The sequence below is a fragment of the Pinus tabuliformis genome, chromosome 8 (genome assembly GCF_031772625.1).
Source record: "Pinus tabuliformis cultivar Carrire ecotype Pingquan chromosome 8, CPIR1, whole genome shotgun sequence".
Lineage (NCBI taxonomy): Eukaryota > Viridiplantae > Streptophyta > Pinopsida > Pinales > Pinaceae > Pinus > Pinus tabuliformis.
The window spans coordinates 1,045,266,690-1,046,420,122 of record NC_142294.1 but is presented as its reverse complement, the minus strand read 5'-3'; the positions used below and the strand labels follow the sequence as shown (position 1 = coordinate 1,046,420,122).

Sequence of the window (1,153,433 nt, the reverse complement as noted above, 5' to 3'; positions counted from 1 at the left end):
CGGAAAGCATTCCAAACAACAGACAGTCGTGCGCAATTGTATAAAACAGCCTTCTAATAAAAATTCAGAACCATTGGTCGAGTTTCACAAAAAGAATATAGACTGAAGCACAATAGTGCTAACTTCAGCCTTTAAGTCTTATTACAAAATTTTACGACCCTTTCCAAAACAATGAAAGGGTCTATAAATACTATACTAATCTAAATATCTAAACAACTGAAAAGCTATTAAATTGGCATCAATAAATGTTTGTTCCATCTTTTTTGGCAATCTGGCAGTTGGCGGCAATGCTTCATTCGATGGGTTCTTTGCCTTTACTCCTTAGCTGACATATCGCCAGCATTGGCTCTACTTCTGGTGGAGTGTTGAGACGCGAAGTTAGCTGAGCATCATATGTAGCATCTTGAATGTCGAGGATCAGGTATCCGAGGGCATCTGTTAAACACTTGAGAGCAGACCTTTGAGTATGTGGCTTGATTAGAAAGAGCCAATATGCATCAGAGGTTAAAGTATTTACTCCGGTAATTAATTTCCTCTGTTCCTCCAAGTCAGGATAACTTGATTCTTCAAGCATACCTGCTGTTGTTATGCTTCCAGGTGTGCACTTGGAGATCATGTTCGCCAAATAAAGTGTATCATTGACTAGGTCGATCATATTGCTGGCAATTATTTTACACCTGGAAGCCGCCCTTTCTGCTTTCATTACCTGAGTGTTCCATTCCGTGAAGAGGATGTCTTTGTACGTTTCATGGATTCGGGACAAATTCGCCGCTTTCCCTTCGTCAGTATCTTGCCACTCAATATAATCGGATATGGCTTCTTCGGCCTGATCTAGCTCATTCCTGGCCTTCTCTATTTGCTCACACACTGTTGTAGATATTTCGCATAATTGCTCAGCCTTAGCAAGTTTTTGACATAAAAGTCTGATCTGAGACAGTAATGCGCCATTTATTTGAGTTGCCTCTGCTCTGAAGACTTTCACATTCTGTGTGCTCTTGATACCTTCGAGCTGTGTTGATAGTTGAGCTATTAGCTCATCTTTTGATTTCATCATCAGCTCATTTGATGCTTCCAACTGTGACAATGCCTCCGACAATTCTTTTGCCTTCTGAGTTTCACTTTGGTCTATCCTTTGTCTTTCAATTTGCAGTTGCTGGGTTAACAAATTGTTCTCTTGCTATTGAGCCAGCAACTGCTCTTCCACCTGTGCTGCTTTGTTTTTCGCCTCAATTACCTCCGCCTGTAATGCATATATTTCATGGTCCTTAGTCTTCAACAGAAGACTTACCTCTGATGCTTTGTCGATAGTTGCTGCAGAATAAGCTCCCGCAAATTGCGACAGCTTTGTTAGATCATCGGAGGGATCCAAATCCTCCTTCCAAACCATATTGCCCGTGACTGTTTGCTCAGGAAAGATAGAAGGTTGATCAAGCCTTCGTCTTTTCTTAGAGCGCTTGATAACGGCTCTATGCTTTGGGCTATAGAAAATATCCAGGGGAGGAATTTCTTCCACCTGGAGAACAATTTGATCGGAAGGGTCCTTATTGATAATCTCAACATCCTGTGAAATGGGTGGGCCGCTGGTTCCTCCTAGAACCTGAGAAGAAGTGATATCGGGCGCATCGCTTGTTTTAGAGGAGCCTGTGTCTTTGGAGCCTTCCTTACCACTGATAATGGAATCGAATTGATTCCATTGTTTAATCAAATCAGGATCAATGGAAGATTGCTTATGGGCTTTGCTCCGTTCTTTCTCTTGTTCTAACTTCTGCTGTTCTTCAAGTGATTTTCGCTGCTGCTCCTCTTGCGTTTTCCGCTGCTGCTCCTCCAATTCCTTTTTCTGCCTATCTGCTAGTTCTTTCTTTAATCTTTCTTCTTCCTTCTTCTTCCTCTGCTCTTCTTCCCTCTGTGTCTTTTGCTGCCTTTCTATCTGCTCCTTTTTCTGCCTCTCTGCTTGCTCTTTTTTCTGCTTCTCAGCCTGCAGCTTTTTCTGTCTTTCCTCCTGTTGTTTATCCTGTTCTTTAGTTGTAACAGGAGGTGAATGTATCTGTTGCCGACCAGGCTCGCTTGAGGAAGACGCTGGGGTTGTGGATAATAACTCTAGGGGCAGAGTTTGCAACCTCTGCTCCCTAAGTTTATTAAACTCAGTCAACGCCTCATCGTTGTATTTCATTATGGCAAGCTGTTTGACTTGGCTTATTGTCTCGGCACCTACGAACAAGTCATCAAATATATCCTCTTGATGATCAACTTTTGTTAATTTTGCTTGTTCTAGGGCAATGTAGGCAGTTTTCTTTGGATCATAGAGTCTGCTTGGGAGAGTGGCCAGGGATAAAGCTTGGATTTTTGCTGCTTCTTTTTCTGCGTGCTTGTAATTAAGCAGAGTAAAAACCCCAATTCTTAAAGGAAAAGAGGGCCAACCTTTCTTCTTCTCTTCTTTGAGAGTTTGTGTGACACTGTCGGCCATAATCTGGTAGCAGATTTCCCGGGCTAACAGCTTGTCTGGGATATACAAAGGGAGGACATGTGGCCTAGCCTTACTCCCAAAAACTCTGATATAGGAGAAATACTCTTCCCCAAACCAACTCGCTACGGCAGGTAAGTCAAAGGAGGCTTCATAAGAAATTCTGGAAATGGGTCTGTCAAAAATAGAATAGTAAATGGGCGCCATGAAACCATTACAAATTTGGTACAAGTGGTCCTTGTAAGAGGACTTCCACAATTTCTGATGGTATAAATGAATGGGTGTTGGATCCTGGGTGGTCCATCTCCAACCGAGGACAGGAAACTCAGAATTAAGACACAGGGTATCCATAATGTAAGCAGAATAATAGAATGGAGGGATTTTCCTTTCGGAGACTATAGTTTTGTTTCTGAATTCACGAACAGCTACGACCAATTTATCGGAAAGAATAGTGGCCCAGTCCATGATTATAGAATTGATAGCCGCTTCCATTAGGGGAACCATGTCAATATTGATATTAACAGAGTCCTGTAATCCCCACAATCTACACATCATAATCCCCGCATAGCAATAGGGAGAAGCCAAAGAAACATTGGAGTACTTACCCGAACTTTCATGCTTGTGCTTGGCTGGGTTCTGCCTCCAATCTCGGAGGGGTTCGGATGGTGATTCATTTTCTTTTGCGAATTTCTCCATGAAGGTTCTGTTGTAGACTAGCTCCGGTTCAGGCAGATGATACATTCGCCTCAGGTCATCAGGCTTGAATGACCCGAAAATCCTTCCGTCCCTTGTATGGAAAGTTCTATCAGTGATGGGGATTTCTTCGATTGCCCAGCGCACCACGTCTGTGTAAGGGAGAACCTGCTCTCTGGCCGCTATTCTGTGTAAAAAGGAGTCGGCCAAGTCTTTGAGCATTGCATCAGACTTCATTAATACATCTACACTAGCCGTTCTCACTGTCACTTTTGGTTGCTCGGCCTCCAACAGATTATATGTGCCTTGCCATGTGGTCCTATGAAGACCAGCGCACGTAGTGTCCGAGATTAAGCCTTTCTTTGAAATTGGAGCAGCTTGACCTGCAACAGATGTTGTAGTAGAACCAGAACTCCTCTTATTTTTCTTCCCCATCATGTTCAGGCTTTCTTCAACAAACGAACTCTACACAAGTGCGAGAGAAATCGTAACATGAGGAATAATGAAGACAAAGCATAATTGGAAAGGTATATATCACTTGAAGCGTGGCGCTATTAATCTTCAAAAAGTGGCTGCGGATCCAATCACTGGTAAGAGATTGCATATGCATTAATGGTGATTTTAAGGCTTGCTACCCATTAAATGACCATTTACGCTGTTATTCAGTTGAATGACCACCCAACGCGTGCAACAGATATGATATGCCTTAGACGCAAGTATTCGTTAATCGAAGGGGCAAGGTTATTAAATACGCATGCATTACCTTATCCCTGCATTTAACGGCATTTTGAAATCTGCGCCTTATCAACCGAATTTAAATATAACTTTAAAGCTTAAAACAATCACTTTTTGAAAATGCCGATTACCGATGAACAATGTCGCATCGCATGGGGGGAGAGTGTTACATTATCGTTTGAAAGTAGCCCTGGCGAACGCCGATTGCGATATCGCATTGGACTAGCATATGAACCCATTACCAGATGCAATTTAAGTGATTTGCCGAACTCCGATAGCGAATTCGCATCGCATCGGGGAAAGAGCTGGGCGCCTTATAAAAATGCATGGGATACCGCCGACGGCCGATAGCGATATCGCATCGGGTCGGGGTTTATAACTTAACGCGTTTTCTCATAAGAGGCAGTGCCGATAGCCGATCGCCGATATAACGTCGCATCGGGGTGTGAGATATGTGCTCTTTTTGTGTATGCCATGAATACCGCCGATTGCCGATAACGATATCGCATCGGCAAAGGCCAAAGTGCCGTTTAAGTGCGTCTCTCTTGTCATTGCGATATGCGATCTTGCGATCGCTTTATCGCAATAACAAAAGATTGTTTTATTTTGGTAACATTGTTATTCGAAAAAGGCTTCATTTTACATACTTATTTGATTATCATGGCTTTTTCGAACAAATTCATTAATACCAATTAATTTCTAAAAGGGACCCATTTCATACGTTGATTATTTGTAAATACAGATGATATGAAATGGGGGGTTGTTGTAGGGCACAACACCAGGGAATCCCGAGGCTAAACCACCTCACCCTCATCAATAGAAACCACTCTTATCTACAATCCACATCAGATCACTAGGCCAAAACAATAAACATGTAATAATAGGCTTTACCACGATCTCCACTAGATCCTTAGGCCAAAACAAGCATGGATGCCACCAGATTTCTCCACCTACATCGTGAGGAATTTTCCTATCTCCTAATCTCTAGGCTTTACTGCAATCCACACTAGATCACTAGGCCATAACCGAGACACTAGTCTCTGGGATTTACCACAATCCACACCGGATCACTAAGCCCTAATCGAGACTCCATTGTCCAGGATTTACCATATTTCCCATCCCGAGATTACTAGGCTTGATGGATAGCACCCACCTCTAGGATTTACCGTATATCTCGTCATTCACCGATCGATGATTCTTAGGCCCACCGAGGTAACACAAAATTTGGCTTACCGCAACCCTCAATCTGGTTCAGGGGTTACTAGGCCATGTGTTCTTGTATATAGAGATCCACCTCAATCAGCTTCGAATCCATCTGACAATTCAGACCAACCAAAACATGAGAAGCCCATCACACCATGGCTATCTAGAAATGGCAAGGCTAGGTTGAAAAACATTGTCACACCTTGAAAAATCCATACTAATGATAGAAAGAGAACCAAGAACACACATGCAACACCATGGATGCCAAATATAGCTAGGAAACCACACATGCAAATCAATACCTGCAAAGTATCCTTCTCTAGCTGCTTGATCCTGCTCTTCTTTGCTTGATCTCTGCTTCCTCTTTGCCTCCTTTGCCTCCTTTGTCTTTCTTGATCCAATGTTGAAACTCTCCAAGAAAACTCTAGGTGTCTACGAGTATGAGAGAGAGAGAAAATAATGAGAGAGCTCCCAAAACTGAACTGACAAAAGGTAACACTGACCAAGCCTAAACAAAAGTTTTCCAACCGATCCTCGGAAGCCTTTTTTATCAATGAGGCCTCTATTTTCTTCATTTTCCATTATTTTCCTTCAATTTCCTCCTCACATGCAACTTGTGACCTTTCACCTTCCTTTTCTCCTAATTTCCATTATTTTCATAAATAAATGTGCCAAAAATGCCATTTTTCCTTTCCAAAGCCTTTTCCATTGCCTTTGCCAATTTCCTTTAGCCATAATAACCGAAATGAACACCCACTAGGATTTTTTTCCCAACATTCAACTTGGAATACATGTCCCATGACCGTGGTCTTATATATTTTTACATGATTTTTTAACCAAGGTTGTTACAGAATCCTCCCCCTTGGGGAATGTCGTCCTTAATGTTCAATGACACCTATAAACCAACAAACAGCTGAAAACAAGACATACTGCCCATGGAGCTTTATAACAGAGCTCGTTGCAGTATTTACAATGACCACTGGTGAAACATGACAAACATACTATTTACTAGAGCTTTATAACATAGCTCATTGCGATATTTACAATAACAACCACATATACTTATGCACATTTGCTTCAACCAGCAAATAAGCATATTGTTTATGGAGCTTTATAAATTTAGCTCGATACAACATTTACAATAATACACACATATACACATATAAACATTTTCTCAACCAACAAATAAAAGGATATGATGCCTGCATCAACAACAAGGGAATCTAGATGTTTACACCTCCACCCTCAAAAGTAATTCCAGGATTCACTTCCTTCCCGGGAACTCTAGAATCCACTGTCAATGTCAAAGCTGGATCCAATGTCCAACGCTACAATCCTATGCCACTTATCCCCTTCAGTGAATAATTATCGACTCATTGTTCCAGGTCGCATTCCCAATGTACATTTGATTCCATATGGCAATGATAATGACCAAAAAAAATCCATCCCCTACCTTCCTTTCTTTGCTACATAGTCCCTCGGGAAATCCGATCATGGCTTTTTGTGCAGTCTCTCATCTTCCATGTTCCCCAACATCCCCTATCCTGGACGATCCACCCCTTGGCAATAATTCCTCACATCGGAACATCAACAACCAAGGCATATACCTGTCTCAAAACCATCATTCCAGTCATATCTTGCTCATGGAAATCAATGGACACTATTGGACACTAGTGTCCCACAATGGCCCTACTCTTGAAGTTCTTTACCAACATAATGCTACCTATTCCAATTTCTTTCATTGTTGCTGCTAATTCTTGCAGTCCGTTTCAACCACCCAACTCGGGCATTTCCCATGCTTTCATGTACCAAGCACATAACTGCAATTAGATTTAAAATAAATTCAAATCATACCTCATTGGTGGCCCTTCAATAAGGTATACTTGTAATTCTCTTTGCTTCATGTCACAACAAGTCAAACTAGCATCTTTGACAAAATCATCATGTATAAACATATCACATCAGGTTAGCTCAAAATGTAACCATCATAAATCACATGTAACCATCATAAACCATAATCATAGATCACATGTAATCATCATAGACTAGAATCATAAATCACATGCACAACAAAACTGAAATAAAATATTCATACATATCCTTTAATCAATCCTTAGCTTCTACCTTTGTCTTTGTTCTGTATGCACAACGGATCAGTTTCCGCGCCCGACAAACACCCAGTTCCTTCTCTTCAACCATTTACACATACACAGTGTAAATCACACACATATAACCACACACGACATACAACACCATGAAATACATGCACCTACACCTGACATACAAAACATACACCTACACCTAGTGTACAACACAACACAATACATACTCCTACATCTGGTGTGCACCAAAACACCAAACATACACCTACACCCGATGTACAACACAATACATATACATACACATAGTACAACACAATGAATACACATGTCATGATAGCACGACTACACAATGCACATAGATAGTAGCACATGCTCGCAACACAGCATGTATGACATGCACACAATACAACATATACACCAGTACTATATGTACAACATGTACGCAGTACCACCTTTACACTGCACCACCTGCACAACATGTGCACAACATCACATGTACACAACACCACCTGCACAATGCATACACAATGCCACATGTACACTGCACCACCTATACAACGTGTACACAATACCACATGTACACAGTACCACATGCACGACATGTACATGACACCACATGTACACAACATCACATGCACGACATGTACACAACACCCCCTACACATAGCACCACATGTACAACATGTACACAACACCACATGTACAATCATGCACACAACACCATATGTACATAGTACCACTTGTACAACATGCACACAACACCATATGTACATAGCACTGCATATACAACATGTACATAGCATCATATGTACACAACACTACATATCCAACATGCACACAACACCATATGCACACAATGTCACATATCCATCATGTGCACAGTACGATATGTACACAACACCGCATATCCAACATGTACATAACACCATCTATACCCAACACTGCATATGAAATATGCACACAACACCATAGGTACAATCACTGAATATAAAATATGCACAACAATAGCACTGCACATCCAAGACCACACTGCCTCTACCAAGCAACCTTGCTTCTAATGTCTCTCTACCATCCATGCTTATCCTAGCATGTCGTGGATCACGTTGTTTTCATTCCACTGATGTATCTCTCAGCATTATCTTGTCCATAACATACACATAGACATAGTATAATCACATAATATCAAATCATATCCACATGATACTGAACTCATTGATTTGTCAGGCTACACTTCCCACTTGATTCCCCATGAACCAGGAATATCTTCATGTCATTCACCTGCATAAGAAATCATTCCCCCATAAGAACGATTCTTGATGACCCTGTTTGACAATGATATGCATACATACATATACATATACATACAAACATCAACATAAAACAATCATGATTCTTGATGACCCTGTCATATAACAACATAAATATATGTATATAAACATTAGCATAAAGCAGTCATGATCATAACATTCTTACTAGATCTCAAGGTCAAGGTTAAGAGAACTTCCTTTATTCATGCACAACATTGAGAACAACAGTTCCCAAGATAGCCAAGGCATCTGAAACCTCAAATCCATTTACTTTACCCTTGTTGTTACCTTTCTCATGATTGTCCTATCATCGTCTATTATCCCAATGGACCAAACCAATCCAACTAGTTGTCATACACTTGCCTTCAATTGCCTTTATACATGCACTAAGATTAATTTGAGTCTTACACTCCCTACTGGATTTCATTCAAATCTCCCTGAGCTCCACTAACTTTCCTCTTTCCCAAACCAATTCCCAAGACTCAAAAAATAAAAAGCAAAACAATAAAAAAAACAAGAAGAAAACCATGAAAATCAATAACAATACGACACCACAAACAAAGCGGAAAGGCCTTGCACTAGACATAAAAAAGATGCAACCAAGTGCAATCAAATCACAAATATTGAAAGCGAAAAAGTAGAAACATACACCATGACTCCATCCCCATGGTTCCCAGTGCCTCCAAGTGAAAGCTCAACCAGAGCCTTCTTTAAGATTTCATGGCAATCTATTTTGCCATGCAATCCCTTGCATCATACTTCCATAAACACATAATTTTCAATGCATAAGTAAACATAACAACATACTAGTTACCTTACCTTGTTATACTAATGTCAAACATGTAACCCTGCAACTGCTCACGCATGTCATCCACATGTTCCAAATATCAAGAAAATCATATCTATCAATTTGAAATCAACCTTTACCAAGACTAACAATCGTGTCATACTCCATAGCCAACTCATAGTAATTAGACATAATGCTACAACTATCACCTATTACACTCAAGTACATGTCAGCTATCTCAACACATGTGTCAGTAAAACCATCTTAAACCAAGATCACTTGAACACATACTCATATCATGCATTCATCAAACATTCAACCAACTTGCAAACATATCATGGTAAATAAATCAACTAGAAGACATAATAGATACCAAACAGACAAACACCAAATAAACAACATAATCCAACTCATATCTTAATGTATCTCAGGGGAGGCTATCTTGTCTACACAATCAATCTAGTTAACACGATATAACTTCACAACACCTCTAATCAAACAAAAATAAGATCATGATATCCATAACATTAACTAACTAACACGTTCACATCATAAGCTCATAAACATATGTTGTTCATGCATAACAATCACATATATACGATCAATATAGATTAGTACAAAACAATGTCACAAATAAGTTGACTCATACCTGAATGTCATAACCCTAACCATCTTCATAGGCCAATCCAATTTAGCATGATACATATAACATGAATATATTAATTCTATAACCCTAATCATCAAGTTAACTAACATTTAATAACAATAAGTTAACATATAACATGCTCATCGACAACATATAACATAATCATCGAGCTAACTACAAATTAACATATAACATATTCATCAATGACATATAACATAATCATCAAGCTAACTAACATAAAACAACAACAACAATGCATACAACCACAGGTTACTATCGTTCATGACTATCTGACACGTGCATATGAATACACTAATCAACTAGCATCTATCATGTACGTAACAATAACATCAATAGAATTAAAGGCATACACATAACTGTAATGCATATAGAAATCCTTAACCTACATACCTGCATGCCCAACATACAAACATGTATGACGACATGCTCTTGCCTCGAGGTCCAATGTTGCAACTTCACTTTAATGGTCTGCATCTCCTACTCTATCTCAACCAACACATTAGCATCATAACATACTGATAGTATCATGATGACATAACTACATACAATGACCTCACAATGCATATCTAACCTATTATGCAAGCATAACCATAACCATAACAATGCATGCACAACATCCCATGGACATTGTCATGCATTCATGTCAAACACATCCTAACAACAACATCATCAACTCCTACATGGAAACACAATTGTAACAATGACCACCACCATGCATACACAACAAGCACATAGTCCACAAACATAAAGAACACATATGCAACCGACATGCATGCATGACAAACACATTTCACCCATCCAGTCCAAGAGTTGAACCATGCTTTGATACCACTCTGTGGTATCAGATAACACCCAAAGAGAACAGAAACTAGACATTCCCCAAAGTGCTCTGATACCACTCTGTAACACCCTCATGCCACATCTACCCAAGTAACCAGCCAACCGGGGTAACTATATGACAAGAGGCCACTATAATGGGATTCAACCTCCTAATTCACCTTAAGGAAGTTGAATTGATGGAAACACACCACACAAACCCTCCACATCATCATCATAACTCCCAAGAGCCATCCTAAACACTCAGGTAACCAGCCCTTGAGACCAACTAAAGTTTTAGTGCATCAAACCCTTGTACGCTCCCTTGATATGGAACAGGGTGTGTCTAGGAGGCTCCAAACACTCCCACATCAAGGGCAAAGGAGCATCTAGGGATTTTTTTCCCAAGTGCTATGCCCGCGACTCCGGGATTTGTGCCACTTTTTCAGGCCCAAAGCTCAAGTCACTGCCCAGAACTCCATGACAATTTCATAATTGAAATATAACAACATAATAATGATACAAATGCAACTATGTGAACAAGGACTTGACTGGACCCCTACTAAACATGACAAACATTTCGTCAAACAAGTTACAAATATGTAATGTACAGGTTTAAATAATAGATCTGACTATACGGGTCTCATACTTATCTGAGAATCGCTAAGAAGCATTGTTACCTTATATCATTAGTTGCATTATGATCTATTAGGTCATATATTCATTGTTCATTCATTTGCAAATCAAAACATTATGAGAGCCATACATCATCATTGTCATAATACATGTTATAACCAACATAATAACAACAGACATATCAAGGATTCGGTGATATGTCTGTTGTTATTATGTTGGTTATAACATGTATTATGACAATGATGATGTATGGCTCTCATAATAACAACAGACATATCCCCTCAGGATGATGGCCATTCATCCCTTCCTGCTCTGGCTCTCATTAACTCATGCATGCCTCCGGCTTCTCTTGCCATGAGTCCTCCTTCATTGTCCTGCCACTTGCTGGCATCATTCTGCCTGCTCTCCCGCTAGCTCCCCTGCCTTCCTCGCTGCCTTCCCTTCTTGGCTCCACCTGCCTTCTCTCGATGCTTGCTCCTTCCCTTCCCTGTCCTTCCACCTTCCCTTCCCACTGTCCTCTCCCTCCACTTCTCGAATTTATCCTTGTCCTTGCGCTCGTGTGGACGATGTCTGACATCTCCACTTCCCATCTCTTCTAGCCCACCTCCTTTGTGTTGCTACACCCCAATCGGTGGAAAACATCATCAATATTAATCGGAATAACATTAACTCATTTTAATTTAGAGTCAATCTTAACTGTGAATAATATCATAACATCGTATCTCACTCCAATTCCATATTAATACTACCGAAAAATTATAAAACAATGATGTACCATGCAAATTGTGTATTCACTAACCCTTTGACATTTTTAAACCATAACTAACTTTGTAATATTACATTCTATTTTTAACTCTAACTAATTTTGTGATATTATATCTTACCTAAATAGTAAAGTTTGATTGAGCTGATAGGCTCATTCTACAATCCAGTCTGAAAGTAATATGAAAGTAATATATAAGTATGTCTGTGTTCAATTTGGAGTTGACACATATCCCTCTTAAAACAAAAATAATATATTCATAGAAAAACAATAAAGAAATTTTTGTTTATATATGTTCAATTAGTTTTCCATATAACCTAATATAATTTCATGTAAAGTAATTAAAAATAACATAAAATGTGTAAGATGTTTAAACATTATACTTTTCAGAAATATTTTTTACTCGATATCAACTATATATATATCTTAAAAGAAAGTATTTTAATGTTGTATAAAATAAAATATCCTTTATTGGTTATGAATAAAATATTTTAATATGAATTAATATTGACTTATACTTAAAAATATATTAATAACAAAATAACCAATTTAATGTGCCGATAAGATGGCATTCAAAAATATAATTTAAACAATGAAAATTTACACATTGTTTTTTTCACTCTAAAATAAGCTTGTACCTAAAGAATTTGATCCCTCTCATCTCATGTTAGATCTGTGCTTAAGATGGATCTATGTTGATTATGTTATAAACCCAGTAGTCTATTTTCTATATGTTTTTGAGAGATATTAAAAATTGTTTTCAAATAACAAAAATAAACTAAAAACTCCAAAACTTATATTATTTATACCCCGTTATAAACAACCTGCTCCATAAATAGCCCATTAGTCCTCGTTGGGTGCCCTTAACGTGGCAGACACACCCTGTATCAAGACAATTTGTGCCATGACAGGTTTTGAATTCAATCATATTCTTGGGTTTACCTTTAGTTAGTATATTCGATTATTTCTTTATTGGTGTTGAAATTTCACCATTAAAATGTTGGAAAATGTAATTCCACTTGTCTCGGTTGTGGCTTTCTATGTAAAGAGACTGTTCCTATTCTATAGGAGTGGTTTCCTTAGTTTGGTGTGTGGTTGAGATATTGTCTCAACCAATAGATTGTGTGTCCAAGATAGTTTTCCTATCTTGAGACACTACTCCTGTATATATGTAATATCATATTTGATTAATGTAACATAGATTTCCCTCATGGAAATTTAACATGGTATCAGAGCCCCTGAGGGCCTGGCCCCTCCTAGGCTTGGCCTATCTTGGGCTGAGGAAACTTGGCCTGTCTTGGGTTGAGGAAAATAAAAGAGTGTATTGTATTGTTTTAATTTTTGAGTTTGTCCATCTCGATCGATGGAGTCCGTGTCAACGTTTCCACAACGAAGCTGCCTTGTTATTTCGGTTCTTTTTTCCATCGAACGTGAATTTCGTCTTCATCCCCATTCCAGAAGCTACGCTGGTTAACATGTCTCAAGAACCCCCTCCTAAAGCCTGTGCCATGGAAAATACCCTGAGAATGGAAATGGAACCCCTGACCTTTTCCCAGCAAGAATATGTTGATCTGGAATATTTTCTGGACGATGCCCTGTTCAGTTTCCCTTTCGAAGAAGAACAATGGGTCGGAAGCTTGTTAGACGAGGCATTCCAGGACGACATTTCGATCCCCTTTCGACGACTTCGGAAACGATTATGCACCCTCTCTCTCGGTGGCACAGTGGCGGTGTGGTGGATCCGTGTTGTGGAGGTTGTTGGGAGTCCAAGCGGTGGAGCAGTGGAGGTGGAGACTGTGAGGTTGCATCGAATCAATCACGTGCCAACCTGTTGGCAAATCTGTGGAGGCAGTTTGTTGGCATATAGTGCTGATGATTTGCGTTTTTTTTTAAACCGAGAAGCAACTGACCTATGCTGCATGCTGGTGAGGTGAAAAGTGTGTGCGACGTGAAGGTTCTGACGGGACATGAAGGTGTGGAGAATTGAAGAGATTTGGGCGTGAAGAATTGTACGCTGAATGAAGTGTGGAGCTGTCACATTGGCTATCGGTTTTGTACACCAGTTGTTTTCTCCAGCTACAAAGTAGTAATTTGTCTAGATTGTCGCTGAGGGAAAGATTCTGGGTTCGAGGTTCGAGCTGAGTCGAGGGTCATTTCTTGTGTTGTGAGCGTGTGGAAGCTCTATTGCCGGTTATAAGATTGCGGGATATCTCGGATACAGAGATCTGTAGTATCTTACCATGTTGGATTCGAGACCTATGTATGGCTCGCTGTGCTGGAGTGCGTCTGACATGAATTCTGTCTAGTGTGTGTGCATGTTGAGATGGAGAGAGTTATCGTGCAAGTTGATTGCGTGGAGCTAGGAAGATGTGCATGTTGCACAACTGAGTAGCCTGTTTGTGCCTGCGTCGATTCTTCAATACTGATGCATACAGTATTTTTTTTAATAAAATTGATGTTGTTCGTGGAGCATCGATTTTTCATGTTTATTAGTTAGATCTTGGAGCCACGGTGGTGTCTGGATCCTGAAGCGACAGTGGGAGGATTCAAAAACAATTATTATGGGCGATGAGCTGTGATTTTTGGAGTCGATGCTGTGTTCATTGCAGGTGCAGTTGTTAGGGCTATAGCACCAAATTCGTGCGTGCTCATTTTAGGTCGTGTAATAGTGGGTTTAGGTGTTGGAGCATTGATCATTGCCACATGGATGACATATGAGTGTGGCTCCTTCTAGCAGTGGTTGGAATCTAGACATAACACATGCCCAACCATAAGGAAAACGCCCCAAGAATTCTTGTTCATTGAAGTAATGGACTCTCTAAGCCCTAGGTAATCAATTCCTGGAGGGAAAGAGACATTTTAGCCTGGAGAATTTTGGCAATACCTGCTATTGTAATAGGATTCTTTAGAGTTGTCGTAACACAAAAGAAGCCTGTGTTTCTGCACAGAATTTGCGTGTCTATTGTCAATCCATGCCGAATTTTTATTGTTCTAGTTGAGTAATTTAAATGAGGAGATGAGGATGTGAGAAACCATGGCTTCTTTCAGATTGCAAGATCGTCTCTGGTTGCAGATTTCTGAAATAAGAATGGGGGCATTGGTGGGTGGAAACCATACAGCTGCAAGACTGTTCGGTGCAAAACCATTGATGCCAACGATTCGCTGGATTTTGCAAGTTAAAAAGCATTCTTGTGTGTATTAATATGTCATGTCATGGTATTTCATTGTTGCGTGTATTAATGTCATGGTATTTCGGGTTGTCATTGAAGTGATAATGGTCTGACCAACTATTGTCACAATTATGAGTGTGTGTTGGAACTAGTCATTCCAACAATACACAAATTTGCAGGAATTATTGATTACCAGATATGATGAAGACATGATACTGAAAATGGCAGCATCAGAGATTGGAGAATGATGGACAATCGAGTTTGTGTGAATTAGTGTGAGTTTGTGGAACAAATTCATGGTGTAGTATGAGTCACATATTGTAATTAGAAAAAATCTACATGTCATATACTCTTTTGTAATGGTTAGTTGTGGTCTTGAAATGTTTTATGTACCTGCTATAAGACCCAGAGAGGCATGCATACCCTTTGTTATGTGTTCCCTCTGTAAGAGAGTTTTAACACCCTGGAAGAGTGTGTCATGCGGGATGGATACACTTGGGTGGGCCATATTGGTTTTAGACTCCATGAGGTGAAATTTTATATTTAGGGGGAGTTCATCGAGAGGTTGGATGAACCATGTATGTGAAGGACTTCCTAGTAGACTGGCGGTTGCAGCGGTTGGGAACCCATGCATTCCGGTAGATGGTTGTTCCTTTATATGGACATCGACAATTGCATGAACAAGGTACAAGGTGTAATTATGAGACTGGACCAGATGTAGATCTTGCAGATTGATATCGAGACAAGTAGTCATTAAGGGGAGTGTTGAAAAATGTAATTCCACTTGTCTCATTTGTGGTTTTCTATGTAAAGAGTCTGTTCCTATTCTATAGGAGTGGTTTCCCTAGTTTGGTGTGTGGTTGAGATATTCTCTCAACCAACAGATTGTGTGTCCAAGATAGTTTTCCTATCTTGAAACAATACTCCTATATATATGTAATATCATATTTGATTGATGTAACATAGATTTCCCTCATGGAAATTTAACATAAAAATATTATTCAATTATTTGTTTCACTATCAAAAATAAGATTCAATCACTCTTACTGGCAAAATTGACATTGAATAGACAATGCCTTATCTATAAAGTGGAAGGTTCTGATTTCAGAACAAATTTATGTTATATTTTTATCTTCTCCCCTCTTTTCATTGTCTGTCTAAAAGGCCTGATTGCAGGCACAATTCTAGAGTTTCTGGCCTTGTGCTTTGAGATCTATCTTTGGAAGAATATATGTGGGTGCTCTTGAAATTTCAGGCCTGCTCCAAAGAATTTCAAGTATGCAGCCTTTTGAGTGTTACGCAAAGCAACTGATGTATTTTTACGCTAATAAGCATCTCTTTTTGAAAAAAGTCAATCCAACCTTTGTCTACCTTTTCATCCCCTCTGGTGACATATCCTTTTACTCATAATTTGATGAATGTTTCTTTAATTACGACGGAAACCCTACCCGAGGAAACAACTATTTTTGCTGGATATTGCGTGGGGACGGGAAGGAGTGCTTGAATGGGGTTTACTAATGGGTTTCGATAAACATATCACTACCTATGACCAGCTAATGGATAAATGTCTAAGTTAACTAGATCAATGGAATTATCAACGAGGACTAGATCAATAACAGGTTTTGGAGTTGCTACCTAAACCACTGCCTCTTTCAATTTGTCAACTGATACCACTAGTTAGTCAACAAAGTTAACTGAGTAAACTGGATCAGAACATCAATGTTGATCACAAAAATGGTGAGGGTCCTCCCTTTAGGATCTGAACCATGCTTCTCACAATTAGAATCAGAGTCAGAATTCTCACAATCAGACCTTCAATTGCACTGTGTAGATTCTTGAATCATGTATGCCCTCCCCCTTGTTGATTCAAGTTAGGTATCCCTAAACCAATTGGATTCATGAATCTTAGGAGGTATAACTATAGACCCGGGATTGCATGGCATAGCATGGTACAACCTTACCCTTTCCCCTTACTTCTATGTTTCCTTACTACTTGCGCACCTTAAGAGCTAGACATGTTAGCCTTATACCACTTGGATTAATGAATGCCCTTAGTTAGTCGGGTACTACTATTAACCCTTCTCTTATTAGGACGGACGAGATGATCCAACCTTACCCTTACTTAACTGCATGCTATCTACCTAGGAGTAGGGTGGAATTTGACGGGCAAATTGCTCGTCATGGGGTGATTTGTCCGTCAAATACAGTTTAAAAAATTATAAAACCGTCGAGATTTTGGCTTGAAACTATGAAAACAAGTCAAAAACTGTGAAAAATCTTAAATTTGATGTGCATGTATCTTTTGAAATTCCAACCTTGTTAATCTACCTGTCACTGTTTACTTACTGCCTTCACTCAACAACCTACAGAGTGCTACCGCTGGTACTATTCTTATGGTGGTTATATAGGGAAATATGCTACTGGAAGCTTTGTTGCACATGGATTTACCTCCTACCCCGCTCTATCTGGCTATGCTAACTATTTTTGTTTCTTTTCTTTGTCCCTATCTTTCCGCCTAGATATACAATTAGTGATGTTGGTGGTGCTCCTGTTTGGTCAACAAGAAAAACTAAAACTGCTACTGCTCAGTCCAAAATGTTTGTGATGCTCTCTAATGCCTGATCGATTCTCATTTCCATCAAATGACAAGAAAGGCAACGCCCCTGCTAGGAAGACTCTCTATTTGCGTGATTATGGCATAGAGCCCAAGAGTAATAAGCCCATAAAAGATGATGAGTAATCCTAATGGCACTGGATTTGAACTACCCTTTTATACTTTCAAGTGCTTTTTTTCGGGTAAAGATTTCAGTTTCTGAAGAATTTTTACGAGAAAAAATATACCAATATATACAATTAGTGTTTGTAGATGGTAAATACTTCCATCGGTATGTACCCAAAATAGCTTTGAGTATTCTTTTGTGACAGGTATTTGGCCGGTACCTCATTTGCGTCTCGCATTTTGCTTGTACAAAATATTACAAGGTTAAGTTCTATCCATTACCTCAATACACATGAGCATATGGAAATGTTATTATATCTGTTCAATACACACAAGCACATGTAAATGTTATTATATCTGTTTTCAATATCTATAAATGTTATTATATCTATTTTCAAATGTTATTATATCTATTTTTAATATTTATTTATTTAGATTGCTTACATTGGAAACAATAGATGATAGTTGCATGGAGGTTTTTGTGGATTTTACCAAAAAAATATATAATTATATTGTTAACTAATTATGTGGTTATATGATTGGTTGGTCATGCCTTTCAGTGTTAACAATCCACTGACTACTTTTTAAAGATAGATAATTAAATTTTCAATCTTATTACAATATATATTGTTGTAATTTTAATTTATTAATAAAAAATATTAGATCATTCTCTAACAAAAATAAAACAAAAATAAAAGGTTGCTAATGGAATACAAAATTTTTAGATTAAACTTTTCGATTAATAAAAAAATATTAGATCATTCTTCAACAAAAATAAAAGGTTGCTACTGAAATACAAGTTGAATTTATAAGCTTCAGCATTAAAAAATGGCATACCAACATATTTCTAAAACCATTTTAAAATTTCCAAATTAAATAAATCGAATCACCGAAACAAATGCAGTCCTAGTCAAAACAGGAGAGGGCAACAAAGCGTGCACCAACTAGGCAAGACGGGAGATGGCAATGAAGGCCTACACATGTGGGATGTGGGCGGTTGAATGTGTTGATCTATATGTACTACACAGGTGGGATGTGAGAGGTTGAGGTGGGATGCAAAAATGATTATTCCCCAAATGCACTCTACCATAATCACTAGGATTATATGAAAGAAAACTACCTTTACATGGGGTTACATGGTGAGATTCCTTAGATTCAAGGATCCAATCAAAGCTACTGCTAGATGTATATACACATGCATCCTCTACTGAAACAGTAAACAACACATCACCATCTGTGGCTACAACAGTAGTCTCACCTTCATTTGTGTGATTTGTATTAGATGGTGTTTGATCCTTTTGTCCTTTCTTCCAAAATTGACATTCTTTTTTCATGTGCCCGGGTTTGCCACAATGAAAGCAGATGATTTTGCCTCTTTTTGATTATGATCAGCCTCTCGATCTTGATCACCCTTGCCGGCCTCGATCCATTCTCCTACCACGATTAGCTAGAGCTAGAGCCTCTCCTCCCTGGTTTTCCGCAATTGACTTGCGTCGCAGCGCCTCATTCATTAAATTGTTGCTGACATCATCAAACTTTAGGGTCCCTGTGGTTGCTGAAGTGCTCATAGCTACAATTAAATTTTCCCAATTGTCTGGCATAGAACACATCAGCAATATGGCTCTAATTTCATCATCAAAAATGATTTTAATAGAGGCAAGTTGATTAGTAATAATATTAAATGCATTCAAGTGCTTAGCAACTGAAGCACCCTCATTCATTTTGAGATTATAAAGCTTCTTCATCAAGAACACTTTGTTTGATGCCGTGTTCTTCTCATATAAATCATGGAGCTTCTTCCATAATCTTGACACATTGAAATAAACATTTTTTGTTAAATATTAACGGATTGTTGCAATCGCGTTTCTATCTAGCTTATTCCACACTTCATTTTTCATTGATGAGGGTTTCTTTGTTGTGCCTTCAATCGGCAAATACTGATCCTTTAAAACCATTATATCCTCCATCTGTGATTTCCATAGGGAAAAATTAGCCCGGCTCAATTTCTTTCTCCATATCTGTAACTGTAGTCTCTATTTTCAATCAAATTCATGTCCCCAAACACAAAAAACTCCACTTAAAAATAAAACTTTAATCATTACTCTTTAAAATTTAGTAATAATGACCTTCCTCCTTTTAAAATACCCTTTTCAAAATTCCAACATATAATTATATATGTTTCATAATAAATATAAAAACATATATAATGTTTTAACCTTTTCACATTTTACACATACATATGTTGGTTTGAGAAAAAACTTGACGTATACGTGCAAGCTCAATGTAAAAAAAAACTTACGAACACCACGTTTCAACTCCAATCTCCACGGATCTCCACTTTTCAAACTCCAACAACACGTTTCAACATAGGTCCACAACCTTGTTTTTCTTGCAGGACTGTCTTTAGTTCCAGCCCTCCTCAGCTCCAGGGGTAAGAACCAACAAGCTCCAGGGGTAACAACCAACATTTTAACAAACGCTGCCAAAGCAAGGCCATGGCACTAAGCGGCTTGCACGGTGGATATTCGAACCTTGCTATGATACCAGTTGTTAGACCAGAACATAAATAACATACAGGCTGATTTATACTCAAAGACTTAGACCGCAATAGCAGAGAATAATTCACGGAGACAAACAAATGGAGAAACAACAAGATTCAATCAGAAACATCGGAATAGATAAAACAATCACTGGAGAACATAAATCACTTTGCATTACATAACAGGCTTGGGCCTTGGCTTGCTTTCCTTGGCCCGAGAAATTACAAATTTATAGAGGCTGAAGAAGGATCTAGAATCCTGTATGTGATTTAGATGGAGATCTGGAATGATCTAGAAACTAATGGCTCTGTAGAAGGATCTAAAATCCTGCGTGAATCAGCATAGATCCATTTAACAATGGATCTATTAAATTTGAATAGGATCAATTTTTTAACGTGGAAAATTCAAGAAAAAAATTTGTATTTTTATAGTTTTATCTTTTAAAGTGAGAGACAGATCTGAAATTAGGATAAATTATTGAAAAAAAAAAAAATCTTCTCCATAAAAATTGATTTATTTAACATCTGAAAGTTTGGGTTGTTTTTGGTTCACCATATGAGCTGAAGCTACTCTGTCAATCAGAAATCTCAGCAGATGAGCTAAAGCTTTGTTGTCAATCAGAAATCATAATAGCAGGGTGTTGAATTGCGGAGAAATCGCTGATAATTCGCCCTCAATCATGGATTTGGTCCATATGAACAATTACATCGAAGCTTGGTTGGCAAACAATGCAGGAAGAGCTAACAACATGTCTATGCAAATACAAAAAATTACAAATGAATATCTTGAAATCCTTATTGAGGCCAAGGTTTTACAAATAGCCATACCATACAATTTCTGCACAAGCTGCTTCTCTGATGGTATCATTAGTAACACTGATTGTGTTTTCATTGGCACCTTAATAAACGCTAAATGGGATGAATCCAACACATGCATGCAGGTCCTGATTTAATTGTAACTTTGAACGATATGTTAGACCGGCTAAGCAGCCATTGGTTTTAGTCGTTCACCACTTTGAAAAGTCTAAGGATTATAACACAAGGATTGATTACTAGATTTTGCAACTTATTCGGCTGCGAAGTATTGGGGCCAAGAGCTCACGTACTACAAGAACTGGTTCAAATGCTACCGGAATTGGTCGATTTAGAAATTTCCCTCGCTTTGGCCGCGGCAACCGGCTCTCGTGATGTGTTTAAATCATTCCCTCTTGGACAAAAAGGTAATTCCTCACGGTTTTTTTTGGGTGGAGAGGTTAATATTTTATGAGAGGATATGTAAATCTGTTCGGTTCAAAGACTCGGTATATGAGATGATGTGTAAATTTGTCTGGCAGTCCATTAAAGTGACACTTGTTTTTATAAAATAAAAATAATTGAATCTAGAGGTTCATTACACAATTCTACAACTTCTTATAATGAGATGTCTCTCTATTAAATTGACATTTGTTTTATAAAATAAAAATAAATTATGTTTTAAATATAAAAAAATAATGTGGGTTATAATAAGGAAAATGAATATGTTGTAAAGTACTTAGAAGTAAAAAAAAAATGTAAGTAAAATGTTTAAACCTTATACTTTTCAAAAAAATTTAAATAAACTATTTTTTCAAAATATTTCATATGTGGATATCAACTTTATATATCTCTATAAAAAAATTGTTAAAATAAAATATTTTAAAATTGTATACAATAAAATATTCAATTTGAGTTTTCAATAAAATATTTTAATATACCTATAATTCAAAATATATTAGTAAAATAAAAAAAAAACTATTTTAATTTGCTTTGATTTGTTATATAAAATATTTTAATGTCAGTTATGCATATATTATATATCATTCAAAAATATGTATATATCATGAAAAAAATAAGTTTTTATGGTTAAAATTTTTGTTTGGTCCTATATATACTTTATATAACATTCAAAAATATAATTTAATAATAAAATTTACATATTATATTTTATAATATTTAGACTTGAATAAATTTGATCTCTCCAAATTTATATTAAATTTGTACTTACAAATAGATCAATACTAATATAACCACATTGAAAACCCTAACCCAAATATGATGAGCCAGAATCGCAACAAAAACAAAAAATAAAAATAAAAAATATGGGTGCTTTAAAGGAGTTGTCTATAATGACTTTTTGGAGATTCCGGTGACGGAATGAAGAAATTGAGGTTAAATCTCGATTTGTTGCAGTTAAAATGGTTTTTTAACTGCATATTTGGATTCAGCACCCTCGAAAACCCCTGGGACGCTTTCATTGTGCAGAAACTAGTTATCAAACTTGCGATTCCAATAAATTCCTGCCGGATTTCGACCGAAAAAACCCGCCGAAAAAACTTTCAAAAAATCAGGTTATAGACAACTGCTGCTTTAAACAGTATTATAAACTTGTTTCCTTAGGTTTCAGTGATTGGATTATATATTGATGAAGCTGAGTTGAAAAGAAAGCCATAATTGCAAAAGCCACATGCTAAAGGTGTGATCCAATCGATAGACGTTATGAGTTGGAGGTGTGGTAAAGGTATGAAGGGAGCTCGTCCCCCCAAGTGGCGGAGAGGACAGTGTGTTCAAAGTAGACATTGAAATACGTCTCTTCTGCTGTACACACGTGTATTTTTTGTTGCAGAGGGAATGAAAGATGTGTTACAATTACAAACTCAACTCGGTTAATTTATGAAATTCTTTCAAAAAATTCTAATTTGATTGACTACTCGGATGCTTGATTATTCCAAAAACCCTTGTTTGTTTTTAATTGCAAAGGAAATGAAGGATGTGCTATTTATAAAATTCATTCAAATTTATAAATTTGAATTTCATTGATGACTCTATTGCTTGATTATTCCAAAGACTCCCGTGACGAGGGTTGTCATAGGTCATTTTGAACGTATTTTACGTTTAAAATTTTGTAATGAACGTTTTTTTATGATGGGTTTTGAAATGTACAGACCGTTTTTTTGACGGGTTAATTTTTTGGGAAAATGTTATTATTACTTTATTTTTAACAGCAAAAAGGCACTAACACTTTTCATATAGACGAATAAAAATTTATCAAGGTTCGTGCACCAACACGTTTCATATCGCTGATTCACAATTTCTCACATTTAGTGTGTTAGTTCGTTTGTCTTTTATTACAGGTAAGGATATTTTATTAGACAGTTTTCTATTTTATATATTTTAATTATGTAAGACATTAAACTGGAAAGGATGACCTCTTGTTACAAAGGAGCGTTGAGTGCCAGGGAGCCACTTAAGCACGACAAAGAAAGTAATGGCAGTTGTTCTCGCCTTTTACTACTTTGTGGCTTGTCTATTTGTTCATTTATGTGTATATATTGTACTTTGTTTTAAAAAAAAAAATTGGTATAAGATTATCTTATTATGTATTTATTTATATGTTTGAACAGTTTTCGTAGTTTAATAATATATATTTTTATGTCTTTGTTTTATTTATTTATTTGTTTTCTACAGTGTCCATAGTTTAATAATATATACATCTATGTGTATATCTTTTGGTATATGATTATTTTATTATGTATTTATCTATATAACTTATCTACATATTTGGACAGTTTTCATAGTTTAATAATATACATTTTTATGTTGTTGTTTTGTTTATCTACTTGTTTTTGACAGTTTTCATGGTTTAATAATATACATTTTTATGTTGTTGTTTTGTTTATCTACATGTTTTTGTCAGTTTTTATAGTTTAATAATATACATTTTTATGTTGTTTTGTTTATTTGAGATTATATATCTTTTTATGTTGTTGTTTTTGTTTATCTATATGTTTTTGTCAGTTTTTATAGTTTAATAATATACATTTTTATGTTGTTTTGTTTATTTGAGATTCTAGTGAGATTTTTATATTAGTTTAATAGGTTTTGGGAAGCTTTTAGGGCATAGATTGCACTGCAATATAATAGGGTGGAGTGTATAATGTGTAGGTCCATGTCTTCTATGCCTTTAACAACTATTGCATTAACAATGAGATGTTACATGGCACTTATGACTTCGGTTGGAGTGCAACTTTTGTTACATTTAATCCATGTAAGTATTTAATATATTTAAGTATTTTACCGTTTAAAAAATAGGTTTATTATTGTAAATGTTTTAAATATATTTAAATATCTTATTTTTAAGAATATGTTTATCACTATAAAAATATGTTTGTTATTTGCTATTAGTAATTTAGTATTGCAAGGATCTATTTTAAGTCTTGAGTTCTAGAAAAGCATTTTCCTCTGTGTTTGTTATTTGTTATTAGTAATTTAGTATTGCAAGGATCTATTTTAAGTCGTGAGTTCTAGAAAACCATTTTCTTCTTATGCAAACTCCGACAACTTATTTTTATAAGTTTCTTTATTTGTTATTAGTAATTTAGTATTGCAAGGATCTATTTTAAGTCATGAGTTCTAGAAAACCATTTTCTTCTTATGCAAACTCCGACAACTTATTTTTATAAGTTTCTTTTGAGTTTTGTTTTTCTCAAAAAGTCGTTTCCCTGCAAATTTCTCCCGAGTATTAACCAACATAACTTGCTTCCATGGACATATTTTTTAATTAACATTTATAATAAGTTATAATTTGAGAAATAATAGGAACAATGATCTATATAAATTCATCTAATCTCACTATTAATAAGTTTTAAGTTTAAAGAGTTATTAAGCTTCACTTTAGAGGGTTATTAAACCTAAAGTTTTGTGAGGCAATTCTAAAATCAATGCAAAGGAGAAAGAGAGATGCCATTAGTTTAACATTCTAAGTTGAAGAGTAAGAATTTTGCAAGTGAAATATTAACCATTGTTAAATTTTCATTTATTTTTTCAATTCTACAAAATCAACATTATATTTACATTTTCACAAATGTGGACTATAGCATGTGGTTTTTGCAATTATGGCTTTTGGAACAAGAACTTCTATTCCACTATCTTAATGCATGGATACAAGAGTACACCTAGGTACTTGTTCACTTGGAAACAAAGTCAAAATTCCTACAATTGAAATGCTTGCAAAATTGCTAAAAACTTGCCACCATCAATGAAGTAAACATATCTAAGACATGATGTCTATCAAGCATATTTTAAAATTTTGAGGATGTTGATGTCTATCAAGCATATTTTAAAATTTTGAGGATGGTTGTGAACCCAATCGCATAAAAACATGCTTAAAAATGGTATTTGATTATTTATGACTGACCACCTATAAGGTCCCAGAAAAAAAAAATTGTCATGTGAAAGATATACACAAGCCATATATTGTCTTGTTGTTTCTCACTAATAATAAGTAAAATAAATAGGGTGGATTATAGTTGAGTTGGTTATACATGTCTGATGGAGTAATTGTTTTTAATGTGTTGAGGATAGGTTACTGACCAACACTCATCTATGAAAACTTTATGAAATATTAAAACACTTTTAATACAATATGTTGGTTTTACTACAAACCCATACCCCACTTGATTTCATGTGATTATGATGGGGGAGAGGACGGGGAGCCTAGAGGATAGCCTCACATAAAATCTATAGTCTTTGAGATGGAAATTTATATTCACATTGGTGGAAAAAATCCATTTGTTTTCATTGAAATTGCAACATTTAAACAATCCAATCAAAACCCAAAGGGAAAATTGAAAACACTAAAATATGAGCACATTGATTATAATAATAGCAGGTCTGATGTGAGTGGAATAGATTTCCATATTTGCACATAATTGCAATATCTTGTGTTTTGGAGAAGAAATTATATCCTATCAAAAACTGAGTAAAACAAACTTTAGGGTTTAACAAGTCATTAGTTTGTTTTGGCCCGTGGTTTTTTTCTTATAATAAATATGTGAAAAAATTTAGCATAACTGCGTTTTTTTTTTCCCCCGGGAAAAAGTTGTAATTTCTATTAATATAAAGAAATTACATTTTGTAGATGCCAGATGCATATTCATATGGAGGCTAAGGTGCCTGACGAGTTCACAGTCTATAGTTCTAAAGGAATGTCTGGATGTCTCCACGCAGGGAGTCCACAACATCTGTACTAGTTGTAACTAGAAGATGATCAAATTTTTAAGTCCCGCTCTACGCATAGAGCAACAAAAAAAAACTGTACGTTACCAAAAAAAGGAGTTGTTACTCATGTCCAAACAGTGGATATATATACATGATAATACTCAAAACAGAGCTTGTTAATATGTGGGCCTTATAGCCCATTTTCTATAGGATCATCAAAAGGTCTATGATAATGCTGGTAGAAAGTTCCGTCTATCTCCTCCTGAATCAACCAGTCATTTCCTTGTTTGTGCGCTGCCTCTTTGGATAGATGATCTGCGTCTGAGTTTTGTTCCCTGTAGATGTGACGACAGACAAATGATTCAAAAGATGTAATCAGTCTTTTAGCTTCATCTAATATATGCCTCAATGAAAATGCATAGCAATGAGATGCATCATTCAGCCAGTTGCAAACAATTTTAGAATCTCCAAATAGTTGCAGGTGTCTGCACTGTTTTTGTAATGCAAAGTGAATGATATGTTTTGTTGTGCACAGTTCTGCAAAGTTATTGGTGCCTCTTCCTAGGTTAATTTGGATCTTGTAGCAGTGTGATTCATTGAGGTAGAGGATGGCGCCACCCCCACAGCCTGCATCCTGAGCAGAGCCATCAAAATATGCCCAGGGCTTAGATTTGTCTATGATTTCAGGACTGATGGTGCGTGGGGGGGCAATGGTTTCCACTTCGGGGAGCAATTCAAAATCGGCGATCGTGTGGTGTAAAATGGCAGGCCAATGGGGGGTCTTTAAATTGAAGATGGCCTGGTTACGCGCAATCCATAATGCCCAGCATACAAGCAGTGGCATATTAATGAATTTTCCTGAGTGATTCTGACACCAATTGTTCCAAGCTTCCATGAGATTGCGCCCTTGCCAGTTTTTTAAGATTGGATAGTGAGAGATGAGGGATTGCCAAAATTCCTTAGCTGTATTGCAATTTAAAAAGAGATGCTCTGTACTTTCTTCTTCCTTGCGGCATAAATGGCACCAGAAGGGACCATAAAATGATCTCTTCATTAGATTGGTCCCGGTAGGGATCTTGTCGAAGAGAATATTCCACATCAATAAGCGTGTGCGTGGTGCTTCCTTGAGCTTCCAGAGCGCTTTCCAGGTTGGGAGGATGTCCTGAGGCTTGAAGGATTCCATGAGCCTTATATAACCTTGTCTCGGGGAGTATACTCCATGTTTTGCAAAGGCCCAGATTATCTCATCCGGTCCTTCTGTGAGTCTGATATGTGCTTGGGTAAGGGCATCCGTGTAATCCTGCCATTCGTGATGCCACTGAACTGGTATCTCCAATGCTCGTGCTGATATCCATGCCTGCTGAAGAAAGGAAGAATTGTCGTTGTCGCCGATGTGCCTGATGTGGGTAATTCCTCTGCTGTGAAGATATCTTAAAAGGTCTGCAGATAATCTATGGGCATTGCCACAGCCGACCCAAGGGTCCAATCCAATTCGTACAGCATTACCTTCCTTGATGCGCCATGTAATTCCTTCACGCAGAAGTGGTAGTGAGCCGATAACCGCTTTCCAGATATTAGATATGTTATGTCTTGTTTCATGCTGCTGACGGAACCAGTCCATTAAATGTAATGGCTTGATGTATTTCACTTGAGCAACTCGGGTCCAGAGACTGTTTGTGGTGAGGAGTTGCCACCCGAGCTTGGCCGCTAATGCTCTGGAAAATAAATCAAGTCTCTTTATGCCCCAACCTCCCCAACTTTTGGGTTTTGCAATGGTGTCCCATTTAACCCAGGCAAATAGCTTCCCCGGTTGGTGTCCTTTCCAAAGAAATCTACAGCATATACTTTGTAATCTACTCAATATACCTTTAGGTATCTAGGCCAAGGTCATCCAGTAGACTGGAGTGGCTTCAATAACTGCCTTAATGAGAATCAATCTGCCTGCCCGAGAGAGATATTTGTGATACCATACCTGTAGTCTTTTTTCCACTTTCGCAATGAGCCAAGTCCAGTCAGCGATCCTGTAACCGAGTGGTTTTAGTCTAAATCCCAGGTATTTTATACCTTCTGTCAAGTTCAATGAGGTGAATGGGAAGCGCTGAGATGCAAAGGTGAACTCATGTTGCGTACATCCGACTGTAGTAATCGTGGATTTGTTGTCATTTATCATCATTCCTGTAGCTTGTTGAAAAAGAAGGATTAAGTTCTGAAGAGTAGTGGTGTCCCCAATACTGCCATTTAAGAATATCATAATATCATCAACAAATAATAGATGAGTGAGATAAAAAAATTCAGCGATTTTAATGCCAGTCAGTTGATTTCTATCTCGAGCAGATGTTATAATCCTACTTAATCCTTCCATAATAAGTAAGAATAGCAGGGGCGAGAGAGGGCATCCCTGTCTGAGGCCCCTCTCTGAAGTGAAAAAAGAAGTAGCTTCGCCATTGAGAAGCACACTGTAGGACACATCAGTGATACAACTCATTATCCATTTGATATAATCATAGGGAAACCCAAGATGAGTCAACAGAAGTCTGATGTAGAGCCAGTTTGTTCTATCGAATGCCTTGGATAGGTCCACCTTTAGAATCATTCCTTTCTGCTTTTTGAGCTGCATTGAATGCATGAGTTCTTGTGCTGTGGCAATTGCTTCGTGAATCTGTCTGTGATGAAGGAAGGCAAATTGTTCAGGAGATATATGACGTGAAAGAATAGGCTTCAGGCGGTTGGCTATGATCTTGGCAATGATCTTGTATAGGCAATTACAGAGGGATATGGGTCGGAAATCATTGAAAGAGGCAGGATTGTTCGATTTAGGGATAAGTGCAATGAAAGTGGATTTGATGGCAGAGGATATTCTGCCACTCCTTCTGCAGTTCTCCACAATCTTAAGAAGGTCATTCCCCAGGATTTCAAAAAAAGCAATGTAAAATTCGATGGTCCACCCATCTGGACCTGGGCTTTTATCTTTTTTAAACCATTTTATAGTTGCCTCCAATTCTTCCATAGTTACTTCCTTCAGTAGATCTTCCGAGTCTTCTTGTAGTACAAACCTGGGGAAATGTTCAGCCACCCTCATGATCTCCATGATGTTTACATCTCTAGGAGCTTTGTAAATGCCTCTGAAGTGCTCTGTTGCTAGCCTGGCCAGGTTCTTCTGAGATGAAACTGTCTGTCCCCGCTCATCCCGCAATTCCCAAATAGTATTGATAGTTTTGCGCCCATTGGCAAATTTATGATAAAACTTTGTGTTGTCATCTCCCTCGGTGAGCCAAATTGCCCTGCTCCTAAGTCTCCAACTTTCTTCTCTTTCCTTCAGAATATGTGAGCGCATCGCAATGAGGGAGGAGTATTGTTCTTTGCTCTCAGGAGTGGGGAAGGTCCCATCTGATGAGTCCTCATGCAATGCAACGACCCTTTCAGCCTCCCTCAGTGTATTGTCATCACGGATACGCTTCTGATGTGCCCAGTTCTTAGAGATCCTCTTAAGTTCAGATAATTTCCTGATGAAGCCTTCTGTATGACCCTCATTTTCCATAATAGGGTTGGTCTGCCAATAGTTAGTTACCAACTGTATGTATGAAGGGTCCTTTAACCAAGAGGAATTAAATTTGAAGGGGCTCTTGATCTTATGATTAATATCGATCATTTCCAAAAAGATAGGTCGATGGTCGGATATGCCACCAGTTCCAACCCATTGACGAATGTGGGGAAGTATGTTGTGAAGTGATTCCTTGATAAGGAACCTGTCAAGTCTTCTGGCCAAGCTTTGTTCTCCATTGCAGAAGGAATGTCCACCCACTGATGATCCTCCAGTAGATTGGAAATAGTGTCTGATAAGGAGTCTATCTGCGCCAAGTGCCCTCAAGATTCACAGTAACCCAATGAAAAGTTTAATTCGCCTCCTAGTATGATGTTATTTGCCTGTAGTAACTCAGATACCAATAAGGTCCTCCAATAATTGGCTTTGTCAGCACAAGGGCCATAGACATTTATGATGCGGATGTCCATCTCGATGGAATAAGCAAAAATGTCTAATCCAATGTATCCTCTGCCTCCCCATATATTCCTGATCTCCATAGCTTTGTTACTAATCCCAATAGTTAATCCTCCGGATTTCCCGGACGCATCCAGTGCATGAAAGGTCCAATTGGGCAGCCAGGAGTTGAGAGTAAGGATAGTGGATCAGCTAAACAGAGGGTTTCTTGAAGAAATATAATATCCGGCTGTGACAAGATGAGCAGTCTCCTGAGTGCTAGTTTATAGGCCAAACTAGCAAACCCCCTACAGTTATAGGAAATGATCTTCATGTAGGGTGAAAGAGGGGGCCATTCTTCGCTCTAAGGGCCCTGAAAATAGTTTACTGTCGCCCAAGGGCGACTTCTTCGTCAGCAGTGTGTCTTGCTTTAGTGATGCGAGAGGGTCGGCCTCGAGAGTTCTTATGAGCTACAGGGGTGGCTTCTGAGTCCAGACCAATGGCATCTACACCTCTATCCTTCGATCGGGATCGAAGAGAGTACCTGGGAGATGCCGGAGGGGAAGGGATGGGGAGAGTTGCGAGGGAGGATGATATCAGAGATGGCAGGCAAGGGGATGTCGCGGGAGAAGGGAGCGGGAGGGAGCAAATGAGGGAGGATGGAGGAGGTAGGCCTCGGGGTTTATTAAAAACCACAGAGGTCAAATGTGTCGATAATGGAGATGTGCAGATGATGTGATGAGATGCACTGCCAACATATATGTAAGATTCAGGAGGCAAAGGAGAGGGGGATGAAAACAACATACCCGTCGTCGCGACGTCCTCCTGTGCAGTCGCTGAGTGTACTGGAGCTGGCGATGGTGGAAGAGAAGCTGAGGTTTCTTTAGCAGCTTCAGCATTATCGGGTGGACCTTGGGGATCTCCATCGACATCAGCTTGCTCCTCTTGATTCTTCTCTGAATTCTGCCTGGGAGGATGGTCCAAGGGATGCTCGGACTCCCCTTCCTGAACATTTTCCCTTCTTTTCCGGAGGAGTGGACAATCCCTGTATAGATGTCCCACTTTGTGACATCTACGGCAACGATACGGGATACCTTCATAGTCGATAATTTGTTTGCGTTCCGTGTCTCTCCATTGAATGGTGATGAACTCTTGTAGACCTCCCCTGGTATCCAGATTGATAAGAATCCGGGCGTAAGACATCATGCCAGTGTGCTGGTAGGACTTATCATAGTCCATGTAGGAGCCAATCGCATTGCCAATCCGCCGGAAGATGTCTTCTGACTAGTACTGGAGTGGTAGGCCTGGGAGTCGAATCCAAACGGGCCCGATGCCAATCTGCTCTGTCTCTGGGTCGAATAAGGGAGTCCAACGCTTAAGGAGCACCGGAGCATGTTCAAAGTGCCAGTAAGAGGACAAGACCCAATTGGTATGATCAGCACGAGCGAACCTCAACGCGAACCATCCCCTCACGAATGTTTGCACGAAGGGGATGTCCACCAGATGTTGTCCCCAAACTTCAGTTGCCCAGGTCTTCAAACATGCTGCCGAGTAGTTCCGACCTCTGATGCGCCCAACCAGTACCCTGTCTGCAAATTCCATAGTCTCACCCCACTGAATGTCCTCCTCTAGCCTGAGAAAGATGTCGTCTGCCTTTGATTTGAAACACCTGTACTTCTTTTTAGGGCCCAGAGGGGGAGGTAGGTTATGTGGCCGGCCCAAGGGAGGGCCAGTAACAATCGGGGGGGAGGGTTTAGGTACGAGGAGGAATGGTTTTGGATGTCGTCGGTAACAGAAGAGGGACCAGAGAGCGGGGGAACAGTGGTGAAGCTTCCCGACGGAGGACCAAGTGACCCGGTGAAACCGGCCGTGGCAATGGGCAGCGAAGGGGGTAAAAACAGTCGGGAAAAGTTTTCCAGACGCCGAGGGATCAAAACCAGGGTTAGGGTTCAAACAGCCAGAAACGAAACCGAGGGTTGCTGGAGAGTGGAGGGGGGGGGGTTGAAAGCGCAGGCCAGGTAGGAGGTACATCCGGGAGGACCACAGGGTATGACCTCGACTGTTCCCCAAGCGAATACGAAGAGTAGTTTTCGGTGAGGCCAGAACTGTACATACCTTCTGATGTGGAGAAGGAGGAGCGCCAGATGGATACCCCCTCCAGCGGGTCTTCGAAATAATCAACAGCTTCGAGGTCCTCCATTACGCCAGCTGCTTCTCGGAACGACGGACACCTCAGATAGTAGTAAAAACCGGAGAAAATGACAGTGCTCAGGATAAACGGACCGAGCTGGGCAGGTAAGTAAAAAACCGTCGCGGGTTGTAACCGGGAGATGTGGCACAGAAACCCTTCCTTCTCTCGAAAGGTCAACCAGTTCGTAAGCGCTGGAGGTCTCAAAAAACTATAGAGGGTTCTGAAACCCTAACCCAAACCCTCACGCGCCTTCTCCCATCCGGTTTCCGCCATCTTCTCCCTTCACATAACTGCGTTATTGTAGGGTAATTTTTTAATTAAAATTTTATTGGTGAGAGATTAATTTATTATCAAAACATTGCAGTTGAAGGGAAAAATTTTAAACATAACGTTCTTTGAAGGGAAACATAAAGACCCAAAACGTCAAAAAAAAAAATTGTTTGACCGGTAAAGAAGAATCCAAATTCCAACCCTGCGCGCGTCTTCCCTATAGAGTTGCACACACAAGAGTTGTTTTTAGTGAGATTTTTTTTAGACTTTCCGGTGCCGGAAAATTTGAGGTGAAATCTTAATTTGTGTTATTTTAAACTGATTTTTTCACTCTATATAAACTCCAGGACACTTCAATTATGCAGAGATTACCCATCAAATTTATGATTTCAATAAATTCCTTCTAGATTTTAGAGAAATTAGATCAGAAAAACCCACCAAAAAAACTTCCAAACTATAAACAAGATAATTAAATTAAATAAAAAATAAAAAATGATACCGTAAATTAAATAAAGAATAAAAAGAATGACTGGATTTTAGAGAAATTAGATCAGAAAAACCCACCAAAAAAACTTAAAACTATAAACAAAATAATTAAATTAAATAAAAAATAAAAAATAATACCGTAAAAGAATAAGAACAATGACAAGGGTGCCTTAAAATACCTCTTTTCTTTCTTATTCTTCTTCCATCCTTTCACGCAGTTAGTCGAACTCGCTACCTCCGTTTTCCAGCGATATCAAACAACCATCAGAGTAGCCGAGTAGCCAGGACCCACCGCTGGTAGAGTTGCACACGAGAGCATGTAAAATTATCAATCCAAAAAAAAAATTAATACTGTATATGATGAAGGTTATATTTTAGTTAGTTTATTTAAAATAAATAAATTCTTGATCTTTTTCTCAAATTTAACACTGTAGATGATGAAGGTTATATTTTAGTTAGTTTATTTAAAATAGAAAATGGAAAACATAAATCAAAATGGAATATTATAAAATAGAAGGAAAAGATTTAAAAATTAAAATAAAATTAGTATATATAAATGATTAATAAAAGTAGATTAATATTAATAAAATTAGTATATATAAATGATTAATAAAAGTAGATTAATATTAATTTTTAGATAAATATTTTTTGATGTGATTTTTTCTCAAAAGTTTTTCTCTATAATTAATTTATGATATTGATTAAAGCAATTATTTCATGATATGTCTAAGATTGTCAAAATTTTAAAAAATCTATAAAATCAATTAAATATGAACTTTATTTTAAATTAATTAAATAATAATTTTATTTTAAATTATTAATTGTAAAAATAAGTAACATAGGAGTCAAAAAACATGTAACAATGTTGTTAATTATGGAGATTCATCCACTTTATCATGGAGCCTTAATCTATGAAGAGGTTTTGTTATGATATCATGGTCTTATACCATGGCTTACTAATACCACATGTCTAAAAAAATATAACTCAAGTTCATATGACATATGTTCAAATGATGTTTTTTAATTAATCAATCTAATTAAAAATGAAAAAGACATAACTAATTTTGAGATAAATCTCAACATTCGATTTATGACTACTAAGAATATTTTAAAATATTCCATGGAGGTTAAAACCCTACCATCCACATAATAATTACTCACAAATAAATAAATGATCAATGTAGCTATGTATCATATGTTTAAAAACCCTTAAAGAGATAAATAATCCATGGCCCTAGCCATATGACCACTTGAGGCAACACGTTAATGCAAAAGGTGAATAATTCACATATGAGCTTTTGATATTTGATTATTATCAAATAACCCTCCATGTTATTTAAATAGAGATTATGAAACAAATAGGTGTTAAATCATAGATTAATTTAGTTGTTAATGTGAAAAAAATAAAAATAAAACAAACACTCTCTATAACATAATCATGTGTTGGATTAGATATTACAATGCATACTAAAGAAACACATTTTACCTAATACATCTAATTAATAATAGGTTCTATAACCATAGTAGTTCCGTTATTGAATGAGGGGCAATTTTTCATGCTTCATACTCAAATGGAATGGATTGAACTCATCACAAACTCTATAATACTTCTTCTTCTGCTTGGAATTCCATCGATGTTCATAGCACACATGCATTGGGATATTCCCATGAAGATCAAGGTCAAAAAAGGAGTACTAGATTTCCTAAGAACATGTGTACACATGAAAACACTTGCATTATTACAAATAAATATGCAGTTTTGAGCTTGTAACCTCAATTTTCCCCAAACCACCGTGCAAGTTACCAGCTTAATGGTTCTTAGAATCCCATCCATACTCATATTACATTTTACTAGGAAAACAAACTAATGTAAGTTCATTGTTACCACATTGTTACCTAATACCATGTGTCATGTTTTTCCTATCATTGAGTAAATTAAGCGATTGAAAGGGAGTTTGAGGAGCCACTACAATCAAGTTTTATGAACCTGTTTTTTTTCATATTTCATTAAAAAAAATCATGAAAAAAAAAATGAATTTTCACCTCTTTAAATAAAATTTATTTGAAAAACATGGAGCCTACACATGGGAATCCAAACCCCACCATTTCTATAACAAGATAGATCAAACCTCCATCTAAAACATGTAAATGTAAACATTGAAATTGATGCAAGGTTGACATTATTAAGAATCCTTATCTCATTTCCGAACAAATTCTAGTTACCTTCATGGAAATTGATTGGTACTTATCTCCTATCTACATTTAGGCAAGACACCCCCACCCACATTTATGGTCATATTCATGAGTGGGGGAAATGCAAGCAGTTGATTAGGATCAAGATTCCTAATCAATTGCTAAAAAATGGGTTCACCAGATCCTTGTTACCTCAAATTTCCAAGGATGTCAAAATGGTCAAGGATTCTATTGAGCAATGAACTATTTTACATTCCCAACATCTTGACTTGATCTAATCATAGTCGGGTACATTGTATGAGATTATCCCAAATGCTTCTCGACCATTGACGGATCCACCTCATTAAAAGTCAAGGCCACATGCTAATGGGGTGATAGGTCCCATATCCATCATACATTGTGAGCCAACTAGCTACTCAATTTGGATACATTTTTTTGACATTTGAAGCCCCATGTACTGCACCCATCTCTCAACAAGACACATCTCTTGAACATAAAATTGAGGTACATTTGGTGCAATCTACACAATCAAAAAAATATCATCAACATAGTGGTAAAAAGAAGAAGAATAAACATAAAATCACTTCTAAAAATGCTCAAGAGACAGAACAAACCTAAGACAACATGGGTGGGGGTGCCAATGAAAAACAACACAAGTCAAAATTCTATTACAATATTTTCTGGGGAGGCCATCTTACTCAGGAACTCCCATGCATGGATGAGATTCATTATTTCTTTGCATAACAACACATTGGTCAACAACCTGACATTTTAACAAATATATTCCCCACCTAACACCAACAAAAACTTATTGTGAACTACCCCCCTCCTCCTCCTAGGGGCATGGTGGGGTAAAGTACCAAAGGAGGCCCATCACACATTCTTATGTGCAATGAGGTAGTAAAACCCTAAGAATAGTTCTTCCTCTAATGACTCAATCATGCACACTCCACCCAATGGGCATCTCTCAACAAATAAGGCTTTGGAGATAATGTTTCACCCACCTAAGGGTGTTCTCCATCAGTTGATACACAATATGAACATTAGTGTTGCCTAAAACTATAATATTTTTGATGATTTAGCCAAGGCACCATGTGCCATGTCTTCCTTGGATGTTTTGCAAAGCTACCTATGCAATGAAAATCCTTGTTGACTGCCTTCAAAGGGGTTGATCCCTTAGAGTCTAATATAATTACATTCGAAATTAATGCATTTTAGTATTGATTATCCCATTAGATTGCATTTTAGATCTTGGTTCACATCCTCAATAATGATATTTACCACACTTTCATGGATTAAGGATCCTCCACTTATATCATGGCTTAGCCATGATAAAAATCTATTGGTTCTCAAACACTTGTTTAGTCAATCACTACACTCTAAGCCTTTGATGGCCACACTTTTTTACCTAAGGGAGTTCTCCCAACGTTTTCCATCAAGCTTTGGGAAAAATCATCATCATTGATGTAGAGGTAGTCAATGCTCGCTTGAGTACAATTTTCTCCTTGGATGCAGTTGGTTCTATGCCATGACTATTATCATATCATTGGTATTTCACATTATTGATTTTCCTCATGAAGACAAGATATTTACGATCAATCATATTGTATATTGCATGATGAATAGGACAACCATTGTCGACATTATGGTGCCATTTGTTGGTGACCCACTTATTCAAATGTTGGTGTGGGTCTATTTAAAAACTCATCATTTATGGACATTTTTCTAATGTGTGAAAATTTCAACTACTGCAGCAACTGGAAATTATTCTTCTAACTATAAATTAATTAATAGTTTATTTGGCCACACAAACAACCAATAATTCACAACTACAATTTTCACCAAATTAAATTCTTCAGAAGACAAACTGGAAACTGAGAAAATACTAGCAGATGTCACACACAAAAATTTGACATTGTTATTTTTGGAAAACAGTCCCCGGAAAAAACCAACTTGGGAAAACCGGTGCAACAAATGAGGGTTTTTTTTATTAAGCAACAGTGAGAAATTCTGAGTACAATAAAATTTTCCAAACCGACGAATCTACCGAGGAGGAATATTGGCAAAAACTATCTGAGGGATTTTACCCTCTCTCCGAGCAATCCAGACACTTGATTGACTTTGAAAATATAGTCATCCAACCAGCTCTACGCAGACCCTGCATCGCCCTAGCGCAGTCTCTCAAATGATCTTCCTGAATAAACTACTAATCTAGTTGTCCTACCTACTCCTAACTAAGAAAATGCTTCTCCAACTCTCTGGAAAAATTTCCCAACCTATGGAACTGAAAACGTCTTCCTCTTCATCCGGATCAAATTTTCCTTTTTGAGGCTCTACGCTGCTGTTGTGTGGCCTCCTGGAGAAAATATCAACTTCCTCTTTGTAACTCTCTGGAACTAGAAAAATTCCTCTAGACTCAATGTCTTTGCCCCTCTCTGTCTTTGCTTCCCTTCTCTAGTTCGAACTCTTCTAGCAATTGTTGTTGCTCTCTGGAAAAATTGAATTGGCCAAGGAAATTGATCTCAAGTGTGTCTTCTCCATCTACTCATCAACCTCCTCTTATAATCTCTAGTTGTGACTCCAACAGCCAAGATTAAAACATAATCGATGGCTGAGATTAATTATGGATCGATCTGTGTGAGTTTCTAGATTATTCACGCCTTTCTCAATTAAAACTATTTAATTAACCCTTTTTCCTAAGTTTAGACTTAAGAAATATTTAAAAATATGCTAATAGTCCAATCGAGATACTTCTAGGTGGAATTTCTAGAAACCGTTTCTGGGTTATGGAGAACTCCTGTGTTTTATCCTCTCCACAAAGTTTTGAGACTAGAACACTGTCGATGCTACAAAAACTAACATAATACCCTTTCTTGATATGTATGCTACTAATATTTCTCCCATGCACATGATCTCTCCCATCACCAATGGACCACATTCATCAGTTGACCCCTCAATGGCCCCATCTCTTTTGGATGTAAAATCGTATGGAAATAAAATGCCACTTTCCTTAGTAAAGATCGCCTATATATGAAACAATCTAGCTATCATCTATTGACAATGATACGAGTGCGTCACAAGATTAAGAACTTGATGATTACCCTTTTCCTCTTTGGGATACTAATTGTCCATGTTTCTCTGACTTCACAATGGATATCATGGAGATCTTGTTTTTCCATGATTATCCTTGGGAAGAAATTCACCATCGATTGTAATTTTTTCCTAGGGTGGAACTATCAGATGACTCACAAATAATCCTAACCTCCTATGGCCTTGTTGAGTGGTCCTAGCTCCCCATCATGCTACATAATGTTCTCTTGGAGGGAAATCCAATGAATATTTTGAAAATCGTACCCATGAACATCACTATGTAACCATGTATCATGGAACACATCCTGATAGGTATGGATTGTAATCCCAAAGAAATTTAAATCTACACCACCCCATTCAAATATTTACGTGATTTGTTTTCTTATTCCTATGAAGAAATGCCAGTAATTGACCCTCGAATTGTATAACATGAGGTTAAGATGTCTGATGGAGCCAAACTAGTTCAAGAAAGTTTGAAGCAAATGAACCCTTGTAAGGTAGTTTATATGAAAACGAAGGTTTAAAAACCTTTAAAGATGGCTTTATCTATTTGGTGCCCTTGACAAAATGGGTACTAGCATTGTTTCAGGCATGAAAAAACATGGCACAATTAGAGTTTTTATTATTATAAATATTTCTATAAGGCATACCCTAAGGATAATTAGGTAACCCATTCATTGATCAAATCATTCATGAGTGTGGTGGGAGTGAAATATTGTCATTAGTGGATGGCTTATATTGCTATAATCAAATACAAATCAAACCAAAATATCAACATAAATCTACCTTTATCTTCCCTTGGGGTATGTTTTATTTTCATAAATTTCCTTTTGGTTTTAAAAATTATTGGAGCCACTTCCTAATGGACCATGCCTTGTAGATTTCATGACATCAAACATATAGTGGAGGTATATTTAGATGACCTTGTTGCTCTTTCACAACGATGCTAGGATCATCCTTACCATCTTTAGGTGATCTTTCTTCTATGATGATTCTGTAACATTTGTTTTAACTTGCTTAAGTGTGCCTTTTGCGTGTTGTGCAAGATGTTATTTGGATTCATTGTATCCAAGCATGGGATCATGGTTGATCCCATGAAGGTTGAGGAAATAATCAACTTTTTTCATCCTATACTCTCTTCCAACTTCAAAATTTGCAAGGGAAGGAAAACTTTTTGTGTAGATTCATTTCTAACTATGTTGACATAATGAAATGATTTATGTGGTTGGTAAAAAAATGTGTAACTTTCATGTGGTTGGTGGGCTCCAGTATTGTAGCAATAATGCTACAACTCCTGGAGCTTCCTATCTCTAATTTTATCAACCCAGTAGTTTGTACAAACTTGGAAGCGACGGTGCTGTATGCACAAGTACTAGCTCTTGTCGCAGCTGTCACTTGGTCAGCTGGCACAAGTCCGCTAGGGCTCAAGCCAACTTCTATATGTTCTCAGAAGAAGCTTTCTAAATGATGGACGAAGGCTATCTCAACGGAAAGTAATCTACTTTGAAAAAATGAACTGAAAGCCGACCAAGACATGGAAACCCTAGTAAACCCTAATCTGACTAGTTTAACCTCTATGATGCAATAGTGAGAGTGCCAATGTCTAAAAATGATGCCATTACTTCTAGTGATGTGAAATGCATGAACTCAAACTACTTCCATTAAAAAGAACATTGTTTTTGTATTTTTGCTTAAGTGGATGGAGTGATTATGATCGTGTTTCTTATTAGGGTTTGGCTGTGCAGAGGTGGTGCGAAGGGAGAGAAAGCTTGGGAAAGGTCAGGAGGGCTAGGAGAGGTCTCAGAGGGTCCCTAGCATCAGTCCACAGAAGTCTACAATGTTCAGGTGCTCGGCAACCAAGTTTGCAGGCTTCTACAGGATGTCTGCAGGGGATCCTACAGGAAACTAAGGAATTCTACAGGAAATCTGCTAACTTCTACAGGATGTTCGACCGTTGGAGTTTTGGGTGATGGTGAAGTGATGGAGCGGTATGGGTGGATAGGTAAGGTGGAGATGGAGCTTGTGATGGCTCAGGGGCAGAGGAATAAGATAGAGAGAGAGTGCACGGAGTTGGTTGGTGAATAGAAGGATGGCAGCAACGAAAGGTCAAAAATATGGAGCTACGTGGGCAATGGGAGAGTTGGAAGGTGAACGAGCTGAACAGAGGTCGAGTAGGTGGCTTGAGGCGAGGTTAGGAAGAAGAAGAAGGAAGTGGAATGATATTGAGCAGTGTAAATAAAACAAATTGCTTATGTCTTGCACCAAAAACGAGAATCCATTAACCTGTGCTACCTGTGCTATTAAACCAATGAACAGCAATGTAAATCATGAAGAAAAGTCGTGCATGGAATTGTAATGAAGAAGTATGGCTCAAGAGCAAAATGCATGGAAGGATCCACGATTAAAACGACTGTGTTGCAGCTTGCATAAAAGTGGAAAAAGACTGCGTTTTTTTTGGTGGTTGGTATAGACTGCACCCCAATCCCTAAACAGAGATGGCAGTGAAGGCACTAACAACCTTTTCTTGGAGCTCCAGTGAATTACAAACCTCCTATTCTGATCTAAGCAACTGAAAGTGATTTAACCATAAGCTAATCCTACTCAATCTTATTAAAGAAATCAAATCAGCAGACTATGTCCTTGAAATGCACATCAAAACAAAGAAACAAAGTGCTGGAAAGAAAGGCAATTAACACTACAAGAAGAGGAGATCTATTGCTCTCAAGTTGGGCCCTAACCTGAGAGCTATAGCTCCCTTAAAAGCTCAGAATTAGATCCAAATCTGCTTGCCTTTATTCATAATCAAAAGTCTAATGTCATGCCAAAACTGGCTTACAAAAACAAACACCGAGCTGTGCTCAGAAATTACAATATCAGTCCCAAAAGTTCAAAAAGCTCCAAACAAAGGCTACGGCCTTCATATTTATACACAATGAAGATCAAGATGGCTTCCTCCATTCGTGGAGCTCGGCTGTCCAACTGAAAGTCAAACTGCTGATCCTGTAGAACGTGTTGGCTGCCTTTAAGCTCGGTGGGGAGAGCTGTTGGAGCTCGAAGTTAAGGTGAAAATCACGAGGAAGGTCATCAAGACTGTGGACAACCTCCCTATGAACCCGCAATGTCACCTTTGCTGTCTCCTTGTCTCCATTTGCGTGGTCTTTTGCTCTCTTTAATGCCAAAAACCTGAAATCATCATGTATTAGCCACATAGATATAATGCCTGCCCTTCTTCCTACAAACAACATGAATATACTAAGAAATGAATGCATAAGTGATAAAAGATGAATGGTTGAGCAAGGTAAGTAGGCCAATATGAGCTCAAATTGTACCAAAAATTGGGGGTCATCATCACCCCCCAGCTAAAATATTTGCTCATCCTTGAGCAACTTTGCTCCGGCTCCTTGTCCTTGGCCGAGAACTAGAGCCCGGAGCATGCTCTTCCTTTCCCGTTCTTGGTGGCCCTGCCTCTTCTGCCCTTGGCGGTGACGAGGGTGGCGCTTCCTCCCCCTTTCCTGTTTCCTTGAGCCGGGCTTCGGAAGCCGATTGGCCTATCCTTCGTGTCCAGGAGGTTATTTTTGGGCTTCCCCTCTCGGGGGTAGCCGATGTTTTAGAGGGGGATCTTTTACTGGGTGAAGTAGGGACACCCCCTAAAATGGTTTGGCTGCTGGGTGGAGGCTGTGGCTTGCCCGTGTTTATTCTCTTACTTCTCCTGGCTTCAAAAGGTAGAGGGATCTCCCTCTCTCTCTTCTCCTTTGGCTTTGGAGGTGTGCTGAGGGCGGCCAGCGCAGCTGCTGCCTCCTTTTCGAGAATGCCAGCCTTCTCTTTCTTGCGTTTTGCTTTCTCAGGGCTCCCTGTAGAGGGCCCCTTCCTTTCTGATTCCGGGCTTCCTGTAGAAGGCCCTGCTTTACCCACTTTTGGGCCTTCTGTAGAAGACCCTTTCTTTACCAATTTTGGGCTTCCTGTAGAAGACCCTGTTTTAGGCACTCTCGGGCTTCCTGTAGAAGCCCCTGTTTTGGTAATTTTCGGGCTTCCTGTAGAAGCCTCTTTTTCAATGATTTTCGGGCTTCCTATAGGAGACCCTTTTACTGTTTTCGGGCTTCCTGTAGAAGCCTGTTTCTGCTTTCCTGTAGACACGGGTGTCACCACCTTTGCTTGCTTTGCTGCATGGGTTTTGCTTTTTGGTTTGGTTGCAGGTGCTGATGAGGTACTTGGGCTGATGTGGACCACCTCAGCTTTGTCCGTTATGCTCTTCAACCTCTTTTCTCTTGCTGACAAGATGGGTGTGTCACCTTTTTCCTTGTCATCCTTTTTCTCATGCTTCTTCTTTTGTTCTTTCTTCTGCACTGTGGTTGGGGTCTTCTGGCCTGTTTCTTTCTTTCCATCGGCCACTGCTTCTTTTTCCTCACTGCTGGAGGAACCCGTTTCTTCAATCAACATCCTTATGTCTCCATCTCTTGTCAAATTCCTGAGTGATTCCCATGAGAGGGGAGCCTTATATGAATGAAGCGCATCCTCCACAAGAAGTTTGATCAACCCATGGTGGGCTACCTGATCTGGTATGCCTTCTTTTAACTTTGTGGCACACTCAATTAGGGACTGTAGCAGGAAATAAGGAATGCTCAGTTTCTGTTCTACAGGAAGATCAACCCGGTGCCTCAATTCAGTGAGCAACCGAAAGTGATATGCGTACACGATGCTAAAACGGCCTTCACAGGTTATATACTTCATGATTTGCAGGCTGACCTCATTCCATGGTGGCAACAAGCTGGTTCTTCGCACCCCAATTTTGTCCTCCGAGAATTCCTCCTCAGGTGGAAAGAATTCTTTCTTGGCCTGCTGGCTCAACTTCCTTTCTTCCTTATCCCATGGCAAACCCATCGGAAGTCCAGTAATTCGACTGATATATTGCGGGGTGAGCTTGAGGCTTAGACCCCTGAATTTCACTGTGGCCAGTGTCTTGGATTTCGGCTTCAGAGCCTGCAAAAATTCTTCTGCCACTTCATCGTCGTAACCCTGCAATTTGTCACAAAAAGATATCCATTGAAACCGTGTGAAGAGCTCCACCACCTCCTGGTTTTCCCTTAATTTGGTTGAATCAGTGGGTTCTCGTCTAATAAACCCACCCCGCATGATAAAACAGTTTCCTTAACCAGAGGTGGTGATTGTGGAAGAAATTTGGTTTACTGAGACAGAGCGTAGAATGTCATGCACATAATCCACAAAACTTACCCCTGAGGAACTTAACACAGTTTAATTACTCGACATCGTGTAGAATGACAGTATAGGCACAGTAGACAACAATTTCACCGTTTTTCTATGACCAGACTGTGGACGACAATTCTGCCACCTTTAATAACCAGTTGCATGAAGAGTTCAGGGTTACCTTTTTAATTGGCCACCTTTTTACGTGAGGCACCCGCTTTCCTGTAGAAACTGCGTTCCTGTAGGATGACAGCGTTCCTGTAGAATGACAGCGTTCCTGTAGAATGCAGTGCGCGATTTTCGGGAAGGACTGCAGTCGGTCTGCGCCTTGGGTGTGCTTCACAATCGTTCTGATAGCCAAAGGCTCGGCGTATCGAACTACAGAAAGATCAGGATAGCCGCTCGAGTTCAAAACGGTGGTTGATAAATGCATGAGTGCAATCTAGCCGATTAGATTTTGAATTCGGCGGAATCCGTGGCGCAGGGGTGAGCTGTCCCCGCCGGACCGTTGGGTGACGTCATCCCATCATTCAACTGCGCGTTCACTTGCTGCCGCATCAATTCCTGCAGATCTGCCGCCGCCTCTTCTGTTAAACTCGTTTTTTTCGACGGGATTGCTCTCACGTGCGTGCTGCCCATTCTTTTTTGTCATGGCCGCCACCCACACATCCAACTAGACCATTAACTGGCCGACGTGGCCGGCCAAATGGCCATACGGCCGCTCAACCCATTCACCTCTACACTTAGCAATCAATCAAAGTAACATTCAGGCAATCTGATGGAAGGAAGGGTCGAGACACTTACCTGCGCGGCTGCACACGATGCTTCGGTTCTTTGGACGCTGATGAGTGGATTTACCTACTGCTGGCGAACTTACACAAGCCCGGAGGTACATGCTCACAAGCTGCCGACGATGGATGGGATGCTTTAGTTGCATGCGTCCACGTTCCATTGCATATGGCCTGTGTTGTGAATGGTATCCACTCTAGCAGGCTTAACTGTTACAGGACTCCCGCGGGATGTCTTGTAACAGTTCTCTCTCCTTGGGTGCATGCTGCACGACGAAGGGTGGCCTCACGAGCACGCTCCCGGAGCTTCTGGATGACTGGGATGAGTATGGTGTGAGATCTCTAGCGTTTTTTTTTCATTTACAATTTGTTTTTTTCTTGAGAACTCATCGATCTGCTTTGCTGGTGCAGGTAGCTTTGTTGCATGTCGACAAGGATGGTGGAACAAGATAACAACAATGTGAAAGGTTGACAACAGTGGCTTGCATGCGTCCAAACCGATCCTTGGCCGTTAGATCTCCTCATGAAATGAATTCTAGCCCGTTCTGAGCTTCTACAGGAAGTTTCCTGTAGAAATACAGAGCTTCCTGTAGAAAGGTTGCGTTCCTGTAGAGAGTCTGCACCGTGCTGTAGAAAATCTATATCTCCCTGTAGAAACTCTGCATCTTCCTGTAGAAGACTCAAGCTGTAATAAAATTGCACATACCTTGGAGAAAATGAGTATTCCTGGGGGAAGTGCTGGTGAGGTGTCCTGACTGCATGATGAGGACCCTTGGCTTTGAGTTGAGAGGCTTCCTCTCCTCCATAGAACACCTGCATGCTATTTTACATAATGAATCTGCTGACCTTGTTTTTTTCTTTTTTCTTTTTGTTTTTTTTTCTCTTTTTTCCTTTTTTTTTTTTTTGAAAGATAACAGGGGCGCCTCATTGAGGTTTTCACCCTTGCCATCTGCCTTAAGCGCCTCAAAGAGGTTTTCACTCAAGGATCTTTTTCCAATCTCTTTTTTTTTTGAAAGACAATAGGGGCGCCTCAATGAGGTTTTCACCCCTACCACCTGCCTTGGGCGCCTCAGAAAGGTTTTCACCCAAGGATCTTTATTATTATTTTTTTTTTTAGATTCTTCAGGGTATGCCCAAAGCAGAGGCAGAACCCTTCTCTATGACCAACACTGCCTTCTCCATAGTTTTGATGAACTCTTGTCTTGAGGGAGGCTTCCTGTAGATCTTCAATCGATGCCCATTGACAAGCATGGGGTTGGCTTCCTCATCAATGGTCCGAATAAGAACAGATCCATTGTCATGACATTTTTCCACTGAATATGGCCCTAGCCATCTGGTTCTCAGCTTCCCCTTGAAATCTTTGTATCTGGAGTCATACAACAAGGCCCAATCTCCCGGCTGAAATTGCTTGTCATGGAGATGCTGGTCATGCCACACCTTTCTCTGAAGTTGAACCACTTCTGAGTGAAGGAGGGCCTGCATTCGGTGCTCATCCAGTCCATTCAACTGCAATAGCCTTTCTTGTTGTGCATGGCTGAGATCTAGGTCCAGCTGAGCTGCCATCCTCAAAGTGTTGTATCCAAACTCAATGGACAACAAAGCTTTCTTCCCATAGACCAGCTCATAAGGTGTGAAGCCGGTGGTGGTCTTCCAAGTGGTGTTGTAAGCCCATGTGGCTTCAACCAGGCGATCTGCCCAGTGCTTTCTGCTGCTGCTCACCACCTTAGTCAAGATCCCTTCTAATGCTCTATTGGTGACTTCCACCTGCCCATTTGCTTGAGGGTGATAGGGGGTGGAAGTCCTATGCTTGATCTTGTGATGAGCTAGTAGATCTTCAACAAGGTTGGAGGTGAACTGGCTCCCTTGATCGGTGACCAGCTCTCTTGGATAACCAAACTTATAGAAGATGTTTTCTCTTAGGAACTCGGCCACCTTTTCTTCTGTTGCTGCTTTGATTGCTTTGGTCTTTGCCCACTTTGTCAGGTAGTCAGTGCACACAATGATGTAAGACCTTTGCCTCGAAGGGGGGTTGATTGGGCCCACAAAGTCCATACCCCACTTCTCAAATGGCTCAAGAGTCACCTGAGGTTGGAGAGGCATCTCATCCCTTTGGGTCGGTTTCCCCATTCTTTGGCATTGGTCACACTGGCTGACATATCTTCTGACATCTTGATGAAGTGTGGGCCAATAGTAGCCTACCTGCAGGATCTTGAAGGCAGTTCTCTTTGCTGCAAAATGTCCTCCACAAGGCCCATCATGACAGGTGAGGAGGATATCAAAGACTTCCTCCTCCCTTACACAACGCCTTAAGATCTAATCGGGGCCAAGCTTGAACAGATTGCCCCCGATCCAAGTAAATGAGGCACTTTTTCTGATGATTCTGCTCTTCTCTCTTGAAGATAGGTGCGGAGGGAACTGTGCTGAAACAAGGTAGTTTTCTATATCAGCAAACCATGGAGAGAGTACTGAAATAGCAAACAGATGTTCATCGGGCATCTGGTCATCCACTGTTCCATCCTCATCTGCAGAAAAATCCAATCTAGATAAAAAGTCAGCAACAACATTTTCTCTACCTGGTTTATCAACAATGGTCAAATCAAACTGCTGCAATAAAAGTAACCATCTAATAATACGAGCATTCACATCTGGTTTATTCATTAAATATCTAATTGCAGCATGGTCTGTATGTACAAAGGTTTGATAGCCAGTAATATAATTTCGGAACTTGTTCAGTGCATGAACCACAGCCAAGAATTCTTTCTTGGTTACAGTGTAATTCAGCTCAGCTTTGGACAAGTTTTTGCTAACAAAGTAAATGGCATATGGAAGTTTTTGCTCAACTTGTCCTAAAGCTGCACCTATGGCTTTGTTCGAGGCATCAGTGTGGATGTGGAAAGGTAGGGCCCAGTTCGGACCTCTCAGGATTGGGGCTGACACCAACTTGTCCTTCAATTCATTTAAAGCCCTCTGACAATCGTCAGTCCATTTAAACTCCACATCTTTTGCCAACAGGCCAAACAATGGCGAGGCTAGCTTGCTGAAGTCTTTAATGAATCTCCGGTAATATCCTGCCAATCCCAAGAAACTCCGTACATCCCTTACCTTTTGAGGAGGTGGAACCTTCTTGATGAGAGCAATTTTGTTAGGATCCACCTGTAACCCTTGGCAAGAAATGGTATGGCCTAGCACGGTCCCTTCAGTCATTAGGAATTCACATTTTTCAGGACTAAGGGACAAGTTCATCTCAATGCATTTGGTTAGGACTTTTCCCAGATTGGACAATGCTTCCTGGAAGTTGGCCCCATAAGGAGTAAAGTCATCCATGTAGATTTCCACTGCATCATGGACCAGCTCCGAGAAGATGCTTAAGACAGCTCTCTGGAAGGTAGCAGGAGCATTGCATAGCCCAAAGGGAAGGACTCGGTAGGCAAAGGTGCCCCAAGGACAAGTGAAGGTGGTCTTATCTTGGTCTTCCGGGCTGATTTGGATTTGGTTGTACCCGCTAAACCCATCCAGGAAAGAGAAGAACTTCTTTCCTGCCAGTCCATCCAACACTTGATCTATGAAAGGTAGAGGGAAATGGTCTTTCTTGGTAGCTTTGTTCAGTTCTCGGTAGTCCACACAGATTCTCCATTTCCCATTTTTCTTGGGAACCAACACCAGAGGGGACACCCATTCACTATCTGAGATGGGGTAGATGAATCCGGCATCCAACAGTTTTTGCAATTCTTCCTTGACAATGTCCTTAAGGTCTGGATTCATTCTCCTCTGGGGTTGCCTAACCGGCTTACAATCCTCTTTGATGTATATGTGATGGGTACAGACCGAAGGATGGACTCCTTTCATCTCCTTATAGCTCCAAGCAAAAGCATCTAGGTGACTGACCAACAGGATACACAGCTCCTTTTCCTGGGAAGGAGATAGGGAGGAGTTGATCTTTAACATTCTCTCAGGGCCAAACTCCACAGTCTTGACTCTGGGAGTGACAGGGTTGGTTGTACAAAGATCCACTAAGGTGCTAGCTTGGGCATCCTCCACCAATTTCTCTAAGGATAGTGCACTGGAAGGTGGATTCTGGATCAGGGTCTCGATCAAGTCATCCTCGGTTGGGGGGTCCCTTCTAGTGGCATCTAGGGTGCACAGAGGTGTTGAGTACACCTCGTCTTCCTCTCCTTCCTCTAACCAGAGTGGTAAGTCATGCTCTAAGGAGGGTTGGGCAGGAGGGTATAGGACTAGCTGTTTGGACATAGGACCATTTTTGATGGTCATATTTCCTGCACGGAAACTTATGTAGGCATCTGCAGTGGCTAACCAAGGCCTTCCCAAAATGAGAGGATATCCAGTAAGCTTTGCCTTGGGTTGCAGAACCAGGAAATCTGCAGGGTATTCCCAAGAGTCGATAGAGACCAAGACATCCTCCACAATCCCTTCGGGAGTCACAGTGGAGCGATCTGGTAATTGCAGTACTGTCGAGGTCTTCCTCAAGGAACCCTGAAGATTGAGTTTGAGCATGGTATCCCTGGTCATCACATTAATGGCAACCCCCAGATCAATCAAGGTGTGAGGTATGATGGTGCCATTGATGTGGACATCTACTACAGGACTTCCAGGATCTAGGTACTTTGGGCAGATGACTTGTCCTAACATAAGGTCAGACAGTTGTCCTATGACATTGATGGTTGAAGCATCTTTCTTCCGCTTGCCTGGGTGTTTGAAACACTTTTCCTTAACCAGATTGTTGTATATTAGCACATCCTTGATGGCTTGGAGAAGTGGTATTCTTACACACAACTGCTTGAGCTCACCCAGAAGCTCATCCTCCTCTGGGTTGGGTTGTGTGGTGGCTGTTAGTCTCTCAGGAAAGGGTGGAATAGCCTTTGGTTCACTTTCCTGTTTATCTTCCTCATCCTCTGGGGGAGGAGGTTGGTGATCTGGTAGAGTCTTTCCAGATCGAAGATTGATCTCCTGGATCTCCACATCATAGGTAGGGCATGAGGTTTCCCCAGTGTATACCTGTTGGGCCTGTCTATTGTTGGGGTTTGGGTTTGGTTGAGCAGGTATTTGAGGTTGCCTTGGAGGAGCAGGAGGTAATGGCTGAGGTTGAACTGGTGGTGGAGGCAAAATGGCGGGAGGAGTATTGTACTGGGGCCTCCACCCCGACTGAGGTGCATTCCACTGAGGCTGTGGCTAGGCATGTGAATGATATGGATGAGAAGTAGGTTGAGTAGGGTATTGAGGTGGATAAGACCATGGAGGAGGCATGGACCAGGAAGGATGAGCAGGGGGACCCCAGGAAGGCATAGGAGTCGATTGGTTGGGGCTGTAATAAGCTTGAGGTGCCCCTTGCATTCCCTGCTGATAAGGTCTAGATCCTTGTGGCCTCCTTTGGTTGAGGTAATAGAGAGGTTCAGTGGGAGCTTCTATCCCTTGGTACATGGCTTTAAACCCAGGTAAGGTTGGACACTGATTTGTGGGATGGTCCTCCTCACAAACGAAACATACTTCAACCGAATGCAATGGGCATTCGTTCTTAGGGTGTCTCCTTGTGCACCTAGGGCAGAAGACAGCCAAGGCTCTCTCAGATTCTTCTTTCTTCTACTGGATCCTGAATGTGTCCAGCTGCATGGCAATGGTCTGTCTCACCTCACTCTTAAGATCTTCTAATTGATTTGCAAGCTCATGTTTGGAGAAAGGGACACTAGTTGAGAGGAGGTTTCCTCTACCTCATTTCCGTGCTGCCCTGGAGTGGTTTCTAAACACAGTCTTGATGTCCTCATAAGGCAGTTGGTAAATGTCCCCCCCAGCTAACATGTGAAGGGTATCTAAGAGGTCTTCAGGGACTCCTCGGAGCAGGACCAACTTGAGGGATTCCGGGTCAAGTGTGCACCTGGCCCGCTTATAGCTAAGTTGGAACCTCTCCTCATAATCCTCTAAGGACTCATCATTTCCCATGGTCATCCGAAAGATTTCTCCCTTGGTTTCCTTGGGCCGACAGTAATCCCTGTACTTGGTATTGAAAGCTTGCTGCATCTGAGCCCAAGTGGTGATACTATTCGCAGGTAAGCCCATGAACCAGCGTAATGCTGCATCCTTAAGAGTTGAAGGGAAGAGTTTCAGCTTTTGCTCATCTTCAGTATAGTCATAGGTTCTACAAAGGACAACAAACTCAAACAGGAAGGTATCAGGATCTTCAGTAGTCAGTCCATGGAAGTGAGGTAAGGCGGAGGGGCTAATGTTCTTCATTTTCATCTCTCCATTGGTCTCTCGGATGGGGAAGGCACCTTCTATTCTCTCATCTTCTCTTCTATTGTCACCCATAGCTTTAGATGGAGTGGTCTCTAACTCTTCTTCTACTATAGGATCTTCGTATATCTCGGGATGTTCACCTATAGGTTTTTCTAGGTCACTGTCACCAAAGAAGAGAGAAGGGTGACTCAGTGATGTGGTGGGGGTGTTGGGTAGGAATTTGCCTGATTTATCTCGGTTTCTACGAGGCATGAAATGGAAAAGACTTTCTCTTTTTTTTTGATTGCTTTTGCTTTTTTTCTTTGGTACCTACAAAACTGAAACAGATTGATCTACAGCTAACTATAAAGATGCAGAATTAAATTGAAAGCAGGAAAGAACTAATCTACTTTGCTCAAATGAAATTGCAGGAATGGAAATGCTAGTCTATGCTTGCAGAATTGAAACACTAGTCTACGCTTGCAGAAATGAAATGCTAGTCTATGAAAGCAGGAAATGCTAATCTATGAAAGCAGGAAATGCTAATCTATGAAAGCAGGAAATGTCTATGCTACTTTTGCAGAATGGAAATGAAGTAAACTACTTAGCAGAAGGCAAGAGTAAGAAAATAGAAGAAAAGCAACAATTACTAATACTCTGACGCTTCCCCGGCAACGGCGCCAAAAAGATGGTGGGCTCCAGTATTGTAGCAATAATGCTACAACTCCTGGAGCTTCCTATCTCTAATTTTATCAACCCGGTAGTTCGTACAAACTTGGAAGCGACGGTGCTGTATGCACAAGTACTAGCTCTTGTCGCAGCTGTCACTTGGTCAGATGGCACAAGTCCGCTAGGGCTCAAGCCAACTTCTATATGTTCTCAGAAGAAGCTTTCTAAATGATGGACGAAGGCTATCTCAACGGAAAGTAATCTACTTTGCAAAAATGAACTGAAAGCCAACCAAGACATGGAAACCCTAGTAAACCCTAATCTGACTAGTTTAACCTCTATGATGCAATAGTGAGAGTGCCAATGTCTAAAAATGATGCCATTACTTCTAGTGATGTGAAATGCATGAACTCAAACTACTTCCATTAAAAAGAACATTGTTTTTGTATTTTTGCTTAAGTGGATGGAGTGATTATGATCGTGTTTCTTATTAGGGTTTGTTTGTGCAGAGGTGGTGCGAAGGGAGAGAAATCTTGGGAAAGGTCAGGAGGGCTAGGAGAGGTCCCAGAGGGTCCCTAGCATCAGTCCATAGAAGTCTACAACGTTCAGGTGCTCGGCAACCAAGTTTGCAGGCTTCTACAGGATGTCTGCAGGGGATCCTACAGGAAACTAAGGAATTCTACAGGAAATCTGCTAACTTCTACAGGATGCTCGACCGTGTGAGTTTTGGGTGATGGTGAAGTGATGGAGCGGTATGGGTGGATAGGTAAGGTGGAGATGGAGCTTGTGATGGCTCAGGGGCAGAGGAATAAGATAGAGAGAGAGTGCACAGAGTTGGTTGGTGAATAGAAGGATGGCAGCAACGAAAGGTCAAAAAGATGGAGCTGCGTGGGCAATGGGAGAGTTGGAAGGTCCCTAGCATCAGTCCACAGAAGTCTACAATGTTCAGGTGCTCGGCAACCAAGTTTGCAGGCTTCTACAGGATGTCTGCAGGGGATCCTACAGGAAACTAAGGAATTCTACAGGAAATCTGCTAACTTCTACAGGATGTTCGACCGTGGGAGTTTTGGGTGATGGTGAAGTGATGGAGCGGTATGGGTGGATAGGTAAGGTGGAGATGGAGCTTGTGATGGCTCAGGGGCAGAGGAATAAGATAGAGAGAGAGTGCACGGAGTTGGTTGGTGAATAGAAGGATGGCAGCAACGAAAGGTCAAAACGATGGAGCTACGTGGACAATGGGAGAGTTGGAAGGTGAACGAGCTGAACAGAGGTCGAGTAGGTGGCTTGAGGCGAGGTTAGGAAGAAGAAGAAGGAAGTGGAATGATATTGAGCAGTGTAAATAAAACAAATTGCTTATGTCTTGCACCAAAAACGAGAATCCATTAACCTATGCTACCTGTGCTATTAAACCAATGAACAACAATGTAAATCATGAAGAAAAGTCGTGCATGGAATTGTAATGAAGAAGTATGGCTCAAGAGCAAAATTCATGGAAGGATCCACGATTAAAACGATTGTGTTGCAGCTTGCATAAAAGTGGAAAAAGACTGCGTTTTTTTTGGTGGTTGGTATAAACTGCACCCCAATCCCTAAACAGAGATGGCAGTGAAGGTACTAACAACCTTTTCTTGGAGCTCCAGTGAATTACAAACCTCCTATTCTGATCTAAGCAACTGAGAGTGATTTAACCATAAGCTAATCCTACTCAATCTTATTAAAGAAATCAAATCAGCAGACTATGTCCTTGAAATGCACATCAAAACAAAGAAACAAAGTGCTGGAAAGAAAGGCAATTAACACTACAAGAAGAGGAGATCTATTGCTCTCAGGTTGGGCCCTAACCTGAGAGCTATAACTCCCTTAAAAGCTCAGAATTAGATCCAAATCTGCTTGCCTTTATTCATAATCAAAAGTCTAATGTCATGCCAAAACTAGCTTACAAAAACAAACACCGAGCTGTGCTCAGAAATTACAATATCAGTCCAAAAAGTTCAAAAAGCTCCAAACAAAGGCTACGGCCTTCATATTTATACAGAATGAAGATCAAGCTGGCTTCCTCCATTCATGGAGCTCGGCTGTCCAACTGAAAGTCAAATTGCTGTAAAACTGCTGATCCTGTAGAACGTGTTGGCTGCCTTTAAGCTCGGTGGGGAGAGCTGTTGGAGCTCGGAGTTAAGGTGAAAATCACGAGGAAGGTCATCAAGACTGTGGACAACCTCCCTATGAACCCGCAATGTCACCTTTGTTGTCTCCTTGTCTCCATTTGCGTGGTCTTTTGCTCTCTTTAATGCCAAAAACCTGAAATCATCATGTATTAGCCACATAGATATAATGCCTACCCTTCTTCCTACAAACAACACGAATATACTAAGAAATGAATGCATAAGTGATAAAAGATGAATGGTTGAGCAAGGTAAGTAGGCAAATATGAGCCCAAATTGTACCAAAAATTGGGGCTCATCAGTGGTATTACCAAGAATAGATATATTTCAATACTTTGAAGAAATCCGTGTTATCTACCCCACTATTTAGCCTTCTTCATTACACTCGAGACTTTTTACTATCTCTCGTAACCTCTAAACGAACCAATGGTATGGCTCTTGTCCATGAGGATGAAATGCACAATGAACACATCATCTAATACCTTAGCTAATCCCTCGAGTATCCCAACATCTAGTATTCACACATTGAGAAGTTGGATTTAGTAGATATTTCCATTATACGCTTACAACATTACACACTCATGAAAAAGCATCGTGATCATAGTCCAAACCCATGCAACGCATTCTTAGTCATCATATCTTTAAGATATATACTCAAAGTGGATTCTTATCCTACAAGAGTTTGATTTGGAGTAATCGATTTCCAAATTGAAGAAACATTTGGCCTTTTGTAGATAAAATGTAAAATCTTCCTTGAGCCTATAAAGGAACTAAGGTTGATGCTTCATTTCTTAATGAGTCCTTATTCCTCATTAGCTTATGTAACCCTTGGTATGGACATATTATAATATATCTCCAAGATCAATGTTTTCCATCTCAGATTTCTCATGATGACTACCGACATATACATCATTAGGCTACCCAATATGTTATTGTCAATGATACTCTTTATTTCCCTAGAGTTGATTTTATATTACATAAATGTTTTACTCATGAATAGGTTGAACAAGTGATAAATGATTGTAATGATGAACCATGCAGTGGTCATCTATCTAGGTTTTCCAAGCCCTAAGAAATCTTGTATGTTGGTTACTTTTGGTCATTGATCTTCAGCTCAGATTTGTAGTATGGGTTTCATCATCTCAGAGATGTAGAATCATATAATCATAGAACCACACTAGAACGGTAATTCACAACAACTGAAAATAGGTAATCACAACACCTGCCAATAAGGAGTTGCAACATCTAGCAACTAGAGCTGCAACACTTGTATCCTACTCTTATTTACAACGCTATCTCTTGAATTCTAGTGGTTACCATAGAAAGGTAATTACCTCATTCAACATATGAGGATAAGATTTAACATTGCATATCAATAGAATAATTGTACCTTAACCAAAAATAAATTAAAATAGGAAAAATAGTTATTGGATTGAGGTGAAAATGGGGGAAAAAATATGAAAAAAGGTCTTAGCCAAGTGCTAAAAAGATGTCAACTTGGGCGCCCATCATCAATTGCCCCAACTAAAACTGTTGCATGTCCCTATGCAAAATATTTAATATGAGTCTGAGTAATAGTATCATCCATTTAGGTTACTAATGTTGTCATACACATCCCTAACTCATGAGTATGGTAGTAGTCCTTCCTTTCCTCAACATCCATTTTGCAAGAAAGCGCTTATTTTTTGGTCATATTATAGTATTTTTGATGCTTGGTACAAGGTATCCAAGTCTACAGATAATGAAATTTGAGGCCAACTCAATGGTTTCCACAATTCTTCATGCACCTAATATATCATTCTACTCTCATGAGGGCCACTAAAAAATTGTCACAGTTGAAGGGGTCTCTTCTGCATATGTCCTTTATGTCTTGTCTCCATCATTCAACATACCCTTTCATAATTTTTTTTGTCATTAATTCAATATGTTCCTTACAATATTCAATGGAATATTTCTTATTTCAATCCATACATTATACATGTATAGGGGAGTTTACCCATATGTAATGAATCAGGAGGACATCTTGGGGTCTAACTAGGTTTTTCTTTATACAATGGAAACAATTAGTTATGGTTTATTTTTCAATGGTTTTCTAACTCAAAAATTTTTCTAGGGTTTACAAACCCTAGATGCCAAAGTCTTCAAGACCTATCAATTAAAATTGCAAGGTTTTACAACCACACTAAAGATTTAGTTGCAAAACCCTAGTTTCTTCAAGGTCTTCAATATATGTCATGTTAGAAATTGCAAATTATACAAGCATGTAAACCCTAGAAATGATTTCTTGAGATGAGGATCATTTCATTAAATGCCCTAAGCCAACTGAGTTTAGGCCTTCCTATTGTAGGGAACATTTCCCTAAAATATCTTTAGTGTGGGATCTCTTGGAATTTGCTCAATATCTATATAAATCCTTAACAATAAAAATTTCAAGGCACATAAAATATGGAAACCGCATTGAAATCTTCTAATAACACATTAATCTAGGAAAATATTGAATTACATGGAAAAAGGTGGGTTCAAACATAGTTTTATGTGCTTAAGAGTGGAGGCCCATCATAACCCCCCCACCCCCACCCTTATTGCAATAGTTTCTCTCCCTTGAGCAACTCATTCATCTTCTCTTCTTTGCTCTTGTTCATTCATTTCCCTGATGACCTACTTGATTTCCCAAGCTGAGTTGGTTTTGGTTACACATGTTGGGTAGAATCATGCATTCTCTTCTATATAATTCCACTCTTAGAACTCTTCTTCCTGGATTTGGTGTTCCTGGAGCCCTAATAGTAAAGGTGGATTGAACTTGAGCCTTATCCACTAAAATCCAAGTCTTTGGATGTTTCTCTTATACAAAGGGGTCCTTGATAGTGTTTCTTGCAATCAAACAAGACAATGATACTTGCTTATCTTCATGCTATGGGACAACCCTTACCACCTTCTTTGGAAATCATGTGGGCTTTCTTCCTCCAATAGTTTGAAAGTGTCCTCAAAATGGAGGATAGATTATACCTATCTCTTCTTCCAAATATCTTCTATTTTTGGGTCTTCTATAAGGATAACATGGTAAGTATTAAGGGGGATGGAAGTTCATGTCTAATCCATAGTGGTTCTTTTAGTTCCCCGTCTAATGTTCTATTTACTTCCTCTACCCTAATTTCTTCATGTCTCAGCCAAGATTCTAGTGCCAATAGATTTGAATCCCCTACATATGGATTGGGATCCCATATGGATATGTCATTGAGTACAAGGTTATGAATAGAGAACTCAACAATCTTAGCCTTATCTTCCATGGTGCATCCTAGATAAAAGTATATGAAATGTTTGGTTTCTTGTAGTTGCATTGTTCCCCTATGTGTGATTTTGTTAATTTAGAACCTACACCATTATTCCTTCAGGAGTAGTGAATAAGCCCTTAAAGGCTACCTATAGCTAACAACTTCTCAAGCGAGGTGTGCCATGGTTCCCAAGGATGTATCCTTTGTTGTAATTTGATCATTCTTTTCCTTCAACAACTCTTGTGCATGTGGCAATTGATTCCTTAGTTGTTAGTTTTCTCTTTCAAGTTTATTTATTCATTTAGCTTCATCTATCCTCAAGAAGGCCATTTCCTCCCTCATATTGTTTACTTCATATTCCATTTTTGCAATGTCAACCATCCCTATATCATGTGCTATCCTCCTCCATATGTGTCTTTCAACCTTAGCCTTTTCTACTTCAATCATAAAATGGGGAACCAAATTTGCAAGGAGAACCCTTCCTAATGTCCTTGTAGCAAGGGGGTTAGCCTTCAGTGGCAGAGAGAAGAAGGAAGGTGGCTTCCATGGGGCAAACTTCTTTGTAGCCTTCTTTTTCTCCTATAGCTCTATAGTTTTTTCTTGTAGGTGTAATGGTTTCCCTATTATCTCATGTAGTACTAACATATTTCCCTATTATGCCTCTGTTTCCCGTGCCTTTGGATCTCGTAGTGCTTGTATCTCCTCCTCCTATAACTCTTTCCCTTCATGACTAGGCATTTCTTCAATTGTGATGGGAGTAGCAGAGGATGGTTTAGGTTTCCCACTGAACCTGATTATGGTACTCTTTCTTCTTGTATAAACAATCTATTAGGCGGGCTACTCACCTTGGGCTTGGTAGGGGTACTTAGGCCTGCCAAGGTAGCTACAATTTATTTTTCTTCTTCTAGTGTCTGGTTTGAAGGGTTTAATACTTCCTTTCCTTTTCTCTTCTTGGCTATAATCTTATTTGGTTTACTTAGCTCTACTTAAAACTCTAAAAATTCCCGCCTATCCATGTATACAAGGTCAACCAAAGGAATTAGATGTTGTGGGTCCTCTAGTGCATCTGTGACAATTAATTTGACTAGACCATGATGAGCTAAATAGTTTTTTTACCCTTATTTACTTAAGCACTCATTTATTTAAGAGTCTGTAGAGAAAAATGGGATAATTAGTAGCTCAGAGACTATAGAGGAAAAATGGGATATTTAGTAGCTCAGAGACTAGAAGGTGGGCTTGGAACCTCAGCTGGTACAACAATCTGAACTGATAAGCATAAAATATGCTTAGTATTCCCTCATAGGATATATATTTAACGATGTGGTAATCCACTTCATCCCAAGGACAAGGAAGAATTTCTCTCTTTATCCCATTCTTGTCTTCATCGGGTTTCTCATTTGGCAAGAAGAATCCCCTCTTACTAGTGATGGATTCTTTCCTTTCCTCATTCCAATGTATCCCCTTAGGGAGAGATATTATTTTGCTTATGGAATACTCATTGATGTAAATCACTAACCCTTTGATTGTAGTAACAATTTCATGTCCTTCAGGATTTTGTAGGTTCATGGAAAAATCCATGGCTATGTCATCATCAAAACCTCTAAGCTTCTCAAAGAATCCTAGCCATTGAGAATTCTTAGGCATGGTGATAACTTCAGGGTAGTTGTTGATTCTAGTATCAATGCACTCTGTCCTATTGAAATTACACCCATTTTAGCTCACAAATATCTTTCAAGAAATTTTTGGAGTTCAATTTCATGGTCTTCTCTCAAAGACTTAGTCAAGCTATCAGTTCCTTCTGTGGGAAAAAAAAAATTGTTTTGTTTATGTTGTTATATGAGACAAAGTTTCCTATTGCAACACTTCTGTAGGGTGCTCTTTTTCTGAATGGGTAGGACCAACATAGATTTATCTTATCATTGTTATCATGCCAGACATTAAAACATGAAAAAAATTAGTGAACCCTTTCTTTCTTCTACATCATATATTAAACACAAAATTAATTCTAACGCCCTAGTTAAACTTAAAACAAAATTACACTAGCTTAAAAAAATTATGGTAGGAATCTCAAGGGACAATTTTGGGGAACCAACCTCTATAACATGTGCAGAGAGCTTTGCGAGCAAATATGGCAGTGAAATTGTGACCCTGCAACAAACCCCTATAGCGGTTGTGTTTTTTTTGTGTAAGCTTGGCAGTACTTTCTTTTCTATTAATTATATATAAGGCAGGTAACAAAAATATTTCTAGTGGCCTCAACCTGCCCGAAGGAAACCAGGTCTGTTGGCCACCGATCAACATCATATGTCGTCCAAAATTTAAACAGTTTAAGCATATCCATCCAAGATAAATAAGCTATTGTGTCTACTATATGTTTAAACATACTGCTATCAAAGTAAATGCTATCTGACCATATCATTGTAGCAAACAACAAAATTCCATCACTTCTTATCTTATCAGCATTCAGTCATCTCACGATTCTATGGGATTTGGGTCCGCACTCAACCCTGGCATTTCATTCTATAGCAGGCCTTTAATTTGTTTTTCCATTCATCCTAAGAATACATTCTAGTGGTACTATTTCACCTGTACAACCTAGATTTCCCTTTGAATATCTTTTAAGCTAGGCCCCTATTGCTAGGTTTGTGGCGGTTCCTCTAGATTCCTAGTTGTTTTCATTGCTCTTGCCAGTAGGTTCTTCATAACCCAGTAGAGTTGGATTGTCTGTTTGAATAGAATTTGCCTACTGCAGGTGTGTCCTGGGTTTATGAGCAAGGGTTCCCAATCCTCCACTGGTAGTGGTCTGTCACAACCTTGGCGTTTAATTCTGCCTCCCATGATGAAATTAGGGACTTGACCTGTGTTGGATTTCCCCCACTATATGCATGCATGAGGTTCTACATATTTTCCTCCCCTATTTTCCTGCCCCTCTTTCGCTAAGTCTTGTTGGTCGAGGCCACGGGCGTTTTCTTTTGACTGTCAGTGTGTTTATAGTTGCGGCGGCGCCCTCTTCTCCCCAACCCCGCTTCTGTCTTCACCATTTTTCCTTCGATCAAATCTCCTTCCAACCACGACCACTCCCAAATTATTTACTTGTCTCAGAGTAGGAGCGTCAGAGTTGAAGGGGGAAGAAGATTAGATAGACCTGTAAGAGTAGCGTAAGAAGAAAAATTAAAACCAAACCAAATGTCAGTGTTACCATCCGGTCATTCCCTGTGGAGAACAATTATTGAGACACATTTCCGGGTTTGAGGAGTGTAATTGGAATTGCCCCCAACCCCTTCATGAATTGCCTTCTTCCTCACTATACCCAAGCTTAGATGAATTTCTTCCCTCTAGCTCTCAGTTCTTCCCTTGGTCCAACCAACCCTCTGGCTTCTTGGTTTAAGCCTTGTCATAACCAGCTTGATAGACTCCCAGGTGTTGGAACACTCAAGTATTGGGATGCATGTGGCAAATCCAACTCTAACTGAATTGACATACTTGCCGAGTTTTGGTGACCTCGGCTCACCATTCATGCCCCTCTGGACCTTGATAAAATTCACTGATAGGATGGTAAAGGGCGTAGCCAGGCTTGATAGCATTCCCTCCCTCCGGCTTATCATTCTACCTTCGACCCTACTAGGTCTCTGGCTCCACGAAATCAACCATGTCGTTGCATAATTGACAGCTGCACTGGGGTCAGGGTACCTGAAATCCCCTTTAATGCCCATTGAACCAAAGGTTTTCCAGGATGTTGAATAATGGCTTGTAGGTCAAACACAGTTTTATAAGGCCCCGACACCCCATTCCTAGCCCACTGGACTAGGAGATCACTCGAAGACTAGACAAAACCAGACTGGACAGAGATGCAAATGGTTTGGACCCTAGACTCCCTTTTCTTTCCTCTCTAGCCCAGAATTTCTAGGCAATCGTAGGTACTCAGGGCTACCTCAGTCCCTCCCAGGTCCCAAACACCTTGTTTTGATGAATGCAGGAGAGAAATTTACAACCCGAGTGCCAAGAGCAGACCCTGAACCTCCATGCATGCCCCTTTTTTCCAACAAGTTATCATATAATATAGAAATTAAAATTCCGGACATCAATAACAAAGAATTGAAACAAATTCCACCAAAAACATGCAGAACCATCACCATTCTTTGCCAAGCCATCCTCCATTCTTGCAACATAGACTCCATATGTAGAACAAGGTGGGCCTGAAATTCATACCAGTTTCCCTCCAAAGCATTGGTGGCGTCTTCCTCCTAGTGGCGACAATCTATCCTTCCGTAAGCAAGTTCCACCCCCCTGCTACCAGTCTCGTCTCTCGCGGGCAAGTTTCTCCTCAAACCATGCATGCATACTCTAGCACCCCTCACCACCTTTTTTACTCATATATCACCTTGCATTACCATTTTCCTTCCCAAGGTAGCTACCACTTGTGGCTAGCCTCTCTAGGTTCTTAATGTCGCATGCGTGTGGGGTCCTTGGGTAGGCTGCCCACCAACCCTGTCCTCCTTCTTCTCACACATGTTGACAATCCGCCTGGGTATCTCCTATCCCGTCACAGCCCGATAGGGGGCCTTGAATTCCTTCCCTATATTTTTCCATAATCTCCCTAAGAGCTTCCATGCCTTCTACCTGGTTTGTCCTATTCCTGGAGATGTCCAGGTTCTTGCCTAGGTTGTCGCATCCCCAGTTTGCCAGGAAATCGACTGCAACATTCCCTGAGCGACGTACATGTTTGGGATAAGGTGTGCTATATCTTGAATGAGAACCCTTATTTCCTAAAGTAACATTTTTTTTCTCCAACACTTATTTTTTCCCAGTGTGTACCGTGTTGAAGCTTTTTAACAGTATCTATCACCAGGGTGGAGTCACCTTCCACCACCAGTTTCTGAAATCTTTCCCTTCTTGCAATTACTAATCCATATTTCATTGCATTGAATTATGCCTCATTTTTGCTCGTGATTCCATAGTCTGATGTGAACAACCAGACTACTCGACCTTGGTGATCTCTGAATATACCTCCAAATTTGGCTTCACTAGGATTTCCTTTAGAAAGGCTACTATGGATGTTTGTTGATAGTTAACTTTTAATATAAAGTTGTTTGAATGCACAAACATGAGTTATATAAAATTGCATTATAAAACATGGCCCACAATTTGCATAATGCATGCATGGTTTGATGCTTTTAATGGTTTTACATATTTTCATTTAGTTGGTACATTTTGCATTCAATCATTCCTATAATGTTAATAGATGATTCCTAGGTTTTGTTTAAAGTTGGTTTGTCTTGAGTTATTTAAAATGAATCTATTAAAAAGTTTCCAATTCGGATCGAAGACCTAGCTGCTGACCCAGAAGTGCGATCCTGGCCGCAGGCCAGTCTTGGCCCTCTAGGCTGCATCAGAGGACTTCTCAGGAGACCGTGCTCTGAGGAATTTGTCAAAAGACCTGCCAGCTTGAGAGAGCGGAGAGTTTGGGCTTCCGGGTGCATGCCTGCGCGGCCCCGCGGATGTAGAGTTTCACTAGCAGAGACTCTCCCATGGAATCCAGCGGGGGCTTTGCCCCTCCACTCAACCCGCCTCCGGAGATTTATGCATTCAAAGCATTGATTGCTGCAAGTTCGAAGCGCTCTCCCACGGCTAGTCAGCAGAAGTTTGTCAAGAAACTAGATTCAATCCCTATGGTTTCCCTTCCTGAAGAAGAAACATGCAAAGCTGCTTTGAATCTCACTGAGAGAGGGTTAATAGGCCAGTTTACGGGCCTCTGGCCATCCCCAAAGTCGGTAGAGGACTGGACTCAAAGAAACTGGTCTCCCTTGATTAAAGAGGGGGTCAAGAGCTATTTTGTGGGCAAAGGATTCTTCGTATTCGTCTTCGAAAACCCGGATGATAGAAGCCTCATCTTTAGAAATGGCCCTTATTTCATGGGACCACAAGGCCTGTACCTAAACAAATGGTCTCCCGACTTTGATCCCTCCCAGGACGTCCCCTCCGCTGTCCCGGTATGGGTGCGACTTCCCCATTTTCCCCTCCACTGCTGGAACCAAAAAACCTTCCAGATCATTGGTAACGCTCTCGGAAAATACATAGATCAAGCAGCAAGAAAAGATCAGTACTCATGTGCCCGAATCTGTGTAGAAGTTGACCTAGAAGAGGGTTTTCCTGAAGCAATTAAGCTCACTGTTGCTGGGTGGACACACGTCCAGGAACTGGATTATGAACAACTCCCTTTCAAATGCAGACACTGCCACGGTCACGGTCATTTTGCAAAGCACTGCAAGAAAAAGGCAGAGGAGCAAGCAGACAAAATAAACGAGGAACAATGGACAGTAGTCCAAAAAACTGCCCATCAAAAAAAGGGAAATGGCAAAGGGTACACCTCTGGAGCTCCAGGCAGTTCCAAGAACAATCAAGAAAAGGATTCAACCCCGAACGACTCAGAAAAAACTCAGATCAACCCAGCAGGCACGATTCAGGAAAATCAGGAACATATAGAAGTCCCTCCATCCAACAAAGAAGGGGAAGAAGCTATACAGGTTGAGGCCTCACAAGGTAGCCCCTCCAACCCATCTTATGCTGAAGTAACAAGGAAAAAACTAGTAGATAGTTCGGGTTCTTCAGAGGATGAAGCCTTCGAGCGACCCTCTAGAAGAGCAGGCAGGAAATCCCGCAAAGAATTAAGGGAAGAGGAGGCTGAGAGACTCAAAGTCCAAGGAAGCCAGTCCACCATAGAAATGTCCATTGGAAGAAACATCAGACCAAGGCCTTCAAAGGGAGGCCCTATTCCTCCTCTCAAGTAAATTATGAAGCTCACCTCTTGGAACTGCAGAGGATTGGGGAACGCCTCCAAAGCTGAAGTAGTCATGGATCTCCTAAAAATAGAACCCTCAGACATCCTCATGCTCCAAGAGATGAAGATAGAAGGCCGAGCGCTTCTAGACACCAACAAGTCAAAGTGGAAGAAAAGCACAGGCAAAGTAGTAAGTTCAAGGGGCTCTTCCGGAGGGCTAGCAACTCTTTGGACAGAAGATTTATTTTTGCTAAAAAAATCTCATGAAACCCAGCACTGGATCTTCACGGAGCTGACACATTGTGCAAGTAAGCTGACTATCTCTCTATTTAATCTTTATGTCCCTGTCACTTACTCTGAAAAACGAGAATGCTGGACCTCCCTCTCAGCATTTTTAGAACAGCATAATCCAAGTAATATTATCATAGCAGGTGATCTTAATATAGTCCTGAAATCAAAAGAGAAAAGGGGCGGCTCCAACAGCAGAGATCCTATGCTGGCCTTTGTGGAAGAACTCTCTCAGCAATGGGATCTATTAGACTTCATTCCCATACGCGGCCTTTACACTTGGTCCAATAACAGATCTGGGCCAGATCATATCTCTGCACGACTGGATCGATTTCTGGTCCAAGGCTCCCTTATGATGGATAAAAAGATAATCAAAACCAAAATTCTACCTAAGCTGACCTCTGACCACAAGCCGATCCAGCTTCTCCTTGAAGACGAAGAAGATCTAGGCCCTCTACCATTCCGCTTCAGCCCCTTATGGATTGAGAGAGAAGGCTTTATCGACACTGTAAAAGAAGCCTGGGCCAAATCATTCTCAGGGTCCTCAAGTTTTGTGTGGGAGCAAAAATTGAAGGCCACAAAACAAGCTCTGAAGGAGTGGATAAGGAAACCAGTCCCTACTCCAACCAGCATAAGGAAAGAAGCAGTGTATACTTTGGAGACCTTGCAAACTGAAATGGAAAGCAAAGAGATTACAGCGGATCTTTTGGAACAAGAAATAAAGGCCCAATGCTCTACATATCGATCCTTCCGAAAAGAAGAAGAATATTGGAGAATCAAATCTAGGAGTCTGTGGCTAAAAGTAGGGGGTCAGAACACCTCCTTCTTCCACAAAAAATATAGAGCTTGGCTGTCCAGGAACCACATCTCAAAAATACAGACAATAGAGGGCCATGTTAGCAAAGGCTTCTCCCAAGTCAAAGCTGTTGCGGACAACCACCTTGGAAATATTTTTAGTGAGGGAACTTAGGCCTCCGAGGGGGAAATAGTAGAATTCCTCTCGAACATTCCTCATCTAATCAGACCTGAAGGCAACACTGCTCTCACCAGCGAGGTAACAGAGGAGGAAATCATAAAATTTATCTGGTCCATGGAATCAGATAAGGCTCCGGGCCCAGATGGATTCACAATTCATTTCTATAAAGTCTGCTGGAACATCATCAAAGTAGATCTCCAAAAAATTATAAAGGGGTTCATGAGAAAAGCTAAGATTGGTGAAGGAACCAACTCCACTTACCTAGCATTAATCCCCAAAGATTCCAATCCAGAAAAATTTGTCAGATTCAGACCCATATCACTTTGTAATGCATCTTATAAAATACTGGCCAAACTGTTAGCAAACAGGATCAAGCCTCTGCTCAAGAGGCTGATCTCCAGTCCCCAAGGTGGCTTCGTGGAAGGCAGGCACATACTCGACAATGTCATTCAAGTCCAGGAGACAATCCACTCCAGTAAAAAGCGAAAAGAGAAAGGTATGTTGATTAAATTGGACATGGCGAATGCGTTTGATAGAGTTAATCGTTCTTTTCTCATCAAGGTTCTCCTCTCCTTCGGCTTCTCGCCCAATTTTTTCCAGCTTATAAATGCCTGCATCGATAACCCTTGGATCGCCCCCCTTGTCAATGGCTGTCCCTCTAATTTTTTCCAAGCATGGAGAGGCATCAGGTAGGGATGCCCTCTCTCCCCTTTCTAGTATATCTTAATGGCAGATACCCTTAGTAGAAAACTCACAGCTGAAAGAATTACTGGCTCTCTCCCTGGTCTCAAATCCTCCTCAGATGTCATTCCTCTGAATCATGCGCTCTTTGCAGATGACTCACTTCTCCTCGGAGGTGCATCCCCCAGAATTGCCAAAGTCTTTGATTCGGTCCTAAAAAGCTATTGCAGAGTCTCAGGTGCTCTTATCAATGAGAGAAAGAGTGAAATTTACAGTTGGAACACAGGTCAACAAGAGCTCATTAACATCTCGAACATTCTGGGGTTCAGAGGTCATGCTAGTTGGGAGCGGATTAAATATCTCGGCCTCCCTATCACAAATGGAGTCAATAGAAGGTCGCTCTAGTCAGATATCATTTGTAAAATCAAAACAAAAATAGCAGCATTGGGTGGCTACTGGTTAACCAAAGGAGGAAAAGTCATTTTAATCAAGTCTCAGTTGTTCGCGCTCCCAATCTACCAAGCCGCATTCTTATTGGCCCCCAGAAACGTCATGGAGCAGATATCTAAACTATTAAGGGACTTTTTATGGCAAGGAGGGAAAGGTAATGAAAGCAAGTTGCATTTAGCAAATTGGGACCTGGTTAGACGGCCGATTGCAGAGGGGGGTCTCCAAATTTGAGATCCCTCCCTTGTTAATCTGGCGTTGGGAGGAAAACTCCTCTAGAAAATGGCTCACGAGCCCAACCACCCGACCAGCAACACATTGCTGTCTAAATACGCCTGCAATTCGTCCTACAGAAACCTGCAATTTGATTCCTCTGTCAACAGTACGCATGTCTGGAAACTCTGTTGCAAAAGAAGCATTTTTTTTAATAAATCCCTGTACAGAGTGTCGGGCAATGGCAAGCGTATTAATTTGTGGCAGGACAGAATAATGGGGAGCGATCCGTTGGAGGGGAACGAGGACATTGCCGACATCAGAGAATGGCTGATACGCGCAGGCAAAAACAGTCTATATGACCTCTCGATTTGGGACTGCCGGGGAGAATGGGCCGGTTGGGATTTCAATGGCATCCCAGATTGGTTAACGCCCCAAAAAAATCTTCTTGTCAAATTGTTGGAAGGCTCCACTCCTGAAAACCGCCATATGAGAGACAGCTGGGCTTGGGGACTGTCAGGCACCTATACCGCAGCAGCAGGATACAAAGCTCTTCAGGACCCAAAGAACAGCAGTCACTCTCCGGCCTTCTGGAAGCTAGTCTGGGACAATCTAGCTCTCCCTAAAGTGAATTTCTTTTTCTGGATGCTGGTGCATAACAAACTTCTTACAGGAGACAATCTAGAGAAAAGGAATATTGCAGGGCCTCATAGGTGCGAGCTATGCAGAAGCAACCTTGAAACTGCCCAACACTTATTTCTGGAGTGCAATTTCGCTAAGGAAGTATGGGGGCTCACTCTTTTGGACCTGCAGATTCCAGCCTTCCCTCAGAGCACTGTTGCTGAACTGTTTGCCTCTTGGAGCAATATCTATCCTCATAGCATCCCCACCAAATCCTTCTGGCGTAAAATTTGGACAGCAATCCCCAAATTTGTTTGCTGGCAGCTATGGTTGGCTCGTAATGACCAAATCTTTAATGGAAATAGACACTCCCCTCTTCAGGTTGCAGTTAAAGCTAAAGCATTCCTCTTGGAAGCAGCCCAACAATAGTTCTTCAAAGAAGATCCTCTGCTCCTTCCTGAAGAAAGGAGATGGCTTTGCCCCCTTGAGCCTTCTCCTCGTAAGCTCCTCCTCACTCCTCAAACAGCAAATCCGGAATGGAGAATAAGAGATCCCGAGGAATTTTTCATAAACTGGTGGAGATCCAAAAAACTCACCACAATCTTCTTTGACGGGGCCTCCAAAGGAAACCCCGGGAACGCTGGTGCTGGAGGGGTCATTTACTCTTCGGATGGGATTTCAAGAGACTACTTCTACTGGGGTCTAGGCCAGAAAACCAACAACCAGGCAGAGATTTTCGGTCTCCTCAAAGCTTGTCTAATAGCAAGAGAAAAGGGGGTTAAAGACCTCCAAGTCTTTGGAGATTCAGAGATACTAATAAAAAAATTAAACACGGAGGACCTCTTCAACAATGCTAGTCTCAATAAAATTCTGGGCAGATTGAAAAGAGTCCTTCAAGATTTCACCTCCTACAAGTTCTACCACATTCTTAGAAATCTGAATGGCGAAGCGGACCAGATGGCGAACAAAGGATGCTCACTCATGAAAGGGCAGCTACTTATCAACGACGATAACTTCTTTCAAATTCCTTGAAAATGCTGTAACTCAAAAGCTGAATATGCTGGCTGTTTTCTTTGTAAATGGGGCTGCCTCGGCAAAGACCCCTCCTATCTTTTTCAAATAAATAAAATTCATAACCGTTACAGTTAAAAAAAAATGAATCTATTAAAATTGCAAATTACAAAATGTGACGTTTACATTTTGCATTTGAATGAATCTTATAATTCAGCGTAGATGTCTAAAACAATGATAACTTAAAATTTCATTATAAAATATGGTATGTACATTTTGCATTCATGTATAGAAAGGCTACTATAGATGTCGGTTGATAGTTGACTTTTATGGCCCATAATTTACATGATTCATGCATGGTTTGATGCTTTTAAAGGTTTTACATATTTGCATTTAGTTGGTACATTTTTCATTCAATCATTCCTATAATGTTAGTAGATGATTCCTAGTTTTGTTTAAAGTTGTTTTGTCTTGAGTTATTTAAAATGAATCTATTAAAATTGAAAATTACAAAATGTGAGGTCTACATTTTTTGTTTGAATGAATCTTATAATTCGGTGTAGATGTCTAAAACAATGATAACTTAAAATTGCATTATAAAATATGATATGTACATTTTGAATTCATGTATAGAAAGGCTACTATGGATATTGGTTGATAGTTAACTTTTAATATAAAGTTGTTTGAATGCACAAACATAAGTTAGATAAAATTTCATTATAAAACATGGCCCACAATTTGCATGATGCATGCATGGTTTGATGCTTTTAAAGGTTTTACATATAATTTAAGTTCATGAATATGTATAAATGAAAGTAAATTTGCATTTAGTTGGTACATTTTGCATTCAATCATTCCTATAATGTTAGTAAATGATTCTTAGTAAATGGCTCAACCAACCACAATCACAAATTAACAAAGCAGTAACAACGCTCAGCTCAACCAACCACAATCACAAATTAACAAAGCAATAATAGCGCAGTATACATAAAAAATTAACAAAGCAATAAATTCTCAATACAGGTATACATAACAGGCAGTATACATATAACTTTGTAACTCGATACAAGACCCAATGAGTATCACTTTCACATCATCACATTCTTAAGAATGTACAACTTAAGAGTGCATAAAAAGAAATGCTAACAATGTACAATTGAACTCTATGTTCTCAAAGATGAATCCAGGTAGAAGAAATTGTTGGGAAGTTCAATTAAAAAAATTCTAATGAAATGCCATCTTCAATTATTCGTTCATGGTCATCTTTTGACATTCTCCATTTTTTAACTTTTAGTTGTTTTTTTTATTAAACTTCTATCAACTTTATGTGCGCTGCACATACCAAGTGACTATATTGACAACTTATGACATCGTGTTGATAGTCTTAAACGTAAACATTACTCTCAGTTTTTTGAGTTTCTTGGAAAAAAGTAACATTTTAGTATAATAGACCCTCTTTCATATATAAAATCATTATCATCATAGTCTTCCAATAACTTCATCTTTTGTTTAGTGAACCATATCAAATAATACTTTGTTGTTAATGGGTGCAACTACAACAAAAACATCTCATGCACAATAAAAACAAGGGTAAATTCAGATCATAATTAACATGAAAATAACATTATAAATATGCACTTGATTTTATTATCTATTTCTAGATCTATGTATTTTAACTATTATCTAGATACTTATATGAATTGATTTTAAAAACATAAAACACACACACACACACACACACACACACACACACACACACACACACACACACGCACACACACACACACATATATATATATATATCCTTTGAAATCAATTGAAATGTTACCTTCTCTAACAAGATCAGAAACTCAATCTCCTTCAGATGATACTATAGTCTCCTCTAATTCCATCTCTTCGAAGATTGCATTTGACATTTTCCCCTTTGTATTTAATTATGTATGTTGCCAAGGTTTTACATACATATTATTTTCACAAACATCATTGGATTATGTGTCCTCTATAGAAACAATACAAAAACAAGAATATTTTCTTCTATCAAATGCAAGCTCATTTCAGTAATCCTTTGTTTTAAATGAATGCAATTTTTGAGTCCCTTTTACTGTTTTAGCTTCATATGTAATCGATATATCTACATCTTCGACTCCAATATGCAAAAAAAATCTATAGTAAATTCAAAAAGAATTTAAATATGTTATTTAAAATACAATTTATATATCAAAGATAATCATCCTCATATTGTTTAAACTATATAATTTGTAAGTGTTTAAAATTAGAAAATTAATAAAAATTATCATATATTAAAATATATACAAATGAATTTGTACATATGTACATACCTCCGTACCTCCCTTGATGGGTTAGTTTGATGGCTTAGTGCAGTATCACACCATTGAACAACTTGTTCAACTAAGACAAATTTGTTTGCAGAGTGGTCCATTTGATATCTTTGAAGTGGTCGTTTTATACATGCCCCTGCACCATCATGTTCTCATTTTCCATGACTAGTCTCAAAGAAATTCCAACAATGTTTAATGTGGATTTTCTTATGAAGATGACACAACCAAAAGAATGATCGTGAAGATTTGAATTGAATTGCGCATCCATCTGACCATATCCAATTTTCATTGAATTTTATTCCACGACCTTTCAATGAGTCATAAATCTTATCAAAACAATGTTGTACGAAATGTGTATCACGTGTACGATCATCGTTGATATAAAAGTGATATTCTTTAATAACATGTCGATTTTCACTAGTGCTTTCTATATCATCAACAATTTTTTCATCGCGTCTATATAGAATATGGACAAGCATAGAGACTTGGTCAGAATGATAATATTCACTATGTATTTCATTTTGCTCAAAAAATGTGTAATTCTCTACAAAATCAACTACTGAAAAAATGGTCCCTGGTGGAAAAATTTCACAGGATTTTTTGAATTGCAGGTCTATGTGAATGCTTGGTGTACTTATAAATTTTTGTCTCAAATTTCTTCAAAAACTCTATCACATGAATTTTTCGTTCTTGTAAGTAAATCCTTTTAGCACTTGTACTATTATTTGAACTAACCAATGTATGGATATATTCATATCTCTACCATTTCACTTTTAGGTTAGACAATGATTGATCATTTATATCAATAGAATATTTGTTCTGAAATAAAGTCAAATTTCCACAATGATCACATTTTTTACCACCAACACATTTCTTTTGGTAAAATAATTCTTGACTCTCTTACACATATAATTTCAAATATAAAATCGATAGTGGAAGGAGGAGGTGAATTTTCCAAAATGTTTTACCAAAATTAAGGAATGTGTCATAATATAATTTAAATTCCACATGATAATGACAACAAAAAGTGTCGCATACAATGATAGGTTTAACATACCACTGTTTTTGTTGCACAAAAGTACTGATTGAGACATTAATTCCACGATTCTCTTCTATGAACTTATTGAACAACTTTATTTGGCTGGTGTCCAAGATATGTTTTGCATGTTCTTCATACTGATTTCGTGTTATTCTTTGCCACATCACATCCCTTGCTTTTGGTGAAACACGTGAATTTTCCATCCAATATTCATATATTATTTTTTTAACATCCTCTCCAAGTCTATCATTGTATGGTTGCCTACGAATAACCGCCCAACAAGCGAGCTCATCATTTACATCTATTTGCAATTGAAATTTCCTATGTTTGTGCAATGTTTTTCGTGAGGTCCCTAATATTTTTGCCATAGATTTTACCAAACGGTTTTCTTTAGTACTTGATGAAACCACTACCATTTGTATTGCTCTATGTACAGCTACATCATTTTTATTTATAGATGTTCCATTTGTTTTTAGAGCACTATTTATATTTTGAATCACATTTTCCTTCACCTTTTTTTATCTTTCGTTGATTTTGAATACCCAATAGAGTTGTAGCATATTATAATTTCTTTCATGCTAAGAGACCTCTCAAAATTTGACCTTTAAACATCACACTTTCATCTTTGAAGAACTTAATAATGACCTTAACATGATATCGTATAACATGGTCAAATTTTTTTATCTCCATATATGTCAATGTCAACTTTTTTTAACATCTCATCATCGATATTGATTTCATCTGTACATATGAAAATTAAATGTAAATGGGTATAAATATTCATTAAATAATTAAATTAAAAAATAGAGTTTGAATGAAATTGAAATTAATAAATATGTATATTTTCAATAATACACATGACATATATATCACTAGTAGAAAATGAGAAATTAGTGACTAGGTGACTAAAAATGTTAGTCACCACAACTTTTCCAAGTGAAATACTACCAAAAATGAGAAAACTTAAGTGAACCAACTAAAAACGACTAACATAAATGACTAATTTAGTCCCAGGTTGAAATATACAACTAACTAATAAGTAATACAACTAAAAATCACTAACGTGAATGACTAATTTAGTCTAAGAACAAAAACACGACAACCTAACAAATACTACAATAATACGAATCAATCATTTATGTTAGTAATTTTAATATGAATCAATACCCTTATTTTATTTCCCCTAAAATTGTTACATGAGGAATAAGGTATGAAAAGTAAAGTTATTTTAACCATTATCCCAAGTTGGGCTTCCCTTCTTTCTCTCTGACCTTACCTCTATAACGAGGATCCTACCCTCTTTGGTCATTCACAATCATGTGGGTGCAATTCCTACCATAGAATGAAACATTTCAAGATTATATATATATATATATATATATATCTTAGGAATTATTGGGGTATTCAAACAATGACCTATGTACCTTTGGGGCCTTTCTTGGAGTTGAATTCTATGTTGGATTTAGCAAATTTCACTAGTACATATTGATGGAAAATATGACGTTGTACTGTGATAGTTTGGTCGTGTTATTGGATTTTACTTGCATTTTTTTTAAAGCGCCAACTTTCATCAAATATCCAACAGACACAATTATCATCAAATATTCTATAATATGTTAGTCGGATATTTGACACTAATTATATTCTGAAAACAATTAATGAATGTTTTCCTAATATCCCACAAACATTCACTTTTTGTTAGAAATACGACATTTAACCATATCAATTATCAAATAAACTTAACTTAATACATATAACACTTTATAAATCACTATTTTAAACATGAATTTAATTCATTTACATTTACAACACTACCCATTTTTTCTTTATTCTCATGTAATTTATGAGCTTAATGATCGAAATCTTTGAAGTCCGTGACAAACCCCAACAATCAAAGAGAAATAACTAGCTAGAAAAATGTTGTGAACCATCAGTAATGGGAACCATTGGCTCGACGTTGGAAAATGCGTCACGAAATTAGTTTCCATAGGGTGAACGCTAATTTTCCCTCAAAATTTTGGCAAAATCTACTACTCCAAAAGCTTCCTTCAGGTACGTGTGAAGTCGAATATTTTTACATTGGAGCCTTTAAATTATTGAACATTCGGAAGCCCAGTTGTGAATTTTAGTGGGGTTTCAATTTTTTTGTGTGATCAATCTAGGAAAAAACAAACCACTGAAAATTTCATACACCCAATGATGAAACAAGCCGCTTGTCAATTGCAGTAAACTTAAGGACACGAGCTCAGTAAATTCCATATTGTGATTAGGGTTTAAATTATATAGTTTTTGTGCTATTGACACTGAGTTTCAATTGGCACTCCATAATTGGAATATCAAACCCAATTCTTTGCTTGGATTTTCTTAGAAAAATTTGTCTTATATGAGAGGTATTCCTTGATCCCGATAGTACCCTGGTTGTGACTGAAAGAAATTGTTTGTACATTGTATGATATTCCAATAATATTAAACATTCTGAAATTTAATTATGTAAATGATTTATTAGCATGTTTACATCTATTGTCAATTTCTCCATGACTATAAAGTTGTCCTAATTATAGGCATACACCTGTTTGGCTACAATACGCTAGTTTCAGTCTTAAGTTTGTGTTTTCTTATCATGATGGTGTATTTTTCTATAGGCACAATTGAATGAATTTGATTCTCACCAATAAATTTCATGATACTTCATGCATGATGATTTGGTTAGTTTCATTTCAAGGCCTTAATTTAATCATTAATAGAATTTTGATATTGATATTTCCTACATTTTTACATTGAGAATGATACTTCTATTGACTGAAAATGTTGTCTATGTACACCATAAATATCTCTCCCTTCTTCTTTGATAGAGACAAAGAAAATCAAAAACTAATGCTAGGGGGAAACCTAGTATTTAATATTCTAAGCTAACAGTTTGTTGGGTCATAAAAACAAACAAAACTAGGCCAACATTGGCAGTCAAGAGAACAAAAATTGGAAAAGGGAGGTTTAGGCTGAGAGTCCAAATTCAAAAAAAACACTTCAAAATTAAATCCTTTGTTGATAGGAAATAGCCCTAAAATATCCATATAATTCAAATGATTTATGGCAACCTACGGTCTCTCCACATTTTGTGTCTGGCATCACACCTTGCCACAATAGATTTGAAAATATTCACCCCTAAACCTCTTTTTTCATATTTCCTCTCTAATTGGGAGAAATTGGCTATCCATTTTCTTCCTGACTATTGAGGGTGGGGTACTTTTCTGATGGAAGTGCAAGTATCTAACCCCCAATGCTTTTGAAATTATTTGCATGTGGACAGATATGAAGAATACACAAGTGAATCGTTGTTTTTTGAAATTAATGGATGAAATCTAACAATGAGGCCACATAAAGATCAGATCATGACTATGATTCTAGATGTAATAGAGGATCTCCACTCTCAATAGTTGTCATCTAGTGCAAAATGGTGATAGACCATTGTGTGGTAATTCCTAGATGTTTGAAAACTAATCTAAGTGGGAGTCTATGAGGGTTTTGGCTGAAGCATTAATTCAAGTCGTTGCAAACTGCTAAGTTGAAGAATGAAAAGAGATGTAGAGCCAATTCTTATTTCTGACAAATTATATAATGTGGGTCAACATGTATCTGTTAGAGAGATATTGATATAAAAGGGAATGGGCTAAGAAGGCCTTTTTGAGCTCCAAGGAAATTTTCCACAAATATTTGAATTATGATAACCATCTCCAATAGGAACAACACATCCCCAGATTTTGTACAATTTTCCAGTTATCTAAGGGCCCTTAAAGTTCTATAAAGGTGAGTAGCTGAGACAAAGGATATGTGTGGAGAACTTCTATATCCAATGTCTCCAACTACTCTTATAACTCTTCATTGCTATCTTGGCAAGTGTATATCGAGGTAATAGGTCAAAAACTTTCTGATGTAGTTTTGATATTAAAATTTTTGTCAATATTTTCTAATTTAAGGAACCCATACATCTGGTAATCATATAGATTGGTTAAAGGCCCTTTTTACTAAATTTATTAGTATCAAACCATGAATCCTTGACAAAACACTTATTTAAGTATGGGGGTTTTACGCAGTGCATTATATTAGATATCATTTTTTGGGATTCAACTGCGTTAAGTAAGATCATTCATGTATGACCATTTCCATGAGAGGTAGTGACTAATTTCTCATGATTTTTGAATAGTTCACTTAGCACTCATTGCATCGGGTGATGCTCACAGGGGTGAAGAAGTGGGATTGAAACTAGTGAAATGTGGAGAACGAATCACATAGCATCAATCATCACTTCCGGGGCTTGCACCCGGTAACCAGGACTTCCCAGGAGGTCACCCATCCCAGAACTCCTCTGGCTCAAGCGCGCTTAACTGTGGAGTTTTTCCCCACAATCAAGCCCACTTAGCTTGCTACCCCATTTGCAAAACCTTAGCAAGTATTGTGCCTCATGAACCATTCAAGTAGAGATCCCTTGACTCTTTTTGAATTTAAGTATGGGGGTTTTACGCAGTGCATTATATTAGATATCATTTTTTGGGATTCAACTACGTTAAGTAAGATCATTCATGTATGACCATTTCCATGAGAGGTAGTGACTAATTTCTCATGATTTTTGAATAGTTCACTTAGCACTCATTGCATCGGGTGATGCTCACAGGGGTGAAGAAGTGGGATTGAAACTAGTGAAATGTGGAGAACGAATCACATAGCATCAATCATCACTTCCGGGGCTTGCACCCGGTAACCAAGACTTCCCAGGAGGTCACCCATCCCAGAACTCCTCTGGCTCAAGCGCGCTTAACTGTGGAGTTTTTCCCCACAATCAAGCCCACTTAGCTTGCTACCCCATTTGCAAAACCTTAGCAAGTATTGTGCCTCATGAACCATTCAAGTAGAGATCCCTTGACTCTTTTTGAATTTAAGTATGGGGGTTTTACGCAGTGCATTATATTAGATATCATTTTTTGGGATTCAACTGCGTTAAGTAAGATCATTCATGTATGACCATTTCCATGAGAGGTAGTGACTAATTTCTCATGATTTTTGAATAGTTCACTTAGCACTCATTGCATCGGGTGATGCTCACAGGTGATGCTCACAGGGGTGAAGAAGTGGGATTGAAACTAGTGAAATGTGGAGAACAAATCACATAGCATCAATCATCACTTCCGGGGCTTGCACCCGGTAACCAGGACTTCCCAGGAGGTCACCCATCCCAGAACTCCTCTGGCTCAAGCGCGCTTAACTGTGGAGTTTTTCCCCACAATCAAGCCCACTTAGCTTGCTACCCCATTTGCAAAACCTTAGCAAGTATTGTGCCTCATGAACCATTCAAGTAGAGATCCCTTGACTCTTTTTGAATTTAAGTATGGGGGTTTTACGCAGTGCATTATATTAGATATCATTTTTTGGGATTCAACTGCGTTAAGTAAGATCATTCATGTATGACCATTTCCATGAGAGGTAGTGACTAATTTCTCATGATTTTTGAATAGTTCACTTAGCACTCATTGCATCGGGTGATGCTCACAGGTGATGCTCACAGGGGTGAAGAAGTGGGATTGAAACTAGTGAAATGTGGAGAACGAATCACATAGCATCAATCATCACTTCCGGGGCTTGCACCCGGTAACCAAGACTTCCCAGGAGGTCACCCATCCCAGAACTCCTCTGGCTCAAGCGCGCTTAACTGTGGAGTTTTTCCCCACAATCAAGCCCACTTAGCTTGCTACCCCATTTGCAAAACCTTAGCAAGTATTGTGCCTCATGAACCATTCAAGTAGAGATCCCTTGACTCTTTTTGAATTTAAGTATGGGGGTTTTACGCAGTGCATTATATTAGATATCATTTTTTGGGATTCAACTGCGTTAAGTAAGATCATTCATGTATGACCATTTCCATGAGAGGTAGTGACTAATTTCTCATGATTTTTGAATAGTTCACTTAGCACTCATTGCATCGGGTGATGCTCACAGGTGATGCTCACAGGGGTGAAGAAGTGGGATTGAAACTAGTGAAATGTGGAGAACGAATCACATAGCATCAATCATCACTTCCGGGGCTTGCACCCGGTAACCAGGACTTCCCAGGAGGTCACCCATCCCAGAACTCCTCTGGCTCAAGCGCGCTTAACTGTGGAGTTTTTCCCCACAATCAAGCCCACTTAGCTTGCTACCCGATTTGCAAAACCTTAGCAAGTATTGTGCCTCATGAACCATTCAAGTAGAGATCCCTTGACTCTTTTTGAATTTAAGTATGGGGGTTTTACGCAGTGCATTATATTAGATATTTTTTGGGATTCAACTGCGTTAAGTAAGATCATTCATGTATGACCATTTCTATGAGAGGTAGTGACTAATAAAAAAAAATGATGCACCATATAGACAACTTGTTTGCAAGATATCCTATGGTACACAACTTCCATCACAGAAGAAAGGTTTCCATTCATGTGACACATCTAGGGAGTGCCTTCAGCCATTTTAGGTTGTAGACGAATTTTTTAGATTTTGTTTCCCTAGATGGTCTTAACATTCTATATAGTAGAAAAGGATGCACCTTACTTGGCAACATTAGTGAAGCAAATTTCCTCATTCTTGCTAAGGTAACAAAAGTCCAATTTCAGTCTGGTAAGGCCCATTTTTCCCTCTCTAGATGTTGATAAGAACTTAGAAGGTTATGAAAAAATTTGTCAACAAACTATGTCTTTTGGAAGGGCATTGGAAAAAAGAATAAAGTGCAATGAACTTATCTTGATGAGCCACATATTGGTCATGCTCAAAGTGGCAACTCAACCATCAGTAGCCATCACCTATCATACTGGTGCCATAGGGCAACCTTTTCATAATGGATCTTAAAATACCAGAAGGGTTTAGAGGTGGATTTTAAGGATAAATTTAATTTTCCTAGAAAGGGATTTGTTTAGGATTTTCAAATACAATTGGACGTCATTTTAGGTCACTTCATTTGGGTAAGAGCTTAATATTTTTTGGATTACCAATTGATCATGATGTCAAGTAAATTGCATATTAAAACTTATTTTAAACTTTCAACAAGGCAGACCCAAAGAATTCTTAATTGGTTTTGTAGTATTCACAGGGAAGCCCATCTATTCTTGGAGTTTTACCATCAACCATGTTATTTAGGGTCATGTTAAATTCCTCTAGTGAGATGTTCAACTCACAAGCCTCTCTATCCAATTGAGAAAATTTGGAAGGGACAACTTGTAAACATTGAGTCAAGGCCTCTTCATTAGAATTCTCATTGAAGTGTTGGATGTGATATTAGTTTGTGGTAGGCTACAAGCTTTTGAAAAATCTCTTTATTCTTAATGAGCCTACCTTTCTTAGTCTGAATAGCTTTGATGTCTTCAAAATCCTAGTGTTGTTGAAGATCCTGAGAAAAAAGAGTTTGGTGCATTTATCCCTATCCCTGAGTCTTATGGAGTTCGACCCTGATTTGTACACCTTTGGCTTTTGTACCTTAGCATTTCTCAGGACATGCCTCGCTCATGGTGTTTGTTTTTCATTTCAAGATAAAATGGGTTTTCTTTCAAATCCAATCCAACTAAGGGTAGGTTTTCATCTTATTGCTTTCCTCAAAATTTCCTGATTTTGGCTATTGACCTCCACCTCCAGCCCCTCCCTCCCCTCTCACTCCATAGGATTGCTTGATATGGAAATTGGGTTTTCCCACCATACCATTTCTGGACCTGTTGGGCCTACTAACTTCCAGTGGGAGGATTGACATTATTTCATTTGATGATTCAAACATCTTATTATTCAACGACGTCTCTGACAAACACTTTTTCTCTACTCTTGGGGCATTAGACCTTTGGGGTGATGCTACATGCATCCCTTGAGTGGAACTCTTGGTTTTTTTATATTCAGGATTCTTAGGGACTTATATTTTTGTTGGAATATCATAGGGGTAACCCCTTCATTACTTATGTTGGGACCTAGTATTCTCATTATTATTATTCTTTTTCTTTTAAAATTCTCTCCAACCTCCATTGTGAGTGAGTGTTGAGGAGGGGTAGGGGTGTGGGTAGGCTTAGATTTTCCAAGGTTCGCTTTTAAGTAACAAATAATTCTTGATGTAAAAATTCCTATCATGGGGCTTAAAATAAACATTTGACATATTCAGATAGACAACTTTCTAAATCATAAACTTAGAGGCACAACTCAAAATTTCTTCTCTAAACTCTCTTGACAAGTCAATTTTAATGTAAGCCTTGACCATAGCCTAGTTCAATATGACTTGAAAACTTCAGAGAAAATAAGCTTACCCAACTATGTGGTCAATCATGGAAGGAAATTCCAAATGTGCATGGGAGTTTTTGGGAGCTCAATCTAGATAGGACCCATAAAGTATACACATAGTCAAAAGAAAAAATCAAGTTCCCAGTGTGCTAGCAAACCACTAGGCTACTACACAACCTATAGAACCAATGTTCTTGACATAATATGGTTGATTGATGATGAAGCCTTAATAAAGGGGAAGTACTTTCCAACAAATTGTTGTAGGTTCCAACCTTCCAATCATAGTCAAGTATGGCTAAAGGTAGGATCCCTCCAACAATATAAGCAATGAAAACAATATTTTTAGTATCACGTGTTACCTTCTCCTCTTCCTCTATTGTTCTACTTGGAAAATTAATTTCACTTGAATGATAATGGAACATTCAAAAGACAATATGATTTTACATTATGAAAAGACCTAAATGAGCTCAATGAAAATCAAGGGGTTGCAAATTAAATCGTATGAAGAAGTATTAGGCCCTTATTATGTCGTCAACGCATATTGAAGAAGTGTGTAGAGGTTGAGACTGGTTCTATGATAATATGTAGAATTCGTATATAACAAGGTATTTGGTAGTTCACTTTGTGGGCACCCATTTTGGGCAAGAAAATGTTTTAGGAATGCTAGACAAGATACCGGTGGACAGGTAAATAATTTTTTTATAATTGTAATGTCCATTGCATGATATCCTCTCTTTATTGTTTGATTGCATTTTGAATGTTTATTTTTATTTTTTTTGGTATTTTAACAATGAAATTGAAAATACTTGGTATCATGTCCATTTAAAAACAAACCAAATATTGAAGATGAAATTAGTATTACACTTCATTGATTGAAATCCTTTTAGTTGTTTTGTTTTTAGTTAGAAGAGTTTAATTTCATGTTGTTATTTGAGCACAGGTTGTTTATATACTTGACCAAGTTCATGTGTTAGATAATGAAATGTTGTTACAAATAAAATGACAAGGATTAGAATCAAACCTCATATTATTTGTTTTCACAAGTTATCTACAACCTAAGATTTTTAACATGTAACATAGTTGACATGATTATGCCTAAGCTTTCCTTGAAGGTTGAATATTAAGTTACTAACATGTTCTTTTCTATGGTGAAGTTTTATTTGATTTGTTTATATATGTCATTTGGCTACATAATGTCCATTATCACCCAACTAAAGAAAACTTGTTGGAGTTTGTTGCTTTTATGGGGAAAAATGGCTTTGACATTGTTGATGTTGAGGTATATGTCGTATAAATCCTTTATAGTCTACTTTAGTCTATTTTCTAGTGTTCATCGTCTAATTTCATGTCTTATACTATGCATTGTATCTTCTTTTGTTTTCAGAAAAGGAACTCAGTATTGATGGTAAGACACAGGAATTGAAGAAAGAGGAGAACAATAACATTGAGCAACAAATGCAAAAAGAGAGAGAGAATATATTCATTCTAGTGATATCCTTAGAGCCAATATCCCTCATAAGAAACACATATAAAGGCTGATGGTCAAGTCTTCAGAGTTGGTGAATTCACGTGCAATGCCTTGTTAACACAATGATAATGTTTTGAAGTGATGAAACAATATTTCATGTGTAAATTGTAGTCCAACTAATATTAAGTTGGAAACTCATATTGTAATACTTGACATTTCATATAATATAATTTTTTTGGTTGAAATTATTTATAGTTTCACTTGATAATATTGTTTAGTATTGTAATTAACATATGTAAGTTTGTGTTTTCATATTATATGAGTATGCAAATTTTATGAATTATTTTTAATTTAGTCGCAAAATCATACTAATTAATTTATGTTGATTGATAATCAGCACATAAAATTAATCTAAAACTATTAAATTAATATTTTATATTGATTAATTATGAACACCAGTAAAATAAATATACGACTAAATTAGTCGTTTATAAGGATTATTAATGAAAGTAAATGAAATGAATATAAACTACTAAATTAATTGTTTATATAATGAATATGAAACTACTAAGAAAAGATAAATGACTAGTGTAATTGATAAATTTATGATTACAAATGACGACTACATTTTGTAGCTATATGACTATTAGTAGCTAATTTACAGTATCTTACAACACGACAAAAATTTAGTCATATTTCTTTGGTCATTAATTGGTTTCAAGTGATGACTAAATTTTGCATGTATATGACTATTAGTAGCTAATTTAGAGTATCTTATAACATGACTAACATTTTAGCCATATTTCTTTTGGTCATTAATTGGTTTCCTAGAGTGATCATATAGTATTATATTGTATTGTATATTTGGTCATTAATTGTAACAATTAATGACTAAATCAATGACTAAATTAATGACCAAATTTATGACTAAATATACTAATAGAAAATAAAATTGAGACAACCAATTAATGACTAATCTAAAACCGACTAAAATTTGGTCGCATTATAAGATACTGTACATTAGCTGCTACTAGTCACCGACTGAAAAATGGTCTTTTATATGCAAATTTTAGTCCATTTTTAGTAACTAATTAGCCATTTTGTACTAGTGATATATACATACTTGATGGTGATTCAACTTCTTCACTTAATCTCTTTCAACATATTCAACAACATCATCAATCATTGGTTCATTATCTTTTTCACTTTGTCTTTCAAGATTTTCAATCTCATCATCAATGTTATGAGGAATGTCTGTTGGGTCCCTATAATACTAGTGATTACCACATTACTATTGTAGTTATACCCCTTATTAATATTTTTGTGCCCCTATTTCCCCCATATTGTTATTACTGTGCCCCATAGAATCCCTCTATTGTTATTTTTGTGGTGTTATATTATTATTGTTAGGTCGGCTGCATTATATTGTGACTCCTTAGACTCCTATATATAGAAAGAAGGTTTTGTCATTTGAATCATCCAAGAATTGTTAATTTATGTAATGTAAAGGAGGTTTCCCCCTCGAAGAGGCTGAATTCTAAGGTGTTGATCTATCTTTTCTATCTTTTCTTGAGCTAGTTTCATAACATTTGGTATCAAAGCTTTGGATTCTAGGGTTTCGCTGCTCCAAACAGGTCATCGTGGAATTTTCGCTATAACTTTTTTTCTGCGACATTTCAGAAGTTTCAAAAAAAACCCATTTGAGAAGAAATCGTGCTGAACCTCAGATCCAAATTTCAAAGCTTTTCACGCTATATTTTCGGAGATATGATCTGAGGAAGTTGGTCTTTTTGCAGACTCCTGAATTACATTACAAACAGGTGACTTGGGGAAAATCGTCATAACTTGCTTTCTGAGCATCGGATTGAAATTTCGTAAGAAGGTACAGAAAGAGGATGAACTATAGTTTTCTTTTATATATTTTTTAGAGTCAAAGGTCGAAACAGTGACACGTGGCACTTAATACAAGTTCACTCTACTGAACTAGTCTATAATCAGGTCACTGTGGGAGATTGTGCATAACTCTTTCTTAGAGAATCCAATTTGGATTAGACTAGTGGCATTAGAAAGAGGACACAGAAGGATACGACAGGTCACAATTTTAGAACAGGATGATTCGAAATTACAGAGATACATCAGATTCAATATCAGGCTTCTACAAAGTGAAAAAGGTGTGTAGTTTTTTTTTTTAATTTTTGCGTAAGCTTGGTTTGAAGGAATTGAAAGGGCATAGTAAAGCATTATTATTGGTAATTGATCCCTCAAGGAAAGAAAATGCAAACACCTAGTAAGCAACCTGAAAGCTCTAGCATGACTTATGAAGAAGAGGAAGAAATGCAACATGATATAGCAAAATTACGAGACCAAGTGCAACAAGCGTCACTTGCACAAAAAGGAACAGAATCTAAGATGGATGGTTTAAAGAAAGATGTAGAAGCTAAGATGGATGGTTTATAGAAAGGCGTAGAAGCTAAGATGGAAGATTTGAAGATATATTTGAAGACAGACATGGAAGAATTGAAGAAGTTGCTACAAGAAAGGGTCACTGATAGTGAAAGGGTCACTGATAGTGAAAGGGTAGTAAAGGAAACTCATGATGAGAACAAAAGAAATGTTAATCATGATTCCATAGACTCTAATGTTGGATCGAAAACCCACCATATTCCAAAAATCGATATGAGGAAGTTTGATGGCAAGGATCCCGCAACATGGATATTACAGATGGAGCAATTCTTCGATCTCAATAATGTGCAAAACACATAAAAGGTACTTATGGCAACTTTATATTTGGAACCAAATCAGTTTGTATGGTATCAATGGCTTTGATCTCGTAAAAAATTTATCACTTGGGCAATTTTTACGGAAGAATTGGTAGCACATTATGAGGATACAAAAAGCAACACTTTTTTTAGCCAATTGATAAGTCTCAAACAAAAGGGTTCAATAATGGAGCACATTGAGGAGTTCCAAAAATTGAACATAAGGGTAAAAGATATTCCAGAGGAGCATAGGATTGATGTGTTCATAGGGTCTTTAAAGGATAATATCCAACATGATGTTTGCCTTTGGGAACCTGATTCATTAGAGAAGGCATTCATGTTAGCAAGAAAAATGGAAAGCAAAATTATGGCAACCAGGAAGCATACCACTCACAACTATAAAGACGGAAGTGTTGTTGCCCCTAGTCTTCCACAACCTATAAGGTTGACACCACAACAATTGGGAGAAAAAAGAGCAAAAGGGCTTTGTTACAGTTGTGATAGCAAATACACTAAAGGTCATAACTTGTACTGAGAAGAAATTATTCTACATAGATTGGTAAGAGGAAGAAGAAAATGAGTAAGAAAGGTCAAAAGAAGAGGATATACTCTAGGAACAAAGCCTAGATGAAGAACAAATAAATCCGACCATATCTTGTAATGCATTGGCGAGAATTACCACTTTTCAGACCATCAAGATAGAAGGACAAATCAAGAAGAAAAAGGTAATAGTGTTGATTGATTCAGGAAGCACCCACAATTTTATTCATTGTAAGGTAGCAAAAGAATTGAATTGCTTCCTATATCCAACACCAGAGTGTAAAGTGATGATTGCAAATGGAGGAACAATAAATTGCTCTGGAAAGTGCCATAATATCAAGCTATCCATGGGAGAATATGTATTGACTAACCCAATGCTTTCCATTCCAATGGGAGGTGTTGATGTTGTACTAGGAGTCTAATGGCTACAATCCTTGGGTACAATAGCTTTTAATTTTCAAGAACTTTTCATCAAATTTTATATGGAAGGAAAGGAAGTTGAATTAAGGGGTATTGCAGGGAAACCGAGAAAGATAATTAGCTCTAATGGTATGACAAAGCTTCTAAAAAATTAGCAAAGAGGTGTAATTGCACAATTATGTTCTCTAGATGTTTCCACATTGGAATCATCTATTTCTCCAGATCTCCAAAAATTCCTGGACAATCATTCCAAGGTATTTGAGACTCCCAAAGGTCTCCCACCTATGCGTGATCATGATCATTCTATTCATCTGATTCCAGGAAGTGTTCCTCCAAACATCAGGCCGTATAGATATCCCTATGTCCAAAAGAGTGAAATTGAACGTATGGTTGCAGAAATGCTAGAGGCTGGTATAATTCAACCGAGTCAAAGTTCTTTCTCTGCTCCAGTAGTATTGGTGCAAAAGAAGGATGGATCATGGCGCATGTGTCCGGATTATAGGGAGCTCAACAAGCTCACTATTAAAGATAAGTTCCCCATTCCTGTCATTGATGAATTATTGGATGTATTGCATGGATCAATTTACTTCACCAAGTTGGATCTTCGTTCAGGATATCATCAAATCAGAATGAAGACTGAAGACATTCCGAAAACAGCATTTAGAACTCATGAGGGTCATTATGAATTTTTGGTCATGCCTTTTGGCCTTACCAATGCACCTTCAACATTTAAAGGTTTGATGAATTCAATTTTAAAACCATTCCTTAGAAAATTTGTGTTAGTATTTTTTGATGATATAATAATCTACAACAAGTCTTGGAAGGATCATGTTGAACATGTTGACAGGGTGCTACAACTATTGGAGGAGAAACAATTATATGCAAAAAGATCCAAATGTTTCTTTGGAGTCCAGGAGGTGGAATATCTGGGTCATATTGTATCTCATGAAGGAGTTAAGGTAGATCCCTAGCAAAATTAAAGCCATTAAGGAATGGAAAACCCCCACATCCATAAAGCATCTGCGAGGATTTCTCGGGTTGACAGGGTAATATCGCAAGTTTGTTAAGGATTATGGGAGAATAGTAGCACCTCTAACAACATTATTGAAGAAAGATGCATTTTCATGGACTTCGGAAGCAACAAAGGCCTTTGAACATCTTAAAGAGGCAATGTGCCAAGCACCGGTCTTAGCTACACCGGACTTCACAAAAACCTTTATAGTGGAATGTGATGCTTCAGGAAATGGAATTGGTGTTGTTCTAATGCAAGATGAAAGACCCATTGCTTTTGAAATCCGTCCAATCAAGGGAAAGTTTTTAAGCAAAGCTATTTATGAGAAGGAAATGTTGGCAATACTCCATGCACTTAAGAAATGGTGACCCTACCTAATGGGAAGACACTTCAAGGTAAAAATGGATCATGATAGCCTTAAATACTTTTTAGAACAAATATTATCCTCTGAAGAGCAACAAAAGTGGGTCACAAAGATGTTGGGTTATGACTTATAAATCATCTACAAAAAAGGGAAGCAAAATGTGGTGGCAAATGCACTCTCAAGAAAGGATGAGGATGTGGAAGCATTGTTGTGCGCCATTTCTATTATCCAACCAGATTGGATAAATGAAGCAAGGGAGCAATGGAAGAATGACGAAGAAGTGTGGGCACTTATTTGAAAGTTACAACAAGATTCCAATACGTCTGATACATTTAGCTAGCAAAATGATTCGTTATGGTACAAAGATCGCTTATACCTCTGTAAGAATTCCCAGCTAAAACAAAAGATTCTTATGGAATTGCACACTTCTCCCTTAGGAGGGCACTCGGGATTTCTAAAAACTTACCACAAGGTTAAGAAAGAATTTTTTTAGGATGGCCTTAAATCAGATATTCAAAAGTTTGTGGTGGAATGTTTGGTTTTCCAACAAAATAAAGTTGAAACAATTAAGACACCGGGTCTATTACAACCTTTATCCATTCCAAGCCAACGTTGGGAGGAGGTTTCAATGGATTTTATCACAGGTTTACCCAAGTCTGAGGGAAAGAGTGTCATCATGGTGGTAGTTGACAGACTTACCAAGTATGCACACTTTGTGCATTATCACATCCATTTAAAGCCAATATAGTTTCTACTGTATTTATGGAAACAATTCAAAAGCTACATGGAAACCCAAAGATTATTGTAAGTGATAGAGATCCAATTTTCACTGGAAATTTTTGGACAGAATTATTTTCTTGTCTTGGTACTCAGTTAGCTCATAGCTCATCTTATCATCCTCAATCTGATGGGCAAACTGAGATAGTAAACAAATGTTTGGAAGGATATCTTCGTTGCTTGTATCTGATAAACAGACACAATGGGTCAAATGGTTGCCTCTGGCTGAATGGTGGTATAACACGTCCTTCCATACAGCAACAAAAATGACCCCATTTATGGCACTTTATGGGTATCAACCACCATCCATCACATCATATTTAAGAGAAAATTCTAAGGTTCAGGCAGTGGAACATCACATTGAACATCAACAACAAGTCCTCCAACTCTTAAGGGATAACCTCGTGTTGGCACAAAATAGAATGAAACAACAGGCAGATCAACATCACAGTGAAAGAAGTTTTGATGTAGGTGATTGGGTATTCCTACGGCTACAACCATATAAGAAAATGTCCCTCAAGCACGCTAAGAAGGATAATAAATTATCACCAAAGTATTATGGTCTGTACAAGGTGTTGCAAAAGATTGGTACTATGGCATACAAATTGGAGCTTCATGCAGCTTCTCGGTTGCACCCAGTTTTCCATGTTTCATGTTTAAAGAAGGTTATAGGCGACAAGCTCCCAGTTCAAACAATATTTCCAGAACTTGACGAGGAAGGAAAAATTATATTGGAACCGGAAGCAGTCACGAAAACAAGAACTCAACAGCTACGAAATCGATCAATTTCAGAGTATCTTATCAAGTGGAAGAACTTATACGCCTGAAGATTCCACATGGGAGGATGAAAACTTTATGCAGAAGTATCCATAACTACTCAAGCGTTGAGGACAACACTTTTTTGAAGGAGGGGCTTGTTGGGTCCCTATAATACTAGTGATTACCCCATTACTATTGTAGTTATACCCCTTATTAATAATTTTGTGCCCCTATTGCCCCCATATTGTTATTACTGTGCCCCATAGAATCCCTCTATTGTTATTTTTGTGGCTTTATATTATTATTGTTAGGTCGGCTGGATTATATTGTGACTCCTTAGACTCCTATATATAGAAAGGAGGTTTTGTCATTTGAATCATCCAAGAATTGTTCATTTATGTAATATAAAGGAGGTTGCCCCCTCGAAGAAGCTGAATTCTAAGGCGTTGATCTATCTTTTCTATCTTTTCTTGAGCTGGTTTCATAACAATGTCTCTCTCTTTTTACATTGCAAAATATTTTTCAAATTAGTTCATCAAATAAAAATTTATAAATTTCACAATACATTAGTTAAAATTTAAATATTATTTATAATATTTACATTTGCATACCTGCTTCAACTTCTAATTAAGACTTATTTTCCCTTTCAAGATTTGTGTGCTCTTCCTTTTTTATTTTGTAATAGTTTCTCTTGTATTCTCTATGAGCCTCAATGTAGCTTGTTCGATCATATTTTCTCTTGCAATTTCTTTGATTTCCCATGATAATTCAATATATGTAGATTTTTAAAATCCAACACAAAAAAAAAGTCAATTTCAAAATCTTGCAAAAAAAACTCTTTCAAAATTTAGATAAAAAACTCACTGTAAAAATTCAGCACAAAAAACTTACTTTCAAAAAAACTCACTTTAAAAATTCAGCACAAAAATAATCATTTTAAAAATTGAGTCCAAAATAGTTACTTTTAAAAGTAAGCCCAAAAGAATTACTTTGAAAATGAAGCTAAAAATTTTCACTTTAAAAATTCAACCCAAAAGACTTACATTAAAAATTAAGCTAAAAAATCTCACTTTAAAAATTCAACCCAAAAGACTTATTTTAAAAATTAAGCTAAAAATTCTCACTTTAAAAATTCAGCCCAAACGACTTACTTTAAAAATTAAGCTAAAAAATATCACTTTAAACATTTAGCCCAAATGACTTACTTTAAAAATTAAGTCAAAAACAAATATTTTAAAAATTCAGCCGAGAAGATTTAGCTTAAAAGTTCACTCCAAATGAAGAAAGAGTGCGAAATAATGTTTCAGCCCCATTTATTTATATCGTTTGGGCGAAACATTTTTTTTCAGTCTATATCTATATATATATATATATATCTAGAGAGAGAGAGAGAGAGAGATGGATCTGTTTAGGGGGTTGAGATAGAGAGACAAATAAGGAGAGATGAAGGGAGGTATAGATATAGATGGCGGGGAGGAGAGGGAAGAAAAGAAAGATATAGAAAGGGACGGAGAGGTGGAGAGAGAGAGAATGGGGAGAGAGGGAGAGGGGGAGAGAGAAGGAGAGAGGGAGAAGATAAACATAGAATGGAAGGTGGAGTGAGAGGGAAGAAGAAAGAGACACACAAAGACAAATACAAACATAGAAGTTAGATCTAGAAAGTCATAAATATTTTGGTTTTTTGCTAAAATATATGTATTTATTTTAGTGTAGTTGTTTATTTCTAATTATATTTGATCACTTGCGTTAGATGCATTGATTTTAGTGTATATGTTGATTTCTAATCCTATTTAATACCTTACACTAGATGCATTGATTTCATTGTAAATGTTGATTTCTACTCCTATTTGATTTCTTGCACTAGATGCATTGGTTTCAATGTAGATATTGATTTCTAATCGTATTTGATCGCTTGCACTAGATGCATTGATTTTAGTGTAGATGTCAATTTCTAATCCTATTTAATACCTTATACTATATGAATTGATTTTAGTGTAGATGTTTATTTCTACTCCTATTTGATTGCTTGCATTGGATGCGTTGGTTTTAGTGTATATATTAATTTATAATCATATATGATCGATTGCACTAGATGCATTGATTTCGTTGTAGATGTTGATTTCTAGTCCTATTTAATACCTTACACTAGATGCATTGATTTCAGTGTAGATGTTGATTTCTACTCCTATTTGATTGCTTTCATTGTAGATATTGATTTCTAATCCTATTTGATTTCTTGCACTAGATGCATTGATTTTAGTGTAGATATTGATTTCTAATCCTATTTGATTGTTTGCACTAGATGCATTGATTTTAGTGTAGATGTTAATTTCTAATCCTATTTGATTGTTTGCACTAGATGCATTGATTTTAGTGTAGATGTTGATTTCTAATTTGATGCAACTAGATGTATGATGTACATTAATTTCAAAGGAATTGGATTAATAGTGTGCATTGATTTCATTGTAAGCACAACTCTGCACCCTCCATCTCTATATCTATCTCCTATTGTCTCTCCTTCTTTATCTCTCTATCTCACCCCCCAAACATACACACTCTCTCTCCATATCTACCTATCGCTCTCTCTCTCCCCCTCCCTTTTCCACTCCCTCCGTCTCTCTCTATAACACTTCTCTCTCCATATCTATATCTCTTCCTCCCCCCATGTCTTTTCCTCTCTCTTCTTCCCTCTCTCCCCCCTCCATCTATTGTTGGAATTGTTGTCATTGATGGAAAACGAACAACAGAGGCAAAGGCATAGCAACAAGGAGTAATGAAGGAGAAACATCAAGCATGCATGTTTACAATAAAGTAAAAGAAGCCGACGAAGACATATGTTGTGATAGATGCAAAGCATCAAACAAAGGAGAAACAAGCCACCTTGCACAAGGAGAAGCAAGCAAAGGAGAAACAAGCCAACTTGCACAAGGAGTAGCAAGCAAAGGAGCAGCACAAGAGCACCAGGCATGGGAGAAACACAAAGGAGTTGTGATATGATTGGATAATGTTGTAGAGATTGATATTGTTATCACTCAGGTTGTCCCTCGGGTTGTAAAAAGGGATACGGCCGAGGTAACCACAGACCAACTTTGGACTACAGGTTCTAGCCAACCTGCAATCAGAGAGGGCTCTCTCTTTCTGATTTAGATTTGTTGAAAATGATTTTAGGCTAGGTATTGGGTTTGAGGGGTTTTTGTTTTGGTTTTTGTGGGAAGATTGATGTCTTCAAGTAGAGGGGCTAAGCATAGTCTGATAAGTTTCAAACCATTGGGCATGGAGTCGACGAGGAAGATCGGTGGTGCGTTTTCTTGGTCACATGAGAGATATGTGGAGCAAGGTAGCTGCACATGAAACAATGTTTCAAGTTTAACGGATGGAATGAATGCTAAGGAATGAGAGGCAATCAAGAATCTCTCTTTCAGATTAACAGAGGGAAGTAACAGAGCTTTACCTAGGGGCAATAAAGAATCCCTAGATAATTGGCCAACATAGGGGAATTAGGGTAAATATGAGCCAGAAGGAATTCATATTCATTACCAATTCATTCAGATGAAAACATATAGAAACAGCAGAAATTGAGCATAGAGTGCTGTAAACAAATTCTAAGCTAATCTTTCTTTCTGCTATTCAGATAGTAATTAACAATAAAACATAGGTAATATGCACTTATTGTTCCAGGTTGCAGCACAAGAATTCCACATTTAGTCTCCAAAAATCTTTAAAAACACATCGCACCGTCATACTCCAACACTTCAGCAGTCTTTGATTATAGAAAAAATATCAGGTATACAGTGTGAGTCTCTAGTGAGAGTTATCAAACGACCAACCCTTGAAACAATACAGTGGGTCGTATATATAGAAAAAAAAAACTCTTCAAAACTGCTTATTTACAGTTTGACCTAAACAGGTCTGAAAGAAAGATGATTACTTTAACCTAATCCTATCAGAAATAAATGCGTGAAAATATCTCTGGCTGCGCTGAGGGCAGCCGTATCAAAACTGAGTAAATTATGTTGTCCTCGGTGGCTTGGTGCAATGTTTTCTGAAATAAATGAGCATGGGTTTCTGCTTCTTTGCTGTCTGGTGGCTTTGAATGCTTTAATTGTGATTTGAGGGAAAGGATGGGCTTACGCCTCTTGACTTGACTTTCTGGGAACTCATTAATGCTCAGGTGCTTTGAGCCCCTAAAAAATCTTGGCTGATACACTTTGGCTCTTATTCTTCCTCTGATACTCTTTGACAATAAACTGGGCTGCTGCTCTGATGTGTTGTGCGTTAAATCAACATTTAATGGCCACTGTTCGGCCCTTGGTTTCCTTCAAAACTGTCTTCTGCTCCTTTCTAAGTGCTTCGCGAAGAAAAACGGGTCATTCGGCGCCTTTCGGGCTTGCTGGGGGCTGCGTGATGAAAAGATTCCCCATTCTGGCCTAATTTATCCAGCGATGCGGCACAAATCGCGCATCAAAAACTGCCTCAGAAACTGATTCCGGGGCTCCAGAGTGCGATTTTCGCCCTTCGCGCCAAAATTGCTGATGACGTCAGCATGATGTCAGCATGGTGGGACCTTGTACGGCGGATGACGTGGCAGGATGACGTCAGCATGATGACGTCATCACGTACGGAGGTGATGTGGCAGTATGGCAGGGGACACGGTGGTAGGACACGTGGCAGGGTGACTCGGCGGTACAGTGGCAGGAGGCCACACAGGCGGATGACGTGTCATGGTGACTGGGCAGGGGGGTGACGCAAGCGGGTGACATCACTGGGCAGGAGGCGGTTTCCGGTTTTGGGGTGCACCGCCTTTGGACAGAGGTGGTTTTGGGGGAGGGGGCTCCGCCACAGCCCAGAAGGCGACGCGTGGCGGGAGTACGGCGGGAATACCGCCCATCTCCCGGACGCTAACCTTCGGGCGGCTTGGAGATGGGAAGGCCCGCCCACCGTAGATCTGTGGGGCGGGCGATCTGACGGCTGGCGGCGAAGGTGAGGCGGCGGAGGGATAAGGGGCGGGAATATACACGGAATATTCTGATTTTAATAATGCGCGGCGGTGGGTTAAAACTTAGGGAACGGCGGAGTTTGAGGGTTGTATGGGTTTAATGAGCGCGGATAAATGTTTTTATGAACAAAACTTAGGGTAAGGGAGCCAAAAGTGGGTTTTTTAAGGGTTTTAGGGCTAGGGGAGAGGTTGTTAGCATGACCAGGTGTCATCTAACTCCTGCTATGACACGGATGGGCTAAAAACAGCCCCTGATGGACCATTTTTTCCCTGACTTAGAAGAAATATGGCTATAGTGCCAGGGAGGGGATATTTAATATTTTTGGGATTTATATACATAGTTTTAGCAGGGGAAGGGGATACAGATTAGGGATTTAGATAATACAGTCAGCAGTTAATATGGAGATGACCAGAAAGCGCTAAGTTAAGGGTCCTTAGGCTAATTTTGGGGAAAAGAACTTGTAAAGAAATGAAATCCTTGAGCGAAGCAGACCTTCACCAAGGCAGCTGATATGGAGAATGATGGAACTAAGAGGAATCAAGCAGATCTTGACCTCTTTGGGGAAGTTAGTAAGTGACTTGGGAAATGAGAAGAAGGGGAAGTTAGTTATGTCTAGCTCGAGCTCCTCCAGATAAAAACCTGCCTGATAACTGTGATCTGAAAAGACAAAAACACTTTGTAACACAAAATTGATCATAAATCATCATTCTGCAACCTCACAGCTACCTACCCAGCCTACTTACCTAACATTTTTTCTTCTTTTGATTTGGGTGCACTTAGATTTGCAGACCCAGATTTACAATTTTTCTTTTGAATGTTTCCTATCTAGATCTACACTTATTTCTGCCAAGGGCCCAGATTAAGCAGTTGGGTCCCTTTGATTCTCTACCTATCTACAAATCTGCCAAGATTAAGCTGTTTGGACAGATACATTCTCTATATTCTAAAACAGGAAATTGAAACCTAGGGAGGCCAAGATTAAACTGTTTAGCCTTCCCTTAACTGAATGAACTCTTCAAAATGGAATGACTCATCAAAATTGGAATACAGCAGTGGCATTTGGACTAGCACACTTCATGGCATCTTGTGGAAATATGGAACACTGCAGCCTGCAAAGTACGACATATTTGGCATGTAAAAATGTCAATCATGAAAGATGAAACCCTGTTGCAACAGGAGGCTAACAGTGGCTCCACTTGGGGATGGCTTTTCCTTGTGAAAAGTCAAGAACAGCAGGTCAGACTGCCTTGATTTTCTATTTGTTGTTGTAGACTGGAAACATTTGTTCTGGCTGCTAAAAAATGTGAAACTTTGAAATCTGAACCATTCTCTCCTCAATTGAGTTACTGTGAACTGTACAACATCGCCTGCTTTCTTCTGCGTGCTTGATAATTATGTACAATGCTGCTGGAACATGCCTTTGACTGCAAATAGTTCTTTTCTACCATGAATTGCTTGTAATGTGACAATTTTCCTCTTGCTGTTTTGCTGAAATTGGTGTAGAGACAGAGCTTTTAGCACTGGAATACTTGCATTGGCTGTGTCTTCGCAAAATTTACTGTTGCTCCTTTAACAATAGGCCTGCTTATACGAAAATGAAAAATAAAGTGCTGATATATACAAATAAGATTGTACAAAAGATATATACAGGGCTGCATTGTTTCCTTTAAAAGGGATCATGGTAATGTTTCAGCATACGGCCATTGACAGGGCCTTCTTCAGCAGAACTATCCTCTACAAATTTGAGAAAATATGTGTTATTTCCCTGAACAACAGAAATAACGAACGACCCTTTCCATAAAAAATCAAACTTGGCATGTTTGCCCTTGTCTTCTCTTCTTGAGTCCCATCTTAGAACTTTGTCACCAACATTGAAATCCTCAGCCTTAGCTCTCTTATCAAACATCTTTTTGAGCTTTTCTTGCAAAATTTGAGCTCTGTCATAAACTTGTTCTCTGGTTTGCTGAAGATGAATGGTTTGATTAACTCTTCTCTGAATGTCATTTGGTTCAGCCTGAATCTCCTGTAACAGTTTGATAGTAGGAATGCCCAGGGATGAAGGAAATCTAGCCTCCATGCCATATACTAGCTCATAAGGGCTCATTCCAATGGATCTTTTGCTCGAGAGTCTGTCTGCCCATAGGGCATTCACCAGCTTTGTGTGCCAGTTCTTCTTGTTTTCTTCTAGCACCTTCTTTATGATGTTGATGAGGCTTTTTTTAGATGATTCGGCCAAGCCATTACCTTGAGGGTAATAAGCTGTAGAGTGGCCTAAGGTAATATCAAATCTGTGGCAGAAATTGATCATTTTTTTGGACTTAAAGGCAGCGGCATTGTCAGTGATGATTTTCTCAGGGAAGCCAAATCTGGAAAGGATATTGCACTCAAGGAATTGGATAATGATGGTGTCATTGGCTTGTATGCATGGAATGGCTTCAACCCACTTAGTGAAATAGTTGGTGGCTGTTAGGATCCATTTGTGCTGGCCTGAGGAAGAGGGATGGATTTCTCCAATGAAGTCAAGACCCCATTATTGAAAAGGTTTTTCAGTTGAGATGGGCTTCAGGGGCAGGGGTAACAGCTTTCTCTTGCCCTCAAAGATTTGGCATTCGTGACATGACATGGCAAACTTCTTTACATCTGCAAAAAGAAAGGGCCAATAGAAACCTGCCCTTAAAATTTTATCAGTGGTGGACTTCCAGTATAGATGTCCTCCACAGTCACCTGCATGGAATTCTTTCATGACATTGTTAGTTTCATTCATGGTTAAACAATTAAGCAATATACCTTCATGATTTCTCCAAAATAATGCACCATTTATAACACAAAACTTTAAAGCCTTCATTTTCAAAAATATTTTCTTGGTCCTGGACAATCCTGGGGGAGCACACAGGTTTAACAATACAAAGCATATATCAACGTACCATGGAGATTGTAAAAAGATTTCACTGATCTGTGGAGTCGCCAGCTCCGGTTCATTGTCCAGCTGGTTAATGTCTAGGGCTTGAAAGTTTGTTTCAGACATCAGTTTGGCTAAACCTTGTCCCTTTATCAGCTTGGTTGGTTTTATTTCAATGTCATATTCAAGGATGTTTGCAATCCACTTGCCTCTTTTGCCTTCTAATCCCTCTTGGGTCAATATGTCTTTTACAGCAGCGTGTGGGACATAGGCAATCACGTGTGAATATAAGATGTACACTCTGAAATCCTTGATGGCCTTAACCAGTGCGTAGGCCTGCTTTTCCATGATTGGGTATTTCAAAGGGGCGTCTCTTAGAGCTCGGCTGAAAAATGCAATTGGTTTTTCAGCTCCTTGTTCATCCTTTTGTAAAAGGACAGCTGCTATCGTGTGATCAGATGCAAATGAAAATATGATAAAATCTTTGTCAAACTGTGGGCTGGTGAGTACAGGGGTCTGGGTTAAGGCCGTTTTGATACTTTCAAATGCTTTCTTGGTTTCGAGAGACCATTTTATCTTGGCATCCTTTTTTAACATGTTGCTTAACAGTCTTATTAACTCAGCTAGATTTGGGATAAATCTTCTTAAGAAGTTGATTTTCCCAAGGAAAGCTTGCAGCTCTTTTATGTTTCTTGGATATGGGATTTGGAGGATGGCTTGGATTCTTTCAGGATCAATTCTAATGCCATCTTTTGATATGATGTGGCCAAGTAATTTGCCTTCTTCGAGGCCAAACAAAGACTTCTTGGGGTTCAAGGAAATGCCATATTTCCTACATGTCATAAAAATTTGCCTAAGATGCTTGAGGTGTTCTTCATCAGATTTTGAGAATGGGGTTAAGTCATCAAGGTAGACAACTAGGAAGTCATGTATTTCTTTGGCAAATGCAATATCCATTGCTCGTTGAAAGGTAGCACCAACATTTTTAAGTCCAAATGGCATCTTGACATACTTAAATGTTCCCCACGGTGTGGTAAAGGCAGTTTTGTCTTGGTCGTCCGGGTGAACAAGTATTTGATTGAAACCTGAAAAGCCATCTAGCAAAGAGATTCTAGATGACCCCACTACTCTTTGTAGGATGTGGTCCATTTTGGGCAAAGGATAGTGGTCCTTTAGGGAGACTTGGTTTAAATTTCTCAGATCTACACAAAGTCTGATTTCACCTGTCTTTTTTCTTGTAGGAACAAGATTGGACACCCATTCAGAAAATCTGATGGGTGCTATTATGCCTGCTTCAAACATCCTTTTTACTTCCTTCTCAATTGGGGGAAGAAGCATAGGGTTGATTCTTCTAAGTTTTTGCTTGAAGGGTTTCTGGTTGGGTTTCAATGGAATTGTGTGTTGGATCACCGAGGTGTCGTAGGATTTCAAATCCTCATAGCTCCAAGCAAATACATCTTGGAATTTTTTGAACAAATCAATATACTTGGGCTTTTGATCAGGTGGCACATTTTTGGACAATTTGATCATTTTGGGTTTCTCTTTTGTCCCTATGTTGTGTTCCTCTATATCAGTGTTTATGGGTTGCAATTTTGGCTTTCTGGGCACATCATTGGCGTCAAACATGTCTTCTAATGGGGTTAAGCCAGCAGGCAGAAAGTTATCCTTTAAGTCAATGATCTCTGCCTCTGTTTTGACTGTCTCTTCCAAGCGCATTTGTTTCAGCTGTTCAATGTTTTCGTTGTCAAAAATAGTTGGGTTCAGGATCTGTTTGGCTGTTGCAGCTGTTACATCTTGCTGATTTTCAGTTGTTTGGTGTTGGGAGTCGTTCATAGCATCCATGTCGATGTTAATATTTGAAAACTCATGCTCAAGGGTAAGAAAATTATTAATCTGGGCATCATTTTCGAATACTTGCCAATCTTTAACGTTATTTGGGACAGCGGGCCTATGTTTTATTTCAGCTGTGAAGTGATGGTTTGGGTCAAAAGGAAGCTTGCATGTACTAGCAAAGGTGGCTAGGCTGTGTGCATGAATGTTATGCTCTCTTGAAATCTTGGCCAGCTTGAATTCAGTGAATGCATTGAGTATATTAGTGGCAGCCGTCCTATAGGCTCTCATTCTATTGTCATTGGTAACAAAGTTACCTTTCATCTATTGTATGATTAAATCAGATTCACCCTAAATAGACACCTTTGCAGCTCCTAGAGCTTTGAGGATTTTAAGGCCTAACAGCAGAGCCTCATACTCTGCCATGTTGTTTGTGCATTTGAAATTCAGTCTATAGGCATGGCCTTGTGCATGATTATTATGCGTATTGTGAATCCAGACACCTGCCCCTGCTCCTAACTTGTTGACAGAGCCATCAAACTCTAAATACCATGTGATTTCTAGCTTGTGGTTAGTGCTAAGAGTTTCAGCTGTTTTAGGGTTGGGCAGATTTGCAATTTCTGTTTGGGGATGTTCTTCTAACATGCTGGTTGCGTTAACTGTTGTGACAGTTTCATGGGTATGTGCAACCGACTCTTCGTTGATGTGTGCTTGTTGCTCTAGAGCGAAGGGCTCATTATCAATTGGAGAATTTGTATCATCATTAAACAAAATAAAGGAATCCATATCAGAGTGGATTGAGTAAATGGGAAAATTTTCAGGCTTGCTCTCACTACTCACCACATATTTCATGAGCGTTTCTCTATACAGTCTCTTTGGTTGCCCAAAGACTGAAATGGTGGCATAGGAAAGGTCTAATTGAAGGGATCCTTGGAGCTTTGCTCCCCATGACCTTGACAGGAGCATACCGTATTTTGGTGGAATGTCAGCAACCACTACATCCATGAGGATGGTCTTATTTGGATATTGAACTAAGGAGACACACAAGTCTTTGATGAGGCCTAGACATTTCACTTGACTTGAGTCAAATGAGTATAAATCTTTGTAAGGTCTTGTAACATCAAGATTCAGTTTTTCCATAACTGCTTTGGGCATAAGATTGTGCGATGCCCCAGAATCGAACATAGCGTTGTGTAAGACTTTGTCATGTATGTGCAAGCTGATATAAAAGGGAGGGACAGGTCCATGTGTTGATTTCCCATTAACCTCTGGGCCAAACAACAGTTCTGGGGTGTCATCTAAAACATTTACATCATCCTTAACCTCTGGCATTTGAAGTGATCTTTGAATTTGTTGCCTATATACATCGTGTTTGGCAAGTTCTGAGAGGGGAATGGATATCTTCAACTTAGCTATTTCTGCCTCTAAATTAAATGGCTTTTCCAATGGAGTTTTGGTGTTGATAATGGCAGTTTTTTCTGTTTCATTTGAATTATGTGCAATTTTCTCTTGTTTATCAGCGTTATGAGGACTGATTGCTTGCGGTTTTTCAATTTCAGGAAAGTTTTTTGGAACACTGTTCGAGCTTTCTTTCGAGGAAGAAGGTGGCAAAGGCTGATCTTTGGAAGGCTGCAGGTCTGTTATGTCTTCTACAGTCACTTGATGTGGGTTTGGGAGAGGTATATCAGCTGGTTCTGTCATGACAGCCTTGCCTTTAATCTTGTTGGGTTGTTTGCCATCCTTTGTTTTGCTAGGTTCGGAAATATCAATGGTCCTAGTTCTCAGCTTATATTGTTTGTGTACTTCATACACAGCAGTATCGTAACCTTGTTTAAAATCAAAAGACTCACCAGACTTAGTCTGAAACTGATTACAGTCACGTTCGTTTTGGTCTTCTTGGCTCAGAAATGTTTTATGCTCACCCTTTAGATCCATCAGGTTCATGTGAGTGTCCTCTATGGGTTCACTAGAAGTAGATCCTTCAACATAGTTATCTTGAAAAGGGGGTCTTATATCATGGTCTTGGTTAGACCTACCAGCATTTGTGTTCTGTGTTTTCCTAAAATTTGGGTTCCTTATGGTATTAGACTGTTGTCCTTCCCATGATGCTTTTCTCTCAACATTTTCTACTCTCTCTCCCAGCCTTTGTAGGCCACTAATAATAGCATCAAGCTTTTGATCAAAGGCTGAGGGTTCTTCCTTAAAGGTGGTTCTTCTTTCCATTCTAGCTCTGTTTCTCTTGGCAATTAAGTTGGCTTCTACGCTGACAGCAACGTTTTGCATGTCTGCAAGGGTCTGAGGAGCTCTTTCTTTTAGCTGGTATGCCATATCCGGGTCGAATCCATCAGGAAATTTATACAAGGCCAGATCAGGGGGAGGCCTTAGGTTCTGTGGTATTGCGTTATATACATTATTGAATCTTGCACAGTACTCCAAAACAGTCTCTTGAGGACCTCTTTTAATTGTATCATATTCGGCTAGTATGTGCAAGGGGTCTTTCTTTTTCTCCCATCTGTTGGTAAAGGATTGGTAAAGCTCATCTGGGGTGGTTATGGAATTTGCAGCAAGTGATCTGAACCAAGTTCTTACATCACCTGTTAAACTTTGAACAAAAATTCTCATTCTCACGCTATCATCGTCTATCTCGTAGTTTTCAAAATAGTCTTGCATCTTTTTAGTGTGCTGAAGGGCAGTAAAAGGACCAGTACTATCAAAATATGTGATTTTAGATTGGTACTCTTGAGGTAAAGCCCCGGGATAAGTGGAACAACGGGGATAAATGGAACAACTGGGACGACAGGGATAACTGGGATAACAGGAACAGCAATAGCTGTGGTATTTGCAACGAATGGAGGTGTGGAAGGAGTGCTTTGAGATGTGGATGATGAACACGGGGAAACAGGGGTAGACCGGAATAAAACCTTGACAGGAGTTGGAACAGAGCTAGGGTAAGCTGTTTCAGGACTCAAATCAGCAAAATTTTCCTGTCTTTCTTGCTTCCTAAGGATTTTTGGGATTAAGTTCGGGTTCTCAAAAACAGCTGGAGGGTCTGGATCTGGATTTGACCTTGTGTATCGTGGATTTTTCTTAGGAGCCAGCTTCCGAATTTGTTTTTTGGTATTTTTCTGGGAATATTTTTGTAATTAGCAAGGAACTGATCAGATTTTTGGAATAACTGTGTATAGCTTAAAACTAGCATGAAGATTGACTGAAGCAGCTTTTATCTACTCCTGTAAATGTAAAACAAGAACAGTTTCAAAGGCTTCCTGGCTGACATTCAGGCTTCATCTGTAGTTTTAAGGGATATACAGCAATTAGAAAATCGATTTTTCCTGTGGATTTTTACAACCTTCTTCGTGAAATTAACCGAGGAAAGGTCCCCAGCGGAGTCGCCATTATGTTATCACTCAGGTTGTAAAAAGGGATACGACCGAGGTAACCACAGACCAACTTTGGACTACAGGTTCTAGCCAACCTGCAATCAGAGAGGGCTCTCTCTTTCTGATTTAGATTTGTTGAAAATGATTTTAGGCTAGGTATTGGGTTTGAGGGGTTTTTGTTTTGGTTTTGGTGGGAAGATTGATGTCTTCAAGTAGAGAGGCTAAGCATAGTCTGATAAGTTTCAAACCATTGGGCATGGAGTCGAGGAGGAAGATTGGTGGTGCGTTTTCTTGGTCACAGGAGAGATATGTGGAGCAAGGTAGCTGCACATGAAACAATGTTTCAGGTTTAAAGGATGGAATGAATGCTAAGGAATGAGAGGCAATCAAGAATCTCTCTTTCAGCTTAACAGAGGGAAGTAACAGAGCTTTACCTAGGGGCAATAAAGAATCCCTAGATAATTGGCCAACATAGGGGAATTAGGGTAAATATGAGCCAGAAGGAATTCATATTCATTACCAATTCATTCAGATGAAAACATATAGAAACAACAGAAATTGAGCATAGAGTGTTGTAAACAAATTCTAAGCTAATCTTTCTTTCTGCTACTCAGATAGTGGTTAACAATAAAACAGAGGTAAGATGCACTTATTGTTCTAGGTTGCAGCACAAGAATTCCACATTTAGTCTCCAAAAATCTTTAACAACACATCACACTGTCATACTCCAACTCTTTAGCAGTCTTTGATTATAGAAAAAATCTCAGGTATACAGTGCGAGTCTCTAGTGAGAGTTATCAATCGACCAACCCTTGAAACAATACAGTGGGTCGTATATATAGAAAAAAAAAAAAACTCTTCAAAACTGCTTATTTACAGTTTGACCTAAACAGGTCTGAAAGAAAGATGATTACTTTAACCTAATCCTATCAGAAATAAATGCGTGAAAATATCTCAGGCTGCACTGAGGGCAGCCGTATCAAAACTGAGTAAATTATGTTGTCCTCGGTGGCTTGGTGCAGTGTTTTCTGAAATAAATGAGCATGGGTTTCTGCTTCTTTGCTGTCCGGTGGCTTTGAATGCTTTAATTGTGATTTGAGGGCAAGGATGGGCTTACGCCTCTTGACTTGACTTTCTGGGAACTCATTAATGCTCAGGTGCTTTGAGCCCCTAAAAAATCTTGGCTGATACTCTTTGGCTCTTCTTCTTCCTCTGATACTCTTTGACAATAAACTGGGTTGTTGCTCTGATGTGCTGTGCATTAAATCAACATTTAATGGTCGTTGTTCGGCCCTCGGTTTCCTTCAAAACTGTCTTTTGCTCCTTTCTGAGTGCTTCGCGAAGAAAAACGGGTCATTCGGTGCCTTTCGGGCTTGCTGGGGGCTGCGTGATGAAAATATTCCCCATTCTGGCCTAATTTATCCAGCGATCAAAAACTGCCTCAGAAACTGATTCTGGGGCTCCAGAGTGCGATTTTCGTCCTTCACGCCAAAATCGCTGATGACGTCAGCATGGTGGGACCTTGTACGACAGATGACGTCAACATGATGATGTCATCACGTACGAAGGTGACGTGGCAATACGGCAGGGGACACGGTGGCAGGACACGTGGTAGGGTGACTCGGCGGTACAGTGGCAAGAGGCCACGCAGGCGGGTGACGTGTCATGGTGAGTGGGAGGGGGGTGACGCAAGCGGGTGACGTCACTGGGCAGGAGGCGGTTTCCGGTTTTGAGGGAGGGGGCTCCGCCATAGCCCAGAAGACAAAGCGTGGCGGGATTACGGCGGGAATACCGCCCATCTCTCGGACACTAACCTTCGGGCGGCTTGGAGATGGGAAGACCCGCCCACCGTAGATCTTTGGGGCGGGCGATCTGACGACTGGCGGCGAAGGTGAGGCGGCGGAGGGATAAGGTGCGGGAATATACACGGAATATTTCGATTTTAATAATGCGCGGTGGTGGGTTAAAACTTAGGGAACGGCGGAGTTTGAGGGTTGTATGGGTTTAATGAGCGCGGATAAATGTTTTTATGAACAAAACTTAGGGTAAGGGAGCCAAAAGTGGGTTTTTTAAGGGTTTTAGGGCTAGGGGAGATGTTGTTAGCATGACGAGGTGTCATCTAACTCCTGCTATGACACGGATAGGCTAAAAACAGCCCCTGATGGACCATTTTTTCCCTGACTTAGAAGAAATATGGCTATGGTGCCAGGGAGGGGATATTTAAGATTTTTGGGATTTATATACATATTTTTAGCAGGGGAAGGGGATACAGATTAGGGATTTAGATAATACAGTCAGCAGTTAATATGGAGATGACCAGAAAGCGTTAAGTTAAGGGTCCTTAGGCTAATTTTGGGGACAAGAACTTGTAAAGAAATGAAATCCTTGAGCGAAGCAGACCTTCACCAAGGCAGCGGATATGGAGAATGATGGAACTAAGAGGAATCAAGCAGATCTTGACCTCTTTGGGGAAGTTAGTAAGTGACTTGGGAAATGAGAAGAAGGGGAAGTTAGTTACGTCTACCTCGAGCTCCTCCAGATAAAAACCTGCCTGATAACTGTGATCTGAAAAGACAAAAACACTTTGTAACACAAAATTGATCATAAATCATCATTCTGCAACCTCACAGCTACCTACCTGGCCTACTTACCTAACATTTTTTCTTCTTTTGATTTGGGTGCACTTAGATTTGCAGACCCAGATTTACAATTTTTCTTTTGAATGTTTCCTATCTAGATCTACACTTATTTCTGCCAAGGGCCCAGATTAAGCAGTTGGATCCCTTTGATTCTCTACCTATCTACAAATCTGCCAAGATTAAGCTGTTTGGACAGATACATTCTCTATATTCTAAAACAGGAAATTGAAACCTATGGAGGCCAAGATTAAATTGTTTAGCCTTCCCTTAACTGAATGAACTCTTCAAAATGGAATGACTCATCAAAATTGGAATACAGTAGTGGCATTTGGACTAGCACACTTCATGGCATCTTGTGGAAATATGGAACACTGCAACCTGCAAAGTACGACATATTTGGCATGTAAAAATGTCAATCATGAAAGATGAAACCCTGTTGCAACAGGAGGCTAACAGATATATTGAAGAATTTTTTGTGATGTGAAATTATTTATTGAGTTGAATTGTTGTGATGCAAAGGAAAGTCTCCAAGGAAAAGGCAAAGATGTTGCAAAGATTGTTGTGATGCATTAATGATAAATATTCATATTTGATGTTGGCATTAGGTTGATGCATTTAATGATTACATGTCATTGAAATTAATATTGGATGGATTATTTATTTTTTTGTTCTAATATTCAAGATATCAAGAGTTTGGAAATCGATGAGTGGAAGGAAAAGATTCAATCCTATTCACTTCATATTCCTATGTGGGACACAAACAACCTGAAAACTATCTTTATAAAAGATGTGATTTTGGAAGGCATTTGGAGAGGTTAGAGAATGGGAAAATGTGAGGGAGTTGATTGAGCTATTATGCATTAGTTACCTAGCACTTATGAAGCTGATGTGAAGCAGACTTGAAGGGAAGAAGATGCAAAAATGAATATGGAGATATGCAAAATTTATGACCAGGTAAACTAGCACATTATTATTTCGTGTTTGTATGGGGATAGTAGTCTGCTTTCAAGTAGTGGCTTAATAAACATCAGGTTGGAGCCTATAGAAAACATATGTGAGTAGGATATTCCTTGCATTTGCAGCTTGGAGAAAATTGAGGTGGCAGCCTCTTGTAGGTTGGAGCCTACAAAAAATCAGGTGTAATAAGGAATAGGAGCTTTCCTTTGTATCAAAACAATAATAAGATCATGGTTTTCTCCCTTTATGGGTTTCCACATATATCGGGTGTCAATATGTGTTGTTATATGTTGATGTGATGTTTTTGGTTTGGTTATTACTTGTTGTTCATCTATTATATTTGTTGGTCATTATTTATTAAGATGCTCATGTAATGTTTGTAGGTTTGAACCCCATACATAAATTACTTGCATATGAATTCTAAAACACAGAAAATAAACAATGCGAGAGCATAAAACATAAAACACATATACACAAATATTTTCCCCTGGATCCCAAAACCGAGACTACCAGCTTGATTTTTTATTATATTCCTTTCAATGTTAGAATACATATTTATACATGCCAAAGCATCCAATACCATGGATCGAAAAACATTGCGTCCAAAACCATGGACCAAAAACCATTGGTAGGTTTTCCAAGCTAATATAGGGTCCAAAAAAATTTTCCTAGGGTGCTGCCCCGGACCCCGTAGAGGGGGGCTACCCACCCCCCTCAAACCCCTCGGACAGGGGGGGCTGCCGCCCACCCTGTGACCCCCCCTGCTACGCAATCGGCGCAACAAAGGGGGGGCTCTGCCCCCCCTCTAACCCCCCAGTTCACTACATAGGTTAGTTGTGGAAAGAATATAACACAACCCAACATTCTACCACTTGTTGTTTTCTTTCCACAGGGGGCCACAGGAGAGCTTAGTCATTTTTCCAACCCTGAAATGCCCATTGTTTCTCTACACTAGGAGAACTTCTCAAAGCTCACAGATTTTTTCAATGCATCTGCTGTATTCTTCAAAGTATCCACCTTTACTAGCAACACCTTTTTCTCTTCTATCATATCCCTCACAAAGTGATACTGAACAACAATGTGCTTTGTCTTTGAATGGTAAGCAAGGTTCTTTGCCAAGAAAATTGCACTTTGGCTATCACATTCTATCGTTATAGCTCCCTGTACTAACCCCATACTTGAACACAATCTTTGCAACCAAACTACTTCCTTGCTTGCATGAGTGGTTGTCATGTATTATGCCTCTATAGTTGATAGTGCCACTACAGATTGTTTCTTACTCATCCAACTGACTGCACCTCCAAATAGGTTAAACACATACCCACTTGTAGATCTTCTCTAATCCAAATCTCCAGCCCAGTCTGCATCAACAAAGCCACGGATGTCCAAAACTATGTCCAATCCTAGTCTTCCTTGGTAGCACAAACCATAATCACTAGTGCCACGCAAATACTTGAAAACCCGCTTCACTGTTGTCCAATGCTCCTTCCCTGGTTTTGACATAAACCTGCTCAATACTCCCACTGCACGTGAAATGTCTGGTCTAGTACAAACCATTGCATACATTAGGCTACCGACTGCACTTGCATATGGAACATGAGACATCTCCTCTTCCTCTTCTTGTGTCTTGGGACACTATTCAGCAGATAACTTTACACCTTCAGGAATAGGAACTTTCACTGGTTTACTATCCTGCATATTAAACCTCTACATTATTATCTTGACATACTTCCTCTGGTTTAACCAGAGCTTCCTCTTTGCCCGATCTCTTTTAATTTCCATGCCCAAAATATAGTTTGCAGCACCAAGATCTTTCATGTCGAATTTGGAGGACAACTGGGTCTTCAAATCCTCGATAATTTCTTTTTCATTTCCAACCAACAACATATCATCCACATACAAGACTAGATAAATAACACGGTCACCAATTAATTTAAAATACACATAGTGATCTACTTTGCTTCTTGTGAAGCCAAGTCCCCGTATAAATGTATCAAATTTCTGATACCACATCCTTGGTGACTGTTTTAACCCATACAGATACTTCTTTAACTTGCATACCAGTTATTTCTTACCCTTCACTGCAAAGCCTTCAGGTTGCTTCATGTAGATCTCCTCTTCCAGATCCCCGTGAAGAAATGTTGTCTTCACATCCATCTGTTCTACCTCAAAATCAAAAGCAGCAGCAATAGATAAAAGTAATCTAATAGAAGTTACCTTGGCAATAGGAGAAAAAATATCACCAAAATCAATTCTCGGCACCTGGGAATAACCTTTTGCTACCAACCGAGCTTTGTATTTCTCCACCTTTCCTTCTGCATTTGTCTTCTTCTTAAACACCCATTTGTTGCCAATGGGTTTCCTTCTAGCCGGCAACTTCACTAGATCCCAAGCCTCATTTTTGTGCAAAGATGCCATTTCATCGACCATGGCCTCTTTCCAGAGTTTTCCATCCTCTGAATCTACTGCTTCCTTCACAGTTCTGGGATCATCATCAGTAATAGATAAAACAAAATTTGAACAAAAAGCAGATGGACTATACCTTTCTTGCTGCCTTCTTTCTCGAATTGATCTTCTTACACCCGGAGTTGGTGGCTCTTCATATTCTGATTCCTCATCTGCTGTAGAGTCTAATTCTTCCTCCTTTAGCTAAAACTCTATCTTCTCAGGTTCCTTTGGTTGGACGTCATGTTTAATAACATATTTCACCTCTCTGAACACCACATCTCGGTTGTACACAACCTTCCTTGTTGCTAGGTTCCAAAGCTTATAACCCTTTAAACCATCCTCTTGTGGAGTCTTATCCTCCAACGTTGATGAAGGTGATCTGTTGACCAAGTAACATGATGTCTCCACCGCCTCTGCCCAGAATTCTTGTCCTAACCTGGCACCATTGAGCATGCTTCTTGCCCTTTCCATCAATGTCTTGTTCATTCTTTCTACAACTCCATTTTGCTGAGGTGTATATGGAGTAGTCTTCTACCGTGCTATACCACACTTCTTACAAAATTCTTCAAATTCCTTACTGCAAACTCTCCACCGTTATCTGTCCTCAACACCTTTATCTTCTTCTCTGTCCGGTTTTCCACCAGAGCCTTAAATTCTTTAAAGCTTTCAAAGGCTTCAGATTTCTTCTTAAGGAAATACATCCATGTATTCCTTGAGAAGTCATCTATAAATTATACATAATACACAAACTTACCCAGTGATGGAACCTTCACAGGTCCAAACACATCACTGTGCACAAGCTCTAATATCCATTTTTCCCTCTTACCACCAGAGGGGAAACTCACCCAATTCTACTTCCCATATACACAATTTTCATAGAAATAAAAATCAGAGCTATTACTCATACCTTCTACCATACCTTTACTATGAAGTATTCAAAGGCCCTTCTCTCCAATATATCCAAGCCTTTTATGCCATGGCATGGTCTTCTCTCCAGAGACCACTAGATTTTCTGCTCCACTTTCACGAACCACAGAACTGTTGCACCCATAAACAACAGTGCTGATCCAGATTTAAACAGGAACGCAAAAAATTATAGAGATAACCATAAACACAAAGATGCAGTGGAAATAATACTTCATTTCATTAATGTAAAATACTGAGATATGCTTAAAAACAAAAAATGGAAATAAACAGCTAGAGCGATGGTAGCTTATCTCTGAGAAGAGATGTGGTGGCTACATGCCTCTGAACTGTGTTACAATGAGGCTCAAAGGCCTATTTATTGTTGAGAAACAATGGAAAACCCTAAACATCCAAAAACCTAACCCTAGAAGTTGAAACGCCAAACTATGGGCCCCATTTGGGTAAATTGGTACATCAACTTCTCGGGATCGTAACTTTGGCATATGATCTCCATTTGACACGTAAAATATCTGGTTAGAAAGATCTATCTGAGAACTACAACTTTTGGAAGAGCAATATTGGTCCATGGACCCATGTTGCTCCCAGTTTTCCTAAAAATTGCCGTTTAGGGCCTCAAAACGACTCCGAAAGTTTAGGACCCGAAAAACTACTAAAAATAGTCATTGTGCTACAATTAAGGAAACTGAAAAGCTGAAAGAAACAATGGTGGGGGTCTAAGTGGACTTGGCCAGTGGACACCAATATCCACCTGGATCATTCCTCTCCCCTTAGGAAGCAATGGTCCCCATTGCGTTGAGTTCCTCTATGAGATGAGGAAACCTCTGCTGAACTTGGTCCCTGGTGAGCCACTTGCCCTGGTGAAGGAGTTGGCCTGCTTTGACAACTTGATACATTTGGATGCTCTACTGGCGAGTGTGCTTGATCTGTGTGTCCATGATCCGATCAGTTGCAGCTTTTTCCATGCAATCTGGATTTAACTCTGTGGGTGTGAGCTATTCTGCAATGTTGGATGTGTCTAGTAATGGTGCAAAGTATGGCCGAAGGTGGTCCACATTGAACACTGGGTGTAGGCCAAGGAATGGGGGAATGCTGAGCTCAAATGAATTATCTCCCACAACCTTGGTAATGGTGTAAGGACCATATCAGAGTGGTATGAGTTTCCGATAGGCTCCGATAAGGCATTCCTTTTGCAAATGCAACCTGACTTTGTCGCCCACCTGAAACTTGTGTGGCACCCAATGTTGATCATGTCGCTACTTGTACTTGGCATTTGATTTCTCCATAATGTCATGGACTTGCTAGGGAATATGTTAGATGTGCTCAATGAAGCTGTTTGCCTTATCTGTTTCGGACTGGACATGAGCCGAATCTGCGTGAGTAGCTGCAAATGGCATGGCCACATCAATGGGACATAGTGGCTGGAATCCCAAGCCCGCCTGAAAAGGGCTGTGGCCAGTGGAGCTGTTGAGAGTCCGGTTGTAGCTGTGCTAAACATAGGGGAGGCTCTCATCCCATGTACATGGATGCTTTGAGTTGTACTTGCGTAGAATGTGTACAATCATCCTGTTGACAACCTCTGTCTGGCCATCAGTTTTAGGATGGAAGGCTATGGACTTAGTGAGTTTGGGGTCCAGCATCGACCAGAGACTGGACCAAAATGTACTGAGGAACCTGCTATCCCGATTTGAGATGGTAGATTGTGGGATCCGAAAGTGCACCCTCACTCATTCAAAAAAGAGTTTAGCAGTGGCTTCTATTGTGATATTCTTCTTGTAGGCTGCCATAATGGCCATCTTCGAGAACCTGTCGACGACCACGAAAACATAGTCGTTTCCATGCTTAGTGGAATGAAGGCTTGATATGTAATCCATGGAGATGGATTCCCAAAGTCGACTAGGGGTAGGCAGAGGGGTATAGAGGTCTTGTTTCTTGACTATCGGTTTGGAAATGGCGCAAGCAGTGCATGATCTGATGTACTTCCCAAAATTCTATCAAAGATTCGGCGAGTAGAAATACTTCTGTAGTACTGCCACCGTTTTCTCGACCCCGAAATGCCCAACTGTAGTGTGGTTCCCAAATCATCTTGGCACGCACGCTTGAAGGAACACAAAGGTGACCTAGGTGGCATAACAGGGCATCCTGGAGGTGAAAATATGGAACATGTCGACCCTCCAAAAGTGTCTGGTATGTGTGGCCAAAGTGTGGGTCGCTTTTATAGAGAAGTGGCCAATCAGAAGTCTCGTGCCCACAAGAGTTGAGCACGGTAGTTAATGACATGATTGGTGGTCGAATGAGGCAATCTACAACATTATTGGTGCTGCCCCTCTTATACTTGATATTCAAATGGAACTGTTGCAGGTATGTGGACCACTTCTGATGGTGATCATTCTGTAATTTGCCTTGGGTCTGTATGAACTAGAGGGGTTAGTGGTCTGTGTGGATGACCATTTCCTTGCCCAAAATGTGATGTTTCCATTGTCGGTAGGCCTACACAATGGAATACATCTCTTTTTCATATGTGGGATACTTCCGGACTGTGTCTGAATGTGTCACACTGTGATATGCCAGTGGATGCCCATGTTGAGTAAGGATTGCCCCAATAGCATAGTCAGAGGCATCTGTCTTGACCTCAAATGGTTGTTGCAAGTCTGGCAATGCGAGCACTAGTGCCGAGTAGAGGCGGTCTTTCAACTCTATGAATGCCTTCTGTTGAGATTCAGACCAAAAGAATTTTTCTTTCACTCCTCCCTTGGTGACTTGACTCAAGGGCCAAGTGATATGAGAAAATCCCAACACGAACCTGCGGTAGAAGTTGGCAAGAGCTAGAAAGCTACGGAGCTCCATTAGAGTGGTTGGAGAGGGCCAATCCCGAATGACTTGGATCTTGGCTGGATCCACATGCACCCCCTGCTCATCAATAATGTATCCCAGATACTGAACCTCAGTCATGCCAAAAGTGTATTTCTCTGAATTGGCACATCACTTGTGTTGCCGTAGTGTTTGGAGAACCTGTCGGATGTGCTGGAGGTGCTCTTCCCAACTCTGGCTGAAGATCAGGATGTCATCCAAGTATACCACTACAAATGAGTTGGTGAATGACAGCAAGATGTCATCCATTAGCCTCATGAAGGTTGCAGGAGCATTCGTTAATCTGAAAGGCATAACCAACCATTCGAAAATGCCCTCCTTGGCTTTGAAGGCAGTCTTCCACACATCGACAGGTTCGATTGGTACCTGGTGATATCCTGACTTCAAATCGATCTTGCTGAAATATTTTCCCCCCTTCAGTTGCTCCAAGAGGTCATCGATCCGTGGAATCAAGTACTTATTACAGACAGTGATCTTGTTCAGTGCCTGATAGTCAATATAGAGCCTCCAAGTCCCATCCTTCTTCTATACCAACACGATCGGGCTCCCACAGGGCGATGAACTCGGATGGATGTGACCTTTCTATAGTAGCTCCCGAATCTGCCTCTTTATTTCATTGTTCTCCAGCACTGAGCGCCGATAGATTGGTCCATTAGGCAACAGCTCACCTAGGGTCAGATTGATGGAGTGCTTGACCTAACAGTGTAGAGGAACCCCTGCAGGGGATGTGAAGATGTCCTCATACTCCTCCACGACCTTGTCCATCTGTAGTTGTCGTGCGGAGGGGCCCTGTCTGGAGGCTGTGGCCACTATCTTCTTCTTTCCTTGAGGGTGTATCATCAGGAAAATAAATTTCCTAGTTTTGGAAATGAGCTTACTGCATTGTTTTGCAGCAACCAAAGAGATGGCGGTAGGTGGTGCTACCTCTGGTATCCAGTACAACTTATTTCCCAAAGTAATAATAACAGCATGGGGCCTTGATTCATACACAGCATGTCGCTTCCACAAGTATGGTTGTCCTAATAATACATCACAAAATTCAAGGGGAGCAATGTCATACAATACCTCATTCGTGAAGGGCTTGATGTTGTATGGAAGGCGACACTGCTGGCTCACGCGAAGATCTCGTCCTTGGTGAAGTCACCCAATGGTGTACGATTGTGGATGTGCTATGGTCCGTAAGCCCAACCACTTCACGACCTCTGTTGAAATGAGGTTCTTTTGGCTCCTTCTGTCGACAATGAACTATAGCGGGGATCCCTTTACCCACATCTGGGAGTGCAAGAGACGCTCCTCCTCCTCTAGATCTTCGGGTTCCTCCTTCTAGATCTTTGTGGTGGCAACGGTGGCATTGGGCTCTGCATCAATAATCTACTTCCCTTTTTCATTCCCCTTGTTAGGTTCTGACTCAAAGTCAGAACATGCATCTGATTCTAAAACCTTTAGCTCAGCCACCAATGACTGCTTGGCCTGACACTCACTTGTGTTGTGAGTGGAGCTCTTATGGAACTCACACCATTTTCCTGTGTCCTTTTTCGGCTTCGCGACACTATTCTTTGCTTGCAACTTTGGCGGGTTGTCTTGGGCCACCCTGCCTTGGCTTTGTCCTTTGTTTTGCGGTTTGAGGGCACCTTTCCCTTGCTTCAGATTTGTAGATCCAAAGTCTCGCTTCTTCTGTTTAAACTTTTGCTCGACCTTGACGGCATATCGATATGCCATGCCGAGCGAGGAGATGTTCAGGGATTCTATTTCTTCCTGGATGTACTTATGCAAGCAGCCGCGGTATTTGAGTATCAAATGCTACTCCGAATCCTTGATACCCAACTTTGTGCGAAAGGTATGGAAAATATTGGTAAACTTCGGCACGTCTTGGTCCCTTCCTTGCCGTAGCGTGGTCCACTTTATGTATTGATCCTCATAGCTTCTGACAAGGTAGTACTGCTCCTTGATGGCATCCCGGAATGAATTCCAGGTGGGTGCAGTTGAAAATAGTGAGCCGGTACTTTCATCCTTTTGCTCACAATAGGTTTCCCACCAGTCCTTGACGTTGGGGGCTACTTTGAGAAGAGCGAAAATAATCTTTTCCCGACTGGAAAAATCATGAACAGAAAAATAACCCTCTAGCATATTTAACCATTTATCAACGGCATTTGAGTCTATCTGACCCTCGAATATGGGGATTTCAAAATTAACTTGTACCTTAAACGATGTGGCATTTCCAAAGTAGCTGTGGGAAGCCAATGTGTCGCCCCTGGGTAGCCGCTGAAGGATCTGGGCAAAGTTGTCCATCATCGCGTTCCTTTGTCACTCGAGGGCTTCTTCGAGCAAGATTTTGATAGGATCTCCTACTCCCTTGTCTTTCTTTTCATCCACCATGGGAGGTCGTCTAGTTTTGCGAGGCTGGTCTTGCAAAGGTTCGACCAGTTCAAGCCCTAACTCCTTATATCCCGACCTCATTGGGGACATGCAAAGAAAAATAGAGAAAAAAGCAGACCGCTCTGATACCACTGATATGAATTTAAACAGGAATGCAACAAATTATAGAGATAACCGTAAACACAAAGATGCAGTGGAAATAATACTTCATTTCATTAATGTAACATACTGAGATATGCTTACAAACAGAAAATGGAAATAAACAGCTAGGGCGATGGTAGCTTATCTCTGAGAAGAGATGTGGTGGCTACATGCCTCTAAACTGTGTTACAATGAGGCTCGAAGGCCTATTTATTGTTGAGAAACAATGGAAAACCCTAAACATCCAAAAACCTAACCCTAGAAGATGAAACGCCAAATTGTGGGCCCCGTTTGGGTAAATTGGTACATCAACTTCTTGGGGTCGTAACTTTGGCATATGATCTCCGTTTGACGTGTACAATATCTCGTTAGAAAGATCTATCTGAGAACTACAACCTAGTTTTCCCAAAAAACTTCGTTTAGGGCCTCAAAACAGCTCTGCAAGTTTAGGACCTGAAAAACTGCTAAAAATAGTAACTGTGCTACAATTAAGGAAACTGAAAAGCTGAAAGAAACAATGGTGGGGGTCCAAGTGGACTTGGCAGGTGGCCACCAATATCCACCTGGATCAAATGCTACCTTACAGCTTGCACAGAGTTCCAGTCTGAACTCCCCGCATCAATACCAGTGCTCCTCGAACCATCTTGCAGGTATCCTTCTGGAACACTATTTTCACACCTGCATCATCCAGCTTTCTTACAGAAATCAAATTTCTCGCTAATGCAAGAATATGCAGAACACCCAGAAGTGTTCTAACCCTTCCACCTTGCAACTTCAACTTTACTTTTTTGCGACCAATGATTCTAGCCTTCCTATCATCCCCTAATAAGACATCACCACCATCGTATTTATCATACTTGCAGAACCACTCTCTATGGAGAGTGAAGTGAAAGGATGCACCTGAGTTAATCAACCATGCCTCATGATCTACATGTGTACTTGAAGAAGCCAAGTACACATCCCCACCTTCATCTGAGGTGGTTTTCGCCTCTGTGAAAGAAGCATCATCAGATCCCTTTCCTTTGTCAGGAGCTTTAGATTTACAGTCCCTTTTGTAGTGCCCTTCCTTTCCGCATTTCCAACACACCACCTTTACAGGTTTTCCTAGAGATTTAGATCTCCCACTCAATGACTTATTTTTGTTTCTGTTCTAGGACCATCTTCGTACAGACAAGGCATCATCATTCTGGCTCTCCATATTTTTCTGTCTCATATCCTTCGTCAGCAAGGATGAGACTATTTCATCAAACTTCAAGGGAGTTGCATTGCTACCTATTGCAATAACGAGACTATCCCACGAATATGGTAGAGAACACAACAAACTAATGCACTTATCTTCATCTGAAATTTTGATATCAACAGATAATAGCTGACTTACCACAGTATTAAATGCATTCATATGCTCTATCACCGAGTCTCCATTGTTCATCCTCAGGTTATACATCTTTTTCCATAGGAACAATTTATTCACTAGAGACATAGATTGGTACAAATTCCCTAACTTGTTCCACAAAGCCTTCACTGTAGCTTCCCCTGGTACATTCAGCAATACTGAATCTAAGACACACAATCGTATTGTGCTCTTTGCCTTCTGATCCAACTTCTTCCATTCTTCATCAGACACTCCCATTGGTTTAGTACCCAGATCTACTACGATCCACTGATCTTTATCCACCAATAGATCCTCCATATTGAGTTTCCATAACTCAAAACTCTAACCATTAAATTTATCTATCTCTATATTTCCACTGCTCGCGCAATCGGTGCAACAAAGGGGGGGTTCCGTCCCCCCTTTAACCCTCTGATTCACTACGTAGGTTAGTCGTGGAAAGAATATAACACAACCCAACAATGTTTCGGTTAATGTGATTAATGAAAATACTTTTAATGTCCATGAATATACTAAACCAATTCACACCACCCCCCCCCTCTTAGTTTAGTCAAGTTTTCATCAATTGGTATCAAAGTCGATTCCTTTTGTATAAGCCTAACAGCTTGAAGGTAGATTTGGTTGAGTCATGGACTATCAAATTTTACCTGTTTTGAGTGCAACAAACTTTCATAAATGGAGAGATAAGGTAAAATCTGATCTGATATCTTACAAACATGGTGTAATATGGAAACTAGTATGTGATGGCTACCGCAAAGATTCTCCCTCTTTGCAAGCACAACAGTGGAATGCTAAAGAAAAATGTGTCATGTATAACAATATTCATAATAAGGATCTTGAAACAATCATAGATCAAAATAAATATGGGATAGATTGCATCTCATGCATGGAGAGGCTAGCAACAACAATGCAGAGAAATAAAAGAGAAAGGGGAAGGAGAAAAAACCTTGTCAAAAGGAAAGTGTTCAGTTAAATGAAACCTATGCTTGTGTGAATGTACCTGACCCTCATGAAGAAAATACAGATGAAAATAAAGCTAGGCTTGACTTATCATTGGCTAGTATATAAAGATTGAAGAATGAGATCAAAGATTCGAAGAAACTGTTACATATATGTGATGAGAAAGAGCATGAGTATGAGCAATTTATCATCTTGAAAACACAACTTGAAGAACAAAGGAGACTAGAGGAGGTGATGAGAAATAAATTCAAGGAGAGATACCTACAGTGTAAAATATTAGAAGCTGAGGTTGATCCAGCGATAAGTAAGTTAGAAGAAAAGAATAGGTTGTGTAAGCAACTAGAATAGGACCTTGCCTCCATGAAGAACTCAGAAAAGAAAACCATTAAATATCATAATGAAGCAGCTCTAAAAGGACTTACAGAAGAAGATTCTAACAACAACATGTTTTGTAAAGAAAACAAAAATAAGCAGCAATATCAAAAACCAATGAATGAGATGAAAAGGGGTTCACTGCAAGAAGATCATTCTCCCTTGAAAATGAGTTTAACAAGTTTGGAATATCTCAAAGTAGATTCTTTGCTCCTAGTAAAACCTTTCATGTTTTTCTTGCCATAAACATGGACATGTGGAAGTAGTGTTAGGATATTCCGACACATAGGATATAGTTAAGTTCAACTTGGTCTAGTATAGAGTTAGGTTAGAGTTAGGTAAAGTGTGTTTCTTTACTGTTGTACATTTTGTAACTTACAATCCGACGGTCACGATATGTAGTGATCCGACGGTTCACTCTCACCTCGGTATTACCGACACTTGATCCGTGGCTTGACACCCGATTGGTCCATGAGTTCTATTTAAAGCGCATGGAGGGTCATTGTTCGGGTAATCCGTGCATGAGAGAAGCTTATGTAAATTTTCATTATTTGATTAATAAATTGCCTGTAGTACCCACGTTGGGACAGGCCGTGGACTGTTTCCCTCCTTGCACTCTGAGGGTTTTAACCACGTCAAAAATACTGGTGTATTGATTTGAGATCTGGTTGTGAGCGGTGTCCTTTTGGTATTCTTTCTGAGGAACTTACCCTGTAAATTCCTACATGGGATCAGAGCTATTTGAGGGCCGCGTCCGTTGGTGATCCAAATCTGAAGCCGGTAGAACTGCATGCGGCTGTCGTTTCCTAGATCTGCTGTTTCTGACTACTTTCGGGCCAAGAGGACTGCTCTGTTGCGTTCGGAGCATCTGTTCCAGTGAGGAACCCCTTTCGTTTCACGCGAAAAGGTTTCCGGTAGCCCTAGCTGCGTCATTTTTCAGATCGGGAGGTATACAGTTTTTTTTGCAGTTTACTGTTATTTTCTCTCTGCTTATTTCGGTCTCAGTTTATTTAGCCTTTTTTTTAACCGGATCTATACCTTTCATTCCTGCGTATGCTCTTTTCCCTGCGACTCTGTTCGATCTGGGCAAATCAGAAACAGAAAGGAAGGATTTTTCTCATGCGTATGCTCTTTTCCCTGCACCTTAGTGTGATCTCGGAAAATCAGAAACATTGAGAAAAATATTTAGTTTTTCGGCTAAAGCTAACTTTGAGGTTTTTTTTTAAATTTCTAGTTTTTTGGCTAAAGCTAACTTCGAGCCGCAAGGTTCATTTTTCTTTGCATATTCGTGTTGGGTTTTGTGTTTTGTGTTTTGTAGGGAAAAAGAGCTTTCTCAAGGCAAGCACGCAAACCAAGGCCCCCCCCCCCCCCTCTCTCTCTCTCTCTCTCTCTCTCTCTCTCAAATTTTTTGTATAGATCAATTGGTTCAAAGCTATTTTAAGAGAGTGGAGGTCTTGGGTTCAAGTCTCCATTTTGTGGGGGCGGATTTTTTTTCATTCCCGCACATTCGCGCACTTTGCCGGCAACGTCAACAATTTTTTTTCAAAAAGCCATAACTTCTTCATCCGGAAGCCTTTTTCAGAGCCGTTTTTTTTTAAACCGCCTATTTTTTCGAGATCTATCCATTGGAACACTTACTTTCAGCATCTTCAGCTTCAGTTTTTTTTTAAAATGGAAAGTCCATGCCAAGTCATTCTTGACAGCACTAACTACTTCCAATGGGTAGCCTACATGGAAGATTTACTTAGAAGTAAAGGTCTCTTCAGAATAGCCACAGACCAAGAGAAGAAACCAAAAGATGAAGACAAGGCGGCAAAATGGGAAAATAGACAAGATCAAGCACGTGGTTTGATAGGGATGTCTATTTCTCCTGATCTTAGATTCCACATTGCAGACCTTGAGACTCCTCATGAAGCATTAGAAAAACTCGCTAAAGTTTTTGGGATTAAAAATGAAATTAGAGCCCATCAACTTGAAAATGAGCTGCTTACTTTGGATCCTAATAATTTTTCTTGCATTGAAGATTTCTTGTCCAAATTCAAGACCCTTAGATATCTCTTGGAAGGTGTTAAAGTTAAGAAATAAGATGGTAACCTTATTTATTCCATCCTTACTAAGTTGGGACCAGCCTACTCTGTATTTGTTTCCACTTTCCATTCTACAAGGGAAGCTTTCATTTGTCAAGGACAAGACTACAAGGCCCCTTCCTTTGACTCCTTTTGTGATTCCTTAATAAGAGAACAAGAAAAACTCTTACACCTTGGTCTTCTTAATCTTGGAAACTCTTCCACGAAAGCGTTAGCCGCCCAGTAGCAACCAAATTCAAAAAATCCTAAGAAGTCATATCCTCAAAAGAATGGTCCTAAACCATCTCAGCCTCAAAATGAAAGATCATTTCAGCAAAATGATAAGACCAATAAAAGCAAATGGAAGAAGACTGATAGACATTGTAACTTTTGTAATCGAGATGGCCACTTAGAATCTAAATGCTTTAAGAAGATGGAAGCCTTGGAAGCCGCAATGAAGAAACATAACATCCATGTGGAGCCTACTTCAACTTCAACTTCCGGAATGGCACTTTCTGCATGTCATTGTCAATCATCTCAGTCTGGTTATGCATTAAATGTATCTTCTTCTTCTTCTCATTCTCATGAGTGGCTCATTGATTCTGGAGCCTCTTGTCACATGGCCAAAAACCAAGCCATGTTTTCTTCTTTAAATGATTGTAACACCAAAAATATATATATTGGTGATGATAGATCTCTTAATGTTGTAGGGACTGGAACTGTTCATCTAGACAATGGTCAGTTTAATGATGTATTATGTGTTCCAACCTTATCCTGCAACCTTTTATCTGTCTATCAGATAACTCATTCAGGTGAAGGTAAAATTGTTGAATTTTCACCTCATGATGTTGTAATCAAGGATCTAAAAGATCCTAAACAGATTCTAGCTACTGGTCTTGCTGATGATTCCAAAAGGTTGTATAAGTTTCACAACTTTGGGTCATCAAATCTTCCCTCAGTATTTGTTGCTCATAATGATGAAGTGAGCAAACTTTGGCATGAGCGATTTGGTCACTTAAACTATCGCTCCCTTCAGCATCTATGTAAAGAAAATATGGTAACAGGTCTTCCTATGGTATCTTGCAGAGATGGTGTTTGTTCCGGATGTGTACTCGGAAAACATCATCGGGACAGTTTTGACAAACGTGCCTCTTGGCACGCCTCAGCCCCTTTACAGCTTGTGCACAGTGATTTATGTGGTCCTCTTCCTGTTGCTTCATTCTCTGGCTGCAAGTACTTCTTAACTTTCATTGATGATTTCTCCAGACGCACTTGGGTATACTTCTTAAAACTCAAGAGCGAAGTATTTAACACTTTTTTGGCCTTCAAAGCCTTTGTTGAAAAACAATCTGGACATCAAATTCTTAAGCTAAGAACTGATAATGGTGGAGAATATGTTAAAAACACATTCATCAACTTTTGCACCGAAAATGGAATTCAAATGCAACATATTGTTCCATACACTCCACAACAAAATGGTGTAGCTGAAAGGAAAAATCGCACCTTAAAGGAAATGGCTAATTGTATGCTGCAATCTAAAGGACTCAGTCTTAGTTTTTGGGCCGAAGCAATTAATTGTGCAAATTATATAATCAATCGCACTCCTACTAAGGTTCTAGAGAATATAACTCCAGAAGAAGCTTGGAGTTCCATTAAACCAGATGTAAGTCACTTTCGTGTGTTTGGAAGTGAAGCATGGGCCCATATTCCAGATGAAAAGCATAAAGCTTATAGACTTATTCCATTTAAGTCCAAAAATGTTATCATTAGAAGAGATGTAAAATTTGATGAAAATAAATCGGCCTGCGAGCCTAGTCCGGCGGATGTGCCACCTCTTCCTATCTCTTCTACTTTTGAAAACATTTCTTCTTCAGATGATGAAAGCGAGGATGATAATCTTCCCCCACCTTCTCAGGATCCTCAACTTCCAAGATGGGTCTGTGCTACTCGGGATGTAGCAGGTGATCTTGCCGGTGATCCTACAGATCAGCGACGTACACGTTCTCAGTTTGAAAGAGCCTCTTCTTTACTGGCTCAAGCTCCAGTAAATCATGATCCTGACACTTTTGCAGAAGCTTCAGGCCATCCACATTGGGAAGCAGCTATGAATGAAGAATATCATTCATTGATGACAAATGATACATGGGATCTTGTTCCTCTACCAAAGGGACACAAACTTGTTAGATGTAAATGGGTTTACAGAACCAAGTATGGACCAGATGGGAAAGTTGATAAACATAAAGCTCGTCTCGTTGCTAAGGGATTTTCACAGGTTGAAGGCATTGACTACACTGAAACCTTCTCCCCTGTTGCCAAAATGAACTCTATCCGCCTTGTTCTTTCCCTTGCTGCCTCTTTAAAATGGGAAGTCCATCAGATGGATGTTAAATATGCCTTCTTGCATGGGGACTTGCAGGAATAAATCTATATGGAACAACCCATTGGCTTCATACAAACAGACTCCAACCTTGTTTTTCGACTTAAGAAATCCCTTTATGGCCTCAAGCAAGCTCCTCGGGCTTGGTATGCCAAAATGGATAGCTTTCTTTTAGAATCTGGCTTTTCTAGGTGTCATTCTGACAATACTGTCTACACCAAGAAAGTGGGCAACTCTCTTATCATACTTGTTCTTTATGTTGATGATCTTATTCTTACTGGTAGTGATCCCAACCTTATAAACCATGTGAAGTCCAGCCTTAAAAAGAAATTTGAAATGACAGACTTAGGACACTTACACTATTTTCTCGGTCTTCAAGTCTTGCAATCCCAAGAGGGTATTTTCCTTTCCCAGTCCAAGTATGCTTGTGATATTCTTCGTCATTTTCACATGGAAGACTGTAAGCCAGCCACTTCTCCCTTTCAGTTTGGAGTCAAACTTTTAGTCTCTTGTACTTCTCCTGAAGTTGATGCTACCTTATACCGTCAACTTGTCAGAAAACTCTTGTATTTAACCCATACTCGTCCTGATCTTTCCTTTGCTGTTGGCCTTGTTGCTCGTTTTATGAAAAACCCCCGTGAAAGTCATTGGAAAGCAGCTAAAAGAATACTTCGTTATGTTCGAGGTACAGTACAGTTTGGGATTCATTACAGTGCCAAAGCAGCTCCTCTGTTAGTTGGTTTCACTGATTCTGATTGGGCTGGTGACCCTGATGATCGGAAGTCTACTGCCGGTTATGTCTTCACTCTTGGTTCAGGACCTATTACATGGGCTTGTAAGAAACAGGCTGCCATTTCTCTTTCGTCAGCAGAAGCAGAGTATCGTGGTGCCGTGGAAGCTAGTAAGGAAGCCTTGTGGCTTCGTCAGATCCTATCAGAGTTTGGCTTTGAGCAGCAGCATCCAACCACACTTTGGTGTGATAATCAAAGTGCCATTCAGCTATGCAAAGATCCAGTCTAGCATCAGCGCAGCAAACACATTGAACTATACATGCACTTCATCAGAAAGCTCATTCATGACCATGTTCTTGAAGTGCAATATTGTCCAACAGATGATCAGGTTGCAGACATCTTCACAAAGGCTCTCACAGAGGCGAAGTTCACTAAACTTCGATATATGCTTGGAGTTCAGGAAGTTGTCACTAAGGGGGGATAGGCTCTAGTGCCTCCTTCCTTCTCCTATTGTGTCATATTTGTAAATCCTTCAATCCTATCCCAAGTTGTTCTTAAGGGGGGATGTTAGGATATTCCGACACATAGGATATAGTTAAGTTCAACTTGGTCTAGTATAGAGTTAGGTAAAGTGTGTTTCTTTACTGTTGTACATTTTGTAACTTACAATCCGACGGTCACGATATGTAGTGATCCGACGGTTCACTCTCACCTCGGTATTACCGACACTTGATCCGTGGCTTGACACCCGATTGGTCCATGAGTTCTATTTAAAGCGCATGGAGGGTCATTGTTCGGGTAATCCGTGCATGAGAGAAGCTTATGTAAATTTTCATTCTTTGATTAATAAATTGCCTGTAGTACCCACGTTGTGACAGGCCGTGGACTGTTTCCCTCCTTGCACTCTGAGGGTTTTAACCACGTCAAAAATACTGGTGTATTGATTTGAGATCTGGTTGTGAGCGGTGTCCTTTTGGTATTCTTTCTGAGGAACTTACCCTGTAAATTCCTACAAGTAGATTGTAAGAACAAGAAGATCAAGACTATTCAGAAAAACATGCGAAAAACAAGAAGGTACCATACATCAAGCAAAAAAAGGAGAACATCAGCAACTAGGTACATAAACTCTTTCTATGGTGCTTGTTATATGTGTCGTGAATTTGGACATAAAGCATTTGAATGCAAAGTGTATATGAAGAAAAACATGAACGCAAAAAGAAACACATCATTTTCTCTATTTCTAGGCCACACAAGATGTTTTGTGTGTAATGATATTGGCCACAAAGCCAATGATTGTAAGATGCCATATATTCTAAAGAGAACTAGATAGAAGATGGAAGCAACTTCAAGAAGAGAAAACTATGAAAGAAATGCAAATAAGAGAAAGAAGTCTGCGAAAGTGTGGATGAGGAAGAGAAAGGAACAACTTGTTACTTCAATGACACAATGAAGGCATCATGGTTTCAGGGGGAGCTTCTCTAGGAAGCAAGGCAGTCATCCAGTTAGTGCTAGACGAGTAGCAACATCCTAGGGGGAGAGAAACCCATAAAATGTCCTGAGGTGATAACAAATATGGTGAGATTAAAGTTGTGTATGAGATCATACTGGCATGGGGAACATGAGGAAAACAAAAACATATACAAATAAAGGCAAGAACTAAATAAATATCAATGAGAAATCCATCAGGAGAGTGGCAATATCATGAGGACAAACTTATTGTATTATGCATTTTAGATTTGCCTTGATTGGAAAGCTGGAAATAAAAGAGCAAGTTCTATTTGCATATTCTATTTTAACTTCAAGTGCCACTGGAAAGAGAAAAAGATGTTTCAATATTCTACTCTATCTGCAAAGAAAAAATGATGTTTCAAGATTCTAATATGTTTACATCTTCTTCTTCTGTAATTGTGGTATGTGTGGAGAAGAATAACCAATATATAGTTAAATAGGCATTGCATAACTTAGTTTTTGAGGGAGATGAATTGATGTTGGTCCACATGATGCATCCCATTATTGCCATCCCAACTCCCGTGGGAGGCATTCCAATTATACAGATAACAATGATATTGTGACTACTTATATGGAAAACGTTGCATCATAAACTCATAATCTTCTATTGCCTTTTGAGCAGATGTGTAATAGAAAAAATGTATAATCACAAAACATTGTGCTAGACGATAATGATGTATAAAAAGGAAATTGTGGAATATATCTCAACTTCCAAAATCAGAAAGCTCGTTGTGGGGTTTTCTAATAATATAGTATGGAAACTTAAAATCTAGGATATGCAAACAAGTATATTAAAGACAACTTCAAATTTTTGTGATGTATATATTATAGCAATGGCAAACTTGCTTCAATGCATCATAGCAATACGCCGACACACAATAGCGGCAGTTATAATTCAGAAATTTCTTTACCATCAATAAAAATGACAGGTGAGAGGGTTATAGAACATAATGAAATCAATATCACAGATAGGAATGACAACCATCATTTTGATCAAATCATAAGGGATTTTGAAACAACATATTGAACCAAATTCGCCATGGTCTTGGGGACATCGCAGACCGTTGTTGGGAGTTTGTTCAGATATTTCGGCTTCATGCTGATAAGAAAGAATGTCCATATGAAGGAAAAAATTATATGAAAATTCCAAGGATTTAGGTATTAATAACAGGAATCGTCGATGCAGTGTAATGAAGGTAGATGTGGCGTGAAGTTTCCAACGTTTCATGAGAGAAGAAGTACTGAAATTAATGCCATGGAAACAACAATAGAATGTCAGATGAAAAGAATGGACAAATTCGACAGAAACAAAGTATATTCAAATGGAAAAAAGAACATTTCAATGTGTTAATTATGGCTACGGTAAACAAACTCTTGCTTTTGTTGCATCCGGGTACACTGATATGGCTCCTCCGTCCAACTTATGTGATAGCATGCACATGGTTGTCCTGGGTGTGACCGTACCGACAACATGTTGATGCATAGTGTCTGCGCTGATCTCCAAGCATGTGTTGGTGGTTGTGTGCATCAACTTGTCAAAATACATGTTCAGCTCCAATTAGACTAGCTCCTTGTCTTTGCCTCGGTGAGTGTGCCAAATGGGTGGGATCGCATGCACACACACAATGACATGCATGCCGCTGAATTCCATTGCATGCGATCAATAGCACTGCTCTGTGCTAAATACTAGGATGGATTTATAACTTATACGAGCACAGTTTCATCTGTATGTGCATGTTGCACCCCTGTTGTACCTATTCCTGTTGCAACTCATTCTCTCGTCTATGTAGATCCTGTTCTTCCTTGAGTTGTTGCTTCAACACATGCAACTCCTTCTTTGTTTCATTCTCTACCTTCATGTGATATTCATGTCATGTCATCACCTCATAGCCTCAATCTCCAAAGTCACTTTCGTCTTGAGTGGATCTGCTTTGAACTTGCATCTTTTCTCTGCCTCTATGTCGTCAACAACCTTCCTCTTGCATTCATTGTGTGCAGGTGTGTTTCCTTCTATTGTTGCTAAAGGTGCTACTCGTTGTGATGTCGTTTCCATTCATCTTGCTATCCTTGTCCATGAACAACTTTATGTCTTCGTCGATAGGCAAGTTCATAGACACTTGATCGACTGCATCCCCAGTTCCACTCTTAACAGTGTTTTTGACTCTGCTCTCCTGGAAGTCATTGTAGTTGTGCTATTGAGAGATAGATGAACACCTATGATGCCTGGAGACATAGAAACACTCATGGAAAGAAATCTGTCAGTCGAAACCCAAAACAAAATTGAGGATTGACTTGCAACATACATGTGTGATTGAACGTGAAGGTTGCGCAATTTCTGTCCAAAGGTTGGGAGACTGACTGCCAAAACTATGCAAGGCATAGTCCGAGCTATCAGGAGGTTGACTAAATATTGGAAATTCACAATGTATAGTCTAGCTTGTCCTGTTGAGGATTGAAACTGCGCAATGCACAATTTCAGTCAATAGTGAGATGCAACCAAAAAACTGCATTGCATAGTTTCTGGGGCTAGCAGGACACTGCCTCCAAGAATTGTGTAATGCAAGTCTAGAGGTTAGTGTTGGGCTAGACTTGCACACTTTCTAGAGGGAAGGCAGAACCTTCGCTTCCGTAAATGTGCAGTGCTTGCCGGGAAAGGCACGATCTGGGCCAAGGAAGCCCAGGCCGGCCGACGGGCAACTAAAAACATGAGAAGTCTGAATGTGTGGTGAGATGAGTGCAAACAAGAGTGAATGATCATACATATAAACAAAAAGTGCAGGATTCAGAAAACGGGACATCATGCATGTGTGTGAACAGATTCGTCGCAATGGTGACCGTTCGTGCAAAACAGTGTTATGCATGCGAAAGCATTGAGATGCTAATGAAAATGACACCAAGCACTCACTAAAATCAAACAAACAGCACTCACACGAAGTGAAACATCAAAAGCGATAGAAACGTAATGCAAGACATGAAAGGCAGGCTTACCCAAAAACAATTGAGCTGAATGTGCTGACGACTCCTAGATGAAATGTGGGATGTCAGAGTTTCAAGGTCGATGTGAGGAATGAGCTCTGCAGCATTCGATTGATGAGCTTCAATAAAATCAAGGTTGTGACGCGCATGCCACAAATATAGGAAAAGCGACACTTGGTGGGAGGTTTCTAAAATGATCCTTGCATGTAACCTCCAGCCGTTAAAAATAGATCCCTGAATCAAGGGATGCCTTTGCATGTTGCTTGGGAGAAGAAGTCCATGCATGCAAATCAATTTTGCTCGGTCCTGGGTGGAACCGGTCAACCTAATGGTACATGCAATAGCCTACTCAACTGAGGGGAAAATACGTGCATTTCTGGGAGGGAGTTGGGCTGGCTGTTGTTATATGGAATTTGTATCTACGGATAAACACATTTTCCCTAAGTGGGTAGCTACACTTAGAACAACAAAAATAAAGTAGTTTAACCTTTTCCTATAGTAGATAGATGAGATGAAGGAACTTACTTGTAGTCTTTCGCTTCCTTGATCTCTTTTGAATTTCTCCTATCGCTTCCACCTAAACTGAATCCGCTCAATTGGTACCTATGTCAACAGAAACAGAAACAACAATGATCAAAGCATACATGATCTATATACTATAAACCAATGGAATCAAAAACATTGAAACACACAATCGTCATATATATGAACAAGAATATGAGAAAAGGAATAAAGAACTTTATTAATGTAGAAGGAAGATTTTCACCCAATACAGTTCGATCCCATGCCACTGATCCAACTTCAGTCCAACCCTCTTCACACCAAAAGCACACCAATCTAGTAGCATAACATTACTTGATATGAACTCAAATCTCAAACCAATAGTATTTCCTTACAATCTTCGGATTCTAGCCCCTTGATCACTATGATGAGTACTCATTTATAGGGAAATGGAGGTGGTTTTGTCATAAATTGGGTATTGAATGGCCTTCCAAAATTGGAGTTAGTTTCCATGGAGCAAGGGATGAGAGGATAGGAGGTTAATTTATCCATAGCCTAACCAATTTCAAGCTCATAAGATGAGATAAAAGATGGGATCCTTCTAGAATGATCTAGAATCAAGGAATATTCCCATAACCCTATGCAAGTTCCTCTCATTCTCACCCAACGCAGGTGTAAGTGGGCCTAAGTGCACTAAAGTGCAAGCCTGAATGGGCCTACCTGCATTGCAATGCAGTTACCCCTAACCAAGGTTACGCTAGTGTCCCAAGGAGGCATTTCAGCAAGGCTTCAGGCTAGGAAACTTTCATGGATGGAAGCATTCAATGTAATGACTTGTCTAGGGCATGTAACAACTGAATTAGATTTTGATGAGCCCTAATTGTATTGAGTTGAATGTCGAGAGTGATGTGCCCAAATAGATTTGTAACAGTTTCCCCCTAAAGCATGAAGTCGAAAATGATAATGTCGAGTGATATGCTTTACAATGTGACAGGGAGGATCTGAAGCGGATGTTGACCTGCATACATTACAATACATAATACCATGATAGCTTTGAATTTTTCATGAATTCTTGAGGGAAGGCATACCCATACTCAGCATATAAACTTTTCATTACATGTACATAAATCAGATAGTTGTCTACATATATAGACCCTTGATGGAATGACCATCTGTGTAAAGCCATCGTACAGATGATTTAGTACTCTCCTAAAATCGTAGCCTGGATGGATGAAACTAGTTCTGGGATCTTCTATCTCATCCAATCGTTCACTCAGGTACAAGTCTAACCATGTGAAAATGTGATCTGAAGTCGAACATGGGAAGACATCGTCTGATTACCAACCAATGATGTAAGTTGTTAACAAACGCGAGAGAGATCACTGATAATGATAATGATTCTCAAGGTACTACAGTACATTCTACATGGTGTGAATAGATGTTTTGATGTCAAACACCATACAAAGTATTTCGGTTGAAGGCCAATCATGTCAACCTGTCTCCAGAAGTGAGAAACTTTCCATTGATGTATGCAAGCCCCAAGGTACTGGAAGGGTGTTTCTAAGTCAACTTCCTGGATAATGTGCGGATGTCGACAAGAAGTGACTTGTCACAGGAGGGCCTTGATGTATCCGCCATCAATGACATGATACGAGTGTAATGATTTTGGAGATGGAATGTGACTAGCAACACAAGGTTCGGGAATGGCGGTCATGAAAATGAACGTTTATGAGTATTGCAAATGATGAAGTTTACTGAGTGACTTCTCTTGAACATGTTAGCGACACTGAATGAATTGGCAGAATTGACCCAAAACCAAAGTGATGGATGGTGTGATAGACCATAGGTATGATAACCATCAAGCAGATAACCCAACCCAAATAGTCACAAAGATGAAGTGGAAGTGTCATGTTCAAGAGTGACTTGCTTCCATAAAGTGATTTATCCCTTTTCCCATTTTCCCTAGTCATTGCTGACCAGTACCTCTTTATTTTTTAACAAGCTTGAGGAGGATAACATATGCTTGTAGTATAATTCCACCCTTCGGGTGAATCCATCACTATATGATGTTCCAATGAGTCTAGCGAAGGTGAAACTCAGTCTTGTCATGATGGACAAGTTTGTTGCTATTTGATGTTTTAACGAGTTTAACGACAATGAGAACTCAATCCTTTTCATGTTTAGAGAGTTTGAAAAGGGAAAAAAAGAAAACTCCACAAGTTCTTTTTCATAAATTTGTCTCTCAAGTCCGAAAATCTTAAAATAATACAAGAGACAACCTATTGACCATGTTCAATCAACGTATTCCTTTTTCGTAAGTAATCTATCTCTGTCCAGAAATGGATTAGACTTATACTGAGTAGATTTCGTTTCCAATCCATTTACGATATGAAGAGGAAAAGCGCTCGGAAATATTTTCATGTTTCAAGAGTCTAAAAAGAGCTTAAAGAGGACTCCACTTAGAGGAATGAGTGGTGTCTAGGATAGCAAATGGTTCCGATGATGTTGGAACTTCTAAAAACATGTTGATTTATGTGAAGAGGCTGGCTAATAAGACCACTCATTGCAATTGTTCCTCAAAAAGGTACCACCAAGTGAAAGCGTATGATCGGCCAAGCATATAATGACGATGGAAGGAGAAAAACCAAGTCTCATCTGATTGAAGAGGCTGATAGAATGGCAATCACGAGGGTTAAAATGGAGATGGCTTCATTTTTACACAAGCTTGAACCATAGGGAACTATGCTTGGATTCAGTTTCATGTTTACATAAGCTTGAAACGAAAAACTATGCTTGGATTCAGTTTCATTTTTACATAAGCTTGAAACGAAAAACTATGCTTGGATTGGTTTTCATGCCCCCAGCATGATGACTTGATTCTAGGTGCATGCCCCCCAAGCTTCATTACATTCACCTAAGTGGACTACTCATGGCTATCAGGTGGATGAAATGAAGTTTTATTTACGAGATCAAGAGAAAGACTCGACTGGGATTTTATGAGATCTAATCAAAGACTCAAACTGGAACTTTTCTCTAGGGGACCTTGTTTCATTTTTTAATGAGCTTGACATAAGACAAGGAACTCTGCTCAGATTCCTTGTTTCATTTTTAACGAGCTTGACACAAGACAAAGAACTATGCTCTGGCACTTGTTTCATTTTTTAATGAGGTTGACACAGTAAAAGAACTATCCTCATATTCCTTGTTTCATTTTTTAACTAGCTTGACACAAGACAAGGAACTATACTCATGTTTCCTTGATCACGACCCATAATAGGTCATGACTTCCAAGAGGTTCTCATCATATGGGAGAACAATTCTATGGAAGGGATACATAGCAAGGAATCCATTAGACAAATCTGGTTCCAATGCCCCCAGTACATAATGCACAATATCATGGACTTGATCCTCAATCGATGTAGGCATGGAACAATTGCCACATAATTGACCTGTGACAGGGAAGATACCATTGGGACAAAAGGACAATTTAGGGAAGATGGTTGACAGGAAGCCATATTTGGACCGAGAAATGAAGGATGATCAACGGTGACAATTATGCCTTCATGCGGGAAACACATCACTTGAAATATCATTGAAACAATAGCTCTCATGTCATAAACATATTCACGCCCAAGGAGTAAATTGTAATCTAAAGGGCCTCGGACTACCATCACATTGAGATAAACAATTTTTCCTCCCAAAGTAATAGGCAATTGAGGAACGATCCCTAATGGTTGACAACTTCCTCTATTAAAAGCCAACATATTTTGGGTAATAGGCACAAGTGGCAGCGAACCGAGAACTTTCCAAGCAGTGGAGGAAAGGATACTCACATATGCACCTTCATATATAATAGTGCCAGATACAATCATATTATAAACCTATACTATGATCTATAAAGGCACATAAGAAGGAAGACGACATCCTGCCAGTCGATTCCAATCAAATGAAGTGACCAGACTACTTGGAGGGGGTACTGTAAGAACGAGAGAATTACCCCCTTGAGTTACAAGAAAGGAAGGATTTTCCTCTTGTCTTGATGGAACAAGAGGTTTGCCTCCAAGCTCATTGGAATTTGAAGAAACGAAAAGAACTTGAGTGGTATCATACTCACTCTCTGTGGGAAAGGTACGATTAACTGAAGGTGAAATTGGGTCAATTGTTTCCTTGACCTATGATTGGTCAAGTATAGACTCATAGGATTCACATTCACGGAGAGTTGGTTTGACCGGTGGTTGATTTGGGTCAATCACTTAATCAACTAGTGAAGGATTAAGGGAGACTCTCCTATAACCAGATGGAAGTTGTTGCGGAGAAGCAGGATAGTTATTCAACACTTTTTGGGGTTCATCCAGATAGGGACAAAGGTGAATGGGGTGATTCCCTTTGCATAACCTACATGGAAACTTAACTTTACCCTTCTTTCCATGAAATTACTACCACCAGTTGATGGTGTGTCACCAGCATGATCTCCAGAAGTTTATGACACAGGATGATGTGAACGAGAAGACCATTCTTCTAAGATCTGAGGAATACCAGAACAATTTCGAAGAAGATGGCCTCCCGTACAAAGTTTCCAAGATTATTGAATTTTGTGAGGCTTATCATATGGTTTCTCATCAGAAGTTGCATTCGAAGCAATCGTTGCTTGGTTGCCCTCCTGCTAAATTTTCTTCTTCTTCTTCTTCTTCTTCTTCTTCTTATCCACCTGGTTACTAGTTTCAATACTTTCACCAGGCGAAAAGGAAGAAGGGGAGGAAGAAACAACTAACGAAGAAGGTAAAGAGTCAACTTTAGGATCAACTAGAGGTTGATTTTGACCAGGTGGAGTACTTGATTGTAGAGAAATCACGACATTTTGAACCGAGGAGGTTGAAAACAACCATACTGGAAAGTCAATGGTAAATCTCGAAAGGGATAATGTAGCCATATATGGAGCACCAATATTTCTGAAAGGAGGAAAAGGAGTAGGATTCCCATCAAAAGGAATTCCTTGATCGTTGGACTTCGGAGTTGTTGCCATATGTCTCAACCTAAGATAAACTGAGTGACGTGGAGGATGTTATCCACAGTCAATTAATTTTATTTTAATCAAAATAACATAATAAAACAACACTACAAGAAAAAAGTACATTGGTGAGGGGCAAAAAATGTCACCATAAGCTCATTGGTGACAGTCAAAAGAGCCTTCGTCACCAAAAACTGAACGTCACTAAAAGTGGCATCGCCAAAAGTATAGGTGTTGTAGTGACATTCAAAGTCCGTCACCAATAGTGATTTATAATGACAAATAGTGACCGTCACCATTTCATATGAGCAATGGTGATGGAACATAGCCTCCGTCACCAAAAATTGAACGTCACCAAAGGTGGCGTCGCCAAAAGTATAGGTGTTGTAGTGACATTCAAAGTCCGCCACCAATAATAATTTATAATGATAGACAGTGACCGTCACCATTTCATATGAGCAATGGTGATGGACCATAGCCTCTGTCACAAAAAACTGAACGTCACCAAAGGTGGCATCACCAAAAGTATAGGTGTTATCGTGACATTAAAGGTCCGTCACAAATATTGATTATAATGACGGATAGTGACCGTCACCATTTCATATGAACACCAACGATTTATTGTGATGGATATTTCATGGCCGTCACTATTGGTGCATATATATGGTGACGTTCGTTGACCCTCACCAAAAGCCACATTGCCATAAGTATAGGTGTTGTGGTGACATTCAAGGTCCATCACGAATAATGACTATAATGACGGACATTGACTGTCACCATTTCATATCAACAACAATGATTTATGGTTACAGACCTTTGAGGTTCGTCACTATTGATGCATATATATGGTGGCGTTCGTTAACCGTCACCATTTCATATTTTGGTGACGGTTGAAAAATGTCATCAAATCTCATTGGTGATGGTCAAAAGCTCATTCCATGTGTCATGTCAGGGCATGATGGAATCGAACCACCAACCTCCTGCTTGTAAAGCAGGTGCTTTTCCATTGAGCTAGCACCCTTTAAAGAATTAGACTTTCAAAATTAGACCTTGAAACTTCATAAATTGTAAATTCTATAACTTTCAATAAATTATACTAAACAAACAAAGCAACATCGAAGTTGCAGGTCCCTACCTAATGGTTATGGAAGTTATGAAAAGTGGGTGGAGGGAAAAATAATTATGTATAATAGAATCAATATGTTCAGTTGAATACTCAATTAGAAGTGAAAGTCTAAAGACATTTATAATCTATAAATGACCTATAACTAGAAAATGTACCAAATATTGCAAAGGAAATGTCATAAGTTGATAACATATGGAAGAAGAACATTGATGAAGATAGATGCAATATGTTATAGGTTGAGTGAAAGAAAAATCTCAATGTTGTTGTTTGGTGTTTAGATCTTTGAATGATATGTAAACTTCTGTGCAAATGTAACACGGATCTCCAGAAACCATGAACAACATATGATAACAAAAAAATTATGTCTATATATATATATATATATATATATATCCCCTTTACATAAACCAACATGGAATTTGGAATTTCACAAGTCCACACTCAAAACATGATAGCAACAAACAAATAAAAGAAATTGACTTGGACAGAAAGAAATAGCTTCACCTTCATTCTTGAGTTGCTTCTGTTTATTTGAATTTGACTCATGACATTCTTTATCTAACAAGGAATCAAAATCATCACTAGTATTAAATTCATCCAACACAGACTTTGGATATCCCACTAACATATGTGTTTTTGTTGCCATGCCTGAAAACCATGGAGTTTGATGTTGATAGTAGAATAAGATGTGTGCTTGTTGCTCCAAGAACACATTCCTTATTAACCATTGTTACCTGACAAAAAACAAAGAGACAAAACAATATCAGCATACAAAAAATCCCCTACCGAAATATAATCATAACTTAGCAAAGAAGTCTAAAAGGTGTTCTTAATTAATAAACTTTGTATTTGGAAACACTGTTTCTTTAGATTTAAAAAAGACTATGTTGTACAACACTTCTGTCTATTTATCCAGGCAAGTATATCATAGCATATGTCACACAGTAGCAATCTACAGTAAGTAAAGTAAAAAGACAAATTTGCTCAAGAAAATAGATTTAGAAAAGAGATTTGAAAACTATAAGTTTGTCATTAAAGCTTTACTTAATTTAACAACAAACTAGTTGGAGTTTGAAAATCAAAATCATTCATAGGAAATGAATAGGACAATAGCCAAAGTCATTATTCTTAGAAATAAAGCTAGAGTCACTATTTCCATTACAGATAACTGAAATTTTGGCAGTGGTCTAACAATTACAGCGTATTTTCTGGGAAGACTCGTCAATACCATCATTTTTTTTCCATGGTCTGTTGTGTCTCTAGATCCAGATCAGATAGCTTGCCATTCTCAAGTTCTACCTTTCAAGTATTGATTTCTGGCTCACCCTTTAAAACACAATTCTACCACTCCATTTTATTTTGTTTTGTCAAGAGAATTGGCAGGACCTTCCCATCCTCTGTTTTACATAATCAATAACCATCCATTAATGATATAAAGAATAACAGATACACAACAAAGGCCAAATATGTTCTTGTTGTATACCTATGTTCTAGGACTCATCTGGCCTTACTGGTGTAAAGAGCTCACCCTGAAAAAATAACATCCACGTGGAATTTAGAATTTTTTTTTAAATCAAGCTCCAAGTAAACCAATCAAAATATGAACATCCTTTTAGTCAATAAAATCTCTGACTTAAAATAACAGTGGCCTAGAATTGAATATTATATCATCCATGTCAAGTAACTAACATTGGGTGAGAAATACAATTCATGCATATTGGATTAGTGAAATAATTGATCTGGTAAAGCTAAAAAAACAGATGATTTAGAGCTAAGAAACGCAAATAAATGACTTAGAACTAAGACATGAGGTTGCCCTTTCAACCCTATCATTAAACAACTCTTCTTTATGTCACTTACCATTAAAAAAATAATTGATACCAAGTAGAAGTGGTATTGTAACATTAACCTCTGATAGTCTGTTTCCACGACTACTTCTCAAGATCCGCTCCATTACCAACATTTGGGGCTAGATAAGATACATGCAAAAACCATCAACATGAAAATCAAATCTACATCCTTGTAAAAAAATGGGAGGAAAAAAAATATCCACAAATTGAAACAGACTGTAGGATACCTCATTCCTGCAACATGATTATCTTGTCATGAACAATAAAAAAATAAATTAGGAGAAATGTAATTTTTGCCACATTTTGACAATGAAATCTTTTGCATATTCTATGAACAATTGATGAAAAAAGTTAGCTAAAGCTTGTCAGCATCAGGATTATAGTAAAACATAAAGGAACCGCTCCAACACATATATAATCCTAAACATAAGTATCTATACATATAAGTATTTATTGAGGACATTGTATTTTGTGAAAATATGGAAGTCAAATCTTTGAAATAACACAATTTATGGTACCACTACCTTATGAAGTCCATTCATTCGAGTATTTACGAAGTCCATTCAGGAATTTATTCAAAGTTCAAAGTTCAAACAATTAACATGTAGCCTAAAAAAACTCAGATTTGAAAAGGATATAACCCAAAGATGTAGAGTATATATCTCACATTTATATATCCTAATTTCCAGACATTGAAATGACACTTTTTAGCATACTATTGTGAATTCAGCCCAAAATGCTAGAAAAAAATATTGATGGTTATTTTGCTAATATAGAAGTTTTATACATGCATTTATTTAAACAACTAGCTTGCAATGTCAAACATATCTAAGGATGCACACAAGACGTTGCATCTTTAGCACTGGTGTGTGAACTTGAGACAACAAAGTCCAACATTAACAGTTTGCCTACAATATGCACTAGCATAATAGGTGAACAATAGTATTGCAGATATGTGTTATGAATATATGTATTGCAGGCCAATAAGAGTATGGTTGGAACAGTCATGTCCAACCCTTCCAATTTTGACTATAATTTTCACTGGTCTAATAGGTGAACAATAGAACTGTAAATGTGCATTCTCTATCACTTACCTAAATCCAACATCTTCAGCATAGAAATTTCAAAGAAGATGTCCAAAACTGGTAGGTAATTTTCAAAATGAAAGAGTTGGCTTGATTGTTTCTGGAGAAGACCCGATTCTTACATTGTTCAATGTAAATTCATGACACTTTTCCAAGCTTAGATGGAACAAAAAGGAACCAAGCTAGAAGGTTATTTAAAGAATCCTTACTTAACTAGGGTAAAATGTTAGCCTTTTTTGTCAAAAATCATAAATGTAAAAACTTTAAGAAATTCAGTGAAGAGACTGTAGAAATGTTCTTATCAAACCACTAACATAAACAAAGCTAAGAAATATTGCTTTGTAGAAGAGATATTCATGGTCAAATTAACAAGAAAGTGACCTTTTAGCATAGTTAATGCACTAGTGCTCATGTCGTAGTGTCCCAAGGCATGCTAGGGACTACAGGGAGTGCTCGTGTACATCTAGAGAAGAGGAGGGGAGAAATTGAGCTGTAGTTAGGAGGACTACAAGCAATGAGGGGCAGATATTTGAGGTACCCAACCTCTTGAATTATACCTTGCTACAGGAGCCTTGAAAAGAGAGTAGCAGGACTGGCGAATGTGGGTAGAGATAGATGCAGATGAAGCAGTAGAGAGTGCTACAGTGCAGGAGTCCCTGGGTAGCGCGAGGCTAATAGGTTGCAATAGTGTGAGCCCTAGTTGCAATCACAAAGGAGACCTAGCTGCAGTCATGAAGAGAGACCTAGATGTTGTCTTGAAGGAGCTCTAGCCACAGTCGAAAAGGAAGCCCTAGTTGCAGTAAAAGGCAGCCCTAATCGCAATCAAAAGGAAGCTTAGCCACAACAAGGGAGAGACCTAAGACGCAATTTGGAGAGAGGCCTAAGATGCAGTCAAGAGAGGCATAAAGATGCAGTCAAGAGAGGCGAAATACACAACAAAAGGAAGGCTCTTATCCACATCAAAGGAGGCCTTAATTCGTAGCAAGAGGGAGCCCTTATCAGCCATCAAGAAGAAGCATATAGCCGCAGTCAAGGAAGGTCTAAAGCAGCACTCAGAGAGGCCCTAGAAGCAGTCAAAGGGAAGCCCTAGCCACTGCAAGAAGGATCCATAAGACAGCAAGAAAGAAGCCCTAGAAGCAAAGTGGAAGCAGTATGTTTTGTTGTAGGTACAACGTGTGAAAGAGAGGTTGTTTTGAGTGTTGTTCTTGGGTGCTATTGTAGGGAGAAGGGCCGAAGTTTGAAGTTTAAGATCACAGCAAGAAGAGGCATTCAACATGGTTTAAATAGGGTTGTTCTGTAGCTATTCCAGGAACACTGAAGGGTTGAAAACAGGCCAAGTCTCTTGCTTGAAGCTTCAACTAAAGGATGAAACTCAACTAAAGGATGACTTAGCTTAATAAAGTTCATGATGGCCTTTTACAATCATATACTTATGAGCGAACCCAACTCTTATTATTGGGACTTATCCTAGTGTCCTGATAGGTGGGATATAGAGGACAAATATAATCTCCCTTTCTCCATTGCATTCCTCCCACCTTGAAAATCAAAAGGGGACATAATGAATTTCATATACACATACATAATAGATATATATTCCCAATCTCTTGCCATCTACTAGTTGCGCCTGCTTGAGCTAGGCTCAAGCAATTAGTCAATCTAGAGCATGCATATCCCTACTTATTCTCCACATGCATCTAGGTGGATCTCTCTATCCCTATAGTGCTAGTAAAAGGGTTTGGGTATGGTAAGGGTTGCTAGCTAGTTTTTTGAACCTTTGTATTTACATCTATTTTCGCCTGGCCTTACCCTACTCTCATCTCTATGTATTCTCAAATTAAACCAACTACACAATCGGAAACTTTGTTCTTGTGTGGTATCTCAGAATACTTTTCAAACATAAAATTACCACATATTGTCACAAGGAGACTAATCATGGTTTAACAGATCAAACATGACATCTTACATTAACAATTTCCTTTTACGTGATGTCAGTCTTCTACCCAAGCCTTGTAACCATGCCTAAATGGGTGTACTATGTGTCAGGGGGTTTGCACTGCCATTAAACTTAATTATAACTAATTATGAGAACAAGATAGCATTGTTTATACACCAGATTTCTTAAATTAAAGATTAGCTTCGTGTACGAATTACAGTGCACTGATAGAAACAAAGATAGTTTCCAACAAAAATCACCCAAAAAAGCAGGAAAAGTCATAGGAGACACTTCATCACCATCAGACCTCCACCACCATCATCACTTCCACATTCATCCTACTAGACCTCAAGAGTTGCAGGTACCACTCTGCCCCTATTTCTTGAAATCTCTCTAATAGGAGTCTCTGCAGCCTTCTGAGAACAAGGAATCATAAGTGGATTGGTTCTATGAGGCATCAACTCCTCACCACTTTCAACAGCTTCCATCATCAACTTCTAGTCTTTAAAATCAAACCAAAAAAATAAAAAATTAAATTAAATAAAATAAATTAAAAATAAACAAATAAATAAAAATAAAATAATAAATAATAAATAAAAACATAAAAAAATAATAAATAATAAATAATAAAAAAATAATAAAAATAAATAAATAAATAAAAATAAATAAATAAAATAAATAAATAAAATAAAATAAAATAATAAAATAATAAATAATAAATAAATAAATAAATAAATTAGATGTAAGAAGCTTCTCCAGATGCCATTTCTGTAGCTCTGGGATCATTCTTGGGGACAACAAAATGTTTTCCATTTTCATCGACATTTATTTCAACTCTACCATCCTTCACTAGAAATGATAACACAAAGATGTTTTCTACTGTCTGGGAAAATGATATTCTATTTAGAACCAGATTCTCTAATCTAGCTTGTTTCTTTTTTCGCAAAATTTTAAATATGCTTGCCATATTCTTGTATGTTTCTAATTTTTCATCTTCCAAGGACTCTTTCACTGCTTCAGGTTGAGTGCTTTCTGTGAGCTTAATATGTTTTCTCTGTACTATAGCTTTCCTTTGCTTGGGTTCATTATTCATTGGTCCATGCATAGTGCAAATTCCTGCCACATGATGGAAAATAGAAGTAGCTAAAAGCCCAATATTTCTCCATGATATTTGGGTTTGATCATCATTTCCCTCCAAAGACCTACTTCCATATGCCCGGTCACTATAGTTTCTTAGAATATCACTACTAATGAAATCAACTGGAGTATCACCATCATTGTTTTGTGATCTATTAACAGTAGCGAGGAGTGAGGATGTGAGATCAAAGAGTGTATCAACATCTGTAACTTGCTCGAGGTCTCTAAATAAAATTGTGCAAGCTTTCCACTTTGCTAATTATAGCCTCAAATTTGCCAGATTTTACTTTTAAAATATTTTCTCTCTCCTGAGCAATCAAAGTCTTGAGGGGATGATAAAGGTACCTTAATATACAGTGTTGCACCATACTCTGATTGTTACCACTGCATGCAGTAGCATCTTCTTTCTCTCTTGGGGGCTTACTATGTCCTTGTTGTGATCCTTTTACCCCATGAGAGGAATCTTCAAGTGTCTGACTCAATGTTTCTTCCTCTTTAAATCTAGCTTGGGTACCAAGCCTTCTACCCATCCTTTCTATCACCTTCTTTTGGAGTTGATAGAAATGAAAATATTCAACCAAATCTGGAAGGAAGGGCTTGAAATTGAGATTTTTGATTGAAGAACTGTCGTGAAATGGAAAGAGAGCAAGAAAAGATTTGCGTGTTGCATTGAAATGAGGGAGGGCAGGGAGTTGTGATTTCCACTACCCTGAGAAGTCTGCTTTCTAATAGAAGAGGGCTGAAGGCCCACTACAGTGGATATAAAGTCCCAAGACATATGCATTGTCGAATGAAATGCGTAGGTGTAGTGTGCCAATTAAGCATGAGGATTGGGAGAAGTGACACATGTGGGAGAGTGGCCATATTATTGAAGAATTGTTTACATTGAGGAAGGACACCATTTGAATATGGTAAGAATGTCAATTCTAATATGGAGAGTTTCCAACACCACTTTCTCATCTACATGAGGGAGTTTACAATTTGTATATCTTTGTCTCAGTCCCATGGTGAATATATTAGTGTGAGGATCCACTATTTCATGATCCATATGTTGGATGCTTTGCTGAACTTGAGCTTTATAAGGAAATCTCTTTAGATATCCAGAACATCTCAAAAATTTATTTGAACAATTATTGTCTTGCAATAATGTTTATTGATGATAAATTTCTTGGTAATGTACACATGCATAGAAGAGTGTGATTGATGGCATGGATACTCGGCCTTTCGGGTCGAAATGGCCACCACTAAAGATAATATTTGGAATATCCTTTGAGCCTTTCTTTGAGATGGCATCCAAGAAGTTGGAGTGAAGACATCAAGGAACTCTATATTTTGACATATTCCAGCTGAATCGCCAAACATGCAAGAGAAACTAAAACTAGGGGTTATATAAGTAATAGCCCTAGTGTATGGGAAATCCAGGCTTTTAGAGGAATATTTCTGCATTTAATAATTGGATGAGGATGAATATTTCTGTAACACTATGTGTTGTTATTGATATATTTGGACGTTTTGGGTGAACACTTGGCCCATCTTCAAGAACATCCAATAACGTTCGAGTCCAAGACAAATTTAAAGAGATCATTTATCAAATTAGTTGTCCAGCTATGAAATACAATCAAGTTCTGGAAGAGATACATTGTATTACTATCAAAGTAGATTGTGGACCATGTTAGAAAATGGATCAAAAAGGTTTTCAGAATGTCTGCGAAAAATTGACATTTAGCATTGTGTTAGCATTTTATTATCAACTTTCATGGAGGCAAAAATTGAAAAGAGAAACTTGCACATTAATGGTGGCCACTAGAATGAGAAACACAATGAGTTAGCAAAATGGAATCTGTTGCTATGATGACACATGGGAGGATACTTATTACTCTCAACATGGTTGTACATGAAAAATAGTTTTTGCCTTTGAGTATAGTTGATGTATCGTAATGTAGTGGTTGTTTCCGTGCTGCAATAAAACAAATATATACCATATCAATGTGAAAGAATAACACCAGTATATCTTTGAATGATATGGGCTATGTGTTGTTCTCAACAACTAGGAAAGTCTCTATCGGTCATAGTGTGATGAAGCGATGTGTTCGGGTTTCTGTGCCCGTGCTATCAAAGTATATCGATACAAGTGATGAAAAAGCCTATGTTCAATTCCCTGGAACATATATTATTTTCATTACTTGTCCTGGATAAATCCACGACCATAGTTGAGAAATGTAATCAAAAGAAAATAAATATGTAGTTTATTTAAAAAAATGTGGCATGAGCGAAAAACATATGCACCAAATTACAAAATGCGAAAGTCAAAGTTCAGTATAAAAGTTTTAAATTAAAAAAATTTCAAACAGTTGCCAAGAAGTTTAACGAATGAAACTGCCCGGCACTCATCCAATGGCCATTCGAGGAGGGTCAAAGCCATCCATCAATATGAAGAGATCTATAAATTCAAACAGGGACTTTGAAGAAGGGATCCCTGATTTTTCATACCCAAATGTTGCCTGATTATTTAGCAAGGTCTTGACGAGTTAGTGAGGGTTTCCCTTTTGTTTTTGTTTCAATCTATTTTCATGCTTAGATTTTTGCTAATATGATGTCATTAGTGGCCTTGATGTGATCCTTTTACCCCACAAGAGGAATCTTATAGTGTCTGACTCAATGTTTCTTCCTCTTAAACTCTATCTCAGGTACCAAGCTTTCTACCCATCCCTTCTATCACTTGCTTTTGGAGTTGAGAGCAATGCAGAAATTAAACCAAAGCTAGAAGGAAGGGCCTGAAATCTATGTTACTAGAAACTAGAAAGGGGAAACGACAATGATACGAGAAACGGAGTTTGGAGATTTCACATTCAAAAAACGAGAGAGAAAAACAAGACAAATATGAAACATACAACCAAGCATTTGTTTCACATTCAAGAAATGAGGATAGAGAAAAACAAGAAAAATATGAAACATAAAACCAAGCATTCATCATTAACATTCTCGAATACTATGGTTCATAGGTAGTTGCTCATAGGCTTTAGCTGCTCAGATTGGTCGTTCCTTAATACTTATAGTGATCAACAAAGCTTCCATTTCTCACATAAGCCATTCTTGAATACCCATGTTTGATCCTCTAGGTTGGCAAATACAATAGTGAAGAAACACTTGGCACCGAATTCAAGTTTGATTTAGCCTTTGCATTTTCTGGATGAGTACATGATCCCACATACATTGTATATATTCTTGGATGTGACATGAGTTGACCTTAAATTTGGGATCTATTGTATCATTTTCCACACAGTTATTGGGTTATTGTTTTCATGGTTGGGTAACAAGATGGTCGAGATTGAGTTGATCCCCATTGGATATAGAGGCAAAAATAGAGGGTTGTCTCGAACTATTGCCACTTGCAGAACCATAAATACTAAAACATGTGTTTGAAGACAAACTCTAAAGAGAAAACTTCCAAAAATTTATCTTTAATCCATTATAATAGAAAACTAATCTTTATAATAATAAAAATAATATATTTTAAAAGTATAGTTGAACTAGATATTAAATTGCTAGTTTGTGAGAAAAAAAATTAACTAAATTATTTAACTACTAATTTATAAAAATATATATATATAATATCTATACACATTACTAATTTATAAAAGAGATTTGATCCCTTAAGGGTGTTGGTATATCCAAAATTAAGATGGATCTAGTCTAGTATATATTATTTACCATAATTATTGTTAAAGTGTATAATGGCTATCTCATATTTGTATTTGCATTGATTAAATGATTATTATATGTAATCATGTTTTATATTAATTATTTGAATGCATCATATATATGGTTTTGTATAGTAAATTTATTTTTATGTTAAATTTTAATAGCTAAATTTAGATATTCTTTTTTGATATTAGTTATTTTTTTATTAATTTTCATTTTATTTTGTTGGATCCATTAAATTTTTTTATCTGAATCAATGTTTCCAATTAACAAGTGTGGTTGATCAATATAAATAAGTGAAATAAATTATTAAATTGTGATTTTTTTTTTAATTTCTACTTAGTTAAATATTATATATGAATATCACTTATAGTTATAACATACCAAACCATTCATTTTTAGTTGTTAAATATGATTATGTTAAAATAACTTAAAAAAAAATGTTATCACCCATGGTTAGAACTTACCAAACCATTTTTTAGTCCCTAGATTTGTTTATGTTAAAATAACTTTTGAAAAAATGTTATGGCCAATAGTTTTGTTATATTCCATGGTTTTGTACTTTATATTCATTTAATTTGCTAGTTTTTGCACATGGTTTTGTTAGATTCCATCGTTTTGTATTTAGTATTTATTTAATTTATTAGTTTTTTCTCATCAATTTTCTTTCATAAATTAAAACAAGTGAGAGAGACCTTGAAGTCTTAAAAAAGAAATGTCATAATCTAGGTATTTTATTCTGGGCCCCTCTTAATATATTTTTGGTTGTTAGATTTTTGTGCCAAGAGACCCTTTCCACTTGGGGAATATGTTATAATATTTGGACTTTTAACTGAGTCAAAATAAAACAAAATCAAATCAAATAAAAAAGTTTAAAAACATAAAATTCTCCAGTGCATAGTTTTTTCTTGCCCATGGTTTTTTCCCATGATACTCCTAACCCATGGTTTTTGTCCATGGTATTTTTCTGCAATGTAGCCTATTCAAAGGCTAATAACTAAAGCAACCTAGATCCATCCTAACTGTGGATCAAATCTCTTCACTTAAAGAGGTTTGTAGAGAGAGAGAGAGAGAGAGAGAGATAAATTAGTGAAGCTTGCCCATTAGGGGTGTTCTCACCTGTGCTATCAATAAGAAGGAGCCATTTCCCTGGTAGGCTAAGCCAGAAAGAGAGAAAGAGAATATGAAAAGGCTACGCACCTTGGTCTTGGTCCAGAGCGACTATGCTCCTGGTAAAGGGCGGTAGGCAAGCAGTAGTATTTGTTGTTCCTCTGCCAATCCTGCCTGGCCTGCGCCACCATCTATCTCTCTCTATCTCCTCATGGTAGAGGCTATGGGTAAAGGTTCTTAACCCAAAAAAAGTGCCTGGTAGCGTCGGTAAGGTTCTGTTACTTGAACTTATAGGTACAGGGCAAGGGCTTTCAATCCGGGACTGGCTCGGATGGTGATAGTACTGTTCCTACCCTTGAGACTTATATATCCTGTAGGAAATGGCCCCACTTCGGGATGGATAATAATAACATAGGTAGGGAACTGGTCTTTTTCCTGTTACCTTTTCCCCCATCCCTGTCGTCTTCACTTATTCAATTCCTGTTTGAGAGTCATCGTCTCGCCCAGATCCTACTTTGTTATTTTATAAATGAAGAGGAGTAATTTCTTGTAGTTGCACTCCTATTTGTTTTGTATTTAAAATTTATTAAATGATTGATTTCTATTTTGTATTTTGATTTTTGAGACTTGTTTATAATTTTACAATTATTTGTATCACTATTTTTACGTAATTATGAAACTTTCCATATTTATCATAGTTGAAATTATGATGTTGAAATTATGTTTGTATTGTAGACATATTAATCAGTAGCTTGTTGCTCGTAAGCTTTGTTATTGCAAATTACCTAACATAATCTCCCTTATCACCTATGAAAAAAGTATTTATAGGATAAAACTATTAATGGGATGGATAATAGATAATTATTATTTTTATATATTAAATTAATGCCTTTGGTTGATGATATTTAATATTATAGATAGTCTAATATTTGATAAAAGTTTTTATATGATGGTTTTATCAAAATCCTTTTCCAATTGAGAGGTTATAAGCCAGACCAATGGCAAAAAAAATATTGTGTCCCAATGTTTATATAAAATAATTAATTAAGTAGAAAACTTAACTAAATTATTTAACTACTAATATACATACATACATACATACATACATACATACATACATACATATATATATATATATATATATACATTACTAATTTATAAAAAATATATATAAAAAAACCTTATACATTCAAATTTATAATTTTATATAAAAATAGGCATTTTAAATATTAGATATAATCACTAAATCCACTTTTAAATAAAAGAAACACAAAAATAACAACAACAATAAAAATTTTAAAAACTTGACCATACACTGCTACACATCAATGGCTACAATTAAAAAAATAACATAACTTTAACTAATAAAATCCCTAAATAGTCAACGTTGTTAAAGATATATTAAGCACTATTGCAAGGTGTTGTCACTAGGGAGAACACCCAACCTATTTGCATCAAACCTGTTCCGTTAGCACCTAAGCTATATATGGTTATATATGGTTGACTTCTAACCATACACTATGAAAATGCCTTCAAAAACTATCCAAAAAACCAATGCTTTTCATGATTCATGTCGACGTCCAATCCGGAAGAAATCCATATTGCAAATGAACCAGATTAAAATTTTCCATAAAACAGTTTCAGGAAACAAACCATTTTTGGAAAACCCAGTTTCTTGCATTAAAAAACCATTTTTGGAAAACCCAGTTTCTTGCTTTAAAAAACAAAAACTACCGTATAAAACATTGTTTTGTGTACCGTTCCATTTTTATGCGGTTTTTTTTAGAAACGAAGACTTCGTTCTAGTTGAAATTGAGATTTTTGATTAAGAACTACCCTGAAATGGAAAGAAAGCAAGAAGATCTTTTCGTGCTTCATTGAAATGAGGGAGGGTAGAGAGTTACCCTGAGAAGTCTACGTTGTTGTTTTTTTTGCTGTTTTCCTGGTGTGGTATATTACCAAACTACTATTTTTGTAATTTATGGTGTGGTATACTACCAAACTACTATAAGAGTTCAACGTATATTTAATATAAATTTCATTACCAATATAGTAATTGTGGGGCTAATTCATTTGAAGCTAAATTCTTAAGAAACAAAACCCAAATAACCTAATTTCAGGTGAAAAAGTTGGTAGATTGTTTGAAGCAATTGAAATCGAGGAAGGAATTAAAGGAGAGAAAGGGTACCTGTGCAGGTATTTTCTTGGGCTCATGAAAGAAGACCAAGGCTTCTAATCCTTCCATCATGGTCCAAATTTTTCGAGCGAAAATAGATCCATGTTTTGTGAGCAAGCCATTGAAGAGATCCTCCTCAGTCTTATTTCTCAACACATCCAAATTCAACCATGAAACAATAACTGCCACCAAATTACTGCAACATTTCATGTGAAAATATAAAACAAATTTGCAAATTACTTCTAAGAATGGCCATCGATCTACATACCCTAAAAATTGATCCAATGAACTATACATGTTTCCATATAGCCACAGCCACAGATTAGATTGTACTGTGCCCATGGTCTTTCCTTTTTTTTCAACTAATCAACATACATTTCATGTGAAAATATAAAACAAATTTCCAAATCAATTCTAAGAATGGCTATCAATCTAGAGACCCTAAAGATTGATCCAGCTACTTGTACCTGTTTCCATACAGCCACAGATCTACTGTGCCCATGGTCTTTCCTTTTTTTTTTCAACTACTCAACATTCATTCGAATAGCCGCAGATCAGATTGTATTGTGCCCATGGTCTTTCCTTTTTTTTCAACTACTCAATATTCATTCGAATACACTAAGGCGGGGAAGAAAACTTGTTCTGACCTTTCTTTCTTTTTTTCAACTACTCAATATTCATTCGAATACACTAAGCCAGAGAATAAAACGCAACCTAATGATCTTTCTTCTTTTTTCAACTACTCAACATTCATTCGAATACACTAAGGCGGGGAAGAAAACGCCGCAAAATGGTCTTTCCTTTTTTTCAACTACTCTACATTCATTCGAATACACTAAGGCAAGAAAGAAAATGCGCAGAAATTAAATTTTTTATTTGGATGATCGTTAAAATTTTTAATTATAATTATTATTTTTTATAAATTTTAAAAACATTATATTTTATGAATATATCAAAATGTATGGAATGTATATTTTCTTATCTTATTGTATACTCATTTCAAAAAATTATATTTTTTATTTTTCAAAATTACAAAATAATTAACCATCTTGTAAGTTGTAATTTTAAACAAATTCAGATTTGGATTTTATATAATTAAACAAAAAAAACTATAACTATTTTTTATTAATGTTTAATTATCTAATACTAATATTAAAGGTTTCCATGTTATTTAAACAAATGAGATTTGGTTTTATAATTATTATGTCAAACTTTAAAGCTAAAAATTAACTTTTAACAATGCAATCTTTTATAACCAATTTGGATGTAGTTCGTTGTTATGGTAGTAAAAAATGAATCTCATGAGTCGATTTGGTTGTAGTTCATTGTGATGGTAGTAAAAAATGAATCACATGAGCCTGGTGCCACCCACACATTGGTATAGTTCCACCCAAGGAACCATTGATCTTTCTCCATGAATAGGTAATATTGTACCAAGAAGCACCATAATGTATGACATTTTTATTTCCCACAATTGAAAAAGCACCATAAATCCTTCTACATGAGCATTTTGCTTCCGTATTGTTGAAATAAACATGGCAAGACTTTCCTGTGGCAACAAGAATTTCCAAAACCCTCATCCCCCCTATCACAATATATCTTAGAATCCGTCATGTTGGAGTGTAGTATCCCTAGTAAGCATATAGGAGTGTAGGGGAACACAACCTCAAAGTCATTGGGAAGCCAAGGGGAAAGGTTTGTGCATCTAAGTGGGATACCTGGATTACATAGATGTGGTTTTATAAGCTTTTGCATTAATCAAATGCATATTTGAGGGGGAATTCAGCCATAAAAAAATGCTTGACTAAACTTTCATGCACAAGGGTTGATTCTACTTCAAATTTTGATACTGTGTGTTTACTCACTTTAATTTCATTACATATAACTAATAATTTGCAAGTCCTTGTCTCATTTGATCTCATTTTATTTCAATTATGAAGTGACTAAGCCTTGAACCTCAAATCCTCATAGATAAGATTTACAAAGTATGCATTGCCTCATTTCCTCTCATTTTACTTTAGTTAAATGGAGCAACTATGCCTTAGCCCCAAACCCACACAATTAAGCTTTGTACACTACAAAATCCTCTCTCTCCGTGGTATTGCACTTGGTTTAGATATACTCTTCTTAGAAGAGAAGCAATGTCTCACTAAATACCTTACATGTTAACTTATCATTTGATCCCATTACATTTTCCAAGAATTGAGGACATTAATAAAATTTCAAAATTCAATTTCACAATCATTTGATGTAATCACTATGTTCCATCAATTTTAGGTAAACTCTACAAATAAATGTAAGTAATTATTTTGATTTTTTTCATTGATTCTAAATTAGCAAGTGAGAAAACTGCAAATGCATCTTTATGTTTAAAGTACAATCATCCAAAAAACTCATCAAAGACTAAAGATAGGTTAAAACCTTTATGGAGTGAAAAATATTGTTGGTATCCTCCAGAATAACACTACTTTCAGAAGTTGGGTTCAGATTTTACCACAAATGCAAGAACCAAAGTGAGAAGCTCATTTTAAATTTTTTATAACATGATATATTATAAAAAAAATTGAAGAAGCACACAATACATAAAAGTTTTGTATCTAGTATCATTCTAGATATATAAAAGTACTCGTTAGGCTATCTATGACATGAGTAAGATTGCTACCCACCTACTTTCAAAATCATCATGGACATTTAAATAATAAAAAAGGAATTGATTAGGCTACGTATGACTAAATAAGATTTATTCCCCACCTTTCCAAACTATCATGTGCATTTAAGCTGTCATATTTTATCAACATCCTTTCTATGATGCAACACGTTACAACTTTCCATTATATTTATGCATTATATGAGTTGATGTACTTGTAAGGTGCGTAAATTCCAAAATAATTGTCCAAATACCCATGTTTCCACTAAATTAATTGTTTAAGAGACACATTCTATTGTAGGAAGCATGCATCAATCAAACACTGCTCTACTCATAGTTTACAAACCCAACCAATTTGTCATACACAAACACATTCAAGACTAATCCACAATAACAAACAATGCTCAAAACAATATTCTTCATCAAACATCTAACAATGCATAAACGATGAGGAGACAAGAGACACATAGAATATGCAATCAACCAGGGCCAAAACCTCTCCAACATCAGAGGAAACCCAAACGAGATCTTCTTCTTATATAGATTTCAATTGACGAATACCAAGACCATGGCTTAGACCCTTAACTCAATGACCTCTCCAAGACCAAGTCACAAGCCTCCTTGATTCAACTTCCTTATTTTTCCTTGAGTCAACGATGATCAGGGTTCTTCCTTCAACAACTTGACTATCCTTCAAATTCCAGTTCCATGGATCAGATCTGTAGTTCTTGGCCCTCTTGCATAAACCCTAGAATGTGTGGTTGACCAACCTTTTGAACCTTGATCTTCTTCATTTGGATGGTATGAACTCTTATTATAATTCGGCGTACCTTGATTCGACTTCTTGGACAACAACAAGATCTTCGACCTTTTCTGTAGTAGATAGTTCTTCCTTCCTTCGCACATGTGGATCTATTAGCCCTAAAACAACCCATGAACAACACCAAAATCTTCTCTCTTTGTTTCCTTCTCTTGGTTGGTTATCTTCACACTTCTTATTATAGACTTACTTAACCAAATTTGCTTGTCCAAAAATGGAGGATGAGTTGCCCTATATATAGTGTTGTGCATATCAAAAACACGTGCTAGGAAGGGCTAAGGAGTGCTAGGGGAACACAAGGGAGCAATAGGTGAAAATAATGCATGCAAAATAACAATTAAGATTTTGTGACAGGAAGTGTTAGTGAGTTCTAGGTGTGCTAAGGAGGGAGTGATAAGGTATGCTATGAAATGTTAAGGCATATTAGAAGCCAGGGAAACATGCCAAGATGTGGCAGGTGCTAGGGTGTTCCAGTGCATGCCACGGAGTGTTATGGAGGGCTAGGGAAACATAAGGGAGCACTAGTTTCAAATGCATGGAAATGAAAGACTAAGAGTGTGTGACAAGGAGTGTCAGCGAGTTCTAGGTATGTTAAGGAGGGGACGACAAGGTATGTTAGGTGGTGCCAAGAAATGCTAGAGTGTTAGGGCGACATGCCAGGGTATGCCAATGCATCTCAGGGTGTGCCAACACATGTTAGGGTGTGCCAATGCATGTCAGGGAGCATTAGGGATTGTGACATAAACCCAAAGGAAATCTAGTTCAAAATGCATGGAAATGAACGAATAAGAGTGTATGATAGGGAGTATCAGTGAATTCCAAGTGTGCTCAGGAGGGAGTGACAAATTTATATGCTAGGTAGTTCCAAGGCGTGCAAGAGTGCCATGACATGTCAAGGAGTGGTACGGTATAATAGGGAGTGCTAAAGCATGCCATGGCATGTAGGGAATGCCAACATGTGCCACATAGTGCCAAGGGATTGTTAGACATGCCAGGTGTTATGCCATGTCAAGATGTAAACTATGTTGCTTAGTTGTTTTATGGCAATGGTTAGACGTGAGCCTTAACTTGGTAACTTCTTAAGTGAGATGAGCTAAGATTGGGCATGAGTAGCCTAAGCTGAGTTATAGGGTATTCTTATGTGAACAAGGGATAGTATACTTGTAGTAACTATAACTTGGTCAAGATGTTGTAGTCGAGGTAGGACTTGGTTGGTTCCCAAGTCTTAAAACCAATAAGGGTAGTTATGAGGGCATGATAGCTAAGGAGTTCCAGGGCATGCCAAGGAATGAAAAGGCATGATAACACATGCTAGAAAATGTTAATGCATGTCGAAGAGTGTTGGGGAGTGTGAGGGCATCACAAGAGAGAACTAGGTCAAAGTGCATGGAAACAAACAAATAAGAGTGTCTTCCAAGTGTCCCAAGGACGAAGTGTATTAGGATAATTTCATAATAGGACTTGCAATAGGTAAGCCTACGATTATGATAAGGGGATGGAAAAAGCAATTTTAGACAAAGGGAGACTTTTGTCTAGGGACAACACTATTTTTTCAATGACTTGGTTGGGTTCCAAAGTCACAAAAAAAGTAAGGCTATCTATGAGGGCATGACAACTAGGGAGTGCCAAGGTGTACAAGGAATGCCAGGAAGTGATAACACATGCTAGAAAGTTCCAAGGCATGTTAGTCATTCCAATACATGCCAAGTGCTAAGGCATGCCAAGAGGTGTCAGGTGCTAGGGTGTGGCGCCAATGCATGCTAGGGAGTGCCAGGGAAACACAAGGGAGGACTAGTTTCAATTGCATGTAAATGAATGAATAAGAGTGTGTGATAGGGAGTGTTAGCAAGTTTTTGGTGTGCTAAGGAGGCATTGACAAGGTATGTTGGGTGGTGTCAGGGAAACACAAGGAAGGACTAGTTTTAATTGCATGGAAATGAATGAATAATAGTGTATGATAGGGAGTGTTAGCAAGTTCTGGGTGTGCTAAGGAGTCATCTCTGGACAAATTTTGGGATTTTTTGGAGAAAATTTTGTGTTTTGGTGTAGATTTGTAATTTTTTGGCAATTTTTTGTCTAGCGGCACAGTGAGCTCACGCTTTGCTTCTTCCTTAGGGCTCCAAATGATGTAAAATAAACATTTTTGGAAATCTTATGACCTCATCCCAAACCCCATTTGCCCACTTTCCTGCTTTGGGGAACAGGTTTTGAGAAATTTGCAAAGAAGAGGCCAAAAATCACCTTTTTGTCCCTCTCTTTCCATTTCGTTGCGCACCTGGAGACACTTTGGGAGAATGGCCATATCTCAGCCAAAAATTGGTCATTTTGAATGAAACAATACTCTAAGACATATACACTCTCCCAGATTTCCAGAAAAGGCTTCCGATCTGGATTTGGAATTTAGAAGGGCACACAAACATGGCCTCCAACAGTTTGTTGTACACCTAGAAATTTATGAGATTTTTGTAAAATTTTCACTATGTAACTTTTTGTAATTTGTAGTTTGACTCTGGTAAAAGTCAAAAGGGTGAAGTAGATGAATGTAAGGGGTAAATGTAAATGTAAATAATGGGTGTTAAGTATTTATAAGTTGTTTTGATGTAAATTTGACCTCATTTATGAGAGAGGTTGGAGTCAAAGTTAATTCTAGAAGTCGTTTTTAACTTCCCTAGACATTAGGGTTTGCTTAGAACACCTCATGGAACAGTTCCTAGAGTCATTGATTCAACCCCTAAGAGTGGGGAGATGTTTTTTTGGTCTTTATGTATCAATTTCTCAGTGATAGAACGGGTTGGATTTCAGAGGAGAGAACTATTGTAGCTTGTACTTGGACATTTTCTGGAAATCAAAGGACACAATTTGCAACTATTATCTAGGAATTCATGTGCAGTAAGTTTGTGATGTTATTTTTTCTCTATTATAGCTTTATATGAAAGATATTAATCTTCTCTTTCCATTCATCAATTATTCAATGGTTTTCCTTACATTTTATAAACAAAATTCTTTGCATAAAGCTCTATTTTGATGGAAAAATCATTATGTGTTACTTTATTTCTTGCTTAATGAATTCATGTTTCATGCTCATTAATACCTTTCGCTTCTTCTAAACACTACACGACACCAAAAAACCCTAAGATCCATTACAAAAGTAAAGCTACCTTTCTCCATTTTGTATTTTTTGTTGTAACCCTTTGATCCTCTAACCTAGCTACTTGGTTTTTCTCCCTTATCCAACAACAAAAACCTAAATTTTCCAAAACCCATTTGAACCTAGCCATCTAGCCTAAAATCCTTTACATTCCAATCATCTCTTTTTTGTGATTTCATAGAGAGAGCCCTCTCTGGTTTGGTAGGACTAGCTACCAAACTAAAATCTTGGTCTGTGATTACCTCCGTCGATCTCCTCATCAACCTGGGACATTGTGGAGGATAACAAAAGGCATGAAAACTATGGAGTGCGAAGGTGTTCTAGTGAATGTAATGTTCCCAAGTCATGGAAAAATATAATGCTAGTTGTAAGTTCATGACTGCCAAGGTGTGTTAGGGAATGCTAGGGCATGCTAACATGTTCCAGATAGTATGAAGACATGTCAAACAAGATAAGATGTGCCAAGTGCGAAGGCATGCCAAGATGTACAAGGGTGTGACAATGCATGCCAGGGACTGTCAAGGGAACAAAAGGGAGGAACAAGTTAAACTACAAGTAAATGAGCACATAATAGGGTTAATAAGTCATCAATTTACCTTTTCCATGAGGGTCATGCTAGGAAAACCAACACTAGGTGCCAAAAGGTGCCAAATGCCAAGTGTCAATGCATTTTAAGTGCCAAATCTTCCTTCGTTTCTTCTCATCTAGTTTCCAATAATTGATATCAAGTAACTTTAATATTAAACCATGCCAAATCATACCAAGTCATCTCAACGCATGCCAAACTTTTAGGGTCCAACCCTAACCCCCTTATTTATGTAATAGGATCGAGTCATAGTTATAGTTAAGTAAAGAGTCAATAAAGCCCATATTTATAATTGTAAGTGGTTAACCCACATTTACTGAAGGGACCACATTTAGTTGCAAATGGGCCATGGTATTAGATAGATGGTATTAATAAGAACCATGGTATTGCCCCGTGGTATTGCATGTATGAATCCTATATAGAGGATAGAGACTCCCCTCGAGGAGCATCATGTCTTATTTTGTAATTGAGATAAGCTCTATTGGAGGTTGCCTCCTCAAAGAGGCAAGTGAACATTGCTTTCTGAATAATAAAATACTTGTTGTTATTTCTAATTTTCCTATGTTCTAGGTATATTTCTTCACATATTTGGTATTCTGGTATCGTCTTGCAGGTTAAGAGCATAACAAGTGGTATCAGAGCGCTTTCCAGGGCTGGTGGGATCTCCAATTTTTAGCAAAAAAAAAAATTGGCTAGAGACATGTTCCGGCGTCTTTAAACCACGAGATCTTTCGTTGAGTGCATAAACCTGCGGATTTGGGGAGGCATGCACGCAGGAAATACAAGAGGTGGTCACGCTTGTTGGACTCCCTTGTAACCCTTGTGGGTACTCCTTCGAGTAGTAGCGCATTAGACAGAACCGTGCACGGACTATCTTCCAAGTACCCTCTGGGTATATTGGAAGCCCCCTAGCTCCCTTGAAACCTCGCCATAGATAAACTGTCGGCTGTCTTCCAGCTACAGTACACTGAGAACAGCACTTGGAGAGATTACTCACGCATATGATAGGGTAGTTGGGTTGTACGGCTAAGGGTACGGTTGATCCTCCTTGGTTAGTGCCCTAAAAAATTATGCCGAGTACTACTGTCAGACCCTTATGTATATTGCGATTTGTAGCACCTGACACTCCTAGAGACCATAGTTCCCTTCTCTATCTCTAGATCATGCATAATCTTTGCCAGATCATATCTCGCATAATCTTTGCCAGATCATATCTCGCATGTCGGGTTTTGTCACAACAGCAACAATCAATTCTATCGTTCAGATCTATCAGATCAGCCATTCAGATCTATCAGATCCATCAGATCCACAACAATAATCAGTTTCGTCGTTCAGATCTATTAGATCAGCCATTTAGATCTATCAGATCCATCAGATCCGCCATCCAAATCTAGCAGTTTGGGCTCTGTATCCATCGTAACGATCATATCTGCCATTCAGATTTGACTAATTGTGTGGGTTCCTATACCTGGGCATGATTTTCACAGGACTTTGGCCAGCATTGAAATTTCTGGGATTCGCCTACTGTAGTATTCCTAAGCAAGGAGTAAAACTCTATTCGGAGTATAAAAAAAAAAAAGTCTAAGACCCCCCAGGATGCTTATTGGAGACTTAGCCCATAAGAATCAGGTCGACGAGCTGAGCAAGGTGGTACCATTCAATTGTTAGTGCCAAAAATTTCGAGCGGTCCCAATTTTCAAGTACATCGGATCGGTGCATGGTACAAACTAGAGCTCAAGTTATGGCCAATGAGAGGATTAACAACCTTGAATCACAATTGAAAGATGTCATGTTGCAGCTAAAGAACTTAAATGAAACACTCTCAAAGGGCAAGGTGGAGGAACATGCGGAGGCATATATTGGAAATGAAAACATTGAGGGCGAGTCTAACCAGTCTCTTCACCTCTTTGGCACCCACCAACAATCCCATCTGCGACCACCCAAGTTGGACATGTATAAATTTGATGGCTCTTACCCAGCTGCATGGATAGCACAAATGGAGCAATATTTCACATTAAATTACATCATGGATGATGCAACTCAGCTTAGTGTGGGTATCATGTACTTGGACAATGAAAGATGGCAATGGTGGCAATGGCATCAACATTGCTATGGAAGGCCCTTGACTTGGAAGACATTCACAAAAGCTCTTACAGATCACCTTGACCATGAATCTAATTTTTTTGGTCGTCTCACTAAGCTCCGATAGACAGGAACAGTGAACGAATATATTACATCCTTTGAAGCCTTAGCTTTCCCCACTAGAGGTCTACACGATGAGTTCTACGTGGAATGTTTTGTCAGTGGTCTCAAAGAAGCCATACAAGCCCAGGTCTGACTGCACCACCCTAGCTCATGGCTGCATGCTTGCAGGATAGCTTGTGAAGTAGAATGTGCGTTAGCGTCCCAGTCCAATCGCCCAAATTTCATCACCAAGGGTCACCCCACACAGGCTCAAAGCACTACCCAAACACTCAAGGTTCAAAAGGTGTCACCAATAGAAATGGCGGAAAGAAGAAAGAAAGGATTGTGTTACTACTATGATGAGAAATACTCCCCCAGGAATAAATGCAAGGAGCCCAAACTCTTTCAAATTGATGCTACTAATCACAGTTCATCGGAGGAAGCCCCACCACTTGAGGAACTAGAGGAGGAAGAAGAGAATAACCAGCAGGACAATGTACCTAAAGAACCAGTTATCTCGCTACATGCTTTGGCGGGGATTTCTTCTCCCCAAACTCTCAAAATCGAAGGTTTTATTAAGCATCACCCAGCATTAGTCTTGGTTGATAGTGGTAGTACACATAATTTTATCCATCAAAGAGTCGCAGAAGCAGTGCATTGTTTTTTCCGAGCAGTTTTTAACTTTCAGGTCCAAATTGCTAATGGGGGGACTATGAAATGTGAAGGCCACTATGAAAATGTCAAACTTCAAATGGGGGATTATCAGTTAAAGACCCACGTGTTTTCCATACACATGGGAGGGTGCGACATTGTCCTAGGTGTTGAATGGCTTCGCACACTTGGCCCAATCACAATGGATTTCCAGGAGTTATACATGAGCCTTAAGCAGAACAACCACACACATACCCTCTTCGAACTCCTAGCGGGAGCTCCCTCTATCATCAGCTCACATCGGATGGAAAATTTGTTAAAAAAGAGCCACCATGGAGTTATAGCCCAATTTAATTCCATCCAGGCCTTCGAACCCAATTCTCTTCATATTCATCCTGAGATGCAACAGATCTTAAACAACCATCTTCCAGTCTTTAACAAGCCTCATGAGCTTCCACCCTCGAGAGGGGAAGATGATCATAGAATTACTTTGGTCCCAGGGGCCCAACCACCAAATTTGCACCCATATAGATATTTGTTCACCCAAAAGAATGAAATTGAAAAAATAATCAAGTAACTCTTGGAAGCAGGCGTCATTCGTCCCAGCATTAGTCCTTATTCATTTCCAGTGGTCATGGTGTTCAAGAAAGATGGGGAATGGCATATGTGTCCAGACTTCAGGGCCCTCAATAAGTTGATGGTCAAAGATAAATTTCCCATCCCGGTTGTCGATGATTTGCTGGATGAACTAAATGGGGCTAAATTCTTTACTAAGCTCGACCTTCACTCGGGCTATCACCAAATTTGCATGAAAGAAGTAGACATTCCAAAGACTGCTTTCCAAACTCATGAAGGCCATTATGAGTTCTTGGTCATGCCATTCGGTCTTTGTAATGCCCCATCCACTTTTTAGAGCCTTATGCACCACCTGCTCAAACCATATCTCAGAAAATTTGTCCTTATTTTCTTTGATGACATCGTCATCTACAGTCGCACCTAGGCCACACATCTTCAGCATGTAGATCTGCTCTTGCAACTGCTCTGCAAGCATAAATTATTTGTCAAGATGTCCAAGTTCTCTTTTGGCATGGAAGAAGTTGAGTATTTGGGCCACATTGTGGGGCGTGAAGGTGTTAGGGTGGACCCCAAAAAGATCCAGGCAATGCAGGATTGGCCTTAACCAAAGACCTTGAAGAGCTTGAGAGGATTTTTGGGTCTCACAGGCTACTGTCGCAAATTTATCCACAATTATGGTCGCGTTGCTAGGCCCCTCACTCAACTCCTCAAGAAAAATTCATTCCTCTGGAATGATGAAGCACAAAAATCCTTTACAGCTTTCAAACATGCCATGTGTTCCACTCCAGTCTTAGCACTACCTGACTTCACCAAATCTTTTGTGATTGAATGTGATGCTTCTGGTATAGGTATTGGGACAGTCTTAATCCAGGAAGGTTGACCCTTGGCCTTCACAAGCCAACAACTAAGTGGGAAGAATATGGGACAGTCTACCTATGAGAAAGAGATGATGACCATCTTACATGCAGTAGATACCTGGTGACCATACTTATTGGGGTGATGTTTCCAAATCCGCACAGACCATCAAATCCTTAAATATTTTTTGGAGCAACCCCTATCCTCACCACAACAAAATAAATGGCTCGCCAACATGCTGGGATATGATTATGAGATAATTTACAAGAAATGGCCCGAAAATATTGTAGCAGATGCGTTATCCTGCCAATTTGAGGAGGAAAGTACCCTTCTCGCAATTTCCCTTCCCATTCTAGAATGGATTGAAGAGACCCGCAAGGAATGGTTTTCACATCCCTGGCTCGCCCAACTCAAAAATCAATTGCAGGCGGATCCAAATTCCATAGCGGGCTACTTGTGGCAGGATGGGATTCTTTGCTACAAGGATAGAGCTGTAATATCACCAACATCCACCCTCAAAAGCTGCATTTTGGCGGAGTTGCACTCATCTCCCACTGCAGGACATTCAGGCTTTCAGAAGACGTATGCTCACACTCGAAGATCATTTTTTTGGACAGGCATGAAAAAGGTCATTCTTACTTTTGTAGCTGAATGCGATGTCTGTCAGTGCTACAAAGGAGAAACAGTCAAATCCCCAGGCACATTACAGCCATTTCCCATCCCGACCTAAATCTAGACGGAGGTTTCTATGGATTTCATTACGGGTCTTCCAAAGTCAGGAAATAAGTCAGTCATCATGGTGGTTGTGGACAGACTTTCTAAGTATGCTCATTTTTGTGCCCTACCCCACCCTTTTACACCAACTTTGGTCGCTCAATCTTTCATGGATCAGATCTTCAAATTGCATGGCATGCCCACTTCCATTGTGTCTGATCGTGACCCGATCTTCACTAGTAACTTTTGGCAGGAACTCTTCTGGTTACAAGGTACCCAACTACAACTCAGTACTTCCTATCATCCACAAAATGATGGTCAAACTAAAGCAGTCAAAAAATGTCTGGAGACCTACCTTAGGTGTTTCACTTCAGAAAAGAAACATCTTTGGGTACAGTGGTTACCTCTAGCCAAATGGTGGTATAACACTAACTATCATGCCACCACCAAAATGACTCCATATGAAGCAGTTTATGGTCAACTCCCTCCTTCCCCTACTTATATCAAGGGATGCTCGAAGGTATAAGTAGTGGATCAACTCCTATAGAACCGCACAACCATGCTGGCCCACCTTAGAGAGAATCTTCATCAAGCCCAAAACTGCATGAAGCAACAGGCAGATCAATATCGCTCAAAACGCCAATTTCAAGAAGGGGATTAGGTATTTTTGAGGCTGCAACCATATAAGCAAACATCACTCAAAGACAAGGGTTGTTATAAATTATCTCCAAAATTCTATGAACCATATCAAGTACTTCAACACATTGGAGAAGTCACCTACAAGCTAGCTTTGCCACCCACTGCAAAAATCCATCTAGTCTTCCATGTCTCATGCCTCAAGAAAGTGATTGGGAACCATTGCATAATTTAAACCATTCTACCTGAAGTGGATGAAGAAGGGTCAATCTGGCTCCAACCTGAACAGGTTCTTCACACACGAGAACAGCACCTGCGTGGCCGCACGATCAAGGAAGTCCTCGTCAAGTGGAAAGACACCTCCCCAGAAGATGCAACCTGGGAACCAGCCACTATCCTTCAGTAGTTTCCGCAGCTTCAGCCTTGAGGACAAGGCTATTCTTATGGGGGAGGGCATGTTAGGGTCCAACCCTAACCCCCTTATTTATGTAATAGGATCAAGTCATAGTTATAATTAAGTAAAGAGTCAATAAAGCCCATATTAATAATTGTAAGTGGTTAACCCGCATTTAATGAAGGGACCACAGTTAGTTGCAAATGGGCCATGCTATTAGATAGATGGTATTAATAAGAACCATGTTATTGCCCCATGGTATTGCATGTATGAATCCTATATAAAGGATAGAGACTCCCCTCGAGGAGCATCGTATCTTATTTTTTAATTGAGCTCAGCTCTATTGGAGGTTTCCCCCTCGAAGAGGCAAGTGAACATTGCTTTCTAAATAATAAAAGACTTCTTGTTATTTCTCATTGTTCTATGTTCTAGGTATATTTCTTCACATATTTGGTATTCTGGTATCGCCTTGTAGGTTAAGAGCATAACACAAACATGTTAATACTTGCCAAGTGCCAACATGTGCCAAGTGCTAATGTGCGTCAAGGAGTGTGATGTATGCTATGAAGTGGAAGAGCATATCAAAGAGTGCTAAGGTGTGCTAGAGAGTGCCAATGCATGTTGATGATTGTTAGGGAGTACTAGGACAATGCAAGGGAGCACTAGGTCAAAATGCATGGAAGTGAATGAATATAAAGGTGCATCAGGGAGTGTTAATGAGTGCTAGCCGTCATGCCAAGGAGGGAGTGACAAGGTATGCTAAGCATGGATAAGGCACGCCAAGTAATATCAGAGAATGTCAAGAAGTGCTAGAGTGTGCTAGGTATTTTTTAGGTGTGCTAGCATGTGCCAAATAGTGCCAAGGCATTCCAGGTGTTAAGACATGTTAGGATGTGCATGGTGCCATAGTATGCCAATATGTGTCAAGGAGTTTCAAGGCAACAAAAGGGATAAACAAGATAAAATGCAAGGAAATGAACACATAAGAGGGTTAATAAGTTGAGACTTTATCTTTTTCAAAAGGGGAATGCTAGGCACACTTATAATATGTTCCAATACATTCCAAGTGCCAATGTGTGCCAATTTCTAATGTTTTTCAATGCAATATTTTGCCAAGGTGTTCCAGGGCATGCCAACACATGATAGGGGAGTGCTATGCTATGCTAGGGCATGCCAACATGTGCTTGGGCATCCTACTCATGGCAAGATGTTCTAGGTACAAAGATGTTCTAAGACATGTGAGGTGCCAAGGAATGTTAGTGTATTGTTCCAAAGCATTTTAAGGTGTGACATGAGTGTTGAGGAGTGCTAGGTCTCTCTCATTAATAGAATTGATAGAGCTTGATTATGTATTAAATAATATAGTTCCTACACACACTAGTGGAACTTTATTTAAAGGAAATTTGCTAGATAATAAACCTAATAGAGATGAATCATGTGTTGACTCATAGGAAAACTATATTCTTATGACTTGAGGAAATGATACACACTAATTAATTCTTGACAAATTGACTGACTATTATAACCACTATGACCTTGGACACATAATAAAAAAGACTCCACAACAATGGTCTTAAATCGTTATCTTTTGACAAAAAATATAGTAACAAGTACATAGCTTCATCAAAAACTCATTGGAATGGTCAATGATGACGAACATTTTTTTACCATCACCAAAAGTAACAAAAAAGAGCATTGGTGAGGTTCAATAAAATATCATCACTAGAAGTGTCACCAAAAAGAGAATTAGTGATGGGCCTTTAACGACCCTCACCAAAAGTGTCATTGAAAATGGATTTGGTGACAAACCTTAAAGGACCATCACTATATACACTTACAACAACTATTTTTTAAAGACCGTCACCATATGCAACATTGGTGACGGACCTTAAAGGTCTGTCACAGGCATGAAGCGTCATAAAAAACTCACTGGAATGATCAATGATGATGAACATTTATTGACCATCACCACAAGTAACCAAAAACATCATTGGTGACGGTCAATAAAATATCATTACTAGAAGTGTCACCAAAGAGAGAATTAGTGATGGGCATTTAACGACCCTCACCAAAAGTGTCACCAAAGAGAGAATTAGATACGAGCCTTTAACGACCCTCACCAAAAGTGTCATTGAAAATGGCTTTGGTGACAAACCTTAAAGGACCATCACTATATACACTTACAACAACACTTTTTTAAAGACCGTCACCATATGTCACATTGGTGATGGACCTTAAAGGTCCATCACAGGCATGACCCTCACCAATGACCTTTTTTCTTGTAGTGCAAAAGAGGGATAATCTAGGAAAAATGATTACCAAGTAACAGTGAACTGCAATACACTGCCTCAATAAACCAAGGCCTTAATATACGTGCAGGTAATCTTCCCAAACATTGTTTTCGGTGTATCACAGTATACAAGGTGGCCGACTCAGTTACCTATGGATAGATAGCAACCTAATGTATTCCTCCTAAATATACTCGAATGTATGTGGAGGCCCAATTCGTGTTAGCATTGTCTAATGCGAAACTGCAAAGTGAGAGAATTCCTTTATACTTTTCGTACTATAACACCACCCTATATACCTGAAAGTATGTGGACGAGCTACGATATACTTACGTACGTGGAATAAGGTATCACACTTGGAATGTATCACAGACAATTAGCGATAGGTGCTATGTTTAACGATGTCGGAACATGTCTCTAGCCTAGAACTCTAAATATTATGTGTTAAGTTACAATGCTCCATTAGGTTAATTGAGATAACTTTTAAGTTGATCTTCTTAAGATTTTTCCTTTCAAGGTTCACCAAGTGATGTATGTTTGCAATTCCTAGAATGAAACTAACATGAGAAACATTTTTTCATTCAATTAACAATGAAAATCATAGCTAGTAAGGGATAGAGCAATCAGATCTTTGACAAAGAGCAAAGAGCACACCTAATGAAATTTCCCTAGCTATATCAATCAAGCATTCACAAACTACAATATGCACAATGCAAGTTTTTCTTTTCAGTCCCTTTAGTGTTTAGATGAACAAAAAGGAACTAGATGCACAAACGATCAATCAATGCTTTTCACAAGAAATGAAAACTTTACGACAATTTCTTTTTCAAAGAAATGAAGATTTTACGACATTTATTTTTCAAAAAAGTAAAGACTAATCAATGTAAGCTAACTTTGACAATGAAATTATAATGACAAAGAAATCTCTTAAGAAACACTAAACAATCAAGGTCAAAGTAGGGCTAGGAGAGGAAATGCAAATTGATTTCAGAGGCATAAAAAACTTTGATCTTTTAGCAAACAACATTAAAAGAAACTTTGGAAAAATCAAGCAAAAGATGGGTTTTTTAGCTTGAGAGGGACCAGCACAGGTCTATGTGGGAGACAGTGTGCTGCAGTGCACTATCTCTAAGCTAAGGGTGCACTGCAATGGACTATCCCCTGACCAAGGGTGCACTGGTACCAGCACATTCCTAGAATAGCATTATAGTGAAAATTTCGACCAAATAATCTTCAAAATGACTGAAAAGAGAACAATGAAGTCAAGTAAAGTCTGCTAAGGAAGGTTGGTAGGGAGGCTCCAAAATGAAGCTAAGGCCAAATTTTGGAGGGTAGTTATGGACGCTACAATAGTATGTTAATTGTGTGGATAGATGTGCTTATTTTTGGAATAAAGTTTTAAGAATCACTGAGAAGGCTCTAAACCCTCTCTATCTAACTACAATAGCACTTGTTATTCCATGGATTCATCAACCATTCATATATTCATCAAACACGTCAAGAGCCATAGATAATATGAATCGTATCACGAACAAATAACCAACATAGAAGCCATGGAAACTTAGCCATAATATCACCAACATAATCACTAAAAATTCTCATAGATCACAATAAGGAAAATTTCTCATATTAACATTTGAAAATTCCAACCAAGTCAAGGACTTCCACGTACCACCCGGCCATCGATTGGGCTGAACTAAATCTCTCTTTCAACGAATCATCCTCACGCCATATTCCAAGCATGAATGTGAGGTCCCATGGATAAACCAAGACAAAACCAAACCAAGGCTTCCAGATGCCAAACCACCTCAACCCTTATCAACAGTGATTTCATCTCCATTTTCGAACACCACTAACACCAAACAGATCGGTCTCTACCCAAGTTGTCTAGGGCTCTAGGAAATAGTAACTCACCCATAACCTTCTAGGGATCTAGAGAATTTGTCCAACCTAACCCCGGGGACTAGTAGCTCAACCTACCAAGGGCTCCAAAGCTTTTGTCCCAACCTAGGCTCCAAGACCAGTAACTCAACCCAAGTTGTTCCATGACTTCTAGAGCGTTTTTTCTAACCCACAACCATAGGAAATTATGAGCACCAACCAGAAAACAATCAAGTGGAAAAAACCACAACACCATGACTATCCAAGAAATGGAAAGGCAATGATAAAACCACTATCAATCCAGGGAAATATCCATGCCAATGATAGCACTTAACCAGACAACCACATGCATAGACCATGCATCCATTAATTAGCAAAGAAATCACACATGAAACCCGTTACCTACAAAGTCATCCAATTGTAGCTACTAATCCACCTGTTCCCTTACTCTTCTATGCTTTTATTTTCCTTATTTCTCCAAATCCAATGTATGCCAAAGTGATCCAACAATAATCCAAGAATATTATAAGTTTGCAAGAGTGAGATAATAGAAGAGATCTCCTTGAACTGGTCCTCATAAGCCTTTTTATCATTGAGGCCCTTATTTTCTTCATTTTTCTTCAATTTTACCTCAATTTCACTCTCATGCAAATATGTAACTCTACACCTTCCTTTTCTCCTATTTTCCTTTATTTCATAAATAAAATTCCAATTATTGCTACTTGCCTTTTCCAATGCCTTTGCCAATTTCCATAGCCATAAATACACAGAAAGTGAACCCCACTATAATATTTTCCCACCATTCAGCTTGGAATACATGTCCCATGACCTTGGTCTTATTTTTATTTACATGAAAAATCAACCAAGGGTTGTTACAAACCCCTCCCCCTTGTGGGAACACCATCCTTTGTGTTCTATGACACCTATGACCAACAAACCGCTGAAAATAAAACATACTTCCTATGGAGCTTTATAACCCAACTCGTTGCAATATTTACAATGACCACTGTTGAAAACATGACAATCATATAGTTTATTGGAGCTTTATAACACAAATCATTACAATATTTATTATAACAACCATATATATACTCACGCACATTTTCTTAAACAAACAAATAATCATACTACCTATGGAGCTTTATAACCACATCTCAATACGGTATTTACAATAATATACACATGTACATATGAAAATTTTCTCTAACTCGAAAATAAAGGGATATGGTGCCCACATCAGTCAACAAGGGAATACAGAGGCTCACACCTCCACCCTCAAAAGTAGTACCAAGATTCACGTCCTTCTCAGGAAGCCCAAAATCCATTTCCAAAGTCAAACCTACATCTAATGTCCAGTGCTATGATCCTTGCACTAATTTTTCTCTCAGTGAATAATTACCAACTCATTGTTCCAAGGCACACTCCCAATGTTCTTATGATTCCATTTAGCAATGCTAATGACCAAAAAAAAATCATTCCCCAACCTTTAGTTCTTTGCTACACAGTCCCTTGGGAAATACTGTCACCCCCTTTCATGCATTCATGCACCTTCCAAGTTCCACTGGTATCCCCTTCTCTTCTACATAGTCGCTCGCGTGATCCATCCCTTGGGAAGGTTTCCTCACATCAGAAGGTCCAAAAACCAAATATTTTCCCTACCTCAAAACCATCATACCAGTCATAGCATGCTCATGGAAATCAATGGAAATTATTGGGTATCAGTGTCCCACAATGGCCCTGCTCCTGAATGCTTTACCAACATATTATTACATGTTCCAATTCCTTTCACTATTGCTGCTAAGATCCTTGTAACCATATCCAATCACCCAAATCGGGCATTTCCCATGCTTTCATGTACCAAGCACATATTTTCCATTAGATTCAAAAGTAATTGAAATAAATTCAAATCATACCTCATTGGTAGCTCGTCAATAAGGTACACCTACAATTTTGTTTACTTCTTGTCACAACAAGTCAAACTAGCTCTTTGATCAAATCATTGTGTATAAACATATCACATTTGGTTAGCTCAGAACAAAACCATCATAAATCATAATCATAGATCACATGCATAATAAAAATGGAAATAAAATATTGATTCTTATCCTTCGAATAATTTTTTGTTTCTACCTTTGTTCTTTGTCCTTTCCATACACACACTGAATTGGTTACCAAACTCAAAAAGCACCCAGTTCCTTTTCATCTCTTCAATCACGTACACATACACACAATATACATCACAACACATACACCCACACATGGGGTACCACACAATACATACACCTACACCTAGTGTACAAAACAACACATACACCAACACCTGGTGTACAAAACAACACATACACCTACACCTGGTGTACAACACAATACATATATGTACACAAAGTACAACACTACACATGTCAAGATACAACGACTACAAAATGTACATAACACAGTACCGCATGTACACAACACAACATGTACAATATGTACACAATACCACATGTATAAAATGTACACAACACCACATGTACACAACACCACATGTACACAACACCACTTGGACAACATGTACACAACACCACCTACACAATGTGTACACAACATCACATATACACAGCACCACCTGCACAACATATACACAACACCACTTACACAACGTGTACACAACACCACATGCACACAACACCATATGTACACATCACCGCATATACAACATGTACAACATATATACAATAGTAGTACTACACATCTAGAGACCAAACTAACCTTACTAAGCAAACTTGCTTCTAGTGTCTTCCAACAGCCATGCTTGTCCCAGAATGTCGCAGATCACATTACTTTCATTCCGCTGATGTATCCTTCAACATTACCTGACATAGAATAAACATAGGCATATTACAAGCATATAATATCAATTCATATCCACATGATACTAACTTCATAAATCTGTCAGGGCTACTCTTCCCACTTGATTCCTCATAAAACCATGAACCTTTCCATGTCATTCACCTGCATAAGCAATCATCCCCCCACAAGAATGATCCCTGAAAACCCTGTCAGACAATTCCATACATATACATAGATACATATATAGATATAAGCATCATAATGATCACAAAATAATTACCAAATATCATAAGGTCAAGGTTAAGAGAACTTCCTTTATCTGTGTACAACATGCACAACATTGAGAACAATAGTTCCCAACATAGCCAAGGCATATGACGCCTCAAATCCATTTACTTTACCTTTCCTGTTACCTTTCTCATGACTATCCTGCCACCATCCATTTATCCCAATGGACCCAACCAATCTAACTGGTTGTCATATTCTTTCCTTCAGTTGCCCTTTACTCATGCATCGAGCTTCATCCGGGTTGTACATTACGTGTTGGGTTTCATTCATCTCTCCTCGAGATCCATTAACTTTCCTCTTTCCCCAGCTAATTCCCAAGACCCTCAAAACATAAAAGGCAAGAACAAGAAGCAAACAAGAATAAAACCATGAAAAACCAATAGAAATATGACACCACAAACAAAGTGGCATGACCATGCACCAAACATGAAAAAACTGCAAATCAAGCATAAACAAAGCACAAAATACTGAAAGCATAAAACTAACAACAAACATCATGACTCAACCACATGGGTTCTCAATGCTTCCAAGGGAAATATCAACCTAATCCTTCTTCAAGCTTTCATGGTAGTCTCTTTTTCCATGCAATCCCCTGTATCATACTGCCATAAACAAACAATTGTCAGTGCATAAATAAACATAACAATATATCAGTTACCTTACCTTATTCTACCCAACACGCTAACTTGTAACTAAACATGTACATATATAATCTCTTAAAGAAATCTAATTCATTGATGAATCCATACATACTAGAAACCAACTGTTAAACATATCAAATACATGTTCATAAAACTAACACATATCCACCTAATGTTAGATAAAATAAGGTTATGAAGACTTCTTGTATTCATGCAAAGCACTCATTCATTTGGAATTGCAGTTTCCAAACATAGCCAAAGGAATTCTCACCCAATTCCTTTCTTTTACCTTTTACCTTGCCGCAATTGTCTTATTAGGTGCTTTCACTTCACCCAGTTGTTAGGTATATAAACAAATTAATTGTTAGCTTGTCACATTAATACCAAGGATGTTGCCTTGTAAATATTCACACATGTCAGTCACATGTTCCAAAGATAAATACATCGGGTCTATTAATTTTATATCATCCTTTACCAAGACTAACAACCATGTCATAATACGCAATCAACTCAATCATAGTCATAATATTAAAACTAGCACCCACATGCACTTAAGTGCATATCAGCTGTCTCAGCACATATTGTGTTAGTACAACCATCTTAAAAAAAGACCATTCCTTCATACAATATTATAGACACATACTCATTTCACACAATTAATCAAACATGTAAATGTACCATGTTAGATAAACCAAATAGATGACATAATCAAACTCATAGCTCAATGTAACTTAGGGGAGAGTATCACATATGCACATGTCAGTCTATATTAGTACGACGCAATATTACAAATATCGACTCATACCTTAATATCATAATCATAACCTTCTGCACAAGCTAATTCAATTTAGCATGATACATAATAACATCAAGATCTTAACTGCAATGACCATAATCATCATGCATATGACCGCAATGCATATACAAAGTTATTATCATTCATGACTATTTGATGCATGTGCATATGACCACATTGATTAACTAGCATCTATCATGCATATAACCACAACAACAATAAACTTACAAGCATGTATATAACCATGGCGCATATAAAAACCATTAATCATCATACATGTATGCCCAACATATAAATATGTATGACGATCTGCTCTTACCCTGAGGTCCAATGTTGCAACCTTGCCTTGATAATCTACATCTCATGTTCCATGTCAGCGAACATATCAACATTATAACATACCAACAAAACCATGATGACACAAATTGCATAATGACCACCACGATGCATGTTTGACCTACCATGCATGCATAACGATATACATTTAGTTGGATGGGCTAAATGGGATAACCATAACCATATCCAATCCAAGTGTTTAAACTTGGAAGCTCTGATACCACCTTGTGGTATTAGATATCACCCAAAGAGAAAAAAACCCTCTCTGATACAACCCTATCACCACCCCCTCCCACATTTACCCAATTTCACCCATGGTAAACATGAGACGGAGAGTTACTATGACATGACCTAACCTCCCAGTTCTAGTTAAGGAAGTGGGGCCAACCAAACTGACACAATGACAACTCACAAACATCCCTCGAGACACTAGGTCACCTAGAAGTCAGCCCACAACCCCTGATGACAAAATCATGAGTTGAAATTAATATTTCACTGACCTAACCCCCAACCGCACCCACAACAATGCATGCATGTGGTTATGAGCCTCCAATTCTACTCACAAGCCTAGCTGCCAAAGGTTGTGACCTACAATATTTAGTTCATAGCATGTAGTCATGGGATTAATGCCACCTTTTTAGGCCAACCTCCATACCACTGCCCAAAACTTCCTGAAACTTTCTAGAAGCATAATTTATATGATGACAAAGCTAAAAATTCATACTTAGAGGTAGAAATTGACCTAACCAGGTGTAACCATGATAGTCAGTTTGTCAAACATATAATGAACATGTAAGTTGCAGGTCATGAATGCATATCTGATCATAAAATGATAGTCTTCACCTGAGAATCACCAAGAAGTCTCTAAAACCTCTCTAGTTAGTTGCAATAGAACTTGTTAGTCCATGCATCCATCAACCATTAATATATTCATCAAACACATCAATATCCATAGACAATATGCATCATATAACCAACATATAACTAAAAAATAACCAACATATAAGTCATGTAAACTTGGCCATAATATTGCCAACATAATCACTACAAATCATCATAGATCACAATAAGGAAAAAAAATTATATTAACATATGAATATGTCAACCAAGTCATGGACTTCCACATACCACCTAACCATATATTGGGCTGAACTAAATCTCTCTTTCAGGCAATCATCCTTGCACCATATTCCAAGCATGAATGAAAAATCCATTGGAATAAACTAGTACAAAACCAAACCAAGGCTTCTAGAGACAAAGACACCTCAACCCTCATCCACAGTGATCCCACCTCCACGGTCGGACATCACTAACACCAACCAAATTAGTCTCTACCCAAGCTATCCAAGACTCCAGGGACTAGTAACGCAACCCACCAACGACTCTAGAGTGTTGTCCCAACCTAGGCTCCAGGACTAGTAACTCAACCCAAGTTGTTTTAGGGCTTCCATATCGTTGTCCCAACCTAGGCTCTAGGACTAGTTACTCAACCCAAGTTGTTCTAGGGCTTCCAGAGTATTTGTTCCAAACCACATCCATAAGTAATTATGAGAACCAACTAGAAAACAATCAAATGGAAAAACCCACAACATCATGGTTATCCAGGAAATGGCAAGGCCAAGCTAAAACCAATGTCAATCCAGGAAAATCTCCATTCCAATGATAGCACATAACTAGAAAACCACATGCATATACCATGCATTGATAAATCAATAAGGAAACCACACTTGAAACTTGTTACCTAGAAATCCATCTGGTTGTAGTTGTTGATCCACCTGTTCCCTTACGCTTTCCTACTTTCCTGCTTTCCTTTTCCTTCTTTCTTCAAATCCAATGTATGCCAAAGTGCTCCAAGAATACTCCAAGAATACTCTAAGTGTGAAAGACTGAGAGAATAGAATATCTCTCCAACCAAAAACTATCAAAAGACCATGAACTGATCCTCATAAGCCTTTTTATCATTGAGGTCCTTATTGTATTCATTTTCCTTCAATTTCCATCTCATGCAAATATGTGACTCTTCACCTTCCTTTTCTCCTATTTTCCTTTATTTCATAAATAAATGCCAATTATTTCCACCTTGATTTTCCAGTGCCTTTGTCACTTTCCATGGCCATAAATAAATTGAAAGTGATCCCCCACTATAATATCTTCCCACTATTCAACTTGGAATATGTGTCCCATGACCTTGGTATTATTTTTATTTACACAGAAAATCAACTAGGGGTTGTTACATTGGCAGGGTTTCCCACTATCCCCTTTGCTATATATCATCATGGATGGAAGTCTGAGTAGGAACCTAGAACTTGCAAGGAAACAAGGGAAATTGGTTGGTCTAAGCATTGAGATAAATGTTAAAGGAGTGAACCATTCCCAATTCACATAATATTCCCTGTTGCTAGGGGGTGCTTAAAAAATTATAGCCTCTCACTTTAAAAAAATATTGACAACCTATTTTCATCTATCTAGAGGAATGGTAAAAAAAGATAAAAGCCATTTATATGGCTGGAACTACTCAGAAAACGCCTTGGTTGAGCTCTCAAGGATATTGAAATTTCCAACTGCTCAAGAATGGTTTTCATTTAATTCTTTAGGAAATCATGTCTCGCTTAAAAAAAGGATATAATCTTTGTGGGGAGGGGATGGTTAAATGTTGTTGGAAAGGTTGTAATAATTAAATTAGTGTTTTCAATGCTCCTAATCTATTTGGGATTAAGATTTCTTCCCAAAAGAGCATAATTGTTCAAATAAGTGATATATTGTGGTGATTTACGTGACAAGGAGGAAAGAAGAATGAAAGTAGCTTTCATTTAGTGAATTGGGCCAAAAGGAAACTGCCTAAACGATTTGGTGGTTTGGCTATTAAATACCTTGAGTTTATGAACCTTGCTTTGGGAGTAAATATTCTATGGCGCCTTCCTTCAGACTCTCAGGAATGGTGGAAAATATCCTTCCTTTGAAAATACTTTCATAAGAGTAGGCTAATCAGACCTGAACAAGAATCATGGCTAGATCATGGATCTAAAATATGGAATCTTTGTAAATCGGTAGCCAACATTATTATGGAGAATATTAGATGGTAAGTAGGTAATGGATCCTTCAGCATTACTAGCTAATGAAGATGTTGGAGTTCAGATACTTGCAAATTGGATGGAAGAAAAAGGATATTCCAAGTTTGTTGATATCACAACTTCGTATGAGAATGGTCATTAGATCAGATGGAATTTATCTGATTGTCCCTCAAACATGCAAATTCATTGGTCCTCATTATTAATGTCTCTCAAAGGATATGCTCTAATCGCCACTTATAAGTTGGACCATTGAATATGGGTTGGAAGTGAGAATAAATTTTACACTATTAAAGAGGGATACAAATTGGTAATTCATAACCTTCTGCATCCACCCTTGGAAGGTCTATGGGCGAGATTAAGAAAATGGATGTTTTACCCAAAGTAATTTTTTTTTGTTGGGAGCTAGTGCATGGAAAAAATTTGATAGCAGTGTACCTAAAAAGCAAATATTCAAAGGCCCCCTTGATGTGTCTTATGAAAAGTGGTCGAGGAAGACATCCCCCATGTTGTTTTCCAGTTCCCTTTCTCCATTGAATTCTAGAAAATTTTATTTCCAAATGACAACAATATTCAACACATTCCTGATAGTTGGCAAGAAATGTTTGATAATTGGAAACCCAAAATTTCGTAGTAGAGAGACTCAGACTCAGTTGCATTGAGAAGTTGGATGGTTCTTCCAAAATACTTGTGTTGGCTGATATGGATACCATGAAATCAAGTAATTTTACCATGAAATCATGTAATTTTCAAGAACATTAGTCCAAATCCAATTTCAACAGCCAACAAGGAATCTCAAGGCCATCATAGCTAGTTGTTACAACCCAACAGACTTGGATGATCTATTAGAGAGTAAAAAAGAATGGCTTTTCATGGGACCCAACTCAAAATAGGTTGTTAGCTTCACTTGTAAACATACTTCTAAGAAACCATATATTTTAAGAATGGATAGTGATGAGTGATAGGAATGGAGGATCAAAAAGGGATGCTACTCACTTTTATTCGACGGGGTTTTGAAAGGTAACCTTAGGGAGGCAAGAGTGGGAGGGGTTATCTACGACCTCGATGAAGTAAAGGAGACAAAGTTTGCTTGGAGTTGGGAATTTCAAGCAACAATCAGACTGAATTCTTGGTTCTATGGCAAGGGCTTGATCTAGTAACCTAAAGGAACATCTAGTGCTTAATGGTTTATGGTGATTGGATGATAGTCTTCCAACATATGTACAAGTTCAAAGAAAAACTTGAGAAAATCCTTTCTCCCATAATGCACAGAGTAGGATTGCTTCTGGAAATGTTCGATGTTATTTTTTTTTTTCATATCAAGTGTCATCACAATTTGGTGGTAAAAACCCTAACAAATCAGGGTTCATCTTTAGAACAAGGTGAGTATATGAAAGATGGTGGCATTCCAATCACAGAAAGTATCTCATGAACATCACACTCCAAATTTTTTAGAGAAAATCTGAGACAAGCTAACTTTTGTTTTTAGGAAGATGGAGTTACGAGGCAAAAATGTCAGAGAATATAGCAAAGGCTTAATGATTCTAATACAACTCTTCATGAATTGGTGGTTCCTTAACTTAAGAAAGAGATGATTTTGGACATCTCACGTAAGGGTTAAGGTGAGCCTAGATAAAAGGAGGGTGATGCATTACAAGATTAAATGTTGGATTGAGGGTAAGAATGATCACATTATACTAGATCAAATTCAATCTTGGGAATTAAATTTTCCTACAGTAGGTTATAGTAATCCTGACTTTGCAATGGACCATCTTTCCTAGCTATCACACAGGGAGAATCATTGCATTAAAGATCTCAGGCAAGCTAGTGGATGGAGTACAGGGGAAGTTTCGAGTTATAAATAGTGGGTGTGTGCCCCTCTCCTCTATGAATTGAAACTCTGAGTTTATCTCTATGTGAAAGAAAGGATTGTTTGTAGGCAGTACTCTATAATGGAGCAACATCTAAGCATTGATAAAGAGGAGATTGTTTATAAGCTCTCCCAATTGGTCACCAATATGGAGTTTCTTACCACTCTTACTCCTAGGAAAGGATACATGATTCTATTTGAATCAAGAGCACAGTTTGAATTGTTGAACCAGAGATTAAGTCTATTGTTGTCCAAGCTAGAGAAATTATAGTCAACCCACAACCTTCTACTAGAAAAGGTAAAATATGTGGAAATCTCGTCTGAATCAAAGGAAATTAGGCTTCTGAAAGAGGTTTTTGGAGAATATGCTAACAAGCAGAAAGCACCAACAACCTCGCAACTATAGGTATATTTAAGAGTGATTAGGGAGACTCCAAAGGTTGTTCCTCCTCATTTTGGTCATGGTAATCTAGGAAGTGAAGGCACCCCCACCCCGGGATAAATGTTGTTGGATAGTATTTTTATAGTTTTATCTCATGCTTTTCAAGTATGTAGAAATTTTAAGCATCTTTTGGAGGATCTATAAGATTAGTCAAATAAGCAATGTAGTTTGTAGATGTCAATCTAGAAGGAGTAGTTCTTTATGGAAATTTTGGAGATTCAAAGAAGAATAATATGTTTCAGATGTAAAAGCTTATGGTCTTGAAACTAGATTGAGTCAATAGAAAATACCCACCTCTTTTAAAAAAAAATTAATGCTTATAATCTTAGGGTTTATAATAATAATATTATGGTTTATTATATTAGGTTTTATAATGTTCGGGTTTTTCATTAGGGTTTAATATTGTGACATTGGAATTGTACAAAGATATATGCAACATCGCCTTGTGACAAACATTGTCTCAATGCAACAATTAATCAATCTGAAAATCATTGTCGCAATTTTACATTACATTGCAATTTATTCAACACCGCATTGTGACATTACAAACTTGAGGTTCAATATTAGTTTTTAAATAATTGGTTTTTAATATTAGGGTTTAATATTGGGTTTATAATTTATAATAGTGGATTTCAATATTAAAGTTTATAATATTAATCTTAGGGTTTATTATATTGGGTTTTATAATGTTAGGGTTTTCTACTGGGGTTTAATATTGTGATGTTGTAATGGTACGAAAATCTATCCACCATAATAATATATTAATCTACACATTGATATAACATTTATGACACATTAATAATATATTAGTCTACAGATTTATAAACTTTTAACTATAACTTAAAATATGTCAACTATGGTTGACTATTATTGACATGGTCAACTATAGTCAATATAGGCATCATAGTCAATAATAGGCAATGTGACTACCATGGTGAACTATAGAACGCAAGCTTTAGTTTTTAGGGAAAAAAATTGAAAGTTTATCCATTATTTTCCTCGATTTAATTAAGGTTTTAAATTTTAATATAACTCATTTTAATTTAATAATTATTAAATAAATGTTATAATTTAATTATTTAATTAATTTAATGTTATATATAATATTTTGATGTTGAAATTATTGATCAAAAATCTAATAATGAAGGAGATAGACTACTTATGGTTTCAAATCTCTTCAAACTAGAATTCTTATACAACTTCCAACAACTTGGCCACAAATGAATTGATAATAGTATGACAGACCTAGGGATTGCAATTGAGAGGCAGCCCTATTTGCACAGATTGAATTTGAATGTCAAGTCTCAGTCAACAGATGGCGTACACCCGACAACGGTTTTATGTTATATGGTGCACGCAGGTAGCCGCTTGGGTTTTATCAAAGAAAATAAGAAGGTGGAGGTTTTGCTTGCGGTAATAACCGTTATTATTTAGGGGATTTAGCAGGGTACCTAGTAAGTCAGTGACAGTTTCCTCAGCTACATTCATCCATAGTGAAAATGGTTAGCCCACGTGACTTAGTCGATTTGGAACCTGAGCCAGAAGATATCCTCTATATATGGGGGTTGGAGCCAACTCAACAAAATTTAGACAAAGTAATATTACCATCTCAATCTCCAGATGGAAACATGGGACTCTCGGGGATAGAGCGGAAACCTGATAGTGGTTTTGGGTTTTCGGAGGTGAGCATCACGTATTCCTCCATTGTAGCACTGTGGGATACTTACATAGTTTCGAAGGAGAATGAAGCAGTTTCATAGAAATCATCCGAGCTCTGTCCAAAATGGTCAACGGAATTTTTGGTAATCCAAAAAACCCCTGTAGAGTTTTCTAGGTCTATTGCATACATGGGTGGTATTGGGGATATAATGATTAACTACGAGCAATGGGTAAATGAGGGGCTCAAATCTTGTTTAATCCAAAATGTGCAAGCTAAAGACAAGGGCACAGCTCGGATACTTGAGAGAACCCTAGAACCCTCACAATAACTTTCTTGCTGAAGTGGGTCAGTGGAGGGGCCACGAAAAATCGTGTGTAGAAACTTGGAGCTACCTAAAAACCACTAGTTGAGGTAGAGAACGAACAAGGTTTTGCAAAGGCCCAAGGTTTTACTAGGGAAGGAAATGGCGAAGGGGTGGGTTTCGGTCTCTTGGAGGCGTCGATGGGGGATTCAACTTTTCAGGAAGGAACAGAGGGGCAGTATGTAGACGAAGGGTTTATTTTTTTACAAGAAGGAAGAACAAATGTTCTCCTCGGGCAGACTCTTGAAGTCTCAGAACTGTTTCCAAGGGAGAAGTTATAGTATGAAGCTATAGCTTAAAGGAGAGGACAATATGTGGGATTGAAAAGGAAGAAGGGGAAATGGAGAAGTTATAGTATGAAGCTATAGCTTAAAGGAGAGGACAATATGTGGGATTGAAAAGGAAGAAGGGGAAATGCATAAGAAAGAAGGATGGAAATTTGAACTAGGTCCTTGAGTTTGATATTCATATAAATGAGGCAATGGAAGCCTCAAACATAATTATTGTTAGAAGGGAGAAAGGTAGACATTATTTAGCCAACTATATCTTGGAATGGATCTCCAAGACGTAGAAGGAGGCACCTAAAAATTATTTGGAGGTAATCACCCTAGCACGAGGTTGGTTTATGGTTAAATTCAGTAAGAATGAAGCACTTGAATGGGTCCTTGAAAGGAACTGGTTTTTTTGGATCTCGCCGATATTTGATTCTCAAAGAGAAAATCTCGAGGAAATTACAATATGGGTTCAGCTTCCAGCCCTTCCCCCTCAACTATGGATGGAAACTGTTTTTAAGGAAATAGGGAACAAATTAAGGTTTTTATTTGAAGTTGATTTTCATTCAGAGAGACCAAGTGCAGGAATGTCGCCAGATTACTGGTAAAGCTTGATCCAAGGGAGGGTTTAGCAGAAAATAATAATAAGAATAAAATAAAAATAAATAAATAAAATAAAAATAAATTAATTAGTTTAAAAAAATAAAAAATAAAATAAAATAAAAATAAAAAAAATTCTCCACCTCCAAGGTTATACACACTCTCAGAACATAGATTATGAGGAATTTTTATTTCATTTCCATCGATGCCATAAACATGGACACTTGGCGATATAATTCCCACTGGGTTGTTAAAGGAGAATAAGGCAAAGGGGAGTTCTCGGAGATGATGAATCAGCGGCTACAAAGGAAGAAGATCAAATTCATAATAGTGATGTTGGGGATAGGGGCAATGCGGGCCTAGAACCAATGGAGGTTGAAGTAGTCACAATTCTAGATCAGGAATGTCATGAAACAGTGGAGGCTGAGATAGGACTAGTGGTTCGCGATGAGAGCCATGTTATTGATCCTCCTCCCCTATATGCAGGTACTCTTCCTCCTACCCTTTCCTTTGTGTCCACATATGTTCTTTCATTTCTTGATAATTATCTAGGGGTCCCTCCAATATTCTATATTATGATATGCCTCATGGTTTTAATTTATCTTGCGGGTTAGATAGTATAATAACTTCTATATCAACCCAAAACGTCCCTTTATCAGTCTCATATGATATGGATCCATTAATCTCATATGTTCCTCTCTCCCTAGTCCCTCATTACAAACTACACCCTCGAGACAAGAAGGAATCCATATCAGCCTCCTTAGGAGGTCTAGGTGCTATTCATGATCCATCAAATTATAGGAAGACCCATGGTAGGAAATCTAATATATCAAAGGCCTAATTAAAAGCAAAATTGGACATTGCAGATGGTAAACAAATTTCCTTGAAAGGGGAGCTTAGAGCGGCGCAATCCCCTATAGCGGTTACCCAATGATTGTGTTATCTTTCAATTGTAGAGGGTTTTCTAGCACCTGTAAGAAGTTAGCATTGAAAGACCTATTTAGAAATTCTTATCCTGATGTAATTATGCTCCAAGAAACTCTAGGCAATGGCGAGGTTGTCCTGGCATCCCTCAAAGTGTTGTTGCCAGGATGGTCTTTTGTGGTATCTGATGCAAAGGGAAGGTCTGGGGGTCTAGCCATGGGTTTTAAAAACAGCAACCTTCAGCTTATAAATTCCTAGAGCTCAGAAGTAGTTTTGGGAGCTGAATTTTATTTATCAAAGCTCTATACGGACCTAACTTTCACTAATATATATGGACTGTGCCATGACAGGGGGGTTTTCTGGAACTCTCTTTTATCAAATCCTTCATGAAAGTCCCAAATTTGGTTGTGGGAGGGGATTTTAATCTCTCTTTGGGAGTGTACAAAACCTGGGGAGCCCAAGCTCAAGTCAAACCCCTAGCAGACTTCTTTTGAAATAAATTGATGGAATGCGAACTTATAGATGTCAACCTTGTGAAAATCAAACCAACCTGGAGAAATAGACGGTCAGGTGAAGCCAGGGTGGAAAAAAGACTGGATCAGTTTCTATTAAATGAAGACCTTATTAACAATATTTCTCTTTTCAGACAGTGGGTTGGAATGGGGGGTGATTTAGATCATTTTCCCAATTTTATGGAATTGAAGGGAACTATTAGGAAGCTTGGATACCCATTCAAATTTAATCTAGCCTCACTCAAAGAAGCTATTTTCAATGAATTGGTAAAGGCAACATGGGTCCCTTTAATCCCTAGCTGAAATCAATCCTATGCGCACCAATTTATGGAAAATCTCAAAATAATGAAGCAGGATACCATTCTGTGGGCAAAGGAAAAAACGCTAAAGGAAGATGTTGAATTAAAAATAATTGAGGAATCACTTGACAAGTTGGAAGGCCCAGAAGGGGAGGGTTATGAGACTGAAGAAACAAAGGAAAGAATAAAGTGTTTGGAAATATCAAAGACAAAGATATTGAAAGACAAAGAATATCAATGGAGAGTTAAAACCAGACCCATTTGGCTAGCATTAGGAGACAGAAACTCAAAAAAAAATCAAAATTATGCTAGAGGAAGGAAAAACACAAACACAATCTGGGAAATGAAAAAAGAGGATGGAAGCATAGCAAAATCCCATCATGACCTTGCATCTCTCGGAAGAGATCATTTCAAATCATTGTTTCGAGAACCTAAGCAAGCTAAAATTGCAGAAGTCTTCCAGGTTGCCCAAGTTTTTTCGAGATATGAAGGGGAGGAAGAAAGTGAAAACATTTGGGCTCCTGTCACTAAACGAGAAGTTGAAGGAATTCTAAAATCTATGCAGAAAGATAAGATTTTTGGTTTGGATGGTTGGATGGTGGAATTCTTTCAATATTTGCTTGAGAGTCTGGGAGATGATCTCACTTGGATTGTGGAGGAATCCAGAGTAAAAGCCAGGTTTTTTACCCTTTTAACACTACCTTCCTGGCCCTAATTCCTAAAAATGACGACCCAAAATCCTTTGAGGATTTCAGACCAATCTCTCTTTGCAACTGTATATACAAAATAATTGCTAAGATCATAGTTGTTCGATTAAAACCACTACTCTTCAAAAATATTTCTAGAGAGAAATTTACCTTTATAGAAGGCAGACAAATCCATGAAGCTATAGGGGTAGCCCAGGAAACAATGCACAATATTAAGAAAATTAGGAGGAGAGGATTGATAGTCAAAATTGACTTATCAAAGGCTTATGACAAAATAAGTTGGATTTATCTTCATCTATTGCTGACTCACCTGGGTTTGAAATTGGGTTTATCAACTAGATTATGGGATGCATTACAAATGTCAGCTTTGTTGTCCTTATAAATGGAGCGACATACCCCTTTTTTCACAGTCAAAGGGGGCTCAGACAGGGATGCCCCTTATCACCTCTTCTTTTTCTCTTAGCGCTGAAGGTTTGAGCCAATTGATTCTCTCAACAACGTGTAGAGGAGAATTGAAAGGGATTGAAGTAGCCACAAACCTCTTTGTATCAAACTTGCTATTTGTTGAAAATATTCTTCTTTTTACTGATGGTTCGAGAGGTGATATGTAACATCTGAAAGCGTCACTAGACATGTTCCTAAAAGCTACAAGTATGTGCATAAATGAAAACAAATCATCCATTATTCATGAAGGTTTCTCTATGGATGATATTTGGAGGATTCATACTTATCTTCCCTTCAAGGCAAAGCCTATGAAGGATAGCTTCAAATACCTGGGTTTCCATCTCAAGCTAGACTCATATAAAAAACAGGACTGGATGTGGTTGGTGGCCAAAATTGAGAAGAGAATTAAACATTGGAGTTATAAATGGCTCTCGAGAGCTGGAAGACTGGTTCTGATAAAATTAATTCTAATTTCAATTCCAGTCTATTAACTTTCTCTAACTTGGGTTCCCAAAGGAATCCTTGGCCAAATCAGGAAAATATGTGGCCGGTTTTTATGGGCCGGTGCAAAGGAAGATTTTGTTTTGCCGTGGGTGGCTTGGGACAAGATTTCTCTCCCAAAAGTATGGGGAATAAAATATCTCCCTCTTTTCGCAAAATCCTTAGCTGCTAAATCGAGATGGCATATCTTATCAATGGAGAATCTGCGTAGGACAAATAAAAAATCCCAAAACGTATTGATCATCTGGAAAACTATGGTGGATTCCTTTGGGATTATAGAGAAGGTCTAGCATGGCACATTGGGAATGGAGAAAAGGCTATAACAGGGGTTGACCCGTGGGCAGGATGCAACGAAGACTATGTACCACCTAGAGACTTGTAATTTTTCTTAAAAACCAAGGGATCTGTTACTTAAATCAGGTGGAAAATGATGAAGTCTCCTCATGGTGGCATCAAGGCTAGTTATCGCCAAGGGACCTTCATTTAGACCCACATTGGGGTGTTTTGTGAGAGAACTACACCAAATTACTGCATCGTTCACAAGTTAGGATAAGGGACCGACCATATGAGCTCAGATGGGTTCATGCACCTTCAGGTAATTACTCTCCTAAATTTGGATACCTCTCCCAAATGAATAGGAGGATGTAGGGAGAACAGAATTGGTGGTGGAAATTAATCTAGAAACTAAAATGTCCTGCAAAGTCAAAATTGGTTTTCTGGTGCATCTTAAGAAACAAGGTGCCAACTTGGGACAACCTTCAAAAAAGGAACAAAAATGGTCCAGGATGGTGAATCCTATGCAAAATTTATGAAGAAACAGTAAACCACCTGTTCCTATGCTTCCCTTTCACATTAAATATTTGGGAGACTACACTAAGAACACTGGGAATTGGTCAAATCTGGAGAGGAGAAAACATAGTTGAATCTTGGCAAAACTGGTGGAACGCGGCACATGATGAAAAATTGAGAAATATTCCCCCAATAATAGCTTGGGGAAGTTGGATGGCTAGAAACAAATGTATCTTTCAGGATATTCACTTGTCCCCTTCAATTACCACTATATAATGTGCTGCTATCTACTCTCTACTTCCATCCCCATCAATCCCCACAACCCCTCAAATTATTAGGGAGGAACAAATAGATCCAATCATCCCATGGGCCTACTTCGATGGAGCCTCTAATGCTCAAAACAAATGTGGGGCAGGTTTGGTCATTCATTTCAATAGTAACATAAATCTAAAAGCTTTGGTTGGCCTTAGAAACGAATCAAACAACTATGCTGAACTTTTCTCTTTGAAACTATTATTGTGTTGGCTTCGAGAAATTGGGCTTCTTTCAGTACAAATTTTTGGTGACTCCTTAAATGTGATAAATTGGTTCAATGATCGTCAGAGATGTCAAAATCACACTTTGATTCCTCTCATTGATGATATTTTCCAATTAAAACAGGGATTTGACTTCATTTTTGTGTGCCACATATAGAGGAAATGAAACTCTGAGGCAAACATCCATTCTAAGGAGGGTATTCAATAGGATCTAGGCAGATGGCATATAAGAGAAACTGAAGAAGGAAGAGTTCAGGGAACATATCAACAACCTTTCAACAATTGATCCTTTTCAGTTTTGCATTACTCCTATCAGACTGCTTATATATATGTGTCTTTTTATAGGTTACTGAATACAGGCTTATCATGTTTTATCTATTATCTGTATTTTTACTTACTGTTGATACTATTATTTTATTTTTGGACATGGATATATCATGATACAAACTCTATTTTTTGAAAAAACACTTAAAATCTGGACTGTTTTCTCCATGTATAAGGGGAGGTCCATTTTTGTGTGGTTTTATGCAAATTTTTTAGTATGAATATGCTCAGGGATATGTTATTTTGACTACTCAACCACTCAATATCTATATTTTGGTTTACACTGAGTCAGAAATGCTCTCGAGCATCTACAAATGTAAATTTTTATGTCCTTAATAAAAAGTTTGATTTTTCTGCGAAAACAAAAAAAAATATTTTGATGAATTGAAATATTACTTGATACATTAAATATTAATCAATTAATTAATCAAGGATAATAGAAGATTTGTAGGGGATGTTGCATTATAGATCAGAAAAATGTTCTAGGCTCTGACGTGGCCGCAGGCGGGCAGGTGGCGCGTGCGCATCACTGCACCTGCACAGAGACAGAACATCAATATTAAACTCGGTAAATTCGGGCTCCCGCGATAGCTATTACCATCTCCTTTTGACCTGTTAGCATCTGTTTCCTGTGCCCACGGTCAACTATCTTTCTGGCGGTTTCCGTTAATGGACGAGATGAATATTAAAGAGGAGGCCCTTGATTATTCCTTGGATTTGTTCGAGGGACAAACCCTTTTTGGCAGTCGTAGCCGTAACCCTAACATTTACTGCTCTACTCCACCTTACCCAGGTTCATCGTTGATTGTCTCACTTCCGGGAACCTCCTCCTCACCGCTGTGTTTCGGATCTCTCTCATTGGAATCAATGGGCCTTGATTGTCCCCCGATTTCCCCCGGTACTCTCGATCTCCTTATCGCCATATCACCTCCTTCTCCTGCTTTCGACCCACTCCCTTCCCATAACCCTTCGCCCCCTCTATGTTCACCTCCTATGGTTTCCACAAACCCTAATATCCTCCCTTCGGGTTGTTTCGACTCTTCGGTCATCAATTCTAAAGCCGCGACTCCCCTAAAGGATGTGGGCTCGGATCTGTTGACAGAACACCCATCGGCGCCAAGAACAGGGAAGAGAAAGGTCAAGTGCGTGAAATCTTCAACAAAGGACCTTACCATTACATTTGGCAAAGACATCCCAATGGGTGAGGTGGTGGACAAGGCCAACAACGTTCTTGTTGGGCATGCGAGAGGAAGAGCTTACTCAGCAACCGGGCTCACAAATTGGGTAAAAGAGATCTGGGGAGGCATACTTCAGGAACTTCCATAGGTTCAGAGCTTGGCTAGAGGTTGGTTTACCCTACATTTTTATAAGGCAGACTACACTAATCTGATACTTGCGAAACACTGGCATATAGAGATGGCACCAGTCCTCCTCAAGCGATGGTCACCGCTTTTTGATCCGGAACGGGAGCAAATTGGAGCAGGACCTATCTGGGTGCAATTACAAGGCCTTCCTCTACAATTCTGGTCTAAAGTAGTGTTTATTAGGATTGGTAATGCCCTTGGGACTTATCTGGAATATCATAAGACCTATGTACAGAAAAAACCATGCGTTGGCTAGAATTCTAGTACACTTTGACACAAGGGAGGGTCTGGAAGAGAAGATTACCCTGAATTGGAGGCATTACACCAAAGTAAAGATTTTGGATTACGAGGTTGTTTCGTTTCGCTGTAGAAGTTGTCATAAGGTAGGGCACATATTCAAGGAATTCCCTCTGCTCACAAAACCAGCAGATCCCCTGGGCTCTCCATCGCCACAAAAAGGAAAATCTTCTATTTCGGCAACACGAATCAACATCCCGACTCCAAAACTATTCAACTTGGGTGAATCCTCAAAGGCTACGGAGGAGACCTTCAAGCCGCCCTCGCCCCCTCTGACTCAGGCAAGAGCTGCTGCTGCTGCAGAGATGGCACGAAAATCAGGTACTACTCCTCTCTTACCCCTTTCCTCACACTTATCTACATTGTCACATTCCATTGTTTCATCTTTGGATTTTACTTCACCTCTAGCACCTGCAATTACTTGCACGATATCCATCCCTCTGCCCATCATCGCTCCTTCCTCCCTTACTATCCATCCAACCCCATCCTCATCTGGGGTTTCGGCCATCTCCCACTCGGTATTGCCTCACTCTTACAATCTTCGCTCTCGGCACATACCGGGTCCTGACTCTCAATCTGGGCTAGGTCTAACCTACCCTGGACCCCCTGCACAATCTTCCCAAGGACATAAATCTTTCCTGACAAAGGCCATTCAGAAAGCCAGAGCCGAGGTTGCCTCTGGCAAGAAATCCACCATGGAAGGGGTTCTTAGAGCATTGCATACCCCTGGAGGGGTTCCACCATGAAATGCCTCTCCTTTAACTGCAGAGGTCTGGCTAGTACCTCCAAAAGACTAGCCATACGAAGGTTGATTGAAAATGAGCCGACTGATATCATAATGTTGTAGGAGACTTTGGGCAATGTTGTTTCTATTGAGCAAACCCTAACTACCATCATACCTGGGTGGCACTTCCATGCCCTAGATGCCATAGGTAGAGCTGGGGGTTTAGCCATTAGATATAATCCTCGATCCATCAATGTATCTGCCACCTGGGGAGGAGTGGGATTTATAGGAATGGATCTTTTCTCGGCTGAGCTTGGTGAGACCTTGAGAATCATCAATGTATATGGCCCTTGCCAGCGAAGAGAAGATTTCTGGCAGTTCTTTCTTCGATCAAACTCGACATCTATGGATCAAGTTATCATAGGGGGTGATCTAAATTTCTCCATAGGATATGGGGAATCCTAGGGATCTCAAGCCCAAGTTGACCCCACGTCTGATTTCTTTAAGGACATTCTGGACTAGCATCATCTTACAGATATCCCCATGAACAAGCCTATGCCCACGTGGAGGAACTGGAGAGTAGGGGAAGCAGCCCTGGCTAGAAGGCTCAACAGATTCCTGATTAAAATCCCCCTACTTCAAATATTGACCAAATACAGACAATGGGTGGGGTCAGGGGGAATATCCGATCATTCTCCTATTTACTTGGAGATTCTTGGACCTGATGCCAAGACAAAGGCCCCCTTCAAATTCAATCATGTCTGGCTTCAAGATGAGGGATATACATGTTTAGTCAAGGACTTTTGGACCACCCACCCTATAACAAATCACAGAACAGCGGCTGAAGGTTTCTGCCACAACCTATCTCAGCTTAAACAATTAACCATGGCTTGGGCAAAGGAGAAGAAGGCTAAGGATGAACAGTCGATTACAGCCATTGAAGCTGAGCTTAACAATTTGTTGGATGACAGAAATTTTGGCTTTACCTCAGCAAAAGAGAAAGCTAAGCTGATTGAGCTTGAGAAGTAGAAAGACAATATACTCAAGGAGAGGGAAGAATCATGGAGACTGAAAAGTAGGGCTATTTGGTTAAAGGTAGGAGATGAAAACACCAAATTTTACCAAAATTTTGCCAAGGGAAGGAAGACTGCAAACACTATATGGAAAATTCCCCTACCTGACGGAGGGCAAGTTGACAACTTCCAAAATCTCTCTAGATTGGGCACCTCCCACTTTCAGAATCAGTTTAGATCTCCCCAAAAAGCCAATCTAGTTGAAATCATACAAGTGGCTGGACTTTTCCCTAGATTTGTGGGGGAGGAAGCTGTGAATGAATTAAATTCTCCTATCACCCTAGAGGAACTTGAGGGGGTAACAATGTAAACTTTGAAACGAGAACTGATACTGTTACCCATTTCGTAGAGATAGCAAAAAAATGACCCGATTTTCAAAAGTGGTGATGCAGAATACACATGTTTTTTTAGAACATGGTTTTTGGAACTTTAATTTTTTTCATGTGCATTAAGTTTTAGAATGGTAGTGATTTTCATGCTGATTTTAAAAAGTGAGTATTCTGCATCACACCCTTTTTTTAAAAGACTTATTTTTTGACTTTAAATTTTCTAGTGTGTGAAATGTAAAAAATTATTTTCTAAATTTGATAGTTTTTGAAGTGGTCATTTTATTCATATTTTCTTGTTCTCTATCTTAATTTTTTTTTTTTTGTGGGGTTTTTATTGTTTTGCGTTTTTAAATTAGAAAGTCGATAGTTTGAATTTTAGATAATCTACATATTTATACATCCTTAATTAATTTTTCAATCCACATGAAATAATTGTTTCTAAAAAACAACATTTTTTAACAATGGACATAAAAATAACCATTTTTAACATAAATATAACAAAAAAACTAAACGTTTTGATAATTTTTTGCTAGAATTAACATGTCAAAATCACAATTTTTATACAAAAATATTAACTAAAAATGGTCAAATAATAGTTTTTTTTATGAATTTCATGTCAAAAAAATAATAATAACAACTTTTTTTTCAAAAAATAATAATTAACTTAAAAATCAATGCGAAAATCACAAATTACAAATATTGAACACATAACAACTTTAATTCATCGATTATTCTTTTCATGAAATGTCAAAGTCAAAACATTGCAAAGCTTGATTTCCAGGTATAACTTAAATTTAATCAACAATGTCACGTAATCCAAACTCTTCATCCTCTAGAGTTTCATCATTGTCATCTTCCACAATATTTTCTGCTTCCTTTTGCACAATTTCCTCTTCTAATGGGTCTTTGATGTCTGCAAATCTCCCAATATATGTCTTTCCAAACATTCCATGTAATGGTGGTTGGGGTTCCTTTGCCTTTTTTGCCACACGTGATTCACTAAAGTCCCCTTTCTTCAACCCAATTTCTTGCATTGCATCTGGAAGAAATTGAAGAGCATTAATTCTTTGCTGAATGAAATTGCATTGTAATAGATCTTTCTCAATTGCAATGCAATTTCTTCCTTTTTGAAGGCAACATGCTAGTGTTGTACCTAATTATCAAGCACAAAAAAATAATGAAGTAAAATAGTACAATGACATATTAATTAAAAAAAAGAACATATTGAAATTCAATTCCATGTGGCAAAACCTACCTGAGCCAGAAAATAAATCCAGAACCCAATCTCCTTCATTTGAACATATGCCTATAAGATAGTTAATCAATAATTGTGGTTTCTGATAAATGTTAACTCTCTCTCCTTTCGTTTCTTTGTCTTCATATGTTAGTTTTCTCACAACAGCATCATAAGTCAGTATTTGGCTATGACTCTTTCTGTCCACCCGATTAAAAATCATAGACATATGGCTATCATCTTTTGCCCAACTATCAATATGAATGAACTCACAGTCATTTATAAATTGTTGATCTTCATTGTTAAGAAGATTTGACTTTTGCCTGTAACATAAAATAGTAAAAGTTCAATTAACTTGTACATAAATGAATTTTTCAACATTAATCAGATATACCTTTAAACATCTTACCATGTAAGCTGCATCCTTGAATTTGTTTTCCCCTTGAAGCTTGACAATACCATTGCCAATTGTGTGTCTGAATGAAATGTCACAAATCTCCATAATGGTGATGATGTCACTTCCATAACTCCTGCCACCGCTTTATTAAAAGCTTGATAAGTATAAGGGTCACTATCATAGTAAATGTTTGGAATATTGAAACCATGGGGAATATCTGCAATAACCAGGGCATAATCCCTTTTTGGTACGAGTTTAGCAATGTCTTCACAGTCGCCTTGTATTACTTGATATTGAATAGTGTCTAGCCCATTCCAAATGAAATGATTAAGAGTTGGATCAAGTTCAACATTCTTAATACGTTGCTTTCTCAGTCTTTCAATCTTTATTTTTCAATAAAAGTCTTGAAACTGCCTGGTGCTCCATTATCTTCTTTCCTCATCTTTTACCAAACAAACAAATGTATGTGTAAGTTTTAAATTAAAAATAGTACACAGATGATTAAAACCGAATGTATAAATCAAGTTACCTTTTTAAATGCAAGATAAAAAGCTTTTAATGTTGATGTAGAACTTGAATCTAGATAGTTGCGTACAACATCATCCCAACTATCTTCATTCAACAATTTAACCATTTGTTCCTGAATTTTCATGTAAACTTTGTGACTGCATAGATAAAGTAAGAAAAAGCTAATATAATGATACGTATAACAAATACTACCAATAACAACATGTTTTATTTAAAAGATAACTATAATCCTGGAAATAAGTAAAAATAATTCAGCAAACTTACTTTGGAAATTTCACCTCTTTTGAACTTTTCCAATCTGAGATTAGCTTCTTATCACTTAAAGCACTTGAAATATTTGTAGGCATGAGCTCAGGTGGAGTTCGTTCACCAATGTTTTTTGAAGATACACCTTGAAGACTCTTTGGTCCAGAAAGATTCACAGAAATTTTCCTTGATGCCATTTTCCTAAAAAAAAACACATAAATTAGTAAATAAAAAAACATATTAACTTAAATTAATAACAAAAATATACCATAAATTTTTTATTTGTATAATCAGAATTGCCCAGCCACCTCTAACGGGCAGGCGGGTCGATGGGCGAGCGGGAGGTCAGGTGAGGGATAATGAGGCTAAGTGGACATTTAGGCAAGTATGGGCGAGCCCCTACCCACGCGCCCCCCACAACCCCCTAAGCTTCCCCCCCTCCCCGGCCCCCCCTCCCCTTCCCTCACCCTACCCCCTACCGTCCCCCCACACTCCCGCCCCATCCCCCCTCGCCCCCCGCCCCCAAAACCCCCTCGCCCCCCGCGCCCTAACCCCCGCCCCCCCCATCCCCCCAAACCCCCGCCCCCCCCCCCCCCCCCCCCCCCCCACCCCCCCAACCCCCCCCACCCCCCCCCCCCCCCCCCCGCCCCCCCCCCTCCCCACTGCACCCACCCCCCCCCACCCCTACCCCCCCCCCCCCCCCCACCCCTACCCCCATGCCCCACCCCCCCCCCCCCCCCCCCCACCCCCCCACCCCCCCCCCCTTCCCCTACCCCCCCCCCCCCCCCAACCCCCCCCCACCTTCTGCCCCTACCCACCCCCTACCCCCCCCCCCCCCCCCTACCCCCCCCCCCTACACCCTACCCGTGCCCTACCCCCCCTACTCTTACTCGCCCCCCCCTACACCCTACTCGTGCCCTACCCCCCCTACTCTTACCCCCCCCCCACCTACACCCTACCCGTGCCCTACCCCCCCCACCCCCTACACCCTACCCGCGCCCTACCCTTACCACCCAACCCCACTACCCCCCCCCCCCCCCACCCCCTACCCTTACCCCCTACCCGCGCCCTACCCTTACCACCCCACCCCACTACCCCCCCCACCCCACCCCCTACCCTTACCCCCTACCCGCGCCCTACCCTTAACACCCCACCCCACTACCCCCTCCCCCCATCCCCACCCCCTACCCGCGCCCTACCCTTACCACCCCACCCCCTAACCTTACCCCCCCCCCATCCCCCTACCCCCCATCCCCCTAGCCGCGCCCTACCCCCCCCATACCCCCTACCCCCCCACATTCCCCCCCGCCCCCTCCCCACCCCGCACACCCTCTGCCCCCTACCCGGTCCCCTCCCCCGCCCCCGCCCCCTACCCGGCCCCCTCCCCGGCCCCTCCGCCCACCCCTCCCCTGCCCACCCTGCCCACCCCTCCCCCTCCCCTTCCCCGGCCCCTCCACCCACCCCTCCCCCTCCCCACCCCGCACACCCCTCCCCCTCCCCTGCCCCCTCCCCGGCCCCTCCGCCCACCCCGCCCACCCCTCCCCCTCCGCCCACCCCGCCCCCTCCGCCCACCCCGCCCCCCCCAGCCCCCTCCGCCCGCGCAGCGCCACCCCCGGGCCGCCCCGCCGCCGGTCGGCGGCGGGGCGGCCCGGGGGTGGCGCTGCGCGGGCGGAGGGGGCCGGGGGGAGGGCGGGGAATCCAGATCATGAAAGCATAGACGCGTTGTGTCTACGGTCTAGTAATGCCGTGAGCTTATATCGACACTGGCCGTACATTTTTCTACCAATCCGATTAGTCTTCAGGTTGTAATGAACAAGGTGGAGAAAAGGGAAAGAATAATGTCGAATTTATGGAAGATTACCAGCTGCATTCAAAGAAGAGGAAGATAAATTGCATGCAGTAGGGAATCAATTCGTCCGTGGATGATAGCTCAGGCTGTCAGGGAGAGTCTTTGAACAAGATGCATAAGCTGGTGCCGACTCGGTGTGGAAAAAATAGTGGAAAGTCGATTTCGACATGAATGCCTCAAAGCTTTCTTCAGTTCTTGGACACCATAGTCCGTTACCCTCATTGATTCATCCTTACTCCTCAATTCGCTGATTTTCATGTCCCTCCACTTACATTCTTATAACAATCCGAAGAACCATTTTGACCCATGGCATGTGTCTACAATACAACCCAATTTACGAGAGATTTCGCACACAACAATTGCAGAGTACACGAGTTTAAGCAAATGCTTTCTGAGTTGAACCATTGGTGCATTGCCTTGCAGGAGGGAATTTGGGCATCATACCCCTGACTGGATCACCCATCTCGAGCATAGAACCGGCTATGGCTACAGATAGGGCTGCAGTGAAGTTGGGATCTGCCTTTATAGAAGCCAAATAATCCTGCATCATTGAAGAATAATTACCCCTTTCATTATGATCTGATACCTGGCCCATATCGCTAGACAATGGACTCGACTGTTGGAATCTGCCTGCTGTCAAATGCGGAGGCTGCAACTGTAAACTTGGTCTACTGGGGCGGTCGTCTGTGAGGTCGAGCGTGATTGTGGGAAACGTGCTGGAGGTCGATACTGTGGCAATGCAGGGTATAAATTGGTTGTCTGCAACTACATTTTCTGTATTCATCCCCTCACCAAAGAGCTGGTTGGACGAGCCAGCGTGCATAGCAGCCATAGCCAGAGGACTCACAGAATGAGTGTGTTCGCCTTCGTAGGTTGTTATTACAATGGTCGGATCTTGTGCACATCTCTGAACCTGCTCAAAATTTTTAAATTAGGAAACAGAAAGGCTAATTCTATGTATTTCAAAGTCCACGAGAGGAGGAGTAAGCGATTTATTTGGGAGAAAAGGAGGAGATTGTACCTGTTTTTTCACTGGGCAAGCGGGTGCCCAGGCACATTTGTAATAGGATCTTGGAAGTGGATTGTTTCTTGTCATCTTTTGCCCATACTTTCGCCACTGGCAGCCATCACTTCCCTGATTATAATAGATCAGATAAGTTTATTATATATGGTGGAAAGATAAAAAAGTCTTTATAAAATTAAAAATATTTAATGGATTTTGAGAATATTGAGGAGTATTTAGGAATTTGGAAATTTTTTTGCTGATATGGATTTTGAGAATATTTAGAAATATGAAATTGTAATAAAGAATGTCAAACAATTGACTTTATCAAATTTCAAAATATTTCTGAAATCCGCAATCCAATTAATTTGAACTTTGCCATAAAAATAAAATAGAAAATTAGATGATTACCGCAGATTTCTCGGATCTTGTCCGCTCTGCTACGATTCTCTTTTTCGCAGCTGCCCTCTGTTCGCTGAAGCCCTTGTTTGGGACCTGTAGCTTCTTGTTCGGCGACTGCCCGTGATGGCAAGGGCTCTCATCCATGGACGAAGTGATTCCATTGTCAGTCTGTTCCAACTGCATGTAATTTATCTTCCTCTTTTTTGAAGGCAGCTTCAGGGCGTCCATAAATTTGGCAATCTTCTCCTTTTCTTCACCTCGCTCGTTACAACTTGAAGACTGGTCAGATTGGAGGGAAACTTCCCGACCGAAGTCGACATTCATAGATCCCAGACACAATGGATTGAATATCTACAGAGTCAGAATATAGAAAGATTAAGAATTTAGAGAATCATCTAGACTGTGAACATTTGCGAAAGTCTATCTTCCTTGGATTTGAACTTGTAATTTTTTTAAGAGAAAAAACAAAATACATATTCAAACAACAATATAACATACCTCATTTTCATCAATGCACTTCGGTTGTTGCACCAGAGACGTGATATGCTTCTGCAAGTATTTACATTTACTATTCATACTCTTTAATACAGACTTCAATTTTTTATTCTCCTCATTAACCCGATTTATCTCTGCCACAACTAATGTCATCTGCAAGAAGCACAAGCCAATCCATAAGAACCAGATTTCAAATCAACACAAACAAACAAGCCATTGCTATAATATTTCAGATCAACAATCAGCCATGAAAACGCCTTCAAAGCTGCACCTGAATCTTTTGACTTTCCATCTCTTCAATGTTTACTTCTTCGCAGTCTGGAAAATAGGGAGCCGACCGCTGTTAGTGTTGGCGGCCTTCCGTGACTTATTTATAGGAATTAGGAAGAGGGAAGCAGTGCAGGGAGCGGAGTGGCCCCGGCCCCCGACTCCCAATGTTGTGACATAAAGAAAATGTTTCGAATTCCGCGCGACCGTGGAGACTCTGAACGCGTGCAATATCTCATCCAACCAAGAAATGTGATAGTGGACAGAAAGGCGTCCACGAGTTTGAATGATTCCTTACCGAAAGTTCCTTTCAAGCCGTTCGTTGGTGCCAGGTGGCATCACCACGAAAGCATCCATTCACAATGCACCGTTTCTGTGACGATAGCGCGCCTGTCATCATGAGATATATTCGTTTGGATTTTTTAAAAGAGTCCATGGTCGTCCTTGCCCGCACACAAGACCAGACTTGGTCAAGCCAGAGAGCTGACAAATACATCCTCCGAATCCGATCTCCTATCTTATCTTAAAAATAAATTGTTTGGACTGCTAGTACAGATTATTGGTGGAAATCCACACGTTTTAAATTAAATTGGCCAGAAAGTCAAGAGCTTGAGCTAATCACAAATTAGATCTATTGTTGTATATAGTCAATAAGAGGCATAGTTGTTTTGAAATTGTTTGAAATCCACTTGTGAATTGCAAATCAGATTTATTAAGAGTCAATAGGAGGTATATTCAGTGAAACTGTGGAATCCATTGTTTCCCAATGAAGCTTCACTTACCAGCTATAAAAATTGACCCCTTTCACAGGATATCACAGGTTTGAATTTTAATTATACAATATTTCAATAAAAATCTAATTAAATATAGTATACTATTTAAAAGTAAGTGTCATATGCATTGTTGTTAACACCATTATCAGTGTGTAGATATTATTTATGTGCAAGTTGCAATTTTATATAAATTTTAAGTCACGTGTTGTGTTTTTTTCAATTTTGCTGATACTATTTGCTTTTATGAGGATATTTATAACTAAGTGTTTTGTTTATGGTTACAAGCGTTTTTTCACTGACTTTAAAGAAGTGATGTGTTGTGGTATTTTACTCTCGTTGAGATCATTTGTTTTTACAAAGATATTTATGGCCCAGTCCTTTTTCAGGTTGTTGATAGGAAGGATAATTATGGTTAAGTATTTTGTTTACGTTAGAATTTAAAATATGAATGTGCCCAGGGTGTTGAATTTTATTTTCTAGAGAGAATGTTTATAGGAATAAAGAGTATTTGATGAAGTGTTTTTGTTAAAGTTTGAATTGAAAAGATGAGTTTAAAGGAGTTTTGAATGTAATTTTTTAAAGAAGAAGGTTAGGCATTTTCCGTGATTGGATTATACAAGAAATGAAATGAAAAATAGATTAGAAAATGCAGCACAGTGAGAGAAATATAATACAAAACATAGTAATATAGACAAATTTCATTTCTTCATAAAATAGTAGAATAATGTAGAACAAACACTAGCTTGGAATAGTTTTAGCTTATCTCTAAAAAAGAGAGATCTCAACTACATTCAAATCATCAAAAAGTTATTACAAGAAGTTCAAACAATGGCCTTTTAATGCAAAGAAAAAATCCTTAAGTTCCAAAACCCTAACCCTATGAGGCAATGCATTAAACACTTATAGACATAAATCAAACACTCTTATTAATCAAATTCCCAATGCTCTTGGGAAAAATATTTTTTGTTTACATCATGAAGGAATGATATATGTTCATTTACAAATGAGAGACCCCATATAAATTGTAACACCCCCATCTCGCATCTACCCAAGGAACTGCCCAACTAGGGTAGATATGTGACGAGGCCACTATAATGGGATTCAACCTCCTAAGTCACCTTAAGGAAGTGGAATTGACAGAAACACACCACACAAACCTTCCACATCAGCAACATAACTCCCAGGAGCCATCCCAACCACTTAGGTAACCAACCCCTGAGACCAACTGAAGTTTTAGTCCACCAAACCCCTGTATGCTCCCTTGATATGGATAAGGGTGCATCTGGGAGGCTCCAAAAGCTCCCACGGGCAAGGGAGATTCTAGGGACTTTTTTCCCCAATGCTATGCCTGCGATTCTGGGATTTGTGCCACTTTTTCAAGCCCAAATCCCAAGTCACTACTCAGAACTTAATGGCAAGTTCAGAAATGAAATTTCATACTGGAACAAAGATACATTTGCAAAAACATCAACAAGGACTAGAATGGACCCCTATTAGTCATGGTAGGCATTTCGTCAAACATGAAAGCTACAAGTCTTAACAACAAAATTGAGCATAGGGGTCTCATCCTTATCTGAGATTTAGTGTGACGCATTGTTTCCTTATCACATTAGTTGTGTTATCATCTATTAGGCCATAGATACATTATTCATTCATTTACAAGTAAAAACATGATGGGAGCCATACATCCCCACTGTCATAATACATATTCACAACCAGCATAATAACAACTAAAATACCAAGGAAAAAACAACCATATAATCCACACATGAACCAGTATAATACTTGTAATAGTCCTGGTGAAAATTCTGAAAAGGTTGTTACCAGAAGGAATAGTGTTGACATGGGAGTCTGCTGAAACCAGTCGTAGATCTAGAAGACTTTTGAAACCTGGAATGTTGGGCATGCATGTGGACTCAGATGGGGCACTAGTTGATGAAAGAGAAGAATATGGAACATCTTCGTCAGCATCCAGTCACTCATCTGAAGATGTGAATTGTGATGGTGTGCAAGAAAATATGAGTGATTTTGAATAATTGTTTAAGACAGATTATATAACTGATGTATGCATCATATCTTCAAATAAAATTAATGTTTTCCATATGTTGTTAAATGAGAAGTTATGAAGCATTTTTATGTTGTTGGATTATGTCTTAAGTATGATAAATTTTATTGTTTAAATATCTACAATGCAATATCAAATTAGAGATATAATGTCTATTTTATTCAGTATACAAATAAAGACTTTTGAATTCATTCAGTGATATAATTTGTTCATAATGTCATGGTTTTTTAATTTTATAGTTGAAAAAATTTCATTTTCTTTTGTATCTAGCATGTTGTGGTTGAAAACATGTTAAATTTATACTTAGGAAAGAAAAATGATATTCTACCAGAAACATTAATGTGTTTTTTCCTTAAAAATTAACTTTGTTTGAGACATAAAAAATTGGTTTTATTAGCATTTTTTAAAAAGTTTGAAAATTGACCCTAAAAAAAAATTCATTATTCCAGTATCATCACTTTCGTTTTGAAGCTATATTTTGCACAAAAATTTTGTAGTAAATTTCGTAATCACTGCCATTTTTAAAACACGTTCAAAATTGACACCTAAAAAAAAAAACATCGTTCCAGTATACACACTTTTCATTTTTAGCACTGTTTTTGATGTTTTTTTGGGGTTTTTTGGCCAGAGTTCCCGTTTTGAGTTTATAGTTCCCGTTTCAAAGTTTACATTGTTGGGTCTTAAAGTGGTTTAAAAAGGACAAAAGCCTGGGTCCAGATGGGTGGACAATCGAATTCTATTTGGCTTTTTATGATCTATTTTCCCTTGACCTACTATAGGTTCTGGAGGAATGCCGATCATCAAGTAGATTGTATAATGCTATCAACTCTACCTTTATCGCTCTCATCCCTAAAACTGATTCCCCTTCTTCATTTAATGATTTCCGGCCCATCTCCCTCTGCAACTGCCTTTATAATATCATTACCAAAATCATTGCTAATCATATCAGGCCTATCCTATCTCAACATATCCTCCCTGAACAATTTGCTTTTCTCGAAGATCGCCAGATACATGAAGCTATTGGTACTGCTCAAGAAGCCATTCATTCCATTCGTGTCCGAAGACTAAAAGGTATCATCCTCAAAATTGATCTGGCCAAGGCTTTTGATCGAGTGAGTTGGCTATATATTAAAATGCTTCTTATCCACCTGGGCTTCCCCCTCTTATTTACCACTTGGATAATGGCTTGCATATCAACCCCCACCTACAGTCTGCTCATTAATGGCTCTGCCTCTCCTTTCTTCCATGCTGAAAGAGGACTCAGGCAAGGTTGTCCACTCTCTCCTCTCCTCTTCCTGATTGTCATGGAATGCCTGAGCAGACTCATCTATCATGAAAAGCAGAATGGCAGATTGTCAGGTTTAAAGATTACTGATCAATGTTACCTGACTCATCTCCTGTTTGTGGATGATGTCCTCATCTTCTTGGATGGAAGTATTCGTGATTCGATCGCTCTTGATAAGATCCTTGCCACTTTTTTTAGAGCCACTGGTATGATGGCAAACCACACAAAATCCTCTATTTCTCAGGCATACACTTCTGCACAAGAGTCCAATTTTGCCTTGCATCGATTCCCTTATAACCCTCGACCACTTGACCAGGGCTTCAAATATTTGGGTTTCTGGATCAAGCCCTTGGGACATAAGATAGCGGATTGGACTTGGTTGATCACCAAATTTGAGAAGAGGATATCCCACTGGAGCCATCGCTTTTTATCCAGAGTAGGAAGGCTAGTGCTTATTAAATCTGTCCTGGAGGCTACCCTGGTTTTCTGGATGGCATTAGCTTGGATTCCTAGAGGTATTCTAGCTCGTCTCAAGCAAATATGCTGCAGATACCTTTGGAATGGAGGTCGAGACAAATGAGTCTTTGCGTGGATAAGTTGGGACAAAATTGCCCTGCCAAAAAAGTGGGAAGGATGGGTCCTTAAAGATCTACCATCCTTTGCACATTCTCTGGATACAAAAATGGGATGGACATTACTTACCAAGCATAATCTCTGGACATCCATCTCATACCACAAATACATTTGGCCCCTCCAAGTCATGGATTGGATTAGACTGCCTGGTTGGAACAGAATAGGCATATCATCGGTTTGGAAAGCTCTATTGTGCTCACTCCCCCTCATCCGCAGCCACCTTACTTGGAGAATCAATGCTGGAACTAGTGCTCGCATTGGGATGGACCCATGGACCGGAGGAGGGGGTAGATGTTTCCTCCCACGAGAGCTTATCTGATTACTTAACCAACAGAACATTAAGGTAATCGCCCATATTGCAGACCATGAGAATTCATCCATTCTTTCACAAGCTTGGAAATCGGTCACACAGCTTAATTTTCCTCCTCGCTGGCACCTCATTTGGGATGAATATACTAACGCATTGAGTGATCTTGCATCCGAATCAAGGAAGGCCTAGATGAGCTCATGTGGAGCAAGGCCGAATCTGGTTACTATTCTCTAAAGGAAGGCTACCTGTGTCTGATTCAAAAAAAACAACCAGAAATCATTCAGAGATGGTGGAAGCTCATTTGGCAATTAAAAACTCCAGCCCGGACCAGACTTTTTTCTGGTGTATCCTTCAGAATAAGGTTCCTACAGGGGACTCGCTTATGCACAGATCCTTGTATGGTCCCAATTGGTGCATTCTATGCAAACATAACTCTGAATCGACAGAACATCGGTTCCTCTCCTGCGTTACAACAAAACAAATATGGGATGACATGGCTGCAGAGATCAGGTTCACGGGAACATGGGAAGGTGACAACATTTTAGCAGCATGGAATGCCTGGAATAGAGCTCATGCAGGAACAAAGCTGTCGTGCCTTCCTCTGATCATATGTTGGGCTATATGGCCGGCTAGGAACAAGCTGACCTTTGACAATGGCACAATCTATTGGCAGTCCACTATTGCAAAAATCATTGCATCCTATCATGAACTACCTGAATATACTCCACCTCGGCCGCGCAGACCTACTGCCCCCGACCCTATAGACCACTCCTCTCCATGGGAATATTTTTTGATGGAGCTACTCAGTAACACGGATGTGGGGGGGGGGGGGGGGGGTTCATACTATACCTCTCAGATCAGCATTACTTCAAAGTCAAGGTGGGTCTAGGCGTAGGAATGAACAACTTTGTAGAACTTATTACTCTTTGTTATCTTTTGCATTTTGCTTTAAATCATGACTGCAGAGACATACAGATCTATGGTGACTCAAATAATACTATAAATTGCATCAACCAGAATACTAGATGGCATGCACATACACTCTTAAATATTCTAGATGAAGTAATGCATTTCAAATCTCAATTTAATTCCATTCTTGTTCGTCATATCTACAGGGAGCATAACCATAGTGCCGACGGATTATCCAAGGAAGCCACGCGCCTGCCAAGAGGATAGTGGATAATCCAAGAACAGAGGGGTACCTCACAGTACCAGTATTACCACGGGCCTTATATAGATCAAATCTACCATCAGGTGGATGGTCACTAAATTTTTGCAAAACTATCGGCCATATATGATGATGTAGATAACTTAGCTTTATTTATTAACAACACCCTGCGAGGTGTAAATATGTTTATATGAACACTATTACAGCATCATCCTGCGTGATAAATTTTTTATTGTTGACACAGCATCATCCTACGTGATGATTTTTTTATTTTTGACACAACCATTCACAGGAATGGATTTGTAGATATTTTGGACATACTGGCACAACTGCATATGCTGAATAGCATATACTATATGTAATTTTTCACCATATAATGAAAGATTACGATTTTTCCGGTGAAAAAAAATTAATATATTAATCAAAACATTAATTAATATATATATATATATATATATATATATATATTAATATATAATACTACTTAATACATAATCAACATCTTAATATTTAATATATTATTATTATTTAATTGTGACACACACACATATAACATTATTAATAAATTAATATAAAATTAACAAAATATCAAAATATTTAACTAAAAGTAATAAGAGCTTAATATAACATTAATGATACATTAATAATATATTAATCTACATATTTATAAAATTTTCGTTATAAACTAACCTATACATTAACAAATCTTAATTATGGTTGACTATTATTGACATGGTCAACTATTGTCAATATGGGCATCATAGTTAAGAATACGCAAAATGACTACCATGGTGAACCATAATTACCTTGAGAATCATGGTCTATCTATAAGTGACCTATAGTGAAGCATAGTGGATGGCCATGGTTGACCATAAAGGCTTATAATGGTTGCTTAGGGTTAACAATATTAATCCTGGGGTTTATATGTTATTAGTCATAGGTTTTATAATCCTAAGGTTTAACATATTAAACTTAGGGTTAATAATATTAAGGTTTATAATAATAATGTAACAATCAATCTAACAATCATTGTCGCAATGTTATATTACATTGCAATTTATTCAATGCCATATTGTGTCATTAGAAAATTCAGGTTCAATATTAGGGTTTTTGATATTGATTTTATAATATTATGGTTTAGTATTGGGTTTATAATTTATAATAGTGGGGTTTAATATTAAGGTTTATAATATTAATCTTAGGGTTTATTATATTGAGTTCTATAATGTTAAGATTTTATAATAGTGTTTAATGTTGTGACGTTGGAATGGTACAAAAATTTATTCATCGTTGCATTGTGACAAACATTATCAATATGACAATCATTATCGCAGTGTTACATTACAGTGTAATGTATTCAATGTTGCATTGTTACATTAAAAAATTGGGGTTTAATATTAGGTTTATAATATTAGTGATTTTTAATACTGGGTTTATAATATCAAGATTTAATATTGGGTTTATAATTTATAATATTAAGGTCTTTAATGTTAATCTTAGCATTTATAATATTAATCCTAGGATTTAATATTGGTCTTAGGGTTTATAATATTAATCAATTCGAAAACCATTGTCACACTGTTTATAATCCCTTAGGTTTATAATATTAATTAAAATATTAATATTTAATATATTATTAGTATTTAATTATGACATTAATATCATATATATATATATATATATATATATATGGATGGCATTATTAACATATTAATATAAAATTTAAAAAAAAAACTATATTTAAATAACATTAATAAGAGTTTAATATAACATTAGTGACACATTAATAATATATTAATCTACATATTTATAAAATTTTAACTATAAATTAATCTATAGATTAACACATGTTAATTATGGTTTTTATTGACGACATGGTCAATTATTGTCAATATGGGCATCATAGTCAACAATAGCCAAGATGACTACCATGGTGAACCATACTTACCTTGGGAATCATGGTCTATCTATAAGTGATCTATAGTGAAGCATAGTGGATGGCCATGGTTGACCATAAAGGCTTATAATGGATGCTTAGGGTTAACAATATTAATTCTCAGTTTATAAGTTATTAATTCTAGGTTTCATAATCCTAAGGTTTAACATATTAAACAGAACTCTGAATCGACAGAACATCTATTCCTCTCCTGCACTATAACAAAACAAATATGGAATGATGTGGCTGCAGAGATCAGGTTCACGGGAACATGGGAAGGTGACAACATTTTAGCAGCATGGGATGCCTGGAACAGATCTCATGCAGGAACAAACCTATCGTGCCTTCCTCTGATCATATGTTGGGTTATATGGCTGGCCAGGAACAAGCTGACCTTTGACAATGGCACAATCTGCTGGCAATCCACTATTGCCAAAATCATTGCATCCTATCATGAACTACCTGAATATACTCCATCTCGCCCGCGCAGACCTACTGCCCCTGACCCTATAGACCACTCCTCTCCATGGGAATATCTTTTGATGGAGCTTCTCAGTAACACAGATGTGGGGCGGGGGGCGGGGTTCATACTATACCTCTCAGATCAGCATTACTTCAAAGTCAAGGTGGGTCTAGGCGTAGGAATGAACAACTTTGCAAAACTTATTACTCTTTGTTATCTTATGCATTTTGCTTTAAATCATGACTGCAGAGACATACAGATCTATGGTGACTCAAATAATACTATAAATTGGATCAACCAGAATACTAGATGTCATGCACACACACTCTTAACTATTCTGGATGAAGTAATGCATTTCAAATCTCAATTTAATTCCATTCTTGTTCATCATATCTACAGGGAGCATAACCATAGTGCCAATGGATTATCCAAGGAAGCCACGTGCCTGCTAAGAGGACAGTGGATAATCCAAGAACAGAGGGGTACCTCGCAGTACCAGTATTACCACAGGCCTTATATAGATCAAATCTACCATCAGGTGGATGGTCACTAAATTTTTGCAGAACTATCGGCCATATATGATGATGTAGATAACTTAGTTTTATTTATGAACAGCACCCTGCGAGGTGTAAATATGTTTATATGAACACTATTACAGCATCATCCTGCGTGATGATTTTTTTATTTTTGACACAGCATCATCCTACGTGATGATTTTTTTATTTTTGACACAACCATTCACAGGAATGGATTTGTAGATATTTTGGACATACTTGCACCACTGCATATGCTGAATAGCATATACTATATGTAATTTTTCACCATATAATGAAATATTACGATTTTTCTGGTGAAAAAAAAAAAAATTAATATATTAATCAAAACATTAATGTATATATATATATATATATATATATATATATATATATATATATATATATAATTTATTTTTATTTTTTTTTCTAGTTAAGACTAACCTAAGTACCCACAGGGGATTTGAACCGGTGACCTATCGCAAGGAGTGCCTTAACAGCGCACCCATTCACCGTCAATCCAAAACCCTGTGGGCGATTTTATTAATATAATACTACTTACTTAATACATAATCAACATCTTAATATTTAATATATTATTATTTAATTGTGACACACACACATATAACATTATTAAAAAATTAATATAAAATTAACAAAATATCAAAATATTTAACTAAAAGTAATAAGAGCTTAATGTAACATTAATGATACATTAATAATATATTAATCTACATATTTATAAAATTTTAGTTATAAACTAACCTATACATTAACAAATCTTAATTATGGTTGACTATTATTGACATGGTCAACTATTGTCAATATGGGCATCATAGTTAAGAATACTCAAAATGACTACCATGGTGAACCATACTTACCTTGGGAATCATGGTCTATCTATAAGTGACCTATAGTGAAGCATAGTGGATGGCCATGGTTGACCATAAAGGCTTATAATGGATGCTTAGGGTTAACAATATTAATCCTGGAGTTTATATGTTATTAATCATAGGTTTTATAATCCTAAGGTTTAACATATTGAACTTAGGGTTTATAATAATAATGTAATAATCAATCTAATAGTCATTGTCGCAATATTATATTACATTGCAATTTATTCAATGCCATATTGTGTCATTAGAAAATTCAGGTTCAATATTAGGGTTTTTAATATTGATTTTATAATATTATGGTTTAGCATTGGGTTTATAATTTATAATAGTGGGGTTTAATATTAAGGTTTATAATATTAATCTTAGGGTTTATTATATTGAGTTCTATAATGTTAAGGTTTTATAATAGCGTTTAATGTTGTGACATTGGAATGGTACAAAAATTTATTCATCGTTGCATTGTGACAAACATTATCAATATGACAATCATTATCGCAGTGTTGCATTACAATGTAATGTATTCAATGTTGCATTGTTACATTAAAAAATTGGGGTTTAATATTAGGTTTATAATATTAGTGATTGTTAATACTGGGTTTATAATATCAAGATTTAATATTGGGTTTATAATTTATAATATTAAGGTCTTTAATATTAATCTCGGGATTTATAATATTAATCCTAGGATTTAATATTGATCTTAGGGTTTATAATATTAATCAATTCGACAATCATTGTCACACTGTTTATAATCCCTTAGGTTTATAATATTAATTAAAATATTAATATTTAATATATTATTAGTATTTAATTATGACATTAATATCATATTAAGATATATATATATATATAGCATTATTAACATATTAATATAAAATTAAAAAAAAACTATATTTAAATATTTAAATAACATTAATAAGAGTTTAATATAACATTAGTGACACATTAATAATATATTAATCTACATATTTATACAATTGTAACTATAAATTAATCTATAGATTAACACATGTTAATTATGGTTTTTTATTGACGACATGGTCAATTATTGCCAATATGGGCATCATAGTCAACAATAGCCAAGATGACTACCATGGTGAACCATACTTACCTTGGGAATCATGGTCTATCTATAAGTGACCTATAGTGAAGCATAGTGGATGGCCATGGTTGACCATAAAGGCTTATAATGGATGCTTATGGTTAACAATATTAATACTCAGTTGATAAGTTATTAATCCTAGGTTTCATAATCCTAAGGTTTAACATATTAAACTTAGGGTTTATAATATTAAGGTTTATAATAGTAATGTAACAATCAATCTAACAATTATTGTCGCAATGTTATATTACATTGCAATTGATTCAATGTCGTATTACATCATTAGATAATTGGGGTTCAATATTAGGGTTTTTAATATTGATTTTATAATATTAGGGTTTAGTATTGGGTTTAGAATTTATAATAGTGGGGCTTAATATTAAGGTTTATAATATTAATCTTAGAGTTTATTATATTGAGTTCTATAATGTTAAGGTTTTATAATAGTGTTTAATGTTGTGACATTGGAATGGTACAAAAATTTATTCATCGTTGCATTGTGACAAACATTATCGATATGATAATCAATCTGACAATCATTATCGCAGTGTTACATTACAATGTAATGTATTCAGTGTTACATTGTTACGTTAAAAAACTGGGATTTTATATTAGGTTTATAATATTAGTGATTTTTAATACTAGGTTTATAATTTCAAGGTTTAATATTGGGTTGATAATTTATAATATTAAAGTCTTTAATATTAATCTTAGGATTTATAATATTAATCTTAGGATTTAATATTGATCTTAGGGTTTATAACATTAATCAATCTGACAGCCCCAAGAGTTAGCTCAATCGGTCAAATCAAGTGCCTCACCAATGGGAGGTCACAGGGTCGAATCCCGAAAGCTCTTGGGGTTAGGTCAGTAAATAGGCCGAGGGGTGTTGATGCCTTCGGGTGCGTCCACTCAGTGTTGAACAACCCTGGATGTAGTGGCTACCCATTGACCCGAGTATCCGTGAACCAGAAAGTGAAAAAAAAACATTAATCAATCTGACAATCATTATCACAATGTTTATAATCCCTTAGGTTTATAAGATTAATTAAAATATTAATATTTAATATATTATTAATATTTAATTATGACATTAATATCATATTAAGCCATATATATAGCATTATTAACATATTAATATAAAATATATATATATATATATATATATTTAAATAACATTAATAAGAGTTTAATATAACATTAGTGACACATTAATAATATATTAATCTACATATTTATAAAATTTTAACTATAAATTAATCTATACATTAACACATGTTAATTATGGTTGTTTATTAATGACATGGTCAATTATTGCCAATATGGGCATCATAGTCAACAATAGCCAACATGACTACCATGGTGAACCATACTTACCTTGGGAATCATGGTCTATCTATAAGTGACCTATAGTGAAGCATAGTGGATGGCCATGGTTGACCATAAAGGTTTATAATGGATGCTTAGGGTTAACAATATTAATCCTCGGGTATATAAGTTATTAATCTGAGGTTTTATAATCCTAAGGTTTAACATATTAAACTTAGGGTTTATAATAATAATGTAACAATCAATCTAACAATCATTTTCACAATGTTATATTACATTGCAATTTATTCAACGTCATATTGCTTCATTAGAAAATTGGGGTTCAATATTAGGGTTTTTAATATTGATTTTATAATATTAGGGTTTACTATTGGGTTTATAATTTATAATAGTGGGGTTTAATATTAAGGTTTATAATATTAATTTTAGAGTTTATTACATTGAGTTCTATAATGTTAAGGTTTTATATTAGTGTTTAATGTTGTGACATTGGAATGGTACAAAAATTTATTCATCATTGCATTGTGACAAACATTATCAATATGATAATCACTCTGACAATCATTATTGTAGTGTTACATTACAATGTAATGTATTCAATGTTGCATTGTTACATTAAAAAACTGGGGTTTAATATTAGGTTTATAATATTAGTGATTTTTAATATTGGGCTTATAATTTATAATATTAAGGTATTTAATATTAATCTTAGGATTTATAATATTAATCCTAGGATTTAATATTGATCTTAGGGTTTATAATATTAATCAAGCTAACAATCATTGTCACAATGTTTATAATCCTTTAGGTTTATAAGATTAATTAAAATATTAATATTTAATATATTATTAATATTTAATTAGGACATTAATATCATATTAAGACATATATAAAGGACGCCAAGACGGAGAGAGCTCTGCGAGGAAAACCCTGCACCTAGGGTTTAGCACTGATCTGAACAGGTTCACCAACAGTTCTGGCAGCGCACAGAGACCGATTAGTTGATCTTCTTCTCAGAGGCCGTGTACTGGCCCGACAAATGGCAGACGGGGGGTCCACTGGGACCCCAACCTACAGGCACATAGTCATTCAGAAACACAAAGCACGTGAAGGTTTCAATATCTCTGGGTATGAAGCCTGAAAAGACAGCTCTGGGACAAGCAGCGGAAGAGCAACCCAGTGGCAGAAAGATCCAAATCACGGATCAGAGATGCCAGTAAAAGTCAGTGACAGACAGGAGAAGCAGGGGAACAAACCGAAAGTAGGCCAAAACAGCTCAGATCCAATAATCGCTCCGTCAGATGAAGAAAAGGAACATAGGGAGGGAAAACGCCCTATAGAAAATGAGGATAAAACGGAAGCTTCCAACCTCAGCCCCAAAAATACCCTGCAAGGAGTCTGCAAACCCAAAAAGAAGGAAGCCCTCCGTGTGGTCTTCTCAGATCCAGACATTCAGGCCTACAGAGACCACATGATGGAGCATGCAATCATATGTAAGTTTATGGGACTGTGGCCAACAGAAAGAGCTCTCTGCCAATGGATCAAGCAGCACTGGCGACCAAAAGGTGATGTCAAACTACATCTTGGAGCTAAAGGTTTTTTTACTGTTGTCTTTTCTGACCTAGAAGACAAAGATAGGGTCTTCGATGGAGGGCCTTACTTCCTTTCATCAGCAGGCCTCTACATGAGGCCATGGAAGGCGAACTTCGTGCCTGAAAAGGAAACCTTCACCCAAGTCCCTGTGTGGATCCGCCTCTTCTCATTACCTATCGATTACTGGGGCCTAGCGACCCTAAAGCTTATAGGAGACCGACTTGGCACCTTCATTAAAGCCTCGGAGGCAACGATGCAGAGGAAGTACACTTCCTGCGCCAGGATCTGCGTCAAAATGGATGTCTCAGGTGCCTTACATGAAGGATTGTGGCTAGAGTTCAGAGATGAAGATTACTTTCAAGCCATCGACTATGAACAGATCCCCTTCCGATGTAGGAAATGCCATGAACACGGTCACCTTGTCAGGGAATGCCCATTAAACAAACCAGTGGAAGATGCCAAGCTTGAGCAACCAGCCAAGAACCAAGAGGTTTTTAAAAAGCCAAAATCAAGACAAAGGGCCTACAGGAAAAGAATAAACAAAGCAGTGATAGATCCCAGCAAAACCCTCAACCCCTTCATCATTCTAGACTCAGAAGCAGACTCAGAAGGTAACAACAAAGAGACAAAGCTACCAGAAGCTCCTCAAAAAAATATGACAGACCACAGATCAACGGATGCAGAGGAAACCACTGAAAATACAGAAGTACAAACGCATGAAGTAGCAGATGAACGAGATGAAGACACAGACATGCTAACCAGCGATGGGGGAAGCGAAGATCTGGAACTCAATGAAGTTCTAGAAAAAGAAGGGGTAAATCTGCCAGACATGGAAAAGCACTGGAGAACACAAGGGCTGGAAAATATCCCAGAGGAAGAAATAAAGAAGATCAACGACCTCTTCATAGCAAGACAACAAGCGGAGCTAGATAAGCAAAAGAAAAGATTAGGAATCATGAAAGGCACAGGTAACCAATCTAAAAGCATTTTTCTTCATTCATTAGGATGGAAGCAAAACAAGAGAAGAGGCCGAAAGACAAATGGAGAGGTTCTTCATGATTTGGGTATCCTAATGATCAATTCAGGCAAAATGAAGGCTTTACACGCCTTCCCGTCCTACCAATAACCTCATCATTATTAGTGAAAATCATCTCCTGGAATACAAGAGGGCTCAACAGCCAAGTCAAACAAAGACTTCTCAAGAGGAAGATACAACAGGAAAAGCCAGACATTATGCTCATTCAGGAAACAAAGTGTGCCACTAATCAGCTGGAGAACATCACCAAAAAGCTAGGAAAAACTATCAAATATATAGACATAGCCAGTCAAGGATGGGAAGGAGGCATTGCAACCCTCTGGGACTCCAGAGTAATCGAAATCACCTCTATGGAAGCTACCAGATCATACATTGCCACAGAATTTCAATTAACAGGTAATTCTGAAACCTACCTCTGTATAAATGTCTATGGGCCACAGCGTTTAGAAGATAAAATTTCTTTCCTGAACTCGCTAATGAAGTTAAAGCTAAGATACCAACATTCAAAGATCATAATGGGAGGGGATTTCAACATGATTACCTCCCTCCTGGAAAAAAAAGGAGGCCTTAGGCGACTGAATAAAGACTCAGAACTCTTTGTTGACTTCATGGAATCCGCCCAACTGGTCGACATCCCCCCAAAAAATGGGCTCTACACTTGGAACAACCGAAGAGGAGGAGAAAATAGGATAGCCTCTCGCCTTGACCGTTTTTTGATCTCAGAAAACATCTTACTGGAAGGAACAACAGTTGACTCTGATATCCTCCCCAGTGGGGGATCAGACCACTGGCCCATCGCCCTGGAAGCTGCCTTTCTAGAGACCCCCAAAAACAGGCCTTTCAGATTTGAGAAATTCTGGCTAACTCACCCAAATTTTCCAGATCTGTTGAAAAAATGGTGGGAAGAGCCCAGGAATATAAGGGGGACCAAAATGTTTAAACTCCAGTCCAAACTAAAGCACATCAAACACAAAATCAAGGATTGGAATGCAACCGAGTTTGGTAATATTTTCCAGGAAAAGCACAATATAGAAGACCGACTAAGTCAAATTCATAAAGACTGGGCTTCGGGGATTAACAGGGAGGACTCAAATGAACAGGAAAAGATCCTAATGCAGAAATGGCAGCGAAGGAAGAAATCCTTTGGAAGCAAACATCTCGCATCCAATGGTTGAAGGAGGGAGAGCAAAACACAAAGTTCTTCCATAGATTGACAATGGATTATAGGGGGGCTAATAAAATCCTTAATCTTACCAATGCATCTGGAGAAGTTATTCAAAACCACAATGAGATCTCAACTTTGCTTACTAGTCACTTTAAGCAAATTGCCCAGGAATCTCAAGAAGATCGATCGGAAGCCAGAGAGGAAATAATATAGGCCATACCCCAAATCATTACTCCAGCACAAAATGCCTCTTTGTTAAGAAAGATCTCAATGGAGGAGGTGGAGGAGGCTGTTAAAGACATGCCAAATGATAAAGCACCAGGACCAGATGGTTTTACTATAAACTTCTACAAAGCTTGTTGGCAAACAGTCAAAACAGAGGTCTGGGAAGTAGTTGAAGATTCAAGACGATCTGGCTCAATTCTTAAAGCCCTAAACTCTACTTTCCTAACCCTAATCCCCAAAGAAGAGGAAGCCCGAACTCCGGAAAAGTTTCGCCCCATAGCTCTGTGCAACGTGATTTATAAAATCATCTCTAAGGTCATCGCTAACAGACTTAAACCAATCCTCCCTGACATCATCTCGGAGGAGCAATCAGGCTTCGTGGAAGGCAGACAAATTCTGGACAACATCCTCTTGGCTCAGGAGATGATACATACTTTGCAATCCAGAAAAATCCCTGGTATGATGATTCAGCTCGACCTTTCAAAAGCTTTCGACAAAGTGAATTGGAATTACCTGGAGGCCACCTTAAGTGCTTTTGGTTTCAACATTCGGTGGATCAAATGGATTCTCGCTCTTATCAAGTCAACAAATTTCTCTATTTTGGTTAATGGATCCCCCTCAGCCCCCTTCTCTCCTTCCCGCGGCATAAGGCAAGGAGACCCGCTGTCCCCCTTCCTTTTTGTGATCCTCATGGAAGGGCTTAGCAGATATATTCATAGAGCCAAAGCGGAAGGGAAAATTAATGGATTGCGCCCTTTCCCCTCCACCCCTGCAACTACTCACTAGCAGTTTGCCGATGATACTATGCTGCATGGCTCTCCAACTGTCAAAGATGCCAAGGCTTTCAAATCCATCTTATCTCTATTCAGCATGGCATCAGGTATGGACATAAACCACTCCAAATCGACTATTTTTTTCTTTAATACTCATGTTTCAATTCAGAACCATCTTACCAGCATCCTAGGCTTTCGAAAAGGTTCTCTACCCTCGAAGTACCTGGGAGCCCCGCTCACCACCAAGCCATGGCAAAAGTTTCATTGGGAAAGGCTCATAGCAAACATGGAAAAAAGATGCAAACATTGGACACACAGGGCTCTTAATTTTGCGGGATGCCTAGTTTTAACTAAAGCCATTCTGCAGGCCATCCCTCAGTATATGCTTTCTATCCTCCCAGCGCCTAAAGTCATACTGCAGAAAATCCGATCCATTCAAAGATCCTTTTTATGGAGTGGCAGCGCAGAGAAGAGGAAATGGGCTCTCGTGGCCTGGGATAAGGTCTGTAAATCGAAACTAGTTGGAGGTTTAAACCTAATTGACCCCGACATTAGCAACAAAACTGGTGGAGCGAAGCTGTGGTGGCGCTGGATGAAGGAGACCAACCTCCCCTGGGCCAGACACTGAAAGGAGAAATACACTCCTAACTGCAGAGACCAGGACCTCATAAGACTTCAGGAATTGCCAGAAGGTTCCCCAATTTGGAATTTGGCAAAAAAGAACAGAAATCTAATTCAAGAACACAATTTTTGGGAGATCCGTAATGGGAAATTTGCCCTCTTTTGGGAAGACTCCTGGCAACAGCACCCAAAGCTTGAAAACCCAAATCTTGAAGCGTACAAAATTAACTGTCAGAACAGGGGAAAGCACTCCGTTCATCAATACTGGAACCCCGATAGCCAGGACCAGGAATGGAGAGAATGGTCCCTCCCAGACGCAGAAAGCCCTAATGAAGAAAATAATAACCTTCAAAATCTGCTCCTAATCTTAAACAAACGAAAAATCAGAATAACCACAGATGAGGACAAGCTGAGATGGTCACCCTTAAAGAAGCCAGAAGGCAGATGGAATTCTCAGAGCAGGGGGAGGACGCATCATGGTTCAACAAGGTTTGGGATCCCCTCTTTTGGCCAAAAATTCAAACTTTTCTATGGCTTCTCATGCGGCGAAAGACCCTCACTTGGGAAAACCTGCAGAAAAAGGGCTTTGAAGGTCCTTCTTTTTGCCCTATGTGCAACCAAGCCGCAGAAACCATGAACCACTTATTCAATACCTGCGAGTGGGCAAACCACATTTGGCAAGAGATAAAAGCTATCATGCAGCAAAACAATAGAGACTTGGACTCCATCCATAACACCATTAACAATTGGCCAAGCAATTATTCAGAAAATCCTCAAATCAACAATATATGGAAAGTTCTACCAGGTTTTATTACTTGGACATTGTGGAAAGAAAGAAACAGAAGGATTTTTCAAAGCGAACACAGGAATATTGAACATTTGAGAATTACCTTATTTCAGAACATCCGCCAATTAATCCTGGTAAAAAGTAAAGCCGACCCAGCCAGCCGAATCTCGCCGGAGGACCAGAGAATCCTAAATGCCTTCAACATTTGCACCGACCAAAGTCTCGTCCCCCAGGCCAAACAACAGAACATCAACAATACACTAAAAGGATGGACTTGACCCCCTGAAGGTTTTCTGAAGTTAAATTTCGACGGGGCCTCGAAAGGAAACCCGGGCCCAGCTGGTATAGGAGGCATCATCCGAAACTAGTCAGGCGAAATTCTTCATATATACAACAAAGCGTTGGGTGAGGGTACCAATAACGAAATGGAATTCGCAGCAATGGAAAAGGGGTTAAAAATCCTCCATAGAAACCAAACAGAAAACGCAGTAATTGAGGGCGACTCTGAGATTGCCATAGCAGTGGCAAAGAAAATATACGGGGGCACTCCAATAAGCAAAGTAACTAAGCACTGGCGCTTGTCCATGGTCACAGACAGTATCGGGAAACTGCTTGGAGGAATGAAAGGCCTCATCTTCCAAGCGGTAAGGAGAAAGGCAAACTCGGTCGCCGACCACTTGGCTAACCACGGGATCGAACACCCAGCTGAAATGGTGGACAACTGTTGGCAGATGGTGGAAAATCATCATTTAAAAGACCGATGCTCTCAACTCGCTCGATTAGATTTAGCGGCTACGGAAAGGGCAGGTCAGCAATCCGATTAACAAACTTTCATAAGTATATGGATAGGCCGACGGGACTGGTGCCATCAACTCCTAACAACTACCGCAGGACAAGCCGGTTGAGGGCATTAATGAGCATAGCAGGTTACAGGGATTTGTACAGGTTCATGATCCAGGATGACATAGGCCGCCGCAGAAGCGCTGGACGGAGGGACACGTGGCACGCTCAAGACCGAGCAGGAGGTGGCGAAGGCAAACATTCCCAATCAATGAAAAGCCCCTCCAATTTTTCGCACAACTACATTTATGGTGATCAGACAGGCAATGAACACGCCGCGATCCACTCCCCTGCCCGAAACCTCCCCGCCAATTTCTATATAATTGCTCCTGCACTCTCTTGGAGCATCATGTTTTATGCGCTTAGGAAGCAGAGACTCCATCTTTGCATTAGTGTTCAGGAGAGTATCAGTCACGAAAGGTTTCTCATGGCGGGCGAGAGCAGCCGAAACCAGTCGGCAAACAGAGATTTGCAGACGGCCCGAGATTTGTTCGAGTGACGAACATCTCAGAGGAATAAGCGGAAAATCATAGATTTGGAGGCCTCTGCGCAGGAAGAGGAAGCCAAGCTCTCTGATCATCAACTCAGCCAAGAAGTCGACTGGTTGCATGACCCTGGAACGCCTAGCACTAGAGCAACCCAATTCGTCCGTACTCAGGCAGAATCATGGCGCATGAAGACCATCTTGGCAAAGGCAATGGACGTTCAGGGGGAACAGGCGGACCAGCTTCTCACGCTCCAGCAGTTTGTAGCCACGATGACGAAGGACCACATGGCAATGGTCGAGAGCAGCGAGTTTAAACTCTGCGTAATGCATGAGGAGATGGATTTAATTAGCAAAAAGCTCTCTGTTCTGATCAAACTCCTCCGGAAAGTTATTGAGCAGGACAGCAAGCCCGCTGATCCGCAGAAGGGAGGTCCGTCGTGCGTTCACCAGGCTAAGGCTTCCAGGCACAGTGAGGCGCATGCAGCCCCTCCCAACAACTATGATTAGTCTTCCATGTCCCTTTGTTGGACTCTGTTATATTTTTCTGTTACTGTTTTTCCAGCTCTGTGATAGTCAGTTTTTTGGCCCAAGTCACCCTGCGTGGTGTACTCCTCGGCAGCACTAGGTTCTATATGTCTACTATAGTTCTCTCTTCCTGTTTCACTCTGTTGCTATCGAGTAAGGCCTGCTATGCAGCCAGTAATCTGCTTCGACAGAAGTTTTGTACTATATGTTACACTTGTTAATACAAAAGCTTATTTACCAAAAAAAAAAAAAAGACATATATATAGCATTATTAACATATTAATATAAAATTTAAAAATATATATTTATATATTTATATAACATTAATAAGAGTTTAATATTACATTAATGACACATTAATAATATATTAATCTACATATTTATAAATTTTTAACTATAAATTAATCTATACATTAACACATGTTAATTATGATTGTTTATTGACGACATGGTCAATTATTGCCAATATGTTCATCATAGTCAACAATAGCCAACATGACTACCATGGTGAACCATACTTACCTTGGGAATCATGGTCTATCTATAAGTGACCTATAGTGAACCATAGTGGATGGTCATGGTTGACAATGGAGGCTTATAGTGGATGGCTAGGTTTAACAATATTAATCCTGGGGTTTATAATATTAATCCTAGGGTCTATAATCTTAGGGTTTAATATATTAAACTTAGGGTTTATAATAATAAGCTTAGGCTTTATTATATTGGGTTTTATAATGTTAGCATTTTGTATTAAGGTTTAATATTGTGACATTGGAATGATACAAAAATCTATCCAACATTGCATTGCGACAAACATTGTCTCAATTTAATAATTAATCTAACAATCATTGTTGCAATGTTATATTACATTTCAAACTATTCAATGTCACATTGCACCATTAAAAAAATTCGGTTTAATATTATGGTTTTTAATATTCATTTTATAATATTAGGGTTTGATATTGGGTTTACAATTTATAATAGTGGGGTTTAATATTAGGGTTTATAATATTAATCTTAGGGTTTATTGTATTGAGTTCTATAATGTTAGGGTTTTATATTAGGGCTTAATGTTGTGACTTTGTAATGGTACAAAATTTATCCATTGTCGCATTGTCACAATGTTACATTACATTGCAATGTATTCAACTGCACATTGCTACATTAAAGCTGGGGTTTAATAATAAGTTTTTAATATTAGGGATTTTTAGTATTAGGTTTATAATATCAAAAGTTAATATTGGGTTTATTATTGATAATATTAGGTTTTGTAATAAACATGATTCCTAAGAAGACAAGGATGGGGGAGAAAATGGCCGTTGCAATGATCAATGTCCAGGCAACCACTGTGTGCGTGATGGGAACGACTGGTTACGTGGGCTCCTGGTTAGTGAAGTGCTTACTCAACCAGGGTTACACCGTTCACGCTACAGCACGCGATCTAGAGAATGAGACGAAGGTGCACCATCTCCTGGACATCCCGGGCGCTGCAGAAAGGCTCAAGCTCTACCGAGCGGAACTATTGGAAGAAGGCAGTTTTAATGCCGCCATCACTAGCTGCGACGGTGTTTTTCATGTGGCGACTCCTACCGAGTCCGCACCCAAAGATCCAGAGCACCTTGTCTACGGAGTAGGGGAGGGTTTACATAAGAGGCCAAATGCCACAGCACCCATTTCCATTTTAGAAGGGGCGAAGGCTAGCCTTCTACAGCAATGCGCAGGAACACTAGCTTCTCGGGGATACAAGAGAGGAGAAATCGGGGTTTGCGAAGCTATCAGCGGTGGATTGGCAATCCCATTTTACGGATTTTCTACCTCCGCCCCTGGGAGAATGCTGCAAGGAGCCGGGGTGTTCACCTCTAGTGTGGGAAGGTATAAAAACCCCAGAGCCGCCATTGATCAATTAGATCGGGCTCTCAATAGACAGATCGGCCAAGATCTTGCAGGCCTGATACCCCGGATGGAAAATCACCATGGCAGATTTTCTCTCGGAAGCACAAGAGGCCCTGGCACTGTGTCTATGCACTTCTTTGACTCCTTTCAGATCCAAATTTCTCAGCCTATAGGCAAAACCATCCTGCAATGGGTCAGTTCTTCAGATCTGGTGATGGATCTCAAACTGGATCTAGAACGGGGATTGGGATCCCTTCAGGCCTTCAGAGACTTCTCTTTCAAGGTAAACAATTTGAAGACCTTCTTCCCCTCTCTTGTTACAGCATTACCAGGAACAGCTCTTTGGTGGTAACCCTTTGTCTCAGAGGAGGTGCAGCGGGACAGTCATCCTCTGCTCCTACCTTCTCATACAAAGATGCAGTACGCTCTAAGAACCCCAAACCCCCGGAGGCCCTTAAAACTAAGCCCTTTTTGGTTGATAAGATAGAAGAAGTTCCCTCTGTTGAAATCACCCATGAAGATCTTGCTACCCAACTTCAAGGATTTGCAGAAAGAGCCATCATTTGCAGATTTAACGGACTGTGGTCGCGATCTCAGGATCTCTATGCATGGATCCATGCAAACTAGACTCATCATTATAAGATCAGTTTCTGTTCAAAAGGTTACTTCATTGTTCTATTTGATAACAGTAAGCATTATGAAAAGGCTTTATAAGAAGACCCTTGGTTCATGGGAACTGCGGGGCTCTTCTTGACTCCTTGGTTCCCAGATTTTGATCCAGCAACTGCAATCATTACCAGGACACCTGTATGGATCAGGCTTCCAAACATACGTGCCCACTTATGGCATATTGTTGTCTATAGAGCTATAGGCAACACCTTAGGCAGTTTCATTATGGGAGATTTTTGGCGGGAAGCCAAAGGTCTCTACTCATATGCCAGAACATGTGTGGAGTTAGATTTGAGCAAAGGATTTCCAGACCAAATCAATCTCAAGATAAATGACTTTGTCTGGACCCAGACACTGGATTACGAAAATACTGCATTCTGTTGTCGCCATTGCCACCAATCGGGGCATTTGCAGAACACCTGCCCATCTCGCCCGGCAAAAAAGAATAAGGATAACCTCTCCAAGCCCAAGTCCAAATGATGGACTCCTTGCTCTCCACCTCCAGTCGTGGATTCTGATTCCTCCAGCTCTGAAGATGAAGGTAGCAATGCAGAATTGGATCATGCCCCTCATGCTGTGGTCCCTTCCACCGATGGTCCAGCGCAGTCCTCCGATATAGCCTTCGCTCAGAAACACGTCCATTTGACCTCCTCCTCTGATTCAGAAAAGGAGGGCTCCCCTATGGAGACCCCCAATCTTCAAGTGGTTATTGCTCATTCACCCCAGGATGGTTGGGTCGAAGTCAAAAAAAGGAAAAGGAAAAAGCTTCGTGTTGAGGCTTCTACTCATTCAGAGTAGAAGTCAGTCTTTTTGCTTCTAGCCATATGTTGTAGCTTCTTGCTTGTTTCACTTCTTCTTCAGAACCGAGGTTGATAGTCCTATCATTTCCGGTTGCCGGTTTTCTGTCTCTCTTGAACGTATCATCTTGTACTATATTTTTGATTAATAAAATTAGTCTAATTCAGGAAAAAAAACAAAACACATAAAAAAAAAAAAAAAAAAACAAAAAAACAAAACAAAACAAAACAAAAACAAACAAAACAAACAAACAAACAACAAAAAAAAAAAAAAAAAAAAAACAAACAAAACAAAAAATAAAAAAAATTAAAATTAAAATTAAAATAAAAAAAAAAATTAAAAATTAAAAATTAAAAAATAAAATAAAATTTAAATTTAAAAATTTAAAAAATAAATAAAAATAAAAAATAAAATAATAATAATAAAATAAATAAATAAAATTAAAAAAATATAATGTACAGCAAAATAAAATAAAATAAAATAATTAAAAATAAAAAAATAAATAAATAAATAAATAAAAATAAAAATAAAAATAAAATAAAATAAAATAAATAAATATAAAATAAAATAAAATAAAATAAAAAATAAAAATATTAGGGTTTATAATGTCAATCCTAGGGTTTAATACTAATCCTATGGTTTATAATATTAATCAATATGACAATCATTATTGCAATGTTTATAATCCCTTGAGTTTATAAAATTAATTAAAATACTAATATTTAATTATGATATATATATATATATATATATATATATATATATATATATATATATATATATAATTAATAAAATTATAAAATGTTTTTAATAATATTCATACGAGTTTAATATAACATTAATGACACATTAATAATATATCAATCTACACATTTATAAAATTTTGACTATAAATTAGTATATACATCCACACATGTTAACTATGGTTGACTATTGTTGACATGGTCAACTATTGTCAACATGGGCATCATAGTCAACAATATTCAACATGACTACCATGGTGAACCATACTTACCTTGGGAATCATTGTGTATCTATAAATGACCTATAATGAACAATAGTGGATGGTCGTGGTTAACCATGGAGCCTTATGGTGGATGGTTAGGGTTTATAAAATTAATCCTAGGGTTTATAAAATTAATTCTAGGGTTTATAGTCCTAGGGTTTAATTTATTAAACTTAGGGTTTATAATATTAAGGTTTATAATAATCATAGGGTTTATTATATTGGGTTTAATATTGAGACATTGGAGTGATACAATAATATATCCAACTTTGCATTGCAACAAACATGGTGGTAATGTGACAATCAATCTAACAATCATCGTCACAATGTTACATTTTATTGTAATTTATTCAAGGTCACATTGTGCCATTAAAAATTTGGGGTTTAACATTAGGGTTTATAATATTAGAGTTTTTAATATTCATTTTATAGTATTAGGGTTTAATATTGGGTTTATAATTTATAATAGCAGGGTTTAATATTAGGGTTTATAATATTAATCTTAGGGTTTATTATATTGGGTTTTATAATGTTAAGGTTTTATATTAGGGTTTAATGTTGTGATCTTGGACTGGTACAAAAAATTATCCATCATCGCATTATGGAAAACATTGTCTCAATACGACAATCAATCTGACATTCATTGTCACAATGTTACATTACATCGCAATTTATTTAACATCGCATTGTTACATTACAAAACTAGAGTTTAATATTAGGTTTATAATATTAGGAATTTTTAGTATTATGTTTATAGTATCTAGATTTAATATTTGGTTTATAATTTATAATATTAGGGTTTATAATATCAATATTATTAATCCTATGGTTTAATATATCCTATAATTTATATTATTAATCAATTTGACAATCATTGTCCCAATGTTTATAATCCCTTGGGTTTATAAGATTAATTAACATATTAATATTTAATTATGACATTAATATCATATTAATACATATATAACATTATTCACATATTAATATAAAATTATTTAAATATTTAAATAACATTAATAAGAGTTTAATATAGCATTAATGACACATTAATAATATATTTGTTAGGCCCCTATAATAATAGTGATTCCCCCATTACTATTGTCATTGTATCCCTTATTGTTATTATTATGCCCCTATTGTCCCCATATTGTTATTAGTATGCCCCATAGAAACCCACTATTGTTATTTTTGTGCCCTTATGTTATTACTGTTATGTCTGCTAGATTATATTGTGATCCCTTAGACTCCTATATATAGAAGGGAGGTTTAGTCATTTGTATCATCGAAGAATTGTTCATTTGTGTAATGTAAAGGAGGTTGCCCCCTCGAAGAGGGTGAATTCTAAGGCGTTGATCTATCATTTCTATCTTTTTGTGAGCTAGTTTCCTAACATTTGGTATCAGAGGTTTGGTTTCTAGGGTTTCGCTGCTCCAAACAGGGCATCATGGAATTTTTGCTATAAATTTTTTTCTGCGACATTTCAGAAGCTACGAAACAAACCCATTTGAGCTGAAATCATTTTGAACTTCGGGTCCGAATTTCAGAGCTTGTCTCGCTATATTTGTAGAGATATGATCTGAGGAAGTTAGGGTTTTTACAAACTCCCGAATTACATTCCAAATAGCTGACCCGGGGAAAATCGTCATAACTTTTGTTTTGAGCATCAGATTGAAATTTCGTAAGAAGTTTCAGAAACAAGACTGCCTTTAGTTTTCTGTGTATTAGTGTCAGGTACTAAGGTTGAGACAGTGACACGTGGCATGTCGTACGCGTTTTCTCTACTGAACTAGTCTATAATCAGGTCATTGTGGGAGATTTGGCATAACTCTTCCTTGGAGAATCCAATATTGATCAGACTTGTGGGGTTAGAAAGAGGACTCAAAGGGCCACCACAGGACGAGATTTCAGATATTCGAGATCTACAGTTATAGAGATACAACAGATTCAATATCGAGCTCTTACAAAGTGAAATAAAGGTGTGTAGTTTTCTTTAAATTTTGCATAAGATTGGTTTGAAAAATTAGTTTGAAGGAGTTAAAAGGGAATAGTGAAGAATTATTAGCATTAATTAATTCCCCAAGGAAAGAAAATGGAGACACCTAGTAAGCAAACTGAAAGTTCTAGCATGAATCGTGAAGAAGAGGAAGAAATGCAACATGATATATCAAAATTACAAGACCAAGTACAACAAATTTCACTCTCACTAAAGGTAAATGAAGCCAATATGAATGGTGTGGAAGCTAATATGAATGGCATCAAGTTAAGATGGATGGCGTGGAAGCTAATATGGATGGCGTGGAAGCTAAGATGGATGGCATGGAAGCTAAGATGAATGGCATGGACGTTAAGATGAATGGCATGGATGATAAGATGGAAGAATTGAAGATAAATTTGAATAAATTTCTACAAGAAATGGTCACTAATGGTGAAAGGGTGGTACTGGAAACTCATGATGAGAATAAAAGAAATGTTAATCATGATTTGATAGACTTTAATGTTGGATTGAAGACCCACCATGTTCCAAAAATCGATATGAGGAAGTTTGATGGCAAGGATCCCGGAACATGGATACTACAGAAGGAGCAATTTTTCGATCTCCATAATGTGCAATATGGCAACTTTATATTTAGAACCAAATCAGTTTCTATGGTATCAATGGCTTTGCTCTCATAAACAAATTTTCACTTGGGCAATTTTTACAGAAGAAATGATAGCACATTATGAGGATACAAAAAACAACACCTTTTTTAACCAAATGATAAATATCAAACAAAAGGGTTCAATGATGGAGCACATTGAGGACTTCCAAAAATTGAACATAAGGGTAAAAGATATTCCAGAGGAACATAGGATTGATGTGTTCATAGGGACTTTAAAGGATAATATCCAACATGAGTTTCGTCTTTGGGAACCTAATTCATTGGAGAAGGCATTCAAGTTAGCAAGAAAAATGGAAAGCAAAATTATGGCAACCAGGAAGCCTACCACTCACAACTATAAAGATGGAAGTGTTGTTGCCCCTATCCTTCAATAACCTACAAGGTTGACACCATAACAATTGGAAGAAAAAAGAGCAAAAGGGCTTTGTTACAGTTGTGATAGAAAATACACTAAAGGTCTTAAGTGTGCTGAGAAGAAATTATTCTACAGAGATTGTGAAGAGGAGGAAGAAAAGGAACAAGAAATGTCAAAAAAAGAGGATATACTCTAGGAACAAACCCTAGATAAAGAAGAAATGAATCTGACCATATCTTGTAATGCATTGGCTAGAATTACCACTCCTCAAACTATCAAGAAGAAAAGGTAATAGTGTTGATTGATTCGGGAAGTACCCATGATTTTATTCATTGTAAGATAGCAAAGGAATTGAATTGCTTCCTATATCCAGCACCAGAGTGTCATGTGATGGTTGCAAGTGGAGGAACCATAAATTGCTCTAGAAAGTGCCATAATATCAAGCTATCCATGGGAAAATATGTATTGAATAGCCCAATGCTTTCCATTCCAATGGGTGGTGTTGATGTTGTACTAGGAGTCCAATGGCTACAATCCTTGGGTATAATAGCTTTTAATTTTCAAGAAATTTTCATGAAATTTTGTGTGGAAGGAAAGGAAGTTAAATTAAGGGGTATTGCAGGGAAACTGAGAAAGATAATCAGCTCTAATGGTATGATAAAGCTTCTAAAGAAGGAACAACGAAGTGTAATTGCACAATTATGTTTGCTAAAGGTTCCCACATCGATATCATCTATTTCTCCAGATCTCCAAAAATTCTTGGACAATCATTCCAAGGTATTTGAGACTCCCAAAGGTCTCCCACCTATTCGTGATCATGATCATGTTATTCATTTGATTCGAGGAAGTGTTCCTCCAAACATCAGGTTGTACTAATATCCCTGTGCCCAAAGAGTGAAATTGAACATATGGTTGCAAAAATGCTAGAGGTTGGTATGATTCAACCTAGTCAAAGTTATTTCTCTACTCCAGTAGTACTGGTGCACAAGAAGGATGGATCATGGCACATGTGTCTAGATTATAGGGAGCTCAACAAGCTCACTATTAAAGATAAATTTCCCATTCCTGTCATTGATGAATTATTGGATGAATTGCATGGATCAATTTACTTCACCAAGTTGGATCTTCATTCAGGATATCATCAAATCATAATGAAGATTGAAGACATTCCGAAAACAACATTTAGAACTCATGAGGGTCATTATGAATTTTTGGTCATGCCTTTTGGCCTTACCAATGCACCTTCTACATTTCAAGGTTTGATGAATTCCATTTTCAAACCCTTCCTTAGAAAATGTGTATTAGTATTTTTTTATGATATACTAATCTACAAAAAGTCTTAGAAGGATCATGTTGAACATGTTGACAGGGTGCTCAAATTGGAGGAGAAACAATTATATGCAAAAGGCTCCAAATGTTTCTTTGGAGTACAAGAGATGGAATATCTAGGTCATTGAATCTCATGAAGGTGTTAAGGTAGACCCTAGAAAAATTAAAGCCATTAAGGAATGGAAAATCCCCACATCCATAAAGCATCTACGAGGATTTCTCAGGTTGACAAGGTATTATCGCAAGTTTGTTAAGAATTATGGGAGAATAGCAGCACCTTTAACAATATTATTGAAGAAATATGCATTTTCATGGACTCCATAAGCAACAAAGGCCTTCGAACATCTTAAAGAGGCAATGTGCCAAGCACCGGTCTTAGCTACGCCGAACTTCACAAAAACCTTTATTGTGGAATGTGATGCTTCAGGAAATGGAATTGGTGTTGTTTTAATGTAAGATGAAGGACCCATTTCTTTCGAAAGTCGTCCAATCAAGGGAAAGTATTTACACAAAGCTATTTATGAGAAGGAAATGTTGGCAATACTACATGCACTTAAGAAATGGCGACCCTACCTAATGGGAAGACACTTCAAGGTAAAAATGGATCATGATAGTATTAAATACTTTTTAGAACAAATATTATCCTCTGAAGAGCAACAAAAACGGGTCACAAAGATGTTGGGTTATGACTTTGAAATCATCTACAAAGAAGGGAAGAAAAATGTTGTGATATATGCACTCTTAAGAAAGGATGAGGATGTGGAAGATTGTTGTGCGCTATTTCTATTATCCAACCAGATTAGATAAACGAAGCAAGGGAGGAATGGAAGAATGAAGAAGAAGTGTGGGCACTCATTTGAAAGTTACAACAAGATCCCAGTACATCTTATACATTTAGCTGGAAAAAGGATTCGTTATGATACAAAGATCGCTTATACCTATGTAAGAATTCCCAACTCATACAAAATATTCTTATGGAATTGCACACTTCTCCCTTAGGAGGGCACTCAGGATTTTTAAAAACTTACCATAGGGTTAAGAAGGAATTTTTCTGGGATGGCCTTAAATCAGATATTCAAAAGTTTGTGGCATAATGTTTGGTTTTCCAACAAAATAAAGTTGAAACAATTAAGATCCCAGGTACATTACAACCTTTATCCATTCCAAGCCAACATTGGGAGGAGGTTTCAATGGATTTTATCACAGGTTTACCCAAGTTCAAAGGAAAGAGTGTCATCATGGTGGTAGTTGATAGACTTACCAAGTATGCATACTTTTGTGCATTATCACATCCATTTAAAGCCAGTACAATTTCTACTGCATTTATGGAAACAATTCAAAATCTACATGGAAACCCAAAGATTATTGTAAGCGAAAGAGATCCCATTTTCACTAGAAAATTTTTGGACAAAATTATTTTCTTGTCTTGGTACTCAGTTAGCTCATAGCTCATCTTATCATCCTCAATCTAATGGGCAAACTGAGATAGTAAACAAATGTTTGGAAGGATATCTTCTTTGCTTTGTATCTGATAAACAGACACAATGGGTCAAATGGTTTCCTCTGGTTGAATGGTGGTATAACACTTCCTTCCATACTATAGCAAAAATGACCCCATTTATGGCACTTTATGGATATCATGCACCATCCATCACATCATATTTAAGAGAAAATTCTAAGGTTCAAGAAATGGAACATCACATCTAGCATCAACAACAAGTTCTTCAACTCTTAAAGGATAACCTCATGTTGGTGCAGAATAGAATGAAACAACAAGTAGATCAACATTGCAGCAAAAGAAGTTTTGATGTAGGTGACTGGGTATTCCTACGGCTACAACCATATAAACAAATGTCCCTCAAGCAAGCTAAGAAGGATAATAAATTATCACCAAAGTATTATGGTCTGTACAAGGCGTTGCAAAAGATTGGTACTATGGCATACACATTGGAGCTTCCTGAAGCTTCCCGAGTGAACCCAATATTCCATGTTTCATGTTTAAAGAAGGTTATAGGTGACAAGCTCCCAGTTCAGACAATATTACTAGAACTTGATGAGGAAGGAAAAATCATATTAGAACCGGAAGTAGTCACATAAACAAGAACTCAACAACTACAAAATCGATCAATTTCATAGTATCTCCTCAAGTGGAAGAACCTATCCGCTGAAGATTCCAAAAGAATCCATAACTACTCAAGCGTTGAGGACAACTCTTTTCGGAAGGAGAGGGGCATGGTAGGCCCCTATAATACTAGTGATTCCCCCATTACTATTGTCATTGTATCCCTTATTGTTATTATTGTGCCCCTAGTGTCCCCATATTGTTATTAGTATGCCCCATAGAAATCCACTATTGTTATTTTTGTGCCCTTACATTATTACTATTATATCTGCTAGATTATATTGTGACCCCTTAGACTCCTATATATAGAAGGGAGGTTTAGTCATTTGTATCATCGAAGAAATGTTCATTTGTGTAATGTAAAGGAGGTTTTCCCCTCGAAGAGGGTGAATTCTAAGGCGTTGATCTATCTTCTCTATCTTTTTGTGAGCTGGTTTCCTAACAATATTAATCTACACATTTATAAAATTTTAACTATAAATTAATCTATACATTAACACATGTTAAATATGGTTGATTATTGTTGACATGGTCAACTATTGTCAACATAGGCATCATAGTCAACAATATTCATCATTACTACCATGGTGAACCATATTTACCTTGGGAATCATGGTCTATCTATAAGTGGCCTATAGTGAACCATAGTGGATAGCCATGTTTGACCATGGAGGCTTATAGTGGATGGTTAGGGTTAGCAATATTAATCCTAGGGTTTAATATATTAAACTTAGGGTTTGTAATATTAAGGCATATAATAATAATCTTAGGGTTTATTACATTGAGTTTTATAATGTTAGAGTTTTGTATTAGGGCTTAATATTGTGACATTGGAATGGTACAAATATCTATCCAACATTGAATCTAAAACAGTGTTACATTACATTGCAATTTATTTAATGTCACATTGCGTCATTAAAAAATTAGGGTTAAATAATAAGGTTTTTAATATTGATTTTATAATTTAGGGTTTAATATTGTGTTTATAATTTATAATAGCATGGTTTAATATTAAGGTTTATAATGTTAATATTAGGATTTATTATATTGAATTGTATAATGTTAGGGTTTTATAATAGGGTTTAATGTTGTGATATTGGAATGGTACAAAAAATTATACATCTTTGCATTGTGACAAAAATTGTCTCAATACGACAATCAATCTAACCATAATTGTTGCAATGTTACATTACAATTCAATTTATTCAACGTCAAATTGTTACATTACAAAATTAGGGTTTAATATTAGGTTTATAATATTAAAGATTTTTAGTATTGTGTTTATAATATCAAGGTTTAATATTGGATTTATAATTTATAATATTTGGGTTTATAATATTAAATATTATGGCTTATGATATTACTCCTAGGGTTTATAATATTAATTAGAATATTAATATTTAGTTATGACACTAATATAATATTAATACATACATACATACATATATATATATATATATATATATATAACATTATTAACATATTAATATAAAATTATTTAAATATTTAAATAACATTGATAAGAGGTTAATATAACATTAATGACACATTAATAATATATTAAACTTCACATCATAAAAATTAACTATACCTTAATCTATACATTAACACATGTTATCTATGGTTGACTATTGTTGACAATAGTCAACTATTGCCAACATGTGCATCACAGTCAACAATAGTCTAACATGACTACCATGGTCTAACATGACCAATAAAAAGATCTATTTGTAGCACCTCCTCTATCACCAGGAACCTATCTAATCTACTGGATATTTCGTGTCATTCTCCCTTTTTGTTGTTCCATGTGAAGGTACCATTGACAATAGGAATATCAAGAAGTTGTAGGTCTTCAATGGGTCCATTAAATGTTGTTGAGTCCGACTCAAGTTTGTTTGAACCCCCCTTATTTTCTCCTAATGACCTTGATATGTTTAAATATTCACCCACAATCCATAATATATGTGAAAGCCACCTTTTGATATAAAATGTTAGATATAAATTTGGACTTATCGACTCGTGTAGAAGGTCCGTAAATCATTGTTAACACTACCAGTTCACTTGTGCCTAAGTATGTGAACAGTCTTGTCAAAATTCGAGGGCTTGCCACCCATTCTTAAAAGATAATCTCTTTTAGATTACATACTACTTCCAAGCTTCCCATAGTCCTTTGCACATCTAATGCCATACATTGGCTTCCTTTCCAACAAAATTCCATTATTTTTCAAGTCTTCCCAAACCACTTTTGTTTCTTTCAAAATTAAAATTGTCGACTTCTCTTTCTGGATTTGTTCCTTGACATATTATTTCTTACCCTTGTTGTTAAGTCCCTGAATATTCCAAGTAAGGACCTTCATTGGGAATTTTTATGGATGATTGGATAGTAACATTCGAGTCCATTCCTTGGCCCAAGTTCATTAAATCTTCTCCCATCCCATTTAACACTCCTTTTTATTCTTCCTTCCCCATTTTTTTGCCTCTTTCATTATCTCCTTGACTAAGATATCCTTACTTTTCTCCATGAATTCTTCTATAGAGTGTATACCTAGGCCTTTTGACATTTGTCTTTTTCATTTATTTTTCCAGGAAAACAAAGCCTTGGCATAGGAATCACATTGAAACACCGTCAAGTTTCCTAGATCCTTTTCCACCCTCTCGTGAAGTAGGTTAACTAAGAAACTTTCCTCTTTTGACAAGGATTCGTAAGGTTTCCTAATCAGCTGAGCAACCTCCTCATTGTCTGGTAGGTCACTAACATCAATCTCCTCACAAGACTCCTCAGCACCCTTTGGAGTCTTCCACTTCATGGGTTGTTTGGTTTCTTGCTCCTTCCCATTGGAATATTTTTCCTTCATCTGTACATAAGTTAGTGATTCCTCCATTGTTTCTAGGGTTTCGAATCTTTTTTTACCTCCCGGTATCTAAGGAGTGGTTCTAGTATGTGGCTTGGAATTCCTACGACGAGTGGTAACTTTGGTAAAGCCTTCATTTTTAGTCGGAACAATACTAGCTAGTTATTTCCTGTGGTGAGGGCAATCTCGAAAAAGGTGGCCATGTTCATCGCATAGCTGATAGCGAACGGAGGCATGCTCATAATCAATTGGTTGAATCTGTATTTCCCCTTGATACTTTAGATTTATGGACTCTATAAACGGATGGGAAATGTTCATGTATATGCAAATACAAGCATAGGACATGTTCCTCCCTCTCTTGGTTTCCTCTGAGACTTTCACCAAACAACCCAAATGTTAGAAAATTATATATTACAAAGCAATGGAACACATAAAATATTGTAGAAATAAAAACACATCAAATGCATAAACAAGAGAGACATAAATATACGTGGTTCACCCAATTTGGGCTATGTCCACGGAGAAACAACTAGTCCTTCCTTGTGTATTACCCAGCAAAATGAAGAGATACAACCTATAGCAAATCTGTTGTAATTTACTCTTCGCTCTCACATAGTCTCCTCTCTACTTCTCGCTCAGAATAAATATATCCATAGCCGAATACAATTCCCTCATATATAGCGAGGTGTTCCCTTCTAGGGAAAAGAAACCCTAAATTAAACATAACTTCTACCGTCATATCATCCGCCTAATAAATGGCCCAAATTGACTATGAAATTACAATATTTTACAAGGCAATTTTACATCTATTTTTAGCTTCGGAGGAAATTTTACAGTCTTCCTGGGGTATACATCTGATTGAAACAAAGACCTCTGAATAAAGAAGATAATCAGGCTCCATACCCAACAATCTCCCACTTGGAGACTGATCATAGAAACTCCACTGCTGCTTCATTTGTTGGACAATGACTCCACTTTGGACCTGGTTGTTTCTCATCTTCATCATCATACTTGAAGACCAGTTAAAACCGATGAGAATCTCAGTTTCTCCTTGGTTACAACTTTTTTTAACATATCTATAGGATTCTGACTAGTGTGTATATTTTCCAGCTTCAAGTGTGCATCTTCCAACACTTACCATATGAAATGGTACTTGAGATGTATATGTTTAGTCTTGGAATGAAATGTTGAGTTCTTTGCAATATGAATGGCACTCTAGTTTTCACTGTATAACCTGCCCAACTCCTACTTCTTACCCAATTCATCTAGAAACCTTTGTAACCAAATAATTTCTTTACTAGCCTCTGTAGCAACAACATACTCTACTTCCGTTGTTAAAAGTGCAACGAAACTCTACAATTTTTCAATCCAACTGACAGTTGTTCCACCTATAGTGAATGCATAACCTGTGGTGCTCCTCTTATTATCTCTAACGCCTGCCATATCTGCATCAACATATCCCTATAGAGAAATGTTTGAACCGCCAAAGCATAATGTTTGATTTGTGGTACCTCTCAAATACCTGAGAATCCATTTCACTGCCATCCAATGTTCTTTTCCTGGATTTTTCATGTACTTGCTTACAACTCCCAATCCATGTGCAATATCAGGCCTTGTGTAGACCATTGCATACATTAACCTCCCAACTGCTAATGCATATGGAACTTTAGACATATAAGTCATCTCTTCCTGAGTCTTGGGACACATATCCTTACTTAGTTTGAAATGGCTAGCCAAAGTGTAGTAACTGGTTTTCGTTCTGCATATTAAATATTTCCAACACCTTTTGTATGTACTCACTCTAAGACAATGTTAATTTGAAATTTTTCATGTCTTTATTTATTCTCATACCAAGGATTTGTTTTGCAACACCCAAATTCTTCATTGCAAATGAATTTTCCAATTTTCCTTTGAGTGCATTTATTTCCTGTATGATAGACCCTGCAACAAGCATGTCATCTACATACAATAGCAATATAATATAGTTGTCATCATTTTTTCTTTTGAGATAAACATAATGATCAGAGCAACATCTAGCATAAACTTGTTCAGACATAAACATGTCAAATTTTAGATACCACTACCTTGGAGCTTGTTTTAAGCCATACAAGTTCTTCTTCAACCTGCGCACTAGTTTCTCCTTCCCTTTGAACTCATATCCTTATGGTTGTTGCATATAGATATCTTCCTCCAAATCCCCATGGAGAAATTCCGTATTTACATCAACTACTCAAGATGCAAATATTCTGCTACTACTAGACTTAAAATGGTTCTAATTGAAGTCATTTTAAAAACAGGAGAAAATATTTCAACAAAGTCTATACCTTTTTTGTGCAAACTCCTTCACCACAAGTCAAGCTTTATACCTTTTTGTCCCTCCATCTCCTTCCTTCAACCTATAAACCCATTTATTCTACAATATTGTTTTACCTACAGGAAACTTGACTAAGTCCCAAGTCTGGTTATGTATGAACGAGTCCAGCTCTTCATTCATGGCTAGCTCCCACTTCTTCCTAGTTTCTACCTGCATTGCTTCTTCATAACATTCTGGTTAACTAGAATCAGTGAAAAATACATAATATAATGAAGGAGAGTATTGTTCAGGGGGTCTACTTATCTTAATAGATCTTCTAGCACTACTTTCGGGTGTTTGAGGTGTCTGTTGTTGTTGTGGTTTTTGATGTTGTTGTTCTGGCTATTGATCATTATGATTTCAGGGAACCTTTACTTTTTTTGTGATCTCATCAAGCATTGTGTATTCTCTATTTCATTTTTCTTGTTTCCTTTTCTACACCTGATCCTTATACAAAACGTTTTCATTGAATATGACATCTTTTCTCCTAATGATTTTGTGATTTTCATAATAATATAAGCAAAAACCAAAATCATTAACACCATATCCATTAAAGGTACATTTGTTTGATTTTGCCTTAAGCTTTGTTCTATTTTCTTTATTAATTTGGATAAAGGCTTCACAACGAAAAGTATTTAAAAATTTATTTACCTTTTTACCTATCCATGCCTCCTCTAGAATACCACCATCCAAGAAACTTGAAGGCCCTTTTTTTATTAGATAAATAACAGTATCTATAGGATCTACCCAAAATTGTAAAGGCAATCATGCCTGCAACCTCATGCACCTTGCACGCTCCATGATTGTCTTGTTCATCTTTTCTGACACACCATTTTCTTGTGGTGTTTGATGAGCCCCAAAAATGGATAATTATTTGGGCTCATTCAACCTCCTAATTCAACTTAATCCACCATTCTCATTAGTTTATTGCATGTTTTTTATTATATTTATGCTAATAGAGTGAATTGGGTTAGTCATTATGCCAACAAGTCTAATGGGTGCTTTGTGTAGCCTTTTTGGTCAATTTGGAGACAAAATTGAAGGTTTTAATGAGCACTTGGCAGCCAAATTCGTGGGAGAACAAGGGAGAGGATTTGTAGGAAGGTGTCCCCTTCATTTATGGGCCCTTACCTCGAATTCTACACCATCAGCTCGGAGTTAAAGGGCCACCAAATCAATTAACACAAGGGCAGCCAAGCAAGTCAAGTAGGACTGTTGTTAGCTACAAGTTTTGGGCAGCCGAGTCCCTAAAGTTTAGGAGGACTGTTGGGGTCCTCAATTTGTATAAATAAGAAGGCTTAGGGCCTCATTTTGGTGAGCCAATGGTTAGTCATTTTGTAGGTAGAAGTTAGCTAGTCTGTAGTTCGATTTTTAGGCAGTAGATTAGCTTTGCTTTCAGCACATTTTCAAGTTTCCCTTGTGGACAGTTTTGATGTAACTCTTCTTTTCTTGCTCAATAAAGATGAATCCAGCTTTGCACCAGCTCTAAATCTCTCTTAGGAGGCTGTATCTCTTGGGGTTGGGCCCATCTCAAGCGCCCAATACCTCCTTTGTTTATCTTTATGTGTTTTTGCTGCATTCTTAGAATAAAATCTGCTATTTATATTTAAATCTTGCTTTGTTATTTAGATTTCTTTTGATGGTTAAAGTAGCTTCTCATGTTTAGAATAGATTGGTAGGATAATAACAAGAAAAAGGCTCCAAAAAAGGGTCAGCAAACACTTTTGGTTTCACCTCTTCCTTATTGGATCAGGGGCTGGAGTTGGAATAATCGTGTTGTCCCAAACAAAAACACTAGTTTGCTTTACCATGCAATCCTTAGTGTGTTGTTTTCATTTGCAGAGGTTGGTTACATGTTCAGATCTTTGAATGCTTCATTTCATAGTTAATATACATGGTTTCCTTGCAAATAAAGCTGTTGTCCATTCTCGTTTCTGTTAGCTAGATCATATTAGGGTAGCATAGCTAGATCTTTGTTTTCTTGCATGTCTTTGTTGGTTCAGTTGGAAACACAAATTGCAGAGCACCTGTACCACTTATCTATCTGCCCAGACTCCCTCAAACCCATCTTCTCCATCTCCTAACTTGGTTTCTTGCCTCACGTTGCCACATTGCCCTCATAACCCTACCTTTTGTGTAGCATTATTCCAGTCTTCTTAGAACAAGTCCAGCCATCTACACCTTCTCCTCAACTCCATCCTCCAAGTCTTGAACTCCCCTACACCCCTATTTCACCTCCATACTCATTCCTCCACCTTTTTTCCTCCATCCATGCTCCAAAATTCCATTTCTAAACATCCTGTAGAAAAATTACAGAACATCCTGTAGAACCCCTGCAGACTTCCTGTAGAAGCTCACGAATGAGGTTTCTTGATAGCCAAACTTTGTGAAACTCTCAGGAAGGGTGCTAGGGACCCCTTAGGACCTCTTCTAACCTTCCCAACCTCCTGCAAGCATTTTCTCCCACCGATCCACCTCTGCACAGTCAAAAGCCAGTTAAAAAGCACATGCATGATAATTCTAATAACTTATTCAAAAATACAAAAAGATGTTTTCTTCATATAGTGATAACTTAGACACATGCATTTACCTTCCTAGAAGTCAATGGAATTCCTTTCAGTAGCTTGCATCCTCTTCCTTGCATCAATAGGACTAGCTGGTAGAATTAGGGTTTGCTAGGGTTTGTGTTTCATTTTGGCTTTTAGTTTCTTTCTGCAAGTAGATTAGCTTCCTTTGAGTTAGCTTTCATCCATCAGTTAAAAAGCTTCTTCTAAGAGCTCATAGAAGTTGGCTTAAGCCCCTAGCGGACTTATGCCAGCTGACCAAGTGACAACTGCAGCAAGAGCTAGTACTTGTGCATATAGCATTGTCGCTTCCAAGTTTGTTACGAACTACCGGGTTGATAAAATTAAAGAAGGGAGTTCCAGGAGTTGCAGCATTATTGTCGCAATACTGGGGCCCACCAGTGTTCCTGGAACTATCTTCTCTCTATGAATTCCATATTCTTAATAGTACTTATCAAACTCTTCACTGCAATATTCACCTCCATTATCTGATCTCAAACACTTCAACCTTTTTCCTGTCTCATTCTCAACCAAATCTTTCCATTTCTTGAAAGTACTAAATACATTAGATTTATTCCGAATACAATAAATCTGATTTTTCCTAGTTTCATCATAAATAAAAGTAACATAATAGCGAGAGCCACCAAGATATGATACCTGAGCAGGTCCCCATACATCTGTATGCACAAGCTCTAATCTTTTGTTCTTCTTTTCTTTCCCAGCTCTGGGAAATCTAACTCCATTTTGTTTTCGATAAACACAATTCTCATAGAATTCCAAATCAACATGTTTCAAACCTGGAAACAGATTTCTTGAGTGAATAATGTGCATCCCCTTCTCAATCATGTTCCCAAGCCTATGATGACACAATGTTGTATATGCCTTTGTACATGTTAAAGCATTAACATAACTATAAATACCATTGCATAAATAAAATGCACCAACCTTTTCTCCTTTTGCTATTACCAGGGATCCTTTAGTGACCTTCCAGATTTTATCTGGAAAAGTAGTCACACAGCCTTCACCTCCCAACCACCGTGTTGAAATTATATTATTCTTCAGATTTCGAGCATGCCTTGCCTCCTTCAACAGCCATTAGTTTCCATTCTGCTTTTTCATGAAAACTTTACCCATTGCAATGATTTTACAAGGATGAACCTGTCCAAAATCTCCTTGAACATAATCATGAAAATGTTTCCTATAGGTGTGGCATGGAATGAGGCCCTTGAATCTACCACCCGGGCATCAATAATATTTTCTAATAAAATAATAAAAGTTTCTTGTAACACATCACCTGTCACATTCGCTTCATGATGGCATTGACAACATCATCAAACTTTAAAGTAATAGATCTAGAGACAAAGTTACAAATGGCCATAAATAAACCATTCCAACTTTTTGGCAATGAGAATAGAAATAAAAGAACCCTAACTTCATCATCAAAATTTACCCCTACAGAACATAACTAACTTGTAACCGTATTAAGTTCATTTAAATGATTAGGAATAGATCCACCTTCTGATATCTTCATATTAAATAAATGCTTCATAAGAAATACCTTATTTGAGGTCAAAGGTTTTTTATATAGTTTGGAAATTGTTGACATTAAACCCTTTGTTGTCATTTCCTTTAAAATATTAAAGGCTACTAACGCTACTAGGCACAATCGTATTGTTCTAAGTGCCTTTCTGTCAATAATATCCCATTCTGTGTCTAACATACTCCTCGGCTTCTTTGTCTTTCCACTCAATGGTAGGTACAGATCTTTCTGATACACCTAATATTCCATCTGCATCTTCCATAGCTAGTAGTTTTGATCGTTAAAATTTTCAACCCTAAACCTACCATCTTCCACCATTGCTCCCACTCGAACTAAGAACTGTTCTCTCCTGCAATGTTATCAACCAAATAGACCTTCGGCTCTGATACTAATTTTTAGAAAATTATATATTACAAAGCAATTGAACGCAAAATATTACATAAACACAAACAAAGAAAACACATAAAACAAGAGAGATACAGATATACATGGTTCACCCAATTTGGGCTATGTCCATAGAGAAACATCTAGTCCTTCCTTTTATATTATCCAATAAAATGAAGAGATACAACCTACATCATATCCGTTGTAATTTCCTCTTCACTCTCACATGGTCTCCTCTCTCTTTCTTACTCAGAATACACATATCCACAGCTGCAATACAATTCCCACATATATAGTGAGGGGTTGTCTTATACGTCAAAAAACCATAAATTAAACATAACTTCTACCATCATATCATCTGCCTAATGAACGACCTAGATTGACTACAAAATTATAATATTTTACAAGGAAATTTACATCTATTTTTAGCTTCCTCCCCCTCCCCCCCTATGTGGAGGGGTGTATAGTCTTCCTAGGGTATACATCTTGTTGAAACAAAGGCCTCTGAATAAAGAATACAATCAGGCTCCACACACAACACCAAAAAATTCCCAATGCCTTCCAGTATTTTTGGGATCCAAAAGTCCACTGGGAGTGAGTATAGTCTTATCCAGACTAGTGCAGAGATAAATTCCTCTTTATCAGGGTTAAAGAACTCCTCCTAGTGTTGTAGATACAGACCCACATTGTTATAAAAGTATGGTACCTCTTTGAAAACTCTCTCTTTATCTTCCAAATTTTAAAAAATAACAATAAAGAAACCTTTAGGGCCAGGGCGGAGATTAATTTATTACTTAGGCTACCATTTTAATGAGATCCAACATTGCAACTCTCTCTCTCTCTCTGAGGGGCATCCTCTAATAAATTTGCAAATGAATGCATGATCCTTAAGACGCTTCCGATGATCCTCCAAGGATGTTGGCGGAATTTCAAAAGTAGGGTTCTCTTGTGCTTTTTTAATGCATGTACCTTGAAGATTGGCTTGCCATTTTACCCTAAAATTATCATTTTCAGGGAATCATCTCCATTCCTCTCTCCCTTGGCCATTCCTATCGTAGATCTAGATACTATATTTATGAAGAAATAGGAGGAGGGGGGACTAATTCCCCTTTTCAAAATGCTCATAGGTTAGTACGAATTCAATTGTCGCGAGAGTAAGATTACCTGGTTTTTTGGTAATAATACACGATCGAATCTCAGTGCCTTCTTCGTCTTAATTCATCTCACTTCTGCCACATGCATGGTATGTCATCGTTTTATAATTTTACGGTAATATTAATGTGGAATTGGAGTGAGTTGGGATGATCTGATATTATTCACAATTAAGATTAGCCTTAACTTAAAATGAGTTAATGTTATTCAAATTAATGTTGATGATATTGGCAATGAAATGAAAGAAATATGATAATATCAAGGTTATACCTAAGATAACATTCATAAGGTAAAAAAACTTGTAGGTAATACCATAATTAAGCTATATATACATATTCAATAAATGTATACAAATATGATATGAGTAGAGTGTTTTTTGTGTTTTGCATTATAGATTAATCGAATTATGACGATAAAAAATAAATATTTGATTAAAAAGATAAATTGTGTTATTAAATATTTAATTTAATTTATTAAATATTTAATTTAATTTATTAAATATCTATCAAATTATTTTATTGAAAGGTATGTGTTGATAGTGCTGGACCCACCAACATGTCAGGGGATCTCCCCGGTAAGAAGTCCCAATTAGACCTCAGACCATTTGGTGTAGGAGTCCCAGCAGTGGGTCGTGCGGTAATGCCTTGACCGCGGTTTCGCACAGAGGCAAGTCAAATGTCCCTGTTGGTAGTAAGGGTGTGACATATGTAGTAAGTAAAGGAAGGTGCATGAACAGTTCTAACACACGAAGGGTGAGGTGAGTGTGCCCCTTGAAAACCTATGATAACAAGGAGTTAAGAAGGGAACACACAAGAAAAGATGCATCACAACATGGAAGGAAAGTCAACTAGCAATCCAAAGTGATGGTTAAACCAACAACACATTTTAGAAAGATACATACATACATATACATAAAGCTACACATGCATGCGTAAGAAAACAGAGACATATATCATTTAGAGTACTCAAGATAGTTGAAAGACAATACAACATATGCATGAAACGTGTTGGCTCTATTATATTAAGAAGTGTAAGTTCTAGTCATACTATACATCCATGTCCAACCACTAGTTCTGACAGTGGAATGTTATAGCCACAACCGCCTGCTCCTCCAAAGAGATATACTAGCTCTGCGCAGTGGAGAAGAAAAGGCGCGTTACAATATTGTCCAAGCTTTCTCTAAGATACTCCTATCGAAGCTTGGCTTACCAAAAGCCCATACAATGAGCTATGAGGGACTATTTATAGTAAAGGGTGGGGTGGCCCTTGACATTCCCCTTTGTGATCATTCATCTACCCTCATGACTCTTCATCTACTCTATGACTGTTACATCCATCTATTGACACTTGAACTTCTACTTGACAAGACATTACATACATTATGCACATGTACCCATGTGAGTCAAAATGGCTTGAGCAAGCCATGCAAGACATCACTAACACTTGGACCGTTGTGGTGAGACCAACTCTTTGACATCCTTGTGATGGTCAATGGTGGCGAACTGATGCCAGGCTTAGTGGTCCGTGATGGTGTCCGTGTGTTCAATGATGATATCTTGCTAAGACGAACTCTTACCTCCATTGCATTTGGGTACACTGATATGGCTTCTCCATCCAACTTTTCTGATAGCATGAGCATAGTTTTCCTAGGTGCCAATGGACCGGAAACATGTTGATGCATAGTGTCTACGCTAATCTCCAAGCATGTGTTGGTGGTTGTGTGCATCAACTTGTCAAAATACATGTTCAACTCCACTTGGACTTGCTTCTTGTCTACGCCTCGGTGAGTGTACCAAATGGGTGGGATCGCATGCGCACGCACAATGACATGCATGCTGATGAATTCCATTGCATTCAATCAACAACACTGCTCACCTTGTCTACTCCGTGCCAGCTGTTGGGATGGATCTCTAACTTGTACAGGCCAGTTTCGTCTGTCTATGCATGTTGCGCCCCCTGTTGTACATGTTCTTGTTGCAACTCATTCTCTCGTCTATGCAGCTCCTATTCTTCCTTAAGTAGCTTCTTCAGCACATGCAACTCCTTCTCTTTTATGTTCTCTACCTTCGCCTGATCTTCATGTCGTGTCGTCACCTCATATCCTCAATCTCCAAAGCTACTTTTGTCTTGAGTGGATCTGCTTTGAACTTGTAGCTTTGCTCTGCCTCTATGCCATCAACAATATTCCTCTTACATTTGTCGCGCATAGGTGTGCTGCCTTCTGTTGCTGCTGATGGTGCTGCTCGTTGCGATGTCATTGCCATTGATCTTGATATCCTTGTCCATGAACAACTTGATGAATAATTCCAACTCTTTGAATGGACCTTATTCTTGAAAGCAAGTCTAACACCTCTGGAATTGTTGTTAATTTCTTAGTTCGTCTTGGTTTCCACATTAGCTTGATTACAAGATGTAGTATATGCCAAGCTCTTGGTCGATTGACACACATTCCAAGCCAATTCAACACAGTTGTTTCGATTGGGGTTGAGGAGTATATTGCTTCACAAGAAGTATAATTGTCAAAGACTTAGTTTCATCTCTGGTGTTGCTCCACTGCCAGCAAACCTGGAGAGTACCTCGGCGGAGTCACACAGGAACACAAGCATCACTCTGCTTCCAGTGAGCCTAGTCAGTACCCCGGCTGAGTTACTTGCATCACCTCTCGGCATAGGAAGCCTTTCTCTTCTTTCGCCTTATTCATTTTCATTTTTTGAAATTTTTCACTTTTGATTTTTTCATTTTTCATTTTCACGACTGTGCATAGCACTTATTCATTTCGGAGGCAAAAGAGGGATCCCGACTTATTGAAAGTAGAAGAGGTTGTTCCTTCAGAGAATTAGTTTGTTATATACCTCTGACGTGCTTGTTAAGGTTTTCCCCCTCACCTTGCTTTACTTGACTGCGCTGACAAGAGTTAACCCAAAACAAACTAACTAGAGTAGGTGACACTTGTTAGCGCGCAAGCGTTGTGTTTTCACCAAGGTTCACTTCGAACAGTACATATTTTCCATTGATGTATCATGGACTGAAGGTAACAAACTCTTCATACAGACGTAGGATGACAGATAACCAAGTAGTGATAACTGCACAAGGCCTCTTGTACTTTACCTAGCTTGTTTTAAGAGTCATGAACGGTTTCATGGGAAACTAGCCTACGAACTAAAACAAGAAACAAAAAACAAAGAAAAGTAGAAGCAGAAATAAATTCGAAATCAAAGTGGGTAAGAAAACAAGAAGCAAACAAAAAATCAAAGCAAAGCAAGAAAGAAAACAAGCATGCAAGCAAACAAACTAAAAGCAAACACTACTCCTACACCTAGACTAACGGTGCATGGGCGTGATCACATGAAGTGATATTTCCAATGCAGCCACCAACACATTGGTTGACCCATGTTGGTGAAGGCTTAGTTCGCGAGCAACCCGGTTGTGCGAACCAGAAAACAAGAAAGATATGACAATGAAGACAAACACACTTCATGTTTCAAAGTGTCCACGGGACATAAGTGAGTGCAAGTGCATGACATGTGGTCCATGGACTTGTCACAGTATTGTGAGACACTACATACAGCTTCGAATCATACACATACTCTTTAATGTGACATGTAAGAAAATGAAAGAAACAAAGACAACTGGCGTCATGCATGTGTGGTTGCAATGTAAGATTCCTCTAATGCATGAGCAATGGGATCATGAATTTCGAGTGGAGGAAGCATGATTTGTGTGTGAGGTTGATCTTCAATGCATACAGATGAGTGATGAGGAGCCTTGGTTTATTGAACAATTTCCTGATCAGAAGTGAAATCAACCTCAGGTTAGCGAGGGCCTAACATAACCATCAGCTCAGGCTGAAGTGCCTCGACACTCTGGGGTGTTTCGACTTCATCGTCAGATAGATCATCATAAATAGGTGGCTTCAAAAAATCAATTGCGATGGAATCATGATCGTGATCGAATATGGGAGTAAATGGATCACAACCTCCACGATCAGGAAAATCAACGATTTCATCGGCATCCTCATGATCTGATAAATCAAATAGAGGGGTAAATGAGAAGCGAAAAAATTCATCCTCTATGTTTCCGGAAAAGGTAGATGAAAGGTCAAGTGGATTTTCCATGAATAGTTTATCCTCTTCATTGTCGGATGATGGACTAACATACGATGTGTCCTACGAGTGATCAATAATGAGTGCATCCATAGATGAAGATACACATGCGAAATCATGGATGGCAAGTTCACCAAAGATGTCAGGGAAGAATGGAGGAGGTTCAGACATAAGGGAGTCATCATTATTATAGACATTTTTGGCCACTGCAACCCCAATCATATATGTCGATAAACCAAGGGCTCTTTAACCCCTAAAAGTGTTTTTTCATACCCTAAAAGATCATAGTCAACTGATTATATCATTTCCCAAAAGTTCCACCTAAAAAACCACTCAAAACTGGCCAAAACTGGACCATACTGACTGCCCCTTGGTCAAGGTGCAATGCATACTGGCTGCTACACTAGCCAGGTGCGATGCATACTGAAGAGGCCTTCTGTAGGCTGCGATGAACGAGAATGGACAAATGGCTGAGACAGTTTGCTAATTGGATGCTCATGGAATCTTCTAAAAACTTCTCCTATGACACTTGCCTCTCTAAATTCGCCCAGGGATGAGTAAGAGATCAATGAAATCTCCAAGTGGAACCAAGAACTATCGATGGAATGACACTAATCAAAAACCCAGAGCTGACTCACACCCTTGTAAGACATCTATAAATGGATCCTTCATCTGAGAGATCTAGGGGCTGGAATTTTGTAATTTGTAAGGAAGTGTTGTTGGTTTATCTTTGAGAAGAGACATTGTATTGTTGGGTGATCTTGCTTTTCATGAGGTGAAGAGGGCTTCGATGCTAGGAGGATGATGCTGGATCAGATAGCTGGGTTGTAATTCTCCCCTCTATTTCTATTAATAAAGTTCTTTGAGTTTTCCTCCATACAATTGTGTATTTGTGAATACAAATATGTGGTCAATGTATTTCTAAGTCTGCATTGTTTATGATATTATAGATCAAGATGCTTTGATGGTGTTGTGTTACTCTGTTTCTACAGGTATTCTTTAAGCAGGGCAAGTAGGAGAGGAGTTGCAAGCTCTATCAAAGGAGAGAGGAATCAAGCAAGGAGTCAAGCGAAAGATCCAGGTTGGTCCCTTTGCTTCTCTCTTATCTATCACACATAAAGGAAATCGCAAAGTGCTTTGATTGTTTGTTTCTAAGATAGCTACCCGTCTTAGTGGGACTAGCGGATCGAAAAGACACTAATTTTCCCATAAACAAAATGGCGACTCCACTGGGGAGCGAATAGTTTGGTTGTTTTTTATTGTTGTTCACTTTATAAACTACAGACGGAGCCTGAAGTTAGCTAGATAGCCTTCGAACTGCTCTTGCTATGCAATTTCAAAGTAGATGAATGCTGCTTCAGTAAATCTCCGGGTTGGTTTATGAACTGAACATCTAACTTACAAGCATTCTAAACGCCCTTGTGGTAGCTCAATAACCTCCTAAGATCATACCCCTGTACTTTGTTTTTACTGTTCATAATAGCTCAGCCTAAATCCCTGAACTCAGCTGCAAATTTGGCAAAAAACCCAACTTAGTTTTGCTCCCTAGCCCATCGCACTGTCTGTAACTGGAAACCAATATGCATCGCACCTCCCGTGTGTAGTAGGTGAGATGCATCCCTATTTCTGAGAAGCACAGGTGCGATGACTGAGTAATACCATTTCTCTCTTTGAAATTTGGGTTTTTCTTCCTTGTTTTTAGCTCTGTTTGATTGTGTTGCTGCATATGATCAGTATCTCATTGTTGAAGCCTCCTTCCTTTACATTGTTCAGCCTCCATTGATTAGGATTTGTAAAAAATTTTATGTATTTTTCCATCATTTACAGTCCTTCTTTGTCGAAAGTAGCTTAATCGAACTGTCGTTTTTGATGCAAAAAGTGTCGTAACTGTCATTTTGAGTCAAAAAGAAGAGTGTCGTAAAGTATTCCTCCTCTAGATAGTCGATTGTAATTTTGTCATTGTATTTGATTTGAATTGTTAATATTTGAAGTATTGAAAGCAGTTTTCTATTCGAAATCGAAAAGTGTCGTTTTAGTCTTCCTTTCATTTTGGAAAGAGATTGTCGAAATGTCGCTTTGAAGAAAATATTTCAGATCTGTACTTAGTTTTCCTTTTTGGCATTCTCACATTAAGGAAACGAAAAACAAATACATGCATTTGCATTTGCATTTAGACTTTGTGCGAAAATGATTTAGGAAAAGTCCATTTAGTGTGTGCTCTTTGCTCTCGGTTGAAAGAATCGTAATCTTCTTTCCTCAGTAGCTAGGATTTTCATTGCTAAAAGAAATAAACAACTGTTTGTCATTTTAGATTTCATATTTAGGAATTTTACATCTACATCACGCGGTGAACCTTGAAAGACAAACTTCTAAACAAGATCAACTCTAAAATAAATCTCAATGAACATAAAAACACTTTGGAACCTAACGCAACACATCTAGAAGTCTAGGCTAGAGACGTGTTTCGGCGTCGTAAAACTTGGTAACTATCATTTTCATCAAAGGTTGGGTGTTTCCTCCTCTTTGATACGACAAGTGCTAGTACGGACTTGTGCTCCTTGAACCGTCGAGTATATATTGGGAGACCACAATAGGTTGATATCCTTTATCCATAGGAAGCCGTGTCTGCCACCTTATCGATCGCAATGCACTGAACACAGCATTCGGGAAGATTGACTGCCATACATAATTCCTTGGTAATTTCTCTTTAATTTACCACCAAGGTGTATATTACAGTTTTACGATTGGTTTGGTAATCCCTCTATCTAGATTTCCTGAGTAGTCACTTTTGTTCCTTTTCGGCTCCTTAAAAGAAAAGGTCCATCTAAGCACTTGTCACTTCAGGCTCATTAAAAATCGAAGGGGACTGGAGTCATCTTTAGCTTTTCCTCGACTCTTAAAAATTGAAAAATTAAAGTTGTGTCAAAGCGTCATAAAATTTATTTAATACGGAATAACATCCCTTTTCCTTCGTTGATCTTAGGTTCAGATAATGGAGTCCACCAATCAAGGGATCCCTCTTGGGGGGGATCCTAGTCCTTTCTCTTCTTGGGGAGATATCAGTGCTCCATATATGGCCACATTGTCCCTTCCATGAATCACAATTGGTCTGCCACTATGGCTATGCTCAACCTCTGTCATTCAAAACACCGTAATTCCTCAGCAATCAAATCAACAACCAGTTGATACCGAAAGTGACCCTTCACCTTCTACTTCGTTTGTTTCTCCTTCCCCATCTTCCTCTTCGCTTGGTGAAAATAGTGATGCTAGTAACCAAGTGGCTAAGAAGAAGAAGAAAGGGAAGGAGAAGAAGAAGAAGAAGTCAGTTAAGCAAGGGGGCAACAATGAATCATCTGGTGAAAATCCACACATTAAATCTCCTAAATATCCTTGTCTAATTTGCAAAGGAAACCATTTTCATCGAGATTGTCCTTGCATTCCGTGTATCTTGAGAGAATGGTCTCCCTGTTCGCACTACCCGGTGTCATCAACCTCTGTCGATCATGTTGACAACACACCGTCAACTAGTGAAAATGAAAGTCCTGGATAGGAAAGAAAGGTCAAAAATCCATGTCTATTATGTGAAGGAGACCATCACCTTCCCCGTTGTCCTTTTCTAGATGAGGCTAAGAGAATCTTTCATAATCGTCCTGCTTCATCGCAACGACTTCCACCTGGATACAAGAAACGCTTAACAAGTCCTTCGCTAGTTGAAAATACGGCTGACATGACTCAACCATCGGTCGAAACACCTATCGTTGAAAGTAAACCTTCTGAGTCCATACCAGACCAAAGTCAGCAGGTCGAGATGGCAGTTGACCCAGTCTTACCGTCAGAAGGTCCACCTTCTGATGATACGATTTTTAAAGAGAATGAGAACGACACCGTTCAAATTCTTTTTGTTAATACAGAGTCTGATGAACTTGGGGGCAATCCACCCATTCCTTTACAATAGGAGGAAAATTCCCCGGTTCAAGAGGTTCATCCAGCCATTTATCCGGTACCTCCTCCGAACAGTCTAGTCATTTCCTTCAATTGGAATCAACTAGCAAGACCCCGCCTTCCATCTAATGTACCATTCCGAATCATAGTACAAGTTTACAAAATGATCATGTCTGGCACTATCATAGATGAAGGGGCTTCAGTGAGTATCCTTTCCTCAACTGCTTTGAAATTGCTTGGTTCGCCATCGCTTGAGCCTATAACGCAAAATTTGTCAGGCTTTAACAAAGGAACCAGTCGACCATTAGGGATCCTTCCGAAGTTGCCGATAACTTTGAAAAGGAAAACCATTCACTTGAACATGATGGTAGTCCAAGGACCATTAGATTACAATCTACTTCTTGGACTTGACTATATATATAGCATGGAAGCTATTGTTTCCACACTCTTTCGAGTGATGTGTTTTCTGCATGAAGGCAAAGTGGTATAGCTTATTGACCAGCTTTCATTTCCTGGTTCAAACATAGCTACAAGTCAAGCATCATCCCTAAATGGTCTCTTTGCATCGAGAATGTCTCTTCAACCTTCATTCCATCCACCTGATTGCGACGAGTAGTCCGATGAATGTGACGAAGCTTAGGGGGCATGCACCCTGGTCCGCTACAGCAAACAAACCCAGCTGAAAAGATAGATTTCCTTGTCTGCCGCCCTATCGATCGCAATGCACTGAACACAGCATTCGGGAAGATTGACTGCCGCCCTATCGATCGCAATGCACTGAACACAGCATTCGGGAAGATTGACTGCCGCCCTATCGATCGCAATGCACTGAACACAGCATTCGGGAAGATTGACTGCCGTACCGTAAAAAGTATTCTGCAGTTTTGCGATTGGTTTGGTACTCACTCTACCTAGATCTCCAGAGCAGTCCCTTTCGTTCCTTTTCAGACTCCTTAACGGAAAAGGTCCATCTGAGCACTTGTCACTTCAGGCTCATTAAAAATCGAAGGAGACTAGAGTCATCTTTTGTTTTTTCTCGACTCTTAAAAAATGAAAAAACAAGTTGTGTCAAAGCGTCTAAAATTCATCTAATTCGGAAACATACCTTCCCTTTATTTTAGTTGATCGAGTAATCCACAATCGTGGAAGAAAGTCAATTGAAACCCCGTCGTTTGCGGAGGCTTACGAGTCAACCTTCTTTGTCTCCGGAATCGAAACCAGTACGGACAAAGTGAACTCGTTTAACCGGTTCCAAATCTCCTATCAAAGTTAGAACAAGTGTTCCAACGACATCAGAGACTCCGGTTACTCCAAACATTTCTGGAATCCCTGCCTCTACTGAAGAAGTTCAACAGCCACAGAAGGACAGTGATACTGATCCTAGTTTGAGAATAAACACTTTTGTTACCGGACCAGTTCCATCTACAACCGGTTCGGAGAGTCTTACTCTTCAAACATCTGTCGCTGCCGATTTCACACCTTCTTCGGCACCAGAAATATTTTGGGGACCTGACGGTCTTCCCCTTCCACCTGGTCTGATTGCAATAGAAGAAATTGTAGAAGATCCTCAAACAAGTACTCCAACGCACTTTGGAGTCGGGATCACTTTATATCCTTCTTCATCAGAAGTTAGTCTACCACCAGCGGAAGCTCCTGTAGAATCGCTAGGTAATCTTTTGGATAGACTACAAATGCCTGAAACAACCGTCAACATCTAGGACTGTGTCATCTGACACAGCGACGACAGAACTCCCTGCTATCACTCCTACAATGTTCGCCGACATACCATTTGTCCCGACTAGCTCTCAGCCGCTAGAAGGAACCCACTCAGGGGCTATTACGACAGTATGGTCCGTTCCTGTTTGTTCATCCGGAATAATATCCGGAAACTCTTATGTTGAGTCTCAACAAATTGATCTATTTGGAGGTCAATTTGGGCAGTCCGGTCCCCAAGGGCAAACAATTCCCTTGAGTTCCGGATTACCACCGTATGGGGGGCAGTATACGCTTTCATTATCCCCTCTGGGAGGATATCCATACAGGAGTTCACAACAACATTCAGGTTATACTGGAATTACCCCAAGTGGTTGGGTACCTATACTACCTCAACAACCAAGAGTTGTGTATTCGATGCAACAATGCGTACCTATGTCAAATATCCCGACTATGCCAGCTATTGTGACGGTGTCACAAGTTCAAACGCTGCCTGTTGTATGCCAACCTCAGGTTTCTCAGGTTGTAATGCAACAGCCCCTTGACCCTGCAACTCAACCACAATCGCCGATTAGTGGAGCGACACAGGTCCGGACGGGTACAATTACCCCTCACCTTGGTCAAACGGTTAGTATCGCGCAACAGCACATGGCTTCACAACCATGGCTGGTGCAATACCAACAACCCAATTCCAACAAGTATACCAAGGTTCTGAGTAGCAAATCTTTGCGAATAGTGGACAGCCGTACATTCAAAACGGTCAAAATCAACCATTTTACAATGGTCATGTCCACCAACCTTACCAAACATACCAGCATCAAATGCATTATGTTGGTATGCAAAGACCAACTGCTCAGGCAATCCCATCTTATCCTGGGTATGCTTCACCTAACCTGAATCAATAGTTACGCTTTGTGGCAACCTTAGAGTTACCTGATTTAAATCGGTTAACAAACGATCCAATTGCTTACGCCCCTTGGTGGCCAACGATTCCGCATAAACTTCCATCATATATTCCTAAATTTAATGGAAATCCGGGTGAAGATCCATCGAATCACGTGATGACATTTCATCTTTGGTGTTCATCAAACACCCTAAATGATGATTCGATAAGACTTCGCCTCTTTCAGAGGACGTTAACGGGTCCAGCGGCAAAATGGTACATTGAATTGCCTAGAGCTTTGTTCGAAAACTTCAGTACCTTAGCCACAACCTTTTTAACCCATTTTTAATTACCAATAAGGTACGAAACGGGAACAAAACTTCTTACCAACTTCAAACAAACAACGGCCACTCACATATCTGATCATATACATGAGTGGCGATGTCATCGTAGGATGGTAAAAACGTACGTCCCCGATCAGCTCTTAGCTGAATGGTTTATCAAGTCATTACTACCTTCCATCACGAAAGATGTGGCAAAAGGGGGAGTCGTAACAGAAGAGCAAGTTATCGCTCGTGCACAATATCTGGACTTGATCTACACTCAGTCCGGCACGCTCTACGACAAAATACCTGACGCCCCTAGACCGGAATTCTCAATTCCTCCTCCTCCTAAATCAAACAATGACTCTCATGCTGGCGATGGCGTGATTGGCACGACAGACACGAAATCGACAAAGGCTACATCCAAAAAGGCCCGTAATATTTCAGGTCAAAATTCAAAAGACGAACTTCTTGCTTCGGAAGTAAATGTCGTATCGACAGATAAAGGCAAAGAAACCAAACAACCAGGGAGCAAGAAGAAAGGCAAAGGGAAGAAGAAGAAAAAGGAGGAATCACCACCTGAAAAATCTTCTTCAAACCCTCCTGGAAATAGGAAACCAAAAACTCCTTGCTTTATATGTGATGAGGATCATTGGACCTCAGATTGTCCACACAGAGCTGAGCTTAAAAAATTCTTCAAGAATTCAAAAACCTCCGCGGTGTTAATTGATCCGTTTCCAAATCCAGGAACAAATCTGGTTGAAAGTGGAAATGCTTCCCCGTCTCAAGTGCTAATGTTGTCGGTTTCAAAATAGCAAAATGATGCTCTGATATCGACAAGGAACAAAGATTATGGGAATCCACAGCTGTCGAACAACAAGGATAAAGATCAACCGAGTAGTTCGACAACAACTTCGACAGAAGTTGTGCCACCCACCATTCCTGAATTAACGATAAAGCCGCCAAAGGGAGTAGTACACAAGTCGACATTTAATCCCCGTGCTAGAGTGGCACAGCATTATAACATAGTGGAAGATTTGGCCCAATCGCCATCCGCTATGTCGACTCTTGAAGTACTACAAAATTGCCCATCCCAAAGGCAGGCTTTATTATCAGCCATTGGTGGGATTGACCCAAAGGATTCCAATCTTGTATCCTTCGATCATAAAGGATACGATCATCAGTTACCAGCTCAACTAGCTTTCCTTGTTCAAGTGAAAGCCCTCAACAAAACTATTCATCGAACAATTATTGATGAGGGGGCATCTACTTGCATTATGTCGATGAGTTGCTGGAAAACTTTAGGATCTCCAACCTTGTCGCGATCTTCGACGACATTAAAAGCATTCGACGGAAGGACATATACCCCATATGGTATCCTAAATAACTTGAAAGTTGAACTAGGAGGGAAAACGGTAGAAATAGATGTTGAAGTCATCGATGGGAATCTTGATTACAACATCCTACTAGAAAGACCATGGATTTATGCCATGGCAGCTATTGTGTCGACCTATTTTAGAAAGATTGAATTTCCCTTTCAAGGAGGGATTACAATCGTCGATCAACAAAACTTCCTCCCCAATGGTTCTCAAGTTACTGGAAGCATTCCCATGATCCATGGAAGCCCCCATTCGCTTAAGAATATCGGAGTAGGCCTACTAAAATATCCTATACTAATGGGAACTTTCGCTCTTCCACCTCCAATCAATCTGGCGGAAGTAGCGTCGATAGGAACCTGCAAAATGATATCTTCTACAAAGATCTCAGAAAATGATATCGACATGGATCATGCAGTGGTTTTTCCCCCAAGCCCAACGGAAATATTATAGCAATCAATGTTCCTAGCATGGGAGGCAAACCCAAATCAACGCTCATTAAGCGTTTGGATAGATAGGTCTAGAGAATATGGTACTCCTTTAGATCCTTGGTCGCGAGTGCATGTCACCGACGAAGGAATTGTCCAATCAATGGTAATTGAAGGGGCACCATGGAATGATTCCCACCATTGTTCTCTTCTTCCGGATTGTGGATAAGATACTCAAAATGACCTTTATCATCCTTCAGTCTTTGATTTTCTGTCCAATACTGTAAATACGGTGGATTCTGAGCGAAACTTGTCCAACATTGAAGAGACTATAGCCATAAATATCTCGACCAAAATAGATGTTGTAGAGAATATTTATGTTGGCAAATGTTGTTCTCCTTTAGAACTGGAAATATATAACGCTCTTTTTCACGAATTCAGAGATGTTTTTGCTTGGTCATACAGTAAAATGCCAGGCATTGACTCAAGTATCGTTCGAAATTAAGATGTATCCAGATGTCAAACCAGTACGACAACGGCTAAGACAGGTGCACCCCAAGAAAGTCGATGCCATTAAAGCAGAAGTTGAAAAACTTCTCTATGCTGGTTTCGTCTACCCAGTTCCTCTAACCAGGTATCGAATATTGTCCCTGTTATGAAAAAACAAGGGACAAGGGACAATTAGAGTGTGCGTCGATTATAGGGATGTAAATCAAGCTTGTCCGAAAGAAAACTACCCTACACCCTTCATTGACCAGATAATTGATGAATGCGCCGGATGCGAAATCTTTTCATTCATGGATGGATTCTCCGGGTATAATCAAATAAATATCCGCCCACAGGACCAGTCAAAGACTGCATTTATTTGTCCGTGGGGCACATTCGCATATCGAAAATTACCCTTTGGTTTAAAGAACGCAGGGGCGACGTTTCAGAGGGAAATGAATTATGCCTTCCATGACATCAAAAACATCGTTCAACCATACCTCGACGACCTTCCGGCTCATTCACGAAAGCGGACTGATCATCCGCAGCATTTAAGAGCGATATTTCTACGTTGCCGACACTACAAGATACGACTCAATCCACACAAATGTGTATTTTGCGTCTGTTCTAGTCATTTACTTGGCTTTGTAGTCTCCAAGGATGGGATTCGTCTCGACCCATGTAAGGTCCAGGCAATCATAAATTTGCCTCCACCTTCGAATTTTCTTCAGATTCAGAAACTCTAAAGGAAAGCAAACTTTCTGAGGAGGTTCATTCCAAATTACGCCGAACTTGCTAAAGGTTATACACGTATTTTGAAAAAGGAGGTACCCTTTGTCTGGGATCAGGTTGCGCAAGCTTCCTTTGATGCTTTAAAAGATTCCCTAATGAAAGCATCATTAATGTACGCCCCTGATTATCAAAGAGATTTTAACCTGTATCTGGCTGCAGCAGATACGACCATCGCAATGGTTTTAGTTCAAGAAGTCGATGGAATTGAGCACCCTATATATTATTTAAGTAAAAACTTAAATGATACAGAAAGCAAATATTCTTACGTTGAAAAGCTAGCGCTTGCAACTGTTCAAGCGATACAAAGATTTCGACACTATGTCCTCTTTCGGAAAACTACCATTCTGTCAGATTGCAACCCCATGACTTATATATTGTCGCGACAGTTACTGGGGGGAAAATACTCAAAATGGATAGCAATCCTACAAGAGTTTGATCTGGAATTTGTAAAATCCAATTCAAAGAAAGCTCTAGTTTTCGCAGAATTATTGTGCGATCTCCCATCGTCGTCCAACGGTGAAACATCCGAAGAATCAATCGTGGATGAGAGTTTTTTTCTGATATCTACAAGCAATGAATGGTATGGAGATATAATCATTTATCTCCAAACCCAAAAATTTAGGCCAAACACCTCCCACACTGAGCAAAAACGTATTCGATACCAAGCAAAAGACTACATGATCGTCGGTGATACGCTTTACCGTCGTGGTATCGATACAATTCTCAGAAGGTGCCTCACCCATGAGGAGGCCGAAAAAGTCCTGAATGAGTGTCATTCAGGCGCGTGTGGGGGGAATCAATCTGGATAGGCTACAGCACAAAAAAAATTACGAGTAGGATACTTCTGGCCAACAATGTTCAAAGATTGCATAACCGCAGTCAGAAGTTGCCATGCTTGTCAAATTTTTGATAGCAAAACCAGAAGACCACCCGCACCTCTACAGCCAATAGTTGTTGTTGGGCCATTCGCCAAATGGGGCATCGATTTCATGACATGTAACCCCACCTCGACCGGGGGCCATGGGTATATCATAGTCGCAGTTGACTATTTTACCAAATGGGTCGAGGCGATGCCTACATTAGATAATACTGGTGAAACAGCTGCCCTCTTCTTTTTCAATCATGCAGTCGCCAGATTCGGCGTACCACAGGCTATAGTCACAGATCATGGATCGCATTCTCGCAATCACATGATGGTCGAATTAGCTGCCAAACTAGGGTTGTCTCACGACAGCTCTACTCCATATTATTCGCAAGCCAACGGACAAGTTGAAGCGATAAAAAAGGTCCTGAAACGCATGCTGCAAAGGATGATCGGAGTTCACAAAAGAAGATGGCACCTAATCCTGTACTCAGCTTTGTGGGCTTACCGAACATCGGTAAGGAATGCAACCGGGTTCACACCCTTCCAACTGGTACATGGCCTGGAAGCAGTCTTACCAATCCAGTGTAAAATCTCGTCTCTCAAACTCGCAATCGATCTCCTCCCCAGAACTTCAGAAGAAGAGGCTCGTTTCTTGGAATTAATCCAATTGGATGAAACCCGTCGTGACGCCGCCTTGGCTAACGAAGCCCATAAGAAACGAGTCAAGGCGCAGTTCGACAAAAGTGTCAAACCCCGTGTCTTCTCAGAAGGTGACTTGGTCTTGCTTTACGACCAAGAATCCGATAAATTGGGAGCAGGTAAATTTAAGTCTTTATGGATGGGCCCCTATATTGTTAAACGAGTGTTAGCAAAAGGAGCCTACGAGTTAATGGATTATGACGGAATTCCACTGGCGCAACCCCGTAATGGGTTGTACCTCAAGCGTTACTATGCGTAATGGTAACCAGTAGGCTTTTGTTATGTTTTTGTTTTCGCTAAAGTGTTTGTTTTGGTCAAGTAATCCACTTTTTACATTTATTGCAGATGTCAAACCTATTGGAGCCGTGTGTTGGATATGCCGACGGAGCAAGTTGTAGTTCGCGGAACCTATCCTCCGCAGCCTGGGCCATTTTTGATCCAAGCGGCGAGTTAGTAAGTTTCAGAGGTGTATGTATTGGTCGATCAACGAATAACATCGCTGAGTATAGCGCGTTGATAGAACTTCTCTCTGATGCCATCACTCATGGTATACGCCGACTAATTGTCAGGCTAGACTCACAACTCGTAATACTACAACTCAATGGTATATATTCCGTCTGAAACCCAGCTATTTATCGCATGTTCCTAAGGGTTAAGATTTTGGAAAGACAATTTGATCTTATTCAATATCAACATATTTCCATAAACTTAAACACATTAACTGACTCATTAGCAAACTATGTGTTAGATAGAAATTTGCAACATTTATAAAAAGAAACACATCATCAATGTTTCGCATGTGGATCATGTAGCTCAACCAAAATAAAACTCTGAAAATCAAAAATATATATAACTGTTTATGGTTTACACATAATGTTCTGTAACCAAGACAAAATCGGTCAAACGACCCAAAAACTCAAAATTCTAGGGGGCACCCTAGTCTAATGATGCTCGTGATAGCAAGTCACAGCCTGTGCGATCATGCGTAGGAGACGAGTCCATCGTCTAGGCACACCAGTAGTATGCCGCTGTAACCGCAAAGGTAGCTCGTCGGTCCTCACATCTGGAATACCGAGAGTGAGACCCTAAACCTGCTCCTGCAAAGCTGTGAGAGTCTCGGCCACATCGAGGTCATGAAGAATAGCCCTTCCAACGGCCTCTCTTGCTGGGGCAGCAGCTGGTACTCTCAGGCGAACTACTGGACGAACGGGACCAACATCTGCATGTACAAATGAGTTTGATTAAAGTATTGATAGAATAAAGCACAAGGACATTATAAACAAAAAACGATAAACAACAATATGGTCAAAGATTTTACCAATGGCACCCCACTGCTCGCCATCCGGCAGTACTAAATCTGGATCACCCCGGAAGTCCATGCCAGCGTATGGATACTCAGAATAAACCATCTCCTGACGATCAAACCACCTGAAGAAGGTATCAGAAAATGAAATCTGAGACTGGCCAGCATGCCTAGACATATGGTCAACCCATCTCTGCATACGTGGTTCAGTAGGAGAAGGTAAATCAAGTGCGATGTACTGCGGCTGCATCAGTGGTATCTTCTCCAAGGCAAAGGCGGTCAAAATAGAACCATACCCAAAGTTCTTCAACCTCTCGTTCTTTATCTTGGTCAACTGTTCTTTCATCACAAGAAGTATTGCGTCGCACCAGTTGAACACCTTCGGTTGGAGGCATTCCAAGGCATGTTGCATATAAGATCGATTGGATACATGAAGAGACACACTACCGGCCATCCTACCAAAAGTTAAACAGAATAGTCCTAAGGGACCTATCAGTGACATCACGGATGATGATCTTGTCATCTTTACTCGGCTAAGATCCTTCTCTGCAGTACCGACAGACATAATCTCTCACAGAATCGCCTCCTCGGGCCGAACCTGACAAAGAGATGGGGGCACCCTGACTCGACAAGCCAGTCAAGAAATAGATGTCTACTGCAGTCAAGGGGATAGATTTGCCCCCGATCTGGAAAACCTTATTGGTAGGATCCCAAGCATCGAGCAAATACTGCAGTAAGTTGATTTGTTGTCTCATGCTAGAAATGCGGAAGAACTTCAGCAAGCCACAATTCTGCAGCGCGTTTACTGTAACTGGATCATGTAGGGCTAGCAGGTCCTCTTCTTCGTGCTCACATTCTCGCCATGTAATGGTCATCTTACTCCAACTGAAAAATAAACAAGAGAGAAGTTAGGTCCTGATTTTGGTGAGAAACAGGGAAAAATTCCATCAAAAATTGTGCATCGAATTCCCTTTTTGCGCCCAATGCACCTGCAGCAGTGTTCTAGGTGCGTTGAATGTCAGATAGCCTTTAGACAAGCCAACATTCAGCGCAGGTTTCGATACACTGAAGGTGCGTTGATAGCAGAACGAGTTCCTTAAACCCCAGGGGCTCAGAAAAGCTAGGGATCAAGCTCAAAATGCAAAATGGAAACCATGAAATGAAAAAGCTCAGGTTTAGCTCCTACCTGGTCCAGACGGCGCCGAGAATCGTCCACAGAATCTCCCGAAATCAACTGATGAAAATCGTGAGGGAAAAGCACCTCCAAAGCTCCAACAAACCAAGTTCAAATTAAATGGTAAAATGAGAGGTAAAAAACAGTTTTTAATTACTTTTACGTAGTTCAAAGTAAAATATTAGCGTTTTAACTCGTTTTCAAGCAAATATTGTTCATTTCTGACTAGTTTGATGAAGCAGTTGAAAATACAGTACGATCTCTGAAAAGACAAAGCTATTTATGGTAAAATCAAAACAAGACCATCTAATCGAGCAGTGTTACCGCAAGGTTCAAGCTCGTTAAAAAATAAACCCGCACCAAGCAAATGTTTCCACCCGCGTTTAAGCTCGTTAAAAAATGAACTATTCCCCGGTAAATAACCACCGTGAATGTAGCACTTCAGCCATTAAAGCCTTGGTCGTGTTTGCACCGTCACCTCCACTTTTTCATTGGCCGATCATTCACCTCCATTTGATTGTTTACCCATTTTGAGGAACAGCTACGAAGAGTGATTTCACTAGCCATCCTTGTGACACTGCCGTGATTGGAAAATTCCAAACCTTACCTGGAATCAGTTGCTACCCGTTATATCACTCGTTCCTCAAAAGACGAGTCTCCTTTAAGCTCTTTTCAACTGACTCGTAAAATATGAAAAGATTGCCGAGCCATTGGCCTCTCCAACTCGTTAAAGGGACAGGAAGTGCTATCCCTCCTCTAGATTTTAATCTTTTGGACCTGAGGGATTATTACACAAAAAGATCGATCGCTTGTTTTGTTCGGCTCGTTAAAACTATCGAAAATTCATCCCTTCTGTATTGTTTTATACTTTTTCGGACTTAAGGGATTAGATGATGAAAAAAGAATTTTGGAGTTACCTTTACGTACCTTTTCAGACTCTCTAAAAATGAAAAGGACCGAGTTATCGTTGTCGTTAAACTCGTTAAAAAGATTAATAGCGGCAAACTTGTCTTTAGACGAGAACGAGTTTCACTATCGCTAGGCTCGTTAAAACATAGCGATGGGTTTGCCCGAAGGGAAAATTATAGAACAAGCATATGTTATCCTCCTCAAGCTTGACAAAAATAAAGAGGTACTGGTCAGCAATGACTGGGGAAAAATTGGGAAGAAAACTCAAAGAATCTTTGTTGGTAGCAAGTCGCTCTTGAACATGACACTTCCACTCCGTGTCCGAGTCGGGTTGGGTTGTTTCATTCACCGGTCACATCGCCATGGTCACACCATACCATCCACATTTGGGGTTAATTCTACCAATCCATCACATCAGTGTCGTCGACATGTTCAAGAGAAGTCATCCAGAGAAGCCACCTCTGTCCCACCCACTACCATACATTATACTCCATTCTTTCATGACTGCCACCCTAAACCGTATATCATCAGATCGTTTTCACCTCCATTAAAATCATTTGCTCCGTTCCGTGTCATTGATGTGGGATTCATTAAGGCCCTCCTGTGACGGATCACTTCTTGTCGACATCAGCTCATTATCCAAGAAGTTGGTCTAGGAACACCCCATTCAGTACTTTGAAGCTTGCATGCCTCAATGGCAAGTTTCTCACTTCCAGCGACAGGTTTACATCAATGACCTTCGAGCGAAATATTTTTGCGTGGTGTTCGACGCCAAGTCCTTTATTCACACCACGTGAATTATACTGTAGTACCTTGAGGATCATTATCATTATCGGTGATTCCTCTCGCGCTTGTTAACAATTTACATCATTGACTGGTAATCAAGCGATGTCTTTTCGTGTTCGAATTTAGGACATTTCTCACATGGATCGACTTGTACTTCGAGTGAAGATCGGACGAGATTGAAGACCTCAGATCTAGTTTCATCCATCCGGGCTGCGATATATATTTAGGGAAATAAAGACATTAAATGTACAAGCATTGCAGCACAGATAATCATCCTACCAAAAGGATGATGGCTCTATCAGAATCATCAGTCTACAATCAGACGATTGTATGTCCTATGTACATGAAAATGAATTTATAAAGTTGAGCATGGGAATGCCCGCCTCAGCTAGATCATGAAAAACAGTATGAAGATAATGTATTGTATTGTATCTTATTACAGGTCTCCTCCCAGCATTGAAAGAACTTCGGATCCTCATAATAAAGCATTTCACCCGATTAACGACCTCATACTTTAGGGGGCAACTGTTATAGACATTTTTGTGCCTTGCAACTCCAAGCATGAAATATCCATAAACCAAGGGCTCCTAAGTCCCTAAAAGTGTTGTTCCAACCCCTAAAGGAACAAGGTCAACAAATTACAGCTTCTCCCAGAAGTTCTCCACCAGAAACTGCTCAGAATAAGTCAAAACAGGATCATTTCAACTGCTCCACTGGCTAGGTGCATTGCATAGCACCTAAACACACTAGCTAGGTGTGTTGCATAGCACCTAAACACACTAGCTAGGTGCGTTGCAACGCACCTAAATGCACTATGAGGGTGCATTGGGCGAGAAATGACAAATGGCAGTGCCATTCCGCGAGGTGGAGAGACAATGGAAGCTTCCAGAATCTTCTCCTATGACACTTGCCACACTGAATTCGACCAAGGATGAGTAAGAGGCCTTCAGTCTCCAAGTGGAAGCAAGAACTGACAGAGAGAAGACACTAATCAAATCACAAGCTGACTCATCATCCTTGCATACATCTATATATGGATCCCTCGTCCCAGAGATCCAGGGGCAGGAATTTTGCACATTGTGAGGAATTGCTGTTGGTTTTGAAACAAATATCAGAGTATTGGGTGATTTATGCTTTGTTGGAGGTGAAGAGGGGCTTCTTTGCTGGGAGGTTGATGCTGGGTCAGGAATCATCGGTTGTAACTCCTCCTGGATCTTCTTGTTTATCAATAAAAACTATTTGAGTTTTTCCTCCATGCTTTTGTATCATTGATGCTTGTTACATTTGTATGGTTAACTTAAATATGATCCTAAGTTGTTTATGAATATAGATCCATGTCTTTGTATAGTTTTCTTCTTCTGTGATCTTACAGGTACTTGGTGAAGCTGGGCAAGTAAGGGAGCAGGTAGCTGGAAGCTGTCAGAGAAGAGAGGGATTGGATCAAAGGATTACCGCAAGACACAGGTTGGTTCTTTCTATTCCTCTTTGTCTATAGTTCATAAAGGAAATACAAAAGTAGTTTTTCTCTGTTTGTTTCTAAGGCAGCTGTCACACCTTAGTGGGATAGAGCAGTTCTAAATAGACACTTTTCCCGGTAACATTAAAGTAAGGGGAAGCGCCATCCCTCCTGTATATTTTAATATTTTGGGACCTGAGGGATTATCAAACAAAAATATCGAGTGATCCTCTTTTTTAGCTCGCTAAAGCGATCGAAAAGTCATCCCTTTCATATTATTTTATACTTTTTCGGACTTAAGGGGTTATGCTATGAAAAAGGAGTACTGGAGTTTCCTTTTCGTGCCTTTTCAAATTCTCTAAATATGAAAAGGACAGAGTTGTCTTTGTCATTAAACTCATTAAAACGATAGCGACAAACTTGTCCATCTAGACAAGAACGAGTTTCATTGTCACTGGGCTCGCTAAAACATAGCGACAGGTTTGCCCGAAGGGCAAATTATAGAACAAGCATATGTTATCCTCCTCAAGCTTGAAAAAAATAAAGAGGTACTGGTCAACAATGACTAGGGAAAAAGGAAAGAAAACTTGAAGAATTTTATTGGTAGCGGGTCGCTCTTGAACATGACACTTTCACTCCATCACCATGATTGAGTCGGGTTGCGTTATTCCATTCACCGGTCACATCACCATTGGTCCTCCGTACCATCCATCTTTTGGGGTTAACGCTACCAATCCATCTCAGTGTCACCGACATGTTCAAGAGAAGTCATTCAGAGAATTCACCATACAACTAAGGCCTCGTCCACTGCAATACCTTCACTCTCCATTTTTCATGGCCGACATTCCTGAACCTTGTATCATCAGATCATTTTCACCTCCAGAAAATCATTTGCTTCGTTTCGTGTCATAGATGTGGGATACATCAAGGCCCTCCTACGACAGGTCACTTCTTTTCAACATCAGCTCATTATCCAAGAAGTTGACTTAGAAACAACCCTTTCAGTACTTTGAAGCTTGCATGCCTCAATGGCAAGTTTCTCACTTCCGGCGACAGGTTTACATCAATGGCCTTTGACCGCAATATTTTTCGTGGTGTTCGACATCGACTCATATATTCACACCATGTGAATTGTACTGTAATACCTTGAGGGTCATTATCATTATCGGTGATTCCTCTCGCACCTATTAACAACTTAAATCATTGGCTAGTAATCAGGCGATGTCTTTCCATGTTCGACTTCAGAACATCTTTTCACATGGATCGACTTGTACATCAGGCGAAGATTGAACAAGTTTGAAGACCCCGGATCTAGTTTCATCCATCTGGGCTGCAATATATTTAGGAATATAAAGACATCAAATGTACACAGAAGTTGCATAGATGATCATCCAAGCTAATGGATGATGACTCTACATATAAAGAATCACCAGTCTGCAACAGCAAATGATTATCTGTCCTATGTACATGAAAATGAATTTATAAAGCTGAGCATGGAAATTCCCGACTCAGCTAGATCATGAAAATAATATGATGATGATGTCTTTTATTGTATTTTATATAGGTCATCTTCCAGTTCGAATACCTCAGATCCTCATGATAAAGCATTTCACTCGACATCAAAAGATTTACGACCTCATGCTTTAGGGGGAAACTGTTATAGACATATCTGGGCACTACAACCCCAATCATATATGTCGATAAACCAAGGGCTCTTTAACCCCTAAAAGTGTTGTTTCATACCCTAAAATATCATGGTCAACTGATTACATCATTTCCCAGAAGTTCCACCTGAAAAACCACTCAGAACTGGCCAAAACTGGACCATACTGACTACCCCTTGGTCAAGGTGTGATGCATACTGGCTGCTACACTAGCCAGGTGCGATGCCTACTGAAGAAGCCTTCTGTAGGGTGCAATGAGTGAGAATGGACAAATGGTTGAGATAGTTTGCTAAGTGGATGCTCATGGAATCTTCTAGAAACTTCTCCTATGACACTTGCCTCTCTAAATTCGCCCAGGGATGAGTAAGAGATCAATGAAATCTCCAAGTGGAACCAAGAACTATCAGTGGAATGACACTAATCAAAAACCCAAAGCTGACTCACACCCTTGCAAGACATCTATAAATGGATCCCTCATCTGAGAGATCTAGGGGCTGGAATTTTGTAATTTGTAAGGAAGTGTTGTTGGTTTATCTTTGAGAAGAGACATTGTATTTTTGGGTGATCTTGCTTTTCATGAGGTGAAGAGGGCTTCGATGCTGGGAGGATGATGCTGGATCAAACAGCTGGGTTGTAATTCTCCCCTCTATTCTTATTAATAAAGTTCTTTGAGTTTTCCTCCATATAATCGTGTATTTGTGAATCTTGTTATTTGTGAACACAATTGTATGGTCAATGTATTTCTGATTTTGCATTATTTATGATATTATAGATCAAGATGCTTTGATGGTGTTGTGTTACTCTGTTTCTACAGGTATTCTTTAAGCGAGACAAGTAGGAGAGGAGTTGCAAGCTCTATCAAAGGAGAGAGGAATCAAGCAAGGAGTCAAGTGGAATATCTAGGTTGGTGCCTTTTCTTCTCCCTTATCTATCATACATAAAGGAAATCACAAAGTGATTTGATTGTTTGTTTCTAAGATAGCTACCCGTCTTAGTGGGACTAGCAGATCGAAAAGACACTAGTTTTCCCAGAAACAATCATCTGCCAAATATTGATGCTCAAGCTCCCAGTCATACTCTTCATGAATGATAGCACATGTTGGTTGTGAAACACAAACTCTGTCGATGGATTGATCCTCGTTCACAATAAGTGTAGAGTCCATAATGGAAGAACACAAGGCAGCACCATCTAGAGGATCATCCGAGTACGAAGACGGAGGCTGTGGTACAAAATTCATATGACAACTCGACGGACTCACAGCCAATTCTGTGCAAAAATTAAGCGAAGTGATGTTGGGAGGATGTGACAGCTGAACAAATGTGTGAGCATGATCTCCCACATCACTCTGCAGTGGTGGAGTTGTTTGATGAGGGGATTATGGACAATCACTTATGACAATGGCTTTATCCGTCTGTGATTGCGCAGCTCCATCACTGAAGAATACTGAGCGAGGCTTAAGTTCAAACTTCTTCTTGGGATGGGAAAATTTCTTAAGGAAATACTCAAATCTATCCAAAAGATAGAAAAATGTCATCTGGCTCTTCAGATCTTGAAACTAAAAATCACATAAGTGCTACCAAAAATCCATAGGCGATACATGTGGAGCCTTCCATTGTTGTAACAATTTTTGTTCAAGATATTCTGAATCAAAATGATATAAAGTGTCTTAAATGAGATCACAAAAGTGCTCAAGTGAGTGCATGTTGTCAGTCGTAGTCTTCACAGCCACCGATGTGGAGATTCACGAAGTGTGTAAGCAAGCAGCAAACTGACCTGTTCATTAGAACATCCATCTTCCTCATGAAGCATGGCAAGGAAGTCATGTAAGAACTCAGGCCAGGCCACTTCACCTTCACCATCATACGTGTATGTGGAAAAGAGATCAAAAAACTCCCTTGTGATGGTAACATATTCGGCATGCAAAAAACATCATGGAGGGAGAAGATTGCAAGACTTCATGATAGACATGCAAAGGTTCAAATCAGGATGAGAGGACACAACTTGTCATCTGTCCTCATTCTAGCGCCATAAATGCTGACAGTATTGGACCCGCCAACGTTTCAAGGGATCTCCCCATTAAAGTCCCAATTAGACCTCAGATCGTTTGGTGTAGGAGTCCCAACAATGGGTCGTACAGTAATGCCTTGACCGCGGTTTCACACAGTGGCAAGTAAGATGTCCATGTTGGTAGAAAGGGTGTGATATATGCAGTAAGTCTAGGAAGGTGCTTAAGTGGATCTAACACACGGAGGGTGAGGTGAGTGCACCCCTTGGAAACCTGTGATAGCATGGATTTTAGAAGGGAACACATGAGAAAAGATGCATCAAAACATGGAAGGAAAGTTAGCTAGCAATCCAAAGTGATGGTTAAACCAATAGCACATTTCAGAATGATACATACATATACAGAAAGCTACACATGCATGCATAAGCAAGCAGATACATATATAATTTAGAGTACTCAAGATAGTTGAAATACAATACAACATATGCATGAAATGTGTTAGCTCTGTTATATTAAGAAGTGTAAGTTCTAGCCATACAATACATCCATGTCCAGCCACTAGTTCCGACAGCGGAATGTTACAGCCACAACTGCCTACTCCTCCAAAGAGATATACTAGCTCTGCATAATGGAGAAGCCAAGGTGGGTTACAATATTGTCCAAGCTTTCTCTAAGATACTCCTATCAAAGTTTGGCTGACCAAAAGCCCATACAATGAGTTACGAGGGAATATTTATAGTAAAGGGTGGGGTGGCCCTTGACATTCCCCTTTGTGACCGTTCATCTACCCTCATGACTCTTCATCTACTCTATGATTTTTACATCCATCTATTAACACTTGAGCTTCCACTTGACAAGATGTTACATACATTATGCACATGTACTCATGTGAGACTAAATGGCTTGAGAAAGTCATGCAAGACATCACTAACACTCTGACCGTTGTAATGAGACCAAATCTTTGACATCCTTATGATGGTGAATGGTGGAAAACTGATGCCAAGCTTGGCCATTCGTGATGGTGTCCATGCACTCAATGGTGACATCTTACTGAAATGAACTCTTGCCTCCATTGCATCCGGGTACACTAATATGGCTCCTCCATCCAAGTCATCTGATAACATGCGCATGGTTGTCCTAGGTGTGACTATAATGACAACATGTTGATGAATAGTTTCTGAGCTGATCTCCAAGCATGTGTTGGTGGTCGTGCACATCAACTTGTCAAAATACATGTTCATCTCCAGGTAGACTTGCTTCCTATATTTTCCTCGGTGAGTGTGCCAAATGGGTGGGATCCCATGCATGCGCACAATGACATGCATGTTGCTGAATTCCATTGCATGCAATCAACAACACTGCTCACCTTATCTTCTCCGTGCCAACTGCTGGGATGGATCTATAACTTGTATGGCTACAGTTTCATCTGTCTGTGCATGTTGCACCCCCTGCTATACCTATTCCTTCTGCAACTCATTCTCTCGTTTATGCAGCTCTTGTTCTTCCTTGAGTTGTTGCTTCAGCACATGCAACTCCTTCTCTGTTTCATTCTCTACCTTCGAGCGATCTTCATGTCGTGTCATCACCTCATAGCCTCAATCTCCAAAGCTTCTTTCATCTTGAGTGGATCTGCTTTGAACTTGCATCTTTGCTCTGCCTCTATGTCGTCAACAAACTTCCTCTTGCATTCATCATGCGCAGGTGTGTTGCCTTATGTTGTTGTTGATGGTGCTTCTCGTTGTGATGTCATTTCCATTGATCTTGATATCCTTTTCCATGAACAACTTGATGTCTTCGTGGATAGGCAAGTTCATAAACACTTGATCAACTGCATCCCCAGTTGCGCTCTTAACAGTGTCATTGACTCTGCTCTCCTGGAAGTCATTTTACTTGTGCTGCTGAGAGACAGACGAACACCTATGATGCCTGGAGACATATAAACACTCGTGGAAAGCAATATGTCAGTCGAAAACCAAAACAAAATTGAGGATTGACTTGCAACATACCTATGTGATTGAACGTGAAGGTTACGAAATTTTCGTTGAGAGGTAAGGAGACTGACTACCAAAACTGCGGAAGGCATAGTCTAAGCTGTCAAGAGGTTGACTGACTACTGGAAAAGCGCAATGCATAGTCTAGCCTGGCCTGTTGAGGACTGAAACTACGCAATGCGTAATTTCAGTCAACAGTGAGATGCAACCAACAAACTGCATTGCGTAGTTTCTAGGGCCAGCAGGACACTACCTCCAAGAATTGCGCAATGCAAGTCTGGAGGTCAGTGCTGGGCCAGACTTGCATACTTTCTGGAGGGAAGGCAGAGCCTTCTCTTTCGGAAATGTGCAGTGCTAGCCGGGCAAGGCACGGTCCGGCCCAAGGCAGCCCAGTATGGCCAACGGGCGACCGAAAACATGACAAGTCTAAATGCATGGTGACATGAGTGCAAACAAGAGTGAATGATCATACATGCAAACAACAAGTGCAGGATTCAGAAAATGGGAAAGCATGCATGTGTGTGAAGTGAGTCGCCGCAACGGTGATCGTCCGTGCAAAACAATGTCATGCATGCAACAGTATTGAGATGCTAACGAAAACTGAAACGGTGCTTCTACAATCTAACATACATCAAAACAACACCAAGCACTCACTAAAATCAAGCAGACAACACTCACACGAAGTGAAACACAAAAAATGACAGAAATGCAACGCAAGACATGAAAGGCGAGCTTACCCCATAACAGTTGAGCTGAATGTGCCGACGACTCCTAGATGAAATGTGGGATGGCAGAGTTCCAAGGTCGATGTGAGGAATGAGATCTGCAACATCTAATTGATGAGCTTCGATAAAATTGAGGTTGTGACGTGCATGCCACAAATCTAGGAAAATCAACACTTGGCGGGAGGTTTCTAAAATGATCCTTGCATGTAACCTCCAGCTGCTAAAAATAGATCCCTAAATCAAGGGATGCCTTTGCATGCTACCTTGGGAGAATCAGTCCATGCATGCAAATCAGTTTTGCTCAGTCCTAGGTGGAACCGGTCAACCCAATGGCACATGCAACAACCTATTCAGCTTAGGGAAAAATTTGTGCATTTCTGGGAGGGAGATGGGTTGGCTGCCCAGAAGGATTGCACAATTTCTGGGCTAAGTAGTCCTGCTGGGAGAGATTGTGCAATTTTTCCAGTGAAGGGTGACAGGCATATTTGCGCAATTCTGGAGCCCAACAGGCTGCCAGACAGGATTACGCAATTTCTGGAGGGAAGGTTGGTTCCCCTCTAGAATTGTGCAATTTCTTGAGGGAGTTGCTCAGCCTGCAACTGGACCAAGTCTGGAGAAATAACCTGTGAGGGGGATGCAACAAGATATCATGCATAGGCAGGTAGTCTGCTAGAAAATCACTGAAGCTTGTGTACTTGACAAGGCAAGGCATGCTGCTAAGGAAGGTTGGTAGGGAGGCTCCAAAGCGAAGCTAAGGCCAAATTTTGGAGGGTAGTTGTAGATGCTACAACAATATGTTAATTGTGTGGATAGATGTGCTTATTTTGGAATAAAGTTTTAAGAATTTTAATTCAAAGAGGGGAGTTATATAAATTAAATAGTTTAAATTATTTTATTGAGGGGTATGTTAATTATTTTGAAAGACATGTCTATTTTAGAATAAAACTTTGAGAATTTTAATTTAATTAGGGGATTCATATAAATTAAATGATTAGTAAATGTCAATAAGCATCAATCCATGATAAGCATCAAAACACTTAACCTTACAACGTTTCTTCCATAATGTGTTGGAGAACATCTCTCAACGCAAATATAGAATTAATATTGTATTATAATCTAAGTGAAGTTCACTTAATTTCATTCATGGGTGAATTCATTCAATGAGGTTTGCAACTCACAAGCCGAACACGAACAAGCCAAACATGAACAATAATAATTTCATGAAATTTGTCTAAAATTCTATTGAAATTAGTTTCAAGTTTGTTACGAAATCACAAGAAATTCAAAGACATTTGAAATAGAAAATTAAAAAACAATAAAACCTAAAAGTTAAATGTACTTGCTTTATAAAAAAATTCCAAGTTGCTTGCACTAATAGAATTTTGTCTTTGAATGTCAAACTTACAACAATGGAGATACCAATACAAGTAAAGTTAGCTTTTGGAGGATACTCAGAGTTGTGTTGTTGTTTTTTTTCTTTTTTAGGTAATGTGAGTCTTGACATGACTGGAATGCCTAACTTGTGGCTTGAGTAGTCACAACCCACAAGCATCTAAGCCATGAAAATCACTCCCAGATCGCAACCGTTATGGGCCACATCAACCTTTAGCATGGCTAGACTTTTGCCCACAGAGTTTCGAACTGGTGACTTTTTCACCATGAAATGCCTTAACAAAACACCCTGTCACCATCTATTCTAAGCCCTGTGGGTATTGAGAGTCATGTTATTAATTTACCCAGAACACCATTTTTTTTAATAATATTTTTCATTTCTATTTGTTTATTTTTATCTTCACAATTTTGATATGTTAATTCTTTTTATTTATACTAGACACTTAAATTATATAAATTTATATATTTATAAGTAGTTATAATAGAAGTGTAATATTCCAAAAAAAACTAAAAAAAAAAACCATTTTATCTTTAAATTTTGTCACATTTATTATTTTTTAATGCATATTTGTGTGATAATTTTTTATTTATACTTATATAATTTTAACCTATGAGGTGTTGACAGGTTGGCTTGCTTGGGATATAGTCCCCACCAAGTTATGAGTTCAAACCTCATGGAAAAGGGTTGAGGATAGAAGTCACTTTGGTGAAATATCACGAGGTATCCAAAAAGAAAAATCATAATAAGAAAGAAAACAACTTCAATATATATCTATATATATATATATAGATATAAACAATTATAATAGCAGTGTAATATTTCAATAAAAAATAAAATAAACATAAAAAATCAATAAAAACATTTTAATATTAAAATTTTGTTATCATTTAATTTTTTTAATGAGTGTTATATAATTTTTTATTTATATCATACACACTTATATTATATAAAAAGCTAAGAGAGATGAAATATCTTTAAGATATTTGATCCCTCTAGGAGCTTGGTAGATTTAGAGTTAAGATGGATCTAGGTTGGTTTAAATAATTTTATTGAGGGATATGTTAATTATGTGGATAAACATGTATATTTCAGAATAAAACTTTAATGTTCTAATTTAATTAGGGGAGCCATGCAAATTAAATGATTGGTAAATATCCATAGGCATCAATCCATGATAAGCATCAAATCTTACAAAATCTCTTCAACCCAATATGAGAGACGTTGTAATGTCATGTCTTGTTATGTTATGTTATCTAAACATTTTGACTTGGTCAAATTACATAAAAATAAATTTAAAATTAAAAAATTATTAATTAAAACATTTGACTCGATCGAATTACATAAGAATGAAAATAAAATATAAATCAAATGATTGGTAAATGTTGATAGGCATCAATCCCTATTAGGTTGGAGAGAACCTATACGCGCAAATATAGCATTAATATTGTATTATAATGTAAGTCACCAGTTTTGGCTAACAAAATTGATTAAATTCAATGTTCACATAATTTCATTCCTGGGTGAATTTATTTGATGAGGTTTGCAAATCTCAAGTCGAACATGAACAAGCCAAACACGAACACTAATAATTTCATAAAATTTGTCTAAAATTCTATTGAAATTCATTTCAATTTTGTTATGAAATCACAGGAAATTCAAAGATATTCTAAAAAAAAAAAAACATAAAAGCTAAGACATACTCGCTTAAAAAAATAATTCCAATTTTCCTACACTAATGGAATATTGTATTTGAATGTCAAATTTACAACGAGGGAGAAACGAATACGAGGTAAGTTAGCTTTGGTAGGATACTTTTTTTTTGTTAGGTAATGTGAGTCTTGAGATGGATGGCACTCCTAACTTGTGGCTTGAGTAGCCACAATCCACGGGCATCTAAGCTAGTGGAATGTTGTCTTTGAATGTCAAACTTATAACAAGGGAGTGACTAATATAGGTTAACTTAGATTTGGGAGGACATTGGGAGTCGTGTTATTTTTTTTGTTAGGCAATGCGAATTTTGAGATAATTGGCACTCCTAACCTGTGGCTTGAGTACCCGCGACCTAGGGGCTATTAAAATCACCTAGGGATCACACCCAACTTGGGACACGCCAACCCTTAGCACTTAGCATGGTTGGATTTTTTCCCACAAAGTTTCGAACCAGTGACCTTTTCACTGTTAGGTGCCTTAACAGAACACCCTCTCACCATCTATTCTATGCCCCGTGGGTACTAGGAGTCTTGTTGCTAATTTACATAGAACACCATATTTTTTAATTATATTTTTCCTTTCTATTTATGTATATTTTTCCACGTTAATTTTTTATATATACTATACACAATTAAATTATATAATTTTATATATTATTAAACAATTATAATATGGGTGTAGTATTTCAATAAAATATAAAAGCTAAATATATAAGAGAAACCTATGTAAATTAAAATAATATATCTATATTTATATTTTATTATCTCACACACGCACATATATAGTTCCTCTTTGACACTCTCATCACCCCTATTATTCTATATGGATATGAGGTTTACGGTTCCAGTATATCTATAAAATCGTGGAGGAAGATTGAGTTGATCCAAAAGAAATTTATAACCTATGTTCTCAATATTAAAGGAAATATTCCCTATCTCATCCTCTTGATTGAAGCTAGCCTTTCCCCCATTGAAAGAATGTCTATGTTTAGGTATCTGATGTGTAAGAAGAATTTTATGCCAAGAGGTTCCCCAAAATTGCTTCTAACTCTAGCCAGAACCCTCACCTTTGGCACAAGTGAGGATGGCACAACGATGCCCAATCATGGCTTGACCATTAGGGGATAAATGAGGAGATCATCTTGGAGAATAAGGATAATATTAAAAATACTATTACTTCCAAATCTAAGGATAAGTTGTGGGACAATAAGGAGCTAGAGGAAAAAAGGAAGCTAAGGTGTTATAAGGAAGTCATCAACCCCAATCTTGATAACTAGAATTATCTTTTTGTCTTGACTAATTCTAAGAAGAAAATGAACATTACGATGATAAGAACTAATTCTCATGAGCTATATAGTGAAACTGGTTGTTGGTTTATTCCCAAAACACCTTGGTATGAAAGAATCTATCACATTTGCAATACTAAGAGGGTTGAAGATGGAAATCACTTTCTCTTTGATTGCCCAAATCATACTCACATCTATTTTCGTTTACAAACATTTTCCACACTACCAACCTTCTTGACTCGTTAAGTCAACAAAACAATAGTGACTTAGGAACACTTCTTTCCCTTCTTTTCTATCATAGAGTTAAAATATTAAAGAGTCTCAATTAATCTCTTACTTTATTAAGATTTGATGGACCGCATTGAGCATAGTGGATGTTAATCATCATCATCATATGTATATATATACCAACACACCTTAAGTTAATTTTTAGAGGATGTTGGGAGTTGTGATGTTAATATACATGGAACAAGACTTCTTTTTTTAAAATAATATTTTTCATTTCTATTTTTTAATTTTTATCTTCACAATTTTGATGTGTTAATTTTTTATTTGTGCTAGAGACATATAAATTATAAAAATTTATATATTATAAAAATTTATATATTATAAAAATTTATAATAGGTGTAATATTTCAATAAATGTAAAAATTGAATATATAAAAGAAATGTATGTATGTTAAAAAAATATTTTAATATTTAAATTTTGTTTTCATTTATTATTTTTAAATATATATGTCCCTTGATCAGGGTGTTAATGTGGATGTAATGGGGGATTTGGAGGCATTTCCTGCCACCCCCAAGTACTTGATGAACATTAAAGGAGGGGGGACGTGCCTTGTCATCCCATGCATTTGCTTGCATCTCTCCCAATGGCAAATTAATTATATATTGGTTATGACAGGTTTAGGGCTAGTTCGTGGTGGATTGAGAGGATATGAGGGTAGTTCCTCAACCTCCTATTGCATGCTCTCTTATTAAGATATGTTCGTAAGAATCTTTGTGTGGAGTTTTGCATCTGGATTCAAGGCATTGAGAAGTGAATGTGTTGGACAGCGAGAGTGGTGGATGAAGCATAAGAGTCCCTTGGTCTCCCTAGTCCAAGCATGGTCACCTGGAATTTAGATTTTAGGTGGGTTGTCAAGGGTGTCAATTGTTCTTATTGTGCAAAGTCTCAAGTTATGTTTTCATTGTGTATGGTTACTTTCTTTCATGATATCATTGTGATTGGGTCAGAGGTGCTAGGTTTTAGGTTGTTATGTTTTAATTTCAAATTCCAGTATGTGGATAAATATCGAGGTGGCTTCTCAACCTATCTGTGGTTATTGATTCTTATAAGGTGGGATTTTTCTGGCCTAAATTATTGGGATGCTATTGCATGACATCTTTATCATGGTCATATTATCCTATGTGAGTTGAGTATTTTGGTTGGTTGTGTCCCATAGTTTTTCAGGTTATTTTGTTCCTTTTATGTCTGCTCTTTTGTTCAATGGTAAATGTGGGTGAGTTATTGGTCAAGGTTTGTGTGCCCTTTATCTCTATTATTGGGGCTTATGTAGAGTCTGAGGCTTGTGCTTGGAGATTCGGTGATGATATTGTGGGTTGTTACCTTGGTCTTCTAGAATTCTGGATGATTTTTTCTCTTATTTCTTTGCGGGAAGAGATCTACATAGTAGTTTCTCTAGGTGTTCCCCTTGGGTGTCAGTTATATTTTCGTGATAGAGAATGAGGTGTAGGCGTGGGGGAGGTGGTAGTGTCCTACAAGGTCATAGAGGTTTGAGACTTTTTTCTCATGATGCAGTTGCCACCTATTTCAATGTTGTTCCACCAGATAGAAGGAATGAAATTTGTAATCTTGAGAATCAAGTGGGAGTTAAAAGACAATCTCATTTATATTCTAATATCATGGACATGTCAGCATGGGTTATGCTGATGGTGTTTGATCCTACCAACATACATGGGATCTCCCTAATATGAAGTCCCAATTAGACCTTAAACAATTTGGTATAGGAACCCCATCTGGAAATGTGGTCGGACTGCCATGTACTTAAATATTTTCCTTGGCTATCGTAGTTAGCATAAGAGAGCAACACACATGTACTTTTGAATGAGTAAGTAATTATGCCTTATAATGTGTTCAATTGCAAAATGTATCTAGGTTCTTTCACCAGAAGGAAACAAAAGTGAGTCTTAAGAGAAAAGTAATATTATTATTCTAATGAAGACACATGCACATACATATGAAAGAAGCATTAACCATCAAGAAAAATAGTTCACATATACGTAATGATCATTAAAGAAATTACAACACATATTCAATACGATGAGCACCAAATCCCATGAAATAGTTCAATTTATTTAGTACATAAAAATGCCAACATATACCACAAACATACAAATAATAGTCTTAAAACATTCATGATATATGCATGAAAATGTGTTGGCTCGATGAGATTCAAATATTACGTGAAAGTTCTAAGATACATTGATACAATGAAACACCACTAGCTCCAATAGTGGAGCGTTAAGAAACTACTTGCTCTCCAAAAGAACTATCTTCATCTCTAATGCCTAGTTGGAAAAGCAAAGGTGAAAATTCCTTTCTTTGAGTAATGAGGCTTCTCTTATAACTAGAAGAAAGACCTATCATATCCCCATGACTCTTGAACTTCCCTCATGAATCTTAGACTTCTAATGTGACCTTTGGACTCCTATATGACTTTTGGACTTCAAAATTACTTTTGTACTTCTCCATGTGACTCTTTTGTCCATATGTGACTCTTGGACTTCCACATATTTACTTTTACAATTTTTGCCAAAATTACATCATCATGTGACCCCAACATGAGAAGTCATAGATATTGATGACTTGGAATCATAGTGAATTGTACATAGAGTTCTTTGAGAAGTGACGATACTGCCACTATGTCATCATATCTTTCACTATGGTTTCTTTCCACCCTCCAAAGGGTTTCTTAAGGTTATGGAGTCTTCATGATCCACGTTGATCCTCAGAATCCATTGTTCTTGCAATTGTTGCAACATGGTACCTTTGTGCCTTTTGCCTTCAAGGTGCTTCCTTGGGAATACTTTCTTGACATATCTTATTACACATATTTACCATGCTTTAATAAACACCTGTAGGTGTAGATCACTCATGCAAGAAAACATTAGCCCAAAAATATCCTACTCTATCATGCTTTATGAAAATTATCTATATGTAGATTAACAGTGTACAAGGGAAGAGAGAGAAGTGTTCTGGATGTAGGGTACACTTGCAAGATATAGGAGGGGATTCACTAATCACTGAGACTGCACAGTGTGTAGCTCTGGAGGAGAGCGAGGCATGATGGAGGGCACAGGGCACAATTCCAAGGGACAAGGCACCATGATTATTCACTAAGGATGTGATTTGCACTTGGAGGGAGAGACAAGGCCACAAGGAGGTCATAGGACATAGAAACAAGGCACGGAGGAGGCATCACTACCCACTAATAGTGCGAAGTGTGCTCAACTGGGAGATATAGGCAAGGGATAGCGAAGGGAACAGAGATAAGCAACAAGAAAGAGGGTCTAGTGAATGGGTATGTGTTACGCACTAGAGAGAATCCATATGGGCATATGGTGCAGTTAAAAATAACGAGGGTCTACACTAGGCGTTACAAGTGTGTTGTGCACGCTTCCTGGCCTAGAGGGAAGGCTTGCAAAGTCAAAAACTTGTCTAATTCCATAAGGGTGAAACCTTGAAAAACAAATTGAGTTAGGAGTAACATCAAGTGTGAAACATCTCAACTCGTAAATAAAACCTATATAGGACCCAAGACTGAGAAATATACATGAAAACCCCAGTTCACAAACACTCTCCAAGTGTAACAAACAAAGTATGTGTAGTTGTGACACATAAGTGTCACTTTATGGCTAGATGGTGTACTACGACTCCAAAGTGTGTTATTGTTGTTCATAGTGATGCGACGACACTTAGGAACGAAAAAGGACACTTGAAACATGTGTAAAAACATAAAACAACACTTAACGACCAAAAGAGACACTTCACATGATAGAAGGTAGGCTCCAAAATTCAAATATAGAAAAATTTTGGAGGGTTTTGAAGCAGCGACAACACTTGGCGACACATTGGGTGAACTTCAATTTCTCTGTCTAGGGATAGATTTCATTGAATATTTATCCCTTTAGGATGTGTCAATTCAATAAAGAGATTTCCATGGCTTCCCCACTTAACCCAGTTATTTATTTAGTACCCTCGTTTCCTTTCTTTGGTTAAAACACAATAATTTGTTGTCATTTCACAATATTTCAATCCAGGAGAGGGTAATATATACTTATGATTTAAAGATAATCAGAGTTATAATTTTAATCTACGGTGTTTCTCTTCTTCTAGCAGGCCTAGCCAGTACCCCGATGGAGTCACTACAAGAACACAAGCATTGCTTCTCTTATTTTGACCTTTATTTGTTTTATTTATAGAACTATGCTTAGGCACTTATTATTTCATAGGGGTGAAAGAGGGATCCCAACTTATTGAGAGCAGAATATTTTTTTTCCTTCAAATAAGGTCATATATATACCTTTAGTATTTATTTTCTCATTATTGATTTCCCCTTTCCCTTCTCTAATTGATTGGATTAGCATGTACAACGCTAAGTAATTTCAACACCAAGTTAAGGAATTGGGATGCTAGAATAGATATGGGTATCATGGTTCCACTCGAAGGTTCCCTCTTGAATGTATGGTATTATCCATCTGAACATTACTTGACTTAAGGCATTTCCCAACAAAGAAGGAGAAATAATACATAGCCAAGTGTTGTGGTTCTCCAAATCCCTATTTGTTTTTCCACATAGCCTTTTGAGCCATACATACACTTTCACAAGAGGTATTATTTATATACATTGACCAAAGAAAAGGAAAAATAATGAGACATGAAAAAAAAAACAATGTCAGACACATAAAGAAAATTGTACAAAGAGAGGGACACAACCCAAGGTTGCTACTGGCAGTAATGCTTAAGGTCTCGGCCGTTGACAGGAAGAGGAAGGTGGGAAGGTAAATTTTTTATGGAAGGATAACTTATTTTCCCTATACAAGGAAGTATGGATAGGTTTTAAGAGAGGTTTTAGGAGTGATATGGTCATTCCATAGTGCATTCACTAAAGTATTATGCCAGTTCTTTTGTTCATATAAAATTGTTCTCTTGATAATATAGATTAAGTTCTTATTGGTTGACTCAGCCAAATTGTTTCCCTGTGGGTAGTAGTTTGATGCATGCTTTAAAAAAATACCATATTCTAATGCAAACTCATAAATATTTTGTGAAGAAAAATAAGTTGCATTATCAAAGACAATCGACATAGAAATGTTGAACAACCTGGTTATAATTTTTTGTTGATAACTTTATGATCGTTAACTTGTCTCAATGGAACTGCTTCAATCCACCAAGTAAAAGAATTTGTTGTGGTTGAAATGTATTGGTTTATCTTTGATGGATGAGGAATTATTTTGCCAATAACATCTAATCCTCATTGTCAGAATGGATCCTCAACTGCCACGGGTAGCAACGGGGAATTTGACTTATGATCACAACCAACACACCTTTAACATACTAGGCACTTTCGAGCATAAGCATGAGCATCTTTAAATAATGTGGGCCAATAGTAACCAGCCCTCATCACCTTATGCGTAGTGGTATCACCCATGAAGTGTCCACCTATTGGTCCTTTATGAATATATCTTAACACCCTTTTTTAATCTGGAGGCTCGAAGCATCTAAGTAGGACACCATTATGGTTCTTTCAAATAAGCACACTAGGCACAAGTTGGTTAGATAAAACTTTATGATGAATTTCCCTCTTTTGTTTGTTCGAAAAATGATAAGGCAAGGTTCCATGCTCTAAGTATTATCATATGTCTAAATACCAAGATGTGGTTGTACTTGTGGGAGTAAATTTCTTAATATTATACATCTCCATTTATTGTTCCCACCCATAAGGATCTTCATCTGGTGAATCCATTGCTTTAGTTGTGAGTCAATAGAGACCATGGCCCTTGATGGTATGAATTGGCTTGAATTCAATATCATATTCTTGTAGGCACGTCATCTAGTTCACCCTCCTTTCACCCATCTCTTGTTGTATGAAAAATGTTCTAACAGCTAGATGAGGAATGTAGATAATTGGATGAGATTTTAGGAGGTAGGACCTAAAGTGTTTAACCACCTTGTAAACTGTGTATGTTTTTCTATCAATGGTAGGGTAATTCATTTCTGGTCCCTATAAGCCAACACTCATGAAAGATATAGGTCGTTCATTCCCTTGATTTTTCTCCTGTGATAATACGACGCAATATAGATTGCAGAAGCCTCTTATGTTAATACCCAGGGACCAGGTTGGAAACCCATGTAGAGTGTTGAACTTTAAAAATGATCTGAGCATCTAGCAGTTTCCTTAATTCCTTTTGGATCAGGGGCTCAAGCATTGGATGAACTTTTCTTAGCTTTTGTTGAAATGGTTTCATCCCTTCTTTAACAGGAATGACATGTTGAATGATATGTGTATCATATGTATTTAAATCATCATACATCTATGCAAATATATCCTGATATTGTTTGAAAGGGGGAATAAAATCATCTCATTCTTGAGGATAACAACATGTACCGAGGTTCACATACTTCGGATCTTCTTTGGTTCCTAGATTGGCTTTTTCATGTGAAAACGTTGAGCTTTGAGTCTTTGTGTTCACTAGTCCTTTGAAATGGTTTTGCATGTCATAAAGCTTCTTAAGAGACATTACACCTTTCAGCATTGGATCCCTTTCGATGCTTGAATTGCATCCTGTAAATCCTTTTCGTGCTCATCTTCTTCAATAGTCTCATCTTTAAACATATCCAAATTGGCCATGAAGTGCACTATCTACTGGTCATCGTTAAATATATGAAAATTAGTTACATTGTCGGCCACATATGGCTTATAAATAATTTCAATACAAAAACCATCATTTAATGGTGACATTCTAGCAACTACATTGGCTAATATAACTGTGGCATCATTACAAATCCTAGGAATAGAAATAATATTAAATGTTTTGAAGAATCAAATGAGTCACCATACCTCTTGTTGTAAATTTTTCAAACTAGGTGAAACACAGTGAATGGTATTTCGTACGTAACAGGCAATGATCTTTGAATCGCCTATTACCTTAAGTACCTATACCTTGAGGTCTATGGCTTTATTTAATCCCAATATGAGTGCTTCATATTCAAAAATGTTATTTATGAACTCAAACTCCAAGCATCATTCTAAAATATCCATTTTATTCCAAGGTGTGATAAGAATACAACCAACTTCGAAACTGTCCTGAGGCTTAGAACCATCAAATTATAAGGTCCAAATATTATTATCTATTGAGTTATTTCCTACACTAATATTATGTACATCTATATCACAAATTTCATTAGCACCAGTTGGAATGCAAGTAAAGAGACCCAACTATGTATCATATGGTATAGGTGAAGGTTGCGCTTGATAACACCTATGATCGACATATAGAAAAAAATTTCCAAAAATAATATCTACAAAGTCGACTACATCATTATGTACCTTGAATGGTGTCACAATATATTTCATGTATTATTCACTTTCCACTCAAATCTAATTTATTTTGTCCTTATAAGGAAGCCATAAATGTGTCCAATCCATTAAGAAATATCCTTGTAGTTTGATAGACTAGTCTCTACTCAAAAGTAAACCATATGCCTCTGGTATGTACAAATTTACAATATTAGTGCACTAGTGAAATCTATGGTTTGGTGAAAAACTTATGAAAACATTGTGAAGTTTACCAATTTTCCAAACCAATGATATGTCCAATGTATGATTCGACCATCGGTCTTTTCCCATTTAGCATTAATCTTCTTATAAATAGATCAAGAAATAAAATTTGCAGATGCATCGAAATCAACGAGACAATTATAGAGAGTATAATTAAAGATTTTAAATGTCAACATGAAAGAGGGGTAGAGAGTGTTAGCATTTAAACTAATAGCATTGACTATAGATTTGAGAATATTATGAGACTTACTAGACAAACTTGAGAAGCAAAGACTACATTACCTGACAGAGGATATGATGAAAATGATTTGATTAATAGTTCACTTTGTTTGGTTATCTTCACGAGCTCAAAGATTGAGATGTTAGCACAAGGTCTTTTCATATCCTCAATAATGTTGTAGTCAATATTTTCATTCTTAAGAAGATATGTTGAAGTATCGGGTGGTGTAGCTTTGTTTGGAACTTCAGGAGTGATGGAATTATTCTTATTGTTTTTGGAAGTGTTCTTGGAAGGAGGAGCACTTCCAGACTTATTCTGCAAACTCTGAGTAGGATTGGGAGGTGTTAAAATCCTTTTTAATAATTGTTTTTTAAACTCTTTCTCATAAATAAGTCCTTTTCTCCTCATATTATACCGGTCAGTTGTTTGTTGAGGAGAAGCCTCACTCGCTGGTGGTTGATCAACACTTTGTTTATCATTGTTACAAATGATGTTAAATGTAATAATTCAATGTCCAACACTTGAATTTTCCTTAGTCACGGTAAATTCATTTTATTCTTCAGTCTGCTCAGACTGTTCCTATGCTAAAACGTTATCTATAAAATTAGTCATCATAACATTCATGTTGCGGTTCCATTGTGGACATGTCTTCTCCAAATTCTTCTATTGATGGAAAGTGCAGAAGTTATCCATGCTCGAATTTTCAACATTAAACACAACATTGGAACCCTGGGCAGATTTAGTTGGTTGATTATTATTATTATTATTGAAGAAAGATAGCTTGAAAGACTTATTGTTTATGGTTTCCTCACTTGACCTTCTCTTAAGTTCATATACTATGATTAGTGAGAAGCTTCAAATATTTGGCCAAGATTTCCATATAGTAAAGATATTTCTCTTTGGATTTAGTAGAATAAGCTTGATTTTCTTCCCAGTGTATTTGGAGTCTTTAGAATTTTCATGATCATCAATGGCCCCAATAGAATGCAAGTCATTCTCAACAGCAATTGTTTCTGCAAAACTCAAAGTGAATGTATCCTTTGCAGCTCTTTTAACAAACACGAAAATATTTGTAGGAAAGGCAGTTGTATAATAATCTTTAGTGATTGAATCATGCAATTGAACATCGGCGGGGAACTTATTTAATAAACGGGTAAACCTTAGATTTAAATCCTTCACTTTTTCTTTGTCCCCCATCTTGAGGTTCCCAATTTATTTTAGCAACATGGAGGAAATTTTGTCATCTACAAATTTATTTAAAAAACAACTTCTTTAACTTCATCCAATTGAAAATTGAATTAGGTAGAAGATTGTGATACCACATTGGCACTCTACCTTCTATAGTGTACAGAAAAATTCTACAACAAACATCATCAAAACATACCTCAAGCATTCGCAAACGCATGTAGAAGTCATCGATATGGTCTTCAGCTTTGGTCTTCTTATCAAGATCAAAATTTGAAAGCAACTTTTCTAGATGTTTATGCATATGATTAATATTTCCTGGAAGAGCGAGAGGCCATTGGGCCATCCAATCCAATTGTTCATCAACCATGTCTTCTTCCTCCTCCTCTTCTCCCTCTGATTTTGAAGAGTCTTTCCCTTCACCATTTATTTCCTTGTTATAATCAATTTTTTCTTCTTATCCTAGTTGTTCTTCATCAAAAATTTGAAAACCCTCCCTGTCACCATCTAGATCCTCTTCAATATGTGGAATATCCCCTATTTGGTTTTATATTTTAGTAGAAACAACTAACTCCTCAAGGGTTTCAATGACAAAAACTTCCACCAAAGAAACCAATATGTTGTGACAAGTTGTTTCTTTCTTTATAAGCTTATGAGGAAGGATAACAGTGTCAGGAAGTAAACCAAGAGCTTTTGCAAACTGACAGGTAATAGGGCAAATTATTCGGAGTTGATCGTAAGTAAATTTAAAATCTTGTTCTGGACTTAGATGAGAGGACTCTCTTATCTCAAGAACGTGAGTTGGATTTGAACTCAGAATGTTACTACCTTGCACAAATGGTTGGTTGTTAAGATGTGGTGATTTTTCAACCATATAAAGGTTACCCTCCTTCTAGTGCTAGAATGTTGATGGTGCTAGATCCTGCCAACATACAAGGGGTCTCCCCGATATGACGACCCAATTATACCTCACATCATTTGGCACAGGAGCCCCATCTGGAAATGTGGCATGGCTTCCATGTACTTAAATATTTTCCTTGGATGCATTAGTTAGCATAAGAGAGAAATGCACATGTACTTTTGAATGAGCAAGTATGCCTTGTGAAGTGTTCAATTGTAAAATCTATCAAGGTTCTTTCACTGGAAGGAAACAAAAGTGAGCCTTCAAGAGAAAAGTAATAATACTATTCTAATGAATACACACGAACATACATATGAAAAAATCGTTAACCATCAAGCGAAATAGTTCACATAGACGTAATGATCATTAAAGAAAGTAAAACACATATTCAATAAGATGAGCACTAAAGTTAATTAAATAGATCAATTTATTTAGTACATAAGAACATCAACATATACCACAAACATCTAAAGAATAGTCTTAAAACATTAACGATATACGCATGAAAATGTGTTGGCTTAATGAGCTTCAAATATTACTTGAAAGTTCCTAGATATATTGATACAATGAAACACCACTAGCTCCAGTAGTGTAGCATTAAGACACTACTCACTCTCCAAAAGAACTATCTTCCTCTCTAATGCCTAGTTGGAAAAGCCAAGGTAAAAATTCCTTTCTTTAAGTAATGAGGATTCTTTTATAACAACAGGAATGACCTTTCATATCCCCATGACTCTTTAACTTTCCTCATGAATCTTAGATTTCTAATGTGACCTTTGGACTTCTATATGAATTGTGGACTTCCAAATGAATTTTGGACTTCTCCATGTGACTCTTTTGTCCATATGTCACTCTTGGACTTCCACATATTTACTTTTACAATATTTTCAAAAATTACATCATCGTGTGATGACAACATGACAAGTCATAGATATCAATAACTTGTATGTAGATTTCTTTGAGAAGTGACAACATTTCGACTATGTCTTCATATCTTGCATTGTGACTACTTTTCACCCTCCAAAGGATTTTTTAAGGCTATGGAGTCTTCATGAGTCACTTTGATCATCAGAATCCATTGTTTTTGCAATTGTCGCAACATGGTACCTTTGTGCCTTTTGTCTTCAAGATGCTTCCTTGGGCATCCTTTCTTAACAGATATCCTTACACATCTTTGCCATGCTTTATTGGACACCTGCAAGCGTAGATCACTTATGGAAAGAAAACAAAAAATATCCTACTCTATAATGCTTTATAAAAATTCTTTATTTGTGGTTTAACAATGGGAAAGGGAAGAGAGAGAGGCCTTTTGGAGGTATGGTGCACTTGCAAGAGATGGGAGGTGCTTCACTAATCATTGATACTTCACAGTGTGCATCTCTGGAGGAGAAGGAGGCATGATGGAGGGCACAGGGCACAGTTCCAAGGAACAAGGCAGCATGATTGTTCACTAAGGATGCGATGTGCACTAGGAGCGAAAACCAGGGCCACAAGGAGGGAATAGGGTGTGGAAACAAGGAACAAAGGAGGAAGTATTTCCCACCAAGAGTGCCCAATGTGCTCAACTGCGAGACAAAGGCAAGAGCTGGCACAAGGCATAAATATGAGCAATAAGAAAGAGGGTTTGTTGACTGGGAATACATTGTGTGTTGTAGAGAAGCCTTTTGGATGAAAATAAAAATTCAAACTAACAAGGAAGGTCTCTACTAAGCCTTAGAATTGTGTTGTGCACTCTTCCTAGCCTAGAGGGCAGGCTTGCAAATTCAGAAAATTGTCTAATTCCAAAGGGTTGAAACCTTGAAAAACACATTGAGTTAGGAGTAACATCATGTATGACACATCTCAACTTATCAGTAAAACTTAGACAAGACTGAAGGCTAAGAAATATACATAAAAACTCAAGTTCAAAAACACTCTCCAAGTGTAACAAACAAAGTATGTGTAGTTGTGACACATCAGTGTCGTTTTGTGGCTAGAAGGTGTACTATGACTCCAAAATCTGTTATTATTTTTCTTAGTGATGTGACGACACTTAGGAAGTAACACAGACACTTGAAACATGTCTAAAAAAACACACACGACAACTAAAAGAGACACTTAATATGATAGGAGGTATGCTCCAAAATTTGAATATAGCAAAATTTTAGAGGGTGTTGTAGCAATGGCAACAAGTTCTTGACCTTGGGCACACCAGGGGGAGGAAGAAGCAATACTTAAATTTCGTGGCTCTGCACTAGCAAATGAAGACCTTGTTGGGCCTGCTCTTAAAGGATAAGAAAATAGAGAAGTATATTGTCTTTGCCACCCTAGAAGACATTAGGAGGATGCTTAGAAACTGACATTTCTTCCTATATAGGATTGACTCCCACTAAGTGCATTTGGAAGGTCATATAGGGGTGAAATTGCGAAATTGGTAAACACTTATCGGTATGTGGAGAGAATTAAGGCTATGGTCAGAAAACTCTCGGCCAACAAAAAAAATCAAAATATTTTCTTGCCCGAGAGTTTGAAATTCTCTTGGCTGAAAGTTTTTGCAAAGTTAATCATCAGTTAGAAAACTCTTGGCTGAGAGTTCAAAAAAATTTTAAATGAGAGTTGAAAAAAAAAAAAAAAATCCCTTACATGAACTCTAGGATGAAAGCTTAGATTCTAACTAAATATCTCAGTCACGAGTTTTGGATTCTAATTTATTCTCTCGGAGGAAAGTTTGGTTGAAAACAATTTCTCGGGCATAAACTCTCGGCCGAGAGTTTAGATTCTATTATAAAACTCTCAGATGAGGGTTAAGATTCCATTTAAAGCTCTTTTCCAAGAGTTTATATTGTATTTAAAACTCTCAGTCGAAAGGTTGGAATGTATAAATAGGAAAAAGTGTCACGTTGGAAACCATTTTTGTTATCGCCCGTGAAAACATTACATTTGATTTCTCACCTCCGTGCGACCCGCAAAAACCTTACATTTGTTTTCTTAGCTTTGTGCGGCCCAAAAAAACCTTACATATACTTTCTCACCTTTGTACGGCCCGCGAAAAACTTACATCTACTTTCTCACCTCTATGCATCCTTCGAAAACCTTACTCTAAACGAAATCTTGAAGGGGGAAAATGCAAGGTGGTTGGAGTAAACCTAAGGCTGGATATTATTTTGAACCTAAGGCAAACTCAGGTATTCCATTAAACTTTTCTCTATTTAGTTTATTGCATATGTGCATTGAAGAGGTTTTCAATTGTATTTAATTAACTGTGTGTTGCAAAAAAAAAATTGTTAACATACTAAGAAACCCCATTAATAAAATCATGTAAATCTTATGCCTTAGCTAATACAAAATAACAATTTCTAAAAACAAAAAATAAGAAACAATATATGCACTAGGTGTGCATTTCATTACAAACTATGTACGCCAATCGATTTTGACCCATATGGGCCTAATTCAACCATAGATATGGAATGATGAAAAATCATTTCATTAGGATGATTCAATATTTGATTGGAATGTTTCAACTGTTGTCATTTGATACCTAGTAGGGGCAGAAATTGAATCATTAGTAGTGTTCTTTGTATGTGAAGAGTCAGTATAACCTCACAAATGGATAGTTCCTTACCTTCTAATATGAATGAAGGGTGTGGCATCCTGAAGCTCATCAACCAACAGCTAGCCCAACCCTGGAAAAGAGGTCGTTTCCAATTCTAGATATTTCATTAGTTTGAAGATGTTAGGCAAAATAAAAATAACCAGGAAAACCAAAACACCCATATCAAAATGCATGCACACACATCTCAGCATGTGATTCGAATGTAATTTTTTCAATCCTTTTGTTTATTTTCTTTGAAAAAGGGAGTAGAATGTTGAAAATAGCAACAAGAAATGATAAAAATAGAATCCAGAAATTCCAATTTTAATTTGTCCTTGAATTAAAATTGTGAATTAAAATCAAATTTTGTCTCACCAGCTGCTTGGAAATAATTAATTAATTCATTATGGATTAATTAGTTGGATAAATTCAAGTTAGAAGTCTTTCTGAAGTCATGCAACAGTTATCCCTTAAATTAAGGAGATTATCCCTCAATTAAGGAGATAAGATTGAGTTATATTTGAGTTGTAATTAGTTAACTCAGTTTACTGAGTTAAGTCCAGTTAAATTAGTTCCAAACTATTTGAGGAACTAATTGTGATTTATTAGTCAGTTGATGCATGCATGCACTCAACCAGTGTGCTCCAGATAACTGAAGATTCCCTCATCAGAAACTCATGCATGTCTATTTTGAGAAAGACCCAGTTGAGCTAAATGTCAAGGACAGTGTACTATCAGCTGCATTTTTTCTCCTGTAAAGGAAACTCATGCATGCAATCAAGGTAAGGTTCCTTGAGGATTGTGTGGTTCTGACAGTGTGTTAGAGCAATGTGTGAGAGTAGTGTTCCATTGGGTGAAGGAGAATCATCCTAGAGGAACTGCGCAAGGAAATAGGAGCTTGGAGGGCAGAGGAGAAGGCTTGTGAGAAGCTTTGATTGCTTGTGAGCATCCAGGAGGATTGTACTGAGAGCTGGCTAGCTATGAGAGCTAAGGCTTTGTATAATTCTGATGTATTTCCACCTTGTATGATAATACAGATAGTGGGGTTTTTAGCTGAGGCTTTCCCCTGAGTATTTTCTGTGTTTCATGTGCATTGATTCTTCTTCTTCTGGTTATATGTGTTCAACTTGATCTTGCTCAATCTTTAAGCTTCCGAAAATCAAATTGATAGTAGAAGTAGATTATAGTATTTTGCTTTGGTATATTGCATTATCGGGTTAATCTACAGTCAGATTTTCTACATGGTCTTAGAGCTATATTTGTAGAGAATTTGCAGAATTTCTACATGGTATCAGAGCTAAGTTTAACGGAGCTATGAACAGTATACAGAGAAGAGAATTCAAAGTTTGAAGGTCGGGGTTGCAGGTGCAAATCGAATTCTTATAATACTTCAAATTGAGATGGGACATTATGCGACTAATTGCCCATCGAAGAAGTCCAAGAAGGGATCCTCGGAAGGATCGGAAGGTCAGGCATTAGCCTCTTAGTTCGAAATGGACTTTACCCTCATCACATGCATGGTGTCATCGATGATGGGTTGTGTTTGGTATCTTGACAGTGGAGCCTCATTCTACATGACCGGCGATAAAATTTTATTCAGTACCTTGGAGGAGAAAGACCTCAAGATGCACATAGAGATGCGTGATGACGGAAAGTACAGTGTTTCAGGAGTGGGCACAGTTGCTTTTCAGAGGGAGCATGGAGCTCCTATCACCTTGACTAATGTGAAGTATGTGCCTGGACTGAATAAGAACTTGGTATTGGTCGCAATGTTGGAGGACAAAGGCTATGATGTTGTCTTCAGTAAAGGAAAGGTGTTCCTTAGGCACATCACCACGAGACATGTGAAACAAATTGGTTCACGAGTCAAGAACCTATATGCTCTTGAGGTTCAAGATGCATGCAAAGCCTTGAGGAGCATGGCAAATTTTAGAGACTTGGTGGTTGAGAGGGAGAGTAAATTACCTCTCAACATGCAATCCCATAAGAAGTCTTAGACAATTGTGGAGGAGCCACAATTGGAGAAGTGGGTAGAGGGATCACATGCAACCATACCTCCAGGTGTGAGTTGGTTCGATGTGAATTGATAGTCCCATGAAGGCTGAAATTCGGCAGGGTCCATTGAGAGGTTTTATGTCATGAATCATAACTTGCTACAGGGGCCCAAAGTACATAGTAGTGGTAGGAATCAGTGGGATTGATGCAGTCAGATATTGAAGAGTGTAGAGAAGGGTTGACAACAGTGCAGAAAGGCAGAGTCAACAAGAGTGCAAAGTTTTCAGTTGACAGAGGCAATAGCAGTCAGAATTTGATGACAGATGCATGATACTGATTCAGGTTGGATGTATTTTTTGTTTCTAGAGTTGTTGTAGCAACAACACTAGAGAGAATTATTGCATGCATAACATTCCAAACGTTCACGATCACGATCGAGTTGAATTCCTTTCTTGTTGAGAGGGAGTGTTGAAAATAGCAACAAGAAATGATAAAAATAGAATCCAGAAATTCCAATTTCAATTTGTCCTTGAATTAAAATTGTGAATTAAAATCGAATTTAATCTCACCAGCTGCTTGGAAATAATTAATTAATTCATTATGGATTAATTAGTTGGATAAATTCAAGTTAGAAATATTTCTGAGGTCATGCAACAGTTATCCCTTAAACTAAGAAGATTATCCCTTTATTAAGGAGATAAGATTGAGTTATATTTGAGTTGTAATTAGTTAACTCGGTTTACTTAGTTAAGTCCAATTAAATTAGTTCCAAACTATTTTAGGAACTAATTGTGAGTTATCAGTCAGTTGATGCATGCATGCACTCAACCAGTGTACTCCAGATCACATAAAATTTCCTCATCAGAAACTCATGCATGTCTATTCTGAGAAAGACCCAGTTGAGCTAAATGTCAAGGACAGTGTACTATCAGTTGCATGTTTTTTTCCTATAAAGGAAACTCATGCATGCATCAAGGTAAGGTTCCTTGAGGATTGCGCAGTCCTGACAGTGTGTTAGAGTAGTGTGTGAGACCAATGTTCCACTGGGTGAAGAAGAATCATCCCAGAGGAACTGCGCAAGGAAATAGGAGCTTGGAGGGTAGAGGAGAAGGCTTGTGAGAAGCTTTGATTACTTGTGAGCATCCAGGAGGATTGTACTGAGAGCTAAGGCTTTGTATAATTCTGATGTATTTCCACCTTGTATGATAATACAGATAGTGGGGTTTTTAGCAGAGGCTTTCCCCTGAGTATTTTATGTGTTTCATGTGCATTGATTCTTCTTCTTCTGGTTATATGTGTTCAACTCGATCTTGCTCAATCTTTAAGCTTCCGCAAAGCAAATTGATAGTAGAAGTAGATTATAGTATTTTTCTTTGGTATATTGCATTATCGGGTTAATCTACAGTCAGATTTTCTACATGGTCTTAGTGCTAGATTTGTAGAGAATTTGCATAATTTCTACATAAAATATGGAGTGGGAACTCACCACATAAGGAGATGGCCTTGCTTAGTGGTTGGAGACTTGAATCTACAACTTATTTTTTTTAGAAACATATAGCATTAAGAAGAGTAGGTCCTACACCTTTAGTATTCCCATGAACAAGTAAAAGGAACCCTTGCAGTGAATCATAAAAACCTTGAATATTCTTGGTCCTAGCTTTCGCTGTCAATTTTTTTCGACTCCAGTTGCAAACAACGTTATTTGAGAGAATACCAAAGACAATAGAATGACACTAACATATGAATATATACAATAATCTCTCATCAATTTGAAATAAGAGTGGAAAGAAAATACCCAGGCCAATATGAAGTCTCTATTTTGAATCCCCTCCTAATAAATATGTCACTTCCTTGGCAAGTGAGTCAACCTCCCTATTCTACACTAGTTTGTGCATGATATTGTAATAAGTTAGCAACAACCATGTTCAATTTGAAATTAATTTGTTACATTATATTATTGAGAAAGGAGTTTGAAGCATAAGTTATAAAAAGATTCATGTTTTGAATTCCATAAATTGTCAAGAGCTTGACCTTGTCAAGAATTACTTATGGCCTCTAGTGTTAATACTTGTAGTAATGTTGTAAAAAAACCTTTTGATTTGACCATATAATCAACACCCTCTATATCCTCAATGGATCCATGTTGCTTCTAGATGTCCCATCAAGAAAGAGAAGAGGGGTCTTCTTGTCTACTTTAATAGCTTGGTTAGCAAGAAAGGATATATATATATATATATATATATATATATATATATATATATTTTACTTAACAAGTCCTTGAAGTCCAAACTTAGTATAATCTCTTGATTGGAGTATCACCCTACCTCCTTAGATGTAAGAAGTTTAGACTTAATGACTTCAACGATCAAGGACAAATATTTGGAGACTAACCCATGACATCACTACCCTTGTCTTGAAGAGTGGAAAACTTTAAAAAGGTTTGCACCTCGAAAGATTTTATCCCTCTCGATGCAATTCCAACAAATATTTCTTAGATTTTGGATCAAATTTATGGACAAATATATCTAAAACATGGCCAAAGTGTAAAATAATGAAACTACTTGAAATATTATAACTATAAGAATTCATTTTCTTCAATTGTATTACGTAATATATACATTGTTAAATATATATCTACATATATATAGATATATATCTACATATATATATATATATATATATATATATATATATATATATATATATATATATATATATATATATAAAGAGAGAGAGAGAGAGAGAGAGAGAGAGAGATAAAGTTGACAATGAAATATTTTATTGATGGATCTCATTGTCCACATTAAAATGTTTTTTCGTTAGCAATATATTTTTAAATACACATCAATATTATTGAATGTTGCATATTGAAAGATCTTAGTTGTAACCCACATTTTTTTTAGTTATTAATTTTTTAAGGTGTAGTTTAACTAATAGTCCCTACTACCCTACAATTTGGTTACGTTATGTATCATTGACATATTACCATATCATTGTTTCTATATCCTAGAAATAACCATGTGAAGCACCAAAAATGTGAGGCCATCAAACATCAACCAAATCTTTGAAATGATGAAGGAATTGGTCATTGAATTCCATTGTTGATTTATGAGATGCACCATAACAATGAACTCAAACAAATCCACATTTACCTCTATCCATATAGGTATTTTTCTAAAACCAAGGCTTTGATAACACAACATAAAATTTCCAAGTCCAAGCTAGGTCATGTCATGATAAAAAAATTCTTTGATACCAACCCTTTTTTAGCATTGTTATTCTTTCGTATTAAATAATAAAATTCTTTAAATCCATTTAACTTTAATTATTTCCAAAAGTCAATCTTCAATATTACTATTAGTAACTAGTATACTTGGATATAGCAACAATGGCACCGATCAACCACTCCAATGACCCCTTGTCAGGAAGAGTTGTATCATGGTCCAATAGACATATTAGACAGCATTTTGAGGGGTTTGTTGGGCGTACTACAGGTACACATTGGATCGCTAGTAAACACATCCAATGCTACACTCTAAATTCAATGTTTAACATGTGAATAATCTCCTTTGACACATGTTTACTATTAAAAAATATCATTGTTGATAGGTGCACAAGTCTCGCTTAAGGTTGGCGGTAATGATTTGAGTACTTTTCCTTCAAGAAGAAACAAATTGTCTAATAGATTTGGTTCAAGTAAATCTGAATATAAATCTTGAAGTGAGATGTTTAATGCATGAAAATTTATTGCACATGTCTCATACTTGTGATTGACAATTTCATGTAAATTGTACAACCCTTGCATATAGATTTGTTGACAGGGCTACAAGAACAAGTAGGCATGATTTTGATGGGTCTACTTTGCATGGTATAGGTACATGTTTTATGGCTAGTTAACATGTTCAAGTCTAGAAAATATATAAATTTAACATTTAGCATGTGAATACTTTCTTCTTTGACACACATTTAATGTGAAAAGTTATTGTCATCCATAGGTGAATTCTCTCGTTGTGAGGATGGTCATGTTAATTCTCAACGAGTCGTTTAGGGGAATTCAGGAGAGGAGCATACTGAAATATTATTCAAGATATGTTTAATGTTAAAAGTTATCCCATCTCTCATACTTATGCACGATTGGAAATTTGATGTTTTGTACAAGGCATAATAGCTCTGAGTTTGTTTCCTCAGAAGGAGACAATCGTCCTTCGAACAACGGCTCAAAAATGAGAGAGTTCATGGACTAGGTAAACTTAAATGTAGGCATTTTTTGAATGCAAATTTTCTAAGTGAAATTAATTTATATTTAAATAATATGTGAACTTTTATCATGTTACAGGGTTTGATTGTGCTCTTGTGGGATGTCATCATGGTGGGAGAGGTCATAGGGCTCAATAGTATGCCACAATCAAAACTATGAACCTCTTTACCCCCATCCTCGAGATGTTCCTGAGGAGGTGCCTTGGGAAGACAACATCTCCACTCTTACTCTTGATGACTTCAAGGTGCATTCAACGAGATTGCAGAATGAGCTAGAAAATAGAAATCTCTCTAGCTCTACTAGAGATTGTCTCCAAATACTTTTGCACATTTTGGAGAATCTCATAGTGGTGTATCGTGGGGTTGGACTAATGATCAAGGTTTTTTATGACATGATACATAAGAGGAGAGCATCAGTTATGGGTAGACACTCCTTTAAATAAGTGAAAGAAAGGGTCACTAAAGAAATGGCCTTCTCATTGTTTGATTTGCAACCTGAAGATAAAAATAATTTAAAGGTTGCAAGATTTAATGACCCTAATATTGCACCTTTTCTTTATCAGAAGTTCCTATATGCATATTTCATGTTCCCCAATAATGATGAAGTGTCATAATATTTTTTGAGTATGGTGTACATCAAGTTTCAAGAGCACATGGATTCCAATTATTTAGATACGAGATATGTATTTTATGGAGCTACAAAAGGTCATACATATGAACGACCTGATGTTATGCAAGATTTTGCATTTAGGGCTCCAAAACCTCGTTTAACACCTACACCACCTAGAGTTCTTGCATTTCAAAATGAGTTATATGTTGCATCCATCATAGGAAATCAGGGAAGGGAAAATATTATAGAGGTTATTCAAGATGTTTTGCAAGAAATGTTAGTTGGCTTTGGCAAGAGGAAGTATTCAACGAGTGAGGAGAAAATTACAACATTTGTTAATGTTTTGGATGAGGTGATGAGAGAGATGGATCGATCAGATCTCGAGAGATAGGCATCATCTTGTAGGGATCATGTGGAGCGATCCTTAGCTCATTATAGTACAAGCCTTACCGAGGCATGTTCTAGGAATCTATGATTAATGAACTATAAAAACACACTTACAAGGTTTGTTGGAAATAATACTGAGAGGGGGGGTGAATCAGTATTATCAGATCAATCAAACTTTTCAATGCTCAGAAACATATACGCTACTTCAGTTAGGTGAACCAGCGTGTACACGCTACTATGACTAAACAAAACAGCGTATAAGAAGAAAACTCATAATTTAGTTAGCTTATTCTTCAGTTAAGTTCATCAGGACATTATTCACCACATTAATAGTAAACAGGTGCAGTATAACAGAATAGATCAAAAGCCACACACATGAACACCAAGATGTAAGGTGGAAACCCAATGTGGGTGAAAACCACCTGCTGCAAGTTGTCTCTATCTTTCTTTAATATGAAACTTCAGTTTACAATCTTTTGTACTGGTGCAGCCTTATACCAGTACGCAGGCTACAACCTGCAGAAGGCTACAACCTTCTCTCGTTCTCCAAACTTCCTTGGAAGGGAGCTCCAACCCCCTTTGCTCTTGTACTAGCCAAGATACTAGTACGTAGGTGCTGACCTACAATCTTCTTTCCTTCAGGTACCACCTTTCATACATTTTCAGACTGGATATTCCTGAAGCACAACATTACAATCTGTAGACCCCAATTCATTCAATTTTCACAACAGATCATTGAAGCATAAAACAACCAAACTTTGAATCACTGAACCACTGAGCCCTGTCAATCACCAGTTACCAGAACACAGAGCAGACTACAGAACTCTGCAATAACAGTCAGACCCCACTGTAAACCCAAAATCAAGCTTCAAAAGATATACGCTACTTCAATGAGCAAAACCCGCGTATACACGCGCTTTTGCCGAAGCCAACCTGCGTACAGATCTAAAAATAAATTTTCTCAATTTGCAGTTGTACCAGACATCAGTTAGACCCAGAACATAACATTGCGACAATATGCAGATCTAGAAATACGCATAATCACCCATATCATGATAGTGCATTTCAAACCATTAGATCCCGATCTATCCTTAGATCTAGTCTTCCATCAACCGATGTGATCTCTCCTTGGCTTAGATCAAGCAACCCAGCACCTGCATATCAGATCTCTTTCTCTCTTAGATATTCAAGCCTTGTCGAAAGATGTATTTGCCTAATGATCTTCTTCTCCTTATATAGCCTTAGGCCTTGCTCAATACCAAGAGCCAAAACCATAGTAACACAATACCATCAACTTCAAAAACTAGGGATCGACACGCCCGTCGAGACACAATGGTCCGAAATCATAGGCACAACTTCCAAGGACTAACCACCATGGACCAAAAGGTACTTTTCCACATACACGCGCTTTTTCTGAATCCAACTGGCGTGTACACGCGACTTGAGCTTAACGAACCTGCGTATATGAACTTCCTTGGCATGCTGTACTAAGATCTGTCTTCTGATTAAGTTGCCATCACCTGTACCAACCTCTGAACACCTGTACCAACCTCTGAGTGAGTTGCCATCAAGGACAACACTTGAATCATAATGCCAACAATCTCCCCCTTTGGACTTGATGGCAACCACCACACCAAGTCACTCTCCCCCTTTGACATCAAGGGCAAAGGGCTGTGCTCCCCCTAAGGACATGCTGATACCTCTGCTTGGCTGACTCATGCTCCCCCTGAAAGTAGGCCAGATCTGCAAAAGATGTTCTTCAAGAAGAACATGACTCTATACATCATAAAGGACCTTCCTATCACTTAGGACTCATACATACATCCATCTCTCAACTAAGTGAGAATATACAAAAATTGACTCATCCACCCAACCAAGTGGGTATACATCAAAATTTTACATATGACAACCAATCACATTGCATCAATCATCCCAGGCATAGTGGGGAAACCAACATAGGCCGTTACATGACCTTGACACCATAAAAGAGACATCGCAAGAGAGATACATGACATAGAGACAACAGATCTAGACCAAGACTTATGAAAGTCACCAGCAGCATATGATAAACATCTTTTTAGATCAGCAACCGGGATTTCTTTCTGAGCTCCTTTTCCTGAAATCAACAACCAAAACATCTGAATGCCAACAATGCTTTATGAGACTTTTAAGCTGCTCCCCCTGAACCTGTGCCTGCTGCACCCCCTGAAACCGTGCCTGAAGAATTCTGACATACCCATTGCTGTTCAGAACTCCAGAGTTTGCCCTTGCTGTTCAGAACTTCATATACGCGATTTCTCCTGCATGAAACAGCGTATGTACGCGGATATAATCCTGCAACAAGCGTACACCTTACACGCGACTTTCCCAGCATAAATCCGCGTGTATACGCGTATATACCTTACGTAACTTGCGTATACCAAATTTTCTGTAGAACAGACAAGCTTCAACAGCAGGATGAAGCATCAACTACTCCCAGCTTTTGTCTGAGATGTTCAAAAGTTTCCCTGGGCAGTGGTTTTGTGAGAATATCAGCAACTTGTTCCTTAGAAGGAACATACTCCAACTTGACCTTCTGCTCAAGCACTTGTTCCCGGAGAAAATGGTACTTGATTGGTATGTGCTTGGTCTTTGAGTGCATGACTGGATTCTTTGAAATGCTGATTGCACTAGTATTATCACATAAGATAGAAACTGGTGGAGTGCAAGTGATTTGAAAGTCCTGCAAGGTCTGCATCATCCAAAGAAGTTGTGTGCAACAAGATGCCGCAGCCACATATTCTGCTTCAGCTGTAGATAAGGCAATCGAACTCTGTTTCTTGTTGAACCAAGATACTAATCTGGAACCCATGAAGAAAGCACCACCACTTGTGCTTTTCCTATCATCCACACTTCCAGCCCAATCTGCATCTGTGTAAGCATGAAGAGTGAGATTTGTATTTCTAGGATACCATAAGCCATAGTTTTGGGTCCCTTGAAGATATTTGAAGATTCTTTTGACTGCCTGAAGATGAGTTTCCTTTGGGTTGGCTTGAAATCTTCCAACCATTCCTACAGCATGTGTAATATCTGGTCGAGTACCTGTCAAATAAAGCAAACTCCCAATCATGGATCTATAAGTGGGTTGGTGAACTGCTGCTGATTCATCATTAGCACTGAGGCTGCATCCTGTAACCATGGGTGTACAAACTGGCTTTGACTCTTCCATGCCATACTTCTTCAAGATCTGTTTGAGGTATTTGGTTTGAGACAAGAAGATACCTCCTTCATTTTGTTGGATTTGCAATCCAAGAAAATATGTCAATTCTCCAAGAAGTGACATTTCGAATTCTTTCTGCATAACCAAGGCAAAGTTTTGACTCATAGTCTCTTCATTGCTGCCAAAAATAATATCATCTACATAAACAACAAGAATTAGCAATTTGTTATTTTCAACTTTTATATAGAGATTGCTATCTGCTGATCCTTTTGAAAAGCCTTGTTGGTGAAGATATTTGTCCAACCGATAATACCAAGCCCTTGGAGCTTGTTTGAGTCCATAGAGTGCCTTTTTCAATCTGCATACAAGGTTTGGATCATTCCCAAGAATGAAGCCATCTGGCTGCTCAATATATACTTCTTCTTCTAAGTCTCCATTCAGGAAGGCTGATTTCACGTCCATTTGAAATACCTTGAAGTTTTGAAAGCTTGAGAGAGCAAGGAACATTCGGATGGCCTCTAGTCTTGCCACAGGAGCAAAGGTCTCTTCAAAATCTATTCCTTCTTGCTGTGCATACCCTTTACAAACAAGTCTGGCCTTGTTTCTAATTACTTCTCCATTTTCATTTAATTTATTCTTGAAGACCCATTTTGTTCCTATTACATTCTTATCTTTTGGTCTAGGAACTAATTCCCAAGTGTTGTTCTTTTCGATTTGCTCAAGTTCTTCATCCATTGCTTTGACCCAACATTCATCTTTGCATGCCTCTTTCACATTTTGTGGTTCAGTGGAGGAGAGTAGTGCCAAGTAGCTTGAAGCTTCTGCAAGTGTCCTTCTTGTTTGTACTCCTGCTTCTTTTTGCCCCACAATCTGAGTTTCTGGATGATTCTTTTGGACATATCTGGATGGAGTCTTCTCTTCTATTCTTGTCTGCTCCTCTGGTTCTTCTTGAGATTCTTCTTCTTCTTGAGGTTCTTCTTCTACATCATTTCGCCTTTGAGAGTAACCTTCATCTTCTTCAATGTCTTCATGATGAACTTGCCTAGGAATATATCCCTTCTCATCAACCACTATATCAATACTGTCAACAATTCTGCCAAGTCTTTTATTGTAGCACTTGTATGCTTTGCTATGTGGAGAATAACCAAGAAGAATGCCCTCATCTGCTCTAGGTTCAAGTTTGCCAAGTTGCTCATCAGTATTCTTAATATAACATTTGCTCCCAAAGATTTTGAAATGCTTCACGGAAGGAGTTTTACCACTCCAAAGCTCATGAGGTGTTTGAGTGCTGTTTACTCGGACATTTGTTTTGTTAAGAATAATAACAGCAGCATGTGCAGCTTCACCCCAGAAGGTTGCAGGAGTACCTGATTCATCGAGCATAGCACGAGCCATTTGTTGGATAGTTCTGTTCATTCTTTCCACAGCCCCATTTTGCTGAGGAGTTCTAGCTGTAGAGAATTCTCTTCTTATCCCATGTTCATCGCAGAAATCGAAAAATTCATTTGATGTGAACTCCCCACCTCTGTCAGATCTGAGGCACTTAATTTTGTGTCCTGATTCATTTTCAGCCAATGCTTTGAAGGATTTGAATTTTTCGAATGCTTCATCTTTGTGCTTCATAAGCCCTAACCAAACAAACCTTGAGAAATCATCAATGAATAATATCAGATATTCTTCTCCTCGAGGTGTCCTTTTCCTAAATGGACCACATACATCTGTATGGACTAGCTCAAGAGGCAAGCTAGCTGATCCTTCCTTCTCTGGAAAGTTAGTTCTGGTTTGCTTTCCAAACTGACAAGATTTGCATATGGTGTTGTCTGGAATTTTGATATCTGGAAGATCGCGAACTGCCTGATATTTGCATGCTTTCCTTATTTGTGAGAAGCTTAGATGTCCCAACCTTCGATGCCATAACCAGTGCTCTTCATCCTTGCTAAGATAGCATTGTTGTTGTCCTTCTTCAAATATGTACAGATTATTTGGAGTTCTTTTGCCTTTGAGAACTGTTTTACCTGTATCAAGATCACGAACAAGACATCCATTCGATCTGAAAATAACCTCGGTTTTTTGATCACACATCTGGCTGACACTTAGTAGATTATGCTTCAATCCATCAACATACAAAACATTTCCAGCCTTGACCTTTTCTTTCAAAGGAGCAATACCTTTTCCTTTTATAGTTGCAGGAGTATCATTTCCAAAAGATACTTTCTTTCCCTTTTCTAAAGTAGAATAAGATTCAAGTTTTTCTTTATCACCTGTCATATGTTTCGAACATCCACTGTCAATGTACCATAGATTTTCCTGTCCTTCTGCATAAAAAGCTATCCCACATCTTTCTGTCTGAGGTTCCTTTATTCTCCATTTTTTGGTGCTCGTGGCTTGTTCCTTTTTCTCCTGAAACCTGCTCCTGCATTCAGAGTCTTTATGACCAAAATTATTGCAAATAGAACATTCAACTTCATTTTCAAGAACCGAAAAGTTGTTATAGGTCCTCTTTGTAATCCCTGTCATACTTCTTTGTTTTTGAGCTTCCCTAGTCATGATTGTTTTATATGCAACACACTGAGCTGCTTTGTGACCAAAGTTATGGCAAGAAAAGCATTGTCCATTGAAGAAGCTTCTGCGGTTATTGAATCTACCAGCCAACTGATTGTAATTTCTATTTTCATCTATTCTTGAGCCAAACTGAGAGGATTTTACCTGTGGTTGGTTGTAGCTTTTGTTCACCCTTAAGAAGGATTGTCCCTGATAGTTTCTGTTTGTAATTCGTCCCTGCTTTACCTGATTATCTTCATTGTTCTTCTGCTCATTTCTTCTTGCTGCATCAAGATAACTTTTTGAGGTGGATGCTTGAGAGGTTTCTCCATTATAGCCCAAACCTGTCTTGTTTAGAGGAGACCGCTGCACATTGATAATCTCATCCAAAGTTTCAGATCCTTTGACAAACTTAAGATTAATAGTTTTTGTTTTCTCAATTTCTTTTCTGAGACCAACAATTTCACCTTCTAGTTTTTCAAGATGTTTTTCCTTTTCATCAATTTGAAATTGCAAAGTATCAATGATCACACTCTTTTCTTCTATGCATCTCTTGAGTCTAGTAATTTCATTATAGAGATTATCCACATCTACAACATCCTCATAATCATCATCTTCAAATGCCATTAACAGCTTATATTTATTACCTTGTTCATCTTCATCACTGTTTAATAAGCCATCACTATCTTCATGGGTGTAGTAGCTTTTCTTATTTGCACTTTGTTTCTTGTTCCATCTAGCAGGTTCTTTTCCTTTATCCTTATAAGGACATTTTGCAGCATAATGACCTACTCTTCCACAAGCAAAGCATTTGAAAGGTAGCTTACCTCTGAACCTTCCAGAACCCCTTTGAAGATTTCTGACAAAATTTGATTCTTCTTCCTCTTCTTCTAGAACATGGCTTGCTTCATAGTAATCTTCTTTTCCTGATGCCTTAAAAGCAGCTTCCCTTCTGTCAGATGGACCTCCCTTTCTCATTTCATAAGCAGTTAGAATTCCATGTAGCTGAGACATAGTGAGAACACGGAGATTTTCTTTTTCTTCTATTGCAGATACTTTAGATTCAAACTTGGGGGATAATGATCTTAGAATCTTTTGAACTACTATAGTCTCTTTTATTTCTTCACCCAAATTTTTCATGCAATTAACAATCTCATCTACCCGAAGAAAATAATTAGCCACACTTTCATCATTATACATCTTGAGAGTCTCATATTGAATCCTGAGAGTTTGAAGTTTAGCTTGCTTTACCTGTTCATCTCCTTCATAGCTAGTGATCATTTTGTCCCATATCTCTTTTGCTGATTTGAAGTGCATGACCTTCATGAATTCTGTTTGGGATATACTTCCTAATAGAGTACTGACTGCTTTTGCATTTGTTTCATACTGCTTTTTCTCAGCTGGATCTGTAGGAGTAGCTGAAGGAAAAGCATAGCCTGTTTCTACAATATTCCAAACTTCTGTACCAAGAGATTGAAGATATGCAGTAACTCTTACCTTCCAATAATTGAAATTTGTCCCATCAAAAATCGGTGGCCTGATTGATGCTTCTTTCTCGTAGTTGCTCATGATGAATGATCTACCTTCAAGCGATCAAGCTTCTCTGAAGGACCTGCTCTGATACCAATTGTTGGAAATAATACTGAGAGGGGGGGTGAATCAGTATTATCAGATCAATCAAACTTTTCAATGCTCAGAAACATATACGCTACTTCAGTTAGGTGAACCAGCGTGTACACGCTACTATGACTAAACAAAACAGCGTATAAGAAGAAAACTCATAATTTAGTTAGCTTATTCTTCAGTTAAGTTCATCAGGACATTATTCACCACATTAATAGTAAACAGGTGCAGTATAACAGAATAGATCAAAAGCCACACACATGAACACCAAGATGTAAGGTGGAAACCCAATGTGGGTGAAAACCACCTGCTGCAAGTTGTCTCTATCTTTCTTTAATATGAAACTTCAGTTTACAATCTTTTGTACTGGTGCAGCCTTATACCAGTACGCAGGCTACAACCTGCAGAAGGCTACAACCTTCTCTCGTTCTCCAAACTTCCTTGGAAGGGAGCTCCAACCCCCTTTGCTCTTGTACTAGCCAAGATACTAGTACGTAGGTGCTGACCTACAATCTTCTTTCCTTCAGGTACCACCTTTCATACATTTTCAGACTGGATATTCCTGAAGCACAACATTATAATCTGTAGACCCCAATTCATTCAATTTTCACAACAGATCATTGAAGCATAAAACAACCAAACTTTGAATCACTGAACCACTGAGCCCTGTCAATCACCAGTTACCAGAACACAGAGCAGACTACAGAACTCTGCAATAACAGTCAGACCCCACTGTAAACCCAAAATCAAGCTTCAAAAGATATACGCTACTTCAATGAGCAAAACCCGCGTATACACGCGCTTTTGCCGAAGCCAACCTGCGTACAGATCTAAAAATAAATTTTCTCAATTTGCAGCTGTACCAGACATCAGTTAGACCCAGAACATAACATTGCGACAATATGCAGATCTAGAAATACGCATAATCACCCATATCATGATAGTGCATTTCAAACCATTAGATCCCGATCTATCCTTAGATCTAGTCTTCCATCAACCGATGTGATCTCTCCTTGGCTTAGATCAAGCAACCCAGCACCTGCATATCAGATCTCTTTCTCTCTTAGATATTCAAGCCTTGTCGAAAGATGTATTTGCCTAATGATCTTCTTCTCCTTATATAGCCTTAGGCCTTGCTCAATACCAAGAGCCAAAACCATAGTAACACAATACCATCAACTTCAAAAACTAGGGATCGACACGCCCGTCGAGACACAATGGTCCGAAATCATAGGCACAACTTCCAAGGACTAACCACCATGGACCAAAAGGTACTTTTCCACATACACGCGCTTTTTCTGAATCCAACTGGCGTGTACACGTGACTTGAGCTTAACGAACCTGCGTATATGAACTTCCTTGGCATGCTGTACTAAGATCTGTCTTCTGATTAAGTTGCCATCACCTGTACCAACCTCTGAACACCTGTACCAACCTCTGAGTGAGTTGCCATCAAGGACAACACTTGAATCATAATGCCAACAAGGTTAGCTATAATGTATGTTACATATAAATTTATTATGTTGAACTGTATATACATTTTGTGTCCAAAAATCACTTATATATTTATTCGAGCTTATGTAGATTTTAACACTTTTGAATGAAAAAATACTTATATCAGTGGAATAATTGTCGCTTAATGTACTCATTGATGTATAGACACCTCGGGTATTACCATGTGTATATATTTTTTGCTTCAAATTGTGAATGAATTAAAGTCACGTAAATTTTATGGTGTTGCTCATACATTTTATGTTTACCTTTTAAGTTAGTGGCAAGAATGAAAGAATTGATAAGGAAACTGATCCCCAAGAAAATGTTATAGAATATTCACAATATGGTATTTTCATATCCTAGTAGCCTATTATCCATCCAGTTGTTTGGAAATACTTTTCTTAATATTGATTGCAAGCTCTAATTAATGGTGTGTTCTTTTAGAAATCCCATATATGACATGTTTGGTATCTATTAATTTCTTTTTATTCATTAAATTATGTTCTTGCTTTTTAATCGGGGTTCTCTCAAGGGATGTGCATGAGGAGTTCATGTCGTAAGTGTTTTTTATTTTTATTTGAAGGATAAAAAGTATAGTTTCCTATGTTGCATTAAATGATCCATTGATCTAGCTAGATCTCATAGATGCATGGTTGCAAGCCAGTTGTTCTATGACATTCATTTTATATTATATTACTACCATTAAAAAGTCATGTTTATGTTTAATACCCTTTTGGGGAGTTATATACCTTAGTATCATTTAGCACATTGTGGATTATGATTGCTTTTGGTATATTAATGTAAAATTTCATTACATCCTCCTTCGTTTGATGAAGAATCATTTGAAAATTTTGTGCAATCCCATATCTCCATTGGAAGAAAATGTGACACTCTCTAAGAGATAAATTAGCAATTCTTACCAAATGCATGAATTGGCATTGGCATTAGATGGAATGGATGCATGGTGTAGATTAAAACCATTGCCATATTTTTCCCACCTAGCTCTTAAATTTATATATTTTAGGTGGATTGGATTATTTTGTATTCTTTTGCTTGGAAGGAAGTTTTATATGTTCATAAACATATATTATTTTGTGGAAAAACTTAAAGGAGTAAAGGATAGCTCCCAAAATAAGATAGCATTTCTAGTTGTCCATATTCCCCATGATACTTTGTGTGGTAAGACTTTGTGATCACTTAGTGGATTATCTTTCATCCGCTATTTTGGCAGTTTATTAGAGATTTCCAATTTATGGGGTTACTCCAAAAGTGTTTTAATCTAACTAGCGATGATTGATGGACATATTGATGGCTCAGTTTGAGTGGATACCACTCACATAGAACTTACCTAGGAGGTTGTTATTTTATGTGTGATTGATCCATTGGTGCACACAATGGGGTAGTTGGTTTTGATTAGGAGAGGTAACTACCTAGGAGGATTATGTTAAGTACTTGGAAAGAGGATGGGGACATGTGATAAATACCTTGGAGGTTGGATACTTGACTCAAGGATGTTTGTGTTGAGGAGCATATTTTATGGAAGTTGGTTATGGATCTAGATACATATTTTGTGGAGAAGTATTGAAGTAAGTAACTACCTTAGCACATCTATTGAGTGTTGGGCATAAGAGGACATGTGGTACACAACTATAGGAGTAGAATATTACATGAGGACACTTACAGAATGGACCGCCATGTAAGATTTGTAGAGTTTTCTTGTAAGCCTTGTCATGTGAAGTGATGATGTACTTGGAGGTACACCTATATGATGCCAGTTTTGGATAGGATGGATTCCTAGCTTGAAAGAATTGGAGATTAGGTTTTGGTAGTTGGTGTAGTGCTAACTTGGCGTGGTTCATCACCAAGATAGGTTGAGCTTGAGTTACTCACAGTTAGTATTGGCTTGTAGAGGTCGTGATTGTTGTTGTGAAGCAAGATAAGGTAGTGCTAGGGTTCAAACATTGGAGAAGACATGAAGAAGAGAGATAATGTTTTTGGTGATATTGAATTCTTGTTCTTAGGTGATGCATGGAGGCCAGGGAAATGTCACATGAACATATGTCGATTGTGGATTATAGAATATTTCAAAAATTAAATTGGCACGAGCAAAGTCAAATGATTCACTTTTCTCATGCATGTTTGATTTCTAAAATATTCTTGAATATGCAATCGACATAGGGTGGTTAAAGACATATTGAGTGTTAAATTCATAGCCTAATTTTTTGAGTGGAGGAGTCTTGAGTTTGGTGTGATAAATTGCTTAGAATAATAGATGTGTATAGTAATCTTGATGTTCCGGGGAGTTCTTAGTGCTTTTGTTGAATACCTAGGGTTTGAGGATGCATACCCTAGGATGGATATAGAGGCTAGTGGTAGAGTTGTATTGTAAGCCTTGAAATTGTGTGATACACGTTAGTTCGAGTTTACAAACACTAAGAATATGAGTGGTAGTGTGGAGACCTTGCTTGGAGAACTTGGAGCTTGATGGACCTTGGTGAGATGCCTTGCTTGGGTAAGTCGTTGCCATGTGAAGTGGTGATGTACTTGGAGGTACACCTATATGATTCCAGCTTTGGCTGGGATGGATTCCTAGCTTGAAATTGTTGGAGGTTAGGGTTTGATAGTTGGTGTAATGTTAGCTTCATGTGGTTCCTTGCCAAGCTTGTTTTAGCTTGAGTTAGTCATAGTTTGTATTGGCTTGTATAGGGAGTAGTTTTTTTTGTGAAGAAAGATAAGGTAGAGCTAGGGTTCCAACATTGGAGAAGACACGAAGAAGAGAGATAGTTATTTGGGTAATATTGAATTCTTTTTCTTGGGTGATGCATGGAGGCCAGGGAAATGTCACCTGAGCATATGACGATTTTAGATTATAGAATATTTCATAAATTAAATGGGCATGAGAAAAGTCAAATAATTCACTTTTCTCTTGCCTGTTTGATTTCTAAAATATTCCTAAACATGCAATCGACATAGGGTGGTTAGATATGTCATTGAATATTAGATTCATAGCCTTAATTTTTGAGTGGAGGAGTCTTGAGTTTGGTGTGATAAATTGCTTGGAAAAAGACTTTTGTATAGTACTCTTGATGTTCCATGGAGTTTTGGTGCTTGTTTTGAAGACCTATGGTTTGAGGATGCAAACCCTAGGAAGAACATAAAGGCTAGTGGTAGAGTTTTCTTATAAGCCTTGAACTTGTGTGATGCAAGTTAGTTAGGGTTTACAAACACTAAGAAGATGAGTGGTAGTGTGGAGACATTGCTTGGAAAACTTGGAGCTTGATGGTTCTTTGTGAGATGCCTTGCTTGGGTAAGTGGTTGTCATGTGAAGCGATGATGTACTTGGAGGTACACCTATATGATGCCAACTTTGGCTAGGATGGATTCCTAGCTTGAAAGAGTTGGAGGTTAAGGTTTTATAGTTGGTGTAATGCTAGCTTGGTGTGGTTCGTCACCAAGCTAGGTTGAGATTGAGTTAATCACAAGTTGTAATGGCTTGTAGAAGTCGTGGCTATTATTGTGAAGCAAGATAAGGTAGTGCTAGGGTTCCAACATTGGAGAAGACATGAAGAAAAGAGATAGTTCTTTGGGTGATATTGCATTATTGTTCTTGGGTGATGCATGGAGGCCAGAGCAATGTAACCTGAACATATATCGATTGCAGATTCTAGAATATTTCAAAAATCAAATGGGTGTGAGAAAAATCAGATGATTGACTTTTCTCATGCTTGTTAAATTTCTAAAATATTATGGAATATCCAATCGGCATAGGGTGGTTAGATATGTCAGAGATTTATATTCATAGCCTTATTTTCTAAGTGGAGCATTCTTGATTTTGGTGTGATAACTTGCTTGGAAGAAGACTTGTATATAGTATTGTTTATGTTCCATGGATTTATTTGTATTTGTGTTGAAGACTAAGGCTTTGAGGATGCAAACCCTAGGATGGACATAGAGGCTAGTGGTAGAGTTTTCTTGTAAGCCTTGTGATGTGAAGTGATGATGTAATTGGAGGTACACCTATATGATTCCTAGATTAAAAGAGTTGGAGGTTAGGGTTTGATAGTTGGTGTAATGCTATCTTCATATGGTTCCCCTAATTACACTGAGAGAGTGTTGTGGAGTAGTCCTAGGTTGTGCTAAGTTAGTGGATTGTATGTGCCAGCTTATGAAAAGTTGTTGGTATTTTTTTTCACTTCATTCTTATGATAATATGGTTAATATATTGTTGGCCTAAATTTCTATACTTGTAAATCTGATTTATAGCTTATTTCTCATGATTATTTGAGTAGTTAGTAGTCTTTGTTTATCAAGCTAATTTGATATTAAAATACTCAGATTTACTTGGGTGGTGTTGATGGTGCTAAACCCGCCAACATTCAGGGGATCACCCCAGTATGAAGTCCCAACTAGAACTCACACTATTTGGTGTGGGAGTCCCATCCGGTATGATGTCCCGGTTGCCATTATTTTAAAGATTTACCTCAACTCTTACTTATCAACATAGGAGAGTGGCCTGCTTTGTCTTTTGAGAAGTGAGGTTTGCGTGCCTGGTGAGTGTAAGTGTCACTTGTGTCAATGGTTCTTTCACCGTAGAGGGAGAGGGTGGGAGTGAGTCCCAAGTCAGTTGGCAGAAGTCCCAACTCTGCTAGGAACACACAACACAATAGGACATGCCCATCTTCCAGCGGAATAGTCCACACGGATGCGGCAGTCACAACACATAAGGGAAGATACAAGTATAACACTCAACGGATTAGTACGCGCAAGTGCAACAGTTCTTATAGAAATTTTTATGTGAAAGGTCCGTCTAATGTCCTGGAGAGTATTCAACATTGGCGAGACAGCATTAACAACATATACAACACATTTTCATTAACATATGTGTATTACAACAAGTGAATTAGTTCAAGTGTTAAACACAGGTTAAAGCGACATGCATTACAAGTGTTAAAGATTAGTCTTACAACAGTTACAATACATGTGTGAAACCGTGATGCGGTGTTAGCAAGCTTCTAAATTAAGCAAAAGTTCCAAGACACATCATTACACCATACATCACTAACCCCGTGTGAGGAGCATTTAAGCCACTACTTACTACTCAAAGAAAAGATTACAGAATCTCAAGACTATGTGGGAGGAGCTGAGGTGAAAATTCCTTTGCATGTACAAATGAGGGGGTATTTATAGCCAAGGGTGAAACTGACCCTTGTGGTTGTTCGACTACCCTCATGATTGTTTGACTTCCATGACTTTTCAACTTTACAAGTGGGTCTCTTGGAATTCCACGTTACATTACATTGATTGATAGTATGGCCCACAGTAGAGATGTGGACGACATGACTCGACATGACAGTGTCAGTCCATTCGTGTTGCTATTGGTGTGCATGTCGATTTGCAGTGTTGTTGGGTAATGGATGTCCTCATGGTGTCTTATAGCTTCACCTCCACATGGAAAATTGCATGAAGTCATCAACGGTTATTGGTTCGCTTGGTGTTGCATTCACACATTGCTCCTTGCTTGTATGTTGGTAAGCTTGATAGGTTCATCCGTTCGCAAAAGGTGCATGTTCGTTCATCTATCCATCTGTGAACACATCTTGCATGTTTTCTCGTTCGTCCGTTCGTGAACACATCTTTTCATGAGCATCCGTTCATGAGTACATCTCTTTGCATGCATCGTTTGTTCATCCATTGGGAAACATGTCCTTCTACATGTCCTCCCTCCATTCATCCCATCCGTCGCCGCGCTATGTTTTTTTGTGTAGTTTTATATGCAGTCACTCATGATGAGATGACTTCAAATCCATAAAACTCCTAATTTACCATGATGCACGATCGGATGTAGGTGATGGGGAGAGGTGACAAAGGTTGCAAGGCAGGATGGAGGCTCTGGGAACTGCTAATGAAAACTATGCAGGAGTCATTGGGTGATGAAGATGGGCATTCCAGATTGACAGTGGCTGTCCGCGAGGTCTGGCTTAGCTGGAGGAAAAAATTGTGCAGTTTTTTGGAGGAACAGTCTGGTTTGCGGGAAGGTTGGGCAGGCAAAATCTGTACAATTTCTGGAACGAGCGGGCATCGGGAGTGTAGCAGCAAAAACTGTGCAATTCCTAGAGGGAACTGGCAGTCAGTTGTTGGGTCACTAGCAGCAAAAATTGCACAATTCCTTGAGGGAACTGGCAATCAGTTTTTGGGTCGCTGATAGCAAAAATTGTGCAATTCTTGGAGGGAACTAGCAGTTAGCTGTTGGGTCACTAGCAGCAAAAACTATGCAATTCCTGGGGGGAACTGGAAGTTAGCTGCTGGGAGCTACTAGCGGGAAAAACTGCGCTAATGCTGGGAGGTTGGCCTGCTGTTCACCTCTACGCAATTTCTAAGCTTAGCAGACTGTTAGGTAGCAAAGGACTTGCTCATGAAAACTGCGTAATCTTCTCAGTGGGCAGTCGGTCGATTGTTAGGAGGGTTGGCTACAAAAAATGCACAATTTTCTGAGAGAGATAAGGATGGGCACTAGGTGTATGTCTAGCCTATCTACACAATTTTTTGAGAGAGATAAGGATGGGCACTAGGTGTCTGTCTAGCCTATCTACACAATTTTCTTAGCCAGGGGAGCAGGCAAGGTCTGCAGCCTCTCTGCAATTTTTGAGGGGATTCAGTCCCGGGGTGGTTGCCAAGTCAAACTCTCTCGTTGACCAGCATGAAGTTTGATTGATTTGCTTGCAGATAGCGCAGCTTGATGTGGCTTTCTTCGTGCTTCTGCGTTGTTCTGGGTGACAGTCAATCGAGTTGATGGTGGGGTTATGGTTCAACTATCAGAGGGGAGTACGGTCATTAGAACTTCAGCAAAATGACTAAGTGTGTGAACGAGTGAAAGATGCATATGTGATCTTGCAAACACACACTTACATGACTTAATGACAAGACAACTCAAACCATCCAAACAAACATGCTCAACATGACTAACCGACGGTGTGAGCGACAAGCATGACACTTATGATTGATCATTGGTTGACCGTGATGATGCTCACGTGACAGTGTATGTGACTCGTGTGTGTGAGTGCGGCAAATGTTTTCATAGCGAACACAACATGTACACACGAAGCGAAGACCTTTAGCATGACTAGAACATGGTCGCAAGAATGACATTGACCTTAACATGCAAAAGCTTAGGTGAAATGATCAAGCAAGGTGGGTGCAAAGACTCATACGAGCTCACGAAGTGAACCCGAGTGTATGCAATCATCAAGTGAAACTCTCAAGGGAGGCTCTGAAATTGGGTGCAAGCCAAAATTTTGGAGGGTGGTTGTAGCCGCTACAATAGGTGGATTGACAAGTAAGGAGCAGCTAATAGGGAAGATTTTTAGTTCATACAATTATACAATAATAAGATTAAAATGATATTTATTTTGTACCTGGGGATGTTCCCTTGAGGAATTGGGAGTCATCTCTCAAGTTTGTATATCTTTTGGTTTGTTTCTTTTAGTTGTTTAGTTGATTGGTTGATGGATAAATGGTTTATATTTATTTGTAATTAATAAACCAAATTCAGTGTTAAGGTTGAATGTTTGTTAGGACATAGATATAAGAAACCCCAAGTAAGTAGGCTTGAAATCTATGTTGTGAAAAAGTTTTGAACATTCCTGAGAAGCACTCAACTCATGAAAATTCCCTTATTCCCAACCCATCTTCCAAACATATTTTGCAACATACCACTTTTCTTTTGAGATTGTATTTATATTGGTAGATTTATTGCATCATTTTTATATATTTATGAAATCAACAATGGGTGGATACTAGTACCCATATCTACATTATTGATATTTAAAGGAAATTTCCTAGTCCTCCCCCCTCCACCCCACCCAAATGGGAGAGCACAATGTTAGCTTTCAAAAATTTCTTGCTTATTTCAGCTAATTGATATATTGATAGAACACCTTATGTTGTTTAGGTACTCTTTAGATTCTCCTAGTCATATATTGTTGAATTAGGATATGAATGAGATTACTAGAGAGGATATTTACAAAAATATACTTAGGTCACTTGGGTCACTTCGCTTAGGGGTTTCAGACCCAAGAAGACCTTTTATGTACAACACTTCTTAGAGTTGAGAGATGGCTTGGTAATATGTCTTCCTTACATGTTTTGACATTGTAAAAGTTGAACACCAAATACCACAAGAGAAACAAATTATGCAAGAGTTTCCATAGACAAGGGCCAAGTATGGAGGAATACTTTTTATTTAGATGCTTTCATTACTATGAGATACGTAGTTAGTTCCATTTTTTATTTAAAAAATCTCACAACTCTCTCTCCACATTTTTTTATTACCTATACCAATGGTGCCTAGTGTTATACTTGGGAGATGGGCTTAAGCTTGTAGATCACATTATCTGGCCCTCCACTCAATTGATCACTACTCAATAGGTCATATATTTCTTCTTGGTGATCCATATGGATAGCGACACTAAGAGGCAAGTAAAATGTAACACCATTCCAACTCCCAAATTTAAGAGTCTCGAGATCAGTGCAATCCATGATGTTGGGACCCATATAGGGCTATTGTTCAAGGATTTAGGACAATTTACGCTTGAACTAACAGGCAACATTTCCCCTCCAAATTCCAAAAATTGGTAACCTCTTCTCCATATCTTGCCAACTATATAGGTATTGAATCAAACTCTCTAGGGGTTGTGCTTGCACTCTAGCATTATATTCATATTAGTTGTCTTATTCAGTATAGAGATTCTTTCCTTTTACCTCAGATGATAGGATAGCTTCACACTCAGTTTTATAGGTTTCCCCCTCTCTCCTTGTTCCAATGATAGGCACATGTATCATTGAGGTGTTTTCCCTTGCACTTGGCTCCATATAATTGTATTTCCCTTTGGAATTGTAATAGTTGCACAACAGAGACATTTTTGTTTATTATTGTTATAGGACTGGCATTCACACTTCCCATTTGTACAACCACTTATGTATTGAGAAGTCCTATAGAGACTTTGAAGTACTTTTGGTCATTTGTTGGAAATTAATAAACTCATTTTGTCTTATCTTTATCTAGACATAGTTTGTGAATTTTGAAGCATTTTGGTACTTGGTGTAGAAGAGGACAACTTCTTGAAGTTGAAATCAGTATTTGGTTTATGGACTAAGTTTCAACCAACATAGACTCTCTGGTTGAATATTTGGTGTTAGATTAGGTAGTTGGTGAGGTGTTTTACACTACATCAACCATGCTTGTTACATGTCCTATAGTGGACAATATTGCTCATTTTCTGATGGATTCAAAATCTGATTTTTGAAGTGCATTTAAGAGGCTAACTGCAAAGATCTTCAACATGTTTGGTTTAGATGAATTTCTATGAGTGTATGTTCAAGTGAGGCGGTTCCTGGATCCCTTCATTTCTGCATTAGATATGGTGATTAGATCTGAAATGAAGGATCATTCTCTATTTGATGAACCTTACACATGATGGGGGTTTATTTTGTTGCGGATTACTTTCGTCTTTTTTTTGTTGGTCATAATACCTTTCTATTGTATATAAGATCGTATTAGGCATATTTTTGGGTATAAGGCAACATAGTATTTACTTTTTTGTTTATGGATGTTAAGTACCTGCACCGCCTATGGTGTTTGTACTTAATGTATTAGCACGTGTAGAAAATGGGTCACATTAGTATCTGATTATGCTTAAGGGTATACGCATATTGATCTTTCATTATAAATATGATTCCAACATTTTTTCTCTCCTAGAGAAAAAAATTAAGTGTTTGTAGATTCTTATTCATGTTATTACTTTCCGGTCTTGTTGTGTTATTTGTTAAGTTGAGTTTTGTGACTATGAATAGTGGCACACACCTAGTGTCTTACCAAAGTGAATTTCTGCAGGAAAACTTGGTAAGTGATCATTACAAAGAATGAGGGACTCCATGATGTGGACTCGATACCAATCATTCCTCAAGTTCATTAGAGTGAAGTACTATTTCTCTGAAGTGTCAGAAATTCAAGGAGTTACAATCTGTTTTCAATAGAATTGAATAACATCTTTAAGTGATATTGGTCAGTATGAACCTAATTCCTTTTTATTTCTTACAAAACCATCCTATTAATTCTCCTACTTTGAAATTTCTTGTTATTACGTCAATCAACATTTCATTCTATCTACATGTTACAATTATGATGTTACATTCGTTCATCCTAATTGTATAATTGTGTTGCCTGGTACACAAATTTCCATTTTGGGAAATTGAACATAAAGTGGTTGGTTCTCTTCCTTAGTACAAAAACTGAAAATAACCACTTTTATCTCCCCTCAAATACTCAAAGATTTTTCATTTTCTTTTCTAGGAAAGGTAATCCCTTGCAATATTTAGCATGTATTTTTCATTACTAGGGACATTTTCCCATAACTAAACTAGAATAAAATCTAGAGGAAGAAGACCAATTTGACAGATTCTTTCTAACTACTTATAATACTGAACACACTAGTATGTTTTGAAGCTAGTCCCAAAATGCATGCCAACCCAACAAAAATTCTCAAGCATATCAAATGGATTATCTCCAATCTTACTTGAAATTTTTTATCATCGGAAATTTTTCAACCAATTGAGAATTTCTTCACAAAGGTCTATAGAACGATGGTGTTGAAGAGATTTCATGACTTTATTTTTTTTAATTAGATTATTTAACTCTGCAATTGCAGTTCCATTACCTTTAGACAAGGAACAGAGAATAAATCTTGCCTACAGATGAGCTAGTTTAAGACCTTGATGTATATTATTATCAAACAACTCAGATAATATTCCAGCAGCCACAAGCTATTGTTTGCAATAGGATGTTTGGAAAATACTTATAGTAACTTTAGGCACTATGTCACAAAAATGGTAGCAGGAAAGGAGGTCAATAATGCAAGCATGGTGATTTGTTCTAAGTGTGATAGAAATATATCTATCCATAGAATTGAAATTTTTAACCCACAACAATTTTCTTACCAACACATTAAAAATTGGGTTCTCTCTAAAAATTTTATTTTCTTCAATTGCTATGTGAAATCCATATCTAAACCATTATTCCAATAACAATGCAGGATTCTCATAGTGGATTATTCTAGCTATGTGAATCCATAGCTATAAATGATTCCAACTATGCTTTCAAGCTTTTTTGTTATCTACAGTTTAGAAAACTTTTTTTTCCATAGTAATATAGTTGCAAATCATGAATTAAAATTTAAAAAACCACAAATAATAATAATATGCTTTATTAAAGTAGTGGTTCAAACAATAGTCAACACTTTGATTTCATGAAATAGTGGTTCAAGATAGTTCCATTGTACAAGGACTAGTTTCTAAAATTTACTTGTAATAAATTTACTTGCAAATGCAAATTTGATCTAACTAGAATCCACATATTTCACTACTCTTTCATATCTTGAGTTGGCATTTAATTGTACTCATTCGCTTATATATTTTCCTGAATATGTTATTTTTTTGTATATGAGGATGTTTTTTAACACATTTGTATCCAATCTCTAGGGTTTTATTCTAGTTCTTGCTTCAAACAAAGTTGGTTATTGCCTTTAGTGGTGTTAATGATGTTGGATACCACCAACATGTAGGGGATATTCTCGATATGGCACCCCAATTAGAACTCACATTATTTGGTATAGGAGTCCCATCCCAAATATGACTTGACTACCATTTAATTAAAGATATGCCTTGGCTTTAACTGTTAGCATGAGAGAGAGGCACACATGTGCTTTTGAATGAGCAAGTGAACGTGCCTTATGAATGTTCGATTGCAGATGTATCAAGGTTCTTTTATTACAAGGGAGAGATAAATTAATCCCCTAAGAGAGAAGTAATATTACTACCCTAATGGAGATACACACAAATAAGAAAGGCTCGCCTAACATCAAGTGAAATAGTTCACATAGATGTGACGATCATTATAAACATTACAACACATTTCCAATAAGTTAAGCATCAAAGTCATTGAAATAGTTCAATTAATCTGGTATATGTGAAAATGAACATGAACCATAAAAATTCAAAGAGTAGTCTTAAAAAAATCCATAATCCATGTGTGAAAATTTTTTGGCCTGAAAGGCTTAAAGGATTAAGCGAAAGTTCCAAGACACATAAGTACAATGCACATCACTAACTCCAATAGTGAAGTGTTAGAGCCACTATATTCTCCCCAAAAGCACTAAATTTATCTCTCTAATGCCTTGTGGGAGAATCCAAGGTTGAAAGTCCTTTACATGAGTAATGAAGATCCTTTTATAACTTGAGGCATGACCTTTCACATCCCCGTGATTTTTTACTTTCTAAATCCTAATGACCTTTGGACTTCCAAATGACATTTGGAATTACATATGACTCTTGGTATTACATGTCTTTTGGAATTCCATGACTCTTTTGTCCATACATGATTATTGGACTTCCACTTATTTGTCTTTACAATGATTACATCATTACATCATAACTTCCACATCATCGTGTGATGAATATGTGACATGTCATTATCCTTGATGACTGGGACTAGTAATGACTAATGACATGGGTGTTCTTCAATGGTGACATGGTTTCCACTCGTGTCTTTGTTTTTCATGCAGCTTCTGATCATTGATGTCGTCATCCTCCAAAGGATCTTCAATCTAATGGACTCTTCGGGGTGCTTTTATCATCAATATTCCAATGTGTTCTTTATTCTTTGATGCTTCCTTTGTTTGCCTTCTTTGCCCAATCTTCTTCGTGTGTTCTTGTCATGTTGTTCCTGGAATGCTTGTATCTGCAATCACTCATGCCAAGAAACCATTGACCTAAAAATATCCATGCTAACATGCTTTATGCATATTTTTTGTTCATGCCTTATCAGTGCGCTTGAAAGGAAAAAAGATCTTATGGGCACAAGGGCGCACTTCGAATGGCTAAAGGACGAAGGCTTAAGGGATTCATCAGGTTCTCATGTGCTCAATGGAAAGAGGAAATTAGGGTAGAATGCATGGCGTAATTCCAAAGGATGAAGGAGAAGGGTTTGGGATTCCCAAGTGCATTGTGCGCTCAAGGGAGAGAAGGAGGGTGTAGGGCACACTCTTGAAAGTTGAAGGAGGAGCTTCATGCCTTCAGAGTACGCTCAAGCGCTCAAAGGGTTAAGAGGGCACATGGAACATCATGGAAGGCTAAAGGCTAGATCTTAATGATTTGTGGATGTGCTCATGTGCTCCAGGAAGGTTCATTCCTTCGATTCAAAGGAGTGTGCTCAAGGGAAGACTTGATTTTACAAGGGTGCAATTTGGAAAAAGGAAGGGGAAAGGGCTTAAGTAGTGTCCTTTGTGCTCTTGAAGGGTAGAGAGTTCACTTCCTAATAATGAATGATTCCCAATCAAGGCTTAAGAGTGCACTCATGCACTTATTGCCTCAATGGGTTCACTTTGCAACCAAAATTTGTCTAATTCTAGGAGATAGGGCAATTGGCGAACATGATGAGTTCTGACATAAAACCATGTGAAAGACATACCAACTCATCAAAAAACATAGATAATATTGAACAAGGATTATTATGCATCAAAATTCCATTTTACATACATTCCCCAAGTACAACAGATGAAGTGTGTGCGACTGCAACCAAAAAGCGTCATTTTTCAACAATAAAGATGTTACGACCATGAAACACACTAAAGATGTTCTAATAAATGTGATGACACTTGAGAACACTTAAGAACAACTGAAACATATAGAATGATATGAAATGACACTTGAATACCAAGGAGACACTAGATACGACATTAAAGTAGGCTCCAAAATTTGAATGTAGTGAAATCTTTGGAGGGTGTTGTAGCAACGAAAATACTTGGTGACACATTGGGCGAGCTTCAACTTATCTGTATAGGAATAGATTTTCGTTTTAAAGGGATATACCTTTAGGAGGTATTGATTCACCAATTATATTTCCTTGACTTCTCCCTTTTGACCTGATCATACAAATAGTACCTCATCTCTTTTAGCTTGGTTGAACACACAAAGGATATGCCATATCACAATTACTTCGATCTAGGAGAGGGTAATTTGTGCGGCGATTTTATGAAATTCAGAGTATGAGTTTTCATATTTTATGTTTCTCCATTACCAAAAGGCATGGAGAGTACCCTGGCAGTGTCAATTCAGGAGCACAAACATTGCTTCATTTCCAGTAGGCCTGGACACTACCTCGGCGAAGTCACTTGCTTCACCTCCCTGCGCAGGATGCCTTTCTCTTCTTTTACCCTTATTTATTATTTAATAGGAATATGCATCGGCACTTATTATTTTCAATAGATGAAAGATGGATCCCAACTTATTGAGAGTAGAGAAGGTTGCCCCTTCAGATAAATATTTTATAACCTATGATATAGGTTTTCTCACTTTAGGTTTTCCCCTTATCCTTTCTCTACTAGATTGGACAAGAATTAACACACAAGCATATTTATACCAAGTCGAGTAGTTTGGGTACTAGCACAGGTATAGGTCTATAGGTTCCCTCAAAGTTTTCCTTTTGGATGTATCATATTTTTCATCCGAACTTATCATAACCTATAACATTTCCCAGACAAAACATGAGAATAGACAGAAAGCCAAGCGTTGTGGTTGTCATGTTTCTCTTTCATTCCACCACATAGTCCTTTTGAGCCATATACTTTTACACAAGGTCTTATTTATGCATAATGGCTAACAAACATGACAAGACAAGACATTACTGACATAACACACATATGAACAACACATACGAAAAGGAAAATAAAAAGAACAAATTGTACAGGAAGCGTAGCTTGTAACTGCTCTTGGAAATAATGCTTCAAATCTCAGCCATTTAAGGGGAGGGCATCAATCCTCATGTCTAAGGATTTCACATTGAAGTTATTATGACTAAGATTATCTTCAATGGTGAAAGGGCCAATCCACATAGGTTGGAACTTCGTGTGTTTTCCTTTCCCACCATGGGGATTATCCCACTTCAATACTAGGTCACCCACATCGAAACTCTTTGCCCCTACGGAATTTTTATAGAACTAGTGCTTAACACGATTTTGGTGAACGACATATCTCTCTTTGGCTTTGAGACTTTCTTCTTCGATTTTGAGTAAAGTGTTTATCTTGCTCTGAACCAGAAGGCGAGGTCTACCTTGGGACTCTTGGGAGAGTTGCAAGGCTGGGAGATACAAGTTTAGGGGCAAGATAACTTATTTACCGTAAACCAAAAAGTACGATGAGGTCTTAAGAGAAGGCTTAGGGGATACACGGTCAGCCCATAATCCATTTTTCAAAGTGTTGTGCTAGTTCTTTTTCTTAAGAAGATGGTTTTCATGATTATGCGGATGAGATTTTTACTTGTTGATTCAGCCAAACCATTTCCCTGTAGATACTAATTAGATACAGGCTTTAATACAGTCCCATTTTATAATGTGAATTCATAAAGTTTAAATGATTAAAAATAAGTCACATTATCAAAGACAAGTAACACTAGAAGCTCAAACCTGGTTATAATATTCTACTGCAAGAAGTGGATGACTTCCTGGTCATTTACTTGTCTCAAGCGAACTGCTTCTAACCATGGAGTAAAATAATATGTTGTTGTTGAAATATATTGGTGTTTCTTTAACGAGTGCGGGAATATTTTTTCGATAACATCTAGGCCCCACTATTGGAAAGGTTCCTCAACTGCTACTGGTAGAAGTGGGGCGGTTGACCTCTGATCCCTATTGATTCATCTCTAACAACCTTAGCACTTGTGGACATAAGCCTGAGCTTCTTTGAACAAATTCAGTCAATAATAACTAGCCATCATGACTTTATGCGTTGTTATGTAGCCCACATAGTGGCCACCTATCGGCCCATCATGAAAATATCTAAGTACCTTCTTTATGTCATGTGACTCAAGGCATCTTAGTAGGACACAATTGTGGTACTTTCTGAAAATCACTCCACGAACAAGCTGATAAGATAGAGCTTTCAAGTGAATTTCCCTCTTTTGTTTATTCGATAAATGTGTGGGAAAGGTGTCGTGCTCTAGAAATTGTCATATATCGGAATACCATGGTGCTATAGACATGGACTGGGGAACATGTTCAGCATTATACACTTGCATTTCATGTTCCCAACTTGAAAGGCCTTGCTCAGGAGCATCTCTTGCTTTGGTTTCTAACTGACATAGGCCATGACCCTTTATGGTATGAACTGGTTTGAACTCCAAATCATATTCCTATGAGTAGGTCATCCAATTTTCCCTTTTCTCACCCAGTTCCTATTGTACAAAGAGTGTTCTTACCGTTGGATGAGGCATAAATATGATTGTGTGAACTTTTAAAAGAGAGGGCCAAAAATATTAACTACCTTGTATACAAATTATGCTTGTCTTTCAATGGCAGGATAATTTAATGTTGACCCTTGTAAGCCAACACTCATAAAAGAGATAGGTCACTCATTTCCTTTAGCATCCTTTGAGTCAATACGACAACAATAAACAAACCTAAAGCAAAGGTATAAAGTAGGAAATATTTGCCATAGTTAGGACTGAATAACACAAGTGCATCGACAATAGCCTACTTGATTTGAGCGAAAGCATCTTTTTCCCATTTTTCCCATTTGTAATTTGCATCTTTCTTAATCATCTCCCGTAGAGGTTTAACTATCTGGACATAATTACAGATGAATTTTCGCAAGAAATTGATCTTTCCTAAGAAATACTACATAGCCTTCTTATTCACTAGGAACGAGATTTGCGTAATAGCTTTGACCCTTTCAAGATCAACTTTAATTCTTCTCTTTGAGATTATGTACCCTAAATGAATCCCTTTTAACACACCAAAGATTCTTTTCTTAGGATTAAGAGAAATCCCATACTTGTGTCAACACTCAAATATTTGTTTTAGATGGCGTACATGATCTGATCTTCTATTAGAAAAAATAGTAATATCATCCAAATAAAAAACTATGTTCTAACCAGTAAGGCCATAGAAAGTGATTTTTGACACTCTCTGAAATGTAGCACCAGTGTCGATAAGCCCAAATGGCATTCTCTTGAAATAAAATGTTCCCCATTTGGTCCTAAAGGTAGTTTTCAATCAATCTCGTTCCGCCATTATCACCTTATTGTAACTGGAGAAACCATCTAGTAGCGACAACATCTTAGACCCAGTTACTGTTTGGAAAATTTGTTCCATGGATGGCACTAGGTAGTTATATTTATTAGATTCTCGGTTGATATTGTGGAGATATACACATAACCTTATATCACCAGACTTCTTTCTGACTGGGACCGAATTTGAAACCCAAGTGGAGTGTCTGACTTTAAAAATTATCTGAGCATCCAACAACTTCCTCAATTCCTTTTGGATGAGGGGCTCCAGTGTTGGATGAACCTTCCTTATTTTCTGCTAGAATGGTTTCAACCCTTCTTTTATGGGAATGACGTGTTGGATAATACGAGCATCATATGTCCTTAAATGATCGTATGTCCATGCAAACACATCACGGTACTATTTGAATAAGCGGATAAATGCTTGTCAATCTTGTGAAGAATAACTTGCACCGAGGTTCGTGTATTTTGGATCTTCTTGATTTCCTAGATTGACTTGTTCATATGATAGCTTTGAACTCTAAGTCTTTGTATTGATTGTTTCTCTAAATCAGTTTTGCAGGTCATATAATTTTTCTAAGAACACCCCACCTTTAGGAATAGTGTTTCTTTTCATTGCATTAGATGCCTCCTACAAATAATTATCATGCTCATCCTCTTCTATGATATCATCCTTGAATACATCCACATTAGCCATAAAATATAGTATCTGTTGGTCATCATTGAAAACATGAAATTTAGCGAAATTATCAGGTATAGATGGTTTATATATTATTTCAATAGAAAAACCATTTCTCAATGGTGACATCCTAGTGGTTACATTTGCAAATGCATTTGTTGCAACATTTCTAAGCCTAGGAACATAAATAATATTAAAAGATTTAAAACAATTAATTAAACATCATACCTCCTACTGGTATTTTTTATGATTCAGTGAAACACAATGGATAGTATCATGTACCTGACAAGTGATCACCTCTAAGTCACCATGTAACCACCTCTCCCAAATCTACCCAGTTTCACCATCCTTCTAGTGTAAACATGAGAGGAGGAGCTACTATGACATGACCCGACCTTCTAGGCCCCATTAAGCAAGTGGGGTTGACTATAGAAGACAAACTGACAACTAAACACATCCTACATGGGCTACAGGTCATTCAGAGGCTAAGTAACCACCCTAAGTGGCCAAAAACTGATCTAGACACCCTTTTCTCTGACCTGGGTCCCCAACCACTCCCACAACAAGGCTTCCATGTAGTTGGAAGCCTCCAACTGCATGCACAAGCCTACATATATGCAGATGCAACCTAAACTGTCTAGTTCAGAGTATGTGGTCCCAGATTTTGAGCCTAAATTCCATGTCAGCCTCCAGACCAATGCCCAAAACTCAGTGAGACTTTCTAGAATCAATAATGACATCAATAAAGTCATTCATACAAAATTTTATCAAGTACTTGACCTAAATAGGCCTAACCATGATAGTAATTTCATCAAACATGTTGAGGAAATGTAATCTATAGGTCATGAATGCATATCTGAACATAGGGATCTTATACTTATCTGAGAATTGTCAAGAAGGTCTAATTACCTCTCATAATACTTGCAATAACATCTATTAGCACATGCATTCATTAACCATTCATTAACAATTCAAAACCCATTAAGATCCATAGCCAATCTACATCATATAACTAGAAAATCAACAACATATACACCATGATAGAACAACCATCATAGCCACATAATAACAAGTACAATTACTCATTACTCATGAAAATACAAGAGGAAAGAGCTATTATTAACACATGCAAAATCAAACCAAGTCAAGGACTTCCACGTACCACCCAACCATAGATTGGGTTGAACCAAATCTCTCTTTCATCCAATCACCCTCACACCATATTCCAAGTGTGAATGTGGGATATCATGGAATAAACCAAACAAAACCAAACCAGGGCTTCCAGAGGCCAAACCACCTCAACCCTCAACCTGATTCCACCTCACGGTCGGACATCACTAACACCAACCAGATCAGTCTCTACCCAAGTTGTCCAAGGCTCCAGAGCATTTGTCCCAACCACAACTCCAGGAACTAATAACTCAACCCACAACCTTCCATGGCTCCAAAGCGTTTATCCAACCAAGACTTGAGGACTAGTAACTCAACCCACCAAGGGCTCTAGAATGTTTGTCCAACCGAGGCTCTAGGACTAGAAACTCAACACAAGTTGTTCCAAGGCTCCAAATCATTTGTTCCAACCAATAGCTCTAGGAACTAGTAACTCAACCCATAACCATAAGGAACTTGAGCACCAATCAGAAACAATAAATGGGAAAACCCACAACACCATGGATTTCCAATAAATGGCAAGGCTAGGAAAAACCACTGTCAATCCAGGAAATCCTCCATTCCAATGACAAATCATACCCAAATAACCACATGCATATACCAAACATGCCAAAACTAGCAACTAAATCATGCATGCAACTCCATACCTGCAAAGAAATCTTGTTGTAGTTGTTGATCCGATTGTTCCCTTTCTCTTTCCTACTTTCCTTTTCCTTCTTTCTCCAAATACAATGAAAACTAGAGTGCTCCAACAATGATCCAATATTTATCTAAGTGTGCAAGACTATGGAGAGAGAGGATAGAATGAGAGTGTCAAAGACTGAACTATCAAAATCTAACCAACCTAAATATCAACTGACAAAAATTCATGAAGTAATCCTCAAGTGTCATTTTATCATAGAGGCCTCTATTTTCTTTATTTTCCTTCATTTTTCCTCTAATTTTCCTTGCATGCAAATATGTGTCTCTTCACCTTCCTTTTCTCCTATTTTCCTTTATTTTCATAAATAAATTCCAATTAGTGTCTCTTTTCCTTTTCAATTCCTTTGCCAATTTCCATAGCCATTAATTAATCATTAGTGATCCCCATCACTGTTTTCCCAACATTTAGCTTGGAATACATGTCCTGTGACCTTGGTTATTATTTTTTTATTTATTTACATACGAAATCAACCATGGGCTGTTACAACCCCCTCCCCCTTGGGGGAACATTGTCCTCAATGTTCAATGAGACGTATAAACTAACAAAACACATGCTTCCTATGGATATTTGTAACACAACTCGTTACAGTATTTACATCATATCGTATTATTGAAGACATAACCAACATATCATGAACACCATACTAGTTATGGGAACTTTATAACACATCTCGATGTGGTATTTACATGCATATGCATATACATAGACATAACCAAAATACAACATCAAAACATAGATCAAAGCAAATTTTCTCACCCAGCGAATAGAGAAGGATACATAGCCCACATATGATCATCTATCTCCCATGTAGCTTCATCTGGCCCAAATTTCTTCCACTACACTTTAACTTGCTCGATTGCTCGATTCTAGAGTATGAGCATGTTTCCCTGCAAAATGCACTAAGGTTCCGGCTAGAATTCTCCTTCCAGATCCACTTGCAATACAAACTAGTCAATCACATGATCAACATCTTTCATATACTTCTTAAGCAATGACACATGGAAAACATCATGGACTTTCATTATCAGAGGCAGTGCAAGTCAGTAGGCCACTAATCAAATCCTCTCAAGAATCTTGAAAGGCCTGCAATACCAAGGTGTCAGCTTGGCACATGATCTAATCCTCTAAGAACTCTTCTTGGGATTGAAGCACAAGTACACATGTTCCCTAACATGAAACTCCTTAAATATCTTGTTTTGATCTGCACAACTCTTATGCGTGTCCTGTGCTACCTTTAGATTCTTCTTGATAACCTACATTTCTTGTTCCATCTCTGTCGACGTATCCTGATCCAAGTGGATATTGGTGGCCACCTTCCTATTCCACTTGGACCCCCACCATTTCTTTTCATTTTCCTTGATTTTAGTACAACTTACTATTTTTAGCATTTTTTCGGGTCCTAAACATCCAGAGCCATTTTGAGGGCCTAAAAGACGTTTTTTTGGGAAAATAGAGAGACTAGAAAAATGTCAAACTGATTTAATAGTGTTTTTACCCTCTTAGAGATCTTCAAAATGAGTTATTATGATAGTCAAACGGAGATCTTATGCCAAAGTTATGAACCCAAGAAGTCAACGTTCCAACTAACCCCCACGATGCCCACAATATTTTGGCACTTCATCTCCTAGGGTTAGGTTTTTGGATGTTTAAGGTTTCCCATTGTTTCTCATTGTTTCTCAATGATAAAAATACCATAGAGCCTCATTGTAACATAGTTCGGAGGCATGTATCTGCCACATCTCTTCTCAAAGATAACCTACGATCACCCATGATGGTTTATTTCCATTCTTCTTGTGATCATATTTCAGTTCTTTGATATTAATGAAATGAAGATTTATTTACGTTGCATCTCTGTGTTTATGTTTATATTTGTATTTTGTTGTGTTCTTGCATAATTTTGGATCATATCTGGTCCATTCAGTACCTTGTTCACTTGATCACTCCAACTGATAGGAGTATTACAACTCTACCCATTAAGTGCCTCAAATGGACTTATCTTCAAAGATTCATGATATCCATTGTTGTACGCAAACTCCACTAGTGGAAGGCACTCTTCCCACTTTTGTTGTTGATGCATAACATACATTCTTAACATGTCCTCAAGAATCTTGTTGAACCTCTCTATATGTCCATCTGACTACAGTTGATAAGTTGTGCTAAAGGCCAACTCTATACCTAAGCCTGTAAACAACTCTTTCCAAAACTTGGAAGTGAACTTGGCATCTTTGTCTGACGTGATCTTCCTAGGAATACCATGCAATATCACTATCTCCCTAATGAAGACCTGGGCTTCCTCACTAACTCAATAAGTAGACTTAACCGATATGAAGTGAGCTACCTCTGTCAACATGTCAACCACAAGCATGATGGAATCATGTTGTTTAGATATCCTTGAAAAACTTGTAATTAATTCGATAAAGATGACCTCCCATTTCCACTTTGGAATCGGAATCAGATGCAATAAACCACCTATATGCTTATACTCTTCTTTTACTTGTTGACAATCCAAACATCTCGCCACGAACTATGCCACCTCTTACTTCAAGTTCATCCAATGGTAGAACTTCTTAACTGCTTTCAATGTCTCCTAATATCTCGGGTGACCTAAATACAGCTTAACATCAAATTCCAACAAGATAAGTTTCTTGATCGCATTGTTGTTTAGCACATAATCTTGTCCCTAAATATTACCAAACGATTTGTCGTGAGATGATAATCCACATCCTATTCACTTGTACCCTATTGTTGTAACTTGTGCTTAATCTACTGGTACCTGTCATCCTACTGTACGGCCTACAAGATCTGATCCTGTAAATTTGTCCCATATAAACTCATAGTTGTTATGTGATTCACCTGTACTCTTCTGCTAAGAGCATCTGCAACTGTGTTCTCTTTACCCTTAATGTACATGATCTCGAATTCAAACTCATTAAGTGTAGCTAACTACCTAGCCTTCTTAGCATTTAGATTCTATTCGTCAAACAAGTATCTCAATCCACTGTGATCACTCATCAAGATGAACCTCCTACCAAGAAGATAGTGTCTCCACATCTTCAATGCATGAATGACCACTGCCAACTCAAGATCATGTGTCACATAGTTATGCTCTTGTTCATTCAGTTTCCTTAACTTGTAGCATACTATCTGTCCCTCCTACATCAAGACTCCTCCAATTCCTCTCTTACAAGCATCTGTATATACCACAAACTCTTTATTTGGATCCGTAATCTTTAGAACTGGATTGTTTGTAAGAAAATGCTTCAACTGCTCAAAACTAGTTGCACATTCGTTTGTCCATTCAAATTTCTTCCCTTTTCACTGCAAGGATGTAATATGATAGGAAATCATTAGAAGTTCTTGATTAACCACCTGTAATAACCTGTTAATCCCATTAATGATCTGACCTCATCCACATTCCTAGGAGTTTCCCACTCCATGATAGCTCTGATCTTTTATGGGTCCACTATTAGACCTTCCTTGGAAACCACATGTCCCAAGTAATGAACCGTTGAATGAAAGAAATTTTATTTTCTAAGTTTGGCATACAATTGTTTTTCTCTTAGCAACCTCAACATTGTTGCTAAGTATTTTGCATGATCTTCCTCGTTCTTAGAATATACCAATATGTCATCAATGAATACAATCACAAACTTTTCCAGGTAAGGATGCAACACATTATTCATCAAACAAGTGAAAGTAGTTGGAGCATTAGTCAAACCAAAAGGAACCACAACAAACTCATAATGCCCATACCTGGTCTGGAAAGAAGTCTTGTAGATGTCCTCTTCTTTGATGCGTACTTGATGATATCTTAATCTCAAATCAATCTTCGAGAACATTGTTTCTCCCTTCAACTGATCAAACAAGTCATCACTCCTTAGCAACATATACCTATTCTTAATTTTCACCTTGTTCAACAGCATGTAATCAATTCACAACCTAAGAGTACCATCCTTATTTTTCACAAACAACATTGGTGTACCCCAAGGTGAGACACTTGGCCTAATGTATCCCTTGTCAATAATTTCCTTCAACTGCAACTTCAATTCCACTAACTCTGGAGTACTCATCATGTATGGTGCCTTTGATCCTAGTGTTTCTTTAGTCATCAACTCAATAGAAAATTCCACTTCCCTATGAAGTGATAACTCTGAGATCTATGTTGGAAACACATCCTGAAATTGCTACAAAACCGGATACCTTTTCAAAACATCTACATCCTCAAAATCCTTACCTTTGTCACTGGAAATATGAACTACAAATAATACACACCCTTTCCTGCTATTGTGCTTGGCCTGCATAGTTGTAACCATTCTCACTTATGTACACGTCTTCTTACCCTGCAAGATTCTCTTCTCTCCACCATTATCCAAGCACTCAATAGCCTTATCATAGCAATCCACCTTAGTCCTATGAATGTACAACCAATGCTTACCCAACAACAAATTATGTGATCCCAACAAAAGAACATTGAGATGTGTTGATGTAGACATACCATTCAAATCAAATGCACAACCTCTTAGCCAATGATGAACTCTTTTCTTAGTGCCTATATCCAACTACACTAACCAAGACTTTGCATGCACGTCTTTATTCAAACCACACTTTTTCACCATGTAAGGACTGATATAACTATAGTTAGCTCTAGGTTCAATCAAAATATAAGTAACTTGATCACAGATCTTACCTTCCATCTCGATAATAGATGCATGATGATCAGCCTACCTATTATCCAACGATGCATAAATCTGAGGAATACTTTGTCCAACATCCCCAACTATTTGTGCCTCTGGATCACTATAAATCTATAGTCTACCACCCTAATGTTGTGGACAATCTCTCTTGTGATGATCCTTGCCATAAGTCCAACACTGTAAAGGTTTCCTTCCATCACCCTTGTTCTGATACTCAGACTAAAATCCCTATCCTTTGCCGATTGCGTTGAACTTCTTGTGTGGTGTTGCATTCTCCTTGTCATCTATATCTTGTGGTTTCCCTCTCTTCTTAACCCACTTTCCCTTATTCTTATCATCACCTTTCCAATCTTGCTTAGTCTCAAACCTGTGCTTTGATTTCGCATAGCTGTGTTTCAACTTTCTAACGGCTTCCTCTAGTGATCTAGGCTCATCAAACTCAATTTTTTCCTTGAATGATATCAGAAACCCACTAATGAATCTTTGAATCTTGGCTTTCTCCTCCTTAAGATAAGGCACATATCTCAAAAACTCCAAGAATATATTAGTATACTCCTCATCATTCATGCATCCCATCTTTAACTCATAAAATTCATTTTCCCTGTCATCATATTATCTTTTAGATAGATACTTCTTTCTTAAAAGTCTCTCAAACTCACTCTGAGTCAACTCCTCTTCCTGAAGGCCTCTAACATTCTTGAAATCTTCCCACCAAATGTTTGCATTTCCTTTAATACTGAAAGTAGTTATCCTCGCCTTCATATTATCTAAGTAGTCATGCAATATGAAGAACTTATTCATCCCAAGCAACCAAGCTTCTACATATTGTGACTTCTTCATTTCTCCATCAAATGTAGGAGGCTTTGCTTTCTTGAACTCCTCTGGAAAGTATTGGTTCTCACTCCTCCTATACGGATGGTGATGGTGGTGACGATGTTGTTTCTCTGATATAGAACTAGAATAAAATTCACAGCCATCCCTCCTGTCAGGTGTATCCAATAACCTACCATCTTTGATTGTATCATCCCTGTCAAACCTGTATCTCGACTGAGACCTACTGCCATATGCCCCATTGATCCTTTCCCCCTATCCATGACTGCTCCTAAGTGGTCCCTATCTCTGAAAATATGACAAACTCTGAAGGATGATTGCCTTAACCTGTTCTTGTTTCTCCTATGCCCTAGAAAGTCTTTCTTATGATTGAATTATTTTATCATTATCTTCCTTATAACTTCTGATCTCTACTTTCAAACTTTTCAATGTGTTTGTTATGTTAGGGGAGTACTCATCACCATGTTTCTCATTTTACCTGTAGGGAGAATCACATGAATTGTAGTCCACCATTTTTTTTATCATCTTCGATCTTATGCTTCTTGTAAGCATACGATGTGATATAAACCAAACATAAGCATAATCAACATACCTCAATGAAGTTCAGGGGAGGTTATCTCATCCGCAAGGTCAATCTAAATTAGTACAGCATATATATATATATATATATATATATATATATATATATATATATATATATATATAATGAAATCAACACGTCAATCATCTCAACATCGACATAATCAACCTCTACATGACAACAAAACTTACAACAATGAAAATCACAATGCATGCATAATGAACACATAGACAACTGAAATACATGCATGGAAAACACATTCCTCCCATCCAATACAAGTGTTGAACATGGGAGCTCTGATACCACCCTATAACAACCCCTCCCATATCTAGCCAGTTTCACGGACCTGCCAAGGTAAACATGAGAGGAGGATCTACTATGACATGACCCAACCTCCTAGGTCCCATTAAGGAAGTTGGGTCGAATACAGAAGACAAACTAAAAAATCAACACATCCTGAAGGGGCTACAAGTCACTCAAAGGCTAAGTAACCACCCCAGGTGGCCAAAACTTGAGCTGACACCCTTTTCTCTGATCTGCATCCCTAGCCACTCCCATAACAAGCCCTCCATGTGGTTGGAATCCTCCAACCGCATGCACGAGCTTGCATCCATTCTATTGCAACCTAAAATGTCTAGTTTAGAGCATGCAACTCTGAAGTCTAAGCCTAAATTCTAGGTTAGCCTCCAGACCAATGCCCAGAACTTAGTGAGACTTTCCAAAACCAATAATGACATCCATACAAAGCCATTCATATAAAATTTGATCAAGGAAATGACATAACTAGGCCTAACCATGACAGTAATTTTGTCAAACATGTTGACAAAATGTAATCTACAGGTCATGAATGCATATCTGAACATAAAAGTCTAATACTTATCTGAGAATCATCAAGAAGGTATAATTCCCTCTCATAATAGTTGCAATGAAATATATTAGCTCATGCATTCATTAACAATCCAAAACCCATCAATAACCATAACCAATATACATCATATAACCAGCATATAACCAATAAATTAAAAACATGTACACCATGATAAAACAACCATCATAGCCACATAATAACAAGTACAGTTACTCATGAAAATACAGAGGAAAAGAGATCTTATTAACATATGTAAAATCCAATCAATTCATGGACTTCCACATACCACTCGACCATAGATTAGGTTGAATGAAATCTCTCTTTTAGCCAATCACCCTCGCACCATATTCTAAGCATGAATGTGGGATCTCAAGGAATAAACCAAACCCGGGCTTCTAGAGGCCAACCCACCTCAACCCTCAACCAATGATTCCACCTCACGATCAAATATCACTAACACCAACTAGATCGGTCTCTACCCAATATGTCTAGGGATCTAAAGTGTTTGTCCCAACCATGACTCCAGGAACTAATAACTCAAACTATAGCCTTCTAGGGCTCTAGAGCATTTGTACAACCAAGGCTTCATGACTAGTAACTCAACCCACTAAGGGCTCCAAAGATTTTTTCCAACCAAGGCTCTAGGACTAGTAACTCAACCCAATTTGTTTCAAGGCTCCAGAGTGTTTGTTCCAACCAACGGCTCCAGGAACTAGTAACTCAACCCACAACCATAAGGAACCTGAGCACCAATCAGAAACAACAAGTTGAAAAACCTACAACACCATTGTTACACATTATTTTGTCATATCTCTTGTTCACTTCCCATACCATATCCCAAAGTGCCAAAAAACTGACTACTATGCAGCATATCCATCATGATATACAGACTAAAGCCTCCCTGTAGAATCAAAGGAAAATTTCCCTCTATCCATTCTGGAGAAGGTTGCTTAAAAACCTAATTTTTAGCATCAACGCGTTTTTCTCCATTGCATGCCCATGCTAATGGCAGGTTGCATAGTTATACACTCACACTTCCAACGCGGGTTTTCATTGGAAAACCCACGTTGAACCTCTTCTGGTGGGTTTTCCCAAACTGGAGGAGAAGCTTCGCTCACTAGAACCTTCAGGAACAGCGATTTGGATATTGGTTGTTATTAATATGGTCGAGATCTCTAATTTGGGCCTCTTGATCTTATCATCATGGGCATTCCCCTTAATATGTGGACCTTCCTCCCTCTTTTTTGGATCCCTAACTCCCATTCCCTTCCTATATATTCACTCCCTTCCATCCCCAAATGGTTAGTCATTGATTGTTGCATCCCTATGTTGATATTATGCTTACATGCTACCCATTCTAGATTGGAGAAGGAGTGCTTGAAGAGTCTTTGCTTGGACTTGGACATCCACCAAAAGGAGGTCTCCAACATCAAGGCATAGGTTGTATGCTTCCCTTTTTAGTTTCTTAATATATACATATGATGTTCACTTTCCGTAATTATGTAAATTTTTATGTTATTAGCTTAATGTTCCTTGATCTGTTAAGTAGTTTATGTTTGATGTATTCCATACATGCTCTCATATCTTGTATAGTGCTTTGATCTTCCTTGTAGGTACCCGGACATGAAGAATAACCAAGGAGCGAGGCCTGGATAGAAAGATTCAAAGCCATCTCTAAGGATCAAGTGATTAACATTAGAAGGAGGTAGGTTTATTCTCCTTTCTGCATTTTTCAAACATAATCTAGGAAAGTGTATGTTACATTTTTTAGTTTGTTGTGGAAGCTACATCCTTTTCATCCTCCTTTCTCAACTAATCTCTTGATCATTTTGACCAACCATCATGTTCTCATTCAATTTTGGTTTGTATAGGTCTGAACAATCACTGGTTTCTATCTTAGAGTGCTCAGTCTGGAAGTGTTTGTGACATTCTTTTTATTTTTTGCCTCATTCCTCGCCCACCTCACTTTTTGATCTGCAAGTCGTGCTGCCAGCACGCTTTTTATTATAACAGTCGCGTTGATCCCATGTTCAGCTCCAGTTTGGCCATAGCAGTTGCACTGATCCCTGAGCTTGGAAAAAACCTAGGGTTTCTCTGTCAAACCCAGTGTGTCTGAGCCCCTAAGGTCTTGTTTTTCCCTGCATGACTGGTTTTTGGTGATGTTTTGATTGATTACCTCATTTATTAGCAAATTACTATTTCTTTGAACTTTCAAGTGTTTTAGTGCAATTGGATTGATTTTAGGGTTTATAGGTCGTTTGATTGTCACTTGCCGCTTGTGAGTGTCTTTGGGTCTCTATTTTGTTGAATGTTTAGGTCTGTTCATCTGCTAAAATCACTTGGAACATTGACTTACATTGGTTTTGATTTGTCTTACGCAATTTTTTTTTCATGTGTCCTAGGTCATCATGCATTTGAAATCAATATTTTCCATTTATCAAAAATAGACTACATTGTTTGGCTTACAAACTAAAATGAGGAGATTTTCTTATCTATTCGAAAGAGAAAGTGAAAGACATTTTCATTAAGTACTTTGGAATTTGGTGTTGCTTTGAATCATGCCTTGTTTTCATTAGAAGTGCTTTGAATCGAAATCTTGATTTTTCCTTTAGTTGAAGCTTAGTTGCATGTGAGCATATGAAAATCAAAATAGAACACCATATAGGTAAAGTGCATCTTAATGAAGTGAAGGTCATTTTTTCTTTCAATAGATTGCATATTCATTAGTGAAAGTGAAGTTTGCATATTGTTTGATGCATTAATTGCTTGAACTTTCTTCCCTTGTTAATATAGAATTCATTGAAATGAAAGGTTTCCTTTTTCTCATATGGTTGCATTCTAGGATTCAGGTGACATCGTTTGAGCCCAAAATTGAAACCTAAGTCAAGAAAAACATTAAAATTTACTGAATTAACCTAAGGATCATTTGGAACTTAACACAAACATTTAGAGGTCTAGGCTAGAGACTTGTTCCGGCATCTATAAACCTAGCAGCTGTCGTTAACTACTTGCATTGTATCTCGGGGTTGATATCTTGTTCCAGTACAAAATTATATCGTAGGTTCTCCAATACCCTAGGGTATATCAGAGGCACTCTATTATGGAAAGTATATCAGAACACTCTCACCGAATGGTTATGCATTAGATAGTCCTAACACAGACTTGTGCTTCCCATACCATCGAGTATATATTGGGAAACCCCGCTAGGTTGCTATCCTTTAGCCACATGTAACCAAGTCATCTTCCTTATAAATGTGATACACCGAACACAACATTCGGGGAGATCGGTTGTCGTACATTAAGTCCTTGGTTTCGACTAAGGTGTATATAATGGTTCACTGAAACATGGTAAACCCTCTTGCCTAGTACACCCCTTTTTATTTATTTCTTGTTTTTAAGTTTTAAAATTTAACTGCCCACGATAATATGATTTATATATGTAGTTATCCTTGGCCTCATATTGCCTGGTTAATAGTAAATTTTAATTGTAGGCTCAAATTAACCACTCCTTATTGTTTTTGAGAAAAGGTCGTTGTGGTTGAACCACCGGGTTCACCTTACATTTCCCCTTCATCATCTCACACTAAAGGGTCATCACAAGGAGTTCATCCTGAGTTTTCACAGTCACTTGAAGCCCAAGGTCTTGAAATTGGAATTATCTCGAGTATTTAATCCCTTGCTTCTCGTCCTCCACCTTGAGACTCATCATCATCTCAGGAATCTGATCCAGAAACCCCCAAGGGTCCACAGAGGTTTATTTTATTCCTGTCGAATCCTCTTTATGATCCATTGGTTATATCTATTCAATGAGCTTATACTTCCTATGATAATCCTAGTGTACCTTTGGATTTGTCTCCACGACCATCTTGGATTCCTCCTCACCAACTCTTTCCACCCATGGCTTCAGAAGGTGAGTTTCTAGCCTCTTCTCAAGGTCCTCCAGAAGTCTCAGCTACTCATACTCCTGGTGTTGATAATGATTTTGAAAATGAATTTCCACTTGAAGGTTATCCATATGTGGGAAGTGTTGCACCTCCACCATCCCCTGAAAGTAGTGAGCCTTTGTTTCTAGCTAGTTATACATATTTGGCTCAATTGGTTTGAGGTACTCCAAGTGTGTCTTCACTTTATTACAATCCCATTTGGTCATCGGGTGCCATGCCTACTTCTGGTCCGTTTTTTCAAACGTGGCCTCTAAATTCCTATATCGTCTACAGTTTCATCGGTTCCTATACAACCGATAGTCGCGTTTGGGGAAATTAATGTCCCTATAAGTTCCTCAGGTCTTCCATTAAGTGGACAATATATGCCACCACCCATCCAACCACATGGGGAGAAAAAACCACCTCCACCTTATGTACCTCCTGTTTCAGGTGGCCTTATGTGAGTGCACCTCAAACTCACGCTACTGGAGGTAGTCAAAATGTTGGCAGTGTACTTTATCCTAGTGGATCATCAATTCCATCTAGATCAGGCCAGATCCCATATCAACAACCTCTTTCGGCTCAGATACCCTACAAGAAACTGTATCCTTTGTATGGCTCTCAACAACCTCAAAATCCACCCTTTACTCAGCAATCAGGTCCCAAAATGCAGCCTGGTTCAAATCCCTCATTTGGGGCATTTGGTCAAATTCAAACTGGAACTTATCAGTACCAACCTAGAACTCAGCAAATTCCACAAGGAACTTTCCAACAACTATAGCCTTATGTACAGAAACAACCTTTTGTACAACAAGGACCTTATGTGCAATAAGGGCCTTGCCAACAATCGTTGCAGCATCAAGGACGACCCTTACAGCAGCAAAACCAACCCTTATATAAACAAGGTCAACAGTTGCAACAGCAACCTTATAATCCATATGCCTCGTGAGCTATTTATCCACCTTATGGTTCTCAATGGTCTATGGTTGGTTAGTATCAACCTTACCCTGGTCAAAACCCACCTTTGTGGGGAGAGAATCTACCTTTGTATAGTCATAATACCCCTTAATGGGGGAAATATCAAGCTCCTTATGGTCAAAATCTGCCACTTTGGGGGAAGAATCCATACCAACAAGGATGGAATCCACAAGTTAGGCCTTATCAAAGGCCTCCCATGCCTTTCAACCCATAATTTCCATTTCTAGCAACATTGGAACTGCCAAATGTGTCAAGACTCACTAATGATCCAATACTTCATTCACCGTATTGGCCTCTGGTTCCCATGAAGATTCTTGGCGATTGTCTAAAATTCGAAGCAAAATCTGAGAAGACCCCCAGGCCCATGTTATAACTTACCATTTATGGTGTTCATCTAATTCCTGGGTTGATGATTTTGTTCGTCTACATCTTTTTCAACGCACCCTTATGGGTCCTGCCATGAAATGGTACATCGATTTTCCTTGAGGTGCTTATCAAGACTTCAATTCTTTAGCAATGGCCTTCCTTACTCACTTCTAGTTACTGATTCACTATGAAACTAGTACCCATCTTCTTATGTCTTTGAAACAAAACACTGCTACCCACATCTCTGATCATATCTATGAATGGAGACATCGGCGTCACCTTATCAAGTTTGATATACCTGATGAGTTGTTAATTGAATGGTTTACCAAATCATTCGTCAACAAAATTGTTGCAGACATAGCAATGGGAGGTTGTGTAACTGAAGATCAAGCCATTTCCTGTGCCCAATATTTAGATTTGGTGTATTCCCAATCTAGCACATTATATAACCTCTTGCCTGATGCTATGAGACCATCTATAGATATAACATCTTCTAAACCTTTGGATGTACCACCTGTCGATGGTATTATTGGATCAATGACTCAAAATTCTAGTAAAGCTTCTTCAAAGAAAAATTCTGTTTCAAATTCTTCATCCAATTCTCCTTCGAATCCCTCTCCAAATCTTGGTAAAACCTCTGATGTTAATGTCGTTGAGTCTACCACAGAAGACAAAGCCTCTAAAGGTAAAAAGAAGGGTAAAGGAAAAGAAAAATCTAATACCCCAAAGTAAGATCCTCCAAATTCATCTGCTAATGATGCACCTAAATGTAAGCCCAAAAATCCTTGCCTCATTTGTGAGTAAGATCACTATACTAAGGATTGTCCCTGTCGTGCGGAAGTTAGTCGCTTTTTAAGATGCACTCAAGGAACACCGACTATACTAAAAGAAACTTTACCATCTGTTGACAATGCTAGACCTACCAACATGTAAGGGGATCTCCTCGGTAAGAAGCCCCAATCAGACCTTAGACTGTTTGGTGTAGGAGTCCCAACAGTGGGTCGTACGGTAATGCCTTGACTGCAATTTCGCACAGAGGCAAGTAGGATGCCCCTGTTGGTAGCAAGGGTGTGACAGCTGCAGTAAGTAAAGGAAGGTGCATGAGAGGTTCTAACGCACTGAGGGTGAGGTGAGTGCACCCCTTGGAAACCTGTAATAGTACGTGGCTTGGAAGGGAACACACAAGTGAAGATGCATCATGAGTTGGAAAGCAAGTTAGTGAGCCATCCAAAGTGATGGTTAAACAAACAACACATCTCAAAAAGATTCATACATACTTATACATAATAGTCCATACATGCATGCATGAGCAAACAAATACATATATCATTTAGAGTAAACCAGATAGCATAAAATACAATACAACATATGCATGAAACATGATGGCTCTGTTATATTAATAAGTGTAAGTTCCAGTCATACAATACATCCATGTCTAACCACTAGTTCCAACAGCGAAACATTACAGCCACAACTGCTTGCTCCTCCAAAGACATATACTAGTTCTGCGCAGTGGAGAAGCCAAGGCTCGTTACAATATTTTGCAAGCTCTCTCCAAGATAGTCTTATTGGAAGCTTGGCTGACCAAAAGCCTTTACAATGGGTTATGAGGTTCTATTTATAGCAAAGGGTGGGGTGACCCTTTACATTCCCCTTTGGGACAGTTCATCTACCCTCATGACTCTTCATCTACTTTATGACTGTTATATCCAACTATCAACACTTGAACTTCCACTTGGCAAGACGTTACATTACAATGCACATGTTCCCATGTGAGACAAAATGGCTTGAGCAAGCCATGCAAGAAATCACTAACACTCAGTCTTTTGTGATGAGACCAACTCTTTTACATGCTTGTGATGGTGAAGGTGGTGAGCTGATGCTGAGCTTGGTCATCTGTGATGGTGTGCATGCGCTCCATGGTGACATCTTGTAGTGAACTCTTGCCTCCATTGCATCCCGGTGCATTGGTGTGGCTCCTCCATCCTACTTGTCTACTAGCATGCACATGGTCGTCTTGGGTGTGACCAAACTGGAAACACACTCATGCATAGTGTTCGCATAGATCTTCTAGTGTGTGCTAGTGGTCATGTGCATCAAGTGTCAACTGCATGTTCAGCTCCATTCAGACTTGCTTCTTGTCTTTTCCTCAGTGAGTGTGTCAAATGGGTTAGATCGCATGTGTGCGCACAATGACATGCATGTTGTTGAATTCCCTTGCATGTGATCAACAATATTGATCACCATGTCTGCTCCATTCCAGCTGTTGAGATGGATCTATAACTTGTACGGGCACAGTTTCATCCATGAGTGCATGTTGCGCCCCCTGATATACCTGTTCTTGTTGCAAATCATTCTCTCGTCTATACAGCTCTTGTTCTTCCTTGAGTTGCTACTTTAGCACATGCAAATCCTTGTTTTTCCTGTTCTCTCCCTTCGTGCATCGAGAGTCCAAAGTTGCATTCATCACATGCAGATCTGCTTGAGCTTGCAACTTTGTTTCGCCTCTGTCTTTTCAACAACCTTCCTCTTGCGTTCGCTGCATCCGGTATGCTACCTTTAGTTGTCGTTCATGGTGCTACTTGTTGTGATGTTGTTGCTGTCATATCTTGATGTCCTTGTCTACGAATAATTTGATATCTTCATGGGTAGGCAAGTTCATAGCCAATTGATCAACTACATCCCCAAGTGTGCTTTGAACGGTGTCTTCGACTCTGCTCTCCTGGAAACCATTGTACTTGTATTGCTGAGAGGAAGATGAACACCTATGATACCTAGAGACATGGCAACACTCATGGCAAGTAATTTGTCAGCTGAAAACCAAAATGAACTTGAGAACTGACTTGCAACATACCTGTGTAACTGATCATGAAGGTCACGCAATTTTTGTCGGGAGGTTGGGAGACTAACTACTAAAACTACGCAAGGCACAATCCAAGTTGTCAAGAGGCTGACTGACTACTGGAACTACACAATGCACAGTCCAACCTAGCCTGCTGAGGACTGAAACTGTGTAATGCGCAATTTCAATCACTAGTGACATGCAACCAGCAAACTACATTGCGCAGTTTTTTGGTCCAACAGGACACTGCCTCTAAGAATTGCACAATGCAAGCCTAGAGGTCAGTGCCTAGCTAGACTTGTGCAACTTCTAGAGGGAAGGAAAAGTCTTCACTTTCGGAAATGCGCAGTGCTAGCTGGGCAAGGCACGGTCCAGGCCAAGGCAGCCCAGTCCAGCTGACGGGTGATTGAAAAGACGAAAACACGAGAAGTGTGAAACCATGGTGAGATGAGTGCAAACGAGAGTGAATTATCATTCATGCAAACAGCAAGTGCAAGATTCGGAAAAAAATAAAGCCTACATGTGTGTGAAGCAAGTCCCTGTAATGGCAACCCTCCATGTAAAACAGTGTCATGCATGCGACAATAGTGAGATGTTAACGAAAAGTGAAATGGTGCTAGTACAAGCTAGTATGTATCAAAACGATAGCAAGCGCTCACTGAAATCAAGCAGACAACATTCATACGAAGCAAAACACAAAAAGTGCCAAAAATGTAGTGCGAGACATGAAAAGCGGGCTTACCCCAAAACAGTTGAGTTGAATGTGTCGACGACTCCTGGATGCAATGTGGGATGATAGCATTACAAGATCGATGTGAGGAATGAGCTTTGTAGTGTCTAGTTGATGAGTTTTGATAAAATTGAGGTTGCGACACGCATGCCATAAATCTAGGGAAAGTGGCACTTGGTGGGAGGTTTCTAAAATGATCCTTGCATGTAACCTCCAACTGCTAACAATAGATCCCTGAAACAAGGGATGCCTTTTCATGTTTCCTTGGGAGGAGTAGCCCATGCAAATCAGTTTTTCTCAGTCCCGGAGGGAACCGGTCAACTCAACTGCACATGCAACAGGCTGCTCAACGGGGAGGAAAAAAATGCACATTTATAGGAGGGAGTTGGGGGGCTACCCAGAGGGATTGCACAATTTCTGGGCAAAGCAACTAACTGTTGCCCAGGATATTGCAATTTCTGGGCTGAGCAGTCCTGCTGGGAGGAATTGTGCAATTTTTCCAGTGAACAGTGACAGGCAGATTTGCACAATTTTGGAGCCCATTAGGCTGCCATATAGAATTGCATAATTTCTGGAGGGAAGGATGGTTTCCCTCCAGAATTGTGCAATTTCTTGGTGGAGCTTCTCAGCCTGCATCTAGACCATGTTCGGTGAAACAGCCTGTGAGGGGGTGCAAAAAGCTTTGATGGAGAGGCTATCATTCTGCAAGAAAATCACTAAAGCTTGTATACTTGACAAGACAAGACATCTTGTTATGAAAGGTTAGTAGAGAGGCTCCAAAACAAAGCTAAGGAAAAATTTTGGAGGGTGGTTGTAGCTGCTACAACACTTGGCAACACACTGGTAGAACTCGAGCTCTCTGAATGGAACTTGTTCGTGAAAAGCAAGTCTAACACCTCCAAAAGTATTATTCAGTTCTCAATTCGTCTTGGTTTCCACACTGCTTGATTGTAAGATGTAGCATCTGCCAAGCCCTTGGTCAGCCAACACACATTCCAAGCCAAGCCAACACAGTTGTTTCGATTGGGGTTGAGGAGTATATGTTGCACAAGCAGTATAGTCGTCAGAGTCTTAGTTTCATCTCTGGTATTGCTCTGCTGCCAGCGGGCCTGGACAATACCCTAGTGGAGTCACGCAGGAACACAAGCATGGCTCCACTGCCAGCGAGCCTGGTCAATACCCTGGCAGAGTTACTTGCATCACCTCTCTGTGTAGGAATCCTTTCTCTTCTTTTGCCTTATTCATTTTTCATTTTTCTCGAAATTTTTTCACTTTTGCATTTTTTCATTTTTCATCTTCATAACTGTGCATAACACTTATTCATTTCAGAGGCAGAAGAGGGATCCAGACTTATTAAGAGTAGAAGAGGTTGTTCCTTCAGAGAAGTAGTTTATGTATACCCCTGACGTGCTTTTTAAGGTTTTCCCCCTCAACTTACTCTACTTGACTGAGCTGACAAGGATTAATCCAAAAACAACCGACTAGAGTAGGTGATACTAGTTAGCGCGTAAGCATTGTGTTTTCACCAAGGTTTTCTTTGAACAGTGCATATTTTCCATTGATGTATCATGGACTGAAGACAACAATTTCTTACATAAGGGAGCATACAACAGATAACCGAATGTTTATAGTTGTACAAGTTCCCTTGTACTTTACCCAGCTTGTTTCAAGCGTCGCACATGGTCCATGTGAAACTAACCTATGGACAATAACAAGAAAACAAACCAAAAATCAAAGCAAGAAGCAGAAGCAAATGCGGAAGCAAAGTGAGTAAGCAAACAAACAAACACACAAAGAAAGAAGCAAACACTACTCCTACTCCTAAGCTAACAATGCATGGGTCATCTCACGTGAAGTGATACTTCTAGTGCAGCCACTTACACATTGGTTGACCCATGTTGGTGAAGGCATGGTTTGCGAACATCATTGTTGTGCAAACTAGCAAGTATGAAAGATAAAACAATGAAGACAGACACACGTTGAGCTTACAAGCATCCATAGAACAAAAATGAGTGAAAGCGCATGACATGCACTCTGTGGACTTGCCATGGTGTTGTGCTACACTGTGTGCAAATGTTGAGTGTATGTATTCTCTTGACCGTGACATGCAAGTAAATGTGAGAAAGGTAGACCACTTACGTTGTGCATGTGTGCTTATTCTGTAAGATTCCTCCAACGCATGAGCGATGGGATCATGTAGTTTGAGTGGAGGAAGCGAAATCTAGGTGTTTGATTGATCTTCAATGCAAAGCAGAGAGTGATGAGAAGCCTTGAGTGTTTCAACAATTTCTTGACCGAAAGTGAAACCAACCTCAGGACAGCAAGAGCCTGACATAACCATCAGCTCGGGCTGAAGTGCCTCGACAGTCTGCGGCGTTTCAACTTCGTTAACAAATAGATCATCATAGACCAGTGTCTTAGAAAGATTAACAACGATTGAATCAACATCGTGATCAGATGAAGAAGTAGAGAGATCACGACAACCAAGATCATAAAATTCAGGATGTTTGTTGGAATCCTCATGATTTGATGAATCGATCAGAGGGGTAGATGAGAAGTAAATATGTTCACCCTCTATGTTTTTAGAAATGAAAGATGACAGATTGGACAATTTTCGAAGGAAGATGTGTCCTCTCTACATTGTGATGACAGACTGACATCCGATGTGTCCTATGAATGATTAGAAGTAGAAACATCTGGAAATGGGTTTTCAAAGGGGAAACCAGTGGTGGCAGAATCACAATGGATGTCAGGATAAAGCAGATGAGGCACAACTGGAAGGGAGTCATCCTTCACCGCAGGTTCTTCTTTAGATTCCCACACACACTCATCATGAATGATTGCACAGGTTGGCTACATAACACCAACTCTGTCGACAACCTGATCCTCGTTCACAGCAGGTGAGGAGTCCGGAATGGAAGAACACAAGACAGTACAATCTAAAGGATCAATAGAACAGGGGACAGAGGTTGAGAAAATGAATCCACTTGACAACTGACAAGCTTTCAAGCCAAATCTGCACAGATATCAAGAGAAGATGGGGTGGGAGGATGTGACAGTTCAACAGATGTGTGTGCATGATCTCCCACATCACTCTATGGTGGTGGAGTTGTTTGATGAGGTGAGGGCGGACAATCACTTGTGACAGCAACTATGCCTGCCTATGATTGTGCAGCTCCATCACCGAAGTGCATTGAGCGGGGTTCAGTTATGTGAAGCAGATACTCAAATCTTCCATAAATAAATTCCCAATCAATTTCATCTTTGGTAAATCAGTATGCAAGGTTACAAAAGCGTGAGTAAAACTGATCAACGGATTGATTGGGTTCTCTTCATAATTTCAGAATTTCTTGATCGAGTTCTTTATGGTTAAAGTGATTGAATGCATGGTCTATCTCTATGACTAGATGAGAAAGAGAATGAATAGATTTTTCGGGCAACATGGCACACTAGTGCATTGGCTTCCCTCGAAGCGTGTAGACGAACAACGCGTAGGTCATGTATTCTTCAAAGATTCCATGTCTTTTGAATGAGCCTACAACATCAACTACTTGCCTAACCAAGGCTACGTGGCCTCCACCATCATATGTTTTATGTGACATGTTATACAAGAGCTCTTCCGAGTTAATGAAGTCGTTTCCATAAGACATACACTCTGGAAGAGGAACTCGGTAGTTAGTCATGATAGATATGTAGAGATTCAAAACAGATGTGAGGACTCAGCTTGTCATCTAGCCATCCTCCTAGTGCCAAAATGTTGACGGTGTTGGACCCGCAAACATGTAAGGGGATGTCCCCGGTAAGAAGTCCCAATTAGGCCTTAGATTGTTTGGTGTAGGAGTCCCAACAGTGGGTCGTACATTAATGCCTTGATTGTGATTTCACACAGAGGCAAGTAAGATGTCCTTATTGGTAGAAAGGGTGTGACAGTTGCTGTAAGTCAAGGAAGGTGCATGAGAGGTTCTAACACACTTAGGGTGAGGTGAGTGCGCCCCTTGGAAACCTGTAATAGTACGCGGCTTGGAAGGGAACACACGAGCGAAGATGCATCGTAAGCTAGAAAGCAAGTTAGTGAGAAACCCAAAGTGATGGTTAAACCAACATCGCATTTCAGAAAGATTAATACATACTTATACATAATAGTCCATACATGCATGCATGAGTAAACAAATACATATATCATTTAGAGTAAACCAGATAGCATAGAATACAATACAACATATGCATTAAATGTGTTGGCTATGTTATATTAAGAAGTGTAAGTTCCAATCATACAATACATCCATGTCTAACCACTAGTTATCACAGCGGAATGTTACAGCCACAACTGATTGCTCCTCCAAAGAGATATACTAGCTCTGTGCAATGGAGAAGCCAAGGCTCATTACAATACTGTCTAAGCTTTGTCCAAGATAGTCTTATCGGAAGCTTAGCTAACCAAAAGCCTTTACAATGAGTTATGAGGTTCTATTTATAGCAAAGGGTGGGGTGACCCTTGACATACGCCTTTGTGATAGTTCATCTACCCTCATGACTCTTCATCTACTCTATGATTGTTACATCCAACTATCGACACTTGAACTTCTACTTGACAAGACATTACATTGCAATGCACATGTGCCCATGTGAGATAAAATGGCTTGAGCAAGCCATGCAAGACATCACTGACACTCGGTCCATTGTGATGAGACCAACTCTTTGACGTGCTTGTGATGGTGAAAGTGGTGATCTGATGTCGAGCTTGGTCATCCATGATGGTGTGCATGCGCTCCATGGTGACATCGTGCTGAAGCGAACTCTTGCCCCCATTGCATCCCGGTGCATTGTTGTGGCTCCTCCATCCAACTTGTCTGATAACATGTGCATGGTCTTCTTGGGTGCAACCGAACCGGCAACACACTCATGCATAGTTTTCGCGTCGATCTTCCAATGTGTGCTAGTGTTCATGTGCATCAACTGTCAACTTCATGTTCAGCTCCAGTCAGACTTGCTTCTTGTCTTTGCCTCGGTGAGTGTGCCAAATGGGTTAGATCGCATGTGTGCGCATAATGACATGCATGCTACTGAATTCCCTTGCATGCGATCAACAACACCACTCACCATGTCTGCTCCGTGCCAACTGCTGGGATGGATCTATAACTTGTATGGGCGCAGTTTCTTCCGTGAGTGCATGTTGTGCCCCCTGTTGTACCCGTTCCTACTACAACTCATTCTATCGCCTATGCAGCTCATGTTCTTCCTTGAGTTGTTGCTTTAGCACATGCAACTCCTTCTATGTTCTTTTCTCTGCCTTCGCGTGATATTCATGTCACGTCGTCACCTCATAGCTCGAGTCTCCAAAGTTGCTCTCATCACAAGTGGATATGCTTGAGCTTGCAACTTTTTTCTGCCTCTGTGTTTTCAACAACCTTCCTCTTGCGTTCGTTGCATCCAGTATGCTGCCTTCAGCTGCTATTCATGGTGCTGCTTGTTGCGATGTTGTTTCCATCATATCATGATGTCCTTGTCTATGAACAACTTGATGTCTTCGTGGGTAGGCAAGTTCATAGACAATTGATCGATTGCATCCCCAAGTGTGCCTTGAACGGTGTCTTCGAATCTGCTCTCCTAGAAACCATTGTACCTATACTACTGAGAGGCAGATGAACACCTGTGATACTTAGAGACATGGCAACACTCATGGCAAGAAATCTATCAATCAAAAACCAAAATTAACTTGAGAACTGACTTGCAACATACCTGTGTGACTGATCATGAAGATCGCGCAATTTCCACCGGAAGGTCGGGAAACTAATTGCCAAAACTGCGCAAGACACAATCCAGGTTGTCAGGAGGCTGATTAACTGTTGGAACTGTGCAATGCATAGTCCAACCTCGCTTGCTGAGGACTAAAATTGTGCAATGCACAATTTCATTCAGCAGTGACATCCAAGCAGCAAACTGCATTGCACGATTTCTAGGGCCAACAGGATACTACCTCCAAGAATTGTGTAATGTAAGCCTAAAGGTCAGTGTCTGGCTAGACTTGCACAATTTATGGAGGGAAGGCAGAGTCTTCGCTTCTGGAAATGCATAGTGCTAACCGGGCAAGTCACGGTCTGAGCCAAGGAAGCCCAGTCCGATCGACGAGTGACTGAAAACAAGAGAAGTGTGAAAGCATGGTGAGATGAGTGCAAATGAGATTGAATGGTCATTCATGTAGAAAAAAAGTGTAGGATTCGGAAAATGGGAAAGCATACATGTGTGTGAAGCGAGTCGTCGCAACGGTGACCCTCCATATAAAATAGCGTCATGCATGCAACAACGGTGAGATGTTAACGAAAACTGAAATGGTGCTAGTACAAGATAGTATGTATCAAAATGACAGCAAGCACTCACTAAAATCAAGCATACATCATTCATACGAAGCGAAACAAAAAAAAAAGCACCAGAAACGCAGCGCAAGACATGAAAAGCAGGCTTACCCCAAAACAGTTAAGCTGAATGTGCCGATGACTCCTAGATGCAATTTTGGATAACAGAGTTGCAAGATCAATGTGAGGAATGAGCTTTGCAGTGTCTGGTTGATGAGTTTTGATAAAATTGAGGTTGCGATGTGCATGCCACAAATCTAGGGAAAGCGACACTTGGTGGGAGGTTTTTGAAATGATCCTTGCATGTAACCTCCAACTGCTAAAAATAAATCCCTGAAACAAGGGATGCCTTTGCATGTTGCCTTGGGAGGAGCATCCCATGCATGCAAATCAGTTTTTCTCAGTCCCAAAGGGAACAAGTCAACTCAACTGCACATGCAACAGTCTGCTCAACTGGGAGGAAAAAAATGTGCATTTTTGGGAGGGAGATGGGCTAGCTTCCCAAAGGGATTGCGCAATTTCTGGGCAGAGCAGCTGACTATTGCCTAGGATTACACAATTTCTGGGCTAAGCAGTCTTACGGGGAGGAATTACGTAATTTTTCCAGTGAATAGTGGCATGCAGATTTGCGCAAATTTGGAGCCCAGTAGACTGCCAGACAGAATTGTGCAATTTCTAGAGGGAAGGATAGTTGTCGTCCATAATTGCGCAATTTCTTGGGGGAGGTTCTCAGCCTGCAGCTAGACAAAGTCTGGTAAAACAACCTGTGAGGGGGATGTGACACAGGGCTAACACCCCGCTATACCCACAGTATGCATATAGTATGCATATTCTCTTTCAACCAGGAATTCCTATGACCACCTTGGTCAAACCTTCATAAGCTAAGGTTAAGGTCCTTCATTTAATCTTCAAGCGGAAACATTTCATTAGACTTCCCATAGTCTAACCCTTCATTAGTCTCCCTATCGGAACTTTATAACTTAACTCTTCATTAAACTCAACCCAATCCTTAAGCCACACATATATAACCAAACCCACTCTATAACTATGGTTATTCACTTTTTCCTCGGTCTTCGCACATTACCCGATGTTTCCCTTTATCGCAATCACAATCTTTCTCCACAGTTAGAACATGCCTTCAGAACTCTTGACTGATGATATGCAACTGCCTTCCCCACTGTTGATTTCATTCACCAGATCAATGGTTGTCGCGATATCGCATCAATCCATCCTGTGCCTCCTTTGCCTCTCGCATGCGATATGCGATTACAACCAGACTTCAAATAGAATTAAACCGTGCCTATAACCTCTTTGGTTCTGCCTTTTCAATTCTTTTTATCGCGACCTTTCTCCACCATTGATCTTGTCCTCAATCCGACGGCTGATGTCTTTTCCCAATCACCAAACTAGCCTGATGCTTTGTGACCGTTGATCTAGATCCGCTTGATCTGATGGTCCAAAACGATGTCAGGTGGAACACTTACGCGAGGTTTAATGACTTTTCAGACTCGATGTGAATTATAAACCCCCAATCTATAAAAGTTCGGGTCCGATCTGGTCGTTAACGCTCGATCAACTTACGACTCGATATCCGTTGGATGATGAAGCCTTTAAATCCTACGATCCATATCGATTCCTGTCTTTCTCCTTTCGCCAATACTTAGATTGAATCTCTGCCTTACATTTCTTAGCTCTGCCTTATGACTTAATCCTGGTCACCCATCACGAACAAATCTCATCCATTGATCTTCTAGATCCAACAACTATTGTGCATCAACACTTCACTTCTTCGCTCTTCTCTTCACTTGGGTTTCTACGCCAGTTCTTTAATGTTTTCTATGGTTTTGGGTTTCTTCAGGGTCCTGTTCCTTCCATTGTTCTGTTGTGTGACTCCCTCCTGAGCTTAACTCTGTGAGTTTTTCACACAGCCTGTAAGAGCCCTACCCTAGGGTCTACTAACATATCTAATTTCTTCTGAAATTAAATGTGATAAGAGGCGATAACTTACCTACTTACACAACTTTTAAACAAATAAAATTTTATCATTTACATTATAATCAACATAAATTAAGGTGAATATTTCATTCTAATTAACTTTACAAGAGTATTCTATGGAGGAATACCTGTACCGGTGGTTGATGGAGATACCTTTGTCCTGCTGCTCCTGCTAAACGCTTCTCTTGACGGACCCAACCAGATTTACCTTCCAGCCAACTAGGAAATAATCCCTAGCCCAGGAAACCTCCACAGGTTTCCTAGCCCTCCGAGCCCAAGTCCAACCAGATGTAGTGTGTGTTTCCAAATGAAAGATCTAGACCAAGATAACAATACTTCCCTCATCTCAACAACCCAAGAAACCTCCACAGGTTCCTAAGGTATCCAAAAACACAACAAGTCCAAACAATCACAACCAACCCCACAATCCTAAGCAAGACCCAACATCCCCTTTTCTCCCTTCCCCCTTCCCTTTTATACCCTCCTTCCCTTCTCCATCTCAGCCACCTCTCATTAATATCATTAACTTCTCATCCATCCTTACAGTTGACTTCTCTTCTCCCAAGTAAGCTGGGAGTACATTTGAAAATGTGACATGAATATAAAATTGAGAATTTAATGGGAAAGGACCATGTCTTCTCCCAAGTAAATCTGAAAAGTACATTTGGGAAGGTGAGGTGAATTTATATATTGATAATTAAATGGAGAGGACTATGTCTTCTCCCAAGTAAATGTGAGGGTACATTGGGGAATGTGAGATGTAATTACATGGAGAGGACCATGTCTTCTCCTTAGTAAATGTGAGGGTACATTGTGGAATGTGAAATGAATATATATATTGATAATTAAATGGAGAGGACTATGTCTTCTCCCAAGTAAATGTGAGGGTACATTGGGGAATGTGAGATGTAATTACATGGAGAGGACCATGTCTTCTCCTTAGTAAATGTGAGGGTACATTGGGGAATGTGAAATGAATATATATATTGATAATGAGATGGAGAGGACTATGTCTTCTCCAAAGTAAATGTGAGGGTACATTGGGGAATGTGAGATGAATACATATATTTTTGAAATAATGGAAGGAGACCATATCCTACCTAATATTCAATTTGAGAAGGTAAGTGGGGAATTTGAATAATGGAAATCATGAATTTTATATGAGACCAATATTTTTCAATATTTTCAGATAATGTAAACATTAACAAAATTTGTAGGATAAGATTTAAGTGGGGCATTACATACACCCCTTCTTCAGAAAACTTCGTCCCGAAGTTAGAACGAAAAGATGCAAGGAGTTTGAAGCATAGAATCTTATAAGTCCCGAAGTTTGAAGCAATAAAATCTTATAAGTCCGACAATGACATTTCTTCCCATCAAGAGTCTCCAACTGATCTATATCCTCCTATCCACCCTGGCCTACTTCCGTTCCCACCCTATCCTTCCTCTGTTGCTTTATCAGTGGCAACGGCCATACTAACCACTGATAAAACTGACATGGTGGGAGCATCGAATACATCGACCTAACTTCCCCAGCAGGCAACTGGAAATCGTCATCACACGTCTAGGGGAGCGTGTCCACCACTGCCCTCCCACGATTCCAGGTTTTGGAGGATACACGGTGGGAAATGCCTCCACCCCTCCTACAGAACTAGGGTCAATACCCTAATACGGACCACACTACAGAGCTGGTTGGACTTGTCATCGAATAATCCAGTCAGGTCGTCTTGCCACCTGTCATTTGCATTTTACTCGTGTCATAAGAGTGCATATTAAGTAGATACCAAATGTAGTAAAATAATGTACATTATACCTTCCTCATGAGATGTCTTGTCCTTCCCTCAATGGAAGAGTAGATCTCAGCTATCATATAGTTCTTTTCCCCCTGCGGGTTAGCTCTCATTCATGCATTTATATAACAACAAGACATATAATCATCACATTATTTAGTCTAGTATCCATGTGTCAATCTGGGAATTCTCACTAAGTCATTCATTTAAATAAATCATATCCACTTGAGCTATATATGAACCAAAATAATTCTGATAAATTACGCACTAGATAATCCATCACTATGTGAGTCATACATGTAGTCCATACATCAACCATTTCTATCATCAATATCAAATCTATCAACTGACTCACAAAAGTAGTTTTATGTGTCAACTAAATGCATCAATATTACATGATGTTCATAAATAAATAACATGGAACTGCAAAATAGGACCTTAACATAGGTAGCTATCTAAGTCAAAGAGGCATCACATATGCTCAAAAAGTGAGGGGTAGTCATGATGCATACTCTCTGCATCCTCCCAGGTAGCGGATCCTGGGCTATACTTGTCCCACTGGACCTTAACTTGGTCCACCGTGCGACGTCTGAGCTGTCGAACCCTATGGTCCAATATGCGTAATGGTTCTACCATTACGGTTCCCATGTCTGAGACCTGCAAGTCCTATGAATCCAGTTTGTGAGATTCATCAGAAACATAATGTCATAAAACAGATACATGAAAAACATCATGATTTTTATGCAAATGGGGCGGTAGTACAAGACGATAGGCAACTGGTCCAATCTTCTCTTTGATCCTAAAAGGCCCTACGCACCGAGGTGACAATTTCGTCCCCTTCCCAAACCGGATGGTGCTTTTGTTGGGCCCGATACGAATAAAAACTTGGTCCCCTACTTCATAACTATGATCAATCCTATGTGAATCAGCATAACTCTTATGTCTATCTTGTGCTTCCTTTAACCTTTTCCAAACCTGCTTTACCTATTCCTCCATTTCTTGAACTAATTCCGGGCCAACTATCACTCGGTCCTCAAACTTTTCCCAACTCAACGACGTCCTACAAGGTCTTCCATATAGAGTTTGATAAGGAGGCATCCCGATTGAACTGTGATAACTGTTATTATAGGCAAACTCTACCAATGATAAGTACCTTTCCCACTGAGTCTGATTATCCATGACGTACATCCTAAGCATGTCCTCCAGAACCTGATTTACTCTTTCAGTCTGCCCATCTATTTCTGGATGATATGCAATGCTTAGGTTTAATTGAGTTCCTAGTGCTGACTGCAAACTTTTCCAAAACCTAGATGTAAATCGGGAGTCTCTATCAGAAATGATCTTTGTGGGCAATATGTGCAATCAGATAACTTCATTGACAAACACTCGTGCCACATCCGTAACATCGTAAGTGTCCCTTACTGGGATGAAATGGGCACTTTTTGTCAATTTATCAACTATAACCAATATAGCGTTGTGCCTCTGGGAAGTGAGTGGCAAACCCACCACAAAATCCATGGAAATTACTTCCCATTTAGATGTAGGGATGTCATGAGGTTGTAGGAGTCCTGTTGAATGCCGATGATCAGCCTTCACTCGCTGACATTCAAGACATTTGGCTACAAACTGGACTATGTCATGCTTCATGTCTGCCCAAAAGAAGAGTTTCCTTGCGTCTGCATACATCTTCTTTACCCCAGGATGTGCACAATAGAGTGCTCTATGAGACTCTCCGAGGATGGTTTCTCTTATACCCCCTTCCTTAAGTACATACATTCTCCCTTGGAATCTCAATAGCCCATCTGGTTCAAGGACATATCCTTCAAACTTTGGTTCTATCTGTTTCCCATTTTGGATAGCTTAGATGACTTTTAAATACCAACTATCTTCAAAGAGTTTCTCCAATATCCGCTCCCTTAAATTTACCTTTAAGGCTACTAGGGAGAAAGTTTGTGGCCTCCTGCTTAGTGCATCTGTCACTACATTCTCCTTTCCCTTGATGTATGAGATTTCAAAATCATACTCACTCATGAATTCGCTCCATCGCCTTTGTCTGGCATTCAAATCCCTTTGAGTGAAGAGATGCTTTGGGCTTTGATGATCTGTTCTTAACTCAAATATTCTCCCAATGAGGTAGTGCCTCCATAGCTTCAAGGCTAACATAACTACTGCCAATTCTAAGTCATGGGTAGCATATAACTCTTCATGCTTCTTTAATTTTCTAGAAGCGTAATATATTACTCCGCCTTCTTGCATCAATACTGCACCCAATCCTTGCGTCGAAGCATCAGTGCAGACAATGAATTATTTTCTCATATCTGGTACTTGAAGGATCGGTGCACTAGTTAGTAATCTCTTCAGCTCTGTGAATGCAGTGTCACATTCATTTGTCCATTCATACCTAACCCCCTTTCCCTGTAATGTGGTGATGGGTTTTGCAATCCTTGAAAACCCTTCCACAAACCTGCGATAATACCCAGCTAGCCCCATAAAACTACGTACCTCATGGGCATTTTTTGATACTGGCCAATCCATTATGGCCTTCACCTTTTCTGGGTCAACTGAAATCCCTTCTCCTGAAATGATGTGCCCAAGGTAATGGACTTTCTTCTGAAAGAAGGAACACTTTGACAATTTCCCATACAATTGATTTTCCCTTAAACAATTCAATACTACTCTTAGGTGCTTTTCATGCTCCTTTTCATTCTTGGAATATATAAGAATGTCATCAAGGAAGACTTGCATGAATTGGTCCAAATACTTCCTAAACAAACCATTCATGAGTCTTATGAATACTGCTGGTATTGGTTAAACTGAATGGAACAACTACTAACTCATAGTGCCCAAACCGAGTTCGAAATGCAGTTTTTGAGATGTCTTTCTCCTTTATCCTCAATTGGTGGTACCTAGATTGTAGATCGATTTTTGAGAAGACCCTTGCCCCCTTCATTTGATCAAATAAGTCATCTATTCGAGGTATTGGGTACCTATTCTTTATCGTGGCTCTGTTTAAGTCTCTATAATCTATGCATAGCCGCAAGGAACCATCCTTCTTCTTGACAAAAATTACTGGTGCACCCCAAGGGGAAATACGAGGTCTGATCAATCCCAAGTCTAAGAGCTCCTTTAACTGCATCTGTAACTCACAAAGCTTTGGAGTTGTCATCCTTTATGGTGTCTTAGATATTGGTTTTGCACCTGGTTTTAGGTCAATGGTGAAATCAAACCCTCTTATAGGAGGTAATCTAGGCAATTCCTCTGGAAAAACATCCTTGAATTTTGCCAAAACTAGATGTTGATCAAGGGAAGGTCCCTTCTGGTCATTTACAGTATTGACCAAATACAGTTTGCAACCTTGTCTGAGACAACGTTTTACCTTCATCATGGATATGAATCGTAGGGACACTCCCCTCTTGATTCCACAAATCTCAATTGGCCTATATTCATCATCTAAACAGATCACCTTCTTCTTGAAACAGTCTATCAAAGCTCGATGAGTTTCTAGCCAGTCCATTCCAACAATTATATCATACGTTCCCAATTCTGTGACGTATGCCTTCAACTTAGTCATACACACCACGAGGTTTACCTGACATTGGTCAACACTAGGCCCTACTGCTTGTTTTATTCCAGAAGCCATCTCAACTTGTTTAAAGTCATCGTGCTCATAGGCTGCCAACCCACATTTTTCTAATGCAACTGGTGAAATGAAACTATCTGTAGCAGCAGAGTCAAACAAAATTTTAAATTTTACTTTGTTTATCATACTTGAGGTTTCTACCATGGCAGACTGGTGTTCAACTTGCTGATTGTCAACTGCGGAATAGATTCGGTGGTGGCTACCTGCTCTACCCATTGGTTCTTTTCCCTCTCTTCTGTTGTTACTGGTTCGAAACTCCGGGCAGTCCCGCTGGTAATGAGGTCCTTCGTATTCCCAACAAGTGATGCGTGGTGGACCTTGAACCGAATGTTGTAGAGTTCTTTGGAAAGAGTTTCTTCCCCTGGAACCCCTGCCCCCACTTGTTGTTCCTCGCCTATGACTTTGATTTGTACGCGCACTTGAAGCTGTGGGTGAAGCTGCACTAGAAACCATTGAAATTCCTACTGTTGGTGTTCTAAGTATAACCTTGTTTCCATATGATGGTGACCTCCGACTTCCCCCCCTTGGGAAGGTACGAGGGGCCTTCCCCATAAACCCTGTTTGACGTGGAAAGATGGCTTTGCCTTCACCCTTTAAGTCTAGGTGTTCTTCGACATAACAAGTCTGTTCTACAGCTTTTGCAACTGAGGATGGTTTCCACATCTGCTCCATTGCCCTAATCTTAGGTCTCAATCCATACATAAATCGATCTGCTTGGCGCTGGTCAGTATCCATGTAGGAGACATACTTGACCAATTCCATAAATCGAATTTCATATTCTTCTACAGTACGGCCTCCCTGTATCAGGGCATGGAAGGCTCCTACCTATTGTTCTTCATAATACGCTGGCAGGTACTTCTTCTTGAACCTCTCCTCAAACAATTCCTAAGTAACTGTGTCTGGAGTGAGGTGTAGTTGACGCTCCAAGTTACTCCACCAATTCAGAGCACTATCTTTGAGTTGGAATATTGCTATTTTGGCTTTGGAAATGGAATTGTAATCCCTTAGTGCGAAACAGCTTCCCATCCCCTCTAACCAGGCTTATGCATGCTCACTAGCACGACCTCCTACAAATTCTAGGAGTTTAATCTTCTGGAGCTCCCTAGTAATGTCCTCAACTGGAGGTCTTCTATCATAATCTCGAGATCCCTCAGGGTTCCATAACCCTGATGAAGGGTGTTCCCCTTCCATTTCATTTGTTTGGCGCCCTCTTAAGGTTTCATTAATTGCTTCCAGGGAACGCAGGATGAGAGTCAATTCTGGTGAAGGTAATGGGTTATTTGAAGGAGGTCCTTGTGAAGACTCTCCAGGCCCTTGGTTCCTTCGCGTCCTCACCATTTTTATTTGTTCAAAATCTGCACGATATCTAAGACTTATTAGCACTATTCCTAGCATTTTCTTCCACACTCTAGAAAATCCATAGAGAACCCTAAGAAATAGATCAATTCAAGTTATGCCACTATGTATGTGATCATTGTATCTCACCTATGACGCACTATTTTCGAGCCAAAGCTTTTGATAAGAACAATGAACCATTTATACCACAATGTGACTTGTTGCCATGTATAACCTTGTTGCGTGAAGTTGTGGATGTTATGATCTAAGTTGTCCATAATATTTATCTAATATTTGATATACATCCCTTGTACATAAATGTTTTCTATGTTTCCTTTCCATTTTATCTTAATCGAGTTGATATAGGCTAATATGAACAAACACACAAACAACAAAAAAAACATGGGCATGACATTGCCGTTCTAATTTTTATATGATGTAAGGTTCGGTTCTACATAATGGCTTCATGAAAATCCTTATATTTAATAGCTCAAATTTTATTTTATTTTATTTATTCATTATTTCTTTATTTATTTATTTATTATTATTATTATTATTATATATATATATATATATATATATATATATATATAGCATGATTAACATTAATATTAAAGGAACATTACTTCCTATCTTAACGTCTAATAAATAATTAATGTTGATAATAATAATAAACAAAAAAAAAATATTACTTTGATATATCTATCTATCTATATATATATATATATATATATATTCTAGCTGAGTTTACAAAAAGAGGTGACAAAATTAAAACACTGAAGCAACAAATCGCCAAAATAAATATTTATAGCCTCTTATAAACACTCTTAAGCCCTTACTAAATTGGTCATGTGCCAGATAAAGCTTATAGGTATAAACTACTCATTTATCCTCATTGTGCCAAAATATAGCAAAATGCTAATTGATTTCTAACGCTACTCAATTATCTAAAAAAAAAAAATATTTAAAACATTAACAAATTTGGCATTGCTAAAATTCCCTTGATGCACGACCATGGGCTAAAAGATCACAACCTCTGCCAATGGAGTTCCTTTACAAGGCTCGTACATCTCAAATAGTTTTTGAAGCTCGATCAATTGCTAGAGGGAATACCTAACTTAATTAGAACCTATGGCTGAAGGTAATGGTGCAGTTTCTTGTTTTGAAAATGTTATCAATAGCAAAGGAGAGTATGATTTCCAGAATCATTCAAGCTCTCAATTTTCTTCATCTGCTAGTTTATCTCTTAGAAGCACAATTTCTCATGCAGCTCATAATAATAGATGGATTGTTAGGGATGCAATGTTGAACAAAGAATTGCTCCACAAATACCTTAATGATTTCTCCAACACTGACAATCAAAATGAGGCTTCTCAGAGTTCAACAAAATTCATGAACAGGTCTGTGGCTAATGCATTGTCAGTCCCTATCCCTTCAGTAAAAGTGTTATCAACATTGGATCATCAAACCAATCATATGAAGGTATGATATGAAACTCCTTTTACAAGTATAACAGAACCATCTTTCTAAACAAAGAACAACCACATGTCCACACAGATGCCAATTCCAAAACAATAACAATAATTGACATCATTTGTGAGCACTTACTGTGTGCCATCCTATACATCTTACACACTGAAACCAAGCATATCTGGTCACCATACTCAAGAACAGAAAGTGCATTGTTTTTCTTGGAAACAGCCCACATTTTAGAAAAAGATAAAATTACTCCCTAACAATTAGATAATCTAGGACACTGCCAATCAAACGAATAAGGTCGGGTATCAAATGTCACAGTTTAGGCAGGACTTGGATTTTAAGAATGGACATATAGATTAATTGGCTACTAAGCTTCATTGCCTAGGGTTAGAGTGTGAGAGATTGCAGGCCCAAATATCCAGCAATCATGTAACTGAGGCAGAGATAGAAAACAATCTTAGTACCCTGAAGGAAACAATGGAAATTCAATGCTCTAAAATGGAGGAATTAAAGGAGGAAAGAGCTACAATAACAGATAATATGCCAAGGATAACAAAGCTTCAGACATCCAATGATAGTCTGGATGAAAGGTTGAGAGAATATAAACTAAACTTAGAACGGTTGGAGGGAAAGTTGTTGGAACAGCAATGGCAACAAGAAACCGAATGTCAGTTTGTTAACCAAGTCTATGAAAAAAAATTGATTTGAAGATCTGCAACTTATTTCAGGCTTACGGTCCAAATTAGGAAAGAAGGATATGGAATTAGCTGTTTATTTAAAAACTGCTCTTGCATTAGGGACAACCCAGATCTTTTACTGAAGAAAATATTGTTGAATATGTTGCTTAAATCTAGAAGAGGCAGGTATTGTAATTGAGCAGAAACAAAAATATTTGAAGGTGCTGAGTTTATATATTTCCCGTGTTGATAACCCTCTAGCCTGTACACTTTCCCTAGGGTGTAGTTATGATATTGAACAGATTGAGCAGGTATTTTCCATAAGGTCCTGGAAATTCATACCTATTCTACCAGTCTCATTCTTTCGAGAGTTTGACAGTGGTATGATGCATGTAATGTTTGATGGGGTTGTACTAATATCATGAATATCTCCCCTTTCTGAAGAGGTCCAGTGAATTGATTAAGGTAGATTATAAGGGGGAGCGCTCAGCCTGTAGAAATGACATAGTGGCAGCAATTTCTTGTGGAGGCTCTAGTGAGCCTAGCAGAAGTGGCAAGATATGGCATCAAGGATGGATCAAGAAATATTAATGGACGATGCATATACGTGTGATTATATGGAACTAGTAGCATGTACTAGCACTTGACACTTTTCAACTCTGCCGCAGCTGGAGCAGAGCAACCTAAGAAAGCAAATTCCAGTCTTTCGACAGCTAGTTAGTGAGAACACATTATTTATGTAGCTTGTCTTTTGATATAACTTCTTTGTAATCTTGCTTCATGAAATGAAAAATAGGAAGTGATTGGAAGTTTGCCATGTAAACAAATAATGGAGGTGCTTCAGTATCTCGGGACAGATCCAAGCAATGCAACAAATGAACATAAGTAAGTTGCTATATTAAGATTCGTGTTATTCTCTGACCCTGTATTTTGTACAAGTGAACGGTTCCTATTTATGTATTGATTTTTAGGATTGTTGGCCCCTTTTTTTTCTACTTAATAATACTTGATCTCAAAATATATGGGTACAGGCACCTTTCGAAGTCATTTGGCATAAACACTCAAGGGCAGCTAGGTAATTGTATCAGGTTCCATCCAAGACCATCGAGCTTTAAGAAACTCTTGTACATATGTGACGGTGATCATAATGGAGTAATTCATTATGCTAGCACTTCATATGGTGAACACCCATGGATGAATCCTGTGCATTGAGGCTCAAAGAACTCCATGAGAAATTAATTGAGTAGATAAAACGTGTTGATGCAATGCAGTTTCATGAAGCTCCTCCTGCGTGTGTGGTAGGACTGAGAATGTCAAAGTTATGGGCCCATCTGATTGTTGGATTTATAGGGGTACTTAAACCCTTATTTCTGGAGCACGTTCCAAAAAGTTTGTGATCCCAGAGTGCAAATGGAGCACAACGATTCACTGCCCTACTCCCTTTTTTTTTCCAGCTAAGCAGAGCTGCTTAGGTTGGGGATAGCCCTAATGTCGAGAGGCCAGAAGTGTTACAAGAAAGGCCGGAAGGCTTTGAATCTCAAATTGGCTGCCTTCACAGGGTAGATTCTATGTTTGACTATATTAACTCCTTCATGGCTTGGACTGCTTCCGAAGTCTGTCTTGATGAAGGGCTAATCCCTATCGAAATTTGGAAATTCAACGCTTCAACTACAGCCTCATCAAGAGGGCCACAGGCATATGAACTGTCTAATAGATGATACTCGATCTTCTTCAGGGTGATATTCTTTATAGATGTTCCATATAATAAAACAGCCCGAAATTTGATGGATTCATCTCTAAAGGAGTGAGATTTGAGACTAGATCCTTTTAAGCAATAGTATGACACTACCATTTATCGAACTGTTGCAACAATGTTATCGAGCCACGCCAGAGAGTGAGTATCACAGTAAGTAACTTAGAGAATAAGTTTCATAAGGCATAGCATCAAAATCGAATTATGAACTGTAGAGTAAACCATCATATTGTTGTGCCTGAGACTATACCAATTACTGAGATATGGATGTCGAGAATATTTGTAAAGAGTAGAGATCAACCATCACATATTGTAGTGAAATAAATGTATATGACAGAGCCTAAGGCTATGCGCAGAAGATACTTATGTGAAGTGAGACTATAGCTCAAAAACTATAACACAAATACGGTATATCTTACACAGAGGACATGTTAATGTAATTTGGCTATAAAAAGGATGCAAAGACTTGACATTATGATCAGACCATACCAGAAGTGAGAGACTTTTCATCATGTAGAAGTCCATTATGGGGATCAGGAGCAGATATAAAGCATCCGAGAGAAGCAGAGTGTAGACATGATAGAATAGACCTATAGAGACAGCAAAGTAGAGTGGATTCCAGATTATGTTGCCATCATCTGAAGGGCTGGATCATGTTGAACCTCAAGACCTTTTCAAATCAACCTTCTAAAATATTTATGTATAAGGAGCCCAAGACTGTGATTTTCTGAACAATAAACTCGGCCTTGTGAGGGCTTATTGAATCAGCCCTTTGATCTTTTAGGTTAGGGTTTGTATGCCCCTCAAAGTCTTCGTTTTCCTTTAATAAGATCCAAGACTTTCCAGAATTTAACAAGGAGTTTAGTCTTTTATGGCATCCAGAGACTGTTGTATAGATGTATCACTGATAGCTAGCAATGATAAATTGGGTGTGTGAAATAAGTGCATGCGTAAGGACTTGATTAGATCAGCGTAAAAGTAAATGTGGCAATAAATCGAGAACTAAAATTGAGCATTAAAGCCATGCTGAGTTCATATTGTTGATCAAACTACTGAATACTCGTGTTCACCAGGGTCGCGTTGATTGAAAGCCAAGAGTGAAATCATGTCACTGTAGTAGCTATTAACTATGGTGAGTTGAACGAGGAATTGAATCGTAAAAGGCCAAATTGATTAGTTTTCGAAGGAGATCCCTGCGCTAAGTTTTTTTTTTCCTTTTTTTTTTGTAAGTCGTTTTGGGCAAGGCAACGTGAATTTCTCACAGCCATCATAACTTGTGTAGTCAAATTGATAGCACTATGTGTTGAAAACAAGGCCATGGTGGCGATGTTGATGGGTAAAGGTTGTTAACTACAACAACGTAACTGCTACAAGGTCAGAGATTCAAGCCCTACTTCTAGCGGTCTTTGGGGTTTAGTGGGCTTTGGGTCCAAATTTTGAACCAAAGCTCTGATACCAAGTGTAAGAGCCCTAACCTAGGGTCTACTAACAGATCTAATTTCTTCTGAAATTAAATGTGATAAGAGGCGATAACTTAACTACTTAAATGGCTTTTAAACAAATAAAATTTTATCATTTACATTATAATGAACATAAATTAAGGTGAATATTTCATTCTAATTAACTTTACAAGAGTAGTCTATGGAGGAATACCTGTACTGGTGGCTGATGGAGATACCTTTGTCCTGATGCTCCTGCTGAACGCTCCTCTTGATGGACCCAACCAGATTTACCTCCCGGCCAACTAGGAAATAATCCCTAGCCCAGGAAACCTTCACAGGTTCCCTAGCCCTCCGAGCCCAAGTCCAACCAGATGTAGTGTGTGTGTCCAAATGAAAGATCCAGACCAAGATAACAATACTTCCCTCCTCTCAACAACCCAAGAAACCTCCACAGGTTCCTAAGGTATCCAAAAACACAACAAGTCCAAACAATCACAACCAACCCCACAATCCTAAGCAAGAACCAACATCCTCTTTTCTCCCTTCCCCCTTCCCTTTGATACCCTCCTTCCCTTTTCCATCTCAAAAACCTCTCATTAATGTCATTACCTTCTCATCCATCCTTACAGTTGACTTCTCTTCTCCCAAGTAAGCTGGGAGTACATTTGGAAATGTGACATGAATATAAAATTGAGAATTTAATGGGAAAGGACCATGTCTTCTCCCAAGTAAATCTGAAAAGTACATTTGGGAAGGTGAGGTGAATGTATATATTGATAATTAAATGGAGAGGACTATGTCTTCTCCCAAGTAAATGTGAGGGTATATTGGGGAATGTGAGATGTAATTACATGGAGAGGACCATGTCTTCTCCTTAGCAAATGTGAGGGTTCATTGGGGAATGTGAAATGAATATATATATTGATAATTAAATGGAGAGGACTATGTCTTCTCCAAGTAAATGTGAGGGTACATTGGGGAATGTGAGATGTAATTACATGGAGAGGACCATGTCTTCTCCTTAGTAAATGTGAGGGTACATTGGGGAATGTGAAATGAATATATATATTGATAATGAGATGGAGAGGACTATGTCTTCTCCCAAGTAAATGTGAGGGTATATTGGGGAATGTGAGATGAATACATATATTTTTGAAATAATGGAAGGAGACCATATCCTACCTAATATTCAATTTGAGAAGCTAAGTGGGGAATTTGAATAATGGAAATCATGAATTTTATATTAGACCAATATTTTTCAATATTTTCAGATAATGTAAACATTAACAAAATTTGTAGGATAAGATTTAATCCTGTTCACCCATCACGAACAAATCTCATCCATTGATCTTCTAGATCCAACAGCTACTGTGCATCAACACTTCACTTCTTCGATCTTCTCTTCACTTGGGTTTCTACGCCAGTTATTTAATGTTTTCTATGGTTTTTGGTTTCTTCAGGGTCCTATTCCTTCTGCTGTTCTGTTGTGTGACTCCCTCCTGAGCTTAACTCTGTGAGTTTTTCACACAGCCACTCTAGAATCTTGACTGTGATCCTTCGAATGGATTCAAATGATCCATTAGGATTTTTCACATCATTCTTCTTCCTCTGTATCTCACCTCTGGTTCTGTTGAACTCCACCTACATATATATATGATACAAAATCTCTAATGCACACATAGATTACAATTAATCCATTCCAACACACACATAACTCAGAATTGAGTTGTTTGTATTGATAAACATGTATTTACATAGAGAATTCCTCCTCGACCTAATCTTCTATATCAGTGGCATTTCCCCTCCTCTTTCCCATAGGCTTACAGTCTGACTGACTGACTCACTAGCTACCCTCTAGCTACTGACTAACTACTGACTAACTAACTTGTTTTCGCCTTTTAGGCTTACCTTTATACAAAAATGTTTCGTTGAACTAATTCTAGCTCAAATCCTTAATTTGCTGAACTAACTCCTGAAATTCTTCTAAATCCACTTTTAACTCTTACTTATCCCTAAGAGTCCTCTCTAGTTCCTCGAATCATGAAACCACTTTCTAGTCCAAGACTTTCAATTGATTTCTAACTCTATCAACATCATTAATCACTCATGTTCTCCTTCATTCGAGAGCATTTACAAATATCCTCACACTTATCTAATTAACCACTCAAAACATTAATAATTACATACATAGGAATCCAACTTCCTTGAAAACACAAGACCCCCTATGTCTACTACAATACAATGATAGTTTCGAGCTAATGCTCCTGCATCAGGATGCAACAAGCTTTGATGGACAGGTTTTCATTCTGCAAGAAAATCACTAAAGCTTGTGTACTTGACAAGACAAGACATCCTATTGTGAAAGGTTGGTAGGGGGCTCCAAAACGAAGCTAAGGCAAAATCTTGGAGGATGGTTGTAGCCGCTACAACACCATCACATCAGATCCAATTGGTAGAAAAACTACAATCTTCTACATCTTCAGGTTCTCAACTTTACATGAGTGGAACAATACCTATTTTTGTTGCCACCTGGTCAAAAGACTATCAAACTCCTCCCAAAAAGACTATGGAGAAAGAAGTTATTGATACACCTTCTACTTCTACTCAACCCAGTTTCGTTCCTCTTCATATTGAGAGACCTAATAATGACTCTATTATCTTACCACCTCCAAAGAGTTTCCTTAGGAAATCATCTTACAATCTAAATGCTCGAGCATCCCAACATTACAATATTTTCAAAGATTTAGATCAACCACCTTTGGCGATGTTTGCCTTGGAAGTTATCCAAACTTTTCCAACGCAGTGGAAAGCAATACTATCCTCTATAGGAGGAATTGACCTTACAATTTCAAATTTGATTCTTTTGACCTAGAAAATCATGTTCCTCAGCTTCCCCATCAACTTGCATTTTTTATCGAAGTCATTATAAAAGGGACATCAAACTGTGATTGATGAGGGTGCTTCCACCTGCATCATGTTTGTTTCATGCTGGAAAGCTATAGGCTCTCCGCCTCTCAACTAGTCTTCGAACACCTTAGAAGCCTTTGATTGCAGAGGATCTCATCCTTACGGTATTCTCACGATTTTTCCCATCATGTTGGAAGGGAAAACTGTTGAATTACAAGTAGGAGTCATTGATACGAATTTGAATTATAACCTTCTACTTGGACGAATTTGGACTCATGGTATGTTTTGTGTGGTTTCTTCATTATTCTGTGTGCTCTATTTTCCTCATGAAGGGAAAATAATCACCATTGATCAGTTAACCTTTTTCTTTTCTGGTTCTTTGAATGGAAATGTCCCACATGTGGGAAATGCCGACGTTCCTTATGAGAGCGTTGGGGCATGTCTTTTTAAAGACTCTTCTCTTATGGGAATTTTTTCCCTCCATCATGTCACTTTTTTCAACATGATCTCTACTTCTTATGATCCTTGGATCGTTCCTTCTCCCGATCAAGTTGATTCTTTTGGCGATGTCATGTCGCTCAACCCAGCAGAACAAGCTTATCCGAATGTGGCATCAAAGGAAGGAATCTGAATTGACCCTGTCAAAGTTGAGGCTATTGTAAACTTACCCCCTTTGTCATCTTTACATGAGTTTTAGAGCTTGCAAGGGAAAGCTAATATCCTTCGTCGTTTTGTACCCAATTATGCTAAGCTTTCCAAGGGATTTACTCATATGCTGAAAAAGGGGATCCTGTTTATTTGGGATGAAATCGCTCAAAAATATTTTGATGCATTAAATAACACCCTCATTAGTGCTCCTTCGGTGCATCTTCCCGACTATCACCGTGATTACTTCTTGTACTTGGTCACAGCCGATAGTACTATTTACATTGTACTGGTGCAAGATGATGATGCTGGAAATGAACAAGTGATCTACTACTTAATTCGGAATCTTATGGATACTGAAACTCAATATGCCCATGTTGATAAACTTGCTTTAGCCATTGTTCACATTGTTCAACGCTTTCGACACTATATTATTTTGCGAAAAAACTACTGTGATTTCTTATTGTAACCCCATGACCTACATTCTGACTCGTTAGTTGCTGGGGGAAAATATTGTAAGTGGATTGTTATTCTTTAGGAATTTGATTTGGAGTTTGCTACAGCCAAATCACAGGTTTTCGTTGAATTGATTTGTGACCTTCCCTCCTCAACCACATCTACGGCTTTTGATGAGCTCATTCCTGATGAGACTCTCTTTCTCATCAACACTCTTGACCCATGGTACGGGGATATTATTTTCTATCTCCAGACCCAAACAATTCGACCATAATTGTCCCATTATGAACGTCATCGCATTCAACATCAGTCCCAACCATATCAGATCATTGGCGATACTTTGTACCGTGTTCGTGTCGATTCTATCCTTCGTAAATGTTTGACACTCGAAGAAGCTGAGAGAGTTCTCAATGACTGCCACTCTGGGGCTTATGGTGGTCACATGTCAAGGTACGCCACTACTCATAGAATCCTTCATGTCGGTTATTTCTGGCCTTCCATATTTAAAGATTGCATTTTAGCAGCCCAAAATTGTCATGCCTGTGATATTTACAACCATAAACAGTGCACCCCACCCGCACCCCTACACCTAGTTGTTACCGTCGGCCCCTTTGCTAAATGGGGTATTGATTTCATGACATTTAACCCTCGCTCAGTTGGGGGGCAAGGTTATATCATTGTCGTCATTGATTATTTCACTAAATGGGCTGAGGCGATGCCCACACATGATGTTGACGGTAAAACATCTACTCAAATGCTTTAAACCATGTCATAGCTCTATTTGGTGTCCCTTAAGCCATCATTACTAAGCATGGATCTCATTTCCGAAATTACATGATGGCAGAGCTTACTGCTTTGGGATTGTGTCACCACAACTCAACCCCTTATTATCCATAGGCTAATGGCCAAGTTGAAGCAGTCAATAAAGTATTAGTTACTATGCTTCAAAGCACCATTGGGATGCATAAATCAAATTGTCATCTTACGCTATTTTTGGCTCTTTGGGGTTACCGAACCGCAGCGAAGGCTGCCACTAGATTTACACCCTTTCAACTAGTGTATGGTCTGGAGGCAACGCTCCCAAGTGAGTGTGAAATTCCTTCATTGAAACTAGTCATCGAATTACTCCCTGATACCTCACCTGAAGAGGGACGTTTACTTTACCTCGGAAGGCTTGATGAAACTCACTGCTTCACAGCATTAGTAATTGAAGCCCTGAAGAAATGAGTTAGAGCTCAATATGATAGAATTGTTTCTCCCCACACTTTTTTTAGGGTGGCTTGGTCTTACTTTATGAACAAGCCAATGACAAATTGGGAGATGGGAAATTCAAACCAATGTGGCATGGGCCTTACATTGTCAAACAAGTTTTGCAAGAAGGTACCTATGAGTTAGTAGACTATGAAGGAAATTCTTTGGCTGAGCCCAAAAACAGGCTTTACCTGATGAATTATTATGTGTGATTATCCGTGTAAATACTTATGTACATTATTGTGTTTTCATTAGTGTGCAGTGTGGGTTTGGTGTGTTCGTTTGCTTTTTCAAACCTTTTACTCTACTTACCTCGTGCTCTACTTGGTTTTCAGATGTGATCCAACCATTACGTCAGTTTTGCTGATGGTGCTTTTCGTTCTACACAGAATATATCTTCCATTGCATGGGAAATCTATGACCCTAATGGTGAGTTAGTGAATTTATAAGGTATATGTTTATGTCGAACGACTAATAACATTATCGAATATAGCGTGGTCATCGAGCTTTTGTCAGAAGCTATTGCTCTTGGCATTAGAGAGTTAATTGTAAAATTTTATTCACAACTCATTGTGCTACATCTTAATGGACAATATTTAGTTAGAAACCATCAAATTTTGAGAATGTATTTGCGAGTTCGTTTATTGGAAAGAGAGTTTGATTTTATTACTTATCATCACATTCCAAGACGCATGAACACATTAACATATGCATTGGCTAAATATGTGTTAGATAAACATGGTAAATAGGAAAACATGTATATATATATATATATAGCGAGTGTTTGCAAAAGAGTTTGCTTCATCAAAATAACAAAAATTATGTTCCGAGAGACTTGACTTTATAAGCCTACAATAAGTGTAGAAAGTAAACTAGAAATTTGCTATTCGCCCACATGGTGCTCACGATAGTGCAAGACAGCCCTAATGACTCAGCCCAATAGTCAACACGGTCTAGTGGAAAACCCTACAATGTGCCTTTGGTAATGTAATGGAACCTCATCAATCGAGGTATACTCTGGAATCCCCCTAGTTAAAACTTCTAGGTTACACTCTACCTCGACGATAGGATATGCTCCCTCCACGTATAGAGGAGCCTCCTCAATCTGACGTGCCACTTACATGTCTATTGGAGAAACCCCTAGAGGTCTCTCTGGTCCAACATCTGCACAACATTATAAGTCAAATCTCAGTACACATATATAAAATATATATATATAAACTTCAAAAAACTTCAAAAATAGTTTTTACCTGAATCGGTCCACTGTGCCCCAAGAGGAAGTGGAAGATCTGGATCTCCTCGGAAATCTGTGCTTTCATATGCCCAATCATTAACCATGATTAGCTGTTGACGTAGCCATCCAAAAAATGTTAGAGGGAATGACATTTTTTGACTTCCCCCATGTCGCGGCATCAACTCTCCCCATCTGATTAATCGTGGATCCCTGGGCACTGGTGGATCCACTTCCAACCATTGATAGCATAACAATGATACACGTTCCAGGATGAACGTCACCAGAATAGATCTGAAACCAAATTGTTTCAAATTCCTTGACTTCCACTTCGTTAGTTGGCACTTCATGCACACTAACAAACCTTCGCACCAATTGAAAACCGTGGGATTTAGGCACTCGATCGCATACTGGAAATGAGACTTTATTGCCTCATGCAATGCCTACACCCTATATATTTGGGACATAGTGTGTAGGATGGTTCACAGTGGGAGATTGGTAATGGTCTTTATGTCAATTTTACCACTGTTAGTCTTCCTAGCCCCTGGACAATCCCTCGCAATGAGCATATCCATGCTCTCTCCTCTAGTGTGTGATTCCAAAAACGATATTACTGTCCCTTTCTGGACAACCCAGTGATGAAATAAATGTCGATGACCTCTATTTCAAGCTCTTGATCCTTGAACATTAACAGTTGGTGATCTACATCCCACCAACTGATTAATTGTTGCAATAACTCGAGTTGTGATGCGATTTCGAGAATCATGCAAAACTTGGGCAATCCACATGCTCGTAGAGAATCAATATAGTCTTGATCCTACATAGACTAATGGTCTTTGGCTTCATGACCCCTCTCTTTCCATTCAATCACCATTTTGGACTTGTTTTCCTACAAAAAATCAACAAACCAACATTTCATGAGCATGCATGGAGATAAAATCCAAGATCAAATATTTACATGGAAGATTTCACATTACATTTTTTACCTCATCGCCAGTGCATCAGTCTAGGAATTTTCTCGCGCTTCTAGTGCAAGGGCCTAACGGACCGTAGTGTGAGCAGCATGAGTCTGATAGGTGAAACCCACGCTGGTCACTCATGACGTAATTTTTTTGCAAATCTTCCTTACAGCCTACCCTATTGATGAAAATGCATAAAATGACTACCAAAATGAAGGGAAGGGATAGATCTCTTACTTGCAACAAGCGGTTTGACAAATGTTGTCCCGGATTGATCGTGCTCCTTACCTAAAAATTGAGGTAAAAAGAGGTAAAAATGCTTTCACAATTGCAAATTGGTAAAATGGTAAAAATAACTTACTTTTTTCCCTATTTAAAGTTTTTAAATAATATTTTCACCAAATTAGGGCATATTTCACTCATTTTTTAATATTTTTCCTTGAAATCGATAATGTGCATTTCTTTGTGCACCGACAGGTCATAAGATCTTGGTGACGATGATTTATCTTGATTGATTCAACGAGTTTTATTTTATCACTTTTTCAAACTCGTCAAAAATAAATGAAAATGTCACCCCCTGGAGTCATCTTTAAGCTCTTTTCTGACTCTCGAAATGAAAAGATTAGCGAGTACTTGTCATTTCAAACTTGTTAAAGTAAATGAAATGATGTCTACTCAGTATAATTTTAACCCTTTTCCGGACTGAGCTAGACTATTGTACGAAAAAGGAATACCTTAGTCGAACATAGCTAAGAGGTTCTCTTGAATATTGTTTTCTACCTTTTTGGGTTCAAGAGACAATTTACGAAAAGGGACATTTGGAGTTTTCTTTTTCGCTTCTTTTTCAAACTCTCTAAACATGAAAATATGTCAAGTTTCACCTCCATCGAACTCATAAAACTTAAACCACACAAAGCTTTTCACCATGACGAGACTGAGTTCCTCCTTCCCAAGGCTCATAAAACTTACTAGGATGGATTCATCTAAAGGGTGAACTTATATGGCAAGCATGTTATCCCTTTCAAGCTTGCGATAAAAAATATATGGGGTACTTGCCAAAAATGGTGGGGGAAAAGTGAAAGCATTCATCTCTTGTATTCTATAAAGGCAACATGTCACTCTTAAACATGGCACTCAATTTTTACTCGTTTCGATTTTGGGATATACTCACTTGGTCACTTGCCTTCCTGGGTTTGGGAATCCATTTTTCCTCTCATCTTATCATACAATTTTTTCAACATGGCCTCTGATCCTATGTTGAGTCAAATGCTACCAAACTTCAGAGTCGTGTTGCCAATATGTTCAAGAGAAGTCCTATCTGCTGTTCTTTATTGCCTATACATTGTCCGACTTTCTTCCGTAGACCTGGATCACACTTATCTACTCTACTACATCCTTTTGTTTCATGTCGATGATGTGGGATTCATTATGACCCTCCTTCAATGGATCACTTCATGTCGACTTCATCCCATTATCCAGAAATATGATCTAGAAACTTCCTTCCAATACCTTCGAGATTGCATGCCTCAAAGAAAAGTTCTCCACATTTGACGATAGGTTTACATCATTTACCTTTGATCGGATGGTTCCATGGATGTTCAAGTTCAACTTAATTATTCACATTTGTGGATTGTGTGGATTGTACCTTGAGAGTCATTGTCATTATTGGTGGTTTCTCTCGTGCTTGTTAATGGTTTACACCATTGACTGGTAATAAGATGGTTTCCTATCATGTTCGACCTCAACACATCTATTCGCATGATTAGAATTCGTACATTGATTGGGTCGATACAAGAGCGCAAGACCCTAGATTTTGTCTGATGAAGTCCAGGTTGCGTGGAGCTATGAGTCATTCATGATTGTGCACATGTTCCCTATGGAAAAATGGTTGTGACCATACCGTGGGTCCATATTCATGATCATTTTAATTCGTTTGGTTGCGACCATACCAAGTAGCTTTGTACATGATCCCTCCTATTCGAATGGTTGTGTTAATACCACAGATTCATGTATTATTAGATGCTTATTCATGTATCATTAGGCATGATCATCAGAGATGACAGATATGTATATGTACATGCTTGATTCACAGGTCTCCTGACGGTGTTGTTCTCGTCCTTGCACTGACTTGTAAAGCATCTCATCCATCACTCCTTCTTCTGCCTTCATGCTTTAGGGGGCATCTATTACACAGTATTTTGTCATATCTCATGTTCACTTCCCGTACCATATATAGAAGTTCTGAAGCATTGACTACTGTGCAGCATATCCATCATGATATACCGACCAAAGCCTCCCTAAAGAATCAAAGGAAAATTGCCCTAAATTCATTCTGGAGAAGGTTGCCTAAAAACCAAATTTTTGGCATCAACGTGTTTTGCTCCACTGCCTTCCCGTGTTGATGGTAGGTTTCTTAGTTATACACATGTGATGTCAGCATGGGTTTTCATAGGAAAACGCATGTTGAACCTCTTCTGGCAAGTTTTCCCAAACTCGAGGAGAAGCTTCACTCACTAGAACCTTCAGGAACAACGAGTTGGATATTTGTTGTTGTTGATATGGTCGAGCTCTCTCATTTGGGCCTCTTTATCTTATCATCATGGGATTTTACCTTGATATGTGGACCCTCCTCCCTATTTTTTGGATCCCTAACTCCCTCTCCCTTCCTATAAATTCACTCCCTTCCATCCCCAAATGGTTGGTCATTGATTGGTGCATCCCTATGTTGAGATTATGCTTACATGCTACCCATTCTAGATTGGATAAGGAGTGCTTGAAGATTCTTTTCTTGGACTTGGAAATACACCAAAAAGAGGTCTCCAACATCAAGGCATAGGTTGCATGCGTCCCTTTTTAGTTTGTTAATATATACATCTAATGTTCACTTTCCATAATTGTGTAAATGTTTATGTTATTAACTTAATGTTCCTTGATATGTTAAGTAGTTTATGTTTGATGTATGCCATACATACTCTTGTATCTTGTATAGTGTTTTGATCTTCCTTGCAAGTACCCAGACGTGAATAACAACTAAGGAACGAGGCCTAGAGTGAAAGATTCAAAGCCATCTCTAAGGATCGAGCGATTAGCATTAGAACAAGGTAGGTTTCTTCTCCTTTCTGCATTTGTCAATCATAAGCTAGAAAAGTGTATGTTAGATTATTTAGTTCGTTGATAGACCCACTCATTGGGCTAGAGAGATCGCCTCTGTCCATAGAGGGGATTTTCCTTCACAACAACCATGGCTATCCAGGAAATGTCAAGGCTAGGCAAAGCTAATGTGAATCCAGGAAATCCTCTATGCCAATGATAGATCATACCCAAATAACCACATGCATATAACATGCATGCAAAAAATATCAATGAAATCATACATACAACTCAATACCTGCAGAGCAATCCCAATGTAGTTGTCGATCTCGTTGTTCCCTTTCACTTTACCGCTTTCCCTTGCCTTCTTTCTCCAAATCCAACGAAAACTAGAGTGATCCAAGCATGCTCTAAGATTTCTCTAAGTGTGCAAGAGTATGAGAGAGAGAATAGAATGAGGGTGCTAAATACTGAACTGACAAAAGCTAACTAGCCAAAATATCAACTAACAAAAAGACATGAATGATCCTCATAAGAATTTTTATCCTTGAGACCTCTATTTTTTTCATTTTCCTTCATTTTTCCACTAATTTCCCATGCATTCAAATATGTGTCTCTTCACCTTTAGTTTCTCCTATTTTCATTTATTTTCAAAATACAATGCCAATTAATGCCTTTTTGCCTTTCCAATGCCTTTGAGAATTTCCATAGCCATTAATTAATCACTAGTGATCCCCATCATTGTGTTTTGCCCAACATTCATCTTGGAATATGTGTCTCGTGACCTTGGTTATTATTTTTTATTTATTTACATAAAAAATCGATCAGGGGTTGTTACACACCAATTACCTTAAGAAACTCTACCTTCATATCAATGGATTCCTTCAGTCCAAGTACGAGTGCTTCATATTTGGTAGTATTATTCGTACACTCAAACTCCAAATGGCATGAAAGGATATGATTCTTCTTGCATGGGTCTATAAGTTTGCAACCAACTCTAAAGCCATCCCGCGTCTTTGAATCATCAAAGTATAGAGTCCAAATATTATTAGCTACTAAGCCACTTCCTATAATATTATTACTATTAATATCTACATCTAGATTACAAGATTCATTTTCACCAGTTGGAGAACAAGGAAGGAGCTCCAACTATGTATCTAGTGGGATGGGTGATGGTTGTTCTTGATAACACCCACGATCAATTTCCAAGAAACAATTTCCAAATATTAAATCAGTGAAGGAAACACGCTCTTTGTGGACCTAAAGTGGTGTCACAGTGTATTTCATGTATGGCTCACTTTCCAATTGAATATAGTTATTCCTCCCCTTGTATGGAAGCCATAAATGTGACCAATATATAGCAAAAAACCCTTGTAGTTTTCTAGACCAATCTCTACTCAGGAGTACATCGTAGACTTCAAGGATGTCCACAATTATATTTATACATTGGTGAACTCGGTGATCAGATGATAATCAAATAAGAACATTCCTGAGTTCATTGATAGCTTGGAAAAGGGACCTGTCCAACTGAATGATTTGTGCATCAATTTTGTCCCATTTAGCATTTATTTTCTTGGCAACAAATAATGGCATTACATTCAAAGATGCACCGGAATCGACTAAACAATTATGGACATTTTAATTAAAATTTTGAAAGTTAATAAAAATGGGAGGTAAAGAGTATTAGCATCTAATGTTACAACATTAACTACATATTCAAGGGAACCATAAGACTTACCAGACACCTTCTGAGAGGTAGAAGCTTTGTCACCTGGAAAAGGTTGTGAAAAGGCTTGGACTAGTAGTTCACACTGGCCTGCTATATTTGTGAGCTCAAAGATGGAAATGTTAGCTCAACCTCTCTTCAACTCTTAAACTATGTTATAATCAATGGTCTCACCTTTAGTAGGTAGTGATGAAGTGTCTAGAGGAGTGGATATTTTTGACACTTCTGGAGTGATGGACTTGCTTTTGTTGTTGGGGAAAGTATTCTTAGAAGCAGTTGTATTTCCAGACTTACTTTGTGCATTCTGAGCAAGCTTGACCAGTGGTGAGATCCTTATTAGAAATTGCTCCTTCAACTTTTGTCGTGTCACCTCATGTTAAAAAATGGGCCCTTTTCTCCACAAATTATATCGACGACTTTACTTCTGAGGGGCTTCACTTTGTGGTGGTGCTCAACACTTTTATTGTCAACATTAAGAATACAATCAAAAGCATTCACTGTGTGTCCAATGTTTGTACTTTATTTAGCTGTTGTAGGTACTTTTGTTTCTTTTGTTTGTTCTTCTTGCTCATCTGGTAATAGGGAATCCACAATGTGTGTAGCCAGAGTGTTCATGTTGTGTTTCTACTGTGGGCATGTATTTTCTGAATGATATTCCTAGTGGAAAGAGAAATAGTTATCCATACCCATACTTTGCATATTTAACACAACATTTGAAATTTAGGCAAATTTAGTCAATTGATTATTGTTGTTGTTGTTGTTATTCCTTCGGATCGGCAAAGACTTGGTAGGCTTGTTACTGGTAGAAGTCTCTCTTGACCTTCTCTTTAGTTTTGGGATCTTAGTGGTAAGTGATTTTATTATCCTGGTCAAGCTATCAATATCTAACGAATCCTTTTCCTTAGCCTTACTTGAAGAAGGCTAAGACTTCCTTCCAGTCTCCTTGAGTCTTTTGATTCATAATCGTTATTAATAACTCTAATAACATGCAAATATTTCTTGACAGTGATTGCTTCTACAAAGTTTAGTGCCATTGTTTCCTTTGTGTCTCGTTTCATAGAAAGAGGAAATGTTGGTGGGCGAGGAAGTTGTATAATAATCAATAGTAATTGAATCATGTCTTTGAATTCATGGGGAAAACTTGTTCAATATGTGTTTGAACTTTTGAATAAAATATTTCACTTTCTCATTTTCCCCCATCTTATTGTTCCCAAGCTCTTTCAATAACATGGCGGGAGTCTTGTCATTAGAAAATTTCTCCAAAAATAAGTTCTTAAACTCCCTCGAAATGTGCACTGGATTGACAGAGAAACTATGGTACCATGTTTTTTCTCTACCTTCTAATGTAAAAGGAAAAAACCTACAAGAAATATCATTGTATCGTACCACCAACATCTGTAGATGCATGTAGAAATCATCGATATGATCTTATGCCTTTGGATTTTTACCTAAATCAAACTTTGATAACAACTTTTCCGAATGTATGGGCATCTTATGAAGGTTATCTAGAAGAGCGAGAGGCCCTTGGGCCATCTAATATAGGTCTTGTTCGGCGATGTATTCGTCTCTTGGTTCCTCCTTCTTTTCAGAATTTGAGGAACCTTCTCCTTCCATCGTCAAAAGTGTTGTCAGAAATAACAATGCCTTCCTTGTACCCTTCGTTAATGGGTGGAAGTGGCTCTTGTTGCACTATGTCTTCTAAGGACTTTTCTAACTCTTCAAGAGTGGAAAAAACCAAATCTTCCACTATCAAAACTAATACATTGGTACAAGTTGTTTCTTTCTTTTTAGGGTGATGCAGGAGATTGTACACAATAGGAAGTAGACTAATATATTTTTTGAACCGACGGGTTATAGGTCGAAGTTCCCAGAGTTTTTCAAAGGTAACCTCGTATGCCAACTGTAGACTAGGCTGAGAAGAGCCTCCTGCTTCGAGAATAGGAGTAAGAATAGTGCTCGGAATATTGCTACCTTATACATAAGATGAATGGTTAGGGTGTGTGGAGTTATCAGCCATAAAATAACTCGCTACCCTCCTTCTAGAGGTAGAATGTTGACGATGTTAGATACCGCCAACATTTAGGGGATCTCCCTGATATGAGGTCCCAATTAGACCTCACACCATTTGGTGTAGGATTCCCATCCAAAATATGACCCGACTATCCTTTACTTAAAGATATGCCTTGGATTTAATTGGTACCATGAGAGAGAAGCGCACATCTGATTTTGAATGAGCAAGCGAGTGTGCCTTTTGAATGTTCGATTACAGATGTATCAAGGTTTTGTTACTACACGGGGGAGATAAAGTGAGAGTCTAAGAGAGAAGTAATAGTATTACCCTAACGGAGATACATGCAAATAAGAAAGGATCACCTAAAATCAAGCGAAATAGTCCACATAGAAGTGATGATCGTTATAAACATTACAACACATTTCCAATAAGTTAAGCACCGAAGTCACTGAAATAGTTCAATTACTCTAGTACATGTGAAAGCGAACATGAATCATAAACATTCAAATATTAGTCTTAGAAACATCCAAAATCCATGTGTGAAAATGCGTTGGCCTAAAAGGCTTCAAGTATTAAGAAAAATTTCTAAGATACATAAGTACAATGAACATCACTAGCTCCAATAGTGGAGCATTAGAGCCACTACTTGCTCCCCAAAAGTACTAACTCTATCTCTCTAATGCCTTGTGGGAGAAGCCAAGGTTAAAAGTCCTTTACATGAGTAATGAGGATCCTTTTATAACTTGAGGTATGAGCTTTCACATCCCCATGACTCTTGACTTCCCAACTCCTATTGAACTTTGGACTTCCAAATGACTTTTGGAACTACATATGACTCTTGGTATTACATGTCTTTTGGACTTCCATGACTCTTTTGTCCATACATGAATCTTGGAATTCCACTTATTTGCCTTTACAATGATTACATCATTACATCATAACTTCCACATCATCATGTGATGAATATGTGACATGTCACTATCCTTGATGACTCGAACTAATAGTGATTGATGACATGGAATTTCTTCAATGATGACATGGTTGCTAATTGTGTCTTTGTTCTTCATGCATCTTCTGATCATTTATGTATTCACCCTCCAAAGGGTCTTTGAACTAATGGAGTATTCAAGGTTCTTTGATCATCAAGATTCCAATGTGTTCTTTGTTATTCAATGCTTCCTTTGTTTGCCTTCTTTGCCCAATCTTATTCATGTGTGCCTATCATGTTGTTCCTTGAATGCTTGTATATGTAATCACTCATGACAAGCAACCATGAACCTGAAAATATCCTATTTTAACATGCTTTATGTAGATTTTATGTTCATGCATTATCAATGCACCTGAAAGGAACAAGGAGCTTCTCGGCACACGGGCATACTTCGAAAGGCTAAAGGGTTGAAGGGCAGACGCTTCAGGGCTTTGACATGCACTCATGTGCTCAAGGGAAAGAGGCAATTGGGGTAGGGTGCATGGGGCAAGTCCGAAGGAAAAAGGAGAATGCTTCGGGCTTCTGAAGTGCGTTTTTAACTCAAGGGAGAGAATGAGGGCGCAAGGCACACTCTTGAAAGCTAAAGGAGAAGGATCCGTTCCTTTGGAATGCGCGCAAAGGGTTCAGGAGGGCACATGGAACAACTTTGAAGGATGAAGGATGAAGCTTCATGCCTTCAGAGTTTGCTCATGCACTCAAAGGGTTAATAGGGTACATCACACATTGTGGAAGGCTGAAGGGTAGAGCTTAAGGCCTTTAGGATGTGCTCTTGCATTCTAGGAGGGTGCATTCCTTTGAGTCAAAGGAGTGTGCTCAAGGGAAGACTTGATTTCATATGGGTGCAGTTCGGAACAAGGAAGAGGAAACAGCTTAAGGAGAGCACTTTTCACTCTTGGAGGGCACAGGGCACACTTTAGAACAACGAAATATTCTTTATCAAGGCTTAAGAGTGTGCTCATGTGCTTATTGCCTCAATGGGTTCACTTTGCAACCAAAATTTGTCTAAGTCTGGGATATATGGAAATGGGCGAACACGATGAGTTCTGACATAAAACCATGTGCAACACATACCCAATCATCGATAAATTTCAGACAAGCTTGAACAAGTATAAGTATGCATCAAAATGATAATTTACATACATTCCCCAAGTACAACAGATGAAGTATGTGCGACTGCTACCAAAAAGAGTCATTTTTCAACAACAAAGATGTTACAACCGTGAAACGCACTAAATATGTTCTAATCAACGCAACGACACTTGAGAACACTCAAGAACACTTGAAACATATATAATGACATGAAATGACACTTGACAACCAAGGGAACACTAGATACGATGGTAAAGTAGGCTCCAAAATTTGAATGTAGTGAAATTTTGGAGGGTGTTATAGCAGCAACAACAGGTGGTTACAATGGAATACATATGTCTTGGCCAAAAAAAAATTGAATTCATAACTACATCGGAATCCCCACTCCTTACATTATATTTTATTTCTTACTATTGTTTACCATGTAGCATGTACAGTACTAATATGTTTTTTTATATTTATATGCGAGCATCATATGCTTTTATGGTTTTTTATATTTGTATGCTGGTAGTAGCATTGTGTCTTGCACCTAACATTGATATGTTTGTTTTATATTCATATGCAGGCAACATATAATTTTATGATTAATCCATTATATATCTTGGCTTGGATGTATTAATTTGGGTACAAGGTACTATTATGTGCCTTAGGCATGAGGTGCCATTATTTTTTAGTTTTGGTCCCAAGGGTTCATTATATATGTTCAGTATCATGTGCTTCTGTTTTTTAAAGAACTGATGGTTGGACAGTTTTGACTTCATTTAGTTCTATCTTTGGGCATTCACTAACTTTGTTTATGGTTTTTTTTTGAATAATTTATTTGGTTTATTTTTTTGAATAATAGTGTATTGTATTGTACATTGGATATTTTTGTATTGAACATGATAATTAATGACTCAAATAGAAAAGTATTGGAAAATTTGACTTATTTTTTGTTTGTTCGTGCTATAACATGCTTATTTAGCCATTTTAATTTTTTTAAAGGTAGTATTATTTATGTTTAAATTAGTTAGAGTTAAGTTTGAATGGCAAAGAACAATTAGATTATAAATATGATTCCTAAAGTACGTTGGCCAATTTTATATAACTAAAAGCCATATAATTGTAATGAAAAAGTTGGAATTTTCTAATAATTCATTAAACCTAAAATATATAACAATATATATTACATAATAATAATATATAACATAACAATTTAACATAGTTCAATATAACATAACATAACAATAACATACCAAATAAGAAATATACAATATAATATATATAAAAATATAAATATATAACATAACAATAAAACATATATAACGTGACATAATAATAAAAATTATAAGAAATATATAACATTTAACAATAATATATAACAATAAGAAATAGCACAATGTAATATAAGAAATATAACAACATAAAAAGAAATATAACACAACATTTAACATCTAGTTCATATAATATATATAATAATTTAACAATATATATAACATAACAATAACAATATAACAAGAATTATAATCAACAAATTTTAATTAATCACATGTATATATAATGGAATTGAAACAAATAAATAAATAAAATAAAAATGTACAAGTCTTTGTTTCCTTAAATTCAAGATAACATGATACATAAGCTATAAGGTTAGGGTCCAATATTGTAACTATCTACGAAAAAATAACTACATTAAATATAATCTTATATGTTCTATTCACATGAAAACATGTGTTAGTGGCAAATTTTCGATAATGGTACCATGATCTTTTATTAATAATTTCCATTATCATAGCTTTTTTCTATTTTTCATTTTTTTCAACTGCAACCAAGTTGCTATGACCAAATAACTATATTGGGCACATATAACATCTAGTTGGTAGTCTTGAAAAATAATGTGGTCTTTACTTTTCTTCATTTCTTCAAATAAATGCCCCAATAACACAACTGAACTAATTATATATGTATAATTTGAAGGATCTTTATACTCTCGTACCAATGTGTTTTTCAACTTAGTGCATCGCAATAAATAATAATGTGGTTTCTCTGGTTTATCTTTTGGTGCAATAATAATAAATACATCACCTTCTATAACCATATCAGAAAGATGATCAGGATCCTTGTCAATCACATCCACTTATTGTCCATCTCCTCATCAGTAAACTTTGGAAGTGGGGGAAATTGTATTAGTTCTTCGTGTATCCTTGGTTTGACATATTTGTTATTGTGGTTTAAACACTCAATAGTGGAGTCCATATCAACAACACATGAAAGACATAAACAAGAGTACTTTCGTTTCTGAATCGAGAATATATTAATCATTTTCTCACTTCTAATGGAGTGAAAACCTCTTGTTCGATGGATTTGTTTACAATTATATGAAATTGATCTATTAACATCACCCAACAGAATATTCCAAAAGTACATGTGTGACAAAAAATCTCATGTAAGTGAAATTTAGTGATTTTTAAATATAACATTTCGATAGAAAAACACATGTACATATATTAGAACTATATATATACACTTACTTATGCACATGATCCATCCTTGGATTCGATACATGGCTTAAATTTTGATTGCACCAGTTAACAACATCATTTGAATCTACAAGTCGAGAAGCCTCTCGATTCAATTGATGCCTCCTAAGTGCACATTTTATGCATGCCCCAACACCATCATGCTCTCCTTTTCCATGCCCCATCTCAAATAAATTCCATGTATGACAAATGTCAGCTTTTCTATGAAGGTGAGAAAACCATAGGAATGACCATGATGATTTAAATTTACCAATACAACCATACGACCATACCCATTGTTCTTTAAAAGTGATTTATTGTTCCTTTAAATTCTTATAAATAATATCAAAACAATGTTGAAAAAAACATGTATCATGTGTATTATCATCACTAATGTATAAATGTAACTCTTTAATCACTTCATGATTATCTTCATTACTATCAGAACCATTGATACCAAGCTCTACATGCCTATACAAAATTTTCATGAGTATAGGGACCTAGTCTAAATTATAATATTCACTTTCTATTTCCATTTATGGAGCGAATGTGTAATTCTCAGCAAAATCAACAACCGACAATATTGTTCCCCTTGGGAACACATCACATGATTTTTTGAACTGTAAGTCCTACCATTTTTCTATATGAGAGTGTTTAATATATTTATATATTTTCTCCTTAAACATTTCCATAAAATGTGTCACAGAAATGTCGTCTTCAAGTAAAATAATATTTCTTGATGTTAATATTGAATCTGCAATGACAGTGTATGTAACATTTTCATATATTCTCCACTTCATAGTGACATTTGAAAATTGTGAATCATTCAGATCAATGGGATATTTAGCATCAAAAAGTGTCAAATGAGAACAATCTTTGCATTTTCTTCCACCAACACATTCTTTCTTATAAAATAATTGATCATTTTCTCGACCACATCATATATTAGATACAAGTTCACAAACCCCTGAAGGAGGGGGATCATTGGACCAATAATTTACACCAAATTTTAGAAATGCCTCATAATATAACTGGAATTCTACATGGTATCGACAACAACATGTGTCATGAACAGTCACATGCTTGGCATACCATGGTTTCAGCTTCACAAATGTGGTAATGGAAATATTCACATAAGCGTTACTCTCCATAAAATTATGAAATAACTCCACTTAACTGACCTATGTTATTTTTTTTGGATGACCTTCATAATGCCCTATAGATATATGATGTCACACAACGTCCTTTTCATTTGGTAACACATGAGAATTCAAATTCCAAAACTATTTCACCTTATATCTCACCTTATCTAGAAGTCTATCTTGATAGGATTTCCTACAGATATTAGACCAACATGATTGCTCATCATTCTCATGTGCTTGAATCTTAAATTTTTTATGCCTCCATAGACTTTTTCTTGATGTTTTGTATATTCGTGTTTCCATTGCCAACAACCGATGTGATGCAGTTCCTTTTCTGATAATACTTATTAATAACGCTCTACGGGAAGTTTTTCCATCTCGAGATCGATTTTTTGCGAGTGTTACAAGGATCGATGCCATATTTTTTTATACCAACTGATTTACCCACACCTCTTTGGTATCTCTAATGACTAGTAATTGAACTGCATCTCTTAGACATTTGTGTTTGAAAATTCTATGTAACATTTGAGCTTGTGTTATGATAGATTTCCTTCGAAAAAAATTGTGATCATGTCTTATTTACTTTATTTTGAATTCTTTGTTCATTCAGTGATGGCCCAATTTCTTACATTGTAGTTGGATCCATATTCTCCAGAAATTTTTCATCAAAGACAATGTTCTCATATCTTCCAATTAATTTTTGTGTTTTTCTAAATGTGGTAGGATCTTGTTGTGGGTTGGATGTTGTCCTTGTATATATATATATATATTTGTGTTTTGTAATTGACATGTATGTACATTGAACATTATTAAAATAGATCATAATGAGTACTTTGAAATATAAGTTAATCTAAATATTACAATCTATTCAAAATTTAAAACATTAATTGACTCACTAGTAGTATCGGTATTTTCATTGACAAGTGCATCGACATGTCTCATTTCCTCAGCGTTTCCATGTAAATCCACATTTCTTTAAAAATCTCTATTTTGTACCCTCACAAATTTTTCATTCTTTCTATTTTCCTTTAGTGTTCTCCTCTTTGCTTTTAGTTTCTCATTTTTTTTCCTTTAAATCAGTCCTAATGTGATCATACTTTCATTTACAATTCTTTTGATTTCCCATGTTCTTACATTTAGAAATCTAAAACCTAATTCCAAAACAACGCATGTCAATTCAAGCTTTTAATACTACAAATGATTCAAGATAAATTCAAATATCTCAAAGAGTATTTTTTTTATGGTGATTCATAATTTAATCTAAAATAAATTTCTATACATCTTCTCTTTTAGGAAAGAAAATATTCAAAATATATTTTTTCATAAAAAAATAATAAAACAAGTGTCTCTATCTCCCTTACATATATATTAAATATTTTTTCCCTTATCAAAAAGACAATATTTGTACCTTTACAAAACAAAAAACATTCAAAATATCCTTTTTCTATAAAAAAATTGCTTTTCAAAGGAAAAACTAACCATATTTCATTTTCATAGAAAAACAACAAAAAGACCTTTTTTCCTTGAATTGAGGCTTCTGTGATCCATATCAGGTTTATGAGAAATTCTTCGGCGTAAATCACAAGATAAATCATTTGTCGACGCGTTTCGAACCAACAAGTGTGGTTCATCGTCAGGACAAGTTGAAGAAACAAATCCAACTTAGCATGTTAAATAGTCTGAGCAGAGACTCCAACGGCTATCTTGACTAACGGCTAATTTTGACTTTAGGACCAGAGTCAAGATTTAATGGAAATTAGTGAAATTATGTGAAAAAAACCATCTATTTTCAATGAAAAAACAATCTCTTTTTTCCATGTCGAAAAAACAATGTTTATAGTACTTCAATAGAAATTTTCTCCAAAGATTAACTCGGTTTTTTTCTCCAAACATGAATTCGGTGAACTTGGTGTTTCGCACTTACACTTCATAATCTTCGTATTTTTCTCTCAATTGAAACTTTCGACCGATTATTTATACACCTCTCATAAGAAACTCGGTTTTTTTCTCCAAACATGAACTCGGTGAACTTGGTGTTTCGCACTTACACTTCATAATCTTCGTATTTTTCTCTCAATTGAAACTTTCGACCGATTATTTATACACCTCTCATAAGAAAGAATTGTACATTAAAAGGAACATCGATTGATAAAATAATCACGTCGGCCGATGGAAAGATTCTCCAATAAACTCTTGACCAAGAGTTTTCTCGGAGATCTCTCGGTCGAGAGCACTGGAAGAAATATTCTTTGTCCAAACCCTCAGTCGAAAGTATGTGTAGAGAAAATTTCTCTTTTAAAACTTTCGGTTGAGAGTTTTAAGAGTTTTTAAAGCATTAACCTTGTGTGGTTAGCACAAACCAGAGTTGCTAAAAACTCTCGATTAAGAGTTTTAATTTTGTCAGCACATATTTTTTCGCAACGCTTGGCTAAAAGATTTTCTCAGCTGAGAGTTTTTGGTCAACCAAAATTAGAAAAAATTATGTAATTTTCAGGAAAATAGCTATTTCATAGGAGTTGAATCCCTGTTAAATTTAGGAGTTAGTTGAAGCATTTGGTACAAATCGATTCGGCTCTGAATCTAGTTTTCAATGATATATTTTTTATTCATTTTCATGAAGAAATGATATTTATTAATAATTTTATCTAAATTATGTCACTGCATATTTGTAGGCTTCTGAAAATGATCTGAAATAAAAAATAAATAACTTCAAAATCGAAACACCAAACCATTTGAAAATTCACTCGATGCTTTCTCTGTGTGTCCTCTCCAAAATAGTAATTTCATCAGACTCATTAATGATCACGTTAAAAGTGTGTCCTCTCCAAAATAGTAATTTCATCAGACTCATTAATGATCACGTTAAAATGAAAATTGACAGATAACCAAAAGTGTTGAAAAATCACAAATTTTTTGTCTTACCCTATTCCATTAAATGATTAAACATAGTGATTGAAAGTGAAAATTCACCAAAGATGGTCTAGGTTTGGGTGCAAACTATGTAGATTGTGATGATATAATTTTTTTCACAAAATGAATTACAATCTCTACAAACCATTGTGGACACTGAAGTCACTCATTACTCTTGCCTAGAATTTTCATGTATATGCATTCAATATCCACCAAATTTCTTCAACTATACGCCCATAAAAAATTTGAAAAAAAAAAAAAAAATTGAGTATGAAGGCAACACAATTATCTAGAAATCTTGTTTTTATTGCAAAGCAAAATTCTCAAAAAAATATGAGTTTCTAGCAACTAAAGTTGAAAAATCATAAAATTTCACAATTTTGTATATAAAAAACAAGCTAAAAGCGTTCCGCAATTTTGCATTTTCACCCATAGCTTCCGAATCAAATAGTGGTGACCTAAAAAATCCTTTGGGCTCAAGTGGGAGGGCTCTAGCAACAATTTCCTCCTCTGAAAATGATCAATGAGTCAATGGGATGTTTTTATAGTTGGATGGCATACATGTTGGTCCTCGACCTTGTCAGTGGGGCTCTTGTTATTTTTGTTGGTCTTATTTCTTCATAGTTAAGTGTTGATTTTGACATTTTGGTCTTAGTCTTATTGTCCATGAGTCGGTTGTGTTGATTATGTATGGTTTATTATGTTGATATATTGTTTGGGCCTTATGCTATTTATAAGTCGGTTGCAGCTTTTATGTATGGTCAAAATTTTGTTGGAAATACTTGTCGGGTCTGGATTGTAAAGGGTATGGATAGAACCAGTGTCGACCTTGGTGTAAAATTAGGATTGGGTAGCGTTTGTTTTTGGGCATGTAAGGGGACTATTCTATTCTAGTCTCACCAGTCGCAGTGTGTTGAGAAAGGTCTGAATCCTCATTGAGCATTCTAGCAAATCTATGTATTTTTACCCTTTTTTATAATATAAAGCTTTAATTCACACACATATATATATGTGTGTGTTTTTTAAATTTTCATTTATACCATACACACTGCAATACTTCAATAAAATATAAAAAAACATATATATATATATAAAGAAATATATATATATATATATATATGTATATATATATATATATATGTATATATATATATATATATATATATATATACATATATATATATATACATATATATATATACATATATATATATATATACATATATATATATACATATATATATATATATATATATACATATATATATATATTTCTTTTAATATATATATACATACATATATATAAACAAATATATATGTTTTTTTTATATTTTATCGAAGTATTGCAGTGTATGGTATAAATGAAAATTTAACACAGACACACACATATATATATATATATATATATATATATATCATTTATTATTTTTAATATGTGTTAATTTCTTATCAATACAATATACTTAACTTATATAAATTTATATATTTACAAACAATTATAAATATTTCAATAAAATATGAAAGTTAAAATTTTGAAAAAAAACATGTGTATTGAAGAAATATTTTAATCTCTAAATTTTATTGTCATTTCGTAATATTGATTATATATATATATAATAAAAATATTCAATCTTTGTAATTTTATCGAGTCAGAATGTTTTAATTAATTTTTTTATTTTTATATAATTTGACCAAGTAAAATGTTTAGGTACTACAACATCTCTTTCATATTGGGATGGAGAGAGTCAGAGCCTCTAAGCGTAATTATAACAATTTAATAAAACATAAAAGTTAAATAAATAAAAGAAACACACACACGCATATATATAGGAATATAGATTTCCACAATTGTAATTCATGATGAGAAAGTAGTTTATGCAGAAAAATTATGTTACAAAGTATTGAAATGCCATTTCAAGTCAACACTTCACTTATCATCAGAGACATGAAGCAATATTAGCCCATAAGGAGTAGAATATGTGTTTGTTAAGGCACCTCGTGGTGTGAAGGTCACCAATTCCAAATTCAATGGGAAAAATCCAATCATACTAAGGGATATTGTGGCTCATGTCGATCCCTAGGTGCTTTTGACAGCGTAGATGGCCCTGGTTGCAGCTACTCAATCCACATGTTAAGAGTCTCAGTTATCTAGGACTCACATAAGCTACCAAACAAAAAAATATTAATATTAAAGTTAAGGTTAATATAAAGTAAATATTAATATTAATGTTAGGGAAGATTGAAAAAGAAGAAGAATGTTATTGGTAAAATGGAGTGGGTGATATAAATTTCACAACCGTGAAATTTAATCAATGGTGATGTCCATATTATTAGAATATTATTTAATTTTCAAGTAGTGAATTTATTTTAAAAATTAATCATTTATTTTAATTAATTCCTTTTAATTTTACCCAAACAATTGTGTGTAGTTTAATTAATAGATAGAAGGGATAAGACTTGTTTTAGTCAAATCTACCGAAAATTCTATAAAGATTTTTATGATTCATGATTTTAATTTGTTTAATTAGTTAAGTTTGACTACTTCAAGGGTTTTTTAGGGTCTCAAATCCATTAATGCATTTAAAGTGCATTTTGAATAACAAGAAATCACAATCTTGCTCGAAATTGTATTACTAAATTCCAACCAAGAAAACCATTTCATCTATTAATTAGACTACATCTATTTTGAAAATAAATTATTTAATTCACTCAAATAATTGTGTTTATAAAAATAGTTGAAAATCATTATCTTAAAATACGGTGTATGTGAATAAGTAGTTATGGTGTGTGTGAATATCTGGAACACATTTAATTCTACTTTATTAGATCTTACTTGCATAGATACATGTTAAGCCTGGATCTAACATGAGCCGAGAGGAAACTTATTTTAGAGTGCAAAAAACAATGTGTAATTTTTCACTGTTTAAACTGTATTCTTGAATACTATATGTTTTTAAATATACATCAATATAATTCATATTAAAATATTGTATTCATAACCTACATTGGATATTTTATTATATACAACGTTAAAATATTTTCTTTTAACATTTTTTCTATATATAGATATATATGAAGTTGATATTCACATAAGGTAGTTAACATAAATCTTCAAATAATTTATCTAAATAACGTGTTAAAATGTTTTTGAAAGTATAGGGTTTACACATCTTAGTCACATATTTGTTTACTTCTAATTACTTTACATGAAATTATATTAGATCATATGGGAAACTAATTAAACATGTATAGCATACTCTTTTTTCTATTTTATTTAGAGGATATTTTATTTTTATTTTAAGAGGGACACGTGTAAACTCCAAGTTGGCCACGGACATACATACACATCACCTTCACACTGGGCTATAGAATGAGCCTCTCGGCTCAAAAATAATCTAGGTTCAAGTGCAAACTGTGTAGATTGTGATGATATAACTTTTTTTTGCAAAATGAATTAACATCTCTACAAACCAATCTATCATGAAGAATGGAGTTTGGGAAATTGTCCCAAGACCAGATGACAAGTCAGTGGTAACCTCCAAATGGTTATATAAAATCAAGCACGCTTCCAATGGAAGCATTGACAAACTCAAGGCAAGATTCATGGCTTGAGGCTTCTCTCAGAAAGAAGGCATTGACTATGAAGAAACCTTTGCTCCCACAGCAAGGTACACCACAATCCAATCTCTGATATCTCTGGCAGCATCCATGAGATGGAAGGTACATCAAATGGATGTCAAAACAACATTTTTGAATGGCACCATAGATGAAGAAGTCTACATCGAACAACCATTAGGATATGAAGTAAAGGAAAGGAAGACTCATGTTTGCATATTAAAGAAGGCACTCTATGGCCTCAAGCAAGCTCCTAGGGCATGGTATGCCAAAATGGATGCATACTTGCAAAGATTGGGTTTCAAGAAAAGTACTACAGATCCAAACCTTTACATCAAAATAGAAAATGATGAACCTGTCATCATACTTCTATATGTAGACGATCTTCTAATCACTGGGATCGAAGAAAGAATTCAAGAATGTAAGAAATTACTGGCAGCAGAATTTGACATGAAGGATTTAGGACTCATGCACTATTATTTGGGTCTATAAGTTTGGCGAGAGACAAATGAAATCTACCTGGAACAAGGGAAGTATGTGATTGAATTACTAAAGAAATTTGATATGATGGAATGCAAACCCATGACTTCTCCGATGATCACAAACTTGAAGAAACTTTGAATCTAGACTACTAAATCCTACCAAGTATAGACAACTAGTAGGATCTCTGATGTATCTAGTAAATACTCAGCAAGATATATGTTTTGCAATAAACATTCTCAGCTAATTTCAAATAGAACCGATACATGACCATTGGATAGCGATAAAACACATATTAAGATATCTACAAGGAACCATCCACTATTGCCTGAAATATGAAAAGGGAAGAAGTGTAAATGTAGAAGGATTCACTGATTCTGACTAGGGAGGAAGCGAGAAGGATGGAAGAAGCACTACAGGAGGATGTTTTAACCTAGGATCCTCTATGGTCTCTTGGATGAGCAAAAAGAAAGAGACAGTGGCCTTAAGTAGTGTTGAAGTCGAGTACGTTGTAGCTTGTGAAGTAAGTAGGGAAGCAGTCTGGTTGAGAAAAATGCTATCTGATTTTTTTTGTAGGACCATTGGACCCTACTATCATACATTGTGATAATACCAGTTGTATAAGACTATTTAAGGACCCAGTATTTCATGGGAAAACGAAGCACATAAACAACAAATACCACTACATTCGAAAGTTGGTACAGGATGGTGTGTTGAAGCTGGAGTATATCCCCACCGATGATCAAACTGCAGACATTCTAACGAAGTCTCTACCCAATAAAAAGCTTATGTATTTCAAAAATAAGCTTGGCTTGGTTGACATATCTTCCCTAGTTGAGAGGGAGAGATAGACACATCATCCTTGTCTTCATTTTGAAGAAATGATGGAGGATTGAGCAGTCATCTGGCATCTAATACTCTTTGAAGATGTGTAGGGAATTCAAGATAAGAGTAAGCAAGAGGACCAATATTCTTTGAGGGCTGGGGACCCAAGATAAGAATAGTCCTAGAAGGTCATACTCAGTGAACACCCGGGTGGGTATGTACCTTGAGATACAATGATGAAGGTATCTATCATCATTGGTCTTGCCAAAATTATGCTCTAATTTATTAAGAGATAGAGCTGTGAGTCAAGGCCTTGCTATGTGACAATGTTGGTTATCATGATGTTATACAAATGGATTACTAGTCTGACTCTCTTTATGAGATCTCTTTAGTGATGAATAACCTTGCACCATTTAATGAATACCTCCCTAGTAAGAGGGAGTGTTGAAGAAAATGTAAATAGGTTTATTTTTCATTATGACTTGTAAATATAATATTATGTAAAGAAAAGAAACATTTATTATTCCTTGCATCATGGGTTTCATGAGCAAGATGTGTTTACCATAGGTCAAAGACATCTTCTTGATGTATTTAGGATTTTGTGTCTTAACATAAGTATTATTGAAGTCATGTCAAAGATCTACGCTTCAATAAACAAGTGTCACTATCCCTTGCAAGTCGTCTAAATGAAAACAATAATCTCCTTGATAAGTCGGCCCAGCTTATGGCTCACATGTCAACCTAATGTATGTCAACGTTGATCCATATATATAACGCATGAAGTGGCATCACAAAGATAGAACTTCGGATCATCTCTGAACAAGTAAGCGAAGAAGAACACAATGAACCACAGTGACATGCCCTCCTCTCAATGAAGCTTGAATACAGATCTGTCTCTCGGTGAAGCTCGAATATTGTTCTATCTCTTAGTGAAGCTCAGAACACAGTCTATCTATTGGAGAAGTCATATATCTCGCTATGAAGTATGTTTCTCGTTGAAGTTTGTCTCTCGGTGACACTCAGATGATCTATCTTCTCTTGGTATAAGATTGTCCTATCACTGCCAGTATAGCAGAGAACTCAAAGACTGTGTTATTCAAGATAAAAAGAAGAACTATGGTAGCCAAGAATTCATGGGCGTTGATAAGAAGGCGAATGTATAAGGAGGCCGAAGGTGAAGGAGTGCAGTGTCATAAAGACAAGAGACTGTGAAACGAAGACCGAATAGTGCAAGGGATAGTGACAAACATATTGAAGGTAATCTTTAGTCAAAGTTTTGTCAAGGGTCTTGGTATTCATCCACTAAACATCTATAAGAAGAGATTCAAGGGTTTTACTCTCAAGAGGAGAGGTTTTATCGTGGCTTGAAGCCAACATACTGTGTACTTATTCTACTATTGATTTTCTATTTTGATAATTGTTTGAAGAACACACTAACATAATGAAGATAAGCAGAGAAAGACAACACAAACGTTATCAATAAGTTTAAGAAGAATCACTAAGCCATGAATGGCCCTAGATTCTTCAATAGTATGCAAGGGGGTGGTAACCCCCCTGCATGGGGTTTGGGGAAGTGCCCCAAAAAAGGTTCTAGGAAGTGTTTTACGTCCAATTTTTGGTGGTTTTCGGCATGCAGTTTTCACTTTTATTGATTTTCAGGTGCATGGTGGTTTTGTCCATGGTTTTGTAGATCTAGTCAAATGAACTACAATTGTATTCTAATCCAAAGTTAGTGGATTGGGTATTCATGAATGCTACAACATATACATATTGTATTGTAACATTGAAAGGATAATATATTGAAAATTCTTATTACTTTTCCCAGTTTTGGCTTTCCAAAATAAAATCTCTGCGTTAATGTGTGTCTTTTCTATTTCATATTTTCAATTTTATTGAAGAATCTATTTGCAACGATTAATTGTATAGGGTTAAAACCTATAATAGGAATGTGATATAGAAACACTACCACCACTAAACCAAATTGTCACCACCAAATTGGTTTCTCAAAGAGGAATGGGTTTGTCAATGCTAAAGCACTACATAGAACATTATGGCATGGTTGCTACCAAGAATTTAATTAAATGACATTTGACAAGGTCATATCGAATATTTTTAATTTTGAGATATTACCAACAATATCCCAATGGTGAACATAATATGTCTTCAATATTAACAATTGAAAAAGATTATTAATGACTTCTTATATTAAATTTTAAATTATGTAATCATTTGGTCAAAAGGCAATAATAAAATTTCACATATATATATATATATATTAATTTTTTCTACATTTATATATACTAAAATAAATAAATAACTTTAGTTGAGTATACCACCAAAATTAATACCCAATCAATTATACATTAAATGTAATAATTCATAGCCTTTAGTTTTAATTATGAAAAAAGAAATCTTTGTACCATAGTTAAGAAAGCTTGAACCTATCTTAAATTAATTTGGTTTTTTCTTTGACCATGTTTCATATATCTACTCGGTACATTGGCCTTTTCTCATGGCAATTCTCACTTGTTAAGCCTTTATAGGTCTAGAAGTAAAGAAATCTAGGAATTGGGTGGTTCAAAGGAATAGTTTCTTATAAAGGCCTTTTTATTTTGCAACCCGATTGTGTGTATTTATGGCAACTCTATTTTCTTTGTTTTTGTTGCCTTTGTTAATGGGAGTGCTGCAATTGGGTATGACTATACTATGATTAAAGTTCCCGTTATCTTTGCTTTTATATATATTAACGTATGCATTGACTTTTGTATTTATGGCTACATTATTTTCTTTGTTTTTGTTGTCTTTATTGTTAATGAAAGTGTTGCAATTGCGTATGACTATTATATGATTGAAGTTGTTATTTTTTCTATTAAATTTCTCTTGCATTGGAAAGAAGGACAACTGGGAGTTTTTGCCGGTAGATCATTTGTTTTAATAAATGTTAATTTTGTTTGATATAAGTTTACAGTAATTTAACTTTTCTGTGCTCAACTAAATATAATATACTTAATACATCACCTCGCAGCTTTAACCGAGTCGAATATCTCGGTATTATCATGAATGTGAATGTGTAAAAATAATTTGTCGCGTGCAAAATTGGCATTGTGAATGTAAAAGTGCAAATAAATATAAACGTAAATTTGTTAATATATACATATATATTTTTTTTGGGTATAAACGTCAAAGTAAAATTATAAAAAATAACTTTAGAATATTGCCAAAATAAGACCCCAAATCTCTGATGAAATCCTCCAACAAAATCCCAAAGTTTTGTCACATTATTCGATGAATAGAATCTGAGCCTGCCTCGTTCAGCTCTGTGCAGGACGATAATGTTAGGAAGAAGACAGGTGGATTATTGGTTTATGTGAGGTGGAGACGAAGCAAAAATTTTCCTCTCTTTTGTATATTGTATTTTTAAAGCAAAAATTCATATGCCCATATTTAAATACCTTACATCTTCATTCTTCACCGCTTAAGCACATCAAGTTGACATTACCCAGAGCTATGATACTTCATATTACATGAAAAAGAACAACGATTTGGATGGCAAACTATTAATACAAATAGCACATGGATGGGCATAAATAAATTTCTTTGTAAAATGAGCCCAATTGAATAACTAACTATCGATATGTCTACGATTTATCTGATCGATCTGTGGCGTTGGTACTAGTTGAGATTAAGTATTCCCAGAATTTTTGTATAGAATTATGTTAAAATTTAAAAGAGCAATTCGCCATCCCATCCCATTATACGACAATATTAAATGACTCGAGTGAAAAACGGTCCACAACTAGTCTCGTCTTTGAAGCATAAAAGTGGTCACAACTACTTTTACCTTTGAGGCAGGAAACTCAATGTAGTTAATGTGCTATGTCTTGTATCTTCACATCGCTCTATAATGTTAATTCTAATCCAAAAGCTCTTTAAACCATCTAAATTGTTTCAAAAAATAAATATTCAAAGCTCTTTAAACAAGCTAAATTGTTTTAAAAAATAAATAGTCAATGTAGTTAATGTGCTATTATTTAGTATAATTAATATACTATGTCTTATATCTTCACATCGCTTTATCATATTTCTTAGAATTTTTTAATATTAATCCAAAAGCTCCTTAAACAAATTAAATTGTTTTAAAAAATAAATATTAGTCAATGTGCTGTCTTATATCTTCACATGGCCGTATCATGTTTGTTAGAATCTTTTAATATTAATCCAAAAACTCTTTAAACAAGCTAAATAAATAAATATTTAATGTAGTTAATGTGCTATGTCTTATATCTTCACATGGCTCTATCATGTTTCTTAGAATCTTTTAATACTAATTCAAAAACTCCTCAAACAAACTACACTGTTTTCACAAGTAAGAAGATTAAATATTTGGATCATTAAATTATTTTTCAAAAATAAAATTATTAAATATTTGTTTTCAAAATTAAAAATATTAAATATTTGAATCATTAAATATTTTTTATTAGCAATTTTTTTTAAACTAAATAAAAAATAAGCAACAACATTTAATAATTAGCCTTGAATTGTTTGTTGCGGTGGTGTGCAGGCTTGCAGAGCCTGAAGCTGTTGTTGCGTGCCATTGTTGTGAGGCATCGATAGCATTGTGTTGTGAGACGTGAGGCCACCGTCGTGGCTGTTGTAAGAGTTGTGAACATGCGGAATTGTTGAGCAGTTGTTAAGTGAAAGTTTTTTTTCTTTCAGAAATAAGTGAAAGTTGTAGAAGGGATAAGTGCCCAACAAGGCGTTGGAGGAGCTGTTGTAAAAATTTGTATTACAAAACCTTCGGTCTTGCCTGCGTGCTATCACCTACATCTGCATGTAAATTAAGGAGTTCAACATTGCTTTCACATGCATTTGCAAGTAAATTAAGGAGAAGTCCTGCCTTAATTCACCATTGCTTAATTATTTGTGAGCGTTTGTTTACCACATGGAATAGTCCACTCTCACTTACTTTTCAAAGTAATGAAACTGTGGTATAAAGTTCTTTGTGACCCAAAGTTTAATAAGCGTATTTATGGTAAAGGTGTTATAAAGATTGAATTTGTGGAAAAGAAATTTCACGTGGAGAGATAAGAGGAGAAATAAAGTTGTTTTAATGGTTGAAAGGAGTTTAAAAAAGAAAAAGAATTGTTAATTTATACGGTGTGTAAAATTAAATTTGTAGTTGTTATTGTGAGTTGTGTTTTTTTAAAGGAGAAATAAGGTTTTTAAAAGGATTATTAAATTAGTAATATAGATTTTAGAATTATGTAAAGGTGATTTTGGTGTAAAATTTATGAGAAGAAAATTCCATAAATGCTAATTTATTATTTTTTTTGTGAGATTACTTTTGGTCTCGGAAATTTGGATATTGTGAATTTGGTTGCATTTTGTTGATTGAAGAAATATTTTTGTCATCATGTCTAATTTGTTGGCTGATACTTATTTAAATGAATTTAAGAGGAAATTATGTGAATTGAAAATTCAAGTTGCTAATCATATTAGAGGGTTGTAATTTGTGGTCCATTGTGAGTGGGGATGAACCCAAACCCAGAGTTGTAGCGTTTGTTTCAAATTGGGAGAAATGGAAGACGAAAGCAAAGGTGTTGTGTATGTTCATAAAGGACAACATCATTCCTCACATCAGAGATTGCAAGACAGCGAAGGAAACATGGGATATGCTCAAGGGTTTGTATGAAACAACAAATACAAATAGGATCTTGTTTTTGAAGACTAAGCTTTTATCTCTAAAAATGGAAGCAAATGAAAATATAAGCAATTTTGTGTCTTGTGTCAAAGATTTGCGTGATAAGTTGGGAGATATTGGTGAAAAGGTGTCCAGTACTGACTTAGTCACCATCACATTAAAAAGAGGTTATCGGGGACTTGCATGCCAAGGCATCTAAGTAAATCAAGCAAATTTCCTTTATTTGCTCTGCAGCATTCTAAGATGATCCTTTAAATTCTGGACCTTCTTTTCAAATGCTCTTAGTTATGCATAGGTCTCATATTTTGTTGTTTTCAATGCTTTAAATTGTTGGAATAGCCCTTAATGTTCCCTTCGAAACACTACTTCTCCTTGATATCTTGTTATGGTTTGTTGTTGTTCCTCCATAGTTTTATGTATAATTCTAATGGAGGCTTTTACAATCAAGGGAGTATAGAAAGGCACCTCTTTCGTTTGTACCCCTCTGTCATAAAAAGTAAATGGAGGATTGGTCTAAATTCCTACTTCAACAAGGGTAGGAGGAATGTCCATCCCCTGTACCTCGGGGTCAGCCTGTGTTCCTTCTTCAGCAACAACAAGAACAAGGTCTATCTGAGTGTTGGCTTCATTAAGAACAGATATTTTTTCTTTTTTTTTAACAAGATCGATTAGATGATATATTAACAAAAAAGGTTGTAGAGCAAGCTCCAGTTACATTCAGCTATATTGCAATGGTAGACTAAGCAACGAGACGAGAGCGCAGTCCCTTCTCCTGTGCTTAGTTTCCAAACTTCATATATTCTTTTAATTATTTAGAATATGGTCGAATGTATTGACCTACTAAGAAAACAAATTTACATAACATAAATTCTCATTGGGTTTATGGCTTATTGACTGAGTGTTCTTGGGTTGCTTCAGTTCTGTTGTTGTTGTTGGCTGAGTTTTCTCCTTCATTGCTCGTAGTGTTGCTCCTGTAGTATTTTACTGCTTCCTGTAGATGCTTGCACTTGGTTTTCAAATCCTTTATCTCATGATGTTGTGCTACCATATTTTGCTTCTGAAAGTTGTACTCCATTCTCATCTCACTTCTTATATCTTTGAGAGACCACTGCAGCCAATGTATCATGACCTTGTTTCCTTTGCATGCTGGGCATGAGTCGTTATTGGCTGCCTTCTCAATGGGGTTAGACTCCATCTGACTGCTTTTTCCCCTTGCATTGTTGTAGCTACATGCGCTCCCTTGATCCATAGTTGCTCCGATTTGGTGGCCTCTGTTGTGAACTTTTTTTGTTGTTGTGGATGTTGCCTCTGAAATAGATAGTATAAGAGAGGGCCTGCGGATGTGAAGAGGGAAAAGTGAAATTCGAAACTCTGCGATAAGAGTTGGAAGAGGGGAGGTAATGACAGTAGGAGCAGAGAGCGAATGAGCCACGGACTTATGGGTAGAGCCACACATAAACGGAGGGCTGGGTAGTGAATTGGCTGCCAGCTGAAGCGCAGAAGCTGGAGGTCAATGTGCAGAGGGCGGAGAAGGATCGGCTGGAAGGAGAGAAGAGAGTTGAGCGAGCTTTTTAAACCACAGGGGAGCCTGCGTGAGGAAGTGGACTGCGCAGAGAGCTGATGCTCTTGCTGTCCCAAGAGTTGGGCTTCTAGAGTGAAGGCCTAGAGGTGCTATGGAGGGTCGATGGCCAGTCACGGGCCTTGAGCAAATACAAACTACACAATTGGCTGCCAGCTGAAGCACAGATGCTGGAGATCGATGTACAGAGGGCGGAGTTGAACCGGTTAGAAGGAGAGAAGAAAGTTGAGCATTAAACCACGTGGGAGCCTGCGTGAGGAAGTGGACTACGTAGAGAGCTGATGCTCTTGTTGTCCCAAGAGCTGGGCTTCCAGAGTGAAGGCCTGGAGGCGCTATGGAGGATCGATGGCCAGTCACAGGCCTTGAGAAAATACAAATTACACTGCAAATCGTAAATCGCTCCTCTATGCACTCTTTTTTAAGGCAGTGATGCTTCTGCGCTGCCAACTTACCTCCGAATCTATTGTTGAAACAATCTCCCCATGCGTTGAAGTTGTGAGCTGTTATTTGCGCGCTTTTTCCTTCTTTGGCCCACTTTCCTTCTGAGCGGTGCTTTGCTTGCTCATAATCCTTTTGAATTATATTGTTGTTTCTGACAATGATTATTTGTTTCTCCTTTTTTCCTCGCTTTTTCTTTTGCCTTTCCATGATTTTCTGAGATTTCTTTTGGCTGTATGTTTTTTTATTTTCTGAGTTTTTTGTTTTTTTATTTTTTCCATGATTTGTCTTGCTTTGTCCCTTTTTTCCCCAGTACATTAATCTTTTCAAATTCATTTTGATCTTATGGCACAGAGTGATGGTATTCCTCATTGTTTTCCCAGACTCTTCCTTCATTCATCTCCACTGCTTGATTTGCATGGAAATCTGCCTACTAATTGTGACTCCTCAGTATATGTTTAAAAGTTACACTACCAAAGACTTCTAAATTCCTTCTTATTTTTTTTATTATTCTACTCATAAACTTGTTGCTTGGACTTTTCGTTCGGGTCATTGCCTCAATTATGATGGTTGAATCTCCCAGGATTACTGGATTTTGGATTCCTCTTTTTTTATTATTTTTGTCCCCATGAACAAGCTATAAGCTTCAGCCTTATTATTTGAAATTTGTCCCAATCCCCATCCATATGTGACAATTTTTTTCCCACTTGGATCAAAAATTATCCCACCTGCTCCTGCCTTTCCAGGATTATTCTTGGAGGCTCCATCAAATTGAAAACAATATCTATTTTGCAGTCTTTTCCAACTTTCAATTTCTTCTTCAGTCATTCTCAATTTCCAGTTTTTCCCTGAGCTTTCTTTTCTCTGTCCCTTTTTACCATTGTTGTCTATTATGGCTTTGCTAAGCCATTCTCTTTCTTCTTGTTGAAGGATGCTATAATCTGTTGGGGCAGTTCCTTTTTCATTAAATATTTTTGAAGTTAATCCCCATGCTTTTGATAATGTTTTTCCAATTCTAGGATTTTGGTTTTTAAAGATGCACCTGTTCCGAGTCAACCAAATTTGCCAGCATAGGACTGTTGGAATGCATTTCCAGATTCTTATAATTGTGACTTTCTTCTTTGTTGCATATGGGTAGGTTTTCTCCAAAATTTTGAGGAATTCCGACAATGGTTTACCATAGTCTATATTTACTTCTAGTGGGCTCAAACGCTGCTCCCAGCATTCTCTTGAGAATTTACAGTCCTGAAATAAGTGTTGAATGGTTTCTTCTGTCTGCTGGCATAAAGGGAATCTTGATGGCCCATGGAATCCTCTTTTTTTAAGGTTTTCGCCAGTCAGGATCTTTCCTTTTAATAAGGTCCAAATGAAAAATTTTATCTTAGGCAAACTTTCCGATTTCCATGTTATTTTCCATGGTTCCCATTCTTGCTGATTGGTTTGATCTTGAAGAATTTTATATCCAGTTTTGACTGTATATTGCCCATTACTTGGGTCCCATAGGTAATTGTCTTCCTCGTCACAATGAATTGGTGCTGCCCCCTATAGATGATGCTTGAGTTTATTCCATTGTCCTTCCATGTTTGTTGGGATTGCTGGCCTTTTCCATTCCTTCTGATTCCAAGGGGAGATTGAATGTAAGGTATTAAAGTCTTTCCCTCTCATCCACTCTTGAATGCCATCCATTTCCGAGTGATCCTGTAATGGGTCTTTTCCCATGATTCTGTCTTCCCATATCGAGATTTTTTGTCCATTCCCAGGAGTTTTGGAAATGTGGCTGCCCGTTATTGGAATGACTCTTTTGACTAGCTTCCATACTTGGGTGCTTTGTCTTATTGGGATGTTCCCATTCAGCAGATTCTCCTTGGAACCATTTAGATATTTGTTTATGAGGGCTTTTTTCCACCAGCTCTCGTTACCTGTTATGAGTCTCCAGACAATTTTCATTCCCATGGTTGCATTCATGAGCCCAGGCAACCGAATGGACAAGCCTCCTTGTTCATATGGTAGCACTACTTGTTCCCACCTTACCAAACTAAACTTTTTGTTTTCCTGCTTCCCTCCCTGCCAGAGAAAACTTCTTAGAATTAATTCCATCTGCTTGTGGGCACTTGTTGGTGCCATGATTAGTGCATATTGATATATTGGTAATGCAGCAAGGAGAGCCTTAATTAATATCACCCTTCCAGCCATATTTAACCACATCATTCCCTAGTTCTTTATCCTGTCTTGCATTTTCCCAATTTGTTTTGTCCATATTTCTGCCTTCATGATCTCTTTTGATATTGGTAATCCTAGATAGAGAAAGTGATTCTAATTTTCCTGTGTTGGGATTTCCATGATTTGGGAAATTCTTTGCATAGTTCTTGGTAGAATGTTCCACCTATAGATCCTGCATTTTGTATTATTCAAAAGTCCACCTGAAACCTATAGAAATGCATCCATTATTTTTTTGAATCTTCTTGCTATTATTGTTGATGCTCCTCCCATCAACAATTTATCATCTGCAAACAAGGAGTGGTTTATGGTCTTTATTCCTTTTGCTATTCTCAGTCCTGTGATAGTTCTTTCTTTCCTCTGAGTTTCCAATGCTCTACTAAGAGTTTCTGCCATTATTATATAGAGAAATGGTGATAGAGGGCAGCCTTGCCTGAGGCCTCTTGTGCTTTGAAAAAATTCACTGGGTCTTCCATTGATGAGGGGGGCTATCCAGGGAGTGGATATGCATTCTTGTATCACTTCTATTATTTCTTTTGAGAAGCCCAGTTTCTGAAGTACAGCCAGTAGATATGAGTGGCTGACTCTATCGAAAGCATTTGCCATATCTAGTTTGATTATCATACCTTTTTCTTGCTTTAAGATACTGGAGTGGACAACTTCCTGAACTATGATGACATTGTCAATGATTTGTCTATTTGGGACAAACCCTCCTTGGTTTTCTGAGATGATTAAGTGCAGCACTTTCTTTATTCTATTTGCCACTATTTTTGTTATTATCTTGTAGGAGGAATTGCACAGAGAAATGGGCCGGAACCTATTGAAGGTGGATGGGTTTGCTTCCTTTGGAACCAAAGCAAGATAGGAAGATCTTGTGTGGCCTCCCATTTTTTTTTTTAAACATTCTTTGCCATTCTTAAGAAATCCTTTCTGATTGTATACCAATGATTTCTATAGAAGGCTATTGTGAATCTGTCTAGCCCAGGCGCTTTGTCAAGTTGCAGTCTCCAAATGGCTTCCACAATTTCTTCTTCTGTGAGGTCCATACACATGTCTTTGTTTTGTTCTTTTTTAATTTTCTTCTTTGTATGCTGCAAAATTTCTTCATATTCAGTTGTTTCCTCCGTTGCTGATAGTAAGTTTTTGAAGTGCTTGTGGGCTGCTTTTTTATTTCTTCTGCTCCTTTGATTTCTTGATTTTCCACTTGTATTTTTTCTATCTAGTTTCTAGCTCTTCTGACTTTCATACTGTTATGAAAAAAGGATGTATTCTTATCCCCTGCCTTGAGCCAAAGGATTCTAGATTTCAGTCTTGCCTCTTCCTCCTCTTCCTGTTTTCCATGTATATCTCCTAGAAAATTTCTTTCTCTTTAAGGTAGTCTTGCTTGCTTTCTTCTTTACTTTCTTTTTCAGCCTGCATGTTGTCGATTTTCTGTTGTAGCTCTTTTTTCTTTTCCTTTTTTTTATTTCATTTAGCCTTGCCCATTCCTCTAGCTTGGTTTTTACTTTTTTTAATTTTGTCTCCCATATGTACTGTGGTGAGCCTGATATTCTTAGCGCCCATGCTGTTTTAACTAATTCGCTGATTTTTGTGCTGCTATCCCAAATTGAGCTACACCTGAACGGGAGTGGACCTTGGTTTTCCATTTTTCCCATTGCTATTACAACCGGCTTATGATCAGAAGCTATGGTGTGAATGATTTTGGATTTGATAGAAATGTACAATGCTGCTATGTTGTCTTGGATCAGGATTCTGTCCAGTCTTTCTTTTATGTTACTTTTACCCACTCTCTTGTTGTTCCAGGTATATTTTCCATTGTTTGGAGGAATATCCAGAAGGCTATACTATTCCATTATTTCTTCTAAAGAGTTCTTGGATGGATCCGCTTGAAAGTTTCCTCCAAACTTTTCCTCTATACTTCTAACCAGATTTAAATCTCCTCCTAAAATTATTTTTCTAGCTTGTGTTTCTTGTAATACTTCCTTTATTGTTGCCCAACATTGTTCTTTCTCCTTATAGTGGTTGGGGGCATATATATTTATCACCCTGTATTTCTCTTCTGTGTTGATCCTCCTAAGATCCATTAAAATCCAGTGCTGCCCTGTTTTTCCCCATTAATTCCCACCTTCCTTTTTTCCAGATTGTGCATATGCCTCCTGATGCTCCAGTTGCCTGGATTGCTTCCCCTTCATATTGCCTAAACTTTTTTTTAAGATTTTTCGATTCTTGGTTGTTTACTTTTGTCTCCTGGATCATAAGGATATCTGGGTTCTCTTTTGTCAAAATGTCTCTTGTTGCATTTTCCTTAACAAGTGTGCCCATTCCTCTACAGTTCTAGGAGACTATTATCATTATTTACTTGTTGGGTGGTGCATGGCTCCTTTCCCCTTATGCTGGCTTTTCTCCATATTTCCTGTACTTTTCCCTAGATAAGTGTCCATGGGCTGTTGTGTTCCTAGGGCCATTTCTTTTGTTGTTGCTTCATCCCTTACTTCTTTATTTGTCTTTCTTCCAACTTTTTTTTGGTTTTCTGCATTTGGGAATGCTTCTTTAGCTTGTTTTCTGGTTAATATCCTGTCTACTGAGGGAGGGGGAGAGGTGAATTGAGTCTCTGGGGGAGAGGGGGGACCGCTGGGTGATTGGAGAGCGCGGGGTTCTAGATCTAGATCTAGATCTAGATTTGGCTCCAAGGGATGGGGGATCTGATGTGAGCAGAGGATCAAAGGGGTTTTGACTAGCTAAGTTTGCTTTTGGCGAGAGGGAGTGGGCTTCAGCAGATTGTGTGGGCTAAGAGGAGACTTGGATTGGTTGTTTGTTGGCTATCTTCTTTCGTTTGACTTTTTCCCATTTATTTTCCGGATCTTCAATCTTTTCACTTTCATTTTCTCTATTTTTTATACATCTATTTGCAAAATGACCGTATTCATGACATACCTTGCATTTGAAGGGGATTTGCTTATAGTCCAGTTGTTGTATGTGCGTCCACTGATCCACTTTTATTTTGATAGCTTCAGGAATACCTTTGCCTAGATCCACTTCCACGTAGATTCGGGCGCATGCATGCATGTTTTTTTTAGGCTCACATCTATTTATGTATTTCTCAACTGCGTTTCATATTGCTTTAACTGAATCATCTCCCCAACAGTGGAGAGGTAGATGCGGCAATCTTACCCATACTGGAACAACATTTGGGATGTCCATTTCTGGATCAAAGTCCAGTGTCCATCTGTTCAAGTACAATCCCCTTATATCCATAAAATATGGACCGTTCCTGAATATCAAATCGCGATCCTCTTTGCTTTCGAAGTGGAAGGTGTAGTAACCTCTACCATAGAATCTGATTGAGATCTTCCCAGATATTATTGCAGCCCAGTTTCTTTCTACCCACTTTTGCACAGCCTTGGGTAATGGCCACAACCCAATAAACTGCCCTACTAACCCCGTTCTGCCAGGGAGAGTGCTGCTTTTCTTGGGAGTGCTGGAGGGAGAGATATTTCTGGTATTTCTTCCATTATTTTAACAAACTTTGAAACTAATGATATGTTCTTTGCTGGACCCATTGCAGAGATGAGGGAACCAAAAGCTTTTTCTATTACTTCTGATTCTTGTTGGTGATCTGTGTGATGATGATCTTCCTCTTCCGATGGATCCATATTGCTCAAACCCCAGCAGCAGGAGGCCATTGAGGGCCAATATGATCTAGGGCAGTATCTGCCCACTGAAAACTGCAGCGGCGATCTCACCTTCCTCTTTCTGTCGTTCTGACCTCAGCAACAAGGGCCACTGAGGTACAAGGAATGTTGCTTCGCGCTGGGAGTTGCAGCAGCAGCTAGGGCTGCATGCTATCCTCAATTTCTCTCCTTGCCATCGCATGCAAATCCAGTGTAAGAAAAAATTCATTAAGAACAGATATAACATCAGTCTGGACTTCCATTTCTTGAGTTTCCTGCTTCTTTTTAGGCCTCTTCACATAATCTTTGTGAAACTGCTTGCTACCTTGTAACTAATTATTTAGTTGTTGTACTTTCCTTTACAATTTCTTATTTTCTCCTTTTAACTTATCAATTTCCTTCTACAGTTTTCCTTCCTTTATTTATCCCAGCTTTCGTACCTATGATCATCTGAATAGAACTGGTAACCAAGGTTGTTGGGGAGGAAACAACAACTACTATTTCAACTTCTTCAACATAGTTTCCTGAGTGGGTTTGGCTATTGGTAAGCTGTCAGCTTCCCTTGTTGTTATATCAATACCAGAATCCAGGAGGTATTGTTGTGGTAAAACACAACCCCCCCATTTTTATCTTATTTTTATGTATGCAAATAATGGGGACCCTCTCTACAAATTTTTGACTATGAATTTTTTTTTATTTTCATTTAAGATTGTCTTACAATTTCATCATTTTTTTTATTATTTTTGTCAAATTTCCATTTTGATTGTTTCATTGAATCTGATTTTTCACAAGCTTTCCAACGATACTTGTTTCGCTTCATTTGGTCAACCAGTTTCTAAATGGCGCTTAAATAAAATTGGATACTTTTCACTGCCTTGGCCTATTAAAATCTATAAATTATACATTACCTATCTTTCATAAATTTATTCATCTTTAAATAATTAATTTTCAAATTATAAATATAAAATTATTGTGTAAATAAATTTTTCTTTTAGATAGCCCATGCAAAAGTTTCAATTTCGAAACTTTTCCAATATAGTCACATCGCAAGATTTTCCAATACACTACTCAATCTCCGCGGATCCGATATAAGTATTAACCTTAACTTATTAATTTATCAGGTCCACTGATATCGCAAAGATTACAATGAGCATTTTAAAAAAAAATATGCGATGCGATGACATAATGGCATTTTCCATTTTTAATGGGCTTCGAATATTTGGTTTTCAAATATGTTGAAACAAGTTTAAAGAATAAGAAGTTAATATAGTTTAGTTTTGTAATATAAAAATATATATTATATTTATAATATTAATATAATAGGATAATATTTTAATTAATTAATAAATTCAATTTTGTTAGATTAATTAGTTTTTGTTTATAATTAATTTTGTAAATAATTAAATTAACATCATTATTAAAATTAATTAGTGTAATTAGATAAATAACTATAATCTAATTTAAAATTAGAATTTAATTAACAAATTCTGATTTTTGACCTAGGCAACATAATTTCCAGAATTCTGCTAGATTTGACTCATCAATTTTAAAAACTCATAGATTAAGTTTTAATTGACCAAATGAGGCCCAAGACAGCTCATTGCAAAGATAAAATCATGGAGAATATTTCTGAGTATGTTTTATTAACAGATTTGATCATTTATTGGGTCTAAAATCTAGCAGAAGATCAAGCTCCGAATTTTGAATAAAACTAATTTTCCTGAGTTTTATTTTCTACATTTTCATTTGCCCAAGCCTCTTTTGAATGCAAATCCATTTGTCAAAGATATCATTTTCCAATTAAATCATCACATGAATCAATAGAAGGCTTGGATTTCCTTTTCAATTATTTATTTAATTGAATTTGATTAAATTTGTTTTAATTACAGATTTGGCATTTTGATTTTATTTTTACATTTCAATTTTGTTTTGATTTGTTTTTACATGAAAACAGTTGAAAAGATGAGGAGAACAAGATCTCAATCAATGAGAATGCTTCAGCAATTGAAGAATGAAATTTTGAGCAGATCCCTTCTTCAACAAACTTTCTTATTAAGAATTCCTTTGCAAATATTATAAATAGCAGATTGCAAAATGTAATAAGGGCTTCTCTCCTCTACAATTCTGGAATTCAAAAAGCATTTCTGTAATAGGGATTTAGAGTTGTAGGTGGGAGGAGTAAAAATCTCAGATCTAGAGATTGTTGAGGTTTTTCTTTTACATTCCGAGTTATGTATAATAAACAGACTTTGCACTATTGTAGTTCTGGTTTTGAAAGCAAAAGCTCGGGCACTGTAAAACACTGTTGGAGACTGGAGTTAGAGAATGGATTCAATAAAATTGGTATTTCGAATACTATTATTTTAAATACTTGTTTCATTTTATGATGACAGGAATGTGTCATTTACTTTCATATTTGTGCACTTTGGTCAGTATGGGTAATTTGTCTCAATTTTATGTTATTATGTATCTCTACTCTTATGGATTAAATTCTGATTTATGAGTAATTATTTACTCAGAAATCTGTCTCATAAAATTGAATTGTTGAATAGTGATATGTTGTGAACTTCTTCCGCATATTATTATTTAATCATTCAAGTTACTGATTAAATGATCAATATCATTTTGTGAACTTCTACCTGAGTGTTGTTGATTGATTATTCTAGTTAAGAGGTCTCAATAGGATGTGTTTTGGTATTCATAATGTCAGTTAATTGAACTACTTCGTTAGCTTGATATTCATTAAAAGCCAGACATATTTAAATTCCGATACTTTGAATATCTTGCTCTTAATTGGGTTAGATCTATATTTGCCTAATTAAGATAGGATTAAGATAGTTCATTTTGCTTGCATCTTAGAATAAGTTTGCATATAGATTAATTCTACATTCTTTCAAGTCCTCTTACCAAAAGGGCAAACTTTAGTAGTGGATTGGCTAAGCCCCAAATCAGCTTAAGGATTACTTTCTTGCCCAGTCAGCAAGAGGGTTGATCTAATGTCTCTTCTACATTGGTGAATGAAAGTCATAATTTAAAGCCATTGGGGATTGAGAGAAGGTAACTAGACCTAGTTGAACCAATCAGAACCACCATTCTAAACGGAAATGGAACTGCTTTAAGGTCCAGACCGGGTGGTCATCCCCCATGTTGTTGCAGCGATTTTCGAGGCTTCAACATTTTGGCGCTAAAGGAGGGCCTGAAACTTGTTTTCTAAGTGGAGTCTTTGTAGTCTAACATCTTATTATTTATCACAATGGCTCCTCTTAAACTTCCAATTTGGAGTTGTATCCATGGTAAGAGAAATTCTTCTACTTTTAATCATGTCTTTCAATTTATTCAAAAAGTTTCAAATTGTGATTTTCAAGGAATTGATGAAGACATTTTATGCAGAATTTTTACTCTCACATTCGTGGAAAAAGCCAGAAACTAATGTCGAACGCTTCCAGTTGCCTCAATTCACAGCTGAGATCAATTTGCTACAATTTTCATTTGTAAATTTGATGGATATGATTGAACAGGTATGTGATGAAATTGAATATCTACAAAGGTTTGAAAATGAGTTTGTTAGTAATTTTAATATTCAATTTTGTTTGAATCATTTAAAATTTAAAGTCGAAGATAAACCTCCGGAAGAAGAATCACTAGATTAGTTTGAACATATTTTTTCTCTTCCTCCCATTCCCAGTCCATATGAAATTAGTTCAAGATTTGTTTCATCCCCTTCCAACATAAATGAGAATTCCAATATGGATGTGCAAATAAATTATGTTGAAAAGGTCTCACAAAGCTTGGAAAATATTTCTATCCAAATGAAAGAAGACAACAACAGCAATTTTGGAGAAAGAGCTGCCTTGAAATCTGAAAATTACTCTACATTGAATTCAGAAAATCAGATCACAAATCGACAAGTACAAGCAGCAATCAAGGTAACCAATAACACACAAAGTGCTATACAAATTTCTGAATTCTCTCATGATGAGAAAATGCCAAATTCAGAGCAACAAAGCAACCTTCTTCAAGAAAGCATTAGTACACAAAGGAATGATTTAGAATTTGAAATTTATAATGAACAGAATGCACAAGATTTCTCAAACAGAGAAACTTTTGAATTCATTATTTCTAATTCTCATTTTTCCCTTTATCCTGATATTTTTACTGATGGTAATTTCTCCTCTCTTGGTATTAATGATATTTCAGAAAATACAGAGGTTGATTAAAATGAAATGTCAATTAGTTTTTATCAAGACAGAGAAACAATAATTGATCATTCTTTTGGCATTAATAAATATGTACTTTATATTCCTTCTTGTTTTGATACATTGGATGAGATCGAAGAGAATTCTAATAAATATCGTGAAGTCATTATGATAATTACTATGACAATGAAAATGTTGATTTGTATTCTTCTGAAGTCAATCCTCATGAAAAAATTCAAAACACATATGAAGATGAGGAATGCTTTAATTCAAAAATTATTCCAACTAATCCTCATTCTCAAGCAGCAAATTATCTTCATGATTTCGACATCCAAGAAATCATTCCAATTTATGATTCATATCATGATCAAGCTCTCATTCCTATTCATGGTCATAATTCCCTTTCTAATTCACAATTTAGAATTGGCAATCATTCAAATCTCATTATTCTGGCCCATCCTTGTGAAAAAATAAATTATTTCAAAACAATCCCAATTGTGTTGTAACATTAGTTGTACCATTAGTGATTTTATTTTATTTTTGTTTCCTCACTTATTTTGTTTAAAATCATATTTAACTTCTGATTTTATTTTTCAAATTTTTGATACTTTACGCTGGCATATTGAACATTGCACTATCAAACACTCAATTGATGCATTGCCCTATTGGGAAATTGAAGTTTCATATTATAATCATGAACATCAAAAGCTATCAATATTCCAATTTCAATCGATGCTAATTTTTTATCAAAAGCTTCTACCTTCTCAAAGGCAGTATCAACAAGAGAGTGTATTTTTACAATCTGACCAACAATCTAATTCAATTAATAATCTTCCATTGTATCTAACAGATTTCCATCCATTTTTCATTAACTCATTTGAAAAATATTTGGAAAGTTTTCCTTCATGGAAGATTGTTGATAGTTTAACACTTACACATAACACAAACAATTTTTTTCAGGCCTGTGAATCTAAAAGCTCATATTTGCAATCTGACCTATTTTCTTCTCTTTTTAATCTCTTCCAATCATTAATGGAAATCCATTTAAATTTCTATGATCCAATTGAAATCCAATTGGAAAGGGCATTTCAAAAGAAGGAGATTTTAAATAAGTTGCTAACAATAACTGTACATTCTGCTTTCATATTTAGTTTTCTCAATTTAATTAGATTTGTATTTCTATTACTAATGTTTGAATTATACATATATGCAGGAATTAAAATGAGAGAGTGGTTACATTGGAAATATGACTATAACTATTCATTTTCATGTATATAGTTAGGATACGAGTAGAATTAATGTAGTTAATTTGCTTATATAGTTAATTTATTTTAAACAATTCTGCAGATAAAAATAAAGCAAGCAATCAACCCTTCTCATATCATATACGTTTTCAGAAAAATGTTTTCCTCTCATCAGAATTTTTTTGATTTTTGCTTCCCATCCTTAAATCAAAAATTTCCTACAGCAATACCTCTACCCATGACTACATCTATGCCTATTTCGAATAATGTCTTGACTAAATTTAATTGTGTATGCACTTGGCACACATCACCTCAAAGCAACTTTTCTCTATTTCGACATTTCCTTCTAAGATTTTCTTCTTAGATTGTTATGTTGAAAATTTCGATGATGCAAAAGCTTCTTGATATCATTGTCCCGTAAAATATATGATTGTCTAAGCTCGCAAGCTTAATGTCAATTCGATTATTATTAATCAGTCTTACCATTTGATGTAAACACATGAAGTTCATGTTATCTTCCTCAAAATTTGTTAAAATGACCTTAAGGGTGTCCATTTTGTTGTGTGCACACATTTGAATCTGTGTTGATATTCTTTCATAATCAGTGGCTTTATTCTATTCTGATCTTTAGTTTATTATTTGATGTTGTAATATGCACCATATTTATTTACTAAAGGCATTATTGAACAACCACCTTAACAATACAGACTTCAGTTTAGTTAATTCAGAATGAGAAAATGTGATAATTATTGTTGCATTTCAAAGGGGAGTATATTTTAATTTACATTTCTGGTGAATTCTATGAATTTCAGATTTCCTAAACATGAATAGCTAATTTTATTTAAGTTGATTGCACACTCTAGTTTAAAATAAATAATGAGATGATTTTGAACAAAATCCGAATTTTAAGAAATTCATGGAAGAAATTAAATATTTATGAGATAAAATTTACAGACAATTTTCTTCCAGGTATGCATTCATCAGTTCATTTTCATCTATTGTTGGTTTTTCCTTTTCCTTGGTTTATTTCTTATTCTTGTTCTATTTCATTTGTAAGTTTTCATTCATTTTCGAAACTGGAAGTAAGTAGAAAACCCATTTCAAATCCACAAAAGGTTTAAGGAAATTTTGTTTGTTGTTCATTAGAATTTGAGCATTCTTTAATTTTGCTTTCATTTATTAAAAAACCAAATAGGCCTTTAAAACATTATCGCAAAATTCATATCGGAATATTTCAACTTGACTTTCATATCACTGATACTACGATGAATATACCTTTGTGATATTCCCCTCCCGCTCATTTCATCAATTCTTTCCTTTCAATATTACATCGTCCATATCACAACTATTTGTATTACAATATTACATCGGAAGTGACTCTTAGCGTTTACTGATAAAAAATTGTTGATACAAGACCTTTGATGTTCTTTTACATGCCTCTCTCGCAAAATTCCACAATTATCATATCATATATCACATTTTGCATTTCGCATATCCCATAGTTGACTTTGTCAATATTGCTTGTTCACACAATTCGAGACCCGATATAAAATTTAAATCAAGTTCATTAAAAATATCATGTTCATTCAATCGCAATAATGGTAGGGGCATAAGCTTAAAAGTCCCGATGTTCCGGATCTGATACGATATTGAATTCACATAATACTTTTATCGGGTTCGTTCTTCGTTGCACAGAGGCGTATCAACAATGTTACATCATATACGTAAATTTGCTGATCGCCGATTTCTTTTGAGATCCAAATCGGTCCCACTAATTTGCCACGTCATCCATCGCATCCCCGCAGCTGCAGAATAATATCAACATTTCCGACATGACTATTTCCCAATGTCCCAATACGTTGATATCGCAATCGCTTCATCGTAATTTTTATTATATATGCTCATATCACAATTCTAAATCTGCAATGTACGATGTGTGATGTGGCTATTCCCCGATCCCCGATATAACGATTCTTCAATATTCCCATCGCATCACATATTTTCACATAGCATATGTCCATATCACAAATTTGCCACCGCAACAAATATATCGCATCACAAAACTAAAATGAAGCCTTACCTTAAGATTTTCCGATGCGATAAACTCTGATACATGCCCATTTTCCATTAACATTCAATCGTTATATCCCATATCGGTAAAGGTAAAAATCACGGATTGAAATTTAAGTATGGTGAAGAAACTTGCGATGTGAAACATCCATTGAGGCATTGCGTTGTATAAAATATTTTTAGGCAATATTAGGTAATCACTATGGTATTAAAGCAATTTATAGGAAATTTGCAACAAGGTTATATCATTTCGATTTCTCTTATATTTCTGTTTTAGATATTCTACTCCATATTTAAATATGAAATTTAAGGCCTTCCCATCTACACATATAAATTTCATTATCTTGGATTTGGTCTTGATCCTGGACAATTTATGGAAATGGAATTGATATAAAACTTATAATATTATGAGAACATTCATCGTTGTAAGAAGCATAATTTCATTCTCATTTCTGATGTATTTGTTTTACTTTCGATTCCCTTAACACAAACCATTATCTCCTTATAGTTTACTGCTTTGGTTTAAGTAAAACAAATAATTATTTTGGGTTATAAGATTACAGTTAGTTCAACATTTTCATGGTTTTGATTTTAATTAAAAGAAAAAGTTATCTAGCATTGGAAAAGATGATACCTCACAGGTAAGATTAAATGCAATTCTCCAATGGTAAGTTTCATATACCCACTTTCAATTATTTTCATTACTTTACTTTAGTTTCATTTTTGTTTTTAAATTTTGCTAATATAATAATCTATTTTGCAACTCTTCATAAAAAATAATAAAAAATAAAAAACTTTCAATCCTCCATTATATCAGAGTTTGAAGCCCTATACTCTTTTCCTGGTTTGCTTCCAAGAAACAGCGATAATCTTCGTCGAAACAGCAACACTAGGAAGTTTCTAAACCTGTAGTTTATTTCTTTAAGCATTTCTTTTATTAGAAAATGATTAAGATGATGCTTTGAAAGAAAAAATATTGACACCAGACATAAATTTTTTCATTGTGGCTGAATTTTATCATCGCTGCTATCTGAAGCCTAAAACGTTATAACCCTGCAAGGTAAAATTTATCTGAATCTTGACATAAGAAGGAATGGTTACATGATTATTTTCTTTTACTTCATTTTGTTGAGACATTGGTATAAACATTCTTGTTGGAGTTTATCTTTTAAAAATTTGAATTTTCTTTTCTGCTCTTACCTTTTTTATTGTTATTTTTGTTTGTTGATTTCATTTATCAATTCAGATTAAGAATTCTTTTCCTTTTATTTTTCAGTTTTAATTTTGGTGACTCTGTCATAACTTATACAAAAGGCATTTTTTGTTACTTAACAATGGTCGGCATACGCAGAAAAAGAATGTTAATAGTCTATTATTGGTTTTTTCTTAAATCTCTTAATAAATATTGTTTTTCTTATTATAAAGGTAGACATACTTAGGGAAGAGACTACAAAACAAGAGAAGTTGACAAGTATCATAAAATCTGAGAAATTTCTTTTTCATCAAAATTCTAATTATTTTGAAATTTCAATATTTTATTAAAATCTTTCAAAATTTTATTATCAATCAAGAAAAGTTATTTTTAATCAAGTAAAGACACTTACAGCGAAGCACCCTTAACTCTGAAATTGTCATTCTTAACTCTTAAGGAGTCAATAATTCTCCTTGTCCAAAAAAGTCTTGTTTTTCTAGAGTGTAATCCAAAAATATATTTAAACTTAAAAGATAAGAGGTCTCATCATGAGCTTGCTTACCATGATCATAGGGGAAAAATAAGCTGACATTACCAACACTGCTAAACAAACCAGGGTAATGGCTTATGATTGCAAACAATTGTAAGACAAGGGATCTTATCACGAGCCAGCTTGTTCAGTCCAATTATAACTAGTGAATGGCATTGTCAACTATCTGACTACCAAACTAGGACAATGACTTTTAAGAACTAAAAAATAAAAACAAATTCAAAGAAAATAAACATATATAAATGGATTTATCTCTAGGTCAATAATTTTTAATAGATGGGATTTTGAATCATTGATGAATGAAAGGTAACCCTGTCAAGACTATAGATGTTTGCTGGCAGCAATGGCTCTACCTGTGACAAATGAGTATATTTTAAAAGTTAAACTGTAAAGTGACCCCTGCTTTATCTCTACAACTAATTAAAGATTGATATAGAGTTATGAGATATTTTGATTTATGAGTAATTTTAAAAAAAAAACTACAATTAGATGATTCTTGTTTTTATTCAGATTAATGAACCTAGCCAAATATTTCAAAAATAATTTCTCTCTTCTTTAATTATTTTTACTTTAATTTTAGGAAAATCTCATTCATATAAAACAGAGATAACTGGTTCTTACCCCGTGTGTCGCCATTGTTGTGGTAAAACACAACCGCCCTCTCGCCCACCCCCCCTCCCCCCCTCCCGCCGGATTTTTATCATATTTTTATGTACTCAAATAATGGGGACCCTCTCTACAAATTTTTGGCTAGGAATTTTTTTTTATTTTCATTTAAGATTATCTTACGATTTCATCATTTTTTTTTGTCTGATTTCCATTTTGATTGTTTCATTGAATCCGATTTTTCACAATATTTCCAACGACACTTGTTTCGCTCTATTTGGTCAACCAGTTTGTAAATGGCGCCTAAATAAAATTGGATAATTTTCACTACCTTGGCCTATTAAAATGTATAAATTGTACATTACCTAAGTTTTATAAATTTATTCATCTTTAAATAATTAATTTTGAAATTGTAAATATAAAATTATTTTGTAAATAATTTTTTCTTTTTACATAGCCCCCGAGACCAAGCAGAAGTTTCGATTTCGAAACTTTTCCAATATAGTCACATCACAAGATTTTCCATTACACTACTCAATCTCTGGATCTGATATGAGTATTAACCTTAGCTTATTAATTTATCAGGTCCATCGATATCGCAAAGATTACAATGAACATTTAAAAAAAATATGTGATGTGACTCACCAATGCAATGCAATGACATAATGGCATTTTCCATTTTTAATGGGCTTCGAATATTTGGTTTTCAAATACGTTGAAACAAGTTTGGAGAATAAGAAGTTTTTTTTTTTGGTAGGTAAGCACCCACGGGGATTTCAACCGGTGACCTATCACAAGGAGTGCCTCAACAATGCACCCATTCACCATCAATCCAAAGCCCCGTGGGCAAGAATAAGAAATTAATATAGTTTAGTTTTGTAATATAAAAATATATATTATATTTATATTATAAATAAAATATTTATAATATTAATATAATATGATAATATTTTAATTAATTAATAAATTCAGTTTTTTTAGATTAATTAGTTTTGTCTATAATTAAATTAATATCGTTATTAAAATTAATTAGTATTAATTAAATAAATAACTATAATCTAATTTAAGATTAGAATTTAATTAACAAACCATGATTTTTGGCCTAGGCAACAGAATTTCCAGAATTCTGCCAGATTTGACTCATCAACTTTGAAGACTCATAGATTAAGTTTTACTTGACCAAATGAGGCCCAAGACGGCTCATTGCAAAAATAAAATCATGGAGAATATTTCTAATGATGTTTTATTAACAGATTTGATCATTTATTGGGTCTAAAATCTAGCAGAAGATCAAGCTCCGAATTTTGAATAAAACTAATTTTCCTGAGTTTTATTTTCTGCATTTTCATTTGCCCAAGCCTCTTCTAAATGAAAATCCATTCATCAATGATATCCTTGGCCAATTAAATCATCACAGGAATCAATAGAAAGCTTGGATTTCCTTTTCAATTATTTATTTAATTGAATTTGATTAGATTTGTTTTAATTCTAGATTTGGCATTTTGATTTTATTTTTACATTTTAATTTTGTTTTGATTTGTTTTTACAGGAAAACAGTTGAAAAAATGAGGAGAACAAGATCTCAATCAATGGGAATGCACCAGCAATTGAAGAATGAAATTTTGAGCATATGAAAATTGATTGAGCATATTTCTTCTTCAACAAACTTTCTTGTTAAGAATTTCTTTGCAAATATTATAAATAGCAGATTGCAAAATGTAATAAAGGCTTCTCTCCTTTTCAATTATGGAATTCTAAAATCACTTCTGTAATAGGGATTTAGAGTTGTAGGTGGGAGGAGTAAAAATCTCAGATCTAAAGATTGTTGAGGTTTTTCTTTTACATTCTTAGTCATGTATAATGAACAGAGTTTGCACTATTGTAGTTCTGGTTTTGAAAGCAGAATCTCAGGCACTGTAGAAAACTGTTGGAGACCGGAGCTAGAGAATGGATTCAATAAAATTGGTATTTCGAATACTATTATTTTAAATACTTGTTTCATTTTATGATGACAGGAATGTGTCAATTTACTTTCATATTTGTGCACTTTTGTCAGTATGGGTAATTTGTCTCAATTTTATGTTATTATGTATCTCTACTCTTATGGATTAAATTTTGATTTATGAGTAACTATTTACTCAGAAATCTATCTCATAAAACTGATTTGTTGAATAGTGATATGTTGTGAACTTCTTCCGCATATTATTATTTAATCTTTCAAGTTACTGATTAAATGATCTATATCATTTTGTGAACTTCATCCTGAGTGTTGTTGATTGATTATTTCAATTAAGGGGTATCAATAGGATGTGTTTTGGTATTCATAATGTCAGTTAATTGAACTACTTTGTTAGCTTGATATTCATTAAAACTCAGACATATTTAAATTCCAATACTTTGAATATCTTGCTCTTAATTCGGTTAGATCTATATCTGCCTAATTAAGATAGGATTAAGATAGTTCCTTTTGCTTTCATCTTAGAATAAGTTTTCATATAGATTAATTTCTACATTCTTTTAAGGCCTCTTCCCAAAGGGGTAAACTTTAGTAGTGGATTGGTTGAGGCCCAAATCAGCTTAAGGATTAATTTCTTGCCCGATCAGCAAGAGGGTTGATCTAATGTCTCTTCTCCATTGGTGAATGAAAGTCATATTTTAAAGCCATTGGGGATTGAGAGAAGGTAACTGGACCTAGTTGAACCAGTCGGAACCACCATTCCAAACAAAAAATGAGTTGCTTTAAGGTCCGGACCGGGTGGTCATCCCCCATGTTGTTGCAGTGATTTTCGAGGCTTCAACAAGTCCTTGGAAAAATTAATCCAAGTCTCAGCTAAAAATTCAATGGTAACATCTCGTTCTTCATCAATAAAATTTTCAAAAGACTTTCGAGTCGTTCCCTCTGGAGAGGAAGGCTCTAATAAATTAGCAACATAGTCTTTAAAACACCCTTGGGACAAAACAGCTTCAGGATCATTATCTGAATCCAGGATAATAGTGGCTACAAAATCAATAGGAGAGCTAACAACCGGCGAATTCGGTGAAGCCCCTTGGTCGAGAGGACTATCAGGATGGACTGCAAGTTCTTCTGTTGAAGTGGTCACATCTTTTCCAAAATTTGTAGTATCTAGTAAAATTTCTAGCCCTTCTAGTGCTTGGGCTATTGTTGTTTCTTGTTCCATCTGATCTGAAGTTGATACATCCTAAGCTCTTTTTTTTCTGTTAATTGTTCAAGAGAGTTCAAGGAACTCTGACCCTGCTTTAAACATTTAGCGGACATCCTCCTTTTCTTAGGCAGGGAAGCTAAAACTGATGCCATCCTTTTCTCCGCTCTGCTAAGTTTTTGAGGTTTCTCAATCTGTACAGTCTCTCATGAAATATTTTCTATCATGGGGGTTTCATTTAATTTTTCCTCATTGTCTCCCTCTAGATGCTTATCACTATCTAGAATGTCCCTAGATGTTCCAGCAATTGTTTCATTTTCCAAAGGAATGTCTTGATCATCATCAGGGTTTCTAAATAACCCTTCCCAAGTCTGTTGGACTTGGCTAAGACTTCTTATAACTAATAGCTTGATGAGTCCATGGTGACTTACAACTACAGCTTGGTCCTTGGACCTCCTTAATCTAGTAGCAGTCTCATGCAATACTAAATTAAGAAAATATGGGAGGTTCAGAGTTACCTTTTTCCCTAGGGATGCCATGAGTTTGAGATGATTCCACCTTACCATGACGTACCTTCCATCACAGGTGATGTACTGCTGTAAAATATTTGTTATCTCCTCCCACGGCTTGGGTAATGAGTTGGAGTTATACCCCTTACCCTTTCTGATCAATTCTTCGCCAGGATTTAAGAACATAAGAGTCGCATTCTAAAGAGAGGTGTGTATATAATACCGCTTTTCTCCTGCCATCGAAAACCTTGCCACTTTTTCTATTTCACTTTCATTTACTTGTACCTGTATATTTCTCACCATTGTCCAAACTCTTAGTGAATTCCAATGCTACCGCATTGTCGAACCCCTGTAATTGTTCAAAATATTCTATCCATCCAACTTGAATTAAGATGTTGTGTACCTATTCTGAGACCTGTAGTTGTGTGGGTTCATTTCATACTAAATTCCCACCCATTGTTAACTATTCAATAGGGCACAGTCTTGCAATTTGGAAACAACAAAATTCACAATGTAGAATGATAGTAAGCTTGTACAGAGTATAGTGGTTTTGATGACATGCAATGGTATTCAAAAATGAAAATAACAGTCATCTGTCAGTGCCAACTCCCCCCCCCCCTTCCCCCAATAAGAGTAAACGTATTTTACAGTTGTTAATCAAATTTTGACAAGATGGCATATTTGGCACGTTTGGAAGATAATGGTACATTAATGCAGTGCAATAAAGTGATTGTCAAAAGGATAAATAGAAATCGTGATATATCTATGGTGCATGAGGAAATGATTATAATTCGTGTGCGGTAATGATAGCGTGATTTATTAAAACCCACGGAGGATGCAGACAAAATAAAGGCATAGGGAAATGTATATGAAGGACTAGATGGATGGAAGTAATAGTTATATCAAGCATATCATTAGAGAAAAGAAAGGAGATTAATTTAGAATGTTGATTTTCCGGAAAAAGAATATTTCTAGTATGTAGAATTATAGTGAAATGCTCATAAAGAACCAAACATCACCACATTCTCGGAAGGTTTTAAGAATGTCCATAATAAATTTAACGATCGTTCTTGTTTTAATTTTGAAGGAACAAAAAGCCAAGCTATATTGTAATTCTTGGTTTTACTTCAATACCCATGCATGTCATATACTGCCAGCAGATATCCATAGCCTCTGTTAGCGCTCAAATTTGGCCTCAGGCTGAAGAAGGCAAAATCCAAGGCAACATCAAACCACTTAGCCTCGTAGCTAGCCCTACGAGGCAGGAGAGGGCTCTCTCCAGTCTATCTCAGCAAAAAGTTTTCAAAAGGGGCTGAGATGACTTTAAAAGAAACTGCTTTTAGGCTAGTAAATTGATAAAAAGGGGTTTTTAATAAATGATGGGGTTTTCCTGGGCTGCATGGGGCAAAGAAACAGTCTTGAACAGAGAAATATAATCAAGAACACAGATTATCTCCTTAGGCAAGGTAGGCAAGAAATTTTAACATCAAATTGAGATTAAATGGAATGGCAAGACTGCTGAGGAGCTGACAAGGGCATAGAAGATGAATCCTTTTCAAACAGAAGAAAACATTAAATATGAAAAAACTTAAAGGCAGAGCATATAAATTATGAATTCTACCTTAACACTTCATTTGTTCAAATGGAAACGATCATGAAATGACATGAACACATAACAGGTTACATATGAAACAAAAGAGGACACAAATGTTAAATCTCATACCACAGGAATCTCAGGGGTCAGAGCTGCGTTTTTTAATTAAAATCTTTGTCAAATTTGTACAATGAAACTTTGTTCTCTCTCCTCCACCAGCGCTCAGAACTCTCTCCCCTCACACTCTTACAAATGATTATTTTAATACATTAAATAAACTATTCTAGAAAAAACAACAGATCGACCCAACAATAAGGGCGTTGTTTCAACTGAAATTACAAAAAATTAGAAAGGAGTGTTACATCTATTCTAAAATAATACAGCGTCCCTCTAAAAATCCTCTGATGGCCGACAAACTGGAGCGCAGATCCTGTTGAATCATTAACTGAAGTCTTGAAATAGGAATCGAATCCTATGTCTTCTGCTGTTTTGGCTCCGTTTGAATAGCGCTCTGTTGTATGCCTTTGAACCCATGAATGAGAAAAAGGGCAACGGAACTGTTATTGGTATTTTAATACCAACCTGGCCTGCTTCAATCTCATGTTGAAATTTTCTTGCAGCTACACCTGATGTTGTGAATATAGAAGCCCCGTTGCCATATTGATTTTTGTTTACAATATCAATGGCCTCCTCCAAGCTCCCAGCCTCCATTGCTAACTCGGCTAGAAGCATTGCGGCTCTAGGATCTTTCTCTAAAGGCTTCAAGATATATGTGTTACTAGCTGTGACTCCCAATGGAAACATCCACAAAGGAATCATAGTCGGAAAGTTGAATGGGCATATCCCAGCACAAACACCTAGAGGTTGCCTGATATTGTACGTATCAATGCCAGATGATACATTCTCCACAAACTCTCCCATTTGTAAGCTTGGCATGTTGCACGAATGTTCTACAACCTCCAACCCACGGAAAACATCACCATGAGCATCACCTAGAGTCTTTCCTTGTTCTGTAGTTACACTCACTGCCAATTTTTCCCTATTCCTTCGAATGAGCTTTTGGAGCTTAAACATTATACGCTGACATGAAGTAACAGGGGTGTTGCTCCAGGCTGGAAAAGCTTGTTTTGCAGCATCTATTGCTGATTGAAATTCTTCACATGTGGTCAAGGGTAGCCTTGAGACAACATCCTGTGTTGCCGGATTGATAACATCAATCCATTCTTGTGCTTGAGAATCCAAAAACTCGCCTCCAATAAGAACTTTGACCTTTGGAGGAGTCTGAACATCTTGTGTTTTTGCAGAAGCAGCACAACCAACAGAAAATGGCAGTGTCTTCGACATTCCTCGAAAGCAGAGAGTCCTTGATGGCCAATGCACAAATTTTGCATTGAAGAGACCGTAGCGTTGTTTGCTGCTGCAAGAAAGCAAAGCGCGGATCGACATAATGGAATTTCCTACAGAATGCCCGCTAGCTTGAACTTTTACAGGAGGTTTTAAGCTTGTATATCATCTAGTTGCACAACTGTTGGTCATGTGGTAGAAGCTCTATGAGGGTCAATGGAGTTCACTATAGTGCTGGACAATAATATTAAATTGGGCTCTGATAAGGCCCCGCCTGCTCGTAACAAATCAAACCTGGCCGAATCAGGTAACCTCCAACTGCTCGTAAAAGGATATCGAGAAGTAGGATTGATGACCGGGATATACGTCAGCTCACTGGCAATAGCAGGTCATCCGAGTTACTCGTGCGATTTCGAGTTAGACCCGTGCTTATATTCTAAGCAGTTTCTCATAGGAGGGGTCTTCACTCCAATTTTTTAGATTTTCTGCGAATAATTCCAACATCTTTCACACTTGGAACCTTCTGCACGAGATACCCCAATCCATAAGTCACCCAATCCTGCTAGGTTCCAGTGAATGCAGCACCAGTGCTAGATACGTGGTCCATTGAAGGTAAAACCTCAACCTGAGAAGTTATGAAAATCCTATGCAACTTATCTGCATCATCCCCAGGCATAGACATCTGCTGGAATTTTCTGAGAAGATTTGGATCAGAACTATACAAGTAAACTTTTGCGTCCAAACTTGCACCGATTAGTTTTCCTGTTCTGGCCATCTCCAAGACTTTGTTCACTTCTATCCTCACCTCAAGAGCTTTTGTCTAAAATTCAACCTCCTCTTTTGCTAGAGAGAGCCAATCTTCATCTATTCTTGGCCATTGTGCCTCAAAAACAAACTCCGCTGGAGAGCCATCTTCCCTGCTATATGGAAATGGCAAGTGCTGCCATGAGTCCTCGGCCATGTGAGGTAGAATTGGAGCTATAGCCCGCACTATACAGAGTAGATGAGCTGCAAGAACAGTCTGACAAGTCCTCCTTGTTTGGCTATTTTTACCCCCAACATATAGTCGATCTTTAGCTACATCAATGTAGAAATTCGATAGGTCTACTATAGCAAAGCGCTGTATAATCTGGAAAATCTTATAGAACTGATAGCACTCAAAGCTCTCCTTGATATTTTTGATCACATTAGCTAGTTGAAAAAGAGCATGTTTGTCAATCAATGGGAGATCCTTATACATAATAGCACTCTCTGGTTTCCAGTCATGAAGATTTGAAAGAAGATATCTCAATGTTCCACGCAATTTTATGTATGTCTCAGACATTTGCTTGAGAATTTGTGCACCAATCATCACATCACTAGTATAATCAACACTTGAAACCCAAGGCCGTAACACATCTGCTCCATGTCCAGGTGCCTCCTTTTGATTTCTCTCACCCTCAATAACAGTCCATGAATCTATCACATTGCCAAGAGATTTACTCAATTATGACCCCTCTCATCCAAAACGAATCCATGTGTTAAAACACTCTTGTATGGTGCCCGTCCTGTAGTTGCAATTCTAGTTAACAAGGAGCTCCGAAACCAGCCTCTATGCTGATCACTTCCTTCAAGATATAAATCGGAAGGCCAAAACAGCCCCTCTCTTCCTTTCAGCAGACCAAGTAAAGAGCATGGGTTTTCATGATTAAGATTACTAGATACAAGTTGCACAACAGTCACTCTTCCTTTGCCACCTGGCAATTTAATTCTGACAGAGAAGACGGAGTCTAACAGCCTCGACATGGTTTCCTTTTTAACCCTTTGAGATGCCAGTGTCCCATTTACTAAAATATTTTCCGAGTTTTGTTGTTATATATGATTTTTTGAAGTATTTACAGAAGGCCATTATTCGGGTGTAGTGACCAGTTAAAAACAATGCCATTCACCAAAGCTAATGAGGAAAAAAAGTCGGCTCGTAATGAGACCTCTTGTCCTTCGACTTAAAATCCAAAGACCATTACCCTGGCTTGGTAACCAAAAGTGGCAATGTCACTCCACTAGACCCTATGATCATAGTAGGTCAGCCAGTGATGAGACCTCCTATCCTCTGTTAAATTATAGTTTTCATTAATCTTAATAGATTACTTAGTAAATGGGGTGGCATGTCAACTCCTTAAGAGTTAGGGATGGTGTAAGAAGTATTATAGTAATTACTTTTCTAGCTTGCTAATTTCGTCCTAAAAAAAAAACGGTCATTTATTGTTGGAAGATTAGAATTAAAAGATGTTTTGTAAGAAGTGATGAAAGGAATGCAGTATAAGCATTATTATAATTTTTCTACAATTGTAGAAAGGATTAAAAATTCACGGAAATTTTAAAATTCTGATAATTATTTCTTATAAAAAATTCTCTAATGATAGCCATAAAACAAATTGGTTTTCCATCATCATATAAGGAGAAAGCTAAAAATGTTCCTTGCCCTAAAGGAATAAAGATATAACTAAAAAAAGATGATAATCGCATGTTAAAGATCAACAACTATATTTAAAGGAAACAACAATGTGCCTAAAGAAACAATAGCATAATGAAGGAAAAAGCGGTTGTGACCAAGGGAACAAAAACTATGACTGAAGAAACAATGGCTATGACTAAGGAAACAACAACTGTAAATGAGGAAACAACGACTGTGACTAAGGAAACAACAACTGTGACTAAGGAAACAACCACTGTGGTAACAAAAAATTAGCGATGATGTGTATATATATATATATAAAACAAAAAATAAGAAATATTTACATTATGTACAAAATAAAGAAAATTTCTTCAAAAAGATTTACCTAGTTGTGGCCGCGGGGAAATTGCCCCGATCAGCTATAACCTACATATTACCATCATTATTGATTTCGTGAAGAAAATAATCTTTGGTAAGTGGTCGATGGTATAGACGAAGTCGGTGCCCATTGGCAAGGAACAAAATGTTGGCATTGTCAATTGTAGTAAGGCATATTATTCCATTGTCATAAAATTTGGTAATTTCGTAAGGGCCAAGCCACCTCATTTGAAGTTTACTTGGAAAATCTTGGAATCTCAAATCATATAGCAGCGCCTAGTCTCCTTTCTGGAAATTTTTCTTTTTAATCAACCTATCATGCCATTTAGCCCTCTATTGTTGAATTATGGCAGTACGTTGTAAAGCAAGAAGATGCATTTCATCTAATTTGTTGAGTTGTTGTAAGCGTTGTGTTTGTGCTTCTGTGAGGTCCAATCCAACTTCCTTGGCAATTTTGAGAGTCTTAACTTCGAATTCAATTGGAAAAATGGGTTCCTTACAAAAAATGAGTTGATAAGGTGAATAGCCAGTAGTATTGCGCCAAGTTGTCTGATAGGCCCATAAGGCCTCCAGGAGCTTGGCAGCCCAATCTTGATGATTTAGAGATATTGTTTTAGTTAAAATCGCCTCTAGGACTTTATTAGTGCTTTCCACTTGCCCATTTTCTTGTGGATGGTGAGAAGTGACCTTGTGTTTAACATGGTAATTTTGCAATGTGGTTGAAATTTTGTGAGCAGTGAACTGTGATCCCCCATCTGTTACAAGCTCTCGAGGTTGCTCATATCAAATAAATAGTTCGAACAGGAAATTAATGACTGCTTCTTTCGTGGCCCTTAGGAGTGTTATCGCTTCCACCCATTTAGTAACATAATATGTACATACCAGAATGTGTGATTTACGATTTGAAGGTTGGTTAAAGGGGCCTACAAAGTCCATTTCCCATCTTTCGAACGGTTCTAATACAATTTGCAATTGAAGGGGCATTTTGTCAAAATGAATGGGATGGCCCATCCTCTGACAGTTATCGCAACTCTGGAAATATTTCTTTACATCTTTAAATATTGTGGGCCAAAAATAACCCATCAGTAATACCTTGTGTCCAGTTATCCGATCAGCTAAGTCACCCTCACAGGGCTCATCATGACAGGCCTTGAGAATATCATAAATTTCATCTTCTCTGACACATCTTTGAATTTGAAGATCAACCTTGGTATGAAAATGGTAATCGTCCATCGACGAAAAGTGTGTGTTTCCCTAGATAATAAGCTTCTTTTCTCGACATGACAAATGTGATGGCAATTTTCCAGCTGCCAGATAATTTTCTACATCAGCATACCATGATGTTTTGAAAATTACAACAAACAAATATACATTCGGGAATTGATCTTCAACTGGGGAAGAATCAACTACAACTGGAATTATTGACAAAAAGTCTACGACAAGGTTTTCTTTTCATAGTCGATCTTTTATGGTAATGTCAAACTCCTACAACAAAAATAACCAGTGAGTTACTGTACCATTGATAACAGGTTGGTAACAGGTTTAGTAACTAAATAACGAATGGCAGAATGATCAGCGTACAGAAAAACTGGATATCCTGTTACATAATGGCAAAAGTTATTTGTGGCATAAATAACAATTATTTTTTTTTTGTCACAGTGTAATTCAATTCAGTCAGCATAAGGTTCTTGCTAATGTAATAAATGGCATAAGGATTTGTATCCTCTTCTTGTCTGAGGACTGCTCCTATCATCGTATCTGATGCATTTGAGGATATATGAAATGGTAGATTTCAATTTGGTCCTTGCAACATAGGATTTATTCAGACCATCCTCTTCATATTTGCAAAAGAAGTATCACATTTATCAGTCCATTCAAATTCCACATGTCCAATCAATACATGCAGAGGTGCTGCAATTTTTGAAAAAATTGATATAAAACGGCGATAATAACCAGCATAAAAAAGGAAACTATGTACCTTTGTCTGCTTTCAAGGAATAGAAAGTTTAAGAATTACCTCGATCTTAGCTGGATCTACCTGAATGCCTGTAGAAGAAATAAAATGTCCCAAAACTATGTCATTTGTCATCATCATGTGACATTTTTCATGACTGAGGCACAACCTGGTGGCTATACATCGTGCAAGAAATTTCTCAAGATTCTATAAATCTTGGTCAAATTCATCACCATAGAGGGTAAAATCATCCATATATAGTTCAAGTCCCTCACTAATCAAGTCAGGAAAAATACTAAGAATTGCCTTTGAAAAGTCATTGGTGCATTGCACAGCCCAAATGGTAAGACTCTATATGCAAATGTTCCCCATGGATAGGTGAACGTAGTTTTGTCTTGGTCTTCAAGGGCAATCTGTATTTGATTATATCCATTGAACCCATCTAAGAAAGAAAAATATTTCTTTCCAACAAGAGTGTCGAGGAATTGATCCATAAATGGAAGGGGAAAATGATCCTTCTACGTGGATTTATTTAATTCTCTATAGTCGACACAAATTCTCCATTTTCCATTCTTTTTGGGGACTACCACTAGTGGTGAAACCCATTGACTATCAGAAATAAGATATATAAAATTAACATCAAGAATTTTTTGAAGTTCTTGTTTTACTATATCTCTGAGGTGTGGATTTAGTCTTATTTGCGGTTGACGAATGGTACAAGCATCTTTCTCAATATAAATATGATGTGTACATAGTTGTGGATCGATGCCCTTCATATCTGAATATTCCCAAGAAAAATCTTGTTTGTATTTTTGAAGAATTTGGATTAGCCTTTCACGCTAGAGGTCATTAAGGTCGACATTAATGTTCAGGGTTTTTCTAAGCTCGATTTCAATAGGAATATTGTTGTGAACTATAGTCGTGGGTATGTGTTCAGCGTTCAAATTGTCTAATGGATCTCCTTAGGCTTCGTTATCAAGCACAACTTTCAGCATTTGACAGGTTGGGTTCCCAATAATAGAAGGTTGATTAATGAATCCATTAATTACATCATCCTCAGTTTGTTTTTTAAATATAAGGGCTTTATCAACAGTAAGAGGAGAGTGTAAATTTCCTTCTTGATATTCGGGTGGGGAACATCTAAAATCATCAGTTGATATGTTGGGTTTAGCGGGAGGGTATAAAATAAGATTCTTGATGGCTAGTCCTTTAGCAATAGTCATGCTTCCAGTTCGACACCCTATGTATGCATATGTAGTGGCAAGCCATGGTCTTCCTAATATCAAAGGGTGTCCTTTTAGTTTATTTCTAGGATTGATGACCAGAAAATATGTTGGATATTCCCAATAGTTTATAGAAACAATAATATCATCCCAATTTCCCTCTGGTTTTACAATAGATCTGTCAGCCAACTCCAACATAGTCAGAGTTGGTTTAAATCTAGTTATTCCAAGGATTCCACAACTTTTCAGTGTTATAATATTTATGGCTACTCCCAAGTCAACCAAAGTATATGGGAAACTATATCCTTGAATCTGGACAATAAAAACAGGGTTTCTAGGGTCGTCATATTTAATGGGTATATGTTTCCCCAGAATAAAATCATAGAGTTTCCCTAAAACATGAACTATAGGAGGGCCTGTTACACAGTACTTTGTCATATCTCCTGTTCACTTTCTGTACAATATCCTGAAGTGCCAAAACAATGACTATTGTGTAGCATATCCATCATGATATACAAACCAAAGCCTCCCTGAAGAATCAAAGGAAAACTACCCTGAATCCATTCTGGAGAAGGTTGCCTCAAAACCTAATTTTTGGCATCAGTGTGTTTTCCTCCACTGCCTGCCCATGTTGATGGCAAGTTGCTCAGTTATACACTCACGCTAAACCTCTTCTGGCAGGTTTTCCCAAACTGGAGGAGAAGCTTTGCTCACTAGAACCTTCGAGAACGAGTTAGATATTGGTTATTGTTGATATGGTCTAGCTCTCTCATTCGAGCCTCTTGATCTTATCATCACGAACTTTCCCCTTGAGATGTGGACCCTCCTCCCTATTTTGTGGATCCATAACTCCCTCTCCCTTCCTATAAATTCACTCCCTCCCATCCCCAAATGGTTTTTCATTGATTATTGCATCCCTATGCTGAGATTATGCTTACATGCTACCCATTCTAGATTGGAGAAGGAGTGCTTGAAGATTCTTTGCTTGGACTTGGACATCCACCAAAAGGATTTCTCCAACATCAAGGCATAGGTTGTATGATTCCCTTTTTAGTTTTTTAATATACACATATGACGTTCACTTTCCATAATTGTGTAAATGTTGATGCTACTAGCTTAATGTTCCTTGATTTATTAAGTAGTTTATGTTTGATGTATGCCATACATGCTCTCGTATCTTGTATAGTTCTTTGATCTTCCTTGCACATACCCAGATGTGAAGAAAAACTAAGGAGCGAGGGTTGGAGTGAAAGATTCAAATCCATCTCTAAGGATTGAGCGATTAGCATCAGAACGGGGTAGGTTTCTTCTCCTTTTTGCATTTGTCAAACATAATCTAGTAAAGTGTATGTTAGATTGTTTAGTTTGTTGCTAGACCCACTCATTAGGCTAGAGGGATCACCTATATCTGTAGAGGGGATTTTCCTTCACAACAAAATGGTGACTCCACTGGGGAAGCTATAGCCTTTTCATCCTCCTTTCTCAACTGATCTCTTGATCAGTTTGACCGACTATCATGTTATTAGTCAGTTTGGGTTTGTATAGGTCTTCATAATCATTGGTTTCTATCTTAGAGTGCTCAGCCTGGAAGTGTTTGTGAAATTCTTTTTAGTTTTTGCCTCATTCTTCGCCCAGCGTGCTTTTTGATCTGACAATCGCGTTGCTACCGCACTTTTTATTATAACAGCCGCATTGATCCCCTGTTCAGTGCCAGTTTGGCCATAACAACCACGCTTATCCCTGATATTGGAAAAAACCTAGGGTTTCTCTTTCAAACCCCAATTTGTCTGATCCCCTGAGGTCTTGTTTTGTCCTGCATGACTGGTTTTTGTTGATGTTTTGATTGATTACCTCATTTATTAGCAAATTATTACTTCTTTGAACTTTCAAGTGTTTGAGTGCAATTGGATTGATTTTAGGGTTTATATGTTGTTTGATTGTCACTTGCCGCTTGTGAGTGTCTTTGGGTCTTTGGATTGCTGAATGTTTAAGTTTGTTCAACTGATAAAATCACTTGAAACATTGACTTACATTGGTTTCGGTTTGTCTTGTGCAAAGTTGTTTTTCATGTGTCATGGGTCATCTTGCATTTGAAATCAATCTTTGTCATTTATCAAACATAGATTACATTGTTTGGCTTGCAAACTGAAATGAGTAGATTTGTTTATCTATTCAAAAGAGAAAGTGAAAGATATTTTCATTTAGTGCTTTGGAATTTGGTTTTGCTTTGATTGATGCCTTGTTTGCATTAGAAGTGCTTTGAATCAAAATCTTCATTTTTGCTTTAGTTGAAGCTTAGTTACATGTGAGCATCTGAAAATCAAAAGAGAACATAAATAGGTAAATTATTTGATGCATTCTCTTGTTTGATGCATTAATTGCTTGAACTTTCTTCCCTCATTAATATAGAATTCATTGAAATGAAAGGTTTCCTTTTTCTCATATAGTTTCATTCTAGGATTCACGTGACATCGTTTGAGTCCAAAATTGAAACCTAATTCAAGAAAAACATGAAAATTTACTGAATTAACATAAGGAGCATTTGAAACTTAACACAAACATTTAGAGGTCTAGGCTAGAGACGTGTTCCGGCATCTGTAAACCTAGTAGCGGTCATTAACTGCCTACATTGTATCCCGGGGCTGAAATCTCATTCCAGTACAGAAGTATATCAGATGTTCTCTAGTACTCTAGGGTATATTGGAGGCACTCTAGTATGGCAAGTATATCGGAACGCTCTCACCAAACGGTTATGCATTAGACAGTGCTAAAACGGACTTTTGCTCCCTATATCGTCGAGTATATATTGGTAGACCCCACTATCTTGCTATCCTTTAGCCACAGGTAATCGATTCAGCTGCCTCATAAACATGATATACTGAATACAACATTTGGGGAGATTGGCCAGCGTACGTTAAGTCCTTGGTTTCGGCTAAGGTGTATATAACAATTCACGTATACTTGGTAAACCCTCTTACCTAGTACACCCTTTTTGATTTATTTCTTGTTTTTAAGTTCTAAAATTTAACTTCCCACGATAACATGACTTACCTATGCAGTTATCCTTGGCCTCATATTTCCTGATTAATAGTAAATTTTAATTGTAGGCTCAAATCAACCACCCCTTATTGTTTTTGAGAAAAGGTCATCATGGCTGAACCACCGGGTTCACCTTACATTTCCCCTTCATCATCTGACACTGAAGGGTCATCACAAGGAGTTCATCCTGAGTTTTCACAGTCACTTGAAGCCCAAGGTCTTGAACTTGGAATTATCCCAAGTATTCAACCCCTTGCTTCTCGTCCTCCACCTCAAGACTCATCATCATCTTAGGAATCTGATCCAGAAACCCATGAGAGTCCACAGAGGTTTGGTTTATTCCCGTTGAATCCGCTTTTTGATCCATTGGTTATATCTCCTCAACGGCCTGATAGTCCCTGTTAGCCTCCTATACCAATAGGTTTCATTTTTCGTGATTAACAGTGGAAGTGCCAAATATGTTCATTCTTTCCATGCTGCAAAGATTCCATATTTCCTAGAAAAACACAGAAAATTTAAAAAATGAAAAGAGGGTATGCCCTAAAAGAATAATCAAAGGGAAAAAAGAAGAATGAATGGGCCAAAGAGAAAAATGAAGGAAATGAACCCCAATCAAAAGGCCAGGAAAGTGTGCTAGCTCAAATGCCACTACTATATTCCATTTTTGAAGAACTATTCCATTTTTTGAAGAGTTTTGCAGTTAAGGGAAGGCCAAACAGCTTAATCTTGGCTTCCCTAGGTTTAAATTGCTTGTTTTAGAGATAGAGAATAAAAATCTGTCCAAACTGTTTAATCTTGGCAGATTAGTAGATAGGTAGAGAATCAAGGGTGCTCAACAGCTTAATCTGAGCCCCAGGAAGAAATAAGGATAGATTTAGATAGGAGGATAGCCAAAAGAAAAGAAGAAAAGTTGGACTTGCTAGTTCAAGTGCACCCAAACAAAAAGAAGACAAAATGTTAGGCTAAGTAGGCTGGGTAGACAGTTTTGAGGTTGCAGAATGAAGATTTGTGATCAATTTTGTGTTTCAAAAGTGTTAAATCTACTTCAGATCACAAGTGCAAGGCAATTTTCCCTTAGAGCAGCTCAAGCGAGGCATGACTAACTTCCCCTTCATCCTTTACCCAAATCATTCACTAATTTCCCCCAAAGATATTAAGATCTCCTTAATATCACTAAATCATTCATCTCATTCCTTCTATAAGTCCTTTTTCCCTTCAAAAGCCTAAGTTTCTTATACTTAGCGCCTTCTTCTCAAAACTCATATTAACTTCTAACTTTAGTATATAAATCCCATGATTTCCCCCTCCCCTTATTAAAAATATGATAAAATCCCCCATATATACATATCCCCTCCTTTGGTTGAAATATAACCATAAATAATGCTTTGGGAATTACTAAGTTTACTTGAAACTTAGTAAGAGCCCTCTTCCTATACATTTGGATCCCTTCTGATGCATTAAAAACCCCTTCTCCAATTCAAAAAACCCTCCTCCGATCTCATTTATTTCCCTCCGACGCGATATCGCAAGTCGGAGGTCGCAAGTGTTCAGCCCATTTTGTTTGTTTCCCGATGAACCCTCTCCGATGTGATTGCTCAATCACATGTCGCAATGGTTATATGCCCATATTTCATGTTTCCGATCCATCCTTCGATGCGATATCGCTATCGCACCTGAAAGCGATATCGCTATCGCAAGCATTCCTATCGTAAGGCTCCCCTTTTCCATGTATCGCAAGCCTTTATCGCTATATCGCAATCATTTGCATATAGTGGTTCATGCCCCCTTGTTCCCCGCCGACGCGATATGCCAATTATGCGTCAGCCGTCTGATCCCCCTTCATCTAATGGCCCTAATATGTTCAATGCTACAGTGATCGCTCCCGCCCCCGCAAAGCTCAAATTTCCTGTGTAAAGTGTTTTTTGCCTTATAAAGGTAAAAAGGCTATTTTCCTCATATTTCTCAATCTGCGCCCGCGCGCGCTTCCAGTTCAAAGGAAGCTTAGTCATTTCTTCACCATTTTTTATCGCCTCGGCCCAAATTTGCTCCGGACAACGAGCACGGCCTCAGCACAAGCTACCAGTCCACAAATCCTCCTCTATTATGCAGTTTTTACTCCTTTTTTGATGGTATTTTGATCGGCCAGCGCCGATAGACCTTCTAAAGCCCGCAGAAAGCACCGCAGCCGTTCCTTTTTGCCATAAAGTGGTAGGCAAGGGCGATTTAGCAGAGTTAAAGTGTATCAGTGGGGCAAAAGAGTCCCGATTCAGCGAAAAGTGTATCAGAGCAGCCGAAAAGAGTATCAGTTAAAGAATATCAGTGGAGAATTAAAGCCACATCAAAGGAACATTAAAGAACATCCAACAAAGTCAAAGAGTATCAGTACAGAGTTAAAGGCTATTAAAAGCTAAATCTAATCAGGATCTATGAGCATTAAAGCCACCTAAGAGCAGCGGATTAGAGATCAAGAAGCAGTTATTACAGAATGAACAGCACAAGAGCCAAAAGGACGCATATTAACTCATGTTTCGATGGAGCTGCCTCCAGCGCAGCTCAAAATAGATATTTTTTCTTTACTTGCAGTAGAAGTTAGGTTAATCGCAGTTATTTCCTCAGATCTTTTATCAGATCTGTTTTGTAGATATTTTTCTTATAAATACCTCCCCAAACAATGTTTTAGGGGTTGGTTGGTTGGTTGATTAAGTCATTCTAGATTTGCGCTGTAAGCCTGGGAACTTTTATGATCAAAGATTGTTGGAATGTTTGCTTTTGAACTGGCTGGTTGTGGTTTTAATGGCTAAAGAGAAAAATATGGAATTCTCGTGCTTCCTCATGGTTCAATAAGTCTTTCTTACCTCTGTTTTCAGTTTCTATGTTTAGTATATCATCTATGTATCAAGATCTAGATTGCAGGAAAGAAGAATAGCTCAGATGTTACTTAGCTGTACTCTGTGCTCAATTTCTGTGATTTCTCTATGTTTTCTTCAGAATTAGTCATGAATATGTATACTTCATTGATCATGTTTACGCTAGTTCCCTCATTTCTGAATGTTGTTTAGGAACCCTTCATTGCTCCTAGATATTATTCATTCACTTTCCCTCTGTTAGCTGAATGAAAGATCCTTAATTGCCTTTCATTCCCTGACCTCCATTTCATCTTAATTCCAGCTTTGAAGATTGTTCCATGTTTAGCTATCCTGCTCTGTATTCCTCTCTTTACCAAAGAAAACACACCCGGTAGTTCATATTCATTGACTCCATGCCCAATGGTCTGAACTTCTCACGCTTTGCATGCCAACTCTGTTTGAAACATCATCCATCCCACCAAACTCAAACAAAACCCATATACATCATAACTAGCCTAAAATCATATCAAAACAAAGCTAAATTTTAAAGAGAGAGCCCTCTCTGATTGCAGGTAGGCTAGGACCTGCAATCCAAAGATTGGTTTGTGGTTACCTCGGTCGTATCCCTTAGGAGCCAAGGGACAACCTGAGTGATAACAGTCCTTACGATAATCTTGGTGTACCTTTGGATTTATCTCCATGACCATCTTGAATTCCTCCTTGCCAACTGTTTCAACCCATGGCTTTAGAAGGTGAGTTTCCAACCTCTTCTCAAGGTCCTCCAGAAGTCTCAACTACTCATACTCCTGGTGTTGATAATGATTCTGAATATGACTTTCCACCTTAAGGTTATCCATATGTGGGAAGTGTTGCACCTCCACCACCCCCTGAAAGCAGTGAGCCTTTGTTTCCAGCTGGTTATACATCTTTGGCTCAATTGGTTTCAGGTACTCCAAGTGTGTCTTCACTTTATCACAATCCCATTTGGTCATCGGGCGCCATGCCTACTTCTGGTCTGTTTGTTTCAAACGTTGCCTCTCCAATTCATGTATCGTCTGCAGTTTCATTAGTTCCTGTACAACCAACAATCACGTTTGGGGCAATTAATGTCCCTATAAGTTCCTAAGGTCCTCCATTAAGTGGACAATATGTGCCACCACCTATCCCACCGCATGGGGGAATTAACCACCTCCACCTTATGTACCTCCTATTTCGGGTGGACCATATGTGAGTGCACCTCAAATTCACGCTACCGGAGCTAGTCAAAATGTTGGAAGTGTACCTTATCCTGGTGGATCATCAATTCCATATGGATCAGACCAGATCCCATATCAACAGCCTCTTTCGACTCAGATACCCTACCAGCAATCGTACCCTCCGTATGGCTCTCAACAACCTCAAAATCCACCCTTTACTCAATAGGAAGGTCCCCAAATGTAGACTGGTTCAAATCCCTCATTTGGGGCATCTAGTCACATTCAAGTTGTAACTTATCAATACCAACCTGGAACTCAGCAAATTCCACAAGGAACTTTCCAACAACAACAGCCTTATGTACACCAACAACCTTTTGTAAAACAAGGACCTTATGTGCAACAAGGGCCTGACCAACAACTGATGCAACAACAAGGACAACCCTTGTAGCAGCAAAACCAACCGTTATATCAACAAGGTCAACCATTGCAGCCACAAGATCAAACCCTGCAGTAGCAAGGCCATCAATTTTACCACCAGGGTCAACAGTTGCAACAACAACCTTATAATCCATATGCATCACAAGTTGTTTATCCACCTTATGGTTCTCAATGGCCTATGGCTGGTAGTATCAACCTTATCCTGGTCAAAACCCACCTTTGTGGGGACATAATCCACCGTTATATGGTCAGAATATCTCTTAGTGGAGGCAATATCAAGCTCCTTATGGTCAAAATCCACCACTTTGGGGGCAGAACCCATACCAACAAGGATGGAATCCACAAGCTGGGCCTTATCAAACACCTCCCATGCCTTTCAGCCCGCAATTTCCATTTCTAACAATGTTTGAACTAGTAGATGTGTCAAGACTCACTAATGATCCAATACTTCATTCACCGTATTGGCCTCTAGTTCCCACTAAGATTCTTGGTGATTGTCCAAGATTCAAAGGAAAATTTGGAGAAGACCCCCAGGCCCACGTTATGACTTACCATTTATGGTATTCATTTAATTCCCGGGTTGATGATTCTATTCATCTACGTATGTTTCAGCGCACCCTTACGGATCTTGCCGCAAAATGGTACATCGAGTTGCCTCGAGGTGCTTATCAAGACTTCAATTCTTTGGCAATGGCATTCCTTACTCACTTCCAGTTACCGGTTCGCTATTAAACTGGTACCCATCTGCTTACACCTTTGAAACATAATATTGCTACCCACATCTCTGATCATATCCATGAATGGAGACATTGGCGTCGCCTTATCAAGTTTGATATACCTGATGAGTTGTTAACTTAATGGTTTACCAAATCATTCGTCAACAAAATTGTTGCAGACATATCAATGGGAGGTTGTGTAACCGAAGATCAAGCCATTGCCTGTGCCCAATATTTAGATTTGGTGTATTCCCAATCCGACACATTATATGATCTCTTGCCTGATGCTCTGAGACCATCTACAGATCCAGCATCTTCTAAACCTCTGGATGTACCACCTGTTGATGGTATTATTGGATCAGTGACTCAAACTTCCAGTAAAGCTTCTTCGAAGCAAAAATCCATTTCGAATTCTGAATCCAATTCTCCTTTGAATCCCTCTCCAAATCTTGGTAAAACCTTTGAGGTTATTTTTGTTCAATCTAACGTAGCAGACAAAGCCTCTAAAGGTAAAAATAAGGGTAAAGGAAAATCAAAATATGATACCACAAAACAAGATCCTCCAAAGTCATTTGTTGATGATCCATATAAACGTAAGCCCAAACATCCTTGCCTCATTTGTGAGGAAGATCACTATACTAAGGATTGTCTATGTCATGCGGAAGTTGGTCGCTTGTTAAAAGGTACTCAAGGGACACCGGATGTACAGAAAGAACCTTTCCCATCACAGTAGACCGAATCGGTAGAACAACCACAATCTTCTATATCTTCGGATTCTCAAGTTTACATCAGTGGAACAATACCTATTTCTGTTGCCACTTAGTCAAAGGACTATCAAACTCCTCCCAAACAAACTATGGAGAAAGAAGTTACTTATACGCCTTCTACTTCTACTCCAACCCGTTTTGGTCCTCTTCATATTGAGAGACCTAGTAATGACTCCGTTATCCGACCACCTCCCAAGGGTGTCCTTCGGAAATCATCTTACAATCTGAATGTGAGAGTTGCCCAGCGTTACAATATTGTCGAATATTTAGCTCAAGCACCTTCGATGATGTCTACCTTGGAAGTTCTCCAAACCTGTCCAACGCACCGGAAAGCATTACTATCCACAATAGGAGGAATTGACCCTACAGATTCAAATTTGATTACTTTTGACCTAGAAAATCATGTTCCTCGTCTTCCCCATCAACTTGTGTTTTTTATCCAAGTCATTATAAAAGGGAAGACGATTCATCAGACTGTGATTGATGGGGGTGCTTCCACCTGCATCATGTATGTTTCATGGTGGAAAGCTAAAGGCTATCCACCTCTTAACCAATATTCTAACACCTTAGAATCCTTTGATGGCAAAGGATCTCGTCCTTACGATATTCTCACGAGTTTGCCCATCACGTTGGAAGGGAAAACTTTCAAATTAGAAGTAGAATTCATTGATGTGAATTTGAATTATAACCTTCTACTTGGACGAAGTTGGACTCTTGTTATGTTTTGTGTAGTTACTTCTTTGTTTTGCATGCTTCGTTTTCCTCGTGAAGGGAAAATAGTCATTGTTGATCAATTAGCCTTTTTCTCTTCTGGTTCTTCGAATGGAAATGTCCCATATGCGGGAAATACCGACTTTCTTTATGAAAGCATTGGGGCGGGTCTTTTTAAAGACTCTTCTCTTATGGTAACTTTTTCCTCCCACCTCTTCATGTCGCTTTTGTCAACATGATCTCTACTTCTTACGATCCTTGGATCGTTCCTTCTCTCGATCAGGTTGATTCTTTTGGCGATGTCATGCCACTTAGCCTAGCAAAACAAGCTTATCAAGTTGTTGTTTTGGCTTTGACGGTCACTTCTGAAAGTCATACTACTCTTAGTACGCATCTAGACACGTATTCACATTCCCCTTGCCTTGGTTCTCGGGATTCTCCAGATCCCTTGAATGAGACATTTCCCACCGACAAAAGTATCACCGAGGTTATGTCTCTTGAGGAAATTCCCTGGAATGATGCTCATCATCGTTCCTCGTTTCTCCCGAGTCTTGGAGAGAATTCATCATGTCTAGATACCTTTGTTTCCTGTACATTCACCCATCCACTTTAAACACCCATTTTGGTGCATGAATTTTTCTCTAAGGGAAACATGGGGAACATTACTGCTACCATGCTTATCGACATTTTTGTTAAACCAGGAATTGTCAAGAACATCCACGTCGGAGTTTCTTGTTCTCCTGTTGAGATCAAGATTTATAGTGCCCTTTTTAAGGAATTTCATGATGTCTTTGCCTACTGATATGAAGAAATACCTGGCATAGATCCTAATATAGTTGTGCACTAAATTCCTACCTATCCAAATGTGAAATCTGTTCGTCAGCGACTTCGTCTAGTGCACCCTAGAAAGGTAGTCACTATAAAGGGAGAGGTTGAAAAACTTCTAAAGGAAGGTGTTTATCAATTTAATTCTCTTAAATTGTTACATAAATTATCGACCGGATTTGGTAAAATTGTGAAGTGCGAGTGCACTATATGTGCTAGAAGTCCTTTAATTATTAATTTGTATGATTGAGTTGTTGAAAATGATTTCTAAGGATGTTTTGTGTTCCTATTTTACTCTTTAAAGAAAATGAAATTAACAAATTCAATATCAATTACATTCATGTTCACTCCTCAAAAATGCTCTTTACACTTGTAAAATGAAACTAAAGCAAATTTACATTGTCTTATTGAATTAAGAAAAACTTAACTAATCTATTGCAACACAAATTTAATCTCTAAAAGTAGAAGTATTTATCTAATGTTTTAACGATCCTTTGCATAAAAACTAAAATGAAATTGACTTCTAGTTAAAATGAAAACCATACATATTCTCATTATCAATCACTCATGCTTTGAAATAAAATGTTTTTGAAGTGAAATGCTCTAAACAAAACTACAAAGGAATCACTCATGCTTTAAAATGAAATACTTTGAAATGAAATTGTAAAGAAATTTATGAAATGATTTTGAAATGAAAGTTGTAAATAAATCTATGAAAGGTGTCTATGCTACAATTATCATCATTAGTGAAATCTTGCTATTGTTATTTAATTAAAATCAATGCTGCAAAACGATTATAGAGCATGTAAATAACTTAAATAAATGATAATATACATATATATATATATATATATATATATATATATATATATCTGTGTGTGTGTGTGTGTGCAAAACCTTCACTGTTTGCAGGGGCCCTCCACAAACAGGCGGTCATGAAACTCTAATCACACAGTCAGCTATGCATCAAGCTTCATTCTTCATTAACAGGAAAAAGATTATAGCAACAGAGTTTTGAAACAATTTAGAAAAATAATCCCCTCCCTCTATTTCAATGGAGTGTTTACATAGGGGTTACAATGTAAATTCATGGAGATTCATATAGCTAAAGATCAGAACTGAATGGACACCTATTTTCCACGAATTTTCTAAATAAAAAATCGTTATGGCTTATTTGTTGATTGTGCATTAAATGACAATTTGAAAAATTGTAAATCCACGTAATCTGAAAAATGAGGCTCCAAAGATCTTCGAACATCTCTCAAATGGAAATGAATTTGAGAAAATAGTTTAGAAAGAACTAAATTGGGCCCATTCTGAACAAAACCCATGTTTTGTTTTTCCGAGATTCACTTTCATTTGCTTAGAAAACACGTTCGAAGTTGACTATTCAAAATTGTTGTGATTTTCCCTTGATCTTTGCCTGGAGGTCCACACGTGCAAGCTAGGTGGAATTTGACCAATACAAATCCATATTAGAGCTTCTAGAAATTAATTCCAAGTGTTGGATTTCATTCAGAGTGGTGCTACTACCTCAACCGTGGAGGTAGCTACGAAAACTTGGAAAATCTACAGCAACTTGAACTTTCTAAACTGTCATTAGTAAAACCATGCAAAATTCTTCTTAATTCATTAAAAATAATAGAAATAATAATAATAAACCATGTAAACATGTATGCAAAAATTTGGTGTGTTTCATGGAGGAATATGGTTAAAAATGCTAACAATGAATGAATGGAATGATGTAAAATGGATAGTTCAGTTAAAGGAATTATGACAATTTGGAGGCCCAACAACTGGTTTCATATACCCCATTCCATTGATAGATTGGGTTTCGAACATTATCCCTGTTACTAAAAAACAAGGGACTATCCGCATTTGTGTTGATTACCGTGATGTTAATTGGGCATGTCCCAAAGACAATTATCCAACTCCTTTTATCGATCAAATCATTGATGAGTGTGTCGGGAGTGAGATCTTTTCTTTTATGGATGGTTTTTCTCGTTACAACCAAATTAACATTCTTCCCGTCGATCAAACTAATACTACTTTTATTTGTCCATGGGGAACCTTTGCCTACAAGAAACTCCCTTTTGATCTGAAAAATGTTGGTGCTACCTTCCAACGAGCGATGTCTTATGCTTTTCTTGACATCAAAGAAATCATTCAATCGTATCTTGATGACTTACCAGCTCATTCTGCTAAGCGTCATGATCATCCTGACCACCTACGAGCGATTTTTCTTCATTGTAGACAGTACAATATTCGTTTAAATCTGCATAAGTGTGTCTTTTGCATTGGAGTTGGTCGTCTCCTAGGGTTTGTGGTATCAAAGGAAGACATTCGGATTGACCCCCTCAAATTTGAGGCCATTGTAAACTTACCGCCTATGTCATATTTACATCAATTATAGAGCTTGCAAGGGAAAGATAATTTCCTTCGTCGTTTTGTGCCTAATTATGCCAAGCTTTCCAAGGGATTTATTCGTCTGCTGAAAAAGGGGATCTCGTTTATTTGGGATGAAATCGCTCAAAAATATTTTGATGCATCATAGAACACCCTCATTAGTGCTTCTTTGTTGCATCCTCCTGACTATCACCACGATTACTTCTTGTACTTGGCTACAACCGATAGTACTATTGCCATGGTATTCGTGTAAGACGACGATGTTGGAAATGAACACATGATCTACTACTTAAGTCAGAATCTTATCGATATCAAAACTCGATATGCCCATGTCGAGAAACTTGCTTTAGCCATTGTTCACGTCGTTCAACATTTTTGACACTATATTCTTTTGCAAAAAACTATTGTGATTTCTGATTGCAACCCCATTACCTACATTATGACTCGTCAATTGCTGGGGGTCAACTATTCTAAGTGGATTGTTATCCTTCAGGAATTTGATTTGGAGTTTTTTACAACCAAATCAAATAAATTGTTGGCTTTCGCTAAATTGATTTGTGACATTCCTTCCGCAACCACATCTATGGCTTTTGATGAGATCATTCTTGACGAGACTCTCTTTTTCATCAACACTCTTGCCCATGGTATGGGGATATTATTGTCTATCTCCATATCCAAACTTTTCGATCACAGTTGTCCCATTCTGAACACCATCGCATTCGACATCAGTCCCAACCATATCGAATCATTGGTGATACTTTGTACCGTGTTGGTGTCGATTCTATCCTTCGTAGATGTTTAACACTCGAAGAAGCTAGGAGAGTTCTCAATGATTTCCACTCTAGGGCTTGTGGTGGTCACATGTCAGGGTATGTCACTGCTCATAAAATCCTTCATGTCAGTTATTTTTGGTCTTCCATATTTAAAGATTGCATTTTAGCAATCCAAAAATGTCACGCCTGCCAGATTTACAACCGTAAATAGCGTGCCCCACCCGCAACCCTACACCCAATTGTTACCATCGACCCCTTTGCTAAATGGGGTATTGATTTCATGACATGTAACCCTCGGCTGGGGGGGCATGGTTATATCATCGTCGTCATTGATTATTTCACTAAATGGGCTGAGGTGATGCCCAAACGCGACGTTGACGGTAAAATTGTTGCTCAATTTCTTTTCAACCATGTCATAGCTCGATTTAGTGTCCTTCAAGCCATCGTTACTGATCATGGATCTCATTTCTAAAATTACATGATGGTGGAGCTTACTACTCGGTTGGGTTTGCGTCATGACAAGTCAACCCCTTATTATCCACAGGCCAATGGCCAAGTTGAAGCAGTCAATAAAGTCTTCGTTACTATGCTTCAATGCACCATTGGGATACATAAATCAAATTGGCATCTTATGTTATTTTCGGCTCTTTGGGCTTACCGAACTGCAGCTAAGACTACCACTGGATTTACACCATTTCAACTTTTGTATGGTCTGGAGGCAACTCTTCCAATTGAGTGTGAAATTGTTTCATTGAAACTAGCCGTCGAATTACTCCCTTATACCTCACCTGAAGAGGAACGTTTACTTTACCTCGAAATGCTCGATGAAACTTGCCGCTTTTCAACATTAGTAATTGAAGCCCAGAAGAAATGAGTTAAAGCTAAATACGATAGAACTGTTTCTCCCAACACTTTTGTTGAGGGTTACTTGGCCTTACTTTACGATCAAGACAATGACAAATTGGAAGCTAGGAAATTCAAACCAATGTGGCATGGGCCTTACATTATCAAACAAATTTTACCAAAAGGTGCCTATAAGTTACTAAACTATGAAGGAAATTCTTTCGTTGAGCCTCGAAATGGGCTTTACCTAAAGAAGTATTATGCATGATTATATGTGTAAATACTTATGTACATTAGTGTGTTTTTATTAGTGTTCAGTGTGGTTTTGGTGTGTTAGCTTTCTTTTGCAAACCTTTTCCTTTGCTTACCTCATGCTCTACTTGGTTTGTAGATGTCATCCAACCATTACATTAGTTTTGATGATGGTGCTTGTCGTAGTACACATAATCTATCTTCCTTTGCATGGGAAATCTATAACCCTTGTGGTGAGTTAGTGAATGTACAAGGTATATGTTTAGGTCAGACGACTAATAACATTGTCGAATATAGTGCGGTCATCGAGCTTTTGTCAAGAGCTATTGCTCTTAGCATTAGAGATTTAATCGTAAAACTTGATTCACAACTCATTGTGCTACAACTTAATGGACAATATTCAATTAGAAACCCTCAAATTTTTAGAATGTATTTGTGAGTTCATTTATTAGAACGAGAGTTTGATTTTATTACTTATCATCACATTCCAAGACGCATCAACACATTAACAGATGCATTTGCTAACTATGTGTTAGATAGACATTTGTGAAACTTGTAAATTGTAAAGCATAACATATTATACATGGTAAATAGGAAAACATGTATATATATATATATATATATATATATATATATATATAGCTAGTGTTTGCAAAAGGAGTTTGCTTCATCAAAATAACAAAAATTGTGTTTCAAGACACATGGCTTTATAAGCCTACAATAAGTGCAGAAATTAAACTAGAAGTTAGTTATTCGTCCACATGATGCTCATGATAGAACGAGATAACCCTAATGACTCGGCCAAGCAATGAACGCAATCTGGTGGAAACCCCTATAGTGTGACTCTGGTAGCATAATGACACCTCAGCAATCGAGGCATACATTGGAATCCCTCTAGTTAAAACTTCTAGGTTACGCTCTACCTCGACAATAGGATCTTCTCCCTCCACGTATGGAGGAGCCTCCTCAATCTAATGTCCCACTTGCCTGGCTATTAGAGAAACCCCTGGAGGTCTTTCTGGTCCAACATCTGCATGACATTATAAGTCAAATCTCAGTACACACACACACATATATATAAACTTCAAAAAACTTCAAAAATAGTTTTTACTTTAATTGGTCCATTGTGCCCCTGGAGGAAGTGGAAGATTTGGATCTCCTTGGAAATTCATGCCTGCATACGCCCAATCATCGACCATGATTAGTTGTTGATGCAACCATCCAAAAAATGTTGGAGGGAATGATTGGTAAGGGTCTTTATGTTAATTTTACCATTGTTAGTCTTCTTAGCCCCTGGATAAAGCCTCGCAATGATCATATCTATTCTCTCTCCTCCAGTGTGTGATCCTGACAACTGTACCCGTTGTCCTTTTCTCGACAACCCAATGATGAATAAATGTTGGAAACCCCTATTTCAAGCTCTTGATCCCCGAACATGAAGATTTTGCGATCTACATCCCACCAACTGATTAAGTGTTGCAATAACTCGAGTTGTGATTTGATCCCAGGAATCATGAAGAACTTGAGAAATCCACATGATCATAGGGCATCATTACAGTCTTGATCCTGCATAGCCTAATGGTATTCAGTTCCATGACCCCTCTCTTTCCATTCAATCACCATTTTGGACTGGGTTTCCTGCAAAAAATCAACAAACCAACATTTTATGAGCATCAATGGAGAGAAAATCCAAGATCAACTATTTTACATGGAATATTTCACTTTAAATTTTTTACCTCGATGCCAATGTGTTTGTGTAGGAATTTTCTTGCGCTGCTAGCACGAGGGCCTAATTGACGTAGGGTGAGCAGCGCGAGTTTGATAGGTAAAACTAATGTTGACCACCCATGATGTAATTTTTTTGCAAATCTTCCTTACAACCTACCCTATGGATGAAAATACATAAAATGACTACCAAAATGAAGGGAAGGGACATATCTCTTACCTACAACAAGTGACTCGACAAATGGTGTCCCATATTAATTGTGCTCCTTGCCTGAAAATCGAGGTAAAATGAGGTAAAAATGCTCTCACAATTGGAAATTGGTAAAATGGTAAAAATAACTTACTTTTTGCCCTATTTATAGTTTTTAAATAATATTTTCACCAAATTAGGGCATATTTCACTCATTTTTTAATATTTTTCCTGCAATCGGTAATGTGCGTTTCTTTGTGCGATGACAGGTCATATGATCTTGGTGATGATGATTTATCTTGACTGATTCAATGAGTTTTATTTTATCAGTTTTTCAGACTCATAAAATATAAACGAAAAAGCAACCCCTTGGAGTCATCTTTAAGCTCTTTTCTGACTCTCGAAAAGTGAAAAGATGGTTGAGTACTTGTCGTTTCTAACTCGTTAAAGTAAATGAAATGACGTCTACTCAGTATAAGTTTAACCATTTTCCGGACTGAGCTAGACTATTGTACAAAAAAGGAATACCTTAGTCAAACATAGGTAATAGGTTCTCTTGAATATTGTTTTCTACCTTTTTGGGTTCAAGGGACGACTTATGAAAAGGGACCTTTGGAGTTTTCTTTTTCACTTCTTTTTCAAACTCTCTAAACATGAAAAGGATGTTGAGTTTCACCTCCGTTGGACTCATAAAACTTAAATTACGTAGGGCTTGTCACCACGACGAGACCGTGTTCCTCCTTCCTAGGGCTCATAAAACTTACTAGGATGGATTCATTCAAAGGGTGAACTTATATAGAAAGCATATGTTATCCCCTTCAATCTTGTGATAAAAAATATATGGTGTACTCGCTAGAAATAGTGGGAGGAAAAGTGAAAGCGTTCATCTCTTGTATTATATAAAGGCAACATGTCACTCTTGAACAAGGCACTCATCTATTACTCATGTCGGGTCTGGGATATCTTCACTTGGTCATTTGCCTTCATGGGTTTGGGAATCCATTTTTCCTCTCATCTGATCATACCATTTCATCATCATGACCTCTGATCCTATGTTGAGTCAAATGTTGCCAAACTCTAGAGTTGTGTCACTGATATGTTCAAGAGAAGTCTTATCTGCAGTTCTTTACTGCCTATACATTGTCTAACTTTTTGTCGTAGTCTTGGATCACACTTATCTACTCTACTATATCCTTTTGTTTCGTGTCGATGATGTGGGATTCATTATGGTCCTCCTTCAACAGATCACTTCCTTTCAACTTCAGCTCATTATCCAAGAAGATGATCTAGAAACTTCCTTCTAGTACCTTAGAGCTTGCATGCCTCAATGGAAATTTCTTCCCATTCAATGACAGGTTTACATCATTGACCTTCGATCGGATGGTTCCACGGGTGTTCGACTTTAGCTTCATTATTCACATTCCTGGATTGTGCTGATTGTACCTTGAGAGACATTATCATTATTGGTGGTTTCTCTAGTGCATGTTAACGGTTTACATCATTGACCAATAATCAGGTGGTTTTCTATCATGTTCGACTTTGACACATCTATTCACATGATTAGAATTCGTACATTGATCGGGTTGAGACAGGAGTGCAAGACCCTGGATTTTGTCTGATGAAGTCTAGGTTGCGTGGAGTTATGAGTCATTCATGATTGTACACATATTTCCTCTGGATGGATGGATGTGACCATACCGTGGGTCCATATTCATGATCCTTTTTATTCGGATGGTTGCGACCACACCGAGGATCTTTGCACATGACCCCTCCTATTTGGATGGTTGCGCCCATACTGGACATTCATGTATTATTAGATTCCTATTCATGTATCATTAGGCATGATCGTCAGAGATAACAAATATGTATATGTATATGTATATGCTTCATTTGCAGGTCTCCTGACGGTGTTGTTCTCATCCTTGCACTGACTTGTAAAGAATCTCAGTTATCACTCACTGTTTTGCCTTCATGCTTTAGGGGGCATTTGTTACACAATATTTTGTCATATCTCTTGTTCACTTTCTTTACCATATCTGTTACTACTTTGTAGCATATCCATCATGATATATAGACCAAAGTCTCCCTGAAGAATGAAAGGAAAACTTCCCTGAATCCATTCTGGAGAAGGTTGCCTAAAAACCAAATTTTTGGCATCAGCGTGTTTTACTCCACTACCTGCCCGTGCTGATGGCAGGTTTCTTAGTTATACACTCATGCTTCCAGCGCAGGTTTTCATAGGAAAACCCACGCTGAACCTCTTTTGGCAGGTTTTCCCAAACTAGAGGAGAAGCTTTGCTCACTAGAACCTTTGGGAACAACAAGTTGGAAATTGTTTGTTGTTGATATGGTCGAGTTCTCTCATTTGGACCTCTTGATATTATCATCATGGGATTTCCCCTTGAGATGTGTACCTTCCTCCCTATTTTTCGGATCCCTAACTCCCTCTCCCTTCCTATAAATTTACTCCCTTCCATCCCAAATGGTTGGTCATTGATTGTTGCATCCATATGCTGAGATTATGCTTACATGCTATCCATTCTCAATTGGAGAAGGAGTGCTTGAAGAAACTTTTCTTGGACTTGGACATCCACCAAAAGGAGGTATCCAACATCAAGGCATAGGTTGTATGCTTCCCTTTTTAGTTTCTTAATATATACATGTGATGTTCACTTTCCATAATTATGTAAATCTTTATGCTATTAGCTTAATGTTCCTTGATCTGTTAAGTAGTTTATGTTTGATGTATGCCATACATGATCTCGTATCTTGTATAGTACTTTGATATTCCTTGTAGGTACTCGGACATGAAGAAAACTAAGGAGTGAGGCCTAGAGAAAAATATTCAAATCCATCTCTAAGGATCGAGTGATTAGCATCAAAACGAGGTAGGTTTCTTCTCCTTTCTACATTTGTCAAACATAAGCTAGGAAAGTGTATGTTAGATTGTTTAGTTTGTTTCTAGATCCACTCATTGGACTAGAGGGATCACCTCTGTCCATAGAGGGGATTTGCCTTCACAACAGGGCCTTTCAGTTTCCTACCAAGCTTCTTAACACATAATTATTTAATGGTTTTAACATAAATCAGTATCTCTCTAATAGCCTGTAGGAGAGGAATTTTGATATATAAATTTTGTAGTTCCCCTAAGTGGTCAAAATTAGGATGTGCAAGTGATTTTACTATGGCAAATCTCTCAGGGAATGGGGAAGCAATGTCTATAATCTCAATAGGTTCTTGCTTTTCAGTTGGCTTGGTGGACGGCTCTGCTTTAGTGATGATTACAACAATATAAGATTGTTTTGTCAATGACTACTCCTTAGCGAATTTATCATTTTATTATTGCTCTTGAGTTTTTGACTAATCTTCTAGAAGGTGGTTCTTCTAGATCTCAGAAGTATCTCATTACATTCTAAAGAAGAAGGGGGATCCAAAATTTCCAGAATTTTGAAAAATTGCACAGGTCTATTATTTGGATTTGGATTTGGCTGTGTAGGTAACTGAGGTCAAAGTGGAGGTGGAGTGTTTGAAGGTAATTGAAGTGGAGATTGTGTTGGTGGTTGATTTTTTGGCTGAGGCATTTCCCCCATTGATTAATTAATTGGTCTAGTGGGGCATTGCCAATTCTGGGACCACATTGGCCCTTGAGTAGGTTGATTTGTCCATTGTGGAGGATACAAATTATTTGATGTATTTTTCCATGAAGTTGTGGAATATTGTTGATTCGTCCAAGAGGGACCAGGGAATGACTGATTTGTCTAGGGTGGTAAATTTTATGGTTTAGGCTGTCAGGTATTAGGAGAATGGTGCTAGCCTTGCCAATTTGATCTAGGAAATTGTTGCTAAGAAAATTGTCCAGAAATAGACATAGAAGGGTCCTACAACATACCTGATGGGCGATTATGCAATTGTCATCGTCGTGCCACAAAATACATTGGTTATGGCTCTTCTTCTGCTTCCTTAAATACATCCTTCAGCCCAAGAAGCAAAGGGAAACAATCAGTCGAATGATTTTTTGTGCAAATGGCACATGTCTCAACTGTGTCCAATGGGCATTCCTTGCGATCACGTTTCTTTCGACAACAGGGACAAAAAATAGCCAATACATGTTTTGTTTCATCCTGTTTATGTTTTACCTACAAAACATCAAACTGTGTTGTCAGGGTACTTAAAATATCAGTTTTAAATTCTTCTAAAAGATTACCAATTTTTGCTCGTGTAACTCCTCCGCCTGTGGTTCTGCTAGATCTACTGAGAGGATCATGAGTTGGTTCGTGTACTCCCTCGTGAACACCTGATACACAATTTTATGATGTCATCATATTCTTCTTTGGAAATGTCACCTTGCCCCATTAAATTAAGTGTTTCTATCCATTCATCTCTCATGCCCCTAATCAAAGTGATTTTCAATACATCCTTCGGTAGGGTAGTGTATGGTGATATTTACAAATTATATTGAATTCTTCAAAATTTTCATCTTCTTTTGACATCATTTTAAACATTTCTTCCCTTAAATCCCTAGATCGGAAATAGTCTTGATATTTAGCGAGGAATATTTCTTTCATTTGATCCCATGAAGTTATAGTACCATCCCCCAGTCCCATGAACCATTGTAATGTTTTTCCCTTTAAGATAGAAGGAAAAATTTTTAGTTTTTGAGGGTCGGTAGTATAATCATAACCTCGGCATAAAACATAAAACTCAAACAAAAATGCATTAGGATCTTTAGAAGCCATTCCATGGAAATTTGGAAGGTTCTGCAATGGGATAACCTTCATTGGTGCATTAGATTGCAGATCAACAATAGGATATTCTATGGTTGAAGTTTGTGTTCCCGCTGTTGCGTTTTCCATTTGGTTAAATATCTACCAGTAATCTTTAGGAATCCCATAATCAAGAGGTACTATCTGGAAAGTAATATGTTGACGAGGTTCCGGACCTTGACCAAGTTTCATGGAACTACTCATATTGGGAACTTTGATTTCTCTCCTTACAACAGGTGTTGTAGGGAATTCTGAATCAGAAGGTTGTGGGTATGGTTCACTCATCTCACCTCCACCCTCCCTCTTAAGTTACAAGAGTGACCCTCACTATTACTAGAAGGATTGAGATGCCTAACATATATGTCTTTGAAGCTCTGCTCATATCCTACAGTTTTATCATGAATCTTAACGTTAATTGTAGTATATGACCTTGCTACTCGAGGGGAAACAACAATAGAACCCTTCCCAAATAATGGTCGGGGACCTATCGACGCTTGAGACTCTGATTTGTGAATTATTTCATCTTTAAAGGTTTTTCTTCCAAGTCCAACTTGACCTTGGGTTTTGGTGGTTTTCAGGGTAGATTTCTGATCTATATCTACATTTTTCCTAGTCATATGCTTCTTTCTAGTCATACACACTAAACAATCTAAACATATCAGCTGAGGGTAGGCACTAGCACAAGATTTTTACTTAAGTGCATGCACAGGTTCTTACCTTCCGTCTTTAATACCCATTCCTTAAGGATACAACTAACACTCTTTTTGACAACCTTCCTGGCAACAATGCCAACTAATCTGCTACACATTAATCTATCAACCCGAGGTTTCATTTTTCTATTTCAAGGTTATCGGCACTGTTTGTGCAAGAGGAATGCAAATATGACTAGTTGCTATGGTCCTATGGAAAAGCAAGACTACAATATTAAAGGAATCAATTCAAGATGCAATCTCCAATTATCACAAACTATTAAAATTATTAACTTCTACATATCTCTGAAGGAAACAACAAAATAAAACATACTGAACAACAAGTTGTTTCTTAGGGAACAACTACTACAGAGTGAAAAGATAACACTACACAATCACGCTATCTAACAATGATTGATCAATTGAAATAACAATCTATGATAACCTATAGGAAATGAAAGAAAATAATATTGCTTTTAATGAATTAACCACAACAAATCTATTCTTATAACAATTCCAATAAACCTAATTCAAGACAAAGCATTTGATTTAACAAATCAACAACGAGAAATTAAAAACCATTGCATTGATGGAAATAGATAGAATAGAACAAATGTTAGTTTTAATGGTACAAAAGAAGACAATGTTGTTCCCAGGATCAGGCCCAAATCCAGAATCAAAATGCCTAGCGGGAAAATCAATACAGTAGACTAAGTCTGAATAATAAATACTTCCATTCAAATTGCAGAGAAACCAGTTACAAATATTCAAAAGTATGAATTTGTATCCAAAAATAATATTACAACTTGAACAACCTTTCGAGGTTCAACACCAATTTTTATATCATAATAAAAAAGGATAAAGACCAAAGAATCTATTTTTAATAATGAGTGATCCTAAGAATCTAAAGATTCTCAGGATTGCTCGTTTAAGTTACAATGATCTTAATGCATCTGAGAAGCCAGGTTGAGAAGTCATCCTCAACTAATTTGTTCCAAACAAGGTGTAACAGTTTGAGGCTTGCGTGGTATTCTCCGACCATTCCAGGAAACAACATCAAATATCAATGAGCCAATAGATTCCTGTCAATATTGAGGATCTGTTTTTTAGAAATAGTATTTTATTAATCAAATTCATTCATAAAATAGTAAAACAATAAATGTGTATAGAATAATACTAAAGTCCCTACTATACTCATGAACATAGCTTAATTTCACAAAAGACTTTAGAAACTGATATGAAAATTGAGAAATAAGGCAAGCAAAATATGACAAATATGAGGCCCAACAGTAGAGTTGCCCTCAACACTTAGCCATTTACGCCTTCCCTCTTGAGCTTCTCGTATATATTTACACATATATGTAGGCACATTTAGCACTTAGCCATTATAAGATACACCCCAAGCCTCTTGCATATGCTCAAACGCATGTGATAGTGGGGTGCCTTTGATGCTTAGAAAAAACTAGCTATCTCCTCTAAGTTCTCACATACCTACACATATTTCTTAAATACTTAGTCGATAGGCTATCCTCTTGAACTTGGTACACACACACGCGTGCACACACACACACACATATATATTAGTGGGACTGTGTTGAGGACTCTCGATGCTCAACCTAGGCCCATCTATCCTGAGCTTATAATACATATATGTATGTATGTATGTATGTATATATATTTAAACCACAAAGGCCCTTCCCTGTGACACTTAAACAACTTGGCTACCTCTCCTGAGCTTATATGGGATTCAACCCATCCCAACCAACACAACAATATATATATATATATATATATGAAATACATGCTTTTGGTAAACAAATTCCATAACGCAAGGCCTACCGGTGCAAATCCTTAAAACAAGAAACAATAAATTAAATAGAGATATGGCACATCCCTTATACCGAGGCAATTAGACCGAATTCAAGCTTAAATAGACACATATGTTAGCCATTTTTTATCAAGCCACACAAGGATTGAACCATTCTTCGTATTCATATTGGAAATAACATTCCTCAACATAGCACATGCAATCAATAATGCAATAAGCAGTCATATAACATTTATGTAAGGCTCACGTGCACATAGATTTAGATGAACATTTATCTTAAAAAAATAAGTATGGCAACTAAGATTGGGACTTCAACTCTCCATCCAACCTTAGATTGACTTGCAATGAAATATTTATCACATCGAATCACACTCGAGCCACATTTCAGAGATTGAGGAAGGGTACTCAAAGGAGTTCCTCACACAATAAACACCACTGGGAGTCCAAATATTTTCCCATCTCCTCTACTTAATGGACCTCTGATTCTTGTTGTACTTCAACCCCTTCCTCTCAAGCTTTTTTTTTTCTTGCTAGCTTCTTTTCCACCTTGAGAAGTACTCGGTATGTTTCTTCAACAATTTTTGGAGAAAACACACTTATTTCATCTTGAATTTCATATCTTCATCCATTAATATGCCTTGCTACCTTTTCAGGGTCTTCTTTTGCATGATCACCCCTTATCTTATAAAAATCTTATGTATATTCGATCCCAGATATTATTTTTTTCTTGCGATTTTGCATTTGTCAAAAACGGTTTAGCTAATAATCTCAAGGCATAAATTTACCTTTTAATTATGTCATCATTTGTTTCCATTTGGTAATCTTCTTCTTGCCCTTATTCTTCTGTTATGCTCTTGTCCCACCATAATGAGGCATGCCCTTTCTGCTAAATTTTCCTTACACCCTAGGTCTCGTCTATGGCTAGACTTAGCACACAAACACAATAGTAGTGTTCAACCAAAAAAAATTGCACAACAAAAATATAACAATGAAATCAATAAAGTACACAAGTTTTATGAGCCCATAACTCATTTCTCATTATCCTAATAATAAGAAAATGTTAGTGCTCTTGTACTAGGGATCATGGCCCTTCAGAAACTATGATACATGCTAGTATACATGGTATACAATAAAATACACAGTTTGTCCTTTGATTGATCTAGGAATTGAGATATGATCCTTTAGATATTCAATCTACCCAATAAAACAAAATACAATCAGCAAAATATAAACTCACCTACGCTGATCCCTTTAACCCATTGAACTCAATATTCCTTTGTCCTTGTTGTAGCCTAATTCCTTTTGTTGCTACATGACTCCTTTGTCACTGTTGGCCAACTCCTTTAGGTCATAATCAACTTGTTGCCCACCTGGTAGACTTCTTTGCTCAAATTCTCGGATCTGGGCTAGTCCCTTTAGCCCACATGCTACTAACTGTCCACAAAATACTCTTCCTTCATCTCTTTGTATTGTTGTTGATCTCAACCAACCTGATCCTTCCTCTTCTTAGACCACGACCATCACTCATTTACCTATGACTAGCCTTAATCCTTGTCCTAGGGGTCTTAACCCTACTGTAGCAATCTATGATCAATATTAGTTTGTCCTCCTTCAAATATGAGGCTCTATACATCCACTCTCCAATCTCTTCCTTCATATCTGAGGCTTTAGGCCTAATCTATATGTCTTTTTGCCACAAATCTAGGGTTCAGATTGTTTCCTGAACCCTAGTAGGCCCTGTAGTGTTAGCAACCCCCCTTCAGAAGTATATATTCCCTCTAAACATGATGTTCAAACCTCTATTATTGAACAAAATTCATCATTAACTACTTAGCAACCCTCTTTCTTGAACAACAACCCCTTTCTCTACTTCGTTGGCCTCTTCACAGGCCTCCAACACCTCACTAGTTTCTTCCCACTAGTCTGAGGCTTCTCTGCCTCTTCTACTCATCCATTGAGGCTTCTCGACCTCCTTGTTGTTATCTTGAGGCCTTCCTATAACTCGAACTAAGGCTTTCAACTTCATGTGATAGACTTATAAGGTTGCAACTTCTTTAACTCGGAACAAAACCTTTTTATTAGATAAAAACAACTTCATAGTTGGCCATCCAGTAGAAGGATACTTACAAATATACTAAGCCTTTTCTCATGCACAAAAAACTCGTCCTTTCATGCTGATCTACGACTTCCTTCTCTTGGCTTATTTTTCTCTAAAAATGAGTTGTTATGGTATGATACCTCTCCACGGTCTCCTCTATAAATAATTTTGTCTTAGGTTATTTAGGAAACCCTTAGCCCTTTATGGTTTTTCCCACTCAACCCCTTAGCAATAAATTAGAATAAAGAATTAATTATTTAGATCCCAAACCCACAACTTTGGATCCAAAACCCCAACTTTGGGTAAATTGCCCAACCAATTAACTTTTGGTGGGTTTTCACCAATCAAAAATACCTTCTGAGCTACCCAAATTCCAACACTTTAAGCCTAGTTATTGCATATTTTACCTTTTTCTCATTAGCTACATTCTCATGGTCAAAACATCCATCCATGGCCTAGACCCAATTGATCACCTCTTCAACATTTACATTGCCTCCATAAATAGGAACTTTCAATCTTGGTTTGGTGCTCGGTCCTGCAATTATCTTGATCATTTTTTCTTCCATAGTTTCTTCTTAAATATCAGTGTCTTCTTCTTTTGAGGACTCTTCTTGGTTTCTAATAATTGTCGTTGTCAATGCCTCTCCTTTATGCTATCTCCATTGAATATAATCTCATTCATATGCTTCTTAATTCTTTGTGTAATATTTGGTTGGCGTATGGTCTTCCTCTACCTATTCTCACTCCTTTAGCTTTATGCACCATATTTTGCACAACTTATCTTAGAACCAATTGGTTCTTGATAATATTTTTTTCTAGATCTAAAGTCTAAAGCCTTTATAGTTGTGAAAAAATTACAAAAAATACATTCAAGTGGAATTATGCACTTTTCCACAACAACTTAGATTGTATGCTTCAATGATCAATATGATGCTCAAACCTCTTAACTCAAACTATATGTTTTAATAATAAATACACAACATGACTTGTCAAACATGTCACTAACAAAATTTAGGCCACTTCAATATTGAAAATAAAGCATGTTACACTTATTGCACCATTTTACACCCCACATTTTTCTATGCAGGGTCCAAGCTATGACAACATCCATACACAATCCAAGCTTTAGGTTGAGCATACACACTTAGCTTTCATGTGTTTGCATCAATTTAAACTTCGATCATAGTATCCAACATCCAAAAATGTTGTTCTAGTGTCCAACAATACCGATCTTTTAATCTTTGTAGAAATTTCACCGTATATCACGTGATAATGCAATGTAACTAAAAAAAATACATGATCTACTTATATAAACAAACTTGCAGAAGTTTAATCGATTTTGAGCAAGATCAAATAGAACACATATAACAGATGAAGAAGAAATCAATCACACACGAACACAGAAGAATACTCTGGGGAAAGCCTCATCTAAAAACCCCGATCTCTGTATTATCATACAAGTGGAAATATCTCAAGATTACACAAAGCTTTAGCTCACAAGCTATCCATCTCTTAGTACAATCCCTCACTGTTGCTCACAGATAGAATAGACAACACATATGCCTTCCTTCAGTCCTCCAAGCCTCTTATTTCCTTGCGCAATTTCTCCTGGGTCCTCAAGCTGCCACCTATGTGTAATTACCTCACACACTACTCACCAACCTCTGAAATAAATGCGCAATCCTCAAGGAAAGAATTCCTTCTGCATGCAAGAGATATCCGCATGGGAATATTCCTACAATTGATAGTACATTGTCCCATCCTTTAATCTCAACTAGGTCTCGGTCTGAACTGACATGCATGAGTTATTTATGAGAGAATATTTATCTGAAGTACACTAGTTGCATGCATGCATGCATTGACTAACTAAACTCACAATCAGTTCCACAAACTGTTGGAACTAATCTAACTGGGCTTAACTCAATTAACTGAGCTAACTAATTACAACTCAAAGTACAACTCATCCTGATCTCCTTAATTAAGGGATAACTTCCTCAATCAAAGGGATAATTGTTGCATGTCTTCACATAGACTTCATGTTTGATTTTCTCCAACTAATTAACTCAAGATGAATTAATTAATTAATTTACAAACAACTGCTGAGATCAAATTTGAATTTTAATTCTCAATTTTAATTTAGGAACTAATTAAATTTGGAATGTATCCAAAAATTCTATCTATAGCAATGCAATTTTTAGCATTTCTTGTTGTTATTTTCAACACTCCCTCTCAACAAGAAAGGGATTATCTATCACCCCGATCCTGTCTCTATGAAACTCGAATTTGCATTTTGACAATGCCTTAGTCAAAATGTCTGCATCCTGCTCCTCAGTCGAAACATACTGCAACAACATGATCCTCTTCACCACACAGTCTCGAAGATAATGATACCAGATATTGATGTGCTTGGACTTGTCATGAAATACTGGATTCTCAGAGAGTTTGATACAACTATGATTATCGCAATAGATCATAGTTGGATCCATCCTCTGATCAAACAACCCAACTAGAATTTTCCGCATCCAAATGGCCTCACATGTTGCCTGGCTTGCAGCCATGTATTTAGCCTATGCTAAGCTAAGTGCACTGACCTTTGTTTCCTGTTGTACCAAGAAACTGCAGTTGAACCAAGGTTGAAAATTCCTCCTGAAGTGCTCTTCCGATTTGATGGACTCCCTGCCCAATCTACATCTGTGAAGCCCTGAAGTTTCACTCCCTCTATCCGTCTGTACCATAATCCATTCTGAGATGTGCCTCTGAGGTATCTCAGCTGTCAGGCCAGGCAGTAACTCCAATAGGCAGTAAAATTGGTTCCTCTTATTCCATCAGGCATGTTATTGTTATATACAAAAGGATGTGACAGTTCAGTTCATCTTCTGATGACTGTCCACATTCCTGATTAATTATTTACATGAATTCACCCAATTGTGAGGATTAGGTGTCAACATTCCCCCCCTTAATCTGAAGGGATGTTGGTGAGTCCAAGCATCATTCTGAATCTTTCAAGCTTTTCCCTTCCAAGAGCTTTGGTGAAGATGTCTGCAATTTGCTCATTTGTGGAACAATGACGGAGATGGATTGTTTTGGCCTCAACATGATGTCGGATCAGATGATATTTAGTATTAATGTGCTTTGTTCGATCATGGAATTTTGGGTTCTTGGCCAACTTTATTGCAGAGGTGTTGTCAATCATGAGTGGAGTTGATTGTACTTGTTTTACCTGCAAATCTTCAAGAATTTTCCTGAGCCACACAATTTCTTTTGTTGCTTCAGCTGCTGCCACGTATTCTGCTTCTGTTGTGGAATCTGCTGGAACTGATTGTTTGCATGATCTCCAGGAGACAGCTCCTGATCTAAGACTCATAGCATATCCTGAAGTAGATACCCCAGTTTCTTTGTCTCCATCGAAGTCTGAATCAGAGTATCCGATCAGGCTGAAGTCATCCACCTATGTGTACTTGATTCCAAAGTCTTGAGTTCCCTTCAAGTACTTTAGAACTCTTTTTGCAGCAGACCAATGTCCCTCACAAGGCTTTTGCATAAACCTGGAGAGGATTCCAACAACAAATGAAATGTCTGGTCTGGTAGTAATGAGGTAGTTGAGACTTCCTACAAGCTGTCTATACTTTGTTGCATCCTCAAATTCTTTTCCTTCAATAGATGTGAGCTTTAAGTTTTGTTCCATTGGAGTAGTAAGTGGATTGCACTCTGTCATGCCAAACCTGTTCAACAGATCTCCAATGTATTTCTTTTGAGAAAGAAATATGGACTTTGGATGTTGGGTTACTTCAATGCCAAGATAGTAATGAACATATCCCAAATCAGTCATTTCAAAACTTTTTCCCAATTCCTTCTTTATGGACGCAATGTAGCTTTCATTGTTCCCTATCATTAAAAGATCATCTACATATACCACAATATATACAACTGTTTTTCCAACTTTCTTGACAAATAAAGTTGCATCATCAAGATCAAAATGTTTGACATTGAATTTCAGAAGATGCTCAGTTAGTTTTTCATGCCAGGCTCGCGGTGCTTGTTTGAGGCCATACAAGGACTTCACAAGTTTGCATACTTTATGTTCATGTCCTTTCACAACAAAACCTTCAGGCTGGGACATAAAAACATTCTCTTTTAGATCTCCATTCAAGAAAGCAGTTCTTACATCCATTTGATGGACTTTCCAACCGTTCTGAGCTGCTAGTGCAAAGAGTGTTCGGATGGTGGCCCATTTTGTTGTGGGGGAAAAAGTTTCCTCATAATCGACCCCTTCCTTCTGTGCAAAACCTTTTGCCACAAGCCTAGCTTTGTGCTTGTCAAGTGAGCCATCAACTTTGTACTTGTTCTTGTAGACCCACTTGCAGCCAATTGGTTTGGTTCCAAGTGGAGGATCAACCAGCTTCCAAGTGTCGTTCTTTATGAGGGCATCATACTCCTTTTGCATTGCTTCTTTCCATTCATCATGAGAAGCAGCTTCTTTGAAGGAAGTTGGTTCAAAATCTGTAGACAAGTTCAATTCACAATCATAAGAAACATACATATCAACAGGTGAATTAGAGTCATCTACATCACCTCCATTTTGTCGGTTTGAATTTCTGGTTCCTGTTTTTCCAATTTCATCAGGATGAACACTTTCAAGTGTCTTTGTCAGCCACTTTGGGGGACCTTTCTGAGATGGTCCAGGCTGCTCTGTTGATTGAGTTGGGACTGAATCAAGATTGAGTCTCCCAATTCTATCAATTACATCACTTAAAGCATCATCCGTTGTTGGAGTTTCATTCGGGAGAGAGTGTTCTTCAGAAGAAGATTCCACGTGTTGATCTAGAATAGGAATCCCCCTTCAAGATGTGGAATTTGATTATCAAATTCTTGAAATGGTTTTGTTTTTGCGAATCTATCCAAGCGATCAAGTTGCCACTCAACAACATTGTCAGATTTGGATGATTCAAGAAAAATTACATCTCTAGATACAACAAACTTTTCATTTACTTCATCATAGAGGCGATATGCTTTGGAGGTATTTGAATACCCCAAGAAGATACACTTGTGACTTCTAGCACCAAGTTTGTTTCTATGTACCTTAGGTATCAAAGCATAACAAGTGGAACCAAAGACCCTGAGATGTTTTACCGAAGGAACATGTCCATACCACAATTCATAAGGAGTCTTGCTTCTTATAGCATTAGATGGACATCTATTCTTTATATATGCAACACATAGAACAGCATCAGCCAAAAACATTATATTTACATTTTTGAAGAAAAGCATGGATCGTACCATATTCAAGATTGTTCTATTCATTCTTTCAGCTACACCATTATGTTGGGGATTATAAGGCACAGTTGTTTGATGTTTGATCCCATGTTGGCGAAGATAGTTTTCAAATTCATTTGATGTATATTCTTTTCCATTATCAGTGCGAATAGACCCAATATGAGATTGTGCATCATTTTCAATCCATTTATGAAAATTCTTGAATGTTTGAAAAGCATCAGATTTGTTCTTCAATAAATAAACCCAACACATTCTGGTGTAGTCATCAATAAATGTCATGATATACTTATTTCCATTTGCAAAAGGAACATGCATTGGACCACATAAATCTGAATGAATGAGTTCAAGCTTCCTATGTGCTCTTGAATGTGAATCATGAAAAGACTGTTTGCTATGCTTTCCTAGAATGCAAGAATCACATTGCTTAAGTTTCCTAGGAATTGTAGGTAAACCAGCAACACCATTTTTCTTCAATAAGCGGAGACTGTCATAGTTTAAATGTCCAAATCTAGCGTGCCATAATAAACTTGATGGAAGTGTACCTTCTTCATGATGAGAAATATATGAGAAATGTTGTGCATGAGCAGAGGTTCCTTGCAGTTTGAGAAGCCTTTCTTCTTCTATTCCCCTCATGACAAGTGAGTGGTCAGATGCTTTTCTTACCTCAAGCTTGCCATCAAACATATGAATGTAGTGACCTTGCTGGTGGATGTGGACCAAGGACAGCAAGTTTCTCTTGCGTTGTGGGAGATATAGAACATGATCCAGAAGAAAGTCTGGAAGACCAGGCAGTTTAACCCTGATTGTGCCAAGCCCTGATGGCTTGATTTTTTATTGATCTGCAAAGTATACTACTCCATCAACATTGTCAGTAAAATCTTCAAAAAAATCTTTTCTATGAGTCATGTGACAGGTTGCTCTTGAATCAAGCAACCAATCATTTTTCTATGAAGCAAGTGAAGCATTAAACAAATCTTCATTTACTCCAATGTTACATTGTGCCTCAACATAGTGAGCGGATTCATGTGCTTTACCTTTGTCTGCATCATCAGTTTTACCTTTCTGTTGGTTTCTTTTCTGCTCAATTTTGTCCCATGGTAGCTTGCATGTAGAGGCATCATGTGATCCATTTCTTTTGCAGCGAATGCAATGCAGATCTGCCTTTTCACCTTGAGAATGTCTGCCCCCCCTGCCTCTGAAATATCTTCCTCTTCCTCTTCGTCCACCTCTTCCTCTTGTAGAATCTTGAGCAGGATGCTTTTCTTTGTGAGCAAGGCACACAGTCTCTTCATAAGACTCAGGCGTTGTCTTCTTTCCAAAAGCTTTCTCTCTTTCAGCAAACTTTTTCACAAGAGAGTCAAAGGTTATATCTTTGAGATTTCCATTTGCTTGCAAAGACTCAAGATAATTGGAGTAAGTAGGATAAAGTGCCTTGAGAAAAGCAATAAGAGGGATATCCAGCTCAACCTTAGTAGATTTGATATCATGCATTATAGAATTTACTTCAGATGCAAGAGCAAGAGGATCATTATTTTGCAGTTCAAGAGTGAAGAGTTTAATCATCAGCTGGACAACTTCAAGTGCAGAATGTGAGTCATAGAGTTCTTTCTGTTTTTGTAGAGCTTCAAAGGCAGTTGAATATGATGAAATATGGCGACTCACCTCTTCATTTACAAATGTGCGATTAATGCATAGGCTTTGCTGTTCTTGTTTTCCCAAATGACGAGCTCTTTGTCTGAGGTAGGCTGTACTGGGTCATTGTCTCCTTCTCCGACACACACTCCTTTCCACAACTCATTGAAGATGAGGGTGTGTTTTATCATCCGGGACCATTCAGGATAGTTCTCCTTGCCAGTGAGAACTATCCCTACCATGGAGATGATTGAATGCATTCTGTAAAAAAAAAACTTCTGCTGATAGAAAAATATTTCTGTTGTTAATGTATAAAATTGTACTTTTCGTGGAGCAAAAAATGCAGCTCTGGTGTAAAAAATTGTAAAAAAGGTTGCACTCTTATAGGACAAAGGTATTACCAATTCCTATATGGTGGAGATGATATCACTCGTGCAATGTACCAAATAATACAATGTTTAAACAATACATATGGCTGTGTTAATACATATGGTTGTCTTTCAAGACATATCTAACGCAGAGGTATCAACACCATTCAAAAGTACCATTCAAGGGAAGCGGCTTCAGTCTTCAAGCATCAGCAACACATGCATCAGCAGCAGCATACTATGTCATACTTCAACGCATCAGCAACACATCAAAACAATGCCCAATCTTTTCACACGCCCACAGTGGGCACCATCTTCGAACCTGGGACCTCTCAAAAGAATCCAATTACACTTACAAATACCAAATACATGTCAAATTTAATTTAAATCCCTCAAAAATTCAATAAATTCTCGTCCAGTCCCTAGGACCTAAATAAATTATTTTCACCCCAGCGGTATAAGAAACGATGCCCTCAGCAACTGATCGATCTTATAAAAATTGTTTCCGACAGCAGCATCCCCGAACACCCCCGAATTTCTCATAAATTTTCACAACTAAAGGCTGGCTAGTTCCAAGGAGAATCAGTGAACGCTAGTGGCTAAGTAGCAGCGAGCAGGTAGACCGGAAACGAAAATATTAAGGTATTACAACAGTAATCAACTTATGAAGTATGGCAGCGTGAAGCATACACAAGTATTTGTGGGAGCAGATTTATTAAAAACGCAGTGTAGTATTCAACGGGAGGCAATGCGTAGTTAGGAGAGGGCCGAGACGCTGAGGCTCCATATTGCAACTCAATCAACAAAGGTAATGTGAATTACAAGAGGTGGGACAATGTTGAGGTATGGAGACCGGAGCTCGTTTCCCGGCAGCTATTTTAACCAGAAACGTCCAACGTTCAAAACCTATGAAACGTTCATCGTTCAGACATATGATATCAATACCATATCAGAGCAGCGTTCAATGGAATGGTGCGACATATCAGAGCAGCGTTCAATGGAATGGTGCGACTGAAACAAGTCAGAACCAACGTTCAATTATAATGTCAAAACATTCACAAAAACAATTTAACGTACAACGCTAGTGATGGAGCAGGCTAGCAGCGTAAATCAGGACAGGACAGGACAACACTCAGGTCAGGACAGCGTTCAGGTGAACGTTTTATGACAGCGCTCAGACACAGTAGCAAAAGTGAATGGAGTTACAACTATTTTGAGAACTTGGCTCTGATACCATGTCAGGCCAGGCAGTAACTCCAATAGGCAGTAAAACTGATTCCTCTTATTCCGTCAGGCATGTTATTGTTATATACAAAAGGATGTGACAGTTTAGTTCATCTTCTGATGACTGTCCACATTCCTGATTAATTATTTACATGAATTCACCCAATCGTGAGGATTAGGTGTCAACATCAGCACATGCTTAGCTGCCTTCCAAAACAGCTTGGTAGGCTGAACCATAGCTTGACTCAGCTGGTTCACCGCAAAGCACAAATCAGGTCGTGTGTTCACTAAATACATCAATGAACCCACAAGATGCTGATACACAGTAGCAACGACTACCTCACCTGAAGTAGCATCCTCCTTCCTCTAGTTACCTGCTAGAGGAGTCTACATGGGTTTGCACTTCTCCATGTGGAATCTCCTGAGTATCTCATTGGCATACTTGTCTTGAGACACAAACAAGTCCCCATCCTTCTGCCACACTTCCATGCCTAGAAAGTAGTGCATGAGACCCATGTCTTTCATCTCGAACTCTCTTGCAAGGTCCTCCTTGCAAGACATGATCAACTGATCATCACTTGTCAATATCAGATCATCAACATAAAGAACAATGATCAACTGCTTACCTTCCACCATGATGTGGTATAAGTTCGCATCTATTTCACTCTTTGTGAAGCCCAACCCAGTGAAGTAGTTGTCGATCTTGGTGTACCAAGCACGAGGTGCTTACTTCAGCCCATACAAAGCTTTCTTGAGTCGGTATACATGCAACTCACGATCGAAGATCTCAATTCCTTCTGGTTGCTCTATGTACACCTCTTCCTCAATCTTGCCATTGAGGAATGCAGTCTTCACATCCATCTGATGGATCTTCCAACCCATCTGTGCTGATAGTGCCAACATCGATTTGATAGATGAGTACCTTGCTACAGGAGCAAAAGTATCATCATAGTCGATCCCCTCGGCTTGTGAGAAACCACGGGCAACAAACCTTGCCTTATGTTTCTCCACACTACCATCAGCTGCTTGCTTTACCTTGTAAAGCCAACGAGAACTCACCACTGATTTGTTCTTCGGTCTTGGAACAACATCCCAAACATTGTTCCAAACTATGGAGTCATACTCCTCCAACATAGCATCAACCCAAACTGGCTGCTGCACTGCTTCCTCGAAGGAAGATGGTTCAGTCTCTATAAATTCCCCAACAAGGGCCATGTAACCGGTGTACCGCTTAGGTGACCTCCATTGTCTGCGTGGAGAAGATGGATCTCCCACATTCTCTCTCGCATCCATCAACAATCTGCCAGCTTCCCTTGAGCATTTCTGCCCATCTCTGGAAGACTTTGCATGAGTGGATGTCTCCACTCCTGGATCCTTTGCATGTGGTTGCTCTGCATCAATCTGAGGCTCCTCCTCCTTAGGAACCAAAATTTCCTCCTCTGCATGCAACTTGAGCTCCCTCTCAAGGGAAACTCGCATGGTCTTCAACTCATCGAACTTAAGATCTCTGCGAACCACTGTTCTCTGACTAGTAGGCAAATACACCTGATAGTTGTGGGGAGTATCAGTGTACCCCATAAGTATCCCCAACTCTGCTGTTGGCTCTAGCTTCTTCTGAGCATCCTTGGTAAGATGGAAATAAACCGATGAGCCAAAGATCCTGAAGTGACTCACATCTGGTCTCTTCCTGAAGAAAGCCTCCTCTGGTGTCTTCATCCCAAGTATGCGATGCAGGCTTCTATTCTGCAAGTATACCACTGTATTGCATGCCTCAACTCACAAATGAAGTGGTAGGCCTTGGTCATGCAACATCGCCTGAGCTGCTCCCACAATCATTCTGTTCTTCCTCTCGGCCACCCCATTCTGCTGTGGGTTATGAGGTGCCGTCAACTCCCATTTAATTCCTTCTGCTGCACAGAAGTCCTTAAACTCTTGAGAGACATACTCTCCACCATTGTCGCTTCACAAGGCCCTGATTTTCTTTCCAGATTCTTTCTCAACCAAGGGTTTGAACTCACAAAACCTTGAGAAGGTTTGATCCTTCTTCTGCATGAAATAGATCCAACATCTATGAGAAAAATCATCAATAAAAATCACATAGTACCTTTGTTTAGCGGTGGAGGCTGTCGAGAATGGTCCACACACATCTATATGAACTCGCTCCAAGATTGCTTCAGCTCGACTGTCTCGATCATGAAAGGAAGATTTTGCATACTTACCCAAGGTACAACCTTTACATGTGTCCACTTGCTCAAGTTTACCCTTGGGAATTCTGGTAGAAATTTGTTGCATGATCTTCAAGGCCCCATGGTGTAAGTGGCTCAATCTTCTATGCCATAGCTCACCAATATCTTGGCTTTGCACCAACTCTACTTTGGAACTCAATGTAGCACAGTCATCTACCTCTAGCTTGTAGAGATTCTTTACTCAAATCCAAATTCTCTTGGTCTGACCCATGGCGATGTGTCTCAGGAATGCCTTTCCTTTACTGAAGACTACATCATAGCCTTTGTCTTCCAACATTGTGATGGATACCAGGTTCTTCTTCAGTCCAGGCACATACTTTACACCAGTCAGGGTGAGAGGAGCTCCATGTTCCCTCTGAAACACAATCGTGCCTTCACTTGAAACACGGTACTTTCCATGATTGCCCATCTCTATACGCATCTGGAGGTCATTCTCCTCCAAGGTACTGAATAAACTCTTGTCGCCGGTCATGTGGAATGAGGCTCCACTTTCCAGGTACCAAACACAACCCACCATCGATGAAACCATGCATGTGATGAGGGTAAAATCCAATTTGAACTGTGAGGCTAGTGCCTCACCATATGATCCTTTCGAGGGTCCCTTCTTGGATTTCTTCTGTGGACAATTTGTTGCATAATGGCCCACCTCATGACAATTGAAGCATCGCACTTTATATTTGTCAATCTTCTTCCCACCATGGGAAGAACTCAATTTGGAATGGGAAGCCTTCCCTTTCCCTTTCCTCGCCTTACTTGCTAAGGCTAGATTTTCTTGATCATCATGCTTTGATGAAGAACCATCTCTAGTGCTTCTCATGATCTCCTCCTGCATCAGATCCGACCACAGTCGTTCCCAATCTGGTAGTTTCTCTCTTCCATTCACTAAGTCTTGGTAGCTATGCCAGCTCTTAGGAAGACCGAGAAGAGCAAGACTCACCATGTCATCATCGACTATCGTGATTCCTACACTTCCAAGCTCATCTCTGCAGGTGGTGAGCTTGTTCAGATATGTAGAGATCGTGTCGCCTTTTTCACACTTGATTTTTCGAAGCTCTTCTTTTAGTGCCAGCTTCCTCTGATCATTGTTGTTCTGATATAGGTCCTTCAATGTCTTCCACATTGAAAATGGTGTCTCCTTGCCATGGAGACTCTAGACAATATGGTCTCGAACTCCCTCCAGAAGAATCCTCCTCACTCTTGCCACACATTTCTTCCATTCCGACAATTCTTGGGCATTAGCTGCTGCTCGCTTGGGGACTTCTTGATTAATGAAGTCCTTCAACCCGTTGTCCTCTAATACCGCTTTCATGCGATCCTTCCAAGCTATGTAATTAGAGCTGCCATCCAGGGCATACTCGAGTCTCAACACATTGGGCGCCATTGGTGAATTTTGAGATGTGATAAGAAATTGATTATTTATCTACAATCAAGAAATTCAAAACTTTGAACTTCTCCCTTCTTTGTATACTGTTCTCTGCTTTGATCACCTTTTCTCTGATACCATGTAGAATTTTCACCGTAGATCACCTGATAATGCAATGTAACTAAAGCAAAATACTTGATCTACTTCTACAAACAAACTTGCGGAAGCTTAATCGATTTTGAGCAAGATCAAATAGAACACATATAACAGATGAAGAAGAAATCAATCACACATGAACACAGAAGAATACTCTGGGGAAAGCCTCAGCTAAAAACCACAATCTTTGTATTATCATACAAGTGGAAATATCTCAGGATTACACAAATCTTTAGCTCATAAGCTATCCAGCTCTGAGTACAATCCCTCATTGTTGCTCATAGATAGAATAGACAACACATATGCCTTCCTTCAGTCCTCCAAGCCTCCTATTTCCTTGCGCAGTTTCTCCTGGGTCCTCAAGCTGCCACATATGTGTAATTACCTCACACACTACTCACCAACCTCTGAAATAACTACGCAATCCTCAAGGAAAAAATTCCTTCTGTATGCAAGAGATATCCTCATGGGAATATTCCTGCAACTGATAGTACACTGTCCCATCCTTTGATCTCAACTGGGTCTTTGTCTGAACTGACATGCATGAGTTATTTATGAGAGAATATTTAGTTATCTAAAGTACACTAGTTGCATGCATGCATGCATTGACTAACTGAACTCACAATTAGTTCCACAAACTGTTGGAACTAATCTAACTGGACTTAACTCAATTAACTGAGCTAACTAATTACAACTCAAAGTACAACTCATCTTGATCTCCTTAATTAAGGGATAACTTCCTCAATCAAAGGGATAACTGTTGCATGTCTTCACATAGACTTCATGTTTGATTTTCTCCAACTAATTAACTTAAGATGAATTAATTAATTATTTTACAAACAACTGCTGAGATCAAATTCAAATTTTAATTCTCAATTTTAATTTAGGGACTAATTAAAATTGGAATGTATCCTGAAATGCTATCTATAGCAATGCTATTTTTAGCATTTCTTGTTGCTATTTTCAACAATCTTAACATCTAGGTTGAAGTTTGTATTCATACATTCTTCAAATTGAAATTTGTAGTAGGGTTAATGCTAGAATACTAAACTCATTCTCATAGTAAAAGACATTTCCCTTAATTATAGTGCCCAATGCTTCAATGACTGGTTAGTAACTATTGTTGTGCAATCTAGAACTTTGTGTCAAGTTACAACTTCCACGTATTTTGTAGCATACACCATACACCACTCAAATTGCAATGTTCTTCAAGACTCCACACAATTTACACAATAACTCACATGATCTTCATCACTCTCCATAGCTTTGTGCTTTATCCTAAGCTCACCACAAACTCAATTCAACATCCTCAATCTCTGTTCAATTACAATAGATTCCGCACAAATTACACAAGTTTTCTACACAATAATAAGTCTTTTACAACTTAGCCATGCTGACAACAGATTGGCTCATCCATGCCATTGTATCCTCACAACTTTGTCCCACCATCCACACTCTCCTCCATGCAAGTCTTTCCACTTCAACGACATTGGTCCTCCATAAACAACACCATAATGTAGGTTCAAACACTCACAACACATATTTAACACTCACACAATAGGTTTCCAAGGACTCCATAATGCACAAAATTCTCATGCTCTTCACACAACAACACAACACAAACTCCACGCTCAGGAAAATTCATGGTACTTCAAAGATCTCATACGCTTCATAAATCCTCTCAGCTTAGGATATTATACTAAAAATGATGGCACATAAAACAAAACTTAGACAAAAATGACAAATAACTCACAACTTTATTTATTAATGAGGCTTGGGTCCTTTCTTGCCTACCCCACCATAGGCATTACATCCCTGTTTATTCTCAAGGAAGGAAAGATCTCTATATTCTAATAGATAATTCCTCTCTGACAAACTTGGAGGAAATTTGGAGGAATCTTCTCAAACTTTGGACCCTATTGATACTACATTCTAAACAACACAAACAATTTCAATTACATATTTTCTAGAATTTTACATAATCTTAGAATTTTTAAAAAATTCTTAGACTTAGGTAAAATTAAATACATACATCTATAAATAATGTCAAGATGCTCCTGCATCAATTAGTAAACATCAATTATGTAAACGCACAGAGTAAGACATACTTTAAATTTATATTATGTTGTTAACTATGTGACCCTATTGAGGTGTTAGTTGACATTCAACATATCCTTACCCCATTGGTAATGGAATAACACATCATTTTATGACTCCACCCCTGTGTTGATTGCCACTTAATGTCTTTAAGTTGTTTGGAAGCAGGCCTTTGTGGGACATTCTTAGGATTCCTCTAAGGCATCAATTGGCAGTTAATGCTCTTGTCTTATTTTGTGGTGGTTATGTAATATTCAACACATTATATAACATTACTATACATTACATTATTAATTTTGTACTTAAATGCCTTGGAAATCATTGGGCTAAATTTAACTCAACACAAATATTCATCGACACATAATTTCTGAAGGGGTTGACCTTGTGGTTTATTGATCACCAAAATACTTAACTTATTTATAGTGATCCCCTAGGTAAATGCACACATTGACTTGGATGGACAATATCCCATTTCTTGATTGCACATCAATCACAACAATGGAAATGAAGAAACCTCATCACCAATAAGTAATAAGTATGGGCACTTGCCTTCTCTCTTTCATTTTAGTATTTTGTATTTGTTGCTTAGCACACATATCTTTGGTAGATAATGTAACCAACTACAACATTGTCATATATGAGCTACTTGTGTCAAGTGAGTAAAGTTATCAACAATACTTGGACTTGTCACACAATATAATTGAACGAAATGACGATCCATACACATATGCAATGTAGGTGCACCTTCATACATATTGCATAACTTTGTGGAGGAGCTTTACTAGATCTTTTAAGGGCCATCATCACCTCATCTCACATTGTGCATTCTAGCCTTTCTAATTCTTAGTAGCCTTGGCTTAGGATGCTTGCTCAAGGGAGGCCAAATTTGTTATGGTTGATTGGAAGGACACCTAGAACCATTTACTAGCATTACTACCCACACTTGAAATCCCATTAATGCCACTTGGCCCCTAAATTAGGCCCTTATTAGATCTAGACTGCCCACCTTTGCCTCTAAATTATGGTCCTAATCAAGCTAATCTTGTATATATTTCATCCCCATTTCATTGCACCTTTGTAGAGTATGCAACTTTATCACCATTATGCACTAGAAAGCATGTTTAACAATTGGATTTAACAATCCTTGCGAGATTACATGCCCTTGAATATCAACTAAACTTTTTTCTTCTTCATTTTCACTTGCAAAAATTTTGATGATGAAGGAACCTTCCTTATGTTTGCATTATGCATCTTTTAGGTTATCCTTCTAATTTTGGGTTTGGTACATAGGTCATTCTCTTTACCTATCTTACATCATTCACAAAGGTTTGTGGAGAGGTTTTATTTGTACTATGTGGTTGAAGCTACTTGTGGGCTTTAATTCCACTAATGCATAGGGCTCTTTTGATCCATTCCTCCTGGACATAGACTCCTTAGTGCAAGTGAACAAATAATCATCATTCAAACTATTTCATATAAATATACATGATATTTGGCTCTTGATATGGTCAAAATAACACTAAATATTAAAATTAAATATATATTTTAAAATTCTAAAATGAAAATAAAAATTTATTATATAAAAAAATATTTATATTTTATATTTATTATTATTATTCTGCCATATAAATAATTCAGTGCATTGAATATATTAATCTATTTTCCCCTCTATTACAATAAAGTTTAACCTTACTACTTTTTATTTCTTAAAATTAACTTAAGGTTAATCTTATATGATACTTACCGTCCTCCCATAGAGTGGGTTACTTCCATATAGGGTAGGAATTTCAAATATGGAGAGTAAGAATTTCAAATATGAAGCACAAGTCAAATTTAAGAGTTTCTACGACTCTAATACCTATTTATTTTAACACAGAATATTGACAAGTGAGAACATTTTTTAATTTTTATTTTGGCTATATTTGACCGTCAATTTTAACGGAAAATGTTGACAGGGGAGAATTTTTTTTTGGCTATATTTAACGGAGAAAACCCGGATATCACTGTTCCATGTGAATCCTTCGTTTTATGGAATGGAAAACATTCGTAGATATGTGAGCCATTAAAAGTTTGGTCACTCGACGCTTCTTCACTTTTCACATACGGTTAGAATAAAATAAATACACGGTCGAATTATAGTATTTCAAGATGAAAGAAAAAGTGTATGGCAGCATTCGTTGGAAGTCAATGACAGCGTTGTTTAAGCAAAATCAAGATAGACGGCCATTTGCAAATATAAAATGCTCGAAGCCTTGTCTTTCACCAACAGATGACCATGCATTAATTGGCTTCATTCACACTGGTTTATATTCAATCGATTAAAAGGTAGTAGGTGGAAAATGCTGTCAGAAGGATAAATGTGTATATTGAGAACGGTGATGTGGTCCTAATACAGCGGAGGTAAAACGGAGACGTACCAGAAACGTGGTGGAAAATATCAATTTGGACACACAACCCCCGGTAGCCGCGGTACTCTATTAGATTCGATAATCCGGGAGAGTCGAAGGATCTTTCCAACATTGATTCCAACCATTCCAATTTCCGTTAACTTTCAAGGATCACTTGACGGAGTGGAGTAAAACAGAGCACTGCACGGTTCGCGGCTGTTGACTGGCAACTTCGCAGCAATTGCTGTGAGTCGTCAGCCATGCAAACTTCTCAAGACTAAAACGAAAGCTACCGTTTGCTGTAGACATGACAACCTCAACGTTATCACTTTCCTTCGCCCTTGCCTTTGGGTCGCCGTCTGATCAACCCCAAATTCAAGCTTCCGCCCAGGTTAATCTAAAGAGAATCGAAGGAACTTTCCTCTGCAATACTGACATCCAGAGCAATTTCCGACAGTTTTCAAGCTTCACTTGGTGGAGTGGAGTAGAACAGAACACTGCAGGGTTCGTGGCTGTTGAATGACAACATCGTAACAATTGCCGTGAGTTGTCAAACATGCGAACTTCTCAGAATTAAAGTGAAAGCTAGTGGTTGCTGTAGACATGTTCCTACACGCAAGAATGTGGTGGTTAGAGAACTAATAACTTCAACGTTAGCACTTGCCTTTCGGTCTCCGTCTGCTCAGCCCCAAATTCAAGCTTCCGCTCAGGTGCTTAGTTCAGCTCAGCTTATTTTCTTCTTTTGCACGCTGAATTTTTTTATTTTTGTTTTGTTTTCTGTATGCTTTTCGTAATCGCAATCTACTTCTAAAATGAATTGAAGCCTTTGCTATACTCGAAGCAAACATCTAATTATAATGTAATGATGTTTAAGCTTTTTTTCAATATTAAAAAGATCACACTGTTAACATGATAAGTCACACATTGTCTTAACCAAAGGGGTTAGACTACCTGGTTGTTGTCAATACTCCTGGCCATTAGGCTACTTGCATCTCCATAGGTGCTTAGGTTGAATCCCCGGGATGAGGTGCACCAATATTGACTTGTTTATTACAGATGGTATCCACAAATATGGGGAAACATCCCTTGAGTTTCCAGTGAGATTTTCTTTGGACAAAGAAAAAGTCTCAGAGTGTGGAAGCTAAAATGCTTCATTAATGTTAGATGATTTAGTAACAGTCCATTCCATATTCTAGAGTATTTCTTCCCATTAATGATTATTAACCTGAAACTGTAAAACTACTGCATACTGGTGAATATCACCCATAAACCTGTTGAATTTTCTAGCTATGGTTGGTCTTCATAATTAAGGTTTTTAACCTCTATATATATAGATTTCAAGCTGGCTTAAAAAGAGAAATTTTAATTTTAAAATTGAAATTTTTGGTACTAAAATGATCAAGTCGGTCCTCAAGAAAGAGACACCCATTCGGCCTCATCAAACATTATAAATAGACCACTTACTCTCCTCCTCTTGGCCATTCGGATCACTCACACATGATATCTTTTGTTTATCTAAGCGAGGGAGACACCAGACAAGGAAGCCGAAGTTGGCCAGACAGTCCAACATTTGACCGAGTTTCGTTTTCTCTCTGTTTGACCTCGCACGTGTCGAAGACAGGCCGAATTTCTTCTGGGAAAAATCACGGGGTAGCTGACTGAGTTTATGAGGTGAAGAAGAAGGCCGAAAGTTGGCCTAGCAGATCAGACTTGACTGAATCTTTAGGGCAGCAGTTTGACTTGGATAGAAGATAATTTGACCATGTTTGACTAGGCTTTGATTGCTGGTCTGTTTGACTTTATTTTTGACTGGAAAGATCAGTTGTATCTCTTGTTGAATTGAATAATTTCTTTAAGGAAAAGGTTGTTGGGATTTTCCCTAGAAGAGGGTTTTTTCCAATTCACTATGGTGCACTAGTTGAGCGACTTCTCTTGGGTACTCATGTGATGTGGATTAATCTCTTTATGTGGTTGGTTATGGTAAATCTTTGTGATGTGGATTAATCTCTTTATGTGGTTGGTTATGGTAAATCTTGGATGAATGCACGGTAATTTAAGTAGGTTTACTTCTTTTATCTTGGTTTCATGTTTTATTGGATGGATGAATCATGTATTAAGCACGTTATCATGGTATTTGTTTCATGATCCTTATTAAACTAACCCTTCTTCCAAAGTAGCATGTTAGCTCCTTCCCTCATTTTTGAAAATTGAGAACCTTGATCTCAAACCCTAGGGTAAGTATGTTTACTTGCCCTAGTTTTGCATGAATCTTGTTTCTACTCCAAGAAATCCTATATTAGTTTGTTTATAGACTTCGTTAGCCTTAGATTGAGAAGGCACCGACCCTCTCTTTGGTGGAAATCATATTTTATCATAAGAATCATTTTGTTTATTGTTCTAGGATAAATTAGGGTTTTATTAGAACATAATCTTATATTTTTAGCATTTATTGACTTGGATATTCTTTCCAAGGAAAAATCGTAATTTTATTCAACCTGTAAACAAGGAACAAAATTACATTCTATAGATGCCATTAGGTGTTTGATCATGTAAACCTTTCAATTGATGCACAATAAAAAAATAACTGTAAAAAAATACATAATTTTCTTGGGGGTTAAGTGTGATAATAATCACTTAACTTCCCCTTTTTGCTTTTCTTTTTTCTGAACTTTTTGCCAAACCCCATGATTGGTACCAACTGTTACTATTGCCAATTGATTTCCATTTTCCTTCATAGGGACTTCTTTGTCTAAATCCAAACTCTAAGATACATGGGTTCTCTTCATACCCCTTGTTCCCTTATCAGTGTGTGTATCATCTTTTTTGTTGCTTTGGTGCTTTGATTTCTACTAATTTTGTAGCCTTCTAAATATGGGTCACGATCTTTTACTGTTCCCCAACTCCTTCGTCTACTTGGCTGCCATATTGTGCTTGAGTATCCATATTTGGAGTATTTTTCATGGGCTCTTCTTCTTCATCCTTAGAATTGTCAGGTACCTGCCATGCCTTTGGCTTACAGGTCTGCCTCTTTTTCTTTTTTGGGATCTTTTTTGCCTGTTGGGCATGTGTTCTGCAGGTGTCTTGTTTGAAAGCAAATTTAGCATCTAAATGTCGTATTCTCATAATCGAGAACCTGGGTCAACTAAAAGTTTTCATGTTTTAAATGGATATGACCAGGTAAACCTTTACTAAGGTCTATCTCCACATAAGTTCTGGCAAATGTAAAGAGGCCTTTTTTTATTCTGTTAGTGTCCATTTTTTTTGAATTTTCCAAGGGCATTCCCAATTTCTTCCAGGACTTGGTGGTGTCAAAAAGGGAGAGGGAGATTTGGTAATTTCACCTAGACGAGCATTGTAGTGACTACCATGCTTGTAGCATCAAATTCTAGAAACCATGGGGTAATAAAGAGCCCAACGCTACCCCAAAACCATGGCCCATCATTTAGGACTTGCTCCCTAGCTCTTTGTGTCAAATTGAACTATGAAGAAACCCTTGGAACATAAGTAAAGTTCATAATTGGGTGTCCAAGAAGAATATACCCACTGATGTAGATCTTCAGTTCTTGGCCATAAGCCATTAAATTTTCATATTAATGGCATAGATTGTAGATTAGCAAAGGCGATTTTGCCTCTGGGAGTTTTACATCCATTGTTGGTGCTTTTTCCACTTGTTTGACTATGTAAGGTCTTGGCATATTTTGGATCTGGTCATCAAAAGCTACAACCTTCCCTTTCACTACATCCTTGATTGAGGCAAGTCCATGGGGGTTTCTGATACTCGAAGCTCCACACCTCAGCCTTAGATTTAATATTATGGTGGAGTTCCTTTCAATGCCATAAACTTTCATTTGAATGCAATCTTGCAATGATTTCCCCTCAAATATCAAACTTTGTAAGAGCACTAGTATACATAGTTTTATTTTGTGTAGCTTGGGAGGTACTCCAAGCCCTAGGGTTTAGGGTTTGGAGGACAAAGCGCCACAATGGAAACTTGTGGGCTTGGAACCCTTTTGGCACACATTGTGTTTTGGGTAGTAGGAGGATGTGATGGATGAGGATGAGTATGATAATGCTCGGAAAGACGATTCCAACGCATCGAAAATTGTTCGAATCCAAGTTGTCGTTAGAGAGATATGCATTTTTGAAGTTGACATAATTATTATTGGGTGTAAAGTAGGCTGACTTGAAGAATCCAATGGACATGTTGCTTCAAACATGAAGTTTTGGGAGCCCTTCTTTATGGTATATATAGAAGGTGATATGGAGTTATTTTGAGCATCCAATAAGTGCAACATAAAGGCAACGTTGGAGAGCTAAAGAACTTAGATAAGGGAGCAGATTAGCTTCTGTTTAACGAGGACAAAACAATGTGGATTTAGGGCTGGTTTGGGTGCTTCTTTGATTGCGTGGAGGGCTGTTACATACCTCAGGAAGGCCGAGTTGGCAAAGGACTAAACGCATGTGAAAGGAGGGTCTGTTGGGCAGCAACCGAGGCAAGGATTCTCTGTTTTGGAGATGGTTGTAGGTGACAGCTGAATTGTGGTAGGCCGCAGGCCTAACCACCTCAAAACAAGGACAACGTGAAGGGATTTTGGGGTAGACAACGAGGAGGGGAATTCTTCCTTGGTAGGGCCGCAGAAAATAAGGGTTGTTTGGTGCTTGGTTAGAGTTGTTTCAGTGTGCCCATGATGCCCTAACCAGTCACTGATATGACAACAATGTAACAGACTTGAAAATCACATTGTGCCTTGTGTTGGGTCTTGGTTTTGAGTCTTGACTAGTGTTTGGATCAGATTATAGTGCAGCTTGTTGGAGCCAATTGGAGGACATTCTGAGGTGGTGTAATGTCTTCCTAGGTGCAAATTCAGTAGTGAAGTATTGGGTGTCATAGAGCTGGTTGGAGGGTAGCATGTTGGCTACCCAAAGTAGCCCTAGACGAGCTATCTTGAAGGACGAAGAGCAACTGAAGGTTGGGTGAAGGATGGTGCTGAAGTGCAACACTTTGATGGACTAAAGTTGTTGCTAGCCTGGCAGATTGGAGCTCGGGAATTAGGCCTACCCAGAGAGCAGTTGATGAGCCCGTGTTCATTGTAGCAGACATGACTTGCAGCAGTGATAGGAGGCAGTCCTCTTGGAGTCTCGATGTGTAGATGCCTTAATGTATTAAGGCACTACTAGTGAGCAGTACGAGACTGAAGGACCAACAGGACAAGATACAACATAGAAGTTGCGCAACAAAGTTTGTCATTGTATCTTGTATACCATAAACTGTTGTATTATTCGGGAATTTGGTTTAATATAACGAAGATTGGGATTGTACAATATTGTACAATTTTGTTTAAAACTGTGTATATTGTGCATATGTGATTTACTGCTTTATATTTCCGCTATGCAAAGTAGTTTATGGTTGAGATTCTTGGTTTGGTAGCGTCAGTGATTTTAAGACTAACCTAGACCCAAGGTCGTGGAAATTCAACACATAGGTTATTTTGTATTGCATGCTTCAAGTTTTACACTAGATCCAAGCCTCAAACCCTTAAAATGACTAGTTTCTTGCTTAGGGTTTTAACAAAAATCTGAAAAACCTCATCCAGATCTAGTTTTTCATTCCGAGGTCTTTCTATTTGGGGAAGATCAAGTTGAATGCCCTTGAAATAATTTACATTCTCAAGATGAATGGCAGCACCCGGATGAGAACCATCAAAGAGCGGATCCCTAGTCGTCAGAATTGAGTCTTCCACAACTTCCATCAAACCATGTAGACTTGGATCATGAAATTTTATTGCTAGATCTACATCGAGCCAGACAGATCTAAGCTGTAGGGGTAGATGCTTGAGGTGGGAAGACTGCGTAGCCTTGTTTTCAATAGTGAGAACAAACCGCCATAGACTAAAAAGGGTGCAAGACAAGAGCCTAACACTCTGAGGAGGTTACCTAGCCTAGACAGAGACTTGTAAGTGTACACAGGCAAGAGATTGCTGTTCTAGAGGATGTGGGGATTTGTAAGGCCATCCTTGCTGGACCACCCTTGAAACCCAACGCCGTCATCCAAGATCCAGGTTAGAAAAAAATGTTGTTTGCCTTTTGTATTGTGGAGAAACCCATATCGTTTGAGATATACATAAAAGCTCAATCGCTTGCTCTTGAGAGACACTTGTGATCTGCAACAAAGATGACTCATAATCCCTCTTTGCTCATCATCTGAATGGATGCAGAGGATTACGCCTACGCATCACTTGTTGTCCAAAGGGATGCAAAGGACTGCACCTTCACTCCAACAAGAATCATTGAACCAATTTACATTCTTTGGATCGATGGCGGCGCCCCAGAAGGAACTAGAGAAAGCCCTAGAGCAGCTCACGATCTCCATTCTTCCAAAATTTTCATTTTTATTCAACCTATTGACTTGGATGTTAACAACCTAGGGTTAGGAATTGTTTTGGAAGCATTGGATGAGCAAAACCTACATTTTATGTGCAATTTCCAGCCATTAATTGGGGCTGAAGTCTAGGATTTTAAGTATTGTTATATGCCTTTTAATCCTAGAAATTTTGTTGTAATTTATTTTCTCATTTACTCATAATCTTAGTTGTTAATTTACATTTTCAATAATAGTCTCTTGGGCTAAATTTGCTGCTATCATAAGCTGCTATATTGTTGCATTTGCTGATTTTTCTTTGCTAGTTTATGGTAGTCGTATGTAATTTCTTCTTTGGTGTGTTTAGGAAACGCATTTGAGCCTCTAGATTGAGCCATAGTTACCTTTCAACCTAAATTTGGAAGTTACTCTCTTATCAACCTCAAACCCTAATTTCCTATCTTTATAATTGGTGGAAAATCATTGTAAAACCCTTAGGGGCACTTAGCTTAAGGTCCTTTAGTTATCTGATCCCTAAGATCTACTAGGGAAACCTCCCTTGTGTTGGATTGTGTCCATCACTAAAACAAGGGAGTGGTTACTAAGGTTACAATGGTGACATTTACATTGTTGCACTCTATCTATTGTTGATTTGGGGTAGCATTGGATGTGCTCTACCCATGAAAATTGGTGGAGAGGCTAAAGCGCGTGAGATCTCCAAGACCCATAAATGGTTTGGGGAAATTCTACCCGGTGAAGGAGATATTAAAATAATTAATATTTTTAATGTGTTACTAAGTCTAAACTTAGGAAAATAAAAATATTAATGCGTATTTATATAAAACTGGGTTAGAAAGTTCTAAATGACATGGATCAAGCCAAATCTAATCTTAGCCGTTGATTAGAGATGTAATCTTGGCTGTTGAAGACTCAACAAAAAAGTATAAGAGGAGGCTTGAGGGTCAGTTGGAGATACACTAGAGTGGTCAGTCAGTTCGATTTTCTAGAGCGGGGTTTGCTAAGAGAAATCGAACCAGTGATCAGTTGCAGTGAGGGACAGTGAGTGCAAGGCAGAGAGGCAGAGATAATGTCAGAAGACCAACTCAGAGGCAGAGAGGCAGACGCAGAGCCAGAGGGAGCCACGCAGAGGCCAACAGTGATTGTGCAGAGGCCAGAACGGGCTGCGTGGCTGGCGCAGAGGCTTCAAAAGTGACGCAGAGGGCCAGAGAGGTTGCGTAGAGCAAACTTTCGAATATTTGCTTCCGAAGAGAGGTATTACTACCAGATTTTTTTTTTTAATTTTTTTTAATTTTATTTTTTATTTTTTATTTATTATTTATTTATTTTTTTATCTCTGTCGGATGAGCTAGTTTGGTACCCAGTGTACTCAAGAAAAGTTGCTTAATAATAAAACCCTCAGAACTGCTACACCAATTTTCCCAAGTTGGGTTTTTCCGGGGACGATTGTCCAAAAATAACGGTGTACCTTGTGTGATTGTTCATTTCTTTCAGCTGTTGATCTGTAGATGGTTGAGACTGTATTGTGTTTATTTCAGTGTTTATATGGTTAAATAACTTGTTAGTAATTAAACAAGTAGGCAAAATAAACTAGAGAATACAGATAAAATTTCTAACGGGTAATACTTAGAAATTTCAACATGGTATCAGAGCGTTGCAGATCACAGGAGAGTTGAAGGCTCCAGTTGAATCAGAAGATTTGCAATAGAAATAACTGTCCCGAGTGACAGAAGTTGTTCCTAGGCAGAAAGCAGTAGAGAAGGGTTGATGCAAAGGGCCTACGTCATCAGTTCGAGCCAGAGAGAGGCCAACGCAGAGGCAGAAGAAGGCAGAAGAGGTTCATGAAGAGCCACACAGAGACCAAGAGGGTTAACGTAGTTGGCCAAGGGAGAAAATTAGCCTTCCCGGGATTGCCCAGAGCTTAGAGGCTCAGTTCTTCAGTTGCTGGGGTATAGGAAGCTGTGGGCAGATTGCAGAGAGTGAAGCTGGTGGGGTGCTGTTGCTGTTGAAGTAGAACAATATCTAACGGGACAGAACCAAGGTAGAGGGAGTTGCTACCTAGGCGGATTTCTAGCCAAGAAATCTAGATCAGTTTTGCAGGAGCATAGGAGATTGGAGAGGTGTGACTCGATCGTTGGCAAGCGATTTCCAAGAGGGAAATCGAGGCTCGGAGGGAGTCGAAGAGAACTTCCAAGAGGGAAGTAGAGACTTAGAGGAGTTGGAAAAAAGAGTAGAGAGATGGCCATGAATGGACTGAGGGATCAGGACAAGCTAGACGGGGAGTCCAATTTTGTCATCTGGAAGGCCAAGATCTTGTTCGTTCTAGATCAATGTTGCACGAAGCAGGGGCGAAGCGGAAGCGTTTTTTGGAAGCGGGGACGTGGAAGCGTCATTTTCGAAAAATCTAGGAAGCGGAGCGTCCGCGGAAGCGTCTGCTATATATATATATATTTATATTTTTTTGCATTTATACTCAAAACAAACATCCCAAATAGCAAATTAATTGTAGAAGACGTGAAAACATGCATATTTTTGCATAAATCAAGATAGATATAACATCCATTGTACATTAATGATTAATTATTCAAGCATCAACCATTTAGATGCATCAACCATCTAGAATCTAGATTCTTCTCCTCTTGTCTAGCCTTTGCCTCTACCTCGATTGTCTAAGGATATTAGTCAACATTGCCCAATTTTGATCAAACTACCTAAATCAAGACGTAAAATATGGTAGAAAAAGCTTAACATGCTTGATTGATGATTTTGACTTGATTGAAAGGTAATTTTTCGCCAAGGGCGTGCCGCGTGACAAAGGAGTTCAACAATTAACACCACCAACACTAGGGTACATATAGGGCTTGGTGCTCTTGATTAAATGCTAATCGCATACCTTCATACTTGATATAATCTAATGAAATGCCACAATCCCATTGATCCTGAATTCTTGAAAACTGTTAAGTCTGCTGAATTTTGAATAGGATATGAAATTCTATTTTCTCCATATGAAGTCCAATGAGGCTGGAACCACTCTCAAACATCCTGAGTCATTTCATGGTAATGTTAAAAATTTAATTAAAAGGATGAAAATGAAAAATAAAGGAGAATGTCACTTTTACTTTAAGAATTTAACATTACCACGAGGGAGCATCTGCTATATTTATATTTTTTTTGCCTTCATTTGTCACCCTAACCCAAGGTGGACCCACCCCCAACAAGTAAACTCATCTAAAATTAAAAAAAAATGAAAAAAAAAAACGATTTTCTAAACGCTTTTCCGCAAGCGTACGAGAAGCGTACGCTTCCTCCTCCGAAATGCCACGCTTCCGACGCCCGAAGCGTCGTATGAAGCGCGCTTCGGCGCTCCGGAAGCGACGCTTCCGAATTTCCAGGAAACGACAAAAAATTCGGAAGTGCGCTTCCGTATGGGACACGCTTCGAGGCTTGGAACCGTGGGGGGGGGGGCGCTTCGTGCAACATTGTTCTAGATAGACATCGCATCAAGGCCTTTGCTTTGAGAACCATGGCTATCCCAGTTGACCCAATTGACAATGAAAAGTATGAGGATGCGATGGCCAGGGCAAAAGGCATAATCCTTGATGGGGTCAAGGATTATGTGGTCCAACATATTGCCGAGAAGAATACGGCAAAGGAAATGTGGGACACCTTGACGACATTGTATCAGGGCACTTCCGTGTAGAGGAAGATGCTACTAGAGAATCAGTTGCAGTCGTATCAGATGCAGAAGGGGGAGCAGGTAGATCACTTCCTCAGCAGATTGAAGGAGATTTAGGACCAACTGACTTCCATAGGGGCCACGCCGGATCAAGAGTTAATGGTGAGGACCGCCCTGAACGCAGTCTCCAAGGAGTGGGAGACGTTTGTCCAAAGCATTTTGGGCAGAGAACATCTTCCAGATTGGGAAGAACTGTGGGCAGCTCTTCGCCAAGAAGAGATCAGACGGCTGACCAAGACGGGAAGTAGTAGCAAAGGAGCCCAAGTCAAGAAAGAGGAGGAAGAGGATGTAGCTCTGGCATCTGCGGGACAACAGGGGAAGAGGAAGAAAAAGGACCTCTCCAAGATAAAGTGCTTCAACTGTGGGGAACTGGGGCATTATGCAAACCAATGTCCGAGGAAGAAGAATAAGGGAGAGGTGTCTGACTCCAAGGCAGTGCCAACGAAGGCGGAAAAGGAGGTAGAGGATGATGACGATTGTGCCATGAGTGCTCATGTACCTCTAGAGAAGAGGTGGGGAGACATTGAGCTGTAGTCAGGAGGACTACAAGCGATGAGGGGCAGGATCCTTGAGGTACCCAAACTCTTGGATCATACCTGGCTACGGGAGCCCCGAAGTGAGAGTAGCAGGATGGCGGATGTCGGTAGAAGCGGATGTAGATGGAGCAGGCAGAGAGTGCTAGAGTGCAGTAGTCCTTGGCAGCGTAGAGAGGTTGCAGCGATGCTAGAGGCACATAGGAGGTTGCAGTAGTGTAGGATAGCATAAAGAGGTTTGCAGCAGTGCGAGAGGCACATAGTTGTTGTAGCAGCACAGAGGCAACAGAGGGAGCACAGGGTAGCGACAGAGAGAGCTTCAACATCGGGAGGGTTTCTAGCCTGACAAGGAAGTCAGTAGTTGGGTAGATTAGTTACTTACTTCTCAGTAACTGAGTTGCAGTGCAGTTGTAGTAGTGGTAGTGCTATGGGTAACACGATGCAGCATAATGAGAGAGAAGTGCAGTGCAAATGCAGTGTTGGGAGAAAGGACTAGCAACAACATGGATGTAGAGGGAGCTGCCATACAGATGTAGCAGTGGCAGTGATAGGGCCATGGGCAGGATGCAGTGATGCATAGGATGTTGGGCAGGAATGCCTAGCATCAGCACAGGTACTGGTGCCGTATAATCAGGGTGATGCTCAGTGGTGGAGTATTACTAAAGCACATTCCTTGCTAAGAGGGAGTGTTGATTTGGGGTAGTATCGGATGTGCTCTAGCCATGAAAATTGGTGGAGGGACTAAAGCACGTGAGATCTCCAAGACCCAGAAATGGTTTGGGGAAATTCTACCCGGTGAAGGAGATATTAAAATAATTAATATTTTTAATGGGTTCCTAAGTCTAAACTTAGGAAAATAAAAATATTAATGGGTATTAATATAAAACTGGGTTAGAAGGTTCTAAATGACATGGATCAAGCCAAATCTAATCTTAGCCGTTGATTAGAAATGTAATCTTGGCCGTTGAAGACTCAATAGAAAAAGTATAAGAGGAGGCTTGAGGGTCAGTTGGAGATACACCAGAGTGATCAGTCAGTTCAATTTTCTAGAGCGGGGTTTGCTAAGAGAAATCGAACTAGTGATCAGTTGCAGCGAGGGACAGTGAGTGCAAGGCAGAGAGGCAGAGATAGTGTTGGAAGACCAGCTCAGAGGCAGACGCAGAGCCAGATGGAGCCATGCAAAGGCCAGAAGGGCTTGCGTGACTAACGCAGAAGCTTCAAAAGTGATGCAGAGGGCCAGAGAGGCTACATGGAGCCTCAGAGGGTTGATGAAGAGGGTTTCAGGCTGACGCAGAGGCCAGGAGGGTTGACGCAGTGCTTCAGAGTGGGATGGAGAGGGTTTCGTGGAGTAGACTTTCCGAATATCTGCTTCTAAAGAGAGGTATTACTGCTAGATTTTTTTATCTTCGTCGGGTGAGCCGGTTTGGCACCTAGTGTACTCAAGAAAAGTTGCTTAATAATAAAACCTTTAGAACTGTTGCACTGGTTTTCCCAAGTTGTGTTTTTTCCGGGGACGATTGTCCAAAAATAATGGTGTCCCTTGTGTGTTTGTTCATTTCTTTTCGCTGTTGATCTGTAGATGGTTGAGACTATATTGTGTTTATTTCAGTGTTTATATGGTTAAATAACTTGTTAGTAATTGAACAAGTAGGCGAAATAAACCAGAGAATATAGATAAAATTTCTAACGGGTAATACTTAGAAATTTTAACATCCATGTCATCTAGTGAAACTTTGCATTAGGGTGCTAGATTTTGTTGTAATTAAGCACTTTTAATTAAAAAGTGCCCATCCTAGTGACCAACAATAATCAACCCAAAGAATGGATGTGGATAATAAGGGAAACATGGAATGTGGTAAGTATGGATTACCTTAGGCATGCCACTTCAATTAGTGCTCCTCTTGAAAGAAGGACCTCAAGGTAGGTCGCACTAGAGTAGGGGAAAAGGTTAACCTCCCAGGTGAAGCATGGAAACAAGGGTGCAATCAAGAGCTGCCAATATTCTAGCTCGACTTCTGATCCATATTAGTAATGCCCCAAAACATTAAATAAAAGCACATGATTACAAGAATGGTTGGTGTACCTCCCAACAAATGACCCACCTTCCCTTGAGAAGCATATTAGATGGGAGAGAGCATTGATTGCAGCATAAGTGGAGAGCTCCGATGTAAAGCTATCTGTGGGCCATCATAGGGCTATTGATTGGTTGGCTATCAAATGAGTAGAAATTTTTTCTCTTTTGGGTTCGCACTTTTGGTCGGTAACATCTAGCTCCAATTCGGGGACATGTGTTTAGTGTAGAGCACATGATCCAGGGTGCTGATTGTCACTCTTGTGATAGATGAGAATAATAATAAAAATAAAATGTTAGCTAAAATTAAAAGCATAGAATCTAACTATTATGCAAGGAAATCAATGTGTACATAATCAAAGAAGGATGCACAAACAAGAATGCAAGGGCCGAAGGTGGGCCGAAGGTTGGCCGAAGGCTCACTCACTGAGCCGAAGGCTCAATCACTTGACGAAGTGATTGAGCCTTCGGCTCAGTGAGTGAGCCTTCGGCCAACCTTCGGCCCACCTTCGGCCAACACAATACTACTCTAACTACCTACTACTACATGTATCAAGTTCCATTGAAAAGGGTGAGGTGCTTCCCATCCATTGGTGATGACAAGGGCACTCCATTAATATTAGCTATGTTGAAATAATTAACCCCTACCTTTCCATGGACCTTATATGAATAAGGATCATCATTAACAAGGAAAGATCCCAAACTAGGAAATCTTCTTCTTACCTCTTGATCCACTGTTTCTTCTTATTTTTATTTCTCTGTCTTTTTTCTTTGGAGTAAGGTAATTGGTTTACTCGACATGTGTTTCCTCCATCTTCTTGAGGATACTAGGCTCAAAGTACTTCCATGCCACTTGTAGGTTTAAAGGTTCAAGATTCTCTTCCTCCTTGCTATACTCTTCAGGTAAAATGGGAAAGGGGTCATCAGTTATTGACATCCTATCAACATTGAAGGCAAGGTTACTTTGTCCCATGATGTCTTCAACATGCTTAGCCATTTGTGGCTCTCTATACAAGACAAATGGTCTCCCATTTATTGTGGGTATGCTGGCATAAGATAGGTCTAGCTGCAAGTGCCCACAAAGATCCCAAACTTGGAAATCTTCTTCTTACTTCTTGATCCACTGTTTCTTCTTATTTTTATTTTTGTCTTTTTGCTTTGGAGTAAGGTAATTGGTTTACTCAACATATGTTTCCTCCAACTTCTTGAGGATACTAGGCTCAAAGTGCTTCCATGCCACTTATAGGTTTAAAGGCTCAAGATTCTCTTCCTCCTTGCTATACTCTTCAAGTAAAATGGGGAAGGGATCATCAGTTATTAATATCCTATCAACATTGAGGGCAAGGTTACTTTGTCACATCATGTCTTCAACATGCTTAGCCATTTGTGGCTCTCTATACAAGACAAATGGTCTCCCATCTATTGTGGGTATGCTCGCATAGGATAGGTCCAATTGCAAGTGCCCACAAACGGTAGCCTACCATTTTCTTGATAAGAGCATGCCTTAGGCATCAGGAACATCAATGACTACTATATCCATTAGTAGCTAAGGTAACTTTCATGTCTTTGATCAAACCATGGACAAGAATGGATTTCGCGTTGAAACCAAACACATTTCTATAAGGTCTAGTGATTTGCAAGTCTAACTAATTCATGACTCTTAAAGGCATCACATTTGCAGAGGCTCCAAAGTCAAGCATACAATTCTGTAATATCAAGTTATTAATCACTAATGATAACAATAAAGGTGTGTGTCCTCCATCCTTTCCATCATGATACATATTTTGTAATATCACATGAGGATCCTCAGATTCATTGTCAATGTTGATAATCTTTATAACTTGCCCTCTTAGGGATAGGCGTGTTTTCACTTTAGTCAAAACACTTCCCAAATCTACATCTAATGATACCCCATTGCTTGTGTTAGGAGGAGTAGTTTTGGGAATGTTCTTACTAGAGGGAAAAGGTGCCTTGGTCACATTCTTTCGGTAAGTAGAATTACTACTTGCCTTATGGTTTCTTGGCTCATTTCTTCTAGTATAATGCAATCCTTTGAACCTATCCGTAGCTTCAACAAAATTAATATGCTCATCACGTTCTTTAGCATATTCTTTGGTTATTTATTCATGTTCTTGTTGAGGAAGAGAAGAAATTTTACTAGGCAAGGTGGTAAAGGAATTGGAGTCATTTATCCAATTCAAATGCTTTGGGCTATTCTCCTCTTCAACTTGATTAGAAGGACACTCTTCTTTGGTATGTAAATCGTTACAATGTTGACACCAAGGAAAGCCCTCTTGATTTATCATATTAGTAGGGGCAAGGGTGTTACACATAGACTATTGAGAGGCACTCTTGCCACAATTTGGGTTTTGATTCCTTTTAAGGGCCCAATCATTGCTAAATTGAGGCTTAGGAAGATAAGTAAGATGAGGTCCTCTTTCTTTATCCAGTGTAGTCAACTTATTCATCATGTCCGTTTTCCTCTGCATCAACTTATTAGTGATCTTATCAAACTTTTGGGCAAAGGCTTGTATGGTGGGGTCAACTTGTGTAGATGGCTTAGCTTTGACCTCCACTTTGGCTCTAGGACAAGATAGCAAGTCAATCTTAGATGTGTTCAAATTACGTTCATTGGTTATAGCATAATCTTTGGCTTGCTCAAGGGTTGTAGGATTCTTGTCTTTCAAGGCATAGGAAATATGTCTAGGAAAGGCGTCAATGTACAATGCAAGGATAGTCTTATCAATAGGATTATAGAGCACAAACACTTTCTTGAGTAACTTATCAAACTTCTGAGTGAAACCCTTAACACTTTCATTTTGAGTTTTCTTAGCTTCCTGGAAGTTAGCTAGCAATTGCATACTTTCTTTAACAATTACCCATCCTTAGGGGGGATAAGAAGCCCATGCTTGGTGGGGAGATCATGGGGAAACATGCCCTCTTCTACAACAATTAGCCACGAGTTTCCTCTTTCTTGTTACTTCATCCTCTCGTTGTGAGGAATTGGGGCACATGGGAATTTGTATAGTTGAAGAAGAACAAGCTTGAGCAATCCAAGGCAGAGAGAATTGTGTATCTGCAGTGTATTCAAAACAGGCCAAGTCAAACAGGTAACTGGTCGAATCAGCTAGTTCATTAGCCATCATCATCAAATTGGCCAATAAACTCGGTTAATTGCTTGCAAGGCCTAGGATTTGCATCAAACTGGCCGGTTTATGATGGAATCGACCAATTTTCCCATAAATTGCCTGGTTTCATCATAAACCAACTAGTTCATTACCAGGGTGGCTATAGACCACATGCGCAACAGTTTTGGGCATGCATGAGTGGTTTTGAGGGAAACTAGGGGTTGTTTCCCTCCAAAAACAACCCCTCCAAGCCTTTAAAAGCATGCCTCCCCTCTCATTTGCCTCACTCATCTCAACCCTAACAATGTTGGCAATCAATGGTAATGTTAAATTCTTAAAGTAAAAGTGACATTTCCTTTACTTAAAAATTTAATATTACTATGAAATTACTCAGGATGTTTGAGAGTGGTTTTGACTTCATTGAATTTTATATGGAGTAACTAGAATTTTAGATCTCACTCAAAATCCAATGTACTTAATGGTTTTAAGGATTTCAAGATTTGGGAGATTGCAATGTTTCCGTTTGATTTTGTCATGTGTGAGAGTATGAGATTGGCATTTGATCAAGACCATGAAGCCCTTTGAGTACCTTGATGTTGGTGGCATTGATTGTTGAACTTTGTTGATGTTGGTGGTATTGATTGTTGAACTCCTCTACCGTGGCCTTAACAAAAATGTACCCTTCACTGAAAGGAAAATAATTGGTTAGGCATGTTAAGATTTTTCTACCATATTATAAGGTTGAGGAGATGAACCCTTCACTCAAACCAAAATCATTGGTTAGGCATGTTAAACTTTTTCAATTTCTGCCATATCATAAGGTTGAGCAATCGAAGTTTGAAGATTTTCAGCTAGATGATGTTTATGTAGCTCTTGCTGATGATACCATTTCTAGTGGTGCTGAATCAATGATGAGTTATGAGTGATCATGTTGGTCAGTGATTTGTAGTTTTGATTTCTAGTTTTACTGCTACTACTACTAGTATTGAGGTTGCAGAGGAGTCCGAGGAGAGTCCTCAGACTCTGAGCTAGATGATGTTTATGTAGGTCATGTTGATGATCCCATGTCTAGTAGTGGTGATGAGTTTGATCATGATGAGGAGTGATCATGTTGATCACTGATATGTAGACTTGTAGTAGGCCAGTGGCCCCATAGATTGTAGCATTGTTTTTGGATTGTAGAGGCCATTTAGAGCCTCATTTATTATGTATTTTGTTGCCGATATGTATTGCACTCGGTGCCATTTTGATATATTCACTTTTACATGGTATATTTTTTTTTCCATTGGAAAAATCGTAATCTTTCATTAACTTTGAAAAATTACATATTGTAGATGCATTATGCATATGATGTAAGTTCTTTTGCCACATGAGGGCACAGTTATATGTCTATTATGTCTGTTCAAAAGCAAAAATCATCACGCAGGATGTTCCTTGTTGATCTGTTATATATACATATTGCCACGCAGGGCTTCTGGTATGTAATACTATCATCTATGTACAAAATGTTCAAAAAATATCATTTTTCAGATCTGTATCTCATGGGTTGGCTGCCCTGTGATAGTGTGTATCTATGTACGGACGATGGTAGTAGTGGTATGCATTTGTTCCTCGCTGCTCCTGAATCATCCACTCTCCTCTGGGAAGTGCCGTGGCCTCCTTGGATAGTTGGTCGGCACTGCTGTTGTGTTCCCTGTAGATATGATTACAAGTGATGTCAATAAATTGTGCCTTCAGTATATTAATATCATCCAAGATGTTGCTGAGTGTGTGTGTGTGGCAAACAGTAATATTGTTGAACCAATCAATGACAATCTTCGAATTTCCATATATATGAATGTGCATGCAGTTGTGCCCCAATGCAAAATGCAAAAGATGACAGAGGGTGATAATCTCAGTGAAATTATTTGTGCCAGTTCCTAGCCCCATTTTTACTTTGAAGAAGTGATGTTCATTAATGTATAATAGAAAACCTCCCCCACAACCCTGCTGTTGGGCTACGCCATCGAAGAATGCCCATGGAGTGCTATGTTCTATTTGCGGAGGGTCACGCGGTCTTCTAGATCTAGGCTGCGGCGGCTCAGGCAGCTCATTATAGGCCGATATGATGAGGGCAGTTAGATGCGGCCAGTTCACAGGTTTATCTTCGAAGATCGTTCGATTTCGTGCCAGCCAGAGGTACCAGCAAATAATGATAGGCAGGCTTTGTAGCTTGGAGTTTTTGTGATTGTAAAACCAAGTTTCCCAGGTTCGAATTATATCATCTCCCTCCCATTTTCCTGTGTGTTGAATAGAGGATGATACAGATTGCCATAAAGACGTTAATGAAGAGCAGTTTATAAACAAATGGATGCTCGATTCGAAGGTACGTTTGCACAGGGTGCACCAGGTCGGTCCATAGACTACACGACGCATGAGATATTCCCCTGTAGGTACTACTCCCTTTAGGATACACCAAAAGAATAGTTTCTGCCTGGGGGGAGCGGTGAGCTTCCATATTGATTTCCACCAAAATGAAATTGTGTCCGGAACCTTGTGCGATATCAGAGTGAGATAGCCAGTCTTAGGTGTGTAAACTCCGTTCTCCGAGTGATACCAGATGAGCTCGTCTGGCCCTTGTTTGATCCTGATATGCGATTCTGATAATGCATTGATATATGCAGACCATTCCTGGTGCCAGAGAGGTGGGATATTGATCTGCAATGCAGATTTCCAACGCTGATCTAATATGGAAGAGTTTTGTGGATCAACAATGTCAGCCAGAACTTTAATCTCTTGTGAGTGAAGATGCTGGATGAGAGCTTCAGGTAGAATATGCCTACCGCCACTACCATTCCATGGGTCCATACTAATACGAGCCATTGATCCGTCATTGATTTTCCATACCAGGTTATCCCTGATAAGAGGCATATAGTTTAGAAGTGCTTTCCATACAAGTGATATACCAGTTTTTGGCCAGGTTGGTAGTCGGATCCATTCCAAGATGTGGAGAGGCCAGATATATTTGTGATATGTTATGCTGGTCCAGAGATTGTTGCCAGTGAGTAAGGTCCACCCCATTTTTGCCGCAAGGGCTTGAGCGAATGTAGGAAGGTCTTTTAGTCCCCATCCTCCCCATTTTTTTGGAGTTGCGATCTTCTTCCATCCAACCCAAGCATATATGCGCTTATCCTGATTCCCATTCCACAGGTACCTATTGCAAGTTTGCTGTAGTCTAGCCAGGATGCTTCGCGGAATCCAGGCTAGTGCCATCCAAAAGACCGGGGTAGCCTCCAGGACAGCTTTTACCAGTACAAGTCTACCTGCTCTAGAGAGATATCGATGGCTCCAGATATTGAGGCGTTTCTCCAATTTTGCGACTAGCCAGACCCAGTCAGTGATCTTTGAGCTGATAGGCTTGATCCAGAAACCCAAATATTTGAGGCCATGGTCTAAGGGATGGATGCTATAAGGAAACAGATGGCGGGCCAGATGGGATTCTTGGATAGAAGTTCTGGAAAGAATAATGGAGGATTTAGTATGGTTGGCAAGCATCCCTGTAGCAGAAGAGAAAAGAGTGATAATGTTCGAGAAGGAGCGGGAATCTCTGATGCTGCCATCAAGGAAGATCATGACGTCGTCCACAAAAAGAAGGTGGGTGAGAAAGCAATCATCGGATATCTTGAGGCCACTAAAATCCCCATTTCTCTTAGCAGAATCGATAAGTCGGCTCAGGCCATCCATGACAATCAGGAAAAGAAGGGGAGACAGAGGACAGCCCTGTCTAAGACCACGTTCAGAGTGAAAAAACTGGGATGCAGACCCATTTATCAGTACACTGAAAGTGGGAGTGGTGATACAGGCCATGATCCAAGTGATGAAGTTATTTGGGAAACCCAGATGGATGAGAAGCATCTTGAGGTAGAGCCAACTGACTCGGTCAAAAGCCTTGGCTAAATCAATCTTTAAGATAATGGCTTTGTGGTGCTTGGTCCAGATAGTGTGAAGGGCTTCTTGAGCCGCTCCAATGGCTTCATGAATCTGACGGTGTTCCAGGAATGCAAATTGATGTGGGGCAATATGACGAGACAGAATAGGACGGATGCGATTAGCTATGATTTTGGAGATGATCTTGTAGAGCACATTGCAAAGGGAGATGGGGCGATAATCGTCAAAAGAGGAAGGGGTATCAGATTTGGGGATCAGAGCTATGAAAGTTGTGTTGATGGCATTGTACAGTGACCCAGATACCCTGCATTCCTCCACTACCCTCAGTAAATCATTGCTGATTAGCTCATAGAAGGTAATGTAAAACTCGATGGTCCACCCGTCCGGCCCCGGGCTTCGATCCTTCTTGAACCATTTTATGGTGTTTTCAAGTTCCTCAGGTTTCACTGGATCAAAAAGATTCTCCGTGTTGAAATTTGGTACCGGAGGACAGGTGGTTCCCTTAGGCTTTGATCTTTGGCCTAGGGAAAAGTGTCCAAAAGAATTTAATTTTTCTTCTAAAGTGACTTTATAATTTTATAAAGTTAAATCTAATTTAAAAGTGACTTTAAGTGATAAAGTTACTAAGTCTAATTTTAAAGTGACTTTTGTAAAGTCAATGAAAAATTAGAAAGGAAAAGTACTTTGGAAATAAATGACTAAGTGGGTCTTTATTAAAGTGGGGTGAATTAAAAAATAAAAAGTGAGATTTAAATGAGCATTTAATCTCAGCCATTGATCCAAATCTATTTCAGCCATTGGATTTAGAGATCACCCAAAAGTCACTTGGGTCACCCAAAAGTCATTTGGAGTTATATTAAGGGAGGAAAAGGAGGAAAAGATCACATTCGATTCAATTCTTTCATGAGCAGATTGGGAGAAGGAGAGCAAGAGAGCAAGAGAGATTTTTGAGCAAGGAGGAGAAGGAGACAGCAGCTTGGCACACATTCCAAGGCAGCAGTTGAGCAGATTTGTACAGCTGATTCAGCACACAGTGAAAGGCAGATTTTGGCACTTTTTTCGAGGAGAGGTTTGCACAAAAATCGAGGAGCAGTTTGCTGGTTTTTCTGCACGCAAAACGAGGGCCATACAGCAGCATTTAATGCTGAAAGTGGGCACGAAAATCGAGGAGACCGTACAACATTTATTGCTGTCCTGTTTTCTGTAATTTCCAGTTTGCTGTGAAGCATGGGAAAAGAGATAAGTTGTAAATTTGCTTGCTGATTTTTTGCTGAAAATTTCTCACTGTAAAAGACAATATTTAGAAATAAAGAAGAGCTCTCAAACTGGTTTTCCCCAAGAGTTGTAGGGGGTTTTTCCAGGGTCACATTGACCAAAAATCTCAGTGTTTAAATGTGTTTTAATGGCTGTTTATTACTGCTGATTTTTATTTCTGCAATTTCCAGAATTTGTGTTTTCAGCAAATTTATTTTTTTCAGCTTGTTAAATGTATGGTTATGGGAAAGAGAATTTAACTATATGGGAGAAATAAGGAGAAACTGAAAACCGGGGTGGGAAATCAGAAATTTCTACATGGTATCAGAGCTTGAGTGCTGAAGGGCAGTTTGGGACAGCAAAAGGAAAAATTACAGTTGCTGATTTTTTACTCAGAAAATTCCAGCAAGCTGATTTTTTCATAAACAGCAGTTTTATCTTTACTACAGCAGTGCTATTTTTCAGTTTTAGGACAGCAGGATGTCATTGGGATTGAGGGTGGAGGATAGGCTGGATGGGCATATAAATTACAGCGTTTGGAAGGAGAGAATGCAGAGTATCTTTGAGGAGGCAGAAGTCTGGGATATCATGGTGCATACCACACAGAACCCTGTTGTTGTGCCTACTTATGCTACTCAGTTGACAGCTTATAATAAAAAGAACAACAAGGGTAAGAGGCTGATTCTAGACGGAATTAAAGACCATTGCATTCCTCATGTGAGAGGAAAGAGCAATGCCCATGAGATGTGGACAACATTGTCCAATCTCTACCAGAGTACCAATGAGAACCGGAAGATGGTCCTGAAGGAGAAGCTGAAGAACATTAAGATGGGTAATGATAGTGCAGCTAGATATCTCACAAAGATTACTAATGTGAGAGATGAGTTGGCAGCGATTGGAGAGGCCATTCCACCCACTGAGTTGGTGCGGATTGCAGTGAATGGCCTCCCCCGTTCATGGTTGAACTTTGCTGATGGGGTTTGTGCACGTGAGACCCTTCCCACATGGGAGAGGTTTTGGGATGATTGCATTCAGACAGAGATCAGGAAAGGTCAGCTTGGAGCAGCCAAGCCAGTTGAGCAGGATGAGGATGTAGCACTGGTGGCAGGAGGCAAGAAAGGCAAAGGAAAGAAGCAGGCTTCCACAAGCAGTGGTGGGGGGCAAAGGCAAAGGTAAAGGTAAACAGGGGAACACACAGAAGGACTATTCCAAGGTGAAGTGTTGGAATTGTCAAAAGATGGGACACTATGCATTTGTGTGTCTGGAGAAGAAGAAGAAGAAGGGGAAGAACCAGGACGTGGCAGCTTCAGCAGAGATTGAGGACTTTGCTGGTCGTTTTGACCGAGAGTTTGCGTTCACTACGTGTGAGTCCTCTAGTGCAGGATCACCTGCCACACAGGTTCAGAGGGAGCATGCTTTTCCCTCGATTAGCGGAGCATCTTAAGGTATCTGGTATGTGGACAGTGGGGCTTCAGATGAGAACCAAGGGTATGGGCACTACCCAGTCCGGCGATTTTCAGATGAGAACCAAGGTTATGGGCACGAGGACGCAGGTTGTAGTTGTGTTTTGGCCCCCGAGATGATGAGGGTGAGGATGATGGCGAGGGGTGCTTATGTAATGAGGGTGCGGAAGGAGCAAAAACCGGGGAGGAGGGCAAAGTGCAGAATGCAGCAGACATAGTGGGAGAATGCAAAGAGGAAACATGAGAGTAAATAGACAAAGGAGGGAAGAGTGATGTACCCGGAGCGGAGGCAGATGCTGTGGCTGCCCGAGATCTGGTAACTGGCGGAGATATAGTGCTGTGAGCTGCTCCAGGTGCCTGATGAGGAATGCTGATGGGGGTGCCCGATGCCGGAGTACGCTGAGCGACCGGAGATATAGTCCTCGAGGGTATGATTGATGGCACAGGGGATTCTTCTTGTTTCTTGTTGAGAGGGCAATCCTTGAAAATATGCCCCACCCTATGGCAGCGACGGCATCTGAATGGCACCCCTTCGTAGTCCAGAATCTGAACCCGTGTGTATCTGCCCCAGTGAAGAGTAATCTTTTCCTCCAAGCCTTCGCGTGTGTCCAGATGTACTAGGATGTGAGCAAGCGTTCTGTTCCTAGACTCCATGAAGGTGCGATCATGGTCGAGATATGATCCCAGGGCGTTCCCGATGCGAATGAAGGGGAAGCCCAGGCAGGCGAACCCACAGCGGCCCAGCCCCTATCTGTTCTCGCTCCGGATCGAAGAGGGGGCTCCATCTTTTTAGCAGCACCGACGCCATCTCAATGTGCCAGTACCTAGCTAATACCATGTCCGTATAATTCTCCTTAGCGAAATGTAGGGCGAACCAACCTCGGGGGAGGACTTGCACCTCAGGAAGATCTTTAAGGACCCCTCCCCAAATCTCCTTCACCCAAAGGGTGAGCCGGGTCGCCGAATATGCACGCCCTCGAACATGCCCTACGAGAATGGTGTTCGCCATTCTGGCTGCCTCCCCAATAGCCGATGTATCTCCGAACCGAATAGATATGTCCCTGGAGGTTGCTTTGACACACTTGGTTCTTTTCTTTCCCGAACGCGGTGCTGAAGGGTGATCCACTAATGGATCCGGGGAGCATTCCAGGGGAGTCGCTTTTGATGAGCTGACCCTGACTGCAGGGGTCTCAAAACATCCCGAGGGCGAGAGGAGGGAAGCAGAAGGCCCGGCCGCCGACGAAGAGGGGAGTCCAGAAGATGATGCAGCCAGGAACGAAGTGGACGGAGGATGCGGGTCAAAAGATGGCGACGGGGGGATGACAGTCGACAGGAAACGGAGAGTCCCCGGCGACAGAGGAGGGAGATCTAAGCCAGGGGGCTCGTGAGGGGAGGATCCGTCAGGCTGTCGAGTGGGGTGGGGATCCGGGAGAGTTACCACCGGAGAGGGATGCGGCGACGGAAGCGGTGAATGGCTAGCACCAGAAATGTTGATGGTGCTCGACCTGCCAACATGTCAAGGGGATCTCCTCGGTAAGAAGTCCCAATTAGACCTCAGACCGTTTGGTGTAGGAGTCCCAACAGTGGATCGTAAGGTAATGCCTTGACCGCGATGTCACACAGAGGCAAGTAAGATAACTCTGTTAGTAGCAAGGGTGTGACTGATGCAAAGAGTCAAGGAATGTGTATGAGAGGTTCCAACACTTCGAAGGGAGAGGAAGGTGAAGGTGAGTTCCAAGTTGAAAGGGATCAGTCCCAACTCAGCTAGGAACACACCACACAAAGGACATGCACAACTTTTGGCGGAGCAGTCCACTCGGATGCGGCAGTCACAACAACAAGGTAAGATAACACGAACAACACTCACGATCAGTTCGAGACGAGTGTGACGATTGATATAGCAAGGTTCATGAGAAAGGTATGTCTGATGTCCGGCAGAGCAGTCGACACGGACGGTGACAACATTAACAACATATGCAACACATTAACAAGAAGATTCATATAATTACATACAAATCAGTTCATATACAAGTACGTAAGTTAAACAACATATATCATTAAGGCAACAGGAACAGTCCAACTACAATAACAACATATGCTTGAAATGTGCTGGCTCTTATTATTAAAGAGTGTAAGTGACAATCATACAATACACCATGTAAACCCGCGAGCCCAATAGTGGAACGTTATAGCACATCTGCTTGCTCCTCCAAAGAGATGTACTAGTTCTGTGCAGTGGAGAAGCCAAGGCGCGTTACAATACTGTCCAAGCCTTCTTCAAGATAGTCTTAGTAGAAGCTTGGCTGACCAAAATCCCTTACAATGAGTTATGAGGGACTATTTATAGCAAAGGGTGGGGTGACCCTTGACATTCCCCTTTGTGACCGTTCAACTACCTTCATGAATCTTCACCTACTCTATCACTGTGACATTCACTCTTGACACTTGACTTACACTTGACATGACTCAACATTACAATGCACATGTACCCATGTGAACAACGGCTTGAACAAGCCAAACTAGACACCACTCTGACTTAGACAACTATAGAAGTCCAACTGCTCGACATCCTCATGCTGATCAACAGTAACATATTGGTGCCAAGATTGGTAGTCTCTGATAGTGTCCGTGTGTTCTACCGTGACATCCGTTTGGAACCTAAACTTTGCCTCCATGGCATCCGGGTACACTGCTCGGGCTCCTCTGTCCAACTCATCTGAGAAAATGCGCATCATTGTCCTCAATGTGGCTGGACTAGCAACAATGCATATTTGCACATGATGCCTACACTGATAGGCAAGTCTGGACTGGTGGCGATGCGCATTAACTCATTGAATTACGAGTCAAGCTCTTGTTGGACCTGCTTCTTGGTCTTCGCTTGGGTGAGAGTCCCAAGTGATGGAATCGCATGTGTGTGCACCACAACCTCCATGCTCTTGAATACTCGTGCATGGGAAGCCTGTATGCCAGTGATGAGTTGCGGTAGGTCCTCATAGTTCCGGATCTGACTTCGAATACATGCTTGCAGCTCAACCGCATTGGCCCTCATCATCTTGGGCAAATGAAGCGGGGCTCCCTTGTACTTCATCGTCCATGCCTGCATGTTGTCAACGACAGCATGTATGTTCTTCAAGATGCGAGCTCTTCTCACACATCGATGCTGCCATCTGTGAAGATGAACGACTGCTTGATGCACGGTACCGAACTTGGAGTACAATGCTCGCATGACTGTGTCCAAGGACAATACTTCATCTAGTATTGCCTTCTTCAGTTTAGCTCGGGCGGACATTGTCACCAAGTCTCCTCCTTGCTTGGCCACCTGTAGTTCCTTCGCCATTCGCTCATTCTCAACTATGAGGAAGCGAACATTGGAGCTAGTGGCTTCGGCATACACTCTAGTTGCATCGGCCAAAGCAGCTGGGTCCTTGTGCACATCGGTCACGATCACTTGTTCTTCAACTTGCGCAGGGGATGTTCGGTCCTTCGGAGTTGGTACTCTGTCAGGCTGCACAACTCTATGTTGAGATTCATCAAAGGAGCTGTTGCGCATCTCTGCTTCCAGCTAACCACCAAGGATCTTAGTGCCTCCTTGGTCATTCGAGACTTGCTCATCATCTGGATGCATTGAAGTGGGCGAGTCGACCTCTCTGTGGTGAGGCATGAGGTCGGTATCCTGTTCCAACTCCGGCTGCTCCATGTCTGCATCCAACTGTTCAAGAGCCTATTCTATCTCATGAGCAAATTCTTGCCCCTGCGAGGGTTCACCCTGTTCGCCTGATGCCAGCTGTTCAAAAGAATCAACTACTTGTACGGGCACTGCTTCGTCTGTCTGCACGTGATGCACCCCCTGCTGAATGCTGCTGCTGCGCTTCCTTCTCATGTTGTCCCCTTGCTGAATCCGTTGTTGCTGCGCTTCCTTCTCATGTTGGCGCAGCTCTTGTTCTTGTCGGAGTTGCTTCCTCAGCTCATGCAACTCCCTCTTTGCTTCTTCCATTCTCTTCTTATCCCTCTACCTTCGCGCGATTCGCTTGTCGCGCTGCTACCTCTTCTGTTGAATAGCCATAGCTGCTTGTTCTACAAGTGGATCTGCTCGAAACTTGCAGCTTTGTTCCTCCTCCACGTGGTCGACAATATTTCTCTTCCCTTTGTCGCGCACAGGTATGCTTGGCTCTGTTGTTGCTGCTGTTATCGTGATGCTGCTTCACGCTGCTATGCTAACCACTCTATGACGAAACCGCTCTGTTCATTGGGTCTGGACGAATTGAAGCAATACCTCCATGAGTCCTCCTCGGCCTAATGACATGCTCCATGGATGTAATTGAACTGAACTCTCATGTAGTGATCCTTTACAATGCAATGTGGGTCATACGGGTTGAAGCTTCGGAGGTCGAATGGGTACTTCTTCATCTGTTCATCTTCGACATCCGCTTGCTTGATGCTCCGGATATCGTATAACCCAATCTGCAACGGAAGAGTGGGCTAAGGTGCCTTCTTCTTCCGCTGCAGCCTAGCTGTTAATCTTGCTAAGATATGATACGCTACTTCCTGCATGACAAGCACGTCCAAAGCAAACTTTGGCAGAACATATGGAGGCTTCTCAGCACTGATGAACGTGTCGTCCAGTGAGGCATACCAATCCACAATGCCTAACAATGCCTTCATCGCTTCTTCTGACATGCAGGGTGGATCCTGTTCGAATATCAACCTGTACACTGGGGTGACAAGATGGTCAGACAGCCGTATGATCACTCCTCTGAAGCTGCACTCGGACAATAACTTGAAATATGTGCTCACAACAGTCTTCACCGGTGACCATGCCCACTCTAAGCCCGGGAACTTATGTCGGGCACAGACTGCATCTAGAATGTAGGTGGACATGTAAATCTTTGCATGCATGCCTTCGGGTGACTGTCGAGCCTTCGTGACTTGCTCCTTCAGCTGATGAGCCAGTATGCCAGACCAGTTGCATGGTCTTCCTTCTCTAGCCAGTTGGTCTAGCGCGACCACCCAACTCTGAGGGAAGGTTTCAGTGCTCGCTTGGCCACTCAGTTGACATGCGAATATGACCAAGTATTGCCTTCCTCAATATCTTCATCTTATAGATCCGATTAGGGGTCATCTTGAAACGAGCTGGCTCCTTTACCCAATCCTTCAGAATGTCTCTGGAGTGGCATCTGCTGTTGGGCAAGCTGAATGGAGGAGTCATGACAATCATGGGCTCGTTCATCTGATACATCTCATCGTAGTCTCGTGCCCAGAAGGTTGCAAGCTTCGTCCCACTGACACTGCTCAAGGTCATCATCTCGGGGTCAGTGTGAGAGATGATCTAGTGAATCATATCCGCACATGAGAATGCAGGGTATCTGCATGCAATCCGATACAAGCCGGACTTATGAATGTTCACGTACACCTGACGTACCTGCGAATGTTTCATTCACCTCTTGCCACTTCAGTTTGATGTCCTTGTCTAGATACAACTTCGTATCTTCATAGATCGACAGACCAGAGGACACCTGCTCAGCTGCTGCTCCAGCTGCCATACCATCAGTGTCCTGAGATCCTGTTCTCTTGGAAGCCATTGAGACAGACGAACACCTGAAAGATCTGGAAATAAGAAGCATGCATGGCAATAAATATGTCAGTGAAAACAAAGTAAATCTGGGGATGGACACAACACATACCTGGGAAACTGATGAGGAAGATTGCGCAAATTTCACTGGGACGCTGAGTGATTGGCTACTAGAACTGCGCAAAAGGCAGTCTGGACTGACTGGGAGGCTCGACTGGTTGCTGGATTTGTGAAATGCGCAATCCAGTTGGGCAGTTGGTTGCTGGGATTGCGCAATGCACGATTCCAGCTAGGAAAGACTGCTAGCCCAGGGACAGATTTGCACAAATTTTTGGGCCAAGCAGCCATTGGCCTCCAAAAATGCGCAATTCAGTCCAGGAGGCCAATGCTGGGCCAGAATGCACAAATCCAGGGAGGAAGGTGAGCCTTGCTTCCCCAGATTGCGCAATGCAGCCTTGGTGGGGGCCGAAGGTTGGCCTGACTCGCCGACGGGCAACTGAAAGCAAGTCAATGAAATGCATGGTGACATTAAGTGATAACAGAAGTGGTAAAAAGTACATGCAAAACATGAATAGAAGATTCAAAAAACAGATTGACATGCATGTGGGTGAAGCCGTTCGACAGTTGGGTGAACGTCCGTGCAAAACAGTTTCATGCATGTGACAACAGTGAGATACCAATGAAAATTGAAACAGAGTTAGGACAAGCTAGAATATATGTAAACGACAACGGACGTTCAAAGAAATCAAGCAAACAATACTCACACAAGCGAATACACAAAAAGCGACAGAAATGCTGAAAAAGACAAGTTGAGGCCACTTACCCATGAATAGCTGAGCTGGATGTGTTGAAGAGTCCTAGATGTGCTGTGGGATGTCAGAGCTCCAAGATTGATGTGAATGAATGAGCTCTAATGCATTGAATAAATAAGTTTGGTCTTATGACGCGCATGCCACAAATCTAGGAAAAAGCGACACTTGGAGGGAAACTTCTAAAATAACTTTGCATGTAACCCCCGGCTGCTAAAAATAGCTCCCTGAATCATGGGATGCCTTTTGCATGTTGTCTCTTGCTATTCTGGGAAGATCAAGTCATGCATGCATGCAAGTCAAGTTTCCTCGGTCCTGGGTGGAACTAGTCAACCGGACTGTCCATGCATGCCAGTGCTCAACTGCTTGGGAAAAATGTGCATTCTTGACTATAAGCTGGGCTGACTGCCCAAGGGGATTGTGCAATTTCTGGGCAGAGCAGCTGACTGCTTCCCAGATTTGCGCAAATTTTGGACTGAACAGCCTGTTGCTGGGAAAAATTGTGCAAATCTGGGTAGCAGAATCAAGACAAAGCTTGAGTACTTGACGAAGCAAGACAAAGTGCTGTGTAAGGTTGGTAAGGAGGCTCTAAAATAGGCTAAAACAAAATTTTGGAGGGTGGTTGTAGCCGCTACAATAGGACGGAAAAGTGCTCCACGAAATCTATATAAGGAAGGTAATTCTCCTCATTTCAACATCTTATCTTTTGACATATTGAACTCAACCTTAGTTGCTCGAGCTGCTTAGCCGAGTTACTATGTTGTTTAGCACACGAGTGTCTCGGAGTGGAGATCTCAACCTTTGCTTCGGTGGACTTCGATTGCCACCCTAGGAAGGCAATTTGTACTACCTTGGAGGAGAGCTGGTGGAGTTTCACAGTCATTTCATTCAGCATCTGTCTCAGCCAGTGCATGTTTCTAGAGGACGCAGAAGGGGAAACACGCAGGTGTTACTTATGGGTTCATCTGGGCAGCAACTGCCGGGGGAGTTTGGGCATTGAAGCTATAGTGGAGGATCAACCTTCCGGGAGAGTTTTGGAGCAGGAGGTCGCTGCATTGGAGCAGTTCGATTTACAATCACTTGGGCCTATGCAGAGAGCCGTCACTGGGCTCACGTGGGAGTTGGAGGAAGGAATTGTAGAGCTGGAGTTGGCCGGGAGAAGTAGCAAATCACTTGGAGGGCCATTGGAGGAGGATTGTTGGAGTTGGGAGAGAAGAGATTGATAGGATCAGTGACAACAACAAAATTCGAAATTGGAGGAGGGCCAAGCTGTGAAGGGTCAATTTTTGAAGGTTGGAACCAAGGGAAACCCTTTCTGGGTTTTTGGCAAGGATCACGCTCCTAATTTTATAGAACTTTTTGGGCAGATCTAAGGGGTCAAACAGGGGTCCCAACTCGGCCAACAGCTAGAGGAACTAAGGGGAATTTGGGCCAAAATTTCGAGGTCAACTTTTGGCCAATTCCTTCGTGGGTTATTCTAGATATTTGGTGGAGAGGTTGTGGTTAATTTTCCATAATTTTCTGAGCACGGGAAGTGGTGTTTCCAGTCATTTGAAGTCAGCAGAAAGGGTAGTTTTCTAGGCAGCGCAGTGCAGATTGGTGCAACAGTTGAGGCTGCGATCGATTCAACCATTTCTCACCTGGGTTTGGTCATGCTTGTCCATTGAGATAAGCCCAAGTGCACCAATTTATTATCTATTGTATTTTTCCCTCAAAGAAGTTATAAAATGGCTCAGTAGTTCATTATTTCCAGCATTTCCATGGGTGCTTAATATATATTTCGTTTTTATATTTGCTGAACAGATTGTTTGCTTAATATCACTTGTATTCCTACTTAAGAACATTATAATGGTATCAGAGCATGATCTTGGCCCAGCTGTGGTAAATTAGCCAGAAGATCATGGAACCTTTGGGTATGAATGCACAGTGACGAGTAAAACCAGAGACAAACCCATGGTTCAAAGGAAATCCAGTATGCAGAAATTCTGGGGTAGAATTCATTGGGACGATGAGAGGTTGGTCCAGTTGAGGAGGGTGACAGACCAAACCCATCCTCACCCTTACAATAGAGACGTTAGAGGTGAGTATGCCATGAGGGTGCAACCATCTACATTGTGTGGGGAAAGTCGACCAGATCAGGGCACCAAATCTCCTGAAAAGGAAGAGACAGGACATAGACGGTTAGAAGGTGAGAGCAGGGGACGCTTTTGCTGGTGGAGACTTGGCTTTAGATATTAGGAGCCTGAGGAGGAGGTTGAGCATGATGCTGAGAGCCCACAGGATGGTGAGGAGCACATTGATATACTCGGTGTGGAGTAGGAGTCATCTTTATTAGAGACCTCTTTGATAGCCCCAATTGACACCTTGGTGGAGAGTGTAAAAATTTCTGTTTTCCCACCCCGGTTTTCAGTTTCACCTTATTTCTCCCATGTAGTTAAATGCCCATTCCCATAACCATACATTTAACAGACTGAAAAAAATAAATATGGCTGAAAACACAAATTCTGGAAATTTTTCAGAATGCTGGAAATTGCAGAAATAAAAATCAGCAATTAAAAACAGCCATTAAAACACATTAAAACACTGATATTTTTGGTCAACTTGACCCTGGAAAAACCCCCTACAACTCTTGGGGAAAACCAGTTTGAGAGCTCTTCTTTATTTCTGAAAATTGCCTTTTTACAGTGAGAATTATTCAGCAAAAAATCAGCAAGCAAATTTACAACTTATCTCCTTTCAAGTGCCTCACAGCAATCTAGAAATTACAGCAAACAGGACAGCAATAAATGCTGCACGGCCTCCGTTTTGTGTGCAGAAAAATCAACAAACTGCTCCTCGATTTTTGTGCAAAAATCTGCCTTTCACTATGTGCTGAATCAGCTGTACAAATCTGCTCAACTGCTGCCTTGGAATGTGTGCCAAGCTGCTGTCTCCTTCTCCTCCCTGCTCAGAAATCTCTCTTGCTCTCTTGCTCTCCTTCTCCCAATCTGCTCATGAAAGAATGAATGACCTTTTCCTCCTTTAATATAACTCCAAGTGACTTTTGGGTGATCTCTAAATCCAATGGCTGAAATAGATTTAGATCAATGGTTGAGATTAAATGCTTATTTAAATCTCACTTTCTATTTTTTAATTCACCCCACTTTAATAAAGACCCACTTAGTCATTTATTTCCAAAGTCACTCTTCCTTTCTAATTTTTCATTGACTTTATAAAAGTCACTTTAAAATTAGACTTAATAACTTTATCACTTAAAGTCACTTTTAAATTAGATTTAACTTTATAAAATTACAAAGTCACTTTAGGAGAAAAATTAAATTCTTTTGGACACTTTTCCCTAGGCCAAAGATCAAAGCCTAAGGGAACCACCTGTCCTCCGGTACCAAATTTCAACACTCCCTCTTACCGAGGAAGGTGTTCCTCACCACACCCATCTTGTCTCTGAAGTAGACATGCTTGCCCCGTGGTAAGGCTTTGGTAAGGATATCTGCAACCTGCTCATCAGTGGAAATATACTCAAGCTTCACAGCTCCCTTCTGAACATAGTCTCTGATGAAATGATATCTGATCCCGATATGCTTTGACCTGTCATGAAATACTGGATTCTCCGTGAGTTTAATGCAACTCTGATTATCACAGTAAATCACTGAAGGTCTCAACGGCTGACCAAATAAGCCAAACAACATCTTGCGAAGCCAGATAGCCTCACAACTAGCTAGACTGGCTGCCATATACTCTGCTTCCGCTGAACTCAGTGCTACTGACTGCTGCTTCCGGCTGAACCATGACACTACTGCTGAACCCAACCCAAAACAACACCCTGAAGTGCTCTTCCTATCAGAAGCACAACCTGCCCAATCAGAATCAGTGTATCCTGCCAATCTCACTCCATCTCCCTGCCTGTAGTCCAAACCATAATCCACTGTCCCCTGCAAGTACCGCAAAATGTGTTTTGCAGCCACCCAGTGAACCTTCCTAGGCTCACACATAAATTGACTCATCGTGTTGACTGCAAAATAGATATCTGGTCTAGTGTTGACCAAATACATCAAGGAACCAATCAGCTGCCTGTACAATGTGGGATCCACCAACTCGGAATCCGAAGCATGAAGCTTCTTCCAGTTGGTGATCATCGGTGTCGACATGGGTCTACAATCCTCCATGTGGAATATGCTAAGGATGTCCACAATATACTTCCCCTGCCCCAGGAAGAAATGCCCCTCCTCCTGCCACACCTCCAAACCCAAAAAGTAATGCATCAAGCCGATGTCCTTCATCTCAAACTCCGCCGCAAGATCTCTCTTGCAGTGCTCTATGAGTTTCTCTGCACCTGTAATGATCAAGTCATCCACATACAACACCAGAATGAGAGGCTCCTCACCAATCACAATAAAGTAAAGGTTCGGATCTGCCTCACTCTTTGTGAAACCCATCCCCTGCAAGTATGCATCTATCCTGGAGTACCAAGCTCTGGGAGCTTGCTTCAGGCCATAAAGGGCCTTCTTCAATCTGCACACATGGGACTCCTTCCCATGCACCTCAAAACCCTGTGGCTGCTCAATGTACACATCCTCCTGTATGAAGCCATTGAGAAATGCGGTCTTCACATCCATCTGGTGGATCTTCCAACCCATCTCTGCTGCTATCGATATAATGGAGCGGATCGAAGTATATCGAGCCACGGGAGCGAAGGTCTCCTCATAATCAACTCCCTCTACCTGGGAGAACCCTCTAGCCACAAACCTCGCTTTGAATTTCTCAATGCTGCCATCTGCAGCATGCTTTACCTTGTAAAGCCATCTGGAAGTAACCACGGATTTGCCCTTAGGCCTCGGTACCACCTCCCAAACATCATTCTTCATGATAGAAGAATACTCCTCCTGCATGGCCTCTCTCCAGACCTGCTGGCTAGCTGCCTCCTCATAGCTAGAAGGCTCAGAGTCAAGGATGCTGGTAACCATCGCCATATAGCTACAGAACCTCTCAGGTGGTCTACTCTCTCTGACCGGCCTCTTCGGCTCAGCAACAGATGTGGCATCTCTCAAGGTGTCCTGAAGCCACTTGGGCTTCCTCTTCCCTGAGCATGCTTCTCCCATAGGAGAATGAAACTCCTCCTCCTCATCACCATCAGTAGCCTGAACTCCTGACTGTCTGTCTGCTGTCCTCCTGCCTGCACCTGAACTTGTAGAAGCTGAGGTACCGTGTGAACTGTCCATCAGTGGACTCCCTAGTGAACTGCTCTGTGAACTGCTCGGAGCACCACCCCTCTGGCTCGGCGAGCCACTGCTCACTGATGGACCTGACATTCTCATAGATGTACCTCCGGATCCTCCTGATCCCTGCCCACTGGATCCTTGCGACTGACTCAACTGCTGCTGAGGGTCTGGCTGATCCAGATACTCTAACTCCCGTGACCTCCTAAAGGCCCTGTCCTCCTCGAACTTCACATCCCGTCTGACAACAACTCTCCTCTGTGCAGGAATGTAAATCCGAAAGGCCTTTGAGGTCTCACTGTAGCCCACAAAGATACCCTTCTCTGCGGTGGGCTCTAGTTTGGTCCTCTCCTCCTTGGGTATATAGGAGTATGTAATGCATCCAAAGATATGAAGATGACCAAGATCAGGTTTCTTCCCAGAGAAAGCCTCCTCAGGAGTCATGTGCCCCAAGGCACGATGCAGACTCTTGTTCTGCAAGTAAACAGCTGTGTTGCAGGCCTCTGCCCACAAGAACAATGGCAACCCCTGATCATGTATCATGGCTTTGGCAGCCTCTATGACGGATCTGTTCTTCCTCTCCGCAACCCCGTTCTGCTGGGGGTTGTAAGGAACAGTGAGCTCCCTCCTAATGCCTGCCTCCGCACAATAGTCAACAAACTCTCCAAGGGTGTACTCTCCTCCATTGTCCGACCTCAAGGACTTGATCTTTCGACCTGTCTGAGTCTCCACAAGAGCTCTGAACTCCTGAAACCGCTTGAAGACCTCACTCTTGGTCTTCAAAAAATAAATCCAGGTCCTCCTGGAGTGATCATCAATGAATAAAACATAGTACTCATATCCACTCAAGGAAACATGAGACATCCGACCGCTCACATCGGAATGAATCAAATCAAGTATCCCCGTCGCTCTGCTGTCACTGCTGGGAAAAGGGGATTTGGCAAACTTGCCCATCGCACAACCTCTGCAAGTATCAAAGTGATCAGTACTGAAATCTGGCACACCTGTAGTGATCTCCCGCAATGTCCTCAAGGCTCCATGATACATATGTCCCATCCTGCGGTGCCAAATCTCACACAGCTCAGAACTGCTAGCTCTGCTGTCGGTACTACTGCTCAATGCCAAAAGGGGCTGAAATGCAAACTTGTACACCTTTGCATGGCGTACACCTATCACTCTAGCTGAATCAGCTGGAGCGCCCCTGGGATACATCAACACCTGTCCTCCCCTGAACAGTACCTCATATCCTCTGTCCTCCAAAGCTGAGACGGATATGAGGTTCTTCCTCATCCCTGGCACATAAAGAACCTCTGACACTTTCAAGGGAGGTTTGGACTCTCTCTGAAATGTCACTGTCCCCACCCCGACTACTCTAACAACTCTGTCATCACCGAGTACTACCTCAATATCAATACCACTCTCTGAAAGCTCTGAGAAGTACTCACGGACTCCTGTCATGTGACGTGAAGCCCCACTGTCCACATACCAGATACCTGTAGATGCTCCGCTAATCGAGGGAAAAGCATGCTCCCTCTGAACCTGTGTGGCAGGTGATCCTGCACTAGAGGACTCACATGTAGTGAACGCAAACTCTCGGTCAAAACGACCAGCAAAGTCCTCAATCTCTGCTGAAGCTGCCACGTCCTGGTTCTTCCCCTTCTTCTTTTTCTTCTCCCGACACACAACTGCATAGTGTCCCATCTTTTGACAATTCCAACACTTCACCTTGGAATAGTCCTTCTGTGTGTTCCCCTGTTTACCTTTACCTTTGCCTTTGCCCCCACCACTGCTTGTGGAAGCCTGCTTCTTCCCTTTGCCTTTCTTGCCTCCTGCCACCAGTGCTACATCCTCATCCTGCTCAACTGGCTTGGCTGCCCCAAGCTGACCTTTCCTGATCTCTGTCTGAATACAATCATCCCAAAACCTCTCCCATGTGGGAAGGGTCTCACGTGCACAAACTCCATCAGCAAAGTTCAACCATGAACGGGGGAGGCCATTCACTGCAATACGCACCAACTCAGTGGATGGAATGGCCTCTCCAATCGCTGCCAACTCATCTCTCACATTGGTAATCTTTGTGAGATATCCAGCTGCACTATCATTCCCCATCTTAATGTTCTTCAGCTTCTCCTTCAGGACCATCTTCCGGTTCTCATTGGTACTCTGGTAGAGATTGGACAATGCTGTCCACATCTCATGGGCATTGCTCTTTCCTCTCACATGAGGAATGCAATGGTCTTTGATTCCGTCTAGAATCAGCGTCTTACCCTTATTGTTCTTCTTTTTATACTCAGCCAACTGAGTAACATCAGTGGGCACAACAACAGGGTTCTGTGCGGTATGCACCATGATATCCCAGACTTCTGCCTCCTCAAAGATACTCTGCATTCTCTCCTTCCAAACGCTGTAATTTATATGCCCATCCAGCCTATCCTCCACCCTCAATCCCAATGACATCCTGCTGTCCTAAAACTGAAAAATAGCACTGCTGTAGTAAAGATAAAACTGCTGTTTATGAAAAAATCAGCTTGCTGGAATTTTCTGAGTGAAAAATCAGCAACTGTAATTTTTCCTTTTGCTGTCCCAAACTGCCCTTCAGCACTCAAGCTCTGATACCATGTAAAAATTTCTGTTTTCCCACCCCGGTTTTCAGTTTCACCTTATTTCTCCCATGTAGTTAAATGCCCATTCCCATAACCATACATTTAACAGACTGAAAAAAATAAATATGGCTGAAAACACAAATTCTGGAAATTTTTCAGAATGCTGGAAATTGCAGAAATAAAAATCAGCAATTAAAAACAGCCATTAAAACACATTAAAACACTGATATTTTTGGTCAACTTGACCCTGGAAAAACCCCCTACAACTCTTGGGGAAAACCAGTTTGAGAGCTCTTCTTTATTTTTGAAAATTGCCTTTTGACAGTGAGAATTATTCAACAAAAAATCAGCAAGCAAATTTACAACTTATCTCCTTTCAAGTGCCTCACAGCAATCTAGAAATTACAGCAAACAGGACAGCAATAAATGCTGCACGGCCTCCGTTTTGTGTGCAGAAAAATCAGCAAACTGCTCCTCGATTTTTGTGCAAAAATCTGCCTTTCACTATGTGTTGAATCAGCTGTACAAATCTGCTCAACTGCTGCCTTGGAATGTGTGCCAAGCTGCTGTCTCCTTCTCCTCCCTGCTCATAAATCTCTCTTGCTCTCCTTCTCCCAATCTGCTCATGAAAGAATGAATGACCTTTTCCTCTTTTAATATAACTCCAAGTGACTTTTGGATGATCCAAGTGACTTTTGGGTGATCTCTAAATCCAATGGCTGAAATAGATTTAGATCAATGGTTGAGATTAAATGCTTATTTAAATCTCACTTTCTATTTTTTAATTCACCCCACTTTAATAAAGACCCACTTAGTCATTTATTTCCAAAGTCACTTTTCCTTTCTAATTTTTCATTGACTTTATAAAAGTCACTTTAAAATTAGACTTAATAACTTTATCACTTAAAGTCACTTTTAAATTAGATTTAACTTTATAAAATTACAAAGTCACTTTAGGAGAAAAATTAAATTCTTTTGGACACTTTTCCCTAGGCCAAAGATCAAAGCCTAAGGGAACCACCTGTCCTCCGGTACCAAATTTCAACAGAGGACAGAGCCTACTCGCATAGAGCCATTTGTTGAGGGGGTGCCACCCATGGACGAGATGCCAACAGTTGCTGAGGTATCTGGAGCCGTGACCGAGTTTACAGGTGATAGATTCCCATGACAGTTCCATCAGTTTTAGGCTGACTTTCTAGCATTAAAAAGGAAGGCTGTGTTAGTGCAGGAGGCGATTCTGCAGCAAAACGAGGAGCTGGAGGGCATTAGAGCAGTTTGTGCAGAGTCCACAACCAAATTGACTCACATTGGTGAGCAGTTGGATTCCCTACTGGTGCAGCTAGAGTTGATCCGAATTGGATCCATGAAAATTATCAAAGTTCTATGACTGTATCAAATCAAGACAGACTTAAAAAACTTGTGAACAAAGAGCTATCAGGAAGACCTCTGGACAGTGGCAGTTTGTAGCTAGCAAGGAACGATGAGGACCTCGGTCAAAGTGCACTAACTGAGGCCCATGGAGACCGCGCAGGACGCAAACTAGCAGTTAGGAAGTCCGGATTGGAAAACGGAGGCCGTTTCTGATGCGCAATTTTGGCAAAACCTCTCGAGAAGGAAAAGCCTCGAGCGCTTGGTCGCATGAGAAGCCGGGAAATCGTAGGAAAAGCGCTAAAGCGGAAAGGCGGGTCCCGCGCTCCAAAACCGGCGGAATATCGGAGGCATTTTGGGCGGTAAGCGTATTTTGCAGGAGAGAGCGATTCCACACATTACACGACGCGTGTCCGGAGGATGAGAGAGAAAACCGCCTCTCATCACGGGCTAACATTCGAGCAAGTCAACCGCGCGATAAGAGCGAACACCATAGGATCTGGGGGCTCCAGATCTAACGGCGGATATTGCGCCCGATGAATGATCGGATCTGGAGGGAGAATTAAGCTTCGACATATAAAAGTCTAAAGTCCGATTTGACTGCTGAGTTGGCGGATGAATAATTACATAGCGTAACCGAAATACCGAACCATTTGAGGAAGAGCTGGTGTAGTTCGTGAGAGGACAAGTGGCCACTTCCCTGTGAGACGTTACACAGTGGCGATAACGCAGAGGTAGGGAATTCCAAGCGAACAACAGCAGGCGAACAGAAGGGGCGGGAGAGGAAGCGAACAGTCATGAGACGGATTGGCTTTAAGCCATGAACAGACAGAGAACAGAACAGAGCGAAGCGAAGATAGTGAGAAAGGAAGAAGGAGACAATGAAGCAAGAAGCAGAAAACAGAGAGCCAAGCTGACCTGCAGAGTAAGGCAGCATTGAGCAGACAAAAGGCTTGAGAGGTTCAAGCAATCCCTGAGAGGATATCTGTCGGGAACTGAGTACCAAATTGGACTCATCCCATTTAGACCAGTTGAGGTCGAGACTTGGTAAGGAAGAGTCTGTGCACTCTAGTGGCTTGGGGAATCCAAGAACCACCCTACTAAGCATTATCTGTTTCAAGAGACTCAAATTGAGCTCCTCATTGTAAAACTCTGCTTTAAAGACATAATAAGAAAAGGCCATCACTGAAAGTTGGACCGGAGACGTAGCCCTGGAGGATTGGGTGAACTCTTTATTAATTTGTTGTGTTTTGCATTTGCTTGCTGTGTTTCTCTTACTCTTTTCCATTTTCCAGTGTCTGTGTATTTTGCAGTCTGATCGATCTGTTGCCTAAGATAACATAGACACACACCAGCACATGAGTCTGTAATACTTTTATTCATTAATTAATTAACTGAGATCACTCACAAGTGATTTTCAGATCAAGTGGTACCAGAGCTCTAGGCTATTAAGGTTAGACAAGCTTGTGTTGGATTTAGCTGTTGAATGCTAACTAGATCAAAGCTCAAATTAGGAGAATGAGAGTTGGTCGAAACTAATCCTGAAATTGGGAGAGTCTATCCTCGGAATACAATGTCAGAGGAAGGTTCTATGGGGCCAGACCTTCAATTCATAGATAGTTTCCTAGCCATAAGGTCCATGGTAGAGGAAATGTATAGGGATTTTAGGAAACATAAAGATGAAGACTCATCAGGCTCCAAACAAGATAAAGGAGAAGAAGAGTCTTTCCTCCATGACCACTCAAAAGGCAAAGGGAAAGAAGAAAGCTTTCTCACACCTCCTAATAGCCCTGAACATAAAATGAAGGCATCTTTGATTAAACTAGATGTTAAATTTGATTTACCTATATATGATGGAGAGTTGAATGCAGAAAAGCTGGTCAATTGGATTAGACAAATTGATGTTTATTGCAGAGTGTAGAGTATCGATTCAGACAAGAGCAAGATTTAGCTGGAAAGCATACGCCTTGGAGGCACTGCGTTAGTTTGGTGGGAATGCAGGACCCAAGATGACATGAAAAGACATGGTAAGACTATTTCTGTCCGGAGTGTATTTGTTTCTGCAATCAAAAAGCAGTTCTATCCATTGGCCTACATGTAGCAAGCCATGATGAGCTGGCAAACTCTTCGACAGTTGAAAGGGCAAAGTGTACAAGGATACACCCAAGAATTTAAAAAGAGAGCATTGATTCTAGGAATCTCATTAGACTCACCTGAGACTATGTTGAAGTACATTGGTGGTCTACACAGCTACATGAGGCACACTATTCTCATGTTTAATCCCACTAGTATAGATGAGGTATCTGTACAAGCTACTCATCTAGAAGCTAGAGGAAAGAATGGAAGTCCAGAAGTTGGGGATCATCCCAACCCATTGCAAGCAAGAATAAGGAGAAAAGAAAGCAGAAATGGAAAGCAAGGAAGGCTAACACTGCACAGAAGAGCAAGTCTTCATGCACTCACTGTAAGAAGGATGGGCATGATGATGAGCATTGTTGTATTCCGCATCCAGAGCTGAGACCTAAGAAGTTCAAGGGCAAGAAGAAGAAGAAGACTGCTGCAGCTATTCAGAAAGATTTGGGGTCAGACTCGGGAGATGAAACAACTATTGCAGCCACAAGTATAAAAGGTAAGAATTCTGAAGCATCTACTAGTAATTCTGCACAATCTACTATTGATGAAGAAAATGAGAGAAAAAGACATGAGCTTTTCCATATTCGAGTTATTTCTAAACATCAAAAGATTAATACTTTAAAGAAGTTGGGATTGGTGACTACACCTCACAAGAAACCATACCCATTAGGATGGTTAAATGATAAAGCACAACAACAAGTGACTAGACAATGCAAACTCAAGTTTTCTTTTGGGTCAGCATTTGTAGATGAGGTTGAGTTAGACATAATTCCTTTGGATATATGTGGAATTGTTTTAGGAAGTCCTTACTTGTATGACAAAAAAACTATTTTCTATAGAGCTGAGAACAAGTATCTACTTGTTAAAAATGGAATCGAATACTTTGTAAGAGTTCATAAGCTTGAATAATTATACTCTCATAAACTCAGGGCAGTTGAAACAAATGATAAATTCCTGCAAACAATTCTTACTGATGGTTGTAAAGGAAAAGAAACCTGATAAAACCAATGTATTTGAGGGCTGTAATGCTAAACAACAAGCTGATTTAGAAAAGGTTGTTTCAGAGTATGATATTTTGTTTCAAGAACCTAAAGGTCTGCCACCCAAAAAGGAAATAGTGCATGATATTATTTTGCAGCAAGATGCTCCATTGCCTAACATTGGAATGTACAGGTTGTTCGCTTTAGAGAACGCATAAATCAAGAAGCAGGTGCAAGAGTTGCTTGAGAAAGGGTTCATCAGACCTAGCACATCACCATGTGGGTCACCAATCGTTTTGGTGAGAAAGAAAGATGGCTCGTGGAGAATGTGCATTGATTACCGAGCACTGAATAAGATAACAATAAAAAATTGTTATCCCCTTCCTTGCCAGATGATCTTTTAGATCAATTGAAAGAAGCTATTTATTTTTCCAAGTTAGATTTGCATAGTGGATACCATCAGGTCAGAGTTGCAAAACAAGATGCATGGAAGAATGCTTTCAAAACAAAGCAGAGATTGTATGAGTGGTTGGTTATGCCTTTTGGCTTAACTAATGCTCCTGCTACTTTCATGAGATTAATGAATGATGTACTCAGACCTTTTCGTGATGATTTTGTTATTGTGTATCTGGATGACATTCTGATATTTAGCAAAACGTGGGAAGAACACTTAAAGCATGTTAAGCAGACACTAGATGTTTTGAAAAGAGAAAAACTTTATGTTAAACTCTGAAAATGTGAATTTGGCAAAACATCTTTGGATTATTTGGTTCATATAGTAGGGGGTGGTGAATTGAAGATAGATCCCTCTAAGGTGGCAGTCATTGTAAACTGGCCTAAATCCAAATCTGCTATAGAAGTTAGAAACTTCTTAGGAGCAGAAAAATATTGGAGAAAGTTCATTTCTAACTTTTCCTTAATTGCAGCTCCCTTACATGCTTTAACAGGATTGAACAAGGTGTTTCAGTGGGGAGGCAAACAGCAGAAAGCCTTCGACACCTTGAAAGAAAAGATTAGTACAACACCTGTACTAACACTGCTTGATTTTCAAAGACCATTTGAGATCCAAACGGATGCCAGTGACTATGCCATGGGAGCAGTGTTGAGACAGCACGGTAAACCCATATGTTATCATTCTGAGACATTTAATTCTGCAGTAGTTAACTATACTACATATGATAAAGAATTTTATGCATTAGTACAGAGTGTGAAAAAGTGGAAACATTAATTAACGGGCAAAGAGAAAGTAATACATATTGATCATCAACCACTTCAATATCTACACTCCCAAATTAAGTTGCAGCAATCAAGACACTATAGATAGATGGGTTTTCTACAACAGTTTCATCTGGTCATCAGATATAAAAAGGGCATACACAATAAAGTTGCAGATGTGTTATCTAAACCCATTATAAATGCATCTACTACAATGTTTCACGAAGCGGGGACGCGGAAGCGTCATTTTCCAAAAATCTAGGAAGCGAAGCGTCTGCTATATATATATATTTATATTTTTTTGCATTTATACTCAAAACAAACATCCCCAATACCAAATTAATTGTAGAAGACATGAAAACATGCATATTTTTGCATAAATCAAGATAGATATGGCATCCATGATTCCATTGTAGTTACTAGTATGTACATCAACCATCTATATTCTAGCGATTACAAACATACATCAAATTTTTAAGCATATTCTCTTCTCCTCTCCTTTTCTCTCCTCTTCTGCTCTCCTCTCTTCTCTTCTCCAACTCTCATAAACTCAAAGTGAGCAAATGAGGAATGAATGGGGGCTTTATTCCCTTCATTCCTCACCCTAACCCAAGGTGGACCCACCTCCTTTATTTCAAGTCAGCTAAAATAAAAAAAAAATCGCATTTCTTCCCTTCGCGCGACGCTTTTCCAGAATCGTACGGAACCGTACGAGACGCGTATGCTTCGCCCTCCGAAGCGCCACGCTTCGTACGGCCGAAGTGCTGTACAAAGTGCGCTTCGGAGATTCGGAAGCGCGCTTCGGAGGAAAGCTTCAGAAATTTCTAGGAAGCGTCCAAAACAGGCGGAACCGCGCTTTCGAATTTTGGAGTCGCGCTTCCGGGGATGCTTCCTGTACGAATCTGTACGGGATGCGCTTCGGGCCTTAGCACCGGGGGGGCGGGGATGCTTCTTGCAACATTGATCTACTATACTCAAGCATAATTCTATGTTACATGAGAGCTACATTGAACAATATGCTCAAGATATAGACTTTAAAGATGTATATACAACTTTAAGTCAAGGCAAACGAATAGAAGAATTGGATTATCATGTAAAGGACCGACTCTTATACCATTGTGGGAAGTTATGCATTCCATAAATTGAAAGAGTAAAGATAATTCGAGAAGCACACACTTCTCTAATATCAGGTCACTTTGGGGTAAGTAAAACAGTTGCACAGCTGCAAAGATTTTGTTATTGGCAAAAAATGAACGAGACAGTTTCTAGATATGTAAGAGGGTGTACTATGTGTGCTAAAAGCAAGCTCAGCAATAGAAAACTAGGCTTGTACACTCCATTTTCTCACCCTTGAGAAAGTGTTTTCATGGATTTTGTTGGAGGACTGCCTAAATCTAGGAAAGGTCATGATTATCTATATGTTGTTGTGGATAGGTTCAGCAAAATGTGTATTTTGATACCTTGTAGTAAACAGATTACAACTGAACAAACTGCAAAACTATTCTTTCAACATGTATGGGTTCATTTTGGATTACCCACTTCTATTGTATCTGATCGAGACACCCGATTTGTGGGGAAATTTTGGTCAAGTCTGTGGGAACTGATGGACACCAAACTGAAGAAAAGCACATCTTTCCATCCAAAAACCGATGGCCAGACCGAAGTAGTCAACAGGATAGTGATTCAGTTGCTCAGGGGATATTGCAGCAAGCATCCTAAGCTTTGGGATGAACATTTATGTTATATGCAGCATGCTTACAACAGAGCAAAACATTCTTCTACATAGAGATCTCCTTTTGAGACCTGTTTTGGTTTCACACTAAGGTCTCCTTTGGATTTTGTCTTTGGTAAAGACACCACAGTTGAGGGACACAGTGATGTGGACAGGGCAACTAGGTTCATTGAACAGATCCAAGAGATCCACCAGGCAGTACAAGAACAGCAGGAAAAGAGCCAAGCCAAATGCAAGGCAAGGCATGACAAGCATTGGATGGAGCATAGTTTCCAAGTTGGTGACCAAGTCTGGCTGTATATCAGCAAGGACAGGATACAAGGTGAAGGTAAAAAGCTAAAGCCTATCAGGTATGTACCTTTTAGGATACTTGAGAAAATTGGTGAGAATGCTTTTCGCCTTGATCTACCAGGTTACATGCACATCTATTTAGTCGTAAATGCATATTGCTTGAGATTGTTTGAACCTTCACTAATTGAGGATTTTGAAGAGCAGAGTCAATTGCCTTCTATTGATGACCTCTTACCTGAATATCTTAACGAATTGCAGGAAGACATAGTTTTGGATAGGAAGGTGAGGAGGACGCGCAGGGGAGATGTTGAGTACCTCAGAGTTGGACTCAAAGGTTCAAAGCCGAGCAGTGCAAAATGGATAGAGATTGGACAAGTGAGACAATTGTACCCTCACTTAGTCGATGCTTGAAAACTAAATTTTGGTGGTCCAAAAGCTTTTTCAGTGGGAAGGCCATGATTCGAATTGGATCCATGAAAATTATCAAAGTTCTATGACTGTATCAAATCATGACAGACTTCAAAAACTTGTGAACAAAGAGCTATCAGGAAGACCTCTAGACAGTGGTAGTTTGTAGCCAGCAAGGAACGATTAGGACCTCGGTCAAAGCGCACTGACCGAGGCCCATGGAGACTGCGCAAGACGTAAACTAGCAGTTATGAAGTCCGGATCAGAATACGGAGGTCGTTTCTGATACGCGAATCACGCATCGCTGGGCAAAACCCCTCGAGAAGGAAAAGCCTTGAGTGCTCGGTTGCATGGGAAGCCGGGAAACCGTAGGAAAAGCGCTAAAGCGAAAGGGCGGGTCCCGCGCTCCAAAACCGGCGGAATATCAGAGGCATTTTGGGCGGTAAGCAGATTTGGCAGGAGAACAAGCGATTCCACACATTACACGACGTGTGTTCGGCGGATGAGAGAGAAAACCGCCTCTCATTGCGGGCTAACGTTCGAGCAAGTCAACCGCGCGATAAGAGCGAACACCGTAGGATCTGGGGGCTCCAGATCTAACGGTGGAGATTGCGCCCGATGAATGACCGGATCTGGAGGGAGAATTAAGCTGCGGCATATAAAAGTCTGAAGTCCGATTTGACCGCTGAGTTGGTGGATGAATCATTACACAGCATAACCAAAATATCGAACCGTTTGAGGAAGAGCTAGCGCAGTTCGTGAGAGGACAAGTGGCCACTTCCCTGTGAGACGTTACACAGTGGCGATGACGCAGAGGTAGGGAATTCCAAGCAAACAACAGCAGGCGAACCGAAGGGGCGAAAGAGGAAGCGAACAGTTTTGAGACGGATTGGCTTTAAGCCATGAACAAATAGAGAACAAAATAGAGCGAAGCAAAGATAGTGAGAAAGAAACAAGGAGACAGTGAAGCAAGAAGCAGAAAACAGAGAGCCAAGTTGACCTGTAGAGTAAGGCAGCGTTGAGCAGACAGAAGGCTTGAGAGGTTTGAGCAATCCCTGAGAGGATATCTGTCGAGAATTGAGTACCAAATTGGACTCATCCCATTTAGACCAGTTGAGGTCGAGACTTGGTAAGGAAGAGTCTGTGCACTCTAGTGGCTTGGGGAATCCAAGAACCACCCTACTAAGCATTATCTGTGTCAGGGGACTCAAATTGAGCTCCTTGTTGTAAAACTCTGCTTTAAAGACACAATAAGAAAAGGCCACCACTGAAAGCTGAACTGGAGATGTAGCCCAGGAGGATTAGGTGAACTCCTTATTAATTTGTTGTGTTTTGCATTTGCTTGCTGTGTTTCTCTTACTGTTTTCCATTTTCCAGTGTCTGTGTATTTTGCAATTTGATCGATCCGTTGCCTAAGATAACATATACACACACCAACACATGAGTCTGTAATACCTTCATTCATTAATTAATTAACTGAGATCACTCATGAGTGATTTTTAGATCAAAAGTGCACGTTGGAGCATGAGAGCAACCCTCTTCGGGCATACATAGATGGGGCTGGCAACACTGTTAGGTTACCTTGGCTCATTGGATAGAGGGAGACAAATCTACCTAGTCAGATTGTATGTATTGACCAGGATAGCGAGATGAGACTACTTGAGTTGCACAGGGTACAACACCCGCATGCTGGGGTTGTTCTATGCGCGGGAGGTTGTGCATTCGATCCCTCTCTTGGGGTTGGGTGGCGAGAGATTTTGAGTTGGTACCCGATGGAGTGGACTATGGAGATGGTAGTGGACCCAGGTGGAACTCAACAGGAGTTTCCAGGCATCGGGGATGCTGGAAGCCCCGACAGGCATTGGGATTCGGGAGGGACTACCTATCATTTCCCAGGTATACTGGTTGACTACAACCCAGAGGGTATAGTTGACCTAGGAGTCGAGTGTGGATCTCCGCTAGGAGAGTTTCGGTCAACACCAGTGGCCAACCAGTTTTTGGGTAGACTCCTTAGTTTGTCTTGGTATGAAAATTGTACACAGGGTCTCAGGATGATCAACATACTCTGACAGGAGTTTGTTGGAGGAGGTGGCATTGGCAGGCCACCAGACAGTGCCTTGTATGGAGTTGGGGATTCTTCGCATTTGTGTGAGACACAGAGGAGCAAAGCAGTGGTGGCATCACTGTTGACACTTGGGGAGGTTCACTTCTTGGATCCCTTAGGGAGGACTTGGAGGGGAGGTCCCCTCATCGGAGAGCATGGTGATGTGACTGTGGAGGTGATGATCTGGGTTGGATGCGGGCTGACGCATATGGACATAACTTTAGGCCATCTCATTCACTGATGGGTAGGAGCATCTAGCGTGGAGCAGTGGTCTGCAGATGGGCATGGAGACGTATGGGGGTGTGCTGTAGTATGTTGGACTGTGTTGTGGAGTGGGAGTGCCTCACATCGCATTGAGTACATGCGGGGAGTGACAGGTATAGTGACACAGGCGGGACACAAGACGGTACAGGATGGCATAGCCGTAGCTGAGGGTATCTAGCAGTGTACAGGGGTAGGCCATGGTGTACAGGGGTAGGCCGCAGTGTACAGTGGCATGTCCAGGAGTACTGGGATGATCGATGGTATGCAGGGATGTATAGTACTATGCAGCGAGGTCTTGGAGTGTTTCCTCCGGGGAGACCTTGGACGCAAACACCGGGCATACCTTTGGGCGTAGTTCACCTAGGATCGACAAGGACACACATGAGTGATACTTGATGGTATCCGCGGCGACTCACACGCTTGACCCTCTTCTACATCCCTCCTGGGTGTAGTCGATTTTGCTGTCAACTTTCTGCACTCTGGGCATGAGCAGCGGGGGACGAGGAGCTCATCCTATATATTTGAGTGACACTCAATGCAGTAGGGGGAGACTTTTCAGTAGTGGCATTGGATTGGTGCGTCAGTTGATAGCCACAGGTTGGGGAATGAGGTGATCATCTGCAGGGGTGGCATATCATTCATCATCGAGCCTACGTCTAGGGAGCTAGTCCTGAGGGAGACATGTGTCACTCTTTTCTCAAGGCATGTCGGGACCAAGCATGAGCAGAGGATAGCGGGTACGACTGAGGTAGTTTCCCAGTATGTGTCTGGGCTCCAGACCTTATATTGGCACATTATCGAGAGGACGGATGGCAGACCCAGGGGAGATGGTTGGCAGGGACAGGAGGGATCCACATATCTTGAGTCGATTATGAGTAATGCCCATCTTTTGGTTGCATTTAGGGGGTAGCTCTTTGGCACATGTGGCTTCCAGCGATCATTGGTACTACACAGTGGTAGGCACAGGGCAGATTAGCATGCATTAGATTAGGGCACGATATATGGAGCTTATATAGTGATCACATGCAGGGACTAGAGATGAGGGCCAAAGGGATTCCATCGGTTGACAGGGCTATGCCGCAATAGGTCTGGCTATGGGATGCAGGGATTCAATTGTTCGATAGATCACTCGTGATGAACGGAGTCGTGGTAGAGAGTGATATAGTTCGCTCTTGGGATGACACATGGGGGTTCGCAGAGGGTTTCATCATATGGGAAGGCAAACATTCTATGTTGCTGCATAGGTTCGGAGTTAGATTTGGATGGGTGGGCATTGGTGCTATGGAGATGCACGGGCAGGATGTCTCTCGCCTCTTTCAGTATTCCACCATCGAGTTCCAAGAGAGGAGGATACTGACTGCGCACGATGGGGAGTATGACATAGTCAGAGTAACGCAACGTCAGCATGGTGGCATCACTGTAGGACTAGCACGGAACTGGGGCATCACAGCTCTTCACAACTCAATAACCTTTAGAGACATGCCGACTACTGCAGGGGGAGATCATAGAGATCTTCCATTGGGCTTTAGCGAGTCATTGATGGAGTAGGGAACTTCTGGTACTCTCACCGGGCAGGATAGTGAGTGGAGCGAGGGGAGCTTCACGTTGGACATGATTGCCTGGGATCCTGGTATTGAAGGATTCTTTTATATCAGGACAGTGCAGAGGTCAGGCACGATCCAGTGGCACATCTAGGACCTTGGCACATTTTGCAATGACAATGGGGAGCAACAGTTAGAGAGGATGCTTGCTTTGGCATTGCTTGAGGACAAGCGGTTTTTGGTGCATTGGAGGAGCTTGCCGGATGAGGATGCTACTTGGGAGGGCAAGTGCATACTTGAGCATCCAACATTGAAGTTGCTTGGGGACAAGCAACGTTTGGGAGGGGAGGACTATAATGTCCCTTCCTAAATTATTTTGGAACAAGATTAATTTCTACATTTTGGGGCCGATTTTGGAGGTGATGGGGCCCATTCGATTTTATTAGAAGGCTAGAATTAGTAGAAGTTGCTTCGATTTGGTTAATTTGTACGTGGTGGCCACCCACACTAGGAGAATACACATTCTCTAGTTCAATTTGCATAAAGGGGAAATCGATGGTTAAGTGAGGGACCCACGATGGAGGGAAAATGGAGGGAAAAGTGCTCCACGAAATCTATACAAGGAAGGTAACTCTCCTCATTTCAGCATCTTATCTTTTGACATATTGAACTCAATCTTAGTTGCTCAAGCTGCTTAGCTAGGTTAATGTGTTATTTAGCACACGAGTGTCTCCGAGCGGAGATCTCAACCTTTTCTTCGGTGGACTTCGAGTGCCACCCTAGGAAGGCAATTTGTACTACCTTGGAGGAGAGCTGGTGGAGTTTCACAGTCATATCATTTAGCATTTGTCTCAGCCAGTGCATGTTTTTGGAGGACGTAGAAGGGGAAACACGCAGGTGTTGCTTATGGGTTCATTTGGGTAGCAACTGCCGGGGGAGTTTGGGCATTGAAGCTACAGTGGAGGATCAACCTTCCAGGACAGTTTTGGAGCAGGAGGTCATTGCATTGGAGCAATTCGATTTATAATCACCTGGGCTTGTGCATAGAGCCACCATTGGGCTCACGTGGGAGTCGAAGGAAGGAATTGTAGAGCTGGAGCTGGCCGGGAGATGTAGAAGATCACTTGGAGGGCCATTGGAGGAGGATTGTTGGAGCTGGGAGAGAAGAGATTGACAGGATCAGTGACAACAATAAAATTCGAAATTGGAGGAGGGCCAAGCTGTGAAGGGTCAATTTTTGAAGGTTGGAACCAAGGGAAACCCTTTCTGGGTTTTTAGCAAGGATCACACTCCTAATTTTATAGAATTTTCTGAGCAGATCTAAGGGGTCAAACAGGGGTCCCAACTTGGCCAGCAGCTAGAGGAGCTAAAGGGAATTTGGGCCAAAATTTCGAGGTCAACATTTGGCCAATTCCTTCGTGGGTTATTCTGGGTATTTGGTGGAGAGGTCATGGTTAATTTTCCATAATTTTCTTAGCACGGCAAGTGGTGTTTCCAGCCATTTGAAGTCAGCAGAAAGGGTAGTTTTCTAGGCAGCGTAGTGCAGATTGGTACAACAGTTGAGGCAACCATCGATTCAACCATTTCTCACCCGGGTTTGGTCATGCTTGTCCATTGAGACAAGCCCAGGTGCACCACTCTATTATCTATTGTATTTTTCCCTCAAAGAAGTAATAAAATGGCTCAACAGTTCATTATTTCTAGCATTTCCATGGGTGCTTAATATATATTTCGTTTTTATATTTGCTGAAAAGATTGTATGCTTAATATCACTTGTATTCCTACTTAGGAACATTACATATTTGCATACTTGTAGCTTACAGAATAAGTCCAAAAAGTTGTTAAACTTTTCAATTATCTTTTTAGTGACTGTTAGCCATCCAAGTGGGTAAACCCTAGGAGAAAGTTTCTCCTATTTGATCAACTTGCCAGCGAGTAGCCCTATGGATGATCCATAGATAGCGATGCCTCAAAGCTCTCCACATATTTTCGGTTTGTGTTTTCTTCCTCACCTATCATACTTCTTGAAGGAAGGTGTGTTAATTTTAGATAACAATGGTATGTTCTATGCTTGCAACAATTACTTCAATGCCCTTTTATTAGCCCAATGATAATTTCCACTTTAATTTCCAATAGAAATCACATTAACCATTGACATTGACAATAATTTTAGATAGAATATGAACAATAAAATGTAGAAGACAAGCAAAGACGAGAGAACACAAGAATTTGGCTCAAGCCAAGGAAAAACCCCAAGGTGTGTAAAATCCTTGATCAATTCTTCTTATTATAAATATCAAATGTTCAATAGAGAGAGAGTACAATAATACAAAGTCAAAGTCAAAATTGACTTGCCAATTTGATGATCCAATACCACTGTCCAAAACAACCTAGTCAAATCTGCAATTCTGACCTTAGTAAACAATAGTCAAATTCTGCCCTAACCAGAAAGTCAACAATAGTCAAAGTCTAGTCAAACTCTTCCAAAGTAGCTCGGTCAAAGGAGAGAGGAACTCGACCTCTCATGACAATCAAAAAACAACAAAAACATTCAACTTTGGAGTGATCAAACTTGGTCAAACAAAAGGTCAACCCTGCGATCAAACTGCCACCTTAGGCTTGTGGTCAACTTGCCCAAATTTTCTCAATTTTTGTGCCAATAAATGTGGTTTGGTCAAACAAAATTATTTCTCCAAAAATCATGCTCAAAACAGGTCAAAGGAGCCTTGGTCAATGTTGGTCAAATCTCGCTGAAACAGAAAGTCAATGCCCAGTCAAACTGTCCTCCAAAAACTCGCATGTGTGAAGAAGAAAGGCTGCCCTACAATCTGTACGATCCAATCAATGAAGGAGAGAGAAGAATATGTTGTGTGATGAATGTGCCAAATGAGGATGGAGGTCTCTTCTATTTATATGCATTGGAGGAGGGTCAATTTGTCCAACTTGACCCCAAGCTGACCTTGACAAATTGCATGTGTGGGCTTGACTTCAAAAACATATTTCTCCTTGTCCAAATTTAGTGATCTTTAGGTCGATTTTGGTCCTCTCGAAAAGAGGAATTCAATCCAATAATCATCTTCATCAAATGAGCTGCCCAAAGTGGAATTTGGCCCTAGTTGCACATTTTAACATTCCCTCTCAACTAGGGAAAATTTCGCCTGCCAATATCCGTCATCATGCCATTCAAATCATCATGTACTATCTTTGCAACTTGTAGGTCTCTGCTGAAGATTGATATAGATAATAAGAAGGATTGATCGAGAGTGAGTCACAAGACCTTATCACTCTCCACTGACAAAAGTTAGTCCACATAATCAGGGGTAGAACCCCAATCAGACTTGATCTTGAGCGATCAAGTTGTTGAACATCATGCATCCTAGACATAGGGAGTACGACAATACACAATGTGTCCATCTGTAGTGCTATGGTCCCTAACCACTTTTCCCAACTCATTGGCCAAATGAGAGGTACTTCCCAAGAGTCCCAGACTGCAAGGGTAGGATGTATGCTAGGGCATCCGCAGGAGAAGGTGAACCACTCATCCTGCTCATATGCCATAGGAGAAGGTGAACCACTCATCCTATGCATATATCATCAGCCATAGGGGAAGGTGAACCACTCACCCTATGCTCACATATATCACCATGGGGTATCACAAGGGAAGGTGAACCACTCACCCTGTACACAGTGTACCTATAGGGGAAGGTGAACCACTCACCCTATGGTCACACATAGCTCCAAGAAGTACCCCAGGCCCCCAGGAGCTCCCAGAGCTCAATGTCCAACTCAAGCAGGACCCTCATGGGAGGGTCCTTCCACGACTCCAAGTCTCTCTCAGAAGGCTAAGAACTTGACCTTCCCCAAGGGCTTCGTGAGGATGTTTGCAACCTATTCATCAGTCATGATGTGTTGGAGCCTTATTGCTCCTCGTTGTACCATATCCCAGATAAAGTGGTACCTGATATCAATATGCTTGGAGCAGTCGTGGAACACAAGATTCTCTGAAAGGCAAATCCCACTTGATTGTCGCAGTAGATAACGGTGGTATCCAGCACATGCTCAAATATCTCACTAAAGAGCTTCCTCAACCAAATTGCTTCACAACAGGCCATGCTAGCTGCAATATATTCGGCCTCAGCAGTGCTTAGTGCAACTAATTTATGCTTCCTGCTCATCCAAGAAATTGAAGCAGATCCCAAAGAGAAGCAACATCCAGATGTGCTCTTTCTATCCAGCACACTGCTAACCTAGTCAACATTAGAATATCCATGTAGCCTCAAATTCTCGGTAGTGTATCTTAGTCCATAGTTGGTAGTGCCACAAAGATATCTTAAGACCTCGAAACTTCATCTCTTTGGCAAATTTGAAGTACAAATTCCTATTGACCTAGTTGCTGCCCTTGGAGAGGCTAGCAAAGATCAATTAGGGCTCCTTGGCACACGAAAATTATCGATCTATGCGTATCTTGACTCCATTAAGCCCAAGCAATAAAGCATTGATCCTCGTATCCATTTGTTGGTCAAATTTCACTCTCCTTCACTTTTCCCCATTATAGGCCAACCCCAGAAAGTCTCCTAGGGCACCACACAAAACCTTTTGTATCCATCCAAACACCTTGAAAATTGGTCCACAACTGTGCTGGGTTTTTCTCAAGCGGTCGTCCAAATTTGAGCACAATCTGACAATGGTATCCCGAGATATCGCAAGCCCTAGCTCTAGGATCATTTCTCTCCCTAGGCTGATTTTGGGTTAGTGTCCTCACTTGGATCATTGCATTCAAATTTCAAAAGAAAATTAGTTCTTTGATCCTATTCTCTTTCCTAATTAGGTCAAGCCCCTCTTTGGTCGATCAACTCCATACCCTTGACCTAGTTTGGGTCCACCTGGGTTCTTTGTGGTCCCGCAACTTTATAACTCAAATTCCACAAGGACTACATATAATCCATTTCTCCATAGGGATCCTTAGGTCAAGGAATACGCTTGTCAAGGCATATCCTCCAACCCTAGGCCAAGGTATCCTCATAGCCGTTCTTAGAGAGCCCATCACCTTACTTCTCAAGCAAGTAAGCTATTTAATTGAGTCTCTCTTGTGAATAGGGTTTAGGAATCACTCCTTATCTGATCATTGATCCATTCATCATTGTGATTCCTCTTATACTGGGTCTCCTCCCATCGGTGAAAGTTCGTAACGAGCAGGGACCCCTAGCTAAGGTGACATTGGGCTATCGCTCCATTGTTGCACCTTGACCTAGTAGTTGCTGTATAGGATCCTCTCCTAGGACCCCTGCTATTGTGAGCAGTAACAAGCCAGTACCCCATTTTTATCTCTTGGTCTAGACTCTAGCCTTGTAGGGTGCCCCTCTCCAAGGCTTGCTAGATTTTGTGGTAACATGCCCTTTTGGGAAAATAATTCTTTAGTTGTCTAAGATTCACTCCTCCAACATATAGCAACTTGACCTCTCTAATTTAGCAGTTCGGCCCTCCCAATGGTCACAATCGACGCCTTTGAATTCATATAATTCAAACCTCTTAGAGAACCAGTTCAACTGCTACTAAAATTCCGCCCCTTTTAAATGACCAATTCAGCCTCCTCCTTGAACTAGACTGTGGCCTCCCTGGATCAGTAATTCAGCCTCCTCTTGAACTGGTAAATCGATCCCCTTAAAATAGTAAATTCAACTTTTTGTAGACAATCAATCTCTTGATTAGCTAGGGTGGTTGTGCAACTGTTGGAACCAATCCCCACCAACTAGGATATGTATTTCAACACTGAAACTAGGAATATTCGAGGGTTTCTCCTTCACACAGTAGCTACTTGAGCTCCTTGTCAATTCACAAATAAAATCTCACCCCTTTTCCTCAAGTTTCCTCTTCTAATATGACCTTTTCCCCTCCAAAATACCATGGTTGGCATAATAATACCATGGGTCACTTATATTTCTAAAGTGACTTTACGACCTTTTATTTAATTATTAAGATAATATCCAGTGTTGATAATATCGGTATCGGGAAAATATCGGCAAATATCGGCAAGCATAAAAAATGCATAATATATTCATTTTTTTTCTTCAGATTTTTAAACATATAAAGCAATAACAACATGAAATAAACACATTGGCACATAAATATGAAAAAAAAACTGATATATATGATGTCAAATAGAAATGATACATCAAAGGCGATACGAAATCCTGCTGATCCCTGATAATTGTCCATTCAAGGACTCAAATGTGGAGAACCAATACAAAATAACATCACATATATAAAAGTATCTCATCAGCATGAGTTATATGTAGCATAACAAATAAAACTAGCAGCTATCTATCTGAAATCACTGCCCTCTCCCCCTTTTACGGGAAAACATGATGGGCTGTTTGCCAGGCCTGCCCCTAGTAGTAGAAGGCCCTGACCCTACCTCTGCACCTAATGTCAAATAATGAGTGCTAGGTATGGGGCTATGCTCTCCTATATCTGTAGCAGATGGTGTTGATGTTGATGCTCCCGCAGTGTCCTCCTCCTGCTCCTGCTCCTCCTCTGAGTGTTGCTGCTCCTCCGACTCCGAGTCCTCCTCTTGCTGCCCCTGCTCTAATGGATCATCTGCCATTGGCTCTAACCATGAAGGTGACTCCTCCAAGATGGGCTCCTCAGACCCCACCCTCCGCGGAGACAATACATCAATATTGTCTAAGGAAATGGCATCTGGATCCATTGGTGATTCTATTTGCCTCACTCGAAGTCGGATGTTGTAATGCACATACACCAAATCGTTGAGGCATGCGAACTCCAACCTGTAAGAGTGTCAAAAAAAGTAATGAGTCTTGACTCTTGACTCTTGACACTTGAAGGTCATAAATTAAAAATAAAAAATTACAATAAGTGTAATTGCTCAACTGAAGGCTTGAGCTCAAAGTTATACCTGTTGCGCTTTTTGGCATGTATTTTCTCAAATACACTCCAATTGCGCTCATACCCTGAAGAGCTACATGTTTGACTCAAGATTCGTATGGCCAAATTCTGCAAATTTGGTGCCCTTGCACCATAGCTTCGCCACCAAATATCTACAACAAAATAATGAGATAAAAAATTCAAAAACTTAAAACATAATTAAACTTTCAAATAAAAGTTACATAATTGAATTTAAAAAAAATAGAATTATAAGTAAGAAAATTCTAAATTGAAAATTCTAATTTCTAATGAGTGATGACTTGTCACTTACGTGGCATGAAGAGGGTCCTTTCCGTAATAGCATCATCAAAGCCAAATAGGCGACACAATCCCGATAAGACTGTATCTCGCGATTGATTTTGCTACGAAGCTCAGGATCAGGTACCATCCTCTGAATACAGGAATGGAGCCCTTCTATCACCTCGCCATCAAAATCAAAGTTGCATTTGTATGAAAATGTGGGGTTGAGGAAGAGTGCTGCTGCATGAATGGGTCGATGAAGCATCCCTGTTCACCGACTATCAATCACATCCCATAACATCATCTGCCTATCAAGGCCAACAAAACCCTTGTCTGCATAATAGGAACGAATGGCCTCCTTGGCCCTATCCATGCCCTCATACAAATAAGCCATTGTAGGCTTCTCTCCATCCACCAATCTAAGAACCTTTACTATAGGTTCACTCACTGCACATGCTTCTTCTACTCCATGCCAAAATGTCTCAGAGTACACCATTTTTGCAATGGCTTTCCTATCATGTCTCCTGTTGTATCTATAATTACGCCAATCATCAGACACAAACATTTGCTTCAACTGGAACTGACATCGAAGCAAACACTGAAGAGTAATCAAGTTTGTGGCGAAACGTGTGATGGCAGGACGCCGCAACTCCTTGTTTCTAGTGAACCTCCTCATGAGGCTAAGAACAAAAGCATGGTTATAAATAAACTTGAGGATGCTCCTAGCCATATCAACCGCCTCCTTGATGAAGGAGAGTTTCCCCATATCCTCAAGCAACAAATTGAGACAATGTGCTGCACACGGAGTCCAGAACAATGTGGGATGCCTCTCCATAAGCATTTTGCCGGCAGATACATAATTAGCTGCATTGTCTGTTATGACTTGCACCACATTCTGCACACCAATCTCCTGAATGAACCCATCTAACAACTCACATATCGTTGCTGCATCTTTGATATGTTTTGATGCGTCTAACGATTTAATAAACATGGTACCTTTAGGACAATGTACCAAGAAATTTAGAAGGGTCCTACCCTTCCTATCTGTCCAACCATCAGACATCACTGTGCATCCAGTAACTTCCCATGTCTTTTTCAACTCTGCCAATCTAGAGTTGATGTCCTGCTTTTCTGCTTGAAGAATTGGCCCCCGCAACTCCCCATATGTGGCACTTTTGTACCCTGGCCCCACAACAACAATAGCATCACACATTGGCTGCCAAAATGGATTGGTTTTGGTGATGCTGAGAGGTAAGTCGCTCCAGAAAATACACCTCCCCATGACTCTATCTGCTTCTTGCTTCTCCTTCTTTTTAACAAGCGATTTTATGCCAGGTTGTGCTCCAGGTCTTGTTCGTGGAACAAAAAATGATGACCTCGCAGTCGCACTAGTAGTAGCAGGTGATGGTGTGCCAGCTGTGGAGCCCCTCCCACTAGGGCCACTACCCTCAACATCAAAATCAGGAGAAGATATCCCGAAATATCTACCTGCACGTTCAACTTTGTTTCTTTTTGCCTCTTCCTTCTTTCTGTCCTTTTCATCAATTGCCTCAAGAGCTTTTTGTATAAGCTCCGGACTAGAAACTGTACAAACCCCAACATCATGTCCACTGAGTCTAGCAAGATGGTATTTCAGTCGTGTAACCCCACCTGTCATCCTGGTCCCACACAATTTGCATGTAAGATATGCACGATTTGTCCCACCATTAGGGTTCCCATACTCCCAAAATGGGTCCAAGGCTTTTGGCATATTTGTATTTTGTAGTGGGCTAACTCAAACCTAGGGCACCAAAAAAAATTTGGAATTAGTAACTTAATAAGTAATACTAATAACCACATCATTTTACAAAACAGTTTTTTTGCTACATTATTTGCAAATTTGCAATTTTGCAATGTGAATTGAAAATTGAAAATTCATAAATTCATTTGAAATTTCATAAATTCATACATAGAATTTACTTTTAGAAATAGGCAAATGGTAAACCTACCTCACTGTTCAAAAATTTACGTTGCACAATAAGAAACTAATTTCTAAGGTGAAGAAATTTTATAGAGATGAACCCCTAATATATAATAAAATTAATAAATAGCCTCTGCAGCTATGAACTCAAAAAAAATGGAGTTTGCTCTCCAAATATGGAGAAAACTTGAAAACTTAAAAACTTAAAACCCTTGCATTTGCTCATGGGCATGAAAATCTTTTCAAATGGAAAAAAAAATCAAGCAAAATGATTGTAGGCAAATAGGCAAGCAAGAACAATCCTAAAACTAACAAAAAATTCATTAAAATAGGGGTTTATTTGAACATACCTGTTAATGGAAGAAATGAAATTGTCTCACTGTTCTTGAAGCTTAGATCAATGAAATCTTCGTTGTTGGTGGCAATAATAGCTATGGAATGCTCAAACCCTCCTTGGCAACAAGCACATAGCTCTCCCCTTCCTTCTCTAGCAATCAGAAATGAAAATGATTGAAAAAAAACCAAAATCGGACTTTTATAACCCGCGCGGAAATTTTTGACTGTCGTTGGGCGATATTTTGCTGAAATATCGCCATGTCGCGATATTTTCGGGAGCCAAAAATATCGCAATATTTTCTCGGCAATATTTCGGCTCGCCGAAAATATCGCGATATTTACGAATATCGCCGATATTTCGGCGATATTATCAAAACTGATAATATCTACTAATTAGCTTGTTGACCCCCTTTCTCTTGCTAATAACCTACGGGGATCATGGTAGGCTATGACTTCAATTCTCTCTGTTACTATGGATTGGAAAGGGACATTACAGTTCCGTAGCCCAGTTGATGATAATGATGACTTAAGACATTGTGGGATGGCTAGTACACACCTTTTTGATGATGACATCATGCCATAGAGTGATGACATATGAATTTTTGATGATGATGTATTGGTTGAGGAGTTGTGGTTTGGAGATGCACCCTTTTACATTGATGAGATGTCTTGAAGTGAGGAGCACTCTTGGACCTTTCTTGGCACCTTTGCTTGATGGAGATGCTTGGATAAAAGAGTCATTTATTTTGTTTTATCATTATGAAAAGCTATATTTGTGACCTATTAGCCTTGTTGAACACTTGAAGTCATATTTTATGGATTTTACTTCTAAATTATGCCTAATTCAACTTGGTTACCCTCATATAAATAGAGTGGAGTCGAATTAGAGGATTCATTGTCACACACACTGATTTCATTCTCTTGTAGAGTGCACACTAGTTTTCTCTCTTTCACTTGGACAAGAGGTTTAAGCATTATTGGTATGATAACAAAAGTTGTAATTGCGTGAATGACTTTGGAAGAAAAATAACAACATTGACAGAGACTTAACTATTGTTGCAGAATTGATGGTTGATTATTGAGACACTGACTCTAGAGTCTATGCTTTCTCTTTAAGACACAAATTTCCAATGCTCGATTTGGTTTGGAAACAAGATCTGGTAAAAGTTATGTGGAAAAATATGATACTTTGTTGATAACTCAATTGTAAGACAATGGAAAACAATATTTATTAGAAAGCTCAGTTTATAATTAAGCATAAAATAATACTCTTATGAATAGTATTGATGAATCGGTTTGAAATTCTTGTAATTGAAGAATTAACCAGAGAACTAACTGTTTCTGGACAACATTCTATGTTGTGCAGACTAATAGAAAATGTCTTTTGGATGAAATTCAAATGATCACTTAAAGTATAATATTTTATAAGCTGCAAACATTGTCGCTAACCTTACTTTTTGGTCATTACAAAATTTGAAGAAAGATCGGCCTTCTGGATCCTGAGGATAAGTCTGAAGCATTGTGAACAATCTGTTTCTGAATAGCACTCCATGTTGTGCAAACTAATAAAAAATGACTTCGAGATGAAATCCAAATGATAGAGGTCTCATAGATCACTCAATGGAGAATAATTTATAAGTTGCAAATGTTGATGCTAAGTGTACCATTTGGTCATTACAAAATTTGAAGAACGATTAGCTTTCTGGATTCTGTGGGTAGATCTGAAGTGCTGTGAACAAACTGTTTCTGAACAGCACTCTATGTTGTGCAGACTACTAAGAAATGACTTTTGGATGAGATCCAAATGTTATAACTCTCATAGATCACTGAAAGTAGACTATTTTATAAGCTGCAAATGTTGACACCAACCTTTCTTTTGGTCATATTACAAAATTTGAAGAAAGATTAGCTTTTTAGATGCTAAGGGTAGATCTGAAGCATTGTGGTAACTGAATTTTTTATGGATTACTAAAAACACTGACATTAGGACTATTAAATAGTGGTTAAACTGCCATCAATTTGAGTTGAGAAGTGAGTTTGTGTTTATACAAGTGAATATTGCTTCTGAATCCTGATGATTATCTCTAATCATGTTCTTTGCTTTGTGATTGCAGGTGGCTTCTCAGGTATTATTTAAAGATGGCAAGGGACAAAATAGATGAAGTGCCGATGTTGTTAGAGTCCCAGTCTCAGAGGTCGCAGGATTCCTCACTGCCAGAAGTGGAACTCCAATCATTTCCCATGGGCAGGAGTATGTCCATTTCCCTACCCATGAGAGAGGGTTTGAGGTCACATGAGAATGAAAGAAGAGATGTACCTTTTAGTGGTCCTCTTAGGAATGATGAAAGAAGACGTGCATTAATACCAATGAGTGGCCCCTTACAAAGTAATAGGCTAGTGAATATTGCAAGGGGTAGTGTGAGTGGGCCTTTAAGAACTGATAGAGAAGTTGAAGAGAGACTTGTAAATTCTCATGTCTCTGTTAGTGGGGGTGGAGGGGATCCTGGAGTGAATAATAACTATGGTGGAAAGCATGAACACTTACTTAAATCAGGGCCTTTAGGAAGGTGCAACGATCCATTCTGCACGACTTGTCCTTCATATTATGATTTCAGAGAAATACATACAAGAAACAGACAATTGCGACCAGTATTTGAATATCCGGTATTTTCTCATTACCTCACATTTAAGATTACTACATTTTTTTTTTCTCCCATGGAAACCTTTCAGGGAAACTCAATGGATACTTCTCCACAATTATGGATGGCATCCCTCATAAACTTGTTTGGAACTGAGTCCCCTGCTCCCATGGAACTAGCCAAATGCCCAACAGCATTGGCGACAACTGGTTGAGCTTACCCCATGGGTCAATTTAAGATTATTAGTTATTTGCTATGTGGCAATTTTTTATCTCAATTTGCAGCAAATATAGAAACAAATGCAAGCCAATCAAATTGTACTAAAAATCAATAGATCCAACATTATACGGATGCCATTTTCTTCCCATGGTGGTGTTTCATGTGAAATCTGATCTTCAAAAGGATGTGTCATACTGGTTTGTTAATTCCCTTCTTATTTTGTGGCAGTTAGGGACTTATTATGGGTTATTTACCTTTTTTGGTATTATATTTTAATGTTTTAGTTTTTTTCAAGTTCTGAATGGGCTATGCGCAAGAAAAACAGAGGGTTGGCTTCATTTATTCTTAAATTTAAAGACAGGATATTAGGAGTTATCAATTCCGAAAGTTCAATGCAATCATCATTTCACTTATTTTTAATGCTCTGGTGCATATCATGTACATCAAACAGAACCTTTTGCCATAATAGCTGGATAAGCGTTCAATGCATGTTCTGAATTTTAAAGTCTATTCTGAAACACGACACTTGACAGAGAGCTTTAAGATTTTGTTGTGAATGATATTGTGTTTGTTTTACGAGGAAAGGTTCAGGACATCTTAATTATGAAAATAGTAGAATACTGTTAATAAAGAGTGTTACTGCCCAAGGCTGCACCTTAAGTGGTAAAGCCCCCAAACTTAAATGCAGCCTTATGGGAACTAAGAGGGGTTGTTTATTGTCACCACAACAATGCTCTTTCTTACTTGGGCTGCTTTCCTTCGGCACAAGGGGGTGTCTCTAGAAAGGGTGTAAAATAGACCTTAGAATAATAAAACCAACATCTACAGCAGCTGTCCTTCAACTATTTGATAAAATACCTCAATTAAGACTCATTGAAACTAAATTAAAAAATCAGAAATTTTAAGAGAAAATTGAGTATATTTGAGTTGGGAATATTACATCTACATTGACACTTTGCAATCCTTTCCGATGTATCAAAAGAACCCGGTTTATGATTTCGAAGTCTTGGGTTCTTTCAAGAAGAACCAGGTTCTTCAGGGTTCTTGTCAGAGGTACCCGTTCCAGCACCCGGAACGTGGGGACGGGAACCCGGGACGGGTTCGAGAATCCCACCCCTAGGTTCGGGAACCCGTCCAACATAGCTTAGAAGTGAGTGGGATGATGGAGCAAGTATAATGCTAATCCAAAGGGTGATAGATTTAGGTGTATCAATAGATGAGTTTGAAATAAAATAGAGCAGATGTAATCAAGCCATATATTGGTGTGCTATGACTAGTCCAAGTAGATTTTAAGGTTATATGTGTTGGAAGATCAATGAAATTGTAGATTTTCCTTACTTGATAATTACTTGTGAGATTTGTTGGCCTTTTATTACTTTGGTATTTATTCTTCATCAATCAATTACTAAAACATAAAATGCATGAAGATCACAAGAACACAATGAACACAAGATATAGGCTCCAAGCCAGGGCAAAACCCCACAATTGGGGAAAACCCAACCAATCCTCTTCTTATAGAATCAAATCAAAGTGAGACCTCCAAGACCCAAAGACCAAGACCTCCAAGCACCAAGTCAACTCTCCAAAAGTCTTCCTCAAACAAGTCAAAGTTTAGCAAGTCAAAAGATTGTCAAACTCCACAAATTCTGCTTCAACTCAAAGTCTCGACCCTTTGCTTCAGGTCTGCAATTCATACCTACAATTCTCGGCCCTATAACTCGCACAAAATCCCTAGATCCTTCGCATGTGTGAGCAAAGCCGTAAAAAATTCGGATCTCCTTCTTCCTTGTCCTTCGCTCTTCTTTCTTCCTTTCTTGGTGCAGAGATCAAATGCTTGAATGAATTTCCCAAATAGGTTGAAGTCTCTTCCAATATATACCCTTCTCAAGGGGTCGAATAGGCCTCTCCTAGGCCGACTTTTTCTGGCAGGGTTGACTTGGTCTTGGGAGACAAAATTGACTTTCAAGTTTTAAAAAAATATTTTTTCTTTCTTGTTACAAAATGCCCAAATGGGTCTTTTACATATTACAAAGACTCTTTTGACTCATTAAACCCTAGGAACATGAAGAACCTGCTTGACCTAGATGACAAAACAATTTGAGCATGAAACCCATGCTTGAAAAATAATATTCTTTTTCTTCTTTTTGCTTTTGATACAAGTACAAAGATAACTATGAAGACTGAACCTAGTTACTTTTCCAACACTCCCTCTTAACTAGGGAGGTATTCATAATGACTCAACAGGTCTATCTCAAGTTGAAATATTCAGATAAGAAGGGATTTGGATTGATAAGCATCAACGATGATAGTATCATCATAGCCAACATTGTCACATTACCAAGGCCTTGACAGTATACTCTCTCTCTCCTCATGATCAGAGCATAATGCTGGGAGGCATTCCATGGGACACCACACTGCCTCTTCGAGGTACATACTCCACCTAGGATACCTGTAGTATGTCCTCCACCGGACCATTTCCCTCAAGGAAATGTCTGTCCACCAAACCATTCTTTAGGATTTCCATCCTAATCTATCACAATACATGACTCAAGAATGTTTGTCCAAGATGCTTATCTGATCCACCATTCTCCTTATCCATGTCCATGTACATGACTTAGGATATCAGTGCTAATCTGTCACAGTACCTGACACAAGGAGAACTTGTGTCCAACCTTACTCCCTCTCAACCTGAGAGGAGAAATCCATGCTCACTCCCTCTCAAAACAGGGAGAGTGCATCAACAAGCCTCAACTTGTGTCGGAAGTACTCATACTTCCCTTACATCAGCTACCTGTTATTGTTGTAGCTTCCTCAACCAACCCTATTATCACTGAGTTTGCTCATCTTGCAACTTCTTGAACCAGGGCTTCAAATCTACCTCCTAACAGATCATGATCCTACACTTGAGGTCTTCATCTACTGCATCTTGTACTGTGTCCAACACTACTTCCTGCACTGCACTGCTTCCTGCCTTGAAGATAGTCCATCACACAGTTCCTTCAACTGATTGATTATCACAGTACAAGGTTAGCCAATCTATTGTTCAGTCAACCTTGAACAACTTGGCTAACCTTTCCAATCAGTGTCTCTTAGTCAACGCAACTCCGTAGACTCAAATAATTCTGCCCTCTAACTGCTATTCTCATTTTTCCAAAATAGCCAACTCTCAAGGTCTTCAAGTAAACCTTCTTGTCAGTCCTAAAACTATCCTATTGTTGCTTCAAATTGACAATCCTTAGGTTACCAATCAAACTGCCTTTCAATAATGACTTAGGCTGCTTCAAGATAACCATCATAAGGTCTTCCAAGCACAACCCACTTGATAGTGAATGTTCATTGCTTCACTATCCTTAGGGTTTTCACAATTCTGGCCACACAAGTGAACCAACTCTTGCGAACTGTACAAAGAGCTTCTTCAATTCTACCCTCTAAACAGTCTCAGATCTGAGCCTGCAACATTTGGCCCTGTCTAGGGCTTCCTTGTACCTGCAAAACACAATAGAAAACCCTCACCAAAGGACCCTCTTCTTGCGTGGTTTCCACAGAGAGATGCGATCTTGTTTTGGCAAGCCTACTAGGCAAATTGGCCTCCAAAACAGGCCCTTCCTTCAATCTGCAATTACACAATTTTTGTTCCTTCTTGACTGTGAGAATCCTCCTTCTGCTTAGAACCAACCCTCTAGACTTCGGGAAAATGTCCTTCTGCTCATGCCTAGATCGGACTCCTATTTGCTGCCCATCTGTTCTCACTATAGTACATTCTCTAAGACTGAATATGACTCACTTGAAGATTCCCATTCCCTCAAAACAGTGTGGTCATACCTTTCTTCACTTAGGGTCTCGGCCTCCCATTCTATGCACTGTTCTTGAGTGATTTAACATAGAGTTTAGGATAGCCTTGTAAAGGAAACACACCATTTTAAGGAGCCCTAAACTAGGGCACATAAGTATAGTCACTTCACAGTCCTTCCAGGGCACTTTTCTTAGAATTATACTAGTTCCACACCCTCAGCACCTTATCTCCATGAGTCTCGGCCCAAAACACAACCCTTAAATCCTGTTACACAGACTTCATTTTCTGCCCAAACTTCAGTCACACTATAGGTCCGAACTTGGTCTGTAGCAGCCCTATTTTTGGGTGAACAAAGCCCTCAAACCGTCCTACTTATCTTGTTGTCCATAGGTCCGTACTTGGCCGTACAATCTGCTTATATTCCAAGTGATAAAGTCCTGAAATATCTTTCTTGTATGCCTTGGTTTTGTACCTAGAATAACCCTAGATTGCATCCTGTATACTTCACAGGATAGGGGTAAATGTGGCTTGTTCTCAACCCTGTAACGCCCTCACTTGCTTGCCCAAACCACAGAATAAACTCGGCTTCCAGAACTTGGACGAATCCTCCTTGAGCTTGGTCAAGACAACAAAAACACAACAAATTTTCTTCACTCCTGCGGCTTCTTGAGAACTCGTCACATTAGGCTAGAATAATCCTTGAGAATATGCAGTTGGTCATAGTTCTTCACAACAACTTCTCATTATAACTTCTTTTATGATTTGTTATAGCTCCATAGCAGAGATCTAGACTTCTTTTGATGAGTTTTAGATCTGTAGACATGCTTGAATCCTTCAATGCTGACTTCACTATAGTGTCCCTTAGATTCATGCACATGTTTCCATTGAGAGTGTGGAGTGTAGGAAATTATTATAGTGCAGGAACGTTTTCAGATCTTCCTTAGTAATTCTTCTTCACCGAGGTATTGTTCCTTACAATTGTCACCATAAGTTCTGTATAATGTTAAATAGACTTTGCATACCTTGGAGCTTTGAATATTGGTCTTCCATAATAGGCCTCGGTCTTATAGTAGCTTATTGTCATTTGAAATGGTGTATGGATCTTGGATTGCTGTAGTATAATGACCTTGCTTTACTTGGATGAACTCGGTCTATTTTTCAGAACTAATCAAGGGATTCGGCCCAGAATTACCAGCCAGAACAAATTCAAACATCTTTTTAAGGTGTCACACTTCTCCTTGGTTCAGACCATGTTTGAAGGAGAAGGCTCAGATTTGCATCAATTCACATCAGAAGAAAACTTGTATAGTTGTCATGCAAGGAAACTCGTCTTCATTTCGGATTACCTGTTATGCCCAGAATTCAAGAAATTTTTTGTATGTGCTAAAATCGGAGAGGGATGACTACAGAGGAAATTCAAAACTTTAGGATCTTTCTTGTATCATATTTGTTACTTCTTGCAGAGTTATGATCCTTCTTGTAGTAGTAACTAAAAGAGAGCTGTAGCCTTTCTTTCTTTCCAAAAATGCCAACAATTTGTGATCTTTTGGCCTCTTTCTACCAACTTAGCTTTGATACCATGTTGGAAAACCAATGAAATTGTAGATTCTCCTTATTTGATAATCACTTGTGAGATTTTCTGGGCTTTTATTACTTTATTATTTATTCTTCATCAAGCAATTACCAGAACCTAAAATGCATGAAGATCACAAGAACACAAAGAACACAAGATATAGGCTCCAAGCCAGGGCAAAGCCCCATAATTGGGGAAAACCCAAAAATTCTTCTTCTTATAGAATCAGATCAAAGTGAGACCTCCAAGACCCAATGACCAAGACCTGCTCCAAGCACCAAGTAAGCTCTCCAAAAGTCTTCCTCAAACAAGCAAAGTTTACCAAGTCAAAAGATGGGTAAACTCCACAAATTGTACTTCAATTCAAAGTCTCAAGTTTTAACCCTCTGCTTCAGGTCTGCAATTCGGACCTGCAATGTTCAGCCTTGCAACTCGCACAGAAACCCTAGATCCTTAACATGTGTGAGCATGTAATGTCCCAAATGCAGAAAATTTGGAACAGATAGTGATATACAAAAGCAAATACGATTCATACGCAGAAAAATTAAACAAACAACAAATGCTCAATACACAATAGAAATGTGAACCAGCTGAGCCATTTTATTAATGGAGTGGAGCAAGTACAATAGTGCGGAAAATGCACTTGGGCTTGCCTCAAGGGCAAGCTTGACAGAACTCAGGTGTCAAACAATAATCTCAATGCTGGAAAGAACTACTCCTCTAATGCTTTGCGTTGTCTCCCAGTAACTACAACTGCTGGCTGGAAAGGAGCTACAAGAAACCCCGCCTCTGGTGCTTAGAAAGTGATGAAACTTCAGCCACAAACTCCTTGGCCAAAACCCACAAAAACCTAGAAATGGTTTGGCCTAATTTTGACCTCCCAAAATCGACCCCCAAAGGCACTGTGCAATCCCCAATAATTCTACATTGTTTGCTGCAAAGATACGGCTAGAAACCCCACTTCCCATGCTCAGAAAATTCTAAAAATTTATATTTGGGATCCTTGTCAAAAACCCAGATAACCTAGAAATGGTTTGGCCAGATTTTGACCTCCCAAATTCGATCTCTTCTATGGCCCACGGCCTCCAAACAGCTCCAGAATTACGGCATGCAAGGAATGACCACAAACTCCTCCTCCAAGCTCTGAAATGGAAGCAAACACCACTCCAAATATCTCCTTTAAACTCCACGATAAAGCTCAGCCTCAAGGACTGATACTCTACCCACCAAATGAGCTCCCACACACTGCCTCTGCGCTAGCCTAGGTAGTGTGAAAGTCACACTGCCAAGCCAGAAGCTCAATCAACTCCCAAACTCTCCTAGATGCTGACAATCCTCCCTAGCCTCCTCTCCGGAAAATCCCACGTCAAATCTCCATTGCTAAATACCACCAATGAACTCGGCCTCCTCTCCACTATGTCCCCCGATAATACGCACGACCTGGAAGGGAATGCTATTGCTGAGGATCACAATGTGATCCTCCTCCTGAAGAAATGAAGAAAACCTCCTTAGGGTGGCACTCGAAGTCCCCCAAAGAAAGGGTGAGCTTTTCGCCTGAAGAACTCGTGCTAAACAGCCAGTGACTCGGCTAAGCAGCTCGAGCAATCAAATAGAAATCGATATACTCCAATAAGATGAATGAAATGAGGAGAGCTACTTCCCTTATATAGATTTTGTGGAGCACTTTCCCCTCCAATTTTACCTCCATCATGGCCCTCACTTAACCACCTACATGCAAAACTTAACCACCTTCATGCAAACCGAACCACCTTCATGCAAACCGAACTAGGAAGTGCGTCTTTCCCTAGTGAGGGTGGCTCCCATGTGTAATCTATTATTTAACCACAACAAAATAACTTCTCCTAAGTTTAATCTCCTAATAAAATCGAATGGGCCCCATCACCTCCAAAATCGGCCCCAAAATATAGAAATTAATCCTGTGCCAAAATAATTTAGGAAGGGACATTACATAGCAAACCAATCAAAAATTCAGATCTTCTTCTTCTTCCTTGTCCATCACTCTTCTTTCTTCCTTTTTTGGTGCAAAGATCGAATGCTTGAATGAATGTCCCAAATAGGTCGAAGTCTCTTCCAATATATACCCTTCTAAAGGGGTCAAATAGCCTTTTCTAGGCAGACTTTCTCTGATAGGGCCGACTTGGTCTTGGGAGACAAAATTGACTATTTTTTCTTTTTTGTTACAAAATGCCCAAATGGGTCTTTTACATATGACAAAGACTCTTTTGACTCATTAAACCCTAGGAGGATGAATAGCATGCTTGACCTAGATGACAACAATTTGAGCATGAAACCCATGCTTGAAAAATAATATTCTTTTTCTTCATTTTGCTTTTGATACTGGAACGAAGATAATTATGAAGATTGAACCTAGTTACATTTCCAACAATATGAAAGTGGGCGAGAGCCCTAACAACTCTTGTAAGTAGGCTTAGATTTTGAATATTTATCTCTTGCATGTCTAATGTATGTTGATTATAGTAATTGCACTTATGCTCTAATTTGTTGAATATCTATTGAATGCTAAATCTAGATGATCTTGCATGCATTACTCATACATAGCATGTGAATGAATGTCCTTAGTGGTGAACTCTTGGTAGCTTTCCCATGAAAAATCCTCTTTCCATTGAATAGGCAATTGTTGGAATTTTGGTAGCTAGGGCATCAAAATTTTGGCCTCCTTAAAAACTATTTGGCTAGTTTGAAACATCATTGACTCTATACATTCAAGGGATAAGGGACTGTTCCAATTGGTTGGTGATCATTTACCGTTCTTATCCATTTTCTCTCTCCTTTGAATTTCAGTCCCTTTAAGGCTAAGGTGATAAACTAGGGCTTGGCATGAATCCCTAAGCAAGGTGATTTTGAAGGATCGGAGAACCTAAACATCAAGAGGATAGTATTTTCCAACAAATCTATCCTTTTGGTGGACATCCACTTCAATTTCATCCATAAATTCTCTTGCCCTAGTTGTTTGGCCTGTTGCCACAAAGTCTAGTAGGGTGTTGAAAAATGTGTAACTAGGTTCGGTCTTCATAAATATGAAATGTACTTTTGATTTTTGTATATGTAAAATGAAAGAAAAATTATTATTGTTATTTTTGTAGCATGGGTTTTGTTACTGCTCAAACTAGCAGGGGACCTAAAGGGGATCCTTAAAGGGAAAATACTAGGCCAAGGGCAACAAATGGAGACTTAGCCCACCGTCACCTCACCTAAGGCTCCCTTCTATTTACGGACTTTCACCGATGGGAGACCCGGTATCTTATGGAGTCATTGATGAAGGATAAGTCAATGAAATGATGTGGAGTGACCCTAATAATCCCTTTCCTGGAAGAGTTAGAAGGATAAGGCTTGCTTGCTTTCTAAGAAAGGTACAATATCTTCTAGGGAAAGGGAGGGAGGATTTAAGGGTTAGCTTTATGGGATATGACTTATGAAGGAGCTTCCCAATCCCTAAAATTCTTATTATAATTGGTATCTGGGATGGTTCTTGAAGAATTATCTTTTCAAAGGAATGGGACCACACAGGACCAAGTAGACCCGGTCTAGGATAGGGGGAATGAGTATGGCAACCAATGATATTCTTACCATAGACAAGGTGGAAGAAATGATTAAAGAAAGAATATTCACTTGAAGGTGTTGTTTTGATCCTATGAGGTACTAGCCTTGGGGATGCTAAGGCAAGGCTTGATCTTGGAGCTAGCGCTTGGATTTTCTCCCAACTCCACTGTCGGAATGGCCTCAAAATTGGAGGAGACCTTGGGGAAAAACCAACGCAGCCTAGGAGATTGAACTTTTGGGAGGGCTAGCTTGTCGGGAAATTGATGCCCTATGTGCCCCAACTTGGCTAGACCGAAAGCAAGTGAAAGAATGTGATTTTTGGTGACCACCTTTGGTAGATCAGTGCCTTAGTCTTTGGGAGAATGGAGTCTATGATGAATATGAGTAGGATTTCTTGGTTCCTAGTCAAGGAGGCCTCAAGACCACTTCACTAGCCTTCTAGGTCAAGGAGAAGCAATCTTGCAGCATTTATACTTCGATGCACAAAAGGAATGGCTTATCAAGGTCAAATTCTTTGATAGAATTAGCCCTAGGAGATTTCGTTCATATTACATTGCCCATACATTGAGGGATGCTATAATAGAGACAAAATTCCACAATTTTAAGCAATAAATGCATGCAACAATTAGCCTTAGAACAACGAAAATCCCAGTCCAATGTATGTGACAAAGTAAAACAAGAATAACATTAAAAGCATGTACTTACATGTAGCAGAATATATCCAACCATTCACAATTGACAAGAGAGAAGCTCCAAGAGAAGATAGATCAATATCCACACATCAAAATTCATCCATAAAGCTCCAATTCATCCTCCAAGAAAAAGTGCGAAATTCTCAAGAGAGAGAAGAGATCCAATCCAAAGTGATGATGAGAAATGAACTCATCTCACTTGTATTTATACACAACTTAGGAGTTCGAATTAGCTTCCTTGGCCTATGTAAGCCCCAAAAATAAAATAATGTTCTAATAATTCAACTTTTGGTGACAAGCCCACCAAACAAGCTCATAAATGAAAAAGTAAGCCCCCCAAGAGGTCAAATAATAATCTATGGATGTCGTATGGCCCTCTAAGAGGCCTAATGAGGTCCACCGGTGCCACAATGAAGAGTATGACCCTCAAACGCAGTGGATAGGGGGTTGGGCCCTTGTAATACCCCGTGGTGCTCCAAATTACACGTGGGGGCACACAAGTGTCCTCATGGGTCTCCAAACAAATCGAAGATGCCTGTAGATCACCTGCAAGGGCTAGGATGATGGTGTAGGTGATGCCACATCATCGTGCAAGTCCTGGATCATCTGCCAAGTGTATGGTGCAAATTTGGGGCCAACTAGGCATGATGGATTAGGTGCATCTTCCTCGTCCAATAAGTGAACCACGAGCAATATCTGAATGACTGTGGGGATCCATGGAGTGCTTCTTGCTACTGTGGAGGTCCATGGCTCTCAACACACACCCTACATGTTCCAATGTATCCCTTTGGAGGATTAAGACCCCATACAGGGAGACCAAATCCAAGATGGAGACCATCTGCAATCTTGCATAAGATCCAATGTGTCCCCTAGCTTTCCTGTACAACAAGTCATTAGAGAAATCGAGTAAATGAGCTTACCAATCATGGACCACATGTGGGGACTTCATAATGGCCCGCCTTTCCATACTGGGCTTTGGGATGTGCCAATTTCTCCTAAACTCCAAATGGGGTTAACCAATAATCCTATTAGGTGGTTTATACTTCTAAAGGGGATAATATAGTCAAGGTACATCCTTCAAAAGGTGGTAGCATGTGACAAAAAGGTGAATGAAATAGCGGATGAGAAGGGGCAGCCCTGGGTCACATGCTGGGGTACAAGGGTAGCTAATAAGAGGGGAGACCACACTTTGGTTTATAATGTGTAGGAGGGAGCAATCGTGGTAAATAAGGTGCCTCGACCTTGATTTTTCCACCCTTCTTAGGTAACTTCTCAGGATGCGAGCACAACTAGAATGTATTTAAAAAAATACGCACCAAGAAGCGCAACAGGTTAAAACTTAAAATATTCCAAATTTCCAATTAATTTTTTGAATTCATTAAATAATATTTTTTTATAATTATTATTTTATGGCCCTTGTACAGGTTTGAATCCCAGCGACTTAATGACATGGTCTACGTCTACTACAATCTTTGATTGTGGGTGAGGCAACTTGAGAGGGCACTTGATATGGAGGCCATCTCATTGGATGGAAATGACACCACTGCTGCATGGAGGGTTGAGGTCAAGACGCCTCTCATGGAGTCTGCTGCTGATTAGTTAGAGCAGGAGGTAGTGGAGGGGGTAGAGGAGGAGGAGGAGCAACAGGAGGAGGAGGTGACACCACCTACCTAGGCTACCCCTGTCACCAGTAGAGGACGTGGTCTACCTCCTGTAGCTCCTAGTTCTTCAGCCTCTAGAGCACAATAGAGTCCATTGCCAACTCCACCGCCATCTACATCTAGAGGGAAAGCTATTGCATTTTGTCGCAAGAGGGGCAGAGGAAATTAGTAGTATTAGTTATTTGGTTTGTTTCATTGTATATGGCATTATGACTCATGATATGAGATACATTTTTATATTTTTTGTTGATATTTTGAGGCTGAGTTGGGACTCAAAACTTACTATTCAACACATGATTCACTGTTATGTGTGATGTAGCACTAGAAATGATATTACACTTCTTATATACTAGTTCTTTTATCATATTTATGTGTCAATGTATTTATTTTATGTTGTAGATGCTTTAGATATTAAAAAAATGAATATTTTTGTATTTTCCGATTTTTTTCCCGATTTTTCAGATATTTTTCCTCGCCGATTTAATCCTGATCGCGATGTTGGCAACATTGATCTAAACATCAAAATTCATTCATCCATCCAATTTCATCCTCCAAAAAGAACAACGAAAATCTCCCAAGAGGTAATGATCCAATCCAAGTGATGATGAAAGAATGAATCAACTCATCTATTTATAATTTTATACACTTCCTAATGAATTTGATTTCGCTGATTAGGCCTAATTAAGCCCCTAAAATAAAATATTGTGCATAATGACAATCTTTTGGTGACAAGCCCAATGACAATATTTTGGTGACAAGCCCACCAAACTAGCTCAATAACAAAAGAGTAAGCCTTTGAAGAGGGTTGAATGATCAATAACATGTGTCTTTTGGCCTTAAAGGAGGCCTAATGAAGTCCATAGGTACCATAATGTGAAATAGGACTCCAAAAGTAGTGGACAAGGGGTTGGCTGCTTGTTCTTCATGAAATAAACTTGTGGTGCTCCCAATGGATGTGGGGGCACACAAGTGTCCTCGTGGGTCCTCAAACCAATCGAAAATACCTGTAGACCATTTGCAAGGGCTAGGATGATGATATAAATGATTCCACATCATCATATGGATCCCGGACCATCTGCCAAGTTTATGGTGTAACAGTGGGGCTAGTTGGGCATGGTGAACCAGGTGCATCTTCCTTGTCCAATAGGTGAACCACAAGTAATCTCTGAATGACTCTGGGGATCCATGGAATGTTGTTTGCTGCTGTGGAGACCCATGGCTCTCTACACACACCCCACATGTGCCAATGTAGTCCTCTGGAGGGTCAGGATCCCGTATAGGGAGACCAAACCCAAGATGAAAACCATCTTCAATCCTGCATAAGATCCAATGCGTCCCATTTCCTTCCAGTATATCAAGTCATTAAATAAATCAAGTAAAACAGTTCACAAACCATGGCAAACAGGTGGGCACTTCATAATGGCATGCCTTTCCATAGTGGGCTTTGGCATGTGTTAATGTCTCCAAGCTCAAAGGGGGGTTAACCAAGCACCCTAATAGGTGGTTTCTGCTTCTAGAGGGGGTGGTATGTCCATGGTACATCCTTCAAATGGTGGAGGCATGTGATAAAGTGATGGAACGAATTGGGGGAAGAAGGGGAAATCCTAGGTCACATGCCATGGTGCAAGGGTAGCTAATAAAAGGGAAGTTCACACTTGGGTAAATGATGTGTAGGAGGGAGAAATCGTGGTAGATGAGTTACCTCAACTTTGATTTTTCCACCCTTCTTCATATGCCTTTTGCCTTTTATGATTTTTTTTTTAGTTAACTGCTCGGGGCTCAAGGGAATAAGAACATTCATTTCCTGAATGATAGAGGAGGCTCATCTAGGGTCTACAGGAAATAGGGTGATGGCCATGGAAGGGGGTAGAGCTCATGTATTGGCTTTTGCCCACGTGCTAAATGTGTTTGTCCTGGCCATCCTTTGCATTTAATGGTACAATTCCCCATTGAATGTGGCCAATTATGCTTTTTCCATTGTTTTTAGCTGCATCAACCTCCAGGCATTGATCCAGGCTCGACCCAAAGTGCGGGCAAAGGGGAAGGGGAGGTTGACCCTTTGTGGACCCATGTGGGAGGAACGAAGAATGGGATTATAACGCGCAGAAGGGGAGTGATATATGAGGATCGGGGAGTGGGACCACACAACCAAAATCAGGGTTTCCCATGTAGTACCATCCCTAAAGCCCAAAGTTCAGTAAAAAAGATCTCACGGGACTAGGGTCCAAGGTTAACATCCAAAAGAGACCTAGGGACAAGGGCATAGACCCGGTCCACTCTTTCCGCCGAATCGCCCCACTAATCCATACCCAAGAGTTTCCATGATAAGTAAACTAAAATACTTAATTACTAAATGACAAGGCATACCTTTAGGTTTGGAAGGCCCACCTTGAAACACTTGTAATCTTGGCTTGTTGCATATGTTATTCGTGTTGGCAAGAAGAACGAATTTTCCTAGGGGTAGGATGTGCGCCTTTCACCTTGAAACTCCAAATATTGCATATCGAAGTATAAAAGTCTAAAGTTGCTATGAAGCTGCATCGATAGAGAGCGTAGCTGCTTCTTTAGGCCTCCTTGAAGAGCGAAGTTCCTAAATCTTGATCATTTTGAGTCCAATCTTTCCAATAGCTAGACACTGGTCCTAGATCCTTGGTGATCACATCAACTTAACAAAATATCATTATTTCATCTCTTTTCTTCCTCTTTTATTTGTCTCTTAAGGATAAGGAGATTTTCTAGGGCTTGGTGCGAAATTTTAGGAAGGAGGAATTTGAAGATTCCGTCCAAACAAGTTTCTTCGTTTATGTCTCCTCTAGGCATCCTCCAGTTTTGTACGAATTCCGACGGTGGAATTTCAAATAAATTGATGCCCTAGCTATCACACCAAGAGGGAACCCTTGAAGCTTCCTTTTCTCTTAACTATAGGTGATCATTGGATGAGCCTTTACCACAATATATATGTGAACCCTTGGTCTCTTATAATATTTCTCTCAAGGGGTTTTTCGTGGAAAGTCACACTAGCTTCCCCCAGAGCTCACACTTTAATTGAATCTTTCCATTGAATGAACCATCTTTGCCTCACTTTGAACCCTAGTATAAACACATCAATCATAAGTGAGGGATTTTGGAAGTTTTTATCTTAGGCATTCATCATTTTGGAATATTCCTAAGCCCGAGGTCATCCTTCATAGGTCTTTCTTAGGGAGCCTTTCAACTTCTCTTTAAGTATTTGAACTATTATTTGAGCCCCCCCTTTGAATGGGCCTAAGAAATCATGTTATACCTTGCCATTGATCCTATCATTCAAGTGATTTTGTCCATATCGGGACTCCTCCCATCGGTCAAAGTCCATATAAAGCAGGGGACTTCGACTAAGGTGACAGTGGGTCCTTATCCCATTGTTGTCACTTGGTTTAGTAGTAGTCCCTTTGGAACACCTCGTAGGACCACTTCTAGATTGAGCAGTGATAGGGCACAAGATCTATGGTTTATGGCTTTATCATGGGAGGAAAAGCTCCTAGGAAAATGAAAAGGGTCAAAATGATTAACTTCCTTTGAGTTTTTGTGTGCGAAGACGCTCGAGAAGACCCTTAACACTTTGCCCTACATTGTTGACTTTTATGGGATGATGCACCTGGACCTTCATGCCCCCAACTGACTTAACACTGATTAGATGGAATTTTGGTAGGGCATCAAAATTTTGTCCTCCTTAGAAACTATTTGGCTAATTTGAAACATCATTGACTCCATACACCCAAGGGATAAGGGACTAGTCTAATTGGTTGGTGATCATTTACCTTTCTTATCCATTTTCTCTCTCCTTGGAATTTTGGCCACTTTAAGGCTATGGAGGTAAACTAGGGCTTGGTGTGAGTCCCTAGGCAAGGTGATATTCAGGGATTGGAGAGCCTAAACATTAAGAGGGTAGTATTTAACACCAAATCTATCATTTTGGTGGGCATCCACTTCAATTTCATCCACAAATTCTCTTGCCGTAATTGTTTTCCCTAAGAGGGATACCCTAGTTTTATTTTCCTTCAACTTGGGGGCTTCTTGAAGGTTTCATGAGCCTTGGCCTTGTTAGTTTACATTGTTGGAAACCTTTTCTCTTAGTGATCTTTGGATACTCCAACACAACAAATTACTCAAACACTAGGTCTTGTGCTTGTAGCCCTAGGTCTCTACATAAAAAGCGAATTGCCTCCCATAAGAGCTTTGAGTTTGAACCTTTGTTGTGTCTTTCTTATAGAAGGTCCAGTCAAGTCACCTAAGATCTTCTACCTAGAATATCATACATAGGTGATCTTTATCACATTCTGGGACTCCTATCGGTCAAAATCCATAAAAAGCAGGGGGGTTTGGCTGTGGTGATAGTGGGCCATTACCCCATTTATTGTCTCTTGGTCTAGTTTATGTCTTGTAGGGTTTCCCTTGGGAAAACCTGCAAGATTTTGTGGCAATAGGGGTCACCCATTTTGGTAGGTACATGGCTTGTGAGGTGATTTTGGCAATCTCTCTTAGTTCCAGTAGGGTCTCATTTGAGCTTTAGATCTCCATCTCAAAAACCGAGAGTTTGAGAGGTAATAATACTAACAAGAAATCCCATTTGCAGCACAGTTTAATTGATTTCCTTGGTAACAAGATTTTGGATTAAAAGCTTTTATATTGTGGATATGGAGTGTTCTGCTGCATCATGAATTATTTGATTGAGAGTTTTCTAGATTTTATTGTCTGTAAATCTCTGTTATTAATTCTCACCTTAAATTCAGAATCAGGAGAGACAATTCATGTTTAAGAGCTGATTTTGAAATTTTCTGACAGGTTCAGGGCACATTTTTTGGAGATGTACATCAGTCAATTAAAAATTTACTGTCTCAACTATGGGCATATGTTCCTGGAATTATGAGTCCTCATGCAAAGATTGTTCAACAATGGAACAAATTTTTTGTCATATCCTGCTTGGTCGCCATTTTTGTAGATCCATTATTTTTTTTCTTGTTGTCTGTGAAACAGGTACTCATATCTCTACATACGACTGAATGTATCTATTTTATTTCCCCTACGTTGAAAGGGGGGTTCATTTCAATAGTTCCATGACTATATTTGTTGTTATTGTGTATGGTCAAAAAGATGTCACTGGCAATTGATTTTCTTAAAGATCAGTCACTGTTTTAATCAATTTTCTGTCTTTCTATGACAAAAGCATAAATATTATTCACTTTCTATGACTCATGAAATGGCATATATTCGTTTATCTAGACCAATCCTCATAGCCTCCAGCGTAATGAAATCCTTGAACAATCATCTTATTTGAATAAAGCAATATTTATATTTCTGTATATAGCTAGCTCATTACAGAACTTAGATTCATTTATTTCTCAATATATTGATTATATTTGTAGGGGCATGGTATGTCATGATATGATAACGGATCATCGTTTCTATCTTTTCGTATATCTGAATAACCAGCTTCATATCAGTTAGTATATTAGTGTTTGGCGTCATGGTTATATTATTGATGTACTACATGAAATGAGGGAAGTAGTGACTTGAGATTATTACCATGGTGGGTGTCAAATTCAAATAGACTAATGATTCGTATTATTGGTAATTGTGGGAAATTAGATCCATGGCGCTGTGTCACACTTCAATAGCTTGAAATAAACATTGAATAATGGGTTTTGAAGTACAAACGGATTGACATTTGGCCTTGTGATCTCCATAATTTTTTTTCACCCCCCAAGGCAAAATGTTTATACTTGTTATTTCTTGTAATAAATCAAAGTATACATTCATTAAGCATCCAGGCTCAGTGTTCAAGGGTCAAACAGTCACCGCCCTATCAAAAAGATACTAATTATAGACTTCCAAAATCAGACTTTGATCATTCATATAAATTCCCCCAGAGTATCAAACAGAGTAGATAATCGAGATGTTGCACTATTCTAGTGTTTGCAGATTAAACAGAAAAAGACAAAGTCATAGAGATCAAACAGAAACTGCCAGCAAACTCAGAACACCATGGAAAAATTACAGATATTCCGTGGAGATTCAATTCTTATCAAGGGCAATAAGAGGAAGGATATGATTTGTATTGCTCTCGCTGATGAGACGTGTGAACTTGTGAAGAAACCATGATTAGGATGAACAAGATCATGCGTTCGAATCTGAGGGTTCGGCTTGATGATGTTGTTTCAGTGCGTCAGTGCCCCGATGTAAAGTACGGCAAGCGTGTGCATATCCTGCCTATTGATGATCCCATCGAGGGCTTTACTGGGAATCTGTTCAGTGCTTATTTAAAGCTCTATTTCATGGAGGCTTATATTACCATTGACCAGTTGCACGAACAAAAATTGTAAGTACACGATTGTATGACTCACTTCTCAAAAATAATTTAATTATATTAAGTGAAGAAGAATTAAATAAAAAAATTAAGGGAATAAGATTGATAAAATTTCAGTAATTATCATAAAATTACTTTATTAAATTATGAAGTTACTTTATTAATTAATTTTATAAAGTTATTTTATTAATATATAATTAAAATAATACTAAATAATAATAAAAATATATAAATAAGTAAAAAGTAAGAGTAGTGCGGTCTGCAAGGAAGAAGACTAACTCCGACATGCCAAAGTTAACCCATAAAAATAGATAAGCGATCTATGCAACTAGAGAGAATTTGTTCATTATGCTTTGAGGACAAAGCATTCCTTAGGAGGGCGACAATGTAACATGTAAAGACCAAACACAATTTAAACCACTAATTTCTACAGGATTTACCAATTACAATCTAGGCATAAATTATCAATTTAATTCACATATACATACCTGGTTTCCGAGTTTGACGTCGATTTTGTGCTGATGTAGCTCCAATTGCTCCCGATACCAAATGACCAAATCCTCCTATCCAAGTTGAGTACAACCTTGGTACCTAGATCCAAAATACTCCCAATTGGAGTATTTTGGCCCCTGTGCCCTGAGAGACCCTAGTCGCGAACACGACTGGGACAATGACAGGTTTTCTGTCTTTGTAGGGGATGGAGCGACAAAAGTATTGAGAATCCAAGATAAGGTCACGACAAGACGAGCCGTTTATCATTACAATAGGTGTCAAGTGGAAGTGCAGTGATGTATGCAGCTGAGGCATCCTAACAAACTGAGAGATTTGAACCTTGTTCCTACATGACCCGATCGATCTGATCGGGTACTAGCCATCTATTCTTTTCTTTGTTCAATTGTTTGACAACATGAAACTATGAAACCAAAAGCTCCGCCCTCCCTTTCTGTTGGATAGAAGGGCAGAGGAGTGTTCTCTACCTGGCCCTAATCCTTTTCAGAATTGGGCCTCACAATCATTAGCCAATATGCCTTTCTCGCATTTATGCCCTTCTTGGTTCATGGTTTGAAATTCTGGTGTCCCAGGCATAGAGGAACCACACCAACCCATCTCGAACTTGGTGGTTAAACTCGACTGCGGTGACGATACTGCAGGGGAAACCCTGCGGGAAAATAGCTCGGTGCCAGGATGATAAAAAGCTTAATGCCTCTTCTTCTCATTAGAAGGTTGTCTTCTTTGAAACCCATTTCTTACATATTTTCTTTCCCACTCCACACTTTACTTTTATTTGAAACACAATACCTGCACTCGCTCATAGCGATAAATTTGCTTCTGCATCCTCTTACCCCGAAGAGAGGAATCCCTTCCTTTTGGGAGGGACTCCTGGGAACGAATCCAGCGGAGACAGGGCCTGTAGCTTAGAGGATTAGAGCACGTGGCTACGAACCACAGTGTCGGGGGTTCGAGTCCCTTCTCGCCCACCCTGATTCCCAATTGGAGTATTTTGGCCCCCATGCCAAAAAACTTCAAGAATAATTGCTCAAATCTCAAGTTTTGATTCGAATATCCAGCTCTGAATCGAATCTCCAGTTCTGATTCAGATCTCCCGTTCTACTTCGAGTCTTTCTTACCCCCAAAATCCCTCCCCCTGTGGCTCTGCGTACTTGGGATAAATACCCTTCCTAGGTGGTCACCGCCGTCTTCCACCGCCCCTCATCAGATTTTTATTTGACAGTCATAGCTTTACGTGTAATCAGGAGGTGAGGATACATATGTTTATATAGCTATGTTTGTTATGTTTAAACTTAATAACTTTAACTTTTATTCTATAGTGATCAATATTTACATTAGAAGGTTTGGAATTGTAAATTTTATTTAAAAACCTTATAAGTACGAAGTATTTAATATGTATATTTCGAGTGTCGAATTTTTAGGTAATATCTCTCTTCTGAATAATTTAGGTATTTAGGCCCTTTTTATTTTAAACATTTTTCCTAATTATTTAATGAGTATACTAGTGCAAGGCATGCTATGTATGCATATGTAGCTATCATATGCATACATTGTATGCATGCTAATACTCTTTTGCTTATAGATCGAAATGGGTCATTACATACTTCCTTCCTTTAGAAAACTTCGTCCCGAAGTTAGGGTTTATATAATATATCGGTAATTTCTTTAGTGAATAGTGTGATCATGTAAGGATTGGATTTCAAGATTGAATTTTTGTTTGAACATATAAATTTTTATAAACTTAATTGTCATTCCTTGCCCCAGCTAGGCTCCCCAGCTATTCTAGAATCGTCCTATCCTTCCTAATCTCTTCTGCTCCCTTCTTATCCATCCTCTACTGGAGTATGCCATGGTGTCAGTTACACTGATCTAACCATTCATAGGTTCTTAAGGGTGTCAGCGTCGATTATATCGACTTAATTGCCCAGTAGGCATCTGGCAGTCATCATCACACATCTAGGGGAGCGTGATTCGCACAGTTCTCCCATGACTCCAGGTTTTGGAGGATAAACGGTGGACAATACCTCCACCCCTCCAAGTAGAACTAGGGTCAACACCTTATCATGGAATCTTATTGAGTCTCAATTATTCTTGGAGCTTTTGTCATCACGTGGTCATTTGGTAATGATGCTATCTGTAATGAACACGCTTGTCTATGCATTATAACATATGCATCAATATATTCAAAGCATTATGTATTTAAATATCCAGCGCATGTTATTAGCTTTCATATTAAAATGTAATCATTCTTTTATTTCTATCTCATCAATCATATCGGTATGCAGAATTGAAATAAAATTATAGCTCTCTCATCCATAACATAATTCATAATTTAAATTTCATCGCAAGGTTAATCAAATACTAAACTTCATATTGATATTCATAATTCAACAATATTAATTTAAATAACATATTTCATATTGGTATCCACGTACCAATAGAATTAAGCAAATAACATATATCTTGTTCCAGTGACATAAAATTCATTTTTTAACATGTGATCACCCCAAAATATTTACCAGTTACAATCTAAGCATAGATTATCAATTTAATTCACATATACATACCCGATTTCTGAGTTTGACGTCGATTCCATGCTGATGTAGCCCCATTTGCTCCCAATATCAAATGACCAAATCCTCCCAGCCAAGCTGAGCACAACCTTGGTACCCAGCTCCAAAATACTTTCCAATTGGAGTATTTTGGCCTCCGTGCCAAAAGACTTCAAGAATAATTGCTCAAATATCAAGTTTTGATTCGAATATCCAGCTTTGAATCGAATCTCCCGTTCTCTTTCCAGTGTTTCTTACCCCCAAAATCCCTCTCCCAGTGGCTCCGCATACTCGGGATAAACAACCTTCCAAGGCGGTCACCGCCCTCTTCCACCACCCCTCATCAAATTTTTGTTTGATAGTCATAGCTTTACGTATAATCCAGAGGTGAGGGTACATATGTTTATATAACTATGTTTGTTATTTAAACTTAATAACTTTAACTTTTATAAAATTTAATTATTATATATAACAAATGAATAGTTATATATATATATATATATATATATATATATCAAATGTTTGTTGTATTAATTTAGAAATTTTAACTTATATATATATATATATATATATATATATATATCAAATGTTTGTTGTATTAATTTAGAAATTTTAACTTATATATATATATATATTAACAATATTTAATTTAGAACTTTAATTCTATAGTGATCAATATTTACATTAGAAAGATTGGAATTGTAAATTTTATTTAACAACCTTATAAGTACGAAGTATTTAATATGTACATTTTGAGTGTCGAATTTTTAGGTAATATCTCTCTTTTGGATAATTTAGGTATTTAGCTCTTTTTCATTCATTTAGACATTTTTCCTAATTATTTAATAAGTATACTAGAGCAAGGCATTTGATGTATGCATATGTAGCTATCATATGCATACATTGTATGCATGCTAATACTCTTTTGCTTATAGATCGAAATGGGTCATTACATAACAAACAAAATAATAGTAAATTGCTCTGTTACATGGGAACCGCTCCCTAGAGGTGGGAAACCTGTTCCGTTGGTTCTCGGGCTCCCGGAAGCTTTGGAACTATATGGGAACATTCCCTTTTCAGTGGGAGCTGCAATGGGAGCTTGGGAAAGTTCCGAGAGCTTTAAAGACTGTTTTTTTTGGAGTTTCGACGTTCCTTGGGGTTGGGGAATACAAAGCCTGTAGACAAATATGTTGAACTGCCCACAAAACATGAGCCTTTGTTGAAACCTTTGCAGGAAGAAAGGCCAAAGACATCCTTAACACCGATATCCTTAATTGAGAAACTGGAACAATCTCTTGATCAGTTAAGGAAGTGTGTGGCACCTCAATGTAAGGGCGATATCTAGGATGTCATGCCGATGAGTATTTATTTTGTTGTTTATGTATATATATCACAGAAGATTGTGTGCATATTGTATGTGGCAGTCAATGCTTAACCATTAGAGTTGCGTTACTTTTTATTTCAAGAATAACTAGAGAAACATAGGTAAAATTGTTCCTTTGTATTTTCAAGTCATATTGTTTCAAAGACTGGTCATGTGTCAGAGAACTCATAATGAACTTGACATTTTAATATTTTATATATATAAAAGGGAGACTTAGGGAGAGGGACACCCAAAGAATATATTTATATATAAGAGAGATTATATATTTAAATTGATTTTAATATTTGAATATTTTGATTTAATATTAATTTTGGTTATTATATAAATTATATAATTAAAAATATATTTTTAATTTTTTTATTATATAATATTACTGCTCCCGATTAGCCGTTACCTGTAAATTTTTGGGAAACCTCTAGCTGTTCCCAACACCCGTACCCAAGTTCCCAACGTTCCCACGTTCCAGAAACTCATGCAACATAGGTAAATTGTAATAACCCCAATTTTGTTGTTTATGTATATATATCACAGAAGATTGTGTGCATATTGTATGTGGCAGTCAATGCTTAACCATTAGAGTTGCGTTACTTTTTATCTTAAGAATAACTAGAGAAACATAGGTAAAATTGTTCCTTTGTATTTTCAAGGCATATTGTTTCAAAGACTGGTCACGTGTCAGAGAACTCATAATGAACATGACATTTTAATATTTTATATATATAAAAGGGAGACTTAGGGAGAGGGACACCCAAAGAATATATTTATATATAAGAGAGATTATATATTTAAATTGATTTTAATATTTGAATATTTTGATTTAATATTAATTTTGGTTATTATATAAATTATATAATTAAAAATATATTTTTAATTTTTTTATTATATAATATTACTGCTCCCGATTAGTCGTTACCTGTAAATTTTGGGGAAACCTCTAGCTGTTCCCAACACCCGTACCCAAGTTCCCAACGTTCCCACGTTCCAGAAACTCATGCAACATAGGTAAATTGTAATATCCCCAATTTTGTGAGCATGAGAATTTGCCTAATTTTGTGATATTAAGTAAAGGGGGAAAATATTATTTTAGAGAAAGGTGGCAAGTATTATTTTATTGGAGATTGATGGCAAACTATTATTTTATTAAAATGGAGGCAAGAGTCACTTAATGGAAAATGGCCCCCACCAATAAAATAATAATTAAAAAAAGGAGTCTAGAAGCATGGGGAGAAATTATAAAAGGAGGATGGACTCATTTGCTAATCATCTTTTGACTATTACATTTCACCTTTCATTTTCTCTTGGCGCTGTTTAGCACAAGAAGAAAAGTGTTGTTTAGCACCAGGAATTCCAAGCGGAATTCCACCTCTACCTTTGGTGAACTTTGAGTGTCACCCTAGGGGAGTAAGGAGTCCATCTCAGGGCTTCTCTAGGAGCTACATTGCATACTATTTCTAGCTGGAGTGTGCTTCTCTTAGGGTGCAAAAGGAAATTCGAAGGGGTTGAGAGAAGCTAGTAGACAGTGGAGTTTTGGCCAGAGAATTTGCAGAGAATTATCCATAAGGAGGATGAGTTTTTCCTTAGGGATTTGTAGGGCCGAGAGTGCTGCATTTTGGAGGACCAAATTTATCTATTCCAGGGCCTGCGGAGGGTTTATTGGTAACTTTTGTGCACTTGTAGAGATTTATAATTTGGGGAGCATTCGAGCTTGGATCTGCTTGGTGATTGAGGGGAGAAATTTGTAGGAGTTGGGGAGGATTTCTTAGAGGGAGATTTGGGCCAAATTCAACAGTATCTGAAATGTAGGGCATTTTCTGGCCAAATTGAGCAATTGACACTTATTGGGGGTCACCTAGGGTCGTGGATTCAGCCCAAACCCTTTTTGGGTTTTTGTGGGTTTGGTGAGAGGAGGCTAGGATTAATTTTACAAAATTTTTTGAGCATTTCTGAGGGCATTTCGTAGTTCCATTTAGTAGTTAGCAACATAAATTGTTGGAGCGCGCAATTTACCCTAGGACCATTTCCACCACTTGGGTCCCTGAAATATTTCTGGGTTTTGTTGGAGTTGGTATGGAGAGCCTACATTTAATTTTGCAGAATTTTTGGAGTAGATTTGAGGGCCAAAATCTTAGTTCACCTACAACAACAGTGGCAATAATTTTCTGGGCTAGCGCAGAATCATGGTGGGGAGCTCATCTGACATTTGGGTAGCTTGATCATCACTTGGGTTTGGATTTGCTTGTTGTAGCAAGCCTAGGTTCCTCTTTCATACTCATTTGTACTCTATTTGCTCGGAAATAAATAAAATGGCTTAGAGTTTTGGTGCATTTCCTCTTATGTTGTGATTTCCTGCGTATGTGTTGAATTTCCTAGTTGTTGTCATAGTGCATGTTTCTGTTATTCACTTAATATTTCTGTTAGGAATATTAGAGTGATATTAGAGCCATAATCCTCGCTCAGCCTATGGGAAACCCTTCATTATATGACAAGACTAGAATAAAAAGAAATAAAAGAAAAACTTAGAAATCATGGGATCCAAAGAAAGGTTAAAATCAAACAACATGGCAGTAACCTTGAATAAGGTGATTAGGATGCAACAAATGATGATTGATGTGAGGAAGCCACTGATTCATACCACAATTGGGAATCAGGACCATTCTCAATTATACAACAAATCCACTATGCGCAAAATTATGGATAATGCATCAAGATGGCAAAACATGATTGCAATTGATGTGGAGTTATTGGCAGCAAATTGGAGGGCATACCAATCAGTGGGACATGGCATTCAGGCGTCCCTATATTTTTGGGAGTTTTGTGAACTAAGAGACATTCACAAATCAGTGGGAATTCAGTGGAATTATACAGGGATGATGAGGAGGATTAAGGTAGAAGATGAAGGACTAGTTGAAGGGGCCATTGTTTGCAAGGAGACAGTTGAGCATACACTCGTTGATGAGATGTCGTTCGTTGTTGAGGTATCCATTGATGAGGTATCCGAGGTTGTGACCGAGTACTCTGGTGATAGCAATGCACCATAGCTTGATGAGGTGTCGGGAGACATCTCCATTGTCGATGAGGACCCGATAGGTACAAAGGCATCCATATCTAAGCCAGAGTTACCGGACGACAATTGGGTCTGTGAGATATTTCTGGGTTTTTTTGGAGCTGGTGTGGAGAGCCTACATTTAATTTTGCAGAATTTTTGGAGTATATTTGAGGGCCAAAATCTCAATTCACCTACAAAAGTAGTGGCAATAATTTTTTGGGCTAGCGCAAAATCATGGTGGGGAGCTCATTTGACATTTGGGCAGCTTGATCATCATTTGTGTTTGGATTTGCTTGTTGTAGCACGCCCAGGTTCCTCTTTGATACCCATTTGTACTCTATTTTCTCATAAATAAATAAAATGGCTTGGAGTTTTGGTGCATTTCCTCTTGTGTTGTGATTTCCTGCGTATGTGTTGAATTTCCTAGTTGTTGTCATAGTGCATGTTTCTGTCATTCACCTAATATTTTTGTTAGGAATATTACAAAAATAATATATATGAAAAGGTTTAAAGGTGCGCCTTATCCACAAGACACGACTCTTCATATGAAAGGGCACCCCACCTAGTATTTATAATGGGGGCTCCTCATTTGTAACATCATCATTCTATCATTTTATAAATTATATATCTATCAAGACATTTCCTCTTCAATATCAAATTGAATACTATTTGTTTACTACATTTCTACTTACCCTGTAATTAGGAATATCTTTGGTAGTCCTCCCACCTCAACTATAATTGCTAGGCCATGGCTTAACATTGCATTCAATGCTTTGGAAGTGAGTGGTTTTCAGGGGGCTCCACACAAACTTCTTGAGAAGTATGAATAATGATTGCCCAAGTTCAATGCGTTGATGCAATCATGACTGAAAAGCAAATGGATGAGTTTTACTGGTGTGTAGGTGGAAGTCTGATCGAGGAAGATGATATTTTCATGATGTTGTTTGTTGTATCCTTAGAAGGAAATGCTAGATATTGGTACCTAGTTTTGCGAGCATGAAGCCTTAAAAATTGGGACCAGTTCCTTGAGGCATTGACCAAGAGACAAGCCATTGTGAAGGAGGGCATGCAACTCTTGGCTAGGTTCAAAGAAGCTAAGAAGACTGATAATGAAAGTGTCAAGGATTTCACTCAAAGGTTTGATAAATTACTCAAGGAGGTGCCTAAATCATATAAACCTACTAAGCAGACTATCCTTTCCTTCTATGTAGATACCTTTCTTGGACATATGTCTTATCCACTAAGATATCGAGACCCTTAAATCCTTGGGCAAGCCAAATCTTTTGCTATAACCATAGAATGTGACCTAACATCATCTAATATTGATTTTCTTTCATACCCCAGACCCAAAGTGGAGGTCAAGTCTAAGCCCACTATTCAGGTTGACCCTACTTTGCAAGCCTATTTGCATAAATTTAATAAAATTACTGATGATTTCATGCAAGGGAAAATGGCCATAACATGATGCTAGGATCCTCCACTTCTTACTCTAGTCAGATTTCTCTCCCATTTGGCATTCCTTCTTGAAGGAAGGTGGGTCATCCTTCGGTAGGCTCTCTAACCATTTTGTAGTCATGTTGTTAAAATTGGAAACTAGGGCCAAATTCCACCTTGGGATAACTCATATGATGGAGATGATTATTGCATTGGATTCCTCTTTTCTAGAGGTCCAATTTTGATATAAAGATCGTCTCACTCTGACAAGCAGAAGTGGAATTTTGAATTTATTCTCTCACATGCACAAATTGTCAAGGTCGACCTCAATCAAATGTAGGCTCAACAAGCCCATTGGATGTGTCTCCTCACCCTCAACGAATTGTATAAATAGGAGTGACCTCTCTCCTCATTTGGACATCACTTGCACACATCATTCTTCTCTCTCTTCTCTTGCTTGGTTCGTACAACTTGTGAAACCTCTTTCTCTCCCACATGTGGCACAGAAGGACAAAAATTTCAGGGACAAGTATAGGTCGAAATTTTAGAGAATAGACCAGTGTTGACCAACATTGACCACGGGCCATTTATGTTGAAGAATCTAGGGTTAATGTAGTTAATGAGATTCTTCTTAGCATGATAACTATTTGTGAGGTATTTTATCTTTAGCTTATTAGCGCAATCTTTTCTTGATATCATTAGTGTGTGTATTTCTTACTTCATCAAATAACTACCAAAAACAAAGAGACAAGAACACACGATGTAGGCTTTCTGCCAGGGCCAAAACCTCTCCCTCTTGGAGAGGAAAACCACCACAAAATTCTTCTTATAGAGATTCTAATCGATGAATACCAAGACCATGACCCTTGACCTACTATGCCACTCCAGGACCAAGACACCAATCCTCTCCTTTAACACTGCTGAGATCATCATCATTGTTGCACCATCATCGAGCTCTTCATCAACGAGATCTTCATAATATGATATGTATAGGAGAGTTGCATGTAGATCCACCGATATTATGACAGCCTCATCATACCTATGCCTTCATCGAGATCATAGCCTTTGTGACTATGTCTTCATCAAGAACAAGATCATGATTGCGCCTTAATGTATGTCGAGATAAAGTGAACCACTATGAGATCCTTCTATCATACTTATGCCGAGACTGTGTATGCTACTGTGGGATCCCTAAGATCCTTGTCATCACTGGTTATGCTGAGATTTTGTGACTGCGTTTTCTTCCTACACCGAGACCTTCATGATATTGTCTAGTATGCTGAGATAGATTGTTCCCTTCCTGCACCGAGACTCTTATCATTATACCTATGCCGAGACTGTAACCATTTTAGTGGAACCCATCCGAGATTACAATGATGATGTTCATTCGAAGTCTGATCCTTACTGTCATACGAAGAAACTCAGTTCTGTACCCATCCAAGATCATAGAAGAATCCGAGTTCCTGCACCTTCAAAGTTGCTGAGATGTCTGAAATTGTCTGACTGTAATTCTAAACTTTACACGCCTATTTATAGTGGTTTGACCTTGTATTTGAGCCAACATGACCAAGTGAATTGTTGCGTCTTTATTTCTGAGCCGACTTGACATCTATATATGCTTTGAGGCCGACATGATTGTCTTTCACATCGTTTTTCTGTTATACTTCTTGTGCTTGTCTTGGAGGGCTACTTGATATTTCTGTAGACTCATATTTTTCTCATGCTCAAGAAGAGCTTCTTAATACATGACATTGACTCTTTGAATTATCCTAAGGCTCTCAATGGGAGCCACTAATAATTAAATAAAATTCTTGGTCATGAAACCCAGGCAACAAGGTATAATAATAAATTCATTTTTCTTGTTTACAAAAATCGATCTCATCAAGACCGAACCTAGTTACACTTTCTTCAAAAGTTTGACTATCTTTGACTGCGCTTTTCTGGGCAAATTTCCAATTTCTTGAGGCCGCATTCTCTGGCATAGAAATTGAGGTATTTGAGGCAGTTTGATCTGTGTTGACCACAGGATTGTTTGACCACAACATTCGCTAAAGTTTGAACGAGTTTGACTAAGGCTAGGTGGACTATTTTGGGGTGACTTTGACCCTTCTTGAAGGCCGAATTGTACTGCTATTGACCGAGCTGCTTGGAGGAAGTTTTGTTGTTGATTTGACTAGCGTTGACTTTTTGGTTAGCGCTGCAGTTGATTGCTAATTTTGACAGGGCGGTTTTGACTGTGTATTGGGCATGTAAATTTGATCTATGTACTCTCTCCGCTGAACTATTGAATAATAATAAGAAGATTTGATCAAAGGATTTTCCGCACATTGGGGTTTTTCCCTGGCATCCGCCAAATCTTGTGTCCTCTTGTCTTGGCTTGTCTTCTGCACATGTTTTTATGTTCTATCTGCATTTATTGTCAATGTGATTAAGTTAATGTGATTGCTACTGAAAAGAATTGGAAATTGTCATTGGGCTGATAAGGAAAATTGAAGTAAATTGTGCTAAAGCATAGAACATACCATTGTTATCTAAAATTAACATGGTATTAGAGCTCAGGTGAAGACAAAGCCCAAGAAAGAGTGAGGAAAAAGCAATCACAGAGGAAAGCTATTGGAAAAGAACTTGGAACTAGTCCCAATGACGACTACATATTACTTCAAATATGAGGACAAGCTTAAGGACAAATCTGACTATCACGCATGGAAGATGTCTCTAGATTTGACTTTGGAATAAAATGATGCCATGGACTGTGTTAAAGGAAGAGTAGTGGAGCCTCCTTCAAATGCATCCGTAGTTGCACAAACAAAGTACAAGAAAGGTGAGGTTAAAGCTAAGAAAATTATTGTTGATTCTATTTACAAGCCTTTGGTTGCCTATATTTTTGATTTGGAAACATCTAAGGAGATGTATGACAACCTGGTTGGGATGTTCAAAGTAAATTATGCAAATCAAGTTTTCTTTCTCAAGAACAAGTTGAAAGACATCAAGTTGGATAGAGGAGAATCCATTCAATCCTACATCATGAGGATTACCAAAATCAAGACTGATCTCCCATCTACTGGATAAGTCATTGGTGATAGGGAGCTCACTCTTATTGCACTTGGAGGCCTTACAAGAGAATTGGATGTGTATAACACTACCATCCTCAACAATGACAGGATTATGGTTTAAACTTTTATTTTCATTATACAACGTTACAATTACATGTATGATTGTATCATGCTTTTCGTTTTAAATTTGTTTTAGTGACACGATTCATCGATTTATCTTTCATGATGTAAGTGTTATATAATGATAGACAATTAAATTATAAAATTTCAATGATATATTTATAAGTTTTTGGTATCTTACTATTTTTTTCGGGGTCCCTTGTGTTAAAGACCCGAACGTCCCCCCACGTTTCCTAAAAATTGGTGGGGAGCTTTTGCATAGGCCTCTCCCATGTTTCCCCGCTCCCTCTTCCCCATGTCCTAAAAGCTTGGTGGAACTATACATTTATACAATAACCCCGCAGGTTTGCGGAGTTTGAGGACTGAAGAAGAAAGAAGGAGAAAGGGCTGGAAGGCCCTGCTGACTTCTGAACTTGAAAAAAATTTGTTGTATACTCTGTTTCATGGGCACTTCAAAATAACTACCAAGTACAACTTAGTAGTCAACAACTGCTACTACTAATGCATCGACCTTCTCATTGAATTCTATGGCCTAAATTTCCAGAGTTAATGCATCAAACTCTTTAGTTGCATTGACCATGGCTTTTTTGTATCTTTCACACTGTCATTCTTACAATCATATTGTCCTTTCACTTGGTAAACAATAAGGTAAGAATCACCAATAATTTTCAAAATTCTAATACCCATTTCCTTATCCAAGTTCAAACCTAGTAATAAAGCTTCACATTTAATGATGTTGTTAGTAGCTTCAAATTCTAAGTGAAATGAGTAGCATAATAACTTACTCTTCAGTGGAGTAAAGACAATACCTGCACCATTACCTGTTTTGGAGCTGGAGCCATCAAAATTCATCATCCATAGGATATGAGTGTCTTCTTGAGGTGGCTCACAAGTGGCTTGAACAATGTATGAGCCAAAATCATCACCAAAGAAAATTATGTTTTTTTTTTTTTTTTTTTTTCTTCTGAGTTCCTTGGATTGTCAACATGGTTCTTTCTGCAAGGTTCCCTTTGAAGTGTCACATTCATCATCGCCAATTGGAATGGTGGTGTATGTCCAGTCCAATTGAATGCTTCCATCTACCTTTGTGGCCCATTTTACAGAAAGGAGCATGACCCAAGTTGGGGGAGCATGATGACCATAATGTCCTTCTTCGTGTACATGTTTGGGTGAGCTGCAATATGAACCTGTAAGCCCTTGATCAAACCAATAATCGAGATTTCACGGGAATCCAAAGTACATATGTTTCTATAAAGCCTAGATGTCCTTAGGCCCATCTTCTTCATGAATTCACGTGTCATAATATTTGTGTTGGCTCCATAATCCAACATGTAGTTGTGCAATATCCAATTTGCTACGATCAGCGAGATATAGCCGGGTTGATGTAACAGATTCTTTGCACCTTAGCTGATAGCTGTTTGTAAGACAATAGGGGCATCTTCCACTTCATCAACATTCATAACTGGAGATTTTGAACATATAACCTAAAGGCTTCTCCTAGCTCTCTTTTGTAGGTTGGGTTCCTCATCAATTCCTTAATAGGCATGGGAACGTTCGCACTATTGGAAGAAGTAAGAAGATGCTTCTTAAGAAGATGCTTCTTGAGTGGCGATTCATCTGTACTTTCCTTTTGAACTTCTTCAGATTGACGCTGGAACTGATGTTGATCCTGCTCTTTGGAAGGCTAAGATAATTCTTCCTGATCTTGATTAGGTGCTTTTCTTTTGCTATAAACCTTTCCCTTAAAGTGGTTTGCAGAATCCATGTGAGACATTTCCTCTTTTGAAGGCATTTCCCCGAAAATATTTGTGGCATGATCTACTTCTGCAACATTCATCTGCTCTTCTAGGAATAGATCAAAATTGTCAAATAGCATGTTGCATGTATTTGGCTGTCCTTGGATTTTTTTTCTGGATTCTTTCCCAAATGATTGCACAAGTCCTCTTTGAATGAAGCTATTGGCAAGCTTGTAGTGACCTCACCAAAATTTAAATCCCTAACTTCTAACAGGAATCTATTAATTAAATAACACAGATACATACCTGGCTTCCGCGTTTGAAGTTGATCCCAAACTGTCGTAGCTCCAAATTTGTTCCCATTACCAAAATGACCAAATCCTCCCTGCCAAACTGGGCACAATCTCGGTACCCAACTTCAAAATACTTCATTTCTAAATATTTTAGCTATGTCAACAATTTCATAGGTATCTCTTACAGGAATAAAATGGGCACTTTTCGTTAATTTATCCACCACAACCAGAATGGCATTATGCCTTTGTGGGGTAAGAGGTAGCCCGACAATAAAATCCATAGAAATCACCTCCCATTTGGTCATAGGAATGTCGTGAGGTTGCAGGAGACCTGCTAGGTGACAATGGTCAGCCTTCACTTGCTGACATTCAAGACATTTTGCAACGAATTGGACAATATCGTGCTTCATTCCTGCCCAAAAGAAGAGTTTCTTTGTATCAGCATACATTTTCTTTACATTAGGACGCGCACAATATAGTGCTCTGTGGGCTTCCTCAAGAATGGTGTTTTAGATATCTCCACTATCAGGAATATACATCCTGCCATGGAATCATAACAATCCATCATCCTCTAGTTCGTATCCCTCAAACTTAGGTTCTTTTGGACCCTCACTATCAAGCCCGGATCTCACTTTTAAATACCAATTGTCTTTCAAGAGATGTTCTAGTACTTGCTTCCTCAAGTCTACCTTGATAGGTATGAGGGAAAAGATCCTTGGTCTTCTACTTAGAGTATCTGCCACTACATTCTCCTTCCCTTTAATGTACGAAATTCCAAAGTCATACTCGCTTAAGAATTCACTCCATTTTCTTTGCCTAGCATTCAGGTCCCTTTGGGTAAACAAATATTACAGGCTTTGGTGGTCGCTTTTAAGCACAAAGCTTCTCCCTAAAAGATAGTGTCTCCATATCTTTAACGCTAATACTACAACAACCAATTCTAAATCATGTGTGGCGCAAAGTTCTTCATGAGGCTTCAATTTCCTGGAGGCATACGCTATTACGCCTCTATCTTGCATTAATATTGCACCTAATCCTTGCTTGGATGCATCAGGATTCAGTACATACAATAAGATCTTTGCCCATATCAGGGACTCGCAAGATTGGTGCACTAGTTAACATTTCTTTAAGTTCAGAGAGTGCTCTGTGACATTCCTCGGTCCACTCATACCTAACTCTTTTACGCTAGAGGGTTGTGATAGGCTTTGCAATTTTGGAGAATCCTTCTACAAAACTTCGATAGTAGCCGACTAAACCCATAAAGCTTCACACTTCATGCACATTCTTCGGTATTGGCAATTGCATGATTGCTTTTACCTTTTCAAAATCTACTGAGATCCCTTCACCAAATATAATATGACTTAGGTAATGAATCTTCTTTTGAAAGAAGAAACACTTGGATAACTTTCCATATAACTGGTGTTCCCTGAAGCAAGATAATACTATCCGCAAACATTCTAAGAAGACTTGTACAAAATGGTCAAGATATTTGTGGAAAACACTATTCATAAGATTCATGAATACCGTTGGTGCATTGGTCAACCCAAATGGCACCACCATGAACTCAAAGTGCTTGAAGTGAGTTCGGAATGCAGTCTTAGAGATATCACTTTCCTTAATTCTTAATTGATGATAACCTGATCGTAGATCGATTTTTGAAAAGACAAAAGCTCCTTTCATTTGGTCGAAGAGGTCATCAATTCGAGGCATTGGATATCGATTCTTTACTGTAGCTCGATTTAAGTCTCGATAGTCTATGCATAGCCGCAAGGAACCATCCTTCTTCTTGACAAAAATTACAGGTGCACCCAAGGCGAGGTACTAGGTCGGATATGTCCTATATCCAGTAGTTCTTTTAGCTAGATTCATAACTCTTGAAGTTTTGGAGCCGTCATTCTGTAGGGTGTTTTAGAAATTGGTTATGTACCAAGTTTAATTCTATTGTGAGATCAAGCTCCCTTTCAGGAGGTAATCTTGGTAGTTCTTTTGGAAAAATATCCGGAAATTCAGATAACAATGGATATTGCTCTAAGGATGATCCTTTCTCCTTGCTTACTTTCTGAACTGCATATACCTGACAACCTTTTCTTAAGCAATGCTTCATTTGCAGTGCTGAGATGAAGCGTAAAGATACCTTCTTCTTAATACCTTGGATTTGGATCATCTCTCCTTCGTCATTTATGCAGAGAATTCTTTTTCCGTAACAGTCTACCCAAGTTTGAGAGCTTCTAACCAATGCATTCCTATGATGATATCATAAGTCCCCAGGGCTGTGACATATACTTTTAACTTAGTCGAACAAACCCCTAGATCAATTTTGAATTCCTCAACACTTAATTCTATGGATTGAGGTTCCTGAAGCAATTTCTACTTGTCGGAAATTGTTTTTCTTGCGGGCTTCCAACCCACATTTATTTAATGCATATAAAGAAATGAAACTATTGGTAGCACCTATATCAAATAAGATTTTGAGTTTTATGTCGTTAATAGTTGTAATGATCCATCTTGAATTACATGCAAAATGGAATATTAGCATGCATATGATAGCTACATATACATGCACCGCATGTATTACATTAGTATGCATACTAATTAAATACCTAACTCAAAAGAAAATTTAAGTTATATTTCTAACTCTAAGTAAATTAATGAAATAACATAAATAAATTATATTTATAAAAAAATGTTTTTTTCACAGGTGGGAAAACCTATCATAATTCAGTTGTCAAACTAGCAGTGAGGACAACCATCTCTAGCTACTAACCATGAATGCAGGTTGATTCATCACTGTTATTCAAGGAAAACCACGCCACCTTGAATAACCCGCTGGTGGTCTGTAAGGGAACAGGCTTTCACTCCTGCTAGATGCCTCTGGGTCATTGCCCATTAACTTGTTTCCTTATGTCCGAGGAAGATGAGCTCTTAGCCAAGCAAACACAGTTTTAGGGCATACTGCAGGGCAATTTATAAATAGATGTTATAAAATCATAACTATAACTAAATTAATAAAGAAATATATTTAAATTATATTTTCAAACAAATACTAGAAATTTATAAGCATTATAAAGACATACAAATTAATAAAGTTATAAACAAATATTATATATTATTTTTGTTTTAAAACTTCAAAATATATAAAAAAACAACTTAGCCTCACAAACAAACTACATACGACTTTGCTGTCAACCTTGAGCACAGGTGGTACATGCATGCTGGAAACCGACTACCATTGTCCCTTATCCACTTATTAATTGAACAGAGAGGTAAGGCAGCCATCGTTTAGAGGAAAGACAGAAGATAAATTCTATATAAGAAAGCCAAAAGGGCAGAGGAAGGGGAGGAATATGCTAGAAGGGTGAAGAGCGGTTCGGAGGAAAATTCAATATTATAAAGAATATTATACATAATTTTTGTTTTAAAACTTCAAAATATATAAAAAACAACTTAGCCTCACAAACAAACTACGTACGACTCTGTTTTCAACCTTGAGCATAGGTGGCAGATGCATGCTGGAAGCCGACTACCCTTATCCCTTATCCACTTATTAATTGAATAGAGAGGCAAGGCAGCCATCGTTTAGAGGAAAGACAGAAGATAAATTCTATATAAGAAAGCCAAAAGGGAAGAGGAAGGGGAGGGATTTTCTAGAAGGGTGAAGAGCGGTTCGGAGGAAAATTCAATCAGAATTGGAGAATTAAGCCACTGTTCTCGAAACTTTTGGGCATGGGGGCCAGAGTGCTTTAATTTTGAAGTATTTTGGAGCTGGGTACCGAGATTGTGCCAATTTGGCAGGGAGGATTTGGTCATTTTGGTAACAAAAACAAATTTGGAGCTACGATAGTTCAGGATCGAATTCAAATGTAGAAGCCAAGTACGTATCTGTGTTATTTAATTATTAGATTCCTATTAGAATTTAGGGATTTAAATTTTTGTGAGGTCACTACAAAGCTGTGCAAAAATAATAATGTAATATCCCCAATTTTGATTTTAGGCATTAGAGAGGATTTTGGGAAGAGGAGGCAATTTTGGTGTTGGGACTTAGGAGGAAAAAGAGAAATTGCAACTCTAGTAGAACGTGGGGCCCACAAGAGAGAAATTTGGTCCAAGAAGGGAACTCATTCTCTTGGAGGAGAGAGACAAGAGGAGGTGCGAATTAGGAGAGAGAAAGAGTGGGGGCCACCAAGGGAGAAAAGGAGGCCAACAATTATAAATAAGGAGAAGAGGCCTTCATTTGCATCTTTTGGCAATTTAACTTCGGAACACAAGTTTTCTTGAGATGTTTAGCCAAGTCAACCTGTGCTGTTTAGCACGAGGGATTCCCAAGCGGGAATTCCACCTCTACCTTCGGTGAACTCCGAGTGTCACCCTAGGAGAGTAGAGAGAAGTCTATTTCAAGAGTTCTAAAGGAGCTGGATTGTAGATCATTTCCAATTGGTGCGTATTTTCCTTGGGTGTAGAAGTTGTTCGAGGCACCCCAATTGAGATCAACTACAAATTGCTAGAGTACCGGACGATTTGTAGGAGTTTTTCCCACACATTGCCAGAGATTTTGTAGTGAAGTTGTTGGGCTGTGAGGTAGGGATTTTGAGGAGCCATTTCACTCACTCTGAACATTGTGCGGGGGTTTCTGGCTTAGCCTGCGAAAGGGAAGAAGGGAGAAGAATTTGTGGAGAGATAGGGGCTGGAGATAGGAGGTATTTCTCAGTGGAGAATTAGCTGGAGTTGGGAGAAATTTCCCGTGGTAGATTTGCGGCATAGTTTAGTAATATCAAAACCGTGGGGCGTTTTTTGGCCAGATTGGGCAATTTGTACTTGTTGGGGGTCGTTAGGGGTCAATGGATTCAGCCCAAGCCCTTTCTAGGGTTTTGTGGGTTTGGTGAGAGGAGGGTAGGATTAATTTTGCAAAATTTTCTAAGCACTTCTGAGGGCAGAATTCCTAGTTCCATCCAGCAACCAACAACATGTCGGAGGGCTCAGTTCACCCCGAGACCATTTCCACCACTTGGGTTTGTGGGATATTTCTGAGTCTTGCCGGGTATCTAGTGAGGTGGCCACCATCAAAGTTTCAATTCATTTCGGGCACTCTTCATAGTAGTCCTCCAGTTTCCTTCCAGCAACAACGAGCAATTCTTCCTGGGCATGCACAATTCTTCCTGGGGAATCTTTCGAGCATTTGAGCATTCTAGTCACTCTTGCGTTCTTGCCATAGCTTGTAGTAGCAAGCCCAAGTTCCTCTGATCTAATTTATTGTACTCATATTTATCAAAATTAATACAATGACTTCGACTCTTTTTTCATATTTTCGTGTTCAAATGTGTATGGTTGTGCATTTCTGAATTTTGTAGCTAAGCTAGTTGATTGCTTCCGTTATCTACAATATTTTTTTTCCATTTGGAATGTTACAGTGTATCAGAGCATGATCTTGGCCAACTGTTGGGTAGCCAGCAAGATCATGGACGATTTGGGCATGTATGCATAGTGACAATTTAAATCATAGACAACCCGTGGTTCAATGGAGATTTAGTATGTAGGAATTCTGGGCTAGAATCCACTAGAACGATGAGAGGTCTTCCTAGTTGAGGAGGGTGATGGACCAGGTCCATCCTCATCCTTACAACAAAGACACTAGAGATGTGCAGGCCGTGGGGGTGTAACCATCTACACGATGTGGGGAAAGTCAACAAAATTAGGTGCCAGATATCAAAAGGAGCAGACAAGACAGGGACAGCTAGAGGGTAAGACTAGGGGGCGCTTTCGCTGGTGGAGACCTGGATTTAGATATCAGAACCCTGAGGAGGAGGTTGAGATTGATGCTGAGGGCACTTAGGGTTGCGAGGAACACGTAGATATACCCAGCGTGACAAAGGAGTCATGCTTGTTGGAGATTCCTTTGATAGCTCTTCCTGACACCTTGGGGGAAGAGTAGAGCATACACCCATAGGTCCATCCATTGATGAGGTGTCCACTATTGAGAAGGTGCCAACTATTGTTGAGTTATAATTGATGAGGTGTCCGGGGCAGTGTCTGAGTTTTTAGGTGATAGCAACGCACAACAGATTAATGAGGTGCCAGGAGGCACAAAGGTGTCCATCGTTGATGAGGTGCCATTAGTTGTTGAAGGATCCATTGATGAGGCATGTAGGTTCATGAACAAGTCCCAGGACAACAACCACCCTATAGCTGACTGTTGAGAATGCCTTGCATTTTGGGATGTCTATGGAGGAGCAGTTGGAGGCTCATGTTGATCCCATGATGAAGGAGGATACACTTCCATCCTTTGGGCCAACCATTGATGAGGGGCAACATAGAGAGCACATGTTGGGATTTCAACACAGTTTGCTTCAAAGGTACGCTGACGTGGCCTACAACATTGTTAGCCCACCCCTACGCATTGGATTGAGAGAGGTTGAGTTCTATAGATAGACCATAGGGGATGACTAGGTCAGCAGGATTGAGCGACATGAGCTGAGTATTACATTGCATCAGCATGGAGGTCTTGTTTCTTCCATCGGATATTGTGCCTTTGATCCCTCTTTTGGGATAGGATGGCGAGAGGTATTGAGTTGGTACCTAGTGGAGTAGTCTGGGTGTCTGGATCTATTCATGGCTAGGGGCATAGTCCAGCAGGGGCCATGGGTTACCAGAGGAGCCCGAGGGCCAGACTATTGTTGGGATCCAGGTGGGGTTCCTCGCCACAACACGGGTTTGGTTAATGGTGATATTGGCGGTGCGATGGATCCAGTGATCGAGCGCCAACACACTTTCAAACCTCCATCAACACTAGTGACAGGATGGTTTGACAGGGGAACAGACAGATCTCATGAATTATCTTAGCATATTGATCATGCGTGGGGGCATAGGGTGATTCGCCTACTCTGGCAAGAGTTTGTAGGAGGAGGTGGCATCGATAGGCCATCAGATAGGGATCATATGGGGATAATGCTCTCTCATTGATGTGTTGGGCACCAAAGCTATTGAGGTTTGACATCGTAGTGTTATTCTCGATTGCATGTGAGGAGTTGGGCCACTCAGGTGTACCTAGGAAGATGAGGAGGTGTAGATCACATCATGGTGGGTGTACTAGCAGAGTGGTGGATGCATGGGCACATATGGGATGCCCAAGGGTACATGGTGGCACGACATTGAGTGTTGCTATCCAGTGGTGCATGGAGTTTTTCCACAGAGTTCAGTGCTATGTAGAGGAGTGTAGGGGTACATATTTGTGTGCAATAGAGCACGATGATGCACATCAGGTTGTTGGAGTGTTGCAACCAGAGAGATCTCCTAACGGGGGCATCAGGCACACCATTGGGTTTGGCACACCCAGATTTGGAGAGCGAGCTGATGACAGGGCTAATCGTGAGCTTCCATTTATCACTCTCCAACATTGCACACTGACATAGGGGACTTGGATATTGCCTCTTGATGCTCCCATCACGAGCACTAGGAACCAAGAGGTTAATCTGAGATAGTTGAACAGGACACGGTGCATTGAGAGAGGATTTTTCGCTGTGGCATATGGTCAAGGCGTGAGTTGGTCGCTGTAGGCTTGGGGGTAGTCCGATCCTTTGCAGAGGTAGCACTTGCACCACCCTTGAGCCCACACTCAATGAGATGCATGACCCCATTTTGGTGAGACATTCTAAGGAGTCTTAGGAGCATCTACAATGGTTGGTGGACCTTACTTGCAAGCGGATGTTTAGACTCTAGGTAGTATTGGGGAGTGCTCGCTTTCAGGACGCAGGACGACATATCCCACTGCATGGTATGGCCGGCGTAGGGCAGTTCTGCATGCACCAGATTGATTCATGATGTATGGAGTCCATATATTGATTGCACGCAGAGACTTGAGACGTGGTATAAGTTGGTGCCAACACCTGTCAGGACTATGCCACAGTCGTTCTGGATGTGGGATCTAAGGATTTGGTTGGTTGATTGGACACTCTATTTCGTGTTGAGCCGAATCAGAATAGAGGATGACCCAACTCACACTTGGTTTGACATGCAGGGGTGCGTTGAGGCCTTTGTCGCATAACAAGGTTGGTTTTCCTTGTTGCTGCTGCGGATCAGGGTGAGTGTTGGATGAGTAGGCTGTGACATCGTGGAGATTCGTGGGATAGATGCGTTGGGGCTCTATAGATATTTTGCCATTAGTTCCGAAGAGAGGAGGATACAACTTGCGCATGATGGGAAGACCGTCAGGGTCAGAGTTGCGCAACGACAACATGGTGGCACCCTTTTTGGGATTCGGGCAACAAAGGACTTGGCAGTACAACCACCCTTAGGGATGAGCTGATTTCTACGGGGGCAGATCATTTAGATCTTTCATTAGGCTTTTATGACCCACTTATGGCATGGGGGACTTCATCAACATGGCAGGTTGGTAAGCAAGAGGATATTAGGGGAAGCCCATGTGGGAGAGACTTCATCCCCACAGGGATTGGGTTGTATCTTCAGGAGTTTACCCTTGGAGTGCAGGAGGTGGACTACTCGGTAGGGCAACTTCATGGGGAGTTGGACAAAGTCCTACATTATCATGATGCTCTACTTATTGATAGTTTGCAGATGGCTTCTCGTACATATACCTCGCTGGATAGTGAGCGGAGCAAGGGGTGCTGCACAGTGATCAGGATGGCTTGGGTTCCGGGTATTGATGGGTTCCTTCATGACCAGATAGTGTAGAGATTGGGGATGACTCAGTGGGACATTTGGGACCTTGGTATCACTGGTGGTGATAGTGGTGATTAGTAGTCAGAGGGGGCGCTTGTTCAGGAATTGCTTGAGAACAAGCAATTTTTGGCGGGAAGGACTATAATATCCCCCAATTTGATTTTACGCATTAGATACGATTTTTGGAATAGGAGGCAATTCCGACATTGGGACATAGGAGGAAAAGGGGAAATTGGAACTCTAATGGAATGTGGGGCCCACAAGAGAGAGAAATTTGGCCTAAGAAGGGAGCTCGCACTCTTGGAGGAGAGAGAAAAGAGGAGGGGGGTGAAAATTAGGAGAGAGAAAGAGTGGGGGCAACCAAGGGAGAAAAGGTGGCCAACAATTATAAATAAGGAGAAGAGGCCTTCATTTGCATCTTTTGACAATTTAACTTCTGAACACAAGTTTTCTTGAGCTATTTAGCCAAGTCAACTAATGTTGTTTCGCACGAGAGATTCCCAAGCGGGAATTCCACCTCTACCTTCGGTGAACTCTAAGTGTCACCCTAGGAGGGTAGAGAGAAGTCTATCTCAGGACTACTAAAGGAGCTACACTGCAGATCTTTTCTAGTTGGTGTGTATTTTCCTTGGTCGCAGAAGTTGTTCGAGGCACCCCAATTGAGATCAGCTATTGATTGCTAGAGTACTAGAGGATTTGCAAGAGTTTTTCCCACACATTATCAGAGATTTTCTAGTGAAATTGTTGGGCTGTGAAGCAGGGATTTTGAGGAGCCATTTCTCTCACTTTGAACATTGCGCAGGGGTTTCTAGCTTAGCCTGTGCAAGGGAAGAAGGGAGAAGAATGTGTGGAGAGATAAGGACTAGAGATAGGAGGTATTTCTCAGTGGAGAATTAACTGGAGCTGGGAGAAATTTCCTATGGTAGATTTGGGGCATAATTCAATAATATCAAAATTGTGGGGTGTTTTCTGCCCAACGTGGGCAATTTGCGTTTGTTGGGGGTCACTGGGGGTTGGTGGGTTTAGCCCAAACCCTTTCTGGGTTTTTGTTGGTTTGGAGAGAGGAGGTAGGATTAATTTTGCAAAATTTTCTGAGCACTTTTGAGGGAAGAATTTCTAGTTCCATCCAGCAGCCAACAACAAATATTGTTGTAAGGGGGCGCAATTCACCTAGGACCATTTCCACCACTTAGGTTCGTGAGATATTTCTGGGTCTGGCCGAGTATCTACTAAGGAGGCCACCATCAGAGTTTCAGTTCATTCTGGGCACTCTTCAGAGAAGTCCTCCAATTTCCTTCTAGCGGTAGTGAGCAATTCTTCTTGGGCATGCTCAATTCTTCCTGGGGAATCTTTCCAGCATTTGAGTATTGTAGTCACTCCTAGGTTCTTGCCATAACTTGTAGTAGTAAGCCCAGGTTCCTCTGATCTTATTTATTGTACTCATAGTTATCAAAATTAATAAAAAGACTTAGTGTTTTTGTTCATATTACCATGTTCAAATATGTATGGTTGTGCATTTCTAAAGTTTGTAGTTGAGCTAGTTCATTGCTTTTGTTATCTATGATATTTTTTTTCTATTTGGAATATTACAAATGAGGATATGGAAGGTTTGTGATATTTATTGGCTCAAAAGGGTTGGGTACTTTGTCACTCCTCAAAGGCTTCTTGAATTCATTCCTGGGAGGAAATCTGAAGTGATGTTGTTGCCGCTAAATAATCTCTATTTGAAGGATTCTCTCCTGTAAACATACTTGATTCTTTGTAATAGTCAAGTCTAGCTTTTTCAACTTGCTTACGAGGAAGAAGACTAGATGTGAGGAAGAAGAAGAACGTGGAGTCTCCTTGTGGGGATTTGCTTGACTTCAATCTTCTTGATTGGTCCAAGAAGATCCAGCTTCCCTGACATCATCCAAGTTTTGTCCATGTTAGTTTCTATTGCATCAAGCAGGTGTTCTAGTCTCAATTTTGGTCAAAGAGGCTAAGAAACACTAGATCTCCAAAACCCAGAAAAGGTTTGAGGAGAAAACATGTAGAGATAGCTCAATTAAGTTAATTGATCAATAATTAAATATTTCCTAAGTCTAACTTACGAAAAGTGATTAATTAATGACAATTAATTGAGAAAGGTGAGAATTCTCTAGAAACTCACACAAATCGAGTTTGAGATGATCTTAGCTGTTGATGAGGATCTAATCATTGCATTTAGTTCACCAACAAGAGATTATCAGAGCAACTCAATGGGTAGATGGAGAACACACTTGAGCGGTCGAGTTCCTTGGCAAAGATTGACCTACCTAGTTGTAGAGATTGAGCAAGGGAGAGAAGTTTGAGCTAGAAGGACGCAGAGACAGAGAGAGACCAAAGACAATGATTATGGAGGAGTTTCCAGTTCCAGAGAGTTAGTAACGAGAGGGCCGAACTTTCCTCAGTGAGGCTGTGTAGGGACTACTTAGGAAACTTCAGAGGAGGAGTTCGATTTGGATGAGGAGGTCGATTCAGTTGTCGGAGGATGGGATAATTTTCGAGAAGGTCGAAGAATCATTTCCAAAGGCAACAACAGGAAAGACGACTTGATCAGAGGCAGATTCAAACTGTGTATGTGAGGGTTTGCCCATGGGTTCTTGGAGGGCCAGTTTTTTGAAGTAGGTTGTGCTGGGATTGCTTGTGGAGAAGGGAAAAATTCCCTGGATAATTTTGGCCATATTATCGCTGAGGATAGTCAGTTTGGCATCCAGATTGTGTTCAAATTTTCACTGCTGCATAATAATAATAAAACCCTCATTTGCTGCACCGACTTTTCCACATTGGCTTTTTCCGGGGACTATTGTCCAAAAATAACGATGCCATTTTTATTTCATGTGTGCTATCATTTTCTCAGTTCCAGTTTTTATTTTCCGCAGCATAATTTATTTGTGGAAAATTGTAGTGTGATTTATTCGTTGTTTGCCATAGCAAATAAACTGCATAATTAATCAGTTAGGAGAATAAATTTCTAGTTGCTACAATTGAAGGAAATTTCACATGGTATTAGAGCAAGGTTTGACAGATCAATAGCTCAGTAGCGAAGAGGGAGAAAATTCGCAGTTTAGAGGGAGTCTGAGCGAATTTCTTGTAGTTATGCACAAAGGTCTAGCCAGGTAGTGTGAATTGCTGGGCCAAGGGTTCGATTTTTTAGTGTAGGTGGCAAAAAAGGTTGGAGTAGCCTGTAGTAGTTTCAGTAGGTAGTGGTATTGACATGTAGCAGTTCGTGTCAGTAGATCAAAGATTTTTGTTGGGCAAATTTGGGCATAGTGACTTTGCAACAGTTTTTGCAATAGCAGGTCAACGTTGATTGCAAGAAAGAAAAGAAAGCGCACACAGAGGAATTTCCCAGAGGGTTTCCAGATTCAGTTTTCTGGAGGAAATCTGTGATTTCTAGTTGTAGAAGGCAGAACTGCGCATTCCAAAAGGGAGTGCGAGCTGCAGAGCAGGAATAGGAGGAGATTACTGTTTTTTTTCCAGTTTTAAGTTTTGCAGAAATGGACTCAGTAGGGCTTTGTTGGTACCATCCTATGACCTCCTTTTTCCTCCTAAAACATATCATTTGCCTACTTCTTTCCATCATATATCTCTTAGATCCCTTGAAAATTGATTAGTTAATAGTCCTATAGTTATTAAAATGCATTGAAATTGATTTAGGAGTTTTATGTTAAAGAATTAGGGATTTTTGGTAAAATGGCTACAGGAAGTTCCAACATCCTGTAATTGGTTCATTGTTTGACATGTGGCATGACAGCTAGGCTAGAACGAAGGGTAGGGATGAAAAGTAGAATGTCCAAGCATGGACGAATACCTATCCTACAGCAGAATCGACCCTCCTACATGCGCGGTCAACAATGGTCAAAGTAGAGCATGTTGGCGACAAAGGCAACAACAGCAAAGCATTCTAAATTGATTTAGTTTTGTTCCTTTTTGAAATCAGTTTAGGATAGAAACATTTTAAAAATCTCGACATGATAAAAGCGGCAACAGCCATATCATGAATGTACATTCGTTTTCGAAATGTAAGGGTTGTAAAAACATATGTAAATACAGTCCTGTGTAATCAATGTTTTGGTGATCGTTGTATCATTTGAAACAGAGTTTGAACTTAATATCAAGAACACAGTTGCAGTTACGATCTTTGTCTTGTTGCGTTGATTTTGTAATCGGTTGAACACAGTCCAGTATACCTCTGGAACGCGGACGGGCCCTGCGTTAAACTGGTATACTGTTATTTCCTTTTCATTCGCAACTTAGGGTATTACATGACATGCACAGTAATTAGAATTGGTTGTTGATTTCAATAGAATGCATATGGTTTATGTTTATGATATCGCTTGAACAGTTCATCACCGGGATCGTGAATCGTATCCTGTAAGGGATTCGATCCTTTGTTGTCTTCTAAAGCAATGTTATGAACTCTGTTTTCATTTCAAAGTATGTTTATGATTTCCATATGTCTTTATCTTGCGTGAATATTAGTGAATGCTGAGTATTTGTTAAACAGGGGTTTCGTGCATGGTGTCTCTGTAAGGAGATTGAAATCTTGGTTTGAAGTGATACACAGTGTTTTAATTTGATAAATGAATTGAGTGACAGTGTGGTAATTAGGTAGATTAACTGAGTGACCTAAGTGTTTGGGTGATAGGTAACATACCTCAATCTTCCGTAAAGAAGTCCTGTGACCTACCATCGTAACCACTTAGCTAATAATCCTTTATGTCTATATACTTTAGACGCATGCCTCTAAGTCTACGCATCCTGGTCGATAATAAATATAGCCTAGTCTAGCACCCTAGATAGGACACTACATTTTGGCACCGTTGCCGGGGAGACGTACTTAAACGATTTAAAAAGAAAAAAATTCAATAAACAAAAACAAGCAAAAACACAGTTAGAAATCATGTTCATTTATGCCTAGATTTAGAGACAGTCAGGGTAGATTTGTAAAAACCCCCCACCATCTAAAAGCTAACCCATCATCATCAGGAGCAGACTCTTTAGGGAATACAACACCAGCTGAGGAAGTCATCCAAGCATTAGAAGAAAAACAAAAGTCAGGACAGAGACTTACTCTCATCGAAAGGCAAACTTTATTCACACATAAATCGCAGAAGAAGCACTTTCCTAGATCTTCCACACAAGGAGAAAGTAGCACAGTGACTGAACAATCTTTCTTTAATCTCCTCTTTCAAACAAGTGACACAGAGAGACCTATTAGAATGGCCGAGGAAGGAGCTGGATCAGTACCACATCAAGGACAGAGAGATGAAGAGGAGTCAACTTTTAAGTTTCCTATACATGAACCACAAGAAGATGATGAGATCAAAATGAAAAACATACCCCCATCCGTGCTACCAAACTTCTATGGTATGGCTTCGGAAGATCCAGACTCATTCTTGTTTGAGTTTGACATTGTATGTCGAACATATGGCTATACAGATGATGCCCATAGGCTTAGACTCTTCCCAGCGACATTAAAGGCATCAGCCTTAAGATGGTTCATGAGGCTTGGTGAGCATGCTATAGTTGATTGGGATGGCATGAGGAGAATAATTTCTAAGGAAATATCAGCCTTATTGTAGATCCAAAGATTCTAAAGATGATATCTTTAGAATGAGCCAGCAAGAGGATGAAACCTTTAGAGGAATACTTAGAACGGTTTGTCTACAACTTACAAAAATCCAAACACCGAACTATGCCTCTTGATCTGATCCGCACAATATTCTTGAAAGGTATCCGAGAGGAATACATGGATGATCTTAACTTGATGGGCAAAGATGACATTTCTGCCTTACCCTTTGAAGAAATCGCTGAGTTGTGCGAAAAGTATTCAAGGAGCAAAGCTAAAATGGGAAAAAGAACCCTGTCATCCAAAGTCACAAAATCTGCCTCCGCAAGTGTCACAAGGGCTGAAATAGGGAATCTGTTAGAAGAGTTTAAAACAGATCTGTTAAGCACCCTAGGGAACCAAATTGACACTTTAAAAGCTAAGAAGAAACAAGAAGATGAAGATCAGATAATGGCTATCTTCTGCCCAAAATGCCGGAAGAAACATGCATTAAAAGATTGCCCACTAGAAAACATCCAAGTTTGTGCTTTCTGTACTGAACATCATGATATGTTTAACTGTCCTAAAGTTAAGGTTTTGCAGAACTGTAATATGGCAGCCAATGCAGAGATGGAAAACGTGTATTACATGGGCACAAAAAGACCATGGCAGCCAAGGCCAGCACCTCAAGGTATGTTTCCAAATCAAAATTTGCAATTTCCTATAAATGATCAAATGTATGCACATAACTCATGGAATGTACCCATGCCATGGCAACACCAAAACCAACCACAACAACAATGGAGACCGTCTCAACAGTACTCTCAATCTTATCATACATATCCTCAATCATACCCACCATATTCACAACCATATCAACAATACCAACAGCCGTATTCATCACATTCTCAACCATATCAACAGTATCCTCAGCAAGTTGTTTATCAGCCTCAACCTACTCAATAAGCACTGCCTGCTCCTCCACCAATAAATCCACCACAACTGCAATTTCCAGCTAACTCACAACCTCCCAGACCCACTCAAATTCCTGCTCAAACTGTCCCAAATCCAAATAATAGAGCAGAGAGGCCAGCCTACAATGTAGAAGAGGGAACCTCATATTCCACACTACCCTTGCAAAATATCAACTTGAGGTCTGGTAGGGTACTCCACAAAGATTCTCCAATAACAGATAAGCAAGAAGAAAACACACAAAATGAAAATGAAGTGACAAATCAAAGAAAACCAAACGATGATACCAAAGATAAGCAGATGCAACCACTGCATCCACCTTTTCCAGACCGATTGGTCCAAATAAAACCTCCACTGTCTATACCACAGTTTGATGTCTTAGATGAACTCAAGAATGTCTACATAAAAATTCCACTGCTGCAAGCTATAAAAGACATTCCCATCTATACTAAAGCCATCAAAGACATATGCCTCAAGAAGCCTGCTAGAAAAAGGATTGATCCTCAAACCATTCATGTCATAGGACATTTAGCAGGCCTTATGACCAATACCATCTCCATGGAAAAGTATGTTGATCCTGGCATTCCCAAAGTGACCACTATCATTAACAACATACAAATTCCAAACACTTTGATAGATCTTGGGGCCGCAATCAATGTCATGACTCTTGAAACCATGAGAACACTCCATCTCATAAATTTGCAACATACAACGATTGTTCTAGAACTAGCTGATAAGTCTAAAGTGATTCCTGAAGGGATTTTGGAGGACATAATTGTCTCACTGGACTCTTGGGAGTATCCAGTGGATTTCTTAGTTCTTCAACCCAAATCCAATTTAGGAGGGCACCCTATCATCCTTGGTAGACCATGGTTAGTGACTGCTGATGCATTCATAGGATGTCGATCGGGCAACATGATCATTTCAAGAGGGACCGAAAGAAAACAACTCACTCTTTATCCATCGGCACAATCACCAGCAGTAACACACAATTTGTGGCTTGATGATAAATTCAATGATAAAGAAGAAGTACAATCTGTTTTTAGCATTGACCAAATCTATGATTTCCAAGAACAAGACAATAATCATTTGGTAGAATTATTCCTTTCTCAACCTGATATTTCCGAAAATTTGAGAAATGACCAATATCATGCCGTAGATGTACTTTTGGCCCAAAACTTTCAGGAAACATGCACCATTCAATCTTTGCAAACCACATTTCACGACATTTTTCCAGTTCAATCCATCACCAACACACAGAGTCAGATCATAGAGATTAGTCCAGGGAAAACTCTGAACATAGGCAATCACCTAGACTCATCTCAGCAAGAGAAATTGATTCGACTATTGAGAAAATACCAGAAAGCCTTTGCTTGGGACTACACCGATATGCATGGGATTCACCCCGACACATGCACTCACCATATTTATACGGATAGCACCATTAAACCAGTGAGGCAACCACAGAGAAGAATGAACCCCATGCTCCAAGATATTGTCAGAGAAGAATTGCAAAAACTTTTGAGAGTTAATTTTATATATCCTATTTCTGACAGTCAGTGGGTATCCCCATTGGTTATAGTGCCCAAGAAAAATGGTAAGTGGCGCATTTGTGTTGATTACAAACAGCTGAACAAAGCAACGCTCAAAGATTATTTTCCACTACCATTTATTGACCAAGTGTTAGACACCCTAGCTGGGAAATCATCATTTTCTTTTCTTGATGGTTTCAGTGGCTACAACCAGATCAGGATAGCCTCAGAAGACCAGGACAAAACCACATTCACCTGTCCTTGGGGCACTTATGCTTACAATGTTTTGCCATTTGGACTTTGCAACGCTCCAGCTACATTTCAGAGAGCTGTGTTAGCTATTTTCGCTGATTTAATTCATGATTGTGTTGAAGTTTACATGGATGATTTTTCAGTGTATGGCAATTCATTTGAACATGCATTAGAAAACCTTGAGAGAGTTTTGAAAAGATGTATTGAAGCTAATCTGTCCCTCAGCAATGAAAAGTGCTTTATGATGTTAAACGAAGGGATAGTATTAGGCCACTATATTTCTTTTCAAGGCATCAAAGTTGACCCAGCAAAGATCCAGATCATTGTTGATTTGCCAATTCCACAGAATCAAAGAGAGGTAAGAAGTTTCCTTGGGTATGCAAGCTATTACAGAAGGTTTATTGAACATTTTAGTAAAATAGCTTTACCTTTGTTTAAACTTCTAACCAAAGATGTACTTTTCAACTGGAATGAGAACTGCCAACAAGCATTCGAACTACTCAAAAAGAAGTTATCAACCGCACCAGTCTTGAGAGGGCCTAATTGGAGCCTACCATTTCATATCTTTACAGATGCATCTGACACTGCAGTGGGTGCCTCATTAGGCCAAAAAGAGGAATCTTGTAATTATACCATTTATTTCATTAGCAAAAATCTAACACCTGCAGAGTTAAACTACACAGTCACAGAAAAGGAAACACTTGCCATCATATATGCTGTGAATAAATTCCGACATTATATAACTGGTTATGAGGTCTTTGTACATACTGATCATTCTGCCATTAAACATTTAATGAATAAACCAATAACTAGTGGCAGAGTTACCAGATGGTTATTATTGTTACAGGAATTTAACATCACAGTGTTAGATAGACCAGGCAAAGAAAACCAAGTGGCAAATTTTCTTTTTAGACTGCAAAATCCAGGTGAGGTTGTTCCGGTTGAAGATTCTTTTCCAGATGAAAATTTATTTGCAATTTCCATAGTAAATCCTTGGTATGCTGATTTGGCCAATTATTTGTCTACAGGAAGGACACCTCCACACTTTACTGCAAAGGAAAAGAAGAGACTAGTCAAACAAAGTGCTAGATATTCATGGCTTAATGGTGATTTATTTTACACTGGTTATGATATGATCATTAGAAGATGTGTAAGAAATGATGAGATAATTGATATTTTAAAATCTTGCCATGATGAACCGTGTGGTGGGCATTTTGCAGTTAAGCGGACAGCATTCAAAGTTCTTACTCTTGGATACTACTGGCCATCCATTTTCAAGGATGCCAAGAAGTATGTGTAGAGTTGTGACAGCTGCCAAAGAATGGGCAGGCCAACAGCTACAGATGAGATGCCCCTTCAGCCCCAAGTTCACCTAGAGCCATTTGACAAATGGGCTCTAGACTTTATAGGACCCATTAACCCAACCTCCAATGGTAAGAAGTACATCTTAGTATGTACTGATTACGTCACAAAGTGGGCTGAAGCAAAAGCACTGGTTAGAGCCACCGAACACACAGTGGTAAATTTCCTTTTTGAAGAGATTTTTGTAAGGTATGGAGTACCAAGGGAAATAGTGACTGATCAAGGTACTCAATTCACCTCAAAGCTAGTGAAGGACATCACAGACAAATACCAAATCAAGCATAGGAAAAGTACCCCTTACCATCCACAGGCCAATGGGCAGGTGGAATCCACAAACAAAACTTTGGAAGGGATCATTACTAAAACTGTGGCAATGAACAGGAAGAATTGGGAAGAGAAGCTCAAAGATGCACTCTGGGCTTACAGAATTACGTGGAAGGATACTACAGGATTTACACCACATCAGTTGGTGTACGGCAAAGAGGTAATGCTTCCTATTGAGTTTCAAATACATACTTTTAAACTGGCTGCAGATTTGCAAATTGACTTGGACCGAGCACAACAAGAAAGAATTCAGCAGTTAAACCAGCTGGATGAAATGAGGCAGCAAGCAGAGGAAACCACAATCCTCATGCAAAAACAAAGGAAGCAGTGGCATGATGCACATATCAAGAAGAAGCAGTTCAAGGAAGGTGACTAGGCTTTACTTTTTGACTCTAAATTCAGAGATCATAAAGCCAAGTTTACCACCCATTGGATGGGCCCATACCAAATTATTCAGGCTTACGACAATGGTTCAGTCAAGCTCAAAACTATTGATGGAGAAGGTCATTCCTTTACTGTCAATGGTCATCGCCTGAAACTATACACTAAGCCCATCAGCAAGCAAGATTTTCTCCAAACAGTATCTCAACAAAGTGAGGTTGAGATACTGCAGCCCTCAGCTGCAGTATCCCTGCCTTAGTTCATTTCCTTTCAATTTAGAAATTCAAAAAGAAAATTGAAAAAAAAAAACACAAAACAAAAACTAAAAAAATATATAAAAAAAAAAATATAATAACAATGGGTTAGATGTGAAAACCAGCCTCTGGCACACTCTAACCCCGAATTCTTACTTGAAAACCAATTCGTTGGCGGGTAAGAATTCTCTTTCTTTTGTTCACTGTTTGATTTATCAACTGCATAATGACTTGAGGACAAGTCAAAACTTTAGTCAGGGAGAGAAGCATCAGCATTTTGTTCTCTTATCTCTCCATTGTAAATTCTTAAAGATTTCTTATCTCATCTCCTCACTGTACATCTTCAAAGCAGTTTGTTCCAGCATTCCAGATTTCAATAAATAAGTTGTTTTGTCATTGTTCTATCTCAGAGGGACCTGGTTATAAACATTATGCAGGGGGACCTGTTCTGTCCAGAAGACCATGCTACCAACACCAGCAGTAATGGGACCTGTTTAAGACACATAGAAGGGACCTGTTAAGAGATTGTTACTTCAGGGCTACTTCAACAAAGTTTCATCAAGTTTCTACAAGGATTCACAGGTTGCTGGGCACCAAGACTCCATCAAATACCCATGCTCAAGGAACCTGTATACATATAAGGAGCTGCATGAACATCTTCAAGATTTCAGAGGGACCTGTTGCATTCGAATCTATCTCAGGGAACCTGTTATGAACAGTAAAGAATAGTCAGAATGCCAATGCCAATGCCAATCCTACTCAGCATGCCAATGCAACAATAACCAACAAAAGTGTAAGATGTTCCTTATTCCTAACATTTAATTTCTTAGATTAATTTTTAATGTTAATTTTAATGACTGTGACTGTTATGATCGATTTCAAGGGCACTACATTTTCCATCATCCCTTATCTCACTGTTAATTCTTATCATCTGTCATACCCCAACCTATTTCATACTTCTAAATCCATTACCGCTTTTCATATCAACCTTGTTATGCCAATCGCACCCTACAGTCATACCAACATCTTCCATTTGGCCGAGTACCAATAGAAACAGGACACGTGGTGGATTGTGTTTTAAAAAAAAAAGGGAAGGAAACAAATGTTAAAGCGGGCCTATTCATTGTATTCCACACGGCCGAATTATGATTCCACCACCCGACGTGGCCAAATGATTCAGAGGACTCCCTGAAATCATACCCCAGTATTGCATATACGCTTCCAGCGCTCCTATGATGACATCTATACAAGCGGTACAACCATTCCTCTGTTCCAAAGGATGAATACGCTATGAAGTAAGTATAGTGGTTATTTCACCATCATTCTCAGTTATTTTACGCTAGCATTTGACTCCCGTGACTTCCACAGTAAGGATTGAAAGCAGTGAGCGCCACAAAGAGGGAAATATAACCATTTGGTTTCGACAAGGATTGAAAGCAGTGAGCGCCACAAGAGGGAAATATAACCATTCGGTTTCGACTCCCACCAAAGTCACAAGACAGTCGACCGACCGAGCATCATACTAGATATTAAGGGAGCGACACCACCAGGTAATAAATTGAAGTTTCTTTGTTGAAATTGCTAGAGCACGACCCTCTGCCAAAATGACCAATAGGGTCGAGCCGAGCATGTTCGACAGTTCTCAATATCATGAAGATTGCATTTCAATTCTCAGAGAGATACAGTGGTTACCCTTTTTAGAGAAATTTCATGGAAGTAATGAAGAGGTTACCAAACAATTTGCTTTCACATTCAATGGAGAGAAAGCCCTGATAGGTAACTTCTCATTCAGGGTTTCAGAGGACACCATAGCCCAGTCAATAGGGATTAGCCCAGAAGGGGAGAAGTACTTTAAAACAAAGCAATTTAAAGAGAAATCGTGGACTCAATTTATGTCTAGATCCAGAGTCTCATCAGTTAACTGGAAGAAAGGTGTTCCAAGGAGTTGGTTGATGCATCCCTGGGATGAGATGGTCTATATTCTCCAAAAATTCGTAACCTGCGAAGGTCGTTATAGTATTGTCTATCTATACCATATTAAGTTACTGCTACACTTGAAAAGGCAATGTGTTATCAGCCTACCATATTTTCTATTACAAAGCTTAACCAAGATGTCGAAGACCATCCAAAAGCAGAAGGGAAATGAGGACAAGAGCCTATATCACTTTGGCTTAATTAAAATTCTTATTGAGCATGAATTGCAGAAAAGAGGGAAACCGTGGAAGGAGTTCTTAGCTGCTAATCAAATTAAAGATGAGGAAGACAAAGAAGAACTGCAGGAGAACTCAGGTTTCATGAAGGATATCGATGAAGAGATCCCAGTATCCAAAGCCAGCAAGGTACCTCCACCTATGAGCAACATAAGGACTAGGAAAATGAGAAAAGAAGATGCTCAGAAGGCAGAGCAAGATAAAATTTTCACCACTTATTCAAGAAGAACAAGGAGAGCACCGAAAGCCCAGTTATAAGAAGACCAGCTTGAATCCAATGCACCCATACCGATGGATATGTAGTGACCACTCACCACCAGGACCAGGAGCTGATATAGAGGTTGAAAGCCATAACAGGCAGGAAAAAGGTTCACCACCTCCCATTAAGAAACAGAAGAAACTGGAGAAACAAATTGAGAAATTAAAGGAAGAACTCATGGAGGCTAATATGTTAGAAAAGGTTATCAAGAAAGAAAATGAGATGCTCCGAGCGCAGAGTAAAGAGACTCAACAGAAGAATGAAAAGTTAAGGGAGCGAATCAGTGAACTTGAGGCTGAGCAAACGGATATTTGTAAATGGGCCACCAAGTGGTACAACCAGAAGAAGACCCTCAAAGAAAAATACAAAAGATTAAAGCAGGAGCTCCATGGTCAGAAAGATGCCCAGGTGAAAAAGAATGTGGATACATTACTAAAGGCAACAGAGATACAGGCAGGGACAGAGTTCAAGGGAAGCACTTCGGGGTTAGCATGAGGACATGCTAATTCATTAAGTCGGGGAGAGATGTTGGTACCATCCTATGACCTCCTTTTTCCTCCTAAAACATATCATTTGCCTACTTCTTTCCATCATATATCTCTTAGATCCCTTGAAAATTGATTAGTTAATAGTCCTATAGTTATTAAAATGCATTGAAATTGATTTAGGAGTTTTATGTTAAAGAATTAGGGATTTTTGGTAAAATGGCTACAGGAAGTTCCAACATCCTGTAATTGGTTCATTGTTTGACATGTGGCATGACAGCTAGGCTAGAACGAAGGGTAGGGATGAAAAGTAGAATGTCCAAGCATGGACGAATACCTATCCTACAGCAGAATCGACCCTCCTACATGCGCGGTCAACAATGGTCAAAGTATAGCATGTTGGCGACAAAGGCAGCAACAACAAAGCATTCTAAATTGATTTAGTTTTGTTCCTTTTTGAAATCAGTTTAGGATAGAAACATTTTAAAAATCTCGACATGATAAAAGCGGCAACAGCCATATCATGAATGTACATTCGTTTTCGAAATGTAAGGGTTGTAAAAACATATATAAATACAGTCCTGTGTAATCAATGTTTTGGTGATCGTTGTATCATTTGAAACAGAGTTTGAACTTAATATCAAGAACACAGTTGCAGTTACGATCTTTGTCTTGTTGCGTTGATTTTGTAATCGGTTGAACACAGTCCAGTATACCTCTGGAACGCGGACGGGCCCTGCGTTAAACTGGTATACTGTTATTTCCTTTTCATTCGCAACTTAGGGTATCACGTGACATGCACAGTAATTAGAATTGGTCGTTGATTTCAATAGAATGCATATGGTTTATGTTTATGATATCGCTTGAACAGTTCATCACCGGGATCGTGAATCGTATCCTGTAAGGGATTCGATCCTTTGTTGTCTCCTAAAGCAATGTTATGAACTCTGTTTTCATTTCAAAGTATGTTTATGATTTCCATGTCTTTATCTTGCGTGAATATTAGTGAATGCTGAGTATTTGTTAAACAGGGGTTTCGTGCATGGTGTCTCTGTAAGGAGATTGAAATCTTGGTTTGAAGTGATACACAGCGTTTTAATTTGATAAATGAATTGAGTGACAGTGTGGTAATTAGGTAGATTAACTGAGTGACCTAAGTGTTTGGGTGATAGGTAACATACCTCAATCTTCCGTAAAGAAGTCCTGTGACCTACCATCGTAACCACTTAGCTAATAATCCTTTATGTCTATATACTTTAGACGCATGCCTCTAAGTCTACGCATCCTGGTCGATAATAAATATAGCCTAGTCTAGCACCCTAGATAGGACACTACAGGCTTCGAGATCAAGATAGGCTAGATGGAGCCTCCAATTATTGTATCTGTAAACTAGAATGTCTTTCCTGCTAGATGAGCATGGTCTGAAGATGTATGTAGAGAGAGTTGTAGCCATACCTACAAACTCGCAACAACTAGAGAACTACAATAAGGAGTTGGCCAAGGCAAACGTGTTGATCCTTGATGGTGTTCGGGATCACATTGTCTCACACATAGTGGCCAAGAATACGGCCAAAGAAATGTGTGATGCAGTGCCACATTTTCCAGGATCCTTTTGAGGATCGAAAGATGTTCTTGAAGCAGAAGTTGAGGACCACTAGGATGCATAAGGGTGAAGGGGTCACTCCTTATCTCACCACGATTCAGAGTGTCCGAGATGAGCTCGTCACAGTTGGAGAAGCACCTCAAGAGAGTGAGCCAGTGCGTACAACTCCCAATGGTTTCACCCAGAAGTAGGATACCTTCGTCCAAGGTATCACTGGATGAGATAATCTACTAGGTTGGGATTGATTGTGGGCTGATTTCAAACAGGAGAAAATGAGGCTTGCTTTGGTTGAGTGGTAGTAGTAGCAAAGGATCGAAGGGTGTGAAGGAAGAGGAGAATGTAGCCCTTGCATTAAAGGAGAAGGCAAAGAAAGGCCCTAGTCAGGGACAAGGCTCATAGGGAGGAGAAAAGAAGAAGAAAGATCTGTCGAAGATCAAGTGCTTCAGGTGTGGTGAGTTCGGTCACTACAATACCCAATATTTGAAGAGGAAGAAAGACAAAGAGGAGGAGCAGGAGAAGGCAACAACTTTGGCAGAGATTGATAATTTATCCAACAAGTTGAAGGGCAAATTCGCACTATATGTAGCTATACCTCCAATAGAGAAGTGGGGAGGCATTAAACTTTAGTCACTAGAGTTGCAGAGTTTTGGGCAGGGTCCGTAAAAGAGGAGCAACATTTGCAGTATACTCTTCCTATGAATCATTACCCTTGCTATAGGGGCCCACAATATTTAGTAGTAGTTAGATCAGTGTCAGCATGACACAGCCAGATCTTGAGGGATAGTTGCAATACTAGTTGCAGTCAGTTATTGAGGGGTGCAAAACCAGTCAGGGCACAGACAAACTCAGCAGAAAAAACAGAGACTAGTAGCAGTTAGAAACTCGAGAGACAGTTGCAGTACAAGGTGACGATTGATTCAAAGTTTTCAGATGCATTAGTTGCAACAACAACAACAACAACAACATGAGATCAGTTGTAGTGCAGAGCAGAGTTGGCAGCTGTGCAACAAACACAGTGTAGTGTCAGCAGGAACGCAAATGCAAGGTGGTTCAGCTATAGAGTGGCAGGTGAATCAGAGTTGCATTGTGGTTTGGTGGGCGGTGGCAGGTTGTCACAATTGCCAAACATCAACAATGTATGGGAGGATGTTATGAGATAGAGAGAACACCTTCCTTGCTAAGAGGAAGTGTTAGTTTTTGTAGCATCGGACATGTATTCTAGTCTCAACTTTGGTCAGAGAGGCTAAGAAACACTAGATCTCCAGAACCCAGAAAACGTTTTAGGAGAAAACACCTAGAGATAGCTCACATAAGTTAATTGATCAATAATTAAATATTTCCTAAGTCTAACTTAGGAAAGTGATTAATTAACAATAATTAATTGAGAAAGGTGAGAATTCTCTGTAAACTCACATGGATTGAGTTTGAGATGATCTTAGCCATTGATAAGGATCAAATCATGGTCGTTGGCTCACCAAAAAGAGATTATAAGAACAACTTGATGGGTAGATGGAGAACACACTTGAGAGGTCGAGTTCCTTAGCAGAGATCGAGCTACCCAGTTGCAAGCTTGGTCCATGATTTCTAGGATTTCGGTCCTAGGAATTAGCCTTTCTATCTTGACTTGAAGCCCACGAAATCTACTTTATTTCTCTTATGCCATCAAACCAAGCTCTGATACCATGTTGAGAAATCTAGGGCAACATAGATAGGGTTATATTAATTGATTTCTCTTATAACTTGATAGATGCTTGTGATATTCCTTTAGATTCTTTTATTCTTCTTGTTATTATTGTGTTCTATATCATCAAACAGATACCAAAACATGAAGATCACCAAAGGCAAATGTGTTGATTAGTGGTTGTCATTGATGTCAACCCAAGCAGCACCAGGGGCTACCCCGATCTTGCATGGGCATTTTGAATTGACAACTTAATCTATTCCGAGTCATGGATCTTCTATATGGATTCTACTCGTCGAGATGTTTCCGTTGATATATGGCACACCAAGTAATTCTTCACGGTTTGAGAGATATTCATGTTTGAAGTTAGTAACCCCAGTTAGTGGGCTAAAACCTTATGGGGTTGTGGCATGGCACTCATATTTGGTTGTGGTCATTGAATAGTCAATAATTAATAAAAAAAATTGCTCCTAAAATCCCTCCAATGTTCACTTGTTGAGGACCCTCTCAACTCAAGACATTCATATAAATAATGACCCTCATATACTCCTCTAGTAGGGATTTTGTGGCTTCAAACAGGTCATTGTGGAATTTTCGTTATAACTTTTTTTTTTGTTCTCTTTTGGTTTTTGCGAAGCTTTAGAAGCTGAAATTAAAACTCATTTGAGCCAAAATCTTGATGAACCTTGCGACCGAATTTCAGATCTTGGTTCGCTATATTTTCGAAGATATGATCCAAGGAGGTTAGGGTTTTTGCAGAATTCCAAATTCCATGTCAAACAAGTGACATTGGGAAAATCATCATAACTTTCTCTCTGAGCACTGGATTCAAATTTCATAAATAGTCATAGAAATAGGGCGGACTGTAGTTTGTTGAGTAGCGTTTTCAGGGCCGAAGATCGCAACAGTGACATGTGGCACTTCGTACAAGTTTTCTCTACTGAACCAGTCTATAATAAAGTCATCGTGGGAGATTGGGCATAACTCTTTCTTGAAGAATGCAATCTTGATTAGACCTATGGGGTTGGAAAGAGGACTCAGAGGGCTACCACAGGACGAAATTTCACACCCTGGAGATCCGAAATTACAGATACAACAGATTCAATATCGAGTTCCTAGAAGGCAAGAAAAAACATGCATTCAGGGATCACTGCAGTCAAGGGTAAGTCTCCTACAACAAGGTATGTATGATTAGTGTTTACATTTGAAATATGAGTATCATCTCTGGCATATGTTTTTGCAGGACAATGTAAGTACATACAGGGTCTTAATTATATCTCTATGTCTCTATATGTCACAGTTAGTTTTGATACGACATTTCGGATGTGCTATTCTTGATACTACACATTTGATGCTGCATATTCTTGATGCTACACCAAGTCTGCTAAATCTATATGATGTTGTAAGTTCATGTTACTTGTCTTGTCATAGTTGATAGAATGGTCTTCGTTGTTGTACTTAGAACTTGGTCAATCACATGTCTAGGGTCTATCATCAGTTTTGATTGTATATATCTTTAGGTCAGTTTTGTATATAGTCTTGCATAGAGTCCAGGCCTATATCGAGAGTGGGAGTCTTTGTCTACAAGTGTCCTTTAAACAGGAAACGGAGTCGCATATCAGCACATGGGAACAGATGGTCAAAGGAAAGGAGAAGGCCCCTCCGCTCATAGCGGTGGAGGCAGTAGTGCAGACAAAGCTCGTGGAGGAAAGAACCCGACGAGCAAGAGAATTAAATCTTAAGGGAAGAGGACTCCTTACACCTCCCCCCTCAGCGGACCCAATGGAACTGGGGAACAGGTTTCTATGCGACACTCTCGACATACCAGACATAACCTTGGACAAAACCTAGATAGGGCAGGACACTACCCTCTTCCTCAGGTTCCGTGATTCCTCGGATGGATTTCGGGTACTCTGAGCGAAGCGGAAGCTATTCTCTCTTCCAAATAAAGTGTTTTTGAATGAAGACCTCCCAAGAGCTCAAGTCGCTGAATTGAAACAAGCCAAGGAACAGGTTGCAGCAGCAAGAGAGGCAGGGAAATGGGCAACGATTAGAAACCTTCGGGCAGTTATTCAAAACACCTTCCCCCCAGGATGGGCTTCCCGTTCGGGTAGCTCCAAATGACGGGCCCAAGTGGAGAGGAGGCAGGGCACGGATCTCTCGGTTCACTGTTGGAATGGCAATGGCTCCTTCTGGTCTTCACTAGGCCTACTTTATGAAGCCCTTAGCTCAGCAGATATCCTCCTGGTTACCGAGACTCACGTGAGCCCAGTTCGACCTCTCCTCAACATTACAGGATACTAGTGGACCGCAGTTTGCAGACAGGAGAGACAGAGTTCAGGAGGTGTCAGGGGATCAGGGGGTGTTTCTTGCCTCATCCGTGATAGCCTCAGGAGCAGAGTATCAGTGGTCGTGACTGATGAGTATGCTAGATTCATGTGGATTCGGATCAGAGCCAGAACATCACCTCCGAGAAACATTTATGTCGCAGTTTGTTACTTCCCACCTCTCTCGTCTTCCTACGCTATTCACAATAGCTTAGACGGAGACCCTTTTACAGACCTGTACTCTGACATCACCAGGTTTTCGGCAATAGGGGACATCGTTCTCACGGGGGACTTCAATGCCCGGACCAAAGACCTCCAGACTCCTATGTACGACTGGATAGAGGATATATTTTGCACTCGGGGGATTGACCCGACCATGATCGGCATGCACTGAACCTCCGAGGATCACTTGGGACCCACCACAACCTATGGGAGATATCTGCTACAGTTGGGAGAATCTCATGAGCTAGTAATTCTGAATGGCCTACCATGTTTCCCATCATCACACTTCTTTACCTGTAGACCATTTGGAGGCAGGGCCAGTGTGGTTGACTATGCTATTGCAAACCCAAATCTCCTCCCTTACATCAAAACTTTCTCGATCACCCCCATCCCTCTCGCAGATCATGCACTTCTCTCACTTTCTCTGCAGTTTGACCTCCTGAATTCATTTCCTACTCTTCCCCGCAACCCTCCCAGGACCACCTTCCAATTTGAGGAGGGTGACCCTGATCTCTTCTCCTCTATCCTCAGACAGACACTCCCATCGGAGTCCTAATTCGACTCTCTCAGCTCCGCCAAGGACAAATACCAGTGCCTCTCATATGCAATCTGGGAAGCTGCGCTCCAATCCTTCCCCCATTCTACCCGTTCCGCCACCACCTCCCGCAAACAAGGAAATTGCCCTATGAATAAATGGTATGACCAGGAATGCAAGTCTATGCATTAGGACCTCCGACACACATTCCAGAACTCCTTACCAACATACCCAGACCTCTGTTCAGCCTACTGTCACCTCCTTCACCGTAAGAAGTGCCTTTTCATTGCCCATAGGAGACAGGTACTTTCTACTCTCCTCCTTCACTCCCCTAAAGATTTCTGGGGGACCATCCTTTCCCGGGCGCTCACCTACCCCAATCGACCTTGATCCTGCTTCAATGTTCTCCCACACCTCCCAACTGTATGACATTCCTAGGCAACTTTTGATTCAGGTTACTTCCCCCCCACCTCCTGCCACCTTTTCTCCGACAAAGATATTAGAGAGCTAAGTTGCACGAAACGGGTACGAGTTTCCGAAACGGGAAGCGATACGAAACGCGACCTCCCCAAATTTTGGAAACGGGGAAACGCGAATATATATATATATATGTGTGTGTGTGTGTGTGTGTGCAATCATAAAGCATAAATGATACATTATAATTTATTAAACTTAAACATTAAGATTTAATTTACATCACATTTACTCATGAATGATCACATAATGAAAATAAAAATATCGGAATATCCAAAAGCAACCTTTATTAGATATCCAAATCTCAAAACCAGCCTTTATTTATATTAATATATGAGGCTGCAAGTACAATAAAGACTATAAGGCTGCAAGAGAGAGATCCAAATCAGGATTTTCTGCATCCACATCCCATTCTTTAGAAGGACCACTGTTGTATTGGGAGTCTCCTCCTGCATAGTCGAACGACCTTAGTGCTCTTGATTAAATACACGTTTCATACCCTAGTACCCTACATAATTTTGATTATTGGGAGTTTCCCCTGCATAGAGGGCTTGGTTCTCTTGATTAAATAGAAGTTCCATACCCTAGTACATGATAAAATCCAATGGAAACATTGCAACCCCCTCAATCCTGAAATCCTGAAAAACAAAAAAGTCTGCTGGATTTTGAGTGAGATCTAAAATTCTACTTTCTCCATATGAAATCCAATGAGGGCGAAACCACTCTCAAACATCCTGAGTCATTTCATGGTAATGTTAAAAATTTAAGTAAAAGGATGAAAATGAAAAATAAAGGAGAATATCACTTTTACTTTAAGAATTTAACATTACCATGAACTGCATGTCAACACTAGGGCAAAAATTCACTTTTATAACTTTAGACACACATCTAGAAAATTAAAAAACAAATTTTGAAAAAACAAAAAATTAAAAGAAAACACAATTCAATTGGGAAACGCGCGCTGTACGGCCTGGAAACGCGTTTCCGGCCGTACGGCCATGTTTCTGTTTCGGGAAACGTGGCCGTAAAGCCGAAAACGCGTTTCCAGGCCGTACGGTACGTGGAAACGCGTTTCGTTTCGTTTCCTGGGAGGAAACGACCCCTAGGGCCACGTTTCCTGCAACTTAGTTAGAGAGGTAATATGGACAATGAATAGCAGTAGGGCAGCAGACGAAGAAGGCTTCCAAGCAGAGTTCTTCAAGCATGGACTTTGCCCACTAATAGGATATCTGGTGGACCTTTTCAACTAGGTAGTTTGGGATGGATTTCCAGATGGTTGGTCACATCACATTATCTACCCGATCCACAAGTCAGGGCCTACTTCCGACCCCAACAACTACAAGAAAATCATGGTTGGGCACACATTCTCCAAGCTATATACTACAACACTCCACAGGACACTCTCCCATTTCCTTGAGCAGAGACAACTCAGGGCCAAGGGCCAAGCAGGATTTTGCCCAGACCACCAGACGATCGACCACATCCTTACTCTTTGTGAGGTGATTGAGGAGGCTAGGCATCGATCCTCTAAAGTGTACTGCTGCTTTGTAGACTTCCAGAAAGCCTATGACTTAGTCCCGAGGGAAGATCTTTTCCAGAGGCTAAGAGAGATTGGCATTTCCTCGATTCTCTTGACAGCTATCATGCGCCTCTATGAGGCCATCCTTGGTCGTGTCCGCACAGTCGGAGGAATGTCGGATTTCATCCAAGGCACCATTGGAGTCAAGCAAGGATGCCCTCTTTCTCCTACTTTATTTGGGATATATTTCGATGAGCTTGAGTCCTTCCTCCGGGAGCATATCCAGGATACAGATGGGTGTCTTTTTCACCAGGTCCGGATTTCCATCCTCCTTTTTGCAGACGATATTGCCCTTATAGCCTCTTCCCAAGAAGGCCTTCAGAGACAACTGGATGCTCTCGTAGCTTTTTGTGACCAGAGGCATCTAACTGTGAATTTGGGTAAAACCAAAGGGATTATCTTCAATGGAGTCGAGAAAACCTTGGACTTCCACTTCCTATTTAGAGGAGAGGAGATCGAGATTGTCAGCACCTATACATATTTGGGAGTTAAATTTTCAGCGCCTCGCTTCAGCTTGCGGCCATCCCTTCAGCCTCAGATCAACAAATGGTATAGCTCCCTAGCCCTTCTGGAGAGGCAGTGATTCCGGCACTATTTCCAGGACATCTCGTCCAAAATGAGCATCATGGACACTTTGATTCGCTCCACAGCGCTTTACGGCTTAGAGATTTGGGGTCCCTCTCTCCTAGAGTCAGATTGGGCTTCAGCGGAGCAGGTCCAGACCCTCCTTTTGCGCCGTTTCATTAGGTGAAAGCAGACAGTTCCTCAGCACATCATTCTAGCAGAGTTCGGGTCTCAACCTTTCCGCCTAGAGGTGATATTCAGGTTAGTGTCGCTCTTGTGCAGGCTTCGAGGCCTGGCAGACGTGAGGAAGGGTCGTGACAGATACCACATATTGCTTCTTGGAGAACATCGCTTGTACGCAGACAGGCCGATCCAAATGTTGTTACACCAGTGTGACAGAGCTTGTGGAGACTTCAGGAATCCAAATTGACCATCTCCATCCTTTTCATTACTCTCTGAATGCTCCAGGCCACCTCCTTCCCAATCAGCAAGAGCTGAATAAAATCATTAAGGAGGATATCTACAGACGATACATTCAGACCTCATGGACCAACCCTCCCAATGGGTTGTGTCCAAAAATGGCCTTCTACGCAGAGCATTGCTTAGAGATCAGGGATGGGCTCATCATCAGACCCCAGTTACGTTCCAGCATTGGATGCATGCCCTTAGAATCCCCCTTGAGCAGCTCAGAGTTGGGTCTCACAGACTCTGGGTGGAGATAGATCACCACATCGATGGGGCAGATAGGATTTGCCAGCTCTGTTACTTACAGGAGATAGAGACAGAGACACACTTCATCTTCGGATGCCCTGCTTACTACGAGATTCAAGGTCGTTTCCATTGTCTCTTCAGGTCTTCTCAAACTTTGACTAGCTTCCTCAGATATGTTGATCCGAGATGCCTTGTGCTTTATCTCCAGGAGACCTTCAGATTTCGGGCCTGTTCTCTTCAACGCCCGACTAGATCAGACACCACGCAGAAGATCACGGACTTCTTTAGGGCGCTACCATCAGCGTGGGGCACCAAAAGAACCATTGACCGACCCACAAACACTGAGGCCAAATCAGTGTGGTCCCGGGGGGGCCGACCCACCAAACTGCACCAGCGCTCCAGGATTGGATCCACCCCTGGGAGGCACCCTAGAACCTCCAGGCGACAGCAGCGACAACCCAGTATGCCCATAGGACAACAGACTTTGACAAGCTTCTCTCAATTTTCTTCTCTTGGCCTCGGATGTTAGGAATAGGAACTGGATAGGGGACTCCTTCCCCCCCTTTTTCTTTCTTCTTCTTCTCCTTCTCTGCTTCATTGCAGTGCTTTGTTTCAAAGCGGAGAGCTTCTAGCTTCTACATTTACATTTACATGTGCTTTCTGCATTTTAAAAGAAATGTTAAAGGGGACTGTTTGGTCCACCAGCTTGGCATGATGTAATCTTTGCAACCAACAGTCCTGTTGACCTATTATGGTCATTTGTTGGACATTAATAAAATTATCTTATCTTATCTTATCTTATCTACCGCTGCAACAAGTCAACAACAAAAGAGACAAGCACGGTTTAGGTATGCATTGTAATTTTAATTTGTATTTATTCATTATTATGCACTTACATGTGTTTTGTAGGCAGAGGTAAGTTGAAGGGTACTTTGTTTTGTTTTGGGATTGGTTTCGCTAGACAAATTTTGCATGCAGGTAGAAGAAGATTCAAGTATAGCTTCAAGCAAGAATTCAAGAGTAGAAGTATCAAATCAAAGGAAGCATTGCAGTGGGACATCCTTTGAGACATGACAACCATCTGTACATTGTGAAGAAGTGTCAAGGCCAAGAGTCATGATTGTAAAGTTGTAAAAGATTCATTTGTAGAAGTGCCATCATTGGAAGAGTCATTATTGTAAAAGAGTCAATCTGCCTAGAGTCGAAAAGGCATTATTGGGAGGTATAGGAGTCTCTGTTGGGATGATGTCATGGTTGGGTTGCAGGTCATGGTATGATTGGGTGTTCGGTCAAAATCATTGTAAATCATATTGTATCGTGGATCGTTGTCCCTGGTACGGGAATCCACACTCTTGTCTCATTTTAGTCATTATAGGGTGGCAGGGAGTTGCTAGGCTGGTGCATGAAGTTGCCTACAGGTTGGAGCCTGTGAACAATTTAGGGTGGTAGGTTGGTCTAGGATGTTGGGGCATCCATTCAGTTGACCACTGAAGAAATCAAGGCGTTGGGGCATCCTTCCAGTGGGAGTTGGAGAAGAATTATTTTCTAGAATTCTAGGAAGTTGTTTCTTTCATTTTAGTTGGCGCTGAAGGTTAAACAATTTATTAGAAAAACGTTTGGTGGTTTTTGACCTGGAGGGGGTTTTCCATGTAAAATTCTTGTGTCTACTATGTTCTTTTATTTACTGTTATTACTGCATAAACATTAATAATAATTGAAGATTATTTAATGCTCTAAAAAGAAATAAAAGTGCTAATTGCTAAGGAAGACTGGTTGACCCCCCCTCTCAGTATTTCCAACAAAATGGACACCAGATGTAGGCACTCAGCCAGGGCAAAACCCCTATGAAGGGGAAAAAGCCAGTCAAACTCAACTCTTACTTTAGTAGATTCAAATCATGATGAGACAATCCAAGAATTTTGACCAAAACATTGACACCCTCCAATCCTTCAGGTCAGCTTCCCTTGTAGACAAATCAAACTGAAGTCAAATCTCCAAGTCAACAAAGATTAGTTCTTTTGCAATCCTAAGATTTTCGATCTTCACTGTAGCCTTGAAATTTTCAATTCTTTCTGCAATCTTGAAATTTTTGGTTTTCTTTGCAATCTTGAGATTTTTGGCTTCCCTTTAGATAGTAGTCTATTCTTCTTCATTGTACCTTCTTCTTCCTTTAAGATATCTTGCATCCTCTTCTTCATTGAGAAGTTGCAAGTCGAATTACTTGTCTTATGCTTCTCCAAACAAGGTCGAATGCTAGGGTATATATAGTGGTTTGTCACTGTACTATTAGGTCGACATGAACAGTAGATAGTTCGACTTATAGAAGATGGAGCTAGAGCCAACTTGAAGGATGGAGGTATGTTATATACTTTGACTCAAAAACATATTTTTCTTCTTTGACATAAGAAGCCCAAAAAGGGTCTTTTACATAACGATTTTGATTTGACTCAATATAAAAATCCTAGAGCACACAATGGGTGCTTTGACTTATTGACCAATGACCCAAGCATGAAACCCATGCTTTAATAAGTCATTTTTCTGTTACAATAAATTCCTTTTTCTTTCTTTTGACAAATACAATTATGAAGACTGACTCTAGTTACATTCTTCAACTGACACATGGGGGATCGTTGAGGCCTTCATTGTATGGTATTGTTCTCAAGATCGTGGTTAGCTTTGGATGGGTAGGCTTTGACATCGTGGAGATGCTTGGGTAGGATGTGTTTGGCCTGTTTTTGCTCAAACTAGCAGGCCTAGTATCTAGGCTAGAGCTAGAGGGCACAACAACAATATGGGACAAAGGCCCATTGTCACTACATCCTGTCCCCTTCTCTTCTTGGATTTTAACCGACGAGAGGAGTCCTGGTAACCCTCACCTTTGATTTGTGTGTTTATACTAGGGTTTGAAGTGAGGCAAGGATAACTCATTCAAAGGAAAGGCTCAATTGAGGCGTGAGCTTTGGGAGAAGCTAGAATGGCTTTCCATGAAAAGTCCCTTGGGAGAAAGACTATATTAGAGCTAGGGTTGGAGTATGTGATGGGATAGGAGTTCATCCAGGGTCAATATAGTCAAGAGAAAAGGTTTTGAACGATATGGTTCTAAGTTACAAACCTTCAAGAAATCCCAAAGTCAAAAGAAACTTCAAGGTTTCCCACTTGGTATGATGGCTAGGGCATCAATTATCTTGAGATTCTACTGTGAGAATTGCATGAAATTTGGAGGAGAGCTAGAGGAAACACCAACGTCAAAGTTCGTCCAATTGGGTTTTGCAAGGGCTCACTCCAAATGAATTTCGTACCAAGCCCTAGAGAGGCTACCTATCCTTGCAGGACGAGGAAAAAGAGAGAGAAGAAGGTGAAGAAAAAGAGATTTGTCAATGAGAAGGTGATCAACAAGGATTTCTAGACCAGTGCCTTCCTATTGGGAAAAATGGAGTCAAGAATTACTTAGATTTGATGATTTCTCTCTATCAAGGAGATCTATGCAACTTTGCTAGCCCTAAAGGAGGTAGCTACACAGCTACAATAGATATTTATACTTCGTTGACAATGATTGGTGGAGATTCAAGGCTGCAATATGCAAAACAAGCCTCTAGGAACATTCATTCACATTATCTATGAGTAATGCATGCAATAAATCCAATAATCTCAATGTTTTCATGAATTCACATTAAATTAGGGCACATTCAAGATCATGACATGATATTCCGTACATTAGACATGTAACAATGTAAAAATCTAGCATTAAAAGTCTCTTATAAGATAATGAGAATATATCCATCCATCAATACTGCAAAGAGAAGCTCCAAGACAGGATAACGAAATTTCCAATGGTCAAAGTGCATCCCAAACGTCCAAAATTCGTCCAAAATTGCAGGTCTGATTCTTCTACAAGAGAGATCCAAATCTAAGTGATGATGTCTAACACAAATGAGGCGTCTTATATATATATGAGGCTCCTCAAGTTCAAGCTGGTATAATTTGGCCTAATTAAACCCCTACTAATATTTTAATGTGCAAATAACATCCCTTTTGGTGACAAGCCCACCAAATAGCTCAATAGGTGAAAAACAAGCCATCCAAAGCTAGACAAAATGATAGAATAATGGTCAAGAGGGTTATTGGAAGGCCTAAATGAGTACTCAAAGTGCCATGATCAAGAGGAGGGCTCCAAAAATGATTATCAAGGGGGTGGCTCCTTGATTTCCAAGCAAAACATCTTTTGGTGTTCCCAAGTGGCCGTGGGGTACAATCAATGGCCTCATGGGTCTTCAATAGCTCAAATAAGTCGATGCTCGATTAGTAAGGGCTAGAAGATGATGCATGCCCTCATGTGTCTCTCCGGATGAGACAAATCCCCATCTGGGCCTAGGATATATTGGCAAGTGTTGGGTACAAATGTGGCCGACTGGACAACGTGGTCCAAGTGCATCATCATCTCTGTATAGTTGGGGCATGAACAAACAAAATGTGGTGCTGAAGAAGCCCATGTTATGGCAATTAATGCTTTGTTGTAGTGGAGGCCCATGGCTCTCAACGCTCAACCTAAAAGTGTCATTATGACCCTTTGGGGGTGGCTTGGGTCCCATATAGGGAGGCTGAGTCCAAGATGGAGACCCATCTATGATCTTGTATAAGATCCAATGCTTTTCCTCACCTTCTAGTACAATAATCCATTAGTGCAATTGAGTAAATAAGCTTATTAATTAGGGGCAAAAGTGGACACTTCATAGTGGCACGCCCTTCCAAATGGGCTTTAGAAAGTACATGTGTTACCTTGCTTGACAAGAGAGGTTAATAAATGACCCTATTAGATGGTTTCAAACCTCTAAGGGAGTGACAGGTCCATGGTACATCCATCAAATGGAAAGTGTCATAATGAAAAGTCATACCTTCGGGGTTGGAAGGCCCACCTTCAAACATATGATCATAATAGATGGGCGAAGGCACAAGATGGCTGGCTCAGGTGGCGGAGAATAGTGGCACCTCGAGCTATTTGGTGGTTGCAAGGGGTTGCTGGCTTCCTGCTGAAGACAAATCTAGGAGAAAATTTCTCTTATACAGGTCATCCACTTATGGTGGGTAACATGGCCTTTACAAATATTTCGCCATCAGGTTTCAGGAGAGGAGTATACGGTATGAGCATGATGGGCCATTAGTTATAGTCAGAGTGGCACAATGTCAACATGGTGGCATCCTTTTGAGATTTGCATGGGACCCCGTCATTATAGGGCTTGGCAGTTCAATTCATTTGAGGGATGAATTATCTTCTATAGGAGGATATCAGGCAACTCTTCCATTGGGTCTCAGTTTTACAGAGTGCATTTCACTCCCTAGTGACCTGTAAATGGCACGAGGCACTTCACCGGTATAACAGGATGATCAGCAGGAGGAGATCACATAGAGCTCAAGCGAGCGAGGATTCATCTCCATGGGAGTTGGATTGCATCTTTAGGAGTCTACTCTTGAAGTGCATGAGATTGGTTTCTCAGCAAGGCAACTTCTCGAGGAGTTGATTAGGGTTCCACATGATCATGGTGCTCTATTTACTAGCGATATGTAAAATGTTCCTAGTGATTATATCTTGTGGAGCAAGGAATGCTTCACATTGAGTAGGATGGCTCGAGACATTGGTGTCTATTAGTTTTTGATTATGGTGGTAGCATCAAACATGTTTTCTAGTCTCAGATGGTGCTAAGAGACTAAGGAAAACAATATCTCCAATACCCAGAAATGGTTTCACAAGATATGACTCTGAAACACCTTAAATAAATTAATTAACTGAGTTTTCTAGTCTCAGATGGTGCTAAGAGACTAAGGAAAACAATATCTCCAATACCCAGAAATGGTTTCACAAGATATGACTCTGAAACACCTTAAATAAATTAATTAACTGATAATTAAATTATTTCCTAATTTTAACTTAGGAAGGTTGGTTAATTAAAGTTAATTAATTAAGGATGTTCGAGATTTCTCTAGAGACTTCTATTGATGAAGTCTAATTGATCTTAGCCATTAATGGTGATTTCATCTTGGCCATTGAAGTCTCAACAAGAGATTATAAGAGTAGGTCGAAGGGATGAAGAGAGATACAATTGTTAGAGCATCAACTATCTAGGTAGATCGAGTTACCCAGTTCACAACTTCAGTGAGGCCACAGTTTGAGCCAGATGGAGAGCATCAAAGAGAGGGAGCAACAGAAGTTTAGAGAGAAGAATTCTAGAGAATTTGCCAACATTTTTCCAGTGCCGCAGAGGTAGGAAAAGGGAGGTCAAAATCTTCTGTAGAGAGAGTTGTCTGGGCAATGCGAGTTAGCTAGTCCAACAGAGTGAGTTGCCGGAAGGCAGAGCCAAAATTTTCTAGAGGCAGAGGGAGGCTAGATGGTGCAGTTGGAGGCAGTTCTAAGGCTGTGCATATTGCCTAGAGCCAGCGGTGCGAATTCTAAGAAGAGTGAGTTTGCGAGTGTGGGGTTCAAGCAGGCCAGTAGAGGCTGATTTGATTGTAGAGGGAGAAAATCTTCTCCAAATAAGTTTGCCAGTATAATTGTCGGAAGATTGCTAGTTGGGCATCAAGATTATTGTACTCTACAATTCGCTGCATAATAATACAATAAACCCTCATCTTGGGCACCGATTTTCCCTTTGGGGTTTTTCTGGGGACTTTTAGTCCAAAATAATTGTGTCTATTTTTATGTGTGTGCATTTATTTCTCAGTTTCTAAATTTAACTTCCGCAATATATTTTATTTGTGAAGAATGCATTAGTGAATTATTTGGATTTGCCGTAAACAAATAAATTGCTAATTAGTTAGGAAAATAATATCTAGTTGGTGCATTTCAGGAAAATTTCACAGTGTTGAAGGATTCCTTTATGACATGACAGTGCATGGATTTAGGGTGACTCAGTGGCACATTTGGGACCCTGGTATTGTTTGCAGTGATAGTTTGGTTTAGTAGAGAGAGAGAGAGCGCTTGTTCGAGCATTGCTTGAGGACAAGCAATTTTCGACGGGGAGGACTGTAATATTCCCAATTCTGAGCATGGTAATCACTAAGGAGTTTTACCCAATTTTGGTAATATTAATTAAAAGGGGTGAATATTATTTTTGGAGAAAGACAATCAATATTATCTTATTAAAAATAATGACAACAAATATTATTTATTGGAGAATGAAGACAAATTATTATTTTATTGGAGAATGGTGGCAAATTATTATTTATTAAAATGGCAGCAAAAATCCATTTAGTGGAAAGTGGCCCCAACTATAAAAATAATATTAGAAAGGTGAATCTAGAAGCTAGAGGAAGGCTCAATGAAGAAATATAAAAGGAGGGTGGACTCATTTGCAAAGCATTTTATTTCTCTCATATCTCATTGACATTGAAAAGAAACTCAAGCGAGTTTTAGACTTAAGGGTTTCAAGAAACTCTAGGTTGATTTCGGTGGACTTCGAGTGCCACCCTAGTTAGCTCTTGGGGAAGATCACTTCAGGTCTCCCATTTGTGTTTATCGTAGGGTCATATAATCTTCAAGAGGCCGAATCATTGCCACATCAATTCAACAGCTCCAATCTTGAGTGATTGCGGAAAAGACCATGGGTATTTCTATGATTTATTATAAATTTTATCATTTGTTTGCCTCTTTTGTACAAATCACCAATCCATTTGTATTGTTGGTTTTTGTTCTTAATAATATCATGCATCAAACGGTTCATTGCTCACCAGGGGTTGGGAAAATCATGGGTTCCTAAATGATAAAGGAGGCTCATCTAGGGCATGTAGGAACCAGGGTGATGGCCATAATGATGGGGTAGAGCTCATGTATTGGCTTTTTCCCACATGCTAAATGTGTTTGTTCTGGCCATCTTTTGCATTTTGTGGTACATTTTCCTGTTGAATGTGGCCAATTATGCTTTTACTTTTCTTTTTAGCTGCATCAACTTCTAGGGCATCATTTCAGGCCCGACCCAAGGTGTTGGCAAAGGGATGGGAGAGCTAGCCCTATGTGGACCCAATGGAGGAATGTGGACCCAAGTGGGAGAAATGATGAATGGGGTTATAATGAGTGGAAATAGGGCAGTATATGTGGATGAGGGAGCGAGACCATGCAACCAAAATCAAGGTTTCCCATGAAATACCATCCCTAAAGCCAGATGGCCAGTAAAAGGGATCCCACGAGACTAGAATCCAAGGTTAATATCCAAAAGGGGTCTAGGGGACAAGAGCACATACCTAGCCCATTCTTTTTGCCGAATCCCCCCATTAATCCATGCCCAAAAGTATCCATGATAAGCAAACTACAATACTCAATTGCCAAATGACAAGGCATACCTTTAGGTTAAGGAGGCCCACCTTCAAACATACAATAATGGCAGATGGGTGAGGGACTACATGTTAGGCTTAGGTGGTGGAGAAATGGCACAACGAGCTAGTTAGTGGTTGCAAGGGGCTGCTGGATGCTGACTGAGGATCATTTTGGAGAAAAGAATTCTCCTAGGGATATCACCCACAAAATGGTGGGTAATAGCCCAAAAATCCAACTATTGCTAAGTTACTCAGAGTATTTCTTAAGGTCTTCTCCCTATCATCCATAGTGATAAAACTCTACTTATGACAAATACATCAAGCTAGCAATGGTGTTAAATTATGGTATGTTATATGCTTAGAGCAGTTTACTTATTTTTCTTCTTTTTTGCCACAGATTAGCAATCACATATACATTAAGTAAAGTGCAGATAGAACATTAAATGATCAACAGAAAACAACCCAAGACAAGAGACACAGATGTGGCGGCTAGTCAGGGACAAACCCCAATGCGGGGAAACTCTTTGATCAAATCTTCTTTTATCTTCAATAGTTCAACAGAGAGAAATAGTACAAAATCTGAATTCTGTAATTTTATATCAGCAGCAGCAAACACTAGATCAGCAAAGTCAAACTTGGTCAAACTAGCTGAAATTGACCTCTAAAATATTTAGTCAATTTCCGGTCAACTTGTCCTCGAATAGCCTAAAGAAACAGCCCTTGAACAACCCCAAAAGTTCAGTCAATTTGCAAATTTTTGAAGTCAACTTGCAGCCCTAAACTAGGGCAGTCAACACCGGTCAAACTAGAGGTCAGATCACCTCGATTTTCAATACAAAAATTGCGGCCTGCCTAGGAGAGGCAACCACACCCAATCCACACTTCTGGAAGATCAATGCTTGGTCAACGCTGGTCAAAGAGATGACCTGCTGCCCTAGCGTTCTTCTTTCTGTGTCTTCCTTGCCCTAGGATGTCTTCCTTTCAGCCACATGTGTGAGAGAGAGAGACTCCTTTTATGCGTAGGAGAGAGAGAGAGAAGATGAGTGAATTGAATTGTCCAAATGAGGAGAATGCTCCTTGTATTTATATGCAAACGTTGAGGTTGAATCGACATGACTGTTGGGCTTCTGAGCCTGCATAAGTTTGCTGGCCGACCTTGACAATTTGTCCATAATCAAAATAAATTCATATCTCCATAAATACTTATCGGAATCGGATGATATTTAAATCAATCCTACACCTCTCGATGAGAGGAATTTAGGAAAAATATTAGAAGCCATAAATAAGGTGTTCCACATGGAGTTTGGCCCTAGTTTCCAATTTTAACACTCCCTCTCAACTAGGGAGAACTTTATCTGCAATCTGTCAGACTTTCGCTGCTATCCATCCATCAAATGCACTGTCCTGTATAGCTTGACCCCACTTTGAACTGCTCCTTTGTGTCGTGTCTTGTGTTTGCATGCATCCTCCTAAAAATATTGTACAGTTAAGGGACCTGGTGATTGGTTCTCATCATCTTCCTATGATGCAATCTGGTTTTCTGATTTGACATCGATGAGCTTCCCTTTTTTTAAGACTTCCTATATCTTTTATAATGTAGAATTAAATTGAGAAAATAACACAAATTACTTCTCGGATTATGCATTTTATTCTCCCATTAAACCCTGAAAAATGAACAAAAGTTTAGAGAAATGATTGTTTACAAACATGAAATGCTAACATTTGTATCATGAAAAAACGCTGGAACCCATGAGTTTTTGAAAACACGGTTATATTCTAGAATAAAATTAATTGTGGAAGTGTCTAATGCTTTATATTGTTGTTTTGTATTAATTATTTTGTATTATTTTGCTGCAAACAGGAAAACCTATGTATATTTTTTAATAAGACTCTGGCACTGGTGATTACAGTGGTAAGAAGTACGACAGATTTTGTCTATTTTCTCCACATGCTCCTTCAGGTAGGTCAACTCTAGAATGTCTTGACCGTGTTATTTTTCTCTTTGTAATTTGAAGCATAATTTATGTGATTATTAGTTATGTTTTGAATCTGGCTTCGTGGTTTACATCTAAAGTTAAATGTTTTTTAGACTATATAGGAATTAATGGTCAAGGTGAAGAAACAAAAGATATAGGCAAAAGTCACCAATACTTAGTGATTTTATCTGGAAGTAGTAGCAGCGATGGAGATATAGAAGTGTAGCTTTGTGCTTATTGCATGTCAGAGCAATGACTATGCTGTTCGAATGAGTATGAATCATGATAGGAAATCAACTTCAGAATACACATTCAGAATAAGGCCCACAGTGCTTTCTTTGATTAGCATGGAGCAACTGACAATAACATTGTTGTCCATTTAAGAAGAATATAATGCTTTAATGGATGAAACACATGAAGCAGTTTAGCTTCATAGAATGCTTGAAGACATGAATCTTTGATAGTCTGAAGTTCGAACCCGCACCACTAAATTGTGAAGAATTCAATTTTTTACACATGCAAAACATATACAACGTTCTTGTCACTATATTAGAATGAAGGTCAAGAACAAGGAGATTGAGTTGATTTACTAGTAGACAAGTAATGGAGCAGCAGATATATTCCATAAGCAATTAGGAGTGAAAATTTTAGAAAAATGTTGGTTGTAATAAACTTAAATATTTATGGGAGTGTTATTAACTAATGGTTGTTAAATTCTAGCCCTATAGATAATTGCATTTTCAAATTTTTTCAACATATAACATTCATCCCATAAGATAATTTCATTATTATTAGCAATTATGTAGTGAGAACAATAAACATCAACAATGCAGCAGAACTTTAAAGAACAATAGAAGAAAAACATGCACAATAGAAACACCAGGAGTTATGTCAGAGACCAGGGCAAAACCCCACAAGGGGGAAAACGCAACCGGATTCTTTTTCTATTAGATATTCATCAATTGTTCAGTTGAGATACAAAGTGCAATATCATGAGACATCATTACCAATTACATTAGACCACCTAGGGCCAATCCAAGTTAGTTCACAACTTTGTTTGTGAACTAAACAATTTTACCTCTGATAGTCAAACATGTCCAAGAGAGTTGGTATCATATCATTGTGTCAAATAGCATCATCCATGACACTTCAATAAGTGTCATTAATATCATCACTGTCATCATTACTATCTTGTTTATGTCTATCATGGTCTATAATGTCTCAAACAAAGGAAATTTGGAACAAGCCCATCAAATCAAATTATCTAGCACTTAACAAGAAATTGCCATGGAAACCCAAACACCAGAAATTTGACTGAAACCATAAACTCACAAATTGCATAAAATCTCATTAAAAATCACAACATGAGGAACAATGAGAAATGCAGCAACCAAAATCCAGCTTTATTATATATAGATAGATGCCAATACAATAGCTGGGAATGACTCTCCAGTCTCCAAACTGAAACAGAAAAACAATCACTACACCTGTGGATTCTGAATGAATCCACCAAGGGGAGATGGGTGCTCGTCCAATCTCTCTAAATCACCTGAGGGTTTTCATCTTGGGGCTACCAATGGAGTAGAGAACCACGTTCTCAACCTCTCATACAAGAAACAATATCAACTGCAAGATGTCCCAAATGATCTTCTCCTCCTCCTTTTATAGTACTGATGGATAGATCTCCAAGTCTCTAGAAGTATCTTATTTTATTATTTTATTATTATTCTAAAAGCTCCTCCATTGACTTTATCTTAAGTGACCCCCTTTTATTTTATTTTATTTTACTTAAGTCACTTTTGGCCCATTTCCTCTAATTAATTATTTTTCCTTAATTAACGTCATTTTTAACTAAGGAAAATGGTAAATCGCCCACCATACTCTCTTCGGCCACTGGAAGTCACTTCTCAGCATCCCATCTTGTAGATCTTCTCGTTTTGGTTCCAACGAGCTATTACATTGAGGTGTTCCATCAATTAATCTCCCTGGAATGCCACCTCGAGCATAATTAATTAAGTTATGCCGATAATAACCCCGTTTTACGGGAATTATCAGAAAGTCACGGAACCAAAAACAAGATGTGCGAAACTGCTCATAATGATGAATATGCCAAGCGAATGCCATCGGACCCCATAAAAACTCCTCAAAACTCCATCGGAACCCTTGATGACATAAACCTGCTCCACTGACCTAGCCATCCCCTGCCCTGGAAATCCACCCTGGTTGTACTATGAAGAAGCATAAAAATGGGGACATTACAGTCCTCCCACCCCAAGATTGCTTGCCCTTAAGAAATCCAAATCCGTGGGCCAATCTGGTGGCCCAACACAACTGAGACCCAATGCCCAGATCCCATACGAACCTCTGGTCCACGTCATGCCTCCAAGCTATCGAAACATGACTGGATCGTCCAATGCCTGGATCCCATGACCATCTCTGACTCAACCTACTACTAGTATCCACCTGGATCCCAGTGCCACCAAGAAAGAGCATCAATGTTCCATGACTTCTGCTGTGCTATAGCTCCCGCTGTGAATGTTGCCCCACCAACTGCGTACCAGCTCATCACCACTCTCCGATCCAATCTCAAGCATAGGCCAAGGTCATCCCCACTTTGCTGACATAGGGATAATGCTATGGAAACACTGGTGAACTGTCGGTCCACCTCCCATTGCTCACTGACACATATAGTAACCTCCTCATCTAAGTGCCCCAAGGGTGTCTGCTCATCCTCCATCCTAGGCTCAACATGAGCCACTAGTTGACTCTCCAAAAATGGCTCATCCCACACACTGTACATATCGTCCTCCTCATGTCCTTGCACCTTTGAGTGATCTTCATGCTGGGCCACCACCAATGGCTCATTTCTGAAATCCTCCTGAGTGTCTTCTCCTGGGCTTTCTTTATGCATGGAATCAAATTGTTGCTCACCATCCGCAATCATCAAACATAGAGGCAAAGGTAGGTTGCTATCACACAACTATTCATGCTCGTCAAAGGTGTTTTCATGCAAGTTAAAGCATGCTACATGCAACTCCTGCTCAAACATGGGCCCTTCATTTCTTCGTTGACTTGAGTTTTTTGTCATTCCTCGCTCTTCTTTAGTTTTTGCTTCTCTGTCAATTTTACATGTGTGATTTGGGGTCCATGCTCCTTGACATGTGAAGCAGATATGCCCTCTCCTCATTTGATTTCAGCTCAGCTTTGGGAGCTCTTGAGACTGCTTCTGCTTTGGTTCCTCATCCTTCCCAAATCTGAACCCTCCTAGAAATATTCTCATAAAATTTTTCCTAGCGATAGGGTCAGCACTAAGGGCTGCGAACTGCCTCAGTGACTCATTGATGAGCCAATAAATTTTAAAATTTCAAGCTCCCCTTACTGTTGTTGCAAAGTCCTAACAAAATAACCCAAATAATTAATTCGCATTGCCCAGAAATTATGTTGTTGTTGTTTAAGATGAACTGGTGTTTTTGCCCTCATTACTACAAAATTTTTGAAAATTTAACCTAAGGCTCCTCACACCAAACCCATAAAAACCCAGAAATGGTTTGACTTAAATCCAAGCCAAGATCAAGCTGACCAAGTGGTGTGAATTACCCAGTTCACCGATAAAACGAAATGATGAAGGAACACTGATTTAAAGCCCGCATACCACCCGGAAAATTCTGAAATTTTAACCACGAGCTCCTCTCATAAAAGTTAAAACCCAAAAAAACCCATAATTTTCTTGGGTAGATTCCAAAAGATACAGAAAGCCCCAATTTAGTACAAGTTTCCTACTCCGCCCAACTCTACACACTGCTCCAAATAAGATAAATTAATATCACAATGCTCCACCTCTTCAATCCATCCAATTCATTGAAAAATCATTCGTAACAACAATCTTGCAAAAAAATTAAAATTTTGCAACAAAGGATGAATTTGGCACTTCCAAAATAAACCCTCGAATACTTAAAACTGAAAAACCGAACCCGCGGGCTGAGCCAAGTTCGATGCTCTGATACCACCGTAATGCCTCAAATGAAGGAAATTTGGAACAAACTCTTCAAATCAAATTATCTAGCACTTAACAAGAAATTGCCATGGAAACCCAAACACTAGAAGTTTGACTGAAACCATAAACCCACAAATTGCATAAAATCTCTTTAAAAATCACAACATGAGGAACAATGAGAAATGCAGCAACCAAAATCCAACTTTATTATATATAGATAGATGCCAATACAATAGCTAGTAATGACCCTCCAATCTCCAAACTGAAACATAAAAACTTTCACTACCCCTGTGGATTTTGAATGAATCCACCAAGGGGAGATGGGTGCTCGCCCACTCTCTCTAAATCACCCAAGGGTTTTCGTCCTGGGGCTACCAATGGAGTAGAGAACCACGTTCTCAACCTCTCATACAAGAAACAATATCAACTCCAAGATGTCCCAAATGATCTTCTCCTCCTCCTTTTATAGAACTGATAGATAGATCTCCAAGCCTCTAGAAGCATCTTATTTTATTATTTTATTATTATTCTAGAAGCTCTTCCATTGATTTTATCTTAAGTGACCCCCTTTTATTTTATTTTATTTTACTTAAGTCACTTTTGGCCCATTTCCTCTAATTAATTATTTTTCTTTAATTAATGTCATTTTTAACTAAGGAAAATGGTAAATCGCCCACTATACTCTCTTCGGCCATTGGAAGTCACTTCTCAGCATCCCATCCTGTAGATCTTCTCGTTCTGGTTCCAACAAGTTATTACATTGAGGTGTTGCATCAATTATCCTCCCTGGAATGCCACCTCGAGCATAATTAATTAAGTTATGCAGATAATAACTCCGTTTTACGGGAATTATAAGAAAGTCACAGTACCAAAAACAAGATGTGCGGAATTGCTGACAATGATGAATATGCCAAGCGAATGCCATCGGACCCCATAAAAACTCCTCGAAACTCCATCAGAAACCTTGATGACTTAAACCTGCGCCACTGACCTGGCCATCCCTTGCCTTGGAAATCCACCCTAGTTGTACTATGAAGAAGCATAAAAATGGGGACATTACATGGCCCCAATCATCATTATCATAGGAGCACTATCATCTCTGTCATGGAAGCACTGTCATCTCTGTCATGGATTAAGTTCATTATTATCAAGAGAAAGTTACCACTGTCTTCAATGGTCATTGTCATGCAAACAAAGTCACTGCCATACAAGATCTCTGTCATGTCATTCATTCAAGGTCTCTTCCATACAACAAAGTAACTGACAAACATATAGATCATTGTCCGGTCATTTAAGTATTAAGGTTACTGTAGGTCACTGTCATGTTTAGGTCTATATCAAGGTCGCTGCCATATATGTATCAAGGTGAATGCCGAGTAGACGCTGAGTTCACTGCCATACCAAAGATGTAATGTTCCAAACTAGGAAAAAACAATGATATGCAAAGCAAAAACAAATACAACACCAGAAATTTCAAACATTCAGCGAACACCCATAAAAACTCTAGAAGTAAGAACCAACTAAGCCATTTTATTAATCAATTGGAGCAAGTACAATAGTGACAAAGCCCAGGTGATAAAACAATAAGCCCAAATGCTAAAAACAACTGCTTCAATAATGCTCTGCGCTGCCCAGAAATCTGTACTGTCTGTTGGAAAGGAACTGCTGGAAACCCCACCTCCGATGCTCAGAAAATTCTGCAAAATTAACCTCAAGCTCCTCAACCAAAACCCACCAAAACCTAGAAAGGGTTTGGCCTAGTTTTGACCCCCGAAATTTGGCCCCAAAATACCACGTCCTCCTCTAACTGCTGGAAAATACGGTATGCTTGTAGCTTACAAAAAAAGCCCCACAAATCACACCCAAAGGTGGAGATGCTCTCCTCCAAGATTCCCCTTATTTCTCCTGACAATCTTCAACTCCCCAACTCGTCCCTCAAGCTCCCATGTGTGCGCAGTGAGAGTCTTCTGCACAGACCCAGGTAGCTGCAAATCGTGCTGCACACTAGCAAAAATCTCCTGCTCTGAAACGCCTCCAAAATGTTGATACTCCACTAAAGCTCCAATGCCAAAATTCTCCTAGAAAATGCTACCCGAAAGACCCCTAAAACAACCTCTGCATGCTCCCTTCCTGCGTTGTCGAAAAGCACACACTAGCTGAGCAGAAGGCTAAAGGATAAGCTCTGAAATCCCTCCAACTCTCCTCCAAAGTGGTATAATTTGTCCTTCCTAGGGTGGCACTCGAAGTCCCCCGAAGAAAGGGTACGTTCTCCATTTGGAAAACTCGGTGGTAAACAAAGAGTGACCTGGCTAAGCAGCTCGAGCAACAAAAGTGAGTTCAATAGACAAAAGACCCTTTGTAAAGATGAGCTCCTCCTATTTATAATTTCGTGGGCCTTCCTCCCCATGTGGGCCCCTTCTCCTTGCTTTTCGATTTCCCCTCCAAGGCTATTCGAACTCCACACTTAGCCAAGTGCGTTTTTCCTATGTGGGTGGCCCCCACATTCCACTAACAAAATAATTTGGCCTTCTTTCTCCTTTACGTCATGCAAGGGATATTGCATAATCATATATTCCAAATAGTGATGATAATCATCCACATGAATGGGGATTAACTCTATTTATATGAGCCTCTTCTAATTTGAATTATCCTAAAAATGCCCCTAATATTATTCTAATGTGCAAAAATAGCATCTTTCATGACGAGCCCACCAAATAGCTCACAAACTAAAAGATAAGCCATCCAAAGCTAGCAAAAATGATGAAACAATGGTGTAAGAGGGCCATTGGAAGGCCTGAATGAGTCCTCAAAGTGCCATGATGAAGAAGATGGTTCCATGAATGATGATCAAAGGGGTGGCCCTTTGATTTCCAAGCAAAACATCTTGTGGTGCTCCCAAGTGGCTCTGGGGCACAAACAATGGTCTCATGGGTCTCCAAGTGGCTCATAATCAATTCAATTCTCTAGTATTGAGGGCTGGAAGATGACACATGCCTTCCCATGTCTCCCTGGGAAAGACAAAATCTCCTCTGGGCCTTGGATTGGCTGCCAAGTGTCGGGTGCAATGTGTAGTCAGTTGGGCAACGTGGTCCAAGTGCATCATCATCTCTATATGACTAGGGAATGAACAAACAATGTGGTGGTGTTGAAGAAGCCCATGGTGTGGCAATCAATGCTTTGCATGGTTGGAGACCCATAGCTCTCAACGCTCACCCTACAAGTGCCATTATAACCCTATGGAGGGCTTGGATGCCGTATAGGGAGACCAAGTCCAAGATGAAGACCCACCCGCAATCTTGTATAAGATCCGATGTGGCTCCTCACCTTCTAGTACAATAATTCATTAGTGCAATTGAGTAAATAAGCTTGCTAATGAAGGGCAAAAGTGGACACTTTATAGTGGCATTCGCTTCTAAATGGGCTTTGAACATGTACTAATGTTACCTTCCTTGACAAGAGAGGTTAATGAAGGACCCTATTCGGTGGTTTCAACCTCTAAGGGGATGACAAGTACCATATGGTACATCCATCAAATGACAGGTGTCATGTGGAATAGAGATGGAATGGAGTGGGGGCAAGAGGTGAGGCTCCAAGCCACATGCCATGGTACAGGGGTAGCTATGATGAAGGAGGCCCACACCTTGGGTGTATGAATGTAGGAGGGAGAAATCATGGTACATGAGTTACCCTGACCTTTGTTTTTCCACCCTTCATCATGTGCCTTTTGCCTTTTATTGATTTTTCTTCATTTTACTGCTTAGGGATCCAGGGGATGAGAGCATGATGTGTAAAATAAGAAAGTGAATACCCCCTTAAGGTGGGGTATTTTATCGCCCACCAGGAGTTGGGACAATCATAGGTTCCTTAATGATGCAAAGGTCACTAATAGAGACCCCATGAACCAGGGTTATGGCCATAGTAATAGGGATAGAGCTCATGTTTGGCTTTTGCCCAACTAAATTTTATTGCTCCGACCATCTTTTGCATTTTGTGGTACCTTTCCTATGGGATGTGGCCATATTATGCTTTTATCTTTCTTTTTAGCTACATCAACCTACGGGGCATCGTTCAAGGCCCGACCCAAGATGTGGACAAGGGGAAGGGGAGGCCAACACCTTGTGGACCCAATGAACAAATGTGGACTAAAATGGGGAAAATGTGAAAAGGGCTTGTAATGAGCAGAGGGGAGCGGGATACATATATGGTATCGGGAAGCAGGACCACACAGAGAAAATCGGGGTTTCGCATGTAGTGTTGCTCCTAAAGCTATTAGCCAGTAGGGGAGATCCCACGGGACTAGGATAGGAGATTAACCCCCAAGTTGAGGTAAGGGAACAAGAGTACAATCCAAACCTGTTCTTTTCGCCGAATTCCCCCACTAATCCATGCCTAAATGTACCTAGGAAAAGCAAGCATAAACATCGAATTACATAATGACAAATCATACCTTTGGGGTTGGATGGCCCACCTTCAAAAGTATGATCATAATAGATGAGCGAGGGCACACAATGAGTGGCTTGTTGATTTGGGTAAGCATCAGATGTGCTCTAGGCCTCAAAATTTGCAGGAAGGCTTAGACACATGCATTCTCCAATACCCGGAAATCGTTTTGGAAAATTCCACCCAGAGACAGTTTTATTAAAATAATTAATTATTCTTGATGGGACCCTAAGTTTAAACTTAGAAAATTAAAATAATTAATGGGTATTAATCTAAACTATGCGTGAAACTTCTAGAAGAAGGCAAAGTTCACGCCAAAATGATCTAAGCCATTGATTAGAAGTTAATCTGGGTCGTTGGTTGTCCAACAAAAAGATATAAGAAGAGGCTTGAGGGGCACTTGGAGAACACACTAGAGGCAGATACTAATTTTACTCAAGTAAGATCGATTTTCTCATTGGTCGAAGTTCTGCGAGAGAAAATCGGATCAAAGGGAGAGTTGTAGGTGAGAAAGGAAGGGAGGGCATCAACATATTTAGAGAGTGCAAGGCAACAATAAGCAGAGCAGGAACAGGGCCTACGCAGATGTTGATTTGGGGTAGCATCGGATGTGCTTTAGCCACGAAAATTGGTGGAGAGGCTAAAGTACATGAGATCTCCAAGACCCAGAAATGGTTTGGGCAGAATCTAAGTAGTTTGGGAGATATTAAAAATAATTAATATTTTTAATGGAGTTCCTAAGTCTAAACTTAGGAAAAATAAAATATTAATGTGAATTAATATAAAACTGGGTTAGAATGGTCCAAAAGTCATGGATACAGCCAAATCTAATCTCAGCCGTTGATTAGAGATTTAATCTCGACTGTTGATGGACTATTGATGGTGCTGGACCTGCCAACATGTCAAGGGGATCTCCCTGGTAAGAAGTCCCAATTAGACCTGAGACCGTTTGGTGTAGGAGTCCCAACAGTGGGTCGTAAAGTAATGCCTTGATTGTGATGTCGCATAGAGGCAAGTAAGATAACTCTGTTAGTAGGAAGGGTGTCACTGATGCAGAGAGTCAAGGAATGTGTACGAGAGGTTCCAACACTTCGAAGGGAGAGGAAGGTGAAGGTGAGTCCCAGGTTGAAAGGGATAAGTCCCAACTCGGTTAGGAACACACCACACTGAGGACATGCACAACTTCCGGCGGAGCAGTTCACTCGGATGCGGCAGTCACAACATACAAGGTAAGATAACACGAACAACACTCATGGATCAGTTCGAGGCGAGTGTGACAGTTGATATAGCAAGGTTCATGAGAAAGGTCTGTCTGATGTCTGACAGAGCAGTCAACACGGACGGTGACAACATTAACAACATATGCAACACGTCAACAACAAGATTCATATAATTTCATACAAATCAGTTCATATACATGTACGTAAGTTAAACAACATATATCATTAAGGCAACCAGAATAGTCCAACTACAATAACAACATATACATGAAAATGTGTTGGCTCTTATTATTGAAGAAGTACAAGTCACAATCATACAATACACCATGTAAACTTGCTAGCCCCAACAGTGGAACGTTACAGCCACATCCAATTGCTCCTCTAAAGAGATGTATTAGCTCCGTGCAGTGGAGAAGCCAAGGTGCCTTACAATACTATCCAAGCCTTTTTCAAGATAGTCTTAGTAGAAGATTGGCTGACCAAAAGCCCATACAATGAGTTATGAGGGACTATTTATAGCAAAGGGTGGGGTGACCCTTGACATTCCCCTTTGTGACAGTTCAACTACCCTCATGACTCTTCACCTACTCTATGACTGTTACATCCAACCATTGACACTTGAATTACACTTGACATGACTCAACATTACAATGCACATGTATTCATGTGAGACAACATGGCTTGAGCAAGCCTTGCAAGACATCACTGACACTCGGTCCGCTGTGGTGAGACCAACTCTTTGACATGCTTGTGATGGTGAAGTTGGTGAGCTGATGCCAAGCTTGGTCGTCCGTGATGGTGTGCATGTACCTCATGGTGACATCTTGCTGAAGCGAACTCTTGCCTCTGTTGCAACTGGTGCATTGGTTCGGCCTCTTCATCCAACTCGTCTGCTAACATGTGCATGGTCATCTTGGGTACGGTTGAACCGACAACACACTGATGCATAGAATCCGTGCTGATCTTCAAGTATGTGCTAATGGTCATGCGCATCAACTTGTCGAAGTGCATGTTTAGCCCCAGTTGGACTTGCTTGTTGTCTTCGCATTGGTGAGTGTGTTGAATGGGTTGGATTGCATGCATGCGCTCAACGACATGCATGCTGCTGGATCCTTTGCATGCAATCAACAACATTGCTCACCATGTTTGCTCTGTGTCAGTTGCTGGGATGGATCCTTAACTTGTACTGGCGCAGTTTCATCCATGAGTGCATGTTGGGCCCACTTCTGTTCCTGTTGCTGCTGCAACTCATTGCACTGTCTGTGCAACTTCATGTTCTTCCTGACTTGCTGCTTCAGCACATGCAACTCCTTCTTTGTTTCATCTTTTGCCTTCGCGCGATCTTCTTGTCGTGCTGTCACTTCATAGCCTGAGTCTCCAAAGTTTCTTTCATTATCAGTGAATCTGCTTGATCTTGCAACTTTGCTTCGCCTCTATGTTGTCAACAACCTTCCTCTTGCATTCACTACGTTCGCTTCATTCGCTGCATTCGGTATGCTGCCTTCAACTGTTGTTCATGACGCTGCTCGTTGTGATGTTGCTGCTTGATGTTCTTGTCCACGAACAACTTGATGTCTGTGTGAGTAGGCAAGCTCATAGACACTTGATCGACTGCATCCCCAAGCGTTTTTTGAATGGTGTCTTTGCCTCTGCTCTCCTAGAAGCCATTGTACCTGTACTGCTGAGAGGCAAATGAACACCTCCAATACCTGGAGACATTGCAACACTCATAGCAAGCAATCTGTCAGTCGAAAACTAGAATGAACATGAGAATTGACTTGCAACATACATGGGTGAATGATCATGAAGGTTACGCAATTTTGGTCGGGAGGTCAGGAGACCGACTGCCAAGACTGCACAAGGCACAGTCCGGGCTGCTGAGAGACTGACTGACTGCTGGAACTGTGCAATGCACAATCTAGTCTGGTTGCTGACTGTTGGGATTGCGCATTGCGCAATTCTAGCAGGGAAGGACTGCTGGGATTGCGCATTGCGCAATTCTAGCAGGGAAAGACTGCTGGCCCAGGGACAGATTTGTGCAATTTCTTGAGCCAAGCAGCCACTGTCCTCCAGAAATGCACAAAACAGTCTTGGAGGCCAGTGTTGGGCAAGAATGCGCAAATCTGGAGAGGAAGGTGAGCCTTCCTTCCCTAGATTGCGCAATGCAACCTTGGTGAAGGCAGAGCCCGGGCCAAGGTTGGCCCGACTCACTGACGGGCAATTGAAAGCAACTAAGACAGTAAATGCATGGCGACTCTAAGTGATAGTAGAAGTGATTGATAGTGCATGCAAAACATGAATGAAATATTCAGCAAACAGATCAACATGCATGTGGGTGAGGCAGTTTTCCGTTTGGGCGAACGTTCGTGCAAAACAGTTTCATGCATGCGACAACAGTGAGATAGCAATGGAAATTGAAACGGAGCTAGGACAAGCTAGAATACTGTAAACGACAATAGGTGTTCAAAGAAATCAAGCAAACAACACTCACACAAGCGAATACACAAAAAGCGAAAAAAATGCAGCACAAGGTATGGGAAGCAAGCTTACCCCAAAACAACTGAGCTGAATGTGCCGAATGCTCCTAGATGTGATGTGGGATGTCAGAGCTACAAGGTTGATGTAAGGAATGAGCTCTGCGGCATCTAGTTGATGAGTTTTGATAACATCGAGGTTGTGATGCGCATGCCACAAATCTAGGGGAAGCGACACTTGGAGGGAGGTTTCTGAATTATTCCTTGCATGTAGCCTCCAACTGCTAAACATAAATCCCTAAAACAAGGGATGCCTTTGCATGCTGCCTTGGGAGAAACAACCCATGCATGCAACTCTGTTTTGCTCAATCCCAGTGGGAACCGGTCAACTCAGCTACACATGCAAGAGATTGCTTGACTGCTGGAGAAAAATGTGCATTTCTGGCTAGGAGCTGGGCTGGCTACCCATGAGATTTGCGCAATTTATTTCTGGGTTGAGTAGCTGACTGCTGCCCAGGATTTGCGCAAATCCTGGGCCGAACAGTTTGCTGTTGGGAAAATTTGCCGCAAATCCTGTTGGGAGGGTTGGCTGGCAGGATTGCGCAATTTTGGAGCCCAGCAGGTTGTCAGAGAGGATTGCGCAATTTCTGGAGGGAAGGCTGGTTGCCTTCCAGAAATGCGCAATTTTCAATGGGACGCTGCTTAGCCTGCAATCGGACCAAGTCCGGGTAAGAAGCTTGTGAAGGGAAAAGATCAAACTGTGATCGACAGGCTACTTTTGAGCAAAAAAGACACTGAAGCTTGAGGACTTGATGAAGCAAGGAACGCTGCTGTGAAGGTTGGTAGGGAGGCTCCAAAACAGGCTAAGGCAAAATTTTGGAAGGTGGTTGTAGCCGCTACAACATGGACCAACGAGAAAAGTGTAAGAGGAGGCTTGAGGGTCAGTTGGAGAATACACCGAGAGAGATCAAGAACTCGATTTTCTAGGGTAGGGTTTGCCGAGGAAATTGAGAGAGTGATCTGAGTTGCAGTTGAGGGGTAGTGAATACATAGCAGAGAGGCAGAGATAGTACCGGGAGGATCAATGCAAAGGCCGGGAGAGGTTGACGCAGAGCCAGCTAGAGGCCATGTAGAGCCAGCCAGAGGCAGCCAGGAGCTGCACAGAGCCAGAGAGGGCCAGCGTGTGAGATGCAAAGGCTCCAGAGGCTGATGTAGAGCCCAAAGAGGCTGACGCTGGGCCAGAGAGGCTGACGTAGGGCCTAGAGGTAGAGCTGGGAGATTTTTCGTGGGACAGAGTGGGAGCTGGAGAGTCGGATAGGGCGACGTAGAGCAGCACAAGCTGCATTGTTGTTGTGGGATTGTTCATCCAGTGATTTAGCCGGAATTTTTGTCTTCGACTAAGAGGTACTACTGTCGAGGGCATTCTCTGTTGGGTGAGCCATTTCTGGCACCCAGGTTGTATTCTGAAACTGCATAATAATAAAACCCTCTGAATAACTTCACCGGTTTTCCCATATTGGGTTTTTCCAGGGACATTAGTCCAAAAACAACGGTGTCACTTGTGTGCTTGTTTACTTTCAGTTGATGATCTGTATGTGTTGATACTGTACTTGTATTTATTTTCACTATTTACATGGTAAATAACTTGTTAAGGAATTGAACAAGTAGGAAGAAATAAATTAGATAGTGCAGGAATAACTTCTAATGGGTTAAACTTAGAAATTCCAACATGGTATCAGAGGATGGTTGCAGATCACAGGACAATTGAAGGCATCAGTTGAGAAGAGCAGTAGCAACATAAACAACTGTCCCGAGTGACAGAAGTTGTTCATAGCAGAAAGCAACAAGAAAGGGGTGACACAGAGGGCCTTTGTCATCAGTTCAAGCTAGGAAGAGGATCAACGCTGAGGCAGAGAGGAGCAGACCTGACCTACGCAGTGCCCGATCATCTTTTCTAGTCAGGAAGGATCGATGCTGTGGCAAGGAGGTGTAGCTTTTGCTGGTGCCGGGATTGTGCAGAGCCTAGAGGCTCAAAACTTCAGATTGCTGAGACATAGGAGGCTGTGGGTAAGTTGCGGAGCAAAGCTAGTGGGGCACTGTGGTCAAAACAATACCTAACAGGGAAAGACCAAGGGGGAGGGAGTTGCTGCCGAGGATTTCTAGCCAAGGAATCTAGATCAGTAGTGCAGTTGCACAAACAATTAGAGTGGGGCATCTTGACATTGGCAGAGGGGTTTCTAGAAGGGAAATCGATGCTCAAAGGGAGTCAAACTGATAACTTCCAGATGGGATGTTGAGAGACTCAGCAGGAGTCGATCAGAGGACTTCCAGGAGGGAAGTAGAGAGACTCGGAAGAGTCAAAAGAGGAGTAGCGAAATGGTAGTGAATGGGCTGAGAGATCAGGATAGACTGGACGGAGCTTCCAACTTCGTAGTCTAGAAGGCCAGGATCTTGTCCATTCTAGACAGGTATCGCATCAAGCACTTCGCCTTGAAAACGATAGCGATCCTAGTTGACCCGGCTGAAAATGAGAAGTACGAGGAGGCAATGGCCAGGGCTAAGTGCATCATCCTTGATGGGGTCAAGGATCATGTGGTACCACATATTGTCGAGAACAATACGACAAATGAGATGTGGGATGCCCTGAAGAAGTTGTATCTACATACTTCCCAGCAGAGGAAGATGCTTCTAGAAAATTAGCTGTGGTCATACCAGATGCGGAGGGGAGAGCAGATAGATATCTTCCTTGGGCGATTGACGGAGATCTGGGACCAGCTGACTTCCATAGGGGCCATGCAAGATGAGGAAATGTTGGTGAGGACCGCACTGAATGCAATCTTAGAGGACTGGGAGGTATTTGTCCAGAGCTTACTGGGTAGGTCGAACCTTCCGAATTGGGAGGAATTGTGGGCAACTCTTCGTCAAGAAGAGATCAGACGACTGACCAAGGTGGGGAGTAGCGGTAAGGGGGTCAGAATCAAGGAGGAAGAGGAGGATGCTGCTCTAGCATCTGTGGGAAAGCAAGAAAAACAAAAGGAGGACCTCTGCAAGGTCAAATGCTTCCATTGTGGGGAATTGGGTCACTATGCGAGCCAGTGTCCAAGGAAGAAGCGCAAGGGAGAGGCTTTTGAGACCAAGGAAGCGCCAGCGAGGGCAGAGAAAGAAGTGGAGATAGATGATCACTGTGCCATGAGTTCTCATGCGCCACTTGAGAGGAAGTGGGGAGACATCACGCTGTAGTCAGACGGACTACAAATGATGAGGGGCAGGTTCCTCAAGGTGCTCAACCTCTTGAATTATACCTTGCTACGGGAGCCCTGAAAAGGAGTAGCAGGGCTGGTAGATGTCAGTAGAGACGAATGCGGATGGAGCGACAGAGGGTACTATAATGTAGGAGTCCCAGGACAGCGTGAGGCAGCAGTGCGAGATGCATGGAGTTGTTGCAAAAGCGCAGAGGTCAGTAGAGGGAGCACTTGTCAGGGACAGAGGGAGCTTCAGCATCAGGAGTGTTTCCAGCCTGGTAGAGATGTCAGAGTTGGGAGGATCAGTTACTTACTTCTCAGTAACTGAGTTGCAGTGCAGCAGTTAACAGTGGCAGTGCTATAGGCAGCATGATGCAACATGTTGAGAGGGGATGCAGTGTAGATGCAACAATCGCAGTGGCAGGGCCATGGGCAGCAGCATGGATGCAGGAGGAGCTGTCGTACGGATGTAGCAGTGGCAGTGGCAGGGCCATGGATAACAGTACATGATGCAGCAGTGCAGAAGATGTTGGGCGGGGAGGCCTAGCATCAGCACAGGGACTGATGCTGGATGATCATGATGATACTCAGTGAGGAGTATTACTAGAGCACAGTCCTCACTAAGAGGGAGTGTTGATTTTGGGTAGCATCGGATGTGCTCTAGTCACGAAAATTGGAAAGGCTAAAGTACATAAGATCTCTAAGACCCAGAAATGTTTTGGGTAGAATCTAACCAGTTTGGGAGATATTAAAACAATTAATATTTTTAATGGAGTTCCTAAGTCTAAACTTAGGGAAAATAAAATACTAATGGGAATTAATATAAAACTGGGTTAGAATGGTCCAAAAGTCACAGATCAAGCCAAATCTAATCTTAGTCATTGATTAGAGATTTAATCTCGACTGTTGATGGACCAATGAGAAAAGTATAAGAGGAGGCTTGAGGGTCAGTTGGAGAATACATCGAGAGAGATCAAGAACTCGATTTTCTGGGGCAGGGTTTGCTGAGGAAATTGAGAGAGTAATCTAAATTGTATCTGAGGGGAAATGAATACATAGCAGAGAGGTAGAGTTAGTAACAGGGGGATCAGTGCATAAGTCGCGAGAGGTTGACGCAGAGCCAGCTAGAGGCCATGCAGAGTCAACCAGAGGCCACGCAGAGTCAACCAGAGGCTACGTAGAGGCAGCCAAGAGCTGCATAGAGCCAGAGAGGGCCAGCGTGTGAAATGTAGAGGCTCCAAAGGCTGAAGTAGAGCCCAGAGAGGCTGACGTTGGACCAGAGAGGCTGACGCTGGGCAAAGAGGCTGACGTAGAGCCTAGAGAGGCTGACGTTGGGCCAGAGAGGCTGACGCTGGGCAAAGAAGCTGACGCAAGGAGATTTTTCGTGGGACAGACTGGGAGTTGGAGAGCCGGATAGGGTGACACAGTCCCTATCAGAGTGACGCAGAGCAACAGAAGCTGCATTGTTGCTGTGGGATTGTTCATTCGGTGATTTAGCTGGAATATCTGTCTCTGATTGAGAGGTACTACTGCCGAGGGCATTCTCTGTCGGGTGAGCCATTTCTGGCACCCAGTTTGTATTGTGAAACTGCATAATAATAAAACCCTCTAAATAGCTGCACTGGTCTTCCCACCTTGGTTTTTTCCAGGGACATTAGTCCAAAAACAACGGTGTCACTTGTGTGCTTGTTTACTTTTAGTTGATGATCTGTATGTGTTGATATTGTACTTGTATTTATTTTCAGTATTTACATGGTAAATAACCTGTTAAGGAATTGAACAAGTAGGAAAAAATAAATTATATTATACAGGAAGGACTTCTAACGGGTTAAACTTAGAAATTCCAAAAGCAGAAATAGGCAGTGCAGAGACAAAGCTATGCAAAGCCTGCGTGGGTAGCTTGACGCTGAGCCAGGGAGAGCAGTTTGATGCAAAGAGGATCTAAAGGATTCCGGGGAAGAAGATGTGCTTCTCGTAGGGTAGAACTTGGTCAAGAAGTGTCTGTAAAAATTTTCATTCCTATTTTGCTGGTTGTAATTTGTACATGAGAATTTGCTGAAGAATAATAAAACCCTCATCCACTGCACCGGTTTGCCCACATTGGGTTTTTCCAGGGACGATTGTCCAAAAATAACTGTCATTGTGATTGTATTTGTGCCAATATTTTTCCTTACATTTACTTTCTGCAATGCTTTAATTGTGAAGGTTGCAATAAAATATATTTCGATATTTGCATAAGAACACTATGAATAACTTATTTCTGAGATAATAAGTAGAAGAAATAATATTAATCACTGTAGTAGGATTTCTATTTAGAAATTTTGACATGTTGTCATAGCTAAAGGGAAGTAGAAGGAAGAAGTCGAAAGACCCAACGTTGAAAGGAGAAGGGAATTCGAAATTCCTACAGAGGCAGTAATTCGAATCTCCCACGGGGTTGCGCAGTTCAAGACAAGAAGATTGGATTTTGTGGGAAAACTCTCTCTAAGTGAGTCGACATAGAGGTAAGTCTTTCCAATTGAAATTTGTTAGTGGTAGAAGGAACAACGCAATAGAAAATTCAACAAGGAGGGTTGTCTCAGGTGGGACAATTTTTCCTGCAGCAGTTACTGGCAGTGTTGCAAGAAACGTCCCCCCCCCCTGGATCAAAACCCCAATCCACGATCCGTATGGGTGTGTGAGGGAAGTGCCGTATGAAATGCGTTTCGGAAAAACCGAAACATGTTTCGAGTTGATAAACACGCTTCCTGGAATTTTCGGAAGCATGTGATCGAAACGTGTTTTGGTTTTTTCGAAACGCACTTCATACGAAACGCGCTTCGGAGTACGAAACGCACTGATCGTGAGCGATTCTGTACAACTTCCTCCGTTTCTGCCGCGCGGCCAAAAAAGCATTGTTTTTGTTTTTTGTTTTTATTTTTTATTTTTTGGCATTTTGGTTTGTTGGGAGTGGGTCCACCTTGGGTTAGGGTGAGGAATGAAGGGATTTAACCCCCCATTCATCTCTCATTTTCTCACTTTGAGTTTATGAGAGTTGGAGAAGAGAAGAGAGGAGAGCTTGGAGGAGTGAAGGAGGAGGAGCTAGGAGGAGGAGGAGGAGCTTGGAGGACTTCCATCTACAAGAGCTAAAGAGGTAAGTGAAAACCCCAAACTCCCTTATTTTTTTGACATTTTTTTTGTATTTTTCTCCTCCCTCTCCTACTCTTTCCCATTGTTTCTACTTGCTCATTTAATTGCAGGTTGTCCACCACCTATATCTATATTCCAAGATTGTGTTCTTTTGGCTTCTATGTATCATTCCACTTTTGGTTTTAATGATGGCAAAGGGGAGTAGGAATAGAAGGGAAGAGGCACAAGAGGATAATGGTCCCAATATGAGTGATCCAATGTATGATGAGGAGGAAGGGTTTGAAGAGGAAGGGGATGAAGTTGAACCTGAAGGGCAAACTGAAACACTAGAGGGCAAAGCTGCATTAACACCCTTGTGGAACTATGTGACCAAACTTGAAGGGGAAAAGGGTAGTCGAAGCTACAAATTTTTGTGCCCTCATGGTTGTCATGGAGGAAAACCATTTAGTGGTTCATATACCCGTGTGAGGAGGCATCTTTGTGGGTTGATGGACAATGATGATAAAAAGGGTGCTATGGGGATACAAATTTGCCCAAACATTTCAGCTGAACAAAGAAGAAAATACATCCAAATAGAGGAGGCTGCACTGCAAAAAAGCAAGAAACAAAAAACTCATTATGAATCAAGTGCAACCTCTAGATTTGGTAGCTCATCTCCTCATGGTACTTTTGGCAGCTCTGGAGGTAAAAGAACAATAGGGGATTTCCTTAATATTGTTGGGAGGGATGATGTGGATGGAAAGATAGTCCGATTTCTTTGTGCTTGCGGTGTACCATTCAATGTGCTTCGCTCTCCCTATTGGCATGAAATGGTAAAGGCCATCAGTGAAGCCCCAAAAGGATACAAGTACCCCAACAATGAGAAAGCTAGAACAGTGTTATTAGAAAGAGAAAAAGCAAAGGTTCAAAGAGCTTTGTGATGTTTTACAAATGAGTGGGTAGATTGTGGGGTGTTCATTGTATCAGATGCGTGGACAAATATTAGAAACCAACATTTGATAAATGTTCTTCGTGTTTTTGCTAGTGGTGTAATATTTGTTACATGTCATGACCCCTCCTCCACCTGTGCATCTTCCCAAAACATTGCAGATCTCCTATTGCAATCAATCAAAGATGTTGGTCCGAATAATGTGGTTCAAGTGATCACAGATAATGCAGCAAATTGTAAGGCTGCAGGAAAAATTATTGAGTGTACTCATCCACACATCTTTTGGTCTGGGTGCCTGGTTCACACATTGAACCTTTTGATACATGATATGTGAAGCATAAAGAATGTGGGCGGATTAATGAGCTTTATAGGAGAGGGAAGCAACTCATTAAATTCATCACGCATACAAGGGTAAACTACTTCTATGGCACTTACTCCAAGTTGCAGTTGCTTAAACTTGCAAAGACAAGATTTGCCAGTTATTACCTCACCTTTAGGTGGCTAGTGAAGGTGAGACAAGCTTTAACTAATATGGTGTGTGCTGAAACACGGGTTGAAATTAACATTGATAGAGATGGTGCTAATGCAGCCAAGGACACTATTCTTGACATGTACTTTTGGTCACAGGTTAAATATGTTTTGCAATTCACCAAACCAATTTATTACATGATCAAGTTTGGAGATTCAGATCAACCAGTAATTGGGGAGGTGTATGAGCAAATGGATAGCATGTTGGGGCAGATTAAAGACATTGTTGAGCCTAGAGATATCACCTTGTACAATTATATTCATGCAGAGGTGGAAAACTGATGGGAAATGCTAAATGTTCCATTGCATGCTTTAGCATATGTTTTGACACCTAAATACCATCATCCATCATGGCTTTCAACACCAGCACCTGGGGGGGAAGCAGGAGAAAACCACACCAAGATCAAGAGGTTCACAAAAAATATATGATTGCATTGAGTAAATTAATCCCTGATGAGGAGGAGGCTACCATGGTACGGAGACAGTTGAGCAATTATACGCTTAACACTGGTCCATTTGGGAGCATGCATGCAATTAGAGATTGAGAAACTTTTTCTTCTCTTGAGTGGTGGAACATGCATGGAGGGGCTACTCCACTTCTACAGACTTTGGCATTGCGGGTGCTATCACAGATGGTAAACACTTCTTCTGCAGAGAGGTGTTGGAGCTCTTATTCTTTCATCCACAGTGTTAAAAGGAACAGATTGAGTTTAGACCGGGCAGAGAGCTTGGTTTATGTTCATTACAACTTGCGATTGTTGTCCCATTACTATAATGATGCAAAGACTAATAAAGACCTTACGATTTGGGACAGGAATCCAGAGGAGCCCAATTTGGAGGATGGAGTGTTGCGATTAGAGCAATTAGAGGATGCTCTTATCTAGGTATGTCCATTGTGGTATCAATTTTGCTCATAAAGCATTTCTCTAATTCATGTTTTGAATTTTTTTTGTTAACTAGTGTTTTTTTTTTTTGTATGAATTTTTTTGAGCGATTCCAGGATGATGATGATCGTGTTGAGATGCCACCCCCATCTGGTCCCTTGGTTCCTAGGTTCCATGGTTCAACACCAACAGCAAGGGGTTCGTCTTCATCAGTTTTAGTGCCACAACTTCCACAGGCACCATCTTCTTCATTGCCACCACGTGGAGGCCTGCTGCCACGTTCTCTTCGTGGTGGAAGGAGGAGATATTAGTAGATATATTCACAATTTACTACTTTTGTCAGATTAATCATTAGACTTGTAGGCTTGTGAATTTGAACCTTTTTGTCTTGGTGTTGACCAAGTGACCTATTTTGTAAACATTAATATTTGAATTTTGGACATGACAAACGCTGATAGTTGCTCACTTGCTAGATAAATCATAATATGCTCTATGTTTTATGTTTTATAATATGCTTAAATGTTTTATGTTTTATAATATGCTTAAAAATTTGATGTATGTTTATAATTGCTAGAATATAGATGGTTGATGTTCGAATAATTAATCATTGATGTACATACTAGTAACTACAATGGAATCATGGATGCCATATCTATTTTGATTTATGCAAAAATATGCATGTTTTCATGTCTTCTAGAACTAATTTGGTATTTGGGATGTTTGTTTTGAGAATAAATGCAAAAAAATATTATATATATATATATATAGCAGACGCTTCCGCAGATGCTTTGCTGCCTAGATTTTTGGAAAATGACACTTTTGCATCTCCGCTTCCCAAAAACGTCCCCGTTTCGTCCCCGCTTCGTGCAACATTGGTTACTGGGATAGGTTGGTGTTAGAAATTGGCACAATATGGATATTCAAAGTGTTTCAGATTTATCTACCCGATTAGATGAAGAATTCACATGCCTAGCAAATTCATCGTCAGCAAATGTTTGGTACATTGATAGTGGGGCTTCAGCTCATATGATTGGAGTACGAGAACATTTCTTGAGCTATCAAGATGAACAAATGGACTTCCAAATAACTATAGGAAATTGAACAAAATGTACTCCAGTAGGGAGAGGAACGATCACATTTCAGAAATAAGCACGGACCAACATCCGAGCCACCAATGTTCTACATTTGCTAGGATTAGGAATGAACTTTATTTCAGTGTCCCAGTTACAGGACAAGGGATATGATATATACTTCATGGGAAGGAAAGTATATGTCAAGCGTCCAAGCTGGAAGAAGAAAAGACAAATCGGGCTTCAAAGCAACAAGTTGTATAGGTTGCAACTTGAATCACCAATGGCACTAATAGGTAGTAACTTTAATGGTGAGAAGGAGCGAAATGAATTATGGCACAAGCGAATGGGGCATTTACACCATGGAGCACTGAGGATGCTCAAAGAGACTATTATAGAGGTACCAGTCCTTAGTAGTGAACATGATGGCTTATGCAGAGGATGTGTGCTAGGGAAGTACGCTAAAGGAACTTTTTCCAGAAGTAACAATAGAGAAGAATTTGTATTAGGATTAATACACTCAGATATCTACGGTCCTATTGTCCAAAAGAGCTCTTAGTGGTGGCAAATATTTCATCCCCTTTATCGATGATCACTCCAGAAAAACTTGGATCTATTTCTTAAAGAACAAGGATGATGTCTTTGATCGTTTCCGAGAGTTTAAAGCTCTTGTTGAAAATATGATAGGGAAAAAGATAAAGGATTTGCGTTCAAATAATGGTGGAGAATATACAGACAATGACTTCACAGATTTCTTTGCAAAGGAGGGCATCAAAAGAGAGTGGACAACTCCATATAATTCGGCGCAAAATGTAGCAGAACGGAAAAATAGAACTATTGTTGGGTAGCCAAAGCTATGTTGTATGATTAGGATCTACCTAGGTATTTATGGGTAGAATCTTGCAACACAACAGTATATATCCAGAATAGAACTCCTCAGAGAGCATTGGGGAAGAAAACACTTGAAGGAGTTTTCACAGGGAAGAGTTTGGAAGTCAGTCATCTTAGGATATTCAAAAGCATGGCTTATTTTCACATTCTAGATGAAAAGCGCAGTAAATTGGATCAGACTGCAGAAAAAGGGGTATCTTGTAGAACAACGAGACCTCAAAGGCATACAAAAGCTACATTCCTGGCAATAGGAAGATTGTAGTAAGATGGGATGCAAAGTCCATGGAGGACAGAGCTTTCAGGAAATCTTGTGAGATGCTTGCAGAAGATTAGTCAGGAGATGTTCCATTAGTCCAAGAGCAGCAGGGGCAGCAAGGAGGACAAGCATGAGGACATACACCTGGATCAAGTACAGTGACCAGTACCAGTATCTCCTCAGAAGGAGGAAATGCAGATGGTTCTCAACAAACGGAATGACAGGATCAGGTGGAGGAGTTGGTTGAACCTCCCACTACTAGTGGTAGAACCAGTAGAGAAGTACAACAGACACTGAGAGACGCAGAGGAGTTTGTTGGAGCTCTTAGAGCCAAGAAGAGGCAGCGTAGACAACCAGATAGACACCAGGCATTGGTATCTCAGGTTGAAGAATCTTCTAACTTTCAGGAATCTGTTCAACACCAAGTATGGGTGGATGCCATGTAGGAATAATACAAATCCATCATAATGAATGATGTCTGGGAAGTAGTACATAGACCAAAAGATAGATTAGTTGTAGGATCATGATGGATCTACAAGATCAAGTATGCTGCAGATGGCAGTATAGAGAAGTACAAGGCAAGGCTCGTGGCAAAGGGGTATGCTCAGAAAGAAGGAATAGACTATGAAGAGACCTTCGCCCTAGTTGCTCGATACACCTCTATCAGATCTGTTATATCCTTAACAGTGCAAATGGGATGGGAGATTCACTAGATGGATGTCAAGACAACATTCTTGAACGGAATGATAGAAGAGGATGTGTATATAGAACAACTCGAAGGCTTCGAAACTCATGAGAAGAGAACTCATGTATGTAGGTTGAAGAAGGCCCTGTACGGGCTCAAGCAGACACCCAGAGTATGGTACGGATGGATCAGTGTTACTTGGGAGCGGGAGCGGGAGCGGGGAGCGGGAGCGACCATTTTCAGAAGCTCCCGGTTTGGGAGCGAATCCCGGAGCGATTTTTTAAAAATATATATATATTTTTATATTTTTTAATTTTTGATACATATATGTCAACAAAAACATGTAGAATGATGAAATAGACATAAAAAACATAAAAAAACATAAATTGATCATTGAACCATATCACATCAATCATCTAGAAATTATAATCGTCATCAACCTTAGTAAAATAATAAATTAAAATAACATTCAATTCAATAACATTTATCATCATTGATCACCAAAGTAACAAGTTGTACTTGTAAGCCAAGTTTAACCATTACAAGAAGTAATATCGAAGATATTTCTAAGTCCTAACTTGTAACTGTTAACATGATATGAAATGTTAAAAATTTATAAAATGAAACATGAATAATGAGATGAAATGAAACAACTTTAGTCTTTCACAAAGCATCATATTCATAATTCACAATCATTACCAATGAGTTATAATTGCCAAGGCCCAACTTCAAACTTCAAATTTTCATTGTCACAGTGATATAATGTTTACAAAAAATATCATAATGTCATAATGATATGAAAGAGTCAAGAGTCAAGAGTCAAGGACTCAAAACTCAACACTGAACAGTTATGAAAACTAAAGTGACAAGTCTAATAGAAACTAAAAAAGACAAGTAAACTGTAAATCTACAAGTGGCCCTTGCCACGAGAGTCTCCAGGAGTATAAGTAGGTCTTGGCGGTCTTCTAGGAGTCTCCCGCCCAGACCGACGACCAGAACTAGAGCCTCCACGCGAGGGTGTCGATGGAGGTGGCGACAGCAATGGAACAAGACTCGGGCCCCGAGAACTGCTACTGGATGGTGGAGGTGGAGGTGGCATGGCTGCTGCAGCTGCTTCAGCTTCATCCCGTACAAGCTCATCTTCTAGTTCTTCCATATGTACAATGCCATCCTCTAAATTGTCGTCCTCAGGGTGATTGTCCCAAATTTTATATGTGGGATCTTCATTAGCCCGATCACAGTAATGGCTCAACAACCTCAAATTGTAGTGCACATAAACCAAGCTTTCTGCTCGGTTTTCGTTGAGCCTGTTTCTTTTCACATTATGTATATCACTGTAGGTGCTCCAACACCTCTCTGCAGAAGAAGAATTTACAACCTGTGCAAGAACTTTCAATGCCAATTTTCGCAAAAGTCCGTTGCCGCCATATGTTTCCCACCATGTGAGAGAATCAAATTTATCTTTGTCGTCCATTGCATGGAAGTTACCATACAAACCACTGCCAGTGAAGTATCTGCCTATTTCAAGGCGCACAGCTGCACATTCCTCCCTGTCAGGCACCAACTTTTCTAATGCATCCAGATATCCTTTAGTTACCTCTCGATCTAAATGGGGTTTGGTCCTAACACCACCCCCTGCTGCAGGTTTGCCCAACCAAGAATCTGAGTAGTATTTTGGCGTAAGGATATACGCCAAGCAATGTAGTGGAAGGTTAAGCTTTTTCCACCGTTCACACACACAATCGTGAATCAGATTGTACAAGTCGGGATCTCTGTTATTAACAATGTCTTTTATTTCCCCCAACATGGTATCCATTTGCTCATACACCTCGCCAATCACTGGTTTGTCTGTATCTGCAAACCGAATCATGTTATAAATTGGCTTGGTGAAATCCAATACCTGTCTCACAGCTGTCCAAAACTGCCCATCAAGAGCGGCCTCCTCCACCGTTTCAAAACCTGCAATGTCAGCTACATTTGTAGCCCTTTCCTTTAACACCTGCCAATTTGGACTTGATACCATGCTAGCTAAACCCTCTCTTACCTTCAAAAGGCGCCTGAAGGTGAGGTAATAGCTACCAAATCTAGTCCTCGCAATCTTCAGCAACTCCAATCTCGAGTGACTGCGGAAAAGGCCATGGGTATTGCTATGATTTGTAATAAATTTTATCATTTTTTTTCCTCTCTTGTACAAATCCCCAATCCATTGGTATTGTTCATTTTTGTTTTTGACAATATCATGCAACAGAAGGTTCAATGTGTGAACCAAACATCCAGACCAAAATATGTTCGGGTATCTATCCTCAATAATTGCTCCCGCTGCCTTACAATTAGGAGCATTATCAGTGATGACTTGGATGACATTGTATGGGCCAATACGCTCAATTGTTTCAAGCAATGTTGATAGCGGTCTTGAACTTGTCTGAGTAATCATGTGCAGCTAGAAAAATGGGACCACTTCGGGACACAGCAAGAACACTTATCAATGGCTTGCCTTTTACATTTGTCCATCCATCAGATACAATGGACACCCCATTGTCAGTCCAAGAACTTGTCATTTTATTCAAAGAATGTGATATTTTTGCTTTTTCATGATCAAGGCCAACTGTTCTTGCCTTGTCATACCCAGGGCTCTTGTATCCTTTAGGGGCATCATTTATGGCAGAAACCATTTCGTGCCAATAAGGTGAGCGTAGAACATTGAATGGTATCCCATTTGCATAGAGGAACCTGTAAATTTTTGAATCCACATCATTCCTACACCCCTCATCAAGGAAATCTGATATGGTTCTACGGCGTAAAGATGATGACCCTGAGCCTCCATGTCCATATCCACTGCCTTGGGAGGATGCTGAAGGAGTTCTTTGTGAGCTTGGTTCAAAGAAACCCCTTGATCTTTTTGCTTTGTATTGGGCGTCCTCCTCTTCCTTTATGTATTTGGCTCTATCAACTGTTGACACCGCGTCGCAAGTTCTGATTCCTATTTGTTTCTCTCCATCCCATGCCCTTTTCCCGCAAAGGTGTCTTCTCAAACGGGTGTATGAGCCTGTGAAATCACTGTTGCAATGGGGGCAATGAAATTTAGTGGTTCCACCCCCTCTCCCTGTTTCAGGCCTCTGAACATATTTCCACAATGGAGTTTGGTCTTGTTTAGTTTTTTGACCCTCATGTTCACCCTCCACATCCTCCTCACTGGGGTTTTCACCTATTTGACTTCCTCCGGCTTCTTCATCCACCTCTTCAGTTTCAGGCCCCCTCCGTTTCCTACTCTCCACCACCATAATAACCAGAAAGGGGACCAGGAAGAGGAAAATGCCAATAAAAATGCTCAGGTCCATCGTGTTTGATGTTTGTAGGGTTTGAGTCTTGAATCTGCAAATTAATTTAGTTTATTGGGATTAATTCATTTAATTTATTAATTTAATTTAAATTAATGATCTTTAAACTCAAACAGGTAAATGAAACTAACCAAATTAACTACCTAACCAGCTAAACTAACTAAATGATTAAGTTACTTACCTCTGCAAGCTTGCTCCTCGCTCCTTGGCACTTGCTCCTCGCTCCTCAGCTCTGGCTCCTTGCTCCTCAGCTCTTGCTCCTTGCTCCTTTGCTCTCAAACTCAACCTCAATCTCATTGAAATGATTTTGTTTTGGCCCATTGGGCTTATAAATCCAAAAAAATTAGTTTAATTTTTTGTTTTTTTCGGGTCCGCGGAATTTTTTTCCGCCGAATCGCTCCCGGAGCGTTTTTTAATGCCCGGGAGCGATCAGGGAGCGATCGCTCCCCGATCGCTCCCGGGCATTAAAAAGCGCTCCGGGAGCGCGGGAGCGATCGCTCCCTGAAGCGCTCCCTCACAGACCAGGGAGCGCAATTTTTTTTACGGGAGCGCGCTCCCGAAAATCGCTCCCGTCCGGGAGCGATTTGGGGAGCGCGCTCCCGACCCGCTCCCGAGCCGCTCCCGCCCGGAGCGCGCTTCGGGAGCGGGTTCGTAGGGGGGGGGGCCGCTCCCCCGCATCACTGGGATGGATTGATAGTTACTTGCAATAGTTGGGATTTGTTAAGAGTGATGTTGATCCCAATCTCTACTATTTGTTGGTAGAGAATGAGCCACTTATTCTGGTATTGTATGTAGATCACCTATTTCTAACTGGGTCATCCAGGCTCATCCAAGATTGCAAGAAGAATCTTGGAGCTAAATTCGATATAGACCTCGGATTGATGCATTATTTTCTGGGGTTGGAAGTTTGGCAAAAGAATGGGGAGATCTTCCTTGGATAAGGAAGGTATGCTACATAAATTCTGAAGAGATTCATAATGCAGGGGTGTCGACCCATGGCTACTCCCATGATCACCAACTGGAAGAAAATAGATGCATCAGAAGACAAGGAAGTAGATACCACCTTGTAAAAGCAACTCATTGGGTCGCGTATGTATCTGGTCAACACTGTTGATTTGGGGTAGCATCGGATGTGCTCTAGCCATGAAAATTGGTGGAGAGGCTAAAGCACATGAGATCTCCAAGACCCAGAAATGGTTTGGGCAGAATCTAATTGGTTTGGGAGATATTAAAATAATTAATATTTTTAATGGAATTCCTAAGTCTAAACTTAGGAAAAGTAAAATATTAATGGGTATTAATATAAAACTGGGTTAGAATGGTCCAAAAGTCATTGATCGAGCCAAATCTAATCTTAGCCGTTGATTAGAGATTTAATCTCGGCTGTTGATGGACCAACGAGAAAAGTATAAGAGGAGGCTTGAGGGTCAGTTGGAGAACACACCAAGAGAGATCAAGAACTCGATTTTCTGGGGCAGGGTTTTTTGAGGAAATTGAGTGAGTGATTAGAGTTGCAGCTGAGGGGCAGTGAATACATAGTAGAGAGGCAGAGTTAGTACCAGGAGGATCAGCGCAGAGCCGGGAAAGGGACGCAGAGCTAGCTAGAGGCCACGCAGAGGAAGCCAAGAGCTACGCAGAGCTAGAGAGGGCCAGCATGTGAGACGCGGAGAGTCTAGGGACTGGCGCAGTGGCTCCAGAAGCTGACGCAGAGCCCAGAGAGGCTGACGCTGGGCCAGAGAGGCTGACGCAAAGCCTAGAGGCAGTGCTGGGAGCATTTCGTGGGACAAACTGAGAGCTGGAGAGCCGGATAGGGTGATGCAGACCCTATCAGAGTGATGCAGAGCAGCAGACGTTGCATTGTTGCTGTGGTATCGTTTATCCAGTGATTTAGCCAGAATATCTGTATTTTGACTGATAGGTATTACTGTCGAGGGCATTCTCTATTGAGTGAGCCATTTCTGGGACCCATGTTGTATTCTGAAACTGCATAATAATAAAACCCTCTGAATAGCTGCACCGGTTTTCCCGCATTGGGTTTTTCCGGGGACATTAGTCCAAAAACAACGGTGTCACTTGTGTGCTTGTTTACTTTCAGTTGATGATTTGTATGTGTTGATACTGTATTTGTATTTATTTTCAGTATTTACATGGTAAATAACTTGTTAAGTAATTGAACAAGTAGGAAGAAATAAATCAGATAGTACAGGAAGAATTTCTAATGGGTTAAACTTAGAAATTCCAACATGGTATCAGAGCGTGGTTGCAGATCACAGGATAACTGAAGGCATCAACCGAGCAGAGCAGTAGCAACAGAAACAACTGTCCCGAGTGATAGAAGTTGTTCCTAGCAGAAAGCAGCAAGGAAGGGGTGACGCAGAGTGCCTGTGTCATCAGTTCAAGCCAGGAGGAGGATCAACGCAATGGCAGAAAGGAGAAGACCTGACCTACGCAGTGCCCAGTCATCTTTCTCAGTCTGGAAGGATTGACGTTGTGGCCAGGTGGTGCAGATTTTGCCAGTGCCGGGATTGCGCAGAGCCTGGAGGCTCAGTGCTTCAAGTCACTGAGGTATAGGGGCTGCAGATAATTTGCGGAGCGAAGCTGGTGGGGTACCGTGGGCAGAACAGTACCTAACAGGGCAAGACCAAGGAGGAGGGATTTTCTAGAAAGGAAATTGAGACTCAGAGGGAGTCGAACTGAGGACTTCCAAGAGGGAAGTAAAGAGACTTAGAGGAGTCGGAAGAAGAGCAGCAAGATGGCAGTGAATGGGCTGAGAGATCAGGATAGACTGGACGGAGCTTCCAACTTCGTAGTTTGGAAGGCGAGGATCTTGTCCATTCTATATAGGTATCACATTAAGCACTTCGCCTTGAAAACGATAGCGATCACAGTTGACCAAGCTGAAAATGAGAAGTATGAGGAGGCAATAGCTAGGGCAAAGTGCATCATTCTTGATGGGGTCAAGGATCATGTGGTGCCGCATATTGTCGAGAAGGACATGGCAAATGAGATGTGGGAGGCCCTAAAGAAATTGTACCAGCATACTTTCGTGCAGAGGGAGATGTTACTTGAAAATCGTCTGCGGTCATACTAGATGCAGAAGTGAGAGCAGGTAGATGTCTTCCTCGGTGGATTGAAGGAGATCCGTGATAAGCTAACTTCCATAGGGGCCACGTCGGATTAGGAATTGATGGTGAGGACTGCATTGAACGCAGTCTTAGAGGATTGGGAGGTATTTGTCCAGAGCATACTGGGCAGGTCGAGCCTTCGAGATGCTCTAGGCAGGTCGAGCCTTCGAGATTGGGAGGAACTGTGGGCGGATCTTCGTCAAGAAGATATCAGACGGGTGACCAAGGCGAGGAGTAGCAGAAAAGGGGTCAGAATTAAGGAAGAAGAAGTAGATGTGGCTCTTGCATCAGCGGGAACGCAGGAGAAGAGAAAGAAGGACCTCTCCAAGGTCAAATGCTTCGATTGTGGTGGACTCGGTCGCTATGCGAACCAGTGTCCAATGAAGAAGAGTAAGGAAGAGGCTTCTGAGACCAAGGCAGCGCTAGTGAGGGTGGAGAAAGAAGTCGAGGAGGATGACGACTGTGCCTGAATGCTCATGCGCCACTTGAGAGGAAGTGGGGAGACATCGAGATGTAGTCAGACGGACTACAGGCGATGAGGGGTAAGATCCTCGAGGTACCCAACCTCTTGGATTATACCTTGCTACGGGAGCCCTGAAGAGGAGTAGCAGAACTGACAAATGTCGGTAGAGACGGATGCGGATGAAGCGGCAAAGAGTGTTACAGTGCAGGAGTCACGGGACAACACAGAGGCTAGCAGGATGCAACAGTGCAAGAAGCAAGGGAGTATTGCACCAGTGTAGGATGGCACAAAGAGGTGTGCAATGGTGCGAGATGCATGGAGTTGTAGCAGTAGCACAGAGGTCAGTAGAGGGAGCACTTGTTAGCGCAAAGGGAGCTTCAGCATCGGGAGAGTCTCTAGCCTGACAGGGATGTCAGAGTTGGGTAGATCAATTACGCTTCTCAATAACTGGGTTACAGTGCAGCAGTTAGTAGTGAGTCGTGACAGTGCTATGGGCAGCACGATGCAACATGAGAAGGGGATGCAGTGCCGATGCAACAGTGGCAGTGGCAGGGCCATGGGCAACAACATAGATGCAGAGGGAGTTGTCTTACAGATGTAGCAGTGGCAGTGGCAGGGCCATGGGCAACAGTACAAGATGTAGTGCTGCAGAGGATGTTGGGCAGGGAGGGCTATCATCAACAGAGGGACCGATGCTGGATGATCAGGGTGATACTCAGTGAGGAGTATTACTAGATCACAGTCCTCACTAAGAGGGAGTGTTGATTTGGGGTAGCATCAAATGTGCTTTATCCACGAAAATTGGTGGAGGCTAAAGCACATGAGATCTCCAAGACCCAGAAGTGGTTTGGGCAGAATCTAACCGGTTTGTGAGATATTAAAATAATTAATATTTTTAATGGAGTTCCTAAGTCTAAACTTAGGAAAAATAAACTATTAATGGGTATTAATATAAAATTGGGTTAGAGTGTTTCAAAAGTCATGGATCAAGCCAAATCTAATCTTAGCCGTTGATTAGAGATTTAATCTCAGTTGTTGATGGACCAATGAGAAAAGCATAAGAGGAGGCTTGAGGGTCAGTTTGAGAACACACCAAGATAGATTAGGAACTCGATTTTTTGAGGCAAGGTTTGCTGAGGAAATTGAGTGAGTGATCAGAGTTGCAGCTGAGGGGCAGTGAATACATAGCAGAGGCAGAGTTGGTACCAGGAGGATTAATGCAGAGCCAGGAGAGGGGCGCAGAGGCAGCTAGAGGCCACGCAGAGGCAGCCAAGAGTTGCGCAGAGCCAGAGAGGGCCAGCGTGTGAGACGCAGAAGGTCTAGGGGTTGACATAGAGGCTCCAGAAGCTAATGCAGAGCCCAGAGAGGCTGACGCAGGGCCTAGAGGTAGCATTGGGCGCAATTCGTGGGACAGACTGAGCGCTGGAGAGCCGGATAGGGTGACGTAGTCCCTATCAGAGTGATGCAGAGCAACATAAGCTCCATTGTTGTTGTGGGATCATTCATCCGATGATTTAGCATGAATATCTCTTTCCGATTGAGAGGTGCTACTGCCGAGGGCATTCTCTGTTGGATGAGCCATTTCTGGGACCTAGGTTGTATTCTGAAACTGCATAATAATAAAACCCTCTAAATAGCTGCACTGGTTTTCCCGCATTGGGTTTTTCCGGGGACATTAGTCCAAAATAACGGTGTCACTTGTGTGCTTGTTTACTTTCAGTTGATGATCTATATGTGTTGATACTGTACTTGTATTTATTTTCAGTATTTACATGGTAAATAACTTGTTAAGTAATTGAACAAGTAGGAAGAAATAAATTAGATAGTACAGGAAGAATTTCTAACAGGTTAAACTTAGAAATTCTAACAAACACTAGGCCAGACATTTGTTTTACTGTTAACACTCTTAGTCAGTTTATGGTAGAACCAAAAAGGGTGCATTGGGCAGCAGCTAGACACATTCTTAGGTATGTACGCGGAACAATTAGATATGGGTTGAAGTACTCCTGAGGGAAGGACGTAAGTTTGAATGGGTTCACTGATGCAGATTGGACAGGTAATTCAGGAGACTGAAAAAGTACCTCAGGGTACTGCTTCAGTGTTGGATCAGGGATGATATCTTGGTGCAGCAACAAGCAAAAATCGGTATCTCTGAGCTCAGGTGAAGCATAATATATGGCAGCCAGCATAGCTACGTGCGAAGCCATATGGCTTAGAAAATTGCTTGTGAGCTTATTCAAAAAAAGGATGGAAGCGACCAAGGTTTACTGCGATAATCAGAGTTGTATCAAACTCTTTGAGAATCCAATATTTCATGATCGGTTGAAACATATATATATCCGTTGCCAGTTTATCGGAGACTGTGTTCAGCGTGGGTTAGTACAGCTACAATGTGTCCACACAGGAGAGCAGGTGGCTAATATACTCACAAAGGCTCTCGGAAGAGCTAATTTCACTCAGTTCAGAGATCAGATGGGTATGGTAGAAAATCCGTTTCAATAGCAACAGTAGTTTGCAGTGCAGGGACAGTTGGCAGTGCCAGTGCCAACAGCAACATAGATGCAAACATTCAGAGGGAGTTGAAGTACAGATGCAGTGTTGGCAATGGTAGTGTCAGCAGCAGTACAGTTACACCAGCAGCGCAGTAGTTGGTGGACATCATGTCAGTCATTAGCAGCGCAGAGGATGATGCTTCAGAGGCAGAGTAGTATGCAATAATAGTATATTTCTAGAGCTCATTCCTCGCTAAGAGGGATTGTTGATTTGGGGTATCATCAGATTTGCTCTAGGCCTCAAAATTTGTAGGAAGACTTAGACACATGCATTCTCCTATACCCATAAATCATTTTGGAAAATTCCAACCGCAGACAGTTTTATTAAAATAATTATTTTTAATGGGACCCTAAGTTTAAACTTAGAAAATTAAAATAATTAATTGGTATTAATCTAAACTATGGATGAAACTTCTAGAAGAAGGCAGAGATCAAGTCAAATGATCCTAACCATTGATTAGAATCTAGTCTGGGTCATTGATTGATCAACGAGAGGATTATAATAGGAGACTTGATAGGCACTTGGAGAACACGCTAGAGGCAGATACTCAGTTACCCGAGTAAGATCAATTTTCTCACTGATTGAAGTTCGGCAAGAGAAAATCGAATTAGAGGGAGATTTGCAGGTAAGAAAGGAAGAGAGGGTATTAGCATATTTAGAGAGTGCAAGGCAGCAATACGCAGAATATGAACAGGGTGACGCAGAAAGAGGCAACGTAGAGGTAGAGCGACGTAGAGTCTGCGTGGGCAGCTTGACGTTAAGCTAGGGAGAGCAGTTTGACGCAGAGAGGATCAGAAGGATTCCAGGGAAGAAGTGCTTCTCTTGGGGTAGAACTTGGTCAAGAAGTGTCTGTAAAATTTCTCATTGCTATTTTGCTGGTTGTAATTTCTACATGAGAATTTGCTGATGAATAATAAAACCCTCATTTGCTGCATCGGTTTTCCCACGTTGGGTTTTTCCGTGGATGATTGTCCAAAAATAATTGTGTCATTGTGATTGTATTTGTGCCAGTATTTTTCCTTACATTTACTTTTTGCAATGTTTTAATTGTGAAGGTTGCAATAGAATATATTCCGATATTTGCCATAAGAACACTGTGAATAACTTATTTATGAGATAATAAGTAGAAGAAATAATATTAATCATTGCAGTAGGTTTTCTATTTAGAAATTTTCACATGGCTCTGGTTGCAGAGAATAGTAGCACATCAAGCTATCAGGTGGCTACAAGGGGCTGCTGGCTGCTAGCCAAAGACAAATCTAGGAGAAAATTTCTCTTATAGGGGTCACCCATTGGTGGTGGGTAACAGGCTAACTGACAAGTTGTTGAAGTCTGCTTGGCTTGAGAAGTGCCCTTTGGAGGGCTAGTCATTGCACCTAGGAGACATATAAATAAGAGAGGAGGAGAACTCATTTGATGACACAACACATCACAAGTGCATCACATCAAAGGAGAAAGAAACCTGAGGTAGCCGCAGCCTTGAGAGCCCTAGCGGATGTGGAGAGAAGAAGGTTTTGGTGTCTTTTCTTGTGACTGGTCTAGGCTGAGTTGGGCAGATTGCAAGCCGAGCTTGAAATGCAGATTTTTGTGCATGTAATGGTGCTATTTTTGTGTACATGCTACTATTATTTCTCTGTGTTTTCATGAGGGTCGAGCCCTAGTTTGGGAGTAGATTTGAGGTAATATCACCTTGGAGCAAACTTGTGATTAAGGGTCAAAATACCTTGTGAGACAACGCAGGAGGAATGTTGGAAATACTGAGAGGGAGGGTGAATCAGTATTTCTTTTCAATTGTTATTTTTACCAGTTAAATCATTTATATTTAGAACACAAAATGAACAATAGGAATAAATGCTTTTATTAATATAATCTTTACAATAAATCAGGTACAATATATATAGGGCTCCAACCTTTGATGAAGACACCGATCTTCAATCTCACAGGCTCCAACCTGTTGCCAAGTACCAACTTGGCCTTTTGTGAGGCTCCAACCTCTAGGGCACCAACCCTATCTTCTCAAGGCACCAACCTTGTGTTTAGGAGCACCAACTCCAAGGACTCCAATCCTTCCAATTCTGAGGCAATAACCCCAAGGGCTCCATCCCTATCTTGTCAAGGCACCTACCTTGTTTGTTCGAGGCTCCAACCTTCAGGGCACCAACCCTCTGGGCTCCAACCCACTACTATATTTTGTCTAGATATGTTTGATGATAATTCTCTGTTCCCAAAATCTTCTTCACTAAATTATGTCAATCTACAGCTTCACTGCTACATCAATGACAACCTTGTCTTATAAAAGGTATCACCATTGCTCTTCATTATACCCAAGAAAAATCTCCAAGTCACATCATGGTCTTCAATAGTCTCCACACTACTTCAATGTGTCTACAATGAATTGCATTGAGCTCTGCACAAAAACAACTCTCTGTTTCAAGCCTCTATTCTCACTATCACGGTAAATGCTTCAGGAGTGACTTCTTTAGAGGAGTGACTATCGTGGTTTTATATTGTGTGTTCAATTAAAGACAACCCTGTTCATACTCAAATAATCTTCTTAGATCTGCAAAGCATCCTTTTGAACTATTATCTAAATCACCCAAACATAGGTTCGAGCTTTTCAATAAGTAACCCAGTCAACAGAATGTTCGACCTTCACCTTCCTTCTTCTTCCGCTGGACCTTTCAGCTTCCTTCTTCTTTCGCTAGACCTTTCGGCTTCCTTCTTTGTTTGTTCCACCATCGACTTCCACTTTTGTTCACTCGACCTTTAGCTTTCTTTCTATTGTTCCTTCGGTTTCCTCTGTCTCTTCAAGTTCACGAGTTGTGGACTTCTTTATGTTCTATTTTTGTGCCTGAGATAGATACTCAGAGTTTTACCAATGACCAAAGGACACGTCTATTGGAGGGAGGCCGACTTGTATATTAAAAATATATATTGGAGAGTCTTTTATCCATAGACTTGATTATTCACGGAAAACCATATAAGAGCTTCTATACCCACATGGAGGTCCCACATGCCATGTCATCACCTTTAATCCAATCACAACTTCATGAAAAATCAGAGTTATTCCTAAGACTCCTCAATATGCGATAAATACAAATCGGAAGTGTTTACATTGGTGGGTTTTAAACAAAGACCCGACCAATCACCAAGCAACGCTTTAACACAGAACCCACCAACGAACGTCGGTCCCACCTGAATGCACAAGACTGGACCCCAAATAAAATAAACCCATGTTCATAAACTTCTTGGGTCCACTCAGTCCCAAGTCTTATCAGATTAATTCTCCACTGTTGATCTCATCATTAATCCAATGGTTGTTGATCCACCCGATCAAGAAACCCAATTGCTGATCCTCCATCGTTTGATCAGGGCACGCTGGATCCAATGGTTCTCAATGATATCGACCGGGGAGCTTGCATGACTCTTAACCGCCTTAACGGAGTCGATAAGGATTATAAATCCTTGATCTATAAAAGTTCGGGTCCGTTTTGAGATTTAACGTCCGATCACTTTATGACCTGATATCCATTGGATATATGAGGTCATCAAATCTACGGCCTGCGGGTCTTCAACTAGCACATGGTTAAAACCAGGCCTAACCCATGCCGTTGACTGTGACGTAATGAGATCGACAGCTAGGATTTAGGGTGGGTTGAGATCGACGGCTAGGATTTAGGGCGAGCCTTCAGCAACGAACAAAACAGATGTAATGAGATCGACGGCTATGATTTAGCGCGGGCCTTCAGCCACGATCAAAACATCCGTACACTCCTACCCCCGCTCTTCCGATAGTTGTTGCTCTTGTGGCTTATCTTCCTGTGACCTCCTATAACTCTGTTTATGCTCCTCTGCTGTTTTCTTCCTATCGGTTCTTCTTGGGCATATATTACTTGCGATACCTCCGATATGTCTCCTTCGATGTTTTCTTCTTTACTCCTCTGTTATTGTTGTTGCTCTTTGTTTTCTTCTTTACTCCTTTGTTATCGCTGTTGCCCTGTTTTCTGCTTCTCTTGCTCCAATGACTTGCTTCTTTGATGGCTTTCGATAAACTCTTCATCTTACTCTTTGGCTTCACGATGGCTTCTCCTATTTGGCTTCTTGCTCCTGTTGCTTCACGAATCTACTACTTCTATTCTGTCTGTATATATATATTCAATCCACTTGGGTCCTCCATCTCATCATATCATCATATATCAAACTTTCATCACTATGAGCATTATGATCAATGGGCATCAATGGGCAATCATGTATCAAAGAATTTTCCATCACAAACACTGCTATATTGACATCAATGACAACCTAGATTAATAATCTCCCCTTTTGTCATTGATGGCAATATTCTTCTTTTCTCCCCCTTTGACATCAATGGCAAAGGAGTGCACAAGGACTCCCCTGTCGAACTGCTTCTATTCTTTATGAATAGTAGATCTTCATGGTTATGTTACTCCCCCTGTTGTGGTGCTCTTCTTTTTACTCAAGATAGAAGGATTACTGCCTCATCATCAGCTAGCACATTATCCCTTCTTTATGTCTCAAAAACAATTTTATCATGGCTTCAATAATGCTTAAAGATGCTCCATTTCAATGCTTCCAAATAGAATCCAAATAACCATATGCCAAATGTTTAAGTCCAAGTTTTTATGCTTCTGCAATCCGAATTTTGTTGTCTTCACAATCATAATTAAGGAGTCTTTATAGTCTGAATCAGGAGAAGACGCCACTGGAATTGCTATCTTTCTTTATATCCAAGTTCCTTTGTATCTTTGTGCTTCTCCTTAAGTTACTGAGCTATATTCGACTGCACAACATTCTCCTATCTATAGTCCTTTTGATGAGCCATATTTTCCTTGTGTTCTTGTAAAAGTCTATGCAAGTTATCTCCACTAGTAGATTTTGATATCCAATCTATGACTGTCTTTTAAATTATTTTTACTGATTGGCATCTTTTTGCAATGCTTCAGTTTTGTTAGATGTTGCCAACTGCTCTTGCTTGAAGCTTCATTCCCAGATGTGTTTGTTTGTTTGAAGGTTGCCTCTATTACTGTCCTTGATTTACCTGTTCTCACATTATATCCTTGAGTTGAGACATTCAACTTTTGTAATACCAACAACATAGTTATTTTCCCTATTTCTCTAGCATTGGATGGCCTTCTCTGCTGCTCCAATTTATCCTTAGTGATCAAGTGGAAAAACATCTTCAACAACAATCCAAAGAATGGTTACAAGATCATGTTCTTCAATGTAGTGCTCTTGAGAAATGATCTTTATCAAAGAATGATTGTTAATATAGCTCATCAAGGATTTCATAAGGACCCTTTCATGAATAGCTTCTGCAATAATGATCAAGAATCACAAGCTCCCCCTAACTGTATACATGGTCTCTTTTTGGCAGAATCCCATCATCAAACACTCGAAATATCAAGAATACCTTCATCAATTCAAAAACATGTGTTGTTGGCTGGAGAGTTCAGGGGATTTTCAGATTGTATTTGTTTTCTTCTCCATACTTGTGTAACTTTCTTTTCTGGCATGGTTCTAGCTTGTGTAGGAACCCAAGTCAAGTTACAATTACATGCCATATGACCAATGTTTTGACACTTGAAGCACTCTATGTTGTTCTTGAATAAGAATTCATGACTTCTTCTTGCAAAATTGCTTCTCGGAGATTGATGAGGACCATTAAATTTATCTTTGTGATATGCCCTACAATCTTTTGCCATGTGTCCAAAGTTTGTACAAGAATAACAATAACCAAGAAATAAACTTTGGTACCTGGGAGATGGAGATTTCCTTGATGTACTTCTGAAGCCTTTTTGCCTTGAGATCCTTTGATTATAACCATTTCTTCTTGCGTCCTTGAAATCATCTGCATTTCTTCTTAGAATAGGATTTCCTTCATTGTTCCCTTGACTCTTATCCTTGCCTTGGTGGATCTGGGAGCATCAACATTTCTTTCTGGCTTCCTCACACCCTTTTTTTTTAAAGTATGGTCACCCTTGCTTGAGGATTCACCTTCATAGCCAAGACGTGATTTATCAAATGGAGATCTTTGATCGCTGAGCATGTCATCCAAGGCTTGAGATCTCTTCAAGATTTTGTCCATCCCTTCAACCTTTTTCCTGAGGGAGACAATCTCTTCTTCCAATCTTTCACAATCATTATTCTTCTTAGCAAGTTGTTTCTCAGTTTCTTCCTTGATATGAGTAGCTTCATTTGCTTCTATTTTAAGGGAGATGATATCTGACTTCATTTTGAAGATTTCTTCATTTTCCTTTGCTAGACTGCTCTCCATTTCTTCTTGGATTCTTGTAGCTTTACATGTTTCGGCCCTGAGAAGGTTGATGTTAGATTTTAATTTGAAGATTTCTCCATCCTTTGCTTTTAGTTGACATATCATGGTGTTTCTCTCCTTTTCTGCTTCATCAACTTGTCCTTCTATGATTGCCAATGCTTCCATTGTCTTCTCAGCTCCTTGTGCTAACTTTCTTGCTTCTTGTAGTTGAGATTTGAGAGAGGAGACCTCTACCTTGTACTAACCAATCTCTTCTTCAAGTTTGTTCAAGCTCTTGTGCCTTTGTTCAAGTTGACTTGACAAGGTATCTTCCTGTTTCTTTGCTTTATCCAATTGATTTGTCATGGATATGACTTCTTCATGATGCTTTCTTTTGCTTTGATGAAATTCCTTCTTAAGCTTGGCAAGCTCTTCATCCCTTTCTTGTACTTGAAGCTTGACAAGGTCAACTTTCTTCCTTGTTTGGTCTTGGTCACCAGCTAGTGCTTTCTTATTAAGTTCCTCGTTTTTCTTTTTCAAATTGACAATCTCTTCCATGGCAACCTTCTACAAAGTCTTTTTCATTCTCTTCATTTTCTAGGTCTTCTTTAGCCTCGATGTCATCAATCTTATCTTCAGCTTCCTTGATAGGCTCTGGATTTTCTTCTTGTTTTCCATCATTTTCTTGACTAGAGATCATTGTCAATGCTCCTTTTGAGTGAAGATCATGAAGTTTGTCCCATATACCCTTCGCTGACGAACATTTTCCTAAATTGTTCTTTATAGAATCTGGTAGTCCATTCAAGATTTCCTTCATCGCTTTTGCATTGTACTCCTTGTATTCTCCATTCATCATGTTATTAGTAATTATTGATTCGTATACTTCCATGCCTTGAGTCTTTAAGAAATTCCTCATTCTTGCTTCCCATATATCAAAGTTTTCATTGAACCATGGAGCCTTCACAAATTGATTGACTTCTATTTCAGTGGTAGAGGGAGACACATCTTTAGGAGGATTGGAGACTTTCTTCCTTGGCTTTGCCATTTGTGTTCTAATGATCAACCTTCAAGCTGTTAGGCTTTGAGTGAAGGTACTAGCTCTGATACCAATTGTTGGAAATACTGGGGGGGGTGAACCAATATTTCTTTTCAATTGTTATTTTTACCAATTAAATCATTTATATTTAAAACACAAAATGAACAATAGGAATAAATGCTTTTATTAATATAATCTTTACAATAAATCAGGTACACTATATATAGGGCTCCAACCTTTGATGAAGACACCAATCTTCAATCTCACAGGATCCAACCTGTTGCCAAGTACCAACTTGGTCTTTTGTGAGGCTCCAACCTCTAGGGCACCAACCCTATCTTCTCAAGGCACCAACCTTGTGTTTAGGAGCACCAACTCCAAGGACTCCAATCCTTCCAATTCTGAGGTATCAACCCCAAGGGCTCCAACCCTATCTTGTCAAGGCGCCTACCTTGTTTGTTTGAGGCTCCAACCTTCAGGGCACCAACCCTCTGGGCTCCAACCCACTGCTATATTTTGTCTAGATATGTTTGATAGTAATTCTCTGCTCCCAAAATCTTCTTCACTGAATTCTGTCAATCTACAGCTTCACTACTACATCAATGACAACCTTGTCTCATAGAAGGTATCACCATTGCTCTTCATTATACCCAAGCAAAATCTCCAAGTCACATCATGATGACTAATACATCATGGTCTTCAATAGTCTCCACACAACTTCAATGTGTCTACAATGAATTGCACTGAGCTCTGCACAAAAACAACTCTCTGTTTCAAGCCTCTGTTCTCACTGTCATGGTAAATGCTTCAGGAGTGACTGCTTCAGGAGTAACTGCTTCAGGAGTGACTTCTTTAGAGGAGTGACTGTCGCGGTTTCATATTGTGTGTTCAATTAAAGACAACCCTGTTCATACTCAGATAATCTTCTTAGATCTGCAGAGCGTCCTTTTGAACTGTTATCTGAATCACCCAAACATAGGTCTGAGCTTTTCAATAAGTAACCCAGTCAACAAAATGTTCGACCTTCGCCTTCCTTCTTCTTCCGCTGGACCTTTTGGCTTCCTTCTTCTTCTGCTGGACCTTTCGGCTTCCTTCTTCGCTCGTTCCACCTTCGGCTTCCACTTTTGTTCGCTCGACCTTTGGCTTTCTTTCTATTGTTCCTTCGGCTTCCTCTGTCTCTTCAAGTTCACGAGTTGTGAACTTCTTTATGTTCTATTTTTGTGCTCGAGATAGATACTCAGAACTGAAGCGTTTTAACTCACTTTTATACGAGTTTCACCAATGACCAAAGGACACGTCTATTGGAGGGAGGCCAACTTGTATATTAAAAATATATATTGGAATCTTTTATCCATAGACTTGATTATTCACGGAAAACCATATAAGAGCTGCTATACCCACATGGAGGTCCCACATGCCACGTCATCACCTTTAATCCAATCGCAACTTCATGAAAAATCGGAGTTATTCCTAAGACTCCTCGATATGCGATAAATACAAATTGGAAGTGTTTACATTGGTGGGTTTTAAACAAAGACCCGACCAATCACCAACAGCGCTTTAACATAGAACCTGCCAACAAACGCTGGTCCCACCTGAATGCACAAGATCGGACCCCAAATAAAATAAACCCGTGTTCATAAACTTCTTGGGTCCACTGAATCCCAAGTCTTATCGGATTAATTCTCCACGTTGATCTCATCATTAATCCAATGGTTGTTGATCCACTCGATCAACAAACCAATTGCTGATCCTCCACCATTTGATCAGGGCGCACTGGATCTAATGGTTCTCAACAATATCGTCCAGGGAACTTGCGCGACGCTTAATCGCCTTTATGGAGCCGATAAGGATTATAAATCCTTGATCTATAAAAGTTCGGGTCCGTTTTGAGATTTAACGTCCGATCACTTTATGACCCGATATCCATTGGATATACGAGGTCATCAAATCTATGGCCTGCGGGTCTTCAACTAGCACACGGGTTAAAACCAGGCCTAACCCTCGCTGTTGACTGTGACGTAAGAGCGAAGGGTAGGATTTAGCGCGGGCTGAGATCGACTGCTAGGATTTAGCACGAGCCTTCAACCACGATCAAAACAGGCGTAATGAGATCGACGACTAGGATTTTGCGCGGGCTGAGATCGACGGCTAGGATTTAGCGCGGGTCTTCATCCACGATCAAAACATTCGTACACTCCTACTCTCGCTCTTTCGATAGCTGTTGCTCATTTGGCTTATCTTCCTATGACCTCCTATAACTTTTATGCTCCTCTGCTATTTTCTTCCTATCGGTTCTTCTTGGGCATATATTACATGCGATACTTCCGATATGGCTCCTCCGATGTTTTCTTCTTTACTCTGTTATTGCTGTTGCTCTTTGTTTTCTTCTTTACTCCTCTGTTATCGTTGTTGCTCTTTGTTTTCTTCTTTACCCCTTTGTTATCATTGTTGCTATGTTTTCTGCTTCTCTTGCTCCGATGACTTGCTTCTTTGATGGCTTTCGATAAACTCTTTATCTTACTCTTTGGCTTCACGATGGCTTCTCCTCTTTGGCTTCTTGCTCCTGTTGCTTCACGAATCTACTGCTTCTATTCTGTCTATATATATATACTCAATCCACTTGGGTCCTCCATCTCATCATATCATCATATATCACACTTTCATTACTATGAGCATTATGATCAATGAACATCAATGGGCAATCATGTATCAAAGAATTTTCCATCACAAACACTGCTATATTGACATCAATGACAACCTAGATTAACAAGGAAGGGCTTGTAAGTGGAGGTATAACACAAGATTTGTGAGGAGATTAGGCCACAGATTTAGGGCTGACATGGCTGTGTAGGAAGACCTAATCAGAGGGTAAAAAATCTCAAGTATATGTACCAGGGATGCGGGAGAGAGGCCCCCCCCTCGAATGCGCTCCCGAAGCACACTTCGAGCGGTAGAGAATCAGGAGCGTGCTCTTACAAAAAAATCGCTCCCTGGCTTTTTTGCAATTTTATTTTTCTCAAAGATGTTCCAAACGCAATTTTTTTCAATGAAATGAGAGCTTTTTGGTGGGGCAGCCTAATATTCAAGCCTATGGCCTTAGTATTGATATGCAATTCGTGGTAATGTTGAATTCTTAAAGTAAAAGTGACATTCTCCATTATTTTTCATTTTCATCCTTTTACTTAAATTTTTAACATTACCATGAAACGACTCATGATGTTTGAGAGTGGTTCCGACCTCATTGGATTTCATATGGAGAAAGTAGAATTTTAGATCTCATTCAAAATCCAGCAGAGTTATCAGCTTTTCAGGATTGGGGGGATTGCAATGTTTCCATTGGATTTGTCATGTACTAGGGTATGGAACTCCTATTTAATCAAGAGCACCAAGCCCTCTATGTACCTTTGTTAGTGACATTGGTTGTCGAACTCCTCTATCATGACGCTATAAAAATGTGCCCATCACTCAAACAAAATCATGACTTGACATGCTATGTTTTTCTATCTTATGGTTATACTTAGAGTGTGATATTAATGACAAAGATCCCAAGATAGGCAATGACGTTGATGATATGTTGGTATTTATTGTAACATGATTTTTTTGGATGCTAGAGGCCATTTATAGCCTATTTGTTGATGTATTTTCGTTTCAGAGATGGATTGCACCCGATGCTATTTTGGTTATGTGCACCGTTACGTGCTATATAATGAGAACTTATAATTTCCGGACATGTGGTTGACCGTTGATGAAAATTATAACTTCTAGATGTTTGATGTCATATGGTTTAATCCATGTTTTTATGCTTTTTATATCTAATTTATCATTCTACATGCTTTTGTTGACATATATGCATCAAAATATATAAAAATGTATATTATATAAAAATTCGCTCCCGACCCGAGAACTTTTGAAAATGTCGCTCCTCGTTCCCGCTTCCCACTTCTGCTCCTGCTCTCAAGTGGCCTTGATATGCATAGGCTGTGAAGTAGTTAAGGGTAGAAAATAAGACGTCCATGTTAAGTTTAGGTATGTTCTATGCTAGAGCAATTTATTTAATTTCTTTTCCATATTAGCAATCACATCAGGAGGCCATTTATAGCCTATTTGTTGATGTATTTTCGTTTCAGAGATGGATTGCACCCGATGCTATTTTGGTTATGTGCACCCTTACGTGCTATAAAATGAGAACTTATAATTTCTGGACATGTGGTTGACCGTTGATGAAAATTATAACTTCTCGATGTTTGATGTCATATGGTTTAATCCATGTTTTTATGCTTTTTATATATAATTTATCATTCTACATGCTTTTGTTGACATATATGCATCAAAATATATAAAAATGTATATTATATAAAAATTCGCTCCCGATTCACTCCCGACCCGAGAACTTTTGAAAATGTCGCTCCTCGTTCCCGCTTCCCACTTCTGCTCCTGCTCTCAAGTAGCCTTGATATGCATAGGCTGTGAAGTAGTTAAGGGTAGAAAATAAGACGTCCATGTTAAGTTTAGGTATGTTCTATGCTAGAGCAATTTATTTAATTTCTTTTCCATATTAGCAATCACATCAGCATAAAGTAAACTGCAGATAGAACATAAATATAAATCGCAGAAGACAAGCCAAGACAAGAGGACACAAGATGTGGCGCAAGCCAGGGACAAACCCCACAATGTGGGGAAACCCTTGATCAATTCTTCTTTTATGTTCTTCAAAGTTCAGCAGAGAAGGAGAGAGAGAGTACAATTACAACAGAAGTCAACGCTTGACTTATCTAGATCATTTCGTATAACGATGAGATCAGTTGAAGACATTCTGCTTCAACTGATTCTCAAGGTGACGGCTTCACCTATTGTAGTGCTGCATCTTGGTCCACTTGCTGCACCACTGCATATGCTGCACTAATCATGATTATCATCATGCTGCCCTTCATGTTCATTGATCATGCTGCTGTCCATGCTCTATGTCATCATGCACCTATGCTGCTCATCATGCTCATAACTCATGTTGTTGAGACTCTGTCCTTTCACTAGTCTGCCAGGGATCTCTTGGCCATCATCAAAACCTATTTCGGTATCAGAGTTATGACAGGAATTCTAACATAATCTTCGTTGAGCCGAGAGAATAGATCTTCCACAGATGTTCATTGTGTTAGGGCTGCTACAGGGATGCATCAATCAAGATCACCATCAAACCGAGACTGAGATTGTAGGATGCTAATATTATTCCTTTGAAAAGACTAGAGACATCTTTTATGCCATGGTTGTCCATCCATCCATGGTTCTTTCAATTCCATCTACACGAGATAAAGGTTGACTACACCTAATAATCATTCAAGGTGCACTCGATGCATTTAGACCCCAAGGTGCCCTAATACAATTACGAATCCGTTTCTTTTACATATGCAAGAATTCTAGAGAGAAGATGTAAGGGCTGTTCCTTCCTTGCGAATCCCTGCACCTGTACTAAAAGATTCAGAGATAAGAACCTGAGATCTATTCCTCCCTTTATGCGAGGTATGTCCCTCCTGTATAGCGTACACCTGCACCTAACATTCATGCGGAATTTCAGAGAGGAATGCAAGTTCTTCTTATCTTCTTTGACTGTGTAAACATGGCTCCTTTTACTGCGGATTGACCTGTGCATCAATTTGAACAGCGTATAATTATTTCCATGATCTGCATGTAAATATCTCCATGAAGTGTGTAAACAGCGTGTTAATATCTCCATGAACAGCGTGTTAATACTTCATGAACAGCATGTTAATACTTCTATGATCAGCGTGTTAATATCTGTGTAATCCACCTGCGTGTATTACTGTGTGTATTCCAACCATGAATGGCATATACCTGTACCCAAGATTCATGTGGATTCTGTTTCTTCTTTGACTGCGAGAACAACTGTGATTCTAATGCCTGCGGCTTCACTTCATGCTGCGGCCAACTGTGCTTCACGCGGCTACCATGACTGCGTCTTCATGCCTTAATACATGACTGTGACTTCATACCTTGACAGCAGTTTCATTTGTTGCGTGACATGTCTTCTTGCTGCGTATTAGGATATCTTGCTACGTTGTATCCTAGCCTGTGTATAGATGTTTCCATAGACACGAATTAGGGCATCACTTTGAGGGCAACACGTTGACTGTGATTAGGGCTTTATCTGCAGCTAGGGCTTCTTCTAGGCCAGCGTATTCTTTTTGGTTCTCTCCTTCTCCAAAAACCCAAGACGTGGAGAGGAGATCACCTCAAGAATGTGTGTCCAAATGACATCAAATCCTCATGTATTTATACTAAAAACATAGAGGTTTAATAGACATGTCGGTTGGGCTTCTAGAGCCTACATAAGAGCTGGTTGGCTTGATAATAATTACATAAACAAAATAAATTCATATGTCCATAAATACTTATCGGAATTGGATGATCTTTGGATCAATCCTACACCTCTCGACGAGAGGGATCCAACAAAAATATCCGCTGCCATAAATAAGCTGACCCACATGGAGTTTGGCCCTAGTTGCCAATTTAACAGTCCATAATAGAGGTATGTTTTTCTTTCCGTGTTTGATGTTTTGCAAGGTGGTGTAGGTCCTTGTTGGATAGATCTATAGCAGATTGTGTACATATTGGGGGGATGTTAGAAAGTTGCATAATGTTCCCTAAGTACAGTTCCTTGTGAAGAATAACAATGCTGTTAAGTGGGCTGGTTGGTTTGACTCTAGATCATTGACCTCAAGGGTGAAGGGTTGGTGATAAGAGGGCTGTCATTTGTGCCCTAGTTCATTGAGTTGTAGAGAGGTCATCTTCAGTGTTAAGAGGGCAGCCTCGAAAACCGTAAGTCTGATCATCTTTGGAGCAGCAGAGAGGCATAAGTGGGCAGTATTGTGAAGACCCTATGTACTGGTGTCCTTGAATGAAGGAGCAACTAGAGGGTAGATTATTTTGGGCCAAAGTTCAATGAGACAAAAGAAGCTGTGAGCATTGATAGTGGCAGATTGTTGATCTGCAGATTGGAAGGCAAAGGACCCACTAGACGTGTTCAAGGTATGTGGATTGAAAGGGTCCGTGGAGCACTACATCAGCAAGTAGGTCAAATGTACTTTGTTCAGGGAAGATTGGTCATCAAAGTTGTTGATACCAAGCCCTAGTTGTTGTCTTGTATCAGGGCTGATTGTAATGGCCATGATCCTTGGTATGGAAGCCCTAAGATTGTTGTATTAAAGATTTGTAATATAAAAAAGTAGGGCTGAATTTTTTTGTCTTGTGTACTAGTTGATTCGCTGCTATTGTTATTCTGTAACGACCTATCTGTAAAAGTAATATTAAATAAATTTTAGTAAATAAATCATATTAATCAATTAATAAAATAATAAAAATCAATTAATGATAAAGTATTTTAATATAAGTCTAACCCTTTATATTAAAATCAGACAAAAGGAAAGTTAATCAAAAATTAATATACCCCTTACAAAAAAAAAAATGCATATGACACGACATGGGAAGGGTGTCACGAGGAAATGAAGCGGTGAGAGCCAGAGGAAGGACGGCCACCACCAAGAAACAGTTTATAAACCAGAAAGAAGAGTTTGGGAAGGGGGATCGGAAAGAAGAAGGAAGAACGAAGGGGACACTGAAGAAGTAAACTTGAGTTACCTACGGAAGGAGAGCTGGTTGTTCTGAGGTTTCTGGGCACGGGGGAACAATTTGCTTAAACTGAGAAGCTTATTGGACTGATTAAGCGAGGTTCTGCTCAGTTTGGCTGAGTGTTTTCGGTCTTTTGGTAACTGAAGTAGGGGTAGTTTGAAACATCATCAACCGTAGGATTACAGGTAAGTACTCTCATTGGTTTTGTCAGTTTTGATTTTGTTAGTTAAATTTATAAAACTCAGGAATTTTTATCATAAGCTCATGATGTTTAATTTTAGAAGCCTTTACTGTTTCTGCAATGGCTGTAATATTATGTTATTTCATATTCTGTTCACAGGGAATAGTTGTTTAAATTATTTATAGTTCTTACATTTGGTAATCTTAATATCAGTCTTTACATATTCTGCTGTGCAAAGTAAAAGTGTTGTAGCATTTGAGTGTGTTTGTGATCATGATTTTATACTCAAACCAGATTTTTGAGTGCCGTGGAAAAATCAACAGAGCCCTAGCAGGATGAATGACATCCTTTAGCAAAGACTAGCCAAATATAGCAAACACAAGGCAAATATATGGCTTCATCATTGACATTGAGATGCTCCACATTTTCAGGCTAGTGACTGAGGTTGGCCACATTCGCAAAAACAATACTTCAAAAATCAACAATATCACAAATTCAAGCCCATTTGATATGGCACTTACACCATCATACAACAAATGGGTCCTACTTCCTTCAAGTTGGACCCTCCACCTCATCTAGGCATCCACGATGTGGTGAATATTAGCCAATTTGAAGCTTTATGAGTCACCTCACTTGGAGGAATATGTTCTAGTCACATATCCAGAGGAAAGAAAACCAGATTTTCAGCCTCCCCTTTCTTAACATTCTCTTGTTAATGTCCACTCCATACCCACTAAGAATCATCAAATCACTGCTTACATGGTGGCCCATAAAGGCACATTATCACTCAAGCTGGGTGGTTTTCCCAGTGAGTATTCAATCAGTGCTTTCTCCAGCTTCAACAAAATTCAGCAATGATTTTCTGTCAGTGGGGAGGAATTGGTGAGACCTAGTCTAGTGAACATGCATTATATTTGTACTTTTCTGGACTACATACTTCATCCTTATTATCTCTTATGGGTGACTTAGTGTCAATCGATCACTCTCCCACAATTTTGTACTCTATGTTGTAATAGAAATGGGAGTGCAGCATGTGTATGGTTCTGACAATTCCCATCTATTTGCATACTTGCCTTTGTTTATTCACTTGTATTTGAGTCTATTTTGATTGCTGGTATTGTGCTCATATCAGCTAAAGTGATGAACATAGCTTTTGAAGTCTTAGCTAGTGCTTTTTAAAATATGGATGAACTACTGTTATTCTTCCAGATAATTCTCATTTTGCGCATATACTACTTTTCTATCTAATTTGAAGAAACTGAGTATGTATCCATCTTCCTTGATATAGTCTGTTTTGAGGCATTATTTTTTGCTATATCTGAAAATGATCAAGGCATTGATGGTGAGATTTGTTTTTCATGCAGTTTAGGTTGGCATATGTTGCTCCTGAATCTCGAGTTGTTGGAGCTGGTGATTTGGTTGATGATCCAAGGGAGATAGCTCAACATTACATCTCTGGATATTTTCTACTTGATCTTTTTGTAGTTCTGCCTTTACCCCAGGTTGGCAATTGCTCACATTTCTGTATTATGTTCCTGGAAAAAGACTAACTGAGACTTTGAACTTTCTTGTTTGATGGCCTTGCTTATAATCCAGCTGAACTACAATGTTGGAAACAGGAAAATCATATGGAATCATCTCTAGACATGTTTTAGCATCCAACCCTTGCGTATGCTGTAGGCATATTTTGGCATGCAAAATGAATAGGAAGTTGTAATATGATCAAGTTCTGTTGCAGTTTATGCAATTTGGTCTAATTGAAATTGTAGGGATCCATATTGTCCTATCTTCTCATCTATGGAGAGTTTCATCTTTTATGCTGAGTAATATGGCTTAAAAGAAGAATGTATTTGAGCTGTTCTGGTTCACTACGTCTAAGCGTAGAAAGACATTATTCTCATGACCGCCAGGCATTTCCTTTGGGTTTTAACATTCAAATATAAAGCTGTCATTATTTATATTAATTTGTGTATTGTTGGTTTAATGTTCACGGTAAATTCAAAATTTCTGTGTGGTTTTGTAATGTCCCCTTTTTAGATATGTGCCAAAATTCACAAAATTATCGCTTACACATTCAAACACTTTAAATGCAATCAGGAAAAACATTTTTCTATAGGGACATTTCGTCAAACATGTTGTGTGCAAATTAAGTAGTAAACTTTTATATAGTAAAATGCACGAGCAAAGTCAAAATGAGCAGAAAATAATAACTCAGCCAACTCTTTATTTCTTTTAGTTATGGAATTACATGCCAATGCTTTTGATTGAGAACTTGTATATACTCTTGCAGAATGGCACGCTTGGCTGAATAATAATCTCCAACGTTGAACACTAATGAGAAACCTTGACGACTCCTTTTCTTTTTTTTGATATGAAGCACAATTGAGAAATCTGAAGTGATCCCTCCAAATGACTAGCTAGGGTGGATCATGCAACACCTAAACTAGTTTTATGTAAAGACCGAAAACAATTTTCTGATTTATATCATGAACCTGTAAACAAATTTCTTGAGATCTCACAAAATAAATTAACAGCACTGCTGAGGTACCTACCTGTGCCGCTGCAGTTGAATACGCTGTGCCTTTGTGGTTGAAGATGCCTCCGGCTGCGTTGCTACAGTTTTCAAAAGACCGAATGCACCTAGCCAAACTGAGCAGAACCTGGCTGCTCAATCTAGTAAGCTTATTAACAGAAGCCGACTGTTCCCCCGTGCCTAGAACCTTAGAACACTCAAGCTCTTCCTATGGATGATTTCCTTTTCCTTCAGAATTCTTCCCTCTGGTTTTTCTCCCCTTTTCAAATTCATTGCCCATGGTTTTATCCAGTTGTTTGGCGGTGGCCGCTCTTCCATCTGCGGCCCACTGCTCTGTTTGCTAGTGACACGCTCCCTGTCACGTATCAACCCCCTTATCTCTTTTAAAGGTCATGAATGTAGAAGTTTTATGTTTTGAAATCATATTATATTTTTTTATTAAAATATTCTTTAATATACACATTATATCGTATATATCACATTAAACATTATAAACATCATGATTTAATATATCACATTAAACATTATAAACATTATGATTTAATATAACATTATAACTTTATACTTAGAGCCCATTTTAATTAATTACTTATATATATTTTAAAAATTTATTTTATTAATTTATTAATATAATTTTTATCAATAATTTGGAATATATAATTTATATAGTCCTCTTTTAAGATCTACCCATACATTAAGCAATATTGATGAATGAGTAGAATCTTTATTCAAAGAAGTGTCATGGTATTTAGCACTTATAATCAATTTAGTATAAAATACTGGTGCGGTGTATGCGACACATGCATATGTAGATATCATATGCATGTACTGTATACCTGCTATTATTCTTGCGTTTTTTATATTTATAGATGGGTCGTTATATACACTCCCCCTTCAGAAAACTTTGTCTCGAAGTTAGAGTTTTTATCTTATCTGATTACTTATGATAGCACTTAGTACATTCTTCTTAGGTTTGTAAACCGAGGTTAAAATTATTATTTAATATAAGGAGACTATAAAATTGGTGTTTTGAATATTTTTAGGTTTATGATTTTAATGGTCATGCCTTGCCCTATCCAGGTCCCCAAAGCTATTCTAAAATCATCCTATCCTTCCTAATTTCTTCCGCTCTCATCCTATCCGTCCTCTACTGGAGTATGCCATGGCATCAGTTTTACTGACCTAACCATTCATAAACTCTAAGGTGACAACGTCAGTTATACCGACCTGATTCTCAATAGGCATCCGATAGTCATCATCACATGTTTAGGGGAGCGTGATTTGCATAGTCCTCCCATGACTCCAGGGTTCAGAGGATAACTAGTGGGCAACACCTCCACCCCTCCCAGTAGAATTAGGGTTAATACCCTATCATAGAATCTCTTCGAGCATTAATTGTTCTGAGGTTCTGTCATCACGTGGTCATTTTGGTAACTGTTTATTATTTGCAATCATACACTTATCCATGAATTTATAAAATGTGCATTAGCATATTCAAAATAACTTATGTATCATTCACATATGTCAACTACAGTATAACATATTTTGCCATATTCTATTCATGTCATTGAGTTTCATTTACAGTGTAATTATCCCTTGATTTCTATTCCATCGATCATACTGACATTTATAAATAAAACAGATTTATAATATCTTAATTCCTATCAGAAGTAAAATCATTTAATTGTCTTAAACTTTACTTTGACAACTATAATTTAGTAAGATCAATAACATATTTTGTTTTGGTATCCATGTACCAGCAGAATTTAAACATAGATTACGTCACAAAATTTCACGTTTATATATAATCATTCAAAATGGTTCTGAGTCTCTGATTTGCAGTGAAGTAAATATATACTAAACATAGTTTAAAGTTCAAAATTGACACAGATTTGGGTATCTTTGACATATGTCTTCTGTATCTTCCCAAGTAGCTGATCCAGGACTATACTTGTCCCATTGGACCTTAACTTGGTCTACCAGGTGATTCCTGAGTTGTGGAACCCTATGTTTCAGTACACGTAATGGTTCGGTCGATACGATTCCCTCGTCCGATACCTGCAATTTCTTCCATTGAAGGTTATGAGATTGATCAGCGATATAATGTCTTAATACAGATACATGAAATACATTATGAATTTTATGTAGGTGAGGTGGTAGGGCAAGACGATAGGCGACAGGTCCAACTCTTTCCAGGACTTTAAATGGTCCAATAAATCGGGGTGACAACTTTGTCCCTTTTCCAAATCAAATAGTATTTTTATTTGGTTTGATGCAGATGAAAACCTGATCCCCTACTTTATACTTTCTATCAGTTCTGTGAGCATCATCATAACTCTTTTGTATATCCTGTGCTTCCTTTAATCGTTGTCTAATTTGTTTTACCTACTCTTCCATTTCTTGGATTAATTTTGGTCCTATGATCACTCGATCTTCTAACCTGTCCCAACTTAACGGTGTTCTGCAAGATCTGCTGTATAATGCTTTAAATGGAGGCATTCCAATCAAACTGTGGTAACTGTTATTGTATGCGAATTTGACTAAGGGTAAGTACTTTTCCCAGTGTGATTGTCGATCCATAACATACATTCTCAACATATCTTCAAGTACTTGATTTACCCTTTCTGTTTGCCCATCAGTCTCAGGATGGTAAGCAATGCTTAAATTTAGTTGAGTTCCTAAGGCTAACTACATGCAAGTCCAGAATCTTGAAGTGAATCGCGAATCTCTAGCGGATATAATCTTCTTAGGTACTCCATGAAATCTGATAATTTCATTTATGAATACTCGAGCTACGTCAGCAACATCGTAAGTATCTCTTACGAGAATGAAATGGACGCTTTTTGTTAATTTATCCACTACTACCAGAATGGCATTGTGTCTTTGAGAAGTAAGAGGTAGCCCAGTGATAAAATCCATAGAAATAATCTCCCATTTGGTCATAGGAATGTCGTGAGGTTGCAAGAGACCTGCTGGATGACAATGATCTACTTTTACTTGTTGACATTCCAAACATTTTGCAACAAATTGGGCGATATCACATTTCATGCCTAACCAGAAGAAGAGTTTCTTAGTATTCGAATACATTTTCTTTACTCTAGGATGTGCACAATATACTGCTCTGTGGGCTTCCCTAAGGATAGTGTCTCGAAGATCCTTATTATCAGGAATATACATCCTTCCATGGAATCGTAAGATTCCATCATTTTTTAGTTCATATCCTTCAAATTTAGATTCTTTTGGCTTTTTACCCTCAAGACTAGATCTCACCTTTAAATACCAGCTATCTTTTATGAGATATTCCAATACTCGTTGTCTTAAGTCTACTTTAATAGGTATGAGAGAAAATATCCGAGGTCTTCTGCTTAAAGCATCTGCTACTACATTTTATTTTCCCTTAATGTATGATATTCCAAAGTCATATTCACTTAGGAATTCACTCCGTCGCCTTTGTTTGGCATTTAAATCTCTTTGGGTGAACAAATATTGTAGACTTTGATGGTCGCTTTTAAGTGTAAAACTTCGCCCTACTAGATAAAGTCTCCATATCTTTAAAGCTAGTACTACAGCAGCTAACTCTAAGTCGTGAGTGGCATAGAGTTCTTCATGAGGTTTTAACTTTTTGGAAGCATATGCTATCACTCCTCCATCCTGCATCAATACTGCACTCAGCCCTTGTTTGGATGCATCAGTACATACCGTAAAATCTTTGTCCATATTAGGGACTCTTAGGATTGGTGCACTGATGAGTAGTCTTTTGAGTTTAGAGAATGCTTTATTACATTCCTCAGTCCATTCATACTTAACACTTTTACGCTGAAGGGTTGTAATTGAATTTGCAATTTTGGAGAATCCCTCCACAAATCTTCGGTAGTAACTGGCTAAACCCATAAAGCTTCGTATTTCATGTGTGTTTTTCAGTATTGGCCATTCCATGGTTGCTTTTACCTTCTCAGGGTCTACTGAAATCCCTTCACTTGATATGATATGACCTAAGTAATGAATCTTTTCGTGAAAGAATGAACACTTGGATAATTTTCCATACAACTGATGTTTTCTAAGGCAGGACAATACTATCTGTAAATGATCTTCGTGCTCTTTCTTATTCTTGGAATAGATGAGAATATCATCTAAAAAGACTTGTACAAATTGATCAAGATATTCGCGGAAAACACTGTTCATAAGGTTCATGAATACTGCTGGTGCATTTGTTAATCCAAATGGTACCGCAGTAAATTCGTAATTGTCCAAAACGTGTCCGGAATGCAGTCTTAGAAATATCGTTTTCATAAATCCTTAGCTGATGATAGCCTGATCGAAGATCAATTTTTGAAAAGACAGCAACTCCTTTCATTTGATTGAAAAGATCACCGATTCGAGGCATAGGATATTGATTTTTTACTGTAGCTCGATTCAAGCCTCGATAATCTATGCATAATATTAAAGATCCATCTTTCTTCTTCACAAAAATTACAGGAGCGCCCCAAGGTGATAGACTGGGTCGAATATGTCCTATATTCAGTAGTTCTTTCAATTGAATTTGCAATTCTTGAAGTTCTGGAGCTGTCATTCTATAAGGTGTTTTAGAGATCGGTTGGGTACCAGGTTTTAATTCAATAGTGAGATCCAACTCTCTTATAGGCGGTAATCCTGGTAGTTCTTTTGGAAATACATCCGGAAATTCGGCTAACACCGGATATTGTTTTAAGGATGGTCCTTTTTTTTTTGCTTACTTCTTGAATTACATATGCCTGACAACCTTTCCTTAAACAACGCTTCATTTTCATTGCTGATATGTAGCGTAAAGATACTTTTCTCTTGATTCCTTGAATTTGGATTGTTGCTCCTTCATCATTTATACCTAGAATTCTTTTCCCATAATAGTCTACCCAAGCTTGATGAGCTTCTAGCCAATCCACACTTATGATAAGATCATAAGTTTCTAAGGTTGTGACATAAACTTTCAGTTTAGTCATACAGACCCCTAGGTCAATTTTGCATTGATCCACACTTAAGCCCACGGATTGGAGTTCTCCTGAGGCCATTTCCACCTGTTTGAAATCATTTTGTCTGCGAGCTGCCAACCCACATTTGTTTAATGCATATAACGAAATGAAACTATCTGTGGCACCAGTATCAAATAAGATTTTGAGTTTTATACGATTGATAATACTTGAAGATTCCACTACAGTGGATGGATGTGCTGCTTGGTTGTTGCTGACTACTGCATGAATTCTATGATTACCTTGATTATTTGATATTGGTTCCTTTCCAGTTCTATGCAATATAATTGATGAAGCTTCTGGACAATCACATTGAAAATGCGGTCCTCCACATCCCCAACAATTAAGTTGCGTTGATCTTCTTGAATTAGGACGTGAATTTCTAGATAAAGAGCTTCGTCCTCTCATGTTGATTCCCCTCGAATTTCTTCCTCTACTGGCAGTTCCTCGAGATGTCCATGGACTGGTGTTTGATGATTTCGCGACTATAGTGTTTATTGCCATGGGAGCTCTTGTTCCTACATTTCTTGGGGTAAATCTATAACCGTAAGGTGGCCTCGAGCTACCTCTGAAGAAATTTCGGGGAGTCTTTCCTGGAAATCCTGATTGTAAGGGTTCTGCTAGCCCTACATCTTTTTTGATTCCAAGGTGCTCTTCTGCATAACGACCACATTCTACCGCCTCAGCTACTGATGATGGTTTCCACATGCTCACGAAGGCTCTGATGCGAGGATTCAATCCAAATATGAAGCGTTCAGCTTGACGTTCATCAGAATCTAAGTTGTGAATGTATTTAACAAGCTCCATAAACCTTATCTCGTACTCTTCCACTGTTTTATTACCCTGTACTAAGGTATGGAAGGCTCTGGCTTGCTGTTGTTGAAAGTATGGAGGTAAATACTTTGCGCGGAATCTTTCCTCAAATAGTTCCCAAGGGACATTATCCAATGTAAGGTGCAGTTGCTTTTCCAGATTTCTCCACCAAATCAAGGCACTTTCCTTTAATTGAAATATAGCAATTTTTGTTTTTGCCGAAGAAGAATATTCTCTTAATCTAAAGCATCTGTTCATTCCTTCTAACCATGCCTCAGCACATTCACTTGCTAACCTCCTAAAAATTATGGGAGTTTAATTTTCTGAAGCTCCCTAGAAATATCTTCTTTTGATCTTTTGTGCTCAAAATTCTTTGGTTCTGCTGAACTGGTAGCTAAGGGTTGAAGTTCTTCTTTGGTCTTAGCCTTAGTTGATTCTTTTAATGTCTCCAATAAGGCTTCCAATGAGTTCATTATCACGGTCAACTCTGGTGCTGGAGCGATTGGTGTTGATAATGGTCTTGGTGGAGACGACGGTGATAGTGGTGGCGATGGGGATGATGATGGCGACGGTGGCGGCATTAATGACAGTGATGCTGCCCGATCACGTCGTCGTCGCTCATATGTCTTTACCATTGTAATGTTTCCTGTGTACATAATAAAATTCTATAAAAATTTGAGGTAGACATTCGAATTTAACATATAGTTTTCTTTTTGCAATTTCACATTCATAAACGGGTATAGTTTTTGTTGCTATTTTTATCTGCTAGGCAGATCTTACTGGTACCGAGGTCAAGGAGGGTGGTCTTGCGACCTCCTTGTCCTAATGCAAGGTATTCTATCCTAATATGAATTAATGCAGAAGGGTATGGTTATTAATGCCTAGGGTAGATCATCCAAAATTAATTACTAAGTAATTTTTTTTTTAAAGGTACACATAGTTACAATGTTGAATATATTACTTAAATGTCTACTACTGGAATATCAATTATAACATTTTTTTTTTAATTTTTAATTTTATTTTTAAATATAAGGGTCAAACTTGGTACCAATTTAAACAAAATATCATATTTATTTATCTAACATAGTACTTACATTATTTTTTTTAATAAATATAAGAGTCAAACTTGGTACCAATTTAAACAAAATATCATATTTATTTATCTAAAATAGTATTTACATTATTTTATACTTCTTATCAAATTTTGATTTATAATCAATTAAACGATATCATTTACGTTGAACTACAACAGATATAAAACAACGAATATTTAACATGGCGTCCATAGTTGATGGAGACCTGTTCTTTTGTTAAAATTGGCAACTAGGGCAAAACTTCATGTGGGTCATCTTATTCATGGTTGATAATATTTTTACTAGATTCCTCTCGTTAAGAGGTGTAGGATTGATATAAATATCATCCAATTCTGATAAGTATTCATGGAGATATGAATTTATTTTGATTTTGGAATTATTATCAAGCCGACCTACAACTCATGTAGGCTCAGAAGCCCAATAGTCGCATCTATTCAAACACTAACGTTCTGTATAAATACAGGAGGAATTTTCCTCATTTGGACTCACTCAACTCATCATATCTCTCTCTCTCTCTCTAATGCGCAGAAAAGAGTCTCTTCTCTACTGTGCAGAAAAGGGTCTCTCCCTCACACAGGTGAAGCCGGAAGCTATCGAAACTGAAGCCGCAACTGCAGAAGTAAAGTTTGACCTGCGTGGACTAGAAGATCTCCTCATATGAACTGCATTGTAGGTTCATCTGAACCTCCTCTGGAAGCCGCAACTTTTGGTGGTGGAATCAAGTCAATCTGATGGACGGTTTGCAAGATATTGACTGCCATAGTTTGAAGTCGGAAGCTGCTGAAACTGAAGCTGCAACTGCAGAAGTAAAGATTGACCTGCGTGGACTAGAAGATCTCCTCATCTGAACTACGATGTAGGTTCATCTGAACCTCCTCTGAAAGCCGCAACTTTTGGTGGTGGAATCAAGTCAATCCGACGGACAGTTTGCAAGATATCGACTGCCCTAGTTTGAAGCCAGAAGCTGCCGAAACTGAAGCTGCAACTGCAGAAGTAAAGATTGACCTGCGTGGACTAGAAGATCTCCTCATCTGAACTACGATGTAGGTTCATCTGAACCTCCTCTGAAAGCTGCAACTTTTGGTGGTGGAATCAAGCCGATCTGACGGTCGGTTTGTGAGATATCGTCTGCCCTAGTTTGATGATGAAGTCGCTAATGTTGATGCTGCTGATCCAGGGTTTGCTACTGCTGATATGAATCAGATTTATTGTACTATTTCTCTCTGCTGAATTATTGAAGATAAAAGAAGGTTTGATAAAAGGGTTTCCCCACACATTGTGGGGTTTGTTCCTAGCGAGCTGCCACATCTTGTGTCTCTTGTCTTGGCTTGCTTTCTGTCGATCGTTTAATGTTCTATCCGCACTTTACTTTATGTACATGTGATTGCTGATCTATGGAATATAATTAGGAAAATAAGTAAATTGTTATAAGCATAGAACATACCATAACTTAACATCTTTTCATTCGAATTCACCTTGATCATTGTTGCAGTCAATGAGACATATGATGCTCGAGACTAGGCTCACTAATACCACCGGTTGAAATGTGTAACATTATACGATGCTACGTGTCACATACTACATGGTATTACTCCATCCACATTCCGCGTAGCATCGACGCTCCACCAGACCGGGAAATTCAAACAACTGCTCCAATGCTCCGTGCGTTCCACTCACTATAATTGTATTCGGGTTATGGGAAATGAATTTAACTGTGCATTGTTAATAGTAAATACGCTTACTGATGCCACAATAGTCTCTGGCCCTCGATTGTGAATAAAACTGTCAATATATTATAAAACCATCGAGCATCCTTATGTCAATCACACGGAAGCTACAACGGTCTTCAGGCAGAGAGCCGAGATGGTACTCCCGCTGTTATCGCCGCAGTGTCGCTGACAAGCTAGCGATTGCTCGGGGTAGCTTAATTGGATTATAGCAGGCAGGAAAGATGGAATCTCATTAGACAGTTCTAGTCACAGCCACTGCGGGGGAAACTGGGTAGCAAACACGTTTTATCAATGGCTGTCAGTTCTGATGGCCATTATTTGGCAACTGGGGTTTAGATCGTTATGTTTATTTATGGGATACTCGAACATGTAAACATATTTAGGCTTTTCGGGGTCATAGAGGAGCCATGTCTTGTTTAGCTTTTCATCCAGGCACACAGCAACCTATATCAGGATCTTTTGATCGTACAATCAAGTTGTGGAGTGCAGAGGATAGAGCCTATATGGACACTCTTTACGGTCACCAAAGTGAAATCCTTGTAGTTGATTGTTTGAGACAAGAACAAGTTCTGTCTGTTGGACGCAATCACACTTTGCGACTATGGAAGGTCCCTGAGGAGACACAGTTGGTCTTCAGAGGGCATGCAGCATCTTTAGAATGTTGTTGTTTCATCAATAATGAAGACTTCCTCTCTGGCTCTGATGATGGAAGCATTGAGCTTTGGAATATGTTGAGATGGCCGAGTTGACAATTTGTTGTTCAGTTGGCAAAAATAGCAGGGAATAAGGTGGTTGCAACTTGTGGAGGAACACAAAAGGCGGCCCTTCTGAAGGACTTTGGTGTTGATAGGGTGATTTACAGAGGCGCCGACGCCATCAGAGCAGATGATTTATTCATTCCTTAATACGTATTTCTTGGTACGATATTGTTTTTAAACACATCGTCTTTATTATGTATGAAGATCTGGCAAATTTCTGGTTTTCAAATACAAATTTAAATGTACAAACTGTTAACAGCTGTAGGATTTCTTTTCTCAGTATGATGCAAAGCTGGAGTTTCTATACATGGATAACTGTTTGCACAATCATCATGATATACATGGAAAACTGTTTGCACATCATTCCACTTCGAGTATGCTATTGTGCTGCAACCATCAGTCTAAGCAATGAAACAATCCTCTGTTGTTCGGTCAACCTAGTCCAATGACAATCTAAAAGCTGACAGTGAGCCTGAACATCACTAGATTTTGAATTATGCAATGTTTTTTTTTTTTAAATTGTTAGTTTGCCAAGACAGTTTATACAGTGTTATACTTGCCAGATAGATAATTTTTGAGAAACTGTTCTTCAATTTTGATTCTGGACCTCCTAATGCTTTGTATTTTTAGAGGAATAACTTACTTTCTATAATTCGAATACAGGCAGGGTAGTGAAGAATTTATCGACAGTATTCATGTCAAAATTCAGGAAAACGCAGGTGGGTTTTAATAATTTGAGGTCGGAGGATTAAAGGCTCTGATACCAAATGTAAAGACCGAAAACAATTTCCTGATTTATATTATGAACCTGTAAACAAATTTCCTGAGATCTCACAAAATAAATTAACAGCACTGCTGAGGTACCTACCTGTGCCGCTGCGGTTGAATATGCTGTGCCTCTGCGGTTGAAGATGCCTCCGGCTGCGCTGCTACAGTTTCCAAAAGACCGAGTCCACCCAGCCAAACTAAGCAGAACCTAGCTGCTCAATCCAGTAAGTTTCTTAACAAAAGCCGACTGTTCCCTCGTGCCCAGAACCTCAGAACACTCAAGCTCTTCCTGTGGATGATTTCCTTCTCCTTCAAAATTCTTCCCTCTGGTTTTTCTCCCCTTTTCAAAATCACTGCCCGTGGTTTTATCCGGTTGTTTGGCGGTGGCCGCTCTTCCATCTGCAGCCCACCGCTCTATTTGCTAGTGACACGCTCCCTGTCACGTATTAGCACCCTTATCTCTTTTAAAGGTCACGGATGTATAAGTTTTATGTTTTGAAATCATATTATATTTTTTTATTAAAATATTCTTTAATATACACATTATATCGTATATATCACATTAAACATTATAAACATCATGATTTAATATATCACATTAAACATTATAAACATTATGATTTAATATAACATTATAACTTTATACTTAGAGCCCCTTTTAATTAATTACTTATATATATTTTAAAATTTTATTTTATTAGTTTATTAATATAATTTTTATCAATAATCTAGAATATATAATTTATATAGTCCTCTTTTAAGATTTACCCATACATTAAGCAATATTGATGAATGAGTAGAATCTCTATTCAAAGAAGTGTCATGGTATTTAGTACTTATAATCAATTTAGTATAAAATACTAGTGCGGTGTATGCGACACATGCATATGTAGCTATCATATGCATGTATTGTATACCTGCTATTATTCTTGCGTTTTTTATATTTATAGATGGGTCGTTACATTTTGATCCCTAGGGAGGATAGTTTCACCCCCAACGAAGATCTACACTTTCTTGTTGTAGCTATGGTTGGTCTTCATAATTATTATTTTAGTCATTGATGTATTTGTAAAGCATGTTCTTCATGCTATTGTCAAAAAAAAAAATATATATGACATGTTCTTCATGTCGACTTTAAAGAAGAAATTTGAATTTTGAAACTTTTGGTTTTGGCTCCACATGATGTCCAAGTCAGCCTGGCCCCAAGAAGGCATCATTTCAAATCCTCCAAGAAAACTATAAATAAGCATCAGTTAACCCTCCAAAGAGGCAGTTCGGATCACTCATCTCAAGCATATTTCTGCTCTTCTAAGTGAAGAAAGACAAGGAGAAGAAGGCCGAGGACAAGAAAAGAAGAAAACCAAGATTTCTCCAGCTATTTGACCTATCTCTCTCTCTCACACATGTGACTGTTTCTCTCTTATGCTGCTTGCATGCATGGACTATTCTAGGCCGAGTTTCTATGGGTGATTTCTATGGAGTAGTCTGAACTTTCCATAATAGAGACAGGCCAAAATTTGGACCTATTGCAGACCTTTGACCAAGCCTTCTAGCAGTTGTTTGAGGACGATTGACATGGCTTCTTGGTGAATAGTTCATCTTATCGTCTTGCTGGTCAGTTTTTCTGACTTTGATGTCTCTCTTGTTGAATTGATTCTCTAAGGAAATGATTGCTGGGTTTTTACCCAAAGTGGGTTTTTCCAGGGTAGATGATTGTGTTTCTTGATTGGCTGTCTCTTTATGATTCTTGAAGATCTTCTATGTAATTTCTTAATGATAAATGTGAATACAATTGAAATTAAATGAACATCATTAGAAGTATTTATTAGTTTAAGAAATCTACGAAAAATCAACATGGTATTAGAGCTATAGTGAAAGAGTAGCCCTATAGAAGAAGTCATCTCTGTTTCAAGTCATGATCTAGGGCTCAATCTGTCAACTAGCCTATTGTAACATTTTTGTTTTTGATAAGTTAGCCATTAGTTGAAAAAATCAAAATGCCATTGAAAAATGATAAGTTAGGATATGGACCAAAAACAAAATTGAAAATAAAAAATGTTAGGATTTATTATCATTTCAGGTCCATATCATAAAAATGATAGGGTAGTTGCTCTAAAAAAGGAAGGCAAATGATAAAATGTTAGATAAGCAATAAAAAGAAAAATATTTGCTTTAGAAAATAAAAATTAAGGTTGTTAGTTCAAACATGCCTTTGAAATTTGTTGTTTAGTTTAAATAATGCTTAAATTCCTTAATCGGGGTTTAATTATTGTGATAAACTTGATCACCTTGTTAATAGTCAATAACACATGATTTTGTCATATGGATGGAAGCGACAAAACGTCAAATCAGCGCCAAATAACCACCGAGCACTTTTCAATGGACACAATTCACTCTGCCCGGATCAACAGTAGAGGAAGCATTTCGACCCCCTTTCAACTGTTTCTTGTTAACGCGACCGGAGGGGTGGGGGGTGGGGGGGTGTGGGTCCGAAAAGTTGTTTTAATGGCCGCCTTTTTTTGCGACGCTTATCTCCCATAGCATTTCGGGCCCCCAAAGCCCAAAACCGTAAACCACCTCACCAGCCCCTTGAAATCCCGCTGACGGTTTCCTCCCTTCCAATGGTTGACCTCGCTCCTGCGCCATATCATCTGCCCATTATCCCCTTCTCCATACGGAAGCCGCCACGTCATAAATCCATTATCTCTCACCCACTCACAAGCCGCCACGTCACAAAGCCATTGTGCCATATGCTCCTATCCCGTTGCCAGCCTCATTTAACCATTTACCCTCCCGTTAGACATTAATCCTGCTCCTCTGTAATAAATTGCCTACGGTTAGATTTAAATGGTAAATTAAGCCCAATTTTACTTATAAATAGCCCATGGCTCTACTCTTTACCACTTTTCTACTTCCATCCAATCACCGAAATCTTTATTCGCTCTGTGTATATTTTCCCCTATCATCCATCTTTCAATTAAATCAGTTCCAAATCCCCCCCCCTCCCCCCTGCAGCAAGATGGCTCCCAAAGTTAAAACACAGAAAACTGTCGAAGAAGGGAATCCATCTACAGCCTTGCTTGACTTGGATCACCTTCCCCTTGTAGACTCCCTGTTCAAAGTCACAGACTGTGAATGCGAATTCGATTTCCACGAATTGCATTTGTGGCTAAAGCAGAAATATACTGATAAAGAAGATCCCATTCGTTTCTGGGAGACACTTTTGCCCTTGTTCTCCTTTCCCAAAACTCATCATTTCCCTGATTTGATCACTTGGTGTCAAGCCAGGTATGATCCTGTGCAAAGAACAATGATGACTCAGGATGGAAAAATCTTGATCACCATTACTGCTCAGAGTATAAACCAAATGCTAATGATACCTTCATCTGACTCCCTCAGCTATTTCTCACCAGCAGCTCTCATGGACCTTTACAATAAACTCACCTTCCCACAAAGAGCCCTTATCTTTGAACTTTTTCTGCTAGAAGATGCTGAATTACCCAAGAGAAACCCACCTTATTCATCTTCTATGTTCCCTGAAGCCACTAGACATATCATCTCCCTGCTATCATACCTCCTAGGCTATGAAAATGATCAACTTGTTGATGAATCCATCCTTGGATTCTTTTCCATTTTCAGTAAGGAATATCAACTTACTTTCATGTATAATTATAGCTAGTTCTTGGCTGATAATATACATGAACAATTTATGAATTTTACCACACAAGGAGTGTTCAGATATAGCTCAGTCATAATCCATTTGATTTTGTTTCAGCAGGGAGATTCATTGCACATTCAGCTTAACAGGCAAGATGAGCAAGGAGTGAATCAATCAGTGATTCACTGGATAGAGTTAGTTAAAGCAACATCATCAAAGTCTACATTCTCTTAGTTTATAGATTCTTTTGTACATCTAGTTCTTCAATTACTCAATAGCCAGGCAGAGCCCAGAATTGGAGAAGAAATTAAGAAAACATTGCACCTATCTGAACAGACCAAGATTGGTGACTGGTATTTGTACCAGAACTACACTGAAATTAGGATATATGGTAGTGAGTTAGCTCCTTACAAATTGCCTAAGCATGTGCCAATGAGGATATTCTCACTGGAATACAGCGGGCAAATGATAAATATTGATGAAGTCCATTTTGTCTCAAGAAAAAGTCATAGTTAAAACTCAAAGCCAAGGTAGGGACATTCATTTGTAATACTAGGTCTGTAGGTACAGAGGAAGACAAATTATTGAAGAGCATGAATCTCCAACCAAGCTTCACTTAGTCTTATGATCCTTTTGGGATCATTTCAGCCCTGAGAATTCAGTTGAAGGCAACACCTTACAACCATACTCCCAGGCTAGACTTGGAGAATTTTATGAACCACAAGTAGTGGTCTGAAGGAACTCTCTTAGAAGCAGATGAACAGGTTATAATAACTCCACAGGAAAATACTCCAGTCACTTAGAGTACTCAACAGAAAAGAGCCAGAGAGGAAACTTAGTTAGCCATAGAATCAATTAAAGAGTATTCTATACTACAAAAGAAATTGGACATTGGATTGTCACTATCATCAGGGAGCAAGCCACCAGAAATAATTGATCTTGGAGATTTAGAAGATATTTCATGAGCAAGGACCACTGATCCCAAACCTCCTTCTACTTCTTCAACTCCTTCTTCAGCTGAACCTATGGAGATTATTCAGTCAACTGAGATCAACTCAGTAGAAGATACTAATATCTTCTCAATATTTCTGGAAATTAAACAAAAGAATGAAAATCTTAAGTCACAAATGTATAGTCAGTTTTGGAAACAAACATCCACCTCTTAGCACAGACTTCTCTCTACCTTTGACAGTGAAAGAGGAAGAATGCAAATGGCATTTTTGCAAGCTCAAATTCCATTCCCAAATCCACAACAGATTACAAGAAGACCATATTTTCATTTGATGTAAACCAGATACATCCTATTGATCAAATGGATTTGCATAGGCAATCAGGTGAAATGTTATTTTCAACAATGACTACAACTGCCATGTCTCTTTCCAAGCTCAGAACTGCCTTGTCAAATGTGCAGTCACAACTTAAGATTGAAAAACTATCATCTTTAGCTAAAGATAACAAATTAAAGTCTTTAGAAGATATTATTGTTAAAATTGGATATGATCCCCAAGATTGTAAAGCAATTGAAGAAATACTCAAGAAGAAGAATATAGAGATAACAACTTTGAAGAAACAGTTGAAACTGCCTTCAACTAAGGATCCACAAACCAAAGAGATGGCAGAAAATGAACAACACAGGGAGGAGATGTTGAAGCTCATTATTGAGCAAAACATACAGATCAAGAAAATGGAAGAGCAAATAGAACAACTGCTCAAGGAAAAAGAGGCAGCACAGCTTGCTGTAACCTCAGTAACAGCAATTCCCATAGCAAGTACAGAGCCAAGCTCATCTCCTACTGACATTGCTTCATCTTCAACAACAGTTGAAACAACAAGGTTATCACAGGAGTTACAGGCACAAAAACAACAAAATGAAAAGTTACTCCAGAAGTTCCAAACCCTGGAGTCACAGAAGGTAAAGAATGATACCTTGTATGTAGAGGAAATGCAAAAGTCACACAGGTTAGAACTCAAGGTTAAACAATTAGAGAGTAAGACTCTAATGGCAGACACTTTGGCCCAGGCCAAAGAGGACATCTGGTTAGATATCAACCACTCCATAATAGAAGTATGGCCATCCATACAAATTATTTTTGAGCAGCAAGAATTGATTGCTAGATGTAGGACAAAGATAGATAATCAGAGGGCAGCATTGGGCACAAAACCCAAAGAAGCAGCAAGGATGATCAAAGTACTAAACTCTAAGACTAGGCAACAGTTACAAGAGATAAATATTCCAGATAGGACAACTACTATTTTGGAGATTAAGAAAGTCCTAATGAAGAATAATCTACTGACTCCGCTAAAAACAAAGTGTGAAGCTTTGAATATTGCAGTTAGAAGATTTCATTCTAAATTCAATATGTTGAATAAGAAAGGTTTACCAGAGTTAGTGTCATCAAATGATTAGCTAGTAAGATTGGATGATTACTGTGAAAGATTATATACTATTGCAACAAACAACTGTCAATTTGCAAGGATAAAAAGACAGATTACTGGCAAAGAGTTTTTGGAAGCTTTGAGCCCTGACCTCACAATCAAATATGAAGTTGGACATCTTTTTCTCACTAAACCCAATTTTGAAAGATATACCGAAGTTGATGAGATATTTAGAAGAATGGTAAATCTGGAGATACCAAGTGAGGAGAGGTGGGATCAATTGTGTGAAACAATTGATTAACTTTCCATCCCAACAAGAAGACAAGACAACAGTTTTGAAGGAACAGTCATCAACAACTTCCTACCTAATAGGGACACATCATTCAACAGTTTTCTTTTCCTATTTTCTTTCAGGCTATTTTTGTAATCAGTTTAGGATATTTTGTTTACTATCCAAACTAGTATAAATAACTCTCTTCTACGAGTTATTAAAGGTGGTACCTTTCCATAAGCAATTTTGTAAGCATTGATGTACGAGCTTTTTCTAGGTCACTAATAATAAAGAAAAGGATTCCTAATTTGATATCATACAGTCTCGTTTTCTTCTGTAAGTCTTTCACGTGTTCCATTCATTCTGTTAATTCTGCCTATGTTTAAGTTTTACAGAGATATCAAGTGAGAATAAATGTGTTACAATTATTCTTAAAATTCCTTCTGACGTTATTATTATAAAGAGATTGAGATATTGGACTGTTTGTCTGAAAGGCTCCCTCTAAATCATAAAATTGTCAATATCTTATGTAATTTTAAGCATATTTTTTTTTTAACTTTTGAACATTGGTTAGAGGTTTTCCCACTTATGATGATTTATCTTTCTATCTGAAATTTAAAGTAATCATATCTCCTTACTATTCTTTCTGCACATCTTATCAACTTAAATCACTGTGTGAAGTTAAATAGTAGCCCTTTGGTTATTTATTAGTACTATCTAAAAGGGTTAAATACATCATTCTTATAATTTGTTTTATGTATTGGTCCTCCATAAAAACCAAAACCCAAAACCCCAAAACAAATATCTTAGATGCTCTGGCATGATCAATTGACCATTATCATCTCAGAGGTACAACATCAATCTGGCGCTGTTGCTGGGGACTTGAATTTGATTAGTCTCCCTAGGACAACGATATAAATCCTATTCCTTTAAAGGTGACTAAAGGTCTAGATAGGTCAAAATTCTTCACTTGACGACTCCATTGTACCAAACTGGCACCTTTTGAGCACACTAGATCCCATTCTAAATCTGACACAGTTAGCCCTTTGCTAGATCCAGAAAAAACTTGTGAGAAGGGCCAATTCCAAAAGAAGACTTCATCCATCTTCTTCTTCTTTAGCCCTGCAGTCTGAAGATATATTATCATCAGATCCCTTTAGGAACATTCCATCCAATCCAGATTGGACACAATTATCACCTAGGGTTTTTGAACTTTTAGGTAAGGGAGTTGATTTTAAATCAACTTTCCTTATTCACTCACTTGAAACATATCAAGTACCCTCACTACCATTAGAATCACCTAAATCTGAGGTTGAATTGGATGTTCATTTACCTGAATTCAAACCTACAGACTTCATATCCCCCACTACTTATTCATTCCCTTCTACTTCTGAACAACCTGAAGGGACCTTCTCTGTATACTCAAACCCACTCTTTGAAACAAAAGAGGATATTCAGTCACAGGTTCAGAAGTTAGTTATTAGGACTCCCTTAAAGTCATTTAGGAGATCTCCTCCTTCTTCACCTCCACACAGATATACACCTTCTCTATCACCATCTTCCTCTTCTTTTTCATCATCTACTCAAACACCTCATACACCATCTTCTACTATGGCATTCCAACCCATTGTACAGGCTAGATATGCAGCTTTAGTTTTACCTCAAAACCTCGATGCATTCCCTCCTAGATATTTAAAACACCTTCCTAGGTATAATGGAGAAACTAGTTCCTCAGCTGAGGACCATCTTCAAGCATTTCTAGATTTTGCAGATAATATGAACATAGAACAAGAAAATGTTTATATGAGGTTGTTTGTCCAATCTCTTGAGGGAAATGTTAGAACCTGGTTTAGGCAGTTACCTGCAAATTCCATTAGGTCATGGGAGGAGTTAACAAATAAATTCAAAAACCATTGGGGGTGAAGAAAGACCCTCTTTACTTTTTGACTGAGTTTGAAGAACTAAAACGAAACTTTGGTGAACATGAAGCTGATTTTATTAAAAGGTTCAACAAACTTTACTATAAGATGCCTCCTGATTGCAAACCACTTGTAGCAGTAGCCATCTAGGTTTTCAAAAGCCTTTGAAGATGATTTTGTTGTAATGTTAAGAGAAAGAACTTCTAGGAATCTAGAAGACATGCAAACCAATGCTATAGAGGTGGAAGCAAAGAGGGCTGCCTCAGCGACCTTGAAAGCTAAAGAGGAAAAGGCCCCAAAAAAGCTTAAATCTAGTCAAGAGGCCTTGACTTCTTCAAAAACTTAACCGAAGATTCCAAAATTGATGAGATCACTTCACTTCATAGAAACCTATCCAATAGAATTTCCAAGATTGAAACTCAACCCATAACATTTCTACAGACGGTCACTCGACCCCAAAATCAAAATCAAGGTCAATACAAAAAGACTCCACTATTACAAATTCTTCAAAGGCCTAGAAATGATCAGCAGGTTCCAACTCCTTTGTTGATCAATGATCAACAACCTGATGACAATACCATGACTATCACTGAAGAAATTAACAATATGAATACCTCTTCTAGTCAGACCACTATTCTTCCTCTTTCACAGAATAAACAAATTCAAGAAGATCAGGAATCTCCATAGGTTTCCAAATTCCATAGGTTCTTTGAATTTCTAATTGCAGAGCTAAACAAAAGATATGATCTCAGACATAGACCTGGCCCCGGGAGACCTCTTAAGGAACCTCCAACAGTTGAACCTCATACCAAAGCTGTTGAAACTCAAACAACTACTATTCGACCATTAAATCAGTCAACTGACATAGCTCAAATTGATAAAACTGTCTTAACTACATTTAATGTTGAAAAGGAGTTAGAAAGAGTTAAAATCCCTGTACCACTTTCAAAACTTAAAAAAAAACCCTGGATATAAAAATCAAGTTTCCAAATGGATACAAAACACCTTTGTTGATGCTGAAAGCAATGTTATTAGCTAAGTCACTTGACACGGGGATGCGGGGTTCGTAGGATTCGGGATTCGTGGTGTCGGATTCAGACACGTTGATTCCCCGGAACAGGACACATAGGATTCGTTATATATATATATATATTAAAAATTAGATATTTCTTACACAAATTTTAATTAATGATACAAATTTATTGATTTCAAACATAGATCTTCATCTATAGCTATTAGTATGCATAGTACATACAAAATTCAAATAAATGTCAGTGGTACTAGTGACATAAATGATAAATCTATTAAAAATTTAAATCATGATTCATAATTCATAACTGAAAGACAACTTACAACTACAAGATAGTAAGATAAACACACTGACAACTGTAGTTTTCTCATTAAGTCATCAAATCAAAATGTGTTACATAGGTAGTGCTGGTGCAATACCAATGGCAAATAGAAATAGAAAATATAAAACAACTACAGGTATACAAGCCTCAAGGCATCAATCAACACCAGAATCAACATAACTGTCCTCATCATCATGGTCCCCACTGCTCTCCTCTGCATCCTCCTCCTCCCCTGTATACATAGTCGCCTCTGCATCTGTTGGTGTGGAGGTTGACCCCTCTAAGTCATCAAATCTAACAGGGTCTAGCATTGGATCATTGAGATCCATGTTGGCCAATGCCAACTCAACAGTGGTGTCCAGACCCATATCATCAGGAAAGACATCCCACATCTTTGTCTTTCCCCTCAACTACTCTTCCCTCTGCCTGTAAATAAGACGAAGGTTGGTGTGCACATACACCATTGTCTCTGCCCTGGACTGCTCAAGCCTGATCTTCTTTACACTGCAAATTCCCATATGTGCTCCAATTCCTCTCGCAACAAGAGGATGAAGTCACCTGAGAGAGGAGCCTCATGGCTAACTGCTGAAGAGGAGGGCTTGTTGCCCCATGATTTGCCCACCAAGAATAGGGCTTCTTAGCCCCCCTGTCTCTAATCACATCATAACCTCCAAATCGACCACTGCCAGTGGAAAACTCTGCAAAGGCATCCTCCACCTCAGCAAGCAATGCACTATCCTGATAAATCCGCCTGAATGCCTCTTTCCTCCCCTGTGAGATTTCACCATCCATGTGAGGAGGGAATCTGCGGGAAGGTCCACCATTCAACCACTCATGGTTGTAGTATTTGGGGTTCAATGAGTGAGCCAAACAATGTAAAGGTGTACAATTCTTGTCCCATCTGCTGACAAGAATATCATGTATGGTATCACAGAAGGCCTCTGGTGATGTCTCATACTCGGGGCACTCACTTTGTAGAATAATGCTCCTCACAGACTCAATCATGGAATCCCATCCCTCATAAACCTCTCCTAGGATGGGTTTGTTTGTATCTGCAACTCGAAGCAAAGAAATGATAGGGTCCATGATCCGAATAATTAGATCTACCCTCTCCCACCAAGCATCATCTAGCACTGTGTCCTTCACTCTTTTAGAGGCTACCTGATCTGTCTTTCTCCAAAAAGACCAAAACTCAGAAATAACCATGGACCCAAGAGCGGTCTTGACCTCCCTCAACCTCTTCAACATCATGAATGAAGATGCAAACCATGTATCAACAATCTTCAACAATGATAGATCGCTGTACTCCTTGTAGATAGTGAGGGCATTTGTATTATTTTGCACAAAGTTACGGATATGTCTTGCATCCTCAATAATGCTTCCAATCCAAAGCACATCAGAAGCAATGGATTTCAGTGCTAAGTTCAATGAATAGACAATGCAAGGTGTCCAAAACACTTGTGGATATTTAGCTTCCACAATCATGCCAGCAGCCTTGCAAACAGGTGCATTATCTGTAATGATTTGCACACAAGAATCAACACCTACATCTTCAATAACTTTAATAGCTAACTCACCCATAAATTGTGCATCCTTGTATTCGCCAAGTGTATCCACTGCTTTCATGAAAACAGGACCACTCAAGGAAGACACCATGAAGTTGATGATTGGGTGTCGTGCTGGATCTGTCCATTCATCAGAAACAATGGTAACCTCAGATGTTGGCCATGATGCTACAATAGGCTCAAGCATTTGTTGCACCTCTTTTTTTGCCTTCGTCAACAATGTGGTTCTCAGCTTCTCTGACCCAGGAGGCACATACCTGCTAGAGCCCCTTGAGTTAGAGCTCGGCACATCTCAATAAATAGAGGTGAACGTGCAACATTAAATGATATGAAGTTTTGATAGAAGAAGAAGGCAATGGTGAGATCAAGCTCTTCCCGTCTCTCTTTTTGGAAAATCTTGTCCATTGGACCAAGTGCTCTTCTTTTTGATGCTTGTCCCCCAGTAGAAGTAGAACTCTCAAATGGAAATTTGGTGGTGGTTTTCCTCAAAAATGGAAGGGGGTCTTCATTCTTGGGTTTTTTTTATTTTGAAGCCACATGTTCCATACCAACATTGGCCTCCTTTTCCAATTCTTTTCTCTTTTGTGAAGAAACAGCTCTACAAGCTCCAATCCCACAACCAGGTAAAGCCAACAAATGTGATTTCACACGGTAATATGTGCTTTTGAAAGAAATGTTACAAAAGTTGCATTTCCATTGCACATTTCCTCCTCCCTTTCCCTTGGTGTTTGGCCCATCCTCTCTTGTGACATATTTCCACAATGGATATTTATCATTGTCTTTAGGTCCTCTTCCCTCAACATTACTTGCAGCAGACTCTGATGATATTGGGGGAGGAGGGGCATTTCCACCCATGACATTCTTGCCCTTCCTTTGCCCCCTAACTGCTGCCTTTGATTGAGCCATGAATACTATAAAAGAAATGAGCAAAGCATGCACAAATTTGTAAATAAAAAATCATATACAAACTGCTGTAAGAAATGCAAAAAAATGGAGGTGAAATGCCAATCACATTTAACACACAAACTCACAAAACCCCCTATATTGGTCACCTTGCAATCATAAGCAATTGCTGTGAATAGAGATGGAACTATTTAGAACAAAATTACTCTCTTGCAGGGGTTATTTTAAACACGGGGAAATAATGGAAACAATTTACAAAAGATTCATACCACCATAGCAGTGGTTCTACTCACTCAGGACAGCAACAGCTGCCAGAAAAAGCATGGAAGAAAGACATACATGACAGGACTAGATATGGTTGACCATATCAAGAAAGCACAGTTGGATAATATTTGATAACTCAAACCACATATTCAGACCACCACAGCAGCAGTTATACTTGCTCGGGACAACCACAGCTCCACAAAAAGCACGGAAAAAAGACATACATGATGGGAGTAGATGTGATAAATTTTAATCAAGAAAACACAGTTGGACAGACATAGCTATAAAAGCAGTTAACATAGTCCACAACCTATATGAGAGAAACCAGATAGTGCCAAATACAGAACACAGTGAAATAGTGAGATCAGAAATGCACTTACCTGGTGGTCGATTCTCCTTGCTGAATGCTCTACTCCCTTAACTCCTTGCTGCAAACCCTTCTCCACTTGCCAACAACTCACAAAACACTTGCCAAATGAAAATATATGTGGATGTAATGAGCAAACAAGCCCTTTTCATACCCGCGCAGGTCGCTTTTTGGGCTTAGCAAGTCTTGGAAATAGGACACGATTCCCAAAATCATGGCACGCAGATGAAAATCGCGACACGCAGTTGGATTCGACATGTCGGAAAAGGACACGACGTGTCATTGGTTTTGGACACGAATTTGGACAGAATCGCGTCGGACACGCTGGATTCGGGATTTGTGGGGCCTATAGGACGAATCCGGTTATCTAGGTTATTAGCCTTCAGGATGAAAAACCAACATTTATCTTTGGTCCTAGCTCAGATATGATAGATGAAATAGTACCTCCTTTCTATGTGACAGTAAAGACAAATGACTCCACGTTATACAACTATATGCTCGATTCTGGAGCATCACATAATCTCATGCCAAAAACCATCACGGATCATTTAAATCTTGATATAACTAGATCCTATCATGATTTGTACACCTTTGATTCCAAGAGGGTACCTTGTCTATGATTGATTAAGGATTTAGTAGTCACTCTTGCCCAAATCCCAGTAAAAAGCATAGTATTAGATATAGTTGTCATTGATATCCCTCCCAAATTTGGAATGCTCCTTTCAAGGTCTTTCTATGCCAAATTAAGGGGATCTCTTCAAATGGACATGTCTTATGCCACTATTCCGGTTTATGGGGGAGAACAACTTAGGTTGTATAGAGAAGTTAGATTTGTGCACACTGTATGCAAAACAAATTAACCAAAGAACCACCCCATTTATGCTATTGATCAAGATTTTAGCTACTTTCAACTCTCTTCAAATCAAATACATGAATCTCAAGTAAAAATTGAAGATGTAGTTGAAAACCCTATATCAAATCAAACTGATGTGTGGAAGCTATTCTTTGATGGCTCTTGTACAAAGGATGGAGTAGGGGCTGGGGTAGTATTAATCTCACCAGAAAAAGAAAACATTACACAATCATGTAAACTTGATTTTGAAGTTACCAACAATGTAGCAGAATACGAGGCTTTCCTTCTAGGACTACAGTTAGCCAAGAGTTTAAAGGTACACAACCTAAGTGTTTTCACTGACTCCGAACTCATTGTGAGACAAGTTAGGAATCTTTGCCAAACAAAGCATCCTAGGCTTAGGTCTTATCAAAATGAGATTTGGGATTCCATTGAAAATTCCTTTAATGCCTTCAACATAACTTATGTCCCTAGAAATGAAAACATACATGCAGATTCTTTGGCTGTCTTTGCAAGCTCATTTAAAATTCCTGATCAAACACAAGTGTTATACCAAATCCAGGTCAAATACAGGCCATCTATACCAGATAACCAAAAGCATTGGCAGGTGTTTGAGGACGATGAACAACTCTCCTCAAAATTTTCAATAAAACTATAAACATGTTTGCAATGGTTCTGAACTAATATTAAGGATGGATAAGATTCTTTATACCTTTCAAAGAACATGGTATGAAAATATTTTAAACAGTAAATACAAGCAGGTGGCAAACTTTCATACCAAGATCGGGCTTCACCTCCTAGAGTGGCCATGAATATTTTCATCAAGCAGTCTTCAGGAAAATCAACCTTCAACTTGCGAATATGCATGTGAAATCTAACCAGATGTAAAGAAACATCATTCCTATCATCATCTTTAAACTTAGGAAATTCCTTTGCCAATCTACCTTAGGAATTTTATTTAGGAAACTTGGAATGTGATCTCCGCTCATGGGAGCATACCTTCGATCCAGCGAATCCATTTTAATATCAATGAATTCACCAAGAAATTCTTCAGGCTACTGGTTATTGAAGAGTAGAGTTGCCATAAAAATTATGAACCTTGGGATTTTTCGACACTGCAGTCGCCAGGTGAATGATTTTAGCCTTCTGGTGTCTAATCGTTGTCCACCATCAACAATCAGATCTGAACTTGATACATTTTGCTGAGGAACATAAAACTACGTTCCCCAGTGTGGTCGCCACTATGTTAGAGCCTAGATCGACCTCAGGCTGAAGGGAGGCAATCCTAGGGTAACTACAAACCACGCTTAACTTGGTAGCTAGCCCTACTAGGTCAGGAGAGAGCTCTCTCCTTGTCAATTTCAGTGACGATGGTTGCAATTATGTCTTGAGATGACTGAAATGAATGATGATTTTAGGCTAGGTATAGTAGATTAGGGTTTCTGATTTGATTTTTAGATTTTGGTTGCTGGATCAATTGGAGAAGGCAGATTGGGTCCGGGAAATCAACTCAGGGATATAGTCATGTTCTGTGGGGCGAGGTAGACAAGGGTTTATGTAATAGAAATGGATTGAGATGATAGTTTAAGACAGCTGAGGAGTTGAGGAGGGCATAAAGAAACTATGAGTCCTCTTCAAATAGTTGAAAACATTGAAAACCAAATGCATTCCCAAGACAAAGCACAACAATGTATTTCGCCTATTCACCTTGATTCATTTAGTTTTAGAAGAGAAAGATAGATGTGGATACATATAAAACATCAGAAAAACTCATTACAAAGAAGAAACAATACATAAACTCAATATCACAAGAATCCCACAAAAATAGCTGTGAAACCTGGTTTTATTCCTTGCCAACTACTGTAGGGATATACAATAGAGCTTAGAGCTTCAACAAGAGGTCAACCTCAACAAATGAATCAAAAAGTACATGATATAGGCAAGGAAACTACTCAAGCTAGCTATCAGGGGTCGAAACCGTGAGAAGAGGAGTGGTTTCAACCAATGTGGAAAAAGTCGAAGTCGGGATTAATTCGGCAAGGGTCCAAAAGTTGAAAAACTCGGCAAAGTCGGGAGTTTTTCGAAAAAGTCGGCAAAAAGTCGGCAAAATTAAAAAAATACAAAAATATTCATTTTTTAAAAAATCCGGACTTTTTCAATAAAATCCGGACTTTTTCAATAAAATCCCGATTTTTTCAATAAAATCCCGATTTTTTCAAAGAAAAAAAAAATCATTAAAGAAACTACCACGATTTTTTGGAAAAAGTCCCGATTTAATCCCGACTTTTTCGATTTAATCCCGATTTTTTCGACTGGAAAAAATCGGCCGATATAATCGCCCAGCCAAAAAAATCGCGTTTTGGGGATTTAATCCCGATTTTTTCCCGACTTTTTCCACACTGGTTTCAACCATATCTAAAATAGGAACACAAAAGTAGGCAGTGGAACAACGCAATGTTGCACTAATTGTTATCGGGATAATTTCGGCGCGGGGAAAAAATCGTAATAATCGGGAAAAAAATCGGTAATAATTGGGAAAAGATCGTTTGGTACAAAAATATTCATTTTTTTTCAATTTTTTAATATCTAAACCATCTACAACATAAAATAAATACATTGACACATAAATATGATAAAAGAACTAATATATAAGATGTTTAATATCATTTCTAGTGCTAAAATCACACATAACAGTGAATCATGTCCTGAATAGTAAGTCCTGACTCCTGAGTCCCAACTCAGCCTCAAAATATCAAAAAAAATATAATAATGTATCTTATGAGTCATAATGTCATATACAATGAAATGAACAAAATAACTAAAGTATAATACTATTGATTTCCTCTGCCCCTCTTGCGAGAAAATGCCATAGCTTTCCCTTTCCCTCTAGATGTAGATGCTGGTGCTGGTGGAATTGGCAGTGGAGTCTGCTGTGCTCTAGAACCTGAAGAACTAGGAGTAGGAGCTATAGGAGGTAGACCACGTCCTCTACCGGTGGCAGGGGTAGCCCGGGCAGGTGGTGTCACCTCCTCCTCCTGTTGCTTGGACTCAACCCTCCATGCAGCAGTGGTGTCAATCCCATCCAATGAGATGGCCTCCATATCAGGTGTCCTCTCAAGTTGCCTCACCTACAATCGAAGATTGTAGTAGATGTAGACCATGTCATTAAGTCGTTGGGACTCCAACCTGTACAAAGATCATGAAATAATAATTATAAAAAAAATATTGTTTAATGTATTCAAAAATTTATTTGGAAATTTGCAATATTTTAAATTTTTAAGTGTTAACCTGTTGTGCTTCTTGTTGTGTATTTTTTCAAATACACTCCAGTTGCACTCACATCTTGAGGAGCTACATGTTTGGCTGAGGATCCGAATGGCAAGCTTTTGCAGAAGGGGTACCCTGGCACCATACATTCTCCACCATGCATCTACAACAAAATTACAAATAAAATTTTAAATAAACATAAGAAAAAAATGGAATTTGAAGAGACAATGAAATTTGAAACAAACTAAAAAATACCTGGCATTTTAATCATCCTATCAGTCACAGCCATCTCAAAGCCAAATGTGCCACCTGCCATCTTATATGTCTCAATTTCTTTAGAGATTTCTGTACGTTCTACTGGAGATCGCACCATCCTCTGGACACAGGTTAAGAATCCATCCATGATCTCAGCATCAAATACGAACCCACATGCATAAGAAAATGCGGGGTTCAGGAAAATCCCAGCAGCATGAATGGGACGATGGAGTGTGTTGTTCCATCGTTCATCAATCACTCCCCATAGGAGGAGTTGTCTCTGAAACCCCTCATCTCCCTTATCATCATAGTAGGCCCGAATGGATTCTTTCGCCCTGTCCATGGCCTCATACAAATAGCCCATTGCGGGCTTCTCACCATCAACTAACCGAAGAACCTTTACCAAAGGTTCAGTAACGGCGCACACCTCCTGCACTCCCGCCCAGAAGTCTTCCTGGTATGAAACTAGTCTGCATATGGACTCTCCCTCTGGTTTGCGGCTCATTGGCAAAGCACGCCACTCCTCTGAAAGAAACATTCTCTTCACATCCCACATAGAATTCAAGAGGGATTGAAGAGATATGAAACTGGTGGCAAACCGTGTAATGGCGGGGCGCACCAACTCTTTGTTGTTGGTGAATCTTCTCATCAAGCTAAGCACAGATGTATGATTATATATAAATTTTGTAATGCTTTTGGATGACTCAACAATATCTTTGACAAAGGGAATTTTCCCTATGTCCTCCAACATCAAATCAATACAGTGTGCAGCACAAGGTGTCCAAAATAAAGTAGGATGCCTGTCCATAAGCATCCTGCTAGCAACAACATAATTTGCAGCATTGGCTGTTATGACTTGGACAACATTTTCTAGACCCACCTCCAAAATAAACACATCCAACAAATCACATAAAGCTCTTGCATCTTTGATATGTGTAGATGCATCAACATATTTGATAAACATAGTCCCCTTGGGACAACTAACCAAGAAGTTTATAAGGGTTCTCCCTTTTTGGTCAGTTCAACCATCTGACATCACAGTGCAACCTGTTTGTGCCCATGATTCCCTAAAATCCTCCAATCTTTTGGTGCAGTCAAGCTTTTCATTTTGAAGAATTCGACCTCTCATGTCATGATAAGAAGGGATTTTGTACCCTGGGCCAACAGTTGCAATAGCATCAAGAGCAGGCTAGAAAAATGGATTATTCCTTACAATGCTGAAAGGAATATCACTCCAAAGGAGAAATTTTGCTAGCAATTTGTCAGCTTGTTCTTTTTCAGTTTTTTTTAGCATTGAACTAATAGATCGCTGTGAACGAGGTGTGGTTCGAGGAACAAAAAATGATAAGGCAGCTACTGGGTTGGTTGATGCTGCAGTAGAACCACTGCCACTTGTTCAACTGACTTTCTTAGTTGCCTCTTCATTTCTTGTTTGGCCTCTCTAGTGTGGTCTAAAGTTTCCAATGCTTTCATGGCTCTTCGGATGAGTTCAGGATTTGTATTTGAGCAAGGCCCTACATTAAATCCAGGGATTTGTGCAATGTGATACTTCAATCTGTACACCCCTCTGGAAATATAGTGCCCACACAACTTGCAAGACAAGTTTATTCTATCATTCGGAGCAGCAGGTTCACCAAATTTCGAGAAAGGGTCCAATTTCCTTGGCATATTTGATTTTGAACTTTGAAGTTGAAAACTTGAATGGTGTTTTGGTGGACCTATGGGAAAATAAGGATTACAATTTAGTATTTACAAGTTACAAACTTACAATTTAGTATTTTACTATTTAAATTTTACAAAAAAAAAAAAAAATTACTTACAATTTTAGAAACCCCATTCCAAACCCAACCAAAAAGACAAAAAAAAAAATACATTGGACAAATTTCAAAAACCCCATGGGCCCATTCCAAACCCAACCAAAAAAAACTAAAAAAAAATTACAATGGACAAAACCCCATTCCAAACCCAACCAAAAACATGAAAAAACAAAAACAAAGTTACAAAACAATGAAAACACAAAACTCTGGTGCCCATACCGGTTTTAGACTCTCCTCCTTAGCTCACTCTTCGATTTAAGCCTCCAGGTAGTTGATTTAGCTCCAAAATCTCCAAGCCTCTATTTCTCCAACTCTCCAAACTCCATCGCGCCCTTTGCTGCTGAAATGAACTAAAAAAAATCGTGTTTTTCCTAATAAACACGCGCTGCCCGACACCTCAACGATTTTTTAAGTAAAAATCGCGATTTTTCCGAAAAAACTGGCCAAAAAAAAATCCCGATTTTTACCCCCAATTTAATCGCTATTTTGAAAAAATTGCGATAATACGATATCATCGCGATTTTTTGCCGATTTGTGCAACACTGGAACAACTTGCCTCTAAAACTTAGGAAACCAATTCATTCATCATCAAACCGCTTGAAACTTGATGTATCTACCCTATGAGGTATTTTCATCCATATTTACATCAAAGATATTGTTTACCATGCATACATTTACCAAAGAATGAAGAAAAAGTCAATTTCCAAGAAAGCTAGGAAAAATCTGGAAATTTAGGCAACACTGCCAAAATTAGTTTAATGCGTAGTGCCAAAAATTTAATGCGCAACGCTTTTTCAGGGCCAGTTTTGGAGACGTTCCCGATGTCCAAATCGGGTGCAAGTTGGCTTGTTGGAAAGCCCTGCCTGTCTAGTTTCCTGAACAACTTGATTTTCTTGATTTGGAGCTCATTTGCCCCTTCAAAAGTTGATTCTCCCAAGACTGCTTCCGGTGTGGCAAAAAAGTGGCAGAGAGGGCACTTTTTAGGTGTTTTTTTCCCTTTTGGAGGCCAAGACCTTGTCCAAATCTTCTCACTATTTCTAGGTTTACATATTTTTCCATGCTGATTCCAGATATGTAAGCCATTTTGCAAGAGGATGCCTCCATCAAAAGCGCAGCGCTAGTGGTGCTGCGCACCTATTGGAAAAGCTCGTTTTTTACATTAAAAAATTAAAAAATGACAAAAATTGCTCTAAATTTCTTGAAATTTGTCATGAGTGATCTTTGTTAGGTGCTTTGTTGAGCCAATGATGTTTCAGCTAAGATTTTGAGTTTATCTTGCTCTTTCTTGTTCCTCAAAACTCTTCTTAGCTTGGGTTTTAGCCTCTTTGTCCTTGCATTGCAAATCTTGTTTCAGGTTAGGTAGTGGTAGGCCATGTGGCGAAGCATCTTTTTCTCTTTGTTTGCCTTCTCAAGCAACCTCTCCAAGTGCATATTCACCTTCTCCAACAAATACTCCTAGTCATTCTCTATTTCTTGTTCAATGGAGGTCTTCTTGCCCTTTGCTTTCTTGGACCTTTGCTGGTTTTCTTTGATGATTTGCAGCTCCATGAGTTCTTGTTTGTCAGTAAGCTGTTTGTTTTCTTGCTCAAGATAGGTAATGACCCATTTAACTCTCTCAAGGTTGACTGAGAAGGCTTGTATCTCAGCGTCTTTTTCTTTGATGATCATGTCTTTGATCCTTGAGCCTTGAGAACCCAAGTCAATGACATCCTCCTCAATCAAAACAAAATCTCTCTCCATGGGTTTTGGTGATGTGATAGCTGATGTGAGATGAAGGATTTGTAGTGGGAACAAGATGAGTATGAAGAGATTTTAGAAATACAAGGAAAGTGAGGTGTATGGGGATGTGAGTGCTTGAGGGAGTAGGAGTTTGGGGTTTTTTAGGGGAATGAGGGGAGTGAATAGTGTTTAGGATGTTGGGTATAGAATTTAATAAGGGAATGGGGGGTAGTGGAATTGTAAGAGTTGGGAATTAGGGTTAGGGAATAGTGTAATAGGGCTAGGGTTTGATAGGAAGAATTAGGGTTAAGGAATAGTGTAACAGGGCTAGGGTTTGATAAGGAGAGTGGGGTTTTGGGGAGAAATTCATAGATACTAGGGTTTGCTTTAGATGAAACCACACAACTCAATAAACCAAGCAACAACTTTTCTTTAGCAAGGTGGAGGACTGTACTTACTTGGAATAAGCATTAGATAGCTTTGGAGGTGTTTTGATAGCAAGTTTGATGAGTTTGAGCCTTCCCCAACAGGTGCGCAGCGCCATTTTAATGCACAGCGCCAGTGTAAATTTACATTGCTGAAACTCAATAGGTACGCAGCGCAAGGCAAATGATGCACAATGCCTTTTTGCAGACCGCTTTTGGAGGCCTTCTCTGTGTCCAAATTGGGCACGGTATAGCTCGTTGGAAAGCTTGTCGAGTCTACTTTCCAAAACATCTTGAATTTTTCAATTTGGAGTTCATTGCCCTATCAAAAGTCAAATCTCCCAACACTGGTTAAAATTTGAAAAATGAGGCTACCTAAATGCAGAGTGATGTTGCAGTCAACTTTTGAAGGACTTCTTCAATTCCAAATTGAGCTCATGATAGCTCATTGGAAAGTTCTATTTGTCTAGATATCATTTGACTCATCAAGAAAGTCATTTGGACATTTAATCCAGGAGAAATATTGAATTTCCCAAATTCACTCCAGAAGTACATCAATTCTCCTGAGACAATTGTATTTTTGACAGTTCTCTAAAACCATGACACCTGTGTAAAAAATGAAGGAGGTTTTTCTTCCTTCGCCTATTATGGACAAAAACAGCTCTCATTTTTTCCAAATTCATTTTTTCTTGCTCAGAAACATCATTTGAGTAAAACCTATGCCGATGTGTAGAACAGGGGATTTGTCGAAATGAAGTGAAATAAAGGGGATAAGGGGCTTCTAAATTCTTGAAAAATTTTTGGGAAGTAGGGAGGGATGTTAGGAAGTAGGGGAAGGTGAAATTTCAAATATTGAGTGAGGGGAAGGGGTCCAAAAGGGAAAAACATAAGCCTAGCTTAGAAAATTGTCAAATTGTGGCAAGAAGCTAGGGTTTGTGGGAAAATGATGAATTTGAGGGATATCAGTGATGGGAAGTACTTAAAAAGGTACATTAAGGATAGGGGAAGGCATATGAACATCAGGATACAGGTTTTGCTGATGATTTGACTGTTCAAGAGAAATTACCTTCAAAACCCTAAGAGAGGGAAATGAGCCTTACTCAAGTACAACTCAAGCACGAACAAGGTGTAAAATGACCCATTGGAACCTGAAATGATGATGAAAACTCTCTGAATGATGGTACACTCAGTTGAATGGTGACATGAACTGACATTTGGAAAACTTTGAAAGGAGTGAAAACAAATCCTAGACCTAATACCTAGTGACCAGATTTTACTTGAAGAATCACTGAAATGACAAAATTTGACCTTGACACCTTAAAATCACTTTGTAAGAGTATGTTTGATCACTGGTGGAAGGCTTTCAAAGACTGACTCTAACAGAAAATAAAACTTAGAAATCTCGCGTGGATGTTGTTGTCCTTTGTATACAATTCTAGGCTAAGAAACTGTGTCAAAGCATCTAAAATGTTGCTTAATTTTGATTTGGATGACCAATGCTTTAAATTGTTAAAGAGATGCAAATCCTAAGTATTTCTGATATAACAGAAGGGTTGATTCTTCACCTTTAACAAAATTAAGCTTTAAAATGTTTTTTGAAAGGTAAAATTTTAAGAGGATATATGATTCCTTAAACATTCAAATAGGACTTTTAATTTGTCATATATAGGTGATGCGTATAAATGTCTTTTATAGCCAAACAAAACATATTTAAAGAAAATAGAAAGCAACAATTAAATTATGTAGAGGAATTAAAAAAAACAGATAGTTCCAATTAATTAATCTCTTTAATTGATTATAACTTTGCAGGAGATTTCAGAAAGATTGATATTCAATCTTATCTTACCCAAATTTCTATTAACTTTAAATATGTGTAGAAATAAATAAAGATGGAAACATAACAAGTAACTAGAAAAACTCACAGGAAAACACAAGCTGCTTCAAAATGAGTCCAGAATCCTTCTATTAATCTCAGAAATAATTCAGCAAATTACAATCACGTTCAATAGCTTATCACAAGGGTTCAACCTTGTGTTCTTTGAATTACAAAGTACTTATAGAGTTTCATTCAAAATATCTGGATTTTGAATCAAAATTTATTACAAAATATCTCATCCAAACTGATTTGGATTATTTACAGAGATAGAACTAGAAAAAAGAAAATCTGAACTAATTTTACTTTTTGCGCAGAATTCGAGGACCATTGCTAGTGACTAGAGCTATAAAGCTGTTGTTCTGTTTCTTGTTCCCGGAAATCTGTTTTTTGTCCCTGAAAACTTGGTATTCTGCTGCTGAAAATCCGTTGTCTCTCATTCAATGAGCTCATACAATTTGTCCCATCTTTTTTCATCAGGGATAAAAGATTTTAATAATTTTCTGTATGACTCATCCACTAAAATGTATTTCTCAAAAGTAGGCTTAGTTATGAATAGATGCTTGATCTCATGCTGAATAAATAAATCATAACTTAGACCTTCAATGAAAGCCTCTCCAGTGATAGTTCCTTTGATTTTAACAAATTTAGCTTTATCTAATGCTATTCATGCAATCTATGCTTATATTCTTCCAGTTGGAGTTAGTTTATCACTTATATCCTGCAGAGCTGGAAGTCCTTTTTATATGTAATGAATTGAATTTTCTGTGAAACTTTTTAATCTGAACTTCAAACTTGTGACATTTATTCTCCAGCTGTAGCATTAAATTTCTTTTAGTGAGCACCTTTCTCACCTCCAATACAACTTCAGTTCTGTCTTCAATATCATATCCTTCAAGCTCTTCTTTTGTCTTGGAATTCAAAACCTTGATTATTCTTGTAGCATCTCTTGGTTTGTAGTCGAGGTCTTCCTTTACCTCTGCCACTGCTTCTTTTGATCTCTATAACAACTCTTCTTGTTCAAAAATAATCTCAATTGAAGGCCATAATTCAGTCATTGATTCATTAATATTAAGCCAAATATTTTCTTTGGCCTGAGCAATGGTCTAAGCAATTGTAGATTCATTTTCATAAGTTGCTATTTTCTGAGTTAACTTATAACTCTTTTACATCTCGACCAAGTATGAGATATCGGTGTCAATCTTTTGTTCCTGAAGCTTCTTGTCATGTCCCTTCCCAAATGAATTTGTAACAGGGTTTTGTCTCTCCCCAATTTTGTACAAATTTTGTTAAGTCAATAACCCAAGAAATTTTGACTTGGAGACTTAGGAGAAATGAAGGCTGGATTAATTTGCTAGTGGAAGGTGGGGGTCACCCACGTGGGAAAACGCATTGGGTCATTCGAATTTCCTTGGAGGGAAATTGTATGGATGTTGGATGTTGAAATTTCTAAGTATTACTTGTTAGAAATTTTATCTGTATTCTCTGGTTTATTTCACCTACTTATTTAATTACTAACAAGTTATTTAACCATATAAACACTGAAATAAACACACAATACAGTCTCAACCATCTACAACTCAATAATTGAAAGAAATAGACAAACACACAAGGGACACCATTATTTTCAGACAATCGTCCCTGGAAAAACCCAACTTGGGAAAACCGGTGCAGCAGTTATGAGTCTTTTATTATTAAGAAACTTTTCTTGAGTACAATGGGTGCCAAACTGGCTCACTCGACAGAGAAAATAATCTGGTAGCAATATCTCTCTTCGGAAGCAGATATTTTGAAAGTCCGCTCCACGAAACTTTTTCCAACCCATTCTGAAGCACTACGTCAGCCCTCTGAGGTAGTGCACAACCTCTCTGACCCTCTGCGTCACTTCTGCAGCCTCTACGTGAGTCACGAAGGCCCTTCTGGCCTCTGCGTAGTCACTGTTGGCCTCTGTGTGGGTCACGCAGGCCCTTCTGGCCTCTGCGCAGTCATTGTTGGCTTCTGTGTGGCTCCCTCTGGCTCTGCGTCTGCTTCTCTGCCTCTGCGCTGGTCTTCCGACACTATCTCTGCCTCTCTGCCTTGTACTCACTACCCCTCGCTGCAACTCTGATCTAGATATATAGATATAGATAACATATATATATCAGGTACCACTTTATCCGGGATTGATGAGCAGGTCGTCAATATTTTGACAAATCCCTTGGGGAAGGTCAAGTTCTTGGCCTTCTGAGTCGTGGAGAGACCCTCTTATGAAGGTCCTGTATGATATGGACATTGAGCTCTGGGAGCTTTGGGGGGCTTGGGGTACTTCTTGGAGCGATGAGCAACCATAGTGTGAGTGGTTCAACCTTCCCCTAGTGGTTTGCTGTGTACAGGGTGAGTGGTTCAATGTTCCCCTGTGATACTCCTTTGCGACATGTAGGCAGGATGAGTGGTTCATCCTTCTCTTGCTGAGACATCCTACCCATGCAGTCTGGGACTCATGGGAAGTACCTCTCATCTGGCCAATGAGTAGTGAAATGAAGATAGGGATCATAGTACTACTGATGGACGCATCATGTACTACTGTACTCCCTATGCTAGGATGACAGATATTGATTTGGGATCAATTGGAACTGACTTTGGGTTAGTAAGAGTCTAAGTTGCACGAAACGGGGAAACGGGGAAGCGAAACGAAACGCGGAAGCGAAACGAAACGCGACCTCCCCAAATTTTGGAAACGGGGAAACGCGAATATATATATATATATATATATATATATATATATATTAAAAACATTTAAAAATTATTAATATATATATGTGCAATCATAAAGCATTAATGATACATTTACTTAAACATTTTAACATTAAGATTAAATTTACATCACAATGATCACATTTACTCATGAGTCATCACATAATGAAAATAAAAATATAGGAACTGGAAAATCCAAAATCAGCCTTTATTTATATTAGTATATGAGGCTGCAAGTACAATAAAGACTATAAGGCTGCAAGAACTATAGAGACAAGTCACAAAAGACTAATCCTCATCATAACAATCCTCATCAAAAATAGAAGCAGCAGAATGCTCAACAGTGGATGGTGGTGCTGAAGAAGATGATGCACCAATTCCACTTCCAGAATCCTCCTCAATATTCAGGGCAGCAAGAGAGAGATCCAAATCAGGATTTTTTGCATCCACATCCCATTCTTTAGAAGGACCACTGTTGTATTCTGGACCCCTACGAGATGCAAGGCGAAGGTTGGAGTGCACATAAACAAGATCCTCTGCTTTCTGTGAGCCCAACCTATTGCGCTTCACAGAATGAATAAAACCATAAGTGCTCCAATTCCTTTCCGCTGATGAAGAGCTTGCCACTTGTGAAAGAATACGAATGGCAAGGCTTTGCAAATGTACACCATTTGCTCCATGACAAATCCACCACCTAACTGGATTCATGGTGCTTCTCTCCTCCAAAGCTGATATATCTGCATAATCATCTATTCCTGCAGCAAAACTGGCAAATTCCTCCTTTACCTCCCTATGTAGATGAGAAGGAAACATTCTCATTAGTGCTTTTTTCACCCCAGTAGCCACCTCTCTATCCTTATGGGGTGCCTTCCTCTTCCCATTGCTTTTAGCAATAAGCTCCTCATCATAAAATTTGGGGTTCAAAGCATGTGCTAAAGTGTGCAATGGTGTATTGAAATTGTTCCACCTGTCAACAATGATTTTCTTGATCAAACCAGCAAAATGATCATCAACAAACAGAAGTTGTGGAGACTCCTGCGAAATGATTTCCATAGTTTTCTCAACCATGGAATCCATGCCATCATATACCTCTCCCAAGAAAGGTTGGTCAGTGTCAGCACTCCGGAGAAGCTCAAATGCAGGGGTTGTGAACTTTAGCAAGAAATCTACCTTGCTCCACCAATCCTCATCAAGGCACAATCTACGCACCATAGATCCCCGCTCTGAATCTGCTTGTCTCCACTCAATCCAAATTTGACTCACCACCATAGAAACTAATGCATGCTTAACCTCAACAAGGCGGCGCAACATCACGAAGTTTGAGGCATATCTTGTCTCAGCAACTTTTAACAACTCCAATTTGGAGTACTCTCGAAATATGGCCTGAGACTGGTGGTGGTTGGTGATGAATTTGATAATCTCCCTTGCTTCCCCTGTGACTTCCTTTATCCAGGAAACTTTGTTGTCGATCTCCTCTAAGATCAGATTCAGATTATGGACAATGCATGGTGTCCAAAAGATGTGGTCATACCTCCCCTCAATAATTAAACCTGCAGCTTTGCAAACTGGTGCATTATCCGTGATAACTTGCACCACCCTGTTAGCCCCTATTTGTTCAATAGCTTTTATAATAACATCAGCAATGAACTGTGCATCTTTCACCTCTCCTGAGCAGTCTTCTGCCTTGATAAACATTGCTCCTTTGGGGGAAGTGGCAATGATATTTATCAATGGTCTGCGCCTCATATCTGTCCAACCATCTGAGACTATGGTAACCCCAGAGCTACTCCAGGAAGAACGAATTGGAGCTAAAACGTCCTCCACAAGTTCCTTCTCATTTTTGAGAAGCTGGGTTCTGACTTTCTCATAGTTGGGCCCCTTGTACCCTTGAGGAGCTTTGTTAACTGCCCTTATCATATCTTGCCAGTAAGGAGAGCGAACAACATTGAATGGGATACCACATGCATAAATGCACCTGGCCACTCTGGAATCAGCTTCTTCTCTTGCTTGCACATTCACCAATCTAGCAATTCTGCTATCCTGAACTGATTGGGATGCCCCTGAGCCTCTGGTATGTTTGGGTGCTGCTTGTTCATGTTCTTGAGTGTGACCAGCTCTCCTCTTTCTTGCTTCAACTACAATCCTTGGCTCAATGTTAGATGTAGCCTGAGTATGCTCATCATGCCTTCTCTTAGTACCATCCGCCTCATCTTGCTCTCTTTGATATGCCCTCCTTACCAACGGATCTGATGTTTTTGTGCAACCCAGAATCCCCTGTCCTCCTCCATGCAACAGATGCGCCTTCACTCTTGGGTAGGAGCCCTTGTACGTATTATTGCAAAGAGTGCATCGCCTTCCCATGAGCCACCACCTCCACATTTTTGAAGCTTCGTCACATGCCTCCAAAGAGGATAATATTCAGCCCTTGGGTTGGCCCTAGGGCTTGAAGTTGCAGCTGCACTTTGGCTAGAAGCCATTGCTGCAAAAATAAATTAAAAAAACAAATCTGTAAATAATAAAAACGTTTTTCATATTTTTGGCTGTATAAACCCTAGAAAAATTAAAGAAATAGTAAGAAAAAAACTAAGAAATGAATGTGGCTTACCCAAATTAATTTTCTGTGGCTGAATCTACCCTAAAATGCCAGAAAAGAGGAGAAATATGGCTGTAGCTTAGCCAAATCTGCTGCAAAAATAAATTTAAAAAACAAATCTATAAATAAAAAACGTTTTTCAGCAATTGAGCTGCATAAACCCTAGAAAAATTGAAGAAATAGTAAGAAAAAACTAACAAAATGAATGTGGCTTACCCAAATTAATTTTCTGTGGTTGAAAACTTGAAACTACCCGGAAATGCCAGAAAAGAGAAGAGAAATATGGCTGTAGCTGAGCCAAATCTGCTGCTACAGAAATCCCCTGCTAAAATCTCCTTCTCTTGCTGCTGAAATCTCTTTCTCCCGCTGCTGAAATCTACTTTGCTCACTGCTCAAAACACTAGCTACTGAAACAACTGCCAATCTCCAAGAGAAACTCCTTGCTGAATAGTGTGATGAGAGAATGAGAGGCACTGCTCTTTTATAACTTTAGAAATGGTTTCTAGAACAGCTTAGAAACCCTAAAAAAATTTAAAAACTAATTAGAAAAAAAAAAAATTTAAAAAACAAGTCATTTTTTTGGGGAAACGGGGCTCGTACGGCCTGGAAACGCGTTTCCGGCCGTACGGGTACGTTTCCATTTCGGGAAACGTGCCCGTATGGCCGGAAACGCGTTTCCAGGCCGTACGGTACGCCGAAACGCGTTTCCGTTTCATTTCCAGCCGGAAACGGACCCCTAGGCAACGTTTCCTGCAACTTAGGTAAGAGTGCTATGAGACACTCTCTTTTGATTGGAACTAACTTCGGGTCAGTGAGAGTGGTATGACACACTCTCCTTTATTTGGAACTAACTTCGGGTCAATAGAGAATGGTATGATACATTCTTGATCACTTCTTCTTCTTCATAGTTCAACAGACTAGAGTAGAGCAGAGCAGTGCAGAGAAGTGCATTAATGGAAGAGATAGTACAGATTGGTAGATGGAGTTCTCCCTAGTTGAGATGGAGTGTTAAAATTGGCAACTAGGGCCAAACTCCACATGGGTCATCTTATTTATGACAGCTGATATTTTTCTTGGATTCCTCTCTCCGAGAAGTGTAGAATTGATCTAAAGATCATCCAATTCCGACATGTACAAATGAAGTTGTGAATTTATTTTGAATATGGACAAATAGTCAAAGTCGGCCAGCAAACTTATGTAGGCTCAGAAGCCCAATAGTCACGTCTATTCATCCTCAACATTTTCTATAAATACATGATGCCTTAGCCTCATTTGGACACACTCATCCTCACACATCTCTCTCTCCTCATCTGATTGGGTACACATTTTCTGGGCATCTTTCTCTCTCACACATGTGAAGGAAAGGAGGACGAAATTCTGTTTTGGGCATTGACCAGCGTTGACCAAATTTCAAGAAGTGTTTTGACTAGAGTTAACCAACATTGTTGACCTATTTGACTACGTTTTTGGGTGAGATACTTCTGTTTGGGCAGGCCATATTTTTTAGCACAGAAATCGAGGTCAAATTTTGACTTCGACCAGCGTTGACTGTAGCTAGGGCTGACCGCAGGGTTGGCTGTTTGACCAGGTTTGACTGCACTGTTTTGGGCTGATTCATCTTGCTGTTTGGATGTCGAAATTCACTGAAGTTGACCATTTTGTTGAGGGTCAAATCTGCCTTGTTGACCAGCGTTGACTTTTCTGGTTAGGGCTCTTTTACTGCTGTTTCAAAATATCAGATTTGTAAATTGTACTATCTCTCTTTGCTGAACTATTGAAGACTAGAAGAAGAATTGATCAAGGGTTTCCCCACACTGGGGTTTGTCCTTGGCTAGTGCCACATCTTGTGTCCTCTTGTATTGGCTTGTCTTCTACTATTTATGTTTATGTTCTATCTGCATTTTACTATCATGTTGATGTGATTGTTAATTTGGATATTGATATTGGGCTAATAAAGAAATTGAAGTAAAATTGCTCTAAAGCATAGAACATACTGTTGTTGCCTAAAATTAACACAAGCCCACCAAACTAGCTCACAAGTGGAAAACTAAGCCTCACAAGGGGCCAAGTAATAATATGTATATGTCGTGGGGCCCTCCAAAGGCCTAATAATGTCCCTAAAGTGCCATACTGAGGAATAAATTCCTCGGACTATGATGGACAAGGGGGTGGCCCCTTGTTCTCCAAGTGGTAGACCTGTGGTGCTCCCATTGGGTCTGAGGGTACATAAATGACCCCATGGGTCTCCATATGAATCGAAGATGCTTGTAGAACCTTTGCAGGGGTCCAAGTGGTGGAATGAATGCTGCCATGACATCGTACAAGTCTTGGGGCACTTGCCAAGAGTGTGGGGCTCTTGTCGGGGCCCGCTTGGCATAATGTACCAAGCATATCACCATCATCCCAAAAGTGGATCGTTGGTAGTCTTTGAGCATCAATGAAGATCCATGGAGTACTGTCTGCTGCTATGGAGGCCAATGGCTCTTTATGCACACCCTATATGTGCCAATGTGGATCTCTAGGGGTTAGGATCCCGTATAAGGAAACCAAACCCAAATGGAAACCACTTGTAATCCTGCATAAGATCCAATGCATCCCCTAGGCTTCTAGTACAACCAATCATGAAAATAATCGAGTAAAAGAGTTTACAAATCATGGATAACAAAGTGGGCACTTCATAATGGCATGCCCTTCCGTAGTGCGCTTTGGCATGTGCTAGTGTCTCCAAGCTCCAAAGGGGGTTAACCATGTACCTTATTAGGTGGTTTTAGTCCTTAAAGGGGATAGTATGTCCATGGTGCATTCCTCTAATGGGGGTGGCAAGTGATAAATAAAGGGAATGGAGTAAGGAATAAGAGGGGCAATCCTGGGCCACATATTGGGGCATAGGGGTAGCTAGATAAGGGGAAGCCCACACCTGGGTATGTAATGTGTAGGAGGGAGAAACCATGGTACATGAGGTGCCCCGACCTTGATTTTTCCAACCTTCTTTTTATGCCTTTTGTCTTTTACGAGTTTTCTTTCATTAACTGCTCGGGGCTCAAAGGGAAAGAGCATGATGTGTAAGATATAACAGTGATTACCCCCTTTGAGGTAGGGCGGTTCATTGCCCTCCAGGGGTTGGGAAAATCATGGGTTCCTGAACGATAAAGAAGGCTCATCTAGGGCCTATGGAACCAGATTGATGACCATGGATTGGGGTATAGCTCACGTATTGGCTTTTGCCCATGTGCTAATTATTTTGTTCCGGGCATCTTTTGCATTTTGTGGTACAATTTCCTGTTAAATGTGGCCAATTATGTTTTTTTCTTTTCTTTTAATAACTCCAACCTCTGGGGCATCATTCCAGGCTTGACCCAAGGTGGGGGCAAGGGGATATGGAGGCTAGCCCTATGTGGACCGAGAATGGAAATGTGGACTCAGGTGGGAGAAATGATGAACGGGGTATAGTGAATGGAAAGGGCGTAATATATGCAGATAAAGGAGAAGGACCACGCACCCAAAGTCAGGGTTTCCCAAGTAGTACCACCTTAGAACCAAATGGTCAGTACAGGAGATCCCTGATGCAGGGAAATCCCTGCAAACCCAGAATCACACTCTGACTAATGCATATAAAATACATCTCAGCAAAAACTACAAATCCTGGCAATTTCACACCATTTTTTTACACACCAACAGTGAGATTCCCTTTAAACCAATGGCGCCCTCCATGAGACCGACTCATCAAACTGAGGTTCTAACATTGATTCGAATCGAGCTTTCGATTCAATCCTTTTATTCAAGGTTCGATACATACACAGGTTTCACAAATTGATATTAACTGAAGAGGATTTCAAAACCTCTGTTCCAAATCGAATTGCCACCCTGTAATTAAATCCACGCAGAGTATTCCTTTCTCAGGCTTGTTCCTTCAATCAAAACCTTTTACACTGGCGTTCGAGTCATCTTTGACTTCCATTTGAAACACCACCGTTCGATCTCCTCCCTTTAAACCCCTCTTATAACACTCCTTTGTTATTACGTACTTCTCATACATAAAGAGCGTTTTGCAGACAGCATTATCATAACCATGATTCCAAGTTTGGATTCAATGGGCAGAAGGTCAACAAAAATGGTTTCCACAGCAATTGTAAATAACAGAGATGCCGAACTACCACGATTTGGTCAAAATTTAACCTAATCTTCTTCAGTGATCGAGCTGGGCGTTTTCACCTGGGAAATCCCTTGCTTTCAATGGTTATGTTCCAGATTTCACAAAGAAAACTAAATAACTGCTCAAAAGTGAACATTCTTTCTCAAGGGCTGATTCCATAGGTTTCAGTTTGATTTTATAAAGAAATTCGAATCCCAAAGAGATTCAATCTGTTGACATCATGTGGAACTTAGATTGCATGAATAAATAACTTACCTTAAGTACAACATCAACTATGACTACACTTATTGCTATCGGCGTTCACCCCGTTTGTATAATAGATATATATCTGTTTACAACGCTTCGACGCAATTCAGTCTAAATTGACAATCACATAATTTAATGCCACGATTCTTGGCAATTCAGTTGCTCCGATCCGATTTATCGGAGATCATCAATCGGATCTTTTGCAAGGTGTTTTCACTTCCAGCGTCAAACTTCCTATCTGATCCAAATCGGCATCCAGAGTTTAACATCGCCTAACTGTTCCTCGACTCCACATCGCCTATGCGAATTCGCCAAGCCGATGCACATTTCAAAGCCAACATAGGTATTAATTCGAGCCTGGTCAGAAATTCTGCATCCACCGCAAGTTTGATGTCCTATAGATGAATGGTTTTCTTTGAGTGGCTGCAACGATTTGGGGATGATGAATAGTAGAATGGGGGTGATGCGTGATAGAATTATTTTGGGAATGGGGACCTATGGTCGACGAAGATGTGCAGTTGCTAAGAACTGCACGGAGGAAAGTCGAGCAGTCCCGCCATGACCATATAAAAAACAATCTGAAAACCTTCACATCAATTTATCAAATGTCACACCAAATCGGATTTCAAATTCCACGACACATCATATAAAAAGACACACGATATTTATGTTATGCACAATACACAAAAGAACAGAGTTTCGCAATCGCCTCTATTACATAAGAATGAACTCTGTATATAATTTATCTTACACAGTCGCCTCTAAAATGAGCTTTCGCTCCATAATAAAAACTCTCGCTATCTCTAACAGATCACTCTAAAAAAAATCCCTCACTCCACACAAGAATCCCCCTCGCCTGATCTAACTCCACTCGTTCTAAAAAAAACCTCTCCATCATTCTCTCGCTCTTATCACATCTTCCATTAACGCAATCTTCTGTTTTTAGGAATAGTAGCAGAAATCTGCTATTTCCTGGCTTCTGAACACACCTATACAAACAATCTTATCACCAATCTAAAATAAGACAATTCTCATTTATTACAATAACAAACTTATTTGAGAAGTTTATCCTCCTCAGTAAAATCGAATTCGTCCAAACATTCAATGAATTTCGCCACAACATGTGACCATTCCATCACATTGCTGGCTGGGTCTAGATGCTCCTGCATCAGACTCCCAAAGTTTAAATTAACCATGATCTCCTGATCATGCACTTCATGCATGTGTCCTCCTGGATCCCATACTTGGTTTGATAGTCTGTCCTTGATTACTGCTGTTGTTGTTTGTTCCTCAAGTCTTTCGCCTTTGTGCTGCAATACTTCACTATCTGCTGCTGTGCTTTTCACATATTTCGTTGTTGCTTTGCTCACTCTAATTTGCAATTTTCCATTCCCTTCACCTGTACCATCTTTACTAACTGCATTGCCTGCAATATCTGTCTTTAATCCTCCTTGACTCTGGCTTTCTTCAATATCAATGATCTTCAATGACTCAGTGTATCCCTTGAATTCAAAAATTCTTTTGCCATCCTCCTTAGTCTGCATATGACTATGAGTAGCCATTTCTTCAACAGTCTTCAATAATTGTTTGTCTTTCCTCAAATCGATAGGACCTGCAAACACACAACAACCTTTAGTTTTCAAAATACAATACCTTCCATTTTCTTTTGATGCTTCAAGCACCAATCCTCCACCATAGATCTTTTGGATTTCAGTGGATCCTTCTTGCGATGACTCCAATTCTCCGAGTCTTTCTTTCTTCAACAAATCAATATGAATTTGCCCAAGTTTCCTGAACTTATTCATCAGCTTGCCATTCCACCTCCGTTGCAATAGCTTCCACTTCACCCTTTTTTTCAATCTCCATCTGTATCTCCGATCTTCACTTATCTTTCTTTGTACTATCAGACCGATTTCTAGTTCTTCATTCTGCTGCCAGCTTCTATACTTCTGCAATTTAATGCTTTCCTCAAATTCATTCTCATGTAGCTGATCATTCCTTCCAAATTTCTGGTTACTTCCACCTTCGTCTTGCTGAGTTAATATTTCTGTCTCTTTTATGCCTTTGAGGACATAACCTCCTTGCTGCTTCTGATCTTTCATCTCACCTTCATATATTCGCTGCTCAATTTCTCTGATTTCAGCATCATATTTATTAATGCTGTCTTCGGCATCTTTTCCTCCATCAGGTTCTGTAAGCTTTGTTTCTCCTTTGGGTTCCTCGAGTAATCTTTCCAAGAATTCTATTTCCTTATGAAATCTCTCCAACAGATCATCATAATTTCCATTCTCTGCTTCATTCTTTTCTTGGCAATCCTCCTGAGTTGACCTGTTTTCTACATCATCATATTGAAAGCATCTTTCATTAATTCCATTAAACAAATTCATCGGTTTACCTTTTTGTAGTCTCACTATGGAATTGTCTTTAGATTGCTGGTCTATATCAACCTCATCTGACTGTTTCACACCGAAAAGGATTTCATCTATGAACTTCTTCTGTTGCAAATGATCAACACCTTCTTCCTCTAAAAAGGATTCTTCATCATACTTTACCTCAAGAGTTTCATTTCTGGTTGTGACAATTTCATCAGGCTGTCCATCATCCTTTGCATATCCTGCAAACATACAAAAACTATAAGCATCAAAATCAGAAGGCTTCATTGCCTCATCTGCTTCCTTTGTCAACATATCTTCAAATTGTTCTGAATTCTGCCAGTAGTCCATGAGATCTTCAGCTGACCTCTCATTATCCTCTTCTCCCAATATTTCACCTTGTTCTGGTCTGCAAATGGAAACTTCCAATTCTACCTCTGCTTCTCTGAGTTTCTCTGATTCCCCTTGAGCACTCAATATCTGCTCAATCTTTCTCAATTCTTCTACTATCTGTAACTTCATTTGCTGATTTCTCCTTCCTCGTAGCCTTTGCCATTTTACTCTTTTCTTCATGGTCCAAACACTCTTCTGCAGCATCTTCATCAATATTCCAATCTGGAAATCTATCTCAGCTTTCTCTCGGTCAAACTCTTCTTGACTCATCCTCATGCCATTTGCTTGGCATCTTCCTTTCTGTTGTGGCTTCCTTGTGAACTTCTGCTATGACTATCTGTAGCCATTTCCTGCTCCTCTCTTTCCATGAGCTCTTCGCACCTCTGCATCAAGCCTCTGCAACAGTAAGTCCTCCTTACTACAATCTTACCTCACTAAGCTCTCCTCACTCAGTCTTTTGGTAAGCACGATCCCCTATCTGGAATCTTCTCCTGAGCACACCTTTGCTCCCTCTAGGCTTCTGCGATCTCTCACTCTCTTTTCAGAACACTTCAATTGTCTTTTCTGTCCAACCTCTTGTTGGATTCTTCAGGTTCACCGCCACTTCTGCTTTTAAGAACGCATCAGGTTCTTCTCTCTCGGCTTTTCTTGATTTATATTGCTGCAGTCTTCACTCTTTCTGATGCTGTCACCTCTGCTTTGAATAGATTTCCTGACAGCTGGAATCTCGTACTAAACTTCATTCAGAAAACAAATACATTTAATTTCAATAGAGCCAAGCTCTGATACCAAAAATGACGCAGGGAAATCCCTGCAAACCCAGAATCACACTATGACTAATGCATATAAAATACATCTCAGCAAAAACTACAAATCCTGGCAATTTCACACCATTTTTTTACACACCAACAATGAGATTCCCTTTAAACCAATGGCGCCCTCCATGAGACCGACTCATCAAACTGAGGTTCTAACATTGATTCGAATCGAGCTTTCGATTCAATCCTTTTATTCAAGGTTCGATACATACACAGGTTTCACAAATTGATATTAACTGAAGAGGATTTCAAAATCTCTGTTCCAAATCGAACTGCCACCCTGTAATTAAATCCACGCAGAGTATTCCTTTCTCAGGCTTGTTCCTTCAATCAAAACCTTTTACACTGGCGTTCGAGTCATCTTTGACTTCCATTTGAAACACCACCGTTCGATCTCCTCCCTTTAAACCCCTCTTATAACACTCCTTTGTTATTACGTACTTCTCATACATAAAGAGCGTTTTGCAGACAGCATTATCATAACAATGATTCCAAGTTTGGATTCAATGGGCAGAAGGTCAACAAAAATGGTTTCCACAGCAATTGTAAATAACAGAGATGCCGAACTACCACGATTTGGTCAAAATTTAACCTAATCTTCTTCAGTGATCGAGCTGGGCGTTTTCACCTGGGAAATCCCTTGCTTTCAATGGTTATGTTCCAGATTTCACAAAGAAAACTAAATAACTGCTCAAAAGTGAACTTTCTTTCTCAAGGGCTGATTCCATAGGTTTCAGTTTGATTTTATAAAGAAATTCGAATCCCAAAGAGATTCAATCTGTTGACATCATGTGGAACTTAGATTGCATGAATAAATAACTTACCTTAAGTACAGCATCAACTATGATTACACTTATTGCTATCGGCGTTCACCCCGTTTGTATAATAGATATATATCTATTTACAGCGCTTCCGACGCAATTCAGTCTAAATTGACAATCACATAATTTAATGCCATGATTCTTGGCAATTCAGTTGCTCCGATCCGATTTATCGGAGATCATCAATCGGATCTTTTGCAAGGTGTTTTCACTTCCAGCGTCAAACTTCCTATCCGATCCAAATCGGCATCCAGAGTTTAACATCGCCTAACTGTTCCTCGACTCCACATCGCCTATGCGAATTCGCCAAGCCGATGCACATTTCAAAGCCAACATAGGTATTAATTCGAGCCTGGTCAGAAATTCTGCATCCACCGCAAGTTTGATGTCCTATAGATGAATGGTTTTCTTTGAGTGGCTGCAACGATTTGGGGATGATGAATAGTAGAATGGGGGTGATGCGTGATAGAATTATTTTGGGAATGGGGACCTATGGTCGACGAAGATGTGCAGTTGCTAAGAACTGCACGGAGGAAAGTCGAGCAGTCCCGCCATGACCATATAAAAAACAATCTGAAAACCTTCACATCAATTTCTCAAATGTCACACCAAATCGGATTTCAAATTCCACGACACATCATATAAAAAGACACACGATATTTATGTTATGCACAATACACAAAAGAACAGAGTTTCGCAATCGCCTCTATTACATAAGAATGAACTCTGTATATAATTTATCTTACACAGTCGCCTCTAAAATGAGCTTTCGCTCCATAATAAAAACTCTCGCTATCTCTAACAGATCACTCTAACAAAAATCCCTCACTCCACACAAGAATCCCCCACGCCTGATCTAACTCCACTCGTTCTAAAAAAAACCTCTCCATCATCTTCTCGCTCTTATCACATCTTCCATTAACGCAATCTTCTGTTTTTAGGAATAGTAGCAAAAATCTGCTATTTCCTGGCTTCTGAACACACCTATACAAACAATCTTATCACCAATCTAAAATAAGACAATTCTCATTTATTACAATAACAAACTTATTTGAGAAGTTTATCCTCCTCAGTAAAATCGAATTCGTCCAAACATTCAATGAATTTCGCCACAACATGTGACCATTCCATCACATTGCTGGCTGGGTCTAGATGCTCCTGCATCAGACTCCCAAAGTTTAAATTAACCATGATCTCCTGATCATGCACTTCATGCATGTGTCCTCCTGGATCCCATACTTGGTTTGATAGTCTGTCCTTGATTACTGCTGTTGTTGTTTGTTCCTCAAGTCTTTCGCTTTTGTGCTGCAATACTTCACTATCTGCTGCTGTCCTTTTCACATATTTCGTTGTTGCTTTGCTCACTCTAATTTGCAATTTTCCATTCCCTTCACCTGTACCATCTTTACTAACTGCATTGTCCGCAATATCTGTCTTTAATCCTCCTTGACTCTGGCTTTCTTCAATATCAATGATCTTCAATGACTCAGTGTATCCCTTGAATTCAAAAATTCTTTTGCCATCCTCCTTAGTCTGCATATGACTATGAGTAGCCATTTCTTCAACAGTCTTCAATAATTGTTTGTCTTTCCTCAAATTGATAGGACCTGCAAACACACAACAACCTTTAGTTTTCAAAATACAATACCTTCCATTTTCTTTTGATGCTTCAAGCACCAATCCTCCACCATAGATCTTTTGGATTTCAGCTGATCCTTCTTGCGATGACTCCAATTCTCCGAGTCTTTCTTTCTTCAACAAATCAATATGAATTTGCCCAAGTTTCCTGAACTTATTCATCAGCTTGCCATTCCACCTCCGTTGCAATAGCTTCCACTTCACCCTTTTTTTCAGTCTCCATCTGTATCTCCGATCTTCACTTATCTTTCTTTGTACTATCAGACCAATTTCTAGTTCTTCATTCTGCTGCCAGCTTCTATACTTCTGCAATTTAATGCTTTCCTCAAATTCATTCTCATGTAGCTGATCATTCCTTCCAAATTTCTGGTTACTTCCACCTTCGTCTTGCTGAGTTAATATTTCTGTCTCTTTTATGCCTTTGAGGACATAACCTCCTTGCTGCTTCTGATCTTTCATCTCACCTTCATATAATCGCTGCTCAATTTCTCTGATTTCAGCATCATATTTATTAATGCTGTCTTCGGCATCTTTTCCTCCATCAGGTTCTGTAAGCTTTGTTTCTCCTTTGGGTTCCTCGAGTAATCTTTCCAAGAAATCTATTTCCTTATGAAATCTCTCCAACAGATCATCATAATTTCCATTCTCTGCTTCATTCTTTTCTTGGCAATCCTCCTGAGTTGACCTGTTTTCTACATCATCATATTGAAAGCATCTTTCATTAATTCCATTAAACAAATTCATCGGTTTACCTTTTTGTAGTCTCACTATGGAATTGTCTTTAGATTGCTGGTCTATATCAACCTCATCTGACTGTTTCACACCGAACAAGATTTCATCTATGAACTTCTTCTGTTGCAAATGATCAACACCTTCTTCCTCTAAAAAGGATTCTTCATCATACTTTACCTCAAGAGTTTCATTTCTGGTTGTGACAATTTCATCAGGCTGTCCATCATCCTCTGCATATCCTGCAAACATACACAAACTATAAGCATCAAAATCACAAGGCTTCATTGCCTCATCTGCTTCCTTTGTCAACATATCTTCAAATTGTTCTGAATTCTGCCAGTAGTCCATGAGATCTTCAGCTGACCTCTCATTATCCTCTTCTCCCAACATTTCACCTTGTTCTGGTCTGCAAATGGAAACTTCCAATTCTACCTCTGCTTCTCTGAGTTTCTCTGATTCCCCTTGAGCACTCAATATCTGCTCAATCTTTCTCAATTCTTCTATTATCTGTAACTTCATTTGCTGATTTCTCCTTCCTTGTAGCCTTTGCCATTTTACTCTTTTCTTCATGGTCCAAACACTCTTCTGCAGCATCTTCATCAATATTCCAATTTGGAAATCTATCTCAGCTTTCTCTCGGTCAAACTCTTCTTGACTCATCCTCATGCCATTTGCTTTGGCATCTTCGTTTCTGTTGTGGCTTCCTTGTGAACTTTTGCTATGACTATCTGTAGTCATTTCCTGCTCCTCTCTTTCCATGAGCTCTTCGCACCTCTGCATCAAGCCTCTGCAACAGTAAGTCCTCCTTACTGCAATCTTACCTCACTAAGCTCTACTCACTCAGTCTTTTGGTAAGCACGATCCCCTATCAGGAATCTTCTCCTGAGCACACCTTTGCTCCCTCTAGGCTTCTGCGATCTCTCACTCTCTTTCCAGAACACTTCAATTGTCTTTTCTGTCCAACCTCTTGTTGGATTCTTCAGGTTCACCGCCACTTCTGCTTTTAAGAACGCATCAGGTTCTTCTCTCTCGGCTTTTCTTGATTTATATTGCTGCAGTCTTCACTCTTTCTGATGCTGTCACCTCTGCTTTGAATAGATTTCCTAACAGCTGGAATCTCGTACTAAACTTCATTCAGAAAACAAATACATTTAATTTCAACAGAGCCAAGCTCTGATACCAAAAATGATGCAGGGAAATCCCTGCAAACCCAGAATCACACTCTGACTAATGCATATAAAATACATCTCAGCAAAAACTACAAATCCTGGCAATTTCACACCATTTTTTTACACACCAACAGTGAGATTCCCTTTAAACCAATGGCGCCCTCCATGAGACCGACTCATCAAACTGAGGTTCTAACATTGATTCGAATCGAGCTTTCGATTCAATCGTTTTATTCAAGGTTCGATACATACACAGGTTTCACAAATTGATATTAACTGAAGAGGATTTCAAAACCTCTGTTCCAAATCGAACTGCCACCCTGTAATTAAATCCACGCAGAGTATTCCTTTCTCAGGCTTGTTCCTTCAATCAAAACCTTTTACACTGGCGTTCGAGTCATCTTTGACTTCCATTTGAAACACCACCGTTCGATCTCCTCCCTTTAAACCCCTCTTATAACACTCCTTTGTTATTACGTACTTCTCATACATAAAGAGCGTTTTGCAGACAGCATTATCATAACAATGATTCCAAGTTTGGATTCAATGGGCAGAAGGTCAACAAAAATGGTTTCCACAGCAATTGTAAATAACAGAGATGCCGAACTACCACGATTTGGTCAAAATTTAACCTAATCTTCTTCAGTGATCGAGCTGGGCGTTTTCACCTGGGAAATCCCTTGCTTTCAATGGTTATGTTCCAGATTTCACAAAGAAAACTAAATAACTGCTCAAAAGTGAACTTTCTTTCTCAAGGGCTGATTCCATAGGTTTCAGTTTGATTTTATAAAGAAATTCGAATCCCAAAGAGATTCAATCTGTTGACATCATGTGGAACTTAGATTGCATGAATAAATAACTTACCTTAAGTACAGCATCAACTATGATTACACTTATTGCTATCGGCGTTCACCCCGTTTGTATAATAGATATATATCTATTTACAGCGCTTCCGACGCAATTCAGTCTAAATTGACAATCACATAATTTAATGCCATGATTCTTGGCAATTCAGTTGCTCCGATCCGATTTATCGGAGATCATCAATCGGATCTTTTGCAAGGTGTTTTCACTTCCAGCGTCAAACTTCCTATCCGATCCAAATCGGCATCCAGAGTTTAACATCGCCTAACTGTTCCTCGACTCCACATCGCCTATGCGAATTCGCCAAGCCGATGCACATTTCAAAGCCAACATAGGTATTAATTCGAGCCTGGTCAGAAATTCTGCATCCACCGCAAGTTTGATGTCCTATAGATGAATGGTTTTCTTTGAGTGGCTGCAACGATTTGGGGATGATGAATAGTAGAATGGGGCTGATGCGTGATAGAATTATTTTGGGAATGGGGACCTATGGTCGACGAAGATGTGCAGTTGCTAAGAACTGCACGGAGGAAAGTCGAGCAGTCCCGCCATGACCATATAAAAAACAATCTGAAAACCTTCACATCAATTTATCAAATGTCACACCAAATCGGATTTCAAATTCCACGACACATCATATAAAAAGACACACGATATTTATGTTATGCACAATACACAAAAGAACAGAGTTTCGCAATCGCCTCTATTACATAAGAATGAACTCTGTATATAATTTATCTTACACAGTCGCCTCTAAAATGAGCTTTCGCTCCATAATAAAAACTCTCGCTATCTCTAACAGATCACTCTAAAAAAAATCTCTCACTCCACACAAGAATCCCCCATGCCTGATCTAACTCCACTCGTTCTAAAAAAAACCTCTCCATCATCTTCTCGCTCTTATCACATCTTCCATTAACGCAATCTTCTGTTTTTAGGAATAGCAGCAAAAATCTGTTATTTCCTGGCTTCTGAACACACCTATACAAACAATCTTATCACCAATCTAAAATAAGACAATTCTCATTTATTACAATAACAAACTTATTTGAGAAGTTTATCCTCCTCAGTAAAATCGAATTCGTCCAAACATTCAATGAATTTCGCCACAACATGTGACCATTCCATCACATTGCTGGCTGGGTCTAGATGCTCCTGCATCAGACTCCCAAAGTTTAAATTAACCATGATCTCCTGATCATGCACTTCATGCATGTGTCCTCCTGGATCCCATACTTGGTTTGATGGTCTGTCCTTGATTACTCTGTTGTTGTTTGTTCCTCAAGTCTTTCGCCTTTGTGCTGCAATACTTCACTATCTGCTGCTGTCCTTTTCACATATTTCGTTGTTGCTTTGCTCACTCTAATTTGCAATTTTCCATTCCCTTCACCTGTACCATCTTTACTAACTGCATTGTCTGCAATATCTGTCTTTAATCCTCCTTCACTCTGGCTTTCTTCAATATCAATGATCTTCAATGACTCAGTGTATCCCTTGAATTCAAAAATTCTTTTGCCATCCTCCTTAGTCTGCATATGACTATGAGTAGCCATTTCTTCAACAGTGTTCAATAATTGTTTGTCTTTCCTCAAATCGATAGGACCTGCAAACACACAACAACCTTTAGTTTTCAAAATACAATACCTTCCATTTTCTTTTGATGCTTCAAGCACCAATCCTCCACCATAGATCTTTTGGATTTCAGCGGATCCTTCTTGCGATGACTCCAATTCTCCGAGTCTTTCTTTCTTCAACAAATCAATATGAATTTGCCCAAGTTTCCTGAACTTATTCATCAGCTTGCCATTCCACCTCCGTTGCGATAGCTTCCACTTCACCCTTTTTTTCAATCTCCATCTGTATCTCCGATCTTCACTTATCTTTCTTTGTACTATCAGACCGATTTCTAGTTCTTCATTCTGCTGCCAGCTTCTATACTTCTGCAATTTAATGCTTTCCTCAAATTCATTCTCATGTAGCTGATCATTCCTTCCAAATTTCTGGTTACTTCCACCTTCGTCTTGCTGAGTTAATATTTCTGTCTCTTTTATGCCTTTGAGGACATAACCTCCTTGCTGCTTATGATCTTTCATCTCACCTTCATATAATCACTGCTCAATTTCTCTGATTTCAGCATAATATTTATTAATGCTGTCTTCGGCATCTTTTCCTCCATCAGGTTCTGTAAGCTTTGTTTCTCCTTTGGGTTCCTCGAGTAATCTTTCCAAGAATTCTATTTCCTTATGAAATCTCTCCAGCAGATCATCATAATTTCCATTCTCTGCTTCATTCTTTTCTTGGCAATCCTCCTGAGTTGACCTGTTTTCTACATCATCATATTGAAAGCATCTTTCATTAATTCCATTAAACAAATTCATCGGTTTACCTTTTTGTAGTCTCACTATGGAATTGTCTTTAGATTGCTGGTCTATATCAACCTCATCTGACTGTTTCACACTGAACAAGATTTCATCTATGAACTTCTTCTGTTGCAAATGATCAACACCTTCTTCCTCTAAAAAGGATTCTTCATCATACTTTACCTCAAGAGTTTCATTTCTGGTTGTGACAATTTCATCAGGCTGTCCATCATCCTCTGCATATCCTGCAAACATACACAAACTATAAGCATCAAAATCAGAAGGCTTCATTGCCTCATCTGCTTCCTTTGTCAACATATCTTCAAATTGTTTTGAATTCTGCCAGTAGTCCATGAGATCTTCAGCTGACCTCTCATTATCCTCTTCTCCCAATATTTCACCTTGTTCTTGTCTGCAAATGGAAACTTCCAATTCTACCTCTGCTTCTCTGAGTTTCTCTGATTCCCCTTGAGCACTCAATATCTGCTCAATCTTTCTCAATTCTTCTACTATCTGTAACTTCATTTGCTGATTTCTCCTTCCTTGTAGCCTTTGCCATTTTACTCTTTTCTTCATGGTCCAAACACTCTTCTGCAGCATCTTCATCAATATTCCAATCTGGAAATCTATCTCAGCTTTCTCTCGGTCAAACTCTTCTTGACTCATCGTCATGCCATTTGCTTTGGCATCTTCCTTTCTGTTGTGGCTTCCTTGTGAACTTCTGCTATGACTATCTGTAGTCATTTCCTGCTCCTCTCTTTCCATGAGCTCTTCGCACCTCTGCATCAAGCCTCTGCAACAGTAAGTCCTCCTTACTGCAATCTTACCTCACTAAGCTCTCCTCACTCAGTCTTTTGGTAAGCACGATCCCCTATCTGGAATCTTCTCCTGAGCACACCTTTGCTCCCTCTAGGCTTCTGCGATCTCTCACTCTCTTTCCAGAACACTTCAATTGTCTTTTCTGTCCAACCTCTTGTTGGATTCTTCAGGTTCACCGCCACTTCTGCTTTTAAGAACGCATCAGGTTCTTCTCTCTCGGCTTTTCTTGATTTATATTGCTGCAGTCTTCACTCTTTCTGATGCTGTCACCTCTGCTTTGAATAGATTTCCTCACAGCTGGAATCTCGTACTAAACTTCATTCAGAAAACAAATACATTTAATTTCAACAGAGCCAAGCTCTGATACCAAAAATGACGCAGGGAAATCCCTGCAAACCCAGAATCACACTCTGACTAATGCATATAAAATACATCTCAGCAAAAACTACAAATCCTGGCAATTTCACACCATTTTTTTACACACCAACAGTGAGATTCCCTTTAAACCAATGGCGCCCTCCATGAGACCGACTCATCAAACTGAGGTTCTAACATTGATTCAAATCGAGCTTTCGATTCAATCGTTTTATTCAAGGTTCGATACATACACAGGTTTCACAAATTGATATTAACTGAAGAGGATTTCAAAACCTCTGTTCCAAATCGAACTGCCACCCTGTAATTAAATCCACGCAGAGTATTCCTTTCTCAGGCTTGTTCCTTCAATCAAAACCTTTTACACTGGCGTTCGAGTCATCTTTGACTTCCATTTGAAACACCACCGTTCGATCTCCTCCCTTTAAACCCCTCTTATAACACTCCTTTGTTATTACGTACTTCTCATACATAAAGAGCGTTTTGCAGACAACATTATCATAACCATGATTCCAAGTTTGGATTCAATGGGCAGAAGGTCAACAAAAATGGTTTCCACAGCAATTGTAAATAACAGAGATGCCGAACTACCACGATTTGGTCAAAATTTAACCTAATCTTCTTCAGTGATCGAGCTAGGCGTTTTCACCTGGGAAATCCCTTGCTTTCAATGGTTATGTTCCAGATTTCACAAAGAAAACTAAATAACTGCTCAAAAGTGAACTTTCTTTCTCAAGGGCTGATTCCATAGGTTTCAGTTTGATTTTATAAAGAAATTCGAATCCCAAAGAGATTCAATCTGTTGACATCATGTGGAACTTAGATTGCATGAATAAATAACTTACCTTAAGTACAACATCAATTATGACTACACTTATTGCTATCGGCGTTCACCCCGTTTGTATAATAGATATATATCTATTTACAACGCTTCCGACGCAATTCAGTCTAAATTGACAATCACATAATTTAATGCCACGATTCTTGGCAATTCAGTTGCTCCGATCCGATTTATTGGAGATCATCAATCGGATCTTTTGCAAGGTGTTTTCACTTCCAGCGTCAAACTTCCTATCCGATCCAAATCGGCATCCAGAGTTTAACATCGCCTAACTGTTCCTCGACTCCACATCGCCTATGCGAATTCGCCAAGCCGATGCACATTTCAAAGCCAACATAGGTATTAATTCGAGCCTGGTCAAAAATTCTGCATCCACCGCAAGTTTGATGTCCTATAGATTAATGGTTTTCTTTGAGTGGCTGCAACGATTTGGGGATGATGAATAGTAGAATGGGGCTGATGCGTGATAGAATTATTTTGGGAATGGGGACCTATGGTCGACGAAGATGTGCAGTTGCTAAGAACTGCACGGAGGAAAGTCGAGCAGTCCCGCCATGACCATATAAAAAACAATCTGAAAACCTTCACATCAATTTATCAAATGTCACACCAAATCGGATTTCAAATTCCACGACACATCATATAAAAAGACACACGATATTTATGTTATGCACAATACACAAAAGAACAGAGTTTCGCAATTGCCTCTATTACATAAGAATGAACTCTGTATATAATTTATCTTACACAGTCGCCTCTAAAATGAGCTTTCGCTCCATAATAAAAACTCTCGCTATCTCTAACAGATCACTCTAAAAAAAATCCCTCACTCCACACAAGAATCCCCCACGCCTGATCTAACTCCACTCGTTCTAAAAAAAGCCTCTCCATCATCTTCTCGCTCTTATCACATCTTCCATTAACGCAATCTTCTGTTTTTAGGAATAGTAGCAAAAATCTGCTATTTCCTGGCTTCTGAACACACCTATACAAACAATCTTATCACCAATCTAAAATAAGACAATTCTCATTTATTACAATAACAAACTTATTTGAGAAGTTTATCCTCCTCAGTAAAATCGAATTCGTCCAAACATTCAATGAATTTCACCACAACATGTGACCATTCCATCACATTGCTGGCTGGGTCTAGATGCTCCTGCATCAATCCCACATCACTAAGATCCAAGGGTAACAACCAAAAGAGATCAAGGGGACAAGAGCACAAACTAAGCCCACCCTTTCCGCCAAATCCCCCCATCAATCCATACCTAGAAGTATCCATGATAAGTAAACCCAATACTCAATTACCAAATGACAAGACATACCTTTAGATTCAGGAGGCCCACCTCTAAACATACGATCAATACAGGTGGGTGAGGGACCACATGGCTAGCTCACAAGTGGCAGAGAAATGGCACAACGAGATAGTAGGAGGCTGCAAGGGGCTGCTCGCTGCCGACTGAGGTTCATTAGGAGAAAAACTTCTTCTGGGGATATAACCCACGAAGTGGTGGGTAACAAGGCCATCTAGCCTCCCTTTGCCTTTGGAAGTGACTCACTTTGCCTCCTGGAAGCTGATTTTACCTCTGGCAACTGAATCAACCCTCTTCTAGCAACTTGCACTGGGGTTTTTGGCTATTCTTACTATTTTTACGACCTCCTCTGCAGATGTATATGACCTCCCTTTTGTTGCCATTGCGGCAATGGAAAAATATTGGGAATTTCTCCTTTGGATCTCTGCTCCCAAATGTCTACTACTCTCTGATGCTCTTTCCTTGGCTTGAGCTGCGCCCTTGTTAAACACTGCAAACTGGGTAGCTCGCTTTGCCTCTCACAACTCGATCACACTGATCTCTCTGATGCTCAATGTGTCTCTCTCTATCCCTTCAAGCTACTCTTAATTCATTGACTTTAGTTGTCTTCAGCAACCATGATTTAATCTCCATCGATGGTTAAGATCAATTAGACTTCATCAATAGAAGTATCTAGAGCAATCTCGACCATCCTTAATTCATTGACTTTAATTTACCATTTTTCTTAAGTTAGACTTAGGAAATATTTTAATTGTGGCAAATTAATTTAATTAAGGTGTTTCCCAAGTTTATCTCGTGAAACCTTTTTTGGGTTTTGGAGATCTAGTGATCCTTAGTCTCTTAGCATCATTTGAGACTAGAACACCTGCCCGATGCTACCATAAACTAACAGAGATCAATGCAATTTCCTACTTTATTGTGTTAATCTATTCATCTGGACAGGGCAGGCCTTGTATCATTAATGGTTTACATAAACATTGGAAGGTTATGTATTAAACATGGTTAGCAAATACTGTCTTGATTTTACTCCATACAAGTTTTGGAGTGACAATTTTGACCTTGATAATTAGTTAGGGACAGGAAAAAGCTGATAATATGTACACTTCCCTAGTTTATTGCAACAGAAGATAAATGTGTTTGTAAGGCTTGAATCTAATATTTTTGAATAAATGTAATTACGTTAAATGTCATGTAGTTTCCAAAATCATACTGAGGTTTAAATAAAGCCAATATTCCTATACAGACAACATAATAGGTAATATTGTGGCACACTGATAATCTTTGATATTATTTTCTAGTAAAGATTTGCATGCTGTCCACTGTTATCATGGCATGTTCAGAAGAAAGCATTATGGTTAGGCAGTTTGCATCCAGAAGTGGTCTGCCAGAAGAATAAAATGTTCTGTACAAACTGATCTCAAGGATCAGAGATAGTTCAGCAGCCTATGTGGTTAAGAATGTCTATATAATGTTCGGATAAAGGTATAATAAAAGTAAAATGCATTACAATTTTTCTTGTCAGGACTCAGAGCATTGCATATCATCAATTTGCACCCTATATGGTTGTAAGTGCTATGGAGTCTGGACAGTGGATGGCCCAAAGGAGCCTGTAATATGACTGTTCTCCAAGCTGCATTTTCTAGGCTTCCAGTTTTTATATGTGGGGTTATTTCTATTCCTTGATTTCTTTTTCCATAATCAGGGTTGCCTGACGATTCTTCTTTAACAAGAAACTTCATCTAAATCCAGTTTCATATTGGACTGCCAAATAAGGTAGTAGGTCCTCAAGGTCTCTGGTTTTGTCAATATTTCTATAGCTGTCAGCAATGGATTTTCAATTTTTCAGTGTGGTCATTTTCCTTACCTCATTCCTCTTATTGCACTTAATTTTATTAAATCCCCAATTACTTAAGTTGGTTTATTGATACTCAAATTCTACCAGTTCAAGGTAACTGTTATTGTGCATGAGATGTCGGAAAACTAGTTCTAAACTTATATACCAAGTAATCAGAAATGTTAAAAATGAGTTAGAGCAACTTATTTATATTTATTCTTTTTGATTGTGCAGATTATAATATGGGTGTTTTTGCCCAAAAATAAGGCCAGGTCAACTGCGAATTATGCGAAAAACCTACTTCGAATCACTGTGCTTCTTCAGTATGTCCCAAGGATGATCAGATGTCTACCCTTGCTTGCTGGTCGCTCAGCAACAGGATTTATATTTGAATCAGCATGGGCCAACTTTGTCATTAATCTTCTCATTTTTATTTTGGCTGGACATGTTGTTGGTTCGTGCTGGTACCTTTTTGGCCTCCAGGTTAGGAAAACTCTTGATGGTTTGATAGCCACACTTTTAAAATCAATGATTCAATGGAAATTCAGTCTTTTGTTTTCTTCGATGAAACTCGACTTTAATGTTCATGATGTTTCTTTAGCATTACATTTAAAATGTCTATTTCTCATGGTAATATTCTGGACATTGGTCTTGTGTTTTGCTTTTAGAAGGGGTTGTAAGTTCATTCACATGAAGTTTTGCCTTGAATGACAGCATGGAATCCTCCAGTATTCTAGCTTAATATTAATTTTCCCTGAAGCTATGTTAATTGGAGTTCAGAAATACCAGGACTAGAGTTCGCCGGTGTTTTTATGTTCAATAGCATCTCACTCATTTATATTATGATCTAATCTTTATGGTTCCAAGGCTGTATCCCACGAAATCCTTTTGTCTAGCCTGGTAAGTTGTGCTGCCTGACTCAGATATTACTATATTAATTTATTTATTTGGTTTATTAGTAATTTCCATTAATATGCATAAGCACTTTCGTTTGTGATGATCTTTGTCAGTTAAAGTGATGGGCTTAGTTGTTTCTGCAATGCCTAGGAAGCTGTTTTGCTAGTTGATTTTGGTTGAATTTTGAACTAAGACTGAAGAATGTTCAGATATGTTCTAAAGATGCTCCAAGAAAAAATGAATGTACAAGATATGGACATGGTATGGCACGACAGTTAAGAGGCATCGAGGGAGCACACTCTGTATTAGATGTCCATACAGAGGAAGCATCAGACTTCTATCGTGTCCTACATCTCTGCTACAATGAGTTGTACATAATTTTGTTGTTTTGATTTGTTAGGCATTTGCTTTAATGGTTTTACACGGGGAGTGCTTTTAATGATTTCCAAAAGCTATGTCTCAACGAAATGTTATTTAGACTATCTTTTTTATTTTGTTATTTTTTGAGAAAATGCTATTTATACTAATAAAAGAGAAAATATAATACCATAATATGGTGCAATTAAAAATGTATTATCCCCTTGTCTAAAATTTTCTATTTTAACCCACAAATTTTCAAAATTTTCTTTGAGGACTTTTGTCAAACATTTTCACAAACACTTGGTGAGCAAAATAAATAGCATGTGCAGCAAGAATATTGCAAGGGAAGCCAATAAATTTATTAGTTGAAATAAAGGGCTTACATGCAAATATTGGTTTTATGAAAATTGGACACCTCTCTGGCAAATGGCTGAACCAACTCAGCCTCCAAAGATAATGACTTCCACACTTAGAACTGAACTTGGCCCATAAGGAATTGGCCAGGGAAATGAGATAAACTTGGCCCTCTCAGCAAATGACATTGAGTTCAGAAACATGGCCCCTCTGCATGAATGCTCAACTCCGACAAAATGAATCAGGCTATTTATGTGACTCAGTAATCTGCATACAAAAGATCGCACGGTAATAGCACACATTGTACCTATGGCACTTACATTGAAGATCATATTCCCTAAGGAACCCTCACATTTCTTTGAAACTCGTATAAATTACAGTGGCCTTTCCTATTTATGGGTTGGTATTTCTCGTGACTTGTGGCTCGACATCGAATCTCTGTCACACGCGATATTTATGTGCAGATCATTCTATATAATTTGTCGACATTATATCTGTGAGGCTTGCATTGATGTATCAGTGGCCCGTTTCATTACAATGGCTCGATTTATGACACAACAACTCGCATCGCATTCTCTAGTGGCCCACATCCTCAATGGCTCGAATCTACACAACATCTCTGTGACACGCAAACATTATTTCTTTGAGCTGGATCACGTTATGACTCGCATCTTTGTGGCCCACATTATCTGTGTTAGCTCGCACTTGTTATATCCTATATTATTTATGGGCAACATGTGGTGGTTCATATTCCTTGTGACTTGTATGGGCAGCATATGGATGGACAACATACGATGACAATGAAACAGTGCCCTTGACGAATGACAGTTATGCAGTTATATTGACAATAACCCTACATATGACAGTAACAGTGATGCATATGATGACAGTGACTTGAAGATTTGACAGTAATTTACTCGATTGATACGGAAGCCATGAGACTTCTCATCTACATAAGGAGTCTAAATTCTATTATGAAGCCGACCTGAAGTTTGGATTTGTATAAAGAATACCCTATCGTAGCATATAGCTTGTGAAAGCGAAAGGATAACTGTATAGATCATCTAAAGACCAAGATTGTGTAAGTTCATCACTACACTATGAAAATGAAGAAACTGTCTCTTTTTGAATGAATTTGATAAATGTTAAATCAAGGAACAAGACCAGGTCTCTGCAAAAGAGAGGACAGATAAAAATCAAATGAGGTACGTATAATTTTTTTGACCTATGCCAATTGTTTATAATGATTTAGGTCATGCTGTTAATCATAAAAAGGTGTGCACACTTTTTATGGGCAGTTCATGTTATGGGTCAAGATTTTCTAGGGTTTTGTAGTTGTTCCTTTGCATTTTTTTTGTAAATCTTGAGAATCTAGGGTTTGTAGGCCTTGCAAAATTGTGAAGTCTTGAAGACTCTTGGTATTTAGGGTTTTTGAACCCTAGTTCAGATTGAATTAACCATAGGAGAGAAAAACCCTAACCCTAATTAATTGTTCCCTCTAAGGAAACCCTAGCTCTTAGGAAATGGTATCTAGGGTTTGCAAGGAAAAATGTTCTTTGATATTAGAACCCTAGTTTTGAAAGGTAAAACCCTAGGGTATGTGTTAAATCCTAGCAAGGATTGGATTAAGATAAAGCCTAGGGCTTAAAGACAAAACCCTAGGACTAGGTGTCTCCGCTAAAAGTAAAAACCCTAATAAGGGTTAGATCAAGGAATTTATAGGGTTTGTAACTAGAACCCTAGAAGTACACTTTTGAGAAATTATGGAAACCCTAGATTGACAAGATTGACATCATGCTCTTGTCTTTGTATATTTTGCTTGGTTGTACTTGCTGGTGAGAATCGTAGGCACACAATGAAGGCTGTCAAAATTGAGGACATGAGATGAGAAGGATGAAAGAACAAAGTAAAGCAAGACTCATGCTTGATGATGATTTCTTAATAATGATGAGCATGATGGAAAGAGGGAGCTATGGGAACCCTGATGATATTGAAGCTTCTAGCAAATGAACACATTGATGATTGAAAGATGAAGCAGAACCTTGTTGTAATATGAAAATAGAGAATGTAAAGGAATGTTGACTTCAGAGAGAGCGAGTAACAAAATTTGACATGACACCCTGACTAGAGGATTTCATAATTTGGCAACTTTGATATTAATGATTTGCTTCGATATGACTTGGCTCCCTGGTAGGGTCACATATTGCAAAAAAAATATGTGAAGAGGTTGGAAGAAGAGCTTGCTAAATGATGTTGTAATGAAAATTGCTTGTTTTGATAAGAAAGCACATGGATTGAGAAAACATCACTTTTGACGACCTGGAAAAGCTTAAAAATAGAATTGATATTGGAAAGCTAATATGACCTTTGATGAATATGAGGCAAAAGTTTGTTATAAAGAAAGAAGACATATGCTAGCAATTGTGAGGAAACTCGGCTCCTTGAAGATGAAAGATGAACCATTTGATCCAGGAAGCTCGAAGTTTGATATGACATGATGCTGTTACGAGCCAAGAAACCCTGTCATGAAGATGAAATGTGAAAGATGGTTGAAGCTCAAATACGATGTATTGCGAAATATGAGCCCTTGCAGCTACAACTAGATCTTCATGGAAGAGCATGTAGTTGATGTATTGATGAAGTATGAGACCAACTAAAGATTGTGACGATGTTTCCTTGATTAAGAGGGAGCAAGAAATCTCCTTCATATTTGAGAAAGGATTAAGGATGTCCTCCTCGATTGAGAGGGAGTGATGGTGGACATCGTATTCTCCATATGTGTCATGCACTAGGCCAAGACTAACCGTCGTACGTCTAGTGTATCACACTGGGAGGGAGAATGGAGGATTGGATAAGCATCTGATACTGGTACTCCTTGAGGATTGGAATCCAAGATAGGAAGCAGTCCCGTGGACCGTCACTCTTTGAGGATCTGATAGGGTATCCAATATAAGAGTGTTTGAAGAGCACCAATATTCTTTGAGGATTGGGAATCCAAGATAAGAATAGTCCCTAAAGGACATACCTTGTGAACATTCGTATGGGGTATGTGCCTTGAGAGGCTATGGTGGTGTCCATATGTATGCCTCCCAGCATTGTGATCTAATCTTGTGGAGCGTTAGAGCTTGTCAAGTCAAGGCCTTGCTATGTTGATATTTGACATTGCTGGTTATGATGTTGATGCTTAAAGATGGCTTACCAATCTGACTCTTCTTATGAGAATATTTCAACTTGAGAAGTATCCTTGTACCAGTTGTGGAATTATGAATACCTACATAGTTAAGAGGGGTTGTTAGAAAATGTAACTAGGTCCAGTCTTCATAATGATTTTTGTACTTATATCATGGTATATTTTATTTAAAAGAAAAAGAAGAGATAATTTTTATTATTATTATTTTATTAGATAAGCATGTTCTTCATGCTTCTAGGAGTTGTAGAGTCAAAGAGTCAAAGTCCTATTTGGACCTATTGTAAAGAAAAAGGAAAACTAATTTTCTATGTGTAATTTTGGGTCAAAAACCCCTCAAGATGCCAAGCCGACCCTGTTACCATTCAATCTAGTAGGGGTCCTAGGAGAGGTTCCAAATGGGAAACTACTAGACCAAGTGGCAACAATGGGACAAAGACTCACTGTCACCTCAGTCAATGTGCCCTGTTTTTTACGAACTTTCACCGATAGGAGTCCCGGTATAAGGGAAATCACTATGAATGGTATTTCAATGATGTAGGGATAGTGATTTTAAGAGCCCATTTATAGTAGAGACTTAGATGATAGGACTTGCTCAAGAAGCAAGGTATAGGGCTCTCCAAGAAAGGCTTAAGAGGAAGCCTAGACCTAGGGATTAAAGATATTCCTTGATAAGGGATACTCTAGACCTAAGATCCTTAAGAGAATAGGGTTTCTAAAGTGGCCTTGTGAAATCAGAATGATGAAAGGTGCATAACCACAAAGAAGCCCGAGTGGGCCTAGGCTATGTCTAGGGTTTCATGTGAGACTTCAAACAAAAAAATCTAGACCAAACAAGGGAGAAGAAGAGGGTCAATGAAATTGAAATTGACTTGAGTTTTTAGTGCAATGACCCTTAAGGAAGCCACTAACCAAGGAAACCTAGGGACAAGAATGAAGTTGGAGCTAGGGCTTGGGATAATTCCAAATCTAGCTATGGAAAATCCTTCAAACTTTGTGAGGGCCTAGGGAAAACCCCAACGCAGTTGTAGTCCAACTCGCTCTCCAAATGGATGGCTCAAAAAGATTTTGCTTGATGCCCTAGGAGACCTCTAGGGTTAGGGCTTAGAAAGAAGGAGAGGAGGTGAGGAAAGATATTCTTTAAGGTGATCACCAAGGATAAGATCAATGCCTAGCCTATTGGGAGAATGGAGTCAATGTGCTTTCAATTTTTGGAGTGCCTTTACCCAATCAAGGAGTCCTATGGCAACTTTGCATAGCCCTAGAGGCAACCACTAGGTTACCAAGGAATATATACTTCTTATTGTAGCAATTTGATGACATTTCAAGGTAATTATGGAGATAATGAAAGCCATACCTTTGGGGTTGGAATGCCCACCTTCAAACATACGATCATGACAGATGGGCGAAGGCACATAATGGCTGGCTTAGGTGGTAGAGATGGTGGCACAACGAGCTATTTGTTGGCTGCAAGGGGTTGCTGGTTGTTGGCTGAAGACAATCTAGGAAAAAGAATTCTCCTATGGGTGTCACTCACATGTGGTGGGTAACATTTGACTCCAACTGGGACATGATCTCTCAATAGAGTGCATGGATGTATTCAAACGAGGAGGTCATGAGAACACCACCAATCTCTTGGGACTATAGATCTGTTACTTGCAGATCAAAGACCAAGCACACAGGGAAACATGTTTTTGTGGCGTCTTATGATCACCCATGCTTTTGTTACATCTTAAAAATCAATAAGAAATACAATTTTAATTCTAAATACAAATTCTAATCTAAATGCACCTACTCTAGCATGATAAAGGAATATGATGTTAGTTCTCATGTGAAAATCGATATGCGATGCATCCTACGCTAACATGCATATTATCTCAGTGTGATATTCCCACTTAGCATTATTGCTAAGTGAAATATCATTTTTGGTAAAGTTTGTCTTCATTCATGTTTGCACTTAGGAAATGTGGGTTTAGAGGCCCCACATCGATTTTTTATTAAAAGCAAGCCCCAAACATTAGAGGTGGAGGAGAATATCAAGCCCCTAGTGGAGCGTGTGGGTCACACATGGAGAATTGCTGCCCACATGGAGAATATGCATGACTTGGAGGGAAATTCGGTGGGAGGAAATCGAGGAGGGTCCACATGAGTACATTGGAGGCATTTTTGCAAAAAGGAAGGGAAGGCACTCTTTTGGTCATTCATTCATCTTTTCATAAATCTTGTCTTTGACAAAGCACGCTTGAGTTGAAGCCAAGTCTACAAGTGCTGCTTAGCACACGAGTGTTTCCGAGTGGAAATCTCAACCCTTGCTTTGGTGGACTTCGAGTGCCAACCCAAGGAGGGAGTTCCATCCTTTCCAGATTGTTCCAACAGTGGGAGTGCGAATTTTTGGGAGGAGTCACTAGCGGCAGCGCGGGGGTTGCGTAGTGCTTGGAGGAGGCACACTTGGGAGTTGAGGAGTGAAGGGAGTTTGAGGAGGAGCCCAGGAGAGCATTTTCTTGGAGATTGCAGCCATTTTTGAGGTCATTTGCAATAGGATTGAATTTCCTAGCAGTAGAGCCATAGAGGGAAAAGAGGGCCGAAATTCCAAGGTCAACCATAGCCCAAATCCTTCGTGGGTTATTCTGGGTATTTGTTGGAGAGGTCGGGGTTAATTTCCTAGAATTTCTTGAGCACCGGAGGAGGCCCTAACAGCATATCTTCACACCCAACAACATATTTTTAGGCAATTCAACGCAAGGCCATGAGATATAGTAGCAACATATTTGAGGGGGACTTCTTATTGTTCATTTGGGCTTAGCTAGCTTAGCTTGAGCAAGCCCAAGTGCACTCTTTCTAGCACCTCATTGTACCCTCTTCGTATTATAATAAAATGGCTCAACAACGCAATTTTTGGTGCATATTCATGGTCTGATTCATGTGTTTAATTTTTGTGTCTTTTTGTCTATGTATGCTTTATTATTTATTGTTAAAATTCCCTAGGAATATTACACTCAGGCAAAGACTAAGTGTAATCATAGAGCCAATGCAACCAACATATCATTAGATCAATATAAACATGCCTGCCTATATGATTACTCATGCAATAGACCCACAAGTCAACATAGAAACAATCACATGGAGGATGATGCATGTGGGAGGCAGGAAAATATGATATCCACATGATGCTGAAAGGAGTCCTAGATGAAGGAAAATAGATCAATTTAGAAGCACAAAGCCTTTTTTCTAAGCACAGGATGGAAGAATTAATGATCAAACTCCAGAACTCCCTATCACAATCATTGTTATGTTTTGTGGATTCCTCAAGGTCATGATGGGAAGGGAGAGTGGACTGAGGAGATGGAGGGGCACAAAAAACATTTCGCCCAACTTGATGGTTATGTTGGATAGGGGCAACGATTGTATGCGCATAATTCTTCGGGTAATCATAGGAAGAGGGGACACATCTCATGGGTGGTTCTTTCACAACATCATACTCAGGAGGGGGAAAGGGTTCACCAATATTAGTGATGGTTTGGGAAAGGGTAAAGCAAGGGCTTATAGATAATGTAGCTACGTTGTTGGGATCTTGGAGAAGGCAAGGGAAAGTAGGGTTCTTTCTAGGGTCATCATAGGTATCATAAATGGGGCTGTCCACTTCCCACAAACCTTCTTCATGTATGGGAAAACGATGATTCTCCCTTTCAATGGTGTGAATAGGTACATTATTATAAGCAATGCCCTAGAGAAAGGGAACACCATCCCCAACCTCATTTTTCTTGTCAGTATCATAAATAGGGTCATTGTCAAAATGACATTTTCCCACATCCCATTTCCCTCATTAATGCATAAGAAATCAGAAATGTCATCTTCACAAGGAGCTGCAATATTCATATCTTCAAGCACCCCTTCTTGAATTAGAGGCCCACTTCATCATGTTCATCCTTGTGGACCTCTGGAGGGCTTCCATTTATATCATCCTCGTACCCAATTCCCCAATCTGTAGTCCAAAGGTCAGCCATAGGTTCCTCATTTACTTAGTTATCTTTAGAATCATCCTCATTGCTGGGCAGAGAAAACTCCTCCTCTTTCCTCATTTCTCGAAGAATACTATCTAATTTCTCCATTACATGAATTTGGTAGAAAACTTCAAGGAAGAGGTCCTTTGAGGGCTTTTTGTTACATTCACATTTCATAATATAGAGCCTTTCTGCTTGCTCATACAAATGGGAGAAAACATCCTTGGAGTTATCTCTAGTCGTGTAATATCCCTTATTAGGAATATACCTCAACCACAAGCAAACTCCAACTAGAGATGGACTAGGAGGGCATTTACCAGATATGTCGCCTCTGAAAAGAGGACGATATCTGGAGGCTGCCTAGCCCTTTCTAGACTCTGTCTAAGAGTATAAGAGAAACGCCCGAGTGGTATAATAGCCGAGAATGCTCAAAGATACAAATAACAGTGATACGATATATATCAAATAAACTATATAAGCAAATACACAAGAAATACAGAGAGAATGCTAAGCCATTTTATTATACTGAGTAATAAAATGAGTACAGGAGGTGATTGGGAAGATGGCACCTCTACTTGCACTAGGCAAGTGAAAATATACACTCAAAATAGTGAAGGAATGGCCCCTCTCTGATCTGCGTCCAAGCTGCTGGGAAACTGCTATGCTGTTGCTGCTGCTAGAAATCAAATGAGGATTTGGGGCTGCTCCCCTCCTCAAAAAAGGCTGAAACTCTGGAATCGGACTCTACTCAAGAAACCCAGAAAAACCCAGAAAGCTCTCCTGGAATGGCCGACCCACAAAAATCACCCCCTTGGGGTTCTGCGTAGTCTCTCAGTGCCCTGTGCTGCCATTGAATGCAACCCTCCATAAATATGCCTGAAACCCCTGCCAAAAACTCTCTAACTGCAAGGGCTGATCCCCTGCTCTACCTCCCAGCACAAAACCAGAACTGCGTTCCTCTCTCAGTGCTGCGTAGTCCTCCAGAACTGCGTGCCTCTCTCAGTGCTGCGCAGTCCACCAAAATGTTGATAAACTGCTACTGAAATGCTGATGTATCTACTGCTGAAATGCTAATGGAAATACCTTGCCCGAGCAGGCACTCGAAGTCCCCCGGGGCTAAGGGTGAGATCTCCGAACGGAGACACTCAATGCACTAAACAGTGCTGCAGACTAGCTAAACAGCCAGCGTGCTCTAAGTCAAAATGACTATCACAAATGCTCATAACCGAATGATCAAAATGAAGGGGCTCCTCTCTCATTTATAGCCTTTGCTTCTCTCAATCCCAAGGCTCACCTCCTCCTGCATGATTCCCCTCTTGCCATGTGTGTTTTCCCTCCTGCGCAGTCCCTCCATGTGTCTGCGTGGGCTCCATTTCTGCGTCCCCTCTTTGGCCCCCTTGGCTCCCCTTTAAGTCACAACGTTGTGCTACTAGGAAGTGACTTTTTATTCTAAAAGTGAGTTATGTCACCCTTCCTCACTTTTTATTTACAAAATAACTATAGAAGGCAAAATTTGGACAAAATCGAATATTCCAATTAGCCATGGCTAATTAGGAATATTACAGTCCCCGGCAAAATGTTGCTTGTCCTCAAGCAACTGAAGTGATGGATGTTGTAAGATCTTCTCACTCTCCCAAGTGGCATCCTCGTCCGGCAAATTCTTCCATCTCACCAAGAATTCCCAGATCGTCTTGCTCCGCAGCTGCCTCTCCCTGGTAGCAATGATAGCCTCTGGCTGCAATACCAAATGCCCCTCATCATCCATGGGTGTTAGCTCATCTGTCACCGTCACCTGCCGCCCCAATGCCATTTTCAGGCGTGATACATGAAAAATGTTATGAATCTTGCTGCCTTGGGCCAGCTCCAACTCATATGCAACCTGTCCAATCTTGCGTTTCACCCTGTATGGCCCATAAAAGCAGGGCTTAAGCTTCTCAGCCCCCTTCTACTTCAGTGACGACTGTCGGTATGGCTGTAATCGTAGGTAGACCATGTCCCCTACCTCGAACTGTCTCTCCACCCGACCCCTGATGGCATACAACTTCTGTTGATTCTGCACTGTAGCCATGTTATCCTTGAGAGCTCGGAGGATATCCTGACTCTCTTGGATCCAAATCTTGGCTCTAGGAGCCCTGCTATCACCAATCATCACGTCAACAAAAGATAACGGATGATACCCATACAAGGCATAGAATGGTGACATACCAATGGACATGTGATGTGAAGTATTGTAGCAGTACTCCCCCAAATGTAGCCACTTCAGCCATGCTCGCTGTTGCCCGCTGACATAGTTAGCAAGTAGCCCTCCAGCCACTTGTTAACTATCTCTATCTGCCCATCCATCTGTGGGTGATAACTAGTACTCGGTGTGAACTCCGTCCCCACCAATCGGAAAAGCACCTGCCAAAACCCGCCCATAAAACTATTGTCCCTATCACTGACGATGGTCTTAGGAAGACCATGTAGCCTGAAGATCTCCTTGAAGAACAACTCGACCACCTTTGTTGCTGTATAATGTGGGGGTATAGCAAAGAAATGTGTGTACTTTGTCAGCGGATCAACGACGACAAAGATACAATCCTTGCCTTGTACCATGGGCAACCCTGTGATGAAGTCCATCGAAATACTCTCCCATTTCCCCTCCGAAATGGGAAGAGGTTGTAATAATCCCGCGGGATGGCTCATCTCCCCCTTGTTCCTCTGGCAAACATTGCACTCCCTGACATGCTGGAGTACGTCCTCCTTGAGGCCCTTCCATGAGAACCTCTCTCTAATGGCCCTGTAGGTTTTGGTAAACCCTTGATGGCCTGCCAATGGTGAGTCATGTGATGCCTGGAGTATCTTCTTCTTGAGCTGAGACCCCTCAGTCAAGAAGATCCGATCCCTGTAATAGATGATCTCATCGATCACCCTGTACCTGTCATCTGCCACCTGCCCGTCCAAAATCTCACATGCAAACCTGTCCTTGGAGTACTCTACTAAGAGTCAAACCCTCCGGTCTGTATCCAAGCAAATAAGAGACAACGTGGCTGGTCTACGTGAAAGGGCATCTGCTACCACGTTGTTCTTACCCTTGACATATTCAATGTCAAAGTCATATGCTTGGATCTTACTGATCCACTTCTGTTGCCTCTCCTGTAACTGCTTCTGCTCCAAAAAGAACTTGAGGGTGTTGTGATCAGTCCTCACCCTGAACTTGTTGCCCACCAAATATTGTCGGTACTTAGCCAATGCATGCATGATGGCCAGCATCTCCTTGTCATATATAGAATACAACCTCTCGTGCGGAAGGAGCTTCCGGCTCTCAAAGGCTATAAGGTGACCTCCCTGCATCAATACTGCGCCGATCCCCTCTCCCGACGCATCACACTCAAAAACAAATGGCTGCGTAAAATCTTTCAATGCAAGCACTGGGCAGCTACTCATAACCTCCTTGAGCCTATCAAAGGCTCGCTGCGCTGTATCCGACCAACGGAATGCCCCCTTCCTCGTCAAGTCTGTCAGGGGTGCAGCAAGCTGTGAGAAACCTTTGATGAACTTCCGGTAGTACGTACAGATGCCAATGAATCCTCGAAGTTCCATCACGTTTCTCGGCTCTGGCCATTCTCTGATGGCCTTGATATTCTCCTCGTGGACTATCACTCTGTCCACCCCTATGATGTGTCCTAGATATAACATCTCTGTCAACCCAAACTCACACTTGGAGAGTTTGGCATAGAACTGCTGCTCCTGTAAAGTACGCAATACTGTCTCAATGTGCTGGAGATGCTCCTCCCAATTCCTGCTGTAAATGAGAATATCATCGAAGAATACCAACACAAACTTCCTCAAGTGACTATGAAAGATGTGATTAATGCAGGACTGAAATGTAGCTGGGGCGTTGGTTAGCCCAAAAGGCATCACCAAGAACTCAAAGTGCCCATAGTGACACCTGAAGGCGGTCTTGGGAATGTCCTGCTCCCTCACACGAATCTGGTGGTACCCCGATCTCAAAGCAATCTTTGAGAAGAAACGTGCCCCTCTCAACTCGTCCATCAACTCATCGATCCTGGGTATGGGGTACCTGTTCTTCAGGGTCTTCTTGTTCAGGGCCCTGCAGTCAATGCACATCCTTAGTGTACCGTCCTTCTTTTTCACCAACACCACAGAAGAAGCAAAAGGACTCGTGCTCGGTCGAATGTGCCCAAGAGTCAGCAACTCCTAGATAGCCCTCTCAATCTCATCCCGATAGGCCTTGAGGTGCCTATAGGGGGTGGTGATCACTGCCTGTATGCCCTGCTCTAGCTCGATGGTGTGCTCAAACCCTCGATCCGGTGGCTGTCCTGGTGGAATCTCTCCAGACACTATGGCATACCGATCAGGGATGGACTGTATCTCTAGATGTGCCAATTGCCCTGTAGTCCTTGCCTCTGATGCACGTAGCTCCACTGCCCACTCTATGTCTCCCTTCCGGAAGACTGCCTCCATCCAATGAGCCAAAACAGTCTGAGGCGGATATGTGTGCTGTCCCTGTATCTTCTCATGCCTCCCTGTCTTCTCATCATCCCACTCCATCTCTAGGGTCTTCCAATTCGTTGTGACCTTCCCTAGAGTGATAAGCCACTGAACACCCAATATCATGTTGGTGTCCGGTATATCGACCACGAAAAAGTGGTCAGTCAATGTGTAGGTGCCCATTGTCACTGAAAGCTTTGGAACACAACGAGCACACGTCATGGTCTGATCTCCTGGGACCAAGACTGAAAACCCGTCGAAGCTCTCTGTCTGTATACCTCTCCGCTCAACCATCTATGCATTGATGAAGTTGTGGGTTGCTCCACTGTCAACCAAAATTGATACTCGCTGGCCACATACTGTCCCTCGTACGTGTAGCGTAAGATACTTGGGAACTCCTCGCAATGCTGCAAGGGCCTCTCCGGTGGGTGCAAATGATGCACCTCCTGCTGCTAGAGGTGGAGGTGGTAAAGGTCCCTGCATGGCATGGCTATCTCCTGCCTCCCCATCATCCTCGTCAACCTCTTCTCTGCTGCTCTCAGAGAAGACCTCAATTAAATGTGCTTTACCAGTAGTACATCTATGTCTTGGTGCCCACGGCTCCTGACATGTGAAGCACAACCACTTCTTCTTCAGCTCCCTCCTGGCATCACCATCAAGCGGTACTCGTCTTGGATTCCCCTTTGGAGGTGGAATCCTCACGTCCTTCCCCTTAGACTGGAAAGTCTGTCTCTGGGGGTAAGGTGTCCGGGTCCTGGGTAAGACATCCTGTAAGTCCCGGGTCCTACTGATAGCGTCCTGGAGTGTGGCTGGTCTAGTGGATCGGACTAGACCCCGAAGTGGCTCTGCTAACCCCTCAACATACATATAGACCCTCCGCGCCGTGGATAGGTCTAGCACCATCACGGAGACCCTCAAGAAATCTGCAATGTAGGTCTCTGGGCTCCCTGTTTGTTTGAGCCTCGTCAGCTCAACAAAATGCTGCTCTGGATCCCTCCGGTCAAATCGCTCCATCAATCTCCTGGTAAACTCAGCATATGTCGTCACTGTAGAATGCCCGAGTGTAACCATCCCATGAAACCACCAATCCTGGGCCTCACCATCCAAATGCAATGTTGCCACCTTGATGGCCTCTGTCTCCGACATCTGGTTAAGCTGGAAATAAATGTCCAGCTTCTCCACCCAAGACTTTGCTGAACTGTTTGATGAACCATCAAACGTAGGCAAGTGGAATCTACTCGCTGCACGGTGGGTGTCACCATCATGGTAATGCCGGTACCATCTGTGATGGTCACGGGGTCTGCTATCCTGCTGGAGCTGAACAAAATCTCTGAATGAGAGGGCGTCCTTGAACTCTTGCCCATAGGCCTGGTAGTCTACAAAATAATCGCCCATATGTCTGGACTTTGCCTCCTGCTGGGCTACTGCCCCCGTGTCTGCTCCTAAGAAAGTGGGCATGGTAGAGCGTGTAGGGGCATGTGAGGCCACCCGCTGCGCAGTATCACGCTGCTCTAGAAAATGGTGGGATGCGCCCGATCCCTCACCAACTTGGAAAACCCGTGGGTCTCATGCTGTCTGGCCTCTACTGTCGTGAATCTCTACCCCATCACCTCAATCTGCCTTGACAGATCCTGCACTGATTTGAGGAGCATATCCGCAAATCTCTTCCTGTCATCATTTGCCATCGGAGCTTCCTGCTTTGCGTCCACCACAGGCTCCCTCTACTCTATGTCCACTACAGGCTCCTCCTGTTCTGCGTCTACTACCGGAACACAGTCTCCCTCTCCGTAATTGTTCTCCAACCTACACCCAAAGTCTCTGTATCTCCGACCTCTGTAACAGATATAGGATTTTTCCTCAGATGTCATAGATTGCTAGCTCCACAGGCTGAGCCAGATCTATGCTCTGATACCACTGTAATATCCCTTATAGGAATATACCTCAACCACAAGCAAACTCCAACCAGAGATGGACTGGGAGGGCATTTACCAGATCTGTCGCCTCTAAAAAGAGGACGAGATCCAGAGGCTACCTGGCCCTTTCTAGACTCTGTCTAAGAGTATAAGAGAAACACCCAGTGGTATAATAGTTGAGAATGCTCAAAGATACAAATAATAGTGATACGATATATATCAAATAAGCCATAAGCAGATACACAAGAAATTCAGAGAGAATGCTAAGCCATTTTATTATACTGAGGAATAAAATGAGTACAGGAGGTGATTGGGAAGATGGCACCTCTACTTGCAGTAGGCAAGTGAAGATATACACTCAGAATAACGAAGGAATGGCCCCTCTCTGATCTGCGTCGAAGCTGCTGGGAAACTGCTATGCTGCTGCTGCTGCTAGAAATCAAATGAGGATTTGGGGCTGCTCACCTCCTTAGAAAAGGCTGAAACTCTGGAATCAGACTCTACTCAAGAAACCCAGAGAAACCCAAAAAGCTCTCCTGGAATGGCCGACCCCCGAAAATCACCCCATTGGGGTTCTGCGCAGTCTCTCAGTGCCCTGCGCTGCCACTGAATGCAACCCTCTAGAAATATGCCTGAAACCCCTGCGAAAAGCTCTCTAGCTGCAAGGGCTGATCCCCTGCTCTACCTCCTAGCACAAAACCAGAACTGCGTCCCTCTCTCAGTGCTGCAAAGTCCTCTAGAACTGCGTGCCTCTCTCAGTGCTGCGCAGTCCTCCAGAATGCTAATAAACTGCTACTGAAATGTTGATGTATCTACTGTTGAAATGCCAATGGAAATATCTTGCCCGAGCAGGCACTCGAAGTCCCCCGGGGCAGGCACTCGAAGTCCCCCGGGGCTAATGGTGAGATCTCCGAATGGAGACACTCAATGCACTAAATAGTGCTGCAGACTAGCTAAACAACCAGTGTGCTCTAAGTCGAAATGACTATCACAAATGCTCATAACTAAATGATCAAAATGAGGGGGCTCCTCTCTCATTTATAGCCTTTTCCTCTCTCAATCCCAAGGGTCACCTCCTCCTGCGTGATTCCCCTCTTGCCACGCGTGTTTTCCCTCCTGCGCAGTCCCTCCATGTGTCTGCGTGGGCTCCATTTCTGCGTCCCCTCTTTGGGCCTCTTGGCTCCCCTTTAAGTCACAACGTTGTGCTACTAGGAAGTGAATTTTTATTCTAAAAGTGAGTTATGTCACCCTTCCTCACTTTTTATTTACAAAATAACTATAGAAGGCAAAATTTGGACAAAATCGAATATTCCAATTAGCCATGGCTAATTAGGAATATTACAGGTCGTAAGCCGCTTGCAAGATTCTTCATATTCCACCATCCTTTCTTGCAACACCTAGAGGCTTTCAGGATAAAGATCCTCATCATCTTCTTTGGGGGAGATGGTTTCAAATTTATCATTGTTAATGTTGGACACCTAATCCTCCAAGGGTTGGTGTGGAAGCTAAACAGTCAAAGGGAGTCCAAGAGACCACTTGGAATATGAAACCAAGGGTCACTCCATTGTATTATAAATATGTATCATTGTGAATAATATATGCAATTCAAGGCTTATCCTTCACACTCTTGTCATCGCCATGGTTATGTTTAACATGGTATCAGAGCTGCAGGAGAAAATTAGCCCTGCTCCAATTTGAGCCACTTTTTTTGTGGCCTCTCTACATGTCAGTTTTGTCTTCCCTGTTTGTCAGGCTGCAGACCTGCACCAAACCGTTTCTATAGTTCTCTATCCATATTAAGTCACAGCTATATAAACATTGCTCTCCCCACTGCGCATATTAATTGTGGTTGCGTTGCATCCCATAGACCTGATTCCGTCCTGTGATACTATCGACTCCGTCTTGCGATACTTCCATACCACAGTCCATTCCTCACGACTCCCATATATAACTATCCAACTGGCTGTGTTTTTTAATTGGTTGTTGGCATGTTCGTTGCATAATATTCATATAACGCTGGCCTACGACCATACGTTGGTCTCCACGCTGATGAATGATACCTCCGGTTTAATACATGCGTTTTTGATATAACATAACTCCGGTTTAATACATGTGTTTTTTGATATAACGCAGTCCAAGCTATATAGACGCTGCCATGCCACGCTACCAACATGTTGAACGTGGTTCCATACCCCATGTTGCAAACGTGTCAACTCCCACATATTACAGTTGCATCGAACTCCAAACCTTCTTCGCCTCTGTGCCCAGAGGAATCAAACTGATCCCTAAACCTTATTTGTCTCCATGCCGTGTGGGAATCGATCACATTTTTTGAGCCATATAGGCCTTTAAATGACCTGTTCCATCTTATAACATGCATTACTGTGAGAATTTCTGAATCTACACATCAGAAATCCTACTGCAATCACTGGTTTATCATCTCCTACGTGTTCTTTACATTTAAGCAGTGTTCCACGGGGACACGTCCCCCAAGGTTGGGTGCGCGCACCTCTCGCAGCCCACGCACCTGGGACGGGGGGACATTTCCCCAGTTTGGGGGATGCGACTCCCCAAAAGGGGGAGTCGGGACGCCTGGGTGTTCCCCCTAAAAATGGGCTATGGCCTCCCCCCCCCTTAAATTTGCTTGTAAACAATGATTTATGACAACGAAAACCTAGTATTTGACCATATTTCCTTACTAATGCTATGCAATTCATGGTAATGTTAAATTCTTAAAGTAAAAGTGACATTCTCCTTTATCTTTCATTTTCATCATTTTACTTAAATTTTTAACATTACCATGAAATGACTCAGGATGTTTGAGAGTGGTTCCGACCTCATTGCATTTCATATGGAGAAAGTAGAATTTTAGATCTCACTCAAAATCCAGCAGACTTAACAGTTTTTCAGGAATTCAGGATTCGATGGATTGCAATGTTTCCATTGCATTTTGTCATGTACAAGGGTATGGAATTAGTATTTAATCAAGAGCACCAAGCCCTTTGTGTATTTTAGAGGGACTTTTAGACTTATCACTCCACTATTTTTGAGTTTTAGCTATATCAATTTACTATTCCAGACTTTATAGTTCAGTATTTATTATAGTCTATTTTTTCTTAGTACTAATTAGATTCTAGAATGATGAATGATGAATTTAAGTTTTAAATCAATTTAGAATCTAGAATGATGAATTTAATTTTTAAGTCAATGTAGATTCTAGAATGGTGAATAATGAATATGGATCAGAGTATTTCATTATTGAATCTCATGGTATATGGATGAATCATGTATGTATTAGTAAGGATGATAAGTATGGATCAATGTACTTCATTATTTAATTCAAATATGTATGTATTATTGTATTTATGCTTTCATTATAGAATATGAATTATATATATATTAAAAAGGAAAAAAATTATATACCCCGACGTCCCCTCGTCCCCCCTAAATTTTCCTAAAATTTGAGGTTAATCCGACACGTTCCCTTTGTGCGTCTCCCCGCACCTGCGTCTCCCCGTCCCGGAGTCTTGGTGGAACATTGCATTTAACAAGTTATTCAATTACTTAAACAACGATGAAAACACTATTGCAGCCTACACATTGATCATGAACTGTAATAAACTGAGACAATCACACAAGGGACACCATTATTTTTTGACATTTGTCTCCGGAAAAACCCAATGCGGGAAAACCGGTGCAGCATATAGAGGGTTTGTATTATTAAGCAGATTTCTGAATACAACTAGGGTGCCAAATCCACCTCACCCAACAAAGAATAAACCTGGCAGAAGTACCTCTATCCGGAGAGAGATATTTTGACAATTCCAACAACTGGATGATCAAACCCCAGCGATTACAATTGTTGTTACCAGTGCTGGGCAGCGATGGCTGCTCCAAGCTCTGCACTGGAATTGTGTCACCTCCTCTAGGAGTTGTGTCACCCTCCCAGCGAGCCTTCCTTGCTCAGAAATCGATATGCTGACCTGTTGCTTTCTCTGCCTCACAGAAACCCCAGTGCTGCCTCTAAATGACTGTGTCAACCCCTCTGGCTTCTGCGTCACCATATCTGTAGCTACGCTGTCTCTCCTGGTGCTGCTCTACCTTTCTACTATGTATTCTCGGCCTTGGACTGAAGTCCTCTGCCAAACTGCCCCTCTCACTGCAACTCAGATCACTAGCTCGATTTTCTCGGCAAACCTCGCCCCCAAAAAATTGAACTCTTTTATCTCTCAAGTGTGTCTCCAATTGACCTTCAAGTCTCTTTTTATACTTTTCATGTTGATGAATCAATGACTGTGATCTAATCTTTAATCAACAACTAAGATTAAAACAGGCTTGATCCTCGTCACTTAGAACCTTCTCACCCATATTCTTATTAATAAACATTAATATTTTTATTTTCCTAGGCTTAGACTTAGGAACCCATTAAAAATATTAATTATTTTAATAACTCCTCATCCAGGTGGAATTTCTCCAAACGATGTTTGGGTTCTAGAGATCTCATGTGTTGTAGCCCCTCCACCAAATTTTGGTCATAGAGCACATTCGATGCTACCCAAAATCACAATTACCTCTTCTGAATGATTAATTGTACCTTTATTATCTGCGAAACTTGAGTGATAATGCAAGCGATTAACTTCCAACATCTTTGAGACCTCATAACTGCTCTCGGAAGTCGAAAGGAAGTGATCATCAAGTTCCACTAAGACCTTCAAGAGTTCCTTTCCATCGCCTTTTGCTCACCCTCTGGTCGCGACAGAATTTTCTGACATCTTGACGGGAGAATCTTCAACGATCTCGGTTTGAGTGGTGTCTATCCTAGTGTTCTCTCAAAATTGTTAAATGCTGGTGCCGTAAATGTTAAATGTTGGCTCCAATATATTCATTGAATTGGCAACCAAGTCTGCACTACTAGTAATATTCAACAGTGTCATATTACTCTCGTTGTCTTCAACACGAGGAACATAGAGTTTCTTTGGAACCTCCATATAATCATATTTGGGCTTGTCCAAAATTCTAGAGACTATTTTAGAAGTGCTAACTTCTCTTAGACTCTTGCAGCGTATATATGCACACAATCGCCTACAGGATTTGAACTAGGAGATTTGCTGCTCTTGCCAGGGATTGCCTTTGACCTCTCAGGGAGACACTTGGGTTGTGGTGGAGGATATTATGATCTTTTTGTCAAAAATTACTTGCAGCTTGCTAGAAAAGGAGGTTGGCAGCCACCTCTACTAATTGCATTGACATACTCTACACAAATATTGGACGAACCAATCCCTGTTTCTCCACATGATGTTCTCGTAGATGCTCTTGTTTCACCATCTGGTGTGTTCACTATAAGACCAAATGCATTGAAAAGAATGTGATCTGAAATAATAGTGCCAACTCCTCCACCTATTGTTCGCTTATCCCTCCGCCATACCCTCACTAAATATTTGGTCTTCTCCTTTATTTGATACCTCACTACCATAGAGTGGTGGGATGTGAGCAACGTGTTAAAGACTTGTTGAGCAACATGAATGAGATTTGGAGCAATGTGGTCGGCTCTGGTGGTCGGTTGTGGTAAGCAGCATATGAGCTAGAATCTTGAATGGTTCTATATTTTTCGGATCTGTCGCTGAAGATCCTATCCCAAGGTCGGAATTTATTTGTATGTTTGGATATTGTTAATTTTAGGTATGTTTTATGCTTAGAGCAATTTATATCAATTTTCATAGTTAGCTCAATATCTTTTCCAGATTAGAAACACATCAGCATTAAAGTAAACTGCAGATAGAACATAAACATAAATCGTAGAAGACAAGCCAAGATAAGAGGACACAAGATGTGGCACTAGCCAGAGACAAACCCCAATGTGGGGAAACCCTTGATCAATTCTTCTTATATGTTCTTCAATAGTTCAGCAGAGAGAGAGATAGTACATTTACAATAGAAGTCAACACTTTGACTTATCTAGATAAGAGCATAGTTCATCTCTAAGAAGATGATACATGAGATCACTTGAAGACATGCGGCTTCAACTGATTCTCCAAGGTGACTCCTTCACCTATCGTTGTGCTGCATTTCATCATCATGTTGCACCTCACCGCGCTGCACCATGCTGCACCCATCATCACTATGCTGCATCTCGTCACACTTCATTAATCATGACTGTACCCATCATTGTACTGCATTATGTGCCATTGTTGCACCATGTTGCCATACTGACCTATGTGTAGGCTGCACCTTGCTTGCTTGTTGTCCCTAGCATGCTTGCTGTTGCATGCTAGCTGTAACATTGCATGCTTGGTGTATTTGCTGCTAAGTACCATACAACTGTCCCAATGTTAGTTAACTGTCCCTTGCATGCTGCTCTCCTTCGGAGATAGATGCTCCGGCTGTTCTCGGTTGTTTCGGCTATTCTCGGCAGTTCCGGCTTCTGCCCTCTGCGTCAGCTTTCCTGGCAATTCCCGGAGTTCCGACAGTTCCTGGCAATTCTGGTTGTTCCCGATAGTTCCGGCTTCTGCCCTCTGCGTCAACTTTCACGGCAGTTCTGGCTTCTGCCCTCTGTGTCAGCTTTCCCGGCAGTTCCAACTGTTCCGAATTCCGCCCCCTGCGTCAGTGTTCTTGACAATTCCTGGCAGTTCTGACAGTGCCCAGCAATTTCGGTTGTTCCCGACAGTTCCCGGAAGTTCCGACTTCTGCCCTTTGCATTAGCTTTCCCGATAGTTCTGGCAGTTCCAGCTTCTGCCTGCTACGTCAGCTTTCCCGGCTGTTCCGGCAGTTCTGGCTTCTGCCCTTTGCGTTAGCTTTCCCGGCTGTTCCTGCAGTTCTGGCTTCTGCCCTCTGGATTAGGGCAGCATTATCCCTTGGGATGTCTCCTCCTACTAAAACCCAAAGACAAGCAGAGAGGAAGAGATCCCAAGTGTGTTGAAATGACTTGAAGGTCGCCTCTATTTATACTAAAATTGAGCACAAGTGGGGTTTATTTGGTTGCTGGCCGACCTTGACGAATTGTCCCATAACACAAATAAATTCATATCTCCATGAATACTTAACGGAATTGGATGATCTTTAGATCAATCCTACACCTCTCGATGAGAGGGATCCAAGAAAAATATCAACTTCCATTAATAAGATGACCCACATGGAGTTTGGCCCTGGTTGCCAATTGTAACACTTCCTCTCAACTAGGGAGAACTCCATCTGTTGATCCATATGTCCGACTGTACTATCTCTGCCATTAGTGCCCTGTACTACTTTGCTTTGCTGAGCTCTTCTTTGCTCTGCTCTGCTGAACCATGAAGAAGAAGAATTGATTGAGAATGTCCCATACCAGTCTCTACTAACCCGAAGTTAGTTTCGTCTGAAAAGAGTGTGTCACATCACTCTTACTAGCCCGAAGTTAGTTTTATTGATCCCAGATCAATATCAGAAGAGAGTATCTCAAACCACTCATATTGATCCCAGATCAGTGTCATCGATCCAAACCATTTCTGGCCCTTGGAGATCTTATGTGCCTTAACCTCTCCACCAATTTTCATGGCTAGAGCACATCCGATGCTACCACAAATCAACAGAAATGTCACACATACACAAATCTATTATTGATTTGGGGTAGCATCGGATGTTCTCTAGCCACGAAATTTGGTGGAGAGGTTGGGGCACATGAGATCCCCAATACTCAGAAAGGGTTTGGGCAGATTCTAAACAGATTAGGAGATATTAAAATAATTAATTTTTTTAATGGAGTTCCTAAGTCTAAACTTAGGAAAAATAAAATATTAATGTGTATTAATATGAATCTGTGTTAGAGTGGTCCAAAAGACATGGATCAAGCCAGATCTAATCTTAGCCGTTGATTAGGGACTTAATCTTGACTGTTGATATGTCAACGAGATAAGTATAAGAGGAGGGTTGAGGGTCACTTGGAGAATACACTAGAGTGATTAGTCATTCTATTCTCTAGAGCAGGGTTTTCTAAGAGAGATAGAATCAGTGATCGGAGAGCAGCTGAGGGGCATTGAGTACAGAGAGACAAAGAGGCAGAGATAGTGTTGGGATATCAGCAGAGCAACCAGAGAGAGAGATGCAGGAGTAGCCAATGCTCACGCAGAGGCAGCTAAGTGCTGCGTAGAGCACCAGAGTGATGAGCGTAGCTGACACATAGGCATAGAGAGCTGACGCAGGGCCTCTTGGGGCTGACATAGGGACAGTGCTGGGCTAGGAGAGGTTGATGCAGTCCAGATTGGGCAGACGTTCTCTAGCCACGAAATTTGGTGGAGAGGTTGGGGCACATGAGATCCCTAATACTCAGAAAGAGTTTGGGCAGATTCTAAACAGCTCAGAAGATATTAAAATAATTAATATTTTTAATGGAGTCCCTAAGTCTAAACTTAGGAAAAATAAAATATTAATGTGTATTAATATGAATCTGTGTTAGAGTGGTCCAAAAGACATGGATCAAGCCAGATCTAATCTTAGCCATTGATTAGGGACTTAATCTTGACCGTTGATATGTCAACGAGATAAGTATAAGAGGAGGCTTGAGGGTCACTTGGAGAATACACTAGAGTGATCAGTCATTCTATTCTCTAGAGCAGGGTTTGCTAAGAGGGATAGAATCAGTGATCGGAGAGCAGCTGAGAGGCATTGAGTACAGAGAGACAGAGAGGCAGAGATAGTGTCGGGATATCAGCAGAGCAACCAGAGAGAGAGACGCAGGAGCAGCCAATGCTCACGCAGAGGCAGCTAAGTGCTGCGTAGAGCACCAGAGGGGCGAGCGTAGCTGACACAGGCTCAAAGAACTGACGTAGGGCCTCCTGGGGCTGACACAAGGCCAGTGCTGGGCTAGGAGAGGCTGACGTAGTCCAGATTGGGCAGACGTTGGGGTTTCTGGGGCAGATTGGGGCTGAGTAGTTGCCGGAAGGATTATCCGTGGTTTCAGCCAGTAGATTTATCAGAAACTGAGAGGTATTACTGCTAAGGAAATTCTCTGTTGGGTAGGCCAGTTTCGGCACTCAAATTGTACTTTGATATTTCTTAATAAGAAAACCCTCAGATAGCTGCACTGGTTTTCCCACATTGGATTTTTCCGGGGACATTAGTCCAAAAATAATGGTGTCATATGGTGTGTTTGTTCTTATTTCTTTTAGTTGTTGATTTGTAATATATTGAGCATGCACTAGTGTTTATTTTCAGTATTTACATTGTAAATAACTTGTTAAGGAAAATAACAAGTAGGTAGGAATAAATCAGATAAAGTGCATGGAGGGTTTCTAAATAAGTAAACTTAGAAACTTCAACATGGTATTAGAGCGTGATTGCAGATCACGGGAGGACTAAAAGACATCAGCCGAGTGGATTAATAGCAACAGAAAACAGTTGTCCCAAAGTGACAGAAGCTGTTTCTAGTAACGCAGAAGCCAAGGAGTGTGACGCAGAGCCAGCCAAGGCCATGCAAAGGAAGCCGGGCGCTGCGCTGAGCCTCAGAGAGGCTAGCTTTTGCTGACACAAAGGCTCAGAGGGCTGAAGCAGGGCATCGCACGGCTGACGCAGACCCATCCGGGTTGACACAGGGCTAACGTGAGGCAGAGAGGGGCTGATGCAATTCACATAGAAGCAGTTGCTGGGGTCTAGAAGGCTGCAGGAATATTGCGGAGTGGCGCTGGTGAGGTACTGTAGTCAGAACAATACCTGATAGAGTAGGGCCAGAGGAGTTGTTACCGAGGGTTTTTAGCCGAGGAACCTGGATCAGAAGTGTAGTTGCACAAGTCGATCAGAGTTGGGGGCATCTCGACAAGTGACAAAAGGATTTCTAGGAGGGAAATGAGGACTCAGAGGGAGTCTAGAAGAGAACTTCCAGATGGGAAGTAGAGACTCAGAGGAGTCGAACAGAGAACTTCCAGGAGGGAAGTAGAGGAGCATCATGGCACTACACGGGGTAAGAGACCAGGATAGACTGGACGGAACATTGAACTTCGCAGTCTAGAAGCCAAAATCTTATTCGTGCTTCACAGGAATCGTGTCAAGAACTTCGCCTTGAAGGTAATAGCTGTCCCAGTCGACCCCAGTGATAATAATAGGTACGAGGAGGCGATGGCGAGAGCCAAGTGCATTATCCTTGATGGGGTCAAGGATCATGTGGTACCACATATAGTCGAAAAGGAAACGGCATTTGAGATGTGGGAGGCTTTCAAGAAATTGTACCAGCATACTTCTGTGCAGAGAATAATGTTGCTTGAGAATCAGATGAGGTCGTATCATATGAAGAAGGGACAATTGATTGACACCTTCATCGGAGCACTGAATGAGATCCGAGACCAGTTGACTGCTATAGGAGCGACACCAGATCAGGAGCTGATGGTGAGGACAACCCTGAATGTTGTCTCAGAAGACTGGGAAGTATTTGTCCAGAGTATACTGGGCAGAGGGACACTTCCACCTTGGGACGAGATGTGGGCATCTTTTCGCCAGGAAGAGATTAGATGGCAGTCGAAGACAGGTAGTAGTAGCAAAGGGATGAAGGTCAAGCAGGAGGAGGAGGATATGGCCCTAGCATCTGAGGGAAAACAGGAAAAGCGGAAGAAGAAAGATCTCTCCAAGATCAAGTTCTTCCACTATGGGGAACTGGGTCACTATGTGACCTAGTGTCAAAGGAAGAAGAGTAAGGGAGAGTCTTTTGAGACTAAGGAAGCACCAGCATGGGTAGAGAAGGAAGTTTTGACAGACGATGACTGTGCCATGAGTGCACACACGTCACTTGAGCGGAAGTGGGGAGACATCGAGCCTGTAGCCAGGCGGACTACAGGTGATGAGGGGCAAGATCCTCGAGGTACCCAACATCTTGGATTAGGCGTTGCTATGAGAGCACCGAAGAGGAGTAGCAGATTGGCTGAGTCAGGTAGAGACGGATGCGAATGAAGCGGCAGAGAGAGCTACAGTGCAGTAGTTTCGAGACAGCGCAGAGCTAGCACGCTGCAGCAGTGCGAGAGGCACAGGAGTGTTGCACTAGTGTAGGAAGGCACATAGAGGTGTGCAACAGATCGAGATGCAGGGAATTGTTGTAGCAGTGCAGAGGTTAGAGAGAGGGAGCACTTGTCAGTGACAGAGGGAGCTTCAACATTAGAGGGTGTTTCTAGCCCAATTGGGAGGTTAGTTGGGAGATCAATTACTTGCTTCTCAATAACTGAGTTGTAGTGCAACACTGGGCAACACAGTGCAACATGATGAGAGGAGGTGCAGTGCTGGGAGGAAGGACTAGCAACAACACTGATGCAGAGGGCGCTGTCGTACAGATGCAGATGTGGCAGTGGCAGAACCATGGGCAGTAGTACAGGATGCAGTAGTGCAAAGGATGTTGGGCAGGAAGGTCTAACATCAGCACAAGTACCGATGCATGATGATTAGAGTAATACTCAGTGAGGAGTATTTCTAGAGCACAGTCCTCGTTAAGAGGGAGTGTTGATTTGGGGTAGCATCGGATGTGCTCTAGCCACGAAATTTTGTGGAGAGGTTGGGGCACATGAGATCTCCAATACCCATAAAGGGTTTGCGCAGATTCTAAACAGATCAAGAGATATTAAAATAATTAATATTTTTAATGGAGTCCCTAAGTCTAAATTTAGGGAAAATAAAATATTAATGTGTATTAATATGAATCTGTGTTAGAGTGGTCCAAAAGACATGGATTAAGCCAGATCTAATCTTAGCCGTTGATTAGGGACTTAATCTCGGTCATTGATATGTCAACGAGAAAAGTATAAGAGGAGGCTTGAGGGTCACTTGGAGAATACACTAGAGTAATTAGTCATTCTATTCTCTAGAGCGGGGTTTGCTAAGATAGATAGAATCAGTGATCGGATAGCAGCTGAGGGGCATTGAGTACAGAGAGACAGAGAGGCAGAGATAGTGCCGAGATAGCAGCAGAGCAGCTAGAGAGAGAGACGCAGGAGCAGCCAGTGCTCACGTAGGGCCACGCAGAGGCAATTAAGTGTTGTGCAAAGCACTAGAGGGGCCAGCGTAGCTGACGCAGAGGCTCAGAGAGCTGACGCAGGCCTCCTGGGGCTGACGCAAGGCTAACGCTGGGCTAGGAGAGGCTGACGTTGTCCAGATTGGGTAGACGCTAGGGTTTCTGGGGCAGATTGGTGCTGAATAGCTGCCAGAAGGATTATCCGGCGTTTCATCCAGTAGATTTGTCAGAAACTGAGAGGTATTACTGCTAAGGAAATTCTCTGTTGGGTAGGCCAGTTTCGGCACACAGATTGTACTTTGATATTGCTTAATAAGAAAACACTCAGATAGTTGCACCAGTTTTCCCACATTGGGTTTCTTCGAGGACATTAGTCCAAAAATAATGGTGTCATATGGTGTGTTTGTTCTTGTTTCTTTTAGTTGTTGATTTGTAATATGTTGAGCATGCACTAGTGTTTATTTTCAGTATTTACATTGTAAATAACTTGTTAAGGAAAATAACAAGTAGGTAGGAATAAATCAGATAAAGTGCATGGAGGGTTTCTAAATAAGTAAACTTAGAAACTTCAACATGGTATTAGAGCGTGATTGCAGATCACAGTAGGACTAAAAGACATCAACCGAGCGGAGGAATAACAACAGAAAACAGTTGTCCCAAGGTGACAAAAGCTATTTCTAGCAACGCAGAAGCCAAGGAGTGTGACATAGAGCTAGGCAGGGCCATGCAAAGGAAGCTAGGAGCTGCGTAGAGGCTCAGAGAGGCTAGCATTGCTGGCACTGAGGCTCAGAGGGATGACGCAGGGCATCCCAGGGCTGACGCAGATCCATCCGAGGTGACATAGGGCCAGTGTGAGGCAGAGAGAGGCTGACTTAGTTCACAGAGAGGCAGTTGCTATGGTCTAGAAGGCTGCAGGAATATTGCAGTGGAGCTGGTGAGGTACTGTAGTCAGAACAGTACCTGACAGAGCAGGGCCAGAGGAGTTGTTACCGAGGGTTTCTAGCCAAGTAACCTGGATCAAAAGTGTAGCTGCACAAGTCGATCAGAGTTGGGGGCATCTAGACAAGCGACAGAAGGATTTCTAGGAGGGAAATCAGGACTCAGAGGGATTCTAGAAGAGAACTTCCAGACGGAAAGTAGAGACTCAAAGGAGTCGAACAGAGAACTTCTAAGAGGGAAGTAGAGGAGCATATGGCACTACAAGGGGTAAGAGACCAGGATAGACTGGATGGAGCATCGAACTTCGCTGTCTGGAAGTCCATAATCTTATCCGTGCCTCATAGGGATCGTGTCAAGAACTTCACCTTGAAGGTAATAGTTGTTCCAGTCGACCCCAGTGATAATCACAGGTACGAGGATGCGATAGCAAGAGCCAAATGCATTATCCTTGACGGGGTCAAGGATCATGTGGTACCACATATAGCCAAGAAGGAAACGGCATTTGAGATGTGGGCTCTCAAGAAGCTGTACCGGCATACTTCCGTGCAAAGAAGAATGCTGTTTGAGAATCAGATGAGGTCGTATGAGATGAAGAAGGGACAATCAATTGAGAGCAGCTAAGTGCTGCACAAAGCACTAGAGGGGCCATCGTAGCTGACTCAGAGGCTCAGAGAGCTAACGCAGGGCTCCTGGGGCTGACGCATGCCAAGAGAGGCTGACGCAAGGCCAACGTTGGGCTAGGAGAGGCTGATGCAGTCCAGATTGGGCAGACACTGGGGTTTTTGGGGCAAATTGGTGCTGAGTAGCTGTCGGAAGGATTATCCGGGGTTTCAGCCAGTAGATTTGTCAGAAACCGTGAGGTATTACTGCTAAGGAAATTCTCTGTTGGGTAGGCTAGTTTCGACACCCAGATTGTACTATGATATTGCTTAATAAGAAAACCCTCGGATAGCTGCACCGATTTTCCCACATTGGGTTTTTCCGGGGACATTAGTCTAAAAATAATGGTGTCATATGGTGTGTTTGTTCTTGTTTCTTTTAGTTGCTGATTTGTAATATGTTGAGCATGCACTAGTGTTTATTTTCAGTGTTTACATTTTAAATAACTTGTTAAGGAAAATAACAAGTAGGTAGGAATTAATCAAATAAAGTGCATGGAGGGTTTCTAAATAAGTAAACTTAGAAACTTCAACATCTATATATTACAAATAAGTTAATAATGCATTATCTTGCAAGAAAAGAAAGAATGAAACACATAAATGACATTTTAGAGGAAAAACCAAGTCTATATTAATTCTCATAGATGATTACATGATGCAAAATTTGAAAATTAACCTTTATAGATGAGGTTGTATATTGAAGGTTCCAAAATCAACCTTTTTACATGCTAATTGAAACAAAACATGAACTAATGACAAATATTGACTACATATTAGTAATCATAACAATCCTCATCCTCATCAACAAAAATATATCAAGATGCTTGCTCAACAAAAGAGGCAATTCTTCTATTGCATTTTGTTATGCTTGAATCACCACTAATATCAAGAGCAGTGTTATTTGGGAGCGAGAGTGAAAGCGGGGAGCGGGAGCGAAAACGGGTGCGGGAGTGACATTTTCAAAAGCTCCCAGTTTGGGAGCGAATCTCAAAGCGATTTTTATATAATATATATATTTTTTATATTTTGATACATATATGTCAACAAAAACATGTAGAATGATGAAGTAGATATAAAAAACATAAAAAAACATAGATTGATCATTGAACCATATAACATCAATCATCTAGAAGTTACAATTTTCATCAACCACGTCCACAAGTTAGTAACATATAACATATTGAGTCTCATGAATCATGATTCATCAATCTTAAAGTTTCAACTTCAAGATTTCAAAATTGAAAATTCAATATATAACATTTATGATCATTGATCACCAAAGTTGTATTTGTAAGCTAAGTTTAAACTTTAACCATTACAAGAAATAATATCTAACATGAAATGAAATGTTATAAAATGAATTATGAAATGAAATGAAACAACTTTCACGAAGCATCATATTCGTAATTGAGAATCATTACCAATGAGTTATAATTGCCAACTTCAAACTTCAAACTTAAATTGTCACAGTCATATATTGTTTACAAAAAATATCATTATGATATGAAAGAGTCAAGAATCAACAGTTATGAAAACTAATAGAAACTAGAAAAGACAAGTAAACTGTAAATCTATTATCTACTACTTCATGTGGCCCTTGCTACGAGAAGTGTCTGATGTATAAGCAAGTCGTGGTGGTCTTCTAGGAGTCTCCTCTCACACAGACCGATGACTAGAACCAGAAGGCACATGCCCTCCACGTGAGGGTGTAGATGGAGGCAGCGACAGCAAAGGAACAAGACTGTAATGACCCATCTTTAATATAGAGAGCACAAGAGTATTAGCATGCATACAATGCATGCATATGATAGCTACATATGCATGTATTGCACTATTATATATATATATATATATATATATATATATATATATATATATTCTAAATTAACTATAAATGTTGAAAATCGACACTGCTTCAGATAGAGGTTACACCCTCACCCATCACCAAACATATTGCTTAAATGTGTCATAATTAAGGAGAAAATACCCTAAATAATTTCATTAATATAAATTTAAAAGTAAAAAGTAAATTTGGTTATAAAGAAATAAATGTAAAATTTAAAGTTAATTATAAATATGGTTATATATTTATATATCCCATAATATTAATAAATTATATTAAATAATTATTAAAATATGAAATTTAAATCAAAATAAAATAAATATTATAAAATATGGGCATTTAAAAAAAACTAATAAAAAAATCCTAAAGGTAAACTAATACACATCAATATTCCTGTAGCTTTGAATAGATGGAGTTACACGTTACAAAGGGGGAAGGGTGTCACCATGTAGGAAGCAGTGACCTCCAAGAAATGTTATACATAGACGGAAGACGAGCATGAAGAGGGGGGGGGGCTAATATACAGAGAATGGGGAAAAATAAATCTGTTTGAGGGATGAGCCAGGGGCTATATTTTGGAACTGAAAATTGGAAAATCTTCCACTGTTCTTGGAGTTTTGGGCACGGGGGCTAGGGGACTTCCATTTCGAAGTCCTCTGGATCTGGGAATCGTAGAGGTTGATCCCAAATACGCAGGGAGGAATGGGTTGAATTGGTAATGGAACCAGAAAACTCGGAGCAACGGGGATCGACATCAGATGGGAGAATCAGGTATGCAATTGCATTTAATTTGATAGAACTAATATGATAGAATTAATCTGATAGAATTTTACAAGAAATTTGTTCATCTTGTTACATTTTAATAACAATCCTTACATTTGGTATCAGAGGCACGATTCATAATATTCTATTGCAATTTTGGCTCACATTGTAATTTCCATCGAACTTTGACTTCTTTGACTTCTTTGCATTGATGGTGGTGTCGAAAGGAATTTAAAGCCTGCCTGAGAAATGTCAGTTTGTCATAATCTCGTGAATTCCAAACATGCTGAATGGTTGGTCTGAAGCTTTGATGAACTTCTTTTGATACCGACCATAATAAACCACCTCAAGTCTAACATGTCTATTTTGAAATTAATATAAGATAAGAGCCCCTAATATGGAAGGCAAGGATCTCTGGATTGTATTATTAAAAAAAAAAAACTGTCACAATCTATTTATTTTCTGACACTTGTAGAGTACTAAACACAATAGAAACTTTCCAGGTTTAGCTTTTTCAATCAAGAAATTAGATCTTGTAAATATATAACATCAGCCTCAGCTCAAAAATTATAATTCTCAAGTTGTCAGCATGCATTCTATATACCAGAGAAGAAATGCATATGATCGAACTGTTCATTATATTTTGAATGGATGTTGTCTGATGATACCCACCATTTTTCAATGCGGCCATACTTTTATAGAAATCAAAAATTAATACAGTAGGTAATCCAGTTATATCAAAATTTCAGGCATTCATATCTGATTGTATTTCTTATAAATACAGTTCCAATTGCAAATTTCATATGTGTTGCAATCTTGGTAGTGATATACCATATATTGAATTTGTTCAAGTTGTATTAGTAGAATATATCTCCAGATATCAGTGTCATTAGAAAACATCTCCAGAAATCACTATCGTAAGAAACAACCGATCTTGTGATCATTTCATCTCAAGTCAACCGCCTTAGTTGAAATGTCTCTCTCTTGATTAAGAAAGAAGGGCTTCCCAATTAAGAATCAAGCCCAATCTCAACATCCTCCCAATTTGATCTGGTAGAGTTCTTGTTAATATTAAGCTTGAATGGGCCCGATCTTCTTAGAATCCTCTTAGGAGTCGGAAGTTCAAGGATAGAATATGTACATTTCGGATAGAGTATGTACATTTCTATAAAATTAACAGTCAAATAGCTTTGCAGAGAGTCCATTTTACTATCTGGTTTCACTAACACCTTAAAATTAAATTATTATTGAAAACGGAGTGTTTAAACATTTAGAATTATATTGTGCAGTTGTTTTTATTTTATTTTTCTTATTTAACAGTAATAGGATAAATTGCATTATTAACTTGCTACGACAAAAACTACAACAGAGATTGCACATGATATTGTTTTATACGCGATTTTTTCGAAATTTATCGTGGAGGATCGGGGTAGCGCGATTTTATAAGCAAAAACACGAATTTCTTTTATTTCATTTGGACAGCAGAGTGCGCGGAGGGCTGTGGAGACTTGGAGAGTTGGAGAGGCTTGGAGATTTTGCCATTTTTGAGTTAAATCAACTGCGTGGAGGAGAAAATCAAAGAGTGTGCTAAGGAGGAGACCGATTATTTCCATAAAAACGGTATGGGCACCAATTTTTTTTTGTTTTCATTGTTTTGAAATTTTGTTTTTGTTGTTTTTCAATGTTTTTGGTTGGGTTTGGAATGGGGTTTTTGACATTTGTCCAATGTAATTTTTTTTTTTAGTTTTTTTGGTTGGGTTTGGAATGGGGTTTTTAACATTTGTCCAATGTATTGTTTTTTTGGTTTTTTTGATTGGGTTTGGAATGGGATTTCTTAAAATGTATGTAATTTTTTTTAGTTTTTTTACAATGTAAAAATTAAAATACTAAATTGTAAGTTTGTAACTTGTAAATATTAAATTGTAATCCTTATTTTCCCATAGGTTCACAACTTCATCGAAACACAATTCAAGTTTTCAACTTCAAAGTTCAAAATCAAACATGCCAAGGAAATTGGATCCTTTCTGGGAATACGCTGAACCTGATGCTCTGAATGATAGACTAAACTTGACTTGCAACTTGTGTGGGCACCATATGTCCGGGGGGTGTACAGATTGAAGTATCACCTTGCAAAAATACCTGGATTTGATGTAGGGCCTTGCAAAAATACAAATCCTGAACTCATCCAAAGAGCCATGAAAGCATTGGAAGCTTTAGACCAGAATAGAGAGGCCAAAGAAGAAGTGAAGAGGCAACTAAAAAAGTCAGCTGAAGCAAGTGGCACTGGTTCTACTGCAGCATCAACCAATTCGGAAGCTGCCACATCATTTTTTGTTCCTCGAACCACACCTGGTTCACAGCCATCTATCAGTTCAATGCTAAAAAGAACTGAGAAAGAACAAGCTGACAAGTTGCTGGCAAAATTTCTCCTTTGGAGTGATATTCCTTTCAGCATTGTAAGGAATAATCCATTTTTCCAACCTGCTATTGATGCTATTGCAACTGTTGGCCCAGGGTACAAAATCCCTCATTATCATGATTTCAGAGGCCAGATTCTTCAAAATGAAAAGCTTGACTGCACCCAAAGATTGGAGGATTTTAGGGCATCATGGGCACAAACATGATGCACTGTTATGTTAGATGGTTGGACTAACCAAAAGGGGAGAACCCTTATAAACTTCTTGGTTAGTTGTCCCAAGGGGACTATGTTTATCAAATCTGTTGATGCATCTGCACAAATCAAAGATGCAAGAACTTTATGTGATTTGCTAGATGTGTTTATTTTGGAGGTGGGTGCAGAAAATGTTGTCCAAGTCATAACGGACAATGCTGCAAATTATGTTGCTGCTGGCAGGATGCTTATGGACAGGCATCCTACTTTATTTTGTACACCTTGTGCTGCACACTGTATTGATTTAATGTTGGAGGACATAGAGAAAATTCCCTTTGTCAAAGATATTGTTGAGTCATCCAAAAGCATTACAAAATTTATATATAACCATACATCTGTGCTTATCTTGATGAGAAGATTCACCAACAACAAAGAGTTAGTGCGCCCCGCCATTACCGGTTTGCCACCAGTTTCATATCTCTTCAATCCCTCTTGAATTCTATGTGGGATGTGAAGAGAATGTTTCTTTCAGAGGAGTGGTGTCCTATGCCAATGAGCCGCAAACCAGAGGGAGAGGCCGTATCCAGACTAGTTTCATACCAGGAAGACTTCTAGGCGGGAGTGCAGGAGGTGTGCGCCGTTACTGAACCTTTGATAAAGGTTCTTCGGTTAGTTGATGGTGAGAAGCCCGCAATGGGCTATTTGTATGAGGCCATGGACAGGGTCAAAGAAGCCATTTGGGCCTGCTATGATGATAAGGGAGATGATGGGTTTCAGAGACAACTCCTCCTCTGGGGAGTGCTTGATGAGCGATGGAACAACACACTCCATTGTCCCATTCCTGCTACTGGGCTTTTCCTGAACCCCGCATTTTCTTACGCATGTGGGTTTGTATTTGATGCTGAGATCATGGAAGGATTCTTATCCTGTGTCCAGAAGATGGTACGATCTCCAGCAGAACGTATAGAGATCTCTAAAGAAATTGAGACATATAGGATGGCAGGTGGCACATTTGGCTTTGACATGGCTGTGACTGATAGGACGATTAAAATGCCAGGTATTTTTTAGTTTGTAACTTTGTTTCAAATTTCATTGTCTCTTCAAATTCCATTTTTTTCTTATGTTTATTTAAAATTTTATTCGTAATTTTGTTGTAGATGCATGGTGGAGAATGTATGGTGGCAGGGTACCCCTTCTGCAAAAGCTTGCCATTCACATCCTCAACCAAACATGTAGCTCCTCAGGATGTGAGCGCAACTAGAGTGTATTTGAAAAAATACACAACAAGAAGCATAACAGGTTAACGCTTAAACATTTAAAATATTGCAAATTTCCAAATAAATTTTTGAATTCATTAAACAATATTTTTTATAATTAGTAATTATTATTTCATGATATTTATACAGGTTGGAGTCTCAATGACTTAATGACATGGTCTATGTCTACTACAATCTTCGATTGTGGGTGAGGCAACTTGAGAGGACACGTAATATGGAGGCCATCTCATTGGATGGGATTGACACAACTGCTGCATGGAGGGTTGAGGCCGAGAGGCCTCTCATGGAGTCCGCTGATGATTGGTTAGTGCGGGATGTAGTGGAGGAGGAGGAACAGGAGGAGGAGGTGACACCACCTGCCCGGGCTACCCCTGCCACCAGTAGAGGACGTGGTCTACCTCCTATAGCTCCTACTTCTAGTTCTTCAGCTTCTAGAGCACAACAGACTCCACTGCCAACTCCACCAGCACCAACATCTACATCTAGAGGGAAAGGGAAAGCTGTGGCATTTTCTCGCAAGAGGGGCAGAGGAAATCAATAGTATTAGACTTTAGTTATTTTGTTCATTTTATTGTATATGACATTATGACTCATGAGATACATTATTATATTTTTTGTTGATATTTTGAGGCTGAGTTGGGACTCAGGAGTCAGGACTTACTATTCAGGACATGATTCACTGTTATGTGTGATTTTAGCACTAGAAATGATATTAAACATCTTATATATTAGTTCTTTTATCATATTTATGTGTCAATGTATTTATTTTATGTTGTAGATGGTTTAGATATTAAAAAAATTGAAAAAAAATGAAAAAAAAAAGAATATTTTTGTACCAAACGATTTTTTCCCGATAATTACGATTTTTTCCGATTTTTTCCTCGCGTCGATATTATCTCGATAATGATTAATGCAATATTGATCTATGATGTTCTCTGACTTTAAATTTCATGGATTTTTGCAGTAAGTTTAAAGAGGCAATTCCTGTTACAGTGGATGTGTTCTTTATTACTTCTTAATACTCTGTATTTCTTATCAATTTCTCGAATCCATATGTTACCCTATAGAAATAACACCCTTAGCAAGTAAAATATACACTGTCAAACAGTGACTGTTGCATTCCTTGTACCCTGTGAGCACTAAAATCAAGAAAAGACAAAAATGGTTGATTTGGACTCTTCTAATGTGAAAGTTAATAGAACAATGTAGAATTTAAAATTTGCATGAAGGGAGTGTTTCTTATTATATTATATTTCATGCAGAGGAGGGAAAGAACAAAGGATAATATTGTACCTCTAAACTCTTTGACCAAGCATTCAAAGAATCTTAAATTTCATGAATAGGAAATGGCCGAGCTGGGATGCAAGACATAGTTATCTACATAGAGAACACATTAATTAAAGCAAGAGTGGTACTCTGAGTTGGATAATTCTAGTGATTTTGATTCAATGCATGGTAGTTGGAGAGATGAAGATAGTACGCCTGACATTTCTGGGGACAGCAGGTTATTGTCTCCTGTTAACACTAATAGAATTGAGATTTTACAAAATAATATTTTGGGGAAAGAATTCCAGAATGTACATTCCGATGCTAGAGAATCTCTCAGCTCTTCTGTAGAAACAGTTAGAGAAGACATTAATGATTCCTCAGTGTTTGAAGGTAACATTTTGGCAAATGAAGAAATACATTTGGATTTATAGAACCAATATGTTGAAGCTTTTTACCATGAATCTTAGAACATAGAGAGAGACTTCCTTAAAAGAGCACTTCCAGTTAAACTTAGTGGTGAATTAATTCATAAATATGTAGAATTTAACATTATGAAGAGAATAATTGAATTCGCAGGTAAAAGTTGAATTCAGATTCTTCAAAAGATTCCCATATCTTGAATAAAAGATAAAGATTGGGACTTAATGGATAATTTGTTTGAAATATAAAATAATGTTCACATAGCAATCCAATTGGTTCCAATTAGTAGGTTATGTGCCTTATCTTCTGTTATAGTAAAGTTTGAGAGCATTGACTTGATGAAAATGATGGGCAAACGGAAGTATATAGACAGGAGAGGCAAAGGTGCTTCTATAGCAAATTGAGGCATAAATCTAAAACAACCATGGAAATACATGTTGAATGTTATATTAGTGATAATAGAATGAAAGTACAATGAAAAGGTACGAAGGATCTAGTGAATTGGACTCTTTAGAGATCATGGCAGGGTCCAAATACCACAATAATACCTATGGACTAGTGAATTTGTAGAACAAATATTAAAGCTAGTACAAGTAGTCATAAGTGAAATTGTGGAAAAATAAGAAGCAAGAAAAGGTCATAAAGCTACATAGTTTCTATTGTAAGCAAAAGCATTGGAACTTGATACAAGACTTAGACTTTAGGATAGAGAAAGGAAATTTATGAGTAATGCTTATCACTTTGACATGACATTTGCACTAACTTTTCAAGGAATGATTGTTGGGACAACATTCAAACCTAATTTAGCAATTCTTATAATTGATGAATACAACCTAAGCACAGGTTCCATGAGCATAAATACAACATATAGGGCCGAGGTATTGAAAGAGTATACTACCATTTAAACATAAAGCAATGTATGGTGTATTATTGTTAGAGGAAATGTTGAGTACAAGATATGTTCCCCAAATGTTGTTGCATACCATGCTTTGATCTAGGTATTTCAACATATATATATATATATATATATAAGAGCACAACAAACAACATTATTGTTAAAAGGAATGAATTGAGGTCTATCTTTGCTAATGACTATACGCATAATGCATTTTTTTACCAAGATAATAACCCAGCTAGTTGTTACTGGAGCAAAAACATACAGATCAATGAATGTTTGGGACATAATGATATGTGCTTGTAAGATCAAATATCAAGTGTTAGTTCGCAATCCAAAGTCATAAGTTTTATGCACAATCAATACATGAAGGAATGATTTCAAATTATTATGTTTAAACATTACTGGTACATGGATACCTAGATAAATCATGACTTATGTTATGAATGTGATATCTATAATTTTGTTTCTTTTTTACATATCAACACGAATGGTGAGATGGAAATAAAATAATAAATACACTTGAATACTTGATGTGAAAATGAATTTACAAATATATTATTTAGACATAGCCAAGTATGTTATATGAACTCAAAGATTAATATCATAGATGAGAGTTTATTGAAATGCATAGAAAATCGTTATCTGAATACAATTGATTTTGAATATATTGATGCATATGTTATAATTTGTGGGCAAGTGTTTACATTGCAAATAGTATCATTACCAAACCAAGTACGTGATGACAAAACTCCAAGAACAATTGAAGCTCAATGAGATTCCATGATAGGGTATTGACCCTAATTCTACTAGGAGGGGTGGAGGTGTTGCCCACCGTTTATCCTCCAAAACCTAGAGTCATGGGAGGACTGTGCGAGTCACGCTCCCCTAGACATGTGATGATGATTGCTGGATGCCTACTGGGAAATCAGGTCAATATAGTCGACGTTGCCATCCTTAGAGTTTATGAATGGTTAGGTCAGTATAACTGACGCCATGGCATACTCCAGTAGAGGACGGATAGGATGGGAGCGGAAGAGATTAGGAAGGATAGGATGATTTTAGAATAGCTTGGGAACTTGGTTGGGGCATGGCATGATCATTAAAATTATAAAAACACCAATTTTATAATGTCGTTACATTAAATAAGAATTTAACCTCGATACGCAACCCTAACAAGAATGTACTAATCGCTAAAATAAGTATTGATATACGGTAAAAACTCTAACTTCGGGACGAAGTTTTCTGAAGGAGGGATGTATGTAATGACCCATCTTTAATATAGAGAGCACAAGAGTATTAGCATGCATACAATGCATGCATATGATAGCTACATATGCATGTATTGCATGTATTGCACTATTATATATATATATTCTAAATTAACTATAAATGTTGAAAATCGACACTGCTTCAGATAGAAGTTACACCCTCACCCATCACCAAGCATATTGCTTAAATGCGTCATAATTAAGGAGAAAATACCCTAAATAATTTCAATAATATAAATTTAAAAGTATAAAGTAAATTTGGTTATAAAGAAATAAATGTAAAATTTAAAGTTAATTATAAATATGGTTATATGTTTATATATCCCATAATATTAATAAATCATATTAAATAATTATTAAAATATGAAATTTAAATGAAAATAAAATAAATATTATAAACTATGGGCATTTAAAGAAAACTAATAAAAAATCCTAAAGGTAAACTAATACACGTCAATATTCCTGTAGCTTTGAACAGATGGAGTTACATGTTACAAAGGGGGAAAGGTGTCACCATGTAGGAAGCGGTGACCGCCAAGAAATGTTATACATAGACGAAAGAGGAGCATGAAAGGGAGGGGGGGGGGAATATACAGAGAATGGGGAAAAATAAATCTATTTGAGGGATGAGCCAGGGGCTAGATTTTGGAACTGAAAATTGGAAAATCTTCAGCTGTTCTTGGAGTTTTGGGCACGAGGGCTAGGGGACTTCCATTTCGAAGTCCTCTGGATCTAGAGACCGCAGAGGTTGATCCTAGATAGGCATGGAGGAATCGGTTGAATTGGTAATTGAACTAGAAAACTCGGAGCAACGGGGATCGACATCAGATGGGAGAATCAGGTACGCAATTGCATTTAATTTGATAGAACTAATCTGATATAATTTTACAAGAAATTTGTTCATCTTGTTACATTTTAATAACAGTCCTTACAAAGACTCGGAACTCGAGCACTACTACTAGATGGTGGAGGTGGTATGGTTGTTGCTTCATCTTCCTCTCTCATAAGTTCCGCTTCCAGTTCTTCAAGATGTATAGTGCCATCCTCCAAATTATCATCCTCTGGGTGGTTGTCCCAAATTTTATATGTTGGATCCTCATAAGCCCGATCACAGTATTGACTCAACAACTTCAAGTTGTAGTGCACATAAACCAAGCTTTCTGCCCGGTTTTCATTGAGTCTGTTTCTTTTCACATTATGTATGAAGCTGTAGGTGCTCCAACACCTCTTTGCAGAAGAAGTATTTACAACCTGTGAGACAACTTTTTTTGCCAATTTTGGCAAAAGTCCATGGCCTTGATATGGTTCCCACCATGTGGGAACATCAAATCTATCTCTATCTTCCATTGCATGAAAGGTACCAAACAAACCAGTGCCACTGAAGTATCTGCCTAATTCAAGACGCACACTAGCACATTCCTCCTTGTCAGGTATCAACTTTTCTAATGCTTGAAAATATTCTGTAGATACCTCTTCATCTATATGGGGTTTGACCCTAACCCCACCCCCTGGTGCAGGTTGGCCCAACCAAGATGCAAAGTAGTATTTTGGTGTAAGGATATATGCCAAGCAATGTAGTGGAACATTACGTTTATCCCACTGTATACACACAATCGTGAATCAGTTTATACAAATTGGGATCATTGTTATGAACAATATCTTTTATTTTCCCCAACATGGTATCCATTTGCTCATACACCTCGCTAATCACTGGTTTATCTGTATCTGCAAACCAAATCATGTGATAGATGGGCTTGGTGAAATCCAATACTTGCCTCACATGTGCCCAAAACATACCATCAAGAGCAACCTCCTCCACCTGTTCAAAACCTTGCCTGTCAGCTGCATTTGTAGCCATTTCCTTTAATACCTACCAGTATGGACTCGATACCATGCTAGCCAATGACTCTCTTACCTTCAAAAGGCGCCTGAAGGTGAGGTAATAGCTACCAAATCTAGTCCTCGCAATCTTCAACAACTCCAATCTTGAGTGACTGCGGAAAAGGCCATGGGTATTGCTATGATTTGTAATAAATTTTATCATTTGTTTGCCTCTCTTGTACAATTCACCAATCCATTTGTATTGTTCGTTTTTGTTCTTAACAATATCATGCATCAAAAGGTTCATTGTGTGAACCAAACACCCAGACCAAAATATGTTTGGGTATTTATCCTCAATAATTGCTCCCGTTGCCTTACAATTAGGAGCATTATCAGTGATGACTTGGATGACATTGTATGGCCCAATACGCTCAATTGTTTCAAGCAATGGTTCTGCAATGTTGATGCCGGTCTTGAACTTCTCTGAATAATCATACGCTGAAAGAAAGAAGGCACCACTAACAGACATAGCAAGAACATTTATCAATGGCTTACCTTTTACTTTTGTCCATCCATCAGATATAATGGACACCCCATGGTTAGTCCAAGAACTTGTCATTCTATTCAAAGAATGTGATATTTTTGCTTTTTCATGATCAAGTCCAACGGTTCTTGCCTTGTCATACCCAAGGCTCTTGTATCCTTTAGGGGCATCATTTATGGCAAAAACCATTTCATGCCAATAAGGTGAGCGAAGAACATTGAATGGTATCCCACATGCATAGAGAAACCTGTAAACTTTTGAATCCACATTATTCCTACACCCTTCATCAAGGAAATCTGATATGCTTCTACTTCTTAAACCTGGTGACCCTGTTCCTCCATATCCACTGCCTTGGGAGGAAGCTGAAGGAGTTTTTTGTGCATGTGATTGTGAGGTTGGTTCAAAGAAACCCTTTGATTTTTTAGATTTGTATTGGGCTTCCTCCTCTTCCCTTATGTATTTGCTCTATCTACTACTAACACACCTGAACAAGTTTTGATTCCTATTTGTTTATCTCCATCCCATGGCCTTTTCCCACAGAGGTGCTTTCTGGTACGGGTGTATGAACTTGTGTAATTATTGTTGCAATGGGGGCAATGAAATTTAATGGTTCCACCCCCTTTCCCTGCTTCAGGCCTATTAACATATTTCCACAATGGAGTTTGGTCTTGTTTAGTTTTTTGAGCTGACTCATGTTTACTCTCCTCCAGCTCCTCCTCACCAGAGTTTTCATCAAATCCAATATGACCCCCTTCTTTATCTCCTTCTTCATTTTCAACCCTCCTTTTTCTTCTCTTCAACACGATAATAACCAAAAAAGGAACCAAGAAGAAGAAAATGGAAAGAAATATAACCATGATGTTTGAATCTGCAAAAAAATGGAATGAGAATGGGAATGGGAGAAAAAAAATTAAAAAATGGAATGGTAATGGGAACGGGAGAAAAAAATTATTTAAATTTTATTTATTTAGTAATGATTCATCAACATTAAAAAAAAAATTGATAGAACCTACCTCTTTGGCCTCCAATCTCCCCTCGCTTTCTTTTGCTCCTTGCTCCTTGGCACTTGCTCTCTCGTTGCACCTTGCTCCTTGCTCTCCCTTGCCCCTCACTCTCTCTTGCTTCTCACCCTCTCTTACTCTCCTCTTGCTCTCACTCTCACTCTCTTCTAATTTTCTAAAATAATGAAATTGATTGGAGGGAGGGTTAATTTATATTCTCTCCCTCCCTCCCTTTCCTCCCTTCTTTCCCCCAAAACCGGTGACACCTTTTTCTTTTTCCGCGTGTGTGTTATTTTTTTGTGCTCACCGGCCAGGAGCATTTTTTTTAGGCCGGGAGTGGTCAGGAGCAATCGGTCCCCGACCGCTCCCGGAACGACGGGAGCGATCGCTCCCTACTTCGCTTAGGCAATAGGCAAGGAGCGGAATTTTTTTTCCAGGAGTGCGCTCCCGAGTTGCTCCCGCCCGGAGCGTGGATTGGGAGCCGGATCGAGGGGGGGCGCTCCGCTACAACACTGATCAAGAGAAACAATAGAGAGCACTATGTGTGATTTTTTTAAATGAAATTAGCCTAGGGCTGTGTGATATTCTCACCTAGCAATATTGCTAAGGGAAATATCATTCTTGGCCAATTTTGTCTTATTTCATGTTTTCACTTGGGAGATATGGATTCAGAGGTCCCACATGAATTTTGGGATTAAGTGGGGGCCGAACATTAGGAAGGAAGGGAAATATTGCGGCTCTAGTGGAGCGTGGGGGCCACCCCATGGATAATTACCGCCCACATGTGGAAGACACTCTCATTGGAGCGAAGTTGGTGGGGAAGTCGAGCTTGGGCCCACATGGGCATCTTGGAGGCTCTTTGATAAATAGAGCAAGAGGCACTCATTTTGGTTATTCATTCATCTATTTAGAAATTGTGTCTTTGACATAACACGCTTGAGTTGAAGCCAAGTTTGTAGTGTTGTTTAGCACACGAGTGTCTCCAAGCGGAGATCTCAACCCTTGCTTCGGTGGACTTCGAGTACCAGCCTAAGGAGGAAATCCTACCTATACCAGTTCGTACCAACAACAAAGAGTGCGAGTTTGTAGAGAGGATTGGAAGTACCATCACAGGGACTACGCAGTTCTTGGAGGATTCACGCTTGGGGGTTGAGGAGTGAAGGGCGTTAGTGGCTAAAACTTGAGGTGGAGTCTGGGGAAGTGTTGTGGGGGCTTTTCCAGAATTTTGGCGGAGCAACAAATGCAGCGTTTGCTACAGGTTATCTCTTTTGTTTGTGGAGAAGGGCCACGCAGTTGGGGGTCAATTTTGGAGTGTCAAAACTAGGACAAAACCTTTCTGGTTTATTGAGAAGAGGTCATGATTAATTTTGCCGAATTTTCTGGGCAGATTTGAGGAGTCAAACAGGGGCCTCAACTCAACCAGGAGCTAGGGGAAATTTTGGCTGAAATTCCAATGCCAACATTTGGCCAATTCCTTTGTGGCTTTTTGTAGGTTATTGGTGGAGAGCCTGGGGTTAATTTCCCGGAACTTTCTGAGCACCCAAGGAGGTCCTAACAACAGTTCTTTGCAGCCATCAACATATTTTTTAGGTAGTTTCAGCGCAGAGCCAAGAGAGAGCAACAACAAATTTGAGAGGAATTTCTTATTGTTCTTTTGGACTTAGCTAGCTGCCTTGAGCAAGCCCAGGTGCACTCTTATTAATAAAATGACTCAGATCAGCGTACTTCATGGAGATTTCTGGTTGTTAAATGTGTTGTAAATTTTTGTATGATTTTCTGCTATGTTTGCTTTGTTTAACATGGTATATTTCCATTAGGAATATTACAGAGTGAAATCATTTTTACAAAAAATATTTAGTTAAGCATTTTTGGGCCATAAAAGGGACCCACGCCCTTCTTGGTTAGTTGAGTGTGCTTGTAACAACATCTTAACTCGCCAAAATGCTGCAATTTTTGGTCTAAATGGCATCAAAATGTCTTCAGCTGTACTGTACAACATTTCAAAATTGCGAAATGCCATTTGTATGTTGTGGCTGACAACGTTTCGGTGAAGTTTTGACATTTCGGTACATTTCTGGTTCGAGTACACCACCCAGGAAAGCTTTTCATGCAACATAGTAATGGACCTCTTTCCTTGCCTTGGAGAACATGATGTGTGCCTCGGGAAGCACAAAATGCATTGTGAATTGTGAGAGTGCCATGTAAAATGATGAGAAACATGAACCATGGCCAAAGCTGCACATGTGTAAGATAAAATGCTCCACGTGTGGAATAGAATAGGTGTGCTAGATATGGGTGTTTCTACTCTTACATACTACAATCACCTTTACACGACAATAATCAAAAGTGACTAAGGTCTCTCATATATCATCTGTTGAAGTAGATACACCTCCAAGAGCCCCAAAGCTTTCCCAAGATATTAAATGCCCATCAAGGCAAAGAGTTACCACCCATTGGGGGTAGTTAGTGCATAACTACCATAGAGCTAGAGACAATGAAGATGCAAGCTAAAGGGACTGGCCATGACTGTCCACCTAAGGGGAGCTGAGATACCACATAGCCAACACTTGTACATATCATCCCACATGGACTTACATGGAAAAAGATTGCACACATTTGGGCCTTTGTCCAAAATTTTGGGGGGCCTTTGTCCTAACAGCCCCACTTTTGCTTGTCTTGTATAATGGTTATTCTACGATTGCTCATATTCTAGGGTGACCTTTGATTTTTTTAAAAGCTCATTAGAGACCAGCCATAGACTTGTGCATGCCCTATGTGTAAGTCCTATTTCATTTGTAGTCTCCAACTCTTCATCATAGCTTTATTTTTGTATCTTAAGAGTCTTCATCATGATGCATTTGATAACTTCTATACAACATGTCCAGTTCAACTTGGTACTTGTTCAATTCAACTTATGACTTGACACTTCATTACATTTAGTTTTGAGTATGTCTAGATAGGTAGTCGTTAGCTCCAACAATATCTTCTTATATTTTGTTTGAAGGGAATTTGTCATAGTTATGGCATGTTGCCCTAACTTCTGTACTAGCATAGGATTGAAGAATCATTTTCTTCTCTGTTGAAATAGAGTTACTCAATAATGATGAATATCAACAAGATATGATACAAGGCTTCATAATTGATCCAAGGGAAAAATAATTTTGTCTTCGAACATGAAGATATTTAACTCTTCAAAGAAGACGAAATCCCTTTTCCTTAGTTTCTGGCAATCACAAAATTGAGATAGTTTATGTGGGAATAAATTCTTTGATTGGAAGTCAATTGCGTTGTTTTTCTTATAAATGAAGTTTATGTTTGGGTGGTATTCATGAATATATAATCTATTATCTGATTCATGAACTTGCAATTATCTGATTTACATATTATATAATAGTTTTCTTTGATGATAAAAGATTGACTTTTTTGTATTCTCATTTGCAGAGGGTAAACCAATGTTTGCGGGATGCTTGCATTAATGCAACAATTACCATGGGGAATTACTGTTTGAATTTCATTGACTGTGGAGATGGGACTAAAACTTTTGAAGATGATAAAAATTGGCAACTATGGTTAAATAATTCAAATAGCACAAATTGTCTACAAGGTGCTCTTTCAACGGTGTTTACATATGGCATATATTCAACAGCAGTTCCGCTGACAATAACAAATAGCGTCATCACCAAGTACATTTATTCATTGTTCTGGGGTTTTCAGGTATTCAACTTCTTGATGGCTTTTATTTTAGGCTTCTGCATCCCCATGACTTGCTCTCTATACCTAATTTCAGATGATGATTTTATCATTTTTCATTTGGCTTAATTTTCCTTCTTTCTAGTTAGTAAATTAACATATGGCATGGTGGGGGGCTGGTTGTAACTTTATGCCTTTAGAAATGGTTGATTATGTTGTGTGTCTCAGTTCTATTTGCCGTTTTTACCCAGTGGTGGATATTAATAAAATCTGTCTATTTAGCTATCTCTTCATTTACCTGTGTACTAATGTGTATCATACTACGTTGTCTCTTGCTCGAGGACTAAATTTTTTCTAAGTCCACATCCATAGTGAATTTGCTATAGGAAGGTTCAATGCTAAGTTCCTAACATTCGTGAGTACATTCTACGAGTGAGATGAACTTCGTTCAAGTTCACCTTGATTGATTTGGCATCAATGGTTTATGGGCATTTGTGGTGGATTTGACATCGACAGTTGGTAAGAACCTTGACTAGAGCCTTGTTCCAGAGGTATCACATATAAGTTTGTAGGTCAAATTCAATGATCTGCTTATGCCAAGAAGCAACATATTCAATGTTATTTTTAGTAGGGTGTTTCACTTCTATTTTTACCATGTTGTGCCGTGCATATGGATGACATGCAACTTTTGGAGTGTGCATGGGATGATGAGGACAGTTATAGGGAAAGATCAGCTGTTCAAGTTTTCTGTTTTTAGATACTTGCAATTTTTAGCTGCTGATTGCCGTTTTGGGCACCTAATTGATAGTTCCCTAAATGGGCACTTTTAGAGTTTGTAGATTTTAAATCTTGGTAAATTACTATTTAAATAAAAATTGAACTTTGATTGCTTATTTGGACACCTTTCCTGGAGTTGAGCTTATAGTTAAGATCAATGTTATCAGAACCAGACTAGCTGTCAATATAGTCGACCCCAGAAAATGGAACTGGATTAGAATAAACAAAAATGAAAAACAAAACCAGACCATAAAACAGTTCAACCAAAAAATACATAAACTATGTTGCTAGGAAACGTGGGTTCGGGGATGGGTACGTCACTTTTTGAAACAGAGTACATGGGTTCGTCAGGGGTATATATATATATATATATTATAATATATATGAATTTGTATATTTTAAATTTTAAAGATTTAAACCAATGTGGAAAAAGTTGAAGTCGGGATTAATTCGGCAAGGGTCCAAAAGTTGAAAAACTCATTAAAGTCGGGAGTTTTTTGAAAAAGTCGGCAAAAAGTCGGCAAAATTTAAAAAACACAAAATTATTCATTTTTTTTTTTAACATCTAAAGTCGAAGTCATAGTTTAGAGGTGTTTTCAGTGTTTCACTACAATGTCATTCTTTACATATGAATTCAATCACTAAAAGGATGTTACACTCTTGCAGTCTGCATTCTAAGTGCATTTTATCACCAATGTTTTTCAACATTATCCACAAAAAATATGATCATAACTGTGTTGATTCTTAGGAATGTTCATCAGCTATTTACACTTCCTTGCTTGCTAATTTGGATACTCCTTGTCCTCTTTCTCTTATGTCTCACAATTATGCTCGTCGAGGTAGGTATGCACTTCTTTTTCATAGTCTTCTCAGTTTCTTATAGTAGCCTTCTAACAGCTTAGCCTTTGGCTAATGTCTCTTCTCTGTATTTTTTTGCACATCTCATATAGATCCCAATTATTTTGCAGACATAACATCCAGCAAGAGCAAACCAATAATAGTCGTATATGTTTCAACATTCAACAGAGTATAGCAACCAAGCAATTAATTTTCTCATTAACACCAACCAACTATAATGCTCGAAATTAAGATTCAACAACAAAACAAATTGCATAGCACAACGTTATCACCAAATTTCTAGGGCTATGTTTGAAAGATTCCACTCTCTACCTTAAGATTAAACAGGAGAAAATTATATCATTTTCACCTTTGCGGCCTCTTTATTCGTGGCCTGGGAGGGAGGCAGACTTTTTGGGTCGACTCCCGATTAAATCGGGAGTATAACGATTAAATCACGATTTTTTCCTTTCTGAAAAAGTCGCCAAAAAGTTGGGGGATTAAATCGTTTAGTTAAAAAATCGCATTTTTAGGATTAAATCGGGATTTTTTGCAGACTTTTTCCACACTGATTTAAACATGCACATCATTGAACATTCACATTGAAATTTCAAATTTTAGTTTGATATCAAATGGCCTTACTATTTTCAATTTTGTAACTGAGTCAGTGAGCAGTGTGGAAAAAGTCCCGAAAAAATCGGGATTTATTCCTAAAAACGCGATTTTTTCAGCGAAAGGAATAAATCGGCCGATTTTTTGGCGATTTTTTCATAAACGAAAAAATCGCGATTTTTTCGAAATACTCCCGATTAAATCGCGAGTCGATCGAAAAACTCGTCGTGGAAATTTTTTCGCTGATAAAATGCCGCAAATGGTTATAAGTTATAACTCGGTTTAGTTTTTGCGATTTGGTTTGTGCGTTTTTCATTGCGTTTGGAGAACCGAGAGCTCAGAGAACAAGGGTTTGAACTTTGCATCGTGCAAGCGTGGAGAGGAGCCGGATTGAATCATTGATAGCGTTCCAAGTTCCAACTTCCAGTTCAACTGTCAAGACTGAACATTGCCGGTAGCGTAGATCCTCATCCAATGTTACAGTTAAATAATAAATCTTTCCTGTTTAATATTGAATAGTTATTGCTTTTGATTTCTCACGGTTCACCATAAAATTTACGTCATACATTCCCTTGCATGATCAACCCACCAATCTTTCGTCTTCTGCTCACGGTGCACCTGTGCAAATACCCTAAGGTTACCAAGTCTACCACACAGATTTATGTCTCCACTTGTAGCCTGATACAGGTCAATAAAAATAGTGATACTTGAAGCTCTGAAAGACCTACAGAAAAGTGTAGATATGGAGTGCAAATAGCTACCAAATATACGAACCAGAACTGTTATGGTTGTCCCCCATTTACAAAATATATACATAATATTCCAGCATGCAATGCATAGTTAATATATGTCACAGTTTGGAATTTTAACCAGTGAGAGACAGCGCCACATTGGTGCCAGTTTGGATAGGGGGTGTCCAGACAGCGCCACTTGTAGGGTCTCGGCTCTCTCTTTTGCATAAGTATAAGCCTTAAGGAACTCTTCGGTTGGCTCATAATACTAAGAAGAGAAATAAGGAACTCTTCCATGATCTGCGAAAATTAAAAATGACAAAGTGATACCTATGATATTCAGTGTTCACAACTTGTAACGCTAATGTCTATGTCACACAGAACTTTCAGCTCATGAACATATGCTGCATAATGTAAAGTTGTTTGAACTTTGTACAGGGAAGGACTAGCTTTATTTGAAAATTATGGTTTAGTGTTGTCGGCCTTTGTTTTATTTCTGTGTCAAGCCTGTGATGTAATGGCAGAAAGTGGTGGCAAGTGATAAATATTAAATAAGTTGCAGCTTGAGAAAATCAAATTTTTTTTATTGAATGAACTGTTTGAGTTGTCTGCGACTCTGCTTCATCTACAAACATGATAGTGGCATGTCAATTTGTCAAAGACTCAAAGTTAATAACCTCAAAAAAAAATTAAAAATTGCAAAAAATTTAAAAAACATTACAGTAGCAGAGGGTAGCCTTAGAAGGCTTGTGGCTTCGTAGAGAGACTAGGAAAGGTCTGCAGCCCTCAAAAATTCCCAAAAAAAATTGATAACTTAGGCCACCAAGGAGGAGGAGGGCTTGCCCTTTAAAAAATTAATTTGTTTCTCTTCTTATGAGGCCATATCCACCTGTAAAAACTTGTTTAAGAGATCTACGCCCTACCCTTCAAATCTGCAAGCAAACAGTGAAGTAAAATCCCAAATATATATTCACAAAATAAATAAAAAATATATACACAAGGGCTGAAAATTGAAATCACAGTGACAGTACCACTTTCATGCATTCTTTCCATTCAAAGAAAATGTGAAAACAGTGAAGTAAAATCCCAAATATATATTCACAAAATAAATAAAAAATATATACACAAGGGCTGAAAATTGAAATCACAGTGACAGTACCACTTTCTTTGCATTCTTTTCATTGCTAATTTGCTACTATTTTAATTTTTGATGGATCATTGCTAATTGAAGTTGTTTCAATTTTTTTTGTGCCCAGGTTTAAACTTTAAATTCCGGCTCAAAGTTTAAAACAAAATGCCGAGGATTTTGGATTCTATGTGGGAGTTTGGTGAGCCTGATGCTACACCCGAAACTGGGGGGGTCAATAGAATGTATTTGACTTGCAAGTTGTGTGGCAAGCATATGTCAGGAGGCATCAACAGATTAAAATTCCATTTGGGGCAAATTCCGGGGCAAAATGTTGAACTTTGCAAAAACACAACTCCAGAAATCATCCGACGGGCCATTCAATCATTGATGGATAAAGAGGAGGGAAAAGAGACCAGGGCAGCAATAACAAAACAACTTGTAGGGGGCTCAAGAGTGGGGGGAATTGAGAGTGGCAGTGCTTCTACAGCAGCATCACCTTCCTCACCCATGGGTACTCATCCTTCTATCTCATCTTTTTTTGTTCCTAGAACAACAACTGGGTCACAACCTGGGATCAGATCATCACTGAAAAAAAAGGAAAAGGCAGAAGCTGACAAGTTGGTCAGTAGGTGTCTTCTATGGAGTGATGTTCCTTTCAACATCGCCAAGACAAACCCATTCTACCAGCCTATGTTTGATGCTGTTGCTGTCGTTGGGCCGGGGTACAAAGCCCCCACCTTTGCAGAATTGAGAGGGCCTCTTCTTCAAGATGAAAAGACTGATTGCACTGCTAGATTGGCAGAGTTTAGGGCATCATGGGAGCACACTGGATGCACAGTCATGTCAGATGGTTGGACTGACCAGAAGGGTAGGACCCTTATTAACTTCTTGGTTAGTTGTCCCAAGGGGACAATGTTTATGAAATCTGTTGATGCATCTGACCACATTAAAGATGCACGTTTATTATGTGAGTTGTTGGACCTCTTCATTCAGGAAGTAGGCCCGAGCAATGTTGTCCAAGTCATAACGGACAACGCTGCAAATTATGTTGCCGCTGGCAAGATGCTTATGGAGAGGTATCCTAACTTGTTTTGGACACCTTGTGCTGCTCATTGCATTGACTTGATGTTGGAGGATATAGGTAAAATTCCTACTATGAGGGATATTGTTGAATCAACCAAGAGCATAACAAAATTTATTTATAATCATTCATCTGTGCTTAGCTTGATGAGAAAATTCACCAACAACAAAGAGTTGGTGCGGCCTGCCATTACACGATTTGCCACTACTTTCATATCTCTTCAGTCTCTGTTGAATTCTATGTGGGAGGTGAAGAGCATGTTTCTCTCAGCAGATTGGCGTTCTTTATCTATTAGCCGCAAACCGGAGGGAGAGGGCATATGCAGACTAGTTTCATATGATCAGAGCTTTTGGGCAGGAGTAGAGGAGGTGTGTGCCATTTCAGAACCTTTGGTAAAGGTTCTTCGGTTGGTTGATGGAGAGAAGCCCGCAATGGGCTACTTGTATGAGGCCATGGATAGGGCCAAAGAAGCCATCCGTGCTTATTATGCAGATAAGGGAGACGAGGGGTTAGAGAAACAACAGGTCATATGGAGAGTGATTGATCAGCGATGGAACAATACCCTCCATCGCCCCATTCATGCTGCAGGTGTCTACCTCAACCCTGCATTTTCTTATGCTTGTGGTTTCAGATTTGATGCTGAGGTGATGGATGGATTCTTCACTTGTGTCGAGAGGATGGTGTCATCTGAGCAAGAACGTGAGGAGATTTCTAAAGAAATGGAGGTCTATAGGGTGGGAGGTGGCACATTTGGTTTTAACATGGCTATTAAGAATAGGACGACCAAAATGCCAGGTAAGCTTCAGTTTGTTTCAAACTTTCAAGTTTAGAATTTCAATGTTTTTTTTATGTTTCTCATTTTTCTTTTAACTTGTAGATGCTTGGTGGACAAGCTATGGTGCCAGAGTACCCCATCTCCAAAAGCTTGCCATTCGAGTGCTCAGCCAAACATGCAGTTCCTCTGGGTGTGAGCGCAATTGGAGTGTATTTGACAAAATACACTCCAAAAAGTGCAACAGGTAAAAACTAAAAAGATTTCAAATTAAATTTTTTGAATTCGTTTGATTAATTTTAATGTTTAAATTTTCTAAGTACTAATTTACAATCTATGACCCTAATACAGATTGGAGTCCCAACGCCTCAATGACATGGTCTATGTCTACTACAATCTTCGATTGTGGGTGAGACAGCTTCAGAAACCTACTGATGTGGAAGCCATCTCATTGGACAATATTGATACCACCGCTGCATGGAGAGTCGAGACTGAGAGGCCGATCTTGGACACGATCCCGGATTGGTTAGGTGTGGATCTAGAGGATGTAGCAGTTGCAGAGGAGGGAGAGCCAGAGATAGAGGAGGAGGAGGCGGAGCAACATCAGGGTCAGGAGGCAGTAGCAGAGCTGGATGAGGATGCTGAGGAGGAGGTGACACCATCTAGGGTGGGCAGCAGCAGCGGCAGCGTAGCACAGAGGCCACCTCTTCCATCGGCTTCTAGAGGACGATTGAGTCCATTTCATTTTGTATCCCCAGGGGCAGGGTCTTCTTCCTCTAGAGGAAAAGGCAAAGCCATTCCCTATTCCCGTAAAAGGGGAAGAGGATCTCAGTGACTGATTACTATTAGTGATTACTTGATGACTTTTAGATGACTCATGATGTACATTTATTATATTTTTTGTTGATATTTTGACTCTTGAGAGTTGAGACTCAGACAGGACTCAAGATTCAGGAGTTGATTCACTATTTTGATATGTGATGTAGCACTAGACTTCATATACATATTATATATTAGCTTTCTTTACATGTTTATGTGGAAATGCATTTATTTGATGTTGTGGATACTCTAGATGTTAAAAAAAATTTAAAAAAATGAATAATTTTGTGTTTTTTTAATTTTGCCGACTTTTTCAAAAAACTCCCGACTTTGCCGAGTTTTTCAACTTTTGGACCCTTGCCGAATTAATCCCGACTTCGACTTTTTCCACACTGGTGAGCACTGAGTACCTATAGCATATTGTCTCAGAAATCAAGAAATCAAGAGTGCTTTTCACGCTCTGGACTACATCTACTTTCATTTTTTTGGAAACTTGGCTCTACCATTGCTTCTAAGTTTATATGTAGTGTTGTCCAAGGACCAAAACAACAAAATTTTATGTTTAATTCTGAGTATTCCTACGACCCATTTGCAAAATGATAAATCTCTGTGCTTCATTGTTGGAAAAATGGGTAAATCGTAATAGTAGTTTTGTGTGCCTGTCCAAACATCAAAATGATATGTTTAATTTTAAATTTTTAAGTATTCTTACTGCCCATGTTCAAACTCTATGTGCATTGTGCAGTGGTTATGGTGGGCTTTTTATGCATTGTGCAGTCACAGTGGTATCCAAAACAACAAAACAATGGTATCCATGCTGCGATACTCCAATGGAAAATACTGCAAGCAATGAAATAAATGACATATGGGTGGGGTTTTGACTTAGAAGTGGGTTTTTATTTAATAAAAAAATTAATTTTTTATTTCCACCCTATTACCACTCAAACTAGTAGGGGACCTAATGGGAATCCCTAAAGGGAAAATGCTAGGCCAAGGGAAACAAATGGAGTCTTAGACGACTGTTACCTCAGCTAAGGCTCCCTTCTATTTACAGACTTTCACCGATGGGGAGGAAACCCGATATGTATGGAGTCACCAATGTGTAATAAGTCAATGGAGATGAGTGACCCTGATCCTTTCCGAGAAGGTTTTGAAGAATGGGGCTTGCTTGCTTTCTAAGCAAGGGACTATGTGCTTCCAAGGAAAGGAGGATGATTTTGGGAGTTAGGTGTATGAGAATAGAACTTGAAAGGAGTTCCCTACACCCTAAATCCTGGTTAAGGTTGGTGTCCCAGATGGTGCTTGAAGAATAGTCCTTTAAAAGAGTGGGACCACATGGGGCCAAGTGGACTCAGTCTGGGGTACGAGGAAAGTATGAAATTATCAATGATTTTCTTACCCTAGACAAGGTGGGAAGGATCAAAGAAAGCATTTGACCCAATGGTGTTGTTTGACCCTGGGAAGTGCTAGCCCTGGGCATGGTAGGGCAAGTTTTGGTCCTAGAGCTAGGGATTGGCTTTTCTCCCAATACTCTATTCCATTGTAAGTATGAAATTTTCTCCCAATACTCTATTCCAGATGTTACAAATGGCAATAATGTTCTAATAATACAACCTTTTGGTGACAAGCCCGCCAAACTAGCTCACAAATGAAAAAGTAAGCCTCTCAAGAGGTCAAATAATAATCTATGCATTTTGCATGGCCCTCTAAGAGGCCTAATAAGGTCCATGGGTGCCACAATGAAGAATAGGACCCTGAAAAGCAGTGGATAAGGGGTTGGCCTTGTGTAATAACCTGTGGTGCTCCAAATGACTGTGGCAGCACACAAGTGTCCAAATGGGTCTCCAAACAGATCAAAGATTTCTGTAGGTTGCCCTTAAGGGCTAGGATGATAATGTAGGAGATGCTACATCATCGTAGAAGTCCTGGATCATCTACCAAGTGTATGGTGTAGATTTGGGGCCAGCTGGGCATGATGGATCAGGTGCGTCCTCCTCGTCCAATAAGTGAACCTGAGAAATCTTTGAATGGATGTGGGGATCCATGAAGTGAAATCTGCTGCTGTGGAGGCCCATGGCTCTCAATGCTCACCCTATATGTGCTAATGTAGCCCTCTGGAGGATTAGGACCCCGTATAGGGAGACCAAACTGAAAATGGAAACCATCTCCAATCTTGCATAATATCCAATGTGTCCCTTAGGCTTCCAGTACAACAAGTCATTAGAGAAATCGAGCAAATGAACTTACCTAATCATGGACCACATGTGGGGACTTCATAATGGCCTGCCCTTCCATAATGGGTTTCGAGATGTGCCAATGTCCCCTAAACTCCCAATGGGGTTAACCAAGTACCCTATTAGGTGGTTTCTGCTTCTAAAGGGGATAATATAGTCAAGGTACATCTATCAAAAGGTAGTGGCATGTGGTAGATAGGTGAATGAGGTAAAGAATGAGAAGGGGCATCCATGGGTCATATTTTGGGGCACAAGGGTAGCTAATAAGAGGGAAGCCCACACTTGGGTTTATAAGGTGTAGGAGGGAGAAATCGTGGTAAATGAGGTGCCCCAACCTTTATTTTTCCACCCTTCTTTATATGCCTTCTGCCCTTTTATGATTTTCCTTGATTAACTGCTCGGGGCTCAAGGGGTCAGAGCATGATGTATAAGATATAGCAGTGAATTCCTCCCTTTAAGGTGGGGCGGTTCATCGTCCACTAGGGGTTGGGACAATCATGGGTTCCTCTATGATGAAGAAGGCTCATATAACTCGTTGGAACTAGGGTGATGGCCATGATGATGGGGTAGAGAGCTTATGTATTGGCTTTTGCCCACATGCTGAATGTCTTTGTTTCGACCATCTTTTGCATTTTGTGGTACTTTTTCTATTGAATGTGGCCATATATGCTTTTTACTTTCATTTTTTAGCTGCATCAACCTTTGGGCTTCATTCTAGGCCATGACCCAAGGTGTGGGCAAGGGGAAGGGATGATTTATCCCTATGTGGACCCGATGGAGGAATGTGGACCAAGGTGGGAGAAATGATGGATGGGGTAATAATGAATGGAAAGAGGGTAATATGAGCGGATAAGGGAGTGGGACCATGCAACCGAAATTGGGGTTTCCCATGATATACCATCCCTGGAACCAAATGGTTAGTAAAAGAGATCCCACAGGACTAGAATCCAAGGTTAATGCCTAAAAGGGGTCTAGGGGATAGAAGCACAGACCTAGCCCATTATTTTCGCTGAATCCCCCCATTAATCCATACTGAAAAGTGTCCATGATAAGAAAACTACAGTACTCAATTTCAAAATGACAAGGCATACCTTTAGATTCGGGAGGCCCACCTTCAAATATACAATCATTGTAGATGGGCAAGGGACCACATGGCTGGCTTAGGTGGCGGAGAAAATGGCATAATGAGCTAGCTGATGGCTGCAAGGGGTTGCTGGCTACCGATTGAGGACCATCTTGGAGAAAACATTTCTCCTACGGATGTTACCCATAAAATGGCGGGTAACATCTGGCTCCAACTAAGACATGATCTCTCTTGAAGTGGGCAAAGCTACTCGAATGGGAGGTCACGAGAACTCCAACAATCTCTTGGTTACTGTAGACCTATCACTTACACATATACTAGATGGAAAAACACGAGGCAACATGCTTTCGCGACGTCTCATGATTGCACATGCTAATATGTTAGGCCATAAAATCAACCAAAAATAAAATATGAAAATATGCATCTATTTACCATGAGAAAAATCATATGATGTTACCTCTAATGTGAAAATGAACATGCATTGCATCCTTCGCTCGTCGCTAACATGCATTTAGTAAGGCTAATACTAAGTTTAATCATAAAACCAGTGCAACAAACATATGATCACATCAACATACATATGCATGCCAATATGATTACTCATGTGGCAACCCCCAAATTGAATGTAGACATAGTCACACGGTGGATGAAGCGCGTGGGAGGCAGGGAAACATGATCTCCATCCGAGGTAACGGAAAGTCCTAGGGGAAATAATACTAGTCAATCTAGAGGTCCAGGGCTTTCCTTCTAGGTACAATATGTGGAATGGATTATCACCCTTAAGAAATCCTCGTCACAATTGTTGATTTGTGGTAGCATAAGATGTTCTCTAGCCATGAAAATTCGTGGAGAGGCTAAAGCACATGAGATCTTGAAAACCCAGAAATCATTAGGAGAAATTCTACCTGGATGAGGAGATATTAAAATTTAAATAATTATTATTTTTATTGAGATCCTAACTATAAACTTAGGAAAATTAAAATATTAATGTGTATTAATATAATTTTGGGTTAGAAGCTTCCAAGAGACGAAGATCAAGCCAAATCTAATCTTCGCTGTTGATTAGGGACTTAATCTTGGCCGTTGAAGACTCAACAGGAAACGTATAAGAGAAGGTTTGAGGGTCAGTTGGAGATACACCAAAAAATTGATCAATTAGTTCGATTTTTTGGAGCTGGGTTTGCTGAGAGAATCGAACAAGAGATTTGTTGGAGCGAGGGGTAGTTTGGCACGAGGCTGAGAATACATAGCAGAGAGGCAGAGAAAGTGCCAGAGAGACAATGTAGAGCCTGGATAGGCTGACACAGAGGCAGAGGGGAGCTATGCAGAGTTTGAAGAGGCCATCGTGGGTGACGCAGAGGGTCTAAGGGCTGACGCAGAGGCTTCAGTAGCTGCACAGATGCTAACAGAGTTGATGCAGGGCCAAGAGGCAGCGTCGGAAGATTTTTGTGGGGTAGACTGAGTGCTGGTGAGCCGGGAAGGGTGACGCAAAGAAACAGAGAAGCTTGGAGCATCTTTCACTGTCTAGCTAAGGAGCTGCAATTGTTGCTGTGGGATCGTTCATCCAGAGATTGATTAGCCGAAATATCTGTTTCTGAGGAGAGGTACTATTGCCGAGGGCATTCTCTGTTGGGTGAGCCATTTCTGGCACCCTAGATGTATTCAAAAACTGTATAATAATAAAACCCTCATATCTGTTGCACCTGTTTTCTCACATTGGGTTTTTCCGGGGATGTTAACCAGATAATGTAGTAGGGATTTCTAATGTGTCAGAGTTAGCCATTGATTAGGGACTTAATCTCGGCCGTTGAAGACTCAACAAAAAAAGTATAAGAGGAGGCTTGAGGGTTAGTTGGAGATACACCAAATTGATCAGTGAGTTAGATTTTCTGGAGCGCGGTTTGCTGAGAGAATCGAACCAGTGATCTGTTGCATTGAGGGGCAGTTCGCATGAGGCCAAGAATACATAGTAGAGAGGCAGAGACATTGCCAGAGAGACAGCGCAGAGCCTGGAAAGGTTAATGCATAGGCAGTTGGGACTTACCCAGAGGCTAAGGAGGCCAACGTGGGTGACGTAGAGGGCCAGAGGGCTGACGCAGAGAGCCATGTGGCTGATGTAGAGACAACAGTAGCTGTGCAGAGGCTAGCAGAGCTGACACAGGGCCAAGAGGCAGCTCTGGAGATTTTCGTGGGACAGACTAGAGCTGGGAGGGTGACGCAGTCCCTAGAAGAGTGACATAGAGCAGTGGAGAAGCTTGGAGCAGCTTTCACTGTCTAGCTAAGGAGTTGTTGTAGTTGCTGTGGGATCTATTATCAGGTGACTGATCGGTCGGAATATCTATCTCCGAGGAGAGGTACTTTTGCAAAGGGCATTTTCTGTTGGGTGAGCCATTTTTGGCACCCTAGTTGTATTTAGAAACTGCTTAATAATAAAACCCTCATATCTGCTGCATTGGTTTCCCGCATTGGGTTTTTCCGGGTACGATTGTCCAAAATAATGGTGTCCCTTGTGTATTTATCTCAATTATTTCATTTGTTGATCTGTATATGTGTTAATGCTGCATTTTTGTTTATTTCAGTATTTATATTTATAAATAACTTGTTAATGAAAAAAAACAAGTAGGAGAAAATAAACCAGATAATGCAGTAGGGGTTTCTAACGTGTCAGAGTTGGAAATTTCAACATGGTATCAGAGCATTATAGATCACAGAAGAACTAAAGGCACCAACAGTAATCTGAAGAATTTGCAGCAGTAGTGGCGGTCCCGAGAGACAACGTTGTTACAGAGCAGAAGCAGCGAGAGAGGAAGTGACACAAAGCCTACGTCATCATTTCGCGCCAGGAGGAGGGTTAGCGTAGAGGCAGAGGGGCAGATCGAACCTACGCAGTGCCTGATCATCTTTCTCAGCCAGGAAGGATCAACGTTGTGGGTAGGAGGTGCAGATTCAACTGTTGTTGGGATTGCGCAGAGCCTGAAAGGCTCAGCTTCTTTGGTTGTTGGGACTTGGGGAGCTGTAGGCAGATTGTGATTTGAGGAGCTAGTGGGGTGCTATTTCTATCAATGTAGAACAGTACCTAAGGAGACGGAACCAAGGTAGAGGGAGTCACTACCTTGACAAATTTCTTAGCTAAGAAATCCATATTCGAGTTGCAGTTGCAAGGAGGATTGGAGAGGAGCATTCGTCAGCTAGCCAAAGGATTTCCAGGAGGAAATTAGGACTTCGAGGGAGATTTCTAGGAGGGAAGTCAAAACACAGAGGGAGTCCAGAAGAGGAGCTAAAATGGCAGCGAACGGACTAAGGGATCAGGACATGTTGGATACGATTTCCAACTTTGTCATTTGGAAGGCTAGGATCTTGGCAGTCGTGGATTGACATTACATCAAGGACTTTTTCCTCTGAACCATTGCTATCCTGATCAACCCAGCTGAGAATGAGAAGTATGAGGATGCAATGGCGAGAGTGAAGTGCATGATCCTAGATGGGGTTAAAGATCATGTCGTACCGCATATTGCTGAAAAGAACACAACAAAGGAGATGTGGGATACTTTGATGACCTTGTATCAGGGCACTTCCGTGCGGCGGAAGATGCTATTGGAAAATCAACTACAGTCGTATCAGATCCAGAAGGGAGAGTAGATAGATCCATTCCTTCTTAGGTTGCAGGAGATTTGCAACCAGCTTATTTCCGTGGGGTCTACACCGGATCCAGAATTTATGGTTAGGACTGCCCTGAATGCGGTCTCCGAGGAGTGGGAGACATTTGTCCAAAGTATTTTGGTCAGGGATACTCTTCCAGGTTGGGAGGAGATGTGGGCAGCTCTTCGCCAAGAAGAGATCAGGAGGATGACCAAGGCCGGGAGTAGTGGCAAGGAAAGTCGAATCAAGAAAGAGGAGGAGGATGCAGCTGTCGCATCTACGGGACAACAAGGGAAGAGGAAGAAGAAGGACATCTCCAAGGTGAAGTGCTTCCATTGTGGGGAACTGGGACATTATGCATCCTAATGTCCCAGGAAGAAAAACAAGTGAGAGGTTTTCGATTCTAAGGCAACTCTAGCTAAGGCGGAGAAAGAGGTTGAGATTGATGACGACTGTGCAATGAGTGCTCATGCACCTCTAGAGAAGAGGTGGGGAGACACCGAGTTGTAGTCAGGAGGACTATATACAAGGGGCAGGATCCTTGAGGTGCCCAAACTCTTGGATCACATTGGCTACGGGAACCCTTAACGACAATAGCAGGTTGACAAGGGTCGGGTGGAGCAAAGTGTAGTGGAGCAGCAAGGCAGTGCTTGGGTGCAAAAATTTGAGGCAATGCAGTGGAAGTTACAGCAGTGTGAGAGGCAAAAAGGTGTATGCACCAACGTAGTGGCAACAGAGGGAGCACATTATAGCAGTAAAGGAAGCTTCAGTTTCATGAGGCTTCTAGACTGACTGGGATGTCAGTATTTGGGAGAAGTCAGTTACCTACTTCTCAGTAACTGAGTTGCAGTGCAGCAGTTAGCAGTGGCAGTGCTAGGGGCAACATGGGCAACATATTGAGAGGGAGATGTAGTACAAATGTAGCAGTGGTAGTGGCATTGTCATGGGCAGCAGTACAGGAAGGAGCAGTGCAGATGATGTGAGGCAGTAGGCCAAGCATTAGCACATGTACCGGTGCGGAAGATCAGTGTGATGCTTCCATGGTGAAGCATTACTGGAGCACATTCCTTGCTAAGAGGGAGTGTTGATTTGTGGTAGTATCAGATGTGCTCTAGCCATGAAAATTGGTGGAGAGGCTAAAGCACATGATATCTCCAAATTTCAAAACCCATAAATCGTTTGGAGAAATTCTACCCGAATGAGGAGATATTAAAATAATTAATATTTTTAATGAGGTCCTAAGTATAAACTTATGAAAATTAAGATATTAGTGTATATTAATATAATTTTGGGTTAGAAGGTTCCAAGAGACGAGGATCAAGCCAAATCTAATCTTAGCCATTGATTAGGGACTTAATCTCGACCGTTGAAGACTCAAGAGGAAAAGTATAAGAGGAGGCTTGAGGATCAGTTGGAGATACACCAAATTGATCAGTTAGTTCAATTTTCTGGAGTGGGGTTTACTGAGAGAATCGAACCAGTGATCTGTTGCAGCTAGGGGCAGTTCCACACCAGGCCAAGAATACATAGCAGAGAGGCAGAGATAGTGCCTGAGAGACAACGCAGAGCCTGGAAAGGCTGACGCAGAGGCAATTGTGACTTACGCAGAGGTTGAGGAAGCCAGCGTGGGTGACGTAAAGGGCCAGAGGGCTGACGTAGAGATAGCAGTAGCTGCGCAGAGGCTAGCAGAGCTGAAGCAGGGCCAAGTGGCAGCTCTGGAGATTTTCATTAGGCAGACTGGAGCTGAGAGGGTGACGCAATGCCTAGAAGAGTGACATAGAGCAGTGGAGAATCTTGGAGCAGCTTTTGTTGTCCATCTAAGGAGCTGCCGTAGTTGCTGTGGGATCGATCATCCAGTGACTTATCAACCAGAATATTTGTCTCCGAGGATAGGGACTTTTGCAGAGGGCATTCTCTGTTGGGTGAGCCGTTTTTGGCACCCTAGTTGTATTCAAAAACTGCTTAATAATAAAACCCTCATATCTGCTACACCGGTTTTCCCGCATTGGGTTTTTCCGGGGACGATTATCCAAAAATAACGGTGTCCCTTGTGTGTTTGTCTCAGTTATTTATGTTGTTGATTTGTATATGTGTTAAGGCTGCATTTGTGTTTATTTCGGTAGTTATATTTATAAATAACTTGTTAATGAAAAAGAACAAGTAGGAGAAAATAAACCAGATAATGCAGTAGGGATTTCTGACATGTCAGACTTAGAAATTTCAACAACAATCACTGTTAGTAATATCATGTTTTGAGGATATCATACGATTGTGATGATTGGGGAATGAGAGGGGAGAAAAAAAAGGAGTACAATGAATGGATCGGTCACAACGGAGAGGGGAGGTCGCGAAGTGATCATAATCTTGAGGATAGGTCAAAGGGGATAAAGTATATTCAGTGAAGGGTTCTTTCTTGATATCATATTTAGAAAGGGGAAAAGGGGCATGACCACTCGAGTTCATATCAAAAGACATGAGGGAATTACTTGAGGAAGACTCAAGGTGGTGAACAAGAGGGAAAGGCAAAGGGAAGGGCGAAGTATCATATTAGACAAGATTTCCTTCCCCACAATCTAAAGGCTCAAGTGATTTGAAATCATAGTCATAAGGTGGGAAGGTGGGAACCTCATTTCTTTCCTCATTATAATCATCAAAGATTGGGCTTTCATTAAAAGGAGAATCAATCGCTTCAAACTGGCCTTCTTCACGCAAGGGGAAATAATAATTCTCCTTCCCAAAGGCTTCGGTGGATATGTCATCGTAAGTAAGAGAAAAACCAATCTCAATCTCATCTTCCTTGTCAGTATCATAAATGGGAGCACAATCAAATTGGGTCCCAATGATTTCGCATTTGTTCCTTTCAATGCGGAAATAATATCCAATGTCATTACCGAAGGAGCTCATGGGATCACCTTCCTCAAGGTTTTCAAAAGGAGAGTCATCAGGACTGATACCCTTGAGAAATGTAAGATCAATTTGGGCCTTACTTTCCATAACTTCATTGTCCTCAACACGTGCTCTCAAAATCATCTTGCTTGTCCTGCAACCCCAACGGGGACTCATCACCCTGCTCATCACTGAGGTCCTCAAGGTCATCTTCATCTTGGTTGGTTGACCAGTGGGACCTCTCTTCTTCTCTTTTCTCTTGAAGAACAATGGCTAAGGTATTTGTTACATGATTCTGGTAGTAAGCTTCTAGGAGGAGAGCGTTAGTGGGGTTCTCTTTATATTCACATTTCAATTTATGAAACTTTACTTCTTCATCATATAAGTAGGAGAAAACTTCATTAGAATTATATTCCCTTACTACCTCTCTGCATCACCTACTATATTCATCCATTCTTTCTTGCGTGCTTTGGAGGCTCTTGGGATCCACCTGTTCGTCATACCTAGAGGAGGTATTCCTTTTCATATTAATGAAGTTATCCAAAATATTCATGGCACAAGTTATGTGAGAAAGGTCAAGGAGATTAATAGGATCCTCTTCGTAAGCACACCTTACTATGTCGAGTTGTACTTCTTGCGACCTATAAAATGTGAGTATCATTTCCATATCCATTCTCTCCAACATATTTTGAAAAGTTCCTACATATTCCACAACATTCTTTTGCAACTCTTAAATCTCTTGGTTATTGAGTTTTTCAAAAATAGGACCAAGAGAAATCTCCATCTTCTATAATTTTGCATATTAAGATTATAATGGAGTCACCAGGGTGAATTAAAGTGCCTTGATAGATGCTTGCTTCACCCTACAAGCATTAACTTTAAAGCTTAATGAAGAACTAGGGCTTCGTTCTTCCAGTGGAGTCGCCAATAATGAGATGTCGATATGTCGTATGGGAAACAAAACACACGTTTCGTGTCCCTGACAATGATGCCTAAAATGTTACCGCTCAAACTAGCAGGGGACCTAATGGGAATCCCTAGAGGGCAAATGCTAGGCCAAGGGCAACAAATGTAGTCTTAGCCCACTGTCACCTCAGCTAAGGCTTCCTTGTATTCTCGAAAGCCGAAGAAGTGTCTCTTTTAGTGGATAATGACTCTAATGACTCAGAATAAATCCTAGAAGTCCACAATGGGGACTTTGACCTAAATCAAGATGACCCAAGCATGAAACCTGTGCTTTAATAAGTCATAATAATAATAATAATAAAATTTCTTCATTCTTTTGATAAGTACATTTCATTGTGACTCAAATACATTTATGAAGACCGAACCTAGTTACATATTTCAACACTCCCTCTTAACTAGGGAGGTATTCATAATTACAAGTACAAGGAAGATCTCAGAACACATGAACCACGAAGAATTTAGGTACCACAATGCCATGGACAAGATTCCTAACCAGCGAAATCTATCTAAGGTCCTCTAACAGTTTAATCACCACAATGCCATGGGCTAGATTCCTGACCAGGGAAATCTATCCAGGTGGGACTAAGATGGACTAAAGCTTTCAGCCTCTCTAGGTACCATCAGGGTTATTTGCTAACCATCAACCCAGGGATCTAGGTGCATATCCGAGGTCAGAGCTCCATGACCAACGCCACCCTCCCTATTTCGGGAACTAGACACCAACACAAAGTACCGACTAGATGTCCTCCCAGGGAATGTGTCTTACACACAAAGCCTCAAGACTCTCGATTATTCCAATCGGTAACAAATTCTCCCCAATCAAATAGATCAGTAACAAATCTCTCTCGTGTAATCTGCATGCTATCAAACCTCAGAGAGATTTACCTGTACAAACACAACCCCAATCAGTAACAAACTTTTAAGTGTACACAGGTAAACACAAACCTCCTAGGTCTTCCAGACAACTAGATGTTGCTTCTCAATTTATCACAATAGGACTTCAGACGAATCTTGACAGAAGATTCCTTAATCATACATTTTCTTTTCCTACTTGATATGCAACAACATATTCTACATAGATCTGGCTATTCTCATTTGAGAAGCCCCTAAAAATACATTCTCCAATTTTCTTCTTTCAAGGTGTTCAACATGACTATTATATGCCCTCCCTCTTAGGGAGATACCTTTCATCCAAGCTCCCTTTCAACTTAGGGAGATTTCTTTTATCCAAGCTCCCTCTTAACTTAAGGAGTTCCACTTCTTTTCTACAACATTGGAGAATCCTTCATGGATTCCATCCTTTCTATTAGTGTTATCATGACCATTATAACTTTTTTCATCTTGCTTTTACTTTACGAGCATCTTCACCATCTAGAAGATTATGTGCCTGCACTACTTAGATAACAAGTAGAACCAAATCTATAGAAGGATGAAGTTAACCATATCAAAATCATATAATAATGGAAGCATTCAACTTTATACATCAGATATCCAAACTTAGTTACAAACCAGAGACAAATACTCTTCAACTTCTTGCTAGGGTTTTGTCATAAACCCTAAACTATATTATCAAGACTTTGAGCGATTCATAACAACCTTCATTACATCGAGGGTTTCAGTGTTTCTACTAGAGGTATGCCATACCCTACTACAAATTATTGCAAACCCGAGAAGAAATTCAAACAAATATAGATGCATCTAACAAATTTAGAATTTATATGTTAGAATTCCTACAAGGATGTAGTGCAAAACCCTAGATTTCATACATTAGCTTTAACAATTAAAACCAATCACAACTCAATTCAAAGCAACAACATGACTAGCTTCCACTAGGGTTTGTTGTAAACCCTAGATTTTACTAATTCTTAACAACCACAATACAATCTCAGATTTTATCAACTTTTCATAAATCCTAGATTATCACATTGTCATCATATATTAGAGATTTGAGCTTCTACTAAGATTTAGTTACAAAACCTTAGAATTCACAAATACTATCATCCTAGAGAATCAAACTTCGACTAGGGTTTAGTTCCAAACCCTAGGAGTCATGACCATCAACAATTAGGTCAACTCATACATCTAGGATTTCATCATCATGCACAAGCATATCATCACATGTGTTAGTCAAACCCGAAGACACAAATTTCAATAAAAGTTAGACATATAACAAACTTGATCAGACTAGGGTTTGATTAGACAAACACACACGTGCCAAGGATTTCATGTCTAGGACATTATAAGGGTCTTAATTATACGCCCTACCAAACCCTAAAGATCTAGGGTTTCAATACAAAACATAACAATTACCAATACTTCAGAGGTTCGGGATTTCAGACATTATCATTCAACCTTAACAAGTTAGGGTTTCCATAACCATACTAAAACCCCAAACATTACATCATCAAATCATAAAACATTTTCTTTTGACTTCAACAATAACCTTAAGTAGGCTAGGGTTTCACACACTATCATCGACATACCCTTAAGTTAGGGTTTTCACAAAGAGCCTTTCTAGGGTTCCATAAGAGTAATCAAAGATATGAGGAGGGTAGATTTATCTAATGATGAATCACCCAATCAAGAATTTTTAAGATTCAAGAAAGCTAGACGCAATGATGCTAGTAATATTTTATCAGGAATGAATATGAAGAGAGAAAAAACTTCTTGTTCAAAACACACCTCTTGTTTCTTAACAAACTTTATAATTCCAATGCTTTGTCTTGTGAAGCCTTCTCCTCGAGTCTTCAATAGGTATTTCCTAAACAAGGAAAATATGAATAGAAATGTGATTAGTGTTTAATGCAAGCAAAAGTAGATAAGTAAGGAGAACTTAAAATAAAGATAGGTAGTAAGATACTTATCTTTGGAGGTTGGTGAGGGCTCCCTCCAAGCTTGAGGGAAACCTATAACCTTATAAAAACAAATAAAAAATGTTTTTCCAAAATATGTTAAACCTACAAAAGCTAGAAATCAAAATGAAATAACTAAAGCTTAGATCAAAGGACTTAGTAGTGTAAGTCCCTTATATCTAGTTCTCCGGGTTTATTCTTCTTTGGAGATCCTTCTTCAGCAACATTAGCTTAGTCTCTGGTTCTTTTCTTATTCTTCGGATTGTTAGGACAATCACTTCTATAGTGACCCATTTTGTCACATTGGTAGCATTCTATCTTGGACATATTGACCTTCCTTCTTGGCCCTCTTGACTTCTTGGAGTTTCCTTTCTTGTGAGAAGCGGAGTATGCATTTGAAACCTTTTCTTCTTCGTTGTTGGATACTAATGAGATTCTCATTTCTTCTTGGCCGTAGGCATTCTATAATTGCTCGAAGTAGGAGCTTCTTTCCAACTGTTGAGACTTGAAGCAAAAGAACGCCAAGTAGGTGGAAATCCCAATAATGTAGTGATTACTAGTTCATTTTTTATTACAATTTCATCTATGGCTTGAAGTTCATCTCTAATTCTAGATATCCTTACAAAGAAGGAAGCCACCATGTCATCCTTCATCATTTTTGTAGTCCTTAATTCATTCTTCAAACTTGCTACTTGACTGATGTTCTTGATAGTGAATAATTTTGATAAAGCTTCATACATTTCTTGAGCATGATCTATATTGGAAATGTATGGGACAACATTGTCCTTTATGCTTTCTACCATGGGTATCATAGCCAATATTTCTGATTCTCTATACTCTACTTTGTTTACATCATTGGATTCTTTAGTAGGTTTCTTCACCTTTCCTTTGACCAAATCTAAGACCTTGTTCTTTTCAAGAATGAGGTCAATTCTCTTCTTCCATGACCTGTCGTTTGATGCTCCTTCCAATTTGTTCTCACTCTTTATTGTGTTAGACATTGTCCTTGAAGATAGTGAGCTTCTTTTCTTATAAGAGCTCCTTATATGATCCCTTGATCAATCCTTTAGACTCGTTTCAGTAGATACTCAAAACAACCTTTTTCCTCCTTGACCTTAGTGATGATACCATGTTAGAAAATAAAAAAGGCAGAAAGATTTTCTTATGTAAATAATTACTTGTGATTCTTTTATCTTTATGTTCCTCTTTTATCTTTTAGATCATTAAACAATTACCAAAACAATAACACAAGGACCACAGATGTAGGTGGACAGCCAAGGCAAAACCCCTATCTTGGGGAAAACCCAATCAACAATTCTTCCTTCAATAAATTCTCAAGATAATCCAAGACTCTTGACCTAGACAAAGACTTCCTCCACACCAATTCAGCCGTCAATCCTACTTGCAGATAATAACTCTTCAAAAACAACTTCGACCCAATAGCATCAACTTGCAGTGGCAACTTCGACTAGACAAAGAAAACTTCGATTTCCCTAGATATTCCTTATAAGTGAGAGAGAGCTATCCAAAAATTTCGATCTTCCTCCAAAATATCGCACTCCTTTCGAGCCTCCTTCCAGCACTTTTCCAACTTCCACTTCCCAGCTTCCAGCTTCTGGATGTCGAACTATGTGTGAGAGAGTGAATTAATCCAAATGAATTTGAACTGCCTTGTATATATAGCCTTCCAATAAGGTCGAATTACCCTTCTTGAGGCTGACTTGGTGTGGAGAAGACTAAATTCATTTTTGACTAAAAAATATTTTTTTTACATGATTCGAAATCCCAAGAAGGGTCTCTTTTAATGGACAACGAGCCTAATGACTATAACAAACAAAGTTCGTTCTTCACGTTAAATACTGCAGAAGACTTGGAATATGTAGATCTCCATTGAGATACAAGAATATATATTAAATGTATGAATAAGAATGATGTGATAATTGGGAATGAGGGTCCTGTATATATAGCCAGGTAAGTACCCTTTCATGAACAGAGATGTCTATAGAGACATGCCTTTTTGTTTAACTAATTATTATTTAATTACATATTATTATGATTATTATTTATTATCTATTTTTATTATTTTTAGATAAATTATATTTGTAACATTGCCTTCCCCTCCAAAAAGATTTGCCCTCGAAGTTTGTTGATGAAAGGACTTGATCACTTTTTCTGTTACGAATGTCTTCTCGTCTCGAGACAACCATCTTTGTCGATACAAGTTGATATGATCCTTGAAGTGACATATAAAATTGTCACACGGAGGAAGGATCTGACCATCCTAAATTAATCTTTTGTGAAATCTTTTGATTACTGGAAACTTGTGACGAATTGTTATCACTGGACTGAGTTGTGCACACTTTAGTATTCTTTGCAACATAAGTTTTTTGTTTATGTTCTAAGTGATATAGATTCATAGGTTGATTGAGATGTCCGTTCTTGTGATTTGGATGTAGCTAAAGCGTTCTTTTGATTTCCTTTATCATGTGTGTGGCTAGATTCTGATTTACTTCAGGTTCCAATGTCATCCAGTTGGTTACAAAATCTTCACTTGGAATTTCCTCCGTCTCAACATCTAAGTGTATTTTTTCTTTAACTGATGTGTCTTCTTCTTGAGTTGTTTCAGGTTCCAATGTCATCCAGTTGGTTACAAAATCTTCACTTGGAATTTCCTCCGTCTCAACATCTGAGTGTATTTTTTCTTTAACTGATGTGTCTTCTTCTTGAGTTGTGGTATTCACTGGATCGATATTCATTCCATTTTCTTCTACTTGGACTAAAACCACTGAAGACTTAGATACTACTTCTTGAAGTTGTTCTAACTTGTCATTAAGTGACGTCTTGTCATGTTTAAGCTTCTTTATTTGTGTAAGGAGGTTTTAGTTATGATTCCTTAGACGTAAAACCTCTTCACTTTCTGGATTGTTGATTTCATTCTTAGTAGCCTCATCATCTTTTAAACTTTTGATTTGTTCTAATAATGTTTGATTAAGGTTCTTTAAACATAAATTTTATTCTACTTGTTCCAACAAGTGCTTCTTGAGTTCCTTCTTTATGGCTTTAACTTTCTTGACTTTTTCGAGTAGTTTTTCATTGTGTTTTCTGAGGCGTGAAATTTCTTTGTCTTTACTGGAGATGACTTCTTCAAGATCTTTTCGCTTTTTTGGTATAGTTTTTTTATTATCTTGAAACATTGATTCTGAAATATCCCTGAAGTCTTGTAATGAAGGCTTTATTAGTTTTGACTTCATTGTCACATGTTGGAAAATGGTCATCATCCTCTTGTAAGGAAACATCAATTTTTTTTTCCTAAGTTAGACATGAACGTACCCAATTCTTTTAACTAAGGCTGACCCAAAATAATGTCAATTTTTGGGTTAAACATAGTTACGACACGAAATTGAGAGGTGTATTCATAGTGGTTAATTATTGCTTGTAAGTCATTAATTTCATATTCTTTTTTGCCAAAAAATCTGTTCTTTCTCCTATGTTCGACTTTGGAATTAATAGTTGATTTACCATATTAACATCGGTGAAATTTTCGTTGTGACTTGTGTTGATAGTGGTATTAATCTCCTTCCCTTGGGTATACCCCTTTAATGTAATTAATCTACGATCTGCAATTGGAATACTTCCATAGGAAAATCTTCCTTCCTTTGTTTCTGAATTAGACTCCATCTTTTCTTCTTCGGATGAGCCTAGTTTTTTTTTTTTAAATTAACCCCTTAATTTTTTGTCTTATAATCTTTCACCTTACCTTTTATGAATATAATTACTAATTACTTTATTTTATATATATATATATATATATATATATATATATATATATCTATAGATTTTAATTTGTAAATAATATGATTTTTTTTTACAATAATATATAATTCCACTTGTACTTGTTCTCTCTACTCTTTTTTTTTAAAATATAATTTTTGCCCTTTATTTAATTATTCGGTTTCAATAGTAATGTAATCTTGTTGGTTTCTTTTATAAATTCGTGTGTATGGTTGAATTTCCATCCAATTAAGACACTCATTGAATGCGGCCTTCGTTGGGAAGGATGTAAGGGGCTCAGTGATTAGAATAGATGATGGTGGCAGATAGTGTATTGTGTGAGAAAGAGACTTTCACTTGACGACAACAATGGTAGTTTGTCAAGTAGGATGCCTATGCGTAGGTAGCGGCTTAACAGATAGAACAGTTCTGGCAGCGGCGTGGGTAGGGCCGATCAAAGGTGGTGGTAACTGCGGGGTGGACAATTGACAGAAGGAGGGGCGGCCGAAGTCTGATTGGTCGGGTGGGAAGGCGATGGTGGTGGAGGCCGAAGGCTATGCGGTTGGGTGGAATGGTTTTGTTGGCAGTGGTGAACATGGCACGAGGGCAGCAATGGAGATGGTGGATGGCTGTGGTCACAACTCGTTGTTTCGTTGCTGCTGCAGGTGAAAGTAACAGTCCAATGACAGTGGCTGCAACTGCTGAGAGACTTTGACAAGCAATGTGGGCCAATCGACGAGGACAACATTCAGAAACAACCATGACTTGGTGAACTGCATTGTTTAATTTATTTTTTTTGTATTTGTTTTTATTTTCGGTTTTCTTTAGTCTGTTGTAGTGTAATTAATTAATTTTTTTTTTTAATTTAAAGTTTTTTTTATTTAATTTTTTTTCAGTATATTTTTTGTTCAAATTTTTTTTTAACTTCTTTTTTTCTCTTTTCTTTCTCTCTCTTTTTTTATATATTATATGGCCAAAGGCCTGACCTTAACCTCAAGAAAACCTCCAAAATCTTGTGGCAAAACGCTTTAGCGACAACAATGTTGACAAATTTTGATGGCCAAAGACCTGGGTCAGACTGGCTCTGTGCAACGGTTGAGCGGCCAGAGGATCAAACAACTCTAGTACCAATGGAACGAACAAAGTTTGTTCTTCACGTTAAGTACTCCAGAAGAGTTGGAATATGTAGATCTCCATTGAGATACAAGAATATATATTAAATGTATGAATAAGAATGATGTTACAATTGGGAATGAGGATCCTGTATATATAGCCAGGTAAGTACCCTTTCACGAATAGACATGTCTATAGAGACATGCCTCTTTGTTTAACTAATTATTATTTAATTACATATAATTATGATTATTATTTATTATCTATTTTTATATTTTTACATAAATTATATTCGTAAGAATGACTCGGGATAAATCCTAGAAGTCCACAATGGGGACTTTGACCTAAATCAAGATGATCCAAGCATGAAACCCATGCTTTAATAAGTCAATAATGATAATAATAATAATAATATTTTCTTCATTCTTTTGATACATACATTTCATTGTGACTCAAATAAATTTATGAAGACTGAACCTAGTTACATATTTCAACAATCAGCTGGTTTCCTCTTGAGTATATTTATCAACCAACTCATCAAACGATGGAAACTTGTCATTGTTGCTAATAGTAGTAATGAATATCTCCCAAATTGGAGGAATACCTTGAAGTGCAACAAGTACCAACTCTCTAACAGACAGATTCTCCACCATACAACAATTGATCTCAGAATTGGGACAATCTCATGAAGTATGATTGCACAGTCTCTCCCTTGTTCATCTTGATGTCCTTGATTTCGACTTTTCAAGGAGAGAATGTGATTCAAATTGTTGACCTCATATATCCCACACAACTTATTATACATTTCCTTGGACTTCTTCAATTTTGAAATATAAATAACCAAATGATCTTTCAGTGAATCAATAGTAATCTTCTTAGCTTTGAGCTCACCTTTCTTGTACTTGGCCTTGATAGCAGTAGAAGCATTTTCTGGAGTCTCAAGTTTCTTTCCTTCTACATATTCCAAGACATCATTCTTATGCAAGGTTACTTCCAACCTGATCGTCCAAGCAACAAAATTTTATGAGTCATTCAGCTTCTCTCCCTCCTTGAAGTATGAGGTAGACACCTTTACCAAGTAACTTCTTTCAATTAGGTTCCTTCAAAAGTGATTGCTCTTATCTCTTGTCTACTTGGGCTTGTCTCCACCTTAGCTTTGATACCAAGTTAATTTTCCAGAGTTCTATGCTTAACACAATCACTTATACCAATTCTTCTTCAAATAACAATCAATCTATCCATTATAATTTAATCTTCCAGTAACAATAGGCAATTGTAGATAGAACAATAAATCCATTGGACAATAGAAGAGAGCCAAGAACAAGGGAGACACAGTATTTGGTCAAAGACTAGGGAAAAACCCCACAAGGGGAAAAACCCTTTAAAAATTCTTCTTCTATTAGATTTTCATCAAATGTTTAACAAAGAGATGCAATGTTCCAATTCATCAACAAAAGAGTCAAAGTCAAACCTTTGACAACCAACCAATATCCAAAAAGATGAGCCCAAAAGTCAAATCTGGTCAACAAGTCAAATTTGCAATTCTCGTCAAAGTCAACAATAGTAATAGTAGCTTGAATCAGTCAACAGTCAATGGTCAGTGGTGTTCCAAATAGCTCAGTCAAAGCAATATTAAATTCGGCATTCCAAGATCGATCAAAGGCAGTCAAAATAGTCAAACTTCAGCCCATACAAATTTGGTCAAAATCAACCTTTGACCTACGAAAACCCTAAGTGCTGACCTGCAGTCAATGTGGGTCAACATTCCTAGAAAAAAATGGTCAAAGGAGCAGTCAACTCGTCCTCCAAGAACATATGCAAATTAGGTCAAACAAAGTCAAAACATGCCAAGCCAACGCTGGTCAAACAGTCCCAATAAGAAAGTTAATGTAGAAAACAAAAAAAATTCTCCTTCCCTTTGGACGTATGAGCTTGGACCTCTTTGTTTCAAACCTGTATGAACCAAACCAATCAAGAGAGAGAAGATGTGGTGTGTTGATGATGCTCCAAAGTGATGTGACATGAGGTCTATTTATATGTCATGGAGGAGACCTAATTTTTCCTTGAGGCCGACCTGTACTTTTGTGGACATGTGGATTTCACATAAAAAATAATATTTTTCCTTGACCAAATTAAATTCTTCCAAGGGCTAGGAGGGGCTTCTCTGAATGAGGAAGGTTGTCCAATGGAGGGAATTTCTCCATGAGCTACCAACTTTCAACAGTCAGGCCCTTTGCTTGAGCCTTTCTTGGCTTTGCCTTTTCCTACTAGAGTAACATTCTAGTCCTCATGTTTCTAAGTTCTACTATTGCTACCACTAACAAGACTCAACCTAAGCTCCTCCTGAGTGAAATCGCTACACAAACAATCCTAGTTAGGTAGGTCCTATCGTCCATTAATCACTTGGAAAAACACTTCCCATTGCTTTGAGAATCTGCTTAAGGAAGTTCTCATGAGCTCATCATCATCCATCTTTTCTTCGACAGATGCTAACTCATCCTTGACAAGTCTATTCTTGGTGAAATGATTGACTACGTCTTCTCCCCTATTCATTTTGGTGTTTCTTAGCGTGTCTCTAATGATCAACTTCTTGTTTACAGTAGCATTTTGGAATAGATTTAAGATGGCATCTCACATCTTCTTGGCGGTATCCAATTTTGCGATATGGGGAACAATGTGATATTTAACCCTATCCTTGATAATACACCTAGCTTTGGCATCCCCCTTCTGGTAAATTGCTAACTGCGCCATATCTTCTATGAAAATTTCTGAATAGAAATCCAACTACAGTGACTAATATTATTTCTTCTACTTATTAATTCAGAAATAAGTTATTCACAATGTTTCAACTTTCTACAACAAATACCGAAATAAATTCTACTGCAACCCTCACAATTAAAATACTGCGGAAAGTAAATGCAAGGAAAAATACTAGCACAAGTACCATCGCAATGACATAGTTATTTTTGGACAATTGTCTCCATTGTTGATGCCCTCTCTCTCCAACTCGCAACTCTCCCTCTGATTCGATTTTCTCTTGCCAAACTTCATCTAGTGAGAAAATCGATTTGCTTGGGCAACTGAGTATGTGTCTGATTTGTTTTCCAAATGTCCATCGAAGCCCTTCTTATAATCTTCCAGTTGAGTAATCAATGACCCAGATTAGATTCTAATCAATGGCTTAGATCATATTGACTCGATCTCTATCTTCTTCTAGAAGATTCATACCTAGTTTCATTGATACCCTTTAATTATTTTAATTTTCCAAGTGTAGACTTAGGCACCCATTAAAAATAATTAATTATTTTAATAAAACTATCTCTGGGTGGAATTTCCCAAAACGATTTCTGTGTATTCTGGAATACATGTGTCCTAGCCTCCCTGCAGATTTTGAGGCTTAGAGCACATCTGATGCTACTAGAAATCAACACTCCCTCTTAGCGAGGAATGTGCTCTAGTAATGCAACCTGTTGAAGCATCACCCTGACTCGGTAACATCTCCCTCTGCGCTGTTGATGCTTGACCTCACTGCCCACCAACTACTACGCAAATGCTGCATCTGTACTGCTACTGACCCTGCATATTGCTGCCAACTGCGTTTGTACTACAACTCCCTCTCATCTGCTGCTACTGCAACTGAGAAACCATCTATATCTGCTACTGAAACGGGTTATCTACCATACCCATCTGCTCCCTGAACTGGATGAAGTTAACTCTTCCTAGAGCTTTTGTGAGTACGTCTGCTACCTGATTTCCTATCGGGACATACTGCAACTGTACTGCCCCATGCTGAACACAGTCTCTGATAAAGTGACATCTGATATCAATGTGTTTCCACTGATCATGAAATACTTTATTCTCAGAGAGTTTGATACAACCCTGATTACCGCAGTAAACACGCGTCGCTTCCATCCTCTTTCTGACCAGACTCACAAGCAGTTTTCTAAGCCATATGACTTCGCACGTAGCTGTGTTGGCCGCCATATATTCTGCTTCTACTAAGCTTGGAGCTATCAAATTCTGCTTCTTGCTGCATCAATAGATCATTCTTGATCCAACGTTGAAGCAATACCCGAAGGTGCTTTTCTGGTCTACTAAACTACTTGCCCAATCTGCATCTGTGAATCCACTCATTCTAACGTCATCTCCTCGGGTGTATTTCAACCCATATTCCACTATTCCACGCACATATCTAAGAATGTGCCTAGCTACTGCCCAATGTACCCTTTTCAGTTCCACCATGAACTGAATAATGGTGTTGACAGCGAAACAAATGTCTGGCCTGGTGTTGACCAGATACATGGGCGACCTAATGAGTTGTCTGTACAAGGTGGGGTCCACTTCCTTGTCTCCTGATGCATCTATTTTCTTCCAGTTGGTGATCAAAGGTGCCGACATGGGTTAGCAATCCTGCATTCTGAATATCTTCAGAATCTCTGTAGCATATCTTCCTTGCCCGAGGAAGATCTCCCCATTCTTCTGCCAAACTTCCAACTCTAGAAAATAATGCATCAACCCCATATTCTTCATGCCAAATTTTGCTTCAAGATTCTTCTTGTAGTCCTTTATGAGCCTAGATGACCCTGTTAGAAATAAGTCATCTATATATAATACCGGAATAAGTGGCTCATTCTCCACCATTAGATAGTAGAGATTGGGATCAACATCACTCTTGATGAATCCCAACTGCTGCAAGTAACTATCAATCCGACCAGATCAAACTCTGGGTGCCTGCTTGAGCCCATATAGGGATTTCTTTAACCTGCATAAATGAGTTCTCTTCTCATGAGTCTCAAAGCCTTCACGTTGTTCAATATACACCTCCTCTTTGATCACCCCGTTCAAGAATGTTGCCTTGACATCCATCTAGTGAATCTCCAATCCCATCTGAGTTGCTAGGGATATAACAGATCTGATAGAGGTATATCTAGTTACAAGGGTGAATGTCTCCTCATAGTCTATTCCTTCCTTTTGTGTGTACCCGTTTGCTACGAACCTAGCCTTATACTTCTCTACACTGTTATCTACAACATACTTGATCTTGTAGATCCAACTTGATCCTATAACGTATTTATCCACTGGTCTAGGTACGACTTCCAGAAAACTAGAACATTCTTCAACTTGTGCTACCAAGGCTTGGTATCTTTCAGGCTATCTACGCTGCCTTTTGTTGGTTCTGGGAGCTCCAACAAACTCCTCTGCATCCCTTAGTGTCTGTCGTACTTCCCTACTAGTTCTACCACTGGTGGTAGGAGGCTCAATCAATTCTTCCTCCTATTGTTCCATCTGCTGAGAACTGCCAGGATCTCCTACTCCTGAGGAAATACTAGTACTGGTCACTGTGCTCGATCCTGGTGTCTGTCCTCTTGCTTGTCCTCCTTGTTGCCCCTGTTGCTGTTGGACTAATGGAACATTCGCTGACTGATCTTCTGTTGGCATCTCTCGAGATTTCTTGAAAGCTCTATCCTCCATGAACTTTGCATCCCGTCTTACTGCTGCTAGGAATGTAAGTTTTGTATGCCCTCGAGGTCTCGTTATATCCTACGAGGTACCCCTTTTTTACAGTCTGATCCAGTTTACTACGCTTCTCATCTAGAATGGGACAATATGCCACACTTCCGAATATCCGAAGATGACTCATTTTTGGCTCTCTCCCTGAGAAAACCCCTTCACGTGTTTTCTTCCCCAATGCTCTGTGAGGAGTTCTATTTTGAATATACACCGCTGTGTTGCATGCCTCTGCCCATAAGAATCTAGGCAAGTCTTGGTCATACAACATGGCCTTTTCCGCCCCAACAATAGTTCTATTCTTTCGCTCTGCTACTCCATTTTGCTCTAGATTATATGGAGTTATCCATTCCCTTTTGATGCACTCCTTTGCACAAAAATTCGTGAAGTCTTTGTCCGTATACTCTCCACCATTATCTGAATGCAATACCTTTATCTTTTTCCGTGTCATGTTCTCTACGAGAACCTTAAACTCTTTGAACTGATCAAAGACATCATCCTTGGTCTTTAAGAAATAGATGCAGGTTTTTCTAGAGTGATCATAAATAAAGGTGATGAAGTATTTGCCACCACTAAGAGGTCTTGTGGACATTGGGCCACAAATATCTGAGTGTATCAATTCCAATACACCTTTTGCTTTGTTGTTACTTCTGGAAAAAGTTGCCTTAGCATACTTCCCTAGTACGCATCCTCTGCATACATCATTATGCTCAGTACTGAGGACTGGAACTCTTGTAAAAGTCCCTCTGAGCATCCTCAGTGTTCCATGGTGTAAGTGTCCCATTAGCCTTTGGCACAGTTCATTCAGTTCCTTTTCACCATTATGATTGTTGCCTATCAATGCCATTGGATACTTGAGCCACAATCTATACAGTCTATTGCTTCGAGATCCAATTTGTCTCATCTTCTTCCTGCTTGGATGTTTGACATATACTTTCCTTCCAATGAAGTATACATTGTATCCCTTTTCCTGTAACTGGGACATTGAAATCAGATTCATTCCTATACCAAGCACATGCAAAACGTTAGTGGCTCGGATGTTGGTTCATGCTTCCATCTAAAATTCTATGGTGCCTCTCCCTACTAGAGTACACTTCCTTTTGTTTCCCATAGTGATTTGGAAGTCCATCTGCTCTTCTTGATAGCTTGAGAAGTATTCTCGTACTCTAGTCATGTGAGCTCAAGCCTCGCTATCAATATACCAAACATATGTGGATGCTGAACTTGACAAGCATGCAAATTCTTTTTCCAATCTGAAGATAACTTAAAGACATCTTGATTTTCCATCCTTATTTGTGCTACTTTTTTTATAGATTTCTGACGCTTTTTCTTCCTAGCAAAGTTGCATCCCACCTGAAGATTGCTTTGCACTGAGACTGCTACGATGTTCTCTCTGTCACTGGAAAACTTTAATCTGGAAATCTCTCTCTGTCGACTCACTCAAAGAGAGGTTTTCCCATGAAAATTTTGCCCTCCTGGACTGCACAATCCCTCTGGGGATTCAATTTGCTGCCTACGCATCTCTCACTTCTGTTCAACGTTGGTTCTTCTAGCTCCGTTCTCTTGCTTCTCCTTAGCTTTGATACCATGTGAAAATTTCTCAATAGAAATCTAATTGCAGTGATTGATATTATTTCTTCTATTTATTAATTAAGAAATAAGTTATTTAGAGTGTTTCTACAACAAATATCAAAATAAATTCTACTGTAGCCCTCACAATTAAAATACTGCGGAAAGTAATTGCAAGGAAAAATACTAGCACAAGTAAAATGACAATGGCACAGATATTTTTGGACAATTGTCCCTGGAAACACCCAATGTGGGAAAACCTGTGCAACAGATGAGGGTTTCTTTATTGATCTTCAGCAAAATCTCATGTACAAGATATAAGCAGCATAATAGAAGAGGAATTTTCGTGAGAAATTTTATAGACAATTTTCTCATGCTTCACAGAGAAATTCTGACTTTAGAGAGGACTTGCTGCCCTCACCGCGTCACCTTCTGCGCAGAGACTGTGCAGTCCCAACATCACCGCCTCTATATTGTCCCTCCTCTTCTCTGCTTCCTGCACTCCCGACTATTGCTGATGCCCTCTCTCTCCAACCTACAACTCTCTAATTCGATTTTCTCTTGCCGAACTTTAGGCAGTGAGAAAATTGATATGATTGGGCAACTGAGTATCTACCTTGTCTGTTTTCCAAATGCACATCGAAGTCCTTTTATAATTTTCCAGTTGACTAATCAACAACCCAGATTAGATTCTAATCAATGGCTTAGATCATATTGACTCGATCTGTGTCTTCTTCTAGAAGATTCACACCCAGTTTCATTAATACTCTTTAATTATTTTAATTTCCTAAGTTTAGACTTAAGCGCCCATTAAAAATAATTAATTATTTTAATAAAACTGTCTTTGGGTGGAATTTCCCAAAACGATTTCTGGGTATTCTGGAATACATGTGTCCTAGCCCCCTTGCAAATTTTGAGCCTTAGAGCACATATGATGCTACTAGAAATCAACATCTTCCAGTATGACTACAATAACTGTAGCATAATCCCTTAGTCCATGCTCCTCTAGCAATAACAAATTTATGGATTTCCAGACACCAAAGTTTGATGCACCATCAATTCTGTCCTGATCTCTTAATCCAACTAAAGCCATATCTGAAACTCTCAAACAATAAATTTGAAGAGAAAATTTGTGTGATAAATCCTTGATTTCTCCTTCGAAACTCTCATGCTTAGACCACTAATAACCTCAACGCTTTAGTGTCGCTCTAATCTTCCCTGATTTGCACTGATCTGCTCTAATACCATGTGAAATTTTTGGCTTCCCAGAAGTTGCTATTAACCAATTAATCATTTCCTATCACTTATTTATGGAAAATTAATTCATTTAGTGGAAGTAATGAATAACATCATAAACAACACCAATCTCAAACTAAAAAAGCAAGAAAATATTCGGGAAACCAATCACACAATCTACACCAGTATTTTTTGGACAATTGTTGAATTGAGGCTTCTGTGATCCATATCAAGTTTATGAAGAAAAGTTTTTTGGCATAAATCACATGATATTTCATTTGTCAACGCGTTTCGAACCAACGAGTGTGGTTCATCGTCAGGACAAGTTGAAGAATCAGATCATGGATGCATATTAAATAGGGAGAGTAGATCATCAAATGGCTAGGTTTGATTGAAAAACGGTTATACTGAAAAACGGCTATATTAGATCATACTGGAAAAACAACTAGAATTTGACTATTCAAGATGTATAATTATATAATACTATTATGCTAAAACAAACATTATTTTAATATCTATCATATGTTATTTAAGTGAAAAGTTAACTATATTTGAGTTAACTAGGGAATATTTATAATAAAATTGCTTGAAATGTTAACATATAATAATATATCTAGGGAAAGTAATTGTTAGTAAGCGAAAGGATTTAATAATAACTAATAATAATTAATATTATATTATTATTATAATAATGTTATGATATAAATTTAATAGTAAGGCTATTTAATTGGAATAAGTATTAATAGATTTAGGGATATTAGTAAAAGTAAGGATTTAATATTAACACAAATAATATTAATTATTGTTATATCATATACACTAGATCATATAGATTAGTCATTAAAAGGGAATATCTATATCAATATTTAACATATATTGAAAGTAATATTAGTTATAGTAATAGTGTTATTCTTATTATTAATGGTTAGGGTATCAATCTATTAGTGATCTAAAAGGAACTTATATTAATAGTTCAAGGGATATTAGTAATTGTAAGGATCTATTGTATTAATAGATCCTTACAATTACTAATATCCCTTGAACTATTAATATAAGTTCCTTTTAGATCACTAATAGATTGATACCCTAACCATTAATAATAAGAATAACACTATTACTATAACTAATATTACTTTCAATATATGTTAATATTGATATAGATATTCCCTTTTAATGACTAATCTATATGATCTAGTGTATATGATATAACAATAATTAATATTATTTGTGTTAATATTAAATCCTTACTTTTACTAATATCCCTAAATCTATTAATACTTATTCCAATTAAATAGCCTTACTATTAAATTTATATCATAACATTATTATAATAATAATATAATATTGGTAAGTAATCTTCGGGGTTTTTGTATCAGGTTCACAAGAAGAGTCTTGAGTTATCCTCCGTTCGAGACTTCGTAGAATGGCGTTGAGGGTTTTGGTGACCGGAGGAGTAGCATGTGCCGCTCCTGGAGCCCCTTCGTCCTCTTCTAACCCTCTTGGGGCTCTCGCAGACTCTATCTTCGGATCCTCCTCGAAAACTCAGACTCTTTTCTTCGGTCGATTAACAGCAGGTAGCCTGTGGGATCCAAGGGACCGCAACATCGTTCCCGTGTCTCAAATCTGGGACGCTTGTGATTTTGGCAGAGCGCTGAACACACCGGCCTTTATTTTTTCACGGGATGCACAGGCCAACGCCAACACGAGGCCAAACTGGAAGGAAACCCTCGAAGCTCATTCTTTCACCGCAGATGTGCCCGGAATCCATCTGGATCATAACTAGAGCGCGCAGAGCAATGGCATGGGGAGAAGAAGAGAAGAAATCTGGGACGCGGCAGGGTTGAGATCTGCAGGTCCTCACACTGTTTTGGTGGTCGCAATCAAAGAAGGGGGACTGCATGTTGCAGATCTGCTCCCGCTCTCATTGGATTGGCCCAAACAATGCAGATCCGGCCTGGATCTAACCGATCTGGCCAATATTCGAGAACAGCCAGAACCCAGGCAGCAGACCGGCGGCAAAGAGCATAAATCGAGTAGAGGGTTTGAAGAACTAGACATGCAAATGGAAGAACGAACCAATACGAGGTCAGATCTGGAAGATTGCCTACAGCCAGAGCACACGAAAATTAGCTGCGACACTGGTTTAGGCGGGTCAGGAACTCAGTCAAGACTCAGGCTACAGGTAACAATATTTTGTTTTCAGATTTTTATTAAAACCCCTGAGGGGAGATCCTGTTTAGTGTGGGTACATGCAGAAAGCACCATCATGCAGCTGAAACAGCAAATTTGGGCTTTGATGGGCTATCCTATTCAGATCCAACATTTGGTCAGTGGTAGGCGGTCCCTCCAGGATAGTAGAACCCTGAAAAGCTACGAGATTAGTCCAGATACAACCATTGTGTTAAACCTTAGGCTGAGAGGAGGGGCTCTGCCTCAGGGACAGCCAAGCTCCTCAGGAGGAGACAAGGGGAAAAAGACAGCACCTCAGCATCAACCCAAGGGAGGCTCCTCCTACAAAAACATATTACAGGGCAACAGAGATTCAGGGTCCTCTCCAGATCAAGGCGGATATACACCGAGGCCATACATAGTAGATCAGCTAGGGCAAACTCCAACCCTCAATTTTGATTCTACAGGGCTTGATGATTTCGTTAAGTCCTATGAAACGCAGGCCCTAATTTGCCGCTTTAACAGTTTTTGGCCAAAACCAATGGATCTATTTCACTGGATTTTCACCACTTGGACCATGGAATGTGATATACATTTATGCTCCAAGGGGTTTTTTATAGTTAGATTTGCATCCACGGAAGTCAGAGATACAATCATCAGTGTTGGGCCGTGGTTTTGGGGAACATCGGGGCTGTTTATGACCCCATGGTTTCCAGATTTCGATCCAAACAAAATGACTGTATCCAAAGTGCCGGTTTGGGTCCGCCTATATAACCTTCCCCTTCACTTTTGGAGTGAAAGAGTATTGGAAGGAATTGGGAACAGCGTTGGGAAATATATCAAAACAGATCTAGAAAGGATTGATGAAAGGGTCTACACTTTTGCACGCATTTGTGTGGAAGTAGATCTAAGTAAAGGGCTGCCGGACAACATAAGGCTGATCTACAAACAACAAAACTGGTTACAAGCACTAGACTATGAAAATACTGCTTTCAGATGTAGGGTCTGCAGAATGACAGGACACTTGCAAAGCACATGTCTAGAAGCCAAGAAAGCAAACAGTAAAAAGAAACAGAAAGGGAAGCAGAGGAAAGGATGGCAATTTCCCCCCCTAACTCAGAGGATGAAGAATCAGAAGCAGAAGAGGAAGATATTCCAGCAGAGAATACTGAGGTATCCCGAGGAATGGAGACTCGGAAGGAAACCACATCAAACAACAAGGCTACACAGCTCCACTCAAATCAGGCAGAGAAGGCAAGCGAGGATCTGAGTATGGGAGGGACCAAACGGCAGCACCACTCAGATACCTCAGACTCAGACAAGGAAACAGCGTCACAGAAAGCAGACAAACAGTTAGTCATAGCTTCGATTGAGCCCACTCAAGGAGAGTGGCGCAAGGTCGAAAAGAAAAAGGGGAGAAAAACTTGAAGAGTGAGTTTTTTACTCACTTCTCCTTCCGACTCTTTCTCCCTTCTTCCCTCTTTTCTTTATTTTTCTTCTAAATGCACGTTAGTTTTGTAACGTTGCTTGGGGTGCGAAAGCACTCGAGCCCAATGGGCAGCTTATGGAAATGCTTCAGTGCATCTGCTTGTGTAACTTTTCATTTTTTAAATAAAAGGTTACCGATTTTTCCTTTGGAAAAAAAATAATAATATAATATTAATTATTATTAGTTATTACTAAATCCTTTCGCTTACTAACAATTACTTTCCCTAGATATATTATTATATGTTAACATTTCAAGCGATTTTATTATAAATATTCCCTAGTTAACTCAAATATAGTTAACTTTTCACTTAAATAACATATGATAGATATTAAAATAATGTTTGTTTTAGCATAATAGTATTATATAATTATACATCTTGAATAGTCAAATTCTAGCTGTTTTTCCAGTCAAACCTAGCTGTTTGATGATTTTCTCTCCTTATTTAATATGCAGCCATGATCTGATTCTTCAACTTGTCTTGACGATGAACCACACTCGTTGGTTCGAAATGCGTCAACAAATGAAATATCATGTGATTTACGCCAAATTTTTTTTGGACAAATCGTCCCTAGAAAAACCCCAATGTGGGGAAAACCAACTCATAATATCCCACCAATCCATCACATGGGAAGGATCGAATGCATGAATATCTATGCATGGAGTAAGTCCAACATGTTGATGTTGCTTCATGGTCCACTCACGTTGCTTTGCCCGGTCAACCAACAGGATCCATCTCAGAAACTCTGCCCCTCTCTCCCTAATGGATAGATTTGGGATGGTAGTGCTGCAAGCCATATCTATGTACTCTTGAAGAGGGATGCTCTGGAACTCCCAAATGTACTCCTCTTGTTGCCTTTCTAGGAACTATAGTTGTCCCTCAACACTAGAAAACTTGGCCATTGACTCGGAAAACACCACTCTAAACTCCTCAATTGTATTGTTTTGCTGCAAGATAGTTCCTTGTACTGTCTAGATCCTCTGCTTCAATACCATAGGATCAGTCCTTGAATGCTTAATCTTCTCCTGGCAGTTCTCACCTGAAAATTTTGTAGCCCCAGTGGATGCCTCTACGCCTGTTAGCACCTCATAAGGGCTTAGCCCCAAAGATGGATGCTCAACTACTTCAATGACGACTCCAACTTGAGCCTTCAACTAGCTCTCCACAGATGACTCATCATGCACACGATGTATGCCATACTCCTCATGTTCATGCACCTCTGAGTGCTCTTCATGTTGGATTATCATTAGTGGCTCATTCGTCGAGTCTTCCTGAGTGTTTTCTTCTTGGCCTTCTACTCTCATGTGAACAATCTGATGTTCACTAGGAGTTTTATTTATCTCCTCCATCAAATATAGATGCATAAGTGAGTTACTGTCAACATCTTCACATGGTTTCTCATGGCTTCCAAGGGTGTCTTTATGAAAATCCATGGAGTTGACTATAGTATAGGACCCCATCTCATCCATTACTATCACCTGAGCCTTCAATGAGCTCTCCAAAAGAATAGACTCGTGATCCTCATGATGCAATTTAGGCATTTTTGAGTCATGCCTCTCTTCATGATCATGCAAGTTAGAGCATTCCACATGTGACTGTTGTCCAACCATGGACCCTTCAACCCATTCCACAATTAGTTGACTTGAGTTCCTTTCCATTTCTTGCTCCGCTTCAATTGTTGCAGTCTCATATACTTCTCCGTTCCTTTGAACTTTACATCTATGATCTATGAAATTTTGATTAATTGTTGCAATTACTGGTTATTATTCTCCTATCTTTTTAGATTATTTTTCGACTTGCAATTATCTTGCGGAAAATACTGAAAAAAACATAACTGCAACTTCACGAAAAATAAATGGTACAGGAACTGAGAAATAATGCACACACACAAATATAGAGCACCAATATTATTGTACAAATGTCCATGGAAAAACCTCGAAGGGAAAACTAATCTGCAGATGAGGGTTTTATTATCAAAATTCTTCAACAATTTGAGAATACATCAATCTTCTTCCTTGACACTGACAGAGCTCCAAAATTTTTCTCCACTACTCCAACTGAGAAATCAAACTGGAACCATTGAGTTTCCTCTGCAAAAGTCAACTCGGCCTCCTCCAACAAACTCTCTCTCTCTACCTGCAGTGCGCATTAGATTCTACAACTTGCACTGACAATTGAGAATGCTTCCAGATATTTGTTCTGGTGAAAATATTGTCTCCCTCTGTCCTCTGAAGCTGCTCACACCTCCTCCAGGAATTATTCTGGCAACTAGAAATGGAATTTACTGCTCCAACAATTCACACTGGGTAAACTGGCTATTTGCAGTGCTTGCTCGACCCTCTTTTCAAGAGATAAATTTGGCCTTTCTTTGACTCTGAGAATATGGAAATCTCTGTGGTAATGTCCCTTGGAAATATTATCGTAAATTCTTCCTACTGAAACTGTTCTGCTAGTGTTCCTGCGTTGCCTTTGCACCCTTGGTGTCACTGCACTTCGTGCCTCCTTCCTTGTTCTCCAAATGACCCTCGATCTCGTCTTATAATCTCTCGTTGACAAATAAACGACCATGATCTAATCACATTCGATGGCTAAGATCATCTTGATTCCATCAAGTGACTTTTCTGTCTGTCTCTAGAGGAAAATACATTTACCCCAATTAATACTAATTAATTATGTTGTTTCCCTAAGTTAGACTTAGGAAAATTTAATTAAGTACTTAATTAAATCTAATCAAGGCCTTTTCTCATGAAACCAATTCTAGGTATTGGGGAAAATGTGTTCCCTAGCCTCATAGACACAATCTGAGACTAGAACACCTGTCTGGGATACACCAACTAACACTCCCTCTTCACAAGGAAGGTGTTTTGCACAACACCCAACTTGTCTCTGACAAAGCCTTCGTTAGAATATCTTCACCTTCTCATATGTAGGAATATAATATAGCTGGACTATCTTGCACTGCACACAATGCCTGATTAAGTGGTATATGATGTCTATATGCGTGGACCTATCATGAAACACCCGAATTCTTTGATAACCTGATGCAACAATGATTGCCACAGTGTATCACTGTCATCTCTATCCTTTGACCAAACAAGGCTACCAACAAATTTTGCAGCCATATGGCCTCGCATGTCGCCATGCTCACTACTATGTACTCTGCCTCAATTGAACTCAGTGCCACAAAATTCTGCTTCTTACTGTACGAAGATACAACTCCTAATCCCAGTGCTTTTCTGATCGACTGTGTTCCCTGCCTAGTCTGCATCAATATATCCCACCAATCTGACACGACCACGTCAAGCATAGCTGATCCCATACTCGATTGTGCCATGCAAATACCTTAGCACATGTTTCCTTGCTAATCAATGCACTCTCTTCGGCTCCACCATGAATTGAGTCAGAGAGTTAATTGCATAGGATCAATGTTGCACGAAGCAGGGATGAAGCGGGGACGTTTTTTGGAAGCAGGGACGCGGAAGCGTCATTCCCCAAAAATCTAGGAGGCAAAGCGTCTACTATATATATATATATTTTTGCATTTATATTAAGAACATTGAAAATACTAAATTAGTTGTAGAAGATATGGAAGCTTGCATATTTGTACATAAATGAAGAAAGATATGGCATCCATTGTACATTAATGATTAATTATTCGAGCATCAACCATTTAGGTACATCAACCATCTAGAATCTAGATTATTTTCCTCTTGTCGAGCCTTTGCCTCTACCTCAATTGTCTAGGGATATTAGTCATCATTGCCCAATTTTGATCAAACTACCTAATCCAAGCCTTAAAATATCGTAGAAAAAGCTTAACATGCTTGATTGAGGATTTTGACTTGATTGAAAGGTAATTTTTTGCTAAGGGCATGACAAAGGAGTTCAACAGTTAACACCACCAACACTAGGGTACATATAGAGCTCGGTGCTCTTGATTAAATGCTAATGACATACCCTCATACGTGATATAAAATGCCACAATCCCATTGATTCTGAATTCTTACAACTGTTAAGTCTGCTGAATTTTGAATAGGATATGAATTTCTATTTTATCCATATGAAGTCCGATGAGGCCGGAACCACTCTCAAACATCCCGAGTCATTTCATGGTAATGTTAAAAATTTAAGTAAAAGGATGAAAATAAAAAATAAAGGAGAATGTCACTTTTACTTGAAGAATTTAACATTACCATGAGGGAGCATCTAGGAAGCATCTAAGGAGCATCAAGGGAGCACCTTGGGAGTGTCTGAGAGGCCCCAACCCAACTTAAGTCAAAGAAAAAATGAAAAATAATTGAGAACCCTATGGAACTGTTGTCTCCCTTCGGATCTGTTGCGGATCCAGGGAGGATCCGTCATTGGATCTGCAGTTCGCAAATCTGAAACCGCAGACCGGGCTAACACGATTTTGAATTTCCAGGAAGTGTCTTCTTCGGCCCGATCCGCGGTTCTGAAATTTTGAACCGCGGATCCGACGATGGATTTGTACGGGACACGGTTCCTGGATCCTTGGGAGGGGTGGGGGGGTTTCGTGCAACATTGCATAGGATATGTCTGGCCTGGTGTTGACCAAATACATGAGAGAACCTATCAACTACCTATACAAGGTGGGGTCCACATCCTTCTCCTTGGATGTATCTATCTTCCTCTAATTAGTGATCATGGGTGTAGACATGGCCCTGCAATCCTCCATTCCGAATCTCCTCAAGATTTTGATATAGGATTTCCCTTGGCCAATGAAGATCTCACCATTTGTATGCCATACCTCCATGCTTAGAATATAGTGCATTAACACTAAATCCTTCATATTGAACTCTACTGCAAGGTCCTTCTTGCATTCCTTGATGAACCCCAATGAACCTATCAAGAACAAGTCGTTCACATATAGGACAAGAATTGTAACGACCCCTTTATAATAATTAAAGTTCTAAACTTTATATGAATAAACTTCATACAAAAAAAGATAATATAAAATAAAAATAAACATAAAACAAACTTTATAATAAATATAAAAATTTAAACTTTATATTAAAAATTTAATTTAAAACTTATATAAAAAAAAGGGACACATGAATCAAACCTTGTTATATAATCAAAGTGCATATATGAATAATATAATAGAACAGATTAATGAAGCGTGAACAGATTAATGAAGCGTGACTGATCAGTACAAATATCTGATGGTCTCGAATGCATGCAAGGCGTGTCAGGAGGAGGGAAGGCGGTGGTTGCAGGTAGGAGGGCGGCCACCGCCACGCCGTAGTTAAAAACGGGAGAACTGAACCGAGAAGGGGGGAGGGAGAAGACAGGTGCAACCAGAGGAGGATTTGAGCAGTGAGGGAGATTTTGCCATCAGAAGAGCTATAATCAGTCTGAGGTTCTGGGCACGGGGGACGGTAAGCCTCTGTGGGAAGCTTACTGGATTGAGCAACCAGGCTTTGCTCAGTCTAGGCTGGGTGGAATTGGTTTCCCGGTAATTGGCATCAGCAGCAACCACAACACCATCAACATTACCAGAGCAACACCATAGCAAGCAGCAGTTCAGGTAGGTCTCCAAATTCTTTCACTGTATTCCGGTTCAGTTTTGTTCTTATGGCATTTAGTTCTGGTTATCTCTGAAATTCAGTTTATGGTCGTTAAATATGGTATCAGAGCCTTGGTAAGCATGTGGAAACCATCATCAGTAGCCGAGGCAGTCGAATGTGGTCGTTATGTAGAAGAACATCTTGGAATCAAAAGAGATATGGGGCCAACAGGGCCTATCCAACCGGGATTTCCAGGAAAGATACCCCGAAACTTCTTCAGAGAAGGTGGCTCGAGGTCACCTTACGGTAACAGGTTTACCCCAAGAAATGTGGGGACAAGAGCTTCCATGGCAGTAAACACTATAGCCGCGGAATCATCAAACATCAGTCCGTGGACATCTCGAGGGGCTGCCACTAGAGGAAGAAATCTAAGAGGAATCAGCATGAGAGGACGAAACTCGTTCTCTAGAAATTCACGTCCCGATTCAAGAGGGTCAACGCAGCTTAATTGTTGGGGGTGTGGGGGACCGCATTTTCAACGCGACTGCCCAGAAGCTTCACTGAATATATTGCATAGGACTGGAAAGGGACCGATATCAAACAACCCTGGTAATCATAGAATTCACGCAGTAGTCGGCAACGACCAAGCAGCACATCAATCCACGGTAGTGGAATCTTCAGGTATTATCAATGGTATAAAACTCAAAATCTTATTTGACACTGGTGCCACCAATAGTTTCATTTCATCATATGCATTAAACAAATGTGGGCTGGCAGCTCGTAGACAAAATGATTTCCACCAAGTGGAACTGGCCTCAGGAGAACTCCAAACCGTGGGCTGGAGTGTGGATCAATGCAAAATTGACCTAGGGGTCTGTGCGACTAAACTGAAAGTTTATGTCACGGCCTTAGGAACGTATGATCTTATCATAGGTATGGACTGGCTAGAAGCTCACCAAGCTTGGGTAGACTATTATGGGAAAAGGATCCTAGGCATAAATGATGAAGGAGAAGTGATCCAAATCCAAGGAATCAGGAGGGAAGTTTCCTTACGCTACATTTCAGCAACGCAGATGAAGCGTTGTTTAAGGAAAGGTTGTCCGGCTTATGCAATCCAAGAAGTAAGCCATGGAAAAGGGCCATCCTTAGAACAATATCCGGTGTTAGCCGAATTCCCGGATATATTTCCAAAAGAACTACCTGGATTACCCCCGGTAAGAGAAATGGATCTCACTATTGAATTAAAACCAGGTACCCAACCAATCTCTAAAACGCCTTATAGAATGACAGCTCCAGAACTTCAGGAATTGCAAATTCAATTAAAGGAACTACTGAATATAGGGCATATTCGGCCTAGTTCATCACCTTGGGGCGCTCCTGTAATTTTTGTGAAGAAGAAAGATGGATCTTTAAGATTATGCATAGATTATCGAGACTTGAATCGAGCTACAGTAAAAAATCAGTACCCTATGCCTCGAATCAATGATCTTTTCGATCAAATGAAAGGAGCTGCGGTCTTTTCAAAAATTGATCTTCGCTCAGGATACCATCAGCTAAGGATTTCTGAAAATGATATTTCTAAGAATGCATTCCGGACACGTTTTGGACACTACGAATTTACGGTGGTACCCTTTGGATTAACAAATGCACCAGCCGTATTCATGAATCTTATGAATAGTGTTTTCCGTGAATATCTTGATCAATTTGTGCAAGTCTTTTTAGATGATATTCTCATCTATTCCAAGAATGAGAAAGAGCATGAAGATCATTTGCGGATAGTATTGTCTTGCCTTAGGGAACATCGGTTATATGGAAAACTATCCAAGTGTTCGTTCTTTCAGGAAAAGATTCATTATTTGGGTCACATCATATCAGGTGAAGGGATTTCAGTAGATCCTGAGAAGGTAAAAGCGATCATGGATTTGCCAATACCGAAAAATGCACATGAGATACGAAGCTTTATGGGTTTAGCCGGTTATTACCGAAGATTTGTGGAGGGATTCTCCAAAATCGCAAGGCCAATTACCACCCTTCAGGGCAAAGGTGTTAAGTACGAATGGACTGAGGAATGTAATAAAGCATTCTCTGAACTCAAAAGACTACTCACCAGTGCACCAATCCTAAGAGTCCCAGACATGGACAAAGATTTTACTGTATGTACTGATGCATCCCAACAAGGGCTGGGTGCAGTATTGATGCAGGATAAGGGAGTGGTAGCTTATGTTTCCAGAAAGTTAAAACCTCATGAAGAACTCTACGCTACTCATGATTTAGAACTAGTCGCTGTAGTGCTAGCCTTAAAGATTTGGAGGCACTATCTAGTAGGACGAAGTTTTACACTCAAAAGCGACCATCAAAGTCTACAATATTTGTTCACCTAAAGAGACTTAAATGCCAGACAAAGGCGCTGGAGCGAATTCCTAAGTGAATATGACTTCGAAATATCATACATTAAGGGAAAGGAGAATGTGGTAGCAGATGCTTTAAGCAGAAGACCTCGGATATTCTCTCTCATACCCATTAAAGTAGACTTAAGACAACGAGTACTGGATCATCTTATAAAGGACAGCTGGTATTTAAAGGTAAGAGCAGGTCTTGAAGGTAATAGGGTAAAAGAATCTAAATTTGAGGGATATAAATTAGAAAGCGATGGGATCTTACGATTCCATGGAAGGATGTATATCCCTAATGATAAAGATCTTCGAGATACCATCCTTGGGGAGGCCCATAGAGCAGTATATTGTGCTCATCCAGGAGTAGGGAAGATGTATGCGGATACCAAGAAACTCTTCTTTTGGGCAGGCATGAAGCGTGATATCACTCAATTTGTTGCAAAATGTCTGGAATGTCAGCAAGTAAAGGCAGATCATTGTCACCCAGTGGGCCTCTTACAACCCCACGACATTCCTATGTCTAAATGGGAGACCATTTCGATGGATTTTATCACTGGACTACCTCTTACTTCTCAAAGACACAATGCCATTTTGGTAGTGGTGGATAAATTAACGAAAAGCGCCCATTTCATTCCCGTAAGAGATACTTACGATGTTGCTGACGTAGCTCGAGTGTTCGTAAATGAAGTTATTAGATTTTATGGAGTACCTAAAAAGATTATATCCGATAGAGATTTGCGATTCACTTCTAGATTCTGGACTTGTATGCAAACAGCCTTAGGTACTCAGCTAAATTTAAGCACTGCTTACCATCCTGAGACTGATGGGCAAACTGAAAGGGTAAATCAAGTACTTGAAGACATGTTGCGAATGTATGTGATGGATCAGCAATCACATTGGGAAAAGTACTTACCCTTAGTCGAATTTGCATACAACAACAGTTACCACAGTTCGATTGGGATGCCCCCATTTGAAGCGTTATATGGCAGACCTTGCAGAACTCCATTAAGTTGGGACAGGTTAGAAGATCGAGTGATAATAGGGCCAGAATTAATCCATGAAATGGAAGCGCAGGTAAGACAAATTAGGCAAAGATTAAAGGAAGCACAGGATAGACAAAAGAGTTATGCGGATGCTCACCGAATTGATAGGAGGTAGAAGTAGGGGATCAGGTCTTCATCCGCATCAAACCAAATAAAAGTACTATTCGATTCGGAAAAGGGACAAAGTTGTCACCTCGATTTATTGGACCATTTGAGGTCATGGAAAAAGTTGGACCTGTTGCCTACCGTCTTGCCCTGCCACCCCACCTGCATAGAATTCATAATGTATTTCATGTTTCTGTATTAAGGCATTATATAGCTGATCTATCTCATAACCTTCAATGGAAGGAATTGCAAGTATCGGACGAGGGAGTCGTAACGGTCAAACCATTACGTATACTGGAACGTAGAGTTCGACAGCTGAGGAACCACCTGGTGGACCAAGTTAAGGTCCAATGGGACAAGTATAGTCCTGGATTAGCAACTTGGGAAGATATAGCGGGCATATGCCAAAGATACCCTAATCTATGTCAATTTTGAAGAACTTTAAATTTTGTTTAGTATATATTCACTTCACTACAATCAGAGATTTAGAAACATTTTGAATGATTATGGATAAACGTGAAAATTTTGGGGCATAATATATGTTTAATTCCTGCAGGTACATGGATACCAAAACAATATATGTGGTTCATTTTACTAAATTATAATTGTTGAAGTAAAGTTAAGACAGTTGAATGATTATACTTCTGATAGAAATCAAGATATTATAGATCTGATTTATTTATACATGTCAATATGATCAATGGGATAGAAATCAGGAAGTGAATACATTCTAGATAAAAGACAAAAGACATGCGTGGAATATAGAAAATATGCTGTATCGTAGTTTAAAAAATGAATTAATAAAGGAATAATATGTGAGTTATTTGAATATGCTAATGCACATTTTACGGATGCATGGATAAGCGTACGAATTGCAGGTAATAGACAATTACCGGGATGACCACGTGATGACAGAACCTCAGAACAATTAAAGCTCCAAGTGATTCTATGATAGGGTGTTAGCCCTGAATTCCATTGAGAGGGGTGGAGGTGTTGCCCACCGTTTATCCTCCGAACCCTAGAGTCATGGGAGGATTGTGTGGATCACGCTCCCCTAGACGTGTGATGATGACTGCCGGATGCCTACTGGGAATCAGGTCGGTATAATCGACGCTGCCACCTTAGAGTTTATGAATGGTTAGGTCAGTAAAACTGACGCCATGGCATACTCCAGTAGAGGACGGATAGGATGGGAGCGGAAGAGATTAGGAAGGATAGGATGATTTTAGAATAGCTTGGGAACTTGGATAGGGTAAAATTTATCCATCAAAATCATAAACTTAAAACTCTAACTTCGGGATGAAGTTTTTCTAAGGGGGAGTGTATGTAACGACCCCTTTATAATAATTAAAGTTCTAAACTTTATATGAATAAACTTCATACAAAAAAAGATAATATAAAATAAAAATAAACATAAAACAAACTTTATAATAAATATAAAAATTTAAACTTTATATTAAAAATTTAATTTAAAACTTATATAAAAAAAAGGGACACATGAATCAAACCTTGTTATATAATCAAAGTGCATATATGAATAATATAATAGAACAGATTAATGAAGCGTGAACAGATTAATGAAGCGTGACTGATCAGTACAAAAATCTGATGGTCTCGAATGCATGCAAGGCGTGTCAGGAGGAGGGAAGGCGGTGGTTGCAGGTAGGAGGGCGGCCACCGCCACGCCGTAGTTAAAAACGGGATAATTGAACCGAGAAGGGGGGAGGGAGAAGACAGGTGCAACCAGAGGAGGATTTGAGCAGTGAGGGAGATTTTGCCATCAGAAGAGCTATAATCAGTCTGAGGTTCTGGGCACGGGGGACGGTAAGCCTCTGTGGGAAGCTTACTGGATTGAGCAACCAGGCTTTGCTCAGTCTAGGCTGGGTGGAATTGGTTTCCCGGTAATTGGCATCAACAGCGACCACAACACCATCAACATTACCAGAGCAACACCATAGCAAGCAGCAGTTCAGGTAGGTCTCCAAATTCTTTTACTGTATTCCGGTTCAGTTTTGTTCTTATGGCATTTAGTTTTGGTTATCTCTGAAATTCAGTTTATGGTCGTTAAAAGAATGAGTACATCTCCCCCAACCACTAAGTAGTAGAGGTTACTGTCCACCTCACTCTTCACAAAGCCCATGCCCTGCAAGTATCTATCAATGTGCTCATACCATGCCCTAGGAGTCTGCTTGAGTCCATACAAAGCTCTCTTCAGTCTGCACATGCAGGTCTCTCTGTTGTGTGCCACAAAGCCCTCTAGTTGTTTAATCTACACCTCCTCTAGTTCACCATTCAAGAACATCGTCTTGACATCCATCTGATTGTTCTACCATCCCATCTGTGTTGCTAATGAGATCACGACTCGTATAGAAGTGTACCTGAAAATAGAAGAAAATGTCTCTTCATAATCTATTCCCTTCGTGTGAGAAAAACCCTTGGCCATAAACCTCGTTTTGTATTTCTTGATGCTACCATTTGGACCATGCTTGATCTTGTAGATCCAATGTGATCCAACCACTTCCCTATCTGTTAGTCATGGTAGAACCTCCCAAACATTGTTTTGCATGATTGAGACATACTCCTCAATGATCGCATCCCGCCACACCTGTTGTTATGTGGTCCCTGATAGCTAGAAGGCTCGCTATCCACCAATTGGTTGACTAATGCCATGTAGCCAATGTATCCCTGTAGTTGTCTCCCCTCTCTCTTGCCCATCCTAGGAGTCTCTACAAACTCCTGAGCATCTCTAAGTGTAACCCAATGTTGCACGAAACGTCCCCCCCAGTTCTAAGCCCGGAAGCGCGTCCCGTGCAGAAGCATGCCTAGGAAGCTTCGTCGGAAGCGCGCTTCCAAATTTTTTTGCCGCTTCCTAGACTTTTTGGAAGTGTGGCTCGAAAGCACGCTTCCAGACCTCTGAAGCGCGCTTCGTACGATGCTTTGGCAATATGAAGTGTGGCGCTTCCGTACGATTTCGGAAAAGCGCTGCGCTGTTTAGAAAATCATTTTTTTTCAATTTTTTTTTTAAATTTTAGGTGAGTTTGTTTGTTGGGGGTGGGTCCACCTTGGGTCAGGGTGAAAAATGAAGGCAAAAAAAATATAAATATAGCAGATGCTCCCTCATGGTAATGTTAAATTCTTAAAGTATAAGTGACATTCTCCTTTATTTTTCATTTTCATCCTTTTACTTAAATTTTTAACATTACCATGAAATGACTCAGGATGTTTGAGAGTGGTTCCAGCCTCATTGGACTTCATATAGAGAAAATAGAATTTCATATCCTATTCAAAATTCAGCGGACTTAACAGTTTTCAGGAATCCAAGATCAATGGGATTGTGGCATTTCATTAGATTATATCAAGTATGAAGGTATGCGATTAGCATTTAATCAAGAGCCCGAAGCCCTATATGTACCTTAGTGTTGGTGGTGTTAATTGTTGAACTCCTTTGTCACGCGACACGCCCTTAGCAAAAAATTACCTTTCAATCAAGTCAAAATCATCGATCAAGCATGTTAAGCTTTTTCTACCATATTTTAAGTCTTGAATTAGGTAGTTTGATCAAAATTGGGCAATGTTGACGAATATCCCTAGACAATCGAGGTAGAGGCAAATGCTAGACAAGAGGAGAAGAATCTAGATTCTAGATGGTTGATGCATCTAAATGGTTGATGCTCGAATATTTAATCATTAATGTACAATGGATGTTATATCTATCTTGATTTATGCAAAAATATGCATGTTTTCATGTCTTCTACAACTAATTTGGTATTTGGGATGTTTGTTTTGAGTATAAATGCATATATATATATATATATATATATATATATATATATAGCAGACGCTTTGCTTCCTAGATTTTTGGAAAGTGACGCTTCTGCATCCCCGCTTCCAAAAAACATCCCCGCTTCGTGAAACATTGGTGTAACCTAAACCTCACAGTTCCTCCTGCCAAAAGTGGAGTTAGGAATATCCACTTCCATGTCCTCTTGATGCATCTCCCTAATTTGCTGCTTTTGTTGCTCCATGCTTTATGAAGCTTTAGGCACCCCAACACTTGAGCTAGTGTTCATAGTAGTGATTGTACTTGTGCTCTGTTTCTGCCCTTGATTTTGTTGCTCAAGTCTAGGAGCTTTTGTTGGCCACTTACTCTAATCTTTAGCTGGTGGCAACTCTCTGTACCTTTTGTATGCCTTGTCTTCCATGAACTTGATATCCCTCCTGACTATAATCCTCCTAGCTCTTGGGATGAAGACCCTGTATGCCTTCGAGGTTTTTCTATACCCAATGAAATATCCTCGCTCTGTAGTCTGATGCAGCTTCGAATGTGTCTCACCTGGAATATGATAGTATGCTAGGTAGCCAAATATCCTTAATTGACTAACATTTGGCCTCTTCTCGGTGAAAGCCTCCGCATGAGTCATCTTGCTAAGCGCTTTAGGTGGGACCCTGTTTTGAATATAAATTGTTTCACTGCATGCCAATGCCCATAGATAATGTGGCAGATCCTAGTCATACAACATTGTTTGCGTTGCCTCTGATATTGATCAATTCTTCCTCCCAACAACCCCATTTTGTTGCAGGTTGTAAGAAACTGTCCACTCTCTCATGATTCATGCCGTGTTATAGATCTTCTGGAAATCCTTGATGGTATATTCCCTTTGTTATTTGACCGAAGAGTTTGGATCTTTCTTGTCGTATTGTCCACTAGAGCCTTATACTCTTGAACGTTATTGAAGACCTCCTCCTTGGTATTCAAGAAACAAATCTAGGTCTCCTGGACAAATCATCGATAAAAGTACAAAAGTACTCGTACCATGTGAGATATTTTTAGACATTGACACACATATATCTGAATGTACAAGGTCTAAGATACCCTGCGTTGTATTGTCACTCCTTAGAAAAGATGACTTGGCAAACTTCCCTAACACACATCCTATGCACACATCATCATGCTCTGTGATCACCTTTGGAACACTTGTCACTGTCTCACAAATCCATCTCGGTGCTCCATGATGAATATGACCCATCCTCCTATGTCATAGCTCCCCTTGGTCTCACGGACTACTATTGCTAACTAGTGCCTTGGGTGTGTCTAACTGCAACCTAAGTAACTGGATTTGTTAGGGAGGGGCCACGTGTCTGAATCCTGCGTGTCAAACACAATTCGCCCAAAAAATGTGTCCAAAAAACATGACACGTCGAATCCTATTATGACATGTCGAATCCTGTGCATGTCCCGAAAATCGCCATTGTGTCACGATTTTGGACTGCGTGTCCTGCTTTCCAGGACTCGTTTAGCGGCAAAGTGACTTCCGCGGGTTAGAAAAAGGCAGCAATTGCTCATTACAGTCATGCTTTTCATCATTTGGCAAGCAGTGTTTGAGCTGTTTGTGAGTGGAGAAGGGTTTGGAGCAAGGAGCTAAGGGAGTAGAGCGTTCGGCAAGGAGATTCAAGCACCAGGTAAGTGCATTTCAGCTCCATTTTTTTGCATTTCTTATTCTATCATAGCAGTTTGTATATGATTTTTTGTTTACAAATTTGTGCATGTTTTGTTTATTTCTTTTACAATATTCATGGCTCAACCAAAGGCAACATTTAGGGGGCAAAGGAAGGGCAAGAATGTCTCCATTGGAGATGCCCCTCCTCCCCCAATATCATCAGAGTTTGCTGCAAGTAATGTTGAGGGAAGAGTACCACCTAAAGACAACACTGATAAATATCCATTGTGGAAATATGTCACAAGAGAGGATGGGATAAACACCAAGGGAAAGGGAGGAGGCAATGTGAAATGGAGATGCAATTTTTGTCACATTTCTTTCAAAAGCACATATTACCGTGTGAAAGCACATTTGTTGGCTTTACCAGGTTGTGGGATTGGAGCTTGTAAAGTTGTTTCTTTACAAAAGAGAAAAGAATTGGAAAAGGAGTCCAAGAATGAAGACCCCCTTCCATTTTTGAGGAAAGCCACCACCAAATTTCCATTTGAGAGTTCTACTTCTACTAGGGGACAAGCAGCAAAAAGAAGAGCACTTGGTCCAATGGACAAGATTTTCCAAAAAGAGAGACGAGAAGAGCTTGATCTCACCATTGCCTTCTTCTTCTATCAAAACTTCATATCATTTAATGTTGCATGCTCACCTCTATTTATTGAGATGTGCCGAGCTCTAACTCAAGGGGCTCCAGTAGGGTATGTGCCTCCTGGGTCAGAGAAGCTAAGAACCACATTGTTGACGAAGGCAAAAAAAGAGGTGCAAAAATGCTTGAGCCTATTGTAGCATCATGGCCAACATCTGGGGTTAGCATTGTTTCTGATGGATGGACAGATCCAACACGACACCCAATCATCAACTTCATGGTGTCTTCCTTGAGTGGTCCAGTTTTCATGAAAGCAGTGGATACACTTGGAGAATACAAGGATGCACAATTTATTGGTGAGTTATTTATTAAAGTTATTGAAGATGTAGGTGTTGATTCTTGTGTGCAAATCATTACAGATAATGCACCTGTTTGCAAGGCCGCTGGCATGATTGTGGAAGCTAAATATCCACAAGTATTTTGGACACCTTGCATTGTCCATTCATTAAACTTAGCACTGAAATCCATTGCTTCTAATGTGCTTTGGATTGGAAGCATTATTGAGGATGCAAGACATATCCGTAACTTTGTGCAAAATCATACAAATGCCCTCACTATCTACAAGGAGTACACCAATCTATCATTGTTGAAGATTGTTGATACACGGTTTGCCTTTTTCATTCATGATGTTGAAGAGGTTGAGGGAGGTCAAGACTGCTCTTGGGTCCATGGTTATTTCTGAGTTTTGGTATTTTTGGAGAAACACAGATCAGGTAGCCTCTAAAAGAGTGAAGGACATAGTGCTAGATGATGCTTGGTGGGAGAGGGTAGATCTAATTATTCAGATCATGGACCCTATCATTTCTTTGCTTCGATTTGCAGATTCAGACAAACCCATCTTAGGAGAGGTTTATGAGGGATAGGATTCCATGATTGAGTCTGTGAGGAGCATTATTCTATAGAGTGAGTGTCCCGAGTATGAGACATCACCAGAGGCCTTCTGTGATACTATACAAAATATTCTTGTCAGCAGATGGGACAGGAATTGTACACCTTTACATTGTTTGGCTCACTCATTGAACCCCAAATACTACAACCATGAATGGCTGACTGGTGGACCTTCCTGCAGATTCCCTCACATGGATGGTGAAATCTCACAGGGGAGGAAAGAGGCATTCAGGCAGATTTTTTAGGATAGTGCATTGCTTGATGAGGTGGAGGATTCCTTTGCAGAGTTTTCCACTGGCAATGGTCGATTTGGAGGTTATGATGTGATTAGAGACAGAGGGACTAAGAATCCCTATTCTTGGTGGGCAAATAATGGGGCAACAAGCCCTCCTCTTCAGCAGTTAGCCATGAGGCTCCTCTCTCAGGTGACTTCATCCTCTTCTTGCGAGAGGAATTGGAGCACATATGGGAATTTGTATAGTGTGAAGAAGAGCAGGCTTGAGCAGTCCAGGGCAGAGACAATGGTGTATGTGCACACCAACCTTCATCTTATTTACAGGCAGAGGGAAGAGTGGTTGAGGGGAAAGACAAAGATGTGGGATGTCTTTCCTGATGATATGGGTCTAGACACCAGTGTTGAGTTGGCATTGGCCAACATGGATCTCAATGATCCAGTGCTAGAGCCTGTTAGATTTGATGACTTAGAGGGGTCATCCTCCACACCAACAGATGCAGAGGCGACTATGGATACAGGGGAGGAGGAGGATGCAGAGGAGAGCAGTGGGGACCATGATGATGAGGACATTGATGCTGATGATGAGGATTGATGCCTTGAGGCTTGTATACCTGTAGTTGTTTTATATTTTCTATTTCTATTTTCCATTGGCATTGCACCGGCACTACCTATGTAACACATTTTGATTTGATGACTTAATGAGAAAACTACAGTTGTCAGTGTGTTTATCTTACTATCTTGTAGTTGTAAGTTGTCTTTCATTTATGAATTATGAATCATGATTTATGTGACCACTGACGTGTATTTGAATTTTGTATGTACTATGCATGCTATAGATGAAGTCTGAAGATCTATGTTTGAAATCAATAAATTTGTATCATTAATTAAAATTTGTGTAAGAAATATCTAATTTTTAATATATATATATAGATATATATATTTTAATAAGATAATATATAACGAATCCTACGTGTCCTGTTCCGGGGGGTGAACGTGTCCGAATCCGACACTACGAATCCTGAATCCTATGAATCCCGAATCCCCGTGTCTGGTGACTTAGACTGCAACCCATATAACCAGCCGCTCCTCACACCAACTGCTATAGGTGATCTCCAATCTTTGTGCTGTAGTAGCACTCTAGCCTCTCTAAAGATGACATCATAACCTTTGTCCTGAAGGACTAATACAAAGATCAAATTCATCCACAAGCCTGGCACATGCAACACATCATGGATAGATATCTGCTTGTCATTCTCCCTCTGAAATAGAACAATCCCTCGTGCTATAGGAGTGCACTTGGACTTGTTCCCCGTCTAAATCTGGAACCTGATGTCCACCTTCTTGTACCTAGAGAAGTACTCCCTAACTCCTGTCATATGGAATAACACTCATTTTCTATGTACGAGACTACTTGTGAAGTCGAGCTAGTTAGGTAAGCAACCAATGTGAACTCCTGCTCCATCCTACCGGAGAACTCATCTACATCTGCTGAAGATGCAACTTTCTTCTTGCCCTTCTTCTTCCTCAATGGGCAATCGCTGAGCCAAACTGGTGATAGCCATAGTATTTGACCTTTGACAGGTCCTTCTTCTTGCTCTTCTCTCCTTTTGAGCTAGGTCTCTTGCTAGACCCCTTCTTTGCTTTTCCTTTCCCTGCTAAGGCAACATTCTCCTGCTCCTTCTCAAACTTCAGTACCTTGCCACTGCTATTGGTGCCATTGACTAAGCTGAGCCTAAGCTCCTCCTCAGTGAAGTCACTCCATAAGCGATCCCAATATGGCAGTTTGTCATGTCATGAAATCACTTGGATGAACATTCACAATTCCTTGGAGAACTCGTTGCGTGTTATACACACTAGATCATCATCATTGGGTTTCTTTCCAACTACAGCTAACTCATCTCTGATAGACTGAACTCTGGTGAGATACGAAGTCACGTCTTCTCCCTTATTCTGCTTGATGGTCCTTAGCTTCTCCTTGAGGATCAATTTCCTATTTTCTAAAGAATCCTGGTATAGTTTCATGATGGCATCCCACATTTTCTTTGTTGTACCCTTCTCTGTGATGTGTGGAATGATATGATTTCTCACTCCATTGAGAGTCATCCGCTTTGCCTTGGCATTGTCCCTCTTGTACTCATGAAATTGGATGGGATTTGTTGGTAGAACAATAACTGTTGTAGCAAACTCCTTCAAAATATACTCGTCCAATAGGAACATCCTAGCCTTCTAGACTCCAAAGTTTAAGGCTCCATCCAACCTGTCCTGATTTCTCAATCCTGTTGCGACCATCTCTGGAAAATCTATGAATTCAAATAACTGGAGAAATAAACTGAAGAACTCGAATTGGGTATAATTCGAATTGGGTTTTAACGCTTGTGTGCTTAAAATACAATTGTAACTTCACGAAAACTAAATGCTACAGGAACTGAGAAATAATGCAGACACACACAAATATAGAATGCCAATATTTATGGACAATGTCCCTGGAAAAACCCCAAAGGGAAAACCAGTCTGTAGATGAGGGTTTTATTATTAAAATTCTTCAGCGATTTGTGAGTACATCAATTTGCTTGCTTGACACTGGCAAAGCTCTAGAAAATTTTCTCCACTGCCTCAATTGGCAAAACAAATTGGAAACACTAAGTTTCATCTGCAAAAATCAACTCGACGTCCTCCAACAAACTCACACTCTGCCTATGACTCGCACTAGATCCTACAACTTGCACTGGCAACTGAGAATGCTTTTGAAAATTTGTTCAGGTTAAAATACTGCCTCCCTCTATCCTTTGAAGCAACTCACACCTCCAAGAATTATTCCAACCACTGGAAATGGAATTTACTACTCCAACAATTCACACTGGGTAAATTGGCTATTCGCACTACTTGCTCGACCCTCTTTTCTGCAGATAAATCTGGCCTTTCTATGAGTTTGAGAATACTGGAAATCCCTGTGGTAATCTCCCCTGGAAATATTCTCCCAAATTCTTCTAGATAAAAACTGTCTACTAGTGTTCCTGCGGTGCCTCTGTGGCCTTGCTCTCTCTGCAATTTGTGTCTCCTTGTTCTGCAAATGACCCTCAATCTCCTCTTTATAATCTCTCATTGATGAATCAACTGCCATGATCTAATCACATTCGATGGCTAAGATCATCTTGACTCCATCAAGTGACTTTTCTCGATGTCTCTAGAGGAAAATCGATTTACCCCAATTAATACTGATTAATTAAGCTGTTTCCCTATTTTAGACATAGGAAAATTTAATTAACTTCCTAATTATATCTAATGATATCTTTTCTTACGAAACCAATTCTGGGTATTGGAGAAAATGTGTTCCCCAGCCTCATAGAGACAACTAAGACTAGAACACTTGTTTGAGTTACACCAACTAACATGATCTCGTGCCTATGGTTCCTAACATGTTAAAGATATCTACTCTCTTCTCATTTGATTTCTACTCTTCCTCGGGAGTTCTAGAGACTACTTTTGCTTTGGTTCCTCATCCTTTCTAGATCTGGACCCCCCTAGAAATTCTCCTTATCAAATTTCTTTTGGCGAGAGGGTCAGTGCTAAGCGTTGCTAGCTGCCTCAGCAACTCTTCCAACCTTTGTTGGCCTTTGGCCAATTCGTTCTGTTGTCGCTCAGGTTGTACAGGCTTCGCAACAACGCTCAAGACTGGGGTTGTCACTCTGATCCCTACCCACTCCGTTCTAGCTGTCTCTTAACAACAGGCTATGGGGGATAGTCTCTATGGAATGAGATGAAGGAAAACAAGTTGGAAACCAACTTGTTTGGGGAGACACAGATGAGTGGCCTAGCCAATTGGTTGAAATTAAGCAAGATTATTGATTAGATTAAAGTTTCTATAACGAGACCAGTGCCTTAATGGAGTCACAAATTCTTGCTTCTTATAAATTGGAACCAAATGACCGGATGGACACCCACTGCTTGAATGGTTGACTAACCTATATGATATGCAAATCCTAGAACCTATGTGAGATGCAATGATCTTGGTAAATTTTAGTTAAATGGCTAGTCTAAGTGTAACCTTCCTTCAGCTTTTTTGAAGCTGGACTCCAAGGTAGGTTGTGGGAGGGAGGTTAAAAGGAAGCAGGCTAGGGCCTGATTAACGATACCTTCTGTTAGGCTTCTATCACCCGATGCCTCCGGCACTGCAGAGACTGTGGCTCTGATGACTACAAGGTCACTGTGTGAATCAATGAAGGGTTGTCGAGGCCCCTAAACCTGGATAAGAAGGTTTTTTCTATGTCTGTATCAACTTAGCTTATGCTAGAAGGTAAATTATTAATGCAAATCTAGATCTAGTATGGTTATGCAAGAGATGATGAGTGAGATTTATCTTGAGTTAAGATTTTCTTAAGTTGTTTAAGTACTTAATTAAAATATTTTTAAGAGTACTTAACAATAGTGAATTGCAATCTTAGTCAAGATAAAATGTGTAGAGATACAAGTGTAAACTTCAACAATATTCCACATGATACCAAGTAGCCTAAGATGCCAAATGCTTAAAATAGTCAATCAAGATGTTGATCACAGAGTTATGACAGTTTATACCGGCAATACTACTTGCAAAATTCAGACCTTATCAATGTTGTAACAACAGTGCATAAACCACTTCAAATGATGAAACTTGCCCAACACATAAAACACCGAAATTCTAATGACCAACAAATGTAATTCAACTTGTTTAGATCACTTTAAGATGATGTATTCAATAAAATTTCAGATCTGATTTCTTGATTTACAGCAGTAAATAAAGACAGATCAACAAGATAAAACTGCCAAAAATAGATGGCCAATATGCCCAAAAATAGCAAAATGCACTAGAACTTGAAAATTTCAATTTTAGGGCTTTTAGAGAGTTTGACTCAACAATTTTCAGAACTGATATGTTTATTACAGTAGTGAGTTAACCACATATTAACAAACTAATCAAGCCAAAAATAGATGTCCAATATTTCCAAAAATAGATTTTTTTTGTGGAAATTGAAAATTTAAGTTTTTGGCCCTTATTAAGAATTTGATTCAAAATTTTCAGACTGACAGAAAAATTCAGTTATGCAGAAAAATCCAGCAAGCTTAAATGTTAGATCTAGGCCAAAACTCAAATACCCAAGAGGCCAAAATTTGTGAAAATGAAAATTTTGCAATTTTAAATGACTTTGACCATTTAGTTTGTGATTTTAAGGCCTAATTATTAATAATTTGATTGTTCTAATAAAACTATAGTAAACAAGTGTTTAAAGGTCAAACCCTAGGCCCAAGGTCTTGAAGATTTCACTGTTGAAAATCATTGAAACTTTGGGATCACTTTGCTGCTTGAAAATTAAGAATTTTGAGACCTTAATCCTGCAAAACTGCCAAGTATTTAGCTTTAAAACTTCAGATTAAGGTTTTAGGTCAATTTTGGGGCAAAAGAGGCCAAGAATAAGAGAACAAGGCTAAGGGAGGCAAATTTGCGGGGATAAATGGGACGAAATGATAGATCAGGGGCTGAAATGGCAAGAGGAGGCCAAAAATGAAAAACCCGTGTCTCAAAAATTTCCGGATATGAATTTTAGCCTTCAAATCTTCAGTAAATGTCTCTGCAAAATTGCCTAGAGATTAGATCTTACCCTCAAGGGCCTAGATTTATCTCTTCTCTCACTTGATCCCTTCATCTAACCTCCAAAAATGAAAATAAAAACACCCAAACGCCAAATATATACAAAATGGATATAAAACCCCAACCCAAGTTAGAAAAGTAATTTACACATAAAATTACATAATCATTTTACAAATTGTACATGGGTTTTTAAGTAAATTTTGAGGAAAAAAAATTTATGGAGTTTTTTCCTTTGAAGAATGGCTAAAAATACTTTAGAAACCCTAATGTATACCATAGCCTTAGCGAAGATTTAATCCACGGTCCACCATATAAATATTTCGAATCCAAGCAACAGTGGTTCTTGCCCAAGTTTGTGAACTTGGAGGCCAAGGACTGAAGTACTTGCAAGCACTATGAATTTATCTCAAAATAATTTGTTTGATCATATGGAGAATCAAACCACCTAAGATTAGCCCAAAACTATCAATAGTGTGGTTCTATCTCCATCTAATGAAAAAGAAAATCTTACCAATATTCAGCACAACATAGAGATCCCCGTAGTCAGAACATACCACAAATCAATAAGCAAGAATACCTTGAATTGCACCCCAAAGTCCTTATTATGATTGTAAAAATAGTTCCCAACGGGACAATAGTTACAAAGCTACTTTAGCAGAAATTTTCTGGCTCAAGATCAAAACGATTAGAGACACAACTGACTCAATAAATCCTTCAAATGGAAAAATAATGGCTAGTTTCTTTGATCCTTGTCAAATAATTTTGTTTGTTGATAAACAATGCAAAATCTTTTAATATTGGCCCTTGATTTTTTTATTTTTGAAGAATTTTCGAATTTATCATTTAATTCCATTTTAATTAGCTCAAAATTAATTATTTTGAGCAAATTTCCTCAACAATTTGACTTTGACTTAACCACCAAGGTCGAAGGGTCCAAATTTTCTTGAAAAATACAATATTCCCTTGGTGGAGGACTTTTAAAAATTGACTCCTTTAAAACCCACGATTTTTTCCATTTGGTGAATTTATTTTCCTAAGACAATTTAACTTGACTTCAATTAATTAATTTTCTGGCTTAGGATTTAATTTTATTTTGCCAAAAAAATTAATTAATTTACATATGAGGGGATTAATTATTTTTCCAACCCTCTAATACATATTATTTCTTATTTACAAGACTCAAAGAGGGAATACACATTCGTCTTTGACCCTCAAGACACATAACCCATCTACGACACAATATGATCTAGTAAACCAAGTGATTTGTAAAAAAATAATTTAGCCAATTAGCTTAAATTATTCCCAAACCACTTTTACATCAAACTCGACTAAAACACTATGACTCACCTAATAATTCAACAATAAATTTCACCCTAGCTTTGGTGGTTTACGCTGGAGGGAAAAAACTCTTTTGATTAGCCGTGTCGAAAAGCACAGGTAATTAGTGAGGTTAAAAAACTCTTAGGATAGATATCATCATCAAATTATAGGCTTACCTAGGTTGGTACATACACTCAAGGTTTACTAAGATCATTTACAATACATAACTTGCAGAATGGGATGACCATGACACATGGACTACTGATAAGTGATCTGATCCTTGTTGAAAAATTTGGTACTTTAACTTCCCCGAAACTTTGTGTTCGACACGTTCCAAATCCTTGATGGATCATCCATGAACCAATAAATTTTTAGCTTGCAAAGTCCTCTATTATAATGGCAACAAACCTACTCAATAACTCATACTCAAGAACTGAATTGCCTTCTCTCATACATCAACATACACCATGACACAACTATATAGACCCTAAAAATGCAATATTCTCAACGTCATAATAAAGGATCAAAATCATATTTTTCAAACAACGCTGCATGAAACTGTTGGAATTTCTAAGCCTGACTGTTAGAAACCCTTCATGTACTTTATTGATTTATTCCTACCTACTTGTTCTGTTAATTAACAAATTATTTACCATGTAAATATTGGAAATAAATACAAGTACATGCTCAACACATTATAGATCATCAACTAAAGGAAACAAAACAAGCACACAAGTGACACCATTGTTTTTGGACCATTGTCCCCAGAAAAACCTAATGCGGGAAAACTGGTGCAGCTATTTGAGGGTTTTATTATTATGCAGTTTTTGAATACAATCTGGGTGCCAAAATCGGCTCACCCAACAGAGAATAATATCGGCAATAGTACGTCTCAGTCGGAGACAAATTTTCTGGTTGAAACCCCAGATAATCACATCGACAGCTTCACAGCTCCAATCTGCCCCATGAAACCCCACCGTCAGCCTCTAGGGACAGCGTCAGCCCTTTCTAGTGCAGCATTTGCCCAATGTCACTCTAGCTTGGCCTGCGTCAGTCTCTGGAGGCGCTGCATCAGCCCTCTGGCCCTCTGCGTCACCCACGCTGACCCTCTAAGGCACTGCACAGCTCCTGGTTGGCTCTGCATGAGCCCTGGCTGGCTCTGCGTGAGCCCTGGCTAGCTCTGCGTAAACCCCTGGTTGGTTCTGCGTTCCTCACTCTCGGCTACTGTGTTGATCCTCCTGGTGCTATCTCTGCCTCTCTGCTTCTGTATTCACTGCCCCTCAGCTGCAACTCTGATCACTCTCTCAACTTCCTCAGCAAACCCAACCCCAGAAAGTCGAAATCTTGATCAACTCGGTGTGTTCTCCAAGTGACCCTCAAGCCTCCTCTTATACTTTTCTCGTTGACAAATCAACGGCCGAGATTAAGTCCCCAATCAACGGTTAAGATTAGATCGGGCTTGATCCATGACTTGTGGACCATTCTAACACAGTTTTATATTAATTCACATTAATATTTTATTTTCCCTAAGTTTAGACTTAGGGAATCCATTAAAAATATTAATTATTTTAATATATCTCAAACTGTTTAGAATCTGCCCAAACCCTTTCTGGGTATTGGGGATCTCATGTGCCTTAACCTCTCCACCAATTTTCGTGTCTAGAGCATATTTGATGCTATCCCAAATCAACACTCCCTCTTAGTGAGGACTGTGCTCTAGTATTACTCCTCACTGAGCATCACTCTGATCATCCGGCATCGGTCCCTGTGCCAATGCTAGGCCCGCTGCCCATCACCGACACTGCTGCATCCTGTACTACTACCCATGTCCGTGCCACTGCCATTGCTGCATCCATACCGCAACTCCCTCTCATCCTGCTGCATTGTGTTGCCCATAGCACTGCCACTACTATTGTTGCATTGCAACTCAGTTACTGAGAAGTAAGTAACTGATCTCCCAACTCTGACATCTCTGTCAGGCTAGAGACACCCACGATGTTGAAACTCCTTCTGTCACTGACAAGTGCTCCCTCTTTGACCTCTACGCCACTGCAACTACTCCATGTGTCTCGCACCGTTGCACACCTTTCGGTGCCATCCTGCACTGGTGCAACACTCCCGTGCTTCTCGCACTGTTGCCTCACGCTGTCCTGGGAATCCTGCACTGTAGCTTCCTCTGTCGCTCCATCCGCATCCGTCTCTACTAACATTCACCAGTACTGCTACTCCTCTTTGGGGCTCCCGTAGCAAGGTCTAATCCAAGAGGTTGAGTTCCTCGAGGATCCTGCCCCTCATCACCTGTAGTCCATTTGACTACAGCTCGATGTCTCCCCATTTCCGCTCAATTGGTGTGTGTGCACTCATGGCACAGTCATCGTCTGTCTCCACTTCCTTCTCTGCCTTTGCTGGCGCAGCCTTGGTCTCAGAGGCCTCTCCCTTGCTCCTCTTCCTTGGACACTGGATTGCAAATGACCCAGCTCCCACAGTGGAAGCATTTGACTTTGGAGAGGTCCTTCTTCCGCTTCTCCTGCTTTCCCTCAGATGCTAGGGCAACATCCACCTCCTCCTTGATTTTGATCCCCTTGCCGCTGCTTCCCGCCTTGCTCAACCTTCTGATCTCTTCTTGGCGAAGAGCAGCCCACATTTCCTCCCAATCTGGAAGGGTCGCCCTGCCCAGTATGCTTTGGACAAACACCTCCCAGTCTTCTGAGACTGCATTCAAGGTTGTTCTCACCATCAATTCTTGATCCGGCGTGGCCCCTATGGAAGTCAGCTGATCCCGGATCTCCTTCAATCGACCGAGGAAGGGGTCGATCTGTTCTCCCTTCTGCATTTGGTATGATTGCAGCTGATTTTCTAGTAACATCCTTCTCTGCACAGAAGTATGCTGGTACAATTTCTTTAGGGCCTCCCACATCTCATTTGTCGTGTCCTTTTCGGTAATATGTGGTACTACATGGTCCTTGACCCCGTCAAGAATGATGCTCTTGGCCCTCGCCATTGCCTCCTCGTACTTGTTGTTATCAACTTGGTCAACTGGGTTAGCTATCGTCCTCAAGGCGAAGTGCTTGACACGATTCCTATCTAGAACGGATAGGATTTTGGCCTTCTAGACTACGAAGTTTGAGGCTCCGTCTAGTCTGTCATGGTCTCTTACCCCGTTCACTGCCATCTCACTGCTCCTCTACTTCCCTCCTAGAAGTTCTTGGTGTGACTCCCTCTAAGCCTCGATTTCCCTCTTGGAAACCCTTCTGCCAATGTCGAGATGCCCCCACTCCGATTGTTAGTGCAGCTACACCACTGATCCGAATTTCTCGGCTAGAAATCCTTGGTAGCAACTCCCTCCTCCTTAGCCTTGTCTGTTAGGTACTGTTTTGACTATAGTACCCCACCAGCTCCAAGCTGCAACTTACCCACAGCCTCCTAAACCCCAACAAACTAAAGGCTAGAGCTCCTAGGCTCTGCGCAATCAGGAACTGACTGAAATGCTCCCCTAGCCAACTGCGTCAACCCTCCCAGTCTCTACGTGAGCCTTTTCTACCCTCCTCAGTCTCTGCACTAGCCTCTTCCTGGCTTAATCTTGATGACGCAGGCACTGCATCACCCCTTCCTTGCTACTACTCTGCTAGGAACAACTTCTGTCACTCAGGACAACTGTTTTTTGCTGCTACTGCTTTGCTCGGTTGATGTCCTCAGCTCTCCTGTGATCTGCAACCACCCTCTGATACCATGTTGGAATTTCTAAGTCTGACTGTTAGAAACCCTTCATGTACTTTACTGATTTATTCCTACCTACTTGTTCTGTTAATTAACAAGTTATTTACCATGTAAATACTGGAAATAAATACAAGTACATGTTCAACACATTACAAATCATCAACTGAAGGAAACAAAACAAGCACACAAGTGACACTGTTGTTTTTGGACCAATGTCCCCGGAGAAACCCAATGCCGAAAACCGGTGCAGCTATCTGAGGGTTTTATTATTAAGCAGTTTCTGAATACAATCTGGGTGCCAAAATCGGCTCACACAACAAAGAATATTCTCGGCAGTAGTACCTTTTGGCTAGAGATAGATGTTGCAGCTGAAACCCCAGATAATCACTCTGGCAGCTTCACAGCTCCAATCTGCCCCATGAAACCCCAACTTTAGCTTCTAGGGACAGCATCAAGCCCTTTCTGGCCCAGCGTTTTCCTAGCGTCACCCTGGTTTGGCCTGCGTCAGCCTTTGGAGGCATTGTGTCAACCCTTTGGCCCTCTGTGTCACCCACGCTGGCCCTCTAAGGCACTGTGCAGCTCCTGGTTGGCTTTGCGTGAGCCCTGGCTGGCTCAGCGTGAACCCCTGGCTGGTTCTGCATCTCTCACTCTCGGCGACTGCGCTGATCCTCCTGGTGCTATCTCTGCCTCTCTGCTTCTGTATTCACTGCCCCTCAACTACAACTCTAATCACTCTCTCGACTTCCTCAGCAAACCCAGCCTCAGAAAGTCAAAATTTTGATCAACTCGGTGTGTTCTCCAAGTGACCCTCAAGCCTCCTCTTATACTTTTCTCGTTGACAAATCAACCGCCGAGATTAAGTCCCTAATCAATGGCTAAGATTAGATCTGGCTTGATCCATGACTTTTGGACCATTCTAACACAATTTTATATTAATTCACATTAATATTTTATTTTCCCTAAATTTAGACTTAGGGACTCCATTAAAAATATTAATTATTTTAATATCTCTCAAACTGTTTAGAATTTGCCCGAACCCTTTCTGGGTATCCGAGATCTCATGTGCCTTAGTCTCTCCACCAATTTTCGTGGCTAGAGCACATTCGATGCTACCCCAAATCAATAGAAACCCTAACAGATTTAGTAATTGTCTTGGCAATAACTGGCGCCGATACCTTTGCTACAACAATTGGTTCCCTTAGTGCTCATGGAGAAATTCAGTTATGGAATTGATGCTAGGAGGGATTCAATCTGCAAATCAATTTCTAAATATCTCGAACTTGGCCTCCTTTAACATAATGATATTTGGCTGCCAAGGGTATGTATGGCACTCAAAATTTGGCAATTTGATTCAGTGATATTTGATGCAAACAATCTTCAGGGAAATTAATCTGAGTCTCAACAATAAGTGTGCTCTCGGCCACCTTAACTGACACTCTATCAGTCTTCACAATTTTTACCAATGACTCGGTCTTCCAAGGGATATCTCATCCTCCAATTTTTTTCCAGAAAATTTCAAACTTTCTTCTTTGATGCCTTTTTACAAATAGTTGATGCACAAGGCTTCCGTCAAACATATCACAGACAAACTAGAAGCATTTTGCACAGTGAATAATCTAGGGCAAACGGTAATTTACAGAAAAGATTACAAAGGTTCCAACAACATAAACTTCAGAGGTATCATCTTCAGAATAACAATCAACAACTCCACAATATGAAAACATAAATGAGAAATGAGAGCCTAGACTTTTGTATATGATAAGTAGTCCCTGAATGAGAGTAAGCCTGTAAGTAACTCGACCTAGTCATGGACAGAATCCTTCCTCCAAGGAATGATAAGCCAACCTTCCTGTAAGATACCCTCCTGGAAGTTCCTTAAGTTTTCCACCAAATTTCTGAGTTTTACTTGATACGGTCTTTGTGAAATTTTGTCAAACAGTTTGGTAACACATGGCTGTATTTGTACTTTAATGTTTTTAATTCCAACAGAGATACATAGTGACCAAATGACTGATAAAATTACTCTGAATCAAAGGCAATATGTTCATATAACACTTAGGAATAGGACAATATACTGATAATGTATTCAATCAGACATAACTAAAAGCAAGCAGCCATTTCGTCAACTGGAAATAAGATTTTACAGAGGGTAATACAATAGAGGAACCTGGATGGTATTCAACAGTCCAAATATTAAATATCAGTAGGAAACCCAACGGTTTTCGTCGTGGGGCTTACAGAAGTTGAGAACCACATTCCCAATACCTCTCCAACAAGAAAATATCATGACTACAAGATGTCCCAAATGATTTGGTTCCCCTCCTTTTATAGATCTAATGGACCACCCTCCATCATTCTAGAAACATTTTATTTGATTATTTTATCTTCATCGTAGAAGATTCCCCCCTTTACTTTATATAAGTGACTTTTATTTTATTTTACTTAAGTCATTTTTTCACTTCTGGCCTTGTAAGCATTTTCCCCTTTATTTATTTATTTAGTGACTAATTAAAGTCATGTTTAATCTAGGAAAATTGTAAATCTGTCTCCATGATCTCTCCGGGTGCTGAAAGTCACTTTTCACCATCCCATCCTATAGATCTATTCGTTCTATTTCAACGAGCTATTATAGTAAGGTGTTTCATCAAATACTCCTCTCAAAATGACACCTTAAGCATATTTAATTTAGATATGCTCAATAATGACCTTATTTTATGGTATTGTTGGAATGTAGTAGAACCAAGAATAAGTTGTGCGGAATTGACCCTCATGATGAATTATGCCAAGCAAATTCCGTCAAACCCCACAAGACTCCTCCAAAACTAAGTTACAGGAAACACCTGAAGAATTTGTTTATCCTCATTTCCGAAACGGAAATGGATACGATCCTTGTCCAACACTCCGTAAAAACATTTTTGTGCCATTTCAAAAAATCGGAAACTTCGTATTTGGAATTGGATACATTTCCAAGGGTTTAATTCTTTTTGGATCCGTTCCGGATTTCTAGAAACAGATCCACAGAAATTGTGATCGGAATCCACCTTTTAAATGATAAAAAACATGAAAATTTATATAGCCACAAATAAATAATAAAAATGAAGAAATCAGATTTGCAAATAAACCCACTATAAACACAGGCTCATAACGTCTCTTCTAAGTCTTTAGAAACAACATCACTCCATATATTTATCAAGGATTCTTACTAAGAAAAAGATAGATGTTCAAAAATGCAAATAGAAGGGTTTGATGTATGTCTTCGTAAATAAATTTATATGAGCGATTAATTTTCAGTTTGGTTAAGGTTTTGTTAATTGTCATTGATTTTGCTCTTGATTTCATAAATCCCTCCAATATAACAAATCTTCTCTAGCCAATTTTGTACCTGCATATAGCCAAGAGACCAAACTGATGTTGAGAAGATTGAAATGTTCAAATAGGTCTTGATAGAATATCCCAATGATCCCATGGGCCTTTTAAATGGCATGCAAGGAAGATAGATACCATATGCCATGCATGACACGTTCTTTGAAGGAGTTGGACCCGAAAGCACAAAGGCTGTAGCATTTCTGATAACATTACTAATGATGATGATAATATGTTGAATGTTATAATAATCACTAATGATGATGACAATGTTTATGCGGAATTGATGATGGTGATTTGTTTATGTTGAATTCATGATGATGATTATGTATTTTTAGATATAGAATCTAGATTAAAAAAAATGAATGGCAATATGAAATTATTGTATATATATATATATATATATATATCTGTCATTTCCTTGCTGTATCATATTCAGAATTTTTGAAATTTTGCCATATCCGTTTCAAACCCTGTATCTATATCTGTTTCCGTATCTGTTTCAATGCAACTTAGCTCCAAAACCCTCTAGGCCCATTAATAACGAAATCTAGCTCCTGTGACCAAGCTATCACCAGCCCCTGGAAATCCATCCTAGCCACATCATAAAGGAAACTGAAAATGGGGACATTACAATCATCGACTCGAATATCTGTATATTAATGTCCAAAGTTGCCCATCAATCTCCTTCATAATATCTCATTCATTCATGAATGACCACGATTAAGTGCACTTGATCTAATCGATGGCAAAGATTGTCTTAGAAACTTTCTACAAGGTTCTAGAGGAAAATCGACCTTATCCCAATTAATATCGATTAATTATTCACTTTTCCTAAATTAGACTTGTGAAATAATTAAATAATCACTAATTGACTTAATTAAGATATTTTTGCTAGATGGAACTTAGGAAAAATTACATGGGCTTGGAGATAATTACATATGGAGTATGTGTTGTCAATTCTTCCTGCTAGAAGGGAATTTTCCCTTATTTTCATAGATGGTACACAGTTTCCAATAAATAACAACATATTAGGTGTTGGCTTGATTTGCCACTTCGGAGATTGAGAGAAGAATGTCTATTGAAGTGTCAAGTGTGACTGTGGGTGTTCATCTCTAGTGACTCGAAGAAAACTTTTCTTTGCTGAAGAAATGAGATGTACATGGACTGTTGGCATACATGTGCACAAATGATGACCTTCCTATCCTTAAGGTTAAGTCATGCTTGGTTGCTAAACGATATTTATGGCTGATCTATCTGAGCATTGGATAAGGATTTGTTAACATTCAATCAACCAGAGATTGAGTTGGCCTTTTAGGAAGAAGTGAATCAAATGAGTCAAATGATTTGTTAGGTTTCATGTCTGCCACATGAGATTCATCATTCTTTTTGGAATATCTAACACTTATCTAGATATATTCAGGCTTGCTAAATATAAGATAAATTTCTTTCCTTCAGATTTTGGTGGTAATTTTAAGCTGGTAACTATTGTAATAAAATATGTTCTACATGATTTAAAATCTCTTTTATTGCAAGATGAAATTGAAAATATCTTATTGCATTTCAAATAATATAAATGACATCTTGTGCAACTATTTCATCAAATTTCAATAATATGCTTTACATAAATACTAAAAATAGCATCTCTATTAAGTTTCTCTTGAATGTCATCCAATGAGTGAAAGGTTTGTGGTCAGTCATATTACATTTAGATTTGAAGCAACTAAATCAAAATACTCTTTGATCCCAAACGAAACAGAGAATACATTTTCAAGGCTAATGAATATTTCAGGTATTTCCTTTCTTTGTTTGCCTAAGAACTAAATATTTGATTTTTTTGTACTATTTATCATGCTTTCATAAAATTGCAGGCCATTGATTGTTTTTATTTGACACATTTTGTTAAACAGCAAATCAGCACTCTGGCTGGCAATCAAGTCCCAAGTCTTTTTGTGTGGGAAGTGTTGTTTTCAATGGGAATTATTGGACTGGGCCTATTGCTCTTTGCTCTGCTTATTGGAAATATGCAAAATTTTCTCCAATCTCTTGGCCGCAGGTAGTCTACGACAATCTGAGGATGTTGTTATTGGCATTATGATTTTGTCATAAAGTCAAGGAGAGGTTTTCTTCTATTTTCTTTAGAAACTATTGGAAAGGACAATGAAAACTGTTCATTAAATCCTTAATGATTGTACATTTTCTTAAATCCTAAAATTTAATTGATTGTTTAGATACACCAGTTGTGCATTTATTTTCCTTGTTCTCTTACCCCAAAATTGTTCTTGGGAGATGACGTATTTGTTAATTTTTGGCATTATCAAACTGGAAAAAGTCAACCTCTGGAATAAATTGGCTATTAGAAATTCATAAAGGCAAAAACATTTTCTTTATGTTGATAATTACTTGTAATATTCTTATGTTCTTATTAACTTTCTTGTGTTCTTCTTTTAACTTAGTTCATCAAGCAATTATCAATAATCATAACATGAAGATCAAAGACACCAGATGTAGGCAGACAGCTAGGGCAAAACCCCTATCTAGGGGAAAACCCAGTCAACAACTCTTCCTTTATTAGTTTCACGAGATGATCCAAGACTCCTTGACCTAGACACAAACTTCCTTTAATCACCAAGTCAGCCCTTTCACTTCTTCTGCAGATGATAACCTTCCAACGACAACTTCAACCTTGATGCAACAACAGATCTTCAGCCTAGCTGAAACTTCGATCTGGTAGAAGCAGCAAAACTTTGACCTAGAAACTTTGTTAAAATTGGCAACTAGGGCCAAAATTCATGTGGGTCATCTTATTTATGGCAACTGATATTTTTCTTGGGTTCCTCTCGTCGAGAGGTGTAGGATTGATCTAAAGATCATCCGATTCCGACATGTATTCACGGAGATATGAATTTATTTGTGTTAAGTGACAATTCGTCAAGGTTGGCCAGTAACCAAATTACCCCGTCCTATCCTCAATGTTTCACCATAAATAGGAGAGGTCTTCAAGTCATTTGGTCACTCATCTCTTGTGATCCCTCTCTCCACTCGTTTGGGTCATAGTGGAAAGAGAGGCCTAAGAAGAGAAGGTCTATATGTTGCGCTAGAGGAGATGCCCTAGCCCTCTAACGTAGTCATGGAGGAGAGACCTTATTACAATCATAGAGACTCTAACACAGTCATAGAGAAAAGGCTTTAACACAGCTAGGAGAGGCTTTAACGCAGATCTAGAAGAGACCCCATGATGCCATTCTGAAGTACCCGAAACGCAGGTAAGAAGAAGCCCTAATCTCAGCCCTAAAGGAGATCTAACTACAACAAAGCTTTAGCCCTAATACGATGTCCTAGGCCGCAGTCATTGAGGGTTTGTATGCAGCAAGAGGAGGCACTTAAAAGCCCTCATCCGCAGTCCAACAAGGAGTAATCTGGCCATAGAGAATGGAGGGTCAAGCTATGCCCTTGCCGCAAAGAAAAGAGGAGTCTTACCACAGCAAAATGATGCCTAATCTGACCTCTGATTTGGACAGGGGCAGCATCAAGCTTCAGGCAGATAAGGAAGGTCTGAAAATCAGTGCGAGTGGCTTGTATGACGTAGATAAGAGTGCTGAGGGGTATGTGTTGAAGTCTGTTCAGCAAGACGTGCTTGGACAACATATTTTAGGGCTGTGTTGACAATAAATACAAGGGCATAATTGTTGTATGTTGCAGACCTTGATTTAGAAGTTGTGTATAGTCACTTGGATGGAGCAAGGGGTGTGAGATCTTGAACTTGATGAAGGCTATGAATAGTGAATTCTGTGGAAGAGAAATCACTGTGATGAAGACCTTGGTTGGAAACCCCAAGTACAGTGACCTTTGGAGCAGCAAAGGGGACTGTTAGAGGGAAGATTAATATAGGCCTATGTTTAGTGACCTTGGTGGAGCTTTGTCATTGACAGAAGGTAGATTGATGAGCTGATCCTGTAAGAGAATATGAAGGTGCAGACTTCTTTGTGAGCAGCAGAGGTTTATGCTGCTACAGGAAAACTGTGTGTTAGGCTGCAGACCATAACACCACAGTCAAGTATTTCGTATGAGTATTTGAGGGCTCAGATCATTAGCATAATATATGGAGCTGTCATACTGCTGAAGCTATTAGAGGGCTGTATGATGCTGCTGCAAGATGAGATGGACAAAACTATTATCATGGGTTAGTATTACTGCGTTGAAGATTAGTCAGCTAGCAAGGTGCAGCATAGTGATGGAATCGCCTTGGAGAATCAGTTGAAGGATAAGGATTGATAAGTATGCCTTCACCTGAGTTCAACCCTATAGTCCTTGTCATCAGATCTACAACCTCATTATGTCATCTTCATGGTGAAGATCTCTGATGTCTGATTTTTTATTTTGGCAAGTCAAAGTGTTGACTTCAAATGTATTTGTACTATCTCTCTCTCTTCTGAACTATTGAAGAATATAAGAAGAATTGATCAAGGGTTTCCCCACATTGGGGTTTGTCCCTGGCTGGTGCCACATCTTGTGTTCTCTTGTCTTGGCTTGTCTTCTGCTGTTTATGTTTATGTTCTATCTGCACTTTACTATCATGCTGATGTGATTGCTAATCTGAATATTGTCATTGGGCTAATATGAAAAATTGAAGTAAATTGCTCCAAGCATAGAACATGCCTAAATTTAACAAACTTCGACGTAGTAGCAACATTTCGACCTTCCAACAAATATCCCAGTGAATTCACACGTGTGAGAGAGATGACCCAGAAATTCGACCTTCTAGCTATTCTCCTTTTTCTGCAACTTTGGTCTTTTTTTGCTGCTTTTTGTTGTGTATCAAAGTTAGATGGATGCTCCAAATGAATCGAACTGCACTATATATACCCTTTCTGTGGGTTGAATTACCCTTATGTGGCCCGACTTGATCAACTAAGGGCTGACTTGGTGTGGAGGTGACAAATTACATATTTTACTCAATAATAATTCTTTTTACATGATTCGAAAGCCCGAGAAGGGTCTCATTAAATGGACAATGACTAATGAATCAATATAAAATCTAGAAGTCCTCAATGGGGACTTTGACCTAAAACATGATGACCGAAGCATCAAACCCATGCTTTAATAAGTCATAATAGTAATAATAAAACCTCCTTTTTCTTTCTTTTGATAAATACCTTTCATTATGACTCAAATACAATTATGAAGATTGCACCTAGTTACATTCTTCAACATTGGCAAGGGTCCAGAAATTGAAAAAGTTGTTAAAATCAGGAGGTTTTTGAAAAAATTGACAAAAGTTAAAAAGTACAAAAATATTCATTTAAAAAAAATAGCATCTAAACTTCTAAAGTATCCGTAACATCAGATAAATGTATTGCCACATAAATATGAAAAGAAAGATAATACATAACATGTATAAGAAGTCTAGTGTTACATCACATATCATTAATGAATCAAGTCCTGAATCCTGAATCTTGACTCAGTTTCAAGACTCAAAATATCAACAAAAAATATAATAAATGTATATCATGATTCATTATCATGAGTCATCTACATGTCATAAACTAATTTGTCACTTGAGTTCCTCTGCCCCTTTTATGGGAATAGGGAATGGCTTTGCCTTTTCATCTAAAGGAAGAAGGCTCTGACCCTAGGGCTACAAATGGACTCTATCATTCTCTAGAAGCAAATATAGGTCGCCTTTGTCCTCTGTTTCTGCCCATCCTAAATGGTGTCACCTCCTCCTCCTCCTCCTCCTCTCCCTCCCTTGCTGCTGCTACCTCCTCCGGCTCCAGTGCCTCTGTATCCACCTCTAACCAATCAAGGACTGAGTTCATTATAGGCCTCTCAATCTCAACCCTCCATGCAGTAGTGGTGTCAATATGGTCCAATGAGATGGCTTCAATGTCAGGGGTTTTTTAAAGTTGTCTCACCCACAATCGGGTAAATCTCCTCTTCTTGGGCAGTGACAAACACCTTCTCTCCATAGACATAAATCACAAAGGTTAGAATGCAAAATGAGTGGAAAAATCAGCCTTTCCATAACTTATACATGACCCGACACCTCACTGATGAGTTTTTGGATAAACTCTTGATTTTATCTGGAGTATTACAATTAGATTTTGAGTTTTTCATTTTTGAAAAAATCATGAAAAACTCTGTAAAAATTTTGAATAATATAACACTTATTCAACAGAGATTATCCCGATTATACACTATTGCGGAAAACATGCATAATACATAACCTCCTCTACGTTGATCATCAATTTACAGAAGCAGAAACAATAACATGCACACATAGAAGCATCAATCACACATATCAACACAATATTTTCCCGGGGAAAGCATCTCGCTAAAAAGCCCAACTATTTGTATATTATATTGATTGAGAACATGTAACAATACATAGTACAATACTCCTCACAAGTATCCAGCACTATCTCCACCTGTTACACACAATACAGCTTAGATCTGATCTCCAAATCTCCTCCACTGCTTGGTTGCCTCCACTGCACAATACCTGCTGAGAATGAATGAATCCAAACTCATTCTAAGTTCTATTTACCTTGGAAAATCATGCACACTGGAAATCACGTGAGCACAGGCTATATTACTGCGCATTCTCATGGGCACACTCAATACATTGCTTGTGCAAAGTCTCATGCACAACTATAGTCACAACTGATAGCAATCTCAACCTCTAACACCTGTCTCCACTGAACTGTACATGCACTGAGTTAACTGATGTATTCTTCAGTTTCATTATGAGTTAATAATTAGTGAATTAATTAATAAATAATTCACACAACTCATCACTTAGTCTATTGATTAGTTAGACTAAATACAACTAGTTCAACTAAGTCAAACCAGTGTTGTTAAAAGCGCGATTTAATCGCGCTTTTTTCAAAAAAGCGCGCGTTTTTGCCTTTGCCGAATAAAACCCGCGTTTTATAGGAAAAAAGCGCCAGTTTTTTTTTATACCGCTTTTTTCCGAAAAAAGCACGCTTTTTTGAAAAAAGCGCGCTTTTTTCGAAAAAAGCGCGATTTAAATGGAAAAAAGCGCCGAGGGCGCGGGCAGCGGGGTTATAACAATGAAATGCGATTTTTTTTATGTCATTTTTGACTGTCGCCGCGCGGAGGAGGAGGAGAAGCGTTGAGGAGAAGAGCTGAAGGGTTTGGGTCCACTTTGGGAGCGAATCCAAGTGCTTGTAGGAGAAATCCAAGAGGAGATCACCAATTTGTCCATAAAAACGGTATGTAGATTAATTTTTTTTTGTTTTCCTTGTTTAAAAACTTTGTTTTTCATTGTTTTTGGTTGGGAAACTTCATATGGGCACCATTTTCCTTTTGTTTTCATTGTTTTTAAAGAATTTTTTGTAATTTTTCATTGATTTGGGATGGGTAACTTGGTATGACTATGGGAACCAATTTTTTATTTTTATTTTTTCATTTTTTTTAAACATTGTTTATGTTTTTTCATTGTTTTTTGGCATTTGCCATTTGGTTGGGTAACTTGGGTTTGGAAATTGGGATTTTGGAAATAATTAACTTGTAATTTTGTAAATGCTAAATTGTAATTTGTAATCCTAAATTCCTATTTCCTAATCCTTATTTTTCCATAGGTTTGCAAATTCAAAATTCAAAAACAAACATGCCAAGGAAATTGGATCCTTTCTGGGAATATGGTGAACCTAAAGCTCCGAATGATAGACAAAACTTGAATTGCAAGTTGTGTGGAAAGGAGATACGCGGGGGGGTGTACAGGTTGAAGTACCACCTTGCACAAATCCCTGGACATGATGTGGGGCCCTGTATAAATACAAATCCTGAACTTATCCAAAGAGCCATGAGAGCATTGGGAGAATTAAAGCACACTAGAGAGGCCAAAGAAGAACTCAAAAGGCAACTAAGAAGGTCAGCTGAAGGAAGTGGACCAGGTGGCACTGGTTCTACTGCAGCGTCAGTCAATCCGGTAGCTGCATCATCATTTTTTGTTCCTCGAACCACACCTGGTTCACAACCAACTATCGGTTCAATGCTAAAAAGCACTGAAAAAGAACAAGCTAATAGGTTGATGGCAAAATTTCTCCTCTGGAGTGATATTCCTTTCAGCATTGTAAGGAATAATCCATTTTTCCAACCTGTTGTTGATGCTATTGCCAGTGTTGGCCCGGGGTACAAAATCCCTTCTTATCATGATTTCAGAGGCCGGATTCTTCAAGATGAAAAGTGTGACTGCACCCAAAGATTGGAGGATTTTAGGGCATCATGGGCACAAACAGGATGCACTGTTATGTCAGATGGTTGGACTGACCAAAAGGGGAGAACCCTTATAAACTTCTTGGTTAGTTGTCCCAAGGGGACTATGTTTATCAAATCTATTGATGCAACTCATCAAATCAAAGATGCAAGAACTTTATGTGATTTGCTGGATGTGTTTATTTTGGAGGTGGGTGCAGAAAATGTTGTCCAAGTCATAACGGACAATGCTGCAAATTATGTTGCTGCTGGTAGAATGCTTATGGACAGGCATCCTACTTTATTTTGGACACCTTGTGCTGCCCATTGTATTGATTTGATGTTAGAGGACATAGGGAAAATTCCCTTTGTCAAAGATATTGTTGACTCATCAAAAAGCATCACAAAATTTATTTACAATCATACATCTGTGCTTAGCTTGATGAGAAGATGCACCAACAACAAAGAGTTGGTGCGCCCCGCCATTACACGGTTTGCGACGAGTTTCATATCTCTTCAATCCCTTTTGAATTCTATGTGGGTTTTGAAGAGAATGTTTCTTTCAGAGGAGTGGCGTGCTTCGTCAATGAGCCGCAAACCAGAAGGAGAGGCCGTATGCAGGCTAGTTTCATACCAGGAAGACTTATGGGCGGGAGTGCAGGAGGTGTGCGCCGTTACTGAACCTTTGGTAAAGGTTCTTCGGTTGGTTGATGGTGAGAAGCCCGCAATGGGCTATTTGTATGAAGCCATGGACAGGGCCAAAGAAGCCATTCGGTCCTACTATGATGATAAGGGAGATGATGGGTTTCAGAAACAACTCCTTCTATGGGAAGTGATTGATGAGCGATGGAACAACACACTCCATCGTCCCATTCATGCTGCTGGGATTTTCCTGAACCCTGCATTTTCTTATGCATGTGGGTTTGATTTTGATGCTGAGATCATAGATGGATTATTATCCTGTGTCCAGAAGATGGTGAGATCTCCAGAACAACGTATAGAGATCTCTAAACAAATTGAGACATATAAGATGTCAGGTGGCACATTTGGCTTTGAGATGGCTGTCACTGATAGGACGATTAAAATGCCAGGTATTTTTTAGTTTGTACTTTGTAACTTTGTTTCAAATTTCATTGTCTCTTCAAATTCCATTTTTTTCTTATGTTTATTTAAAATTTTATTTGTAATTTTGTTGTAGATGCATGGTGGAAGATGTATGGTGGCAGAGTACCCCTTTTGCAAAAGCTTGCCGTACGCATCCTCAGCCAAACATGCAGCTCCTCAGGATGTGAGCGCAATTGGAGTGTATTTGAAAAAATACACAACAAGAAGCGCAATAGGTTAACACTTAAACATTTAAAATATTGCAAATTTCCAAATAAATTTTTGAATTCATTAAACAATATTTTTTTTATAATATTAATTATTAATTATTATTTCATGAACTTTGTACAGGTTGGAGTCCCATAGACTTAATGACATGGTCTATGTCTACTACAATCTTCGATTGTGGGTGAGGTAACTAGAGAGGACACCTGATATGGATGCCATCTCATTGGATGGGATTAACACCACTGCTGAATGGAGGGTTGAGACCGAGAGGCCTCTCATGGATCCCACTGATGATTGGTTAGTGCAGGATGAGGGGGAGGAGGAGGGGGAGGAGGAGGAGGAGGAGGAGCAGGAGCAGGAGGAGGAGCAGGAGGAGGAGGTGACACCGCCTACCCGGGCTACCACTACCACCAGTAGAGGATGTGGTCTCCGTCTACCTCCTGTAGTTGCTACTACTAGTTCTTCAGCTTCTAGAGCACGTCAGACTCCACTGCCATTTCCACCAGCACAGGCACCAGCTTCTACATCTAGAGGGAAAGAGAAAGCTGTGACATTTTCTCGCAAGAGGTGCAGAGAAAATCAATAGGATTAGACTTTCATTTTATTGTATATGACATTATGACATGATGAGATACATTATCATATTTTTTGTTGATATTTTGAGGCTGAGTTGGGACTCAGGACTTACTATTCAGGACATGATTCAATGTTATGTGTGATTTTAGCGCTAGAAATGATATTAAACATCTTATATATTAGTTTTTTTATCATATTTATGTGTCAATGTATTTATTTTATGTTGTAGATGGTTTAGATATTAAAAAAATTGAAAAAAAATGAAAAAAAATGAATATTTTTGTGCCAAACGCTTTTTTCCCTCTTTTTTCCGCTTTTTCCCGCTTTTGCCGATTTTTTCCGCTTTATTCCCGGCGCCGATTTAATCCCGCTCGCGCTTTTAACAACATTGAGTCAAACTGAACACAACTCCATTAACTGCTCATCCAACTCCACAGAACTCAACCACATGAGTTCTAACTTATGTCCTGCATGCAATAGCTCAATTGACTCATAAAGAAAGCGTATTTCCTTCTGACAGCTGCATGTGCCACATCTGTAGCTCAAACTGAAGTGCTCCAAGAGGATAAGATAAAGTTTATAGTCTAAATATTATTATGAGACAATAATATTTGACTTTTCTATTTTTGACTAGCAGTCTAAAAATAGACTCTGATCACTCCTGCTGTGATCCAAAAATAGACTTTGCGCCATAATTTGCCTGCAGGCCCACTTAGTGAAGGTGACTCCTTTTCACTAAGCTCCATCATCTTGTTGCATTCTCAACAAGTATTTCTTGTTGCACACTTTTCAACAAACTCCGCCGATAAAATCAGTGAGTTGAAAAAATTACGAGTTCTTAATGCTATCGCGATTTTATCGAGACCTTTTCCACAGAGGGAATAATATTGTCTTACTTTGTGAAAGACATTTCCCATGGCTACTGAATATTTGTTATATGTTTTAAGGAGATCACATCACTATTTTTGTTAGGGTTATTGAATTAAGAAACCACACAATAGTAAGATTTAGTTGTGCGAAATTCAACTGAAGCATTTCTAAATAAAACAATAAGAAAAAATTTCTTTTCAATGAATGCTTAGTATAATGGTAATAAGAAAGTCTTGTAATTTCTAGGATGTAGTGAAAATTGTAGTTTGTCTTGTGATATGTTGACTTGGTTGGAAATAGCATATGTTAACCTATACAAAGGGGCAAAATGTTGGAAATTTTCATCTTTAAGGCATATCGTTTTGATCCCATCTTCATCATCCATTTCTTCTTTAGTGATTTGAGGGGTTAATGAGATTGAAAAAACTACATAGTTACTCAAGTCATCGTCCAAAGCACACACAAATTTGTTTATGGGTTCTTTGGGACCTTCCCCATGGTATTGCCTAAACTTGTCCTTGTATAGAGTCACAAAAGTTCGATTATAGGTGGGGATTGTAGCATATGAAAAACCTATTTGTAAGGATCATTCTAAGTCTAAAGTCACATAGTCACTCAAGTCATTGTCCAAAGCACACAAAAATTCGTTTATGGTTTCTCTAAGATCTTTACCATGGTATCATCTACTCTTCTAAGTTCTCCCCATGTAAAGTCATAAAAGTTCCATTATAGGTGGGTATTGTAGCAAATTACATATCCATTTATAAAGATCTTTCTAAATCAGTTGAGAATTTTTTGATAGAAGCATACCCTAAGAGTTTGGAATGTTTATAATTACAATGTCCTTTAGGATGGCGATGTTCAAATACATATTTTTTCTCACAACCAAATCTTTGATTAAACTAAACACATTGAGTTCCCTTTTGTCCATGGCACAAGTGTCTCTAGATTTCCTTGTGTTGATTCCTAGTTGATGCATCAACATCAATGGCATAGCATTTGTAGATGCGTTTAAGTCTAACATGCAATGGTCTAATGATAAGTCATTGATTCAAGACGAGATGGTGAAGGGATCATTTCCACCATTTTAGTCCTCCATTTTATATCATTTACAAATTTATAGGTGATTCTTCAAACCTTTTCCTTTAAGGATTGAACCTTGATAAGTTAAAGGAAAGGAACATCCCCATGAGACTTGACAAGATAGGTGTCCAAATCAATGTTGAGATCTACATTTCCATCCTTAGACACATTTATACTTGTTCTCTTCAAAATTTGAGTTGGTTGGCTTATGGGTGTCTGTTGTTGTTCCTTGCTTGGATTGTTGTGAGTTGGACTTTGGTTGGTCGGTCTTTCACTTGGGCTACCTTGAATTGGATCACTTGGGGGTTATTGTTGACTTGGTTTACCCCTTTATTGATATGTCATCCAATCCTTCTCATGTATCCTTCTCTTGATTTCTTTTTGACATGCCTTAGGTGCTAAGGCTCTAACAATGATGGCGGGATCAAGAATTTGTTACCACTCAAACTAGCAGGGGTCATAGGAGGGTATCCTAAAAGGGAAACTACTAGGTCAAGGGAAACAATGGAGCGATAGCCCACTGTCACCTCAACTAACTCTCCCTGCTCTTTACGGACTTTCATCAATTGAAGGAGCCCTAGTATAAAGGGAATCATTAGATAAATGAGTCAATAAGAGGATAAGGAGTGATTTTGAAGGCCTATTCACAAGAGAGACTCAATTGTATGGTTTTCTTGCTTTAGAAGCAAGATGTAAGGCTCTCTATGAAGGGTCAAGGGGATTTCAAGGGCTAGGGTTTGCGGGTAAGACTTGTAAAGGAGATACCTAGTCCTAGAAATCCTTGTGAAAGCTTGGTTTCCAAGTGGTCTTTGGGAAATTAACTTCACTAAGTTGTGGTGCCACACAAAACCAAGTGGGCCCAAAATTACGTCAAAAGGGTGGGGTTGATCAATCAAGGGTGTGCTTGACCTAATTGAGGAGGAGAAGGGGATCAAAGGGGAAACTTTTAATAATTTTGATGCAATGATCCCAATGAGGTCACTAGCCAAGGGAAACCAAATGCAAGAATCGGTCCTTGAGCTAGGGTTTGCTATATCTTGAGATCCCGACGTCGAATTTGCTTCAAATTTGGAGGGCCTTTGGAGCAAACATCAACGCAATTGTGGACCAAAAATCGAAGTGTTTGGATGGATAGATTGTGAGATAATTGATGCCCTAGGTGACCTATGTAGGCTAGGCCTAGAAAAAGAGGTAGGTGAAAAGAATAAGCGTTGAAAATGATCACAAATGGGGGATTAATGCCTTGTCCTTTGGGAGAGATGGAGTCAAGGAGAATTTGTAATTTGGAATAGATTCACTTTGTCAAGGAGGCCTTGAAAACGACTTCGCATGGCATTAGGGCATAAGAGAAGAAACTTCAAGGTTTTTATACTTCGATTTGCAATATTTGATGACTTACCAAGATAAATTTTGACACAAATTATCTCTACGAACATTCACTCATTCACACATGGCCCATGACATGACACAACACTATAAAAGGTCAAATTCCCACAATTTCGCATAAGAAAAGCAGTAAATGTCTGCTCATTATAGCGAAAATCCTAGCAACATGCATGTGACAAAAGTAAATAACAAGAATAACATTAAAAGATCACTTACATGTAAGAAAGAGTATATCCAATCATCTATATATGCCAATAGAGAAGCTCCAAGACAAAATGAAAGAGATCCAAACATCAAAATTCATCCATTCATCCAAACTCATCCTCCAAGAAGGATAGTGAAATTCTCACAAGAGGAGATAACCCAATCCAAGTGATGATGATCAAAATGAATCATCTCACTTTTATTTATACACTCTCTAATAAGCTAAATTTGCCTAATTGAGTCCCTAAAAGAAAATAATGTGCATAATAACAATAGTTTTGGTGACAAGCCCACCAAATAGCTCAATAATACATGAATAAGCCTCTCAAGAGTGCCAAATGATCAATAAAGTGAGTCAATGGGCCTTCTAATGAAGTGCAACGGATGCCATGATGTAGAAGTGGACTCCTAATATAGTGGAAAAGGGGTTGGCCCCTTGTTTTCCAATGTGATATTCCCACTTAGCAAGGTTTCTAAGTGAGATATCAATATTGACCAATTTTGCTAATTTTTGGATAGCAACTTGGGCAAAGTGGGTTGAGGGGCCCCACTTCCGCTTGTCCAAATGAGGTGATCTTTAGGTCGATTTTGGTCCTCTCGAAAAGAGGAATCTGATGCCATCACCATCTCCATCAAATGAGTAGTCCAAAGAGGAATTTGACCACAGTTGCATATTTTTAACATCCAAGAGTATGATAAACATTTTGTGGAGTTTTTTCAGCAGTTTGGGTGTAGGAAGGGAAATACACTGCACTTAGAGGATTTGTCTTTGGAGCTGGAGATTCATTGAGCTTTCCGGGGTTGATTGGAACCACAATTTTCTAAAGGATTGGGGTGGTAGAGAGCACAAACTCGTGGGGATTTGTTGGGCACATAGTGCCATCAACAGGGACTGCGTAGGCCTACGCAGAGCTAATTTCGTGCCACATGGGAGCTAGGAGGAAGCCATTCCATGGGTTGGTGCGAGTTGATGCTTGAGAGGGATCCATGGAGAGAATTTCGTGAGTCTTAGTAGCCATTTTGGGGCCCACAAACAGTGACATTTCCTGGAGAGTCGATTTGCCCAGCGGTTAGAGAGGAGCGTAGAAATTGTGGAAAATTTCGGAGGTCCGCATTTTGCCAAACCCTTCCTGGGTTTTGGTGGGTTATTTGTGGGGAGACCGGGGTTAATTTCTCGGAATTTTCCGAGCATTGGAGGAGGTACAAATCAGCCATTTCCTACAGCCAATACTGCAGTTTCTGAGGACCAGCACAGAGCATTTGTGGGGGTCACTTCCTAGCAATGGAGCAGTTGATTTTAGAGATGCCATCACCTACAAGGACTTCTGCCAACTTAAGGGCAACACTAGGAGCATGGGACAGAGTGGAGGAGGCTACACACATGGCACTGATCTACAACACACGATGGGGAGGTTATTTCCAATGTTACCACACTCGGAATAGACAATAAATCGACGAGGCAAAAGAGCGAAGAGTTTTAATCAGATAGGGAAAAAATCGGCAAAAAATCATTGAATTAATTAAATAAAAACATACACATATATTGAATTAAAAAAAAGAAGCATTTTTTATTAATATTCGGTAAAGGCATGTCCAAACAATGCATAATATCAATAGATGTCCAAAATATCATGAATGAATAAGTATCTCATATATTTTATGAGTCCAAAGTTCAAACATGATCCAAAGAACTGAGTCTTGAGTCTTGACTTCTGAGTCTTAAGTTCTAACCAGTGACTACATAGTACATAGAACCAGAACTTAGAAGCATATGCTTTTAAAAGTTTACAAAAAACTGCATATTAATCAGAAAAAAATCAGCAACTAAGAGTCTAAGACTCTTAAGAGTGAGAACTAGAAGCGATTCCTTCCACTCCTTCGCTTGCTTGACTCTCAAATTTCTCCAAGTCATGAAGGCTTAAAAGCGGAGGCTCCTCTAATTGGACCCAGTCTATCGCATTTGTAGTTTGCAAATCTATCTCTTCAAGGTCGATTGGTGAATGATCCATACCTGTCATTATCATAAGACATTGAAATGTGAATTAAAGTTTCACTTTGAAGTTTGAAGTTTGAACTTTAAAGTACGAACTAGATTATGAAACCTTCAAATTCAAGCTCTCAAGTCTCACCTAGTATTTGTTTGTTGTGAAGTCGTAGATTTGTAATGGACAAATATAAGGTCATTCAAGCGTTTTTGTGTCAATCGGTTGCGCTTCTTAGAATGTATTTTCTAAAACATGCTCCAGTTGCATTCACAACCTGAAGCATTGCATGCTTGGTTTAAGATTCGAATGGCAAATCTCTTCAAATCTGGCATATCACTACCAAATTTTTGCCACCAAAGACCTAGCAAGTGGTAAGGGTTTGTGAGTAGAAGTACTAAATAGTAAAAAGTTAAAACTTAAAAAGAAAAGAAAATTTAATAAAACATTTAACATACAAAATAAAGTTTAAACAAATTTAATGAATTGATGAAGCCTTCAAGCTGGGTACCTGGCAACATCTTAGACCTTTCTCTTATAGCACTAGTATAGGCAAACAATTTAGATGGCGCCCTATAATCTTGTAGTTGGGAAAAGACACGACTTTGATGTTCTGGATCAGGGAAGCACCTTTCCATGCATGTCATAAGTCCTCTGCCAACCTCCCCATCCTCATTAAATTTGCTCTTATCATAAAAATATTGTGGGTTTAAGAAGTACCCAGCAGCATGTAAGGGGGAATGCAATTGCCTATCCCAACGTGCATCTATAATGTCCCAAAGAGGCATATACTTTGTCTCATCATCCCCATATCTTCTTTTGATGGCCTCCTTTGCAAGATCCATCGCCTCATAAATGTAACCCATAGCGGGTTTGTCACCATCAACCATCCTGAAAGTTCAAGCATTCAAATTTAAAGAAATATGAAACATTGTAAATAAAAAGAAGCTTGAAATGAAATTTAAAAAATGGAAAAGTTAAAAGACTTGAAGTACCTAAGAACTCTAACAAGGGACTCTGTCACAGCAACAATCTCTTCGGCATCTTTCCAGAAACCATCATTAAACACAAGTGCAGCAATTTCAATGCCTTCAAGGGTCTTGGAATGTTTAGATGCCATCCACTCAGGTCCCAAGAACATCCTCTTCAGATTTATCTTTTTCTCAACCACAGATTGCAAAGATATGAAATTTGTTGCAAATCTAGTCACTACACGTCGAACAATTTCTTTACCTTCAGTGTATTTTCTCATCTTGTTTAGGACAATAGTGTGGTTGTATAGGTATTTGGTTATGGATTTTGCCTTCTCCACAGCCTCATGTATCCAATGAAGCTTACCAATGTCCTCAAGCATTAAATCTATGCAATGGGCAGCACAAGAGGTCCAAAAAATAGTGGGGTGCCTAATCTCAAAAAGTCTACCAGCAGCCATATAATTAGCTGCATTATTGGTGACAATTTGTACAACATGTTCTTCTCCCACTTCTTGAACGACTTCCTCCATCATTTCACAGATAAGTTGGGCAGTGTTAACCTTGTCTGAAGCATCCACTGATTTGAGAAACATTGTGCCTGCGGGACAAGATACAAGGAAATTTATTAAAGTTCTATTCCTCTAATCTGTCCATCCATGACTCATGATGGTGCACCCTGTTTCTACCCATGATGCACGAAACTCAGCTAGCACAAGCATGACATATTCAACACTCTCTAACAACATATCTATCTGAAGGCTCTCTGATGTAGGGGCTTTGAACCCTAGACCTGCAATAGCAATTGCATCAAACATAGCTTGCCAATAAGGACTTCTGGCACAGTGGAAAGGTATGTCAAGACTCAGAATAGTACCAAAAGTTAGCAATGGCCTTCCTTGCCTGACTATGGATATTTTTTGTCCAACCAGTGACATCCAAGGTAGGTTGGGAACCGGGTTTTGTGCGGGGAGCAAAAAAGGTGTTTATGTTTCCACCTCCAGTGTTGAAGGAAGGACTCGTTTGGCCTTGAGTTTGACTTGGCCTTGGAGGCATGTGTGGGAAACTTGGGAACGGCATTGAGGATTCAACAGAGTGAGGTGACATGGGGCTAGTGGTAGAAAAACCATCAACTCCAAGAGTTCCTATTTCAGTATATTGCTTTGCTTTCTTGGCATTATGTTGACTCAACATATCAAGGGCCAAGGTTGCTTGGTGTTTGACATTATCGTCAACCTTGCTGCAAAGACCTATATCATGGCCAGGTATTTGTGCAAGGTGGAACTTGAATCTATAAATGCCTCCACTACATTTCGATTTGCAAAATTTACAAAGGAGCCTGGGGTCTTCGGGAATCTTGTCACAATAAGCCCAAGCAAAGTCCTTCTCCCTCGGCATTGTTGTTGCTTTGAACTTGTGTTTAATTTGTGGCTTCTGTTAAGATTTGGTGTCGTGGCTTCTATTTAATTTGTGGCTACTGTGAAAGACAATAAAAAATCAAATTTAAAAATGATCCAAAAATTTAAAATATGCTAGAAATCTAAAAAATTAAATGAAGACAAATGTCAGTAAACAACTAAACATATATATTATAGAGACTATGCAAAAGGCGAGTGAGGATCAATGTTATGGTCCATGGAGCAGTATTCTAATGTACTAGGAGTCTAGGAGATAGATAGGTGTGACTCTGTGAGGATCACTGTTATAAGTTATAACTTATGGAGCAGTATTGGGGATCATTGTTATTCTAAAAATTTAAAAAATAGAAATGTCATCTTTCCACCAGACTATGGTAACAATGGAGCAACTCTAAAAAATGATGGGGTTGCTGCTAGATACAGCCTAGACTTGATGAAGATCTTCTTCATGTTGTACAAAACTTCTTGCATGGATATGCTACAACATTTTCAATACCGTAACCCTTCAAAACATTAACTGTTGAGAGCCTACTTCAACTGAAAGTTGAAACATATTGTAGAAGATTAGTTTGATAACTTGAGAGTCAGTACTGTTGTAGCATGGGTGTCCTCTGGGGTTGCTATCAATATAGTCTGCCCATCAAAAACCTCTAGTGATTTTCATTGCCTGAAAAAGGTGTAGCCAAGGGCAGTTTTATATACTGCCCATAGTGATAGATGTAACTAGGGTGAAAACTTCGAGAGTAAAAGCCTGTCTGGATTGGCAGTAAAAGCATGGGAGAAGCCTAAGGAGAGATGTGCGCATTGCGTATCATATTCATTTTTGTTGAAAAGCTAATAGTATTGTGGCTTTCCTATGAATGTTCAACAGTTTATATTATAATTTGAGATATCGAGTCAACAATCAGCATTTGGGATATCAAGTTAGCAATCAACGATCAACATTTGGGATATCGAGTCAGCAATCAGCATTATCACGCTTTCTGTAGGAAACTATCATGCATTATCGAGTCAACAATCAGCATTATCAGAGTTGTGAAAGACTGTGTTGTGGTTCGTGGAGTTGTGGACAATCGTTACCTGAAGGCTGAAGCTTCGGTGTGTTTGCCCTTCGCAGGAAATTAACGAGGTAAGAATTCCTGTTCTGATTAATCTCTGCAATTCCCATTTCCAATTCCCGTCGGCTTCTCTACGAGTCTGCGGCGTCGTGGACGGTGGAAGCTCTGTGGCGTCGACGGTGGAAACTTTGCGGCATCGAAGGTGGAATGGCTCTGCGCGTCGACGGTGGTCCGATAAAGCCACAATCCGAACCCCGATAAACCCTAAACTAAAAACTGGTGGGACTCGTCGAAATCAGCAAACTTGCGTAAATCGGAAAAATCGGCAGACTCGCGAGTCAAACTCGCATTGACCACAAGTCAAACTCGGTCAATGCGATTTGACTCGCAGAGTTTTGAATCAGAACTTTTCACTGGCGAGTAGATTGGGAATCGCGAGTACTCGCCGATTCTTGTTACACTGGTTATTTCTCCCAACTTTTGATGGCCTTCCTAAGAGCTCAACCAGGGCATGGGTTGAGAAGATTGATGTCTACTTTCAGCTCAACTAGGTGACAGAGGCAGAGGCAATCAATTTTCCCACACTGCACTTAGAGGGGGAAGCCCATGATTGGTGGTTCCATCGGTTGACCACTATGGGACATGCAGGAGTTACGACCTATGAGGATTTCACTTGGAGGGTACTGGAGCATTTTGAGAGGAGAGATATAGAGGAGCACTTTGGAGAGATGTGACAGCTCAAGTAGACTAGGAATGTTGAGGCTTATATCTTTGAGTTTATGAGATTTTCAGTGATGGTGCTAGATTTATTGGAGGCCAAGAGGGTCTTTATGTTTTTGCAGGGGATAGCGGAGTCGCTGAGGGGCTTGGTGAGGTCCAACAGGCCCACCACGTTGAAGGATGTTGTTAGAGCCCGAGACTTGCAGGATGCTCTGCCCAGGACTACGACACAGATACCCCTAGACCTGTGTTTCAACAGAGGGGGAGAGACACTAGGGCCCTACCTCAAAGAGACACCCAAGGGCGTGGAAAGTTGGATTATGAGGTTAGGAGGGACCTTCGTCGAAGGAAGTTGTGCTTCACTTGCCAGGAGTTGGGGCACCGGGGCATCGATGTACCAAGGGCAAGGCCCACTTCATAATGGTTTTTTCTGATAGGCAGTCGAAGGATGATATGGAGCAAGAGGTAGATGTTGGAGATGATGGTACGCCTATGGTGGGAGGAGGAGGCAGGGGCCCACCACCACCACTAGGTGGAGCACCTTTCTTGCCAATAGGAGTCATTGCTTCACTTTGGAGAGTGTCGAAGTACCGCACTTTGAGGATTAGGGGCACGATGCAAGGGCAACATGTTTCATTACTTGTGGACAGTGGGGCTATCCACAAGTTCGTGGATGCCTAGATGGTGGAGAGGAGGGGCATACACACAGTGTCCTTTGAAGGGTTCTTGGTCTTGGTACCGGGAGCCTACACCATGCAAAGCACCAGATACGACCTCGAGATGACAGTAGTGATGGGGAACTACTCCATGATAGACCACTTTTTGGTGGTTGATGTTCTTGACACCAACGTAGTGCTTGGTGTGCAGTGGTTGTACTCATTTGGGCGTGTTACTACTGACTGGCAGAAGCCAAAGATGGAGTTCAGGGTCCTAACACGAAGATGGTCTTACTAAGAGGCATGAACTCATACCCTCCACAAACAGTGTCAGTGCACAGGATGGAGGTTGATTTAAGAAATGGTGATATAGAGTGGGCAGTGGAGCTGAGGATATCTGATGCAGGGGGTAAGCCCCAACCATCGCACCCGAATGTGCAGGGTATTCTAGACAAGTATCCAATAGTGTTTGGGGACATTCCACCAGGACAACCACCTGACAGAGGTTTTGAGCACACGCTTGAGCTCGAACCAGGAATCCAAGCAATGATTAGGACCCCCTGCCAACATCCCAAGGCTTATCGGGATGAAATTGAGAGGGCCATTCATTAGTTGTTGGCGTTGGGACATACCAAGCCTAGTTCTAGCCCTTTCGCTTCATCAGTTGTCCTAGTGAAGAAGAAAGATGGCATGCTGAAGATGTGCATTGATCACTGGGCCCTCAATAAGAAGAAGCTGAAGAACTAGTATCCCATTCCCCGGATCGACGAGTTGATGGATGAGCTTAGAGGAGCTATGTCATGTCCCTTCTCAAGGACATTAGCCACAGGGTGCAGCTACACATTTTTGGCACAATTTTGACTTAGGAGGAGGACCCCACACTTAGACTTAGGAACTATGGGGGAAATTCGACTTAATTTTGCAGCGAGTGGAATGTGGGGGCCACCCACATGAGGAATTCGAACTTAGCCATTCGATTGGCTTGGAGGGAAATCGAATGGGTGGATGGGGGGCCCACATGAGGCTAAGGACGCCCAAGGTAATAAAAGGAGGATCAACTCTCATTTTCAACTATCTTGAACATTTGCAAACAAACATTCTTTTGTACACTCTGCTGCTTAGCTAGTCTACCGACTCTTTAGCCATGAATTCTCACACGGGAGATTCAACCACTTCTTCGGGGGACCATCTATGCTCGCCCTAGGGAGGCCGTTCCATAGGAGTTTCAGGGAGTTCAGCACAATCACACACTTCAGCCAAAACGCAAAAAGCGAATTGCGTATTTCCTGGGCAGCCAGAAACACGTAGGAGTTAGAAGCCAGTAAGGAGGTTCATTGCTTACTTGGAGTTCCAAGAGTTGAGGAGGCTGCTTGTTAAGGACATTTTCGTTGGGATTTGCAGCCAGCTAGACCAGTGAATCAGCTGGATGAGTTTCTAGGCAGAGGGATTGTGCAGAGGCCTGTAGCAACAATTTTGTGGGGCTTGGGAGAGCAGTTAATCTTGGCCAAGAGCCATTCAGGGAGCAAGGAGTTGGATAGCACAGGTAAAAGCAACATTTCAGAAGTGTTTACAGAGGGATTTGCAAGTTGTTTCCTACAAGTCGAATTTGGCAGTAGAAGCTGGGGAGAGGCTCCAAGGAGGCCGAAAATCCAAAGTCAAAACCAATGAAATTCCTTTCTGGGTTTTGTCCATGGAGTCTGGGGTTGAAAGGATATAATTTTTTGGGCGGTTTTTGGGCACATTCCAGCAAGTCGAAGTTCAGTAGGGCAGTAGTTTACTGGGGCAGCGTAGTGTAGAGTGGTGCAGCAGCTGGGCAGCCTTCAGCTCAACTATTTTCCCACTGGGGGTTGCTCTAGTTTGTTCATTGGGACAAGCCCAGGTGCACCATTGTTAAGTTATGGTATGGTCTATGCTTATAACAATTTACTTCTTTTTCTTATTATATTCCATAGATTAGCAATCACATGTACATAAAGTAAAGTGCAGATAGAACATTAAACGATTGACAGAAAACAAGCTAAGACAAGAGACTCAAGATGTGGCGGCTAGCCAGGGACAAACTCCACAATGTGTGGGGAAACCCTTTGATCAAATCTTCTTTTATCTTCAATAATTCAGTAGAGAGAAATAGTACAATAAATCTGATTTATATTAGTAGTAGCAAACCCTAGATCAGCAACATCAGCATTAGCGGCTTCATCGTCAAACTAGGGCAGACGATATCTCACAAACCGACTGTCGAATCGGCTTGATTCCACCACCAAAAGTTGCGGCTTCTAGAGGAGGTTCAGATGAACCTACAACACAGTTCAGAGGAGATCTTCTTGTCCATGCAAGTCAAACTTCACTTCTGTAGTGGCAGCTTCAGTTTCAGCAGCGTCCTTCAAACTAGCGCAGTCGATATCTTGCAAACTGTCTGTCGAATTGACTTGATTCCACCACCAAAAGTTGCGGCTTTCAGAGGAGGTTCAGATGAACCTACAACGCAGTTCAGATGAGGAGATATTCTAGTCCACGCAGGTCAAACTTCACTTCTGCATTTGCAGCTTCAGTTTCAGCAGCTCCCTTCAAACTAGGGCAGTCGATATCTTGCAAACCGTTCGTCGGATTGACTTGATAGTTGATTCCACCACCAAAAGTTGCAGCCTTCAGAGGAGGTTCAGATTCACCTATAGCGCAGATCAGAAGAGGAGATATTCTGGTCCACGTAGGTCAAACTTTACTTCTGCAGTTGTAGCTTTAGTTTCAGCAGCGTCCGACTTCACATGTGTGAGAGAGAGACCCTTTTCTGCGCAGCAGAGAAGAGACTCTTTTCTGCGCAGTAGAGAGAGAGATGTGATGAGATGAGTGAGTGCAAATGAGGAAAAGTCCTCTTGTATTTATACACAAATGATGATGTTTGAATAGATGCGACTATTGGGCTTCTAAGCCTACATGAGTTGTAGGTTAGCTTGACAATTATTCCATAATCAAAATAAATTCATATCTCCATGAATATTTATTGGAATCAGATGATCTTTATATCAATCTTACACCTCTCGATGAGAGGAATCTAATAAAAATATTATCAGCCATGAATAAGATGACCCACATGAAGTTTGGCCCTAGTTGCCAATTTTAACACTCCCTCTCAACTAGGGAGAACTTCATCTGCAATCTGTCTATTGGTCGTTACTATTCATCCATCAAATGCACTACCCTGTACAGCCCGACCCTTGCCCTGCTCTTCTCTATTTTGCCTGTTCTGCTTTGTCTTGTTCTACCATGTACTAATCTGTATTGTTTTGCTCTGTTTTGCTCTACGCTTGCATTGTTCAGTTCTGCTCTGCTTTTTTCTGAATTATGAAGAATAAGAAATGATTGAGGATGTATCATACTGACTCAAATTCAGTCTCAAAGTATGTACCACTGGTCCCAAACCAGTCTCAACCGACCCGAATTCAGCGTCATAGTATGTACAACTCCTACCACTAGTCCCAGACCAGTAACATCGCCCACTGACTCAAAGTCAGTCTCAGAGTGCGTACCACTGGTCCCAGACCAATCTCAACCGACCCGAAGTCAGTGTCATAGAATGTACCACTCCTACCATTGGTCCTAGACCAGTATCATTGATCCTAGATCAATGGAGGTCATCCTAGCGTAGGGAGTACGGTAGATACAACGATGCGTCCATCGATACTACTATGGTCCCTAACTTCATTTCCCTTCTCATTGATCAGATGGGAGGTACTTCCCATGAGTCCCAGACTGCATGGGTAGGATGTGTCGACAGGAGAACTTAATCAATCCCATCCTCACAGGAGAACACATCAATCCTGCTACAATCGCCATGGAGAACACATCAATCCAGGCCTCACAGGAGAACACATCAATCCTGCTACAGTCGCCATGGAGAACACATCAATCCAGGCCTCACAGGAGAACTAATCATCCTGCTACATAGGAGAGTGAATCATCTTGTTCCACAAGAGAGCGAATCATCTTGTCCCACAAGAGAGCGAATCATCTTGTTCCAATGCGCAGCACCAGGGGAGGGTGGGTCACCCTGTGGTCGTATGTTGCTCCAGTAAGAACCGCAAGCCCTCAGAGCTCCCAGAGCTCAATGTATGCAACATGCAGGATCCTTGTACAAGGGTTTCTTGACGACTCCAAGTCGTTTAGGAAAATCAGAGATTAGATGTTTCCTCAGGGCTTTGATAAGGTGTATCGACTTGTACATCATCTTAATGCGATGGAGCCTCCTTGCTCATCGACTTACCATATCCCAGATGATGTCTATCTGTTGGAGCAATCGACGAATATAGGATTCCTCAATAATCGAATCCCACCTTTGGTTGTTACAGAGAATCACAATGGTATGTGTTCAAACAACACACTGAAGAGCTTCCCCAACCAGGTAGCTTCATACGAGTTCATACTCGTAGATATGTATCCGGTCTAGGTAGTGCTTATGGCAACCGACTTTTGCTTCCTGCTCATCCATTATATCGAAGCAGAATCCGAAGAGAAACAGAACTAAAAGTGCTCCAGTGATCCTCCACACTACCTGCCTAATCAGCGTTCGAATAATCATGCAGTTTCATATTTCCAACAATGTATCTCAATCCATGAGAGATTGTGTCCTGAAGACATCTCAAAAGATTCTTCGCACCAATCTAGTGAAGCTCAACCAAATATGAGCTCACAATGCTAACTACAAAACATATGTTCGGACGGAGGTTCACCAAGAACATCAACGCGAATGAGTTTTTGAAACTCAGAGGCATTTCCCAAATCTGGTCCGACATCACTACCATATAACTTCTGAAAGTTAAGATCCTCGAGGTAGTCACAGGCTTGCAGTCCATCATACCAAATCTTTTCAGAATCTTCACCACATATTTTCCTTGAGATAGGAAAATTTCCCTTGGCTTCTGCCATACTTCAAGTCCTTGGTTCTTCATTTCAAATTCAGAAGCCAACTCCCTCTTACATTTGTGAATGAGAAGGTATGCACCTGTTAGAAAGAGGTCATCCATGTATAGCACTAGTCTGAGAGGTTTGTCATCTTCAACCTTAAAATAAAGGTTAGGATCGGCTTCACTCCTAGTGAATCCCAACTTCATCAAGTAGTTATCGATCCTCTCATACCATGCTTGGGGTGCTTGCCTCATCCCATAGAGAGCCTTCTTCAACCTGCATACATGAGATTTTCAATCATAAATCTCAAATCCTTCGGGTTGCTCCACATAGACCTCTTCTTTGATTGAACCGTGCAAGAACGCGATCTTGACATCCATCTGATGTAGGTTCCATCCTTGCGAAGCCACAAGGCTATGATCAAGCAGATGGTCGTATATCTAGCAACATGTGCAAATATCATAGTCTATACCTTCCTTCTGGAAGAAACCATGAGCAACAAAACGAGCCTTATACTTTTCCGTACTTCCATCTGCTGCATGCTTTATCTTGTAAAGCCATTTGGAAGTAACAACTGTCTTGTCCTGGGGTCTGGAACTACTTCCCAGACATCATTCTTCATAATAGACTCATATTCTTCGATCATAGCATCCTTCCATACTTATGCTTGACGGCATCTGAAAATGATGAATGCTCATTTTGTATGATCGTGCTCATGATGGTCAAGGATCCCTAATACTTGTTAGGTTTCTTACTTTCATGAAAGGTTCCTTGGGTTGTAGCATGTCCTTCAGCATCATCAAGTATCCCCCTAAGCCATGAAGGCCTCTTCTTAGAAGAGGAAGGCTCAGGTGGATAAATAGGATCCATGGGTTCCTCCACATCAGGCATTATTACATCATCTACCCATAGAGACAACTTCCACAATCGTACGGTTCTTCCTTTCCACCACACCATTCTGCTCAGGAGTATGTGGTGTAGTAGTCTCCCTTTGAATGCCAGCCTCAGATATGCTTGAGTGAACCAACTGTAATATATCGGAGGTCTTGCTTTGGCTTGAGGGGAATGGTCCCCTTTTGAGCTTTCCTTCGGCACATCCTAGACATACACCTTCTTTCTCTACTCGGAATTCGGGCATCCTTGTCACCATTTGTCTTACACCGAGTAGAGCTTTATAATGAAGGGGGGCAAACCTCCGATGCCAAAGTTCGGACTGAAGAGATGTGTCATAAGACATGATACCTAGCGGACTTCCATCGACCTGATATAATGAATCAACACAAAACCCAAGAGTAAAGGCATCTTTAACATTATTTTTTGATACATGTACCTTTCCATCACTGAAGGTTACCTTGTAGCCTTTGTCTTCCATTACCGAGATGGATGCCAGGTTCTTTCAGAGGTCAGGTGCATTTAATACATCCTGGAATTTCTAGCCTTCTTGAATGCTTGTCCTCTTCCTTGATTCCCAGCTCTCCTCTTACCTTTGCTATTGAATTTGTCATTCCTTTGATTGCCATCAGAGGGATTTTGATCATCGTCCCAGTGTGAGTCCTTTCTATCAGGGCACTCCCTTGCATAGTGACTTGCTTTATCGCAGATGTAACATCATCCTTTTCTTCCACCCTTAGGTCCAGCTTTTCGTTTTGATTTAGTCCCGGAATTATTTCTTTTCTTAGCATGAGAAGAAAACGCAGCAGGAGGACCTTTAGGCATGGGCATTTCTTGCTCTTCTACCCTTGTTTCTTCTTGAATGCATCTAGCCATTAATTCCTTGAAACCAGGAATTACATGATTGTTCAGAAGAGTAGTCCTGAACACGTACCATTCGGATGGTAATCCTCCAAGAGTCGTGAGTGCCATTTCCCTATCAGCAATAGTCTCCCCAATAGATAGGAGATCGTTCTTGATCTCGGTGATTCTTAAGAAGTATGCTTGCATACTCTCATCTTTACCCTTCTTGATTTCCCTTAGCTTATTTCTAAGAAACAAAACTTGATTTGCATCATTAACTTTAAACAAACTCACCAGTCTATCGTAGATTTCCTTGGAGGTGTTCAGATTAGAGATGTAGGCCACCAAGTGCTTTTTGATAGAGTCCCGGATGATCTTCTTTGTTTTGACTTCTCCGGTTTTCCATTTGCACCTGGCAGCAGCGGATGCATTTGATGGAGGCTCAACAATATTGCCTCTTACATGGTCAAGCACTTCTTGATCTTCTAGGGTTAGATCGATAGACATCTTCCATCCGTGATAGTCAGCTTTCTCACGGAGCTTGCCTTCGGCAGGAAAGAGTGTTGAGGACCCCATAGTTCTTTTAGGATAGCCTTGCCAATCTTCTCTTCGGTGATTGCTCTTGCTCTTGCTTGGGCTTTGTCTTCACCTCAGCTCTGATACCATGTTAAGTTATGGTATGTTCTATGCTTATAACAGTTTACTTCTTTTTCTTATCATATTCCACAGATTAGCAATCACATGCACATAAAGTAAAGTGCAGATAGAACATTAAATGATCAACAAAAAACAAGCTAAGACAAGAGACACAAGATGTGGCGGCTAGCCAAGGACAAACCCCACAGTGTGTGGGGAAACCCATTGATCAAATCTTCTTTTATCTTCAATAATTCAACAGAGAGAAATAGTACAATAAATCTGATTTATATCAATAGTAGCAAACCCTAGATCAACAACATCAACATTAGTGGCTTCATCGTCAAACTAGGGCAGCCGATATCTCACAAACCGATCATTGGATCAGCGTAATTCCACCACCAAAAGTTGCAGCTTCCAGAGGAGGTTCAGATGAACCTACAGTGTAGTTCAGATGAGGAGATCTTCTGGTCCACGCAAGTCAAACTTCACTTCTGCAGTTGCAGCTTCAGTTTCAGCAGCTTCCTTCAAACTGGGGCAATCGATATCTTGCAAATTGTCCTTCCGATTGACTTGATTCCAGCACCAAAAGTTGCAGCTTTCAGAGGAGGTTCAGATGAACCTACAACGCAGTTCAAATCAGGAGATCTTCTGGTCCACGCAGGTCAAACTTCACTTTTGCAGTTGCAGGTTTAGTTTCAGCGGCTTCCTTCAAACTAGGGCAATTGATATCTTGCAAACCGTCCGTCGGATTGACTTGATTCCACCACCAAAAGTTGCAGCCTTCAGAGGAGGTTCAGATGCACCTATAGTGCAGATCAGAAGAGGAGATCTTTTGGTCCACGCAGGTCAAACTTTACTTCTGCAGTTGCAGCTTCAGTTTCAGCAGCTTCTGACTTCACATGTGTGAGAGAGAGACCCTTTTCTGTGCAGTAGAGAAGAGACTCTTTTCTGTGCAGTAGAGAGAGAGAGATGTGATGAGATGAGTGAGTGCAAATGAGGAAAAGTCCTCTTGTATTTATACACAAATGATGATGTTTGAATAGATGCGACTGTTGGGCTTCTGAGCCTACATGAGTTGTAGGTCGGCTTGACAATAATTCCATAATCAAAATAAATTCATATCTCCATGAATACTTATCAGAATCGGATGATCTTTATATCAATCTTACACCTCTCGACGAGATGAATCTAATAAAAATATTATCAGCCATGAATAAGATGACCCACATGAAGTTTAGCCCTAGTTGCCAATTTTAACAACCATTCCATTTCATATTGTATTTAGCCCTCTGATTTTTAATAATATGGCTCTGCAGTTCCTAATTGGCAGTGTTTTCATGGATGTCTAATGTGTGTTTTTATTTTTATATGTTGTTGCACTATTTATTTGCTTAATATCACTCACATTCCTACTTAGGAACATTACAGTGGTATCAGAGCTTAGTTCTTGGCTCAGCTGTGCGGTTTGTTTCCTATGAGAGAAGGGGATCAACAGAAAATCCCCTATCGTAGGTAGAGGTATAAGAGCAGAGAAAGGGAGTTAGAAATTACACCAGATATGGAGGAAAGAGGGAAAGCGGTGGCCGGAGAGGAAGAAATGACAAAGCCCAAGAGAAGGGAGGAGATGGCTTTCGACAGCTTCTTGAGGGCCTTGAGTGACTTGGCCAAAGGGAAAAAGGACATGCTAGAAGAGATCAAGTCACAAAACAGAGACAGGGCCACACTTAGAGGGTTTCTATGCGGAGAAACTTTTGGGGCCTCTCAACGTTTCGATCACCCCTCACCAGCAGCGCAACGCCCTTCTGTTAGTGTGCTGACTCGGGCTACACTACCTTCTTTCGTGCCAGTGGCACAAATCGAGCCAACAAGGGAGGAAGACACTCTTCAAATCGAGCCAACAAGGGAGGAAGACACTTTTCATATGGGGGATTACTTCAGAGAGTGGTAGACTATGGACGGAGACTTCAAAGAAGCCCTCTCCTTCATAGATTACTGCAAGCTCAAGCAGAGTGAGAAGAATAAGGGGTACGGAGGACAGGGGACCCAAAACTATGAGCTGCAGAGAACTATAGGGAGGATATATTTCCCTACCTTTGATGGCACTGCCAAGTGCACGGCCAGGGCTTGGGTTGAAAAGATGGACACATACTTTCAACTCAACTGAATGATGGAGCAGGAAGCCATTAAGATGGAAGTGCTACACCTGGAGGGGGAGCCCATGATTGGTGGTTTCATGGTCTAACCACTTTGGGGCATGCCTAGATAGTTTCCTATGAGGACTTCACCTGGAGGGTGGTCGAGCGATTGGATCAGAGGGATCCAGAGGCTTCTTTCAGGGAGCTGACACAACTGCTCCAAACAGGCAACCTAGAGCAATACTTTTCAGATTTTCTCCGTGTCAGTGATGGTCCCGAATCTTTCCGAGGCGAGGGTGTACACCTTCATTGAGGGCTTGCTTGAGCCCTTGCGTGGACTGGTGAAGTCACGCAGACTCTACACGTCGCAGTAAGCGGTCTTGTGTGCCAAAGATCTACAGGGGGCCATCCCTAAGACTAGAGCACCATTTCCTGCACGAACCCCTTTCCCACAAAAGGGGCATGAGACTAAACCCCCACCACTGAGGACCACATAGGGGAGAGGGCAGTTAGATGAGGAGACATAGAAGGACCTCCGGAAGAGGAAGCTGTGCTTCACATGTAGAGAGCCCTGGGCACCTGGCCATAGGTGCATTGCAGGTAGAGCACATTACATTGAGGTCTTTTCTGACAGTGACCAGGAGCATGAGGTGGAGCAAGACAGTGGTGGGATAGATGGAGAGAGTCTGAAAGACAGAGGGCCACCACCACCACCTCCACAGGGAGGGGCATCTCTTGCCCCAATAGGAGGAATCCTTGCTTCTTTATGCGGGATTCCTAAGTTTTTTACACTTAGGATCAGAGGCACTGTACAGGGACAGAGGGTGTCAGTGCTGGTGGACAGTGGGGCTACCCACAATTTCATAGATGCACAACTGGTCTAGAGGAGGGGCTTCACCATAGCAGAGTTTGAGGGTTTCTCAGTCCTAGTGCCAGGTGACCGTACTATCCAGTGCACCAGATATGTGCCCTCCTTGTCAGTAGTTATGGGGAACTACTCAATGACGGACCACTTCTTTGTGGTCAATGTGCCAGACACCAACGTGGTGATGGGTGTCTAGTGGTTGTATTCCCTTGGGCGAGTCATGACGGATTGGAGGAAACCAGAGATGGAGTTCATTGGGCTAGATGGAAAACTGGTGGTTTTGAAAGGCATGCAGTCTTATCTGCCTCAGACAGTTTCGACCCACAAGATGGAGGCAGATCTACGACATGGGGACATTGAATGGGCAGTCAAGTTGAGGATCTCAGAGGGTGGGGGACAGGCGCAGCCACCACCAACAAACATACAGGCTTTACTAGACAGTGTTCGAGGACATTCCACCAGGGCAGCCACCCGATAGAGGATTTGAGCACACCATTGAGCTGGAGCCGGGTTTACAGGTAGTGATCACTACTCCTTACAGGCAACCCAAAGCCTATAAGGACGAGATAGAGAAGGCCATCTAGGAGTTACTTGCAATAGTTCATATCAGGCCAAGTTCCAGTCCTTTCGCTTCTTCAGTAGTACTGGTGAAGAAGAAGGACGAAACCCTCCGGATGTGTATTGACTACTGGGCCCTCAACTGGAAGACTCTTAAGAACCGGTACCCTATTCCCTGCATTGACGAGCTGATGGATGAGCTTAGAGGAGCCAAGTACTTCTCTAAGATTGATCTGCATTCAAGGTACCACCAGATCAGAATGATTAGTTATTTTATTCTCTAGAGCGGGGTTTGCTAAGAGAGATAGAATCAGGGATCGGAGTTGTTGCTAAGGGGTAGTGAGTACACAGAGACAGAGATAGTGTCGGGAGATCAGCGCAGGAGCCAGACAGAGTGATGCAGTAGCAGCCAAGGCTCACGCAGGGCCACGCAGAGGCAGCCAAGTGCTGTGCAGTGCTTCAAAGAGACCAGCATAGTTGACGCAAAGGGCTAAAAGGCTGACACAAGGCCTCCTGAGGCTGCCGCAGGCCCATTTAGGGTGACGCAGGACCAGCGCTGGGCAAAAAGAGGCTGATGCAGTCCAGAAAGGCAGACGCTGGGGTTTCTGGGGAAGATTGGAGCTGAGGAGATGCCGGAGGGTTTATCCGGGGTTCTAGTCGGGACATTTGTCTCAGACTGAGAGGTACTACTGCCAGGGGCATTCTTTGTTGGGTAAGCTGGATTTGGCACCCGGATTGTACTCTGAAATTGCTTCATAAGAAAACCCTCAGATAGATGCACCAGTTTTCCCGCATTAGCTTTTTCCGGCGACATTGGTCCAAAAATAATGGTGTCATTTTGTGTGATTGTATCTGTTTCCTTCAGTTGATGATCTGTAATATGTTGAGCATGCACTAGTGTTTATTTTCAGTATTTAGATTGTAAATAACTTATTAAGTAACGGAACAAGTAGGTAGGAATAAATTAGTAAAGTGCATGGAGGGTTTCTAACTGGTAGACTTAGAAACTTCAACATGGTATCAGAGCGTGATTGCAGATCACAGGAAAACTGAGGACATCAGCTGAGCGGAGCAATAGCAGCAGAAAGCAGCTATCCTGAGTGATAGAAGATGTTCCTAGCAGAGCAGCAACAAGGGAAGGGTGACGTAGTGCCTACATCATCAAGGGTGAGCCAGGAAGAGGCAGCGCAGAGGCCAAGGGAGGCAAAGGGAGGCTCACACAGAGCCACGCAGAGGGCCAAAGGGCTGTGATGCAGTTGGCTGAGGAGGCTGAGTTGCTGGTATTAGGATTGTGCAAAGCCTAGGAGCTCTCACCTTTAGGTTGCTGGGGTTTAGGAGGCTGTGGGAAAGTTGCAGAGTGGAGCTGGTGGAACAGTATCTGACAGGGCAAGGCCAAGGAGGAGGGAGTTGCTACCGAGGGTTTCTAGCCAAGAAATCCATATCAGTAGTGCGGTTGCATAGACGATCAGAGTAGGGGGCATCTTGACAACAGCAGAAGGATTTCTAGGAGGGAAATCAAGACTCAAAGGGAGTCACATCGAGAACTTCCAGGACGGAAGTAGAAGAATAGCATGGCACTACACAGAGTAGGAGACCAGGACAGACTGGACGGAGCCTCAAACTTCGCAGTCTAGAAGGCCAGAATCTTATCCATATTTTACAGAAATCGTGTCAAGCACTTCACCTTGAGAACCATAGCTATCCCAGTCGACCAACTGAGAACGACAAGTACGAGGAGGCAATGGCGAGGGCCAAGAGCATCATCCTTGACGGGGTTAAGGACCATGTATTACAACACATTGCCAAGAAGGAAATGACAAATGAGATGTGGGAGGCCCTAAAGAAATTGTACCAACATACTTCTGTGCAGAGAAGGATGTTACTAGAAAATCAGATGAGGTCATATCAGATTAAGAAGGGAGAATTGATTGACACCTACCTCGGAGGACTGAATGAGATCTAAGATCAGTTGACTTCCATAGGAGCCATGCTGGATCAGGAATTGATGGTGAGGACAGCCCTGAATGCAATCTCAGAAGACTGGGAGCTATTTGTCCAGAGTATATTGGACAGAGGGACACTTCCACCTTGGGATGAGATGTGGGTGGCTCTTCACCAAGAAGAGATCAAATGGCAAACAAAGGCGGGAAACAACAGTAAGGGGATCAGAGTCAAAAAGGAGGAGGAGGAAAATGATGCCCTAGCATCTGAGGGAAAGCAAGAAAAGTGGAAGAAGGATCTCTCCAAGATCAAGTGCTTCCACTATGGGACGCTGGGTCATTATGCTACCCAGTGTCCGAGGAAGAAGAGTAAGGGAGAGTCTTCCGAGACTAAGGCAGCGCAAGCAAGGGCAGAGAAGGAAGTGGAGACAGACGATGACTGTGCCATGAGTGCACATGCACCACTTGAACGGAAATGGGGAGACATCGAGCTATAGTCAGGTGGACTACAGGCGATGAAGGGCAGGATCCTCGAGGTACTCAGCATCTTAGATTAGACCTTGCTACGGGAGCCCCGAAGAGGAGTAGCAAGACAGGCTGATGTGGGCAGAGATGGATGCGGATGGAGCAGTAGAGAGAGCTATAGTGCAGGAGTCCTGAGACAGCGTGAGGCTAGCAAGCTACAGAAGTGCGAGAGGCACAAGAGTGTTGCACCAGTGCAAGATAGCACAGAGATGTATGCAACAGTGCGAGATGCAAGGAGTTGTTGCAGCAACGCAGAGGGAGCTTCAGCATCAACGGGTGTCTCTAGCCCAACAGAGAGGTCAGAGTTGGGAGATCAGTTACTTACTTCTCAGTAACTGAGTTGCAGTACAACAGTGGGCAGCACGATGCAGGGTGATGAGAGGAGTTGCAGTGTGGATGCAATGTTGGGAGAAAGGACCACCAGCAGCACGGATGCAGAGGGAGCTATCGTACAAATGCAACAGTGGCAGTGGCAGAACCATGGGCAGTAGTACAGGATACAACAGTGCAGAGGATGGTGGGCAACAGGCCTAGCATCAACACAAAGACCGATGATTGATGATCAGAGTAATACTTAGTGAAGAGTATTGCTAGAGCACAGTCCTCGCTAAGAGGGAGTGTTGATTTGTGGTAGCATCGGATGTGCTCTAGCCACGAAATTTGGTGGAGAGGTTGGGGCACATGAGATCTCCAATACCCAGAAAGGGTTCGAGCAGATTCTAAACAGTTTAGGAGATATTAAAATCATTAATATTTTTAATGGAGTCCCTAAGTCTACACGAGTGTTGCAGGAAACGTCCCCCCCCCCCTTGGGATCTAACCCCCGAAACGCGGTCCGTATGGATGCGTGGGGGAAGTGCCTCCTGAAACGCGCTTCGGAAAAACAGAAACGCGTTTCGCACTGATAAAGGAACTTCCTGGAAATTTTGGAAGCGTCCTTCTGAAGCGCGTTTTGTACGGCGCTTCAGCCATACAAAGCACAGCGCTTCGGAGGTCGAATCGTACGGATCACTTACAATCCCTTACGTGCTTCCAAAATTTCCGCCGCGCGGCCTAAAAAAGTCTGTTTTTTAATTTTTATTTTATTTTTTTGCGAGTTTGCTTGTTGGGGGTGCGTCCACCTTGGGTTAGGGTGAGGAATGAAGGGAATAAAGCCCCCATTCATCCCTCATTTACTCACTTTGAGTTTATGAGAGTTGGAGAAGAGAAAAGAGGAGAAGAGAGGAGAGCTTGGAGGAGTGAAGGAGGAGGAGGAGGAGCTTGGCGCAGGAGCTTGGAGGACTTCATCTACAAGAGCTAAAGAGGTAAGTGCAAACCCCAAACTCCCTTAATTTTTTGACATTTTTTTTTGTATTTTTCTCCTCCCTCTCCTACTCTTTCCCATTGTTTCTACTTGCTCCTTTACTTGTAGGTTGTCCACCACCTATATCCATATTCCAAGATGGTGTTCTTTTGGCTTCTATGTATCATATTCATTCCACTTTTGGTTTTAATGATGGCAAGGGGGAGTAGGAATAGAAGGGAAGAAGCACAAGAGGATAGTGGTCCCAATATGAGTGACCCAATGTATGATGAGGAGGAAGGGTTTGAAGAGGAAGGGGATGAACTTGAACCTGAAGGGGACACTGAAACACTAGAGGGAAAAGTTGCATTAACACCCTTGTGAAATTATGTGACCAAATTTGAAGGGGAGAAGGGTGGTGGAAGCTACAAATTTTTGTGCCCTCATGGTTGTCATGGAGGAAAACCATTTAGTGGTTCATATACTCGTGTGAGGAGGCATCTTTGTGGGGTGCTGGACAGTGATGATAAAAAGGGTCCTATGGGGATACAAATTTGCCCAAACATTTCATCTGAACAAAGAAGAAAATACATCCAAATAGAGGAGGTTGCACAACAAAAAAGCAAGAAACAAAAAACTCATTCTGAATCAAGTGAAACCTCTAGATTTGGTAGCTCATCTCCTCGTGGTACTTTTGGAAGCTCTGGAGGTAAAAGAACAATAGGGGATTTCCTTAATGTTGCTGGGAGGTATGATGTGGATGGAAAGATAGTCCGATTTCTTTGTGCCTGTTGTGTACCATCCAATGTGCTTCGCTCTCCCTATTGGCATGAAATGGTAAAGGCCCTCAATGAAGCCCCAAAAGGATACAAGGCCCCCAACTATGAGAAAGCTAGAACAATGTTAATAGAAAGAGAAAAAGCTAAGGTTCAAAGAGCTTTGACACGTTTTACCAATGAGTGGGTAGATTCTGGGGTATCCATTGTATCAGATGGGTGGACAAATATTAGAAACCAACATTTGATAAATGTTCTTGGTGTTTCTGCTAGTGGTGCAGTATTTATTACATGTCATGACTCCTCCATCAGTGCATCTGCACAAAACATTGTAGATCTCCTATTGCAATCAATCAAATATGTTGGTCCAAATAATGTGGTTCAAGTGATCTCAGATAATGCAGCAAATTGTAAGGCAACAGGAAAAATTATTGAACATACTCATCCACACATCTTTTGGTCTGGGTGCTTGGTTCACACGTTGAACCTTTTGATGCATGATATTGTGAAGCATAAAGAATGTGGGTGGATTAATGAGCTTTACAGGAGAGGGAAGCAACTCATTAAATTCATCACAGGGCATACAAGGGTAAACTACTTCTATGACACTTACTCCGAGTTGCAGTTGCTTAAACTTGCAAAGACAAGATTTGCCAGTTATTACCTCACCTTTTGGCGGCTAGTGAAGGTGAGACAAGCTTTAACTAATATGGTGTGTGCTGAAACATGGGATGAAATTAACACTGATAGAGATGGTGCTAATGCAGCCCAGGACACTATTCTTGACATGTACTTTTGGTCATAGGTTAAATATGTTTTGCAATTCACCAAAACAATTTATTACATGATCAAGTTTGGAGATTCAGATCGACCAATAATTGGAGAGGTGTATGAGCAAATGGATAGCATGTTGGGGCAGATTAAAGACATTGTTGAGCCTAGAGATATCACCTTGTACAATTATATTCGTGCAGAGGTGGAAAACCGATGGGAAATGCTAAATGTTCCATTGCATGCATTAGCATATGTTTTGACACCTAAATACTATCATCCATCATGGCTTTCAACACCAACACCTGGGGGGGAAGCAGGAGAAAACCACACCAAGATCAAGAGGTTCACAAAAAATATATGATTGCATTGAGTAAATTAATCTCTAATGAGGAGGAGGCTGCCATGGTACGGAGACAGTTGAGAAACTATACACTTAACACTGGTCCATTTGGGAGCATGCATGCAATTAAAGATTGAGAGACTTTTTCTTCTCTTGAGTGGTGGAACATGCATGGAGGGGCTACTCCACTTGTACAGACTTTGGCATTGCGGGTGCTATCACAGGTGGTAAACACTTCTGCAGAGAGGTGTTGGACCTCTTATTCTTTCATCCACAGTGTTAAAAGGAACAGGTTGAGTTTAGACTGGGTAGAGAGCTTGGTGTATGTTCATTACAACTTGCGATTGTTGTCCCATTACTGTGATGATGCAAAGACTAATAAAGACCTCAAGATTTGGGACAAAAATCCAGAGGAGCCCAATTTGGAGGATGGGGTGTTGCGATTCCTGAAATTATAGGATGCTCTTATCCAGGTATGTCCATTGTGGTATGAATTTTCCTTATAAAGCATTTCTCTAATTCATGTTTTTAATTTTTCTGTTAACTAGTGTTTTTTTTTGTATGAATTTTTTGAGCGATTCCAGGATGATGATGATCGTGTTGAGATGCCATCCCCATTTGGTCCCTTGGTTCCTAGGTTCCATGGTTCAACACCAACAGCAGGGGGTTCTTCTTCATCAGTTTCAATGCCACTGCCACAAATTCCACAGGCACCATCTTCTTCATTGCCACCACGTGGAGGCCCGCCACCACGTTCTCTTCGTTGTGGAAGGAGGAGAGATTAGTAGATATATTCACAATTTACTACTTTTGTCATAGATTAATCATTAGACTTGTAGGCTTGTGAATTTGAACCTTTTTTGTCTTGGCGGTGACCAAGTGACATATTTTGTAAACATTATTATTTCAATTTTGGACATGACAAATGTTGATAGTTGCTCACTTGCTAGATAAATCATAATATGCTCTATGTTTTATGTTTTATAATATGCTTAAATGTTTTATGTTTTATAATATGCTTAAAAATTTGATGTATGTTTGTAATTGCTAGAATATAAATGGTTGATGTACATACTAGAAACTACAATGGAATCATGGATGCCATATCTATCTTGATTTATGCAAAAATATGCATGTTTTCATGTCTTCTACAACTAATTTGGTATTTGGGATGTTTGTTTTGAGTATAAATGCAAAAAATATAAAAAAATATATATATAGCAGATGCTTCGCTTCCTATATTTTTGGAAAATGATGCTTCCGCGTCCCCGCTTCCAAAAAACGTCCCCGTTTCGTCCCTGCTTCGTGCAACATTGGTCTACACTTAGGGAAATTAAAATATTAATGTGGATTAATATAATACTCTGTTAGAATGGTCTAAAAGACATGGATCAAGCCAGATCTAATCTTAGCCGTCGATTAGGGACTTAATCTCGGTCGTTGATATGTCAACGAGAAAAGTATAAGAAGAGGCTTGAGGGTCACTTGGAGAGGGTACACCAGATGATCAGTCATTCTATTCTCTAGAGCGGGGTTTGCTAAGAGAGATAGAATCAGTGATCGGACTTGCAACTGAGGGGCAGTGAGTACAGAGAGACAGAGAGGCAGAGATATTGTCAGAAGATCAGCGCAGGAGCCAGAGAGAGTGACACAGTAGCAGCTAGGGCTCACACAGGGCCACGCAGAGGGCAGAAAGAGGCTAACGCAGTCCAGAAAGGCAGACGTTGGGGTTTCTAGGGCAGATTGGAGCTAAGGAGCTGCCGAAGGGTTTATCCAGGGTTCCAGCCAGGACATTTGTCTCAGACTAAGAGGTACTACTACCAAGGGCATTCTCTGTTGGGTAAGCCGGATTTGGCACCCAGATTGTACTCTGAAATTGCTTAATAAGAAAACCCTCAGATAGCTATGCTGGTTTTCCCGCATTGGGTTTTTCCGGGGACATTGGTCCAAAAATAACGGTGTCATTTTGTATGCTTGTATATGTTTCCTTCAGTTAATGATCTGTAATATGTTGAGCATGCACTAGTGTTTATTTTCAGTATTTACATTGTAAATAACTTTTTAAGTAATGGAACAAATAGGTAGGACCGTAGGAATAAATCAGTAAAGTGCATGGAGGGTTTCTAACTGGTAGACTTGGAAACTTCAACGTAATGTGGTGGTCGATGCTCTATCTAGGAGACCAGCTAGGTTATCTCTCATGAGCATCTGCCAGGATTGGAGGGCTCAGTTGTTGGTGGAGTGCTCCAAGGATAGGAGGGCATGCGAGGTATTGTTGGTGGAGTACTCCAAGGATAGGAGGGCATGCGAGGCATGTGAGGTATGAGGTCATCTACTACAAGGGGCACATTTACTTAGTGCACAACTCGCAGTTGAGGGAGAAGATACTCCAAGCAGCTCATGATTCACCATTGTCCGTATACTAGGGGTTCCCGAAGACTTATATGGCTATTCGGGAGAGGTTCACATGGAAGGGCCTCAAGGAGGACGTGTTGCAGCACGTACAGGAGTGTGAGGCCTATCAGTGGAACAAGGGGGTGCTGAATCACCCTGCAGGCCTACTGCAACCACTTCCCATTCCGGGGGGGAAATGGGAAAGTATTTCGATGGATTTCATCACTGGGCTCCCCACAGTACAAGGGAAGGATTGCATATACGTAGTGGTCGACGGGTTGACCAAATTTGCCCACTTCTTTGCAATCCCCACTAGCTACACAGCTGCACAGGTTGCCTAGTTATTCTTCCGGGAGGTTTTCAGGCTACATGGGCTCCCCAAGAACATAGTGAACGATAGAGACAACACATTCATTGGTGGCTTTTGGTAGGAACTCTTCAGGTTGGTTGGGACAGAGCTCACTCCTACCACTAGTTATCACCCTCAGACAAACGACTAGACGGAGAGAGTCAATCAGTGGTTGGAGGGGTACCTAAGGAACTATGTGACAGGTCAGCAAAGGACGTGGATTAGGGATGTGGATTCGGTGGTTGCACCTGGGCGAGTATTGCGACAACACCACGCACATGTCTATCGGTATGACTCCTTTTCCTGCCCTTTATGGATATGATGCAGTAACTTTTGCTGATATTGTTTTTGGAGACAACCGGGCCCCAGAGGCCAAAGATTGGGTCCAGGAGAGCCCAGATATCCTCAAGGCTCTCAAGGATAATTTGGTGACAACCCAAAATCAGCGAAAACTTTATGCAGACTGGCACAAGACAGAGAGGCACTTTGAGGAGGGGGACTTAGTATACCTCCGCTACAGCCTTACAGGCAGTCTACGCTGAATAGAAGGAGGCCGAGAAGCTACAACCACGCTTCTGTCGGCTCTACTGGGTGACTAGGCGAGTTGGGGAGGTGGCTTATGAGCTGGAGCTGCCTCCAGGGAGTAGAACCCACAACGTGATTCATGTCTCATGCCTGGAGAAGGTATTGGGACAACATGTGATGACAATAGCTGATCTACCCCTGCTAGATGATGAGGGCCACTTGGTGTTAGAACCAGAGGCCATTTTGGAGAGCAGGGAGAGGAGGCTAAGGAGTTGGACCATCAGGGAGTTCTTGATACGCTGGAAGAACTTACTAGATGAGGATGCCACCTGGGAAGATGAGCACATATTGGAGCACCCAACTTTGAGGTTGCTTGAGGGCAAGCAACATTTGGGAGGGGAGGACTGTCATGTCCCTTCTCAAGGACATTAGTCACAGGGTGCAACTACACATTTTTGGCACAATTTTGACTTAGGAGGAGAACCCCACACTTAGACTTAGGAACTATGGGGGAAATTCAACTTAATTTTGTAGCTAGTGGAATGTGGGGGCCACCCACATGAGGAATTTGAACTTAGCCATTCGATGAGCTTGGAGGGAAATCGATTGGGTGGATGGAGGGGCCCACATGAGGCTAAGGAGGCCCAAGGTAATAAAAGAAGGATCAACTCTCACTTTCGACTATCTTGAACATTTGCAAACAAACACTCGTTTGTACACTCTGCTGCTTAGCAAGTCTATCGACTGTTTAGCCACGAATCTCTCACGCGGGAGATTCAACCTCTTCTTCAGGGGACCATCCGTGCTTGCCCTAGGGAGGCCATTCCACAGGAGTTTCATGGAGTTCAACACTATCACACACTTCATCCAACATTGCAGAGAGGGAACTGCATATTTCCTGGGCAGCCAGAAACACGCAGGAGTTGGAAGCCAGTAAGGAGGTTCATTGCTTGCTGGGAGTTTCGAGAGCTGAGGAGGCTTCTTGTTGAGGACATTTTCATTGGGATTTGCAGCCAGCTAGACCATTGCATCAACTGTATGAATTTCTGGGTAGAGGGATTGCGTAGAGGCTTGTTGCAACAATTTTGTGGGGCTTGGGAGAGCAGTTAATCTTGGCCAAGATCCATCCGGGGAGCAAGGAGTTGGATAGCACAGGTAAAACCAACATTTCAGAAGTGTTTACAAAGGGATTTATAGGTTGTTTCCTGCAAGTCGAATTTGGCAGCAAAAGCTGGGGAGAGGCTCCGATGAGGCCGAAAATCCAAAGTCAAAACTAGCGAAATTCCCTTCTGGGTTTTGTCTAAGGAGTCTGGACTCGAAAGGATATAATTTTCTGGGCAGTTTTTGGGCACATTCCAACAGGTCAAAGTTCAGCAGGGCAGTAGTTTACTGGGGCAGTGCAGGGCAGTAATTTACTGGGGCAGTGCAGAGTGGTGCAACAGTTGGGCAACCTTTAACTCAGCTATTTTCCCACTGGGGTTGGTCTTGCTTGTTCATTGGGCAAGCCCAGGTGCACCATTCCATTTCATATTGTATTTAGCCCTCTGATTTTTAATAATGTGGCTCTGCAGTACCTGATTGGCAACGTTTTCATGGATGTCTAATGTGTGTTTTTATTTTTATATGTTGTTGCACTATTTATTTGCTTAATATCACTCACATTCCTAATTAGGAACATTACAAGCTAAGTACTTATCTAAGATAGACTTGCGTTCGGAGTACCACCAAATGAGGGTGCGTGAGAAGGATGTCCTGAGACAACATTTCGATGCCATTATGGGCTTTTTGAGTTCTTGGTGATGCCCTTTGGGCTAACCAATGCGCCAACCACATTCCAGTCTTGCATGAACCATGTCTTTCGTGGGAAGCTGAGGCACTATGTCCTTGTTTTCTTCAACGACATATTGATCTATAGCAGGACATGGGAGGAGCACTTGCAACATATAGAGGAGGTGCTCAAGATCTTGGAGGGGCAACAATTTTATGCTAAGCTGTCCAAGTGTGAGTTCGGCTTAAAAGAGTTGATCTATTTGGAGTACATCATTAGGGAGGATGGCATAAGGGTGCGTGAGGAGAAGATTCGAGCAATCTGGGATTGGCCAGTGCCGTGAAATGTGACCAAGTTGAGGGGTTTTGTGGGTATATGCACTTATTACAGGAAGTTCGTGAAGGGCTTCTCACAATTAGCAACTCCCCTCACTGATTTGACCAAGAAGGGGGCCTTCGCATGGACAAACATGGCACAAGAAACATTTGAGCAACTCAAGGAGGTGATGAGAAGTTGCCTGGTATTGGCACTTCCTAATTTCACCCAGTCATTCACATTGGAGTGTGATGCCTCGGGTGAAGGCGTGGGAGCAGTATTGTCACAGGTTGGACATCCCATTTCTTTTCAAAGAGGAAATCTCCTTCTGCACGATAGGTTGTACTCGATTTATGACAAGGATTATTGCCCATTATGGATGCCTTGGCCAAATTTCGACAGTACTTGGTGGGCAATAGGTTTAGAGTGAAGACTAATCACAACAATCTTCGCCATTTTCCGGGGCATAAGGGCCTCAATGATAGATAGTAGAAGTGGGTTAGCAGGATCCGGGCCTATGATTTTGACTTAAGAGTATGTCAAGGGCAAGCACAACGTGGTGGTAGATGCCCTATCGAGGAGGTTCGCGACACCTTCCCTCATGATCATTTGCCATGATTGGCAAGCATAACTACTAGTGGAGTACTCCAAGGATCATCAGGCATATGAGATCTTGGAAGGTACCTATGGGGATGAGCGCTAATGCATGATGGCAAATCTTATTTATTACAATGGGTGCATCCATTTAGTTCCTCGTTAATAGTTGAGGTAGAAAATCCTCCACGCAACCCATGATTTTCCATTGTCAGGACACCAGGGGTTCCTGAAGACTTACAGGATAGTTAGGGAGTGCTTCTCGTGGAAGGGCCTTAAGGAGGACGTACTAAAGCATGTACATGAGTGTGAGCCCTGCTAGAGGAACAAGGGGGAGTTGACTCATCCAATAGGGTTATTGCAGCCACTCCCTATTCTGGAGCAGAAGTGGGAGAGCATCTCAATGAACTTCATCATAGGCCTTCGCATGGCACAGGGTTGTGATTGCATCTATGTGGTGGTGGGCAAGTTGACGAAGTATGCCCATTTCTTCGCTATCCATTCCAGGTACTTTTTTTTTCAGGTTGCAGAGTTGTTCTTTAGGGAGGTTTTCTGATTGCATGGTCTTCCCAAGACCATAGTGAGTGACAGGGACAACCGCTTCATGGGAGCTTTCTGGCAGGAGCTCTTCAGGTTGGTGGGCATAGAGCTTACACCCAACACCAACTACCACCCCCTAGACTGATGAGCAGACTGAGATTGTTAACAAATGGTTGGAGGGTTATTTACGGAACTATGTGACAAGGCAACAACAAACATGGGTGAGATGGCTACACTTGGGGGGTATTGCTACAATACTACCTATCACATGTCCATCGGTATGTCACCTTTCCGCGCTTTATATGGATATGATGCTTTATCTTTCGCTGACATTGTTTTTGGAGACAGCCAAGCCCCAAGGGCCAAAGATTGGATACAGGAGAGCCAGAGCATTCTTAAGGCTCTCAAAGATAACTTGCAGACATCCCAAAACCAACAGAAAATGTATGAAGGCAGGCATAGGGTTGAGAGATACTTTGAGGTAGGGGATCTAGTTTTCTTGCACCTTCAGCCTTACAGACAGTCCACACTGAAACAGAAGGGGGTCGAGAAGCTACAACCGTGCTTTTATGACCCATACCAGGTGAACCGAAGGGTTGGCGAGGTGCCATACGAGTTAGAGCTTCCACCTGGGAGCAAGGTGCATAACGTCTTCCATGATTCGTGCCTCAAGAAGATAGTAGGACAACCTGTGACAACCAACATGGAGTCGCCCTTGCTGGATGATGATGGGCATCTAGTTTTGGAGCCTAAGGCTATTTTGGAGAGCAGAGAGAGGAGATTTTTTTTTTCCAGGATGGTCCTCAGTCAGCAGCCAATAACCCTTTGCAACCACCAACTAGCTCATTGTGCCATTTCTCCGCCACTTGAGCCAGCCAAGTGGTCCCTCACCCATCTGCCATGATTGCATGTTTGAAGGTGGGCCTCCCAAATCTAAAGGTATGTCTTGTCATTTGGTAATTGAGTATTGTAGTTTGCTTATCATGGACACTTCTTCGCATGGATTAATGGGGGGATTTGGCGAAAATAATGGGCTAGGTCTGTGCTTCTGTCCCCTAGACCCCTTTTGGATGTTAACCTTGAATTCTAGTCCCGTGGGATCTCTTTTACTGATCGTTTGGCTCTCCCTTATCCGCTTATATTACCCCCTTTCCACTCATTATTACCCCATTAATCATTTCTCCCGCCTAGGTCCATACTCCTCCACTAGGTCCACACAAGATTAGTTTTCCCCTTCCCCTTACCCTCACCTTGGGTTGGGCCTAGAATGATGCCCCAGAGGTTGATGCAGCTAAAAAGAAAGATAAAAGTATATTTGACCACATTCAACAGGAAAATGTACCACAAATGCAAAAGATGGTCAGGACAAACACATTTAGCACGTGGGCAAAAGCCAATACATGAGCTCTACCCCATCATCATGGCCATCACCCTAGTTCCTACAGGTTTATAAACCTCCTTCATCATAAAGGAACCCATGATTTTCCCAACCCCTGGTGGGCAATGAACTGCCCTACCTTAAAAGGGGGTATTCATTGCTATATCTTATGCATCATGCTCTTACCCCTTGAGCCCCGAACAATTAATCAAAGAAAAATCATAAAACGGCAAAAGACACATAAAGAAGGGTGGAAAAATCAAGGGCGGGGCACCTCATGTACCACGATTTCTCCCTCCTATACATCATAAACCCAAACGTCGACTTCCCTTTTATTAGCTACCCTTGTACCCCAACATGTGACTCAGGGCTGCCCCTTTTCATCCCCTACTTCATTCACCCATATGTCACATGCCACCACCTTTTGAGAAATGTACCTTGACTATATTATCCCCTTTAGAAGTAGTAATCCCCTATAGGATTCTTGGTTAAACTCTAGGAGACACTAGCACATCCCGAAAGCCCATTATGGAAGAGTCAACCATTATGAAGTCCCCAACTGTTGTCCATGATTGGTAAGCTCATTTACTCGATTTCTCTAATGACTTGTTGGTAAGCTCACCTACACCATCATCCTAGCCTTTGCAGGCGATCTACAAGCATCTTTGATATGTTTGGAGACCCATGAGGATACTTGTGTGCCCCCACATGTCATTTGGAGCACCATAGGTTAGTACAAGGGGCCAACCCCTTGTCCACTACTTTTGAGGGTCCTACTCTTCATTGTGGTAGCCATGGACCTCATTAAGCCTCTTAGAGGACCCTACAACATGCATAGATTATTATTTGACCTCTTGAGAGGCTTACTCTTTCATTTATGAACTAGTTTGGTGGGCTTGTCACCAAACGTTGAATTATTAGAACTTTATTTTATTTTTGGGGCTTATGTAGGCCAAAGAGGCTAATTCAAACTCCTAATTTGTGTATAAATTACTAGTGAGATGACTTCATTTTCTCATCATCACTTTTGGATTGGATCTCTTCTCTCTCTTGAGAATTTTGCACTTTTTCTTGAGGATGAATTGGAGCTTTATGGATGAATTTTGATGTGTGGATATTGGTCTATCTTATCTTGGAGCTTCTCTTTTGTCAATCGTGGATGGTTAGATATACTATGTTACATGTAAGTACATGCTTTTAATGTTATTCTTGGTTTACTTTGTCATATACATTAGACTGGGATTTTCCCTATTTCTAGGGCTAATTGCTGCATGTATTCACTGCTTAAAATTGTGGAATTTTGTCTCTATTATAGCATCTCTCAATGTATGGGCCATGAAATGTGAACGAAATCTCCTAGGGGTAATTCTATCAGCGAATTGACCTTGATAAGCCATCTCCTTTGCATTTTGAAGTGATAAAGCTGCAAGATTTCTTCTCCTTGACCTAGAAGGCTAGCGAAGTGGTCTTGAGGCCTCCTTAACTGAAAATCAAAGATCCACACTCATATTCATCATAGACTCCATTGTCCCAAGACTAAGGCACTGATCTACCAAGAGGTGGTGACCTAGAATCACATCCTTTTCACCTTTCTCCAGGTCTAGCCAAGTTCGGGCACCTAGGGCATCAATTTCCTGACAAGCTAGCCCTCCAAAAAGTTTGATCTCTTAGGGTCTCTTGCGATGGTTTTTCCTTAAGGTCTCCTCCAATTTTGAAGCCATTCCGATGGTGGAGTTGGGAGAAAAGCGAAGCCCTAGCTCTGGGATCAAGCTTTGCCTTAGCATCCCCAAAGCTAGTGCCTCATAGGATCAAATCAATTCCTTGAAGTGAAAATTCTTTCTTTGATCCTTTCCCTGCCTTGTCTAGGGTAAGAACATCATTGGTTGCCATACTCATTCGTCCTATTCTAGACCAGGTCCACTTGGTCCTGTGTGGTTTCGTTCCTTTGAAATGACAATTCTTCAAGAACTATCCAGGATACCAATTACAATAAGGCTTTTAGGGATTGTGAAGTTCCTTCATAAGTCATATCCCATAGACGTAACCCTTAAATCCTCTGTTCCTTTCCTAGAAAACATTGTACTTTACTTAGAAAGCAAGCAAGCCTTACCTTTTGAACTCTTCCAAGAAAGGGATTATTACGGTCACTCTCCATCATTTCATTGACTTATCCTTCATCGGTGACTCCATAATATACCGGGTCTCCTCCCATTAGTGAAAGTCCGTAAATAGAAGGGAGCCTTAACTAAGGTGATAGTGGGCTAAGTCTCCATTTGTTGCCCTTGGCCTAGCATTTTCCCTTTAGGGATTCCCCTTAGGTCCCCTACTAGTTTGAGTTGTAACAGGACCCACATGGGGGAATTGGAGGCCCAACAACTAAAATAGGAGGAACACTCATCATTTGCTCATCTTTTGATCATTTGACATTCACCTTTGACTAGCACACTTGAGTTGAGAGCCAAGTCTGCATGTGTTGTTGAGCACACGAGATTTTCAAGCGAGAATTTCACCCTACCTTCAGTGGACTTCGAGTGCCAGCCTAAGGAGGTGATCTACACTAAGTTTTCAAAGTTTTCCAAGACTTTGATAAGAATTTCGTGGAGTTTCTTCAACAGTTTCGATTCAGGAAGGGAAATACGCTCCACTTAAAGGAGTTGTCTTTTGAGTTGGACATTCATTGAGCTTTCCAGGGTTGAGTGGAACCAAAAATTGTTGAAGGATTGGGTTGGTAGGAGAGCAAGAACTCGTGGGGATTTGTTGGGCACAAAGTGCTATCAACAGTGACTACATAGGCCTGCACAAAGCTAATTTCATGCCACACGTGGGAGCTAGGAGGAAGCCATTTCGGGGGCTAGTGTGAGCTGGTGCTTGAGAGAGATCCCTGGAGGGAATTTTGCTAGTCTTAGAAGCTAGTTTGGAGTCCACAAGCAGTGACATTTCTTGGAGACTCGATTTGCCCAACAGTTGGAGAGGAGCGTAGAAATTGGGGCAAATTTCGAAGGTCCGTATTTGGCCAAACCCTTCTTGGATTTTGGTGGGTTATTTGTGGGGAGGCTGGGGTTAATTTCCCGAAACTTTTTGAGCACTGGAGGAGGTCCAAATCAACCATTTCCTACAGCCAACAGTGCAGTTTTTGGGGGACCAGTGCAGAGCATTTGTGGGGGTCAATTCCTAGCAGTGCAACAACTGATTTCATCACCTTGGCCTTGTTAGCTTACCAAGGGCAAGCCTAGGTGCATACATTGCAATTTTTTATTGTACCCCATCCATTTATAATAAAAAGGCTCAGTACTACGCATTTTTTGGTGCACTTCCTAGTGTTTAATATGTGTGAAAATCTTGTATGTTTTTACTATGTATGCTTTGTTTTATGCTGTAAATTTTCCTTAGGGATATTACATCCAAGCAAGAACCTGTGGTGCTCCCAAGTGGATGTGGAGGCACAAGGACATCCTCATGGGTCTCCAAGTTGATCAAAAATGCTTATAGAGCCTCTCTAAGGGCTAGGATGGTGATGTAAGCCCTTCCTCTGCATTGGGAGATATCCTCTAGACCTTGGAACATTTGCCAAGTGTATGGTGCAAGTGTGAAGCCGATTGGGCATGGTGAACCGGTACATCATCCTTATCCAAAAAGGTGAAACACGAACAATCAATGATCAGTGTTGGGGATCCATGAAGTAATATCTGCTATGGTGGAGGCCCATGGCTCTCAACGCTCATCTTACAAGTGCCAATATGGCCCTCTGGAGGGCTAGGACCCTATATAGGGAGACCAAGCCCCAAATGAATACACACCTGCAATCTTGCATAAGATCTAATGCGTCCCCTTGCTCTCCAATACAACAAGTCATTGGAATACTCAAGTAATAAAACTTACAGTTCATGGGATCAATGGGGCACTTCATGGTGGCATTCCCTTCCATAGTGGGATTTGGCATGTACAAGTGTCTCCAAGTTCAATATGGGGTTAACCAAGGACCCTATTAGGAGGTTTCAACCTTAAAGGGGGTGACATGTCCATGGTACATCCTTTATGTGGTAGGTGGCAAATGATATAATAATGGAATGCAATGGGGATTAGGGGAATCATCTAAACCACATGTCAAGGTTCATGGGTAGCTATAATAAGGGAAGTCCACACCTGGGTAGGTGAGTGTAGGAGGGAGCAAATCGTGGTACATGAGTTACCTCGACCTTTTTTTTTCCACCCTTCTTCATATGCCTTTTGCCTTTCATTAATTTTTCTTCATAACTGCTCGGGGCTTCAGAGTCTAGGGGATGAGAGCATGATGTGTAATATATATATAGCAGTGGATACCCACTTAAGGTGGGGCTATTCATCACCCACCAGGGGTTGGGACAATCATGGGTTCTTTAATGATAAAGGGGGGCTCATCTAGGGCCCAAAGGAATGAGTGTGATGGCCATGGATAAGGGGTAGAGCTCATGTTTAGCTTTTTGCCCATGCGCGAAGTTTGTATTTCTAGGCTATCTTTTGCATTTTGTGGTACATTTCTTGTTGAGAGTGGCCAAATTATGCTTTTTCTTTTCCTTTTAGTTGCACCAACCTCTGGGGCATTGTTCCAGGCCCGACCCAAGATGTGGACAAGGGGAGGGGGAGGCTAAGCTTATGTGAACCCAGATGGTAAAATAGATGAATGGGGCTAAAATGAGTGGAATGGGATTGATGTAGGTGGTATCGGGAAGCAGGACCACACAACCAAAATCGAGATTTCCCATGTAGTGCCAACCCAAAAGCCAAATGGTCAGTAAAGGAGATCCCACGGGACTAGGATACAAGGGTAACCACAAAATTGAGTAGTGGAGACAAGAATACAAGCCTAACCCACTCTTTCTGCTGAATCCCCCCACCAATTCATGCCCAAAAGTGCCCATGACAAGTAAGGAAAATTACTCAACTATACCAATGAAAAGCCATACCTTTGGGGTTGGGAGGCCCACCTTCAAACATGCATTCGTAACAGATGGGTGAGGAACCACATGGCTGGCTCAGGTGGCGGAGAAAGTGGCACATCAAGCTATCTGGGAGCTGCAAGGGGCTTCTGGCTACCAGCTGAGGACCATCTAGGAGAAGAAATTTCTCTTATGCATACTACCCATAGGTGGTGGGTAACAAGCCCTTTTCCTTTTCTTGATCATTTGAAACATTGTTGATCATATTTGGTAAGTCATCCACAATGTTTATAGAATTACATGACCTATCATTGTAAATCTTACTTGCCAATTTAGTGGCTTCCTTGGAAACCACGTAATTATTGTGATCATGTGGAAAATTACAAGAGTTGTGTTAACGAAAGGCTTCTTCATTAGCTGCATTGCTTGCCTTGAGAGGGTGGGGAATTTGTTAATTTTGTGATGTCCCTAACTTTGTCAATGTAGAAGTTACTAAGAAGTTGCCCAATTTTGATGATATTAATAAAAAGGGGGAACTATTATTTTATTAGAAAAAGGGAGGCAAATATTATTTTTGTGGCAAATATTATTTTATTAGGAAAGGGCGACAATTATTATTTTATTAGAAAAGGTGGAAAATGTCACTTAGTGGAAAGTGACCCCCACCAATAAATAATATTAAAAGGGGAATCTACAAGTTTGGAGAAGACTCAATGAAATGTTATGAATGGAGGATGGACTCATTTTTGCTAATTATTTTAGCTGATCATTTCTCATTGTTATTGAAGAGAAGCTCAAGCAAGTTTCAGATCGAGGATTTGAAGTGAAATCCTCACCCTAGTTTTGGTGGTTCTCATTGCCACCCTAGCTAGTCATTAAAAAATTTCAGTGGACTCTCTTGCCACCCTAGTCGGGAAATCTATTGTCGAGTTTATTTGTTAATTAATGTTGTAAGCATTGAAGAATTTAACTTTTATACGAGGAAGAAATTCAGGGGTAAAGTTACATCAAGAAGACAAATTTCCCAAGCCAAATCCACAAGGGTTAAGTCAATTATTTTTTATTCCTTGCTCAGATCAAAGGTGAAATTGCTTGTGTATTTCCAGATTTCATGGAGCCAAGGAAAGAGGCCAAACTGTTGGTGCATTTTTCATATTTCATGCTGCCAAGGAAAATGGGCCAAATTTGAGTGCATTCAAACTCAAAAGGGTCGAATTTCCAAGCCTTTAAGAAAGGGTCGTAGTCATAAAAAGAAGGTCAAGTTGTTTATTGCTTCAGATCTCAAAGGACCATTTAAGTAGGAGAGGACAAAGTGTGTTTCTAGGTGGTTGAGACCGAAATATACCAAAGTAATTCTGCCATATTTGGGAGAGGTCGAGTTGGGCTTTCTTGGTGTCATTTGGTCACCCAAATTTATCAGAATTTATCACAAAACTTGGGCATTAGAAAGGGCAATTCGATCTCAAGCCATTTGTCACCAGCCAAGCAAGGGTTTTCATTTGTCAAGAGGAGGGACAACTTTCCTTTCGAGGGTCGAACTCTTCAGCATAGCCACCAAAGTTTTGTCTCAGGAGCACTGGAAATCTACAGGAATTTGGTACTATTATCAAAGATCATTCTCCTTAATTTAAAATCAGACATTCCAACAGAGCCTATTTAGTATTGTCTTGGCATATGACCTCTTGTAGTGTTGTGGCATAATCTCCTCTAGAGGCCGAAATGTTGTGGGAAGAATATAGTGTGAGTGCTTGAGTTTGTGGGCAAGAAGGAGGGACGTAGATTCTCTTACCTCAAGTTGGAAGAGATTAATTCTAAGAGCAACATATAATCTCCAAACCAAAACAAGTTCTTGTTGGGAAGAGACCACATATTATCTCATCTTTGCTATAAGAGTGGGTTGTGTATTATGTGAAATTTTCCTTAAAATGCTGCAACTGGAAATTATTCTTCTAACTGGTTAATTATTAAGCAGTTTATTTGCTACAACAAACAACAGATAATTCACACTGCAATTTCTTCACAAATAAAATACATTGTGGAAATAAAATGTTGGAAACTGAGAAATATAGAGCAGGCACATAAAAATATGAAACAATTATTATTGGACAATTGTACCTATAGACACCGAGGTATTTGTTGATTTCTGGTAGCATCGGATGTGCTCTAAGCCTCAAAATTTGCAGGGAGGCTAGGACACATGTATTCCAAAATACCCAGAAATCATTTTGGGACCTGGAGACAATTTTATTAAGATAATTAATTATTTTTAATGGATGCCTAAGTCTAAACTTAGGAAATTAAAATAATTAAATGGTATTAATAAAACTGCGTGTGAATCTTCTAGAAGAAGACAGGGATCGAATCAATATAATATGAGCCATTGATTAGAATTTAAGCTGGGTCGTTGATTACTCAACGAGAAGATTATAAGAAGGACTTCGATGGGCATTTGGAAGATACATCGAGTGAGAGATCAAAGATTGATTTTCTCAAGAGAGCAGAGCAACAGTTGTCGGAGAGGTCATTGAGGAGATTTCTTGCAATGAGGGGTAGGGATAGTTTTCCAGTTCGAGAGTTATATGATCCGGGGATACATTGCAGAGGAGGCAGAGAGAGATCTAGAAGAGGCAGCATAGAGCCACGTTGAGGCAACATAGAGCCTGAGAGGAGATTCAAAGTTTGCTGGAGAGTCGAGTTCTAGAGCCAGTAGTCGGGGTGTGAGACCGAAAGGGTGGAGAGTTGAAGTTCCAGAGGCAAATTGACCAACAAGAAGGGTGACGCAGAGCCTAGTAACTGTGACGTTGAATTGCGTAGGATGACACAGAGGCAGGGCAGAGGCAGTATGGGGCTTGCCATCCAAAGCCTAGATCAGTATTGAATCTCCTGTGATAGTGTGAGGTATTTCTCACTAATTTCTCTGCTAGTCAGATTCTCTGTATCAGATAGCCAGTAAGGCATCCAAAGATTATATTCAGAAACTACTCCATAATAATACAAACCCTCAGTTGTTGCACCGGTTTTTCTGGGGAAATTTATCCGAAAACAACGATGTCACTTGTGTGAGTTATTTCTTCTTGCTTAGTTCTTGTTTCCGCATATAATTTAATTAGTGAAGGCAATAGTCGTATTTACTTCGATATTTACAGTGTAACACAGTAAATAACTTGCATGAATTAACAAGTAGGAGAAGTAATATTAGTTTGTTGCAGTATGGATTTGGGTCTCCAAATTTTCACATGGTATCAGAGCACAGGGGAAGCAAGAGACTAGACCAGAAGATCCCAACTTTGAAGAAAAGGAGGAATATCGTAGTGTTGCATAGGCAATAGATTGAATCCCCGGAGGGATTGCGCAGTCTAGGCCAGGAGGGCAAGATTCTCAAGGAAAATCTCTCTCTGAGTGAGCTGACGGAGAGGTAAGATTTCTGGTTCGTGATTTGTTAGTGGCAGAGGGACTAACACAGTAGTAGATTCAGCGCAGAGTAGTCTTCAGGTGGGACGCAATTTTCTGCAGCAGTGGTTGGGGCAGAAAGAAAAAGCGACAGAAGAAGGAAGAAGACACTTTTTGAGGGAATTTCTTCCTTAGTAAATTCCAAGCCAAGGAATTCTATTTCTCAGTTGTTGAGCAACAGTAGCGAGGAGCAGATCTACTAACTCTAGCAGGGAGTGTGTAGGCCAACCTAGCAGTTGTGCAGAGGAGAGAGGGAGCAATTCGACTTTTTGTTGGTAGAAATGGTAGCTAATGGGCTGAGAGATCAAGATTGATTGGACGGAGCATCCAACTATGTGATCTAGAAAGCTAGGATCTCCTGCCTTCTAGATGAGCATGATCTCAAAACCTATGTCGATAGTGTGGTAGCTGAACCTGTCGATGCAGATCCGCTCAAGAAGTACAAGGCTGAGATGGCGAAGGCCAAGCGGTTGATCCTTGATGGAGTGAGGGATCACGTTGTATGTCACATTGTTGGCAAAGGGACGATCTAGGGCTACGTTGTATCAAGGATCTTCCAAGTAGCTACGTTGTATAAAGGATCTTCCAAGTAGCAGAAGATGTACTTCGAGGAGAAAATGAGATCCGCGAGGATGTAGAAGAGGGAACACATTGATCCGTTCCTATCGAAGATTCAGGAAGTCTGAGATCAGTTGGCATCTATAGGATCAACGCCTCAACCTACGGAGATGGTGAGGTTAGCCCTGAATTCAGTGTTAGAAGAATGGCAAGTATTTGTCCAGCGTATCCTGGGCAGAGAGAAATTGTCAGATTGGGAAGGGATGTGGGCCACTCTTCAACAGGAAGAGATGAGGCGAGACTTAGTCAAAAGCAAACTTGATGGCAGCAGCAGCAGTGCGACAAAGCCCAAGGAGGACGAGGAGAATGTAGTCCTTGCATCAAAGGGGTAGCAGGAGTAGCAGAGGAAGAAGAAGGATGCTTCTAAGATCAAATGTTTCCAGTGGTGAATTTGGTTCATACGCTACTGAGTGTCCTCTCAAGAAGAAGGACAAGGACGAGAAACATGATTTGCAGGCTGCAACCGCAAAGATCAAGGAGGAGGAGTTTTCCATGATTGCCTAGATACCTCCAAGGGAGAGGTGGGGTGATCTAGTACTATAGTTCGAAAGAACTGCAAATGGGCAGGTTTCGTTGAGGAGTCCACATCATGGATCAATACCTTGCTACAAGAGCCCATATCAGAAGTGTTGAAATTTCTAAGTCTGACACGTTAGAAACCCCTACTGCATTATCTGGTTTATTTCTCCTACTTGCTTATTCCATTAACAAGTTATTTATAAATATATATACTGAAATAAAAACAAATGCAACCTTAACTCATATACAGATCATCAACTGAAATATTGAAACAAACACACAAGGGACATCATTATTTTTGGACAATCGTCCACAAAAAAATCTAATGTGGGAAAACCAGTGCAGCAGTTCTGAGGGTTTTATTATTATGCAGATTCTTGAGTACAACTAGGGTGCCAGAAATGGCTCACCCAACAAAGATTGTTACACAGCAGTAATACCTCTTCTCGGAGATAGATATTCAGCCTCTCAGCTCTAGTCTGCCCCACAAAAATCCTTCCAACGCTTCTCCAAGGCTCTGCATCAACCGTGCTAGCCTCAGCGTAGCTCTTGAACCCTTTGCATCATCCTTCTAACTCTGCATCAGCTCTCTAGCCCTCCGCATCACCCACACAGGCCCCTCAGCCTCTGCGTAGTCTCCAACTTCTTCTGCGTAGCTTCTGCTGCCTTTGCGTAGCTCTAACTTCCTTTGCGTCAGCCTCTTCAGTCACTACGTTGACGCTCATGCACTATCTCTGCCTCTCTTCTATGTACTCACTGCCCCTCGCTGCAACAGATCACTTGTTCAAATTTTGTTAGCAAGCCCCGCTCTAAAAAATCGAACTGACTGATCAACTTTGGTGTATCTCTAACTAACCCTCAAGCCTACTCTTATACTTTTCCTGTTGAGTCTTCAACGGCCGAGATTAAGTCTCTAATCAACAACTAAGATTAGATTTGGCTTGATCCATGTCATTTAGAACATTCTCACCTAATTTTATATTAATACCCATTAATATTTTAATTTTCCTAAGCTTAGACTTAGGAACCTCATTAAAAATATTAATTATTTTAATATCTCTCCAACCAGGTGGAGTTTCCCCAAACCATTTCCGAGTCTTGGAGATCTTATGTGCCTTAGCCTCTCTACCAATTTTCATGGCTAGAGCACATCCATTGCTACCACAAATCAACACTACCTCTTAGTGAGAATGTACTCTAGTAATGCTCCACCACTGAACATCACATTAATCCTTCTGCACTAGTACCTGTGTTGATGCTTGGCCTATTGCCCAAAATCCATTGCACTGCTGCTTCTTGTACTGCTGCCCATGACACTGCCACTGCCACTGCTACATCTGTACTCCAACTCCCTCTCAACATGTTGCCCCTGCTGCCCATAACACTGCCACTGCTAACTGCTGCATCTGCAACTCAGTTACTGAGAAGTAACTGATCTACCCAAATGTTGACATCCTTGTCAGTGTGGAAGCCTCCTGATGCTGAAGCTACCTCTGCTGCTATCCTGTGCTCCCTTTGCTACCTCTGCGCCGCTGCAAACACCTTTGTGCCTCTCACACTGCTGTAACCTCCTCTGTGCCTCTCGCACTGTTGCAAACACCTTTGTGCCTCTCGCATTGTTGCAACCCCCACTGCACTGCTACAAACCTCTACACTCTAGCACTGCCTTTTTGCTCTATCGCATCTTGCTCCACCCAACCTCTGACATCTTGTTACTATCGTTAAGGGCTCCCGTAGCCGGACATGATCCAAGAGTTTGGGTACCTCAAGGATCCTGCCCCACTTCTGTAGTTCTTTAGACTACAGCTCTATGTCTCCCCACCTCTTCTCTAGAGGTGCATGAGCACTCATGGCACAGTTGTTATCAGTCTCGACTTCTTTCTCCACCTTAGCTGGAGCTGTCTTGGAGTCGGAAGCCTCTCCCTTGTTCTTCTTCCTAGGACACTGGAATGCATAATCACCCAGCTCCCCACAATGGAAGCACTTCACCTTGGATATGTCCTTCTTCCTCTTCCTTTGCTGTCCCGCAGATGCCAGAGCTGCATCCTCCTCCTCTTTCTTGATTCGACTTCTCTTTCGACTACTCCCTGCCTTGGTCAACCATCTGATCTCTTCTTGGCGAAGAGCTACCCACATCTCTTCCCATCCTAAAAGAGTAGCTCTGCCCAAGCCTCCTCTTATACTTTTCTTGTTGAGTCTTCAACGACCGAGATTAAGTCTCTAATCAACGGCTAAGATTAGATTTGGCTTGATCCATGTTGTTTAGAACATTCTCACCCAATTTTATATTAATACCCATTAATATTTTAATTTTCCTAAGTTTAGACTTAGGAACCCCATTAAAAATAGTAATTATTTTAATATCTCTCCAACCGGGTGGAATTTCTCCAAACCATTTATGGGCCTTGGATATCTTATGTGCCTTAGCCTCTCCACCAATTTTCATTGCTAGAGCACATCAGATGCTACCACAAATCAACAAGAAGTAGCAAGATGGACTAGTGTCAGTTGGTGCAAAGGAATGTCGGAGTGACAGTTGCAGTGGCTAGGAGCGCCAGAGACTGAGCAGTGCAGAGCAGAGTTGGCAGCAGTGCAGTTGGCACAGTGCAAAGACAACAACAACGCAGAGACTTCAGAGGGTCACTGCAGAGACTAGCAACATTCAGAACTCCAGCAACATATGCATCCTCAAGCCTCGTCTTATACTTTTCTTGTTGAGTCTTCAACGACCGAGATTAAGTCTCTAATCAACGGCTAAGATTAGATTTGGCTTGATCCATGTCATTTAGAACATTCTCACCCAGTTTTATATTAATATTCATTAATATTTTAATTTTCCTAAGTTTAGACTTAGCAACCCCATTAAAAATAGTAATTATTTTAATATCTCTCCAATCGAATGGAATTTCCCCAAACCTTTCTAGGTCTTGGAGATCTTATGTGCCTGAGCCTCTCCACCAAGTTTCATGGCTAGAGCACATCGGATGCTACCACAAATCAACAAGAAGTAGCAGGATGGACTAATGTCAGTTGGTGCAAAGGAATGTCGGAGTGACAGTTGCAGTGGCTAGGAGCGCCAGAGACTGAGCAACACAGAGCAGAGTTGGTAGCAATGCAGTTTGGACAATGTAAAGACAGCAGCAACACAGAGACTTCAGAGGATCAGCGCAGAGACTAGCAACAGTTAGAACTCCAGCAACATATGCATCACACTAAACACCTTTGGTTCAATATTTTGGATGTTTTTTTGTTGCAACAGCAGCAGAGTTGCAGTGCAAATGCGGTTGGAAGTAGCATGCAGAGTCAGTAGCACAACAGATGCAACATTTGCGCAGTAGTTGGTGGGCAGTGATGTCAGACATCAATAGTGAAAAGGGAGATGTTACAAAGTCAGTGCGATGCTTTAGCGGGTGCATTACTAGAGCACATTCCTCGCTAAGAGGGAGTGTTGATTTCTGGTAGCATCGGATGTGCTCTAAGCCTCAAAATTTGCAAGGAAGCTAGGACACATGTATTCCAGAATACCCAGGAATCGTTTTGGGAAATTCCACTTGGAGACAGTTTTATTAAAATAATTAATTATTTTTAATCAATGCCTAAGTTTAAACTTAGGAAATTAAAATAATTAAAGGGTATTAATAAAACTGGGTGTGAATCTTCTAGAAGAAGACAGAGATCGAGTCAATATGATCTGAGCCATTCATTAGAATTTAATTTGGGTCGTTGATTACTCAACGAAAAGATTAAAAGGACTTCAATGGGCATTTGGAAGATACATCGAGTGAGAGATCAGAGATTGATTTTCTCAAGAGAGAAGCGCAGCAGTTGCCGGAGAGGTTATCGAGGAGATTTCTTGTAGTTACGGGCAAGGAGAGTTTTTTTGTTGGAGAGTTTTTTGATCCGGGGATACATTGCAGAGGAGGTAGAGAGAGATCCAGAAGGTGTAGCACAGAGCCATGCTAGGTAGCGTAGAACTACGGTGAGGCAACGCAGAGCCTGAGAGGAGATTCGAAATCTGCTGGAGAGTCGAGTTCTAGAGCTAGAAGTTGGAGTGTGGGACCAAAAGGGCAGAGAATCGAAGATCCGGAGGCAAATCGACCAGCAAGAAGGGTGACACAAAGCCTAGTAACTATGACGTTGAACTGCGTAGGCTAGCGCAAAGGCAGTATGGGGCTTGCCATCTAGAGCCTGGATCAGTATTGAATCTCCAGTGATAGTGTGAGGTATTTCTCACTAATTTCTCTGCCATTCAGAGTCTTTGTATCGGATAGCTAGTAAGGCATCCAAAGATTGTATTCAGAAACTACTGCATAATAAATTATAAAACAAACCCTCAACTGCTGCACCGGTTTTCCTGCATTGGATTTTTTCGGGGACATTTGTCCAAAAACAACGGTGTCACTTGTGTGTGTGTTATTTCTTTTTGCTCAGTTCTTGTTTCCGCATATAATTTAATTAGTGAAGGTTGCAGTCATATTTACTTCAATATTTACAGTGTAACACAGTAAATAACTTGCATGAATTAACAAGCAGGAGAAGTAGTATCAGTTTGTTGCAGTAGGGATTTGGGTCTCCAGATTTTCACAGTATCCACCATTGACGAGGTGCTAAGAAATATAGTGGTATTAGATTGTAATATTCCTAATTAGCCATGGCTAATTGGAATATTCGATTTTGCCCAAATTTTTCCTGCTATAGTTATTTGTAAATAAGAAATGAGGAAGGGGGACATAACTCACTTTTAGAATAAAAAGTCACTTCCTAGTAGCACAACATAGGGGGATGCAGAAATGGATCCCACGCAGACACATGGAGGGACTGCGCAGGAGGGAAGACACACGTGGCAAGAGGGGAATCACGCAGGAGGAGGTGAGCCTTGGGATGGAGAGAGGCAAAGGCTATAAATGAGAGATGAGCCCCCTCATTTTGATCATTCAGTTATGAGCATTTGTGATAGTCATTTCGACTTAGAGCATGCTGGCTGTTTAGCTAGTCTGCAGCACTGTTTAGTGCATTGAGTGTCTCCGTTCGGAGATCTCACCTTTAGCCCCAGGGGACTTCGAGTGCCTGCTCGGGCAAGGTATTTCCATTGGAATTTCAGCTCAGCATTTTGGAGGACTCCGCAGCACTGAGAGAAGGACGCAGTTCTGGAGGACTACGCAGCATTGGGAGAGGGACACAGTTCTGGTTTTGTGCTGGGAGGTAGAGCAGGGGATCAGCCCTTTGCAGCTGGAGAGTTTTTGGCAGGGGTTTCAGGCATATTTTTGGAGGGTTGCATTCAGTGGTAGCGCAGAGTACTAAGAGACTGCGCAGAACCCTAAGGGGGTGATTTTTGGGGGTCGGCCATTCCAGGAAAGCTTTCTTGGTTTTTCTGTGTTTCTTGAGTAGAGTCTGATTCTAGAGTTTCAGCCTTTTCTAAGGAGGGGAGCAGCCCCATATCCTCATTTGATTTCTAGTAGCAGCAGCAGCATAGCAGTTTCCTAGCAGCTTGGACGCAGATCAGAGAGGGGCCATTCCTTTGCTATTCTAAGTGTATTTCTTCACTTGCTTAGTGCAAGTAGAGGTGCCATCTTCCTGATCACCTCCTGTACTCATTTTATTACTCAATATAATAAAATGGCTTAGCATTCTCTTTGCATTTTTTGTGTATCTGCTTATGGTTTATTTGATATATATCGTATCATTGTTATTTGTATCTCTTGGAGCATTCTCGGCTATTATACCACTTGTGTGTTTCTATTATACTCTTAGACAAAGTCTGGAAAGAGCAAGGTAGCCTCTGGATCTCGTCCTTTTTAGAGGCGACATATCTGGTAAATGCCCTTCCAGTCCATCTCTGGTTGGAGTTTGCTTGTGTTCCGGGTGTATTCCTGATAAGGGATATTACAGTGGTATCAGAGCATAGATCTGGCTTAGCCTGTGGAGCTAGCAATCTATGACACCGGGGGAAAAACCCTATATCTGTTACAGAGGTCGGAGATATAGAGACTCTGGGTGTAGGTTGGAGAACACTTACAGAGAGGGAGACTGTGTTCCGGTAGTAGACGCAAAACAGGAGGAGCCTGTAGTGGATGCAGAGCAGAGGGAGCCTGTGGTGGATGCAGAGCAGGAGGCTCCGATGGAAGATGATGACGGGAAGAGATTTGCAGATATGCTCCTCAAATCAGTGCAGGATCTGTCGAGGCAAATTGAGGTGATGGGGTAGAGATTCACGGCAGTAGAGGCCAGACAGCGTGAGAGCCCACGGGTTTTCCAGGTTGGTGAGGGATCGAGCGCATCCCACCATTTGCCAGAGCAGCGTGATACTGCGCAGCAGGTGGCATCACATGCCCCTACACGCTCTACCATGCCCACTTTCTTAGGAGCAGATAGGGGGGCCGTAGCCCAGCAGGAGGTAGAACTTGGACATATGGGCGATTATTTTGCAGAGTACCAGGCCTATGGGCAGGAGTTCAGGGACGCCCTCTCATTCAGAGATTTTGTTCAGCTCCAGCAGGATAGCAGACCCCGCGACCATCACAGAGGGTACCGGCATTACCATGATGGTGACACCCACCATGCAGCGAGTAGATTCCACTTGCCTACATTTGATGGTTCATCAAACAGTTCGGCAAAGTCTTGGGTGGAGAAGTTGGACATTTATTTCCAGCTTAACCAGATGTCGGAGACAGAGGCCATCAAGGTGGCAACATTGCATTTGGATGGTGAGGCCCAGGATTGGTGGTTTCATCGGATGGTTACACTCGGGCACTCTACAGTGATGACATATGCTGAGTTTACTAGGAGATTGATGGAGCGATTTGACTGAAGGGATCCAAAGCAGCATTTTGTTGAGCTAATGAGGCTCAAATAGATAGGGAGCCAAGGAACCTACATTGCAAATTTCTTGAGGGTCTCCGTGATGGTGCCAGACCTATCCACGGCACGAAGGGTCTATATGTATGTTGAGGGATTAGCAGAGCCACTTCAGGGTCTAGTCCAATCCACTAGACCAACCACACTCCAGGACGCTATCAGCAGGACCCGAGACTTACAGGATGTCTTACCCAGGACCTGGACACCTTACCCCCAGAGACAGACTTTCCAGTCTAAGGGGAAGGATGTGAGGATTCCACCTCCAAAGGGGAATCTAGGACGAGTACAGCTTGATGATGATGCCAGGAAGGAGCTGAAGAAGAAGCGGTTGTGCTTCACATGTCAGGAATCGTGGGCACCGGGACATAAATGTGTTGCTGGTAAAGTACATTTTATTGAGGTCTTCTTTAAGAGCAGTGGAGAAGAGGATGACGAGGATGATGGGGAGGCAGGAGATAGCCATGCCATACAAGGACCTTTACCACCTCCACCACCACCAGCAGGAGGTGCATCTTTTGCACCCACCGGAGGGGCCCTTGCAGCATTACCAAGAGTTCCCAAGTATCTGATGCTATGCGTACCAGGGACAGTACGTGGCCAACGGGTATCAGTTCTGGTTGACAATGGGGCGGCCCACAATTTCATCGATGCACAGATGGTTGAGAGGAGAGGTATACAGACAGAGAGCTTCGATGGGTTTTCAGTCTTGGTCCCAGGAGATCAGACCATGACGTGTGCTCGTTATGTTCCAGAGCTTTCAGTGATGATGGGTACTTACACATTGACTGACCACTTTTTCGTGGTCGATATTCCGGACACCAACATGATATTGGGTGTTCAGTGGCTTATCACTCTAGGGAAGGTCACAACAGATTGGAAAACCCTAGAGATGGAGTGGGATGATGAGAAGACAGGGAAGCATGAGAAGATACAGGGACAGCACACATATCCACCTCAGACTGTTTTGGCTCATCAGATGGAGGCAGTGTTCCAGAAGGGAGACATAGAGTGGGCAATGGAGCTGCGTGCATCAGAGACAAGGACTACAGGGCCCTGAACAAGAAGACCCTGAAGAACAGGTACCCCATACCCAGGATCGATGAGTTGATGGATGAATTGAGAGGGGCATGTTTCTTCTCAAAGATTGATTTGAGATCGAGGTATCATCAGATTCGCATGAGGGAGCAGGACATTCCCAAGACCGCCTTCAGGTGTCACTATGGGCACTTTGAGTTCTTGGTTATGCCTTTTGGGCTAACCAATGCCCCAGCTACATTTCAGTCCTACATGAATCACATCTTTCGTAGTCACTCGAGGAAGTTTGTGTTGGTATTCTTCAATGATATTCTCATGTACAGCAGGACTTGGGAGCATCTCCAGCACATTGAGACAGTATTGCATATCTTACAGGAGTAGTAGTTCTATGCCAAACTTTCCAAGTGTGAGTTTGGGTTGACGAAGATGTTATATCTGGGACACATCATAGGGGTGGATGGAGTGAGAGTCCACGAGGAGAAGATCAGGGCCATCAAAGAATGGCCGGAGCCGAGAAACGTGACGGAACTTCGTGGATTCATTGGCATTTTTACGTACTACTGGAAGTTCGTCAAAGGTTTCTCACAGCTTGCTACACCCCTGACAGACTTGACGAGGAAGGGGGCATTCAATTGGTCGGATACAGTGCAGCGAGCCTTTGACAGGCTCAAGGAGGTTATGAGCAGCTGCCTAGTGCTTGCATTGCCAGATTTTACGTAGCCATTTGTTTTGGAGTGTGATGCGTCGGGAGAGGGGATCGGCGTACTATTGATGCAGGGAGGTCACCCTATAGCCTTTGAGAGCCGGAAGCTCCTTCCGCACGAGAGGTTGTATTCTATATACGACAAGGAGATGCTTGCCATCATGCATGCATTGGCTAAGTACCGGCAGTATTTGGTGGGCAACAGGTTCAGGGTAAGGACTGATCACAACAGCCTCAAGTTCTTCTTGGAGCAGAAGCAGTTACAGGAGAGGCAGCAGAAGTGGATCAGTAAGATCCATGCATATGACTTTGACATTGAGTATGTCAAGGGTAAGAACAACGTGGTAGCAGATGCCCTTTCATGTAGACCAGCCACATTGTCTCTTATGAGCTTGGATATAGACTGGAGGGCTCGACTCTTAGTAGAGTACTCCAAGGATAGGTTTGCATGTGAGATTCTGGACGGACAAGTGGTTGATGACAGGTACAGGGTGATCGATGAGATCATCTATTACAAGGATAAGATCTTCTTGACTGAGGGGTCTTAGCTCAAGAAGAAGATACTCCAGGCATCACATGACTCACCATTGGCAGGCCATCAGGGGTTTACCAAAACCTACAGGGCCATTAGAGAGAGGTTCTCATGGAAGGGCCTCAAGGAGGACGTACTCCAGCATATCAGGGAGTGCGATGTTTGCCAGAGGAACAAGGGGGAGATGAGCCATCCCGCGGGATTATTGCAGCCTCTTCCCATTCCGGAGGGGAAATGGGAGAGTATTTCGATGGACTTCATCACAGGGTTGCCCATGGTATAGGGCAAGGATTGTATCTTTGTTGTCATTGATGGACTGAAGAAGTATGCACATTTCTTTGCCATATCCACACATTATATAGCAGCATAGGTGGCCGAGCTGTTCTTCAGGAAGATCTTCAGGCTACGTGGTCTTCCTAAGACCATCGTCAATGATAGGGACAGCCGTTTTATGGGCGGGTTTTGGCAGGAGCTTTTCCGATTGGTGGGGATGGAGTTGACACCAAGTAACAGTTATCACCCACAGACGGATGGGCAAACAGAGATAGTTAACAAGTGGCTGGAGGGCTACTTGCGTAACTATGTCAGTGGGCAGCAGCGAGCATGGCTGAAGTGGCTGTATCTGGGGGAGTACTGCTACAATACTTCACATCACATGTCCATTGGTATGTCACCATTCGATGCCTTGTATGGGTATCATCCTTTATCTTTTGTTGACGTGATGTTTAGTGATAGCAGGGCTCCTAGAGCCAAGATTTGGATCTAAGAGAGTCAGGATATCCTCCAAGCTCTCAAGGATAACATCGCTACAGCACAGAATCAGCAGAAGCTATATGCCGACAGGGGTCGGGTGGAGAGGCAGTTCGAGGTAGGGGACATGGTCTACCTACGATTACAGCCATACCGACAGTCGTCACTGAAGAAAAAGGGGGCTGAGAAGCTCAAGCCTTGCTTTTATGGGCCATAGAGGGTGATACGCAGGATTGGACATGTTGCATATGAGCTGGAGCTGCCCCAAGGCAGCAAGATTCATAACATTTTTCATGTATCATGCCTAAAAAAGGCATTGGGGCAGCAGGTGACGGTGACAGATGAGCTACCACCCATGGATGATGAGGGGCATTTGGTATTGCAGCCGGAGGCTATCATTGATATCAAATGAGCAAAAGTCCGAAAATGAGTGCTCCACCTCCCACTTATAATTTCTTCCCCTTCTCTTGCCTTGTGGGATCCACACAATGAATTTCATTTTTCCCTCCTTCTCTCTCTAAGTCTAGCTCTCCAACGGTGTATTCCCTCATGGAGTGGCCCCCACCTTCCACTAGCTCCATGATTTCCCTTTTTCTCTAAAGTGGGTCCCTCTCTATACCCAAAAATTAAATCTTCTTTTGATTTATCCATTCTCCTAAGTTGTGGGCCAAAATTGGTATTATTCACCTAATCAAAATTGCAAAAATGGTGATACTGCTGATTGATTTTAATTAGAGGGGACATCACAAGATGGAAACACAAGTAAAACAAATTAGACAAGAGTTGAAGGAGGCACAAGATAGACAAAAAAGTTATGTCGATGATCACAAGACGAATAGGAATTATGAAGTAGGGGATCAAATTTTCATCCGCATCAGACCAAATAAAAGCATCATCCGGTTTGAAAAAGGAACAAAGTTATCGCCTCAATTCATTGGGCCATTCAAAGTTTTGGAAAAAGTTGGACCTGCTGCCTATCATCTTGCACTGCCACCCCACTTGCATAAAGTCCATAATGTTTTTCATGTATATGTACTAAGACATTATATAGCTGACAAATGACAACCTTCAATGGAAGAAACTGGAGGTATCGAATGAGGGAACCATTTCAGTCAAATCATTACATATACTGGAACATAGGGTTCGATAACTCGGGAACTTCCTGGTAGACCAAGTTAAGGTCTAGTGGGACAAGTATAGTCTTGGATCGGCTACCTGGGAAGACAGAGAGACCGACCCACGTGATGACAAAAATCCAAGAACAATTGAGGCTCAATGAGATTCCATGATAGGGTGTTGACCCTGGTCCTACTAGGAGGGGTGGAGGTGTTGTCCATCGTTTATCCCCCAAAACCTGGAGTCATGGGAGGATTGTGCGAGTTACGCTCCTCTAGACATGTGATGATCACTACCGGATGCCTATCGCGAAATTAGGTCGATATAGTCGACGTTGTCACCTTGAGGTCAGTATAGTCGGTGCCATAGCATATTCCAGTGGAGGATGGATAGAATGGGAGCAGAAGAGATTAGGAAGGATAGAGTGATTCTATAATAGCTCGAAAGCTCTGTTGGGGCAAGACATGACTATTAAGTTGTAAACCAATAAATATTTAGAACACAAATTTTAAAATGTCCTCACTTTAAACAAAAATTCCATCACAAGACAACCATTACGTAACTATACTAATTGCTAAATAATCACTGATATACTATATTAACCCTAACTTCGGGACGAATTTCCTTGAAGGAGAGGTGTATGTAATGACCCATTTTGAATTAAAGGGAGCATAGGAATATTAGCATGCATACGAGGCATACATATGATAGCTACATATGCATGCATCACATGTACTGCATTAGTATACACACTAACTTAAAAAAAAAAGTGTTCAAGTATAGGGTGATGAATTAAATTTTGAAGTGCTAAGTAAATACCTAATCCACCAGAGTATAATGATTATATTAGGGTACTTGATATGCACACCATCATCATAATATATAACTAATACATACAATGCATTATGCAAAATAAAAGGGGGTTGAAATATATATATATATATATATATAGATTCAAAAGGACAAATAATATAAACAATTTAATAATTTAAATAAATAAAACAAACAAATTCAATTATTGTTTTTTTCTTAATTATTAAATTGTTTATATATGTATATATTTCAACTCCTTTTTATTTTGCATAATCCATTGTATGTATTACTTATATATTATGATGATGGTGTGCATATCAAGTACCCAAATATAAGCATTATATTTTGGTGGATTAGGTATTTACTTAGTAGTTCAAAATTTAATTCATCACCCTATACTTCAACACTTTTTTTTATTAGTTAGCTTGTATACTAATTCAATACATGCGATGCATGCATATGTAACTATCATATGCATGCTAATATTCCTATGCTCCCTTTAATTCAAAATGGGTCATTACAGACAGTAGATAACCTTTCCTTATTACACATAGGGTTTTACTTGCCCTTAAAACTTTATCACATAAACTAAGTGTTTAGGTGGTACATCCTTCCAAACCTACACTTCAAGCAGTAAAGCCTTAACACACGATTGCAACCTTAGGTGAACTAAGAGGTGTTGCTCATTGTCACCATAACAATGCCTACTCTCACTTTATCTATCTACAAAGGGCAATCTCTTCAAATATTCGACAAGGGCGCTGCATATGTGTGATAAAACTCAAGGCACCTTGTCTTCCTCGCTTGTCTATATATTGACTGACAACAATTGGTTAGGTATACAATGGATGGAAGAAATCATTGATATAACTCCCTCCACCTAGAGAACTTAACTGCACAAGTAACACTACTTAATATAGAAAAGCCACTAATTATTTATTCCTTTTTCATTCATAATTGGACTTGACAATGAACAAATGCAAATTTATGCCTGATACCTCCCAATCACTGCATGCAAGTTGCAACTATTCTTCAGGGTTGTTTTCCCACCATAACCATCTTGCGTGCAAGCTACGCTATTGTTACTTTATACAAGTTGCTGGGTTTGTCACAACAGCATATGAAAATATCACACTAAAATGAGAGACTTCACCTTCCAAACTAGATACTACACTTCTGTATTAGGCTTCCGCACTATCTCAATCATAAATAAACATAAATGTAAAAAGAAGTCCAAAATTGTTCAGAGAATAGGGTTGTTACTTAGTAAAGTAGATTGGTACACTTACGTAAATCAAAATCCACTACAGCAGTGCAATATATGCTAATGTATGTGAACAGAAAAAATGAATAAAGAATGGAGTGTGGAGAGGGTATTTATAGTCTATTTCTGCTCAGTGCAACTTCTCCTTTGATACATGCCAGTTCTATTCCATGGCTATTAATGCTCCACAGATTCCGCTTCCTACTGAAATTGTCTCCATCTCAATGGCAGTGACCTATGTGGCTTCCACAACCATTCTTGTCTAGTGGCCTATGTTGCTTCCACAACCATTTTATTTCTAATGGCCTCTGTAGCTTCTACAACCATTTTGTGTCTAATGTTCTATGTAGTTTCTACAATCATTTTGTGTCTAACAAGGATGCTTCTTGTAAGGTTAATGTCGCCTCTTTTGTTTATATCCAATGTCTCATTAGTCAAACCAGGGTTATACCACTATAAGTTGGAGTCCCAATCATCTCGATTCTCAATAGTCTACGGTTCTTAGCATTCATTAGACATAATCATAGTTACTATCAAACTGTAAACAAATCTGACATGTGAATGTATATCTACATGTGCATGTTGGGCAACACCTTGTATGGACCAATATCACTGCAACTTTGTAAACATATCTACATGGAGTTTAATTCTTGATTAATTTCCCAATTAATCATTTCAAGAGAACCTTATTAAGTCTGTCTTATTGTATAACAAAAAATATGGAAGGACAAAATCATGATGGCATTTCCCATAGCATGATAACAGTGGGAAGAAATTGCCTTCGTTTAATTGAGGAGTGGTTTAATTATAGTGGAAACTGTACAGACTAACAAATTTTGGGTTTTTTGGTGTTTATTATTTGCATTCTCTTATTCTTTGGAATATTTGCCATTTTTCTGGGATGCTCATATGTATATAATATATACAATATCTTTGTTTGTTGATTTAGGAGATTAGAAATGCAGTTGAGACAGCGTGATGTGGAACTGTGGATGGATCGTCGTCGATTGCCAGTATCTGTGCGAAGGTATTCTTGTCTTTGTGTCAATCTTTCTAACTTTTGAGATTTGTTACAATATCTTTGATTTCATAGGCCTTTTCTTGATTCAGGAGTATTAAGTTCTTACCCATTCTTTAAACAATACTCTTTTCTATGAGAATTGTAATTGTAAGTTGTGTATATTTGTCCTCAATAAATGTGCATTCTTATTCATTATTGTTGTATACTTATCTATTTACATGCTTTTAATATGATCCCAAAATTCCTTATTCTCATGGTTGGCATTTTTTTTTTCGAGTGGTTACATTTTAAATTGGATAATGTGGACCAGAAACGTAACTGTCATATAATTTTAGAATCTCAAATTGTAGTTGACCCACAAAAGATATTAACAATTATTGAGTGGCCAACCCCAGGATTTGTCCCCAAAGTTAAAAGCTTAATGTAATTAGCTAGTTATCACCAAAGGCTTCTAGTAGATTTTATTCCAGGTTGTCATCCACTAACATCACTACAACCAAGAGATGGGAAGTTTGAAGGAATATCTCATTGTGGAGAAACTTTATAGATGTTGAGGCAATTTCTTACTATTGCATTCATTCTACAACTGTTGGATCTTGAACGTAAATTTGTTTTCTATATTGAAGCATATCTTGAAGAAATTGGAGGCCTGCTAACCCAAATTAGAAGGGTCTTAATTTCCAAGTCATGAGATCTGAAAGTTGTAACCAAGTATTCCAACTCATGATAAAGAGTTAGCTACTTTTGTTTATAATATATAAATGTCAATAGATTGTTTGTTAGATTGGAAACTCTGTCTAAAAACTAATCAGTGGTGATATTTGCAGATTTAGAGAAAGGCAACATTATGCATGAATGGACGTAGAAACCCTAATAGAAAACATCCATACTTAGACAAGAGGAAATATTTCCACATTTGTATAACTATACTCTTTTATAAAGGTATCATTACCCCTCATTCTTGTTGAAGAGTGTAACTAGGTTTGGTCTTCAGAATTGTATTTGAGCCTTAATGAAATTTATTTATCAAAAGAAAGAAAAATATTTTATTATTATTATTATTATTATGACTTATTAAAGTATGGGTTTCATGCTTGGATCATCATGTTTTAGATCAAAGTCCTCATTGAGGACTTCTAGGTTCTTATATTAAGTCATTAAAGTCATTGTCCATTTAATGAGACCCTTCTTGGGCTTTTGAATCATGTAAAAAGAATTATTATCGAGTAAAATAGGTCATTTGTCACCTCCACATCAAGTCGGCCCTTACCTGATCAAGTCGGCCTACATTAGGATAATTTGAACTCCAGAAGAGGCTATAATAAAGGCAGTTCGATTCATTTGAAGCAACACACTCACAAGTTCGATATACAAGCAGTAGAAGCAGAAAAGTGCGAAATTCCAAGAGAAGGAGAATTGCATAAGAACAATAAAAGTCGAAGTTTTGGGCTATCTCTCTCTCTCATTCATACAAAGTTACTTGATTACTACTGGGATCGAAGTTCTGCAGCTGGAGAAGTCGAAGTTTTGCAGTTGGATCAAAGCTCTATTGTTAGGTTGAAGTTTTGTTGCTGGAGAAATCGAAATTCTATTGCTGCAAGATCGAAGTACTAGGTCGAAGTTGTCGCTGGAAGGTTATCATCTGTATAAGAAAGGAAGGGTTGACTTGGTGATTGGAGGGAATCTGTGTCTAGGTCAAGGAGTTTTGGATCATCTCATGAAACTATTTAAGAAAGAGTTGTTGACTGGGTTTTCCCCTAGATAGGGGTTTTTCCCTGGTTGTCTGCCTACATTTGGTGTCCTTGATCTTCATGTTATGGTTATTGGTTATTGCTTGATAAACTAAGTTAAAAGAAGAACATAAGAATATCACAAATAATTATCAACATAAAGAAAATCCTTTTGCTTTTCTGATTTTCCAACATGGTATCAGAGCTAAGGTGAAGAAGAAGGAAAAAAGCAACTTGAAGATCTATTGAAAGGAGAATAAAGAGTTTTTTTAATAAGTTTGAATATGGGAAAAATGATCATCTAAGAAATCAAGCCTAATATCTTCAAGAACAATGTCTAATTCAACGAAGGGAGAAAACAAATTAGAATGAGCATCGAATTACAGGGCATGGAAAAATATGATAGATCTCATCCTCGAGAAGAATAAAGTCTTAGATCTAGTTAAAGGAAAAGTAAAGAAGCCTACAAATGAATCAAGTGATGCAGAAAAGGAAAAGTTTAGAGAAACAAATATATTGGCCATGGCCCCAATGGTGGCTGGAATAAATGACAACCTCATCCCATATATATCCAACATAGATTCGGCTCAAGAGATGTATGAGGTCTTATTTGTGAAAATTCTATCACTGCAGCAACTGATATACTTTTCCTACTTATTTCATCATAAGTTATTCATGAAATTACTTCAACAAACATTAAAATAAATACTGCTGCAAATATCACATCGTAATATAGAAACAAAAATATGCACACACTGACACAGTTATTTTGGACTAATGTCCCCAGAAAAACCCAATGTGGGAAAACTGGTGCAGCAAGGGAGGATTTTATTATTCAACAATTTTCTTGTACAATAAGGTGCCAAACTGGCTTACCCACAGATAGACAAACTTCCAGCACTTTCCTAAACCCAGCGTAGGCCCTACTGATCTCTGCTATAGCCTGAAACCTTTGCGTCAGCTTGAAACCCTCTGCATCAGCCTGAAACACTCTGCGCAGCCTCTCTGGGCTTCTGCGTCACTCCTGTAGCCTCTGTGTGAATGACGCAGGCCCTTCTAGCTCTGTACAGTGTCTGCTGCCTCTGCGTGGCTTCCTCTAGCTCTACGTCTACCTCTTCTGTGTTGATCTGTCGTCTCTCTGTTTCGTACTTGTTTCCTCCTAACTGCTCTCTAGACCACTAGTTTAATTTCTCAGGAAACCCCGCTCCAGAAATTGAACTAACTAGTTTCCCTCAGTCTGTTCTCCAAGTACCCCTCAAGCCTCCTCGTATACTTTTTCTGTTGACATCTCAACAGCCGAGATTAAGTCCCTAATCAACAGCTAAGGTTAGATCTAGCTTGATCCATATCTTTTGGACCATTCTAACACAGATTCATATTAATACACATTAATATTTTATTTTCCCTAAGTTTAGACTTAGGGACTCCATTAAAAATATTAATTATTTTAATATCTTTTGACCTATTTAGAATCTGCCCAAACCCTTTTTGGGTATTGGAGATCTCATGTGCCCCAACCTCTCCACCAAATTTCATGGCTAGAGCACATCCGATGCTACCCCAAATCAACACTCCCTCTTAGCGAGGACTGTGTTCTAGCAATACTCCTCACTGAGTATTACTCTAATCATCCGGCATCGGTACCTATGCTGATGCTAGGCTTCCCTGCCCAACATCTTCTGCACTCCTGCATCCTGTACTGCTGCCCATGATTCTACCACTGCCACTGCTGCATCCTGTACTGCTGCCCATGATTTTGCCACTGCCACTATTGCATCTGTACGACATCTCCCTCTACATCCATGTTGTTGTTGGTCCTTTCTCCCAACACTGCATCTGCATTGCAACTCCCTCTGCATTTGTGCTGTTGTTGGTCCTTTCTCCCGACACTGCATCTGCACTACAACTCCCTCTTCATTCGTGCTGCTAACACACTACTTCTGAAAGGGGTTCTTTACCATCCCCATATTTTCCCTGAAGTAGTCAAATTTTGACTTTCCAAGGACCTCAGTGAGGATATCTGCCACTTGTTCCCCTGTAGGAGTGTAGCTCAACTGTACAGCTCCAGGTTGGACACAATCTCTGACAAAGTGACACTGGATATCAATATGCTTTGACCTATCATGAAATACCGGATTCTCAGAGAGTTTGATGCAACTTTGATTATCACACATGATCCTGGTCTCCTCCATATTTCTTCTAAATAGGTTTACCAACAGCGCTCTAAGCCATATAGCCTCACACGAAGTTGTGCTTGTTGCCATATATTCTTCCTCAGACGAGCTCAAAGCCACGAACTTCTGTTTCCTACTGCACTAGGAGGTTATTCCTGATCCAATGTCGAAACAGTACCCAGAGGTACTTTTCTGATCCACTAAACTTCCTGCCCAATCTGCATCAGTAAATCCACGCAACCTGATATCCTTTCCCTTGTTGTACAAGAGCCCATAATCAACTGTTCCCTATAAATACCTGAGAACGTGCTTGGCTGCTGCCCAGTGAGCCCTCTTTGGTTCCACCATGAACTGACTGAGGGTGTTGACAGCGTAGCAAATATCTAGTCTGGTATTGACTAGATACATCAGGGACCCTATGAGTTGTCGGTAAAGGGTGGGATCGACATCCCTGTCTTCTGATGCATCAATCTTCTTCCAATTGGTGATCATTGGCGTAGCCATAGGTCTACAATATCCCATCCCGAACCTTTTCAGGATTTCTGTAGCATACCTTCCTTGCCCAAGGAAGATTTCTCCTTTCAGCTTCCAACCCTAGGAAATAGTGCATTCGTCCCAGATCCTTCATATCAAACTCTATGGCTAGATTCTTCTTGCAGTCTTCAATGAGTCTGGATGATCCTGTCAAGAAGAGATCATCCACATATAATACTAAGATAAGTGGCTCGCTCTCTATGACCAGATAGTAGAGATTTGGATCCGCGTCACTCTTGACAAACCCATCTTCTGCAAGTAGCCATCTATTCAACCATACCACGCTCTTGGTGCCTGCTTTAGCCGATACAAGGCTTTCTTCAATCTGCATACATGAGACTTTTTCTCATGAGTTTCAAAGCCCTCTGGTTGTTCAATGTATACTTCTTCTTCTATTACCCCATTCAGAAATGTCGTCTTGACATCCATCTGATGGATCCCCCATCTCATCTGGGCTACAAGAGATATCACGGTCCTAATAGATGTATACCTGGCTACCGGGGCCACGGTTTCCTCATAGTCAATCCCTTCCTTTTGAGCATACCCCTTAGCCACAAACCTGGCCTTGTATTTTTCAATACTGTCATCCGCAGCACTTGATCTTGTAGATCCATCTTGAACCTACCACAGATCCATCTTGAGGCCTTGACACCACCTCCCAGACATCTTTTACCATTATCGAGTTATACTCCTCCACCATCGCATCTAGCCAAACCTGATGCTGAGTCGCCTCCTTGAAGCTGGCAGGATCTCCATCCTGAGCTACTAACTCCTGATACCTGTCTGGCTATTTTTGCTCCCTTTTACTGTTCCTTGGCTCTCCGATGAAGTTCTCTGCATCAGGCAGAATCTGACGAAGTTCCCTGCTGGTTCTTCGTCTGCCAACAGGTGCTTATGTTTGCTCCTCTTCCTCATCTTGAGAATCTTCCTGATCTGAGGAAGGATTCTTCACTTCTGTTGGTTGAAGAGTCATGACCAACGGATCCTCTTTCAACTGCTTCTTGGAAGGCATTTCACGAGATCTTCTGAAAGCTCTGTTCTCCTTGAACTTTACATCTCGTCGTACTACTACCTTCCTGCTTCTTGGAAGATAAATCTTGTACGCCTTAGCATTCTCGCTATATCCTACCAGATACTCCTTTTCTGTAGTCTGATCCAGCTTCTTCCTCTTTTCTTCGGGTATGCGACAATATGCCAAACTCCCAAATATCCCAAAATGACTGACTTCAGGTGTCTTCCCAGTGAAGACTTTCTCTAGAGTAATCTTGCTTAATGCCCGGTGAGGAGTCTTGTTCTGAACGTAGACAGTTGTGTTGCATGCTTCTGCCCACAGGAATTTTGGCATATCTTGATCATATAGCATGGCCCTAGTTGCTTCTACAATAGTGCCCACAGGAATTTTGGCATATCCTGATCATACAACATGGCCCTAGCTACTTCTACAATAGTCCTGTTTTTTCTTTCTGCCACCCCATTCTGCTCCGGATTGTAGGGAGTTGTCCACTCTCTTCTCATGCCCTCCTTAGCGCAATAATTAGTGAAATCCTTATCGACATATTCTCCACCATCTGAGCACAAGACTTTATTTTCTTACCTGTCAGATTCTCCACTAGAGCCTTGAACTCCTTGAATCGGCAGAAAACCTCATCTTTGGTTTTCAAAAAATAGATCCAAGTTTTCCTCAAGTAGTCATCAATGAAAGTAAGGAAATACTCGGCACCGCTGAGAGCTTCGACGGACATAGGTCCGCAGATATCTAAGTGTATCAATTTTAGTACACTCTTGGCCCTGTGGTTTCTCCTAGGAAATGCCGCCTTGGTATACTTTCCTAGAGCGCATCCCTTGCATACATCATCTCGTTCTGTACACAGATTCGAAACTCCTGTTACAGTCCTCCTGAGAATTCTCAGAACTCCATTGTGCAAGTGACCCATCCTTCTGTGCCATAGTTCGTTCAAGTCTTTATCCCCATGACTGCCTATTAGTGCCATTGGAGATTCTAGTCGTAATCTATACAACAGATTACTTTTGATCCTGATCTGCACTTTCCTTTTCCAGCTTGGGTGTTTGACGTATACCTTTTCCTTGATGAAGTACACTGTTGATTTGGGGTAGCATCTGATGTGCTCTAGCCACAAAATTTGGTGGAGAGGTTGGGGCACATGAGATCAACAATACCCAGAAAGGGTTTGGGCAGATTCTAAACAGATCAGGAGATATTAAAATAATTAATATTTCTAATAGAGTCCCTAAGTCTAAACTTAGGGAAAATAAAATATTAATGTGTATTAATATGAATCTGTGTTAGAATGGTCCAAAAGACATGGATCAAGTCAGATCTAATCTTAGCCGTTCATTAGGGACTTAATCTCGGTCGTTGATATGTCAACCAAAAAAAGTATAAGAGGAGGCTTGAGGGGCACTTGGAGAACACACTAAGGGAGACTAGTCAGTTCAATTTCTGGAGCAGGGTTTGCTGAGAAATTGAACCAGTGGTCTAGAGAGTAGTCAGGAGGCAGCAAGTACGGAACAAAGAGACAGGAGATCAACATAGAAGAGGCAGACGTAGAGCCAGAGGAAGCCACGCAGAGACTTCACAGAGCCAGAAGGGCCTGTGTCATCCATGCAGAGGTTGCGGGAGTGATGCAGAAGCCCAGAGAGGCTGCATAGAGCTTTAGTAGGGTGACGCAGAGGGCTTCAGGCTGACACAGAGGGTTTTAGGCTGAAGCAGAGGTCGGAAGGGCCTACTCTGGGTTTAGAAAAGTGCTGGAAGTTTGTCTATCTGTGGGGAAGCAAGTTTGGCACCCTGTTGTACAAGAAAATAGCTAAATAATAAAATCCTCCCTTGCTGCACCGGTTTTCCCACATTGGATTTTTCCAGGGACATTAGTGCAAAATAACTGTGTCAATGTGTGCATATGTTTGTTTCTGTATTACGATGTGATATCTGTAGCAGTATTTATTTTAATGTTCGTTGGAGTAATTTCATGAATAACTTATGATGAAATAAGTAGGAAAAGTAAATCAGTTGTTGCAGTGATAGAATTTTCACATCGTATCAGAGCAAGTAATCAGAGACAGAAATGGAAAATCAGTTATGGGTCGAGACCGCGATGCAGAGGCATCCACCTCAAGGGACTCACGCAGATTTTCAGAAGATTGCACAAGAGAGAGATTTCGATTTCTCTATGTTGGCTTCCAGGTTGGAAGAAGAAGTGGCGTGCATGACTAGTGATGCATCATCAGAATTATGGTATATAGACAGTGGAGCCTCGTGGCATATGAGAGGAATCAGGGAGTGTTTCTCAGAATATCGAGAAGAGAAGATGAACCTTCAGATCACCATGGGGAACAAGGCAAAGTGTAATCCAGTAAGAAAGGGTACCATAGTTTTTCAGACAGAATTGGGAGAGCGGTTCTGTGCCACAAATGTGCTGCATGTGCCAGGATTGGGGATGAACTTACTTTCCATGTCATAACTACAAGGCAAGGGTTATGACGTCTACTTCATCAAGGAAAAGGTATATGTCAAACACCCGAGTTGGAAAAAGAAAGTGCAGATCGGGATCAAAAGTAATCGGTTGTACATATTACAACTAGAATATCCAATGGCACTAATAGGCAATCATGGGGACAAAGACTTGAATGAACTATGGCACAAAAGGATGGGTCACTTGCACCATGGAGCTCTGAGAATTCTCAGGAGCATTGTAAAAGGAGTTCTAGACCTGAGTATGGAACAAGATGATGTATGCAAGGGATGCGCTCTAGGAAAGTATGCCAAGGCAACATTTCCTAGGAGCAACCACAAGGCCAAGAGTGTACTAGGATTGATACACTCAAATATCTGCGGACCTATGTCTGTCAAAGCTCTCAGCAGTGTCGAGTATTTCCTTACCTTCATTGATGATCACTTGAGGAAAACTTGGATCTATTTTCTGAAAACCAAGGATGAGGTTTTTTGTCAATTCAAGGAGTTCAAGGCTCTAGTGGAGAATCTGACAGGTAAGAAAATAAAAGTCTTGCGCTCAGATAATGGTGGAGAATATGTTGATAAAGACTTCATTGATTATTGCGCTAAGGAGGGCATCAGAAGAGAGTGCACAACTCCCTACAATCCAGAGCAGAATGGGGTGGCAGAAAGGAAAAACAAGACTATTGTAGAAGCAGCTAGGGCCATGTTGTATGATCAAGATATGCCAAAATTCCTGTGGACAAAAGCATGCAACATAGCTGTCTACGTTTAGAACAGGACTCCTCATCGGGCATAGGGCAAGATTACTCCAGAGAAAGTCTTCACTTGGAAGGCACCTGAAGTCAGTCATTTCAGGATATTTGGGAGTTTGACATATTGTCACATACCCAAAGAAAAGAGGAAGAAGCTGGATCAGACTGCAGAAAAGGGGTATCTGGCAGGATATAGTGAGAACGCCAAGGCATACAGGATCTATCTTCCAGCGAGCAGGAAGGTAGTAGTACGAAGATATGTAAAGTTCATGGAGGACAAAGCTTTCAGAAGATCTCGCGAAGTGCCTTCCAAGGAGCAGTGGAAAGAGGATCCGTTGGTCATGCGTCTTCAACCAACGGAAGTGAAGAATCCTTCATCAGATCAGGAAGATTCTCAGGATGAGGAAGAGGAGCAAACAAAAGCACCTGTTGACAGAGGATCTGAGGAAGAACCAGTAGGGAACTTCGTCAAATTCTGCGTGATGCAGAGAACTTCATCAGAGAGGCAAGGAACAGTAAAAGGGAGTGAAAACAGCCAGATAGGTATCAGGCGTTAGTAGCTTAGGATGGAGAGCTTGCTAGCTTCAAGGAGGCAGCACAGCATCAGGTCTGGCTAGATGCGATGGTGGAGAGTATAACTCCATAATGGTAAATGATGTCTGGGAGGTGGTATCAAGGCCTCAAGACAGATCTGTGGTAGGTTCAAGATGGATCTACAAGATCAAATATGTTGTGGACGACAGTATTGAAAAATACAAGGCTAGGTTTGTCACTAAGGGGTATGCTCAAAAGTAAGGGATTGACTATGAGGAAACCTTCGCCCTGGTAGCCAGGTATACATCTATTAGGACCATGATATCTCTTGCAGCCCAGATGGGATGTGAGATCCATCAGACGGATGTCAAGATGGCATTTTTGAACGGGGTAATAGAAGAAGAAGTATACATTGAACAACCAGAGGGCTTTGAAACTCATGAGAAGAAGTCTCATGTATGCAGACTGAAGAAAGCCTTGTATGGGCTGAAGCAGGCACCAAGAGCGTGGTATGGTCAAATAGATGGCTACTTGCAGAAGATGGGGTTTTTCAAGAGTGACACGGATCCGAATCTCTGCTATTTGGTCGTAGAGAGCGAGCCACATATCTTAGTATTATATGTGGATGATCTCTTCCTAACAGGATCATCTAGACTCATTGAAGACTACAAGAAGAATCTAGCCGCAGAGTTCAATATGAAGGATCTGTGACGAATGCATTATTTCCTAGGGTTAGAAGTTTGGCAGCAGAAAGGAGAAATCTTCCTTGGGCAAGGAAGGTATGCTGTAGAAATCCTGAAAAGGTTCGAGATGGGATACTGTAGACCTATGGCTACGCCAATGATCACCAACTGGAAGAATATTGATGCATTAGAAGACAAGGATGTCGATCCCACCCTTTACCGACAACTCATAGGGTCCCTGATGTATCTAGTCAATACCAGGCCAAATATTTGCTATGCTGTCAACATCCTCAGTCAGTTCATGGTGGAACCAAAGAGGGCTCACTGGGCAGTAGCCAAGAAACTTCTTAGGTATTTACAGGGAACAGTTGATTATGGGCTCTTTTACAACAAGGGGAAGGATATCAGGTTGAGTGAATTTATTGATGCAGATTGGGCAGGAAGTTCAGTGGATCGGAAAAGTACCTTTGGGCACTGTTTCAACATTGGATTAGGAATAACCTCTTGGTGCAGTAGGAAACAGAAGTCTGTGGCTCTAAGCTCGTCCAAGGTAGAATATATGGCAGCAAGCATAGCTTCATGTGAGGCCATATGGCTTAGAAAACTGTTGGTAAACCTATTAAGAAGAAATATGGAGGCGACTAAGATCATGTGTGATAATCAGAGTTGTATCAAACTCTCTGAGAATCCAGTATTTCATGATAGGTCGAAGCATATTGATATCCAGCGTCACTTTGTCAATGATTGTGCCCAATGAGGAGCTGTACAGTTGAGCTACACTCCTACAGGGGAACAAGTGGCAGATATTCTCACCAAGGCCCTTGGAAAGTCAAAATTTGACTACTTCAGGGAAAAGATGGGGATGGTAAAGAACCCCTTTCAAAAGTAGTGTGTTAGCAGCACAAATGAAGAGGGATTTGCAGTGCAGATGCAATGTTAGGAGAAAGGACCAACAACAGCACAGATGCAAAGGGAGTTGCAGTGCGGATGCAGTGTTGGGAGAAAGGACCAGCTGTAGCACGGACGTAGAGGGCATTGTCGTACAGATGCAGCAGTCGCATTAGCATAGTCATGGGCAGCAGTGTAGGAGGCAGCAGTGCAAAGGATGTTGGGCAAGAAGGGCTAGCATCAGCACAAGTACTGATTACAGATGATCGAGTAATAGTCAGTGAGGAGTATTGCTAGAGCACAGTCCTCACTAAGAGGGATTGTTTATTTTGCGTATCATCGGATGTGCTCTAGCCACGAAATTTGGTGGAGAGGTTGGGGCACATGAGATCTCCAATACCCAGAAAGGGTTTGGGCAGATTCTAAACAGATCAGGAGATGTTAAAATAATTAATATTTTTAATGGAGTCCCTAAGTCTAAACTTAGGTAAAATAAAATATTAATGTGTATTAATATGATTCAATGTTAGAGCGGTCCAAAAGACATGGATCAAGCCAGATCTAATCTTAGCCATTGATTAGGGACTTAATCTCGCTCCTTGGGATGTCAACAGAAAAAAGTATAAGAGGAGGCTTGAGGGGCACTTGGAGAACACGCTAAGGGAGACCAGTCAGCTCAATTTCTGGAGCAAGGTTTGCTGAGAAATTGAACCAGTGGTCTGGAGAGCAGTCAGGAGGCAGCAAGTACGGAACAGAGAGACGAGAGATCAGCGCAGAAGAGGTAGACGAAGAGCCAAAGGAAGCCATGCAGAGGCAACAGAGACTGCGCAGAACCAGAAGGGCCTGCGTCATCCACGCAGAGGTTGCAGGAGTGACATAGAAGCCCAGAGAGGCTACACAGAGCTTCAGTAGGCTGACGCAAATGGCTTCAGGCTGACGCAGAGGGTTTCAGACTGAAGCAGAGGTCAGAAGGGCATACTCTAGGTTTAGAAAAGTGCTGGAAGTTTGTCTATCTGTGGGTAAGCCAGTTTGGCACCCTGTTGTACAAGAAAATTGCTAAATAATAAAATCCTCCCTTGCTGCACCGGTTTTCCCACATTGGGTTTTTCCGGGGACATTAGTCCAAAATAATTGTGTCAATGTGTGCATATGTTTGTTTCTATATTATGGTGTGATATCTGTAGCAGTATTTATTTTAATGTTCGTTGAAGTAATTTTATGAATAACTTATGATGAAACAAGTAAGAAAAGTAAGTCAGTTGTTGCAGTGATAGAATTTTCGCATAGACGTCATAGCCCTTGCCTTGTAGTTGTGACACAGAAAGTAAGTTCATCACCAATCCTGGCGCATGCAGCACATTTGTGGCACGGAACCGCTCTCCCGATTCTGTCTGAAAAACTATGGTACCCTTTCCTACTAGAGTACACTTTGCCTTGTGCCCCATGGTGATCTGAAAGTTCATCTTCTCTTCTCAATATTCCGAGAAACACACCCTGATTCCCGTCATATGCCACGCTGTCTATATACCATACTTCTAATGATGCGGCACTAGTCATGCACGCCTCTTCTTCTTCCAACCTGAAAGCCAACATAGAGAAATCGAAATCTCTCTCTCTTGTGCAATCTTCTGAAAATCTGCATGAGTCCCCTGAGGTGGATGCCTCTGCATCGTGGCCTTGACCCATAACTGATTTTCCCTTTCTGTCTCTGATTACTTTCTCCAATACCATTTGAAAATTCTATCACTGCAACAACTGATTTACTTTTCCTACTTATTTCATCATAAGTTATTCATGAAATTATTTCAACAAACATTAAAATAAATATTGTTGCAGATATCACATCGTAATACAGAAAGAAAAATATGCACACATTGACACAGTTAATTTGGATTAATGTCCCCAGAAAAACCCAATGTGGGAAAACTGGTGCAGCAAGGGAGGATTTTATTATTCAGCAATTTTCTTGTACAACAAGGTGCCAAACTGGCTTATCCACAAATAGACAAACTTCCAGCACTTTCCTAAACCTAGCGTAGGTCCTACTGACCTCTGCTACAGCCTGAAACCCCCTATGTCAGCCTGAAACCCTTTGCGCAGCCTCTCTGGGCTTCTGCGTCACTCCTGTAGCCTTTGCGTGGATGATGTAGGCCCTTCTAGCTCTGTGCGGTCTCTGTTACCTCTACGTGGCTTCCTCTAGCTCTGTGTCTGCCTCTTCTGCGCTGATCTCCCATCTCTATGTTCTGTACTTGCTGCCTCTTGACTACTCTCCAAACCACAGGTTCAATTTCTCAGCAAACCCCGCTCCAGAAATTGAACTGACTGGTCTCCCTCAGTCTGTTCTCCAAGTTCCCCTCAAGCCTCCTCTTATACTTTTTTTGTTGACATCTCAACGGTTAAGATTATATCTGGCTTGATCCCTGTATTTTGGACCATTCTAACACAGATTCATATTAATACACATTAATATTTATTTTCCCTAAGTTTAGATTTAGAGACTCCATTAAAAATATTAATTATTTTAATATCTTCTTATCTGTTTAGAATCTGCCCAAACCCTTTCTGGGTATTGGAGATCTCATGTGCCCCAACCTCTCCGCCAAATTTTGTGGCTAGAGCACATCCGATGCTACCCCAAATCAACATTATCCAAATTATTCACAATCAAGAATCTTGGTCAAATTGCAAGTCTCAAGAATGAACTAAGTAATATGAAGATAACAAAGGAGGACACTATGGCATCCTTCTTTGTAAGGATAGCTAGAATCAGAGATGAACTCTAGGCAATAGATGAGATAGTACCTGAAAAAGAGCTTGTAATCACTGCACTTCTAGGATTACCAACATCTTGGAGTGCCTTTTCATCAGGTACCAACAGTTGGTAGGAAATGGAATGCATGTAGTCAAGAAGAAGTCAAAATCTCATTAGTAAGCAACAAAGAGAATGAAGAAGATAAAATTTCAAATGCCTATTCCGCTCATCACAAGAACAAAAGAACCTTCAAGAAGTCTAAAGGGTCTAGAAGGAAGGTAGACCTATCCAAGATAGAATGCTACAATTGTCACAAGATGGGTCACTATAGAAATGATTGTCCTGACAATCCTAGGAATAAAAGGAGAAACAGGGATTAAGTAAATGTTGTTGAAGAAGGATTTCCAAAGAAGAACACGACAGAAGAATTAGAAATAAAGGACTTATACTACTAAGTCCCTCTACTCTAATTTTTTGAATTGTTTTTCTTCGTACTTTGATTCTTAGTACTTATAGGTTTAACATGCTTTGGAAAAACATTTTTGAATTGTTTTGTTAAAGTTATAGGTATCCCTCGAGATTGGATTAAGAGGGAGTCCTCACCATTTTTCCAAAGACAAGTATCTTACTCCTTGTGTTATCATTTATACTTGGTTTTCCTTTTCTTATCTAAATGTGTTTATATTAGATGCTAAATTGTTTAGGAAAAGCTTGCTGATATGCTCAAGGGTTATGGAGAAGACCTCACAAGACAAAGCATGATAGAAGTTCTGTTGGAATTGATGTCCTATAAGGTTTGTCTAGAAAACAATTCAAAGCTATGTCTTAGACCATATGCTTTGTTCTCTTAATGATAAAGGTATATTCATTCATTCTAATAAATTTTCTTTACATTACTAACAAGTGTTATGTGTAGGATCTTTGAGTCATAGAGATTCTTATTTGGGTGATTAATCATTAGATTGAATATACCCTCATTAAAATCGTCATGTTTGTGGAACCTTAGAAGGTTCTCTGGAAGACCCTAACCTAAGGGTATGTCAATGCTCCAGACATAGCTCTAGGCCATCATATCCAGGGATGTGTGGGAGAATCTAGTGTTGAGTAGTGGTCTACAGGTGGGCATGGAGATGCATGGTGGTGTGTTGTAGTGTGTTGGACTGTGTTGCAAAGTGGGAGTGCCTCACATCACAGTGAGTACATGTAGGGAGTGACAGGGGCAGTGACACAGGTAGGAAGCAGGACGGTACATGATGGCATAGTTGCAGCCAAGGGTATCCAACAGTGTATAGGGGTAGGCCACGGTGTACAATGGCGTGTCCAAGAGTATTGGGATAATCGGTGGTATGCAAAGGCATATGGTGCTACATAATGAGACCTTGGAGTGTTGCCTCCAGGGACACCCATGGATGAAGATACTAGGCATACCTTTGGGTGTAGTTCACCCAGGATCGATGGGGACACAGATGACCGATACTTGATGGTATCCACAAGGACTCACACTCTTGACCCTCTTCTACGTCACTTACAAGAACGGGCGATCTAGTTGTTGTCCTTTGACACGTTGGGCACGAGCAACAAGGGACAGGGAGCTCACCCAAGATATTTGGATGACACTTGGTGCGATAGAGGGGAGACTTCTCAGTGGGGGCATCAAGTCGGTGCGCGAGTTGACAGCCACAGGTCAAAGGATGAGGTGATCACCAATAGGGATGGCATATCATTCATCACTGATCCTATGACTGGGGAGCTAGTCACAGGGGAGTCATGTTTCACTCTTTCCATAGGGCATGTCTGGACCATGAGTGAGCAGAGCATACCATGTACGGCTGAGATAGTTGTCCAGTATATATCCGGGTTTTCGACATTGTATCGACACACTCTCTAGGGGGCAGGTAGCCGAACTAGTGGCAATGGTTGGCAGGAGTAGGATGGATCCGCATACACTGAGTCGATTACACATATCAGATACCAATCTATTGGTTGCATTCAAGGGGTAGCTATTTGGCACACGTGGTTTCTAGTGGTCATTAGTACTACATAGTGGCAGGTACTGAACAATTTAGCATGCCTCAGATTAGTTCATGATGTATGGAGCCTATATATGGGTGGCATGCAGGGACTAGAGATGAGGGCCAAAGGGATTCCATCAATTGTTAGGACTATGCCGCAACAAGTCTGCCTATGGGATGCAGGGATTCAGTTGATCGATAGATCACTCGTGATGAGTGGAGTCATGGCAGAGAGTGATATAGTTCGCTCTTGGGATGACACATGGGGGTACATAGAGGGTTTCATCAGATGGGGAGGCAAACATTCTCTATTGCTGCACATGTTCGGAGTTAGATTTGGATGGGTAGGCCTTGGTGCCATGGAGATGCCCAGGCAAGATGTGTCTCGCCTCTTTCAATATTCCACCATCGAGTTCCAGGAGAGGAGGATACTGTCTGCGCACGATGGGGAGTATGACATAGTCAGAGTAGCGCAGCGTCAGCATGGTGGCACCACTCTAGGACTAACAGGGAACTGGGGCGTCATAGCTCTTCACAACTCAATAACCTTTAGGGATGCGCCGGCTACTGCAAGGGGAGATCATACAAATCTTCCATTGGACTTTAGCGAGTCACTGATGGAGCAAGGGAGTTCTAGTACTTCCACTGGGTAGGATAGTGAGTGGAGCGAGGGGAGCTTCATGTTGGACAGGATGGCCTGGGATCCTGGTATCGAAGGATTCTTTCATATCAGGATAGTGTTGAGGTCAGGGACGATTCAGTGGCACATCTAGGACCCTGGCACATGTTGCAATGACAGTGGGGAACAACAGTTAGAGATGATGCTCGTTCAAGCAATTTTTGGAGCGTTGGAAGAACTTTCCGGACAAGGATGCCACCTAGGAGGGTGAGCACATATTGGAGCACCCAGCTTTGATGTTGCTTGAGGGCAAGCAACATTTGGGAGGGGAGGACTGTCATGTCCCTTCTCAAACACATTTGTAACAGGGTGCTGCTACACAATTTTGCACAATTTTGGCTAAGGAAGAGAACCCATCATTTTCGACTTAGGGACTTAGGAGGCAATTCGACTTAATTTGGTTGCTAGTGGAATGTGGGGGCCACCCACATGGGAATTCGAATTGGCCCATTCGAATAGCTTGGAAGGAAAGTCGAATAGGTGGATGCAGGGGCCCACATGAGGCGAGGGTTGCCCAAGGAGTTATAAGGAGGGAGCAACTCTCATTTTGGGATTCATTCATACATCTTGCAAACAAAATCACTTGACTGTTCACTCTGCTATTTAGCTGAGTCAACCGGCTGTTTAGCCACGAATCTCTCAAGCGGGAGATTCAACCCCTACTTAGTGGGACCATCCATGCCCCCCCTATAGAGGTAGTTCTACAAGGATTTCAGGAGTTTCGGGGCAGTGACATAGCACCACCAACCAGTGCAAAGCAGGGAGTGCATATTTCTCGGCAGCCAGAGAATACGCAGAGGGAGATAGAGGCCAGCAGAGATCATATTGTTTCTCGAGGAGTTAGAGAGCTGAGATAGCAGCAATAAACCAACATTCTTGCCGAGTTTTACAACCAGCAGAGCCATCATTCCAGCAGTTCGAATTTCTTGGCTGGGGGACAGCGCAAAGGCCACTCAGCAGTTTTTCGTGGGGCTTAGGAGCAGGTGTAAAGAGCTCACCCGAGAAGTTAGGGATTGGATAGCAAGGGTCAGCCCAACACTTTCATTTACGCAATGTTACTTGGGAGCGGGAGCGGAAGCGGGGAGCGGGAGCGGAAGCGGGGAGCGGGAGCGGAAGCGGGAGCGGGAGCGACCATTTTCAGAAGCTCCCGGTTTGGGAGCGAATCCCGGAGCGATTTTTTAAAAATATATATATTTTTTATATTTTTTAATTTTTGATACATATATGTCAACAAAAACATGTAGAATGATGAATTAGATATAAAAAACATAAAAAATCATAGATTGAACCATATAACAACAATCATCTAGAAGTTATAATCTTCATCAACCACGTCCGCAAGTTAGTAACATAGTAACATACAACATATTGAGTCTCATGATTCATCAATCTTAAAGTTTCAAGCTTTCAAAATTCAATATATAACATTTATCATCATTGATCACCAAAGTTGTACTTGTAAGCTAAGTGTAACCATTACAACAAATAATATCTAACATGAAATGAAATGTTATAAAATGAAATGAAATGAAACAACTTTCAACTTTCATGAAGCATCATATTCATAATTCATTACTAATGAGTTATAATTGCCAACTTCAAACTTAAATTGTCATATATTGTTTAAAAAAATATCATAATAAATATGAAAGAGTCAATAGTTATAAAAGCTACTAGAAACTAGAAAAGAGAAGTAAATCTATTATCTATTTCTTATGCTTGGGCCTCTTGCCACCACGAGAAATGTCTAATTTTTTAGTCTTGTTGCAAAATCAGGATCTTTGTCATTAATATCACCCTCCAAGCATTAATATCCAGAGGTATCTTTGTCATTACCTTTGTATCTGTATAGGGATCTTTGTCATTAATATCACCCTCTAAGCATTAACATAAGATAGAAAAAGCATAGCATGTCAAGTCAAGATTTTGTTTGAGTGATGCGTACATTTTTAGAAGGGTCATGATAGAGGAGTTCGACAACCAATGTCACTAACATCAAGGTACATAGAGGGATTGGTACTCTTGATTAAATATGAGTTCCATACCCTAATACATGACAAAATTCAATGGAAACATTGCAATCCCCCAATCCTGAAATCCTGAAAAACTGATAACTCTGCTGGATTTTGAATGAAATCTAAAATTCTACTTTCTCCATATGAAATCCAATGAGGACGAAACCACTCTCAAACATCCTGAGTCATTTCATGGTAATGTTAAAAATTTAAGTAAAAGGATGAAAATGAAAATTAAAGAAAATGTCACTTTTACTTTAAGAATTTAACATTACCATGAATAGCATATCAATACTAGGGCCTAGACTTGATCATTAAGTTGCCCCACTCAAAAACTATTTGTTCCTTTCAAAAAAAATTGCATTTCGAACATTACTACAAAAAAAAAAATGCAAAAAAGGCAAAACGCTCCCGAAAAGGCAGGGAGCGAAATTTTTTTTAGGGAGCGCGCTCCCGACATCGCTCCCTTTTCGGGAGCGATTTCGGGAGTGCGCTCTCGACCCGCTCCCGAGTCGCTCCCGCCCGGAGCGCGGATCGGGAGCGGGAGCGAGGGGGGGGGGGGGGCGCTCCCCCGCAACACTGCATTTACGAGATGATTTATAGGCAGTTCCCAATAGGACGAGTTTTGTAGTTATAGTTAAGGTTGGGCTCCAAGAGGGTCGAATTTCAGAAGTCTAAACCAGCCAAAATCGTTTCTGCGTTTTTCTGGGTTTTTGACAAGGATCCCAAATATAAAGTTTCATAATTTTCTGAGCACAAAGGTGGGGTTTTAAGCCGTATCTTTGCAGCAGACAATGTAGAATCGCTAGGGATTTAATAGTGCCTTTGGGGATCGATTTTGGGAAGTCCAAATCATGCCAAAATGTTTCTGGGTTTTTGTGAGTTTTGGCCAAGGAGTTTGTGGCTGAAGTTTCATCATTTTCTGAGCACCAAAGGAGGAGTTTTTTGCAGTCCCTTTTCTAGGCAGTAGTGAAGTTTTATGGGCAATGCAGAGCATTAAAGGAGCAGTCATTTCCAGCATTTTAGATCATTGTATTATCACTTGGGTTTTGTCACGCTTGCCATTGAAGCAAACCCAGGTGCAATCCTCCATACTATTGTACTTGGTCCATTGAATAATAAAATGGCTCAGCTGGTTCTTAATTCCAGAGTTTTTATGAGCATTTGCTGATTGTTTAAAAATTTTGTGATGTAAATCGTTTTTGCTTTGCATATCACTATTTATTTAAGTTTGGAACATTACACAGCTCTGGGGCTGGATTACCAACAGATTTGAGAAGAGTGTTTCATTGTTCATTTTGGGTTTTTGCTAGCTTGCCCAGAGCAAGCTCAGGTGCACACATTCCAACACCTTTTTGTACACCTCTTCCCACTTAATAAAATGAGTTGACAGCACAATTTGGTTGCCAACTTTGTGGTCTGATGGTCTGATTTAATTTTATGGTGTTGTTTTTTATTGTTCGCTTTGCATAGCACTATTTTTCCTAGTTTGGAACATTACATAGTCTACAATGTAGCTCCTAGAGAAGCCTTGAGATGGACTCCTTACTCGCCTAGGGTGACACTCGAAGTTCACCGAAGATATAGGTGTAATTCCCGCTCCCGCTTGGAAATTCCTTGTGCTGAACAACACAGGTCTTGGCTAAGCAGCTCAAGAGAACTAATGTTGAAATTGTAAAAATGACCAAAGATACCAAATGGAGGCCTCCAAGCTCTATTTATAATGGTTGGCCCTCTCTCCCTTGGTGGTCCCCACCTTCCACTAATTCGCACCCCTTCTTTTCTCTCTCTCTTCTCACTAGTCCGAATTGCCACTTGGGTCGAATTTTATCTCCTTGTGGTCCCCACTCTCCACAAAAGAAGTGACTTCCTTTTTTCCTCCTAAGTCCCAATTCCAAAATTGCCTTCTCTTCCAACTATAGTCTCTAATGCAGAAAATTAAAATTGGGGATATTACAGAAAACTTCAGGAGTCCGAGATTGGAGGAGTCATTACAGGATCCGAGAGTTTTCAGTAGTCCGAAAGTACACAGGCACTTCAGGTACCCGAAAATTGCAGGAAGGAAATATAGAGGTAAGAAATCTGCAGTGAGGAAGTACAGTGACAGTTCAAGGCCAAGATTGCAGTGAGTTTTACAGTGATCATCTGTAGTTTACAGTGGCATTGAAGAAGAATTGCAGTGGTACTTCAGAGGTCTTAAAGTTGCAGAGAGGAGGTGGCATCTTGTGTTGACTTGTAGCTAGAAGGTTGACTTGGTCTTTGGGTCTTGAGAAGTCTCATTTTGATTTGATTCTATAAGAAGGAGATTGTTTGGGTTTTCCCCAAGAAGTGGGGTTTTGCCCTGGCATGGAACCTACATTTGGTGTCTTGTCTCTTGTATTTACATTGTTGGTAATTGCTTGATGAAAAAGAACTAAATTAACTAATAAGAAGAAAACAAACTTCACAAGTAATTATCAAGATAAGGAAAATCAACATCAACCTACATCTGCCTTGATTTGCCAACACCCCGCAGCCCTGTTCACAGATATCTTATTATCTATCCTATATGTATAAACTCCCTTTTCTTATCAAGCCACTTAGCAGTTTCATTTGCCGTCAACCCAAACCTCTTTGAGATGGTTTTCCATACAGCTTAGTGCACCTTTGATAGACTTTTGGGTAAGCGTTAAGGATCTATAGAGTCATCCACAAAATTCATATTAAAAGGTTACTCACTGTCCAGAAGAATAATGCCTTGCATTTTTTCTTGGACAAGTGCAACCCAAGAAGATACCCCAATGTGTGTATTGCTATCACATATAAATAAGGGGCTAGAAGGTAGCCTTGATGTAGGGGTCTTTAAATAGGATTGTTTCTGAAAGTGTGCTATTAACAGAGAATCTGGTGGAGGCCTTTGAAGAACGAGTTGACTGGATGACTGAAAATGTTGCCAAAGCCCATCCACTGTAGCATGTCAAGGATGAAATCATACTCAATTCAATCATAAGATTTGTCAAAGTCATCCTTAAGCAAAATGACCTTTTTCTGAATTTGCTTTCTCCATTTTAAACTTTCCAGGACACTGATAAGGTTGTCCAAGGCCAGCCTGTCTTATATAAGACCTGTTTGTTTAAGCTGAACTATCCATGATCCTGTTAAGAAGAATTTTGACCAAGTATTAAATTTTGAGAGAGTTACTGAATATTTATCTGTTTGTTAGAAATAAATGTGATATCCATCTTCCAATCTAAATGTAAATTTGAAAGGCTAACCAAATTTCTATTGGAATTGCCAGTTTTCCATGAAACTTTTACAAATTTATGTTAATTTTTTATTCAAGTTCTTATGAAGGCATAAGCATGCACACATACAAGTACACAGGTTGGTATTGCTAAAATTAAAGGAAAAAGATATGTAGAGATAAAATTCATTTGCTAGGCTTGGAGAACTGAGCCCTCATGCAAATTAGGGTGTATCCAACTAAATACTGTGGCCAATGGTTTGTAACCCTTGAAGATTTGTTGGATCCATCCCTTAGCATGAATTCAGAGTGCAAGGGAATGTTTCATTTTATTTCGATCTGTCTGCACTCTAGGGAAAACTATCTAAGGAATACTCAAGTCTCCTGCTTTTTTAGCTTTAGAAAGGCTCATGACTGGAATAAACAATGGACAGTTTCTTAAATTTCAATACTTGAATCATTTTTGTCAGAATGAATGAATTACCCTTTGAACACTTTAAATACTTGTGGATGAGATTTATATGCCAATATAAAAGACAACTTTTATTATCTTGGGCATTGTAGTATTTTCTTCTATCAGTCAATAAACATATTTAAATTTTAGACAGTTCATAGTATACTTTAGAAATAGAGATGCCAATTTTTCATAAGATACTTTAGAAATAGACATATTCCACCAGTCATTTTTGTGCAAATGAAGTGCTGGAGATGTTCTTAGATTTATAGCTTGACTATCTAAATTGTTTTAAATTTGTGAAGGCGAGTGAGGCAATCTGAGCGGTTCAAGTGGGCAGCAAATCGGGGCGTTAATGAAGAACAGTTGCTGGAGGATTTACCTGAGGACTTACAAAGGGAAATTCGAAGCCATCTTTGTTTAGATCTTGTCAAGAAGGTTAAGTTTGAAAGCCCCTATAAAAGCTTGAACATGGTATAATGTTTTTTACTTTTTAAGAAATACATCTCACATTAATCAAACGATATGCACAAAGGGCAAAAATATGTAAAAAGAGTATATGGTATAAGGTCAATCCTAAACATTATTGAAGAGCAACAAACTTAGGATAACATTTTTGAGCTTCAAGAGTATTAGGAAGACATATTTCCGTAAGCCTTTAATTACCACCAAACTTCTCCATGAGTTGGGGGTTATATATTTGAAAGTAATGTTCTGAATGTTGATGATAGTTAGGTATATTTGTGCACTGTTGCATCTTTCTTTTCGAACTCTTCTTTGTAATGTACCTAGACTAAAATTTGCAAACTTTTCCTACATAAACTTCAAACTCTCTTTGACAATTTTTTACAAACAGTTAGAGTGTAATAATTTCATCAAACACTTGGCATGCACAGTAAGGGAAATACTAGAGGAAATAAGAGGCAATTATTAGTTTTATAATTTTATTGCTTAATTCAGAGAACTGTTACAACATAGGAAGATCAAAGAACCTGGTGCTTCACTTGGTGACAGCTTTGGACCAATCTCAGCCTACTGATATAAACACAGAAAGGAGGTACAGAATGTTAGCCTCCTTCAGAATTTCGAACCCTCTAATAATGCTGCTTAGTACAGAGAATCTGTAATGTATCCAACTGAATTTATGCAATTTGGATCAATTTTTTTCAATGAGGAGTTACTTCAAAATGTTAGTGTGCAAGCCAATAAACAGACTTTCCTTTGAGAAATTAATGCAAACAATTAGCATACATCCAGACATTCCAGAAACAATTCAAACATTTGCACAGAGAATAATTCTGGAAAGGCAAAAGGCAGCTTTTATTGATAGGAGATTACAGTGCTTGGAGAAAATGTGAAACCTGTGCTTGCTTCAGCAATACTTTTTCCAGAGAGTATTTTTCAGAATTTAAAGTACCATGCAGATTCAAGATTGCTGAAGATTAATTTCATACCCCTGATAATCAAATCGGCCTTCAACTGAAGTGTAATCTTATGACAATAATTGGCTCCAAACTCGTCCTCTTGCGAAATCTGGAACTCGTGATTTCTGAATGAATAGGAATACGAGCTTGGTCTTCAAGTGACAATATACTGTAATATTCCCACTAGGAAATTTTCCAAAATTGGTCAATATTTGACTTTCTGTGGTTATCTTCAGTGAGTAGTTATGTCAAACAGTTTAATGGACAACTGCTGTAGGTGAAGATTTCATATTTCTCTCAAATGACATGTACAGAGATCATTGCAACAATGGAAAATGCTTCAAATAACTGGACAGATTTGATTAATGAACTCAGAAATATACTTTCACTGCTGATACTAATTGAAATGATGATAATTCTGAGCATGAACAGCCATATAGTTAACAAGACATAAATAAATACAGTGAATGAAAAGATAGTGGAACCTGGTACATTTATCTCAGCAAGATGCCTCTCAAATATCAGTCCTTTGTTTCTCTGTCCAAAATCCTTTGCTACAACCACAAATATACTACAGGGTTACACTTGACACCAACAAATGAAGGGAGAGTTCAGCTATCAAATCTGGAAATTCGTGTAGCTTTTGGGCTGATGTACACACATAGAAAATTGATATTCCAACTCCCACATCCAACCAGAGAATATCCAAAATTTCTCCAAGTCTGATATGTGTCTCCAGCACTGAGAAAATGTTCAGTACAGCCAATAGAACGCTATAATCTTGGTCCTCCCCCACAGAAATCAGCCACTAAATATAATTTTCTGAAGTTGGCACACAAGGCAGCCCTCCTGGAAATGATGTCCACGCTCTCCACAAGGCAGAGAAAACCCAGCCCTTGAACTGAGCACAACCCAGACACCAAAAACACAAACTCGGCCCTTCTGCAAGCTATGAATTTGGCCCATTTTTCACAACCTGGGCAGCACACTCAGCCCTCTAAGAAAATAAATGATTTGGCCCCTTGTGACTGCTTGGCAATTCCAACAAATTCAGCCTTGGCAACCAGCTACTCGGCCTCCTCAAATTAAATTGAACCACCCTTCAGATTTGGCCTTGGTTTGACGAGGAACTTGTGAAAATTTCATCTATCACAACAGCTGGAAATTATTTTCCTAATTGTTAATTTATTTAAAAATCTATTTGCAGTTTGCTACAGCAAATACCAAACAATTCACGCTGTGATTTTCACAAATAACTTGCAGAATAAAATAGCGTTGGACACTGAGAAAATCTAGCACACACACAATAAAAATGACACCATTATTTTTGGACAATTGTCCCCCGAAAAACCCAACTTGAGAAAATCGGTGCAGTGAGAAAATCTGAGTACAATAATCTGGATGCCAAATCTGGCAATCCTACAGAGAAAAATATTCGCAGAATTCCAGTGAGGAATTTTCCTCACCCCATAGGCAAATCTGGGCTCTGACTGCAGCTCCAAGTGAGTCATCCAAACTGCCTCTGCGCAGACCTGCTCACCCTAGCGCAGTCCCTTCCCACGTACAATCTGAATCCGCTGCTCCTGTAGCCGTCCATCTGTCACTGGTTGAGAATTTGTCTCTCCGGCCTCTAGAACTGAAACTCGGCTTCTCTCCAGCTAAATCAAACTACCCTCTAGAAGCTTCTACGCAGCCCCTACGTCAGCCTCACTATGGTACTTCTACCTCTCTGCAAATGCACTCGCTGGATCTGGAAAACTTCATCCTGCCTCGTTGTCCCTACCCCTCACTCACTGCTTCAATCTCTGGCTTTTCAGCAATTGTTGTTGTTGTTGAAATTTCTAAGTATTGCCCGTTAGAAATTATTATGTATTGTCTGGTTTATTTCACCTACTTGTTTAATTACTAACAAGTTATTTAACCATATAAATACTGAAATAAACACAATACGGTCTCAACCATCTACAGATCAACAACTAAAAGAAATAGACAAACACACAATGGACACCGTTATTTTTGGACAATTGTCCCTAGAAAACCACAACTTGGGAAAACCGGTGCAGCAGTTCTAAGGATTTTATTATTAAGCAGCTTTTCTTGAGTACACTGGGTTCCAAACTGGCTCACCCGACAAAGAAAATAATCTGGCAGTAATACCTCTCTTCAGAAGTAGATATTCTGAAAGTCTGCTCCACGAAACCCTCTCCAGCACCTCTCTAAGGCACTACATCAAACCTCCTGGCCTTTGTGTCAACGTGAAACCCTTTGTGCAGCCTCTCTGGCCCTTTGCGTCACTTTTGTAGCATCTGCGACACTTTTGCAGTCTCTGCGTTACTCACGCAGACCCTTGTGGCCTCTGCGTAGTCACTGCTAGCCTCTGCGTGGCTCCTACTGGCTCTGCGTCTACCTCTCTGCCTCTGCGCTAGTCTTCTGGCACTATCTCTGACTCTCTTCCTTGTACTCTCTACCCCTCGCTGCAACTCTGATCACTAGTTCGATTTCTCGTAGCAAAATCCGCTCTAGAAAATCAAACTAACTAATCACTTTGGTGTGTCTTCAATTGACCCTCAAGCCTCCTCTTATACTTTTTCTATTAAGTCTTCAACAGCCGAGATTACATATCTAATCAACGGCTAAGATTAGAGTCGGCTTTATCCATGTCATTGAGAACTTTCTAACCCAGTTTTATATTAATACCCATTAATATTTTTATTTTCCTAAGTTTAGACTTAGGAACCCATTAAAAATATTAATTATTTTAATATCTCCTTCACCAGGTAGAATTTCCCCAAACCATTTCTGGGTCTTTGGAAATCTCATGTGCTTTAGCCTCTCCACCAATTTTCATGGCTAGAGCACATCCAATGCTACCCCAAATCAATAGTTTCTCTTTGGAAATCGATCTGCCAAGGAAATCGAACTTTTGGTGTATCCTCTCCAAGTGCCCATCGACTTCCTCTTATAATCCATAATTGGAGCACCAACGACCAAGATTAAATCTTAATCAATGGCTAGGATCATCTTGGAGTCGATCTGTGTGAGTTTCTATATGATTCGCAACTTGACTTAATTAATTATGATTAACTAGCCATATTTCCTAATTTTAGACCTAGGAAATATTTAAAAACTGGTTAATAATCTAATTGAGTCATTTCTATGTGTAATTTCCTAAAATGATTTCTAGGTTTTGCAGATCTCATGTATTCTAGCCTCTCCACCAAATTTTGTGGCTAGAACACATCCGATGCTACATGTGTAATGTTCCCAACTTAAACAAACAGTGATATACAAAAGAAAATATGATTCATACACAGAGAAATAAAAACAATTAACAAATATTCAATACACATCAAAAATGAGTACCCACTGAGCCATTTTATTAATTGAATGGAGCAAGTACAATAGTACGAGAATGCACCTGGGCATGCCTCAATGGCAAGCTTGACAAAACCCAAGTGTCAAACAATAATCACAAGGCTGGAAAGATAATTTCTCCTCTAATGCTCTACGCTATCCCCTAGTAACTACATTGCTGGTTGGAAAGGAATTGCAAGAAACCCCATCTTTGGTGCTAAAAAAATGATGAAACTTTAGCCCCACGCTCCTTGGCCAAAACCCACAAAAACCCAGAAAGGGTTTGGCCTAAATCCAACCTCCAAAATTCAGCCTCCTTATGGCCTACACCCTCCAAACTGCGCCAAGTAATCAGCCTACAAGAAATGGCCACAAAATCCTCCTCCAAGCTCAGAAAGGGAAGCAAACACCACTCCAAGTGTCTCCTCTAACCTCCACGACAAAGCTCAGCCTCAAGGGTTGATACTCTACCCACCAAGTGAGCTCCCTATATTGTCTTTGCGCTGGCCCAGGTAGTGCGAAAGTCACACTACCAAGCAACAAGCTCCACCAGCTCCCAACTCTACCAAATGTCGACAATCTTCCCTAGCGTCCTCTCTGGAAAATCTCACACCCAAAATCCAATGCAAAACACCACCAACAACTCGGCCTCCTCTCCACTGCGTCCTCCAGTAATACGCACCACCTAGAAGTGAATGCCACTGCTGGAAATCACAATGTGATCCTCCTCCTGAAGAAATGAAGAAAACCTTCCTAGGGTGGCACTCGAAGTCCCCCGAAGAAAGGATGAGCTCTTCGCCTAAAGAACTCGTGCTAAACAACTTGTGACTCGGCTAAGCAGCTCGAGCAACCAAAGTGAAATCGATATACCAAGACGATGAATGAGATGAGGAGAGTTGCGTTCCTTTTATAGATTTTGTGGAGTACTTTTCCCTCCAATTCGTCCTCCATCGTGGGCCCTCACTTAACCAACATCATGCAAAACTTAACCACCTACATGCAAATCAAACTAAGGAGTGTTTATTTCCCTAGTGAGGGTGGCCCCCATGTGTCACTTAACTACAACACAAATAACTTTTCCTAAGTCTAACCTCCTAAGAAAATCGAATGGGGTCCACTAGCTCCAAAATTGGCCCCATAATACAAAAATTAATCTTGTTCCAAAATAAGTTAGGAAGGGACATGACAATCCTCCCCTCCCAAATGTTGCTTGTCCCCAAGCAACTTCAATGTCGGATCCTCAAGAATGTACTCTCCTTCCCAAGTGGTGTCCTCATCTGGTAAACTCTTTCAATGCACCAAATACTCTATGATGATCTTGCTTTGGAGCTTCCTTTCCCTAGTCTCTAAGATGGCCTCTGGCTCTAGGATCAAATGCCCATCATCATCAAGTGGAGGCAACTCCATGATTGTTGTAACCTGCTGCCCCAACACCCTCTTGAGGCATGACACATGAAAAATATTATGAATCTTGCTCCTTGGTGGTAGCTCCAACTCGTAAGCCACCTCTCCAACTCTCCTGATCACTTTGTACAACCCAAAAAATCTCTGCTGCATTTTTTTGGCCCACTTCTACTTCAGTTTGGACTGCTAGTACGACTGCAATCAAAGGTAGACTAAATCCCCCTCCTGAAAATGCCTCTCTACTCGATGTCGGTCAGCATACATCTTTTGTTGGTTCTGGGTTGTCTATAAGTTATCCTTAAGAGCCTCGAGGATATCTTGGCTTTCTAGGATCCAATCCTTGGCCTTAGGGGCCCTGCTGTCTCCAAAAACAATATCAGCAAAAGACAAAGCATCATAACCATATAAGGCATAGAAAGGAGTCATATCAATGGACATATGATGGGTGGTGTTGTAACAATTCTCTCCCAGATGCAACCATCGAATCCAAGCCCTCTGCTGCCATGTCACATAATTCCTGAGATAGCCCTGTAACCAATGGTTCACCCTCTCTCACTGACCATCGGCCTGCGGATGATAGCCGGTGCTCGTGGTGAGCTCAGTGTCGACTAGTTTGAAGAGCTCCTGCCAAAATCCTCCCATGAATTGGCTATCCCTGTCACTAACTATGGTCTTAGGGAGTCCGTGCAGATGAAAGACCTCCCTGAAGAACAACTCTGCCACCTGTGAGGTTGAATATCGTGTCGATATGGCAAAGAAGTGTGCAAACTTGGTCAGTCGGTTGACCACCACAAAAATACAATCCTTCCCTTGCACCGAGGGAAGTCCAGTGATGAAATCCATAGAGATGCTCTCCCATTTCCCCTCAGGGATGGGAAGAGGCTGCAACAATCCTGCTGGATGGGTCAACTCTCCTTTGTTCCTCTGGCAAGCTTCGCACTCCTGCACATGCCTCAACACATCTCCCTTGAGGCCCTTCCAAGTGAAGCACTCTCTCACTGCCATATATGTCTTCCTAAACCCCTAGTGCCCAGACAAAGGAGAATCATGAGCTGCTCGAAGGACACGCTCTCTCAACTGTGATCCCAAAACCAAAAATATGTGCCCCTTATAATAAATAACCTCATCCATCACCCTGTAGCGCTCATCTACATAGTTTCCCTCCAAGATCTCGCACGCCCGACAATCCTTGGAGTACTCTACCAATAACTGAGCCTTCCAGTCATGACAAATGCTCATGAGTGAAAGCCCGGCTAGTCTCTTGGACAGTGCATCCGCCACTATGTTGTGCTTCCCTCGCACATACTCAATATCAAAATCGTAGGCCTGCACTTTGCTGACCCATCTTTGTTATTTGTCATTGAGGCCCTGCTGCCCCATGAAATGGCGAAGACTTTTGTGATCTGTCTTCACCCGAAATCAATTCCCCACCTAGTACTATCTAAATTTGGCCAATGCATGCATTATAGCCAACATCTCCTTGTCGCAAATGGAATACGACAACTCATGAGGTAGAAGATTCCGACTCTCGAAAGAAATAGGGTGCCCTCCTTGGGACAAGCCTGCCCCGATCCCTACACCCGATGCATCGCACTCCAATGTGAAAGGCTGAGTAAAATCTGGGAGTGCCAATACCATACAACAACTCATCACCTTCTTAAGGCTATCAAATGTTGCCTAGGCTCCCTTTTTCCATGCAAAATCCCCCTTCTTAGTCAAATTAGTAAGGGGTGCTGCCAACTATGAGAAGCCCTTCATGAACTTCCGTTAATAGGTACAGATGCCTAAAAATCCTCCGAATGTTGTCACATCTTGGGGCTTTGGCCAATCCCGAATGGCCTGAATCTTCTCCTCGTGCACCTTGACCCCATCTGCACCTATGGTGTGTCCCAAGTAAAGCATCTCTGTTAGCCCAAACTCACACTTGGACATCTTGGCGTAGAACTACTTCTGCTCCAATACACACAAGATTGTCTCTAAGTGTTGTAGGTGCTCCTCCCATGTCCTGTTGTAGATCAAAATGTCATCAAAGAATACCAGTACAAATCTCTTCAACTGGCCTTGGAACACATGGTTTGGGCATGATTGAAAAGTAGTCAGGGCATTGGTCAACCCAAAAGGCATGACCAAGAACTCGAAACGCCCATAATGACACCTGAAGGTTGTCTTCGAAATGTCCTGCTCTCTCCCCCAGATTTGATGATACCCTGAACGCAAATCTATCTTAGAGAAGTACTTGGCCTACTATCTCTACAACCAGATAGTAGAGATTCGGATCCACGTCACTCTTGACAAATCCCATCTTCTGCAAGTAGCCATCTATTCGACCATACCATGCTCTAGGTGCCTGTTTCAGCCCATACAAGGCTTTCTTCAATCTGCATACATGAGACTTATTCTCATGTGTTTCAAAGCCCTCTGGTTGTTCAATGTATACCTCTTCTTCTATTACCCCGTTCAGAAAAGCCGTTTTGACATCTATCTGATGTAGCTCCCATCCCATCTGAGCTGCAAGAGATATCACGGTTCTAATAGACATATACCTGACTACCGGGGCGAAGGTCTCCTCGTAGTCAATTCCTTCCTTTTGAGCATACTCCTTAGCCACAAACCTGGCCTTGTATTTCTCAACACTGTCGTCTACAGCGTATTTGATCTTGTAGATCCATCTCGAACCTACCACTGATCTGTCTTGAGGCCTTGGCACTACCTCCCAGACATTATTCACCATTATGGAGTTGTACTCCTCTACCATCGCGTCTAGCCAAACCTGATGTTGAGCTGCCTCCTTGAAACTAGCAGGCTCCCCATCTTGAGCTGCTAATGCCTGATATATATCTCGTTGTTTTCGCTCCCTCTTATTGTTTCTTGGCGCACCGATGAAGTCCTCTCCATCTCGCACAATCTGACAAAGTTCCCTGCTAGTTCTTCCTCTGCCGGCAGGTGCTTTTGTTAGCTCCTCCTCCTCATCCTGAGAATCTTCCTAACTCGAGGAAGAAGTTTTTACTTCCGTTGGTTGAAGAGGCTTAACCAGCGGCTCTTCTTTTGACTGCTCCTTGAAAGGCATCTCACGAGATTTTATGAAAGCCCTGTCCTCCATGAACTTTACATCTCGTCAAACTACTATCTTCTTGCTCCCTGGAAGGTAGATTTTTTATGCCTTAGCATTCTCGCTATATCCCACCAGATATCCCTTTTCCACAGTTTGATCCAGCTTCTTCCTCTTTTCCTCTGGTATGTGGCAATATGCTAAACTCCCAAATATCCTGAAATGACTGACTTCAGGTGTCTTCCCTGTGAAAACTTTCTCTGGAGTAATCTTGCCCAACGCCTGATGAGGAGTCTTGTTCTGAACATAGAATGTTGTGTTGCATGCTTCCACCCACAGGAATTTCGGCATATCTTGATCATACATCATGGCCCTAGCTACTTCTACAATAGTCCTGTTATTTCTTTATGCTACTCCATTCTGCTCCGGATTGTAAGGAGCTGTTCACTCTCTTCTGATGCCCTCCTTAGCGCAAAAATCAGTGAAGTCCTTATCGACATACTCTCCACCATTATCTAAGTGCAAAACTTTTATTTTCTTCCCAGTGAGGTTCTCCACCAGAGCCTTGAACTCTTCGAATCGATATAAAACCTCGTCCTTTGTTTTCAGAAAATAAATCCAACTTTTCCATGAGTGGTCATCAATGAAGGTAAGGAAATACTCGGCACCACTGAGAGATTTGACGGATCCTAGTACACTCTTGGCCCTGCGTTTTCTCCTAGGAAATGTTTCCTTGGCATACCTTCCTAGAGTGCATCCTCTGCATACATCATCTCGTTTCGTACTCAGATCCGAAACTCCTATTACAGTGCTCCTAAGAATTCTCAGAGCTCCATGGTGCAAATGACCCATTCTTCTATGCCATAGTTCATTCAAGTCCTTGTCTCCATGACTGCCTATTAGTGCCATTGGTGATTCTAGCTGTAATCTATACAACCTGTTACTTTTGATTCCGATCTGCACTTTCTTTTTCCAGCTTGGGTGTTTGACGTATACCTTCTCCTTGATGAAGTAGACGTCATAGCCCTTGCCTTGAAGATGCGACACAGAAAGTTATTTCATCCCTAATCCTAGTACATGCAGCACATTTGTAGCATGGAACCGTTCTCCTGATTCTGTTTGAAAAACTATGGTACCCTTCCCTATTGGAGTACACTTTGCCTTGTTCCCCATGGTGATCTGAAAGTTCATTTTCTCTTCTTGATATTCTGAGAAACATTCCCTGATTACCGTCATATGTCACGAGGCTCCACTGTCTATATACCACATGTTGTCGCGCAGATTGACACGACAACGCTCAGACCGGGGGCTGTCACTCTGATCCCCGATCCCTCCGTTTAAGCCTGTCTCCCGCGACTAAGGGGGGTAGTCCCTGTGAGATAATGAGACCAACTGTTGACCAGTTGGTTGGGAGACACGAGATACGATATAAAAAACACTCGATGGATTTGATAAATTGATCAGACCAGTGCCTTATAAGATTGTTATTAAAATGATTACTTGTTAAATGATATATTAAAAACATGGACCATGAACAACAATCATCAATCATCAGCTAAATCAAAACGATATCCAGCAACTGAAAGATTCAAAAAGATAAATGCTTTAAACCACCATGAGAATCCTAATCTAGATATCAATTTCACATCTCGGCTTGAAAATTTTAGATCTCAGCATGAAAGATGATAAATCTCGAAAATGACTGGATCTGACGGAGAAAGTTTTCCAAAAAAAAATTTTATATTTTTTTTTGAAAATTTTTTTTAAATTTTTTTTTTATTTTTCCAATTTTTTTTTATTTTTGTTTTTCAATATTATAAAATGAAAATTAAAAAATCTAAAAAAATTAAAATTTTAAAACTAAATTAATTTAAAACTAAACTGTATAAAAATAAATTAAAATCTAACCTAAAGTCTAATTAAAATTTAATCTAAGGACTAAATATAAAAAAAAAACTATTTTAAATAAAAAAAACAAAACTACACGAAAATTTTAAATCTAACCAAATCAAAATTATAAAACAAAACTAAGCTAACCCCTTTTCATTTTTCATTTTTTTTTATATGAATTAATATTAAATAAAATCCCAAAACCTTTTTACAATACAAAAATCTAACCAAAATAAAACGAACTATAGCAAAAACCAAAGATTAAATTAAACTTTAAATCACAATCTACGCTAACCTTTTTTATTTTATTTTATTCAAAATACAAATTAAAAAAAAAAAGATCCTACGGAAATTGAAAACGAAACTAAAGAGCAGAGCCGCAAGCATGATTACGGTGCTAACAGAAGCTATACATTGACACAAATCTCGATTTACAAGCTACCTCAGCTACGTATATGACCACGACAAGCAAAAATTCGAATGGAAGTTTTTAAAATCTGAAGCGGAACTGGAACTGAAGAAACGATTGCGCATAGATACAAATCGAAAGCGAATTCAAGAAAGAAAAACGTAACTGTGACTACGACGGCGGAAAACCTCAGAACGCATCAAAACTGGGCACGAGTATGGCGTGGAAACCCTAAATCGAAAAAAAAAAAGACTGCAAAGCATGATACATTAAGGCGTGAACCAAAGAAAATCCTGTGCGATGACGGGTTCGGCGTAAAAAGGATCAGCCAGACAGACATACGGTTTCATTACGCAGATGCATAAATCGAACTATATTAAAATTAACGCTAGAGATAACCACGCAAATGCCCTTCAGGAAATCACGCAGACAGGTTCATAAAAAATTTCAGACGCAAGTTCGAATGTCAAAAAGGAAAACCTGAGACACGTTATTATTCCTTTGAAATTTCGTTTTTTGAGAATGGAGTCGATGAAAACCTGGAGCGCAGTTTGAAATTACCTGATCACGTTTGCACCAGGAGAACTGACCTCGAAACTGCATAAACTCTGAGGCTTCTACGCAAATACTAACTGATGTTTTATCTGAAACCTTTCACGCTGGAGTTTGCAGATTATCCAAACTGATTTCGCTTAGTGACTGGCCTGCGTGGCGGCAAATGCTTTGCTTCTGACGATGGTCCCTTATGCCAATTCCCCAGAAACGCTTTTATTCTCAGGACAACAGTATGATAACCCTAAAAGACAGACAACAAGATCTTGGCAGATATATGCAGGATTTCAGAGTAAAGCCCTTCAAAAATTACCTAAAATCAAAATTTTCACAGCTCTAGGACAACCAAATTTGACAATAATTGCAGTAATGTTTTCAATATATCAGAAATTTGAACTTTGCTGTGAATCAGAAAGAAAATCTCTCATGTAAAACAGGAAATAAACTTTTAATGATTAACCCAGGGCCAAAATCAGCTGGGCTCTGCAAAGAAAAGCCTGTGGGAGTCGGCTGGTTCAGCCTAGAACTTCCCCAAACGCCCACCAATATTCTTTACTAAAAGGGTTTCCTGCACATCTCAAGCAACCATCAGCAAAGAGAGAGAGAATGCTGCTAGATCTCAGGAAATAATGGAGATACCTGCCATTATTTCAGAAACCCTAGCAGCACTCAAACCCTAGCAAGTGAACAAGATACCTGTGCTCACAATACTCTAAAAAAAAAGAAGCTATGATTAATGGCTGAGAACTGAAATATGCATAAAATTAAAGATCTCACAGCAATTCCAGAGAGTAACACCAGCACGATTTGGACCCCAAAGTCTTCTTTTATTAACCAGAAATCAGATTACAAGAGAGCTTTTTCAGTACAGACTCACAGATCAGATGATCTCAAATGACCCCTAGCACCCTACGTAAAGGAAATGCCTCCAACGGCTAGTTCGAGTGATCCATGTAGAAATGATCTCGACCGCTGATGAGGATCAAGACATCTCTTGATCTCATCCGTCGATTTATTCACTTAAAATATTATTACTTTATTAGTTAGGGTTTTTGCTTTATATTTCATTTTTTAATTTTTACTTATTTTATTATTTTTATTCATTTTTTTAATTTTTTAATTCATTTTAAAATGGATCATCGAACTAAGCCTTCGGAAACATCACCTAGGACCTAGGACCTAGGACTCATGAGGGGATTTAAAACATTTTTCAACCCTCAGGACACATTACATCATGACTTTTACAATTTACATCTTAAGGGAGAAAACCCCTTTAACATAGACCCTCACAAATCACCCAGTTCTGCGACACAACTATAATCTAGCAGATCAACACACTAGGATTCTCCTAAAATTCCAATGACAAAATCAATCCCGGCTTTGGGGTCAGGTTTGAAGGAAAACTCTGCCGATCCGTGGATCGGTGAGACGAAAAACCTTCCGGGACGTAGATTATCATCAGAAAGTTAGGTCCACCTAGGCAAATTACATACATGACTCATGTCTGCTAAGATTATTTACAATTAATACATGCAGACTGGGTTTACAATCAAAAAGATCAAGTTGCTGATGATGGCAGGATGGCACGGACATGCTGATCAGGTGCTGCCCCTTTTTGCCAGCAAAAGGGGGGTGTACTGCATGGGTAGTTGACCAGTAGAGGTCAACATCTGGCTCTACTTGGGGACACGTTGCTGCTTGCAGGAATGTGAGAATCCAGAATCTGCATCCATACAACACAAAAATAAGTAGCGTCCATCCAAAAAATCAGCATATACATTAAGCACAGGAAAGATAAAAGCTCTTCACTTATTAACTATCTAATAACATGAAAAGTAAATCTAATCCTAAAACAGAAATGAAATGCTGAAAAGACGAGGATTAGAGTTAGAAATACAATACAAAAAATGCCCCACGGCATCAGATGTGTTCAATATAGTGCATACTGAGCATTTGCCTGCTTTCAGGCAAATCTGTCGGCTGCTTGTCGGATGTGCCATGTCCAATTTTGCATATGGTGGGACTTTTTCCTATCCAAAAATCAAGCTGCTCGCGGCCGTCTGATGCGTCAAATCTTCTTCTCATTTTCTTTCTCTTGCGCTTTTTCTTTCTGGCAGGATGAATTACTGATGATCTGGAACTTTCTGTCTCAAAACTATCAGATGAAGTATGCGTGATATGTCTTTCTTTAGCCCGCATCTGATCTTTATCATTCTTAAGTCCATCTTCAATCAACCATCTTTCAACTGAACTAATAACCTCCTCATAATAAGATGGAGCTTGTTGCAACAAATGAGAAGGTTCCTGATCTATTGATGTCATCTGGTTTCTTTCATCTTCCAATTGCTGAAACTTTTGGACCTGTATTCTAATGGCATCCATCTGACTAGAGCATTCATCCCTTATAGCACTGATTTGCATGGCATGGTGTTCTTGCATGTGTTTTATCACTTTATCATTCTTTTCCTTTATGTCCATCAAGCAATGCTGCATGAAATTTATTTCTTCTTTATGATTCGCTTGCATGTCAGCCAACTGATTGTTATGATTGAACGTCATAGAGTCAATTTCCCTATCATGATCAGCTTTCATGGTCACCATATTTTACTCTAAGACTGACATCTTGCTTTGCATGCTTCTAATTTCTGTTTCATATTTAATTTTCATGGCCTCAATTTCCCTAGCATGTTGATTTTGCATAATCTCTATCTCCCTATTACGTCTTTCAAGGTGGGTGCACAAAGTTCTCACGTCATTGACATAATTAGTTTGATTAGCCTCCATTAGATCTTGTATAATTTGCTTTTGCTCTTCCTTTTCATTGTCATTTGTCCCTGATTTTTCACTATCATGAGCTTGATCTGCATTAGTACTGGTGGATGACACATTTTGATCTTGAAATCTTTCTTCAACAGCTTGACCTTTAATATGATTACTTTCTTCCTTTTGCACAATTTTAGAGGTAGAGGGCAAGCTGTTTGGACTATCATATCTATCTTTAAAAGCATTGAGAATGTCTTGTAAAGAAGTGAAAAAATCATTAGGAAAATTATTAAACCAATTCAAGGCATCACCCTCTAAAGAATGGACAAATAGACGCATCTTGAAATCTTCATGATTATATTGAGGAAGTCTACAATATATGATCATTACACAAGTAAACATGTTTAAATGATGTCTAACAACGACCGAATCACCACCCGAGAACTTAAATAATTTAGCAATGGCCTCTTTCGGAAGATCATGGAGATTATCAGAAAAATGACATGGTTTACATGAATAATCCATGATGAACAGTAAGGGATCAAATGGATGATAGAAAGAGATTTCTGCTCAAGAAAATCAAAAGATGAAAGAAGTGGAGTCGCCACTTGAACAATAAATCTGATTCTAGGATCCAAAAAGTAACCACAATCAGATATGAGGAAAGCTTCTTGTCTGGGAAAAATGAGAAAGTGGAGTCGCCACCCAAACAGGAAACAAACCCAAGAGGCGCTGCTGAGATGTGATGAAAAGATGCCAAAATATTGAATCTGCCAGCTCAACTGAGAGATGAGAAAGATGAGAAGATGAATGATTGTCGTTTGAAACACCGAGAACAAAGTGTCCCCGGCAACGGCGCCAAAAAATGTTGTCGCGCAGATTGACACGACAACGCTCAGACCGGGGGCTGTCACTCTGATCCCCGATCCCTCCGTTTAAGCCTGTCTCCCGCGACTAAGGGGGGTAGTCCCTGTGAGATAATGAGACCAACTGTTGACCAGTTGGTTGGGAGACATGAGATACGATATAAAAAACACTCGATGGATTTGATAAATTGATCAGACCAGTGCCTTATAAGATTGTTATTAAAATGATTACTTGTTAAATGATATATTAAAAACATGGACCATGAACAACAATCATCAATCATCAGCTAAATCAAAACGATATCCAGCAACTGAAAGATTCAAAAAGATAAATGCTTTAAACCACCATGAGAATCCTAATCCAGATATCAATTTCACATCTCGGCTTGAAAATTTTAGATCTCAGCATGAAAGATGATAAATCTCGAAAATGACTGGATCTGACGGAGAAAGTTTTCCAAAAAAAAATTTTATATTTTTTTTTGAAAAAATTTTATATTTTTTTTTGAAAAAAAATTTTAAATTTTTTTTTTATTTTTCCAATTTTTTTTTATTTTTGTTTTTCAATATTATAAAATGAAAATTAAAAAATCTAAAAAAATTAAAATTTTAAAACTAAATTAATTTAAAACTAAACTGTATAAAAATAAATTAAAATCTAACCTAAAGTCTAATTAAAATTTAATCTAAGGACTAAATATAAAAAAAAAACTATTTTAAATAAAAAAAACAAAACTACACGAAAATTTTAAATCTAACCAAATCAAAATTATAAAACAAAACTAAGCTAACCCCTTTTCATTTTTCATTTTTTTTTTATATGAATTAATATTAAATAAAATCCCAAAACCTTTTTACAATACAAAAATCTAACCAAAATAAAACGAACTATAGCAAAAACCAAAGATTAAATTAAACTTTAAATCACAATCTACGCTAACCTTTCTTATTTTATTTTATTCAAAATACAAATTAAAAAAAAAAGATCCTACGGAAATTGAAAACGAAACTAAAGAGCAGAGCCGCAAGCATGATTACGGTGCTAACAGAAGCTATACATTGACACAAATCTCGATTTACAAGCTACCTCAGCTACGTATATGACCACGGCAAGCAAAAATTCGAATGGAAGTTTTTAAAATCTGAAGCGGAACTGGAACTGAAGAAACGATTGCGCATAGATACAAATCGAAAGCGAATTCAAGAAAGAAAAACGTAACTGTGACTACGACGGCGGAAAACCTCAGAAAGCATCAAAACTGGGCACGAGTATGGCGTGGAAACCCTAAATCGAAAAAAAAAAGACTGCAAAGCATGATACATTAAGGCGTGAACCAAAGAAAATCCTGTGCGATGACGGGTTCGGCGTAAAAAGGATCAGCCAGACAGACATACGGTTTCATTACGCGGATGCATAAATCGAACTATATTAAAATTAACGCTAGAGATAACCACGCAAATGCCCTTCAGGAAATCACGCAGACAGGTTCATAAAAAATTTCAGACGCAAGTTCGAATGTCAAAAAGGAAAACCTGAGACACGTTATTATTCCTTTGAAATTTCGTTTTTTGAGAATGGAGTCGATGAAAACCTGGAGCGCAGTTTGAAATTACCTGATCACGTTTGCACCAGGAGAACTGACCTCGAAACTGCATAAACTCTGAGGCTTCTACGCAAATACTGACTGATGTTTTATCTGAAACCTTTCACGCTGGAGTTTGCAGATTATCCAAACTGATTTCGCTTAGTGACTGGCCTGCGTGGCGGCAAATGCTTTGCTTCTGACGATGGTCCCTTATGCCAATTCCCCATAAACGCTTTTATTCTCAGGACAACAGTATGATAACCCTGAAAGACAGACAACAAGATCTTGGCAGATATATGCAGGATTTCAGAGTAAAGCCCTTCAAAAATTACCTATAATCAAAATTTTCACAGCTCTAGGACAGCCAAATTTGACAATAATTGCAGTAATGTTTTCAATATATCAGAAATTTGAACTTTGCTGTGAATCAGAAAGAAAATCTCTCATGTAAAACAGGAAATAAACTTTTAATGATTAACCCAGGGCCAAAATCAGCTGGGCTCTGCAAAGAAAAGCCTGTGGGAGTCGGCTGGTTCAGCCTAGAACTTCCCCAAACGCCCACCAATATTCTTTACTAAAAGGGTTTCCTGCACATCTCAAGCAACCATCAGCAAAGAGAGAGAGAATGCTGCTAGATCTCAGGAAATAATGGAGATACCTGCCATTATTTCAGAAACCCTAGCAGCACTCAAACCCTAGCAAGTGAACAAGATACCTGTGCTCACAATACTCTAAAAAAAAAAGAAACTATGATTAATGGCTGAGAACTGAAATATGCAGAAAATTAAAGATCTCACAGCAATTCCAGAGAGTAACACCAGCACGATTTGGACCCCAAAGTCTTCTTTTATTAACCAGAAATCAGATTACAAGAGAGCTTTTTCAGTACAGACTCACAGATCAGATGATCTCAAATGACCCCTAGCACCCTACGTAAAGGAAATGCCTCCAACGGCTAGTTCGAGTGATCCATGTAGAAATGATCTCGACCGCTGATGAGGATCAAGACATCTCTTGATCTCATCCGTCGATTTATTCACTTAAAATATTATTACTTTATTAGTTAGGGTTTTTGCTTTATATTTCATTTTTTAATTTTTACTTATTTTATTATTTTTATTCATTTTTTAATTTTTTAATTCATTTTAAAATGGATCATCGAACTAAGCCTTCGGAAACATCACCTAGGACCTAGGACCTAGGACTCATGAGGGGATTTAAAACATTTTTCAACCCTCAGGACACATTACATCATGACTTTTACAATTTACATCTTAAGGGAGAAAACCCCTTTAACATAGACCCTCACAAATCACCCAGTTCTACGACACAACTATAATCTAGCAGATCAACACACTAGGATTCTCCTAAAATTCCAATGACAAAATCAATCCCGGCTTTGGGGTCAGGTTTGAAGGAAAACTCTGTCGATCCGTGGATCGGTGAGACGAAAAACCTTCCGGGACGTAGATTATCATCAGAAAGTTAGGTCCACCTAGGCAAATTACATACATGACTCATGTCTGCTAAGATTATTTACAATTAATACATGCAGACTGGGTTTACAATCAAAAAGATCAAGTTGCTGATGATGGCAGGATGGCACGGACATGCTGATCAGGTGCTGCCCCTTTTTGCCAGCAAAAGGGGGGTGTACTGCATGGGTAGTTGACCAGTAGAGGTCAACACCACACTTCTGATGATGCAAAATTAGTCATACAAGCCACTTCTTCTTCCAGCCTGGAAGCCAACATAGAGAAATCGAAGTCTCTTTCTCTTGTGCAATCTTCTAAAAATCTGTGCGAGTCCTTTGACGTGGATGCCTCTACATCGTGGTCTCAACCCATAACTGATTTTCCCTTCCTGTTTTTGATTACTCACTCTGATACCATGTGAAAATTTTATCACTGCTACATCTAATTTACTTTTCCTACTTATTCTTCAATAAGTTATTTATGAAATTCCTTCAAGAAACATTAAAATAAATTCTGCTACAGATATCACAACGTAATATAAAAACAAACACATGTACAAGAATCAACACATTGACACAGATATTTTGGACAACAGTCCCCGAAAAAATCCAATGTGGGAAAACTGGTGCAGCAAGGGAGGATTTATTATTCAGCAATTCTTCAGTACAACAGGGTACCAAACTGGCTTACCCACAGAGAGAAAAATTCTCCAGCACTTCTCCCAGTCCCAATGTCAGCTTGGCTGACCTCTGCTTGGCTCCCAGACACTCTGCATCAACCCTTGCTTGACTGCGTCAGCCCTAGGCCTCTTTGCGTCACCATGTAGGCCCTCTAGTGACTGCGCAGTCTCCTACTACCTATGTGTCTACCTATCCTACCTCAGTGTTGGTCTCCAGTGGTTGATCCCGTCTCTTTGTTCTGTACTTGCTGCCTCCTGACTACTCACCAAACCACTAGTTCGAATTTCTCAGCTAGCCCCACTCCAGAAATTGAACTGACTGGCCTCTCTCAGTGTGTTCTCCAAGTGACCCTCAAGCCTCCTCTTATACTTTTCTCATTGACAAATCAACGGTCGAGATTAAGTCCCTAATCAACGGCTAAGATTAACTCTGGCTTGATCCATGACTTTTGGATCCTTCTAACACAATTTTATATTAATTCACATTAATATTTTATTTTTCCTAAGTTTAGACTTAGGGACTCCATTAAAAATATTAATTATTTTAATATCTCCCAAACTGTTTAGAATATGTCCAAACCATTTAGGGGTATTGGAGATCTCATGTGCTTTAGCCTCTCCACCAATTTTTGTGGCTAGAGCACATCCAATGCTACCCCAAAACAACAACATTGGTGTCTGGTACATCCACCACGAAAAAATGGTTTGTCATCGAATAATTCCCCATAGTCACTATCAGAGCAGGAACATATCGAGTGCACTGCATAGTCCTGTCCCATGGTATTAGGATTGAAAACGCCTCAAACTCTGTAGTGGTGATGCCCCTCTGGACCATCTGAGCATCAATAAATTTGTGGGTGGCCCTACTATCTACCAAGACTGAGACACGTTGCCCCTACACCGTACCTCTAATCCTCATAGTCAAAAATTTGGGAATCCCGCACAAAGAAGCTAGTGCAAAAGATGCTCCTCCTTGAGGTGGTGGTGGTGGTGGTGATCCTCTCCCTGCTAGATCCTCGTTGTCTCCGCCACCAAACTCCAACTCCTCATCATCCTCCTTATCACTGTCTGAGAAGACCTCGATGTAATGAGCCTTGCCCGCTCTGCATCGATGACCAGGTGCCCAAGGCTCTCAACATGTAAAACATAACTTCCTCCTCCTGAGGTCTGTCCCGGTCTCGTCATCCAACTGACCCTGCCCTTTAGCTTCTCTCTACGCTGTGGGCGCTCTAGTATCACTTCCCTTCTGAGGGTAGGGAGTGCATGAAGGAAATCGAGCTCAGGCCTTGGGAATAGCCCCCAACAAATCCCGAGTGCAAGATGCTGCCTCCAGAAGAGTACATGGTTTGCGAGACTTCACCAATCCCTGCAATGGCTCTGTCAACCCCTCTACAAATGTGTATACTCCTCACATCTAACAAATCAAGGACCATGACTGAGACCCTCAAAAACTTCGAGATATAATGCTCTGGATGCCCTGTCTGTCTAAGCTGGGTCAACTCCTTGAAGTGAGCCTCTAGATCCTTTCGATCAAAGCCCTCCACTACTCTCCGCATGAAGTCCTCATAGGAGTTCACGTTGGCATACCCTAGAGTGGACAAACCATGAAACCGCCAATGGTGTGTCTAGGTACAATGTGGCCATCTTGATGGCCTCTACCACTGTCATCCAATTTAGCTGGAAGTATGTGTCCAACTTTTCTACCCAAGCACGTGTTGTGCACTTGGTAGTGCCATCATATGTAGGAAAATATATTTTCCCAATAGAATGATGTACCTCATAGTTCTGCGTACCATAGCCTTTCCCCTTCTCGTTCTGCTTGAGCTTGCAAAAGTCTTTGAAGGTCAAAGCCTTTCTGAAGTCTGCCCCAATGTCATGTCCCTTCCTAAATTATTTTGGAGCAGTATTAATTTCTACATTTTGGGGCCAATTTTGGAGGTGATGGGGGCCCATTTGATTTTATTAGGATGTAAGACTTAGTAGAAGTTCATTCATTGTGGTTAAGTATACGTGGAGGCCACTCATACTAGGGGAATACGCATTCCCTAGTTCGATTTGCATGGAGGGGAAATCGATGGTTAGGTGAGGGACCCACGATGGAGGGAAAAGTGTTCCACGAAATCTATATAAGTAAGGCAACTCTCCTCATTTGGATATTTTATCTTTTGACATATTGAACTCAATCTTGGTTGCTCAAGCTGCCTAGCCGAGTTACTATGTTGTTTAGCACACAAGTGTCTCCGAGCGGAGATCTCAACCCTTGCTTTGGTGGACTTTGAATGTCAACCCTAGAAGGGATTTCTTCTTCATCTCAATTCATAGCAGAAGCAGGGAGACGAGTTACAACAGTTGTAAGTCGAGTACCAGCAGCAAGGGGAGTAACAATAGCACAGGGATTGTGCAGTCACAACGTGAGGCACTCTGGGAAGTTGGGGAGACATGAGCATCCTTCATCATTTTCAGGAGTATAGAGGGCAGCTATAGACAAGAGGGCCATCCTACACACAGCTCTCATTTCATCACACGCAAGACTGCGTCATCTCCTCCATGACTGCGCAGCCATTTGAGTGAGACTTGTTGGGGTAGCACCATCCAAGGGAGTTTGGAGCTGGGAGGCTGGGAGATCATTTGGAGGGCCATTTGAGGAGGATTGTTGGAATTGGGAGAGTAGAGATTGACAAGATCAGTCACCGCAACAGAATTTGAAATTGGAGGAGGGCCAAGATGTGAAGGGTCAATTTTTGAAGGTTGGAACCAAGGGAAACCCTTTCTAGGTTTTTTTGGGTTTTGGGCAAGGATCACACTCCTAATTTTATAGAATTTTCTGATTAGATCTAAGGGGTCAAACAAGGGTCCCAACTCAGCCAACAGTTAGAGGAGCTAAGGGGAATTTGGGCCAAAATTCCAAGGTCAACATTTGGTCAATTCCTTGGCGGGCTATTCTGGGTATTCGCTGGAGAGGCTGAGGTTGATTTCTCTAATTTTCTAAGCACCAGAGGTGGATTTTCCAGCGGCATCTTTGCAGCATATAGCACAATTTCACAAGGGCAGTGCAAGGCATCATTGCAGCAGTTATTTGTGCCATTTGGGCTTGACATATTACCACCTAGGCTTGATCACGCTTGCCATTGAGGCAACCCTAGGTGCACCACTTCCACATTATTGTGATTTTCTCCCATATAATAATAAAATGGCTCAGTTGTTGGTTATTCCTGGACATTTTATGGGTGTGCACTGAATGTTTCAATTTTATGGTGTTTTTTTTATTGTTTGCTTTGCATAGCACTATTTTTCCTAGTTTAGAACATTACAACCCATGGATTAGCTCGAGTTGGCTCACTCGAGGATGGTCGTTGCGCAGTAGGTGAAAGGTGATCGAACTGTTGAGAGGCCCTTGAAGCCTCTCCAACTACAAATTCCCGGTGAGTGCTCTGCTCCCGGTTCTGCATCTTGATTTTGTCCAGCATCTCCTTCTGCCGCTTTTCCAAATCACTCAAAGCCTTCAAGAGACTATCGAAGTTCATCTCCTCCCTGCTCTTGGACTCACCCATATCTTCTGCAATCGCAGCGTTCCCATGATCCTTCGTGTCTGGAGTAATCTCCAACTCCCTTTCCTTGCTTCGATACCTCTGCCTTCTATAAGTAATATTATGTTGGTCCTCCTCACTCATAGAAAAGTTTTCCCAATGCTGAGCCAAAATCTAAACTCTAATACCACTGTAATGTTCCAAACTTAAACAAATTGTGATATGTAAAAGCAAATACGATTCATACACAGAAATAAAAACGATCAGCAAATACTCAATACACATCAAAAATGAGAACCAGCTAAGCCATTTTATTAATGGAATGGAGCAAGTACAATAGTACGGGAATGCATCTGGGCTTGCCTCAAGGGCAAGCTTGACAAAACCCAGGTGTCAAACAATAACTACAAAGCTGGAAAGATAATTGCTCCTCTAATGCTCTGCGTTGTCCCCCAGTAAGTACACTGTTGGTTGGAAAGGAACTGCAAGAAACCCTGTCTCTGGTGCTCAGGAAATGATGAAACTTCAGCCCCACGCTCCTTGGCCAAAACCCACAAAAACCCAGAAAAGGTTTGGCTTGATTCCAACCTCTAAAATTCGACCTCCTCTATGGGCTACGCTCTCCAAACTGCTCCAAGAAAACAGCCTGCAAGAAATTTCCACGAAAACCTCCTCCAACCTCAGAAAGGGAAGCAAACACCACTCCAAGTGTCTCCTCTAACCTCCATGGCAAAGCTCAACCTCAAGGGTTGATACTCTACCCACCAAGTGAGCTCCCAGTATTGTCTCTACGCTGGCCCAGGTAGTGCAAAAGTCACACTGCCAAGAAACAAGCTCCACCAGCTCCCAAACTCTCTGAAATGCCGACAATCCTCCCTAGCCTCTTATCTAGAAAATCTCACACCCAAACTCCACTGCAAAACACCACCAACAACTCAACCTCCTCTCCACTGCGTCCTCCAATAATATGCACCACCAAGAAGTGAATGTCACTGCTAGAAATCACAATGTGATCCTCCTCCTAAAGAAATGAAGAAAACCTTCCCAGGGTGACACTCGAAGTCCCTTGAAGAAAGGGTGAGCTCTTCGCCTGAAGAACTCGTGCTAAATAGCTTGTGACTCGGCTAAGCAACTCGAGCAACCAAAGAGAAATCGATATAACAAGATGATGAATGAGATGAGGAGAGTTGCCTTCCTTATATAGATTTCGTGGAGCATTTTTCCCTCCAATTCATCCTCCATGGTGGGCCCTCACCACCTCCATGCAAATCGAACTAGGGAGTGTGTATTTCCCTAGTGAGGGTGGCCCCCATGTGTAACTTAACTACAACACAAATAACTTTTCCCAAGTCTAACCTCCTAATAAAATCGAATGGAGTCCACTAGCTCCAAAATTGACCCCATAATACAAAAATTAATCTTGTTCAAAAATAATTCAGGAAGGGACATGACAACATGTTGACCACAAGAGTGCACTTGAGGATTATGTGAAAATTTCTGAATCTAACACATCAAAAACCCCTACTGCAATTTATGGTTTACTATCTCCTACTTGTTCTTTACATTAACAAGTTATTTAGTTACATAAACATCGAAGTAAACACAAATGCAGCCTTCACAGATATACAGATCATGCACTGAAGTAAACAAAGACAATAACACAAGGGACCGTTAATTTTTGACAATCGTCCTCGAAAAAACCCAATGCGGGAAAATCGATGTAGCATATATGAGGGTTTGTATATTTAAGCAGATTTTTTAATACAACTAGGGTGCCAGAAATGGTTCACCCTTCAGAGAATATCCTTGGCAGTGGTACCTCTCTCCGAAGACAGGTATTCTAGCAAGTCAGCAACCAGATGATCAACCCCACAGTGACTCTAATTGTTCCTTGTGTTGGACAGTGAAAGCTGCTCCAAGCACTACTCTGGAACTGCGTCACCCTCCCTGGAACTACGACACACCCTCCCGGCTCAAGATCTACTAATTCGCTCCCAGTCTGCCCGTGAGAATCTCCTAGTGCTGCCTCTTAAGCCCTCTACGTCCTCTGCGTCAGCGTCGATGGCTTCTGCGTCAACCTCTACAGCCCTCTGTGTCCTCTACGTTGGCTCCTCTAGCCTATGCATCAACCCTTCTTGGGCCTGCGCTACTTCTTCCAACATTTCACTACCTCTCTACTATGTATTCTTCAGCTTTGGATCGAAATTCCTTATTGAACTGCCTCTCACTGCAACTGATCTCTAACACGATTTCCTCAGCAAACCCAGCCCCAGAAAATCGAATTCTTGATCTCTCTTGGTGTGTCTCCAACTGACCCTCAAGCCTCCTCTTATACTTTTCCTGTTGACGATTCAACGCCCTCAATGGCTGAGATTAGATCTGGATCCTTGTGTTGGACAGCGAAAGCTGCTCCAAGCACTACTCTGGAACTGCGTCACCCTCTCTAGAACTACGACACACTCTCTCGGCTCAAGATCTACTAATCTGTTCCCAGTCTGCCCGTGATAATCTCCTAGTGCTGCCTCTTAAGCCCTCTACGTCCTCTGCGTCAGCGTCGATGGCTTCTGCGTCAACCTCTACAGCCCTCTGTGTCCTCTACGTTGGCTCCTCTAGCCTATGCATCAGCCCTTCTTGGGCCTGCGCTACTTCTTCCAACATTTCACTACCTCTCTACTATGTATTCTTCAGCCTTGGATCAAAATCCCTTATTGAACTGCCTCTCACTGCAACTGATATCTAACACGATTTCCTCAGCAAACCCAGCCCCAGAAAATCGAATTCTTGATCTCTCTTGGTGTGTCTCCAACTGACCCTCAAGCCTCCTCTTATACTTTTCCTGTTGACGATTCAACGCCCTCAATGGCTGAGATTAGATCTGGATCCTCGTCACTTAGAACTTTCTCACCCATATTATATTAATACACAATCATATTTTTTTTCCTAATTTTAGACTTAGGAACCCATTAAAAATATTAATTATTTTAATATCTCTTCATCCGGGTGGAATTTCTCCAAACGCTTTCTGGGTCTTAGAGATCTCATGTGTCGTAGCCTCTCCACCAATTTTCATGGCTAGAGCAGATTCGATGCTACCAAAAATAAACACTCCCTCTTAGCGAGGAATGTGCTCTAGTAATGCTTCACCATAGAAGCATCACAGTGATCCTCCGCATCGGTCCTCCGTGCTGATGCTAGACCTGTTGCCCCACATCCACTGCACTGTTGCTTCCTGTACTATTGCCCATGGCACTACCATTGCCACTGATACATCTATACTGCAACTCCCTCTCAATCATGTTGCATCATGCTTCCCATAGCACTGCCACTGCTAACTGTTGCACTACAACTCAGTTACTGAGAAGTAACTGACTTCACCCAAACACTGACATCTTGGTCATTCTGGAAGCCTTGTGATGTTGAAGCTACCTTTGCTGCTTTCCTGTGCTCCCTCTATTGCCACGGGGCTACTGCAACCTCTTATGTGCCTCTCGCACTGCTGCAACCTCCACTGCACTGGTACAGACTTCTGCACTCAAGCACTGCATTGTCACTCCATCACACCTTGCTCCACCCGGTACCTGTCATCATGCTACTATCATTAAGGGCTCCCGTAGCCGTTTGTGATCGAAGAGTTTGGGCACGTCAAGGATCTTGCCCCTGCATGTAGTCCTATCGATTACAACTCTGTGTCTCCCCAACTCTTCTTTATAGGTGCATGAGAACTCATGGCACAATCGTCATCAGTCTCGACATCCTTCTCCGCCTTTGCTGGAGTAGCCTTTCAGTCGGAAGCTTCTCCCTTGCCTTTCTTCCTAGGGCACTGAGATGCATAATGTCCCAACTCCCCACGGTTGAAGCACTTGACCTTGGAGATGTCTTTCTTCTTCCTCTTATGAACCCCCTGCTATCCCGCAAATGCTAGAGCTGCATCCTCCTCCTCTCTCTTGATTCGAACTCCTTTACAGTCACTCCCCACCTTAGTCAACCTCCTGATCTCTTCCTGTCGAAGAGCTACCCACATCTCCTCCCTACTGGGGAGAGTCGCTTTGCCCAAAATGCTTCGGAAAAACGTCTCCCAGTCCTCGGACACTGCATTCAGAGCAGTCTTGACCATAAACTCTACATCCAGTCTAGACCCCACGGAAGTAAGTTGGTTGCAAATCCCTTGCAACCTGAAAAGGAAGGGATCTATCTCCTCTCCTTTCTGCATCTGATATGACCTCAATTGATTTTCCAATAACATCTTCCACTACACGGAAGAGCCCTGGTATAAGGTGGTCAGGGTTTGCCACATCTCCCTTGCTATGTTCTTCTCAGCAATATGTGGTATGACATGATCCTTGACCTCGTTTAGAATCATGCATTTCACCTTCACCTGGGCCTCCTCATACTTCTCATTTGCATCAGGGTCAACTGGGACAACTACGATTCTCAAGGCATAGTCCTTGATGCAATGTTTATCTAGTATTGCTAAGATCTTGGCCTTCTAGATGACAAAATTGGAAGCCCTGTCCAATCTGTCCTGATCCCTCAATCTGTTCACTGCCATCTTTGCTCCTTTCTCTAGACTCCCTCTAAGTCTTGATTTCCCTCCTGGAAATCCTTTGGCCAACTATCGAACCACTCCTTTGCCACTGCAACTCAGATCTATATTTCTTGGCTAGAAATTTGTCGAGGTAGTGCTTCCCTCTACCTTGGTTCAGTCTCCTTAGACATTTTTCTACACTCACAGAAACAGCGTACCACTAGCTCCTCAAATCAAAATCTACACAGCGCCCATAGTCCCAGCAACTCGAAGAGTCTGAGCCCTTCTAGCTCTACGCAATCACAGTGAGAACTGGATCAGCTCCTCCTGGACACTACGTCAATCCTTCCTGGCTGAGAAAGATGACTTGGTACTGCGTAGGCTTGTTTAGCCCCCCTTCTGCCTTTGCGTTGGCCTGGACAGCTAACGCATCTACTGCGTGGGCTCCTCCCAGCTACTGCGTCTTCCTTTCTTGTCTTAGAACGTTGACGCAGGCAATGTGTGAGCCTCTGCATCACCTTCTCTGCACTGTGTCACCCTTCCTTCTGTGTCTCTGGCTCTAGAACAGCGCTGTCTCTCGAGATAGTTGCTTCTCTACTGTAAACTCTTAGATTTCCCCGGTTGGTGCCTTCAGTCTCTTATGATCTGCAATCGCTCTGATACCATGTGAAAATTTCTGAATCTAACATATCAAAAACCCGTACTGCAATTTCTAGTTTACCATCTCCTACTTGATCTTTACATTAACAAGTTATTTAGTTACATAAACATCGAAGTAAACACAAATGCAGCCTTCACAGATATGCAGATCATGCACTGAAGTAAACAAAAACAATAACACAAGGGACACCGTTATTTTTAGACAATCATCCCCGGAAAAAGCCAATGCGAGAAAATCGGTGCAACATATATGAGGGTTTGTATTATTAAGTAGATTTCTGAATACAACTAAGGTGCCAGAAATGGTTCACCCTTTAGAGAATATCCTTGGCAGTAGTACCTCTCTCGGGAGACAGATATTTCGACAAATCAGCAACTAGATGATCAACTCCATAGTGACTCTGGTTGTTCCTTCTGCTGGACAGTGAACGCTGCTCCAAGCACATCTCTGGAATTGTGTCACCCTCTCCCACCTCAGGATCTGCTAATCAGCGCCCAGTCTGCCCCACAGAATCTCCCAGCGGTGCCTCTGAAGCCCTAGGTGTCCTTTGCGTCAGCCTCTACGGCTTCTGTGTCAACCTCTACAACCCTCTACGTCCTCTGCACTGGCTCCTGTGGCCTCTCCATCAGCCCTTCTTGGGCCTGCGCTCCGCCTTCCGGCACTTCACTGCCTCTCTGCTATGTATTCTTCAGCCTTGGATCGAAATCCTTTGCTGAACTGCTCCACTGCAACTGATCTCTAACTCGATTTCCTCAGCAAATCCAGCCCCAGAAAATCGAATTCTTGATCTCTCTTGGTGTGCCTCCAACTGACCCTCAAGCCTCCTCTTATACTTTACCTTTTGACGATTCAACAGCTGAGATTAAGTCCCTAATCAACGACTAAGATTAGATCTAGTTTGATCCTCGTCACTTAAAATTTTCTCACCCATATTATATTAATACATATTAATATTTTTATTTTCCTAAGTTTAGACTTAGGAACCCATTACAAATATTAATTATTTTAATATCTCTTCATCCGGGTGGAATTTCTCCAAACGATTTCTGGGCCTTGGAGATCTCATGTGCCTTAGCCTTTCCACCAATTTTCATGGCTAGAACACATCCGATGCTACAAAAATTCAACAAATTACCTGAAGACCCCATGCTAAAGGGATGTATTAAAGGCTGCTTGTACCATCAGAGATCATCATACTACCGAAGTTTTTAAACTCTACTTTTTCTTCTTATCATTTTATGTTGTGACATTTTCTTTAATTTTCATTTTCATCCTTTTACTTAAATTTTTAACATTACCATGAAATGACTCAGGATGTTTGAGAGTGGTTTCGTCCTCATTGGATTTCATATGGAGAAAGTAGAATTTTAGATTTCATTCAAAATCCAGCAGACTTATCAGTTTTTCAGGATTTCAGGATTGGGGGATTGCAATGTTTCCATTGAATTTTGTCATGTATTAGGGTATGGAACTCATATTTAATCAAGAGTACCAATCCCTCTATGTACCTTGATGTTAGTGACATTGGTTGTCGAAGTCCTCTATCATGACCCTTCTAAAAATGTACGCATCACTCAAACAAAATCTTGACTTGACATGCTATGCTTTTTCTATCTTATGTTAATGCTTAAAGGGTGATATTAATGAAAAAGATCCCTATACAGATACAAAGGTAATGACAAAGATACCTCTGGATATTAATGCTTGGAGGGTGATATTAATGACAAAGATCCTGATTTTGCAACAAGACTAAAAAATTAGACATTTCTCGTGGTGGCAAGAGGCCCAAGCATAAGAAATAGATAATAGATTTACTTCTCTTTTCTAGTTTCTAGTAGCTTTTATAACTATTGACTCTTTCATATTTATTATGATATTTTTTTAAACAATATATGACAATTTAAGTTTGAAGTTGGCAATTATAACTCATTAGTAATGAATTATGAATATGATGCTTCATGAAAGTTGAAAGTTGTTTCATTTCATTTCATTTTATAACATTTCATTTCATGTTAGATATTATTTGTTGTAATGGTTACACTTAGCTTACAAGTACAACTTTGATGATCAATGATGATAAATGTTATATATTGAATTTTGAAAGCTTGAAACTTTAAGATTGATGAATCATGAGACTCAATATGTTGTATGTTACTATGTTACTAACTTGCGGACGTGGTTGATGAAGATTATAACTTCTAGATGATTGTTGTTATATGGTTCAATCTATGCTTTTTTATGTTTTTTATATCTAATTCATCATTCTACATGTTTTTGTTGACATATATGTATCAAAAATTAAAAAATATAAAATATATATATATATTTTTAAAAAATCGCTCCGGGATTCGCTCCCAAACCGGGAGCTTCTGAAAATGGTCGCTCCCGCTCCCGCTTCCGCTCCCGCTCCCCGCTTGCGCTCCCGCTCCCAAGTAACATTGCTTGAAATATTCAAGGAGAACCCACCTTTGTCAATTGCCAAAGTCTTATCATTTGGATTTGTCTTGCATGGATTTATTTTGAGTTTTGGGCTCCTATCTCTTGCATCATCATTCAATATTTATTTCTCAAATATTGTGCTTCATTTGCTTATATCTTGCTATTTTAAGAGCTAAATCATGGCTAGGCAAAGAGGAGAGTTTACTCATACTCTTTGGCTTAGCCTTTTGTAGATTATATTGTACACATATTTTGTAATTTTATTGAGCTAATACTTGGTTTGTTTTGCAACCTTCTCTAACTTGTGTCTTGTGACAACTTGTGGGATTTGTCTTTGAAACTATTAACAAGTGTGTGCAAGACCTTGGGCTCTCAAATCAAGATCATTTCTCTCTCTTGGCCATGGGCATTGGGAGGCCTTATTTAACAACGCCAAGTTCCATTTGGGGCTCCATTTCTCTCCCTTGGTTGTGGGCATTAAGAGGCTTAGCCTCTCTTCTCTTCTTGTAAAAATATGAATTTTCTTGTGTCTTTCTTTGGCCTCAATTGCAGAAATAACTCATCAAGGAAAAGTCTATATTTTAAAGGCTTTATTGTAAAAGATTTTCCTTAGATTTGGAGGAGGCTTCATGGTCTTTTGCCTTTTGTAAATTTATAAAATTTCTGATTCTGGGAGCGTGGGTTCTACCCATTGACATCCACATCTCTCCACTTTGCGAGAGGACTTGTGGTTGACTTGTTGATTCTTGTATTTCATTTAATTTCTGATTCTGGGAGCGTGGGTTCTACCCATTGACATCCACATCTCTCCACTTTGGGAGAGGACTTGTGGTTGACTTGTTGATTCTTGTATTTCATTTCTCTTACATGCATGCTCTAATTTGCTAATTAACACAACCATACAATCTCATTTACTTTGCTAAAGTCACTACTATTTTTCTTGCACTATTTGCATCAATTGCTACGAGTTACAATCTACAATTTTTATTTCATAGCAATTTATTTTCATGCAAGCAATCTCTTTAACTTGATATATTTAGCTTGAACAATGTCCAAAGGCCACTTATGCTTCATTACTTTGCAACAAATTCATATCTTAAGTTTTGATGCATCTTGTATTTGGACAATTTCACTTTGCAAAACAAACATTTACTTTATGTCAAGCAAATCTCTCAAGTTGAAGTTTCTCTCTTTCTTTTGCAAAGCTAATTGAGTACAAGCTTGAGTTTACTTTTTCACAAGCATTGCAATTTACTTTACATGCAAGTCAAGTTCTCATAAATCTCAAAGTTTTATTTGCTTTTAGTACATCACAAATTTATCATAAGGCAAAGCAAATACTTTTTCACAATCTTACATGTTTGTGCAATCTTGTGTTTAAACCATCTCCATCATTTATTTAACTTTTGCGAACTTACTTGCATGTTAGAGTAGACATCTTAACTTACTTGCACATTTAAAATCAACCTCTAAGCATAAGCTTGGTTGATAGAAATCATAGGGAAAAATGACTTTCTTGGAAAGTTCTTCCATTTCGTACGAATAAGGTGTTGTGACCTTGCAGTTATTAAGATGGCTTGTCCCCTAGTTGGAGCGAAGGAACACGCTGGCTCATAAGACTCGGGGGACGAGTATCATTAATAACACCTTTGTGCCCTCACCTCCTCTTTTTGTAAGGTCCCCAATTTTAATTTTCATCTGAGGGAGTTAATGGTCTTTATTGGGGAGGTGCTAAGCATAGCGCAATTTTGTAAATTGAGCATTGGAGACATTTTTGGCATATGGGACTTAGGAGAGATAAAAAATTAATTTGCTAGTGGAATGTGGAGGCCACACCTACAAGAAATGTGCACCACTTGGAGAGAATCGAATTGCTAAGGGAAGGAGGTCAAAATATTGGATGGAGGGACCCACATGAGGAGGTAAGGAAAAATTATAAATAGGAGGAGCATAGAAGCTATTGGGGCCTTTTGTGTTGATTTGTGGTAGCATCGGATGTGCTCTAGCTATGAAAATTGGTGGAAAGGCTAAAACACAAGAGATCTCCAAGACCTAGAAATAGTTTGGACAGATTGTACCCAGTTTGGGAGATATTAAAATAATTATTATTTTTAATGGAGTTCCTAAGTCAAAAGTTAGGAAAAATAAAATATTAATGGGTATTAATATAAAACAGGATTAAAAGGTTCCAAAAGTCATGGATCAAGTCAAATATAAACTTAGCCGTTGATTAGAGATTTAATCTCGGCTGTTGAAGGACCAACAAGAAAAGTATAAGAAGAGGCTTTAGGGTCAGTTGGAGAATACATCATAGTGATCAGTCATTCGATTTGCTAAAGCGGGGTTGCTAAGCAAAGTCGAATCAGTGATCAGTGGCGAGGGGCAGTGAGTACTAGGCAGAGAGGCAGAGCTAGTGCCAAGAGACCAGCGTAGAAGAAGAGAGCGAGAGGCAGCAGCCAGTTCAGGCCACGTAGAGCCCAACAGAGACAACGCTGAGGCCAGAGGGATTGTGTCATTCACGCAGAGGCTGCAAGAGTGACGCAGAGGGTCCCAAAGGTTGCGCAGTGCATCAGAGGGCTGACGTAGAGAGGTTTGAGGCTGACGCAGGACAGTGGGAGACTGACGCAGAGGCCAGAAGGGCCAACGCAGAGCTTCAGAGCTATTGGATAGGGTTTCGGGGATAGGTTTTCTGAATACCTGTTTCCGAATAGAGAGGTATTGTTGCCGTGTATTTTTTCTCTGTCAGGTGAGCCAGTTAGGCACCCAGTTGTACTCAAGGAAATAATGCATAATAATAAACCCTCATAATCGTTGCACCAATTTTCCCGCATTGGGTTTTTCCGGAGACATTTGTCCAAAAATAACGGTGTCACTTGTGTGTTTATTTTCTTTCAGTGGATGATCTGTAGATGTTGTGTCTGTATTGTGTTTGTTTCAGTATTTAAATGTTTTAAATAACTTGTTCAGAATTTACAAGTAGAAAAAATAAACCAGCAGAATATAGATTAATTTTCTAACGGATAGAATTAGAAAATTCAACATGGTATCAGAGCGTGGTTGCAAATCATAGGAAAGCTGAAGGCATCAATTGAGCATAGCATCTGCAGTAGATTTAGCTATCCCAAGTGACAGAGTTGATCCTTGCAGGAAGCGACAGAGAAAGGGTTGACGCAGAGGAACAGCGTCATCAGTGCAAGCCTAAGAGAGGCTAGCGCAGAGGCTGAGGAGGGCAGAAACAGGCTCACGCAGAGGCCAAGACGGCTAATGTAGTTGGTTGAGGGAGTTGTTTTGCCAAGTGGCTCAATCCTTCAGTTGCTGGGGCAAAGGAAGCTGTGGGTAGTTTGCGGGAGCGAAGCTAGTGGGGTACTGTGGTCAAAACAGTACCTAATAGGGCAAAACCGAGGTATAAGGAGTTGTTGCCGAGGCGGATTTCTAGCCAAGGCATTTGGATCAGTGTTTCAGTTACACAGATGATCGAAGAGGACCAACTTGACGATTGGCAGAAGGATTTCCAGGAGGGAAATCGAGACTCAGAGGAAGTCTAGAAGAGAACTTCTAGACGGAAAGTAGAGAGACTTGGAGTCGTCGAACCAGAACTTCCAAACGGGAGGTAGAGAGACTTAACAGGAGTCGAACCATGAACTTCCAGGCAAGAAGTAGAAAGACTCGGAAGAGTCGACAGAGAAGAGAAGAGAGATGGCCGTGAATGGGCTGAGGGATTAGGATAGGCTAGACGGAGCGTCCAACTTTGTGGCCTGGAAGGGCCAGGGTCCTGTCCATTCTAGACAAACATCGCATCAAGGGCTTCACCTTGAGAATAATGGCTATCCTAGTTGACCCGGTAGCTAATGAAAGGTACGAGGAGGCAATGGCCAAGGAAAAATGCATCATCCTTGATGGGGTCAAGGATCATGTGGTCCAACATATTGCCGAGAAGGAAACGACAAAGGAAATGTGGGATACCTTGGATACATTGTACCAGCATACTTCTGTGGAGAGGAAGATGCTACTTGAGAATCAGCTATGGTCATACCAGATGCAGAAGGGAGAGTAGATAGATCTCTTCCTTGGTTAGTTGAAAGAGATCCGGGACCAACTGACTTCCATAGGGGCCACGCCGAATCAAGAGTTGATGGTAAGAACCGCACTAAACGCAGCCTCTGAGGAGTGCGATACATTTGTCCAGAGCATACTGGGCAAGGCGAATCTTCCAGATTGGGAAGAATTGTGGGCGCCTCTTCATCAAGAAGAGATCAGACGGCTGACCAAGACAAGAAGTAGCAGCAAAGAAGTCCAGATCAAGAAGGAAGAGGAAGTAGATGCAGCTCTAGCATCTGCAAGAAAGCAGGAGAAGAGGAAGAAGAAGGACCTCTCCAAGGTCAAGTGCTTCCACTTTGGGGAACTGGGTCATTATGCGAACTAGTGTCCGAGGAAGAAGAACAAGGGAGAGGTGTCTGACTCTAAAGCAGCGCTAGCGAAGGTGGAGAAAGAAGTCAAGGAGGATGACGATTGTGCCATGACGATTGTGCCATGAGTGCTCATGTGCCACTAGAGAAAAAGTGGGGAGACATCGAGGTTTAGTCAGGAGGACTACAGGCGATGAAGGGCAGGATCCTTGAAGTACCCAACCTCTTGGATTATACCTTGCTACAGGAGTCCTGAAGAAAGAGTAGCAGGCCTGGCGGATGTCAGTAGAGACGGATGTGGATGAAGCAGTAGAGAGTGCTACAGTGCAGGAGTCCCTGGGCAGTGCGAGGCTAGTAGGTGGCAACAGTGCAAGAGGCACAGGAGTGTTGAAATGGTGCAGGATGGCACATAGAGGGTTGCAACGGTGCGAGATGCATGGAGTAGTTGCAGCAGCGCAGAGGTCAGTAGAGGGAGAACTTGTTAACGGCAAAGAGAGCTTCAGCATCGGGAGTGTTTCTAGCCTGACAAGGATGTTAGAAGTTGGGTGGATCAGTTACTTCTCAAAAATTGAGTCGCAGTGCAGTAGCAGTATGTAGTAGCACGATGCAGCATGATGAGAGGGGATGCAATGCAGATGCAGTGTTGGGAGGATGGACCAACAGCAGCACGAATGCAGAAGGAGTTGTCATACAGATGCAGCAATGGCAATGGCAGGGCCATGGGCAGCAGCGCAGGATGCAACAGTGCAGAGGATGTTGGGCGGGGAGGCCTAGCATCAGCACAGGTACCGGTGCCAGATAATCAAAATGATGCTCAGTGACGAGTATTACTAGAGCATAGTCCTCACTAAGAGGGAGTGTTGATTTGTGGTAGCATCGGATGTGCTCTAGCCATGAAAATTGGTGGAGAGGCTAAAGCACACGAGATCTCCAAGACCCAGAATTGGTTTGGACAAATTGTACCTGGTTTGGGAGATATTAAAATAATTAATATTTTTAATGGAGTTCCTAAGTCTAAACTTAGGAAAAATAAAATATTAATGGATATTAATATAAAACTCGGTTAGAAGGTTCCAAAAGTCATGGATCAAGCCAAATCTAATCTTAGCCATTGATTAGAGATTTAATCTCGGTCATTGAAGGACCAATTGGAGAATACACTAGAGTGATCAGTCATTCGATTTGCTAGAGCGGGGTTGCTAGGCAAAGTCAAATCAATGATCAGCAACAAGGAGTAGTGACTAGTGGGCAAAGAGGCAGGGACAGTGCCAAGAGACCAGCGCAGAAGCAGAGAGCGAGAGGCAGCAGTCAGTTCAGGCCACGCAGAGCCCAGTAGAGATAGTGCAGAGGCCAGAGGGATTGTGTCATATGCAAAGGTTGCAAGAGTGACGTAGAGGGTTCAAAGGCTGCGCAGTGCCTCAGAGGCTGACACAAAGAGGTTTGAGGCTAACGCAGGGTAGTAGGAGGCTGACACAGAAGACAGAAGGGCTAGTGCAGAGCTTCAGAGACGTTGGAGAGGGTTTTGTGGGACAAGTTTCCCGAATACCTATTTCCGAATAGAGAGGTATTTTTGCCATGTATTTTTTCTCTGTCGGGTGAGCCGGTTAGGCACCCAGTTGTACTGAAGGAAATATTGCATAATAATAAACCCTCAGAATAGCTGCACCAGTTTTCCCGCATTGGGTTTTTCCGAGGTCATTTGTCCAAAAATAACGGTGTCACTTGTGTGTTTGTTTTCTTTCAGCTAATGATCTGTAGATGTTGTGACTATATTGTGTTTATTTCAGTATTTAAATGTTTTAAATAACTTGTTCAGAATTTATAAGTAGAAGAAATAAACTAGCAGAATACAGATTAATTTTCTAAAGGATAGACTTAGAAAACTCAACATTTTGTTCACTCATCTATTTCATTTGTTGCTCAAGTTGTTTAACTAGGTGACAAGTGTTGCTTAGCACAGAATTCTCCAAGGGGAGAACTCACCCTTCTTTCAATAGACTTCTAGTGCCACCCTAGGGAGGCAAGCTATTGCTAATTTGGTGAGAAGGTTTGTGGAGTATTGTAGCACATTCCAACAGATTCCTTTAGTGAATTCGTACTCCAGGGAGGATGCAGTAGAGAAATCGTAGCACTCATTTCACCTAACTTTCGAGGATGTTTTTCCGGGAGAAAATTAGTGGAGTTGTTTGAGGGGAGTCTAGCCTTTGTGGAAAGTTTTGGAGCTAGAGGTGATTGCTATTAAGGGGAACAAATTTATCTTCCTAGAGCCTGCGCAGGGGGTCACTGGACAACATTTTGTGGAGTTGGGTTAAGCTATCTTGTGTTGGGACTTGATATGAAGCCTCTCCCTTACATCCGGGAAATTTCCTTTATCATTCTTATTGCAGATTGAGGAGAAATAGGAGGATTTCAGCAAATTACATCACTGAGGGACGCGGTCTTGGTTCAAGAGGGCATAGTGCCAAAAGAGGGCAATTTTGAAAGATCAGAACTAGCCAAAACCCTTTCTGCGTGTTTGTGGGTATGTTGAGAGGAGTCTGGGGTTAAATTTGCAGAATTTTCCAGGCAGTATACAGGCCAGAGATCCCCTTTTTGTTCAACAATATGTTTTATTATTCAATCGGTAATTGCACCATTTTGTGGGTTTTTCGTGTGGTTGGTTTGGGGCAGATTCCTTTCTGGGTTATTTGAGTATTTTTGGGAGAATCTACAATTGGATTTTAAGGCGATTATGGGCACCACAGAGGGTCATTCTCAGCATTTCTAGTGCAGCAGCAGTTGCCAATTTTTGGGTTTACGCAAAAGGATATTGGATCTAAGTTTCCTAACTCTTGGGGGTCATCTTTTCCACCTTGGTTTCTCTAGCTTGCTTATGCAAACCTAGGTTCACTTGTTCCTTGCTATATGTACTCCTTACAGCTCATAATTTAATAAAATGGCTAAGCTTATTTGCCCAATTTCTTGATGTTTTTGATGGTGCATGCATATTTGTGATTCTTTTGCTATATCCTAGTTCATGTGTCTGTTATTAGCTGTAAAATTCAATTTGGAACATTACAGTGGTATCAGAGCATGATCTTGGCCCAGTTATGTGTAGCCAGTAAGGTCATGGAAGATTCGGGTATGTAGGCACAATGGCTGGTGAAACTGTAGATAAAACCATGGCTCAAGGGAAATTCAGTATGCAAGAAATCTAGGGTCGAATTCATTGGAATGATGAGAAGTTGACCCAGTTGAGGAGGATGACAAACTAGATCCATCCTCATCCTTACAGCAAAGACACTAGAGGTACACAGGTTGTGGGGATGCAACCATCTACATCATATGTAGAAAATCGATAGAACCAGGGACAACTAGAGGGTGAGACCAGGGGGTTGTTTTGTTGGTGGAGACTTCGCTATAGATATCAGGAGCCTAAGGAGGAGGCTGAGCACAAGGTTGAGGGCACACCAAATTGTAGGGAGCACCTAGATACACTTAGTGTGACGCAAGAGTCATCCTTGTTAGAGAATCCCTTGGAGACTCCCTTGACCACTCTGGTTGATATCTTAGTGGAGAGAGTAGAGCATACACCAGTAGTGCCATCCGTTGACGAGGTGACACTGGGCATGTCCAGGGTTTTGGGTGATAGCAGCACACAGCAGATGGGGGAGGTGCCAGGAGAAGTTTCCCCCCTTTATGGGGCACCAGGCGATACAGAGGTATTAGTTTATGGTCGTCCATAGCATTAGTTTCAAGCCTACATTCTAGCATTAAAAAGGAAGGTTGCATCAGTGCGAGAGGCAGGAGTCACCGAAGCCCTCACCATAGGGTGAGGTAGATTGTTGCTCAGGATTGGAGCCAGCCATGGATTGATAGGTGCTGGCACTATTGGGTCGCTTTGGTAGGTTGGACCTAACCTCGATCATCGCATAGATTGTGGCCAAGAGTTATGTGAAAGGAGGCTCTAGTACGAGCATGCTAGACAGTTAGTGATGACCAGGGTGTCACAGGATCAACAGGATAGTTTCTTGCTACGATGGGCATGGGGCCCTAGCCTTGCAGTACTTAACGGTTCAACTACCCATAGGGGTGAGTTGGTTTCTATAGGGGAGGGTCATCCAGATTTTCCATCAGGTTTCAATGATTCGTTGATGGCGTGGGAGACTTTTTCAGCATGGCAGGTTGGCCAGGAGGAGGATTTCAGGGGGAGATCATGCAAGAGAGACTTCATTCGCATAGGGATTGAGTTGTATCTTCAGGGGCCCAGTGAATGAGGTGGACTATTTGGTAGGGCAGCTTCATGAGGATTTGGACAGAGTTTTACATGATGTATGGAGCCTATATATGGGTCAGTGCAAAAGTTGGAGCAGTCAGTGCTAGCATCTGGGTATCATCCTTTTTCACCTGGGACTCGTCTAGCTTGTTGTTGTCCACCCTCATATTGTACTCTCCTTGATTTATAATAAAATCGCTCAACTTGGCGCAGATTTTGTGCCTTTTCTGTGTGTCTAACGGCATGTGTGAATTTTGCGTTGCATGTGATGTTATTGTTTTGTTTATCACTGTTAATTTTCCCCTTCGGAATATTACAGACTTTAACTAGTTAGGGCGCACTTTGACTATTGTTGATTTGGACATAATAGTAGATTTTTGACAATTGACCATATTTGACTATTTCATATTTGGCATATTAGTTTTTGGTTGGTTGATTTTTTGGTCAAGTCGAGGCTTTGACTTTGACTCTTATTATTGAATTTGGCTCATTCTACTCTCTATTGAACATTTGAAGATAATATAATAGAAGAAGAATTTTCAAAGGGTTTTCCCCCTTGTGGGGTTTCCCCTGGTCTATGACCAAATTGGTGTCTCTTGTTGATGCTCTTGATTGTCTCTTATTGTCATTGCATTTACTGTTCTATCTTCAATTATTATTGATCATTGAAAGAATTAATTGTTATTGAAAAGATTGCTAATTGAAGAATTGAATTGGGCTAAAGTAATTGACATAGCATAGAGTAGTGGAAAATTAACACTAAAGGTATGTCATGCAATCCTCTCATGACCATGCATAGGTTGCCTATGTAGTAGATCATGCCATCCTTGAACCTGCACTTGCCAACACGCACACTGACCACACGCCTTAGCTGGAAAGCCTCTCTTGATCTTGTGTGTCTCATCCAACTATCTGAGGTGAGTCTCTCGTGTCCTACTACTCATGATGAGAGTATCAAGGAACAACAACCAACTCCTCTATGACTATAAGTGATAGGGAAGAGAAGTAGGTGTGTGAGTCCTTTCGGGCATAATAAATAGATGCTCATTTGTCTCCTCGTCGATTTTGGTTAAACTACACCTAATGGCACGCCTGGCGTCCCAATCAAGAGGTCTCCCTGGAGGCAACACTCCCTAATCCCACAATGTAGTACCAGAGAGCACTGCATGTAGCCATGTATCCCTAAACTCCTCTACAAGAGGCTATACTGTGCACCCCTGGGCACCACTACCTGTTGTTGTACCATCCAGTATCGCTTGGTATCGCACACGTGCCAATGTATCTACCACCGTGCTAGTGAACCCATTGTGATGTGAGTCACATCCCCTAAGTTGTCCTGGTAAATCCGAGCAGCATAGCTCCTCATAAGCTAGTGGGAACCTCACTTTTGTGTTCATCCTCAGTGACCCCTATACCCAATACATCAATGGGTGCATCATCTCCGTATAATGCCCTGCTTAATGACATATCGATGTCATCCCATTCGAACAACTCCTACCAGGGCTTGCTGACCACCCTGCAATCTCGTGCATGAATGATGTGCCAAGGCAACTGCCCAAACCTACCCATCTCTAATGGGAAAACGTGAAGGAACATGTGATCTCGGTCACTGCGTCAATCATTCCATCAATGCCATGATCATCCTGCACCTCAGGCATATAATGGAAAACCCCACCTGGATCCCAATGCCACCCTGGGCTTCTAGTATCCACTCCACTTGTGTCAATTGAACCTGGATCCCAGATGGATGTTCCCTCATCCGAAATGTACCTGTCCCTATGCCCATGGATGTATAATCAGAACACTCTGGAGCATACCTCTATGCAAGTGCCTATACAACAGGGCGCAAATATCATAGGAGGTTCCTTTATCCAATCATGAGTGCCCCTATTATCTTGACTGTCTACCATGGGGAATGAAGAATGTCCACAACTCAAACCCATACAAAGCTTCTTCTTGAAATTTCTAAGTCTAACACGTCAGAAATTCTTCCTGCATTATCTGGTTTATTTCACCTACTTGTTTATTTCTTAACAAGTTATTTAACCATATAAATACTGAAAATAAACGCAAATGTAGTCTCAACTCATCTATAGATCATCAACTGAAAATAACAGACAACACACAAGGGACAACTTTATTTTTGGACAATCGTCCCCGAAAAACCCAACTTGGGAAAACTGGTGCAGCAGTTCTAAGGGTTTTATTATTAAGCATCTTTCTTGAGTACAACTAGGGTGCCAAACTGGCTCACCCAACAGAGATATCTATCTGGCAGTAATACCTCTCTTCGGAAGCAGATATTCAGCAAGTCTGCTCCACGAAAATCTCTCCAACGCTTCTCTGAGGCTCTACGTCAACCCTCCTAGCCTCTGCGTCACTCTGAAACCCCCTACGTCAACCTTTTGCTGCTCTGCGCTGGCTCTCTGGCCTTCTGCGTCACCCACGCAGGCCCTGCTAGCCTCTGCACAGTCACTCTGGCCCTCTGCATGGCTCCTGCTGGCTCTGCATAGCCTCCTTAATCTCTGCGTTGATCCTTCGGCACTATCTCTTCCTCTCTGCTATGCACTCACTACCCCACGCTGCAACTCAAATCACTTGTTCGAATTTTCTCAACAAACCCCGCTCCAGAAAATCGAATTGACTGATCAATCTTGGTGTGTCTCCAACTGACCCTCAAGCCTCCTCTTATACTTTTCATGTTGAGTCTTCAATGACCGAGATTAAATCTCTAATCAACGGCTAAGATTAGATTTGGCTTGATCCATGTCATTTAAAACATTCTCACCCAGTTTATATTAATACCCATTAATATTTTCATTTTCCTAAGTTTAGACTTAGGAATTCCATTAAAAATATTAATTATTTTAATATCTCTCCAATCGGATGGAATTTCGCCAAACCATATATGGGTCTTGGAGATCTCATGTGCTTTAGTCTCGCCACTAATTTTCATGGCTAGAGCACATTGAATGCTACCCAAAATCAACACTCCCTCTTAGCGAGGAATGTGCTCTAGTAATGCTCCACCACTGAACATCACCCTGATCATCCAGCATTGGTACCTGTGTTGATGCTTGGCCTGCTGCCCAACATCCTCTGCACTGCTTCCCATGCCTCTGCCACTACCACTGCTACATTTGTACTGCAGCTCCCTCTGCATTCGTGCTGCTGCTAGTCCTTCCTCCCAACATTACATCTGCACTGCACTCCACCACTGAACATCACCCTGATCATCCAGCATCGGTACCTGTGTTGATGCTTGGCCTGCTGCCCAACATCCTCTGCACTGCTTCCCATGCCTCTGCCACTACCACTGCTACATCTGTACTGCAGCTCCCTCTGCATTCGTGTTGCTGCTATTCCTTCCTCCCAACATTGCATCTGCACTGCAGTTCTCTCTCATCATGCTGCATCGTGTTGCCCATAGCACTACTGTTAAGTTATGGTATGTTCTATGCTTATAACAGTTTACTTCTTTTTCTTAGCAATCACATGTACATAAAGTAAAGTGCAGATAGAACATTAAACGATCAACAGAAAACAAGCCAAGACAAGAGACACAAGATGTGGTGGCTAGCCAGGGACAAACCCCACAATGTGTGGGGAAACCCTTTGATCAAATCTTCTTTTATCTTCAATAATTCAGCAGAGAGAAATAGTACAATAAATCTGATTCATATCAGCAGTAGCAAATCCTAGATCAGTAGCATCAGCATTAGCGGCTTCATTATCAAACTAGGGCAGACCATATCTCACAAACCGACAGTCGGATTGACTTCATTCCACCACCAAAAGTTTCGGCTTCCAGAGGAGGTTCAGATGAACCTACAGCGTAGTTCAGATGAGGAGATCTTCTAGGCCACGCAAGTCAATCTTTACTTCTGCAGTTGCAGCTTCAGTTTCAGCAGTTTCTGGCTTCAAACTAGGGCAATCGATATCTTGCAAACCGTTCGTCGGATTGACTTCATTCCACCACCAAAAGTTTCGGCTTTCAAAGGAGGTTCAGATGAACCTATAGCACAGTTCCAAAGAGGAGATCTTCTAGGCCACGCAAGTCAATCTTTACTTCTGCAGTTGCAACTTCAAATTCAACAACTTCCGGCTTCACATGTGAGAGAGAGAGAGAGACCCATTTCAGCGCAGTAGAGAAGAGACTCATATCTGCGCAGTAGAGAGAGATAGATGTGATGAGATGAGTGAGTCCAAATGAGGAAAAGTCCTCTTATATTTATACACAACGTTGGTGGGTGAATAGATGCGACTGTTGGGCTTCTGAGCCTACATGAGTTGTAAGTCGGCTTGATAATAATTCCATAATCAAAATAAATTCATATCTCCATGAATACTTATCGGAATTGGATGATCTTTATATCGATCCTACACCTCTCGACGAGAGGAATCTAATAAAAATATTATTAGCCATGAATAAGATGACCCACATGAAGTTTTGCCCTGGTTGCCAATTTTAACAACTACCACTGCTAATTGTTGCACTGTAACTTAGTTACTAAGAAGTAACTGTTCTACTCAACTACTGACATCCTTGTCAGGCTAGAAGCCCCCTAATGCTGAAGCTACCTCTGCTACTATCTTGTGCTCCCTCTACTGCGTCTGCGCTGCTGCAACACCTTTGTGCCTCTTGCACTGCTGCAACTATCTTTGTGCCTCTTGCATTGCTGCAATGCCCACTACACTGCAACAGACCACTGCACTCTAGCATTGCCTTGTCGCTCCATCTGCATCTTGCTTCTACTGACATCCTTCATCCTGCTACTGTCACTTGGGGCTCCCGTAGCCGAATATGATCCAAGAGTTTGGGTACCTCAAGGATCTTGCCCCTCATCTTCTGTAGTCCTCTTGACTACAGCTCGATGTCTCTCGACCTCTTCTCTAGAGGTGCACGAGCACTCATGGCACAAACGTCATCTGTCTTGACTTCTTTCTTCGCCTTAGCCAGAGCTGCCTTGGAGTCAGAAGCCTCTCCCTTATTCTTCTTCTTGGGACACTGGGTTGCATAATGACCCAACTCCCCACAATGGAAGCACTTCACCTTGGAGATGTCCTTCTTCCTCTTCCCTTGTTGTCCTACAGACGCCAGAGTCGCATCCTCCTCCTCCTCTTTCTTGATTCGACCTCCTTTGTTGCTACTTCCCACCTTGGTCAACCGTTTGATTTCTTCTTGGCGAAGAGCTACCCACATCTCTTCCCATCCTGGAAGATCAGCTCTGCCCAAAATGCTTTGGAAAATGTCTCCCAACCCTTGGAGACTGCATTCAGGGTAGTCCTCACCATGAACTCCTAATCCGGTGTGGCCTCTATGGAAGTAAGTTGGTCCTGAATCTCTTGCAACCCACTGAGGTATAGATCTATCTACTCCCACTTCTGCATCTGATACGACCGCAATTGATTCTCCAACATCATTTTCCTCTGCACGGAAGTGCCCTAATACAATGTCGTCAAGGTATCCCACATCTCCTTTGTCGTGTTCTTCTTGGCAATATGCGGTACTACATAATCCTTGACTCCATCAAGGATTATGCACTTTGCCTTCACCATTGCATCCTCATACCTTTCATTATCAGCTGGGTTGACTCGGATAGCCACGGTTCTCAAGGCGAAGCCCTTGATGCGATGTCTATCCAGAACTGACAGTGTCCTAGCCTTCCAAATGGCAAAGTTGGAAGCCCCGTCCAACCTCCCCTGATCCCTCAATTCGTTCATTGTCATCTCCGCTCTTCTTTTCGACTCCCTCTGAGTCTCAACTTCCCTCCTAGAAGTTCTCTCCTAGACTCCCTCTGAGTTTCGATTTCCCTCCTAGACCCCCTCTGAGTCTCGATTTCCTTCCTCTCCTACCAACAATCGAACCACTCCTCTCCGATCCTCTTTGCACCTGCAACACGGATCTGGATTTCTTGGCTAGAAATCCCCCTAAGCAGTGATTCTCTCTACCTTGGGTTTGTCCCATTAGGTATTGTTCTGCTTCGACAACAACAGCACCCCACCAACTTCCCAATCCACAATTTACCCACAGCTCCCCAAGCCTCAGCAGCTGAAGAAACTGAGCCTCTTAGCTCTGCGCAATCTCGGCAAGGCTGAATCACACTTCTAGCCAACTGCGTCACTCCTACCTGGTTGAGTAGGATGGCGTGGCTCTTTGTGAACCTCTTCTACCTCTGCGTTGGCCCTCTCTCTCGCTCAAAATGATGATACAAGCCCTCTGCGTCACTCCTTCTGTGTTGCCTTCTGCTTAGGAACAACTTTGTCTCTTGGGACAACTGTTTCTGCTACAAATTTTCTGATTTAGCTAGTGCCTTCAGTTCTCCTATGATCTGCAACGCTCCAATACCATGTTGAAATTTCTAAGTCTAACACGTCAGAAATTCTTCCTGCATTATTTGATTTATTTCACCTACTTGTTTATTTCTTAACAAGTTATTTAACCATATAAATACTGAAAATAAACACAAATGCAGCCTCAACTCATCTACAGATCATCAATTGAAAATAACAGACAAACACACAAGGGACACTGTTACTTTTGGACAATCGTCCCCAGAAAAACCCAACATGGGAAAACCAGTGCAACAGTTTTGAGGGTTTTATTATCAAGCAGCTTTCTTGAGTCGAACTAGGGTGCCAAACTGGCTCACCCAACAGAGATATCTATCTGGCAATAATACCTCTCTTTGGATGCAGATATTCAACAAGTCTACTCCACGAAAATCTCTCCAACGCTTCTCTGAGGCCCTGTGTCAGCCCTCCTGGCTCTGCATCACTCTGAAACCCTCTGCGTCAGCCTTCTATTGCTCTGCATTGGTTCTCTGGCCTTCGGCGTCACCCACGCAGGTCCTGCTAGCCTCTGCACAGTCACTCTGTCCCTCTGCATGGCTCCTACTAGCTCTGTGTAGCCTCCTCAATCTCTGTGTTGGTCCTTTGGCACTATCTCTTCCTCTCTACTATGCACTCACTGCGCCTCACTGCAACTCAAATCACTTGTTCGAATTTTCTCAGAAACCCCCCTCTAGAAAATCGAACTAACTGATTAATCTTGGTGTGTCTCCAACTGAACCTCAAGCCTCCTCTTATACTTTTTCTGTTGAGTCTTCAACGACCGAGATTTGAGTAACAACTAAGATTAGATTTGGCTTGATCCATATCATTTATAACATTCTCACCTAGTTTTATATTAATACCCATTAATATTTTAATTTTCCCAAGTTTAGACTTAGGAACTCCATTAAAAATATTAATTATTTAATATCTCTCTAGCCGAGTGGAATTTCCCCAAACCATTTCTGGGTCTTGGAGATCTCATGTGTTTTAACCTCACCACCAATTTTCATGGCTAGAGCACACCCGATGCTACCCCAAATTAGCACTCCCTCTTAGCGAGGAATGTGCTCTAGTAATGCTCCACCACTGAACATCACCTTGATCATCTGACATCGGTACCTATGTTGATGATTGGCCTGTTGCCCACCATCCTCTGCATTGCTGCCTCCTATACTGCTGCCCATGGCTCTGCCACTGCCATTGCTACATCTGTACTACAGCTCCCTCTGCATACATGCTGCTACTGGTCCTTCCTCCCAACACTGCATCTGCGCTGTAGTTCTCTCTCATCATGCTGCATCATGCTGCCCATAGCACTACCACTGCTAATTGTTGCACTACAACTCAGTTACTGAGAAGTAACTAACTGTTCTACCCAACTACTGACATCCTTGTCAGGCTAGAAGCCCCCTGATGCTGAAGCTACCCTTGATGCTATCCTGTACTCCCTCTGTTACCTCTACGTTGTTGCAACATCTATGTGTCTCTCGCACTGTTGCAATCACCTATGTGCCTTATTGCACTGTTGCAACTATCTTTGTGCCTCTCGTAAGTCTGTAACCCCCACTGCGCTGCCATAGACCACTGCACTCTAGCATTGCCTTATCGCTCCATCTGTATCTTGCTTTTACCGACATTCGGCATCCTGCTACTGTCACTCGAGGCTCCCATAGTCGGATATGATCCAAGAATTTGGCTACCTCAAGGATCCTGCCCCTCATCTTCTGTAGTCCTCCTGACTACAGCTCGATGTCTCCCGACCTCTTCTCTAGAGGTGCATGAGCACTCATGGCACAGTCGTCATCCAACTCGACTTCTTTCTCCACCTTAGCCAAAGCTACCTTGGAGTCAGAAACCTCTCCCTTATTCTTCTTCTTGGGACATTGTGTTGCATAATGACCCCTCTCCCTACACTGGAAGCACTTCACCTTAGATATATCCTTCTTCTTCCTCTTCCCCTTTTGTCCAACAAATGTCGCGTTCTCCTCCTCTTTCTTGATTCAACCTCCTTTGCTGCTACTTCCCAGCTTGGTCAACTGTCTGATCTCTTCTTGGCCAAGAGCTGCCCAGATCTCTTCCCATCCCGGAAGATCAGCTCTACCCAAAATACTTTGGACGAATGTTTCCCAATCCTCGGAGACTACATTCAGGGCGCTCCTCACCATGAAGTCTTAATACGATGTGGCCCCTATGGAAGTAAGTTGGTCCTGAATCTCTTACAACCTGCTGAGGTATAGATCTATCTGCTCCCCCTTCTGCATCTGATACGACCGCAGCTGATTCTCCAACAACACCTTCCTCTACATGGAAGTGCCCTTATACAATGTCGTCAAGGTATCCCCCATCTCCTTTGTTGTGTTCTTCTCGGCAATATGCGGTACTACATGATCCTTGACCCCATCAAGGATTATGCACTTTGCCTTCGCCATTGCATCCTCATACCTCTCATTATCAGTTGGGTCAACTGGGATAGCCACGATTCTCAAGGTGAAGCCCTTGATGCGATCTCTATCCAGAACAGAAAGAATCCTAGCCTTCTAGATGGCAAAGTTGGAAGACTCATCCACCTGTCATGATCCCTCAGTCCATTCACTGCCATCTCCGCTCTTCTTCTCGACTCCCTCTGAGTCTCGGTTTCCTTCCTAGAAATCCTCTTGCCAACAGTCGAATGCTCCTCTCTGATCCTCTTTGCACTTGCAACACATATCTGGATTTCTTGGCTAGAAATTCGCCCAGGCAGCAATTCTCTCTACCTTGGTTCTGTCCCGTTAGGTACTGTTCTACTTCGACAACAACAACACCCTACCAGCTTCCCAATCCACAATCTACCCACAACTCCCTAGGCCCCGGCAGCTGAAGAAACTGAGCCTCTTAGCTCTGCGCAATCCCGACAAGGTTGAATCGCACTTCTGGCCAACTGCATCACTCCTACCTGGCTGAGTAGGATGACATGGCTTTTCATGAGCCTTTTCTGCCTCTCATTGCCTCTGCACTAGCCCTCTCTTTGGCTCGAAATGATGACAGGCCTTCTGTGTCACTCCTTCTCTGCTGCCTTCTACTTAGAAACAACTTTGTCTCTCGGGACAGCTGTTTCTGCTGCAAATTTTCTGATTTAACTGGTGCCTTCAGTTCTCCTGTGATATACAATGCTCTAATACCTTGTTGAAATTTCTAAGTCTAACACGTCAGAAATTCTTCTTGCATTATCTGGTTTATTTCACCTACTTGGTTATTTCTTAACAAGTTATTTAACCATATAAATATTTGTTAAAATTGGCAACTAGGGCCAAACTTCATGTGGGTCATCTTATTCATGGTTGATAATATGTTCATTAGATTCCTCTCGTCGAGAGGTGTAGGATTGATATAAAGATGATCCAATTCCGATAAGTATTCTTGGAGATATGAATTTATTTTGATTATGGAATTATTATCAAGCCGACCTACAACTCATGTAGTCTCAGAAGCCCAACAGTCGCATCTATTCAAACACCAACGTTGTGTATAAATATAGGACTTTTCCTCATTTGGTCTCACTCATCTCATCACATCTCTCTCTCTCTACTGCGCAAAAAAGAGTCTCTTCTCTACTGCGCAGAAAAGGGTCTCTCCCTCACACATGTGAAGCCGAAAGCTACTGAAACTGAAGCTGCAACTGCAAAAGTAAAGTTTGACCTGCATGGTCTAGAAGATCTCCTCATCTGAACTGCACTGTAGGTTCATCTGAACCTCCTCTGAAAGCCGCAACTTTTAGTGGTGGAATCAAGTCAATCCGACGGATGGTTTGCAAGATATCGACTACCCTAGTTTGAAGGAAGCTATTGAAACTGAAGCTGCAACTGCAGAAGTGAAGTTTGACCTGTGTGGACTAGAAGATCTCCTCATCTGAACTGCATTGTAGGTTTATCTGAACCTCGTCTAGAAGCCACAACTTTTGGTGGTGGAATCAAGCCGATCTGACGATCGGTTTGTGAGATATCGTCTGCCCTAGTTTGATGATGAAGCCGCTAATGTTGATGTTGCTGATCTAGGGTTTTCTACTGCTGATATAAATCAGATTTATTGTACTATTTCTCTCTGTTGAATTATTGAAGATAAAAGAAGATTTGATCAAAGGGTTTCCCCACACATTGTGGGGTTTGTCCCTGGCTAGCCGCCACATCTTGTGTCTCTTGTCTTGGCTTGTTTCTTGTCGATCGTTGAATGTTCTATGTGCACTTTACTTTATGTACATGTGATTGCTAATCTGTGGAATATAATAAGAAAAAGAAGTAAACTGTTATAAGCATAGAACATACCATAACTTAACATGGTATTAGAGTTGAGGTGAAGACAAAGCCCGAGCAAGAGCAAGAGAAATCACCGAAGAGAAGATTGGCAAGGCTATCCTAAAAGAACTATGGGGTCCTCATCACGCTTTCCTGCTGAGGACAAGCTCCGTGAGAAAGCTGACTATCATGGATGGAAGATGTCTATCGATCTAACCCTTGAGGATCAAGGAGTGTTGGATCATGTGAGAGGCAATATTGTTGAGCCTCCATCAAATGCACCTCCTGCTGCCAAGAACAAATGGAAGAACAGAGAAGTTAAAGCAAAGAAGATCATCTGGGACTCTATCGACAAGCACTTGGTGGCCTACATCTCTGAACTGGACACCTCCAAGGAAATCTACGATAGACTGGTGAGTTTATTTAAAGTTAATGATGCAAATCAAGTTTTGTTTCTTAGAAACAAGCTGAGGGAAATCAAGAAGGGTAAAGATGAGAGTATGCAAGCATACTTCTTAAGAATCACCGACTTCAAGAACAATCTCCTATCTATTGGGGAGACTATTACTAACAGAGAGATGGCACTCACGACTCTTGGAGGATTACCATCCGAATGGTATGTGTTCAGGACTACTCTTCTGAACAATAATGTAATTCCTGGTTTCGAGGAATTAATAGCTAGATGCATTCAAGAAGAAACAAGGGTAGAAGAGCAAGAAATGCCCTTGCCTAAAGGTCCTCCTGCTGCTTTTTCTTCTCATGCTAAGAAAAGAAATAATTCTGGGTCTAAATCGAAAAGAAAGGCTGGACCTAAGGGTGAAAGAAAAGGACAATGTTACATTTGCAATAAAGCGGGTCACTATGCAAGGGAATGCCCTGATAGAAAGGACTCTCACCGTGACGACGATCAAAATCCCTCTCATGGTAATCGAAGGAATGGAAAATTCAATAGCAAAGGTAAAAGGAATGCCGGAAATCAAGGAAGAGGGCAACCATTCAAGAAGGCTAGAAATTCCAGGTATGAATCTAACACTATTGACAATAAGTAGGCTGAATATTATCTACCAGCTGCTCTATCTACCTCTACTCCTTCGAACTCAATGGGAATTTGGCTCATTGATAGTGGTGCCTCAAGACATTTCACTGGTTACAAAGAAGTACTCCATAATCTGGTAGAGAAAGAAACTAACTTGGAAATTGTCCTTGGAGATGACATGAAATACCCTGTGAAAGGTGTAGGCAATGTTTCTCTCAAATTGAATCAAGGTAATACGATCCACTTACAAGATGTATTATATGTACCTGATCTCAAAAAGAACCTGGTATCCATCTCGGCAATGGAAGACAAAGGCTACAAGGTAACCTTCAGTGATGGCAAGGTACGTATATGGAAAAATAATGTTAAAGATGCTTTCACTCTTGGGTTTTGAGTTGATTCTTTATATTAGGTCGGTGGAAGTCCGCTAGGTGTCATGTCTTGTGACACAACTCTTCAGTCCGAACTTTGGCATCGGAGGTTTGTCCACCTTCATTACAAAGCTCTACCCGATGTCAGACAGATGGTAACAGGAATGCCCGAATTCCAAGTAGAGAAAGAAGGTGTATGTCTAGGATGTGCCGAAGGAAAGCTCAAAAGGGGACCATTCCCCTCAAGTCAAAGCAAGACCTTCGATATATTACAACTAGTTCACTCAGACATATCTGGTATGATGCCTGTGAACTCCTTGGGAGGATATTCATATTATCTTACTTTTACAGATGACTATTCTCGAAAGACCTGGATATACTTCTTGAAAAAGAAGGATGAAGTGTTCTCTTGGTTTCGACACTTCAAAGCCCTGATCGAGAATCAAACCGAAAAGAAGATCAAGATCTTAAGAACTGATAATGGGACTGAATATGAATCTAATGAGTTCCATGATTTTTGTAAAGAGGCTGGCATCAAGAGGGAGACTACTACACCATATACTCCTGAATAGAATGGTGTGGCAGAAAGGAAGAACCGCACGATTATGGAAGCTGTCCGGGCCATGCTACATGATCAAAGACTTCCGAAGTTTCTATGGGCTGAAGCTGCAAACACCGTCATATATGTACAAAATCGATGCCCTCATCAAGCATTGGGTTCCAAGACCCCTGAAGAAAAGTTCACCAATAAGAACCCTGATGTTTCTCATTTTAGAATTTTTGGAAGTCCTGTATATTTTCATGTGCCAAAAGAGAAAAGAAATAAATTGGGTGCATCTGGAAAGAAGGGAATTCTCGTGGGCTATGGTGAAAATACTAAAGGCTATAGAATCTATGTAGCCGCTCAAAGGGAAGTCGTGATTAGTCATGATGTCACCTTTGACGAAGATATGGCTCTCAGCAAGGTGGACAATCTTCTGACTTTGAGGAGCTCTCAAGAAGCCGACACCAGGGAATCAAAAGAAAAGGATGTCCGAGAACAACTTGGAGTTGTTCAAAGACCCTCCGATGAGGGTCATGTATGATGCATTGAGCTCTAGGAGCTCCAGGGGGGTGCGAGGTAATTCTTGGAGCAGCATATGACCACAGGATGATTCACTATCCCCTGGTGGTATACATGTACACCCCGTGGCGACATTGTAGCAGGATTGATGTGTTCTCCTGTGAGGCCTAGATTGATGTGTTCTCCATGGTGGCCTAGATTGATGTGTTCTCCATGGCGATTGTAGCAGGATTGATGTGTCTCCTGTGAGGACAGGATTGATTAATTCTCCTGTCGAGGCATCCTACCCATGCAGTCTGGGACTCATGGGAAGTACCTCTCATCTGATCAATGAGCAAGGAAATGAAGTTAGGGACCATAGTAGTACCGATGGACGCATCGTTGTATCTACCATACTCCCTACGCTAGGATGACCTCCATTGATCTGGGGATGACCTCCATTGATCTGGGATCAATGATACTAGTCTGGGATCAGTGGTAGGAGTGGTACATTCTATGACACTGACTTCAAGTCGGTTGAGACTGGTCTGGGACCAATGGTACGCACTCTGAGACTGACTTTGAGTCAGTGGAGGATGTTACTGGTCTAGGACCAGTGGTAGGAGTTGTACATACTATGTCGTTGACTTCGGGTCGGTTGAGACTGGTCTGGGACCAGTGGTACATACTCTGAGACTGACTTTGAGTCTATGATACATCCTCGATCATTTCTTCTTCTTCATAATTCGAACAAAAGCAGAGCAGAACGGAACAGAGTTGTACAGATCAGTACAGGGTAGAACAAGACAAAGCAGAACAGGCAAAATAGAGTAGAGCAGGGCAAGGGTCGGGCTGTACAGGGCAGTGCATTTGATGGATGAATAGTAGCGACCGAGAGACAAACTGTAGATGAAGTTTTCCCTAGTTGAAAGGGAGTGTTAAAATTGGCAACTAGGGCCAAACTTCATGTGGGTCATATTATTCATGGCTGATAATATGTTCATTAGATTCCTCTCGTCGAGAGGTGTAGGATTGATATAAAGATCATCCGATTCCGATAAGTATTCATGGAGATATGAATTAATTTTGATTATGGGATTATTATCAAGCCGACCTACAACTCATGTAGGCTCAGAAGCCCAACAGTCGCATCTATTCAAACACCAACGTTGTGTATAAATATAGGAGGACTTTTCTTCATTTGGTCTCTCTCATCTCATCACATCTCTCTCTCTCTCTCTATTGCGCAAAAAAGAGTCTCTTCTCTACTGCGTAGAAAAGGGTCTCTCCCTCAAACATGTGAAGCCGGAAGCTGCTGAAACTGAAGCTGCAACTGCAGAAGTAAAGTTTGACCTGCGTGGATTAAAAGATCTCCTCATCTGAACTGCATCGTAGGTTCATCTAAACCTCCTCTGAAAACCACAACTTTTGGTGGTGGAATCAAGTCAATCCGACGGACGATTTGCAAGATATCGACTGCCCTAGTTTGAAGGAAGCTACTGAAACTGAAGCTGCAACTGCAGAAGTGAAGTTTGACCTGCGTGGACTAGAAGATCTCCTCATCTGAATTGTGTTATAGGTTCATCTGAACCTCGTCTAGAAGCCGCAACTTTTGGTGGTGGAATCAAGCCGATCCGACAGTCAGTTTGTGAGATATCGTCTGCCTTAGTTTGATGATGAAGCCACTAATGCTGATGCTGCTGATCTAGGGTTTGCTACTGCTGATATAAATCAGATTTATTGTACTATTTCTCTCTGTTGAATTATTGAATATAAAAGAAGATTTGATCAAAGGGTTTCCCCACACATTGTGGGGTTTGTCCCTGGCTAGCCGCCACATCTTGTGTCTCTTGTCTTGGCTTGTTTTCTGTCGATCGTTGAATGTTCTATCTACACTTTACTTTATGTACATGTGATTGCTAATCTGTGGAATATAATAAGAAAAAGAAGTAAACTATTATAAGCATAGAACATACCATAACTTAACAATATTGAAAATAATCACAAATGTAGTCTCAACTCATCTACAGATCATCAACTGAAAATAATAGACAAACACACAAGGGACAACATTATTTTTGGACAATCATCCCCAGAAAAACCCAACTTGGGAAAACCGATGCAGCAGTTCTGAGCGTTTTATTATTAAGTAGCTTTCTTGAGTACAACTAGGGTGCGAAACTAACTCACCCAACAAAGATATCTATCTGGCATTAATACCTCTCTTCGGAAGCAGATATTTAACAAGTTTGCTCCACGAAAATCTCTCCAACACTTCTCTAAGGCTCTGCGTCGACCCTCCTGGCCTCTGCGTCACTCTGAAACTCTCTACGCCAACCTTCTGCTGCTCTAAGCTGGCTCTCTGGCCTTCTGCATCACCCACACAGGCCCTGCTAGCCTCTGCACAGTCACTCTGGCCCTCTGTGTGACTCCTGTTGGCTCTGCGTAGCCTCCTCAATCTCTGTGTTGGTCCTTTGGCACTATCTTTGCCTCTCTGCTATGCACTCACTACCCCCCGCTGTAACTCAGATCACTTGTTCGAATTTTCTCAACAAACCCACTCCAGAAAATCGAACTGACTGATCAATCTTGTTGTGTCTCCAACTGACCCTCAAGCCTCCTCTTATACATTTTCTGTTGAGTCTTCAATGGCCGAAATTAAATCTCTAATCAACGGCTAAGATTACATTTGGCTTGATCCATGTCATTTAGAACATTCACATCCAGTTTTATATTAATACCCATTAATATTTTAAATTTCTGAAGTTTAGACTTAGGAACTCCATTAAAACTATTAATTATTTTAATATCTCTCTAATCAGGTGGAATTTCCCCAAACCATTTCTGGGTGTTGGAGATCTCATGTGCTTTAGCCTCTCCACCAATTTTCATGGCTAGAGCACATCCGATGCTACCCCAAAGCAACACTTCTCAAATAGCAACTTTGATTCTTGAAGGGCCATCTAGGTGCTCTTCAAGAACACTCCTAGGTAGTCACAAGCTCATAAGTGAACCTGTCAACTTCCTCCTCCTTCCCTTCTAGCGCATCATGGTATATCTCAACAAGCATGAGTAGGTGATCTCTATCCGAAAGGAGGTGTAGGTAATTGGTGTTCGTCTCTGCCAGTGCCTCTCTGAATGTCTGAACTCTGAAGGTCAGAAAGTGAAGGCTTCTCCCAAGTTGTCAGGTGTCACTGCATTCCTCCAACAACATTCTGCCGTTAATGCTTGCGTATCTTCATATTGCTTTGTGGCCGCTACAATCTTGTTGGGGCTTACCATCAATTGGTTCTCCAAATTAAGGGCACGGGTAGGCTCATGAGCAAAACCTTCTTCATTAAACAAATCGACTGCTAGATCTGAGCCCTCAGAACTAACTACCTGTATGTTGTTATTCCTGCACATTTCTTGATTGGGAACTGGGGTAGCATCAACTGTTGTGAGTGTGGCCTTATAATCCCCCTTGTACTCATCATCTAACTCATCAATCTTGCTAAGTGACAGGTAATCTATGATAACATCCGATGTTTCCTCATCCCAAGCCTTTGCATAAACTTGCTGGAGTGTATCTGGGTAAGCTCCTTCCTCAATGGGTATGTCTTCTCTGTAGTGCCCAAATTTCGAAATACAGCAAACATATAAATACTCATAAACTGGAAAACAATAATGCATAAAACTGTAATCTGCACATACCTGAACTGCTAGCTGATTGTTGATTCTGCTACTGGACTGGCAATCCCGCTGCTGGTGATGCTGTGGTTGTTTTGACCCAATTTCGAGATGGCCAATACCACCCAACCAGACAGAGCAAACCTAGTTGCTCAATCCAGAAAGCTCTCCACAGAGGCTCTCTGTCCCTCCGTGCCCAGAAACCTCAGACCACTTAAAGCTCTTCAATTGGTAAATCCCTTCTCCCGGCTTCCTGCTGATGAATTTATCCTTCTCGTTCTCTGCTGCCCCTCTCTGGTTTTCCCCCCCCTTTTCCCTGGTTCAGGCCTCTGCTATTTATTTACCGGCTTGGCGGTGGCCGCCCTCCCACTTGCAGCCACCGCCTTCCACGCATTGAAGGCTCTCAGATATTTCTCACTATCCTCTGCGCTCTGCAATAAGTATTCAGCTGGTTCGGGAGCGTCTTTATTAATGGACTGTGATGGTTCATAGGTAGGTTATCGCATAGCAATTTCATGAATCTATTTATTGACCTTATAGCATATAAACTTTTTATATATCTGCAAAGTTTTAATTTATATACTTTATAACATTCTTATATATAAAGTTTCATTTATACTTTATAACATTATATATAAAGTTTCATTTATACTTTATAACATTATATATAAGGTTTCATTTATACTTATAACATTTTACTTTATACAAAGTTATATATATATATATACTTTATAACATTTTACTTTATACAAAGTTATATATATTTATATACTTTATAAAATTCAAATACATATTTTGTAATTTTAATATATATATTATAAGGTTAAATTATATATTTTATAAAATTTAAACTTATATATGTTTTAAATTTAAATTGTATCTATAAACTTAACATACTTATAGTTTAAATTTCCTCACAATTGGTTTTATTATAAAGTTTAAAACTTTATAAAATGGATTAATTTAGCTGGGTTGTTACATTCTCCTAACTCGTCACTGCCATTGCCCTCAATATTTGTTTCTCCTGCGCTTGCAGTATAGATACCGGCATTTTGTTCAGATATCACGCTTCTCTAAGTTTCATCACCTGCAGGTCTGCATCTGCTTTTTCTTCTTTCCGCCCTTGCTGATATTCATTCTTCGAACTGCTCCACCATTCTCGTGAAATCCCTGTTAGAGTTTTCAAATTTGGCTAGCAATCACTCCTGTTGAGACATTTTTGAAACCTCTGTAATGTGCCAAGGTTAGGATGCACAAAATTCTCTTCAAATTTAAACCCCTTTCATAGATGACTTTTTTCAAACATATGTCATGCAATTTTCTGCCACAAACTAGGAATAACACTAACAACAGTCACTTCAGAAATTTAACACACATTTTGAGAATACTGGAAGTTTACGATCCTTACAAAGTTCAGTCATTTTTACATAAGCATATAAGTGAGTGGCCAGGTGTTCCTGTAAATCATGTACCCTAATAGATTCACCCAAAGATGCCTAAATACCTACATAGGACATCAGTGCCAGACTTGATGAGACTTGAAAAATATACCTCCATCAAGGGATATAACTCAGTTGGAGCAATAAAACCAAACACCTTGAAATTGGGACTAAGAGGACCGGTCATGACCAACCACCAAAGCAGACTGGACTTCCAACTGGAAACACTTTTACATCAATCATCTCAGCATGGCCACATACAACAAAATCATTACACTTTTGGCTCATCACGCTGGTCACTTCTGGCAAAAATATGTAGGATACACTGCACAGTGCAGAGAATCTGAGATGTAACACCATCTGTCATCAATCACTAGTGCATACAAGATATCCATGACTGTATCACCAATAATACAGAATAACATCAAAGGAGCATCACTCTACAAATTGGAAGCACAACCCTCTAATCAAGCACATGTATACTTGAAAGTTTGTAGCCCCAAGCCATTCAAAGCTCCATCAACCCATAAACCTGCCTTTGTGATAAAAATCACAGGAGTAGTGAAGAAATTTCACTAGTGTACCCCTCATGCAAAATGAGTGGCAACAGAGTCCATTTTCACAGCTTGGTAAAAATGCAATCTTCCTTATATAATTCTTCTATGCAACCTGATCTCACAGTGCATCACACCAAAATAAGAGAATTACTTTGAATCTCAATTATGTGTTTTTATTTTTCCCAAGATTCATGGAGGTTTAGCTTGAATTTGTTATGACAGGTGCGCATTTTTACTGTTATGGATGATCAAGTACTGGATGCTATTTGTGAACGGTTAAGGCAGCGCCTTTACATAGGTGGAAGTGAAATTCTAAGGATAGGCTATCCCATAGATAAAATGATCTTTATTGTGCGAGGAAACTTGGAAAGCACTGGCAAAGATGGCTCAGTTAATCTTTCTGGAGGAGACATATGTGGTGAAGAACTGCTTACGTGGTGCCTCGAGCACACTCCACTACAGAATAGTAAGAATTTTTTATTTGTATACTCTTGTATTAAAGCTATACCATCATAATCTCTCTTTAGCTTTTTTGTGTTCTCTTTTTTGTTGTGAAAAAAAAAAACAAAACAAAAAAAATCAAATCACATGCCTTGGATACAACTTCAGCTTGAAGAACTCATTAAAAATCAGTAATAGTTTTATGAAAGTTTTATATCCCTGGAAAATGAGTGCAGTGACTATCTTCCTCGCAATTCTTTTCTTTAATAAATGGCAACACAATTCATAGGTGTTCTTTTGTATTGTTCGAGAAAGAGTTAGAATCCTTAGTGTTATTTTCCGAGCAACCTTAGCCCAAAATTTGTTCAATAAAATATGTGCAAAAGAAACTGGGTGTAATTTCAATTTTCCTGTTTATTTCATATTTGTAATCTTCAAATAATCATGTTTATAGCTGTCTATAAGTTTTAATGCTTATCAAAAACATATGTTTTTTTCCTCGAACTATCGAAATCATATGTTATCATCAAAAGAATGGCTTTTACAGGTGCAATGCAGTGCGATTGCAGATCAGAAACAACTTTCTTTTCTATTTTAAAACTTAATCTCATAATGCTTGTAAAACTGAATTTCTAAATATTTCTCATTTCCAACTCTATATTGAAAGAAATTGCTCTGCAGGTCCTGGTCATAAACTTTTCATGAATCTGAGTTTCATGTGCTTTATATAACAGTTGATGGATTTGATTTCTCTTTTGTTAGTGTAGCTTCTACGAGCCTTGGTCAAAATTTATAATGTTTACTTTGATCGGAGTAATGGGTAAAAGAAAAATGTCTGTCAAAATAAAGTGTGTCAAAGTGTTGTGAATTGTGGATCAGGCATAAGAATGGTTGTTTGCAATAATTTAATAAACGATGAACTTGACTTCTGATAATTTTTCTTTTACCACATGCGAGGTATGTTCCAGTTATAACTACATGAAATGGCCATTTAGAGCTTGTCCTTTACAACTTGTTACTCAGACATATTGTATGTCAGCATGGTGTCTGGTTTGTTATGATGGATGCTAGTTTTCCTAAACATCTAATTTGCAATAAGGACACCTTCGACACATAGATCAAAGTGTTTGGTGGACCATGGATTTCATCAGTGATATCATGAGTCTGATCTGTGTTACAAATTTTCGCTGAGAAAAGCATGATATAAGTGTGCAGAAACTTGCAGAATTTCTATGGTAAGGAGAAGAACTCACAATACGGTGAGTTGTGATTAGGCAAAAACCAAGATTGCAAAAAACTTGCAGAATATTACAGAAAGTATGGAAAATACTAATATTTGAGAATCTAGCAACAATAAGGTTACCTGTGTGTTGATGACCTGAAATTAGGCAAGGAAGATATAAACACACATCACTCAAACCACTTGAATTTGAAACTTCAAGGAGATTTTTGGGAAGCAAAGGCCCCAAGGAGACTAGAATTTCAAGACTCTGAAGAATCCATATCCTTTAGGCTCTAGTATCAATTGATATAACCAAAGCAAATAATGATGTGAATACTCACACACAAGAAGGAAAACCCTGGATATCAGGCATGTAAGCACAAAGGTGATCATTGAAATGTACATATCTGTACACTCTACATTGTAGTAGGTATTTATATAACTATAAAATTGGTGAATAGTAACAATCTTCGACCAAGTTTCCTAGGTTTACAACTTGAAAATATATGTTTAGGTGAGGGGGTTCATGTTTATCCAAGTCGTCTATGAAATATTGTAATATCCCCAATTTTGATTTTCTGCATTAGAGACGATTTTTGGAAAAAGAGGCAGTGCAGTGCCTAGTAGCGGTCAGATGCTCAAGAGACAGATGCACCACAAAGACACAAATGATTCAGTATTTTGGATGCTTCTCAATTGCAGTAGTTGCAGTGGCAGCAACAACTGATGAGAGAGATTTGCAGTGCAGATGCAGAATTGGCAGCAGTATAGTAGTGTCAGCAGCAACATAGAAGCAGCATCAGAGTTGCGTAGTTGTTGGTGGGCAGTGGCAAGAAGTCACAGTAGCCATACATCAACAGCATGTATGGATGATGCAAAGACAGGGTGTTGGAGCAGTTCAACATTAGAACACCTTCCTCACTAATGAGTGTTAGTTTTTGTAGCATCAGATGGTATTCTAGTCTCGACAGTTGTTAAAGAGGCTAAGAAACAGTAAGACTCCATAACCTAGGAAAGGTTTCAGGAAAATCCACCTAGAGATGCCTTAATTAAGTTAATTAATTAATAATTAAAATTTTCCTAACTCCAACTTAGGGAAAATTATTAATTAATAGTAATTAATTGAGAATGGTGAGATTTTTCTAGAACTCACACAAATCGACTAGGAAATAATCTCAGCCATTGATTAAGTTTTAATCTTGGTTGTTAGAGTCCCATAGTGATATTATAAGAAGAAGTCAATGGGTAGATGGAGTAACACACTTGAGATCAATTTCCTTGGGCAGTTCGCCTTTCCAAAGAGCAGTAGTTGTTTACCAGAAGGGTTTGAGCCAGAGAGGGGACGCAGATATAGAGAGGGGCAGAGATAGTGAGTCTGGAGGAAGTCTTCTAGTTCCGAAGAGTCAGCCGCAGAAGGGTCGTATTTCCCAAAGAAGTTGTGCAAATAGTGTTGAAAAATCTAGGGTAGTTAAAATTACTGAGATTCTTCTTGACTTGATAACAATTTGTGAAGTTCTTTTGCAATTTTATCTTAGCTTGATCTTCTTATTATTATTGGTATGTGTGTTTGCTTCATCAAACTGCTATCAAAACAAAAGAGACAAGAACACAAAGTATTTGGCTTTCTGCTAGGGCCAAAACCTCTCCCTTTTGGAGAGGAAAACCCGCACAAAATTCTTCTTATAGAGATTCCATTTGACGAAGACCAAGACCATGACCCTTGACCTATTTTGCCACTCCAAGACCAAGCCATCAATCCTCTTTCCTTGTCATTGCTTAAGATCATTATCTTTGTTGCACCACTGAGATCATCATTGTTGCAACACCACAACTGTACCTTTACCGAGGTCTTCATCATGACAATGAGATCTTCATATGCATGATTGAGAGCTATACTTAGATTCACTGAAAACATGATTGTTTTCTCTATAGATGCACTGAGATCATAGCTGCATCATCACCGAGATATTGATTAGGATCACGACCTTACATAGTCATCATGTCGAGGTCATAACTGTGTTCATGGAACAAAGTGTATATTGGAATCCTTCTCATAATTATGCCGAGATCGTGAATGTATCTAGAGAGTGGGCCGAGATAAGGAGTGTTACTTCAGGACCCTTCTCCTTACAAAGTTGCTTCAGAGATCACCGAGACTGTCATTTTCTTCTGTACTAAGATCTTTACCGAGACAGTGATTGTGTTCTCCATGCACCGAGACCTTTCACTCTAATCTCCAACGAAACAGTGACTGTGATGTTATCCTTCCACCGAGATCAGCATCATCAAGCTACCACCGAGGTTACAAAGGTATCCGAGATCCCATACCCATCTGAAGTTGCAAGGATACTTGTCTTCCTATAATGCGGATCTTAGACCCATATCCATCCGAGAGAATCCGAAGTGATTGTGCTCCTTCGCTTGCCTGAGATTATATCTTGCCCAAGACTATGCCATCTGAAGTGCAGAGGTATATCTGAAATCCCTCTGCCTACACGTCATTCCCATCCGAAATCTCAAAGACAAAAGAGTTGTGTGCTTTCCTTTTGCGGATACCTTGACAAGGTATTTATAGTGGTTTGTCTCCATATTTGAGCAGACTCCAAGAAGTGAACTGGCATGTCTATTTATTGAGCCTACGTGACTACCATTTAGCTATTTAATTCAATTTTGAGGCCGACATGATGATCTCCTTGTCATTTTGCTTGCAGACTTCTTGTGCTTGCTTTTGGAGGATTGATCTTGGTCTTGGAAGGCTGCTCTAGGTTTGAATACATTTTACATAGGCTCATAAAGAGCTCCTTCATACATGACTTGACTCTTTGACTTTATTAATAAATCCTAAGGATGTCAAGAAGAAGTTTTTGACCTAATGACACTTCTTTCTCATGAAACCCATGTAGCAAGGTATACAAAAATAATTTATTCTCTTTTATTACATCATTTACAAAGATCATGTCATTATGAAGACTGAACTTAGTTTTACTTTCTTCAACAGATAGCTTTAGAGGGAGATCGATTTTGTTGAAAGGAAGGGTAATTTAGTTGCAGATTGGTCCATAAAGTTTCCAGGAGGCCAAGCGAATTCCTTTCAGAGGCAAAGTCAGCGAGGATGTCATTTTTTTAGCAGTTCCGTGGCTTAGCGAGTTGGAGCCTGTGCAAGCACTACACAGAGGCTATATGACTTGCTAGATTTTCCAGTTGTCAGAGTTAGATCAAGCGTGGTGTTGAGATATTTGCCTCACAGATATTTTGGCCAGATTATTTTGCTGATTGGATTGCCAATTGGGAATTCATAGATTGTACTCAGAATTTCTCATTGTTACTTAATAATAAAAAACCCTTAATTGTTGCACCAGTTTTCCCAAGTTGGGTTTTTCTAGGGACATTTTTCCAAAAACAACAATGTTACACTTCTGCGTGTGTGCCAATATTTTCTCAGTTTCTAGTTTATCTTCCGCAATATTTATTTTGTTGAAATTTGCAGTTGTGAGTTATTCATTGTTTGTCGTAGCAAATAAACTGATAATTAATTTACAGTTATAAGAATAATTTCTAGTTGTTGTAATAGTTGAAAATTTCACATGGTATTAGAGCAAATTTGATCAGACAGATCAAATTTGATCAGACAGGAAGATCTGTTTGATCAAAAGCAGAAGGATGAAATTGTCTAGATTCAGAGGGAGTCTGGCAACTCGATTTCCAGATTTGTGCAAAGGTTGGCCAGGCAGTTCGAAAAGTTGGGGAGAGGTTCGACTTTTCTAGTACAGCTGGCAAGAAAAATTTGCAGATCCCAATAGTAGTTCTAGCAGGCAATGATGAAGTTGGGAAGCAATTCGGGTGAAACAAATCAATATTTTCGCTAAGCAGATTCCTTGTCTAGGCTTAGAAGGGTTTTGCAACAATTGCTAGAGTAGAATCAGTGCTAGGTGGAAGAGAAAGTGCACACACAGAAGGAATTTCTCATAGAGGGCTTCTAGTTTAGAAATTCAAATTTCTAGTTGCAGTTAGCAGTAGCTCTAAGCAAATTTTCTCACTCCAAAAGGGAGCGCGAATAGCAGAATCAACAACCGAGTAGGAGAAAGAGGGAGATTTCCATTCCAATTTCAAGTTTTTGTAGAGATGGCCAAAACTGGGCTTAAATATCAAGATAGGTTGGAGGGAGCCTCCAACTACATCATCTGGAAGGCTAGGATGTTATTCTGCTAGATGAATTTGGCCTGAAAACCTATGTTGAGAATGTTGTGGCAGTACCAACTGATGCAAATCAACTTAGAGTACAGGAAAGAAATGGCTAAGACGAAGCACATGATCTTGGATGGAGTCTGGGACCATATCGTCTCACATATATCTGGAAAGAATACTGTCAAGGACATGTGGGATGCTCTTGTTCATCTATATTAGAATCCTTCCGAACAACGAAAGATGTTCCTGAAGGAGAAGTTGAGAAACCTCAGGATGCATAAGGGTGAAGGCATCGATCCCTTCCTCACCAAAATTCAAGAAATTTGGGATCCAATTTGCAGCAATTGGGAAGGCGCCTCAAACTATATAGCTTGTGCGTTTGGCCTTGAACAGTGTCTCCGAGGAGTGGCTTCATCCAAGTTATTTTGGGACAAGATATATTACTAGGGTGGGACAGGATGTGGTCAAACCTACAGCAGGAAGAGATGAAGCAAGCACTTGTGAAGACCTCCATCAGGGGAAGTAGTAGTAAGTGTTCGAAGCGTGAAAAGGAGGAAGAAAATGTGGCCTTTACTTCAAAGGGTCCCAATCAGGGATAGGGGGAGAAGAAGAAAAAGAAGAACATATCTAAGGTCAAGTGCTTCAGGTGTGGTGAGTTTGGCCGCTTGTAATATCCCTTATCAGGAATATACCTCAACCACAAGCAAACTCCAACCAGAGATGGACTGGGATGGCATTTACCAAATATATTGCCTCTGAAAAGAGGACAAGATCCGGAGGCTACCTAGCCCTTTCCAGACTCTGTCTAAGAGTATAAGAGAAACACCCAAGTGGTATAATAGCCGAGAATGCTCAAAGATACAAATAACAGCGATATGATATATATCAAATAAACCATAAGCAGATACACAAGAAATACAAAGAGAATGCTAAGCCATTTTATTATACTGAGTAATAAAACAAGTACAAGAGGTGATCGGGAAGATGGCACCTCTACTTGCACTAGGAAAGTGAAGATATACACTCAGAATAGCGAAGGAATAGCCCCTCTCTGATTTGCATCCAAGCTGTTGGGAAACTGCTATGCTGTTGCTGCTGCTAGAAATCAAATGAGAATTTGGGGCTGCTGCCCTCCTCAGAAAAGGCTGAAACTCTGGAATCAGACTCTACTCAAGAAACCCAAAAAAACCCAGAAAGCTCTCCTGGAATGACCTACCCCCGAAAATCACCCCCTTGGGGTTCTGCGTAGTCTCTCAGTGCCCTACACTGCCACTGAATGCAACCCTCTAGAAATAGGCCTGAAACCCTTGCCAAAAACTCTCTAGCTGCAAGGGTTGATCCCCTACACTACCTCCCAACACAAAACCAGAACTGCGTCCCTCTCTCAGTGCTACGCAGTCCTCCAGAACTGCGTGCCTCTCTCAGTGTTGCGCAGTCCTCCAAATGCTGATAAACTACTACTGAAATGCTGATGTATCTACTGCTGAAATGCCAACGGAAACACCTTGCCCGAGCAGGCACTCGAAGTCCCCCGGGGCTAAGGATGAGATCTCTGAACGGAGACACTCAATGCACTAAATAGTGCTACAGACTAGCTAAACAGCCAACATGCCCTAAGTCGAAATGACTTTCACAAATGCTCATAACCGAATGATCAAAATGAGGGGGCTCCTCTCTCATTTATAGCCTTTGCCTCTCTCAATCCCAAGGCTCACCTCCTCCTGCGTGATTCCCCTCTTGCCACGTGTGTTTTCCCTCCTGCGCAGTCCCTCCATGTGTCTGCGTGGGCTCCATTTTTGCGTCCCCTCTTTGGCCCCCTTGGCTCCCCTTTAAGTCACAACATTGTGCTACTAGAAGTGACTTTTTATTCTAAAAGTGAGTTATGTCACCCTTCCTCACTTTTTATTTACAAAATAACTATAGAAGGCAAAATTTGGACAAAATCGAATATTCCAATTAGCCATGGCTAATTAGGAATATTACAGTCTCCCCGGGCAAAATGTTGGTTGTCCTCAAGCAACTGAAGTGATGGATGCTGTAAGATCTTTTCACTCTCCCAAGTGACATCCTCATCTGGCAAATTCTTCCATCTCACCAAGAATTCTCGGACCCTCCTACTCCGCAGCTGCCTCTCCCTGGTATCAATGATAGCCTCCGGCTGCAATACCAAATGCCCCTCATCATCCATGGGTGGTAGCTCATCTGTCACCATCACCTGCTGCCCCAATGCCTTTTTTAGGCATGATACATGAAAAATGTTATGAATCTTGCTACCTTGGGGCAGCTCCAACTCATATGAAACCTGTCCAATCCTGCGTATCACCGTGTATGGCCCATAAAAGCAGGGCTTAAGCTTCTCAAATCCCTTCTGCTTCAGTGACGACTGTCAGTATGGCTGTAATCGTAGGTAGACCATGTCCCCTACCTTGAATTGTCTCTCCTCCCGACCCCTGTCGGCATAAGGCTTCTGCTAATTTTGCGTTGTAGCCATGTTATCCTTGAGAGCTCGGAGGATATCCTGACAGTTGTCAAATAGGCTAAGAAACACTAGGATTCCATAACCTAAAAAAGGTTTCAGGAAAATCCACCTAGAGATGTCTTAATTAAGTTAATTAGTTAGTAATTAAATTTTTCCTAAGTCTAACTTAGGAAAATGATTAATTAACAATAATTAATTGAGGAAGGTGAGATTTCTCTAGAAACTCACACGGATCGACTAGGAAATAATCTTAAGCCATTGATTAAGTTTTATTCTTGCTCGTTGGAGTCCCATAATGAGATTATAAGAATAAGTCGGGGTAAATGGAGGAACACACTTGAGATCGATTTCCTTGGGAAACTCAACTTTCTAGAGAGCAACAATAGTTTGTTGGAAGAGTTCAAGTCAGAGAGGGGCCCCAGAGTCAGAGAGGGGCAAAGACAGTGAATCCAGAGGAAGTCTCCCAATTCCAGAGAGTCAGCAACAGAAGGGTCATATTTCCCATAGAAGTTGCACGGAGCCAGTGTAGATAACTTCATACGGAGATCAAGTTTGTTGAAGGGAAGGGTAATTCAGTTGCAGATTTGTCCAAAAATTCTCCAGGAGGTCAAGCGAGTTCCCTCAGGAGGCAAAGTCAGGCAGGACATCATTTTTCCAACAACTTTGGGGCATAGCGAGTTGAGGCCTACGCAAGCACTGCGCAGAGGCTCATGTAAAGGTTGTAAAACTAGCTAGTTTCGCTAGTTGTTAGAGTTAGATCAAGCGTGGTGTTGAGCTATTTGCCTCATAGATATTTTGGCCATATTATTTTGCTAATTGGATAGCCAGTTGGGAATCCATAGATTGTACTCAGAATTCTCACTGCTGCTTAATAATAAAAAACCCTTACCTATTGCACCGGTTTTCCCAAGTTGAGTTTTTTCGGGGACATTTGTCCAAAAGCAACGGTGATATATTGTTGTGTGTGTGTATTAATATTTTCTCATTTTCCATTTTATCTTCCACAATATTTATTTTGGTGAAAATTGCAGTTGTGAATTATTCATTGTTTGTCATAGCAAATAAACTAATAATTAATTTACAGTTAGAAGAATCATTTCTAGTTGTTGCAATAGTTGAAAAATTCATAATTTCAAGATATCATCTCTTCAGGAACATCATTCCTTCATCCATTATCAAGGTCATATTTTAGTCATCAATATGTTATCAGGATTCTTTCAGCTCCCTCTTTCCATCATGCTCAACATCAACATCAAGTCATCAACAAGTATGAGGTAGGCAATCATCTTCAACTTCTTGAAGACCATATACCTACAATTCTTCAACAAGGATAACCAACCACAAATATATATATACGATAGCATAAAGTCAACTATATCAAAACAGGGTTAGCATGTTATTATAATGGGAGCTTCAAGAAGTTAAACTTTAGACATTCAAAACCTAAACCTAGTTAGGTATTATAATCAATCAAGGGTTACATCCCCTAGGCTTTTTTCAACAACATTTGCTAGGGTTTCATCACAAGCCCTAGATTTTATCATCAAAACTAAATCATAGACATCAATAATCAAGTTAACATTCTAATCATAGCGAAAGCATTATACTTCTAGGGTTTTCATCGTCATACCTTAGAATTTAATTTCAATATCTGCTAAGGTTTTATCGTAAACCCTAGATACATAAAACTTTAATGTTAGATATACAATAACTCGACCAAACAAGGGTTTCAAGCATATAGAAGCACATCCACCTAGGGCTTCATTCCTAGGATCTTACTGTAATCCCCAATTTTGATTTTTCATTTGAGGGGATTAATGGAGTTTATTGGGGAGGTGCTAAGCATAGCACAATTTTTTCATTTGGGCATTGTAGACATTTTTGGCATACGAAACTTTGGAGAAATGGAAAATTATAGCTCTAGTGGAATGTGGGGGCCACAAGAGAAGGAAATTCGACGCAATGGAGCAATTTGCACTAGTGAGAAGAGAGAGAGAAAGGAAGGGGTGTGAATTAGTTGAAGGTGGGGACCACCAAGGGAAAGAGGGCCAACAATTATAAATAGAACTTGGAGGCCTCCATTTGGTATCTTTGGTCATTTTACAATTTAACATTAGTTCTCTTGAGTTGCTTAGCCAAGACAACCGTGTTGTGCAGCACAAGAAATTTCTGAGCGAGAATTCCACCCTAATTTCAGATAACTTCGAGTGTCTCCCTAGTGAGGCAATTTGGGGAGCTCAACTTAGAGTTTCCATTGGGCGTATCTACAAGTTATTTCAACTGTTAGGTTTTTCTTCCAAGGCGTAGAAGTGGTTCAAATTGCTTTTGGGGAGATTAGTTATGGAGGAGCAGAGCACTGGAGGATTTACAAGGGTTTTACTTTTTCCCCTAATTTAGCCGGAGATTTTGTGGTGATTAGCATGGCTGAGTTGAGAGAATCTTTAGGGCCGAAATTCTACATTTCTGGAAGTGCAAAGGGGTTGGAGGAATAGAGGTCGAGGAGAGATAAGGGTCAGAGATTGGAGGTATTCTTCTGGGGAGAATTTAGCCAAAGTTGGGAGAGATTTCCAATGGTGGATTTGGGCTTAATTCAACAGTATCAGTTTTGTGGGGCGTTTTCTGGCCAAATTAGACAATTTGCACTTGTTGGAACTTGGGGGTCACGAAGGGTCGGTGGATTCAGCCCAAACCCTTTCTGGATTTTTGTGGGTTTAGTGAGAGGAGTCTCTGACTAATTTTACAGAATTTTCTAGGCGATATTCGAGCCTGAAATCCTAATTCTTATAGCCGGGCGAATTGCTAGTTCATAGGGGAATTTGCAGCATTTCATGGGTTCAACTTTGGCTTGGAGATAGGCCAAACCTCTTATGGGTATTTTCGGGTTTGAGGAGAGGAGCTTGCGGCTGCAATTTCAGAGAATTCTGGGCATTATTTTGAGCAAGACGATTAGTTCCATTCAGCAGTCTGTAGTGGAATTTTTGGGCAAGTTCGAGTTATATATTTGGGCCAATTCCAGCACCTGCTCCTACACATTCTAACCTGGGGTTTGCGTTGCTTGTTGTACCAAGCCCAGGTTCTATGGATTTCATCCTCTTGTACTTGATTTTCCATGCATAATTTATAAAATGGCTCAGGACTATTGCTCAGATTTTGGGGTTTTCTAATTTGTGCTCTTGTTTAGGTTTTATTGTTATATTTTAGTTAATGCATCTGTTATTTGTTGTAAATTTCAATTTGGAATATTACAGTGGTATCAGAGCCATGAACTTGGCCACTTGTGGGGTAGCCAACTAGATCATGTGAGATTTGGGCATGTATGAACAGCGACGGGTTAAACCATAGAGAACCCATGGCTCAAGGAAGATTTAGTATACATGAATCTTGGGGTGGCATCTGTTGGCATGATGAGAGATTGACCCAGTTGACGAAGGTGATAGACCAAATCCATCCTCATCCTTATAGGAGAGACACTAGAGGTGCGCAGGTCATGGGGGTGTAGCCATCTACACCATGTGGGGAAAGTCGACAGAACCAGGGCACCAGATCGCCTCAAAAGGAAAAAACAAGACATGGACAATTATAGGATGAGACTAGGGGGCGCTTTTTCTGGTGGAGGCCTGGCTTTAGATATCGAGAGCCTAAGGAGGAGGTTGAGCATGATGCTAAGGGCACACAGGATGGTGAGGAGCGCATCAATATACCCAATGTGGCGCAGGAATCACCATTATTGGAGACCTCTTTGATTGCACCAGTTGACACCTTGGGGGGAGAGAGTTGTAATATTCCTAATGGAAATTTACAATGATAAATAAAGCAAACATAGTAAAAACATACGCAAAAATTTATAGCACATCGAAAAACCAGAAATCTCCATAAACTATGTTGTGCAGAGCCATTTTGTTAATATAATTGTTGGGTACAAAGGCAAAATCAGACAGCAAGCACCCAAGCTTGCTCAAGGCAAGCTAACAATATCCAGGTGATGAAATCAGCTGCTCTAACATGCGCTATGGTTGTCCCCAACAATATTTGTGTTGTCCCAGTGAAAATTGCACTACTGGTTGCAAATAATAGTTGTTAGGCCCTCCTCCAGTGCTCAGCAAATTCCTGGAAATTAACCCCGGGCTCTCCACCAATAACCTTAAACCCACAAAAATGCACAAAGGAATTGGCCAAATGTTGACCTCGGAATTTCAGCCCAAATTTCCCCTAACTCCTCTAGCTGCTAGCGAATTTGGGACCCATGTTTGACCCCTCAAATCTGCCCAGAAAATTATGCCAACTTATTTCTTAGGTCCTTGTCAAAAACCCAGAAAGGGGTTGTTCTAGTTTTCATGCTCCAAAATTGACCCCAAATGCTTGGCCCTCCTCCACAAGTAGAAAATGTAACCTATGGCAATGATTGTGTTTGTTCCTCCCCCAAAGTGTTGGAAAATCCCAACAAAATACTTCCCCGAACTCCACCTCAAGCAATGTTGCATGAAGCAGGGGCGAAGCAGAAGCGTTTTTTGGAAGCGGGGACGTGGAAGCGTCATTTTCCAAAAATCTAGGAAGCGAAGCGTCCACAGAAGCATCTGCTATATATATATATATATATATATATATATATATATAGATATATATATATATATATATATATATATATATATATATATATATATATATATATATATATATATTATTTTTTTGCATTTATACTCAAAACAAACATCCCAAATACCAAATTAATTGTAGAAGACATGAAAACATGCATATTTTTGCATAAATCAAGATAGATATAACATCCATTGTACATTAATGATTAATTATTCGAGCATCAACCATTTAGATGCATCAACCATCTAGAATCTAGATTCTTCTCCTCTTGTCTAGCCTTTGCCTCTACCTCGATTGTCTAGGGATATTAGTCAACATTGCCCAATTTTGATCAAACTACCTAATTCAAGACTTAAAATATGGTAGAAAAAGCTTAACATGCTTGATCGATGATTTTGACTTGATTGAAAGGTAATTTTTTGCTAAGGGCGTGTTGCGTGACAAAGGAGTTCAACAATTAACACCACCAACACTAGGGTACATATAGGGCTTGGTGCTCTTGATTAAATGCTAATCGCATACCTTCATACTTGATATAATCTAATGAAATGCCACAATCCCATTGATCCTGAATTCTTTAAAACTGTTAAGTCCACTCAATTTTGAATAGGATATGAAATTCTATTTTCTCCATATGAAGTCCAATGAGGTTGGAACCACTCTCAAACATCCTGAGTCATTCCATGGTAATGTTAAAAATTTAAGTAAAAGAATGAAAATGAAAAATAAAGGAGAATGTCACTTTTACTTTAAGAATTTAACATTACCATGAGGGAGCATCTGCTATATTTATATTTTTTTTTGCCTTCATTCGTCACCCTAACCCAAGGTGGACCCACCCCCAACAAGCAAACTCACCTAAAATTAAAAAAAAATTGAAAAAAAACGATTTTCTAAACGCTTTTCCGGAAGCTTTTCTGGAAGCGTACGGGAAGCGTACGCTTCCTCCTCCGAAGCGCCACACTTCCGATGCCCGAAGCGCCGTACGAAGCGCGCTTCGACGCTTCCGTACCACGCTTCTGAATTTCCAGGAAGAGGCAAAAAATTCGGAAGCGCGCTTCCAGCCAAGCTTCCTAGGCGCTTCCGTACGGGACGCGCTTCGGGGCTTGGAACCATGGGGGGGGAAGCTTCGTGCAACATTGACCTCAAGTCTTAGCCCAAAAATCACTTCATTCTCTTCTCCAAGAACTGTGCAATCCCTACGTTGCTGCTGCTGAGCCTCTCTACAAACTCCCACTCCTTGCTGTTGGTACGAACAGGAATAGATGGAACTCCCTCCTTGGCCTAGCACGCAAAGTCCACCAAAGGGTTGAGATTTCCACTCGGAAACACTCGTGTGCTAAACAACATTTGCAGACTTGGCTTCCGCTCAAGCGTGTTGTCAAAGACAATTTTCAAAAAGATGAATGAATGACCGAAATGAGTGCCTCTTGCTCTTTTTATCAAAGAGCCTCCAAGATGCCCATGTGGGCCCAACTCGACTTTCCCCCACCAACTTCGCTCCAATGAGAGCGTGTTGCCCATGTGGGCCACAATTCTCTATGAGTGGCCCCCACGTACCACTAGTGGCTCGATTTTCTCCTCCATCCTCTAATGTTTGGGCTCACATCTGATCAAAAATACATGTGGGGCCTCTAAATCTACATTTCCTAAGTGCTAATGCGAATTAATTCAAAACTAGCCAAAAATTGATATTTCCCTTAGCAATGTTGCTAAGTGGGAATATCACAACCTCCCCGCCAAAATTGTTTGTCCTCGAGTAATGCTTGAACAAGCATCCTCTCTAGTTGTTGCTCCTCATTGTCACTACAAAATGTGCCAGGGTCACAAATGTGCCAATGAATCACCCCTAACCTCTGCATTGTCCTGATATGAAAGAATCCTTCAATACCGGGATCCCAGGCCATCCTGTCGAACGTGAAGCTCCCCTTGCTCCACTCACTACCCTGCCTGGTGCAAGTACCAGAAGTTCCCTGCATACCATCAATGAGTAGGGGATCATGATAATGTGGCACTATACCCAACCCCTCGTGAAGTTGTCCTACCACGTAGGCCATCTCATGCACTCTAAGAGTATATTCTCGAAGATACCACCCAATCCCTGCAGAGATAGTGTCTTTCTCACGTAAGCTTCTCCTGATATCATCCTGCTGGCCCAACTGCCACGTTAATGAAGTCCCCCACTCCATTAGTGACTCTATTAAGTTTAGGTATGTTCTATGCTTAGAGAAATTTATTTCAATTTTCATAGTTAGCTCAATATCTTTTCCATATTAGCAATCACATCAGCATTAAAGTAAACTACAGATAGAACATAAACATAAATCGCAGAAGACATGCCAAGACAAGAGGACACAAGATGTGGCACTAGCCAGGGACAAACCCCAATGTGGGGAAACCCTTGATCAATTCTTCTTATATATTCTTCAATAGTTCAGCAGAGAGAGAGAGAGAGAGAGCGAATACATTTACAACAAAAGTCAACACTTCGACTTTCTAGATAAGAGAATCGATCATCTCAACATGAGATCAATTAAAGACATGCTGCTTCAACTGATTCTCCAAGGTGACTCCTTCCCTTGTCATTGTGATGCATCACGTCCATGTGTTGCACCAAGCTACAACATCATACCATGTTCCTGAGCTGCACCATGCTGCTCTTCTGCTAAGCTGTACCTCATCACGTTGTACACAACTTGCTGCTCTTAATCATCATGCTACACACATCATGTTGCTGCACTAGCTGTCACTGCTTTATGAGATAGGTCATCAACATTCAATGCTCTTCCTTCATACAGTCAACAATGCAGGTCTTCAAGGTGAGGCTCTACCACTTGAGCGATCCTTAGATATACATAAGGACAGTTTTCTTCATTGTTATAAATTGTCCTCATGAACAACCTCATCACCTGCACTGTCACCACACTTCTATGACATAGTCTTTGATGCTGTCATGATGACTGGTTATGGCACTTCTTGGTTGTAGCTTAGGGATCCAAACAGCCCTAAAACAACAACCTCTAGTTCCTCCTTATTGCGGATTCTACTGCCCCTCAAGAATAACATTAACTTGCCCAAACAATCCTTAAATAGACCACGCTGTCACCTACAGCAATGTGGAATTATGACAGCTGCTTAGATGACTGTAACAGGTCTCTTAGAGCTGCGTATAAGGTCTTCTTGCTACAGAATAAGGGCTTCACATAACAATGGTTAGGGCATCATCATAAATTGTGTCTAAGACCTTTTCTTGATAGCGTTTAGGAGGAGCTTCTTCAGGCAGCAAATAGGTCCTCCCTTGACTGTGTATAAGTCTCCTTCAGGATCGCAAATTAGGGCTCCTCAACAGCTGATAGATTAGGTCTCTTTTGACAGCGTTTAGTCCTCCTTTGTGTAGCGTATAGAAGCCTCCTTCAACTGCGGATATAGGGTTGTATTTAGACCTTCTTTTGCTGCGTAATAGGACCTGCGGTAAGGCTCCTTCCAACTGTGGCTACGCCTCTTTTGTGACTGCGGCTAGGGCTTATTAAGGCCTCCTTTATATAGCGTATAAGGATCCTCCTTGATTGCGTCTATAGGGCCTGCGTCTAGATGTCCAACGTATAGATCTCTCCATGGCTGAAGCTTGATCTTCATTAGGGCAGCGTAGAGGTCTCCTTCATGACAACGTATAGGATATGGCATCCTCTAGGGCAGCATATTCTCTTTAGGTCTCTCCTCCCACCAAAAACCAAAGACAAGTGGAGAGGAAGAGATCACCAAGAGGATGAGTGTCTAAATGACTTGAAGTCCTTCTTTATTTATACTAAAACGTTGAGCACAAGTGGGGTTTATTTGGTCGTTGGCCAACCTTGACGAATTGTCCCATAACACAAATAAATTCATATCTCCATGAATACTTATCGGAAACGGATGATCTTTAGATCAATCCTACACCTCTCGATGAGAGGGATCCAAGAAAAATATCAGCTGCCATTAATAAGATGAGCCACATGGAGTTTGGCCCTATTTTCCAATTTTAACAGACTCGCTAAAGTCCAATGGAAGATCTGCATGATCTCCCCTTGTAGTAACCAACTCATCCCTAAAAGTTATTGAGTTGTGATGCTCCGATCCCCTGTGAGTCCCAGAGTGGTGCCACCATGTTGAAATTGCGCTACTCTGACTATGACATACTCTCCATCGTGCGTGGACTGTATTCTCCCCTCGTGAGGCCTAGTGGCAAAAAATCTGTGAGAGGCAATCTCATCCTGCCCTGACATCTCCATGATGCCAATATCTACCCCTCCACTGTTAATCTCAACCCTGAGCCATAACAGGATAAGTCTGCCTCACTATGCAATGGAGGTCTCCATGATCCCCCATGTGTCAAACCCAGAGTGAGCTGGATCACCCTCTGCCATGACCCTACTCATCACAAAGTGGAGTGATCCACCTACCAACTGGATCCCTAGATCCCCCAAACATACGAGGAGCTCATAACTCCCACTCATCACAGGATGTTGTTGCGTAGTGCTCTTACCTGCTAGAACCCATTTGGTCCTCATCTCTAACCCCTGTATATATCCCTTGGGTGGACCCCAAGTATCAAGAGTATGTCCCACGTGTGCGCCCTACTCCTACCAGACCACGCAATAAAATCCGCTACCCCAACTCCTGATAATACACTTGGACACTGCTTGGAATCTGGGTACCCTCCTGTAGACAAATTCTACCATCCACCATTCCTCAAGTGTGGGCCCAGGGGTGGAACATATGCTACCTTGGCAGTTAACCACGCTATCCCTGATCTTGTATCTGACAACTCATGCACCTACCAAGTCTCAACTAGAGAGTCTACTCCTTGCTCATGACACGCAGTGTCTCATCCAACTATCTAGGGTGAGCCTCCCATGCCCTGCTGTCTGAATGGAGAGTGTCAAGGGGCAACAGCCAAACACTCTATGACTGTAAGCAACACTAGTGGATGATGAGTGGGTATGTCCCAAAGGGTATGATCAAAAGTTTTTCAGAATGCTCAAGAGTGATCCTACGGATGACACTCTCTCTGCCTCGGATCTGCTGATAACCCCCTCGAAGCCCTATCTCCGCTAAACATGGTGTCCCCAGATGCTCAACAATGTCCTCATCGATCCTAGGTGAGCTGCATCCAATGGTACACCAATGCCCTAGTCCATAAGTCTCCTTGGAGGCAACGCTCCAAGAGCCTGCTGCACTACATCATGTGTCACTGCATACCACCAAGTATCATTGTACTCCTCGACATGCCTCTATACGCCGCAACTTGTCCCTATACAGCACTGAATACCCTCGGTTACGGCTATACCATGTTGTACCGTCCTATGTCCTGTCTGTGTCAAGGCACCAGTCACTCCCCACGTGTACTCATTTTTTATGCCTGAGAGCACTGACGCAGAGGGTTCTGGGGTTGATGCGGGGTTCAGAAGGGATAGCGCTGAGCTTCAGTTGTGTCGGAGAGGGTTTCGTGGGACAGGTTTTCTGAATACCTGTTTCCGAATATAGAGGTAATGTTGCCATGTATTTTTGTCTGTCAGGTGAGTCGGTTAGGCACCCAGTTGTACTCAGAAAGACTGCATAATAATATAACCCTCAGAATAGCTGCATCGGTTTTCCAGCATTGGGTTTTTCGGGGGACATTTGTCCAAAAATAACGATGTCACTTGTGCGCTTGTTTTCTTTCAGTTGATGATCTGTAGATGTTGTGACTATATTGTGTTTATTTCGGTATTTAACTATATTAAATAGCTTGTTCGAATTTAGACAAGTAGGAGAAATAAACCAACATAATACAAAATAATTTTCTAACGGATAGACTTAGAAAATTCAACGGAATTATTGAGTGGGGCAGCCTAATGATTAAGCCTATGGCCCTAGTATTGATATGCAATTCATGGTAATGTTAAATTCTTGAAGTAACATCCTTTTACTTAAATTTTTAACATTACCATGAAATGACTCAGGATGTTTGAGAGTAGTTCCGACCTCATTGGATTTCATATGGAAAAAGTAGAATTTTAGATCTCACTCAAAATCCAGCAAACTTATCAGTTTTTCAGGATTTCAGGATTTTGGCGATTGCAATCTTTCCATTGAATTTTGTCATGTATTAGGGTATGGAACTAGTATTTACTATTTAATCCCTCTATGTACCTTGATGTTAGTGACATTGGTTGTCATGTCCTCATCACTCCAACAAAATCTTGACTTGACATGCTTCGTTTTTTCTATCTTATGTTAATGCTTAGAGGGTGATATTAATGAAAAAGATCCCAAGATAGGCAATGATTTTGATGATATGTAGGTATCTGTTGTAGCATGATTTTTTTGGATGCTAGAGGCCATCTAGAGCTTGTTTGTTGATGTATTTTCGGTTCAGAGATGGATTGCACTCAATGCTATTTTGGTTATGTGCACCCTTACATGTTATATAAATGAAAACTTGTAACTTGTGGCCCTGTGGTTGATGAAAATTGTAACTACTAGATGATTGATGTTATATGGTTTAATCTATGTTTTTATGCTTTTTATAACTAATTCATTATTCTACATGCTTTTGTTGACATATATGCATCAAAATATGTAAAAATATATATTATATAAAATCGCTTTGAAAACGCCGCTCCCCACTCCCACTTCCGCTCCCGCTCCCAAGCAACCTTGCTAGGGCTACAGGCCTATTGAGACATATAGCTCATGATAGTAATCTAATTTATGAATAAAACAAAGAAGACTTCCTTTTTCCATAAGCTCTGATACCTTGTTGATAAACTAGGGCATCCTTTCTACTGATAATTAGTTCTTTAGTTAAGTTAATCTCTTCCATCACAAAGTAATTACACAAAGGAGTTCAACAGTAAATACAAAATACCATTAGGATCATAAAGAGACAGCCACGCAATAAAACAAGAGTTTACCTTGAGGCTTGGGAAATCCCACAAGGGGAAAAACCCAGTAATCCTTTCCTCATAGAATCAATTCAACTAACCAGTAAGATGACCTACCACCAAAGACCAAGTCAGCCTTTCACAATTCTATCCATAGAAGCTCTGCAGCAACATCAAGAAACGATCTCCAAGTCTGCCTCAAAACTCATATTATCACAGAGATATATAACAGAAATACATCCTCTATCTCATCCTCCAAATGCGCACTATATCACAGAGGTATATTATAGAAAATAAGCTCACAAGAGGGCCGAAGGTCAAACTCTTGTCACAGCCTCAGAGCTTGGATTGTTCCACAGATTTTATGCCTCGGGACTACACATCAAATCACTGTACCTTCGCACTTCTCCACACAGAGATGACTTGGAGTTCCACACTGTTTCAGAGAGAAATGAGCCTCAAACTTTTGCAATGTTTCAAAGAGATGCACCTCAGACTTGTACAAAATTCGATCTCCTTTACTTGCTAGCGTGAGCAAGTGTCTTCTTCTGATTTGTGTCCTTGTAATCCTTGACTACTTTGTACCAAAATAGAGATACCTGTTGGTGTCCAGATCTTCCATTTGAGGAGTCGAATAGGCTCTATTTATAGTGATTTGTCCATGTGAAAGGGTGCTTCTTATGGGAAAGTCGACTTGATCCTTTGAGGGCTGACTTGGTCTTTGTGAAGGAAAATTTTAAATTTAAATTTTTCCTTTTCCCACTCTTGATGAGCTTTGTAATATTTTTTTTTCTTTTGACAAATCAAAAAAATAAATAAGCATGAAGAACATGCTAAATTTAATCTGTAATTTTACAAATACAAATTTGTTCATCATGAAGACCAACCATAGCTACATTCTTCAACAAGAAGAAACAGGAAGCAATAAAAGGAGACAAACTCAATAACCAGAGAAGATCATCCATACAGGGATATATAAGTTTGTACCATACTGTATAGGATAGCTACTGGCAAGGGTTTTCTTCATCAGGTTTTTAGCAGGGCCAAACAAGTTGTATTGTACACTAAAACAATCAAGTTTTTTGTTGTAGTTTTCATATTCTCTTAGTAGGCTATTTTCCCATTCAAGAACCCTTGTAAGCTTGGAGTAATTTAAATAAAAAGTTGATATTTGAAAGGAAGAAATCGCTGTGTGTATATTTTGAAAATTGGTTTCAGGTGATTCCACAGATTTTTTATGTTCCAGTTAAATTCCTAGCAAATGTATTTTATTCTATGAGCTGAAGAACTCAATCTAAAGTAATTTTTTAGTAAGGAAATCATAGGGAAGTAATTTACCTAGGTTGTTGAAATAGAGATTTTAATAGGTGTCCCTTTGATATAAACTTATTATTGGGAGAGCCCAAGTAAATCTTAAGTATGGTTTATTCTAGGAAATCAAAGATTTTTACTTCATCGATACAATTGGATCTGAAAAGTTACAACGCATAAATGATTTCAATAGTTGAGTGATCTAGTGCTTTAAGATTAGTGTTCAAGCGAAAGATTGTAAATTACTACAATCCAGTTAGATGCTTGTATGAATTAGAAACGAGTGGATCTGATTTGCTATGCATGCAATAAAGAAATTTCAGATTTGCAATATGTTGATTACCATCACAATCTAATGAAAACTTTGAAGAATTAAAGTATCAACAACAAAGTAAATGTCACTTGCAATAGAAACAACTTCAAAATAAATGTGACCACAAGAGTTGCAATCTTACAACACAAATGGACTTTAGATGATATAACTTAAAGTCCAAAGTGTAACTTGACTATTCTTAGAAAGATAGATAGACACTTCAATGTAAGATGTCTTAAGTTATAGATCAGGGTTTTATGATATTCAATTTGATAACATTCCAATATTACTTGCAACAAGTTCCATAACAAATTACTCAAGTCTCAACGTGAAATAAGAAGAATTTGAATCAAAAGGTAAATTTACCTTAGCGTTTTTTTGGCAAGAATTATTTTGAATTAACGAAGTATATCATTAAGTGGAAGATATGCATGTAAAATCAACTTAAGGAAGATTCATAACTAGAAAATGTAAAAGGCCTGCAAATCCTAGTGATGTAAAACACACAGATGTGAAAGCAAGGATGAAGATGTTATGTGTCAGTGTTTTTTTCTAAACAATGGGAAAGTCTATCATAACTTACTTATCAAACCAGCAGTGGGGACAGTCATCACTGGCTGTTATCTGTGAATGCAGGCCGACTTATTACTGCTATTCAAGGAAAACCACGCCACTTGGGATTACCTGTTGGTGGTCCGTAAGGGATAGGCTTTCACTCCTACTAGATGCCTCTAGGTCTTGGGCCGTTAACCAGTTTCCTTACATCCGAGGAAGACGAGCTCTTAGCCAAACAAAAGCAGTTTTAGGGCATACTCCAGGTCCAATGTCAGTGTCAATTATTTGACACGATTCTCTTTATATAATATTGTTTTCCAGAACTTTGGAAGTCATTCCACATTTGGCCCTGTTTCACAAACTCAAGTATTTTCATCACAGTTTGGACAAAGTTACATTTAGCAACTTGCGCATTACCTTTTGTTTTTACAGGCAGAACTGAGAGTGTATTGGGCTTATAGGCAGTTACCCCACCTAAGAATGATATTTTTGTAACTTGTAATTTGATGGTTGATGTGAAACGTAATTAGGAGATGAGGACCTTACCAATTCTTTTCCAACTCATGCCTTTAGGTTGAGCACGGTCTCTTTGGTGTCCTCACTCCTCACTTGATTTCCAATGATATCTTCTAGCTTAATCAATTCTATTATATTTGACTCGATTTAACCTCCTGCACATTCGTACCAAAGCTCTCATTTGTATTTTTGCGAGAGTGATTTACTCTTTTCACCGGACGACTCCTGAAGATCTATCAACTCTTTAACCTTTATTGCAAGGGAGGAGAGTGGCAATGGTAAATAGATGTAAGCAGACAGAACTTGTGACCTAGTTATGTAGGGCAGCATATATCTATACTTAGTGTCTCTGCTGTGGAGCTTTTGAGCTTTACATTGGTTTAAAGTATTTTTCCATACGTGACAGTTTGGGCGCTATCTTGATGTTTATTTGCTACTGTTTATTTTTCAGTATCTATGTACCCTTTTACTGTGTGTTTCCCTCAGTACATATGTATAAAGATTAACTTTCTGGATTGAAGCTTTTCATGCCTTTGTCTATTGCGAAGCTACTAGGGAGTCCATGTTGTACAACGCAGGTCAAATGATAAAGAAATGGGGTCTCGGCACACCTCCCTGAGAAGCCTTTCTGCTTTGTTGCTTGTTGACAAAACGAGAATGCTACAAGTTTTTCATTTGCTTTGCCGGAAGGATAATATTTTGCAATATCGGAATTAACATTTGTTGTTTTCTTCAATCGCCGTTGTTGGCAGACAGCAAGAGGTTCAGACGAACTGGCCAAAGAGCAATTTCTAGTAGAACAGTCCGTTGTGCCGGCAGTGTAGAAGCATTTTCTCTTCAGGCTGCTGACTTGGAAGAGGTCACGAGACTTTTCAGCCGCCTACTACGGAATCCACGAGTCCAAGGAGCTATAAGGTGGTATTTAGATTAAAATTTGGACCTTAGAGCTTAAATTTTCCTTTTTCTAAACCTGGCAATTTTGGTTTTACATCGATCCGCTCTGGACATACTTTGCCTGGTCGCCAACAAAAATATTGATATGATACAGATACGAGTCACCTTACTGGAGGACGTGGGCAGCAAGTTGCATACAAGTAGCCTGGAAATACCGTAAGAAGAGGCAACAGAGAAGTGCTACAACTGAATGAAGAGTACTATCTGTGAGAGAGTCCTTCAGTCTAATGACTTGTCATTTGAGGCAGAGTCCATTCCAAGTGACAGTTCTGGGATCCATCCTAACGCAAGCAGAAGAAGAGACAAAAATTGTGTGTATATTTTGTATCAGTTTTATTGGGAGAAGTATGTAATGAAGCTGGGGTTCTCCTTCATAGTCGCATTGACTCTGTGTTATTTGGTTTTTTAAACTTACTGTCTGGTTTCTGTGTGAAACGAATATGACACCTTTCCATTGTTAACAGATCTAAATCTTAGCAAGCTTCCAGCAAAATTTTCCTTTTCTGTTAACTTCGTTTAATGAATCAGTGGCTCTCTTTACCTTTGTATCGTTTTGGTTTGAGAGTAAGTATTCGATGCACACTGATTTGCGCTTACGCTTTCGTGGAATGTGAGCAAATATGTAATAATACTCATTAAGGATACTTTTTCGTACTAAAAAACAATGCAAGTAAACATTATCCTTTTATGATAGAAATACTTACAAACACATGGTATTTTTTTTTTTTTTTTTTTTTTAAATAATATATATATATATATATAAAATAAGATGGGAATTTCCATTAAAATTATAAGATTTTTTTTTTAATCAAAAATAGGTTGTAGCCTAGTTTATTTTATATATATATTTTTATATACTGCAAATATATTCGCTTAAAAGCTAATCTATATTTAAAAGGAGTCTTAAGAACAATTTCTATTAACTCTTTCAAGGTCATCATAGTAGTATTGCTAATGCCTTTTTCTATGTTTGACTAATCTATATTTAAAAGGGGTTCTTAGGAACAATTTCCATTAACACCTTCAAGGTCATCATAGTAGTATTGCCTATGCCTTTTCTATGTTTGACTAAGCTTCATTCATAGCAAATGACAAGCTAGAAAGAGGTTGTCTCACAATATCCATGGCCTTTTCTTTAACCAAGTGCAAATAATGGAGGATTTTTGAAAGGTCATGGAAGATAGAAGATGGAAACATCAAGTAGGATACGGAAGTGCTCTACCATTTTTTCAACCTAGGATACTAAAGGTTGTTACATTACTTCCATCTCTAATTTTTTTGCCATTGTGAATGCATAAACACCTACATTTCCATCATCCTTTTGTCTTTCTCCCTCTTTGCAATTTCCAACCTCATTCTAATCTTATTCCCATCAATTACTTTTCAAAGAAGTATTCACCATTGAAATTTGTACCTCTTAACAACCCTCTTCCACATCATTTCATTCCTTGTTTCACTAGTGCTAACTCACATGGCACACAATAATTACTTATATAATGATAGTGAGCTATTTTTTCCTCCTAATTTGCAATAAATGCAAACTACTCTAGCTAGAGAGTCAATCAAGCTTACAACAAATAAAACCTCTCCCTATCCTTCATGATGGTGGGTTCCCCTTCTTTAATAGCACTACCACAAGAACCAAGTTGCCAATGAATGAACAACATTAACCTTTAAAACATAGGATGAGAATGCACATGCAAGAGGCAATCCCATCTTTGTACACATTATTATCTCATGCACCAAAGTGTTAACAATGAGGAATGTTAGATTTTGATTCCCCTATGATTTCAACTTGCATGCATTTATGCATCTTTAGAAGAAAGCTTATCAAGTTTTGTTTGATTCATGTCATGGGTGGCTTTGAATAATGTGTCCCTACCATTAGTCGCTAATAGACCTTCATCCATGCCAATGGAAAAATTGGATTGGTGATCTATATTTCTATTTTGTGATCTTAACACTTGGAAAAACTCTAGATTTGTGAATTCAATTTATCTTTGAATGGGGTGGATTAGTCCAATATTTCAAGGTGCAACCACATAGATAGGGCTCTAATGACAAGGGAGTCTTCCACAATCATTACAACATTCATACCTTTTTTTAAAGTGTGCACAAGCTATGAAAGACAGCGATGGCCTTTGCTTCATTGTTGGTGGCAACCTAATACCTAAGTGAACTCTACTTCCTTCCCTCATGATCACATATATCTCCCCTTACCCCTACCACACACAGTAAAAATATTGCAATTATGAAAGGTAAACCAAAAACAATATGTAAAGACAAGACTTAACATATATGAAAGGAATAATGTCCATGATTTTAGAGTCATGACTTAACCAGACACCAAATTGATGTATAAGACCCCTTTGTTTGTGGGACAAGGGACCACGTCTAATAATTTGACTACTTAGTCTATAGGGGTGTACATGGTACATGCCCTACCCCACTTTGAATTTGAACTCACTATCTCTAAGGAGAAAAAACATACTCTTAACCATTATACCTCTATATATATAGATATAACATTGTCCTAGCTTATATTATATGACAAAAACATTGATCAAATCATTCATAAATAGCTATAATTAAAAATATATAAAAGAATGTAAATTGGGAAAAAAATTAAAGGAAGATTCATCGATTTTGTCTCGAGAACTTTTTTAATTCTTCAAACTCTACCTAACAACTAAAAGATAAATAAAAATGAATGCACTCAATATATAACCATTCAATTTCATTGTATATACTTATTAAAGACAAGATAGTAATTACCACACCGTAAAGTTATTTATTAGCTACCTTAATCTATTATTTCATTAACAATCCATTCAATTTTATCATATTATACTAGTTAAAGAGAAGATGCTAATTACCACCTTAAATTTATTCATTAGCTAGCTTAATTTGTATTTTAATTAACAATCTAGGTATGGTAACATTTGATATGTAATTATTTTTTTCCGGTTTGTTATTTAATCTTTACTGTGATAATCTATGCATAAATAATAATAAAATGTATACCATTGCATATAATCATCTTATTATTTTTCAATTATTATAAAATGATTTAAATAGTTACATATGCATAAAATGTAGAAAAATAATATTATATATTAAAAAGAAAGAAAATGTGTACTGTCATGTTTTAGTTGATCTGGTTTTTACTTTATCTAAACTTTGATATAGCTTTATGGCACATATATTATTCTTTAAAGACATCCGGTCAATGAACTAGTTATTTCACTATTATTATCATTGGATATGATGATACCTAATTCATATCACGTTGTAGTTGATCTAGTTTTTACTTTATCTAAACTTTGATATAGCCTTATGGCACATATATTATTCTTTAAAGACATCCGGTCAATGATCTAGTTATTTCAGTATTTTTATTATTGGATATGATGATACCTAATTCATATTATTGGTTTTCAAGATGATTGTGATATACCTATTTGATGTTATGTGTAATCATGATAATGATTTCATTGATATGTTGTTGTGTTTACATATTCTAATGACTATCTTCTTGATTCCACTTAGTATTATGTTGATTATGGTATAAGTATTCATGATGCTTTTGATAATGATCTTCTAACATGTGTAATATATCAATGGCTAACCTTATGAGAAGATGTTACTAATGGTTATTTGAGTGTGACAAAATGTCACCTGAATGCACATGCATGTGATGAGCCAACAACCTTCGATTTGATTAATTGCATATTATTGACACTAGAGTAAATATTTGTGGATATAATATTCTATTATGATATCTAATAATGGCTACAGGCATAGGTCAATTGCTTGGCCAAAGAGCTCATATTGGGTGATGGGGATGTCCTAGATAGATGAACTTTCATGGAAGAGGTGGGATAGAGTCTATGATTCCACCCACTAGCACTCTCGTTGTGACTTGGGCTAGAAGGGATTGGGATGCCTTCACCTTGAAGCTCACAATGTCGTGAGGGCGAACCTCATATTAGGTTGCTTACAGGGATTTATTTGTAGGTTTTAACCCTGTACAAGAATTATTGGCATACGAATTCTAAAAACACAGAAAATAAACAATGCGAGAACATAACACTTAAAACACATATACACAAAGATTTTCCCTTGGATCTCAAAACCGGGACTACCAACTTGATTTTTCATTATGTTCCTTTCAATGTTACAATACATATTTATACATGCCGAAGCATCCAATACTGTGGACCGAAAACCATCGCGTCCAAAACCATGGACCGAAAACCATCGCATCCAAAACCATATGCGAAAATCATGCACAAAACCATAGGTAGGTCCACCCAACCTAACATAGGTTCCAAAACCAAACCCCTTGTGACTCCCCCCGCTACACAATTTGCAATGAAGAGGGGGCTTTGCCCCCTTTATAACCCCTCGGTTAACTACATGGGCTAGTCATGGAAAGAATATAACACAACCCAACATTCTCCCACTCCTTGTTTTCTTTCCACAGTGGACCACAAGAGAGCTTAATCATTTATCCAGCCCTGCAACGCCCATTTTTTCTCTACACCAAGAGAACTTCTTAGAGCTCACAGATTTTTTCAATGCATCTGCAATATTCTTCAAAGTGTCTACTTTTACCAACAACACCTTTTTGTCTTCTATCATATCCCTCACAAAGTGATACTGAACATCAATGTGCTTTGTCTTTGAATGATACGCAGGCTTCTTTGCCAAGAAAATTGCACTTTCGCTGTCACAGTCTATCCTTATAGCTCCCTGTACTAACCCCATACTTGAACACAATTTCTGCAACCAAACTGCTTCCTTGCTTGCATGAGTGGCTGCCATGTATTCTGCCTCTGTAGTTGATAGTGACACTACAGATTGTTTCTTACTCATCCAACTGACTACACCTCCAAATAGGTTAAACACATACGCACTTGTAGATCTTCTCTAATCCAGATCTCCAGCCCATTCTACATCAACAAAGCCACGAATATCCAACACTTTGTCTAATCCTGGTCTTCCTTGGTAGCACAAACCATAATCACTAGTGCACGCAAATACTTGAAAACCTGCTTCACTACTATCCAGTGCTCCTTCCCTAGTTTTGACATAAAGCTACTGAATACTCCCACTGCATGTGCAATGTTTGGTCTAGTACAGACCATTGCATACATCAAGCTACCGACTACACTTGCATATGGAACACGAGACATATCCTCTTCCTCTTCTTGTGTCTTGGGACATTGTTCAGCAGATAACCTCACACCTACAGGAATAGGAACCTTCACCGGTTTATTATCTTGCATATTAAACATTTGTAGTATTGTCTCGACATACTTCCTATGGTTTAATCAAAGCTTCCTCTTTGCTCGGTCTCTTTTAATTTCCATGCCCAAAATATAGTTTGCAGCACCAAGATCTTTCATGTCGAATTTGGAGGACAATTGGGTCTTCAAATCTTGGATAATTTCTTTGTCATTTCCAACCTGCAACATATCATCCACATACAAAACCAGATAAATAACACAGTCACAAATTAATTTAAAATACACACAGTGATCTGTTTTACTTCCAGTGAAGCAAAGTCCCCGTATAAATGTATCAAATTTATGATACCACATCCTTGGTGACTGTTTTAACCCATACAAAGACTTCTTTAACTTGCATACCATTTCTTTCTTACCCTTCACCGCAAACCTTACGGTTGCTTCATGTAAATCCCCTCTTCCAGATCCCTGTGAAGAAATGTTGTCTTCACATCCATCTGTTTTACCTCAAAATCAAAAGCAGCAGCAACAGATAAAAGTAATCTAATAGAAGCTACCTTGGCAACAAGAGAAAAATATCACCAAAATCAATTCCCAACACCTGGGAATAACCTTTTTCTACCAACCGAACTTTGTATTTGTCCACCTTTCCTTCTACATTTGTCTTCTTTTTGAACACCCATTTGTTTCCAATGGGTTTCCTTCTAGCTGGCAACTCCACCAGATCCCAAGCCTCATTTTTGTGCAAAGATGCCATTTTATCAACCATGGCCTCTTTCCAGAGTTTTCCATCTTTTGAATCTACTTCTTCCTTCACAGTTCTAGGATCATCATCAATAACAGATAAAGCAAAATTTGAACAGAAAGAAGATGGACCATACATTTCCGTTTGCCTTCTTTTTCGAATTGATCTTCTCACACCCGAAGTTTGTGGTTCTTCATCTTCTAATTCCTCTTCTGTTGTAGAGTCTGATTCTTTCTCTTTAAGCTCAAACTCTATCTTCTCAAGTTCCTTTGGTTAGACTTCATATTTAATAACATCTTTCACCTCTATGAACACCACATCTTGGTTGTACACAACTTTCCTTGTTACTAAGTTCCAAAGCTTATAACCATTTAAATCATCATTATACCCAATAAAGATGCACTTTTCATATTTACTATCCAACTTGGTTCTTTTGTCCTTTGGAACATGTACATGTGCATCACATCTAAATACCCTCAAATGTGAAAGAGAGAGTTTCTTACTAGTCCATACCTCTTATGGAGTCTTATCCTCCAACGCTGATGAAGGTGATCTGTTGACCAAGTAACATGTTGTCTCCACCGCCTCTGCCCAGAATTCTTGTCCTAACTCAGCGCCACTGAGCATGCTTCTTGCCCTTTCCATCAACGTCTTGTTCATTCTTTCTGCAACTCCATTTTTCTCAGGTGTGTATGGAGTAGTCTTCTGTCGTGCTATACCACACTTATAGAATTCTTCAAATTCTTTGCTGCAAAATCTCTCCACTATTATCTGTCCTCAACACCTTTATCTTTTTCTCTGTCTGGTTTTCCACCAGAGCCTTAAATTCTTTAAACCTATCAAAGACTTCAGATTTCTTCTTAAGGAAATATATCCATGTATTCCTTGAGAAGTCATCTATAAATGATACATAGTACACAGACTTACCTAGTGATGGAATTTTCACAGGTCCAAACACATCACTATGTACAAGTTCTAAAATATGTTTCTCCCTCTTACCACCAGAGGGGAAGCTCACCCAATTCTGCTTCCCATATACACAATTTTCACAGAAATCAAAATCCAGAGAGCTATTACTCATATCTTCTACCATACCTTTACCATGAAGTATTCGAAGACCCTTCTCTCTAATATGTCCAAGCCTTTGATGCCACAATATGGTCTTCTCTCCAAAGACTACTAGATTTTCTGCTCCACTTTCAGGAACCACAAAATTGTTGCACCCATCAACAACAGTGTTACCTTGCAGCTTGTACAGAGTTCCAATTCAAACTCCTCACATCAATATCATTGCTCCCTAAACCATCTTGTAGGTATCCTTCTCGAACACTGTTTTTACACCTGCATCATCCAGCTTGCTTACAGAAATCAGATTTCTGGCTAACGCAAGAATATGCAGAACACTCGGAAGTGTTCTAACCCTTACACGTTGCAACTTCAACTTTACTTTTCCGCGACCAACGATTCTAGCCTTCCTGTCATCCCCCAAAAAGACATCACCACCATCATATTTCTCATACTCGCAGAACCACTCTCTATGGGGAGTAAAGTGAAAGGATGCACCTAAGTCAATCAACCATGTCTCATTATCTACATGTGTACTTGAAGAAGCCAAGTACACATCCACACCTTCATCTTAGGTGGTTTTTGCCTCTGCAGAAGGAGCATCATCAGATCCCTTTCCTTTATCAGGAGCTTTAGATTTACAGTCCCTTTTGTAGTGTCCTTTCTTTTTGCATTTCCAGCACACCACCTTTACAGGTTTTCCTGGAAATTTAGATCTCCCTCTAAATTTAGACCTCCCACTCGATGACTTATTTTTGTTTCTGTTCTGGGACCGTCCTCGTACAGACAAGGCATCACCATTCTAGCTCTCCATATTTTTTCGTCTCATTTCCTCTGTCAATAAAGATGAGACTATTTCATCAAACTGCAAGGCAGTTGCATTGCTACCTATTGCAATAACCAAACTATCCCACGAATCTGGTAGAGAACACAACAAATTGATGCACTTATCTTCATCTGAAATTTTAATATCAACGGATAATAACTGACTTACCAGAGTATTAAATGCATTCAGATGCTCTGTCACCGAGTCTCCATCTTTCATCTTCAAGTTATACAGTTTTTCCGTAGGAACAGTTTATTCACCAGAGACTTAGATTGGTACAAAGTCCCTAACTTGTCCCACAAAGCCTTTGTCATAACTTCCCCTGATACATTCAGCAATACTGAATCTGAGACACACAATCGTATTGTGCTCGTTGCCTTCCGATCCAACTTCTTCCAATCTTCATCGAACACTCCCATTGGTTTAGTCCCTGTATCTACTGCAATCCATTGATCTTTATCCACCAACAGATCTTCCATCTTGAGTTTCCATAACTCAAAACTCTGACCATTAAATTTCTCGATCTCTATCTTTCCACTACTCGCCATCTTCTTTCACCACCAGAATCGATCCCGCAGATCTCCCACTGAACAAGGTCTACCACAAGCCTAAGCGAAACCCCTCAACAACAAAGGCGTCCTCTTGAAGCCAAAACAACTCCGATACAAAATGTAGGTTTTAACCCCGTACAGAAATTACCTGCATACGAATTCTAAAAACACAAAAAATAAACAATGCGAGAGCATAACACATAAAACACATATATGCATAGATTTTCCCCTAAATCCCAAAATCGAGACTACCAGCTGAATTTTTCATTATGTTCCTTTCAATGTTACAATACATATTTATACATGCCAAAGCATCCAATACCATGAACCGAAAACCATCGCGTCCAAAACCATGGACCGAAAACCATCGCGTCTAAAACCATGTGCAAAAATCATGCACAAAACCATAGGTAGGTCCACCCAACTTAACATAGGGTCCAAAACCAAACTTTTCTGGGGCGCTGCCCCAGACCCCATAGAGTGGGGTTACCTACACCCCTCAAACCCCTTGTGACCCCCCCCACCGCTACGCAATCGGTGCAACGAAGAGGGGGTTCTGCCCCCCTTCTAACCCCCTAGTTAACTACGTGGACTAGTCATGGAAAGAATATAACACAACCCAACATTATTAAGGGGCACACATTAAAGCAAATTCTTTTATCCTCAGCACCATTAGTCTCACATGGAAGATGATGTAGGAGATGACAATGGTCTCCATTGCCATGCCCATGTTCCCCTCTTTAATCATGGATGTACGAAGGGAAAGCAGCATGGCACCCGTGGAACTTAGAGAAGTTCTTAAAGGGCATGACCAACTTGGCACCCTTGGCATCAGGAAGAGCTTGAAGGTAAATGATTGTTCACACTCATGCATTTATAAAAAACTAAAACACAATATAAGCAAGGAGGTATTGAGGAAATTTTAAATTATAATTTTAAAACTTTGGAAAGGGGAAAATAGGTGCATATATGAAGGTTAAATCAAATAAATAATCATACCAACCATTTGCACACTTTAAAAACCTTTAAATTTAATAACTCCTAAGTATCTAAATTGTTCTCATAACAAGAGGAAAGGAAGACATAAAATCAAAATGTAAGCATTGATCCAATGACAATATATTCTCAAAATGAACACAGGGTTGCACTTGAAATTAGAGAATATTAATTTAAAATTTGAGAAAATGAATTTCATTAGAGGACCTCCATGTGGCAAAAGCATAACACAAAAATCTCTAATTAAGACTTTAACATGAGAGAAATTTGGAGGTAGTGGGGGACAAGAATCTAAAATCTACTTGTTGACTTAGGTTAATGGACACAAAATGGGGAATCTAAATTGAGATTGAAGGACTAAGAGAAGAAATAAGGAAACATGTGTGGGTGAATGAAAATAGGTTTTTAATAAGAAGTTAAGAAAATAATTTAATGAGAGCTTTGGTGAAGGGATGACACATGGCTAGATGAATAATCAAAATATTGGAATAAAAAAATAAATAAGTAAATAAATTGTTTTACATGAGGTGCCAAGGGTCACTATTGAAACCCTCTATAAAAGAAGGAGCTTGTTATGAAAAGGGGGCCTTTGAGCACCCTATTGTTCAATTATTTGCATTGAGTAACTATTGAAATTCATGGTGAGTTTGATAAAAGTGGAGGTCTTATGAGTGGGAACCTCTTGAGATTGAGGACTCTTCTCCACTTGCTAGTGCATTCATCTTCCATACAGATGCAATGCAATTCAAGGGTTTGTGGGGAAGAAGAGTGTTGAAATTCCAATGCAATGGGGAATTTCTTAACATGATAATTACTTGTGAATTTATTTAGTGTTCATTTTTTCTTTTCCTTTATTATTCATGAAGCAATTAACATTTAAAACAAGAACATAGATATCATAATGCATAAAAGACAAGAGACACCAGAAATTTGGCTCCAAGCAAAGTCAAAACCCCTCAAGGGGGAAAACCCAACAATCCTTATTATAGAATCAGATCAAAATGAGATATCCAAGACCAAAATCAAGACCCAAAAGTGCCACCAAAATGCCAAGTCCAACCCTCCTCCAAGTCACCTCCAAATCTAGTCAACACGGGTCAAACTGGTCATCTTCCTGAAATCTCGCTATTGAAATTTTGGGCCTTCCTGAAGTCTCGCTCCTAAAATTTCAAGTCTACAGCTAGATCAAATTTTTTACCTTTCCTCACAAAAATTCTTCCTAAAGTGTGAGCTCTTTCTACCCTTCTTTTTCATCCTTTTCTCCATTAGTTAGTTGCAAAAGATATGTATGATGATGTTCAGTGAATGTCCTCCATAGTGATCAAATAACCATATATATATATATATATATATATATATATATATATATATATATATATATATCGAGGAGGTTGAATAAGTGGCTCTTGGAAGCCCTGGCCGACTTGTTCCCAAGGAGGGTCGACTTGTACACTTTCGCAAACTTTGACTCAATAAAAATTCAAAATTTTTTTTCTAACAAATGTCCAAATGGGACATGACTCACGTATGTTTTCTTTGACCTAAAATAATTTATTTTTAACTCTTTTTTACTCTTATAAGCATGACGAACATCCTTTGGCCAAAGATAAATAATAATAATAAATATGCCAATGATAAAAATTACATTTTATTACATTATGAAGGCTAACACTAGTTACATTTTCAACACTCCCTCTTAACTAGGGAGGTATTCAAAATGACACAACAAGATACTCTCAAGTTGAGATATGTTGTTTTTCCACGATATTGGAGTCTAGGTTAGAATCTTACAATCACTAACACTACCAATTCAAGTATCACAACAAACTACTTTTCACAATGGAACAATATACAACAGTGAATCTACTAGTGCACAAATATAGACAACTTTTTACAAATTTTCAATAACTCAACTTAGTTATATTGACAATCTTTAACACAATAGTTTAGGGCTCCCATACCAGGGATAATAGCCCTCATACATCCACTGATATAAGAATATAAGAACAAGATACATTGATCATCTAGCTGATGTTGTGCACCATCACAGCACCTCGATCATACCCTGAACACAATTGTTGGTCCTTGTGCTCCCAACCTGTAGCTCCTACCTCTATCAATATACCAACTCCTTTAGGTCACTGAACGTGGTTCCAATATGCTCTCTAATTGATTGTTAGTCCATCAACACATCAACACATAAAGACTCTTGTTGAGTTGTTCACAACTTCGTTTGCGAACAATTCTCAATTGCCCACTACTGCTCCTCAAGTCCTTTGGGACTTCTTCCCTTTAATGTCTGCTTGTGTTGCTCCAATGAAGACAAACTTTGGTCGGAAGGGATGCCACCCATAACTTCAAGATGTCCTTCTCTTCAATGAGCTTGGGTTGATGTAATCATCTCCCTTGACCTCCTTCCTTTGTCCTTCAAGAATTAGTCATGAGCTTTACACAAACAACCTACCTCTCATAATAATCTAAGCTTCATTCCTTGCACTGCACTTAGGGCTCCCCTGAGCACATCCTTGTTTCCCTCCAACAACTTTGAGATGCCCAAACAAGTTTGTCCTACCTAGATACCTCATCCACTAACAACAAAACAACATAAAACACATCACAACATACCTTTCTAAGATGGTGTACATTGTTGTTAAGTCTGCAGTCTAGTTAGGGCAACCTACAGTCCACATCAACCCTAATTGTAAGCTCCAACAGGCCTCCTACAATTGGGACCTTCCTCCCTTAGCCGCCTACTCCCATATGTTATTATTGTAGATGGGTTTCATCCCTTGTCTAGGGCTTATGACCGCCTCCAACTTGAAGTATAAGTCTCGACCTCATATCTATTCAACTATACACACTGCGGCTCTCTTTTGGAGGTCTTTCCACACATAAAAACCGCACCACTCTGCCCAAAACCCTTCCTTCTAGCCTCAGCCTGCACTCAGATCAACTCGGCCCTCAAACAGTCACAAGAAATACCCAAAACAAGTCTTCTCTCTTGATGTTTGCTCCTAATCTGTGACCCAAAACAAAAATGTATCTTATGTTTTGTTGCTTCTTGGATGTGAGAAATTAGCTCCAACGTCACCCATATTTATATACTTCACCTTGGGCCTCAACATATCCCTTGAGGGCACAAAACTAAGCTGGACGACTTGACTTATGTGTCATTGGCCCAACCAAATATATATAAAAAAATAATATCTTCATTTCTAGAGCTTTGATCTTGATGCTCAAAGTTGCCTCTTTCTTCTTTAAGAGTCAAACCAATCAAACTCCTCATGGTTTTGGCCCCACACCTTTGGGTACAAAACACCCTTCTCGAAAGTGTAGTTGTCATTGGAAGCCTCTAGCTTCTTCCTCTCCTAAAATGCTTTCAAGTCATTCCATGATTCCTTCTTCAAAATTGTAGAAGTACCCTTACTCCCCACTGACCATGCAATTTTCTTAGGCTGCACATTCTCCCCCTGAACCTACAAACTCCCTCTAGAACTATGCTCCCTCTGAACATCTGGAACCTAGAATTTCTCTTCCTTCTTCTTCTCATGATCTACAAGCTTTCCCATTAACCTATGTAGACCATGCTCTCTAACTCCAATCATGACACTTATACAGCTAGAGCCTCTAGGACTGAGTCTCGTCTTCCCGTCCTGGAACAACACCTCAAACCCCTTATGCTCGATCGTTGAGACAGATATCACATTATATATGAGTCCTATTACAAACAATACATCTTGAACTTGCATCACCTGACTTGAATCCATCCTGAATGGCACAAAACTTAATACCCTGATCTCTTTCGGACTTTTGTCGCCCAACACGATATGCAACTTAGAGTCCCACTTAGCTAAAGTCTTGATCACATCTTGCGAACCTGTCATATGCTTCGATGCACCACTATCCATGTACCATGCTACCTCATCAATGGCACCTGGTGAGAAATGAGAGATAAATGAAAAGCCCTCACTCTCCAATCTCCTAGAGAGGTCATCGATCTCGGTAGAAGAGGCAACACCTGCAACCTGTTTCCCCTTCTTCTTCTCATCATTTCCCTGCTTCTTCCTTAGACACTTCATCGAATAATGATCAAACTCTCCACAGTTGAGACACTTGATCTTACTCAAGTCCTTATTTTTCTTTCCCTTCATTCTCATTGCAAGAGCCATGTCTTCATTAGAAGCCTTCTTGTTCGAATGAAGATCCTCATCTCACAATTATTCTTGAATGAAGTCATCCCACAACCTATTCTAGTATGGTAGCTTGTCCCTAGCAGCAATTCCCTTGATGAATGGCTTCCACTCTGGAGTAAACCCCTTCAAGGCAATCCTAACCACCACAGAATCTGAAACAATGTCACTGATGGTGGCAAGCTCATCTCAAACCTGAGACAACCTCGTTAGATATGAAGTCACCCCTTCACTCTGTATCATCTTGGTGGCCTTCAACTTGTCTTGTAATACCAATACCCAGTTCTTGTGCTTATTCTGGAACAAATTCTGAAGAGCCTCCCACATCTCATGGGTAGTGTTCTTCCCAGACATATGAGGTATTAAGGAATCCTTGACATGGTCTAGGATGATCAACTTCACCTACGTATGCAACTCTTCGTACACTTCCATCTCCTTAGGGTTTGTTGGCTTCTTGATTACTTTCTGGCAAAGTTCCAGATCTTGTTCACCATCAAAACCAACTTTATCCTTTCTTTCCATGGACTATACTTGGACAACCCTTCCAACCTGTCCTCATATCGGAGACCAACCTTCAAATTCGACATTGTTGCGAGCCCTTCCACAACAATGTGACCAACTCTCTCTTAAGTTGTACTTTGTTGTGCACACTCTGATTCATTGGCCCTTCAAAGTAACTCTGATATGATGTTGTTTTTCCACGATAATAAAGTCGAGGTTAGAATCTTACAATCATTGATGCTACCAATCTAAGTATCACAACAAACTACTTTGCATAGTGGAACAATATACAACAAATATATACAACCTTTTACAAATTTTCAATAACTCAGCTTACTTATATTAACAATCTTTAATGTAATGGTCTAGGGCTCTCGTACCAAGGATAATGGTCCTTATACATCCACTGATACAGGAATACAAGAACAAGATGCATTGATCATCTAACTGATGTTGTGCACCATCACAACTCTTCGATCATACCTTGAACACAATTGTTGGTCCTTATGCTCCCAATCTATAGCTCTTACCTTTATCAATGTACTAGTTCCATTAGGTCACTGAGCACGAATCTAATCTCCTCTCTAGTTGATTGTTAGTCCATCAATGCATCAACACATAGAGAGTCATGTTGATTTGTTCAGAACCTCATTTGTGAACAACTCTCAACTACCCACCACTGCTCCTCAACTCCTTTGGGACTTATTCCCTCTAATGTCTTCCTGTGATGCTCCAATGAAGACGAACTTCAGGTCAAAGGGTTCCCACCTATCATTACAATATGTCCTTCTCTTCAATGAACTTGGGCTGATGTAATCTGCTCCCTTGACCTCCTTCCTTTGTCCTTTAAGAATCAGTCCTAAGCTTTACCCAAACAACCTACATCTACTAGTAGTCCAAGTGTCCTTCCTTGCACTGCACTTAGGGCTCCTTTGAGCACCTCCTTGCTACACTCTAACAATGTTGAGACACCCAACCAAGTCTATCCTACCTAGACACCTCATCCACTAGCAACAAACCAACATAAAACACATCACAACATACCTTTCTAAGCTAGTGTACATTGTTTTTAAGTTTATGGTCTAGTTAGGGAAAACTATAGTCCGCATCAGCCATAATTGTAATCTCCAACAGGAATCCTACATTTGTTACCTTCCTCCCTTAGCCACCTACTCCCATGCATTGGTGGTGTTGTTGTTGTAGATGGGTTCCATCCCTCGTCTAGGCCTTATGGCCCCCTCCAACCTAAAGTATACGGCTCGGCCCCTTTTCCAATAAACTATACAGACTGCATCTCTTTTCTAGAGGTATGTCCACAAATAAAAACCACACCAAACTTCCCAAAACCATTCTATCCTCGACCTGCACAGAGATCAACTCGGCCCTCAAACAGTCTCAATAAATACCCAAAACAAGTCTTCTCTCTTGAGGTTTTCCCTTGATTTGCAGCCCAAAACATAGATGTATCTTATGTTTTGTTGCTTCTTGGATGTGAGAAATGAGCTCTAACATCACCCATATTTATATACTTCACCTTGGGCCTCAACGCATCCCTTGAGGACACAAAACTAAGCTAGCTGACTCAACTTATGTGTCATTATCCCAACGGAAATATATAAAAATTAATATCTTTGTTTCTAGAGCTCTGATCTTGGTGCTTGAAGTTGCCTCTTTCTTCTCTAAGAGTCCTCTTGCATCTCCAAGAGTCAAACCAAGCAAACTCCTCATGATTTTGGCCCCACATCTTTGGTTACAAAACCCCAAGCTTGGGTTATAAGCCCACAAAACACATTTGTGGTGCTCCTTCCTCCAAACCCCGAACCCTAGGGCTTGGAGTACCTCCCAAGCTACAAATCTCAACAAAATATTCATATAAGGAAGGATTTGGATTGATAAGCATCAATGATGATTTACATCATCATAGCTAGCATTGTCAAAATAGCAAGGCCTTGACTAACAAGTTATATCTCTCCACTAAATCAAAGCACAATGCTAGGAGGCATAAATTTTGATACCACCACCTCTGAGGTACATACCCCACGCAAGTGTTCCTAAGGTATCACCTCATAGGACCATTTCCTAATCCAAGGAAAAATATGTCCTCTGGACCATTCTTTAGCAAGTCTGTGTATCCAACTTATGATGTTAATCATAGTCAATCAGAATACCTAACTCAAGTCCATGATGCTTATCCAATTCACCATTCTTCATACCAAATCCTTTACTAGGCTTATGGTTGTTACTCCTGGCCATAGTACATGACACACAAAGAACATGGTGTCCACCCTCACTCCCTCTCAACTAGGGATGAGATTCTCACTCCCCCCCAAATAGGAAGAAATAACCACAAGCCTAAGTTTGTCTCAAAACTACTCATCAATGTATCAGCTACTTGGTCTTACATGGATATATGTTGTAGTTTCTCAAGTCCTATCTACATCATACTCTTGAATCATAAATCACTACGACCTTCATGGTTCTATGACAATCTTCATGCAAATTTGAATCCAACATGTCATCAAGTAGTTCATCAAACACCTTATGGCGCCAAAATTCTCCACCGTTGATTGCACAAGCCTTCACATATTATTTCTTTGTATTGCAACAGAATTATGCTTCACACTCTTCCAAGAAATCATATTAGCTCCTAATCATCAGTAGTATTTCCATCATCATCAGTACTATCAACCCAATCAATGTGTTCTTGAATCTAACCAATCATAGCTCCCTATTTCTAGTTGAGGTAGGTGAACTTCTTCTTTTATTAAGCCTTGTTTGCCATGTTGCCATCTAATTGACTTCTTTGATGCATACTTCAAAATAATTTTTTCTTGTCTTTGTGCTTTGCTACATTCCTTCAATTCTTCCATCTGCTAGTCAAGCTTAGATAGATCTTATCTTGACCTGCAACCTTTATTAGAAGACTTTGAAAGAACAAAAGGAAAAGTACATAAACATGATAGCAACAACAATAATTAAAGAAAGGAGGTGTAGAATACTTATCTCTTTGAGGAGAGTCAACTCCCTCTTAATCGTGGACCTTTTCATGAACCTTGTCCTTACATGATGTCATTTTTGTCATACTTAGGAGCTACGTTTTCTTTTTATAGCAGAAAATTTTAGTTAGGGTTTAATTCCTAGGGTTTTATAATTCAAACATTTGCTAAAGTTTACAAACCCTGGAATCTCCATCTAACATTTAAGAATTGAAAATTTTACAAGCATACTAATGCAAACCCTAGAAATTTCATTAGCAATCTCTCTATATGTGAGAAGGAATTCATTTCATTTCTTGATTTCATAAACTTAACGCAAGGACAAACTTCAAATGCTAACATATTAATGATCTCTAAAAGATATCTACATAGACCCTTTTTATAATGCATTACTATCTTTCAAGAGAGCACTAGATCATTATATTAGCATTACTACAATTGACATAGGTCATTAATTGCATATGAACAAAGATTGTACATACATATTTCAACCTTACCTTAACCATCCTTGCAGATATACGATCCTTTAGTTGGCCATTATCATCTACCTTTAATAGAGGTGCCTTAGATCTTCAGCCTACGAACCTTCAAGCTGCTTCACGAAACTATCGTTGCAATGCTACAAAAACTGAGGTAACAAGACTTGTATGATCTTCAGGGCTTCTAGATGAACGTTGGACTTGCTTTCTGATTATTTCATAGATTTATTAGTACTTCTATGAGATTAGTTCATATGTCACTGATTTTCATGGTTTCAATGTTAAATAGGATGCCTTGGATCTGTCATGAAGATATCTTCCATGCTCGATCTAATTACCCTTCCACAAATTTGGATGTCACTGGATTGAGACTTGGCATAGGTATAGGCTTTGGATCTCTATGATAAATAGTCCTTCCATGGAGTTTTCCTTGGGCTGATTGCAAATTTCCTTTGTTTTGGTTTCCAATTATAACTTAGATTGCAGAATATAGTTCACAAAGATATTATGAAGGGAAGGTTCAATCTATGCATACACTTCAAATCCTTTAAATTGTTCCTTTCAGATTTCATAAGCAGATCGGTTTCATTGATGGAATTCATCTTTCTTTTATGTATGAAATGGGTATTATGGTTATTTGCACACACTTATGCGACAGACTTCCTATACCTTCACAATCCTCCTTACAAAGAGATATGGTGTTACTTGATAAGTCTGCTCTGATAAGAAGGTATTAGAGTGAGCTTCACACATTGAACCTGGGCACACCACTCTTCCAAGTGGGACTTCAATTGAACCTTTCTTAAACATTACTTTTAAAATATCATGCCTTCATTTTCCTTGATAAGTGTATAAATATATACCTTTGTACCTTGGTTTGATCATGGGATGGTTCATTATTTTTATTATTGGACATTTCTCTTAGGATGGTTGTCAAACTATTAAACACATTTAGCCATAAAATATTTCATGTACCTCTCCACTCACTTCTCTTCCTTGTTTTCACAATAGCTACATAATAAGATATGCGAAAATTAGATTATCTTTTTGATGAGAAATACAGATGCCTCAAGTGTTGAAATTTAATATGAAAAATAAAGAAAGACAATGCCAAAAGGATGCATAATGCCCTAATGACAATTAAATCTCCCCCATGAAATCATTTTTCTCTCAAAGCCAACTTGTGGTGGAAAGTGCCAAACTTTTCTTGTCACCAAATCTATATACATTAGAGTTATTTTGAATCTGCACTATAATACAGTCATTAGCTAGAAGTTCCACCTCAATCCTTCCAATGTTATATGTGTTGTTGTGTGAATCCATACAATAAGGTTGTCTTTCTCACACAAAGGTATCAATGGATCTATCCTGGCACCACCAATTAATGTTGCATTCTGGAAAATTGTAAGGATAAATATGTTTTCTATATTTATGTTCTTGATCACTCTTCCAAGATGTTATTTACATTCAGTTCAACATGTTCAAAAAAATTTGGTAAGTGTCATTAAACAAGCTCCAAGCTATAAGGCCAGGTAGTCTAATTCATAGTCATTTGAGAAACCTTCAGGTACACAATCCTTCCTATATATATCCTTAGTCTTCAACCCCTGCAAAAACTCCTTGTCACTTCTACTTTTGACATATGGCCGATGGTTTTGATAGAAGTTATCTAGCTGGTAATATAAATAAATTGGAGCCTTCATATGCTTGGGAAACCTCAAGGTTCTAACGCAATTATTGGAAATTGAATGACTTTGAGTGTAACCTATCTTATTACTCCAATATTTCTCTAGGATACATTTAGTCTCATATCAATCCAAAATTTCAACCACCAATCAACATAAGTTTTGAGATGACCCATACTAGAGTCAACACTAGTCTACTAGCAAGAACATCCTACTGTGTGAACCTTGAATACTTGAGTCTCTGCAATGTTGTTTTGGGTGCAGTCGCAACAACAACAGTAGTGTTGGGGCTGCTTCATAATGATTTTGTTGTTATTGAGAATAGAAGATAATCCATGAGGACCATCTCTCTGTTTATCATTGGACAGGCGACTTTTTAAGAAGCAATTGCTTCCCTTTGATTCGATCTTTACATTGATTTAAAATATTATTCTGAGAATTAATTCCCGTGATTATGGTTGGGTGGCATTGATAAAAATACTTCGGATTTGTGGAGGGAATAAAGGTTTACACATAAAGAAGATACCTAAAGAAGCTTGGGAAGAACGGGTGTGTAATTTTTTCACTTCTGAAGCAGTGGAATTGGAAAAGAATTTCATTTTGGAATGTGATGCTTTCAAAGACATCAGGGACAGTTATGGCAATATCTTAGCATAAATTTCTTGGAATTGTCTTTTCAATGAGGGCACTATTAGACGGTTGGGTCAGCTCATCATCAATTGGAATAAGAAAAAAATTGAATTGCAAAATGAAAAAAATAGGAAGGCTGGTAGTGTTGGAATTTCTAAGTCTAACTATTAGAAATCCTTCCTGTGCTTTTTGCTTTATCTCTTCCTACTTGTTCTGTTAATTAACAAGTTATTTACCATGTAAATACTGAAAATAAATACAAGTACAATCTCAACACATACAGATCATCAACTGAAGGAAAAACAAGCACACAAGTGACACCGTTATTTTTGGACTAATGTCCCCGAAAAAACCTAATGCGGGAAAATTGATGCAACTATCTAAGGGTTTTATTATTAAGCAGTTTCAGAATACAATCTGGGTGCCAGAAATGGCTCACCCAATAGAGAATACCCTCAGAAGTAGTACCTCTCAGTCGAAAACAGATATTAGCCCCAATTTGTCCCACGAAATCTCCCAGCGTCAACCTCTAGGGTCTTTATCAGCCTCTTTGACCCAGTGTCTGCCCAGCATCAGCCTTTTTGGCCCAGCATCAGCCTCTCGGGGCTCTGTGTCAGCCTCTAGAGGCTCCGTGTCTCCCACGCTAGCCCTCCTTAGGCTCTGCGTGGCCTCTGGCTACTTCTGCATGGCCTCTGGCTGCTTCTGCATGGCCTCTAGCTGGCTCTACATCAACCCCCTCCCGGCTTCTGCGTTGATGCTCCCGGTACTATCTTTGCCTCTCTACTACTGCATTCATTGCCCCTCAGCTACAACTTTGATCACTCTGATTTCCTTAGCAAGACCTACACCAAAAAATCGAATTCTTGATCAACTCGGTGTGTTCTAGAAGTGACCCTCAAGCCTCCTCTTATACTTTTCTCATTGACATTTCAACGGTTGATATTAAGTCCCAAATCAACGGCTAAGATTAGATATGGTTTGATCCATGAATTTTGGACCATTCTAACTCATTTTTATATTAATTCACATTAATATTTTATTTTCCCTGAGTTTAGACTTAGGGACTCCATTAAAAATATTAATTATTTTAATATCTCCCAAATTGGTTAGATTCTGCCCAAACCATTTATAGGTATTGGATATCTCACGTGATTTATCCTCTCCGCCAATTTTCATGGCTAGATCACATCCGATGCTACCCCAAATCAACACTCCCTCTTAGCGAGGATTGTGCTCTAGTAATACTCCTCACTGAGCATCACCCTGATCATCCGGCATCGGTCGTTGTGCTGATGCTAGGCCTGATGTCCAACATCCTCTACATTGTTGCATCATGTACTGCTACCCATGGCCCTACCACTGCCACTGCCACTGTTGCATCTGTACGACAGCTCCCTCTGCATCTGTGTTGTTGTCCATGGCCCTGCCACTGCCACTGCTGCATCTGCACTGCAACCCCTCTCATCATGCTGCATCGTGTTGCCCATAGCACTACCATTGCTAACTGTTGCACTGCAACTCAGTTACTGAGAAGTAAGTAACTGATCTCCCAACTCTGACATCTCCATCAAGCTAAAAACACTCCCGATATTGAAGCTCCTTCTGTCACTGACGAGTGCTCCCTCCCTGACCTCTGTGCTGTTGTAGCAACTCTGTACATCTTGCATTGCTACCTCACGCTGTCTTGGGACTCCTACACTGTAGTTCCCTTTGTTTCTCCATCCGCATCTGTCTCTACCGACATCCTCCAGTCCTACTACTCCCCATCAGGGCTCCCATAGCAAGGTATAATCCAAGAGGTTGGGTACCTCGAGGATCCTGCCCCTCATCGCCTGTGGTCCGTCTGACTACAGCTTGATGTCTCCCCACTTCCTCTCAAGTGGCGTATGAGCACTCATGGCATAGTCATCATCTGTCTCCACTTCTTTCTCCGCCCTTGCTGGCACAACCTTGGTCTCAAAAGCCTCTCCTTTGCTCTTCTTCCTCAGACACTGGCTTGCATAGTGACCCAGTTCCCCATAGTGGAAGCATTTGACCTTGGAGATGTCCTTCTTATTTCGTTTCTCCTACTTTCCCTCAGATGCTACGACAATGTCCTCCTCTTCCTCCTTCTTAATTCTAACCCCCTTGCCGCTGCTTCCTGTCTTGGTTAGCCTTCTGATCTCTTCTTGACGAAAAGTTGCCCACAATTCCTCCCAATCTAGAAGGGTCGACCTGCCCAGTATGCTTTGGAAAAATGCCTCCCAATCCTCTCAGACTGCATTCAATGTGGTCATCATCATCATATCCTCATCCGGCGTGGCCCCTATGGAAGTCAGCTGATCTCAGATCTCCTTCAATTGACCAACGAAGGTGTCTAAGTGTTCTCCCTTCTGCATCTGGTATGATCGCAACTAATTTTCTAGTAGCATCTTCCTCTACACGAAACTATGCTGATACAATTTCTTCAGGGCCTCCCACATCACTTTTGCCGTGTCCTTTTCGGCAATATGTGGTACTACATGGTCCTTGACCCTGTCAAGGATGATGCTCTTGGCCCTTGCCATTGCCTCCTGGTACTTTTCGTTCTCAGTCGAGTCAACTGGGATTTCTATCATGTTCAAGGCAAAGTGCTTGAGATGATTCCTGTCTAGAATGGACATGATCCTGGCATTCTAGACTACGAAGTTTGAGGCTCCGTCCAGTCTGTCCTGATCTCTTACCCCATTCATTGCCATTTCGCTGCTCCTCTTTCGACTCTTCCGAGTCTCTCTACTTCCCTCCTAGAAGTTCTCGGTGTGACTCCCTCTGAGCCTTGATTTCCCTCCTGGAAACCCCTCTGCCAATGTCGAGATGCCCACAGTCTGATCGTTAGTGTAGCTGCACCACTGATCCAGATTTCTTGGCTAGAAATCCTTAGCAGCAACTCCCTCCTCCTTGGTCTTTCCCTATTAGGTATTGTTCTGACCACAGTACCCCGCCAGCTTCACTCTGCAACTTACCCACAGCCTCCTATGCCCCAGCAAACTAAAGGTTAGAGCCTCTAGGCTCTGCGCAATCCTGGCACCAGCAAAATCCACACCTCCTGGCCACGGGTGTCAATCCTTCCTCACTGAGAAAGATGATTGGGCACTGCGTAGGTCAAGTCTAGTCCTCTTTGCTACTACGTTGATCCTCTTCCCTGCTTGAACTGATGACACAAGCATTGTGGCACCCCTTCCTTGCTAATTTTCCTCTAGGAACAACTTCTATAACTCTAGACAGTTGTTTCTGCTACTGCTGCTCTGCTCAGCTGATGCCCCCAGTTATCCTGTGATCTGCAACCATGCTCTGATACCATGTTGGAATTTTTAAGTATAACTGTTAGAAATATTTCCTGTACTTCCTTATTTATCTCTTCCTACTTATGCTGTTAATTAACAAGTTATTTACCATGTAAATATTGAAAATAAATACAAGTACAGTCTTAACACATACAGATCATCAACTGAAGGAAAAACAAGCACACAAGTGACACCGTTATTTTTGGACTAATGTCCCCAGAAAAACCCAGTGCGGGAAAACTAGTGCATCTATTTGAGGGTTTTATTATTAAGCAGTTTTAGAATACAATCTAGGTGCCAAAAATGGCTCACCCAACAAAGAATTCCCTCGGAAGTAGTACCTCTCAGCTGAAGACAGATATCAGCCCCAATTTGCCCCACAAAATCTCTCAGCGTCAACCTCTAGGGTCTGCATCAGCCTATCTAGCCTAGCGTAAGCATTTGTGGCCCAGCATCAGCCTCTCGGGGCTCTGCGTCATCCTCTGGAGGCTCCGTGTCTCCCATGTTGGCCCTCCTTAGGCTCTGCATGGCCTCTAGCTGCTTCTGTGTGGCCTCTAGCTACTTATGTGTGGCCTCTGGCTGCTTATGCGTGGCCTCTAGCTGCTTATGCATGGCCTCTGGATGGCTTTGCGTCAACCCTCTCCCAGCTTCTGCACCGATGCTCCTAGTACTATCTTTGCCTCTCTTCCTTTGCGTTCATTGCCCCTCAGCTGCAACTCTCATTACTCCTTCGATTTTCTTAGCAAGCCCTACCCTAGAAAATCAAATTCTTGATCAACTCAATGTATTCTCCAAGTGACCCTCAAGCCTCCTCTTATACTTTTCTCGCTGACATTTCAACGACTGAGGTTAAGTCCCTAATTAATGGTTAAGATTAGATTTGACTTGATCCATGACTTTTGGACCATTCTAACTCATTTTTATATTAATTCACATTAATATTTTATTTTCCCTGAGTTTAGACTTAGGGACTCTATTAATATTATTAATTATTTTAATATCTCCCAAATTGGTTAGATTCTACCCAAACCATTTCTGTGTTTTAGAGATCTCATGTGCTTTAGCCTCTCCACCAATTTTAGTAGCTAGAGCACATCCAATGCTACCCAAAATCAACAGGTAGTCCCATAGACTATTTTTAGTCTCGTGGACATTAAGATATCATTCATTCATACATCTTAGGAGGGGAATTAACCAAAGGCCTTTAGCCCAAAAAAGATCCATACAATGTACTTCTATAGCTTGGGATTAGGTTGGACTTCATGTACATATACCCTAGTTTCTTAGGGATTTTTTATCTTAAGTAATGTGAACCTCGTCTTTCTTTCTTATCTTCCTTGAAGAGCGTTGAGGGATCAAGTCGAATGAGGGAGGATGCTCGACCCATCCTCACTATGGCATCAGCAATTATGGGAGTCAATTATGAGATAAATAATGGTTTAAAATAGTGAAAAGGAACCATTAACCATTATTATTACACCCAACATCACTTCTGCTTAAACTCAAGAAATATTAATGCACTCAGTATATGCATTTATGAACCGAATCCATTCCAACTTGTAGTTATGGACATCTCTGCTAATCAACTAGTTGATCAGGTGAATTAACTCAAACTTGAAATTGGCCAGTTGATTAAAATAACCATTCATGGATTTTACATCACTCAAATCTAGTAGGATATTACCTTTTTACTTGTTTCAAAATAAGGGATTGCTAGTTGATGACCCTGCGACTAAGGCAAAGTCATAGTCTCCATCGCCACCTCACTAAGCAAAGACAATTTACCACATTTACCCACCATCTGTAGAGTTTACCTTATTTACCCACTCATCTGTAGAGGTAGAGGCACACCTAATAGTGAAGCAAGCTATATCAATATGTTAAAGGTAATGAAATGTATACGTTCACAGTAGCTATATTAGTAATCAATGAGGTGTCAATACTTTGGTGTTGGTTACAAGCTTAGCCCAGTAATGGAAATAGAGTTACTACAATGCAGTTACATCACCTTATATGGATTCATCAGTGTCCAATCACCAAAACGTGTGTGTGCATGTGCTAGAACTCTGTTACATTGATATAATGAATTCTTAGTAGTGTTGTTCTTGATGACAAAAATCGATTAGACATCAGAAGCCTTAGCAGAAGAAATTTATCACTGAAAGCATGAATCTGGGGAATGGAGTCCCTTTTAGGTAAATGTTTAAAGCAGTTTCTCCTTCTTAAATGGGTAGTTCTACCTACTTGCTCGTATGCCCCTTTGGTCGAGAGGGTTTGTCACCTAAGTTGATCCAGTAATCGATCGAAATGAGAAACTTCCTCTACTTACCTTCATTAAATTTATATGCATTGAGGAGACGGGCCAATAATTTCCAATTTATTCATGCATTATCATTGGAAATAAATCAATATGCATTAACATAGGTTCAATGATCCTAATCCTTTATAGCCTTCATTGGACATGGAAAAACCTCTTAAGACTGGAGGGAATGTGTTTCCCCACTCATTGCCTTGGATCGAATTGAATTATTGCAAGATTTTTTTTTATTGAAAAGTATTTTGCAACAAAAACAGTTGTGGGATCACGTTCCTTTGAAATAAATGGTTATGATGGTGTAGGAACCCTTCCTCAATGGCCATTTACCTTTTCTTTCCTTTTTAAACCAAAACAAACACAACAAAATGACATACAAAATATTATAAGTAGGATGCTATGCACATTTTTATTATCAAAATAAGTTGTGCAATCCAAATCGATGTTTTCTTTTTAAAATTAATCATTCATTAAATAATAAAAACTAACATAATAATTATACAATAATTCAAGGCATATATATCAATAGTCAAGAAATTTACAATTATACATTATTTTCTTAACTTTTACAAATTGATAAATTATTATAATAAAAATAATCATGCAGGAGAATTTTTCAAAATCCATTGATATTGTGCACCAAGAGGAAATGGATTCTCGATCTTAGGTCAGTTGATTCTTGTGCTCTATTAATGTACTCCTTGTACACATGTGGAAATTTTTGTGTCCTGACCGAATGTTACTGACTCATTTGCTGACCTCCCAACCTACTCCTTGAGTACTCCTCTTCCCCATGGACCCCCAAGTTGAAATGGGGTTGTATGGTAGAGGAAGAACACTAGCAAGTGGAGGAGAACACTTCAACTCAAGGGTTCCCACCCCAAGAGCCTCCACTTCACAAAACTCACTATAGAACTCAGTAGTCACTCTAAACACAATAGCATTAGGACAATCATCCATTAGTAGGGAAAAGAGAGTCCCCTCTCTCATAACATGCTCCTACCCTCCTAGGGAGTTCATAGATGACACTTGTTATTTCATGCAAAAACAATTATTTTTTATTAATCCAATAATTGATTATTCATCTATCCATGTGTCAGTCTCCCACGAAATATATCCTAAAATTATTTACTTAATTTCTTATCAAAAATGATATTTTTCTCACCCCCAAATGATTCTCTATTTCTTCTCATAGTTGTCCCTTGATCCCCTTTTATACTCCATATTTTGTGTTCATTACAAAAGTCAACTGGTAGGTCTCAGATTTTGTTCCCCGACTACTCCTATTTTATCTCAAGTTGAAATCTTGGATGGAGATCTTTGTGTTGCACTCATTCCACATGGAATTTCTCTCATGAAACTAAACTTCTCTAATTTTAAGTTATTATTATTTAATTCCATACACAACCCTCTTTTCTTAACAAGGGTAAACTATCATTGGATTAATGTTTCTAATTTAACTCTATATCCCTTTTCACTTTTGTTATTAGAACAATTATATATTTTGAAGCTATTTTAAACACATTATATACTTAAGTTTTTCCAAACATGAGGAGGAAAAGTCACTCATTTGGTCTGATGTTTATAATTCTTCATATTCTCCCTTCTCCCAAGGTTTGTTTCCGATTTAATTAATTTGATTATAAAACCCCACTTCCTACATTATGTGAACTAGTGTTCATCATTGCAAGATCATTAGCCCTTAATTATCTTTCAATGTTTTCTTCTTGTTGCTAAGGGTGCCAAGTCGGTCGTGGTCTTCAAGAAATTTCATTTGAAGTTCCAAGGGCGCAATGTCTCTTTCCCTTCGAGCATCATGTGACTACGAAGGGATAAATTGGGTATGACAACAAATACCATTGTCATCTTCTATAACGTCCTCTATGGTGATACTAATGGTGCTAGGGATCAAGGACTCTGCCCTACTACACACCCCCTAGTAAATTATTGTGAGCGACCCAATCTGAAGTTTTCCATCATAGCATCATGAGATTTAAGGCGAAGGTATCCCAACACCTTCCATCCCAAATCACGATGAGAGTGCTAGTGGGTGGAATCAAGGATGTTGTCCCACCCCTCTCATGAAGTTCCATCTGTCTTGTACAACCCCATCGCCCATATGTGACTCGTTTGATCAAGCACTGACTTATGTATGCGACCATTATCATGGTATTAGTAACCATAGTAGAATACCAATTAAACTCTTAAATATTAGTGTCAATAGTATGAAATAGATCAAACCAGAGGTCGTCGATTCATTACATGCAAGGGCATATGAGTGGTCACTTGCCACACTCCTTAATCATTAGAAAGAGTTACTCATATTGTTAGTCATAATTACACATGTTGAATTATCCTTATGACATAATCATCAATATAATTTCTAACTATAAGAAAGAATCTAGTCCTTAGCATATGTAAACAAGATAACATATAATGAATTCATTAACATGATTACACATAGTTATCAAACAGGTCCATCATCATCATAACCAAAATAACATCAAACTGGTACATCACAATTATAATCACATCCACTAATACTAAAGTAAAATAATTGGATCCTTGACCTGAGGTCCTCAAAGAATAATGTATGTGTCATAAGGCTATATCAAGGTTAAGGTAATCATCAAATTTCGTCAACTAGAGTTGAGAACTACATACACCCCCTCTTAAATGTAGACTTTGTCTCAAAGTCTTTAAAACAGGAAGATCAAACGATGATGCATCTCCTTAGCATCCTCCCAAGTAACTAAATTGGGACTATAACTATCCCATTAGGCCTTCACTTGGTCAACTAGTCACTGTCTAGGTTGTAGAATTCACTATTCCAAAATGTGAATTGGCTCTGCATTCGCCATTCTCTACTTCCTTCATGATTTAAGTATCAACAATGCACTACAATCCCTCTTTTCAAAGGGAATAAATGTCAGAGTTGAGCTCTTTATAGACATGAAAGAAAGAAATCAATTTAAAAACATATGTCATTCTTTTCATATCTTGAAATAGGACTTAGAACTATATTACCCTTTGAACCTCCCATCAATCCAACTAATTACTACTAAAGAATCCCCTAAAACATGAATTTTAGTCACACCTTTATCTATTATAATTTTTATAAGAAACTTGAAGGCTAAGAGTTTTACTTAATTTCTTGATCCCCCTCGTAAGCCTATCTTGAAACTTATGGTGTGCACTTCATTGAGGAAGATGATGCCTCTTGCACCACACACAGGTGGAATTCCTTCATGAACACAATCAAAACATCCCAATGTTCTTGATTTATCAATAGTCTCATGAACCAATTGTTTTGGATTCTTCACTGTTGAATTGACCTTAAAGAAATAAAAATAGCTCTTATTTGAGAAGCACTCGTATCTTTGATAGCAAGATAAATACCCTAGGAAATTATCAAAGGGAGAGCCTCATATTATTTTAACTTGACTCTTTTCCCAACTTCTATAACAATATACAATACACTCCCCATGCCAAACTCCTTTTATTCTTGGCAACTTATCCTTTCCTAACCACACCTTGCAAGTGTATGTACATGATATTAACAAGTGGCTTAACATTTGATATACACTTAAAAGAATAACATGCCAGTTTAAGGAAGCACCCTTAAATATGATAACATTCTCTTGCAACAGTTAAGTATAATGACCCATCTTGAAGGAAATAAGGAGAAAAGGAAACTTAAATATCTCATGCATGGCAAACATATCATGACCCTCTATAATAAAAACATGGAAATTTGGCTCAAGGATTGTATTTGATTGATAAAGAGTAATTTTTAAAATGTTCTCTTTGAAATTTTGTTAAAAAAATTGTGGGTGTCAGTTAAGGCTTGTGATACTTGTTTGGTGTTTTTCGGGTACTCTTGAGAAAAGTTTTAGGTTCTGCAAGAAAACACAGACAAATCTTACATATCTGTAAGTAGGTATATTGTTTAGCATTTTCTGAACCATATTTTCAAAAAGGACTCTTCTTTTTTCCTCCCCACTTCATGTTGGGATGCTTGATATGAGGATGGATATTTCAAAATTTTCCACTCTAGTGCCTTCATAGTCTACAAATTTCAAAAATAAACCTAACACATGTGCTATTTACTATATAATAGAACTAAAATTCTAGCTTTATGAGCATTATTTCTTTCTCCCAATTTTAGATGACACACTCCAGGATTTTTTTGTTGTTGGGGTAAATGGCCCTTTGTTAAGGGAGTGGGATCTAGTTACCTAATGTATGAATGTTGAAACGTGTCTTCAAGGGGTACTAAATCTTTGTTTGAACTACTTGATTAAAACCCTTTTAAGTAGAATCATATTATATTAGCATTAGGTCCATAGAATTCTATAATTAGTTTCATATCTAACTAATAAAAATGTTCCCATCAAGCTAACTCATAAGATTTATGAAGGTTGCAAGTTGCTCTGAACTACATCCCAATGTGTATTATACAAAAAAATATGTTCTTAATTCAAGTCTCTTGATTTTTAAATTAGGCCAATGCTACGATTGTTATTGTGGAGTTTGATTCTTGAAAAGGAAATTGCATCCATATAGAAATCTATGGACAAGCATACTAAGTTCAACCATAGCCATTTTACAGGTGAGTAGGGTACGCTCTTTCTTCAGGATCATAGAGGTGTTTCCAATCCCCCAATACACATTGAGAACATGACTTCCTAATAAGCATGATGTTATGTTTGAGGGCCTTAGAGCTTCCCCAACTCAAAATAAAGAAATTAGCCTATGTACTTATGTATTGTAAGTTCACCTTTGTAGGTTGTGAATATCCCTAAAGTCTAAAGCCTTAACCAAGCCCTTATTTTATGTGTGTAGGATGGTTTGTCCCTAAAATTAAAGAATCATGGCATTGCCAAACTATATTCAAGGTTGGATTTTGAATCTCAAATAAGCGATGATAAAGGAATCATCCTACAGAGGTGTCAAATTTGAATTCGAGAAGACAAAATTATAGCAAGGCACTAAGAGAAAGAGATGACCTTCAAGATGCAAGCAATAGTTATCCTTGACAAAAATATTTATACTCAAATTGAGTTATTCGTCTAGTAAGAAGGAGCTTTGTCTTGTTGGGTCGGCTAGAAAACTGACTATTCCAACAAGATTTACATATAGAATGTAAAAAAGTAATTTCATCTCTAATGAATTTCGATGAACTTCAAGCAAATCTAAAAGACCATCTTCTTTGGAAAAGTTTAAATGAATCATCCTTAGTGAAAGGAGGACATGCCATTATATGGAAATTGGAGAATATAATCAAACTTTATGGTTACAATTGAATGCTAATATTGTTAAAGGTGTCATTCCCAAAAGTAAATGCCCTTGTTTATGTTATTGGGTAATAACAAAATATTAAAATCTCTCAAGGATTATTTATGGTCCAAGGGTATAGACTTGTATTATATGCAATTACTACCACTTAGAAATTAATTGATGAATTTTAAGTAAAAAGAGAGAAAAATCTTGATAAATTAAATTAAAATTTTATTTATTTTTCTTGTCAAAATATGTACATTTATAAACTTATTTGAATGTATTTGTTGTATTATTAATATGTCTGCAACTTAGTATATATTAGCCTTTGTCAAGGTAGGACTCTAGCAATCTATTTGCATGTTGACTCTTATTAGTTTAGCGTTGACCAATGTAACTTATAATGTTTAACTTTGAAAAATAAATATGTTTTTTTAATATTTATTAAAAAAAACTTATGTTTCAAATTTTTGATTGAACTATAACTTAAAGGTCTTATTGCAACCTTTGCACAATATAATGACATGCGGATAATTGCCTCACATATTTTATGCCATAGATGGTGTGTATTGATTTTTGTTATTATTTTTAAGCTTTGCAACCAACCAAAAATAAAATCTTTAAAATACCTTATACTAGGATAAATAACATATTTACTATTAGTTACTTCCCACCATAATTTAGGCAAGCCTTTGCATAAAAATGGATAAGAATAAGATATAAATAAATATACTTACCAGATTTTATTTCCCACCATTATTTATGTTTTCCTGGCACTTATCTAGGATTTAAAACTATAAATGTTTAGATTTACAAGAAGTTACTACCCACCAAGTTTATGCAGGTGTCTAAGCAAACAATTAATTTATCCACTTCACTTCTCAATTTATTAGTTCCTTCCAAAGTAAGACTAGGATTTGGTTTTCCTATTGACCACTATTAATTTAGCATTGGCCAATATATTTATAGTTTTTTTAATGCATTTTTTTTCAAAGCATAATTTCTAACTTGAATGATAGGGACTAAACTACCTTACAACACTTGTTAAGTAGAATTTAAAGAATATATATATATATATATATATATATGAGTTTGAATCCATTAATTAATATTATTAAATACACATGGTAACCTGATTGGGGTGTGTGCCAGCCATCCCACTTGGGACTCCCGTTAATAGTGACAAGATGAAAGATAATGAGGAATGACAGCTCTAGAAGTCCAGGGCATGTGTGATCGGGTTGATATGATGGAAGGAGGTGTGGGAGGAATTAAGGAAGACGTTAATTGTCACTGAGTGATAACCCTCTAGGTGATGAATACCTGTACTACATTTCCAGTAGTTGAGTTGTTGTATAGCGAGGTCTTGAGAGTTGTGAGGAGGCACTTGGGTTCCCTTCTGGTGGCAAGCTTGGTAGGGAGGCAGCGTCTGTGGGATGTCAACCAAGTCGGCTTCATGGCACTGGTAACAGGGCATGTCTTGTTTATTTTCATTCATCCCTACCTGCGACAAACTATTATTATGAATGTTGACTGTAAGATTTCCACCCCCTCTTGTGAATGGGTCATTATGCGACTTGTTAATGTATGCTCGTCTGATAAGCATGTATGTGTGGCTCAATTTTATCTTGAAATAGTTGTTTCCAAGTTGATATCTATTTCTTATGGTATCTTACTGCTCCAAATGGGAATGTATGGTTTAATTTGGGCTCCTTGTCTGTGTGGGAAGAATTTACTGCCTGGTTGGAATGGTTGTTTCTATATTTGGTTAAAATGGCTTGTGATTATATGCTGCATGTCATCATTGTTGGTTTTACAATGTGTTGATGTATTTGTATATGGGAAGCGGCTTGAGGAGTCGTTGGGTAGCTCTACCATCTGGTGGAGACAGACTGTCTCTGGCTTATATCTATTTTGTGCGATGTCTGAGAATAGGATGTTGGTAATGGGAAGAAAGATCCAAAGAGGTTGGTCATCACAACCTGTTCTTCTTGCACTTGGATTGATTTAATATTATTTGTTTCCTACTCTTATTATCTATAAATGCATTAGGTTTCATTAATTAGAGAGACTGCCCAGTCTATAAGCGAAGGGTCTATGTTTGATCAGTGGTATGGTTAGACAAGTATATTGTAATTCAAAGGAGGTTGATGAAAATTATTAGACCATCCACGAGTACAGGCTAGTTAAGCACTCGAGGCCGTGGGCACAGTCGTAAGAGTGGGTCCTGGGGAGGACGAGGAGCATCCTTGTCGAAGCCACCAAGGAGAAGCAGACAAAAACCATATTCTCAGCATATCACTGCCACGGCCCAAGCATATACAATAGGTAATCCTGAGTAGGTAAAGCAAATGATTGTGGGTTGGTAGGTTGACCTCAACCAACGAGCTGAATAATATATACAGATGGAGGATTGGTGATTGTTGGTCCCTGATCCAGGCCACACCCGTGGTCAACTCACCCAGTACAAGCAGAAAATCCATCTCTATTAGATGATGAAGAGAATAGTAGCCAGAGCTATTATGAATGCAACAAGTTCCATCAAATCTGATATTTGATTTCAGGAAATTCAGAAGGAATTCCAACTTGTTCAATTTCAAATTTAGCCGCAAAATGTCTGTTTGGGTCATATTGAGAAGCACATAACGTGCCTTCCCCAATTCGAATTACGAAGTTCCATTGCAAAGGACCCAACACTGGTGGAGTCCTCAGATGAATAGTTTTTACTAATTTCCTTTTTTGTCAAATTTTGACTATGCATATGTCAATTAGTAGTACTTTTGTTAGCACATTAAGGGTGACCTAGTTTCTAGACATTCTGGCCTATAAGGCAAAGTATGACAGACTTAATAACCTCATATTTTGGATGTCTTATAATGTGTTCTGATGGCCAACAGACCTGGTTTCCCATTGGGCAGGTTGAGGCCACGAAATGTCTTTTATGGATGTAACCTGCTTTGAAAATGAATGAATGAAAGGTCCTACTAAGCTTACAAAAAAAAAAAAACTCACTAATAAGATTAATAATATGTGTCGATTGATTTCATAAAAAAATTAGATGAAATTATTTAAATTAAGGTACTCAGAGTGCATAACAATTATTTTAACTTTATCCAAGAGCTCAAGGTGGCATTTAAACTTATCTTTGAGAGGTTTCACATTACTACAATTTGTGTGTATTTTCTTCATGACAACAATGTGTTACACTAAAAATTGCTATAATATATGACGAAAAGGAAATTTATACAACATTATATTACTTATTTATTAAATTTAATACCCTATCCTTCCAATTATGATATACTTCCAACTTCCAATTAGGTGGAACAACATGCATGACTTTACTCATTGATCATCCAATGTGTGTAATGGTTGAAGGATAATTTGACGAAGAAACTCAATTTAATTTGTAGAAATATTTATTTCACTCATGAGTTTTATCACTCAATCATTGAAAGGTAAATGCGATAATTCTTGCTACAATGTCACAACCATAATATTCCTTTTTTTCATAAGAAAAAAATGTTGGATTTTTTATCATATAAAGACCAGTACATGTATATGAAGCAGAACACAATGTAGTAGAAATAGATCAAAATTTACTTTCTGTATACCAGAAAGAAGATACCCATCAGACATATCGAAACAGAAACTAAACAGATAAGCCTGTTAACCACAGTCAAGTATACTAAAGGTAAGAAACCATATGACAACATAGTCCTATACAGGACACACATCAAAATACAAAAACCAAAATGATAGGTCATGTTCAATATGGCAGACTGATGTCGCCCTCCTCGATGATGCATTGGTCCAAGTAGTGTGTGTAATGCATCTGGCCATATCACCCTGTAGTCCCTGCTTAGACAGTTGATCCGCCTCCGTGTTAAATTATCGGAAAACATGTTGAATGGAATATGATGATAAAGTGGAAAGTTGTTGTTTGATCCTCATAATCCATCCTGTGAGTAATGGAGGATCAAATGTATGTAGTCCAAGAATTCCTCCAATAAGGCACTTTGAATCCCCATAGATGTTGATGTTCTGCCATCCCTTTTTAGAGATGAACCAAAGTAGTCCCCAGAGAGACATAGTCTCAGCTCTTGTATTAGTTCCCAGGCCCCCATGCCAAGATAGTGCATGGCAGGAATCTATATCCAGCAAAATGACCACCCCACAATTGCAGATACCCCTTTGTGATGCACCATCGAACCAAGCCGTTAGTAGAGTAATGGAAGGGGCAACTTTTGTCTTATCAAGTTTTCTAGCTATTGTAAATTGAGGAGTCGATCCCACGAACGAGTTGTTCACTTTTTGACAGATTTTGTGTACATCTATTGGAATGCATTCAATTATAAAATAGCTCTTGGCTTTCCATATTTCCTAGTTTATAAAATATGGAATAGCCACCAATTTGGATGATTTTGAGTTCCATTTTGTGAATTCTTCCTACAGGCTAGTAAATAAAATACATGGGCAGTTCCAGAGACTAGCTAGCCTCCCCCATACATAAGATGTATATGTGCACTGGAATATAATATATTATCACTACTTTCAGGATTACTTCTACAAAAAAAACAAATTCCAGGTCCCAGGAAACCGCGCTTGAGCAAATTATCCCAAGTCAAGATTTTATTTTTCCACACCAACTAGTTGAATAGAATGACTTTGATGGGAATATTCAACTTCCATACCTTGCAGAACCAGGAGGGTTGTTGGGTATTGTGTCTCAAAGTGATCAAAGATCTATATGTTTCTGCAACCAAGGGCATCTAGTTTTGCATCTTCCCTCCCCAAGTGATAGTGTTTCCCTGATGATTGTGAAGTAGACCAACCTAACTGAGAGAGTTTGTGTATTCTCTCCAATTTCATTCCATTGTCTGTGGCAACCCCAATTGTCTCGTTGACTTTCAAATGGGACAACCATGTTGTATTCCTTCAATAACTTGATATAAAAAGAAAATACCTCTTCTAGTGATTGAGTTCAGCATATTCTCCTCCAATATCTACGTCCCTGCCAGCCCTTTTATATTAAGCGTGCCAATCAAAATATTTTCCCCATTGCCAAATTCCCATACCAATCTTGATCTCCAAGAAGGGATGATTTTTATGAAGCCTCTCCAAATAATCGATTCCTCCTTTCTAAATGTCCATGTATTCCGTAGATTCCAGATTGTTGTTCTGCAAGTACTTTGAATGTACTATATCTTGCCATATGCCCCTACCAGAACTAGCTCTCCAAAATGATTTAATGAGCAACTTTGTACCAAATGATTGTTGTTCTAACAATCCCCATCCACCTAGTTTTTTTGGTTTAGTTAACTCAACCATTTTCACAGGTTCATTTTTCTTTTGACATCAAGTCCTCGCGAAAGAAAGTTTGTCATGATAGAGTTCACCTTTTTAACAATAAAATTAGGAATCCAGAATAAGTGTGCCCAATAGAAAAATATTTGTTGAAGTACAACCTGAATTAGGATGTATTTGCCCCCCAACAATAAAAATATGTGCGTTTAGTTAGTAAGTTTCCTCTTGTATTTATCAATTAGCCATCTCCAGTCCAAGTTCTTGTAGTTGCATGGCTTGATGTTGAATCCCAGATAGTGAACCCCATTCTGTAGTGGTGCAATAGCAACCCCAAAGTTATATGTTATGTGTTTCTTATCCTCCAAATCTCCTACAAAATAGAAAAGGGTGGATTTCCAACTATTTGATTTGAAACGAGAGGTTGCCCTAAATCTAGAGAAAATGTAAAACATCGCTTCCCATTGGGCTCTAGAAATCATACAAAAGGTTAATATATCATCGAAAAAAAATAAATGGGTGATGTTAACAGTATTAGTAATCTGGATTCCTTGAAAGATATTACAAAACTGGGCTTCTTTAATTTTAAGACTAATCCCATCCATAACAAGTATAAAGATTAAGGGAGAGAGGGAACATCCTTGTCTGATCTTGCGCCTAGCCTTGAAGAAATTAGTTGGGAAACCATTGATTATCACCGCGAAGCATGTTAAAGTGATGCAAGCCATATCCATTCTACGATATGAATAGTGTCAATTTGAATTAAAGCTTTATCACCTAACTACTGAGTAGTGGAGTTATAAGTGAACAACATATTATAAAAATAATTATTTTGTATTTTGTATTATTTTTAAATTTAATTATTAGTTTTATTTATGATTGTAATTTAATATAATTAGCATATAGTTTTTGAATCTTTATCTTCAAACAATTAATTATATCTAATTAATATATATTATTAGAAAATCTTATGTTTTATCTCTTACAACCCCTAGCTTTCAACAATTTTTTCATTTTACTATTCCACAAATTCCAAGCTTGCTATAATAAGTATATAAGGAAGGTATAGTCTAATTTATATATGAAATGGCCTTTTTCAAGACATTTTTTCTAATTAATTTTAACCAAAATCTAATAGATATTTTTTTAACTTAAGTTTAAGTTGTCCTAGGGGTTTTTCAAAGTGTTGAATTCATTTATGCATTCAAAAATCTAATTCAAACAACAAAAATTCACAATCTTGCTTGACATTGTATTTCCAGATTCTAATAAAAAATGTTACTTCATCTATAAGTTAGGTTGCACTTATAAGGAATTGATAGTTTAATGGGTTTAATAATAACGAAACAAATAAGTTATAAATGAAACATGGTTTTTTTTCTTTCGGAGGAAAAAACGTTGGATTTTATTATGAAAGAAAACCAGTACGTATGTCCATAATATAGATTTGACATAAAATGCATGTTATGCTTCATACTTCAGTCCTTAAGGTTCATTTACATTGCACAATTGTCCATCATATTTAATGTGTTCCAGACTTCAAACATGGGAGCTAATCGACTGTCAAAAATACACAGTATAAAGTAACCAAAAAATAGCAAAAAAGACCAGGGTATACTACTCAAATGAATACTCAATCACTCGACAACGACTTCCCCTTCTTTTATGATATCATTTCCCTCTTTCTACTGATAGTGGATGATACTAGGGGCAACACTCAATCCTCTTTTTGACAAGGAGTCAGTGATCTAATTCTAGTGCCTATAGATATGAGAGAATGTGCTCTCCTTAAATGAATCAATCAGAGTGTTCCATCCAATTAGACAGTGGGGGATTAGAGAGAACTACTCTACCATTAAGAGTCTCAATAATGACTTTTGAATCCATGTATATGGAAATGTGTCGTATATGGATTTGGTTGCAAATGGTAAGAATCCCCAAAGTGCTAGCAGTTCAGCCCTGGTGTTGGAGCCAACACCACTATTCCAATATAGAAGATATATTAAGTGTGGACCGATCCTGGTCACATCCCTACACCAACAAGTTCCAAATTGAGTAGCCCTGTCAAATAACCCTGTATGAAATTGTAATTGAAAGGACAACTCTCAGAATCTGGAAATATTTAGAGGAGGAGTTTCCATGCAAGTAGAATCCATCCATACTATAATGTGAGAACAAACTCTATGAAGAAGAGGAGTTGTATTCTCGAAGACCATACGATTCTTGGTCTTCCAGAGTTCACATATAGTGAGGAAGGGGAGGGCTTTTATATTACCTTGTTGGGTAGGCCACCAAGAAAAACAAGAGATGATCATGGAAAAGAAACATGGAGCAGGGATATGATAATGTGCCATAACATAATTCGAAACAACCTGAGAAAAAGGACAATGAAGAAGTAGATGGGAAAAAGTTTCAAGACTGCCTTTACAAAGTGAGCACCAGCCTATACCTATAAAGTTGCACTTGGAAATATTGTCCCATGTAAGGATATGATTGTTCCATACATGCCATCCAAAAGTAATGATCTTGAGAGGAACCTGCCAATGCGAAAAACAAGAAAACTAGCAGCATCAAGGACGAGAATCCAATAGACCGGATATTTTCTTATAGGTGTCAACGACAATAACAGACTCGTCTCTCAAGAGGCCACCTCAAGTGATGGAATCCCCGCATGGTTTCCTCCACAATCCATCTAGCCGCAATTGAAGTGTATATGATTTCCAAATGACCTCGTCATCCCTAGTAAGTACAAATTATGTTGCCCCCTTCCAGATAGGGTATGTTGATGTATCTGATCTGAAGCTACAGACCTAGTCTAGATAAAAGTATCCTCTAGAATGTAAAAGAAATAAAGTGTGATAATGTAATTATACAAAATTATCGACCCCCTATATATCTTCGATACCCACTAGGATGTTGTTTCCACTGTTGAAGGACCATTCCAGATTAGCCAAGAACCATGTACTAACCTTTTTGAAGTTGAGCCAAATGTATGACCCCTTTTTACCATGAAGTTCACCCTCATGTAGCACTCCACTAGGTCTCTCTGCTTTAAATATTTATCCTTGATGACGTCTTGCCAGGTCCCAATACCGAAGAAAGCTCTCCATAGACTCATGTCAACCCCTGCAAGTTATGGATATTTGCCACAAATGAAAGGTAACTTTTTAAACATTTAAAAATTGAATGCATGGATCAACATTTGTCATCCATGTTGCTATGTTGCACTTTTGGAAGAGTAAACCTAGTTAGAAATAACATGGAATAATCTTAATAATTGACTCATTTTAATTGTCATAATGACAACAATAGTTTCTTTATGAGCCATTCATGGTTATATAGCTTTATTGACATAAAAAATGATTTCTCATGCATATGATTTTCCTCAATGGGGTAGCATAAAATTTCTCTATCTTTGAGGATATATGATCTCTAATGCCTAGGTAATTTGCTAAATTGGATGTTGAATACACTAAATTTGGTGTGTATTTACATGTTAAAGGAGATGCACTATTTAATGTATTTATTCTAATTTCACATTTATGTACTTTATTGTGTCAAGAGGTGCTTTACAACTCAACTAAATAAAAATTTGATATGGGGGAGATGTTGTAGTGTTCTTAAATGAGTGTAAACATTTACATGTTGGCTCGATAAAATTTTATTTCAAAAGTGATAGATAGATCCCACAATAATAGTTATTTATCAAAATGAAAAACAAAAATAAGTACTTCTCATATTGCCACAAATGAACCAAATTATTTCATTCTTCTATTGCCATAATAATAAGAATAATAGAACTCTATGAACAAATAATTCATACATAAATTCATATTTGTTATAATGGCTTGACTAAAATGGATAACATCTTTCTGGCCATAATAATAATAATAATATAACTCTATGAACAAATAATTCATACATAAATTCATATTTTTTTATAATGGCCTAACTAAAATGGATAACATATTTTAGGCCACAACAAAATTGGAAGTTATGTTTTCACTGGGGCTGTAAATTATTATTATCATAATGATATATACTTCCTTATCTTCTCCCAACTCATATTGGTATTGGAAGTTATGTTTTCATTGGGGTTGTGTTATTGTTACAATCTTTATAATAAAATATTTTATGGATATGGTTGCAATAGTTCATATTTAGGGGAATAATATATTTACCACCAGTTACTTCCCTCCATAATTTAATGAAGTCTTTGCACAAAAAATGGATAGGAATAAGATGTAAATAAAGATACTTACCGGAGTTGGTCAATCTTTATAATAGAATATTTTATGGATATGATTGTAATATTCATGTGTGATGGTTGCAATAGTTCACTCTAAATTTTATGGATATGATTGAAATATTCATGCATGATGGTTGCAATAGTTCATACTTGGGTAAATAACATATTTACCATCAATTGTTTCCCACCATAATTTAACCAAGTATTTGCATTAAAAAATGGATAGTAATAAAATGTAAATAAATATACCTACCATGATTTACTTCCCACCATTATTTAGGCTTATGAGTAAATAAACTTTAAATGTGTAAACTTACTAGTGATTACTACCACCAAAATTTGTGCATGTCTAGCATATGTTTTTTTTCCCAAATGGGACTATAGTCTTAGCATGTCATATATTCTATTTTTTCCATCTTAAAGATGAAGATAGATAACAAATTGTAGTTATCAATATTTCATAGGTTACAAACCTATCTAAGACATTAATTATAAATTTCGAAGCTAATATATTTTCAAATATAAATAAAAAATATTAAGATTTTTTAGAAGAACAAATATTCTAGGTTATACATCTTGACAATAGGATGTACCAAATTCCATCCAAATATTATAATATAGAATTATTATTCTTCATATTGTTCTCAAATAGGTAGAGCTAAGTCATTGACAGAAAGGATTAATGCGAACTTATACCACAACAAATTTAGTTATTCCTTGTGAAATCACTTCATCTTAGTTTAACAATTTAGTCTCATCTTAATATTATCCAAATACACCATTTGTAAATTGATTAATATGTAATAAGCAACAATTCAAACATTCTTCTATAGATATTGAGTAACATCACAACATAGCTAAATAGATTTTAATACCCATAGATTTTGAACTAGTAACCTTAACATCAAGGAATGTCTTAACAATACACTCAATAACCATCAACGAGTGCCTTAACATCAAAGAGTTTCACATTTCAAAATATTTTAAACAATTTTTTTATAAAAATACTCAAATAACAAAATAACTAACCATAATAACCTACACACTCAGAAACCTAAATACATATTTTTATGTCAAATATACCATGTTTCGAAACATGATCAAAATATCTCTTTAATTATTTGAGATACACATATCTACATCTATTATTTTTTATATTAATATAGATGTTGATTTTTAATGTTATATTTTATTATTCGAAAATTTCATTCAATATCTAAAAACTATAACATGTTTTACCTATATTTTAAGGCTTAAAATCACCTTAAAGAATTTTAAAGGTCAAAATAGATATCATTTCTCCCTGTATGTAATATTCAAGTAGACAAAATCCCACTTTTAAATAGCTACAACAAAATGAAAATATATGTCATTAAGAATAATTACAACTCCTCTGAACAACTTCACCCCTTCACTCCTCGTTAGCACTAAATAAGAACAAGTTTTCGTAAAGAATGAGCAAGCAAATAAGTTATTAAGATATGGATAACGAAGTATATATAAATGGGAATTAAAGGTGAACATTTCAGTGGATGGAAGTGGATGTATGAATATTTCTCAAGGATTTTCTTAGTTTTTTTTTTTCCTTATTTTCTAATAAGGAGGAATGTGTTACATGAGATGCACTTATAATATCACGATTTTCCTATAATTTGATATTTTAATGTTTTATTTTTTTTAAGTTACTTTATGGTTCATTTATTGAAGAAGGAACAATTATTCTTATATAAGTCAATAATATTTGCAAGGGTAGTGGAGAAGGGGCTTCACTTAGTTAATAAATATTTTATTATTTTAGACTTAATTTAATATAATAATATAATACAAAATGTTAATTAACCATAGAAAACATTTACATTATATAATATTGTAATTTTATATTATATTAACCAATATACTAATATTATAATATCAAACATTTTCACCAAATTAAAAGGGTAAATGCATATGTAAGGTTTTAATTCAATTTTAGGTTACTTTAACATTAATATTTAGTTTTTTTTATTGAAATAGGTGCAATGATTTTAATGTAGATACCTATTTCTAATTACATTTTATTGATTATGCTATATGCATTGATTTCAACGTAGATGTTGATTTCTAATCCTATATTATTATTTGCATGAAATGTATTGGTTTCAATGTATGAACAAAGTAGTTATTGATGACACGTATTGATTTATGTGTTACAATAATCACTAGCCTATATCCGTATTAAATAGAAATGAACAACAAAGAGCATAGATCCATATTAAATAGATATGGACAACAAAGAGAAAGTTGACAAAGAAAGACATAGGAAATAGCAATAGAAGATGTGTTTATTTAAGTGTAAATGTTAATTTTTTATCTGATGTAAATAGATGGATGATGTGCAGTGCTTTCAAAATAATTATGTTAATAGTGTGCATTGATTTCAGTGTATGCACAAAGTAATTATTAAAAATATGCATTGATTTTTATGTTATAGAAATCATCAACATATATATATATATATATATATATATATATATATATATATATATATATATATATATATATATATGAACAAGAAAGATCATGGATGCATATTAATCATCATCCTAGATCCATCTTAAACATAAATGAACAACCAAGAGAAAGTCAACAAAGAAAGGCATAAAAAATGACAACTGAGAAGTGTCAACAACAAATCGACAAATAAAGACAATCGCAAAAAATGACAACAAAACAACAACCAGATCAGATGAAATAAAAAAAATGAATAACAAAGAGTATAACAAAGAGAATATCGAAGAGCATATTGATAAAGAATGGCACAAAAAATGAAAATTAAAGAGTGCCAGGGCAAATAATACAAGAAAATCCATAACGAGGAAGAAATCAACAAATAAAGGAAAAGGAAATGACAACTCAAGAGTATGAGGAACAAAGGAAAAGAAAAGTTGAACAACAAAAAGCATACCTACAAATATTTTAATAGTTAATGAAAGCACAAAAAGTACAAGATTACTGTCGGGATTGTCACCGTATTTTTTTGTGAGTTAATCATATAGTCGGGAGGCCGGATAGTCAGGCATTTTTTTTGTTTTATGATTCATTTATTCTATCGTCACCGAGACTAGACCATAGTCGGGTTAATTCATTAGGTCAGGTAGTTTCACAATCTGGCAACGACGAGGTTGGGAGGTCGGCCCGATTATTTATAATAAAAAATTACGGTCAACTTGAGTTGCTAGTCATGTGGTCGGAAGGTCAGGTAGTCGGGAGGTTGTATCATTTTTTAAAATATTTGGATCCAACCTGCGACTTAAGTCTTCAAAAAAAATGTTTAAGGCTTTGTGTTTTTATTGATTTTGTGATGCACAAAAGAAAAAAACCTTGTTGTAAGCATGACAACAAGAATACAAATTATTCAGTGAATATTTAGATTATATGTTTCATACCAAAAAAATACAGAACAAAGAAATATAGAAGACTAGATTTTCCTTTGTCCAATAGGATGTGAAAAGACTTTATTGTGTGCACACTAGAAATTATTTTCTTGAATCTCACCTTAGTTATTGATCTCATAAGTCTATATGCTATGTGACACTATAAATTCTTTCTAGAATTTTAGTAAATGATTCTCAAAACCTATATTTCTTGTATGTTTGTGTCTTTTCGCCACCATAAATAGGTAACTCAAATTTTACATCAAGTTTCAAAAGAGATGTTTTCTTAGGTTTATTCTCTGTTTTAGATTCAGCACTGGAACAAGAAGAATAAGAATGGGATGATGGAGATGATGGAGGTGAAGGTGGTTTATCAGCCTTGCCTTTATGTTTTTCCTTCTTTGATGTCTTTGAAGAAGAAGCTCCATATCTCGCCTTCTTGTCTTCGTACAGTTCTGCCAACATCTGCTACATAGTCAAGAATACTTGTTGAAATTGTTCATCACTCATCTTAGTTTCAGTGTTTTTACCTGCATCAAATCCTGTCATGGTCGACTTATGAACGACTTGTCGTTTTCCAATCTCTGGATCAATCTGCTCGAGGATTTCTTCTCCACGTTGCAACTTTGACCTGGTTAACATTCAATGGAAAATTCTACAAATGCAACCTGCTCTGATACCAAATTATATGATCTGAAATGATCATAAGTTAAAACAGATGTAGAATTGATTAGCTATTAATGAATAGAATGTTAACTGAAAGTGTTGAAAGTGTGAGAACTGCTCGAGAAGAAGAATTTTACAACAGATGATAAAACATAAGTATGATTGCAAAACAGAAGTGAAAACAACTAAAACACAACAATACCAGACAACAATATTGATTATGATGGACTACGTCTCCAGGTCTTCTTTCAAGATGGGCGACCGTTTTAGTAGGATTGAAACAGGAGAGGTCGATTACACAGAGATTTGACCAAACTGAATGTGCACACAGGCACTTCTGGTCACTATCAAAGGATATCTCTCTGAACCATCTTTCCAACTCTTGTCACGGTTCCCAATTCCGACTCTGGATGCTCCTGTTACACTAAAAACAAAATTGACTATGACCTCCAGAACTTGCATACAAAATCCAAAACCACTCTCCTCTTCAATGAACAAAAAATCCTTTTAAACACACCAAGTGCACTCTAAATCATTCATGTTGATTTTAGGAATGAATCAACTCAAAATAGGGTTTGAATTGGTTCGTTCTTGTCATGGTTGGACACCTTAGGGTTAGGTTGCCATGGTCTTCGAATTAATAACTGCATAAAAACAATTAAAAACCCAAAAATACCATAGTCTACCCCCCCGAACCGTTGGCGGTCAACAACTGGCACGCTGCACAAGAATTTTTCATGTGACTAGATTTTAGGCTAACCACAGGCGGACACCGATGCAGGTTACCTCTAACGGTTCCGCTAACGGTGAGCTTTAGAGGTTCCAATGTGACAACTGTTGGTGGCAGTCACGGGTTTCCTCCGTTGTTTTCTCTGCCACTATTACCCGTAACCTCCACCATTTTTAACACTTTTCACATGGATAATGGTCCCGTTGTGGTTACGATGCAGTTAGGGACTGCGGTTACAGCTAACCTCGACAGTTTTACACTTTTTTCACATGTCACGTTGACTACAGCTCCAACGCAGTTAGGGACTGTCCATAATGTTTTTTGTAATGTTTTATTGTATTCACATAGCCCGAGGGTTTTATTGCTAGGTTTAATAGTTAGGTTTGTAATGTGATGAGGTTCGATAGGTTTAGAACTTAGGGTTCTAGGTCTAGAGCTTAGGTTTTGATGGTTTAATACATGGATTTTTAGCATAGGTTTGTTGCATAGGTTTATAATGTATTAGGTTAGATTTTACATCATTTTGATTTAAAATAACCCATGTACATCACTTTGTCACAAAGTGACATTTGTATCAACATCACAGGACAACAACCTATATCGACAATCAAACCTTGCAAAAGGGAAGACAAACCCCACGTCGATGATCACCCTGGCAGAACTGACGATGAACACTTGTTGACAACCAGGTACACACCATATCAACTAAACACCATGTAAAACCATAGACATCACCTGAACAATCTGATCCATAACCAACGTTATCGAAACTGAATGACACTGAACTAAATTGTTGACGATGACACTAAACACTGACGATGAAGTTGTGCAACTGATCTGATGAGACCCTCCTAGATCATTCTAGGATGCTGATATCTGGAAGATCACAAACTGCCTTAAGCCTGGATACTTTTCTTATTTGAGAAAAGCTTAGATGTCCCAATCTTCTATGCCACAGCCAAGTTTCATCTATTTTTCTTAGATAGCATTGTTGCTGTCCTCCTTTGAGTATGTATAGGTTGTTTGGAGTTCTTGTACCTTTAATCACAGTCTTTCCAGTATCAAGTTCATAAATGACACATCCATTTGATCGAAAGACCAATTCATTTCCTTGATCACACATTTCACTAGCACTCAATAGGTTATGATTTAAACCATTTACATATATGACATTTCTAGCTTTAACCTTTTATTTCAATAAAACAGAGCCTTTACCTTTAATGACATCTCGAGTGTCATTTCCAAATGAGAATTCTTTTATTTTTCTAAAGCATTATATGAATGAAGTTTCTCTTTATCATCTGTCATGTGTTTGGAGCATCCACTGTCGATGTACCACTAATTTTCTTGTCCTTCTGCATACAAAGCTATGCCACGTCTTTCCGATTGAGATTCCTTCCTTCTCCATATCTTGGGATTAAATTGTGTTTGTTCCTTTTGAAGTGTTGGCCGAAATTTTCTCCTGCATTCAGATTCTTCATGACCAAAGTTGTTACAAATCGAGCATTCTATTTCATTTTCAAGAGGAAAAAAGTTATTATAGGAACTTTTCTTGATTCATGTTACACTCCTTTGGTTTTGTGCTTCTCTAGTCATGATGGTTTTGTAAGAAACACATTGAGCAGCCTTGTGCCCAAAGTTATGACATGAAACACATTGCCCATTAAAGAAGCTTCTACCATTATAGAATCTTTTGACATTGTTTACCTATTGGTTGCAGCTTCTACTGATATTCATCCTTGGAGTGAATTGAGTATGATTTAGGCCTTTGCTGATTATTAACATACTGTTCAATGGTCTTTGCTGCATCAAGATAGCTTCTGGTGGAGGTTGACGGCTTCTGTGATTGGGATGATTCTTCAGTATATCCAAGACCTGTCTTTATCAGAGGAGAATGTTGAACCTTGATAATTTCATTTAAAGTTTTTGACCCTTTAGAAAATCTAAGATTGAGAGATTTTGTCTTCTCAAGATCTTTTCTTAGACCCACAATTTCACATTCTAGATTTTCATTGTGTTGTTCTCTTTCATCAAGTTAGTGTGTCAAAGTATCTTTGATCATGTTCTTTTCTTCTAAACAGATTTTGAGTTTAGTGATTTATTCAAGAAAGTCTTCCTCTTCTAATGCATCCAAAAAATCATCATTGTCATATTAATCCATGAGTAGTCTATAATCTTGTTCAGTTTCATCTTCATCACTATTATATAAACCATCACTATCTTCATGCATATAGTAACTCCTCCTCTTCACTACGTGTTTTCTATTTGCTTTTGCATATTCCTCCCCTTTTTCATATTTATCTTTATGAGGACATTTGGCAACATAATGACCGACTCTATCACAAGCAAAGCATTTGAAAGGTAGCTTACCTCTGAACCTTCCAGAACCCCATTGAAGCTTCTTGAAAAAATTCACCTCATCTTCTTCTTCTGAAATGTGTCCTGATTCATTGTGCTCTTCCTTTTCTTTTCCCTTTGCTGATGCTTTAAATGCGGCTTCTCTCATATCTGATGGACCTCCTTTTCTCATTTCAAAAGTAGTTAGGATTCCGTGAAGTTGAGTCACAATGATAGTTTGAAGATCTTGTTTTTCTTCTATGGTAGACACTTTTGACTCAAATTTAGCAGACAAAGATCTCAAAATTTTCTCAACTAAGGTAACTTCATTTATCTCTTCACCCAGATTCTTCATAAAATTAACAATCTCATCTATACGTAAAAAGTAACTAGCTATACTCTCATCACTATGCATCTTAAGAGTTTCATACTGAATTCTGAGAGTTTGAAGCTTAGCACGTTTTACCTGAGAGTGTCCTTCATAGCTCTGAATGATTTTGTCCCATATTTCTTTGGCTGTCTTGAGCTGCATGACCTTGACAAATTTTGATTCTGACAGACTTCCTAATAATGTATTGACAACTTTGGCATTGGTTTCGTATAATTTCTTACCTGCAAAGTCTGTAGGAATTGCTGCTGGAAATCGATATCCACCTTCCACAATTTCCCAAATGTCAGCTCCAAGCGATTGTAGATAGGCTCTAGTTATTATTTTCCAATATACTAAGTTGCTCCCATTGAAGATTGGTGCTCTGATGGATGCCATGCCTTCGTGATTATTTATCTTGAAAGATCTACCTTCAAGCAATCAAGCTTCTTCTAAAGGACCTGCTATGATACCAATTGTTGGAAATAATACTGATATGGGGGGTGAATCAGTATTATCATATCAATAATTTCATTTCCTAAACAAATTTATATATGCTACTTCAGTGAAGTGAACTAGCGTGTACACGCCACTGTGATTAGATAAACTAGCATATACTCAGAGAACTTGTGAATTAAACAATTTATCATGTTTTGATCTTTAACCAGTGCATCAATAACTTATTAAACAGTGCAGTAAAAAAGAATAAATAATCACACATAAGCAACACACATGAACACCAAGATTTAAGGTGGAAACCCAATGTGGGTAAAAACCACCTGTTGTTGTCATCTCTGTCTTCTTTTAATAATAAGAAAATTTGTTTACAATCTTGTATTGGTGTAGACTCATAACAGTACGCAGGCACCCACTTGTAGAAGGCTACAACCTTCTCTCGTTTTCCAACTTCTACTAGAATGGAGCTACAACCCCCTAGCTCTTGTACGAGCCAATTTTTTGACTAGTACGTAGGCGCCGGCCTACAAAAGGCTACGAACTTCTCTCTTCCTCCAGGGACCACGTTTAATAAATTTTCAGATTGGACACTCCTAGAACAAAATACCACAATCTAAAGGCTGCATTTCATCCAATTTTCATATTGGACCCTTCAAAACTTTTTAAACTTAAACTGCATCAACTAACATTTAGTTAATCTGAGCAATCAGATCAATGACACCAGACCATTGTGCTAAACCCAGAAACCCACATCATCATTCAGAACCAGTTGTAACCTCAAAAACCATGCATCATAATGTATACGCTAATTTTTTGAACCCAAACTGCGTGTATACGCTACTTTTGTTAATCAAACCTGCATATACCTTCAAGACTACTGAAAACATAAAACTTCTGAATTAAGTCTATACTAACCAACAATACACTGAACATCTACTGTCAACTTACAAAGCTTTACATCGGCAGCAACAGTGATCACTTTTTCTCATTTATACAATCAATCAATCAAATACCAACCTCCTTATGCATGTAGTTTTACATTCAGATCTAAGAAGACATTATTGACAGACAGTAGTAAAACAACAGAATTGATCAAATAGAACAGTCAGATCTGAAGAAGAGGCTTTTCTTTTGTATACACTATTTTGAAGAGTGTAACCTACGTGTACACGCACTTTTAAAGAGACGAACCAGCGTACAGATTTGCAAATATTAACTCATCACTTCGTTGCACTTTTGGACCTCAGACAAACCCAAATCATGACATTTAAAGAATAAAACATGTATACATGATCGGATCTAGCCCAACCAATATCAGATCATCCAAATAAGTCATTTCAGGTCTCATGATCTTGCTCCAACATTGAATTCAAGGTGCACAAAGTATTTTAGATCAAATCACGAACATAGCCCCTGCAACATAAAATATACTTCAGATAGAAGTATTCCATAGAAACCCATACACTTGCACATAAGATATTCATTCCTTGTGTACATAGCCCTTTTATCTTCTCCTCCTTATATACTTAGATCCTTTATCAATACCTCGGACCAAAAACCACTTAGGACCAATACCTTGGACCAAATACCTAGCGTCAATACCTTGGACCAAAATCTTGGACCAAATACCTCGGACAAAAACCTTGGTTTTCCAACATGTACGTGCTTTTCGTCCTGTGGGAGTGCGTGTATACGTATACGTTGTTTTTGTTCTGTGTACCAGCGTGTATACGTTGTTTTGACTAAGTGGACCTGCGTATACTTCTTAAACTTCTTTACATCAACCTTTAACTTTACCTTCTTTATTCTTATCAGTAGACCTTAGTTCCATCTTCCTATTCTTCTGTACCACTGCCCTGTTACCTCTGAATATACCTGTCTGAATTGACCTATGAGTGAGTTTCCATCAAGGAAAACACTTGTATCATAATTCCAACATTTATGACACAATAAAATTAATTACATTAGTCCTATATACTTTGTGTTCATGCATAGCCTATACATAGTTCAAATGTATTCGTGATCACACACTAATCATTAAGAGATTGACATACCTAGAATAAGACTACATGAGAATCACCAACAATTTATGCAAGGTACAATAGTATTTATTGCACTATAGCCATGAATTTATGCAAGCTACACATCACTTGTGTACAGAGACAAATTAACATTGCATTCAATGCTACTAGAGAACAATATATATATATATATATATATATATATATATATATATATATATATATATATATATATATATATATATATATATATATATATATATATATATATATGTATGTATATATATGTATAGATATATATATATATATATATATATATATATATATATATATATATACATATACATATATACATATACATATACATATACATATACATATACATATACATATATATATATATATACATATACATATGTATATATAATATTTTTTCCAAATAAAAATGACCAAAAATGGGTAATGTGATTTGTATCATATTGTTTGCTAGGCATTGAAAGCATTACCTACTATGTCATAAGTAACAAACAACATTCTAGTGACACGTGACTAAATAAAACACACAAAAAAATCATTGCCCAATCGTAATCACAGTACTATAACTACATTAAATTTCAAACCAAGGTGGGCATTCTAACTTTGTATCATATTGTTTGCTAGCCATTGAAAGCATTATATACTATTCCATAAATAAAAAATAACATTCTAGCTACATATGTCTACAGAAATTGCAAATAAAAACTATCACTCAATATTAATCATAGTTCTATAACTACATTAAACTGTGTATGTACTTTAGTAAATGTGTCAATTTGAGCAAAACATATTGCACCAAAATTGTTTAGAAATGCAATAATTTAAGCTTCTATAGCCACTCATCTTGGAATAAAGATTCCAAGTAGACATACACAACAGAAATGACTATGAGATTTAGGGGTGCATTTAATATCTGTTGATTTTAGCATTATAATTTGTGAAATTATTTCTCACTTGAGACATAGTGAATCAACAAATTTATCATTTAAATCACATTAAAAAAAATGTTGCATGTTGGCCTTTGACAGTCATTCACTGTTCTTTGTATTTGAACAAAGATATTGCATGCAACAACACAAACATTTGCACCAATTAAAACTGCAACTAATCCACCTGCCATGGAAATTGCATTCAAACCACTCATTGTTTTTCCTCTTCTTTGTTTTATTTACAGAATGAATTTTTTTATTATTAGTCTCCTCCTCTTTTATAAGTTGTTGCAACGACTTTAAAAATTCCACAACTACACATTCCATGACTCAAAATCATTCACAATTGCATAGCACTGTTCTATAACAGATTCCACCCAAACTAGCAGACATCACCTGAATCTAGTATATCTTTTTCTCCTAGGAAAAATCATAAATTTCATTATATATAATATTGAAAATTACATGATGTAGATGCTTCAAAGAAGCATATATCAAAAAGGTGATCATCAATGATCACACCATTGTGTCCACATCATAAAATATAAATATGAATCTGGCATCAGTCTGAAGAAAGATTATACAGATCAGAAAATGAAAACTACATCTGAAACATTGTTACAGTATCAACTATAAAAAAAAATGTACAAAAAGCATCCATAGTACGCTGTTATTCCATAAGAATATTATGCCTCCTAAGGATGATTCTCAAGGAATGGTCTATGGAAGTATTGATAGAAGTCATGTCCATTCTGGTTAGAGATTAGCCAAGTACCAAATATATGTTGTGTTGCTTCTTTGGATAAGCCATCGAATATTTGATTTCTATCCTTGTAGATATCATGACAAGTCACTAAATCAAATTGTGATTTTAATGATAATATCTCTTCTAATACATTTTTGAGTGTGTATGTGAGAATTTGACAGTTGATTAAACTAGTTTATGATAATTTTAGAATCACCAAAAATTGGAAGTTGTCGGCAACCTTTCTCAAGTGCAAAAAGGAGCATAAGTCTAAGGTTGTTAAGCTTGACATAGTTATTTGTACGCCTACCAAGACCCATTTTCATTTTGAAAGAGTGGCCCTTACTAAGAAATAAGACAGAACCGCCACCATAGCTATCATTTTGAGTAGAACCATCAAAGTATGCCCATGGATAAGATTTGTCAATGTGTTCAGAGCTAATATTTTGAGTCTTCTGCGTTTGTTCATCCTCCAGGATCATGTGATAAATGGCTATCAATTGAGAGCTGATAGTGGCCCAAGTCGTGTGAGACTCTTGAAATATAACATGATCTTGGCCTAACCAGATTCCATGGCATATCAGAAGAGGGATATTTTTTATCTTAATAGGGCAGGCCACCTCCCACCAATATTCCCATGCTTCAAAACAAGAATTCCCATGCCATCTGTAGAGTCTCATGACTGTTTTATTTTTTACACCATTTCCATCCATTTTTCCTCTTTTTATCATTATCAACTCAAATAAACAGTAAAACTATATATTTTGACATGTTAAGGTACTCAAATGTCTTATTTTTCATATTTATTAATGTGCCTTATTATTAAGTTAAAATATTGTAACATCTACCAAATTAAAACGATTTTGCAGTTGTTTCATGATTCCGCAGCTATCTCCATGGTTTGTCGAATTCTAGTATGACAGCCAAGAAAAGAAGCACATGGGCAGATGCGAATTGATCTCCACATGGATCTCCTCCTATTCGCCCTAGCCAAATCATCAAGAAAATCACCTGGTGGCGCAGTCAAAGAAGTAGGTCAATACATGGATAAACAAAGCAGCGAGAGTTCAAATAGATCATGACTCTCCGATTTTCTTTCCAAATAGCAAATTATCGAGAAACATTATTTCTCTGGTATAAGATTAGAATTCATATTAGGATTGTTTTATTTTTTTAAATCATAAAAGTATGAATTTATTGAGAATGAAATCTATATATATAACTCTGAAAACAAAAAGCGAGGATGCATATATGTAATCGTTAATTAACAGTTTGAAGATTCATAACTCTATTCTTTTTAATTGAAGAAGTATTCTCATCAATCTCATGCGTAGTTAGATGTTGAATTAAATTCTTAAAACTTGATATTTTGTGGGGGGGCCTTACAAACAGTTGAGGTTCTTTCTTTTATTTCTAGCTCAGTTCATTTCACTTTTGTTATTTCCAAAATTGCATTATCACAGCTTCAATTTCTTTGTAATTATTTGTTTACAGTCTTTCGTTTGTTGTCTGTCAATTTCAAGTCATTTGTATGCTTTCTAAAATAGGACTATGTACATAACCCTCTTCTTTCCATAGCAATTACGTTTGATCAGATCACATTCATTCTGTTTTTGATTTATTATTTCAAATAGAATTGTTAATTGCAGTGTGTGTAGATCTTAACATAGATTGCTTTATAAATTTATTCTTGAATAGAAGAGATTCTTTTTAGAGTAGAAATAATTGTCTTTCTAGAACATAAGTAGTTTAGTTATAGATTCCAGAATAACTTTCTTTTTAGTTCTTTTCAAAAACACAATTTATCTTTAAGAAGTATTCACAGAATTTACAAAGTAGTTTTTCTTTTCCATCACCTTGCATAGTAATTATTTTGAAACTAACAATAGTGAGTTAAATAGGATCATGATAGCTTGTCTTACTTTCCTTTTCAAGAGTTGATTGTAGGAATTTAATTGTAAATATTCAGTTTTCATTAGGAACATAGGAATAAAGAAAATCCTTAAAACAAACACGATCATCATCTTAATAAACTCAAAAAGGCTTCTAGCCTATATAGTGCACTTGTGCTTCACAATTTTACCAACTTCAGTCGATAATTTATGTAAGCAATTTAAGAACATTGAATTGACTAAACATTTTGGCGTTGTTTCTGGGGAAGTGTGAATAGAATTCTTGATTTCTTATAAATAAATAAATAAATAATTAAAAAAAAACATGATATGCATAGGGAAAGAGACTCTAGTGGTAGATTTGTAGGTAGAGGAAAGATCTTAATTCCAACAACATCACCTACTCCACCACGACCTCGTTGTGCCACACGAACTCGAATTCCATCCATAGCAGACCAACATAGACTTCTTGAGGTATTAAGATTCTAAATCCAACCTAGAGATTCACCAACTTCATCAATAGAAGCCATAATTGAAGAAGATCCCATATCCCCAACAACAGGAATATTTTTCCTATCTTCAACTAGAGAAAAAATTATAGCTCAAGAGTTTGAAGTTCCTACTGAATAAGAGGAAGAAGAAACCTACTTCAAACCATTCATAGAAGAACCAGAGGAACTAGAGGAGGTTGAAAACCTAATCTTAGAACCAAAATCAAAACCTTATATTAGTTCTGAAGAATCTACAATGGCTGGAGAAGGGGAAGGAGAGGTACATAATTTAAATGGTGAACAACCTAGGATTGGAGGAGGAAGAGGAGGTGGAAGAGATGGAGGAAGAGGAAGAGGAGAGAATATAAATCCAGAACCTTTTGGATTTCCAATCCTCGATGAAGATACAACTGTAACAATGAAAAATATCTCACCCTCTATCCTTCCAAACTTTCATGGATTAAGGAGTGAAGATCCTGAGACATTTCTCTTTGAATTTGAAGTCTTGTGTAGATCATATGATTATCTACATGATGCTCAAAATTTGAAATTATTCCTTGCAACCCTTAAAGATGCAACATTAAAATGGTTTATGGGTTTAGGAATAAACTCCATAAGAACATGGGAACAAATGAAAAGTTAATTCTTAGAGAAATATAAGGATTACTATATGCCCCATAACATTAAATATGAAGTCTTTAAAATGACACAAAAATAAGATGAAAATCTTGAAGATTTCATTGAAAGATTTGCTTACAATGTAAAAAGGGAAAAAATGAATAATCTAGATGAGGAAACTTTGAAAGCTCTCTTATTGAAATCAATTACAGATGAATGGATTGATATTCTCAATCTAACGGGTAAGGGAGACATTTCTCAGTTATCACTAGGAAAAATTTGTGAGTTGTGCATACACATTTCAAGAGGCAAAGCAAGAATCGGGAAAAATCCAAGAGATCCTTTTCTGTAAAGGATTAATAAACCTGTAGCTGGGACAATAAGTAGAGAAGAATTAGGAAACTTGCTTGATAATTTTAAAACGAATATTTTAGGGAGTCTTAAAGAACAAATTGACACCCTTAAAATACAAAACAAGCAAAAAGTTGACAATGTTGCACTTTCCATTTTTTGTCCTAAGTGCAGAAAGAAACATGCCTTCAAAGAATGTCCTCTTGATTTAAAAAGCATAGAAACTTGTGTTATTTGTGTGAAAAATCATGATACAAAGGAATGTCCCTCAATACCAGGTCTTAAAGTTTTTTATCAAGAAGGAGTATCAAATCAGATAGATCCTCTCCGTTTTATTGCTAAAAGACATTGGTAGAATCCACAACCAAATATAACTCAAGGTTTTAATACTCAGCCATTTGCACAATATTCACAAAGTAATTGGACTGCCCCAATGGCTTGGAAATCTTGGCCACAACCTTGGTCACAAGGATGGAAAAATACTTATGGAAAATTCCATCAATATCCTCAATATCCTTAATTTCCACAATTTCAACAATCATATCCTACTTTTACTCCACAATATTATCCTCGCCCTTGTTATCGGGAAATCTAGTGTCTATGTAGAGCTGCTAGTCCCACTAAGGCTGGTAGCTACCTTAGAAACAAACAAACTAAAACTACTTTCGTTTTCCTTTATGAGAAATAGATAAGAGGGGAATAAAGGAGACCAACCTCTGTCTTGCGCTTGGTTCCTTGCTTGATTCCTCTCCTTTCTGATAGACCTTTGCCACTCGCTTCCTCGTCTACCCAGCTTCAAAGAGCATCTGTAGAATCAAATCAGCATAACACTATCCAAGAACATAGATCTATTATCATAAACACTATAGGACCAGATATATATTGACCACACAAATGCATATATCATCAATCATACAAGAATGTGGAGGAAAACTTGAATAGCTTTATTAATAATAAAGAATAGCAAAGAGGATTACAACCAATTGTTCTGACCCAGCATCATCCTCTCAGTAAGAAAGCCCTTCTTCACCTCATGAAAATCTTAGATCACCCAACACTATGATGTTGCACCAAGAAACCAACAACACTTCCTTACAAGATACAAAATTCCAACCTCTGGATCTCTGGGATGAGGGATCCATATATAGATGTTTGCAAGGGGGGTGAGTCAGCTTTTGAGATTTGACTAGTGTCCTCTCTCTGATAGTTCTTGATTCCACTTGGAGATTGATGATCTCTTACTCATCCCTGGGCGAATGCAGAGAGGCAAGTGTCACAGGAGAAGTTTCCGGAAGATTCCACGATCCTCCACCTTGCAGATTGATCCTGCCATTTGTCCACTCTTTCCCATCGCACCCCATAGAAGGGCTTTTCAAGATGCATCACACCTCCTGTGTGTATTTAGGTGGGATGCAGCACACTTTGACCATGGAGCAGGTGAGATGATCTAGTTTTGACCAGTTCTGAGTAGTTTTTCATGGAGAACTTCTGGGAGAAGATGTAATCAGTTGACCTTGTTATTTTAGAGGTTGGAACAACACTTTTAGGGACTTAAGAGCCCTTGGTTTATGGAAATTTATGATCGGGGTTGCAGTGCCCAAAAATGTCTATAACAATTGCCCCCTAAAGCATGAGATCGTTAATCTGTTGATGTCGGGTGAAATGCTTTATCATGAGGATCTGAAGTTTTTTCAAGCTGGAAGGTGACCTGTAATAAGATACAATACAATACATTATCTTCATAATATTTTCATGATCTAGCTGAGGCAGGCATTCCCATGCTCAGCTTTATAAATTCATTTTCATGTACATAAGACAGACAATCGTCTGAGTGTAGACTAATGATTCTGGTAGAGCCATCATCCCTTAGGTTGGATGATTATCTGTGCAGTAATGATGTACATTTGATGTCTTTATTTTCCTGAATATATATCGCAGCCCGGATGGATGAAACTAGATTCGGGGTCTTCAATCTCGTTCGATCTTCACTCAAAGTACAAGTAGATCCATGTGAGAGATGTTTTGGAGTCGAACATGGAAAGACATCGCCTGATTACCAGCCAATGATGTAAGCTGTTAACAGGCGCAAGAGGAATCACCGATAATGATGATGACCCTCAAGGTACTACAATACAATTCACGCGGTGTGAATAAGGGACTTGGCATTGAGCACCACGCAAAATCTTTCAGTTGAAGGCCATTGATGTAAACCTGTCGCCGGAAGTGAGAAACTTGCCATTGAGGCATGCAAGTTTCAAAGTACTGCAAGGGTTGTTCCTAGATCGACTTCTTGGATAATGAGCTGATGTTGACAAGAAGCGATCTGTCATAGGAGGGCCTTAGTGAATCCCACATCAATGACACGGAATGGAGCAAATGATTTTAATGGAGGTGAAAATGGTCTGGTGATATAAGGTTCAGGGTGGCGGTCATGAAAGAATGGAGCGTAAATGTATTGCAGTGGATGAGACACAGGTGAATTATCTGAGTGACTTCTCTTGAACATATCGGCGACACTGACATGATGGATTGGTAGCGTTAACCCCAAATATGGATGGTGTGATGGACCCATGGTGATATGACCAGTGAACGGAACAACCCAACCCGACTCGGATGCAAAGTGAAAGTGTCATGTTCAAGAGCGACTTGCTACCAATAAAGTTTCTTCAAGTTTTCTTCCCAATTTTTCCCCAGTCATTGCTGACCAGTACCTCTTTATTTTTTTCAAGCTTGAGGAGGATAACATATGCTTGTTCTATAATATTCCCTTCGGGCAAACCCATCGTTATGTTTTAACGAGCCTAGCGATAGTGAAACTCATTCTTGTCTATATGGACAAGTTTGTCGCTATTCGGTTTTAACGAGTTTAACAACAAGGATAACTCAGTCCTTTTCAATTTTAGTGAGTCTGAAAAAGGGACGTAAAGAAAACTCCAATAATCCTTTTTCATCATATAATCCCTTGAGTCCGAAAAAGTATAAAACAATACAAAAGGGATGAATTTTCGGTACTTTTAACGAGCTGAACAAAACAAGCACTCGATATTTTTGTGTAATAATCCCTCAAGTCTAAAAAGATTAAAATCTAAAGGAGGGATAGCACTTCCGATCCCTTTAACGAGCTGGAGAGGCCAATTGCTCGGCAATATTTTCATATTTTACGAGTCAGTTGAAAAGAGCTTAAAGGAGACTCGTTTTTTCAGGAACGAGTGATAAATTCGGGTAGCAGCTGATTCCATGTAAGGTTTGGAATTTTCCAATCACGAAAGTGTCACAAGGATGGCTAACAGGATCACTCTTCGCAGTTGTTCCTCAAAAGGGTAAACAATCAAATGGAGTTGAATGATCAGCCAAAACAAAGTGGAGGTGATGATAAGAACACGACCAAGGCTTCAAAGGCTGATGATAATACATTCATGAAGGTTATTTACCGGAAAATGGTTCATTTTTTAATGAGCTTAAACTCTGGGGGAACATTTGCTCATTGCTTATGTTTATTTTTTAACAAGCTTGAATTCCACATTAAAACTGCTCGATATAATCCAGTCATATAATAAGGATGTCTCATATAAAAACGACATTTTTTCAAAGCTTTGCCCCACATCCTTTCTTTATGAAAGTTAGGAAATGACCAATCCTACGAGTTTAAAGGGTTAGAGGACCTATAAATTTTAAAAAAATAAATGGTCTCTCTTCACTTGCATGCCAAAAGGTTTGCATGCCCCCAGGTATAGTGAAGTAGAGTTTCTAGGTTACCCCTCAATTTGCAGACAAAACATTTGTTTTATTAGGAAAGGCCAACCTTTTCCAGGTTATCCTTCAATTTGCAAACAAAACATTTGTTCTATCGGGAAAGGCCTACCTTCTAACAGAGGTATATAATTCGATTTAACCCCATTTTCCTAAACGGATGGGTGTGTCAACCAGTCATATCTCCTTTGCGGAAACCTACCCTATACCCAAGGTTTTCATGTCGAAACAGGCCAGGGTGCATGCCCCCTGGGTTTCAGTCATATCCTCTTAATCACTCGTGCTCATCAGGAGGATGGACTGGGGATTGATGAGACATTCCTTGCGTGAAAAGACCATTCAGGGATGGTATATTACTATTTGCTATGTGTGAACTGGGGAATGAAAGCTAGTCTACGAGCTTGACCACTCTTCCTTCATGCGGAAAACACATTACTCTAAAGAGTGAGGAGACAATGGCTCCCATGCAATAAATATAGTCACGTCCAAGGAGTAGATTATAATCCAGGGGTCCTTGGACTACCATTACATTCATGTGAACGGTTTTCCTTCTCAATGTTATCAGCACATTGGGAAGGATCCCTAACGGTCGACTGGTTCCTTTGTCAAAGCCTGTTAGATTTCTCATCTCAGGCAAAAGCGATGGCGAACCAAGCGCTTTCCAAGCAGTTGAGGAAAGGATAATCACAGAAGCCCCTTCATCTATGATGGTATCGGCCATGACCATTCTGTATATTTGAGCAATGATTCGGAATGGTACACTAGCCGGTAAGCGGGGTCTGCCTAGTAGATTCCAATCGAAGGAAACAACCAGGTTGCTTAGAGGTGGGACCGAATAGATTGCCGGATATGACTCTGACGAAATTCCTTCCTGCGGTAAAGGAATGGGTAGACTGCCCCCATGTTCATCGGAGTCTGTGCTTACGAAGAGAATTTGAACGGTGTTGTTCTTGTTCTCTTCGGTGACTGTATCATTTGAAGATGGACCCTCTGAAGGCAAGACCGGGTCAACTTCTGCCTCGACCTTTTGACTTTCGTCTGGTGTGGATTCAGATGGTTTATCTTCAATGATAGACGCTTCGGCCGACCACAAGGGCATGTCAGCCGGATTTTCAACTAGTGATGGACTCGACAAGAGCTTCTTATATCCAGGAGGAAGCCGTAACGGTGAAGTCGGACGGTCGTCCAAAACTCTTTTAGCCTCGTCTAAGAAGGGACAACGGTGGATGATGTGATCGCCTTCACACAGTTTACAAGGAAATTTACAGTTTCCTTTTTGTCCAGGGGCTTCACTTTCACTAGTTGACAGTGTATTTTCAACATGATCATCAGAGGTTGACGACACCGGATTGTGCAAACGAGGAGACCAGTCCCTTAAGATCCGAGGGATGCAAGGACAATCTTGATGATAGTGGTCTCCTTTGCAAATGACACATGGCGATTTAGGCCTAAACGGTGCAGTGTGTGGATTTTCACTAGACGATGCTTGGTTGCCCCTTTTCACCTTTGGCTCCTTTTTCTTCTTCTCTTTCTTCTTCTTCTCCTTCTTCTTCTCGGTTACTTGATTTTTGGCTTTACCAGCTTCATCAAGCGAAGAGGAAGGAGGAGAGGAAGAATTGGACGAAGTAGAGGGTTGGGGGGTAACTCTAGTATCATTTAGTTGCTGACTTGATTGTTCAGGAATCACGGTGTTATGAACGACAGAGGTTGAGAAGATCCATACGGGCAAGCTGATTGTCAATCCTGGAAGCGATAATGTGGCCATATGGGGTGCACCAACATCTCCCCAAGAGGAGAAAGGACTAGGATTTCCCCCAAAGGGAACTCCTTGGTTGGTGGACTCCGTTTTTCTCAACCTAAGACCAACGTAGGAAAGGTGATATTTATTCCGATTAAAATAAATTTTAGACGCTTTGATAGAACTTGTTTTTTCAATTTTTAAGAGTCAAGAAAAAACAAAAGATGATTCTAGTCACCTTCGATTTTTAATGAGCCTGAAGTGACAAGTGCTCAGATGGACCTTTTCCTTTAAGGATTCTGAAAAGGAACGAAAGAGACTACTCTGGAAATCTAGACAGAGGGATTACCAAACCAATCGCAAAACTGCAGAATACTTTTTACGGTACGACATTCAATCTTCCTGAATGTTGTGTTCAGTGCATTGCAATCGATAGGGCGGCAGACACGGATTCCTATGGATAAAGGATAAAGCCTATTGTGGTCTCCCAGTATATACTCGACGGTATATGGGAGCACAAGTCCATACTGGCACTTATCGTCTCAAAGTGGAGGAATCACCCAACCATCAATGAAAACAACAGTTACCATGTTTTACGACGCCGGAATACGTCTCTAGCCTAGACTTCTAAAAGTTTTGCATTAAGTCCCAAAGCGTTTTTAGATTCATTAAATTTATTTTATAGTTGATATTGCTTAAGAAATTTTCCTTTCAGGTTCACCGCGTGATGTAGATGTACAATTCCTAAAATGCAATCTAAGATGATAAACAATCGTTTAATCTTCTTTTTGCAATGAAAATCCTAGCTACTAAGGAAAGAGAGATGATATTCTTTCAACATAAAGCAGAGAGCACACACTATATGCACTGTCCTAAATCAAACCAACAAACAGTCTAAATGCAAATGCGCATGCATGTATTTGTTTTCAGCCTTCTTAATGTGTGAATGATAAAAAGAAAGCTAAGCGCAAATCTGAATTATTTTTCAAAGCGACATTACTGGCAAGTTTCTTTTCAAGACAAAATGAGGACAATGATGACACTTTGCGATTTGGAATTGAAAACTTGCTTTTGACACTTGAAAAACTACTAATTCAAATCAAATACAAGAGTAACAGTGTAATCGACTATCAAGAACAATCAGATTCTCTTCTATGACTGAAAACGACACTTGCGACACTTTCAAATCAAGAAACGACAGTTCAATTACGCTACTTCTTTGTAAAAGAGAACTGAAAATGGCTCAAAATACATAAAAACGTTTACAGTTATTTGCACAATGGAGGCGGAATAATGGCAAGGAATGGGGTTTCAACAAAGGTATACTAACTACATGCAGCAAAACTCCTTAATAGAGCTGAAAAGAGTGAACACAGAAACCAAAATCTAAGAGCAGAAGAAGCCTTGTCTGATCAGCGCACCTGTAACACAGGGAAAAAGAGATGCAACGCACCTACTACACTCGGGAAGTGCAATGCATCCAGAATCCAAAGAAGAGACAGTGCGATGGTCCAGGGACGAGACTTCAACTGGGTTCCGAGTCACAGTTTGCAGCTCAGTTCAGGGATTTAGGCTGAGCAAGTGGTAATCAGTAAATCAATCACAGGGGTAGATCTAAGGAGGTTACTAGAGCCACCACAAGGGAAATTAGAGAGCTTGTAAATCGATTGTTTAGTTCATAAACAAAACTCGGAGATAGACTGAAGCAGCATTGATCTACTTTGCACTTGCATAGAAAATGCAGTTCGAAGGCTAGCTGGCTTGACTTCAGGCTCTGTCTGTAAGTTTATAAAGCAAACAAATGTAGACAAACAAACAATATATTCGCTCCCCAGTGGAGTCGCCATTTTGTTATCGGGAAATCTAGTGTCTATGCAGAGCTGCTAGTCCCACTAAGGCTGGTAGCTACCTTAGAAACAAACAAACTAAAACTACTTTCGTTTTCCTTTATGAGAAATAGATAAGAGGGGAATAAAGGAGACCAACCTCTATCTTGCGCTTGGTACCTTGCTTGATTCCTCTCCCTTCTGATAGATCTTTGCCACTCGCTTCCTCGTCTACCCAGCTTCAAAGAGCACCTGTAGAATCAAAGTAGCATAACACTATCCAAGAACATAAATCTATTATCATAAACAATATAGGACCAGATATATATTGACCACACAAATGTATATATCATCAATCATACAAGAATGTGGATGAAAACTTGAATAGCTTTATTAATAATCAAGAATAGCAAAGAGGATTACAACCAATTGTTCTGACCCAGCATCATCCTCTCAGCAAGAAAGCCCTTCTTTACCTCATGAAAAGCTTAGATCACCCAACACTATGATATTGCACCAAGAAACCAGCAGCACTTCCTTACAAGATACAAAATTCCAGCCTCTGGATCTCTGGGATGAGGGATCCATTTATAGATGTTTGCAAGGGGGGTGAGTCAGCTTTTGAGATTTGACTAGTGTCCTCTCTCTGATAGTTCTTGATTCCACTTGGAGATTGATGATCTCTTACTCATCCATGGGCGAATGCAGAGAGGCAAGTGTCACAGGAGAAGTTTCCGGAAGATTCCATGATCCTCCACCTTGCAGATTGACCCTGCCATTTGTCCACTCTTGCCCATCGCACCCCATAGAAGGGCTTTTCAAGATGCATCGCACCTCCCGTGTGTATTTAGGTGGGATGCAGTGCACTTTGACCATGGAGCAAGTGAGATAGTGCAGTTTTGACCAGTTTTGAGTAGTTTTTCATGGAGAACTTCTAGGAGAAGATGTAATCAGTTTACCTTGTTATTTTAGAGGTTGGAACAACACTTTTAGGGACTTAAGAGCCCTTGGTTTATGGACATTTATGATTGGGGTTGCAGTGCCAAAAAATGTCTATAGCAACCCTATTCAACAAACTCAAACTCACAATGTGAATCCACAACTTTCATTACCATTTCCTCAAAGACAAAATCAATTACCTGCCCAACCACTTCCAAATCCAAATAATAATAAAAATTCACAACCTGTTTAAAATATGGAAGGACAAATTTTTCAAACTTACATGATAACTCCATTAGATCTAAATAATGTTCAACTTAGATATGGTAGAATATTAGAAAAGAAGCCCCCCTCATTTGTTAATAAAGAAAGTGAAAAAGAAAATATCCTTGAAGAAGAAAATTCTCTTAATAAAAAAAAAAAAAGTAACTCAAAAACAAGTTACTCCAACACATTCAAATAACTCAACTCCTATTATGGAACAACCTTCAGTATCTGTTTCAAAACCACCTTTCCCTGAAAGATTAAAAATTGATGAAGGGGTAGAAAAACAAATTTTATTGCCTAATTACGACATGTTAGATGAACTGAAGAATGTTTGCATAAAGATTCCTTTTCTTCAATCCATTAAGTAAATACCAATTTTCGCAAAAACAATTAGGGACTTGAGCATAAAAATACCTAGAAGAAAGAGAAAAGAAATCAAAAGAATCCAACTTGTTGGAAAAATTGCAGATATCATGATGGGTAAAACAAAAATTCAAAAATATCTTGATCCAGGAAGTCCCATTGTGAAAACACACATCAATGGTATAGAGATCCCAAATACATTGATTGATCTAGGAGCATCCATAAATATCATGAGTAAACAAACTATAAATCAATTAAAACTTTCTAATCTTCAATATACACCTACACTATTAAAATTGGCAGATAGATATGTAATCAAACCTGATGGTGTATTAGAAGACATATATGTATCCTTAGATTCTTAGGAATACCCTGTGGATTTTATGATTTTAACACCTAATAATAACTTAGGAGTACATCCATTGATTCTAGGAAGACCATGGCTAGCTACAATCATGCTTTCATAAGTTTTAGATCTGGTGATATGTTCATTTCTAATGGGAGTACAACAAAGAAATTCACACTGTATCCACCAGCAAAAAAAACAGTAGAGGTTGAGAAAGAAGAATGCATAGATGATGACTTCGATATAAGACCAATCTTTGCTACTTCATAATTAGATGAAGAAGATCAAATTTTAAATTTGATGGAAAAAAATGAATCTTCATCATATTGTGAATCTAGTCAAAGTTTTCAAGAGAAATGCAATATTGAATATTGATCATCTCATCAACTATCCTTGCACTCTATGGAAAAATTTGGCAATTCTACAATTGAAATATTTCCAGGAAAAACTTTGAATATCAACAATGATTTGGAAGAATTTCAAAAGAAAGAATTAATCAAGATGTTACAAGAGAATTCCTCTGCTTTCGCATGGGAATATACTGACATGAAGGGAATTGATCCTAATACTTGTAAACATCATATCTACATTGAAGAAAATTCCAAACGAGTTTGACAACCTCAAAGAAGAACTAAGGGATATTGTTAAGGAAGAACTACAAAAACTGTTGAATGTCAAATTCATCTATCCAATATCATACATTAAGTGGGTTTCACCCATAGTAATTGTTCCTAAAAAGAATGGAAAATGGAGAGTGTGTACTGACTATAGGGAATGAATAAATCCACTTTAAAAGATCACTTTCCATGTCCTTTCATATATCAAGTTTTAGATACATTGGAAAGAAAGAAATATTTTTCATTTTTAGATGGTTTTAGTGGGTATAACCAAGTCCAAGTAGTCCCAAAAGACCAAGATAAAACCACCTTTACCTGCCCATGGGGAACTTATGTTTACCAAGTACTTCCCTTTGGATTATGTAAAGCCCCTGCAACATTCCAAAGAGCATTATTAGGCATTTTTTTATCTAATTCATGATTTTGTGGAAGCGTATATGGACGATTTTACAGTTTATGGAAATTCTTTTGAAGAAGCTCATAAAAATTTGGAAAAAATTCTCACTAGATGTAAAGAGGCAAATCTCTCATTAAGCCATGAAAAATGTTTTATGATGTTTACTGAGGGAATTGTTTTAGGACACCATATTTCAAGAAATGGAATTAGAGTGTACACATCTAAAGTAGAAGTTATCTCTAAATGATCAATTCCAACCTGTCAACGAGATGTTAGAAGTTTTCTTGGTTTCACTAGTTATTATAGAAGATTTTTAGAAAACTTTGCAAAAATTGCATCTCCACTTTTAAAACTACTCACAAAACACTGTCAATTCAATTGGAATTTTGATTGCCAAAAGGCCTTTGAGTCATTAAAAGAGAAAACATTTGAAGCACCCATTCTTAGAGGACCAAATTGGAAATTACCTTTTCACATTTTGACTGATGCTTCAGACATAGCTTTAGGAGTTGTACTTGGGAAAAAGGACTTAACTCCATATGCCATTTATTACACCAGTAAAAATATGACTCCTGTAGAGTTAAATTATATTGTCATAAAGAAGGAGTTTTTAGTTGTTTTTCATGCCATCAATAAATTCAGACATTATATTACTAGCTATGAAGCTTTTGTACATATTGATCATTCTACAATTAGATACTTAATGAATAAATCAATCACTAATGGAAGAATCCCTAGATGGTTGTTTTTGTTGCAAGAGTTTAACATTACTATTTTGGATCGACCTGGAAAACAAAATACAGTTGCTGACTTTTTATCAAGGATTCAAAATGATAAAAATGGCATGCCTGTAGAAGATAATTTTCCTGATGAATAAATTTTTGCAGTATCTACTACATCTCCATGGTTTGCAGATATTGCTAACTACTTAGCTACAGGAAAATTATCGTCATACTTGTCTCCTCAAGAAAAAAAGAAGGTAATTCAAATTAGTGCATATTATTCGTGGATAAATGAAAAATTGTATAAAACAGGTCCAGATCTGATAATCTGAAGGTGTGTAAGAGAAGATGAAGTACCAGAGATATCGAAAGCTTGTCATGATGAACCATGTGGAGGACACTTCGCCGACAAAAGAACTTCTTACAAATTCCTTCTCTTAGGATACTATTCGCCTTCCCTTTTAAGGATTCCATAGAGTATGTTAAGAGATGTGATAGTTGTCAAAGGATGGGGAAACTTGTTACTCCTGATGAGATGCCTCTACAACCTTAGGTACTTATTGAGCCTTTTGAAAAATGGGCTTTGTATTTTGTTGGTCTAATCAATCCACCTTCGAGACAAAAAAGATGCGTTCTTGTTTACACTGATTATGTTACAAAATGGGTAGAAGCTAAAGCACTTCTTTCTACTACTAAAAATGTTGTAGTTTCATTTTTTTTTGAGGATATCTTTACTCGTTTTGGTGTTCCAAGAGAAATTGTAACATATCAAGGTACTAAATTCACATCCAAGTTGGTACATAAGATAATGGAGGAATACAAAATCAAACATCAAAAGTCTACTCCATATCATCCTTAAGAAAATGGACAGATGGAGTCCACTAATAAATACATTGAAGCAATTCTCACCAAAACTGTGCATCTGCATAGAAGAGATTGGGCAGAAAAGCTTCCAAAAGCTTTATGGGCATACCGTACCACATGGAGAAATACTTCAGGGCATACTCCTTATGATATTTTCTATGGGAAACAAGTCATGCTTCCTATTGAGTTTCAATTCAAAACTTTAAAGACAACAGTCAAATTGGGTCTTGATCTTTCAAAAGCACAAAAACAAAGAATGGAGCAACTAAATGAACTTTATGAGATAAGACAAGATGCAATCCAAAGAACCAATCTAGTTCATAAACAAAGATCTAGATGGCATGACAAATATATCAAAGAGAGAAAATTTTAGCCAGGAGATTGGGCATTACTGTTTGATTCAAAGTTCAAAGATAGGGAAATTTCAAACTCATTGGCTTGGGCCTTACGAGATTGAAAGAGTCTTTGACAATGGTGCAGTTAGGATCAGAACTATTGATGAAGAAAGGATCACTTTTCTTGTGAATGGTCATCAACTAAGAATATATCATAAGCCACTGACCAAGGAAGAATTTATCAAATATTTGTAACATAATACTGATTTAAAGTTGGTGAAGAAGGATTTTCCTTCTTCTCCAACTTGATCTCCAAAAGTCTTTTTATTTTTGAAAAATAATATATATATATATATATATATATATATATATATATATATATATATATATATATATATATTTATATTAAGCTACCTACAGGTGATACCCTTAAAAAGCGGGCTTTCTCAGGTCCTTCTTGGTGCGTGCTCTGCCAAAAAGAAGAGGAATCGACGACCCATCTCTTCCTTCACTGTGAGGTTACAAAGGCGATCTGGCATCAGGTCACACAGGCACTCAATATCAGCACTGTTTGGCATGGCGCAGATATACCAACTGCCTGGGCGCATTGGTGGTCTGCGGTTGCCTCCGAAAAGGCCATAAACCTTCCCCCTGTGGTTTCGGGTCTTATTTGGCAAAATCGTAATGCTATCATTTTTTAGAATCACAGAGTCAATTGGCAGCTCCTTTCGGCATCCATCTGTGCTGCATACATAGAAATCCCATTCGAGCATAAAACCATTTCTCCTAGGAACATTCAGCCTGAACATATAAATAAGGATTTGCCTTGGGCCTACTTCGATGGGGCTGCTCCGCTGCAAGGATGTGGAGGGGGGATTGTTTTACATTTAACTGATTCACATTATTATCATCTGAGACTGGGTCTGGGTACAGGCTCAAACAATTTTGCCGAGCTTATCTCCTTGAGACATCTCCTTTATTTTGCCCTCACCAAACAATGCAGACAAATACAAATCTTTGGAGACTCAAAGATTGTGATTGATTGGGCAAACAATAAAACTACTTGTCATGCATATTCTTTGAAGCATATCTTGGAAGAAATTGTTTTTCTAAAAACACATTTTGACCAGATCACTGTTTCTCATATCTACAGGGAAAGAAATGCGCTTGCTGACCAGCTATCGAAAGAAGCGGCGGATCGCCCTTTAGGAGACTGGCTGATTGAAGAGTACACTCCAGAAGGGATGCACAGATACTATCACCGCCCATACATAGACGGCCAGATGCAGGGGGATATACCCCCTCCTTAGTTATTTTGCTGATTCACGGTTTCAAAATTTTGTATATAATAGTTTAGTTCTTCCGGGTTTACTACCCTGCCTGAGGATGTACATACCTCAACTCTGTATAATTTTGTGAACTTTTGGGTTTCTGGTATTATTGCTCCTACTTAATGGTGGTATACAACTCCTGTATACACTCATGGACATTTCAGGATGGCACTATGTAACTCTTTTTGAATCTGTGGTTCATACCACACTACTGCATATGCTTCGGCATCTACAACATGTAATATCTATTATCATCTTTTTAATAGAAATTACGAACTCTATTTTCCTCGGAAATATATATATATATAATGTATAAACTTGAAAACCAACAATCGTTGACATGTTTATACAGAAAACCTAAGGTGAAAATCAATTTTTGACGCCTTAAATTTTCTTCACATCTGTTCTAAACCCATTTTATTTATGTCCCACTCTTTTCTTTTTCAAAAATAAAATAGCTATAAAATTATTGAGTTTCTACAGCTCTAACAGATTTTTGCAGCCAATTTGACAGAATTTTCTGATGGAATAATTGAAAGACTGATTGACTTCCTCCACTACAAAGCACCTGAAGACAATACAAGGGACATCAACCAAAGGTTAGAAAGCAATAATTCAAAGGTATGAAATTCTTTAATTTGATAATAGGGATAGAAAAGATTAATTGTATGAATTATATAGACATTTTACTACCAAATTCAAAATCATTATTACTAAGAGTTGATAGTATCATGTCAAATTGGATCTAATGCACCATTCACTCCTCATCATTATACCTACACTCCAACCCACATCCTGATTTTATTGATCTGATCGCTCAAATCATGCTCATTCATTCTCTCAACGATTAGATTATATTGCACTTCTTCATACCCTTACCACTTACACTCCCATCATTCACACTCTCGTCCTCATTACTCCGAAACCCTCATACCATGTCAAACAAACAGTCTTCAGGCAAAGCTTCTTAGCCATGGGATACCATGTCAAACAAACGGTCTTCAGGGAAAGCTTCTCATCCATGGGAGTTATAGTAAGAATAGAACCGACAGTAAGAAAATTTTTAGAAGGATATCCACAAACAAGAGAATTGTTGCAAAAAGTGTCATGGCTGGAGTTTGTGGAGAAATTTGACGATTTCCACAAAGAAATAACCAAATCCTTCACCAGAGACTTTGATGGGTAGGGGACATAAAATTTACAGTGACAAAATACTTTGTTGCCAAATATATTGGATTGCCTCGAATTGGGGGAAAATGGTTTAAAAACAGAGGTATTGAGAGAGAATATTGGAAGGTTTTTCTAAAGAACCCTAGCTTGGACACCGCCATTTTCAAGAAGGGAATTCTGAGCACAACATTGAAAAGTAAGTGAAGAAATTTACTTCTGATAATTCAAAAATTTATTACTTGTGAAGGGAGGTTTGGATGCATGTTTTTCTATTATATTCGACTACTGATGAATTTTATTGAGGATAATGAAATAAATCTTCCATATTTCTTACTTAATAATCCAAGAAATATGTTAGGGAATGTTCAAAGGAAAATTCAATTTATAGAGAACACCATGTATCACCATGGTCTTATTAAAATCCTTGTTTAATTTCATCTTAAAAATATGGGTGATAATTGGGAAAGATTTTTAGTGAGGAACCATTTTAAGGAAGATAACCAAGAACAGTCAAGCAGTGGCAAGGCCAAGAGAGTGAGAAAAAGAAAAACTGAAGAACTAGTGGAACAAGAATAGTCGAGTGACGACAAGGCTAAGAGAAGGAGAAAAAGAAAAACTGAAGGACCAGTAGAACAAGGACAACAACAGTCACAGGAGCAGTCAAAGGATGACATTCCTCTTGTAGAAATTTTAGACAATATGAACAAGAAAGATGTTAGCAGAAAGAAAGCGAGCCAAAAGACAGAGAGTACACCCAAAATAGAGAAGTGTAAGATAAATATACAAAAAAAAAAAAAAATCAAATGCCTCCCGTGACAAGCTGAAGAATAATTACTAGACTCAGTCCAACAACAAAAGAATGACCTTCAAAAAGTATGGAGCATATCGACTTAGAAGCAGAGGAAGATTCAAGGGCTTCTCCACCAACTTTCATCACACCTCCTCAAAGTCCAAGCCGAATAACACCTGAAATTGATCTTGTACAACAGGAGATTTATGATTATATTGAGTCCCTGGAGAAAAGAGATGCAGAAAAAACATCAACTTCAAATCAAGAAGAAGTCTAGTTTAGTAGACCACAAGAACCTCCTATAATAAATATTTTAAAACAATAAATTTTCGAGTTGGAGACACTAAATGAGTACATTTAGAAGCAGAATCAAACCCTAAAGGCGCAAAGTGAAATCCAAATAACTAAGAGCAAAAATATCCTTTTACACCTAAGTCTGTGGTATAAGAAAAATAAGAAGTTGAATCAAAGAAACAGAGCTTTACAAAGACAAGTCATCAACCTGAAATACAAGATTCTCATGAAAAATCCAAGGATGGCTATGGTTGGAAAGAAAGGGAAAAAGATGAAGTTGGATGTACGTGCAGAGTTCTCAAAATAAATGCAATAATTAAACAGGAGACATCAGTTTTGTGTTTTGCATGAGGACATGCAAAGACCTCGGCATGGGGGAATGTAGGTCTCATGATTGTTTTCTTTTTGACACCATTTCCATCCATTTTCCTCTTTTATCATTGCTATCAACTCAAATAAACAGTAAAGATATAGATTTTGACATGGTAAGGTACTCAAATGTCTTATTTTTCATATTTATTAATGTGCCTTATTATTAAGTTAAAAGATTGTAATAACTATGGAATTAACATAATTCTGCAGTTGTTTCATGATTCCGTAGCTATCTTCATGGTTTTCTGAATTCCAGTACACCATCCTATTCGCCTGAGCCAAATCATCAAGGAAATCGCCCAGTGGTGCAGTCAAAGAAGTAGGTCAATACGTGGATAAACGGAGCAACAAAAGTTCAAATAGATCACGACTCTCTAATTTTCTTTCCAAATAGAAAATCGTCGAGAAACATTATTTCTCCGTTATAAGATTAGAATTCAGATTAGGATTGTTTTAAGTTTTTAAAGCATAGAAGTCTAAATCTATTGAGCATGAATATATATATATATATATATATATATATATATATATATATATATATATATAACTCTGAAAGAAAAAAGGTAGGACGCATATATGTAATCGTTAATTAACAGTTTGAAGTTTCATAACTCTATTCTTTTTAATTAAAGAAGTATTCTCGTCAATCTCATGTGCAGTTAGTTATTGAATTAAAGTCTTAAAATTGTTGGCATTATGATACAGGTGTTGTCCTTGATGGCAACTCACTCAGATGAAAGATCATGGTGTAGCATGTCAATAGCAAAGAATTACATATCAGACTACAAAGAATGAAGAAAGAGAGGTATACGCAAGTTCACCTTAACCAAGATGTGTATACACATAGGTTCACTGAACACAAGTAGCGTATACGTACACACACACTTTCACAGAAGGAAAATCGTGTATATGTTGGAAAACTAAGTTTTTGGTCCAAGGTATTTTGATCCATGGTATTGGTCCAAGGTATTTGGTCCGAGGTATTGACCCTAGGTATTTGGTCCTAAGTGGGCTTTGATCCATGGTATTGAGAAAGGCCTAAAAATATATAAGGAGGAGATGATCATTAGGCCAAGGTGTGCAAGTATCGAATATCTGATGAAGTGTGAGATCAAGTATGCAGGTTATTGACTTATGGTGCTCTACTTGATCTAAACCAAGGATGAACCTTAGCGGTTGAAGAGGGATAAGGTCTAATGATGGATCAGGATCTTAAGGCTTGAAATGAATTATCATTATATGGTTTTATCATGTATAGTCTAGATCTGAATATTGACACGTGTTATTCTATAAATGTTATGATCTGGGTATAACTGAAGTCTGGAATAACTGCAAAATTATGAATTAATATTTACAGATGTGTACGCTTATTGGCTTTGATAAAAGCGCATATACACGCTAGTTCGACACATGGAAGTAGCGTATACCTTATGAAGTATGTTTCAGTTGTTTTTGTTTTCTATTGCAGAGTTCTAGGATCTGCTTTGGGTTCTGGTGACAGTGTTCTGAATGATCAGATTCAGGTTATGACGATTGAGTTTCAATTATTGGTTGATGCAGATGTACATGCTGATTGTATTGCAGTTATGATGTTGTTGATGGGTCCAGTATGAAAATTGAATGAAACGTGGCCTTCAGATTGTGGTGTTGTGTTCTAGGAGTATCCAGTCTGAAAATTCATGAAACGTGGTCCCTGGTAGAAGAGTGGAGTTTTCTATAGGCTAGAACCTACGTACTAGTATACATATTGGCTAGTACAAGAGCTAGGGGTTGTAGCTCCCTTCCAGTAGTCACTGGAGAACGAGAGAAGGCTGTAGCCTTCTACAGGTGGGTGCCTACATACTGGTATGAGTTTGCACCAATACAAGATTGTAAATAGATTTTCTTATTATTAAAAGAAGACAGAGATGATAGCAGCAGGTGGTTTTTACCCACATTGGGTTTCCACCTTATATCTTGGTGTTCATGTGTGTTGCTTATGTGTGATGCTTTATTCTACTTTTACTGCACTATCTAATAGATCTCTGATAAACTGGTTAAAGTTTAATACATGATAAACTGTCTAAATCAAAAAGTTATCTGCATATATGCTGGTTGCTTTAAGTGCAGTCGCGTGTACATGCTAGTTCACTTAGTTGAAGTAGCATACATAAATATGTTTGGGAAATTAAATTATTGATCTGATAATACTGATTCACCCCTCTCTCAGTATTATTTCCAACAATTGGTATCAGAGCAGGTCCTTCAGAAGAAGCTTGATCGCTTGAAGGGAGATCCATCATCATGAGTAATCAAGAAAGCATGGGATCCATCAAAACGCCAATCTTTGATGGAAGCAACTTTGTTTATTGGAAAATAAGAACCACAGCCTATCTACAATCACTTGGAACAGATGTCTGGGAAATTATGGAAGGAGGATATACATTTCCAACAGCAATTCCTATAGATACAACAGGTAAGAAGCAATACGAAACCAATGCTAGAGATGTCAATACCTTATTGGGAAGTCTGTCACAATTAGAGTTTGTCAAAGTCATGCAGCTCAAATCAGCCAAAGAAATATGGCACAAAATCATTCTGAGCTACGAAGGAGACTCTCAGGTAAAACATGCTAAACTTCAAACTCTTAGAATTCAATATGAAACTCTTAAGATGCATAGTGATGAAAGTATAGCTAGTTACTTCTTACGTATAGATGAGGTTGTTAATTGTATGAAGAATCTGGGTGAAGATATAAAGGAATTTACCTTAGTTGAGAAATTTTTGAGATCTTTGTCTGCTAAATTTGAATCAAAAATGTCTGCCATAGAAGAAAAACAGGATCTGCGGACTTCACTATGACACAGATTCACAGAATCTTAACTGTCGTTGAGATGAGAAAAGGAGGTCCATTAGATATGAGAGAAGCCGCATTTAAAGCTTCAACAAAAGGAAAGGAAGAACACAATGAATTAGGACATATTTCAGAAGAAGAAGATGAGATAAACTTTGTCAAGAAGCTTTAACGGGGTTCCAGAAGATTTAGAGGTAAGTTACCCTTCAAATGCTTTGCCTATGGCAGAGTCAGTCATTATTTTGCCAAATGTACTCATAAAGATAAATATGAAAAAGGGAAGGAATATGCAAAATGGAATAGAAAACAAGTTGTAAATAAAATAAGTTACTATACTTATGAAGATAGCGATGGTTTATCAAATAGCGATGAAGATGAAAATATTAATGACTATAGACTTCTAATGGCATATGATGATGATAATTTTTGGGATTCTTTAGAAGAAGACGACCTTCATGAAGAAATTTCTAAACTCAAAATCTGTTTATAAGAAAAGAATATGACTATAGATACCTTGACATACCAACTTGTTGAAAAAGAAAAACACAATGAAAAACTAGAATGTGAAATTGTGGGTATAAGAAAGGATCTTGAGAAAACGAAATCTCTCAATGTTAGATTTGCTAAAGGATCAAAAAACTTAGTGAAATTATCAAAGTGCAGTGTTCTCCTCTGATAAAGATAGATATTGGATATACTGAAGAAGCATCTCAATCACAGAAGCTGTCAACCTCCACTAAAATCTATCTTGATGCAGCAAAGACCAGTACTGAACAGTATGACAATCATCAGCAAAGGCATAAAGCAGATCACCAGGTAAATTAGACTCAATTTATTCCAAGGATGAATAGAAGCCACAACCAATATCAGGTAAATCATACTCAATTTGCTCCAAAGATGAATATCGATAGAAACTATAGTCACCAAGTCAACATATTCGATAGTTGCAGGAACTTCTTTATTGGGAAATGTTTTTCATGTCATAATTTTGGACACAAGGTTGCTCAATGTGTTGCTTACAAAACCATCATGACTAAAGAAGCATGAAATCAAAGGAATGTAACAGGGGTCAAGAAAAGTTCCTATAATAACTTTTCTCTTCTTGAAAATGAAATAGAATGCTCAATCTGTAACAACTTTGGTCATGAAGAATTTGAATGCAGGAGAAAATTTCAGAAATCATCTCAAAAGTAGCAAACTCCATTAAATCCCGTGATATGGAGAAGGAAATAATCTCAAACAGAAAGATGTGGTATAGCCTTGTATGCAGAAGGACAAGAAAATCAGTGGTACATCAACAGTGGATGCTCAAAACACATGACAGGTGACAAAGAAAAACTTCACTCATATAATGCCTTAGAAAAGGAAAAGAATGTCTCATTCGGAAACGACACTCCTTTTGTCATAAAAGTTAAAGGATTTGTTTTCTGGAAAGAAAAGGTTAAAGCTGGAAATGCTATGTATGTAGACGGTTTAAAGCATAACCTATTGAGTGTCAGTCAAATGTGTGATCAAGGAAATGAAGTGGTGTTTCGATCAAATGGATGTGTCGTTCGTGAAATTGATACAGGGGAGACCGTGATCAAAGGTACAAGAACTCCAAACAACTTATACATACTCAAGGGAGGACAACAACATTGTTATCTAAGCAAAAATGATGAAAAATAGTTGTGGCATAAAATATTGGGACATCTAATCTTTTCTCAAATAAGAAAAACATGTAGCTTCAAGGTTGTTCGTGATCTTCCAGATATCAGCATCCCTGAAAATACAATATGCAAACCATGTCAACTCGGTAAGCAAACCAGAGCTCACTTCATTGAAAAAGAAGGGTCAACTAGTAAGCCTCTTGAACTTGTTCATACTGATTTATGTGGACCATCAAGGAAAAAGTCACTCGTGGAGAAGAATACTTTATTTTGTTCATTGATGATTTTTCCAGAATGTGCTGGATAGGTCTGCTAAAGCATAAAGATGAAGCATTTGAAAATTTCCAAGCCTTCAAAGCTTTGGTTGAAAATGAATTAGATTGAAAAATCAAATGCCTCAGATCTTATCGAGGAGGGGAATTTACCTCGGATGAATTCTTTGACTTTTGTGAACAACATGGAATAAAAAGGCAATTCTTCACCATAAGGACTCCTCAGCAAAATGGAGTGGTAGAAAGAATGAACAGAACTGTTCAACAAATGGCTCGAGCTATGATAGATGAATTTGGAACTCCTGCAACCTTCTGGGGTGAAGCTGCATTTGTCGCCGTAACTATTCTCAACCAAGCAAATGTTCGGGTAAATAGCACTCAAACTCCACATGAACTTTGGTATGGTAAGACTCCTACTGTAAAATACTTTAAAGTTTTTGGAAACAAATGTTATATCAAAAGGACTGATGAAAAACTTGGTAAGTTTGAGCCCAAAGCAGATGAAGGTATTCTTCTTGGTTACTCTTCCCGAAGTAAAGGATATAAATGTTATAATAAAAGACTTGGGAAAATTGTTGAAAGTATTGATGTTGTAGTTGATGAAGCATGCAAAAATCCAAAACAAACAAAAACAGAAGATTATGACAATGAAGAAGATGGGGAGTATTTTCCCACATCAAATCACGATGATATTGAAGAAGAAACCAATGAAGCACCAAAAGAAGAGATAACGGTAGAAGAAAAGACTCCGTCCAGGTATGTTCAAAAAAATCATCCAGAAACTCAAATTTTAGGGGAAAAAGAGGCAAGTGTACAAACAAGAAGAAATATTATAGAAACATTAAGCTATCTAGCATTAATATCCTCCACCGAACCTCAAAATTTAAATGAAGCATGCAAAGATGAATGTTGGGTCAAGGCCATGAATGAAGAACTTGAACAAATTGAAAAGAATAATACTTGGGAATTTTCCTAGACCTCATGATCAAAATATTATAGGAACTAAATGGATATTCAAAAACAAGTTGAATGAAAATGGAGAAGTCATTAGAAACAAGGCCAGACTTGTTTGTAAAGGGTATGCTCAACAAGAAGGTATAGATTTTGAAGAAACTTTTGCACCTGTTGCTAGACTTGAAGCCATAAGGATGTTTCTTGCTCTTTCTAGCTTTTAGAAATTCAAAGTATACCAAATGGATGTAAAATCTGCTTTCCTTAATGGAGATTTAGAAGAAGAAGTTTATATTGAACAACCAGAAGGATTCATTCTTGGAAATGATGCAAAACTTATATGCAGACTCAAAAAGGCCCTCTATGATCTGAAACAGGCTCCAAGGGCCTGGTATTACCGTCTTGACAAATATCTACACAAACAAGGTTTTTCAAAAGGTTCAGCAGATAGAAATCTATATACAAATATTGACACTGGTAAATTGCTAATTATTGTTGTTTATGTTGATGATATCATTTTTGGTAGCAATGAAGAATCAATGAGTCAGAATTTTGCTTCAGTAATGCAGCAATAATTTGAAATGTCCTTACTTGGTGAACTTACCTATTTTCTTGGTCTACAAGTTCAACAAATAAAGATGGTATTTTTCTTTCACAAACCAAATATCTCAAACAAATCTTGAAAATTTATGGCATGGAATATTCTAAACCTGTATGTACCCGAATGGTAACAGGATGCAGTCTCAGCTCAAATGATGAATTAGCAGCAATGCATCAACCAACTTATAGATCCATGATTGGCAATCTGCTTTATCTAACAGGTACCCAACCTTACATCATGCATGCAGTAGGAATAGTTGGAAGATTCCAAGCAAATCCAAAGGAATCACACCTTCAAGCAATCAAAAGAATTTTCAAATATATTCAAGGAACACAAAACTTTGGTTTATGGTATCCTAGAGATACAAATCTCTCTCCCCATGCATATACAGATGCAGATTGGGCAGGAAGTGTTGATGACAGAAAAATCACTAGTGGTGGTGCATTCTATATTGGTTCTAGGTTAGTGTCTTGGTTTAGCAAGAAATAAATTTCAATTGCACTATCTACAGCTAAAGCAGAATATGTGGTTGCTGCATCTTGTTGCACACAACTACTTTGGATGGTGCAAACCTTGCAGGACACATGTACTCCACCCATCTCCATTCTATGTGATAATACAAGTGCCATCAGTATTTCAAAGAATCCAGTCATGCACTCCAAGACCAAGCACATACCCATCAAATACCATTTTCTACGTGAACAAGTGCTTGAAAAAAAGGTCAAATTGGAGTATGTTCCCTCCAAATAACAAGTTGCTGATATATTCACTAAACCACTGCCCAGAGAGAAATTTGAATATCTCAAACAAAAGCTGGGAGTAGTTGCTACATCATCATGTTGTTAAATCCAACTTTTTTAGAAAAAGGCTATTATACGCATGTTTCATGAAGTATAGTCGCGTACACACGCGGGTTTCTATGGGTAAAGGAGCGTATATGTGTTTCAGACAAGAAAAACAGTGGGGCAGGATCTGATATGGGTGCTCTGACTGATATTGATGATTAATGTCTATATGCTCTGTTCATTAATTTTATCTAACTGACAAAGATGCCTTGATCATTGACCTGTTAACAATGCACAGGTAGCACAGGTTCAGGGGGAGCATTAGCCTTCACGTACATTCAACATTGTTGGCATTATGGTTGTTGAGTCCAACTATGGCTTCAGATATTTATACCATTTGTTACTCAAGTCATGTAAAAGTCTAGGAAGTGATATGAGTCCTCTTGGACAAATGATGTAATTTGTATCCCCACTTTACATGGGATGGATGATGTAATATTTCTTGTTTCTGTCATGTATAAACAATTAGTATATCCCCACTTGGTTGTCTGGATGAGTCAAATTTGGCATATCCCCACTCAGTTGGGAGATGGATGTATGTATGAGTCATTCGTGATAGGAAGATCATCCTCACATAGTTGAGTTATAGAGTCATGTTCTTCTTTTAGAAAATATTTTTTGTAGACTCTGCTTGCACTCAAGAAGAGCATGGACAATTTCAATGCATCTCAGCATGTACAAGATTTCAACATGTACTCAGGGGAGCATGACCAACATAATGTATGTCAAAGGAGAAATTATTTTGGTCCACCCTTTGCCCTTGATGTCAAAGGGGGAGAGTGACTTGGTGTTGTTGTTGCCATCAAGTCCAAAGGGGGAGATTTTTGGCATCATGATACAGGTGTTGTCCTTGATGTCAACTCACTCAGATGAAAGATCATAGTGCAGCATGTCAACAACAAAGAATTACAGATCAGACTACAAAGAATGAAGAAAGAGAGGTATACACAGGTTCACCTTGACCAAGCTGCATATACACACAGGTTCACTGAACACAAGTAGCGTATACATACACACGCACTTTCACAGAAGGAAAAGTGTGTATATGTTGGAAAACTAAGTTTTTGGTCCAAGGTATTTTGATCCATGGTATTGGTCCAAGGTATTTGGTCTGAGGTATTGACCCTAGGTATTTGGTCCAAGGTATTGGTCCTAAGTGGTTTTTTATCCATGGTATTGAGAAAGTCCTAAAACTATATAAGGAGGAGATGATCATTAGGCCAAGGTGTGCAAGTATTTAAAATCTAATGAAGTGTGAGATCTAGTATGCAGGTTATTGGCTTATGGTGCTCTGCTTGATCTGAACCAAGGATGAACCTTAGCGGTTGATGAGGGATAAGGTCTAATGATGGATCGGGATCTTAAGGCTTGAAATGAATTATCATTATATGTTTTGATCATGTATAGTCTAGATCTGAATACTGATGCATGTTTTATTTTTTAAATGTTATGATATGGGTATAACTGAAGTCTGGAATAACTGCAAAATTATGAATTAATATTTACAGATGTGTATGTTGGTTGGCTTTGATAAAATCATGTATACACGCTGGTTCGACGCATGGAAGTAGTGTATACCTTATGAAGTATGTTTCAGTTGTTTCTATTTGCTATTGCGGAGTTATGGGTTCTGCTTTGGGTTTTGGTGACTGTATTCTGGTGACAATGCTCTAAATGATTAGATTCAGGTTATGATGATTGAGTTTTAGTGATTGGTTGATGCAGATGTACATGATGATTGTATTGCACTTATGATGTTGTTGATGGGTCTAGTATGAAAATTGAATGAAACGTGGCCTTCAGATTGTGGTGTTGTGTTCCAGGAGTATCCAGTCTAAAAATTCATGAAACGTGGTCCCTAGTAGAAGAGTGGAGTTTTCTATAGGCTAGCACCTACGTACTAATATACATATTGGCTAGTACAAGAGCTAGGCAGTTGTAGCTCCCTTCCAGTAGTTGCTGGAGAATGAGAGAAGGTTGTAGCCTTCTGCAGGTGGGTGCCTGCGTACTGGTATGAGTCTGCACTAGTACAAGATTGTAAACAGATTTTATTATTATTAAAAGAAGATAGAGACGACAACAGTAGGTGGTTTTTACCCACATTGGGTTTCCACCTTATATCTTGGTGTTCATGTGTGTTGCTTATGTGTGATGCTTTATTCTGCTTTTACTGCACTATCTAATAGATCTATGATATACTGGTTAAAGTTCAATACATGATAAACTCTCTAAATCAAAAAGTTCTCTGCATATACGTTGGTTGCTTTAAGTAGAGTCGCGTGTACACGCTAGTTCACTTAGCTGAAGTAGTGTATATAAATCTGTTTGGGAAATTAAATTATTGATATGATAATACTGATTCACCCCCCTCTCAGTATTATTTCCAACAAAAACATGTTGTTTTGTGGAGGGCCCCTACAGATAGTCGAGGTTCTTTATTTTATTTCTAGCTCAGTTCATTTCACTTTCGATATTTCCATAATTGCATTATCACAACTTCAATTTCTTTGTAATTATTTTTTTACAGTCTTTCGTTTTTTGCCTATCAATTTCAGGTCATTTGTATGCTTTCTAAAATAGGACTATGTACATAACCCTCTTCTTTCCATGGCAATTATGTTTGATTAGATCGAATTCATTCTGTTTTCGATTTATTATTTCAAATAGAATTGTTAATTGCAGTGTGTAGATATTAACATAGATTGTTTTATAAATTTATTCTTGAATAGAAGAGATTTTTTTAGAGCATAAATAATTGTCTTTCTATAATACAAGTAGTTTAGTTATAGTTTTAAATAGAGGAGGAATGACTTGTTATAGAGTTTTATGAACCCAAGGGGTTCATAAAACTCTATAACATGTCATTCCTCCTCTATTTAAAACTATCCTCACCTGTATGAATTCATTATTTAACAGTTTAGTTATAGATTCCAGAATAACTTTCCTTTTAGTTCTTTTCAAAAACACAATTTATCTTTAAGAAGTATTCACAGAATTTACAAAGTAGTTTTGCTTTTCCATCACCTTGCATAGTAATTCTTTTGAAACTAACAATAGTCAATTAAATAGGATCATGATAGCTTTCCTTCTCAAGAGTTGATTGTAGGAATTTAATTGTAAATCTTCAATTTTCATTAGGAAAATAGGAATAAAGAAAATCCTTAAAACAAACATGATCATCATCTTAATAAACTCAAAAAGGCTTCTAGCATATATAGTGCACTTGAACTTCACAAGTTTACCAACTCGGGTCGATAATTTATGTAAGCAATTTAAGAACATTGAATTGATTAAAAACCATCTAATATTTAATGCCAATGACTTATATGCCAACTTCCATACTTGTGAGGTGAAAGGACAGTGAATAAATAAATGATCCATCGTTTCTTCACTACTCTTGCACAAAAGACACCATGTCGAGCCTTGAAAGGATTTGTGCCTCAGCTTATCATCTGTAGAGATTTTGTTTTCCAATAGGCACCACGTTAACAAATTGGATTTTGCAGGGGCTTTTAGCTTCCATAATGGGCACCACTACTATAAGAAATTTTCAAGTTCATGATCTATGAATATATATGGATAGCCCATTTTTTGGGTATATCTCCCATGGGGGGGGGGAAGAGACCAAATTAGATCATCCTCCTGGTCCTAAATTTGACCATTTGCAATGTGCAAGGCATTTTTGAATTGGAACCAAACTTTATGTCATTGATATGGTATTTGAAGCTCTTGTGCAAAGTGTTAGCGCTTGGAATTCACCTAGGCTGAGATAGACAAACTCTCAAGGCTACATCAAACCATTTCACCTCGTAGCTAGCCCTACGAGGTATGAGAAGGCTCTCTCGGGTCAGATTTGATAGATCTTTCAATATGATTAGGCTGACCAATTAAGAATAAAGATTTTAGGCTAGTAAATTGATAGGGGGGTTGATTTAATGATTTTTGGGGTTTTGGTGGCAATTGGAGGGAGTGCAATTCAGGTTGCGGGGATTGAGCACAGTTTTTGCAGGGGGATCTTTAGGGCAAGGTAGGAGTGAGCGCTAATGCCTTAATCTGAGATGGATGATCAAGGATGATAGAGGAGGAGCTAAAGAGGGCAAACAACCATTTTGAATCCTCTCTAGACAGTAGAAAACATAAATATTGAACAAAATCAAAAGCTGAGCATGTCAAAGCATGAATTCAAACTTTACCACTTCATCTGTCCAATTAGAAGCAAAAGAGAGATGTGGAATACATAAACAAACTTACAAGAACATGTAGAGAACACACCATCAACACATCAATCCACAAGAATCCACAATGATGTCTGCAAAACCCTGGCCTTCCTTTCCTTAAATTGCAGAAGTAGATGTACAATACACAATAATGCTTTCTCCCACAAGAGTCCAACCATGAAAATGAGAAGGAGAGAGCATAATATAGACCATCTAGACCATCTAACTCCTTTCCCCACCTCTAGGGGTCGAGCTCAGCTTCCTAGGAGCAGTTTGAACTAATTCTAAACTAAGAACTAGAAAATAGGCAGCCAAACAACTTGCCTCTATTACTTAGCTAACTCATCCATGCATTAATTTTTCACTTTTTACATCATGGAAGCTTCTAGAAGAGTAAAGAGAGATAAAATATATCAAAGTGCCATGAAAATATTACATTTATCCATCATCTACAAGTAAAAATGGTCAACCATAGTCAAAACAGTGTTTTTTTGACAAAAAAGGTCAATTCTGGTAAAGCTGGCTCGAATGGTCGCGCCCCCTGTTCAAATGGTCGCGCCCCTTTGCAGCTACTTTTGAGTGGGTTACACTGATCCAAATCAGGTGCAAGATAGCTCATTGGAAAGCTTGGTCTGTCTACTTTCCATTCCAAGTGGAATTTCTAAATTTGGAGTTGTTTTGCCCCCTCAAAAACCATTTCTCCCAAGGTCACTTTCTGCAACTCAAAAAGTGGGCAGAAAGTCATTTTTTTGATGTATTTTGAGCTTTTGGAGGCTCAAATCTCAAAATCAGGCTTCTCCCAAGTATTGGTAATTTTTCTCTTTGCATGCCCTTTCCAAAAATGCCAAGTTTTCAAAATTCCGAGCAGTCCTCCAAAATGGTCTCACCCGGGGTGAGACCATTCCAATGGCCAAAACCTGTAAAATTGCACAAAAATTCACAAATGACAAAATTTTCTCCAAATTTCTTGAAATTTGGGCTGAGAGTCCCCAATCAAGTACCATGCTCAGTCAAAGAGGCTTTGACCAAAATTTGGAGTGGATCGGGCGTTTTCCTTCGTTTTTGTGCTTTGGCCAACCGTCCTTGGAGCACCTTCGTTCTCGCCGGTATTTTTGACATTTCTCTCAAACCATGACACCTGTGTAAAAAGTGAAAGAGGTTTTTCTTCTTTGGCATGTTATGGACAAAAACCTCTCTCAGTTTTCCAAAATTCATCTTTGATTGCTCTGGAACATCATTTGAGTGCGACTTGTCCTGATGTGTGAAGCAAGGAATTTTGTCGAAATGGAGCGAGATGAAGGGGATAGGGGGCTTCTAAATTCTTGGGGAAATTTGTGGGAGTGGGGAGGGATGTTAGGAAGCAGGAGAAAGTGGAATCTCAGTGACTGAGTGATGGGAAGGGGTCGAAAAGAGCAAAACACAGGCCCAACCTAGAAAATTGCCAGGTTGTAGCTAGAAACTAGGGTTTGTACAAAAATGAGGAATTTGGCGGATCTAAGGGATGGGAAGTGTTTGTTAAGGTACTTTAAGGATAGGGGAAGGTGTATGAACATCAGGAAACAAGTTTTGCCGGTGATTTGACCATCCAAGAGAAATTGCCTTCAAAACCCTAGGAGAGGGAAATGACCTTGCCTGGGTGGCAACTGAAGCATGGACAAGGTGTGAAATGACTCATTAGACACTGAGATGATAATGAAAACCCTATGAATGATGATAGACTCAGCTGAATAATGACATGGACCACCATTTGGACAAACCCTAGACCTAATGCCTAGTGACCAAATTTTGGCTTGAAGACTCACTGAAATGACAAAATTTGACCTTGACACTTCAAAATCACTTTGTAAGAGCACATTTGATCACTGTAGGAAGGCTGGAAAGACTGACACTAACATTGGCTCCAATGGGGATGGTAGCTCCTTGGAGGTGCCAAGAACCTTAGACATCTGGGAGAGTAGACCAGTGCCTTTCAATCATTGGGCGATGGAGTCATTATTTACACCTTTGACACAAAACTTTGACACATTTATTGAATGAAAACTTGACTGAAAACTGACTGAAACTTAACTGAAGCTTGACTCAAACCGACTCGATGACAAACTGAAATAACTTGAAAAAACTCACTCAATAGACCGAACACAAATGACCCATGACCGACTTAAAACAAAACTTTACAAAGCTTTTGGAAAAACGGCAGCCATCCATCAAGATTTGGAATCATGATGACAACCACCTGTGTTGCTTACAAGACAATATACATCAAACTATATCAAAATGCCAATGCAACCAATCAAGCAGATGCCTTCTTGATTGATTCTCCTGATCAGATCTCATGATCAACAATAGATACTGGTAACTGGGCATCCAAAAGCATAGCTGACCATGATCTCCTTCATCACTGAATACTGCAATAAACACCATCACTGCTGGCTGCAACAAACCTACTAGAGGATCATGAAAAACATGAAGAGTTGCCACTGCTACCTCCTGCTGAAAGAACAAGGTTTCCTTTGCTTCAAATTCTGATCTACCTTCATCATGTGCTTCAGTAAAAGTATGCTCATGGGCTTCAAAAATCTCTGAACAAATGGATGAGCAGATCTCTTCTTGGAAAAACATTTCAGCACATGAAACATATGAAGAATCTGAAAGGTAATCCCTTATGCTATGATCTTCGGTAGTCAGATAATATGGTGGGTGATCTTCATATGATATGACGGCCAGATTATCATCTTTGTGAAGGAAAACATTATCTATTTGCTGATCTACATGACGGTCATCTTTTTCAACAGAGGAAGAAGTTTCCCCAACACTTTCTTGACTATGTATGTATTGCAAATCTGCTGTAGCTTGGGATGTAACAAGACCTTTCAAAAGTTGATCTATCTCCTCTTCAGACAAAGGAGACAATGCCTTTTGGTTTCTTTTGCTTAAACAATAATTATCTTCATATGACAAGGCATTCAAACTATCATTTATTACTGAGTTATTGAATGGAGGTTCATCACTTACTTGCACAAAGAATCCAAGGCAACATCAAACCACTTAGCCTCGTAGCTAGCCCTACGAGAACAGGAGAGGGCTCTCTCCGAGTCTATCTCGGCAAAAGGTTTTCAAAGGGCTGAGATGACCAATAAAGAACATTGATTTTAGGCTAGTAAACTGATAGGGAAAGTTTGATTTCAAATTTTTAGGGTTTTGTTGGAAACCTGAGCACAACAATTTTGGGTGCGGGGATGAGACACAGTTTTTGCAGAGGTCTTTTTGGGGCAAGGTAGGAGATTGTCTTAATGCCTTTGAAGGAAGTGAATGGATAGGTATGACTGGTGAGGAGCTAAGGAGAGCAAGAAACCATCAGGAGTTCTCCTTAAACAGATGAAAACATAGATATTAAGCAAACTTAAAGGCAGAGCATAGAAACCATGAATTCTACCTTAACACTTCATTTACTTAATTTGTAGAAGAGAAGAGTAGGAAAATGATACACATAACAAACTTACAAGTACATGAGAGAAACACACCATCAACACAAATCACCACAAGAATCCCAAATAGTGCTGCAAAACCCTGGTCTTTCCTTTGCCAAAATTGCAGAGATACAAAGAGTAATACAGCCTAAGCTTATCCCTCAAGAGTCCAACCATGAAAATGACTAAGAAAGTACATAATATAGGCAAGCTAACACATTTCCTTGCCTCTAGGGGTCGAGCTCATCATCCTAGGAGCTGTTTCAACCAATTCTAAACTGATCACTACAATCTAGGCAATCAAAACAACTTGCCTCTATAAGTTAGGAAACCAATTCATTCATTAATTTTTTGCTATTTTATGAATGAATCTTCTAGAATAGGTAAAAAGTGTCATGTCATCATGAAAATACATAAGTTACATCAAAGAGGGTGAAAAATCCCATGAAAAGTCAAAACTAGTCAAAAGTTGCGTTGTCCTGAGCTATAGATGAAAAATTGGCAAATTTCCCTAATGCGTAGTGCGCCATTTCTCAACGCGTAGCACGCCTTTGAGCCCACTTTTGGGGCACTTCCCGGCATCCAAATGAGGCTCAAGTGGGCTTGTTGGAAAGGTCTGGATGTCTACTCTCTAGCCCAAGTGGAATTTCTCAATTTGGTGCCCATTTGCCCCTCCAAAAATGCAATCTCCCAAGACTGCTTCCTGTGTGTCCAAAAAGTGGCAGAAGGTCATTTTTTGCTTGTTTTTTGACCTTTTGGGGGCCCAAACCTCAATGAAATGTCTTGGCAGTGGCTGAGCAAGTGTAATTTCCCATGAAAAATCCAAAAATGCAGAGTTTTTGTGAAATGGACCTCCCCATCTTCAGGGTAGCGTGCGGCGCGCTACGCGTTGAGGGCAAAAACCTTTTTTTAGCAAAAAAAAAATTCAAAATTGACCAAAATTGCTCCAAATTTTCTGAATTTTGAGCTGGGGGTGTATCATTGAGCACCATGCTCCTTCAAGGAGGTTTCAGCCAAAATCTGAAGTGGATCGGGCCTTTTCCTCCGTTTTAGTGCCTTGGCCAATCGTCCTTTGAGTACCTTCATTTTCGCTTTGCACACATGCATGCGGGCCCAATAATGATTCTTCATGTGGCGGAGCATATCTTTGTCCCTGTTTGCCTTGGCTAGAAACTTCTCTAAATGAGTGTTCACCCGAATGAGCATAGACCCTTGCTCAATAGGTGTCAAATCATCGGGTCTCTTGCGAGCCAAGTTCCAATCTTCTCGGATCCTTCGCAACTCATCAAGAGTGTGTTCATCCTCTAACTGTTTGTTGCGCTGCTCTAAGTAGTTGATTGTCTAATTTTCCATTTCCAACTTCTGCTGCAACAAGTGATTTTCAGCCTTTTGTTGCTGAATGATCTCTTTTATCTTCGAGCTAGGAGAACTGATGTCAAGGTCAATAATGTCTATGTCCGGATCACCTGATGGTCCCTCATCAATCATGGGCTGCTTGCCTCTCTCCTGTACCTGTGCTGCTGTCGAAAGCGAGGTCCCTTCCACCTGATGTGGAGATAACACTCGTTGTGCTGATGAAGAAGGCGAGACCCCTTCCACCTGGTGTGGAGATAATACTCGCCGTGCAGATGCAAATAAGGCCCTATGGCCTCTCTGATATGTAACACATGCTGGAGTGCTGACATGCTCGGGCTCTGGAATGTGAAACTGATGTGAAGGCCCTCCCTCATCATGGACAATCTCAGGGGGTGGCTGTGGCACCGTGAAGAAGTCGCGAGAGATGAAATCCTCCCAAGCAATACCCTGCTGTGCCAAATGATGCATCACTATGATCTCGATTAATGCATAATGATATATACTCTTGTGTTGCTGTGCGGGGTTCTTCCTTTGCACTAAGGGCACCATCCTCTCTATATTTTGGCACATGAAAAATGGAATGTTCATCATTCGTACCCGGGTGAAATGCATCAACAAACGGATATGGTACGAATATAAACGTGAAAATCTACCCTCACAAGTGAAATAGCGCATAATGAGCCTCGTCAAGGGTGCATACTCATCCCTTAGGAATCTAAAGGGAAAAACAGTAGTTAGGTGTCTCATACACCCAGGTTTGATATATGGTTCATAATGAAATTTGTCTAGCTGCTAGCGTTTACTCCATTCCTCCCCCACATTTGGTATCCCAGTGGCCTGAGCAATAGTCTCGGGTGACAAGGTGAAATTCACTTCGGCAAGGTTTACAAGACCATTCTGCAAATGTAGAACAAATAAATAACCTATTTCCTGATGATGCTGGATTTGTGAGATCCGCTCACAATATGCAAAACATGATTGATACCGGAACCAGTCCATTGCAAGTGGACAAGCTTGCAAATGAGCCAAAGAAGTGGGCTCCTCCCTGACATGCCGACCACCTTTTCCACCTTTGTGATACCTCCTTGGCACACTTATTTCCGGTGTAGAATCACTGTCATAATCCTGCTCATAAGCTGACTCGGTCTCTGACATATTGTTGAAGACAAGATGGCTGGAATATATATGCTGATATACAACTGTGTACACAATTTACTGTAGATTCTTCTTTTTCTCAAAATGTTGTGTTTTGATGCTTGAGAAGAGGAGTTGGAGTGCGTTCTGGCGAATTTCTGGACAAAAATCCCAACGCGTAGCGCACCTCACCCAACGCGTAGCGCGCCCCTGGTGCGTAGCGCACATGTAAAATTGCACTGAGAAATGTTGCCTGATGTGTAGCGCGCCCAACCTGATGCGTAGCGCGACTTTCAGATGATATGAGGAGGCCTTTCTGGTGTCCAAATTTGGCGCAAGATAGCTCATTGGAAAGTTCTTTGAGTCTACTTTCCAACCCAACTAGAATTTTTCAATTTGGAGTTCATTTTCCCTGTCAAAAATTAAATCTCCCAATACTGGTCAAAATGTGCCAAATGAGGCTGCCTCAAGGCAGAGTGCTGTTGCAATCAACTTTTGAATGCCTTCCTCAACTCCAAATTGAGCTCATGATAGCTCATTGGAAATCTATTTGTGTCTAGTTATCATTTGACTTATCAAGAAAGTCATTTGGCCAACCAAGCTAGGAGAAAACTTGATTTTCCCAAGGTCACTTCAGAGGTGCATTCGATTCTCCTGAGGCAACAGTATTTTTGACATTTCTCTAAAACCATGACACCTGTGTAAAAAGTGAAGGAGGTTTTTCTTCCTTGGCATGTTGTGGAAAAAAATCTCTCTCAGTTTTCCCAAATTCATTTTTTATTGCTCAGAAACATCATGTGAGTAAAACCTATCCTGATGTGTCAAACAAGGGATTTTGTCGAAATGAAGCGAAATGAAGGGGATGAGGGGCTTCTAAATTCTTGGGGAAATATTTGGAAGTAGGGAGGGATTTTAGGAAGCAGGGGAAAGTGGAATCTCAGAGATCGAGCGAGGGGAAGGGGTCCAAAAGGGCAAAACACAGGCCCAACCTAGAAAATTGCCAAGTTGTGGCAAGAAACTAGGGTTTGTGGAAAAATGAGTAATTTGGGGAATCTCAGTGATGGAAAGTGTTTAATAAGGTACATTAAGGATAGGGCAAGGTGTATGAACATCAGGATACAAATGTTTTCGATAATTTGACCATCCAAGAGAAATTAGCTTTCAAAACCCTAGGAGAGGGAAATGACCTTGCCTAGGTGCAACTGAAGCATGAACAAGGTGTAAAATGACTCATTAGACACTGACATGATAATGAAAACCCTATGAATGATGATAGACTCAGCTGAATAGTGACATATATTGGCATTTGGGCAATTTTGAAAAGAGTGAAAGCAAACCCTAGACCTAATGCCTAGTGACCAAATTTTGCTTGAAGACTCATTGAAATGACAAAATTTGACCTTGACACTTCAAATCACTTTGTAAGAGCACGTTTGATCACTGGAGGAAGGCTGGAAAGACTGACACTAACACATTCATCAATTGATAGAGGACTTATATATTTCCTAATCACTACTTTTGTCCATAAGTTGTTCGAAGAAATCAACTTCCATCCTATTTTTGCAGCCAGAGCTTTAGAAAAACAGAGAAGATTTTTCAACCCCCATCCCCCCTAATGTGATCCCATTTAACCCATGCAAATAGTAATCCCTCCTTCTTACCTCTCCAAATAAATATCTTGCAGACCTATTGGATTTTATGAATAATTCCTTTCAGAATCTAGGTTAAAGACACCAGTATACCAGAATGGCCTCCAACAATGATTTGACAAGCACCAAACAACCAGCTCTAGAGAGCCATCTGTGATACCATATGTTGATCCAACTTTCTATCTTCGCCATAAGCCACATCCAATCAGTTGTTTTATAATTGTTGGGCTTAATCCTGAATCCCATATATTTTAATCCTTTTGATTCATGATCCGGATTAACCACATTCTTCAGTTCAGTTTGCCAACGTTTCAAACCCCAAAGGGGGTCCATCATCAGGACAAACTAGAAAGAATAAGAATGAGAAATTATTGAGAGAGAAGAGAATTGTCACCTGAAAATAAATACAACCCTAAATTCATAAATAAAGGCCGACAAATGATTTTTAATAATTATTTTATATATTATTTTCCTATTTATTAAAACAGGTTTTTATTATTTAAAAATTATGAACACATATTAAAATTTTTACTATAATTAAACTATTAATTATTAAAATTCTGAACAAATATTAAAACCTTTACTATAATTAAATTACATTAATTAATATAACTAAATTATAATAATTATAAAATTAATATATAAATAATATATACAATATATATTATATTATAATATATATATAAATTATAATTGATTTATATATTTAATAAAAAAAATTATTACTATAATTTAATATGAATTAATTAATATAATTTATAAGATTTTTAATATAATTAATGTAATTAATATAAATTAATTAATATGATTTATATAATTAATATAATCAATATAAATTAATTTATATTAGTTTATATTAATATAATTAATATAATTATATAAATTTACTTTAATTGTTTTAATTTATTATTTTTCTTTTTATTAAATCAGGTTTTTATTATTTAAATTTATAAATTTTTATACTATAATTCATTTATAATAATTAATATAACTAAATTATATTAATTATATTATTATAATTAATTAATATATATAATTAATATATCTAATATGTATAAATTATAATTAATTTATATAACCATTCTAATTTTTATAATTAATATAATTTAATATAAATTAATTAATATCATTAATATAATTTGAAATAAATAAATTAATATAATTTATAAGATTTTTATAAGATTTTAATCCTTCTTCAAACTCTAGAGATCGAAAAGGGAAGCGATTCTGAGTGAAAATCAATTCATTTTGAGAATAACCTATTGCCAATATCGAAGACTTCTCTTGATTTATCTGCATACCCATGGATTTACAGAAAGTCTGAAGGATGTTTTTAAAAGAAGAAGTGTCACTGATAGCTCCATTCAGAAATATAAGGACATCATCTAAAAATTACGGATGTGGAAATACAATATTGTCTGCAATTTTAACACCCTTTAATATCCCATGTGACCTCTTGGCCTCTATTAGTCTGCTAAGGCATTCGATTATTAACAAAAATAAGAGTGGAGACAACTGGCACCCTTGTGACACAGACCTCGTTCAACATGAAAGAAATTTGTGGCCGGTTTGTTAATGAGAATGTTGAAAGAAATAGATGTTATACAACACATAATCCAGTTAATGAAAGCATTTTGGAATCCTAAGTGAGTTAGCAACATTCGAATATATAACCAACTGGCTCTGTCAAAGGCCTTTGATAAATCTATCTTCAAGATCATGCCTTTCAACTTTTTGAACTTTTAAAGAGTGAAGACCCTCCTGTGCAATACCTATCTCTTCATGAATTTGGTGCTTCTCTAGAAAAGAAAATTGTTCTTTTGAGATATGCTGAGATAGGATCGGCTTGATATGGTTTGCAATAATTTTGGCAATGATCTTGTAAATACAATTACACAAGGAGATAGGTTGGAAATCATTAAAATTCTTCGGATTATCAGTTTTTGGAATTAATGCAATAAAGGTGGCATTAAAGGCTTCATACATACGACCTAACGATCTGCACTCCTCAATCATTTTTAGAATGTCCTGGCCTATGAGATCAAAAAATGCAAGAAATAATTCTACTAGCCAACCATCCAGACCTAGGATTTTGATTTTTTTACCACTTCAGGATTGATTCAAGCTCACCCATAGTAACCGGCGAATTCAATTCTGCATTTACTTCATCGTCTGCAAAGCGAGGGAAAAGACTAGCCACCCTGATGATTTCTGCCAGGGACGCTTCATTTGGAGCTTTAAACAAAGACCCAAAGTGTTGGAGACCTAAGTTTCCCAGATCCCTAAATGTGTGCACATCCACTCGCCTCGTCTTTCAGGGACCAAATAGTGTTAATCGCTTTTCTGCCTCTCGCGAACTGTGGAAGAATTGTTTTTTGTCATCTCATGTGTGAAGCCATATAGCCCTGCTTCTTAGATGCCATGTTTCTTCTCTATCCTCCAACAACTTTCTCTTTTCAGCTTCCAATTGGGTAATGTGTAATTTGGATTCCAAGTTATCGTATCCACCACTGTTGGGATCTTCTAATCAAGCCAACTTAGCTTCTATAGATCGGAGAGCTTCATCCTCTTTTCTTCTTTTATTTTTAACCCACTCAATTGTCTTTTGTTTGAGCCTAGCCAAATTGTTTGCCAAGTTTTATGTTGTTGACCGATCTTCATTGAGTGGGCATGTCATCCAAGAATCCTTTACAATCCGTTGATACTCCTCATCTTTTAGCCATGTCACATTGAATTTAAAGGGAGCTCGAGGTTTCAGAAAGGTACCAGCTACTTCTAATAAAATTGGTGAATGATTTGATATGCCTCTCGATCCTACCCATTGTCTGATTGAGGAAACTTTGTCCATCATGGAATATTTGATTACAAATATGTCAAGTGTCCTAGCTAACATGGCATCATCGGTTCTATAGTTTCTCCAAGTGGGCTTGAGGTGGGATACATCTATATCAATACATCCATTGGCTTCCATTAGGTGTTTGAATAATTCGGTGAGAGAATCCACTTGGGCATGACTCCCCAAAATTCAGCGTTATCCAGAGAAAAATTTAAGTCGCCACCCAATATTATGTTGTTAGATTGCATGAGTGATAATCACATGATTTCTTCCTAGAAAGAAATTCAATTCTAACATGTCCCATAAACATTAACCATCCTAATTTCCAGTCTTATTTCTTCATAGATTACATCGACTGCCAATAATCCTTCTCTTCCCCATACATTCAAGAGCTTAATTGTTCTACAGTTAATACCAATAATGATACCCCCAGATTGGCCTCTAGCATCAAGTGCATAAAATGACCATCCCTTCACTACAAACTCCAAAAATGCTACAACATCCAAACTATTCCCCAAAGTTTCTTGTAAGAAAATGGCATCCAATCTTTCAAATTCAATGAGATGCCTGAGGGCTAGTTTTTTAGCAGGGCTAGCCAACCCCCTACAACTAAAGGACAACCAATTCATCGAGAAACCACTTCAGGGGTGCATTTTTCTCTAAGAACCCCATCTAAAGATAATTGTCTTCATTCTATGATATCCTTACTGGCTTTATGGATTACTTTCAAGACATAATATTGACAACCTCTAGGTAATTTAGGACATATATGAGATGATGAAGGACCTATACCCCGTTCAGAAACGGCTGGAATTTTGGTTAACGCTCTTAGGTTGTATTTGTGACCTACATGGGACTTTGATGAATCATCTGACAATAGGATACCCCTATCATGGTTTGAAATGGGAACGACAGGGAAAGGTGTCAGGAAACATGCAGAGTTAGATGCAATAGGGAAAGTGACAGTATTCAAGTTGCACAATGATAGAACCACCCCATGACTAATCATAGGTCCAGATAATGAAGATAAATTTGAGGATATACAATATTCATAGGGTAAGTATAAGGGGGAGAGAGTTCAGTACCCAGGAGATACGCAGAAGGAGGCATCCTAGCGCAGGTGACCCTTGGAGCATAAATGTTATGTTCAGATGCTCAACCTCCTCCAATCCTTCCAACCTCCTTAATCCTTTGAGCCGAGATTTGCTAAGGATTTTGCATCGGTGCATCATTTGTTTCTTTAACCCCCAACCCATCTTCATCAATCACAGGCTCAGGTACATTAGACTTCCCTTTTGAAAGCATGGGGCAATCCTTATACATGTGTCCCACTTCGTGACACCTTATGTGTTTGAACGACAGTGGTGTAGGTAAATTCTCAGTGTGGACACAAACGATTCCTCTAGCCTGAGAGAGTGGGTCTAGCCACAAAAAACCAATCTATGTAAAATCTCCTTCAGCTAGAATTAATTAAGAGAGCCTACCTCTTAGAACGATATTCTTCTTGGTGGTGATCCTGCTTCCTCGCTCCAGCTATCTCTAGTTTCCTTCCTTCAAATACCTGAAACAAGAAAACAACAACAACAAAAAACGTGACAACATACAATATTGTATTCAACCTACTTAATAGGTCAAGGAACATTAAGCCATAAAGATGTAAAATGACACTTCATGTAGGAAATCAATCAATAGTTTCATTATATAAATCAGAAAGAGATTACAATTGGTGCCTTGACGTTGCTTGTCTTCTCCGACATATCCAAGTTCCCACACTTCTGCTAGAGCTTCATAGATAGCCTCAACAATGAAAGTTGTAAGGCCTCTTTCCCTCTAGTCTCAATCTAAACGAAAATCACACTATTCTCCCTCAAACACACACTAGAAAGCTACAATCTATAGATGACTTGCTGATTATTCAAACTTGCTCCAAAACTCCAACTAGCTTTTGCTTGGGAAAAAGAAAGGTTTATATAGCTTGGATGGATGGGAGATGGTTCCTCTCATCATGGGAGAAGGTCTTATCTCTTGAGGTTGTTCCACCCTCATAAGGGAAAGGATCCCAAACTGACTTCCTCGGCTCTATCCGGTCCAACCATCTACCAAACTTCCATTGCGAAGCTTCTAGACATGGAAGCTTCGGCTCCTTATTTAAAAAACCTTCCAAAAGAGGATCGGAGTGACTGGAAAAGGGCTCAGTCACTCTGAATAGCATTAGGGCTAGTTTTAATCTCTGCAAAACAGCGCGAGGAGAAAACTGGTCAGTAGCACCAGTCTTGTAAACTGCGATAGAAGGAAGATTCTTGGGAAATGATGCAAAGGGGAATTATTCTACTCATGAAGAGGGACATACTGGGAGTTTCTTCATAATGGGAAAGCATTTCGAGTACATTGTATAGGTCCTCCAGGATCGTAGATGGGGAGTACAGGGACAGTGAAAAAATGATGTGCAATAGATGCCCCCTAAAGTGTGAAGGCCAAACTAGAGTGAGGGGTGAAATGCTTTACAAGTGGAAGCGGGGAACCAGAGTCTGTCATCGGAAAACCTGCAAGCAAGCATAGATACATATACATCACTGAAAACTTTGAATAATGATACATGAATGATGGTATGGATGCATCCATCCTGATAATGGTCATGTAAATGGATCCAAGGCATGGGCGCAACCATCCAGTAGAAAGGATCATAACGAAACCAAGGTATGATCACAACCATGCAATAATGATAGGGATCACATATAATAACTCTTGGTATGGTCGTAGCCATCCATCTGAAAGAAACATGTATATTAACATGATCATGTCACATCGCCTCGCAACCTGGACTTGTGTAAGCTTAGCCCAGGGTCTTGTGCTCCAAACGACCCGATCAAAGTACAAATCCTAACATGTGAATGAATGTGTTGAAGTCGAACATGATAGGAAGCCGCTTGATTACTGTTCAATGATGTGAACCATTAACAAGCGCGAGAGAAACCACCAATAATGACAGTGGCTCTCAAGGTACTGGCAGAATAGTTCACGGAATGTGAATAAAGGAATTGATGTCAAACACCCGTGAAATCAGCCGATCGAAAGCTAATGACATGAGCTTTTCATTGAGTGTGAAGAACTTTCCATTAGGGCATGAAAGCTCTAAGGTACTGGAAGGGAGTCTCTCGGTCAACTTCCTGGATAATGAGCTGAAGTCGACAGGAAGCGACCGTGTCAAAGGAGCGCCATGATTTATCCCACATAATCGACATGAGACAAAGGGATGTGAATGATTTCAGATGATACAGAGAATCAAGAATAAGTGTAACTGTAGAGGGACTAACTCTTGAACATATAGGTGACACGATTCCGTAGTTTGTAAGCTTTTGGATCCATAGGATCGGTGGTCATGATGACATGGCAGAGATAAAATGGAAGGAAAAAATGAGCGACCCAACCCAGGAAGGTCAAATGATGAAGAGGAGGATACCCCAACCCGACACGAAGCAGAAAGTGTCATGTTCAAGAGTGAGCTGCCGACACAATTGATAGAATTTCCAAATTTTCCCCCACCATTTTTGTCAGGTACCCCAATTATTTTTTATTGCAAGCTTGAAGGGGATAGCATATGCTTGCACTATAAGTTCATCCTTCAGATGAATCCGACCTAGTAAGTTTAATGAGCCCTAGGAAGGAGAACCTCACGTTCGTCATGGCGATGAATCCAATGTTGTTTAATGTTTTAACGAGTCCGACAAAGGGGTAACTCGGTATATTTTTCATGTTTAGAGAGTTTGAAAAAGACATGGAAAAGAAAACTCCACATGGTCCCTTTTTGTACATTTGTGTCTCTCGAGCCCAAAAAGGTAGAAAATGATACTTGAGAGAACCACTTGACCATTTCAGTCAAGGAGTACCTTTTTCGTAATTAGTGCATCCGAGCCCGAAAAAGGGTTAAACGTATACTGGGTGAACGACGTTTTGTAGCCTTTAACAAGTTCAAAACGACAAGAGCTAGGCAATATTTTCATGTTTAAAGAGTCGGAGAAGAGCTTGAAAGAAGACCCCCCATTGTATTCTCTTTTACGAGTCAAAAAGGGAAAATTACTCGGCAATCTTTTCATTTGATTTTTACGAGTCGAGAAAAGAGTTGAAATGCGACTCTAGTACCATCATCAACAATCTCTCACATGTCGCTACACAAAAAGGTAAATGCATTATCTAGTTCTGAGGAAAAATAGGTCAAAAATACTTAAAAACCCTAATATTTTATAAATAAAAAATGAATGAAATGAGGAAAAAGTAATTATTTTTTATCATTTACCATTTTACCTTTGTGTGAAGAGATTTTTACCCACTTGTGCCCTAATTGTTCCAGAGCAGATTGCGGGAGATCTGGGAGGTCATTCGCCGAGCCGTCAGTTGCAGGTAAGAGCCAAGACCTTAAGCTCCATTTTCATACTTATTTCACCTGTTTTTATCCATTTTTTGGATTTCATGAGGAAGTTTTGGCAAAAAAAAATTGCCCTCAGTGGGTGTGATTTCTAGGCATGGAATCGCACTGATCAGGGGTTGCTAAAACTGTCAACCGCGTCATCAGCGCTACTATTTCTAAAACAATCGCGCTAGCACCATGAACAAAGAATTCTCATGTTTTTTCTCAATTTGACCATTTGAATCCAAATTTTTCTGGCCAAAGATGATTATTGACCTTATTATATGGTTTTGCAGGGAAAAATCATGAAAAATGGTAGATTGAAAGGAACGCGAGCATGAGGATATTGACACCCAAGTAATGGCTGACCCAAATTGCTTGGATGCTTTGAGGAACTCTGGGCCCTTCAAATTCTTCCTTACACCATGTCTATGGGCCCAACCTGAATTGTTGTGGTATGTGATTAGTCGTTGGGACGTGAATAAGGAAATTTTCATCATTGGTGACCAAGAGCTGGAGTTGGAAACTTCAGACATTTGTTTCATCACAGGATTGTTCTACAGAGGGGAGCTAGTCAATCTATATGGGTCAAGGCTAATTGGGGCAAGTGTCACCATGCTACTTGCAGAACATTTCCCAGAAGCACTCAAATCAAAAAGTGGCAAGACTGAGATAATAATTGTTTGGGATCTTGTGTTGAGAGTGTTGCTGTTGACCATCAACAGAGTGGTTGGGTCCCAAGCACTGCATGAGACCAATAAGTCAAATTTTTAGTATGCTATCGACTGCACGACGCCCACTATATTCAATTGGGCAAAAGCTATGAAATTTAACATGAAGCGCTAGTTATCTAATGCTAAGGTGGGAAACCTGAAGCAGTTTTGCTATGGGTCTGAGCTAGTGACCTTCTTCCTGGAGCAAGTTCCGCTATTCCACTGCCAGCTAGTTGAGGTGGAGTTGTCGATGCCACGAGACCCATGAATGGTATGTTGGAGTGAGTTGATGCCCAGGATTATCAGGGGGCAACAGATGTCCTATAAGCCCACCTTTTTCTCATGGCTATGATGACAGCTAATCGTAGTGGAGGATTGGCCTTACAGCGGTACCGACCTCCATGGCGATCTGGATATGCCGCTCCCAAAGGGGGAGGATTATGATGATGGAGGTGAAAAACAAAAAAAATTAACTTTTGATGTTTTTTATTGTTTTTGAGATATATGTGTTCATGAAACTTTGATTTTATGAATGCAGATGTTGGGCCAGAATGCCCTATCGAGATGTCCCCGATCGCCAGGTGCGTTGCTTGATAGTTCGAGGTCGCTCCTTATCAAGAAGGAAGCAACAATGAGGAGGAGATCACGCAGAATCTTGAGGGTTTGACCCATGGGATCCCAGAGTATGCCCGGATGGGTGCTGTCCCACGCCAGTACCAGAGGCATACGGTGGGGATATCAAATCAGATGCACCGACTGTTGACTCGCGTAGTCCAAGCAGTTACATGCTATCATGAGCATCATGCTTTTTAGTGCATAGGTCTAGCATTCCACATTTTTGAGGCCTGCGAGCCACAGATGTATTAGGCTTGCGAGCCACCGACGTATTTTTAACACACATATTATTTTTTGAGGTTTTGATGCATGACAAAAATTACCGGCACACGCACACACATATGTGTGTGTGTGTGTGTTGTACTTCCTTGCTAACTATGGTACAAATGTTTTTTTTTTGAGTTTTACATGTTTCGCAAATTTCTATCCAACACATAATTAGCTAATGCATCTTTCAAATTATTCATGTCTCTAGGAATATGATGATATGTGATGTAATCAAAATTTCTTTCTAGTAGATGAATACGTAGATACAGTCTCAATATATGAGGGTTTCTGACGGAATATTGCCCGTTGAGTTGAAGGAAGACAAGCTATGAATCAAGGTTGACAACCAATTCCCGGATGCCAAGGGCGATAGCTTCCGACAACAATTCGATAACTGCACTATACTTAGCGATGTTATCATTTGTTCGACCTAGACAAATACCTTGAAGATCAATCAACTCACCATGGGGGTCATAAATGGCCCATGCTACGAATGATAGATTCCGGGTACTATGGAAAGAACCATCAGCAAAACCGATGTGAGGAGACATTGACATCTGCAAAGTAGGCAAAAACATAATACGCAAGAAAATTGCTTGCAAAACAGCACGCCAAAACACACTGTACAAAAATGAATAACACACTATTGTACAAAAGAAACCATGCAAGATGACCTAATAATAGTAATTTTTGAGAGATTCCATGTGCAGACTCGGGTAATCAATCAACACAGATGAACACCTGAGTTTTACCATTGACATGATGAGTAAGCATCGACTCGGACAAATAATAAAGTGGGACTCATATAAGGTGGTACCTCCATGCCTCCTGGGAGTGGGAGGGTTACAAGTCATAAGAGGCAACCCCATTGAGATAATGGGCAATCAGTAAAAACTTGGGGAGGGAGAAAAAACTTGAATCTATGAAGAGATAAAGGTGCCCCCAGTTGAAATATCTTAACAATGTTAGGAGAAACTGACATGACAATAGGCAGTGGAGAAGAGAACTTCTCAGGACACATAAACATGACCATCGGGCCAGAACCAAGCCATGGGGAATGAGAAGACACATTAAGAGATGTTGTCGAGACAGGATGATCAGAGGATACCGAAGTTGAAGACGAAACAATTTCCACGTAATCAATTTTGGTGGGACTTAACGGCATAACCTCGCCCCATGTATCAACAAGATCTGGGGAAGGAATGACCCAAGGATCAGACTTGACTGAAATCATGTTGACAAAGGCAACATGAGGATGTGGGAGTGGAAATATGCCCATCAAGGCAGGATCTTTAAAGAGTCCTACGTCCCCCACACTCTCATAAGGAGCATGGGTGTGTTTGAAATATGGAACATTGCCATCCGAGGAGGAAGAGGCAAAGAAGGACAATTGGTCGACTGTGACTATTTTCCCTTGATGGGGAAAACAAATCACACGGAAAAGGGAGGAGGCTACAGCATGCATGGCATGGGTCCAACTTCGTCCAAGTAGAAGATTGTAGTTAAGATTAGTGGCAATGATCTCTACTTCGATGTGTATTGTCTTTCCCTCCAAAGTAATGGCAAGGTTGGGAAGGACACCGAATGGTTGCGAATTGCGCCCGTCAAAAGCTTCCAAAGTGTTAGGGGGCTGGTTCAGAGTAGGAGAACCAATTGCCTTCCAACAAGCCATGGGGGCTTTACTCAATGAACCTATGACATATCACGTGCATTCATGGAATATTAAACAATACCCCTAATTTGACTACATATTGGAAAATACCTCTAAAAATCACATTATTTAAACCCCTACCAATATGAACCCAATACACCTCCCCAATTTAAAAAACCCCTACTTTCAATAGATATTATAAGTATCCAATTTTTCATTAACATTTTTTATACCCCTTTATATTTTTTCATTATCTTTGAACTCCATTTTTTATACTTGCCAATATAAAAACCTATTACCCCCTATATATCCCCCAATATATTAAGTCAATTTTTCCTCAATATATATCCCCCAATACGAACCCAAGTGGTATGGTATTTCTCTGCCAGTGAAGCCCCCGTGCAACAGTCGACAGACATGATGCAGGTAGAAGCACCTTCCTTGATGAAGGTCCTATGAATGGTTTTCTCATTTATCATTACCTGAATGAGAAAGGCAATTTGATGCAGTAAACTCGGAACGTGGTTTTCCAGGTCAAAAAAGATGAGATTAGAGTAAGCTGGATAAATACACCCAACAGCCGACAGTAACAATTTTCGCTGAGAAGGACAACTTTGAAGGACCTCGAGAGCAGAGATAGTTGATGGAGCTTGGGCCAAATCTTCAACAATGTTGTGATGTTGAGCGGCTCAAGCATTAGGATTGTACGAGGACTTTCGAAGCACACCTCGAGAAGGTGGTCGAATGGCGCAATCAAGATTAGGTCGCTCTATATGGAGAGGACCAAAACTAGACGGGACGAAAGAAGAAGGGGTACGTTCTTTCTCTTTCCTTGCTAATGGGGTAGGAGTTTGATAATATTTTGACCTAGTAGCCACATTGATCAGGGTACTCATCATGAACACTTATGAACCCTAGGAAGCGGATGACTGAGGCTAGTCTACCATTTGAGTCTGTTGGGATGGAAAGGGCTCTTTCAGGATGGCTGGGGTTCCTTTGAGCAAACGACTAACTTCAGACCATCTGGGACAATCCTTAGTATAGTGATCCTCCTCACAGATGAGGCACAGATACTTGGGTTTTTGTTGGGAAGCATCACCAGCGATGACTTAGGAGGACCCTATTTTGGGGAATCGACTTTACCCTTGCCTTTTCCTTTCTTCTTACCTTTATAGTTTTTATCCGCTGCGGTAGACTGGATAGCGTGAACCTCTGAGGTTTTACTAGGGCCATATGAATTGCGAGAAGAATCATTGGGAGCAGTGTTAGAGACCGACTTCTGTTTGGAAGAAGAATTTGCAGGGGTATGAGTCACTGAACCAATTACTCCATCAACAGGAGGGGTAGCCAGAGGCTTAAATGTCATCAGATTAGATGATGGTCTAGGTGCATCGGATAATACATCATATAACATGTTGAACTGTGAATAGACAAGGTCTCGATACTGGGCACGTGCCATGGCTTGTTCCTCAATGATGCATCCACCCATAGCAATGTCTTCAAAAATATTGTTGACGAATTATTTGGTAAACCACTCAGTCAAAATCTAATCAACAATTTCAAACTTAATCAGACAGCTCCTACGTCTCCATTCATGGATGTGATCAGAGATTTGAGTCACAGTGTCTTTCTTGAGCGACGTTAACAAATGGGTGCCATTTTCATAGTGAACCGACAGCTGGAAATGTGTGAGAAAGGCCATGGAGAGAGTGTTAAATTCATGATAGGTATTTCAAGGTAGCTCTATATACCATTTGGTTGCAGCACTTGTAAGAGTTCATTAGAAAAGACAAAGACTAATGGAGTCATCAACATGGGAATTTGAGGAGCACCAGAGGTGATATGTCATCACGTGGGCTTGAGGATCCTCTTTCGCTTTTCCTTCAAACTTTTGACAATCACTCAGAATCTTGGATGGAATTGGAGGTCAGTATGGCGAATGAAGAATCGGGTCATTCATGAGTCTAGACACATTTGGAAATTCTAGCGTAGCCAAGAATGGAAATTGGGTATTGAAAGGCATTTGAGGTTGATAAGGAGGCCCAACTGGCGGGGCCCATCCCTGTTGGTAAGGATATTTTCCCGAAAGTGGAGGATTTTTTCCATAAGGCATTTCAATTTTCCCGCACTATAGGATACCTTGCTCGTAGGGAGGATTCTGACCTTGAAAAACTTGAAATTGTTCGGCCAGAGGCTGTTGATAAGCAACATACTGGTTAAAAGGTTATTGAGCCTATTGACCTTGGACATATGGATTTTTCACCTGATGTCCCTAAGCATAATGTTTTTGGACCTATTTCCCCTGGACGAAAGGGTTTTGGACCTGTTGTCCTTGGACGTAAGGATTCTGCACTTGTTGTCCTTGGACATAAGGATTTTGGACTTGCTACCCTTGGACAAAAGGAGGCTGAACCTGTTGCCCTTGGACATAAGGGTTCAATGCCTGTTGTTGCAGGACTTGACCCTGGCCTTATCCTTACAAGGGTTGACTCTGTTGATATGAGTATAAGGGTTGTTATTGCCCGAGTTGACCTTGTTCTTGCAAGGGTTGACCTTGTGGCTGTAAAGGTTGTCCCTACGGCTGTAGAGGTTGACCTTGCAAGGCATATGCTGGGAGGATTGTGGCACATGCTGCAATTGTGACTACATAGTTTGTTGCAACGGTTGCAATGGTTACCCTTGCGGTAATTGCATTTTTCCTTGCTGGGGCATCATCTGGCCTTTTGCTGTATGGATGGCCCTTGCTGCAATGAAGGTTTCCCTTGTTGCTGCAAAGGTACTTGGACAGTTTCCGGAATGATAGCTTGAAAGTTTCCAAACTGGATTTGGCCATATCCATTGGGTGCGGTGGATGAACCAGGCTGGACATAAGGTCTAGGCTGAGGGATGTATGGCGAATTAGCTATCGCTTGTGAACCATATGGAACATAAGGAGGTTGGTATTGACATTGAGCCATATTAGGCTGCTGGTACTGGACGTGACTTGACCTAAATGGACCAACATTGGGCTGTTGGTACTGGACATGACTTGACCCAGACGGACCAGCATTGGGTTGTTGGTACTGGACATTACTTGATATGGGAGGACCAGTAGGATTTGAAATGGAACCCGAAGAGGGTTGGTTCATCCCAACCATGTGAATTTGTGAGCCACTCACATTGGTTGTGCCAGACATCATAGAAACATTCAGACTCTGCCCCCCAGGTGGTAGGATAGCCTACCCACTTACTAGAGGGATCGAAGAACTGACAGCGACATGACTCGAGATTGACGGTTGAACCGGACAGGTTACTTGAACTGATGAAATAAGAGGATTGGAATGGTGGGTTGCACCGTGACTGAAGTAACTGCAAAAATCACCATTTTTTGGGAGGTTGGGTTCTGAGTGAACGAACCTATGGTAGGCATAGTTCCATATGCCCAAATAGGGTTGCAATACAGTGATGAGGCAGTAGGCATGCCTGAAACCAACTAAGATAAAGTCACGTAATTATGCGGTAACTCAGGATGAACACTAGTCAGAATGTTTCCCATATAAGGGAAACCTTCAGGAGGAAAAGGATATTCCTACTCCTCAACTGTGCGTGGATTGGAAACCTCTGAGTGACCAGGAGAGGAGACTAGGATTTTGCCTTCTGATTCCATGGGTGAAAATAGACGACAACGAACTACCGAAGATGTTCGAGGGGATAATTCCAAAGGAATACCTGACTGATCGTATGGACTATACGGACGTTGCGGTGATATCACAATAGGATCAAACAAATGATTAGGAGGACAAACAACCAGTCCAAGCTAACATTCAGAAGTCGGCGGACTCTCTAGAGTCTGGATAGGATTATCTAGAGATTCCGGGCCAATGTCAAAAAGTGACCCAGTATCTGAAGGGGGAGGATGAGATAACAAAGGTTGAATACTCAAAACAATTCCAAGCTCAACACCTTGGTCCTCAAGCGACTGTGGCAATTCAGGAAAAGGCTTCTCAGACAATCTTTCAGATGGAGGAGAGGAAGAGGAACTAGGCGAACTAATTGGTTCAGCCACGATGATTTTGTCTTAAATAATAAAAAGAGAGATTGATTTCAAGGGCTTTAAAATGTATTTAAAGGTATACTCATGATGTGGTCTAAAAAGACTAATAGGAATGTTATAAGATCATGGGAAACAATTTTTTAAGATGCAAAAACAAACTGGTGCTCTTTCATGTTTTAAGAGTCGAGAAAGAAGCAAAGGTGACTCTATCACTTTCGGTTTGAAACGATCTTGAAAGGACAAGTGCTTGGGTGATCTTTTATATTTAGGGAGTCAAAAAGATCAAAATGACTACTCAAGATGATCTAGGTAAAAAGGATTACCAGGTAACCGTGAACTGTAGAATACCTCTCAGCGAACCGAGAAGTACGGGCAGGAAATCTCCCTGAATGTTGTGTTCGGTGTATCACATTTACAAGGTGGCAGACTCAGCTTCCTATGGATAAAGGATTGAAACCTAGTGGGGTCTCCCTTTATATACTCGACGGTACGGGGAGCACAAGTCCGTACTAGTGCTGTCTAATTCCGAAGCGAATGACAGTTGCTAGGTTTTAAGACACTAGAACACGTCTCTAGCCTAGACCTTCTAAAATGTGAACGTTAGATTTCAAATATGCCTTAGGTTAATTGAGTACATTTTAGAGTTGATCTTGAAATTATGCCTCAGTTTTCAGGCCTTATCGATGTGACTCGAAACAACACCTATATGCAACTAAATGAGACAAGACCCTTTAAATTCGATGAATTTTCTACACTAATGAGAGTGGAAAAACACTCTAATGCAACAAAACAAACAATTGAAAGCAAAATGACTTTTTCACTATCTCGCCTTTTGAAAACAAAATGATGAAAAAACTCTTTGCAATTCCTAACTTTCTTATCAAATGCACTTCAAGTAGCCCTTTCATTAGTAAAGATAATTCATTTCTTTTCCAATGCAAGTGACGATGCAACTCAAGCCTTCAATGATGATAACTAACATAACATATTAATTCAACAAACTAGAATTACATATTTTTCAATAAAATGACAATGAATCTTTCACAAACACTTCAATGAAAGATTTCCAATACCATCAATCACAAGCAAACACAATACAAAAAAGAGAATTCCTTTCAAACTAATCAAGCAAAGACTGAACCAAAAACAAGATGGGCAATGTGGTCTATGCCCAAAAAGAGACGCTCAAACACTAAACGAAACTTTTCAAACTTGTTAAATGGAAATCAAAGCAACAAAAGGACTAATTAAACGAAATGCAATGAGAAAATTTGACTATCGACTTGACTTTCTGAGTACACAAACAAGTGAATGGGTGACAACCTAGATGCCCTAGGGTTATACACCATCCAAGGACTCAAGAAACCAAGTGAAGAAAATGCAAATCAACCAATCATACAAACCAAGCTAAAAGAGATTTCTAGCTAGAGAGAACACAGTCAAAACAAGCTGAGAGACATAGATAAGAAGGGTAAGACACACTGGCTATGATCTAGGGTAAACCTTGATCTTCACCTACAGGAATCGACGTGACTGCCAAACTGACAACACGCACCAAAAGGCGGTCAACGTGACTTTTTTTTAGAAACTCACGGTGATCGGCGCGGCTGTCAGAAAAATAAACACGTTGACCGAGGATTCAAGAAAAAAAATAAAAATTTTCAAAGGCTAAGATTAGAGTTGCCACTGTAAATTTCAAGCTCAGAGCAGTAAACCGGGAAAATAAGAGAACACTAAAGGGAAATGGCAATACTAGAAAAGTTCACACAAAACCATAAAATGACAATCAATCAAACAGAAGGATTGGTCCCCAGCGGAGTCACCAATTTGTGGTGTGGGTAAATTCTCAGTGCGGACACAAACAATTCCTCTAGCCCGAGAGAGTGGGTCTAGCCACAAACAAACAATCTATGGAAAATCTCCTTAAGCTAGAATCAATTAAGAGGATCTACCTCTTAGAATGCTATTTCACTTGGTGGTGATCCTGCTTCCTCACTCCAGCTATCTCTCGTTTCCTTCCTTCGAATACCTGAAAGAAGAAAACAACAACAACAACAAACGTGACAACATACAATATTGTATTCAGCCTACTTAATAGGTCAAGGAACATTAAGCCATAAATATGTAAAATGACACTTCATGTAGGAAATCAATCAATAGCTGCATTTATATAAATTAGAAAGAGACTACAACTGGTGCCTTGACGTTGTTGGTCTCCTCCAACATATTCGATTCCCACACTTCTTGTAGCACTTCATGGATAGCCTCAACGATGAAAGTTTTAAGGCCTCTTTCCCTCTAGTCTCAAACCAAACCAAAATCACACTATTCTCCCTCAAACACACACTAGAAAGCTACAAGCTATAGATGACTTGTTGATTATTCAAACTTGCTCCAAAACTCCAACTAGATTTTGCTTGGGAAAAAGAGAGGTTTATATAGCTTGGATGGATGGGAGATGGTTCCTCTCATCATGGGAGAAGATCTTATCTCTTGAGGTTGTTCCATCCTAATAGGGGAAAGGAGCCCAAACTGACTTCAACCATCTACCAGGCTTCCGTTACAAAACTTCTAGACATGGAAGCTTCGGCTCCTTATTTAAAAAACCTTCCAAAAGAGGATTGGCGCGACTAGAAAAGGGCTCAGTCACTCCAAATGGCACGAGGGCTAGTTTTAATCTCTGCATATCGACGTGAGGAGAAAAATGGTCAGTGGCACCGGTCTTGTAAACTGGGATAGAAGGAATATTCTCAGGAAATGAAGCAAAGGGGAATTATTCTACTCATGAAGAGGGACATACTGGGAGTTTCTTCATGATGGGAAAGCATGTTAGGTACACTATAGAGGTCCTCCAGGATCATACACGGGGAGTACAGGGACAATGAAAAAATGTTGTGTAACAATGACACTCCCTCATAATCTAATTTATGCAATCTATTATGACCTTAGTATTGAAGCATCAAACTTTAAACCAAGCCTGTTGTTAGTGTCAGCCTTTCCAGCCTTCCTACAGTGATCAAATATGCTCTTACAAAGTGGTCTCAGATTGTCAAGGTCAAATTTTGTCATTTCAGTGAGTCTTCAAGCAAAATTTGGTCACTAGGCATTAGGTCTAGGGTTTGCCCAAATGTCAGTCCATGTCACCATTCAGCTGAGTTTATCATCATTCGTAGGGTTGTCATTATCATGTCAGTGTCTAATGAGTCATTTTACACCTTGTTCATGCTTCATGTTGCGCCCAGGCAAGGTCATTTCCCTCTCCTAGGGTTTTGAAGGCAATTTCTCTTGGATGGTCAAATCACCGGCAAAACTTGTTTCCTGATGTTCATACACCTTCCCCATCCTTAAAGTACCTTATCAAACACTTCCCATCCCTTAGATCCGCCAAATTCCTCATTTTTGCACAAACCCTAGTTTCTAGCTACAACCTGGCAATTTTCTAGGTTTGGCCTGTGTTTTGTCCTTTTCGACCCCTTCCCCTCACTCAATCTCTGAGATTACACTTTCCCCTACTTCCTAACATACCTCCCCACTCCCAAAAATTTCCCCAAGAATTTAGAAGCCCTCTATCCCCTTCATTTCGCTCCATTTCGACAAAATCCCTTGTTTCACACATCGGGACAAGTTTCACTCAAAAGCTGTTTCTGAGCAATCAAAGATGAATTTTGCAAAACTGAGAGAGGTTTTTGTCCACAACATGCCAAGGAAGAAAAACCTCTTTCACTTTTTACACAGGTGTCATGGTTTGAGAGAAATGTCAAAAGTACCGGCGAGAACGAAGGTGCTCCAAGGACGGTTGGCCAAAGCACAAAAACGAAGGAAAACGCCCGATCCACTCCAAACTTTGGCCAAAGCCTCTTTGACTGAGCATGGTACTTGATTGGGGACTCCCAGCCCAAATTTCAAGAAATTTGGAGAAAATTTTGTCATTTGTGAATTTTTTGTGCAATTTACAGGTTTTTCCCGTGGAATGGTCTCACCCCGGGTGAGACCATTTTGGAGGACTGCTCGGAATTTTGAAAACTTGGCATTTTTGGAAAGGGCATGCAAAGAGAAAAATTACCAATACTTGGGAGAAGCCTGATTTTGAGATTTGAGCCTCCAAAAGCTCAAAATACATCAAAAAAATGACTTTCTGCCCACTTTTTGAGTTGCAGAAAGTGACCTTGGGAGAAATGGTTTTTGAGGGGGCAAAACAACTCTAAATTCAGAAATTCCACTTGGGATGGAAAGTAGACAGACCAAGCTTTCCAATGAGCCATCTTGCACCTGATTTGGATCAGTGGAACCCACTCAAAAGTAGCTGCAAAGGGGCGCGACCATTCGAGCCAGCTTTACCAGAATTGACCTTTTTTGTCAAAAAACACTGTTTTGACTATGGTTGACCATTTTTACTTGTAGATGATGGATAAATGTAATATTTTCATGGCACTTTGATAGATTTTATCTCTCTTTACCCTTCTAGAAGCTTCCATGATGTAAAAAGTGAAAAATTAATGCATGGATGAGTTAGCTAAGTAATAGAGGCAAGTTGTTTGGCTGCCTATTTTCTAGTTCTTAGTTTAGAATTAGTTCAAACTGCTCCTAGGAAGCTGAGCTCGACCCCTAGAGGTGGGGAAAGGAGTTAGATGGTCTAGATGGTCTATATTATGCTCTCTCCTTCTCATTTTCATGGTTGGACTCTTGTGGGAGAAGCATTATTGTATATTGTACATCTATTACTGCAATTTAAGGAAAAGGAAGGCCAGGGTTTTGCAGACATCATTGTGGATTCTTGTGGATTGTTGTGTTGATGGTGTGTTCTCTACATGTTATTGTAAGTGTGTTTATGTGTTCCATCTCTTTCTTTGCTGCTAATTGAACAGATGAAGTGATAAAGTTTGAATTCATGCATGCCATGCTCAGCTTTTAATTTTGTTCAATATCTATGTTTTCCACTGTCTAAAGAGGATTCAAAGTTGTTGTTTGCCCTCTTTAGCTCCTCCTCTATCATTCCTGATCATCCATCTCAGATTAAGGCATCAGCACTCACTCCTACCTTGCCCCAAAGATCCCCCTGCAAAAACTGAGCCCAATCCCCGCACCCTGAATTGCACTCCCTCCAATTGTCACCAAAACCCCAAAAATCTTTAAATCAACCTCCCTTATCGATTTACTAGCCTAAAATATTTATTCCTAATTGGTCAGCTTATCATATTGAAAGATCTACCGAATCTGACCCGAGAGAGCCTTCTCATACCTCGTAGGGCTAGCTACGAGGTGAAATGGTTTGATGTTGCCTTGAAGGTTTACCTTCCTCAGCCTAGGGTGAAATCTCAAGCGCTAACATAGTGGCGACCATACTGGGGAGAACAAACTTGTTTGTGGGTTGATGTGTTTGTTTCATGAGTCTTAGACGGAGCCTGAAGTTACGCCAGAAGCCTTCGAAAACGCTCTTGTTTTACATCAGCGTTAGTAGATAAACGCTGCTTCAGTCAATCTCCGTGAGCTTGTGAAAACAACACTTCGATTGCATTTTACCCCAGTACATGTATCAAGTTCAGATCTGATTGTTGATAGTGGACAACGATCAGACACTTGAAAGGCTGAATCATTCACTTGGCGACTCCTTTCACTGAAGAATCCAGCAACCTATGCTTCATGGTGACTTCACTGCAGGAAGATCAGTAGCTGTGAGATTTTCATGATGGACCTAATCGCAAGAAGATATGCTCCCTTGAGCCGAGATCACATTCCAGGTTTTCCGAATAAAATTCCAAAGGTAGATTGGTCAAGGAATTTGCCTATATTTAATGATGATGGTAAGAAGGATGCTGCCTTACATTTGGTTAGATTTCATATGCATATTCGCAAGTTGAAGGTTGATTTTCCTGAAGATTGCTTGATGAAGATATTCTTGGCCACTCTGGAAGGTAAAGCCCAATCATGGTATGAAAGTTTGCCGCCTGCTTGTATTTACTGTTTAAAGGATTTTCATGCTATGTTCATTAAAAGATATCAAGCATCTTATCCATCATTGAATTTAGTTCAAGACTGTTGCAAGAATGCCTATAGTTTTATTGAAAGCCTTGAGAAGTTTTATGAAGATGATAATTTCATGGATGAAGAGATCATGGAAGCCCTGTCTGAAAATCCGTTTCAGCAGCACATAGAAATCTTAGAGGATACTTGTCAAGATCAGCAGGTTGAAGATGGCCATATGGTTGTAATTGATGAAAGAGAAGAGCTTGTTTCCGATCTGCCCACAGAAGAAGACAGCGTGCAAGGTAGCCAGGAGTCAATTTTAGAATGTAATGCAGTCAACTCAGCTATTTCAGATCAAAATTCAGATCATGGTGACCAAGAATACCTTGTGCCGAATCCTGAAAAGGAGAGTTTTGTTGTTGAGATCATGGACAAAGTTTTTGATCCAAACGTTCTCATGCCATTAGAACAGAGCCTGCATGAGGAGGTAATTCAGTCAGTTCATGAAAAGCAAGATGACATTTTCATTCAAGTAAGTGAAACAGTCCCTTTGGATGAAATTATGGTAGATCATAGAAATGTCGTTTTTGCACTTCAAGAATCAGCTGAAGTTTCTTTCCTTATGATTGAAGAATGTAATAAGGAACTTGATCATTTGGTTGTGATATCATATGAAGATGACCTACAACGCATTCACACCATAGAAGATCATATCATTCAGGATTCCATTTCGGATTCTTCCTCATATGTCTCATGTTTTGAAATGTTATTCCAAGAAGAGATCTGCTCATCCATTTGTTCGGAATTTTTTGAAGCCCATGAGCATACTTTTACTGAAGCACATGATGAAGGCAGATCAAAATTTGAAGCAAAAGACACCTTGTTCTTTCAGCAGGAGGTGGCAGTGGCAAATCTTCATGTTTTTCACGATCCTCTAGCAAGTTTGTTGCAGCCAGCAGTGATAGTGTTTATTGCAGTCTTCAGTGATGAAGGAGATCATGGTCAGCTATGTTGTTGCATGCCCGGTTACCAGTATCTATTGTTGATCATGCGATCTGATTGGGAGAATCAATCAAGAAGGCATCTGCTTGATTGGTTGCATTGGCATTTTGATATAGTTTGATGTATATAGTCTTGTAAGAAACACCGGTGGTTGTCATCATGATTTCAAATCTTGATGGACTGCTGCCCTTCAAAAAGCTTTGTAAAGTTCTGTTTTAAGTCGGTCATGAGTCATTTGTGTTTGGTCTGTTGAGTGAGTTTTTCAAGTTATTTCAGTTTGTCATCGAGTCGGTTTGAGTCAAGCTTCAGTTAAGTTTCAGTCAGTTTTCAGTCAAGTTTTCATTCAATAAATGTGTCAAAAGTTTTGTGTCAAAGGTGTACATAATGACTCCATCGCCCAATGGTTGAAAGCACTGGTCTGCTCTCCCAGATGTCTAAGGTTCTTGGCACCTCCAAGGAGCTACCATCCCCATTGGAGCCAATGTTAGTGTCAGCCTTTCCAGCCTTCCTACAGTGATCAAATATGCTCTTACAAAGTGGTCTCAGATTGTCAAGGTCAAATTTTGTCATTTCAGTGAGTCTTCAAGCAAAATTTGGTCACTAGGCATTAGGTCTAGGGTTTGCCCAAATGTCAGTCCATGTCACCATTCAGCTGAGTTTATCATCATTCGTAGGGTTGTCATTATCATGTCAGTGTCTAATGAGTCATTTTACACCTTGTTCATGCTTCATGTTGCGCCCAGGCAAGGTCATTTCCCTCTCCTAGGGTTTTGAAGGCAATTTCTCTTGGATGGTCAAATCACCGGCAAAACTTGTTTCCTGATGTTCATACACCTTCCCCATCCTTAAAGTACCTTATCAAACACTTCCCATCCCTTAGATCCGCCAAATTCCTCATTTTTGCACAAACCCTAGTTTCTAGCTACAACTTGGCAATTTTCTAGGTTTGGCCTGTGTTTTGTCCTTTTCGACCCCTTCCCCTCACTCAATCTCTGAGATTCCACTTTCCCCTGCTTCCTAACATATCTCCCCACTCCCAAAAATTTCCCCAAGAATTTAGAAGCCCTCTATCCCCTTCATTTCGCTCCATTTCGACAAAATCCCTTGTTTCACACATCGGGACAAGTTTCACTCAAAAGCTGTTTCTGAGCAATCAAAGATGAATTTTGCAAAACTGAGAGAGGTTTTTGTCCACAACATGCCAAGGAAGAAAAACCTCTTTCACTTTTTACACAGGTGTCATGGTTTGAGAGAAATGTCAAAAGTACCGGCGAGAACGAAGGTGCTCCAAGGACGGTTGGCCAAAGCACAAAAACGAAGGAAAATGCCCGATCCACTCCAAACTTTGGCCAAAGCCTCTTTGACTGAGCATGGTACTTGATTGGGGACTCCCAGCCCAAATTTCAAGAAATTTGGAGAAAATTTTGTCATTTGTGAATTTTTTGTGCAATTTACAGGTTTTTCCCGTGGAATGGTCTCACCCCGGGTGAGACCATTTTGGAGGACTGCTCGGAATTTTGAAAACTTGGCATTTTTGGAAAGGGCATGCAAAGAGAAAAATTACCAATACTTGGGAGAAACCTGATTTTGAGATTTGAGCCTCCAAAAGCTCAAAATACATCAAAAAAATGACTTTCTGCCCACTTTTTGAGTTGCAGAAAGTGACCTTGGGAGAAATGGTTTTTGAGGGGGCAAAACAACTCCAAATTCAGAAATTCCACTTGGGATGGAAAGTAGACAGACCAAGCTTTCCAATGAGCCATCTTGCACCTGATTTGGATCAGTGGAACCCACTCAAAAGTAGCTGCAAAGGGGCGCGACCATTTGAACAGGGGGCGCGACCATTCGAGCCAGCTTTACCAGAATTGACCTTTTTTTGTCAAAAAACACTGTTTTGACTATGGTTGACCATTTTTACTTGTAGATGATGGATAAATGTAATATTTTCATGGCACTTTGATAGATTTTATCTCTCTTTACCCTTCTAGAAGCTTCCATGATGTAAAAAGTGAAAAATTAATGCATGGATGAGTTAGCTAAGTAATAGAGGCAAGTTGTTTGGCTGCCTATTTTCTAGTTCTTAGTTTAGAATTAGTTCAAACTGCTCCTAGGAAGCTGAGCTCGACCCCTAGAGGTGGGGAAAGGAGTTAGATGGTCTAGATGGTCTATATTATGCTCTCTCCTTCTCATTTTCATGGTTGGACTCTTGTGGAGAAGCATTATTGTATATTGTACATCTATTACTGCAATTTAAGGAAAAGGAAGGCCAGGGTTTTGCAGACATCATTGTGGATTCTTGTGGATTGTTGTGTTGATGGTGTGTTCTCTACATGTTATTGTAAGTGTGTTTATGTGTTCCATCTCTTTCTTTGCTGCTAATTGAACAAATGAAGTGATAAAGTTTGAATTCATGCATGCCATGCTCAGCTTTTAATTTTGTTCAATATCTATGTTTTCCACTGTCTAAAGAGGATTCAAAGTTGTTGTTTGCCCTCTTTAGCTCCTCCTCTATCATTCCTGATCATCCATCTCAGATTAAGGCATCAGCACTCACTCCTACCTTGCCCCAAAGATCCCCCTGCAAAAACTGAGCCCAATCCCCGCACCCTGAATTGCACTCCCTCCAATTGTCACCAAAACCCCAAAAATCTTTAAATCAACCTCCTTTATCGATTTACTTGCCTAAAATATTTATTCCTAATTGGTCAGCTTATCATATTGAAAGATCTACCGAATCTGACCCGAGAGAGCCTTCTCATACCTCGTAGGGCTAGCTACGAGGTGAAATGGTTTGATGTTGCCTTGAAGGTTTACCTTCCTCAGCCTAGGGTGAAATCTCAAGCGCTAACACCTGTCAAAGTGAACTAAAATTCAGGCATAATCCATTTTGTTGGACTCCTGAAATGACTTGTCATAATCCAGAAAAACCCCCAAATCATCCTTGATCCTTCTGAAAACATCTTTTGACCAGAATTGAAGAGGAAGGCTAGGAAACCTGGCCCATATCAGCCCTGCCCCTAATTTCTCTCATTTAGGATAAAAAGAGGGGACCATATTTTCAGCATGATGGGATCCATTTCAATATGCCAAAATTTGTATAAAACCAACAACACTTGTTCATCCCTGATGAAACTAACAGAAAACCATCCCCTAGTCATTATGACCATTGTTGGAATAACATGAATAACCTGGCCCCAAACTTCCATAACCCACTTTTTCAAGTGTGTCATTGTATAATTTCACCCCCGGACTCTGCCTACCAATACTCGATCCGTCATATCCATAACTTCATCCATCTTAATACCTTCTCCAAGAACCAATAGGCACCCTCGTTCCTTTACCTTAGTACCCTTTGATTTTTTCTCTCCTCTTATGAAAACCCTCATCCACAAATTCCAAAGTACGGTTAGGAGATGCCTTGGCTCTGCTTACTCTAGGTTTATCCCGACAAGTGGAGGGAACACCTTCAGAGATTTGAGCTAAAAATCCAAAAGATGCACCTGAAACTAAGCCCCCATTTTGTTCCACAACCCTCTCCATATTTTTTCATGTTGTTCTATGCTACCCAGCGCAGATAAACCCTTGTTTTGCAAGCTTTAATATGCAAATGAAGCATGCCCTAAATACTACTCGGTTGACTCCACTTCTTCATTCCACTTAAGGCCCTTTGCAACTAGTTCAAGTGAGCTACTAGTGTTTATACATTATTCCAAAAAGTGTTGTGACGTTGAAGAAGGTATCCACTGGAAGCGATTGCACATAATCCAAAATTTGGTGCTCCAAACCCCCATACTGTTGAAACCCTAGACAGGTAGGCTCTTCGGGCGGAAAAAATTTCCTATAATATCCTAGAGGAAGAGATCTTGAAAATTTTCGTTGTGGAAGATATTGGGGACTTGTCTGTAGCTCCAGTGAACCTTCTAGCACCAAAAGTTCCAATATCGATTACGTAGGTGGATATTCCTTCTAGATTGGCACCAACTCTAATGGGTCCGGAGAATAATCCACCATCTCTTCATCCATCTCCGCAAAAGAATTGCCCAACTGCCACCGCATTAACGGTCAAGTTGACAACAAATCGCCCTCATACTACTGCAGTTATGCCCTAACAAATGCCCCCCCCCCCCCAAGATTCCACCTGTAGAATATTCGTACACCTTCCGCCCACCCGAGCACCTTCGTTGCTTATATCCCTTGTCGTGCCCTTACACCTTCGACTATTATCCTAACTCCTGTGGGAACCATGGATCTGAAAAACCTCCAATTGCCTAAATCCAGTATATCATCAAGTCAAATAATGATTTAACAATGTAAATAATACTACTCTTTAAAAGCTTTTTAGTATCAACTACAATAAATAATACCAAGAAAAAGTGTTCTAAAAACTAATTTTGTTAGTCGAAGATGTTCAATTGTAAACAGATTAGACATTGTACTTAGAATCATACCAAACATCAATTGACCAAAAAAGTCAAATCTAAGTATCTAAAAGTATTTGAAAACCCTTATAATTGTTTTTAAGTGTTTAGACATTAAATGCTATTAAACACCACAATTGCAAATAACAAAGGTTGTAAGGTTCTTTAATTCCTTCTAGTTCCCATTTGTCTTTTTATTGTTTTTCACTTGTTTTGGAAACAAACAAAAAAAACATAATTGCTACATAAAAACATTAATATTATTCCATCATCCAAAACTTCTTTAAAAGTTTAGCTTGCCACCTAGACATAAGTAATGTGTAATTTAACCAATTAATGGACAACAATAAAGTTCATTTAAAATTTCTGAAAAAATATGTTAAGTTTTGGATATAAAAGTATTTAGCAGTTTAAAATTTATAGCAAATTCAAACTTGCACAAATATCTATAACATCCTAGTCATTACGATCCTAGACCTATAAAATAAAAATCACATGCAGAATCAAATATTTCTCAGCTAATATGGCAATTACTTTATCGAATCCTAAAAATATATATTCCAAAGGTCCATCAATATTATGAAAGTTGTAAACCAATCCATGATCTATTTACATAAAACACCTAGATAGAATAATTTATATTAGCAATTTGTATCCATGACTTTATATTTTTATTGCTCAAATCAAACATTTTTTTTTTGATAACATATGTTCATTGAATATCAAGCAATGCATCATGATTTACAAAAACCACTTAACATGTTTCTAATTATACATCACTAAATTATGTATATATACAAGACATTGTATTTATTAACTATAAATTACTGTAGTTCACATGGTCTTGTATATATGGTGAACGAATGCTTTGTTAAGGCACTCCTTGATGTGAAGTCACTGGTTCAATTCCCTGCACCGATCAGGGTGATATATTGGACATGATGAATATGTATTCCCACCAAACTTACAAAAAAAAACTATAAATTATTGTAATTTTCATGTTTATTTACATTCCTTAAATCCAATATAAATGAGACAACATCACAATGATGTCCAAATATACTAGCTAAATATACTTAATATAATAATTTAATGTTCTATTTATTTATATATAAAAACAATAAAATTTGATACTAAAGCATTTTAGCATAATGTAAACAATTAAAAAAAATACAACATTATTGAAATTTTAACATATGTTATATATATATATATATATATATATATATATATATATATATATATTCCAACTACTTAATTTACAAATTATATGAATAAAATTAAATTGAAATTGAAATTGAAATTCACATTCACATGACTTTAAATTAAGTCTCTTTTACTTTTATAAAGTTTAGTCAAAATAATTAAAACACTCATTGAAACTTTAATTCATTTTGCAACCATCCACAATTTTAAGTAAAACCAATAAAACTTAACAATTTAGTAGCTTGCCACAATTTAAAATAATTAGGACCCGAAAGACAAAAAAAAAAAAGAACATGGTCAACAAATAAAGTAAAAAAGATCTTCATATAAAATGTACAATAAACCAAAAAGTTAAATATATTGTATTTAAAATATAAATTAATAAAATAGCTAAAAAGTATTTAAAAAATTAATTATTTTATATAATTTAAAAAATATATACATATATAACTTAACATTTTAGAATCCTTCATCTAAAATTGTAATTTAAACAAATAATTTTTAAATTTAAAACAAAATTGATTTAGGAAAGGAAAAAAAAAACTCAAACATAAAAACTATTTGCTTGTCTATTTATATTTCTGAAAAAAATTATATATCAATTTATATATATATATATATATATATATATATATATATATATAACAATTGATAATAACAATTAATTTTACTAGATATTTAACTTTCAATTCATAACTTACGAACTAATGATAGACCTGATCATAGACCTCATTTAAGTCGTTTATAGAAAATAATAATAATAGTAGTAGTGAACCTGGATCCTAGAAAACAAAACCCAAAAATTATATTTTCAATCTATATTGAATAAAAAACTACATTACAAGCCAAATGTATATCAGAACATAAATAAAACATGCATTATGGAATAAGTTACAATTTGCAAGTAATAAATGGTATCATTACTCTAGAATCTCAACATAAGTATAAAACCATGAAGCACGATAATTTGACCATCACTGCTCATTTCCTAGTAAAAGAACATAGCACTTTAATCTCACCTAATATCAACATTAATGTCTATGTGAATAATTTTGATTAAAATAATATTTAAATGTAACATATATCGCAACCTTCATTCAAATTTTCAGCAATTGCACCAGTTTCCATGCAGTATTGTAGCTGGAGTCGATGGTTGGGTACTGTCAATAATCGGGAGTGTCCAGAGAGACCATTCAAACAACAAGGTTGACTTCCAACCTCATAGTCGGGCTCATATTTCAACTTACTTTTAGTAATGACCACAAAAGAAATATGTGCATATAGTTGGGTGTGTTTACAAGGAGCCCAATTGGTTGCGGAATGTCATAGCACCATCCAAAAGGCAATGTCTACCTCCAACCTCATAGCCAGCCCGAGCACCGACTTCCTTCTAGATGGGCCCACTTATGTATAATTGGCCTATTTATTAAATAAATCAATCAATCAATCAATCATATAACATATTATTTGATAAAATTAAATTTAAAATATTTTATTTTTCTATCAACAAAAAAATAAATTGAATAAACTATTTTTATAAGATAAAATGTTTAAAGAAGAAAACAATGTAAATATGTTTATTTTTATTTTCTTTTTCAAATACTAATGATACATATTAATCAACAATAAACAATATATATTATTATAAAAACTATTTCGTTGCTTATTTATATTTATAAAAAAACTTAAATTTACATTAACATTTTTTTCTTCGAAAAATGTCATACAGTGAATGTATAATAACAACTATTTTCATTAGATATTTAAGATTTAATTTATAACATATCGACTCATGGTAAACATGATCATAGACCGTGTTTAAGTCGTTTATAAGAAATAATAAAAATAACAATCGTGAACCTAGATTCTACGAAATAAAATGCAAAAAATTATATTTTCAATTATACTGAATAAAAAAAACTAAATTACCAACATAATACTTTAATCTTACCTAATATCAACATTAATGTATATGTCAATAATTTTCATTAAAATAATATTTAAATAAAATAGATATCACAACCTTCATTGAATTTTTCTGACTTCTTACCAGCTCACGTGAACTATTGAAGTTGGAGTCGAATTGGTCGGGGAGTGTTAATAGTCGAGAGTGTCTCGAGCGACCATTCAAACGACAATGTTGACCTCCGATCTCATGGTGGGGGCGACCTCCGAATTGTTATCAGTAGGAGCCACAAAAAAAATATGTGTGTATGGTTATGCATGTTTATAGCGGCCACCTCTGATCTCATAGTCAGCCCCACCTCCGACTTACTTCTAAAAAGGCCCACAAAACAAACATATGTGAGTATAATTTATTATTTTGTTTTTTCATATAACATATTATTTAATAAATGTAATTTAAAATCCTTTTTTTTAATCAATAAAGAAATACATTCAACAAATTATTTTTATAAGACATTTATTTAAAGCAATTTTACAGAAAGATTATTATTCCTTATATCTAAAAGTTTAAGATAACAAATCCAAAAACTATGTACAAATTAAAACAAAAGTAGCATTAAAATGTTAAAAAGATATGAACATGTTCTTTTTTTTGGTAAATAAGTGATGCAGGAGCATTCAGCTCAAGAAAAATCATTGTATTTTAGTAAACATAGGGGGTCTTTTGTTTTAAGGAAGTTGGTTTCTTAAATGTTGAAGTAATGTAATTATTAAGGGTTTTGAGTGATTTTAATGAGAATAGGATTTAATTGAATATTGTGAGGCATAATTGTAAATGTTCTCGAATGTAGGAGAACATGAGAGATTTTAGGATAGTTGAGTGATGAGAGGATTGAGAATTATTGTAAAACTCATATTAGGAGTCAGTTCATGAATTTAGGGATTAGAGAGGATCCTTAGGGATGAGGAAGAGATTTTAGGATTTTGTTGAGGAATCTATGGATCTAAACTAAGAATTGGTTTTAGAATCCCTTTGTATAAATGTAAGCCTAAAAGGCAAAGACATGGGTTAGAAAGTTAGATAATTAGCTGGTTAAGCTAGAGTGTGGGATTTAAGCCTATGGGCAGAGTGTGAAACCAAGGCCACTGACATTGAAGATCAGGTCGAAGAGAGTCTTTTATGTAAATATTTGTTTATTAATATATACAACTCAGTTCTGAGTTTGAATGTGTGTTCAAGTGATTGCATGATAAATTCAATGTGAACCAAAGTTCTGTGCAATAAATATATGTAGGTAGATTCATGGCAAATACACAGAGGAGGAAACGATACAGAGGATCGTAAAGGGCCGTAGGACCCAATTGGAGAACCAAGTGATGCTATGGAATGACTGTGATACAGAAATCATAGAGGTAAGCTCAAGAGGAAGTGAATTGAGAGCGGAAGACCGAAACCATTGAAAACCCGGAAACCATAGAAACCTGAAGAAATGGCGTAAAATTTAAGTGAAGCGGAAGAGCGAAGAAATGAAGTATCGGTGAACCGTAGCTGTTGGATCTTATTGATCAACGACGGAGATAAATGCAAGAGTTAATGGGTGAGGATTCCGGAGAGCCGTCACAGTCGTTGATGATATAACATCTACGGTCACCGGGCATTAAATAGATCGAACGTTAACCAAAAGGAGTGGACCCGATCTATTATAATTTGGGAGTTTATAACTCCCATCGGGTCCGAAAAGGTGTTAACTCTCACGTAACTTGTTCACCCAAAATTTTTGTGGAGTGTTGGATCGAGTGAGGTGAAGATCTACGGCGCAGGATCAACGATTGGTTTCATTGATCGGATGCAACGTCAACCGTCGGATCGAGTTTAGATCAATGGTCAAGATTTGATAGGAGGTATCAGCGATCGAGGTTTCAGAGATCGGAGTGCAGCACTGTGGAAAGGTGATAAGGGTGGACTCGATAGGGAAATGAAGCGCGGTTAATGTGATTTGAAATCTGGAGGTTAATCGCATATCGGAGGAGACGGGGGAACACATGTTAATGTGACCCGCAGAGGTGCGATTATGACTGCGATAAAAGCATGCATCGAAGAGTGTGCAGAGACCGTATAAAATGTGGAAAGGTATGTTTTGAGTATATTTCCTTTGTAAATGGTTATTAAAGGATTAAAGCGTGATGTGAAGGATTTCTTTTGTAAGATCAAAGGAAGGAGTGGGATTTAGTTTAATGTGCGGATATATGTATATTTGGGTTAACAAAAGGTTACTAAAGGTTTAGAAGGGTGTATAATGTCCCGATAGGAAGGTTTAAAGGAAGGGTTTTAATAAAGTCATCTATGAAGGATAAAGGGTGATTAAAGTCTTGATATATGGATATGGTATAAGGGTTAGACTATGGTTGGGTGTTAAAAAAAACATTCCGCATAGAGATTTAGGAATATGGGGCCTTAACCTTAAGAATTGAAGATTTGACTCCTTAAAGAGTTAAAATTCCTGGGACAGATCAGATATATGCATAAGACATGCATATTGTGGGTGAAAGCAGGGGTAACCCTGCGTCATTTGGTATCAGAGCATAACTGTGATTGAAACGATTGATAGCAGAAAAGAATAAGGGAATTATGTATAAAATGACTTAGAACTGAGTTATGTGTTTTAAGATGTATATTCAGGCAAGAGGGGATCAAATTATAATCTAACAGAAGGTAGGCACACATAGGTGATGTGTAGCAGAACTTGCAGATGAAAGAAACAAAGGACAATCCATTCAAAGTACAGGTAAATGGTGGTACAAGATCATGCAGAGATCTTGAAGGTGAGATGACATGTTTTGTTTTGATTTAAATATTGGAGAATAGGTTGTTATATTGATACATAGGTGACAACATAAGGAAGTGAGAAGATTGCAGCAATAGCCTAAGAGCAAGGAGTGCTCGATTGGTTCCAAAGGAAAGAACCAGAGAGATGCTGAAAGACTGAGCTCATAGGAGAGAAGCTTAGTGATGCATATGTAGCAAGGAGGAGACTTATTACTGCAGAGAGACTTGTTACTACAGAGGTATTGTTGCAAATCACAAAGGCAATTCCACAGAGGATGTGGGTAGAATTGCCAAGGTGATGAAGAAGCTGGTAAGGCTTTCTAAGTGAAAGAAGAGGTGGTCAAAACCAAGTATTTCATGGTGATTTAAATACAAGATGAAAAATGTGTTCTTAAGAGGTGCAAATGAGTTAAAGCCTAGAAGGAGCAAAGAAGAGTGCTCAAAATAGGTTCCAGAGATAGAGAACCAAGTTCTTGCCAAAAGACCGAGTACAAAGGAAAGCTTGGTGAGGTAAGTTGCAACAAGGAGGACTTGTTGTTGCAGAGGCTTTAATGCAACTCATAGTGAGTGAGTGAGGAGCTCACAAGATAGAGAAGAAGATGGCTACTGATAGTCACAACAGAGATTCTGAGGAAGACCACAGCAGAAGAAAGGTGAAGAAAGAAAATGCCAAGGCAAATGGCAAGAGGATGAGTCAAGAGGAGATTGACAAAGAAATTGCAGAGATGAAAGAACAATTCGATATATTGATGATGATACTAGAGGAAAGCCAAAGACAAGGTTGGGTATTAAAGAAGAAGCCAGTGAAGTGGAATAAGTTGCAGAGAAGGCTACAACAAAGGCAAGTAAGGTGGTTAATAGGAAAACTCAGAGAAGTTGAGTTGGAAATGGAAGTATCCATTTATGAACCAGAGCAGGGTGAAGTTCTAGATGAAGATGAAGACTTGAAGACTGAAACTTCAAGTGAGACCAAAAGGTCTGATGATTTTAAATCTAATAATTTGTGTAGGTTTATAGGTAAAACATGTAAAGAAGGACAATTTGTTGATATTTTCATAAAGAGGGAAGAAGACAAGTAGAAGCTAAATTATGTATTAAAAGAGGAAGTAGAGAAGGATATCAAGCAATCAAGTAAAGGACTTGATGAGATTGAGGAGAAGACCATCAAAATATTTCTAATTATTGTAAAGGGCTTGGAAAAGAAGGAGGAATTGGTGACTGAATCATCAAATGAGATCATGATGTCTTGTGGTTTTACAACTAACAGGTTGTGTGTGAATGCAGGTATTGTAGAAGACAAACCATTTTATGGAAATGTCTTGAATGAAGCTGAAAATTGCCAGGTAAAGTATGATGATGACTGTCTTTCGAAGGAAGATCAAGATGAGTTATTACAGCAGAAAGAGTTCATAAATTCCATGATTAATGGAGGAAATATCTTAAGAAGAGATGAGACAGTTATGTCCTATGATAAGAAATTTTCTATTGAAGAGTTTAACGAGGAATTGATTTTCTTAAATGATCAAAGGGATGTAGAAATTTTGAATAATATAACAATTATTCACAGAGATTATCCTAATTATACACTATTTGTGGAATGCATGCATAATACATAACCTCCTCTACCATTGATCATCAATTTTCGGAATTAAAAAAACAATCGCATGCGCACATTGAAACATCAATCACACATATCAACACAGTATGTAATGGGGAAAGCATATAGTTGAAAACCCCGAACTATCTATATATTATAATGATAGAGAACATGTAACAATACATAGTACAATACTCCTCACAAGTACTCAGTACTATCTCCATCTGCTACACACAAACTAGCTCAGATCTGAACAAGTCACAGGTTCAAATCGCCTCCACTGTTTGCCTGCCTCTACTGCGCAATCCAAGTTGAGAATTGATTAGATCCAAGTTCGAATTCCCTTGGCTTGTACTGTGCAATCCTCATTGGCAATCTCCATCAATGATTGTGCAAATCTTATGCACAGCTATAGTCACAACTGATAGTAGTCTCACCCTTTCACCCACCTCTAACACTTGTCTCCTCTGAATTGTCCATGCACTGAGTTAACTAATGTATTCTTTAGTTGATTTATGAGTTAACAATTAGTGAATTAATTAATAATTAATTCACATCACTCATCACTAGTGTATTTGGCAGTTAGACTAAATACAACTAGTTCAACTAAGTCAAACTGAACACAACTCCATCAACTCCTCAATCAACTCCACCAATCTCAATCACTTTGAGTTCTAACTGAAGTCCATCATGCAATAGCTCAACTAACCCATAGGAAAAGCGTATTTCCTTCTGTAGTTGCATGTGCCACATCCGTAGCTCGAACTGAAGTGCTACAAGAGGATAAGATAATGTTTATAGTCCAAATATTATTAAGAGCTAATAATATTCGACTATTCTATTTTTTTACTGGCAGTCTAAAAATAAACTCCGCCCATATATCTAAAAATAGAGGTCCATTTATTTTTACCAACATGACCAATCATCCATAAATAGCATCCTGCAACTCATAGACCATGATCCATATGTCTAAAAATAGACATAGTCTAAAAATAGACTTTGCGCCAAAAATAGCCTGTGGGCCCACTTAATGAAGGCGACTTCTTTTCACTAAGCTCCATCATCTTGTTACATTTTCAATGCTCCCTCTAAACAAGATATGGATTATCTACAACCCCTATCCTGCCTCTGTGGTATTCGAATTTTCTCCTGGTGAGCGCCTTCGTCAAGATATCAGCATCCTGATCCTCCATGGGAATGTATGAAAGTAACATGATTCTCCGCTGCACACAATCTCTGATATGATGGTACCTGATGTCGATGTGCTTGGATCTATCATGAAATACTGGATTAGTCGAGAGTTTAATGCAACTCTAGTTATCACAATAAATCACAGTAGCCTCCAAGTGTGACCCGAACAACCCGACCAGGATCTTCCTCATCCATATAGCCTCGCATGCAACCAAACTTGCTGCCATATACTCGACCTCTGCTGAACAGAGTGCCATGGATCTCTGCTTCCTTTTGTACCAAGAAACTACTGTCGACTCAATACTGAAGATCCCTCCAGATGTGCTCTTTCTGTCCGTTGGGCTCCCTGCCCAATCTGCATCCGTGAAGCCACATAGCTTCACCTCATCCTCCTGTCTGTACCACAATCCATATCCCGATGTGCCTCTGAGATAACGCAATACATGCTTTCCTACCTTCCAGAAGAGCTTGGTTGGCTTAACCATAGCTTGTGAAAGCTGGTTAACACCATAGCATATATCGGGTCGTGTATTGACTAGATACATAAGCGACCCCACCAACTGTCGATAAACAGTGGCATCCACTACCTCCGTTGAAGTAGCATCCTCCTTCCTCCAACCTCTAGGAAGAGGAGTATCAACAGGCTTTCAACCATGCATGTTGAACTTCTCCAGTATCTCCCGGGCATACTTACCCTGAGAAACAAATAGTCCATCACTGCGCTGCCAAATTTCCAATCCCAGGAAATAATGAAGGAGGCCCAAGTCCTTCATCTCAAACTCTCTAGCAAGATCCTCCTTGCATGAAAGTATCAACAGCTCATCTCCCATCAAAATCAAATCATCTACATAAAGTACAATGATCAACAACTTACCCTCCACCACAATCTGGTATAGGTTAGGATCTGCCTCACTCTTGGAGAATCCAAGTCCGGTGAAATAACTGTATATCTATGTGTACCAAGCACGAGGTGCTTGTTTCAACCCATACAACGCTCTCTTGAGCCTGCACACATGCGACTCGCTGCTGAAGATCTCGAAACCTTCGGGATGCTCTATGTACACCTCCTCAATGACTCCGTTGAGGAACGCAGTCTTCACATCCATCTGATGGATGTGCCACCGCATCTACACTGAGAGAGCAAGAATCGTCTGTATGGAAGAATACCTTGCGACAGGTGCAAAGGTCTCCTCATAATCGATCCCCTCTATCTGTGAGAAGCCTCGGGCAACAAATCTTGTCTTGTACTTCTCCACACTCCCATCAGCTACCTGCTTCACTTTGTAGATCCATCTCGAACCCACCACTGATTTCCCCTCAGGTCTTAAGACAATCTCCCATGCATTGTTTCTGACAATCGAATCATACTCTTCCACCATGGCATCTACCCATGCGGGATCCTCCACAGCTTCCTCGAAAGAGGATGGCTCAGTCACGACACATTTTCTCACAAGAGCCATGTATCCAGTGTACCGATCAGGTGACTGTCTCTGTCTGTACTATGTTGTAGGTGGTCCTACAACCTTCTCTACATCTTGAGCCAGTCGCTCAGCTTCTGTAGTGCGCTTTCGCCCTCTGATGGTTGGCGCTGCATGAGTGGTCTCTTCCACTCCATGAACTTCATCTTGTGGCTGATCCACATCCTGAAGCTCATCCTTAGGAACTAATAGCTCCTCATCTACATGCAAGTGTGGCTCCCTCTCAAGCGAACACTTCATGGCTTTCTCCTCCTGAAATTTGATATCCCATCGCACAACAGTCTTGCGACTGTCTGGAAAATACACACGATAGTTGTGGGGCGTATCAGTGCACCCCACAAATGTCCCAACCTCTGTGGTCGACTCCAGCTTCTTCCTAGTATCTTTCGTCACATGCATGTAAACAGGAGAACCAAAAATCCTCAAATGGGAAATATCAGGCCTCTTACTAGAATAAGCCTCCTCGGATGTACTCATGCCAAGTATCTTATGAGGACAACGGTTCTGCACATATACTGCAGTATTGCATGCCTCTGCCCACAAGTGAATGGGTAGGCCCTGATCATGCAACATTGCCCGTGCAGCACCCACAATCGTTCTGTTCTTCCGCTCAGCAACCCCGTTCTGCTGTGGGTTATGGGGAGCTATGAGCTCTCTTCGAATCCCTTCTACGCTGCAGAAGTCCTTGAACTCGCCAGAGATGAATTCACCACCATTGTCGATCCTAAGAGCCTTCACCTTCTTCCCAGATTCCTTCTCAACTAGTGCTTTGAACTCACAGAACTTTGAGTATATCTCGCTCTTCTTCTGCATGAAGAAGATCCAGCACTTTCGAGAGAAATCATCAACAAAGATCACATAGTACTTGTGCTTTGCTGTCGAAGCTACTGAGAAAGGTCCACACACGTCTGTGTGAATTCTCTCAAGGATCGTCGTGGCATAACTATCCTTCTCGTGAAAGGTGGATTTCAAAAATTTTCCCAAAGTACACCCCTTGCACTGATCTGACTGTGCAAGAGTGACTTTAGGATGCGCAGTAGAAATCTGCTGTAGTATCTTCAAGGCTCCATGGTGAAGGTGGCCCAATCTCCGGTGCCACAGCTTACCATCATCCTGGCTCACCAATCCTTTTACCTTGCATGCCATTGCTACGCAACCATCTACATGCAATTGATAAATGTTCTTGACTTGAACCCCTATCTTCCAAGTTTCTCCAGTTGTCTTACTGCGCAGGAAAGCCTTTCCCTCGCTAAAGACAACATCATATCCCTTGTCTTCTAACATCGCCACAGAGATAAGATTCTTCTTCAATCCTGGAACATGCATCACTTCCTTCAATACGAAGGGTTTACCAGACTCCCTCTCAAAGGAAATGGTACCGATATCGGTCGCACTGTATCTACCATCATCGCCCATCTCGATGTGCACTCCAAGATCCTTCTCATCCAGATCAGAAAACAAATCTCGATCTCCTATCAAGTGAAAAGACGCACCACTGTCCAAAAACCATACCAATCCCATCACACTTGATACCAAGCATGCGATCAGCGAAAAATCCAGCTCAAACTGCGAGGCTAAGGCCTCTCTCGCTGCAGATCCAGCAGCTTTCTTATTTTTCTTCTTTTGCGGACAATTTGTGGCATAATGTCTGTGCTGGTGACAGTGAAAGCACTTCACCTTGGACATGTCCTGCTTCTTGCCTTTCGCATCGGAATGAGAAGCTTTCTTGTTCTTCCCCTTCTTTGCTTTGGCATCCAAAGCGCAATTTTCTTCATCAGATGCCTTTAATGAAGATTTGTCCCTGGTATTCCGCCTGATCTCCTCTTGCACAAGATCAGACCAAAGTCTCTCCCATCCTGGCAATTTCTCCCAACCATTGACAAAGTCCTGATAGGAATGCCAACTCTTCGGAAGACCAATGAGATCCAATCTCACCAAGTCCTCATCATCGACTGTCACCCCCACACTTCCCAGCTCATCTCGGCATTGGGTAAACTTCGCGAGATACTTGGGCATACTGTCTCCTTTCTCACACTTAATGTTTCTGAGTTTATCCTTGAGCGCCAACTTCCTCTGGTCACTCTTGATTTGGAATAAATCTGTCAACGCTTTCCACATCAAGTATGGAGAAGCCTTTCCATGCAGGCTGGACACAATGTGATCCTTCACGCCCTCCAACAGAATCCTTCGACACTTTGCTGTCTTCTTTTGCCAAGCCTCAACATGAGCAGCATCAGTAGGCTTTGGGACCTCAGCCTCTATGAACTCCTTCAACCCATTGTCATCTAACGCCGCCTCCATCCTATCTTTCCATGCAATATAATTCGAGCTGCCTTCAAGGGCATACTCCAATCGCAATCCGTTGAAATACATTTCAACTTCGACACCAAGAAAACACTGCTGCAAATTCGAATTCCACCAGCTCAAAACTCAACCGCTTCTGATCTAAAATTCGTGAGAACAAAGTATTTCTCGCAGAGAGATTGACTGTATGGGCATTTACCGGATATCTCACCTTCCAAAAGAAGGATGAATCCAGAGGCTACCTGGCCCGATTACAGACTCTGCTTGAAGAAATAAAATGTAATCACTTTCTGAATAATAGATCTGATGATCAACTTCGCTCTGATACCATGTAGAAATTTTGAATAATATAACACTTATTCACAGAGATTATCCTGATTATACACTATTTGTGGAATGCATGCATAATACATAACCTCCTCTACCATTGATCATCAATTTGCGGAATTAAAAAAACAATCACATGCACACATTGAAACATCAATCGCACATATCAACACAGTATGTAATGGGGAAAGCATACAGCTGAAAACCCCGAACTATCTATATATTATAATGATAGAGAACATGTAACAATACATAGTACAATACTCCTCAGAAGTACTCAGTACTATCTCCACCTGCTACACACAAACTAGCTCAGATCTGAACAAGTCACGGGTTCAAATCTCCTCCACTGTTTGCATGCCTCTACTGCGCAATCCAAGTTGAGAATTGATCAGATCCAAGTTTGAATTCCCTTGACTTGTACTGCGCAATCCTCATTGGCAATCTCCATCAATGATTGTGCAAATCTCATGCACAGTTATAGTCACAACTGATAGTAGTCTCACCCTTTCACCCACCTCTAACACTTGTCTCCACTGAACTGTCCATGAACTGAGTTAACTAATGTATTATTTAGTTGATTTATGAGTTAATAATTAGTGAATTAATTAATAATTAATTCACATCACTCATCACTAGTGTATTTGGCAGTTAGACTAAATACAACTAGTTCAACTAAGTCAAACTGAACACAACTCCATCAACTCCTCAATCAACTCCACCAAACTCAATCACTTTGAGTTCTAACTGAAGTCCATCATACAATAGCTCAACTAACCCATAGGAAAAGCGTATTTCCTTCTGGTAGTTGCATGTGCCACATCCGTAGCTCGAACTGAAGTGCTGCAAGAGGATAAGATAATGTTTATAGTCCAAATATTATTAAGAGCTAATAATATTCGACTGTTCTATTTTTTGACTGGTAGTCTAAAAATAGACTCCGCCCATATATCTAAAAATAGAGGTCCATCTATTTTTACCAACATGACCAATCATCCATAAATAGCATCCTGCAACTCATAGACCATGATCCATATGTCTAAAAATAGACTTTGCGCCAAAAATAGCCTGCGGGACCACTTAGTGAAGGCGACTTCTTTTCACTAAGTTCCATCATCTTGTTGCATTTTCAACAAGGGAGAGTGGTGGACAAACATCTAAAACTATCAAAGAGATGGAGGATCAGAATTTTATTCTAATCGAGAATGAAGAAATAGTGTCAATAAGTTATGCTTGTGACAAAGGAGAAGATAGTGAGGATTGTACAAAACTTTTGGGAGAAATTCCAAGCAAGATGGAAAATTTGTGGCAGGAGTTAAGTCTTTTGGAGAAAAGGCTAGAAGACCAAAAAGTAAGTGTTCAGGTTGTAAAATCATAATTGAACGAGAATGAAGAAGTTCACTACAGTGGACAAGGACAGAAAGACATCATTAGAACAGATGGTGTGGAGGAGAGACTAGTTGATAGTCTCATGAATTCTTTTGAGAATTCAAATCAGCATACTGATGTGCTGATAAAGGAGGAGAAGACAGAGCAGCAAACTGAATTGTTTCCAAAGGAGGAAAAGGCACAGAAGCCTTATATTTTTTATTTTAATAATTATTTTGTGAGCGTATGTTTAGTTGCAGATGCTGGAGGAATTTTGGCACAAATGAGCAGCCAAATAAAAATGGAAGAAGAAGATTATATGGAAGAATTTAATCCATGGAACAGAGATGTTCAATTGCTAGAAATTCATGATTTAGTGCAGATAGAAATAATCTTGATAGAGGGTAAGGATGAAAGGGAGGCAGTCAAGGTAAGCATAGGACTCAAAGCAAGAGCAAAAATAGAAGCAAAAGCAAGAGCAATGTCTATAACAAGAGTAAGAGTGGGAGCAAGAGTAGAAGAACAAGTAGTAAACCAGCAACTACAAAGTGAAAGTAACCAACAATAGTTTGAAGAGTTAGCGGACAGTAGCAACAACCTGAAATAGAGAGAAAGAAATAGCAATAAGTGGCAGAATATGGACCAGTCCAAGGATGAACTGGAAATAGAGATTGAATAACTATGGCAGATGATGATGAAATAGGCCATATGGAGGAGAATGATAGCAGCAGGAAGCATGATCAATCAAAGTATGAACCTGATTGACAAGGAGAGGAAGCTGAAACAAAAGACAACAAGCATACAACAATAGCAAAGGAGCAAATCATTTGGGCAACTACAAACAAAAGTTTGGGACCCTGGAGGTTTTCTAACAACATATGAACACACATGATCAGGAGATCATGAAAATTTTCTACTTTGGGAGTCTGATGCAGGAGGATTCAGCGCAAGGAAAATCATTGCATTTTAGTAGACATAGGGGGTCTTGTGTTTTAAGGAAGTTGGTTTCTTAAATGTTGAATTAATATAATTATTAAGAGTTTTGAGCGATTTTAATGAGAATAGGATTTAATTGAATATTGTGAGGCATAATTGTAAATGTTCTCGAATGTAGGAGAACATGAGAGATTTTAGGATAGTTGAGTGATGAGAGGATTGAGAATTAATTGTAAAACTCAGATTATGATTCAATTCATGAATTTATGGATTAGAGAGGATCCTTAAGGATGGGGAAGATATTTTAGGATTTCGTTGAGGAATCTATGGATCTAAACCAGGAATTGGTTTTAGAATCCCTTTGTATAAATGTAAGCCTAAAAGGCAAAGACAGAGGTTAGAAAGTTAGATAATTAGCTGGTTAAGCTAGAGTGTGGGATTTAAGCCTACGGGCAGAGTGTGAAACAGAGGCCACTGACATTGAAGATCAGGCCGAAGAGAGTCTTTTATGTAAATATTTGTTTATTAATATATACAACTCAATTCTGAGTTCGAATGTGTGTTCGAGTGATTGCATGATAAATTCAATGTGAACCAGAGTTCTGTGCAATAAATATATGCAGGCAAAGTCGTGGCGAATACACAGAGGAGGAAACTATACAGAGGATCGTAAAGGGCCGTAGGACCCAATTGGAGAACCAAGGATGTTATGGAATGACTGTGATATAGAAATCATAGAAGTAAGCTCAAGCGGAAGTGAATAGAGAGCGGAAGACCGAAACCATTGAAAACCCGGAAACCATAGAAACCTGAAGAAATGGCATAAAATTTAAGTGAAGCAGAAGAGCGAAGAAATGAAGTATCGGGGAACCATACCCGTTGGATCTTATTTATCAACGGTGGAGATCAATGCAAGAGTCAATGGATAAGGAGTCCGGAGAGCCGTCACAGTCGTCGATGGTATAACATCTACGGTCATCAGGCATTAAATAGATCGAATGTTAAGCAAAAGGAGCGGACCCAAACTTTTATAAGTTGGGAGTTTATAATTCCCATCGGGTCCAAAAAGGTCTTAACTCTCGCGTAACTTGTTCTCCCGAAATTGTTGTGGAGCGTTGGATCGAGTGAGGTGGAGATCTACGGCATAGGATCAATGATTGGTTTCGTTGATCGGATGCAATGTCAATCATCGGATCAAGTTTAGAGCGACGGTCAAGATTTGATTGGAGGTATTGGCGATCAAGGTTTCAAAGATTGGAGTGCAGCGCTGTGGAAAGGTGATAAGGGCGGACCCGATAGGGAATGAAGCGCAGTTAATGTGATTTGAGATTTAGAGGTTAATCGCATATCAGAGGAGACGGAGGAACACATGTTAATGTGACCCGCGGAGGTGCAATTGCGACTGCAATAAAAGCATGCATCGAAGAGTGTGCAAAGACCGTATAAAAGGCGAAAAGGTATGTTTTGAGTATATTTCCTTTGTAAATGGTTATTTAAGGATTAAAGTGCGATATGAAGGATTTCTTGTGTAAGATCAAAGGAAGGAGTGCGATTTAGTTTAATGTGTGGATATATGTATATTTGGGTTAACAAAAGGTTAATAAAGGTTTAAAAGGGTGTATAATGTCCCAATAGGAAGGTTTAAAGGAAGGGCTTTAATAAAGTCATCTATGAAGGATAAAGGGTGATTAAAGTCCCAATATATGGATATGGTAACGACTATGGTTGGGTGTTAAAAAAAACATTCTGCATATAGATTTATGAATATGGGACCTTAACCTTAAGAATTGAAGATTTGACTCCTTAAAGAGTTAAAATTCCTAGGACAGATCAGATATATGCATAAGACATGCATAGTGTGGGTGAAAGCAGGGGTAACCCTGCGTCAATAAGATAGATTCTTTTTGTATTCAAGGTTTTGTGATCCATAATGAATTAAGCAAAGTCTTTTGGTAGAAATCACATAAGATAATTTTTTGGCGAATGCATTTCGAAACAACAAGTGTGGTTCATCATCAGGACCAAATGAAGAGGCAGACCCGCCAAATGAAGAGGCAGACAATGGCAAAGGCTTAAATAGAAAGCAATGTAGAGACATAATTTCAAGTAACGAACATATTTGAGCAATACTATTTAAATTATGACATTAATTGATTAATGTATTAAAAACAAATATTATTAAGTAACGGCTATATTAAATGGCTAATTGTTGAAAAATAATATTTATATAATGATATTAGTTTATTAATTTATTAAAAATATTAATATGTAACGGCTATATTAAATGGTTAGTTTATGAAAAATAATATTTAAATTAATTTAATAAAACCAAATATTACTAGTTTTTGAAAAATAATATTTAAATAGCGATATTAGTTTATTAATTTATTAAAAAATATTAATAAGTAATGGGCATACTAAATGACTAATTTTTTAAAAATAATATTTGAATTATGATATTAGTTTATTAATTTATTAAAAACAAATATTAATAAGGAATCGTTATATTAAAGAGCTAGTTTTTGAGAAATAATATTTAAATTAATTAAAAAAGAAGAAGAAGAAGAAGAAGAAGCCAAACTCTAAACAAGGAGGGAAGTCAAAAATTATAAAAACAAGTCAAGACCTTAATCGAGACAAGATCATTTGATAAATAAAATAATTAATGGAAATAAAATAAACTAAATTAAAAATAAATAATGGCAAAATAAATAAAATAAAACTAATATGTACACAAGTCAAAAGAAATACATATATAAATAAATAAGTAAAATATATATATATATATATATATATATATATATTAAAAGAAAAGTAATCAATAAATAAAACAGGGTCAGCAATAAAATATGGGGATGAGGCTCACTAAACAAATAACAAAAATACTAGAAGGAGTTAAGAACACATAGGATGATAAAATACATAAAAAAAAACACAAAGGGTCAAGAAAATAAACTCTAATGAAGAATCAATCAACAAAAAATACTATAAAAATGGCGCCAATACCTAAATATATAAATAAGCAAACAAAATAAATCTCAAAAAAGAAGCCTAAAAAACTAGGAGAACAGGACAGGGACTCAACTTCTAGTAATATTCCAACCATCATCTCTATTCAAATTATTGGGTCTTTTTTCAATTTCTAGGGCCTCCCTCAATTTACGATGATGGAAATGACTAACCCTAGAAATGACTTGGGCCTCATCAATGCAGATGTGATGCTTAGATTTATCTGCATTCTCCGCCAAAGCAGAGGAGCAGGTCATGCCATGCTTGATATCAACAATATGCTCACAAATCCTTTGATTAATCAAGCAACCAATCTCACCAATGTAGGGAGTCCCACAAGAGCATGGGATAACGTAAACTTCATATTCCTGGGGTCCACCAAGTCTTTTACAGATCTAAGGGAGCTCCAGATGGTATTTAAAGGCCTAAAGGTTGAAGCCACCTTATGCTTCCTTAGGATCCTCGAAATCTTGTCAGTGGTCCCTCGGATAAAAGGAAGATGAACACAAGAAAATCGATCCTTGGTATATTTCTTATCACTAGGAACTATTTCAGCTCAGAGGAAAGCCTTAGTACATTGGTGTCTACTATGCCCATTATTAAATAAAACACTTAGGAGATGTGCTTTCTCTTCATTGAGATGGTTTTCATTAGAAACTTTTAAAGCTCTAGTCGTTAAGGTGTTGAGAACACCAAGATTTTGAGCTGGGAAATGATGAGAATTAGCATGAAGATATTGTTATGTATAAGTTTTCTTACAAAATACCTTATGAGAAAAAGAGCCATCATCATTCCTTGAGAGGAGGACGTCAAGGAAGCACCAACTACCATTACATTCAAATTCCATGGTGAACTTTATAGAACTAGATTGATTGTTAAGATGGAGGAAAAACAGTTCCAACTTTTCTTTACCATGGGACCAGATGACACAAGTGTCATCCATAAACCTCTTTCACATCTTAGGCAGAAGACAAGAAGAAGCTAAGGAATTTGATTCAAAATCCTCCATGAATAAATTAGCTACCACAGGGAAGAGGGGGGAACCCATGGCGACACTATTAATTTGAAGTGGGATATTGTCATGTCCCTTCTCAAACACATCTATAATAGGGTATTGCTACACAATTTTGGCTAAGGAAGAGAACCCATCATTTTCAACTTAGGGACTTAAGAGGCAATTCGACTTAATTTGGTTGCCAGTGGAATGTGGGGGTCACCCACATGAAAATTCGAATTGGTCCATTCAAATAGCTTGGAGCGAAATTCGAATAGGTGGATGGAGGGGCCCACATGAGGCAAGGGAGGCCCAAGGAGTTATAAGGAGGGAGTAGCTCTCATTTTGGGTTTCATTCATACATCTTCAAACAAAATCACTTGACTATTCACTCTCCTATTTTTCTGAGTCAGCCAGTTGTTTAGCCACGAATCTCTCAAGCAGGAGATTCAAACTTCGGGGGACCAATTGTGCCTACCCCATAGAGGCAGTTCTATAAGGGTTTCAAGAATTCAGGGGCAGTGACATAGCACCACCAACCAGCGCAAAGCAGGGACTGTGTATTTCGGGGCAGCTAGAGAATACGTAGAGGGAGATAGAGGCCAGAAGAGATCAAATTGTTTGTCGTAGATTTAGAGAGTTGAAATAGCAGCAATAGACCAGCATCCTCATTGAGTTTTACAGCCAGTAGAGTCAGCATTCCAACAGTTCGAATTGTTGGGCTTGGGGACGACGCAAAGACCACTCAACAGTTTTTTGTGGACCTTAGGAGCAGGTGTCTTAGGCCAAGAGCTCACTCGAGAAGTCAGGGTTTGGATAGCCAGGGTCATCCCAACACTTTGGGGGCATTTCTGGGAGGATTTAAAGTAGTTTCCAGTAGGCCGAGTTTTGCAGTTGCAGCTAAGGTTGGGCTCCAAAAGAGTCGAATTTCAGAAGTCTAAACCAGCCAAAATCTTTTTTGGTTTTTTCTGGGTTTTTGCAAGGATCCCAAATATAAATTTTCATAATTTTCTGAGCACCAGAGGTTGGGTTTTAAGCAATATCTTTACAGTAGACAATGTAGAATTTCTGGGGATTGAATAGTGCCTTTGGGGGTCGATTTTGGGAATTCCAAATCAGGCCAAACAATTTCTGGGTTTTCGTGGATTTTGGCCAAGGATTTTGTGGCTGAAGTTTCATCATTTGTTGAGCACCGAAGGATGAGTTGCTTGTAGTCCCTTTCCATGCAGCAGTGAAGCTTTCTAGGCAACGCAGAGCATTAGAGGAGTAGCCATTTCCAACGTTTGAGATCATTGTATTATCACGTGGGTTCTGTCACACTTTCCATTGAGGCAAGCCTAGGTGCATTCCTCCATACTATTGTACTTGCTCCATTGATTAATAAAATGGCTCAACTGGTTCCTAATTCCAGAGTTTTTATGGGCATTTGCTGATTGTTTAAAATTTTTGTGTTGTAAATTTTTTTGCTTTGCATATCACTATTTATTTAAGTTTGGAAAATTGCAGTGGTATTAGAGCATTATATTGGCCCAACTGTGGGAAATTAGCCATAGGATCATGGAAGCTTTAGGTATGAGTGCACAACGACTGGTGAAACCAAAGACAAACCCATGGCTCAAGGGAAATCCAGTATGAAGAAATTATGGGGTAGAATTCATTGGGACGATGAGAGGTTGGCCCAGTTGAGGAGGGTGACAAACGAAACCCATCCTCACCTTTACAATAAAGACGTTAGAGGTGAGCAGGCCATGGGGATGAATCCATCTACATCATGTGGGGTAAGTCAACTAAATCAAGGCACCAGATCTCCTGAAAAGGAGCAGACAGGAAAAAGATGGTTAGAGAGTGAGACTAGGGGGCACTTTTTCTAGTGAAGACCTGGCTTTAGATATCAGGAGCCTGAGGAGGAGTTTGAGCATGATGTTGAGAGCCCATAGGATGGTGAGGAGCACATTGATATATTCAGTGTGGTGTAGGAGTCACCTTTATTAGAGACCTCTTTGATAGCACCAGTTGACATCCTGGTGGAGAGGATAGAGCATACTTGCATAGAGCCATTTGTTGAGGGGGTGCCCTCCCTGGACAAGATGCCAATAGTTGCTAAGGTATCTGCAGCCGTGACCGAGTTTACAGGTGATAGATGCCCACGACAGTTTCATCAATTTTAGGCTGAACTTCTAGCATTAAAAAGGAAGGCCGTGTTAGTGCGAGAGGCAATTCTGTTGTAGAACGAGGAGCTGGAGGGCATGAGAGCGGTTTGTGCCGAGTCCACGGCCAAATTGACTCATGTTGTGGAGTAGCTGGATTCCCTATTGGTGCAGCTAGAGTGCATGTCGGAGCGTGAGAGCATCCCTCTTCGGGCATAAATAGATGGGGTTGGCAACACTGTTAGGTTACCTTGGCCAATTGGATAGAGGCAGATAGAGCTACCTAGTCAGATTGTATGTATTGACCAGGATAGCAAGATGAGACAACCTGAGTTGCACAGGGTGCAGCAACCGCATGATGGGGTTGTTCTATGTGCGGGAGTTAGTGCATTTGATCCCTCTATTGGGGTTGGGTGGTGAGAGATTCTAAGTTGGTACCCGATGGAGTGGACTATGGAGATGGTAGTGGACCGAGGTGGAGCTTAGCAGGAGTTTCTAGGCACTGGGGATGCTGGAAGCCCCGAATTGCATTGGGATCCGGGAGGGACCACCTATCATTTCCTAAGAATACTGATTGACCACAACCTAGAGGGTATAGTTGACCTAGCAGTCAAGCATACACCTCTACTAGGAGAGTTTTGGTCAACACCAATGGCCAATCAGTTTTTGGGCAAACTCCTTGGGTTGTCTTGGTATGAAAATTGTACACAGGGTCTTAGGATGATTAGCATACTCCAGCAGGAGTTTGTCTAAGGAGGTGGCATTGGTAGGCCACCAGACAATTCCTTGTATGGAGTTGGGGATTCTTCACATTTGTGTGAGACACAGAGGAGTAGAGCAGTGGTGGCATCGCTTTTGACACTTAGGGAGGTTCACTTCTTGGATCCCTTAAGGATAACTTGGAGGGCAGGTCCCCTTATCGGAGAGCATGGTGATGTGATGGTGGATGTGATGATACTAATCGAGTGTGGTCTGACACGTAGATACATAGCTTTAGGCCATCATATCCAAGGATGTGTGGGAGCATCTAGTGTTGAGAAGTTGTCTACAAGTGGGCATGGTTATGCATGTTGGTGTGTTGCACTACGTTGCAAAGTGGGAGTGCCTCACATCGCAATGAGTACATGCGGGGAGTGACAAGTGTAGTGACACAGGTAGGAAGAAAGACGGTACAGGATGGCATAGTTGCGGCTGAGGGTATCCAGCAGTGTACAGGGGTAGGCCGTGATGTATAGTGGCATGTCCAAGAGTACTGGGATGATCGGTGGTATGAAGAGGCGTATGGTGCTGCACAACGAGGTCTTGGAGTGTTGTCTCCAGGGACACCCATGGACGAAGATATCAAGCATACCTTTGGGTGTAGTTCACCCAGGATTGATGGGGACACAGATGAGTGATACTTGATGGTATGTGTGGGGACTCACACTCCTAACCCTCTTCTACATCACTTACAGGAACAGGCGATCTGGTTGTTATCCTTTAACACTCTAGGTACAAGCAACATGGGATGGGGAACTCACCCAAGATATTTGGATGACACTTGGTGTGATAGAGGGGAGACTTCTCAGTAGGGGCATCGAGTCGATGTGCGATTTGACAGCCACAAGTCGAGGGATGAGGTGATCATTGACAGGGATGGCATATCATTCATCACTAATCCTATGCCTAGGGAGCCGATCATAGGGGATACATGTTTCAGCATTTCCACAGGGCATGTATGGACCATGCATGAGCAAAGGATACCTCGTACGGTTGAGATAGTTGTCTAGTATGTATCTGGGTTCCCGACATTGTATTAACACATTCTCCAGGAGTCGGGTAGCCGAACCAGTGGCGATGGTTGGCAGGAGTAGGATGGATTCACACACACTAAGTTGATTGCGCATATCAGATACCCATCTATTAGTTGCACTTAGGGCGTAGCTATTTGGCACACGTGGTTTCCAGTGGTCATCTATACTACACAGTGGCAGGCACTGGATAGTTTAGCATGCCTCGGATTAGTTCATGATGTATGGAGCCTATATATGGGTGGCATGCAGGGACTAGAGATGAGGGCCAAAGGGATTCCATCGGTTGTCAGGGCTATGTCGTAACAGCTCTGCCTATGAGATGTAGGGATTCAGTTGATCAATAAATCACTCGTGATGAGTGGAGTCATGGTAGAGAGTGATATAGTTCGCTCTTGGGATGGCACATGGGGGTTCACAGAGGGTTTCATCAAATGGGTAGGCAGACATTCCTTATTATTGCATAGGTTCAGAGTTAGATTTGTATGGGTAGGCCTTGGTGCCATGGATATGCCTAGGCAGGATGTGTCTCACCTCTTTCATTATTCCACCATCGAGTTCCAGGAGAGGAGGATATTGTCTACGCATGATGGGGAGTATGACATAGTCAGAGTAGCACATCGTCAGCATGGTGGCACCACTCTGGGACTAGTAGAGAACTGGATTGTTGCAGCTCTTCACATCTCAATAACCTTTAGCGATGCGTTGGCTACTGCAGGGGGAGATCATAAAAATCTTCCGTTGGGCTTTAGCAACTCACTGATGCAGAAATGGACTTTTGGTACTTACACCCGACAGGAGAGTGAGTGGAGCGAGGGGAGCTTCATGTTGGACAGGATGGCCTTGGATACTGGTATTAAAGGATTATTTAATATCAGGATAGTGTTGAGGTCAGGAACGATTTAGTGGCACATCTGGGACCCTTGCACATGTTGCAGTGACAGTGGGGGGAAACAGTTGGAGAGGATGCTCGTTCAGGCATTGCTTGAGGACAAGTGATTTTTGGAGCATTAGAAGAACTTGCCAGATGAGGATGCCACCTAGGAGGGTGAGCACATATTGGAGCACCCAGATTTGAGGTTGCTTAAGGGCAAGTAACATTTGGGAGGGGAGGATTGTCATGTCCCTTCTCAAACACATTTGTAACAGGGTGTTGCTACACAATTTTGCACAATTTTGGCTAAGGAAGATAACCCATCATTTTCAACTTAGGGACTTAGGAGGCAATTCGACTTAATTTGGTTGCTAGTGAAATGTAGGGGCCACCCACATGGGAATTCGAATTGGCCCATTCAAATATCTTGGAGGTAAAGTCGAATAGGTGGATGGAGGGGCCCAAATGAGGCAAGGGAGGCCCAAGGAGTTATAAGGAGGGAGCAGCTCTCATTTTGGGTTTCATTCATACATCTTGCAAACAAAATCACTTGATTGTTCACTCTGCTGTTTAGCTGAGTCAACCGGTTGTTTAGCCATGAATCTCTCAAGTGGGGGATTCAACCTCTACTTCAGGGTACCATCCATCCCCTCCATAGAGAGGTAGTTCTACAAGGATTTTAGGAGTTCTAGGGCAGTGACATAGCACCACCAACTAGCGCAGAGCAGGGAGTGCATATTTCAGGGCAGCGAGAGAATACACAAAGGGAGATAGAGGCCAGCAGAGATTAGATTGTTTGTCGTAGAGTTAGAGAGCTGAGATAGTAGCAATATACCTGAATTCTCATTGAGTTTTATAGCCAGCATTCCAACAGTTCGAATTGCTGGGCTAGGGGACAACGTAGAGGCCACTCAACAGTTTTTTTTGGACCTTAGGAGCAGGTGTCTTAGGCCAATATCTCACCCAAGAATTTAGGGATTGGATAGCAAGGGTCATCCCAACACTTTGGGGGCATTTCTGGTAGGATTTGCAAGAAGTTTCCAAGAGGTCAAGTTTTGCAGTTGCAGCTGAGGTTGGCCTCCAAAGGGGTCAAATTTCAGAAGTCTAAACCAGTCAAAATCCTTTCTGGGTTTTTCTCGGTTTTTGACAAGGATCCTAAACATAAAGTTTTATAATTTTATGAGCACTATAGGTGGGGTTTTAAGTTGTATCTTTGCAGCAGACAATGTAGAATTGTTGGGGATTAAATAGTGCCTTTGGGGGTTGATTTTGGGAAGTATAAATAGGGCCAAACCATTTCAGGGTTTTTGTGGGTTTTTTCCAAAAAGTTTGTGGCTGAAGTTTCATCATTTTCTAAGCACCGGAGGAGGATTTTCTTGTAATCCCTTTCTAGGCAGCAGTGAAGTTTTCTTGGTAGCGGAGAGCATGAGAGGAGTAGTCATTTCCATCATCTAAGATCATTTTATTATCACCTGGGTTCTGTCACGCTTGCCATTAAGGCAAGCCCAGGTGCATTCCTCCATATTATTTTACTTGCTCCATTGATTAATAAAATGGCTCAGTTGGTTCTTAATTCTGGAGTTTTTATGGGCATTTTTTGATTGTTTAAAATTTTTGTGTTGTAAATCTTTTTTGTTTTGCATATCACTATTTATTTAAGTTTGGAACATTACATTTACAATCTAAAATTGATGGAGCGAGTTGAGTGCTCCAGCACCATATCCAAGCTTTCTTTTCATAGGTTTTATAGAACATACCTCTCTTGCTTCTATTGAAGTATCTTTTACAAAAAAAATTACAAAAATTGTTCCTCCTTAACAGAGTGGGTCTTCTGATATTACATTTGCAACAGTATACAAAAAGACTTCTTCCCCTTAGCTGTGATGATAGATAGGATATGTCGGTGGAAGAAGGAGAGCTTCTGAGAATACCAAAAATGTCCCTCAAGATGATGATGCGAGAATTGAGAGACTTGCGGAACACCATAACACCTAGGGTAACTTTGATATCATGCGAGCAGTTGAGAACAGTAAAATTCCAGAGATTTGGAATAAGTAGCATACCAAAACTAAATTTTATACCAAATATCTTTAAGTTGTGACCTCCACGGGATCCTCATCCAGGCTAATGGGCTTCTCCTGCGTGCTTCCAAACTGAGCCTTAGTTGCTACCTAGTGACTTGAGGAGGTTACGACTGTTTCTTTTTTAATTCTTGGAGAACCCCCTCCACTGGTCGTGCATCTCTTGAGAAATGCAGAGTGAGTCAAGTCCCATGTGTAGAAATGGTGATGGTGTACAGACTCCACATACACAGTGAACTTATCACTGAGCATATCAATATTATCCTCCATTGCCTTTATGTTCTATGTCTATTCCTTAAGAGAAAGCCCTAGAATTGTCTTCAACTGCCAAGATAATTCAATTATGTGGCCATATAGATTTTCCCTGGCCCTGGCAAGGCTTAGGTCGGGAATCCATTCACATTTAGTGTCCATAGCTTCCGAGGTCACTCTACGTCTGATATTGCATGCTTGAGTTTCCAGGTTGTTGATTCTCTCCTGGGTCTTCGGATTAACTGAGATGGCATAGCTGAGAGTTGCACGTCTCACCAAGACCTCCACTCTAGTGCTTGGCGGCCTACTTGTGGCATCCCACCTAGAAGAGTTTCGGCCTCAACTATGACCACACTGAGGAGCTGGGTTCAAACCACACCGAGAAGCTATGCTGGGGAGGAAGTAGAATTCAAGGGGGAAATTTGGACAAAGGAAATGAGAACAAGAGTGATGGGGCGGAAATATTAGTGGGGAGAGGATATCAGGATGGGGTATTCATAGGGGCGATATATTAAGGAGGAGCGAGATGGCACGGGAAGGCCATTGAAAGCAGCCAGAAGGAGGTACATCGTCATAATGAGGGAGAGGGAACTGTTATTGGTTGAAAGGTTTGATTGGCAGTGCCTGTAAGGGGACGCGATGAACCAATATGTGCTCACTTTACCCAAAGAATTAGGGTCATTGCACTTGGAGGAGCTCATAATTAATTGTTGTGAGGGGTGTACCAACGCTAATCTGGAGTGCAACAAGTGATCTCATTAATGAGAGGGCCCATTGTCCTTTTATCCATACCATTTATAGTTTCACAATATCATCTAATCGTACTCTCTTCCAGGTTCCTCCAAGCAAGGGAGAGAAATCTGAGGTTTCCATTTGTGTGTTCATTTGCCAACCTGTCCGACAGGTTGTTCACTTTTCTTCTTACTTCTTGGAAGTGGAGCCCATTTTCCTCGTCGACGTATTGTTTGATTCTATGAAGGATTTTGTTGAGCCACCAGTTATCTGAAACTTTGATGATTGTCATTCCCTATTGTAGCTTTTGGAAAGCTTGATTGGTGAGCATGGAATCTCCTTCCATGATCAACGGCCAAAACCTTTGAGCTTTAGAAATTTCTAGACCATGCTCCAGAACATGTAGCTCGACTGCATTGTTGGCAAAATTACCTAAATTGCCAGCGTAAACCCAGATTATCTTACCCTGAGAGTTCTTGAAAGCACCTCAAAAACTAGCAGCCCATGGTTACCCTTGGCTGCCCCTTCATAGTTCATCTTTAATGTTGACATGGCGCATATTTTTTGTCCATAACAGTTGATGTGTTACTTTTATAGGGGGAATTCAGATCGAGGAGGATGAGAATTTGTTGATTAGCTTGACTAGGAGTATCATTGGAAATTTGGAGATTGGAAGTGGATACTGTTTCTCTAATATCCTACTTAATGAAGGTGAGGATGTTTTCTTCCATCTTGTCTTTTCCCTTGAAAATTATGGTGTTATTTCTTTCCACATAGCCAAACAAATTATGCCTGGGAATAAATTCTAGACTCTGTCAACCATTAGGTTGGAGGAGAAAGAAGTTCTCCAATTCTCGATTGTGTTGAGGATGGAGGAATTGTCCCTGTCCAAAACTTTAAAAACCATTTCCGCCACTACCAGAGATTGTTTGAGTAAACGCATTCATTCAGAGGGTGGTTTGTTGTTTCTTCACTTTTTTCACAAAGATTGCATCTTGAGGGTCCCTTGAAACCTTTTTTCCTTAAATTGTCCCAGGTTAATATCTTCTTATGCAGTGTTAGCCACAGAAAGAGGGTGATTTTGGGCCACTGTTTTCTTCCCCATAGAGTTTTCCACTTTTTCTCCGGTTGAATTTGATCATGGTTTTCCATATAATTGTATGATTCCTTGAGGTTGAAGTGGCTTGCTGCGTTTTTTCCCCATCTGATCTTGTCTTCCCCTTTATCATATTGTATTTTTCTTTCTTGCATTGCTCTGGCAAATGCTGTCTCAAAATCATTGGGCAAAGGTTCACAGTGTTTATCGTCTAGCCATTCTCTCCATTTATCCTTGCCATTGTGAGGCTTCTAGTAATGAGTTGTTGTGTTTTTTCCTCTGTCTTTCAGTGTGTTGCGTAGATGGCTAAACGGCTCCCTATTTAGGTTTGGTATTTGCTGCCATGAGTTCTCTCGGAAGAAAGCCTTTTCCCTGTTTCCTATTTCCCAAAAGCTTTGATTTTGGATGACAACCTTGTTTTCCCACGCTTGATTCCATATTTCTGAACCTTTGATGTTCCCGTTGAGCCTGATGAGGTTCTCAATTGAGTGATTTGGGATATACTTTACTTTCCAGATACTGCCCTAGGGAGAGTTTCGATTTTCCAACCAGTGCCACAAAGTTTTTGCCCCAAGGGTTTTCCTGATCCAGGTGGATATTGGTGGCCACCCACCTATTCCACTTAGACCCTCCAATCAGTTTCATCTGTTTCCTTGTTTATTTCAGCATTTATTATTTTTAGCAGTTTTTCGGGTCCTTAACTTTTGGAGGAATTTTGACCCCCTAAATGGTGTTTTTTTGAGGTATGCTACAAGCCTATAGCCATAGGCAATGGCTGGCGACAAAACCTATAGTAATCAGAGAGACCTTTCCAACAAGGTATCGTATGCGCCAAATGGAGATAATATGACCACGTTACGACCCTGGGAAGTTGGCTGCCCAACTAACACCAATGGGGCCCACAAAATCTTGGGTTACATCACCTGGGGTTAGGGTTTTGGTTGTTTAGGGTTTTCTCATGTTTTTTAATATAAATAGGCCCTTGAAACTCATTGTAACATAGTTCAGTTGGCATGTAGCCGCCACATCTCTTCTCAGAGATAAGTTACCATCACCCGAGATATCCTATTTCCATTATGTTTGTAAGCATAGTTCAATATTTTTCTATTAATGAAATGAAGTGTTTTGTGCCGCATATTTGTATTTATGATTATATCTATAACTTGTTGTGTTCCTATTTAAATTCGGATCAGTGGTATCAGAGCACTTTGCTCTTTCTCTAATTTTCTTTGCATGTCCCCAACAAGGTTAGGGTATAAGGAGTTAGGGCTCAATCTGGTTGAACTGTTGCAAGATCATCCTCGCAAACCGCGATGACCTCCCATGGAGGAAGAAAATAAAGACGAGGAGGCAGAATATCCTTTCAAAATGTTGCTCAAGGAAGCCCTTGAGCGACAGAGGAAAACAATAATGGATAACTTTACCCAGATCCTTCGATGGCTACCCACAGGCAACACATCTTCATCCAACAGACACTCTGGAAGTGCCACTCCTTTTAAGGTACAAGTTAACTTCAATATTCCCATATTTGAGGGCCCAATAGATGTAGATGTCGTAGATAAATGCTTAAATTTTTTGGAAAGATATTTTTAGTTCATGACTTTTCCAATCGAGAAAAGATTACTTTTTCACTTCTTAATGCCGCCCCACACATCAAGGACTAGTGGGAAACCTCTATGAACAAAAGGACAAGAGTGAACCCTCGTTTTTTTTAGCCGCACCCACTTGGGATTCTTTCTAAGATGCCATCAAGGGAAAATATTACACTGTCAGGAGATATTAAGATAAATACATAAAGTGGACCACGCTATAGCAGGGAAGGGACCAATATGTGTCGGAGTTCACAAATATTTTCCATACCCTTCGCACAAAGCTGGCTATCAAGGATACTAAGCGGAATTTGGTACTCAAGTACTGTAGCTATCTACATAAGTACATCTAGGATGAGATGGAGTTCCTGTACATTTCCTGGCTCGGTATGGCGTACCGATACGCTATCAAGATTTAGCAGAAGTTTAAACAAATGAAGAGGGACTTTAGATCTGTGAATCCAAAGCAAGGAAAAGGTGCCCCCAAACTACAAATTAAAGGACAGATCCAAGGTGGGGCTACTCAGGATAACCCACCAAAGTTGTAAGCAAAGAAAAACACCATGAAGACAAAGAAGGACACAGGAAAATCGTGTGAGTTCCATAAGAGCTCCTCTCACAACACAAGTGAGTATCGGGCCAAGCAGTCACTGGTGGCCGATTTGAAGGCCTCTAAATCAGACACATGTTTTGACTCTAAATCAGAACTTGGTAAGGGGAATGACTAAGATAGGTATATCATCGATGTGGAGCCCAATTCCACTGCGACCACCACCAAGATCCAGAAGATTGAGCCTGAAGATCCAGAGGAGGGGGAACGCCTCTTCCACTCACAGATGTGGGTGAAGGGTTCTCCATTGCAGTTCATTGTCGACATCAAGAACCAAACGAACCTCATTTCAGTAGAGGTCATGAAGCGGCTAGGCCTAAAGACTACAACACATCCACAATCGTACACCATCGGGTGGCTTCACCAAGGAAGAGATCTTTGCATCAACCAGCAGTGTTGCCTTCTCTACAGCATCAAGCCCTTCACGGATGAGGTATTGTGTGATGTTGCTCCTATTATATTTTGTGATGTATTTTTAGGACAACCATACTTGTGGAACCGACATGTTGTATATGATTCTAGACCTCGCTTTGTGATTATTACTTTGGTCAATAAGTTGTACAAGATGTCGGAGGTAGCCCCGCCTACCACCATCTCTGCAGTAAGATCATTTCCCAGACCAGGAAATTTGTTTTCCTTATGATTCGCCCTCAGGGCAGGAAGAAGGTTGTGGCCATGGCTTCTAGGCAGGGCTCCTCTACACAGCAGGAGCATATGGATAAGGTCGTAGAGGAGTACAGGCATATTTTCACCTCACCTACAGGGGTACCTCTGCACTGTCAGGTCAAGCACTCAATCAATCTGACCTCGGGCGCATCACTACCCAATGGACCGATCTATCAATGCTTTGTTCTGAAGAACGATGAGATCAAGAGGAAGATTCATGAACTATTGCAAAAAGGGAACATTGGGCCAAGTTCATCACCATGTGGGAGCCCAATTGTATTGGTACAAAAGAAGGATGGGACTTGGAGACTCTTTATTAACTATCGGGCACTGAACAAGATCATTGTCCGGAATAAGTACCCAATCCCGCAGATTGATGACCTTTTGGACCAGCTCAAGGGGGCCAAATATTTTAACAACATTGACTTGAAGTTAGGTTATCACCAGCTACCTATCGAACCCTCTGATGTGTGAAAGGTTGCCTTCAAATCCAAGGAGGGCCTTTTCGAATGGTTTGTCATGCCATTTGGATTGACAAATGCCCTTGCAACCTTCATGAGACTGATGGATGACATCTTCCGACCCTTCACCAATGCATTTGTGGTGGTGCATTTAAATGACATCTTGATCTTCATCTAGAGTTGGGAAGAGCACCTCCACCATATTCAACAGGTCCTTTAAACCCCGTGACAACACAAGTTGTGTGCTAACTTGGAGAAATGCACTTTTGGCCTGACAAAGGTTCAATATCTGGGGTATGTCATTGATGAGCAGGGTGTACATGTGGACCCAGCAAAGATACAATTCATTTGAGATTGGCCATCCCAAACCACTCTAATAGATCTCTGCATCTTTTTAGGTCTTGCCAATTTCTACCGCAAGTTCATGTTGGGGTTCTCTCATATCGCTTGGCCTTTACGTCAAGTCACCAAGGGCAGAGTGAAAGAAAGTTTTTTTGGTCTAAAACCCAACAGCAAGATTTTTCTGAGTTGAAGCATTGCCTCTTCCCTGCACTAGTTCTCACATTACCGACCTACAACAACCATTTGAGATAGAGACAGACGCCTCTAACTATGTTATTTGTGCGGTTCTTACTCAGCATGGGAATCTGATGGCTTACCACAATGAGACACTTTCAGACAAAGTCTGAAAGTATCCCACTTACGACAAATAAATGTATTCCATTTTGCAGGCTTTTCATCAATGGAAGCATTACATTCTGGGGAAGGAAACGGTCATCCACACAGACCACCGACCCCTGCAGTTCATACAAATATAGGGGATGTTGAAAAATGATATCCATCAGAAATAGTCCACCTACCTGAAACAATTCCATTTGAACATTAAGCATAAGAAGGGCAGCACCAATAATGTCGCTAATTGCCTCAACTAACGACAAGTCATGGCGTTGATCACTGTGCTCGACTCCTGTGGGCACGAAACTTCGGGGTGACCACATCTTTATAAGAGCGATCTAGAATTAGGCAGCACATACCAGACACTCCTAGAAGGGAATAAAGTTCCAAATTTTCACCTTCAAGATGCATTTTTAAGCCACATGGGACACATATGTGTTCCTTCAAGCAAGTGTGACAAGATTATTTGGGAGGCACACTATAGTTAGGTCACTGGACATTTCGGAGTAGAGAAAATAGTGGCGCAATTGCAGAAGTATTTTTATTGGCCGAAACTTCATCAAGATGTTGGAAAGTACATTAGATCCTACACAGCCTACACCATTTCCCAACCAACCATCAAGAAGCAAGGCCTGATTGCTCCTCTACCTACTCTTAGTTGGCCTTAGGAATCTTTCTTCGTGGATTACATGCTAGGCCTTCCTTCTACTAAGCACGGAAATGATTGTGTTTTCATGGTCATCGACAGATTCTCCAAGATGGCCATCATGGCAGCCTGCTAGAAGACTATCACAATAGAGTCCACTGCTAAGCTCTTCTTTGAGTGAGTGTGGGTACACTTTGGGATCCCACAGTCCATTGTCTTAGATCGGGATAGCATATTCCTGAGTTCATTTTAGTCTAGTCTCTGGTCGATGCTAGATTCAAAACTTACTAAGTCTACGGCTTTACATCCCCAAATTGATGGCAAAATAGAGGTTGTCAATAGGATGATCGTACACATTATGTGCATGTACAACTCAAATCATCCACGCACATGGGATGAAAGTCTCCCTTATGTCCAACACAACTACAACAAAGCTCTCCACGGATCAACACGCCACAGCCCCTTTCAGGTAGGGTTGGGATTTCAACCATTATGCCCCATTGATGTGGCCATACCATTTGCATCCACTCAGGAATATTTGGCTTACATCCAACCTAAAGTCGAAAACCCTAACAACTTCATTGACTGCATTCAACACATCCACCATTAGGTCCATGATATATTGGACAGATCCAATGTTAAGTACAAGCAGTGCCATGATCAGCATCGAGTGTTGCACAAGTTCCAGGTGGCTGACAAAGTTTGTCTACATTTGCAAAAGGGGGGCCTCGCTAGACCCCACCGCAAGCTTCGCCCACTCCGATATGGACCATACATGATCACCAAGGTTGTCAGTGAAAATTCCTTCGATCTCAACATCCCATTGTTCCTTGGTCTGCACCCAGTGTTCAATGTAAACCACCTTCGGCCATACTTTCCACCATTGTTGGACATATCTGACATTGCAGAACAACTCACACCAACAGAGCTCAACCTAGATTGCTTGGAATAGGCCACAAATGATCATATCATGGACACACATATTAAGAACACTCGTCAACAGAGGATACATCTATATTGAGTTGTCAAAGCAGTCCAACTCCTTCACCAAGGTAAGTGGTTCACTAAGGGCTAGGTTCAAGAGAAATTTCATCACCTCATGCAGTCTTCGCACGCAATGGGGACCATTGCTTCCTAAGGGGGGAGGAATGATCTAGGTGGATATTGGTGTCCACCCACCTATTCCACCTAGATCCTCCAATTAGTTTCATATGTTTCCTTATTTATTTCATCATTTACTATTTTTAGTAGTTTTTCGGGTCCCTAAACTTCTGGAGTTGTTTTGACCCCCTAAAGGACGATTTTTTGATGTGTGTTGTAGGCCTATATCTATTGGAAAGGGCTTGTGGTAAAACTTGTAGTACTCAGAGAGACCTTTCCAAAAAGGTATCGTATGCGTCGAATGGAGATAATATGACCAACTTATAACCCCGGGAAGTTGGCTACCCAACTAACCCCAACGAGGCCCACAAAATCTTGGGCTACATATCCTGAGGTTAGGGTTTTGGTTGTTTAAGTTTTTCTCATGTTTTTCAATAATAAATAGTCCCTTAAGCCTCATTGTAACACAGTTCATTTGGCATGTATCCTCCACATCTCTTCTCAGAGATAAGCTAGCATCACCCGAGCTATCTTATTTCCATTTTGTTTGTAAGCATAGTTCAGTGTTTTTCTATTAATGAAATGAAGTGTTTTTATGTTGTATCTTTGTATTTATGATTATATCTGTAATTTGTTGTGTTATTTTTTAAGTTCAAATCATTTCCCTAGGATTTCTGGGTCCCTCAAGGCCATACCTCTGGCATGTTTTGGTATGCACATCTTCTCCCAGGAAACCAACGCCCATTTTCTTTTGTTTTCAATACCCCTCCATAGAAAGTGTCTTTGGATGTTCTTGATGATATTGGTGATCAACTTAGGAGTATAAACAACAAAGAACATGTATTGAGGTATGTCTTGCAACACAGATTTTCCCAGGACCAACCTACCATCTAAATTAAGGGCGCAAAAAGTCCAGTTAACCAGTATTTTTTCTAGTTTGGTTATGAGGTCTTCCCAGACGGAACAGACTAAGGGTTTTTTCAGTTAGAGGGACCCCCAAGTATTTGGAGGGGAGACTACATCTTTGGAATCCCATTTTTCTAGCAATGTTCCTTTGAATAGCTATGGGGGTATTAAAAAAGAACAATTTGGATTTCTCTAAGTTAATGGAGGTACCTAAAGCTTTTGAAAATTCTATTAGGATTTCTTTGAAGGAGATGGCTTCCTTTACAATATGAATGCCCATTAACATAGTGTCACCTACGAATTATTGATGGGTGGAGAGAGAGGCATTGAAATGAAGCTTGAGGCCTGTCAGAGAGTTGTTTGAAGTTGCTGCCATGATGGATCTTCTTAGACCTTCTGCCATAATAATGAAGAGGAAAGGCGATAGGGGATCTCTCAGTCCTATGTCTCTGGAGGGGCATAATGGCTTTGATGGGGAGCCATTTAGAAGAATAGAGAAGAAATCCCCTGAGACCATTACCATAATCCACTTTATGTAATCCTTGTTGAAGCCAAAAGCTTCTAAAACTTCTTTCATATATTCCCAGCTTATTTTGTCAAGGGCTTTTGACATATCTAGTTGCATCATCATGCCCAGTTTTTTTTGAACTTTTAGAGAGTGTTTAAGTTCATGGAAGAGGATTGTGTTGTCCAAGAATTGTCTACCTTCCACATAAACTGACTGATTTGGGGAGATTATGAGAGGCACGACATTTTTTATCCTATTGGCTAAGACCTTTGATATAATTTTGTAGATTACATTGAAAATGGAAATTAGTCTAAACCTTTCCGAGGACTCATCCCCTTCCTCCTTGGGAATGTGAGTAAGGAAAGTTTCATTTAGGGCTCTTCGAAAAGATTTGTGGATTCTGGATTCCTCCACTAAAGCATGAACCTCCTCTTATATTAGGGGCCAACAGGGTTTGAAGAAGTTAGTTGTGAATCCATCTGGTCCAAGATATTTTCCATTTGGAATAGAAGAAATTTCTTATTCTACCTCTTGCATCGTTACTTTCCTCAGGAGCATTTTCTGTTGGTCCTAGTTGAGGATGACCGGTATGTTGTTGGTGATTTCTTTTATTTCTCTAGCACTATCCATCCTAGGTTCTTCAAGAATATTCTTGAAGTAAATATTTAATTCATTTGCAATGTCCCCATGATTATGGATCATGTTCCCCTCTATAGTTTTTAGGCCCATGATTCGGTTATGTCTTTTGTGTTGTATCATTGAGTAGTGAAAGAAAGCAGAATTTCGTTCTCCACATTTTAGCCAATTGATACGAGATTTTTGTTGCCATAATTTTTCCTCTTGAGAAACTCTTTCTTCCTAGTTATTTTGGAGACTTAGCTCTTCTTGCTTCATTTGATCAGTGATTCCACTGCTGATGATTTTTTGTTGGAGTGTTTCCATTCTTTGTTCCAGATTTTTTTTGTTAGTAAAAATGTTACCAAAGATCTCTTTGTTCCAAGTTTTGATTTTGTTTTTTATGAGTTTCAATCTCTGTTGGAATTGATACATTTTGTTTCTTGATTGAGGCATTGGGATTCTCCACCATTCTTTCATATTTTCCATGAATTCTGGGTGCTCAAGCCAGAATGATTCAAATCTAAAAGGCATGTTTTTCAGTCCTGTGGAGATTTGAACTTTCAAGGAGATAAGCCAATGGTCTGAACCTGTTTGGGGGAGGATTCAGACCTTCATTTCCCAGGAGGTCATGTAAGTAGCTTCAAAGAGAAGGAAGTGGTCGAGTCTAGATGTTATTTGACGGTCTCCCCCTCTTCTATTGTTCCAGGTGAAGATACCATTATTTGTGGGGATGTCTATCAGACTTAGCCCATCTATTGTTGATTAGAAGGCTTCTGAATCTTTTTCCAGTTTACGAATCCCTCCTTTTTTCCCCAAGGTTTAAAGCCAAGTTGAGATATCCTACTATAATTTTGAAAGGCTGAGGAATGTTTTCCAGGAGTTTGCTGACAATTTGAAGCATTTGGATTCTTTCTACAACCCTGTGAGGAGCGTAGATGTTCGTGACACATATACTTTCATTGGTTCCAATGATTTTTAGAACCGTAGTAATGGAGTGTCTGGTTGCTACAGAGGAAGATAGCTTGTACAATGAGATTTTCCAAAGAGTCATGAGTCCTCCAGCAAAACTGATTGTTGAGTTTGTTATGTAGCTTAAATTTTTGAAGCAATTCTTTTGGAGGATTTTAAGGTTCTCCATGTCAAGTTTAGTTTCTTGAATGAGTATCAAATTAGGTTTGTATATGATGAGTCTATTTTTTAAGACTCTTTTCTTCCCAGTACCATTGAGGCCCCTTAAGTTCCATGAAATGAAATTCATTAATAATGATGATGGGTAAGGGTTAGAGCTTTTACCTTTCCTTCATTGAGGAGTCTTGCGCCAAGTTCCTGAAGGAGTTGTCCTGTTCTTTTCTTCAACTTTTTCTACTGGTTCCTTTTCGGTTGTATCTCTCTATTGTCATATTCGTCAATATGCCCTTGTTTGTTTGATCCTCTAGTGGTTTTTAAAGTATACTCTATTTTAGTTCTTCATGTAGGACGTATGGTTCTTGTATTCTCTGTATTTGTTCCTCTGGCATTGTTGCCAAACCATTTTTCTACCATTCTTCAACTATGGATATGAGGTTGACTCCTTCCGAGGCTTCCTCTATCATATTATCTTGCAGGGTGGTTTTCATCATTGCTGGTTCCATATCAGTGTCTTCTTGTGTGTAATCCTCTTCTATTTCAATATGCTCTGACTGCTTCGCCCCTTATTCCTGGTTTTCTAAGTTTCAAATTTTACACTAGTTTCTCCTTTGTTCTTGTTGTTTGAGAGAGGGTCTTCTTGTATTTTTTGCAGTGCTTCATATTTATTTGGGATAATTTCTTGATATTGGTATTGTTTCCCTTGTGCCTTCTTATTATGCTTGTTTCTTGGTCCAACTTTTATGAAACCTTTCTCATCTTTTTTCCTTTGAGCTTGCCCGTTGCTTTGTGGAGCCTTATTTTGGGCATAGTCTCGGAATAGATGTCCATGTTGAGTATTTCCTACATATGAATAGTATATCCTCATAGTATATTCTTTGGAGTCAGGTCTCATCTCTGAATACAATCTTTATTGCCTCAATTAGGGCTCCTGAGACATCTATGTATACGTATATTCTTACGTAGGAAACATAGTGGCCATTTTTTGTGCCTTCTGATATTTTTATATATTCTCCTAGTTCATCTCCTATACCTTTAAGAACTGATGGTGCCTAGTAATCTGTAGGCAGTGAGTATAGCCTAACCCAGACTGGGACTCTTGTGAAATCTTCTTTTTCTAGGGTAAAATTTTCCTTCCAGAATCTCATGTAGAGCCCAGCCGAGTTGAAAAAATAGGGGCCTCCTTCAAAAAAATTGTCTTTGTCTTCTAGGAGGTCGAAGATGATCATGAAGAATGATTTTGAGCCTAGTTGCAGACTAAGCTATCCTTTTGGTTTCCATTTTGCTTGTATCCACCAATTCAAGGCTTTTTCAATGGGCCAAATTCCCATGAACTTGCATATGACTACATGCTCCTGCATATAGTCTTTGTATGCTGCTACATCAGGGTCTTGGATTTTCAAGGCCAAATTTTCTTTGCTTTCATATTGTAGTTGTTTTTGGTTTTTTCTTTTGCTCTTTGGGGCACGTCCAAATGTGTTTGTTCTTCCTCTGTTTCTTTTTCTTCCCCTGAGGCCAAATATTTTTCTTGGACAACTTCTTTTGCAGCTTGGCTCTCTGCTTCTTTTTTTATTCCTTTGCTTTTCTCTCTTTTCGATTGGATTGTTATTGAATAATGAAATGAATTATAATTCATTAACTTTGTGAAGTATGAGGTTCTCCGCTCCTTATTCTTACCAGCTACTATGTCTCGAAAGGAGGGGGCTTCAATGTGTAGATTTTCCTGTAGATTCACAGGCTCATGCAATGTACTAAAGCAAGAGACAAGAATCTACCTCTACTCTTAACAGCGGAAGCACATAAAGATCGAGAAAACCAATAATCAATAGAGGAAGAGAATCAAATACACATAACACAATAAATATCTGGGAAAGCCACAGCTCAAAACCCCACTATCTGTATTGCATATATCGAAAAATCAAGATGAGATTACAATGCTTGTTCTCACATGAACAATCCCAGCACTCAGTAAAATAAATCTCCAACTCACAAGAAAGAACTAGGCCAACACTTAGCCAATTCACCATCTCTCCAAGTCCCTATTTCCTTGCGCAATTCCTATGGTTGATTAACCCATCTTAAAGGGAAATCAGTTCGCTCAAAACTACGCAATCCCTTCAAGGATCAGTTCTTGATTGCATGCACTATCAGTGCAAATTAGAAAAATCTAAAACAAATAGTACAATGTCCCTACACTGTACTCTCAACTAGGTCTTTCTCAAAATCGACATGCATGAGTTTCTGATGAGGGAAACTTCAGTTAACTAGAGTAGCACTAGTTGAGTGCATTAATGCATCAACTGACTGTTAACTCACCATTAGTTCCTCAAACGGTTTAGAACTAATTTAACTGGACTTAACTCAGTAAACTAAGTTAACTAATTACAACTCATACTTAACTCAACCCCAAGGGTTACCTCAACTGGTCAAATAAGTGCATCATCGTTCGGGAGGTCATAGGGTCAATTCTCCCCGAAGCCCTTGGGGTTAGGTCTTGTTATTGGATGTGGGACTTGATACCCTTGATCAAGCTCAGATATTTCCCTGGACGTAGCGGCCACCCAATGACCACGGGTGTTCGTGAACCACCAGAAGAACTCATACTTAACTCATCCTAGACCCCTAGAATATAGGGAGAACGTATACATGACTTCAAAAATACTTCCAACTCGAAATTCATAAGCTAATTAAGTTTAATAAACTTAATTAACTATTTATAATTTGTTATGAGAATAGAATTTGATTTTAATTCACAGTTTAATTCAAGGACAAATTAAACTGGAATTTCTTGTTTCCATTTCTCAACACTCCCTCTCAACAAGAAAGGGATTATCAGTTACCCTAATCATGTCTCTGTGAAACTCGAATTTACATCTTGACAATGCATTTGTCAAGATGTCAGCATCTTGCTCCTCCATGCGAATGTAATCTAACAACTTGATCCACCTCAACACAAAATCTCTGAGATGATGATATTGGATATCAATATGCTTGGACCGATCATGAAAAACTGGATTTTCAGAGAGTTTGATACAACTCTGATTATCATAGTAAATCACAGTAGGATCCATCTGTTGACCAAACAAACCAACCAGGATCTTCCTCATCCAGATAGCTTGACACGTTTCCTGACTTGCAGCCATGTACTCTGCCTTTTCCAAATTGAGTGCAACCAAGCTTTGTTTCCTACTATACCAAGAAATTGTCGTTGACCCAATATTGAAGATCCCTTCTGATGTGCTCTTCCTATCGTATGGACTCCCTGCCCAATCTGCATCAGTAAATCCTTGAAGCTTCACTCCCTCTGTCCATTTGTACCATAACCCAAATTGAGTAGTGCCTCTAAGGTATATCAATACATGCTTTGCTGCCTTCCAATACTGCTTGGTAGCCCTAACCATCGCTTGACTAATTTTTTTAACTAGATAACACATATTCGATCGTGTGTTCACCAAGTACATGAGTGAACCCACAAGCTGCCTATAAACAATAGCTTCCACTACTTCCCCTGAAGTAGCATCCTCCTTCCTCCAATTACCAGTTAGAGGAGTCCCATGGGTTTACTGCTCTCCATGTGGAATCTCCTAAATATCTCGTTGGCGTACTTGCTCTGAGATACAAATAACTCTCGATCTCCCTATCATACCTCCATTCCAAGAAAGTAATGCATGAGCCCCATGTACTTCATCTTAAACTCTCTTGCAAGGTCCTCCTTACAAGATTTTATGAGCTTCTCATCACCTGTCAGTATGAGATCATCGACATAGAGTAAAAGGATCAACAGCTTACCTTCCACCACAATGTGGTACAAGTTCGCATCTACTTCACTCTTCATGAAGCCAAACCCAGTGAAGTAGCTATTTATCATGGTGCACCAAGCACGGGGTGCCTGCTTCAGCCCATATAATGCTCTCTTGAGTCAACACACATGCAACTCACAATCAAAGGTTTCAAAACCTTCGGGTTGCTCTATGTACACCTCTTCCTAAATCATGCCATTGAGGAAGGAAGTCTTCACATCCATCTAATGGATCTTCCAACCCATCTGAGCTGATAGTGACAATATAGATCTGATTGACGAATACCTTGCAACAGGAGAAAAGGTCTCATCATAGTTAATCCCCTCTACTTGTGAAAAGCCACGGGCCACAAATCTGGCCTTATCCTTCTCCACACTACCATTTGAAGCTTTCTTTACCTTATAAAGCCAAGGGGAGCTCACTATTGACTTGTCCTCCTGTTATGAAACCAGCTCAAGAAAAGATAGAAAAGAAAGATCAACGCCTTAGAATTCAGCCTCTTCGAGGGGGCAACCTCCTTTACATTACATAAATGAACAATTCTTGGATGATACAAATGACAAAACCTCCTTTCTATATATAGGAGTCTAAGGAGTCACAATATAATCCATCCGACCTAACAATAATAATATAAAGCCACAAAAATAACAATAGAGGGATTCTATGGGGCACAGAAATAACAATATGGGGATAATAGGGGCACAACAATATAAATAAGGGGTATAACTACAATAGTAATGGGGTAATCACTAGTATTATAGGGACCCAACATGCCCCTCTCCTTCAAAAAAGTGTTGTCCTCAACGCTTGAGCAGTTCTGGATACTTCTGCATAAAATTCTCATCCTTCCATGTGGAATCTTCAGCGGATAAGTTCTTCCACTTGATAAGATACTCTGAAATTGATCGATTTCGTAGCTGTCGAGTTCTTTTTTCTGTGACTGCTTCTGGTTCCAATATAATTTTTCCTTCCTCATCAAGTTCTGGCAATATTGTTTGAACTGGGAGCTTGTCGCCTATAACCTTCTTTAAACATGAAACATGGAAAACTGGGTGCAATCGAGAAGCTGCAGGAAGCTCCAATTTGTATGCCATAGTACCAATCTTTTCCAACACCTTGTACGAACCATAATACTTTGGTGATAATTTATTATCCTTCTTAGCTTGCTTTAGGGACATTTGCTTATATGGTTGTAGCCGTAGGAATACCCAATCACCTACATCAAAACTTCTTTCACTGCGATGTTGATCTGCCTGTTGTTTCATTCTATTTTGTGCCAACACGAGGTTATCCTTTAAGAGTTGGAGGACTTGTTGTTGATGTTCGATGTGATGTTCCACTGCCTGAACCTTAGAATTTTCTCTTAAATATGATGTGATTGATGGTGGTTGGTACCCATAAAGTGCCATAAATGGGGTCATTTTTGTTGCTGTATGGAAGGAAGTGTTATACCACCATTCAGCCAGAGGCAACCATTTGACCCATTGTGTCTATTTATCAGATACAAAGCAACGAAGATATCCTTCCAAACATTTGTTTACTATCTCAGTTTGCCCATCAGATTGAGGATGATAAGATGAGCTATGAGCTAACTGAGTACCAAGACAAGAAAATAATTCTGTCCAAAAATTTCCAGTGAAAATGGGATCTCTGTCACTTACAATAATCTTTGGATTTCCATGTAGCTTTTGAACTGTTTCCATAAATGCAGTAGAAACTGTACTGGCTTTAAATGGATGTGATAATGCACAAAAGTGTGCATACTTGGTAAGTCTGTCAACTACCACCATGATGACACTCTTTCCCTCAGACTTGGGTAAACCTGTGATAAAATCCATTGAAACCTCCTCCCAACGTTGGCTTGGAATGGATAAAGGTTGTAATAGACCCGGTGTCTTAATTGTTTCAACTTTATTTTGTTGGCAAACCAAACATTCCGCCACAAACTTTTGAATATCTGATTTAAGGCCATCCCAAAAAAATTCCTTCTTAACCCTGTGGTAAGTTTTTAAAAATCCTGAGTGCCCTCCTAAGGGAGAAGTGTGCAATTCCATAAGAATCTTTTGTTTTAGCTGGGAATTCTTACAGAGGTATAAGCGATCTTTGTACCATAACGAATCATTTTTCCAGCTAAATGTATCAGAAGTACTGGAATCTTGTTGTAGCTTTCGAATAAGTGCCCACACTTCTTCGTCATTCTTCCATTCCTCCTTTGCTTCGTTTATCCAATCTGGTTGGATAATAGAAATGGCACACAACAATGCTTCCATATCCTCATCCTTTCTTGAGAGTGCATCTGCCACCACATTTTGCTTCCCTTTTTTGTAGATGATTTCAAAGTCATAACCCAACATCTTTGTGACCCACTTTTGTTGCTCTTCAGAGGATAATCTTTGTTCTAAAAAGTATTTAAGGCTATCATGATCCGTTTTTACCTTGAAGTGTCTTCCCATTAGGTAGGGTCGCCATTTCTTAAGTGCATGGAGTATTGCCAACATTTCCTTCTCATAAATAGCTTTTCTTAAAAACTTTCCCTTGATTGGACGACTTTCAAAAGCAATGGGTCTTTCATCTTGCATTAGAACAACACCAATTCCATTTCCTGAAGCATCACATTCCACAATAAAGGTTTTTGTGAAGTCCGGTGTAGCTAAGACCGGTGCTTGGCACATTGCCTCTTTAAGATGTTTAAAGGCCTTTGTTGCTTCCGGAGTCCATGAAAATGAATCTTTCTTCAATAATGTTGTTAGAGGTGCTGCTATTCTCCCATAATTCTTAACGAACTTGCGATAATACCCTGTCAACCCAAGAAATCCTCGCAGATGCTTTATGGATGTGGGGATTTTCCATTCCTTAATGGCTTTAATTTTGCTAGGGTCTACCTTAACTCCATGAGATACAATATGACCCAAATATTCCACCTCCTGGACTCCAAAGAAACATTTGGATCTTTTTGCATATAATTGTTTCTCCTCCAATAGTTGTAGCACCTTGTCAACATGTTCAACATGATCCTTCCAAGACTTGTTGTAGATTAGTATATCATCAAAAAATACCAACACAAATTTTCTAAGGAATGGTTTGAAAATTGAATTCATCAAACCTTGAAATGTTGAAGGTGCATTGGTAAGGCCAAAAGGCATGACCAAAAATTCATAATGACCCTCATGAGTTCTAAATGCCGTTTTCGGAATGTCTTCAATCTTCATTCTGATTTGATGATATCCCGAACGAAGATCCAACTTGGTGAAGTAAATTGATCCATGCAATTCATCCAGTAATTCATCAATGACAGGAATGGGGAACTTATCTTTAATAGTGAGCTTTTTGAGCTCCCTATAATCTGGACACATGCGCCATGATCCATCCTTCTTGTGCACCAATACTACTGGAGCTGAGAAAGAAATTTGACTCGGTTGAATTATACCAGCCTCTAGCATTTCTGTAACCATACGCTCAATTTCACTTTTTTGGACATATGGATATCTGTACGGCCTGATGTTTGGAGGAACACTTCCTGGAATCATATGAATAGCATGATCATGATCACGCATAGGTGGGAGACCTTTGGGAGTCTCAAATACCTTGGAATGATTGTCCAGGAATTTTTGGAGATCTGGAGAAATAGATGATTCCAATGTGGAAACATCTAGTGAACATAATTGTGCAATTACACCTCTTTGCTCCTTTTTTAGAAGCTTTGTCATGCCATTAGAGCTGATTATCTTTCCTGGTTTCCCTGCAATACCCCTTAATTCAACTTCCTTTCCTTCCACAGAAAATTTCATGAAAATTTCTTGAAAATTAAAAGCTATTGTACCCAAGGATTGTAGCCATTGGACTCCTAGTACAACATCAACACCTCCCATTGGAATGGAAAGCATTGGGCTAGTCAATACATATTCTCCCATGGATAGCTTGATATTATGGCACTTTCCAGAACAATTTATTGTTCCTCCATTTGCAATCATCACTTGACACTCTGGTGCTGGATATAGGAAGCAATTCAATTCTTTTGCTACCCTACAATGAATAAAATTGTGGGTGCTTCCTGAATCAATCAACACTATTACCTTTTTCTTCTTGATTTGTCCTTCTATCTTGATGGTTTGAGGAGTGGTAATTCCCACCAATGCATTACAAGATATGGTCGGATTTATTTGTTCTTCATCTAGGCTTTGTTCCTGGAATATATCCTCTTCTTTTGACCTTTCTTGCTCCTTTTCTTCTTCCTCTTCACAATCTATGTAGAATAATTTCTTCTCAGCACACTTATGACCTTTTGTGTATTTGCTATCACAATTGTAACAAAGCCCTTTTGCTCTTTTTTCTTCCAATTGTTGTGGTGTCAACCTTGTAGGTTGTGGAAGACTATGGGCAACAACACTTCCGTCTTTATAGTTGTGAATGGTATGCTTCCTAGTTGCCATAATTTTGCTTTCCATTTTTCTTGCTAACCTGAATGCCTTCTCTAATGAATCAGGTTCCCAAAGGCGCACATCATGTTGGATATTATCCTTTAAAGACCCTATGAACACATCAATCCTATGCTCCTCTGGAATATCTTTTACCCTTATGTTCAATTTTTGGAACTCCTCAATGTGCTCCATTATTGAACCCTTTTGTTTGAGACTTATCAATTGGCTAAAAAAAGTGTTGCTTTTTGTATCCTCATAATGTGCTATCAATTCTTCCGTAAAAATTTCCCAAGTGATAAATTGTTTACGAGAACAAATCCATTGATACCATACAAAATGATTTGGTTCCAAATATAAAGTTGCCATACCTACCTTTTGTGTGTTTTGCACATTATTGAGATCAAAGAATTGCTCCATCTGTAATATCCATGTGGCGGGATCCTTGCCATCAAACTTCCTCATATCAATTTTTGGAATATGGTGGGTCTTCGATCCAACATTAGAGTCTATGGAATCATGATTAACATTTCTTTTGTTCACATCATGAGTTTCCTTTACAACCTTTTCACCATTAGTAAGTATTTCTTGTAGAAAATTTGTCAAATCTGTCTTCAAATCTGCCATGTCTGTCTTCAAATCTGTCCTCAAATCTGTCTTCAGATCATCCATCTTAGCTTCCATGCCCTTTATCTTAGATTCCACGCCATTTATCTTAGATTCCACGCCATTTATCTTAGCATCTGTTAGCTTTTGTGAGCGTGACATTTGTTGCACTTGTTCTTGTAATTTTGATATATCATGTAGCATTTCTTCCTCTTCTTCATGAGTCATGCTAGAGCTTTCAGGTTCCTTACTAGGTGTTGCATTTTCTTTCCTCGGGGCATCAGTTACTGATAATAATGCTTTACTATGCCCTTTGAATTCCTTCAAACCAAGCTTATGCAAAAATTAAAAAAAAAACTACACACCTTTTTTTTTACTTTGTAGAAGCCTGATATAGAATCTGATGTATCTCTGTAATTTCGAATCATCAAGTTCTGAAATTGTGACCTCTAGTAGCCTTGTATGTCCTCTTTCCAATGCCACTAGTCTGATCCAAATTGGATTCTCCAAGAAAGAATTATGCACAATCTCCCGCAGTGACCTGAATATAGACTATTTCAGTAGAGCGAACTTGTATGAAGTGCCACGTGTCACTGCTTCAACCTTTGACTCTGAAAAATATATAAAAGAAAACTACAGTCCGTCCTATTTTTGTACCTTCTTACAAAATTTCAATCCGATGCTTAGAAAGAAAGTTATGACGATTTTCCCCAGGTCACCTGTTTTGAGTGTAATTCAGGAGTCTGCAAAAAGACCAACTTCCTTAGATCATATCTCCGAAAATATCACGCAAAAAGCTCTGAAATTCGGACCCAAGGTTCCGCACGATTTCGTCTAAAATGGGTTTTTTTGCGACTTCTGAAACGTCACAGAAAAAAAAGTTATAGCGAAAATTCCACGATGACCTGTTTGGAGCAGCGAAACCCTAGAATCCAAAGCTCTGATACCAAATGTTATGAAACCAGCTCAAGAAAAGATAGAAAAGAAAGATTAACACCTTAGAATTCAGCCTCTTCGAGGGGGAAACCTCCTTTACATTACATAAGTGAACAATTCTTGGATGATACAAATGACAAAACCTCCTTTCTATATATAGGAGTCTAAGGAGTCACAATATAATCCAGCCGACCTAACAATAATAATATAAAGCCACAAAAATAACAATAGAGGGATTCTATGGGGCACAGAAATAACAATATGGGGGTAATAGGGGCACAAAAATATAAATAAGGGGTATAACTACAATAGTAATGGGGTAATCACTAGTATTATAGGGACCCAACACCTCCAGTCTCGGGACCACATTCCAAACATTGTTTCGAACTATGGAGTCATACACCTCCACCATTACATCAACCCAAACCAGCTACTCCACTACTTCCTGAAAGGAATATGGCTCTGTCACAATACATGCACCCATAAGACCCATGTATCTAGTCTACCTCTCAAGTGACCTCCTCTGCCTATGCTAAGAAGTGGGTGCTCCCACATTCTCCCGTGCATCATCCAACAATCTGTTTGCCTCTCTAGTGTGCTTTCTTCCCTCTCTGGAAGACTCTACCTGAGTGGATGTCTCCACTGTCAGAACCTCTACATGTGGCGGCTCCACATCAATATGAGGCTCCTCAACCTTATGAGCTAAAAGCTCCTCATCTGCATGTAGCTCAAGCTCCCTCTTAAGGGAAAATCGCATGGCCTTCTCCTCATCGAATTCGATATCCATGCGAACCACTGTCATCCGATTGGTCGACATGTACACCCAATAGTTGTGTGTTGTATCAATGTACCCCACAAATATCCCCAACTCTGTTGTCGGGTCAAGCTTCTTCCGTGCATCTTTGGTCACATGGCAATATACCGATGACCCAAAAATCATGAATTGACCAACGTCTGGCCTCTTACTGGAATAAGCCTCCTCTGGTGTCTTCATCTCAAGTATCCAATGTGGGCTACAGTTCTGAACATAAACCATTGTGTTGTGTGCCTCAGTCCACAAGTGTAGTGGTAGGCCTTGATCATGCAACATTTCCCTCGTTTCCCCTACTATGCTTATGTTCTTCCTCTCAGCCACCCCATTCTGTTGAGGGTTCTGGGGTGCTTTCAAATTTCGTTTAATCCCTTCCGTTGAATAGAATTTCTTAAAATCACTTGAGACATACTCACCACCATTATCACTTCGTAGAGATTTAGCCTTTTTTCCTGACTCGTTCTCCACCAATGCTTTGAACTCACAAAACTTTGTGAAATTTTGATCATTTTTCTGCATGAAAAAATATCTAGCATTTACAATAATAGTCATCAACAAATATAACATAATACCTATGTTTGGTCATGGATACTGTCGAGAATGGTCCACATACATCTGATGGACTCACTCTAGAATAGAATCTGCTCTACTGTCTCTCTCTCCAAAAGAAGACTTGGTGTATTTTCCCAAAGTACACCCCTTGCATGTATCAACTTGCTTAAGTGTAACTTTTGGAAGACCGATAGAGATTTGCTGCAATATCTTCAAGGCCCCATGATGCAAGTGGCCCAATCGCCTGTGCCACAACTCGCCAACATCTCAGCTCTGCATCTTTTCTGCTTTTGAACTCAAACTAACACACTCCTCTACCTCCAACTTATAGAGATTCTTCA

The 1,153,433-nt window shown here is 39.4% G+C and overlaps 7 protein-coding genes and 3 pseudogenes across 9 annotated transcripts; 4 read left to right on the top strand and 6 right to left on the bottom strand.

Annotated features, from left to right (window-relative positions):
- Nucleotides 1-26,803: 26,803 nt before the first annotated feature.
- LOC149238941 (uncharacterized) lies at nt 26,804-31,828 on the bottom strand. Its single transcript, XM_089369706.1, has 4 exons — nt 31,396-31,828; nt 28,678-30,462; nt 27,147-28,431; nt 26,804-26,948 (listed from the first exon to the last, which is right to left on the bottom strand). The coding sequence occupies exons 1-4, from the start codon at nt 31,826-31,828 to the stop codon at nt 26,804-26,806; spliced, it is 3,648 nt and encodes a 1,215-aa protein (XP_089225832.1).
- Nucleotides 31,829-63,928: 32,100 nt separating this feature from the next.
- Nucleotides 63,929-65,173, top strand: LOC149238940 (uncharacterized). The gene has a single exon (XM_089369705.1). It carries the CDS (start codon nt 63,929-63,931, stop codon nt 65,171-65,173), a length of 1,245 nt encoding a protein of 414 aa, XP_089225831.1.
- A 1,623-nt stretch (nt 65,174-66,796) lies between these two features.
- Nucleotides 66,797-67,570, top strand: LOC149238939 (uncharacterized). The gene has a single exon (XM_089369704.1). It carries the CDS (start codon nt 66,797-66,799, stop codon nt 67,568-67,570), a length of 774 nt encoding a protein of 257 aa, XP_089225830.1.
- Nucleotides 67,571-188,846: 121,276 nt separating this feature from the next.
- LOC149238938 (WRKY transcription factor 6-like) lies at nt 188,847-191,359 on the bottom strand. Its single transcript, XM_089373246.1, has 5 exons — nt 191,166-191,359; nt 190,898-191,047; nt 190,409-190,750; nt 190,016-190,129; nt 188,847-189,907 (listed from the first exon to the last, which is right to left on the bottom strand). The coding sequence occupies exons 1-5, from the start codon at nt 191,184-191,186 to the stop codon at nt 189,371-189,373; spliced, it is 1,164 nt and encodes a 387-aa protein (XP_089229372.1). The 5' UTR covers nt 191,187-191,359; the 3' UTR covers nt 188,847-189,370.
- Nucleotides 191,360-344,614: 153,255 nt separating this feature from the next.
- On the bottom strand, nt 344,615-409,160 carry LOC149238937 (methylmalonate-semialdehyde dehydrogenase [acylating], mitochondrial pseudogene; annotated as a pseudogene).
- Nucleotides 409,161-409,534: 374 nt separating this feature from the next.
- LOC149238936 (isoleucine--tRNA ligase, chloroplastic/mitochondrial pseudogene) lies at nt 409,535-410,843 on the bottom strand (annotated as a pseudogene).
- A 46,943-nt stretch (nt 410,844-457,786) lies between these two features.
- On the top strand, nt 457,787-989,246 carry LOC149238934 (putative cyclic nucleotide-gated ion channel 20, chloroplastic). 3 transcript variants are annotated; one of them, XM_089373243.1, is made up of 13 exons: nt 457,787-458,609; nt 518,213-518,762; nt 535,085-535,270; nt 592,860-592,958; nt 642,694-642,831; nt 703,224-703,472; nt 748,902-749,174; nt 818,683-818,828; nt 885,102-885,179; nt 907,384-907,516; nt 965,283-965,526; nt 988,336-988,498; nt 988,632-989,246. In XM_089373243.1, exons 2-13 carry the CDS (start codon nt 518,238-518,240, stop codon nt 988,729-988,731), a joined length of 2,334 nt encoding a protein of 777 aa, XP_089229369.1. In that variant the 5' UTR covers nt 457,787-458,609; nt 518,213-518,237; the 3' UTR covers nt 988,732-989,246. The 3 variants fall into 3 exon arrangements, with proteins under 3 accessions (XP_089229369.1, XP_089229370.1, XP_089229368.1); XM_089373242.1 differs by having other exon boundaries at nt 457,790-458,609; nt 535,079-535,270; XM_089373244.1 differs by lacking the exon at nt 535,085-535,270 and having other exon boundaries at nt 457,789-458,609.
- LOC149238935 (uncharacterized) lies at nt 753,333-756,024 on the top strand. The gene is made up of 3 exons (XM_089373245.1): nt 753,333-755,112; nt 755,195-755,336; nt 755,441-756,024. The coding sequence occupies exons 1-3, from the start codon at nt 753,402-753,404 to the stop codon at nt 755,922-755,924; spliced, it is 2,337 nt and encodes a 778-aa protein (XP_089229371.1). The 5' UTR covers nt 753,333-753,401; the 3' UTR covers nt 755,925-756,024.
- Nucleotides 989,247-1,001,493: 12,247 nt separating the features above from the next.
- On the bottom strand, nt 1,001,494-1,002,141 carry LOC149238933 (uncharacterized). The gene has a single exon (XM_089369703.1). It carries the CDS (start codon nt 1,002,139-1,002,141, stop codon nt 1,001,494-1,001,496), a length of 648 nt encoding a protein of 215 aa, XP_089225829.1.
- A 5,137-nt stretch (nt 1,002,142-1,007,278) lies between these two features.
- On the bottom strand, nt 1,007,279-1,007,841 carry LOC149238932 (putative ALA-interacting subunit 2 pseudogene; annotated as a pseudogene).
- Nucleotides 1,007,842-1,153,433: the final 145,592 nt, after the last annotated feature.

Excerpts from the sequence above, each read along its gene's own strand:
- LOC149238941 (XM_089369706.1), bottom strand. The coding sequence starts at position 31,828 with ATGGACTATGATAAGTCCTACCAGCACACTGGCATGATGTCTTACGCC. Across the intron at positions 30,463-31,395 it reads GGAGGACGTCGCGACGACGG|ATAGACTCCTTATCAGACAC; the intron begins GTATGTTGTTTT and ends CACTTGGCGCAG. Across the intron at positions 26,949-27,146 it reads ACCAATAACTTTGCAGAACT|GGAACAAAACTCAGACGCAG; the intron begins GTGCACAACAAA and ends TCACATCTACAG.
- LOC149238934 (XM_089373242.1), top strand. The coding sequence starts at position 518,238 with ATGGCAAGGGACAAAATAGATGAAGTGCCGATGTTGTTAGAGTCCCAG. Across the intron at positions 592,959-642,693 it reads TTCTCCACATGCTCCTTCAG|TTTAGGTTGGCATATGTTGC; the intron begins GTAGGTCAACTC and ends TTTTTCATGCAG. Across the intron at positions 907,517-965,282 it reads GTTTAGATCTTGTCAAGAAG|GTGCGCATTTTTACTGTTAT; the intron begins GTTAAGTTTGAA and ends TTGTTATGACAG.
- LOC149238935 (XM_089373245.1), top strand. The coding sequence starts at position 753,402 with ATGCCGAGGATTTTGGATTCTATGTGGGAGTTTGGTGAGCCTGATGCT. Across the intron at positions 755,113-755,194 it reads TAGGACGACCAAAATGCCAG|ATGCTTGGTGGACAAGCTAT; the intron begins GTAAGCTTCAGT and ends TTTAACTTGTAG. Across the intron at positions 755,337-755,440 it reads CACTCCAAAAAGTGCAACAG|ATTGGAGTCCCAACGCCTCA; the intron begins GTAAAAACTAAA and ends ACCCTAATACAG.
- LOC149238939 (XM_089369704.1), top strand. The coding sequence starts at position 66,797 with ATGGGGAGCGATCCGTTGGAGGGGAACGAGGACATTGCCGACATCAGA.
- LOC149238940 (XM_089369705.1), top strand. The coding sequence starts at position 63,929 with ATGAAGCTCACCTCTTGGAACTGCAGAGGATTGGGGAACGCCTCCAAA.
- LOC149238933 (XM_089369703.1), bottom strand. The coding sequence starts at position 1,002,141 with ATGGCTCTTGCAATGAGAATGAAGGGAAAGAAAAATAAGGACTTGAGT.
- LOC149238938 (XM_089373246.1), bottom strand. The coding sequence starts at position 191,186 with ATGGAAAGTCAAAAGATTCAG. Across the intron at positions 191,048-191,165 it reads TGGAAAGTCAAAAGATTCAG|ATGACATTAGTTGTGGCAGA; the intron begins GTGCAGCTTTGA and ends TGCTTCTTGCAG. Across the intron at positions 189,908-190,015 it reads CTTGCCCAGTGAAAAAACAG|GTTCAGAGATGTGCACAAGA; the intron begins GTACAATCTCCT and ends AATTTTGAGCAG.